The 1,153,433-nt window shown below is 41.2% G+C and overlaps 2 protein-coding genes and 1 long non-coding RNA gene across 3 annotated transcripts; 2 read left to right on the top strand and 1 right to left on the bottom strand.

Annotated features, from left to right (window-relative positions):
* Nucleotides 1-18,647: 18,647 nt before the first annotated feature.
* MLYCD (malonyl-CoA decarboxylase) lies at nt 18,648-70,013 on the top strand. Its single transcript, XM_074968839.1, has 5 exons — nt 18,648-19,314; nt 36,260-36,372; nt 38,695-38,851; nt 39,586-39,735; nt 61,288-70,013. Exons 1-5 carry the CDS (start codon nt 18,736-18,738, stop codon nt 61,819-61,821), a joined length of 1,533 nt encoding a protein of 510 aa, XP_074824940.1. The 5' UTR covers nt 18,648-18,735; the 3' UTR covers nt 61,822-70,013.
* A 209,974-nt stretch (nt 70,014-279,987) lies between these two features.
* On the bottom strand, nt 279,988-1,038,653 carry CDH13 (cadherin 13). Its single transcript, XM_074968836.1, has 14 exons — nt 1,038,499-1,038,653; nt 901,816-901,927; nt 788,462-788,670; nt 745,029-745,148; nt 690,442-690,594; nt 601,158-601,302; nt 505,402-505,580; nt 410,606-410,746; nt 364,235-364,417; nt 363,558-363,811; nt 325,594-325,736; nt 306,112-306,345; nt 303,914-304,132; nt 279,988-285,665 (listed from the first exon to the last, which is right to left on the bottom strand). The coding sequence occupies exons 1-14, from the start codon at nt 1,038,541-1,038,543 to the stop codon at nt 285,658-285,660; spliced, it is 2,145 nt and encodes a 714-aa protein (XP_074824937.1). The 5' UTR covers nt 1,038,544-1,038,653; the 3' UTR covers nt 279,988-285,657.
* Nucleotides 360,591-389,187, top strand: LOC141996646 (uncharacterized). The gene is made up of 3 exons (XR_012641581.1): nt 360,591-360,717; nt 388,025-388,116; nt 388,890-389,187. It is a non-coding gene; the product is annotated as an uncharacterized LOC141996646 (long non-coding RNA).
* Nucleotides 1,038,654-1,153,433: the final 114,780 nt, after the last annotated feature.

Genomic DNA, 1,153,433 nt, shown 5'->3' with positions numbered 1-1,153,433 from the left:
GAATGACAATGTTACCCAATTAATTATCACCAGAGTCTTCCCAACCCAGGGCCTTCAGTACCTGGGTGGGCCCATTTTAGCATTAAGGTGCCCGCTATTTGTGTCTTTTAAACAGTAGCTTTAGCCCGCGATCGTCACTAGATGAGGAGTCAGCAAGTTGGACGGTCCACTGTTCTGCTGACGAGGGGGCGGGTACTGCCTTCAGACAAGAGTGATGGATCCAGTTCTTGTGTCCCTCGATCTTTGCCGCTGTATGGGAGATCAGCAGGACGGTATAGGCTCCTTTCCACTTTTCCTGGAGAGGCTCGTCTTTCCAGGTACGAACAAGCACAGAGTCACCGGGCTGTAAGGAGTGGACGGGAGTGTCCAAGGGGAGAGGCTGGGAATCCTTGGTATACCTGTGAAGAGACAAGAGAACAGCAGACAGGGAACACATATACTGTGACAAAAAACCATTACCCAACTCCCATTCCCCTGACAGAACTGGGGTGCCATTCATAGGCCATGCCCTTCCAAACATAATTTTAAAGGGACTGAGCCCTACTCTACCCTTTGGGAGAACGCGGATACGGAGTAGGATGAGGGGCAAAGCATCAGGCCATCGCAGTGAGGCTTCTTGGCACACTTTTGAGAGATGCCGTTTAAGGGTCTGATTGATACGCTCCACTACACCATTGGCTTGCGGTCTCCAGGGCGTATGGAGTTTCCAGAGGATCTGTAAGGCATGTGAGATGCTTTGAATGATTTTTGACATGAAGTGTCCCGTTGTCAGATTCCATCCACAGGGGGAGTCCAAAGCGAGGAATGATCTCCTTAAACTTGAGGGCCACTGTTCTGGCAGTGCAGTTACGGCATGGGAAGGCTTCTGGCCATCTGCTGAACCGATCCACTATAACAAGGAGATATTTGAACCCTTGGGTCCGGGGAAACTCAGTAAAGTCTATTTGCCACACTTGTCCAGGGCCCGGAGTGGGTTCTAGGGCAGCTGGTGGCACAGCATGTCCTGGTCGGGGGTTATTCTTTTGGCAGACTAAGCAGTCTGCTTGTACCTGGGCAGCCAGGGGTTGGAGTCCGGAAGTGATAAAGTATTTTCCCATTAGCTGGATAAGTGCTTCCCTGCCAGCATGAGTGGTTTGATGTAGTTTCTGCAGCACTGGCTGGATTAGGCCCTTTGGTAAGAGGATCTTCCCTTCTGGGGAATGGAGCCATCCCTCCTTTTCCCAGAGACCGAGTTGGTCAGTTAGCTGTCTCTCCTCCCCAGAGTACTGAGGGGTTGGAAGCTCCCCTACCGATGGGATAAGGGCATGCATATGGGCGTTCTCAGTCTGAGGGGATGGCAGGGTGGCAGCATGCTTAGCCTCTCTATCTGCCTTGGCATTACCTCTGGCCACATCTTGATCCTCCCTTTGATGGGCTTTACAGTGTACCACCGCCATTTCTGAGGGGAGTTGTACGGCTTCTAGGAGCCGGAGGATTTGGGGCCCGTACTTGACTGGGGAGCCTTGGAAGCAAAGGGGAATGCTGACAGCCCAAAGGCCAGCATGAGCATGCAGCACACCAAAAGCATACTTTGAATCAGTAAAAATGTTGACCTGCTTTCCTTTTGACAGTTCAAGTGCACGGGTCAGGGCTATTAGTTCGGCAAGCTGGGCAGAGGTCCCAGCAGGCAAACCTTCAGCTTCCAGTGTCATGGAGGGTCACAACAGCATAACCTGCCCTCCTTTGTCCATCTATTACAGTACTGCTACCATCAGTGTACCACTGAATCTGCATTTGGGAGGGGTACATCCTTTAAATCCGGACGGCTGGAGTACTGGACATCTATGATCTCTAAACAGTCATGTTTCTGTTCCTCTGTTTCTGGCAAGAGAGTGACTGGGTTAAGGGAGGGGCAAGGCTGTAAGGTGACTTCAGAGTTCTCTGACAGCTTAGCCTGGTACCGAGCAATCCGAGCCTGGGTGAGCCAAAGCCCTCCCTTTGCATCCAATAAGGCTTGGACCATATGGGGAGTATAGATTTGCATAACCCCTCCCAACGTTAGCTTCTCGGCTTCCTCAAGCACTAGGGCAGTAGCTGCGACCGCCCATGAACATGCCGGCCAACCCTTTGCAACCTGATCCAATTGCTTAGAAAAATAAGCCACGGGACATCTCCATGCTCCTAACAGCTGTGTAAGCACTCCTAGGGCCACCCCTCTTCGTTCATGTACATACAACTGAAACGGCTTAGAGAGATCCGGCAGGCCCAGAGCCGGGGCTTCCATCAATTTTCTTTTCAGGATTTTAAATGCCTTGTCAGCCTCTGGGGTCCAATAGGAGGGGTCATGATCTGCTCCTTTTACACAGTTGTACAGGGGTTTAGCCCACAGTCCAAACTCTGGGATCCAGATCCTGCAAAAGCCTGCCATACCCAGAAATGCCCTGAGCCGCTTATGAGTGCTTGGGGTAGGAACTTGACAGATAGCTTCCTTTCTTTTTTTTTTTTTTCGCTTGAACGCTGACGCTCCCCTTGCCTTAGCTGTAACCTGATTCCTTTACCTCAGACAGAGTTCTTAGGAGGATATTACAGTTGTCTCAATCCGGCTTGTGACTACTGAGGCACCCCTCAAAGACTGATATAAACCTGCTTGGGTTCGTTGAGAATTCCCCAGCCTGTGTTTTAAAAGCTGCTAAGTCTATTGGATTGAATGGCACATGGGTGTAAACCTGCATAGTGGTAGCCTGACGTCTGTCTGCCCCTGGGCGAGCCACAACAGTCTCGGTAAGCAAAGGATAGAGTCCCACCGAGGGGGCAATCTCTGTAACCCGAGGCATCCTACCCTTATAAGGTGGGGGTGTGGGGGTCGAAGGGGACACCGGCTCTGCCATTACAGTGAGGGTGGGGGTCTGAGGACTAACATTAGCTACTACCGAACCAGTTGGAGTCAGATTACAGTGCTGTAAAATATCTGGTCGAGTACATAAAGTCAGAAACAAATGCGCATACATATGTTCATTCCATTTCCTTGTTCTCTGACAGAACAGGAGTAACTGAAGGATTGTGTTGTAATTGACCCTCCTGGTGGCCACCACTCCTGGTCCTCTAGTTGATATTGAGGCCAGTCAACTGTACAGAATCGTTTTAATTGGCTTTTAGTCATCGGATCCGCACCAAATACCTTCCAGTTTGCTAGAGTGCATTCTAGGGGTGTACACTGTACCCTAACCCCTGAGCTCTGTCCCTGTCCCATACCTACAGGGTAACTCTGGGCATCCCCAGGTTCCAACAGAGCATACAATCCGGATTTCAAAAGGTTCCTACCTTATCTAAGGGACCAGTTCTTCACCGTCATCCACCACAACTGCTTCTTCACTATATGAGTGCGTTGCACTGTTGTGCCCTCCGGGGTCGATCAAATTGCATCTCCTCCGAGGCCCGCGATGAACTCACCGGTGCACGCTGGGCGTCGGTTCTCACTGCAATCCGACCTCCAGGAGGGGTCCAGGCAAGGCTAAATTGCAGCCTCCGCCCACCCAGGGACGCCAAAAGCTGTTGCCGGCACCCAGTGCCGAGAGGCTGGACAACAGCTTGAGTTGGTTCGTTACCCGGTGTGCTACACCCAATAATCACAACGGGGTGGAGAAGCAGAAAAGTTTATTTGAAGCTTCAAAAAGGTACAGGGAGATTTGAATCTCAAATCCTGTACCCAGAGCAGGAAGTTACACAGGCTTTTATACATACTTTTCCCCAGCATACTTATCCAATAGCAAGCTGCCCTAAGTAGCCATATAGCCAGCCAATCCAGTTCCCAGCTAGTTCCTTGGTTCTCTGTATCATTTGTTAAACTATTCATAAAGCTGCTTTATTCAGCATTGTTCTCCCATATCTGCCCTGTGTGGCCTTGCTTAGTTTCAGGTAGTCTGACTCTGCAGCATATTGTTGCAGATTCTCAGCATAACTGCTGTGTGCGCCTCCAGGCGGGGGGGACCCAGGACACTTGGGCCTAGTATGCAGAGCTGCTGTGAGTGCCTCCTGGTTCCCCCCCTCCCCCCCCAGACACCTGGGCCTAGTGCGAGGGGGCTTCATCAACACTCGTGGTCTTCCATCCCCTTGAGTTACCTAGTGGCCATGCCCCAGTGTCACCAACATACCTAAATTACATATGCCTATACCAGATATGTTCACCTGACTACTGGGAACCTAACCCACCATGTGCACACAATGTAGATGTGTGCAGTTATATGCATGCATCTGTGCACAACAGAACTTGAAAATCTGCTCCATAACTGCAATGTGAAACTTGTGGCTGAACGATAATTGCTCTATTCTCTATCATTTCTAACAGACAATCCAGAAATTCAGCACATCCTCTCTACAAACTCAGCTTCAAGTACAGAGATGAACAGTGGTGTATCCAGAGACTGAAAACAGCATTTTCCTCCCACGGGGAGCATTCCCCATGAATCCCTACAATTTACAATCTCTTTTGTGCTATAAATTGATCTTGTACCCATGTCTCTAATTTGCCTACACATTTTTAAATTTTATCAAACTCCAGTGCAGTATTTGCAAGAACCAACAGTAGCTATAAGACAGGCCTCAAAGGATTCTTCTCCCTCTGAATAACTAGATTTACTGCCACATTAACTGAAGTAAATCTCTTCACCACCCACATTTAGTCTTTCATGCTCCAGTCTGCTGGTAATTTTTTCACTGTCAGTAATCAATGAAAATTTAAATGAGAACCATGTACTGGGCTAGAGTTGCATTTACATTTTTAAGTAATGACATAACTTAACACCTGCACACTTTAGTGCAAAACTCCAAAAGTTTTTTCCTTCTTAAATTGGATTCAAACATTTACGTTGCAATTTCTGCCTGCAGACCTCACGGGCATACACTAGTCACATCAACTGTTTATAGTTCTGTTGAAAAAAATTAGACCCTGGAATAAAGATAGCACCACAGCTGAAATTTCATTCTGGAAAAGCTTGTTAAAATACGTATGTATTACATTTTATCCCTAGAGCCTTGAATCCATTGACATAGTAGCTTGTGGTTTGCAGTTATTTCAAGGCCAGTGCAACACCGAGTTTAAATTGAAATCTGTGTGCCTGTAAATGTAAGGTACATGCACTGACCCACAGGTAATGCTGGTACTTGGTTAACCAATGACTTAACCACCCTCATGATGGTTTAGACAGATTTTCAAATCCCCTTCCTTGACACATGCATGCCTCATGCATCCTTCAGTTACATTGGGTTGCCTAAAGCAAATGTGACGTCTGCAACCAGACATTGGCCCCAGGAAAGCAAAAGCATAACTCATTTCAGATGGAAGTGGTTTTCTGAGAGTTGTGAAAAAGAAAGGAGGATTCTAGAGAGGAGGTATTTATACTTGCCTCTGAGCTATTATAATAGAGAGCTAAAGTACATTTTATTCCACAAATTTAGCAGCTATTTTCAAAAATGCATGTTATATCCCTCTCCATCTTGGGCCAGGGACTGTACCTTACTTTACACTCATGCCCTGCCTATCACAATGCAGCCTTGATCTTGATTGGAGTCTCTAGGCACTACTATAGTACAATAGTAAAATGACTGTCTACCCACTAATGAATGAGGCATAAATGCTCAGTGGTGCCTAAACAAGTCATCCTCACAGCAGTTACGTTAAGCAAATAATGTCTTTCCACTCATACAGCACCTTTCATCTGAGAAAACCAAAGCAATTTATAAGCATCAAATACAGTGAAACCTAATGACTATGGCCACTAGAGGGATTTCTGTTTTCCTGGTCAATGATGGGTAGTCATGCAATGGTGGGATTGCTGTGGAGAAACCTTCATGAGAACAAAGATCTTACTGGCCATTAGAGCAGGTGACAGATTAATGTTGCATGGCTTTCACTGTAATTAAGCTTCAACATCCTTGTGAGTAGGATATTATCCTAATTTTTCATAGGAGGAAAGTGAGTTCCAGCAAGGTGGAGGCCCCAAACATGTACACACTTAAGAACAAGCTCATATGAGCTTTACACATATGAGCAATGTGTATAACTACTCATATGCTTACATGTTGACAGGATCAGGGCCTAAATGACTATGTCAAAGTCAGTGGTTAGAAGCCAGGAATGCTGATTCTTAGTCCCCTGCCCTAATTCCTCGAAAAATTCCATAGTCAGACCTTATTCAAAATTGTTTTTCCTCCAATACGCCCATTAATATAGAACACATCTGAAGATACTCAAAAGCCATTATTTTGGTGTAAAAAACCCCGCAAAGCATCCAACCACATTACTTCCAAAACATTGCACTGTGTGCTGCAAAGAACAATTAATGAAATTAGAAGATACTTTTTAATTTCTCTCATTCTGCTTCATTTAATTCTACAGAGTGTTTTTGGATACATGAAAAACTCTATACAAAATAAAGTTGTACTGGACTGTAACCAATAATTTACATTCACCTCTTAGGTCCAAACAGTAATTGTCAGAGAAATAATATTTATGGAGTAAACAGAAGCCTACAGTACATCATAAAACTGCTCCTCATAAAATTTGCTAAACTCTATGCTCTTGAACATGTCTGCTCAGCCAAGGCTAGGGCTGAATCATGGAAACTAAATCACCCTAATCTCAAGGAGGCAGAGAAAGAGATTGGTCCTCCCAGGGTCAATGTTGAGGTCACTGGTGGACAATGCATCAGCTTGCACTGAAACCGATTACACCCAGCAGCCCTCTGCTTTAATAAAGGACTTTGATTTCCAGGGCTGTAGGCCATTTATCCTCTAAGTGCTACAATATACTCAAACTGAATTTTGTCTAGTTTGTATTGAACTGTTAATCTAACTGCTCCTCTATTATGTTGAGAGAGAGAAAAGTGAAGAGGACTGCAAGGAATTCATGCAAGATTCTAAAATGTGCTTTGTTTCAGCAGGGATGAATTTGGTCCAATATCTATAACCAGTTCATAGACCAGGGGTGGCCAACCTGTGGCTCTGGAGCCATATGCAGCTCTTCAGAATTTAACATGCAACTCCTTGTACAGGCACCAACTCTGGGGCTGGAGCTACAGGTGCCACTTTCCAATGTGCCGGGGGGTGCTCACTGCTCAACCCCTGGCTCTGCCCCCCACTCCACCCCTTCCTGCCCCCTCCGCTGAGCCTGCCGTGCCTTTGCTCCTCCCTGCTTCCCCCAGAGCCTCCTGCATGCCATGAAAAAGCTGATCGGCGCTGATCGGCAGAGCTGCTAGTGGGTGGGAGGTGCTGGGAGTGGAGGCTGCTGACGCATTACTGTGGCTCTTTGGCAATGTACATTGGTAAATTCTGGCTCCTTCTCAGGCTCAGGTTGGCCACCCCTGTCATAGACACTGGGAGGAGGAGAGTGAAAGGCAGTTATCTGATTGGACAGGTCATTAAGAGGAGAGCTTTCATTAAAGAAGCCAAATGGCTTCAGTGATGAACTACGTGAAAAGGCTAGAATGTAAATTCTCTTCCATATTCAGTTTTTATGCAGAGCTTTTATTGCACTTCCCTCTGCCCCCCGTTCTTATAATCCTGGTTATGGTCTGGAACAAAGTGAAGGTAGTCTACCACTACAATAGTCAATCTGGTTACTGCAGGCTAGCATTCAATCACATTAAGAATTGCTGCTTGGAAACAAAAACTCATGCAATTGTAAAAGAGCTAGCTCAGTCAAGGTAAAAAATGTGACAAGTGGATACAAAAAAACCAAACAAGTGTGAGGTGAAAATTGCTATTGTCCTGTAACATATGTACACCAACGTTAAGTATTTTACACAGTGGAATAGCTTTAACAAGAGACTGAAAAAAAAAGGCATACATTTAATGGTGAAAGTAACTAACCATTGGAACAATTTACCAAGGGTCATGGTGGATTCTCCATCACTGAAATTTTAGATCAAGGTTGGATTCTTTTTTTCTAAAAAATATGCTCTAGGAAATATTTTGTGGAAGTTTTCTATGGCCTGTGTTATACAGGAGGTCAGACTAGATCATCATAATGGCTCCTTCTGGCCTTAAAATCTGACTGTGGAAGGCCTGTCCCAGAATACTTCAGTCGTTAAGAGCAGTTTCCTGAGAGGTAGACCTAAATTCAGATTCTTGCTCTACATCAGGCAGACGGAAGATTTGATCCCACAGCCTGTTCTAACCGGTGGGCTTAAGGTTATAAGAGTAGAGCAGCAGTAACACTGCAACCACTTTTCTTGAAAGAATGCTGATTTGGCTTATGCCCCTAACTCCAGAAGAGGGTTCACAGTTGTGAATCCGGAGTGGAAACAGGCATCTTCCTCTGGCCCAGACTTAGGTAGCTAACTTCTTAGGAGGGGCAGGATTTATGCCCCACCCTTCTTCCCAGCATTTCCTTTTGGCTAGTTTAGGTGGCTCCCTGCTTAGTGTGCTGACTTTTGTGAATGCCATTCTTAGGCACTTAACTCTCCCATGCATTGTATAAGGAGCCTGGCCACCTAATTTAGGATTGTGAATTCCATTAGGCAGCAGGGCACTTTAAAGTTAAGCGGTGTTGCAGCATCTAAGTCTCCCTTGTGAATCTCACCCACAATATTAAATTTTGCAGCATTTGCCAACACACTCAAAACATAATAGCTTTATCTTTGATTTGTCATTAATAAAATGGTGATTTTACTGACCTTCAGATTTTTGTTTTTTAAATAAAGCTGCAGTTTTCAAAAAATAGAGGAAAAAATTATTTTGTACAAAATAACTGCACGTGCATGTTATTGAGCCCCTTCCTGTGGGACTACTCAAGATAGTAAAGTTAAGCATATGTATAAGCATTTGCAGGATTGGGGCCTTACAGCTGAACTCTGCAATCCTTAAAAACAAAATTCTATTTGAAGGTAATGGAAGCTTTGGGATTCAAGTTTAGCCTAATGTTATTGAGAAGTAGAGTTGTATTTACAGCTAAATCATTCTACTGACATTACTGTACATGTCTAAAATTAAGTCTAAAATTAAGCATTAGTTGCAGTTACAAGTACAACTTTGTCATTTAATTTTAGTAAACAACAAAAAGCTTTTGGATTTGTAACTAAACACCCCTTAATCCTGTCAGATTTAACAACCCTAACTGAAGGGTTTAAATAATTGAAGGCCCATTGCTACATCTGAAAAAGTTCTGCTTTCTACAAAATAACTAGTGTCAGTTTGTTTTCAATAATGCAGTATGAGATTTATGAAATCTTCAAAACCAAATCCTCTTTAAAATTATCCTAAAGGCTCTCCCAAAAATCCATCAACAAATGTGCTTAAAACAACTTACTGCTGTGCTGTGAACCTGAAACTATTGCTTCCACCTGTAATTTACCAAGCACTAAAAGGGAAACCTTTTACCACCTCTTATCCTTGCTACTCATTCTAAAATGAAAAAGGCTGTTCTAAATTAAATACACCATTAGGCCTTTTTAATACATTCTATCAGTTCAACATTTATTTCAGCATTTTTAGTCTGAAAGCAATGGAAAGCTCCTGTATGCTTCTAATTCTTGATGTATAACAATATTTTAAAATCATCGTGCCCTTCTTGCAGGTGTGGAATAATCTCCCCACAGAGCACCTCCGAGACAGCACTATACACCTGTGCTGAATGGCTTTTCTCCTAGTAAGACATTATGTTGGGTACTTTGGGTTTAGTCTTGCTCCCATTGAAGTTAATGGAAGTTTTGCCATTGTCTTCAATGGCACCATGGTCCAGGCCTCATTTAAGCCCCTTTCCTACAAAAACTTATGCAAATACTTGGTAGTTACACTTATGTGTAACTATTATTCCTTTCAAATGGACCATGTCTTTGGATATGTGCTGCCACTCTCATGCACAAAGTTCAAGTGAAACTTGTTTCTTTTTTATCTTGTGATATCCAGGGATATAGTTTTGACTAAAAATTTTAAAAAGGCTGCTGATAAACTGAAACTTAGAACCAGAATCTCAGCTGGTGTAAATCAGCTTCATTTACTTGACTTCAACAGAGCTATGCAAATTTCTAGTTGTTGAGAATCTGGACTACAATTTTTTCCTGTTACTTTACATCTAAAATGACATAGAATAATTTAGGCAGGATTGGGGCCTCTCTCTCTATTTAGGACCTAATCCTGAAAATGCTTATGTATGTGCTTTACATTATTACCATGAATAGTCGCACTAGTCAATGGGACTACTCACAGTAGCAAAGGTAAGCATGTATATAAGTGTTTGCAGGATCAGGGATCTTAATGATAAACTTTTTATATTTAAGTTTAGAGGTATCTATTGAAAATGGGAATTGAGTGAGATAGTGAAATCAATTTCACTAGTATTAGAACTGTATATTGACAACTTGCAGATGGCAGAGGCTTAGACAAGGTAAAAACAAAAACCTCCAATACATTTCCTTTAAGCATTTCAGTCTGGAGTGAACTTGAACTGCGATGCATGTTTTTATTTACAAAGTTAGATACTCCATAATGTCAGAAATGATTTTCATATGTAAATGGATTGTTGTGTCAAATAAACGGTTTCATGGTTGAATTTGCTCTTAAAATGATAGTATCATCATTCAGTAGACATTGTAATAAAATTTAGCAAATGAGCACTTAGCAAGGAGCTCAGTCCCAGGCAGTTATTTTGTACAAAACAATATTTTTCCTTTGTCTATTTTGAAAACTGTGCAGCTTCATTTAAAAAATAAAAATCTGAAGGTGGGTAGAAATCACCTGAGCAATTGAATGATCTGCCTGACTTTTCACCAGTTATACTGGTAGCTTGCTTTTTGCTGGGATTGTGAAACTTTACTGATTCAAATTACAATTCCTAAAGTGTAATTACATTCTATTTCACTTTCTGGTTTACAGAAACTAGCACAATAGTACTGTGTTCAGGTTTTTCAATGAAGCCGGGGAATTTTTTGCATGTTTAAATGTCATGAAAACATTTTTGTTCATGCTGGGTTTTATAAAATCTGATTTCAAGGAAGATACGTTTTTGGACCCGAACTACTTGCTTACCTACCTTTTGGATCTAAACTCAAGTTTCTGTCTGAAGAAACATTTCTATTTTTAAAACCAACAAAACACTGATGCGAGTACTTGTTTTTCCTGAAAAAATGAATCTACTTAATGAGTCTAACTTTTAATAGAAAGTTCTCACTTACTTCATGATGGCACTTGTGGGTGAGCAATGCATGTAGGCACATTTTTAAATGGCTTATAGTTTATGTAGAAACAAATTGTGAGAATAAGGAAAAGGGCCAATCTAGAGAGTTAGAGTGAGGGGAGGAAAAGCATTTTATACTTATGTAATTAAGGTTTAAATATTGGGCCTGATTCTATGAGGTATTGAGACCCAGAGCCTCAAAGGTATTCAGGTGCTTATTTCCCATTGAAATTAGAGGGAGGTAAGTCCCTACATACCTTTGAGGATCTGAGCCTACATGCTGTCAATTCCCTCTGCTGCCTTCAGTGGGAGTGGGAGGGCATGGATTAGTGTTCACGTCACACTATCCATCGGTACCTGACCCAAACTGGGGAAACTAATGATCCAACCAGGGGACCAAATATGGTGATGAATCCTGGCCATGCGCCACCTGAGGTGAACACTAAGAAGTGGAAGTGGAGCTTATTAAGGGGTTGATCCTATACTTTTGAAGTCAGAGAGAATTTTCCCATTGAATAGTAGAGATGCAGGACCAGAACCAAAGGCCTCAATCCCGAAGACACTTGCGCATCTGCTTAACTTTACTACCATGAGTAAATCCATTGATTTCAGTGGGATTACTCATGCTAGTTAAATTTAACATATGCTTAAATGTTTGCAGGATCAGGCCCTCGGTGGCTTGCTGGACACGCTCGTTACCTAGCATGGTCACACCTCTCATGACAACTGTTTTTTAAACTAATTGAGCTAGATAATTTGGGGGGGGGAAATGTTTAAAAAAAGCTCCATCTTTTTGGTTTCATTTTGTCCACTCTTTTTAATGAATGTTGCTGTTTGATACTCTTGTCTTTCGTTCAGACTTAAAAAGTGATTTTTTTAAAAAAAGAGATCTTGTGAAAGGTGCCAGTTTGACACCATTTAAAGCTGCAGTACCACTATCAACTGAGCAGATACAAATATTGGCATGTTGTACGTGCCAGTGATGAAGCGGAAAAAACAAATATAAGGGTGAGAGGGTAGCACCTTCTCCATGATCATTCATTCCTTAGCCTGCGGATAGCTCCAACAGAAATACCAATTGTGGAGGATGTTAAAAATTAACAAGCTCCAAATCTGACCCATTGACAATGGAAAATGACTGCAGCAAGGACCCTCAGACTTGGTTCTGTAGTAGAATACTTTTTTAAAAAAGAGAAATTAAATAAGTCAATAGTATCTTAACAGCTCTTCCTATGTTTTTTTGGTATTGCATCCTCAAGGTAAGTACTTAGCAATTTGGGATTTTGCCCCCATATTTACAATTAAATTAAATTTGAAGACAGACATTGATTTTGATTAACATTGTGCATTTGGGGGGGAAATTGATTAAAATTAGATGTGACAGTATCACACAAAATTGTCGAGTATTTAAGAGCTGTGACAGTGACACTAAAATAAATTGAACAAAACATTCCTCCTGTGCACATTTTACTGCAATTTTAAAGAAATAATTTAGCTGACTGGATCAATATTACCTTATTCATTAAATTGAAAATCCACAATCATATTACAGAGAAGGGGGGAAAGGAATAATAATGCAACAGTGCAGTCTTTCAAAAATTTGATATTTGTTCCAATATTAAGTCTAAGGCCTTGCACTGAGCTCCATCTAGTTGGCCCCTCTATCCCCATGTGGGGGCACACTGAAGTTAATGAGGCACCTTGTGGGCATAGAGCAGGGCATCACTTCAGAAAACTTCTGGGGATGGCAAAAATAGATGAATGCTTGCTGGCATACGGGTTAAGATCAAAGTTGGGGGCAGGAAGTGGAAGCCATAATGGAGCATAGTGACCTATAAAAAGCTGGGGGGTGGGTAAATGGATCTCTGGTCCCATAGCAAATGATGCCCCTGGCACATAGGTTCCCATAGAACTCATTGCAGTATCAGGACCTAATCATTTAGGGCCCAATCATGTGCTCACTTAAGTCTATTCTGAAACTCAAATCTGAGCCAAACACTTTAACGATGCCACTATATGTGCTTTTAAAATAAACTCATGTGGTCTAATGGAAACTGTGTCATGGAGGAATAAATGTATTTCTATATGATCATAGAGCCAGATGCCAGGTTCTGATTTTCATCTCATGACAGGGTAAATCAGGAGTAACTTTATGGAAGTCACACACCAGTGTAACACCATGAGATCTAAACCAAGCTTTGGCTGGGTATAAATGAGTAATCCCATATTTGCTGTTCACCTTAAGTTTTTATTAAGGTGATAATATTAGCTAATTGGCTGGAATTTAGTGAGAACACAGTTCATGGGCTATAAAGCTTGCCCCAGCTTTGAAAGAGTCAGTCTGGCCTGGGAAGGTTCGGGTTAGACAGAAACCTGCTCCAGGTTTGGGAAATACAGCTAGCCTGCAACTAAATTTAGCATGCGAACCTTACTCAGAGGCTTGCTCTTGTCTGGAAAGGTTGATGCCTGGTCTACACTAGAAAATTAAGTTGGCTTAACTATGTCACTCAGGGATGTGAAAAAATCCACCCCACTGAGCAGTGTAGTTAAGCTGATTGAACCTCCAGTGTAGATAGTGCTAGGTTGACTGAAAGGGAGGTGGATTACCTATGCTGATGGGAGAACCCTTCCCATCAGTGTAGATAGCGTCTACACTGAAGCACAACAGCAGTGCAACTGTAGCATTTCAAGAGTAGTTGAGCCCTGAGTTTAGTCTGAGGGTCTGACAGAGGGACTCAGCAGCCTGAAAAGATTTGTTTAGCCCAGATAAAAGCTTGTTGCAACTCCAGGGGCTTTTACTTTAGCAGGTGCTATACTGTTCTGAGGTTGCTGTGGGAATTTCTGTAATTCGATTCAGTTAACTTTAGATTCTGTCCTCACACACTTTAATAGATATTTATTTTCCATATTTTAATGCTCCTGAGTCTTGTTACCTTCCCCCCTTCAATTATTGGAGTCTATGACCCACACTGCACAAATGTGAGACTGCTGTGACAATCTTGTTTTCTGTTCTGCCTGTGTGACCCTAGTGTGTTGTTTTAGAAACATTTAATTACATTTCATAATATAACTAACAATAGTTTGCTCTTGTGTATTGCTTTTCACTAGCATAGATGGCTTGATCTTGCATGGGGACAAGCATCCTCAGCTTCCAGTGAAGTACAAGGGAGTCAAGGACACTCAGTGCCTCTCAGGATCAGATCTATGGGGCCCAATACTGCTCCCAGTTATGTTAATAGCCAATTTACACTGAATTAAAATTGGGCCCATAGACACTGCAAGCAATAAGCAGTGTCTATGGGCCCAATATAAGTGCCAGGCACTAGGAAAGCAAAGATACTGCGCTATCTGGGTTTGATGGAAAAGAGACATAGAACTGTGTGTGTCATGTACATCTTGATAGAACTACAGCCCAGTTTGTTTTATTATTTTCTTCAGCATGACATACAGGAGGGGCAATCAAAATCAGCTTGGCAGAATGTGCATGAGAACTGTCTCTGGAGAGATAAGCAATTGATCAAAATCACATTCTCTGATCTCTTGGGGCCAAATCCTGTTCCCATTAAAATCAAAAAGAGTTTTGCTATTGAGTTCAATGGGAACAGGTTTTGACATTTGGAGAGGAAACAAAAACCACTCAAGCAAGGTGTGCGTATGCCACAAATATCAAAGGTTGCTGACTCATGTGAGAAAGTCAGACATCTGATCTTTGTCCATTGCAAGGGAGAAATCAGCAATCAATGAGGTTAGAACAGTCTCTGTACCATATCCAACTCATAAATCCATCTGCAAAGGATCAAGGAAATATGAAGGCTCCAGATTACATTAAAGTCCTCAGTCCCTTGGTTAGAATGCTCCCATTAGTAGATGTTCATAGTCCAGAGGCTGCAGCAGGAAAGAGGCAAAATGGAGATGTTTCAAGGCCAGGGCCTTTTAGCTTCTGCCAAGAGCCAAGTAAAAGGAAATCTGTTCTCACTGTGAAAGATGGTGTTTGGAGTCACATGAGCAAGTTACATGTCTATCAGCCCAGCCCATATTCTAGTTAGAACAGTCACAAAAAGTCCATTAAATGTAGACAGGCATTTTCCAGGGTCCACTGTGAGCTAAGTGTTCCTCAATGGGCCATTCAACTTGACTCGTCTCTTCATGTGCTGGCTAAATACTTTGTGGGCATTACCACAGCAGCAAGCAAACATTTAGTAAACATATCTAATATTCATAACTTCAGATACCAAGATGAATATACATGCATAGAAAGAGAATAATCATAAGTACCAGCTATTTAATGTACATGACAATTGCCAAAAGAGAGTCTGAAAAATCACAGCACGTACCTGAGACCCTCTGTGCCAGCAACATGCCCCACTGTAGTTTTGTTATCGGTTATGTAACAACAGAGATGGAGCCAGTGACAGGACACTGTTTAGTCTACAAGGGCAAGGTTAATTTTTAGGTGTTGTGACACAGCTCAGTCCTTACCTCCATGGGTCCCATGTTTCCTGGCAGATTTAGCAAGCCTCTGAGGCTCACTGTGACCCTCCACAGAACCCTTCTCTCTAGGGAGAAGGGTCACAGTCTACAGAGCCATTTCATCATAAGCCAGCTAGGGAAGCAAGGAGAAGCTATCCTTCCTTGCACAGTCTCTGTTGTCTCCCAGTCTCAGTGATTAATTGGGGGTAAAGGGCAGGGAGCCCGGGTCCACCCTCTACTCCAGGCTCCAGCCCAGGGACCCTAATAGTATCAGCTATGGTAGCTGACCTTTTAGAAACATGACATGTACAATTCCCTGGGCTACTTCCCCCACAGCAGCCCTCACTGCCTCAAGCTCTACTTCACCCTTACCTCAGGGCCTCCTTCCTTGTACCTGATATGGTCTGTACTACACAGTCTCTCCAACAGCACAACTTCCTCCCACAGCTCCTGACATGCACCCCCACCTGACTAACTGGGAGGCTTTTAACTAGTTTCAGCCAGCCCCTGATTGGCTTCAGGTGTCCCACTCAACCTAGCGTTCTCCCTGCCTTCTGGAAAGTTCTTAATTGGCCCCAGGTGTCTTAATTGACCTGGAGCAGCTGCCATTTCACTTATCCTGGTACCAGGGATTTGTTTAGCCTGGAGCTAATATATCTATCTCCCACTACTTTTCTATAGCCATCTGGCCTTGCCCCATCACACTGTTAACTTTTTAATGTTCATCAGCCTGGTATGTGCTGAGGTGGTTTAGCATAACACAGGTTTTTAGGTTTGCAAATCTGTGAATCTCTGCCTCTTTGAGATTTTATTATTAATTATTATTATTTTGCTGGTCATAATGTGGGACGTATCCTCTCTGCCCTCTACTCATGAGGTTATGTATGTGTCTTGTAGCACTCGTCTGAACACCAGTTGGAAGGAATTTTTTTTTCAGTAAGTGTGGACTGATTCTTTTCTCTTGGAAGGCATGCTTTTTTTTCAGGTACACACTGATTGATTAACACAGAAAACAACTGGGGCTGTTAAACTTTCTTCAAATTGAACAGAATATTAAATTCAGCTATATTTTCCAGTACAGTGATGAAATGGGTGTTTGTATATACAAACATCAACATGCTTAACTACTCACTTTCCCTCCAAATATGTAGTATTTCAGTCTGTTTATATGGAATATTGGAATTGTGTGAGGAGCCATTTCAGCATATGTTTGACTTACTAAAAGTCAAATGTTAAGTAGAATTGTATCCTAAACGCATTATGGTATTATACCCAAACATTGCATTTCAATGGGAGATTCAACTTCCTTTATAGGAACAGAACAGACTCCCGAAACTCTTACCACAAAAGTGGTTCATAGTCATGCAAACAGTCCTATTGTCTTCAATGGGATTGATCAAACGATTAAGGGTTTACAGAATTAGGTTCCAAGTTTGTAAATTGAAATTGTTCTGGATGAAACTGACAATGCTTGAGCTGACAGATCAGAAGGACCTTCATTCGAATAAAGGTGGGCAGATGTGTGATAATTCCTAGCTCGGTAGTTAAGATGAGCTAACTTTCAGCAAAGTTCTTGGCAGATTCCTGAGGCAGCTAGTTTAAGGCCATCAGTGTCCGGCATTATAATCTTCACTTATAGTTTTCTCACCCACAAAGCTGGAGAATGAGGCATTTGTTTTCTTTGTTTTGCTGCTCCAGTTCCAGTTAACAAAATGCAAGTTAGACTATTCTGGCTGAAAAGAAGAATTCTATGTACACTGGGGACAACACTTGATTCCTGTCAGCCTGGGCTGACATCAGAATCCAAACATCCTCTGGTCAGTGCAAGCAGAGGCATTCCTCTAATGATTTGGACTTGATGTGATGCAGTATGAATGTCATGGATAATTCAGACCAATGGGGAAAAACAGAATCAAAAACACTGTTTAAACACCTTCCATCCTCCTCACCCCGCCCCTCTTGAAGACTCCTGACCAACTTAACAGCACAATGCATATGCTAACAAATTTAAACAAAGCTTTTGTTAGCATATGTATTGTGCTGTTAAAGCCATATAAAGAATGAATGCCCTCACTAGCCACGTTCTGCTCCTTTAAAGAGCAGAATGCAGCCCCACCCCACCTCCAGAGAAGGGGGCTAGCCCCAAGTCTTTCGGCTACCCCAGACCTGCTAAAAATCTCTTGCTGGTACTGCGTACTGGAGGGTGCCGCCCGACTTGCCCTGCTGCCTGGATTCCCTGCAGCGCCGCACCTGCCCGAGGTTCAGGGGTGGCACCAGTCACTTCCACCCGAGGCCCTGCCCCTGGCTAGGCCAGAAGCCAGAGCTGGGAAGTAGTAAGGGCTGCCCAGGGAACCCAGGCCGCTGTGGGGAACCCCGGAGTCCTAGACTCTCCATCTGCCCTGGGTGGCACGTCCCAGGGAGTGGGAACACCAGCCCGGGGCTACTCTTGAGCGTCCCCGATGTTCTGCAGCGCTGGTCACCGCCTGTCTCTGGCATCTGGCTTGGCCAGGGGGCGGGGCCTTGGGGGAAGAGGAGGAGCCAGGGGCGGGGCCCCAGAGGGGGGTGGGGCTCTGGTATATGTCCTGTTTTTTCATTTTGAAAACGGAGTCCCCCTCGAAGGGAGGCGAGGAGGGGGTAGCAGCCATGAGTGGAATGTGCGGGGAAGCAGGAGGTCGAAATGGCGGCTCATGCTACCTGAGGAGAAGGACACAGCGGGGGAAGAGGAAAGCGGGTGGCTATAGGGGAAGGAGGCAACAGGGCAGAGCCCTGAGGGGGAGAGACTCGTAAATGGGTGCGGAAGGCCAGGTCTAGGGGAGAGGAGAGGAGAGGCGGAGTGCGGCCGTTGCTTCCCCACCCTGGGGGAAGAGCCACGTCCTACCGCTCCTTTAGCTTTCCAGGCCACACTCAAGATGGCGGCCAGACGCAGTTAGGACGCACGCTAACGCCCCGCCCACTCCCTCTCTGATTGGCTGTCGCCGCCAGCAATCTGCAACGCCACCCAATCAGCCTTTTTGTTTGGCTGGTCCCCGAAAACGTGCGGCCTAGCACTGCTACGGCGTAGAGAGGAGCCTGGCGCCGCTGGCCGAGGGGTCCCGGCCGGGTGCAGGTTGGCCAGCATGAGCCGGCTGGGCCCTTTCCTGGTTGCGCCGCGCCTGCTCCGCCGGTCCTGGGTCCTGCCGAGGCGGCCTAGCGGCGTCTCCATAGTGACGGGACCCTGCGCGGGCCTAGCGGGGTCAGGCGCCGCCGCCTCCCAGTGCTCGGGCCCAGCGGCTCCGAGCCTGGCCATGGAGGAGCTGCTGAGCCGCTCCGTGCCCCCGCTGCCCCCCTACGAGACGCGGGAGAAGGCGCCGCCGCCGGCCGAGCTCCGCAGCGCGGAGTTCATGCGCTCCTACAGGGCCCTGGAGGCCGGGCCCCCGCGGGCGGAGCTGCTGGCCCGCCTGGCCCGGGACTTCGGCGTGGACCACGGACGGGTGGCCGAGTTCAGCGCCAAGGTGCTGCAGGCTCGGGAGCAGCAGAGGGAGCCGGGCGCCCTGCTCCAGGCCGAGGACCGGCTCCGTTACTACCTCAGCCCCCGCTACCGGGGCCTCTTCCAGCACCTGGGCCGGCTGGAGGGCGGGCTCCGCTTCCTGATGGAGCTCAGGGGCGACCTGGTGGAGGCGCTGGCGGCGCGGCATGCGGAGGGGCCGCACGTCAGGGTGAGGGGAGGAGGGGCACGGGTGGTGTGCCATTGGGTCGCGGGGGGCAGTGGGGCTCCTAGGTGCCGGGCTGATGAGAGGGGGGCCCAGAGTTCGTCAGCCCCCTCCCCCCCCGTTTGTGTCAATGAAGTGAAAAGAGAGGAGGTGGGCCCCAGCGAACAGGATGTACCTTGGGCCCCAGATTTCTCTCGAGGGGCCCGTCACGGCAATACAAATAATGATGAGGATGGTGTGAGGGGTGGGAAACCCAGCACGCTGTGGAGGAAATGGTGCATTGATGGACATGGTATGGCATGGCACCGGGAAGACCAGCTGCCCGTGGCATAGGCTGCAGGTGGGAGCTGTTGTGTCTCTGCCAGCGGTTAGATGAGCCAGGAGGAAGGGGAGCCATTGGCACAAGGCAACACGCTTGTGGAAAATAACAACAGGACGTAGCAGGACGTCCTGCAACTTGTGTGAGAATTTGCATTTTGGCAGGTGGAATAATTGGCTTGGTATGACATAACTGGTGAGGTGAATGTACTCTGATTCCAAGGATGTGCTTTAGCTACATTGGTACAACACACAGGGTATGTCTACACAGCATTTTGAAGAAAGCCTGCCAGCTCGGGTTGACACGCTCAGGGTAGTGGAGCTCAAACGGGTGCTTTAAAAATAGCTGTATAGACAGAGTCTTGTAGCTGTTTCTAAGCTTCAGAGCCCAAGCGAGTGGTGTGGGCGTCAGATCTGGAGCCGCAACTTCAAAGAGTGCTGTCTAGAGAACAATTTGTAGAGTACTAGCATGAATACCATTAGCCTGAGTATGTCTCAAAGGCTCACTTCAAAATGCTGTGTAGAGGTGTAGTATAATGTTAGTGAAGCAAGATGTTAGGAGGAGGTGTCATCCTGAGGTGTCTTGGCGGTGGCAAGCCAGCCCAAATGCCTGGGTCTCACCGCTTGGCAGCAACATGGACAGTGCTATTTTTAGCGTGCTCTCTCAAGTGGTGCTAGAATGTGTCTGTTACCAAGGCTGGGAGGCATGCTCCCAGTGTAGACATACCCTAAGAAGCTACTACAGGAGAACCTCAGAATTACAAACTGACCAATTAACCACACACCTCATTTAGAACTGGAAGTACACAACCAGGCAGCAGCAGACACCCCCTCTTCTTCCCCTCTCCCCCCCACAAAAAAACCCCAAGTACAGTACTGTGTTAAACATAAACTACTAAAACAATAAAGGGAAAAAGGGAAAGCAGCATTTTCCATTTGCATAGTAAGGTTTCAGAGCTGCATTAAGTCAATGTTCAATTGTAAACTTTTGAAAGAACAACCATAATGTTTTATTCAGAGTTATGAACAACCTCCATTCCCAACGTGTTTGTAACTGAAGTTCTACTATATAAGTGTTAGCTCTGTCTCTCATCTGAGGCTTTAGTTTAGTCTATTCTCACTTGTTTACTACAGGAAACTAGATCTGAATTCTGTTTTATTTCTTTTACATAAGATGCACCTGTTAAATGTCAAGGAAATCCAAGGATTGCATATATCTCCAGAGTTGCCTCTCTACAAACTTCTTAATAGAAAAGAAAAAGAATAGAGGGAGGGCAATAGCTGAGTTTTAGTGTCTAGAGTTGTTAATTTTTAAAAAAATACTGCGCTATAGTTAGAGCTCTATCTTATTGTTTTTTGACTGGTCTTAACTAGTGAAGTCATGAGCTGGGCAAGGCTTGTGAATTTGAGCAATAAATGAGGGAAATATATCCAATTCTGGGACATGTGTACACGTGCCTGGGATGTTTGTGAGGAATTTGTTTGAAATACTCTAAAATATATACATATTTTAGCATGTTTGGATAGTGTTGCAATTTTAAAACAACCACTTTAATGTTTTTGCTCATTTGTTTCTGACACTTGTGGATAGAGCCTTGCACGGGTGCAAAATTTATATCCACGGATGCAGATATCCACAGATATAAAGTGGTTATCCGGGGAGTTGCAGGGCTCTACCAGGAACTGCAATGGCAAAACCACAGGAGATGCAGACCACTGGATGGAAGGGACTCCTGTCCGGGAGCATATGAGCTGCTTGCACACACTAGCGTGACCAGGGACAGCTGCTGGTGAGCCTGGTGCCCACCCCGGTGAGCAGGGTGGGGGGTCGTACGGTCACTTCAGAGGGACTGCCCAGGATGGGCGCTGGCTCTTGCGAGCGACAGCCTGACATGCTGCTGCTTTTGCTACTGCATTTCCTGGTAGAGCCCTGCAGCTCACCAGATATCCACTTTATATCCATGGATATCCGCATCTGCAGATATAAATTTTGTATCTGTGTAGGGCTCTTCTTGTGAATACATGTCAGTGTATCCTCATCAACCAGTCAGACTGCTCCATTAGTTCATTCTTTTAAAGATTGTTTTAATGATTGAAATTTTAAAGATAGTGTGGTAACTGCTGGTTTTTGTTTACAGTTCTGCAACTCCTGTTTGCTCAATATGAAACTAATGAAACCTTCTGATGCATATTTCCTTTATTCCCTGCAGGATGGGCAAACTCCATCCTCTAGTAAATTTTATGCAGTCTTTATAAAAGCATTTTTTTCCCTGCAGTTCATGGCTCTGCTTTTTCCAGTTGGGGCCTTATGTCCAAATAGCTGGCCCATTGATTAATGAAATCTTATTTCATGTGCCAGCATTGTAATTCTTATTTTTGCAATTCCCTTCCCCCCCACACACCTTGGTTGATAATGTCTCTGATTAGTGATCTGATATAGCTAAACTCATTAAGTTGACAGGAGAACAGTGGATGTCTCAATGTGATTTGTTTGTTTGTTTTTAAATGGGTGGGGCACATCCCTCCTATTTTTTCTAGGTTATTATTGGCCGCCTTTCTTCAGGAAAATTACTTTGGCGCCATCGTATTATGCATTGGTTCCTTCAGTTCAGTAGAGAGGATTCATACAATGGGGTTTCGTAACTCAGCCCATGATATCTCTGTTTAAAGCTGAAATTATCTTGACTTGATTTTGATCACAAATCTTGTTGAAAAAAACAGAGTTCTCTTGGAAATGTTTATTCTCAGTATTGGTTATGACACTGGGATGGTTCAGTAACCACTGATCCTAGTCCGGCAGACGATTTAAAAAACAACTGTACTGCCCCCTATTGTCTTCCTCTGAGCTGAAGGAGGAGTGCTAGACTATAGAAAAGGGCACAGAAGAGTCTTCTCAGAACTTATGGTAAGGCTGGTAGCTGGATTCTGCAATACTAGAACTAAATATGTGACCATTTCTCCATCAAAATCTTTACAGGTATTGTTTAAATGGAAGGATGGCAGACCATTTAGTGATTATTTCTCTAGCACAGGTGCACTGCTATTGAATCATTACTGTAGTAGATGGTGAAATGGATGCAACATTTATCATTCTATAGTTATACCTGAGTGTTTATATCTTCAGTGTAATGGATAAATAGACTTAGTTGGTCCAGTTTTTAAACCAGCTTATTGATGGTAAAAACTTAAATAAATGTTTGCATGAATTATACTGCTTTTGTCCAATGTTGAGATAAAAATCGTGAGGATGCAGAGAGGTAAGTCTCCTTCTGTGTTCACCTCATTTGATTCAGTTCCATAATGACACACTGCCCAGGTATTGTGTGCCTGGCTGTATCCCACTCTTGAATGTGGTTGGTTAATGGATGATGATAGGTGCCATGCGCTGATGTGACTGAATTCCCTCTTTTTATGCATAATTCACAGTGGTGATCTTGATTTTTTTTTTTTTTTTTGTAAGTGGCATAGCTGTCATGAGCCTTATCAAGGCAGGTTTAGTTCAAAAGACTATTTTATTTGTAGCAAACAAAATCTAAGAAACTGAGTAGAATAGTCCCAATTTTCAGTTCAGGAAGACCAAAGAATCTGAACATAAACATTGACCAAGGCATTGTATACACACTGAATAGAAAAAGGAGTACTTGCGGCACCTTAGAGACTAGCAGATTTATTTGAGCATACGTGTTTATGAGCTACAGCTCACTTCATCGGATGCATATGCTCAAATAAATTTGTTAGTCTCTAAGGTGCCACAAGTACTCCTTTTCTTTTTGCGGATACAGACCAACACAGCTGCTACTCTGAACACTGAATAGAGGGTAGTATAAAGAAAAGAACACCCTGCAAATATTGAGGAATTTGTATTCAGAGTTAGTATTCTAAGGTAAAACAGCAGAATCATGACTAACGGCCCAGAGAAAATGACTAGACTCTTCATAGACTAGTTGCTAAGAAACAGTAAATGTCTTCCTGGTAGACTCATAGAAGATGATAGATACTTCTGACCCAGCTGCAGAACTGTTTAGACATATCTAGCAACAAAAGTTCAGCTGTGGACTATGTTGGTGGTAACTATATAGTTCTTCCCCTGTGGGTATGCAAAAATGCTTTTTGGTGTTCTGAGTCTGCTGTCTGACAGGATGCGTACTCCCTTTTCCTTCAGCTAATGCAGCCATGGAAGGACAACCCCACCTATATAGGTGGCCCTAAGAAAGTATTGTGTGCCTAAAATGGACTGCTGTCTTTGCCTTAAACTCTTATATAAGACCTGCAGATCAGCGCAAAGTGCACTGCAAAATAAACAGTTTGCTGTTATTGATTTAGACCCAAGTGGCTACTAGTATTGAGGGTCTGATTAAAAATAGCCATGAATGCCTATAACCTTTGTGCACTTTGAAATGTCTTTAGTAGGGCTGTTGATTAATCATAGTTAATTTTGAGTTTATTGCATGAGTTAATTGCCATTAAAAAAACTGCAGTTTTAATCACATTGTTTAACAATAGACTACCGATTGAAATATATTGAATATTTTTGGATGTTTTCTCTACATTTTTAAATATATTATTTCAGTTTGAACGCAGACTACAAAGTGCACGCTGCTCACTTTACATTTTTTGATTTATAATTTTTACAGTGGAAATATTTGTAATCAAAACAGTATTTTTCAGTTCACCTCATACAATAATGCAATCTCTTTATTGTGAAAGTGCAACTTACAAATGTAGAATTCTTTTTACATAGCTGCGCTCAAAACCAAAACAATATAAATTTAGAGCCTACAAGTCCACTCAGTCCGACTTCTTATTCAGCCGATCGCTAAGACAAACACGTTTGTTTACATTTACGGGAGATAATGCTGCCGGCTTCTTATTTACAGTGTCACCTGAAAGTGAACAGGCATTTGCATGGCACTTTTGTAGCCAGCATTGCAAGGTGTTTACATGCCAGATATGCTGAACATGCGTATGCCCCTTCATGTTTTGGCTACCATTCCAGAGGACTTGCTTCCATGCTGATGATGCTCATTAGGGAAAAAAAAAAAAAAAGCATTAATTAAATTTTTACTGAACTTCTTGGGGGAGAATAGTATAGAATAGTCTCCTGCTCTGTTTTACACGCATTATGCCATGTATTTCGTATTATAGCAGTCTCAAATGATGACCCAGTACACGTTGTTCGTTTTAAGAACACTTTCACTGAAGATTTGACAAAACGCAAAGGTACCAATGTGGGATTTCTAAAGATAGCTACAGCACTCAACTCAAGGTTTAAGAATCTGAAGTGCCATCCAAAATCTGAAAGGGACGAGGTGTGGAGAATGCTTTCAGAAGTCTTAAAAGAGCAGCTCTCCAATGCAGAAACTACAGAACCCAAACCATCAAAACAGAAAAAAATCAACCTTCTGTTGGTGGCATCTGACTCAGATGATGAAAGTGAACATGGGTCGGTCTGCACTGCTTTGGATTGTTATTGAGCAGAACCTGTCCGCATGGACACGTCCTCTGGAATGGTGGTTGAAGATGAAGTGGCAGATGAATACACCAAGAAAATCTTTCCTGTGTAGACAAACCCTTAGAGGGAGTGAGGATTTGGTTAAGTTGTCCAGCAAGGAAGCCTTAGGAGCAGGTAGCCTTGATAGAAAGAGCTTTGGCTGACACATTTTGGTATCCTTTGATTTGCCAGTAAAGCAAACCTCAGGAAAGGAGTAAATGTGGACTCCTTACAGTGTGCATAGACTGTTCAAAACAAGGTGGAAAAACCTCTTGCTTACAATGGAAAACAGTACCAAGTTACTTGCTTAATCTGCTGCACTCTTTTCCATGCATGACGCTACAGTAGCATACATGAGGCAGAAAACTGCTGGAGATAGGCCTGGGAGCCTACTCTCAGTACAGGGGTCTTACCCCTGGCATTGGAGCTGGTAAGAGCTTTATAGCATGTTCCCACAACTTGTCCTCTGTCATGGGTGAGGCCAGAGTCCCCATAGCCAATAGAGGGATCTCGGAAACAACCATGTTTATTAGAGCCTCCCTGACTAATTTACACTGTGGGCTGTGTAGAATATGCCCCAGATATGTAGCGCACAAATGTGACTTAAAGCCACTTATGCCCCCTTCTATTTCCTAGCCCCATTCCTGTGGTTAGCACAAATGGAAGAACAGAGAATCTGGGCAACTGTGGTGTAATTTGGAACAAATACGATGTTCCTTCAAGTACATTGATTTTCAGTAGATACAATATGTATTTCATAAATATTTCTGTACCAGTAACGTGTAAACAGAAAGTTAATGGAAAATATATTAATTACTTAGAACAGTTTTCAGTAGAGGAAATTATATAAAAATTTCACCAAAGAGAGAGAAGAACAGTTTGGAGTTGTGCCCATATACAGGAAACTTTAATATTTTGCTGTGTCCTGAATTTTTAAACAAGCTCCATCTTGTTAAACTGAGAGCTGAAGTTCAGATTTTGATAGCCAGAAGTTACTTTGCCAGTTTTTTAATGATCTTTTTCTAAATCTATTAAGTATCAGTGTTATCTATGGAATGGTTTCATCGGGAGTAGTTGAAGTTTGGGGGTTTTGTTTGAAATATGTAGAGTGTAAGAGCTGTGTGGGGAGGCTTGCAAAATATCATATTGTGCTTGAGTTAAACTAGTACTCTTGGTCCCTAAGGTTTTTTTTTTTTTTTTTTTTGCAGTGTCTACGTTGCAAAGAAAAACCTACCGCATCTGGTGTTCACAGCCTGGGACAGTTGATTCGGGCTCCCACGATTCGGGCTGCGGGGCTAAAAATAGCAGTGTAGACATTAGGATCTCAGGCTGGAACAAGGGCTCTGAAACCCGGGGAGCAGGGAGGGTCTGGGAGCCTAAGCGCCAGCCTGAGCATATTCACTGCTATTTTTAGTTCTGCTGAGCCCTGCAAGTGCTCTGAGACTTGGTACGGTGGGTTTTACTTTGCAGCGTAGACATAACTTTTATGAGATTAAACTCTTATTTTTCTTTTTGTGCGTGCGCACGTGTCTTTTGTTTCATTTTTTACTGAGGAACTTTGGAGGGCTCTGATTATATTCAGAGCTTCCAATACGTGAAGTGTCCTTTTTGTTCACCTTCCCTCCCATGTCACTCTATCCCTTTTCTATTGAAGATGAGACAGCCTCCTCAGTAAAACCTGGTATTCATAAATAGAATAGTAAAGTCCTTTGTTTGTATTTAAGCTGCATTTAAGTTAATGAAATGGCTAAACATCAGAAAACATTACGTAAGGTTCTGTTGCTGCAGTGCTTATCTTTTAAAGGCAGGCTGAAGAGTATAATCAAAAACACCACAAACTATGATGCACTTACAACTTAACAGATTCCTTTATCATTGATTTTTTTCCCCCCTTATTCCTCTGCAACAAAAATAGAAAAAAAACGTTTTTCTTTTCATGACAAAGTAACTTGTTCAGTTATGAAAGTCTGGGTGCCAAATTTAATTTTCTGTATGTTTTCTTATTCCATTTATGCAACTTGCTTGAATAGCTGGATTCTCTTGCAGTTTGGGACCCTATGAGAGTTAATTCTATTTCCCCTTTATGGCCTCTCTCTCATTTTTTCACTTAGGCGTTGTGTGTGTGTGTGTATCTATCTGCCTAATGACTGATAAAGGAACAGAATTGCCTATTAATTTTTTGTCACGTATTACATTACTTGCTGGTTGTATGGAAATGATATTTATTTGAAGTCTCATCTGTGGCAGATATTTAATAGAACCCTTAATAGCCTCTGCTCTAGAATCCCACACTCTGCAGACAATAGCATTCGTGGTTCTCTGGAAGTCTGTGTCCCTGCTTCCCACCAAATGGCAGGAATTCAGTATTTCAGCTATAGTGACTAGTGGGAGAGTGTGCTTCTCTAAGGAATGTGCTTAAGAACATAAATATGTACTTTGAGATAAACTTCATTTACATAATTTCTGTTGTGTTGTGCATTTGTTTTTCAGTCATATTAGGTGTTTATTAACATAATGCTTATGAACATAATTTTGTACAGTCCTGCTAATTAGGGCATAGATCAGATGGAAGTGCAACCGAAAGAAAACTACCTGCTGTCATACATTGCTGGAAAATGACACCTGATATTAAATCTGAGAGAATTTCATCTAGGAAGGAAGGCCAACAAAGTCTGGCTGGCTTCGAATTTTGACTCCTAGATGAAGATTCATATTTGACTTCTTTCCTCTCTATGTGGCGAAGGATATGTGACCTTTTTAGATCTACAGTAGGGCTTAGGTAGTATTGTAAAATACGTGCCTCAAAAAATCCCAAACAACTTTCCATTTCAGCACATGTATGCCACTAAAACCCTAATACTTTGGGGTGTGTGATGGGGGTTGAGACTCACCACCGTGGCACCTTCTGTTGGTACCTCCGGGAATTAGCTCAGTCCATGTGGAGCACCCTTTGCCAATGGTGTCCCGTCAGTCTCTCGCCCTCTGTTGGCATCTGGACCCGCGTTGCTCCCTTCTCACAGAGTCCTATTCAGAACACTGCCCTACAGCAGTGCCCCCTAGTCCATGCTCACCCCCTTCCGGGGGGGGCATTAATAGCAGTCTTTCCGCTTCACTCCAGCCACAGTGGCCAACCACCCCCACTAAAGTCTAACTCCTTCTGTCAGGGGTCGGGTGCAGTCCGCTATGACCACTTCTAACAGCTGGGTGTAATACAATGGGGAAGGGGGGGGAGGGAGACCCAAGCCCAGGGACCCTCTGGCAGCAACCTCCTTGCCCTCCTTCGCTCCCCTTGTCCGCCTCTCCATCCTGGGTCACTTCCCCTTTGGCCCCTTTGCACCTTGTGGGCCCTTCTGTCAGGGCCTGCAGCTTGGCAGGTACCAGGCTAAAGTTCCTAATTGCCTTCTATGATGAGATAACTGGTTCTGTGGATGAAGGGAAAGCAGTGGACGTGTTATTCCTTGACTTTAGCAAAGCTTTTGACACGGTCTCCCACAGTATTCTTGTCAGCAAGTTAAAGAAGTATGGGCTGGATGGATGCACTACAAGGTGGGTAGAAAGTTGGCTAGATTGTCGGGCTCAACGGGTAGTGATCAATGGCTCCATGTCTAGTTGGCAGCCGGTATCTAGCAGAGTGCCCCAAGGGTTGGTCCTGGGGCCGGTTTTGTTCAATATCTTCATTAATGATCTGGAGGATGGTGTGGATTGCACCCTCAGCAAGTTTGCGGGTGACACTAAACTGGGAGGAGTGGTAGATACGCTGGAGGGTAGGGATAGGATACAGAGGGCCCTAGACAAATTGGAGGATTGGGCCAAAAGAAATCTGATGAGGTTCAACAAGGACAAGTGCAGAGTCCTGCACTTAGGACGGAAGAATCCCATGCACCGCTACAGACTAGGGACCGAATGGCTAGGCAGCGGTTCTGCAGAGAAGGACCGAGGGGTGACAGTGGACGAGAAGCTGGATATGAGTCAACAGTGTGCTCTTGTTGCCAAGAAGGCCAATGGCATTTTGGGATGTATAAGTAGGGGCATTGCCAGCAGATCGAGGGACGTGATCGTTCCCCTCTATTCGACATTGTTGAGGCCTCATCTGGAGTACTGTGTCCAGTTTTGGGCCCCACACTACAAGAAGGATGTGGAAAAATTGGAAAGAGTCCAGCGGAGGGCAACAAAAATGATTAGGGGACTGGAACACATGACTTATGAGGAGAGGCTGAGGGAACTGGGATTGTTTAGTCTACGGAAGAGAAGAATGAGGGGGGATTTGATAGCTGCTTTTAACTACCTGAAAGGTGGATCCAAAGAGGATGGATCTAGACTATTCTCAGTGATAGCAGATGACAGGACAAGGAGTAATGGTCTCAAGTTGCAGTGGGGGAGATTTAGGTTGGATATTAGGAAAAACTTTTTCATTAGGAGGGTGGTGAAACACTGGAATGCGTTACCTAGGGAGGTGGTGGAATCCCCTTCCTTAGAAGTTTTTAAGGTCAGGCTTGACAAAGCCCTGGCTGGGATGATTTAGTTGGGGATTGGCCCTGCTCTGGGCAGGGGGTTGGACTAGATGACCTCCAGAGGTCCCTTCCAACTCTGATATTCTATGATTCCCTTCTGCTCCCCCGAGCCTGCCTAGCGCTGCACTGTCCCAGGTGCTGGTCTCCTCACTCAGGAGGCAGACCTTCCCCTTGAAGGTCTAGGAGAGACTGCCTGCTTCTCACCAGGGCAGCCTTTATATAGGGCCTAGCCTGGCCCTGATCGGCTGCCTCTTGCTCAGCCCTGATTGGCTCTCTAACAGGCCCTCCGTGATTGGCTGCCGCCTTGTGCAGCTGCTCTGGCCTGCTGTACCCCAATCTGGCATGGGAGTGGGGCAGCTGCCCCATTACAGGGTGAAAGACTGCTTTGTTCTAGGGTCCTTGAACAGTCTCTACTGTGTCTGCTTTATCACTGGATCATGGCAGCCTGAGAAGTTTATGCATTGTCTAACATAGTAAAGGCTAAACTTGTGGGTGGGAAGAAAGTGAGAGGGAGATTTTTGAATATGCAGATTTTTTTTATGTGAAGGAAAATGTGGCTAACTTGATTGAGTCTGCAAATGAGGTCTGGGAAAAAAGCGAAGATTTGGGGATTTACCTTGCAAACTCCATTACTGTGATGATTATCAACAACTTTGCTTTAGGAGTTTTTCTAGGAAGAACTAATTTAATTATAACTTTAGGTGGATTAGTGTAGATTGGCTGCAAGAAGAGTCTGGAATTGCAAAAGCAGAGTTTTACTAGCATGGTGTTTTAAGGGATAAAACATAGCTTTTATCACAAAAACCATCTTCATTTTGGATTATTTATAGCAATTACCTTGGCCAACAGCGTTTTCCTTTGATGTGTGCCTTTTAAAAACATTTCTACTTTTATCTTTGTTAGGACATTATAGGAAATGTTCACACACTTTCAGAAACTGTTTCAAGAAATGCTGGGGGGAGGGATAGCTCAGTGGTTTGAGCATTGGCCTGCTAAACCCAGGCTTGTGAGTTCAATCCTTGAGGGGGCCATTTAGGGATCTGGGGCAAAAATTGGGGATTGGTCCTGCTTCAAGCAGGGAGTTGGACTAGATGACCTCCTGAGGTCCCTTCCAACCCTAACCTTCTATGATTCTATGAAATAGTTGTTTATAAAAATCTTCTAGTGAACTAGGGTGCAACGGAGAATTATTTTTATCTGAGTGTTGTACATAAGTTAAATAGACCAGTTAATCATCCTAAAAGTCTGTGGCTCAACTGTTCTTAATTGTAAAAAATGCCCTGTTTATGATAGTCTCTGTTCAGGCAGCTAGTAGTTTGATGCTTTTTAAATATGAGTACAGTGTAATATAAACTACTGTAAAAAAAAAAATTAGCCACAGAACATCACTGCAGGAGATCCATACTTTGGTTAAGGTTAAGAATTACCATTTCAGTCTGGAAAGTAATTCTGCATCTGCAATCTTCTGTAACATAGATAGATGAAAGCAAATGAAGATAAAATTCATTACTTTTTGAAATTATTCGACAGTGTACTTCTGTGTGTATTGTTTAGTGTGTGCATATTCTGTGTGTATTAACCCCTTTGCTGAATTTTATATTCATATGTTGCTGCTTCACTCTTTCGTTCTCAAAAAAAATTTCAGATTTACATGGGATTTAGGCAGATGACTTCTATTAACCTCTGCGTGTGGTCACATCCTATTTAAAGGTTTAAATCTTCTATCCTGAGGTCTGGAGATCTAGTAATGGGATATGATGCATATTGTGGAAAAGTTTGCTATGGGGATTTTGAGCTACAGCAGCCTTAAAATTGTATTTCTTTTGGTTTAGTCTACAGAAAAGTGATAAACTTTCAGGTTACGTTTTTAAGTTCACTATATTTTGTTTGCTGGTAAAAACTATTGCTGAAAACCAGGTTTAAGACTAAACGCAATGAAGGATCTATTGTATTTATCTCAGTGTTCTCTTAGAACTGGTTTTTTGGAAGGGCTAAGTTATAGAAGTGAAATATGAAGTCCATAACTTACACTAAGTGAATTTTTTAGCAGCAAAAAGATCTCAGAAAAAAAGTGCTCACATTTCTTTGAAAAGTCTTTATTCTCCTTGTTGATGTTGAGCAGTTTCTCTTTTAAGGATCACATACATTTTACCAGTCATAATAAATGCTGTTACGTTATATAATGAATGATTGAAGTTACAAGGCTAGAATTAATAAAATGGTGCTCTTGGCATGCTATAAATTTGTCAATAGCTTTACATTATTTGCTAGCTCACTATTAACTAACAAAACTAAAGATAACTAGCTATGTTCATTTGTATATGGGGATACATTTCGTTTGATTCATTTCATTTTTTAGTTATTTTACTGGTATTGACCCTAATGTTGCAAACAGTTGTAATTGCTTAGACCCACATTGAAATCGGCGGAGAAAGATAACAGGCCAAAATGTTTCCTCTGCAAAATCTAAAAAAAAAAAATAGCATTCATGGCTCCCAAAGGTAGAGTTTTTAAAATGTGACCCTCATTAGATTTTTCCCCCCCACCTCATCTTCAACAGTTGCTGTCCATCTCCTTTTCTCTGCCTGTTCCTCCAGTTTTTTTGTTTCCTTTTTCTTCCTTCCCCTTAACCTGTTGTTCCCAATTTTATTTTACTCTTGAGCATTTCATCTTTTTCTCTGAAGCAAGGTGTTCGGTCATGTCAGGCATGTCTTGTATTAAAGTGCTTTATTAAAGGGAAGATAGGGAATTAAAATCTGATGCTCCAGAAGAAACTTTTCTTCTGCATCAGTATCTGGTATAACCCTAAGAATTGAAAGTAGAACACCTTACAAACTGTTATTGTACTACTAGCTAGATAGTTGTGCTTCCTGTGATTGGTCACAATTGAATCCACCTAAAACGAAAAAGAACAGGAGGACTTGTGGCACCTTAAAGACTAACACATTTATTTGAGCGTAAGCTTTCATGAGCTACAGCTCAAAGCAAAAGGGAAAAATGTGAGGCATATTCAAGCAACCAAAACCCCAAGGACCCATCTTCTATGTTCACAGGGGGGACAAAGGTCATGCTCAAATATGATTAAAACCAGAAGTTTAAACATTGTGCTAAAGTAATGTCTTTATGTTCTGAATTGCACATGCTCTGGTTTACAGCAACGCAGAGTGTTGCTGCTTATTTTTCCTGGTGGTTCCAGTACAGCCCCTTTGGGGTCTACCAGAGTAAAAGACAAGTAAATATTTATTGAATCCACATGTCTAATGCTGTAGTTCTGTACCCTGTAAAACATTTAATAGTGTGGAGTAAGGTTTTTGAGCCATGTCTGTTCCTACTATTGGTAACCTTTCTATTGCTGCCCAAATGCATATATATCTATATTGCAAACAATAAAAACAAAGATACCAGGGAAGAAAAGCATTACATGAGTTAGTGACTTGGATCTTTCAAATTGGATTATCTGAGGTGAAAGAGAATGATCAGGGGCAGTTGAACAGTTGAATTGCATGTGAACTACATATACAGTTTTGAAATTCTTCAAGTAGACCCCTGTGCGTTCCCAATAATGGGAGATGTGCTGGTGGTGTAGCAGGCTTAATGGAAACCTCTAAAATCTCCACCTGTTGGAGGACCCATGCACCCTCCCTTAGGGCCCCAAATGTTCTGCAGGCAAGGATATAAAAAGAAAGCCCCAAGAGCCTAGGTTTCATCAGACTGTGTGGTATTGTGCAGGCCAGGAACACTGGCTGAGTGTCAGATCTAGCTCTCTGGAAACAGTTTGCAAGTGCCTGCCTTTAGATAAATTAGTTATTAGGTCATAGTTGGTAGATAGTAGTAGAAAATTTGGGGGCCATTAGGCACAGACATGCTGGCAGTTGTTCTCAGATCTGTGATGGGAGATACTAAAGCTAAGAGACAGGAGTTCGAGATGTACTTTATGTTCAGTTTGTAATCCCCTCCCTGAACTGATCTATAAAATTGCTAGCCTCTCTTTCATATCACTTTCCAAGATCTGTTTTGCCCTGGTGCCCATATGAAACTTGCCAACAATTTATTGCTAGACTCAGAGGCCATCTTGCAGGTGACTGATGGGTAGTTAGGGAAAGCTAATATTATGGAATAAATTATGTAATAAAAATAAATTAATATTTATATAAAATGAGATTTGTCTCCTCAACCCACACCCTTCATAAGATGATTCCCATTTTAAAATGCAAGTAATTTGGGTCAGGGACCATGCCAATTACTGTGTTTAGAAAATGTTTTGCACAGTAAAGTCCTGATTAAAATCTCTTGACACAACCATAATATGCATATTTAATAACTAAATAATTAGACATTGGTAACATACACTGGGTGAGTATAAATATATAATCAAAATATAAAAAATGAGATGCAAATATCCTACACATGCCAACGTTATTAACTGGTATTTCTAAAATTATTTTTTGAGTTTTAAGTAGTTTTGGGATCTTTTTGAAGGAGACTGTGGGGCAAATTCATCCATGGTGTAAGTCCCTTGAAGTAACTGGAGCTATACCAGAAATGAATTTGCCTCCATAATTGTGGCAATGAAACTTTGCATGGAATAGTCAATGTACATAATTATATCTGCCCCTCAACAGTGTGCTCATATGTGATGCAATATATAGCTGTCTTAAATTTATCCTTCTTGAGATACAGGTCACTTAAATCCTGATTGTTCATTGGAAGTCTTTGCAGACCTTACGCAGCCAGGGAATGAGTACCTTTGTTGTTTGAATAAATCAAACCTACCCATTCATTTTTTTTTTTTTCTTAATGAGATTTATTCTTTATGCGGCAGAATCTTTTGAAAACTTATTTTTATCATGTTCAGCTTCTAACAGGGGGAATACAGAAGGACGGTAATATATAGCACATTACAACTAAAGATCTTGTAACTTGGCATACAAAGTTATTTGTGTTCTTTAATGCGTGTCATCGTGACATGAAGCTGGTGAGCACCTCTTGTATTTAAATGATTTCTGATGATTAAATATCTGTTTGCTAGTGATCTAGAAAACGGTGCGTGGTGGTTCATTTTATATTCATTTAAAAAAAAAGTGTTCCTTTAGGCACGATAGAGCAGCACTAGAGAATGAATGAAATATTGGGGGGATTCTATGGAAACCTGGTTACTGATTGCAATACAGAATACTCTGAAGGTCAGACAGAGTATGGCAATAAATTGGAACAAACTCAAGTGTTGCAACATCAGAGAGAGTTTTACTCTATTTTCCCTAGAGGTCAGTGTGCTGATATACTACAACATTTCAAGGATTGCTATCCCAACTAGTTTATCCGTGAACACTATTCCCTACCATTTCTTTGAGGGGCATCTGTCTAAAGCAGAAGCATGCATATGTGAGTTGTGCTAACTGCCAGTGTAGAGATGTGGGTTGCCAAGGTTTACAAGCAGACTCAGCTAAGCTTTTTTCACCTGACCTAGTAATCTTGGTTCTGGAGGTAACAATACAGAAAAGGTCCTTCCTGCTTTGTCAGTGCTATAGGTAGCACTGGAATAGATAATACTTACCCCCTTTATTCTTTGTGCATCCAGCAGTGAAGAGGTGGTTAAAACAGTTCCAAAAACAGTAGTGAACAAAGAGTAATATAGAAGTGACATTACACAAAGTAAAACTATTTCTCCATGTTTATTCCTATTCCCATTCCCCCTCCTCCCCCCCCCCCCCCCCCCCCGGTTTCTCACACATTCTTGTCAACTGCTGGAAATGGCCTACCTTGATTATCACTACAAAAAGTCCCCCCCATTCTCCCCCCGCTCTCCTGTTGGTAATAGCTCACCTTACCTGATCACTCTTGTTACAGTGTGTATGGTAACACCCATTGTTTTATGTTCTTTGTGTATATAAAATCTCCCCACTGTATTTTCCACTGCATGCATCCGATGAAGTGAGCTATAGCTCACGAAAGCTTACGCTCAAATAATTTTGTTAGTCTCTAAGGTGCCACAAGTACTCCTTTTTTTTTTTTTTTTTTTAGAAGTGACTTAAAAATTCTTCAGTGATTTTCTTGCTTCTTAGAATATCTTGCCACTTGTCCACCAGGTTTAAAAAGAGTATGTATGAATGCTGACCGTAATGCTGACGTAATGATGTTAACTTCCTAATATGTGAGCTGCTTAGTATTCAGCAGAGATCGAGACAGAATATTACATGAGACATTCAATCTGAAAACCTTCTCCTTGATTTGTTTTTGGCATCCAAATTGATGCATCTGAGCAAACACGTGATTTGAGATTCAGTTCTTGTCAGTGTTAGAGACCACTCAGATGCTGTTCTGGTGTGTCCTTTTCAACTTAACTGTTTTGGGTTCTAATCTGCAGTGCACTGTGGAGAATGTCTGCATGGTATCTTGTAAACATTTTCATCATTTTAGACCTAGATGAAAAGGATTTCTATTTATTCAAGCTTCAGATGATTTGCAGTCAGCTTTCTCAAATGGACCCAAGAATTTGCTTAAAACTTTCAGTGTGGTAATGGTAAAAAATAAACAAAAAATCGTTAATGAAATAGATGGCCTTATCCCAGATTGTTATCTTGCACCCAGTTTATTCAAAGTAATGAGTCAGTTTTTCTCTTCCTGTTTCCAGGAAATGAATGGCATGCTAAAGAGCATGCTTTCAGAATGGTTTTCTACCGGATTCCTAAACCTGGAACGAGTCACCTGGCAGTCACCTTGTGAAGTGCTTCAAAAGATTAGTGAGTAAGTGCCAAGAATTTCCAATGTCTGTTGAAGTAGTTTGAACAATGCGTTGGCTCTTCTGCAGACACTTGTGCAGGTCCCAACTCAAGAAATTGCATTCCTATGCTCTACTGCAAAGTATGATTAAAGAATTGCAACCTTACACATACTATTTAGCACATACGTTGATTTTAACAGAATTATGTAGATCATAAACAATATCCTTGGGGCGTGAGATGATTCATTCTTATGGTCTTATTCAACATAATTAGAGCTGTAGGCTCTGGGAGAGTATGCTTAGAGCCAAGAAGAATCTTTCTTGTGATGGCCATAAAAGACACACAAGTCTATTCTGCTGCTGGTGAACTCTACATAGTAAGAAGTCAGTATAGTGTACCAAGACGATACATCTAATCAAATATTATTGTAATTCTTCAGCAGTCATGTACAGTGGTCATTTTAAGTATGCAGAACTCAGTGTAAAATTTACAGTTAAAGCTTTGTTATCCAGCATGTTCAGGGAATGGGTAAGTCAAAAATTCCAATTAACTCACAGGGAGGGAGTTTGGATGCAGGAGGAAGCTGGAGGTTGAGAGGCAGGAGTGGGTGGGAGGTGGGAGGAGGCTCGGGGCAGAGGGTTGTGGTTTGAGCTGCCGGATCCGGGCGGTGCTCCCCTCAGGCAGCTCCTCGCAAGCTGTGACCTGTCCAGAGAGGCGCAGCCAGGCAGCTCTGCACGCTGCCTTCGCCTGCAGGCACTGCCCCCGCAGCTCCCATTGGCGCGGTCCCCGGCCAATGGGAGCTGCGGAGCCAGTGCTCGGGGTGAGGTGGGGGCAGCGCACGGAGCCTGTACCTCTGCCTAGGAGCATTGACTGTGGCCAATGGGAGCTGCGGGGGCGGTGCCTGTGGGCAGAGGCAGCACGCGAAGCTGACTGGCTGCGCCTCTCCGGACACGTCGCTGCTTGTGGGGAGCTGCCCAAGGTGAGTGCCGCTCGGATCCGGCAGCCCACACTACAATCCCCTGCCCCGGATCCGGCACCCCAAAACTCCTCCCAGAGCCCAACCCCCTGCCCCGAGCCCCCTCCCCCATCCAAACTCCTTCCCAGACCCCGTACCCCCTCCTGAAATGCTGGTTTATAGAGCTTTCTGGTTTGTAAAGTGCCGGATAACACAGCTTTTCTTGTAAATTGAGGTCAAGTTTATACAAGTGCCTTGACAATCAACAATATTTATTTGTATCTTCCTGTCTTGTATTCAAAATTTCATTGATTCCATTGGAAATGTATGAAGCAAAGTTCTATTGTGCTGAATTTTTTTTGCCATACTTTGAACTCTAAGAAAAGCTTTAAAGAAAACAACATCTCTAAAGAAAGAGTTGTGAGGGCAGGCAACTTCATCTGTTCTTTGTAACACAAAGAAAGTAAAATGGTGATACAAGCTAGGTCTGCAAAACAAAAATAAGTAATAGAAATCCAAGTCTTCCAAACTAGAGACTGGAGCATAAGAATTTTAAGACTAAATTTTGTTCAATGAGTATTTAAAAAGATGAACACAAATTCCCTCAGTCTACAGAAACTTCTTAATAAAAGTTATTTAGTTTAATTAAGACTATATGTGATTAATCTGTGGATACTGATAAATTAAAGGATTTGAATAGAGTACTAAAACTGGTTAAGGAGAGACTTCACGTTCTTGTTTCACTGTTTTACATGAACCCTTTTGAAATATTAATTTATAAAACCTTTCACTAATATCTAGATTCCTTTTTATAAAAAATGACACCATTCTGTGTGCATGCAACAAAAGTATTCGCAATAGGATGGGATGAGGAGGTTGGATTTTTAAATTGTATTTGAAAATAGCATTCCATCAGGATAGACAGTAATACTGTGAGGAACCATTTTGCGCTTAATGTGTAGTGCTTTTCATCCAAAGCTTTCAAAGTTCTTTACAAGGGCGATCAAATATTTTCTCTATTGTACTGTTGGGGAAACTGATGCCTGAGGGGATGTGATATACCCAAGGTCATTCAGTGAATCAGTGGCATAGTGATCTAATCTGATCTCCTATGTAAAATACAAACTGCAAGCTGGAATTTATGTTCCAGAGAAGGCTGTAGACAGACAGAGTGTGTGTGTGTGTGTGTGTGTAAATGAGATATATTTTACAAAATCTATTATGTTACAGTTTGAGGGTGAATTTCATTTATAGCCTGATCCTGCCCTATTGATGTCAATAAGAGTTTTGCTATTGACTTTAATGGGAGCAGCATTGGGTTGATACAGTGGGTTGAGTGAAGTCTGTCTTTTTAGATGAAAATCTTAATTTTTTTAACCTCCTATTCAGTTCTGAAGCGGTGCATCCTGTCAGAAATTGGATTGATATGAAGCGTCGAGTTGGGTCATATAGAAGGTGCTACTTTTTTGCCCACTGTGCAATCCCCGGGGAACCATTGATAGTCTTGCATGTAGCACTAACCAATGAAATCTCCAGCAGCATCCAGGTACAGTCAGCGTATTCTATACCTACTCCAATGTTTAAATTGCTAAATAGGCTTGTTTAAAAAAGGTTGGTTCAGAATGGATCGGAAGTCTGTGTTAAACTCTCATTTTGAAAATCCAAGTTAAGTTCTTGGTGCTACTAATGGCACTTCTTATTTTTTCAAGAATAATTCAGTGAGTTAATGATTTAGGTGATGTATGTGAATTGTAATACAGTCTTTAGAATAAGTGGCAGGAATCTTTGTTCATTGAAGAAAAAGGTCTATTTTGGTGGTTGTGTTAATGATATCTGCCAGTAATGGGTGGTTGCTCTCTTTCCCTCCCCCCCCCCTTCCTATAGTAATGATTAGAGAGCTAGCTTTCAAAGTACAGTGAAAGCTGTGTTGTCTGGCACTTTACCAACCGGCAAGCTCTATAAACCGGCTATAAATTTCTGGTCTTCATTGAAAGTCTGGTTGGCGCAGGCTCTCTACCTGGCACCGGGTGGCTCCCTGAAAGCGGCAACATGTCCCTGCTGCTCTAGGCAGAGGAATGGCCACGGGGGATTTGGAGTGCGGGATGTAGTGATTAGAATATCTTTTATACTGTGCTAGAGTTTGACTTTGTCTCAATAGATTGAATACATTAAGAGAATGGAAAAAACTGTCAACGTTATTAATAAATTAAAAAGTAGTAAAATGAAATACATCTTGTGGTGATGGTGACTCTTATTAATTTTTTAATTCTTCTTTCACAGGCCATAGTGAAAGAGGTTCCCCCTCTAGAAACAGAAGATATGAACAAAATTACTACAGCCATTTTCTATTCAATCAGTTTGACGCAGCAGGGACTTCAGGGTGTAGAACTGGGGACTCACCTCATCAAACGAGTTGTTAAAGAATTACAGGTAGGTGTGGTAAATTACACTTTGGGGTATTATTCTGCCAGAGTCCTTTTTTTCGGTAGTCACTGTGCCTCATTGCTCAAGATGTAGAGCTGCCATGGATTCCCATTAAGCCTTTGATGACCTTCCGAGGGCTGAAAAATCTTTTTCCCATCTGTATTTAGTAAATCGGCACTAAACCTTAATATTGGCTCTTTGATTTTCTATTTTTTAAAAAATATGTGATCTCTTCAACTCGTTTGGTAGCTTTCTTTAGCAAAATACCTCTTAGCTGACCTAGTTACAAGGGATTTTTCTTATCTGAATGCAGATTTTTTTCTCAGTGCATTATAGTATGTTTTGTCATTGATATTATATAGAGAGAGAGAGACACACACACCTCTTCTTTGTTTTTGGAAACTAATAAGTTAGATGTTTGAGGTTCAGATTTTAAAAATAATGAAGTTAGAAGGGCTTAGGAGCTGATATAGAAGGTGTAAAATAAGACCTCTTGTGGTCCAAGTCCAGGGTACAACTCCTTTTCCTCCTCCTCTTCCTAAAAATGTCTTTTATTTACCTGATTGTTTTAAACTGTTGAAGTTGAACTCTTAGTACAGATAATTTAACTTCTACATTGGTGCAGAATGTAGTATTTTGATATAGTACAGAGAACTGTGGAATGGAATATTGCAGATAAGTCTAGGTCCATATTAAAGTAATTGCAACTATTTATTTATCATTGGCAATTTCTTTGCATTGTTACTAACATTTCACTGCAAGGTGAACAACTAACTGATCAACATGTCTCCTATTCTAATTAGAGCTGATCGAAAAATGGAGTGAGCGAGTGTGTGTGTGAGCAGAAATCTTCCCTTTTTAAAATTTCCCAACCACCTCTAATTATAATAAGAGAATAGCACTCTATTGTGCACCCAAATAATTGATGTGGAGTATGGATTGTATAAGAATTTAGAAATAGTATGTGAAAACACTACTGCATTTGGGCTATCAGTTGCGTTGTAATTGTAAATAAAATGTCTGTGTCTGCTATTTTACCTATTGTAACAAACACATCCACCATTCTAGACTCTTGGAGAAGAGTTTATTTTTCTTGTAGCTGTTAGGAATAACTATTGGAGGATCTGTTCTTCCAATTAAGCTGAATTAACATTTTCAGTTTAGTGAGATAGGGTATTGGAGCATATACACACAGATACACAAGTCCTGACATAAATTGGAGCTATCAGAAATGCATATATTCTGACTCTCCTGTTTTAATCAGAAACATATACATCATGAAGTAGTTGAACTTCAGTGTGTCAGTTAGTTTTGTAAAGAATTTAAACAAAAGAATAATGCATTAATCCTTAGTGTTGCATTAAACAATTGCTTTGAACTGTAAGCAAGGTAGATAAAATATAGTGAAAGCATTAATAGTATAAGAAATGTTTAGTATGAAACAATACTCTTACTGAGAGAGGCATTAGAAAATCCTGACTTCTCATTTTATTAGGTAATATTTAAGCAATCTTGACATGTGCTCAGGCACTTATGTTCCCAGGGATTGCCCAGAATCTGTTGTTGTTGTGAGTTCTGGAAAAATTTGGCTTTCTGTTACTGGATTAACTTCTGTATGAACTTGGTGTTAGGTCAGACGCTTAGGTTGTCAACTTCTTAAAAAGTAACGTTTTAGTCAACAAAATAAAATATTAAAAATGCAGTCACGTTTGCTTTTTTCAAGATGGTACTGAAAAGTCAGTGCAAATCTATCAATTTAAATGTAGGGCCTTATCTTACTCGCACTTGTTGGAAACAGAAGTAGGCTGTTTAATGCCTGAGAGAGGCAAACAGGCCTCTCTTTCACTGTAACGATCTTTTTGTAGATGTAGAGACTAAAGAACTTAATCACAAGAGTATCTGGAAAAGATGGGGAGTGAAATTTACGTACAGTGTTATAACCGAGTCATGCAAAGTGGTGTTCTCCCTTGATTTTAATGACAGCTGAAGATTCTCAGCAACTTTGAGAATTAGACCCTACAAAGTTAGAAATCCTTTAGTGTCCTAAATTGGGATTCATAGTGTTGTTACATAGTGAAATTCAAAATCCAAGCATTCTGGGCATTAAACATTTTAATTTTGGCTTTAGACAGGCACTTAGGAAGTTGTCTCATTAAAAGTTTAGCTTGCTCATGTTAAGTGTCAAACTAAATTACTGAGTTTTGCTCTACTTGCTGGGTGTCATTCCCATAGATAGTTAGGCAGTAATATTATTCTCATGCCTTGATTTTAAAAAATAATCCTTGGGGAGAATAAACAAAGAGAGTATAATGACAATATGAGAAAATATGTACTATTATTTGTTTGTTTACACTCCACTATATTTGATTAATTCCAAATCACTTAATTTCAAGCCTCTGTAACTTTTAATTTCCTAAGGAAATGACCATGTTCTGAATGTTGCCATCTTGAAAATGTTTAAATGTAAAAATTAGTGAGAACCTGATAGCTGAGCATTTGGCAGAATACTGGAGCTATATTTTAACTGTGTATTGGAATTTGGAAAATTTTAGGAACAAATTGATCATCTGTACATAGGGTTTCTGAACAATGTGTTTATTTTGGAATACAGTCTCTGTGCTTTTATGTATCAGTGTACTGAAGATTTTGATTATGTAATCATAATTTGTAAAAGCTCTTGTGATGGATGGCTATGAGCTGTTTTCTGTTACTCTTGGCGTGTTCTGTGACTAGTTTTTAGGTCAGATGTAATAGGGAAATATATTTGATGAAAAACAAAATAAGTGAGCAGAGGGAACACATTTCTCAAAAAAACCCCAAATCTTCGTGTTTGAACTATGCAAGAGAAATAGTTCTGGAGAAATTTTTCTGGAATTTTACAGTACACTTAGGGCAGCTCTGTAGCTAGTTAAGTTACAAATGAATTCTTGCCAATGTGTTGGAAATAGAAATACTTTTGGTGGATTCGCATTATGGAATAAGTATAATGACATATTTCTTGAAGCAAGGTCTTTATAGATTCTGATATTCACCACTGTGGAAATACTAGTACAGTCTGAAAAAGGCCACTATTTTTTTTTATAATGTAGGGGGTTGTGTGAATTGTATTTTTTTTTCCACCTTCTTGGTTTTCAGACAACTGAAACATTTTTGCTTAATCATAAAAAATAATAACAGAATAAAAACCCAAACAGGGAATCAAACTGAGAACAGATGTGGCTGATTTCAGCCCAAAAATGAAGAGATGTGGGGGAGAATATTAGCAACTGAAAATCAACCTGTAGAATGGAAAAAACTTGACATTAATTTTAGACTTCACAACACGCATCTGTGATTATGCATTGTATTCATACGTGTTGAAGAATGTTACATAAATATTTATCAAATATTTGTCAAATATTTGTCAATACATACATATTTGTCAATTTATTCCTTTTCTTTGTAAAGTGCTTTGAGATCTACTTATGAAAAGCTCTGTATGAGAGAGAAATGATATTATTTGCATATTCAGTAGTTTTTAGATTTAAATGGCACGTGGGGTCACCATCAGTTTTACCATATTTCAATCTGCTCTAATGTCATAAAAGAATAACCTTTCAGCAGACTACAAACTGAGTTGAAAGCTTGTTCAAAATGTTAAGAACTGAATGATTTATGAAACATATTTTCTCTTTTTCTGGGGGAATTTTTGTGAAATTCAAAGTTCTTAATTGCCTCAGACTGAAAAACTTGGATTTCATTTCATCTTATATTTCCCAGAAAGTTTTATTATTAGAAAGATGAAATGGGCTTAAGTATGTCAGAAGAGCAGTTAAAGTTTCCCAGCAACCTATTCTTTGTTGTCTTTTATTCAGGAAATTGTACATGGGTTGGGTAATCACAAACTTCAGTAGAATCAAGAAGAAAATGATTGAAGTTTCTTCAGAAAGAAGTAATATAGGTATAGCATCACTGTATCGAATGTAAAACACCTCAGTCTGTTGCAGCTCCACTGGCAACTACACAACTCAGATTTAATGTAATGAATAGCAAAAGGCCAAAATGGTGCTGATTTGCTTGAAAAGAAAGGTTTATGACCAAAGAACAAGTCAAGGTGTCAGCTCGCCAAATGATTTGGATGAAGAGGCAGCAAATGCTATTCATTCAAATGAAACAAATGTCTTAGTCCTGGATATTCCAGAGGGGATGGACGAAATTTTTCTGGAATTTTACAGTATGCTTAGGACAGCTCTGTAGCTAGTTAAGTTACAAAGAGACCCATATGTCTTTCGAGTAACATTTACAGTATTGGTAAACTCCCCTTCTCTGGAATAAATTGGTGAAACATAAATTTATTAGAATTTATTAAAATAGTCACACTCTGTGGAGAACAGAAGCATGAAAATATATTTAATAATTATTCAATATACCTCACTTGTCATTGTTGCAGGACTATGTCATTCTAGATCAGAGGTTTAAACCATATTTGTTTAAACAAAAATATTCTCCCCTCTGCAAATGTTGTTTAATGTGGAACTATTTCACCTGCTTTATAGAACGCGTGTTCTCCTAAAAGTCTGGTCAGGCAGTGCTTAAAATTTTTGGTGATGCTGGAAACTACATTATTTAAACAAATAAAAAAGTGTTGTAGGAAAACCACTGAGAATTTGACCGATTCATGTGAGTAATTCAGATCTTATATCGTGTCCCAATACTGCTTCCCATCACATCTGTGCACATGTGATTGCCTGGTCATTGCAGTCCACCAGGTCACTGGAAGAGCATGTGTGCTCAACAGCTGGCATCACAGGAGATGCTTCATATTTTGAGGCTCTCTGCCGCAGTTACAGGTATTGGGGCCAATGATGTAGCCTGACTTGATCATCGCATCTCTAGACTGGGCAACTCCAGTGCGGAGTCATTGAAGTCAATACCATGTAGTCCAGAGCTGACCTGCATTGGATGGTAGGTGCTTGACTATTGGGAGCCGGCTTCCTGAGAATGTTGTTTCATCTGCTAACCTTGGCTTTAGTTTTCTCAATGTGATCTCTAAAGGAGAGTGTGCGGTCGAGAGTAACACCAAGATATATAGGATTTATGGAATGAGTAAGTTTTTGTCCCAAGCCAGCTGCCATTGAGTTCACATTTGGCTACTTGGTTTTTGAGATGGAATGCACTGTCTTGCATCTTTGCTGGCTTTACATACAGTTGGTTGGCTGCATATTACTTGTCTAGGGTGTTTAGTGTATTCACCAGAGTACTGTCTAATATGCCAAACTCCTTGGGCTTTGTGGTGATGTACAGATTATCTGTGTAGATAAAGCATCTTGTGCCAGGGTAGCTTGACTGGTCATTTGTGTAGATGTGGAATAATGTAGGTGCTAAAACACTATTTAGCAATCCAGACTACCAAGGGTCAGTGTGCTGAAAATTTACTATCCTAGATATTCCTATTATATCATGACAGATTCTTCTATCGTTGCATGTAACACGATTAACATTAGTTGATTTTGAGTTTGTTGGAAGTGTTACCTTCTCTGATAGAGGTTGGAACGATGGCCTCCTTTGCCTATCATTAAAATGCCACATGCTGCTATGCTATGCAGCATTACTTGAGAAAGCATGATTCTGATGGAGATTTACACAAGAAGTTTGGAATTAATGTACTGAAAAATTAATTGTTTATATTACAGTGAGACAAAATTAGGAATGTATATACAGTTAGTCTTTCAACGTACTTTACCAGGAAGAGTATTAAATTACATAAATGAGATGCCTGGTACGCCTACATAATTGTGCTGTTTGTAAGAAAAGTGACCTAATTTTGGCAGAGTTGCCATGTAACGGAACAGCGTGTAGCTGCAAAGAGATGATATGCTATTATAATTTGTATGTTGTCCTCTTTCAGCTTTTTTGCATTAAATAAAGTAAAAATGAATGATGCAGCAGGTTCATTGATTTCTTGAAATTTCAGATTCACAGACAACCACCCTTCTTTCCCCATTCTTCTGGTCCCTTGTAAAGCTGCCTCATTGTACCTTATTCTAGCCACATGGGCAATCAATAACAATATATGATGTGTTGTGTTAACCTCGTTTCCCACACAATGGGGATATTTTTACTCTGTGTTTAAGCTCTAGAAGGAGAGTGTTTTGTCTCTCTGCCGTAGCCACTTCTTTTCTATTGTAGTGAAATATTCTCCTTGTCTACAAAAAGGCATCTCACTTTCTCCACCTCAGAACAGTATTTTGGTTTGTCTCCATGGTTTTGAATGAAAACCATTTCAAAAATAACTGGTATCAAAGGGAACCAATGTCTGAAAGCTGAAGTCAGACAAATTAAAATGAGACATTAGGCACGCTCTTTTAACAGTGGGGGTGATTAACCATTGGAAGAAACAATTAAGGAAATTGGTTAGATTCTCCATTTCTTGAAGTCTTTCAAGACTGGATGCCTTTCTGGAAGGTATGTTTGGAGAAAACATAAGTTATTGGGCTCAATACAGGGGTAAGTGGCTGAAATGTCATGACCTGTGATATATATGATGATCTAATAGTACCTTCTGGCCTTAAACTCTATGAATCTATGAAAAGCCACATTTTATCCCACGGCTGACTCCATTCTTATTTATTTATTTATTTTATTTTATTTTTGTAAGAACTCTTCCTTGTTTGGGTTCTAGCTATTCTATTTTTCTGCAGTGCCAAGATGCTAGTTGACTTGCAGACTTTAATTGGATCATGAAACTTTGCTTTGCACTTTTCTGTCTCCTCACATAACACTTCTACAGCCAAACTTTAAGAAGGAATGTTTAAACACTTAAAGAACTACCATTCTTAATGATTTCTTTTCAAGTTTTAATTAGTCCCAGATGATGTTGATCTTACAATACCGGAAACTGTCACAAGAATCCTGTAAAATTCTGTAGGCAAGCAAGATTAATAGATTCCAGCACCAGAGGGGACCATTGTGATCATGTAGTCTGACCTCCTCAATACAACACAGGCCACAGAGCTTCTCCAAAATTATTCCTAGAGCGTGTCTTTTAGAAAAACAACCAGTCATTAAAAATGCCAGTGATGGAGAATCCACCACGACACTTAGCAAACTGTGCCAGTGGTTAATTACCTTTACTGTTAAAAATGTATGCCTTATTTCCTGTCCGAATATGACTTGCTTCAACTTCCAGCCATTGTATTGGGTTATGTTTTCTCTGCTAAACTGAAGAGCCCATTATTAAATATATCATTCCCCATGTATAGATATTTATAGACTGTAATCAAGAGACCCCTAAACCTTCTCTTTTTTAACCTAAATAGGTAGATTCAAGAAGCTCAATCACTATAAGGCATATTTGTAATCCTTTAGTGATTTTCATGACTCTTCTTTGAGCCCTCTCCAATTTGTCAACATCCTTCTTGTATTGTAGACACCAGAACTGGACACAGTATTCCAGCAGCAGTCTCACCAATGCCAAGTGCAGAGGTATAATAATCTCTTTCCTCCTATTCAAGAGTCCCCTGTTCATGCCTCCAAGGACCTGATTAGACTTTTGGCCACAGTGTCTCACCGAGAGCTCATGTTCAGCTAATTATCCACCACGATGCCCAAATATTTTTCACAGTCACTGGTTCTCAGGATAGAGTTCCTCATCCTGTAAGTATGGCCTATGTTCTTTGTTCCTAGACAGCTGCATTTACATTTAGCCATATTGAAATACATATTGTTTGCTTGTGCCCAGCTTACCAAGCGATCCAAATCTCTTTGTATCAGTGACGTGTCCTATTCATTATTTACCATTCCCCCAATTTTTGGGTCATCTGCAGACTTTATCAGGAATGACTTTATGTCCTCTTCCAGGTCATTGATAAAAATATTAAATAGCATAGGGCCAAGAACTAATTCCTGTAGGAACCCACTAGAAACACTGAGTATCATTTGTTACCTGTGTTCTCCGGGAGTTGCATAGTGTTTAAAACTACACAGCAATAGTTTCCACCCATCCAAGTATTTCTGGGACTGTCTCACATTTTCAGGGTGAAGAAGCAGTCCTGCAAACCTCATTTTCAGGATGTCAGCTTTTTGTTTGTTTGTTTTTTTTTTAAATAACAAAAGGATCTATGCAACATACTGCTGACACTAAAATAGAACATAATGTTTCATCACAATGTTTCAGTGCAACGTCGTGTTCACATTTGTCCCGTTGGCCTTCTTAGTTATGCATAACTGTTCTACTGTTACCTTGCACCTCTCCCTTTTTTTGTGTATTGCATCTGTCTGGGGCAGAGAGTTCATTTTTTCTTTATTCAGCGCCTAGCACAACTGGGTCCTCTGCCTTGATTGGAGCTCTAGGTAATACGGAACTACAGTTAGGCCAGACTCTTATAAATGGAAGCCTTTTGACTCATTAAAGTAAAGAATATATAGGTCCTTATCCAATAATGTTGGAAAAACAAAAATTATCAATCCACTTGTCCATTCTCTTTTCTGTGGTGCCAAAAGTGCATTCATACCAGTCATGGTTTCCTTCTTCTCTCAGCTGCAGAAACAGAATATACTAGCTTCCTAAAGGAAATTAAAGCTGCAGGTGAAGAAATAATAAATATTTAAAATGTCGTCATAGTAATGACATTTCTAGGTGCGTATTGTCTTTGCTGGGATGAATACACGCTTTAAATCAATAAACTAGCAACTTAATGATCACAGTTTACTAGCTATTATATTTTATGAATGTTTCTCTCATATAGCACACTATATCCTGAAAAGATTTAATTTTCAGTATGAAATATGGTAATTTGCCAGGGGGAGGGGGGAAGGGAGAGAAAGGGGCTTACTCAGCAGGATACCAGTAGCATTTATATTAAAAAAATAATTTTTTTTGAATCATAGCAATCAAAATAAGGTGGTATCATAAATCCAGTTTTTGTTCTGAAACTCGGTCTGAATGAATGGCACCCCACTAATCAGTCTGTAATTTCTAACCAACTTCAAACAGGCTAATTCCAACCAGTTCTTGTAAATTAAGATCACTTGTTTTTAAACAGATGTATTGCATCTCCAGTCTTACAAAATCAGAGGCTCAGCCTGTTACATTGGCTATATTCAATGAAAATAATGGAGGGGACTCAGGACAAGAAAAAGCTTTTGATTACTGAATTTTCAGCAACATTTCTTGTTTAAGATCAAAGCATAGCTTTGTTTACTTTAGTGGATAAAGATATGCTGACAACATAAACACCCTGGTGCACAAAGGATCAGTATGTCTACTGAAAGGATAAGAAAAAATATAACATTTCAGAAAATCTTTCTGTAAGCATATAGACATTATTTAATTGAACATCGTTGTTTCAGCTTCAGAACGTTTTTGGTAAGAAAAACTCCTTTGTGTGAGGTAGGATTTTTTTATGTCAACCGCATGTCAGCTAGGATTGCTGAAGACCCCTTGCATGTAGATACCTGACAAAGACCCTGATCTTCCTAATTTAACTCTGCAAGATATTGAGGGGAAGGATGATGTTTAATCAAAGGCCCTTTAAGCAGCGTTAATAAACCGAGACAAACTGTTGCTAACATGTCTGCATAACTAATAGGTGGAGAAGGGCGCAGCGCTGGTATTTGTGGAACTTGACAGCATTTAAAATGAAGGGCTACGCTCTCATTTTATTTTATTTTTTTGTATGATGAGTTCTGTGGCCCCTCTTCTCCACTCACATCATTTCTCCCCTTTCTGTTATGTGATTTGAGTAGGTTGGTGGCAAGAAGGAGATGGGGCATAAAAGGTTATTAGAGCCAGTGTTGTTTGTCTCTGAGAATAGGTATCTCTCTTAGGTTCTCTGCTGTCCTTCCTTTGTCTTGTAATGTCTCTTATTCTTTCTCTCCTCTCTTCCTTCCCCCTCTGTGTGGCTGTTTCCTCTTCCTTCTACCTCTTGCCACTTGTTCCTTCCTTCCATTGCTCACGGTTTTTTCTCATACCTTTCTACCTGTTGTCCTTGTTAAACTCCACCTTGCCATACTTCCCACACATGCTCCCCAGCAGCACTCTTCTCCATTATTAGTGATTGTGGTGCCTATAAACTATAAGAATTTATGGCCCCATGCTGCCTGGGAGGATGCAATTTGTGTCAAATTGGATTGGGATTATATGATCGGGCACAATCCTGCCTAATTAAATGTACGTGGGCCAGGATTGAGAGCTGTGTCAAAATTTAGTACGTTGAGACTGTGTGAGCCACTCTCATTGCTGTAATAATTTAGCATAACATTAACACTGCTCCTGCATTCTTAGGGGAGAAATTGACATGTTTTAGTATTTATTATTTGTTTTAGGTACTCCAGTGTGATATCTAACCTTTATGAATCTGTAGTTTTGTTGGGAAGTGGTTGGGGTTTATATATGAAGGGGGAAACAGACTTCTCCTGTAGGTGTGGAAAATTGATGGCTTGCCTGCAAGGTTTTGAAATGCTGGCTTGATGCTGGCATAATTTAATGTCAGGATAAGTCTTATGTTATATCTTTTGGAAGTGATTTTTGTGTAAATTGTGATAATTAGCCGCTTGGCTCTCAGTTAAAGCAGGTATGGAAATTACCCTTTTCAGTGCTGATTACAGGCGGTTGTGTTGACACCAAATAAGTAGCAAAGTATACTTAGTTTACTCAAATAAACTGGTTAGTCTCTAAGGTGCCACAAGTACTCCTTTTCTTTTTTCTTTTTAGTTTAACATGAGACTTAGTTTTTTAATGAGAGAATGTTATTTCTTGAAACTCTGAAGCATCAAATATAGCATTGTTTACAATCTTTGTACAGCCACCTGGAAATGGTTAGATTTTGGACAAAGATTCTTAGATTGTTAAATGGGATTATTTATTTTGTGTGTGGGGAGAACTGATTTTTTTTCCACGTGGAGAACTTCCTGTCTCAAATTCTGCAACACCGGACAGACTCTGTTTTGAACCACCATTAGATATTTTACATCCTTTAAATACTATACACAATCCTATAAATGAAAAACAGTTAATGTGATACATGATTACCCTCTCAGTAATTTCAGTCTCTGACTGAACCAGGGGCAGGTGACTTCAGCCAATTGACTTAGACAATTTGAAGGGGAAGAGCCCTTTCTTCCTCTTTCCGTCCAAGTTCTTATACTGTGTTTATCATTATGTTGTCTAAGTGATACTACTCAGTGATTCTTTGGTGAACTTGAATACGTGTTTAAGGTTTACCTTGCTCACGACCTCAGTATGACTCCCACAACAGTAAGCTTTATTCCCCTCCTCCCCCCAAACTGAGCTACATGCACCAGTTGGGAGTAATCTAGTGCATTACAGCCTGAAAGCACTTGTCTTATGGAACCTCTTCTGCAGAGCTGTGGCAGCGAGGGCAAAAGAGGAACATATAATCATCAATGTTATTGGCAGCCTAATTTTGGCAGAAGGGCTCAGCTTTCTGATAATACTCCTTCATTGCATTTGTTTGCTCTGTATTTTGGGTCAGCTAAAAGTGAAGGACTTTCCAAGGCTGCCTGAGTTCAGTGCAGACATTTGTTTGGAGCACCGTTCTATCCACAGTGACTTTAAAGGGGCCAACAATATAATTACAGTGCTGAGTCAGCTGTGAATTGGTGGCAGCATCTTAAGACGTGTAGCACAGCAAGAATTTTGTTGATGTTAAGATACCGCATGCCATCAGTGTAAGCTATTTATGTGAAAAATAGGTAGATTTGGGAGTAATGTACGGAGAAGGAAAACTTGTGTACAGACTTTGTTATAGAATAAACACACACATCTTTTCAACCACTGTGTGCTAAAAGATGCAGTTTAGGAATGGTGAAAAAGTCTTTTAATTTTGCTGCCAGTAAAATATTAGGGGGAAGAGGGAATATTATGAAAGGACTGAGTAAACTTTTTAGCAATATTTTATCTATTTTTTCCCTTACAGTTTAAACACGTAATGTTTAATACATTTCTGTAACCCTTCACATGTTTTGAGTTAACCTTTGTGGACATCTGCTTGAGCAGCAGAAGGTTATTCAATTCATGATTTCCCAAGGCATTGCAATTTTTTAAAACTTGTTTTCATCCTCCAGTAAAACTCTTCATTTTTTTTCTGACTTTGCCTTAACTTAACCCACTGTGACACATCTACTTGTAAATGCCAGTATAACTTCAAAAATGGAACCCCTGTTGTCATTTTTCATAAGGGAAGCTGCAAAACATTCTGTCATGAAGTTATATCATTAAATCAGAAAAGACACAGCCACTGAGTTAGGAATATGTTTATAACCACTCTTTGCATTTAGTTCTTTATTTAGAAGGACTTTTGAATTTATAGGAATATGGGAATTGATCTGTGTAGTCCAGTATCCTGTCTCCAACAGTGGCTTGTACCAGACAATTCAGAGGAAGTTGCAAAGTAACCCTCAAGGTGAGCAATTAGGTAATAACCTGCCCATATGGTAAACTTTCTCCTAATCTTCTTGATTAGAGGTTGACAAAGACCATGTCTACATTACAGACTTCTGTTGGCATAGCTATTGCAGTCAGGGGTATGAAGAGGTGTGATATCTATCTGACCACTGTGTCAACAAAAGCCCCTAGTATAGACACATTTATGTCCTCAAAACTGCACTTTTACTGGTATGGCTTATTTCAGTCAGGGATGGAAGCTGGCTGGATTAAGCTATATCAGCAAAATCACAGTTTTGCTCGTATAAGTTGTTTCCACAATAGGAACACTTTGGCAGTATAGTATATTGATATAGCTATACCAGCAAAACATTCCTAATATAGACATGGCTTTTTTACTAAAGTGTGAGGACATATAGGACCAGGTCTCTATCCAGTTTGCCGGTGCAAACAACTGCACATACACTTTTTAAAGTATATGCCCCCATAAGGATGTTTTTCTAAATATGGATTTTCACTACTATTTGTATTATTGCAGCCCAAGAAGCCCCAGTTAGGTCTGTGAACCACCCACCTCACCTTCGCCAAGCACTGTGTAATCACATAGCAAGACACATCCCCTGCCCAAAAGAGTTAGTCTAATTTAGAACAAATAGAGGAGATTATGAAGGTGATGGCAAGGCAAACAGTGATAGCATGTGTGAATACATTTTCCTAACTGAGCAATTAACAGTTGGAATCATCTTTAAATATTAGTTGTCCTTACTAGCCACCTACCTAACCATTATCAGCTGGCATTTTACCATAGGCATCAAGATAGAGATGATTTCTGAGGTATTTATAGGAGATCAGAACAGTGGCTTTAGAGATTGGTTTGGTTTGTTCCACGCACAAAGGGAGTCATGGGAGAAAGTATGCTGTGCTAAACATTCCAGTGTCAATATTTATCTCAGTTCATAGAATGAACCTTACTCAATGTATTAGATTCACATGTAAATTAGAATAGAGTCGATAAATTAAGGCAGTGTCTGCTAAAATACTCCCTACCCAGTCAAACTCACTCTAGACAAATAAGCTTTCAAGATATGTCTATGCAGGGATTAAAAACACTGGTCCACGTCAGCTGAGTTTGGCTCACAGGGCTATGGTTGAAAAATTGTGTGTAGATATGTTTGGGTTCAGGCTGGAGCCCAGGCTCTGGGATCCTGCAAGGGTGTGTCCTGAAGATCCACAGATTTGGACCCTGAGCCAAGGAGGCAAACTATTTCAGAATCGGGGCTTGTTGGAAGGCAGATGAGATCCACTCCCCTTTAGCTTTAAACAGTTCCTGGTAGCCTTTATTTTGTACATTTTAGAGACAATGCTGTTAGCATCTATGAATTACATATACAAGCAAAAACAGCTAAGGCAAGAGAAGTTACCTCTCCTGGGGACACGGCAACTATTTTCAAATCTCTGGTATCTGCTGTGTTCTTCCCCTGTGTCTTTTCCATGCCTGTTGTCAATCATTGTCTTTTATACCCTGTTCCATAACTTTGCCTCCATACCTATCCGTTCTAAACCCCAACTAAACATTTGTATGCATAAATCACAATAATTAACCTAATACATCTAAACGAATACATTTTTGCTTACCTTACTAAAACTAACTTCTATGATCTATTCTTTGCTGTCAACCCCACTGGTACCTTCAAATTCTTTTTGATCTTACTGGTCTGCTTTTGTGGCCTTGGGTTTTTGCATGTTAACTTGTTTTGCAGGGAGACCTGAAGTTAACAATTCTCTTGTGAGATGGTTTCACCTGCTATTTACTTAGACCAAGGTTTTACAGAGTAAGACACACAAACCAGTTGTCATGGTTTACACAACCATTTTTCAGCTAAATTCTGAAATTCTGCATCAGACATGTACAACAAAAAAAATCCTTTATGTCTTCCTATAATGTAGATAATAATTTCTCTAACATTGTTTAGTGTATTAATGGGTTGGGTTATATGTATGACTAGCACAGTTCAGTACACAGTTTTCCAACAGCCTCTCCATTGACAGTACTCTAGCACCAGTTTCCTGATGTACAAATCTAGGAACTGTTAACTCGAGCATTTTGTCTAGTGTCAGCTTCCAGGTATAACCAAGGGTGAGTAGTCTCTGGGAACAAGTGATACAAATCCATGTAGGGCTTAAGTTAAAACTTGTGTTGCACCTAGAAATGAAAACCAATGTAATTTACAGAGCACTGGTGAAAAATGTCTTGAGATAGGTAAGCATATGGACAGATGCCTTTCTCGCTAGCTGAAGTTTTCAAATATTCTTCACAGAATATGCATTGTGGTAATTCCGTCTGCAGGTGACAAAGAGATGGATAACCACGGCAAGGTGTGCATTTGAGAGAACTGGTAAAAAGCTGATAGACAGTGACTGCAAACTGAGACTAGACAGGATGCCCAGGTTAACAGTTTCTAAAATACATAACAGTTGGGAGCAGATTTTGACTTTCTGGTTGGGTTGTTGATAATTACTACTTTAATTTGTTCAAGGTGACCTGGTAGGAACTTATTTTCCTACACAAGCTTTGCTTTCATTGGTGAAAAATGTGACCTTGGACTGTTGCTTTCATTGTTCAGCTAGTGTGGAATGCAGCAGTTTCAGATGAGTCACGAATAATAGGATGGGATCTGCAGTATTCTGAAAAAAACAAACAAACAAAAACACCACCACCAGCAGCTTCCTGATGGTGTGAGTGTTTCTGACAAGAAAATAAACATGAACGGAGTCATCAGTAGCCCAAGAAACTAGCACATCAGTTTAGCAACAACATAAATGAGTACACTTTTTACTGCATTTATTTATTTTTTCTGCAAGAAGTGGCCACCTAAGGTAAGCTCCTAAATTCAAACATTCATCAGGTGTGTGATAGTACTATAGCTGCAAAGATTGGATCAGTTCCCCAGTTTTTAATCAGTCTTAAAAAAAACAAACAAACATGATTTGCTGTCTTTTATTATTTTTTTTTTCTTTTCCATAATGGATTTCAGACCCAGGAACTTCTTTTGAGAATATTTTGGTTTAGGGTAAACAGTTGAGCTACTTCTAAAAGTCAGTGGTAAACAAAGGACAATCCCACATCCCAAGAAAGCCACCTGTATACTATACTTCTGAAAATGTTAATAGTTGTCAGGGAGCTATGATACAGACATCAGAGTTAATACATAAATAGCAAGAGGAAATGTTCTTCACATTCAGTTTTGCCATTTTGGGCAGTGTGTTTCCTTTTCTTCTGCAAGCTAGAAGGTAGGAGCCAGATCTGTCAATGTGGGGAAGAGAAGGGCTTGGCTTTTGTCTTTCATAAATCCCTGTATTGTTCTGCTTCCTAACAGTGCTGAAAGGTGGCCTCCAAATCTCCTGCTCTCCTAATCTGCATAGCAGAGTAAACCTCAAAACTTTGCTAATTTACCTTTTGACAAAGTCTTTTCCCTTGGTTCAGTGGGCGGATTTGGTTTATGTTGCCTATTTTCCTTCCAACCTAAGAGGGATCTGTGCATCACAGCTTGTAGCGTATTCCCAAAGCTGTAGGCCCAACATAGTAGACAAGCTTGCATAAAAGAATCCAAAACACTGGAGGCACCTTCAGCCCTTCTTGAGTCCCTGTCTGGATGGAGCTCTGTTTTTGTTTATATGGGAAGTCACTTTAAAGGGGAAAGTGGTTTCTTCAAAGAGCACTGCAGGTATTTTTCAGCACTTGATGGTGGCAGTTGTACTGTCTCTAGCAGCAGATCCAGCACCACCACCCCCACTCGGGCAAACTTTGCTACAAGCAAACCTCCTCAAATTCTTAAGAACATATTTTTTTTATCACTCATGGTTGGCCAAAGAGGACCTTTGAGTCAGTCAGTATATAATTGAGAAACCAGCAAGGAGGATCATTGCACTGGGATCTTGCAGAGCTCATTACACTTAACATTCTCTATGAGAATGCTGGTCTCAAAAGAAAGCTTGTCACTGTAAACTACAGACTGGCATTACTATTCCTGGGACCAACATGGCTAAAACAACACTTCAGAAAATAATGGAAGATATCATATTCTTGCTATGGAATTTACCATTTTGCATCAACCAAGTGCCCAGGTGTTTTGGTTTTATATTTTTCTTCTTTGTTTGCAGCTGCTTCTTGCTCTCCAGCTTTCCTCACAAGAAGAGGTTAATTGAATTACACTGCATATTCCCTGCACTGTTCAGTGAAGCTGCAGACCAGGGGGAGCTGGTGAGATGAGCCACAGAAGCTGGCTAGAAGTTTTTCTTTCCTGGTACACAGGAGGGAAGAAGGATCTGAGCTGGGGTAACTGGAGAATATTGTGGGAGCAGAGGCCAGGAGAGTGTGGATGTAGGCTGTCCAGAGGGCATAATGAAATAAACAGTCCCTGGAAATGACCAGCTAATTTGACAAAAATGATTTTCAGCTAATGCTATATGGGGTCGTCTTTGTTCTTTGTTGTCATGCTGCTGTTTGCGTGCTCTAAAGAGATGAGATTAACAGGATGAGAGGAGATGAGTGTGATTTGCCATTGAAGTCGATAGATGGGAGCAAAATTCATGTTACTTGCTTAATTCAGAAAAATGTATTCTTCTTTCATAGTTTGACTAGAGGTTCAAGACTCACCTCTTTTAGGGCGTTCTTCAAATTGAATATTGACTGCTGTCACCCATTCTGTGATTGAAGACATTAGTGAGGTGGTCCTGGTAGCATCTTTAGAACATGAATATGCAATCTGTAATAACTGTTTTTGTTCTTGTGGAGGGAGCTGTCAGAACATCTTAGGTTAGAGTTTTAACTCCCGTATTTAGCCCATTTTCTGAGCTATTCTTGTAGTTTTATTAGGGTTTAGTAGGACTTGAAATTCTGTTTCAAATAAGTACAAAATACATTTGTATAAAAAGTTAAGTTCTCAAAATTGCCTTTTTAAAACTTACATGATTCGTAAAGAGCCTTTTTAGCTTAAATAGTCTACACAGAAGATTCTGTTCCTTCTTGAAAATCTTTGGAGAGGGTACTTGTATTTCTGAGTTTGATAGGGAAATTGCCAGATAATTAATTGCCCAATTAAAAACATACATGTATAAGTTGAGGCTTACTGCCTACAAACTTCCGTGATATTTTTTTTAATCTTTTTTTTAATCTGATGTTCTTTGTGTACCCTTAACCAGAGAGGTATCCTGAAGGGTCACTGGTTTCATCAGTAAACAGTTATAGCAAGGTTATTTGATGCTATATGTGTCCATAAGACATCTTACTATTTATATGGCAGTAGTATTAAGCAGGTAGTATTCCAAAGAAGCTTATGCTATTTGTAAGCATTTAAAGAAATTTAATAAAATAAGAAGCAAAAACTAAATAGATACACTATTATTCTCCAATACCATATGTATAAAAGTACTTATAAGAAATTCTTCAAATTTAATAAAGGCACAAGCAAGTTTGTAACAACCTAACATTTCAGAATATATTAAAATAACTTAATTTTTGCATCAGAGTTGTGGCTCACTGCCTACACACTTCTGTGATTTTTTTATCTTTTAGTGTACCCTTTGTGTACCCTTAACCAGAGATGTGTCCCTAGACTTTATCCTGAAGGGTCACTGGTTTCTATAACTTGATCACTGCTCACTGTCCATTCTGCTTTTGTTGAGATTCTTCAGAGCCCCCGTGTTTTCAAGTTCTTAGAATCTGTGAAACAGTTTGCTAGCTCCCAGGCACCTAGAGAATATGGCAAGGATTTTCAAAGGAATTTAGGCTCCCATTTTCCATTGATTTATCATTTCTTTTGGGCCCCTTTGACAGTCCAAGCTAAAATTTATACCATATCTAAATTAAAATTGTGTGTACATAGAGTGATGCAGCTCAGTGCTCCACAGCCTTCATTCTACCAGTGTTGTGTTGTATTGTCTGTGTGACTTGAGTTCTTTGGCAATCTCATTCTTGCTTTAAATTGAATTGTGTGGGATTTGATAGGAAGAGAGAGATGATTCAGGAGTGTCAGTCATGGGAGATCTGTTTATGGTATGAATCTTTACTGTAGCAATTAGTAAACAATATAATTAGTAAACAATGTAAGTCATGTATTTTAGTAAATTGTACAGTAGAATTATATTTTTCACCAATGTTTTTAAACTTGTTGCCATAGCTACAAGAAGAAGTGTTGTTCAGTGTTCAGATGTATACAGGTTTTCAGTTGTTTTCTATATTTCTGTAACTTGGTTAAATTTCTAGAATACACTAAATATTTATCAGCAGCATTAAGCAGTCCTGCAGTGCTTTTAGTGGAAAGCTTAATTAGAGTTACAGGGATGGTATGATGATGATTTTTTTTTTTTTTTGAGGCATTGGTTTGGTGGCACTGCTGCAATACCATTAAAAAAGTAGGAGGCAAATAATTACTTCCGTTGGCTAACAAATATTTGGCATTTTTCTCAAACTTTTGCAGAGTGAACATTTGTGTTTCTCACTAATAGGATCTTTATCTAACAGATAGTATTAAATAATGACTGGTCAGGACATTCTAACATTATGAATAGCATGCTTTATGTTTCCCACTGACTAATAAATATACTACCTCAGTTGCTGGATTGCAATGTTTGGCAGAGGATATCTGTCGCATTAGGCCGAAGTGTGAGTTTTGTTCTATTTAAGACTTTTTTTTTTTTTTTTTTTTTTTTTTTAGCAGGAGACAAGCTTCTAAATGTTTGGTGCAGGGGAATCTATTTTGAGTTACACTCAAATTCAGTTTGTAGTATGTACAGATGCGTATATGTGTTGAGGTTTGTGGACCCCATGGTGGCCTGGTGACAAAGGAGTTAATGCAGTAACCACCTGTCAGTGCCATTTAGCAACTTCACAGCAGCTGGGAGAATAAGAGCTGAAAAGCAGAGGGGGCAGGACAGTTTCCCTGGAGAAAGAAAACTGGAGAAGGAAGGTACTGCCAGAAAGCTGGTGAGAAGCCACCCAGACACAACCCCAGCAAAGGGATAACCAGATCTACAGGCTGGGGAAGTCTATGGAACCAAGGGAGGTAGGAAAGAACTCATGGCACAGCAAAATGAGTTGTTGAGTCTTGATATTGCCTCTCTAGTTTAAGGGCCCTGAGCTGCAACCCAGTGGCATGGGTACACCTGGGTTTCCCTCTCCATCGCTCAGAGACTTAAGACCCCAAGGGGTTTCTAGACACCCTGACAACCAGGACCAGCTAACCCCTGCAGGTGTAATGGGAAATCTGAACACCCCAATAGGACTGAGACTAACATACTTTATAGCCCAAGAATGGGGCTACGATAAGGACTCGGGCAGGAGCAGCTGACTGACTGCCCTGCCAGACCAAGCTCCCTGAGGGGGTGCTGTCATGTCATTTTGCATGCATATTTGGTATTGGCTTGCACAAAGAGCCACTTACACATTTTGACTTGAAAGCTCTTTGCACAAATGCTGACTATTGTATGTATTTAAAGTAATTGACAAACAGATTAGGTGTGGGTAATTGAATGGCTGCATTTTTGAAAATCAGACTCCATATTATAGTGGGTATCAAGTATGCTTAATTATTTTTTAACAGGACTAGTGGATATAGAACTGTATTTTGATCTTGGTCTCTTGGTGACCAGCATAATATTTTAACCAAACACTAGATTCCTTTATTCTTGCAGAATTTGTATTGTTTTTAAGAATATTAAATTGTGTAGACATACATTTTTGGGGGTTTTGTGTGTGTGTTTCATATTTCAGGTTTCTTAGACTCTAGTCCTGAAAGCTGTTTTATATGGCTGGATCCCATCAGAGCCTTTTTCACTTCTTTGGGCATCCACAGGGGCTCAGGGGATTGAGTCCTACATTTGGAAATCCAGGAGTTTAAAAGGGCTCTTCTTCCAATGTTTGTGTCTGACACTTGATAGGGTACTGTTGTATTTTAGAATGTACAGGGTAGATTTGCTATGCAGTGCCTTAGCAGCATGATTGCCGTTAGCATTTGTCAGTTTAAGATAGCATCTGAATGAAGATGATTTTTTAATGATGATCTAGAAAATACTCAAAATAGAAAAATGTATTGTGAAGGCAATTTTATGTTGACGTTAAGATGTTATTGTAAAGTCTATAAATGTCTGAAACCTCCTCCACCTCAGCGTGAAAAGTAATTTTAAAAAGCACTCTGCGTTGTTGTACTTTGGCTTCTTCCTCCCTCCTTCACCCACCAGGTTTGACATCCAAGTTAATTCCTGATGTGTTAAATCCAAATGACAGTGAATTTGGTGGTTCCATCTAGTGCTGATATCAGTGCACCTCAATACCAGCATTCATTTTTGTCATAATTACCAAAGGGAATGATTTCTGTTCATGTGTCTGTTAGTACCTAAGAGATGCTTCAGCTGATTCTATAAATGTTGATTGATGGGATCAACTGTGTTATTCTCAACATAAAATTTTATCTTAAAGAGTTTGCAGTTCACATGGATAGTACGAAAAGTAGCTTCCAATGGTACATAATCTCTTCTCAGACTTCAGTAAACGCCAGATTCAGAAAAATCCTTGTGTAAGTGGCACTAGTTCATCTAAAAGGGCTACTGACATCAAGACTAAAAATCTAAACAAGACACACTGCCTTTTGTATCTAATAGGAAGAAGCCTCCTGAGTTTATTATAGAAATTTAGCCTAAGCCTCATTCCCTCCCTCCCCAATTACCCATACATTTCTTCACATCAAAAGAGGGGAAAATTATAATAAAAATGCAGGAAAGTCATAAAATGGCCAAATCCTTTCACCTTACTCCTCTGGTTAGGATTGTTAATGGGCACAGTACTGTGTTGATGGGCACAACACACATACCTATAGACCTAGATGAGGTTTACTGTGTAGATAATATTTTTCCTTTACAACTGATAATTATAATCAGAATGGCAAACACTTACCTGAAACTAATCTGTTATTGACAGAGGTGATTTTATATGGTATTTGCACACACCAGTAGCTAGTGTAGTAAATCATACTTTTGGCTAAAGAAAATAATCTTTTCTCAAAGCCATTTGTCCCTAGTGACAGTAAATTGTCCTGAACAGTTTTTAGTGAGAGTTCTTATTGAGTCAGAGTTCTCATTCATTTAAAAAATTCATTTTTTTTTCTTTTGGTCTACAGGGGGAATTTCCTCAGATCAAAGTGTTTTCTAGTTTGTCACCTATCCCAGGATTCACCAAGTGGCTCATTGGACTTCTGTCCTCACAAACAAAGGAACAGGGGAGAAATGAACTATTTACAGATGCAGAATGCAAAGAAATCTCTGAGATCACAGGTGACCCTGCTGCTGAAAAGCTAAAGAGGCTCTTAACTAACAACGAATGGGTGAGATCAGAAAAATTGGTCAAAGCATTGCATTCACCATTTATGAGGCTCTGTGCTTGGTACCTGTATGGAGAGAAACACCGTGGATATGCCCTTAATCCAGTAGCAAACTTTCATCTTCAGAATGGTGCTGTGCTGTGGCGGATAAACTGGATGGCAGACACAAGCCCCCGTGGGATCACTGCTTCATGTGGCATGATGGTAAACTATCGGTATTTCTTAGCGGACACAGCCAGTATCAGTGCAGGATACCTTGGGACAAAGCACATCAAAGCCTCAGAACAGGTTCTTTCCTTGGTGTCTCAATTTCAACAAAATAGCAAACTTTAAATATACAGCAAGATTTTAAGAGCAAACATTTCTCATTTGAATGAAGGGGTATGATATTTTGGGGTGTCCTTATTGAAAAGGGAATGTTTGTAATAAAAAAGTGAGCTCTGTTCTTAGTCACAGCAGGATGAAAAATTACATAGTCTGCCAAAATTACTATAACTTTCTTTACTTGCACTGCCCGATACTCAAAGCCTGGTTGAATTATTGCCATACTTTATGTTCAGATGAGCTGGAAGTGTATATTAAAAGCTGTGTAAACTCATCTCAGTAAGGTTACAAGCCAGTGGTAACTTGTGTGGACTGTTCTCTGCCCCTGTTGTCGTTCTCGGGATCAGTTTAGTTATTTAAGGTACATCTTTAAAAGCATAGAGGAACTCCTTAGTATGCTACTATATTAAATAGATTAATATCCAAATAACTAGATACAAGCAATAGGCAAAGACAAATTTTTGTTCAAATTTGTATAAGCAGAAGAGCAATCTGCAGCATTTCTTCACTAAGGTCTTCATCATCTTTATTCCTGACATTTTTTGGTAAAACCTCTTCATTTGGCCATTCTTTTGCTCTTTCAAAGTACAGTACAAAGTGCCAACACTGATTCATTGCTCTGATCGAGCAACAAGATACCTTGTATTTCTGTGGCTTTTTCTCAAGGCAGTAGGTATGTGTAACAGTGTATCTGCAGATTGCTATAGCTCAAATTTACAGTTTAATAAGTAAAATCAGTGGTTCTGAATAAGAGAAGAGAGTTTGTTGCTTATAGGACTTAATTATGAAGCTTTTGGATATATATTAAATCTCCATAAATTATATTGGGCATTTTAGAAGTTGGTAAGAAGCTTTTTTAATAGTAAAAAGCCAGGTTTGGTCTGTAAAGCAATAAATTAAAATAAAATAAGTCTTGCCCTATAAACGTTACATGATATCTCTCTTTAAAATGTACCATATTCAGGTTACAGTCACACTTGATGTTAGTGTCTCCAGTGAAATAAGATAACTGCCTTCAATGGATCAGATATCAGCAGATTTGGAGTGCAGAATTCTTGACTTCTTCAATGTATGGTGAAATCCTGACCAGATTCCTGAGAGAATTACACAAACATTTCTATTTCCCTATGCAGGTAAAGGTGAAGGGATCCCTAAGTGTCCAGATGTACCATTTCATTCCAGGAGAAAGGGCAATCAAATGAATTATTTGTATTCACTAAACAAAAAACTTCCCACCTACTGAGTGGCCTGTTTTAAATATCTGCTAAAGAGATTAAATGTTCCCTGGCTTCAGCTGATGGCAGATTTCTGAGTGTGATGATGCAGAGAGGCTGGATTCACTACACACTGTTCCCTTCAGAACAAAGTCATTTTTACATAGCAGCTGGTCTTCACATTAGCAATGGCAACTAGCCTATGCCATGCTGCTTTCATTATGTTTTTAAGAATGGTTTCAAAAGCCATCACATCTAGTCAGCAGGTATCTCTTATGTCAACAAATTAAGGCAAACCCATGGGTTTTGATCAGATACCAGTTAAAAAAAAATGACTACCAGCTTCTTGCGGGGGAGGAATATTGTATTGCCAAAATTTTTAAAGAAAATTAAGCAACTCTTTGCTCAATTTGAATTGTAGTTTTTGTGAAAATGCCAGAGGGCAATACAGTACTTGCCAAAATATAGCTTTTTCACTGGCTCTGAATAGCCTGATTCGTTGCACATGAGCCAAAAAAACATTGTAAAGTTTTTGAGAAGAATCAGGAAATTCTTCAGTTTGCCTCTGCATTTCCCACTTATGGAATTAAGTACTCAAACTTCTGGAATCTTCTGGTGTGAGTAGTGTGCACTGGACACTGTCCCGTGTTTGGCCAGTGGTAGGAAAGCAGCTCAGCCTAATCAGTCAGTCAGTGGCCTAGAGTAAAGGTAACTGCCAACAGGACAAGAAAACAGTTATTTTAATTCTAAAATTGTGTTTCACTGATGGGGTGAGGACTGGGGTGCTGTGTTTTTTTCTGATAATACCTGAGAGTAGACTGACCCCACTGTGTACCAGCTCAACTAGTGAGAGTAAACGGTGGGCTTGTGTACACATGAAGGTTAATGTGGAATAAGGTTGGGTGTGAATTTAAAGTGGATTACCTATCCTTGCTTAACTCCATTTATGGAAACTTTTATTCCATAATAACAGCGCCTTATTCCAAATTAGCTTAATCTACTTTAAACTAATTTGGAATAAGATGCTCTTCTTTTGGATTAAGAGGGTCCACACACACACCGTTGATCAGGAAGAGCTATTCTGGAATAACTCCCCATGTGGACAAGCCATTTGTGGTGTTTGGGACTGTACTTGCCTTTATGCCCTCAGGTGAGGGATCACAGGCATGCAGGGAACATGTCATGGCCCCAATGGACACTGCCAGCTAAAAGGTTCCAAACACGCATAAATGAGGCATGTACATACCATGAGAGGGATCCATATGGAAAAAGCATCTGAAACCAGAGTTACTGTTAGGAGTAACCTGCTGTTCCCTAGGGTTTTCAGACCTGCTCAGCACCCATTAAGATCAGTGGGAGCTGCTGGGTGCTCAGCATGTCTGAAAAACCTAGTTATTTATATGGCTTAAAAAAAAGCAGTTGGGGACTGAGCTCTTTGGAAAATTTGATCCTCCCCTTTCCCCCCCCCCCACTGAAATCAGTGGGAGTTGGGAGGCTTCCGCACCACACACCAATAGGCATTATAAACAGGGGCTTAATCCTGTTGCTATTGAAGGCCATGATAAAATTTTCATGGATGCCAAAGGTACAGGGTTGGGACTTCACAGGATAAACGTCGTCCCTATGGAGACCATTAATATCACGTATGAATGACAACACGTGTACTTCTTGATGTATTTTCCCAGTGCAGAGTGTACCCGGTCCTTTCCAGTCAGTCATCGCTTCAACTTGTCCAAAATTGCCTGTCGATGGCTCTTGGAGTAAATTTCAGCATTTGCTATATATAAAATGTCAGTTTTGCCTAAAGGGAGGATATTATCCATGTTTAAAGACTCTCAAGGACTTAAGAGTTTAAAAACCTGCTAAATGAAGTCAGCCAGATCTTGCACTGGAGTGGCACCCGTGAGTGTTGCCATAGTGAATAGTCAGTTGCTCCTTCTGTGTTAGTACCCCAGTTTTCTAGGGGTTCTAGCAGGACTGTTTTGAACTTTCATCCTTCTGAAACTTGGTGTGCAAGTTCTTCTTTTTTTTTTTATTTAAAAAAAAACCTAATTTTTGGACTTAGAGCAAAAAATGGGGGGTTAAATATTTTCTCTAAGGAAAAACAGCTTATATTTAAGAACCTGAAATTTTTCAAGCATGTATTCCCAAGAGGCACTTATTCATCTGAAGTTACACTGGCTAAGATAAGAATTATGAGTGGTTATAAAAGATAGTGTTAGGGAAAAAGATGATCACTTACTAGGATGAGGAAAAAATCTCCCTTTCTGAATAGGTGTGCTGTAGAAGTTTTATGAAAGGTCCCCTTGATTCGATAAGAGTTTGATACCAAACTAGATGGATGAATGATCTGACCTGGTATGACCCCCCCGCCCCAATGCTATGTGTAGACTGGTGCCTTTTAAAATTAAAGACAAAACAAACAAACAAAAACCTGTCATTTTCTGTTTCTCTATAACAACATGAAGAAAAAGACCCGTTTTAAAATAAGGATCTGATTTTCAGTGGGGTTTTAACCCACCCTGTGCTTTCCTAACACATGCACCTGCAGTTGCAACTGATATGATAAAACACCATTGCAGGTACAGGCATTAATATCTATAATACCTGCCCACATGTCCAATAGTGGTAGGAAAGTGCCCTTGAAAGTACTTGCAAGCTCACGGTTGCCCGCCAGGATCTAAATATCAGGCCTAAAGTTGTAGCATAAAATTGTGACCAGAGCAAGAAAAAGATGAGCAAAGAGTACCTTCCCATTTCTGTGCTTTCCCTATTATTTCTAGAACTCTGCAGCCTGTTTTGTCTGTAACATCATTAAATATTATCTTTACATGGAGCCCTGAGGGGGAACATGTGTAGATAACTGCTGTGTGGGTGCTGAACTTTCAATGGCTGCTGTCAAAAGAGTGCTTAGTCTGATACCCTGACAGCCAGATAGTCACTTAGGAAAATCTCATTTTTAGCAAACACATTACTGCAGGACATGACACTTTTGTTTTCAACAGAGATCAGAAGCTAGGTGTATTTATTTTTCCCTTCTCCAAAGTTTAGAAAGTACAATTTAATCTGTATACTCCTGGTTTTAAGATGAAATTCAGTTTTATGTATGAATAAATACAGCTGTTTGTGAAGGAAAAACCCTATATTTGTTCTTTAAAATGCCTCCGGTTTGAGGAATTCAAATAAGAGACTTCTTTTTTAAAGACAACAGAGATTTTGAGTGATGCAACAGGCTAATCTAAACCAGGCTCATAAACTGTGGATTCTCACACCTAGACAGAGTTTAAATGCCTTCATGGTGTGTTTGTTGGGAGATTATAAGCAAAGATTTTTAGCATCACATTGGAGGTGCATTGTATGGATGTATTTTCTATATGACATCTGTTCTCCACGAGCCCTCACGCACCTGCAAAAGTATTTCACTTCATGTTCGCTTTTTGGTTCACTTCATCTGTTACATTAGTAACCTAACAAATTAGGCTAAATATTCTATCATTTAATTGTGCATCAGAAATTTAGTTCAATTTTAAAAGAACCTTTGTGAAAGGATTGTTGAGGGTGAAGTCTTTGCTCATTACCACCACTAGCTGTTTATTCCCACTTGTTTTCTTTCATTGGTTGTTGGCCTTGAAATGACCATCATTTCTTAGACTGTCCAGCATGCCCTTAAAGGTTGCTTTAAAATGAACAATGCTGAAAATGGAAAGGAAATGCTCACCGTATGTACCATTTACTGGGGCAATGGGCATGTCATTGGAGAGGTTTTAGTCTATTCTTTTGAAATGCAGCTTCATTGCTCAAAATGAAGGGATAACGCCTCCCCCCTCCCAGTTTGTGGAGCTCGTGGAGCCTATTCTGAAGAGCACACACATAACAAAGAGGCTGTGATAAAAGTGTAGAACACAGCAAAACTTGGGTCTCCTTCCAGTGTTTGTCTGACACTTGGCAGGGCACAGTTCTATCTTAGAATGTAAAAGGTAAATTTGCAGTACAGCGCCTCAGCAGCATGACTCCCGTTTGCTTTTGTCAGTTTCAGCTAGCTGCTGAACGATGATGCTTTTTTAATGATGATCTAGAAAATATTCAAAATAGAAACATGTATTATGTAGCCATCGTAAAGACAATTTTCTGTTGACATTAAAATGCGATTGTAAAATCTCTAAATGACCGAGACCTCCTCCCCCTCAATATGAAAAGTAATGTTTAAAAAAACCAACACTCTGGCTTCTTTCTCCTTCTTTGGTCCCAAGCTGAGGAGTTTTCATGTGCTGTCCTTTTCCGATAGCCTTTTATCATGCTAAAACTCTCATTGGGCTGAAGATTTAAACACATGCTGAATGATGCACTCCTGCAGTGCAGTGCTTTTGTGTCCCAAGCATTTAACCTGTACAAATTAAATAAATATGTTCACCGCAGAACCCTCTGATGCAACACAATCGAGAGAATAATTCAGTTAGTTGTCAGTCTGTTCTCTACGCACTCAATCCATGGCTTCCCCATGAAGGGGTCAGATCCTGTAGTCTAGTCAGGGGCAGAGAAAGGCGTATGTGGGTAGAGGGAGGGCAGCAAGGCAGCAAAGTGGCATTAGTCTTTGTATTTCCTCAAATTCTGGCACCAGGCTATTCCCAAATGGAAATCAGAGCAGACTTCAACTAATGCCTAGCTGTCTATGTCCTGGCCCAAAGGCCCATTGTTGCAGAACAGCATTCTGGCCCTCTCCTTTATACCACGTGCCATTGAAGGATTCCCTGAAAGGGGGGAAGTCACAGTAAGTTGGCTAAAGTACCTTTACAGCTGCTGTGGCACAAAGCAGACAAAATGTGGGTTGTCTGGTGCAAGGGACCTAATGAATAGTGATTGTATTAATGGGGTATTTTGTGCTTAAAACAGCTGCCCATGCTATACTGGATGGAGTCTACAGACTCATTTCAGTGAGAGCTATGGGCTGGGTAATGACTTTTAGTCACTATCAAAATGAACTGGGTTGGAACCATTAACCCAGAGAGGGTTAATGCTTCTCTAAGGCTTTCCATTGCAAACTCAATTTGTAAACCATAGCTGGTTGTTTCAGAGAATATATTGCTAAATCTGGGCCTTTTAGAGGTCCTCTATCAGCCCAAATACAGATTTATTTTAAGGGGGTGGGGCAGGGTGTAAATTGATTTTTGACATGTATTAGTCACAAATTTGCAAAAAATGTTTTTATACACAGTTTCAGATGTTCAATTAAAAATAAACATACTGAGAAAATGGCTTGAATTTTACCTAACAACACTTTATAGACGCAGTCCTTAATGTGGACTTCTTCTTTTTGTTACTATCATTACCATAATAATAAACAAACTGGTCTTGATGGAAGAACGCAAAGAACAGCTATAGAGCAAAGTTGTGTCATATTTTTATGAATGGAAAATGTTTGAAAATGAGTAGATTTGTGTTTTTTGTAAAGTGCCTAGAGCCAAGTGGTCTGCAGGGGGACATGTTTTGTAGGTTGCTGTTGTAGACAAATACAAGAAACTACCTACACCACGGAAAAGGCAGCAACTTTATTCAGTTTCAAGAAACACTTACGGCCTTCTTTATAAAGACTTTTGTGATGGCTCAATATGTGCAATTTGTGTCTTCAGTGTCCCGTCTTACATTATTTGCACCTTATAAATAGTACATTGGAGTGATGTATGGACTGCTGTCTATTGGGGACCCACATAAGAACACACAACCTCCCTAAGTGATTCAACTCTCATGGAGGGAGTTGGACTTCATTTCAGTGGTGAGAAAAAGAGTGGTGGAAGTGGATCAGAAAATGGTCCTAAGCAGCAAAGTAATGTAACTTGCCTTGATTCGGTCTCAATAGTGGGTTGTAGCTGTGAAACTATGATGCCTTTTGTTTTAGGTACAGCACAGTAGCTCAGCCAGCCAATGAACCGTTTCCTTGGCACACAGAAGGCGTGGAGGCCCTGAGAGAGGCCACCTGGACAATTTAGTGAGAGCAGAGGTCCAGGGAGGTGAAGCCAAGCTGCCTGGAAAATTCAACAATAAAACTCATGTTAAGAAATAATGGGTATTTCCCAGTATGAGACCCAGCTAGGTGTGTTTGCATGGGTAACAGGGTATTTCATGGCAGTAGAATAAGTTAATGTTGCCACACTGTCTAGCGTGTGGTGCTTTGGAATGTGGGTGCTTTGTTCCCTACTTGCTCCAGCAGATGTGAGATGCTGCACACATGCAAAAGGGTCCAAAGAGGAGGACGGTGTGGCAAGACAGTGAATGAGGTGGAAGAAAGCCACTGCCCCTCCATTAATTTATGGTTACATCATTCCCATTATTTTTCTGAGGGACCAAGTAACTCCTGGCATGAAAGTTCAGCTCCTATGGACAGCAATGGATGTTGCACTCATTTTAACAGGTGGGTTTGGTTCCAGGAGAAATGCTAGATTGAGGCAAGTTACCCCAACCTATACCAACTTCTGGGCTAACTTACTACTCATTTTGGCCAAGAGCTGTATGTCATGCATGAGACCATTACGCTGAGCAAACCAAAGAAAAGTTTGTGCCAACTTGCCTTGTGCATCACTGGCTTGGTTAGGATGTCAAAAATAGAGATGACGTGATGGCTGTGCTCGTTATGTTCCTCCAGTAAATAAGTGAAACGAAGCACTATTTTGATGATTATGCTGTCCGGATAGTGGCACTATACACTGCTGTGCAAAAAGTCACTGATAAAAAAGGAGTTATCGGCCCAGATCCTTGGGTGGTATAAATCAGTGTATTTCCATTGACTACAATGGAGTTACACCACCTTACACCATCTCAGTATCCGGCCAATAGTCTCCAAGGCCCAGATCCTCAAAGGTATACAGGCTCCTCGCTTCCCTTGAAATCCGTGGAATTTAGGAGCCTAAATAGCATTGAGGATCAGGGCCAAAGGGCTTGTCAATGCCAAAACTTGCACTGGTGTAGTGTAAACTCATGTTGATCATTATTTTGGATTAATTTAAACCTGTTCCAAATTGGCTTAAAAAAACATAAAAAGCCACTCAGACTAGAATAAGAGTGTGAAAATAGGAGTTTACAGTGATGTAACTATATCTGGTGCTTAATTTGCACCAGGACTTGCCAGGGCTGAGCCCCGGCACCTCTGGGCTTGGCAGTCCATAGCCACGGCACCTCTGGGCTTGCTGCATCAGTTATGAATGTAAAAAAAAATTGTGTCCTGGCACCTCTTTCATTACAAATGAAGCATTGACTGTATCCATCTAAATTCATACCTTAGGTTATACTAGTACAACCTCCCTGTGTAGACAAGGGCTAAATAGTGTTAAGCACAAGAAATAAGCCCACCAAGGCAAGGAAGTACAGAGCAGAGAGTCTTTGCAATTGGGGACTGAGGCCTATGGATACAGTACTGCAGGGAGTGTGCACTGGTAGTGCCATGCCTGTTCTGTGCATAAAGAGGTGTTTGGCACCTGATCGTGTGAGATGCTAATCAGGGCACATGATTACAAGTAATTCAGGAAAATTCTCTGGGGCACTTCCATTGATGCAGGGATATTGAAACCTCATTGCTGATTTAAAAACAAACAAACAAACAAAAAACAGTATGGAGACTAGCTACTGAATATGCTCTGTCATAGTTTTTCAAAGATAAATGTCTTCTAGATGTGTTGGTCTCCTCCCACCAAAATACCATAAGACCGCATGGCTCGATATACCTCACTTCATTTTAATTGGTGGTGGTGGTATTATTATTATTATTTATGATTTATTATGAACCACGTTTATTACAGCAGTGTCTAAGGGCCAGCCAAGAACGTTTATTACAGCCAAGTGTCTAAGGGCCAGCAGTGTCTAAGGGCCAGCCAAGCCAAGAAGTAGTCCCTGCCCCAGAGAGCTTGCAATCTAAACAGGCAAGAAAGACCAGGTAGGAGAAGGGGTATAACATGCAAGTAGAGTGAAAATGTGATGGCAGCAAAAGGCATGTTAGTCCATGGTTTTTAAATTTTAATTTAATTTTATTTATTTGATGGTTTTACTTAGGAGGAGATAAGCTAAACGAACAAAAAAGGAACAAGAAGAGGGTAAGCGGGGCAGATGTGGAGTGAAACCAGAGTGAAGGAGGAAGAAGGTTGGAGCAAGCAGCCAATCAGTGCACAGCAGAGAAAGTCCAGTCAAAACTAGAAAGCTCTCTAAATATCTCTGCTTTGGCTGCATCTGCCCCTACTGGCTGGAGTCTCTGGCTGGCTTCTCTATGCAGTTTTCTCCCAAGGCCACATGACGTGTGGGTAGGATGTGTGCACCACCTTGTAATACCCCAGAGTGTGAGAGGTCTGTTTTAGATCAAGGAGGGTGCTGAGGGAAGGAGTGGCTGGGCCCCATTTTATCCCCTCCCCCATAGTGCAACGGTCCTTGATGGCCCTGTCTCAATGTGACATGGTTCAGAATTGTATTGACCAATCAATACAAACCATTCCACGCTTCCAGCTTTCATCAGACTCTTCCCTCCTGTGATGAAGATTTGAGGGCTGAAATGCTGCCTTACAATTTTTCTTGGTAAATCCACAATAATTATGGTCTGACTTCTGTGGATTGTATTCAAACATATGACCATGGTAGTCGATGGGAGTTTTACTGAATTAAGGACCCCAAGATTTGGTCTGATACTGATTGTTTTGTAAATTGCAATCTGAATGTTTGGCGTTCAGATAAACATGGAGAGTTGAGCCACAGGCTGACAGGCCTATAACTGATATAAACAAATACCAATTTTCTTGTGTCTAAATACTTCTGGAGAGTCAATGGCTTGTGTACTGGAAAATAACAAAGGTGTGCCTTTCATTTATATTACAATAGCATGTAGGAACCTCCATCATGACCCCTTTGTGCTAGACACTGTACAGACGTAGCAAAGACAATCTTTGCCCAAAGGAACTAACAGCCGAGGGGTCCGAATGGACACAAGGTGTGGATGAAATAGACAAAAAGTGTTGCGGCTGTGTCGGCAGGATGAAATCAGAATAAGCCAAGTAGCGATTAGCAGAAGTGTCACATTACCACTTGCCTAGCCAATGCCGATTGATGTGATGAAATAAAAAAATTCAAAGAGAGCTCCTTCCATTTTCAAAAATGTCTGAATTGATAGATTCATTTTCAGCTACAGCTGTTCTATCTAATGAAAAAAATTTGCTGAAACCATTGCAAATATAAGGGGAAATGAGGGTAACTAATTTGCTGAAACAGGTACACCAAATTCCAACCTGGCGTGACTTTAAACCAGAGAACTCCTGAACCCCTGATTATTGGGATTACACTAGGAACACTAATCGAATCTTAATTAGAGCTGGAATTTGGAAAGAGAGAGAGAATCAAAATGACTTATCTTGTTTCTGCTTAATTTAGAGAAAAAGGAAATGATGTAAAAACTTTAAATAGTGGGAAAAAAAATCATTAGGTTCCTACAGTCTGTATCTAAGATTATACTTAAGTGGAATTTTTGTTCTAGTAAAGTCTTTAAAATGTAATTAAAATATCAATGATATGTGTTTGCTTTTTTTTAATCAACTATTTTTTTCCAAAGAAGCCTTGTTTTTCATGAAAATATCTTTTAAGTTTGAAAAAGGTTACACTGTGTTCTTGCAGGGTATTTTCCTCTATGGATAAGAGTTTGGTGGGAAAGGATGTAGTTATAAATATACTTCTGAGTATACTTCTAAATATGTTGAAAGTATACATTACACATTAGGCCCTTGCTTATTTTAAACTCATTAGCCAGCACCCTGTTTTATGAAATGCGGTCATTTCTTCTTCTTACGTTGGAGTTTTAACACATTTTAAATAAAATCTGTCATTTGGAAAAAGTACGTGAAATACTGAACATCCAGCTTGGTACTAGGATGTTCATGCTTTGCTTTTCTCATAAACTGGGGACTTCTGTATTACCACCTGCAACTTTATACATCTCAAAACCAATAGTATTATTCAACTGAAATGTTGATGTTCTCAGATGCAGGCAAATACGCATTAACCCCACTCCCCCAAACATACAGAAAACAACATTAAAAGAATGTTAATATTGTAAGGTAAAGCACTCAAAAGTTAGGAAATGCCAGAATTAAGGTTGCCTATGTAACCTTAATTTGGCCCCTTGTGCGTATGCATTTTGATACCGTCTTTAACTGCGTGATCACGGACTATATTTTCAGCAGAACCTCATTCAGTGCACAGGATGTGAGTACTCATCACTTATGCAAATCATAGGCCAGCTGTCTCAAGTTGGGCACGCAGAAATGAGGAACATAGTGTTAATAGCATTTGTAAAAAGTTTGGTTGAAGTGAGTTGCCCAGCATCACATAGGAACTCTGTGGCAGAGGCAGGGATAGAATCCAGGTCTATAGGATGGCATTCAGTCTCCAACCCTGCTCTCCTCTCATTAGCTGAACATCCCAGTCTCCCCCTTTTCATCCCCCAGGCCTTGCTCCTGATTCCCCTATATTCCAGTCAAGCTGATTCATTTCTTCTCCCTGCGGCCTGGACACCAGTAGCAGGAGCACTGAGCACAGGGGCAGTAGTTCATGTGCCTTAGCTCCAAGAGAAGCAATGCAGTCCTTGGATGGAGCATGCTCCGTACAGATGGACTCTTCAGAGAATTTCGCTGCCAAACTCTTGTGTCTCTACTGAGACAGAGACTTTCAGAGGCTCTAATTTAGCCAAATTTGGGAAGAGTTTCATGGGAACAGCAAAAAGCACTTCACTGTCACAGAGTGAGGTCCTTGCTCCAAAACCTGGAGGCATCAAAGCTGATCAATGAATCAGAAACTTCCCCCTAACCTTGTGCTGAGAAACAGCTGAACCGTTTTTGCTATAATTAAAATATATATATATATATTGTAAACCAGAGGCAGACATCTGGCATAGAAAATTTCAGCCTGAGCAGTTATGTCTGTTAAAATTATCAGCCTTTTTAATGGCTTATAATGAAAAGTGATGGCAACCCTTATCTACAGGCTTCACTTTTGTATGTCGCCTACATTGACCTGGCTCGCAATGTGAGATTTGTAAGCGCAGCTGTAATTTATGACAAGTGATTATTTTATGTGTCAGAGCAGCACGAGTTTATTTCCGTGTGTGTTTCTGTATGTATCTGATCAAGTAAGAGAGTTGTTAAGAAAACAGTTGAAATGGCTTCTGTAGCTGCAGACTGATCAGAGGACAGATGTTAAGATGGGAAAAGCATTAAAAAGAATGAATGATGAGAGAGTGGAGGTGTTTAAAATAGAACAATGGTGGGCTCACTTTTAAACAGATTTATCGTTGCTTTTCTGGAAGGAAATGACACAGAGGGATTTGTGGATATTCAGGCTGAAACAAGTTGCTGAGTTAGGAGTATTGAAATTGTAGGTATGCAGCGTAAAATGTGTTGAAATAAGACATAATGTGAGCACTTTGGGCTTCGCTGAAGTGCATATTTCAACACTTCTTACGTCATTGTTAAAATGATAGGATTCATCAAGAGGAATTGTATCCACTCTGATGGGGGTGTGTGTGTGTATAATATGAACACATACAGACTATCAACATGTGTTTTATAGGTTTTGATGTATATATAAATAGAGAATTGAAGGGAGAGAAAGCACTTGTGTATTATCTTGTTTGCAGAAAAGTCCTTAATAGGAACACCCTGAAATATTAACCTGTGATGAGTAAATGTGTGGTGGTATTGCTCATAGAAACCAAATAATTTTACTTCTGATTTACAAGGGATTTGTATGTAAATGACCCTTACTGAACTCTAAGCTTAATACAGTTTTGTGTAAGAAAAGAGATGTGTGCACAGGGACTGAGCCAAGTCTTGATTTAGCATGTTGCACTTTTTTTAATTCTCTCTGCTAAATCCTGCCAAGCCTGCAGACTTTATTTACTAGCACTCCATTGAAGTCAATGTCAAAGCTCCCATTGATTTTGACAGCATCAGGATTTCAACCTATAGGTCCTGCAGCAGATAATGGTTTGTCTGTCATCTTCATCATGTTTGCTGTGGCTATCTTGGTCTGTCTTAGTTTTGCCATCCCTTCATGTGTTTATTGTTCTTAATGTAGTGCTCGGTGAAGCCCATTTAGGCATGTGATCTCCTCTGTTAGCTCTGTGGAGAGCTGGCTGTTGTACCCATGAATTTGTTCTCAAATAGATGTCTGTTGTATTTGAGCCTCAGTCTGGGAGGGAGTAATGGCTTAACACAATGCCACGATGGCAAAACAGCTGTTTTCATGCAGTATCGGTGAATAGCATGAATCCCAACACACCGAACATGGGATATTGTTCAAAAAGGGGACACAATAGACAGAGACGTGCTCAGCTCTGTGAAAATAATTTAGGAGGCTGACAAACTTTTTTTACTGGTTTACAAACACTGCTGTTAGCTGAATCTTCCCATCACATCTATCTGAGTCCATTATTTCTGATCAGGTGTTTTGTATGAGAATAAAATAGCTTTAGGGTTCATTCCAGTGCTCTTTTACCCTGCCAGTCTTAATCTCTCACAACCATTGCTTATTCCTCTTTACTTTAAAAGAAAGGTGAAACAAATGCCTATTGACAGCTGAAAATCCCTGTTCACAGAGAATTAACCTCTGGTAGTAAAGCCAAAAGGACACCCAGATTTGTGTCATTTGCATTTGTTAATGAAGAAAATAACCTTGTGGCTCAAGAAGTGAAGCCTGTCTTCTGCTCCATCAATGGCAAAGCAGACAGTTGTAGATAGCCAGAGACTGATCACACACATTGTAAATCCATTAGGTGAAAACCTGGCTTTACTGAAGTCAATGGGAGCTTTGATTTTTATTTTAATGGGGCTGGATTTCACTCACTGACTTCAATGGAATAACTCCCGTCTTACCTCATGGTAACTGTGATCCGAATCAGACCCAGTGCATCTAGGGTATGATTGCAATGAAAATGATACTTTCTGTGTAGCCCATACAACCCCCTACCCCCATATTAGAAGAACATTAGAGCTGCAAAGTAAAACGCACAAGTCAGGAGACAGTATTTTAGGCTGGAATTTTCAAAGGCTCTCAAGGCATTAGTACCCTAATCTTACTGAAACAGTGGGAGCTGGGCATCTGCCTCCCTTGTTCTCCCAGTCCTAAGACCTAGATCCTACGTCAAACACCCCACGATGGGCCTCCACCTCCATGCAGAGTCTTATTGACTTCAACAGAACACCTTGCAGGAGCCGGGGTCCACTTGTATGGAGTCGATTACAGGAACAGAGTCTGAGGTTGACTTGCCTTAACTCTTTTTCCCCCGTGTGCACCTGCATTGTGATACAGGCCCTGATTCTTAGCTACGCTCTACCTGCTTTGCACCTCTCCATGGGTACAAAATGACCAAGGATTTCACCGTCATAGGGAGATCTATCGTTGGTGGCACAGAGCTGCTGTGGCTAGCATGGCTTTGGCTCCCCTGAGTTCTACAAGTACCTAGCTTCCTTTTGTTAATGGGGCTGATTAAAGCCCCTCAGGGTAGTGGAAAGATGCTCTTAACAGGCAGGAAAAGAGTCCGGCTTGATTTTCAGATCCTGAGTTGAGTTTACAGGTGGGCGTCTTTTTTCTGGCAAGCTGAGCCAATGGGATATGCACGTGCCATTGTTAGGTTACCACTCACTGTTCATCGTCATGCTACATTTCATTGTAAAGGCCACACCTATTGAACTGGCTACGTAATTCCAGCAAGGGGACTTGTCAGGGGATCCCGTTCCCCACAAGACAGAAATGCTACTGATAGCTTGGCTGAGCAGACACTTCAGATGTGTTGCCATCCCAGTGGAGTACCATGAGGAGTGCTTGAATGTGAAAAGGAATAAGCATGTAACTATTATAACTGTAAAGACATAATGAATGAGTGATGCCTATTTGTTGCTGTTCTAAGCTTGACTGAAACGCTAAGGGTCAGCTCCCTGTTAAATAGTGTAATAAATTAGTCACAAATTGGTTATGACTCAAGGAGATCAAACTTTTTGCTACATACTGTCAGACAGTTTCATTTACAGGATATGCCAAAAGTGGTGAATTTTTTGTCAAAGACAATTTAGCCAGCTCCTACCTGCACTTGTATAAAAGCACATCTCAGTGACGAAGGGGTGTCAGGAACCAGGGTCTCATCTGGGTCAGTCTGGAAGCAGGCCCTACAGAGCAAATCTCTGGGCCACCTAACGGGCACAAACAGTAGTAGACTGTTTGATTGGCAACACAGCCTGATTGGTCGGACAAATCAGCCGACTGGCTCGTAAGCCCAGCAGCAGATGTAGTTTGGTAGCTGCTCAAAGCACTCGCCCATGGCTGTGATAACTTCTGCATCTGCTCATTCCCAGTCCTGCCCCTGCCGTGGACCCAGCGCCTCTCCTGCCTTACCTCACCCCAGGAAATCTGGTCCTGACCCTCAGCTCAAATTCCAGACTTTGGACTGCGGCTGTGACCTTTGGCTCTGGCACCTGGCCCCCAACTCAAGCTCTGACCCTAGACACTGATTCCTGGCTACTGAAGCCTGCTCTAACCACTAGACTGACTGCCTATGTCCAAGTCGCTGACATGGGAAGACTCTCACTTTCTCACATGCTGTTACAAGTGTCAGTCACGTGAGTGACATTTTTTTTATTATAATCTCTGAGAGTATCAATGCCCTTAACATCAAGCCATGACATATTATTGCAAACTTCCAGGGAATTGCCCTTTGAAAAACAAAGAAACCTATGTTTACCTTCTTTCACTAGGGAATGCTTCCACATAGTGAGCAGTTCTCATACACTTGTTCTGTGTATGACACATACCCTATGGTGACAATAGCCATATAAGCAGGCTTGGAAAGTTTACAGTTTTAGTGGTGAATGCAGGTAAATGTCAATTTCATCATCCACAAACAAACCAAGGGGAAAATATGCCCATCAATAATCTAAATTTAGATAGGAAAAGTAAGAAAAACTTTGCTTGAAAACTCACTAGAGTTTGACTTAAGGATATTTTTACAGCCTTGCACAGATACAAATTTATATCTGCAGATAATAAATTGGAATCTGTGGAACCGCAGGGCTCTCCCGGGAACCACAACGGCGAAAGGAGCAGAATGTGGGGCTGCTGCTCCCAGGAGCCAGTGGCCCACAACAGCAGCTTCTCTGGTGCAGCTGAACCGCCCCTAGCCTGCCCCGGTCCCTTCCACACAACTGTCTGTTTCTCCTGTTTCGGGGGCGGTGCAGCCATACCGGAGGAGCTGCTGGCATGGGGCTCTGGCTTTCTGCTCCTTTCGTTGCTGCGGTTCCCAGGAGAGCCCTGCGGTTCCACGGATACTGACTTATATCTGCAGATATCCGCATCCGTGGATATAAATTTGTATCCATGCAGGATTCTAGATATTTACTCTATTTTGACAATTTATGTCTGAACAGTTACAAAGCTTTAACTTTTTGAATCTCCCTGTCCATTGTCATTAATTAATTCTTGTCTGGCCCCCTCCCTCAGAATTTCCTGCAGCTGTGGAAAATTTAAATCAATAATGTTTGGGAAAGAAAATGCTTAAAACCCATAATTTTGTGCAACTGTGAACTTTAGATAGATTAAAAAATGGGAAAAAAATTCTTAAAAATAAAGATATTATCTGTCAAAATTATAAAAAAAAATTGAATTCTGCCAAGCCTACAAGGAAGCATTTTGAGGGTTGTCATAAATATAAAGGGAAGGGTAAACACCTTTAAAATCCCTCCTGGCCAGAGGAAAAACCTTTTCACCTGTAAAGGGTTAAGAAGCTAGGATAACCTCGCTGGCACCTGACCAAAATGACCAATGAGGAGACAAGATACTTTCAAAGCTGGAGAGGGGGAGATACAAAGGCTCTCTCTGCCTGTGTGATGCTTTTGCCAGGAACAGAACAGGAATGGAGTCTTAGAACTTAGTAAGTAATCAAGCTAGAGATGCGTTAGATTCTGTTTATTTAAATGGCTGATAAAATAGTTGTGCTGAATGGAATGGATATTCCTGTTTTTGTGTCTTTTTGTAACTTAAGGTTTTGCCTAGAGGGATTCTCTATGTTTTGAATCTGATTACCCTGTAAGGTATTTACCATCCTGATTTTACAGAGGTGATTCTTTTACTTTTTCTTCTATTAAAATTCTTCTTTTAAGAGCCTGATTGCTTTTTCATTGTTCTTAAGATCCAAGGGTTTGGGTCTGTGTTCACCTATGCAAATTGGTGAGGATTTTTATCAAACCTTCTCCAGGAAAGGGGGTGTACAGTTTGGGAGGATTTTGGGTGGGAAAGACGTTTTCAAGTGGGCTCTTTCCCGGTTATATATCTGTTAGACGCTTGGTGGTGGCAGCAATAAAGTCCAGGGGAAAAAGGAAAATAGTTTGTACCTCGGGGAAGTTTTAACCTAAGCTGGTAAAAATAAGCTTAGGAGGTTTTCATGCAGGTCCCCTCATCTGTACCCTAGAGTTCAGAGTGGGGAAGGAACCTTGACAAGGGTGCTGGTGGGAGATTAATTAGAATTTATTTTGCCAAAGTGGCTTAGAAAAATAATTACACAGAACCTCTTCAAAATCCATTCAGGCAAACAATGAAAACGTTGCTGTGTTCTGGGGTACCACATTCAACAATACAATAAAAGTCTAAATCCAGCCTATGCAAGCTCCAGCCTAAATTGTAAGCAGGCTATTTTTATTCATCAGATGTCCATGTGCTGTATCCAAACAGCTGGTTTTGAGATGAGGTAAAGTTTCACTGCAGAAAGATCATGGTTTTAATATGGAAGCAGGGGCCACCTTGTAACACTTTATGAAAAGATCTCAGCAGATGTGATCATATGGGTACAGATTGTTAAAGAGCCCCACAATCTCTATGGTAGCCCTTCATCTTCCTTAATACCTGCAATTTTCTGCTGTGCACAGTAAAGTATTGAATTGCTACTGTTTCTACCCAGATTTAGGTAATTGTTTTATATAGTACTTTACATATTAAATTCTTTCAGTATAATGGTACAAAATGTCATTTTCTGGGAAATTAGCTACTCTATTTAATCAGCCTCTGGGGACAGCTACACGCTCATAAATAAGGAAATCATGGTTCATATTTTTAGTGATGTCTGCCTTTTTCTCCTCTGATTTAATCTCTTGTTCTTGAGCATTTGTTCGGCCAAGTGGAAATGGTGGAAGTCTCAAGAAATAGCAAAAAGGCCTTAGAAACATTTGCCATTCAAAGTAAGAGTAAAAGTAACAGTGGAGAGGAACAGCAAATAGTGCTGGCTGAAGGGGACTGGTTTATGAGTAAAGGGACGACTTGTCTCACTTCGGCTGGACACTCCCAGTTTTACATATAACGTGCAAGGAGCTTCTTTGAGGACACCTGAAACGTCCCATTTTTTTTCATGTAATCAAAGCATTTGTTTCAACTACAAATTATTTGATTTAGATGTATTGCTACCATGAGTAGAATTTGCTCTGCATTTACCAGGAACACACAGCTCACTGGAATGAGCAATCAGTGTCATCAACGGTGTTTGGAGTGAAAAGTCAAACGGTTATAGTCCCTGTTGAAGCTGTCCTTTGCATTTGTTAACAATATACATTTGCTGTCTCGCAATAGACTCATCCAGAGCACGTTCACTAAGGGGAATTAAGCATTGCAACACCTAACTCCTAGCCAAACTGCTGCCCAGTGGAATTCACAGCCCTGAGTGAACCTTGTCTTTCTCTCTCATCAAGAGAAGTTGGTCCAGTAAAAGACATTGCCTCACTCCCTTTGTCTCGCTAACCTTTAATGCAACCTTTTCCTGTTGGACTTTTTCCTTTCCCATTCACACTTCTAAAATTCCCTCTGGTCTTAGTATAGCTGCACCTCTTCATCATTTTCTGATATCCACCCACTTTAATGCATGTACTCTTTTTTTCCACAGTCCTCTGCATTCCATATTCATGTTTGTCTGGATAATATACGATAGGCATTGAGAGTTTGTATGGTATTATCCCTCTGCAGAGCAATAGCAGATGTGGAGAGCCTTGCAATTCAGTTTTCTATTGGAAGAGAAATCAGTGACATTGTGTCTGGGTATGTTCTTAGGGTAAAGGGAGGGATAGCTTGGTGGTTTGACCATTGGCCTGCTAAACCCAGGGTTGTGAGTTCAATCCTTGAGGGGGCCATTTAGGGATCTGGGGCAAAAATTGGGGATTGTTCCTGCTTTGAGCAGGGGGTTGGACTAGGTGACTTCCTGAGGTCCCTTCCAAGCCTGATATTCTATGATTCTAAATTGTTTTATTTACACCAATCCTGGAACAGAGGTTGTCAAAAACAGCACGCAGGCAATCCCCCATGCAATATTCAGCCCGAACACCAGTGCCATTTCCCAGTCATTGTACCCCAAGAATTGACTCCAGATAGAGACTTTAAAGCAGAAAGCAAACTCTCTTACTGTTGCCACAGCTTCCCGCAAAGGAAACTACATCACAAAACTCACATTTCTTCAAAGTTTTTCTTCAAAGATCGAACACTGCTCACCCGGCTCCATGTGCTTCGGGGCCCGAGCTGCTACTTCAAAGCACGGTCTATACAGCTATTTTTAGAGTGCTAGCGTGATCCCTGCTAACCCGAGTCTGTCAACCCGAGTTGGAAGGCTTTCTCTTGCTCGGCCCCAAATGCTGTGTAGACATACCCTGTGTCTCTCTCAATAAACATATAAAGTTAGATAATCTTTGCTTTCTACCTTTCTTTCCCCTGGCTGCATTTTTTCCCCTTTATGGCTCATCCCTGGAGAAGGATTCATGAGTGAAAAATCATTGCTAACTTCATTTTCTGCCTTCAGTGTGCATTTCTTTCCCAGTGCAATAATAAGGAGTAATAGGTAACACTATTTTGCAGAGCCCATAGTATGTAACAAATTGTCCATTGCTGTTTTTAGTTATTGTTGCCATATTTAACTTATTTGAAGTGTATTACTTTTTCTCTTTGTCTTACCAAGTTGTGCTTACGCTTACTGGTCCTTTCAACCCTTTCGGTAATATTGGGAGCCAGAATTTCTCTAATGATAAGAGCTGGGAAATGGGATTTGGGTCTTGAGTTTCTCCCACCGTCTTGCTATGTGAACTTAAAGTAGTTCTGAGGTTTCAAAAGTGGCTACTGGTTTGAGATTTTGGATGTCCATCTTGAAACACTGGTTGCTGGAGCTATCAGTGCAACTTCAACTGCAGGTTCTCAGCACCTCTAAAAACCAAGCTCATTGTCTCACAAGCTGAACCGCCCAAATCAGTGGCCATTTTTGAAAATCTTGTCCTTAACCCTTCTGTGCCTCTTGTCAGAACTCCCTCCCTCCCTGTAGTGCCCAGTGAGGTCTCCAGTCATCACCTGTCTCTGGACAGGATCCTTTGTCCACTCCTTTCTGACTTGGGATTTTATAGCTGCACAGCTCCCTACACTGTGATATACCCAGCAAACCCATCTGCCTAACAGCCAGCATCTGTACTTTGCTCTCTCTCTCTGAGTGCTATGAAGAGTGCGTTTCCAGCAGTTAAAAGTTACCACACAGAGCTCTTTCTAAGGGCTACCAGGGTAAGTCAACCTAAGTTATGCTAGTTCAGCTACATGAATAATGTAGCTGGAGTCAATGTAATTTAGGTCGACTTTACCCTGGTGTCTTCACTGTGCTGCATGGATGGGAGATGCTCTCTGGTCGACTTACCTTACTGTTTTTTGTTCTGGTGGAGTACCAGAGTCGACCTGAGAGCGCTCTGCTGTCGATTTAGCTTGTCTTCACTAGACCCACTAAATCAACCCCTGCTGCATTCTTTGCAGCAGCATTGATCTCCCTGTAGTGAAGACAAGCTGTAAGCAAGCACATTTATTCATAAAGTAACAGCATTACAGAGAAAACGTACAAACCAATACAAATTTCTATTTGAATGCTAAAAGCTTACCAGAGGTCACTTGGAATTATTACTAATGTATTAATATGATTATTACAGGACACCACCACAACACCAATTTAACCAGACACGCCTTTTGTTAAATTTAAAGGCCGAATCGTATTTATACAGCTGCTCCAAACATGCCGTAAATGCCAAAATAACCACACCCATTTAATAACAAGCAGTTATAAGTATGGATCAGGTGCTTACAAGAGGACTAGATCTGGGGCTCTCAGACCCATGTTGTCTGGCTCCAACTTGGTCAGGCAGCTACTAGTAACAAACCCTTCAGGAGTTCACCCTTTTATACCTTACCTATTGGTCTCTACGTGACTGAGAATTTCTTTCTTTGCTTAAACTTGGAACAACCCTTGGAAATTGAGGCCTCTTCTTCAAGGCCTTTTCCTCCTATCTTACAGTTACCTTCCAGGTCCAGTTTTTCCAGTGAAGCCACATTCTTTCTAGCAACTGCTAACAAGGCCTGCAGGTTACACAAACTGCAAAGCATATATTTTCTTTAGTCAACCTAATTTTATCCTTTACATACCTATCTAATCCTACAGTTACCCATCAGTCTTATGGGGTCCTAGGAAACCAAATTCTTTCCAAACCTTCCCTCAAAAGTTGTGGATCCCTTAGACAGAAGGCCCTGTCCATTTGTCAGATCAGAAAGAAGGCCCAAAGTCAGTTTAAACACAGCCTTTTTATGCCAAAAGCCCTTTCTTTGCCTATTGGTCTCTGGAAAACCCATGTGTTCTTCATCATGAAAGTGTGGTTCTCCTCTCAAAAGGGACTCCATAAATAGGGCAGCGTGGAGGTTCTATTATGGTGTGTGACAAAGTGTGAGCAGCCTAAGGCTGACTCTCCACTTTGTGCACTTGGCAAGTGTCTTCACATGGGCCAAACTGAGAAGACAAGTAGTTAAGGACTGCATGATTTACCAGTTAACAAGATGATTCAGCTCGTCAGTGGAGGACAGTTAAAAGAGAGATAGGAAGAGAGGGCAGACCTAGTGTTTTCTCCCAGTGCATGTGGATGAATTTCTTAGGCCTTGTCTACACTACGGGGGGAGATAGAGCTAAGTTACGCAACTTCAGCTATGTGAATAACGTAGCTGATTATACTGCAACGTCTTGATTATACTCCAAATAATTGAAGACCTTCCCTGCCGCCCCCGTGATGTCCTTGTAGGTTCACTTTTATATCTAGAAAGCAGAATAACGGCTTGTGTGGCTCATCCAACAAAGTGGCATCTCCAGGGCTGTACGGGGATGTGGGAGGCAGTAGATTCTCAGAGAAAGGGAGAGTCAAGGACAGTTGAATTCAATCATCTAATGGCCAGAGCTGGAAGGAGGAGCTGTGTATTCTGGATTCTATTTCTGCTGTGATATACTGAGATCTGGAAATGAAGGATGCTACATAAGTGCAAAACACTCTTACAATTATTATCTTAAAACTACAAAGGGACAAACATAATGAAGGGTGGGTCTAGATTTGGAAGTGGATTTCTCAAAAAATCAAAGGATTTTGGAGGGGGGTATTCCAGACTGGATTGTTCACTTCTTAAAACCCTACCATATTGTACTTGAAATTTAGAACACTTTTGTGCTTCATCCAGCAATGCCCAACAAAATGGTGCCACTCCTTGGACACCAGGGTCTGAGGGCTTCATCTGGGCCACAGTATTTGATAAGGCTAGTCAATTGTATTTCTTGCGTAGTTCCCATGCGTAGCTGAAAATATCATCTTTCCCTCCACCCCCAGTCAGTTCACGCAGTGTAGACTTTGACAGCAGTGCATTATAATGCAAATATAATATATAGGATTGACCTTGTATGAACTCACTATTATATTTTATAATCCTCTCCATTTCTACATTTCTTTCCATAGCTGTGGAGCAATTTTCTTTCTTTTCTTTGTGAGTATTAAACATGCATTTTACTGTATTGATATTAAAAGTCACTTGTTTCATTGCAATGTAAACAAAGAATAGTTGCTTTAAAAAGTATGTCATTTGCAGTTGGTTTCCCTGTTTTTCAGCTACCAGTAATCTCTCTTCTAAACTGCAAAAATATTCATAATTATCTTCTAAAAAGTTATACATGTCACCAATGTACATTTCTAAATATGATCTACATTTCTGCTGTTGCCGTGCTGATGGTTTGGCACACGTAATCATTTTAGAACTTATAAAACCATATGTCTCAAGCCAACAAGCACACAGCTGTTTAAAGCAGGTTTTAAATTATGTTCCTGGCCTGTAGCTAACATCATCCTTACAATATATAACAGTAACAGTAAATAAAAGGCAAATCACTAACTGGGAAATATAATCAAGAAACAAGAAAATAATCTCCCTTAATAAAAAGGAGATTGCATTGCATAGTCATGACAGCAAGTGCCATTAAGATATCAGCACTCCATTATCTACAGTACCCTGACTATTTAATTTGCTGCTCTGAGCGATCTTTAATATACAAAACAACACGGCTCATGCAAAAGTAATTTAAATGTATTCCAAATCCTCAACTTTTAGTTTATTTATATTTTCTCATTTGTGATCACTCTAGTTTGGAATGTATTTTTCAACTGCCAGATTCTTCATTTATTTATTGTGTTCCTTCAACTACTGGTTCCCCTACTCCCCCCTCTCTGTGTGACTACACCAAACTCATTACTTGCAAGTTGCCGCTAAAGGGAGGATTGCTGCCTTGTAAACAAAACTATTGTGAAGTCAGGAACTCAATCACAATACCTCAAAATGTAAAATCTGGAAATTCAAATCAATAACAAAATTATCCTAGCATGTATATTAAGAGCATGGTTTTCTTCAAAGGCTCACTCTGGCAAACTCCTGGCTTGCATGTATATTGGAGGTTGCACATATAGAAGTGAACCCCTGAAATTCCAGCATATAGTATTAAAAATAGAGTAAATGGGAAAATATTAGGGCTGTCGATTAATCACAATTAACTCACGCTATTAACTCAAAAAAATTAATAGCTATTAAAAAAAATTAATCACACTTTTAATCGCACTGTTAAACAATAGAATACCAATTGAAATTTATTAAATATTTGTGGATGTTTTTCTACAAACAAAAAAAAATCCACATTTGTAAGTTGCACTTTCATGATAAAGAGATTGCTCCTCGGTACTTCTATTAGGTGACTTGAAAAATACTATTACTGTAATACTTCTCTATCTCTACTGGAAATACCTCTCCTGACCAGTCCCTGAGGAACTCCACTAGTAACCTCCCTCCAGCCTGACCGTTCATCTTTCAGTATGATCCATTGTAGTCTCCCCTTTAACCAGTTCCTTACCCGAATTTGGTTCTTGTACTAAACCCTATCTTCTCCAATTTAACTAACGATTTCCCATGTGGAACTGTATCAAATGCCTTACTGAAATCCATGTAGTTTAGATCTACTGCGTTTCCTTTGTCTAGAAAATCCATTATCTTCTCAAGGAAAGAGATCAGGTTGGTTTGGTATGATCTACCTTTTGTAAAGCCATGTGGCATTTTATCCCAGTTACTGTTTACCTCTATGTCATTAAATACTTTCTCTTTCCAAATTTATTCTAAGACTTTTTGCATACAACTGAGGTCAAACTAACAGGCCTGTAGTTTCCCAGATCACTTCTTTTCCTTTCTTAAATATAGGTACTATAATTCTCCAGTTGTTGTGTACAACACCTGAGTTTACTGATTAATTAAAAATCTTTGTTTTGGGGCTTGCAATTTTGTGTGCTGGTTCCTTTAATATTCTTGGATAGAGATTATCCAGGCCCCTGATTGAGTCCCATTAAACTGAGTTTGACTTCCACGTTGGATGTGGTAATTTTGACTTCCATATTCTTGCTCCCATTAGCCACGCTGCCACTGTCCCGAAACTCCTCATGACTCCTATTAAAAAGTGAGGCAAAGTATTCATTTAGGTGGTGGCTATGCCTAGATTGCCTTTAATCTCCAAATCTTAAATGACGAGAGAGCAAATAATAAAGGAGTTCAGATACTTTTCTTGTGTGGGTGTTACGAGGCTTGACAGAGGCCTCCACATATGAAATGTTGCAACTTCCACACACGATGATTTACATATGGACTTAACTTCAGACACTGTGACTAGTGCCACTGACTGCACCCATGACCCAATGCTCATTATTAATCAATTAGTATTTCCATAGCACCTGGATCCCTCGTCACGGACAAGAACCCCTTGTGCTAGGCACTGTACAAACTCAGAACCAAAAGATGCTCCCTGCCCCAGAGAGCTTACAGTTTAACTATAGGACAAGAGATAACAGGTGGATACAGACAGACGGGAGAGCACAAAGAAACAATGAGACAACACCACTCAGCATGATAAGCAGTGGTCTCTGGCAGCCTCTTGTCAATAATTTTGTAGATTTCACAGCACAGGAGAGTTTTAAGAGGGATTTGAAAAAGAATCATGATGAGCTCCAGTCCTCCCAACTGAGGGGCAGCATGGGAGAAAGCATGAAGATGCTTGTTTGAAGTGAGCAATGAATGATGAAAGTTAAGCAGCCATGTACTTTTTTGCAGGATCAGAGCCTTAATGCATAGGGCGATTTTGCTTGTATTTCTAATTACTGCTTTGACTTGTACCGGGCCAACTCTTATGTACTCAGCACTGTTTAAATAAAATTACAGATCAAAAAAATGTATTAAAAAATCCTAATCCTGAAAAGGCAGAGTTTTTAAACTTGGGCAAGTGCTTAGCAAGCACACACAGGAGCAATGTTTGAAGAATTTCATGAAGATTTGTTCTGCTCAAAGGAAACTGTAGCTTTTGCTGCTTATAACCCTTCTCCCCATCTTCTATCTATGCAGTGTCTTTGATTTTAAAAACATTTCCTGGTATTTTCTTGGGTTTTTTTGTTTTTTTTCCCCCTCTCCCAGTCATTCTCTCTGAGGCACAGTTGAGGAATTGCTACCATTAATATTTCATAACCCCTGGAGTATGTGCTAAAAACATGGAAATTTAGACACAAATCACATATTGGTGTTAATGTCATGTTTTGGTATGTGACTTTCAGGTCTCTGAGAAGGAAATTTAGATGCTGTCTCTCTCGCGAGTGCTCAAAAAAAAGAAAAAAAATTTCAGTAAAAATATATCTGGCAAAAACACACTGAGAGTTTTCCAATGGTTTAAACAATTTTATCACATCCTGGAGTGACTTATTAGAAGTGTCTTCAACCTTTATATTTTCCAATAACAACCTGATGTCTTCACCATATCTTATGGAACTATAATTGGCTGAATCCAGATACCGGTGCCTGGAGGGCATACAGTCTTACAGACTTTAATGGCTCATTAGGTATTTATTCACTTTACCTTAAACAGCTCAGCCATTTGTGGAAAATGAGCCTTTAAAATAGAATTAAGGCTTTTTTTCCTAAGCGTAGTGTGTTACCTGAACTGTTGCTGAATTTAAATTTCCAAATCTGCCGGTTTAATTTGGCTTTCCTGTCTTTCTTTTTCAACAGGAGTTATAGCTTTATAATAACCTCTTCGGCTTTAAGCTTAATGTCAACTAAATCTGCTTGTATGACATAGAATTGTTTCTTTGTTGTAAAAAAACCCCACATTTTTGGTCCGTATTTTGACATGTATGTGTCGTTCATTTCTCTGCTGCTGACCTACACAGGTCATGGCTGAACTCTTTAATCATCTGAGAAATAAGGAAGGCAGGATTGAGGCTGACGGGAGCTTAAGCAATGTGAATTTTTGCCATGGTGCTGGGTGGTTTTGTATCACCATGTAGAAGAACGGCTCAAACCTCTATGCACATGGTGCATTTTAAATTGTTTCCAGCAACATATGTTTATTTAAACAATTGCTTGTGAGTGAGGGAGACAGACAGAGCAATGAGGATGGGGGAGGCTGGGGCAAATATGAGCTGAATTGAATAGTGCCAGTTGAACTGTGCACTCTTCAGCAGGACCAATTAGAACACAATGAGGCAAATCCAGTTTCCTCTGCCTCTCACAGGCACGGAGGACCAGAGACAAAGCAGAAGTTGTATGGCTGATTCCTGGCTTCACGCCCCAGCCCAGTGAGTCATGGATTAAAGCTAGAGCTGGGTGAGAGACGTTTTTCCCATTCAGCAAAGATTTTCATGATTTCAAAATTTGTTTTCATTCTCCATTGAGACGAAACTGAAATCTGTCCATTTATTTTTGTGTAAAAAACCCGAACTTGCCTCTGTGGTGTGGAAGACACAGGAAATTGATCCCACTAACCACTCTCTTTCTCTGGCCAGAAATAACCTCCTGGACCTTTTCAATGAAACTATCAGCTAAACCGCTCCTTTCCCGCAAAAAACATTGCTTAAATGGTTCCAGACTCCTCTAATTATACTCCACAGGGGTCCATATGACTTAGCACTGGCAGGGACACAATTATGAAGATCCATCTGTTAAACCACATACCCCTTACCCCTGTTATAGGGAAACTGGGATATACTGACTGGGGGACTATTTTCAGAGTAGCAGCTGTGTTAGTCTGTATCTGTAAAAAGAAAAGGAGGACTTGTGGCACCTTAGAGACTAACCAATTTATTAGAGCATAAGCTTTCGCGAAAGTTTATGCTCTAAGTGAGCTGTAGCTCACGAAAGCTTATGCTCTAATAAATTTGTTAGTCTCTAAAGTGCCACAAGTACCCCTTTTTTGGGCGCGGGGGGGGGACTATTGTGTCCCTGTGACTGAAATTGAGACTGTAGAGGAGTTCTTCTGCCACTTGGTGGCTTGGAGGGGTATCGACTCTGTTGCAGCCTCAATCTCTCTCCTCTCCTGCATTTGCAGACCTCCTCCATGAACAGCCAAAGCTACTAAGGCTGAGAGTTGGCCCTAATGTATAGACATAATGTACGTGTATGTTTGGGCGCATGGTAGCAAAAGAACATTTGCTTTCTGCTGTTTACCTGTGTGATGTGTAACTATGGAGACAATATTTGTATAAATACAATAAAGTTCAGTAGTTTCTTGAATCGCTGTTTGTTTGTTTGTTTGTTTGTTTGGAAATTCAGCTTACAGTTTAGTAAAATTGTAATGTATCCATGTCTTAATAATAGTATTTATTTGCAACAAATATTAATGCCTGTGAAAGCATGCATGCTTTGGGGATTCAAAGGAAGTTCATTTCTGTAATGTGGTTAGGTAACGTGGTAAGGTTGTAATTCTAATCAGTGGTCATTCCCTCACCCTCACCGTTGTTGCAAACACTTTACTACCCACATTGCCATACCAACAACAGTGTCTATATGGACATACACCGTGTAAAGGGAAGGTGTCAAATGAAGGTGAAAAGAGGTATTACTTGTAGTGTTTTTGTAGTTTTAAGTTTCCCTATTGATAACTTTTTCAAAAATGTACCTGACTTTATTGACACATCACATCTTGCTCAACACCAAAATGGCTTGGCCTAGAAACTCTGTTTCTTTTGTTCTGCTAGCCTTGTTGAGGAAACATGCCATTTAGTAGGGTTTTGTTGGTGGTTCGGCTTTTGGGTTTTTTGCAGGACTTAGAGGAGAAATTGAAGAGATGTATCAAATACAAACTGCTTATGATGGGGTGTATAAGGCAGGCTGGGAAGACAGTAAAGGGAGTCATTTGAGCAGTGATAGAAAGAGGAGGCAGTGGAAGCTCAGGAAAAGGAAGTAGAAATGCTTGCCCTGCCCTGCATTTAGGAGGCAAGGAGGAACTGGGATACTGAAGGACTCTACTGCTTATAAGATAGACTGTAAAGGTAAGTTACTCATGTTCAGTTACATGTAAAGTGGTAAATTAAGTACTGATTGTTCCTGATCCTCCCCTACCAGCTGAAGCAAACCATTTTCCTCTCTTCTCCTTTTTCCCCCCGAGTCAGGTTGAAGGAAACTTTGCCCTCACTCTACTTAGACTAGATGAGGGACGAAAATGCTCTGGCAGAGATGTATGTTACTTCCAGTGGCACGATGCAGTATTTTATCTTTTCCTCTCTTTCCTGTTACCTCTATGTGTATATAGAGCAATTTTTAAGTGTTTATAAATAATAAATTGACCTGCTATTATTCCAGGCATGAGCAGATGTCAGGACCTGATGGCTAACACCACTGATCTTAGGAAAAAGTGCCATGAGATATTTAATTACCACAAGCAGTTGGGAAGGACCTCAGGTTTTTTATCTCAGTTGAAAGATAGCATATCCAGTGCCAAATTAGGATATTGATTCCTTAGTGACTCAGGGAAGATTGCTACCTGCTGAACTGACAACACTACTTCTTAATGCACCTAGGTTTTCCTTGGAGGTCTTCAATCCAGGCCCAGCACTGCTTAATTTGAGGTAACTGTGTTGACTTAACATATGTAGACTTCTGCAATGCATTTAACTTCATACTGCACAACATTCCGATTAAAAAAATTATCACTGTACAATATAAATATAGGACATATTAAATGCATTCAGAACTGCCTAAGTGATAGCTCTCCATAGGTAACTGTAAATGGCGAATCATCATCCAAAAGGGGAGCTTCTAGTCCCACAGGGATCTGTTCTTGTCCCAGTGCTAGTCAATAGATTTATTAAAGATTTGCTGATTAAAATTTGCAAATGACACTAAATTGGTGGAGCGGAAAATAATGAAAAGTTCATGTCATTTCTACAGAGCAATCTGGATCTCTCAGTAAGCTGGGCTCATTTGAACAACACGTGTTGTAATGTAGCAAACAACAAGGTCATACATGTGGGGGGGAAAAGAATGTAGGTCACATTTAGAGGATCGGGGATTATATCCTGAAAGCAGTCACGCTGAAAAGGATTTAGGGGTCATGGTGGATATCCAATTTAATGTGAACTCCCAGAGCAATGCTGTAGCGAAGGGGGCTAATGTTTGGCTGTTTATGCAGGGGAATATCAAGTGGGAGTAGGGAGGTGTTGTTACCTCTGTAATTTGTGGAACCAATATTGGAAGATACTTTGTCTAGTTTTAGGGTTTCCACTTCAAAAATAATGTTGACAAACTGGAATGGGTTCAGAAAAGAGCAAAAAAGACTGGTTCAGTGTCTGGAAAACCTGCCTTGCAGTGAGACTAAAGAAGCACAATCTATTTAGCTCACGAAGAAGAAGGTTAAGAGGTGACTTGATTGCAGCCTACAAGTACGTACATGGGGAGAAGATTTCTAATAGAGGGCTCCTTAATCTAGCAGATAAAAGCAGAACAAGATCCAAAGGCTGAAAGCTGAAGCCAGATAACAGGTTAGATATAAGGTACTAATTTTTAACAGTCAGATTCAAGGTAATGAATCATCGGAACAACTTCCCACAGATCTGGTGGATTTTCTATCACTTTAAGTCTTTAAATCAAGAGTGGATGTCTTTCCAGAAAAAAAAAGTTTTATCTCAACCTAGGGCAGCCTCCATTATTAAACCACACAGTCCTCTTTTTGAGAGGTTTGTCCTCCATCTGGTACTGGGACAAAACTGCACATGGTTTTGTCTGGTATCGGATGGGGATGCCACTCTGCCCCTTAAAATGATGCCTCCCCGTGTGATGTGACCACACACACACTGTCACGCCAAAATGTCCTTATCTCAACCACAAGTTACGGGCTTGACGCAGGAATTACTAGGTTCCATTTTCTGGCCTTTGTTATACAAGAGGTCAGACCTCATGATCATAATGATCCCTTCTGGAATAAAAATCTATGCGATGAGATCACAGCCCAAGATGTTATGGCTGACTGTTTCCCATGCATCACAAATGATTGAAAGCTGAACTATTATATGGGAACTTTCATGTGAGAGAACCATATTTTATGACTTATTCAAATCACATGATAGTGGAAGAAACTGAATGTGAACTATGAGTCAGAGCAGGCTAGGAACCTGCTTTTGGAGTGTCTTTCTGTGACACTGATTTGACTATAAGGCATTCTTTAAATACTTATACAGGTAACAATTTTCTTGCCAGTATGATCACCTGGAAACTGCACAGAACATTTTACCAAGGTGAACATCTGAGATTTAGCTGAGGCCAGAACAGACTGATGGCCTAAATGTTACCATGAAATGTGCCCTTTTTGTAATGGTAATGAGGGTGGTAATGACTGATGATGAGTACAGGATGGCTGTTGTTTGACCAGGCTGCTGATCTCAAACTGCAGGTGTTCACATGGAAGTTAGCAGTAAGCTTCAGCAGGCAGATCAAGCAATAAAATACTCACTCATTAAAGAGACTAGGTGGGTGAGGTAATATCTTTTATTGGACCAACTTCTGTGGGAGAGAGACACAAGTTTTTGAGCTTTCACAGAGCTCAACACTTACACCTTAAATACATTCTCACCTTCTCACTATCCAGATCAGTATTGAAGACCGAGGTGGGATAGGCCAAGGACTAAATTGACCTTGTCTTGTACATGTGATGTGGTGACAAGAGCAACCATTAACTTTCTATTGTTGTCAATTTAATTTTTTAATGGTACTAAATTCACTTTAAAATGAGTTTCTTGTTATTATGTAGCTTCGGTCAAATTAACCCATGAATATCACATCTTCAAAGGTTGTGATGTTCTAATTAATGTAGCGATATAACGTCTTCAATGGATGCGTGATTTGCCCCAGGGTGCATAAAGAGCTAGCCAAGCAGTATTTCCAGATGTTTGATTACCATGTTGTTACTTAATGGGCTGCATGTGATCTCCATTAATTAGACCGCGCTCAAATCTTGATAAAATGTGTGTTCTTATAGTATAGCATAATGGCTTCAGAAATTCCCTACAAACAATGGTTAATTACAAGCTCGTCATGATTTTGGAATTCAAGAGAGAAGATTAGACACTTTTTTATGGCTGTAAAATGGTTCTGAAAAAGAATCTTCCGTGAAGTGAAAGTGGGGATGGTGGTTTGGAGATGAAATGATTTGGCAGAAAAAAACAATTTCTTTATAGCTCTATTCAATGAACTTCAAAAACATTCGTAATGGCACAAAAACTCCATCACATTTATTCACATTGCAGGGCCCAGTCATGTAAATGGGGCCCTGTTTCCACTTCTGCAATTTGCATTTCCCACTAGTCATTGTTGGCTTTAATCCCTTTCAGTGCTAAGCTCTCCTCTGGATAAATGTTGTTCGTGGTTATTTTTGATGGTGTGGCAATACAGTGTACAATCTTCAGGCAGAGGACCACACCTGTTCACTATGCAGATATAAGCTGCTTGTCTACAGACACTAAAAGGGGCAACATCAAGATTAAAATAGAATATTAAAGAAAATTATTCAGCAATTGTGCATGTGAATGTACCGGATAGTTATTTGTGTATGTGTAACTTAGATGCATAAGTGGGTGCTTAAAGCTTCTGACCAACCTGTAACAGAAAATCGAACTTTTTACCACTCATGAAGTTTATTTGCTTTATTTTGCTCTCCCCTCCACTTGAGCTGTGAAACTGATTGATCAGTCCTAGTCCCCTGTGAATTTCTCTTTCTGTGCCTTAGTGCAAAGCTGTCGTGTTTGGTGCAGGATGCTGCAGGGGAATGTTCAAATGGGATAATAAACGATTTTATTTGACTAGTTACAAAAAAATCCCAACCCTTTCCTGTGCATATTGGGCCAAACCCTCAAGTACTTAGCCCTAATTTAGGCAAAATTCCCATTACATTCCATAGGGTGGTGGTGACATGGTATTTAAGTTAAAGTATTTTCCTCAGTAATACATTGTCCACAGTCAATCCGCAGTGTTAAATTATCCCAGATTTATACCTGAGCACCACAGCACCGTGTCCCCCTGCCACAGAATGATGGATTATTGCACCAAGAGACCAACACAGCAGTCATCTTAACATTAAAATATAACATCAAAGCAAATCTGAGAGGATTTTGTTCATTTGTTGTCTGTCCAAGTGATTTTTACAGTACTTGAAAGGCAAACTGCTTCATTTCAGGAGTGCGATTTCACTTACAAAACATTTTGATTAAGATATGTAGCAAGATTTGTATTTGCACATATCTTTAAAATAGTGGCTGATCATAACCATTTTACTCTAATATCTGATCTACAGTTACCAAGGGGAAACGTAATGGTTGGTGGATAATCAGCAGAAAACTACATCCCCAAAAGAAGGTATGCTTCAGTAGGCTATGGAAAGAGTAAGCTTTTTTTTTAACTCAACAGGAGTTGAGGGAACACGATATTTCTTGTAAGAAAGCAACGAGAATCGTATTCAGCTTCCTTGAATCAAAACATCTTAACATAAATGTCAGTGTCTTGTAAAAATAAACAAGAGAAACTTTCCCTTTCTCTATAGAAACCAGCGAAAGTGAGGCAACACAACAGATTTCAGATTATTTTTAACATATTGGAATGTGGCCAGTTGATGGACATAGACCTAACTACACCATCTGCCTACAAAAGACAAGGAATGTTTAGTATTAATGTAAACCAAGCATGCGACAGGAAATTATCTTCTGTTTCCCATATGACAGGAAATACACGACAGCTAACAATAGTATGAGAAACAGAGCGTGCCTGCAACTAGATGCATGAAGGCCGACAACTAATATGAATAAGAGGGAAACATTGAAGAGGATGGGGTGGGGGGAGGAGGAAGGAGTTAAATTTGGGAGGTCTTTATGTGCAGGGTAAAGTTCTGTACCAAAACAAGCAAAAGGAACTACATTTCCCCCCTTCCCCTGCCACTTGGCCAGTAGATGTCTCTGTTATACACATAGATACTCCTTCAGCTGTAACTTCCTTCCCCAGTTAAATCACATTTTGTCTCAAGTGAATCTTTCAGCATAAAATGTATGCACTATGCCTCTTTATTTTGGGGAGTAGTGTCAAACTTTTTCTCTTTTTTCCCCAGCCACCACATATAATTAGGAAATTACCATGACAATATAGGAAACTTTCACATTTGAGTTAGTACCTCCTAGCATATGGGATAAAGCAGCATTCGATAAGCTAATAAACCACGTAATGCTTGACAGATTGATGTAGAAAGTTCTGCTCAGTTATCAGTGTCAAATATCTATATCTAATTTATATCTATCTCAGAAGGCCAGTCAAAGCCTTATGTTGAATGTACCATAGATGGTATATTTCTGCTAACAGAACAATATGGTATTGATGGATCTTGTCATTTTTGCCTATAAAGAGAGGTTTTAAATGCTCACAAATGCCTGCCAAGTACAGCAATTCTGTTCTACACCAAAGACCTAGATTAGTTTTGTTCGAGTTATAAAATGCATTAATTTAAGATTATATCCCTGTATGCCGGGGAACATATGTAGGTACAGCACATAACTGACAATTTGTCAGGCCTCTTTCCAAGCCTTTTACGTGAAGAATGGAATCCAATCTGGATCAGTTACAACTGAATAAACATAATCAACTCAAAACTATGCCTTTGTTGCTTAACAGTGCAAATTATTTTTGTGCAGTTCTCTTGCCCTGTGCCAGTGAGCCGAGTGTGAGTTCTAACTCCATCTGGCCCTGATCCACGGCCACTCCACATGTGGCTCTCAGGATCCTAATCTTTCCTTTCTGGGGATCAAGGCCAGTTTTTATCCTTCAACATCTTAAGTCTCCCCTATGCAAACACAAACATGGTTCAAGTTGTCAGTAGCCTTCTGCAAAGTCCAATGCTGATACCATTTCATCTGTCATGCAACAAAGGGTATTTGTTTCATGAGAGGCTATATTCCTTTCCCAAGCATCTAAGATCCAAATCTATGTCTTCCACAGCTTGCTGCATGGTCATACTTCAGCAGGTCAAGTTGTTGTTTTGGATCTATAAAACCATTTATAGTCTGAGGCCTGTGTACTCTGTATAGGTTCTTATAATGTGGTCATCCCTGTGGTATCTTAGCATCTTCCAGAAGTGCATTAACCAATGTTTCCAACATCTGTCAAGAAGTATTTATTCTCCCATCCTCCCCCAGGAGGAGAAATGTGTGCAGGGGGTGTACTGTTTTCATTGGGGGTGCGTGCGTGTGTACACATGTTCTGTATATATTTGATAGAGAAGGCAGGTCAAAGAAAGGCACCTGGCACATGGAGCAGAAGGTGGTGAGATTGGTGATTAGTTCCTGTGTGAGTTTTGTGACAGACATGGCAATTTCCTGCAATATCCTTGAAAGACCTTAGGGTATTAAGTGTATGTAGTGTTGTGGGCTGGGATTGTATGTCATTTCATCATAGGAGGCATGTGACAAATATTGCAACCCCATCTTTGGGTCCGTTGGTTTAAATGAATGGTTTATGTAAGATTGGGTTTTACTCCATGGGGAAGGAACCCCTCCAGGAACAAAAAACATTGGGTGGTGATTAAGACCTATCAGCTAGATTGTAATGCCCTGGAGAGGTACACATATACTAGTTTATACTAGATTCTCTGGAAACCAACAGACAAAGAAAGGATTTTTGGATAAGTAGGTTAAGTTTAAATTTACTCAGTGCATCCTTTCTGATCCACCAGGCGGTCAGGACCTTCTGTCCAAGAGGAGGTCCCAGTCCTTCCTGAGAAGGGTTGGAAGGCCTTTGGGCTACTGGGGCCTTTTAAGACTGATGGGTGACCTCTGGTAAGATTTTAGCATGCAGTTAGAATGCTTATTGTTTTTCTCTGCAATGCTTTCACCTTAAGAATAAATGTGTTTGCTTTTAAAAGTCTTTGTCATAACTTATTATTGTTGGCAATTACAGCTGTTCATAGTCTTCAAAGAGAAAACAAAGCATGGCTTGTTGGAGAATTCACAGTGGAGGCAGGGAACTGTGCTGCCTGGAAGTAACCCCAGTAAGGCAGGAGAGTGATGTTAATATCTACCCAAGAGAGTGATGGCTGAGGAGCCTGGACTTTAGAGTGGGTGCCCTCGAGGGACAACAGAGGAAGAATACAGGTACAATTGTCCTGAACTGTGACAAGTTCATTTCACAGTCTCAGACCAGCCCTGGGAAAGCTCAGTCTCCTGCACAGCTTTATCCTTATGGTAGAAAGTTCATTGTGCCAGAGGAGAGAAGCTGTTGACCAAGGTCTTCATTCTGGATTTTTAGGTATCATGCACCCAGGCCACTGAGCACACTGAAGATACGGACTGAGACCTTGAGCATTGCTTTCTATAGCAAGCTTGTGTAGAGACCGGCGGACAGGTTTGATGTGCAGCATTCTCTACTAGTTGGAATTTCCTAATGGTTCAAAGTGTCATGCCCAGGTATTAGAGATTAACTGTCTCAGGACTCTGGACCAGATGGAAAGCTCAATTTGACAGACCTTAGATTTAATCAACTGGGGGCACAAGGTCAGGCAGGAGAGAGATGTTTGTGGAAGAGCCGTGACCTGGAAGCTCACTCTCCACTCTTTTCCATTGGCGCATGCTGCTTTTCCCAAGGGAGATGGCTCAAGAACAGAGAAGTTTGTGGTAGGAGCGGAAGTTCTTTGTTATTAATGAACTTACTGTATTGTTTTTGTCTGTAGAGGTCACGTTAGATGTAATCTTATTTAGCAAAGGTACAGGGATAGATGCTACCTTCATATTGTTTCATACTATCAAAATCCAGGGGTATACGACTATGTACAGTCCTTCCTCAGGAATAACTTGGAAAAGCTGATCTATGGGCTACATAATATAAACAATTGCTAAAATATGTAAATCAGGAAAACTAATGATGTGTAATACCCCCCTGTTTTAAATGTCTTAATTTAGTTTGTAGACTAGCCCTCAAAAAGTCTCTTAAGGAGAAAAGCATCAATACCATGAACTTTGTGTTAGCTGAGTAATTACTTCTCAGAGCTGGATTCTTAAATATTAATTTGCTATATGCTATTCATCATGTGGAAAACTGCATCTGTAAAGGCAAAGCAAAACTGAGGCTCCAGCTCTGAAGGTATTGGAGGAGAATGGCTTTTTGTGGCTAAGTTAGTGCTTGCTACGTGCATCTTCTCAACTTACCAATAGATGCACGTGACACGTTTGCCTGTTGCCTTTTGCATGGCAAGTAGAAATGTTGCATTAGCAATGACAGATGCTATTCTACAAGCAGTGCTGTAGTTAGTCACCCAGGCCGATCTGACTGCTGCAGGAAAAAGATGCTCTTTCCAGGTGTCTGACATGGCCTTGAATTATTGCAACACAGTTTTGGTTCCCAAATAACCTGGCCAAAGAAATGCCATATGTGCTATTTTGCCCTCAGCCAAGTGAGTGCAGCTCCAACTAACTTCAGTCACAGAGCTCAGTGAATGGCTTCAAGGAACAGCACCAACATAACTCAGGATTAGAGCTCACTTGCACCCTTAGATCCTGGGCCAAACATAGAGGTGAATCTAAATTACTGTAATTCACACCTTCTTCCGGTACTCGCAGTCTGTAAATTACACCCGTTTAGACTTGGTTAGACTGCCTTAGTCGCTCCTGAATCAATTAGGAGAGGTTGGCTGAGTGTAAGGCTGTTAAACTGAGCCCAATGTGGTGTAATTTACATGCTGTTAGGGGTTGGCAGTAGAGATAAATTGTGCCAATGTGGAGAACTTGGCGCAGGCTACTATCTATTTACTGGAGTGGCTATATTTTTGCTTCACTTTTACACTGTGTTGCTATGTTTATGCAGCTGTTGCTAGTTACAGTGGCCACTAATCTAACTGATTTTTGGGATGCACTGTGGCAAGCATCTGCCCAGGGGAACTCTCTAGTACCAAGGTCAAGGACATCACTGCAAGGAAAGTGTTGCCTAGTGGTTAGCCGGTGAAGGGTGGGGGGTGGCGGGGAGAGATTTAATTCCTACTTTTGCGACACAGTGTGTGATTTTGGGCAAGTGATTTAACAACTCTGAACCTTCATTTCACCATCTGTAAACTAGGGATAATAGCACATACCTCACGGGTATACTGTGAAGTTGCATTAGTAATCCTAACATATTTTGCAATCCCTGCAAAGTGTGATACTGAGCTTGTAAATGGAACTGTAAATCCATGTACCTATATTTGCAGCTGCCCCAAGAGGCTTTATGCAGCAGTGCTAGATTACGGTTCAGTGCCCCTGGTGGAAATTGTAGATATTTTTTATCCTCTGAGAGTTCAAGGCTATGTGTAAAATCTATGCAGAAGAAATGACTCAGCTCTTGGGTTCACTTTAACACCTTGTTGTTTTTCAGTCAAGACCCAGAACATGTCCACCTCCCCTACCCAGACATCCCTTCCTATCCCATGTCAGCAAGAATATTCCTGGAACATGTACATGCCAGGAATACACTCCTGCTTACTGAGGAGGAGATAGTTGACAAGCATGTATGTTCTCTCTCATCATCTCTGCAAAGAGCAGAGTCCCCCTGGAGGCTAGCCTGAGAGCCCTGCAGCATATTGAGGTATGGACTTCCCACCAGCTGGATAAAAGCAGATATGTTATTCTTACTGATTAGTATTAATGTGGCAACTAGGAGCCCGAGGCCTGGCTCAGGACCCCACGGTGTTAAGTGCTGTACAGATATACGGGGTGGTCCTCCAGCCATTTCTGCTCTTCCCATTTTAGGAATTGGTTAGCTTTTAAAGTGAAATTTTAAATCAGACTTAATCGCAACAAAGAGCTTTCCTTTCCTCAAACAAATTATATATTTACACACAATTCTCTAATTGCTTACAGTATGTTGCCTTCCAAATGTAACACCTGCTTGGGGATGCTGTTAATTTAGATATAATAAGATAAATGCAAAAATTCTATAGTGTACAAGGCAAGAGAGATGTAATTTCTTAAAAGTAAGTCATTGACATTACAAATGAATAGGAATCAAAAGAATTTTTTTTTCATTCACAGCAACCTTTACATCAATGGATTTCATAGCACTTCACATTCACTTAATTCATTGTTGATTGGGGGGACTGTTTTAGCAGCCTAGCAACACTGCATGATGGTTTGGGCCAAGAAGTGAAGAAGAATCATGTACCGTATTTAAAAGGCATGGAGATTTGCAAGAGACCGAGGGTCTTGTTTTAAACATGCGTACATGCCCCACAAAAGTGAACATATATGGTTCATATAAACAAACCCACAAAGGTGTGCCGGATTCTGGTAACAGTGCATGCAAGTTTGCTCCATGCATTTTGGCTGTGTGCAATTCCACATTTGCATCTTTGAAAACTCAGGAAAGATGGCGTTCTCTGCCTCCAGGAAGCATAGCTCAGGGCTTTCAGCCCGGGGGAGTGGAGGGTATGGTGGCTTTCTGCCACCATTGTGCTTTCCTGCTCCTGGGCAGTTCTGGGGACTGGCAGAACCCAACATCTGCACTAAACCTCTTTCCATTGTCTACAAAGGGTTTTGGATCAGGCCCTAATTCCCTTTTAAAAAGATACTTCATTTAAATTGCAACAGAGACCAGAATCTCTATATCACTCTCAACTCTGCCCCTAACGCCTATCGCACAATGTCCTGCGTTGTCTTCAGCACTGATTTTTTTTATTTATTTATTTTTGCGTATTTTTTTTTTCTCCTACCCCGAGACATTTTTACTGTATTATTTTCTTGGGATCTTCAGCATAGTTACGGAATTTAGCTCTGACAGCTGGGGTCAGAGATTTCCTTCTCGTTTAGTGCTTGTATTGAAAATGGTGAAAGGCGACAAGAGAACAAGCCGTCGCTTTTTGTTTGTGGCTTTTGAGCCAAATATTAAAGAGCAAATGAAGATCGAATGTGGAAGCCATTCGAGAGAAGAACTACTCCAGCTTGAATTCTGATCCAAGTGAGCCTAAGAGGATTGGAGAATACAGACAGTGCTACAGTAAAGGAGCAGGCAGAACAAGAAAGCCAGACTGAAAGCAAGGGCGGAAAAAAACCAACAGCAATACAAACCAAAGCAGATAGGCAGGCAGAAAACACCCAGCAAAGCAGTCAAGTTAAAAAGGGCTTAGAACCATCATATTATCACTAGGTTGGAAACCCCATCAATATATTTGGCAGGAGAGACTTATCTAGATAGAACTTCAGAAATTCTCACAAAGACCCAGTTTGACATGCAAACGCCTAACATTATCTATGAATACACAGGTGGCTTTTGGATGCAACATGCTGCATAACAGATGCCGTGGTGAGGGTCTCAGAAGCCACTCTCTGCACATTCATTTTGAGCCAAGTGCTCTGACAATGCGGAAGATTTGGGAAAGGCTGCTTGGCTAATGCTCGTTTTGTGAAACAAGCCTTTAGAACAAAAAATCTGGATTTTTTTCATTGGTTATTAGAGGATCTCTTCAGTAGCATTCTGTCTACTGTTCTTAATCCCATAAATTACTTAATATAATTGTGGAAATTGAACCATTGCAAAATAACCCTTGTTCATATGTGTATATATATTGACACCAGTGTCCAATTTGGTCTTTGGTGCAAGTTTCATTAGCGCAAAATGCATCAACACAAGTCTCAAACAGCAAACAATTCTTCACTAATATGCCATGAAGTGCTGTTCCACATTTCCATAAATGATTAAAAATCCTGCTCTGCTTATGCATCCAGACTTGGTGCAGTGCAGATAAAAGTGCTCCACATATGGTGTTTGCTAGCATTGTCTTTGGCATTATGGACTTCAGAGATAGGGTTCAGAGAACCATGCTAAAGTGCAGCCGTAGAATGAGTGTGCTTTGCAGAGAATACTTCCATGAAATGCCAGAACACTAGTCAAAGAAAATAAATAATTTTCTCTTGTTTTAAGGAAGACAATAGCTGAGAAAGCATAAGCGAGTGGAGAAAAGGTTGCTTCATTTCTGGACATTGTTGTGTTTAGTTTATTTGCAGGGATTCTGTGGCAAGAAAGGTGTTGGTGCTATTTCAGTGATCTACAGTTTGAAGATGTAGAGAAGGAAAGTTGAGGCTCTGTCACAAGTGAAGGACTGTAATGCATGTCTTCATCGAAATTCCACTGGCTCTGGCTCATTGAGCGTCCTCCTCTGAATTCCAGGGACTTAAAAATTAATGGTTGTATTGACATAGACATGAGTAATAGTGTTTATATTAGTTACTGTGGGTGTGTGGATGGTGGTGTAGATGCTGTGGTGATGGGGGTACCAGAGTTAGGTAGTCTGATAGACTAGATAGGCCTTCAAGATAGTCAAGGTGAATATGGCTCTGGAACTCTAGGGGCCTGATCCAAAGCCCATTGAAGTCTTTCTATCTACATCAATCAGCTTTAGCTCAGACCACAAAAGTAAGGAATTTATCCGTCTATTTATACAGTCCCAATCACCATAATACCAAGCACCTTTGCAGCATTTAAAAATACGTAGAGATGTCTATTGCTATTTTTCTTCCTCTCCGACCTATAGAAGAAATAGTTGGTTCATTTATACAGTGTTTGTTTTGCTTGTTGATATTGTCTTGTCTTCTTCCACTGCATCATTCTGCTGCAATCAAAACAGAAGGGCTGAGACCCTACAAGAAATATTGTTGCATAATACAATGGTCCATAATAGTACTCAGTGTCAAATACCAAGTCAATTTAAACTTGAGAATCTTGGCTGTAATTTCCTTTGTGAAGACGGAAGGATGAAAATGAATTTCTGGCTCTGACTAAAATATTGCTACACTACCCCTATAAAATACAAAATCTCCTCTCTGTCTGCCTTGCATTGCCACCCTGCTAAATAGAATGCAGTTAGGCTCGGCATTGTCAAAGATGTAAAACTAGTACATTCTCACATGGGACATGGTAGTGTAGTAAGTCAGGAGAATTGCCAGTATTTCTGTAACATATTCTAAGATGCCTTTGCTCAGGATCCCTTTAAACTAACGGCTGCAGAGATGATGAACCTCAGTTAGGAATGTTTAAAGTTCATCTTGTGATATGGAACAGGGCACATGCCAGAAGACAAAGGTGGACTTCTACCACTGTAAAACATCTGGATAGTGATTGCCTACTCTTATGGTATGTCAACATAAAACAGGAATCTTCAGGAGGGTTAAGCAGGGGACATTTTTTGTGTGATCTCCTGCACTAGAAATACTATGTGCCAAATGCTCTGCTGGAGTAAATTGATGCATCTCTGTTGACTTAGGCCAAGCTGCAGCAGTTTACACTAGCAGAGAATTTGGCCCTATTTGAGAACAAATGACTAAGTGTCCTGATCCAAAGCCCACTGAAGTTCATAGTGTGACAAAGTTCCTCCTCTGCCTTGGTGGGTCCTGTGCTTATTGGCGGATTTTCTCACCTCAGAGGTTCATGGCAGGCCTCAGTTTGGCCACTTTCGTGGCTCAAATCTGTCGTTCACTCAGTTAGCCTCATCACTGGCCAGCATGGGGAAAGGAAGAAGAATAATCCCCACAGTCTCTGCTGATCCACCTACTGGATCAGGGAACAGGCCAGAGACCTTTCCCTCTGGTGGAACCCACAGTCCAGTTCAACTCCTCCGCTATCAAGTAGGGAGTTGGGGGGATGGAGGGATGGGGGGAACCTGGGCCCACCCTTTACTCTGGGTTCCAGCCCAGAGCCCTGTGGATTGCAGCTGTCTACAGTGGCTCCTGTAACAGCTGCGTGACAGCTACAACTCCCTGGGCTACTTCCCCATGGCCTCCTCCCAATACCTTCTTTATTTTCACCACAAGACCTTCCTCCTGATGTCTGATAATGCTTGTACTTCTCGGTCCTCCAGTAGTATGCCTTCTCAGTCTCAGCTTCTTGCGCCTCTTGCTCCCAGCTCCTTGCACACACACCGTGGACTGAAGTGAACTCCTTTTTAAACCCAGGTGCCCTGATTAGCCTACTTGTCTTTATTGATTCTGGCAGCCTCTTGATTGGCTGCAGGTGTTCTAATCAGCCTGTCTGCCTTAATTGTTTCCAGAAAGTTCCTGATTGTTCTGGAACCTTCCCTGTTACCTTACCCAGGGAAAAAGGGACCTACCTAACCTGGGGCTAATATATCTGCCTTCTATCACTCTCCTGTAGCCATCTGGCCTAACCCTGTCACAATAGAAAGATTCCCATTGACCTCCAGGGGCTTTGGATTCGGTGCTAAGAATTGCTCATCACACCTGTCTTTGTGTAACTTTACCCTTATTATTAATTATTTTACTGCGTACAAAATAACGCCGTATTGAAACAGTACCTCGCACAATGTGTGCTACAGCTGATAAAACATCAACAAACTGGTTAATGAAAAGGAAAATGTATTTATTTTCCCTGAAGAGGTGGGCTGAGATGAAAGCCCCATTGTCAGCCACCTCTTGGGGTAGGCAATTAACAAACAGTAGCATACTATTCACATTCAGAGCTTAATTCAGTAAATACATGCTGCATAGTCACTTTCCACAATTAGTAATTACAGACAGATGCAATCAACAGGTCCTTTTCAACATCTTTATAAACCTCCGTGTGAAATGCTGAGAGACCTCAAACGGGAGCGAATTCAAAGGTACACCCACGCCTCAAACACACTGTTCAGATGTACTGGCTTTTTGTTTTAAAGTAAAGCCAAAACAGAATTGGAAAAGGCCTAGAGATAGGAACAAGAGTGAGTGGAGGCATGCGGCCAGAGTGGATTTACATGTGAGGAGGAGAGAATCGAAAGCCTCGGATTATTCAGGTTGGACAGGAGAGGTGAAAGAAGAGTCAGGGTCTATGAAATAAAGCATAGTCAAAAGTCCATTAGCTAATGGCTCATACCATGAGATAGACTCCTGCTGAACCTGAGAGGCAACAGCTTTACAATGGGGAAAGCTAAATATCTGCTACGCTGTATATAAATGACCCATGAGGTTGGCTGCCCTGAGAAATCATGGAAAGCAAGTTAGAATATTTTACAAAGGGCCTACGGGTGTCAGGCATCCAGTTCCTATAGGGTCCTTTGAAGATCCCAGCCTGGATGTTTGTATGAACACAAATAAGGTTTTCAGTTACAGTCACAGAGATTTAAAACTCCTGGGGACTTCCTCTCCTACAGGGTGGATTTCCTGTAATAGATACATCCTGCGCACCCGCCAATTGTGGATACCAACGTTTAAGACACTTAGGGTCAGATTTTCACAAGTGCTCAGCCATCCGGCATGTCCCAGTGTGACACTTAACAGCAACGACTGTGTTGCAGCTTGTGGCGATTCCTTGATGAGAAGGCGATAACCCAGGAGCAGCCCTGAAAGCTATGTATGTAAAGCACTTGGGAAAGGAAATATAAGGGATATGTGCATGACCGTGCATGCAGGTTTGTGTCTTCCTTCTCTTTGCTGTCATGTGCTACTCAGAGAGCACTTACTTACTAGGGGTGAGGAAAAATGCAGATTTTTTTCATTACCCCTGGATATAAAGGAAATGAGGGGAGGGGAGAAGGTATGGAAAGAGGAAGGGCAGCTGTCAATCACTCCTGAAAAGCTCTGCCACTGTCTTCCAGTGAATATCACCCTTCATCCCAAAGTGCTTTACAGTCTCTACACCCATCCAGGAGCACCCCCATGACACGGAACCACGACTAGGATGGAACATGGCCACTGCTCTGCCACGAATAGCAACATTATCGTGTGACTGGCGGAGGGCCAGGCAGGGCATCCCTGAATCTCAGAGTCTGTTTCCACTGCAATTAGACACTTGCAGCTGGTGTGTGCCAGCTGACTCAGCTCGTGGGGGCTCGGGCTAAGGGGCTATGTAATTGCGGTGTAGATGTTCGGGCTTGGGCTGCCGCCTGAATTCAGGGACCCTCCCACCTCGCAGGTTCCTAGAGCCCAGGCTCCAGCCCTGAGCCTGAATGTCTACTTTGCAATTAAGCAGCCCCTTAATCCGAGCCCCATGAGCCAGAGTCAGCTGGCATGGGTTTTTAATTGCACTGTAGATGTACCACATGCTATTATTACCGGGGAGGAAGATCAAGCTCTCCTAGAAATAACTCACACTGCAGTTCTCCCTAAATTAAAACACAGCCAACCAATGAAAGGGGTTTTCTTCACTGTTCAATGGAAGTGACTGATGGGCATCTTTGATTTACATTGTGACATTCACCAGGAGTGTTTCAGGCTTAGAATGATGAGGGAGTTTAGGGGGGAGATTCAGTGGTCGCTCTGGGCCAACATTTAAGGAGGAGCACTACAATTCATTGTCGCTGTAGGTTAAACCAAATTCCCATTTACTTTAATGGTAGCAGGGTGGGCTCAAAGGCTCTCATTTTGTTATCACTTTTTGCTGAGTTTTCTGCCTTCTGGAGCCACCTCTGGGTATGTAGCATTGACCCTAGAAGCTTTAATTTGCCACAGCTCATCTTTTCATGTTGGATCTGCATTTCCCACATCTCTTCGCATTTGATCCATTTTGTTTCCCTTAATGCAACCAGCTGTGTGTTCATATACCCTGGTTTACTCCAACAAGGAACCTCTTAGTCTGTGTGCTACAACAGCATTCAGCAAGCCACAAGAGACAATGATTTTCTGCACTGCCACTTCCAACTCAGGTTTCAGAGTAACAGCCGTGTTAGTCTGTATTCGCAAAAAGAAAAGGAGGACTTGTGGCACCTTAGAGACTAACCAATTTATTTGAGCATAAGCTTTCGTGAGCTACAGCTCACTTTATCAGATGCATATGTGGCACCTTAGCGACTAACCAATTTATTTGAGCATAAGCTTTCGTGAGCTACAGCTCACTTCATCGGATGCATATGCATCCGATGAAGTGAGCTGTAGCTCACGAAAGCTTATGCTCAAATAAATTGGTTAGTCGCTAAGGTGCCACAAGTACTTCCAACTCAGCTTCTTTGCTCGCCAGCGCTTGGGCCAATTTTTTTACACCTTGAGGAGTGGTGGGCTGCAGAAGGAATAAAGGTGGCAGCAAGAGCAAACTGACTTTTTCCATGTTCCGCTTCCATCTGATTTTTTATTTTGAAATCTAAGCACAGTGCCCAGCTTGCTGCTTTTCAGCTCCCTGAGTTAATAATTTCCTTCTCTGTGTTGTCGCCAACAATCATGGGAGGATGAAAGGGAATATCTCCCTACGCTGCCACGTGCTTGGCAAGCATAGTAGAAGCCTTGCCTTATCGACGAAAAGGTGGCTTGTGCATCTACTTATTTTCAGTCACTTTGGCATGAGGATTTTCTTTGGAGAACAAAAAAGCAGTAAAATCTGCATCTCCAGCATCCTTTCGAAAAGCAGCAGCGTACTGAATTCTTCTAAATCTGAAGTGTGTTATGCAAACTGCTTGTCACGGTACTTACAAAAGCCCCTTTAGTAGCTAGTCTAAGCAGTTCTCCGAAACATTCACATGCCTGGGTCAAGTAAAAGACTGAGCACAAGGGCTTATTTCATGTCCTAGCTGCACTGCAGCATTGGGTTTTCCCTTATGTGGAGACGGTGGTTACGATGATAGAGGCAAGTTGGAGAAATTTCCTTCAAGTAATAAAGTGTGTGGTTTAGGCTGGAGGGATCCGAGATTGAAGAGAGACTTCATTGTGTGTGTGGTGGATTAAAGGGGAATGAAATTTAGTGAAACCCTGAATAGTGTGTGAGGAATTCTGCCTCCCCCCACTACAACTCTTCCACTCCACTGTGGTAGCACAGAAGAGCCATAAACAGCCCACAAATAGCCAAGGTAGAATTCTTCATGCACAGCTGGGCTGTAGCAGGTGGCAAAATGCAAGCCTGGGATGAAGCGTGCTCACAATCCAGGGGCTATGGGGACTCTGGGCAGCACCAGACTACAGAGCAGCCCATAGGCAATCTCAGAGCAAATTAGAGCAATCCAGAATCGTGAGGGCACAAAAATGGTTCAAAGCATTTTTACCCTCCTCTCCCTGAGCTGCACCTTCTGTGCTGGGGGCTTTCTGGAAAATGCCAGTCCATAACCAGATGGCTGTCATGGGAAGAGAAAGAAAGAAAGGCCCTTGTGAGGGGGTGCCCACCCCACACAGGACTGGACTGGGTTAACGTGGCTAGATAGGCTTATTAACTCCATAGGCTACACCTGGAGGAAAAGCCAGGAAGATGGCAATAGACAGAGGCTGCTGCTGGGAAAGAACAATCACTCCCTGGGAAGAGGGAGGAGAGTTTGGAACTGGTACGCTCAGGGCAAGGAGGGAAACTAGGAGTTGTAGGAAGCAGTCCAGGGAAGGAGCATTTAGGGCTGGAAGAGGAAAGCCCAGAACTGCTGCATTGAGGGTCCCTGGACTAGAACCTGGGGAAGAGGGTGGGCCTAGATTCCCTTACCAGACACCGAGGGCATGGCATAGACTGGTGGGGCAGTGAATGGGAAGACTGCCTGGGTCACTGTGGGAGTGACAGAGAATTGAAGGACTGTACCCCAGGAAGAGGGAAACGCTGAGTAACCTAGCTGGAGGACTGAGTCATGAAGAGAACTCTGCAGTTCCTGGGATGAGAGAGGAACTGCAGACTGAGAGAGACACAGTGTGAGGGCATGCAATCATGGGAAGGGATGTCACCCTTGAGAGCTAATCCGCAGAGTGACCAGGAGAAGGCACTGAACAAGTGGTGAGTGGAGAACCCCTGTCATAGCCCTTAATATTCTGTGTGTTGGGGCTTTCCATAAATTACGTAACATAGCTTTGAGGGAATTTCAAGACCCATCCACCCCCTTTTAACACTTTGTAACATTGAAACAAACATGCAAAATTAAGGACCAACCTCCCCCCCCCTCCCAATCCATTATGTAATTTATGGGCAGCCCCATAGCGACACCAAGCTACCAATAGATGCTCTTCGCATGGTAGCATTTCTGAGTTTAATGATTAAAGATGCAAAAGTAGTTTTTTGTGAAAACCAGGGCCTCCGGAAAGTAAGGATAAATGGCTAGATCTCCAGGACTGTAATTTGAACAGGTTCCAGACCACTGACCAGAAGAAAATTCAACTCCTGAACACAAAGACATGTTTGCAGCCATGCACGCCATCTGACAAAGTAACTAGATTATGTCAGATTTTGCTTACAGGCAACCGAATGTAAATAAACCTGAAAGATTACTCCACAGTGTTTGACTGTAGGTGGTGAAAAATACCACTCACGAAGAATTATGGCCTAAACTATGTTTATGTTCCTACCTTTATGTTCCTAATCCACTCTCAAGGCTTGCTTTGTGTCTTAAAAAAACAAAACACAACAACCTTAATATTTCTTATATGTCAGCTGAGACCCCCCGCCCCCTTGGGTTAATACATTACACAGTCTTGTTGTTTACTTCTCATTAAGCTAAATGTTTTATGCAAATCATCTTACATAAAGCCAGACGACCAATCTAGAAAGGCTGTAATTCCATTTGATGAGTTCATTCAACTGAAATCTGTACTTAATTTCCATAATTATACTACCCTATTCTCATAATGTGAACTGATTGCTGAGAAAACACAAAATAACTAAAATGCATTCAGATTTAAAATATGAAAATGATATGTCCCTTTGGGCATAAGAATTATGTTTTACAAACAGTTTCTCTATTTTCTTATTTCTCCCCCCTCAGATAATATCTCTTTATTTAAGGCTGTGCCAGCCTAATTTAAAGACCATTAAAATAACACCCATTTCTGATGCACTTTTGTCTTAACAGGGGGAAAAACACATGCCCACGCGCACGCACGCACACACAAAACACAAGGCATTAGCAATGGTATTAATGTGTTATGCTCAGGAGCTTGAAGATTGCCATTTTCAGAGTCATGCAGCTTAAACCTAGAACAAACTGGTTGCGTTGCTGCTGACAAGTCTACGCATTTTCTTAATTATAGAATCAGCCAAATTAAGTCACCGCTGCACCAATCAGTCTGTAAAAGAACTAGCATGGCTGCTCCTCACAGGGCTTGAAGAAACCTAGGACCAAAGTTTTGAGAAACTTTGGTCATTTCAACTACATCTTTCTTGGCTCCCCAGAATTAGCAGACTGCTGGCTTTCATTTTTGCATTGTGTATTCTATTGTTCAGAGGGCTCTTACTATAATATTTGGTCATATTTATTCAGCATGCTTTATCCAAAAAGGATCCAGAAGTGTTCTACGCTATGGACCTAATGTAGTTCCCATCAAAGCCAACGGATGGACATGACCAGGGAGGATCAAGCCTTTTGGCCCAGATCCTCAAGGGTTATTTAGCCACATAACTGTCACAATGGCAGTTACGTATCTAAATAGCTTTGGAGATCTGGGCCTTTGTCTCTCTGCGTTTGGGGATTTCAATTTTCATTTTAAACCACGACAAACCGATAAAGCAAAACAAGTTCTAATCTACCAGTGTCATTTCTAATGCCCACATCACCCTAGCAAAATTACAAGTTGGGTTAAGTGTGTCCGTAAGGGACTCTGCTCTCCACCATTTCTTTATGCCTCATAAATAGGAAAAGACTTTTGGCAACTATAAGTTCCAGACTTGGGCTTGTTCTGAAAACACTTGCATGAGTTTTGCCCTGGGCTCCACTATCCAGAATGTTCCTGGTGAGCACTGGGGTGCCTCATGAATGGAGAAGTGACCACTAACATAGCCATATCTTATCTCATTAAGTGCCTTTCAAGATAAGGCCCCAGACAATGACCTTGAGGAATTATTGCTGGTACAGTGGCATCTTTGGAGCGTCTTCTGATGGACTCATTACTTTTTCTTCTTCTCGCTTAAAACATGAGTTGCTGTGCGCTGCACACCTTGGGCTCTCTCAGTTGGGATCCTACCTCAGAGATAGTCCTTTAAAAGCAATAGCATCAGTCATTTACTTCCTATGGAAATTCTCTGCTGCAAAAAGTTTGCTTTTTATGCACAGCAACATCACAGGAACCAGCACAGGAAGGGGTCTGTGTGCACAAGTACCTAGCCCCCAAAGGGCTAAAATTTTCAAGCCAGGGAACCTAATGTTAGACTTTGTAACCACATTTAGGTGCCTAAATATTGCTGCTGATCCCACAAGAGGGCATTGCTCTGAGTGCTGTGGTAAACCAGTCCTTAGAAGTTTGGTAGCTTGCTGACGTCCCATGTGCTCAGCGGCAAGTGCTGTAGGTCAGTGGTTCTCAAACTAGGGGCGCCGCTTGTTCAGGGAAAGCCCCTGGCAGGCCGGGCCGATTTGTTTACCTGCCGCATCCACAGATTCGGCCGATCGCGGCTCCCACTGGCCGCGGTTCGCCGCTCCAGGCCCATGAGGGCTGCGGGAAGGGCGGCCAGCGCATCCCTCGGCCTGCGCCACTTCTCACAGCCCCCATTGGCCTGGAGCGGCGAACCGTGGCCAGTGGGAGCCGTGATTTGCCGAACCTGCAGATGTGGCAGGTAAACAAACCGGCCCGGCCTGGCAGGGACTTTCCATGAACAAGTGGCAGCCCTAGTTTGAGAACCACTGTGCTAAGGGCAGTGCATTAGAGGAGTAGTTAGCCAGGATGTCCTAAGAAATAATGATAATAACACTTTGCAATGTCTCATTATATACACAGGAATCATGCCACCCATGTATGAAGTGCAGTCACCTCTGGGATGAAGTGCAGCGGTACTTAACAGCACATGGAAGTTGTATGCAATGGGTCAGGACAGCAGGTGCCTGATTCTGAGATTGTCTGATCACCCACAACTTACCATTGACTGTAGCTTGGTGAAAGTCGTGGGTGCTCATTCTGACTCCGGATCTGGCTTGAAAGGGAAGAAGGAAGCAGAGGAGGAATTTAGGCTGGCACAATGTAATTAAGTAAGCAGGGTTATTGATCACTTTCCTTAGTGCACACTATCCATCCTTAAGGTGAACAGCTCACACACAGTGGTAGATGAGATCTTGTAATTATTTCCTGTACTAAGTGTAGGGGGAAATATGTTATCTCAGATACCACTGTATGATAACTGTTGGCAAATGGAGATGACAATGCAGATGACACATAGACAAAAATAGACATAGAACTCAATCTTGCAAAGGGTTGAGTGCTCTGGCTCCAATCCAGCAAAGCACATAAGTATATGTAAGCATGTGAGTATTCCCTTTGATTTCAATGGGATTCCTTGTTGGTGGAAAGTTAAGCCCATGCTTAAGTACTTTGCTAGATCAGGATTATAATAACCAAGAATCATCCCTTTCCATTTGACTACATAGAGCGTGATCACAAAGAAAGCTGGATCTGACAAATACAGCACATCCACTATTTGGAACTAGGCATATTTTTATAGTTAATGCTGAGAACTTGTAATTTGTTTGTAATAAAAAGAAATATATTTTTTTCAGTCTCCTGATTAAACTAGAACACTTTCTCCTTCAGATGCTAAAAAATGGAGTAGCCACACTTGATAAAAGGCATACGCTCCCTCTCTCACGTTATGGCAGTTTACCCATTAAGAGGAGGGCCCAAATTTTTCTCCACCATCCAGTATTGCCCAAGAGTTCTTCACTGTCTCATAACTCTGTGACCACCCATTTTGCTGTCACCCCTAAATGTGTTACTAGGTCAAAGGTTTCCAGGGGGCACTGTTCCCTCTAAGCTGTGGGCGTGTGCGCTCGCTCACAGCTCTTAAACCCTGCGCACATGGCGAAACACCGAGCGCACTCCGGCTTTGGCGGGTTTTTGTTTTTTTTTTTTTTTGCTTCAGCGGCAGCACAGAAGAAATTTTTGGGGCACACGGCCTGTTAAAAATTAGAGGGAACATTGCTAGTGGGTATACATCCTTGATTTGTATCCCTGGAATAATCACGAGAGTATCAAGAGACAGTTCAACTCTGCTAATGGTGGCCCGTTTGAAACCCGGGCACTACCTTGAGTTTAGGAGTATTTTGTGTGTGTGCGTGTTACTCCTATTACATTTTTAAGCCCTCTAAGATGTTTTCTCTTCGTTTAAACCTTCCCTTCATTTAAACCTTTTACAATTCGCTGAACTCTACACGCTCTTAACTTACATGGAACTCAAAATTGTAGTTCACTTGTATGAATTCTTCCCAAGGCTTGAATGTGTGGTAGACACTTATGTATGATTGACTGATGGTGAAGCTGGTTTAATATGCAATACCACATTGAGTCTATGCAGTAATATTGCTCCAGGAGTTCTAGACAATGCAGTCACCACTGCAGTTACCAAGATGGCCTTTCCGGAAAAAAGGACCAGAATCTCATTACCGTTTTTTATAAAAGTAAGAAATAATCCTGTTAAAAATTCAAACATTCAAATAAATCCATTTAGAAACTTTCCCACATATCCTCCTTCAAACATGCTAGTCTTTCTTCCTTGAAATGACAAATAGTACCACTGAGAACCATGCAAATGGTATAGTCTCGGTGTGTTTGGCAACAAGAAATCCTGCTCAAATAGGGCCTGGTCAAACTCTTATTTGAAGTCACTGGGAGTCTTTTAAATTTGGTTTCAAAGCCAATTGGATCAGGCTAATACTTGGCAGGAATGGGTGAACCTGAAGAAGTTCAGGTTCCACTTTTGGCCATGAAGTTCAACAAACTCAAACTTCAACCTTACAGGAGAGGAGTCCCACTCTAGTGTCCACTTCAGGGTCAGCCACATGGAAGCTACCATCCCTCTCCTGCCACAGCACTCTGAGAATCGGACCCTAGGGCATGGGCTCTTCTGAATCACCTTTTAGTCTCATACATCATGGGCCCAATCCATAGCTGGTGTATCTGTGCCTTGCTCCATAATGTAGCAGTGCTGAATTCAACCAGCGTCAGGATCTGACCCAGCAGAATAGTTTTGAAAAAAGCTCCTCCTCTCCCTTCCAAACCACATCGAAAATCTCCCCTGCCCTGCTTCCCCAGTCACCCTTACTTTCCTGCTCAACATATCCTATCTTCCTTCTTTGCTCTGCCTGCCTCAGCAACCCCTTACTTCACCTCACTTCTCTCAGCCTCTTTCATCCCTACTCCACCAATCATAGTGATCCTTGCTCTGCTCAAGTCAAGGTGAAAATTCCAAGGATATTAGGACCTTTTTAACAGGATTGTAAAGTCTCCTTCGGCATTTTTTGGTTTATTTGTCTGATTTACTAAACTGACATAATTTGTGGGCTTTATTGTATATATCAAATCTTTCATATAGTTCAAATAATTCATAATTGTGCCCTATATTGATATAATGTAGCACCTGAAATCCAAAAGATTCTAAAGCACTTTATTTAATCAGGGATCTAATCCCCATGTGGACCAGTAGCCTGAATTCTGCACCACAACAATACTGACTTGAAGCCAGTCACATTTTGGGGTTTGGAAGGTGGAGGGAGAATTTACATATGGACCATGTAATTGCTGGACTTGGCATGTGGCCAAGGCATTTGGGTAAACACCCCAAACTTTGTGAGGCAGTGGACACAGGAGACACATGCAGCAGGAAAATTCCCCGCTGCATATTGGAAAACTGGCTCAGTACTGATTCAGAAGAAAAAGTGTCACTCACTGAATCATCAGCATCACTTCCTGTAGCAACTAGTTATTCCAGAAGAATGAATTCTCACTAATTCAATTAAAGTAATGGACAGAAAGAGTCTACAAGCTAAATTCTCATTCACGTTAGTTGAAAAGAGTTATTCAGCAAGTGAATACAAAGGTTGTTCACAGGCTTATAGATTATTAACTTTATACTCTGTAAACAAAACCCAGAAGAAAATATTGTCCTAGAACCAAAATCCTATTAATTTTACAGCTGAAAGAAGTCCCTTTAAGAAAGTAAATCGCCTTTTACTTGAATGTAGCTTACAACTATCAAGCTCCATTGAATTAATGTCTCTTGGCAATGGAAGGGCTAATGAAACCTATTTGAGAGAAATGTCATTTGTTCTGAAAACTGACGGTCGTTGTAGATTTCTTCATCTGATTGAGAGAATGACCTAATTTTATAGAAGATGAGACTGGTTGGGGAACCAGCAGTTTGTATTTGCATACACCAAAGGAAGCTGCTTTTTACTGTGCTTATTTGCATGAAGCAATTTAGATGCAGTTTGGTCATAAAAAGGCTCTTCTCTGAGTTTCTGAAAGGTAAAACACAGTAATTACTTAATGGGAAATGTAAGAATACTGTTCGATGTCTATAACTTCCTTGAATTGATACCAGCTGGCTAATTTAATGGCTTAGGGTCACTGAACATATTTCTAATGTCTCCCTCCACCTCCAATTCAAAATAGATCTCTTAAGTTTATCTAATTTTAGCTCACTTGAAATGTCCAAGGTTGACAGAGTTTATTTACATACCAGCTGAGCAATAGAAACAGTTAATACCATTTTTATTAAGTGGCTATATAGCTGCTGAGGACTGTCGCTTTCACTGCTGTATGAATGCCACAGCTTTTTTAAAATCTCTAATTACATTTTAATGAGATACATTAAATGTAGAAATAGAACTTGGTGTGACAATTATTTTGCTAAGAAGCTCTCTTATCTATATTCAATATACTGGGCACGTTTGTATTAATAATGGCAAATGCCCTCCCTTGTGCATACTGTACTACTTATTATTTGTTCAGTTAATTAATTTGCTGGATATCCAGGCAAAATAGACACAAAAATACAATAATTAAACATTGGGTCTTACGGTCCAGCTACAGATCCCCTAATACCTTTGGAAATGGAGCGTTCCACATGGTAGTGGGTGATTAGATCCCTGATTATACAAGTGATCATGGACAATACAACCGAAAGCAGGATTTAAAGTAAATTCTGAAAACAGCCACTGAGCGACTTTGTTGAACCCTGTGAAGGGTGTTTAGCCCAGACTTGCCCTGAAAGGATTAATGAAGAGTGAGAAGGTGGCTAGTTAACCCAACAGGACGCAGCAGAGACAATCAGGTGTCTAAGCAATCCCCTGATTGAATGAGGGAGCCCAGCTGAGGAGGAATGAGCTGGGCTGGGACTATAAAGGCAGGAAATTGGCAGCAGAAAGGGGATGCTAGGAAAGTCTGCAGTCACTCTCTGAGAGAGGGGAGGTACCAGGAGGGTAGGATGGGGCTCAGGGAAAGGTAGTAAGGCCTAGAAGGGAACAGACCTTGAGTGCTGGCTAGAGGGTCCCTGACCTAGAACCTGGAGTAGAGGGGGAGGGCTTGGGTTCTTTCCCATCTTTAAATGATATGGGAAAGACTTGAATGGGTGACCACCACAGACTTTCACCTTGGGTAAGTCACTGAATTTCTCTAGCCCCCAATCCAGCAAATCACTTCAGCGTATGCTTAACTTTTAAGCATGTGCTCCAGTCCCTTTGGAATTCAATGGTGCTTATGGGCAACCCTTAATCTATAAAACCTTTAAACCTATGCTTGAGTCCCATTGGCATCAAATGGAATAGAGCGCCGTCAGAGGGATATCCACAACTACAAAGAGATTGTGAAGGGCTGGTGGGGAAAAACAAGGAAGGGAGAAAAACGTTTAAAGCAAAAATAACTATTTTGTGTCTGTGCAAATATAATTGTAGCTGCATTTACGGGGCATCACTTGTTGTTACTTAACATTTTTTTCCGGCTAGAGTAGAGTTTAATACAGAGCATAGTTTTAGCTGAGCAAGCTAGCTTTTAGGGAAGAAACAATGGAGTCATCTTGTGGGGAGGAAAGGAAGATAAATTTCAGGGACAATTGGTAACACCACTAGTTTTCAGACCTCATAATTAGCTCAAGAGATTCAGGAGACCTTCAGCTCTAGGAGCTTCATCCCTGATTAAAAGTTTGTAGTGGAACAACACTTGACGAATGCTAGATGAGTAATCAGAGATCACACCTTGACTACTAATTGGGTAGCTAATTAAAATACTGCAGCTCCTCCCAGAAAGAGAGCTGCTCTGGTGGTGATTCGATACAAGTTACCTACCGCAGTCACAGATTCTAATCGGCAAAGAATCGTGCAGTGCAAATATTGACATGCTACGTACAGAGCATGTTGCATTCCCCTCTGCTCTGTCTCTAATATTACATATTCTGAATAAACTTGACTTTAACTTTCTCAATCTAATGTGGGAATCCAGAAATATTTACCATATTGAAGGGGCATTGTGGCTGGGGGGTTTATAATTAAGTTCAAATGTAGAACCGACACATTGGGTCAAAATTTCAAGCATCAGACTTCTAATTTTGTGCTCCACGTTTCTTGTGACCTTAGGCAGAATGCTTATTTGCAACACGCAAAAAGGCATTTAAGTGCCCGCTAGATTAGTGCACTTTTGACTAACAAATTTAATAATATTATGATAGAAGGTGTAATATAAATGCAAGGTATTATTTGAATCAGTGTAATGAGTTTAGCCTCACAAATCTCTGTGAGTTATGAGATAATTGAGGCACAAGGATTTTCAGTAGGGTCCACCTGGCTGGAGTTAGGGTCATACAAAAGGATGTGTGCAGGGTCCGTTTTAACACTTTCATCTGCAGATGAAAGCTTCTAACATCTGCGCACAAGGATGATGGAATTTTCAATTGGACAAGATATGATGATTGGTATTCGTTGTTGTTGTTGATAAAATCTTTTATATACCACTCTTCATCTGCAAGATCACAAAGCTCTTTACAAAGGAAGTAGGTATCATTATCCCAATTTTACAGGTGGGGAAACTGAGGCACAGAGCAGCAAAGTGATATGCCCCAGGTCACCCAACAGGTCTGTGGAAGAACCAAGATTGGGACCAGGTCTCTTGACTCCCACTCTAATGCCAGTTGTATGCTCAGGCACAGCAAAGGCTGGGTTTTGAGTATTAGGTTCCTCAGAACAGATCCTCAGAGGTACTTAGGCACCTAAGCTCTGTTGAAATCATAATTACCTTTGAGGATCTCTGCCCTAATGACTCCCTTAAAGCTACACAGGAAGTCTGTAGCCGATGCAGGAACACATTCTTTCCCAATTCCTACCTCATCTACCTTCATCATAAAACCATCCTCCCTTGCCAGGCCTGTTTTGACGCACAAATGTAGGTTTTGCATGCTCAGGTGGCCCACACACAAACAAAGAAATGTACGCCACTTATGTAAAAATGCTGTTCAAAGAATTTGAAAAAGTCGTGTGGACACTTTGTAACATTCTATGTTGCAGGAGACCATGTTCCTGTTAACTCATCCCCTTGATTCATGGCAAGAATGATTGAATTATTCCTGATAGATCAGTGTCAAGTATTAGTCGGGGTAGCTCCAGCGATGGCCAATTCCACTTCTCCTCTCCGCAACTTCTTATATTGCTGAGCTGTTCTTCCAGATCAAAAGATCTTCCTAATATACAAATGTTCTAGTCTGAAGCTTAAGTCCATTATTTCTTGTTTGGTACTGACTGATTAATGAGAACATTTGATCCCTGTCCTCTTTATGTAATCATGTCCCCTCCTTGTTCTAGGACAACTTTCACATCTCTTAAAGGTGCCTGCAAGGGCGTTTTAAAAAATTGGTTTGGGCCCTCTTTGTTTTGATGGTGTATAAAGAAAGTCCAAATATTCCTCCCCACACACTTTTCTTGCTGCTTTTTACCTTACAATTAACTCAAGAATATTGCAATGTGCAGGAATAAGATACTATCAGGTTAAATAACTGGTGAATCCTCCAGCGGTGCTCACCATGTTCCATGCATCAGGGACCTCTTGCAACTAGCCAGAGCAGCAGAATGTATATAGCTAGGCCTTACATATTTGTATATGGTTAGTAAATGTGGTTGTCTGGAACCCAGCTGGGCTGGTGGGTTTCTTATAACTTTTCTTAAGTAGAGAGCAAAGGACGCAACAGATATCAAATCTGATCTGTAACTTATTATCTATTAAAAAATCCTAGCTCCTTCTCATGGTGGTTGGTACTCTTTATGGACTCAAGCCAAACTCCATTAAACTCAGTGGGAGTCTTTGTATAGTTTTCAGTGAGAGCTGGAATGGGCCCTCTGTGAATGGTGGCTGTAGTGGGGGGAAAATGCACCTTCCTTTTAATTGCTTGTTTCTGCAGATTTGGCAGTTATGCTTTGTAGGCTCACTCTCTGGTTCCACGAAGCTAAAACAAGGACATATTACCAAGTTTTAGCCAATACCCAAATTATCTTTGATATGGTTCTTAATGATGCTTCATTCATTTGTCAAAGAACATTCAGCTGTGAGACTCAAATGAACAGGGTATTAGAAGCCAGAAATATTCCATTCTGATTTTCAGACAGATGACAAGCTGCAGGAGGGCTGCGGGTGGCCGGCATGCACTGGTTAGTTACCAAATTACAGTCAGGGAGACGGTGTAGTGGAATCAGGTTCAAGCCAGGTCAGGACACCAGGAAGTCAGGGTCAGGCCCTGAGTTGCAGGCTGGAGTAGTCAGGGACAAACTGGGGTCAGGAGCCGGAATCAAAGGTTCACAGTAAGAGGTGGTCTGCAGAAGCAAGCAAGCAGTCTTCATCATTGCTCAGACAGCTCCCTGTAATGGCTTCCTGGTTTATATACACTGGGGGGACAATCAGTGAGCTCCGGGGGGGCCACCACTCAGGCCCCGCTAGATGGTACTTCCTGCAGTGTCTAGCTTCATAGGGTTCCACAGTGGAAGCTCAGACTGATCTTCCAGTGGCAATGCAACAGTGTTAGCAGCCCTACACCTCCATGATCCATATGTGCTGGCTCCATGAGTGCGCCGGGGCTGGAGCACCCACAGGGAAAAATTGGTGGGTGCTCTGCACCCACCGGCAGCTCCCCGACCTAGCTCGCCTCCCCAACCCCCCTCCCCAGCTTGCCTCCTCCCCTGAGTGCGCTGCCGCATCCTGCTTCTCCCCCGTCCCAGCGCTTGCAGCGCAAAACAGCTGTTTTGCGGCGCAAGCGCTGGGAGGGAGAGGGAAGGAGGGGGAACACGGCATGCTCGGGAAAGAGGCAGGGCCAGGGCGGGGATTTGGGAAGGGGTCCAATAGGGGCAGGGAGGGGGCAGAGTCGGGGTGGGGCTCGGGGCAGGGGCGAGCACCCACTGGCACCAAGAAAAGTTGGTGCCTGTGCCATGGTCCCATGTTTCACTCTGACAGGTGCTTATATCCCTTGTATAACCTGAATGACTCAAGCAATAAGCCTCTATAGCAGCCTATATTCTAGCTCTAGCCCACTGACAGTCTATACAATATCTTCACTGTAATTTGGCTCAAAACACTCTTTTTTAATACCTTGTATTGATCTTACATTACTGTTCCTCTGGAAAGAAACTTAATGCAAGCTTATGCCTCTGTTACCTATATACAAATGAATTAAACATATTCTTTTAGTTCTCCTTTTTTCTTTATGTCCATCATGTCTGGATGCCAATCATGTATGCGTGTGTATATATATAATGAATTGCATTGCTGCTTAGGATATTTTCAGTTGCTTGATTGCATCACTGATTTCTATTTATTAAAATATAATAAAGATGAATATTGAAAAAGATACTTTCACATTTTTTTCTAGTTGGGAGGTGCAATCAAACAGAGTACACCGATTGCTGCATCAGTGGCTATAGAGATTTATTGTTGGTGTTAGCTTGTGGAAGAGGAGACAGTGATTGTATTGAGATTGTTTTGGTTGGTAGCTGTCATATCGGGAATAGATAACACAATGATTTCCTATGTAGAGGGAAGGTGTCATGGGTCTCTCTGAGGGGTCAGGGACCCAGCCTCCCTGTGCCAGTCTCTGCTAAAGAGAAACAGCCAACCACATCCACGTGGGGATGATTAATTGGATAAGTAGCTGGATGGCAATTAATTTTTATAAGGAACCCCTGGCCTTATAAAGAGTTATGAGTGCTCAGCAAGAGAGGAAACTGCAGAGGAGAGAGACTACGAACTCTCCAGGCAGGGAGGCCTGCATGACCTCCTGATTCAGCAGGGGAGAGACAGCAGAGCTCCAGGCAGCGGAACAGCCTGCTGACTTACAGCAGAAGGAGAAGGTTCGTTTACACAACATTTGGCGGTTGATTAAATAAACTAGACCCCTGAAGGGGCACTGTTCACTTGTGTACGAGCCTCATTAAACTTACTGAAAACCCTCTAAGGGAAAGTGAGCGGGAGATGTAACCACAGTTCCACACTAGGCCACGAGGGGGGTGTTCCAGGAATGAGTGCCCACCATTACAGAAGGATTATGGAGCCTCTTAGGCCTTGGTTTAAAAAAGAACTTATGTCCATGCGTAAGCATACGAGACCTCCCATTGACTTTGATGGCTCTAGTGCATGTGTAAAGTTAGACACATGCTTAACTATCCTGCTTAATTGGGGCCTTAGTTGGGAGCTCACCCCTGGCTGTCACAGGCAAGCCTTCCTCATGCTAAGGGCAGGTGGTAGGAAGGTGACTCACAGCCCTGGTACCCCTGGGAAGCGCCACCATGGTTTGTGTGGCAGAACATATGCCACCTGCCCCCCCCCACCCCCCATGGGTCACATAGGGGATTGGCTGAGGGAAAAGGAGTGTGGCTAGATCTTCCCTGCAACCCAGTGATCTCCAGTTGCCATCATAGTCCATAGGAACTATTGGAAGCTGGCATAATGTAGAGCAGCTCTAAGGATGCTCAGACTGGTGCTGGCCACTTGTGTGGGCACATAGGCAGTCCAGGTTCAAAGAAGGACAAAGATGACTTAAAGCCACGTTGGCCCACCCCTTGCTGTGCTGGGCTGCGTGCTCCTCAGCTGTAGGTTGCAGCTAAAGGTTGTGGTGTCGGTTAGTTTCTAGCAGTGGACCCTTTGATCCAAACAGATTGTCCTCAATTCCTGAAACAGTCCTAGAATTACAGCCCAAACTCATTATTTCATTCCCGCTTGGCAGTACCCAATCAAAAAACGGACAACCGCCCATCTGTGGTTCAGCTCTTCTGCGGTACAGTGCAATGCATCTAATCCTAATACACCGCATTACCTATCTTCTGAATGGGCTCACACAATACATATCTCAATAGGAAAAATGCATTTCAAAGGTGGGCTGAAATGCCAGACCTCCGAAATGCATTTTTCTCCTCTAAGGCCATTCAATAACAAAACAGTCTTCAAGACTATCTTGTCGTGCTGGCATTTATACCCTACAGTCATCACACTCCTCCCTTTCCCTGACCTCATTTTTGGATAGCGGCACTATAGAATTTAATTTTCAATCTTATAGAAGCAGATTCTCCTTCTATCACTGGGGGTTTCTATTCAAGGAAACTGCTAAATATTTCCTCTTTTGGTAGCAGGAGACAAAATTACCTCATGCACAACCTGATGTTATTCCATCTAGTTGGCTTGACATACACTGTGTATTTCAAAGGATCACGCCTCTAAAAGATGAACCGTGTTTAATAAGGACCATAAAAATTTGAGGTCAAACAGTGCCATGAATTCAGCAGCACAATGTTGTATCACAGCACAGACAGTTTCAGACAGGGGACAGCATGCAGCAAGAAAACCCCAGAGACCTTTTTTGAAATTTCATAGAGGGCATGCCTGGTGATTTAATAATCATATTAAAGGGAAAGAAAGTCCTGGAAAAATAAAGGTAGAGACAATCCAGATCTGTATGGAAAAAACTGTTTCCCCAGTCCCTTAACGCTACTAGAAAAGCAGATTTGCTGTGAGTGGAGAAAAGCTACTGTCCAGGCTCCGTTTTAAGGGAAGCAAATTTAAAGACAGAATTCAGAGGAGCCCGTTAGAGTCCACGAAGGAGACCAAGACCAAGTTTGGAATAGCCTATGAAGGAGGAAGGATTCTTGTCTTCCTTGACTTTAGCTCTGCCATTCCGTCAAAAAGCAAAAATCTGAGAGCAGTTAACATTTCACAGCAGAAAAGGAGAAGAAACAAGTTTAATATAGCATCCAAGCACTGAGGAAATCTTTAACTGAAAAACATAGCGTCTCTGAGAGGAGGAGGTTGTGGAATAGCCTATGAATGCATCCGATGAAGTGAGCTGTAGCTCACGAAAGCTTATGCTCAAATAAATTTGTTAGTCTCTAAGGTGCCACAAGTACTCCTTTTCTTTTTGCGAATACAGACTAACATGGATGCTACTCTGAAACCTATGTACGTAGGGTACACTGCATAAGTAAAAGATGAAGAATTACACTTTTTGATATTGAAATGGCTATTTTAATTGGCTGAACACTTTGTTCCTGGAGCTGCATGGCATGGTAGTACTGAAGTAACATGCTTTTTAAGGACTCCCTTTTCATATGAAGAAATTTCAGAAAAAAATATTTTGGAAGTATCTGGAGATTGATATTCTCTTGGACTTTTTATAGCAGAGAGCATGACAGTGAAAGACAACAGATACTGGCTGTATAAATTCTTCAAATAATTTTCACAGAGTTTAAAGCCAAAAGGGGCCATTAGATCTCATCTGACCTCCTGTATACCAGAGGACATAACCTTTCACCCAGTTATCCCTGTGCTGAGCTCAGTAACTTGGGTTTAACTAAAGCATTGTACCAGAAAGGTATCAGTGTTGATAAGAGATGGAGAATCCACCTCTTCCCTTGGTAGTTGTCCAAGTGGCTAATCACTGTCACAGCTCAAAATTTATGCAGAATTTCTGTTTTGAATTTGTCTGCCTTTAGTTTGCAGCCACTGGTTCTTGGTATGCCTTTCTCTGCTGGATTAAAGAGTCTTTTAGTACATGGTATTTTTCTCCACCTGGAGGTAGTTGTACATTGTTGTCAAGTCACCTCTCAACATCTTTTAGATTAGCTAGGTGGAGAGAGCTCTCGAAGTCTCTCACTGTACGGCATTTTCTCTAGCCCTTTAATCATATTTGTGGCTCCTTACTGCACCCTCTAATATTTCAACATCCTTCTTAAATGTGGACTCCAGAACTGGACATCGTATTACAGTACCGGTCTCACCAGTAAATGACCAACTCGTGCTCATTTCTCCTATGTTTATTCATCCCAGGATCACATTAGCATATTTTGCCCAGCATCACACTGGGAGCTCATATTTAGCTCCCTTTTCAATATGACCCCTAGATCCTTTTCAGAGTCACTTCTTTTCAGGAGATAACCCCCCCCCCCATTCTGTAGGTATGGGATGCATTCCTTGCTCCTAGATGTATAATGGTGGCTGAATTAAAATGCATTTTGTTTGAATGGGCCCAGCATACCAAGTGATCCAGGTCATTTTGTATTACTGCCCTGCCTTCATCATTATTTAACACTCTGCCAATCTTTGTGTCATCTGCAAATGTTAGCAGCAGCGGTTTTATATTTACTTCCAAGTCATGGATGAAAAGGTTGACTAGCATCAGACCTCGTAATGACCTCTGCGGAACCCCTCTAGAAATACCCCCCCTCCATTCAGTGATGATCCCCCATTGTCAGCTGCTTTCTGAGATCTATCAGTTGGCCAATTCTTAATCCATTTAACATGTGTTTTATTGATATACCAGAGTGCTCATTTTTAATCAGAATGTTGTGTGGCACCTGACAAAAGTTTAAGTATAATGTATCTATGCAGTTACCGTTATCAACCCAAGTTGTAATCTCATCAACGATGAAATCAGATTTGCTTGACGAGGCCTATTTTTAATAAAATCATGTTGAGTGGTAATGATATATTCCTATCCTTCGTCACTTGAATTCCATTTCCGCTTTTCCATTGCTTTGCCAGGAAATGGTGACAGGCTGACGCAGAGGGGTGCACTAAGAGACTCTGCAGAGGGGCGCGTGTCAAAGACACAACTAGCCCCGTAGCTGTGACAGTACAAGGTGAACATTCCATAAATCAATTGGGCATTCCCAATATATAGGGGCCTTCTCCAAAGCTGACTGAAGCCAATGGGCTTTACTTTTCTGGGCTTTCGATCGGGTTCTCAGTGTAAGAAATTATTGTTATCATGTGGTTTATACTATTCCTTGAATTCAGACTGATGGCACCTCGGCTCCTGGGATTTCACAGGAAGAGCTTCAGGGCACAGGTTAATGGCTTTTAGCAAATAATCTCCTTTGAACTGAAGAGATCTCTACTTGATCTGTCCTGGGAGCATTTAGGGAAAGGAAAAGAGGCTCTTGCAGTGATGCATCATAATTGGTTTTGTTCCTGCATAGCCCTTCAGAAAGCTTTAAAATGTGCAGAGACGTTTTCTGGATTTGGTGACAGCTGTCAACAGTCTCTCCATTTGCAAAGAGGTGACAAACACACGACCCTTATAAGAACAGTTAATGTAAATGTGTTTATCTATCTTCCTGCATATTATCTTTATTGAAATTCCAGATGTGCTTTCATTTCATAGATCTTATTACCTCCATCACCTGTAGGATTTGCACCACTGGGTCAAATAATGCACTATATTGGGTGGTCACACTTCAGGTGGCAAGATGTGGAGGTAGGCTTGGCGGGTTTAATAGTCATCTCTGATAAGCAAATACGAACTGGTAAAAGGGCCCCTTTTCTTCTCAAAGGTAACTACAGCTTCATCATTAACATCTTCGTTAAACTTCAACTTGCATGACAATCCTGCTGAGGTTTAATACAGGACCGGAATTGGAAGGAAAACAAGGTTTGCTTTCTAATTGCCCTGTTCATTTCTAGTTTATTCTCATTCATAAAGCACTAAAACAAAACCTTTCCCGAGCAAGTGCTTCATAAACCAACATGACAGCGCTTAACACTGCTCTAGCACATGTCTGTCACTCAGAGAGACATCACTCTGAAAACCTGTGTAAGCAACTTCACTCTTCCATCAGAAACCTCGCTACTCCCCAGTCAAAACAGAAACTTGGGTAGAATATAATTGTTATGAGAACTCATTCCACTGTCTCCACGCTGCAATCCTGGACTAATTTCACTGGGGAAGAGTGGTGTTTTTATGGGGCTAAGGGAACCAGTGTTCAAAAATTACTTGTGATTTATATGTACCAAACAGTACTTCTGGCAGCCTAATTATTCCTTGTTTCATTATCCCTGGATTCCTGGTAGCTGACTGATTCACAACTTTTACTTTCCCTTGCTCTAAGATAATAGTGGGAGAAGTAAAGCAGCCACTGTTTTCAGCAATAGCTGTCATGAGGGAAAATTCTGAGTACTGCCTAAGGGAGTTCTTTTGAAGAAAGTCTATTTGATATGCCAGGTTCTTTTGAGGAGTTGTAGAATACTTTGAAAGTCAGTTTAATGATGCTTGCTGTTTAGTGGGAGTGACTCACTGAAAAATGCAATAGCGGGGGTGTCTAATTCCCTAATTACTGTGCGGCTAGGAAATATGGACTGCTGGTGTGTCATAAATAGAAAGGGAAGGGTAAACCCCTTTAAAATCCCTCCTGGCCAGAGGAAATCTCCTCTCACCTGTAAAGGGTTAAGAAGCTAAAGGTAACCTTGCTGGCACCTGACCAAAATGACCAATGAGGAGACAAGATACTTTCAAAAGCTGGTAGGAGGGAGAGAAACAAAGGGTTTGTGTGTCTGTCTACATTTTGTCTTTGCCGGGGATAGACCAGGAATGAAGCCTTAGAACTTTTAGTAAGTAATCTAGCTAGGTATGTGTTAGATTATGATTTCTTTAAATGGCTGAGAAAAGAATTGTGCTGAATAGAATAACTATTTCTGTCTGTGTATCTTTTTTGTAACTTAAGGTTTTTGCCTAGAGGGGTTCTCTATGTTTTGAATCTAATTACCCTGTAAGGTATTTACCATCCTGATTTTACAGGGGGGATTTCTTATTTCTAATTCTATTTTTATTAAAAGTCTTCTTGTAAGAAAACTGAATGCTTTTTCATTGTTCTCAGATCCAGGGGTTTGGGTCTGTGGTCACCTATGCAAATTGGTGAGGCTTTTTATCCAACATTTCCCAGGAAAGGGAGGGTGCAAGTGTTGGGAGGATTGCTCATTGTTCTTAAGATCCAAGGGTCTGGGTCTGTAGTCACCTAGGCAAATTGGTGAGGCTTTTTACCAAACCTTGTCCAGGAAGTAGGGTGCAAGGTTTTTGGGAAGTATTTTGGGGGGAAAGACGTGTCCAAACAGCTCTTCCCCAGTAACCAGTATTTGTTTGGTGGTGGTAGCGGCCAATCCAAGGACAAAAGGGTGGAATATTTTGTACCTTGGGGAAGTTTTGACCTAAGCTGGTAAAGATAAGCTTAGGAGGTTTTTCATGCAGGTCCCCACATCTGTACCCTAGAGTTCAGAGGGAAATATGGACTGCTGGTGAAAGGCTAAACATATGGGCACTGCTGCAAACAGAGACTTACAATTTCAATGGTTGTCTCTGTAATAAGGTGAATGTATAGCAATATCTGTCATATTGGCTGAATTCTGCTCTGAGGTCTGTATCCATATTCACAGTACAGCTCTTAGCTATGTATTGTATAGATCTGAAGGCTGAGGTACAAACATCAATCTCTCATCTTCATTTGTTCTCTTGTGTCTACACTTGTGCTTTACTTGGAGTGGATGAAGTGCAGTGAATTAATTTGAAAAGGAAAGGCCCATCATGTACTAAACAGGTGTCTGCTTCGTGGAAACTGAAGGTGAGGAGAATGAGAATTTGCAGGGAGAATGAGACACTTGAACCATGTGTTTTATTCAGAATTCAGTGGGGTGTCATTGAAAAGAGAATTCGAGTCCAGGACTCCAAAGCTCAAGGAGTCCAGAGTTCATGACTGTTTTGCATTTTATGAGGATCTGGGAAGAGGAGGTTAGGAATGAGTAGGCTTTGGAGCGGCATGGTGTAAGTCATACAGTGAAGTTGGGAACTGCATGATAACCAATCCTGGTATGGGTTGAATGTAAGTTATAGGTCTCATGCTGGAATTTTTGGATGAGGTTCTCTACTCTGTGTCATGTAGGAGTTCAGACTAGATTATCACAATGGTCCTTTCTGGCCTTAAAATCTATTACTGTGTTGTTGTGCTGTTTTGAAGTTGTATAAGTAAGAAGATTTGGAAGACTGGTTAGATTTCTGTCATACATATAAAACTGTCGTCATGGTTGTCAGAACTCAGTTCTGTGTGACTTGACCAAGCACCTGATTTAGAAAGATTAACCAGGATTGGCATAGTGGTGATGTCAATTTTTGATGAATGCTTCTTTTTCTCAATCTTCCACTCTTTTTAAATCACTCCACTTTCTTTGCCAAACTGAGTTGAAAGGGGTTCAGAGCAGGATTCTTCTGTTTCGGGGAGTTTCTTCTCTTCTTGGGTTTCTCGGTGTTGCTTTCCATTTGCTCGTCGTGGGACAGCTGTAGTAGCTAAATTAGATTTTTAGTGATCAAAGGCATGTTTCTTTTTTAACATCTTGACTTGTCAGTAAAGTGGCAATAAGAACTGGTTGACAATTTTCCATCAAATCATTTTATATGGACAATGCCTTTTAAAAAAAGATGTTAGCAAAGATATTTTTTCATGAATCTTTTTTGGTTTTCTTAAAACTGATTTTTGCAGGTTTTTTGACAAAACTCCCCCAAAATTCAAGTAAAAATGTTGACAAAACAACAAAAAAAAGTGGTTGTCATGTACATTTTGTGCATGGAGAAATTTTTTTCCACTCAACCAACTCTAATAAAAATATTTCCCCAATTCAGTAAAAGACTTTGAGATCCTCCAATGAAAGGTGTTACTAAAAGGCAAATTATAACCTTATGGACTTTATATTTTACATAATATTAATTCACCAAACACTGCTGGTGATCTACCGCGAGAGAGGCTACATGTGTGCTGAACAGTAAACACAGAAATTTAGAACCGAGCCCCTTAGCTCTCCCAGTGTTTTGGGGTCTATCTGATTCCCACCATCACCAAAAAAAAAAAAATTGTGCCAAACCTCTGCCTCTTCGTACATTAAGGATTCTCAAACTCGGATGAGGTCAATCTTCCCACACAGGCTTTGTCACCCTACTCGTTTTGGTTCTTGTCTAGCAAATAATGTTACTTAAAAAGGTAATGGGGTCAGCTAGACCCCTCAATGTTAACTAATGGGAGAAATGAAAAAATTACATTTCCAAGGTCTGTGAGGGTCTCTTGAACCCCAGCCTTTTACAAAAAATTTAAAAAAATGCGATAGGCAAACCACTGCCTATTCTTTCTTTAAGTATTCTCAAACTGATGAGGACAACTGTTAGCATTGGTTTTGTCTGCATACCTGTTGTGGTTTTAGTGAAGTGAAAAAAATCAAAGTAGAGGGTGTCCGACCCCAAATAATTATTCCAGCATCAGATTATTTTTATTTTGAGGCAGCAGCTATATGACTATGTGAATCTTTCAGCATTGGTTTTATCCTCATAGTTCCAGGTTTTTTTTAAATGCACTTCTACGATCTTGGGGGGTCCCTGAGACCCTGGATAACATTTGCCTCAAGTATCATCACAATTATCCAGCAAATTGAGTTTTTTTGAAAATAACTCTGTCAGACTGATTTTCTGGGAAGCCTACACTTGCTAGCAAGAGTTTCTGGTAGGGTGGCCAGTCCTTCAGGATTGTCCTGGAGTCTGCAGAATTGAAGATTGTGTCATGTGATGAAACCTCCAGGAATACGTCCAACCAAAATTGGCAACTCTAGTTTCTGGGGAAGCCACAATTGTCAGATACATTTTCGAGCATGCCTATGCTTGCTAGATGATGCTGTTGGGGCAAAGATTTGCTGTTGCATTTCACATGCACATTGCATCTCTGAATGCATATATTGTTTGGATTTTGTTGACTGGCATTTGGGATAATAAATCTTTCTCAGGGACCTGGGCACAGAAATGGTGCAGGAAAGGAACACTGCAGCCATGCCTCAGGCTTCTAGGGAAGTAGCGTCTAGTTTGTTGGGTACTGATACTGAGCCTAAGAACCAGGGAAGATATTACATCTGTTCCAGAGAACAAGGCAGAAAAACACATAAAAAATGTGGGAAATGTAAAAATGTTGTATGCTCACAACACGTGTCTTGTGATTTGCTCTGTTTGTTCAAAGTAGTAGGCCAATTGCTGCCATTTTGCTGCATTTGTGCTTTCTATATCATTTCTGTTGCTACCTATTTTCATTGTCTAAACATGAGGTCAGTTAGACTTTGATCACCTATATAGGGTTTGATCATGGGAGTCAGTTACACGCCAACACAAGTACTGCGTAGAGTGCTTTTGAATCTAGGAAAATTTTAACTTGTTCAGAACGTTATGGTTCACTGGTTACAATCAAGTCAGTTTTAAATGCATCCCATGTGTTTCTCCCCCCCCATTTTGACATAATAGGGGTCTCCAAGACCCCAAAACGGAAATAGTTGGGTGATTTTTGGTCCAGTTTGAGGGTTCCACTCTTTGTAGATTACACTGTAATTCATTAGTTAAATCCAGACTCTAGCATTTATTTTTTATGCATATCAATACTGTTAATTCTCGGTATATATAGGTGTGTCATCTTTTAATTACCAGAGACTGTCATGGATCTCTTCTTTCCATACTTCATTTTTTTGTTGCAATCTTTGGAGCCATTGATTCCATGTGATTTACATTACAGTGATTTTTTTTTTTCAACCTGTAGTCAAAATGCTCTCATTGCTGATCAATAGGTAATATCAAGGACAAAATATCACGGGTATTCTGCAAGTTAATTTAGAAGTCATACGCGATTTCTACCTCCTCCGCCGCCTTCTTTCCACCCCCCTTAAATGGGCACCTCATTTGTTCTCTTTCAATCTATATATTTTTGCTCCAACTTGTGGAGAAGTGTGTTCCCTTCCTCCCCCCACTTTGCACATTGTTATCTGCATATCACCTGTAAATAATTTATTCAGACTTGGACAGTTCTATTTATAGCCAGGTAAAGCTTCTCTATCACATTGTGCATCTTCTTTTTAAGCAAAAGGAAATTTTACATTTCACAAAACCCAGAGACTATATTATGGATGTGCGACCTGATGAAAATAAAATAAGAATCAATAAGAGCCTCTGTTTGAAATTTGAAGATGAACCTGGAATGAACTTTTCAGGAGGTTCAGATATGTTCAGAGACCTCTTGTCTCCAATATTCTCCACCGTGTGCCCCTGAACTGCCTGCTTCTTGAAAGGACAAAGGGTGTGATCCTTAGAGCAGCCGAGCACTTACAAGCATCTCTGGCTTTATTAGAAATTGCTAGTGTTCATCTATTCTTAAAATTAAGCCCTGAGGATAAAGTTCACAACTATGCAGACAGCCAGCACAATCCAATGCACTACTTATATTTCACCTAGACCCTCAAAATTGGACTTATATGTGCTGTAAGCGGTGGTCTTCTGCTCAGCAGTGATATCTACCCTAAAAGCAGAAATGCCACAAGGAAAGCTTTCTTCCTGCATCGCTAGACCAAACAGACTAGGCATTTTGAACTTTTATGGGGTTTCCAGCCAAGTTTTGTTTCCCCAAGAGATCTGGGTGGTTTGGATAAAGAGCTGCACTTTTATGAACAATTATTCTAATTGATTTCATTACACAATGCCATTGATATGCATAGTACCTTACAGAAACATACGGAGACAACATCCCCCTGACAATGAGTTTACAGCCCAAATTAAATGTAGTAACAACAGAACTCCCAGAACATTTGGGCACCTCTGCAAACTGACCCCCTCCAAATTCTAGGAGGTTCACCCATCACTAGGCCACATGCAGTTCTTGTATCTGATCCTTGTCTTGAATGGTTTATCAAACTGACATCCACCAAGCTTGTCGTTGTTTATTGTTACTTGCCACTAGGGCTTGTTTCATTTGTATTGATTTGGGGCTTGATCCTGCAACCCTTACTCACTTGAGTATTCTTCCTTTTCCCTAGGTGTAATCCCAGAAGTTCCCCTGCTCTGAGTAAAGTTGCAGGCTCGGACCTGAGACTGCTAGAATATGCCACAGATACCTTCTTTGCAATGACAGTTTTCCCCAGTACGCCCTCTTGCAAAAGCAAAACACAAAGACGTGTCGTTTTAACTTGCTGCTTAAATTGCTTTTTAAAAATTTCGTTGAGATGGTTTTAAAAGGGCGTAAAAATGTAATCAGGCATTGCCAACCCGCTCTAAATTATTCAAACTCCTGCTTAGAAAGGGGAGGGGAGGGGAGGGGGAAGGAAAAGGATTTGCTAATGTTTCTGGTTTGTCTTGTCTCGCTGTGGAAATTATACTTTCAAATGTGATGCGCAAGGACCATGTGCATAATTGATTGATTGGAGAATCGGAGAATGAGCTACCCGTACTTCACTAGTTAGGCTCTGGGAGTGTTACACAGCCAGAGAGAAGGTTTCAGATTGGCCCCAGGGCTGACAGACACAGGGTGATCTTGAAACACCCCTGACTCCGAGGGGAGATCTTTTCAGTTCCTCACCTAGAGGCAGGTGACAGGGAGCCATCTCTTTCTGGAACACAGTTTATTATTCTGAAGGAGGAAAAGCTTCTGTTTGTTTTTTCTTTTTTACTTTAGCAAACTGCGCTCGCCTTAAACCCCACAGATCACACAACAGCCAAGCAAAAACAAACAAATAAATAAATAAATAAAAAGAATTGTCCAGGACAAAGGCTTTCCAGCACATCGATCGAAAGTCTGACCTAAGTCAGTTCTGGGTCACAAGAGTGGTGTCAGATACCTCTCCATAAGGGGAAGCGATGTGGAGACAGCTGGATCAGGAGCTAAGCCTAGGAAAGCAGGAAACAGCCAGCTACACCTGAAAAACTGGACTGGCTTAGGCATGCCTGGGCAGCTTTGTGATCTGGGGTTTGATTCTTTTAGAAAGACTTGCTACAAATCCACAGGTGCACTGCCCTCAGCTCTTTCATCTCCTTCCCTGCACTCAGGGGCAATGGTTGGCCAGTGCTGGAGCATCTGCCTTCCTTTTTCCCGCTAACCAGTTACCACACAAGCCCAGGGCGCTCTGTTTCCTTGTCGACGTATTTTAAAAGAAGCCCCACTGCACCCATCATTTAAAAGGAAACTGCACAAAACGCTGCAAAAGATCCTGGATGGAACAACCCCCCTAGCTTGGTCAGGGTGTGGAAGTGGAATATATGATGTAATATGGTGGGTTTTTCCCATCTCCATTTGCTAGGACTGTAGGGGTGAATCACAAGGAGTGGTCCCATAATTCTCTGTCCCAGCTAATCTATGCCTTTAGGAGGGCTTTTTCAAAGGTGTCTAACAGAGTTAGGCCCCCAGCTCTTGCTGAATTTCAATGGGAAATTCACCCTTGTTGTACAGCACTGTCAAAGTTGTCCAGCCGAATCTGCCCCAATTCCCTCTCTCCATACCATTAACCTCTGTGAAGGTTTGTCTCTTGTGGCCTGTGTTAGAGACGTTTACTGGAAGCAGAATGTTGGTTTGAGCATCTGATTCCCTGGCTCTTTAGATAGGCAATGGGCCAAATTCAGCCCTGATGCAAGTGGGTGCAATCCTGCTAACTGCAAAGGAGTTAACTTTGCCGACACTGGGAGCGAATTTAGCTTGATATCTCTTTCCCTTTGGACTGATCATATCCTGCCTTTTGTTCTTCTTTGATAGATTTATTTCCTGCTCTGGAAAGTAAGAGGCAGGGCTAGGTTATAATGAATATAAAAGGGTTTATATATTAAGTCTGCTGGACACAGATAGACCCTGCATTTCCACCTGGCTTTCTAAACCGTTAGAATGGCGACAACCAGCCAGTGCTGCTTTGTGAAAACATTCAGAATCTCCCTGCATCTTGGCCAGGAGTTAGCAGTCATAGAAGGGACTACATACTTCTGACTGGCCTTGCTTCTGAGATTGAAGAGTGGCTAGTCCCTTATAATTGTTTTTAATGTCTCTTTGGGGATTTAATACATAATATTAGATTGAGTGTTTTCTTTTCCTCCAACTGCCAAGGATCCTATTTCATGGCAGCAATGGAAAATTAATTTCCACTTCAGAAATTGCTTTGAAATAGACAATACAGTACAGTATGATTTTTGGTAGAGCAGTTTTCCTACAAACTGCATCCCAAAGCACTTTAGTGAGTTAAATAATACAGGACAACGGATGGTATAATTTATCACCCTCCTCCTTCCCACAATTCTTTCAAAAGTTAGAAATAGCCCAGGGAGTTGATTCTTCTGACCCACCGTTTAGGGTCATTATCATTGCATCTTCTGCAAAGCTTGTAAAAAAACGGGCATTATCCTGTCTTAGCACCACTTAGAGAGATATAAACCACTAGGGGGTTAATAACATAGAGCAGGATCTTGCCTAGCACAGACTTGATGTTTTCAAGGTTACGGACAGAATAGTTAAATGACTCAGTTATATTCTCATCTCCATAAAAAGGGATTTTCATGCATTACTCCCAGCACTCTGAGATCTGAATGTACCTCAGTCTACATTTTAAGAAGTCCTTGAGAAAGTTTCCAATGATGGCCTGTTTCGATCTAAATGCAACAGAAATCCATTATACATCTATAACCACATGTAACAAAGGGACAAAAACCGTTATCCTTAAAGTTGATGAATATATTTTATGTATTGAGATGGCAGATCCAGCAAACGAGATCTCACAGGTAGCATCACTGTTGTCTCATGGTTAGAGCAGAGGAGCAGAAATGCTGGGTTCCATTCTCTGACGCTGACTTACTCTGAAAACTTGGCCATGTCGCTTAACCTCTCTGCCTCAGTTTCTACATCTGTTCAAAAGCAGCAGTACTATTTGCTTAACTCACAGGCATGCTGGGATGTATAACTGATGACTTATCATGCCCTTTAAGATCCTCTAATAATGTCTGGGTGGGAAGCACTGCTATTAACATTTCAGTCCAAAGCTGTTTCAAATTAAATTAAAGGAGTAAGAAAAACACAGAGAAAGGTATTGAAGAATTTGCAACTGTGCCGATAGCACAAAAGTGAGAATTAGGGTGCAAAGCTATGGGTACGGGGAGACATAGAGGTGTCCTGTGAGGGGAAAATCCCAACAAATTCCATGATACTAAAAATTGAATGTAAAAGGATATCCTAAAATTGGAGCCAGAATGGTATCAGAGGTGTAGAAATGGGGAGATCTCTTAATATGTGTATTCAAAGTGGGGAGGTAATTACAAGAGCAAATAAAACGTCTGGCTGAATAGCTGGGGAATTATTAGAGTCTGCATGGCTGAGGCTGCACAATGCTCTGGCAGACCTCAATCAGAGCGATAAGTTCCAGTCACTGCATTGCAAAACACATTACAGCACTTGAAAAAAACCCCAAACCCATAACAACAGAGGAAGGCACCAGTATTGTTGCCTCCAGCTTTAAAGGAATGAGTTATGAGGACAAGTTAAAAAACCTTAACCTTAGAAAAAAGTCAACTAAGGGGATCTAATTAAAGAGCTCAAACTCTATAACTAATGTCAGCATTATTCATAACTCCATGCAGAAAATTTGACAAAAGAGCACAAACGGAATTTAAATTAAAATAAAGACACAAGGGAGCATCTTCTCTGTTTGAAAGTAATAAATGTTTGGAACGAACTACCTAGCGAGGTTTTGGAGGTGATGACACCAGGGGCATTCTCAAGAAGCACCTAGATTTTGCTCTGTGGAAACAAGGTATTAATATGGATGATCTGAGATGAGCCAAATGCTAACTCTCATCCCAGCCAATGCTGAGAATGCCAACAGCTGCTCGATTTCTAATGAGCACCTGAATGGCAATGGCAAAGGCAAACTGCTTCCCATTTTAGGATGATGGCATGAGCCATCCAAGGGACAAAGGGCTGTTTACCTTGGATTGGCACTTGATGACTAATTTATTGTGATCTTTATGCAACTCTCTATGCCAGTGGTTCTCAAACTGTGGGTTGGGACCCCAAAGTGGGTCACAACCCCCTTTTAATGGGGTCGCCAGGGCTGGCTTAGACTTGCTGGGGCCCGGAGTCCGAGCCCCACTGTCCAGGGCCAAAGCTGAAGCCCCAGACCAAAGCCCTAGGGTGTCAGCCCTGGGTGGCAGGGCTCAGGTTAAAGGCCCCCTGCCTGGTCTAAAGCCCTTGGGCTTTGCCCCCCCAACCCACCTGGGGCAGTGGGGTTTGGGCAGGCTCAGGCTTCGGTCCTCCCTCCTGGGGTTGTGTAGTAATTTTTGTTGTCAGAAGGGAGTCGTGGTGCAATGAAGTTTGAGAACCGCTGCTCTATGCATTTTCCCCCCTCATTGGGACAGGTTTTCCAGACCATTTTCCAAACTCCTGCACATTGTCCTGAAATATTTAGCGCTAGAGTAAAGAATTTATTTCTTCCATTTGCTGAATAGCTGAAAGTAAACAATTCAGTTTTTTATTGATAAAACAAGTGGAGGGGGATGACGTTGGGTGAGGTTTGCTGAAAGGCATTTTAAACTAATTGGTTTTTACCTTCTGTTCACCCTTACTGAGATCTGATCTTGCACATCAGAGTTCATCATCAGTCCTAAATGAAGCTTTGCCCGGATTGGCATTTGGTCTGTCTCTTAAAATGAACACTTCTCTCATTCGTCACTAGTTTCCGGCTGTCTCTGAACTGATGGATCCTGTTCTGTTTTTGAACATCCAGCCATTGTTTTTTTTCCAAAGGAGGCCAGTGCTAAAGTTTTAGGAGGGTCGCAGAAGGAATTAAATTTAATATCATGTCAGAATAGTCGTTGTTTTGACAACCTTTTGCCGAAACAGCGTAAATCCAATAATTCTGTGGGAAGCGAAGCTTCATCCTCATCCAAACAAAGTAGTGAAAATTCATAATTGTTAACCAATAATCTAGGAGCCAATGCCAGCCCCCTCATTAAAGGAACACATGGCTCACAAACAGGATACCCAATGTGTTCTCACTGCCCTGGATTCCCTAAATAGCCCTCTTAACCATTTTTAATCACAACTGGAATTTTAAAAAAAAATCTGTTTCAGGAATTATTTCAGGGGAAGTTCTAGGGCTTGTGATATACAGGAGGTCAGACTAGATGAACACTATGGTCCCTTCTGGCCTTGGAATCTATGAAATAATTACAGTAGCGATACAGTAATACACAGAGAATGTGCGTCATGGGTACAGACTTTCAAACTGGATCCACGACTTTTGGTTGCCTCCTTTTTTTGCAAGTGCAGATGCTTTAAAGGGAGCTGATTTTCAGAATGTGCATGCTCTGTGGCCCCTTTATGTGCCTCATGCTGGGCACCCAGACATTGAGCCATCCACATGACTGTTGAGACCATAGATACGCTCAGAGCCTGCCTGGGTCTAATGGTTTGGCAGCTATCCTGAGCCTGTGCCACATGATAGTCATAGTTGCTGGCCTCCATTCTATTCTTCAATGTCATTTTGCAGACCACTTAGCCACTACTTATATTCTTTTTTCCTCCCTCGCTAGAGGCCATCATTGCTTTTTCAGTAAAATCTCAACTTTCTGACCTGTTGAAGCGTGAACCCCTGCGCATGCAGTAAGATGCTCACAGTGCTGTCTAAAGTAATAATCAAAGGGGCTGACAAAGGAGGTGCTGTAGTCATAATGAACAGGTCCGATTATGAACAGGAGGCTGCCAGGCAACTCTCCAACACCACATTCTACAGGCCACTATCCTCTGACCCCACTGAGGAGTACCAAAAGAGAGTACACCATCTGCTCAAGAAACTCCCTGCTACAGCACGGGAACAAATCTACATGGACACACCCCCAGAGCCCCGACCAGGGGTTTTCTATTTGCTACCCAAGATCCATAAACCCGGAAACCCTGGATGCCCCATCATATCAGGCATCGGCACTCTTACAGCAGGATTATCTGGCTATTTGGACTCTCTCCTCAGACCCTATGCTACCAGCAATCCTAGCTATCTTCGAGACACCACCGACTTTCTGAGGAAACTACAATGCTTTGGTGATCTTCCTGAAAACACCATCCTGGCCACCATGGATGTAAAAGCTCTTTATACCAATATTCCACATGAGGATGGACTACAAGCTGTCAAGAACAGTATCCCTGATGAGGCCACGGCACACCTGGTGGCTGAGCTTTGTGACTTTGTCCTCACCCACAACCATTTCAGATTTGGGGACAACTTATACCTTCAAGTCAGTGGCACTGCTATGGGTACTCGCGTGGCCCCATAGTATGCCAACATCTTTATGGCTGACTTAGAGTAACGTTTCCTCAGCTCTCGTCCCCTAGTGCCCCTCCTCTACTTATGCTACACTGATGACATCTTCATCATATGGACCCACGGGAAGGAGGCCCTTGAAAAATTCCACTGGGATTTCAACAAGTTCCACCCTACCATCAACCTCAGACTGGACCAGTCCACACAAGAGATCCACTTTCTGGACACTACAGTGCAAATAAGTGATGGTCACATAAACACCACCCTATACCGGAAACCTACTGACCGCTATACTTACCTACATGCCTCCAGCTTCCATCCAGGACACATCACACGATCCATTGTCTACAGCCAAGCCCTAAGATACAACCACATTTGCTCCAATCCCTCAGACAGAGACAAACACCTACAAGATCTTTATCAAGCATTCTTACAACTACAATACCCACCTGGGGAAGTGAGGAAACAGATTGACAGAGTGAGACGGGTACCCAGAAATCACCTACTCCAGGACAGGCCCCACAAGGAAAATAACAGAACACGACTGGCCATCATGTACAGCCCCCAGCTAAAACCTCTCCAGCACATTATCAATGATCTGCAACCTATCCTGGAAAATGATCCCTCACTCTCACAGACCTTGGGAGACAGGCCAGTCCTCGCTTACAGACAGCCCCCCAACCTGAAGCAAATACTCACCAGCAACTACACACCACACCACAGAAACACTAACCCAGGAACCAATCCCTGTAGCAAACCTTGTTGCCTACTCTGTCCCCATATCTACTCTCGTGACACCATCAGAGGACCCAACCACATCAGTCACACCATCAGAGGCTCATTCACCTGCATGTCTACTAATGTTATATATGCCATCATGTTCCAGCAATGCCCCTCTGCCATGTACATTGGCCAAACTGGACAGTCCCTACGTAAAAGAATAAATGGACACAAATCGGACATCAGGAATGGTAACACACAAAAGCCAGTGGGAGAACACTTCAGTCTTCCTGGACATTCTATAAGAGATTTGAAAGTAGCTATACTTGAACAAAAACACTTCAGAAACAGACTTCAAAGAGAAACAGCAGAACTAAAATTCATTTGCAAATTTAAGTCCATTAATTTGGGCTTGAATAGGGACTGGGAGTGGCTGGCTCATTATAGAAGCAGCTTTGCCTCTCCTAGAATTGACACCTCTTCATCTATTGTTGGGAGTGGACTACATCCACCTTGATCGAATTGGCCCTGTCAACACTGGTTCTCCACTTGTGAGGTAACTCCCTTCTCTTCATGGGTCAGTATATTTATGTCTGCATCTGTAACTTTCACTCCATGCATCTGAAGAAGTGAGGTTTTTACCCACAAAAGCTTATGCTCAAATAAATCTGTTAGTCTTTACGGTGCCACCAGACTCCTTGTTGTTTTTGTGGATACAGACTAACACGGCTACCCCCTGATAGTAATAGTCGTTCATCAGTTGGACTTGAATGTTTAACCAAGAAAGGTATCTCCTTAATGTAATCAGGAATGTAGATGGGAGCTTTGTAAGGTGAGCCTCACTGGTAGGAAAAGGTGATGGAGGTCCGGCGGGGACAGGGGACATAATACTGTCCTCTGTTTCCTCCTCCGCACTCTCACCAGCCAGGAAAAAACCCAAACTCAATGGGGAAAGCTGTAAATCTGAATTCAGTAGCTCAGAATCATCTTTCCTGTCGTACCATTCATTCCCACCCTCTAGAATGTCCACTGCACATTGATGTTCCTTGTCCATGGAAGGGGTTAACTAACTGTTGCCTTCAGGATTTTTAGAATGTGTTGTTCTGTTGTTTCCCCTTTAGGTGACAGTGAGATTGTAAATAGTATGTATGAGGAAAATGGAGAAGGTGGCCAGAGGTCTCTGTTATTGTTCATTGTTTTAACTGACAGAAGAGGCTGGGTTGAGCTTGCACAAAACCTGCACTGATGGGGAGGAGAGCAAATAGGGAAATTAGACGTTAATACATATGTACAAGGAAAGATAATAGACAGTTATATGTAGTCAGCATAACAAAGGATCTGGGAAGCTATGAATTGACTGGTCTTGGACGCAAGAATGGTGGCATTGTCCCAATGTGCTTCCCACTTGTAAATCGCTGATCATTGGATATGGATGCTTTGCTTTATCAATTAAGATTTGTTGGTCCTGTCTGCTGAGTGGTGAATTTCTGTCCAACAATGATGATTCACTTTTGAAACTCTTGGCCCATCTCTTTGTCAGTTCCAATAGAACTGCCTCTAAAAGTCACGTTTTGCTGATGCACTGAGGTCTACTGATTGGGAAGAAGTATGGTCTAATAATTAGAACAAGGGGCCATGAAACAGATCTCCTGGATCTCCCTGAATCTGCCACTGATTTGTTATGTAACTTTGCGTAAGCCACTGATTCAGGGCCGGCACCAAAGCCCAATGAAATTAATCAATGTCTTTCCATTGACTTCAGTGAGCTTTGAATCAGCCTTTTAATGTTTCTGGATTAGATGGTGATCCCTCACACAGTTTCATACCACTGTAACGTCATTGACTTCACTGGAGTTACTCTTGATTTACCCCAGTGTGAATGAGATAAAAATCAAGAGTTCAGTGTCTTGCAGAGGCATTTGTGATAATTGATGTCTGGGATCATTGAATACAAGTTTGGACGAAAGGGGAAAGTTTAATCATTACCACTGGAAGTTGTACTTTTGGGGGATACTTCTTGTGAGAATTTTGGCATTAAAGATGAACGCTGGCCCCGAGGTGAACACGCAGGTACTCTACCTGGGGTAGATGCTCAGCAGATGTTCTTTGTCATAGCTCCACTGAAATTAATGGTGTAAATTGCTGTAGTACTAGAGGAGAAGCTATTTCTTGATGCCTCTCTGAGTCTCCGGATCTAAACTGGGTTCAGATGCCCCCACAATTCTACCAAATGTTAATGGGGTGCATGAGAAGCTGTATAACTTCATCACACCAGTTTGCTATTGTGCTCTCCTACCATGTCCCACAGCTCTATTTTCTTTAGCAAAAGTCCCCTCTAGCCCTGGACTTTAACTTAAATTGTACCTTTGTCAGTTGGCCGCTTCAATTGTGCAATTTCACTGCTTTTGTAAATTTAGTCCTTACTGAAATCCTTGGAAGCTATCACCAGAGTTGGGGAGAGCCAGTGAGGGTAATAATCAGCTATTTAAAAAATCAACCTTTAAAAATAATTAACTCCCTGAATGCCATATTCATTGGGCTACTAAAGAACGCTGCCTCTTTTGCATGAATAAAGACCTCTTTAACAATGAAGACTTGCTAAATGAAGCTATTAACACCATGAAAGAACAACTTTCTTGATCTGGAGTTCTGTTTTTAACAAATTTCTGCTTCCAGTGTGTAGGACTGGAACTGCACCAGCAGAACTGGAGTTATGCCTTAAATTAAGCCAATTCAGTCATGCTAATATATTCACATTGACCTGAGCCAAAAGTACGGAGCTCTTTAATTAAATGATAATCTCACAGAATGAAAAGAACATCTTATGCACAAAGGATGCTGACTGTGATGATGATGATGATTATTATTTTATTTTTTTATCACCTTTTCTTTCATTCATGAGAGAGATTTTCAAAGCCACTAGAGTCACTTATGGGCCTTTCACACTGAGTAATTAAATATCCTACTTACTCTTCAGGGGCTCATGAGTCCCTCCTCCACCCTCTCCAATGTAGAGAGAGTGAGTGGCATCGCAACCTCGTGCACGGGATTGCAGTGGCATTCAGGTTTGGCCAGGCCACAGTGTGGCTGGGTCATGGCCTGGATGTCTCCCCCTGTGGCTCCACAGCCAATGCTCTTTAACAAAGCCAGGCTTGCTCCTTACTCGTGTTGAGTAGTAACTTACTCCATTAATATGTCCATTGTAGTCAATGGACAGACTTCTGCCAGTGTAAACTTGTATAGCTCCATTGCATCCAATGGAGTTACACCAATTTATACCAGCTGAGGCTCTGACTCATTGGGATTACTTGTGGAGTATGTTGCTACACAACATGAGTAAGGATATCGGAACCTGCCCTTCAGTGATGAGTCCCTATGCTGAATCTTGGCCCGTGGCACATCTTCTCTTGAGGTATGTATGCTCTAACCTGCCATGAGTCTCAGAATGTTCTAAAACCAGACTCCAAATCCTAGTCTCATCATGCTGGAGTATGGAAAGTAAACACTTCATGGAAAATGGTGATCCTTGGTTGGTACAAACATATTCCAAGCATGATAAGCTGGTACAGTTGCCTGAAAAGATTCAGAACCATAGTCTGATGCTAACCACTGAAACACAACTGCAGCCAAGATTTTGTTTAAAGAAAGGTTAGTGAAGGCTTGTTCTCTTTGGAGTTTTGTTTCTGAGTTGTATTGTTCATCTGACCACAGATATAATTTTGCAGCAGAGAAGGAACAGTCACAAAAGAATTCGATAGACAAGATAACAGGCAATGTTCAGGGAAGGTTCTAATGTGCTTTGAAATACCATAAACAGTGAAATATGTGTCCCTTTAGCCCCACGGTAGCACAGGCCCCTGCTTAATTCATAGTGTGATACCAACTTGTTCTGTGATCACGTTAACTAAACAGGGTTGAGCTAGCTCAATATTTGGATGGGAACTTGACTGCTATCATGATGAGTGCCTTAGGATATGTCTACACTGCAATAAAAACCCTGCAGGATTGAGTCTCAGAGCCTGGGGTTTGCTGACTTGGGATCACAGGGCTCAGGCTGCAGGGCTAAAACCTGAAGTGTAGACGATCAGACTTGGGCTGTGACCTCCGCAAGAGGGGAGAACGTTCAGAGCCTGAAAGTCTACACTGCAGTTTTTTAGCCTTGCAGCCCGAGCCCCGTGAACCCCAGTCAGCTAACCCAGACTCTGAGACTTGGTGCCATGGGTGTTTCATTGCAGTGTAGACATACCCTTAGAATTATCTTAGGTAGGCTAGATATAAGAACAGCTGGGCAGGCGGCATTCCGGCACCACTGAAGTGCTAGAGGAAGTGATGGTGGTTATTCAGTAGCGGGGCAGGCCATATTAAATTTCCAATAAAAGCAAGAAGGCATCCCTCTGGACCTATCTGCCCTGAGCCCTGTGTAGATCTGTGACCACAGAACTCTCCAGGCCACCAGGAAAGGACATAGACAGCTGTGATCCCCTCATCTCAAAAAAGATATACTGGCATTAGAAAAGGTTCAGAAAAGGGCAACTAAAATGATTAGGGGTTTGGAATGGGTCCCACATGAGAAGAGATTAAAGAGGCTAGGACTTTTCAGCTTGGAAAAGAGGAGACTAAGGGGGGATATGATAGAGGTATATAAAATCATGAGTGGTGTGGAGAAAGTGAATAAGGAAAAGTCATTTACTTGTTCCCATAATATAAGGACTAGGGGCCACCAAATGAAATTAATGGGTAGCAGGTTTAAAACAAATAAAAGGAAGTTCTTCTTCATTCAGCGCACAGTCAACCTGTGGAACTCCTTGCTTGAGGAGGTTGTGAAGGCTAGGACTATAACAGGGTTTAAAAGAGAATTGGATAAATTCATGGAGGTTAAGTCCATTAATGGCTATTAGCCAGGATGGGTGAGGAATGGTGTCCCTCGCCTCTGTTTGTCAGAGGGTGGAGATGGATGGAAGGAGAGAGATCACTAGATCATTGCCTGTTAGGTTCACTCCCTCTGGGGCACCTGGTATGGTCCACCGTCGGTAGACAGGATACTGGGCTGGATGGACCTTTGGTCTGACCCAGTATGGCCGTTCTTATGTTCTTATGTATAAATTATGGTCTAGTGGATTGAATTTGGAAATTAAGAGACCCAAGAAGTCAGCCGAGTTCTATCTCTGGCTTTTCCACTGACTCACTGTGTGATTTTTAAGCAAGTCACTAAGGTCCAGATCCTCAGAGATTTCAAGGGTTTGGGCTTTAACCCCTTTGGCCTTCAGTTTCCCCATCTATTACATGGGATTAAGTGGCAACTTGGAAGAAAAGCACCATATACAGACAGAGCATTATTTAAATTAACATATGGGAAGAGTGAACTAGCCTGTGTGTCAGCTTACACATTTTATTTCGGGTGGTGCCCTACAAAAATATCATGTCCAACAGGCAATTTATCTCCTGGAGTCACAAATTACTTCCCATAGAATGGATTATAAATCTCAAGTAAAGCCTAGTCAATTCTACGAATGATGTATTTCTATCATTACTGACCCTTTTATTGATGCTCTCTGTTTCATATCTATCGTTTCCCTTGGGCAGAGACAGTGTCATAGTGCATTAATATATTAATCTCAACAGCTAGTCTAACATTCCCCATTGTCTTTCCTTTTTGCATGCAGATACTTGAATCTAAACTTTTTGGTCAATATTAGTTTACCTAGGTATTTAATAACATGATTCAATGACCTTAAAGATATTTAGAAGGACAGGTTCAACATTTTTGGATGAAACATTTTCCCATAGGAACATGAGCATTCATTCAAAATTGAAATCTTCCTCCAGAAAACATCAATTTCAGTGGAATTTTCCACCAGGAAAATCAAAGCAAAACATTTCAATTCAGGAACATCAAGATGCTTTGTTTAGATTGAAAATGCCAAAACAGAGTGGTTTGATATTTCAAAAAAAAAATTTTTTTTCTAGAAACTTCTCATTCTATGAAAAGTTTTGTTTCAAGTTTTCATCCTGACTCAGGACGAAAACAGGTGTCAAAAGAGCGGAACTTCCCGCAGCACAGAAAATTTGTTTTTTCTATCAGCTGCAATATTTACATAGCAATTTGTGACCAAACCAATCAGCTGCAGCTGGAGGAACAGTTTTTCCAGGCGTGATCAGTGTGTGCAGGTCAGGCCAATCCATGCTTTTTTTTTTTTTTTTTTTTTTGCACATGTCCATGTCCAGTGACAATTTCAGAGGCACTTAGTAAGTGCAAACCATAGGACAATTGATCCTGAGGATGCATGTAGAGAACAGAGGTAACTTTACAGACACAAAGTGTTCATTACATTGTGAGTGCACAAAAACAAAAACAAAATACACAAATAAATTGGTTAGTCTCTAAGGTGCCACAAGTACTCCTTTTCTTTTTGCAAATATAGACTAACACGGCTGCTACTCTGAAACACCTCTAAGTGGTTTGTATGTGTCAGTTTAACAACCTGGTTTGCTCTTTGGGCCTGAACAATCTGAAGCTCACTGTAAATTAGATCAAAGGAGGCATTGAAACAATGGAAAAAGCCCAAACTCTGCCAAGCAGCAACATAGCTAAAGAAGGAAGAAGCCCAGATTTTTGTTCCAGGGTGTTCAGCCACTGCATGGCTTCTGTGTCATGGAAGACGACCCTGAACCCTCTCTGGTGACAGGCAGTGAAGTCCTGTAAGTCACTAATTCAGTCCTTACTGTTTTGATGTTTGAATGGAAAAATGTCAAGAAACAAATATATGAAGCATGCTATGCTGGAGAGAAACAAATCCGTCCTATACCCTCAGGGACTGAATGCAACTTACAACTGCTGAGTGAATAATTAGTTGTAATTAGCACTAGAAATTGATGCCTTTGGAGATAGTCTGCCAAGTTTTTAAGCACTTTAATACTAATGGATTTTTTTTCCTCAGGAATAAATCTTTATAGAGGAAGCAAGCGCAAATTGATTTTTAAAGAGCCTGTCCAATGCTGAATTTATCTTTCAAAAACATTAGATTTAAAAACAATTACATTTACCTTTACTGTGTTTTAATGTTTTTTCAATGGGCTCATTTCTCTTTAAATATTTTTTTCTGTCACTTCTTGTCCATTTCCTTGGAAAACGAGCATATAGAATGCATATACATCTATAGAAAGTATTAGGATAAAATATGACACGAACTACCACCATTTAGTTTCTGAATCATTTTTCGTTTACGAAAAAGTAGCATACTTTAGCGATAATGGAAGTATACTGACACTTTGAAGTATATAAGTAAAGTTCACTTCCTTTTTATAAAAAGAGTTTTGAGTAGGGAAAAGGCAAAGGTGTAAATGTTAAGAAAATAGTGTTCGCAATTTCATACCTACTCTGTATTTGTATCTTTCAGACCTTGGCCATGCAAACTTAGAGGCAAGGCAATGGGAGTTTGAACCAATGACTTGGGGAAAGACCTCAGAGTTTAGTCCTATTCAATTGCATGAGCAATTGCAGCGTTGTGCAGGCAAATGACCAGTTGTACCAAGTATTAGACAAACTTTGCCACAGCTGGTGGACTGGTGCATTTGCAGGACAAATTGCGACTCCGGTTCTGATCTTGCAATTAGCTTTGGATGGAGATGGTGGTATGCTGACACTGAGCCAATTGCAGGGTCTGGGTTCGAGTGCCAGACTGGAATGTCAGAGATAAATACAAATCACTGATTTCTCAGGAGTGCTGAGCACCCTCCAATCACAACTGAAGTGATTGGGGGAGGGAGGTGTTCGAGGCTTCAGAACATCAGATCCCAAAAGGCGAAGATACTGTGTTTTGATTTAAAATAAATTGTTTATTTTTTTTGTGTCGTGGTAGCAGCTAGATGCACCACTGAGGAATCAGGGCCCCATTATGCAAAGCACTGTACAAAAATAATAAAAATGTGGTCCTGCCTCAAAGAGTTTACTGTCCAAGTAGGTTGATGGGTGATGTGGATACCTCTAACATAGACAGATTCCATAGCAAGAGATACTGTACGGTAGCTAGAAGTCAGTGCACTAAATAGTGCAGCAGCTACTTTGTGGTTACTACCAGCAATAAAATGAAGATAAAATAATAGCCATTACTGGAAAATCAGAGCTAAAAAAACCCAGTTTGGAACATACAAACATTTCAATATTAAATGCATTAACTACAGCAACATGATATATCTTTTACAACAGGTGGTGTGTGGACATTAGGATTATAGAAGCAGTCTGTTGTGGCTTTTAACTCTGAATCATGTCATGCAGACATCATACAAATCAATTTAATTTCCTGCAGCAAGAAGGTGAATTTCCTGCAGCAAGAGAGTGGTCCTTTTTCACTGCCAGCTTGAGTGCCCAAGCATTTGTTCATGGCAGTGTAAATATGAGTGTGACATAATGTACAAAAGTAGAAAGCAGACTCCCTCCATCCCGTTGGAGTAAATATGTTTCCTTATGGGACCTGATGCAAAGCCATTGAAGTTGGTGAAAAGGCTCTCATTGATTTCAGTTGGCTTTGGATCAAGCCCTGTTCTGAGACTGACTACTCACCTCACTCTGAATCATCTAAATTCCAGGTACCTACTAAGGGGCCTAGTATTGTGCTGACATGTTACCGGTGCATTTCCTGTTAATACCAACGGAGCTTTCATGTGTCAAGTGTATAAACAGGAGGACAGACCCCAAAATGTACATCATGGACCATAAAAACCGCAGATGAAATTAAATTTGCAAGAAAAAAACTAAAAGACTTCTTCAAACCAATCCTCTTTCGAAGGACCCTGATTGAATATGCTAATATCATTCTGACAAGTACACATTTTGCTTATGTGCAACCAGTAGGTGAATAGCATGTGTACTGCAACTTCAGGTTACATCAGTAATATCAGCAACATATAACATCATGCGAGAATGATGGCACAATGAAGTAATATGACCAACAAATATGTGTTGTGGTGTGCTGGTTTGCTCATGGCTGCTCTGGTCTATGTGCTATCAGTAGTCAATGGCTTATCGACATTCACATCTCTGTGCACAATTTTAATTAAGAAATTCAAACATTTCCCAGGACAACAGGTACTGTGGGTTCTGCCAAATTTATGAGATTTTCACCCCTAGGATGGAGGGAGCTTTCATATATTTCTGATGTATGAAACATGCAAAATCTTCACTAAGTTTTGAGTTTTGAACATCTTGCATGGGAACATAGGAGTGGAAGGATCCACTTGAGTCATTGATTCCCGTCTCCGACTATCACATGAAACCACATCATATAATCCTGTTCTTAGATAATGGTTTCTATCCTATGTTTTATTTATAAGAAAGAAAGAAAGAGTGTGTGAAGTGTAAATGAATTATAAAAGATTTTTTAGCTGGCTATTCTCCCTCCCAAACAGTTTATGAACAGTAGAGATACTACTGCATAAATGCCTAGTGTCTCTTCACTATTCATTATTAGATGGTTCAGACACCTGTAGACAAATTACCAAAGTACAGTAGATGCATGCATGCTCACTGCTTTGCCTTGTGGTCTGGAAGGAGCTCGGCTTTGAACAAAGCGTCAAAGTGGACAAAGAGTTGGTGCTGAATTACTTGTGTTTACAGCTGCTAACATCAAAGGCTAAATGGGGGTCATCAAGTCTTTGCCTGTAACTCTGAGGGCACCAGACCTTGTGTTGCAATGCCAACTGTACTTAGTCGTTCCTTCTTCCTAGTCGAAAGGAACATTTGTGCTCATTGCCTTCTTCCACACCGAATTCCTCTTTTTCGCTTTACACTACTCCACAGTGGCCTTTGCTTTATGGAAACAATGAGTACAGCATGTTTAGTTTGGAGGTTACATTCTTTTTCTTATTGTGTATGGTGCAGTATCACTGTTCATTAGGGTATCTTTAACTCGGCATCAGTTACTCCAGTATTCAACGCCAGCTTGAGGGGAAAAAAGCAAGGTTTCTTTCCTCTTTCTGTTGGCTTTTGAATTACTGCCTTTAGTTGATTTCTGAGAAAGCAAAGCAAGCCCGCTTTCTGAGATAAGAGGCATTTAGTTTGTGAGTTTTCTTGAAGGAAGTTGTTATTGGTCTGAACTTGGTAGCGTGTTTTTCATCCTGACTATAAAGTAACTCACATCTATTTTGGGAAAGTACCAGTGTGAGTGGGATTTCAGGAGAAGAAAAGAACATGTTTTACTTTCTCCTTTCAACTGAGGTTCAATCCCCAAAAAGTCCCCATAATTGCTAGTGAAGGTACCAGGAAGGTGATAATATCCACTGCTGTTATGACGCTGAGCCAACCAGCAGGCTGAGTGACCGATAAACAATCTTTAAGAACATATTAGAAAAATATTGAAATGGTAAACAGGGCCAATCCTTGTAGATAGTTAGCAAAGCCATGTTAAGTAGACTAGAGTCCTTAAAATATAGGCCTCTATTGTTAGAGAATCAGGAATAGACACTAATTGTATTTGTTTGTTAAACTTCTAACAAGATATAGGTAAACAATGTGATCTAATTAGCTTGTAGCTGCTAAACTTCTGTTCCTGCCTATAATGTTTTATTACTGTAATCTATTGATTCAGAGATCAAAAGGGGATATTGCCATTTAGATGTGGTGCAATAATATTGTTGTCTTCATTTCTCTTTGAAATTTGTAGGAAACTACCTGTGAACTGTTGCCCTATGCTAATGAATGCAACTACTTACTAGTGTATACTTAGGAAACAGATTAGTTTCAAAGCAACAATATACATTACCTAGTCTGCAGCCAAGGAGGGCTTTCTCTGACCACAACTGAACTTCAGCTATAAAGAAAGTTTCAGGCCTGATCCTTGCAATCTCCAATCTGCTTAAACTCGGACAGGGAAAGTCTAAATCCGTAAGATTAAGGTCTCCACTCTATTCTGGATTAACTGCTGCAATTTCTCATGGAAGAAACTCAGCACGTGGACCCCGGACCCGCACAGTGGATCCAGGGGGCAGCTTAGACCCCGCTGCAGCCCAAGACCCCAATCCTGCTTTGTGGGGCCAGGTGGTAGCCAGGACCCCACAGCCTGACCCCTGCCGGGCACCAGCCAGGACCCTGCAGCCCAACCCTGAACCACGACCCTGCTGCCCAACCCTGCCGCATGGCCGCCGGGACCCCGGCGAGAATGCCCACTGAATGGGAGAGAAGAGCAGTGGCAGAAGAGTGGAGCCCTGTCGCTCTTCACAGATGCAGGGATAGACAGCCAGCTTGGAGTACTTGACATGAAAGCCTGAAGTACCAGTGCTTCCGTTGCACATTTACTGAGTGTTCTGCGCCAGGGCTATCCAGAACAACCCCATGCTTCCAAGGGGATGGACTACATGAACTAACAGGTATTTTCCATTTTCCTGGTTCTATGTATGTTACCGATGTATCCCAAAGAAAGAAAAGACACACCGAGAGAAGCCTCATTAAAGGACCAGATCCACAGCCCATTGAAGTCTCTATTGAAAAATCGCCATTGACTTCAGCAGGTTTTGGGTCAGGCCTGAATGAGAGCAGCTATTACTCTTTCTATTTTCAACTCTCCTATTATGCCCCTTATTCCTTCACATGTGAAGAAAGTTATAATTCACTCCAGGATGCACTCTGCAGAGGCAGAAAAAGAGAATCTGGTCACAGCCGTGTTCCCCAGGTCACAGTGGAACATTAGAGTCGTAACCTGCTGCCTGTTGATCTTTTCACTTCTCAATAACAAAGGTATATGAATATTTCAGTTGTTTTATAGTTTTCTTTTTTCTGGGAGAGGTGGAGAAAGAGGCCGAGAATCCAGACAAGGCAGCCATTGTGGATTCATGCAAGCAAACTGGTTTTCTTAGCAACAGACGTTCTGTGAGAAGTTGCACACTTATATCTTTCCATTTGTGCTACATGCCTTACTTTGGGGATGGCCCACCACACTTAGGTGGACAATCTCTATTCAGAGACCTAGAGGGGAATTTTCAAAGCCTTGCATAGAGCATATCTAACCCAAAGGACACAACCTGTCCTTTGATGACTAAATTAGGATGTTCCTTTACTTTGAGGCAATCCGGCAGCCAGACCAGGGCTGCTCGCTCATCTCCAGAGCCTCAATAGGTGCACTGGCCCATCCTGTAACCACAGCCTGCAGTGACTTAGCCCTCAGGCATGCTGCAGAAGCCTGTTACTGGGCAAGACCCGGGCCAGATGGTTCCCAAGCACAGGCATTTCACTGATCTCACAAGAGCTGCAAGCTAATCTATGCAACAGCACTACCCGGCCAGGAACTCTCCTGCTGCCTTGCAGTGTTACAGACTCCCTTGGCTTCCAGCCTGTCCCTTGATCCAGTTCCTGTTCCAGCCCCAGCCTTGCCGAGTCCTCTTCCAACCTGCTTCAGCCTAGTTCGTGTCCTACTCCAACCGTGCTCCAGCCCTGAAGCCTTCTTGTGACCCCTAGACCCTTGGACTGCCTCCACTCTGGCTTCGACCTGACTACAATCCTAATTTGGCTTGTCTGTGGATGCTAACCTCAGGTCTGACCCACAGCCTGCCTGCTGGACATCAGTGTCAGCTCTGACTTCAGTTCAGTTCTGACTGCACGGCTGACTCCAACCACCAGACCTGACTGCCTGCAACACAGAGCCTGACACTGTCCTATTTTAAAGATTCACACACCTACACGGAATGTAATTTTCAGAAGAACTGAGCATGCAGAATTCTACCTGTTGCCAGTGGAGGCTGCAGATGTTTAGTTCAGTGTGTATCAGTTCAGATGCTCAGCTTAGCACGTCTGAAAATCAGGCCCCTACAAGCTAGTTCCCAATAGGAACACAACCCAGCTTCCTTTTGTACGGGCACAATTCTGTGCATGAAGAAAGCTATATTTGCACTTTTCAAGCACTAGCACCTGGAGGTAGAGTGGATAGATTCTGTCCATGCATGTCTTAGGACTTGAAAAGGTTATATTTGCATGTATGAAGTTGTATACGCACAAAGTGAATAGAGAAGCGTTATTTACCTTGTGCTGTGTATAAGAAAGGGAACCATTTATATCACTGCTGTTACCACTATTACCCAATTACCAGACATTTTGGATAAAGTGCATCATGTAAGGTGTCAATGAAAAGTTAGACTATCAAATATTATTATCCTGGTTAAATCCATGTATCATCTTTGTATCTAAAGTTTTGAACATTGGCTATGGTTAGCATCTCAAACATGTGTTTTGTTCCTGGGCCATAGAAGAAACTCATCCTGCCCGGGTAGCTTTTTCTGTGGATACCTCAGACAGCAAGGAGTCAGTGGCTACCCTTGTGATTCAGCAAATGATATAAGGACATGTGACCTAAGACTCCATCTTTTACCAGTAACTTTCCATGCTCATGTGACCCTGGACTCCATCTTGGGCCAGTAATTTTTCATGCATGTGACAACTAACTTGCCTTTCACCAGGACCAGGATTTCCTCTAAGGTTTTAATTTGAACACCATCCCTAGAGAAACAGTGGGCCATTCATGCTAAATTGAAACAATGGTGAACAACAACTATCTGGAGCATGTTAAAGCCAAAGCCCTAAATTCTCCAGTGTCGCTAGCAGTGTTCCAGGTTAGACAGTGGATATACCATGAAGCTAATTACAGAATCTGCAAGTCGAAGGGAATTACATCTTTGTGCCACGAGGGGAAGAATATGATGTATGCAAAAAATTAAACACATTGGGGGGAAAAAAGACAAATACTGAATAAGATATACCAGAGAAGTACAATTACATTTTTATTGATCAGAAATTTCCAGGCTGGGAGCCCTTTGTTATTGAGAGATGTGCGAGCTGAATTCTTTACAGTTTGAAGATTTTGCTGTGGGTTTGTCAGCTGACAGTTTTTGGAAATCCCGATGAAAGCTATTTCCTGTGTTATGGGTTTCTCTGATACTTTCTACTGGTAAATAATATCCTGATGTGCTTCTTGTTTGTGCTAACATTTAAAGACTTATGCATGGAGTAGCTAGTAGTCAGGGACTGGGTGGAAGGATTGGAAACAGCTTTTTCAAAGATTAGGAATCTAGGCCCTGATCTTCAAATGTATTTATGTGCCCAACACTCATTGAAATCAACAAGCAACTGTCAACTAGTAGTAGGGGTGAAGGAGAAAAGGCTGAGGTTAAGTAGAGATAAGCAGTTGAAAGTATGCATGCTTATCTGAACTACACCATGCTATCCAGATCTTGCAAAATAGGGTTGGAAATTTCAGGAAAATAAGCTCCTTAGTTACAGTCCAGAGATCCTACTACTGGCAATAACCTGAGGTCCTGAGTGCCTAATGAAAATCTAAGTGCTCAGTGTTGAGTTGAGACAATATAATTGGAGGTTGAACTAGATGACCTCCTGAAGTCCCTTCCAACCCTGATATTCTATGATTATATAATTTTCTCACGCTATTCACTGCAATGATCATAGCATAGTGATGCTTTCCCAATACAAGTGATTATGGCAAACTACATTCATTGTTACTAGAACAATCATTCATATTATATTCTGATTCATAGCAGGCATTGACAGATTTCCTGCAGGCTTTCTTTTCTTTTCCCTCGGTTATGATCAAAATCAGCAATTCACACCCCCCTCCCCTCGCAAATTTTGTTAACACCAACACAGCGCAATACCCACCTCTGCTTATTCTGAAGTGCTCTTTAAAAGATGGTTATGTCCCCTTTTCTCCCTCCTCCTTTGATCATAGCAGGAAACAAGCCCTCCAGTGTGGAAGTATAGTTGTGACAATTCCTTAGTCTGTTGCCTCTACTGGTTGAGAGCCTGATCCAAAGCTCATTGAAGTCAGTTGGAGTCTTGCCACTGATATTATGGGATTTGGATCAGGCTCTGAATTTTTTTAGATTATGTCCCTAAACTCTCCCTGATGAGTAGGCAGGCTAGGTGCAGTGCCCAAGGTTTAATCCTGCATTAACCATATTGTTTGTAGGATTTAATATTTTTCCCTACATTTTGATATGTCGGGAGTGTTTATCACACAAACAGACAAATTAAATTTTATCAGTCTCTCAAATGCCAAGACCTTTTGTGTTCTCTCTGCGTGCGTATCCAGAATAACAGTGCTGCAATGAGCAATGCTAGGAGACTAGCCAGAACACAGCTTTGATTAATACTATAAATCCATTCCTAGATTAAATATATTGAAAACATTTAATAATAACCTTTTTCCTGGATGAGATGATGTGCTTAGCATTTGATTCTTCTGTGTTTGGAGGCTACAGTTTTGATTTCTGAAGGTTACATTGGAAATGCTGCATTTCTCAAGCCACACAGATGTGGGTGTTATTTCAGTTGATGAGCTGTAGAAATATCTATTTGCAGCTTTATTACGGAACAGCTATAGCAGCAACACAAGTTATTATTCACATAGTCAGATGGGGATGTGGTAAACATGACCATAAGTTACAGTTACAGAAATCCTTTGTGCAGATGCAGTTAGCTCGGGGACATTAAATAGCCTCTGCAAAAATAATATGCATTTCACAGCAACTAATCTAACTTGCGTAATTTGTATCATCACTGCAGTTCACTGCTTGCTTTCTTTCCAGTTGAAATACTCAGGAATATTACCTAGGTGACTAACAGAAATAAGCTCTTCTATTGTGTGCTTTTGCATGCAGCATGAGCCATGGAACTCCCTGATGCAGGGAGTCAGGTCAAATAATGTGGCTGGATTTTTCAAAAAGACTGGTTAATTTTATGACCAGAAACAATTTTGCAGTAAATGTAGTAAAGTGAATATGATAGGGTTAACTGAGAGTAATTATGGGATGGAGCCATGCACCACCCTTCTTTTATTTCCTGCTTAGTCATTGGGAGTTTTCTCCCTCGCTTTCTGTGATGCAGTTAAATAAAGCAGCAAGTTCTCAGCCTGCAGTACTGTGAGTAGATTTATTTTTGTGGCACTGAGTGGTCCCTTTCCAAAGTAAGCATGGTAAAATCTTATGCCTTCTGATGTAAGTAGAGTACGTGAAGGTAAGGAATTTTCGTCCTTGCACTGCAGTGCCCAGATGGAGAGGTGCATGTAGAGAGTAGAGACCTATGACACTGTGAGCTAGGTGAATGCAAGGCTGTCTTTATTTCCTATTGCCTTCTTACCTCCTTTCTATAGCCCCACTAGGGCCACACTAAACATTCACAACTAACATTACAATGGGACACATTGTCTTCCTCTGAATCATGAGTTAGGGCCCACTTTCAGAGCCAGCATATTGGACTTTAGGCCCCTATTCTGATTCGGTATGGCACATCAGTGGGAATATACTAGTCAGGAAGTCAGGCTGTTCCATTTATTAAATATTCTGGCTAGGCAATGCTGCTATTTCCTTTATTACGTATTTTGGTTAATTTCAGATAGATGGGGATGTTTGTGTGTAATTCTGTGCTTCTAGACAATAACTCAAGAGACTCTGCTGCTAATTCCAAATCCAGGTAGTATGTGAATTCACCATTTCCATTCCCAAACCTTTTTAAAAATTTAAAATATTAGACAAGCCTAAACAAAGCAAGGAGTTCATGGATTTGAAATGAAGACTGGAACACTTGCTGGAAAGAAACCTTAACAATATTATTTCTTCACTGATAAGATCCCCAAATCCCTTGCAGTTGAAAAATTACAGAGGATTTAAAAGACTTCATGCTCCAGGTTATAAACAGACAGTGAGCCAGTCACTCTGAGGAGTTCTGTCTTCCAGGGACATCGAACCACTATTTCTTCAAACTTTCTAATTCTCTGCAACCCGAACTTTGACAGATGACTGCAAAGAGAAGGCAGAAATGTCACTTGTTCCACCCCCTATCATGATTTAATTATTTACTTAACTGCTTCCCACACCATCCTCCAAGAGAGAGGAAAGTAGAAGAAAGAACTAAAGGAAATCTGTCTTGAAAGCAAACTGAACTCCTTCCGAGAAACTGTTTCAGTGCACAATAGGGATGGTCTCTTAGTGGGGAAAAAAATCACCCAGATGTTGTAGTGATGGGGAAGCTGCAAAAGGTGGAGATCCTAATTTTTCCTCTTGCTTTGTATCTTGTGCAGTTATTTCCTTTGGTGAAAAATGATGGCAGAGCAGCTGTGTGGACTCCTGCTATGGTACAGCCCCTCTGTGTGCCCTCCTTTGCAAATCTTGCCTCAAAGCTACAATCTGGCCCTAATTAATTACAAAAATGCTATTTAAATATCGAGTTTGTGGTAACCAGGCACTACTGATGTGTTAACAGTTCTTATCAGTGTTGTCTAGTGGTTAGAGTAGGGCCTAAGAGTTGGAACTCTTGGGCTTCGGGTTCTGATTCTGGTGCTCATTTGCTTGGTATCCTTAGGCGAATCACTAGAATTTAAAGGTGTGATATTAGCAGGCTTTAGCTCATGTGTACAAACTAGAATGTTTGAAAAGTCCAGTGCAGAAACGGTCACACAGACTTAGGCTTTAAATCAACCAGTTCAGCACACATTAAAGGTAGCATGCTTTGTTGACGCTAGACTACAAACCCTGCTATTTGGCACGTCCTAGCTAACATGCCAGCATCCCAGCTTAATTTCTAATCTAGACAAGACCTTGGGGCCTGACTTTCAAAAAATGTGGGTGCAATTTTGTGCTAATTGATATGCATAATTGCGTGGCTGCATGCACAACTTCGGATTTGTGCACACAAATGGTTTAGTTCCATATGCGCTGCCTAATTTGTACAAGGCGATCATTATAAATGCCTGTGCAATTGCAAACACATGCACTTTTATGTGCCTGTGACGGGAGTCCCAGAGAGCCACACTGAGGTTACTCAATTAGGGTAAACTGCAAAGAATGGGGCAGACAATCCCCAAAGCTGGTGGATATTCCAATACTTAGATTTACTAAACCAGCACAAACCAACTTCTATAATACCTTACTGGTTACCCAGAAGCCAACAACACAGTTCCCTTAAAGCAACCCAGCCTTAGGCCTCCACCCAGACACCCAAGTCAAATATCATGAGGATTACTGAAATTACTAACCTCAGCCGTGCAGAACACAATGCCATCCACAGCCTCAGAAACAACTCTGACATCATAATCAAAAAGGCTGACAAAGGAGGTGCTGTTGTCATCATGAATAGGTCGGAATATGAACAAGAGGCTGCTCGGCAGCTCTCCAACACCACTTTCTACAAGCCATTACCCTCTGATCCCACTGAGAGTTACCAAAAGCATCTACAGCATTTGCTCAAGAAACTTCCTGAAAAAGCACAAGATCAAATCCGCACAGACACACCCCTGGAACCCCGACCTGGGATATTCTATCTACTACCCAAGATCCATAAACCTGGAAATCCTGGGCGCCCCATCATCTCAGGCATTGGCACCCTGACAGCAGGATTGTCCGGCTATGTAGACTCACTCCTCAGGCCCTACGCTACCAGCACTCCCAACTACCTTCGAGACACCACTGACTTCCTGAGGAAACTACAATCCATTGGTGATCTTCCTGATAACACCATCCTGGCCACTATGGATGTAGAAGCCCTCTACACCAACATTCCACACAAAGATGGACTACAAGCCATCAAGAACACTAACCCCAATAATGTCACGGCTAACCTGGTGGCTGAACTTTGTGACTTTGTCCTTACCCATAACTATTTTACATTTGGGGACAATGTATACCTTCAGATCAGCGGCACTGCTATGGGTACCCGCATGGCCCCACAGTATGCCAACATTTTTATGGCTGATTTAGAACAACGCTTCCTTAGCTCTCGTCCCCTAACGCCCCTACTTTACTTGCGCTATATTGATGACATCTTCATCATCTGGACCCATGGAAAAGAAGCCCTTGAGGAATTCCACCATGATTTCAACAATTTCCATCCCACCATCAACCTCAGCCTGGTCCAGTCCACACAAGAGATCCACTTCCTGGACACTACAGTGCTAATAAACGATGGTCACATCAACACCACCCTATACCGGAAACCTACTGACCGCTATTCGTACCTACATGCCTCCAGCTTTCACCCTGACCACACCACACAATCCATCGTCTACAGCCAAGCTCTGCGATACAACCGCATTTGCTCCAACCCCTCAGACAGAGACAAATACCTACAAGATCTCTATCGAGCATTCTTACAACTACAATACCCACCTGCGGAAGTGAAGAAACAGATTGATAGAGCCAGAAGAGTTCCCAGAAGTCACCTACTACAGGACAGGCCTAACAAAGAAAATAACAGAACGCCACTAGCCGTCACCTTCAGCCCCCAACTAAAACCCCTCCAACGCATTATTCAGGATCTACAACCTATCCTGAAGGATGACCCAACACTCTCACAAATCTTGGGAGAAAGGCCAGTCCTTGCCTACAGACAGCCCCCCAACCTGAAGCGAATACTCACCAACAACCACATACCACACAACAGAACCACTAACCCAGGAACCTATCCTTGCAACAAAGCCCGTTGCCAACTGTGCCCACATATCTATTCAGGGAACACCATCACAGGGCCTAACAACATCAGCCACACTATCAGAGGCTCGTTCACCTGCACATCCACCAATGTGATATACGCCATCATGTGCCAGCAATGCCCCTCTGCCATGTACATTGGTCAAACTGGACAGTCTCTACGTAAAAGAATAAATGGACACAAATCAGATGTTAAGAATTATAACATTCATAAACCAGTCGGAGAACACTTCAATCTCTCTGGTCACGCAATCACAGACATGAGGGTCGCTATCTTAAAGCAAAAAAACTTCAAATCCAGACTCCAGCGAGAAACTGCTGAATTGGAATTCATTTGCAAATTGGATACTATTAATTTGGGCTTGAATAGAGACTGGGAGTGGCTAAGTCATTATGCAAGGTAGCCTATCTCCCCTTCTTTTTTTCCTACAAACCCCCCCCCCCCAAGACGTTCTGGTTAAACTTGGATTATTGCTGTGCACATTGTAAGATGAGCTATTGCCAGCAGGAGAGTGAGTTTGTGTGTGTGTGGTTTTTGGAGGGGGGTGTGTGTGTGGGGGGGTGGTGGTGGTGGTGAGAAAACCTGGATTAGTGCTGGAAATGACCCACCTTGATTATCATGCGCATTATAAAGAGAGGTTTCAAAGAGGGATGGGCTATTACCAGCAGGAGAGTGAGTTTGTATGTGTGTCTGTGGGGGGGGGGGGAGAAGGGTGAGAAAACCTGGATTTGTGCTGGAAATGGCCCTCCTTGATGATCACTTTAGATAAGCTGTTACGAGCAGGACAGTGGGGTGGGAGGAAGTTTTGTTTCATGGTCTCTGTGTGTATATAATGTCTTCTGCAGTTTCCACAATATGCTATGCGTCCGATGAAGTGAGCTGTAGCTCACGAAAGCTCATGCTCAAATAAACTGGTTAGTCTCCAAGGTGCCACAAGTACTCCTTTTCTTTTTTCTTTTTACTGAAAATCTTATTCATCATATAAGAAAGTTCTACCATTCCCAAAGGATTGGACACATTACCTTCCAGGTTCATGAATATTCCAGATCTTACCCAAATACATGCTTACAGCCAATTCTTATTAACCAAACGAAAATTTATAAAAAAAGAAAAAAGAGAGAGTATTGGTTAAAAGATCAGTATATCTATAGACATGAATACAGTTCTGAGATCAGTATTATAGTAGAGATGGTGAGCTTTGTAGTTGCAAAGAGTTCTTTCGGAATTATTCCATAGTCCAATGTTCATATTCAGGGTGATCCCGGTGGGACTGGAGATCTCAGTCTTATGACTCAAGCTTCCCTTGCATAAAGCATCAAGCAGATCTGACATGAAAAAGGATCAGGACCCAAGACACCTTCATACAGTTCCAGGCCTTCTCTTGACAGCTCGGAGTCCTTAGGCGAACACTAGCAATCATTGAGGCTTTGAAGTAGACCCATTTCCTAAACATCCCTGGTAATTAGCTACAGGGATTAACATAAGGCAATTGCCCGTTTTCTACCATTCGCAGGTGATTTGCTATACACTTCAAAGAGAGATGAATACAGTGATATCACTATGTTTACAAAAAGAAAAGGAGTACAATACAGACTAACATGGCTGTTACTCTGAAAACTATGTTTACAGTTCATCTAAATATTAAGATCACCTTTTGATCTCTGAATTAACAGAATACAGCATGACAGGGACTATTTGATTTCATTGTTAACCTCTAGCAATAAACACACAAAACACAAACATTATACCAATAATTCCCTAAAGGTTGAATCTAGGTCAATTAGCCAGCAAGATGCTTAACCCATTCTGGCCACGTGTCACAGTGTCCAATTAAAAAAAAAATAGCCTTAACCACTTTGGGCTCCCATTTCCCTATCTGTATAAAGGGGATAGTAAAACTTTCCTACCTTATAGGAGTATGGTGAGACTTAATTAATTAGTAATCAGAAAGGGCAAGATTCTTATCTCTGCTCCATGCTGGTTAAAGGGACTCTTAAAGCCCCATGTGATGCTAAGGGAGAGTTTCCTTAGTGCAGGAACTGAGGAAAACAGCCCCTCACAAACTCCAGTGTAAGGAGTATGTCAGGAAGGGAGTGGTATTTTGAGAGTGGGGCTGCAGCATGTAACATTGCAACGATTCTGGACAGTGCTGCACCTCATAGACAACCAGCGACAGGATGCTATTATGCCACAGTACTCTTTGGCCAGCAGATCACTCCAGAAATATGGTTTAGAGACACCTTAACCTCCCCACACACTGCCCTGTGAATTCTCTGCTGTGTTTCTTAGCGGCATCTCACCCAAAGTATTCTGGGCTCCTCAGACGAAAGCTAAAGTATTAAATAAAGTATTATCATCTTTTAATGGGCAACTATCCTTGTAAATGCAGATGAAATTCACAGCTAAGTGGATTTACAATAGTTATTTTAAAGTGTTGCACAAATCTCTCTAAAGGTTCTTTCACTTCAGATCCCAATAGCTTTGAGAATAGAGTAGAATAGCTGGAAGAATCTTCCCAGACGTGAGGATGTTTTAAAATGATGTTTGGGGCTCCTGTTTCTCCTAGGAAAAATAACAGCCCAGAGCCAGAATACCTAGATCCATCCCTGCCTAAAAGAGGTCCCTACTGATGCTGGGTTTTGATCAGTTGCTGACTGTAGACCGGATCCTCTGCAGGTGTCAACTGACATTCCCTTGAAGCGAATGGAGCTGCGTTGATTGACGCCAGCTGAGAATCAAGCCAGATATGTACCAATGATTCCTTTAATCAAAACAGTGTCTGGTACAGAGGAGGAATGTGCTTTCTCTGGAGACGCCTAGAAACTCCAGTATGATCATTTCTTGCTGCAAGCATGGGGAACTATCTCATACTGCATCTGAATAGCAGTCTCGGAAGCACAGTGAGATCTTCAAGGTAGGCCTCCAGAGTGTTGAATCAACACATCAGAACCCATGGGTACACTATTAATCCTGTGCAAGAAAGCATAATTTAATGATGCAAAACTACAGAGTTTTGCATCTATGAAAATGAGCCATACTCATTTAATGAACGTATGTGCTTCCAGATAGTTATGGTTCCCTCCCTGGCTATTCCTGTTGATATTAGCTACACTCTTAGATTGTTTTCTTAAGCTTATAATTATTATTATAAGTCTATCAGGACAATTTTATTCATAATTATTTTGCACTTAACAATTTCATGTGTATATAGGAGGCAAGTTTAGACCTCCCTAAGGATAATGAATCAAGGCATTATTTTCCTTTTATCTAAAATACTCTTTTTTCCCCACATGAATAACCATCTAGCCCTAATCAGTTATCAGCAACTCAACTAACTCATAGCCTCAGTACTTCAGAAAATGAATTCAGCACAATGTGCTAGCACTTTTCAAGCCTTAATCAAGCTTGTGTATTTTCTCCTAGCAGGGGTATTTGGAAACACTTGGATCAACTAGTTCAGATACTGTTAATAACCTTCAGATCATCTGTGGAGAATACACTCTCTAGCAGGGGTTCTCACAACAAAAAATTTGGTGGCCTCAGAGTGTGGCCACCAACTCTTGCTGGTGGCCGCTCTGACAATTTTTCCTACAATACTTAATTAACTTTTTAAAAAAACGAATAAATATGCACTGTGACAGGGTTGGGCCCCAGATGGCTATAGGAGAGTAATAGAAGGCAGATATATAAGCCCCAGGCTAAGTAGGTCCCTTTCCCCTGGATAAGGTAACAGGGAAGGTTCCAGAACAATCAGGAACCTTCTGGAGACAATTAAGACAGGCTGATTAGAACACCTGCAGCCAATCAAGAAGCTGGTAGAATCAATTAAAGCAGGCTAATCAGGGCACCTGGGTTTTAAAAAGGAGCACACTTCAGTGTATGGTGTGCGTGTGAGGAGCTGGGAGCAAGAGGCACTAGGAGCTGAGAGTGAGAACGCAGACTGTTGGAGGACTGAGGTGTACAAGCATTATCAGACACCAGGAGGAAGGTCCTATGGTGAGGATAAAGAAGGTGTTGGGAGGAGGCCATGGGGAAGTAGCCCAGGGAGTTGTAACTGTCACACAGCTGTTCCAGGGGGCACTCTAGACAGCTGCATTCCACAAGGCCCTGGGCTAGAACCCAGAGTAGAGGCTGGGCCCGGGTTCCCTCCCAACTCCTGGTCAGACACAGGAGGAGTCGACCTGGACTGTGAATTCAGAAAAACGGCCAAGCTGAGGGCTCCTGTGAAGCTCCAAGGCGAGCAAATCTGCCAATAGGCACAAGACCCACCAAGGTAGAGCAGGAACTTTGTCACAGCACATATACAGGTCCAAATCAGTGTAATTAATTTATGTAGGGTTTTTTGCAGACCTAATAATAAAAATAATGTATAGTTGTCTGTTTTCTTTACTGGATCTAAACAGAATAGAAACACAAAGAAGGTACTTTGCATATTATTGTCTTTTGTACTTTTTTTGGTTGCTTTTTTATGACTTGCTAGCTATCAAGTCTGCTTCTGTGAAAAGTGATATGTGTATGTTTGTTAATATCACTTTTCACAACAGCAGACTTGATAGCTAGAAGACAGTGAAAAGTGATATTAACAAACGTACCACTTTTCACAAGAGACTTACTCAGCCCTGGCAAGCCCAAGGACAAATTAAGCCCTGGATGGGGAGGTGGGCAGGGAGACAGCGGGGGCCAAGGGAGGCAGCAGGATCCAGGGGCGATGGGGTGGTGAGCCCAGGGCTGGGACCAGAGGCAGAAGCTCCTCAGCCGTAGTGGAGCCTGCTGCCGGATGGCCGGAGGACAGAGCCCTCCACCCCAGAGATGAAGTCGAAAGCCTGAGCCCCTGGGAAGGTGGGAAACTCACACTGGCTGCCTGCTCCTCTGGAGTTTGTGGCTCTGCTGCTTCCCCACCCCCGATCACATGGGCAGAGGGTATAATAGGCCAGGGGTGCTTGGGGGCGAAGTTTTTGCTTTATTATGCCCCATGCAGGTTCCAGGGTGGCTGAGGAGGCACAGACAGTCCCGCTGCCTCAGCCGCCCTGGAACCTGCATGGGCCATATCAAAAGTGTCTTCTAACAGATGCTTTTCCCCTGGGCGGGTTGGGTCTGGGGAGGGGCGGCACGGCGCAGCTGTGGCCAGCCCCAGGCTCCTCCAGCTGTGGGGGAAGGCTCAGGGCGGTGGCCAGCCTGGGGCTCCTGCAGTCGGGGGGGCGGTTAGCCAGGAGTGGGGCCCGTGTGGCTTCAGCCATGGGGGCGGGCAGGGGGTCTCGGGGCTCCGGCCACGGGGAGGGCACGGGCAGAAGGGGCGGACCCAGGGGCAAGCCTCCCCAAAGGGGGGCTCCACAGAGTTGAAACAGGAAAAAAAAAACCCAAACTACTAGCCAAACCTCTTTCAGTGTGAATCTCTTTGTCCGTTCTCCACCAGCCTTTCCTGAAGGTTTCTATTTGGAAGAGCAGAAGATAAAGTTGCTCATGGAGAATTCATGAACTAAAGCTAACCACTGAATATTCAGATTAAAGGTTTAAGATTTTGCAAAACAATGTAATGAGCTGAACAAATACTGAAGACATAGGTGCCCCACCCATGCCAATCATGCTCAAACTATGCTTAATTAAATTTATATTTTACATTTTAATGGCATCTCATTATTCCATTAATGGTCTGCCTCAGGATTATCTGTGTTTGTTTTCCACTAGCATTTATACATCGTGGCATGCCTCAACAAGTATTAAAAAGCTGAGCTTTGCATGGAAACATGGAAGACTTGGGTGCATTCTACTGAATTCTTTTCAATGTGCATATTTAAATGGTAAGCTCCAATTTACGTCTGCTTTCTGCTCCTTTGGACTTCACTCTTTTAACCTCAGGCATCATTTTAGTGATTGTTCCACTGCAATGTGTTTATTTCTGAGATATTCGGATGAAAAGAAACGGAGTTAATTACAACTATTACCATACAACAGGCTACATCGTCAACTATTATAAAACGAATGTGTCGCCAGTTGATGTCAGTGGAGCTATATTCTTTTACCCCAGCTAAACATCTGTTCCTACAACTCTAGGGATGCTTCAGTTGCCCTACATGGGTTTGGAATCCCCTGTACATGAAGCTACTTGATCCCTGGATAAGGCAGTTATTTCCATTGGTGATAGGTGAATAAGCTCAGGTTTGGTTTGGCGAAGCACTTAAAAATAGAACATTTTTTCAGTACTTATTCCCAGGGAAGATCATCGTAGCAGTACCTCTTGCAGCTCTCTGGATATTCCCTTGTGGTCTCCCAAGCAAGTCCTGACGCAAGTTAGGTTATGAGAACCAATAAGTTCACCAAAAGGCTGCCTGAAAAGGTACATGGATTCAAGTTAAAGTGTGATACACTTGAAAATGTTTCCCAAGTGCGAATTCCCCTTTAGAAAGCATTTATGCTGACACATTTTGCCGAGAGGATCGGAGGAATGAATGTATCATGTGTGACCATTTCAACTCAGCAATGCTAATAGTTGTTTGAAGGTTGTCATGCTGCGAGACTTAAACCAGCCGGCGACCTTAAGTGCTTCGTTGTCGTCAGACAAAAATAACTTGTCATTTCACAAAATAAGGGGCTGTGGCTTTTTCAGAACTGGAAAGTAGTAATGAAATATGACATTTGATAAATGGGTTTTATGCTGCATGCAATTCCTGTTTTCTCCCCATCTTTTTTTGGTATTGTTTACTGTTCCTGTTTTCTTTATCTGTTTCTCCTATTGTTCTGAATGTGCATTGTTGGCCAACTGTTAACCTTCTCTTAGGCAATTAGGGAGCTGAGACTTAGACGCAAAGCTCTCTGGGGCATGGAATATCTTCTTTGCTATTCCTTGTTTGTTCATACTAGATTATTGCAATGTAGTTTTTGTGGGGCTGCACCATAGGTCAATGTGGAACTTCTGTTGGTGCAGAATGCAGAAGCCAACCTGTTAAGCAGTGCACCTCAGTGGCAGCATGTGCAACCAGTGCTCCGTGATCTGTACTGCTAGTTTCTGGATTGAATTTAAGTTGCTGGTTTTGAGCAATAAAGCTCTACGTGAGTTGGGACCTTGCTACTTGAGAGACGACCTCTCTCCTTGTGCCACACTGCCACGGTTGGGAATGATGTAGGCACTTGAGCTGGCTCTCCACTAGTTTAAATAATCCGGGACACTTGGTAGAACATTTTCCATATAGGACCTTCAACTCTGGAACAGGCTTCCACCCTGGTTTGAAATGGCCCAAGTCTACTGACCTTCAGGGCATGTGGCAAGATGTGTCTGTTTATGTGAACTGATGGCTGGGGGGATTTTAGAGAAAGCTAATCTGTGGGGGAAAGGGGAGCCTGGTGTTCTGCCAGTGAACTAAATTGTTTTAGTAGTGTGTGGCAGGAATATCTAGAGTCTTGAGTAGGGGGTCCCTTTATATTTTTTTGTATGACTCTAACAGGAATAATTTCTCTCCTACACAGTGGAGTTCCTGTCCTTTATGGGGATTCCCAGGTTCAACCGTAATGAATGATTATACTGTGCTTTATGATCTCGCTCATGAACTCATTGTAAAAAAATTCTCAGTCACATCAGCCCAGATCATCTCGCCTTGATGTCGTTGGAAGCAAAAGGAGGACTTTGAAAGACTGGAGGGCCAACTTCTCAGCCAGCTTCTGAGTTTTCATGCCCATGTTTGTGCATGTGCCAGGAAATGTGGGTTCTTGCCAGAGCTGGTTGAATAGCCAAAACAAAATATTTGCAAATACCTCACAAATACTAAGGCTTTGGTTCTACTGAGCCACGTTTATGCTCTTTAGTATTCATGGAGCTTTGAAACTGGTCTGCCTGATTCAGTCAAATACATTTTGCCATTGAATACGTGTGTGTGACCCACTAGCTGTCAGGGTTGAGCACCTTCAGCTGAGCCTGAGTACTAGCCAGCTAGCCTCCAGGCAGATTAGTGAGCTCAGCTGTGTGCGGGAGGGCTGCCTAACTGGCTGAAGGGAGCCGGCAGGCCTACTTTTAAGCTTAGCAACAGCAGTGGGATCGCTGGTTGCTCAATACTTCTAGCCACAGCTACAATCAATCTTGTTCCTGCTCTGCTCCAGCCTTGCTCTGGTCCAGCTCCAGCCCTGCTTTCCCTTTCTAGTTCCTGGCTCCTGACTCTGGCTTCAACCCTTGCTTCTGGTTCCCTGTTTCTGACTCCAGTTCCTGACCCCCTCAGACTGGTTCTAACCACTAAGTTTAATGGCAGGTCCCTAGGATTCCTAAGTTTCATGAATAACCAACAGGGTGCCAATTATCTGTATATGACATTGATCCGATTTTGCATACCACATTGAATAAAAAATAACAATATTGGGTTAATCTTCGCATGCAGTGACTAGTCTTCCAACAGTCCTTTTGTATAGTCGTTTTGCACAATCAATTTGGAGAGTTGGGTGCTCGCTTCTATGGTTGTTCACAAACAGGGCATGCCTATTTAGTTAGCAAAATCAGCTGCATGTGGAAAATTAGAGGCCAAAAAAGGCAGTTCTCTTAACGGGTACCATCAAGTAATTAAGCCCCAGAGATGAATGTTCCATGAAGGGCTTCAGAAAACCTTGTAAGACCAGATATATTTCCTTTTTGAAAATTTGGATGAAAAGTCTATTGATTGTTCCCCTGAAGTGCTGGAACCCCAAATCCAGCAGTAATATGCAAATACACGAGAAACAGAAAGCAAAACTGATCAGCTGAGTTTCATTATGTAAGCTGAGTATTGTAGAAAAATAAACAAAATAAAAGATGAAAAGTGAATTTGATTCTTTCACTCATACTAGCCTGAAGGAAGGATGTGGGGCCAAAGTTAGTTGTATTCTCTAGCTGCTTTGCGTCATGCTGATGAACTTGGGTCAACCGTCCATCTAACCCAGGCGTGGGGCCAATTTACTCCACTGGCGTGGAACAAAGATTGCAAACCCTGATGATGAATCTGGCTCTTGGTTATTAACTTAGTAAAATATTTATTAGCAAATGACCTGTAAAATATTTGCACCAGTTTTTCCTCCTGTCATTTCACGGTTGTATCCTACAGTATTTTGTTCTCCAGATATGTCTAAATCCAGTTTAAAACTATTGATACTTTTCAGCTCTGTGGCTTCTGACTAGCTTTTGGTAAAGAAATTCCATTGGGGCCTGGCCTTCCATCATCTCTGCTCTTCTGTCATTTCACAGTTGTATCCTACAGTATTTTGTTCTCCAGATATGTCTAAATCCAGTTTAAAACTATTGATACTTTTCAGCTCTGTGGCTTCTGACTAGCTTTTGGTAAAGAAATTCCATTGGGGCCTGGCCTTCCATCATCTCTGCTCTTCTGTCATTTCACAGTTGTATCCTACAGTATTTTGTTCTCCAGATATGTCTAAATCCAGTTTAAAACTGTTGATACTTTTCACCTCTGTGGCTTCTGACTAGCTTTTGGTTAAGAAATTCCACTGGGGCCTGGCCTTCCATCATCTCTGCTCTTCTGGCTGAGAGAACCTCAAAGTGCTTGATAAATTCTGTACTCCCCAAGTGTATCTATAACAAGAGGAAGTAAGTTGGACAGCTCAGTGAAGAAAGTATAAAGTAATGTATTGGTGACAGTTAGCAGTAGTTAAAGTCTCACTTGCTCTTTGGATCAGTTCAGCTATTTCCAAAACCATACACGAAGCACACCAGATAACCAGGTCATGGGTACTGGATGCTACGTTGTTTATGACGCCAACTAAAAATCATGGGACGTTTTACAATTTTGTGTATCTATTCGTGGCACACAGACAAAATAGTCTTACATGCTCTTCAAAAATGAAATTGCTTTCCCTTACACAGAACAAAAACTCTGAAAAAAGTTGTCTGTGCAGGGTAAAACTCTTGTACATCTTTACCTTGTTTCTTCTAAGGGTGCCTCTTCACTGCCAACTCCTCACGGTGGCATGTGGAGTACATTCGCTGCCTACTTCCCTAGCGTGGGTATAAATAGCAGTGTCGTGGGTGAGGCATTGCTGAGGGGAGTAAAGACACGCCTGAACCCTCTGTGTGTGTCCCTGAATGGCTCTCTACATGCCAAACCACAGGTATTTGTAGCAGGGGAGTGTCCCTCTGCCTCCCCATTTCTGGAGTCTTTCCCTGTAGACCTTCCTTGCCACCAGAACCTTTCCCTGACTCGTGTAGCTATATACCTCAGTGCGGATGCCGCTGCTTTTCCCTGCGTGGTGTAGCTACAGATAGCCTACATGCCACCATCAGTGATGTGCATGTAGACAGACACACCCCAAGACTGTCCCATTAACACTCCCTTTTCTTCCTTTCTATCACCCCTTCTTTCCTTCTTCTTCTCCTTCTCTTCCCTTGCTTCCAATCGTTCCTCCCCATCTTTATGGCAACCGGAACAATGACTGGCCCAGAGGCTTATTTCTCTTGCTTCTAGGGTTATGATCATTCAAAAGCTTCTTTCAGTCCAAATGATCAAGTGCTTTAGAACACTGAGTTTGAGGGAGGGGCAGGATTGGGATTAGCATTGGGCTAGAGAGAGCAAGGATGACTCTATCACCTGGCTGTTAGCACATCCACCTGGGAGCCCCATGTCTAGTCCCCGCTCCAATGAATATTTAAGTAGTTATACAACATAAACAGCTCCTAAAGGAGAGATTGAGAGTGACCCACCCCAGAATACTCTACAGCCCCTGGGGCAGGCAGGAGAGCTGGGTTCAAGTCCCTGCCCCAAATCAGGCAGAGCAGGGATGCAAACCTGGGCCTCCCACATCCCAGACAAGTGCTCTAACCATGGGGACTCACCTCTTCCTTGTGTTGTGTGGGTTAGGCATGATGCCTATTGGATTGGGGTCCCCCAGGCAATGTAGGTGGGGGAACACCTAGTTTGTGACTCCTGCCGGAGCTTAGGTGTGAGTTAGGTGCAGAGAGTCTCAGCCGTGTCAAGAGTGAGGCAGCTATGTATATCTGCACCAACAGGAGTTTAGATGCCTATAAGATTCATCAGCAGCTGAGCTGGGGTTGTGAGGATCTAAATTGTGGACTTTGTGGCTGTTAGGCACCTAACTCCCTTTGTGCATCCAGCCATCAGTCTGCTTGACTGGCTCCTAAATCATTTGGGCACGTTTGAAAAAATGTATCCCTTATCTCTTATGAATATCTTCATATGGGGCCTGATCCAAAGCCATAGAAGTTGATGAAAAGCCTTCCAGAGGCTCTCAGTGAGTTTTGCATCAGGCCCATCGTGTTCTTTTATGGGTTGATCGGAGCAGGTTCCATAGGTTTTTTAAAGCCAGAAGAGACCATTGTGATCATAACACAGGCCATAGCATTTCCATATTCCATTCCAACCATCCCATAATACTGTGGTGGGATTACTTCTTCAATCTCCCATTTAATGTATGAATGCAACCTAGCATTTTGTTGACTTTCATTTTAACTGCTATGAAGAAATGTTTAGGGTTTTATCTGCTTCTGCTCCCAAAGCTCTCTCCCTCCCAGCACTTGACCATTTGAATTATCTTCTCTTCCTCCGAATTGTCTTGCTCATGTGTCTCTCCAAGGCTTCAAGCCACCTTCTGAAGGGCTTTGATAAAGAAAGAATATATCTGAGACGCAGAGAGACTATTCTGGGATGGGAGGGGGACCAGCGTGGGAGATGAGACAGAAAATGAGATCAAAGGGTGAAAAAGCGCTTTATGATTAAGTACAAAAACTTCATTGCATATTCTGAAGGAGTGGATATAGTTGATGGGTTGAATCAGAGGACTTGAGCGGAGGACTCCTGGTTTCTGTCTCTGGTTCTGACACTGACTTGCTGTGTGACTTTACAGTAGTCCCAGGAGAGCAAAGTCAAACAGATTCTTAGACAGCTCTTTTAAGTGATTCTTCTCCTTTGTAGATTTGATTTGTTTTACAATATTTCTGAGATTATTTAGAGAGGATCCAGAAGGCCTTTGCACAGCTGTGACGCAGTTGTAATAAGCAGCAGGAAACCATTAGAGAGGCAACTACAGCAGGCACTACGAGGAATCATGCAAATTACATTCATGCATAATTCCTATTGATTTTGATGGTTGTTCCTCACACAGAATGATGGTAGCGTTTGGCCCAATGGCCTGTTTATATTAGCTTTGGTGGTTATGGAATCCACGTTTGATAGTTTCTATAGTTACTAGAGCCATAACACACTTGTGGGTCACTCATGGCGTCATTCATTCCTTCTCCAGAGTTTTCTGATGGGTTAGAGAAGGTTCTCATCGCCTTTCTACGTAAAGCTGCACTGACCTCCGAATCTTAGCTGACAAAGTTCGTGTCCTTTCTGGTATCAGTCAATCTGCCAGCAGTGTTTGGAGATTCTATGACGCAGTGGGGGATTTTCTTGGTTTTTCTTGTTTTTTTTTTCAATGGTTTGCATGCAGAGGGGGTGGGACACATTTTCCCTGGGTGTTATTGGTTTTACGAGGTGATGGGAGAGGGAGTTTGTTGTTACAGAGGACCAGCGATGGAACTTGGGACCCCAGCCAATGGCCTGGAGAATGGATACCCCAGTGACTAGAGACCTGGTGACCGGAGGGCCCAGCTCAGAAGTCACAGCCAGTTCTGGCCAGTGGGAGGACAATGGGCTGTGAAGATGTGACAGATTTCTGTTACCAATCTGCCTGAAGCATCAGGTGATCAGTCTGAGGCCACAGGATCGTTAAGGGAGGAGATGACGTAACACACCAAGTGTCTAAATTTTAAAGCTTTATTGATAAAATAATAAAATAATAGCGGAGAGTGATGGGTGCTTCCCATGTCACTCAGAGGAAGGAAGAAAGCATTGGTGTCCCGAGCCTTAACCCACTTTCATACTCACACATGCACTATCCGAGGCTGGCCAGGCCTGGGTGTAACGTAAGAAGAAGAGCAGGGAGGGTGGACAGGAGTTCTGTCCTGTGCACACAGGTCATCTGGGTCCACTGTGATCTCCAAGTTGCTCCAGCTATCAGGAAGGTTTTAAGTCCCAGTTTCCTTGGACGGGAGGGGGGGTGCTTCGTTCAGGGACCTCTGCTCCTGGTGCCCTCTGTGCCCATCCAAACCGGCTTTCCATGGTGTCTTCAGTATTCTCAAAACACCCCAGCTCCAGGGACGCAAGGCTCGGCTCCCCCTCTTGCTGTCTCACCGGTGCTTTCAATCTCTGCAGTCTTAGAACTTGTTTTCTTCTTTGCTGGCCTCAGGGCCTTGCAGGTCTGTGCTGCTGGGTTTTTCTTTCTCACGGCTGCTCGGGCACATTCACACCCCCGTCTTTCTCGGCTGTCAGCCAAGTCTCAGCTGTGAGCAGCATCCTTGGGCTGGGGCCAGTATCTTATCGTTGGACTGAGCTTGCTAGCTGCAGTGTTGAGTTAACCCGTTCTCTGCTCTCTTTCTCCTTCCCCCTTTGGCCTCTTGCAGCCTGCAAAATAATCTTCCATTCCACACTTACTCAGACCTTTGACCCTTCCCAAAATATCCTGCAATGCTTGCAATAACATTAGCAATATACAATGCTGATCTGCCTTCCCCAGGGGACCACTTGAGGAGGGAGCCATCAGGGTGTGACAAAGAGAGGACCCTGGTGACCTGACAAGCTGGTTCCAGCCAGAGGGGAAGAAAGGAGGGCTGAGAGGAGAGGAGGCCAGGCGACCCTGTTTATCTGGATAGAAGACAATGGACAGAGGCAGGTCTTGGGGGGAAGGTGATATCAGATGCCCAGCTGGAAAGCACAGGGGCTCGGGACTGGAGAGAGAGAGCAGGCAGAGCCCACCTGGATGCAGGAATGACTTAGATCTGCTGTGCTGAGGGAGGCCAGGCCTGAGGGCCCTGAGAGTTTCCTATGCTGTGTTCAGACACTCAATAAACCCTCCTGTTTAACGCTGGCTGAGAGTCGCTCTGCTCTAGAGAACAGGGTTGCATTATTCCCTCTGGGAGTGGAGGCCCCAGGGGTCCAGAGCGAGTGGACTCCCTGAGGGGGCCCACAGCAAGGAACAGACATGCTAAGGCTTAGAGAGGTGCGGTTCCAGGTGGCGTCGGGGCTTAAGCCCCGAGAGAGAGTGGACCGCAGAGAAGGGCTGTCGCTCTGAAGGGGATTCCCCCCAGGGACCATATGGGATCAAGAGTGGGCCCGACCTATGAGACTGTGACAGATGCTATGATGTCAACTTGCCCAGAAGGGAAGGAAATGTTTTAGTAGAGCTTCTGGGAAATTTTCTGATGGAAACCAGTCAGGCAGAATGGCCAGAGTACCCACATGGATTCCTGCCAACATAGGCTCCTCTGGGCACCTGCCTTTCCAGGCTACCCAACTTTCCAGGGAGCTGGTAGCGTGGCAGTGGAAAGAGGGCACTGCAGGCAGTCAGAAGCAAGCTGAAGAATTTGGTATCGGGTACCCTGAAATGAAATTTTTCAGAATTCTCCTCCTGTGAAAAATTTTAAATTTTCATCGTGATTCAGGATGAAGAGTTAAAAAAAACAACAACCCATTTTCCACCCAGCTCTACATGTTAGTGTCACGGACAACTTATTTCCAATGCAATAAGTCAGACTGTACCTGCATGACAAGATTATCTGGAATGTTTTCTTGCCTTTTAGTGATAAGCCAGAAATAAACATGCATTTGTTATAGACATTACGAAAGGATAAATCCCTCATGGAAATGTTTCAGCTCTGACACAACTGGACACAGTCATCAGCCAAGCCACTCTATAGCAGTGGTTATCAGACTTTTTTTTTTTTTGCGGACCATTTGAAATTTGCTGAGGGTCTCGGCGGACCACTTAATGATCTTCCCAAATATTGTTTGTACCATTAGCTAACTATTGTAAAGCGCTTTGGATAAAAGTGCTATATAAAAGAAAACAATAATAATTAACTTTTTTTGTTCTACGAATAAAAGCACACAAGTCATATTTTAAGATCAGTAGTCTTACCTTTCTAATGCAATGAATGTTCCCTCTCTCCCCCGCCGTGGCAGCCCCCAAGCTGGGGCTGGGAAGGAGCGGGGCAGGGTCTCTCCCTGGCAGCCGCAGCCCGGGAGCTGAGGAAAGTTGTCTTTTTCTCTGGCTGCCGCAGCCCTGCACATCCCAAATTCCCCCCACCCCCTCTTCTCACCCCATTTCCCCCTACCACCTACCCCGTATTCCCCCTAAGGCCACCACCTGACCTTACATGTGCGTCTTCTCCAGGGTCCAGACTTCTAATTAGTGGAGCCATGCCTGTGTGGCTTCACTAATTATGTGGGTGGCCCTTCATTCTTTTGTGTGTAGCTGCTCAGGTGCACACTTTAGAGGGAACTGTCCGTGGACCCCCTGAATGGAGGGTCTATCGGACCACAGTTTGAGAACCTCTGCTCTATAGCAAGAATATCTAAAGCATAAGAATGTGAGCTCTCCCTTGTTTCAACTGCATTTGCAATGCAGATACACTCTGTTCCCTTCTTCCTTACCCCAAGAAGTGCACAGCAAAATATACCACTTGAACCCCATTCCCCTGATGCAACATACATATAACCATCTGAAGGCTGGTAGACAGCCTTTGTCACCATCTAAGACAAAATCGACCATGCCCAGTTTAGTTTGCAGCCTTTACCTCAGGGCTGTGTATTCCTCAACACACACATATACACACAAATGTGGAGCAATAATAAGAAGCAACAGTCCTGTTCTCACCTGAGATTGAGGTGACCTCTCGCCTCCAGTAGCTTAACGGTCTCACCCTTCCCGAGCCTTGGGGGAGAGGGGGTTGGGATTGGGGGCATGGTCTGCAGGGTCAACTGGTCTGCCCTCTCATAGCATTCTGCTGCATCCACTGTAGAGTGCACTCCCAGCCCTCTTTTGGAGCCGGGGTGGGGGGGATAGGGGGCTGCTATTCGCAGCTGGGAATCATCCGACCCAATCACTAGAAGCTGTCCAGCTGGGTCAGACGATTCCCAACACCTGCCTTTTGGGATCCTCTCCAGAACAGGGTTGGCTGCGCCCCAACCCCCTTGAATCGCCAGACACCGTATTATGCCCTCATTGATTCCAGTGGAGAATAAACCCTGTTGTACAGACCTTCCGATCCCAGCTTTGTCAATTTGGTTCTTCCTCAACCACTCCTGCTGCAAACTTTAACAGCCCCAGTCCACCTTTCCATTTCTTTGGCTGAGCTTTAAAGGAGTGTCTTGCATTCACTGAGAGATTATTTTTACCCATCAATTTGCCAAAGGTCCTAGAGAAGCTGTAAGTAAAGAGCACACCATGGGGCACTGTGGGATAATTCTACCCTTACCTGCTGAGTAAAGAAGTCAACCTAATTAATGACTTCCCTCCAACTGGTCACGTGCAGAATAGTAATTTGGGTGCTGGCAAACCAGGACTTACTGTCAATTCACAAATCCACGAATGCCAGCACTGCAGTTCTCTACATCTCCACTTACAATGGGGATCAATACTGCACTCACAGCAAGCCCTTGTATATTTTATTTATGGTGCACATATTTTGAAACTTTTTTCCCCTCGGTTGTTTTTAAGAATTATTGCCGCAACCACACTTGATTTACACCAGCCCAATTTTATTCTCTTCTCTCCTGCAGCCAGAACAACAGGTGAGGGTGTGTGTTTGTGTGCATTCATGTGTGCGCACATTTCTGTGTCTATGGGGGGTGGGAGGAGGTGCATAGCTGTATGTGTAATGGCATATGTAAATCTGTGGTTTTTATCCTCCACTAAACTAAGGCCTCTTTACACTGCTCTGGAAGTATATTTGTAATTTATAGCCACGTTTACGCTACAAAGGTAGTGTAAAATAGCCTTTGTCAAGTGAGAATTGGCCCTTGTGTACATAGGTGTGTGAGCACATTTCTATGTGTATGTCAGAATACAATCTATGGAACAGGGATAGGTTGCAACCAACCCGCCTTTCTGACCTACCCCAAACTTTGAGGGAGGTCAGTGCCATGTCCAGACCCTGACATTATAACTCTGCTCTGGCTCTAGCCCTGCGCTCTTACAAGTTACGCTTGCTGTTGTAGTTCATGGACGTTGACATGTATTTACTCAATAAAATGAGCAGAGTAACTTCCCAATCCTATAACCTGTTATATAGTTATTTCTTTGGTAGACTCCAAGAAGAAGTACCAGTACTCTGGTTAGATAACAGAGGTTTCTGGGTTCACTGCACATTTTGAGTTAGTGCTACATTATCACAACAAAATGATAATGCACTTAACTTTAGCAGGTGAAGGAACAAGATAAAACACATTTATTTTAAAGTCTAACATACAAATCCCTGGCTAACTATGTACAAGAAAATCAGGGAATTTTAATATAGAAGCTGAATTACATAAAGTAACATGCACAGTCAGACAGGAAAATAACATAGTGTTATAAAACTCTTCAAAAATAACATTTATTAACCAAAATGATCACTAGTCTTTACCTAGATCTTGTTTCTATAAGATGTGTGGCCGCTAGTATCCTATAAAGAGATCACTCCGGAGTCATCATTTGGGTATCTGTTTATGGGACTCTCAAAGCCCATCCCTCTATTTCCTCAGGGAGGTGAAGTTTAGTTCAAGAGTTCCCTTTTTAGTAGCCCACTGAGGTTGGGACAGCTTAACCCTATCACACCTTCTGCCACCCCAGTGAGTCACAGCAGCCAAATATCCTCTTTTGGTGGCTTCCATCTAGAACATGAAACTTAGAATTGACCCATCCCTTTATCAATGATATGTACATCAATCAGTTGCCATATGGACATCTTTTAAGGTTGTGAAGAACCTGGCTGTAACCCTTTGACACCACGTTGTCCCCTCCATCAGGAAATGGACTTTAACCACCAACCAGTCCATGTTTGCTAGTGGACACACATCAGAGGATAAACAATATGGGATGGATTTGATGCCTTGCCATAGTAATGAAAGGCTCTGTAGCCCAGTATCGATCCCCTCAGCTATCCAGTCCCCCCAAGATTGGTACCTCTAATTATTACTGTCTGAATTCCTCAGTACCTTATTATTTCACTTCTCAATCTTAACTTTGGGCATGAACAATGTGGTGGTGGTGGTGTTTTGTGCAGGGAAGATAATTGCATTACTGCTGTCTGTATGGGAAGGACCATTGTTATTCCCTTCCATTAAATATCTGTGAAATCTCTTTCTGCACCATGGAAAGAGAAATAACAGCAGAACCAAATGCAAATCAGGCACAGTTGCACTTACTCTGCATTCTTTATAATTAATACACATTCGTTCTCCAGGCCACTTGCTTAAATGGTCATAATAACTGTGTTTGTATCGGGCTGCAACATCCCTGGATTCCACAGAGCACTGTATTTATTTATTTTGACTTCATACTTGTTTAAAGAGACCATTTTTAAAAACTGAACAAAGCAAGCTTTTTTGGGGTAGGAAACTGTTCCTCGGTTTTCAGTGTTCTATAAACCATGGACCATCAGTTTAACCGTTACCTAAAAGGCAATGTGATGGACGACTTACTATAGATTTGATATATTGCAGGAAGTCTGCATTCATGAATTCTGAGTAAGAGCAACAATTTTTCAAATATATATTGTCAAAGCTATTTTCTCTCCAATAACATTTCACATAAAATGTTACAAGTGTAATGGCTATTTTACTTGCAGTTAAAAAGCACATACCATTGTAATATATCAGCTGTTGTTAAGATGACATCAGGGAATATATGAAGGGTTTTTTTTTCTTATCCTATTTGAGCCTTCTTTACTACCAGTGTTTCCCATTAAATAGACTAGTATTAAAGAATTACTAGAGAGCGTATACCGCTTATATATTACTTTTTTGTTCTCAGTAGATTTTAGTACCTACACTTAACATACATTACTATATATTGAAGGGCACAGTGGCATCTCTTTATAGACTGCATATCTGATCTTACTCTAGGACTTCACTCACATCTGTCAAATAATTAATTTCTTAATCAGCCTACGGTTGTTTTGAATGGTGGCTTGTTCCCAAATTATATTTAATTGGAGGGTTGATCTAAGCTGCCAATCCAAAGATCACAAAAGTAGGATGATCATCATAGTTCAGTACACTTGGGTGTTAACAGGCAGCCTGTTGGAATAAAATGACAGCCCTTAAACAGCATGTGTTCACAACTGTTGTAGAATTAAATAAAAAAAAATGTTAAAGAGTTCTATGGATCTAGCAAAGAAATCCAGAGTCACATAGAGATAGGTAAATCTGCATATTTATACACACATATGGTGAAATTCTGGCCCCATTGAAGTCAATGGCAAAACTCCCATTGCTTTGGATAGAGACAGGATTTCACTCAGAGTGTAGGATTTTTCAAAATTGCTCAGCAGGGAATGGGTGTTTTTCCATGGACTTCAGTGGGAACAGAAAGAAAAGGAGTACTTGTGACACCTTAAAGACTAACCAATGAGCATAAGTGGGAACAGAGTTAGGCTAAGGCTGAATGCTTTTGACCATCCCACTGATAGCTGTGCTATTAAGCAGAGCATATAACAAACCTGTGTGGCATTATGATGTTCCCTTTACCCATCTCCCCACTGGTTGTTGCTTTCACTCATTGCATCAGCATTACAGTTCAGCCTTGATCTTGCATTGGAGTGTGTTAGAATGGAGTTTGGGCATGGGGCCAGATTAGCAGATCCCCGATCAGGATCATGACTTTAGAAGTAAGCTTTTCAGCACAAGGGATAATGGTGTCTATTTCTTTATCTGTAAAGCACCTCACTTTGGGTGCTGTGCATTTATTAATCAACTCTAACAAGAATTTCAATATATCTGGAGTTTGAGTTCAATTTACATAAGCACCGAAAGGATGAGGAGTCCGGTGGCACCTTAAAGACTAACAGATTTATTTGGGCCTAAGCTTTCCTGGGTAAAACTCATTTCTTCAGATGCATGGAGTGAAAATTACAGATACAGGCATAGATATACGGGCACATGAAGAGGAGGGAGTTACCTTAGAAGTGGAGAACCAGTGATAACAAGGCCAGTTCAGTCAGGATGGATGGGGTCCACTCCCAATAACTGATGAGGAGGTGTCAATACCAAGAGAGGGAAAATTGCTTTTGGGGTGAGCCAGCCACTCCCAGTCCCCATTCAAGCCCAAATTAATGATGTTAAGTTTGCAAATGAATTATAGCTCTGCAGTTTCTCTTTGAAGTCTGTTTTTGAAGTTTTTTTGTTGAAGGATGGCTACTTTTAAACCTGTTGTTGAATGTCCAGGAAGACTTAAGTGTTCTCCCACTGGCTTTTGTATGTTACCATTCCTGATGTCCGATTTATGTCCATTTATTCTTTTATGTAGAGACTATCCGGTTTGGCCAATGTACATGGCAGAGGGGCATTTCTGGCACATGATGGCATATCGCATTAGTAGATGTGCAGGAGAATGAGCCCCTGATGGTGTGGCTGATGTGGTTTTGTCCTATGATAGTGTCACTAGAGTAGATATGGGGACAGAGTAGACAACGGGGTTTGTTACAGGGATTGGTTCCTGCATTAGTGTTTCTGTGGTGTGGTGTGTAGTTGCTAGTGAGTATTTTCATCAGGTTGGGGGGCTGTCTGTAAGTGAGGACTGACCTGCCTCCCAAGATCTGTGAGAGTGACGGAGTCGTTTTCCAGGATAGGTTGTAGATCATTGATGATGTGCTGGAGAGGTTTTAGCTGGGGGCTGTACGTGATGACCAGTATGTCCCTTGTTGGGCCTGTCCTGTAGAAGATGACTTCTGGGTACTTGTCTTGCTCTGTCAGTCTGTTTCCTTACTTTCCCATGTGGGTGTTGTGTTTTAAGAATGCTTTATAAAGATCTTGTAGGTGTTTGTCTCTGTCTGAGGGATTGGAGCAAATGTGGTTGTATCTTAGGGCTTGGCTGTAGACAATGCATCGTGTGATGGAAGCTGGAGGCATGTACGTAAGAATAGCAGTCAGTAGGTTCTGGTATAGGGTGGTGTTTATGTGACCATCACTTATTTGCACTATAGTGTCCAGGAAGTGGATCTCCTGTGTGGACTGGTCCAGTCTGAGGTTGATGGTAGGGTGGAAATTGTTGAAATCCAGGTGGAATTCTTCAAGGGCCTCCTTCCCATCCGTCAAGTTGTCCCCAAATCTGAAATGGTTGTGGGTGAGGACAAAGTTACTTGAAAAGATGCTTCTCCAACCCTCATCTGCTAAGGATCACACATACAAGTTTTCTCATGAGTTACAAGTCAAAGTCCATATCTGGCCCCAGCTGGAAATGTTGTTAGAAGACTCTCTCTCATGGTAATCCAGCCACAACAGTTCCATCCCTGGCCAGAAACTAGAAGGAAAAAAAAAGTCAAAGAGGTTCAGGTTGAGAGTAAAAATATATGAAGGTTCTTATTTCATCTGAAATGGATGATCACTCCCTAAGTCTGCTCTTAACTCATGTCATTGTGCCTGGGTGTTGTACCTTGTAATATATCACCTGCTGTTCTGAGATGTCTGGAACTAGTCACTCTGGAGTTGGTTAAGTATTTAATTCAGACCTGTAATATATTTTAAAAGCTTCTGTATGTGATTTCCCTAGACTTTCAGTAGTGTTTGACAAAATTTCTAAATGATTTGAAATATAAGAAAAAATATATAATGACCATCTCTAAAATCAGCAATGACCAAATATCTTTAATTTGATCATTATTTATTATTTATGATTAATGAGACATTTGCATTAGAATTGATGATCTATATGTCAAAATGCAGCACACTCTAATTTTTCTAGCGCAACGGCTGAAGGCAAATCACAGGCGAGGCATTTGTACTCTTACCCCCCCCCCCCGATAGATGGTAAAAATACCTTTTCTTGTCACGCTTAGTCAAAGCACTTGACTTTTATAGCTTCAAATCCTGCTAAGATAGAAAAGCAGATGGAGGTTGAGGTAATGTTGAGTCAGGTATGTGCCACTAGATAATAGTTTGTCACTGACAGCATCCCACTGCTTGAGGTTTAATTGCTCCTCATTTTATCCTGCACTCGTCTTCTTCAAACTAGTTCAATAACACCAGCCGTTGCCATTAAAATCACACTCAAAATATGGTAGAAAGGAGCGCAGCTGCAATCAAAGACTTGTGGGGTTTATTGTCTTTTGTTTTCCCTAAGCACAATCTAGGCTACATTTGATAGTAAAATCGTGCGTACTGCAGTCAATATGAAGAAGCTGCTCTTGTTTCTGTGTCACAGTGTTTTTAAAGGTGTCATTTAAGAATCAAAGGGTGTTTTGCAAGGCTAGCTTTGAATAATGTTTCCTGCCTCTCAGAATGTCTGCAGGTGACGTACCTCTTCCAGAGCAATCCAAATTAAAATTGAGAAGTACATTTTTAAGCAATGAATGGCAAGCTCTTGAAGGGGCTGAAAGAACAATGCAATACATCTGACCACAATAAAAGCAAATGTGGGACGATGCCAACCAGCATGCTTGGTGGCATGGAAATTGTGGACGCTTATTGTTTTGGGGGAGATGTTTCTACGCTCTTGCTTGCCGCAGTGAGCAGAAAGCCAGCTCCACCTGAAAGGACTGAAGATAGCTGCATGCCTGATTTTGTCTCGTGGAATAGCTTTTGGCAGAACCTGACGCCGTGCCGTCTCTCATGAATGTGGTGGTGCTTTAGAAGACAGAGTAATGAAACAGTGTAATGGATTTGACTATCCCATTAGGTCAGTGAGTACAAGGGCAGCAAACACAGTCACCCGTTTCTGATGCCGTCACCTTTTCAGCAAGTGTTAAGCAGCCTTTTCTCTCTCGTCACATAATCAGTCAGTCTAGTCTGCGTACTGTTGTTCATTGCTGCCACTCTTGCTCATGATGAGTTGTGCCTTACTCTTCAGACAGTCCAACAGAAATCACTGGGGCTCACCAAGCTGTTAAATAAAGAGGAGTAAAGGTAGCAGAATCTGGCCCCTTGCTGGCTGTCCTGGATCTTGTCATGTGCATTAATAAAATAGACATAAACTGCTAGCTTAGAACATTTAAGTCTTTGCCAAGGACTAAAATATATTGTGTAGTGTTGAGAGAGTCAATGGCAGAGAAAGAAAATCTATAAAGTAATAAGCATTTTAAAAGGTCGGTATTATATTACTTAAATAAAAACGAGGCCTGGATTTGTCCTCTAAGAAACCTTTTTATTAAAGAAAGAGTAATTGACACTCATTCCTGAGCAACTGGAAAGCAATAAGTCATTCTAATTTGGGACTAAATAGAGAGGATGCAGAGGGAGCTAAGCAAAAGGTCTGTTCTAAGCACAGCTGGGTTTGTTCACAGATGCTCCAGGAACAGAGGATCTGTGGGATAGGGGGGCCACAGATGGAGACACTGGGAAGTTTAGTGGTTTAGAAATCCTGGATAGCATTTTCTCTCCCTGACCATTTCCAGGCATCTGATATCCTGCAATCTCCTCCACAAACAAGCCGCAGTCAACACCGTATTTTCTTGGAACCTTAACGCTCCCTGCCTTTGTTGACGAAGGTGCCATGTGTCTGACAGACTCTGTGTTGTGTCCTAATATTTCTGAAGTCAAACATCCCATGTCCCAGGGCTCTATCAGTTGTCATCCCAGAGTGCATTGTGGGTTCGAATGCTCACTCAGGAATATGTAGGGGCTATCAGATATGTCCTATGAACTGTCACACTATCAACAAATGTAGGCAGAACTGAGGGGAGTGGAGCGATTCTTTGATTAGCAACAGTTTAAAAAACAGTTCAAGTTTGGTTCAAATCAGAGAGCAAGCTGTGGTTCAAACTGCAGTGAGACAGCATCCCGGCACCTCTCAAGAGCTGTTACTCTCCAGAATTTTAGCTTTTTCTTTCTTTCTTTCTTACGTCCCTGGCTGTTATGGTTGTAAGGAAACCTCTGAAATGTGAACTCCTCATTCCTCTCTGTGAGGGATGACCTCAGATGCACATATTCATTTCAGCATGGTTAACTCAGTATTCCTCATGTAAAGGGATGGTGATGGTAGATTTGCAAAATTTATCTGATGTTGCTGCTGTCCCCTGAAACAAGATGCCATGTTTATTATAATAACACTGCCACAAACGGGTGATGTTTATTTCCCCTCTCCTCCCCTTGCAAGGGACCAACCCAAGGAGTGTGACAGTTCCTCTGGGCATATTCAAACCCCACTGACAGGGAGACAATCTCAGGGAGCATGCACGGTCACCTTTAGAACATCTACACCATCGACTCTGAGTAGAGTTCCATTTTGATGATTCACCGGGATGGAGCTTATTTTGTGGGTGGAGCTTGGAAGAACACGGCCTCCCCCCTCCACCCCAATTCTACCCTGGTTTAGACCCCCTTGATCCCCTCCTTAATGCTGACTGACATTATCTGTGTAAGAGGAGAGCCCCAGAAAATGATCCTAGCATCCTTTTTAATGACTCACCACTCATTGGCATCAATTTGCTACAATACGGATATACAGGGCAGGGGAAGCGGGAAAGTAAAGATACAATTGTGCCTTCTCTTTCCAGCAGAAGAAAGACATTTTAGTTTTACAAGAACTAACCATCTTCAGAGAAAGGAGAAAAAAAAGTTCAAGTAGCTAAAGGACTTAAAATTATGCTATCTATCACTAGGAGGTAAAGCAGAGATGAGCAGGACATTTCCACAGGGAATCCTTGCAACAGCAACTTGTATTGCCAGGAAAAATAGCCACAACAAATCTGAAAGTAGGTTCTGGTCAAAACAGAGTAAACACATACTTATGATTGAATACACATCCCGTGGGAAGACATGCTTGGGAAAGCATAAGAATTACAGACAAATACTAGGAGAGCCTGAGAGGCGTGTGCAGAAATTGTGATGCTGAGCTAGTAGAAAAGAAGATACTGCTAAATCTAACTGGGGACAAATGTCAAGTTGGCACTTTTCCTTTGCATAGTCTACAGACACCACCTGGGTCAATAAATTGCAAGGAGATAGTACCTGCAGGCATCTGTGGATGACTTGGGGTTCAGGTTCTGCCATTCTTATGTTTCCGAGCACTTACTCATAGAATTAGTCCTGTTGGAGTCAGTGGGCGAGTAAGTGCTATGCAATGTGAATAGGGCTCATGGAATGTAGCCGTTGGGAATGAAACTCATTGGCCCAGAAGTAATTGCTGGATAATCTACACTCTGGTTCAGTAGTGAGGGATAACGATGGTTGATTGACAAGCTTCAGATAAAAGGGAAACTTCCCCTTTATATTTACTTGACAGAAATCAAATTCAATCCTTTTCAGAGATTCAGAAACCTCAGGCTATGTCAATGTGCCACTGTAGTGCTTCGGTGTAGACACTTACTTCAGCAATTGAAAGGGTTCTTCTGTCACTGTAGTAAGCCCACCTCTCTGAGGGGTAGTAGCTAGGTGGACGTGTAGTAGTAGGATTTTATGTTTGTATTTTGTGTAATTTAAAATAAAAAATAATAATGTAGCATGTGTTAAATGTACTGGTGTATGATTTAATCACATTCTGCCAGCCACCTTTTCTGAACAGCAGAAAGGAATGGCCTAATGGGCCATTTGGGAAAAATGCATCAGCTGGAATCTGTGTCTGGGCTGATTTCAAGGCAGTAACAGACGTTTAAAGGTCACCACTTTGTTGTATGTTTAGCATTTTAAAATTAGTAAAAGAATGCCGTGATTGTTTTCTTGTGCATTGCAACTTGATGTTCCTGCGCAAAATGTCTTGTGTAAATTAATTCTGTTTTGTGTGTGAATAAAAACTGTATGTGTTCAGAAATAAATGTGAAGGCTATCGCCAAACTAGATGTACGAGGGAGGCACCGGAGACAAACGCAAGGGCACCAGGACAAATGCAACACCCCCCTTTTGTAATGTCAAAGGAGAGCAGAATGACAACTCTAAAAATAAAACAGGCACCTATTAATGGGGACAAGATAGCTGTGATAAAAAATTTAAAAAAAACAATTAAAAAAACCAAGCACTTGTCAAACAACAATTGATGACAGCATGATGGTGCAAAAGTCATTGATCCCAATGAAGAAAAATCACTATATAAACAGGGTGCCTTGCCATGAAACTTTGGGTTTGTCCTGCCAAGACTTTCCCGGAGCATTGTGTTGTGACCGACAAAGCCTGGCTCCTCCCTACCCATGATCAACCTAGTTGGCCACTAGATGGCTCCAAACTCTAGACTAGGAACTATAACGTTGACTGGCAAAACAGTATGTATGTAGTGTAATTAAATGCATATGCTAATTGTTGTATCTTCAATAAATGCGGCGTATTGCCTTTTCCCAGCAGGAGTGGTAAGTGTACAGGAGAGCTTTGGTTATGGAAGAGGGGAGGCCTCCTCAGAAGTGTTGTTGTCGGGGGTGGGGGCGCGGAAGGACCTCAGAGAGCTGAAGGGAGTTTTGTAGCTGTGTAGAAGTCTGTGACAGTAGAACAGTGTGAGGGCTTTTGGCACAGAAGGCAAGGTAATTTGGGTTCTAGCCTTCTGTGTGGTTCTGGGGTGCTTCCTGACTGATTTGAGGATTTGCTTGATAAATTGGTCAAAGGAGCTGCCAATATCACCCACAGCAGGCTGGATGAGTGTGGTGCAGGGGATGCTCGGTCTGTGGCCTTCTCTCCATTTTGTTTTTCTTCCCCAGGTTGCTTCAGGGTTCCCTGGGCAGTCAGGTAGAAAGTTCAGATCCTTGGCAGCAGTGTGACACTGACAGTAATGCAGACAGACATGAGTCTGCAGTATGAACATACTTATTCAGCTTAGGATGCTACACACAACTCTCATGGGTGAATCGAGACTAGAGAGCCACCTGAACTTCACACAACAGCCAGCTGCTGGAATCATACCACTGTCATCTACTCCCTGCTCCTAACACCAACCTGGGGGGCATAGCTGGCCCCAGGGACCCAGGATTCATCTTCTGCCCTGGGTCCTGAACCAGCAGCAAGTAGCTGGTTGGCAGCAAAGAGCTATACACTTCGCTGTCTCCTGCGAGTTATTTCAGCATCAGGCTCACTTCTAAGGACTTGTGGCTCAAATGCCAAGATCCTTCCTTATTCCTCTCCTGTATCACTCTTGGCTGCCAGCGACTGACTAATAGTCAGTCTGCTAGGGAATCAGAGTGCTCGTGACTCAGATTAATAGATCCATGCTGTTAGAAAGTTATAGTGCTCTCTAGAGGCTGGATGGCTGTCTCAACAGCTTTCCGGCACTTTGTAACATACAGAAATATAGATTGAGCCTATGGATTTTACAAGTTAGGACTAATTTTGCTTTTCACCTTGAATTGTTCCCTTTATTGACACTGGAAGCTAGCGTGGAGTAAATACATTTCAAGATAAATTCTTCAGTGAGGTTTCTTTGGAGCTCTGGCTTGATTGGAACTGTGTGGGTCCCGGTGAAAGGAACCAGGAAGATGAGTGAAAGCATCTGAATGTGACTGAAATTGCTGTTGATGTGCAAAAGAAAGGAGTGCCAAAAAGGGCTCCCTGTGAAGGGGCCTTGTGGTTTGAAACTTTATAATAAGAGCCAAAAAAGCAATGCTGTCAAACCAGCCTTAAGGAACTGAACAAAGAGGGACACAAACATCCGTTGATTGGTGATCTCATGGGTGACTGGCCCCTTTAAGGGGAGATGGGGCCAACCACAACTGTGCCATAATGAATTAGCTGCTTCCCAGCCTGCAGGAGATGGGATTGATGAGGGCCAGATGGTAGAGTAATGGACATCTGGGCCTAATAAAAAGGTTGACTCAGTGAGACCAGTCTGAGAGTGGGAATCGGGGAGTCAGTAAGTTCTCATGGAATGCCCTGAACTCAGGTCTGCAGGATGCTGGGTGCTTTGGGGGAGCAGTCTAAGGCCCAGTGCTCCATACTAGCACTGGGAAGGATTCAAGGAACAAAGCCCAGCAGGGCCTGAGAACAAGACTGCAGGGGAACTGGCCTGAGAGCTGAGTGCTCTAACCTAGAGCCGTTATGACTCTCAAAGGTAGTTCAGGAAGGGGTGGGAATAGGGCCTACAGGGTGGGCTGAAGAGAAACCTGGAAGGGCAGGGGAACCTTCTGGTTTGGGACTCATTAGTTGGACTTTTAACCCCTTCTGGGATAGCAAGTTTATTTGTGGTTTTGCTGGAAGGCTAAGCCACATCACCAGCACTGGCTTGTGTGGAGAGCTCAGGAGACCCACCTCAGGGGGCGGGAAACTGAGGCAGGAAGTGCCAGCCATGCCATGTTTGGCCAGCAGGAGCTATGGGGTGGCCACATCTCCTCACAGGTGACATAAGAAAATGTTCCATTAATTCAAAGCTTTTTCTGTTCTTAGTGACCTAGTACATTACTCGAATTCTCCAGTTCAGTACTTGGTAATTCAAACACTTCACTTATCCTTCAGAGCTGGTATTTTTGAGTAGTCAAACACTTGAATGAACCCCCAAACTTATAAATTACTCCCACTGTATTTGTTTTAAAAAATATTGTCTGTGTTGATTCTCTCCCCAGGTGATAATATCTACAAACAAGATGTGCAAACAAACAAAATATGTTTTATAACAGTTGGGTGTACACGGATTATATCACCAGGTGATTATGCAAGAACAATTGGATGGCTAACAGGGCATCAGTTATATGCAAATACTAGTTGCTTTAAGACAGGGCAAACACTCAGTGCCAAAGGTGTTTTTCCATTTCATTTAGATTGTTACCAGTTGGAGCAAAGCCACTATAATGAGAAATCTAGTAAAGATAAACTGATAGTCACTGGATCCCAAGTCAGTTTCTACGTTCCAATCCCCTTTAAATGGCTCCTTTCAGTCAAGAGCATCAGGAGTCCAACCTCCTTGGCTGTCCTTCAGACAGGGTAGGCTGACAGCTGACTCAGAGATTTATAGGTTTGCCTTAAGTCATTGGGCTGGCAGGTAGGAAGGCTGAAAATTATGTGGTCATCATTCTGACTGCAGGAACTGGTTAAGGAGGGGACTTGTTTGGTGTGGGAGCTGGTCACATTGGAGAGAGGTCCTCTGACAAGGAAGTTATTATAAAATATGTGCAGATCCATTTGGGTGTGGCCTCTTAGGATAGGAAGTATTTGAATAAAGGTGATTCCTGGTATAGTTTCCCTTGGGAATAAAGAATCAGTTATATAGGAGCACAAGATGGAAGTATTATTTTGATGCCCCCTGGCACTGTGCTGGCTCCCTGCCCAGTAGTGGATCTGGTTTAAAGAACTGGTCTTGCTCTTCAAGGCCATGAATCCTGAAAGCCCTGACTATCTCAGGAATTGCCTCTCTCTTTCTCATTGATCATGTCGTCTCCTCAGACACTGGAATTGACTGTGCCAGAAACATGTACCTGGAGAGAAACAAGTCGTCTTGGCAGCAGGCTTGCAGATTTCCAGGTTCCCTCTAAAAGACCTTAAAATGACCACTTGCAGGCTGCAATATAATATCCATCTTGGGTGGTATTTTTAAAGATGCCTAATGAAGTTAGATGTCTGAATCCCAGTGACATTTAGTGGGAGTTGGGTACATACCCTCCATAGGAACTTTCAATTGAAAATGCCAGCCCTCTTCTAATTACTCATCCCAAAGATTAAAATACTTCTAGTCATTTTAGTTTTCTCAGTGCACCAGGAGACTATCGGGAGAATTAGCCCAGGGGTAAATGGATGTTTTCATAGTTCTGGTAGAGACTCAGTAATGGCTGTGTTATGAACAGAGGAAAAACCAAGACATTCTATCTTCAGCCTCTCAGGGTCAGGGATGGTTTTGGACTATGATGAGCACATTGTTGGTGTATAACAGATAATAATAATTAATGAATAATGGTAAAAAAAAATTAGAAAAACTGCTCAATTTTTTCATTCAAAAACACTTTTATTTGGACAGGAGCCTTTTTGTTCAATGACTTTCTGCAGAAAATTTTCATTTCATTCACAATTTTCTGGATTTTTGATGGAAAAAAATAAAAAATAATCTGTTCAGCTTTTGGTTTTCATTTTTCTTTTTCTCCCCCCTTTCTTTCCTTTCCCCATTTGGAAAGGAGGAAAGAGCAGGAAAAACAAAAAATGATTTTAATTTTTTGATTAAAAAAATCCACACAAAATATTCTCATGAAAGTCAAAAGTGTCCATGAAACGCAATGACCACTTTTCAATCAGCTCTAAAAGATAAATTGAATGCAGGTCTACACTACAGGATTAAGTTGACCTAAGTTACATGACGTAGTTTAGGTCAACTTAATCCTGTAGTGTAGACCTGCATTCAATTTATCTTTTAGAGCTGGTTTAAAAGAGATACTGAACTGGTGATCCATAAGGAATCTGACTAGCGGAGCATATTTGTGACCTGCAGACCTGGTTGAAACTCTCCCGTCAATTTACCTTATGCTTCTCGTTTTGATGGAATACTGGAGTTGACAGGATAGCGATCGGCGGTCGATTTAGTGGGTCTTCCCTAGACCTGCTAAATTGACCCCAGATGGATCAATCGCTGCAGCATTGATCCATGCTCTAAATGATGAGCAAACCCAGCTCCTCATCACTCCCTGCTTACAGGAGATCAGGAACTAATGTTTCCCCTTTACTCTTGGGAAGAGTGGCAACTTCTCCTTCTATTTTCCTCTGTTCAGCTAGGGCAGAAGGGAGCAGTAGGGAATGGGATAATCTCCTTGGAAGGCAGCGTTTGGCACCTGTCTGCTAGGAGATAATTGCAGCATTCCAAGGGGATTAGCACAGCGGAACTTTATTATAGCAGAGTGAAACTGCACCGGCTATCACTCACCAGATGGATGTCAGACTGTTTGTCACAGGAGACTCCGAGCACAGAATGGAAGACATGAGGATGAGCTGCAGATGAAATGTGGCCTAAGCTACCCTCTCTGCTTCAGAAGTGGGTGCAGACTTTCTCACTCACCTGCTGCCTTACTTCAGAACTTTTTCTCAGAATTCTCGTGTATAACTAAGTTTCTTGAGGCTCAATCCCAGGCCCATTGAAGTCACTGGGAGTCTTTCCACTGACTTCATTGTAGTTTGGCTATGGCCCTTCCTGCCTTGTGGCCCTACCAACTTCCAGTTAAATTCAATGAGAATTTAAAAAAACCCATCCACTGAAAAATTGAAGCTTCCCTATGAGAGGGGTGAAAGGCTGTTGAAATAAACTATGCAAATGAGGACATTTTGTCCAGTTCACTGCAATTACAGTTTCTCTGTAGTTGGGTTCAGTACAGGCAGGGGGTATTGTATTGTGCATATCTATAGATTTAGATCTAATGTATGTAGAGAAAGAAAGGTAGAAATTTAGCAAACAGAAATGCAGAGAGGAATATGCTCTGCAGGTCACAAATATGCTCCGCTAGTCAGATTCCTTATGGATCACCAATTCAGTATCTCTAACTGTGAGTGAACAAGCAAGCTGACAGTACTGTTGCAAGCCAAGTGTGTTCTGCAACAGAAAAATAAAGTCGTCCATTTTCCTTTCTGTAGGTCCAAAGGCAGAGTCAAGCCATATAATGTGAGTGATGTAATTATCTTGTAGAAAGTGCTGAATCTCATTCAGACGATCACTTACTTGTAGTGAGTGGGTTAGCAATGTAATGGAAAATATCCCCCAACTTTGCTCTTCTATGACCTGTCTGTCTTAAAATTGGGATGAGCCACATGTGGCAGAAATTAGAAACTATTTAAAGTCTTGCCTGGCAGTTTTATATTATACTGGTGTTAAAAGTGGTGTGTTGGCATTTAAATCACACAGTGTGAACCTCTATTTAAATCATGTTTCCTGCTGTAGGACAGTTTTTTGCTAAATATAAGTGTGTGTTGAGTTTGGCGCTATTGTTAGAACCTCAAGCAGTGGAAGTTCATGATAGCAAAAGAGTTCCACTAAAAAAGAGTCAACATTCTTTCCCAGTGTTTGGTTTTGTGAAGAAGAAAGTTGATACAACACAATATTCAATATGCAATACAGTCATTTTAGTAACGGGAGGGGGACATTTCTCTAGGTCTTTTAATGACTTTTCTACTTTAGTTACTGCTTCCCTATCAGTACAGAGCTCCAATAATACTCAGAGGGCAAAATTGTGTCTTGATTTACAACCCACTGAAAGGATGTAGATCAGGAGAGAACTTCCCCCAAAATTTCTAAATTGACTGAAGACATTTGTCTAACGGTGGTGAAAGGCTGCAATTTTGTTGTAGTGTGTGCTATGCTGCATTTGGTACGGTACACATTGAATATATTGAGTTTGAGGCTGTATGCATGGTTTGGGCAGTTTACATCCAGCATGGCCATTCTTTGCACAATGGACACTGTTTGTAAGCTGCACACTATTTAGTCTTAGATGGAAGAGTGCTCTTTCAATTCCCTGACTGTTTTGTGAAGCAGCTTAAAAGTTTGGTTGTTTCAGCACAGCTCAGAAGAACTTTACCGAACAAAATTGTTGCTTGCTCTAGTTAACTATAGGGAGGCAGAGTGGTCTAGTGCTAGAGCACTGCACTGGGACTCAAGAAACCTGTGCCCTGCTCCTGGGTCTGCTGCTGGCTGACTGGCTGACATGTCACCTCTCTCTGCCTGCTCCCCTCATGTAAGCTGATATTTGTCTCATTTGTGCAGTGTTTTGAGATCGACTCATGAAAAGTGCTGAGAACTGTGTACTACTGTCTCTTTGAAGAAGACTAGCCCTGTAGTGGCTTTGGACAGTCCTGGTCCAAAGTCCTAGAATTCACAATCAGTGAAGAATCGGGGATCTAATTATTACTGCTATTTGTATTACAGTATTATCAAGAGCCCCACTGAGCTAGGCACTGTACGTACAATTAGCAAGAGACCATCCCCGCCCTGGAGACCTACCGGTCTGTTTCCCCTCCCATTCTTTATCAGTAAACAGGCACGGAACAGTCTGTGTCAGGTCACACAGCAGATCAGTGGTAAAGGAGCGGAGTAGGACACAGAGTGAGAGTCAGCTCAGTGCCTTAAGCACCGGTCAGCTCTTCCTCAAGTTAGTAGGCCCTAAAAGATACAGTTTATCAAACATCTAATACGTTGAGGCTGATGTGAAATCTGGAGCCCACGAACTGAGTCTGAAGACAGACCTGTATTGGGGAGCAGAGGGGCTAGCACCCCTGAAATGGAGGCCTGGCTATGTTTCCATCCCCGTCTGGGGCCAGTGGAGGTGAGAGCGGGTCCCAGAGGATGGGCTGTAGTGGGCTCCACAGCTCAGGAGTGGCTGCCGGGAAACAGGTAGCCTTTCCTCTCCCAGACACCATGGGTCCCGGTGAAGATACCTGGCCTGGGCCAGAAAGCATGTGCCCGAGCTGCTGGGGTGGGGGACAGGGCATTAGCACCTGGGGGAAAGACAGGTTGCCAGACTCCAAAATGGGGGGAGCACTGGGAAGCAGCCACCAATACGGGAACTGCCAGGATGCCCCCTCCCAGCCTGGAGCCTGCTGCCTTCCCCCTCTCTACCTGCCAAGTCTCAGTAGCTCTCATCCTCTTGATTCCCTTTCTCCGACCCCTGCACTCTTCACCTCCCCAGCAGCAGGGAGACACGGTATGTGTGAGTGAGGGAAACACATAGCGCAGACCAAAAGTATACCCAGTACTTCTGAAAATGAAAACTGTCCTAAATCAGTAATATAGCAGGTAACATAAATACTTGACAAGCCTATTTACAGGAGAGAACACAGTGATTGCCATGACAAAGTTGTTAATTAGTAGTTAATGAGTAATTATTGTTACTGCAGTATTGTAGGTATTGCTTATACCCTGACAATCCTAATTGGGATTGGTAATGGTACCCGCTCTGATTCTGTCATGCAGATACACATGTTGATGGTTGTGAATACTCTCTCCCCCCCCCCAGCCTATAGCCGGGAAGACACTTTTACTTCTTCTTTTATTTGGGCTCACTGTGAATGTATTTTATTTTCATGATTTAGCACAGTTGTCTGGAGACATCCATCTCCTGGAATCTCCTAATAAAAGACTGGAGTGATGTTGGCTCCTGGTATTGGAAATGAACATCCGTAGGTCAGACAACTGCCCTTTTTCCCAGCATTTCTTGTTGATCTTGAAGGAGAGGCTGTCTCTCCGTTCTCTGCTATATTATAAGGACCAGAACAGCGTAACTAATGCGTATTGCTAGAGAGAATTAAACCTATAATAAGTTTGTGACACCTCCAATATCTAACAGTTCTACTTAAGCAACATGTAAAAGCAGAATCTATTACTGTGAGTGTAAAAGCAGAATCTATTACTGTGAGAATATTAAATGCTAAGTGCTTCAAATATGAAGCAGGTGGACAAGGCTTAGAAGAAAAATAATTTGATCTCTTTCTAATATGTGTACTCTGCATATTAACTAAAGATGGAACATGTCAAGAATCTATAGCATTCCAGATACTTTTGAAATCAAAGGACAAAAGAAAAAGGAAATAAATAATAATAATAAAAAAATTGAAAGCAACATGCCTGCATGAAATGATTGTACCTATGTAATAGTTCTCTGTGGGCCTCCACTAGCTACAGTAAGTAGTAACTTACCACAAGCAGTTTCAATGGTTTCTAGGGGACTGTTCAAAGAGTAAGGTATTACTCAGTGTGAGTAGAAGAGGTGGAATCAATGTGATCAACTGGTGGACTTAAAAGGCAATTCTCTTAAAAAAATTGCCGATGGAGATACTTTGTCATCTTGTTTTGTACTGCTAGAGTGAGTTTAAAGGCTGTGCATCGGTAAGAGGGACGGTGTTTTGGTAGCCTACGTCTACCTGCTGTTGTAATGCTTGTGGAAGTATTATACTGCTGCTACAGAAGAAATACTTCAGGAGTAAGTCTCCAGGGAACAGCTGGCAAAAAAACACAAGATTTACTGTATCTTAAATGGAACCTGCTGCTTGGTTGAAAATCAAAGGTAGTACAATTGTAGCTGATCCTGGGAACTTGGATGCAAAGATTTAGACTCTCTCTCTCTCCTCATCTTATCCTGAAAGAATCTGATCAGACAAACCCAGAGAAGGGGCAAGACAGATTTACATGGCTTTGTACCACCCCTGCCAGAAGATAGGGTGTGGGTAGGTAGTGGTGTATTTGATGTATCATAGCACATGTGTTGAGATGTGTAATTACAGCAGTAGGTGAAAAATTCAGTTAGTGCTCTGGATTTAAATGGCAAAATATGTCATTCTTAGAGTCTTCTAAAGTGAAGTTTTTTCTTGATATGACTAACCCTCTCTGGGAGAATGGAGTATCTTAAGGCTTGTCTACACGGTGCCACAGTCTGGACTATGGAGGTGTAAACTGCAGAGCGCTTAATGTCTTGCATTCTAACTGGTCCATGTAGACCCTGCTGGTGCAGACTAAAAGGTACTTAACTCTTTTTAACATAGCCCTGGTTCAAACAAGATGACATCAAGGTGAACTAAGTAACTTTTAGTTTGCACCAGCAGGGTCTACACAAGCCACTTAGACCACAATCTGTTGAGTGCTCTACATTTCACACCACCATAGTTCAGACTGTGGCATGATGTAGACAAGCCCCCGGTATAGAAAAATGGTTCTCAACCTCTTTCATAGTAGGACCCCTGAGACTCCCCTCTCATCTCATCGGTGTCCATCTGGGTAGCAGATAGCAAGTGTAAAAAATTGGGACAGGGGATAATAGGTGCCTATATAAGAAAAAGCCCCAAATATCAGGACTGTCTCTATGAAATCGGGACATCTGGTCATGCTACATCTGGGAATCCCCTCCCGTTTAGCAATATGGAAAAGTTAGGGTAATCACAACCCCATAACCTGTTCATGACCTGAGAATCCCCCGTATGTCACAGGTTGTCTCTGCAGTTTTGTGTGACATGTAGAATTTGACTTCACCTTTTCCTTTAATGTAGAGCATAGTTGGTTTTGCCAAAGATTGCTCTTGGCATTTGCTCTACCCTTTCTCCATTGTGCATAATGGCTGATGCACAATTACTGGAATACCCTTTATGCATGGTTCAGGTATGTAGACAATTAACTTCATACCATACATGGTTAAATGACTACAGCACCATTCCACCATTTCCATATGAACCCAAACAACTAGAAAATAGTGGATGAGCTAGTCATCAGAATCAGCAAGTAGAGCTTAGCTCTTTTATCCATGGAGTGCTTGCCAATGCACTCATGTAGAGCTTTCTGCTGTTCCAAGAGCCATTTGTGCATATAATAATTAAAGTTCCAATGATCTGGAACAGCTTGATTCAGCTATTGTTTTGGCAGGTGGTTGAGCCACTGAAGCATATTCAAACCGTGTTAGCCTTGATAAAGTAGCCACAGATTATATGCATGCCTGAAATTTTGGTATTGTTACAAGCAGTGAGAAATCAAGGGCGAGTCCACCAGCTATGCATATGTAGCTATCATTGACGCCACATATATTACTTGCATGAATGAGTGATGGGAGTGAGGGGGTGTGAAATACGTTATTCTGCATTTAATTTATTACAGCAGTGGGATATTTAATCTTTCCTCTATATATGTTGACATGTAATATACCTAGTGTTATCCACAAACCTGATTACCTGTGGGACTGTGCTTTTTACATGAGTCTAGATGTAAACACATCAAAAAATGAGACAATATCTTTCTACCCAGGTATACCTAGCCTTAAAGACCTTCCTTATTTCTTTGATTGAATGTTCTGGGCCTGGATTTGCAAAGTTCCATGAATGGGAAAATTCAAGTTCGCCACTGGATGCCAATTAAGAACCAAGGAACTACATTGAGGTCTTAGGTCGCTTGCTAAATATTGTGGCCACTCTCATCTGAGCAAGTAAAGTTCCCACCTGGAAAGTTTTGGGGCTTTGATAGACTTGCCTTGAGCGGGTGCAGTTTTTCTGCCGGGTTGCATAAGTGGTGAAGGCATCCTGCAGTCCCTTACCCAAGCAATCTTCCCTAAGGCCAATGAGAGTTTTGCCTAACTAAGGTCTGCCAGCTCTGACATGCCTGAATTCCAGACCTATTCCAGGAGAGTTATAGATATGAGCATAAAAATGACTTTCTGATGGGGAAGCAAAGGGAAGCCACAAGTGTGGTCAAGTGCCCCGCCCCAGCAGTGTGGGTGCATTGTCTCAGCCAGCAGAGAGATAAATAACTGTGGGAGGGTGAGGGGGTGGAACAGGGCTGAGGATGCCTCAGCTGGTGTCGGGTCAGATGCACTCCCCATGCATCTGGACCCTCCATACCCAGACCTCCCTCCCACACATGGAACTTTGCAGGTGGAGCCTCTGCACCCGGACCCTCCCTGCTGAGCCCTACCTCCTACTCCTGCACAAGGTAGGGCTGGGGATGCCTGGCAGGTGGCTTCTACCCTGTGCCAGGTTCAGCTGCTAGTCCCCGAGACCCATCCCCATAAAATTCCCCTGGCTCTGTATCCCCCCTATTTCCTGTTCCTATCACTCATCCTGTATGGGGGGAGGGGGTCACTATATGGGAGCCACTCCCCTGTTCACCCAACCCCCATGCATCTGGACCCCCCCCCCATATCCAGACCCAACCCCCATGCATCCGGCTTTCTCCACTGAGTCCCATCCCCGCACTCAGACCCCCCCAGTGAGCCCCACCCTCCTGCATCTTAACCCTCACCCCTGCACCCAGAGCACCCCCTGCTGAGCCCTCTGCACTCAACCCCCACCCCAACAAGCCCCACCCCCTATGCACTTGGACCACCCTGACAAATCCCCCATCACCTCCCAGCTCACCACCCCACTGATCCCCATCCAGCTGTATGTGGATCCCGCACCCCACCAAACCCCACTCCTCCAGTACCCGGACCCCCTTGCAGAGCCCCATACTTCCACACCCAGACCTCCATGCTGAGCCCCAACCACCTTCACCTGGACCCCCCATCCTCATACCTGGAACCTCCATGCATCCACATCCCCCACTGAGCTGCCCGCACTCATATTGTCCCACACAGAACCCTCTCACCCCACATCTGGATCTCCCCACACTATGCCCCTCCACACTTGGATCCTGCCTGCCCACACCTAGTGCTACTGGTGCAGAGGGGCAGGGCTTGAGGGGGAGGTGGGTTTCTGTGTCAGGCCCAGACCTTGCACTGCGTCAGGATCGAGTGCAGCCTCACCACTGAGTCCATGTCCTGGGGAGGGGAGGGCTGCAGGGTGATCTCCCACCTCTGTGCAGCCAGTGGCCTGTGTTCCCCACCACCAGGCTGGAGCCTCCACATTTAGTTATTGACAAATAAAACGTGCAGAATTTTAAACTATTGTGCGCAGAATTTTTATTTTTTTCGTGCAGAATTCCCTCAGGAGGTCTTCCTAATGTCACATGGGAAGGCTGTGATGGAGCAGGGACTTGAATTTTGGTCTCCCAAGTCCTGGGGTAGTGTCTTGACCAATGAACCATGCTCACTCTCCAACTCTCTTTAAATAGAGCTCTTTTGATGATGATTACTGATTGCTGATGATGAGTGAAGTGGGCTGCAACTTATTTACAGTTGCCCTTTGGTCCGTCTTGCCTTGCTAGTATCAAGATGGCTTCCTGCAGAACGCGGATTGGAGATGCCAATGGTCATTGGAGTCTTTAAATGACATTTTCTGCTTTTAACCCAGGATATCAAGTGTTTCTTATTCTGCAAACTTGGGTAGGGCCGGGCAGAGGAAAACAAGTGGAGATTTCCAGTAAGTCTGTTTGCCGTCTGAAAATAATAAAAATATAGCTGCAGAAAGGATTATTCACCTCCTGAAATGACTATACTGCTTAACGAGGTCAGTCACATCTCGGCATGCAACTTACAAGATAAACAGAACTCATTTTACTGTTTCTTCTCAACAGTAAAGGAAGTCCCAAACAAGTAGGGCAGTCCCAGTGCAAAGAATGCGTGCACAAGCCTCTTCGGCCTTCGCAGAGGGAACCGTGTCTGAGTCATGAATCATGGACAAAGGGCAGAGAGACAAAAGCAGCTATGTAGTTTGGCAAAATAATTTCTTTGCTTCTTTTATGAGGTTCGAGCCACCGTGAGCATTATCAATACAAATACGACACAAAGGGCAGCTGATGTTAGCAAGGAACAGAGCAGAAGAAAAGAGAAAATGATGTCCAGTGAGCAGTAGCTCTGCATTGCTGCTTGATTGTCCACTTGTAAATGTACACTATCTGTGGTCCTGCAATTAACTTCATGGTCTGGCGCCTAGTCTACACGTTGATGCATTTAGTCACGTATTCTTGTTTGTGCCAAAATATTTTGATGATGCTATTTGGAACTCAAACAGTGCCACTCTGCTTGCTGAAATCGAGTGATACCATGAAAGAGAAGAGACATCAGTCCAAGGTTATTATTCCTCCTGGTGCCTTGCTTAACCAGTGTGCAGTTGGATGATGTTAGTTACACTCGGTTACTCTTTGCAATGCTGCTTGCATGTCTATCTGCTTTTGATACAGTGTTGGCATTTAGAAAGGTCAATAGGGCAAAAGTGGGCAAGCTGTGGTTTTTGACACTGAGGAGAGCTGACACTCAGTGTAGGGACTACTGCCTGACAGACAAGTGAGCATAGTGCACCCATGCAGATCTGCTTGAGAAATTGCAGTGGGAACATACTGTCTTTGTTCACACGGATATAGTAGAGCCTTCCTTTAATATTAGGACCAAATTGTAATATTAAAATCCTAGAGCTAGATCCTTGTGTAAGGGGAGACTTTGGCAAACCAGTAAAGTGCCTGAAACACTATGGCTTATTGCTAAAAGCAGCCAAGTCAGCAGGCTGTAAATAGCCAAGTCAGCAGGCTTAGCTTAACCAAGGCAGGAGGGGAGGGGGGCTTTTGGGTGCCATAGAAAGGGCAGCTTGACCCCGCATCCTCCCTGGTAAGAATTGTGTTGAAATGGCTGATACATGCATCTTAGAAGAGTAGGATGTGCCCCAGGAATGTCTATCGGGGCCTCAAGGCTGCAAACTCTGGAAAAACCCACACCTGGTTAATCGATAATCAGAGCCTTTTGCTTGCCCATTGGAACTTCTTGCTTAACAAGTTTTCTTTAAGGGACATGTCATTCTATTACTAATGTATAAATAAGGGGGGAAAGTTTGAGATGGTGGGACTCTTCAGGACTGGACTCTCTCTCTGGATGCATCTTGTGTTTCCCACCGGCAGACGGGCTGCCGCTGTGCCACTTGAGAGCCACACTCAGCTTTGGTAATTATCAAGGGTTGGGGGTGTTTTACTAACCTGTTGCAGACGTGTGTATAGGTGCTTGAGACTAAGTAAAGTTTAGCTTTAAGTGAAAGCACTCTTGTGTTGTCCTGTTTGTGCCAGCCATCTATCGTCAGACGGCCGTGTCTCCCCTGATCTTTTTCCTGACACCACCTCGCACAGAGTAAAAGTTACCAAGAGCTTTGGGTTGAAAAAACCCTGGGTAACACGTTGGCATACTGAACTCTGCTTTGTGTAGGACCAGAGGAGAGGGGAGGGTATTTCTGAGCTACCTTCCTGATCCTGGGGCCATTTTTCACCTGGCACAATTTAGAGCAACCCCCATTGGGTACCTAAAGGGGAGCTGGACTCTTTAGAAAGGCTAGCTGCAAGCTGTGGGTACTGAGCATTAGAAAATCTGACCCTTAACTCTTGTAAAATCTACTACTGGTCAAACATTTTCTGCTGGAATGTTTTTTCATTGGAAAATGCCATTCTGTCAAAATCAGAAGTTTCCTCAGTAACATGTAGATTTTGAAGAAAAGTTATTTAAAAAAAATCAAAACAAAGCACTTTGACATTGTCAAAATGGTCTGTAGCCACGTTTTCAAAATGGAATGTTTCAATGTTTTGTTTTTGAAATAACTTTTCTTTTCAAAATTTATTTTATTTTATATTTAAAAAATTGAAATCAAAATGAAATGTTTTGATTTTTATTAAAACAAACTGTTTGAGCCAAAATGGAATTATTTTGAAAATTAAATTTCATGGGAAATCTTGTCTTTTCATTCCAATTCAAAATGAAGAAAAAGAAAAGAAAATTAAAGATGTTGGAATTTTTCCACAGAATGGAAATTCTGATTCCCAACTAGCTCTGGTAAAATCCTTTTTAACACAAAATCTGAGCACGGGGCTTTGAAACTAGTTGCAGGTTTCTTCTTTAATGTGGATGGATTTTTACGATCAAGGATAGATTGTCAATATTGTTTTGATAACTGATGCAATATTTTGGAAACTGCAGATTTTTCTTGAACGCATAACAAGTACATATACGCTCCTTATGCTTTTCAAAGCAGGATTCTAACTATTAATTTTTGATGCAAGGGCTGGCCTTGCTTTTGTTGAAATGCTCGTTGGTGGAAGCCTTGGAGTGCTTTGTCTGTCTTTTGTCAGCACTTGTTTTACAAAATCTAGCTAGTATGTGACCAGATGATTTGGGCTGAGGCTGTGGAAATTTCATCCCCAAAGAAGTGGTGATCAGAGAAGTTCTTTCTTTATCCCAGGCATATGTATTTGCTATACATGGCTGCACATGGATAAACCCCTCTACCTTCCCTAAGGCTTCTGGCCAAAGAACTTGCTTCCTCACCAGGGACATAATTAGTAACTGCAGGGGATAATGGTAGTATCCTCTGTACTACACACATTTAATTTCTATTAAATTGCTACTTTCTTGTCCTTCTTTTATTCTGCCACAGGCGCCTGCCTCATCTCCGTGTCAGAACCATCCCTGTCATGCTTAGCTACCACTGCTGTCATTTCTCTTGCAATCACCTAAGGAAGTAAGATGAAGTTTAGGAAGTTAAAAAGATCAGGTCTCAGAGTAGCAGCTGTATTAGTCTGTATCCGCAAAAAGAACAGGAGGATTTGTGGCACCTTAGAGACGAACAAATTTATCTGAGCGTAAGCTTTTGTGGGCTACAGCCCACTTCATCGGATGCATAGAATGGAACGTAGAGTAAGAAGATATAGATATATATACACATACAGAGAACATGAAAAGTTGGAATTAGCCATACCAACTGTAAAAATCAGGAGAACACAATCAGTCTCACTGTACTGCCAGTGAACAGGCTACCAGCAGGTAGCTTGGCTGGGTTGTTTGTCGCTTAATGGAAACCTCTCCTGCCTGTGTTTTATATCACTAGTTGCTGTGCTGAAACATCTAGTAAGGCAGTTTTCATTTTAAGATAGGGCTTTTGGGCATAACAAAAAAAACCCCAAAAAACCCAACTACCAGCTTGTTTCTCCTTTGATGATGCATCAGAGGAATTTTCATCACAGAGTGAATTCTATTTTTGTGCGCTTGCTCATCCTATGTTCCCTAGAGTGGGCTGTGCCTCACTTGCACTGTGTACAAATTTCTCCCTCAAACGGAAGAGAGAAATCAACTTTATTTGGGGCAATTTACTTCACACAAAAACAGTGCTTCATCCCAAAGCCACGGTCAGAGCATGGATTTGATTGTGACATAAAGAAAAAAAATATGCTTTAGAAATAGCAGAGAGGAACTGCTGTTAGGACTCACAGAAGTATGTTGCTGCGATTCTTTTTTTCCCTTTTCATGCCCACAATAAAGAGGAAAGAGGAATAGAGTTCTATCTCCATGAAAAATGCAGAAGCCTAAAAAAAGATGCAAATTTAAATCCACAAAAGTCAAAAACATGAAAAAATTAAAGGCTTCATTGCAACATTAATTTGCGCACATATCTCTTACTGAGACACTGAATTGCAATGGAACTTGAGCCCATAACGCCTTCCAGCTCCTTGGAAAATCCCAGTGTAAAAATACTACCTCTGTACAATGTGGGTGAATTAATTTTGGATTGAACAACCATAATCTTTCAGGGCCAAATTCACAGCATATGTAAGCAGGTGCAACTTCTGTTAGAGGTGATGGCACCTGATTCTGTGGTGCTAAGTTGGTGTTAGTGGGCATGAGTCTAATGAAGATAAAGTTGGTGTAAAGTTAGGGGCACAGTCAAATGTACCACTTACTGTTAAGAACCTGTGTCACCTCTGAACTTTGCCCACCTTTCAGTTGAAACTCAGAGAAGACAGTTAATACTGAACAATTGAATGAAAAAACCCCACTGAGTTATAATGAAATTCAACTTACAAGCTCCACCATAGTATTCTCCCAATGGATGCTAGTGGGAAACATCCATGTGCTACAGGTACTCCTTAGTTTGTGATAGTTTGCTACTTTGAATATGTGGGACGGTGAAGAATGAGGCCATCTTTCTGTAGTTGGTGTTCATTTATGTTCAACACAGTGATGTCCTTAGCCTAGAAGTGTGTTTAAAAGTGTTAAACTGAATATTTTTTTCCAAGAAAATTGGGAGGAATAGTTCTAAATTGGACAGATTGGGGGCATCCATTCTGACCAACCAGCACCACCACTCTGGGAAGTATGAGAGTGTGCATGCGGGGATAAGGTGTGAGACAACGGGTATGTCAACAGAACATAGAAAAGCCTGTGGCTGGCCTGTGCCTGCTGACTCAGGCTTGCAGGACTTGGGCTGAGGGGCTGTTTTATTGCTGTGTAGATTTCTGGGCTCAGTTCTGCGATCCTTCCACCTTTCAGGGTCCTAGTGCTTGGGCTCCAGCTGGAGTCTAGATGCCTACACAACAATGAAAGAACCTGCAGCCCAAGCCCCACAAGACTGAATCGGCTGGCATGGGTGTCTAGTTGTTGTGTAGACATAGCCAAAGGGGTTTGGTGAAATATGGGGAGAGGACTGGTCTTTTCGCTATGACTGGGAGTGTGTGGGGCTTTTCCCCTTAATGGTGAAAATTGCTGGAGAGTCAGAGAAACCAAGTGCAAAAGGGGTTCAGAGCACATCAAGACTAAGGAGAGCACTGCTGAGAAAGGAGAGAGAGAGAGAGTCCTGCTCAGGGAAATTAACAACGTTCCTGGAAAAATTACTGTGGGCGGCAGTTTTGGTCCATCTTACTTATTTTGTTCAGCTGCTGAGGTTGTATAACATTTCAATCCCTTATTTCTGTTAAGAGTGAGACACTTTCTTTTAGGATAATAATGCGCAGCTTTATGGGAAATTTATGTGTCTTTACCGAAGTCTAACCGAGGCTTTGCTAGTGAGAGAGACAAAGATGTTCAACAATTACCTTTAAACCCCCTGATGAACTACTTTTGCCAAGCCAGGATTGCAAGCCATGGATGAGCTTTTATTGTTGAGACTGGCTTCTACAGCCGAGGAAGGAATGGGTGATTATATATACAGTTAGGAAATCAATCATGAAGAATAACAATTCTAGGAATTATTGTCTAGGTTCTCTGCAGACCATAATTATACCCTTTAATGCATGATCATGCAGACCTTCTGCAAGCAAATTTCCCATTAAAGTCAATGTGATATTTCCTTGCTCAAGAACTGCGACACTGGGCCATTAGCATGCATTGATTTACAGGCTTCATTCTGCACGTGTTAGGTACACATAGAATCATAGAATAGCAGGGATGGAAGGGACCTCAGGAGGTCATCTAGTCCAACCCCCAATCCCCAATTTTTGCCCCAGATCCCTAAAGGGCCCCCTCAAGGATTGAACTCACAAGGCTGGGTTTAGCAGGCCAATGGTCAAACCACTGAGATATCCCTCCCCCATGTGATGTACAACATTTAGAAATGATAGTTTTGAGCTTTCAGTGTCCAAGTTTGCCTCTTCCCTAGAGGTCTATCATTTTGGGGGTAAATAAGGGCAATGCTGCCTTGTTCTCCAGACCATTAAGATGAGTCAGCACACTCGGTTCCTTGGCTCAGTTCACCCACCCCTGCTTTTGAATGATCATCTTCAGAACCTGCTCCAAAGGAATATGACTTTCCTGGGGTAGGAAAGATCACCATAATGCAAGGTCCTAAAGAGGGAGAAGAGAAAGCAAATGTAGGAGAAAAAGTGCTGAGGTTCCTGAGTGTCAATCTGGGTGAACGGGAGAGATTGGGATGACCAAAAGCTTAATAGCAAAATGGATCAGATTATAGAGGCTGAACAGGAAGGACACCGTTGAGTTGTCCTGAATCTTTATACTCAGGCTTCAGCAGTTATTGAAGATCTTTACTACATTTGATACAGGAAGTGGATAGTAGTGGAATAGCAGAGGGGAAGTCAATAGCAGAGATAAGTTTTTGGCAAATATTCATTGGTTCACAAGTAAATTTCAATTCCACTGCGTTTGCCACTCTCTCCATGAATATCTGAGTAGGGCAGATCAAAACATTTCCATCTGAATTTTTTTTCAATGGAAAATTGGGGTTTCTGTGAAACACATTTCAGTGGAGAATTTCTGCTTTCCTCAGCACTTTTTTTCATCAGAAAACTGAAAAATGGAACATTTGGGGGGATTTTGGTAGTTTTTCTTTTTTTTGATGAAAAGTTGAAATTTTATGTTGATGGTTTTGATGGGAAAAAAAAAGAAACAAACGAAAGTTATTAGTCCCCCAAAATTCCATGGGGGGCAGGGGATGAAGATATTTTCTGACAAGTGCTATATCTGAATGCTGAAGTTTTGCTAGCATAAATACTCAGGGTAACACAGATTTTTAGATTGAATGTTCAAATATTCACTGAAAACAAATTTCAGATTTGTGTATTAAGTTGTCAAAAGTGCAAGTTATGCCATGCTTAATTTGTGCCAGGGCTGTACCCTGACACCTTTAGGCTTGGCAGTTCATAGTCCCTGCACCTCTGGGCTTGCTGCATCAGTTATGAGAGCAAAAAAATTGCTTGAGCCCCGGCACCTCTTTCAATACAAATGAAGCACTTGAGGTTATGATTCATATTAAGTTGGTGCATATGGGTCACATGGACTGTTTCTGTTCCCTGACTGGATGGTGTCTATAATTAACCAACATATCACAACTTTCAGCTGATTAAAAGGAACGATTAATTCAAAATGTGGGCTGTGCTTCACTACATAAGTTACAAAGTGAACTGTGTGTTTCCCTGTAATATTTGCAACTTGCAATTCAAATGATCTGCAGAGCCAAATTATTCATGCAAGTAACTTCCAAATAACTGTGAATAATGAATACATTCAACAAATTTGTGGTCAAAACATGGATGGTTAGCAAAGGGGAAGGAGTAGGCAGGATGCTAGAATCCTGCATGTGGGATGTTCACACCTGGGGCTTCTTCTGTGCTGTTATGGGAGTTGTGAGGAGGAGGCAAAGAAGGTGTAAAGCTTGGCTGGTGGATGGACAAATATATAGATTCCCTGGCCTCTTCCTCTAGCAGAATGTGGAAGCAAACCAAACTGAGGCTGTTTTAGTCTGGATGCTGCAGAACTTGCTGTTGCTCCATAGCTTAAGGGTAGTGGAGCCAGCCTGTCCCCTTACTGTTGCTGAATTCTCACGGATCAATCCCTGTATTTGGGCTTGGCCCAAGCTTTACCTAGGGCCTTGTCTGCACTCAGGACTAACCCCAATTCAGCAGTCTGTGGCCACCAGCTAGTATAGCTGCACAGGCTCTGAACTCTAATCATAGACAGCCACAAGCTGGGGTTAGCCGTGATTGAATTTACGGGGGTTTGTTCCACCAGTGCAGCTACACTTCTCTTGGTTACTGATTGCTGAACCAATGCGATCCTCCATCATAGACAGGGCCTTATTAGAAGAGTTTATGAATCAATCATTCCCATCAAACGTGCTATCTTGAATCACGTCGCTTGGTTGCTAACCATTCTGCTCATTGTATTGTCTCCACTTTTATGAAAAACGTGCTTTCACAATAACAAAAACCAATAAAAAGTAATTTAAAAAGTAAAATACACAGAATATATATCTATCTGTGCAGCAATATTGGCACGTTTAGCTGTCTTGACTTTGCAATTCCCCCAAATGTGTTATAGCTTAACTCTACTGAGCCAACCTCCTCTGAGAGCAAAAAGATCTTATTAAGGAATGCAAAGTTCTTGTGTTCAAATTGGTTTTAGTTTTAGCCCCTGGAGGAAAAGAGGCCTAATGTTCCCAGCTACCAATAAGGGAATATTTTCTAGTTCTACAACAATGCCAACCCTTGAGGAGGAAAATAAAAATCAAAGCATTTTCTTGAAACCAGAGTTTCTTTTCCTTTTGTTACATTGCTTTGGTTGACCTTGACAGAGAAGGTTTTGACCAGCCACTTCACTGGGTCAGGATCAACAACTGCTCCTATTACACAGCGAATGACAAATCTTAGGCTTGGCTACATGGTGCTTTCGGGTGCACCATCAGGGGCGTACAGTCTAATTTTCACGGTATGTTGTGCACTTACTGGCCCATGTACACCCTGCTGGCACACGCTAAGAGTTCCCTAGTGTTTATTATTGTAGTATTTTTGAAACAAGGGCTGCATTAGCTCACATTAAGGAACTTTTATGGTGCGCCCGCAGGATCCACATGGGCCCATTAGGGCACCAGACACTGTGTGCGTTAGAATTTACATCCCTCTAGTGCGGACTAAAACAACGTGTAGACAAACCATTAGTTTTACTCTTAACTCTCTCTCTCTCACGCACACACCAATGATGCAGACACACACCACACAGGGGCACACCATACGTATAGACATTGACACATACACATTCAGTGCACACCATAGCACAGACACTCACACGGGAACACAGCCACCATAATCACTGACACAAGCCTGGGCACATACACACAGATGTACAGCCCTATGCACAATACGGAACAAATAAAGGACTGCGTTCTCTGGTGTAACCCCTTGATGCCCTGAGGACAAGAGCATTTGGCCCATATAACACAGGATACATAGCTGTGACTTTCCATTTTACAGAAGACCTTCATATTGAATGTGCCTGGGACTGTCCCGCAGCTTGTGCTGTCTGTTAAGTGGTAACATTTTCAAAGCCTTCTCAGGCTTGGTTACTGTGCTATACAAGGCACTGCACAGAGGATGTACTCCCCGTGCATCACACCCCTGCATCCAGCCACTCCACCATCTGGGCTTGTCTGCTGCCAAGGGCTACAGAGGAAGGCTCTGCAAATCCACTCTTCTCATTATTGATTTGTATTGCGGGAGCACTTAGGGGCCCCAATCTGGAATCAGGGCCCTATAATAAAGACAGTGCCTGCCTCAAAGAGCTTAGAAGCCATGGATAAGCAGATGTCTATATTGCAACCAATGGGTGTGACTTCAGCTCAAGGAGACATACCCCAGCTAGCTGGCTCAGGCCCTGGATCAGTGAAGCCATGGAAGTACAAGCTAGGGTGATCAGATAGCAAGTGTGAAAAATTGGGACAGGGGATGGGAGGTAATAGGTGCCTATATCAGACAAAGCCTCAAATATCGGGACTGTCCCTATAAAATCGGGACATCTGGTCATGCTAGTACAAGCTAGCCCCAAGAGTATTAACCCAGGATTCTGGGTGGGTTTCTACAGCCTGGGCTGACGTTCGTGCTGCGGTGGCTTCACTGTTCTGGCTCAGGCTAGTGAGATTAAAGCTATCTAGGGTATGTCGGCACAAGCTTCAATCACACACCCTGACTATAGTATAGACATGCCCTAAGATGACAGGCGGATACAACAGACACACAGGGGAGTGCAAGGTACCAGTGAGATGATTATAACAGAATGATAAGTCATCACAGTACACCAGCCCCTTGTTTAAAGCAACAACTTTAAAGCATCTATAAGCTTCCCACTGCTATTCTGATTAAGCTTCAGTTAAAAGCTACCTCAACAAGTTGATTGATTTTTGTGGCTCCTTCTTATGGTCACTTACTGGTCTAATGTTTTCTTAACCTTCTATAGAATTTTAGTTCCGGTTCTGAGTAAAGGCACCTGTTCACATCAGGTCTAAGGGCCAGATCCTGTAACAAGATCTGCCCTGCTCTGCCCTGGCAGATCTGCTCTAATTATGTTTCCAGTTAGTGGCAATTACAACTTGTCAGAAGCACAATTAAAGTGTTAATAGATAAAGGAAAGATAATTTTTTAGCATGTCAAATTGGCCCATTAAATCTCTGTGTGTTAAGAATATAAACATAAGAGTGGCAATAGTGGGACAGATCAGTGGTCCATCTAGCCCAGTATCCTGTCTTTAGACAGTGGGCCGTGTGAGATACTTCAGAGGGAATGAAGAGAACAGTGATCCATCCCTTGTCTTCCACTCCCAGCTTCTAGCAGTCACATGGGGTTGTGTCCCTGATGCTCTTGGCTAATAGCCATTGATGGACCTATCCTCCATGAACTTATCTAATTCAGTGATACTTTTGGCCTTCACAACATTCCATGGCAATGAGTTCCACAGGCTGGCTGTGAGTTATGTGAAGAAGTACTTTCTTTTGTTTGTTTTAAACCTGCTGCCTATTAATTTCATTGGGTGACCCCGGTACTTGTATTACGTGAAGGGGTAAATAACGCTTCCTCCACACTATTCATGATTTTATAGATCTCCATCATATCCCCCCTTAGTGCTCTTTTTTCTAAACTGAACAGTCCCAGTCTTTTTCATCTCTGTACTTTTCTGATTCTAATATATCTTTTTTGAGATGGGGTGACCAAAACTGCATGCAGTATTCAAGGTGCGGGGGTACCATGGATTTATATAGTGCAATTATATTTTCTATCATATTATCTTTTCCTTTCTTAGTCATTCCAAACATTGTTAGCTTTTTTGACTACCACCGCATAGTGAGTAGATGATTTCTGTGAATTATCCACGACTCCAAGCTCCATGTCTCACATGGTAACAGATAATATAGACCCCATTGTTTTGTATATATATTGTTTTCAAATGAGCATTAATGTGCATTTATTAACACTGAATTTCATCCGCCATTTTCTTGCCCAAGGCAGACAAGGTGGTCACACCATTTTGTGTGATCTCTGTAACTCTTTGCAGTCAGCTTTGGCCTTGCCTATCTGGAGTGATTTTGTGTCATCTGCAACCTTTGAGACCTCATTGGTACCCCTTTTCCAGATAATTTATGAATACGTTGACCAGCGCTGGTTCCAGTACAGATCATTGGGGACCCCACTAATTACCTCTCTCCACTGTGAAAACTGACCATTTATCCCTATCCTTTGTTTCCTATCTTTTAACCAATTACTGATTCATGAGAGGACTTTCCCTCTTATCCCATGATTGCTTACTTTGCTTAAGCGTCTTTGGTGAGGGACCTTGTCACAGGTTTTCTGAAAGTCCAAGTACATTATATCCACCAGATCACCCTTGTTCACATGTTTGTTGACCGCTTCAAAGATTGGCAAGGAATGATTTCCCTTTACAATTGCCATGTTGACTCTTCCCTGATATATCATGTCATCATGAATAGGTCGGAATATGAACAAGAGGCTGCTCGGCAGCTCTCCAACACCACTTTCTACAAGCCATTACCCTCTGATCCCACTGAGAGTTACCAAAAGCAACTACAGCATTTGCTCAAGAAACTTCCTGAAAAAGCACAAGATCAAATCCGCACAGACACACCCCTGGAGCCCCGACCTGGGATATTCTATCTACTACCCAAGATCCATAAACCTGGAAATCCTGGGCGCCCCATCATCTCAGGCATTGGCACCCTGACAGCAGGATTGTCTGGCTATGTAGACTCCCTCCTCAGGCCCTACGCTACCAGCACTCCCAGCTACCTTCGAGACACCACTGACTTCCTAAGGAAACTACAATCCATTGGTGATCTTCCTGATAACACCATCCTGGCCACTATGGATGTAGAAGCCCTCTACACCAACATTCCACACAAAGATGGACTACAAGCCGTCAAGAACACTATCCCCGATAATGTCACGGCTAACCTGGTGGCTGAACTTTGTGACTTTGTCCTTACCCATAACTATTTTACATTTGGGGACAATGTATACCTTCAGATCAGTGGCACTGCTATGGGTACCCGCATGGCCCCACAGTATGCCAACATTTTTATGGCTGACTTAGAACAACGCTTCCTCAGCTCTCGTCCCCTAATGCCCCTACTCTACTTGCGCTATATTGATGACATCTTCATCATCTGGACCCATGGAAAAGAAGCCCTTGAGGAATTCCACCATGATTTCAACAATTTCCATCCCACCATCAACCTCAGCCTGGTCCAGTCCACACAAGAGATCCACTTCCTGGACACTACAGTGCTAATAAACAATGGTCACATAAACACCACCCTATACCGGAAACCTACTGACCGCTATTCCTACCTACATGCCTCCAGCTTTCACCCTGACCACACCACACGATCCATCGTCTATAGTCAAGCTCTGCGATACAATCGCATTTGCTCCAACCCCTCAGACAGACACAAACACCTACAAGATCTCTATCAAGCATTCTTACAACTACAATACCCACCCGCGGAAGTGAAGAAACAGATTGATAGAGCCAGAAGAGTTCCCAGAAGTCACCTACTACAGGACAGGCCTAACAAAGAAAATAACAGAACGCCACTAGCCGTCACCTTCAGCCCCCAACTAAAACCCCTCCAACACATTATTAAGGATCTACAACCTATCCTGAAGGATGACCCAACACTCTCACAAATCTTGGGAGACAGGCCAGTCCTTGCCTACAGACAGCCCCCCCACCTGAAGCAAATACTCACCAACAACCACATACCACACAACAGAACCACTAACCCAGGAACCTATCCTTGCAACAAAGCCCGTTGCCAGCTGTGCCCACATATCTATTCAGGGGACACCATCACAAGGCCTAATAACATCAGCCACACTATCAGAGGCTCGTTCACCTGCACATCCACCAATGTGATATACGCCATCATGTGCCAGCAATGCCCCTCTGCCATGTACATTGGTCAAACTGGACAGTCTCTACGTAAAAGAATAAATGGACACAAATCAGATGTCAAGAATTATAACATTCATAAACCAGTCAGAGAACACTTCAATCTCTCTGGTCACGCAATTACAGATATGAAGGTCGCTATCTTACAACAAAAAAACTTCAAATCCAGACTCCAGCGAGAAACTGCTGAATTGGAATTCATTTGCAAATTGGATACTATTAATTTAGGCTTAAATAGAGACTGGGAGTGGCTAAGTCATTATGCAAGGTAGCCTATTTCCCCTTGTTTTTTCCTACCCCCCCCCCCAGACGTTCTGGTTAAACTTGGATTTATGCTGGAAATGGCCCACCTTGATTATCATACACATTGCAAGGAGAGTGGTCAGTTTGGATGAGCTATTACCAGCAGGAGAGTGAGTTTGTGTGTGTGGGGGGGGGGTGAGAAAACCTGGATTAGTGCTGGAAATGGCCCACCTTGATTATCATGCACATTGTAGGGAGAGTGGTCACTTTGGATAAGCTCTTACCAGCAGGAGAGTGAGTTTGTGTGTGTGTGTTTTTGGAGGGCGGGGGGGGGGTGAGAAAACCTGGATTTGTGCTGGAAATGGCCCACTTTGATTTTCATACACATTGTAAGGAGAGTGGTCACTTTGTGATAAGCTATTACCAGCAGGAGAGTGAGTTTGTGTGTGTGTGTTTTGTGGGGGGGGGGGGGTGAGAAAACCTGGATTTGTGCTGGAAATGGCCCACCTTGATTTTCATACACATTGTAAGGAGAGTGGTCACTTTGGATAAGCTATTACCAACAGGAGAGTGAGTTTGTGTGTGTATGGGGGTGGGGGGGTGAGAAAACCTGGATTAGTGCTGGAAATGGCCCACCTTGATTATCATGCACATTGTAGGGAGAGTGGTCACTTTGGATAAGCTCTTACCAGCAGGAGAGTGAGTTTGTGTGTGTGTGTTTTTGGAGGGCGGGGGGGGGTGAGAAAACCTGGATTTGTGCTGGAAATGGCCCAACTTGATTATCATACACATTGTAAAGAGAGTGGTCACTTTGGATGGGCTATTACCAGCAGGAGAGTGAGTTTGTGTGGGGGGGGGGGCAGAGGGTGAGAAAACCTGGATTTGTGCTGGAAATGGCCCAACTTGATTATCATGCACATTGTAAGGAGAGTGATCACTTTAGATAAGCTATTACCAGCAGGAGAGTGGGGTGGGAGGAGGTGTTGTTTCATGGTCTCTGTGCATATAATGTCTTCTGCAGTTTCCACAGTATGCATCCGATGAAGTGAGCTGTAGCTCACGAAAGCTCATGCTCAAATAAATTGGTTAGTCTCTAAGGTGCCACAAGTACTCCTTTTCTTTTTGCGAATACAGACTAACACGGCTGTTACTCTGAAACCTGTCATCTATGTGTGTGAGAATTCTGTTCTTTACTATAATTGCAACCAATTTGCCTGGTACTGAAGTAAGGCTTACTGGCCTGAAATTGCCAGGATAACTTCTGGAGCCTTTTTCTAAAAAATCAGTGTTACATTAGCTATCTGCTAGTCATCTGGAACAGAGCCTAGTTTAAGTGACAGGTTACATACCACAGTTAGCACTTCTGGAAGTTCATATTTGAGTTCCTTCAGCACTCTTGGGTGAATACCATCTGGTCCTGGTGACTTCTCACTGTTTAATTTATCAACACCTCAATCTGGGACAGTTCCTCAAATATGTCGCCTAAAAAGAATGGCTCAGGTGTGGGAATCTCCCTCACATCCTCACCAGTGAAGATGGATGCAAAGAATTCACTTAGCTTCTCCACAGAAGTCTTCTCTTCCTTGACTGCTCCTTTTGAGCCTCGATCGTCCAGTGGCCCCACTGATTGTTTGGCAGCCTTCTTGCTTCTGATGTCCTTAAAGTTTTGTTGTTGTTAGTTTTTGTGTCTTTTGCTAGTTGCTCTTCAAATTCTTTTTTGGCCTGCCTAATTATACTTTTACACTAGTTGTACCTATAATTGCAAAGATCCAATTATCATACATTTTGTGAACGGAGCGATAAGGTTTCTGGATTAGAAAGTGATAAGAGATAATAATTGCTTAATAATTTCTCTTAAAAGCTATCTACGCCAAATGTATGATTCTGATAAGAACTAGAGGCAGATGACTTTAAATCCTGATATCTCCAAGTAAACAACATGAAGAAAGAGCAGAGGTAGAAATGCCATCATTTGGTGCAAATCTTTTAAACATATAAAACCGTTACTCCTGACAGTCTACCCATACTCCTCCTATACAGTGTGTGACAAAGTTCCTGCTCTGCCTTGGTGGGTCTTGTGCTTTTTGTCGGATTTGCTCGCCTTGGAGCTTCACAGCAGCCCTCAGCTTGGCCGTTTTTCTGAACTCACAGTCCAGGTCGACTCCTCCTGTGTCTGACCAGGAGTTGGGAGGATTTGGGGGTAACCCGGGCCCACCCTCTACTCCAGGTTCCAGCCCAGGACCCTGTGGAATGCAGCTGTCTAGAGTGCCTCCTGGAAGAGCTGTGTGACAGCTACAACTCCCTGGGCTACTTCCCCATGGCCTCCTCCCAACACCTTCTTTATCCTCACCATAGGACCTTCCTCCTGGTGTCTGATAATACTTGTACACCTCAGACCTCCAACAGTCCGCGTTCTCACTCTCAGCTCCTAGTGCCTCTTGCTCCCAGCTCCTCACATGCACACCACAAACTGAGATGAGCTCCTTTTTAAAACCCAGGTGCCCTGATTAGCCTGCCTTAATTGATTCTAGCAGCTTCTTGATTGGCTGCAGGTGTTCTTATCAGCCTGTCTTAATTGTCTCCAGAAGGTTCCTGATTGTTCTGGAACCTTCCCTGTTACCTTATCCAGGGGAAAGGGACCTACTTAGCCTGGGGCTAATATATCTGCCTTCTATTACTCTCCTATAGCCATCTGGCCCAACCCTGTCACAAGTGCCGTATCAGTGACAGTACAACAATGACATTCAAGGCCCAGGATGTAAGAGAAATAGCGTTAAATAGAAATCTTGCATTTAATAATGTTGTCTAGGATTGTGTGATCTTCTTTAAAGTAATTAGAAAACCAAGACTTTAACCTACCTTAAAATTCTTATTTTCCATTGGTGAACTGTCTTTCAAATTGTAATTATCCTACAGCGATTGCCAACTCCATAGGAATGACTATTATGTATATTGAAAATGTTGAAACCTTCTATAAGTTCTTTTACAAAAATCTTTGGGGCAAGACTGAGAGTTTTGGTCAAACCACAGAACAGTGGAAATGCAGTCCTTGGGCTTGTCTTCACTACGGAGGTAAGTTGACCTAAGTTACGCTACTCGTTATTAACATAGCTGGAGTTGACGTAGCTTAGGTTGACTTACCCCGGTGTCATCACTGCACTGCGTCGACGGGCGACACTCTTCGGTCGACTTCCCTTACTCTTCTCGGAGAGCTGGAGTACCGCGGTCAACCGGAGAGAGCTCTGTCGTCGATTTAGTGGGTGTTTATTAGACCAGCTAAATTGATTCCTGCTGCATCAATTGCAGCAGCGTCGATCTCCCCGTAGTTTAAGCACTGGCTGGAGTTGGTTCTCCGGGATGGGGGTAAGGGGAGCCTCCCATGCTGCTGCTATAGTTCACAATGGTAGGTGTTTGAATATAGGTGTATTGTCTAATATTGCCATTCTTTTTCATCTAAATCTTAAAAGCAAGAGCTGGAGAGGCTTTTGCAAGCTTGGAATTCAATTTGCAAAGGGGTGTAAAGGTGAGAGATTGTGTGTGGCACCAATAATTTTGAGACATACATAAAAGAAATAAAAGGACAGCCTTAAGAACAGGAAAGATAAAAGGATTGCTGTTATTAAGCAGAACTTACTTCACAGAAAAACGATACTGAATTGCCTGCTATTAGCGAGAAGGGGAAAAGAAAGGGAATATTTTTTTTCTAAGAACCCAAGAGGTTTTATCCATTTTAAAACCAATTCAGTGCAAAATAAAGGCAAGCGAGCATATATATTCTAAATAGCACTTCAACCTCCCTCCAAAGAAGTCATCAGTGTTAAAATAGGAGTCGTTACTGTGTTCTTGCAGTCCATGGATTGCAAATGACAAGCCTGCTTTCTAATTACTTTTAGAACTGCACGCACAAAGTCTTGCATGTAAAGTGAAGGAAGCCAAATGTGGCTGGTTGCATGCAATAAAACAAATTTAAAAAAAAAGAAAGAAAGAAATCAATTTTGCACCCATTATAGTTTTCACAAATTTGGCCAGAGACTAAGAAATAGTTTTTGGTGACTGAGACCAAAGTAATAGACTTTTGGCTTCAAGAAATTAAAACGTGAGTCACAACCAAGGGAAGGTTGAAGGTCAAGGAGTTACAATTGCATCTGCTCTAATGAGTTCTTGAGTTAAATTGTATCCAGGCGGTCAGCGGCATTGACGTGTTGAGTTGTAAGATGGTGGCATATGGAACAGTCATGACAAAAGGTGAGTCATTTATTTCAGTCTTTATTTTAGGACAGACTTAGGGATTTTTAGGATAATGTATTTACTTAATGAACAGTTAATAATGTAAGTCCCAGTCCTGGAATTGCATCTGTACAGATGTAGGGGGTCTGCCTGGGCAGATCTACTTGTAGGATCAAGGCATTATGAAGTAAACACTGCTCTGATGCTTCAATAATCAAACCTAGGTGCACCTTCTGTCTCTGATTATGTCTACACAGCAAAAGCTGTGCATGGCCTAGCCTAATCAAGTTAGCTTGAATCCAGCCAGCATGAGTAATATGGCAGTGAAGACAGCATGTTCCAGGTTGCAGTGAGGGTAATACAAGCCTGGCATAGGCTATGAGTAAGTATTTGGCTCACTATCCCTTTATGAAACCTGTGCGGCACAATCCTCTCAACTGTTGTTGCCTGCCCAAGCTGGATTCAAGCTAGCTCGGGTAGGCTAGCCTGTCACAGCTTTGGCTGTTTAGACATAACCTCAATCTCTATGATTGGTTCCTTTCTCGGTGTGTGTGTCTGTGAGGGTCAACTGGACACGTGGCACTGCCCAGCAGCCTGCAGGTTGCGAGACAAAAAGGAAAAAAGGGTGAGGCCTGGTCCTGGTTGTTGACTGAAGCCTATTAAATGTGCAAAACACAAAATTAAGCCCCACGCTGAGCAGAGGTCTGCAGTGGCAGTCATAACAAACCCCCTGCCGGCAATTGTTCGCTCATCTCTGAACCTCATGGTGGCGAGAACTGTGATTTTTTGCCATCGCTACACAGGCGCATATGAAAATGTGAGCCGATCAAAAAGGAAAAGGAGGTGATTAGAGCATTCTTTAGTGTCGCTAGGGAATCAGAGTCCTGATGTCAGTTGAAATAACTCTGGCGCATGTCAGGGCACTACAAAGGCATTGCCATGAAGAAAACATAGTCCTGCATCATCATTATCTCACCACAGGTTGGTACCTCAATGGCAGTGCTTCTAAAATTATAGCCCAATGGGCATAATGTTTTTCTGCTTTGTTCTTGCAAATGTTTGTCCACTTCTCAAAGGTTAAAGTTATTAAGGGATAAATCCTATTATTTTTAGAAGACATAAGCCACGAGGCCCAAACCTTCATTATATCATTTAGCTAAGGAGCAGGAAGATCTGTCCACATTGGCCTATGACCTTATATGCTATATGGAGACAGCAGCTTGCAAAGTGGGTGCATGGGGCATTCTGCAAAAATAGGTGAATTCACAACGATATCTGGCCCAACTTTTACTTTGGGTAAATAGATCCTGCCTACCTAAATCCCCTATGCAATTTCCACTGGATATAGTACTCTTCTTTGTTCTTTGCCCGAAACGGAGCCACAATATTGCAAACACACAATCATGTGCATAAGGTCAGTGAGGTTACTCACATGAGTAAAGTTATATACCTGCCTAAATATTTTCACGACCAGGGCCATGGTGTGCCGTGTTACTGTATGCTGTTAATCAGCAATCTCATTCTGCTCTAGAGGTAGCTGCACTTCAGCTCTGGTGAAGTGATTTGTGTATTTGCAAAACACTGTGGGATCCCGGGGAGCGTGTGTGAAATATAAGATGTTAGTAATACAATACTAATAATCCATGCTCAGTTACAAGCATCATCTGGTACCTGGATCTGATTGTTAACAAAAGCCTATTAAATCTGGAGAAAACAAAACAGTCTGCAGTGACAGCCATAAGAAACATGCTGCCAGAGAAGACAAAGTAGTCTGAAATGACAGTCATAACAAACACAGCGCTGTAGAATAAAACAATCTTTCCTAAGCAATTTTCAAATTAAAAAAAACCAACAAGTTTACAGTAAAGCCATGCACTTTGGGCGCACTTTTTTTAAACACGTTTTTTTCCGGGGGAAGTGAAGGATGACTTTTGATCACATAAACAGCTCAGGCAAGAGGGATCTGTAGGGAAATCAAATATTCTTGCAAGAAGACAAAATCCTTTCCCTGAGTTGCAGTGGCAAAAGGAGGGCTTCAGAATTCTGTGTCATGTTAAATATTCACAGCAGGAAGAGAAGCCAGGCATTTGAACTGACATGATGGATTTCCTTCTCACCTGCTGCCTCTGTCTCATTAAACCAAATTGATTAAAGAGTTATCAAAATTTGATACTTCAAAATGACTGCACAAAGCACCTTCTTTTTATGAGAAGCCATCCTTACACTGTGACACACAAACACATACACACACAGCGCCTTTTAATTGGTTGGAAAAAGTAGTAAAAACTTTTGCACTCTTGAAAGCAAACAAGGGCTCTAAATGCTTGTGAGCCCATCAGGCATATTTGATATTAAGCCTCATTGGGTGCAAGAGGGCAGATGGATGAGCTGTGTCGCCACCAGCCATATTAATTGCATGCTAAAGATCTTCATTTTTTTCAGATAGAAAATATGGATCAGAATTAGCGCAGAATTATTCAGATGGCTCTGACAAGCTGCGGCTTTAGAGATTTATTCAAACAAATTAGTAGTAGCTTACTTTGATCGGATAGTGAATTCTGTCACCCTCCTAGTTTTTAACACTCTGCTATGCAGGGTCTTCATGCTTGCAAATTGCACACACAGAACGTATACAGCAAATTCCAATACATATGCGGGTGCGGCCCTATGCATGTGGTTGTGTCATGTATGATACCTAGCTCTTATGTTTCACTTTGCGGCAGTAGAGCTCAAAGCATTTCACAAAGGAGGTCAGGTTCATTATCTGCTTTTTACAGATTGGGAAACTGAGGCACTTGCCCCGGTTACCCAGCCAGCCCATGGAAAAGCCAGGAGTCAAACCCAGGTCTCCTGAGTCCCAGTTGTCCTTCCAGTAGGCTGCACTGTCTCCCCATATATACCCCATCAGCCGGAGAATGGAATACCTTAGGAGAAACGTAATAGATAGAACCATGGCTGATTCCTGGTAAGTGTCATCTCAAAGGAATTAGCAACCTAGAAAAAGGGTGAGTTAGCGTTGACTCATCACAGCAGCTTGCAACTGGAATCTAGAACCTGTACGGTGAAACCATTGTCTGACGCTGGCTACTTTGAAGAGCCAGCGTCACCACTGGGGAATAGAGAGGTGGAGCCAGTGAGTGGAGCGCTTGAAAACATGAATAGCTGGGAGAAGACAGATCCGCTCGGGGGCAGGTGGCAGGGATGGAAATTCATTTGGAGGATTTTTTTTTTTCACTCTCCCAAATTAATAAAAAAAATACTTACTGTACCAGATACTTGTCTTCCCTTAAACCCCTCCTGTGTTGTTTGAGTGGTGTGAAGGGGCCATAACGCTGCTTTGGGGTAGCAGCTGAGGGATATTCTAGTGCAGGGGAATCCTGAGCTGGCCTAGGGCTCCCATAGCCAGTTCTCGGCTGGTCTCTCTTGTTCCCCTTCTATCTGGCATATGGAGTGGGGATGGGGCATATCAAGGAGTGGAGCTGGAGTGCAATAGCTCCCCGGTAGATCTTGGCCAGTCCCTTGAGGACTACTATTCACTGGCACGTGTTAGAGCAGCCCTGAGTTTGCCCCCCCAGTAGGCTTGAAGACCAGGGGGACAGAAAGATGGGGAAAAGTCACTAGTACCTTCTTATTTCCAAAGCTGTGCCTAAGGTCTGCTGGGAAATAGCAGTACTGTCTTTTCCCTCTAGGGTCCGTAATTGTGACGTATGGGCTGGTGTGTTTTCATTTAGAAATGTAGGCTCTGTAGCCTTATAATTAATTTGGGATGCAGAATGCTTTTGTCACTAATATCAGGTTTGTTCTTTGGTGGCTACTTAGAGACTAATTAAGACAATGATTGGTGAGACACACAGAGACTTTGAGTTTTATTTCTATCATGATTAATGCAACCAAATCAGAGAACTAGAAAAACAAGACAGGATAACAGCAGAATTCACATCATGCATACTTACAAATCTGCAGGACTGTGGGGGGGGGGCCCTTCAAGTGACATTAAGTATTAAGGTTTTCACCATCCTGAGGTCCCGGTGAGGGTGGTGTTTGAGTCTCTTTTAGTGTATCTAGTGCTTACACCTCCATACTGCGCTGCGACCATATTTGATTAAGTCTTGGTATCTTGTTCATGCTTTGTTATTCCTGCTACCCATTTGTCTACATTCCTGCTACAGCAATTGTCGTAAGCATTTACGCAGAGAGAAGATTCTTTATACAATGTGGTTAAGGAAGTCTGACTAAATAAAGCTAGGGTTGCCAGGCATCTGGTTTTCAACTGGAATGCCCGGTTGAAGAGGGACCCTGGTGGCTCCAGTTAGCACCGCCAACGGGGCTGCTAAAAGTCTGGTCGGCAGTGCAGCGGGGCTAAGGCAGGCTGCCTGCGGCTCCTGGAAGCAGTCAGCATGTCCCTGCAGCCCCTAGGCGCAGGGGCAGCCAGGGAGGCTCTGTGTATGGCCCGCCCCCACCCCGGGCGCCAGCTCCGCAGCTGCCATTGGCCAGGAACTGTGGCCAATGGGAGCTGCAGGGATGGTGCCTGCAGGCAGGGGCAGCGCACGGAGCCAACTGGCCATCCCTAACCTCGAACCCTCTCCCACACCCCAACTCCCTGCCACAGGTTGGAACCCCCTCCCACACCCAAACTCCTTTCCAGAATCCACAGAACGCCCTCCCACACCTCAACCCCTCGGCCCCACTCCTGAGCAACCCCCTGCATCCCAAACCCTTCATCCCCAGCCCCACCCCAGAGCCCGCACTCCCAGCCAGAGCCTGCACCCCTCCTACATCTCACACCCCTGCCCCAGTCGGAGCCTCCCCCTTGCCTCCTGCACGCCTCATTTCTGGCCCTACCCCAGAGCCTGCACCCCCAGCCAGAGCCCACACCCCAACCCCCTACCCCAACCCAGTGAAAGTGAGTGAGGGTGGGGGAGAGCAAGTGACGGAGGGAGGGGGTATGGAGTGGGGGGGGCGGGGCCTCAGGGCAGGGCAGGAACAGGGCCTCTGGGAAGGGGCAGGGGCGGGGCAAGCGTGTTCGGTTTTGCGTGATTAGAAAGTTGGCAACCCTAAATAAAGCCTTTATAGTCCAGAGAGTTTATCACAAGATCTATATTACTAAATCTTCTAACCCAAGGTTACTTACTAATGCTAACTTTTATTAGACCTGATGTGGTGTTATGCTAACTATTATTACCACTAGGCCTCAAGCTAAATGCTAGACTTCTGGCTTACGGCAAAGCCTATTTTAAAATAATATTTAATTTTCTTTCTTTATTTCTACTTGCATTATAGCTTTAGTTTCATTTGCGCTAATTTAGCAAGCACCTGAACTCTTTCTAAGATGTACATGATTATTTGCCTGATCACCTGAGTTCAGGTCATGGGTCAGAGTTCAAAAGGTCCAATCCTGCATCACTGATGTCAATAAGATCATTGCCATTGACTTCAGTGGAAGCAGGATTTGTCCCTTAAACCACTATTTGTGCATTGATCTGTTCTGTCCAGTCACCCCCGATAACTTACGACTGGCTGCTTTGTGTATAATATTTTTCCATTAACCACAAAGGATTTCCCAGAGATTAATAATAAGAGAAAACCACAGGGCTCAGAAGAGGTGAAAACCTCCTGCATAAAAACAACAACCTTACTCAAGCCTGCAGCTCTGCTTTCATGAGCCACAGCAGCATCAGCATTCAGTAATTCACATCAGTGGATAACAGAGTAAAAATTCAGGGAAATAATTTAAAACAAAATAGCTAGCTCTTTAGCCTGGAATTTTGCATGGTATTCACTTGTTTAAAAAGCAGTTTTGAAAATTAGTACTATCTAGCCCATTTATCATTATAAATTATTATTATTATTGATTTGTATTGTGGTAATGTTTAGGAGCATCGAAAGACGGTCACTGTCCCCAAACGTATACAATCTAACTATAAGGTTAGAGACAATAGGGGGCTACAGACAGATGGTGGAGCACAAAGAAACAATGAGAGAGTATCCGTCAGCATGATGGACAGTCATCTCAGCATACCAGCTGCCTAACTGTGTCAAGTTTTTTGTTGTCACAGAAAATGAAGGTTTTTAAGGAGGGATGATAATGTTAATGGTAACATTATTGACATCTGTCTATCTATATATGTTTAACAGATGGAGAGGCAGATTCTTATCTACATTCATCAGTGTAAAGCTGGAGTAACATTTTCAACATCAGCCTGAAGTAACTCCCTTTGTGCCTTCAGTTTTTTCCCTCCAGCAGTAGTACTGCTTCAGATTTACACAGTGTAACTGAGATCAACATATGCACCTGCATTTTTATGGGAGTCCCACAAATTATTCTTGGCGGGGCTCTGGTGAGGGGTGCTGGAGCGGTGTTGTGCTGCTTGATTTTTTTTAAAATCATTAAAATGCTTCTTTCCCCACCCACCCCTCTTCTCACTGCTCTATGTCCAAAAAGGGAGGATTCCCAATCCAATTTGATGCAAATATATAGAAACATTCACTTCTGAGATTCCCCTCAAGTACATTAGCAAGTCCCCTTGACTATGTCATAGGTGCCAAGATGTTACACTTTTATTTACCCTCACTGCCTGTGAAGGAGACACAATAAATACTGTGGCCCAAAAACCTCATCAGGCAGTGCTGAGGCAAAACACTTAGTACCGTTATTCAAGCTATGAGGAAAGCATGTCAAAAGTCGAAGTAATTAAGTTTACTGAGTCAGAGAGAGACAGCAAGGGATGGTCATGCTGATGGATATCTTTTATACACGGCCACAATTGAACAAAGTTTGTCACATGATATTTTTGTACCTGATTGAGTAAAGGAAAGAAGAATGAGTCCTCTGCTTTGTATAGAAAATATCGCCATATGTCAACCTTCCCACATTAAGAAGGCCAAATGATAGGGTTGATACCAATAGTGGGAGCAGCATGCGTTCTACAATGATCTTTCCTGTATAAATATCTTCAGTCAAAAAACATGGGAGTATTAGTAGGTAGCGGGTGATGAAAAACTATGGGGAAGCCATGATTAAAAACAAGCACAACACAACCATGACCGGGGATTCGTGCACATGTTCAGTCAGGGGACAGAAACTTTTTCCTGACCCTGTGATCTGGTGGGTGAGCAAATCGTTTTTGTTGACATTATTAGCTTTGTTCATTGAGTGCATGTAGTACCAACGATGTATGTAGATTCTTATAGACAACTATGTGGACAAAGTCCCCGTCGGCATGGCACTTACGGTTGAAGGGCTTGATCCTGTGAGGTGCTGAGGACCTGCAACTCTTATTGATTCAACACTCTGCCCCTATTAGAATTTCACACTAACAACAGAAATGAAGGGTTTGAGTCTCATTTACATGAACATCCCTTAGCATCATTTTGGCAGGGTAACGGAATCTTGAACTCTATGTAAATTATCTTGTACAACTCATTAAATGTACACCAGCCTGCAAACTCCTTTATATTGCCGGAGCAGTGGGCCTTCCTAGCTGCAAATAATACAGACTAATACTACTGATAAATACTACTAATAAATACTAGTACTAATACTAATATGGACTCACAAAAAAGTTATCCATCCATTATATTTTGGATGAGGGGGAATTGCAAATGGTAGCCAAGAAGATCAGGTGGCCACATAAAGAAGGTTCTCACAGTTTGCTGAGATTGTGGTCCTGGCATGACATAGCAAGACACCCATTTGCACTTCTTTATTTGCTTCACTCTAACTGAAATTGAGAATTCTCTGCTGCTAACTGGAGAGCCCAGTGCACTCAGAGCCATCGACTATAGGTATATGAGAGCGGTAGCCCTTGTGCACAATAAGGAACTGTACAGAAGCAGGGAGAATAACAATGACATGAATATGCAAGCAGCTCTCCATGCCAACATCATAATCACAGATGTTGTTTCCATGCATCTGGGGTCCATCCCTGAGTCATTCATTTTGCACATGTTCCAACTCCACTAGCTACTCCAAATATTTTCACCCAATGGGGGATGGCTGATTGTTCAGCCTTTATCACATTTTTCTGAAGTTTACTTTGCTAACATCTGTGTACAGTCATTATGGAGCTGGCACTGGTTCTGAGACACTGCTAATTTTCTCTATTTTGGTGACAGGGAATGCTGTCCCTTTCTATCTCTTTGAATAAAGATATATTATAAAGCGGTCCGTGCACACAGAAACTGTCATACGCTAGAGTTAATCCATGGTGGTCTGAAGTGCTGAAAGCCACCTCCAGCAGCTGTTCTCCTGGGGGACAAAGTGGCCACAGTTGGCCAAAGTGGGTAAGACTGGCCCCAGAGGAGATGGGGCGAGGCCAACTTGTACTCAACATTGCACCGACTCACAGCATCTTCTGGGCAACCAACGCATGCAAACAGAATTTACAGCCCTCCTCCTACACTGGTAGACCCAGAGAGGAGAAAAGTAGCAGCACTACTGCCATTACATTTCTCCAGGGGTGAATCCCCTTTGGCACATTTGCCACACAGGCGAAGAGAACAAGGGGTTGAATTCCATTGTTTGTGCAGATGAGGGTTGTCACAGTTTTGGGGTTAACTACCTCTTTCACTCTGCTCCTGGTCTTCCTCAAGGGCATCCACTTAAGGATTCAGGCTTCTAGCCATTCCTTCCTTTGGGTAGAGACCTGCAGCTCTCTCTCCCTCCAGATCGGGGGTGTGTGGGCTTGAAGTCCCTCTGTACTGTGATTTCCCCAGCCAGTCTGACCAGGGTCCAGCACCTGTGGTTAGCCTTTCTCCAAAGGTACAACCAGCCTCCACAGAACAAAATACATGTATTCTTAGGGTAAAAGCATTACAGAGAACACATATAAAACCAATTGAAGTTATTCTATGTATGCTAAAACCTTACTAGAGGTCACCCATCAATTCTAGAGAATCCATGTAAGCCAAAGTCTTTCCAGTCCTTTCCCTCCCCCACACCCTGGACAGAAGGTCCTCTCTGTTTGCTGAATCAAAAGAAGGCCCAGTGGGAGTTCAAACTCAGCCTTTTTATAACCAAAAGCCCTTTCTTTGTGCGAGTCTCTGGAAAACCCAGTTTGAACCAGTATTAGCCTTTGCAAACCTCTCCAGGGGGTGGTAACTCTCTAGCGTTGTTTAGTCTCAGTGACTCAGCTCAGTCACTCCCCACTGGAGGTCCCCAAAGATACTGCATGGGGTTGTAAGATCTGTTACAAGGGTACATTTAACATGAGTATAAATATGTGTTGTTATATTGGGGGGGGGGGAGGGGAGGAGTGTTTTTAGCGTCTCCTGTTCTCTGCCGGATTCCCTTCCAGACTGAGGGGTCAGCTCCTCCATCATATGGCACAGGTCAAGCTTATGGGAAATTATACCCATCATAGGGCAGGAGCCAGTGGCCACTGAGCCCAGAGGCTACTCTTAAATGGACAAGGCCATTGTGTTGCATCTGATATGGACTTGCCAAATAATGTTGCCTATTTGGAAGGCTAGCCTGAGAAGGCAGCTGCTAGTATTTGCCGTTTCAAGGAAATTGTTCTATCTGTTGTTCTTAAGGGTAACACTGGGTGGTTTTTTTTTACATTTTTGAACCAGTGGCAGGAGGGGGTAGCTTCTGAGGGCTGCGGTGGTCTTCAAAATGATGATCTTGCTGAACTGGAAGTGTTAACTGACCCATTATATAGAAGTATATTGAACACTAAGTTATTAATCGTTGTGACTAAAGCTATCACAATCTGGTCCATGGTAGTTATCCAAGTATTTGCTTGGGAGTAGTTTTGCAGTCTGGAAAGAAGGCAAAATACTTAGCTTGTTTGTTGTTATGTTTTATTATTTTTTCCTCATGAGTGATAACTAGTACTAAACTTCTTTCTCTGGGGGGTGAGTCATTTATTTTATAGTAAATTGATATCTGTTGATATATGAACATTACTTATATATTATTTATATGTAGATCTGCATCCTTGAACTGAAAAATGTAATCCTTTATTCTGTAATTTACTGTTTAAAATTTAATGAAATTTTAATTATATATATATACACGCACACACACACACACACAAGATTTATGTAGCACAAAACAAGTGCTTTATATTACTGCAAATTGTTCATGCTGAACAAATTGTGTCACAAAGGGAACAGGAATAAATTACTGAGCACAAAACAAAAGCATCTGCAGTTGGCCTATCAATCCTATGTAATATGGCAAGTGTTATTTAGAAAGATGCACCTGAAGACAGTGTTACTGCGCTTGGAGATGGCAAAGCCAGATGAATTGGTATCTATCTCTGCCTCTGAATAGGGCCCAGTGGCAATGAGTTTCTGGACTCTGCAGCATGCTCTAGCAGTCTGGCATTACATTGTTTCATATCCCTGTGTCGTTAAAAGTGTTTGAAAAGTTAAAATTGGGAATTTTTGGTTTCCACAATGCAGTTATACTATTTGGCAGTGTCCCGATGACTTTAGGTGGACAAAGTAATTGGCCTGAAGGCCCATGTTGTGACAATGTACCTGAGGCACCAACTGTAGTCTACAAAAGACCAGCAAAGCCTTTGAATTGAACGATATAGGGGTAGAGCATTTTGTTTTATACACTTTTAGTAGCAATACTAAAATGCTGTGTTAACAACTGATTACACTGTGAGGCCTCAAGTCACAGTCATCGCTTGATTCTATATTAATGTCTATGTTGAACCTTGATATTACCCGAAATTTTGTGTCCTGAACTGAATGACATTTCAGACAAATAACTGTATTTCCTTAGACAGATAAATCACCTTATGGCAATAGCTACAATAATTTGCTGCCATAATTTCTTAAGGTAATTTATTTGAAGAATTGTGTCTATGCTCCCAAGCTGAAACTTAGATGATTTTTTCACATTTCTATTTAAAAAAAAAGGAAAAAAAACCACCTCTTGCTTGTTCATTTTGAATAGTTTTGGTCAAGCTAATTTTTTAAAAAAACATTTTCACTGCACTGCGCTTTAGCCTTCACAAAACGGGTGCCATTAGACTTTCATAGTTTCCAGCACAAGAATGGTAGTTCTATTTCTAATGTGCTCTGTGGCTTTATAAATGGCAAGGTCATGTCTTTGTAGGATTTGTGACAAAGATGAAAGTTCTCTCAGAGCCTCTTCCCTGAGAACTAAATCCACCATAAATCCAGGGCTTTCAAGATTTTTCTAAGATGGGAAATGCTGAGCATTCTGATAAAGATCATACTTTTCTCACTCTAGCAAATGCAAAGATGAATATATATGTAGAGCATCTATGAATGAAATACTGCTGGGATTGTCCTGTAACTATTGCCTTCTTTCTGCAATCATTTTAATAGGCTGCTAATTTTACATAGCACTAGTGATCCTTCCTATGCAAGCTACACATTCCTGCCAGCTGTTCGTTGACTGAGTGATAATGAATACTCTGTATCTCAGAGCTGATGATTCTTGCAACATCCTTGAGTGCTTTTGATTCTTAACTGTCAGTTCTAGTTGCTGTGCAGTAAGCAATTGTAAAATTTATGGAATGAGGACAGATAATTCTGGACTGTACTCAAACAACTTCCTAACAATACTCTCCAAAACATTACAAGCAGACGTTCATCAAATCTACTAGTCATGTGTCCCTGTTCTTTCACCTTGTTAGAGCCAAAACTCCTTCTAGTAGTCCATATATTTCTGCATGTACCAACAGGTCCAATGTAAAATGATTGTTTTCGGATATTCCATCGACCATGTAACTGGAAAATTCTAGCATGGTCCCTAGTAATAATTCAGGATGATTCTCATTTACTAGGTATTTGAAAATATTAAGATAATTTATCTATATTTCCTCTTTGTTTCTGTGAACATCCAGAAGAGTGAGGAATGACACTTTATTAAAAAAATATCCTGTCATCTAGCAACACAAATAAAAAAAGTTAGATGGCTTGAGCATTATGTTCTTTTATATTTCACTAGCAACATACTAAATGTGTTTAATACTATTAAAACTGGTTGGTGGGTAGAGCAGACGCTCTTTCACTGAGTCCAATTCAGTGTCTGTAACTACAGCAGGTAGCTCTGGCCGTAACAAACACTGTCCGAATACAGAGTCTGCACAGATGGAAGCAGGAAGTCTTTCATTTGGGCATGCGCTCTCATGAACATGTTAAATTAATGCATGCCTTTGAATGAAGATGTTCAGATATTTTCTTATAGGAATGCCTTTGGGATTCTCTGTGGTTGTCGTAACATTAACAAGTCCATTGGAGTAGACTGCTTGGATCAAACAGGTTTTTACATCAGCACATAAAACCAGGAATTTATGGTTTGCCATAAGGCTCGCAAAGTGAGATTTCAACTCCCTGTGGTGCACAGCACATCACGCATCAGGAATGTCACTATTCCTTGTAGCAGCTATTGCTCTGACCTGCTGCTAAAATGCAATTCTAAGCTGTACTTGGTGTATCTCAGAAGCTGGAATAGACAGAGAGATAGATATATTGCCTTGGGAAGATGGCATAAAGGTGGCAAAGCTCATCACTTTCCCAGTTTCCCCCCCATAACATGGCCATTTCTAAAACCACTTGTAAAAAGCATAATTGCTCGGATATGCATAAACAGAACAAGCTACACTGAGGGACTCAAGAAAAGGCCCAAGATACAGATCTTAAATGATAAAAAACACATTTGTATGTGTTCCCATTAGCATAAAATAGAAACTGTAAAACTGATCACAAGGCTAAAATACAATGTTTTCTCATTTAGAGGCTATTATACTATGTCTCTCAACTGCCGTAAACTCAACTGACAATGCCTTCCATACAGCAGCAAACTCACTCTAACTTGGAAAGTGTTTGTCTTATAAGGGACAGTCAGGTAGAAACAACCTTTGATACAAATGAAGGTGGTGGAAATACTTCATATATATTGCAGTCAGTACAGAAAGGTCAAATGAAAATATCTCAGTGCACTGATGGAGAATCCACCCAGCTCCAAAGAAAAGCTACGCGCTCATAGAATCAGTGTGTCACCTTTCCTTGGGTCTGGTTTTATTAACAAAAAGGTAACACTAAATGAACCTCAGCCTAAGCCCTCTCCTCAGCCTTGGCTGTTCCTAAGGTTCCTTCCTGTAAGATCCCGCTGTTCCCAGGCCCTAACTCCCACTGGTGAAGAGCTATTGCCACTTTCCTGTCTATTCAGGGAGAAAGCTAATGAGCCCCACTTGCTTTAAAGAATGTGGCCCTGAGCAACAGTGTGCAACTCAGGAGAGCTGTGCTCAGTTCCCACCTCCCCTGTTGGGTCACCTTGGGCAAATCATGTCGCTGCTGTGTCCCTCAGTTCCCCAGCCCCATGTAAAATGGGGATAAAGATACTAACCGCCTTTGTAAAGTGCTTTGAGAGCTGTTGAGAAGAAGCACTGTATAAGAGCTAGGTGGTATTATTATTATTTATTAGAGTGTCAGCAGTAATTCACTGGCAGCTCCCTGCTGGATTCCAACACTTTCTAACAGGGTTTGGCAACAGGAGACTTCTTCCACCTTGTTGCAATGTCAAATACTAGAGATTTGACAAGCATTAATAATTATCCCCATATTGCTACTTTTTAAATGACAGAGAAAAATGTATTTCACATCTCAATAGCATAATATGGAATAACTCTCATTATTTGTATGGTGGTAGCCAAATTCAGGGTCCCATTGTGTTAGACATTGCAAATGCACTTAACAGGAAGCTAGCCACTGACCCAAAGAGTTCATAATCTAGGTATGTGGCTGTCTGTTGCATTTTTTGTACTCTTTAAATATGTGAAAATTCTACTGATGATTTTGCTTGGGAATCCGGTGCTCTATACTGAGTCCTGGAAGTTTTAATTAGCCTCGATCTACATTTTCTCCAGAAGTCAAGGTACCATACCCATCTTCTGAAGAGCCCTTGTGTTGGACTTTAGAGAGTCCTGCTTTTCTTGGATGAATGTCAGCCTTGTTTCATTTTCATTCCATGCACTGATCTACAATCTCTTATCAGATTCTGCAGGAGTATTGATTTATAGATACCAAATCCAGAAGGGACTATGGTGATCATCTAGTTTAACCTCCTATATAACACAGGCCATAGAAGTGCCCCAAAATAATTCCTAGAGCAGATCTTTTAGAAGAACAATCAATCTTGATTTTTAAAGTGTGAGTGATGGAGACTCCACCATGACTCTTGATAAGTTGTTCCAATGGTTAATTACCCTTATTTTTAAAAATTTACACCTTATTTCCATTCTGAATTTGTCTAGCTTCAACTTCCATCCTTTGGATCATGTTATATTTTTCTCTGCTAGATTGAAGAGCTCATTATTAAATATTTATTCCCCATGTGGGTACTTATAGACTGTTATCAAGTCACGCCTTAACCTTCTCTTTGTTAAATTAAATAGAATGAGCTTCTTGAGTCTACCACTGAAAGGCATGTTTTCTAACCCTTAAATCATCTCATGGCTCTTCTCTGAACCTTCTCCAATTTGTCAACATCCTTCTTGAATTGTGGACACTGTAAGTGAACACAGAAGTCCAGCAGCAGTCACCAAAAACAGAAGTTAAATAATTTCTCTGCTCCTCAAGATTCCTCTGGGATCCCCAAGATTTCAATAACCCTTTTGGCCACAGAGTCACACTGGGAGCTCATTTACCTGATTATTCATCATCATGCATTGGCAAGCCAGAAAACTGAATGACAGGAGAACATAAAAACAAAATCATTTAAAATGTTAATGCTGGTCATGATGACTTCACAATGGATGGCTTTGGGGATGGATAATGAACTAATGAGACTGTTATACTCTTGGCCAATAGTTCAAATTCATTTCAGGTAACTAGTGACCAAATCATGATTGTCACCATCTGGCTGTTTGATGCTCTCTAATGGAAGGACAGGGTGCATAATAGGAGTACAACTGGACAGGTATCAATGTAATAAAAATTACCATTGTAATTATCACCCTTGTTGGCAGAGGTTCCACTGCAGAGACGCCAGGGACTGAATGGGCATGGAGGGTTGATTACCTTCTCAGGCCAATGGTGAGCCTGCTATGGTGGGACAGCATGGAGAAATTCACACTAGTACTTCTCATGCTGTGCTTGTCCTGTGACTGATCAGAGGATTTCAGTCTCCAGCATTGTCCACGCATGAACTTTTCAAGTGTGATAAATTCACTGAAAATAAACAAGATTTAGAATTAGTCACAACTTCTGTACCTCTCCCTTCACTGACCTGAAAGTCCTGGTCTCCCAGTCTAGTTGACACTGCTGCCTGCACAAAGGTACCACGGGCACATGAACAAACAAATAAACGAGGCTTGTGTCTTTCTGAGTTGTGTGTGCTCATCTGCTAGTTTCCCCAGGCCACAAGGGCGAGTTTTGCCATGGCAGGAGGGAAGCTATCTTGATGTAGGAGAAAAAAGAAGTGAAATCAAATTGGGGCGAGTGTTTGTAACCAAAGCTGCTCAGGGAAATCATCGTTACCTACATTTGTACAGTGCTGTATGCATGCATGGCACTTTTGTATAAGCAGAAAGTACCTAACAAAGAGTAGGATCTCTGCATTGAAAAACCATGGCTTCAGTCCAGCAAAGCACTTAACACTAAGTACTTGAGTAGTCCAGCTTTGCTGGATCAGGTCCTACAAGCACAGATGTATTCAGCACAGTGCAATCTAGCCAAGAAAAACAAAGGAAAACATGAGTATCTATCCTAGCATTTACAGCAGGAGTTCACAAAAAAGTGGTGGGGTCCAGGAACTATGCCCCAGTCCGTGGATGCACTCTGGATGACTCAGGGTATGTCTACACGGCAAAAAAACCCACAGCGGTGAATCTCAGAGTCTGCATCTACTGACTCAGGCTTATGTGGCTTGTGCTACAAGGCTAAAAATAGCAGTCTAAATGTTCCTGCCCAGGCTCTGAGACCTGGTGAGGGGGAAGGGTCTCAGAGTCCAGGACCCAGCCTGAGCGGGAATGTCTACACTGCTATTTTCACACTGATAACGAGAGTCCCGCAAGTCCAAGTCAGTTGACTTGGGCTCTGAGAATTGCTGGGTTTATTTTGCAGTGTAAATGTGCCCTCAGCCAGGAGACTTCTGAGACCTTGGTTTCACTAAAGCAGGTTTTCTCAAACTGGGTCTGTGGACCCCTGGGGGGTCCAAAGGGAATCCAGGCAGTCCATGGGCCTCGCTGATCAACTCCTCCCCTTCCCTCAACTTCTCCTCCTCCCTCTTAGTGCCTCCTGCATGCCAGGGAAGAGCTGTTCAGCGGTGTGCAGGAGGCGCTGGGAGGGAGGGGGCGGAAAGAGGCGGGGAAGGGGCGGGGCAGGGGTGCAGTGGGGGCATGGCTTGGGGCTGAGTGGGGGACTTCGTGGTCTGCGAAACATTTTAAATCAAAATGGGGGGGGGTCCTCAGGTTGTTAAAGTTTGAGAACCTCTGCACAAGAGAAAAAGGTGTGTTCTTACCCCGAGTTTGCTAAATCAAGGTCACTAACATGGTAAAATCCTAGGGAAAATAAGGCAGGCTGAAGTTTTCACATGTTAGCACGGTGACTTAAAGACTACTGCCTTTAACTCAGCCTATGTACATGTGAGAAAACGACAAATTGCCTTCCCTAGGATTTTCCCCTCAGGTTAGTTACCTCGCGTTAAGAACACAGCTTTTTTCACTAGAGAAGACACTGCCTGAGAGGACTGCAGGATTATGGTTTTGAATACAAAGCATCTGAGACACCCATCTATCTAGGCCTTCACTTTGACTGGTCAGTGTCTGTTACCCAGCTGCAGACTGTAAACACACACTAATGCTAGCTGGGAGCTTAGCTGCAAAGCACACCAGCTTTGACTCTTGGGCTCAGGGTTCGGTGGCTAGACATCCTGATTTTATAGGGATGGTCCCGATATGTATGGGAATGTGCTGCTTTTCCTTTTCACTGGGCACAGTAGTCTTCTATGGCCGAAACACCCACCCTTCCTAAGGGCCAATCCAGAGAGCGTAGTAGGGAAAGGCGTAGAAAGAAAGCTCGGATGCTCCCTGTATTTATTGTTTTATTGTCATTGCCTCAGGCTGAGCGGTGCCAGCAGTCACACGTGGCTGGACCCTTCCCCGCAGATTAGTCTCCTGCTCCCATGGGTGGAACCTGCTCCCATCAGGTTGGGAGCTGATGATCTAGTCCTGAGAGTGGTGTGTGGTTATCGGAGCTGGAATGCCTCATGGAACAGGCACCGTTCGAAGAGGGTCTAAATGAAGCCTAATTACAACAGTACTAAGACCTGTGTCTGTAGTGTCCTGGGAAAGGAACGCCCTGGGGCTCCTGACGAATTCAGGCAGTGTTTTATACAAGGCCCACTTGAAGCGGAAACAAGAAGCAATCAGGCCTAAATCTCAGCAATACAATTGCCAGTTCTTTTCCCCCAGTGCAGTTTGCGGTCACTGAAGGGGCCAGCTGAGACACAACAAGAGTCTGAACAAAATACAGACTCACAGACAATGGAATACTGGGCCAGATTAATCCCCAGTCTAACTCCACCTATGAATGTGAGGTCGGGGGGGACTCCCCTTGCTGGTAGTTAATTCCAAACTTCCATCCCTTGGCTTGGGGTGGAGACCACTCCTACAGCCGGTGGGGAGACAGGAATTCACCCGGAAATCACCCAACAAACAGCAAACAGGCCCAGTTCACACCCTATCCCACCCCCAATACCAGCTCCTCAGTCCCTGATCAGGGCACCTCTTTCCCCTGGCAGTCTCTCACACGTGCTGCAGGCTCACTGTGACCGCACAGACCGGCGGCTTGCTGAGCCTGTCCCGTGACCCTCAGCCCGCTGTGTCCCTTGGGAGCCTACCCTACGCCATTGGCAAGCCTATCCTCCAATCAGAGGAGAGCTGGACATAGGGGCAAGCTTCCTGCCAGCTCTCTCGCCAGCCAGGGCTCTGGCAGGGTGGAGCAACCAGCTTCCCTGTCTCATTGCCACACAATCTCAGGTCACCGGGGAAAGCACCTCCATAAAAGGCGTTATTAGTGTAATGAACATGGCGCATTATATATGTCTTCTTCTTGATGGCATTCAATTACAAGGGCCAGAGCATCATAGCTCACATGTAGATTTTCCCTCAGGGAGCATAGATTCCAGTATCACAAGTTAGTAGTGAAAAGGAAAAAGTTTCCCTATTGTCTACTATTATATATAGTCTCTCTTGCTCATTTATTAGGCATTGACAAAGCTGGAGGAGAGGCCGGTGTATCACAGTTTTATTATTTGGATTGGTTTCCAAGAGCAACATAATGGATTGAGGTTTTCTGGTAAGGGCAGCTGGTGTGTGTTATTGCAAGGGGATTTCAACTAGTTTCTGTACTGGCACAGCATTCTGCTGCTCACACAGCCAGGGACAGCTTCTGAATGGTGGCTGAGGAAAGTTCAGGGAAAGCAGTGCCTTTGTACTGCCCTGCTTCACGGGCTGATCTGCCTTGAAGGCTGCTTTTGCACATTCCTTCTGCTGATATCCCTACAATACGGAGCTGCTCTCAAAGCTAGTTCCACTTGATTTTGTTGCTTTATGGCAGTTTAGCAGTGCAAAGTGCCCAAAGAAACCCAGGATCAGGTCCATTTTATATCCAGATTGAAATACCAATCATGCTCATATGTAAATGTTACTGTATAACATAATCTCTTTACTGGATAGATGAAATCTGCAATGATATGGCCACCCAGCCTTCAATGGAGCTATAGAGGGCAACCATCAGACCAAGCACATTCATTGACTCTTGGATTCATAGTAAAATCCACTCGGTTTATACTGTGAATTAGTGCGCTTGCAAACTCACCGCCAGCCTTGAGGCAGCACAAGATCATTGCTTTGGGAGAGGGTTGACATCTCAATGGTGGAAAGAGTCTATTGAATGGCTTGGCAACTTCTGTGGAGAATAATGACAAGTTCCCAGTCAGGTGAATGCTGCAGAGCGGGTTTTTTTTCCAGGAGACTGTAAACAAAACTCTTTCGTTTGAGCAAGCTTCTATAAACACACACAAAGAGCAGACATCTTCCCTGAGGAATGGAAAGCTTGCAATGTGTTAATCAGTCAGCCACAGATATAAAATCCGCTGTGCAAGTGCTAGGGATGAGCGGGCCAATTTAGACACAATAAGAACCAGTCTGAGTCATCATCTGCAGCTCAATTCTCGTTTTCTTTTTGTTTGGGGGCAAGGGAGTTGAGAAAGTTTAGTTAACTCCCTTTTACATCTCTTTTTTTTTTTTTTTTTTGGTGTGTATCTAGTGAATATCCAGAAATCAAATCTGGGACTCAGTTACAGTAAAGTGGGGGTAGGAGGAGCAATGGACTTAAGAAGCATTATGCTTGCAGAGGCTGGGTGCATCTCCAGGGATAGTCTGGGGGTGCGCTCACAGGGCCTCAGTTCCCCAGGACAAGGACAAGAAACTCACTGCTGTGTGTTGGGCCAGCCAAGTCGCATCTCCTCTAACGTTCCACTTTGTTCTAGTGACGTCAGTATGATGGTGCATGGTGACTTTGTGTCCTGGGCAATGGCACCTCCTGATGCTTTGTTCAGCACCTGTTTGCAGAGTGGGGTAGGGGGTCTTATAACACTGTGCCATTTAAAATTGGCCCTTTCAGCAGGCAGTTCCTCAACAATGCAATTAAATTCTCCTTTGCTTGTGCTGCAACACATAAGGCTTTTTAACATTCACTTTTGTCTACACCATTGAATAAATGGGGCTAATCTCGCCAGCTATTAGTATTCTGCTAATAGAATTTATAGCTCACTGTCATAAATATAAAGGGAAGGGTAAACACCTTTAAAATCCCTCCTGGCCAGAGGAAAAACCCTTTCACCTGTAAAGGGTTAAGAAGCTAGGATAACCTCGCTGGCATCTGACCACAATGACCAATGAGGAGACAAGATACTTTCAAAGCTGGAAGGGGGAGAAACAAAGGGTCTGGGTTTGTCTGTGTGATGCTTTTGCCGGGGACTGAACAGGAATGGAGTCTTAGAACCTAGTAAGTAATCTAGCTAGAGATGCGTTAGATTCTGTTCATTTAAATGGCTGAGAAAATAAGCTGTGCTGAATGGAATGGATATTCCTGTTTTTGTGTCTTTTTGTAACTTAAGGTTTTGCCTAGAGGGATTCTCTATGTTTTGAATCTAATTACCCTGTAAGGTATTTACCATCCTGATTTTACAGAGGTGATTCTTTTTACTTTTTCTTCTATTAAAATTCTTCTTTTAAGAAACTGAATGCTTTTTTCATTGTTCTTAAGATCCAAGGGTTTGGGTCTGTGTTCACCTATGCAAATTGGTGAGGATTTTTATCAAACCTTCCCCAGAAAAAAGGGGGTAAGATTTGGGAGGATTTGGGGGGAAAAGACATTTCCAAACAAACTCTTTCCTAATAATAATAATACCGGTGTTAGACGTTTGGTGGTGGCAGCGAAAGTCCCAGGGCAAAGGGTAAAATAGTTTGTACCTTGGGGAAGTTTTAACCTAAGCTGGTAAAAGTAAGCTTAGGAGGTTTTCATGCAGGTCCCCACATCTGTACCCTAGCGTTCAGAGTGGGGAAGGAAGCTTGACACTCACTCTAACAGAAAATGATGTGGGGTTGCTAATGATGATGGGCCAATGTTCCCCAGTTTGCTGCTCAAGCAGTTTGCTGTTTGCAAAGGTTTGGCTCTAGTAGAAAACACATCCTTGAAAATAAGTAAGACAGAGCCATGCCGAGTATAACAACTGAGTCCTTGTTATAAGAGCAGGGGGAGAAAGAGTGGGGTTTTTTTGAAAGACATTATTATTCTTGAAACCCTGCACACATCAAGCTAAGCATCAGATCCTAGACAGCCTGCAGACCATGCAAGCAGGAGTGCCAACTCCTTCCCACACCCAGGTCTTTCACGCAGCAACAGATGTGCTGCCTGCAGTGCTGAGCTGCTGGGTACAAGGGTTGGATCCATTTCTAGGAAATTAACATTGCGTAGCCTGGTGCAGCGAAACGCCAGCCCTTGTATTCTTTTAGTAATTTGCCTAGTGGCCTCTACTTCATTTGAAGGTCTGCCCCAATGTCACATCTAATTTATATATCTGTGCCAGATCCATTGAGAAGATCAAACAAACAGAGGCTGAAATATGAACGTAAGAACATTGATGATATGGCAGCCAAGTGCAATCCTCTTACTCTATTGGCTACTGTCATGTGCACAACAAAGAAAATGCAATACAGTAACTCTGTAAGAAGCCTATTCAGACTAATGGTGGACAAGCCTCAAAAGGCCCCAAGATTCTGTTGGGCTTAGATAAGCTTCAGAAAGCATCTGAGTGTTGAGATGATTATCTGAACCTCTTTGGTCTGCCAGGTTGGGCTAGAAAGCTCACAAGAGCTGACTTTCTTCTGAGATTTGTAGGGCTCACTGGGTTGGACCGGATGTTCCGCACGAAGGTGCTCAGATACAGTGGTGATAGGCACAATATAAAGAATGAGATCAGACAGAAGCACCGATTCTCACAGAGGAATTTGACACATTTGCTCCTGAGCCCAGTTGGGACCCAAAGGTGCAGAGGAGTTGAAAACAGAAGAGAATGAAGTAAAGGGGGTGGGGAGAATAGCATAGTTTTCAGAAAACAATAGGAAAAAAATTATTCCCTTCAATTTATGGATGAAAGCTGGTTGGAATTCTTCTTATATCTGGGCCAGTTTCTCCATTCCTAATCGAAACCAACATAGAGTATAAATTCTTCTGCCATCTTCTATGTGTTTGTACAGCACCTGGCACAGTAGGTGCTCCTAAGTGCTACAGAACTACAAATAATAACATAAAATAATAATATTTACTTACTTACTTAGATGGCCCAGCCACCTTAGTATTTGAGCTCCTTAGATGTGTCCTGCTGGTGTTGTTCCCTGCTTTTTGCTAGCTGCCATCACCCTTCTCCCTCACAATCATTCAGTGAAACCCAGTAAGAAAATTAGGGTTATATGCTGGAGAGGTCTGCAAATATTGCTGCTTGTTGCACAAGTCATTTGTGGACGTCCTTCTGGGGAAACATTCAAAAGCCTTTCTTTTCTTGCAATGACAGGTCAGATCTATATAGGCTGTCCAAAGTATGATATTTGCACGAAAGAAGTATAGATTTTTAAAGAGGCTGCAAGAAGGGAAGTATTCTACAAAAGAATGATAAAGAATGAAAAGTATCGTGTATATTTCAAGGCTTTGGCATTCGGTGAGCTCTAATATAGCTTTTCATTTAGTTAAGTTCATCGTTAGGCTTTCCAGCTCAATGAAACTAGGGACCTTAAAAAATAAATAAATTGTGAGTTGGCCTTTCTGTTGTTATGTTATATCTCTGTGCTTTATGAAACTGTTCTGATGACTGAGCTGTTCTGATCTAATAGGTAGCATATCATGGGGACAGTTCCACATTTCTGTAGTTGCTAGGCTACCAGAAGTAATTCTTGGTATTCTGCAGCACAACTCAGTAAATACAATGGTCACGTCAAACTTGTCTGAGGGCCTCATCCTGCTCTCACCAGAGTCGATGGCAAAATTCAGACTGACTGAAGTGGTGCAGATTCAAGTCCTCAATTACCGTCTCCAGATCTGGCCCATTCTGGCTTATAATGGTCCCCCATTCTCACTTTTAAGAACCTCCACAAATCTAAATTCTAGGCCTAAAAGTCGTTGGCTTTAAATATGGCGAAACACCCAGTATGTGGAACATTCAGGAATATTCAAAAGTAAATCTCTGAAGTCTTAGTATCCGTTAGTAGGAAAATCCTTGGGTTATAAATGGGATAGAGAAATTCATTGGAACCATTAACCTTTAGTAAATCTGATGCCAAAGCTAAAATATTTTGATTAAAAAGAAATTAATCAGCTATTAACAGATTACATTTCCTTTGGTGAAAGTCCAAGACCGCGTATATTATGGAAAGAGTTTAATTACGTTCACATGCTGTTTCTGAAGTGGAAGATGACCTTTTATTTGGGGATTTATCTGCCTTTGCCGTCTGGGGACCTGATCCCAGAGCTAATCTTAGCATTTTAGGGTGGGCTGGAAAAACATCTTGCCACCCAGAACCCTGAAACATAACTGACTCCTGTCCCCTTTTACTACACCTCTGTGCACAGGAACAATGTGAGGATTTGAAAAGGGCTAATGAGATGATTAAGTGGACACACTTTAATTTTGCATTAAAAATATCTCTCTGTGTGTATGTGTTTCAAGGGTTTTAGGGTTTCCTCAACTTCTTGAGCCCCAGCCTATGTGGTTAATGTTAGACACATGAGTCCCATTGCCTTGCTACCAAAGTGGAGTCAAGCTGCTCCTTCCTTTCAGTTGGAGTGATTGGGGACAGATCCTCAGCTGGTAGGAACTGTCATAGCTCGGTGGAGCTCAAAATATTGCCTATTATAATATACTCAAATTGTGGTTTTGGCCCTGGCTTCCATCTAGTTAACTTTTTTCAAGTCTATCTCTGCAAGGAAAAACCCTTGAAACGTACCTTGATTTAAAATGAGACCTGCTATTTTCCTTTGTATTTCTATTTCTCCTAAATAAGAGGGGCCATTGGTCACTGGCTTCATCCTTGTGCTCTTCATGTAACCCACAGGTGCCAATCAAGTCAGTGAGAAGACTGGGTATGCAAAGAATGCCAGAGAAGATGCCATACCTAGTAGAACAGGGGCAATTAACTAGAAAGCTTGAACATTAATGCTTAATTTTCAGGCTTCTCTTGGATTCAGCTAGCCCACAATCACTATTTAAATGTATTTTTGTGTGCATAGTATCCATAAATTATTCTCTCTGGTGAGCTGCGATAATGTGTTGCATTGTGTAAAAAGGAACATTTCGAAAGAAATTTAGCGACACTATTGCTTCAGAGCTCGCTTCCCCCTCCCCGCTCCACACACAAACACATATATATATATATATATATATATACTTGGCTGTATTAATACTTAATGCTGTTAATGAAAACATTGCCTGCTACTCACAAGGGAAGGGAAAAACAAAGGCCTGTTTGTTTGTTTTTTAAATACTTGCAGCAAATATCTACAATAGTTTGTATTTGCTAGTGGTTACCTGCACTGGTGTCTGAACCACTGCATTGATTTCCTCTTCTACATAAAGGGAAAAGTCGCATCCAGCTCAAATAACACTGTGTTGCTAATATGATGATTATTTAACATTTATATTGCAGGAGCACCTGGAGAACAGGCCCTCATTCTATAGCGCACAGTACTAACACCTGGCAAATGACAGTCCCTGACACAGAGATCTTAATAGTCTAAAAGACTCCCATAGCGGGTGGATTAGATAAACAAGCTGGCCAGAGTGGATGAAATGAAGTAACAAAAACAACAGGTTGGGCACAAGTCTCAGACATTCAGGAGCAGGAGTCACAAGGCTGGCAACCTTGGCAACTGCAGACTTTCTAACAGTAACCCTCGGCCATTGTAACAGAGAGAAATGAAGGAGGTTTGAGGTTTTCAGTGCAATCTGTAGCGATGCTGGGGTTAAAAAAAATCAGTTTAGGGATTTTCTGTTAATGCTCGCACAAGGCCTGTCTCCTTCACCCCCCATGGCACATCCTCTGTCAACCCAGAGTGAAACTAAACTGCCAGATATAAAATTTGAATTTAGATTCTTAATTAGTTGCCCTCAGGTAGGCTCTTGGGTCACCACAGGCCAAGGAACATCTGCAAAGGATGTATACTTTTTTTGGCCTGGCAGTAAATTAAACAAATGTATCAAGTCATAGAGTTTCCTTGTAGCCACTACCTCGGGGGCAAATCTTCTCCCAAGCACCCATCGCTGTGTCTGATCTGAAAGGCAGGGTTGCTATGCGGTGTGGGCACAAGACAAACATGTGTTCACATGTGTGGGAGTGGGGATGGTTCTGAACCTTTGGTAGACACAATCTGAAAGGCAGTGCTTTGTCCTCCTCCTGCATTAATGTAAGGGAGTGTTTTGAAGGCAGGCAGGGCATGACCTGCTCGTCTGAAGCTATGTCGATCCACCAGCCAGACCCGCCCACTCACTTTGCTACGCTTTGCAAGCTAGTGGACAGCACTCTGTCACCCTCACTGAGCTAAGGCTGTGCACAGGGGATGTGATTTTAGGGCCAAATCGTCCTCATTTTACTCATGCAACTGGTCCCATTGCCTTCAGTGGGACTACCCCTGTGAATAAAGCATGCAGGATTTACTCAGGAGCATTAGAAAGGTAGAAACAACTGCTCAAACCGTGCATCACTTGATACTTGGCTATAGCAGCATAATTGACTTTTCCCTCCATTTTACTAGCAAAATCTTGTTTGATACATTTAGTCAACATTATTGGTTATGCTAATTCTAATCAATTAATTCCAACCATCCAGGAATACAAATAAAGCCAGAAGGTCTCACATCAACAGCTGCAAACTAACTAGGTAATGCAAGTCAGCTAGAAACAGGTTCACATAATCTGACAGCAATTGCTGCATGAGTGACATTTACAATTGCAGAACATTTCTTTCTTAAGTCCAGTGAATTCCATCATTCCCTCTCATCCCCCTCCCCCGCCACCGCCTGTCTCCAATCAGATTCAGTAGATAATATTGGATAATGGATTTTTTTTTTATCTTATCAGTGTCAACCACAGTACTTTTCACTCTAGGGAACTGAATTTTTGTCTCCAGCCCCACTGGCATGAGGAATTTCATGTTGATCTTGTTAATCATTAACTAATATAACCATACTAATATAACTAAACTAATATAATATTACACAGCCATATTCAGAGTTGTGTTTAACCATCCATTTAAATGGAAGGCTAGGGTCCAAGTTGTCTTTGTCACAGGACACATGATCTGCTGAGGAATGAAGCATCTCCCTGAACCCCCACACAAGAGTGAAAATTAGTTCATAACCGTATGTTGTAGCTCTAGGCGTGCAGGTGCGTGATGATCATTTTAGAATCTTGCGCTCACATTTGTAGGAATCTCCAGTCAGAAACAAAAACAAGTTAGAAAGGGGCTGTTTGCTAAGGGACCTGGCATTGATCATGGTCGGAAGGCAGAATATTGGGCTAGATGGCCCTTTGGTCGGACCTAGTATGGCTGTTCTTATGTTCTTGTGATGTCAGCTACCTACCGAACTTATTTGGGTTTCATTAAAATAGCTAAGGCAGAGTCTGGTTTGACACAGGCCAAAACACACTGAAAAGGAACAAGGAAGAAAGTGAAGGTGATACAGCCTGCATAGGTGAGGAGTCTAGGGCTTGTCTACGTGAGAAAGTTGCATCACTTTCATTTAAATAGGTTTAAAAAACAATTTAGTTTAATGAGTGAAACATCTGTATAAACATTCTTATTTTGGCCTGAGAGTGGCTTATTTCAGTTGAGCTTAAGAATCGACATAAGCTAAACTGGCATAAACTATTTTAAACTGAAATTGGTGTCTAAACAGGATTTTGCACTGGTTTGATCAAATCAGTTTTAAAATATGCAGCTAGTTAAACCAATGCAAGTTCGTGAGAAGATAAGGCCCTAGCGTTGTTTTGGGTACTGCTATTAGTTGTTAATCAAATAAAATACAGTCTGAAAAGATATTGGAGTATGTCTGATCTTTCTTGTAGCCCATCCAGAAAAAAAGCAGTACTGGGAAAACGGTGTGGTCGGTGCCAGATTCCCTACCTAGCATTTCTGATTCACTATTGAGAGGTCAATTTCCACTTTCCATTGGCCCATGATGTCAGTTTCCATTGCCCACTTGGTACATTTTCAAAGGAGTGCCTTTGTGCTTTCTCTCATGCTTGGGAGAATCAACCTGTGAACATATGCAAAGCCACCTCTTACTACTCTCCTTTGTTATGGCGCCTTCAAAACACTGGTCAACAGCTAGGCCAATATTGTCTCATTGTTTCCCTGTACTTCCATGTGTGTCTGTCTGTATGCAACTGTTGTCTCTTGTCTTATATATTGTTTGTAAGCTCCTTGGGGTAGGAGCTGTCCTTTTGGTCTATGTTTGTCTAGCACCTAGCACAATCAGGTACTGATCCATGAATGGAACTTTTAGGTGTACTACAATACAAATAATCAATCATAATATGGATTATTATTTTACACCACAAGTGCTTCAATTGAAATCAGTGGGACTACTCACTATTCAATGTGAGTAAGGATGGGAGAGTCTGTCTGTCAGACATCAAATGGAGCATAGAAACATCAACTGCAGTTTAAACCTACATTCTACAGGTGTCAGGAATAGATCTGTGCAAGACTTTCCTATTGGAACACATAACCAGGTGAGTCAGCCCAGATGTGCCTCGGTACCAAAGGGTTCAGTAAAGTCCACAAAGCTGGGCTGAGTTTCAAATGAAACCTGAGGGATGAAATGAGGCAATTTTCATGACTTCCACTTTGAATTTTGGGGTATGTGAACAAGCATGAAACGAAGAAAAAGTTTACCAGCTCAAGCTGGATCCACTGTTTAATACCCAGCTCTAATCAGAGGTAACCTTAAAGCAGAATCACCTAATTTAGAGCCTGATTTCAAAGCCCTCTTTCCATTGACTTCAACAGGCTTTGTTTTATAATTTAATCAGAGAATGGGTTTCCATGGAACAGGCCATGTTTGCTAGTACACTCCAAGTAGTATTTTAGATGATTACATTGCTAATATAATGAAACTTTCCATTTCACAGTTGTTTAATTTAATTGAGTGAGAATCAGATAATCTGCACATGCTTAATGGGGTATATGTGTAAGGCAGGTGCAAAAAATACCCCTATGGTAAATTAAACTAACTCAACAGTCAACAAAATAACTATGCTGTGGGAGTTGCATTTCAATTAAAGCCCACATGGATATAGCCATCTTAACAGAGGTAATTCATTAGCTTTGCTTGCCTTCAGTAGGAAGAGAAGACAGTGTGGGGTTCCATGAATGCATGACTGAGTTTGATGTGAAAAGTGAAAAATTTGTTTTAATGAAAAAGAAACAATTTCTCTCGATTGATTGCCATAGTAACTGCCATCAGTTATCCTAGCTCTAAGCAACCTGTCTTGCCCTGACTCACATTCCACAGACAGCAACTTAGATTTTCACATCACTTTTTATGAAGGCACCCCATGTGGAGAATGATCTGTTTAAATCTTGCCTCACTGCAGGCATATCAGAAACTACCAATGTCTAAGAAATCTATATAGGGTATATCTACACTGGAAAAAAACCCAAACAAACCCTGCCAGCAGTGAGTCTCAGAGTCCGGGTCAAGTGACTTGGGCTTGTGGGGCTCATGCTACAGAACTAAAAATACCAGTGTAGCTGTTCCCACTTCGGCAGAGTCTGAGACTCTCCAGCCCAAGCAGAAACTTCTACACCGCTGTGTTTAGCCTTGCAGCATGAGCCCAATGAGACTGAGTCAGTGGACTGGGCTCTGAGACTTGCTGCAGCACGGTTTAGTTGTTGGGTTTTTTGTTTTTTTTTTTGCAGTGTAGACATACTCTAAGACCACAGACCCAAAGTATGGGCTGCTCCTGCTGTGCTTGCAGTGGGTGAAGGGGATTGATCTCTAATGGTTTATCAGGCATGCCACGAATCATTTGGCAGTGAAGGAGCCACAGAGGCTTCAGGCAAAGCAGAGCTGTAGGACCATACAGCCAGGAGGAGACTTATGTTTCAGTCTAGCAGAGGTCCAATGAGGCTGTTGATTATGGCATTTTTCAAAGTAATTTGTTACAAGTGGGGCCACCAAAGACAGAATAAAAACAACAGGGGAAAGATGCATTTATAGTGCCATTAACATAGCTTTTATGGGTCAAAGTCCATTGAAGTCAATGGGAATCTTTCCACTGAATTTGGGGCCAATCATCTCTTTGGATCTGATCCCATAGCTCTTTCCCTTGGTGATAATGTTCAATCCTTATATATGAAACATAGATAGCTTGAGTCCAGTAGTAGTTCTCTCATCATCAAGGTAATGTTCTCTGAGTCTGTAACGTTGTGTAATGAACTCCTTCACTACTGTCTCCCTCTTTCTTAGATAATGATGACACTCAATTATTTTACATTGGTTTTGGTGGCTGCATTCAAATACTGACCCCATGCCTGTAAAGGTCTCTTGATCCATAACTGCAGAGATCCTTTTATGTGCCTCTGTGTTACTAGTGTACCTCCCACGTAGATAGCATAGTTTAAGTCTTTGCACCTCTTCACTAATGTTTCTCTCCTCTGGTTAGCTGTGTTCCAGTAGGTACTCTTTATCCCTCTTCTATTGCTCCATTATGGGGCAGGCTTCTACTGTGTCTTTCATGCTAAGATTTTGTCCAGAACATCTTCATAGATTGTTTCCCTGTTGAGTTAACCACAGTGGTTCTTATGGCATTGGTCAGTAATCTGTCATGGTATTGCTCAAAGTTTGTTTTTATGGAGACTGCTTACCCCTGGCCTTTCAAACATTAGCTAATGTACACTATGTTATTGTATGGACCTAGGATGAAATCCTAGTCCTACTGAAGTCAATGGTAAAGTCATTGACTTCAGTGTGGCCAGGATTTCACCACTAGTGGCCATGGTCACTTTCCATAAGTAAACTTGTCATGCAGTACTCTGAATGTAGTTCAGTTCTGCATCTCTTTTCATCTTAGACAGAGCTAGATTAGAACTGTAAAACTTTATTAATAACAACAAGTAGGAAGAGGAAATGGATGGATGGGTGATCTTCTGGGTGAGGCACTGTACTGACACCCCTAAGATCTGAGTTCAATTCCTGGCTCTTCCATGTAACCTTGGGCAAGACAGAATTTCTCTGTGCTTCGGTTCTGTAAAGGAGGAATAATAATACTTACTTTGTCTGACTTATCTATTAAGATCTCTGGAATAGGACTGTCTTCATACATGTACAAATAGCATGTAGACTAATGGGATCCTCATCTTGGCTGGGGCCTCTGGCAGTACCAACATATAACTAATATTAATAAATAATAAGGACAGTTACCAGTTATCTCCTTTATCAACTGGAGAGCTTTTCCTATGTATACTCAATAAAGAACCAGCCAAACCTTACATTACCTGTCAGCTTTCTGATTTCTGGCATGCAAAATTTCTCCAGGGTTAACATATCCCCAAATACTTTATCAAAATGATGTTACTGGGTGCTCTTTCCACCTTCATATGGACTCCATAAATCAAAACTGTAAGGGAATTATTTACTATAAATCTCTCCCTGCAATAAAGTAAAATTGATCCTCTTACATGGGCCACAATGAGACTCTGCCATCAAAGGGTTACACATGTACATTGTCTTCTAACTCAATAAAATGAGAGAAGGATTGCTTTGCACCAGGGAACTAAATTGCCAATCAACTTATTATGGAGCTTGGAATCTGCTGTTATTTTGTCAACCTTAATGCTTATACATGTCAATTTACGTAGGATTATTCTTGACGATTTGACCTGTTATTTAGTTTATCAGTCATTTTGTTATAGAAATTACACTATACACCATAAACAATTATTTCTCATAGCTGACATGCCATTGTGTAAAATCTTCTGAAGGCTGCCCAGAACAGATGCTAACTAAACACCTGATGGCATTAGGTTAATGTAAATTTCCTTATTTTCTATATAGTCTACACAAATTGCTATATTTCCCATGCCTATAATAGTTTCATCACCGTTGGCATGTCAACATGAAGTAGGATATTTCAACACTGTAGGATACAAAATACTGAGTTGCAAGCTTATACCTTGGAAAAGTATTGTACTTTCTTTGATGGTACATGATTCTTAACGCCAAGTTATGCACGAGCCTGTTCCAAAACCTATTGAAATCAATGAAAAAATTCCCATTAATGTCATTGGGCTTTGGATCAGGCCCCTTATCCCTTTATTAACATAGCAGGTGAAATCCTGTCTGCATTAAAGTCAATGGCAAAACTCTAATTGACTTCAATGAGGCTTAGATTTCACTCACATTTTTTAAGCAGTTCCATTTTCAGTCTGTAGATAGGTACAAATTCACGTAGGAATGGGGATTTCTTATGCCCTTATCATTACACGGCATTCACACTCCTTCTTTAAAAATACTCTTTTTTTTTTAAATTAAGCCTCAGGCTTTTGTTATTTTACAAGTGAAACTATGAATCTCAGCAATTTTGGTGTGTGGTAGACAGATCTTTTGTGGTAGGTGTTGCTTCTTTTCTCAAAAGACATTCAGGCTATGGTACTTATTATGTTAATAACAGACTTTCTTAATAGATGGCAGAAATAGACTTTAAAATATTGATCTAGTCTGGTGCTGTCAATGAGGCAAACTATTTTCCAGATACAGTACTCGCAGAGAGTTCAGGAAAACAGGTGTTTCAGAGCAAGCATATCTCTCCTTGATGAAGTGCTTATTTTATAGCAAAGACATTATCTGTATTACATCCTTGTACATGTTGGGGTTTGCATAATTTCTAGCACTCTTAGTGTCTGAATTCCTCTCCATTATGCATTCTGCTGGTTAATTTATGAAGTGTAAAGAATAAAGCTGGTTAAAAAATAAATTGACTTTGGTGATACTTAATCTTTTTCGCACAATGTGTGTGGTAATTAACATATTCAGCTGTACCAAAACCTAAAAGTTTCCTCCTAATCACCCTTCCATATATTACATTTGACATCTCAATTATTTTCAGTTATATTTCACTGGCTTCTCCTGGGTACATGAAGTGATGAAAACATGCAATGAAATCTGACACTTTAAAAAAAACACCAGACCCTTAAGTACTAAAAAAAAAGATTAATTTGATTTTTGTAAAAATAATAGTTGAAAAGAATGTGATTTACATGAATTTACATGGATAAAATACCATTTGCTAAACGCCACCGGTAGGGAATAAAATTTGAAACTTGAAAATGATTATGTAACAGTTTAGCTACACTGAGCTATCTCGGCATGAGTTAAGTGTAACACACTGCACAGGCACATTAAATTGCATCTTTATAGGGTACAAAAGGCTTACAAATCACAAAACCTGCCATAGTTTGAAAATAAATGAATAAATATGCTGGTTTAATACAACACTGGGTCAAATTCCTCTCTCAGTTACACTGGCCCCCAATCAGCTTAGTTTACATGATGGTTTGAGGCAATCTAGTAAGATTGATTGATTGACTGTTTTCTTACAAAGACAGCAATGTTTTTGGATTTAAACTTTCTCCTAAAATGTTGTGAACTCAATGACAGCAGCATTGTCCTAACACATGAGCACTACAGAGTGAAAGAGAGTACAAAATGTCCAAGCTGTGTGTTATCCTGTACAAATCCCAGGGCCTACTTGGCTATTTTGGATGCCACTGAGTTTTTGGTAGACAAATACCAGTTCATTGACACTGCATCTGATGAAGTGAACTGTAGCTCACAAAAGCTTATGCTCAAAATAAATTTGTTAGTCTCTAAGGTGCCACAAGTCCTCCTTTTCTTTTTGCGGATACAGACTAACATGGCTGCTACTCTGAAACCTGTTAGAATACTGCATTCACTTTTGGATGCTTCAGTCCCATGGAGAAGTAAACAAACCAGTGTGGAAACTGGTGGAGAAGAACAAAAGTGAATAACAAGGTGTAGGAAATTGATCATGAAAAATAATCAAAAGAGTCCAGGGGAGCGATTTTTGAAATGATTTAGGAACATAAATTCAATTTACTTTTAATGGAACTTGTGTTCCTAACTCAGTTAGGTGCTTTTGAAAACCCAACCCTTAGTACAGCTAGTATTACTAAACAATGACAAAGAAATAATTGTCTTCAAGGATGTTAGTGCCAAGGACGGAGTGAAATATTTTCAGGGTGGGCTAAGGAACTAAATGGACATAACTCGGAAGAATGGGATGAAATTAAGCAAAGAATAATTTAGGCTAAGTGTAAGTAAACATTTCCTAACAGTGAGGTTGCTCTATATATCTAGAGTCCTTTATGACCTCCAACACCGTGCTATCTGAATACTCTTAGACAGCAGTCGTCCCCAGAGTGGACAGAGTCTGTAGTAATACATCAAGATCAGGATGTCTATGAAAGACTCGCTACAATCTGTTGAGTCTGAATTGGTACAACAATTACCACATTATTAAGTGGCTTGGCATAATAGACTGTCAACATTCCTGCTGCTCTTTCAGTGAGCTTTTTTTGCATTAAAAGTAAACTGGAAAGATTAAATAGCAAAAAGAGAAACTGTTTATAAGATAAAAATAGGAAAATAATCAGTGTACAGACATCGAAGGCCTGGAATAGAATGCAAAGGAAGGGATTATTTCATTTTGTCTTTTTTAAAATAAGTGGGAAGAATCAAGAAAGCAGAGGTAACCTGACTCCAGTTTGTGCGCATGTATACTGAAAGTATGCGAGCCCAAGTCACAAGCACACAATACTCATGCGAGACAATCTGGGCCTAAATTACTTCATGTGCTAGATCCTGCATGTTCAAATTAGGATCTAATGATTTTGCATTAGAGTGTAGCTGAGAACACAAACTTAAATCAGGGACAGTAACAAAAGAGCAATTTCCAGGTGAGGCAAACTTAGCTCAGCTTTTCAGCCATGTTAGAGCAGCTGTCTTCACACTATGGTGGACCCAGATCTTCCCTGTAGTAAGAATGTAATAATATACAAGATGCCCAAAATTCCATTTGGGACCTCTACTGTCTTATCCTGTTGCCATACTAACCTTCACACAAATAAAACACAACGGTGTTGTGTTGTAACCTGTAACTTTGTTGTTATACAGAGGAGGCCATAAGATATGTTCTTTTGAGCCCTCTGAATCATAAAAGAGGAAGTTTTCTTGCCATGGGATGTGTAGTATCAGATAGTGCTTGAACTCTAGAGTTCTCCTGAACCTATTTGTACCTTTCATGTGACACACCTCTGGCTAAGATCCGTGTTAACTTTGTCTTTGTTGCAGATTACACGATATCACCTAGTTTTATAATCCTCCAGCAGTGTGAAAAATGTACGTCTGAAAAATATAGATCTGGGGAGCCATGTTTTAGTGTCATGCTTCCTCTACCCCTCCCGAGGTATTTCCCAGAGTGAAGTCTTCTGTGAAGGCAAATCTTCCTACAGGTAGAAATACATAAGCACAGGAACTAACAGTGCAGAGGGTGCTGGAACACCCCCAGGTTTTATCCAGGGCTCTGCTGCTGGCCTCCCACCCCTGGATCCCAGGTGCCGGCTCCACGGGGGAGGGCGGACAGAGGTAAGGGGGCTGGCTTTCACCACCCCCACTACTCAAAGTGTTCCCATGCCACTGAAGCACTCTATGTTTGGCTTGCAGTTACAGCAGTTGCTTGACTGGCATTGGGTTCTCTGCTTCTCTGGACATTAGCATTTGAAAGACGCAGCAGCAACTATCACCGCTCCTTTCGTGGTTAGTATTTAAGTAATGACTGGACCAGAAAAGACAGAGCAGTCCAGGATTAGAGTGATTATAATTAAAGGAGAACAAAGAAACTGAGAACAAAGGTAAAAAAAAAAAAAGACCTAGAAGTGGATCTCTCAACTTCACTCATCAACTTGTTTTTTATATTATTTTTGACTTTGGGTGTCTCACGGTTTATTTATTTATTTCTCTTCCCCCCCATTCCTTTATGAACAGAAGACACAAGTTTTGCTCCATTTTGTCACAGAGAAAAATGTATTGGGATTTCCTTGTTATCAGCCCACCAGTCATGAGAGATGCTGTATGTGTTTTTAAAGGTTTAATCACCGTGCTGGCATTTTTACACCTTCCACTTGTTGGTGGCTACTAGGAAAACTGATTTCATTTGTAATAGTGACTGTGTGACAACCTGCACGTCAGATTCCAATGTGCTTCAACAACAGTTTAGCTACTGAAAAGAAAACATGTTAATATTTAGTATTAGACATTTGGTTTAAACCTTGCATATCATCTGTTGTTACTGATCACCTGTAATATCCTTGTGTCAGGGTTCCCTTCCCACTCTGAACTCCAGGGTACAGATGTGGGGACCCGCATGAAAGACACCCTAAGCTTATCTCTACCAGTTTAGGTTAAAAACTTCCCCAAGGCAGAAATTCGTCCTTGTCCTTGGAACGGTATCGCTGCCACCACCAAATGAGTTAGACAAAGATTTAGGAAAAGGACCACTTGGAGTTCCTGTTTCCCCAAAATATCCCCCCAAGCACCTTCACCCCCTTTCCTGGGGAGGCTTGAGAGTAAACAAGGTGAGCACAGACCAGCCCCTCGGGTTTTTAGGACACTAAAAACCAATAAGGTTCTTAAAAGCAGAACTTCATTATAAAGAAAAAGTAAAAGAAGCACCTCTGTAAAATCAGGATGGAAGGTAATTTTACAGAGTAATCAGATTCAAAACTCAGAGGATTCCCTTCTAGGCAAAACTTTAAAGTTACAAAAAAAAAAAAAAAACCAGGAATAAACCTCCCTTTTAGCCTAGGGAAAATTCACAAGCGAAAACAAAAGATAATCTAACACATTTCCTTCCTATTACTTACAATTTGTAATCTTAGATGCTTAGTTCAGGTATGGCTTTAGGAGATGTGTTTTCCCTGTCCTAGTTCCTTGCTGTCCCGGAGAGAACACAAAGAAACCCCAAACAAAAACCTTCCCCCACAGATTTGAAAGTATCTTCTCCCCTTATTGGTCCTTTTGGTCAGGTGCCAACCAGGTTATCTGAGCTTCTTAACCCTTTACAGGTAAAGGAGGGATTTATGGTATATTTAGCTGTATGTTTATGACACCTTGTCATAAGATGGCTGCCAAGAGCACGGCCCATTGTATAGGACACCAACTTGGGGGTTAGACAGTTCTAATCTAGGTTCTAATCCACCATCTGTTACTCAATTAACTCTCTGTACTTCAGTTTCCTCAGTTAACCAGTAGTGCTTTTTCACTTTGGACAGTACTTCAAGATCCATGGGTGAAAATCATTCTGTAAGTGCCGTGTATAATGTTATTCTTACAGATATTCCAATTGTAATTAAATAAAGACATTCAACTGAATTCACAATGAGATGCTTCCTGGCTTTTAAACTCTCAGGTTGCTGGGTGGAGTTTTCTTATATCTCCTTTGCTAGAATTAAATTAGCAGCAGTAAATAGCCAGGCTGGGTATTTGAACAGATTTTCACTACAGACCAGATAGATGGGCTCATCCTTCTAAAACATACACTTTTTGCTTAGCAGCTATACAAATCAAGACATTTCACTTCTAACCTCTCTTTAATTTACAACATATCCTGCATATATCAGTTGAAGACCACTTGTTCATTATGGCTGAAATCCCCATGAAAAAAAGAAGTGGGTGACTTTCAGGAAGCATAGCCTGGGAGTTGGGAGGAGGAGAGAAAAAAATATAAAAATCACCCACTTATTTTTATATGTACTTTCATTGATTTTTGCTTTAACAAGGAGGGAGATAAGTTTCCTATTTTGTTTGATTGTTTCTCTTTCTCTAGTTAATGACATCAAGGTTGGTATCTTTTTGCTGTGCGCTGTCTAGAGGAACACCCACCAAGCCCCAGAGTTGGTTTTGAAATACACTGCACATCTTTGAAACATAGACTTTCAAAGAACATCAGAGACCTGCACTGCCTGAACTCTGGTCTCTCATTTGCATGAGGTGTCTGGCTTAACTGAGGGAATATTTTTGTCACACTAATAATAAACCCTTTCATGAACTGCAGAACTGATCCTTGATGAGAGATGGTTCAGCAGTATTGGTGGTGTCATGGCTGATCTGAGGTGGGCCTGTGAAGTGAGGACACTGTGTCACAGAAATATATCTCCGGAGATAAATGCCCTGAGAGCAGAGCAAGATAATAGCAGGGAAGGAATTGGGCAAAGTGGGATGAAGGCCAAAAAGTCACAGAGGGAGCAGCCATCAGGTGTGCAGGGTAAGATGCCTCTTCCCTTTTCTAAGCAAAGAAAACAAGAGAAACTTCCCATCTGGGTTTTGCCATGCAATTTGCAACAACAACAACAAATTCTAATTACCTCTGGCTTAGAACAGGACACTACATTAGGAAATGACATAGCTAATGAAAGATGAATGTGTGAGCCAATTTCCTTGAGCGGATAAAGAAAGAAATGTCATGCCACTGGTCCCCTTATCTACCTCCTTTTCCAAAAATATGAAGAGAAAAAAAGTCTTTTATGGCTACCCCTCAGATTGCACCACAATCTGGAAAGCTTCTCCCCAATGTTAAGCAAGAAAAAAGAGATACACTCAACCATGGCACTCAAGCAGACACGAGAGGAAAAAAGATCACCCTACAATGAAAGCAGAGAGATAATGGCAGAATGTCTGGCAGTGGGCGCAGATATGAATACTGACCTTCTGGCCATAAAGAATAACAATAACTTGGAAGTCGGAAGGGCAGATGCTCATTTGGCGAAAATCAGCATAGTGCCAGTGATTTCCATGGAGCTATGCCAATGTACACCAGCTGAAGATCTGAGCACAATGTCTTCAGGATGGAGACCAGTGCAGGCTACAACTGGGGAGTTTGCGTTGATTTACAGAAAAGAGTTAGAGTTGTGGAAGCTATAGCAATCCAGTGAAAACTGGATAGCATTGAAGACAAGGAGGGGAGGAATAACAAAGAATATCTGAATCTTCTGAAAAAATGTTTCCTATTGGATTCATCCAACAGCTATAAAAAGAAACATTAGATGTTCAAAGTGCGGATGAGTAAACTATTGTGGTACATACTGTCCTCCAAATGCTGGTCAAAGACCAGAGGACTTTACAATAAGGCTTCCCTATTATTAGCCAAAAGAAGCTATCATAAAAAGGGCAGTGAAATGAGTGGATAATCTTTTAAGGAAATTAGGTACAGGTCATTTTGAATGAGAAGAGAATAAAATGGAGAAACAGTTTCTGTGGAGAAACAGAGATTTGCCACAATTGAGACAGGATCTACATTTTTCTTCAGTATGCGCTGTACAGTGCCTGTGTCATTAGGCAACATTATCAGCAGGGTTTTGGCATGACAATAGTTGTCCTCATAATTCTTGTCTCGAAGGCTTTCCAGAAACCTGGCTATTGTAGGAACATTCCTACAATATTGGAAACTTGAAACAAGGGTGGTGGCAGCGAAACCTCAGAATAGGGGTCTGAATATGAAGAATGAAGATAAAGTGCAGGAATTGCTAAAAGATACCTTTGAAATTGAATCAATAGTTTAAAACTGGCAACTAACAAAAGCAAAATAAAGAAAGCTGGACAAAGAAATACTAGTACCAATAAGGATCAGGATAAAAAGGAATCAGATGAGGAAGAAGAGTTGGAGGCAGACTGAGCGCATGTGAACTTTGAAAAGCATTTTCTAACAAAGTGAAGTTGGATTTCAATTGCTGTTGCTTTGATGGGTTTAGGATTTGTAGATATGGCATTCTATATTTAGCAAGGTTGTTTTAAAGTTAAGGTGGAAAGAGTTCTATGTTGTAAGAGTATCATAAAGTAAATATATAGAAAATGCTGTATTTTATAAAGAAAAAGAATTGCATCAGTAATCTGAGTTGTTAAAATAGGAAGAGAATGGCACTCATGGGAGGTGTGAGCTAAATTGCTCATAACGTTTGAAAAAGAAAAGTATGGGAATAAAAGTAACTAAAAACATTTGTATTAGAGGAAGGTCTCAATGATGAAGAAAGAAAAGTCCTTCAGGGAAGACCTTCATCTGAGGTAAATTATAGCTCCAATGCCTTCCATGGAGCTAAGACAACTTATACCAGTTAGGGATTTGTCCTCAAAAGTACCATGTAAGGGGGAAAAGAAACCTTTGCAGCACTAGATGTTCCAGCTAAGGGACAATTGTAATCGGATGGTAAAATGTACCAAACTTGAACCTGTTAATGAGGGTGGTATAATGAATACAGCTGGTTGAAAAAGAGAAAAACTCTTTCACAGGAAATTTCAAAATGGCTTTCGTTCTGTAGGCTTTGAAATGGACCCGTTTTCTATTTTTTCGTAAAAATTTCTGCAACATTTTTACTGATATTTTAAATCAAAACTTGCATCAAAACCATGTTCAGAATCATTATCAAATATTTTTATTGACCAGAAAATGCATTTTTCAGAAAAACAATCATGTTCAAATTGTCATCAAAAAATTTCAATTACTGAAAACCCACGTAAGCATTCAGTAACGATGTGAAACAAGTTTTTTTTAAAAAAATGTACAATGATCTCCTAAGCTTAGGGAATTCTCTGCTGGGTATTTGTAGTTTCTGGTTCCAAAGGAGCTTGATCTCAGTAGAGAATTTGAGCCTGTAGGTTTATATAAGGAAACCTCAGGTAGGGGATATACTCAGTGGCTGTTACTGTGAAAAATTCCCACTGCACAGGCTTAGCAATGAGATGATTGCCTTCAAATTTGGAGGCAACTAGTTAATTGAAAGATATAGAGGTGGCCAATGTTTGCCATATGCTAGCCCTTTGTGCACGAGACCTCCATTGCTGTTTGTGCCAGAGCAAACAGGGCAGTTAAACAAGAGATGAAAAGTCCCAGGTTTGCAGAAGTAGGGACTGACTCTTTGCTACTTGTTGCTGCAGCATGGGGAAAATGCAATTTCCTTTATCCCAGAATACCCTTCTGGATGGGAAGAGATATAACGCTGTCTGATGACCTTGACCCAGGAGTCAGACATCAGCCTTCCATCTGGCAAAGAGTGGAGTCAGAGGCTCTGGGCCTTTTTCACCAAGAAGACAACATCTATTGAAGCAATAAGAAGTTATGTTGCAAGGCCTGTTGGCGAGAGGTGACTGGATGAGGCAGCTGGCCTGAGGCATGTTGTGAAGTCAATAGCTTCAAATGTCAGAGGTTTTTATGTGTAATTTTACTGTGTGACACTGACATATTGAATCCTTTGCTATGGAGCTCTGCTCAAGTGAGACTGGTTCACTGTGTGTGCTGAGTCTAATTTGGCTGTGTTTATAATGGTGGGACTTGCATGCTCTTTTAATTTTGATCCACTCCCAAACCTAGAAGCAGGGCACACATTTACAGCCACAAAGGAGAGAGACTGCTTCAGCTGCAGACAAACAGGTGCTCAGAGACTATGCTGCAGAGTGTAATATAAAATGCATAGAGATTGGTGGCCAACACTAACACCTAAGGTTATATGGCACATGTGAGCTGTCTGTCTTCTCCCTACAGTGTATATCAATGGTGGACAACTTGTGGCCCATGGGCTGCATGTGGCCCATCAGGGTAATCTGCTGGCGGGCCGTGAGACAGCGTTTACATTGACTGCCTGCAGGCACGGACACCTGCAGCTCCCAGTGGCCATGGTTCACTGTTCCCAGCCAATGGGAGCTGTGGGAAGCAGTGGCCAGCACGTCCCTGCAGCCCACGCCACTTCCCGCAGCTCCCATTGGCCGGGAATGGCAAACCGCAGCCACTGGGAGCTGCAGGCGGCCGTGCCTGTGGATGGTTAACGGAAACACTGTCTCGCAGCCCACCAGTGGATTACCCTGACGGGTCATGTGCAGCCCGCGGGCCGCAGGTTGCCCACCACTGGTATATATTCAATGCAGAGCAAGTGTTCTCTGCAGCATCTACCCATATAATACATTCAGCACTACTCTGACCACATATTTACAATAGTGGGAAGGGATGCTGGGTGGGGGACAAATACATTGGAATGCATTGATCATCAATTCTTCTATGCTGGGCTGTGTACATTGCTAAGCTTACCTATGCTTAGGGTGAACTGTGAGTTTTCTCTGGGAGCCTGGCTTACTTAGGTGCTGTGGGTGATGAAAATGCAGGTCTCTGTGAGCAACTGTGGACATTGAAATTTAGGCGGCCTAAAACTGTGCAAAAAGTTACTGCAACTACATGGGGATTTCATATGCAGATGATCAGTTACGTAGCTAAAGGTAAAGGAAAAAAATACCCCTTGTCAGGCCCATAGGGCACACTAGAACCTCCCCCATCTGGCTCAGCTGTCCCGTGAAGGACTGTATGAAGCTAGAACTCTTGCTGTTGCTGTCTTGTAAAAGTCTAATTTGTTTGGAATGGCATCTGCCATTTTTCATGCTAAAATTCCATCTCCTCAGTTTGCAACACCTCCAAGAATTGTTGAGTAGGATGCGTTTTACCTCCCATTAATCACTGTTAGAAAATATCGCACTTTATTCACCCTGAACCCAGGTTCTGAGCTCCATCATTAACTGCCATCTGCTACTCTGGAATATAGCTGTCCTCAGTCTTCCGCCATCTGAGTCAGGTAAGAACTCCAGAATAGCATTACTAAAATCAGAGATGACTCTATGGGGGGAAGCATTGTTGGAAGCACAAAGAATGGATTTTAAATTGTGGGTTAGGCTGTTTACATTTTGCAGCTTGGCTTTGTTTGCCAGTGGCTGGTAATGCTAACATCCATCATGTCTGGCCTGTCGTGTAGTCAGCAGCAGGCCCTGCCATTACTGTGCAGGCCCAGCCAGGACATAGAGGGACCCCATCTGGAGAGAGTAGGCGAGTCTGGGAGCTAGAGAGAAGCAAAGGGTCTGTCTGTGTCCAGCAGCCTCAATAAAGAGAGCCTTTTTATATCCTTTAAAACTGAGCACTGCCTCCTCTCTACCATGAACAGCAGTCCAGAGATGGACTTTGAAGGTGCTGAATACTTCCAGTGAAGTTCTCAAGCACTCTCAACTCCCACTGGCGTTGAGGGTGCTCAGCTGCTCACAGGATCAGGCAGCATCAGTAAATATTCCAGTGAACATACAAAGCCATTGTATCCAGTGCTTCAGGCTTTTTAATATTAATGCTGTCCCAAGAGCAGCACCTCCTAAGAGTTAATGGAGATTAGATCTCATCTAGAAATATAGCTCCAATTCACTGAAACTTCCTTAATAAATTTTAGTATAGACTTTAGTGCAGAATTACAGTGTAGGTCTCTAGCTATTAAAAAATGACTTATTGCCACTGGTGTAACTCACCGGCAGTACTCGCTGACAGAAATGGCCTGAGCTAATTCCCTCAAAGATTACTCTCTGTTCCTGGAAGATAAGTGCTTTTGCCTTGTTTCCTTATGTTGGATTTTATATAGTAACTCGACTAGCACTGCACCATTTTAATTTGCATGTACTGTATTGTCAATATCAGAGCAGGTGTTATATCACATCAGATTTGAGAAGACTTTGTGAAGGTTATCTCGGCCTGCAGCAGTACCACCGCTGGGCCAGGTATAGAGCTGTTAGAATAATGTGTAATGAATAATGTATATTGAAAATTTCACCTCTTTTTTTCTCTGTTCATTAATTGCTTGGGAACAGCTCTCAGATTTCTCCAATTCAATCCGTGCTTAAAGTTATTTGTTGAGTAATTTCTGCCAGTTCTTTTTGAACTGTAGGTCATTGGTGAGTCGTTTGCTGTATATATTTGACATTCCAAATTCAGTTTGTTTTGATTAGACACACAGGCACATACGCTACTATGTCTATCCTTGCAAGTGGCTTAGGGCAGGTCTACACTACCGCTTAAGTCGATCTAACTTGCATCACTCAGAGGTGTAAAAAAGACACCCCCGAAGCGACGCAAATGCCAGAGATCTAAGCGCTGTCCCCACCACTGTCCACTCTCACTGACGTAGCTTCTGCCTCTTGCCGAGGTGGAGTAATTACGCTGATGGGAGAACGCTCTCCCTTTGGCATAGAGCGCCTTCACTAGACGTGCTACGGCAGCACAGCTGTGCCGATTTAGCGCTTTTAGTGTAGACCGGTCCTGAGTGTAATGTTTAGAAAATCATTGGGTTTAGAGGAAATACTGATGATTAAGAATTTGAAATGCAGTTTACACATGCAAATATGGTGAACAGTAAAATCCTATTCTAAAATATTTGCAGAAACAAAACCACAAATGGGGCAAAAGATGAATTATTTTTTAAAAAAATATGAATAGGTATTTGTGGATCATTCTTTGTTGCATTCACCCAAATGTAACCAGGAGGAAATAATGGGGTTGCACATGCTCTTAGAGAGAAAATATGTACGGAATATGCTCATCAGCAGTCTCTGTGCAAACATTCCAGCAGCGGAAGGTGCACGACATATAGTGCTGGTCTACTGCATACTCGCAGGTTTGTCAGAGTAGTTAAAAAGCTAATATTATGATGTTCCTTTTCCCTTACAATATCTGCTTCCCCAGCTTCCAGGCCCAGAGCCTAATTCTGCTCTCACTTACACAGGTGCAGCCCAGACAATGGCATTTCCTACTTGTCAAGTAAGGGTTGGAAAAATGAGGGAATTTTAATGACAAACATTTCCAGTGTTTCATCTCATTTGTCAAAATTTGCCAACCAAGGCAGAATGTGGACTGCTGAATCTTTATTGCTGGAGATGAGGCTGCACAAGCCGGAAAGCACACAGCTTGACTTTCAGGTGCCAAGAAGAGATTGCAGGAATGACAGTTTTTTACTTAGAAATTGGAGGAAAAAAATGATGAGGGAGAAAAATAACTTAGAATCATCCAATGCTGCTTTTACAGAGTCATCTTCAAAGCCAAGCGGTATTTTATGCTTCAGTCCATTTCCGGTTGAATTGGCTTTGTTTCCACTCTAAAGTTTAATATTTTCCCCTTTTTAGCAATTTTTCCATGTGGTGGTACTGGTGTTGCAATCTCCTGTGATTTTATCATAAGCATCGTGATATTTGGTGTTTTTCTTCAAGCCCCAGCTCCTGAACTGGAGCGATTTTGAGAAAATCTCAGCTTTCATATTAAAAAAAAAGTGAGTTTCTAGTCATCTTGGTGCAAAGAAAAGCTTGAAAACATGACTTGCAATGACCCTAATGGCTCAGAAACCCAAAGGCAAATAAAAAGAGTCCCACATTTATTATTTGTTAAAATCTCATGATTTTAAACAAATCACGTGATTTGGGGCAGGGGGAGCTGGCTCATGATGGTTGAATGCTTGAGGTTGGCCTTACAGTACCTTGAGTTATCCTGCACCCAGAAGACTTTGAAGAATTAGACTATTGTTATGTGGCCTGTAGACTCCTGATTGACAGTCATGCAGAGTCCTTGGTGTAATGACTTTGGCACGAGCTCAGTTTAACAACAGAGCAGCATCTGGTACTTGCTTCTCTTCTGGCAGGAGCCACGCACTCTAGAGGCTGCTTGCAGATGTGTCAACAAACACCCATTCACCTAACTAGCACAACGACTGTGGCATTGTTCAATGAAGATGCTGTGAAGTGCTCAGTCTTCCTAAATAAGCATTTCTGATTCTTTTTGCGATACAGACTAACACGGCTGTTACTCTGAAACCTGTCATTTCTGGTATATTTGCACTTTAGACACAATCTTCTAGGACATGGTTCACTGGAGTTGCTCTGTGGTGTGTGTGTATATATATATATATATGTATAGGCTTGCTTGTGTCACCAAATTTTGTAAAGCTCCGCTGGAAATAGCAATATCTGATGCCAAGTAGCTGTAATTTCATGGCAGAGACTATACTAAGGTAACTCTCTTCAAACAGGGCAGGAAAGATGCGTTGATGTATTCTTTTCATTCTAGGCAGCTCCACCTTCATTTTATTAGCAGCAGTTTCATAGCAACCTCTCCCCACTTAGGGTTTTGGATTTTTTTCCCTTTGGTTAAATCAGGTTTAAAGTTGTACGTTGTACCTATGCTACAATGCATATGGTGTACTTAATAAACATGAGATTCATTAATTAACATAACCTCCGGACAAAGCTCTTAATCTCTGAGTCTGATTCATGGGGGGAATACACAACACAACCTCCATCATTTTAAGTAAACAGGAATGACAGTCATATGTACCTTAAATTAAAAGGAATGATTTGTAGCCAGATGGTATTTAATGCACAACTTAGTGGAACATCAAGATAAGCTTCACTTAGGGCCAGGTTCTGCTGTCCTTTTTCCATGAAGAGTAGTACCATATTGGCAAGAAGTCTCACTGATTTTACAGATCGCAAAAATAAAACCAGTCGCCATCGGTACCATATATATCCTTAACTAGATGATTTGGGGAAACAGATTGCATTATTTAATTGTCCCACAGGACCCAGGATATGGTATGATATGCAGTCTCACTACCTGGTATCTGCAGAATTTGACAGGACTTGAAATCTTTGCTCTATTTGGGTATGGTAGTAGCTTTTATCAATATTTTTCTTCATTCAGCTGACTACACTTGTGCCACTGAATTTCAGGAAAGATCTTCTCTGCTGAAAAGGAAGATCTCTGACAAACAACTACAAAGCTAACAAACAATAGCTATTGTACAGAACAGAGGTTCCCAAATTACACTCCATGGACTACTGGTGAGCTGCAGAGTGCTGGCTGCACGTATGGTGCTGATTCTCTCATTATTTTCAGCAGATACATTTTCACTAAAAGACAGTGAAAAAATCCATTACATGTTTTTCTAATAATGCCAGAGAAAAAAATACAATCAACTGCAATCAGCTAAGCCGCTAATACTAAGCATGTTCTCTCATAGATATTCCCATCCCATCACATAAGACTCTGTTCTGATAGAGTCTCTCTCTCTCTGTCCTAGGTTTAGTGCTGAGCTGCATTCAGCCACAAGATAGTCACTTTTTGCTACAACCACATACTTTCCCCATTAAAATTAGTAGGAGCAAGGGAGGTGATTTTGCCTCCATCTGTGGCATTGGTGAGAGTGATACTGGAATACTGTGTTCAGTTCTGGTGAGTACATTTTTAAAAGGATGTAGAAAAATTGGAGTGGGTGCATAAAATAGCCACAAAAATCATTCAAGAGCTGGAAAAAATGCCTTCCTTTGAGAGACTTAAGGAACTCAATCTGTTTAGTTTATCAAAAAGAAGACCGCCAGCTAACTTGATTAAGTATGCGTATCTTCATGGGGAGAAAATACCAGGTACTAAAGACCTCTGTAACCTGTCAGAGAAAGACGCACTAAAAATAATGCCTGGAAGTTAAAGCCAGACAAATTCAAATTAGATATAAGGTGCAATTTGTTAATCATAAGCATGATTAACCTCTGGAATAAACTACCAAGGGAAGTGGTGGATTCTCTGTGTCTTGATATATTCAAGTCAAGCCTGTATGCCTTTTAGGCTGTTGGTGTACTGTGACCGTTGTCATAACATGACATATCATATTGTGCATTGCTATTATCAGCATGTCACACTATGATAGTCAAAATATTCTATTGATTTATTTGATACTGTTTTATTTTTAAATTATTTTTAAAATCATCAGGGACAGCTGCTATTTAGCATGGATTGAAACATCTTATCTTATTTTATGTCTCTTGTTTGCATTGAAATGAAACAGTTTGACATTTTGTCTCTGTGAACAAGAAAAGAAGATAAGCCCTCAGCCCCAGGTGAGAATTAGATGCCCAAATACCTCTGATGATCATTGAATCATAGAAATGTAGGATGCCAGGTCAGGCCAGCAGATGGATGCCTCCGTCCCCCTTAGAAGGGAGTCACCGACTGCCACCACTCTTTGTTTCTTCTTGAGAGTGGTGACCGTGATCGTCCCAGCCTCAGAGATATGTAGCTTCTTCTCCACCACCTTTGGGGGAGATTCCTCATCCCCCATTCTCAGGGCAGCATACTGGATGGATGGAGCGCTGGGACAAAGATGGAACACTGCATGGTTCCAGAAGTAATCAACAGCCAGCTTCCTCCCTGTGAAGAAGCTATTCCCTCCTCCCCTGGTGGTGCTAGTGCAGTCCTCTCCAGCTGGATGGTTTTCTCATCGGTGGAGGTCTCTGTACACATATTTTCAATGAATGCTGACGTGAACTGATGCTCCTCAGCCTAGGCACCTCCCCCTGTAGCTCTGCACCCTGCTTCCTGAGAGAGTCTACAAGTGGACACTTCTCACATTGGATGTTCTTCTCAGCCTGGCTTTCTAGGACAGGAAATGAAGGCCACAGTCTCTGAAATCCACCCCATGACATGGGTAGAGGCATCCATGGTCAGGTTTTCAGTCTGGACACAGGTGCAGGTAGAAGAGCGAGTGGTGGTGCTGGCCTTGGTGATGTGGCCTTTCCATACCATGCTGACAAACTCTCTCTCAGACTCCCCTGTTTGCTAACGCCACTTGATCACTGAACATCTGTCTTCGAAGCCCTTCTTTCCTAGGAAAGCCCTGCCCCCTCCTCAACCCACAGGGGAAGGATGAGCACAAGAGTGATCAAAGGACAGAGGCTAGAGCCTTGCCATGTCCATTCAGCAAGCAGACAGTAGGCCTCTGACCCTCACTCTCATACAGTCCACACTGCAAATGTTAAGCAAGCCAAAAGAAAATCCAAGCAGACAAACAAGCATGCTCCCTCACTCCAAGAATTAGTTCCCGCACCTTCTTCAGCAGGGGATCTCCCTCTTAAACTCCCCTGTTTGCCTTGGTTGTTTAGTGTCTGGCTTTTAAGCCCTTCTGTCCTTTCCCCTCATTAACACTGGGTCTCAATGTACTAATGAGATGAGCAGCCGTTTTCAATGTCCTTGTGTTAGCATGGAATCATTTTTCTAGGATACTAAAAACAGCTGGTCCTTTAGCTAGTGCACTGAGTGCTTATCTTCTTTTCCAGATCCAAGTGTCAAAATGCCAGACTGTTTCCTTACACCACAAACAGTAAACACATTGTTTTCCAACATAGGATAAGATGTTTCAATCACTACTAAGCAGCTGCATGAATGACCTGCCATGTTATGCACTACTACCAATGTGTCATGAAATAATGAAACAATATATAAAAGTAATCAAAAATCAAAAAATCAAAACAAAAAAGGCGTTAGGAAACAAAGTTTCAATTGTTTTCTGAATTGAAATTACTCAAAATGAAAAAAGAAATTTTTCCCCTTGGGAAATTTTGTCAAAATCCATTCAGTTGCACAAAAACCAATTGGTTTAATCAAAATGTTAAACTCTTCCAATGAAAAATATCCAACCAGCTCTGCATCTTACCTATTCCCACCTCTGAAGGAGAAAGGATGGTTCAGTTTTCATGTTTATTCAAATTTAATTATCTCTTCTGACACTGCCAACAAAAGTATAAATAGTCTGCATCACAGAACCAATGCTGTCGAGTCCATCAACTTACCTTGCATACCCCGCTTTATGACTGTCACACAGTAATGACTTTTGGCTTATCACCCAGCTGTGTTAGATGCTAACCAGCAATCTCAGTTGAATGGCTCAATATCCTTGAGCCATTCAGTCCCTTGCAATCATAAATAGTCTATTCTTTTATCTTCAAAAAGAAGTTTAATATTGTGGCAGGTTTCTTTTTAACTCAAACATCAGAGAAGAATTTATCTCAGCTGCTTCGCAGTTTCATTTACTCTTCAGAAACGTTCTCTTTGAAGGTTTAATCTAACAGCTTTCAGAAATGTTGCAATAAACTTGTTCATTTGTAGATTCACCAAAAAAAATATCTCTTTTGTTTTTTGCATTTCAGTTGACGTTCTGTGCTTGTGGAAGATCAACTAATTAGTTTTTTAGGCAAATTAATCTGCAAGTAACACTAGGAGGTGAGAAGTTAATTCTCTTGCATTCCTAATTTCTTTATGACTATCTAATTATTTGTGAATGTTTCTTGGGCACAGTTATAGAAATGGAACTCAACATGGGGTCAAGCAGTGCCCCAATGGAGGGAGAAAGGTAAAAGCTTTGCAAATTTGACATGCATGTGGGTTGCTTTGAGATTGGCATTTACTGCCTGTCAATACCATCTTTTGTTTGGTAATTGTAAAGTACTAATCATCAACAACAATTTTCTTTATAGCCCTGTACATTTCCAAAGAGTGTTACAAATTCAGAAGAAGACACATTCACTTGCGTAAAAAAACTTACAATCTAAAGGACAAATTTTTGCCCTGGCTTAAATCAGTGCAAGCTGCTGAATCAAGGCAAGCAAAGAGGCTGGGAAAATGCTGTCAACAGAAATGAGAATGGAGATGTCAGTAATGCAAGATTTTCTAGGCACTTGTAGATGGAGATGATTAAATTTCAGGTGGTAAGAGATAAGAAGCCATTGGAGGGATTCCAGCAGGGGATGTTATGTGATCAAAGAAGTGAAAAAGGAACATGAGTTTAGCAGGAACATTTGTACAGTCTGAAAAGGGGAAAGACAAGGAAGCAGGATAGGTAAAAACATATGCTCCATCCACTGTTTGTTGTATCCATCTGTTTGATCTCATGTTTTACTAGGTTGTAAACTCTTTGGCACAGAGACCATCTTTTTGCTGTGCATGTGTGTAAGTTATATACATAGGTTTTAACTAGGACTAGTCAAAAAATCCAAATGATTTTTTGTGAAAAATTTAGGTCTTTGCTTCCTTGATGTTTTGAGAATGGTTTGAGTTTTGAAGAACAAAAAATAAAAACATGGACGGACTCCAATTTTACAAACTACTTGGGGATGGAGTTCATCAAATAATGTTCTAAAGCTGAACATCTCAAAATTACGCTGGGCCCGTCACTACAATGCACTGCATCAATTTCGTCTTCTCCTTCAAACCACTGCAAAGCGATTCCCAATGCATTGAAGACATCAGCTGAAGGCTCATTGACTTGATCTTAGTCAACATCACTTTTATTACATGATTTTTTTGCTTCCAGTCAGGAAAAATGGTTCCTGTGACTGGGATTGATGTTAGTAAAAAATTGAGGTTCTATAGTAAAGCTAAACTAAATATTTTACTTCATTTTGTTTTATTTCAAATTCTTGTTGCATTTAGGTTTTTGAAAACTAAAAAAAGGTTTTTTTAAACTTTGTTTTGTTTTCTTGGTTTTTATTCTCCCTTTTCGGTGGAAAAAAATTAAAAAGGGAGAGAAAGTGAAGCAAAACTCCCACTTCTTTTCATTTTTCCCATTGGCCCACCCAAGTCTCATTAAAGCCAATAGAAAGTTCCTTGTTAATGCCATTGGCAGCTAGATCAGGCCATAAATATGGAAGGAGGTCAAGAGCAAAGAGAACAGGAAGGAGAGTCCGATTGACAATGGAGACAAAGAAAAGCAGAGGATGGGAACTGGAGAAGCAGTAGAAACCCAAAGTAGGTGCTAAATTCATTAGCCACAAAACTCTTCACTATCATTGAGAAAAGCAGAGAGGCAGTGTTGGTCCTACTTTGAGCAGGGGTTTGGACTAGATGACCTCCTGAGGTCTCTTCCAACCCTAATATTTGATGACTCTATGATTCTAACAGCAGGCAACGAAAAGCCCTGTACCATTCCAATAAGGCCCATCCATGTTGAATTTATTTTTCAGACAATTGTATCCAACCAATTGCATCACCTTCTTCTCCTCTTGACAAAATCAAAGCAATATAGCTTTACAAAAAAGTATAATATGCCAGTGGTTTCTTGAGAGATTTCTTCTTGCAGTTATAGGTGTCATAGACAGGGAATTGATGTATCTGGCTTTCTTCTTTGCATGTTCTTGGTACCACAAGCTGTGCACAGCAGGCTTTCAATTAATTTAAACTAACTTTCCATCTGCTCCAACAAATGTAGGATTTGAGTGAAAGACAGTATGATGGAGTGACATGAAATACGCAAATAGCAAGCACTAATGTGAAAGGCAGTCTTCTGTGGAAAATGTAATAACCACGGTGCATTCTTTCTACTCCATGGTAAAGGCTCGCTTTATTGAAAAATGATTATTGTTCTCAATATTTTCCTAACCAACACAAGAGACGAAAGCTTTCATGAAGGAGATGGAGATTTAAATGTTTTACATAGCATTGTAATTTGAAGAACAGGATACGTCAGATCAATTTCTTGTTAATTGCCACTTTAAGCAAGCTTTATGTTATGGAATTATTTCATTACCTTTCTGCTGTTAAAACAAAACAACACAAATGCCAAATGTGCTTAGAACTCTGACAGCTTGGGGCCTGTTATCAATTTGATCAGAATACTGGTTTGAAGAAATACTATGCTCGCTCAGCAAATAAAAGTTCCAACAAAGGGATTTAAATTTCACAAGCAAAGGCCACAGTGAAACAGCTACAATTCAATTACACTCAAGTAATGACAGACTAAATTATAGCAAGTACATACAACAAAAGCCTTTTGCTAGCAGATGTACACACTTCTCAGGCATTACTGTAGTCCTCTTAGTGTAAAGCAGCAACCTAACATTCATTCTGACACTAGCCTTTGAAGCAATGACTATTTAAAAACTCGAGCTAAATAAATTCCACCGGAGGCTTGCTCCTGCTCCCACTAAACCCCATGGCAGCAGGACTGCACACTTGACTTCCAACTTTTATACAGTATGAGAATTTGCATAGCAAATCTTTTCAAATTCTGGTGCCTTCTCCTTAAATTGCTAGCTTTAAGATCTGTACTTTTCGCCTTGCTTTGACCATAGCGGCTGCTGGCACGGTTATCAAATACAACTCGAATCAAAATTCTAGGCCTGGAGAGGTGGGTAAGGGTGAAGATGGTCCTAGCATTAATATATAGGAAAGGTGGTGAAAAAAGAAGGTTCTGATTCACATTTAGGCCCAGAACCTCAAAAGTATTTAGCGACCCAACCGCTATGGAGCTGGGCTTTAGTTCTTCACAAAATCAACCTAAATGTATACACACTCTTTCTAACTATGCATATATGGAGGCTAATTATATAGGAGCATAGGGAATACCATACCGAATCACACCAGTTGACCATCTAGACCCATATTCAGTCTCCAATACTAGCTGCCTCAGCAGAAGAAATCTTATGGAGTAACCTACCCTCAGAGAAAGCTTCCTCCTCACACAAAATAGTTAGAGGTTGGCTTATACCCCAAATCTTGAGGATTTCCCATCCTTTCCAAAACTCTTGGTGTTTTGTAATATTTACTGTTATAAATCTGAACGTTCTTGTTATCCATAAAGGTGCGCAATCCTTTTTTACAGTTATGCTAAGCTCTTCAATGATATCTTGTGACAATGAGTTCCGCAGGTTATTTCTACATTTTGCAGTGTTGCCTGTTATCAGTATTTAATTTAATACCTTTTAATTTCATTGACTGTTTCCTGCTTCTTGTATTAAGAGAAATTCCTGATTATATATATTCTATACGGTGGATGTATTCTGAATGTATGTGAGTGTGGCAGGACTTCAATTCCCCCTAGACCATTAGATGTCGTAGGTCATGACATTTTTATTCAACAGGTAATAGTCCCCTGTTTAGATATAAATTGTTGGATTTGACCTCTGACCTAAGTGTCATGAGGTATTAGTCATTAGAATTTTCTGACAGTGTCCCTAGATTCCTTGCTAATGTCCACTTAAAATTAAAGAGCTCCCTAGCAAGGTATTTTCCTATAGAATACATCAGATCTTGTGCAGATCTCTGGCTCCCTCGGTGAGACTCATTCAGCAGGCACCATTCAAAAACAACAACATTTGACAATAGTTATCGCATGGCCCATAGCCCAGAAACTAACAGCTACTTCTGACGGTACTGTGTGATAACTCTCCTGTCAAATGTTAACTTTTAAACAGTAATTATTGTAGAGTACAGCAATACTTGTTACCTGGATGTGACGGTGATAGCTGATTTAGACACAGAGATGAAGAACACAGAGATGAAAAGAGTCACTTTGGTCTCTGAAGGCCAGTTGCTCAAAGCCTTTCGCGCCTAACTCCCAATCAGTGGAAGTTTAGGTGCCTAAATACCTTTAAGGATCAGAACCTAAGTCCGTAAAGGAGCAATTCTTAATTCCCAACAGTCAACCCATTGTACGTTGTTCCAGAACCCAGTTTTCTTCAGTCTCCTCAATGGCCTTTCCAGTCTCAGTTTTTTTCTTTAATCTTACAGATTCCCAGTTCCTCAAACTCCCTGAGAGATTCCTCAGGATCTCCTCAGCCAAGGTGGACCCTTTCTACCTTGCCTCAGGGCAAATGATCATATCCCTCATTAAGTATATTCTTGTAGATAAATATCCCGGCAGCCGTGGTGGGAAATAATTTAGTTTTCTTGTGACTTAAAGATGTATTTGTTCCCTATTCTCCAGAAACAAAATGCTGGCACATTAGACAACTGTATCACCTACTCCTTTCCCCTGTTATCTTTGTATTAACAACCATTTTTAATTTCACTTTCCTATTTCTTATTTTTTTGCATCTCATGTGTTATATCTGCTCTCTGAATTCATTACTGGGATGCCGTGTTTCTTGTGCTCAAACAATTTGCTGTTAATGATAAACATTTTAGCGCTCGCAATTCAGAACCAAGTCATGTGTGTCAGCCACAACATTAATATTAGCAGAAACATACTTTTATACTCTGCTTGTGTTTCATAATTTCACTTACTGCTACAAACAGATCGAATCAGGGTTGTGAAGTCTCTTGGTCAATTTTCAGTTAAAACTGTTACTTTTTTTTTTTAAATGGATTGTGCTATGAATGTTTTACAGGACACTTACACAGATACAGCAAATAATTTCTTAGAGAATTTATATGCTCACCCTGAAATCCTTGTCAGAGACGTGATTAGACGAGCTTGTGTTTCATAATTTCACTTACTGCTACAAACAGATCGAATCAGGGTTGTGAAGTCTCTTGGTCAATTTTCAGTTAAAACTGTTACTTTTTTTTTTTAAATGGATTGTGCTATGAATGTTTTACAGGACACTTACACAGATACAGCAAATAATTTCTTAGAGAATTTATATGCTCACCCTGAAATCCTTGTCAGAGACGTGATTAGACAAGCTTAATTATAGGCAGCATGACAAAGTATGTGTCAGGAAAACTCAACTCTTCTGCCTGCATAAGCAGTTTCAAAGGACTAAGAATGCCCTGCCAATCACACTGATGTTTCAGGTGTAGCTTGCTGGTATTTTTTAACCTGCATTAAAAGTGTTTACAAATGGGACCGTTTCATGCACAAGTTTAACATTTAATCAATACGTGTTGAATTTAGATACAAATTGAAGCTATGGCAGAGAGGGAAAAAAAGAATAAAAATGCATTGCCACATCAAGAAAGCAAATGTGAAAATGACAGATTAAGTAATTTAAAATGAAGGCCATTGAGAATGAATACGGGGGATATTTTATTTTATGCCTGAGCTGGATCATTGGTTGAAAATAATCATTTAGTGCAACAAAGACAATAATCCAGAACGGAGATGGAATAGTAAGTTAAAAGGGAAGGCAATAGGATGAGTAATAGAGTTAAGAGACCAAGAATGCAGCGATGCAGGGATGGTAATACAAGTTATTTAACACTGGGAACAATGGCAACTAATGTTAATTAGCACTAATGTGAACACATTTTCTCCTCATAAATCCATTCTTGATGTCAGTGAGGGTTGCCTGCATGTAGATTCGGGGAAGAACATGCCCCTAAATCCACTAGCAAGAAAGAAGGTAAGAGCGCCACTGAAAGAAGAGGGCAGAAAGAGACGGGAACCGAAAGGAAGAGGAAAGGTTTCAGGGGGCAAATCAAGAAGGATGTGTAACTTACTGGGTAGTGTATGTTTCAGGTCTCCGCTGGGCCCAATCTGCAGAATATGTGAGTTTATCACAGAGCCTCTTAGAGAGCTTGAGTTGCAGCCGCTTGTGCGTTTAGCTCTGGAGGTTCCTGGTTCAATCCCTGTGGGTTAGCCAAGATGGTGGTTGTCATAGACGCTCTTTGTTATGTGAAGGATGTTATGGTTGCAGCACTATTTGCAGCACCCTGACCCCTGTCTGGTCTCACTAAGGGCACCCCGCAGGTGTTAGGCGCCTTGCCTTCAGCTCCCTCGGAGGGCGGGGTGGGGCAATCTAGCTATTCTACCACTCTTAGACCAAGCCCTGGGCTACAGTATCTGTGTACCACTCATTCAGCACCTGTAAATCTTCCCGTCAGGAACTGTGACCAGTGGTTAACACAGGTGACCAGACAGTTTTCTTAAAACAAAGTGTTGTTTTCTTTTAAAAGTAGGAACACAGCAAAGCACACCAGAAACAGGATTTTAACTCAATAAAATATCTATCTTACCTAAGGCTTACCATCCATCTGCAAGCTTAGGAAGGCTTAACTGCTTCAGATGCTCCTGCAGGATCTGGGTCAGTCTGTTCCTCATGAACAGCTCCCTGACAACTACTCCCCACTTCTGGACACAGAGAGAGAGGGGTTTTGTTTTGTTTTTTTACCATATACAGTGCTTTTGATCTGGGTGTTCCCAGCATTGGCAAAACAGCTGTTAGCCTGGAAGTAGCACCTTCCTATTTAACAGACCAGGTATTCTTTCTTAACCTCCTGACCCATTTACCAGGGTTTTTTTTTTCCCCCTGGTGCCATTGTGTTGTCTCTCTCCTTGTTTCATATTAAACTAAACCACATATGCATATAGTAAACATGCCAGTAACCCAATATAGCTGTACAGTAATATAGCCAGCTCATATGCGGTATTCATCAATTATTGTAGATCATCCCCATATCCTTCACACAGGACACTGAGCAATCACATACCTAGAAGACAGGAAAGGTTATTCTGGAGTTTGCAGATGTAGCTGTTTATTTGCAGATTCTGTATTATTCACTCATTAACTTGTGTTTGTTTGGAGGGGACTCCCCACAAAATTACTCGTGTGACCTCCTCCCGCTCACACAAATTAGATATATGTATCAGTCCCAAAGAGGCATGGAATGGAAGGCACATAGGTGAGCAAAGCTTGAGAATGGCTCAATTCAAAAGTAAAATTCTTCTAATTTAATAGTAAGATACAAATATACTAAGCCCCTGTCAGGGTAGATTCTGGAAACCAGACAGTTAACTGCTTAGAAGAGCTGAGACAACAAAAGGTGGGTGAAAAGGTCAGCGCAGTTTGGCTCAGAGTGTGTGTGTCTGGAAAGTCCAACTTTTGAGTGAGCTCTGTCTGGAAGCCAGCTGAGAAGTTATCAGCCATTCAGGAAAACAAACAACAAACTAAGCTTCCAGCACACATGCCAGTCGTATGAGTGCATGGTGAACGGGCGAGCTTCTGGTTGATAACCCCCAATATGAACAAGTTTACCTGCAGTCTCTGAGGTTCATTCACACACAGATTCAGGTCTGTTTAGCCTGGCAGCCATCTCTAGACACTAGTGTGTCATTGTAATGGCTGTTTCCTCCCCACTTGGCAGAGCTACACCCCGTTCTTCTTAAAGGGGAAATACTCTTCAGCCTGGGAGAGTTACCGGAAACCCATGGATCTGCTGAACATTTACATTAAATTTTAATTGGAGCTTCAAATTTGCTGCAGCTCAAGCATTATGCCCTTAATCACAACACGAAAGCTCCCCCAAAAAGGAAAAAATAATTGCTGCATCTCGGTATATTCTAAAGAACTTGTTCTCCAAAGGACTCATTCCATTAAATTCCCAAATAATTATTTTAAAATCCTGAAACGTTTGGTTAATCCCCACCACACACAGACAGATACCCGCCCCACCCCCGCACCTTTTGTAAAGATCTTAATGGTTCCCAGATCTAAAAATGTTGGCCATACATGTTAAAACTTCACTGCTTCAAGGTCTTTTTTTCTAGCACTATTTATTATTTCCTTTGGTTCAGCTTAGTTTCTTTCCAGTTTCTTATTTGAAAAAAAAAAAACTATTCAAACCTTTTCTACAAAATTATAAAATCTCCAGATAATTATTCGGATTGAGAACCTGAATAAATAATAATGTGACTGCAAAAGATTTTGTTTTTAACTAGCAAGAGGGTCTGAGTTGAGAGTCAAATGCTTAACTTTTTCCTTTTCACATAGTTGAGGGTCTTCTGAGATCCTGACTTTTAAATGCCAAGTTATTCAGATTCTCTCTTTTTCATTAGTGGTAATTTTGCCCTGGCTTGAGAAAATTGGTTTTAAATTAGTAAACTGTTTAGCAACCCCTGTGACATGTCTTGGATGATGTGCAAGGAATCATGCTGTTCTATAAGACCTGCAAATTGAGTGTAACTTTAAGACTATTGCTTTTCGTTGTACAGGTGCCTTGGAAAAATACTTGTTATGTTCTGTGAACTTGATGTTATTGTTAACAGACTGTTAACAGGCCCCCCTAGGATCTTTCACATCGTTCAGTTCACACCTGGACTTTGCAATAGTTGCAACAATTCACAGAGTTCAAAAATGTCTAGGAGATTTAGACAGTCACACAAAATGTTAATGAAGAGAACAGAACAGAAAGCTGAGCCAGGTTTAGAGTGTTGCCAGACTTCTTCAGTACTATATAATGTTGTCATGAAATAACCAGGACTTTCATCAACCAGTCACAGGCCAGCTAGGATTTTATTTATTAAAACAAAAGTGGCAGACTGAAATACAAGGGAAAGTTAGGAAGAAACCCATTGTTTTAGGCTGATGGCATATGTCTTTCAAATTAACTGTTGTCCACCAATGGGTTTTACTTCACATAAAGAACTTTCATGACGTAATGATCCACCAGTAAGATTTGGAGCCTCATTCTCCATTGCCCTGCAGTCATTTACATCCATGCAAAGTGAGAGTAAAATGCTAGCAAATCAGAATGGTTGTGGCTTGCACTCACTTTGCATTGGTGTGAGTTACTACACAAGAGGCAAGGCAGTGGAGAATCGACCTTTGGTCTTCCAAAACTTGAAAAACCCCTGGCCAGCCAAACCTCAGATCCAAAGAAGAATTTAGATTTCAAAAACGTTCAGTTCAGTACCTTGGATTTGAACTCACCTGTACAACTTTGGCTTCTGATTCAAATACCTAACCATAAGGTTCCCTTTTCTGGTTCTTATCTGGACCGCAATGGCAGAAATCTCATTAAAAACTGTGAAAGTCCATGAGAGTCCCATCATTCAAGATGGCAGACATCTCACATGATCAACATTTTTGTGAAAGTGGTGTATGAGTACCAACAGTGCCAAGAACTCAGATACAGAGCTCTGGTTGGGCTTTGAACCAGAATCTCCATCCTTAGAGGTTTTTAAGGCCCGGCTTGACGAAGTCCTGGCTGGGGTGATTTAGTTGGTGTTGATCCTGCTTTGAGCAGGGGGTTGGACTTTTTGAGGTCTCTTCCAACCCTAATCTTCTATGATTCTCTGATTCTATGAACCCAAATAGTTCACCCTAGATTAAGCCTATCCTGGACCTGGCTGTGATCGCTGTCTTTGTAGCCAGTCTCTGGTTGGAATACTACCCTTCTGCTACTTAACATTTTGTGTGATGCTTTTACAGGAGGAAGTGAATGGAAGAAGCTCATGCTCTCAATTCATGATATGTCACCCTTCTTCTAGCAGGCTGAGTTTTGGATTAAGCTGTTTTGGAGAAGTATGTGAGACTGGAATCCCATCTCTCTGGAGCTTTGATAGGTTCTTTTTCCTTACAACTATCAGAAAGGTATGTTTCATAAAAGTCCAGTTTGTAACCAACAAACTTCTTCTGAATCAGAAGAAATTGGACAGCTTGCAAGACATCTTCTTGAATCAGCGACCTTTACTGAGAACAAACAAACAGGGATCTCTCAAAGCTACAAGTTGCTACACAAACTGAGAAAGGGCCAAGAGGCTTGGGAGGCTGAGAGCTTCAGATTATTCTTCCTATTCCCAGTGTTTCAGATTTATTGGGGGGATGGAGAGAGCAGGAAGCCAAGAGATGTTCTTTTACAAATCCAAAATTGAACAAAGACTTGGGTTTAGTTCAGTGGATGAGTAATAGTTGGAGCCACTTTGCCCATCTCTGATTAAAATCCCGTATCAAACAAACAAAAGAAAATGACCCCTCCAAAAAACAAAATCAATCTTTGTCTAGCACTTCATTTAGAACCAAAGAACCAAGCCCTTTGTGTGATTCAATGACTTGCTGGGCCAAAGTGTGATTCTGCTAGGCCAATGTGTGATTCTCTTATGTAATGACTTGCTGCCAGAAATCCCTGCTTCCATCCCAGTGTATGTCTATGAAGCTTCCTCACATAGCCCAATTCCCATATTAATTAGTGTGCAATGCAAATTAATTCCATTGTATTACTTTTTATTTTCCTAATGAATTGAGGTCTTACAGAGCACTCGCTATTTAACACTAAAGTAAAACGGGCCTCAAATTCTCCTTTTTGTGAAATTGAAGGGTATGTCTTTTCTAAAACTGTCTTCTTTGATTTGAATTACAATTAATTTTAATTCATTTATATACGCTTGTTATAGATTCGTGATAGCTCAGTCAGAGGATAGCATCTAAACTGCACATACTCCTCCATTTTAGAGTCAAAGCAAGAAAGAGAGGAGAGCACTTTTTGATTGTCCCATTAAAAAAAGAAAAAAACATCTTGGATTGCCCCAAAGGATGGAGCAATGTGCAGCAAAATGTTTTATTAGCTTCCTGTTCTCAGTGTTTATTTTACAAAAGAACAATGTGCAGCATGCCAAGGAATGTTAATTAAGAGGCTAGGAAAGGGATGAAAACCAGGATCTGTGTAAATGGTCACAAAGAGCTACAATTAAAAGTAGGTTTATCTCTGAATTGATACAATAGCAAAACTCACTCTTTAATGCGAAGGAATACAAGAAAAATTACTAGAAATCAAAGCACATGCATTAAATGTTAGGGTGCCTTAATGGAGAGGGAGATGGAAAAATCAGATAATTCTGTATTTCTTTTGGTGGAAAATATATGAACATATATTCAGCTCCAAGCTGTATTGATTGCTCACTAGCTCAGTATGTCAGGGATGGAATACCTATCAGAGCTAATAATCAGCAAGGTGGGGCAAAATTAGGCCATTTTTTTTCCTGCTGTGCCTTGAAGAAACCATAGAAATTAGGGACAGAAAAGATTGATGTGGCCCATCTGTCGGAAAAATCCTATATTAGCTGGAGGATAGACAGGATGATCCAATAGGTTATTCCCTTTACTATCTCTATGGGCTGTACGCTAAGAGTCTAGTTTGTCAAATGTTTATAAAGAATATCAGGAAACAGTAAACCTGAGGTGAGGTGGGGCGGGGAGGTTCAAAAACGCCTAAAGGGTGTGAGAGCACAAGTCACATTGACTTTTCCAGGGGACAAAGTCAATGGAACTTGTGCTCTTAAATCACTTAGGAGCCCAGGCTGAAGCCTGGTAAGTGGGCAAGGGATTCAGATCCCAACCTCCAGCCGGAGCAGGAACACTTACACAGTTATTCTTAGCCTGGCAACCCAACCCCCATGAGCCCAAGTCAATTGACCTGGGCTCTATGACTTGGTGCCGTGAGTTTTTCTTTGCAGTATAGACATACCTGTAGGTGCTTTGGAAAAACACACCAATATTTTTTAAAATTCTTCATGTTTACCTTTCTTAATGAGGCTATTTGTGTTGCAACTCTACCCCGTATCATTGATACCTGGCACATCAGCATCTAATATAGGCAAAGCCTCACGACAACTCAGATGGGTAAACAGTTATGGGCCGCCATCCTAGAATAAGGTCAGCATGGGTGATGTCCAGATGCTGCAGAAAGCCTCATTCATTGTGACAGGCAGACATCTCTGCAGAGCTGATTGCAGACTGGGGTTTTGGTTTTCAATTGGTTCAAGAGATCTCTTTACATCGCTTCTTTTGACTGGTTGGAGACTGAGCCCTTTTCAAATTGAATAACGCATTTGGTGGTACCTGGGATGAAGTCCTGGCTCTCCTGAAGGCAATGGCAAAACTCAAGTTGACTTTACTGGGGCCAGGATTTCAGCCTTGATCTGGTTATTACAGTATGTAGTTAATAAGTATCAAATTGGGACACATGAAAACACTGGAATGTGTTACCTAGGGAGGTGGTGGAATCTCCTTCCTTAGAAGTTTTTAAGGTTAGGCTTGACAAAGCCCTGGCTGGGATGATTTAATTGGGGATCGGTCCTGCTTTGAGCAGGGGGTTGGACTAGATGACCTCCTGAGGTCCATTCCAACCCTGATATTCTATGATTCTATGTAAATGAACATATTGAGGCCTGTTGGGCTGTAACAGCATGACCTCCCCTGTGCTCTGTTTCCAGACTCTAAATATTTCCTTTAGCTTTTTAATTCCAATAATATGAGTTAATCTAATTACTAGAGCAGTGGTTCCCCAACTTGTTCCGCCGCTTGTGCGGGGAAAGCCCCTGGCGGGCCGGGCCGGTTTGTTTATCTGCCGCGTCCACAGGTTCGGCCGATCGCGGTTCACTGCTCCAGGCCAATGGGAGCTGCTGGAAGTGGCGGACAGTACGTCCCTCGGCCCTATTGTCCATTAACTTATTTAATTATTTTTTGAACCCAGTCATACTTTTGGGCATCACAACAGACCCTAGTAATGAGGTCCACAGATTGACTATGCATTGTGTGAAGAAATACTTTCTTATGTTTGTTTAAAATCTGCTGCCTATTAATTTCATTAGGATCTTTTGTAACGTGAAGGGTTAAATAGTACTTCCCTAGTCAAATTCTCAACACTTATCATGATTTTAGAGCTCTCTATCATATCCCTACTTAGTTGTCTCTTTTCTAAGATGAACATTTCCAGTTGCTTTAATCCCTCCTCATATGTAAACTGTTCCCAACTCCTAATCAGTTTTTGTTGTCCTTCTCCACCAACAGATGCTTAAGAATAACCTTTGAAGAAAATTGGGAATAGTTTGCAAGTTATTCATTAACTGAAACAAGGGGCCAGCTCTAGTTTTCATTCTAACCAGGCAGTTTCAGCATGCCTTGCAAAAAATGAAGGAGCAACTTAGATTTGCCCTTCTAGTTTGGAAATAGTGCTGATCCCAGATCTAAGCCATGAAAAGTGCATCCAGATGCCATTATTAGGGGCACGCTACAACTGCATGTGATAATAGTGAAACACATAGTAAGTAATACATAATAAATCACAGCATAATGTAATGCTGAAAGCTCTGGGATATGGTGACTACTTCCCTTCTGTGCTTACAGGAGCATTGCAGGTCAGAGCATTTGGGGAAAAGGTTGTGTGTAGTTCAGCCAGAGGCATCATAGTTGAGGAAGACCATCTTGGTAGGAGGAGGAGGAGCAATGTCCCTTGTCCTATGTCTGCAGAGAAGGCCTTTGTTCTGAAGCCAGAAGACATATTTATCTACTATTGAGGGAGAACTCTGTAACTAGCATGAGTAGTGCAAAGTTACACAGTAAAAAATGACGCCTCAGAGCAGAACTTCTAGATCGCACCTATTAAGGGTGGTAGGGCAAGGACATCATTTAGCCTGCTTTAAAAACTCTCAGCATCCTCTACTCTCACTGCCAACCTTGTCCTGGCTTGTGTGTTAACCTTGCACTGTTTCAAATTGCTCTTTTAAGATACAGTATGCAGCATCAGCTTAGGTTAATCATAGCCTCATTACAGGACCAAATAAAGTCAAGAGCCCTTTGTGGTGGCCTCCAGGTAATGGCCTTTTGCTAAATTTAACCTCAGTTTCCATGTGTTATTTGTTATTTGTAAAGAGCCCCATGCAAAGGTCTTTACTCACTTTATACTCAGTCTGCTCAAGTTCAGGTAGAACAAAAATTGAGGGTGAAAAAGCCAATGGGAGCAGGCCTGTGGGGGGTGAAAAGCCACAGAAAGATGACTTCTGTGGTGTGCACTTGAAAGTTTCCTTTTTGGAGGTGGAGTTTTGCCCAACCCCATAGAATAAGAAGTGGTTCCTGATGTTCTCTAAGATCTTTTGGACACAAAAGATTACTCATGTGGTAACCTTGAGACTACACCATCTCTACCTGCAGGGTGTAGTGTCAAATGCTTCCTCAAGCAGCAATGTTCCAGGGAATTCCACACAGGCAGCTGCTTCTGGATTCCCCCTTGAAGAGAGCCTTCCCCAACATGGAGAGCTTTTATGCGGAATGCAATACAGCCTGGTGGCCTTTTGGATGGATTCAGTTTGGTACTTTCGCAAGAGAAGATGTGCATTCCACCTGACCCTTCCACTCCTGCTCTTGACCTCCATCCTATTCTATTATTACTATGATTTGTATTACTGGTCTTGGAACAGGCCCATCACCATGGTCTCAGAGCACCTGCCGGAGTTAGAAACCATGGTGATTCAAGTCAGTAAAGTTTCCTCTTTATTCCACCCCACAGAGGAGTAAGTTGCATGAGAATTGTTTTTCTACGTGTGTGTTCCAGAGCGGTTTCTGGGTTATGAGTTGCTTTGTGGGAAATCAAAGTTACAGAACAGAAGTGGTGAGGATTGTGAATCCTAATGTCCTGGGAAATCCTGTTGTCATGCTCACATGAGCTTCACCAGTAATGTGGACAGTTCCATTGTTCCTGCCGTGTTGAGCGGTCAAGTTAAAATCCTGGTGGTGTCCTGGGTCCAGAACATTGAAGGCCTAGAAAATCAGGACTTTAAATCTGGGGGTCTGATTTCTGAGAATCTCTGCACTGGCATCATGGAGTTCTGGGATGCATGGAATGATCTGGCTCTGAGAATAGGCCTCAGGAATGACCCCATACTAACAATCTGAACTGTAATTCTCTTGAAGCATTGGCAGGAAGGATTCAGCAGAATTGCAGCAGCTTGAGCCCGCTACCTTAACATTAGCATTTAAATATATCAGGCTAAGAAAAGATTGTGACGAGCAATCAATCTACATGGTGGGAGAGAACATCTAAGGGGTAGAGACACTGTAAGGTAATTCCAGTATAGTAACTTTTTTTGGAAACCCCTTCCCTGAACCTCCCATGAGAACACAAGGTTAAACCATCAGTAAGATGCACATGGCAGAGCGAGTCTGAGCCCATCTCTTGCCAACTATATTATAGAAACAAAGGTCTGGGCAATTTTACCTTGGATGAGAATTCCCTTAGTTTTCTGGGTCATCTCTGGAGCTCAAGAGAAGCTACCAGTACTTGCTGGAGGACATCATCTTGGAATGTAAGTGGACTGGGAACCACTGCTGACACTCAGCACTGCACAGTGGCAGGAATCTAGTACTGCAGCTTCCCGTAGCGTTCACTGGTGAATCTTCAGGAAGCTGACTTATGGTTTTGTTGATCTTTTGTTTGGCATTTGATTTTATCATGGGTGGCTTCTCTTGGTAGCCCTTAACTGCCTGCTGATAGAAGAAGGTGATGAGGGCTAATTGGCTGAAGCCAAAGGATGGTGAAGCCAAAGACCGATGAAGTTTCTTTGCCGCACGTAGCCAAGAAATTTGGTCAGAGTGATGTACCAAAATTGGGGCTTTGGAAGGCGTAATCCTTAACTGAGCTGGTGTATGCAAAATAATCCACTCACCACATTCTTATGAAGTCTGGTGAATGATCTCTAGCCTTCTTCCATTCACTATACCCACCTGATCCCACTCTATGGCCATTGTGTGACGACAAACAGCTCAATTAATTGCCTTAATCCGGGCAACTGGGGGAGGATCTTCAGGGATGGCACCCGCCTCTTCCCGGTCAGGGGCCTGAGGTAGGCCAGACATAAAATTAGGTGGGCTATGCCCCCCCCACTCACCATGAGGTCCACCCCCTCCACGGCCCCTCCCCATGGCCAGGTTGGAGGCTGAAAGCTGGAGCTGGGTACTGTGGGGCGCTGGCTGCTCACAGCCAGTAAGAGCTGCCCAAGTGGGGCGACCTGGCTGTGGGGCCAGCAGAGCCCTCAGGGAGTAGTGACCATTGGGGGTGTGGCCCAGGAGCCCCGACTGGGTGGAATGTCCCTCCTGGCCAGTAGCTGCCGCTCTTTCCACTGTGCTGGAGAGCAGCAGCTGCTACAGGGTGGCTATGGCAAATTTTAGGGTGGCTATAGCCCTTGCAAGCCCCCTCCTAGCGCTGCCTCTGAGGCTCTTGCTTCTAGTTCAGTGTGGGGTGGGTTCAGACACCTGTGTCAGCCACAGCAGGGTGATTATACAGCCCCCTTCATTCATGCAATGTTGTTTCAGAAAGGTCTAAACCCAGACAAAAGTATAAAAGCCCAGACATCCTTTATTTGAGCATTTCACAAATAAATTACAAGTTTCTTTGCAACCACATCATAAATCAAAACGTTTATTTACACCTCAGAAACGGCAAGCAATTCAGCAATTAGGGCCTAAAGGAACCATTAACTGGAAAAGTAGCTGAATAAAGTATTCAAATCCAAACAAAAAATCCTGGGGATGACTGAAGGAGACAGAGTTCATTATGGGGCAAACGTGACGATACAGGCGGTTACCATTGGACGTTTCAATTAATCACACAGCATATCTGTACTGAATTTGCCACCATACACATTTTCATTTTACAATCCTAGTTCATGGGCAGGGCGCGTATGCATGCCCACGCATGCACTGTCCCTTTAGACTACATTCATTTAACCTCAAAACATCAAATACAGCCACTTATTAATGCAGAGGAGAAGCATAACTTTCAGAGGATGGGTATAGCTCCATATAGTCATCCTGCTAATACTGAAGAAAGTTAGGGTTCTTTCTGTATCCCTCTTCACACTGCTACTGACTTGCTGGTACATAGACAACTAAAAGAAAAGGAGTCAGTAAACAAGTATGCGTATCTTCAAATTATGTAAATCAATATAAAGCGAGAGAGAGAGCCGAGTGAGGCTTAAATCAATACAACATCAGAGGTGGGAATAAACTATTTATTTTCCGCAGTTTGGGTTGACCCTGCATAAACCACGCCCCTTCTTGAGTTGAGTGTTCATCCATAATTCATAGAATTAAACTGCTTATTCCAAATCCCCATGCTGTGTCATCTCACTCTCCCCCTCTACATATATTATATATAGCTCTATATATGTATGTGTGTATCTCTATATATCTACATATATACACACACATAGCAATTGTGCAACTAGTAACTTTCACTGAGCATTTTTGTGTGTATTCATTTCATTTGGACATTGAGAAGTTAGCGATCATCAAAACTTGTGGTTAGGTAAAGTAGTCACAGCAATGGGCTGTACGTTTTACACAGTAAAATAGTTATCTGTATCTAGCTTTCTCTTCTGAAATAATTTGCATGTGAACTTCAAGGTTACAAATCTCCAAGAGCTAAATGGGAAAGAATTGTTTTTGGTTTTGTTTTTTTGCTCCCTTTGGGAGATGTAGCACTTGGACAAAAGACGTTTCTACAGATACCGTAATGGGAATACATAATCCTATATTTTCCCTTGGACCTGCTATTCTTGAGCCAGTGTCATTTTTTATTGTCATTCATCTTTTATTCAACTTTTTTACATGAAATGAGAGAAGCACATTTGGTAAAAATTTGGCTTCTCGACAAACAATAATGTGATCCCTGTACAAAACTCTGCTGTGTGATCAAATGGCTAAATGTATTGGTAGAAACCGAGGGGGCAAATTAGCAATCACAATGCTTTAGGAAACTAGTGATGCAAAGGAATGACTAGTGGTAAAACAAACATAACCATAACACACAGGCTTCTCTTTTTCTGTAACGATAAAATAAAGCATTTAAACCAGGTCACCTATCAACTGACTGGAAATCCTTAATCTAATAAATGAGATTGTATTACAGTGGACCCTAGTTTAAATGATCACCAAAGAGACCAACAAGACTTGCTTGACTAGAAGTGTAGTCATTCTAAATAAAAGTTAAACCAAATTGTGCTGGGGACCTTAGGGATACTTTAAAGGGTCAGTGAAGGAAGTGAGTCAGCTAGACTGTAGGTTTCCCTAAGTTCAAGACAAACCTACAATAACAGATAAATGATTTCCAAGTGTCTTATGACAAGTTATGTTATTTTACTATGTACAGCAGGCTGAATAAAGCAATGTGTTGAGAAATGAGATGAAATATCTCAAGGTATAGGGTCTTACGGACAGGCTGGATTTTCATATTTCATCTCTGGTTAATGGAGTTATTCATGGAAATGTGATGAGAATCTGGCTCCATGGGTATATTACCAAAACATTGTTCCACTGTAATCTAACTCTTATTTGATCCCCACCATGAAATTCATCTGGTTTTATTTTGTTTTGAGCTTCAGACCTGCAGTTACTGAACATAATGTACATTAATATATGCACATAGGCATAATGCGAGCACACTCATGAGGTGTATAGACAGTGCTTCAGTTAGCAAGTACACTGAAAATGACACAATTACCCTGCTAATCAACACCATTCTTTGATTAACTTGATAACTGTCATATTGGATTCGTGTTTTACCAGAAAATACAGGATTTTGAAATTAAATGATTTATACCGGCGCTGCTTTGCGTATGCTTCAAAATGAAAATGATTAAATTCAGTGTCTTTCAAAATACAGACAACTTTGCATGTATTACACACACATACACACAGAGAGAAATAAATGTTGTAGCAACTAAAATAGCTAAATTAACATAACTGATGGATTATGAAAATAGCAAGGTGTACCTGAACAAATTTTAAACTTAATCCAACATAAAAAGGAAGAGCAAAAGTTATGAGGTTTTTCTTTTTGATCTTTTCTGATTTTGCATGACATGAAATGCTTCCAAATTCTGCTAGTTTCTGAGTTTCAGGAAATGACATAACTTTGGGCCTTTTCCCTCATGTAAGGAACCCCATAAGTTTTAATGGGGTTTCTCTCTTGAATAAGACTGTAAGATTTGCCCTATTGGGTTTCTTGATAGATGTTCTTTCTTGAATATGGAAACTTGGGAAATGAGGACAAAATATTAAGATGGAAGGTAGGTTTCCTCTTTTCGTGCCTCGAATGCCCAGAGGTTAACTCAAGCTGGAGCCTTCGGGCATATGAACAGGAGATGATGGGGACTGAGATTTCAGACCCCACCACCCCAGTTTTGGATGAGAAAGTCAGGGAGGTATTGGTACCTCTGTGATCCAGAGCCTCCACTGGGGAATATCCTCATTGATAACCACCCCGTGTATAGGTCAATTTTTGGCAATATTATTTGAGACGTTACTCTGCACTGTGGACTCTTATTGCACAGGTAAAGGGTAGGCAACTGGCTTTACCCAGTAGTTTGTTGCTAGGCCAGATTCAAACAGAAAATTTTTATTCCTGGATTTGGGCCCCCTTAGGAGGATCCATAATGTGCTAAGTTCTGAACAAGAAGCAGGGATAGCTTCTCATAATGACTCACACAAAGCCCAGTGAAGTCAATGGGAATCTTTTCACTGACAGACTTTGAATGATGCCCATATGCAGGGGGAGGAAGGATCCCATTAGAAAAATATATTTATGTGGAAGGATAGTTGTTGTTTCCGTTACATTCAAGTGAAGAGTTTAGTAGATCAAGGCATGGGATGCAATTCCTCTTTGGGAAAGATCCACAGTGTATTTAGCATTCATCTATTTTCCTTTTGCAAATTTTGCATTTAACGCTTGTTTATATGTATAAGTGATTGATGATTATAAAGCAGCAGCATTTGCTTACCACAATGCCTGGGGCAGACGGCATGGAATGGAAGCATGCCCATGTTCAGGTAGGAGTAACATTTGAGATCAGGCACTTCCTGCTTAAAGGCCTGCAGTTGCTTAATGAACCTTTCTGAAATTCTTTTCTAAAGAACCTCCCATTGACCTCTAAGTACTATTGTGGTAACTCAGACACCTATGACGTGCTGTGAAAGAAGCAAGGTCAGTGAGAGTTTTTGCTAGGTGCGGACTTCAAGTGTTAAGCTCTCAGATTAAAAAAACCCAGCTTTTTGTGTCAAGGCAGTTTATATCTTATGAAGAAACCTAAAAATTTAGGGAAGTCCAGCACATAAACTAACTTTTTTGCTGTCACCATTATTAATTATTATTATTATTACTTTACTTAAAAAGGACCTGTTGTAATATTTGGTATAATACAGGAAGTCAGAGAAAAGCTATTGTACAGCAATTTTTCACCACCAATACACATTTAATATCTAGTGTAACATCATGAAAAAAACTAAATGTGTGTTTGGAATTTATTTTTTATACTTCCAAAAAGCTTTAATACTGAAACATATACATGATGCGGAAGGTATGTGTATAATCTCACGGCAGTAATGACAACATACAGAATGACCCATAAGTACTGTAAAAACGCTAACCCAAAAACGCAGCTGTGACGGTCTATTGCATAAGAAAGCATTGGTGTTTAAACTTTAAATAAGCAAGTTTATTAAAATATTCTAAGACATTTAACCTCACCCTAGTTACTGGCAAGCTCTAGTAAAAGCCACAGTCTGCCACTAGTATAATTTTTTGTGTGTGTTAATTTTATAAAAAATTTGGTGTGAGCTTTGATGGATCATTTACAATTTATTAACAGGATCATCATCTTGATACAGTTAGAAGTTTTTTGTTTACCTTACATGCTCACAGAATAAAAAAAGGATTAATATTCATACATAATGACACCTTTTAATTCCAGGTTTGCAAACAAGTTATTTCACACACACAGAGAAATGATCTTGTTACTTTTAATTGAAAACTGTGCGTACATGTATATGTATGTGTGTGTGTATATATATATATATACTCTCCAAACTGTATATATGAATATATTTATACAATACAATTTCCTCACTGTGCTCAGGGATGTCAATGAGAGCTGTATGGGGGCAGAGCGAGAACAGGCCTTTGTGGTTAGGGAGTCGAAAGAGAGATGATCAATGCATCTGAGAAATCCCTGTACTCCTACTATTCGCACAGGCCTTCTGACACGTAAACATCTACCTATCTGATTGCCCCTGCAGATCAGGCACTAAGAAGTTTAAAATGTCCTCAGCTGCACCAGCAAATGATTATCGGCAGGAGCAAAAAGAGAGGCTGGGTTAAGCCCCCTTTAAAATCAAGCCCAGAGTGTCCCAATATTATATGAAATGACCCATAGTGCATTTGACTGCTTTCAGCCCCCTTGCAAATCACAGCCTCCTTATCTCCCAGGGCTGCTGTCATTGTAATGTGGAGTGAAAAGCTGCTTTCACTGCTGCTTCATCAGTACCACCTGTGGCTGAAGGAAAGAAATCTTGATTGGAAATAGAGCGCTGGGAATTTGCGTCTCTTGTACACTGAGCCTGAGGTAAAAGAAGTGACCTTGTGGAGGACTGGCCCTGGTATAGCTGGCACTACTGACATGGCAATTTTAATGGTATAGTTGCAGTTGCTCTCGCCTTTTGTGTTACACCATTGTATAAACAGCATATACAATGGGTTTAGCTATGACAGGACAATTATAACTCACCTATGGCTCTGTTACTCTGTCCTGTCCCTCCCCAACTTCAGGCAAATGTCTCATAAAAGCTAAACCTATTGTGTATCTCTTCTCTGCATATAAATATATATATACACACATACATTCATACATATACAGATACCATCCCACAGACAAAAAATTTGTTTTTGAACAGTTGAATAGCAACAAGTCAACAGATAGAAAAAAATGGATTCATTCTATATTCAGCTCGCAGAAGGTCAAGTGGAGATGTCATGGTCTTTTAACATTCAGTGAAAATTCGCATAAACCTTGCATCTTGCAAGAGAAATCCATTATTGAACAACAGTAAGGGCAGAGGTTGCCAAACACTGACGTACAGTCGGATAGACTAAGTGAGGTTGCAAATTAAACTGAATCTGGAGCAACTGAGGCCTAGTAGTGAAGAACAGTAACTGTAAACTGCGATCTTCAGATTTGATGTTTTCCTTTTCTTGTTGCCATGGCAACTCGGTAGGACAGCTTCAAATGTCAGGAGTTCTTACAGACCTAGGTGATGGGAAATGTGTGTGGTTATTACTGAGCAGGATCACAGCATTCTCTAAATATTCCTTAAGGGAAAAATACATCAAATTCCTCATTGGGTTGTATGCATATTATTAAGCAGTTGCAGCTAAATCATCCTGGTTCGGAAGCAATTATTTGAAGGCAGAAATCTATGGGAGAAATGCCACTTCTGCCATTTAAGGATCTTTAACAGTGCATAGTCAAGAGGTCTGAGCTTAAAAGAGGAGACAGGAACTCCTGTGACCTGATCCTCTTGTACCTTGCACCTTAGTCAATTACACCTGTGTAAAGTGAGATCAAATACCAACCAGTTCGCTTTTTTCAACCAATGAACAGTGCAGGAAACCCAGGCAACTTTTTAAAGAACATGCACTTTAAAAAAATCATAGTTCTATTGGCACTTTTATGCTCCCGGCACGCTACGGTTTGGAACAGCTGCTCTATTGATTGTGTGGTAGGACAATGGAAAGAGAGGAATACAATGTGTACCTCTTATTTTTCCTGTTAGCCAATTTAAAACCACAAATGTTTGCAGGTGTTGCTCCTTGAAGCATAACTCTGCCTTTTTTAGATTGTCACCCTTTACATTGTATCAGAGAGGTGCCTACACAAGACCCAAAGAAGCAGAGGCAATTAGGATCTGCTCTAACACCCACTGGAGTTAATGGGAGTCTTTCCATTGACTCCATCAGGCATTGGATGCGTCCTTCACTGAACTGAAAATACTGTGTTTGCATTGAGAATGAAAGCACAAGGTTGTCGAAAGGATTCAGGTCAAACCATGCAGGGTCCTGATCCTACAATAGTTGGACCCCATCTCAACAGGGCTCCAGGCAGAGGGAAGGATCTGCTTATGTGGAGATCACTGCAGGCTTGGGCCATGACGACAAATGTCATACACCCATGTCGAAAGAGATGAATGTGTTTACTGAATATGCTTGTCTAACCTTTGTTAAATTTCTATTCCTCGATCACCTATTTATAATTTTGCCAGTTAACTATAAACACATGCAGTCTATTCAGGACACAATGGGTATTATTTAGATGCTGGATTACTATTTCTGTTTGCTCGTTTTTGATTATTTGTTTTGTTTCTTTCAGGCAAACTGAGTTTAATATCAATTTTGGTAAAATTAATTTTGTTCTGACTAATTATTTGCTTGTTATTATTTTTGCATTATTTGAATTGAATTTAATGTTAAATTTCACTAACTAGGGAATTACATGCAGCCCAACAAAGCAACCTGGGGAAACCTATAACAGCCTACCATCCCCTATGGCAAAATATAAATTATGCAATATCTGTTTCTCTAATAAAAATAAGTGGAGGGAAATGAAACAAGCAAAAGAATCTGGAGAGAGGCTTTTGAGAACACACACAATCTCTAGAGCTGAAGAACAGAGTTCAGCCACTGGCTATCTTCTGCTTGCCTTTGTATTCACCTTCCCCACTACTTTCTCCTGAGTTTGCTTAGCTACCATCCATACTTGCTTATATTCTTTCCCAATTTTGAGAACATGCTGCTGTGTGATGTCTCCTAGGGCTTCACCTACCATTGAACTGCAGTCGTTTTTGGGGTGGAATTTAACTGATGTATGAAGAGCACACAGTAATGCTACATACTAATACAGGGCAGAGAGGAGGATACCCTATATCCATTTTAACAATAGAGTGAATCTTAGTTAGGAAGGATGCAATCACCTGAAATGGAACGTGCTAATGCCATCCCGATTCCAAACTACTACAGCATTTGGGATGGTTTGGTCTGGGTGTTCAGGTATGGTTATTAAAGGCAGAGATGCTAATTACAAAATTCTGATCCATGTTTGGATATGGATACTCCCTGAGCACCCTCACCAGTGTTTAGATGTGTTTGGATGAGGGGTTCAGATTTGGGCCAATCTTTCATAAACACCTTGACCTACGGTGACAGTGAAAAATAAATGTCACATCCCTGAAAGTCAGTACGATGCCTCCCAGCATCAGGAAGTGGGTTTTATTCAAGCCCGACTCACAGGAAGTTGTGCTGCCTTTTGAATCAAAAATCTACTCTGAGTTTCTAGGAGTCTCTTGGAGATCTCCAAGCTAAGGACAGCCAGTCACATGTGGCAAATAAACAATAATCATAATACTCAATATCTGGATAATCCATAGGCTGACATTTCTTCAGAAAATAAAATTTCAGGACACAATTATGAAGACCCAACACAGTCAGGAAATTCATAGTTGGTTCATCAGCAGCTTGTGAACAAGAAATAGGGGATACATTTGTTGCATTGATCATTCATTATAAATAGGTTGCCCAGCTCTAGTTTTGACCATGATTTTTTCCATGCTAGTTTCTTCTATATTGGAGTCTAACACAACTGTGACATAACATATATTTCAAAACCCTGCTTCACGCAGTATTGACAGTTCCTACTGTGCTGTGCTCATGGAGAATAAAATATATAATTTTATGATGTAATGGTCATATTTTGAAATTTTTCTCTACCTGCAAACAAATAATAATCGCACAAACCCCCAACCCCCCCCCCAAACCCCCACACCCCTCAGCTTCTATTTCTGAGTGTGAATTCCCAGTGGACTCACCCATTTACCAGCTAGAATTTAGTTCTTCTGCTCAGCGACTCAAGCAGTATTCCCAGTGCAATTTCAACCAAATAAAAGAAATGCATTTAAATGTGCCATGAAAAGTTGCATGAACTGCTCTTCCTAACTGGAATGTCACTAAACTGATAACAAGAGGAAGAGACAACAAAAGGTGGGATCCTGAACATATTCAACTCCCCTTGAAGTAGACCGGAGATCCCGGTGCTCAGCAACTCTTATGATCAGACTTACTGGAACGCTAAAAAGGGGATATAGAGATTATTAGAGAGTGCACATTGGCTTCAATTTAAGTGAGGGTTCCAGTTGAGGGCTAAGGTCCTGCTGTTTAGGGTTATGGAATTTAAGCTTCAATTTTGTGCATGGACACACACAGTCACAGACATACACACTTTTAAGAAACATTAGGGGGAAAAAAACCCTGCAGTTTTTCATCTAACTGTAGCAGGTGGAGATTCCATCTGTACTGGTTTTCTTGAGGAAAAATAGACTTATTTTTTATCAAGAGAAATCTGTCAAGATTTTCAGTGGGAGTTAAGGTTATTTCTTTATGAGCCGTGTAGTCTATAAAATGAAACCCTGGCAACAGTGAGACAAAGAAAACTGTGCATTCCATAGGTTCCAGGAACAGCACAAATGATGTACTGCTTCATTCTCCTGGATTTTGATGTGACCAGAAGCCCTTGATGGGACTCTTTCTTTTTATCTTTTTTTGCAGGCTATACACTTCCTCTGCATTTTCTGATCTAGCCTTCAAGACAGCCCTGTAGCCATCCTTGGCTTCAGCTGTGCAGATGACAAGGACAATCCTATGTCGGTTAGAGCGGCGTCAGCTATGCACTATGATTAATTGATTGACTTAATTTTGCTTCTTCTTCTGCATGTAAATTGCCTGTGAGCTGCTTTCAGTTCTCTCAGATGTATGTTTTTCCAAATTATGTGACAAACAATTTCTGCAAATAATTCTCTTCTGTATCTTGACAGCAAGTACTCAATATTTGAGTGTCAGTTAATTTTGATTGCACACAGAGGTAACATGATATGGTTTATATTCCCTGATTGAATTAACCCAACTCTTCTATTTCAGTACGAATATCAAAGTTTGCCAACTCAAAATTTGCTTTTCAAGAATATTCTCAAACAGTCACTTAAATGTAGCATTTTCAGAAACACTCTGGCCAGTAAAACTCATTTGCTAGAATATTTGCAGAAATTAAGAAGAGCCAAAGTAGTGGGCAAGATGCTCACGTGGGATAAATGGGTGTAGTCTCACTGAAATCAATAGTGCAATGCTAATTTAAATCAGCTCCCTTGCTGCAGATTAAGCCAACTACTTAGTCCTTCTTTTGTAGTCCTTCTTTTAGTGGACAGAGAACAATTGATCACCGTCCTCTTCATAATAACCTTAACATGGTTGAAGACTGTTATCACGTCCATCCTCCATCTTCTTTTGTCAAGTCTAAACATGCCCAGTTTTTTTAACCTTTCCTCATAGGTCAGGTTTTCTAAACCCTTTTAGCATTTTTGTTGCTCTCCTCTGGACTCACTCCAATTTATCCACATCTTCCCTAAACTGTGGCTTCCAGAATTGGACACAGTACTCCAGCTGAGCTCTCCCCAGTGCCGAATAGAGTGGGACAGTTACTCCCTACGTCTTACATCCAACACTCCTGTTAATACAGCACAGAGGAGACCAATCCTCTGAGCCTGCCAATTCCTTCATCTCTTTTGAGCAGCTGAACACCTTCAAACTCACAGTTGACCTCAACGGGAATTGAAGCTGAACTATTCAGTTCTATTTGCTATTCTATTTAGGTGCTCACATCATGTCCATTACCCTAGTATCTGAACACCCCCAGTTGGTTGCGCAATCAGACCAATATACCTATGAAGTTATGCCTCAAGATTAAAGGCTAACATCTCTGTTTTCTTGGCCACTGAATGTAAATGTGCTCTGCTTACAAGGCCTTGGCATTGACACTAGGAAAAGTCTCATTCCTTGTCAAAAAAAGAGGTATGCTTTCTGATCTGAGAGCCATCAGCTGTAATGGCAGTAATTCAGGAGATCTAATACTTGCTCACAAAAGAAAGACGTCGTTTAAAATAATATTGACCAGTTTTTCAGTGCTGCTCAAGGTATGGGCTAGACTTCCTGATTTATGAGATTCTTTGGCATTCTTATAAGAAAAAATAACCTGACAAACTTCCAACAGGTTTCACTTTCAATTTTGGTGGGAAAATACATTTTAAAGAAGGAGGGACGATCAAGCCCTTCTGATTTGGGCAGAGAAGAATGAAAATGGAAAGATAGGACAGGGATATTTCAACAACATTGTTTCAACAAAGCTTTGTAAGAATAGTTATTAAGGGAACAATTCAACAGTAATTGAAGTCAATGGAATGCCTCCCAAGGGCTGTTCTAAGTGACACTGGGTAGAGCAGTCTCTTACAGACCATTCCACTGGTCAAGAACTGTCAGAATATGGGGTGCCCCCAATTTGCCCACTCCCACTGCAGGACGTGCAGGAACTCCCCTTATGCCTAGCTATGTCAGCTTTTTGCCACTACAGATTCCCCTTACATATCTTGATTCCCCAGCTGCTCTATTAGGGCAGTTCTCCATCTGGGAGAAAGAGGTTGGGGATGGAGGAGGAGGAGGAAGTATCTGAACCACAAACTAGCTTTACAGAGTCATGTGAGACTGGAACATGTAGGTCCTCTGCTTAGCGGGGAAGGAGAGCTAATAACTGATGATACCAAGAAGGCTGAGGTGTTTAATGCCTACTTTGCTTCAGTCTTCACTAAAAAGATTAATGGTGACAAGATACTCAACACAATTTATATTAACAACAAGGAAAAAGGAACGCAAGCCAAAATAGGAAAAGAACAGGTTAAAGAATATTTAAATGAGATAGATGTATTCAAGTTGGTAGGGCCTGATAAATTCATCCTAGGGTACTTAAAGAACTATCTGAAGCAGTCTCAGAACCATTATCAATTATCTTGGAGAACTCATGGAGGATGGATGAGGTCCCAAAGGACTGCAGAAGGGCAAATATATTACCTATCTTTAAAAGCGGGGATCAAGAGGACCCGGGGAATGATAGACTGGTCAGCCTAACTTCAATACCTGGAAAAATACTGGAACATATATTAAACCATCAGTTTGTAAGCACCGAGATGATAATAGAGTTATAAGGAAAAGTTAACATGGATTTGTCAAGAAAAAACCAACCAACCTAATTTCCTTCTTTGACAGCATTATGACCTAGTGGATAGTGGGGAAGCAGTAGATGTGATATATCTTGATTTTAGTAAGGCTTTTGACACAGACCCACTTGATATTTTCATAAGCAAACAAGTTAAATGTGTCTAGATGCAATTTCTATAGGTGAATGCACAACTGGTTGAAAAAGCCGTATTCAAAGAGTTGTTACCAGTGGTTCACTGTCAAAGTGTATCTAATGGGGTCTTGCAGGGTTAATATCTGGGTCTGGTACTATTCAAAATTTTGATTAATTACTTGGATTATGGAGTGGAAAGTATGCTTATAAAATTTGTGGATGACACCAAGGTGTGAGGGGGTTGCAGCACTTTGGAGGACAAGATTAGAATTCAAAATGACTGACAAATTAGAGAATTGGTTTGAAATCAACAGGATGAAAATCAATAAAACTAAGTGCAAAGTGTTAAACTTAGGGAAGAAAACTCAAATGCAAAACTACAAAATGGGAAATAACTAGCTAGATGAAAGTAGTAGTACTGCTGAAAAGGATCTGGGGGATATAGTGGATTACAAATCAAACATGAGTCAACGATGTGATGCGGCTGCGAAAAAGAAAAATCATTATCCAATCATAAGGGTTTGTCTAATGGATAGTTTTTTAAAAACCAGCTTGCAAAAAGTAACAATCCATTTTAAACAGCCTACTTATGTGTCTGTGTTATGGATTTATACAATGATAGTTGCCACCTGTCTATTCCTAGAGGGTGAATCTCATGTTTACTCTATCTGAGGGTGTGTGATGGAAGAAAATGGCAAAAGAACACACATGCCATTCTTGAAGCCCAATATTTCAACCTGCCTCATCTTACCAAAAAAACCATACAGTTCATACCCTTGCCTCATTCACTATGGGCATGATTTCCAAGAGCTCATTGTCCAACAACTCCCATCTAAGTACCTCCAGCTTGTACTTATCACAGAGCTTTGGCACTGACTGCTTAACTTTGCAACCTCAGCATTCTCATATCATGGCATTTTTCTGATGCCATTTCCTATTAGTTTTACTGTTCTGTTCTGTTTCTTTGAAACACAATTACAGAATGCAGACCCATTTGCTAAAAACTGGATTCTAGAGTTCACTGCTCGCATATGCCATTTTCTTCAGAGGGAAAGCTTCAATTGCCCTCTCATTGGAAACACTGAATTTAATCTTTGCATACTTAAAAAAAACACATTTACAACATGGGGTTTGTTGATATCTCAATACTGTTGCAGAGTTCCTAGGGAAATGGTATATAACATCAGAACCACAGTCACCTGACCAACATTCAGATAATTATTTCCTGGGTTTACCCTCTAGAAAAGAGCATGGATTAGATACATAGTTACTGCTGTAGCCTAAATGTAAACTATAATAATAACAGAACACCTTAGAAATTTTCAAATAAATTATTTGTTTTTTTGCCAGTGTCCCAGTGTGCGTGAGTTTTCCAAATATCCAGAACTATGTTTTCTTTGAGCTTCCTCCAAATCTATTTCCATCAACTTCAATAGAACTTGGATAACACCCTTGGAAATTACTAATATTTCTCTGGGCACATAGAAAGTAATAATTGAATAGCCACTTCCTAGTTCAAATCTCAGCGTAGCAAGATATTCTATAAGCTTTACTGCAGGTGTCAGAAGATATAGGCTCCTGCTCTTTGCCCAGCTGGCATTTGCTTTTCTTGAGAAAGAAGGGAAATTTATTCCCCAAATTCTCACTAGACTTGGACAGATGAAACATCTGCCCCAGTTAGAAAATGTGTTTGCTCATCTCAGCAACCAAGACACCTATTTTTTGCATGAGCCAGGAGTTGTGCCCGTGGCCAGGGAGAATGAGTGATCTAACTGAACATACATACAAGGGTGAAGGGTCTATCAGAAAGAGAAAGTAAATGACTTTTCAATGGAAAATATTCAGTTCACAGGTACACCCATGTAGTTAATTGTCATTTGCTTTAGTAAAATGACTTCTAGATCCTCAATGATTAAAAAAAACACAGCATGTAGTAATTCTGTATGTCTGAAGTGAATCTGTTGTAACTCTACCCACAACTCCACTAAAATCTTAAATACCAATGTCAATATTCAGTTTCATGAACTAAAATGACAGAAGTGCTATACAACTGGTTGAGACCAAGCTTGGCAAGGAAGTGGAGAAACATATCAGTTCAGGCTGATCAGCTACTGAAGGGCACACCAAGTCTTCCTCGGCTGAAATAATTTCCAAAGGAAAGTCTCTTTGGTACTATCAGCCTACTTTAAAGATGTTTTCACTTGCACTATGAAGTAAGTTGTTAATTAAAAATATAAATTGGCCAGAACTTCCATTGGAGTAACACTACTTTACACTGGCTAATGATCTGGCCTTTATCTTTTTAACTCTTGTCAAGTTCCTCCTCCTTTGTTGAACCCTTTTTTCTTGATTTATTTGTTTGCTTTTATACAATGGGCAATTCTTAGGCAGTGTAAAGTATGCATGTGACATCTACTTATAGCAAAACACATCAATCCTATATGATTAGTAGTGATGCTTGTTTTGTGGTTGAGGGAAACTTTGAAATCTAGCCTTCAACTTTTTATTACCTAGTACTCAATGTGATTATACAGCTAGCTAATAAAGCAGGTTCCATAAACATCCCTGCTTGTGATTTGTTTAGAGTATATTAATTTGGGGACTATAATTCCTAGAGTAAAGCAGCACCCATATTCCAGGCCTTGGATATATTTTTTTCTTTAAGTAATACAGTCATGTCACTGTAGCTTTGATAGACAAAAATATAAAGCTGCACTCTCTTTCAGTTCAAGTGGGAAACAGGAGGAAAGGGGAAGATGTCTAGTAAAATAAGTATGTAGGAAAGAATTCTCTCATGCACTGAGCTGTTAAATCCCACTGAATGGCTGAAAATATTCATTTAATAAAACAGACAAGTAAATATTTGAAGTAGACCAACTGAGTAGTTCTCTTTAAGTTTTCACACATATAGTACTAAAGTAAATGAAACATATCAAAGATAAGAGCCAGCCAACCTTTTAAAACAATGGAGAACTACTTAAGCAGTCTGGTCTCATCTTCCAAAGCAATGCAGCTTAGTTTGTGAGCAGTCTTGCAAAAGTAGAGCATGAACATAATTAGTCCAGGGACACTTAGGTCTCTAGGTAAACTATATCCCAACATGAAATATTGAGAGAATCCCTAAAAACTTGTTATTAAGATAGAATGCAAATGAGAGGAAAGTAATTTGCTCAGCAGCCATGGAAGAAAGTGAAATCAATTAGAAATTTGTCAGATTTGGCTGTGCTGATGCTATATATAGATAAATATTACTTTAAACTGCCCCTAAATTTTCATTTCAACCCTAAATCTTCAAAGTACTTTTGTACATGCCCAGTCTGTGCATGCATAACCCATGCATGCACAGATTTTAAGATGTGGACATGAATGATTCAAAGCCCCAATGGCTTCTTCAAACATAAGAGTTATCTTCATCCAATCAAGCAACACAGACAACACCATCTGACATTTGTGGCCAATCAAAACCCACCAACTCATCTTGAATTTCAGATACCACATACTAAATACCAGTAGCAAGTTGTTTACAATCAGTCTATATAGAAAAATATAATTCACAAAGATATGTGTTAGTAATTTTGAGGTACTCAGATACTATAGTGATTGAGAGAGAGAGAGAGAGAGAGAGAGAGAAAAGCATAGCTAGATAAAATAGCTGAGCTAGAGAAAACAGAATCATGATTTGTTGTGGACATTTTGTGAGCAGGAAAACAGCCTAAATTTGTCCAGTAAATTATTTTCTGTGAATCATTTGCTCAGCCTTCATTTTTAGGTATAGTCTATTTTAGAACAATTCAGAAAACTGTCTGAAGTTAGGTTTCAGAGTAGCAGCCGGGTTAGTCTGTATTCGCAAAAAGAAAAGGAGTACTTGTGGCACCTTAGAGACTAAAAAATTTATTTGAGCATAAGCTTTTGTGAGCTACAGCTCACTTCATCAGATGCATTCAGTGGAAAATACAGTGGGGAGATTTATATACATAGAGAACATGAAACAATGGGTGTTACCATACACACTATAACGAGAGTGTACATAAATCTCCCCACTGTATTTTCCACTGAATGCATCCGATGAAGTGAGCTGTAGCTCACAAAAGCTTATGCTCAAATAAATTTGTTAGTCTGTAAGGTACCACAAGTCCTTTTCTTTTTGTCTGAAGTTACACACCTGACGTTACAATGTTATCCAGAAAACAAACACGGTACTTTATATACCAACTATTTACCGGTGCAAAAAAAAAAAGGGGGAAAAAGAAAATGTTCTTCTGAATGAACACCACAGAAAGGGCTACTAGTTTAATCTCTTCAAATGTCTGTTTCACCTCTATGGAATGCCTGGTGGTAACACCACCACAGAGTTTAAGGAACTAGTTGTTTTTGTATTATCAAGTATTTATTTAACATTCCCAATACATATCTATCTATTTATATCTAGCTAGCTAGCTAGCTATATCTTCTAAACTGTCACATGTTTTTCAACATTTATTTTTCTGGAATCTTTAGTTTAAATATACTTAAAATGCCCTTTACCTATCCAAATAACTGTACTGATTCATTGAAATGTAGGCTAGTGACTTACGTTTTCATTAAGGTTAAGTATAAACTGTGGGTGTTGCTATTGGCCTTATTTATATAGCTAGGTATTAGCTACTGAACCTGCAATTCATTGTGTGTGGGCAGATTGCTGTGCCCATTCAAAGCCCTCTGACTTAATGTGTGCTCAGCAGTCAGTCTTCCCACAATAAGTTGCAAGACCCAGGAGTTACATTGCCATTATTATCAGAGTATCTGAGCATCTCATAAACATTAATGAGTTAATTATGTCTTCAAGAAGTTGGAAAAGATGGGTTAAGTAAGACACAGAGCGATTAGATTTGCCCAAGATGTCTGCAGTAGAGTTGGGAACTGAATCCACATCTTCTGACTCCCAGTCAAGTGCCTTAAACATAAGAGCACTATTCTTCTACTAGAGCTTGGTCAATCAAAAATTTATGGGGCGCACAACAAAATGATTGTTCTCACAATACAGGTGGGCCTGTGTCTCCTCGCATTTCAAATCTAGGTATAATTATTAAGTAAGTTTTACAGCACTGTATGCCTATTGTCTTCAATGGAGATATTTCTGATTTACACCAGTGTCAGAAGAGAATCAGGCCCTAAACAGCACTATTAAAAGCTCCTTTCATACATACAGTATGCATGCTGGAATATCAGAAAAGTGCCTTTGATAGCAGCAGTGCAAAACTGCTAATTTTCACATCAGAAGCATTCCTAAATTTCGTACATAGTGAAATTTTGCTAATATATACAGCTCTATGTGAGGTCAATACTGAAATTCTATTTTTCTTTAAAAAATGAGTACTTGCCCTGGTAGAAATTTGATACTTTTGCTAAGAAGTTTTGGCTTTTGTTTTCCTTTAACCGGCAAAATGTCAGTTCTCCTGTCTGTAAAACCTACTTATAAAAATAAAACCAGCCACAACACACCCTAAAAGCACTGAGTTGGAAATTATATATGTTTGGTTTTGGCAAACCCAATAAAATGGAATGTTTTCTGCATAATTTCTTCCTCTGACCTCACAGAACAGAGCCAGATCTTTGCTCCTTTTGAAAAAAATATCCTCTAAAAATGAAACAAAAGTTAAACGATGAAAAGCTGTATTATTTGTTTGAGTCAACCTAAGCAAAGCAAAGAAATTCAGGGATAAGACTCAAAACTGTGCATCTACAGGTAACAGCCCTGCACTGGCAAAGGAAAAGACCAGAAGACCTCATAGGTCTTTTCCATCTGTAACTTCTATTATTTGTCTTTGGTTCACACTAGATCGCATTGCCTGAATCTTCAGATGTTTGGTGTTCTTGCATAAAGTAGAATTTATATGCTGCAATTCCTTTGTACAATGAGGTGGGTTAAAAGTGACATTTCAGGTTTAATTTTGGCTCCCACACTCAGGCAAGTTTAAATCTGCCAGTTAATATTATTTGAAGATTTTTTTATTGGTTTAATATCCAATATTTGAAATCCAGGGGAAAATAAGATGTTGTGTCTATTAGCCTTGTAGATGCATTCCTAAATGGGGATAGTGGGCAGGAGAGAGGAAAGGCTGTAGAGGTGGCAGTTACCATTTCAAAAGGAAGGATAGAGGAAATTAATAGGAGGTTAATTTCAAGGATCTCTCTCAGGCTTATCTGCAATCACAATAGAGGCATCAGTGCGCTACTCTTGTTTCTCAACACACCGAAGGATTTTCACACTTTAGTTTGACAAATGAATTTCAACACAGAGGCCACAAACGCATTTCATTTCTTCACAGTCACCTTTTTTTTGGTTTCTGTTTCTTTCTGTTCATGATCATGGAATACTTTAGTTACGTGGGCTGAAGTCATCTTTACAACTTTGTAGCCCACTTCCCAGACTGGATCAAAAAGAGAAAGGTTCCTATCATTTGTCTCCCGTCAACTAAGACTTAAAAGGTTAAACATAGACATTTTCATTTTCACCTCTTTCTCATAAGTAAATTAAACCAAAATATTGTTACTGCTGTAATTAACTGAAGCCATCACGGTGCATGCTATTTGTTCTGGTTTTGACTATTGTGCTTTGAGGTCTCTCTTTTAATCTCTTGTTTTTAGTGGGCCTGGCTCTCATTTAGTCTTTTATGTTGATTTAACATACATTAAAATGTGACAAGCAACCACCAGTTTGAGACAAGGTACAATTATTTCAAAATCAAGTGAAAAGTCTAAATATTTAAATAATAATATTCTGGATAATGTGCATCTGGTCTTAAATCTAGAGCTGATCATACAGGATAGCTATATTTGAGTTCTTCACAGAGACGCCAGCTTTTGCCGTTGAGCTCACTGTGACTGTGAACACAGGTATGTTTTCTTCCTGATCCTCCTTTAAGCCAATGGGAAATAGCCTGATGGAGCTGGAGAGCATTTATACTTTGCCCACTCTGTTGTGCATATATCCAGTCCTGAAGGTTCTTTGATGCATATCTGTGAGTGGGCTTGTATTGATTAAGTTCATTGTGGAAACTCATTCTACCATGGCAGTGCTACAGGGCAATGAGAACAAATATTTCTATCAGGAGCAAAGTATCCTGAAAAACTAATAGTCTAGTGGTTAAAAGCTTGTTAGCGTTTATGTACACTGTCATTTGTTGTGAAATTAATGGTATTTAAAGTGTAATTTGTACAGGAAACTATGCTCCTTTTACTATCCACCCAACACCTGTGGAATGTGATCTACCAGACTGTCAATTTGTACATTGCCATAATGGGCTAATTCTTCTTCTTTTTTTAATCAGTAGGCCACTTTGTGGAGATCCTCTCAGTGGAAAGGCTGAGCGGTTTCAGTTAAAATGGTGAATAAGTCCATCATGAAATACAAAATGCTAAAAAATATTTTGATCCCCTTCAGAATACCCCTCACTTGGACTACATCAGCTCCCAAATTCAGATATTTTTACTGCGTGACATTAAAATGATAATTTTTTATCATTTTCCTTCTGCTGTAAATCTGACTAGCCTACATGAGGGATACCTCCAATACAACTTATTTTGGCTTGGTGGGTAAATTAACATGCTGCGTCTCTTTTCTGAAAGAAACAAATAGTTGACTGTAACTGAAAGTTCCTGCCTGGTCACCACAGATCTCAAATCAGAGCACTGAGAGACAATATGGTACCTTTAAAATGAAGCTTATGCGTATATGTGTCAATAGTGCACTCCTCCCTAGTCCTGCCTCCTTGTCCCAAGGCATTACTCTGTGTGACTGACATCCAGCAGGCTTATTCCCCTTCTCTCTGGCTGGTAGCTGAGATCTATTTCTCTGATCAGCCCCTTCTCTTCACCCTACTGCCCGGAAGGAAACTCAGCTTCCTTTGTCCCACTCTCAATCAGCAATGCCCTTTTGACAGGCACCCTATTTCTGCTCTCCCTGATATCGCAGGGCCAAAAGGAGACAGGAATGGCCAGACTGGATCAGACCCCTGGTTGATCTTGTCTAGTATCCTGTCTCTAGCAGAGGCCAGCACCAGATGCTTCAGAGGAAGGTGTAAGGACACTGCAAAAGGCAGATTAGGAATAATGTGCCCCAATTTTAGGTCTCAACCTGGTCTCTAATAGTTAGAGATTGGTTTAAGACCTGAAGCATGAGATTTAATATCCCTTCTAAAATTTGTTAGCATTAACTATTGTAATTCTGGATGTTCCTGTTATCCAGATAGGTGTCCAATCCCTCTTTAATCTTACTAAGTTCTTGGCCTCAATGACTTCCTGTGGCAATGAGTTCCATAGATTAATTATGCATTGCACAAAGAAGTATTTTGTTTTATCACTTTTGAAAAGCCACTTTTCCATTCCATGGAATGGCCTTTGTTCTTGTTTTATGAACAATACACAAACCAGCAATCCCTGCTTTCCTTTTCTTGCCCCAACCATACATCTACTTATCCCAGGCTTCTGGGTAATTGTATATTTCTTAGCCTGCCATTACTGAATGTACTCAGCAGTAGCTGAATATGCTGAACTGTTTCCTTTTGCTTGTCTTGAAGTTTTAATCAGGTCCTTCTGTTCTGCAGTCATTTCATTCAGAAATCTGCCACATATCACTTCTCCTGTGACTTACGGAACAGGCATATTTTCCAAGTGTAGCTAATAATTGCCCTATTTAAAGATGTTTTGTACTGGCTGGAGATTCAGACAGGGCATTTTTATACTGAAAAGCTCTTTCATGGGGTTATCCATCCTCACTCCAGATGTCAATTACAAAAATGAAAGATTTTGCCATGAACAGCAAAGTTCACCTGATTGAGGAATTTGCCTCCTAGGAATAAGAGCCTCATAAAACATAAGCACCAGGAGCAAAGTGAGCTACGTAAGGGGTTTTGCAAAAATTAAACCCATAACTTGACACTAGCAATGGGATATTGCATCTATTCAATAAGCATTAAAGTTATCCGAGTTTTTATGGCACCATAATCTTTGATTACTCTGATAAATATTTGGACTACGCAAGACATTGTGATGGAACTAATGGCAGCTATAAAAAGAAAACCTACTTGTGGACATGAGTAGGAATCACCACTCTCCGCCCCTTCCCTTCTCCCCCCCTCACCCCCCGCCCCATCATCCCCCGGACGTGACACCAGCACATTTTACAAAAGTTCTGAGCCAGAGCCAAACTTCTCAGCTACCTCCTGGGCTTCATTCTCTACTGCCTTGTGTGGTCATGCACACCTGTGGAAAGTGATTTTAAAATGCTACCTGTCTGATTTAACAATGGTTTTCAGCCACTTTGTGCAAGTATTAATGACTGTACGAGATACAAGACATTGGAAAATCAGGGTCCCCTCTCTCCATAATGGATTGAATCAGATTGAGCATCACTGAATTTTAGGAAAAAGTCTAAATTTGGTCTGACCACTGGAGGTCAGGCCTGTATTTGCCTGAATGTACTTAACCCTGTTTGTTGAATTCATGCTCACATTCACAACTGTGGATAAAATCACCTAAATCTGGCACAAGGTGGTCTTTCCACATGTGTTTCCCAATACAGCTGGTGTTTCCCGGGCTTTTAATCAGTTGCCAAGACAAAAGAATGGAATATCTTTTCCTACCCAAACAAACCACACCTGCAAATGCATTATTTGTGCGGCTGTTTTGCAAAATTAGAGACGAGGATCTATTTATAAATTTGACCCTTTATATTTTTTTGACAGGCAGCTTTTAAAAATAAACAAACAGGCTAATATTTATGGGCTTGTTTGTGGCTTTTATGCCACAAGCCCACGTAGGATGTGGTGCAGAGCTGCGCCACGCCAGGTAGAGAGAGAGAGAGAGAGAGAGAGAGAGAGAGAGTGTGTCTATCCAGAGCTGCACCTTGCATATAATGATGAAACAATATGCTCCCTCCTCAGTATGCTGGCCTTGTTCTATGGCTTGGTATTGAGTAGTGGCAGGACCAAGCAGCTACCATCTCCTACCCCTTCTCATTATATTGCTCCTTAGTGAGTGTTGGGCTGGGCGAGAAAGAACCAGCAGTCCCTGTCTTTCCCAGAATGCAAGGACTGTCAATGTGAATGGTTCTTTTGCAGCCACATAATGAGGGGGAATCTCACTGCGCAATCCTTCTGTTCCTGTGCGCATGGGCCGTTCTCACAATCTGGGCCTATATATGGCTCACATTTTAACTAGTTACAGTTGCTGGGAAATGTACTCTGTGATGATCTGGATCCAAAAGCTAGAATGTTCCATTAGATAAACCTACTTCCCGTGATTCATTCCAAGGAAAAATGTGTTGACTTCTTAACCTGCTAGATAACAACCAGGTGGGTGCATTCAAAACCAAAACACTTAACCAAAAGATATTAAAACAATGCAACCCCTTCCTGTAATCACATCCTGTACAGACAAACCAACAAGAGTAAAGTTTCAGAAGGAATACTGAAATCTCATCTAGAAATGCAAGGAGGTTACCATAATGGGCCTGACTTATGCCTGGTATAATGCCATTAACTTCCATGTAGTTGCATCAGAAATGAATCTGAACCAATGAGCTGCATATTAATATACACAAATATGATTTTTTAATGTCCTGCAGAATAGTTCTAGTAAACATAATAACTACTTAGGGCTGAATTCAGGGTGCAGGGTAACTGCACTGACGCAAGTGCAGTCACTTCAGATGTCACCCAATGGACTCAAAAACAGGAATTTGCACTTAGCATTTGTACAGCTCTTTATCTTCAAAGAGCTTCACAAACATCAGCTAATTCTAAACTTCCCACAATGACTTTTATGCCAACCTTTTGGGATAAAAGTCATGTATTCAAATAAAAAAGAAACTAATACGATGTATACTATATAACTCAAGCAGCCCCAAAACCCGATATGTGCAAAACTCTGCTATTCAGGCCTTTATCTCAGCATAATATCATATTGCACTTTACCCAGATTTCTAAGCCTTTGGCAGTGCGGAGGTGTTAAATTCACCTATACAAAACCATGCATACATATGGTGACTGTACACATTTTTTGGGACAAATAGTTTATTTGTCAAAAAATGCAATTTTGGGTTGACCAAAACTATTTGTGAATTTGGGTTGCGTTTGTCAAATAGTTTTGGCCCCAAATCTTCCCCCAGATTTTTTTTTAATTCAAAATGTTTTGTTACTACATGCTCAAACTGAAACATTTTGACCTTTCATTTCGAAGTGATGTTTTGTTTTTTAGAAATTTCGCCCGATTTATGTAAACAAAACAGAAAAAGCTAACACACACCCAAAACCAAAACAAAAAAATGGGTGGGGAGAGGGTTTGGATTGACCAGAATATTTTGTATGACCTGAAATGAATTGAGGGGAGAAAGGGAAATGGAAATGAAAACTTCCATTTCAGGTCGATATGAAATTAATTTTATTTCCAGATTTTTTCGGCTCACCCACTGAACTGAAAAATTAATTATTTTCTCAGCTCTGCCCAAGTCCATTAGAGCAAGCCAAGGGCAGAGCCAGCATTAGAACTCGGAAGTCCTTGTCCCCCCAGTCACATCACTTTTCAAGCATTAGTTTTGACTCTTAACCCTCCAAAATTAAATTGTACATTAGTAAGGTTTTTTTTCTTTTTAGAAACGCCTACTCGGAAGCATCAAAGAGAGACAATCCATTGAAAGTTATCCCAAGATATCAACTCCTGTTCTCTCTTTTGACTTGCAGTTCTCCAGACTATCAATCTTAGATGTCTATACATTTAGATTCTTGAATGAATTCCCTGTGTACGGTTGCTTACGCACTTTATGCGGGGGAATAGATTGAAGCAGACACGACTCATTTTCATAGTGACCCACAACAGCTATGGTTACAAGAACACGTTTAATCTCCTGTTTCTGTTTTTGAATTGAATTCAGGCAGGGAGAGACGAAGGAAAATGAGTCACAAATCTGTTACTACTGCCCATGCTTCTAAGTTTATAATATCTCAGCTTTGATTTTCTTTGATTCTCCTTAAAACTCTTCCTGTATTTGAAATCACCTGCTGATCTGACAACCTGGCATTTTCTACCCTTTTTCTGCCTACAGAATTTTTTTTTCCCCATTCATAGATATTTTCTCAAAATATTCAGATGTCACACTGTGGACTTTTAGATCACTATACAAATTAACTTCTGCTCCCGTGGGTAGGTTTTCTTATGAAGAAACACAAAAGATTCACTTCCAAGAACTTAGATAAATAATGCTTCACTGTTATTACTTGGAGTTTAAGAAAACTTACAAAATAAACTGAAGAATGAAAAGAGAAGGATTAGGATCATGCTGATATGAAGGGCATCGGCTGCACTGCAGTCCATTTTGGATTTCTTGCAGGAACACACTTGTACTTTCAGTTCGGTATTGTTAGTCAGAGGTGGTTTTCCGGAATCTGTCACCAAGATTGGGATGTTGTAATTGGCCTTCTTCAGGTTTTGAAGCAGGCTGACCTGGGCATGAGTGTCTGCAAAGAATAAGGAGGTAACAATTAGGCAGCCACGGGGAGGGCGGGGCGGTGGGGGTTGTGGGGGTGGAGGTGTGGGAATAAAAAGGCACCAGTACGCCACACCACACATGCCACATGAAAATCTAGGGGGAAATCAGAGCACTCTACATAACTAGGCTGGAAGGATTTGTTGGTAAACGTCCAATTCACAAACCCACAAAAAATTATTTCCATCAACAGTAATCAAAATTCACAGATAGGCACAGTAAGAAAGTGCTTCTTGAGAATTTATGAGTTTAATATAAGGATATTTACTTTGTACATTTTGACAGGTGATGTGTTTTAACTATTATAAAAAGCTTTATTTACTTTTCTAATCTCAACATCTATTGTCATTAAATAACCATTGTCTGACACCCCCTCCCCTTAATTTTGTGCAACTGTGAACATTTAAATAGATAAAAGTAAAAAAAAAGTGCTTAAAACTAAACATGACATTATCAGTCAAAATTCTAAAAAAATAGAAATGGAATTCTTCCGAGCCTATATATAACTGATTACGAAATGGTATTCAATCAACAACTCGGTCATAGGAATTCTTCCTCTTTGGCAGGAATGTAATTTCCCCCGGCTCTTTCTGCAATCCCCATAAAAAAAATGGATTTTCAAGAGTTTATTTAGTTTAAAACTATGATTTGTCCGGCTGAAGCAGGATGTGGGGCTGTTGTAACTTATCAATACTCTATGTGACCTGGTTTGTGGCACAGTTTCTGTATGGCTATATTGAATCATTGGGATGTTTCCTGTAAGCATACGTTGGTTGAGTTTAATAGCAAGGCTGTTAGGAAGCAAGCAGGAAGACCACACAACGGCTCCAGATAAACAACCTGATAAACACATCAGCAGGCATGAAGAGACAATGACTGAACTATTAGTTGTGAAGATACTGTTTGCAGGCTCCACCCAAGTTACAGGACTTGTTTTGCCAGTGCTGGAAGCCAATAGTCCAAAAGGATTTTAAAAGGCAGTTGAGAGGTGGGGGCAGTTGTCAGGGAGCTGTTCCTGGAGAACAGACAGCCACAGACAACCCGCTAGGAGATCTGAAGAAGCTAGGCCTTCTCCCAGGGGGATGGTAAGCCTTGGGTAAGACAGACATACATGTAGACCTCTTATTGTTTTAAAATCCTTTTTCTCTTATGTTACGCATTGTTCCAGCTATATTAACCACTGGCCACAGGCTCCCAAAGGGCGGAACCACAGGTATCCAAACCCGTTGGCACCTGCTGGAGGTAAGGCCGAGACTTGGTGTAAGAGTGGGAGAATTGCGGGATTCCACCCTGGAAAGATAAGGGCACAAAGCCTACCACCTGCTGAGCTTCATTCAGACAGGCCAGAGAAGGGGTCAGAGGAGCAGCTAGTCTGTAACCATGAAGGCCTACTACCTAAAATAATAGCACTTAAGGAGCTCAGAGGAGCACACAGGGAAGTCAATGGGGGGATTCCCTCATCCTACTTAACTGATTTTCTAAAAAGGAGCTATGGGGAAGTAGACAGTAGGCAGGTCCATGGCTCTGTATGTCCTAAGCAGTGGCCAAAGGAGTTGCTCATTGGTATGTGGGGGAGTATGCCGAAACCTCTTATAATGTACTGACCCCAAGGCAATTGGGCTCAGAGTGCTCCCCACCGGGGTGGAGATGGGCAGGAGGGAAAAGGAATGGCCCCATGCCACCCATCACAATGGGTTGTGCATTAAGAGTCACTGCAGTTTGTCATTCTGGGCTTTGGATCAGGCCTTAAAGGCACAATCTACTCATAAGTGATCTGTTCTAATCATCCAAAGCGCATAGGAGTACATGAGTGATAGTACACCTATCACATTATTATGCTCCTTGGTCTCAGATAGAACTTATAGGAAGAAGGTTCAGAAGGGCAGTTAGGGAGAGGGAGAGACAGTCCGAAAGAATGAAGGTATAAGAAAAACAAATTAAAAGACTTACTGTTGATCTTGGCGATTTTCCACACTTTATCTGGGCCAGACTGTTTATTCAGTTCAAACTTGAATGGATCCGTGTTAGGGTGAAGGTCCTTATCCGATGCCCCCAAGATCACAACCCTGAGATCTTTTGCGTCATCACAGACTTTTGCCAATGTTGGATAAATGGTAGGGGCATTGTCATTGACATCTTCCAGAGTTATCTGTAAAGTTCCCGTGCCGGATGCAGGAGGGTTGCCTATGTGACAAACAAGCAAGTATTTATAAGCTTGAACTTTCGTAATACACGCTAGCCTCTAACAGGCACCCCTGGATGCTCACAAAAGGAGATCAGCGTCATTGACACAGTGCCCACTGCTTACCATCACAGGATGACCTTTGCCATTTTTTTTTAAACTCAAGGGTTACTTTTGCAAAGTTTTGATTTAGACACTATATTTTCCAAAGTCCAGTAAGTGTGATTCTCTACAGTAAAGAGAGTAAATCTAAGCAAACCTCTGTTCAGGACGACTCTGTGTAGTACAAAGTGGGGTCAAAATTATATTAGAGTCCAAGTCTAAATCTAGGGAGCAGCTTGCTGTACACAAAGTGAGCTGTAGCTCATGAAAGCTTATGCTTAAATAAATTGGTTAGTCTCTAAGGTGCCAGAAGTACTCCTTTTCTTTTTACAAACACACAGTAAGAGATAGTCCCTGCCCCAGAGAGAGTAGACTCTAAATAAACACGACCCTTAAAGAATGAGAGGAGAAATGGAGTCATGGAAAAGTAATCTGCCCAAGGTCACACAATAGGTCAGTGCTCAAGGTGGGAATAGTACTGAGGTCTCCTGAAACCCTGGTCACTGGACGACTTTGGTTAATTTAGTGGAGCTTAAATCTGCCAGATTGAGAGTTTGGGAGAATGAGCTCTTTTATTTGTCCAGAGATGTACAGAATGAGCAATGGCAGTTCAAACTTCCACAAATTATCTGCATGAGCCTTGACCTAGAGGAATCAACTTTAGGGGTGAGAGTGTTGTTTATTCAACATATCACCAGTACAAGCTTTAGCCTCTATTCTGTGACTGATGTACCACCTATGGTGATGGAAGCGTTTGAAATGTAGACATCTGCTCACAGGGATCAGGACTGAGCCAACCACCTCATTTTACAGAGGTCAATGAATAGCTGACAGATGATAATATGTTTCAGTCACTACTGATTGTGTGCCAAAGCTGAACCAGAGACTTACTGTCCTGGTTAAAAGTTCAGTATCTCCATACCAACCCTTTTGCCGTCCAGTTCTCCATGATAGCTGGTCACAAAGGTTTTTAAAAGTACATCTCTTCTTTCATAGGCTGTTATACCTAATAATAATTTCCCAATCTAAAGGAAACACTTCTTGAGATCCAGGTTTTCCTATTCATATCAGAAATCTACCATCCCCTTAGTAGCAAAAATCTGAGATTCCTAAAGTCCATTCATCTCAGAACTCTCTGAATATAAAAAGGAAGCAAGGGGGTATGTTTAGCCTCTGAATTGCTAGTGTGGTTCAGCAGGAAAAGTGGTACTCTAATGTATAATTAATCTGCATACAATAACTCAATCAACTTGGGAATCACTGATAGATTGTGACACTGCATTCTAAGGAAGAAAGTATTCACCCCATGGTCTGGATCTGACAGAACTGTAACTGTAACATAATGTGATTAGTCGTTATAATGACAAATGTTACTAATAGTGACACTTCATCTGTTTCAGACACATACATGCATAACAAAGGCAGAATTTTCATAGTTCCCTTCGGTTGCTTTTCCTCACTCTTTTGTCATGATGAGGGTTAGGGCTGAGTTCTTTTTAATTAAAAAGAAATTATTTTTCACTTTTTATTGGACTAATTGAATTTGCAGAAATATTCCAATACATTTTTTGTTCTTGATATATTATTAAGTAAAGTCATATGGCAGAATGGATGAAAAGACATTTGAGTATTTGAAAGATGATCGTAAAAGTCAGGCTTTCATGCACTTAATTAAACTGCTGTCTTTAATTTTGAATGCATTATTTCCACACTGGACTGATAATGTCTTGTGCATTGCCCTGCTTATCTTCCTCTGAAGTCAGTAATATTAAAATCTTCTTTTTGAAATTAAGAACCCAACAGCATTATGACTATACTGTTAATTGTTGAATGCAGATATAGCTACATTTGCTCCGCTTAGCTAGTTCTTCACTTTCTTCCTATGGCTTATGGACCAATCAACAATACACACAAAAAGAGAAAAAGAAAATTGCTTCTGTCCATTTCAATGATTTATTCTCAGACTGTTTTACTTGTAACTACTGTGACAAAATGTTTTGCTGATTTATAAAGACTTTCGAAAGAAGAATAGGCAAATGTCAAGGTCATAAATTGAAGCTTGTTAACAAGCATGCCATAAAAATGCAACAAAAAGCGAGTCAAAGTAAAATGGCTACAACACATCCATTGGAATTTTTATAAATTTTATAAATTTGATACTATTATGCCTTGGAAATAAGAACCATTCAAAACCCCATGATCTTTATTTGGCAATGAATTTGAACTAAAAGTCTCTCACTTGCATATTTTAATTCTAAAATAAGCCTTCTCTCAATCTGTATTGTAAAATGTTGTAGCTAGAGGAAGAATTAATGCATTAAACAGATTATAAAAGGCCAGTCCTACAAACCCTGGGGCAAGATTTGAAAAGCTCAGCTTCCATTTAGGCACCTAAATGAAGTAGCCTGTCCCACTGGGTGCTGAAAGCTTTGAACCTTTAGGTGCCTGATTGGGAGCTGTTGACTACAGAGATTTTTGGACAATCCTGCTCTGAATCACACAAGCTATATAACTGAACGTAATGGCACTATTCCATAAGTAATGGCTACTACTGTGTGTAAGAATTTGTGGATCGGGCTACAAAAGTTAGTTTAATTGTTTATGAAAGTGAAGAGAATAGCTATCAGATAGGGACATTACTAATATAAGGCCAAATCTTGAAGCCCTCATGAGTGATCTTCAATGAGACTAAAGATTATCCAAATTGAGTAAGGTTTGTGGGACTGGACCCTTCATTGGTAATAATATAAAGGTTTAGGAGAATATCAGATCATGCAGCAATGGGAAGTGTACGATGTACATTAGAACCAATAATGTCTTCATATCCTAACATTAGTTTACATTAGAAGATTCTGACAGCAGTTGTCACTGAGGCAATAGCTACTGCTGTTGTGAGATGCACCAGTCAGGAAATGGAATAGGTTGGGTAGTTATGTATCATACCTTGATGAGGTAGATAATATAATGTATGACTAGGCCCCCTGCCTGAGAGCTAGAGCCTACAATGAAAGGGGCCATTACAATAAGCAAATAGTGTAAAAAGGTATTCTTAGCGAAAATAAGTGATTTGAAAATGAACAGTCAGGGAATATGTTTTTTGGACTTATTTTTTGCTCTATCTTGCTACTGTATTCTAACTTAATACCATGCAGTATCATTTTAGTGCTTCTAGTCTAAAGCTGATTTTTAAAAAAAGTTATATTCAGCTACAGAAACCTTTTAGGTTAAAACTCAGCAAATAAGAATTTAGGTTTTAAACATGTAGGAATGAATTTGGAATCTGGCTTCCCATTTTAAAGCCAGTCAAGTAGTTGGATACCTACCAGACATCAGGTATGCCTGATACAAAATCACGGACATAGAATGGGAAGACATTTTTAATATCAGGTCATATATAAAATGGCACATTCACGCCCAGCCACTATCTTCAGATTGCTGGATGGCTGACCAATGTATTAATAGGAATGCAGAGTATTTTTTAAAAAGTTATTTTAGGGAAAACCTGGTCTCTGATTGGCTAAAGTACACAATAGCTCAGCTCACAAAGCCATTGTGATGGCAGCAGGGAATAAATAACGATATTGTCAGCAACCGTCACTCAACTGTGCCAACATCCATCAAAAATAGTAAATCTACATAAACAATTTTCTCTAATTGGAATGATGTTATTGTAATGCACCATTGTCACATGATCAGCGTCCCCTGCTTGGAAGACAAATGTTTTGGCTTGGCTTCGGTATTTATGTAGCAGGAGGGGATCATTATCCCACGATGAGATTCTATTCTTTTCATGGAATCATTTAAAAGGATACTGACAGAATAGAAATCTTATCACAAAATAAAATTCCTTTACTATCAATAAACCAAAAGGATTTTAAAATTCCAAGGGGTATTTTTTTTACACTTCTGCCTTTATTTTACTTGGGTTCATTTGGTGCGAAGCCAGCAAGACAGTTTCAGTTTCTTGTTGTTTGCGTTCTCTGGTTCTCGTGCAGAAATGCAATGCTGCTGTCTCTGGGCTTCCAGCATGGCAGGGCTATACTCAGATCAGAAAGAGCAGATGTTTGCTTGAAATATCATAAAAATGAATAAAAACATTTTGACTCTGATTTGGATTTGGATTCTGTTATCCTCACACTTATTCACTTTAAAAAAACAACAGCAAAACCTAAGTCTGGGACCTAAGCACACTATATGGGATTTTCAAAAGTGCCTAAGACAGTTAGAAGCCCATCTCCCACTTAAAGTCAACGAGAGTGAAGTACCTAATTCCCTAAGGAACTCTAGCCCAGACCCTCGAAGATATTTAGACATCTTTGAGCATTTGGACCCCGATGTCTGTATGAGAGCTAGGGCTGATTTATGGTTCTATATTCTAAGTATAATGGCTGCTATTACCAGAGGGTTACATAAGCATGTGAAATTCTGTTCCTTATAGTTTCAACTTCAAACCTTGTGACATTGTCTGAGTTCGTTTTGAATTTTGGGGTTTGTTTCAAGCAGAGACTAAAAGAAACCCCAAGGAACATACTACTGTGTGTCTGTGCTAAGCCTGTCGTTTTTAGGTCTCTGAAAGTGTTTGCACCAATGGCTGGAGGTGGACCAACCCTGCAGGTATGACAGAACCTATAAAGACTTGATTGCACGAAGACTTTCCCATTAAAATTTTCCACTATTGCTGGCACTAGTTGAGGTCCACTTGTAGCAACAGTGGGAGAACAGGTTTAGGCAAAGTGCTATTGACTTTTTAATTTCCATAATGTCTAGACCTGATAAGAATAGGGCTGGACAACATGGTCAAAAAGCCTGTAGCCACCTGAAGCCCTGCCTACCACAGAATTGCCAGCCTTGCTCTTAGCAATGAACCTGAGCCAATGGTTCATTGATGGAGCATTTTCAACCAAAAGGAAAATACTTCATAATACTTTACTCTCTTTCTTCCAGGCATCCCTTCCCCACCAATTGATAAGCCCTGGGACAAGCCCAAGGCAGCTGAGAGCTGCAGAGAAAAGTTTCCAGATGTGCAAATAACCCCAGAGTATGTCTGCCAAAGTTTCACAAGCATATCCAGAGCTTTGTAAATAAACAAATTTGAAATTTAAACTTAAGGCAAAGATGGAGTAAGCGTGAAGTTCAACTTGCATCTCTTATAGGCTGGGCTCTCTGGCTGGACTACATCTCCCATGAGGAACACAGCCTCCCCTTTGACCAGGTGGCATGGTTCATCATGGGAGTCACTTGTTTGTAGTGCATCATGGGAGATATAGCTCACACAGGGATCCTGGCCCAAATGGGAGAATGGGAGCCTCAGGTACCCGAACTACAAATCCCATGAGGCAATGTACCACTATAGGAAAATCCAGCTTAATCTTGTACAGACTTGAAATGAAACACTTCAGAATCAATTTTTTTCAGAACTTTTTACTCCAAGAAAAATTAAAATATTTCATTTTTTGTCCCAATTCGGGATGAAAACAAATGTTGAAATTTCAGAATATCCCATGGTTTGGAAATTCCAATATTTACTCAGCTCCAGTGTAACCAAATGAGACAAAAGCCAGGAAATTCAAAGTTATGGCTGAGAATGTGTTCTTTGCTAATTTGATATTGTCAGCTTAACTTTGACCTTGCTGAGTTTTGACAGTTTTTAACACACTTTGAATGCAATTTAAATGCACTTTTTCTTGTTTGGAATTATGCATTTACACAATGTTTTTAACTAGAGGATTTCAAAGCACTTTACTAAACTAACCAAACCAGTTTGGACAAAATAAGAACCTTTGCTCAGTTAACAAAGTGAATCAAACACAAACATTATTTTGTGTATTTCTGAAAACCAATGGGGGAAAAATAGAAAGAAAGAAAGAAACTAAATACATTTTATGTCATGCTGTATGGGCATTGGGCTAGATCCCAAGTGGTGTAACCATCAGTGGGATTGATATACAGGATATGGCCCAGAGAGTCTATATGTTAGACAATAGTATTGGGAATTAAAAGTGGAAAGATTTAAAAAATTAAATAAAAGGGAAATATGTATATTTATCAATACTTGATATCACATGAGAGGAGCAAGTTGTGCGGTGAAGACATCGGTACAATGCAAAAGGTATTTGACCATGTTACCATAGGCTTTGAAAGTTGGATGCAGCTATAAATAATATAATTTGTTTAGTGAGATAGCTGAGGAACAAAGAACAGATAATCAAGACATAACCAATTTAATGAGGAAAATACCAGACACACAAATCAGAAAATGTTAAGACTGGGAGACAAGTTAATTAATGAGACTGCATATTTTTGCTTAGATTTAAAAGCTTGTGACATTAAAGCACCAAATATATCAAATCTTCATTATTAGAGACATACATTTTATAGTCTACATTTTTGTCATTATAGGTATGGAACATTTTTCTAAGTCCCTTCAAAAAAAAATTTATCAGTGACAATTAGAATAAAAGAGAACTTTATTGCTGAATTATATTTCAAGCCCATCTCAGACCTGTGCTCTGGAACTGCTTATCAAATTCACTGTCATAAACGTACAGCTAAGGGTAGCCTAGAATTCCTCCTTACCTGTAAGGGGTTAAGAAGCTCAAATAGCCTGGTTGGCACCTGACCAACAGGACCAATGGGGAAAGAAGATACTTTCAAATCTTGGGAAGGGGAAAGGTTTAGTTTGTGCTCTTTGCTTTGTGTGTGGGGGTTCTCTCCTGGGACTGAGAGGGGCCAGACAGAAATCCATCTTCTCCAACCCATCCCAATCCAAGTCTCCAATATTGCAACCTATATAGGGTACAGATGTGGGGACCTGCATGAAAGACCCATGAAAGCTTATTTCTACCAGCTTAGGTTAAAAACTCCCCAGGCACAAATTCTCCCTTGTACCTTGGGTTTAAGTAATGCTGCCACCACCAAGTGATTTCACAAAGAACCAGGGAAAAGGATCACTTGGAGTTCCTCTTCCCCCAGCAATCCCCCCAAGCCCTTAAACCCCCTTTCCTGGGCAGGCTTGAGAATAATATCCTAACCAACTGGTTACAAAATGATTAAAGACCCAAAACCCTGGGTCTTGGAACAATGGAAAAATCAGTCAGGTTCTTAAAAGAAGGATTTTATTAAAAAGAAAGAAAGGTAAAGATCATCTCTGTAAAATCAGAATGGAAAATACTTTACAGGGTATTCAGACTCAAAACACAGAGGATTCTCCTCTGGACAAAACCTTAAAGTTACAGAAAAAAGGAATAAACCTCCCTCTTAGCACAGGGAAAATTCACAAGCAAAACAAAAGATAAACTGGTTTACCTATACTGGTTGCAATATTGGAGACTTGGATTGGGATGGGTTGGAGAAGAAGGATTTCTGTCTGGCCCCTCTCAGTCCCAAGAGAGAACCCCCACACAAAACAAAGAGCACAAACAAAACCTTCCCCCTTCCCAAGATTTGAAAGTATCTTCTTTCCCCATTGGTCCTGTTGGTCAGGTGCCAACCAGGCTATTTGAGCTTCTTAACCCCTTACAGGTAAGGAGGAATTCTAGGCTTCTCTTAGCTGTATGTTTATGACATTCCCAAAGAAACTTCAGCCACTTTGGAGGATCTGACTATTATACAGGTCTCTAAGCCATAGTGTTGCCTGAAGCCAGAACCATATCAGGAACAACAGAGCAGAAAGAGTCTCACATCACACTGACATTACAAATGGTAGAAAGACTTGTGAAGTTATTTCTTTTGATTGCATTATGTTTATAGGCCTATCAAGTGAATCCATTAGCTATGTTCTTTTGTGCCACCATGCAGAAATTACAAAGCCATTTAATTCTTAGGACAAAATTCTCTCCTCCCATTGCAATCAGTGAGAGCTATTAACACGCATCTGAGGGCAGAATCTGGCCTTTAAACACAGATTTTCTTTCAAGCCAACAGGCTTAATACTCAGCCACTCATTTAAGTTTCACCAACAATGATTTCTTTCTCAGAAATTAGAGTATTTCTATCACTTCCTTTAAAAAGTCTTTTTCACCCACAGTTTGCGTTAAACTGCCAACACAAGGCCAAATTCTGGACTCGGTTGCACTAATTTAATGCTGCTATAATTCTACTGAAGTCAACAGTTGTACTGATGTAAAACCAAAGTTTTGTACATCCCCAAGTGTTTGTTCACTTATAATAGTAAGAATTAACATTCTTCACATGTAAGCAGTAAAAACTGTAGTGATTTTGGAGTCAATAATTCTCAGGACAATTAACTTTCCATCACCCTGTCACGAATAAAGTTACTAAAAGCTGAAGTATACCTCTTTAAACATCTATGGATGAGATTCTTATCTCAGTTATACCAGCGTAACTGAAGGCAGTAGGGTTACTTGGATTTACACCCAAGTAACTCAGGCATGGTCTACACTGAGGAGTGGGGAAGGGAAGATCGATCTAAGTTATGCAACTCCAGCTATCTGAATAACATAGCTGAAGTTGACCTACTTATATCTACTCACCACAGTGTGTTCACTACGGTGAGTCGACTGCTGACGCTCCCCTGTCGACTCTACCTGCGCCTCTCGCTCCGGTGGAGTACTGGAGTCGACGGGAGAGCACTCGGCGGTCGATTAGATGCGATAAATTGACTAGACGCGATAAATCGACCCGCGCTGGATCTATCACTGCCTGCCGATCCGGCAGGTAGTATAGACATACCCCAAGAGTACAAGATAAGCCTGAGTTGGGCTCTTTGACTTGGACTTTACACCAACTCACTTGTGTATTCTTAGCTTCAGCTTTGCCTGAAAGGGAGGGTTTTGGAAGGGCTTACAAGCACCACAATATAAGCTCCCTGGATTGCTTTAATATATTCCTCTTGTTTAACTTAATATTTTCAAGAAGGGAAGAGAACAGAAGAATGAAAGAAACACTTCAAAAGTCCCAGAAGTGTTCGGTGTGAGCCACGCAGTCACACAGTGTAACCTTTGGATGGGCTAAGTAGCACATTTTCTCTGAAAATAGGATACTGCAAATTCTGTTTTTGAAAATAACATTTTGAAACCTGCTGTAGGACTAAATGACTTTGAAAGTTTACGTCAAACATTCTAACTTTCCTCTTGCTGCAAAATTCTTTACCAGCCTCTCTCATCAATATTCAGCTAAACCCTGCACGATACGAACAAGAGATTCTCTGCAAGCTGTTTCTCTAAACAGGAAATGTGTGCAGGTCAGGTGGTTTGGCACTGACCTACCTGATCTGCAGGCACGAATCCAGTTCACGGGCAAATTCTGTTATTGCCATATGCAGGCTCATATCTACAAATAACCCACTGAAGCCAAGAGGACTTTCTGAGAAGCAACTCTTCACAAATAAAGGTATCAAATCTGGCCACATTGGAAAATCTGGCCCATAAATGCAATCCTCTGTCATTTTGCAAAGAATAGCTCCCAAGGTCTCAATTAACAAGAATTCATTTTTTGTTTTTTTGTTACATTTCTCTGGTACACAGATATATTCTTCCATGATATATGGAAATAAACAGCCCATAAAAGTTATAATCCTTTATTCATTCCAATATTCTAAGCAGATCATATTTTTGAGTAATTATATTTCAGAAGAGCAAAGCTCTGTCAGCATATCAAGTTGCTACTGACATATGCATCCGTCTTAAATATTGTTTTCAGCAATTTAATTTCTTTTTCTAATCACCAGTCCATGGTGACAAATTTAAATAATATTTTGTGTGCAATTTATATTTTATTGAAATTTAAAATGGCAAGAAAAGGACAAGTATTAAATTTATTTTCTCTTCTCAATTAATACAGCAATTAAGATAAGAGGTGTAAAACTGGCTTAATTGGTTGCCATAGCAACTAATAGTCTTATTTCTTCCAAAATAACATGTTTTAGGTGGAATCAATTGGTGGTAATTTAATTATATACATCATGAAGCAAGAAGACAGATTAAGATACATGTAAAGAGAAATTTTAATTGCAAATTGTTATGCATCCCTTTGTTACTCCAGTTTTTCCTCTCTTCTGGTTGCTGTCTGTTTCTGTTCATCATCAGACACAATACTGAATAATCATTTTTCTTTTTAATGAATGGGAATATTGGCCCTCTGCATGTATTTTAGGGTTCATTCAATCTGGCCACTGTAAACTCTGAAAAGGTTGTAATTGGAACCTTCTTCATCATTTCTGATTGATTTTAGTTTGGAATGTTCCATGGAGAAATCGAAACTGTGCCATTCAGCTCACCTGTATATACATAGAATCATAGAAATGTAGGGCTGGAAGGGATGTCAAAAGGTCATCAACTTCAGTCCCAAGCATTGAGGCAGGACTTAGATCATCTCTGACAGGTGTTTGTCCAACCTGTTCTTAAAAACCTCCATTGATGGAGATTTCACAACCTCCCTTGGAAGCCTATTCCAGAGTTTAACTACCCTTATAATTAAGAAGCTTTTCCTAATATCTAACTTAAATCTCCCTTGCTGCAGATTACTTCTTGTCTTACTTTCAGTGGACACAGAGAACAATTGATCACCGTCCGCTTTATAAGAGCCCTTCACAGATCTGAAGACTGTTCTCAGGTCCACCCTCAGTTTTCTTTTCTCAAGAGAACACATGCCCAGCTTTTTAAACCTTTCCTCACAGGTCAGGGTTTCTAAACCATTCATCATTTTTGTTGCTTTCCTCTGGACTCTCCCCAATTTGTCCATATCTTGCCTAAAATGTGGTGCCCAGAATTGGACACAGTATTCCAGCTGATGCCCCATCAGTGCCAAGTCGAATGGGACAATTACCTCATGTGTTTTATGTATGACACTCTTGTTAATACACCCCAGAATTATATTAGCTAGTTTCACAACTGCATCACGTTATTGACTCATTTTCCATTTGCAATCCACTAGAGCCCCTAGAACCCTTTCAGCAGTACTACCACCTACCCATTTATTCACTGCTTTGTAGCTGTGCATTTGATTTTTCCTTCCTAAGCATAGTACCTTGCACTTAGTTGTATTGAATTTCATCTTGTTGATTTTAGATCAATTCTCCAATTTGTTAAGGTCATTTTGAATTCTAATCCTGTCCTCCAAAGTGCTTGCAATCCATCCAAGCATATTCTCCACTCCATTATCCAAGTCATTAATGAAAATATTGAATAGTACTGGACCCAAGCCTGACCTCTGTGGGACCCCACTAGACACACCCTCTCAGTATGACAGTGAACTACTGATAATAACTCTTTGAATATGGCCTTTCAACCAGCTGTGCACCTTACAGCAGTTTCATCTAGACCACATTTCCCTAATTTTCTCATGAGAATGTCACAGTGGGACTGCATCAAAAGTCTTAATAAAATCAAGAAATGTTTTGTTTACTGCTTCCCCCTATCCACGGCCAGTAATCCTGTCAAAGAAGAAAATTAGGTACACTTGGAATGATTTATTTTTGATAAATTGTTGCAGGCTATTCCTTATAACCCTATTATCCTCTACAAATTGATTGTTCAATAATTTGTTCCAGTATCTTCCCAGGTATCAAATAATTCCCTGCTATAATTCCCTGGGTCCTCTTTGTTCCCCTTTTTAAAGTTAGATACTATGTTTGCCCTTCTCCTGTCTTCTGGGACCTCATCAATCCTCCATGAGTTCTCAAAGATAATTGCTAATGGTTCTGCGACTGTTTCAACTAATTCCTTAAGTACCCAAGGATGAATTTTATCAGGCCTTTCCAACTTGAATACTTCTACATTATCTAAACATCCTTTAACCTGTTCTTTCCCCATTGTGTCTTGTATTCCTTTGTTAATATTAAATTGTGTTGAATATTGGGTCACCATTAACCTTTTTAGTGAAGACTGAAGGAAACAGGCATTAAACCTCAGCCATCTTGATGTCATCAGTTATTAGCTCTCCTTCCCCACTAATTAGAGGACCCACATTTTCTTTGTCTTTCTTGTCTCCTAATATATTTCTAGAACCACTAATTATTGCCCTTTATGTCCCTGGCTAGATGTAGCTCACTTTGTGCCTTACCCTTTCTGGTTTTGTCCCGACATGCTTGTGCTCCTCTTTTGTGCTCCTCTTCATAGTTCATCCACGCGTCCACTTTTTGTAGGGTTCCTTTTTGATTTGGAGGCCACTAAAGAGCTCCTGATGCAGCCATATTGGCCACTTACTATTCTTCCTGTCTTGCCTTCACATCGAGACAGTTTGCAATTGTGCCTTTAACATTGTGGCCTTGAGAAACAGTCAACTTTCCTGAACTCCCTTTTCCCTTAGATGTTCTTCCTATCAGACCTTCCCTCTACCAGTCCTCCGAGTTTGTTGAAGTGTGCATTTTTTGAAGTACATTTTCCAAATTTCTGGTGCTTTTATGCCTTCTTTTCCTTAGAATCATGAAATCTATCATTTCATGGTCACTTTCACCCAAATTGCCTTCCACCTTCTGATTTGCTACCAATTCCTCTGTCTTGGTCAGAAACAAGTCTAAAATGACTGCCCTGGTTACTTCCTCCATCTTCTGAAATGAACAGTTGTCCCCAACAATTCCAAAACCTTACTGGATATTTTGTGTTTTCCCATATTATTTTTCCAATAGATGTCTAGGTGGTTAAAGCTCCTTGTTACTTCTATTTCTTTTGTTTTGGATATTTCTGTTATTTGTTCTAGAAATGCCTCATCCACCTCCTCTTCCTGATTTCATGTTTTATACTAGATACTTACCAGGACATCACTACTGGTTTTTTACCCCTTTTATTTTTACCCAGGGACTTTCAACTGGTCTGCCTCTTCAGCTCCTCCTGGACCTCAGAACAAGTGGATAAATTCTTGATGTCTAATGCAACAACTCAATTTTTAGCCTGCCTCATCTTCCTGAACAAGCTGCACATGTCTATACCAATATTCCAGTCACAAGACTTATCCCATCAAGTCTCTATGATGCCAATTAAATTTAGCTTATGTACTTATAGTCCGAGTTCTTCATGTTTATTCCCCATACTCATTACATGCGTAATTTGTCACAAAGTAAATACTGAAATCACACTGGATTTAGAGACAGTTCTACATAGTCCTACATGTTCTTTCCCCCTTCCCACTGCTTATGTATATTTGCATAAAAACAGGGCACTCCACCTTGTTCCGTTGATGCAGACCCTATACTAGTTAAGTATCAGTTTAACATAGCCCACCCCCAATACTCCTCCTACCAGGAGGAGAGAAGGGACAGGAACTGGTACACTTGCACCAACAGAGATTTTCTCTCCAATGGGGGAATCCTCTGCTGAAGATTTGTGGGCAGTGTTCAGCCCCTTTGCTTCTCCTGAATAGCACCTCATGAGTAATGCCAAGGGGCTGGAGCTTATTACAGAATCAGCTCCAAATCAGAAGTGATGACTATCTGAATTTTGTGAGCCTCATCATGGCACCTACATCCCTGAGTAACAAAAGGGATATTCCACATGATATTATACTGACACGTGGTAACTAGAAGCTATATTTTTAAAATAGACAACAAAAATCACCATACTTGAGAATTCATAGCACAAAATAACAGAACTTTGTCATTCCACAATCACACTGATAACGTCCTGCTTATTTTCTGGGTTGGGAATGGAAATTTCAAAATCCAATGAGAAAGATTGTACTTACAGAGTTTTCAGCATGAGCTAAAACAGCCAGCTGCTCTATTTTCTGGTAATCACCCAGAATACTCCAGTTAATAATAATGTCTTTGGGATGATTATTGAAGGATACTGCAACATATTCAAACAGGAAATACTAACATTTTCTTGAAAGTTTGTTCCAGCCCAGTTTTGCAAACCCAGTAGGCTTCTTGCCCTTATACAAATAAATAAATAAATAAATAAATAAATAAATAACAGTACAGCATCCTACAGTCATGGTGCAAACTACCACATTTTACAATAAGGACACTGCAGTATCTGAGTGATTACCGCAGCATTTATTTCAATAAGGGGGCATCAGGAAGAAGCCTAAGATGTTTTCCAGGTTTACCTAAATCTGTATATTTCCCATTATCAGCCTGCTCTCAGATTAAACACAGTTCACTCCACTTATGTTAACTCTGCTCCACGATCTTTTCCACCAGCATTTAATTTCTCCTTTAATAGACCAGAGTCTCTATGTCCACACAAGCCCTTAATAAAGAGTTCTCAGACTCTAAAGACACGGTCTTGACTTTACAGATATCAAAGCAGTACAAAGAAAATTAGGATGTTCATTGCAAAAAGTGAAATTTCTTCCACATAAAAGGTCATATTTTTTAATCTATAAAATTAAATACTATGACCATCAAATTCATTATTATCTATGTTGTTTCAATAAGTCCTGGCAGAGATCAGAAGGGCTGTTTACAACTGGAAGAAATCATTTCACACTTAACCAAATTTTCCCTTCAGATACAGTTATAATGTTGAAGAAGAATATCCTCAAGATTTCTGACATAACTATTAATTATTTTTTTCCTGCAGTGAGAATGGCAGCCACAGCTCCATCTACTAACATCCTGTTGTTAAGAGCATCTTTGTGGTGGGCTGAAGAGAAGTGATGCAGATGGAGGTGTGGCTGACCAGTTTATGCACAGAACTGCTAATGAGAAATTCCTGAGTTATATTCCCAGCTTGCGACACACTCTATTTTACAGGTTGGGAAAAGTGCCCTTGTACTAGTCATTAGCATTGTCAAATGACCTCAATCTAGTGCCCACCGGATTCAGTGGGAGATTTTCTATTGACTTCAGTGGGCACTGCTAAGAGGGGCAAAACAAAACAAACCTGTCTCTGTGAATTTCATTCCTGTCATTGTGAATTTGATTCCCATTTCACCCCACCTTCTTACCCATAATTTACACAACAGATAGTGAAAGAACATGCTGGAATAACTGTAATACATTCTGTAGCTAAATATATCCCAGGCACTGTGGCTAGCAATGGGAACATTTAGGCTTCTCAACCCTTTATTGTATGACTAACTCTGACATACAGCATATTAAGGACAGGCTTGAGGACTCCAATTCTGGAGTCAAAGCACTACGACTGCCTTCTAATTGAATGCCTTAATTAATCATTAGTTTTGAATAAGGAAAAAAACAACTTCCTAGAGAGTGGATAGCTGTAACCTAGGTTTATTAAACTCCAACACTATTAAAAATCAGAGGAAAAATCTACAGGTGCCTTCCCAAGGCATGTATTCAATTTCTCAGTCTTATTTTTATGAGCTTAAGGCCAGATGTTGAAGTCAATGAAAGTCAGTCCACTGATTTTAATGGGAGCAGGATCAGGCCCTTAATATTGGTCACAGGGGCTTGACTGAGAGTCTTCTAAATCCATGAAAGGCAAAGTCTGCAGCAGTTCAAGCTTCCCCAAGTTGATATGGATCAAACTTGACTTGGAGGTGAGAAGATAGTTCAAGTTCCACCCAAAACCTAGTCAAAGCCAGAATTGAACAGATGCTACTTTTTAGGCCATATCAATCACAGAATAAAGAACCCTATGATGTGTTATTAATAGATCGAGAACATGTTTGCATTGGCCAGGCTGAAATTCACATCTAATGAAGAAGATCAAATAAATATCTGCTCTCTTTTCCTGGCTAGTGGCCACATACAATGGCTGGAGAAAAAACCTACAGAGTGTGCCAGAACACAGCCTTTGGATAAAAGACTCTGGTTGAGTATCTTTTACCTCTCCTTGCTCCAAGACTCTTGGCCACATGCATAATTTGAACTGGCTGAAATAACACTTTGTTTTCAATTTACCACCCAATCTGTTTGGTCCTCTTTTAATCTTCCAAGAATAGCCACTATCACACATCATTCTAACCTTATTCACCAATTTCAACTAGAATATATTCAGTAAACTGAAAAAAATGACCTTTCCCTTTGGAGTTTATGGACACTGCAGCTCTCAAAAAGAACATATGGAGCATATTTTAATTTAACCTTCTTTTAAAGTCCTGGAAGAATTTATATTCATTTTAGATTATTCTACTACCAAACTACATATAGTATTTAGCCTGTAGGAAATGTAATAAACCTTTTCAAACTGGGCATTAGAGTTAATTGGCTAGAAAAATCGAGCAGAATCCAGCATGGCTGGTTAGCACTTTTTGGTGACCCATCAGTAGGGAAAAGAGGGGAGTAGATGTGCCTCACTGGCAGCATGGACATATCAGCGCCCCAGAAAAGACCGACGACCCAATGCAGTGCCCACTGAAATCAGTGGAAACACTCCAATTGGCTTCACTGGCCATTGGATCAAGCCTTTACAGACCCTGGATTAACACTATACCCCTTTGACTGCACATACATGGTGGGACAACACTTGCTATGACTAAAATGGAAACAATCAAGTTATGAGTCTGTTACATATTGTTGTACAATGAAGTCAGCAGACGCATTGCAGGACTTCCCAATAACATCAATAATGCACTCCTGAAGGCAAAGGGGCCAGCATTTCTCAGGCAAGGGTTTGATAATGATATCAAAGTATCATCCGCTTAACTGTATTTTCATACAGGTGGTGAACATTCTAAATTAGCCATTCTCTCTGTGATACACTTGCTGGCGTGTTTATGAAGATGCCTAAGAATAGAAAAGTAAGCAGTTATGTAGACACGATCATGCAACTCTTAAGAGACACATATGCATATTACAATAGCCTTCTTTGGAGCTGATCAGCTCAAGAGTGAAGCTAAGGTATTATAGGCTTTTGTTAGTAGAATAGGGCTTCCTGGAATTCTGGTTCATTCTGCATGATCTCCAGAACAACTTTATGGTTCCGCACAAAACCTCAAGGAAACCTCCAGCATATCAAGTGGGGTCCTGCAGGGATCAGTTCTGGGTTGGTTCTGTTCAATATCTTCATCAATGGTTTAGATACCTCGATGACAACATAACTCTCTATGTTGTCATCGAGGTATTCAGGTGCTTCATAGCTGGGTGACCTCACTCTGTACTGAAGCCCCCAATTCCAACTGCCTTCTAGCATATCTTATTACCTGCACACATTTGAAAGATGTTACTGATGAAGTTAATTATAAAAACAACAACAATTGTGCAGTGGTCTGTACAATTCCTTTTGCACACAGCCATGATGCTCAGATACTGCGACATGAGAACCTACATACTTGTCGAATAGGAGAAAACAATCACTGTGACTGTGCCCGCATTGGCTGGTATCTGCACCTGCATATTTTCAAATGTTTTGCTCCCTCATTTCTCTCTCTCTCTCTCTCTCTCTGATAATTGGTGAGACAATTTCCCCCTGCTCCTGCATACAATTCTAAGCCTCTGCTTCCTGCCTCTTGAGTGTCTACAGCTTTGCCTTTGAGGCAGACACAGTGGCAAAATGAGGACAGACACGTGGATGGATTTTTAAGAAGCAGGCTGCAACTACTATTAAATTTAAATAGAGGGGAGGGGCACTACCCGCCCATCATCCATACTGTCCTATACCAATCATTTAATTGGTTCCAGTTCAGAAGTTACAGGGTTCTTACCATATGGCCCCCCTCCAGGTTAGATCCTGGGAACTGAGGAATGCTGGCCAATCAGTACCCCTCCCCTCCAATTGACCAACCAGTGAAAGAGACTCCTAGGGGAGAGGAAAAGAGCTATCCGGTGTTCCTCACCAAGTGTCTCCCTCCCTTGTTGAAGGGCTGTTCCCTTTCACTGCTGGCCCCAACAAGCTCCCCTACTCACTGAGGCAGGTGGGTGGGGTTTCTGAAAATCAAACCCTAAGTAATTTGATCCCAGTTTTCCTATTGGCTCAACATAACATTACAGGGGGTCCCTGGTATACCCACTTATCCGTCGTTTCATATATCCGTTGCTCATCAATAGGGGACTATGCCTGATTCACGTCGGTCCCCATCCGCATATCCGTCGCTTCACCTTTTACCTGGCTCTTCTTTGGGTGCTTCCCCCAGTGTCCAGGAGGCACTGGGAGGGAGGGAAAGAAGCAGGGATGGGGTGCGCTAGGAGGAAGGTGCAGAACTGGGTGGGAAGAGGTGGGGCAGGGGTGAAGGGGGGCCGGGAAGAGGCAGGGTGGGCCACTATTTCTTATGGGGAAAAATTCCCCAGTATCCGTTGTTTCAGTATCCATTGCCCTTTTCAAGAACGCAACCCTGACATATACCGGGGACCCCCGTACCTTTCTGATGCTATTATAATTAAGATACATTTTTCAAAAATGATTAGCCAGCAAACATAGGTAAAGGAGTAGGTTTAGAGCCACATTTCTTTTATGGACATTACACTAAGAAAGAAACACATTTATGAATATACAAGTCAATCGCTTCTGCAGAAGATTCTTTTTTCCTTTTGCACTGAAGGAGATGATTCCTTTTTCTTGTCAGACCTAGCAAATGTTTCCTGAGCCAAGTCATGTGATGCAAAAAATGTAAAATTACCCTCCTAAAAAGAACATTTTACAATTCATCACCAGGGCTAAAGCAGCTGCAGCTATGGGAAAGGGTTAGCATATTAGCTGTTATATTACATACAAAGCCCTTCTTTATTTTGTGCCCTCAGCTATGGAGATTTGCAGGAATGTTCAGGATTTTCACTACATTTTTATGCGCTACAAAAGTCACTCGTAGTGAATTTTTGCAACATCCTTTAATTTAGATTATACTCGACGGAAGAAACTTTAATACACATAATATGTAAAATATTGCATTTTAACAAGGGTTTTTCATTATGTTTTTATTGTCACTGTCAGTATGTGTTAAATAGGATAGAATTCACCACATCCAGGATGAGTTTGCTACTGGTGCCTTAGGCTTAATAACAACTCAAATATTATGAAGAAATTAACTCAGATAAAGATGATTTATTACTACCCAAGTACATTCATCACATGCATTGTTTACTATTATCAGTGCGGGCTCTGTAGGATTAAATGTCTCCAGCCTGCCCCCAAAACCTATGCCATTCTCAGTTTGAAGTCTAACTTCCTCTCCACTTACTTTTTGACTCTATTTGTCCACAAATATCTTAGACTCTTAGATGCCGATTTAGCAAATTACTTAAGCCCATGCTTAACTTTATGCCGGTGCTTTTTTGAAAAATGGGTTTGAAGGGGGAAAAAATCAAATAAATTATCAATCCAGTAGTGTTATCAGCAACCATTACTCACCACTGTCTATTGCCAGAAACAGTGCTGTATAGACGTTGTTGTGGACATAGGGTGATTCACGATCCAGGACAGCAGTGGTGAAAATGGTACCATTTGTAGGATTAATTTCCAGCCATCCTGCCGGATCCTTGTAAACAGAATACCTAGGCAAAAAGATAAAAGCCATCAACTGATCACATATCTAACCTTGTTATTACAAAAGGAGAGCCCTTTGCACGGACTGCCTTTCTTAGGAGAATCTCTTAAGCACTTTCACAGACAGTTACTTCTTTGAAATAGGTGATTATAATTAGACCCATTTTACAGATGGAGAAACAGACAGAGAGAGGTGAAGGCCAACAGTTTCAAACACCTAAATCAATATTTAAAACACAGGCAACCTGGCTCTCATGGGTGCTGACTGCCTTCTGCTGTCTATCTGAGGGCTTTAATACTACTGCCCATTATTGTAGTATCAGACCGCCTTCACATAAAACCAATAACAATAGTGAAGCCCCTAGTGAACTTTATTGAGTCTCTGGCACTGTTCCCTTTTCAGGGTTAGAACTCTGTGGGGGGGAAAGGTAGTACTTATTTTGTTGTCTTTTTGTTGGATATTTTGGATTTTATTTTATTTTATTGGTTGCTAAAGGGGTTGGGATTAGAAGGGAATTAGAAGGGTGTTTTAAATGCCATTCTTATGGCAGCAAGGATTTTTGGAAGAGGAAGGTTTTGCAGTGTTTCCTAAAGATGGTCCGATGCTGGATCTGCTTGGTCTCCTCTAAATGTTCGTTCCATATCCAGCTCCCCTCCTCCAAGGATGCTTTGTCTTCAGCTCTCATATGCTTCCTTCTGGGCTTTGTGATCTGCACTGTTGTGCTTCCAAGCTGTGGGTGCTCAGACTCTCTGAACAATCAGGGCACTTCCATAGTCACCTAAATATGGATATAAACCGTTGCCTTCTGGGAGCCCTGATACGTACTTCACTACTGTAGACTATGCCTCCTCCTTATCATGATCATTTAGGTCCTGATCCTGGACAGATTTAGGCCAGTGCTTAACTTTATGCATTATGAGTAGCATAACTGAAGTCAAATTACATGTAAAACTCTTTGCAGGCCTAATTTTGTATGCAGTTAAATACATTGAAATAATCTAACCATAATGAGTTGAAATAACTGACACAAGTTTCCTTTTTAATTAAATATTTTAATGCATCAAGTCTCCAACTAAAGTGCCTATTGCACATTCAATATGCACTTTAGTGAGATGCTTATCTGCCTGAAATGGATTGCTGTATAGGTCATAACAGTCAGCAAGTCTACCATAGGTATTTTGAATCACTATCAATTGACATGAAGCCTGTTTATTGTTTTACGAGTATCTGTGAATAACCAAGTAATTTAGAGTGGCCTCCATTTAAAAGGTGCATTAGGCAGGTATTTCTGCCAAAAAATCATCTACCCACTGAAGGAAACAATCTAAAGCAGTGGATTGTCAAGAAGAAAATAGTGCCAGAAAAGAAAAAAAAAAGAATTAACGGTCAGCAGCCTAAAGAAGCGAGCCCACTGAATGCCTGCTTCAGAGGCTTGCCTTGGTTTCAGGTAACTGAGACATTCTATTTATTTCAGGTACTTATATTGAAACCATTGCCACAGCATTTCAGCACCTCACAATCTTTAACGTATTTATCGCCACAGTGAAATCCATTAACTTCAACCAACTTTGGACCAGGCAAAGGGCTCAGACTAAATCCTATCAAAGTCAATGGAAAGACCATCATTGACTTCCACAAGAGATGGATCATGCCCTAAATTCTGTCTTCCCAGCCTATATGAGTAAGGCCAGATTCTAATCTCATTTACACCCGGTTAGCTCCATTGACATCAGGGAAAGTGGTTCTCATTTGCACTGGTGTAAGTGAGATCAGAATCAAACCTTTATTCTGATGGCACAGGAAATGGAATTTGCTTTTTGATCTCCAGCTCCCAGACCTACTAAGCTGTAGCCTGATCCTACTCCCATTGAAGTCTATACATTTTCATCCTTGGCTTCTCTTGGAGTCCAAAAGAGAAAATGTAAACAAAGAAATGGAAGCAAACACTAATGAACAGTGAGTGGTACAGTCTATCAAACGTGTATGCACTTCCACTTTAATAACCATTCAAACATTAATCAATAGTTGAGCTTTATCTCCCATAAAAATGAGTTGCTAGAATAGTAACAAGGCTGATAATTATTTCATTGTACTCCTTCGTTTTTTCTTTTATTGTTGTTTTTATAACATTGCAACAAAGGTATGAACAAACAAAATATGGAACCAGGGCAGTCTAAACAATTCCCAGTCTATTATAAGGCAGCAAATTCTCAATTAACCCTGAAACAATTTAAGGGGATTCAACACTTTTAAAGTAATGAGAATTTAAAATGGATTTATATTGTCTTCCCTGATTGCTCTACAAAGCACTATTGAATGTACAAATAATAACAATAATAAAAAGAATTGTATAGTCCGTGATTTGGCTTAGGATATTGTAAAAGCAGTACTTTGTCTTTTCCACCAGATGTTTTACATATTGTAAGAGTATACTGTGGTATCGTTCAGATGATTGTTCTTTGTTCCTTTTTCAAAATGAGGGTTCTACTACCAAAAGGCTTAAAATAGACACTCATTAAGAAAAGCATTTTATAAAACCATAAAAATACAGGATACAAAGACTGACTTTCTCCCCCTCTGCTGACTTCAAGGGGACCTGCTGGGCATTCAGCCGTTTTGAAAATCGTGCCATATATCCAGGTGCCTAAGTATGGGCTTAGCAGCCTAACTTTAAGCACTGAATTTTGTAAGTCAGAGGCACGTGCATGTCGACACATTTACTCACCTACATATAAATGTAGGCCCATATTTTGTGCTGTGTCAAAGACCTGATTGCAGCTTGTTCTTGTTCTACATCAGCACTTGTGAAATTTAGAGCAGCCTCAGTTTGTTCTAATCTGTGCCAGCAGACTGTGCCCCCGCCCCAGCATGTTTGTCAACGGGGATCACCGGAGTATAACCCATTTGTCTATGCCTCTTCTCCTAGTGACATGCCCTCTATGCCAAGAGCTGCAGGGAAGTGGGAGAGGAGCCAGCTACACCACCTCCCTTAGCTGGGAAATCCTCAGCTGAGAAGAGCTTCATGGTTTATGGCATCTCTGGAGAGATGTAGCAGAGTTAAAGCATGGGAGAGAAAATCTGACTTAATATGTTTGTGTGTGCTGGGGTGCCTGGCCCACACTGGGCTCTAAGAGGTTAATAGAGCCCTTGGGAGGCTGCGCAGGAGGCAGCCAATCAGAGGGGGCCTGCAAGGAGTAGCCAATCAGGGCCAGGCTGGCCCATATAAGAAGGGCTGCAGAGCACAGCAGCTTCAGTCACTCCGTGGAGCTTGAGGGGGGTGGGGGTGGGGGGGGGGAGGACTGGCTGCCTGGCAGGCTGAAGGCAGCAAGCACCCTGGACAGAGCAGTGCTGCAGGCAGGGACCCAAGAGCTAAAGGCAGCTCATGGCAGGCTGAAGGCGTCTGCAGGCTGAGGCCCTGAGGCAAGGGCAAAGAGGGTGCTGCAGCTGCAGGGAAGTGGCCCAGGGAAATCTACCAAGGAATCAGAGGGGGCCCCGCAAGCAGCAGCCTTCTACAGGGTCCCTTGTTCCCTCCTCGTCCCCACTCGCCACTGAAGAAGTGGCTGGACTAAGTGACTGTGATATTCCCCCAGAAGCGGGGTAGTCCTGAAGAGGATGACACTCCTGGGAGTGACATGGGTCCCAGGAACAGATGTGACGGTGGCAAGACGCCACCAGAAGAGGGCACACTGGCTAGCAGAGCTGATCCCCGGGACATCTAGGAGGGGGTGCCGCAGTGGTGAGTCCCTCCCTGTCACAAGGCGCAATTGGCTTACATGGCTAAAAAAAACAAACAAATTAAAATATTTGAAATGGCTTCAAGTAGTGTGTATGTATGTGTATTTATATACGTATTTTCTGGAAAGTATTCAAAGTCTTCCAAAGAACAGCTCCCAAGGATGTTTAGCACACACAAATAATATCTGTGGCTGGCAGCTGATTAGGAGGGAAGATCATTATACAAAACAGTGGAGACAATATGGACATGAAAATCTAATCAGTGTCACGACCCTGCACTTGCCACATAAAGAATTTCATAGCTAGCAGTGAAGTAGCCAAGGGGTTACAGAAGAGCAGCCAGACATCTAGGCACAGACCCAGCTGCTGCCGCTGGCAAACCATTCCAGAGCTTGGTAGCTGCCAGACACATCCCATGTGAGTAGATGGGCCTTGGCTTCTATGATTGAACAGAACGAGAAGGAAGGCAAAATGAAGCATATTGAGCATACTGAGCACCACCAGTGACAGAAGAAGGCCGTGCCAAATTAGCACTGAACTAACATGTACGTGCCAATTTGATGTTGCAGCTCTTTTGCTAGGGTACATTGGAAGTTAGCAATCTAAATGAGCATGCTGGGATATGCATTTTTCTGTTACAGGAATCTGAAGTTACAACAGAGGTTACTCAGATTGTATTGCACAAAGATTGTATAAGCAACAACATGCAACTGCTGTGAGGACACTGGAACAAGTATTGCAGTCTTGAGTAGCAAAATATCAGTCTGGCTGTGCAATTCAGCTCTGCTACGACAGCATGTTCCCGAGAGCGGGGGAACTTAGGCCCTGAAGCCCAGATTTTTAAAGGGATTTAGGTGTTGCTGTGTTCAGCATTGCAATGCATAACTGATTTAGAAGCCTAAATCTCATTTTCAAAAGTGATTTAGGCTCTTAGGAGCTTAAATCCCAACTGTCAATGAGATTTGGGCTCCTAGGTGCCTAAATCCCCTCTGAAAAGGAATCTGTTAGGCTCCTAAATCACTTGGGTGTTGCAATGCTGAGCAACTCACTGCTTAAATACCTTTAACGGTCTGGACATGAGCCCACAATATGATGGGCTGGAATGTACCTGTGGCATTCTCTAATGGGGAGGAATGACAGTCCAGTGCTTAAGTCACTGGAGGGGGACTTCAAAGACTTGGGTTCAATTCCTGGCTTTACCACAGATTTCCTGTATGACATGAGACACTTCATCTACCCTGAGTCTCAGTTTCCCATCTGTAAAATGGAGAGATTAATCCCTACCTTGAAAAGGTGTGGCAAGGATAAAATCTATAAATGAATTTTAACAATAGCCTTTCATTGTACAAACTGAATTTGCCCCTGAAAGTATAGGGGCAGAAGTGCATGTGCATTCATCCAGTTAGGTCACAGAACACACCCAGGTGACTTATGTAAGCAATCAGCTAGTCAATAATGAATCACACTGAGGGTAAATAATGGAAAAGATGCAGTCACATTGATCTCAGGCCTGAGCAAAGCATTTTGGGTCAGATTTTTAAAGTTAAAGGTGCAGCTAGGTCCTTCATGGGATTTTCAGAGGCTCCCAAGTGCCTATGGGAGTTTTAAACCCCTTTAAAACCTGGCCCTTTATAAAAAATAAGACTAAACACAGTTGGGTTAAATTTTCATGATTTTCCAGACATGTGATTACTGGTTCTAAAAGTGCCTACTATGGGTAAAAGCCATTTTTGCAATATTTCCACCCTAACTGGTAGCAAGAAATGTCACAAGAAAGTCTATTCATACATTAGATTTCCACACTACATTTTCTGCCTTTAAGGGGTGAAATCTGGCTCACTGAAATCAATGGTGAAATTCTCATGGACTGTAATGGCCCCAGGATTTCATCTTAGAAGTTCAGCTAAGTGTTCACCTTTTGGGGGGGCTTATCCAAACATCTTGGAGGCTTCACCCATAGTTGTGAAACAACTGTCTGTCCTCATCCTTGCTGGACCTACATTACATAAAGGCAGCTTCAGAAATTCTTCTCTGCACTTTTCACAAACTGTTCAAGTAAAAGGATCAGTGGGGAATGCAACTCCATATTTTCTGTGCTTAAGAATTCAGTATGAAAAGTTCCTTTTGTCCTTGAATGAAACATTCTCTAAACATGGATATTATATGATCCTTGAATCACACCAATATACATTTCATACTATTAGATGAAGTACCCTCAAACAAAAGACCACAACTGCCTCTGAGAAATGCCTGTAGACATGTAAAAGAGACAAGTGTGGTAATTATAGCGGAGAGATATTTGTTCCTCACGTTTGAAAAAATGCAAATAGGTCAAGACAGTGAATACAAGATTAAATGTTTGGGCTGAAATGATAACTAATGTACATTGCATTTCGTGTGCTTTACCTTTGGGTCGCATAACCTAGAGCTTTTAAAATCGTAAGCTGCATGCCATCATATTCTCTGCTTCCCACTGTGCCACCGTTAGCATTAGTCTGTGCTGTTTACTGTTGATATTAGGTGATCTATCAGCAGTGTAGTAGCCCTCAGTGTCCTGCAGCTAATTTTAGATTTTCTAGAAGGCTCAGGGATGAGCAAATACAGTACAAGAAATAATTTATATGATGCATTTACACTGTATTTCTGCCCATGGAATAATTGTGAATAGATAGCAAGCTAAATGAATTTCTTTGCTATCCAAAAGCATTTGACAAATTATTTGTTTCTTTTTAAACTGTATGGTTTGATAAGCAAATATTTGCCGTTTGATCTGTGTTGGCTAATGGTGACCAGTTATAAGTTACATTGCACTTTTTCTGCTATCTGACTGGATGAAGGCAAAAGCACTTCCACCTGAATACTGTCTTAGATTGTAAGCTTTTTAGGGCAGAGACTGTAATTTGTTCTGTATTTGTACATTGCCTTGCACTAAGAGGTACCACAATCTAAATCAGTGGTGGGCAACCTGCAGCTCATGGACTACATGCAGCCCATCAGGGTAATAAGATTGCGGGCCACGAGACATTTTGCTGACGTTGACTGTCTGCAGGCATGGCCCCCCGCAGCTCCCAGTGGCCGCGGTTTGCCTTTCCCAGGCAATGGGAGCTGCGGGAAGCAACAGCCAGCATGTCCCTGTGGCCCGCCGCTTCCTGCAGCTCCCATTGGCCAGGAACAGCGAACTGCAGCTACTGGGAGCTGCAGGGGGCCATGCCTGTGGACAGTCAATGTCAGCAAAATGTCTCGCGGCCCTCAATCAGATTATCCTGATGGGCTGCATGCAGCCCGCAGGTTGCCCACCATTGATTTAAATGATAACAACAACAAGAATAGTTTTACATGAGAATTTGGCTTTTTTATAATTAATCTTACATGAAGTTTTGACATTTGCACCAGTAAAATATGATTGTCAGAAAGTGTGTGGAAAACAGGGATGGTTGGAAAATTTCAATGAATAAATGGAAACGAACAGTTTCTCTCTCTCTCTCACTCCTTTTAGTTTTCCAATTTTCCAGCAAGCTTTGGTGAATAAAGTGAATGTGTTAAAAAATATGAGTGAATAGACCGGTTGTATTGCATTTCACGCCCAGATGTAAAGCCACTGTAGTTTAATTCTCTATTGCAGTCCTTTAAGTCCATACCTTGTCTGTGCCATACAGTTCAATAGCACAGCCAATTCTTGGTCCCTCAGTTTAGCATGATGCAGAGTGTGTGCTGTACCAGTAGAGATGAGACAGTACTAACAATAACTGAATTCTCCATTTCAACAGAAATATTAGGGATGAAATATGGAAGCCACAGATATGACCCGTATTGAAACTTTATCACATTAGTCGACAGGATACTACTAGTAAGCAGTTCTGGGGAAAATCAGTAATCCAAAAGGGCTTTCATATTGCCTTTCAAAACCCCTGCCTGATGTGCTTTCCCATTAGGATACATAAAAGCCATAACACCCCTAAGAAATAAAAAAGGGACTATATATATATTTTTTCTTTATGTCTCCTGAACAGCTCCATCTTTTATTCCTACATCCATACATCAGGATGTTTTTACATCCTCTCCTATGTACTGAACTCAGAGGCTGGTATCTTGCTGTTAAGTTTGATAACGCTTGGATATAAATCTGCATGTGACCACTATGGTGTTTCATACCCTGTTGTCTACCTCTTTCAGTACTCAGTGATGTTGCTCTGTAGTCAGAAAAAGTGTGTGAATGCCAACTGCTGGACTCTGATACAGCTTGTTTTCTCTGCTTCACTTTTGCATGCCTGCATTTGTCCCTTTTTTTAAAATGAGCACACGTAGTGAGAGCTGCAGTATTGTCAGAAAGATCTAATTATATATTATGCTGTGTAATCTGATGCACGAATCATTTGAGGATAATTTATAGTCTGCTATTGCTTAGGCTGTTTTGCTAAGTACATGTCTGTGTGTACAATAAATCCAAATTGAGTCTTTTTTCATAATTTATTAGCAATTCAAATAAAATTTGTCCAAAACAATACAATGTCAACAGTTAAGTGGCCATATGTTAGCAGAAATGAGGACAAAAATTGTATCAATATTGCCCTTTGTGCATTCACGTATAGCACTGCTGTCAGCAACTGGACATGCACCGCTGACCTGCACTGGCTAAACCCAATAACCCAAATTTCTTTCAACAACACTCCTTCACCCCATCATACTTTATGGACCTCATGCTTTTCTGATGTGCTCACTGATCAGTGTGGCAAAGGCAGATTTTGCTATATTTATAGACATATTGGCTGCTCAGTGTACTGTTTGTACCAAATCCATGGACTTCATACAACACAACAGATTTAGTTACTGGTTAAATCACATACCCATGAGACATTTGGAGAGCTGAAACTAAAATTTGGGTGTCCTTAAGCTTCATACACACAGGCCTCTTCCGCCAGAACTAATGGAGATCTCTTCTGGGTGGCAGTAGTGGTAGGCAATTATCCACCTTGTAGGCCAACCACTAGAGGGGACACCATTACAAGTACACACACAAAACTGGAAGAATGCATTATGTTTTTAACTGCACAGTGTGCTCCATTTCAACCATGTAACATAAGCCACATGAGAAAGCATTTGGATGACATGCAAGGGATAACAAGCAATCAGAAAATTTCACTTTATGGATGATATTCAGATCAATTGCTTTAGCACACAACATTAATGAGTCAAAGCGTAGGCATTTTTTCTACTTGGCCCAAAAATCACAGTTCAAGATAGACAGGTTACCATGAGGAGTAGTAATGGTAAACATACTGGCATCCTTTTTAAGGCTTGTGCATATGGTCTACTGCATAGAAGAACCATCACCTGGATTACTGATCCCTGAAGTCTGTAGGAGCTCTACTGTATAAATCTGAGTGTGTGATTTTTATGATAGTATGACTGCTGGTCATAAGACCCACTTGGAAACTTCACAATATCTGGATTTTTGACAGGAGCCTTTACATTCCATCACGTCAGAGCCCTCTTACAGGTACCTAAATTTGTGAATCAGTGGCAAGATTCTGCTGCTCCAAAGGAGCAATTACAGCCCATCATGCTAATACATCTTTAAGTGCTTACACATGAAGCTTGGGTGCTAACTTCTTTCAAAACATCTTTCATAAGAAATGTTACATCTGAATGGTAAGCAATTTTCTCAATGAAATAACTTAGAACCATAGGGTTGGAAGGGATCTCAGGAGGTCATCTAGTCCAACCCTCTGCTCAAAGCAGGACCAATTCCCAATTTTTGCCCCAGATCCCTAAATGGCCCCTCAAGGATTGAACTCACAACCCTGGGTTTAGCAGGCCAATGCTCAAACCACTGAGCTATCCCTCTCCCTTACTTGCTTGTTGTTGTTGTTTATTTAATTACATAATACAATCCCACATATTCTCACCAATTTTCCTTACCCTTCTTGGCTAACTTTGAAACCTGGATCACAATAATATTATCCTTCAGCCGAGGAATTCTAAATGCATGTTGTTTCTGCTGGGATGCTGGCCAGGGGAGAACCACTCAAAAAGAAGGTTCTTTTTTCCCCAGCATCTTCTAGTCTATGGACCAAGCTCAGGACACAACTTGAATCCCTCATTTGGTTAAAAACACCAATAATAATCCACCGGCAGCCTTCAAAATATGCTATTTAAAAAGCCATGTTTGCTCCATTATATTTTCACTCTTCTCATATTTGACTTACGTTGTTCAGGTGGGGAACTAAGAGTGGTGGGCAAGCTTTTTTAATTGAACGTTTGACGATACAAAATGCGTAAGTATGTATTTGGATGGAAATGCTGTTACCAAACCTATTATTATATGCTACCTGTGCGGCAGACCGTAAAACACCTCCTGTAGTGCACACAAATTCTGAAGATACAAGCTCAAGCGGTCATGCTCTGGTGGATTCTTTGTTAAATCCATAGCCTTAAAATGTAATTAGGAAATTTAACCTAAATACGCTATTCTTTAATAAGAACAAATATACTGGTAACAACAACATAAAGCTTACTTAAATTGCCCTTTCTGGCTACCAAGGGATAATGTTGAGAGTGGCACTGGGTTAGTTGGATTTATAAATTGACTGCAGCATAATTGCATTATAGGTACAATATAAATTGTATCATGTTGATATTGCTTTTGGAACAGTGTGTGCTTTCGAGGCACAGGCCCGCGTTGAATAGAATAGAATACCCTCTGAGGAGTGCTGGGAAGCATTCAGCAGGACACACAACCATCCTGGAGCCCTGATTTGACAGGGGAGATCACACATTGCTTAGGAGGTGGTCACTTGTGTGGCCTGCCAGCTCTGCAATCATGGATCAGGACCACACTTTACTAGGGGCAGTATAAACACAGAATGACAAGATGATCTTTTCCCCAAAGACCTTGAATTTAGACACCTTGCTTCCACTTTTTCCTTTGAAAATCTCCTCTTTAGCCACCATTCCTGCTTGAGGCAGAAGGAATGGAAAATATAGATTAAAAACAAATATCTGATCAATACCACATAGATTCATATGCCTCATGCCATGTTCTCCAGCTAGTATTTGTCAAGGCCATGCTAACAAGGGCCACAGGTAAAGCTGGTTGAAAAATGTATAAACAATTTCATACAAATATTTTTGAAGTTGTTTCTGTTTTGAGGATTCAAAATGGAACAATCCTTTTTTTTTGGAAGGAAAAAAAAAATAAGACAGTGCTAACTGAATTTTGAAATAAAATAAAAAACCTATACATCACTGCTGTTTCTGAATTCAAGGACAAGAAAACAGGGGAAATAACAAAAATCTGAAATTATGAATATTTTTCAGTTTTCAAAAAGAAAATGATAATTTTGGCTCAATTCAACAAAAAGAAAAATGGTGCTTATTTTTGAAATTTCAAGTAAAAATGGGGGGGTGGGAGGAAGGGTCAAAATGACATTTTCCGACCAAAATTACATTTTTGACAAAATCAGTTTTTGGCAGGAAAAATTTCAAAAAATGTTGACCAATCACAAGGAAAATGTTCAATCCCACTTTTGGCAAACTGGTATATGAATAATACTGAGTCTTTCCCAAACCCCCTCTTATGGCCCTCAAACAACCTGCCCCCAACCTTGTCAAGCTCATCAGAAGCAAGCTCCCCACAGACCAGGACTCACCAACTCAAAACAGCACCAGACCCTGTCAGAACAACAGATGCAAAACCTGCAGACGTATCTCCACTGCTACAATGATCAATACCTCCTACAACATCATTGGGTCCTACACATGCCTATCACCACATGTGGGGTACCTCATCCAGTGCATTAAATGCCCTAATAACAACCACATGGTAAAACCAGACAATCCTTACACTCTCAAATGAACTCACAAAGAAAAATGATAAAAGACAATACTACCATGTCGCTGATGGGCAAACCCTTTTCACAAAATGATCACTTTATATCTGACCTCTCGGTCCTCATAGGAAACCTGCATAACACCTTCAAAAGGTGAGCCCGGGAGCTTAAATTCATAACTTTGCTAGACCCTAAAAACCATGGTCTTAATAAAGATGCTGGATTTATGGCTTATTATAACAATCTGTAACCCATTAACCCTCAATTTTTGTCCTTTTACTGCAGGGGTGTTAACGGGCCACTTCACATTCATCTACTAGAGTAAGTGTTAACTATTTATGCTAAACAACCTGCTCCACTTTATATATAGTTGTGATACTCTGAGTACCTTTCCCAGACCCAAAGAACTCTGTATGGCTCAAAAGTTTGTCTGTTTTATCAACAGAAGCTGGTCTGATAAAGATATTGCCTCACCCACCTTATCTCCCTATAAAACAGACACTTCTATGCAGAACAGATGGGATAATAAAATTCAAGGACTGTGATTAGGAATTCAAACCACTGTGGTTGCTGTCCTAACACAGGGTTCCCACTGGCTTAAGGGGTCTTTATTGCCAATGACAGATCAATAATATTCTCCCAATATTTGCTCCTGCTTCTATTTTGATCATGAATGAGAGTGAGCCAGGTACATCAATTATACACAGCATAATGAAAAAAAACATGTTAACACTGTTCTATATCATGCACTATAAGGGAAATTGGTCACTTTGCTTATAACCTAGAGCACCACTTTTGGTGCTAATGCGCTGTATGGGGAGACTTTGGCAAACCAGTAAAGTGCCTGAAACACTATGGCTTATTGCTAAAAGCAGCCAAGTCAGCAGGCTTAGCTTAATCAAGGCAGGAGAGGAGGGGGGTCTTTGGGTGCCACAGAAAGGGCAGCTTGACCCCACGTCCTTCCTGATCAGAACTGTGTTGAAATGGCTGATACATGCATTTTAGAAGAGCAGGATGTGCCCCAGGAATGTCTATTGGGGCCTCAAGGCTGCAAACTCTGGAAAAACCCACATCTGGTTAATCGATAATCAGAAGAAACCTCTTGCTTGACCATTGAAACTGCTTACTTAACAAGTTTTCTTTAAGGGACATGTCATTCTATTACTAATGTATAAATAAGGGGGAAAAGTTTGAGGTAGTTGGACTCTTTTTGGACTCTCCCTCTGGATACATCTTGCAGTCCCCACTGGCAGATAGAAGATTTGGCCACCGGAAGCCTGCCGCTGTGTCACTCGAGAGCCATACTCAGCTTTGGTAATTATCAAGGGTTGGGGGTGTTTTACTAACCTTTTGTGGACATGTGTAAGTGCTTGAGACCAAGTAAAGTTTAGCTTTAAGTGAAAGCACTCTTGTGTTGTCCTGTTTGTGCCAGCCATCTATTGGTCGGACGGCCGGGTCTCCCCTGATTTATTTCCTGACACCACCGCGCACAGAGTAAAAGTTACCAAGAGCTTTGGGTTGAAAGAACCCTTGGTAACAGCACCAGCCACGTAACCTGCTCCATCTGGGCTGAGCCCTATGCTTGCATGGAGCAGTTTGCAGGCTTGGAGCTGAGCTGGCTGTAGAAACCTATTTTGTTCCTTTTGCATACAGATTCTGTAGACATCTTTTGTTATGCATGATGCCATGCCATGAAAGTGGGGACATTTATTTGTTAGAGATTTATGATACTTGTCACGTTAATGATTTAGAAAACTAGCCTTCATCACAATGCTGTATAATATGATCAAAACACAGCAAAAAGAAAAAAAAAGTCAAAATTCAGCTTGCCAGTCCCTTGCTACTGAAATATATGAGTCACTAATTAATTGCTTGTGTGCAAAAATAAGAAGGAAAATAACTGATAAACTTCAGGGAAGAAACTGAAGAGTGATTGCGTGAAATAGGTGCTAAGCAGAATAACAACATTGACCAATCAAATTAAAATACTAAAGTGGTTCTCATCAGGTTGTTGAAGAATGCTATAATAGTGCAAAATATTTTATATTAGCTTTATTATATGGCTTTCCAAATTTTCTACATTCCAAAATGTAATTTTCAGTTAGAAGTAATTAGGGCTATGGTTAAATAGGCCCAGAGGCTGTGACGATTTGTATTATTCCTACAGCCAAAGAATAATACATCATATCTGGGAATAACACACTAGCATAATCGGGATGTTACTGTTGGAAGATTTGTCGACATATGCAAATCAGTAAAAACGCTTTAACTGTAGTAATTGTGTGTCAGAAGCTAATCAACACAAGAAGAGCTGGAGGTGCTTTTATGAAGCACTTAAAGGAGGTTTTGGCTGTAAAACTCTATCAAACTTCTGCACATGCCAATTATTTATATCCATCCTTCCAGCTGGATCAGCTTTTCCTGCTACCTGTCCATTTGCTGGTTTTCCATTCCTTTAGTCAGGAGCCATGCAGTCTTAAAAGATGGAGGAGTTTTGATACGAGTCCAGCAGATTCACAACTACAATCTCACTATAAAATAAATAATAAATGACCAATTCTAGGACTGAAAAGGGAGTTATGTTTTTTTTCTCCATGGGGCAGGCAGAAAGGAAATGAGACGTGGCACACTACTGCAAAGTATTGTTCCATTTGGATCAATAGAACTTCCAGAAGGTCAGCAGCACTTGCTGCTAGAAATCCAGTCGGTACCGGCATGAGATCCCTTAAATGAGCTGCAGTGAAAGCCTAAATTCTACCACGGTCTCTTAGAAGGTCCAGTCCTGCTTCCACTGAAGTCCATGGCAAAATTTCCATTAACCTCAAGAACAGACTCAGAGAGGCAAGAAGATTAGAAGGGAATTAATATATTTCTATGAGTCCATTTGGGAGATGAAAGGGTAACTACTAAATGTAAATAATCATTTAAGTGCAATTTATGGATTGGGGTATACATTATAATGCATATTTAAGATCTGTGCAATATGCTCTTCATTCAGTAGAGATTAGATGAAATTAGTACATGTTCCACACACACACACACAGGGCATTTTTTTACTTTTGTGCCAGGCTTGCATTTTTCCTATTATGTTATTTACCACTGCCCTTTTTGCCACAGAACTTTTCAAAATAATTCTGCCATACATTTAGGAGACAAGGAAACTATTTTATCTTGGAGATTGGCGAGTACACAGATAAAAAAATCAAGTTTATAGCTGTTTTAGATCTTTCCCCTCACTATCAGAGAAGCAAACAATATCAAGGGCAACATTTTTAAAAGCAGTTCCTGAGGATTTAGATGAATTATTTCCTCTGACATTAAATGGAGTCTTGTGGCTTAAATGAGTGCCACTTTGACAATTAACTTGAGATGTTCTTCGAGAGGTGAAGAACATTAGTGAATGAAACAAATGCGAAAGAAAGTGATATTTAAATTCTGTGAACTCTTTCAGAGCATACACAGGCAGAATCACTGGTATTGTATCCTCCAGCTACTCTCAAGTTTCTTGGCATTCAGAAGTATTAAGGGCCTGATTTTTCTCCATCTTGCATCTTGGGTAGTCATTCGTTCCCATGAGAAGTGGATGTAAAATGCTACCAAATGTTCAAAGGATAGTGCTGAAACTAAGACTATTAAACATGGATGAAGTCAAATTCAACTTTTTCTTGCTTTATATGGTCTGAGTGTTACATGGGAAGTAAAATAATTTACCAGAAGAAGTCTGAACTACTGTTACTCATGGGAAGAAAATTGTCTCAAATAGAAGTATTAATTATGATGTATATAACTGCAAAAGTATAAATTATGATGTATATATAACTCCAACTGTGGAGATGATGCCCCTTACCATTTTTAAAAGAGATCAGGGGGAAAATGTGAAGTTATTTCAGCTTCTTAATACCACATACAAGTGTTTACATACAGTGCATCCATCTGTTGAAGTATGAAATGTGCAAAAAAAGAGAATGAATTATAAAAGAGGTAGGAGAGTGAATGAAAGGAGAAAAGTCTGTTAACTAAATAATCGCACTCCAAAATCTTTTAAATTTTTAATTCTGAACTGAAAGGGACTGTTAGCGGCGCTGAATGCAAACAGGTGAACATTACCTAATGTCACAAAGACCTGGGAAAGTATAAGAAAACAGCATTCATTTAGCATTCCCATGAAGTCTACCAAAAACCGGGATCATATCCAGGGCAAGAGAAAATATTCACAAAATGGACCTTTCTTAGAAAGCAAGTGATGGAATCACAACATCTGTCCCGCACACCAGCAGAATACATTAATTAAAGCTACAACAGAGATCCTATGAAGGTAATCTATGTTCAGTCTGTCAATTCAAGGTCAACAAAGATGGAGTGAAGAAGTTCTGGAGAATGAAGAGTGAGCAGCTGAGGGCTAAACATGATTAAACCTGGATAAAGCAGAAACTACAGTTATCCCTTGAAGAGGAAATATGGTTGAAGCATCAGCTATGACTGGATCAGAGTTTGACAACAGACAAGGACAACCAGAGTGATTATTGCCTATGGAAGGGATATCATAACAACCAGTGAAACCTCCATTTTCTATAAAGCTACTGCAGTTTGCTCTGAGGGCTAAAGTATTTCAAGCTATTCCAGATAACTTGGAATTCCCAGGTGATTCCATTAGACTTTTCTTAAGGAGGAAACACAATTTTAGGAATGCAAGTGGTGGAACAGCAGTCTGAGCAAAAAAATAAGAAATGGTTACTTATTTCAGTGACCCAGCACACTTTGTTGTATTTGCCTATTTTTCTTGGCTTCGCAGACAAAAGAACAAGAATCAACAACAAAAAAAGCAACTGTAGAAAGCACAGAATTTAACACACAACATGTAATAACTGAAAAGAAAAGTCTGTAAAGAAGCTGATGTTGCCAAAAATTGCAATAGAATTAGTTTCCAATGCTGACTGAACTGGAATACGTCTAAGTTGTCTGAACTGACAAGGGACTCATTGCTAGGAATCAGTTATATACAAGGGAAACAGACAATAAAGCAGGAGGAAGTGGAATAAGTATGCTATTCTCTTGACTCAGAAAGAGATTCTACATTGCTCAGTTTTTCATGTATAGATTTCATGCAGGTGAATGCAACACTTTAAGAGGTAACACTAAGAATGCATCTGTGGCGTGCCCCATTCCAGCTTGGTTGTCAGTTCTAATACTGACTTCAATGGGAGTAGCATTAGGTCCCTGATTGGTGGTCTGAAAAGAACCAAATCCCAAAAAACTTGAAACCTGCTCATTGTGTGAATATAAAAAGTTTACATATGATATATAGCTGGTGGAATTTCCCGCCCCCCTACCCAAGTTATATGTTTTTGTTAAATGCTGGAAGGCACAATTCCTGAACCAATGTCTATAATGGCATTTGTATGTATTGGTGCTACTCAGACCCATGCCTGCAAAGTTCCAAGTTAGAATCCAAACTTTCCTAAAGCATAAGGGGTACACTGGTTTGGAGTTCTGTAGAAATAGGTACACAAGTTGTGAAGTTTGGATTTTCCAAAGTTTAGTACACAGGCAGGGGCATGGGCATGGGCAGGGTGGTGGGTCTGTGGGGGTGAAGAGTGGAGCGTGTTAGCTTATATGTGGAGACTGTGTCCTTCACTTTTGAGTGTACACATTCTTGCCCAGGCAAAGTACAGGGGATGGGATTACATGCACAAAATCTATTTGTCCTCCTGGGATATGTGCATGGAGATTCTGTCACCTACACTCAGAGCTGATGGACTCTATTACCTGCTGGCATAAGTGTTAGTGCTGGAAAAGTGTGCATGCAGGTGCATGGTACATGGAAATTTGTGCTAGGTTGATATTGATGACAGAGGGGAGAGAGATAGTTCAGTCGTTTGAGCATTGGCCTGCTAAACCCAAGGTTGTGAGTTCAATCCTTGAGGGGGCCATTTAGGGATCTGAGGCAAAAATTGGGGAGTGGTCCTGCTTTTGAGTAGGGAGTTGGTCTAGTTGACCTCTTGAGGTCCCTTCCAACCCTGAGATTCTATGATGTCCCAATAAAAAACAGGCCCCAATATTTAAATTCATATCATTTGTGTGTGTTCTCAGCCTTGATTATCTTCTGGCAGACAAATATGATAAAGTGGATTTCATGTCATCACTACACAAAAGGTGCTTGCCAAGTTTTCTGATCTTTGATTAATTGCCTGGCTTTATCCAGAGGAGTTGGTAATTCTCAAAGTGCTTCATGAATAAGTGGAAAGACAGCAAATGAATGATTGTTTCCATAGAAACAGATTCACTATCATGCCAACTCTTGAAAATATGAGAGTCTGGCACTGTGCCAGGAATTAAGATAATTTTTGGTTCTGTTTGTTCATTTATTTTAAATTGTGTTATTTGGGATTTTTAGCAGCAATACTTGTACTAGCTCTCCTTTTCTCTAAAATGACTTCTAGTTCCTTGAGGATGATATATGACTGCCCAATGCACCCTTTAAAAGCATCAAGTGAATGAGAAAATCTGGTGGAAAACAAAGCCATCTTGATGCACTTAAGCATTTATGTAGCCCTGAGGAATACGTTCTATCCTTGTAGCCAGCAATAACAGAAGGTAAGCATAGGTGCGAAATTCAGCAAGACGTGATGACATGATGATATATGGTTCTAGAAAACCTCACACCAGAATTTAGTCCAAAATATAACAAAAATGGAAAAATGTTCATTTGTATCTGATAACAAAAAGTGGGGAATACACAATGGAAGAAGCTGAATTATAGGGACTAATTTGGGGGATATGGTGCACCACATAGGCTGCACTGCTTGTGCCACAGACATCCAATGCTTTTAACCAACTCTCTTCTCCTTTTTCTTATTGTGACAATAAGTAGTCAAAATCCTATCAGATGTTTAGTTGACCAAGTCCATCCCAACATTCTGTACAGAAAACTGCACTAGGTTTCTATTCTAAATATTGTAAGTGCCCACATGTACAATGTCCTGCCATATCTTTTCTCTGACTTTAGACCAGTTGTCTTTGTTTGTCTAACTCACTATCTTTTTTCATGATGAAAATTGAAAAGGAAAATGTGATTTACCAATTCTGATCTGGATGAGATTCCCAGATATTCAGACAATTCATGCACTCCCTAAAAGACAAGCACTTACCATCTTTCAAGTTTCTGTGTGTCTATGTTTTAGCTGTTTTATTTATAATGTTATCGAGTCTAGTTTGTTATATTTGTTATTGCTTGTTGTGCTGAAAAGATTGCTTTTTCTGATTCTGCTGTCCCTTTTGGGCCTGTAGGAAAATTAAATATTGCTTCCCAGAAGTTGAACAAAAGTAGTCAGGGCCAGATTTCTACTGGCAGCTACCTTGGTGTAAGTTTAGAGTGACTTCCGTTACTTTGCCGGTATATATACAAACTGAATTTGATGCTGCATGTTTAAATATTAATGAAGAATACTAATATAATTTAATTTCTATTAGATTTGCCAATGGGTAAAGGGGCACAAGCTTTACCCATGGTGTGGGTTGAGAAAATGACACTTTGTATATTCCACAGCTATAATATATAGGCATTTCTGAACAAAAAATGAGTTTTTTTCAAAGAAAAAGGACAGGATATTTTCACAAGCAAATGATCCTTTGCAAGGGAGTGGGAACTGAAGACTTTAAGCACTGGAATAAATTGCCTAGGGAGGTTGTGGAACCTCCATCATTGGACATTTTTAAGAGCAAGTTAGACAAACACCTGTCGGGAATGGTCTAGAATAATTAGTCCTGCCACAAGTGCAAGGGACTGGACTAGATGACCTCTTGAGGTCCCTTCCAGTTCTATGATTCTATGATTCTCGCATCCTTCTAGCAGTTACAAAGTTTGAGAGTGTCTCACTTGTTAGCTTAAGTACACACTGCAGTAATGAATATAGATAGGCTATCTCCGTTGTGATGCCTGTAAGAAATTAACTAATCACTGACAGCTGAGTTGAAGGGGGTGGATGGCGATATTTGACACTATTTCTTTTATAAATATGTAATTGCAAGCATGTATTAGTATGCTACATACTATTTCTACTGTGTTAACAGAACATAGCAAAATCAGGCACTCAGATGATAGGAAATGAGTGAATTAAGACTGCCTGTTCAACTTTAATTTGTCACCTTTCTGCATATGCCTTATAAAACAAGGTGAAATCCTGGTCCCAGTTGAGTCAACTGCACAACTTCCATTGTCTTCTATGGGATTTCACACAGTCTTTAATTACAGGACCTCTTATTATTTATTTCACAAGAACCCTGCCTCATTCAGTGCACAGGATATACGATGCTCACTGAGTGGGTGACTATTCAATTCTATTTTTTATCCTCATCATTAAATATCCAGCCTTGTTTACTGCACATTAAACCCTGCACTGAATACAAAATTATTAATTTCCCGATGGGCTTTTCTATTCTGGTCTGAACATAGTACCTGATTGCTTCACAAACATTAATGAATTTATGCTCACAACACCCCTGTGAAATGAGAGGCTATTATTGTCCATGTTTTATACATGAACAACTGAGGCCTCAAGACATTAAGGCCAAAGCTGTCAAAAGTGCCCGCTAATTTTAGGAACGCAACTCAAGACACCTAGGGCCTGAGTTTTTAGAGTATGTAGTATTTTTCTAGCACTTTATATCTTCAAAGCACAGTTACAATTGCAAGATCAACCTCAATCCTGGCATTTTCTAACTTTTGAGTGCTTGATTTTGCAACTTCAATGTTATTCTGAACATTTTTAATGCAATTTGTTTTTATTTTTTTTTAAAAGTACATTAAAAAAATGGAAATACTATCAAGTGAAATCCTGCTGGCCACCACAGGGGCCATCTTTGGTGCTGGAACCATTAGATTCACAACACAGTCCATTAGGTAAGAGGAGTAAGAGGTAGCAGAAGACTGTTGTATTCTATGTTGGTCTAGCCACTAGAGGGCAATGAGACACACACTTTCCCAGTGGGTTTCACAGCTATTTGTTAGACAGCAGAGGAATGTACTCCTTTTCTTTTTGCGAATACAGACTAACACGGCTGTTACTCTGAAACCAGAGGAATGTTGAAACTCTGGAATCCTGGGTCCAATTTCTCTTCTGGAGGGGAGTGTGCTTGATAAACCTTCTCCCCGCATTCCTCCCAGCCTTACCCTGTTCCCTTCTGCTTCTATCCACACTCCTGCTTGGTTCCTATCCAGCCCTTAATAACCTCCTGTCTCTGCCCCAGTTTGTTCCTATCCTTCCCCTACCTGCATCAGCTCCTCTCTCTTTCTTCCTTTGCTATTACTGTAACCCCCTTCAGGTCCTGTCCCAGAGCCCACCTCCTGGTCCCTATGCCCTCCTCACCTGTTCACAACCCCGACTGCTTCTTGCTCCTGTCCTTAGCTCTGCTCATTCCTCTGCATTTGCGGGAGGCTGTTTCCTTCTTTTTCATCAAAACTGCCTGAGCACCAGCAGCAGGAGCACTCAAAACACAGGAGAGGCCATCATCCCAATTGTAATTTAGGTGTCTGGCACCACAGCAGACCCAAGCAGCCTGGGGGAGCAATTGCAGGAAAAGGCCCATATCTCTGCAGCCCTGGGATGGCACATGCTCCGTTGCTCTGTAGATGTAGTGCATGCTCAATCCACTGAAACAGGAGCATACCCCATCCTCATTCATCTCCTATGCACTGGGCACGCTCCATCCCCATACATCTCCTATGCTCAGTGCATATGGAATCTTTAGAGACTAATGCTGCCAGTCTCTACCACACCTTGACTGACCATGTGCAAAATGAAATTTTCAGAGCCTTATAATTTGGCCAAATTTGGGCAGATTTTAAGAGGGACACTGTATGTGCCACATTTGTTACAGAAAACCTATTTTAGGAATGTTTTAAAGAGGTGTAAATATTGAATTGAATTTCTTTCTATATCCATTCCCCCATAAAGTCAAACACCATAGTTACCAGAGCCCAACTCCAACTTTACATGGCTCAGAGGAAGCTATGGAAAATTGTTAAAAGTACTTAAGATGTAACTCCGATCCTTCCAGGGCCAGAAGTAAGTGCTGTGCGTTCCATTGTGAAGCTGAAAGCCTCCTATTCTGACAGTATAAAGTTCCTGTTGATAGCCCTGCAGAGTCATGAGGTAAGAAACTTTAAATCTGCAACATTTTATGTATTAAAAACAAATCTATCACTAGCTCAGGACTGAGTCTCACCCAACCTGGGGTTTACGCTGACAGAATTATGTAGGAAATTTCATATTTGCAAGGGAAAGGATGCAGCATTTATCTGGTGAGTTGATTGAAAAAAAATTGAATTTTTGAAATGGCCCCAGTGTTTAATAGGCCCTGAACACGCGGATGACTAGCCAGATGTGCATAATAGACACCATTATCATATGACTCTGCAAACAATGTACCACATGGATATTAATTACCTACCTGTTCATGGATTATGTCTCTGTGTGCACAGCAAAGTTGGTCATAAACCCACAGAAAGTTTGATTCATGGGTGAATTCTGTTTGAGCCAAGTGTGGAAGTGCAGAGTTGCCACTGCTTAACAAAGTGCATAATTCACTTACATGCCAAAACTATTTTACGGAAACTGGGCCCCTTATTACTCAGTTAATAGGAAAATTCCAATTCAACTCTGCAAGATTTTTTCTATTACAGTAACTTCAAAGAGCTCTGTTCAGTGAAAAATGAGTGCTAAAACCTTCTACCCATTTCCTAGCGGAACTTAAATTCCATTCTAAGAATAGCCACATGTGATTTTGAAAGAAGATGGGACGCTTAATTCCGAGAAGTGCGCAGATCAGGGTGATTCATGGCTGATCAGCACCTGCAACACTAGCAGCTATAGTACTGTGTGCAGCATTGTGGAAGACCTGAGTTTCGGAACGGCTCTTTTCTAGACACCTGAGACCCGGCCTCACTGAACTCAATGGGAGTTTTGCCATTGTTTTCCAAGTGGCCAAAATTTCAACCCTGACCTCATGGATACTAGACACGAGCGAACCCACATTTATCTGAAGTATATTGACACCAGCTGAATCTCTTGGATCTTCAAACCAGGCCAAAGGGATCTGCAAGAATTCCAACACGCCTTTTGTGCACCCAGAACATGAATATCAGAAAAATAGCTACTCTTCTGTTATAAAAATTCTGATTATGGATCTGGTCAAAAGAAGGCAGTTGAGAGGTACACAACGATGACAAAGGGCTTATTGCATTTTTCTCTGACCACTGTTGGCAACAGTATTCTGCACTAGACAGACCATTGGTCTCATTCGGTATGGATGTCCTACAGCAAGCTCTTGTTCAGGTTTTTGTTTTTACTATTACAGCCTGGCCTTTGCTTTAGAATAACAGTGGTCTCGTGAGTTATCTTCTATACTTATTATCACACAAACACCTTTCCTTAAGAATACAGTGGAAGTGTTTTAGAACTTTTCAACTATAATTTGGCTGTGTGGAACTCCAGAATTCAATGAAACACGAACTATTAACTGCAGTATATACCACCAGCTTCATAGTGACCCAACCACCTCACACAATGTCCCTACATTTAATATCCAAATATATAATAACCAAGATACTTCTCACCTCAGTGTCTTTCTATTCTTTAACCGTCATAAAATAATGACAAAGTGAGTTATTATCAGGATCTAACTTGCACGATAGGCATAACTTGTGACTTATATATCCCATTGTTTTATTTCTCTAGAACAGTGTTTCCCACATTAGGGCCGCCGCTTGCTCAGGGAAAGCCCCTGGCGGGCCGGGCCGGATTGTTTACCTGTCGCATCCGCAGGTTTGGCCGATCGCGGCTCCCACTGGCTGCGGTTCACTGCTCCAGGCCAATGGGGGCTGCGGGAAGCGGTGCGGGCCGAGGGACGTACCGGCTGCCGCTTCCCGCAGCCCCCATTGGCCTAGAGCGGCGAACCGCGGACAGTGGGAGCAGCGATCGGCCAAACCTGCAGACGTGGCAGGTAAACAATCCGGCTCGGCCCACCAGGGGCTTTCCCTGAACAAGGGGCGTCCCAAGTTTGGGAAACACTGCTCTAGGAGAACTTCAATATTGTTTAGTCAGTGACATGAAAAATGTGCCCTATAATTTCGCGGTTCAGAGCAATTTATTTCTCTGCACTGACACGTTATGTGAAATAATGGGAGGGGGGGAGGGTCTAATTAGACTCCCCTTAAAATGTTACATTCATCCTTGTTAATCAAGAATTTGGAGCTCTTAGGGAAATATCAGGGGAGGTTTATATTGGTTTTGATAGCCATTCTGATTACATGAAAACAAACACATTCTCAAGTCTATCATCTGTAACTTTAATAACACATTAAATATGGTTTATAGGCAAGGTAGGGCTGATTTCAGATTTTAGGAATGTAACTCTTCTGCCAGGTGTTATTGGCAGCAACAAGGGCTGAGTTCAAATAGCTAAGGGTCTCTCTTAAACCTAAAAAAAGATCAGCAGCTTCAACTCCCCCACCCACAGAATTTCTGGGATTACTGAACACTTTCTGTGGGCATGCTTCATAGGCAATACTTCCCCACTCACAAGCACTAAGTCTGCATATGAAACAAGGACAACTTTAGTAGAGGGGAAAGGACAACAGCATCAACCTGGGAAAACACAGCAATGCCATATCTAAATGAATGGTAAGTAAAACATTCCTCCATAGAGACTTTGGCAATAGTCCGTTAGCTTGTTTCCCTGCCTACCAGTGTGACTGTCCCATAGGCACATGTCTATTATCACATCACTTCTCCCTGCCCCATCTGCTAAACCCCACTCACAGTTTGGTGTCAGTGGGTAGCATAGTCCCAGGGTCCTGAGGTGTGCTCAGGCAGGCCTGTCTCCAGTCCCTTTGGAAGTCCTGCCTGGTCCTGTCCTGAGGCTCTACCACCTAACCCAGCTATCATGATCTCAGCTTTATTTAGTAGCTGGTTACAAGGGTCCTCCCTAGAGTGCTACTGTCCTCTGAGGCTTTAGTGAAGAACTCTTCCTGCATTGCATTGGAGCCACCTCTTCATCACCTCTCACAGTGAAGTCCCTTCAACAGCATAGGATCCTCTGGAGATAAACAGTAGTATATAGCACTCTTGAACAGAGTTCTTGCCATTACAGGCATACTCCTTGCCATGAGATAGGGATCTTTGCCTCTTTGCTCAGTCCAGTTCTATTATCCAACCAATTCTGAGCTATTGTACCATTATGGTGGCTCTAGAAGAATTCTGGGTTAGAAAGTTGGTGTAAATGAAGCTCTCTGTAGCTGTACATTCTCCCTGCTCACTCACAGCTGGGAACAGATTGCTCTTTCCCCTCTGGAGCTTGTTCGTCCACCTAGAGTTCTGGGTATATATTTTATGCAGATGAAGCAGCTCTGCGACCGTTCTTCACACTGTTTCACCAACAGATGGAAGCAGAGAACTCCCTCTGCAGCTTTTATCCACAGGGCTTACAGGAAAGCAGACTGTGAGCCAGATCTTCTGGTTCATTAAGCCAGCTTTATGCTGCTATCCTGCTGGAAAACTGCCCTAAACCCAGTTTAACTATCACTGGAGGATTACCCTCCAGCATTGGGTGATCCTTGGCTGACAAGGAGCCACTGTGGTAGCTTCTGCACCATAACTGTGCTCATTGTAGCAAGTGCATGGGGTGCGGCCAAGGTAAAAGGGGCATAACTGGGGAATCTTTGTGCTCATAAAGGCCTGGTGCCATATCAGCTCCTCTGCTGCTGCTGTTGTTGTTTGGAGCCTGGGTAAGACCGAAGACTGCTCTAATCTGCACACAGTGCAGAGCAAGCCCAGGATTAGGGAAGCTCAAAGGTGCACCCCCACCGCACCCTGACTTGTGCTGAGCACTGGTCAGTGGGACCCCAGGATCTGGCCCGCACTGCATTTTGGCCAGGGGCAATTTTTTCACACATCCTTCTAATCCTTAGAGCAGATGTTGTTCTCAATTCCTTCCATGCTACTCATGAGGTAACTTCAGAACTTCAAGCCAGTTGTTTTTAAAGATACAAACAGAGAGGCCAAGTGGGTACCTGAGTCTGATCACCCCCTTCCATGGAGGAGAAACCAGCAAGGGTGGAACAGAGGGGCAGGCTATCTCAGAGAGGAGATGTGGAGTCTCTTGCCAAATATTCCCACAAGAGACTTGAGACCCTGTGGAATTCAGATAATGTGAAGGTTCCCAGCCTATGAAAGAACCTTCCAGATCGATGAATCCTGCCTCTGCTACTGTCCCTCACCACTGCCAATGTGGCTCCATCCAGAGCCATGGTACCATCGGCTGGTTCCCCTCATGATTTGTCAGAAGCATCCATGGAGGAGATCCAGAGCAGCATTTATTCCCGCTCTGGCTCATCTTCATTGCAATCTCTGCAGCAAGTGGCAGACAGAAGCCTATCTTATGTTCTTCAACATCTTTCCTTTATCCCTGGCTTACAAGCCGACAGAACATCCATAAAGGAGTACCCAACAATGCTTCAGAGAGTGAGGAAGCAGGGCCTCATTTTCAGGGCATGACAGTACATTGATAAACACAGGGCAATCTTTGTTTCCACAACAAATTATTTGTTCCCTTCTTGCAATGATTTAACCCACAGAGTCTGGCTTCTTATTTGTCTGATTAATTAAGACTGCTTAATCCTTTACACTCATGCAGGAAAGAGACTCTCATGCACTTGGGGTGAGATTGCCTCATGCACTAGGGGTGAGATTCGTCTCTCTGGTGGAACTTATCGCTTTGTCCAGCTCTAAGGTTGAGGAGAATGTCTGGTGGTAGTGGTGGTGTGTGAAGTGCAGATGACATGTCCGGGTTCCTCACCTGTGTGGTCATTTTCAGCCTCCTTTCACAGCTCTGGTAGGACTTGAATTCCAGATCTGGCAGATTTTTAAATTCTCTCCATCCTAAGGATTTTACTCTTGCCATTAATTCTCTTCAGTTTCATTTCACTAGTTTGTTTCCACCAGAGAGATTCTCTTGCCAGCTCTTCCTCACAGTTAATTCAAAGTGTGTGATCTCTCCAGGCAGTGCCAGCCAAATGCCCTGTAGCTGCAAATAATTCTCAGAACAGGAGAAACACTGATAGATATTGGACCCAATTTTCCTCTCACACCTCGTAACCCCACTTCAGTTATACATGTAAAAGTGGTGTGTAAAGAGAATCAAGCATACCCATCCCTTTCTAGAAGCCGCTCCAATCTGAATATCTTCACTCCTTTTCTCATTTTACTGTTAGTCTAAACAGTTTGTTACACAGGGAAAGAATTGTATATTTATCTCACCACTTAATAAATGAAAGACACATGCCAGTTCATTCAGATTACCAAGGAGCAATGAGCATGAATCTTTCATTCAAAGTTTCTCCTCTCTGAGTATTAGTATTACAACAACACCACAATACATCTCACTTATCATTATACACTATACACTGCTACTATAACCACATACAAGAAAAGGTTTTCAGTGAAAATGCTGTTCTGAAGGATGGTCTGAAAGAATTTCCTCTATAGCATGAAGGAATGGGCAGGACTGTTTCTTTCAGAATGAGGTGATTCAAGCCTCTTCCACTCCCCTGTCTCTGGATTCCACTGCTACAATTAGCTTCTCTGGAGGCAATGCTTTGTGTTTCAAAGATCTTGGCAGGAAGGGGAGGATAGGAATTACTTGTACCTTAGGCCAAGTTTTCATGATTTCGCTCTCCATCTCCATTATTTTTAAAGCAGTTTGTACTCCCCAATATACATCATCTTCAGATTTAGAGATGCTCTCCGAATTCCCAGGGTGTGGATTTTGGACAGGCCATAAATACAGCTGCAGAGCTAACTCAAGATGCTCTTGGGTATAACTTAAAATGAAAAACCCTGGTGCTGCATACTGAGAGTATGGCTCAGCCATTAATTTTTAAAAATAAGATCTATTTTTCTATCTGTAGAAGGAAAACAATCTCCTGATGTTAGGGGTCCAAAGACAACCCTTTCTGACTCTGGAAGACATATTTAACAAGGACTGCGTGTATTATTTCATAAGCATGCACTCTTACCTTGAGACTTGCTGTCCCTCTCTCATTATATAGTACTTCCTTAAAATGATTGCAGTGCAACCTAAAGCAAGTTTATTGACCCGTGCCTACAATAAAAGTGTGTCTTAAAAAAGACCCAGTATGCATCGGAGTATGCAAAATTAATCCCTTAACAGTTGGCGAGGAATGTTGTTTGAAGTCTCATCATTCTTGGACATAGGGTGCTCAGATTTGCTTGAAAAAACCCAACTTGCAGAACAGAATGAAATACATTTCTTGAATTAGTTTAATGATGCATGGCTTCTGATTTCACTACATATAAACTAGTAACTGGCAGCACAAATGGGAATAACAGATGTAAACCATTTCTTACTTTATTCCACTGAATTCTGCTTAGTTTCTCCAATGTTTGGGAGTCACGATGAACTCACCGAGCTTGCAAATTTCACATTTAATGTAAAAAGAAAAAAGAAAAAAGAAAAGGAGTACTTGTGGCACCTTAGAGACTAACCAGTTTATTTGAGCATGAGCTTTCGTGAGCTACAGCTCACTTCATCGGATGCATAGCATATTGTGGAAACTGCAGAAGACATTATATACACACAGAGACCATGAAACAAAACTTCCTCCCACCCCACTGTCCTGCTCGAAGCTGTTACGAGCAGGACAGTGGGGTGGGAGGAAGTTTTGTTTCATGGTCTCTGTGTGTATATAATGTCTTCTGCAGTTTCCACAATATGCTATGCATCCGATGAAGTGAGCTGTAGCTCACGAAAGCTCATGCTCAAATAAACTGGTTAGTCTCTAAGGTGCCACAAGTACTCCTTTTCTTTTTTCTTTTTTCTTTTTACGAATACAGACTAACACGGCTGTTACTCTGAAACCTGACATTTAATGTAGTCTCAACACTATCTTACAGGCCTTTAGGAAACCACTCCATCTTTTCAAAGATGAAACATGGCAGTTTTCACTTACACCAGCATAACTCTGGAGGATCTCCACTGACTTCAGTGGATTCCACTAGCACTGACTCTAGGTTTCTGAAGATGGAACAGAGCAAAATCTTGCTCACTTGTAAAAGTAACCACCAATGGACTTAGTAGATACTACGCTGCCCGGTTGCACTTTGAACAAAGATATTAAGAAATGAGTATCATTCTTTAACTCATTGTCTGAGAAACTCAGGACTTGTCAACACTTACAGCACTGCAGCTGTGTAGCACTTAGTGAAGATGCTATGTGTGCCAACGGGAGGGCTTCACCTCTCTGAGAGGCGGAAGCGATGTCAACAAGAGAAGACCTCCCATCGACCTAGAACTGTCTAAACCAGGAGTTTGGTTGATATCCCTGTGCTGCTTAGGGGGATGGGTTTTCCACATCCCTGAGTGACGTAGTTATACCAACATAAGTTTGTAGACCAGGGCTCAGCATTATTACTTTCACAGTCTGTTATTCAAGAAAGAAGCCCCATTAGAATTTGTCAGTGTTTTGCTCTAAGGCTCAAGTCCAGTATAAGAAGTAAAACAAAGTCTGTTTTACATTTCAACATAGACAGCTGTTGTTTGGAAATCATGCTATGAACAGCAAGTACTGATTATGATCTCAATTCCACTAGTATAAATCAGGAGCCATACCACCAAAGCCACTGGAGATATTCTGGTTTCATATTGGTGTATTTCCACTGACTTCAAACGCATTGTAAGTGAGATCAGAATCAGACCTTAAGATTGTTAACATGTCAAATTTATTGTAAAATAGCCACATTGCCTTTCAACGTAATGCAGCTGAGATCTCCTCAATATTCTTCTTATTTATTAATTCATTTGTATTATTGTACTTAGGAGCCCAAGTTATGAATCAGGACCGCATTGTGTTAGGCGCTGTACAAACTATGACAGTGGGCCTTCAGCTATCTATTCAGACATCCTTGATATTATATGGCATCAACTGGGATTGACTACAGATGAGTTGCCAAAATTATTGCATATAATTTTGACAAAGTTTCCATTCCTATGAGCCTCATTCTAGCATGGGTTCTATTTCTAAGCACTCCAGCTTCACATACATCTTTCAGATAGGAATTAAGGCCATTTTAATGTTGTTATTTAATTAATTATACATGCTGTATTCCATAAACTATTTTTTTCCTGGAGATGTTTCTACAGCAACCAGTCACATCACTTACCAAGAATGAAAGTTGCAATAATATACTCACATAAATAATTAAAAATCCTAGAGCAGAGTAGGTAATAAAAATATATTGCCATGATAAAACATGAAACCAGAGAGCATTGCTTTAATTAAAAATTATAAGTACGCTGCAGTAAACAACTTATTTACACTTAGTTTGAAGTCTAACTATGGTTATTCCGGAACTTGTTGAATCCAAAGAGCAAAGAAATGACAAAACTTGATCTCTCCATGCAGACAAATTATTAAGGCCAGTAACTATGTTTAATTAAGATCTACTGTTAATAATGGATTTCAAAAAGCAAGGCTCTTCTTTTAATTTCCCAAGGTAGAAAATGTTATTAAATTTGGCCTTTAACTTTGCATTGACACATACCCTTGAAACTTCTGATTAAAATTTCAGAGGTGGGAAAGAGGCACCCAAAATTAAACTCTTAAATCTGGCACAAAAATAACAGTAATCCCTGATTAAGAAATCAAATTTGAGAAACTTCATTATCAGTCTATTAATAAGTCGTTGGATTATAATTAATAAGGGGGCTTCTGGATTTATTATTATTATTTATTATTATTGTTATAAAAAGTTGGAAGCTGTAGAAGGAACTGAATACTTCAGAAGAAAATATAGGTTAATATAGGTTAATCAGTCTTAGAATTTCAATTGTACGTTAACTGGTTCCATTGCTTTCTCCCTGTGAACACAGAGGGACAAAATTTTGCTCTCAGTTACATTAGTGTAAATGGGGAGAAACTCTGTTGGTTTTGTCTACCGGTTCTTGTTTTGAGGGCTTGATTCAAATCCCACTGTACTCAAGGGGAGCCTTTTCATTGACTCCAGATCAGGACATGATTGTCCAAGGCCTGGCTTGAAATTAAAATTACTCTAGATCTAAACAGATGTAACTACGGGCACAATTGGACTTGGATCCTGAAGTGTATGGTTGTGAGTTTTAGTTCCCAGTATGATGTTTATAACTCTAATAACTTCCCTTGAATGTTAATGCAGGTGCACTGCTAACCATATGCATACTGATATCTAGACCTACAGGTATATGGGTTTTGATTCTTGCAAATACTTGGAGTCTTTGAATACTTCAGACTGAAGAATTAGAAGGAAAATTGTCTCAAAAATACAGATGCCTATAGGAATCTTTATAAGGCAAGCTACGTTTTCCAAAGAGACAAGTCATTTAAATCAGATTCAGATATTTGGTGCTCAAACAATAGATTCAGTTTGATTTGGAACCATGGTACAGAAATGTTTCTTTATGTTATATTCATGATTTTTAAAGTGTAGTTGTTACACTATGTTGGTGGTCATTACTAATAGCTACCAGCACCTCCTAATTGTAGGTACAGCAAATTGAAAATACCTTTTTGGCCCTGAATGGTCTCATACATTAGTTGCAATACACTGAAAACAAAGGTGGGTGACGTGAACAAAACTCCTCATACCTCTATCTGTACAGACATACATTTTGCAACTGACATATGTATTTTGTTGGGAATAATGGATGCATGGATCAGGGATGCGGGCATGCAGTTCGCACAAACATATATGGATCAGGGATGTGGGCATGCACACACAAACTGAGACTTGCACTTGTCCATTAAGGCTTAGTGAATGTATACTTCATATTGTGCCTGCTTGAAAATTTGACCTTACTATACCAGTACATCCACTGGTGAGAACTACAGAGCATTTTCCACAATACATGTAATTTTACCCTAGCTAAATTGCAAATGCTTTTCTCTTTCATATAAATGTCTAATCCTTTATTGACTCTTCATAAGCTATTTGCTTCAATAATACCCAGCAGCAGTGAGTTCCACTGCTTAACTACATTGCATGAAAAATCCTTCCTTTTCTCTATTTTTTATTTTGTTCAGTGTTTTCTATTTCTTGTATCAAAAAGAAGATATATACAGCCTGATTAGCCTATTCTGAGTCACACACTATTTTCCATACCTCTATTATATTCCCATTTGTTTTTCTCCTTATAAAATTAATAGTCCTTGTCTTGTAAAATACTTCCTCATATATGATCACTATCAACTCTCGGCCCTCTACCTCATTGTTGTGCTTTTTCTGGATGTTCAGCATGAGAGAAGAAAACCTCTCTTTTGGGTAAAAGAAAATTCCAATTTTTGGCAGTGCCTATATTGTCCACATTAAGTTGTGGGCTCTGGGAACCTTTCATTTAGCTTATGAACTATTATTATTCAGAATTTCAGGAGTCCTCTGCAGCAGGTTTTAACTAGTGGTAGATTGCAAAAGGATTTATGCTGTTTAGCTGCCTGCATACGCTATTTGAAAAGCAAACTAGAATTCCCAGTGATCCACTAATACCACCTATAATTTGCATTCTCAACATAATCATTAAAAAAATTGGCAAAATCAGCAAGTCTGGTTCAGAAGTACAGATAACAGATTCAGGATTATAAAAAAAACCTACTGCATGATTTTCTTAACCCATTTCACGTATACTCCCTATTCTCTTGGGGCTGCTCTCTTAGCAGAACAAGATCAAACATTGCAAATAATTAATGAGCCTTTTCTTATCAAATAGCTCCCATGAAAATACTTAAAACTGTCAATAAATTTAGCCCTGTATATGCTAAACTCAATACCAACACCAAAGGGAATATGGGACTTTTTTTCTACATGAGTCAGGCTTTGAATAATGCACGTGAGGGTCATATTGCTGAATCTGACGTGATAGAAATTCCACAGCTCTTTTCCGTCCATCAACAGAAAGCTATGACAATGGTGAATGAAATAAGAATTCTCCGGAGCAAAGAGTAAAATGAAATGAATGGCTAAAAATGCATTCAATAAATAAATACATTTAAAAAACAGGGAAATGACATCAGTTAAGATCCATCCTTCAGATAATCTGATTTTTAAGTGACAACATTTACAGGTACTCTTGATACAGAAAAACAAAATATTCATAGTCTATTAACTAGATGTTTTTGAGATGATGCAGGGAATTGAAATCTTTAATTATACGTGTTACCTTTCTCCCCTACATTAAATGTTGAGTACTCTTACCTGTTTAAATTCATCTTCACATCATTTTAATCCCCACCTCTCAGTCCAGTCCTTCACAACACTATACTGATACATGCTTATTTACATTGAATTTCATTAATGACCCATAGACTCATTTTCCGTAAGAAGTGACCAGTCACTTCTAAACAACTCTGGTGATGATGGACAAATCCACACATGGATTGGCATTGTGGTCTCTACAGGTACATAAGAACATAAGAATGGCCACACTGGGTCAGACCAAAGGTCCATCAAGCCCAGTATCCTGTCCTCTGACAGTGGCCAATGGCAGGTGCTCCAAAGGGAATGAACAGACAGGTTATCATCTAGTGATCCATGCCCTGTCACCCAATCCCAGCTTCTGGCAAACAGAGGCTAGGGACACACCATCCCTGCCCCTCCTGGCCAATAGCCATTGATGGACCTATCCTCCATGAATTTACCTAGCTCCCTTTTGGTAGAGCCTTAGTGCCTGCCCTGCAATCACTGGGCACTCAAAGATTCAATTGACTTTGCCTGGAGTGTACGGAATACGGAAACAAGGAATACAGGAGCGGACCAACACCGCTTGAGCTACAGAGCTTATCCATGGCCTTGTTGCTCCCTCTCATGGAAAAAAGGAAATACAGAAGGGTAAAAAATGACTTCTAAACCTCCATGAAGTTTATCATAAAGTCAAAACTGCATTCTTCCTTCATGCAAATGGTGTTTGCAACCTCATGCGGTAAGGACTCAGGAGAAGGGGTCACAGACTGCACTGCCCAAGAGAATCCATAGGGAAATCAGAGCACAGTGTTTCTTAATCCCTCTTACATTATTCTATGGCACCTTTCTACCATTCATTTTCAATGCCCTGCAACAAGGCTCCATTTCTAACTGGAAATTCTCCTGGGAAGCATATTACAAAGAGTGGCTGCTCACTGATTTTTCTCCTCACATGCACCTTCTCAATCTTTAATAACCGACAAGGCAGCTGATCTGTAGAGGGACTCCCCAGGCTACAGCCTCTGGTCCTCCTTTCTGCATTCTACATCCTCGCTCCACCCAGTTTTGCTTCCCTCACCCAGCTCAAGTGTCTAAACACCTGATTGAAACTCCTCCTCTGATATGCAGGAAGGTAGAGTTAACGTTATTTCAAAGAAAATACGATTTTGAGACTAACATCATTGTATGACTTGTGTGTTCTTTCTAAATTTTCATCCAGTTCACCAGAGACTCCAGGAACCATTTTTAACTGTAAAAATAATCTGCTTTTTTGGGCTGGAAAAATTATTTCCCTCTTTCCACACGAGCCTTCCCAGAACACTGGTAGATCATCATCATAAGATGCCTAATATAGGCTGTGGTCTCAAGAGATTCAGACCAGGAAAATAGCAATCAGATGTCATAAAATAGCTTTAAAATTGATTCTCCATTTTTAAATATGAGAAGATGGCAGCACTTAATAATTGCCAACTCTGTTCCTCAGAGAGAGAGTATATGTATGGAATTATATTTCTATAGTACAGAAGACATCATCATGTGGCTGGTGAGAGGAAGACAGCTAAGGGAGTTAGCCGGCTGCTCAATATCTCAGGGGTTTTCTGCCTTCCTGCTATTGATTAACTTTGGTGGGGAAAAAATTAGCACTTTTCTGTGCTAGGATCTTGTCATCCAGGTTAGTAGGACTCTGGGTTAGTTTACTGGTTTGCTGTGTGGTATGGTGTGGTTGAAATCTAAGCTCAGTTGCTGACTGTCTGGGCTAGATCACCCTGCAGTTAGGTGGGTTAACACCTGAATACAAGCGGGGCTCTTTGAAGTGAGGGCAGTGCAATTTTTTTTTACTAGGCCAGAGATTAGAGGTGGCTGAATGAGAAAGGGTGAGTCACCCATTCCATTTGAAAAAAGAAAAGGTAGCCACAAGTACTCCTTTTCCTTTTCTCCTTTTCTTTTTTCTTTTTCTTTTTGCGAATACAGACTAACACAGCTGTTACTCTGAAACCATTCCATTTGAGAGTGCGTGTGGGGCCCAAGCTTTAAAAAGCACACAAGTTCCCTGTGGCTGGTAAGATTTAGCTGCTGGGATGAAGGCCGCTGGAAGACTAAGGGAGTGAACCAGCTGGGTTCTTCAGCAGAAAAAGGCAGAGAGGTAATGGTTGTTTTTTGTTTGTTTGTTTCTTTAATTTGCAGATACTGTCAGGTCTGATCCTGAGCACATCATCATGGACTTCAGGGCTCTGGGAGCAAGGGTGAAGGAGGTGGGGGTGCAGATGAGAGTCTCTTCCATTCTCCCAGTTGAGGGTAAGGGCCTAGGCAGAGACACATGCACCCTGGAGATGAGTGCAAAGCTGTACAGATGGTGTTGACAGGACGTCTTTGCCTTCCTCGACTCTGGGGTGCTATTCTGAAAAGGAGGACTGCTGGGAAAAGATCAGGTCCACCTGACCAAGAAGAGGAAGAGTATTTTTGGACACTGACTAGCCAACCTAGAGAAGATGGCTTTAAACTAGGCTCAAAAGGGGCCAAGTGATAAAAGCCTACCGGTAGGTATAAAAAGGTGACCTTGATAGAGGGCGAGAAGATGCAGCTGGAGGGAATGAAAAATGACAATAGTGTCATAGAAGCGACAAAATGGAAAAGAGTGGGGGAATCTGCTTAACATCTAAAAAGTCTACATGCAACTGCAAGGGGTATGGGGAATAAACAGGAAGAACTGGAAGGCTTAGTACACAAGTTAAATTGTAACTTAATTGGCATCACTGAGACTTGGTGGGGGATAAACCTCATAACTAGAAGATTGCTATAGAGCAGTATCGCTTGCTCAGGAAGGACAGGAAGCAGAAAAAAAGAGGAAGTGTTGCTTTATACATCAAGAATATATACTGTTGTTCTGAGGTCCAGGAAGAGGTGAAAGGCTGGCCAGTTAAATGTCTCTGGGTGAAGATTAATGGGGAAACAAAACATGGTAAGGGTCTATTTGAGACCACCAAATCAGGAGGAGGAAATGGATGAGGCATTTCTAGAACAAACAACAAATATCCAAATTTGGTAAGTAATGAGGGGTGGGGGGCATTAACTACTCAGACATCTGTTGGATAAGAAATACAGCAAAACACAAAATCTTCGGTAAGTTCTTAGAATGTATTGGGGGCAACTTATTGTTTCAGAAGGTGGAGGAAGTAACCAAGGACAGCCATTTAAGACTTGATTCTGACAAACAGGGAGGAACTGGCTTTGAATCTGATCTTGGAAGGCAATTTAAGTGAAAGTGATCATGAAATGATAGATTTCATGATTTTGAGGAAAGGAAGAAGAACAGAACAGAACAATAAGGAAAATGAACTTCAAAAAAGCAGACTTGAACAAACTCAGAGAACAGGTAGGTAAAGTCCCATATCTAAGGGAGCATATCTAAGGGGGAAGAAGAGTTCACTTTTGCAAAGAGACAATATTGAAGACACAACAGGAACAATCTTCAAGTGAAGGAAAGGCAGGAAGAATAGGAAGAAATGAATATGGCTCCATCAGGAGCTTTTTAATAACCTGAAAATTAAAAAGAAATCTTACAAAAAGTGGAAATATGGACAATTTACTTTGGATGAATACAAAAGAATAGCAGAAGCATGTAGGGACAAAATCAGAAAGGCCAAGACACAAAATGAGTTACATCTAACAAGGGACATAAAAGGCAATAAGAATTTGTTCTAGAAATACACTAGGAGCAAGCAAAAGACAAAGAAAAGTGTAGGCCCACTTGTTAGGGGGATGGAGAGCTAATAACAGGTAAAGGCTGAGGGGCCTAATGCCTATTGTGCTTCAGTCTTCATTAAAAAGGTTAATTGTGACCAGATGCTCAACATAATTAATATTAACAACAAGAGGAAAGGAATGCAAGCCAAAACAGGGAAATAGCAGGTTAAAGAGTATTTAGATAAGTCAGATGTATTCAAGCCAGCAGGGCCTGATGAAATTCACCCTAGGATGCATTAAGGAACTAATTGAAACATTCTTGCAACCATTAGAAATTATCTTCAGGAAGCCATGGAGGACAGGTGAGGTCCCAGAGGACTGGAGGAGAGCAAACATAGTACCCATCTTTAAAAAAGGGAACAAAGAGGACACGAGGAATTATAGATTAGTGTTGATTGGTTCACTGTCAAACTATGACAGCAAATCTTGTAGGCTCCCTTAGGTGTCTGTCCTGGGTCTGAAACTATTTAATATTTTCATTAATGACTTGGATAATTGAGTGGAGAGTATGCTTATAAGATGTATGGATAACACCAAGCTGGGAGGAGTTGCAAGCACTTTGGAAGATCGGATAAAAATGCAAATGGACCTTGGTAAACTGGACAATTGGTATGAATGAAATTCAATCAATACAAGTGCAAAGTACTGCATTTAGGAAGGAAAAATCAAATGCACAACTACAAAATGGAGAATAACTGCGTAGGTAATATTACTGCTGAAAAGGATCTTGGGGGTTATAGTGAATCACAAATTGAATATGAATCAACAATGTGATGCAGTTGGAAAAACGGCTAATATAATTCTGGGGTGTATTAACAGGAGTGTTGTATGTAAGACAAGGGAGGTAGTTGTCCCACTCTATTCAGGTTAGGTCTCAGATGGAGTATTGTGTCCAGTTCTGGGTGCTACACTTTAGGCAAGTGAAGAAGTGGTTTTTACCCACGAAAGCTTATGCCCAAATAAATCTGTTAGTCTTTAAGGTGCCACTGGACTCCTTGTTGCTTTTGTGGATACAGACTAACCTGGCTACCCCCTGATACTTGGAAGACTATTGCCACCTGCCTAATGTAGATCTTTGTCTTCATGATAATGAAGCTCTTCATTCTGAAAAAGAAATCCTCACTCCTTATTATCCAGATCCCAAATTAATTTAATTTAATGTGGTACTAACAGCCAAGCTCTTCAGGCACAACAGACATTTATATTCACTTTTTGGTAGACTTAGAATATTGCACTCACCGAATAGTCTGGTGTTGCAAGGTATCTGGATCTGTGGCGTTTACTGTTAACACAACACTGCCTATGGGGCTGTTTTCTTGTTTGGTTACCGTCATTGGGTCTGGGTGGAAAACAGGGCCTTCATTTACATCCAGAACAGTGATCTGAACTGTTGCTGTAGAACTGGGGCCGTAGGCTATGTCTGGAACCAGCGGGTCTTCATTTTCTACTTTGATCAGCAGTGTGTGGAATGCTGAGATCTCGTAGTCTAAAGGCTGTAAGACACACCAAGAAATCAGAGTACCAGATGCGAAGAGCATATATAACATTCATCCAAGCTTGTAAAAGTGACAGAATTAGCCACAAAGGACAGCACCTCCATCACCATCATTGGATACATCCTGCTGTCTGGTCAAAGTTCAGCAACAGACAAGTTGTGTGGTCTCCGTCTCATACTTTATGTATATATAGCCACACAACAAAACCACAGCATGTACTCTAGCATAGTAGCAGAGCTACTAGCTTCCAGTAAGCAGGGTTATTGTGTTATTGTAACACAGAAGGAGTGACATGTATTGCCTAAACTGAACTGCAAGCCAATCATATACTTTCGACTTGCTAATTCCAGTAGTTGGTCCTTTTCATGTGAAATGTACCTCACAGTAATAATAAATTACACAAAAGCAAATTGCCCTTACTTTGACAACAGAGAGCATCCCCTCATTGGTCTTTGGGTTGGTATGGATTTCAAAACTCTGTCCTGGGTTTCCATTGATAATGGTGTACACAGCTCTCCAGGCTCCTGTTGCTGGGTCATCTCGGTCTTCAACAGTTAAATTCACTATCACTCCTGTGACTCCTTCCTTTACGGTGGCTTGGAACTAAAAGAATATTTGTTATTAGTACTATTAACAATAATAATAGTTACTATTTTCTGGTAATGACCACACAATTTTTTTATTCAAGACAGCATTCATTATTTACATCAGAAGAAAGATGTAATACTTGAGTGAAACTCAATTTCATAGGCCATAAATAATACATTCCCGGAGCATGAAGAGTAAGGTACTATATCATTACTGCACTGCTTCTGTTCTTGATAGATTGTAGATAAGTAACAATGTGATAGAAAACACCCTTTGAAAGCACTTGACTAAGAAGAAAAAAATCATCTAGTAACTTCAGTTAATGCACTGCAGATAATACACGGAGGTGCAGAAGTGCACAACTACTGGAAAAAGAAACATTGAGAAGTAAGAGGGTGGATGGAACACGATTCATTCTTCTTTTAAGATTCTTGCCTTTTGATATTTTCCAAAGCCCCCCCCACCCCCGCTTAATTGCTCATTACAGTGGTCGTAAATAAATAAAATATTTGACTTGTGTCCCTTATCTTGCTTTTTCTCTGATGAGTTTCTCTGGGATAGAATAATTGGGGTTCATTTCACTACTTAGTTCCCATACCTATCATGCATTACATTCTCTTTTCAGAGGGAAGAACTGTCATTATGGGAAGTTGCCCCTATTTTACAGGTCAATTAACCAAATCTTACCTGGGTAATCTACAACTTGATTATGATCCAATCAAACTGTATATGAACACTATTCTCACTTAGCAGGGGTATATTAGGTAAACCATCACAGATGCACATGAATTTCAGACACAATAATATTCCTCAATTCTAAAGCACTGGCAGCTGAAGCACTTTATATTAATTAATTTAATGAATACATCTCTCCATGGTCTTGTGGTGGGGAAGAGTTTTGATAGATTGATTTTATGGATGGATAAACTGAGGCTCAGAGATAGATTCAAGGCCCAACCTTGAGAAGTACAGATCACCTGCAGCTCAGTTTTAGATCATTAGGAGCTGGGAGATCTCAGCATCTCTCAGGATTAACCCCCTCAATGGCCCCATCCTGCAAACTTCACTAATGTAAGAAGCCCCCATTCCCCTAACTGGTTTGCCTGTGGCTGCTTTGTCAGTGGCTATACTGTTTTTTATTCCCAGGGACAAAATTCATCCATTGTGCATCTCTAGCAGTGTCAATGCTTTTGCCCAAGGAGTCGTGATGAGGAGTCCTTTGCTCTATCATATCAACCTCTGTCAAGGTTTCTTCCCCACTCTGAACTCTAGGGTACAGATGAGGTGAACTGCATGAAAAACCCCCTAAGCTTATTTTTACCAGCTTAGGTTAAAACTTCCCCAAGGTACAAACTATTTTACCTTTTGTCCCTGGACTTTATTGCTGCCACCACCAAGTGTCTAACAAATATAACCGGGAAAGAGCCCACTTGGAAACATCTTTCCCCCCAAAATCCCTCCAAGCCCTACACCCCCTTTCCTGGGGAAAGCTTGATAAAAATCCTCACCAATTTGCATAGGTGAACACAGACCCAAACCCTTGGATCTTAAGAACAAGGAAAAAGCAATCAGGTTCTTAAAAGAAGAATTTTAATTAAAGAAACAGTAAAAGAATCACCTCTGTAAAATCAGGATGGTAAATATCTTACAGGGAAATCAGATTCAAAACATAGAGAATCCCTCTAGGCTAAACCTTAAGTTACAAAAAGACACAAAAACAGGAATATACATTCCATTCAGCTCTGCTCAACTTATTTTATCAGCCATTTAAACAAAACAGAATCTAACGCATATCTAACTAGATTGCTTATTAACTCTTTACAGGAGTTCTGACCTGCATTCCTGCTCTGGTCCCGGCAAAAGCAATACACAGACAGAGAGAACCCTGTTTCCCCCCCACGCCCCCGCCTCCAGCTTTGAAAGTATCTTGTCTCCTCATTGGTCATTTTGGTCAGGTGCCAGCGAGGTTATCTTTAGCTTCTTAACCCTTTACAGGTGAAAGGGTTTTTCCTCTGGCCAGGAGGGATTTAAAGGTGGTTAGCTTTCCCTTTATGACGCCCCCCAAATCACAGATAGGGTGAAACGCTGGCTGTGATTTCTTCCTGGAGCTCTATGAGAAAACAGAGTTAATAAGACACATGCACCTCTAAATATACTACCAAGTATATAAAGACTAACAATATTTTCCACATCTCAAGGACGATTTTACCAGTTGATTCTGGGAAACTTTCACAGGAGAGTGCATCAGCCACTTTGTTAGAAGCTCCTGAGATGTGTTGGATGTCGAAATCAAAATCTTGGAGAGCTAAACTCCACTGAATAAGTTTTTTTTGTTATTTCCCGTGGCGGTATGAAGCCACCATAGCGCAGCATGGTTGGTTTGCAGGTGGAAATGCCGTCCCCAAACATATGGGTGTAGCTTTGCCAGAGCGTAGACAATGGCGTAACATTCCTTTTTAATGACTGACCAGTTGCTTTCCCTCTCAGACAGTTTCTTGCTGAGAAACACTACAGGGTGGAATTCTTGATCCGGTCCTTCCTGCATTAAAACTGCTCCCACACCACGCTCGGACGCATCTGTGGTTACTAGGAACGGTTTGTCAAAGTCTGGGGCCTTAGCACAGGGTCAGACATGAGTGTCGCTTTAAGCTAGTTAAAGGCCTTCTGACACTCTTCGGTCCACTGAACAGCATTTGGCTGTTTCTTTTTGGTTAGGTCTGTCAGTGGGGCGGCGATTTGGCTGTATTGCGGTACAAATCGCCTGTAATATCTGGCCAAGCCTAAGAAGGATTGGACCTGTTTCTTTGACTTTGGGACAGGCCACTTTTGGATAGCATCCACTTTGGCCTGTAGGGGGTTGATAGTTCCTTGACCCACCTTGTGTCCAAGGTAAGTCATCCTGTTTAGGCCTATTTGACACTTCTTAGCCTTAACAGTTAGTCCTACCTCCCTTATGCGCTCGAAGACTTTTTGTAGATATTCCAGGTGTTCTGCCCAGGAATCCGAAAATATGGCCACATCGTCAAGGTAGGTAACTGCATATTCTCCTAATCCTGCTAGGAGACCATCTACAAGTCTTTGGAAGGTGGTGGGTGCATTCTCCAGCCCGAAAGGGAGTACATTAAATTCATACAGCCCAACATGTGTGGTGAAGGCTGACCTTTCCTTGGCGGATTCATCTAGTGGTACCTGCCAGTACCCCTTGGTTAAGTCCAAGGTAGAGATGAACTGGGCCCCTCCCAGTTTCTCTAATAGTTCATCTGTGTGTGGCATTGGATACTTGTCTGGGCGAGTTACAGCATTTAGCTTATGGTAGTCCATGCAAAAACGTATCTCCCCATCTGGTTTGGGAACTAGAACCACTGGAGATGCCCATGCATTGCCAGAGGGGCGGATTACCCCCATCTGTAGCATATCCTGGATCTCCGGTTCTTTAGCAGTTTTAGCTTGAGGAGACACCCGGTGAGGTTGGACTTTAATTGGGTGAGTATCACCTGTGTCAATGGAGTGGTACGCCTGTTCAGTCAGTCCAGGGGTGGCTGAGAACGTCGGCGCGTAGCTAGTGCACAGCTCCTTGATCTGCTGTCGCTGCACCCAAGGGTCATGGAGAGGTTCACCTCTTCCACGCCACCAGCACTTTTCCCTTCGTAGTAGACCCCTTCAGGCCACTCAGCGTCACCTCCTCCCTGGGCTGTAAACTGACAAACCTTTAATTCTCTGGAATAAAAGGGCTTTAGAGAATTAATACGGTACACCTTAGGCTTTCGGTTGGAGGTGGGGAATGCGATGAGATAATTAACAGCTCCCAGGTGCTCCTCGACCGTGAATGGCCCTTCCCACGATGCTTCCATTTTATGGGCCTGGAGCGCTTTTAAGACCATGACCTGGTTCCCTACTTTGAAGGAACACTCTCTGGCATGTTTATCATACCAGGCTTTTTGCTCTTTTTGAGCATCCTTTAGGTTTTCTTTAGCAAGGGCTAAAGAGGTTCGGAGGGTGTTTTGTAGGTTGGTTACAAAGTCCAGAATGTTAGTTCCTGGGGAAGGTGCAAACCCCTCCCATTGCTGCTTCACCAATTGTAATGGCCCTTAACCTCGCTGCCATATACAAGTTCAAATGGTGAAAACCCTAAACTGGGATGTGGTACAGTTCTGTAGGCAAAGAGCAACTGCTGCAACACTAGGTCCCAATCATTGGAGTGCTCATTTATGAATTTACGTATCATGGCCCCCAAAGTCCCATTAAATTTTTCCACCAGGCCATTTGTTTGATGATGATAAGGGCTGGCAACCAAGTGATTCACCCCATGAGCTTCCCAAAGGCTTTCCGTAGTTCCTGCCAGGAAATTAGTCCCTGCATCTGTGAGGATGTCGGAGGGCCAACCTACCCTGGCAAAAATGTCTGCTAGTGCCTGACACATATTTTTAGCCCTGGTGTTGCTTAGAGCTACTGCTTCCGGCCATCGGGTGGCAAAATCCATGAAAGTCAGTATGTACTGCTTTCCTCTGGGTGTCTTTTTCAGAAAAGGACCCAGAATACCCACAGCTACTCACTGAAATGGAATTTCAATGATAGGGAGTGGCTGGAGAGGGACTTTGACCTGGTCTTGGGGTTTTCCCACTCTTTGGCACCTCACAAGACCGGACATAGGTAGAAACATCCTTGCCCATTACCCCCCAGTGGAATGACCTCCCCAACCGGTCTTTGGTCCTGTTCACCCCAGCATGGCCACTAGGATGATCATGGGCTAAGCTCAAGAGCTTGACCCGGTACTTAGTTGGAACTACCAACCGTCTCTGAGGATGCCAGTCTTCCTGGTGTCCACCAGAGAGTTTCCTTGTATAAAAGTCCTCTTTCTGCAACAAACCTGGATTGATTAGAAGAGCTGAGAGGCAGTGGGTTGCTCTGTGCTGCCGTCCAAGCTCTCTGGAGGTGTTCATCTGCTTCCTGTTCGGTCTGGAACTGTTCCCCTGATGCTGGAGACATCAGTTCCTCATTGGAGTATGGACCTAGGCTTGGTCCCTCTGGAAGCGATGTAGGGGATGGGGTTGTTTCTGTTGACTGTGAACCGCTCTCCGCTGGTGCACTATGTTGGGATTCAGGCTCCGGCTGAGCCTCTTGTGTAGGGTTATTGGCTGCTGCTGGTTCAGATTCGGTGGGGCCCTCTGGTGTTGGGGTTGCAAGTACTGGATTCAGTGCTGGCAATGGGTCTGGTGCTGGTTGTTCCACCGGTTCCAGTTCTGGGACTGGCTCTGTCTGGGTCTCTGGGACTGGATCCACTACTGCTGTTACAGACGCTGGCATGGGGTCCGGTTCCATCACCTCTGACCAGGTCCTGGTAGAAGTTTCTGGAACAGAGCTAGGCGTGGCAGCTTGCTTAGCCTGGCTGCGGATGACCATTCCCACCCTGTTGGCTAGTTTCACATGATTGGCCAAGTCTTCCCCCAACAGCATGGGGATGGGATAATCATCATAGACAGCAAAAGTCCACGTTTCTGACCAGCCCTTGTACTGGACAGGCAACTTGGCAGTAGGCAAAATGAAAGAGTTGGACTTGAAGGGTTGAATTGTCACTTGGATCTCTGGGTCAATTAAATTGGGGTCCACTAAGGAAGCATGGATAGCCGACACTTGCGCTCTGGTGTCCCTCCACGCGGTGACCTTCTTCTCGCCCACACTCACAGTTTCCCTCCACTCCAAGGGTATCTGGGAGGTATCTAGGCCTGAGGACTCTGGTGTGATTCCGGTGCAATGAACTGTAATCTGTTGGGGTTCTTGGGGCAGTTGGCCTTCACATGCCCCGGCTCGTTACATTTAAAACATCGTCCAGCTGACGGGTCACTGGGGCGAGGTGGGTTGCTGGAGAATGGTGTGGCAGGACGATAAGGTGCCTGGAGTATTCCTTGGTGTGTAGTTGGGTCTTGGGCTGCCCCTGGTAGTAGGGTGTGGTCTGAGGGTGTCCCTTCTGGTATCTGCTCCAACTGCGACCAGGGTTGTTCCTCTCTCCTCCCTCCACCCATTTTGTTCCGGCTTGCCCCACCTCTCTGGTGGTCTGGGACTGCTCATATCGATCAGCATAAGAAGCAAGACTTTCTGCTGAGTCCATTTCCTTATCCCATAAACACTGTTTTATTTCCTCCATGGACATATTCAGGAATTGCTCCTGAGCTATCAAATCACACATTCCGTCAAAGCTAGTGACACCCCTTCCTTGGACCCATTTATCTAACAGATCCTTCATCTGGTTTAGATAAGCCACATAAGTCTAGGCCCTCTCTTAAGGGTTCGAAATTTTACTCTGTACGTTTCAGATGTAATTTGAAATTGCTTTAAAACCAAATCCTTGAACTTATTATAGTCAGAAGCCTCATCAATAGGCATCTTATTGAATATGTCCAGAGCTCTTCCAGTCAATTTTGCGACCAATGTAGTCATCTTGTGAGCTTCAGGAATTTTATGGAGTGTGCACAGTCTCTCAAAGGTGAGAAAATATTCAGCAATATCACTGGATTCATCATACTGTGGACATAGTCGCTCCCATTTGTGGATTGTTGGGGAAGGATTGTTAGGGTTATCCAGTAGATTCCGCTCAGCCCTTACCTTCTCCATCTCCAGTGCATGCTTCCTCTCTTTTTCCTTCTCCTCCAGTTCTTTTTCCCTTGCCTCCATTTCTTTGTCGTTTGCCTCCATAGCTCTCCTGTGGGTAGCCTCTAGGGCTTTTTTCTGCCTCTTTCGCTGCCTCCAGTCTGGTTAGCTCCAGTTTGTGTTGTGCCTTGGTTTCTGTCATGTTAGCCTCTCTGTTTTTAACTAACTTTAAACCCAAGAGTTAGAAAGAAAACAACAAAACAAAACAAAAAAAAAACTTGGCTTGTCAAAAAAAATAGGTTGTACTGTAACCGGATACTTATGTTCTCTGATAGTGATTGTCAGCCTACAGAATAATCCTTTAAAAAAACAAAAACCTAACACCTTTGTCTCCAGGCAAATAGACACAAAACCCCTCTAGTTGCTCTTAGGTAAAAAAAAAACAAACAAACAAAAAAACAAAAAAACTTCAGGTCTGTGAAGACTTGTGAATTTTCCTGCAGGAGGTTAACTACCCTGCCTTTAGGTAGAGAAAACTCCAGCTCACAAAAGACAATTCCCTTTTGTCTCTGCTCTGGCCCCTAAGCAGAGACAGAAAAACCTCTAACTGCTTTCAGCTTAAAACCTGCTTTCCAGCAGCCCAAAGGGGGAAAAAATGTCCTTTTTTAAAATATGTGCTTCTGGTTCAAAAAATCTCAAATTGATCTCAAAATGATTTCAAGTTAATCCCACCGCTCTGCCACCATGTCAAGGTTCCTTCCCCACTCTGAACTCTCAGGTACAGATGAGGGGAACTGCATGAAAACCCCCCTAAGCTTACTTTTCCAGCTTAGGTTAAAAATTCCCCAAGGTACAAACTATTTTACCTTTTGTCCCTGGACTTTATTGCTGCCACCACCAAGCGTCTAACAAATATAACCAGGAAAGAGCCCACTTGGAAACGTCTCTCTCCCCCAAATCCCCCCAAACCCTACACCCCCTTTCCTGGGGAAGGCTTGATAAAAATCCTCACCAATTTGCATAGGTGAACACAGACCCAAACCCTTGGATCTTAAGAACAAGGAAAAAGCAATCAGGTTCTTAAAAGAAGAATTTTAATTAAAGAAAAACTAAAAGAATCACCTCTGTAAAATCAGGATGGTAAATACCTTTCAGGGTAATCAGATTCAAAACATAGAGAATCCCTCTAGGCTAAACCTTAAGTTACAAAAAGACACAAAAACAGGAATATACATTCCATTCAGCTCTGCTCAACTTATTTTATCAGCCATTTAAACAAAACAGAATCTAACGCATATCTAACTAGATTGCTTTTTAACTCTTTTCAGGAGTTCTGACCTGAATTCCTGCTCTCGTCCCGGCAAAAGCAACACACAGACAGAGAGAAGCCTTTGTTTCTCGCCCCCACCTCCAGCTTTGAAAGTATCTTGTCTCCTCATTGGTCATTTTGGTCAGGTGCCAGCGAGGTTATCTTTAGCTTCTTAACCCTTTACAGGTGAAAGGGTTTTTCCTCTGGCCAGGAGGGATTTAAAGGTGGTTAGCCTTCCCTTTATATTTATGACAACCTCACTCCCCCATAATAACAGAACATTTGAAGAGGTTACAGGGATTTCCAAATATTACCCAAGATAGAAGATCTAAACTATAATCTTATTACAATATAGACTTTGCTTTCTGGTTACTTGTAGGTACAATTTGATCCCCAATACTAAAATATAGGGGAGGCAACTGTGTCTTTTTCTGTCTTCATGTCCTCTTTTTTATTTCTTCCAACAGACTTGACTTAGGTTCTCAAGCCCTTTTTGAATGTATCTGGAGAATCTGAATGCATGCATTAAAATTCATTTATTTCAAGCTCTTCAGCTTCAGACTTGATTTTCTAAGAAGGGCAACATTATTGATTGTCTGTTTCTATTGTATTCAGTACAGTTGGCAAGGAATTTAAAGATTCTTTTGATTTTGGGAGTTAATACATAGGTTGTTATTGAGCTTCAGTTCAGGCAGATCATTAAGCTCATTTACAGCTTAATTAACGTGAAATAATACTTTAACAATATGTTAACTTGACTTCAAATGGATCAAAAGAGAATACAATATTAAGAACCTCAGATACAATGGAGCTGTGGTTACCAAGAAGGTGCTCCACGCCACATAGAAAAGTGCTGTAACTTATAAAGCACACTTGTTCGGGTCTCATATTTTGAAAGAATCCACCATTTCTTGTAGCATTTAGGGCCTGAATCTCAGAGGTGTGAAGCACCTGTTGAAATCAGCTTTCCAAGTTCAGTCCCATGGCTGATTTGTTCAATTAGCAAGTGATCCCTCTCCAGTCTGTTAACAGTTTAAGTTCTGCAGCCCTGCAAAATTTATCGGATGTTGACCCAGGAACAATGGGAAACATACACTGGAGTATGGTTAAATATGGAGGTCTGAACTTTATTTAAAACTATTAACAAACTGGGTTAACACAACCTCACACTACCCAGCCGGGTTGTTCCAGTACAGACTTCAACTGGCACACCAATGGCCCCAGGGGCAGCAAACATGAGGGTGAGTGTAAAGGCCATGCCCCCTTTATGCCATCTGGCCTGCCCAGGGACCCTGACAGGAAGCAAGAGTCCTGCCCAGCCTCCCTCCTTCATACCAGAGATAAGTTGAGGACAGCAACAGGCTGTGCAAGACAAGGAGGCATACCCTCTCACCATGCATTGTTGTACTCAGGATCAATGCCCAGGCAGTCCATTGGGTCACAGGGACCTAAAACCAGACCTTTTTCTAACCTAATATCACACTGCCTCATGATTTCTTAGAGGTGGGTCACAACTGGCACCAGTGGCCCATGTAGACTATAAACCTGAGGGTGGGTATCAACACCACGGCCCATTACACACTCCGGCCTGCCTGAAAACTAGCATCCCAGCCCACTTCCCTCCTTCATGCTGGTGATAGCAGAGATAAGATGAGGATGCTCTAAGGTGTGCAAGACATTGGTGCAGACCCCCTCAGCATGGATAGCAGTGCCCATGGCCACTGTAAAGGGAGGCCAAAAATAGCTATTTGCCTGGGCAGCAAACAGCAGTCACTTTCCTTTCCCTCCAGTTTTCCCCTCCTATTATCACACACCACTGACCAATGGCTGCAGCAGTAAGCCAGTCATTCTCCAGTGCCGAGAGGCAGCATACAATAGCTTTTCCATTCCTGAGTCCTGCAGTACAGGGGGTGGGGAGAAGGGAAGGGGAAAGAAACAACTGCCCCATACACATATTGAAGGCAAGGGGGGTAGGGGGAGAAGACTAGGACGCATGTGGCACACGGCCCTAGTTGCTCCTAGTTGAGATTTCATGCCCCCGCTCCCACTCTCAGGGTGCTTCCACTTCTCCCAGACCCACTGCAGCCACAACTCAGTAGCAAGATGAGCATTTACTATTATTGACATTTTTTACTTAAAAAAAAAAAAGAAGAGATCAGCACATTCAATATTTTAAGCTTTTTCTCAGTCTTGGTTCTATACAATTACTAGCCATGCACTGCAAAGGCCAGATTTTCAAAGGTGTTCAGGACCCAACACCTCCCATTTAGACACCTAAATAGGTGGCCAGGTTTCAAGAGATCTCAGCTCCTATTTAAGTCCCTAGGCCATGATCCGGTACCATTAAAATCAATGGGAGCTTTGCCATTGACATCAACAAAGGCAGGGTCAAGGCCCAATGGAGGAATTTTGACTCATGCTCCTAATTCACATAGGTGTTTTTGAAAATGCCACCCCTGAATCAAGTGGACAGATTTTTCATATGCACTCAGTACTCCCCTGCAGCTCTCACCAAGAATACAAAGAGATGGTGGGTGCTGAGCACTTTGAAAATGTGGACATGTGTCATTAGGTGCCTAATTCAGAGCGGAGTCCTTCTGAAGATCTAGCCCTTAAAGTAAATATAGAAGAACAGCCCAGTTATGATGCCGGACTCTGATGGAAAAGCTGGCAGAGGTTCTAAGGTTTTTCAGCCAGTTCATGGAACATGAAAGTCAGTTTAAGGACATTTGATTTAAGAATATTTTAACTGAGGACGGTTCTCCTATGCAATCGGCACTCTTTCCTACTCCTTTTTCAGGCAGAACCCCAGTGGCTTCAATGACAGTGAGTTAGCAATTCAGAAAAGGGCACTTAGACCTGGTGTGGCCAGAAACTTTCAGAACTTATGATACCAGCAGGTCAAGTAACTGAAACTCCCCTGGAAAAGGCAACAATGTTAAACCCGATAACTCCAACCTTCAAGTTATATTAACCATAGCTGTCCTGCAATTTACAAGCACTTCAGATGACCATCAAAGCAAGTGACTATTTGAAGCTGCTTAGAGTCTGGAATGTTAGGGCTTGTCTACATGGGGAAGTTAAGACACAGTAAGCTAGGGTGTAAATTTAAAGCATTTTAGCTACTGCAGACTCACTCCCTGTTAGGACACTGACTGTGCACTAAAGTATGACCCCAGGCAAATTAGTTTAGCATACTTCCAAAGTGCATTAAGCTAATGTGCTCAAAGGTACCCTTAGTGCGGGGAAAAAGCGTTCACATCGGGTGTTAGTGCGGAGTAGCTACATGCACCAGCTCGTGCCCATCAGCTACTGTGGGTATTTCCCCATGTAGACGAGCTCTTAGACTAAATCCACGGAAGATGGATTAGGAAGCAAAGTGATCAAATGTGCATGATAAATTATCACATTGGCTCTGCAATTTAGTACATGGATAACGTGAAGACTCTTATCACTCATATGAGACTGTGAAAGAAGGAGCAGAGAGAGAGAAATTCTTACTATGGAAAAAAGTACAGTACATGTTATACAGAGGACAACCTCTGGTGTCATTCTAGTCTGGAGGGCCCTTTTATACACAGAACAGATTCCCCAGTGACTAGAAAAAATGTTGTAGTAACAATGGTTCCCCTTTAAAAACCAAAAGCAGAAAAAGGAAGGGTTAAAAAAATGAACTCAGAGCTCAAGCTAGTTTTGGAAATGGGGGAAAAAGAGTGATAGGTTCCTCATCTCTCAAAATGCAAGATTTACACTCTGAAGGCAGGGTGCTGAATAGGGAAAAGCTACTGCTGTGCTCTAAAAACCTCCACAGTGGCTAACACCTATAATTAGATCGCGAGTTAATTGATTTTACTCATTTTAAATATTCGCACATCCCCAAAGCACCACTATAAATTAAGAATAAAATAGATGAGTTCAGAACTTTATTTAAAGGGCTGCCATCAGCACCCATATTAAAAACAAAAACCATTTATAAATAGAACACCTTGAGACAGATGCTCAGCTGGTGTAAGTTGCCATAGGAAGTCAATGGAGCTATCTATGCTCCTTTATTACAGCTGAGGATTTGGCTCTAAGTTTAACTCATTCAAAAGAGTTGTGTGCCTTATTTCTAGAAATGGGCTCAAACCAAACATTCAAATCTAACTCCCTTGCCCTGGAACAGGGAAGGCAGTTCTAAGTTATAAAAAAAAGGATGATAAAACAATAAAATTTAAAGTTTTGGTTCCAAAGCAGAAAGGGCCTAATTTTACTGATTCAGTACAGTTCAAGATGGAAAAAATATCAGAGGAACAACAGATCTCAGGGGAGTTCCACCATTTGGAGCTGAAATCTTAAGAGATCAGCTAACGGGACTGCAGCATCAGCAAATTTAAATACTAGCCCTTGATCAAAACTCCACACTCTACCTTAAACGATCTGCAAATTGCCTTCTTGGCCAAAATTGTAACAAAGTTTCTGTAATAGGTGAGATTTTATTTATGATGTGTCCATATGATGCATAATAATAAATGCCCTGGGGTACCGTGGGTGATTAGCATCCAGCCAATGAGTATGAGCATGAAGATATGCCCTTTGTAAGGCCATTGAGCTAATTCTGCCTTAGACTAGGACACCAACCCAGCCTGAAGTAAAGAGCTGCAGTGAACAGCAAATGCAATGTGAGAAAAACGTGCTTGAATTGATGATCTGTACATCAAGGCTCATTAGGATTCCACACACTGTCGGCCCCACTCAAAAACCACCACATTAAAACTGCAAGTCAGTTTTCATTAATCAGAGCACCATTCCATTGAAGGTGTTGTGTGTGTTATCATCGTGGTGTTTGTTTTCCTTGCTAGATCTCATGACTGATGAAAAATGATGAGATACATTAATACACACAGCTCCATAAGAGGATGTAGAGAGAGCTCCCAGAGGGAGATCAACCCGCTATATTCCCCACCACCACCCGTTAGAACCGCCTCACATCTATTCTTTCCCACAATCCCTTGTATTTAAAACACGAGTTCTAGATACACAGGTTTTTGCAAATTAGGTTTATTAAAGTACCGTATTTTATATTTTTTATCTTTCCGTGCTGCTATTCAGTGGCAGCCGTGAGATATGCATATACAGTATTTATGCATTTGTTTGGTAAGCGGCTAGTGGGTTTTCTATGGCATTATGGCTAGAATACTTCGCAGGATACATGGATCTTTGGAGTGATCATACAGGTTTGCTGTGTCAAAGAACCCAGCAGGGAGAATCTCATGAATATCAATTGCTGACATTTATAGTGGAATTCACTTGGAGACACAAGCCAGACTTTTTAGCCAATGATAAGCCAAATCACCTGGCATTATGAATATGATCCCATCAGATGTCTCAAGTTTGCCAGATAAGAGCCTGGATAGAAATTTTCAATTAACATATGTGTGCTTCACAAAGTGATTTGATCACTCTTCCTTCTGAGTCCAATAGTGATCAAATGTCCTGGCATGGTGTTAGGGGGCACAGAGTGCAATGTAAAACAAAGGACATGACCTGCTGTGACAATTAAAGATTTACTGACCTTTTCATGAGAATAAGGCTGTTGTTAACCCTGTGACCTTGCCAAATTGCAGCTTGGAAAATTATATTCTCCCTTCATAACTCTCTCCTGTGTTGTTGTTTTGTGTTTTTTTTTAAGACATTTACTGTCTTTAAGTGGTGTGTAGCCTTCACTGTGCTCACACAGACAGTTGCTGTTCTTCACCCTAGGGGTAGCTGTATTATTACAGTAGTGTATTTAAGGTTCTCCTTGCACAGTTTATACATTAATATATGAAGCACGTAGGGAAGCATTTAGATGAGAGGTGCTATGAAAATGTAAGCTATTATTATTACATGACCAGGATTTGATGATGTAAACTAGATGCAATATCCTGTTAAAGAGCAGAGTGCAAAACGTAAATCACTTGAGTAGCCTTCAGTAATTTTCACTGTTTTACTGTAATAGTTCAGGCTGTTGGGTACTTTATTTCTTATAAACTGATAATATTTCTTCTAGCTGCTTCCTTATTTTCTTCTTAATACAGAATATTCTCAAGGAGGAAGGAAGAGATCATAGAAAATAATTGAACTGTACATTAGGAAAGATCTTCCTGAAGATATGAAATTGATCATCATCATTTTGAATGCATTTGTACTTTTTTTTTTTTTTTTTTTTGCTATTAAATGGTTACAATTCCTATCGACTGCAGTAGGAATTGCAGTGCAGAATTTGTTCCCCCTTATGGAGAAACTCTGAGGCATTTTAATATTGCTAATACTGCATATCTGAATGATGATTCAAAAGAAAAAGCAGGCTAAGATTGTGGTCTGCATATTGTAGCAGAGGAATGTCGATTTAATGGAAGGACTGGAGATTTAGGGGATTGAGAGAGAATCTGCCCAAGTGTCCTTGGTCGATGATCTCCTCCTGGCTATGGTAAAGGAAATGCATCCATGCTGATTTTATTGATTACGTGGAAGGTGAGGAGTGGGGGCATTTGCCGTGGACTTAAGTGATATAATGCAATTTTTTGTTGTTGTGAAGATTATGTTTTGGAAGGAGTGCCCAGAGCGTGTGAAGGGAACATCTAATGGCTGTTTTTATATACATACCAATACATTGTGTTTCTGTATGGGTGTATAATGACAAATCAATGAAAGAAAGAACAAACAAAAGACTATTTCTGAATGTGACCAGGGAGCAAACTTTGCCAGCTAAAATTCTAGTGTGATAAAGGTCATATGTATAACTACTGCCACAGTCAGTAGTTAATGTTCTGTGAACCCATAATTTCTGAATGGATTAAATTGCATCTGTTGCTTTTTAAAAACATAAATCGGCTTGCCACCCCTATTTTGTGGATTTGAGCTTTGAAAGGTAAGTATTGTACTTCTAAATATATTAATAAGTATGTTGCTAGACTTAAAATGTATTAGGACTGAGTACAGATCTGGATAGAAAATAAAATGTCAAGAAATGCACTCTTCCAAACATAGGAGATGTAATAATTTCAACATGACTGGTAAAGAACTTCAAGCTGATGATCATTCAGAACGGAAAAGGAAATTATTACTTGATGAAAGGATAATTTGTCGCTATTTTCTTTAACTCTTCACTGTGGAGTCCCAAACACAGTCACATAGTACATGTACTTGCTACTAACCCATTGACAACAAAAATAAATTACAGGACATTTTTGGTCTGATTCTCCTGTGTGACTTCACTCCTAGAAACCAAACAGGAAAAAATATTCACGTCTATTATGCTAAGTATTGAGAAAGATCTGTCTAAGCCATATACATTGGGTCAAATTATTCATAAACTCTGAGGCCAGAAGAGACAATTAGGATAATCTAGTCTGACCTCCTGGCTTTTAGAACTCTACCAGCATTGAGCCACACAATTTATGGTTGAACTAGTGTGTATTTTGAAAAACATCCGATTCAGATTTAAAGCCTCCAAGACAGCAGTATTTTACCACACCCCTTGGAAATTTGTTCCAATTGGTAATTGCTCTCATGGTTAATAGTGCCATATTTTATATAAGCGAGGCAAGATCTTTTAGCCTCATTGAACAATGAACAGGTTTATTGATTCTTCTGGCCTAGATCCCACCTACGTTTTAATTACCACCATGTCGGGATGACTATTTGTAACCAGGTTTACAATACAGGCTAAAGCACGATTTGATTCTGCAGCGTAGATAGGACTGAATCATGTTTTAACAATTCCCCCAAACTATGCAATACCCTGCAAAATCCAAGGAAATTGTAGTACAGCCTTGGACTTTGTAAAGCTGTTGCACACTTTGAGTGATGCAGCAAAAACACTATGATCCCTTTGACACTGCAAGATGGAAGTGCATTTTAATCCTGCTGAGAAGTTGCAATGTTGCACAGAGCTCTCACCATGGAATAGAAATTACAATGTAAGTGAGATCTTCTCCAAGGCAGAATCCTTGGGATAGATGAGAAAAAGAAGCTGAATAATAAGATAAGAAGCCTAAGCATCCTATCTAATATCTTGTCACTTTTTGCACTGACAGGACCTCTCAGATGTTAAAGAACCAATTTCCCAGTGAAAATGGTTATTCACAGTGCCAACCTGCAGCTGATCACAATCCGTGCTGCCAGCAGCAGATGTTTCAACAGTGATTAAGCCTCTTCCTGTGGTCCTTGGCGAGCACGATACATGCATCAGAACAACTTGTATCACTAGAATATTTTAGCAATGAAACTTAATCAATTCCCCAAACTTCTGGCATTTCAGAGAGTGCCAACTCATGTGGGTGAGATGCCCTAGATTGACAAACCCCTCCAGCAGAGATATGTATGAAATTGGCCCAGTCTGAAAACTCTTTTTTGGAGTCAGTTAAGCACTATGGAAAGTTTCATGGTGTGCCAGGAGGTGCAGATGGAAGGAGGTAGCTTTATGTGCAATAATACAAAATTTGTTTTAATTTTGAAACTGAAACTTCTAGCTAGTATCCATTTTCTAGGGGAAGCGGGAGGTGAAGGGGATGGAAATTCTGACCAGAGGTACAGTATTTCACACTGTCTGCACATAATAACTCTTCCAGGCAAGCAGAAGACTCTCTTTTCTCAAGCTGATGAATAAAGTCTATCATACACAGAATCTCAGAGAGGAAGTCCATGAGTTTCCATCAAACTATCTGTCATATCTCCTGTTTGTGCAGCATTCACTGAATGGAAATAGCAGTGGTATATCAAAGTGCCGTAATATAAGGAGAACCATTTAAGGATTATAGTAAGAGAACTTTCATGATTAGTGATTTCTTTCTTTTCTATTCTTTTCTTCTCATGGGAAGGTACTTTTTATCATATTGCCAACAGTCTGAAGAACACAGTGCTATCATTACGCTAATAGGGAACAGTTGGTCTATGGGTCTGCAACTCCGTCAGCACAAAAAGACTCCCTTCCCAAGGTCAAAAAGGAGAAGCAATAATAGATGTAATGGAATCTCAGCAACCTTGTGACTTCAGAGTGATGCGAGCCTTCTTGTATAGCACTGTGACGGCAGTGTTCAAAGCAGAGTTTGCAAGGAGTTCTCTTGCAGATGGTGCATGCACAAGGTGAAAGTGCGTGTGAATTAAATGTCGACTGGGAAGTGCTGTCATGCGGAGTGATTGAAGCATGGAGTGAATGGATGTACTAGCTGAGGTTGAGTAAAAGAGAGGTAGGTCAGGAAGAAAGTAAAGATATGCTAAATGGAGTCTCTCTTTTCTGTTTTAAGGGAACCTGTATTCTCTATCCCCCATTGTCCAGCTCCTTTCTTAGATGCTCATTTCATCTGTACTTGAAAGAAAAGTATATAGTGAAAAATGAAAGCTAAACATCTCCTTTCTGAGTGACTTTTGTGGTATTGTTTCTTCTTTGCAATATGTGCAGAGGGAGCATTCAATGCACTTTCGTCTTCTTGCCCGTAATTTACATTTTCTTAACAGTGCGTTCAGAAGACACACAGCCTAATAGAACACAATCACTTTTTTTCCCATCACCTACCCAGAACATGTTTTGATGTGGATGGAGAAATAATCACTTGAGTGCTTATAAATAAACATGAACAAAGAGCGTAGCTCCAGAATGACATAATTACTTACATAATTTCACATCAAAATCTATCTAACACTATCCAGCGTACTACAGATACTTGTAGACGTAAGTACCAAAGGACTGACGAGGCTCCTTATCTCTCTCAGTTTAATACAATAGCCAATATCTACGCATTGCTGAGAATAAAAGGGGATGTTATACTTGTAGGTCAGGGTGACAAGCATTGGAAGGACCATGAGGCCTAGCCAAAGCCTATTTGCATCAATGCAGGTGGTGGGCATGTGTGTCCTCTGTTCACAGGCCTCAATGTACATTAGGTCTAGTTTTGGGTTTTGCGTGCGGGTGGTATTGATGGCCTGTGATACACAGGAGGTCAAGTTAGATGATCTGGTGGTCCTTTCTGGCCTTAAACTCTATGACATTGGATCAGGACTTGAATGAAAAAAACTTGCTTACTAAACAGTTATGCTATTCCTGCTTTTGAATGGTTCTTCCCTTTCTTCATCTGTAAATCTATCTTTATTCTTAGTATTTTTGCAAACTATTAATAACAAACACATCCCCACAGATAAGCACATTCTGAACCTTTCCCAAGCAAAACCATGCAAATGACCCCATTAATAAATATTTTGGATCCTAAGGCACAGTCCCATATGAAGCACTTCCAACTGAGCCTGCCAGTTCTTTGGCAAATGATGTTAAGGAACAATAACCATCACTTTATTTCTGTATATAGCTATATGATACTCTGCAGCCAGCAGTTCTTTCTCCCTTTGAAAGTGAGAATTCTGCTGCATTAGCAGGTAGGCAGAAAACTATGCCAGTTCTTGCCTCTGCTCATAACGAGAGAGGTGAAACATGAGGAATGATTTCAATGGAGCCAGAAACCCCAATAGGAAAATCAAAATCTATTTGACGTTAGAACAAAATCTTTTTTAATCTGGCTAATGCGGCTTTTGTGCTGATGCGGATCGGTACATTTATTACTGAACAGTGGGATGTTTGAAAGCACAGACACCTGACTCCAACACTTCCTAAGAAAGTAATAATTTTCAGGTGTTCGGCTTGGTGGTTAATACATAGATATATAATTTTCAGCATATTAAGCAGCGTTTTATCAGTCTTCTGATCTTTAGGATTTATAATCAAACCTTGATGACATCCTGATTAATGCTGGTTTAGGCTCTCTGAACACTACAGTATTTCTGATCATTTGGAGCTCAGCTCGTGCCAAGATAATTAGCCTCCTGATTATTCTAAGTAACCAGGGGTCAAAGGTTAGCTAGCACCACAGAGCACATTTAATTCAATCAATTTAGTTAGTGAAGCAGTTAGAGAAATGTATTTCTACCACTGCATTAGGAATTTTTTTTCTGAATTCCTATGCTTTGGCTGATGAGCATTTTAGCTTAATTTCCAATTTGATATTCTAGTGGGGTTTTCAACTTCAATTACTCATGATATTTTCACTCATAAAACCAGGAGCTTCTGTGTGGGGAGGAGAAGGAACTGTCTCACTGAGAGACAAAAAAGCACTTTGCTGTTAAGGTTGGGTTTTTTCTGCTAGCACATTCTAGAATGGGCTTGGAAAGAACTTTGCCGGACATTGTATGTGAGTGTGTTTTATTGCTTTGTTGAGTCTAATTTTAGATGTCTCTCAAGCAAAGGGAGTTTGACTAATAACCTAGGGACAGACGTTATTCCGTGGTAGGAGGTTTCAGAAATCGTGGCAGTTTAGTTCACGCTCAGAGGGGGGCTTGGGTAGTTTACTAACGGCTCCAGTATTGTAGTGCTAAGTGAACATTTTTTCTCCCAACCATTTTTTCACAGAGAAATGCAGATTTGGGACAGCCAAAATATTTAGCTAATCTGTATTGAATCTGGAGAATTATTCTGGTCAAAAGGAAGAAACACTGAGAAATGTCTAAACCATTTTGACATGTCCATTCTGGGGGTTAGATTCAGGTACCATTCACAAAACCAGGGGCAGTGATCTTTTACCCAATAGCCTAGTGGTTACAGTACTTACCTAGGATGCAGGAGACCAAAGTTCAAATCTCCACCCTGGAGCTGTACCCTGAACACAGGTCTCCACCCTCCCAGGTGAGTGCCCTAACAATCAGGGGATCGGCCTCCCTCAGTCTCTTCTTTGTATAAATAAGTAAAAGTCCATTGGACTAGGGACTGAACCCAGGTCTCCCCTCCAACAGATGAGTGTGCTAACCACCAGATTAGAGGGTTTTTCTCACTCAATGGCTCATGCCCAATGATTATTTCATCCACACTTTTGTTTGTTTGTTTTTTTCAGAATTGGCAGACAACTGAAAAACAAAGTTCATCACTCAGCTCCAGAGCAGGATGATTGGGAGTGCCATGTTCCAACAAGTACTATGTTTGGGATGAGATGTAGAATGCATCCCTTAACTAATTCTGTTCCATAAGGGTTCGCTGGCACTTCTTATAAGAATAGGAAGCAGTTTTGCTCAATTCTATCTGGACAATTTTCCATTTTGACTAGCCAAAATTCACATCTGTCAATGCATCAGGAATTCTCCATTTCTTGTTCCTTAGCTGTTGGAGAGTATTGTTTGTGCCATTACACCAACCTGTTACTGACACCCCTGAGATGGACTGAATTTTAGTTTCAGAGTAGCAGCCGTGTTAGTTTGTATTCACAAAAAGAAAAGGAGTATTTGTGGCACCTTAGAAACTAACAAATTTATTTGAGCATAAGCTTTCGTGAGCTACAGCTCCCTTTATCGGATGCACAATTTTAGTTGTGAGAGATGAGTATCTATAATAAATAGATAGCACAGATAGCAAGAAAGATGAGGACCTAATTTCCCCCAACTGATGCTGGCTTCTTTCTCCATAAGGTACAGGACCCCTGACATGTAAAATTGCAACATTCGGGATGCTCAATGTATCTGTAACTTCCTCTGTCTGCTAAAGGGGCCTAAAGGTTTTAGTACTGCCCTGAAAAGGGTACTGCTGGTTGGGGATCTGTTGTGACCAGGACAGCTTGGAGATGTTCTGAATAGGGGATGTCCTTAGAAGTGTCTACTAGCAAGACTCCTATGGAAATTAAAACTGCTGCCCGGGGCAGAACCCCAAAGGTTGGGGGGCAGTGGAATCACTGTCCCCCACCTTGGAAATAAATTCCTTTCTTCCTACAGTTGCAGAGTTGCAATTTATACTACCTTAAGTCAATGGAAATTAATCTGTCCCACAATCTGTACACTACTTTGGGGTCCATTGGGATGAAAAGTGCTATACATGTGTAAAATATTCTAATGAAGGTGTCTCTGAAGTGATTATTTGTTTGATGGGTCTCATCCTAGATACCTGTGGGTATCTGCCCTCTGTACAAAATTTGACAAATATGTCAGGCTCTCTCAGCTCAAGAGAAGTCCAGAACAGGAACTGCAAGGTAACTGCACGTCATGAGTTAGGTGCATTAGCAGGAATATGTGAAGAACACTGTCAAGGAAGCCGAGTGCCTGCCTATTCTATATAGGTCACTAGGCAGTGCTAAGAGTCTCACACTTTCATGAACATGAAATTCCCTCAGCCTGTTTATATAACGAAAACCAAGAAAACCACCTATACATCATATTGTTAAACCCTGAGTCTTATCTACAGAAGAAAAAACACAACACCAAAAAAACCCTACAAAAACAGAACGCTACTGCACATACAATTCTCCCCGAGGAGAGATAAGAGAAAGAAAAACCATACTTGATAGATGTTAGTTACGTCACAACGTACAACTGCAAGGCACTCAGGTATTGTGGCAATGGTACCCACAATATAAGAGCATATATAGACTAGAATAGGACCCCATAATAATAAACCTTTTCCTATTGTATAGCATCATTCAGAAGGTTTGACTTTATGAATGATCATATGTGTATTGTCTTTAATGAAGCTTGTAGCTTGAACTCCAAGAAAGGAAAAGGCTCCATGCCAATGAATAAATAAATAGGACTGAACCACAAAATGTGAATCTAGGTCTCAGATGCCCCTCCTCCCCCCCCCACACAAATTCAGCAGTGTTCTGATCTGGGGTTTTGGTTCTGTCCATTATAGAAATAGGGATTGACTGCAAAAAGCACATTTGCTTTTCTAGCTGCAGATGAAAGATGAAATAGAGTTATATTTTCAACATTTCTTTTCTTAGCTGAAAGTATACTCTACTGCCATGAATATGCAAAGGAAAAAACCCTCTGAAGCCTGAATTGAAAGGGAGTGGGAGTGAGATATTCAAACAATCATGCTGGGACAGACTGTGAGGGGCCACTTGGAATGAGGTGTGGGGGAAGAAGTAGCTTGTGTCTCTGATACATAATTCAGCCACAGTTACAGTCCCTATGCTTTCTTTAGTATATTTACAGGCTTCCACCTAGCACTCTTGTGGGTGCAAAGTATTCCAACAGCAGCAGGGAGGGACAAAGAAGAGGCAGAACCATGCCCCCTCCCCTTCAGTGCACTGGCTAACAGAGTTGTCTGAGTATGCAAGGGGAGCAGGCTGCAACATCCTAAGGGATGGTACCAGGGCATATATGCAGGGGAAATTTGGAAGAGATTGTGCTTCCGGCAGCATCATATGTCCCCCAACTCCTCATGGGCTGGTGTGTCTTGGCACCACCTCCAAAGTAGAGATTTTGCCAAAAGTCACAACTGAGCTCAATTGTTAAGAATTGCCCATAAATTGCTGTGCACAAGAAGAAGTTCCATTAGTTCTATGGGAATAGAGCTGGTCAAAAACTGGAATTTCTTTCCTGTAAGCAGTTACGATATTTTAATATTTGTTTTTGGCTCAACTCTAGCCAAAAAGTAAAACTATCAAAATTTTTGGCAGAATGGAAAGTTCCTAAAACGTCGGATTTGGAATGTCAAAACATTTCATTCCAGTTTGTTGAACAAAATCAAAACATTGTTTCAACATTGAACTGCAGCCACCGCAATGTCTCACAGGAGCTATAGATCAGGTGTTTCATGCCCCATTTTCCTCTACGGGCCAGGCTCCCTGGCTGGACTACATCTCCCAAGACCACTGTACAAGTTCAACTGGAGGGGAAGAAAATTGGGAAAACTTGTGTAAAATTTTAAAAAATTGACACTGTAGAAACTGCATTTTCTGTAAAACAAAATATCAACAGAAAATTTCCAACCAGCCATACCCACGAAGGGAGCTTCATATTCTTGATCCCCATTTACTGGCACGTTATTGAATAACAATTTGCATATGTAAAGACATCTCTCTCATAATATGTATAGCTTTGATCAGATTAATAGGTTGCTTCTTGTCCTTGCCTTTAACCATTCTTAGGTCATTTACTGTTGTGCTTATCACCATCTATAACACATACTACTCATATCTGTATCATGCTTACAACATTAATCTATGATATGGTAAACCCTGAGGGTTTACGGGCTCTAGGGATTGAGTTTGTACAGCACCTAGCCCATGGGATCCTAGCCCATGATTAGGGTTCCTAGGTGCTACGGTAATACAAATACTACATTCATAAAAGGTAACCTTAATATAAAAGGCAACCAACATCTCATTTGGAGGATGGTACCTTAGATAGTAGAACATTCTTTTGCTTCTGGCAGGACCAATCGGAAATATCATGAGGTTGTAGCCAAGAAATAGGTTACTTTTATCCCTTTGTTGCTAAGATTTATGAGGCTCTGAATGCCTCTATTTGTTTATCTCGTACATATAAGACACCCACCACTATGGTGTCTGGGTGCATTTATACACTCACACTGGATGAATTAATATTTCCAAATACAAGGAGTAGATGATTTATCTTCTCTTGTAGACCAGAACTCTAAAGTCAACACATAAAGAGAGACTTGGCCATTTAACTGAGTGTCCAGAATTTCATATATTGCATTATCTCAGAAGACACTGAGCCCTAAAAATCTTTCTAAGTATGTCCAAGCTTTTAGGTTTTGATATTTCTCAGGTTCCCTCCAGTATCCAGTCCTCCATTTCGAATGAAATGGGGGTTATTTTTGGACTAATATGATCTATGGCTTTTTTTTTTCCAGCAAAGAACTTACACATATGCATAACTTTGAGCACATGCTTAGCCCCACTGACTTTACTGGGTCTATATTTAAACAGATGCATCAAGGCCTATCTTATGGGATAGACTGCTGCACTGTCTCCATTATCCACAGACCACCAATCAACTGGAAGGGAATGCTGGATGGAAAGTGAGTATTGCACATGTGTAAAATTCATTTTCTGAAGGAAATTGTGCTCATTTTTGTGTGTTCCTTTAAAAACAACAAAAACTAGGTGATATTCCTAACCTCTCCTGCAATGCAGTGTTTAAATTACGGATCAGTTACAAAGTGAATAAAGCAGATTGTTTCACATTCTGTACTCCTCTGGCCTTGCCAAAACGATTTTTATAAAATTAAAAAAAAAACAAAACACATTCACAGGCCGAGAACTCTGATATAACTTGCAGCCTGTAGCACATTTTTACTGCTCTCTTGCAACATAAACCCTTAGAAAATAGGATTTGCAATGGAAATGTGGCCAGAACCTCAGGGGCACATTGTGAACAAGTGCAAAATGTTGCCTGCCAACCTTGCCAAACAAGTAAGATGGATGATATATTGACAGTAAATGGTCTGGAATTTTGATACTAATTTTTCACATGGCAATGGATTTGTTTAATGCTCTTCATGACTATGATTTTTAGTCCTTAAATCTGTGTGTCGTCTTGTTTTGTTTGTTTATTGCTTCCATGGAGCACCTACAATGGCAGTGCAGTCTGGTGCTATATAAATAAAAAGCACCATTAATTGCTGAGGCCAATCAAAAATGCTCCTATTAAGTGCAAATTTAGTTACAAAGATTAATATCTATACCATCGCCACATTATGGTACATCATTTGCCCCTTCCTGGGTTTCCCCAAAATTGGCTGCTATGGAAACAAACTTGCTATTAATTGTATACCCTTTGCTGTCATTACAGGTGCCAACCTAAAAGATTAAATGCAGTTGTGTACCACCTCATTCTGTCAGAGAGAACAGATAATCTCAGGTGACTCAATTTCTCAGTCTTGAACATGGGGGGCAGGAAGATTTCCAATTGGATCCTGGGTGTTCTGTTGCTTGGCTTTTGCTGAATAGCCTTGAAGAGATGGGGTTTAAACTATGTCAAGGATATTAGTCTGAAGTGATTGGAGTGAAGAGTACACTTCCCGTTTATATCCCCAGAGTGATAAATGTGAGAGCGTAATTTTTTTTCTAAAGCAAAGAAAATGGGAAGCCAACAAGGATTTTAGACACATGAGAAATAGCTTATGAATTTAGATGATAGTTCAGCAGAAATAAATTGTACATCTGTTCATTCATTTTAATAAAGTGGGGGAATGACATGTTGCTGCAGCCCTTTGCAATTTTTAAATTATGATCCTATAATAGTACCATTAACATTTGTAATGCAGCCCATACTCTATGAATTTTAGAAAAAAATAAATTCATGGAATAAGAGAACATCCATCTATAGTTGGCCTTCTGGCAATTAAGAAGGGAAAACTCAATGTCTTTTGATCTATTGAAAAAGAGTCCAAAAAGGATCTTACAACATCTTGACCGTGTAACCTATAACTCTCTGTGTAAGTCTGGTGACAAAAAATGCAGCACCATTCTCAAATAAAAAATACAGGTGTGCAACATTCAGCTGGCTGGATTCATGTCTGCTGACTAAAGCCTAGTCTTTTTTGTACTCACCAACAATAGCAGATTTCTGCTGTTATTTGAAGCGTGTCTTCAATGTAACAAACAAGGTGTTCTTTCTCAGCTGCATTGGTGGTTAGAAGTGTATAGCAAATTTTTCCAAAATCAGGGAGGAACATGTCATATTACCCTTGTCTCCCACCCACTGATAATCCAAATGAGAGACATGCAAAGTGTTCTGAGTAGGGCACAATTAGATCATTGCTTTTGTGCAATTATTATGCTTTACAGAGATGATAATGGCATGTGAATTTAAGATATAATCAAGCGGGGCTTCAGCAGACAACACCTTTTAAATCCAGTGTTTTGTTTTTCAAAACTGATGACTCATGGGAAATGATAAATTAACGTTTCAATAGTAGATGTCATGTTTGCTTAAAAAGCCCAGTTGGAGGTATCATTACATTTTCCCTTAACTACTTGAAGAAGTGTTGTTAAGCATCCAATTGTTATCGGGGGCAGGGGGAGAAGGAGTGGGAAAGGAGCTTTTGAAATTGGTTAGTTGTTCGTGTATTATTCCATTGATCAACTGATAAAGTCTACGTGTGGGAAAAGGGAAAGAGGAAACACTGACAGCCCTACAACCATGTGAAAAAAGCCAAAGCTGGACGTTAGAAGCTGTGAGCTGTTCCTGTAATCCATCCTGCCTTGCCTCCTACTACCACAGAAAATGAATCTAGACTGCATGCTTAAGCATTTAATCTTCCAAAAGCAAAGATTTTTCTAGTGGCTATGTCTGATCCCAATATTAGAAGACAGTTGCGTTACTGCCTTACATTTTGCATTAGCCATATATATATATTTTAAACATATGTATATATTTCTCACCACAGCTCCAGCAGGTTGTCAGAAAACAATCTCAACAGGTAGTCTAGGTAAACAAGACTTACTGGAACTGGTGAATTCCCCAATGAACACTCAAGAATAGAAGAAAATAAATACCTCTGGGGCACAAGGCCCCAGGCAAACACTTACCATTGACAGAAACCATACAGATTTATTGATCGGAGCTGCATTTTAATCATATGGCTGGAGGAAAGAAAACAGTTCCTAGAGTCTACCCGACAGCCCCAGCATGGGGTATGATAAAACAGTTTCTACCACTAATATCAGGCAGCAGATGTAAAAGGACTTAGGAGAGTTCAACATCTGCAAGACAAGCTGGATTTATTTACTCATGACTTCAATTATTATTTAAGCTGGAAACTTTGAAAAGGTCAGAACTACTAACTTAGTAAACATGCCCTTCACATGTCTTCAAATAAGCACTTCCCCCTCCCCAGCTGGGAGTATAATAATCAATTAGCCAAGTACAGTGCTCTCTCTCTCTTTGTTATGTTGCTTGTTTGGTTACCAACAAACAAATAAAATACCCCAAAACTAATCCTTGAAATTTCAATTCAACCTGCAGCAGAAAATTCAATTTAAAGGGACATTTTAAGATTGAAAGGCCTGGGCCTCAGTTTTAGGTAGGCACACACCTGTGAGCATGTACATCTATCGGTATGCCTGCACAAAACCAGGATTTGCATATGCACATGCCTAAACTGTCACTTGCAAATATGATCTCACACACACTTATGCACATGAGTTGTCCCATTGAACTGATCCCTCAGAAATGTTTTCTTTGATTTTTTGGGGGGTAATATTTCAATAAAATCAGTTGCATATTTGGATTAATACATTCATCTGCAGTGTTAATTTTTCTCATGAACATTGCGGTAGAATCAGAAAATGAAACTGACTGTAGACAAAAGTGAAACTGACTTGTCTATTTTCATTATCCATGCTGAATGAAGTGCAAAAAGTAAACAGAAATCATAAATGTAAATTTTTTAAAAAAGGGTTTGTACAGTTCTATCATTTATCATTATCTGAGGCGCTATTAGTAACAAAGAAAGGAACTATGTACTAATGTAACCATGTGTGTATATGCAAGTTAGTGCCTGGACATATGCATGTAAATTAGGTGAGCATTCTATGCCTGAGTGAATGGGAGTGGCCACTGCAGATGAACAAGATGAGGAGGATCGATGGTTTAGGAGGAAAGATGAGACGTTCAATTTTAGACATGTTTAAATTTAAGGAAACAGTGAGATACCTCGGAATGATTTGAGCCGGGACAGAGAGGGAGAGGGAGAGAGAGTAGCTGGGGTTCTGAGAACTATCAGCATACGGCTGGTAATCGAAGCCATGACAACTCTTTTTGGAGATAACTGGACAGTGAGGAAAGGAGGCTATGAATAATGGTCTCCCAGGAGACATCAGCAGGGAGAGGAAAGATGATACTCCACCAAAGGTAACACCGACGTAGTGGTCAGTGAGGCAGAAGAAGGATAGGAAGATAGAGTCTCAAAAACTTAGGTCTTTAGGAGAACAGGGTGGATGAGGGGAATAAAGACAGCAGAGACGTTGATAAGAATAAAGATGGAGGAGAGGCCCTTAAGCTTAAGCAGGAAGAGGTCATTAGCTATTTTGGTGAAGTGAGATTCGATGGAGTAGAGAGGATGGTAACCAGAATGGAGGGGGCTCTAAAGGAAGCTGGGAAATAGGTAGGTCCTGGGACTAGATGCCACAGTCAGGGTCTTGCAGATGAAGAAAAAGAATTAGAAAGTAGGTGGGGTTTAGAAAAGGTTTTATATAGTGTAGAGTAAACACCATGCTTGAAGGTGGAGAGACAAGAGCCAGGGAGGAGTTATTTAATGATGAGGGAGTTAGGAGGAACCCTCCTCCATGAAGATGGGAGACCTCAGATTCAGACACATGGAAAAAGGAAGGGAAGATATCAAGAAGATGGTAACATGTGATGCTGCATGATTGAAATATGACCATTTATATCATTAATATCACCACAGTTAGGCAATTGCAACAAGTCTTGCACAAAGTATATCATGTAAGGTGTCAATGGAAGAGTTATGATTTGCTAAATATGTTTATCCTGTTTAAATGTATGTATCATCACTGTATCTGAACTTATAAATATTGGCGCTATATATCTGTATCCCAAATGTGTTCTTGTGGTAACACCCAGCAGATAAAATCTACATTGAAACCAGACAGCTTTGTGTGGATGGCCCATTAAAGGCAATTAACTCTCACAATGGCCCAGCAAGTATTTCCGCAGACACCTTAGCCTCCAAGAGGCCAGTGCCTGCCCCTGTGGGTCAGCAAGCCATGTAAGGGCATGTGACTTGCTCACGTGACCCTGGACTCCATCTTGTGCCTGTAATTTTCCACAAACAGTGCTGTGAGCTTTGTTTTGGAACAGTGAAATTCCAAGCACCTGGCAGATGGTATAAAAGACTCTTGAATCATCTTCATGTTGCCTCTTTCCTGCTCTGATTCTCTGGACTACAGACTTCAAATAAAGGGAGCATTTTCTAATCTACGGACTGAAGACCTTCCAATCTTTAGGAATCAGCAGGAGAGTGAGTTTGTGTGTGTATGGGGGTGGGGGAGTGAGAAAACCTGGATTTGTGCTGGAAATGGCCCACTTTGATTTTCATGCAGGTTGTAAGGAGAGTGGTCACTTTGGATAGGCTATTACCAGCAGGAGAGTGAGTTTGTGTGTGTGGTTTTTGGATGGGGGTGAGGGGGTGAGAGAACCTGGATTTCTGCAGGAAATGGCCCACCTTGATTATCATACACATTGTGAAGACAGTGGTCACTTTTGATGGGCTATTACCAGCAAGAGAGTGAGTTTGTCTGTGGTGGGGCGGAGGGTGAGAAAACCTGGATTTGTGCTGGAAATGGCCCAACTTGATGATCAGTTTAGATAAGCTATTACCAACAGGAGAGTGGGGTGGGAGGAGGTATTGTTTCATGGTGTCCGTGTATATAATGTCTTCTGCAATTTCCACAGTATGCATCCGATGAAGTGAGCTGTAGCTCACGAAAGCTCATGCTCAAATAAATTGGTTAGTCTCTAAGGTGCCACAAGTCCTCCTTTTCTTTTTTTAATCTTTAGGAAGTTACCACAGACTTTACAGGCCAGCAGTTTATTTAATCACTGCTATAAACCTGATATAAGAACATTGCAATGATTATATGGATAAAATCTCTGAACCATTTTTAACTCTCTTCATCTTTTCTTTCATTAATAAACCTTTAGATTTTCATTAGTAAAGGATTGGCAATAATGTGATTGTTGGGTAAGATCTGAGTTACATATTGACGTGGCGGTGTGGCTGATCTCTTGAGATCAGAAGAAGCCTTTGTTTGATAAAATTGGTATTCAATGACCGCTCATCATAAATTCTAGTGTCTAGGTAGTGAAATAAGGGCTGGGATGCCTAAGGAGACTGCATTTTTGACTTCTTGTTAAACCACTGAGGTGAGACAGAAGTTTATTTTTGTTGCAGGCTTGGTATAATCTAATGATAGAATAACCACCAGTCTGGGGTGAGTCTGCCCTATTTCTCAGCAGTTTGTCCTGAATCTGGTATCTTCAGCTGTGACTCACTGAGGCACGGTGACATTTGGCATAGTTGGCAGGATCCACAGAACCAGGCCAATTAAGTTTTGGTTCAGAACCCCCGCTATTCAAAATTTGAAATTGAGAGTGTTAAGGGTTAAAGATTCCTTACAATGGGTGGAAATGACAATAAAGCTATGTTTAGTCAAGTGAATATCATAACCCACCCACAAGGAAGATATGGATGTGTTTCATCTGTATTACCTGTTAGCAGTGTGGAGAGTAGTGGAAAGGAGGGGAATATTCCCAAGCCTTTATCGATCCCATTCTCCAAGTATTTGTCTATACTCAGCAGCGAGTGCCAGGACAAGGGAGAGGATATCTCCAATTGTTTGTCTGTTGTGAGGGGCAACTTGCTTGTTAAGGAAGCTGTCCCTCTCTCCCAGTTGTCTGTTAGGAAAGACAGCCTGACTGGTGACAGTAAGGGAGATTGTGAACAAACAGGGAGTGTCTCTCAGCTTAGGCCAGCTGAGAATTTGTCTGAGGTGGCTCTGAAATTGGATGAAACACAGGAAAAAATTGTTGCGGTACACCAAATTATGTTTCATTAGTTAAGGCTATGGCTGATCCTTACATTCAAGTCCCAGCTGGGGAGGGCAGAGGCACATCTTGTATGCAAGTTGAATTGTTGTTCAGAGAAGCTCCTGAAAAGGGAAAACAGCCTCATTGTGGATTTTGCAAGCAGCTTGCAGCACCGGAGGGGTGTGGAAGTGATTTGATTGAGTTAGTTCAGTATGAATCACTGTTTGTAGAAAGCAACAGTTTATTTGTTGAGAGACTTTTCAGTTCCTAACTGTCTTTCAGATGTGTATGGATCCACTGACCTTGCTTTAGACAGATCCAGTGTGGATAGCTTAAAGGAGGTTTCAGATGGAGTGAAAATTGTGAGGGAGTTTGAACAGCCCTATAACCAAGTGAGTGTGCTTAGCAGGTGCGGCGAGTTATATGGGCCCGTGGTGCCCTTGCTCCAGCAAATTCAGGCCATGGGGGCCTGGATACATCAATGTTCAGGGCCAGGTCTCTCCCCCAGCCCCGCCTGCTGCCCCGGAGCATCCCCCTGTGCCCCAGCCTTGAGCCCCTCCTGTACTGTGGACCCCTCATCCCCAGTCCCACCCCGCAACCCCGCACCCCAACCCTCTGCCTTAGCCCTGAGCCCCTCCCAAACCCCTAATCCCCAGGCCCAGGCAGAGCCCTAACCCCCCCTCCTGCACCCTCTGACCCACCCCTGAGCCCCTCCCACACCCCAAACCCCTCATCCCCAGCCCGAGCCTTCACCCTCACGCTCACACCCAAACCCTCTGACCCAGCCCTGAACCCCCTCCCACACTCCAAACCCCTCGGCCCCACCCCATTAATTTTGTTATGTGCAACGATATGCAGGTGGGGTGGGGGGCAGGACTTGGACCCATTCTGGGCACTACCAAAAATTATACAAACCTGCCGCCCCTAGTGCTTAGCCAGCATTTTGGAGAGACCATCTTGTTGGAACATGAATGTCTTCATGCTTTTAAGTGAACAGTTTGTGTCTGAGGTTCAGAGAGGAGATTGAGTAGCTGAATCTGCAGAGCAGAACAGCTGTGCAGTTACTGTCTTGAGAATGCAGGGGGTGGCAGGCAAACTCTCACCCCTAGAGACTTTGGATATGTCTTGTAGTCTCTTAGTGGATTAGAGTACATCTGGTTCCATCTGGAAGCAGAGATTGGTAATGGAAGGACATCAGAACCCTGATTCTGACATGCTAGTAAAAATGGATGGTCTTTAAGACAGAGTCCAGCCTTGGAATTGGTAAAGATGAATTTGAAAACTAGTAAACAAACTAGTGTCTGTGTTGATGCAAATTACCTGCCCAACAGGGAGGAGCATAGCTGTTAGCACAGAGGACACATTTGGCCAACCAATGGAATCTGTTAAACAAGAGAGCTCAGATTTCAACCCTCCAGGAAAGGGAGGAAGAGAAAGACTTGATCCTGCAAATGGAAGCCCCCACAGGTTAAACCTAAAATACTAAAACCTGAAAGATGAGAGGAGGAAGGAAGTGATGGAGCAAAACCAGCATCACTCAGCCTTGGGTCGGAAGGGTAATGACATTTCAGAATTCAGGCAGCCAAAGCCTGGGATGGGAGGGTGAACATCGGTGCACAGTGCTGTAAAGTCTGGGCTGCGCACAGCATGGGATTACGCTTTTTCCCCCATGACATATGGCCTGGGAACATAGGGAAAACATTTGTACAAACAAATAAGTATTAAGTGACTCAGACAGCCGGTTAGAGAAAAGGACTACCCTTTAAGAAATAAGCATCTGGGACTCAAAGGCAAACAAGACATGGAAATAACATACACTGATCTGAATAAATTACTTTGCTGAATCATCTTTCTCAAAAGATACCATAATTGCAAAGAATTCTTGATGTAGCTCCAAACCTGCTTGGTTTTTTTTTTTTTTTTTGGTTGTTAAACCAATCGACAACATTTTCATTCCAGTAAGTTCAATAGATGATCAGCCATACAGAACTTTATTGCCTTGCAAATGGGATTGTTTCTTAGACATTTACCAACAGTTTTGCTTGAGTAAATGTATGGCTCTTTTTAGCATGTTGATTTTTATCGGTTCACTATTTTAATGTTCCAGAGCAGATGGAAAAAAGATATTTTGTCTAAATAATCCTGACACTTTGATTCACACACACAGCTGCTTAGCAAATTTTGCAGTAGCCAAGTCAGTTTTTGCGTTGCTGATTGACTTGTCAGTGAAGAAATTGAAAAACTGATCACAAAAATAAATTAAAATCTCTCTGGAGCAATAACCTAAGGAGTCAGATAACTGTTATTTTTGTATGAACGTTCTGCAGTTTCATAACCCCTTTCTGATCATATAAACTACAAGTACTAAGCTAACTAGCACATATTGCTATTAAATAGGGTTTTGTCGGGCGCAAATTGAATATGTTAAGATCTATAGTGGGTTATCTTGTTTAATCCCACTGATGAAGAGAAATTCTTACAGATGCTGGAGGTTTTTAGGTTGTATGGGTTTCTTAACTCATGGGATTAGTGTGATATTTTGCCACATATCTAACAATTCTACTACGTATTACTAATAAAATCAGCCATGACAGTGTCAAATAAAGATAGAGTTCTTAGCATTTTTGTTTAGTGCAGATTCCACATTTTGGAGATGCACTTAGAGACAGGGAATCATAACCTTTTCAGCACATCAGTGTATAACAAGTGTTTCCATTAAGCTATAAAATAGTTTTGCTGGCAATATCTCAAAGCCAATAGAGTACTTAACAATTTGCCTTTGCCACCTATTCCACTTATTGATCCCACAGTCCTTATTCCCAATTATAAGAATAATATAATAAACACTTAGGCCACAAACCTACAACGACCTCTGCATGGGAAAACTTCTGCACCTGCACACTGAACCATTGACGTTAACAGGGCTGTGTGGAGGACCATGTCTCTCTCCACAGAGAGGTCACGGCAGTTTATGGGCCTCAAAATATAGTACTTTCCATCTGTGGATCTCAAATATGCAACAGGTAGAGCCAATCAGATTTTTTCCTCCCTGTCTTTAATTTTGATTTTTTGGCAAAAAATAGAATACTGAAACGCTGGCTAAAAACCTAAACATCTCAATTCAGAAATGAAGCTGTGGTGCCTATTGGAGTTGGAGTTTGGGTGCCTTATGCTTTCATTGTCCTCTATAGGCCAGGTCAGGCTACCTCTTCTCAGACTCCATCTTCCATCATAAACCACATCCTCCACTCTTGGAGAACAGAGAAGGTACATTATGAGTCCCTAATCATGGTGCATCATGTGAGATGTTGTTTGGTCAGAGAGCCCAGAAAATAGCAGAGAATGGGGACATAAAGCAACTAGAATTATAACTCCCAGAGGGCACTGCAGCAGTATATTCAAATTGAAATACAGTAGAACCTCATAATTACAAACACCAGAGTTACAAACTGACCAGTCAACCACACACCTCATTTGGAACTGCAAGTACTTAATCTGGCAGCAACAGAAACCAAAAAAAAAAAAAAAGAAGAAGAAGAAAAGAAAAAAAGTCCAGTACAATATTGTGTTAAATGTAAACTACTAAAAAATACAGGGAAAATTTAAAAAAAATAAAAGATCTGACAAGGTAAGGAAACTTTCTGTGCTTGTTTCATTTAAATTAAGAGGGTTAAAAACAGCATTTTTCTTCTGTATAGTAAAGTTTCAAAGCTGTGTTAATATTAAATCAGTGTTCACTTGTAAACTTTTCAAAGAACATCCACAACATTTTGTTCAGTTATGAACATTTCAGAGTTACGAACAACCTCCATTCCCGAGGTGTTCGTAACTCTGAGGTTTGACTGTATTTTGGTTTTCCGCCAAAATACTTCCCTTTTCAGGTGTTCAGTTTTTCAATCAAAATTTCCCACAGAAAGCAGATAGTTTTCAGGAAAAAAATTAAATTTAATGAAAAATCCAAATTTCAAATGGAAAAATGTTTCAATGGAAAATTTTTGACCAGCCCTAGTAATGAGCGCTAAATAAAAGATGGTATTGAATCAGACATGCAGAGGCAGCCCTGGACTCTGGCCAGTCCCTTTAGCTTATGCTTGTCTGGTTGACTGTTCTTAATTTCCTTTTCTTTTTTTAAAAAAAAATCTACTCGCAAATTATCTTCCCAAATATATTTCTGCTTGATATTTTCAAAACTGTTACTGCTAACTGTTTCCTTTCTAATTCCAAATTTAATACCTATGGCAAAGTTCACACTTCACAGACCATGTTGAGGAAGCATATGAAGCTTCAGTTCTTGGAGAAAAGAGCAATAAATTGTGGATTTATGGCTTTATGTTTGGATATTTGCTCTTAGTTGAAGCAGATGGAAGAAGTCTTCAGGGGATATTCAGTATTGGAATGGTTTAGTGGTGAGAACTTCCAGCTGTAGTGAGAATTGCTGTTTTTACCACTGAGTTGTTGTTGACCTCCCGAGCATAACCAAATGGTTAGCAAAGACAAGGACTCAGACATTCATATCAGGACTTCTCAAATCAGCTGAACATGGCTAACGAAGGAAACTAGACAAAAGACAGGAAGGTAAAATAGTCCTTTTGAAAAAGGACTCACAAGAATACAAGGTTTTTATGTGCATTGACTCAAATTATAAGGAGCGCAGGGAGAGAAACACATCTGGAGAAGCAGTGAAGTGCTTTTGTGTCTGTCCCTCACCTCCCAATTTAATACTGTTTGAACGATCATTTCTCTTCTTAGAGTCCTTCCTGTATTTATACAAGTGTTTTTTGTCTGCTTTCAGATAAAAAAGCATGCACTGTGTTGTTTCTTGTACCACTGAAATGAGTTTATCTGTAGATTAAATAGACAACTTCGTGTATTTCATGACCTTGGTGGAGAGAAACAAAGCAATGAACTCACCCTTCAAAAACGGAGATAAATGTAAAACTCTGCTGCCTACTGCGATGCAGTATATTCTGCTCTAATTCTGTGATAAGTGGATGGATTCCACGTTGAACATAATTTGCAGAACTTCCTGAACAAAGTGCTGATACCAGTTATACAGATAGCTAATGGAAAGCCACATGAATACAAATTGTGTACACATATGAATTTGGAGGAATACGAAAAGCACTGATCTTTTCCAAATGCGATTTTACCCTACATTCCTCTTTGTCTTACTCAATGCATAGAATAAGTATTGACTGTGGTATTGACTTTGGGCCACTATAGCTGAATGTTTGTCATTGTGCTCATTATGGGCTCAATCTTGCATGGCACGGAGCATTCCTCATAGGTAGGGGGCCATCTTTAACTCCTCCTGACTCCAAAGGGAATTCAACACCAAGGTTGCTCTTGAAAATCCCACTAGGCCCATGCATAGTGAGGTGCCTAAATACCTTTGGAAATCTGGCTGTAAGTGCCGAAGTCACTTTTGAAAATGAGAGTTAGACTCCTAAGTCACGTAGATGCTCTTGAAAATTTTATCCAATGGCCTGTCAACTGCACTAGAGATCAGCATGCAAATTAGGAAAACCCTTAATTCTTTGGACTTTAATACTTACTCCACAAAAAAGGCTAAATATTAAACATGACAACAAATACTATAGTTTGAATCAGACTACTAACATTAATTTAAAATAAATGTAGGAATTTTTTCTTTTTGTTTTGCATTGAGTTTATAATGCATGCATACTTAAGTTAGAGAAAATATGTTAATCACAATTTAGGTGTTACTTTCCTTACACAGGGATCTGATAAACAGCTCTCAATGTGACTAATAGGCACTTTGTAAACTAAACTAATAGGCACTTTGTAAATGGAATCTAGCTACAACACCACGTATACATCTGCAGCTTTGCCCCAGGCATAGACATGAAAGAACACAAATAAAGCAATTATGGGACTACCTAATCTCTTTTGTGTTCGACACATTTGTTGCACAAAGGGCTGTGTAAAAATATTTGCAGCACAGGTAAAACCAGCAAAAAATTATGAAAAGAAAAAGAAAAGGAATTACATTCTGAGCCGTCAACATGCCTGCCCCATCAACAATCCTGCCTACTCATGGCAGCCAGGAGATCAAAATTTGACAATTTTACCTATATTTTTCCTTCCAACAGATTATAAGTATTAAATGTCAGGTACTAAAGTCAACATAAAAGCAAACTTTGGTAGGCCATGATGTTCTAGGAGGGGGGTTTCCTGACATGCCCAGTGCTCACAAGGATCCCCAGAAGTCATGGAGATCAGGGTAGAATAAGGAAGGGTAGATTTCTACCACTCCTTGTCCCTTTGGGTCCTACTTTGAGTGCGGCTTGGTTGGACCCAAAGATGGGAGCCAAAGTGGAATTACATTATGAAAAGTGACTGCGTAAAAATGGCACCTCCTTACCCCACTGACTTGCTCCATGTGTGTATTCAGAGCCCCACCTGATTGTTTTTTGTACTCCTGTAGTCCCGGACAAGCGAACACAATGGAGGGAGTGGGTCCTGGATTCCATTCCATCTCCCTTATCACCCACAGAATTGCTAGGTTCCAAATACAGAGCCTTACTTACCAGCACAACCTTCCCCTCCTTCTTTCTTCTCCCTTTCTTCCCTGCCCCCAAAGAGAATGGGTTTGCATAGGTGTGATTAAAGGCAGAATTTGACCTGCAGAATCTTTATTACTGTTGACAACATGCACCAGGCTTGATTTTTAGATCTGAACTGCGTTTTGCAAAGTGATGCTTTTTTCATTTGTCAACTGAGCAAATCTGATCAAAGTCATAGACCCCCCCCAACAGACCTAGAACCCGATAATGTCATGGTTCAGAGTGTATTTTTTCTCCAATCTAAAGCATTTCTGTGGAGAGAATTTAATTACAATCCATTATCTCTATCATATTTATTAACACTGCAGGAACAATAATGATAATGATACTGATATATTTCATTTAACTTCATCTTTTACTTGAAATGCTATCCTATCCATTTAACCAACGAGTAAATGGAGACACAGAGAAATGAATTGACTTGGTTTATCCCGAACTGTGTAAAAAACCCAAGATTCCCAACTCCCTGTCCATTGTCCTAACCGCCAGACCGGGTTTTCAATCCATTCTGAGCAGACAACTAAACTAGTTAGCAAGATACCAAGGGACCATGTCATGAATCCATCCTGAGCTCCACGACATCTATCCAGCAAAATGGGATATAAGGAGACTTGAGACACCATATGGAAGGTTATTTTGTGCTTTCTTCAAACAGAGATATCAAATAATCAGCCACACTTTATATTAAGGTTCCACTTATAAATGGTTTCAGAGTAGCAGCCGTGTTAGTCTGTATTCACAAAAAGAAAAGGAGTACTTGTGACACCTTAGAGACTATCCAATTTATTTGAGCATAAGCTTTCGTGAGCTACAGCTCACTTCATCGATGAAGTGAGCTGTAGCTCACGAAAGCTTATGCTCAGATAAATTGGCTAGTCTCTAAGATGCCACAAGTACTCCTTTTCACTTATAAATGGTTTATTAAAAGGTTAAGACATGATTTGTGGATGCCACAAGCATGTTATAGAGATGAGTTGTATGTGTCACAACAGGTTATAAGTGTGATGGCTTCCATCTTGGCTGACATCAGAAATTGAGGAAGAAACTTCCAGAGCTGAAAGCATGAATATTTAAAGCTTGAGCTAAAGAACCAGGCTCTCTGAGTAGAGCTCTACAAGACTGATATACTCTGTGGATCAGTGATGGAGGGAGACATGTAACACACTCTCACCAGTGCATTACCATAAGCACATAATTATGAACGGTTATAAATCATGGTTATAAGCAACTGATTGACTTAGTGGAGTCTATGACGATTGATTAATCATTTATGAAAACATTAATCATTTATTAACCCTTTATAACCTATTTATAAATGGATCTTTAATCACACCTTTAATACAAGGTGTGACCAAATCTCTCTCTTGGAGGCTCAGTTTAGTTAACAGGGATTTGTCACAGTGGGAATGTTTCAGTAAAGTTAAGGAGAGATTTACTTTATTTGTGTTTGTGCATGAGTTGGGAAGGGATATAGAAATCTCTCCCTTTATTTTTTTTTTTAACATGGACAATTTATTCTAAAGACAGTCAATTCCAAAGTTGAGTCCCCTGATGCCATAGAACTCTGAGTGTTTAAATGATTTAACATTCTGGAAATTGAGTAGATTGAAGGGGGTATTGGAAGGGAGAGAGAGAGAGAGAGATAATATATGGAGGAAAGCAAAGAGGACTGATCCTCACTTGGCCAAAACTTCTATATAAATTATCCCCGCAAGGTCTCTGTGTGGATTTTCTCTCTGCCATATGCGAGTGGTTGTGGGCGGTAACCTCACAGCAGATGCCAGCTCTCCCCAAGGTCCTGCAGAGGGCACCTTGCTGTTTCCAGAACCCTGTCGGGGGACAGGATGGGTACTGCGTGGTCAGCAGCACATTGTTCCCCCCACCCACCCCAGAGGTTATGAAGGAAAGCTAATGCAGCCTTCCTATGGAGTGCCCTTCCTTTAAGAAGGTGCCCGAGACAGCAGTAGGCAGAGGAAAGCCTTGGCAACGTGGTTCCAATGGAATCACACTACTGCAGAAGCACAGGGACATCTGTTGATTCCTTGGGATCCATGGGAGGTGGCTTCTACACCCCATTTTCTTAGGAGAGGTAGAACAAACCCTTGACACCACTTCTGTGGTGGAACAACCTGGGGCAACGCTCCTTGATATTTCCTCTACTGACTCTCTGGGCAGCAGCAGGCTGACCTCTTGCCAGAATCAATGGTGTTAGAACAAAGATATTACAGAGATGAATTAGCTTGCTTATAGCTTTGTAGCAGATGTTTCACCGCTAGTCCCTTATCACACACTACCAACAGTGACGTGAACCATAGGCTCGCATGCATGCATTGCAGGTGCACAACGCTGCAGTGCTCTGTCACCAACTGTTACAAAGTGGCTCAGAAAAAAACATCATGTATTTTCTGAATGCACTGAGTATATAAATAACTCCCAGCACCATTAGCAATCACTCAGCCTAAGTAATGCATTGCCAAGCTGTTTGAATATCCTACAGTAGGCAAAGAAGTTGTCAGATTTTCCAAAATGATCTATTCCTGCGCTTCCCTTTGGTTCATTATTTACTTTCAGACTGACACTCCCTTGGTACTATACAAAAGTTGAGCCCCATATCTTTCCTTTCTTGGGGAAAAAAGGCCAAATGTTCTTCATGACACAGAAATATATCTTTGTGTACAGTAATAACTCTCCAAATTCCTTTTAAAAAAAAATCCACTAATATTAAACAAGCAGAGCCACAGTGTTTCAGAGCTCCCAGGAAAAAAATCACCACAAAATCTGCAAGCACTTCTATCTATATGCACTATTATTGTGCATATGGGCAATCACCTATGAAACTGGCGAGCAATTAAAGGTCCTGTGTACACATCTGCTACCTTTTTTGAACATTTTGGGAGAAACTTCTGAAATTTTATCCTTACGTTTCTGGTCAAGACCAAATACCATTTACCTGCAAAATGCTATTTTTGGGCATTTAAATTGCAGTTAGATAAACTTTTGGAAAGTATGTGTAACACCAACAGACCCCAGTCATCGGCAGGCGGGATCGAACCTGGGACCTCTGAAGCATAGTGCATGAGCCTCTACTACAAGAGCCAAAAACTATCTGGCTGTTAGCTAAGGCTTCTACAGCAAACTCATTTTACTCTCTCTCTAAGTGGTCTCGGTGCCACTAGATGGGACAGAACACCACACCCAGAAGGTGTGTGGGTTACATATGCAGAGGAGTTTGAGAGTTTGCTGTTGAATAGCTACATTTTGGGCCTACATTTCTTGAGTGTCTGCCACTACCGCTCAGATACAATAGTGATCAGCAGGGTATAAGGACATACATCAAATGGAATAGGTCGCGTACTTTAAGATAGCTGTATTTTGAGGCTGGATTACTGATTCACAAGCATTTTCATTTTTGGCTTGATCTCACCAAGTGCTGGGCAGTCAGAACCCAATCCATTAAAGTATTTGGCACATGCTTAATTGCAAGGACTTGACTTGTCCTACTGAATTCAATGGGAGCACTTTTCTGGATCAGGGCCAGGATGGTCAGCACCTTGCATAACTGAGCCCTAAAAACACCATTAGGGCAAACACCAACTTGCTGCCTCTGCCCTCCATAAACATTAAGGCCATGACGGCAGCAGGAGGGCACAGTTCTCTGTCTGAGGAATCAACATCCACATCATAGGGCATTTAGGGAGGAGCCACGGGAGGAGCCAAAAGAACTTCATCTATCAGATTTACTGGCTAAAACACCCCAGGAGCGGGGAGAAAATGACTGTGGTGGCTACTGCAACACTGTGTGCACAGTAGAGGCTGAAGAAGTTAAAGTAGTATGGGCTGGATGAATGGACGATAAGGTGGATAGAGGGCTGGCTAGATCGTCGGGCTCAACGGGCAGTGATCGACAGCTCCATGTCTAGTTGGCAGCTGGTATCAAGCGGAGTGCCCCAAGGGTCAGTCCTGGGGCCGGTTTTGTTCAACATCTTCATTAATAAAAGAAAAGGAGGACTTGTGGCACCTTAGAGACTAACCAATTTATTTGAGCATGAGCTTTCGTGAGCTACAGCTCACTTCATCGGATGCATACTGTGGAAAGTGTAGGCTACACTTTCCACAGTATGCATCCGATGAAGTGAGCTGTAGCTCACGAAAGCTTATGCTCAAATAAATTGGTTAGTCTCTAAGGTGCCACAAGTCCTCCTTTTCTTTTTGCGAATACAGACTAACACGGCTGTTACTCTGAAATCTTCATTAATGATGATGGGATGGATTGCACCCTCAGCAAGTTCCCGGATTACACTAAGATAGGGAGAGAGGTAGATATGCTGGAGGGTAGGGATAGGGTCCAGAGTGACCTAGACAAATTGGAAGATTGGGGCAAAAGAAATCTGATGAGGTTCAACAAGGACAAGTGCAGAGTCTTGCACTTAGGATGGAAGAATCCCAGGTACTTCTACATGCTGGGGACCGACTGGCTAAGTGGCAGTGCTTCAGAAAAGGACCTGGGGATTACAGTGGACAAGAAGCTGGATATGAATCAACGGTGTGCCTTCTTGGCAACAAGGCACAACGGCATATTGAGCTTCGCTAGTAGGCGCATTGCCAGCAGATCCAGGGAAGTGATTATTCTCCTGTGTTCAGCACTGGGGAGGCCACTTCTGGAGTATTGCGTCCAGTTTTGGGCCCCCCACTACAGAAAGGATGTGGACAAATTGGAGAGAGTCCAGCAGAGGACAACAAAAATGATTAGGGGGCTGGGGCATGTGACTTATGAGGAGAAGCTGAGGGAAATGGACTTATTTAGTCTGCAGAAGAGAAGAGGGAGGGAGGATTTGATAGCAGTCTTCAACTACCTGAAGGGGGGTTCCAAAGAGGAAGGAGCTAGGCTGTTCTCAGTGGTGGCAGATGAGATAACAAGGAGCAATGGTCTCAAGTTGTGGGGGGAGGTCTAAGTTGGATACTAGAAAAAACTATTTCACTAGGAGGATGGTGGAATCTCCATCCTTAGAGATTTTAAGGCCCCGCTTGACAAAGCCCTGGCTGGGATGATTTATTTGGGGTTGGTCCTGCTTTGAGCAGGGGGGTTGGACTACATGACCTCCTGAGGTCTTTTCCAACCCTAATATATGATTCTATGATGATGAATCTGTCCAGCCAGTCTACAATAAGACTACTGAACAAAACCCAGTTTAAATGTGATTTGAATAGTTGTCCAAAAATTGGCTCTTAAGGAGTAATTGCAAAAGTATCACTATTCAAGAATAGTTACAAAAACACTATTTGTGACATATACTGTAAAATCAGAGTTTATCAGGGAGCAGGGGGAAAGGGAAGAGATGCCTCAGGCATCAAAACATAAAAATCACCTTTAATGAACAGACAGACTCAAACAAAGCTGAGGTTATTTTGCACTGGGGATTTACAGAAAATATCTGTTAAGTGATCTAGCACATCTCAGAAACAGGAATGTAAACACTGGTTTCCAACTTGGGGGAAAGCAATAAAAATCACTGGACTTCCAGTGAGACAGGAAGATAATAAAAATTGAAAACATTTTAAGGAACACTGTACAATCTTCCACTTTGTACCTACACTGGAGAACCTAGCATTGCACTAATGCAGTGTCCAGACTTTTTATTAGGTACACAACAAACAACATTCACAACCAGATGCATCTATGGTATAACTCCAGTGACTTCCATTGTGCCAGACCAGCAGTGAATCTGGCCCTCATAATTCACCAATGGAAAGTGAACCTTTAAAACATAACTTAATAGAGCTACCTTCACAACACCATGAAAAATAAAAGCAAAAGCTATTTTCAGTAGAAATTATATTGTGAGAAGATAAAGCAGGCCACTAAATATGTATTTGCTTCATAAAAGAGAAAGGGGACTGTTAGAAAATATCTTTAAACAGAAGGGAGATAGTTTGAAAAAAAAATACATCAATACTAAAAGAACCCATATAAAGCAGCCAATCTCAAAGTAAATAAAAGATGATAGCACTTCTAAATCAAATCATTTATTGTATTTGAGCTTTCTGCCTCAAAAGCTATCCTGTAGAAGCTATCTTTTCTTTTTTCCTTTCTCTTCTTTTAAACATTATTTTTGTCAGTGGTGTCTTTATACACAGAATAAGTATATCACAGGCAGCAGCCATGCAAACATCTTCACACTACCCACCCCAGGCACCTGCAGAGGAATCACACAGGTGAGAAATGCGGTTTGGTTTCTGGCTTAGATTTGCGAGAGCAGGCTTGCGGGGACTTGGGCAGGTACTTCAGTTCCACCCTGTCTCGAGTCAATGAACGTTCTGCACATCCTTAACAGCAAGCACACGCTTACGTGCTTTTCTGAACCAGGGACTCTTTGTTGCCATTTCACGCCTGGTTTTTAAGACTGACTAGTAGATATAAATGCGGTGTTGCTTGATGGGATGGGACATTGCTAGAAACTGGAAAGAGGCCACCAAAAGCCACTGAATTCGAAAGGAAAAAAATACTTTCAAGTACTATTAAACATGGACTGCATCTGAGCAGTAAATCCGATCTACAAATGAAAGCGTCTGACTTATGAATTACAAATATTTTTCTGAGCCATCCTGTCCACTGGCGACATTTACTGACTTGAAATCCTGAAGGCAGCAGGTTGAAAAATCCCAGGATTGTGCTTGTTTTCAGCACTCAGCTTTACCAAGGCAGAGGATTTTTGATTATAAGCTACTATTTTAAACTATAATGAAAGGGATCAAAACAGGATACATTGCAAAAAATAAAAATGAGGACAATAGGACTAAATAGGGAAATCAGGGAAAAGCATTTCAGATAGAGTTTAACAAACATATAATCTAAAGCCACACTTTTCAAACCTGGGTGACTAAAGTTAGCTGCCTAAATCTATAGTTATAAAGGCAAATGGTCGGGTTTTCATTGAGATCAGGTCCCACTGACTTATATGGAATGTGTAGGTGTTCAGAACTTCTCAGAAACAGACTGTTCATTCAGTTGGAAATGTTGGCCTAAACTACCAAAGAAGATTATTAAAGCAAACCATAAAAATGATTTCAAGACAGACATGTAGTTAATTCTGGAGAAGAGGAGGATTGAGGGAAATGGTAGAAATTCAGGGAAGTAGGCATGTGAAAGCCTAATTGGTAGCAATGTTGAATAGAATGGCTTCCTATTTTTATCATGTTGAGTCTTCTTGTGTACTTATAACTATCAATGGGGAGCCTATGGTTATACAACATTATATACCTATTTTAACTAAAAGTCCTAATGAAATAGCTCTTACAGGGTTAAGGGCCTGATCCAAGGAAATAATTCTAACAGGATTAACAGCCTGATCAAAGGCCGCTATAAATTAAAGGAAAGGCTCCTTTTCACTTCAATAAGATTTGGATCAGGCCCTAGAAACTGTTTGTGGTATTGTTTAGTGGTGCTCTGGTAAAAGCACCCTGCTGAAAGCAGCTAGTGTTGTTGGCATTTAGGACCACATTTTTACTGCCAAGAAAAGCTGTTTTGAATCCTTGTTTTTCAGTCTGGTCCCTCAATCTTCAGTTGCTGACAGAATAATTATTAGAGTGAAATTGCTATCACTCTTTTGAAAATGAAACACTGCCAAGTGGATAAAATTAAACAGGGGAAAAAACAAACAGCAGCAAGAAGAAAATAATCGTTTAATAATACAATTCCCCCCTCCCTTTCAAAGTTATATTACATTCAGCATCTCTAGTGTTCACTTCCTACAATCTGGAACTATTCCTGTAAACTGCAGAACTTTGTGAAACTTTTATAGCCAAATCTGAAAACAGGTGGTTTTGGGTGTCAAACTGACTGGTGAAATTAACCAATGCTCCTAGGAATCTTTTGCCCTTTTTGGACAACAGAGGTGGGGGACAGAAAGGGAAGGATTTGGGGAATGGTTTGTCTGAAGCCAGAGAGCTTTGTCATGACAGGGATAGAAGCTTAAAATGCCATTGTTCTACAGACAGGTGATGTCTTTTGTGTTTGTTTGTTTTCTTCCAGGCACTCAGTATTGTTCAATAGAATTCATCTTGTGGGGCAGAAAATTATCACACAGAACAGGTGAAATTTAAAAGGCATCAGGACCAGAGTTTCATTACGAAACTCTGCAAGCTGGCAGGTCTCAAAGGGAAAGTGCTGAAATTCATTGGCTTCTTGACAAAACACGTTGATTTCAGCTGAGTGTCGTATTATCATATGACCCAGAGCTAGGTTTACAGTGATGGGACTCCCCGCTACGGGAGAAAGGAGGGAAATAGCTCTGTAGGCTTAATTTAGATATTATCATTGCCTGCAGCCCATTTCTGTGCAGTACTTTATGTTACAATGTTTGGGGTTTGGTTGTGTTCTGCCTTTGGAAATTATATTAAATGGTGTATGTAAGTGTATTGATGTAAGGGAGGGAGAATTTATTAGATATATCCCCCAGGGAAATTATGTCAACCTGAGCCCAAAAGCAGTAGGGTACAATGAGCAAACTTCAAGAGGGGAGAAAATGCTGAAGGGTTCAGAGACCGGGGACTCTGTCCAAAGAGCCAGAACACTGTCCAAGGATCCTGCAGTGCTCTGAGTTTTGTTTCCTGTGTATCAGTTTCCTGAAATCCATGTAAGCCAAAACTGACTGGTTTTGCATAGGCAAGGTGGGTTAGGTAATATCTTTTATTGGACCAACTTCTGCTTGTGAAAGAGACAAGCTTTCACGCTTACACAGAGCTCTTCTTCAGGTCAGGTTTTGCTTAAGAAGATATACAAGGTAAGAAAACAAATGCTTTTGATCACCGCTTTTCAGATAAAAGTTTGTCCTGGGCATGATGTTAAACTCCATCCTCCACTGCCTTGTGCATACTTCTTGGTTGAAGAAAGGCTAAGGGATCTCACCCAGATAGAAAAGGTGCTCATGCTGAAGTGATAGGCAGTTAGCAGCTCTGTCTAGGTTGCTCTCTGGCAGAAGCTACAACCTCTATGTCACTGAACGTCCAAACTCGCTCTGGCCTTTGGATTCTGGATCAGTGGTCTAAAGGGCGGACGACAGGTTTATGGTAGCCTCCGCTCCTCCATGACTTTGCCTTGGCGTATGCGCCTAAGATCTTGGCAAGATGGTCACAGGGATCTGAGGGAGGTGCACGGGGTAGCTACCAAGATTTCCAAGCAGCCCTGTTTAGGAATGGCCTGCATGCCTCGTGTGAGGGTGGCCCTAGAAAAGGTGGGTCAAAGAAGCTGAAATAAAGCCGACTGTAAGTGTTCCCCTCCCTCATAAAATAATGCTATTTTATATTCAGAAACAGAACTAAGTACAATTGGATGCAAAGATTAATAGAAGAAAACCGGCAAATTCTTACCTCTTTCTTGGTGAATTCTGGTGGGTGATCATTTTTGTCATCGATAACAATGGTAGCTGTTGCTGTGCCAGTTAATCCCACATCAAGACCAGCCATGTCCTTTGCTTCTATAATAAGCTCATACTTAGGGTTTTCCATCGTCTGGAAAAAAAAATTGAGAGATCAAAAATTCAGTTTCCTCTACTTCAGACATCAAGAGCAACAACAACAAAATACAATTTGGTCTGATACAATATAGGCTAAATATTTATTTGAGTTACTGCTTTACTGAGACAGTGTGGCTCTCCCCTGGGCTCCAGGGACCGGGATGGCAAATTTTATCTAAAATGCAATATGAAGCAAGATATAATGGGTTTATGTTTGTGAACAGTGTATAAGCTACACAATTATTCAACTGTATGGTGAAATGGGACAGAAATTAAAATATTCCCAGGTTTTATGGGTAGAGTTTCACTTCAATGCACCAATATTTAGTCACATGATGCGTTAATGTTATGATAGTTATATAATTAAATCCTAAAGTCACATACCGAATATAAACTCACACTTTATTGTATTAAGCCTAATGTCCTCTGCACGTAGTATTTTAAATGGTAATCCAAATATTCAGAAGTAATAGAAGTAGGAAAGCAATATCTTTGCACAAAAGAATTAGATACGGTGACATTAGTGCATTAGATCTATCTAACCATCCAGTTTTTATGCCATGCTCATCATCTGAGTACCTACCCATCAAAGAACTAGAGAGCACCAGGTCTCCATGCTGGTGCTGCAGCACAACCCGTTCTCAAGTCCCATCCCATCCCACCTTTCCAATGCTGGCCATAACTTAAAAGCCAAAATGGGGCCCAGAGTGAATTCCGCACTGGGGCATCCACAGTGTTCTCAATTCACCTTTTGTGCTGGGCATGGAAGCATAGATGGTGGCCTGCCAGACAAAAGGTTACTGTTATACATCATCAAATGGAATTACTATTCGGTGCCTAAACCTGCTCCCATTGAACTCATAAACCATTTTAACAGGTTTCAAAGGGGTAGCTATGTTAGTCTGTATCAGTAAAAACAATGCGGAGTCCTTGTGGCCCCTTAGAGACTAACACATTTATTTGAGCATAAGCTTTTGTGGGCTATAACCCACTTCATCAGATGCATGGAGTGAAAAATACAGTAGGCAGGTATAAATAAACAGCACATGAAAAGATGGGAGGTGCCTTACCAAGTGGGGGGTCACTGACTTCACTGAAGGCAGGAATGGGCACTTCTTAAAATGAGTATTTTCCCTACATGTATGATGGTCTTGTGTGGGACCATCTATCTATCAACCATAGGTGTTGCATTGTCCATGGAGAACAAAGATGGAGGGGTGCTGTAGTCACCTTTAATGTTATGTAGTAGGAATATCTTGCATGCTCAATAGCTGTGTTCAGACATGTATCTGGAGTGGTGTCATAAAGGGAGCCAATTGGTGCTGAGTTCCATGCTGCAGAGAAAACAAATGCGTCCCCCAACCCCTCCAAATACCATCACTGCCTCACGCAGCAGAACTATAGAGGCTGGGACACAATTTGTCCCCCAGAAATTAACCCCCTGCCATTTAAAATTAAAAAAGCCTCTTTGACTATCGCTTAACAAGCCAAGCTCCCAAGACAGCCACTTTGCAGCTAAGAGCTCACTTCCGGGGTCCTCCAAATTACACACTATGCAGCCCATTTTATAAAAAAGACAGCCTTTCATGGGGATTTTCCCTTGCCAAACCCCAAAGCACCCATGTTTTGGCTCTCAAAACATCTGCAGGCCACCAGGAAAGGTTCCAAAGGCAACTGGTCAATACCATGGCTCAGTAAGAATCTTGCCGTTCAGGCAGCCCAAACTAGGAGAGATGCTAAACACTGAAAACACAGTTTTGTAGAAAACCTTCAGCTATTAAGCCTTAAAATCCCACCTATCCTGCAAGAGGTGTGTGCCCTTTTACATAGAAACTAAATGTTATTGCATGCAGTTCATTCTGGACGGCAGAAAATCCCCTACTGGGATTTTAAGGCTCCAGGACGGTATATAATTGTACATACAGCAATATCACTGCAGTATCCATGACTCAGGGAATGAGCCTGGGTATAAGTATAAGGCTGGGCAAAATTCACAGAATTTCATTTAAAAAATGTTCAGTTGTTTCTTTCCAGGCTGTATTGGAAACCCCATCCCCCACTCCCTCCTGCAAATTTAGCTTTCTTCATTATTTTGAAAAAATGGCTATTATTGCGTAGAAAACTTGCAAAATCATGTCTTATTGCATGTTTTGTAAGCTGACTTAACTGGAAAAATAGGCCTATTTATGCTTAAAATGGGTCATTTTTTTTTTATTTGAAAGCTGGCCCATTTTCCATTGAAAAGGCGTCCATTAGCGGTAGGAAATAGTGCATGTCTCAGCAGATATTTCCAAGACAAGAGTCCAGTGTTCAAGCTCACATTGAAATGTGTAAAACATTGAGCTTTGAGTCGCATTTCATATTATTATGAATACTTCACACTTCTCTGCAGTGCAGCAGTTTATGCATCTAGTCCTGTCACCCTGCTGTGTTAGAAAAAAAGCAACTCCTGGCATATCCTACCCGAGAGAAGAAGTGTGACCCAATTAGATTCCCTTTACACTAAAATATTGTATTTGAGGTTCTTTTCAGCATTTCTCATATTTCTAGAATTTAATAGCTCAACTCAGTAGTTCGTACTTATTAGCAGTTAACTTTGCCTATGTGATTGTAAAGTATATTTAAGAGACATCTTTCTTTTTCTCTCTCCATTGAAAAGTCCCTTTGAAGTTGTTAAGGACATTGAAACAAATAGTAACACTTAGCTTCTCTCTAATAGCTTTCATTTGATAAGTGCCTTGCAAACATTATCTAATTATAAAAAGCCCACTAGTGTAGGAGGATCCTCGGCTGGGAAATCTGGTTGATGTAAGACCCTTTCACCCTGTGGGAGTAAGCCACAGCATAGCTCTGAATCAGGACCTATATTTTACGCTGTTCAATAATATGAATATAACCAACAGAAATCAATTCTGTGTGGGCTCTGGCAAGACAAGTAAGGGGAGGTCTTGAGAGCCAATAAGTTCCAGAGCATCACTCTCCTGATTTCTGAATTTGTCAATGGTCATTTATAGGACATCTGCATAATTGAGGAGGAAGAATTGTTCCAGGTGCTGCAGGGAGGGCAAACTAGGAGCAATTACATGAAGTTGTGCAAGGAGTAATTCAGCCTCAGATGCGGGTGAGGAGGGGGAAACAAACAAACAAAAACAAACCCAAAACACATTTTGCAGTACGAGTAGTCTGACTATGGAACAACCTTTTCATCTGTGAAACTCCATTGCTGGAGATATTCAAAGATGGTCTAGGTAAAACGTTTATGAATATCAGCAAGGACAATAATTGATATTTGTGGGGGTGGATGGGATTATTATCCATTTCTGTGTGATTATATGGTTTAAAAGATATGGCATTCCAGACGGCGGTCTTAACAGGAAAAAAATAATTTTTCTAACCCTTTTCCAACCTTTATCCAATAATGTTTATTCGTATTTCCTTTTGCTTTTTATAAGCACAAGTTATACCTTCACTCCCTCGGTTGAATTGGCTTCATTTGGTGGTGGGTCTTGAATGTGCTTAGCTCTGTCTCTGTTGCCTATGTTAGTCCTCATCAGCTAATAACAGGAGCTAATTAATCAAATACTATTGTTCTGGCAAAAACAAGGCATTTATGATTGAAAATTACAATCTGTAAACTGCAGTAAGAACCCAAAGAACACTTGAGAAAGACAAGCTGCTCAGTACACTTAGTAAATCCTAAGAATGTCATCATTTTGCCATTCTGTCCACGTATGAACTGAACAACAGATGAGGTACGTCACTCTGAACAAATATTTACAAAAAAATTAGTACCTAGTATACCTTTGCAGGAAGGTATCAAGATCAGGAATTCCAGAGATTTTTTTGGACAAGATCAAGTTTTGCTCAGAACAATGTTTAAAAACTGAGCAACCCATAATGATTAGATAGGAAAATATATTACATCAAATATTTGTTAGAAAAATCAGTCACCACCAGGATGTTGCCTCATTCAGAATAAAGTACTTGGATAGCAAGGGCATTTTATTGGAAAATATCTCACCAATATCAGGTACATGTAATCAGCAAAGTGATACTGAAGGCTAAAGATTTGAGTTTAAATGTTGTATTAAATACTTTCAAACAAGGGAAATGTGAGGTCCCAGTGTATCCAACCTTCTCCAAAGTTTGGGCGTACAAGTACACATATGTGAAAGGTAAGTTGCACTGACGGTAACTGAATTTCAATAAGAGTAATAGAGGAAGAAGAAATTCAATACACTGGATAATTGCAAGATATGTATCAATTGGAAACATCTTAACCTATTGAAATAGGTCATTTTGATTTAATCATTTGGGAAGCGATGGTTGACTTTTAACAGCTTCAAATGGTTGCACCACAGCAGGTTCCATTTTGATAAGCCAGGAAAAGTAGAATATTTATCTGAATCTTGGAGTCTGACAAAATGGGCCTTGTAATCTAAAGAGAAAAGGTTCTCTTGTAAAATTTCTGCACTGGGACCAGTAAACGCCGTGACGTTTTAAATATTCCAGTACTTATGCAGTTGGGCCTTTTTTAGAACCTGGACGTTAAGAGACATTGCAATGAATAATATTTTTGACACCCTTTTTTGAATCTGAGAATATTTGGTTATTATTAATAAAATAATAATAATTAATAATTAATAATAAAATTGATGGCACTGTAATTTTCAAGATAGAATGAAACTTCTTGACTACATATAGAAAGGTATGGACCAGAAGATAATTTAAACCCAGATCCAAACCTTCTTCAAGAGAGTGTTAAGTGACTTACCTAAAGTCACAAGGTAGCAGAACTGGAGCATTTGGAGATCATCTTTTGTTCATATACAAAATGCAAAATATATTGTAAAAATTCCTAGAATACTATGAATCAATTGTTCTCAACCTTTCCAGACTACTGTACTTATTTCAAGTGTCTGATTTGTCTTGGGTACTTCAAGTTTCACCTCACTTAAAAATTAGTCGCTTACAAAATCAGACCAGCTAGCTTAATTTCAGTACCCGAAAACATAATGGAGCAAAGAATTAAGCAATCAATAAGGTGATAAGTAACAGTCAGCGTGGATTTATTTGTCAAGAACAAATCATGTCAAACCAACCTAGTAGCTTTCTTTGACAGGGTAACAAGCCTTCTGGATAGATGGGAAGCAGCAGATTTGGTATATCTTGACTTTAGTAAGGTTTTGATACTGTCTTGCATGACCTTCTCATAAACAAACTAGGGAAAAAACCACCTAGATGGAGCTACTATAAGGTGGGTACATAACTGGTTGGAAAATTGTTCCCTGAGAGTAGTTATCCATGGTTCACAGTCAAGCTGGAAGGGAATATCAGTTCTGGGTCTGGTTCTATTCAATATCTTCATCAGTGATTTAGATAGTGGCATAGAAAGTACACTTGTGGAGATACCAAGCTGGGAGGGGTTTCAAGTGCTTTGGAGGATAGGATTAAAATTCAAAAAGATCTGGACAAAAGTGAAGAAATGGTCTGAAGTAAATAGGATGAAATTCAATAAGGAAAAATGCAAAGTACTCCATTTAGGAAGGTACAATCAGTTGCACACATACAAAATAAGACTGCCTAGGAAGGAGTAGTGCAAAAAGCAATCTGAGAATCATAGTGGATCACAGGCTAAATATGAGTCAACAGTGTAACACGGTTGCAAAAAAAGCACACGTCACTCTGGGATGAATAAGCGGGAGTGTTGTAAGCAAGACACGAGAAGTAATTCTTCTGCTCTGCGCTGATTTGGCCTCAACTGGAGTATTGTGTCCAGTTTTGGGCACCACATTTCAGGAATGATGTGGACAATTGGAGAAGTACAGAGGAGAGCAACATATATTATTAAAGGTCGAGAAAACATGACCTATAATGAAAGATTTTAAAAATTGGGTTTGTTTAGTCTGGAGAAGAGAAGATTGAGGGGAGACATGATAATAGTTTTCAAGTACATAAAAGATTGCTAAAAGGAGGACTTGGAGGGATAAAAATTGTTCTTATTAACCTCTGAGGATAGGACAAGAAGCAATGGGCTTAAATTGCAGCAAGGGTGGTTAAGGTTGGCATTAGGAAAAACTTCCTACCTGTCAGGGTGGTTAAGCCCTGGAATAAATTGCCTAGGGAGGCTGTGGAATCTCCATCACTGGAGATTTTTAAGTGCAAGTTAGACAAACATCTGTCAGGGATGGTTTAGATAATACTTAATCCTGCCATGAGTGCGGGGGACTGGACTAGATGACCTCTCAAGGTCACTTTCAGTCCTATGATTCTATGATAAAAATACAAAAGTGTCGCAGAACACTATTACTGAAAAATTGCTGACTTTCTCATTTTGTCAGTATGAAATTTTAGTTTGTACTGACTGTGCTAGTGCTTTTTATGTAGCCTGTTGTAAAACTAGACAAATATCTATATGAGTTGATGTATCTCCTGTGGACCCCCAGGAATACGTGGACCTTTGGCTGAGAACCACTGCTATGAATGATTCTTAGGAAGTGAGCTGTAGCTCACGAAGCTTATGCTCAAATAAATCTGTTAGTCTCTAAAGTGCCACAAATACTCCTTTTCTTAGGAAGCTGAATCCTGGGGATCAAATATCTGAAGTGGCCCTTAAATTTTGTTTATATAGGATGCAAAAAGGAAACATGCCTATCTGTGCATCTCCCTCAGAACCTCCCGCCCCCCAAAAGAGAAGAAATTGTTATTATTAATTATTTATATTACTGTAGTACCTGGAAACGCCAACTGAGATCAGAACCCCATTTTGCTAGGTACTGTACAAAGAAACCTAGTAAGACACAGTCCCCACACTGAAAGTGTAAATCAAAATCATCAAGACAAACAAAGAGTTGTAGGGGGACACTGAGGCATGGAGAGGCGCAGTGCCCAATGTCACACAGCAGGTCACTGGCAGAACCAGGAATAGAATCCGGGTCTCCAGAATTCCCATTTAGTGACTTAGCCACTGGACCACTCTGCAGCTCCAAAATCAAATCACTCTGCACAAGGATACGCTGATGATGTAAACATGCAATGGTTTCAAACAAAGTTTATCCATAGCCAAAAAGGGTAATGATTTTAATTGATGAACATATAGTCGCTGTTTGTCTGGGGTTTTATTGATCAGCTCTGGCTGCGTGCACCATAGCACTGTTGAGAGACTTTGTACCATTACAGCAGGAAACCCATTCATTTCCCCATAAATTTGCACTTTAGTCATTTAGCCCACTGTGGGGGTGATGTTGGCAAATGGTTTGGCCTGCAGTCAGTCTGACAAGTTTGCATTCTACAGCCCACACAATGCCACACTCTCCAACATGTGTCATTAGTATCAGATTTCCATCCCCTGCTCTCTCAGCGTCACTGTTTGATCACTGGTAGGCAATGAGAGGTAAGAGAGCTCACTTTTTGAGATTATTGGCTTGCTGACAAAGCCAGCAGGATATGATAGTAGCAGAGGGAAACAAGTAGCTCAGTGCAGTTACATATAGTTAGAATAAACCCAGTGATAAGGTCTAGGTAGGGGACAGATATGACAGTCCTATGCCGAGGTTAATTCTTTTAATGTTTTCTTTATAGTTACAGTAAGAAAACTGTCAGTGTTGTAGAAGCCACAAGAAAAGTGATCCCCAGGAGTCACACTTCACATCACAATCACTAACAGAGGCCTCAATTCTGCTAGGTGCAGAGTGCAAAGCTCCCATAATACCCAGTGAAATCCAGGAGTTGAGGATTCTCAGCACCTAAAACCCCAAATTCAGAAAGATTGAAGTCAATGGAACTGCTGGCACGTTTAAATGTAGGCACACTTTTAAGTATCTTGATGAATCAAGGCCTAAGGGACTGATCCATAGCAGAACAAAGCTAACGGGAAGACTTCAGTGGCTTTTGATGAAACCATAAATGTTTTTTATTCCCAAATAATTACAAGTAGCAGGACATGCTTCATCAAAGATTCATGAACAGTAAATATAGGGAGCAGCCAGTTTTTTCTACCACTGGTTTTAAATTCCACATTCATTCAGTGTTTAATATTTTGGGGACATGCAAAAATTGTCAGACTTTCCAGGCAAAGTTCATTCTCTGGACTCCCAAGCTAATTAATAAATGTACAATATGTTAGGTTGGTGTTGCAATCTGCTAGAACTTTACTAAACTAGATAAGACTGAATAAGCAGTCACTATATAGAGGCTATAGTTAGAGTTCATTCTGTTAGAGATATTCCCAGTTCTGGAGATATTGGCTATAACTTAACATTTGGAATCCAGCCTGGCTCAATGACATGGCTGACCTCAGAGCTGACTAATGACTGGCATTCTGCAGAAGGGAAATGCCTGAACAATTCAAAGCAACTTGGGCTGCATTTTAGAGGTCTATGATTACTGCAGATCCTGAAGATAGATGTGTTGCTTCCCCTTCCCCCGAACCCTTTATCTTAAAACCTCTTTATTTACTTTGTGTATTATGATGAATCTGGCATATTTTTCATTATTTTTTCAAAACAAACTAATAAAAAGTTGGAATCACTAGAACTAGATTGAACATTTTAAAAGTGTCCACTGTGTAAGGGTGAAATCTCATAAATGTGTGTGTGTGTACATATTTCATTGCTTTGTTTTGTTGAATTTTTCAGAGATGGCATGGTTCGTTTTATCCTCCATAAATATTATTAAATTCAAAATTATATTTTGCATCACGTGGTATCTTTTACATGAGAATTTAGAAGCATTTAACAATCAGTCATTAAAACTCACAACAGCCTTGTGGTCTTTCATCTATTTGAATAATAAATTAATGGAGGCACATAGGGAAAGAATTTTAAATGGAGTTAATGCTGAGTGGCATTTTCAAAACCACCTAGATACCAAATTCCTACTGAAGTCAATAACACTTTGAAAATCCCATTTGGTGACTATCTGCATCTTTAGCTGCCTAATATATTAAAAACCTGACTCTTAGGCACTTTTGAAATTTTTACCGTTTAATGGTTTTGTCGAGGTAACAGAGAATTAGTGGCAGCATCAGGAAGAGATCCCAAAAGGTATATCTACACTGCAATGCAAGCCCAGGGTTCAAACTCAGGCTCAGAACGAATCCCCCTCTTGTCTGCACAAAAATTGTGCTAACTGGGACTTGTACCCACGGTCCCAGGACCCCTCGGGGGGTGGAGGGTCCAAGCCTCACTCAAGCCAGGACCTAGGGTTCAAGCCTTATTGTTTTGCAGTGTTGATGCCTCCCTGCTGGACTTATGCTCTGGGAGTCTACCCAAAGTATGCCACAATCCCACAGGCCAAATTTTTGTCCTCTGGACAGTCACATATGGTGGACAGTAAAGGTTTCCCACACTGCCCCAAGAACAAAGGGCTAGAGCGGCCACATTTTGGGATGTTGCTAGGAAGTCTGGGATATGGGTGGTTGGACTCAGGACAACAAACTGCAGTATAAATGCTGGAACCCCAGGGTGGGATTCAGGGTTCAACAATTCCTAACCTGGGGTTACAAATCAGTGAATATGCTCAAGCTCTAGGTTAACAAAACCAGAGTCTGCTAACTTGAGTTCTACTAATCCTGGGCTCACATTAAGGTGTAGACATACCCTAAGAGTCCTGACTCCTTGTTTTACAAAATTATCCTATGACTGAATGATTAATACATCTAGAATGGATAGACTGGGTAATTTTATTAAATTCTTTGGGTGTAAGAAGGACTATGAACAAATACTAAATTATTTCATGGTGTTGCCTATTCCTAGAGTGTGAAATTCATGTTGTATGTCACAGAGAACACAGAGTCCAAATTTGCCACACTCAATCACCTGAAGCAAGGCCCCTAAATCCATATGTAGACACTTAAATAAACAAGACCTGATTTTCAAAGGTTTAGAGCATTTGTGGCTCCCGCTGACTTTGAATGAAATCATGAGTGCTCAGCACCCATAAAAATTGAGGTGGGGGGCACCTATTTAGGCGCCTAAATAGGAATTGAGGTTCCTAGTTTTAGAGGCTGAAAATTTTGCCCAGACAGATCATTTGAATATAAAACTAATTCCGAGCAAGCAATAAGAATTCACATGAAAGATGTGAATAATGAACCTCTTCATGAATAGGCTGTAACAAAGTCCCCTTTTTGTCATTGGCACCTGAATAGACTGTGGTTGTGAGTAAAATGGGATAATCAATGAAGTTGACATATGGATTGCTGGCATATTCAAGGTGCCCACACACTTGACTAAACACTGAATCCTACTTGCTATTACAGTAAGCCAGATACAGTATGCAATGGGAAGTCTATTTCCTGGAATTAGGCTTTCTGTTTTGTTTTTCAGATTCAGCTAGCTCTGAATTGCTTATTTTCTGGGGATATTTTTTTTCCAGAAAATGTTGATAAGTTATTTCCTGGAAAAATACACCAGTCGGTGTGAATACATTTTGTGTAGCTGAGTCTGCATTATACAGAGTTTGGACTCCGATTCAAACTTCTTCGAAGTGTAGGGGTGGATGGAACCACGATTTGGGGCTCATCAATAATTTGGGCTTTCTAATGCAAAATATCTTAAAAAGAACTCACAGCTTGTTCTTGTAGATACTTCTAATACCAGCTTTAATCTACTGGAAACAACCATAAGTAGATGATCTGGAAAAGGAATTTGGCGATTTGTCATATTGCCCTTGCGTATTTGCCCACATCAGCAACCTGCCACCCAACCCAGCTTGTTTGGCAGGTTCTCCTCTAGTAATCTTGAGCAGGGAGATTTTCAAAGGCACAAAGGGCAGTAAGGCACCAGCTCCCACTGACATTCAAAGACACCTGACCCCCCGATATGCCTTTGAATGTCTCCCGCTAGAAATGAAAAAGCAAAATCAGAAGCGGGGAGGTGCGTTGGCATAGATGCATCAGGGAAGGAGAATTATTTTGGGGCCCCTGTGCTGCTATGATAGCAGCCTTCAACTACCTGAAGGGGGGTTCCAAAGAGGATGGAGCTGGGCTGATCTCAGTGGTGGAGGATGACAGAACAAGGAGTAATGGTCTCAAGTTGCAGTGGGGGAGGTCTAGGTTGGATATTAGGAAACACTATTTCACTAGGAGGGTGGAGAAGCACTGGAAAGAATTACCTAGGGAGGCGGTAGAATCTCCATCCTTAGAGGTTTTTAAGACCCAGCTTGACAAAGCCCTGGCTGGGATGATTTAGTTGGGGTTGGTCCTGCTTTGAGCAGGGGATTGGACTAGATGACCTCCTGAGGTCTCTTCCAACCCTAATCTTCTATGATTCTATTCCCTCACTTTCATGTGTTGGACCAAATCTCCTGACCTCAAAAAAAGTGTAATTAATGTGTTGCATCACCAATATGGTGCTGTCTTGGTTCTGATCAACTGATTAAGGATTCTTAAGATGTAGTTCCACTCTGAAAGATGACTGTAAAAATGGCATTGTGCGGTTCCTTGTTAAAAGAATGTCCTTGACTTCTGGAGCAATTGCCTCCGTTTACTAGTAAAATATGTCTGTATTTTTTGCTACTGCCTTGCTAGAACTTAGTTAGAGAGACAAGGTGGGTGAAGTAATATCTTTTATTGGACCAGTTTCATGAGGGACACAAGCTTATGAAAGGTATTTCCTCACCCTACTTGTCTCTCTAATATCCTGGGAGCGACACGGCTACAACTACACAGCACACATACTAGAACTTAATTAATACTTTCACTGAATGTGTCAGAGCCCTGTTGAGATCAGTTCACTCTCTGATATCTGTATGAGTGTTGTCGTGCTAATAGGAGCAAATAATAATAAATACCTCACTCTTCTATAGTACTTCTCATCCATAGATATCAGAGTGCTTCACACAGGAAGCCAGTATCATCATCGTCATTTCATAGCTAGGAAAACTAAGGCACGCGGAGGGAAGTGACTTGCCCAAGGTTACCCTGCAAAACAGTGGCAGAGCTGGGAATTGAACCCAAGTCTCCTGAGTCCCAAGCTAGTGCCCTAGCCACTAGGCTGCTCTAAAATAAATAACTATCACTTGGAATGCGAACCTCTACTGAGTAAGAAAGTCCCATCTTTCATCACTTGAACTCCAATCCAACAGTGAGAACTACAACCCTGTGAGAGGAAGACCAGTCCTGTAGTTAGTGTACTAGCTTGGGACTCCGGAGACTGGGTTCAATTCCTGCTCTGCAACATACTTCTTATGTGTCCTTTAGCAAGTCACTTAATCTCTCTATGCTTCCATTTCCCATCTGTAAAATGGGGATAATAGTACTTCCCAGGCTATCATGGATGCTGTGAGAATAAATACATTAAAGATTGTGAGGCATTCTAATGCCGTGGTAAGGCATGGACACAAAAATACCACAGATAGTTCAAATGAAGACAAACAGCAACTCAAAACTTTTAAGTGTTTTTTAGAAGCATCCTTTTTGGTCCTTTTAATTCCTCATCCAACGACATTTCACTTACTGTCAGTAGACAGAAAATATTATTTTGTAGAACGTTAACAGTATTCTCTCTAAAAACTAAGTTTATTCAAAATTCTGTTTATAAGCTACATATTTATAATCTTATTCATAGTGTATTACCATATCACATTTTTTATTTACACAATTATAACATAAGGCTCAACAATAAGAAAATCTCTTAGGATGTGAATAATTTCACTTCATGCTGAATAAAGGCTCATGTTCATTTTTGAGGAAAATTGCACGCACAAAGTATTGAATTTGTCCTATTAAAACTTGTTGAATCTTTTTGTTGATTAATGCTATCAGCATTCAGTCTATCAGTGTTCCAGGGTATGCTGCCAGAATTTTGACAAAAGTGGAATACAAAAACTGAAGCAATAGGACTATTAACACAGAAAATTTTTAAAAAATTATAATCACAATCTTTTCATTAGTTCTAAATGCCAATTTTGTCTGTGGGGAAGAGGTTACAAAGGCAAGAATCATATTTAGAGCTTGAATTACAATTTCACAAATACAAAAACCAAAACAATTTTGTAATGTAGATCCTCCAGCTCATCAATTTCCAATTCTTAGGTCTTAAAGGAAGATCTACAGTTTAATCAAAGTAATAAGGAGGTATTTCAGTTACGAAGAAAATCAATATCCATTTACTACCCACAGGAGAGAGAGAGTTCATAGCTACAAGGGGGAGTAATAGTGAAACTAAATTTTCCCCTTCTGAGGCGAATGTAAAAGAAAAACTATGTGGCTCCAAGATGCCTGACAGAAACTGCGTCTTGGATTGAAGGACTGAGAGCTCTGTATCCCATTGAAAAGAGAACTGTGTTAGGATATAGATATTCAGGCCTGTCTGTAAAGGCCTATACTCTAAGAATTTAGGTGTATTCTTATCACTTGGCTAGTTATAGAGTTATAAAAGAAAGAATCAAAATCACTGTCTGCCGGTGTAAGAGCCTTCTCTTACTGTGACAGTCTGAGGCCCTGTTCTTAGGCTAAGGCCTTTGGCTAAGCAGCAATGACAGCCATAAACTGGGAAGCGAACGGTCACATCCTCACATTCCAACCTAGTCACACTGAAATAAGGTGCTATTGGGCTGTTAGGAATACAATCCTGTCCTGATAATGCCTATCGCCTCCAGAGAAAGGGAAGTGCCTAGAAGATGTAAAAGGAAACTTAGTTTGATAGCATCCTGTCTGGCGAGAACTCACTTATCAATAGCTGGGATGTGAAATCCTCATTTCTTTGTTGTTCTCCCACTGTAGTCCCCATTTCCCTATTGTTTGTCTGTATAATCTCTGTCTGGTTCTTTGATTGTTTCGGTCTGTTCTATAATTAATTTTGCTGGGTGTAAACTAATTAAGGTGGTGGGATATAATTGGTTAAATAATCACGTTACAATATGTTAGAATTGGTTAGTTAAATTTCAGTAAAATGATTGGTTAAGGCATAGCTAAGCAGAACTCAAGTTTTACTATATAGTCTGCAGTCAACCAGGAAGTGAGTTGGGGGGGGGGGAATGGGAACGGAGTGGGGGTGGGAAAATTGGAATCATGTTTTGCTAAGGGGGCGGAATGGGAACAGGGACACAGGTAAGGCTCTGTGGTGTCAGAGCTGGGAAGGGGGACACTAAGGAAGGAAACTGGAATCATGCTTGCTGGAAGTTCACCCCAATAAACATCAAATTGTTTGCACCTTTGGACTTTGGGTATTGTTGCTCTCTGTTCATGCGAGAAGGACCAGGGAAGTAAGTGGGTGAAGGAATAAGCCCCCTAACAAACTGCAGGGCACAAAGGCTCAACATTTTAATTATCAAAAATGCTGGCACGATTGTATGCCCAATATGCATGTACACTTGCTGAACTTTATATGCAAATACAATAATTGCGTTTAAAAGACACTAATTAGATGCATTTGAACATACAATTACCAGATTTCACACAAAATGGTGATACTTGTGCATGCAAATTAGGCCTGGGAGTTACAAGCTGGCAATCGGTACGGCCCTTCTTGGGTTCAATTTCTGTGAACATTGAGGCATCACAAGTGCCAATGCTCACAGAAAGGACAATTTTTGCTTCAATATTCACTGAAATACCATTTCAAAATTGTATACTTGCTAATAAAATGTGTCATTCATCTAATGTTGGTTAATTTGATCAATCAGACAAGATGAGATTTGGTGTTGTGCCCCAGGGGCTTGTCTGCACGGTACATTAGTCTGCACCAGTGAGGTGTAAAATTCTAGTCCTCACCAGGGTGTCATGAGGCCAGTGTGAACCATGCTGGTGTGCATGACAAGTTCCCTAGTGCATGTTAATGTAGTCCATATCAACAGTACTATATTAACCCATGCTAGGGGACTTTTAGTGTGTGCCTGAAGGGTCCACATCAGCCAGTTAGTACATGACAAACTGGTGTGGACTAGAATTTACACCCTTCTGGTTGTGGAATAATTTATCATGTAGATAAGCCCCAAGAGGAACAGCACAGAACTCACAAGCCCATGTGATGTGGGGGCAAAGGCAGCTTTAAATCACTTTGGTACCCTCTTGATTATGGGTTGGTCTAGGGGCTGGATAGGCCCCAGGCATTACTTAGACAGTCATAGGGGCCTGTCTAAACTATGGCATCCTTCCCAGGCTTCCCTATAGGCTGCAACATGCCTGGAATCTCCATAGTGAAGCATGGTATAGTCCTGCCACAACACACCCCTCCCACCCATGTCACGTTGGTACTTTACCATGGTACAAAGGGGCCAGAGTGGGTGATGGGGAGTGGCAAGGATTTGATTTTTGGTATTACTTCTGTTCCCTGACTGGATGATTCATGGAACTACCAAACACAGCAGAAACTGAGAATACTGAAACTGAATATAGAATTTGAACTTCACTGTGTGTGTATTTATATGAGTCAGTTTCATACTCACATAAGTACCAGCGTTAGCTGTATATTCAATTATAACAATCACTATTTGCAGTTCAAACACTCTGCTGGCCTAGAACTATTTGCTGGAGTCATTTTTAAATAATTCTGAACAATTAATACTTTAAAGAGCTGTGCAATGTGTTTCAGCCAATCAGTGAAGAGAAAAGGAGGGCAAAGTTCCTCTAATAAATTATTAGGTGCACATCATTCACTCATTTCTAGTCCGTGCCATGTGCTATGGCACAGGTCTGTTTAAATCCAAACATTTAAAAGGAGAGACACGTTTCTTCAGCACAGTAACCTATCATATGTATCAGTGCAGACAGCTTTTTCAAAGCTATGTATTAAAATAGGTCTGTCAGGAGACTTTCTCAGGACTATGAAAGGTGTAAAGGTTATAGAAATGTAATGAGGAGCAGCACACAGACATGAGTGAAGGTGTTGGTATGACATATGAGAATTTTCCTTTAATATCCTGGACAAACCTTACTGAATGAAGTTAAACCTTAATGACAAAAGTTTAGGTATTTGGAAGTTCATTGTTTATGTATTATTGGGGAATAGTATGTAAAATCTTTAGGGAGGAGACCTGACTAATACAAACACTGGGAAATGTAATAAGTCTCAAAGGACTATTTGAAACAATGAAACTTTTAAAATTAAGTGGGTTTCCCAAGAAATCTCTAGGAGAGAAATGCAAATGTGACTCCCGTTATGCAAGAACTCCATCTTTTGAAGCTTTGCCTTGGGGAAGGGACCTTTTGTTGGGCTGATTACCCAGTCATGGTCACTTCAGAAACCCAATCTGGTAAAGGAATGATTCACAGATTCATGAGGATGCTTGTTCTGAGCAAAAGCTGTTACGAACCTGTGATCACAGAAAAAACTCTGGGTGGGGGTTAGAGGACTGATCATCTGACAAAGCCCTTACTGGAGCTGGGGTGATCTCTGGTAAGGTTATTAGCATGTGTGTAGGTTCTTTTATTGGCTGAATGTGTTTTCTCTGTGATGTTTTTACCTTAGGCATAAATGTGCTTGCTTAGAAAGAGCTGCGTGGGAATGTAACTGTGACAATTACCTCACCTCATCTCACCCAGGGCCACAGGGATGTGGTGCCGGCTGCTTTCGGGAGCTGTGCGGGGCCAGGGCAGGCAGGGAGCCTGCCTTAGCCCTGCTGCACCATGGGGTTGGCAATTCCATGGGCCGGATTGAAAGCCCTAACGGGTTAAGGATTCTCCTCCATTTGCTTTCAAAACAATGTGAAACTAAATATTTCATCATCATCATGACCGTGTTTTCCAAATAAAGAAGGTGTGAGGATCCTTGAAGGCAATGTTTTCTTGTATATTTTGCAAATGTGTCCCAAAATCTTTGTTTTTAGTTTAGAATAGAAAGGCAGAAGCAATATTTCCTCTAATTACTGCAAAAGGCAGAAATCATTAGAACTAAAGGAAGTCCGGCACATTCATAGTAATAATAGGTTGTGTTTGGATACATTTAGAACAACAGGATTGTGATCCTCCTTCCAGGCTGAATGTGGAAGCTCCAGGTACTTAGCCCATGCAAAATATCTGACATTTTTCAATACATGGACTAAAATACTTTGCACAATAGGAGTAACCCCTCGGTGATCAGCTTTTTTTTTGCTGTTTATGTGATACACATTACCTGCCTTAATTGTATAGCAGCTATTATCAAGTCATCACTGATAAACACACATTATCTGCAGCCCAACAGTATAGGAATCTCTCACTGAGTAAAGAAACAAAAGGTTCCATCAAGCATTCCTATCCCTGCTTGAATCCACTCCACCTTAACCTCGCTTCAAGCTGCATTTAAGAATTCTCTGAAAACTTCAGGTGAGGATGTCGCACAGCAGGGAAAGCTGTAGGTCTTGCTGCAAACAGCTTGCCAGTTTCCTTCCCTTCACAAGAATGCAAACCTCCTGCAAACAGCTGGGAGAAAATGTTCAGGTGAACCTTCCCCCCCCCCCACCCCGCCACCAAACAATGTACTATTTGTATTTCACAAATTTGAGTTCAAATTACAGAATTATCTCACAAAAAAGTTGACAGCTTTTGTTCTGATATTTTCAAAACTGAATATTTCGACTTTTTGATTAGAAACAACTTATTTTCCTTCAATTCTATTAAAAAAACTGTAAAGTTAACAAAAACAACCAAACATTGCTGGTCAAACAACTTTTTAATTTGGACCCTAAATGATTTTTTTAAAACTTCTGCAGTGTGCCAAAAAGAATTGTGGTTTTCTTTTTCATTTTGGGTTGACTCAAAACTAAATTCCCTCTCCCCCCATTTCTTTTGGTTTTGCCATCAAACCAAAACATCGGCTATTTGCACAGCTCTATACCAACGCACCAAATACACCTCCACAAAGCCATCTTGTGAAACAAAGGAATGGCCCTTCCCCAGAGTCTTTTGGGGTGCAGGGTGGTCTCTTCCAATACTTTCTATTGTTAAGGGGGTGACTGATCCTCTGTGCCAGGGAGTGCCCTGGGCAGCAAGTAAAGTTGTTCAATAGGTACTTGCCCTAATCACCTTCCTGGAGGGCAACATGGTCTCTCTTTCCCTCTGAAGCTAGCTGTGCACTAAGCCACACAACCAAATAATGCCCTGTAAGGCATAGAGCAGTAGCTAGAGATCCCTCAAGTGCTACTCTGCCTCTATACCCAAGACTGGGCTTTACTTCGTAGTGCAAAGTGAGACACAACAGCAGCAGTGGGTCTAGCTCCACCTGCTTCCACATGCTGCTAGTACCACCGGAAGTGACATGGCAGTGATCTCTGGGCACTCTGGAAAATCTGAGAACAGACATGAGAAAAGGAGAGAGATTTTCTAAATTGTGAAAGTGAGGCTGTGACTTCTTCCTCAGCCCCTCCTGTCGACACAGAATGTCACTGGGATCGAGGTTGCCAAAGGTTGCATCCTTGACAGGGAAGAAGCTCTCAGTCCCCAGTCCTGTTACCACAACCTTCACCACTGCCTTCCTGAGTGGTGTCCACTTGCCAGACATTACTACATGGTAAATAGGCTTGGCAGAATTCAGGTTTTTTAATACAATTTCAACAAATATTGATGTTTATTTTAAGCGTAGTTTCTATTTTAGAAATCACTTTAAATTTTCACAGTAGTGGAAATCTTAAGCATTACTTTAGATTTTTATCCATTTAAATTTTCACAGTTGCAAAAAATTATGAGAGATCAAACATTAGTTATTTAATGACACTAGATGGTGAGATTCAAAAAGTTAAAGCTTTATAACTATTAAAACTCAAATTATCAACATTATGTGTCACATATACAAAGTAAATATCCATAAGTCAAACTCAAATAAGTTGTTAAGCAGCATGTTTGTTACCTTGCCTATCTATATATTTCAATTATTGGTGGAAATATTTTTTCGTCTGTTTGTGTGTGTATAGCGAAATCAAGGTTTACCAACATTTACCAATAACAATCTAATCCTTTCAAGTATAATGGGAAGGTATATCTCCCTTCCCCACCTCTCTTTCAAAGCAGGTAAAAGCAATAGAGGTACCGTGACAACACAGACACTTATTTCAAGTAAATGAATATCTGATGCAATCATCTTTTGATTGGGCTTACTTCTGCCTGTAACTATCATAATTTCCTTTGTTGTTATGCCACCATGCTTTCACCACACCCTCCACTACACCAGAAACCCATTGTTCCATCTCCTCCCAGTCCCAGGTTACAGTTCCAAAAGGTATCCAACAGACCTGCCTTTCCCATGGCACTTGGTGGCCCAGATAACGGGTCCTCCACTCAGCTCATACCATGACACAACCCACCACTTCACCTATCACAGTTCAAATTGGGAAGAACTGTTTGAGGAAACAAAACAGACATAAGAAACCAGATTCTAGACATCGAAGACACTGTGCACGACCACTACATAGGCATGGGTCAAAAGCAGACAGCACAAAGCAACACAAACTACAACTGTGTCAATATCATGGACATGACAACCCACCCACAGTCTTGGACAGACCATCAGTTTATTCAAGCAGTGGTCAGAGCTCTTCCTGCTCCCAGGCAAGAAGAAAGACCCATGAATCATAATTGGACTATAGAGGAGCGGACTCACTCCTGCGGCACCTCCTGCTGGTAGTCATCGGGAATTAGCTCACCAGGCATCGGAGCGCCCTCTGCAGGTCGGTGATCCACCTTACTGCCGGCCCCTGTGTCCCTCCCAGGACCCAGTGCCCCTTTCTCTGGGGTGCTGCCCCCCTGGCAGTACCTCCACACTCTCAGGGTCTGGGTCTCCCCACCCAGGGGAACCTCCACCCTCTAACCCCACCTCACCTCAGTCTGAGCTACTGCCAGTCCCCATCTAGCCCCACTCTCTGGGGCAGACTGCAGTATAAGCCACTCATCACAGGCAAGGGGGTTCGGACCTGCTGCCTCTGCCTACACATGGGTTGCCCCTCTGCAACACTGTACCTATTCGGCCTGTAGTCAGGCCAGAGCTCCCAGCCCCTCTGGCCCTTCCCCAGCCCTGCTCCAATCTAGGTGTCCTGCCCTACAGGCAGAGGGAGACTGTCTGGGCTCCTAGCTCGCAGCCTCTTATAGGGGCCAGCTGGGCCTGATTGGGGCATGGCCACAGCTGAGCCTACCTTCACCAATCAGGTCAGGCTTCTCACCCCAGCCACAGCCCTCTCCGGGGCTGTTCTAAGCCCTTCAGGGCAGGAGCGGGTATCTACCCGCTACATGGACTATGAAGACTGATGGACTCCATCAAATTCCAAAGCCTGGTAAATAACAGTATTCTTCTCACAGGACAAGGAGTCAAAGACCTGGTGAATTGTTATCATTGCACACTAGCCTCAACCATGAACTCAATGGCCACCAAACAGCCCATTCCTCCCCATCGCCCACACAGGTCTCCTTAATTTTCTGACATCCTGCACCAGATGAAGGGAGAGAGGCAGAAACCTGAGCACCATAGGCAAAAAACAAAGGCTGATACTGTATAGGACAAAACACAGTGAATTCCTCCATGTCTATGCCAAGGCTCTAGCACAGGCCATGAAAATCTGTCAGCCTCCACTGAAGCTACCAAGGAGCAATCCTGGGTGTTTACAGCAGCAAGCCCTCCAAAGAACTATCAATCTACTTTGCTGGAAACATCATGTGTGTTAGGGGAGGATTCCCAAACAACCTGGATCTGCTTTGCCTGCACCCAATAACCCATAGCCTGCCTGTAATTCCAGAATTCAGTATATTCACTCATCCAACATTTCTGGATACCCTGAAAAAGTCTTGACTGAAGACCTGTGAAGCCAACCCATGCCCTTCGTGGCTTGTGAAACAGAATTGTGAGCAACTGGTGTCACTCATGACTGATATAGCCAATGCCTCATCCAGGGAAAGAATCTTTTCTTCCTCCTTCAAACACACAATAGTGTGACCAACACTGAAGATACATCAATTCTAGTCAACTATCATCCCACATCAAACCTCCCATTCCTGAGCAAGTTGACAGAAAAGCTAGCCAAAGGCCAACTTTGAGATAATCTAATTGAAGCTAATATCCTAGACCCAGCACAATCTGGATTTAGGCCAGGAAATGGAATTGAAACTGCTTTAGTAAAACTGATGGATGATGTCCTGCTGTCAGTGAATTAAGGGCAGACATCCACTCTCATCCTTCTGGGCCTCTTTGAAACATTCAACAGTGCTGACCATAAGATATTGCTGTCTTGCTTGAGCCTTAACATTCCTGATATTTCTAGGGTAAAAATATAAAGAAAGAAAAAATGGGGGAAAGTAGTACAGGCCTTCTTCACACATCACAAAGAAGCCAAAGAAGGCACAAGTCCTTATTTTTTATATATATATATACAACCTTTGGAAATGATCCTTAAAGCTCTGCAAGTTAATCACTTCAAAGAGCAACTGATGCATACAACTCCCATGACACATGATAGAGATAAACAGTTTATTCTGATGCCCAGATGAGCCGGAAGAGTCTGACTGAGGCTGTCTGTTAATCGAGGCATGTGACAGAATCGAGAAACTGATGCTCTTGCAGATCTCGCACACTTGCCGAAAATGAAAGTTTTCCTTGATTTGTTACCATCTAAAACAATATTGTCTGCCTCAGTAATAAAAGATAATATTTTTTTATGACAACTCCCTTATGTCAAGTCTTTACATAATCAGTTACAAATGAAGCGGACTGTGCGTTAACGGCAGATAGCTCATTTTTACAAATTAGGTGCACTTGGGTTATATTTCCCTCCATATACATTCCCATTCCACACCAGAAAGTAATGTTACAAAGGTCAGGATAGAGATTGCATTCTGCTATGTAGTTTGTTTTGCAAACCTGTACCAGTGGTCAAAATGCTCAGGAAACTCAATTACTGACTTGCTATGGTAACCATACATCAGCAGGCCAAGATGATAGAGGTTATTTCTAAAATTAGTGCCTTAATGCAGAAAACACAGTCTGCAATTCCAGTTTTACAATCTTTGCCTGATATTCATATTGTTAAAAATTAATGGAAGCACTGCCTATTATTTCAGGCATTTCATCAGGAACTTAAAACTCCTGTTAAACAGGTTCACTTCTCGTTGCAGTTAAAAAACCCTTCCTATCTGTTTGACCCTGTTACTATGTAAACGCAATATTCTAATCAATGTAGCCAACAAATGTTAGTTTTAATCAGTATTATTATTTTCCCTTTAAGTTTAATTTTTTATGCAAAGTTTAGTTTAGTTTAGTGTCCTATTGTCAATAATAATTCCAGGTAGCTGTGAAACAAAGCACCCTGCAGAGAGTATAATGAATCAGCAAATGATAGGAGCTTTCCCTATGGACAAAAACAATTCTGGTGGCTGCATTTATGCTCTCATTGGATTATGCTCCTGGAATATAAATTGATTTAGTTCCAAATCATCTGAGGAAAAATCATGTAAAATGGATTTCAATTATATCATTGCTGCTTTACAAAAAGGCTTAATACTCTATGGGGCGGGGGAATCAGCACCTCTATAGGATTCGCTTTCTGATGAAAGAAAACAATTTTCCATTTAATTTTTCTCCAGTCACTGTGACTTAACTCTAAATATCTTTTGATCAGCTTTTCTTCTGCCTTATTTGATTAAAAAAAAAAATTGGGATTCCTGTATTTTCTGAACAGAGAGACAAGTTTTGTTTCTCTTCCCCTTTTCTGTTCCGTTTGGTTGTGCTGCCTCAGCCTGAATCCACTGATAATGGTTGTTCAATCAGAAAATAACACAAAGCAGAACCTTAGAAATTCCTACTCCAAAATCCTGACATTGAGTATTTCCCATAGTCTCGCTTTCAAGCAGTAAGGCTGTAATACAGACACGGAGCCTGATTTTCCATTGCCTTGACCTTTTGTGTTTTCACTTACGCCTGTGCAAATTTCTCTCCCCGAAGCAAAGACTGTCAATCAGCAACAGGTTTCTCCTATAGTGCAAACTCTTTTAGCTTATCTATTACAAAATGTCAGTTTCTTTGCATAAGCTAATTTTGTAGAGCTTTTCACATTCACTGTGGAAGAAGGATTACAGTCCTCAATCACTGTTATAAATCTAGTTACACAACCTATTACAACCTCTGACAGGGAGGGGGAAGATAAAGGGGGACAACACAAAACAAGTGGAACGCAAAAAGTATTTTAGAATCTCTTTTTGCAAGAATTTTGAGTCACTGAATAAACCTAAAGGTGTTGTGTTAGATGTCTAACCTCACTAAAGACAGTAGTATATTAGAATCATAGAATCATAGAATATCAGGGTTGGAAGGGACCTCAGGAGGTCATCTAGTCCAACCCCCTGCTCAAAGCAGGACCAATCCCCAACTAAATCATCCCAGACAGGGCTTTGCCAAGCCTGACCTTAAAAACTTCTAAGGAAGGAGATTTCACCACCCTCTTAGTGAAAAAGTTTTTCCTAATATCCAATCTAAACCTCCCCCACTGCAACTTGAGACCATTACTCCTTGTTCTGTCATCTGCTACCACTGAGAACAGTCTAGAGCCATCCTCTTTGGAACCCCCTTTCAGGTAGTTGAAAGCAGCTATCAAATCCCCCCTCATTCTTCTCTTCCGCAGACTAAACAATCCCAGTTCCCTCAGCCTGTCCACATAAGTCATGTGTTCCAGTCCCCTAATCATTTTTGTTGCCCTCCGCTGGACTCTTTCCAATTTTTCCACATCCTTCTTGTAGTGTGGGGCCCAAAACTGGACACAGTACTCCAGATGAGGCCTCACCAATGTCAAAGTAGAGGGGAACAATCACGTCCCTCGATCTGCTGGCAATGCCCCTACTTATACATCCCAAAATGCCATTGGCCTTCTTGGCAACAAGGGCACACTGTTGACTCATATCCAGCTTCTCATCCACTGTAACCCCTAGGTCCTTTTCTGCAGAACTGCTGCCTAGCCATTCGGTCCCTAGTCTGTAGCGGTGCATGGGATTCTTCCATCCTAAGTGCAGGACTCTGCACTTGTCCTTGTTGAACCTCATCAGATTTCTTTTGGCTCAATCCTCTAATTGGTCTAGGTCCCTCTGTATCCTATCCCTACCTTCCAGCATATCTACCTCTCCTCCCAGTTTATTGTCATCTGCAAACTTGCTGAGGGTGCAGTCCATGCCATCCTCCAGATCATCAATGAAGATATTGAATAAAACCAGCCCAAGGACCGACCCTTGGGGCACTCCACTTGATACCGGCTGCCAACTAGACATGGAGCCATTGATTAACCTGGACTGAGATAGATATTTGTCATCATCTAATTAAAGGTGCTCAAATAATAAGAAACAACAGAGGTAATAAACTTGAATTCCTTCCTACATATTTCTGCATTTGTGTTTTCTTCCAGGTGTTTAACACTACAGTTTTGCAGGAAACTACCAAAAAAAGTGTTACTCTATGCTTTGTCTCAGTAAGATCAACTGTGCCTTATTGGCAGTATGTTCTAATCTTTCCACTCCAATGCTGCTGCAGCACTTGTCAAAAATTTTGCTCAAACCAACAATGTTCCTACAGTGCAAAAATCTTCAGCTACACGTCTCACTTTGTCTGTTTTCCTCTATTCATTATTATCAGAAAGAATATTTGTTTGGTTACTGAGAGACTGTTACCCAATAGCACATCGATCAGGAGGTCTGACTAGATGAACACCAAGTGGTCCCTTCTGTCTTGAGAATCTATGAATCAAGCCAGTGAAAGATCTATTCCACCAGGAGCACTGAAATATGGCAAATAAAGAAGGAGCCCATTCAGTGAAGTCAGTTGAAAGGCTAACTTTGGCTACAAAAGGCTTTGGATCAGGTGCTATCATCGGAGGCCAGATTAAATGAATATTTCCTCTTTGAATCAATGACTCAATTGGAAAAGATCAACTGATCTGCAGTTTTTCTTTGCTAAAAGAACAGGAGGACTTGTGGCACCTTGGAGACTAACAAATTTATTAGAGCATAAGCTTTCGTGGGCTACATTCCACTTCATCGGATGCATAGAATGGAACATAGAGTAAGAAGATATATATATACATACAGAGAAGGTGGAAGCTGCCATACAAACTGTAAGAGGCTAATTAATTAAGATGAGCTATTATCAGCAGGAGAAAAAAACTTTTGTAGTGATAATCAAGATGGCCCATTTAGACAGTTGACAAGAAGGTGTGAGGGTACTTAACATGGGGATCAGAGTAACAGCCGTGTTAGTCTGTATTGGCAAAAAGAAAAGGAGTACTTGTGGCACCTTAGAGACTAACCAATTTATTTGAGCATAAGCTGTAGCTCACGAAAGCTTATGCTCAAATAAATTGGTTAGTCTCTAAGGTGCCACAAGTACTCCTTTTCTTTTAACATGGGGAATTAGATTCAATATGTCTAAATGGGCCATCTTGATTATCACTACAAAAGTTTTTTTCTCCCGCTGATAATAGCTCATCTTAATTAATTAGCCTTTTACAGTTTGTATGGCAACTTCCACCTTCTCTGTATGTATATAGATACGTAGATACATAGATATTAAGATCAGAAGGGACCATTATGATCATCTAGTTTGACCTCCTGCACAATGCAGGTCACAGAATCTCACCCACCCACTCCTGCAATAAATCTTCTTACTATATGTTCCATTCTATGCATCCGATGAAGTGGGCTGTAGCCGACGAAAGCTTATGCTCTAATAAATTTGTTAGTCTCTAAGGTGCCACAAGTACTCCTGTTCTTTTTGTGGATACAGACTAACACGGCTGCTACTCTGAAACCTTTTTCTTTGCTGTTACTGTGGCAGAGGGGCTCCCGATGCTTAAGTCTACCTTATTGCAATAGATCACATCCTAACTCTTGTCCCAGGTCCTCACTTTGATGTATGAATAACCGTCTTTCACTCCCTCAAGGCAGCCACTAAGTAACATTGAGTCAGCTGAAGCAGCATCTGTAAGGTTTCTATACTCCTAACCCAGCTGAGACCCGATAGCCTCCCCTCATTCTGCAATGCTGGTCAACGACCAACTCCCAAGTTGGTTTGAAAAGTCCATGAAGCATGAAGAGTCTCACTGGAGATTGAGAACTTCTCATCCAGGACATTGCTAGTCATAAACCAAAAAGGCAAAGACACTAAGCAGTCTCCTGGAACTAGGTTTCCTCTACAATTAATTATTTAACCAGCATCTGTAATATTCCCTTAGTGCAATTTTTTGTATCATTTAGAAAAAAAAACTCTAAAGATTAGTACACTCTATATAAACCAATGCAATTAAGTCTATTATGAGCTCGGTCTGCCATGGCATCCTTTGTATCCAGGGCCAGTATTTTATTATCTTTCCAACATGCTATGCAATATCAAAGTATTTAGGGGCCACTTGTTACAACGCAAACCAGCTTTCTACAGCACTCCTTTATGAAAAGCTATCAAAAGCACGTTATAGAGGAATTCACTGTTAAGTCAGAGTGGCAGAGAAAGGCTTCAGACAAGAGGGAAAGGGTAAAGAGGGAGTCACTAGTTTAGAGTGAGGAAGAGAAAATTCCAGGCTGATGGAGAATTGCAGAGGAAAGAATGGTTTCAGAGTAACAGCCGTGTTAGTCTGTATTCGCAAAAAGAAAAGGAGTACTTGTGGCACCTTAGAGACTAACCAATTTATTTGAGCATAAGCTTTCATGAGAAATTGGTTAGTCTCTAAGGTGCCACAAGTACTCCTTTTCTTTTTAGAGGAAAGAATCACTCCCAGTCATGTCTCAGTAGAGGGACAGTAGAGGAATAGAACGAACGGGTGGGCGTGGGAGTAAGCTGAGGTCAGAGAGGCAGGACGGAGTAAGTCCACAGGGAGTTTTGAAAACTAGGAATAGATTTCTGGACAGTTCTTTGTAGATAAAAAGATAGCAAAGGTAACAAAGGATGGGGTGATGATATGAGAGGTACATTTCTAAGAGTGTAAAAGCAGTCTGACGGCAGAATTCTGGACATCCTTGAAGATTAGAGAGCAGACATTTATGACAATATTAAAAGAAAAACTTCAAAGCAAGAAAGGGCTAGATTGTGACTCTAGCCATGGATCTGAGAAAGGGCAGTACCAAAGCTGCACCACCCCAGGAGTAACCCGGGAGGCATTTTGCCATACATACACCTTTCTAAATCACAATTCCTCCCCTGATTTCTCCTTGCTCTGCCCACTCAGTTATGCTGCAAAACTCGGCCAAATCCCCATCCACTTACTCTGGAGGGAGTAAATAAGCATGCAGCACCTGCTTACTCCTGCAGGCTCAGAGCCAAGGTCTAATTGCCTGAATGGAGGTGTAAAGCAGGTTTTACTCCTTCTTATTTCCCTGCATGGATATTTAATCCAAGTCCCAATCTAGCCCAAGGTTATTAAAGCCTGGTAAGGGAAAATTCTACAAGGTTCCAGTGTGGGTGATAAGAAAATTTACATACAAGTGAGGTGAGGTTTTAAAAGGAGCATAAAACAGATTGGGCTAAAATACCTAGGTGTGACTCACTTTAGATACACAAAGGTGAACTGTCTTGAAACAGCATCTTGTCTCTCAGAGCGGTTTCTGATAATGCCAAAGAAATGGCTGATGACCCTTTCAATTCTGCAAGAATCTCAGCCATTTGAATGAATTTAAATCTAAATCAGCAAGACCTTAATCAGATTCTTAATACTGACCTTGATCAGATCAAGATCTAACTCCCCACCTCCCACCCCTCGAGGTCAAGGACTAAAAACTCTTACTCAAACACCGGGTTTCCCACTGAAGCCAACACTCTAGTAAGTATTGTTGCTTCAGGCCCGTGGCTTGGAACTAGTTATACACAGACACATCTGTAAAAAGAAACAAAAAATGTGCATGTGTGAGTATAATGGGGTTTGAAAAAATTAACAATGAACACTGAAAATGAAGGTGTGTAATCAAAAATGACAAATCAAGATTAACAGACTGGCACAATAATGAAAGTATTACAAGCTGTCCCCTACTCTCATTCAACAAAAGTGTCTGGAAATCTGGTGCAGTACAAATCCACTATTTGAACTGAGATTAACAAATGTTAGTCTTATTATAAATTATAATGTTATTTGCATAAACTTTATTGAGATGAAGAAAAGGAAGAGAGAAATTGTAAATTCACTAGCAATAAATATAAAATAGCATTGCATTTTGCACTACTTTGAAAATGCCACTATCTAGGTCACTAAAAGTAAAAGAAATTTCCAGAATTTTTTTTTTCAAAATGCTGAGCTAACATAACAACAACCAGAACTCAAATGGAAGAGAAGCTCGGAGGCATAAATAATTAGTTTAATAAATACACAGAGAAGACACACTGGAAAATGACTGCCTTTGTTAAATGTTTATCATCCTGTTCCTAATCCTGGTTATATCCTGCTTATCAAAACTGGAATCCAATTATTAATGGGAAAGTAAAATAAAATCAATAACAGATATGCATTAATTTACTAAAGCAAAACTATTATACACAGATGAAAGTACAGTAGAAAATATTAGCATCACTAAAAGAAAAGGAGTACTTGTGGCACCTTGGAGACTAACCAATTTAGCTCATGAAAGCTTATGCTCAAATAAATTGGTTAGTCTCTAACGTGCCACAAGTACTCCTTTTCTTTTTGCGAATACAGACTAACACGGCTGCTACTCTGAAACCTGTTATTAGCATCACTGTTTCTCTCTCAGGGAATTCAAAGGCTTGCAAAATATTGTCAAGGCAGCATCGTTATCTCCAAGTATTCTCCATCCCTCCCCCCGTCCACCCCCACCCAAGCTCTGCCATTCCCTGCACCTACTTCATTTGAAAAATAATCCAAAGACAATGGGAATGAGAAATTCACATGTTCAGTAGTGCTCCCTGTCAAGAGGGATATTGCCAGGGTTGGGGTGGGGACAAAATTGAGCAAGGTTTTCTCCCTCCAGGGGAGTGAAAATGTCTTTAGTTCTCAGGATATGACATGGAAATACTGAATGAAATGTGGGATTTTCAACTAATAATATGTGCAGTGCAAATAAAAAATGAGTAAGACCTGAATGTGAACTGGACCATAATATCTCCCAGAGGAATCAGAACCTAAGTGTTACACCATTCCAGGAGTGAGACATGCAGCTGAATTATTTGGCTAAAAAACTATTTGTTATTGAATCAAAGTTAACTTTGCAGTTGTACAATGTTCACGCTGCAGGACTGCACATTTGAGAACATAGGAGAAGTGCATATGAGGATTGCACTGCTCAGTCCCGGTTCTACCTTGAATGTCTATAAGCAGTTATAATAAAAAATTCTGATTTTTCTTTTTAGGTCTTGTTTCTAGGAAAGAAACCGAGTAAAGGGAGATTCAGGAGGAGATGAGGCATGGACCACTATTTCTTTGCAATAATTTTTGAAGAGAAAAGACAACCAAACTGCTGGTGGTTTGTAAGTATAAGAAGTACAAATTAATTAAAAATTGGATGTGTGGGGCGTGTGACTGTGTGCTTGCACACACACATGCTTCTGATTCTTATAACATTTTTCAGACTGTGCGTCCACAATGTGGATTAAACCCTATTGGCATTTCTCTGTTCTCAACACCCCCAGTAACTGTCTGAGTCTAGGACCCCTATCCAGGAAAGCGCTTAAGCATTTCCTTTGAGTTCCACTGACTTCAGTAGAAGTTAAGCATGTGCTTAAGAGCACTTTCTGAATAAGGATGCTTTCCTGAATCAGGGCCTAGAAGAGCATATAACTTGCTTTCGAAGGCGAAATTCCCAGCATCATTGAAATCATTGGAGTTTTGCCATTGACTGCAATTGAGATAGGATTTCACCTAAAATATTTGCATTATGGAGCTGGTATTATGGATTCATGGTATGCAAATTAATTACGCAGCACATTCTCATTTTCAGCATACAAGGTCTGATCCAGTCAGGCGTAGAGCACCCTCAAATGTCACTGACTTTAATGGGAGTTCAGATCTTTCATTTTGCTCAGGAGTTGCTCAAAATGTCAGAGGATTGGGCCCATAGTCAGATGATAAAAAAATACCCCCTTACTCTGTGGGCAGGTTGGGGCATAGCACACCATGGAAAATTTGACACATATTTTTAAGAAAGAGGTCATAGTACTCTGCATAGGCAGAGCCTCAGTTTTTAAGATGCAAGGAAACCTCTTTATCTACCTTGGAAGAATAAATGGTTGGATTAAAGCCATCTATATTTTAGATTGTGGTTCGAGGGAATCTAAGCATTTCAAGTCTGAAGCTTGGACAGCCGAGCCACTCCCCAACTGATATTCAAATTAGGCAGCTGACCAAACCTGCTAGGAAGGACAACAATTGGTCCTAAACCTCCCCACGCAAAGAAGAGCCAAATTCTGCCCTCACAATTCTGTTAAAAATGCCACACTTACATGAGGGTAAAATCTGACCCTCACACCCCTCAGCATAGTATTTTATTGGACTACAACTTATCTCCTCATCTGTTCATATACATTGGGGGGAAATTCCAAAGTAGATTTGCTGCTTGTAAGCCAACAGATCACACAATTCCTCCACTAACTGAAACGATTATCCCCTAATAAGGACATCTCCCTGTCCCTCCCTTCAGGAGATACTACTGCAACCAACAATGACAGCTCAGAAATAATTTTTACAATGCATCTTCGTTACGTAGGGCAAAAACCTCCAATGACTGTGGATGGAACCTGTGTGGTTGTGCTGCAGGATATGGAGAGCCTGTACAACGAATCCACAACTCCTGCATGCCTTAATGCTGAGCTTTGGTGATGCTCCATTCCCTCTAATGCAGAGGGTTGGCGTGGTGTGAGGCCAATGAATACATAACTGGTTTTCCCCATTCCCATGCCCAGGGAACTGCAATACTGGCTAAGGTGTAGACCCATGCCCTGAGTGGGGAAGGATTTCATCCCCACCACAGAAACTCCCTTTAACAAAGATTGGTTTCAGAGTAGCAGCCGTGTTAGTCTGTATTCGCAAAAAGAAAAGGAGTACTTGTGGCACCTTAGAGACTAACCAATTTATTTGAGCATAAGCTTTCGTGAGCTACAGCTTACTTCATCGGATGCAATGCACTTCATCCAATGAAGTGAGCTGTAGCTCACGAAAGCTTATGCTCAAATAAATTGGTTAGTCTCTAAGGTGCCACAAGTACTCCTTTTCTTTTAACAAGGATTGTTTGTCCAGGCTTCGCACTGGCAGGAGGATTCAGCCCTTAGAGGACAATAAATCCTTTATAGGCTGCTGTATACACACAGCCAGGGAGAAATGTGGAAAACTACAGACTTCACATTTCACAAGTACCATGATACCCTATTACAAAATAACGTATCATACTGACCAACATATTATTCAAAGCAGTGACACAGCAGCATATTTTATAGTAAATGTCGTAAGCAACTTAAATGGTTTTTGCTGTCTTCTCTCTTTAAGCACGTGTCATTTTAAGTAGTAAATAGAATGCAATATGCCTTTAAACAATTCTAGATGGCCAGATTATTAACAATATTAATTTGCAGCTATCTAGTGTCTTTCATATGAAGATCCTAAAGCCCATTACAAAGATTAATTGAGTCTAGCAACACACTGCAGGAGAGACAAATACCATTATACCCATTTAACAGATGGGTGAATTGAGCCAAAATGGCATGCCTGAGGCCATATGGAGAATCAGTCACAAAGCTAGGAATCAAGTATCAGAGGGGTAGCCATGTTAGTCTGTATCCACAAATACAACGAGGAGCCTGGTGGTACCTTAAAGACTAACAGATTTATTTGGGCATAAGATTTTGTGGGTAAAAAACCCACTTCTTCAGATGCATGGAGTCATCTAGGAATAAATCACAGGCTCCAAACTTCCAGTCCACTACTTTAACCACTTCTGCTTTGTTAATTACAAATGAAGAATAAAACCTTACTGCAATTTTCTTAACCGATCTTTGTGTAACATTTGCTTGCTTCACAAGGTAGATTTACAAATTCCCAGTATTCCTTCTCCACCATGCCTACTAGCCTGGCTGATGACCTGCAGAAAATCTGTTAATGTGCTCCACAGCAGCAAAGTCAAATTCTGCTTAGGGAAAACAACACATTATCTTTGTATCTGGCAGGCAAGATTCCTGTGATCCAATGCCTCCCCCCCTCCCATGTTTTCCCTTATAAACTTTAGTGTAACTTAGTTTTTAAAAAACATGCCATTGATTTTTTTGGGCTGAAGGAAGAGTAGATTGCATTTTATTAGTGAGAGGATTCAGATGCAATGTTTGGATCTGGATTTTGAACACAGAAAGTACTAGGGGATGTCTGCACCCACATTTTGGTTTAGTTGTATCTCTATTTACTACAGCTCCTGAGAAACCATCATTCACATGCTCATTTCTCGGAGTCTCTGTTTGAAGTTCTGCACATGTCTGATGAGTATTTTGTTCTTGCCATTTAGTTTCCAGCTTTTATTTGCTATGACAGAGATGTGTGATGTTCACATGAAGGGTGACATGTTCGTGTATTGATTGATGGATTCATGTCTCTTTTTGACCCACTCTGTTTCTGGAGGCAACTGCATGCCCTGGGCCTGAGCTTCCTTGAAAAATAACAGTGGAATTGCATGCAAAGTCAGTACTTAAGTCACTGGTATAGTATCCCCATAAGTTCTCAATGGCTAAGTGATACATGACTTTTTTCTGAAGGAAGCCATAAAAATTGTATTTAATGTTAAATAGATTGAGACTAAAGAATCACACCATGTATTCTTGTTGAAAAATATTGTATGTGTCAACCTTTCAAGGCCTAAGGAAAGAACTCCATTATTCATGCTGTTGTAAGCTCTGTATACATTTCAGTTCTTTATATAGAAAGCTTAATGGCCATGGATTATTTGCCTCATTGGTCATGGTGCTAGGAGATAAAACAATGGAAAGTATTGGTTATAACTTTCCTATATTTAAACTTCTAATGCATTGAACCATTAAAACAAACAATAAAGAAATTATTCCTAAAATTTAAAGCAAAAATTGATCTTTTTCTGAATGGAATTGATAAAGCATGTCAGGCTCCTTAATGCCACTTTTTTTCTCCTGGTTGGTTGTTACATTACAAGTTCACAGGCATTTCTGGTTAGTATACCTTTATTCAACAGCTTCTCATTCATCTTCATTGCTAGGAGGTAGAATATGACACAAATCTTGAAGAAAGCAAGCAAGCAAGAAAAGAAACTAGTAAACTAAACTCATGAGCACATACAATAGGATACAGGAGAATGACGTTGAGTAGTACATTTTCTATGTGTAGTCTCACAACACTAAATTATATGCTTCTGTGTTTTATTAATAAAGTCAGTCTTTTAGGATTAGGTCAACTTCAATCCAGCAAGCGGAGCTGGCAAATTTGAAGACAATAATTTGTAAATTCAGTATATGCTGACTAAAGGGCTAATTTCAGAAGAAAAGAAGGGGGCAGAAAGCTGTGGCTTAGGCCTATCATGTTGAAACTTTGGTCTAAACTCTAGTTAGCAGAGCATCTGAATGGCAGTCACACCGCTAAATGCAGTGTAGACAAACGATCTAACCCATACTATTCATTTTTCTTTTTAAACAACAAAACAGACACTCTTAAAACTTACTACAGTCAAAAGGTCGGAACTTGAAGGTAAGATCACTGAACAAAAACCAGAACCACTTTAAAGACATAATTCACTCCCTCATCAGCCAATGGGCTAAAGCTTGAGTAGGCAGATAAGTTTGGCACCCTTTCCTGATGGTTAGCAAGCTTGGGGTTCTGGCCAGTCGAAAAAGAAGCAAATTCCAAAGTTGAGACCCTCCATGTAGAACTCCCACCCAGCAATAGATATTCAAACTTAGGAACGGTTAGTGAGAGCACATCAGACAATCTCACTTGGCCAGGAAGTAGGATACAAACCATATAGGGCTATATACAGCAATATCAATACACACCTTGTGTTGCACCTGGCAGAGAACATGAAGCTGGCATAGTTTATGGAGAACCGGTGTAATGTGCTGTAGCCAATCCCACTAAGCAACTGGGCTACCATATTCTGTACCAACTGCAACTTCAGGATGGGTTCCATGGACGGTCCCTTTAGAGTATGATGCAAAGCATTACAATAGTCCAGTCTGTCAGCCACAAAGACATGAAGATCCAAGAGAAATGGTCACAGTTGTCATGTAATATGCAGATAGAAAATAGGCACTTCTGGTTTCTGCAGCGACCTGGGATTCTAATAGCAGATGGTGATCCAAAAGCATGCCGGCGTTGCAGGTCTCTTAACAAAAGGAGGGTGAAGAATCACTTCTCTACAGGAAGCAGTCACCATCACTGCTATGCTATCAGAAAGCTTCTGCCATCCAACCAGCATCAACTCAGACTGATCTCTATGAGGTCTCAACCAGTTCACTCTGACATTTGCAATTTGGCCTGACCCTGGGAAAGCATTGTGGGTCCAATAAAAAAGAGTTGTAAAGCTGCATCTCAGCAGTATACCAATGCAGCTGCTTCCCAAACCATCACACTATCTTCTCCGCTGACTTCACACACACATATCAAACAGAAGGAAAATCTCCCCAAATATTAGAACTAAAATGAACCAGCCTTTTGTCCACAGATAGGAAGATATCAACCAATTGTCAAACAATGAAACCAGTTCAGTCCCCTAGTTATAACCAGGCATAAAACCAGACTGACAGTTATCAAAGAAATCTGCAACTCCAGATGGTGGCACAGTTTCCTCACTGCTGCCTTTTCTACACATTTGCCCCCCAAAGGCAGGTTAGAGGACAGGCAATAATCTTCAAGTTAGCCAGTGTCAAATGGATTGCTTTTTTTGAGCAAGATAGTGTCAGCTCCCCAGCAGGTGTACGCCAATATAGTTCTATTGACTTTACTGAAGCTACATTGATTTGCACCAGCTGAGGATCTGACCCTTAGGTCCACAGATTTGTGAAATGCGATATTCAGATTACCAGCTGATCATCTGAGAGGACTAAGGTAGGCACTTAAAGGGAAGTTGTTTACCTCCATTTCATAGGCGCTGGATGGATTTAGTAGAACAACGGTAAATGATACATTTAAAAGTTAATCTAATATGAAATACATTTTTTAAATGGGCCTTCATTATCTATCAGCTTTATTACATTAGCAAGTAAAGAACAGTGATTTTTTTTCTTTTCTGTTCCACTCAGGAATGGAATGTATTGTATTTGCTCTCAGAATATGTAACTGTGGTAACAAAGAAAGCATACATCCAGATATAATAAATTAATAAATATCATTTACAATAGGAACATCTTCCAAATATTTTGACAAATTACTGAAAAAATATCAAGTTACTATTTCAAGTAGTATAAAATATTGGAATATGATCTTACATTATTTCGTAGTGGGGATTGTAAATTCACTAAGATACAGTGATTTGCTGCATGGAATTAATAGGAGAAAACATGTATAGGGTGGTAATTAAAGCCTTATTTAGATAAGAATAGCCTTTTGGTGACGACTTGTGAAAAACACGCCCTAGATATAACCGGACATTAACCGGCAGCCAAATATTCATCAATTATATTTTTTTTATTGTCACAGGTAGTCCTACTTCCTGTCAATGCAACATTGCTTCTGTTGTCAAGCAATTCATAAATACTGCCCTAAGTCAAAAGGGGAAGTGAATCTGCTTAAGTCAGTAAAACTGACAAATAAGACCACTGAAAATATACCACCTTAAACCTTGGTTAGTACATTTGATGACTGGCTCATTAATAACAAAGCAAAAACACCTCAGGAATTTATTATGTTTGGAAGACCGAGGATTACCTCCTTGCAATTCTTTTTTAAATTTAAGGGTGGTAGGAAAGTGACATTCGAGATCTGGGAAGAATGATAGCGGTTTAGTCTAGCTTGCTCCTTCCTGAAGATAATGTGACTTTTTTCCCAGCATTCTGCTGTTCATCTTTAAAATAAATTAATATTTTTAAAGGCCAACTTGTGGTTTCATTTTTCATTTTGACAGCTCCTGAAATGCAGACAGATTTTGCCTCAGATGTTGTTTTTTCTCTTCTTTTGGTTCATTTTCACTCTGCTCCAGCACCGTTCTACTATCCAATGACTTTCCAAATGACCCTGTAATAAGGGAGAAATCAGAAAATAAAGCTGGACACTCAGCCAAGTGTTTTGCTTTCCTGCCTCTGGAACGTTGATATTTTCTTCAAACAGAGGCAGGTGTTTGCAATATTTACTAGAGCGAGGTGAAAAATTCAGTGAAATCTGACTTCTGAGTGGCATAATGATTGTCATCTGGGCATCAACAGGGATTGAACTGTCAACCTCCGGAGCCAGAGCATTAATCTCTGCAGATTGAGCTAAAAGACTAACCCCCCTAGCTGGCTGTGGTAGCAGAGGCACACCCTCTGGAAACCTGGTACAGAGGGCCACATATGGCACCTACTGAACAATGGGCTACAGCAGCACAGACACAAAGCCAGATCCTCAGCTGGTGAAAATCAACATAGATCCACTGAAGCCAATGCTATTTCACACCTGCTGAGGATCTGACTGCTGTCCACGTGCAATTTTATTGACATCACTCTAAGTGCAAAGTTGTTCTTGCTATTGTAAAGCTTCTCTTCTTACTACCTAAAACTCTGAAGTGTGAGTAATTGGGATAATTGAAGGTCAAAGTTGACACACAGTTGGATGTGTTACCTTCCTCTCATTGTCCCAATGTCAGGGAAAGGAGGTTATTGGGAGAGAAGAGAAAAACCTGTCAATGATACTGAGTACAGTTAATTAAAAGCAGATGAAAGAAGCTCTTTCTGCTTCTGAAGTTTTCCAGCGGTGTCACAGTACAGGGAATTCACTGAAGTAGTCTAGGAGGTAAAAGCCTGGCTCACTAAAGTCAACGGAACTTTTGTGATTGATGTTAATGGGGAGAGTCCCCTCTCCCAAAAATGGCACAGGGCAGGGTGGGGCGTAGAAAGTAGGAAACAATTCCAGCACCCAAAGTATTTATTTTCTATAGGAAAGAGTGAGAGACCTCACCTTCTACCTCGCTATCTACTCATGGGCTGGATCTTGTTGTGCTTCATCCTTTATAAAACAGGTCTACAGAGAGGAGCAAAGAGAAACAGCAACAGCAGCTAGGGGAAATTTGAGGAAAATAAAATGTCCTGAGAAAAGAAGGAATAGAGCTGCTGTGGTCAGTGATTTAGGGCTCAACCCTTCAACTGTTACTCAATCATATAGCAATTTTTACTTCAATGGGTCTACATGCATGAGCAGGGACTGCTGGTCTCAACGAAGGATGGAGGATCTGGCCCCCCACCAACTCAATACAGAAGGGGAAGCAGATGCAAAATGAGGTTGTATTTAGAAGATACTGGAATATTTGGGGGGTATTTTATACCCCCAAGGGCTATCAAAGCAAAGAAAACCTAACTTGTTAGTTACAGAAGGGTCAGAGGAAAGCACATTTCAAACACCTAAGTGGGAGTACTGATTACAGAAGGAAACTGGGACTAAAAGAAAAGCTCTTCAAAGATAGATGTAAGTACTATTAGTGGTGAGGAAGGTGCAGGGGAAACATGTATCATTGGCAAGCAGCTTGAAATAAAATCAACATAGTTGATCTGTGGATTTTTTCCTCTCTCTCCGGATCAAAAGCACAATAATGCAGCCTACCTTTTTATTGTAGGGGAGAAAATAAACTCAGTAGAGGAAGGAAGGAAGGTCACACACATAAACTACCTGCTTTAATAAGCCTTTTAGAGAAATAACGATTGCAGAGGCATATGACCAGCATGCAGGAAACAACCAGCAGCGAAATGAAGGTGAAGAGGATGCTACAGGAGTGAGGGATCAAATTAAAACTTAAAGTAGGTAGCATAAACCAGGTACTGAGTAAAATAGAGTTGGTCATTCAGAAAGGGGCGTTCTTCCCATTTTCTCTGGATGATGTTGAGGAGGGGGGTGGTACTGTGATGTCATACCTTCCATTCTCTGACACTAGGAACTTTACACTAATTAAACAAATGAGGTGTTGGAAGCTGTGTGATGGAGCGTCCACCCCACACTTCCTGAAGGGGTTAGGGTAGGCCAGAGGGCCCATTAACCTATTAGGAGGCAAGACTGAGAGAAAAGCCCTATTAGAAGAAGCTCACCTGGGCAGGAACAGGTGGGACTTCCATAAAGCCAGGGAGCAGGCAGCGGAAAAGGGCTGCTGGGAAAGTCTGCAGTCATTCCCTGTGGAAAGAGAGGTGCACTTGGGCTGGCAAACTCAGAGAGGGAGGAAGGCAGGAAAGGAATCAGGAAGAGGCAGTAAGGTCTAGAAGGGAACAGGCTTTGACTCCTTGAGGCAGAACCAGAGTAAAGGGCAGGCCCGGCTTCCCCTGCCAGCCACTGAGGGAATGGCACTACAAGGCAGTGAATGGGAGGACTGCCTAGGACTGCTGAAGAAAAACCTTGATACCCTGGAAGGGAAAAAATGCATAGAGTGACCTGGCCAGAGGACCGTGTCATGAAGAGGCAGCAGCAGCTCAGGGAGCAAGAGAAGTGCTGCAGACCCAGAGAGAGGTGGAGAGATGGCGTGCAACCACAGGAAGGGGTGCTGACCTTGTGAGCTATTCTCCAGAATAACCAGGAGGAGGTGCCATTTTATCAGTGAATGGAGCACCCCGTCACAAGCTGCGTTAGACCCCTCAGCCCACAGAGAGACCAACTAAAGTCAACAGGGCCCCAATCAGGGCCACAATCAAGACACTAATTAAAAGCAAACACTGATGTTATTTTAAAGAGTAGCCATAATCAAACATAGCCTCAGTCAGTAGGCAACAGGCCAGACAAATGATGCATTATTGACTTCACCACCAGCTGTTGACTGGGACTGCACATGTGCTTAAAGTTAAGCATGTACTTAAGTGTTTTGCTGGATCAGGACCTGAGTGCTCAGCCCACGCAGGATTGAGCACGAAGCTCTGGTTTTTCCTTCATCAGTTCCCTTTTCCAATTGGTTCTCGGTGAAGATATTGGCATGTTGGGCGAGCAAATGAGGCAAATCTCTAGTGCAGAGGTAGAGGCATCTGGTACAGGAGTTCCAAGAAGCAGAAAACAGATCGTTTAGTTTGGGGGCAGGAATCCTTCAGTTTCTTCAGAGCTTCAGCCACGATTGTCTACACATCTGTCATGACTGCCAGTTACATTCATATACTGCACCTCTCCCAGACATACATCTGTGCAGCAGAATGTTCAGTGGAACTCAATTTAAACAACAACCCATTTATTTGAAGTTTGCTCTTTGGAGGAGGAATGAGCAGTGGGACCATCAATATTATTCAGTCAGATGAAAGGTTTTCTCTAACTATGGTAATGAGCGAGAGTGCAGATACACCTTCTGGTAGATGGGAGTTGTGTGCCTATGTCAACCTGCGTTTGCTCCATGCTTGTTCTGGCAGAACTTTTTTAATTGCAAAGGCAACAAATAACAACAGATGCATCTTCATTAGCAAGCCTTGAGCCACCTACTGGATCATAACTTTAACATTTGAGAGGGATTTGGTTTTTACCACCACTGTAGAGAGCTGTTTTAATTTTTGAGGGAGCATAAAGTTTGAATAGCAATTGTTGCCTTACAGCTGTCTGGAAGTCACTTGAGTGTCCAACAAAAGCTCTATACAAAGATGGAAGTCAACACAACCCTGCTGAGAGACCGGAATTACACATGGATTCTGTAGGTTCTTCATGAGTTTTATGCAACTGTCCTGCTGCATGAGAGATAAAACAAACAAAACAAGCCTGCATGTATAAGTGGACAGTAAAGCAGGCGAGAGCCCTGAAACGATGAAAAATACCATTATCGTCATTTTAAAGTCTGCAGTACTACAAATATGCTTCGGTATGCAGAATGTATATTTTCTTGCTTTTATAAACTATCAGGAACTGTTATATTTGCTCTTAATACCATAATTTTGGTTTTAAATTAGCTATTAAATTACAACATGTGGTTTGCTAAACAGCAATTAAAATTTAATTTTATTAATTTTGTTGATGTTAATCCACCACAAACTCATTTGTAGGAATTGGATGAAACAAACTATATAACATGACTGCTTTGAAATCACTCCTTTTTTCTGTTTCTTCTATGGGGAACTGGAAAAAGCCCCTGTATGTATCCAACGGTTCTCAGCATGATTTATTTATGAGAAACTAACACCATATGGGCTCCAAGAGCATACTCCATAATGGTATTGGACACAGGCCTATTTGTCTGTGCTGCTGCTGTAGACACTGAGGACATGAGGCGAATGCAGACACCTGACTATAGGTATCAAAGTGATGGAGCATTACACAGTAAGACAGAATGCTTTTTATCAAACCCACAATTACCTAAAGATGTATTTTTCTACAGAGATTTTAAACTACTGTAGTGAAACCATAAGATGACGACACTAGAGGTTTAAACAAACTATAACGGTACAAAGAATGGGCCAGATCCTGCACCACTGAGAGCAATCGGCGATGTGTTATTGACTTAAATGGAAACCAGAATCCAGCCTGTTTCTGCAAACTTTGATTCACTTGAGTAAGGTATACCAATGTGCCCCTCACTCCACCCCAAGGCAATTCTCACAATGCAAATTAATAACGCAACAATATTTCCCAAGCATTGCATGTAGTTCTAATGTATTCTTGAACTCCACATTAAGAAATGTACATTATTTATTTATTTAAAATCAAGCTTATTGCTCATGTACCATTTCAAGAGCCATTCATTCATGCTATGTTGCTAAAACCCACTGATGCCAGATATAAGAACACAAAATAGCTGGTCTAAATATGGACATTGTAAGAAACTTATCTTTAGGCTGAGTAAAGAACAGCTTTTTTTGGTTCACTGGGAATTCTAATAGAATTGAAAAAATCATTATGGATCAAACCAACCCCCCTTCCCCGGCCCTGAAATGTTCAGCAAATTGAAAAAAACCAACCACCACCGTTTTGCTTTGGATTGAAATAAAACATTTGTTTGCTCTGCAATGAAATGTTTACTTTCAATGCTGAGCATTTTCAAACATATTTTAATTAAATAAAATGGAAAGGAAATTTCAAAGCACAAACTCGTTTTGAATCACAATGGGAACAATTTCCATTTCAAAAATATCAAACAATATATTTTGAATGTTTTTCAGGGTGGTTTTTTTTTTTGGCAAAATTGACATGGATTTATGAAGTGTTTTGGTGTGCCAAATCTGATTTTTTTTGCTGGAAATTGTTGCAGCCAAAATGTTTCCCCCAACTCTACTTACATTACAGCAGGAGGAAAATAAAGCACAGAGTATGTTAAGTGTTTTTCCCCATGTCATACAGCAAACCTGTGGAAGAGCCAAGGTGGTGCTCAGACATCTTAAATCACAGGATTATGCTCCCTCTGCTAGGATGGCTTCTGAATGCTGAGTCTAACATATAATGACTTCCTTTTGTTTTATAAAGAAGAATGTCTCATTTTCATTCAGTTCTATTAACTGCTCTGTTTATCACTTAGCTCTATGCCAGAGAAGAGGCATGTGGTGGGTAGCCTAGGTTTGGAAATAGGTGAATAGAAAAATTCGCTATTTTCTCAAGTTAAACTACTCAAATTACACCTGTGAAAGCCTTAGACATGTCATGCAAACTCTGTTATTTTTTTTTCTCTTTTAAGCTATCCAAAGTAGAGTTACTTTAATACATTTGACCATTTGGCTATTAATTTAGGAATATCACCAGAGAGGAGAATGAGACTAGTTTTGTGTCACTATTTGATGTGACTGATTGCAAGAGATTGAACCTCGTGTTACATAAAGTGGCTACAGCGCAGTCACAGTATGTGGTGTTACAGCCAGGAAGGCTAGGGGATTGTTCCCAAGACAAATGATAACTCCCACATTGCAATTCCTGGCAGACAATCACATTCTTCCATTGATCCATGTCTACACCCAAAGGAAATATGGCTTTCATGTGGCCTAGGAAAGTGAATCAAGCCAACACAGGGTTGTCTCTGTAAAACACTTCTTGTACTGTGTACTCTACTAATAGCTAGAAAGATCTTACCTTTGCCACTACCTCAGAAGAGTGTACATTGATTTTTTTTTGTTGTTTAAAAAAAGGAGGTGTTATTATCTGATCGCCTAAACGAAACTGTGACCAGTCCTCTGACAAGTGGTGTCCCCATACTGCGGCAGTAGAAATGTGTGAACATGCAGCTCCATGCATATTCATAGATCATGAGGATCATCTACTCTGATCTACTGCATAGCATGTGCCATAGAATTTTATCCACTTCAGACAGAGCCAGCTGAGTGTTTGGGGTTATATTTGGTTTTAAAGATCCCAGCTTCATTTAGCATTAGCTGCCATTAGACATGTAATGATGTAACAAATGCTGGGTTTTCATCTTAAAAAAAAAACAAAAAATTCAATGGCATAAAGTCAAATGCTGAGAGCCACAGAGATCCAGGATATACACTGAATTTAAAAAGAATAAATGATGTTCCCTATGCTGTAAATGATGGACATACCCTTTCTGTCTATTTCTTCTCCTGTGCATTCCCACATCCTGCCTCCTAATTCCAATCTATTTTCTTTGTTTTGTTGCCGTGTGGTGGCTCTTCCCTACACTAAGGTGCATTCTTTTCTCAGGAAACACTGAAATCTCTATGTTTACTTCTTTTTCTCACCATCCATTCACTTTTAAGAGGGTGAGCTGCCTGGGGGCCATAATATAATAAGAGTCCTTTACAAAGCCTAACTGGTGTTAATAGAATTCACTAGTGATGCTAACTGCAGCCAATGCTGAGATAAGAAAGGCAGAGACTGTTTTAATGTGACAAACCCAGTTTACTAGTTAAGGCAGGGATTCAATAAAGAAAGCCCCTGACTACAATGTTGGCAACATACGCCTTTTATTTAGTTGACTTTGTATATATTTAAAGTAAGGATTTGGTGATGCAGGTTGTGGGAAAATCCTTACAATTAATTATTGACTCTGTGTTTGTCATTTTACAATCCAGGGCCTAAATCAGCTCTCAAAGGGAACTGTACTTTTGCCATTAACTTCAAACTTAACTTTTGCTAGTACAGTCAGAGAAGGCCAAAGGAGGGTCTAATATACTTCAGACACACGCAAATCTGTTTGGATGACAGCAGAGGACAGCCAGTGGCTCCACCGGCAGGCCTCCAACCCATCATTCTGGTTAAGATTTCATAATATACCACCTCAGTTACCCAAGTATTAAGTTAATGTCAAACTAACCAGAAAGATCTGCTGGGTGTGGTTCCTTCATAGCAGGTCCGGGTGATGTTTATTGAGACTTTTCTGAATATTTCCCTGTTACTGCCAGTTTCAACTGCATGAATGGATTTGAATCTATATGGGTGTACAGTATCTTATTTTAGCCTGCAGGTCTGTTTTGTTCTGTTTTCGTCCTGTTTTCCTATTGATGCTCCTGTTTCACCAAAATACCTTAACAGAACTACACCAGAAATAAACAAATGTAAGGAAGCAGGTCCTCGGCTGGTATAAATGGCTAAGTCACACCAGCGAGGATCTGGCCCATTCTCTCCAATACCAGAAGTGTCTGCGCTACTAGAAATGTCTCAATACACTGGCTGTTCAATTAGAATGGATACCCTCATAGTTCCTATAACTTCAGTCTCCTCTTCTTCTATATTCTTGCCTTTCTTAGGGTGACTACGCGTCCCGTTTGGACCAGGACATTCCCTTTTTTAGTCCCTTTGATCATCAGTTGACAAGAGCAAATTGGACACATGCCCAGTTTTGTCAAAAAAGTAGGGCGGGATCCCTAGCGGGGAGGAACATGCAGGGGGGAAGGGGCGGGAGTGGCAACGCCAGCCCTGCGCTGGAGGGAGGGCTGGGGAGAGTTGCTCAGGCCCGCCAGCCCACCCTGTGTGCAGTGGGGAGAGGGAGGCCTCAGGCATCCACATGTGCAGGGGGGGATGGAGGGGCTCAGACCACCAGACGCATGGGCAGCGGGGGGGCTTGGACCACCAGCCCCGCATACAGGGGGAGTCACAGGCAGTGGGGGGCTCACAGAACCAGCCCCCCCACCCCGCGCTGGCAGGCATGGACCAGCCCCATGCACAGCGGGGAGGGGGGTGGCGGTGGTTGCGGGGGGGGGCCTCAGGCCAGCTCTGAGCGCCAGTGGGGATGGGGACCTCAGGCTGGTCCAATGACAGTGGGAGGCAGGGAAGGCTCAGGCGGCCATGTGTGCGTGGGGAGGGGATGCTGGGGTCGGCCCTGCGGGGAGGTGGACCTTAGTCTGGCCCCATGCCAGTGGGAGGCAAGGAGGGCTTGGGCCAGCCCCACATGGAGGTGGGAGAGGGCTTGGGCTGGCCCTGGGCAGGGGGGCTTGGGACAGCCTGGGCGTGTCCCATTTTCCCTTTGGGAAAATATGGTCACCATACTAGGCTAGCAAAGAGATGACCCATAACAAGTTGATTTAAAATGAATAAAACCTTATCAAGAACAGAAAAAAACAAACATGGATAAGAGCGTCCCAAAATCATGACTACACCTGTAGCCTAGGGGTCCATCTCCTGAGGCTACCGCATAATACAGTCTTGTCTCAGATGATCTGCCTCACTGACCTGTCTAGCAGAAGTCAAGCTCAGGCTACTGCTTCAGGACTTTTATCCAACACAATTCCCCCATCCTGCCTTACCTCCTGCTGCATCTGACTCTGACTTAGAGAGCACATCTCACTGCCACATCTATGACTCCCAAATTAGAGACAGTTGGGCTGGCCAGGGCTAATGGCAGCTTTTGACAGGTAATGATTGATTGCTTAGCAGATACAGCATTTCATGTTGAAGAAAAATCTATTGCCCTATGTAACACCGACACACCTGGTTGTCAGTGGCTGGGATCAAATCTGGGAACTCTAGAGCTTAAAGCATGAGCTTCTGCTTCCTGAGCTGAAAGATGTGTGTCTTAAAGAAGACTGCAGCAGGCTCATCAATCTCCAGATGATGGTCTAGATGCCACTAGAGGGAGACAGAGTGCCACACCAAGCAGACCTGGGTTCCACACTCTCCCCTAGGTGGGGAAGCACATCCTGAGCTTCAGAAACTTCCCAGCTGAAATCCCGGATGAGATCCCACTCGTAATGCCCTCGTTGCAGGTGGCTAGGATCAAACCTGGGACCTCTGGAACTTAATGCATGAACCTCTATGGTGGTTCCGGTATTTCAACTAGAAAGACATCACTGGGCCCCTTAAAGGCCAAAGGGATGGTTTCTTCTCTGCTCAGGGGAAGAGCTGGAAAGGCAGAATGCTTCAAAAATTCAGAAGATATACAGAGATGTATGCATGAATGCACACACCCACCCATGGCTCCTAGAATTGGGGAGATATTGTAAAACTCAGTGGAAACATATCAGGAGACAGTGTGGGAAGAGGAGGATGGCGTGAGAAATTAAGGTCTCTCTCTCTCCCCCTTCAGGTGCTTCACTCTCTTGTTTGCAAGAAGAGCTGTTCTTTGCAAAGCAAGTTCCCTAAGAGCTCCCTTCCCTGAAGAAGGGGCTATAAAGGCTGGGTGTGCAGAGGGGCACAACGTTCATTTCAAAAGGTAAAATACTGGAGGTGTCTGAGCACTTAGAGAAATCGGAGAGAGTTCTGATTAGTATGCAGACATGATGAAGGTGTTTCCAGCTCCCGCACAGCTTTGTTGCTATAACTCACCTGTAGCAATTCTGCTCTTTGTCTCCGAGTCTCCTGTAAACAAGGACTGGAAACCATGCCATGCTGCTACAATTTTGTGGCTTCCTAATGTAGACAATATCCTGATAAATACTAGATTGCACCACAATTATTTCAACTGCAACCCAAGCCAGATTTGAAGCCCGGGCTGCAGAGGTAAAAAACAAACAAAAAACCACCTAGTGCATTCATTTATTGAACTCCCGTACACTCACTCTTGCACCCCTCTCTATTTAAATGACTTTCTACCAAATTGCTCAGTAGCACATCTCCATTATGGTCTTCTGAATATGTATGGACATAGCAGGTGACTTAAAAATAGCTGCTAGTCTCTCAGAGAAAGGTGTGGAATGTATTCAGCTTGTTTAGGGAGAATTTTAATGACACACATAACAATTTACAGCAGACTTTTTATATTTCTAGAATGCAAAACTACCCAGAAGGAATTATCTTGTTTATCATTGAGAAAAGGAGAGTAAGGAAACATACTAACTTAGAGTAAAATTAAATTCCTGTCAAGGCAGTGTTCAAACAAGTACTGTCTCACTTACAAGATGGTCAAATTAGACGAACGTACATTAGACCATTAAAACACAACAGTAATAACCCAGTTTGAGTGCATTAGGTTACATGCATTACAGCTCAATGCATTTTCCCACTAAATAGTAGGAATAGTTTTCTTCACAGGACGTCGTACATAGCTATCACATTTAATAAAAAATACAACCACTCCTTAAACCTGATTCCTAGTAATATTCAACAACAGACTTCCTCAAATAAAAATTGAAGCTTCCTGAAATATATATGTGTGTTAATATAACATAAAAACTCTTCTAAAAAGATATGTAATAAACGAGAGAACATTTCTTAACTGTGATTCTCATTTTTGGAAGCTTATTGGACTCAATCCTGTCTCTGGACAGTTCCAGGAGCACCTGTGATGCTACAATACTATATATAAAGTAAATACTAAAATCACCATTGCTGTAACTTCTGTCTCCATGGTTTCAGCACGGGACTGGCAGATATCCCATCCATTTGAAATCCAAAGAGGACAAATCAACTCACCACAAGCTGATACCTGTCAGTTCCTGCCGAGGCGGTAGAGTGGCTCTTACTGGTACAGGAGTCTTAAGTGGTTCTAACCATCAGTTCCTACCACTTCCACCAACTACCATTTCTAAATATCACTTCAAAACACATCCCCTGCTCTCCATAGAAGGTGGGTGAGTGAGTGGGAATCTGCTAGAATAACAGGCCTCCAGAGAACAAGGGTTACACTGTGTAAATTTTTTTTGTCTTCATAAGATATTATTCTAATACAGCCCCAACCATGGTGAATAAATAGCTCTAGTGACATCCCTATAAAAAGGCTAATGAGTTCGTAGCAAGAGATGCTTCTACAAGGCAGAAGACACAAGGCAAGAGTTTCAAAGTGGCAAAGATGTGGAAGAGCAGCAATAACTATAGAATTAAATACATAATAAAATGTCTCAAGCATGAACCAACTAAGAAACTATAGAGGTGTACAGAAAAACATTAATGATAAAATATCTAGTGTTGGTACCTTCCCAGCTGGATACAGGGATGAGACTATTTCAATGTGAGTTGGGTGCCTAACTCTCTAAGAGTATGTCTACATTGCAAAAGAGGTGGTTCTTAATTTGGATTAGCTAACCCATGTTAGCTAACTCAAGTTAAAGTAGCAATGAAAACCTGACAATTTGGCTTTTAATTCAGGTTAGCAGCTCGAGTTCAACTCCAGGCTCCCACACAGGCCTTAACTATAGCTCCTAACATGAGTTAAAAGCTGCATTGCCAGGTCTCCACTGCTATATTAACTCAAGTTGGCTGACATAGGTTAGCTACTGCATGTTAAGAACACACCTTTTTGAAATACAGACATACCCTATTCTCCTTTGAAAACCCCAGTCCTAGTTTGTCAACACTTATCCAACAATAGGACTGAAGTGGAAAGGCCTTTTGGATGATATAGGTATGAAAGAGGAACCTAAAGAAGAAAAGGTTGAAGGCATGGTACACCAGGGCAGAATAGGGAGAGGGTTCAATGCAGAGGATATCATGTACATGGACAATTAGAAGTGTGGAAAAAGGATATGAAAGGTTTTCACCTCGTGGGAGCCAGAGCACACACAGACCACAGGGTTGTTCTATTCTCTGGTGGGTTTGGCTTTTTGGGTTTGTTTGTTTTTTTGCTATCACTGAACCCTTGTCTGTTTGGGTAACAATGTTAGGGGTTTAATGGGGATAAGAAAACTTTGTTGTGACTTCAGTTGACTCAGTGTTCGTGTTATATAGTGATGTCTTGGATCCGAGTATTGCCTTGTGTGCTTGATTCTATTAGTAACTTCCCTGCATGTATCAGGAAGAGCAATACCTGAGAGGATATAGAGGCTGTTGGCCTGGCCATTTGTAGGCCTTGCTGGAGCCCTAGGCATAATTAAGAGTGTGAACCAAAGTAGGCCTCGGCAGTTTTGTAACACACCAAGTATTGGCTAACCAAGTAAGCACATTCCTGACTGGAGAGGATGGTACATGAACACCTGGAGCTTTCAAGTAACTATGTAACCAAATTCCCCAGAGATTGTACAGGAACACACAGACCCCTCATAAGATAAGAATGGGATGACAGGATAATGGAGGAGGATGTTTTGTTTGAACTAGCATGTATAAGGTATAAGGGTGGTAACTAACAATGTCTGGAGAGTACTACATAACTTGTTTGTAACTATGTATAGAAGGAAAAGTCATAGGAGGGGCATCTTTTATTGGTCAACAGGACAGCATCATGTTATGTTGACTGAGACTTTACCTTGTCATGGGCATACATTAGGGTTGCCAGGTGTCTGGTTTTCGACCAGAATGCCCAGTCAAAAAGGGACCCTGGAGGTTCTGGTCAGCACCGTTAGCCAGGCCATTAAAAGTCTGGTCGGTGGTGCTGCGGGGCTGAGACAGGCTAGTCCCTACTTGTCCTGGCATCGCGCTGTGCCCCGGAAGCAACCAGCAGGTCCAGCTCCTAGGTGTGTGTGTGTGGGGGGGGTGCACAGGGCTCTGCGCACTGCCCCCGCCCCAAGCACCGGCTCCACACTCCCATTGGCTGAGAACCCGGCCAATGGGAGCTGGGGGAGGCAGTGCCTGAGGGCGAGAGCAGCATGTGGAGCATATTGGCCTCCATGCCTGGGAGCCGGACCTGCGGCTGGCCGCTTCTGGGGTGCAGTGTGGAACCAGAACGGGCAGGGAGCCTGACTTAGCTCTGCGGTGCTGCTGACCAGGAGCTGCCTGAGGTAAACCCGCACACCAACCCCGAGCCCCAACCCTCTGCCCCAGCCCTGAGCCCCCACAAACTCCTCATCACCGGCCCCACCCCAGAGCCCGGACAGACCAGAGCCCCCTCCCACACCCTGAAACCCTCATTTCTGGCCCCACCCCAGAGCCCGCACCCCCAGTTAGAGCCCTCACCCCCTCCTGCACCCCACCCCCCTGCCCCAGCACAGTGAAAGTGAGTGAGTGAGGGTGGGGGGATGTAGTGAGTGGGGGGGTGGGGCCTCAGAGAAGGGGCTGGGCTAGGGTGTTTGGTTTTGTGCGATGAGAAAGTTGCCAACCCTAGCATACATGTGTTAGTGTCCCCGTGACCCATTGGACAGGGTGCTAGTGCCATACTTTGCTGACAATAAACCTGGCTGAGCACCTTCACCACTGAACTGAGCCAGTGGTCTTTGTTTATGAATAACACCATGACCCGTTGAATCGACATGCTGCTCTCTCTGCTAGTGCAGCTAACACCAGCGCTCCAAGAATAGCAGGACTAGCCACATTAACAACTCTGCAGCATGCCCAACGCTCCGTAGCACTAACTGCAGCAGCCGGTAATACAGCCGTAGGCAGTGTTAAAAATAGGGTCTAACTTCTTTGCATGAGAGTATGCATTGGTGCATTCAGCAGAGCAGTAGCAATATGCCAGAGCTGTTGATTGCAGAGTGGACGGGTCCGCCCTCCACTTTGTTGTAACCAGCTTGCTGAGAATGTTGTTTCGCACGCAAACCTTGGCTTTCGTTTTCTCAATGTAGGCTCTAAAGGAAAGTGTGTGGTCAAAAGTAACACCGGGGTGTAAGGGATCTGTGGAATAAGTAAGTTTTGTCCCAAGCTAGATGAGGTTTTGAGTTTGCATTTGGCCTTTCAGTTTTTGAGATAGAATGCACTGTCTTGCATTTTTGCTGGGTTTGCATGCAGTGGCTAGCTACGTTGTACTTGTCTAGGGTGTTAAGTGCATGCAGCAGAGCAATCTCAAAATGCCAAACTCCTTGTGCTGTGTGGAGGTGCACAGATTATCTGAGCAGATAAAGCACCTTGGGCCAGAGTAGCTTGGCTGGTCGTTTGTGTAGATATTGAATAATGTAGGTGCTTAGACGCTGCCTTGTGAGAAGTCATTCTTCTGTTGTTTCCATCAGCTCCATTTGCCACCAAAGTTCATAAATCTTCTCTTCTCTAGTATGGTCTCTATTAACTTCACATAGTGTTGGTTCTTTGTTAATGTTAGTATCTTGGGAAGGAGCCCACAATGATTGACTGTATCATATGTGGCAGTGGGTCAAGAGAAAAGAGGCATGCGGAGGCATGCCAATGTATATGTGACCTTTCAGGCAAAGAGCAGGAGATTATCTTTGATGTGGAAGGCAAACTGAATCCAGCAAAAGGATCTGAAAAGGAGATAGGCATGACTGATGGACCCAGGGCCAGATGCTCTTTGAAAATTGCTCACAAACTGTGTATCGACAGCCATTCCCATAAACTGGGGATGTTGGCAGGTGCAGAAGGAAAGAAAAAGGGAAAGTGTCAGAGTGAAGAATGAGGCTGACTAGGAGCCTTGGAGAGACAGAGTGATGCTGTTAGAGACACGTGAGAATCTGAAATATTATGTCCTTCATTAATCAGCTGTATTTTGCAAGTAGGTCTGAAGAAGGACCGGTAATTACTCCATTCACTTCGATAGACTTTTTCCTGCCTCCACTCCAGGAGATGGTTGTTACTGGGAACACAAGCAGAACGGTACCCAAAGTGCAAGAGGACAAGGTGGATGGACCCACTTTGTGTCTCTCATATCCTGGGATCAACATGACTACAACACTCCAAAGTGTAAGTCAAACATCTTGGTTCTAATGAAACTTGTGCTGTTGTCATAGACCTGTTATAATCACAGCTAGTGGAAAACACTGTATTCCAACAAACAGCCTTAAACCTCTCCCCCTATAACACACATGCCTACAATATGAAATCACACATGTAGTCAACATAATGACAGATGGAACCCATTTGTACAGTGCTTGGAAGACAAGGGCCTTCATTTCATTTGTGCATTGCCTCTTATTAGTTACAGGTCATTCAGTCAAAAAATGTTTCTAACACCTAACACAAACCAATTATGACAGTGCTTTCTACGTGAGAATGAAAGTGTTATAGTCTCTCTGTCGAGCGGCAAGTATTGGTAAAGAGATCTTGATTAATATGCAATTTGGCCTGATCTGATTTGTGCATGGCAGAGCAGCCCTTGTTTTGGATTTTGAAAAGTAGGCTGTAGAATCTCCAGAACAGTTCTCATTTCTGAAAGTGACAGAAGTATATAGTGTTCCTGAAAGGATGAACACAGGAAGCCTCTATTCTGTTTGATGTGCCATCTTATGTCTGTTTTTACTGCATTTAAAAATTCCATTTCATTATGTTCATAAAAGCCAAATCTATCACGCTGCGGAGCCTAACAGCTGTGTTGCATATAGATATTATACCCAGAGGCAAAACTCTTTTATGGGGCATCTCATGGGATCAGAAAGAGAAGCTTCCAAATGTTACAACTAAACAGTTGGAATGACAAATAAATATTTGTGACATAGACATGTATTCAGACTTTTCACTTTTTATTTATAAATTAAGTCTATAAAATATGTAGGTTTGCTTAGACTCAAATGCTTTGTAGTGCACAAACCAAAATGTATTACCTTCCTTTTATAGCAACACAATAATCTGTTAAAGCAGACAATTTAATCCAGGTTTGCATCAGAGTATTGTAAGGTTAGGTTTAATATTTATTATACTTCCTAACCTGAATCTAAAGTAACTGCAATTCCTGGTCCCTTATACACTGGAAATTCACATGACATTTGGTTGTGATCCCTCATGATTTGATTTTAAAACGGCCAGTCCAATTTGTATCAATCAAAAAAAGTGATCTCCATCTTCTCCCATCTCTTGAAAGGAGGTTTCCATTATCTCCTTTTGTTCCCTCCACATTTCCTGGACTCAGACTGGACAACTGTTTGTGTGGATTTCTGACCCAGCTAAAAACATGAAATGCCTGAAATCTCACAAGTCAGTTTTTTTTTCTTATGAGAGTTCCAAGCCCGGTTTTCAGCCGGTTGCTGTGGTGCCCGGTGGTTTATAGTGACAAAGAGAAATTTTAAAAATGGTAGCCTCAATTTTGCAAATGCAGTTTGCACCATCAAATAGAAAAGTGAAAATGTACCGCACAGTAGCTAGTTTTTCACTGCTGTTGGCTGCTTACATTGTTTAAAAACCAAATTCAACAGTAGAAGTAAACATAGAGATCACCGATTTCTATCCATCTTAATTAGGCCATTAAACATCTGTAGTGCATTAAACAGAAAAAACTAAACATACACACATAATGATATGGAGGCTAATATAAAATGTTAAATAAATACATATATGCTTACTTATGTTTTTGCAATTTTTCCTTTTATTTTAATAATTAAAATTAAGTTTATGAATTCAGACAGACTTCTGATTTGACTTTGGGCAGATCATTTAATATCATCATATTTCCATTTATCTGTCTGTAACATGGGAGTAAATAAATATTTACTGATCTGATAAAAGTGCTGTGAGGCTTAATTAATAGATCTAGGGACCTATCAATCAGTTCAGGCACTGCCTTTCAATAGTGAGACCTAGTGATCAGAGTGGAGATCAAAGTCAGACATAGGGTTGGGACTGGGATAAGGGTTGTACTGGAACCGAGATCTGGGGACAGGCCAGGGTCAGAACCAAGATCAGAGTTGGTTGACAAGCCAAAAACAACTCTGTAGCTGGGATCCAGGTGCAGGCCAGAGGTCAAAGCTGGATGGTCAGAGGCCATGAACAAACCAAATCAGTACCATAGTCAAGAGTCCAGGTACAGGCCAGAGGTTGAAGCTGGGTGGTCAGAGTCCGAGAGAGTCAGGAGGTAGAGGCAAGGATGGAACAGGTCTGTAATAGGGCTGGAGCAAGGACAGAGTACGGCAAGGACAAGACTGGAAAAGGGCTTCGGCAAGGCTGGGGCAGGAACAGGAACTGGACCTGGAGCAGGCTGGGAGTTGAGAGAATCTAATACACTGCAAGGCAGTAGGAGGGTTCCTGGCTAGGTAGTGCTGTTACACAGTCTGATCTGCAGCTCTGGCAAGGTTGGGGAAATAACTGAGCCTTGGGTTCATCTGACCCAGGCTCTACTCAGGGATGGGCTGCTGCCACACAGATTCATAGAATCATAGAAGATTAGGGTTGGAAGAGACCTCAGGAGGTCATCTAGTCCAACTCCCTGCTCAAAGCAGGACCAACCCCCACTAAATCATCCCAGACAGGGCTTTGTCAAGTGGGGCCTTAAAAACCTCTAAGGATGGAGATTCCACCACTTCCCTAGGTAACCCATTACAGTGCTTCACCACCCTCCTAGTGAAATATTTTTTCCTAATATCCAACCTAGATCTCCCCCACTTCAACTTGAGACCATTACTCCTTGTTCTGTCATCTGCCACCATTGAGAACAGCTGAGCTCCATCCTCTTTGGAACCTCCCCTCAGGTAGCTGAAGTCTGCTATCAAATCCCCCCTCATTCTTCTCTTCTGCAGACTAAATAAGCCCAGTTCCATCAGCCTCTCCTCATAAGTCACGTGCCCCAGCCCCCTAATCACTTTTGTTGCCCTCTGCTGGATTCTCTCCAATTGTCCACATTCTTTCTGAGGTGGGGGGCCCAAAACTGGATGCAATACTCTAGATGTGGCCTCACCAGTGCTGAATAGAGGGTAATAATCATTTCCCTCGAATTGCTGGCAATGCTCCTACTAATGCAGCCCAATATGCCATTAGCCTTCTTGGCATCAAGGGCACACTGTTGATTCATATCCAGCTTCTTGTCCACTGTAACCCCTAGGTCCTTTTCTGCAGAACTGCTGCCAAGCCATTCGGTTCCTAGTCTGTAGCAGTGCATGGGATTCTTCCATCCTAAGTGCAGGACTCTGCACTTGTCCTTGTTGAACCTCATCAGATTTCTTTTGGCCCAGTCCTCTAATTTGTCTAGGTCCCTCTGTATCCTATCCCTATCCTCCAGTGTATCTACCACTCCTCCCAGTTTAGTGTCATCTGCAAACTTGCTGAGAGTGCAGTCCACGCCATCCTCCAGATCATTAATGAAGAATATTGAACAAAACCGGCCCCACGACTGACCCTTGGGGCACTCCACTTGATACCGGCTGCCAACTAGACATGGAGCCATTGGTCACTACCTGTTGAGCCTGACGATCTAGCCAGCTTTCTATCCACCTTATAGTCCATTCATCCAGCCCACACTTCTTTAACTTGCTGGCAAGAATACTGTGGGAGACCATATCAAAAGCTTTGCTAAAGTCAAGGAATAACACGTCCACTGCTTTCCCCTCATCCACAAAGCCAGTTATCTCGTCATAGAAGGCAATTAGGTTAGTCAGGCATGACTTGCTCTTGGTGAATGCATGCTGACTGTTCCTGATCACTTTCCTCTCCTCTAAGTGCTTCAGAATTGATTCCTTGAGGACCTGCTCCCTGATTTTTCCAGGGACTGAGGTGAGGCTGACTGGCCTGTAGATCCCTGGATCCCCCTTCTTCCTTTTTTAAAGATGGGCACTATATTAGCCTTTTTCCAGTCTTCCGGGACCTCCCCCAATCGCCATGAGTTTTCAAAGATAATGGCCAATGGCTCTGCAATCACATCCGCCAACTCTTTTAGCACCCTCGGATGCAGTGCATCTGGTCCCATGGACTTGTGCTTGTCCAGCTTTTCTAAATAGTCCCGAACCACTTCTTTCTCCACAAAGGGCTGGTCACCTCCTCCCCATACTGCCCAGTGCAGCAGTCTGGGAGCTGACCTTGTTCATGAAGACAGAGGCAAAAAAAGCATTGAGTACATTAGCTTTTTCCACATCCTCTGTCACTAGGTTGCCTCCCTCATTCAGTAAGGGGCCCACACTTTCCTTGGCTTTCTTCTTGTTGCTAACATACCTGAAGAAACCCTTCTTGTTACTTTTAACATCTCTTGATAGCTGCAACTCCAAGTGCGATTTGGTCTTCCTGATTTCACTCCTGCATGCCTGAGCAATAATTTTATACTCCTCCGTGGTCATTTATCCAATCTTCCACTTCTTGTAAGCTTCTTTTTTGTGTTTAAGATCAGCAAGGATTTCACTATTAAGTCAAGCTGGTCGCCTGCCATATTTACTATTCTTTCTACACATCGGGATGGTTTGTTCCTGTAACCTCAATAAGGATTCTTTAAAATACAAGATTCTTTAAAAAACAACAGTTGTGTTGTTCTTTAAAAAAAAAAGTTTTGTTGAACAAAACCGGCCCCAGGACAGACCCATGGGACACTCTGCTTGATACTGGCTGCCAACTAGACATCAAGCCTTTGATCACTGGCCGTTGAGCCCGACGATCTAGCCAGCTTTCTATCCGCCTTATAGTCCATTCATCCAGTCCATACTTTTTTAAGTTGCTAGCAAGAATACTGTGGGAGACCATATCAATTGCTAAAGTCAATATATATGACGTCCACCACTTTCCCCATATACACAGAGCTAGTTATCTCATCATAGAGGGCAATCAGGTTGGTCAGGCATGACTTGCCCTTGGTGAATCCATGTTGACTATTCCTGTTCACCTTCCTATCCTCCAAGTGCTTCAAAATGGATTCCTTGAGGACCTGCTCCATGATTTTTCCCGGGACTGAAGGCTGAGTTACTGTAGTCTCTGTGGGAAGGGCATGTTAGTGCAGCTGGGTTGTTGCCACATGCCTGAGTAGTGCTTCACTGCAGCTCTTTTGGAGGGGTACGTATTGAGGCTCTGGGGATGTAAAGGGACCCCTCAGCCTAAGGGGAAGAGCCACTGGATCCAGGCATCAAAATATTATGGGGGACAACAAATGAAAAACAGGGACGGGAGGGTCACAGGTTCAAAACCAGAGATCCAGAGGGGGACACCAAGCAGAGAATCCCAAACAGTACCTACTACTCCCCAGAGGTGTCCAGGGACCCAGTAGACATTTCCCAGAGGAACTCTGCCTGGATCTGTTGGAGAGGCAGCTGGGCGAGCAGCCCTGGTTTGGTTGCGGGTTTGCGCCACAGATAGTGAAAGTAATATCCTAATTTTAGCTTAGCTACTCCTTCTGTCCCTTCCTGTTAGTTTCTTTGTTAATGGACCATTGCTAGAAAGGACTGGAAGTGAACAGGAGAGTAATCTGCTAGGTAGAGTTCAAGACAATACAGGTTATATTTTCAGTGTCCGATACAAAACATCACAAAAAGAACACAAAGAGACATAGCCATAAGCTAACCTCAAATGAAGGTTAAAGGGGGATGAAAAGTCAGCAAATGACCCAGTGGTTCAAAAGGAGGGGGGCAGAAAGTTCAAACCCTTTATGGGATAGGGTAAGCGAAAGATTGAGCCCAAGATGCAGAGTCATAGGGAGAGGGCAGAGAGGAGGTCAAGCGGAGAGAGCGGTGGAAGGAAGAGGTAGAGGCAGGTTACGGAGATTGAGCAAGTCCCTGGAGAGCTTCTAAACCAGGAGTACAATTTGGAATCAAATGCAGTTCCAGAGTGTTTGAAGAAGCTGATAGGGGTGATGCTGACCTGCTCCCCTGATAATCAGAAGGATGGTTTCCTTTGGTAGCCAGGTACAAATCCAGCTGTGGTACGCTCACACCCACCATCTGGGAAAGTAATGAGCTTCAAGCCACAAATTCCACTCTGACGTGATGATCCTATCTCAGGGCAAAAATTTAGCCTGTCTTCCAGGAGCGCGCTAGTGGGGGACAGAGACCATAGACAGCCTCTGCCTCCTTAGCTCAGGTGCAATATAGGATATGCACTCCTGCTTCCTTTGAACACTTGGAGGGCTACTACCAAGACACATGGGAGTGCTCCATCGTTCCAAGGGGGCACAGTCACCTGGCTTGGAGGTATAAGTGGGCCTTGGCAGCCAGCAGTGGGGAAGGCAGATGGACACACCATTGCTTTTCATAGTAGCTGTAAGCAGTGCAGTGAATGCATCACCCCCGAGCTCTCTCTGCCATCCAGAATTTGGACCCATTTAGAAACCTTGTTTAGAAATATAAATTCAGCATTTATCCAGGCAGCTGCTCGGGTATGGAACTAATTTTTTCCATAAGATTGACAAAGCACATAGATCCATATCTTTTTCCAAACACAATTGCATGAAATGCCAGTTAGAACTATTCTATTTATCGTAAGTTATTGCATTACATTATTTCAGGCAGCCCCAAAATACCCATCCTGAATACAAGAACCATGTGGGAAAACCTGCTTGCTGGTGTTTATTTCTAGATTGTGGCCAATTATGCTGATCCCGAGTGGGTATTCCTGATACAACAACTCAAGGATTCTGGCCCAGATCTTACACTGGTGTAAACTGCTATTAGGGTGACCAGATATCCCGATGTTATTGGAACCATCCTGGTACTATGGGCTTTGTCTTATATAGGTAACTATACCTTTCACCCCTGAAAATAAGTGTCCTGATTTTTCACACTTGCTATCTGGTCAGCCTAATTGGCGTAGATCCATTGTCTGTCAACTATCCACTTCTGATATTTAAAAATGGTATCACAGTTCAGTTATAAAGCGCCCTTGCTATGTTCAGCTTATGTCTGAGGATAAGACATTTCACAAACGTGGGGTGACTGAGTAGGGTGTTTCAATTATTTTAAATTTGTACCTGTCTTTACCTTGTGGGAAACAATTTTCTTTCAAATGTATTGATACAGAGACAAATATCACTGATCAGCTTAATTCCAATGAGGAGAGTACATATATGCCCACCAAAATGACCGTATTTCTCTAGTTCGAGCCAGCTAACAAGAAAGCATCTCTCGACAAAAATCAAATGGTCTGGGAAATGCCTACAAATAATTTAAATCAGACTACCAGCACCCAACTTGATGAAGTACGTGTTTCTCAGAGCTAAGAAAATGAACCACCCACTGAGTTCCGGTATATCTACTTACTACAGTCAATGTGGGTAAAGTTGGTATTGTAACCAATAGGTCAGCTGCAGCTGAGTAGCAGCAGTTGCGGAATCAAGATCCAGAGAATCTTTTAAACTGAAGATACAGTACGTCTACTCAATATACAAAGGGTAAAAAAACCTATAGAAAAACAATGTGTAGAACATTTACCTTATCACAAAACTTGCCATTTGTTTATTAGGGTATATTATACAATAGTCTATGTTTAATTTTTGTATTAAGATGGCTGCATAAAAGCTTATGTTCTTACGGGTTTAAAGTCCTAATCTGAACAAGCAGCCCTATAGTTTGCACCCACATCTTACAGCACTCAGAAATCTAAATACCTGACACTGTACCTCATCAAAGTGCTAACAAAACACGCCTGCAATTATTTTCAGGAGCTAAACTGGAGACAAGCTGAGGTACTATTGGAAATCAGAACCTTAATCCATAAAACATACATTTAACAAAGGAAATAGCTAATTATCTAATTATAATCAGAAATTCAATAAGGACATTATTCAAATTAGGGATCAAACAAGTAAGTGTAATTTTAATAGTATAAATTAAAATATCTCTGGGTTCTTTGAACCAGATTCTGATTTCATTACACTAGTGTAAACCTGCAGTAATTCCACTGATGTTAACAGGTTTACTCCATATATACACTGCTGTAAAATAGACCAAAGGCTGACTATACATAACTATCGAAATAAGCACTAAGTAATATTAAATAGTATGTAGAAAAATCTGTTATGGAGAGTCACCTCTAGGTGGACCTAGTTAGCAATGTGCATGTAAATAGGCATTGGACTTTCAAAGGATGTTATGAGTCTTGCTTTGAAAGCAGTCACTTCCTAACCAAATTTAAATGAGGCACAAACAGACTATTTAGCCATCACTCTACATGTTACTTCTATTCAGTGTTACTCATCACTGCAAATAAAAGCAGAATAAAGATGATTTAAGTGCATTTCTACTTGCAAAGTGGATAAAAATTGAAACTTCTTACGCAACAAATCTGCTGTTTACCCCAATATTTGCTTCATGCCACTGACAAAAATAATTTTTAGTCCTCTTAGCATTGTACAGGCAACACAACAACATGAGAGTGTGTTGGAGTCTTTTCTGGTTCATGCTTTTTTAATGGAGTCTAAGCTCCAAAGTTAATGAAGGTCCAATTACAGGCACAGATATTACCTCTAGTTACACCTGCGCAGCCTCACTGAATAATTGGAAAAATAGGCTTAATAATTGAAGGCAGAATTTAACTGCAAAATCTTTAGCACAGCTGCTGATGTACAAGCTGAAAAGAACCTAGCTTAACTCTCAGAACACAAAACAGGATTGCAGGGCTAGCAAATGTGAAAACCCCTTGTCAGTTTAGCAGATTTAATCAGGAGTCACCGGGAAACAACATGGAAGGGCCAAGATGCCATTTAAAGAGTGGCTTTTTGGAGTTTAAGTGTACTATAAGTGAAAGGTATTATTTTTATTATTGACTAGATGCACATATAATAGTTAAAAACCTACACATAATATTAATAAAAAATAGATCCCCAACAAGCAAAGTCTTTAACGTACATTTATGGCACTTCTAATTCTTGGACTTATTTTTCAAACAATAAAAGTGATGATGTCTCAACTGTTATTACTTCCTGTGCTAACAGTTGTCTCAAAAATGTTTTGATTGCTTTTTTGTTGTATGGGGTAAAATTACTAGAAAACCACATGCCCTAATCAAAATAAGACCAGCTTGCAATCTTGATATTTTACTCAGATTTCTTTCTATGCAGTTAAATAAATCCTAGCATATTTTTGTGAAGGGGAGAGTTATCTGTGCACCATTACTATCCAAATGAGAGTTTGCAGCTGTGTACACCCTCACCTCAACCTGCCTTTAGTATTTGTAACAATACTATAAATAAAGGATGCAGTGGCAGGCAGCAGCAGGAGAAGATTGAAAATGTTTATAGTGGATTAGCTGCTTCATAACACACCCTTTTCTATCACTTCATTTTCATGAATCAACATTTCTAATATCAATCATTAACAGAGAAGAAACAGTAAAAACACAACAGGAACAGAAGAACATTTATGTCTAAAATGAGTGATGTACAGTAGCTTGTAAAGAAGTTTAGTTAACAAATATGTTGCACAGATGGTGCTCTGGAGACAAGAAAAACGAACATACACTGTGCGCACACACACACTAGTCAGAAATGCCAAAAACTGTGGGCTAGATCCTGAAGCTTTCACTCCCACTACTCTGGCAAACACTCATTGTCATCAACGAGTTTACAATGTGAAACTTCTATCATCCTGCACATCAGTACACATATCAGCTGAGGCTGTGGGCTAAAAATCATGCCATGTGATTAATGGACTACTATAAATTTAAGGAAATTATTTAGATTGTGTCGAGTGAATGTTGATGTGTTTCTTTCATTGATAATTTGTAACATAGGCCTTGTCTTCACTTGGAACAAAAAGCTGTGTTCTTGAGTTAGTGAACTTCAGTTAATTCCAGGTAAAATCCTAGTGAAGACAAGGTGTACTGCAGTTTGTGCATGAGTTAGTAGATTGAGTTAAAGATTAGGCTCTCCCATAGTCTTGAACTTGACCCGAAAACTTGTACATAAACTACAAACTGCCTTGGCCACGCTAGGTTTTTGCCTAGAGTTGGCTAAATGGAGTTAAGAACATGGCTTTTTTTCCCTATAAGGACACAGACAAGAAACTGGCACATGTTTATTTGAAGAACTCTTCATTCAATGTAAGATTTATTCAGAGTACGCGATACAATATCCATTTACATTTCATTTCTTCATTGCAGTCCTCTTTCACAAATCTGGAAGATGGACAGAAAGTGGTGGGTACATATATTTCCTATACTTTATTTTATTATAATCTCCCCAGTCCTCACTCCACAGAGTATATTTCTCCTTTCAATGTGTAAGGATTTGTGTGCATAATTCCTATTACCATTAATTTGAGGCAAGCATGTGAAGCCCTGCACAGCCTGATGAATACACATCTAAATTGGTTTCTGGGATTTCATTGTAATTGGCTGAAGCGTTTGTTGACATTGGGTATATGTTCTTCTCTTACCTTGAAACCATTCTCACATCTCTGACAGGCCCACCTAATTCTATGGTTGAAAGAATATCCTGACTAGAGAAACTCCTACTCAAACTGAGAAGCTCCTAATTCCTAGTCTCAAATATTGGGGTACTTCAAAATGATTCCTCTGCAATACAGCAGGAAGTCTTAGATCCACTTGCCCAGCAACTGTAATAGTTAAACAGTTTAAGTGTGTTAAAATGAAGTGGGATTTCTGTATATATTACCAAATAACAGGAAATTCTTCAATTTTCCTCATTTTATATGCTATGAGTGTAGTTATGAAACAACTTAATATCATTAACTCATTTCTAGATAAAAATAAAACCCTGTTTTGATTGAAAAATTACAATCTAACATATTTTGCTATTCTTCAAGAAAAGAATCTCTGTTCAGGAACTAAAGCACACACTTAAATCCCATGGTCTTCACTGTAACTTAAACGTGCTTAAAGTTAAGCCTATGATTAAGGGCCTTCTTTATCAGAGCCTAACAGAAAATGCAGTTACCCTTCCATGCACTCAAGAACAACTCTAATCTGTTCTAATAGTTATAGACCATTGTTTACGCATGTATATAGAATTATATTTGTACAAGAACAGAGCTTGTTTTTTTTTTGTTTTTTGTTTTTAAATATCTCCTTTGCTATAAGCAAGTTATTTATCTTGTCTCACTTCTAGCCTCCACGTTTTTATTGGCGATGTATGGGTAGATCATAATAGATTACAATGGACCTGTCAGAGTTATCACATAAATATGTATCCTGACACATTTTAAAATTTACATTAATTACTGGATGGCCAGGGTAAATCTCTCATGTCATTTCATGATACAGGCTGTCATAAGGTTCAAATGGGATACATATTAATAAAGTTTTCATGTGGAATATGCACAAGGCATGCTGGTTTTAAAATGTAAATAACTCAGCTTATTTGGAATGGTGAAAGGTTGGTCAAGGGGCCTAGTCTAAATTATAGCCAAGAATTCTGCAGTATTCCATTTTAAAAAATGGTTTTGAGTTACAGGACCAGAAAAAATGGTTTGTAGCCAATGGATGCACATTTCTATACTGCCCTTATAACAGGCACACTCAGTAAAAAGATTAAGTAACGTTAACACTGAGGATGCAGCATGCATCACTTTCTAGGTCAGAGACCTCCTGCTTATACTTCCTGGGCTACTCTCACTTACACACTTAAACCATTAATGGCAGTGCTAACCAGAGCAGTGCTGCCTGGAGGTGAAATATCCACTGGAATGGGACAGTGGTGGTGAGGTAGCTGCAATATCCCATCCACTGGGGCAACCGCCCCAGATCAGTGTGCAGCAAAGCACTTCCTAAAAGTCCTTTGTTTTGTTTTACTCTTCCATTCAATCCCTTAAAAGCTTGAAACAGTTATTTCCCTGCTGGTTTTGCATATTTGAATTGGGCAAACATGTATTTCACCCCTCAGCCTCTTTATTTCACCATGGCATCCTCAATGCCTGCACCTTTCTAGGAACAGGATCCACACATTTTCTTGGATGAATTCCCAGCTCCATTGAAGTCAAAGAGATTTCACCCCTTGTGTTCCCTCTGTACTGACATGTCAGCTGAGGGGGAAAAGAGGCACATGAGGAATGTCCCTATACTATAAGTTCCAACTGGTGCTTGATGGGAGACCTGCTTACAAACAAGCAGGAAATGACAGGACAACATGTCCCACACCAGCAAGAGAGAGGATCATCAGGGCTTACTCAGGTGTCAGAACTATCAGCTTTCAGATCCAGGTAAGTGGACAGAGATGAAGTGGAGACGAGGCCCACAGTGGGGCCACAGATTCAGAAAACCTGTTGATACTGGTGCAGAATGCACAGGTACGATTGTGCACAAACTGTAGTAGGAGTAGATTTTTCACTTATATGCACCTGTTGAAATTGTCCCTTAAACTCCAGAAAACTCCCATCTTATTTTAAGAGATACATTAAAGTCTGAGGCTAAACTACTTGTTAGTATCTCTTTAAAGTGAGCCAATATGAACAAGCATACTAGTCTATGAACAAATCTGAAAATGTCATTTTCTGAGCTAACTGCCTGGAGCAATTTCTGAGACAATTTCCTACAACAGAGCAAAAACTTGCATGACTCAAAATATAAAACAATCTGGGTAAACTAATGTTTCAAACCTTTTTGCTTCCATTCTTCTGCCATGCTTAGGTCCGTCTACTTGCATTTTTTTTCTGAAGCAGCCAATTTATACCTTTGAAAAGACTTTAAAAAAAATCCAACTGGGTCTGGAAAGGGGAAAACCGTTGCTCCAACACTTTTTATGCCTAAAGTAAAATCGCACCTCATTATATGAACGTCTGGGATACTCAGAAGTGAACTGCTTGGATTCTTTAACAATAAAATTGTCAGATGACAGTTCTTCATTGAAGTCATCACAGACTGAACACATTTTCCCAGAAATAACTTTTTCTACATCAGTGAGTCTTCTCACCTGATTTATTTTTCCATCATATCTACTGAAGAGCCCCACTGAGCTGGTGGTCCATAATCTATTGTTTGTTCCATATTCCAGATTTCTTACCCAACTTTTCTTTCATTAACCAAAATCTTTCCTAAATCTTAAAAAAATTAATTGATTTGAATATTTTTGAGTGGTTAACCTAGGCGGCTTAAATTCAAATTAAAAAAATTAAATAAAGCAAAAATTGTTAATAAAATACAAACCAATATATTTCTATTTTAATATACATTTTATGTTTTTCCTCTTAAGTTAAAATGTGTCATTAAAAGACTCCCGTAAAAGCAAATCAATAGAAATTAAAGAGGGGGAGAAACTATTATTTTATCTTGGCCATCGCCTGCCTATGCAGAATTGCCCTTAAAACTGGATGTTTGTCCTCACTCTATTTTTAAATGTCTCAGCAGACTTGGAGATTATTTCATTGTTTGTACTCTTGATAGGAAATATTCTCTGGTATTTTCTTGTGTTCGGTTTCATTTAATTACTCTTAGATACAGTACATTCACTTGAATAGCCCCTAAAAATCCAACTCACCCAGGCATTTGTTGGAATATGACTGCTTTCAAAATATTTCTCTCCTTCTGAATATCTACGGTCCAGGTTGTTTTTCCTTACAGATTTTGTCTGAGATGTTACTGAGTTCTAAACTAAATCCAATTCTGTTAATTATTTCAGGATATGCCTAACCCCTCTCAGTTCCTTTGTTTTATTTCTCTAACCTCACTGATGTTTGGGGGGGAAAAAGATATAATTTTCTTAAATGTCTTTGGCTCATTGAGAACAAGCAATCTGCCCTGAACTAAAAAAGCCACTGAAAAGATATCATAGGGTATTAGACTGAAAGACAAAAAGGGACTAGAAAATAGAGACAGAGAAGGAACCATCTGCAAGATGAATACTCAAGAGCCCATCTTTATTATCTCACCATCCATGCAGTCATCTGTTTCCCGATATGAATTTGTAATGTGCTATCCACCATAGCGTCTAGTTGCCAAATACAAGGGTAAGTAGAAGCACAAATTGGTGTTGTATTAGGACAATATTCTTTTCCCCTCTCAATGAGACAGTTAGATATATTAAATATTATTTGCAGAGATGGGTTACACAGGGAAAAGAGGAATGGAAGAAGTGCCAACTGGCCATTTGGGATACTGCTCAGTCATGGGAAGTCTTGAAAAAAGCAGTGTGTCCTGCATGTGCCTATGAGTCTCTGTCAACTGCAGCATCTCTGGTGATTGTAGAATTTTGGGAGACGTGTGGGGAGAAAGATTACAGTCAGCTAGGTTCTAGCCCACATCTTGAAGTAGGTCTTATGACGTATAGAGAGAAGGCATAGAATGTGGACCTGCAGACAAATATGCTTGATTTATGTTACTTAGGATTTAGGCTGCTGCATGCAATACAGATTAAACTTCCTTGAGGCCTTCACAGCCATCCCAAGTAACAAAGCCATGGGCTATGTCACTATGTGACTAGTTGAAAATGGAAAGTCATTCCTGGCCACTGTTGCTTTCTTAGTGCCTGTGACCGATGTATTCAATAGACAGTGAAATCTCTACACTACAGAAATGAAAACCTCAGCACTTTCCAAAGTTCTATATTTCCACTGAATCTAGGGATTAAAGGGAAGCAGGAAAAAAACCTGCTATCATTTAGAAATGTCACCTAGAAATAATGTGAGTGAGACTGGGGACGCAGCTCAGTTATAACTGCATACAGCTTTGCTAAGTGATAGAACTGTTGTAGAGAAGTGTCCCAGTGAACAGAAATGGTTACGCCAGATTATGTTTAGTCTGTTTCTTTATTTTACTCGCTCTTTTCCTTTGCCCTTTCTTCAGTAGCAGATGGTGATAGCATCCACTTCCCTCCTGGATGCAAGAGGAGGCTTGTTGAGACAACTGAGTCCATAACTTTTGCCTGCTTGGGACTTAACCATAAGAAGTAAGTCAAATTATTTTCAATAATGAATGTTATAAACAGGTGTAAGAAAACTAGAAAGAGAATGAATTACTCCAAACAAAAAGGTCTACTGATACAGCTCAAGGATCTGTGCTGAGCTGGACTCAAAGAAAAATCTGAGAACCCTTTGGCCTTATGGAAATGGATTTAATTAGTGGATGAAATAATTAGGTGTGAACCTTAGATGGTGATACTATAAGGTGATACTATAACTGGTTGGACAACCATTCCCGGAAAGTAGTTATCAGTGGTTCACCATCAAGCTGGAAGGGCATATTGAGTAGGATCCCACAGGGATTGGTCCTGGGTCCAATTCTGTTCAATATCCTCATCAATGATTTAGATAATGGCATAGAGAGTACACTTACAAAGCTTGCAGACAATACAGAACTAGGAGGGGTTGCAAGTGCTTTAGAGGATCGGATTAAAATTCAAAATGATCTGGACAAAATGGAGAAATGGTCTGAAGTAAATAGGATGAAATTCAATAAGGATAAATGCAACATACTCCATTTAGGAAGGAACAATCAATTGCACACATACAAAATGGAAAATGACTGCCTAAGAAGGAAAAGGAGTACTTGTGGCACCTTAGAGACTAACAAATGTATTTGAGCCTAACCTTTCATGAGCTACAGCTCACTTCATCAGATGCATTCAGTGGAAAATACAGTGGGGAGATTTATATACACAGAGAACATGAAACAATGGGTGTTACCATACACACTGTAACGAGAGTGATCAGGTAAGGTGAGCTATTACCAGCAGGAGAGCGGGGGGTGGGAGGGGACCTTTTGTAGTGATAAGGTGTTTCATGTTCTCTGTGTATATAAAATCTCCCCACTGTATTTTCCACTGAATGCATCTGATGAAGTGAGCTGTAGCTCGCGAAAGCTTATGCTCAAATAAATTTGTTAGTCTCTAAGGTGCCACAAGTACTCCTTTTGTTTTTGTGGATGCAGACTAACATGGCTGCTACTCTGAAACCTGCCTAGGAAGAAGTACTACAAAAAGGGATCTGGGGGCCATAGTAGATCACAGGCTAAACACGAGTCAATTGTTCAACACTTTTGCAAAAAAAAGCAAACATCATTCTGAGATGTATTAGCAGTAGTGTTGTAAGCAAGATACAAGTAATCCTTCCACTCTTCTCTGAGTTGATTAGGCCTTAACTGGAGTATTGTGTCCAGTTCTGGGCACCACACTTCAGGAAAGATGTGAACAAATTGGAGAAAGTCCAGAGAAGAACAAAAACATTTAAAGGTCTAGAAAACATGACCTATGAGATCAGATTGAAAAAATGGGTTTGTTTAGTCTGGAGAAGAGAAGATTGAGGGTGGCCATGATAACAGTTTTCAAGTACATAAAAAGTTGTTAGAAGGAGGAGGGAGAAAAATTGTTCTCTTAACCTCGGAGGATAGGACAAGAAGCAATGATCTTACATTGCGGCAAGGGAGGGTTAGGTTGGATATTAGGGAAAACTTCCCGTCATGGTAGTTAAGCACTGGAATAAATTGCCTAGGGAGGTTGTGGAATCTCCATCATTGAAGATTTTTAAGAGCTGGTTAGACAAACACCTGTCAGGTATGGTCTAGATAATACTTAGTCCTCTTGAGGTCCCTTCTAGTCCTATCATTCTATGATTCTAACTATGTCATCCACTCCCCCTACCATTTTGAGGTCCTTAAAAGAAGAGTTGGAAAAATCATCATGGCATCGCAGCTCAACTCGCCTCAACCCAGCTCATCTCATCTTCTCTGATCCCAAGACAGAAGGAGCAGAGCAAACCAAAGGATTTTCTTCCCAAAAGGAAGGCTGTCAGGGTTTGCTCTTGTTTAAGGAACGTTGTTTTTCATTTGAGAGTCCTGAAAGTCATGATATCATCATGACATCCAGCCTTCAGCCCTCCAGTGTAGATAGCTAACTGACAGTGCCTCAGGGGCTCCAGTCAGATGCATTTAAGATTTTGTTCCATCTCCCTTCACTTTTTGTGTTACTTTCTGCCAAACTATTTTTCCTCCTATCCTCTCTCTCACTCTCAGCTTTTACAGGATTCCGAAATCAACTACACTTAATGCATCAGAACAGCAAGATAAGACAGCCCATATAGCCCTAACCGTTCTAAGGAGAAAGGATCCAACCAGATGACATCCCTGACTGGAATGTGAGCCAGGGTCCAAGCAACAGGTGTCATGGCCGACCTGCCAGCCTGAAGCATCCATTCATGACTGATCAGCTGCCCAGTATTCCAAGAACATCAAATCAACAGTATTTCCCCCACTTTTTCTATCCTCCACCTTGTGTCTGTTGAAAACAGGAGAAGTGAATACTCTTCATACATCAGGACAGAGTAAAATTAACCCCTTCCTTTCCTTCAAAGAAAGATTATTGGTAAAAGTAAGAGACACTGATAAAGGAGAGACTTTAACAGGTTTTGATTAAGTTAGTTTTGCATAATTACTCAATTTCAGTTTTTGCTTGCTTCTGATTTCTTGTTCATTCTTTTGTTCTGATCAGTCAACTTCCAACTTTTGAATGAGTGCTTTTTGGGTGTTTGCCAAGAAACTGAGTAAACCAGGGTCTCTATGGATCAACCCCAAACCTTTGTACTCCTGTTTCAATGTTGGAGCGTGAAAGCGTTTATAACAACTTTAGCTGTTTTGGCCCTTGAGATCAATACAACAGGGTGCAGAGTAGTGGTTGCATGTGTTGTTGTTAAGGAGGTTTTTTAAATGGAAATATGTCCTGGAAGGAGCGCTTGGGAAGAAGTCTGGAAAGGCGGAGTGAGCTCGAGTCAAAGGGAAGGAGGGAGTGGGTTATAAAACCAGTTTCCAGGCCACTGGAAAGTTAGTTAAAGTGGAAACTTTAAGGTTCAGAACTCTAGTTCTGAAAGTTTTCACTAGGAGGTCCACTGCTGCTAATGCCTGAAATTATTAATGCTTATTACTAATCGCCTATTTGTTTTGATGAATAATGTTCAGTCCATGGGTTGATGATTATCTGTGGCTCATTCCAGTCAATAGTCATTATTTATTATACTTCTGAAGTGACTGATCCCCTGAATCACATAGTAACATTTCTGCATGCTGTCTGAAGGCTGAATACTTTAAATGATGGATTACAAAATTCTGGTACAATTTTTGCACAGATAAATATTTGTGAGAAAATTTGTGAAAATGTAAATGGTTGTGTTCAAATGCTCGCAAAAACCTCATAATGGGAACCATGGATCAGAGCAAAACTAAAATGGTGCATTTATACGTGACCATCTCTAACTGCGACACTCATTTTTCTCTCTCTCTCCCCTCTCCTACCACTACCCTTTCCCTGAAATCCATAAGTGTCTGACTTTTCTTGTTTGTTTGTTGCCCTTCTCCATGTTCCATTTTCAACACGGGTTCTTTTTTCTACTTTCACATCTCAGAGAAGCTATCAGATCTTTGAGTGGTTGTTATTCTGTCACTATCTGAATAGGATAAATATCTGTATGTAAAGTGTTTCAAAATATTTCCCCTGACTTCTTCTAAATAAAAGAAAAAGTTTTAACTGGGTGGAAAACATTGTCAACAAAATTATATAAATATTTTAATAGGTCCTTCCATATTATATCTTACAATTACTTTTAAAGATACCGTCTATTATTTTCCGAGATGTTTTGCACAGAAAAGAAGAAAGTGTTTAAAAAGTTACCTCTCTCATCACTGTTTACTGCAGCATGTAGCATATTCTATTTAATCCATTACACTTATCTATAATAGTTTAAATTATACCATATAATTTATCTGTGCTGAAAATGATTTGTAAAGATGGACTGTAGTCCAACCAAGGCACAAGGCATTGTATGCTTATCAGTTTCCTCAAAATACCATCTAAATTCATCATTTATATTCCAAAATCTGTGTTGGCTTTCTGTTTCCATCTCATGAAACAAAAATTAATATTTCTTTCTATCATTTCAGAATGAAAAAAGAGAAATATTTATCTGTTGGAAACACCCTCCCGGCAATTTAAATCCCATCTGTTCAAGTAGGAATAACTTACCAAGTCACCTAAGATCAAACTCCTTTGCCACCCACAGATAATGTTGACATGCTGGGTCATGTAATCAAATCCCATCTGCCACATATGAAGTCTGATAAACTAAATATAATGTGTAAACTGGAAAAACACAGATTATACTGTCGGATGGGAGTGGAAGAAGTTATCCAGAGGGAAGTGTTCTTTTAAACTTTTGGGCTTTGCTACTTGGCATTCTGCTTTAACCAGCTCTAGAAAGAAGAAGCTGACTGGCTTGACAGTGAGAAAAAATGATCTGCTGAATTTACACAGCCTTAAATGTTTACTTTGTTTTAAAACAATTACTTCCTCTCCTAACTTAAGTTGTTCCTGTCCCAGTTTGTTGTTGCCTTACTAAAAACCTGGTTTAACTGAATCTACATCTTTGCAGTGTGATGTAATTGACCTTTTGACACTAAGGTTCTTCTGGAATTTCTGATAGTCACAGCCACAAGACCAGTGTGCACAGTTCTCTATGTGTTACCATTTTAAATTAAATGTATGCTGGTCTCTTTAGTAAAATGTTGTATAATGAAAACTCCATGCAGGATAAATATCCATCTTTCTATATATGGTTTGCAACTATTTGTTGAAGGACCTTTGAAATGAGATGTGTATTTCGTAGCAATTCCATGCCCCCACCCCCAACACACACACACATACACACACACACAGAGTCTCACACACCCTTCCGGTGGTCAAAGGGGAATTGATTCGAAAGGATTCTTGTGATCTGAAGGTAGGCTAAGGATAAAAGCTCAGGCCCCCTTAATGAATGAGGGGAAATACAGGGCAACTAAGTGTCTGGAGGTTCCAGTTAGTAGAAATTTTATCATGTAGGGACTGCAAATGCCTTTCCTTTTTCTCCAGGGAAGAAAGGGAGCACAACGTATTGAGGATGTTGACATACGGCTGAGAGCATTTTTTTCTCTAAAGTGCAGAATGCCTTTATGTGTTCCACTATATTCCTGTGAGAGAATCAACTCACCATAGAGGCAGCCATAGTTCTGTACCATGAATTAGAGTAGGTAGTCTGAGCAAAGCTGCATTACAACAACTAACTAGTCAGCTGCAAGTGTTTCACCATTCATATCGGCCGTTCAGTTGCTATGTTCAGTGAAGAATGCAAATGTTTATGTATTGCTCTCTTTTGTAATAAAGCTGGGCCACATTTTTTCAAAAACAGGAATCTAAAGTCCATATTTAGGCTCCTAAATAAGCCCCTGATCCTGCAACTACTCCCAGGCTTAACGTTATTCAATGAGTAGTCCCCCTGAAAAAAAAGTGAGGCTGCTGGTAGTAAAGCAGTGGTAGCACTGGTAGTTAAGCACATGGTAGTAAAGTTAAGCACAAATGAAGGTAGGGGCGGATAATCAGCTGCACGTGATTTGCCAGTGTGATGCTGTGTTCAAGAGGGAGAATGAAAGCCTTTGATGCATAAATAGTGGAATCTCAAGTAGGAGTAGAGAGGTTATTTTACCTCTGTATTTGGCACTGATGCAACCACTGCTGGAATACTGTGTCCAGTTCTGGTGCCCACAGTTCAGGAAGGATGTTGATAAATTGGAGAGGGTTCAGAGGGGAGCCATGAGAATGATTAAAGAATTAGAACTATGCCTTATAGTGACAGACTCAAGGAGATCAATCCATTTAGCTTAATGAAGAGAAGGTAAAGGTGTGGCTTGATTACAGTCTATAAGTATCTACACAGGGAACAAATATTTCATAGTGGGCTCTTCAATCTAACCAATAAAGTATAACACAATCCACTGGCTAGAAGTTGTAGCTAGAAAAATTTAGACTGCAAACAAGGCATACATTTTAATAGTGACTGTAATAAACCACTGGAACAATTTAGCAAGGGTTGTGGTGGATTCTCCATCACTGACAATTTTTAAATGAAGACTGGACGTTTCTCTCAAAGAGATGATCTAGGAATTATTTTGGGGAAGTTCTATGGTCTGTGGTATAAGGGAGGTCAGATCAGCTGATCACATTGGTCCCTTCTGGCGTTGGAATCTAGAAAGTTTTTGAAAGATCAGGAACTAAGTGTCTTAGTTTTCAAGAGTGCTGAGGACCCAGCAGTTTCATAGAATCATAGAATATTAGGAGACCTCAGGAGGTCATCTAGTTCAATCCCCTGCTTAAAGCAGGACCAACACCCACTAAATCATCCCAGACAGGGCTTTGTCAAGCGGGGCCTTAAAAACCTCTAAGGATGGAGATTCCACCACCTCCCTAGGTAACCCATTCCAGTGCTTCACCACCCTCTGAGTGAAATAGTGTTCCTAATATCCAACCTAGACATCCCCCACTGCAATTTGAGACCATTGCTCCTTGTTCGGTCATCTGCCACCACTGAGAACAGCTGAGCTCCATTCTCTTTGGAACCCCCCTTCAGGTATTTGAAGACTGCTATCAAATGTCCCCTCACTCTTATCTTCTGTAGACTAAATAACCCCAGTTCCCTCAGCCTCTCCTTGAAAGTCATGTGCCCCAGCCCCTTAATTATTTTTGTTGCCCTCCGCTGGACACTCTCCAATTTGTCCACATCCTTTCTGTAGTGGGGCGGGGATGGGGTGGAGACCAAAACTGGACGCATTACTCCAGATATGGCCTCACCAGTGCCGAGTAGAGGAGAATAATTACTTCCCTCGATCTGCTGGCAATGCTCCTATTAATACAGACCAATGTGTCATTGGACTTCTTGGCAACAAGGGCACACTGCTGATTCATATCCAGCTTCTCATCCACTGTAATCCCCAGGTCCTTTTCTGCAAAACTGCTGCTTAGCCAGTTGGTCCCCAGCCTGTAGTTGTGCATGGGATTCACCCTTCCCAGGACTCTGCACTTGTCCTTGTTGAACCTCATCAGATTTCTTTTGGCCCAATCCTCCAATTTGTCTAAGGTCACTCTGGACCCTATCCCTACCCTCCAGCATATCTACCTCTCCCCCCAGCTTAGTGTCATCTGAGAACTTGCTGAGGGTGCAATTAATTCCATCATCCAGATCATTAATGAAGATATTGAACAAAACTGGCCCCATGACCGACCCCTAGGGCACTCTGCTTGATACCGGCTGCTAACTAGACATCGAGCCTTTGATCACTACCCGCTGAGCCAACAATCTAGCCAGCTTTCAATCCACCTTACAGTCCATTCATCTAATCCATATTTTTTAAACTTGCTGGCAAGAATACTGTGGGAGACCATATCAAAAGCTTTGCTAAAGTCAAGATATATCACATCCACCGCTTTCTCCATATCCACAGTGCCAGTTATCTCATCATAGAAGGCAATCAGGTTGGTCAGGCATGACTTGCCCTTGGTGAATCTATGTTGACTGCTCCTGATCACCTTCCTATCCTCCAAGTGCTTCAAAATGGTTTCCTGCTCCATGATTTTTCCGGGGACTGAAGTGAGGCTGACTGGTCTGTAGTTCCCCAGTTCTCTTTCTTCCCTTTTTAAAATATGAGCACTATATTTGCCTTTTTCCAGTCATCTGGGACCTCCCCCAGTCACCATGAATTTTCAAAGATAATGGCCAATGGCTCTGCAATCACATCAGCCAACTCCCTCAGCACCCTTGGATGCATTAGATCTGGACCCATGGACTTGTGTATGTCCAGCTTTTCTAAATAGTCCTTAATCTGTTCTTTCACCACTTGAGAGCTGCCCATACTGTGTTGCCCAGTGCAGCAATCTGGGAGCTGACCTTGTCTGTGAAGACCGAGGCAAAAAAGCATTGAGTACTTCAGCTTTTCCCACATCATCTACCACTATGTTGCCTCCCCCATTTAGTAAGGGTCTTAAAGGCATCTAAGTGACTTGGGAGCAAAAGTCATGTTGCCCTTCAATGGGACTTGTGCTACAAAATCACTTGAAAATCCCTCTCACTGAGAACTGTGACCAGGTTTTCAACACTGTTTTCAGTGAAGCCAAGGAAAATGAAAATAATATAGATAACAGGATCTCTATTGCTAAATCCAATACTACTTTATCAATGAAAAGCAGAGTGAAAATATCAGGACAACTCTTCCCCCTGCAGATGATTTTTCTCCCCTTTTCAAATGCCAAGTGCCAATCTAAATCCTCCCTTTGTTCTTGTCCATTTTATGGGAGCCTCTTGTTACTCTCCTGTCTACTCTATACTGTCTACTGCTCTGCTGACTGGCTGGCTTCCTAGTATTGCCCTTCTGGTAGCTTCAACAGGTTGGTTGTCAGGTGATGGCTGTGCACGTTCACTCATTTTGATTCATATAGAGCTACTTGCACCCTTTCTAATGATGTGTACGGATGTCTCAGTCCCTGATCCAAAGCCATTTGAAGTTAATGGAAAGATTTTGTTGACCTCAATAGGCTTTTTGATTAAGCTCTCAGTGGGAGAAACTCCCAGGGAGAAGGCCTGGAAGGTGTAAATTAGATTAGATTGGGGGTTACTTTAATTAATATCTTCTTTTAGCTCTCCAGATTGTAATTTAGACTCCCTTACACATTTGTGGAATGGGTGAATAGGTCCAAAGGAGTCTTAGTGAGGGTAAGGTAATGAAATGTACATGAGGTTATGCAGCAGTTCAGAATTTGGCTCCCCAACTTTTCTCAAAGCTTTTCAGGGGAGGAGCTACATAGAGGCACACTAACTGAATCATACAGTAAAGAATTTCACAATAGCCCTAAATTATAATGGCAAGTACATCTAAACTCCTGCCGTCTACTTACTCCTGATGTCATATCTTTTGTTTTTTCACAATTAGGTACATGTCAAGGTTCCTTCCCCATTCTGAACTCTAGGGTACAGATGTGGGGACCTGCATGAAAGACACCCCCTAAGCTTATTCTTACCAGCTTAGGTTAAAAAACTTCCTCAAGGTACAAACTTTGCCTTGTCCTTGAACCCTATGCTGCCAAGCGTGTTAAACAAAGAACAGGGAAAGAGCCCACTTGGAGACGTCTTCCCCCCAAAATATCCCCCCAAGCCCTACACCCCCTTTCCTGGGGAAGGCTTGATAAAAATCCTCACCAATTTGCATAGGTGAACACAGACCCAAACGCTTGGATCTTAAGAACAATGAAAAAGCAATCAGGTTCTTAAAAGAATTTTAATTAAAGAAAAAGTAAAAGAATCACCTCTGTAAAATCAGGATGGTAAATACCTTTCAGGGTAATTAGATTCAAAACAAAGAGAATCCCTCTAGGCAAAACCTTAAGTTACAAAAAGACACAAAAACAGGAATATACATTCCATTCAGCACAACCTATTTTACCAGCCATTTAACAAAAGGAAACCTAACACATTTCTAGCTAGATTACTTACTAACTTAACAGAAGTTCTGAAGAGCATTCCTGATCTGTTCCCGGCAAAAACATCACATGGACAGACAGAGCCTTTTTTTCCCCACCCCCCTCTCCAGCTTTGAAAGTAACTTGTATCCTCATTGGTCATTTTGGTCAGGTGCCAGCGAGGTTATCTTAGCTTCTTAACCCTTTACAGGTGAAAGGGTTTTGCCTCTGGCCAGGAGGGATTTTATAGTTCTGTATACAGAAAGGTGGTTACCCATCCCTTTATATTTATGACAGGTACCCATAACAATGAGCTAAACATGAGGTATATCTGAAGGTGCTGAGTTATGGGGGAAAAACCCTTAGTGTTTTACCTCTATTCTTTTAATTGTTTAGCCTTCCTTAAAATTGCCAGTGCAGCTGTCAACTATTTAAATTTCTGCAAGTGATTAATTTACTACAATATTATGAAGGCACTAAACAACGTCTGTACACACACATAGAAGAATCCAAATCCTCTCTGAAAACTGCAATCAAAAATAATTTCCAATTAAAATACTTTCTGTCAGAAGAAGAAAATTAATTTAAATTTTAGCTCTAGGACGAAAGGAGAACGAGCAACGTCATGTTTCATTTTCTTCAGTGCGTGAACTGTCACTTCAATTCTCTTTTGAGAAGGGCTTATTTTGAGATGTTATAATTAGAATCCTGAAATGGCAGTTTTAAATATACATGACAGATGTTTATTAAATTGCCATACATCCAGAATAAAATTTCTTACCCCCACCCCATTTAACTACAGCAACTATCGACAACAAATTCTGATCTCCAGATTTCTGTTGCACTGGCGTATATCTGGAGCAACTTTATTATTGTTAATGGAGTTACTCCAGATTTTCATTGGGGAAACATGACCCAGTATACCACCTTTCATCACTGGGGTGAAGATGTAGCCTGGACTATTAAAGATAATCTAATATATGTGCAAACTTCATGCAGATCAATATCCTAAATTACTTTCCATAAAGGAAAGTGAAAGTTGCAAGGAAGTTAAACTCAATGGGGTGAACAAGGTCTCAATCAGAACAGGATTTGGACCATTATCATGTAATTAGGTCAGTAGTGTGAAGCGGTACCATACAGTCATTATGGGGTGCACATTAGGAGAAAAGTACATGCATAAATTGTGACATTAGTGTACCATTCATTTCAACAGGGATTTCAGCTTTTAAAATGATGGTGCAATTTGGCCCTACTTTTATCTTCTGCAAAACACTTTTCTAGGTAAAAAATATCTTCCTGGACATAAGAACGGCCATACTGGTTTTAATGGCCATACTGGTTCAGACAAATGGTCCATCTAGCCCAGTATCCTGTCTTCCGATAGTGGCCAATGACAGGTGCTTCCGAGGGAATGAACAGAACAGAAAATCATCAAGTAATCCATACCCTGGCATCTACTCCGAGCTTCTGGTAATCAGATTCTAGGGACACCCAGAGCATGGGGTTGCATCCCTGGCCCTCTTGGCTAATAGCCATTCATGGACCTGTAAGAGTTACTTTATATATGGTCCTAAGGGATTTAAATGTACAGTGTCCCGGAAGGGGGATTCCTGCCATATGAGTTTCTATTGAATAAAACTGAGATCCTAATAATAAAGATACATACTCTCCAACCTGCAATCCAGGTAAAATATAAAGGCTCCAGGAGTATACTATAAAATGTAATCAGAAAACTGAATTACATGCATAAATAGCTAGATCTTGACCACTGAGATACCACTCTGAGAGCTTCCAGAGGGTTGAAAAATCAATCATGTACAAAATATTGACACACGCATCAAAACACAACACAATATTTATATAGAGAAAACACCAGCCTCTCAGTGGTAAGGATAGTTGTTTTCACACTTTAATGGTCACCTGTATTGTTATGCTACTATTGGCTTGTTCATTTTATTGTTTAAAGTTTTAAGCTTTTAAAATCTCTATGTATGCAAATTATGGTTTGGAATTGTTGGATTTATAAATAAGTCCAACAATTCCAAACCAAGAAGAGTTTGAGTTTTGCAGTCCCATTTTAATTAAGACTCCAAAGCTCTTCACTTTGCCTTGCATGTGACAGTGACAAGTACTGAAGTAAGCAAAATGTTGCATTAATGTGTTATAAATAATTCCCTAGTCGATTTGATATGTTCTGAGAAATTCATTGGTCCAAGAGCCAGAAGGGGGAGAATTTGATTGTCATCCCGCATTGGTTTATGTTCATGAGGTTTTAATCCAACAATTTATCTCTATCTAATTCTCTCCAAAGGGACACTTATTTGTGACAAATATCTCTGAATATTTTATTAAAGTAAGATTTACAGGGTATATTTAAGTAAAATACATATTGTATTATTTATATATACCCCTTCTCAGACTGCCTTTTTATTGATTTATCAAGTATAAAAAAGAGGTAAAAGAGGAATCCAAACTTTCCCATACTCTCCAAAGAGGTTTTTTTTTCCTTTGAATATGTTTTGTGTGCTTCAACAGCAAAGAATCTTGGTGCTTCTAGATGTTGACATTATTAAATGAAAAAGATGCTACGTGAAGGTTCTTACATAAACAAACAGAGCTCAATTAATTCAGAGCAAAGGCTGTCACCGTTCCTTTATTAACCCATGTCATTGTGATTAAGTATTCCAGCACATCGGACAGGTACAATTGTGCAGTATTCAGAGTTGAAGAGGAATTTCTTGGTTGGACTTTAAGAGGAAATCTTTTAAGGAATATTTTAGATTGTCTTTGTGGCATTGTTATGAAAACCCTAAAAAATACAAGTCACAACAGGATGTGTTAAGAATGAAGGGCTTATCTCAGTTATACTTGTATGCATCAAAAGAAAGTCTACTAAAATTAATGGGGGTAACATCACTGCAGAATCAGTGTGAAATCAGAATAAATTCCCTTGGTATTACCATGTTAATTTAGAAGCAAGGCTATAACAGGTTTTTGTGTCCAGCTTCTTTTTTTCTTACTAGCAGTGAACACAAATGAAGGAATAACACTCTCTTTTTAACTTCCCGGTGGGAGTTTATCTTACGCAGGGATGCAGCATGAAATTATTTTTCATGGCACTGACTCGATCACTCCCTTAAGATGACAGTACCAGACATGAACACAACATATTTTTATTGTGTTTTCAACTATTTAAAGGGAAGTCATGGAAAAGTACATGGAAAGTCATCAGGAGGATGATGCTTCGGTGAACTGAGTCCTGACAGCACAAGCCAAATCGCCCCTCAAGGGCACATTCTGAACTATTCTGAGGTGGAGTAATGACTCTTCATACTTGCAGAAGCATATCCTCTTTCGGCTGTGTATGTTCTGTGTGGGTCAACATGGGGGCGGGGTATACTCTACATATTAGTCTGCCCTTGGGACAATAAAAATGCATGGTCAGACACTGCTCTGGATAGGGAAAACCTACAGATGCACAGAAGAGTAGGCCGACTAAATACATTCACAGGGATTCCCTTTTTTATGACTATATGAAGAAGCAACACAAAGCTCAATGCACTGAGCATGCTGCACCCTGCTTAGTGTTCTGTTACAAAGAAGCATGGTAACAGCTTTTTTAGCATTATCTATTGATGGCCATGTTCCTCATGCTTATAATTTCAGTCCTTGAAACTCTATAGTCACCAAATGATTTCCTTCTAGGTTCCAAGGACACTCTTGAAGGTCAGGACACTTCATATATTAATATTCCTCGGAGATCATCAATTTACAAACCAACTACAACTTTATACGTTGTTTATTTTTCTAATCCATTGCATAATATTTGGATAGTGTTGCCCTAGGCTTATAATCACTGCATATACACCACACAGAATTCTTCTTTCACAACGCATTAGCTATGCAGAAACTGGTCTCAGAATTACTCCCAATATTCCTATCCCAAACAAGAATTTACATAGATACAAACTGGGGAAAAGATCACATACAACTAATAGCTTACAAGACATCAGAGGAGATGCCTATATAGGGGATTCCAATCTTACTATCCTGACTCCTAAATCCCTTTGAGGGTGGCACTCACTGGCATCTTCAGGACTACAAAAAAATATTAGGAACTTTGTTACTGATACAGTCCTGTCTTTCTTCCAAGTGGAAGGCAAGTATACCAATGGCCAATAGCCTTCAGGAGTGGCCAAACACATGATGTCCAGTCCTTCCTTATAGAAAATGGAAGGGAAAAACATTGAAAAAATAAGTAGATTGCATAAATATCATTGTTGTATATATATTTTATTTGGATTGTAAGTTCCTTGGATCAAGGACCATGCCTTTCTCTGTGTTTTGTACAGTGCTTAAATAGGTTAAATTGTATAAACATCTTTGGTGATCTGTAACGTGTATGTTAAATTGCAAGTCTATGGGGTGTTTGGGGTTCAATGGGCTGGCAGTACTTTGACCTCATTTCAACACTGTGGCAATTATCCATCACTCATATAATTGGAGGAGAGACTATTTCAGATCACCAGGCACTGTCAAATAATCAGCTATCACTCTCAGAGAATATGTGGTTTTCTATTTAGATTGTATCTCGAGTCCAGCCAAGTCTTGCCAGTTAGTGTCTGGGAGTGGATTTTCTGAAGACTGGTTGGTCTGTGGAAAAGGATATGTGCTTCATGGATGACTTAGCTGTCCCCCCTCCCCCACCCAACACACACACACACACACACACAAAACCAGCTAGAGACCTGGGATTTTAAAAGGGGCCTAAGTGAGTTTAATGAAACCCACTTAGGCCCCTTTTGACGTTTAATGAAAAATGGGTGTTTTACTCTGTTAGGCTTCTTTGAATGTCCCAATCTAACTCCACAGGCAATTAGTCCAAACAGAGGAGGACCTGAAGCATTTTCAAGAAAATCCAAAATGTGATAAGCCCATGTCCACTGCCATCTCATCATGAGAATCAGACAGATCTTCACAGATCTTCACCATTACAAAAGACTGTGAATAGAAGCTTCAGTTTATAATATTGTTCCCTGATATAAGTGCATTTGTTCTTTCTTCTGAAGTGGGCAGGTGAGTAATGAGGGCAAATACCAAAGTGATTTTCACCCAGTAAACAAAAGGATTTCAAAGTCTTGCTTCCCTTTTCAGGCTTTTACCGGCATTGAGAATAGGAAAGAACTCTCACACTTTTTTCAGCTGAAATTCTCCTTGCAGTACAGCAAGTGACTGAACTAAACAGGTAGACAACAGTTACAATACTCTAACCACCACTTTTCAGCACTTTCAGGGAGACCCATTAACTTTAAGTTCTTAATATTAGTGCTTGGAAGGACTGAAGGGCACTCTGTGCCAACTGTTTCTAGTTACATCGAAGGCTAAATTGGTCTCCCTGAAGCACAGAGAACTCTTCAAAGCTTCTCTTTTTTCCCTAGGTGCACGGGAGCCTCAATGATGTAATTAAGAGCATGTAGATGGCCAGACTTCCTATTCCTTTCCTTTTAACGCATCTTGGACTCTATACAGTGCAATAAGAGGTACCTCACCTTGCACAGCCCAAGAAACATGTCTGAGAACAGGAATCTCTGCAGAGGAAGGAGTGGGATCAATCCTACTCTCAGATCATAGGCTGCATTGGGGCTGATGCACAGAGGCCTACTCTATCCTAGCAGTCAAAATAGCCCATGTGGCTGAATTCCCCATATCTGAGGAAGGAGACGTGTGGATCTTGTGGAATGTTCCTTTCTTTTGCCCATCCAACCCTCCCCTCAGGCGAAGCCCTGAGCGGGTCATCATACATGCAGGGGGTGCAAGCTCCTGTTGTAATAACTGGATCTACAAATTCATCCTAATTTGAGTTCAGCTGTAAGAAGTGAATGGAAGTTCATAACATGTCACAATAACCTACAACAACAAATGCTGATGGGAAAAGTTACAAAAGGGAGACAGAAAGACTGAATTAATCCAAACCAAAAGGCTTACTGATATAACTCAAGGACTGTGTTGATGTCATACTTGGTAAACAGAAAAGAGTGTATGACTGAAAGTCAATGGACTAAACTTGGTGTGTTGGAAATTAGGCCGAATGGGTGGACAAAGTAATAAGAGGATGGACTATTCCTCCTATCACCCCATTTTGGGGTCCTTAAAAAAAGAGACTTGAAGGGGAGTGTGTGCTAACTGAGGGATTCCTGAAGGACAGGGGGAAGGCCTTCAGTCCCCCACTTTGCTCCAGGGACTTTGTCCTCCACTTGTGAACCTTGAGAGTCATTACATCATTGTGACACCCAGACCTCAGCATAAGAAGGGGGTGCCTGGCCATCACTGCCACACCAGTGGAGACTGCAGCTGGAGATATGTGAGACTGACTGTGTCTTCCCTTCTCTTGTGTGTACCTTTCCACACTATTTTTCCTCCTGTCCTCTGTTTCTCTTTGCTTTTCATCTTATCCTGAGGTCAACTATACCACATGGCACCAACATGGCAGATGAGATGGCCCATCCAGCTCTTCCCAGCCTGAGAGAGACTGGTAAGGGAGATGGCTCAGACCAGCCAGATGATGTCCTAGCCTGGGAAAGCAAGCCAGAACCCAGAGCAACAGCTGCAGTGGCCAACCTGCCAGCTGACAGCATGCATATGTGACTGTTCTGCTGCCCAGAATTCTGAGAACATCAACAAAAGCTTATATTTCCCCCACCTTTACTATCCTGTCTCTTCACCCCCTGGTGTCTGTCTGTCTGTCTGTCAAAAAAGCAGGGGAAGTAACCATCACATTTTGCAAAAAGAAAAGGAGTACTTGTGGCACCTTAGAGACTAACCAATTTATTTGAGCATGAGCTTTCGTGAGCTACAGCTCACTTCTCACGAAAGCTCATGCTCAAATAAATTGGTTAGTCTCTAAGGTGCCACAAGTACTCCTTTTCTTTTTGCGAATACAGACTAACACGGCTGTTACTCTGAAACCTGTCATCACATTTTGGAAACTAACCCTTTCCTTCTGGGTATACAAACCCCACACCAGTAAGGAAAGGGTTATAAGCAGCTGCTCTGGGCCCATGCAGCCCAACCCAACCACCAAAAGAAGAACAAGCCAGCTCAATAGGGCAGCAGACAGTGAAGATGAATGGACCTACCTTCTGAACTCCTGGGAAGGAGATCTGCAAGAGTACTAGCCAGGATGATGGACCTGATGCCTTACATCCATCTCTCGCTTTTAGATAACAGATATCTAGTAGATATCAAATATTGGGAACAGAGCTGGCCAAACATTTTTGGCCTAACTTTTTTTGTGTGTGTGTGAAAAATGCCGATTCAATGTCACCGAAACATTTTCTGAATTCATGTCCGTTTTGCTGAAGTGTGAAAATGGACAAAAATATGAAAAAAAAACCAGAAAGCTTTGTTTTGATATTTTCTACGTGAAATGTTTGTTTTTCCACTTTAAATGACTTTGAGTTTCAATATTTTCTTTAGATTTATTTGGAAAAAGCAATAAAACTAATGTTTGAAAATGGGCTGAATCTAAAGTTTTAATTTAGATACTGTTGAAATGAAATATTTCATTTGACCCAAAATATTTCTTTTCACTTTTTGATTTGTCAAAAATTTGGAGAAAAAACCCTTTGACCCAAATTTTTTTAATTGCCAGCAAATCCATTATTCACGCAGCTCTAATAGGAAGCTTTCCAATATTCAGCTGGACCCAGGGTTGCTGGAACATATTTTATTGTGGGGGTGCTGATAGCCATTGAAACAAACTTTAATCCCTGGATATGATGGAAACCACTTCAGGCCTGGGGTATGTGGAAGCACCCCAGCATCTCTTGTTCCAGCACCTCTGGCTGGACCTGCCTAAATGATTCTGCTTCATACTTGGTGTCTACATCCTTCAAATACTTTGTATATAGCTATTATCTTCCCCTCCCCTTTCATGGAACCCCGTAGTTATCATGTAGCCAAGAAATATATATATGTTTTAGTAGTCTTTTGAAATACTAGTGTGGGGAAGGAGAGGAAGCATTTTCTAAGGTTTTGAAGCCCAGGGTGGGGAGTCAGGAGATCTGGATTATATTCCTAGCTCTCTCAACAGATTTCCTGTGTGGCCTCTGGTAAAATCACTTAAACCCAGATTCTCAAAGGTATTTAGGCATCTAACTCCAATGGGCATTAGACCTTTGAGGTCTAGGCCTTAATCTCTCTGTGCCTCATTTCCCCCTTTGTAAATTGACACTTAACTACCTTAGAAGTGGGCTGTTCTGAGTTTAGTGATGGCGTATTTAAGCACATATTTAAAGTTAAGCACATGCTTAAATGCTTTCCTGAACTGGTCTCTATATAAAGCAATACAAAAAAAAAAAAGCTGTCAATACTTTGTGTACCAAGTCTGTTTGCCATTGTGTTTCTGATAAGAAAATGTATAAGCCCATACTCATATTGCCAAAGAAACTTTTCCCAGAGGGGTAGAAAAGTAAAGGGGATGGGTCAAAACATAAGGGGTATCATATCATAAGAGGAATGATAAGGGTTCCCATTGCAGAATTTCTTCATGAAAAAAAAAAAACTAATTTGTATGACCATAAACTGGCAAACCTCTTCCAAACCTTTTATGTTATCGTCATCCTTTTTAGTTTCACATACTTCAACAGGTAGCTTAATAGTCATTCTGTACATATATTTAAAAAGACTGACATTAATAGGAAGTAAATTTTCTATTCCATTAAAATCTTTGATGGCTGAACAATATAACACACCAGGAGCATCATAAATGGCTGTTCTATCTCAAGGACACTCACTGTTTCTGGACACAGAATATAATATCAAAATCACAAAGCATAATAAATTGCTGAATGGATTCCTTTAAAAGCAACAACAACAACATGTAAGATCATTATAGATGAGCAAAATTCAACAGGTGAGCACAGATATTAGCTTCCTTTTTTAAATTAAAAAGTTCATCTACATCAATGCTAGAGCCAGATACTAGACTGCGATAAGCCTGCATTTGACTGCTCCAATGGAGCTATGAACCAACATGACTGGTCACTAGGAACTTTTATTAGGAGAATCCTTGGATGGCATAGAGCTGTCTTATTGATTTCTACCAACCACCTCTTGACTGCTGGTACAGGGGTCAGGACCATGAAACATGTAGTGGATGTTTGTCATCCTGCCAGTCCCATGCACCCACTGGCAACTGGTGTAAATGTACATCAGGGACAGGACCAGTGGTTTATTAGCCCCAGTGTCTGTAAAGAAGAAAGTACTCCTTTGTACTCTCATTCCTAACACCACACACTCGTTTGCAACTAAACATTTGGCCCCTACAGCCTGATTCTCCATTGCCTTGAATTTTCTGTAGTTGTTTACCCCACCCAAATCAGTCTCTCAGACAGAAGGTAGCATCTTATACCCACTTCATATTCAATTTGCATAAAGGCAAATGACTGCACAAGCATTCAAGGCAATGGAGAGTCAGGCTCCAACTGCCTTAATAGTCCACCTACCTTGCGTATTCCACTGAATATCACTGAGTTCCTGTAAAACAAACAAAGACACTCCACTAGCTGCAGAATAGCTGGACTTTTTGTGGATTGAGACTAGTACTGGAGAACTCTCAAAAGCCAAGAGTTTAATGGCATTCACGAGACCACTTCCTTCTCTCTCTCTCCATTTTATTATGATGTTGAAATAAATCTCTCCTGGGGCCAATTGTCTGCTTGTCTGCCATCTCTTCCTAACTTTCAGACAGACATTCCAGGGGCAAGGAAAGAAATCTGTTTTCCCCTTCCCTCATTTCTCTGGGTCTCTGACATGCCAGGAAGAAGAAAGTACTTATGTGTCTATCCTAGACCTCAGTATGTTCTTCCATGCCATTTCACTGGCTCTTTCCATTTCTCTAATGCACAAGTTTCATCTGCTATACACAGCAGAAACTAAGAGACGAAGACCCCGAGCAAGTGATATGGCACCGAACAGCATCTTAAAAGGATTCCAGCTTCTCCAGTGGCCCATGTCTTTGGAGTAGTTTCAAATTTTCCCAGCAGCACAGTGAGTTCATTTTTCAAAAAGAACAGGAGTACTTGTGGCACCTTAGAGACTAACAAATTTATTTGAGCATAAGCTTTCGTGAGCTACAGCTCACTTCATCGGATGCAGACTAACATGGCTGTTACTCTGAAACCCTTCATTTTTCAAGCCACCTGTCCTGGTGTGCTGTATAAGTGGCTATTAACGTGCTTACTAGCATGGGATGGGTCTGGCTTGTTGGGCACCACTTGCCGCAGATAGTTTGCAACCTCTCTGGGCATGATGCTTGTTTAAATAATGCAAGTTTCTCTGCCACTGATGTATTGCTGAAAGATAAAAACCCAGTTATCTGCAAGGCGCTGACAGAGAGCTACTCTAAGCATGATAGCAGCTGTCTGTATATTCTGAATAAATGCTGATAGCTGAAATGTATTCTCTTTTGGGGCTACAGTTACTTTATTAAAAACAAAATACAAGAAATATTAGCTCTGTGCCCACGTAAACATTAAAAGCCCTCTGTGAAAAATGGCTCTCTTGAAACAATAAATAAGGTGTTTATAATAATCCCACCAAAATTTTCAGTGGCAGATTCATAGAATAAGCCAGGTGTCTGGCTGCTAAATCCAGTTGCACCCTCTGCTAGTGCATAGAGTCCAGTGGCTGGTTCTGTTACACCAGCAAGCAATACGATTGAGAGGCCACAAAGGGCATTGTATTAATTTCAGTGGAATAATGGGCCCAAAAAGTCAAAGGAGTTAACATGATCCTGTCACTGAAAAGCATTAAACAGCCAAGCAGGGTGCGGGGTTTGGTATCTGGAAACCTCAGTTTGCTTGGTTTCATGGCAAACATACTAAAGAAGGAACATTTATTGGTTGGGGTATACACGAGGAAAGGCATCAAAACAAGGCATGAAGCACTTGAGTGATTATATAGGACAAACAATCAAAACCTATCAACGTCCCTTTTGAGAGAGAGGATATCATTTAGAGTCTTATTTTGTTGAACAGCCTCTCTTGGCGGGGGAAGGAGATCACTCGCTGCAGGTGCCACTCAGTGATTGGGCAGGGCATGTAAGGTTCTTTTTTTTCCCAGCTCCCCCTGTTGACAGCTGCTCTGGTCCCATGGTGGTCTGCCTCTTCTGTGACTCAGCCCTCTAGCCAGTCATATATTAATGTCCATCCCTTCTGGGCTATAGAAAGAATCCAGCAGCTGGTAAGTCCTCTCAGTAAAGTGAGGGGCTCCTGGGTCTCTATCTTTTTAGATTGATAGATAATGCAGTGTTTTTATTTAAAAAAATGGAGCTTAGGAAATGAGATCCAGCTGTAATATTTACTATCTCTCAAACAAAATAAAGGGAGGGTGGGACTTTCAAGCTGTAGATAAGATAAAATGATACAATCATTCTAATTCAGAGCTGAATCTAATTCAAGTTATAGTTTTCCCTAAAATTATTGTAAATATGAATATTCTAGAGTATAATACAAAGTTCAAGTGTGAAATACATTTGCTGAAACCAGTAATTTTTTCATTAAAAATGAGAGCATGCTGTCAGTTCAACATTTAGAACGAGAAAATAAGAAGTGCATGGACTGCTTAAGGATGCATATTGCCAAAAAAGAAAGAGAAGAGTACAGAGGGTAGTGTCCACTTGAAAATGTGGTCAGTAAAATAAAGCAAAAGCTTTGTATTATGTACTGTTGCCCTTTAGAATGGCAAAGTATTATCAACGAATGATTTAATGATTCACGGTCAGAAAAAGAGCTGGCTGAATATTTCAAAAGCCATGCATGCCAACATTTGTCCAAATGGTTAGTCCTTCCAAGCATGCTTACACATCTTGGTACTGTAGAATATCCAAGAACGTTTGGTTTGCATGACTTCTTGGGTAATAGCTTCTCTGAGTATGAATATCCACCAACTCATGCATAAGCAAGAATATTCACTAGTTAGCCATCATTCATCCTTCTCTTGTTTCAGATGTTTCAGTCATGCAATCAGTAAGAAGAAACAATATTAGATGACATGGTGATTGACCCCACTTCACAAAAAGTCAAAGTGAATAGCAACACAGTGGGCCGGAGTCACCCCGTATTTATGCCACCTTAAGGCATAAATCCTTTAGCTCACAGGTAGCAGGTACAGAATGAGGGACCAGGGTGCCGGGATACACAGCAGATGCAACCTCAGTGACACTGGAGGAGTGGGCAATACTAGGTCAGCACAGTTGACAATGTGGGGGGCACTTGTTGGAAGTATGTAGTGGCTAGCCAGGGTGCCCTGGAGGTGAATTTCCAGAGTACAAGAAACTTAACTTTGCTGAACTTGGTCCAGTGTCATATATCTGCATTGATTTTCTTTACAGAGACTCCTTTAAATATATAGTGTAATATAACAGAACATAATACCTATCTCTAAAAAAGGGAACAAAAAGGACCCAGGGAATAATAGACCAGTCAGCTTAACTTTGATACCTGGACAGATACTGGAACAAATTATTATACAAGCAATTTGTAAGCTCCTGAAAGATAATAACGTTATAAGGAATAGCCAGCATGGATTTGTCAAAAACAAATCATGCCAAACCAATCTAATTTCCTTCTTTTGACAGGGTTACTGGCTTAGTAGATGCTGGGGGGAGGGGAGCTAGATGTGCTGTACCTTTTGATATACTCCTACATGACATTCTCATAAGAAAACTAGGGAAATGTGGTCTAGATGAAATTACTAAACGGTGGGCGCACAACTGGTTGAAAGACCGCACTGAAAGAGTAGTTGTCAATTGTTGGCTGTCAAATTGGGAGGGTCTATCTCGCAGGTGCTGCAAGAGTCAGTCCTCTCTCTGGTTCTATTAAATATTTTCATTAACGACTTGGATAATGGAGTGGAGAGTACACTTATAAAATCTGCAGATAATACCAAGCTGGGTGGGGATGCAAACACTTTGGGAGGACAGGATTGGAATTCAAAACAACCTTGACAAATCAGAGAATTGGTCCGAAATCAACAAGATGAAATTCAATATAAATAAGTGCTAAGTGCTACACGCACGAAGGGAAAAAAATCAAGTGTGCAACTACAAAACGGAAAATAAATGATTAGATGGTAGTACTGCTGAAGGGGATTTGGAGGGTATAGAGGATCAGAAATTTAATATGAGTCAACAATCAGATGCAGTTGCAAAAAAACCTAATATTCTGCGGTGTATTAACAGGAGTGTCATATGTAAGACATAGGAAGTAATTGTCCTGCTCCAATCAGCACTGGTGAGGTCTCAAATGGAGTTCTGTATCCAGTTCTGGGTGCCACATTTTAAGAAAGATATGGACAAAATTGGAGTCCAGAGGACAGCACAAAAATGATAAAAGGTTTAGAAAACCTGACCTATGAGCAAAGGCTAAAACATCTGGGTACATTAAGTCTTGAGAAAAGATAGCAGTCTTCAAATACGTTTAAGGGCTCTTATAAAGAGTATGGGGATCAATTGTACTCCATGTCTCCTGAAGGTAGGACAAGAAGCAATAGGCTTAATCTGCAGCCAGGGAGATTTAGGTTAGATATTAGGGAAAACTTTCTAACTATATGGGTAGCTAAGTTCTGGAATAAGAATAAACTTCCTAGGAAGATGGCAGAATCCCCATCGTTGGAGGTTTTTAAGAACAGCTTGGACAAACACCTGTCAGGGATGTTCTCAGTTAACTTGGTCCTACCTTAGCACAAGACCTGGATTTGATGACCTCTCGAGGTCCCTCCCAGCCCTACATTTTTATGATTCTATATACTACAGCATTTTGTAGATATTTCAAACTATTTTAACTATATTGCAAATTAAATGCAGCAGTTCCTAGCAGGAACAAAAAGCAAATTATTTATTCATCAAACCATATTAGGAGTACAGTGAACAGCATTTTACATGGATAGAGGTAGCACTAGCTTCTATATACCCCTCAATTCAGACAAGAACTGATATTTTCCTCCACAAAGCTGATTCTGTAACACTTGCAAAAGAGCACAGTGGGTAATGGATAAAAATGATTAGTGCTCTATCAAAGAGGTTTAAGAGAACTTGATTCTACGAAAGTACAGCTGCCTTTTCTAGTATTCACATAAGAAGCATTATTTCTTGCTCACTGCAGGCAAGTGTCACTTTGAAATGGATTTTTTGTCCCCTAAAATACAAAACTGCAGACCATTTACACAACATCAGGTTATTTTTTTAGGTGAAATTCTGCTATGTTCTATTTAGACTGCACACTTTGGTACAGGGCATCTTTCTGCTCTGAATCTATGAATCAAAATGTCTTCTCCAGTGGATGTTTGGAGGTATAATTTGCCCCCTTACGCTCTTCAATCTTCATCTCTGGCACATTCAAGGATGCTCCAGTCCCACGAGAAAAAAAATGAACATAAATCTTCAAAAATATGTCCTTACATGCCTTCTTAAAATGAAAATGGATCTTCTTCCATAAATTATTAGAGTTTGCTGCAAACTCTGAGGAACATGCACTTTTGGAAACAATTTGGAAACTCAAAAATACATAAATAATATAAATGTTGATAGATTTAGGGCATAATCATTTTTGAAATTGCTGAACACTTCCTCTGAGTTGCTAAGCACCTTCAACTCCCATCCCCAGAAGTGAATGGGAGTTTAAAGTGCTCAGCTGGTTGCCAGATTGGACCTTTCAGCTTACTATATATGCCATATTGTCATTTTCCCTGTAAACTGAAGAAAATAACCTTTTCTATCATTATTTTTTGCACGTGGCCATGTGTTATAGAAACAGGTCCAAGCTGAAACTTTGGGTCCTAGTCTGCTTTGAACTTTGCAGTTAGAATTTCACTGCAGTTCACATTACAGATGAGTGAATCACAGGGGGTTTTTTCAGCTCAGTGGTCAAACCAAATAATCTGAAAACATTTTTTTAGTGCCACCCAGAAATGGAAAATTATTTTTTCTCATCATTAAAAAAAAATGCTTTAAACTCATCGTTTTTTTCTACCTGAGACAAAACATTGTGTTTCGTTTTTGAGAGCTTATCTCTGGTTTTTAAATAAATCTACCTACATTTCTACCGAAAGCTCATTTAAAAATGAAAAGTTAAAACGTTTCATTTCAAAAATGTCAGAAGGAAACGTTTTGACTTTTTTAAAAAATCCTTTGTGGGAGAGGCTGGGGACATGAATCTATTGGCGGAATTTGACATGAATTCACAAATAGATTTGGCTGAGCTGAAACTGCGTTTTTTGGCAAATAAACTATTTCTCAAAAATAAATACCCAGCTCTAGTACATATCCAGGCCTGAACTTAGTGGCGGGGGTGTTATATTGCTATATTCTAACCCCCCCTAATACAAAACAGAAAAAAATTATCTGACAAACAGTATTTAGGCAAACTAGGCAAGAGCCCAGTCCAACTCACACTGAAGTCAATGGGAAAAACTCCCATCAACTACTACAGGAGTATGATCTGGCCCTAAATTCTGGCATATGATAATGTTTAATACTACAATATTTAGTTACTACTGTGTCATATTTTCAATATTTTCTGAAGATTGAGGCTATCATAGATGTAGACTTCCTCTCTATCCGGGGGGTGCTCAACTCCCCCGCTACCCCCCAGACCCGCCAGCACTCCACCTCTTCCTCCAAGCCCGCACCCTGCCTCTTCCCTCCCCCATTCCACACCTTCCCCCAAGCCCCATCTCCCCTTCCTCTTCCCACCCCCGCTCCACCCTGCCCTGCCTCGTCTCACTCTCTCCCCCGAGCGCACCCCATCCCCACCTACTCCCTGCCTCCCAGTGCATCCTGCATGCCATGGAACAGTTGTGGGGAGGCGGTGGGGGGAGGGGGAGCTTGGCTGCCGGCGGGTGCTAAGCACACGCTAATTTTTGTTCCACAGGTGCTCAGCCCTGAAGCACCCACAGAGTCAGCACCTTTGTAGCCAGCCTGGTGTTCTAAAAGCAGACAGGTAGTGCAGGAAAACTCGGCTCACAGTGGCTTCAGATCTCCTTTCCCCCCAGGTAGCGGAGGAAGGGAACACTGTGGCTACTGCACACTTGACAACCATAATGTGACTGAACAAATTCTTCCTGATAACTGATCCCAGAATTGCTCATCTTCAGACGAGGACACTTAACGTTCCTTCTCACCTACCTTTGTTCACACTCTAATATAAGGGCAGGTTTTCCAGTTGTAAGATATTTAAAGGCAGTCCAAGGAATCAAGATTCTGAAGGTTCTTAGGAATTTATCTTAACTGGTCTTCATTTAGAGGCAAGTGTGGTTAGACATAAAAACTGCTCAATTGCGTGGGAGGAGCAGATGGTAGGTTGAGGCTCACAAAAAGCAAGTTACATATATTTTTTTAGTCAAATAAATGTCTCTTTAAATATTTCTTTTACTTCCTAGAGAGTTACCAAATATATGTGGGCGGAATGGGGGAGGGAGGGTTGGTCTTAATCTCATTAAAAACAATAACCTCAACATTTGTCTTTCCATTCAGAACAACCAGTCCTTCACCCAGGTGTGTTTACTCATGTGTAAAGTCTGAGCTACCTAGCTCTGATGATTTTGGTTGGTTGGGGGTTAGTACCTAGATCTTGAATTTCTGCATAGAAACGACTCCCTGAGCTGTCTCAGAGCAGCTCCTCTTAAAATATAAAAGCATGAAGAAATAATATGGGTTGCTGCTTATGTTCAAAAGGGAAATCAAAAACTGCCAGATGCCTTGTACCTCTCCATCTCAATAGTCCCTCTTGGGCAATATTTGCAGCTTCCCTATGATACACAAACATGAAAGAAACTAAACTTGAAATAAAAAAGAAGCAATTTACATTCTGTCAATTTAGCTCAAGTCAAGGGGAAGGCTTCACATAAGCATCTGCAGCTATTGAATGACTAAAATGAATAAAAGAGCTAGAAAACATGGACTAACTTTGATCATCACTTTAACACAGTGGCTTTAAAAGCATTTATATCAACTTCCAGTGCATTCACATTTGAATAATAAGAGCCAGATTTTTTTGGCCTTCCATGTTTAGCCTACCTGATATGTTTCACCTTAAACACAGCCACAGTTTCCTCAGTTGGTTCCCTTGTTATTCAGTGAACATACACAGAACAACTAAGGATAATACCCGCTTGATTGGCAATTGTTTTTGTGTTTCAAGGGAAAATATACAGTAATAAAAAAGGACTGGTAAATAAGACCGATTGGGCTGACTGCAACTAGGGCTCACGTGAAGCTGCTGTAATTTTGGTGGTCAGAAACAGATGGCTCAATTTGTCTGGTTTCATGGTTCACCTGAAACTTGGAGGCTGTGCAAGCTTGGACACTGTGTGTCAGTTTCAACAAGAAGCTTCCCTGCAGGACTTCCTTCTGTACATTCTGGGGTTATCTTCTGAGACTACATCATATAGTCACTTGCAAACCCTGCCTCTCAGCACCCATAATCTTTGGAGAGGGGCTGGCTCAATTTCCTCTCCCTCAAATCATGAGTGGGGGGATCTTTGACCCATTCTTCACAACTAAAGTGACCCGATGTCCCAATTTTATAGGGACAGTCCCAATATTCAGGGCTTTGTCTTATATAGGCACCTATTATACCCCCCCGCCTTCCACCCAGTCCCGATTTTTCACACTCACTATCTGGTTACCCTATTCACAGCTAGCACCACATAAGGGCAGCAAATAAGACTGCTTCCTGCCCATCCCTCTCCAGCATCCTGGAAGACTTCCTGGGAGCGAAATGCATGTGTATGCCTCATTATTAAGCAGCAGTGGAACTGAGATATGCTACTCCAGTCTCACCCTGCCTCTGCTAATCCCTCAGTCTGGAGCCTGAGACACCCTAAAATAGTATTGTGATGAGAGATAGGAATTCCTTTTACTGTGACTTGACATTATAGAAGGGGAAGCGTTGGCATAACCATGCCCACTTATAATTATTTGTATTATGATAGTGCCTAAAGGCCACCAGCACTCAGGATGGGGACCCCACTGTGTTAGGTGCTGTATAAATACATAGGAAGATAGTACCGCTCCTGAAGCTAATTTTCCAGGGCTATTACAAGCCTTTGCTTATGAATGGGATTGCAGTCAGGCTCCCAAGTTCCTCTGATGAAGTGAATCCAGGCTCGGGGGAGGCAGCGGGCCTACTTATTGGTCCCTACAAGATGCTGGATAGGAGCAGCAGAACTGCTGGATGACTACAAAAGTGCCAGGTGGCATGATGGGTAAGTGGGCTAGTTTACTGCCAGGAAGATTCTGGAAGGAAAGGCGAGATTGCAGGCCACTGTGTCGCCCCAAAAGACACATGAAGGCAAGTCACTGGGGGTCAGAACCTGCGAGAGAGGGAGAGCCTGGTATGGTAGAAATGGAAGAGACCTGGGTTAGCCCATATTCTCAGCTAAAAGTTAATTATAGCACACATTTGAACCCAGATAACACTGGGTTTCAGTGCTAAAGGTCTGCACAGTTCCAATTATAGCTGTATAATGCTTTCAACACAAGCAGTAGCAACAAAAACCACTTTTGCAATTTTGGCGAGATTAAATGATGCCACCCTACTTTCCACACAAAAGTATCAAATCAGCAGTTAAGAGGAAATCCTGGGGAGATCAAGTCTTGCTTTCAGCACACACTGTGCAGTAGCAATAACAGTTCAATCTCAGACAGATTTCTTGTATGTAAATAGCATCATTATTTCATGTATTACCACTGACCTTTGGCGCATACTAGGCAAGGTAGGGTTGTTCATCACCTTCCATTGATTTTTCAATTTCCAGTAAATTGGTTTTATCTTGAGGTTGTTTACGTATTAGGAATAAAAAATGCAGAGCCTGACTTCAGAAAACAATAACAAGGTTTTGAACTGGAGACCCTGTGGTTAAAAAGGAAACTTTTGCAGATATTAGCATTTGCTTCTGCGGGACAGAGGATTCTACTCTCAGCGATACCAGAAAAAAGGGTTGTCAGTGGAGTTACTCCAGATGATGTAGCTGTCAGAAAAATCTGGACTTTCACGATGTTAAACGTCAGTTACACATTCCAAATATATATATATATATATATTGCTGAATTGGTCTCCTTTACCAACAAATGTAGAGACAGTCTGGCTCTTTAAAATTCCTTCTGGCTTGCAGGAAGGGACTGGTTTTTGTTTTTTGATTATAAGAACTAAGCATTACTCAATTAACTTTGTCCCCACAGGACAGGAAACTCCCTTTAAGACCAGCGGGTATTTAAAGAGCCAGACTAACGCCCAGCACAATTTCATAAAAGGTCAGATAGGAAATCATGTCTGCCTTTTGTTCCAAACCAGCAGACAACTGCTGTTTCAAGTTCTAAAAGTTTATTCATTCCAGTGATTTTATGTCCAGTGTTATGCAATGAAAAATACCTCCGAATCCAATGCCAAATGCATTGTCTATCAACCCTGTGGTACCAGATTCGCAATTGATGGGCATGGTATACAAACTCTGACACCAACGTCAAATGGAAAGCTCTACAATACAGTGCTTCGTTGAGCAAATTTCAACATCTGAACATTTCTGAGCCTCTGTTCATGTAACATAAAAATACTATCAACAAGTATGCTCAGCTGCTATGTTGAAGAGGCCCACATGGATGGAAGGACAGTATATATATTTACATAGATAAATTATTCACTTACCTCACGGTCCAACAATGCAGGTGATACCACCGTGACAATGTCTCCTTTCTCTGGATCAATGAAGAACATATTTGGAGATGGTTTGTCCGGAGTCTGCTTAAGGATATTATACCTCAAAAGAGCATTGTCTGTACCAGGGTCATCAGCATCAAAGGCCATCATGCGCATCACAGTGCTTCCTAAAGAGAAGGTGGACAAACAATATAACGTGGTTACCAGTGTAGACTATGTGACAAGAATGAATAAAGCTCCTCTGGTTCCATGTGTGAGCATCACTAAGCTGTAATCCAGCATCAGCTCAGGAAAACCAATAAAGAATTTCACCTGCTATTTAGTCTGTCAGTTTACTTCTCCTCAGGCTACTGATTTCTAGGTTGGTAACAACAGGCACATGTGTCTACCCTGCAGCAGACAAGTGTATCTAAACCAAACATGGCATCTTCCCCAGGTGGCTTTCATGGGTGGTGGGACGGGGCAGAGTGGCTTCACACTGGTACCGCAGGGGTTAACCCTTCCCTCCTAGCAGAGGAAGCCATGCCCCTGAGGCTCTGCTGGGCATGCTTCAACTGGAGAGCAGGTATAAAAGCCTGCAGAGCTGCTCAGTCTGGGCTGACTGCAGGAGGGGAAGGAGGTGTGCCACCAGCTCCTGAAGAGGGACAGCCTGCACACCAGGATCCAGAGGCCAGCCAAGCCAGGGTGCACCCTGATGCCCAGACGGAGTTCGTCACTGGAGGGGAACAGCCCGGAGGACCCCGCAAAGCGGAGAACCCGGCTTTTATGGTAGGAAGTGATCCGGGGAACTTTAGAGGCAAATGGCATTAGAGCCGCACAGAAACTCGGCATGTTATGGGTGGATCCCCACCGAGCTGATGCAAGGGGAGCTTGCCACTACCAGGACCCTGGATCAGGACCCGGTGGAGAGGACGGGCCCGGGTCCCCCTACCACTCCCCCCCACCACACCGTGTGAATCCTATGGAATCTGGCCGCTAGGCCATGCTACCCTGTCTGAGAGGGGGATTATATGGATGTTGGCCATTGGGCCACACTGCCCTGACACTTGGGGAGAGTTACATGGATGCTGGTCGCTAGGCCACACTACCCCACTTGCGAAGGGGATTGTATGGACTCTGGCCATTAGGCTGCACTGCTCCAATGCAGGGAGCGATTTATATGGACCCTTGCCATTGGGCCACACTGCCCTGACACTTGGGGCAAGTAACCTGGACTCCGGCCACTAGGCCGCACTAACCCGACCAACGGGCGATTGGGTGGAAGGAGGCCATTAAGCCGCAACTGGCCGCCCACAGAGAGGCGGACGCGTGAATTTTGGGAGTGGCGAGGTTCTGACACCCCACCCTGCCCTTGCCACAAAGGGCCAGTGAGGTGTCAGGCCCTCCACAGGTGGTCACACCCACATGCTTGCATATAATCACTTTTTCATTTTCACACCATGAAAATAAAGAAATTAAAGATGTCTTCCAGCTAATAACAGATGAAAGAAAAAATAGGAAAATAAAAAATGCAATACTTAAATGAGAGAAGGGTTTCAAAGGGTTTGTTCAATATCTTCATAAATGATCCGGAGGATGGTGTGGATTGCACTCTCAGCAAATTTGCAGATGATACTAAACTGGGAGGAGTGGTAGATAGGAGGTGGAGGGCAGGGATAGGATACAGAGGGACCTAGACAAATTGGAGGATTGGGCCAAAAGAAATCTGATGAGGTTCAATAAGGATAAGTGCAGGGTCCTGCACTTAGGACGGAAGAACCCAATGCACCGCTACAGACTAGGGACCGAATGGCTAGGCAGCAGTTCTGCGGAAAAGGACCTAGGGGTGACAGTGGACGAGAAGCTGGATATGAGTCAGCAGTGTGCCCTTGTTGCCAAGAAGGCCAATGGCATTTTGGGATGTATAAGTAGGGGCATAGCGAGCAGATCGAGGGACGTGATCGTTTCCCTCTATTCAACATTGGTGAGGCCTCATCTGGAGTACTGTGTCCAGTTTTGGGCCCCACGCTACAAGAAGGATGTGGAAAAATTGGAAAGAGTCCAGCGAAGGGCAACAAAAATGATTAGGGATCTTTAACACATGACTTATGAGGAGAGGCTGAGGGAACTGGGATTGTTTAGTCTGCAGAAGAGAAGAATGAGGGGGGATTTGATAGCTGCTTTTAACTACCTGAAAGGTGGATCCAAAGAGGATGGATCTAGACTATTCTCAGTGATAGCAAATGACAGGACAAGGAGTAATGGTCTCAAGTTGCAGTGGGGGAGATTTAGGTTGGATATTAGGAAAAACTTTTTCATTAGGAGGGTGGTGAAACACTGGAATGCGTTACCTAGGGAGGTGGTGGAATCCCCTTCCTTAGAAGTTTTTAAGGTCAGGCTTGACAAAGCCCTGGCTGGGATGATTTATTTGGGGATTGGCCCTGCTCTGGGCAGGGGGTTGGACTAGATGACCTCCAGAGGTCCCTTCCAACCCTGATATTCTATGATTCTATGAAAACTCTTTAGTACTCAGGCTTCTGAGCTTTGAGTTGATCAGAACTATTTGTGAATTTGACATGGATTTGCTGAATAATCCCCCCCGCCATTTTTTTACATTGCAGTGGTTAGGGCACTGTCCTGAACTATTCTGGGGTGAGCCTTTCTCAGTCTCTCCTTTTGAAGCTGTTCTGCTGCTGTCCACAATGACTCCAAATTCAAATCCCTACTCCAAACCAGGCGGAGGGGGGACTTGAACCCAGGTGTCTCAGATCCCTAGTGAGTGGTCTATCCTCTGAACTAAAGGGGCCACCACCTCCTCCTGGTGTTCTGGGAATGGTCTTTCCTCTGGTTTTAATAAATACAAGCAGTTCAAAATACCTAAAATGGAACAAAACATTTTATTTTGGATCAAACTAAATGTCTGACCCAAAACTTATTTTTTGTTTCCTTTTTTTGGTTTTACCAAGTAAACTGGAAAGTTTTCATTTTGGGTCAATCCAAAAATGACATATTTTCTTTCAATATTTTGTTTCAGCCAACAAATGGAAAAAAATCATTTTTTGCACAGCTGTAGACAAGAGACTATATAGTGATGTTCTGCAAATCATGTTCTCACTAGTGGACCAATGACTGGAGAGGCCTAGTCTCAGAACTCTTTCTCAGTCCCATTGCTCCTTAATGATGAGGTATGCACATGCATCTCCCTCCCAAGAAGAGTCTTCCAGGATGCTGGAGAGTGGTGGGCAGGAAGTTGTCCTATTTGCTGCCCTTGTGTGGATGCCAATTGTGAAAAACTGGCCAGTGGTGTCCCACTGATGAGTTGAGAGAGGGGAAATTATGTCAGCCCCTCTCCAAAGATAATGGGTGCTGAGGGGCAGGCTTTGCAAGTGACTATATGATGTAGCCTCAGAAGATACCCTCAGAATGTACAGAACAGGGTCCTCCTTTCCCAAAAAATTCCCCAGTTCCTAATATAAATAAATAAATCCCTCCTCCCATCACCATTGTCTCATCCATGCATTGAAACTCTGTAGGTCTGCCTGTCTAATTGGTCCTGTACATGGAAGGAGAAGCATTACGGAGAATGCTACCATTGAGGTTCTGGACTTTAATCTCTTACCTAGCAGCCTCAATTTGGCCTCCAGGACCAATCTCCTGCCTTTCTCTATGTCACTGGTACCCACATGTACCACCAACACTAGTTCCCTCCCACTACTGCACATAAGTCTATTTAGATGTCTCAAGAGGCCTGCAACCTTTGCATGCATGCAGCAGGTAATTCACCCTGTGGTTCTCCCAGTCATCGCAAACCCAACCACTAATAATCAGATCCCCCTATTACATTTTGCAATACTGGGAAACATAGCAAGGCGTCAAGGGGTAACTTTCTTCTCTCAGAGCTGTCTGACCTTTAATCACTGGTGCACAAAACCAACATGCTGTCAGATCTCTGTTATATTTCTCAAGGGGGGGTAATTGCCTGAAGTGGCAATGAAGCAAAACCTTGGAGAACTTATTTTCAAGGTCACTACAACAAAAGGCTCTGTTTTGTGCTCTGAGAAATACAACAAAAGAAAAGCAGGAGAAAAAAGCACATTTGACCAAGAGAATTGTAGTGCTTGTTTCACGGTGTGCTATAATGTTGTTACATCCACCCATAAATGCAGTAGCCTTTGTACTTTCTGTTTGATTTCTAAGGGCCTGTCAACATGGGGAGCTATTCTGGAATAGCTATTCCTGATTAACTCCGTGTGTGGAACTCTTAGAATGGAATAAAATTGCCTTATTCTGAATTAGATTAATCCATTTGGGATGTGAATTAAGCTAATTTAGAATAAGAGCATCCACAGAAGGAGTTAATCAGGAATAGTTAATCTGCTTTGAATTCACCCCTGACCCTAGTCTGGATTCATTTTCATGGGTGGAATCAAGGCTTGCTCAACATGGAGATTTAGTGCACAGCAAGCCAGGGTGTACATCTAAAGCTCACAAGCCTTCTGCATGCTTACTGGCCGCATGGACCCTGCTACTGCACACTAAAAGTTTGTAGTGTGCTTTGACCTACTGCTGTTTCAAACAGCAGCACATCAGTGCAAACTGAGCAACTTTTGGGGTGCGGTAGCAGAATCCAAACGGTTACTTAGTGCCTGGCAGACTAATGAGCTGTACCTTCACACCCTAGCTTGATGTGCATTAAGTCTCCAGGTAGTCAAGCCCTCATCGAATCATAGAAATGTAAGGCTGGAAGGGTCCTCAAGATTTTCAGTCAGAGTGGCATGAAACTCGTGTGCTACTAAGGGCTTGTCTATATTACCCGCTGGATCGACAGGCAGCGATTGATGCAGCGGGGGGTCGATTTATCGTGTCTAGTCTAGATGCGATAAATTGACCGCTGAGTAATCTCCCGTTGACTCCGGTACTCCACCAGGGAGAGAGGCATAGGTGGAGTCGATGGGAGAGCGTCAGCCGTCGACTTACCGCAGTGAAGACACCATGGTAAGTAGATCTAAGTACGTCAACTTCACGTAGCTGAAGTTGCGTAACTTAGATCGATTTCCCCTCCCCACCCCAGTGTAGACCAGGCCCTAGGAGCGATGGTACTCTAACCCTTTTTGTGAATATTGCTATTTGCTATGCATGATCTTGAAAGGCATGGATAGAGACAATATATTGTGAAGTAATTTCCACTGTACAAAAGTTACTAGTTCCATATGGTAGCATTTGGCAGTCACTCTGTATAGGTGTGGATGCTTAATATAGGTGGAGAAGCAGGTCCATTTTTTTCTGCCTTCGCTATTTCTAAGGTGTCCATGCCACATAAGGCACAAGTAACTCTACTTCTATGAGTCTCTATAACTAAAGAGAAAATAAACGTAAACGGATGAGGTTTTCTGAGGTTCAGTAATATCTCATACTACTTATGTCATTACAAATCATCAGTGCCTGAACATTGTTGTGATACCTGTCACTTGTTCATACACATACACACACACACACACACAGAAAAGCAACTCTTTAGATCCAAGATCCCCTGGCGCCCTCTGTCAGAAGAGCTGTGGAATCCCACTGCACAAAGAGAAGAGTAGCTCTTCCAATGGGACCAATCCGAGTGTTAGAAAGGCTTGTCTAGCCTAACTAAAAATGGCCTGTGTTCAAATATATACCAAAACTGACAGGAAAGCTCATTGCTGCACATTCCGCACATGCACAGTAGTAGCTAGTATATATTCAAAGCCATTTTAAAAAATGAAATCTAAACGTTTTACAAAAATAGCAGGCAAGTGGTTGCATTTCCTTCCTCAAACGACACGGCTGCTTTAAATTAAGAGTTAAACACAGTCACTGTTATATATTTGTGCTTTACAATAAATTAAAGCTTGGACCCCAGTCAAAAAGATCAAATTCAGATCTGCATTTCCTAGAGATGCAAGGATGTGAAGATCAATGGCTCTGGTTTGGGCACACGAACTGCTGCTAGTATTTCAAGAGGATCTATAGCGGAGACTTCAGTGCCAACAAATTTAATTTAAGATACATACATCTTTGGCATTACTCCTTCATCATAAAGTTTTATTCTTCATCAAAGATTCATTTCCCCAGACTCATAAACTGCCTTCTTCTAATTCAGTGTCATTTTATAAAAACTTCCATTCCTGGCATCAATCAAATGCAGCTGGCTTCCAACCCACAAAACAGCTTGCAACATTATCATGTTAAACAATATATATTAACGTATCAAGCTGAGGAACAAACGTCCGCAAAATCAGCAACTTTACAGTTCTGCCCATGATTTGGAGATATTCACTTTAGGCTCTCTTCCTCAGCAAAGGTATAGGAGCTGCCATGCTATATTTCAATGTTTGTTACACCTTCTGGGCAGTTTTGTTATTGTTATAATCACTGGAAACCTCTACTTGCACCTCCCAAAGTTGCTCATTGATTAAATATATATTTCACCAGCCAATTCATTGCTCGAAAGGCTATAGCTACCAATCTGCTGATTGTTGATTTGGCCTACAATTTGCTTTAGAAATATTAGTGAATATCTTCCCTGAGGCACCAGAAAGCAAAACACAACGCTTGCACAATCTTGTGGCAAGTGGAACAGATGGTTTCTTGGGAAAAGCTCCTTGGCATTTTGTAATTTACCTTTCAATAACCTTTCTTTCTTTGTCAGATGCCAAGAGAGTATCTGATACATTTGAGCTGACAGAGAACTATTAAAACAGAATTATTTTAGGTTCAACTACCAGATGGGTTGAGGGTCTTTTGCTTCATTACCTGTCATCTCCATTCGCTGTTACCTTGGGGGTCATTATTATACATCTTGCCCTAATCTATATATGCAGTTACGGTATTTTATCATGCATTAGTTAAGGTTACCGCTAAGTAGTGCAGTCAAGTGAATGCTTTATACTGCATAATGAAATTTTAAAAAGGCTTCCTGAGTGATATAGGCTTCAAAACATGAATTGCGCAATATCTTATTAAGGTGTTATTTACGAGTTCTTATTGCAAAATGTATGGAGATGGGTTAAAGTGTAAAGTATTACTTTTAAGGAATTATGGTTTTACAGTGAAGGCACTGGATCAGAAGGTTGTAGAAATGAAAGCTCTTCCCAGCTGTCACAGACTTCCTGTAAAAACCAAATCACGTAGGGCCACAGCTTCAAAAATGGCTTCTAACTTTGGGCACCCTATTTTAGGAGTCTAGGGCCTGCTTTCAGAGGAACGGAGCCCAAATGGAGTTGCAGCACTACAAAAAAACAAATAAATAAAAATCAGGCCCAAGATGTCTCAAATAGGGCACCAAAAATGCTGAGACACCCAAAATAAGAGCTCACTTTTGCAAATCTGGTCCTGACCCCCCCCTTGTTCCCAGGTTCCCCCAGTCTGTAAAATAGGAATTGTATCAGTAATACATGCCACTAGGTTAATTCATAATATAAGGAGTGTTACAATATTATTAACACATCACAAAAATCGACTAGAAATGTATTACTCTGCAAAACATTTCTTGTGTAAATGTTGTTGTTTTGGCATTTTCCTTCCTTGCTCTTTATTAGCTCTGAGGACATTTTGTATGGAAACAGGGAGCTAACCTGGGCCTTTTAACCACAGCATGTATTAGGATATGATGCAGAATTTGAAAGCCCAAGTGAGCTCTCCCAGGCACGTGAAGCAGGCAGACAAAATTCCTCCTACAGCCCAGGGGGAGCGTGTGTGCTGCATCATGCTTTGAATTCTCATCACTGTATGCTAAGGGAAATGAAGCAATATCTGGACTTAGAGCTGACTGGCCTTACACAAGGCTATGATAATAAACAATACGGGGCCAGGTTCTCTTTTACACTAAGGTCCATTTGCATTGCTCTGACACTATCAAAGGGCCTTAAAGTGAATGTAAATTACATTTAAGGCCCCTTTGCGCTACCACAGTGGCGTAAAGGGGCCTTAGTGTAAATGAGAACCTGGCCCACAATCCTTTGCTAATGAGATTACCCATGCAAGTGTAACCACACATCTCCTGGGGGTGGCGTTCTGTCCCATGTAGCGGCACTGAGACCACGTAGAGAGAGAAATAAAAGGAGCCTGCTCTACAGCCTTAGCTAAAAGGCATATGGCTTTTAGCTCATGCAGTAGAGGCTCATGCACTCCAGCGGTCCCTGGTTCGATCCTGCCCACCAACGACCGGGGTCTGTCGGCATTGCACAAGCACAGTTTCATATGTGCTGCCTTTGCAGCATCTTTATTTGCTACTGCTTAAAGTAGTCCTGAATGTTCATGTTCCTTGGCATGTGTTGCCCTGTAGGTTCTTGTGTGGGGTAGTGAAGAGAAGTATATTTTAGTAATTAAAGACTGGATAGGTGTTGAACCACTTGCTGACAGTGAAAACGGTTTCTTTTCACACGCTTTAGCCTGTTCCTTGTAAATTAAGATAGGCGTCTCTCTGTATCTACGACAGAAAACTGACAAGAATTAGGGCTATTTCAAGAGAAAGCTAGAACAAAGAAGAGAAGGAGATAAGAGGATAAAGGAGAAAATCCAAAGAGTGACAAACATCTCCTCTACACTTCACATTTATCGCTATAGAAATAAAGCAACTCTCAGAAAACAGAACAGAGAAGGGTACTCTGCTGCCTGCTAAACTCATCATAACTAATTACATGTTTGACTGTCAATCTGTACTTTAAAGAAAACAAGCCCCAGGGAAGCAAAACAAGTGTAAGAAGAGAGGTCTATTACATCTCCAATCAAGTACATTTGAATTGCAACTGCAACTATTAACTTATGGCTCTTGTTAAACTCGGAGGCCTTACTCAATAGAGGAGAGGTTTAGTGAGAATTAATGAGTTCAGGCTTTTAGCATATTTTATATTTTTGTAGGACAATCATTTCTAGCCCTTGCTTTAGGTTGTCTATTTAAATAGTGGGCAAACACAGGACATTTTAAAATTCAGAGTGTGTTGTCTCCACAGTGCTAAGCAGCACACTGGATCTGACCACGAAACACAGCCAGTCAAAATGGCTAGATGAACTGGTGAAGGTTCATTAGTGGGGTATGCTATAAAACCATGGCTTTTGGTCTGTGTGGGATTAGTGACAAAAGTAGATGATGATAGACATGAAGTGAATCCTGGCCGCACTGAAGTCAATGGGAGTTTTGCCATTGCCATGGAACACAATCAAGGATGGATGCTTTCGCATCACAGGATATTCAAGCTACTCTACTTTTGTTCACAGAAATAAATGAGTGGCTGCTTTGCGCATGCAGAGTGAAATTCTCTGTGCAGAGGACCAGCACAGGTCCGATGCACCACTGAAGTCTTACTTAAGCCCCGGACATCAGTTGTGGCAACTCCCCCCCACCCCCCGAACCAAGCACTGAAACTGGCATATGCCCAGCTGTAAGACTGATGCCATAGAGTACCACATAGCCAAATAATCAAAATCTGATCACTCATGCCATCTTTTTCACAAACACAAGAAAGAGTGAGATTTAAAATACAGAGGAAGCCTTGTTAAGAACTACTGGCACCTATGGAATGATAACAACCAGTCAGAAATCTTTTATCAGTGGAAGAGGAAATAACAGGACATTATTTTTTAATTGAAAGCTATGATAAACTATGCACACAGTGAAGATCTACAATTGCAGAGTTTAGCCGTTCTGTTACTGAACCATTTTTTTTTCTAGAAAGCATTATGGATGTTTGATTAGAAGATTATTCATGCACTCGTTTACTTGAGAATGTGTTAGGTACAGTATTGTCCAGACCAATATTGCAGGTGAGAGTGCTGTGTGGCTGAACGTTAAAATATGTTAAATGCTTCCGAGTAACTGACTGCTCCAGCAAGACAGTGGAATATGAAATGCCTAAGAGTTAAGATGTGAATTTGCATTGTTTGGAGGCATATGACCTGGACACTGCTCTGGTATATTGTTTTGTATGCCTCTGCTGGGATGAAGGCTTCTTATTCTTATTCTGGAAAAGTTGATTGCTCACTGGCTGAAAATGCTGGGTCCAAATCACTTAGCACATGTATGCGTGATCCAGATATGAGCTACATACCTGAGTCACACATATGTGATGACTGCCTTGAAATAACATTGCTTATAAAAACAATACATTAGATTAATAGGTATTTCAACAATGTTTTCATCTAAACAACTTGCATTCCATCTGATGCACGCACATGGCATTGTGAAACCAGTACAATGAAGATAAATACCATCATTATACTGAGTATACTATCCCTCTCTGACACACAGTACATACATGGATGCGTATAAGCTATTGGTCCAAACACCCAGAGAGTGCAGAGATTGTGTGTGTAAAAAAAGAAAAAAAATGTCCCAGATTTAGATTTGAAATGCACTTTATTGAAGTTAGCCAACTTTCTATTGCCACATACTTATGCAGGTTGAAAAGCAAAATCTATTTTTCAGCTAAGAGCAGCAAAAATACTAGCACGCTAATAGTCTGGGTTTTCACTAGCTTGAAATATACTTATTATAGTTTTCAAGGAATCCACATACAGATGGACACCGAAACACACCACCCACACCTCTATGTAAGTGGAAGTAATGATGGGGTCCAAATCCGAGGCTGTGCTTACATGGTTATTTAGGGCTCATGAGCATCAAGAGAAGAGCTGGTTAATGTTGACGATATTTTGAAATTTTTAAAAAGAACATTTTTGGTGTCATTCTCCCTCCGTTTTACAGACAGCTGCAGCACTGCTCAACGGTTTTTGAATTTCAAAATAAAAACCTTTCAAATTTCAAAAATAAATGGGTGGAAACAAAGTTTATACATTTTCCTTCTCTTTCCCCAAGAAGCTCAGCTCAATAGTTTGCATAAATATGGTGCCTCCACCCAGGGCTGCAGTATGCCTCCCCCAATGGAGTTGCAGTAGGGAAGAGGATGAGACCACAACATGGTCCTGAACCATTTTTTGTCTGCTTTTTAATCTGGGGAAGAGAGGACTGAAGGTTTGTCAGAAGGCAGGGTGGTGACTGCTACTTTCCCTCATTGCCTTTGGAGATTTCATTGATCAAATGAAATCTCCACCATAGCCAGTCTAGAATTCTCTCTTCAAACTGAACGGTCCTTTAAGTTGGCATTTGCTAGGCAAGGATTTTGTCCTTAACTAGGAGTCTGCCTAAGTGGTGGAACCATAGTGCAAAATGCCTTACTGGAGTTTCATGTCTTTCCCTTTTTACCAGTAAAGTCTATTAAAAAAGGTATGAATTACTTCTTGAATCATGACCACAAGCTAAAAGATCCCACTGTTCTAGTATGTCAACTGAAAATTCATAACATGTGTCAGATAACATAATTTACAATACAATATGGCATGTTTCCTTGAAATAAATGTTTTAAAGTAAATGATTGAACAGCTTGCAGTAGGTAAATATGATATAATACCAATCACCATGCCTACTGTTCGTTAGGGAGTAGTCAACCAACCCATGTAGGGTGTGTCTATGCTGCAGTTGGCCTGGGTGATTGGCACCTGGTCTGGGCACTTGGTTTAGCCTCATTCTAGTATGAGTGTTCCCACCGTAAATCCCACCCTGTGACACCTGTGTCCTCACTATTTCTGCACTTGCTCACATGCATATCCCCTGGGTCTTTGTGCTGAGATGCTCTAGGAATCTTTCCCAGTCAATTGCTGGAGAACTTGTCTGTTACTCAGAGTGAATTGTGGGAAGGACACTGGAGACTCAGATGAGCTTACCTGCATCCTCACTGCATAGTGGGTGGGTCCCAATCTGAACTAAAGCACAGCTTGGTCTTTAACCCAGACCCCTAGCTGTGCAAACAAGTATGGGTTCAAAACACAAACAAGCATGTACTTGAGTTTTGTATGGGTGGATGGTAGTTGCAGTGGGGGAAAGATGTATAGGAACATGGACGAGGGTTATGGTGTAGCACACCTTTAGGGCAAGAGTCTGCCCTGGGCACCCTCAGGTGGGGTTTAGAGGGGCCACAGCCGATTCTCCCTACAGTAGTTCTGCCTGACTTGGCAAGAACTGATGCTGGGAGCTCTTGAGAAATGTGTGCTGCAGTGGTAGGTCCTCTCCTGCCAAGAAGATAGCACATGCTGCATCCAGCCAGCTACGCTGTCCGTGCAGAGGGCGAGATGGAGCAATGGCCCTGATCCAATTCAGGCAGGTAGTGAAAGTGTTGATCAGTAGAAAGTACTACACTCCCTAAGCAGGTTCTGGCCATCAACTAACCAGGAGGGTGGGGGGAAGGGATCGGCATTTTGTGCCCTCCCCACACCATGCACATTCATATGGCAGGACAGAGTCTGGCCCATGCCTTGATAAAATCTATTCCCTGCTCTGCCTAGACTGAACAGGTCTCTCAAGGTCTTTCAAGCCGAACTATTTTATAGCTAACACATTCTATCATAGGTGCTTCCATCTCACAGGATTTGCCACGTTGTTTTCTCAGTTCTTGTGGCAAACTAGAATTCCCTGCACTAATTCAAATTTGATTTTGGACATTTGTAAGCGGGTTAAGTGCGGATGCAAACTTTATAGTCTAAGTGCAGAGCTTGCTCCAAAAAAATATGTTCTGCTAGGTTTTCTTCGTAACACTGGTTAGCAATCCAAATGTTTTCTCTAGCTCTTCTTGGACTTTTCTTTCATATTTTCCCATCCTTTTTCTCTTTGCCTATTAACCAGGCATCACAGGTCCTGACCGCTGCACTCCAAATTGCTAAGAGACAGCAAATTTAAAATTCTACCAAGATATAAGCCCTGCTGTAAGTTTCATATTCACAAATACCTGTGAGAAATTATCTTGTAAGGGTGGTGAGAAGGAAGATTCCCCCAAGCCTCAAGATAGAAAATAAACAGGACAAAATTAGATTAATTTAACTTGCTTTAAAAAAAACAAACAAACAGCAGCATTCCTCAGTTTCACTTGGTTTCTAAGCTGGGAGAAATCTTAAAGCAAATGGAGAAAAGAAAAATATTTTAAAGAGTTTAGGGCTTACCAAGCATGAGAGCCAACAATTAAATCTCAAAACCTGAGAGCTGATAATTAGGGCTCATAAAACTTGAGAGCCGATAATTAGGGCTCTACAAAACATGAGAGCTGATAAAGAGGTGCTTTTTTTTGGATAACTGCCTCACTCAATCATCTCTCATCCTCTTCCCACTCTAGTTCTGTGGTGAAGAATCACCATTTTGCATATTTAGTGGATGAACAACAGGAACAGTGATGGGTTCTTTCTGTTTTTCCCCATTAAGCAAGCAAGTCACCACATTTTCTCTGCACTCAGGTGAGGGAAGGCTTAAGGGTGACCGGAAAACAAAAATTCTGTTTCACAAGAAAAGTTGAGGCTTTGACTTTGGTTTCCATTCTTATGGAAGACAAATGAGACCTTCTGAATTTTTCTTTTTCTTTTGTGAGGAGAGAGAATTGCCCAGTATCATCCAGTGGTTAGTGCACTCACCTAAGATGTAGACCCAGATTCAAACCCTTGCTCTGAATCAGGCAAAGCAGAACTTTCTTTGAACTTGGGTGCCCCACATGAGTGCCCTAACTACTGGGACATTGGTGGCTTTATTTTCTAAGGCCCAGATCCTCAAAAGTATTAAGGCACCTGTCAAGGTTCCTTCCCCACTCTGAACTTTAGGGTACAGATGTGGGGACCTGCATGAAAAATCCCCTAATCTTATTTTTACCAGCTTAGGTTAAAACTTCCCCAACGTACAAACTATTTTACCTTTTGTCCCTGGACTTTTTTGCTGCCACCACCAAGCGTCTAACAAATATAACAGGGAAAGAGCCCGCTTGGAAACGTCTTTCCCCGCAAGCCCTACACCCCCTTTCCTGGGGAAGGCTTGATAAAAATCCTCACCAATTTGCATAGGTGAACACAGGCCCAAACCTTTGGATCTTAAGAACAAGGAAAAAGCAATCAGGTTCTTAAAAAGAATTTTAATTGAAGAAAAAATAAAAGAATCACCTCTGTAAAATCCGGATGGTAAATACCTTACAGGGTAATCAGCTTCAAAACATAGAGAATCCCTCTAGGCTAAACCTTAAGTTACAAAAAGACACAAAAACAGGAATATACATTCCATTCAGCACAACCTATTTTACCAGCCATTTAACAAAAGGAAATCTAACGCATTTCTAGCTAGATTGCTTAATTAACCCTTTACAGGAGTTCTGACCTGCATTCCTGCTCTGGTCCCGGCAAAAGCCACACACAGACAGAGAGAACTCTTTGTTCCGCCCCCCCTCCAGCTTTGAAAGTATCTTGTCTCCTCACTGGTCATTTTGGTCAGGTGCCAGCGAGGTTATCTTTAGCTTCTTAACCCTTTACAGGTGAAAGGGTTTTTCCGCTGGCCAGGAGGGATTTAAAGGTGTTAACCCTTCCCTTTATATTTATGACCGCACCTTATTCCCATTGATACTTCTGAGGATCTGGGCCTGAGAGTCTCAGAAAATTTGACCCTAATTTTCAATATTGTGCACTACAAATCTGGCACCCTACCCACCTCCCTATGGCCCCCAGAGCCATTAAGACAGCCTGGGATCACAGCAGTGACCTGGACACACTTTTACTCCAGGCAAGGGATTGGGAAAGGTCTGGCAGAGCAATGTTTTGACAGGTCTTTGTCAGTCAGGTTTTTTCCTTACACAAGAGGAATCCCTAAGGAGGCTGACAAGCCATCTTTGTGGCTGCATTTCCAGAGGCAGCCAAACTGTAAGTGAGGATCAGGACTAGTGAAATTAAATTCATGACAGTAATGGGTAAAAGGGGGGAATGTCAAATGTGATTTTCATTTTTTTTTGGGTAGTTCTTTCATTTTCTTTAAAATATTTGAAAAGAAAACAAACAAACAAAAGAGTAGTTCCTTCGATCCCAGCAACTCCTTCCTTCAAAAAAAATAAAATTAAAAATCTAGGAAATGAATCTGTTAACTCTAACACTCAGATTATTTTATAAAACACGGTAAAATCCAATTTCTTGATGTTTTCAATGTTGTTGTAGTCTTGCTGTTCCCGGGATATGAGAGAGACCAGGTGGGTGAGAGAGTATATTTTATAGGACAACTTATGTTCATGAAAGAGACAAACTTTCGAGCTCCACAGAGGTCTGGGTTTTTTCACTTTCTTGGTGGTCTATTTTAGTAAGAATCCCAAGCTACACTATCCTGTATGTGCATACTTTGCACTAGAGCTGGGCATTTTTCAGGGCACCAAAACTACTTGTGAATTCAGCAAATAGTTTTAGCCAAAAAAAAAAAAAAAACCCTAAAACCCTGTAAAGCAAATTTCAGAAATATCTCAATGGTTCAGCATGTCATCTGAAATGATTTTTTTTCCCATTTTTGCAAGAGAGAAAAAAAATCCATTTGGGGTCCAACCTTTCTTCTGGATTTTTCAGTTCAGTTGCTGAACTGAAAAATCAGTTATCTACTCCGCTCTACTCTGCACTCCAGATGTTTTTTCAGTATTTAGGACTAAGCCTTGACATTCCTCCCCCCCCCCCCCCCCAAACAAACAAACTTTTTTGGCGAAAAATGCAGATTCAGCAACACTGAAATGTTTTGTGATGGTTTGCACCAGCTAAGAATCTGGCTGACTGGTGCATGAGATGTGATTTTGCAGCTTTTAGCAGAGAGATCATTACATTCTCATTGTTCTCCTCTGACCTTCCTGATCATGTTTGACCTCATCACTCATCTTATTTTCTTATGATTCTCTGTTTGATACTTTTTTCACTTAGAGGTGCCAATCAGCAAAAAATCCACAGTTACACTGTTTAAAATTAGTGTACTTCAAAAGGGCAATCTGACCTCTTCATTTAGAGGTGAATCCTCTCCTCATATCTTCCGGTCCTGTTTCCTGGAATCTGGACACAATTTTACTCTAAATTATCATTTCATCCTCCTATTGATTTCACAGTCAAGTCCTGTTAATCTGATCTGCAAAAGAACATCTAAAGTTCATGTGCTTGATACGCGACTGCCACAATCCTTGCAGATGTCCTGGCTTTTTTTCCAGTTGAACTATTTATTAGTCTTTTTGCTGTCTCCCAGCACCAGCCCTACTGAAATTGTTATACTTATTCAAAAAGCTAGTTATCCAGTTAATTTTCCATAATTTTATTTTTTCTCACATGCCTGTATTGTTTCAGTGACTTCATTGTCTTCCAGGGCTTTTGCATTTTACAAAGCCAGTTTAAGGTTCTTACTCTAGCATTTAAGCTTTGTTGTGTCATTTGGGCTGACAAATTTAGCTTTGTTGTGACAATTGGGCTCACAAATTTACCCTAATTGTGAGCTCAGTTATAAAAGTTTGTAAAAGATTATATGATATAATAACCTGTAATAACAAATGTTGATAGAAAATAGGTCAAGTTGCTTTCAGTAATGAATGTTATGAACAGGTGCAAGAGAACCAGACAGACTATCATAGTCCAAACCAACATAGGCCACATTGATATAATTCAAAGACTATGTTGAAATCCTACTTCTTTTCTTCATCTTTTATAAAAGGTTAAAATGATTTTTAATCTTTTGTTTGCCATGGTGCTGAGCAGCCTGAGGTCTGTATGCCAAACCCTGAATCTTGTTAACAACATTTAATGTTGGATTATTAACACATTTGACCCATTTGCTCCATCTAAATTAATACAACAGCTCTTTCACTATAGCTTGCCATTTTACCTGACGAACCTGGTGCCTATGAGAGTTACTTAGTTATATTTGCAATAAACTAAACCAATGGCTGGGCAAGAACCTAGTTATGCCTTCGTAAATTACCATGAGACAGATGGCTGCATCTGTTTCATTTAAAAAGAGTGAAGCTGAATGCAGGTTAAACTGAGCAGGAGGAACTTTATTAGATCCTGTGTTCTCCTCTGTGGCTTAGCAGCTTTCACCCTAACTTCCTCCACTCCCTCTTTTCCTAGTGTTTCATCAATAACACTCCTTTGACTCCAGTTCTACTGATCATGATACAGCATCTAGACACAAACCAGCAGTGGGAAGGAGCAGACAGTGTTGCCTGTTCCCTGCACTGTGTCTAGAAATCTCCATAGGTTGGTGGGGAGGGAGGCATGAGCCAGGCACATGCATTGCACTTGCCCAGCTAAACCTGTCCAAAGAAAGCAGTAGTTCTTGTAACCTTTACTATACCTTTACACAAAAGGGTGGATTTTAATTTTGATGCATTAAGCTTAGAGAGACACATGGTTACATTCTCACACATACTATTAGGCAATTTATGTGGAAATAGGACAAAATATTCACTTGGCACCTAGCCTAAAAACACCCCCAGATTCTTAAGAATAAGGCTCAATAATTTCCCAGATCAGAAGAGGTCATGGCAACAAGAAGAAACACAACCAGCCATTCGGAACATCTCTTGTTTGAATTGGTCCACCTCTACACCAAAATCACAGCCCCAGCTCAATCCCTTAGAGTATCTGGAAGCAGCAGATGATAAAATGTTTTTCAAGATATTTCTCAGCTGAATAACTGAGGTTTGTTTGCAGGAAATCTGCATGTTGAAGTCTCAACAGCCCTGCTCAAGCTCCCTCGGCATTTTGGTGGATTTTTATTTTAAAACCATTGACAGTTTCAACCTCAGTAAATACTTCAGCTATTTAAAGAAGATGCTGTATGATTTTTAAAATGAGTCTTTTAAGCTACTGTATGAAACACAGGGTTCAAAATACACAGATGTGTATATATAAAATGGATCAAGTCTGGTAAGTGATATAAACTTCCATGAGAAGAGTCCTGATGTTCTCTCGTGTATGGAACCACCCTATATACAAACCCTCTGAATCCAGCAAATGTAGAGTCAATAGGTGACCATCCCCTGCAAAGATGTGCAACAGGGTCACAATAAAATGCTTTGCCAACTTTGTTTCTTTCCCATGACCTGGTGACTGAAGCAGTTCTCAGGCTCAGATGATGGCAAGAATAGAACTAACACAGAGCTATACACCCTAAAGGAGTGGAGAGGGAGAGGGGCCCACTCAACTCTTCACAGTTGCCATACTGCAAAGGGGAGCATAGACTGTATCCCAGTAAGAAGAGTTGCAGAGGCCACTTCCTCAGCTTTGCTCCAAGCGTCACTGTGCTCTGCACTGATACATGTCCCTGTAGAGACACAATACAGTCCCTATGTGGCACTGAGTAATGGCAGAACACAGCAGCGGCATTCTTACTTCCTTGGAAGTGATGCATCTTGTGAGTTAGGGGCCTTAAATAAGAAATCAAGGTCCTTTACCTTAGCTTGGAATTGATTTACTCTTTATGTCCATGCAGAGAAAATATAGGCATTGGAAAGACTCTGCATGCCATAAAATATCTATGCTATTGATTATGCAACTCCTTAAAATAAAATTAATAATTAAACACAGAACTGCACTATATATCACTGAATGTTAGGAGGCAGTAAGAGATCAAAGTTGTGTACAATTAATCATTGTCTGGTTTAAATAAACACACACACAGTCTTCTGTGCTCAGGTCCACAAAAAGTATGTATAGTTAAATGCTATAAACTAGCAATAAGAACAAATAGCAATAAACAGATAAAAATGCTAAATATTTATCTTTTCATTGATTTCAGCTACCCATCCTTCTCCACCTTGTCTACATTTAAGTCCAAATTAAAGTCCCAGGTCTTTCATGCTGCTTACAGTGAACTGAATTGAACTGTGTATGAGAAATCCCTATGTGTTATCCTTTTCTTAGCCTCTGTCCGCCAGCCAATCTGTCTTTAAACTGTAAGTTCCTAATGGCAGGGACCATCTCTTCTTGAATGTCAAGAAAGCATCTAGCACATCATGGGGCAGATCCATAATTGATGTTAACTGTCCTAATTTCATTGACTGGGGTCCAGGAAGGATCTGACACAGAAATTATGCCAGCTCTATGTGAGAATCAGACTCCCAAACAAAAAACTGACTTCATTATAACTTACACCACCTGAGGATCTGTCCTGTGAAGCACAAAATAAATAGGCCTTAATCCTGCTTCCATTGAAGAGAATGGAAAAATGGAGCAGAATCAGATAAATAATGAATAAATATTTTCATTTCCTCTTTCTCCTTTCAGACTTAAGACAATGTGAAGTTCTTAGTAATATATGCAATAATTTTAAAGACAATATTTCATACAATTTAAGTATTAAAATGTGCTCAAGCATATCCTTTCAGGCTATATTTGCTCTCAACTATAGATCTGATGGCAGCCATATGAAACACTCTATTCTAGTTTTAAAAGGTATCACATTGCAGGATCAAATCCATAACTATTTGAAAAAGGGTTTTTCCATGCAAGACCTCAGGTAGAAAAAGCAGGGACACTATACATTCTTGTGATGTATTTGTTTCTTTCCCCACAGGCTTATTTGAGATCTTGTGGCTTGTGAATTTGAACTGTAAGCCTTCAAACTAATCATTCAAGTAACTCAAGGTCAGAACTCAAGTATCTCTCTTTGCCTCTTAGATACTTGCTAGTAGTATCTTTCCTTGACACTGTCATGCAATTAGATGAGATTGTCTTTGTCTTTATCCTTTTGACATGAGATTTATATAATTCATGAGACGAGGAAAGGAAGGTTTCCATCAGAACAATATTATTTTGGTGTCTGATTTTCTCACCATAACTTCTTTCAGAAAAATTGAACCCGATAATTTTTAAAAGTTACTGACTTTGATAGACTTTTAAACACAATTATTTTATGTCTGTTTATCCAAAAAGAAGAACCAGTGACAGTTATGGTATAATAGTGAGTCACAATGATTTATATCTATGGATTAAGTGTCACATTTGAAAAATAGCAGTTTAAATCATATATTTATGTCAGACTTTGAAAACCGAGGTGGAGATATGCCAACTAAATGTACCAAAGTCAAATGAAGCTATCCATACATTTTTGCTATGTTACAAAAAACATGCATTAAATTGCTCTGTTCAGAAACTTTTCTGAATTTTATAATATTTTATTCAAATATACCGCTTTGAAGAAAGAGATGTAATAGGGCTAATTTTGATTTCCTTTGCACTGTGTATATCCACTGACATAAACTGAGTTACTTCTGATTTTCAGCTGTCTGAGATCAACATTAAATGACACAGTTAATTTGCATTAGTAGGTACAGTAACTCCTCGCTTAACGTTGTAGTTATGCTCCTGAAAAATGCTTCTTTAAGCAAAACAATGTTAAGCGAATCCAATTTCTCCATAAGAATTAACATAAATAGTGGGGGTTAGGTTCCAGGGAAATGTGTTTCACCAGACAAAAGACATTATATATATATTTACACACACACACACACACACACACACACAAAGTTTTAAATCAACAATTTAATACTGTACACAGCAATGATGATTGTGAAGCTTGGTTGAGGTGGTGGAGTCAGAGGGTGGGATATTTCCCAGGGAATGCCTTGCTGCTAAATGATGAACTAACACTCGGCTAAACCCTCCAGGATTAACACATTGTTGTTAATGTAGCCTCACACTCTACAAGGCAGCACGGATAGAGGGAGGAGAGACAACAGACGCATGGCAGTGGGTGCAAACATTCCCTGCAGAAACTGAACATGATGATGAACCTGCACTCTCCCACTGGAGTGCACCACTCCCTCCACTTTCCAAAGTGCTGGGGAGGGGGTGAGTGTGAGTGTGTGTGAGAGAGAGAGACGCATTGCCCCTTTAAGTATGCTGACCCTACTCTAAGTACACTGCCTTTTAAAGTAGATCAGCAATTTGAGACAGCAGCTGCTGCCAGCAAGCTCCCTCCATCCTGAGCCCTGTCGTGTCCCCCACTCTGCTCTGTGGAGATGGGGTACAAAAGCAGGGGGCGGGAGGGGGACACCCTGACATCAGTGCCCCCCCATCACCACCCTCTGCACAGCAAGCAGGAGGCTCCTGGGAACAGCTCCAAGGCAGAGGGCAGGAGCAGCACATGGCGGTAGGGGAAGGGACACTGGCACTGCCCGGCAATTGATAGCCTGCTGAGCAGCTGCCACACACGGAACTTAGGGGAGCTGATAAGGGGGCTGCTGCCCCTCCCCCCCGGTTCCAAGCCCCCACCAGCTCGCTCCAAGGAGCTGCTTTTTCTGCAAGCAGTGGACAAAGCAGGCAGCTGCCAAACTAAGTTATAAGGGAGCATTGTGCAACTTGAAACAAGCATGTTCCCTAATTGATCAGCGACATAACAATGAAACAACATTAACCGGGATGACATAAAGTGAGGAGTTACTGAGTTATTGTAGTGGGCAGCAAATTTTAAAAGAATTTCTCAATCATTTTGAGCAAGCTTTCCTGGCATGAAAGCCCCCAATTAAGATAGAATAAAAACAAATGAACCCAAGAAAGTGTCAGCAAACTATGTTTATTCATAGTAGGGAGAGTTTTTTTCAGTAGCCAATTAATGATGAGGTGGTAACGTTGCCAAAAGACAGAAAAATGCAGCTGTCAACACTCCAGCACCGTGTGACATGTTACTGTGGGGTGTCATCACCTAAAGTAAGCACTAAAGAAGACGCTGACCTCCTGATTTTCTACTGTAAGCATGATGCCGAACAAACACATTCCTCGATTCTAGTTTTCTGGCATGAGAACTTTAGTTAATAAAGCCCCACCCAACTTCCCTTAAGCCCCTGCAAACCTTACGGCTCTGTGGAGACTATCATATCTTGCTATGTAAAAGACTCAAGGGCTAGGAATGGCTTCATTCCTTGAGAGAATTTTGTCTGAGAGTGGGAAATGTCAGCTTCCACTGAAAAGTAACAGATGCTCTATAATTTTACTACGACATTTCAGTAATGGAAAAGCAACTCTTGTGTTTCAGCTTGCATTTGCATTAAACAAATTAAGCAGCTTTTGCCAATACGCAACTTTAGCATTACGTTACTGACCTCCATACAACACTAAGGTTACTCCCTCGGTCTCATGTACCATGAAATATCCTCATCTCCTAAGAAGTAGTCCATTCAGCTACGCTATTGAATCAAACTCACTAACAGGAAATAAAATGGCTGCTCATAAATTATCTTAAATAGAAGTTGAGCTTATGCAGCACCTTTCAGTTTCAGGCCCCAAACAAATAATACTGTAGGCATATTTTATTCCACTCACCTCCAAAGATTTTACTGTGCTTTAAAATATTAAGCACCCTTCAGATTTTCAGATCATGATGGAGCTTGCTTTTACTCATAAGTGATGATTACAAAATTATTACTGTTATGATGGTGAACTATGATGCCAAAGCACTTGCCTCTTTTGCATTGAACTTGTGCAAAGAAATATAACATGACATGAGAGTTGCTAACAGAATATGTAAGTTGCCTATGTCAGCCTGAGTGGAATACATGCATCATGGTGCCTACAGAACCATGCCTGCCAAAATTCTCTTTTTCCACCACTTGGATAATGATTCTGCTGATGGCACTGAAGCCTGAAACAGATATTAATGCTAGAAGCAACATTCACACCTAGCTTCTAAGCTAAACAAAATGAAAGTGCTTTGACATTCTTCTCTTAGTCACAGTCTATAAATCAGGTTTCAGAGTAACAGCCGTGTTAGTCTGTATTCGCAAAAAGAAAAGGAGTACTTGTGGCACCTTAGAGACTAACCAATTTATTTGAGCATAAGCTTTCGTGAGCTACAGCTCACTTCATCGGATGCATACTATGGAAAATACAGTGGTGTGGGGGGAGAGAAAACCTTTTGTAGTGATAAACATCCATTTTTTCATGGTTTGTGTGTATAAAAACATCTTCTGTATTTTCCACAGTATGCATCCGATGAAGTGAGCTGTAGCTCACGAAAGCTGATGCTCAAATAAATTGGTTAGTCTCTAAGGTGCCACAAGTACTCCTTTTCTTTTTGCAGTCTAAAAATCGGGACTTTCTTTTGTAAAATTAGCAGACAGTAGATGATACACATGGTACTGCTGGAGTTTCTCATTTAATTTATCACTCCTAATGTCAGTTTGTAATATCACTTATTTGCAGCCCACTTATGAAATAACCCTGCTATGCTAACTCCAGCAGGGTGCATAAAAGAATTAGAAGAAAAAATTCCAAATGTTCTACCTGCATTTTACTTTATGGAATCTAGTGTATGAATCTGCATATTGTGCTTCCTCTACATATAACCACACTTTTCTAGTTTGAACAACAATCCTCAAGAGAGCAGAAAAAAGGTTGTACCATGAATAATTTAATGGGATTTGACTTATTATAGCTTCTTTTGAAAATACTGGTTTTAAACAAGGTATTGGGCATTTGGAAAAACACGCCTCTGCACAATATCCTGCAGTAGCACGTGACATTCCATTGTGACTTGATGGAACTCCAGGGAAATGGTATTCGTGCACAAGGTGCTAGAATCTCGGTGAAAACAAAAATGAAAACAAATATGTTCATAATCTGATCATATTTTATATAAAGGTTACATTTATACATAGTTTATAAAGGGTGAATAAGTGATTAATAGATGCTATAAACATGAGTAGTGTATATTATAAATGGCAATTAGCAAATCAGTTGAACATGATATAGATGCTTATAATCTGGTGACCTCTTGGATTCTATAATAAATAATAATTTATTAACCATTTATTAACATCTATTACTTACTTATTAAGCATTTATAAGCTATTTATCTCTGAAACATTAATATAACCTTAATATAAAACGTGACCCAGAATTCTCTTCCCCTGCCCTAATTGTTCAGCCAACTCTACTAAATAGATATTCGGATAAAAAACAAATATAGAGTGATCACCATTAGAAAGTCAACATTTACTTGTTGTCTTCTGTTTTAAATTCAACATACGGAAACACCTGTCAGTATGTGAGATTATAAATGTTGATTTTAATGGTGACCACTGCAATGTGAATTGTGCTGCAATAACATTAAGTAATCGCACAGGCAAGTTAATAATTTAAGGGTTAACCATATATATGAAATTAAAGCAAAGATTTACTTGAATGTACTGTACTGAAGCAAAGATAAGCATATTTGAATAAGTTGTCCATGTATTATTCTGTGACATGATTGCACTCTGTATAATGCAATGTCAAAATGCATTGTAGGTAATTTCCAGTTATAGGGATATGAGTGATCGTATCTGATCTATATTTATCTTGGAGCAGATTCTGATCTCACTTCCATAGATTAGTTTCATATAACTGTCAATCCATAACAGCGAAGTTATTTCTGATTTACACCAGTATAATGAGATCAACATTAGGTCTTTTCAGAGTAACAGCCATGTTAGTCTGTATTCACAAAAAGAAAAGGAGTACTTGTGGCACCTTAGAGACTAACCAATTTATTTGAGCATAAGCTTTCGTGAGCTACAGCTCACTTCATCGGATGCATACTGTGGAAACTGCAGAGGACTTCTGCAGTTTCCACAGTATGCATCCGATGAAGTGAGCTGTAGCTCACGAAAGCTTATGCTCAAATAAGACTTCTGCAGTTTCCACAGTATGCATCCGATGAAGTGAGCTGTAGCTCACGAAAGCTTATGCTCAAATAAATTGGTTAGTCTCTAAGGTGCCACAAATGCTCCTTTTCTATTAGGTCTTTTGTTCACACTGATCTTTATACCTGCTGCAAATCCACGCTGGCTCTGCTCCCTCCATTTGTAATATGCTAACTAAAAACAACAATGGGAATAAAAAGGAGGTACATAGAATACAAACCCTACATTGATCTCTTTTTGTTATAACCCATGTCAATACATCTGCTCCTTCTTGCCTGTGCATCCCCTATACAACTGCCAAGGATGTGGTTTTATCATTTCATCCTCTATAAAGTGTCATATAAATCTATGGTTCTATAAAAATAAAATAAAAATCCTGCCCAAATGCTGGTATCTTCTGGTAAGTCCAGTGGGGGTTTTTTTGTTTGTTTGTTTTTTGCTTTTAGTACTTTAGACATTTACTTTATTGTCAATACTAAAAATGTAATTGTCTAGTGATGCAAAGAACAGTTACAGAAATAGACACTACCAATGCAAGTTGCTCTATACTGGACAGTTTGATTAACTGTTCATTACCTACAACATATTTAACACCTGACCAGGCTGCCAATTATGATAGTATGGTTGGTTTTTTCTGAGGGAGATTCTGGGAGCTGATTTGAGACCACAAATTTATTTCACACAGGCCAACAAGCAGCCATTGGAATCTAATCAGTATTGACATGGGATGGATTTGAACCAGCAATTCTAGAGATGAAAGGCTGTACAGACTATTATCAATTCTCTGTGCCATTCAATCACCCTACAGATTCTCTTCTAAGTATACAACTTCATCCTAACTGAAACACTACCAGATTTTTCATGGAGCTACAGTACAGCATAGTAAGCATAAAACATTCAAAGAAATATTAAATACAGATACAGCACTCGTACTATTCCTTTTATGCTGCACTAAAAGCAATTAGAACAACAACAAAAATGGTTCTGCTGAAAGATATACCATAATTATTACACAAAAAGTGGAGCAAAATATCATTTTCTCTGCAATTCTGAAAATAGAAAACAACTAAATTGTAAATACTGGATGCTGATACGTTATTGAAACATACAAATGAAACTGTTATGCTAAAATGGTGCAATATCACAACCATATTGTATAAAAGTGATTGCATGGTTTCTTCACACTGTTTACTGAAGTATGTATGTGTGTGCGTTTGTGTGTGAGAGAGAATGGCAACAAATAACTATAAAACATTAGCTATCTAGGGTCCAAGGCATTACAACTAGTGTAACTAATATTGCCATTCTAAAATTTAACACAGAAATGTCTACAGAAAACTAACAAATACTGGAATTCAAAACGGGTTAGTTCATCTGATTTCACCAATTTACGTCAAGCAGGCAAACCAAGAAGATTTAAAGTCCTCCTCCCCCATGGAAAACTGCTTTGTTCTTTATTTTGCATAAACCTGTACTATTCTAGCATGCCTTGTTATCTTGGAATGTTTTCCTGATCAGTCAATTTCCTGTAGCTACATAGAATGTTATGTCAGTCTCAGTAATGAAACACTTTTTAACCAGAAAATGAGAACTTCCAGCATAAGTATACCTGTCACCCAGCAAAATATGTTTTCTTTGCTTTAAATGCTGTCTGTGTCGTAAGTAATAAATTTATGCTTTTGTAACAGAACAAGTGAGACCTCCTAAAAGAGATGGAGACACTTATTTATCTCCTTTAAATGCTGCTTAAACTGTCTGGCTGAAACTGTAAAATAAATAGCCAGGGTGACTTACTTCCAATTTGCACGCTATATCGCCAAGACCCTCCAAGGTATTTAGGCTCCTAACTTCCACTGATTTCCATACCATGAGGATCTGGACCAATGTCAGTATGAAAAAAACACACAGCCTCCAAAATGGGAGTTAAAGAAAAGAAGAAAGTAACTAACCACATGCTTGTCTCTTGCTTAACAGCCCTGTCTATCATACGTGTTAAGTGTGTTTTGCACCTTCCTTTAGTGTCTGGTCCACATAGAAAATAACATTCCACTACTGCTGCCAGCAAATGAAATTATTCCTTTAGCTCAAGTGGGAGAGACCAGTGCTGTGGTGGTGAATATGTAACCCACACACCTCCTGGGTGTAGTGTTCTGTCCCATTGTGTGTGTGTGTGTGTGTGTGTGAGAGAGAGAGAGTCTGCTCTACAGCCTTAGCTAGCAGCCAGTTGCGATAGAGGCTCATGCACTAAGCTCCTGATGTCCCTGGTTCAATCCTGCCTGCCGCCAACCGGGGTCTGTCGGTGTTACAAATATACATGGTGCTAATCCTCCAGGTGACTGGCTAAACTTGCTGCTAGCCGCACACAGCTCTGCACTTATATAGGACTTGATTCTGCATGCTGAGTGGACCTTATTGCTTTTATGTCAATGGGAGTGTTCCTATGAGTAAGAGCTACTCCATGGGAGAAATCCTAACTCCATTGAAGCTAATATGAACTGACTTCAAGAGGGCCAGGATTTCACCCAATGGCAGTAAGGATTGTACATCCTTACATCCACAAGTGGGGCCAACAAAGCAGGATTGCACTTGCTGGATGGGTGTGGCTATGGTATTTCCTCTACCTGTAAATTAAGTAGCAGTGGGAAAAAAACAACCAGCATTGTGGCCCTGGGTGTTGGAGCATGTCCCATAACTCTGCATTTGTCTGTGGTGCATCGGTGAGATACAGAACTCAATTTTGATGCAACCATGGTATTAATAAAACTACTGATGTGTTTTTGTTCGGTTATGGCAAACCTGTCTGAGTCTTCACTGAATATTAAAATATAGTATGTTGTAGCCAGGCTGCTTGAAAATGTATCAATACCTCTTAGCTTGTTATGTTACAAAAAGAAAATCAAAGAACTAGCAGGAGGTTTTTGTTCTGTCACCATGGACAAGCAAATGTCAGGAACATAATTCTGCTTAGCAATAAAACTGTGTTTATGACCCCTATGAGTGTTATACAAACTCAGAAAAGCTGCATTTAAAACTTTACCTTGCTTTAACGTTTATGCTGTTTTTCTTGTGCTATATTTAAAAGGTACGTTGCTTATTGCAATTTGTACTTTCTACAAAATATTTAATAGAAGTTCAATTTCTGAAATAGACAGATGGTAGCTCTAAGAGTCTTGGGTCAAGAGACAAACCCCTATGAGTGTCTTCTCTAGACTAGGACTTTTCTCTTTGTAGTCAATGCAAGTCTGATTCAACTGTAATCGCTATATCAAGAATACAAGGTATGTACACATTCATGTTTTAGTGTAAAGCCCTGTAGGGTGTGTTATCTAAAAGGTAAACAAATCTACACAAAAATCTAGAAATATTCTTATTGAAATAACTTTTACAATTACTCTGAAAACTTTGTTCAGAAAACCCGCTTGGAAATGTGTATAGTCGGAAATATTTAAACCTTTTGTTTTTTTCTTAAAATCAGTGGTTCTCAAACATTTTGTATTGGTGACCCTTTCACACAGAAAACCTCTGAGTGTGACCCTCCCCCCTTATAAATTAAAAACAAGGGCTTTTAAGTTTTTGGGGGCTTGGGGCTTACAGTCCCCATTCATGGCAGGGCTCACGACCCCCATGTAACCACCTTGGGGTTGCGGCCCTCCAGTTTGAAAACCCCTGCTTAAAATCTTAGTGGAATGCATACTTGAAAATATGTTAGCTAAATGCAAACTTCCTAATAATATTGCTATGTGAATGGTAAAATGCATTAAGTACCAAAATAAAATGTAATGATCTTGCTAAACTAATTACTAATTTAAGAAGATATTTAAGTATAGAATATTTATATTAATGGAGGGAATAAATTAATGACTGGCAGTGCTCAACAATGCCTCATCCAACTCAGGAAGATACACAGAATCATTCCTCCAAAAATTGTTATAGAGAATCCCCAACTTCTTTAATAACTATATAAGCTAAAGAGTTTTTAAGGGTTATTTAATGTCAAGAGACTGTTTTGAGAACAAAAAAAATATGAGGAATATGAACGTTTTGACTTTTTGAGAACAGAATTTCATTTCCTGTTGAACTCTAATAAAATTGAAGGAATGCCTAAGAAAATGAACTCAATAAATAAAGAGTAAAAAACACAAAACATCTGTAAAGATGTTCTAAGAATCTCCCACTACAAAGACAAAGGAACTATAACCATCAAGAGAGAATTATAACCCTAATGAACATATGTATCAACAAACTACATATTCATAACACAGAGATGCTCCTAAGGACATCCCCAAAGTCATGGAGCCAATGAAAGGCGACAACAACAAACTATGAAACTAAACAAGCTGAAGAGGTGTTTTCGCCTATAATTTCATAGAAATAGGAAGGAGGAGACTAAAAATAAAACAACCCAACACCTCGGAAGTGAGCACCCCCCCACACACATTCTCTGCTACCCTACTTAAACTGTAAACATTCATCAACTATTCCTGTCCATCTCTACAAGCAAGCTGCCACAACAGCTAAGAAAAACAGAAAAGCTTCAAGAAGAAACCAATCCAAGGAAATTTCCCCAAGACTTCAACATGGATTGGGGAAAGAATGTTAACTAAAACGCTGCCAAGGGATTAGATTTAACACTCTAGTCATTATTTTAATCGGAAAATGAAAATGTTTCTGTAACTTAAAATATTAACAGCTTCTCTTGCTAATCATCAAGTGATTAGACTATGTATTCCTGGAGAAGAGGTAGAGCTAAATGCTGGTAAACAGAGAAACAGTGGGATTTAATTGGATTTAAGATTCTTAATATCGGTTAATTGGTCTGTCTCAAGATAGAAAAAGCCATTTAAGAACGCAGTAACTAATTTAAATATTTTTTTCAATTTCATCCGATTTAGTTAAACTTGCTTAACTTGCCCAGTTATAAACTGGATGGCTATTAATAATAACCAACTGGATCCACCAGTCCTTAAAATTCTCTTGCCCATTTACAAACCTTCTTAGTTATCTAAAGATAGATTAAAACCGACTTTATGATAATTTGGGAAACAAGACTTTGGTTGCAATTTTCCCAGAGAAAAGTGCCTCACCAAAGGTGGGCCTACTCTCAAAGGTGTAATTTCTGCTAAAAGCTCCGTATTGAGAGACATACAGAAGAAGCTATAACAGAAGTAATCATTTTATCATTTGTGCTCTGTCATTTGTTTCTATTTTTAACATTTTCTTTCTCTTCCTTTAATAATTAAACACCCATAGTTAATATCTTCTAAGGTAGGTAAAAAACACCTGTGTCTAAAATAGTTGGAGTCACACTCCTGCATTGATAGTAATAGAATTAATTAGTAAGAAATGGCTGACTATATCTTGTTTCTCTAAAGTACATAGCTTTAGTCATTTTTAAAATAAATTATTTAGCATCTAACAATTTAAAATTACTCCCTTTACACCTCACAAAGCTCTCAATTGTTATATCTAAATTCCCCCATACAACCTCCAAGAAAACTGAAAATGGAGTGTTCTCCTCATACCTTTAGAATTAGGGTGAAGAAAGTGATCTCCACGTCTGGAGGGAATTTTTCTGGAGGTAGGGGTCTCTTCCCAAGTCCATAGAGAAAGCTGATGAGAAGGGGCTGGAGGCAGTTGCATGCACAGACTGGAGTGTATTTATGGCAGAGAGAGCTGTTGAGAGTGGGGAATGCGAGCTGACTTGCTAACAGAAAGCCACAGAGCATGCTCAAAGATTCTGAGCAAAGCAAAGCACTTACTCATACGCAGTCAAAGTCAACAGGGTCTGTATTCCAAGCAGAAAGGGCTATAAGGTTTTGAGCCAAAGTCCCCTAGAGTTGAAGGGAGTGAGGCCCTATGTGCAGAAATACTGTGAAGACTGATGCAAGCGAAGTTACAAGCAGGGACACTGAAACTGACCCCCTTAAAAGAGCCAATGATTTTATTGTTTTTTTGACAGTCAAAATTATTTATTCTTGCTTAGGTTTTATAGGCTACTTCATCAGATTAAAAAAAAAAGGAATGCATGAAACATGGTTGATGTGATCAATTCAAGAGGCATGCAAAGTCATACTGTACCATGAACCACTGCATTCTAATGTATCGTGTGATTGGGTATTGGTCTCTTAATCTAGAATGGCTGGAGTTGCACAAAATGAAAAATGTTCACTTCATTCTGTGCACCAGGCAGGGGGAGACAAGGTCAAAGGCTTTAGAAGGAAACACAATCCTCTTCAAATCTATCAGCATGAAACCAACAGACAAATGAAACAGTTATGGTCGCTCTTACCTTTGGACATATGGAGAAGGCTGTTGCTTTGGCAGGTTTCAACCTTTTCTTAATAAAGTAACTACAAAAAATATCCCACTTCCCAAAAATGCTCATAAGTAAGGTTTTATCATGGTGCCACCTCTCCTGACATGAAGTAAATTTCTTTCATTGTCGGAAGGATGGAATGACAGATGGAGAGACTGAGATTCCAGTTCTTTGGGGCAGGGGCTGAAATGTTGTATATGTTTATACAATGCCTAGCATCATTGGGCCCAACGTGGTGCTACGGAAATATAATTGCTAAATAAATACTACTATCACTATTAATAATAATGCCATACCCGGATCGTTATTCTGATTAGTTTTTGATGAGTATATATATATAATGTGGTTTCATCAATTACTTTGTTCTTTTCTAATTTTCATTTTATTCCACTGTTTATTAGAACTGTGCACTCATGAAAATGGTACTTAAAAAGAATAATGGAAGTTAAAGATTGATAAAACTGATTAGATTATCAAATGTAAGCCCGTGTTGTTACTAAATTATTCTCTTATTCTGTCCAGTTTCAAAGGGTGGGAACTTGCAATACTTCCTTTAATAGATATTTCCATTAGCAACAACAATGTCCTATTCAGCCTACATTTTTCTTGGCTTATTCTCACTTAAGTAATAAATATAAGGGTCCGTGGGATTAGATCCCAGGTTTGCAGTGCCTGGGACAGCTGACATTCCCACATTGCCACTGGGAGGTTCCAAGGAGCACTCTGGAGATTGGGTACTGCAAGAAGAGCTGTGTCCAGAGCCAAAGCATCCTGTGGTCTTCTGATTGGCCACTGCTCACTATTTAACCCTGGAGGATGCCCCAGGAAGTTGTCTAGGCAACCATGCAAATGTCTGTCTTGCTGCAACTCCAGACCTCACCTTGCTTTCTGATCTCTAGTCTCTGACCCCAGCCTGACTCTGACCCTGACTCTTGTTCCTGATTCCAGCCTGGTAACTATCTCTGATCTCCCACTCTAACCTGACTTCCTGATCCCAGCTCTAGCAATTACTCTGATCCCTGCTTGCTGACTACCACCATGTGGCCATCCTTGACATGTGGACACCATCACAGCCGTGACTGCTCAGCCAGACCACCTATTTCCAGGTCCCTTACAGTGAGGAAGGTATTTTTGAGTAGCTAGTGAGTGCCTGTGAAAGCTGAGGTCCCAAGGCACAACACAGGTTGCCATGTGAAACCACACTGTCTGCTTCTTTTCCTCCACTGTTTTCTTTTTCAGGAAAGTTGCAGTCACTTGCATTTCAAGTATGCCATAAATACTTTATCCTTCTTCCACACATGAGGATTGTAATAACCGACCCCATTGAACCACACTCCTTAGGTGCTTTAATTCTTTAACATTTATTTACTGGGTTGGGCTTTGGGTATGTGTAGTTCTGTGCTGGAGGGGATGGCAAACAGCTCCAAGGATCATATTTTCAATACTTAGAATATTGAGAACCAAGGGTCAACTCAGAACTTCATCCAAACAATATAGATGCTTTGGCCTCAATCCTGAGCTGCACCAAGTTGATGCTCAGGGCTGCAAAAGAGAGGGGGCATACGGATGGAGATAGAATGGAACTACAGCACCCACTCCAGCTCCCCCAGTGTAAGTTACCACAGTCAAAGGGCTGCTCTAAAAGCAACCGCATCTGGAGCTCCACCTCACTCAGCTACCACCTTTGACACATACCCTATGCTGAGCAAAATGTGCGAGACAGAGAGCTGGCTACATCAACCTTACACAAGGATCCCTCTACCCCAGAGCAGAATCTTCAGCTTTCAATCCAGGGAAGCATTGTGACTGCTTTGTGTTACCTCAGCCTCTGTAAGACTTTAATAGCCAAGGTCCTCTCCAGCCTGTTTGGGAATGAAAGAACTTTTTGAAAACAGAAGACATTTGCACCAAGGTCTTCTTTAGCTGCGTCCCATCTCTTCACTTTGATGCAGTGTCCTATCTGTTGACTGTACACCTGGCCACTGCCCTCCAGCCTAGAGGCTGCAACAGTATGGTAATTTCTGCATTTATCTAATGTGTAAATTGCTGTGATGTACTATAGTAAATAAAAATAAGTTATTCTGCAGAGTTCCCTAAATATCTTTCAATAAACATCTTTCTGCCATAAGAAATATCTTATCTTCTGTGGATCACAGGAAAACTTCAGAGTAACAACAAATAAAATAGGCAATACAGAAAGAGACAAATTGGTCACAGAGAAAATTGTACCCTCATGTTCCAGAGGATGGATACATGGGACTAAATCCAGACACAGGGAAGAAAATTTGGACTTCAGAAATGTTTGTCACCCAGCTCTCGATCTATCCCTGTTAGCTATATAGGCACAACACGGTTCTCTCTAAGCACGTCACCTACCATGTAATGGCATGCCAAGAGGTGTTTGTTTCTACGCCAGCCAGAAGATACTTTCAAACTCTTGAGTTTCATTTCCTAGGAGCAGTGGTGAAGAACATATCAGCACTGATATAAATATTATGCTTCCTATGCAGAGCCAGGGCAATCCTATGAAGGCTCTGTGGCTAAAACCACCAAAATTAAATTTTGATCTGAATATATAACCCAAATAGAGTAGAACACTTTGATTGACTGCTGGCTCTCTGTGCTCCTTGTAGTTAGCTGTCTATGAGATATAATTTAGGGTCCATCTACACTGCATCTAGGAGGGAGCCCGTGTTCACAGACTTGTGGTAGCAGGGCTTCCACTACCATGGTAAAAATAGCTTTGTAGGTGGCGCTTTGACATTGCAGAGCAGACGGGAGCTTGGGCTGTGACGCTCCCCCCGCCATGTTTCAGAGCCCAAGCTCCAACATCTACACAGCTGTTTTTAGTGCACTCATGTGAGCCCCACTACCAGAAGTGGGTGGACCTTGGCTCCAAGGCTCACTCCCAGACACAGTGCAGACACGCCCTTAAAGATCAGGGGAGAAATAATTAATATTGTGCTCATCGAAGCCCTGGTTTCTTTGTTCCCATACAGAGAGAAGTCTGGTGTTGGATGCTTGGGAGTGGCAGAACATCTAATGCCATATGTGATGAAATTCTGAAGATCCAAACAGGTGGATGCTTTTGTTACACTTCCTGCATTGTCTCTAGAAAAACTGTTAGTATAAAAGAACTATATATTTTTTCCCTAAGGTTGATTAACTAACTTTTTTCCAGTAAAATGACTTCCCCGTAGGAGAAGATTTAACATTTCTTTAATGCAGTCTTCATCCTTTCCCATTGATTTTGGCTTCATTAAATATGAAAACGAGAGTTTACTCTTTACAGCAGATATCACTTTTTTGCATAAGTGACTAAATGTTTGCCTCTGTGTGCTTTGCTCTGAGGGAGAAGCATGAACTAATATATACTTTTATACAGTAGTTTGAAAGAAAAAAAATCACATGTGGCAAAGGAACTATAGACACAATTCACAGGGAAAATACACTCCAGTGACATGGCGAAGGAGCAGCAAGAACAAAAATTCTGGCAGAAATCACTATGGCAACCTAGGTAATTTTCTTGCACCAAGAGGTTACATGCAAGGAAGTGTTTGTTAGCAAAATAAACTGATCAATCAGATGCAAACCTTCCCTGTGCATGAATCAATAAGCTAAGAAAGGTGTGGTAGAAGACAAAAACACAATTCAGTATTAGAATACAGCTACCTGGCTAATAAGCCTTATGATGAAAATTGGTCTGTGGCTGATACAATGGTCTCAGCTAGCATGAAATAGCCATATTGAGGGGGAAACGGCAAACAAATTACAGAAGAAAGTATTAAGAGCACTTAAGCTGCGAGAAAGATTTAAAAAATACTTTTCTTATTATTTTAGTAGGGCTTAGTGAGCTGTCTAAAACAGAGAAAACATTGGAAGAAAAGATATTAGTTACCCTAATTAACACACGGGCCATTATCAATACTTAGCACATGAAGATTTGAAATGTTAAGTTCAATAGCTCAGCCTTGCTGGTTGGGTTGCCAGTTACCTGGTGACCAGGTCTTGTACTGGCTTCTTCAGATAACTCGAAACCCTTCCTCACAGTGTAATGGGATATTTCGAAGATTACATTCAAGTTCTCACATTACAGCTTTTGCACACACATACAGAAAACCTGCTGAAAGTGGCATTCCCAGCTTCCCCATTTATCAAGCAGATTTTTTTCTAAAGGGCCATTCTATAACCTGAGGGATTGATTTGGGCAAAGCACATCAGATCAATAAGGTAAAGAAGAGAAAGGAAGAGGGAGGAAAGGCAGGGAGAGTGAAAAAGAGACTCTGCATACATTCCCTTTGAAAGCAAAAGCAATTCTTATTATTAGATTTCACACTTGGCTTCACTGCAAAACAAAAAGCAGTTTGTATGGTTTTTTATATGTAATACAAATGCAGCTTGTTATCTTTCCATCAAGGAGCCACACACTGACTTGCCCCATATGACTCACAACAATTTCATTGGTACAAATTCAGGTGCTGCTTGCAATTTACCAAAAGGGATGGGCCAAAACTGATCCAAAAAATGTGGGTATGTCTAAGTAGGGCAGCAGTGTACATTAATACCTGAAAGAACTGCATAGCAATAATAAACGACTTTTACCACTGAGGTGGTTTAAATAACTGTACTGCAGGCAATACAGTCATGGCATCATACAGGAGATTTCAGACTTACATAATAACACAGCAATTCATAGAATCATAGAATCATAGAATATCAGGGTTGGAAGGAACCTCAGGAGGTCATCTAGTCCAACCCCCTGCTCAAAGCAGGACCAATCCCCAATTACATCATCCCAGCCAGGGCTTTGTCAAGCCTGACCTTAAAAACTTCTAAGGAAGGAGATTCTACCACCTCCCTAGGTAACGCACTCCAGTGTTTCACCACCCTCCTAGTGAAAAAGTTGTTCCTAATATCCAACCTAAACCTCCCCCACTGCAACTTGAGACCATTACTCCTTGTCCTGTCCTCTTCTACCACTGAGAATAGTCTAGAACCATCCTCTCTGGAACCACCTCTCAGGTAGTTGAAAGCAGCTATCAAATCCCCCCTCATTCTTCTCTTCTGCAGACTAAGTATTAGAATACAGCTATTCACATAGGGTCTAATCCAATTCCGACTGAAACCAATGGGAGTCTTTCCTATGAACTCAAAAGAAGTTGGCTGAGGTCCTTAAGCAGCAGTAGAGGTATAAAGCATATTGTGCCCTCAAAGCTCTGTGGACACATTCATCAACTAATCTGCACAAGTTCTAAGTAAGGCTGATAAGAAAGCATATATTACCTTGCATGCTACCTAGGATAACTACTGATGATTCAGTTAGCTGACTGCCCATTCAGAGAAGCATCAGTGGGGCTTAGAGAGTAAATAAAGGTTTTGCCTCTTGTCAAAAGTCACTCACTTTGTCATGGGATTGCTCTATGACTTTCTAGCACAGTCAGAAGACATTTCAGGCTCCCTCTAATGTGAGATAGGTGACATTTTGCCCTTGGAATGAGATGGAGGAAGAATAATTTGCAAGTCTGGAAGCATACAGCAAAAAAACCTGTATTTCTTTTTTAAAAAGTCATCATTTCAATGTAGCGTAATACATCTTGCTTGAAAGGGAGGGAAGTCTATCTTAAAAGAATCCAACTAGTTGATTCAAAGAGTAGCTCTTCTGAAAACACAACAGCATAATACTGGAGTAATGCAGTAGAGAATCAGGCCCACAGCAGTTTTAACAACAAAGATAACTGAAAGGATTTTAAGGGTGACCACTGTACATCAGTAACCGTGCATGGCAGACATTTATTTGGTTTAATTAATCATTCTAATTCTTGAACTAATAGCCAACATAGATGGCCAACTATTAAATTTTAATTAAAGTACAATATTTTGTTTTAAAAACTAAAACGATGTAAAATTAACATAGTGGACATTAAATGGATTAATATCTGGCGAACTGATAGCCTCAAAATGTAACTATGCATGGGGAATCATTATGGAGATGTGTATTTCTAGTGGGTTCCTGTAGGGATGAGCTCTTGGCCCTACACTATTCACAATTTAATATTTTTATCAGTGACCTGGCAGAAAATATAAAATGACTGATAAAGTCCTCAGATTACATAAAAATTGAGAGAGTGGTAAACAGTGAAGAGCGCTGATCAATGATACAGAGCAATCTGGATTGCTTGATAAGCTGGGTGAAAGCAAGCAATATACATTATAATATGGCTAACTGCAAATGCATTCACTAGGAAAGAAGAATGTAAGCCATAATTACAGGATGGGGGACTCTATCCTTGAAAGCAGCGACTCTGAAAAAGATGTGGGGTTCGTGGTAGATAATCAGCTCAATATACTAAAGTGCCTAACGTGACACTGTGGCAAAAGGACTAGTGAGATCCCTGGATGCATAAAACAGGGGAATCTTGAGTAGGACTAGGAAGGTTATTTTACCTCTGTATTTGGCACTGGTGCAACCAGATCTGGGATCCACAATTCAAGAAGGATGTTGATAAATTGGAAAGGGGTCAGAAAGTAGACGGGAGAATGATTAAAGGATTAGAAAGCTTGCCTTACAGTGATTGTCTTGAGGAGTTCAATCTACTCATTTTAACAAAGAGAAAGTTAAGGAGTAACTTGATTACAATCTATAAGTACCTACATGGGAACAAATATTTGACAATGAACTCTTCAATCTAGCAGAACAAGGTGTAGCCCAATCTAATGGCTGGAAATTGAATCTAGACAAGTTCAGATTGGACATAAGGTGTAAATATTTAAGTTAGAGCAATTAGCTACTGGAACAATTTACCAAGGATTGTTGTGGAGTTTCCATCACTTGAAAGTTCTAAAATCAAGGTTGGATGTTTTTCTAAAAGATCTGCTCTAGGAAGTTTTTGGGCGAAGTTCTATGGCCCGTTTTACACAGGAAGTCAGACTAGATTATCACAATGGTCCCTTCTGGCCTTGGAGTCCATGAATCTACAATGTTCTAGCTCCTTTTTACGCATTTTTTTCTTTTAAGAGCTTTTAATGTTCTCTGCATAAGTGTTGTTTTCAGCTGGTGTAAATCAGCAGAGTATTCAATGGGAATACTCTGATTTACAATAAGTGAGGATTTGGCCCCAACAGGGTAGACACCATACAAATACCTGTGATAAAATATACTTAACACACATCTCATTGCAGGTGAAATATCAATCATATCATTGATGTACATCTCTAGGTAAAAGATTATTCTCATAAAGGAGCGATTCATTATGTCCCAACTTGTTTCCTTATATCAGATATTAGGATCAACATAATCTGAAGTATTTGAATAAGGCCCAATTCAGCAACAAACACCTAAGCACATGCTTAATTTGTAATAGCTTTAGCAAGCTGTTGAAAGGAGGCCTTTTAACTATTTAGTTGTTCAGGAAGCATTTTAATACATTGGTTTATTGCTATTGGGGATATCCTTTTACAACTTCTATACAGTGAATCAACAATGACTCAAATTACAGTGTACCCAGTATTTGTCATAACATGCAACTAACTTCAACCTACAACACCCAATCTATTCAAGTTCTGGGTCTTTCCTGAGCAAAGAATGTCTATTGAGCAGTATAAAGAAATGGCTATCACCTGAGATTGAATTTGAACTCAGACCCCTGTAGGAGAAAGGAGAGTACCCTATCCTACCACATAGGCCTCATAGTTTTTCTTTGAACACTCATATCATATTGGATTTTTTTGTCTCTTCATATATATGCACAGCAAGCAGCACCGCACATTAACTGCATCTCTCTCTCCTTATTCCATCTCGGCAATGGTCAAGGGCTTTCTCATGTGCTTCATTTTTCACAAAGTGCTGCAGTGAGGCCATAAAGTCTGGATATGGCCTTAACAGAAAGAAAAGAAAAAAGAGAAATTCTTTATTCTTGCTACATCGCCCTGTGCCAATCTGGACTCTGGGGCCATCATTTCCTTCTGCCAGCAGGCAAGTGAGAAAAAAAAATTCTCTCAGAGCTTTGATAGTGTCACATATCCAGAGCTTGAGGTACTGTTTTATCCAACCTCAGTTCAGTTCTTTTTTCTGGCTCACAGCAGGCAAGATCAGAACACGTTCTAGGACTACCTTTTCAATTAATTACTTTTGAGAAGGATAGCAATTTCCACTCTATTGCACGGTGCTGATAGGTCATTATTGGAATGGGACAACTGACAACAGGAAATTTAAACACATACACCCAAACAGCTTTTCCCACATTGTTAGTCTCTATGAGTGTCTCTGAAGTTCTTGGTAAAGAATAATGAGAAAAGTAAATGTAACCCCTTGTGATGGGGTTTACAGACCCCACACTAAACCACGGAGCAATGCTGGGCCAGGGATGCTCCACCCCTCTACAGCTACAGGGCATGCTCCAGGAGAAGGGACAGTTTAAAAGGCACTGGTAGCCTAGGGAGAGAGGAGAAAGAGTTGCAGGGTGCACCAGGAAATAAGGATGATGTGTAGTGCTGTGGGCAAAGCGACTTCAACCTTGGCAAGGCCACTCTGGGAGCAGTGATATGTATTTCCCCACCTCCATCCCCCACTATTTTGGAGCTGAAAACCCACAAGAGGCACTGAAGAATGGGCCACTGTCTCTCTGCAGTTGAAGCAGATTCTACTGAATGGAAGAGTCATAGCCCAGTAGGAAGTGACCCACGGCAAACATAACTTGGGGCAGACCAATGAGTGGTGTGAACATTGCAACACCCCTTTAGAGCCATGCTTGCCCTCCCCTGCTTCCCCTTCCCTCTGTTGTGACAGAACCCCAAGGGGGTAAGAGGGGACACACAAAAGAGACTGAGTTTTGCCATATATGAACTGGCAGGGCCCCCTCCAGGACAGTCAGACTGAAAAGAACTATGAAGCCACTGCCTACCCCTAAGCCAGCTGACTATCGGACTGACCTGCTACACCCCAACATAATTAAAAGCACAAAGACAGATACCAACGGGAAAAGGTTGATATTTTGATTAATTAAGTCACTGAAATGGGAATTCAGAGATCTGGGTTTAGTTCTCAGCCCTGCCACTAACATCCCATGTGACTTGGCCAAATCACATAATCTCTCTGTTCCTGAGTGCCCCATCTGTAAAATGAGGATGAAACTTGTCCATCTCATGGGGATGTTGTAAAGCACTCAGATACCGTGGTGACAGGAACCTTACAAGTACCCACAGAGACGGGTATGGTGATGTCCAGAACTAGTCAAATAACCTTTTAGAACTTGGCCATAGTCAACCCATAAGGTCCATGCCCTGAAAATAATAATGATAAGAATTCAGACCCAAGAACTGTACTTTGAAGAAAACAGTGCAAAAAGGATATGGCCTTTAGGATAGTTCATTGAACTATTTGCTGCAAAGGCTTTGTTTCATAAATTCATCCACTATTTCTGTTTGGTGGGAAAATCTGGAGAAAAAAAACAGACCTACATTGTGAAAAGTGACTAATGCTTTTGGAAAAAGAAAAGGAGTACTTGTGACATCTTAGAGACTGTAGCTCACGAAAGCTTATGCTCAAATAAATTTGTTAGTCTCTAAGGTGCCACAAGTACTCCTTTTCTTTTTGCGGATGGAGACTACCACGGCTGCTACTCTGAAACCTGTCATAATGCTTTTGAGTGCCTCAAGTTGTTTGCGACCAGTTTGAAATACCTCAAAGGAGGTTGTTTTTCAAGTAGTGCTGGGCATGAACCCCTTGATAATTGAGTTCTTTAAGTGTCTCAAGTTGGGCACCCAAAACCACTATTCACTTTTGAAAATGTAGGCCCCGCTCTGCAGAAGGACAATGGGACTGCATTGTGGACTGTCCGTGAACAAATTTAGGCTGGAAATTAGAAGGTTTCTAAACATCAGAGGAGGGAGGTTCTGGAATAGACCTTCCAAAAGGAGAAGTGGGGGCAACCAACCTAACTAGTTTTAAGATGAAGCTTGATATGTTTATGAGCAGCGTTATATGACAAGGTTGCTTCCACCAGCAATAGGGGACTGGACTCAAGGACCCAGGCAGTCCATTGCAATCCAATGTTACTTAAAAAATTTCACATTCAGAACTTCCATGGACTTCAGTAGGGTCTAAGTTTGGAATGGTACCATGACTGGGCTCACAGTATGTATTAATTGTTAAAACACAAGCTTTCCTCTCCTGTATCTTTCCATGTTGAGGTTCTTCTAATTTATGAGATGCTGTGGTTCATAAACAGATAGATAGATTATTGGAAAGGAAAACACTTTAAAATCTAACTGGGTTTTCTAACTGAAACTGTTTTCAACTATGGGGTCTGAGAGGTAGACAAGGTTAACACAAATCAAAATGCAAGTAGAAAGGAGTACAGGATAAACCACATAACCCCTTGAATTAAAAGTCAAAAAATCAGTGCCTAGCCAAGATAAAAACAAAAACAAAAAACCTACCTTAGCATCTCATGTAGTACACACATTGAAATTGTTGTATGTACCTTATTATGGTAATATGAGAGTACTCTTTTACTATCCTATATTACAGTAAATTATAAACACTTATAATTTTAAAGATCAAGGTCTAAGAGTGTTTGCTTTTTCCCTTTCTCTTTCAAATAAATCCAGAGGAAAAAAGGAAGTTGTGATCAAACACCCTGCAAGAATGTCATTATTCATCATCAGCACAAAAGCAGTACAAAGGTTTCAGTAAACATCACCTAAAAGATGGAGACATAAGAGATCAAGGTAACGAAAAATTTTGTAAGGAAAGTTTGAAATCTCACGTGAGTGTCATTCTCACTGGAGTTTCAAGAGAAATATACATTTACATTAAATTATTATTTTCCTTAGCAAACAACATACCCAGTTATTCAATCCAGCCAGATGTTGAGCACTCTTAATTCCCACTGAAATCAGGGTCGTCACAGGATTGGGCCTTAAAGCAACAAATAACTATGGATTTGGAATAGTTCTAATGGCAAATGGAGAAGAATAAAGCATTTTAGCATGGAGTATTTACCAGTGCTCTCAGGGCACACAGCTGTTAAAAATATGGAAGGTTCTAAAGGAAGAAGAAACTCTTTATTGACAGTTCTGGTTTGGCTGCAACAATTGACAGACTATGGGACTGATCTTGCATGTAATGCTCACCTAAAGCTGTCACACAAAGGAAGGCATAGCATTGGCTAAGTGTCTTATGAGCCTAAGTCCCTTTTTCAAAGTTCCATTTTCTGACAGTGCACCTACAGAGGTAACCAGAAAGGTCATGAAAGTCAGTGTCTCTTAGGCCCCTAAATCACTGAGGCACTTGCAAATTTTACCCAATGTCTCAGTCTTCCCCATTAAAAAAAGTCACAAAGTCTGACTCTCCTACTCCTATGCTTTTTCCTTCTACCTGTCCAACAAACCATGGGTACAGGTAAGGATATGTGTGACTTTTCTGATTACCTCAAATAACCATTTTGACCTATCTATAGTTATAAGCCTTTATTAGATTATTTCTTGCATTTGGTGTAATTTTCCTGAGCACAAAACCTATAAATTAGTCACATCTATCAGAAAATGCAGCCACAGAAAGAGGTACTGAAAATGCCTGAGTATTTAAACACCTTGAATAAAGGAAGGGGAGAAAATGAGAAGAAAGTTAATGGAATGACTAATAGCATGGTAGGTGTTATATTAAAAAAAAGTGCACTATAAAATGAGATAAAAAAAAAGCTAGTAGAAATTTATCCCTGGTGAGTCATAAATTTTAAAACATTTGCAGAAACCATACAATGGAATTACAATTTAAAACACCCAATTATTTAGACCTGAGATGAGTATCCTCCTGCTGTATCTATTTAGAAAAAAAGTTATAGAGATGCCAAAAAAGCAGTTTAAAATATAGAGTAATAAGAAAAAATATCTTTTTTGTCATAAAATCCTTGATGAACAAATTACCATTGTATGAAAAAAAAATCCATTAAAGCTTCTTAAATGCTGAAAATTTCACACAAATCTCATGGAAGAGCTGCTTTGGCTAACCTTGTATGGCAGACACTTGTGACAGTTTGAGGCAGAAAGAAAGCACAGAAAAAAAGTCAAAATATCTAGATAGCCACAAGTTTTCTACCTAAACCCCAATGCGATGCACATTAAATTCAATCGAGACACTCCCACTGACTCCAATGGGAGGTAGATCAGGCCCTTAGAAAGAAGAGAGATATTCTTGCAAAATATAATACCAAATTGCTAACATACCGCCTGTGTTATTTTATTTCACAAATATTATTAGGAAAGGAGAGTTGGCCATCTCTGGCTGTGCCATACTCTTGGGCCAGAAGGACAACCACAAGCCCAAAATAGTATTACGGCACCCATAAGCCAACAGCAGTCCTATTGGCCAGTCTCAGTGCTTTTCAGAGACACTAAGATTGTCCACTAAGCTGTACATAAAAGGTGGTGCTAGGCAGAAGTGGACTCCTTCATACTCTGTCCCAACCACCCCAAATATTGTACATTGCCTCACTTATAGGTTGGCTAATGGTTGCATGGGTAGCATCAAGTTCCATTTTTGTTTTTGTCTGTATGGGGTTATGTACTGTGCATCAGGTTGTTGCGGTATTTGCTAAGATCATCGGTTTGCGGAGAGCACCTCTGGATTTGCAGGGTTTGTGTCAGCAGGCACAATCTACATGCTGCATGAGTGCAGTTATCGTAATTCACTTGATTTTATTATTTGCTTCACAGCATCACAGCTTTAGGATGTATGTGCTGGTTGAAGGATTTACATTCTCTTTGTTGGGGTTACAATCATTTGAAAGGTGTAGTGCTGGCTCACCCAATCCTACATATGATGGGAAAAAGACAAAAATGGCCTTCTCTACAAAAAAGGGATTGACCATCAATTTTTGCTGAAGGAGGTCAAATGCACAAAGGTGCCAAAGTTCTTGTGAAGAGGTTCATGGCACTGCAGGCCTTGGAACTGCCCAGGCCATCATGGTTTAGGTGGGTTGGTTAAGACTTGGATGGTTAGGTTGCTCAGGATCAGAGCATCGAAAGGAGAATGAGCCAGTAACAACTTAGAAAGAAGAACAGGCGTACTTGTGGCACCTTAGAGACTAACAAATTTATTAGAGTATAAGCTTTCATGGGTTACAGCCCACTTCATCGGATGCATAGACTGGAACATAGAGTAAGAAGATTATATATATATACAGAGAGAGAGAGAGAGAGAGAGAGAGAGAAGGTGGAAGTTGCCATACAAACTATAAAAGGCTAATTAATTAAGATGAGCTATTATCAGCAGGAGAAAAAATCTTTTGTAGTGATAATCAGGATGGCCCATTTAAACAGTTGACAAGAAGGTGTGAAGATACTTAACATGGGGAAATAGATTCAATATGTGTAATGACCCAGCCACTCCCAGTCTCTATTCAAACCCAAGTTAATGGTATCTAGTTTGCATATTAATTCAAGCTCAGCTGTTTCTCATTGGAGTCTGTTTTTGAAGCTTTTCTGTTGCAAAATTGCCACCCTTAAGTCTTTTACTGAATGGTCAGAGAGAATGAAGTGTTCTCCTACCGGGTTTTGAATGTTATGATTCCTGATGTCAGATTTGTGTCCATTTATTCTTTTGCAAAGAGACTGTCCGGTTTGGCCAATATCAGAGAGGCATTCTGGGCACATGATGGCATATATCACATTGGTAGATGTGCAGGTGAACAAGCCCCTGATGGTGTGGCTAATGTGATTAGGTCCTATGATGGTGTCACTTGAATAAATATGTGGACAGAGCTGGCATCAGGCTTTGTTGCAAGGATACGTTCCTGGGTTAGTGTTTTTGTTGTGTGGTGTGTGGTTGCTGGAGAGTATTTGCTTCAGGTTGGGAGGCTGTCTGTAAGTGAGGACTAATCTGTCTCCCAAGATCTGTGAGAGTGATGGATCATTTTTCAGGACTTTAACATCCCTTCTTTTCCCGGCTGCCAGGCAAGGCTGTCTTGTTTGTTTTTTAAAGTAGTAATCAAGTTGCCACTACTTGGCCAAAATTCTCATGTTTGCCTCTGTCCTCCATGGCCACCTGCCATTAGCAATCTGCCCATCAGTTTTCAAAACAATATTGCCGTATTGCACCATGTATGGTTATCAACCATTAAGACTTTACACTGGGATGTTCATTTGCCTTGTGGCTAACTATCATTAGGAAGGAGGTTTAGTAATTGGCAGGTGTGAATGGCTGTAATTTATTTATTCCATATTTTATCCCTTAACCAATGTCAATCAAAAACAGATTCAACCTCAAATTTAAACTGTTAGAAATAACAAATATGCTCCACTAACTGAGGAGAAAACATTTTTTCCCCTCAGGATTGGAGTCAGTAATGACATTAAATCTTAAACAGCTTTATCCCGCTTTGCAGTTGATGTGATACTCGGAAATGGTTAGGAAAAATCTGAAGTGAAGCATCAATTGTCAAAGCAATGATGCCATCCAATGAACTTCATACATCATTAAAGGCCTGATTCTGCATTCCATGGAAACCCAAAACTGTCACTGACTTCAGAAGAATACAGGGATCCAAAGAATACAGTATCATTCCCTGAATATCCAAAAGGTAGATTTTGTTATGTCAATACTATACGGCATGATACTTATGAAAATGAATTCTTAAAAGTATTGGGAAATGCTGGACAGGAAAAAGTCTCTTGGCTAAACAATGCTGTTCACTTTATATTTAATCTTGATACCATCTTCTTCTTTGATTACTATGGACTTAATTCTGTCTGGACCTCACGAAAAGCACAATGAGGAGATGCAAGGAGTTCTCCCTGTACCCCTGCTGACAGTTTGGATGTGGTGGAGGGGGCAAGGAATATTCACTGCTACACGAAACACATATAAGAACACAAGAATGGCCGTACTGGGTCAGACCAATGGTCCATCTGGTCCAGTGTGCTGTCTACTAACAGCAGCCAGTGCCAGATACTTCAGAGGGAATTAACAGAACAGCGCAATTTCAAGTGACCATCCCCTGTCATCCAGTTCCAGCTTCTGACAGTCAGAGGTTTAGGAACACCCAGAGCATGGAATTGCATCCCTGACCATCTTGGCTAATAGCCATGTGATGAACCTATCCTCCATGAAATTATCTAATTCTTTTTTGAACCCACTTATACTTTTGGCCATCATAACAGCCAATGGCAACAAGTTCCACAGACTGACTATGTTTTGTGTGAAGTAGTACTTCCTTATGTTCGTTTTAAACTTGCTGCTGATTAATTGTATTGGGTGACCCCTAGTTCTTGTGTTATTTGACAGGGTAAATAACATTTCCCTATTCACTTTCTCCACATAATTCATGATTTTATACACCTCTATCATATCCCCTCTTAGTCATCTATTTTCTAAACTCTGTTTGTTTGTTTTTTGTTGTTGTTGTTTTCTAAACTCTGTTTGTTTGTTTTTTAATCTCTCCTCATATGGAAGCTGTTCCATACTGCTAATCATTTCTGTTCCCCTTCTCTGCGTCTTTTGAGTTTTTAATGTATCTTTTTTGAGATGGGGTGACCAGAACTGCATACAGTATTCAATGAGTGGGTGTACCATGGATTTTAAAAGTACCATTATGATATTTTCTGTCTTATTATCTATGCCTTCCTAATGGTTCCTTTCATTTTCTGAGGTTTTTTTGGGGGGGGAGGGGGAGGTGTTTGTTTATTTTTAATGTCACTGCACACTGAGTGGATGTTTTCACAGGACTACCCATGATGATGCCAAGATCCCTTTCCTGAGTGGTAACAGCTAATTTAGACCCCATCATTTTGTATGTATAGTTACGATTATTTTTTCCATTGTGCATTACTTTGCACATATCAGCGCTGAATTTCATCTGCTATTTTGTGGCCCAGTTTAGTGAGATTCCTTTGTAACTCTTTGCAGTCAGCTTTGGACTTAACTATCTTGAGTAATTTTGTATCATCTGTAAATTTTTCCATGTTGTTGTTCATCACCTTTTCAAAATAATGTATGAATATGTTGAACAACACCGAACCCAGGAGAGGTCCTTTGGAGACCCCACTATATACCTCTCTTCATTGTGAAAACCAACCATATATCTCAACCCTTTTTTCCTGTCTTTTAACCAGTTACCAATCCATGAAAAGATCATCCCTCTTATCCCATGACTACTTAGTTTGCTTAAGAGTCTTTGGAGAGGGATCTTGTCAAAGGCTTTCTGAAGTCCGAGCACACTATATTGACTGGATCACCCTTGTTCATGTGCTTGTTTACTCCCTCAAAGAATTCTAACAGATTGGTCAAGCATGACTTCTCTTTACAAAAGCCATGCTGACTCTTCCCCAATATAGTGTGTTTATCTATAGCAGAGAAAGGATTGGATATGAATCCCTGAATCTGTTCCAGCATCTCCAATTTTGTTTAATGGTTGTGTTCTGGATCTAGTTCAGGTGTGTCCAACATTCTCATGAGGTTTCAACCCTAACTAGTGCAAAAATCACCAGATTCCTTTACATTTCCACCATTCAAAAAGCAGATAGCAAGTGTCGGTGTCATCAAACCTAAACCCCTGCCGTTATTTCACCCAGACTCCAAGTCTTAGACTAACTCACATTTAAATCATGCCAACACTTCATTGACCCATCTCTGTTTTTCTCACACTTAGTTGATTTTCTAACTCTGGGCTCAATACTGAGAGGAGCAAGGCACCTCCAGCCAGGTGCTGAACACCCTTTGCTCCACTGAGTGGAGTAGGTGCTTTTCAGCCCCTTGCAAGCTATGACTCGCACATAGATGGAGGAAGAAAACTGCAGTAAAATAAATTATTGGGATTTGAGGGCATAAAACTTCCTCAACAGCAAAAGCAATGAATACATGACTTTAGACTGTCCTGATAATTTGGATACTGGTGAACTTTGTCTCTTTTCAAATCCGTGAAAGACACAGACACTAAAGTCCATTAACAGTTTGGCAGTTTGAGGTTTAATTTCAGCTAGAAAAAGTGAAGTGACAAACAGAAGCTAAGCTCTTCAGCCCTGCTATTTGCTCACAAGATTTGTATATGGAACCTTAAGGCACTCTCATGTCCCATACTAGGTGTGGCCTGAAGACAGCTCTTCCAAACAGCAAATAAAAGGGTCTCTCTGCCCCTAAATATCTTTCAGCAGCATCAGTGTCTTATTCTGATGCATCAGAGCAACTTACAAAGGTAACCATACGTGTGTCAAAGCAAACATACTGTCTGCACAGCAGGACATACTTAAGGAAATGGTAAGAGCCACATATCCCATCAGCACATGTGGAGAGAAAGCTGAGCTCAAGCCAGGCAACATCATGTTATGCAAGAATGCTGAAGGAAGGAAGGAAATAAATATCTTGTCTCTATATAAATAAGAAAGGTAAGACTCAAACTGTTTGGCAAATGATGCTCTGAGGTAGAAAACCCAGCAGAAGCCAGTTAAATCTTAATAAAATGGAGGAAAAGAGCAATCTTCATTCTGTCCTTGAGAGGTTTTGATTTTTTGTTTGCTTACCCTCAAAAATGTCTTAATCTTTGTGCAACTGCTGAGTGTGCTTCACATTCCTTCTTAATAAGTCGGAGAGGATACAGTCACTATTTGATGCATGCAGCCACTAAAAATGATCGAAGTTACATGCAGAACTGGGCAAATAAGAGCTTTTTCAGTTTGATGGCAGCTCTAAAAGAAATCAGGAAAAAAATTGGTTCTGGTCAAACTGAATCTGATTTTTTTTCAGAATTTTCAATGAATCAAAAAAGCCTGATTCATTTCTGTTCATTTCATTCATTTCAAGCCTCTTTCTGTTCTAGAGCAGGGATTTGAACCTGGAATTCCCACATTTCCAGTGAGTGCCCTGACCATTAGGATAACGGTTACTGGGGAGGGGGTGGAGTGACAGCATCACCACCATGTTTCCTTCCTCGGGACATTTTGTGAATGGAGGAAACTATTCATGCCAAATTAGTGAATAGTTTTGTGCTGTCTAAAACTGCACTTTTGAACAAAAACAATTTGTCAACAAAGTTTTCCCAGCTCAGCTTACACGTAGGTCCATAAATATAGGGCCCAATCTTACATTTTCTCCAGGTAGAGCACTCCTGCTAAAATCCATCGGAGTACCATGCCGGAAGGATTTACCAGACTGGACTCAGAGAAAAGAAGATCGATCCTATTGCTTTTTAACCACGGATCATAATCTTACCCAATGGGATAAATTTTGCCCTGAGATACAGGCATAATAACTCGCTAAAATCAATGAGGGATACACCCCTGAACACAATTTAGCCAGTTGTACATTGTCAACATTTTATTATTAAGCTACGCCTTTGTCATGTTAATTAACTGTTAATGTACTAAATATTTAGTAATCTTGTGGTGGATGTAATAGTAAAAATGGTGGCGCAGACAATGGCAGCTGTTTCTGAATAAGAGCTTCTGTACAGTGATTCATAGCAGGGTAACCGAGGTCCACTTGTAGATCAGGAATAATGGGCTGCCTAATGGATTGCAATGAGTATCATGTTTGCTGCAGCTGCTACAGGCAAATTTTGAGTAGTCTTTACTCCCAGTGCCATTAAGAATTTCATTTAAAATGTGACTCTAAGGAATATGGTCTACCACATCTTTTAAATGTTTTCCAAGTTGTTGTATTGTGCAACCAGTTCCTGAAAGAAAACAGGAGTTGTTCAGCTGAATTCTTTATTTCAGGACTGGGTTTTAAGCAAGTGATGTTTAAAAATATAATAAAGTAAACAGGAGATGCGCATTTCTGGAAATTTAGGCCCAACAGGTTTAGGACAATGGTAAAATAATGTCAAAGTGTTACAAGGACTAAAGTCAGCCACTACACTCATTTGATTTGCAAGGTTAATGAAATCTGGGGTCAAATGCAGCCCTAGAATAATCAAAGGAAATTCCCATTAAATTCAGCAGGGCCAATATTTGGACCACTGATTGCAATGGGAGTTAAAGCACTAGGGTCATATTAGAGTTATTCTCCTCAGGCAAGGCTAACACAGAATGAAATTAGGGAAAGATCTATTACAGTGATGTTTGTTGTTTGACCACACATGTAAGGTACATTAAATGCACAACTCAGGAAGAACGTGGTTACTGCAAAACAAATAATTTCACTATAATCTCACTATTTCAAAATCAGCACCCCTGAGCGACTCAGTTCTACCTACCAATCCCCCCTTGTAGCCTGCACTATGTCAGCAGGACAGCTTCTCCCACCGACATAGCGACCAGTTCTTGGGGAGGTGGATTAACTAAGCCGACGAGAGAGCTCTCCCCCATCAGCCTACAGTGCCTTCATTAAAGGGCTACAGCAGCACATCTGCAACAGTGCAGCTTTGCCAACGCCGCGGTTTCAGTGTAGACGTGGCCTCACTTGCTGTGTGACCTTTGGACATGTGGTGTAGCTGTCGCCATGGCGGTCCCAGGATATCAGAGAGAGACAAGGGGGAGGGGGTAGTGAGGTCATTTCTTTTATGGGACCAACTTTTGTCAGTAAGAGAGACCAGCTTTTGAGCCAGACAGAGCTCTTCAGGTCTGGGACAGGTACTCACTGTGTCGCAGCACAATGCAAGGTGGTTCAGTGTGTTTATCGTAGTCAGAGCATATGGTAAGGGTCCATTCAAGACAGAGTGGCCAGTTAACACCTCTGCAGTGAGAGGACAAAAAGAGGGGGTTAGTGGGTTCCAGATTCCTGTAATAAGCCATAAATCCAGTGTCTCTGTGCAGTCCATGATTTTTAGTGTCTAGCAGAGTAATGAACAGAGACACCGGATTTATGGCTTATTACAGCAATCTGTAACCAGGGGCGCTGGAACGCCATGGCGCCATCACTTTTAAAAGTGGGAGGGCACCTTTTACTGGCCGTAAGGGCAAGTGACGGGGGGGAGGGGTGGAGAGGAGCGAGCGCAGGAGGAGGTGTCTTGGAGGGAAGAGGCGGCATGGGAACGGGGCCTCAGGGGAAAAGGCAGCACAGGGGTGGGGCTTCACGGGAAGGGGCAGTGCAAGGGCACGAGCTCGGGGAGAAGGGTGGCATGAGGGCGAGGGTTGGAGGGAATCGGCGGTGTGGGGGCAGGGCCACAGTTAGGAAGCCGGTTGCCTCCCCACTTTTAGGGAGCTTCTGCCACTCCTGTCTGTAACCCACTAACCCCCTTTTTTGGTCATATGACTGCAGAGGTGTTAACAGGCCACTCTACCTTGAATGGCCCCTTACAAAATGCGTTTACTATTTATGCTTATGTTCCATCTTGCATTTTGCTGTGCAGCTGGGATTCCCTTTCCCAGAGCTGAAGAAGAGCTCTGTGTTGCTCAAAAGCCTGTCAGTCTCACCAACAGAAGTTGGTCCAATAAAAGATATGACCTCACCCACCTTGACCTTTGGACAGTAATTAATTCTGGCCAGAAGCAGCACACCCCAGAGCATCTGTAAATGAGGAACAACGTCGAGCAGCCAAAAAACAAAGGAAAGAGGGACAAAGACGTTTTTATGACTTTTTTTTCCATTTTTGTTTCCATAGAGCCCAGTTGTGTGTTTTATGGGTCACTGCATGACTCTCCAATCAACTGGGTTCTTAACATGGGATGGGGGCAAGTTCTGTGTTTCTTTTATTAAATGAAGTGGACCAGAGACTCCATTACATGAGACATTTAACCCTTCCTGTCCCTCATCAGATCCCATTAAAAATGGGTATAGTAGTATTGAGATGGCTCAAACTTGACACCTTATTCAAACCCACCTTCTCCCCAACCCACCAAACTTTGTGAAATGCAGATTTGGATATGAGTCCAGACCCCAACTTTCCACTCCTACCATCTCTAAACAATACCTGCCTATATGACAGGGCAATAGCAAAGACTGGCTAATGTTGCTAATATGGAGTAAAAACATTTGTTCGAAAAAAGCTATGTAGGAGCAAATCATTATTACCGAGTTTTATTAATTTTTTTCTTCTTCAACTTGATAACATCAAATAACACTCAGCAATTATCTGAATTTGCCTTCTCAGTAATGTGTCCCCAAGAGCACCACTGGCCACCTGGAGAGCCAACACTTTTCCATAGCTTACATGTATCTCCTCTTAGTTCATCTCACTCTTTAAAAAAACAAAACACATACCACACTAAAATAAAAGGAGTACTTGTGGCACCTTAGACACTAACCAATTTATTTGAGCATGAGCTTTCGTGAGCTACAGCTCACTTCATTGGATGCATCCGATGAAGTGAGCTATAGCTCACGAAAGCTCACGCTCAAATAAATTGGTTAGTCTCTAAGGTGCCACAAGTACTCCTTTTCTTTTTGCGAATACAGACTAACACGGCTGTTACTCTGAAACCTGTCACACTAAAATAGTCATCTCTTTCATGCATTTTACTTGATATCTTCTTAACTTTTACTTAATCACTTTCTAACTGACTTTTCGGTTACCATAGTGCCCTTTTATCTGTAATCAGAGACAGCGAGGGATGACAGGAAAGCTGCTCATTTCAAAGGCTTACTGCAAATTGTTCTCCTGCAAACCTATTCTTATGATAAAAGGAGCTGTATACATCTGTTCTGCAATAGAGAACTCATTATCTTTTTGAGCTTCTATTAACTACAAGCTGTGCAGCATATTTAAAAAGTGGCTGGCCATTTGTAAGTGAAGTAGGGGACCTGTCATATATGTTTAGCTAGACATTTCAATTTTCCTTTTTATGTTTGGGTACCTACCCCAAAAGGTTAAAAACAAGAAGGGGTGGGGCAACAAAAAATAATATCCCTCTTGCACTTGTCTGTTTAGATGAAACTGTTGGAACAGTACTGATAAATGGCTGAGATTTCCTTTTTTTTTTTAAAATATAATTGTTCTGTACCAAAATAGCAGGACTGGGTCAATTATCATGATCATGGCAACAGCATTCTCTTGAACTTTGTAGCCGGCGGATAGTGCTGTGTCAGCAAATTTCAGAAAGAGAAACAGTCCTGTTGCATTATGAGACACCTTAAGTGTCCCAAGTCCACATTATATTAACAAATGTATTCCAGCATCCAGAAGGACTCCTCTGGGAAACAAACAAAGAATGTGCTGAATCCATAAAACAGAACAATTACAAAGCTTATAGAGAGCTTTAATTATCTGCAGTTCACTGGCAGCCTTAAAAAAAGAATGTTAATGAGACATAAGAATTCAGAAAGGGATATGTGTATATATTAGGGAACCCCAGAATCATAAATGTATATGTCTCCATCTGGTTTGCTGTTTTTCCACTTAAAGAGACACAACATGCAATGTGAATAGTAGCACTTGCTTATTTAATACACTGAAATGATGCCAGTTCTTGAATATCACTACTAGGTATCCCCCCTCTGGAAGACTATTTCACAAGATAATTAAATTTATTCCTAAACTATTCCTAAAAAGTTATTAGTACATCAAAGCAATGAGAAGCAAATGAAGAGAAAAATCATTTTTGTAGAAATCCTGAAATTCGTGTACTGTGCCTATGTGATTATAATAAGGTACCATCTGTATAAAAAAATGGTGAAAAGGAGGACACAAAGAAACAGTGATAGAGGCAGACCTCTTTCCCTGGCTCCTGAAATTCAATTACAATCAAAGTAAAGGTGCATTCAAAATCTCAGTGTTTTATAGATTGGCAATTGCAATCTAAGTTTTTCAAAGTGTGTGTTCATTCAAAACCAACATCAAACTGACTTGTTAGCTACAGGCTCAGTCCTGATCCCATACAAATCAGTGGGTGGGAAAAAAAAGCGGCCATTGCAGAATGAAGCTCTAAGAGAGAGAATGACATTGGTCTCTTTTCCTCCTCAATGCTCATTAAAGTTAATAGGCTAAATTCATGCCTGGTGCGATTCCACTGTCGTCAATGTAGAATTTAGCCCAGCGAGAGTTATGCCCATGCCTGGGTGGGGGAAAGTTGACCCTAATATTTTGGTTTTAAAAAGAGTCCTAGGATGGGTAAGAAAGGATACAGTCAAGAAATGAAACATGGACAATTACAATCCAGTGATAAAATAATTCCACTCTATGAAATACAGATCCCAATAACTTCACTCTCCCAGTGCCACAGCTGCAAGTCTTGTTAACAGATCTCAAGGAAAAAGAGTTCCAGACCATTGGGCCTTTTATGTCACTTTAATGTTTCGGGAGGCAGCTGGGGAACTATATTAGCTTATGCTCCAGTATTCACAGTGGATAGTTTATGGGCTAAATGAAGGACCAGGTTTCTTTTTTTAAATTGCTACCTGCAAAACTATTTCCGGAACTGGTGTATAATTAAATTAATTAAGCTAAAATATTCACTAAATTATACATTGTAACACTAACTTGGCAGCAACCAGTGAGGCACATTAGCAGACCTGTCTCTCCAAACTAACTGTCTGCCGGAAAGAACATTCACAAAGGAGACAGGCTGTGATATAGATTCATTCCAGGGCTTGTGGATTTTAAGATTGGACGGGTTGTTTCTTTTCATGCAAAATGTAAACATATCTGCAATTGCTTCTAAGAGAAAACTAAGTGCTCATAAATTATGATCAATACGGCCCACTACTGTACTAAGTAATTTTGTTATTTTTTCCTTTCAACTGACACTCAAATTACTCCACAGAAAAGATTGTCACTGTTCATTTCATCTGAATGAACAGAGATAAGAAGGATTGGCAATTGCCTATTTTTATACCATTATTCTTTTAAAGTAAAATAGAGAAGCTGACAAACTACAGGGTTTTTATCTTGCAACAAGAAAAGGGAGTTTGATGACTAATTTCTATTTTGCAGTCAAAGTTTTGAGTCTGATACACACTTTAATGAAATAATTTTGTGAGTTTAGGGGTTTTTTTAATTCCAGATTTGTTGATTGATAAGAATCTAGAACATCATCAACAAAATAATGATATCATATAATACGCTTGTGGGTCAGACCAAGAGGTAATACTATCTGCACTAATAGTAAAAAGACTCTGTACATCAGCAGTTCATTTTACAAAGAGGATCTCAAAATGCCTTAAACATTAGTTAACTTCAGTGAATGTCTGTACTTCATAATACATAGATGGCTAAAATGAGGTACAGGGAAGTTAAGCAATTTACCCAAGATGTTACAATAATGGGCCGGCTTCTCAGCTGGTGCAAACTTTCACAGTGACGATATGTCTACACTGTAACTGGGAGGTGTGATTGCATCCCGTGTAGACACACCCAAGCTAGATTTAGCATGGGTGGCAACATTTGAGAATGTACCCAGGGTCCTGGGCAGTTGGGGCTAGGTCATGCAGCCATTCATGCTGCTGAGGAGACCCTACGGTGAGAGCTAACGAAATACACCTCAAGAGAGGCCTCACTGTGGAGGGTGGAGCTATGAGGACCAGCGACATGTCTGACTGACCAAACCTGTGCTAGTGTGGATGAAGCAAAGTAGGTACATTAATAAAGGAACCACTGACACGTTTTACAGTGCTGCCGCAATTTGGGTGCTTAAGCAAGAGGTTTAACTTTACTCCACCTTGCTGCATCAGAAGCTGGAATGCACCATGCTCAGCACACATGACAGCCGTTTAACTTATTCTAATTTCTACTGCATGACTGAGCCCGTTCTGAATATCCAGATATTGAAGGGGTGGGAGGGGATTGTTTCCTAGGCATTATTGACCTGATCCGGAATTCCTTCCTCAGGTCTTCTGCTTAGATTTCTCAGATCCCTACACAATTCATATTAGATTTGAGCTTTCCCTGAGAGATTGTCTAGAGATACTACATATGGCATGAGGATTGAGATGTTACCACAATATATTTTTTAAAAGACAGGATCTACTGGGTTACATCCCCAGCTGGAAATAAATAAATAAAAGTGCAATTTTGGATTACTACATCAGTATTCTGCTGAGGTTTCTCATAAGAGGAAGTGGAAAAAGCTAATTTCATAGAGCAGTTTGCCTTGTCCATTGAGCTCCCAAATACAGAAATTAATAGAAAAAGCATGTTCCCCAATGCAAACTAATTAGGCTAAGAATTCTTTGTTCTTTTATAATGCCTTTACAGCCCTTTCTCTATAGAATTATTATTTATAGTCTGTTATTTTGATTACAGCAGGCAACTTGAGTCAGGATTCATGGGTTCCATTCCCAGCCTACTTCTAAGTCAGTTTATACTTCTGAGCAGGTCGCTCAGGTGTTGACCTTGCAAACATTTCCATCTCAACTTAACCTGATGCAGGTGAGTAATGTCACACTTCATTGGGTCTAACCATCTTCTTAAAGTTAAGCATGAGTGTTTGCCTAAAAGATAGGACTATCCTTTCCTTTCCCGCAGTCTCCTGCCTCATTTGCTACACACTTTCCAACTTCTGCAACAAATGATAGACAAACAGCCTCATCCACCATTCAACTCTGATTCATTCCCTGAATAACCTCTATGCACAGATCTGCCATGTCCCCTGCAGTGCTTTGGCTAGTGGCTGATCATACATTGGATTCAGGAAGGAATTTTCCCATACTGCAGGTTAGCATGAGCCAGCAGGATTTATTCCCCCTTCCCCAAAGGGTCGGGGGGTGGGGATTCCAAGTGCTATACTGTTAGTTTGCTGTTACTTTGTGGAAGAGATGTCCAGTGTACAGTTTTTTGTGAGCCAGTGTACCATTATTACACCCTCATACAAGCCTTTGGTTTAGACCACTGTGCAGCATTGGGATAAGCTTGGTGTTGACTTCAAATAGTTGTATAGATTGAAGTACTCTTCCTCCAGACTCTCAACTTTTGCAGGAGGAAGAGGTGAACTAGGGTCTCTGGCCCTGCACTGAGTTCCACTTCCTAGAGTGGACAGGTGGCTAAGGGTAACTTTCCTGATATGATGGGACCAATACATCCAGAGATTCATACTGCTCTTGGCTGGAATACTGGCTTGGTATCTAGGTTGTTATGTTCTAACCTTGTACAGCTATTGATGGTTATTTAAGCAGTTAAATAAAGTGCCTACCTGCCTTTAAGCTTACCAAATGTATGCTTCATTTAACTCCTCTGTAAGGTCCACATCAAGTTCACATGCCCTAAAAGTGACTAGCAGAAACCCTACTGTGACGGGGGCTGGCCCTCTGCCCAGGTCACCAGTTGAGTTTGCCCCCTTATGGAATAAGAGTACAACTATATATATATAATCCAACTTCCCCACAGAAGAAATGGTTTTCAGTCCACCTCTGGGGCTCTTGTGGGTGGCACACCTTTGTCTCAGGTCTTGTCTCTATTCTCAAGTGTGGCAAGGAGAGGTTTATACTCCATTCATGAAAGGGTGGTTTGTAGGAGAGCCATGGCCTACCCCTTCCACCAGGTTCCAACCCAAGATCATAAAGGAGGCAGCGATAGCAAACACCTTTGCGTTCTGGGAAATTTCCTACCACTTACTTTCCTAGTCCAAGGTGTGGTCAAAAACCTCACAGATGATCCACCGAAGCTAGAGAGAAGGGTTCCCTAGCCCTAGGAAAAGGGGCTAGTGCCTCTTCTAGGCCTGGGATAGCTGCCGCTTGCAGACCTCTCCCTGCAGCCAGGCCTCCTGCCTTACCCTTACTCAGGAGCTCCCAGGATCACTCTCTCCTCCTCTCCTGATTACCCCGCTTCCGGGCTGTCCGGCTCTCTTTAAAGCTCCCCTCCTCCAGCTGAAGCAGGTTCTGCAGGTGCAGCACAGCAGAGTCATCTGGGTCCAGAACTGCTTCTGAACCCCTTCTGGCCCAGTGTAGGGTTTCTACAAGCCGACCACACATCTTTTCAACGATCGCTATACTGCACATGGATTTACCCACACACCATATAATGGACATTAAAAAGGTTTTAAACTAATTGCCAAATGTTACAAGAATGCCCAATGGATCCAGTTTACCTAAAAAAACCCCTAAGAGCATATAGAGTTTCATTTTAAAAACACAAAGCTGTTCAGTGTGAAAAAAAAACTGTGAAAAAAGGACTGCAAGGGGCAACATTCTATTCTTGGATGTTCAGGGCAGAATTTGACGCTAAATATCCTACTCTCTTCATTGAGTTCCGCATTAATAGGGAGAGCTGGAACTCAGAATCAAGTGAGAGTTGTGTGCATAGAGGGTAAAATTCACCCCTGTGCAGAAGAAGAGTATAAGTATCATGCACCACCTGAGACTTACTCAGTGTTATTTTGGGGACGATTTTAAAGTCTTATAGGGGACTCAGGTGGTGCATGGGGCTTTTGCTGGTCCTCTGCACAGTGGTGAATTTCTCCCATGTTAAACTGATTTCTATTTCAAAATGTGATTAATACAACTTTAGAATTTTACATGTTTAACTTCTGGGATGAGATCCTGATCTCACTGCAAGCAGTGGCAAACTTCCCATTTACTTAATGAAGTCAAGATTTCACTCTGGAATATATGGAAATTTTACAGCTAAAAGACAAACTGTGACACATTTCAGATTTAGAACAGAGCTAAAATAAAACAAGCCCTTAAATCTGAATGATACCACTATAATAATAATGGATACAAACATCATTGTTTCACTGTTTCTCACAATTTTAAAAAGTAACAAGCCTTAAAATTCATTCATCAATACATATAAAATTCCACCCACCTCCAATAATTAAGGGGAATGATGAACTGTTTTCTTTCAGAAATACTCTATGTATTATATAATACAAATTATGGAGATTGCATCTGGCTCCATATCATTCAGCATTTAACCATATAATTTAGTTAGTGTAACTATTCAGGTAGGCTTTAGAATTTTAGGACAAAGGACTTTTAAACTTTAAGAGTTCATGTCTTTGAACACAAAGGGTATTTATTTATTACACAAGACTATGAAAAGCTGCATTATTTCTTAAAGTGCAATACATTAATAAAGTAAAATAAAATATAACATAAAATGGTCCTATCCATTTTTTTGAAAAGCTTGGAATAGTCTTCTAAAATTAGTTACGAATTCCAAGTGGGTCTATTTTATTATAGCAGTTTATAGTAGTTCCTTCTGTAGTTAAATTGACTAAACAATCCCCCGTATAGATCCCTTTTTACTCTCAAAAATTTTGAAAGAATTTTCCTTAGGGATGCAATTTCTCACACTTGTTCTGTGCTCATAAATATATTTTGTTTTGGAAAATTTCAACCATTTATGAGTCATACTCCTAGAATAACTTATCTAGTGGAGAGAATCGACAAAACATTGCTTCCCTGAACTTAATGTGTAAATGCTCTTAGTTGACATTGTAGTGCCTTGGCTAAATATTAAACAAAAAAATCATTTGCGTTCATAAAGTTATGAATGATTAGAAATAAGATTTGGAGACAATATAGTGGAAACAAATCTTTTAACTCTGCAAGTCAATATTTAGGCCTGATCTATGCTTAAAATTTAAGTTGATACAGCTAAGATGCTCATGCATATGAAAAATGCATATCTCTTGTCCCGTAGTTCTGCCACTCCCATGTAGATGCAACTAGTCGACACAAGAATGCTTCAGCCAACCAAGCTACTGGTGCTCAGGAGGTGGTGTTCCTATAGTGACTGAAAAACTTCTGATATTAGAATGCCCATGCATGCCCAGCTGTGTGAGCATGTAATATACATGCATCATGATTACCTTGACATCAACCAAACTATTCAAATATTTGCAGGATTGGGCTCTCCGACTATTTGTAGCATGTGACAAGCAGAGCACAGTGGGATATGGTTTTCCCATCCTGTGAAAATTTTCAACAATTTAAAAATATTTCCTATTCCAAATTGGGACAAAAAGTCAACATCTGGAAAAATTATCATGAACCAAACATGCAAAAAAATTCAGCTTGGCTCAGACCAAACATTTCATTTTGATCATTTTGAAACATTTAATTTTGATTTGACCATTTTTTATTCTTAACAATATTTTATTATAATTAGCTTGAATTAAACTGAAAGGCATTTATAACGGAAAACCCAGAATTTTTCATTTCAACAATTTTGAAATTTTTTAAAAACATTTTTCAAGTCAAAAATTGGCTGAAACTGACCCTTTTCCATGAAAAGTTTCAGTTTTGACAATCCAGCATTTTCTGATGAAAAATTCTCAAACAGCATTAGAAAGTAGTATTTTAAGTCTCATGGTATTGTTCCTGTTCTTGTTTTGCCAGCCACAAATGTTCAAAAATAATTAGTTAGGCCCCCAAAATTATGAGATTGACTTTAAAACCCTGATTTGGGGGGGAAGGGGAATAATAGGTTTGATTTTTTTTTAAATATCTTCTGATTTTTCAGTCCTCACAGTGCACTGAGGTCACATTTGCAAATGTTCCTCTGCAATCATAGAAACATTTTTATAAAAACACATGAAAGCTGCGATTTTCACATAATTACTTGCCTCCAGGAAGTGGAGCTTTAAGTAAAACATCAAATACCTTTAGGTTTCAGAGTAGCAGCCGTGTTAGTCTGTATTCGCAAAAGAAAAGGAGTACTTGTGGCACTGTAGAGACTAACAAATTTATTTGAGCATAAGCTTTCGTGAGCTACAGTGTCTGATGAAGTGAGCTGCAGCTCACGAAAGCTTATGCTCAAATAAATTTGTTAGTCTCTAAGGTGCCACAAGTACTCCTTTTCTTTTGCAAATATCTTTAGATTTGCAATAAAACATAAGAGTTGACAGCACTAATGTTCTCTGACTGGATAACAAACTTCTAAAATGAGAAAATAGACAATTATTTCTGATGAGTAGCATCTAACAAATAATGACAGGTTTCAGAGTAGCAGCCGTGTTAGTCTGTATTCGCAAAAAGAAAAGGAGTACTTGTGGCACCTTAATTGGTTAGTCTCTAAGGTGCCACTAGTACTCCTCATCTAACAAATAGCATCTTCTTGTTCAAATGTAAATGTGCATAATACGTAAAAATCACCCTTGTGCAGAAAGTCAGCACAAGGACTGTGCACCACTTATGTCTCACTTAAGCCCCTAGCACAGGATGTTCAGTGGTACATAGCCGCTTGTGCTAGTCCTCTGGATGAGGCACACATCCATGAAGAACACCCCTTTCCCAGGCATTTATGTCAAGCAAAACCAAAGCATTCATGCTGATGTTTGTGAATAAAAGGGGGCATAGACATGGTCAAACCAAACATCTGTTCAGAATACAATAAATGATCACGGCATTTGACTAACTATAGTCAAATAAACTTCTCTATGAAGGCTGCAATTTGTTTTATGAAAATGAAATATTAAGTTTTATTCTCTGTAGTAACTGTGAGACCATACATTATGGACTTCTCAAGGGGAACCTGAGAGGTAATCTTAAAGGTAATCTTTAATGAGGGATCAGTAGTGGATTGTTTCCATGTTCCAAAGACCTCATAAAACTTCTTTTCCTTGTCATGCTTCAAATGGAGTAATTCATTCTTTTACAGCATATTATCTTAGTTAATGTCTCCAAGCTGCAAGCTTCTACTTGACATTCCTTATTACCTCTCCCCATGCACCTTCCCAAATCTATAATGGCAAGTAATGGTCTAAAAGACTATAGATGACATGTCACTGAATAATGCATCTTTTATAAAATGGTCATGCTTCTTGCAGATTAATATGCATCTCAAAAGTAACTCCATACTTCCTAAAAGCCGTATTAGACTACAAGAGATATGCACCCATGAATTATGGCTTTTTTCTAACATTCTGTTTTTAAATGATAGTATCTTAACTTCAGCTTACCTCAAGATACAAGTAATAATAATAATAAAAACTTGGAACCACAAAACATATAGGTGGGAATCAGAAGATTCTCCATACCATATGAATGAAACACTCTCTAATTTATGATGAAGGCAGAATTTTCTTGACAGTTCCCTATTTAACTTATAAACCGCTAGTTCTCTCTTACTCAGCCATCTCTGTTATTATCCAAAATGGTAATGTTTAGCAGCGACCTTCAAAATCTCCATCAACGTAGAGCAGTAACTTTTATAGTGCATAATAATATTAAAATCATGACAGAAAACAGAGTGGTATTTGTACAAGCCGAAATGGAAGTTTTATTTAGAAGACCACTTGCATATCTAACTTTTGCTTAAAAAATGACATCACTATCTACAGGTCAATCGTGTACCATAATTTTATCAACCTAAGGCAAGTAAATAAATATACATATTGCATGTGCAATACGAGTATGTAGGAACATCCTCACTCTCCTTATGGCTACAGAGATCTTGGCAGTTGCCAGGGCATTTTGGAGTGTCCAGCACAGCCATTTCTGTACAAACTCAGATCCAAGAAAAAATAAATAAAAAGCAAGAAATGCGATGTGTGATGAAGTGGGGGTTTTATCCGTCTTGCTTGCACGTGTGTCTTACTGTCCTATACTAATACTGTGTGTACCTTAGTTTCCCTGTGTACTGCACCAATACTTAGGTGGTGGGAATTGGGTGTGTGATTTTGCTGAGGCCCTCGGGGCAGGTGAGACTGCCCAGCTATTTGCAGCTATGTAACCTGAGACCCAGGAGGGGAGTGCAACCAGGTGACATCTTTGGCCCAGGAAGCAAGACAAAGAGAAGGAGGAGGGGCTACAGGGGGGTGTCGGAGGTCGGGTGGCTGGAGGCTGGCAGTCTGCTTGGGGTACTGGAAGGAGAGGGTGGGGGGAATCCAGGGTGTCTGGCCCAGGATTCCCAAGATGCACTTGGCTGAAAGTCACTGATGTCTGTAATAACAAGCTCTGCTCTATGCTGTGGTCCTGTCTACGAATAAACCTTCTGTTTTACGCTGGCTGAGAGTCACGTCTGACTGCGTAGCTGAGGTGCAGGGCCCTCTGGCTTCCCCAGGAGCCCCGCTGGTGCGGACTCGCTGTGGGAAGCGCACGGTGTAACGAGGGGATGCTGAATGCTCCGAGGTCAGTCCCAGGAAGGCCGAAGTTGTGTAAGCTTCTTGCCCTGGAGACAGTATGTAGTGCTTCCCCAGAGTCCCGACTGGCTTCGTATGGAGTAGTTCCAGAGCATTGCCCGGTGACCCCATGACACTAGGTATGCTTCCGATGAAGTGAGCTGTAGCTCACGAAAGCTTATGCTCAAATAAATTTGTTAGTCTCCAAGGTGCCACAAGTACTCCTTTTCTTTTTAGGTATGCTTAGAAGCACTCATGTCAAAAATTAAAAAGAGAATCATTGGCCCATAGATATGATTTATGATAAAACACAGCTATCAGAGCACCCATCACAAGTGCTGTGCAGAGGAGTTGCATGTAACAGATATAATTGTATGTCTGAGAGTATGGCTAATTGAAAGAGTGCCATCTACTGAGACACAAGAATATGTAACATTGTTCATCAGTATGTAGTAGCAATAAAGTTCTTGCTGAGTCTTGCAAATGGCTTCCTCGTCAGACAGCTCCTAGCAGGGCACTGAGAAGGCTGAAGTTCACAATAATTACAGAACTCCCAGTAAAGCTGAGCATTTCAAAGTATGTGGATGCTCAGTTTCCATAATCCCTCTTTGTTTTAACAAAACAAAATCTCAGATGAACCTGCTAATTATATTACCATATAAGAAATGAATGAAATAAAAATAAGCTAAAAATACATCTTCAGCCTCTTGTGATTTAGTGCATGGCAATATACACAACATTTGCAATGCAGGCAAGTTAACAGTGCCCTGAGGAATAAAGTTTTCAGTTCTTGATTTGTATGAATTTAAGTCTGCATCCTTAGGACTCAACTGTGCCTGATGCTTCTGTTTCCCAACAATCCCCCATGGCAGAGGCAGGGCAGAACCCCACTGGCTCAGGAGGAGCTCAAGGAACCTTTCTACCTCAAGCAGGTACAAAGCTTCCCAGAGTTCTCCAGTGCAAGCTCAACTGCGACTACTGTTTGGCTGGTATTGAAGGGAAGAGAGAATCCATTATATTTCAGGGATGCTCAGGTGAGTTGAGGAACAAAGAGTGTAGGCCAGTGTTTTTTCAAAGTGTTGGTCATGACCCAGTGTCGGGTTATGGCATGTTAGGTACTGGGTCGCCTTGTTCTGATCAGCACCGCTGACCAGGACGTTAAAAGGCCCATTGGCAGCGCTGACCAGCTAAGTGCCTACCATTTTCGACACCATGCTGGGCCCCGGAAGCGGCCAGCAGTGGGTCTGGCTTCTAGGCAGGGGGGCCACGGGGCTCCACGTGCTGCACCCACCCTGAGCACTGGCTCCCCACTCCCACTGGCTGGAAACCAGCCAATGGGAGCTGGGGGGGCAGTGCCTGCGGGCGAGACTCTCACAAAGCTGCTTGCGTGCCTCCGCCAAAGAGCCGGACCTCCTGCTGGCCACTTCTGGAGCGCAGCGTGGTCCATGGAGGCAGGACAGGCGGGAAGCCTGCCTCTGCACCCCGGCTGCGCCGCTGACCGGGAGCCACCCGAGGTAAGTCCGCACCCCAACCCCAAACCCCAATCCCTTGCCCCAGCCCTGAGCCACCCCGAAACCTGCAACCCCTTCCTGCACCCCAAGCCCCTCATCCCCGGCCCCACCCCAGACCCTGCACCCCCCAGCCCAGAGCCCTGACCTCCTCCCACACCCCAACCCCCTGCCCCAACCCTGAGCCTTCCCCAAACCTGGAGCCCCTCCTGCTCCCCAAACCCCCTCATCCCTAGCCCCACACCAGAGATGCACCCCCAGCCCAGACCCCCTCCTGTGCCCCAACCCCCTAACCAGAGCCCCCTCCCACACCCTGAACCCCTCATTCCCTGCCCCACCCCGCAGCCCTCACCCCCACACCCCAACCCTCTGTCCCAGCCCTGAGCCCCTCCCAAACCCTAAACCCCTCATCCCCAGCTCCATTGGGTCATGGGCAGCAACAATTTTTTTTAACTGTGTCCCCAGAAAAAAAAAGTTTGAAAACAACTGGTGCCGGGCATGTTTACAGGATGAGGGACTCTGTCCTGAAAAGCAGTGAAAAAGATAGGGGGGGTCATGGTGAACATGAGTTTGCAGTGTGATACTGCGGCCAAAGCGAGCTAATCCGATCCTGCAATGTATAAATGCAATAATCTCAAGAAGGAGTAGAAAGGTTATTCTACTTCTACATTTGGCACTGGTGCTATCGCTGCTGGAATACTGTGTTCACTTCTGGAGCCCACAATTCAAGAAGGATGTTGATGAATTGGAGAGAGTTCATGGAAAAGCCATGAGAATGATTAAAGAATTAGAAAATATGCCTTCTAGTAACAGACCCAAAGAGTTCAATATATGTAGCTTAACAAAGAGGGTGGGAGTTGATTACAGTCTAAGTATCTACATGAGGAACAAATATTTAATAATGGGCTCTTCAATCTAGCAGAGAAAGGAATAATACAATTTAATGGCTGGAAGCTGAAACTAGACGAATTCAGACTGAAATAAGGTGTAATTTTTTAACAGTGAGAGTAATTAGCCATTGGAACAATTTACCAAGGGTTGTGGTGGATTCTCAATCACGGACAATTTTTAAATCAAGATTAAATATTTTCTAAAAGATCTGCTCTACGAATTATTTTGGGGAAGTTCTATGCCTATGTTGTAGAGGAGGTCAGACTAGAGGATCACAATGGTTCCTTCTGCCTTGGAATCTATGAATATATGAATGCAAATACTTTAATTGTGTCAGGCTCCTACATTGGAGTTGGGGCAGAAAGGTTTTCAACCAAATTGGAAAGAGTCCAGCAGAGGGCAACAAAAATGATTAGGGGACTGGAACACATGAGTTATGAGGAGAGGCTGAGGGAACTGGGGATGTTTAGTCTATGGAAGAGAAGAATGAGGGGGGATTTGATAGCTGCTTTCAACTACCTGAAAGGGGGTTCCAAAGAGGATGGCTCTAGACTGTTCTCAGTGGTAGCAGATGACAGAACAAGGAGTAATGGTCTCAAGTTGCAGTGGGGGAGGTCGAGGTTGGATATTAGGAAAAACTTTTTCACTAGGAGGGTGGTGAAACACTTGAATGCATTACCTAGGGAGGTAGTGGAATCTCCTTCCTTAGAAGTTTTTAAGGTCAGGCTTGACAAAGCCCAGGCTGGGATGATTTAATTGGGGATCCGTCCTGCTTTGAGCAGGGGGTTGGACTAGATGACCTCCTGAGGTCCCTTCCAACCCTGATATTCTATGATTCCATCTTTGCCTCCACAAAGGAGCCACACACGATAGCCATTAGTGTTTCTCTATAGCTGGTCAGGAAAAACTGAAAACATTTTTGCTTTTGTTTTTTCAATGGGAAAACAAAAACAAAACAATCCAACAAAAACAGAATTCATCCATTTTGTCAGAAAGTCATTTCAATTGACAAAACATTTCAATAGAAAACTTTTGACTAGGAGTCACACATGTTTTAAAAATACCTCTAGCTTTGTACTGAGATGCAAGTGTATCCTCTAAAAAAAGTCTTGTGGGCATTTAGCTTCTGCATTAGTTCAAAGGACTAATGAAATAAAGAAGGTTGTATTAATTCTACTGGGCATGGTTCATAAAGGAATCCATAGACTGAACCCTGCTGTCTGGTTTTTCAAGCACTGGAAGTGAGCAGGAGTATCATAGCACCAGTAAAGTCTAGGTAAGCAGCATATTGGTGGTAAAAAAACCCGTCATGCAAATTATGCATCTGCATAGAACCTAAGCCACTGAACTGAGCATTGAAAAGATGCCACTATTCACTGCCCACAATTGATGACATCTTGCCAGAACTCTCCAAAGCCAGAATCTTTATGGTTTGTGAGGTGAGAAATGGATTTTGGCACATAAGCCTGGATAAAGAATGCAGCATGCTGACAACTTTTGCAACACCCTTTGGTCACTGCGAAAGGCTATGCATGCCAATTGGCATAAGCCAAGAACCAGTGGTGTTCCAGAGAAGACTCAGCCAAGCACTGGAAGGACTGCATGGGGTGAAAATAACGGAAGATGATATCCGCATTTTAGGTGAAGAGAGCCATGAAACAGAAGCTGAATGAGACCATGAAAGAAAGCTATACACTTTTCTACAGCAACACAGGGACAAAAATATAAAACTCAAAAATGTGACTCAAACAGCATGAAGTGACATACATTAGACATCTGCCCACAGCAGAGGGCCTGAAAGCAGATTCCCAACAAGATCAAGCTCTAGTGGATGTGAAAGAGGCACCATGCTTCACAGTAACGATGCATTTTCTGTTCCAGTTCTGTCCACCCTTGGCTGCAGTAGTATAACCCGTATGTTAGCTCACAAGGCAGAATGTTGGGTGGGATTGGGCAGGTCCTCAACAACAAGCATTTGACATGCTGAAACAAATGTTAATGGATACTCCAGTCCCAAAGTAGAGGAGAGCCAGGAGAGAGCCACTGATATTCCAGTGTGATGCACTGGAGAGAGGAATGGGTGCAGCTATTTTCTGTTTTGCAAGAGCCGCTGGTCACTTACATTAGCAGAGCCCTGTCAGAGACTGACTGTGGCTGCGGTATTTGGAGAGAAGTAATTGCATCAGTACACCTGTGGCTACTCATTAATAGTGTAATCAGATCACGATCCTCTAGAGAGAAGAATGGCAAAGCCCCTTCTTAGTGCTCCAAAGAGATTCCAGTGCTTGTTGATGTGCCTACACATTACCAGATAGAGATAAGATATTGTCCAGGGTGACTACTAGTGTTAGCATCAGCGAGTTGAGGGAAGAGATCAGGACACTGAATCCATTAACATGCTGTGCTATCTCCTAGTGTAGAGGATGGAAATCAAAGAGGCTACAGAAAAGGATGTCCAATCACTGGAAGCCAAGAGAGCAACAGTCGCAGGGTAGCTAGAAGACAAAAGCCAAGTACCCGTAGAAGCAGAACCATATTTTCAAATTAAAGATGAGCTGAGTGTTCAGGGTGGAGTCATATTTTGAGAAGAAAGAGCTACTGTCCCTGCCTCATTACACGAGGATGTCATGCAACAAAATACATACCCCACATCTGGGCATTGACAGCTGTCTTAGATGGGCTCAGTAGTGTGTTTACTGACTGAGAATGAATACACAACTCCACTTCTTGATAAAAGGGTGTGACACCTGCCAGTCATGTGATAACTGCCAGCAGAAAAAGACTTACCACATGAGCTCCCCACCCAGCCATAGGAAAAGGTGTACTGAACTACAGTAGAATACTACTCACATTTTTGTGAGGTTGATGCCCTGCCTGATACAAAAAGCAAGCCAGTGATTAGCATACTTCAGGCCCTCTTTGAAAAATATGGCATGCTGGACCATCTATTCACTGACAACAGACCCCAATTTGCCTCAGAAGAATGCAAGGAATTTGCATACAAATGGGAGTTTGACCACCACACTACCTTGCCAGCATACCCTCAGAGGTATGGCAAAGTGGAACCAGATTTGAAAACAGCTAAGAGACTGTTACACAAATCTCTTTCTTCTGGTTCAGACAACTTGTTAGCGTTTCTGGAACACAAGAATACCCCAAAACAGCGGTGCTAAAACAGTCCAGCACAGGCACAGATGGGAAGAAGGATCCAAACCCTGCTACCAGTGAGGAGTTATCTACCTCAGCAAGAAGGACGGGGACACTGTTGAGAGACGATGACCAACCAGCAGGGAAAGCAGGCACTAGAGTATGATAGGTCAGCCAAGGACTTACCAGCTCTGGAGACAAGCACACCTGTGAGGATCCAGCCATTAGACAGACACCAGAATGAGTGGACTAAAGGACTCATGAGGGGTGCAGTGGTACTCAGGTCATGAGATGACTACTCAAGAGGAACAAGTGATCTGAAGGAACAGGAACTTACAAGCCAGAATGGAACGCAATCACAGAATGGAAAGACAACGAACCACCCAGAGGCCAACCCACAGTGAGGGAGGAGAGTTTGCTAAACTCTGAGACAGGTGACAGGGAAACAGAGATAGGTCACTCCGAGTGTGGTCACTTGCTGAGAAGACGAGACTATCACCAGCTGAGTCTGTGGTAAAGACAAGCTTCTCACTTGGCTATGCACTAGCATCCTATGGCCAAAGGGACACCAGGTGGGGCGGAGGAGTCTAGCCATAAATTATTTGTTCAAAATGTTTACAGGTTTGTAAAATAGGGAAGGTGTATCATGGTCAGTGGAGCTGCAGTCAGAAGACCCATGCTTCCTGGAGGGACTGTCACTGAAGGGAACACAAGTGGAACAGGGAATGTGGCTAGTAGGCTAGAAGCATCTCAGCCACTTGGACAGAGCAGCCCACAGGGCTTAATAAAGTTCCACTTGTTCAACTTCACTTGCATTACGCTTCACTCTTTGCCCATGAAACACACAACACCAGGAAAACAACTTTTCAAAAAGTGTTAGATCCTTTGCTTCCATTCACTCATAAAAAGAAAAAAAAGAGAATGAACAGCAGCAAACCGCTGCACAAGACTCGTGCACGCTGTCAAAAAGAAGAGCCTACGGCTGCGGTTCTGAAACTTCATTGCACCGTGACCCCCTTCTGACAACAAAAATTACTATATGACCCTGGGGCGGGCGGCGTGGAGGGGGACCAAAGCCTGAGCACCGGCACCCCAGGTGGGGAGGCAGGGGCCAAAGCTGAAGCCCAAGAGCTTCTGCCCTGGGTGGGGGGCATATAACCTTAGCCCTGAACAGTGGGGCTCAGGCTTCGGCTTCAGACCCAGGCAGTGGGGCTTGGGCTTGAGCCCTGGACCCCAGCAAGTCTAACACCAGCTTTGATGACCCCATTAAAATGGGGTCACAACCCACTTTGGGGTCCTGACCCACAGTTCGAGAAACCCTGCTCTAAGGGTATCTGCTGGCATCCACAACGAGCACTTCTGCAGCCAAGATCATATCAGACAGCCTTGGTCACTACCTCATGTCACCCCAAGACTCATTAGAAAGGTTTGAGGGAGAGTATGCCTGGGCACAGACTTAGGGAAAAGCGAAACAAATCCCTGTCAGCAAAGTTCTGCGAGAAATTGTATCTAGTGTCAGGAGTCGCACAATGCATCACTCTTCAGTATCAAGCCATTAAAACAGTCAGCTGCAGTGTATGCAACTGGCTCAATGATGACCCACTTTCGTGCTGTCTATTTTGTTTAGAAAAAGTTCAGAAAATCTTGAATATTAAGCCTCTTTTCAAGCTATAATGATCATGGAGATTAGCTCTGATCAGCAGTTTTAGGCCATATGTAAATTCTGTGTCCCAAGGCATAGTAGCTGACTATAAAACTTTTCTTTCTTTCTTTCTCTCTCTCACTTTTTTTTTGGTGTGTGTGGGTGGGTGGGGGGCAGGTTAGCTGTGATAAGGATACTGACTCATAGAACCTCACTACTATTGGTCCATACCGTCTACTTAGCATTCAACAGGTCGGAATTCTTAGAGCATGTCAAGAACTAGCCTTCAGCTATGGTTTACTAGCTCTGAAAGAGAATATTATTTAAGCATTAAAAAAAAATCTAATTCTGGTTCCCTTAATTAATCCTTTTTTAAGTGTTCCAGCTCTTTGGCTTCTGCAGCCTGAGCTAACTTAATAGCATTTAGATAGACTGTCCCCCTGTCTTTCCCCCCCCCTTCCCCCACACTTGCTGATAAAAACATTCCAAAATGAGAACTTGAGACAGCAGGGGCTTGGAGGGGATGCCTTTCCTTTTTTTTTCTTTTTCTTTTTTTTTTCATTCCCACCTCCAAGGAAATAATATTTAAGGCCCTCAAGACTGGCCACAGTTCCCTCAGACTCACCACTCATAACCCATTGAAAACAACAATGTTCTTCTGTGGCAATACAGCTGCTACTCCTCAGGGTGAGCCTGAGTGAAGTCATTCTCTGTTGAGAGTGCTGTAATGTGGAACCTCCTACTGGATGAGGTGACACAGGTCTTTTTCAGAGAATACTGATTGACTCACTGTTTTGGAAAAGCTTTCCCATAAAACCAAAAACATGAAAATTCAGTAATGAATACCACAGTAAACATAAGAACATAAGAATGGCAATGGGTCAGACCAAAGGTCCATCTAGCCCGGTATCCTGTCTTCCAATTGTGGCCAATGCCAGGTGGCCCAGAGGAAATGAACAGAACAGGTAATCATCAAGTGATCCACCCCCTGTTACCCATTCCCAGACAAAAGCTCCTAACCTACAACGGGCATTTCTGCATGAATCTTGGCACCTGTATATGGTGCTCAGATACTATGATGAGGGTGCTCCAGAAGTATAGTGGATAATTCCTAGTATTACTGTTTGCGGAAAGAGCACCAAAATGAAACGTTTCCCCTAATGACTGTAACACGTTAGCAGCCAAAATGTAAGCAGGGAAATCAATTCTTAAATGTGGTGAAAAGGAAAAGTTGCAAGCTTAATTCTAAAAGGCTTCCTCACACAGAACAAACTGGGAGGAGTTAGAGCTCTATTTAATAATGATGAAGTCTGAAGTTGATCATCTCTGCCCTCACTTATTGGATGCAGCTGTAGCAATGAGAAAATAAGAGCCGAAGAGTGGATAACTTACATTATCTTAACTATCGAGGACAATACCTTAAAAATATAAAACTGAGGTGGAAAACTGCTGATTCCTTGAAGATTTCTCTCTCTCTCTCTCTCTCTTTCTTTTTTTTTTTTTTTTTTTTTGGCGCTAAGAGCATATGATCAAATTCATAACTTGTGTAAACTGGTGCAGCTTCCATGAAGTCAAGAGCAGTGCCAATTTACACTAGCTGAGAATCACTGAATGAGACTCAAACTATAAAATATGGCTATGATCACCTTTTATCTTATCAAGGTTACCAATTTGTGTAAAAAAAAAATAACCCAGAAACCATGATATTTCAACTTGAAAGCAAAAGGCAAAACTTTTTAAATTAAGAAAGAAAGAAGTTTGCAAAAAAAATGTTTGCAAGCATGTCCAAATAGTAATTTATGCAATTTCATGACCCATTACACTTTCTGCAAGAAATGCTGAGGGGCCAGTATTGCTTTTGTTGTCAGTAGCTGTGGTCCCACTGTTTCTCACACTTGGTAATTGAATGCTCATGGAAGACAGCTTTTCCCATCCCCACTCATCACTAAACAGATCTTACTATAATCCCAAATGGCATAAGACCTGTAGGGTATGTCTACATTGCAGCTGGGAGGTATGATTCCCAACATGCGTAGAAAGACACACGCTAGCGACTAAAAATAGCAGCCTGGATATGGTGGCATGGGTCAGCTCAGGCTAGCCACATAAGTCCAAGCTCGTCTGACTCCCTGGGTCTAACCTTGGGTAGCTAGCCTGTGTTGCCATCTATTCAGTAACATCCACACTGCCATTTTTAGCACACTGATTTGAGCATAGCTAGGGCAAGCACGGCTACCTGTGCTGGAAATCACACCTCCCAGCTGCATTGCAGACATACTCATAGACTCTTTGAAGTCCACTAATGACTTTGCTTTGCCAGACTAACGTGGAAGGTGCTCATGTCCAAGAGCGACGGGCAGCAATATAAAACCCTAAAACAGAGAGAGATTCGTGTTCATTCACACAAGTGGTCCAGCACAGGTACTTTAGGTGCAAACTTCCCCATGACACCCCACTAATGTGCTTCAGCACTACAGCTGGTCAAGAATTTTTTACTACATATTTTTCATTTAAAAATGCAGATTTGTCTAAACTGAAACTTTCTGTGGGAAAGGGTCAGTTTCAAATCTCTCTACTTGAGAATTTTTTGCATAAGTTTTGAAATTGTCAATCCATCCCATTTTGATATTTCGAAAAATAAAATTTTTCAGTTTTCTGGTTTGGAATGATTTTTTCTTTTATTATTGTACAATTTAAAAAAAAATCCAAAATATTTCAAATAACTGTTAAACTTCTTATATGGTTAAAAAAAATCCCTTAAAATACACATACACACATAGTTGGGCTATGAAAAAATTTAAAATGTTAACTTTTCCACCTAATTCGGGACAGGAATATTTTCTAAAGTCTTGAAAATGTTATTTGGACAGGAAAACCATTTCTCAATTCAGCAATGTCCAGGAGACACAGTTATCTACAGAAGTTTGGTTTCTAACTGACCTATGTTTAATTGGCCAACAAGAGCTCTGTTGTGGCTTTCAGATGTGGACAACTGCCTCATAGGAATTGGACAAGAGCCAACAAACTAATTTCATGCAAAGTACTGAGAAGTCACCAGATGGTAACACTTTTGTTCATTGGCCAGTTTGAGCTCCACAGGTGAACTAGATGGTGGTTTTTAATATGTCAACAACCATGCAGGTTTTTAGTTAAAAATGAGACTTTCAAAAGCCAGCAATTTAATTTGCTTTGTGCAAAATGTCCTTAATGCTGAAGAAACTCTAGTGATCTAAATGTCCAATCCTGCTAGATATTGAATACTGAAATCAGGTGCTCAGTACCACAGTTTCTAAGTATAATTAGATATAACATAATTTAATAGGAAGTCTTTTTCTCCCTTAAGAAGATGAACTGCTCTCTGTCAAGGGAGGAAACCAAAAGCAAGCGCTGTTCACACAGCTCAGTTTCTCTTTTCTGGCTTTTGCCAGCTTCAGTCCAATAAAAAGACCAATCCTGCAAACACTTACTACTGATTGTAGTGTTTACTACCTAACCTGAATAATCTGTAGGATTACGGGCCTGATCCTGCAAACGCTAACAACCACAGTGATTATGGTTGTAAGTAATCCCAAAAACTACCAAGCACTGCTGGATAGCAAGGACCCAATCTAATGTCTGGTGAAGCCAATGATTTTTATGGACAATGGATTTGGGAATAAGCATTTACAGGATCAGACACAAGTGCAATTTAGTCTTTCATGTGATATTTTACAGTATTGCACAGTATTTTAATTGAAAGACATGTACTTTCTGTAATTATATTTTAATAGCCTGCACCGCACTCCAACAATGTTTGAGGAGGGGGAAAGTGATGTGGGAGCTTAGAGACAGAATTCACTGTGGGGGTTTTGGGGGAATAAATCAATACTTTTATTCATCAAGGTCCCCAGCAAAGATGCTGTGGGCGCTGCACAATTAACAATTGATTGCAAGAAAAAGTAACATTAATTAAAGCTTTATGCAATACAGTATGAAAGAAAAGTAACATAGTAAGTTAATTTCATAAGGAAAGCTCTGGACAGAAGCCATTCAAAGTCCTGGAAACTTTGTGGACCCTTTGTGTGATACCCTGGCACCTCGATATTCACCATTGTCATGTAATTAGGATATGTTTTGTACAAAGTATGCCTTCTGAGGTATCATTCTAAAAGTCTTGATCTAAAAGACATTAATATCTCATTGGATTGTATGTGTGATCGTCATATGTGAAGTTATGAAGTTTGGTGATGTGTGGGTTACTGAAACATGTTGTGAGGTTGAAAACACCCACAAGCAGCCTTTCAGGTACAACAGTAAAAAGGCCAAACAACGTTAATGGCTCATTGAGGAAATGCACACAAGCACAAGGATTACTCCGGGAACTGTGTACGATAGAAACCTCTTGGAGATAGCACTACACCATGGGAACTGTTTGACCCAGGTCACAGCAAAAGAGCTTTCCAGCAAGTGGGAAGAAGATATAAAAGGGGGGAAATGACATCATGATGGTACCTCTCTCTCCCTACAACAACACACCTGGAAACAACTGAGGGGCAAGGACTGAACTGTGGGAAGTGATGGTCCCAGGATTTTTAGCCTGTGTATGAAAGACCTGGGAAGCCAAGGCAACTTGTGCCTTAAGAATCTGTCACCCTGTTTATCACTCAGAGTGAGCATTTGCTAATTCATATCCATCATAGAATCATAGAATATCAGGGTTAGAAGAGACCTCAGGAGGTCATCTAGTCCAACCCCCTGCTCAAAGCAGGACCAATCCCCAATTTTTGCCCCAGATCCCAAATGGCCCCCTCAAGGATTGAACTCACAACCCTGGGTTTAGCAGGCCAATGCTCAAACCACTGAGCTATCCCTCCCCCCCCAGGATAGCTATCCTATCTAGCGTGTTAAGCTCAGTGTGTGGCTTTGTTAATTTACTAAGATAATTAGCTTTGCTATGTTTGCTATCACTTATAATCACTTAAATTCTATCTTTTGTAGTTAATAAACTTGTTTTTGTTTTGTCTAAAACCGAGTGTGGAAATTATAACTTGCAACAGAAAGCTGTTGCATCTCTCTCTCCACATTGAGGGAGGGGCAAATTTTACGAGCTTACGCTGTACAGTTCCCTGTGCAGCGCAAGATAGTATAATTTTGGGCTTACACTCCAGAGGGGGATGTATGCCTTAGCAGCGGGGAGGTGCCTTAGCTGTATAGCCTAACCATGCAGGGGTTGGTCAGAAAGCCTGTTTGCATGTCACAACAGCTGGGTGTGTCCCTGCCTGTGTGTGTATGCTGATTGAAAGAGCAATCTTAGAGAGTTTAGCAACTTGTCGCAGCAGCACAGTGTGATAGGGAGCCCAGGCTGGTGGGTCAGGCGGGCTCAGTGGCACCCTAGTTCCAAGTGGCACCTCGGGGGGAACACATCACACCATGCATGTTGTAAGAATGGGTTTGAGGCAACTGGAGCTTTCTCCAAGAACTTCTCCATGCTAGGCCTCATCTTCAGTCTCCAAAGATTGCCCTTCCCCCAAAAATGGATCCACTGCTACATGGAACACCCTGGCTATAACTCTCCTGCATGAATTTTACCAATAATTCAGCATCACTTTGTTTAACTGTACTCTATTCAGGTGGAGCAAGGAGTGGTCACCTGACAAGAATGCACTCCAGGATATCAGCTCTCCTGTTTATCAAAACCCTTTTAATCTGAATGTTTCAGATGCCTCCCAAAATTTTTGGATACATGGATGGATGGAAAGATATAGTCAGACAAATTAAATAATACAGTAAGAACATTTAAAGGATTACTTCCTCAACATCAATAGATGTTTAAAGTAAGAGAGCACAAGTGCCTTTGCTTTAATGAAAGCTAATGGAATGCTTGTTCAACAGACTTTTGTAACCTAACATCATGGAAGCCAGACTATAAAACTATACAAATATATTGATCTCGGGCAACTGTTCTGAAGGCCAAGGTTTTTGTTTGACACGATAAGATGATAGATTACTGCTTGAAGCTGCAAATCAATGGATCTTTGAGTAAAGTTGAAAAAAATGTAATCAAGAATGTTCGACAAACTGAATTCACTTTTTACCCCTCCCAACAAAAATCAACCACCCGTCTGAGGTCAGGTATAATCTGGCCTTCTAAAACCTAAAGCAGTGAAGCCAAGAAATACTGTTTGACTGTGTACTTGATAGCATTATCCCCTAGCGTGCTCTCAAAGATTATCCATAATGTATGTTCAATGAAGGAGTAATCATATGACCCTATGGACAAAGTCTGTACTGTATATCAAATCATGTAATTAGAATAATTCTGTTTTAAAAAGAGGGTGTCAGGTTAACAATCATATTAAAAAAAATCCCTACCAGTGCTATAACAATACCTTTGATAATTAAAATGGAAAGATATTAAAATGTTTGTTTTTTTCACTCTGTATGCTAAGTTCATGTTCTGCTCTTCCCTTAGATGTTTGGGAGAGAGAATAGACTCTGGGTCAGTTTCACTTTTGATTGTAGTCACTTTAAAGTTTCTCTTTTTCTATCATGATCCCATGCACTAGTACAATGCTGAAATGTTTGCGCTGCAAATACTGCAGGAGAATATTTACTTATTTAAAAAACAATTTCCACTGAATTACATTTTAAAAAAATCATTACATGTTTCTATTGATCTTAGGTTAGATAAGGCTGTATTTACAAAAATCTAAATTTGGGGCCACATCCCCTGTAAGTGTCCTGTTAAGAAGCACATTCCTAGTCATGGTAGGAATGTCACGGGGATATTCAGAGCTAATGTAACGTAAATCACCATAACACTTGGCTGTTATAGCTGGTAGCACAAAGATGGTGCTTTCATTTTCAAAGTGTTTTACAAACATAGTGAGTAAAAATGTCCTGTTTACTTTTTTTTTATGCAAAATGAAATTCTGGGATTTTTTTTCCCCACAAAGTGTCTGCTTTCTGCAGAAAAAAATGACTTTATGACAAACTGAGAGGCAAAATCTTTCTAGCTGAAAACATCCTAATCATCATTTTTCAGCACTGGAAAATTTTAATGAAAACTTGTTTTCATTTTTGTTGAAATTATCTATGAGGGAAGAAAAAAATAATATTTACCAGCCAACTCCAATAACAAGCCAGATCCTCAGCTGGTGTCATATTGGCTCCCCTGTAGGCAATGGAGGTTTTCCAATTTACACCAAATGAGCATCTGGCCCAAAGAATCTGACTTGGGGTGTCCCATGCACTGACCCTGCTATGGCAATGTCTGTGAGAACTGAAGTGCTTAGCACCACACAGGTCATAAGCAGTTAAACCCAAAACACCCATGTGAAGTAGGTAAACAAGTGTTATCATTCCTATTTGCATACATGGGACACTCATGCTCAGGAGCTAAATGCCTTTGCCATAAAGAAAATCCTTGTCTAAGTCAGAACTTGAGACTTCCTGTCTACTATTCTTGTGTTCAATCCCACTTCTCTATAAGTGACACAGCCTATTCATCTGTGATTAAATCTGAAAATCCCTTAAGAAGCAGAGACACTAAATGTAAGGCTCAAATGAATTAGTGAATTACATTAGAGCCATGAATTAGTAGGGTAAGTTATTTTATTGCAGGTGTTCTGAAATCCCCAGAATGATATGCTACAACTTGATTTAAGTAACTATTTGTCTATGGAGAACTGGATAGTCCATATATAATGGATTTGTCTCTTGTTTGGTGAACAGTCATTGAAGTTAATCAATATAGAAACATTTGAAATTAGCATATGTTATCATAATTGTATGAGAAAAAAGCGTTGTTAGTTATGATTGTGCAATTGAATACTACTCCACCAATAAACAGTTTCAAAATCTAATGAGTGGTTGATGCTTTGAACAATACTACAACAGTTCTTGGCCAAATTATCAATTGATGTAAATAGGCATAGCTCCACTGAAGTAGAGATTTACATCAGCTGAGAATCTGAGCCTTTATACATTCCCTAACTAGCTCTTATACATGAATGAGATTCGTAATGCTTTGTCTCATTATACTGACTTTGATATATACATCAAGGCTAGTAAATGTTAGACCTAAATAGGCTAATATTGTCAGTTCTAAACTCCCTTTAAAAGAGAGCTGCCAACCCATTAGGGAAATCCATGAGAATCAGAAATCATTAGCACTATAAAGATAATGCTATGAAAACAGTACATTTGTTATTATGATTTCATGTACAATAAGCAACCTGTTAAGGAACAGAGTCAAAGACTGCTTCTGACCTAACTTACACTAATATAAATCAGGACTAACTCCTCGAAAGTCAATAGAGAGTATAGGTGTAAATGAAATCAGAATCAAGCTAAATGTCCCTGGTAGAGCTGGTTGGAGAAACTGTGAGGAACCCTAAAGTATGGGACTCTATAGTTCTATTGAAAGTGAAATGCGTTGCAAAATCGGGTTGCTTCTTGCCAGAATTTTGTTTGCAAAGAAAATTGAAAAAAAAAAAGTTCCAATGTCAAAACACGCTGTTCCATTGGTTTTGGAATGAAACATTTCATTTTTTGTTTTGACATAATTTTTCATTGAGAAATTTTAAAATGTATTATATGATCATATATCCCATTCACAATGAAGCCAAATTTTTAAATCATGCATTCCTTTGTGAAACAGAACTACTGTCCTCTGTATAGCCCCAGTACTTAGTAATAAACAATTTGCTCAGAAAACTATACATAAGGCTTTAAATGTTTTATTTGAGGCATCTGTTGATCTTTAATAATATATAAAGTTGATGTCCAACAAAATAGTCTTTGCTCCTAACACAGAGGTAGCTGGAACAGATACATTATTTATAATATCACTACACTAACACTTTGCCCTTATTTACCACTTTCCATTAAATATGTTATAGGACGCCTACATTAAGTAGAATCATGGACAAATTGCTAAACAGGAGTACAAAAGAATGTAAGGACAAAATCAGAAAGTTTAAAGCACAAAATGAGTTACACCTAAGAAGGGATATAAAAGGCACTAAGAAGAGGTTCTTTAAATACATGATGAGCAAGAGAGACAAAGGAAAGTATAGGTCCTCTACTTAATGGAGAAGGAGAGCTAATAACTGATGACATCAAGAAGGCTGAGATGTTTAATGACTATTTTGCTTCACTCTTCACTAAAAAGGTTAATGGTGATCAATGAAAGTTTATTCAAAACTGGCACATTTCCATGAACAATTTTAGTTTTGTTAAAATGGCATTTTCTGACTAAAACACATATAATCAAAAAACTCCGAAGCAGCTCTAATCACACCCTTATTTTACAGATGGGGAAACTGAGTCATAGAAATTAAAGTGAGATCTCATGGTGACACAGGTGAGCAAAACCTAGACCTTCTGACTCTTAAGTTAAACCAAAAGGCTTTTCCTTCCTCTTTAAGAAATTTTAAACATTGTGTAACTTGGAACTAATGAACAATTTGTAAGAGTTCCTTTGGATATCAATCACAAAAGTGATCAGTGATAGAATATTTCATTGCTGTAAAGCTAATACATTGTATTAGATAACTATCAGTGTTTTATGTTGCCATAAAGCAGAATCATTGCATTCGGTAATGTCCCTCTCTAGTCTTTCAAATGCATCTTTAAAGCATACTTCTTACCAGCAGCTATCCACCAGAAATAGATGGCAAAAAATCAAAAATGGCATCACTTTGAGATTCCACCTTCACCCTTTCTGGCACGTCTTCTGAACTCGACTGTCTGTGCTTGATTCAGAGCCTGGTCCTGCATTCTTTGCATATCCAGTACATACACGGACTACAGTGTAAAGGGTAGCCATGCAAGGAATATAAACTTAAGCCCTTAGTTTGTTTTGCAATATTCTTGAGGTAAGGAATATGTCTTCGTCAGTGTTATGCAGTGTAAAGCACAACTGGTGGCACTCACTTAGTAACAAAGGGCTTGATTTTCAAAAACACATACAAACAAGAGCATGCATATGTTATTTTCCACCTCTCTTTGATGGATAATTGTTGAAAGCCAGCAGACAGAAGTGAGTTTGCACCTAGTTTACAAACATAGTCGCCACAATTGTGTGCACAGATTGAATATTTTCATGCACAAATGGACATTTAATACACCTAAAATTGCACATGCAAATGCATACATTGCATGGACCAATTAAGCAATCCTTTTTGCACATGCATTTTCCCCCCAATCTGGCCCAACAGTTTTACAATACTGTAAATATTAAGAGATGAATACTACTACAAATGAACTAACCTAAACAAACTTGAAAAACCTACTTTTCCTTTTTTTGTTCATTTGTTTACTTTTTGCATTTTACTCATTTCGCCTTGTCAGTTACTTCTTTTGCAGTCAGTTTCACCCTCCAGTTCTATGCCTCAATTCTGGACTGTTACCCGGATTCATGGTTCTGTGGGGGTCTCATGTGCACCAAACCCCTGTTCCATGAACATTTCAAACAATGTCTCGGTGAAAAGAAAGGAGGGTGGGGGAAAGGCCAACCCCATTTTTTTTTAAAATAGACATTCATAATTTTGGATCCAACGAGAAACTGCTGAGCTTGAATTAATATGCAAACTAGACACCATTAACTTGGGTTTGAATAGAGGCTGGGAGTGGCCGGGTCATTCCACATATTGAATCTATTTCCCCATGTTCAGTATCCTCCTCACACCTTCTTGTCAACTGTCTAAATGTGCCATCTTGATTATCACTACAAAAGTTTTTTCTCCTGCTGATAATAGCTCATCGTAATTAATTAGCCTCTTACAGCTCATCAATCTCTGAATCAGATCATAAATTTATGGCACATGATTGCAAGCTGTCCAGATTTATCACCTTCCGTATGCACACTAAAGGACTCAAATGAAATACAGTTGTGTGGAAGCTGACAGTCGACTGACTTACAGTACAACTCACCGAGCAGCCTGCAGGGCTGGCATCCTGCAAACAGGAGATGGAAAGGCGAAATATAAAACCTGTAACTTACATCTATATAAACAGGAAAAGACTGAGATCTGGTACAGCCAGTAGCATAACAAAAAGGAACGAGATGCCATCCTATTCTGGAATATGTCATGCATGTAAATATGTTTCTTCAGGTTCATTTTCTTTGACACTGTCTAAACTATGCTGAAGCACCTTTCAATTAACTGATTATATGGATGAACGATATCCCTTGTGTTCAAGTCATTTGAATCTTTTAAGCCCACCCTGCCCCTCAGAGGGCATACAGACAGATGCATAAACAGATACATAAAATCCCTGCTAGCTGAGCTAATGCATAAATAAAATTCCCTGTGCAAAGAATTAGATACAGAATTACACAAACAAACTTGAGTCCCTGATCTTCAATACCCAGAAGGGAGTCCACCACTTCCTTAAAAATTCATTTGTTCTTTAATTAAGAAATATGCTTATTTCTAATTAATAAACCAACGGTATAATGTAAATATATGCCAAGCAACCAAACATCGCTGCTTTGATAGTTCTATACCTGGAAGTATATTAAAGTGAAATTATTTTTCTACATGAAATGCAACAGCATAAAAATGGCATGTGTTCTGTATCCTGGGCAATTAACAATGTTCAAGTCAGGTGCCTATTACTGTTGGTATATTTTTTTGTGGGGTAGAGCTGCAGGAGATGACAGGTCATTTTAATCTTAGGTGTAGTGAACAAACAAACCATTTATTCACAAAAAAAATTAAACAACAAAGGGCTTTTTGCAATTTCTTCAGTTCTTACACACAGCCTTAAATACTGACCTCTGCTCCTGAGGCAATCTGGAGTTTTTCCTCAATTTAACCTATTTCTGTGGAGAGCCAAGCATAATTGAACCCTGGAGTGAACCACCGACTACTGCTTCCAGTCTTTTACATAGCAGTTCTTTTAGCTGCAAATTGCTACACTTAAGATTATTTAAATGTGCTTAAGATGGACTGAGCTGAACACAGTGGCTTGGCTGGGCACTTGTTAGGGACAGGAGGCTCTAACAGGTCTTGCCCAACTCTAACGTCCATGATTTCAAGACAGATTAAAAAACAGGAATGATCTCTGTATCTAAACAGATATCACGTCCACCTACTTGCTGTTTCACCACCCTATATTATTTATATGCACACATACTTATTTTGACTTCGTTGGAGGTTTGGGATAAAGGGTGATGTTATTATATGACTGCTTACAGGGACCCGGGTCATAGACCAGGGCCACAGACTATTGTTCTAGGCACTATACAAATGCATCAAAAGACAGTCCCTGCCTTAAGGAGTTTATCATCAAAGTAACAAATAGATATATGTTACTAGGCACTACTGCAATACAAGTTAATTATTAATTATTATTATTATTATTAATAGTAGTAATAAAATAATTAGTGTTTGAAGATTAACGACTTCATGGCCTGTAGAAAGATACCACAAAAGAGATACAGCGAGCCTAATTATGAGTGCACAAGAGCCATCCTTAAGGCTTAATTATGTTCAAAACAAAACTGACTGACAGAACTGCTCCCTGAATGCAGACTGTGTTCCAAAAAGGACAGACAATGGAGCACGTGCTGAGCGCCCGCAGGAGCCTGGCTGGGAGAGAATATATGAACAGACACAATGAGGTCGCCAAGTGTCTGCATTGGAGCCTCTGTGGCAAGTATGGATTTAAATGCACATGTGGGATTATGACCAGAAGATTGAAAACGCTCTAGAGAATGAAGAGGCAAAGATTTTATGGGATCTGGCAATTGTCACAGACCAAATGGTGCAGGCCACCAGGCCGGATGTAGTTTTTGTAGGAAAGAAGACAAATAAGACAATGTTAATTGATACTGCCATACCAGCAGATGGAAATATATTAAAAAAAAAAGAAACAAGAGAAAAAGATGGCAAAGTCTGAAGAACTCTGCCACAAAGTGGAACAATCAAGGAAAACTAGATCAGAGATGAACCCAGTGATTGCTGGAGCACTTGGAGTGATCCTTAAGGGTCTGAATAAGCAACTCAAGAACACACTAGGAGTTCAAGATATCATGAGCAGTGACCTCTAGAAGACTCTTGCGCACTGTGAGAATTTTCAGGAAAGTCAAAGGAGAACAAGTGCAGATGAGCATCTAAAATGCAAGAATTCTGCAGAGGGTTTAACAAAACTCCTGACTACCCAAACCTACAGAGTCAGTTCCTGATCGGGATTTATTGGTGCCTCATAGGGATTTTAGATAGCAGCATTCCCCTTTTTATGCTTAGAGATCGTGTATGTTGTAAAGGCTGTTTGTTTAAAAAAGGCAGGATGTAATAATAAATAAATAATTATAAATATATACAATCTCCAATATTTCCTGAGAGATAGAGTCCTCCAACTATTGAAATAGTCCTCTGTGATTATTCTATTGGCTTCTGGTTGGCACCTGTATTTGAAAAACAGAATATCAGCATTACAAATGTTTGGGGCCTGGCCAGCTCTTATAGTTGTCTGACCAGATACTGACTGGCATCTGTTAAGATACCTTAGAAATCTAAAACTGGTAAAGCCATATAAGAGAGATTCTACTGTAGGTTGCACTTTTTCAGAAATATTTTTAGTCCTAGGTGAAAACAAGCTGTCTGGTCCTGATAGCCTATCCACTTTCCAAAATTTGTGCCCTCTTAAGAAGCTCTGGGACAGCCAGATATATTACACAAAACGGTGTTCTTTACAATCCTCATCTGGCAAAAAGAACAAATAAAACACAATTGTTGGGGCTTGATGATTCTTTCACTTACACCAGTGTAAACCCAGGAGCAGCTCCACTGAAGTCATTAGAGTTAAATTAACGTGAAACAGGAAAAGTGAAAAGAGAATCACACTTTTCGCTTCTGGGTGTTGGCAGAACATGACCTTTTAAATTGGGACCAACCTATGTAGATGGACAGAATCAATTATTCTATTTACAACATGGTTAGAATCTTACAACTGCAATTTATTACCAAGAGCAATATTTTATTTTTCACTATCTCAATATATTTAGCAACAATCCTTCACCGTACAACATATTCCTACAGTGGAATACCAAGGCGCTAACTTCTACATTAGTTATGAAAATTAAATCTACCTTTTTTGGAATCTTCCTTTGGAAATCCATTGGAAATACTCCTGTCATTTTCGTGAACCCCTAGAAGTATTCATTGTGATTCACTGTATCACAAGTCATATCAAAAGAATTCATAACGATTTGATTTGCATTATAAAGTCTTCAACACAGAAAATTGCTTTTGATGTTGTCTTCAACTTGTTCTTTCATTGTTTTAATATAAGACCATCATTCGTATCAGCAGTACTTGAACTGTGTAATTTCCTTAAAGTGACAGTTTAAGACCGACCAACAATGTTTCTTTATTGCTTCATTTATATTTTCTTCAGTTCTTGATTCACGTGTTTCATATTTTGTTCTCTCATTAGGGACATGAACGATCTATTGTGAAGGTGTTGACTTACTGCTGGTGCCTCCCTGTGGCAAAGTGTGGCATAGCAGCTCTCTCCTTGCTGGGTGGCTCCTGACGATGGCTGCTCCGCCTCTGTGGTGACCTGCCTCTTTCTGTGATTTGACCCTCCACCCAGGTTACTTCAAAGTTTGTCTCATTCTGGGGTAGTTCATGAACAGAAAGCAAAGGGGATTAACACAAATAAGCAGAGTTAAAAAGAAACAGAGGGGAATGATTCCCTCTCAGGGTGTGTCAGAATCTGGCCCTCACTTCCCTCAGGGAGGGGCCTTCAGGCAGTAGTTGTCTGGGAAGCTCCTGCCTCCAGTCAGCCCTTTCCTCAGGAGCTGAAGGTCTGTTCTCTCCCCTGATCTGCCAACAAGTGTGCTGTTCTGCTTCCTTATAAGCTCCTCCTGCAGCATGTTTATGCCTTGCAGGTGTGGCGGTGCAGCGTTGCCCGCGCCCAGAGCAGCTCATTAACCCCTTGTTGTCCAGTGTGGGGTTTAGTATACCCCATCACACGCTACTGAAAATGGTTTTAAAATTACTGACACCAATGTACTTTGTTGTAGGCAATATTCTGTTCAGTGAAATGTTTCCACAGAGTAAGTTTGCCTCTCACCAAAAATGACTGAATATTTTCCATAACTGTGTATCGTGAAAAAAATGGCAGATTTCCCAGTCTCACTTGGAGTGAAATTATCCCCCAAGCAGAGAACCAGCATAAGGAGTATGTGCCACTTAATTCCCACTTGATCCCTATTTTGTGGATTTAAGAGTTGCACAGTCCTGTGCTTGGTGTGAATTTCTCCCTCTTGCACTGAGTTTATGTGGTTTTGGGTCTGAAATCGAGAACTCTTCCATTATTTCAGTCTTCCAGGAGGAATTTACTTATTTTCAAAATACAGTGGAAATGCCATAAAACTCCACAATCCATGTGTGCAGAATGTTAGTAACTTCTGTGATTGAAGAATGCATGAAAGAAAGAAAAATGTGGTCTTGACACTGGTGGAAGGAGAATCAGAGGCCCTTAGAAAATACCTAATTCCACTCTTTCCTGGTTTCACCTAGTCATAAAGAAACAATCCTTGAATGTTCTCCTCTGCTGGAAGCTCTTTATAAAAATTGTGTCTTTTCTAACAACTGGCTGCAGGAAAGCTCTTAAGAGAACCCCTGTAGTTTTTCCCCATGTTGTTGGAATCACAAGTCAAAGGCAAGAAGCAAGCCTGCGGAGCTCACCAAATTCAATGCAATTTTAGTCATTTTAAAGCTTAAGTCGTCCTGTTTTTTCCGCATGTCAGCAATGATCACAAAGTAAAAAGAAATACACTGGGGGGGAAATATTTTTATAATCCTTGAGACATACATCAAACAAAGATGATTGCAACATGTGTACAGGGAGAAAAAACATCTAACTTATTCTGCCAACTTCTCCAGATATATCTTCATGCAGTTTACCTTTGCAAATGTCTTTTGATTTTCATCTTCCATATGCAATCTCATTAATATTCATTTCTGCAGCAACTTTGCTGTTATTAGGCTAACAAAAAAAGGCAGCCTTGCATGCTGTATTTGATAAGAGGAAACTGTCTCTATAACCCAATTTTCATTTGTCTGAATGATAGCAACATACAATTATATAGCATGTGGCTATCAATAATACATGCTCAGTGATCTAGACCCTTCCTCATGCCTTATCCATTTTTACAAATTATTATTTTATGATATTGAACATTCCTCTGGGCTATTGTGCTTAATGTCATCCTGTGTGCCACTTTAAATGTCCCTTTATTTCTAATAATTATTTACAGACATCTTCTATCTTCTGCTTTAGGGCTCCTCAGTTGGAATGCAATGTATTCAGGCTACTGTGCTTAATGGAAAACAAGTTGCCGTTTTTAATGCAATTCACAAGCAATTTCCCCTCCCTCTGTAGTTAGGCTTTTAACCCATTGGGCTTCTAACATATTGTTACAAGTTGGATAATCAAGTCAAATGTGTTCAGAATCATTTCTGCCAAATGCCTCCAGCGAATGAAATGAGATGTCAGCTTAGTTCATTTAACCAGCCCAAAGTAAAAAAAAAAAAAAAACTTTTCATCAGCAGGAAATTGTCAGAAATTTCCAGATGACCACTCTCCTGCAATCCATAGAGCTATTGACCTAGGTTTTGCCGTAGCAAGTGGGTTCTCAATCTGGTGGCTTGTGACCAGGTCTAGGGTGGTAATGGATGTGCTCCTTTCTTAATGGGTGCATGGGACAGGGTCTCATGGGAAGAGGATCTCAAAACTTTTCCCTGCTGGAACACAAGGTTGCAATATGGAAAAAGGTTACTTTAGTATAAAGTATAACACTTTATAGCAGTATAAAGTATGCTGAGCTTGATCTAAAGCCTATTGAAGTCAGTGGAAAAACTCCTATTGACATCAGTGGATCAGGCCCATATATTAAATGCTAATGTTACATACGCTCAGTCTTTTACGGGAACTAGGGGCAGTAGAAATCAACACTAAAACAAAACAACTGAACAGAGAACATTTTTCAAGAACAGATTATCCTGAACAGGCAACCACCAAACTTCCAGTATGTCCAGGATTGGACACTTCTAACGGAAGCCAAGTTTTCTATGACTTTTAGAATTGCTTTTGTAAGATTTTGACAGTTGGCTAGTCCCAAGAAAATCACCACTCGGCACAACACCACAGGTATCTTATGTTACAAATTAATTCCATGCAAGAAAAACTGATAGGGAAATATATGTGTATAGCACCTTTCATCCAAAAGATCCTAATGCACATTACAAACTAAATTATAAATGGTCCTGTTTTGAGCAGGGGGTTGGACTAGATGACCTCCTGAGGTCTCTTCCACCCTAATATTCTATGATTCTATGATAAGCTCTGGCTCAGGTTTTGAGAAGTGGCTTCCATTTAATGTACGCACAATTTTGCATTCACAAATAACTAGACCCAATTTTTTGCTCCTTTAGTAAGATGAAGACACTAACATTATAGAGGCCTAAACAGCTGTTTGTGTCCATAATGCATTGTGGTTTCAAAATAGAAAGCGCAATTATTAGTAAGGACAAAATTGCATTCCTTCCGCTCCACCAATCCCCAAAACATGGAGGCCAGATTGATGTCCATTTGAAAATGTGGCCTTAATTACACAGGAATCACTTCATACACCACTAAAATACAGCCACTTCTGGGATTAAGCATGGTAACTCTTTAACAGTGTATAATCATACTAAACTAATAAAAATACATATAAACTTCTAGTTTAAATATATCATACTTGGAAACCTTGCCTTGCCTTCAATTCAGGCACAGCACAGCAAGGTGTGTTTGTCCTTATTATCACATAAAAACAACTATATTATACTACACTCCACAATAGATGCCAGCCTTCGCATTGTAAAGCAATGTGCTCAGTCCTTCTTCACCAAGTCTTGTCCACAAACCTCTTCTCTACAGCCTTTCAGTTGAGTATTTAGTACACCATTTTGTTTACAGAATTCCACTTGTGATACGCAACAATAGTTTAACACATTGCAATTTCTTTTTCCTCTTGAATTGACCCATAAATTTGAAAATACAAATGCAACTCTTAAGTTCTTTAAAACCAATTATACTAATCCTATTTCCACAACTGCTTTGATCTTTCAGAAACTTGCTATGCAAACTTTTGCAAATCTACTCAGCTATGTATGAGATTCATGCTTCACATGACTTTTAAAACTTTTAAGCAATGTAATAATTTTGCCTGACAAGTTGCATTTATATCTAACTCTTTCCTTTTCAGTATGGACTGTCAGCCTGGCACTTTCTCATCAGTTCCCTTGACTCCAGTCTCAGATTTCAGGATTGTGTCTAGGTGCATGATATATTACTCAGTGCATTATTTTTGCCTGTGCCTTGTTATGTGCTGGCATTCTGAGATCTCTGACCTTGTGACTCCATCAACAGGTCGTCACCAGTCATGCCGCTCCAAATTTCTGGACCTAATAGTTCCATAGTTTGCCCTGAAGTAGTATACAATAATATCCTTATGGCTCTTAAAGTGAGCTAATGGACCATATTCAATTTTGATCTTCAACCTCCATTACCTTCCTGGGGCAAAAGGTGTTGTTCATCTTCTGTACACCAAGATGGTTGCATGCAAACTTCCTTCTTTCATTTTCTTCTGGTTTTATGTAAGGAGGACAAGTTCTATGGTTCTATCAGCTTCAGGATTCTAGCTTTGATTAAGCCCATCTGGATAAGCTCTAGTCTTCATGATCAAAGCTTCATCCTTTAATGCATAAGGGATCATCCTTAAGCTCTCCTCTGTCAGAGCAACAAAAGAAAAATGGCAGCCCCTCCTCGCACTGCCCCTTACCTAATCCACGGAATGTGTGACAGTTGGATGTGCTGATCTGTTGATATCATTGACATAAAAACATAGGAGGTTTTTTTCGGTTAGACAGCAAGTTTAATTAAGTTGGGGTACACAGTGTGTTTTGGTACCTGTTGGAGGTAGCAGTAAAAAAGAAAGCCTATGGAATACTGAAGCACACTCTTGTCATTCTGAAGGTGTCAAGAAATGCACAGATCTTTTCCTTTAACTTCTTATTTCCATACTTTTCAGGTTTCAGGTGGATTGGCCTGTCATGTCATGATGCAACCTTCCCTGCTCCTAAGCATTGCTTTTGTATGCTAGTCTAATAATGCTTGTATCCTTTCTTTTGAATATCTTTAGCACCAAAATGGGGGGAAGGGCTTGATCATTGAAATTTGCCAAGGAAATAAACCTCACTGAGGAGAAATGCCGTGGAACACTTGGATGAAAACTGGCTTGGTTTTGACCAAATTAGCACTTGTGAAAAAGGCATGTAATGAATGCAAGTTTGTTTGTTTTTTAAAGCAACATTAGTGGGGTTGGTGGTTGTTTGTCTCACCTGTACCCTAATGCTAAGATGGAACTGCTCATGTGCACATGGCAAATTTTGCTTCATATTGAAAAGTTTCTGAAGGTTTGTGTATTGAAACAGGCAGGGTTCCAATGGATTGCTAAAGCAACATGCTGAACTGAGGGGGTCTGCAGGAACTCAGCCTGATTTGTTACAGTCTCTTAAAATGTGCATTTACTGAGCTGGGGCACCATTGGAATGCTGACTCATCTAATGTGGTCTCTGTTGGATACCTGCCTCACTCAGCACTCAGACTGACAACCTCATACTGTTTGGTTATATTTTAGTTTATTCTGATAGTTTTCAATGACATCTAATGCTTCACAGCCTTCCACTTATACACATCTAGACTGAGTTGTGTTTTCTCAGCGGGATGTGAGGTTTTGGCAAACATAAGTTACATCCATAGTGAATATAAGAACATAAGAACAGCCATACTGGGTCAGATCAAAGGTCCATCTAGCCCAGTATCCTGTCTTCTGCCAGTGGCCAATGCCATGTGCCCCAGAGGGAATTAACAGAACATGTAATCATCAAGTGATCCTTCCTCTGTCACCCATTCCCAGCTTCTGGCAAACAGAGGCTAGGGACACCATCCCTGCCCATCCTGGCTAATAGCCATTGATGGACCTATACTCCATGAACTTATCTAGTTATTTTTTGAACCCTGTGATAGTCTTGGCCTTCACAACATCCTCTGGCAACGAGTTCCACAGGTTGACTGTGCGTAGTGTGAAAAAATACTTCCTTTTGTTTGTTTTAAACTGGCTGCCTATTAATTTCATTTAGTGACCCCTTAGTTCTTGTGTTATGAGAAAGAGAAAATAACACTTCCCTATTTACTTTCTCCACACCAGTCACGATTTTATATGCCTCAATCATACCTCCCCCACCCCCGTTAGTTGTCTCTGGAGTCATCTCGAAGCTGAAAAGTCCCAGTCTTATTAATCTCTCCAAATATAGAAGGCATTCCATACCCCTAATAATTTTTGTTGCCCTTTTCCAAACCTTTTCCAATTCCAAAATATCTTTTTTGAGATGGGGCGACCACATCTGCATGCAGTATTCAAGAGGTGGGTGTACCAGGGATTTATATGGAAGCAATATGATATTTTCTGTCTTATGATCTATCCCTTTCTTAATGATTCCCAACATTCTGTTTTCTTTTTTTGACAGCCGCTGCTCATTGAGTGGATGTTTTCAGAGAACTATCTACAATGACTCCAAGACCACTTTCTTGAGTGCAACAGCTAATTTAGACCCCATCGTTTCATATGTATAGTTGGGATTATGTTTTCCAATGTGCATTCCTTTGCATTTATCAACACTGAATTTCATCTGCCATTTTTTGCCCAGTCACCCAGTTTAGTGAGATCCCTTTGTAGCTCTTTGCAAGTAATTTACCTTACTTCTCCTCTCTCTCTGAGATCTGAAAGCTTTCTTGTTCAAATGAATTGCCATGGTTCTGCAGCTGCACTCAACACTTATATTAGGGATCACTGCACAACCTATAAATAAAAGTAAATGCATTCTCTTGTCCTACGTGACAAGACAAAATGCTAACAAGGCATGTCAGGACTTCAAATAGCTGAGGAAAGTAATTATAGAAACATGAGATGGGAGATGGATTGGCCATGGGGGTCTTCCACACCAAGTCTAAATCATGACCCTCAAGAAACTTGTAAGGCATTGGCACTACAGAGATCACTGTCTATCCTGTCAACCAGTATTGTATCCTTGTATTTCCACATCTGTATCCTTCTCTTGTCTTATACTTAGATTGTAAGCTTCTTAGGGTAGGGACTTTCTTCTTCTTCCATATTTGTACAGTGCTAAGCACAATGGGCTCCATCTCTTGTCAATATAAAACTGCCACATGAGTGCACTGGCCATTCTAATTTAATGTAGGTTTTTAGAGTAGCAGCCGTGTTAGTTGTATTCGCAAAAAGAAAAGGAGTACTTGTGGCACCTTAGAGACTAACAAATTTATTTGAGCATAAACTTTCGTGAGCTACAGCTCACTTCATCAGATGCATTCAGTGGAAAATACAGTGGGGAGATTTATATACACAGAGAACATGAAACAATGGGTGTTACCATACACACTGGAACCAGAGTGATCACTTAAGGTGAGCTATTACGAGCAGGAGAGCGGGGTAGGGGGGAACCTTTTGTAGTGATAATCAAGGTGGGCCATTTCCAGCAGTTGACAAGAACGTCTGAGGAACAGTGGGGGGTTGGGAGGGATAAACATGTGGAAATAGTTTTACTTTGTGTAATGACCCATCCACTCCCAGTCTCTATTCAAGCCTAAGTTAATTGTATCCAGTTTTCAAATTAATTCCAATTCAGCAGTCTCTCCTTGGAGTCTGTTCTTGAAGTTTTTTTGTTGAAGTATTGCCACTTTCAGGTCTGTAATCGAGTGACCAGAGGGACTGAAGTGTTCTCCGATTGGTTTTTGAATGTTATAATTCTTGACGTCTGATTTGTGTCCATTTATTCTTTTACGTAGAGACTGTCCAGTTTGGCCAATGTACATGGCAGAGGGGCATTGCTGGCACATGATGGCATATATCACATTGGTAGATGTGCAGGTGAACGAGCCTCTGATGGTGTGGCTGATGTGATTAGGCCCTATGATGGTGTCCCCTGAATAGATATGTGGACACAGTTGGCAACGGGCTTTGTTGCAAGGCTAGGTTCCTGGGTTAGTTGTTCTGTTGTGTGGTGTGTGGTTGCTGGTGAGTATTTGCTACCAATGTGATATGGGTGATGAGTGAAGTGGTGAAGCCCTATCACACGCTGGAAGGGAGTTAATAATCAATTAATTATGGCACACATGCAATAGACGTACCCAATTAGCTGCTCCTGAGCCAGAGGGTCAGGAGTTGGAGACATCAGATGATAATTTAATGGGCACCTGGGCCCTATGAAAGAGGAAAGAGTGCACTCTGAAGGGAGGAACCACAGAGAGAAGAGGGACTCCTGTAAAATTGCCAGAGCCGGAGTCTGCATGTGAGCAGAGACCTCAACGAGACTCATTCTGAGGGGCCAGTGCTCAACGTCAGAACTGGGAGATAAAAATCTGGAGTAACAGAAGGAGATTGAAGATGGAGCCCAGAGCAAGGTAGATTTGTTAAGAGACTCTGATTACCAGTTTGAGCTTTTGTTGTCCCCAAAGGGGTTGGATTTAGGAACGCCTCAGCCAGAGGAATAAACTGCACACAGATAACCTGCAGGGTGGACTAGAGATACAGATTCCTAGAACATCATACCCCGATGCAAGTGAGCGCTCTAATGATGAGTGTGCACACTGAGAAAGAGAATAATTATCAGAATGTAACCGGTGTAGTGATAAAATTGTGTCTCCGGTATCAATTACTTTTGGTGTTTATTTCTGGAAGTTAAAAAAATTAAATAAAAATGATCCTATTTTCCCTGGCTGAGGAACTGAGGGAAAAGAATCTTCAGGGTTTATTTTTAAAGCTAGGAGTTTGTTTGTTTGTTTCCCCCAAAATACTATAAATATGGATTTGCAGAAATTTGCTTCCACTGGTTCTGGAGTCCTTGCCATCTGATCTATTTTCAGAATATTTAAAGGCTTTGTTGGTTTGTATGTTTGAAATCAACTGTGAAGGATATTGGGTTGTTGTTGTTGCTAACCCTGTGACACCTAAATAGCACAGAGCTGTCTGTAGAAAGTAATGGAAGTCATTAGCAGGCATTGTGGATGATAGATTTAACTATGCATACTCAGAAACTGCTTATATTGCAGTTTAAATAAAAAAAATGCATTTGAAACTGGTCACTCGATCTCATTAGGTAGTCATACTCTGTTATGTACTATTGATTAGTTTGTACAAAGGAATTTCAGAGGAACTCTGACAGCCATGCATGTGCAGTCAATAGCTATGAAGTTCTTGTTTTATTGGTTCCATTACAAGGGGATGCAGGAGGAGGGGAAAGTAAAGGGGAACTTTTGGGAAGGTTTGTTTTGGATTCTTTACAGTTCACTAAAATCTGAACTATACACAAAACAATGTTAGAAAATGGTTGAGTTTCCACTTGGATAACTATACTATACTTCTAAATAGGACTCTAATTTATCTCTGGTTAGAATGAAAATATGGCCATTTTTTTAAAATTGTCCTGTTGGTTCTTAGTCTGCTTGTTAAATATTGCAATATTCAACATCATACATTTATCTTAATACCTCTCTGTGTTAATCTTATGGGATAACAGCTTATAATGCAATTCAAGTCCAAAGCCAAGCAGGGAAGCATAACCATGTGCTAGTACATATAATTGCTGATATGGTCAGATGATTCCTAAAAGCTCCACCAATGACAAAGTCTGAACAAAGATGAATATATAGGCTTACCAAAGGTTTAATACATTAAAGAGGGAGTACAAAATGATTTTCTCTGTTCACACTAAACGCAACACACCCTATATAGAAGTGAAATTAATATTAATTGTTCATAATGGTATAATATATTTAATTTCAGTCTTCATCCTGAAAGATTCTAGTGTGTTTATAATCAAATCTCTTAAAATATAGGACAATCCTGCAGTCTTCATCCGGCCACAGTGTTAGGATATAGATATTCAGGCCTGCCTGTAAAGGCCTATACTCTAAGAATTTAGGTGTATTCTTATCACTTAGCTAGTTAAAGAGGTATAAAAGAAAGAATCAAAATCACTGTCTGCCGATGTAAGGGCCTTCCCTTCCTGTGACAGTCTGAGGCCCTGTTCTTAGGGTCAGGCCTTGGGCTAAGCAGCAGAGGCAGCCATAAGCTGGGAAGCGAACGGTCACATCCTTACATTCCAGACTGGGCACATTGAAATAAGGTGCTATTGGGCTGCTAGGATACAATCCTTTCCTGATAATGCCTATCCCCTCCAGAGAAAGGGAAGTGCCTAGAAGATGTAAAAAGAAATTTAGTTTGATAGCATCCTGTCTGGCAAGAACTCACTTATCAATAGCTGGGATGTGAAATCCTCATTTCTTTGTTGTTCTATCACTGTAGTCCCCATTTCCCTATTATTTGTCTGTATAATCTGTGTCTGGTTCTGTGGTTGTTTCTGTCTGCTCTATAATTAAGTTTGTTGGGTGTAAACTAATTAAGGGGTGGTGGGATATAATTGGTTAAATAATCATGTTACAATATGTTAGGATTGGTTAGTTAAATTTCGGTAAAATGATTGGTTAAGGAATAGCTAAGCAGAACTCAAGTTTTACGATATAGTCTGCAGTCAATCAGGAAGAAAAGGGGGGACTGGGAACAGGGAGACAGGCAATGTTCTGTGGTGTCAGAGCTGGGAAGGGAGACATGAAGGAAATTGGAATCACTGCTTTTCACCCCAGTCAACATCGAATTGTTTGCACCTTTGGACTTCGGGTATTGTTGCTCTCTGTTCATACGAGAAGGACCAGGGAAGTGAGCAGGTGAAGGAATAAGCCCCCTGACACACAGCTCCCACTAAGGACTACAGAATGTAGCTCTTTATTTGATATATGTATATATCTATATCAATACACATATAGGCATACAGATGTATGGCCCAATCTTAATCTCACACCACTGTCACTCCAGTGATTTTAACAGGCATCCCCCCTAGCTTGCACTGGTTTCAATGAGATCAGAATTAACTCATTTATATTTGCTGATAATATAATTATCATTCACAGCTGAAGTGGGGATACCTCTGCACTGGAATATAACAGCTGTTGACAACTCACAGCAACTTTGCACAACATCTGAGAGCAGGAGCTGAAGAGAAATAGATTGAGTTGTAACTGCAGGAGGAATTTAGATAGAGAGTCTGGGTATCCTAGTTGGAATGTGGCAAGGACATCTGTTCTAAGACCCCCTAGTTTACTGAAAATGCCATGAGAAGTACACTTGAGCACCATCAAATCTACATTAGAAATTATTAGAAAATGTTCATACTGGCTCTCATCTACACAGTCTATTTTTATTTGATCAGTGTTCAAATATGTACAATGTTGCAATATCCCAACAAGCCCTACAATATGAGCATATTTTTCAATACACATTCGATTTATTCTTGTCATTTACCTACTACAGGCATTGCATACACAAATAAATCCTGCCAGCAGCCAATCTGACTGCAAACAGGTAGAGTTCCCACCTGAACTGAATCGATATGGGATGTATTCAGTCCCAACCTTAATCCCATCCTGCAGTTCGTCTCTATTGATAACTCAGATAAGAACAACAAAACATAAACCTCAGACTCAGCTTCCTTCTCAAACTATTTTGTTTCTAGGGATTCCCTGCAGCATACCAGAGACAATTACCCTCTGCCCAAAAGGCAGGCAGAAGTTAATGAGCCACACCCATCACACACAGTCAGCAAATATCCTTCTGCAATGGAACAAACGTGCAGGTATCAGAAGGCAATATATGGCCTATAAAACATACAGTAGTTTACAGCAGCATGAATGATGTCACATACCTGTAGGTGACCCTTCCATGACATGTCCAACGTACGGCCCTTCCCGGAAGATGGGTCTGTTGTCATTCTGATCAATAACAATGATATCTAGAAGGACTGGGCCTTCAATACTTTTGCCGCTGACATCAGTGATCTCAACCTGCAGCTGAATGAGCAAAAAGATAGGAGTACATGAGTTAGTTCATTATCATGACATAAGCAAGGAGCAAGGAAGAGAAAAGCTTACATCAGCATTTTTGCTGGAACAAGCCACTGGCAAACTTAGTACTTCAGTCTCAAGGGAGATTCTCTAGGACTGGGCTAGAAGCAAAATAGTTTTGAATGGAAGCAAGAGAGATTCAGACTATCCTTGAATAGTCTGTAACTGATTTGCTAAATTTACTAAAGAATGCAGTGAAGGGGAGAAAAAAAGAAACATAATTTGATACTAATGAAGTAAATATTTGCTTAGAATCAGTCTGTTTCCTTCAAAGGGAAACATACAGTGCCAGGTATAAAATAAATTGCAAGATCCTTGTTAACTGAGTATTAGAAGATATAAATAGGGTGTTATAAGAAAAGGTAAGAGTAGCCCTTTTGTAGAGTAAATAAATTCCCTCCTTGATGAGGGAGTGGAGTAAATCAGCACAACATTTGATTCAATCTCTATGTATTTTGTCCTGAAAAGAAAGGTATAGAGGCAATAGCTCTAATGATAATATTTCAATTATGTTATGTCGTGACTTTCATGCCAACTCGCCCCACCACTGCTGCCTTCAACACTTCTTATGTCTCCTCTTTATTTATTTATTTATTTTTATGTAGCAGCAATGGGAAATTGTGAAATTGGCAGCCACTATTTCCTTGACATGTCAAATTCAACAAAGCACACCTCAAAGTCATGATGCAGCAAAAACCTGAGGCATGCAATGCAAGAGACATTTCTTCCCCTTTCTGTGGCAGGTGGCTTTTGTTCCAATGTTATGAATTGCTATGTCAGCCATAAACACAGAGAGACAGTAATAACAAGGATTCATTGCAATCAATGCCTATTTCTGCATCCAGGGTATACGAGTACTAAAGTCTTTTGGCACAAAAAGCTGGGAAAGCAAAAGGAACCATTCAGATCTGGTTGGGATTTTGGCTAAGAGCGTTGGAAATAATGCTGTGTTAACTAATTAGAATTAAAACACAAAGTTTTAATGTTTGGGATTTCTAGTGTAAATTTCTGAAACAGCTTAAATAGCCTCTAAAGCTAAACAACAAGTATTCTGTTGGGGGGGGGGTCTAAAAAAATTGGTCCACTGTGACCATAGGCAATGGTTATTGAGCAAAACAAGTGGTTTTTGTCCAAATGGAATGATGCAAATATTATAATAGAAAACTACACATCTGATGACCTTTACCTTGAAGGGCACTGTGTGTTTATGAATGTGTTTGCTTAGCAGCTGAGGGTTGATACAGTGCATATCATACACCGTGTGGTAATGAATTGTGCCGTTTTGAAAGGTTCCACTCTTGAATAATAAACATTCGTCACAAAACCTTAGCACCTCCAGCACTCAAACCTACCATTCAGGTCCATTTTCAGGTTTTCCTTTCATATCAACTCTGCTTAACACACACACAAATCAATCAGCTGTTACTAGTATGGCAATTCTCAGAAAATAGTATGCCTGTGTTCATGTTGTGGGCTCTGGGGTACTAACTGGATTTTCAGTTGACAAGGTAGAGTTAAAATCGTCTGCTTCTTGGTGACATTTTTCATCACAAAGTGTTGCTGTCTTTTGAGAACAGACAGCCTGCAACAAAATTAAAAGAAAAGGATTGGGAATCTTTCTGGTATTACCAGCTATATTAGCTAAACTGTGCAGGATGGTAACTTTAGTGCACAGCTATTAATTTCATTGGTTGTCCCTGGTCTGTCGTCACTTCCTAATACAATTTAAATTTGATGCTAAATTCAGCCCTTGGTTATATCACTTTAACCAAGGGTGCAAAAGCCTCCACTGACAAAAAAAAATATCTAGATCATGCCTGGGGCATTGATCAGAATTGGGTCTGATTCAGCACAGTCTTCACTAATGAGTGTCCTACAGAGTCTTGGCCTGAAACTAAAGTTATCCTCCGCAGTCACAACCCCATTGCTTTGATGAGAATGGTACCCACTCCGCATTGGAGCTAAATCTCATTCCACTCCTTTGCATATCTCACCACAACCACCATCCTCTGAATTTTTAAAAATATTCTTTTCCAACATGCTGAAGATTTACCTAAAACAACAGATCAATGCCACACTTGTATCTCTGGTAAATTCATGTAGTATTTACATTGACAGAAGGAGATGTTCTAGTTTGAGTAAGTGAATATTGAGGATCTGATTTGTAGCAACTGCATGCATGGGCAAGCAAATTTACTAGCTGTCTGCCATATAGTCAAGACTTGGGCTCCAATCCTGCAATATCTGTGTACTGTCAATTGGGCCCTGCATGGGAACAGCAGTCTACCTACCTGCAGTCAAATGTAGGATCAGAGACTGAAATGAGGACTGTTTTATAGCATGCTCATTTTGAGCTGAACCACTGATCTTGAAGTTCACCCATCACCTCATTATTAACTATTAAAATAAACAATAGTCATTTTAACAATCTAGGAGTTACTGCTGTTATTAATACTAAACATGTAATGTTTTCAAAGCATTGTACACATATTGCTTAGCTAAGCTCCTCAGATAGACTTGGCCAAAACTGCTGAAAAGGGTCACATGATGTTTTTCACGAACTCACATCATAGGGATTTTGAGCCCACAATGATTTTGCTTTCAGGGAAACATTTGGGTTAATTTGTCTTTCCACAGATCCAGATCTGTTTCTAGCTTGAAACAGCACATTTCATTCCTTGCCTCCTTCAGTCCATCTTCGCCAGTCTCCACAGCCTCTTCATTTCCTTCTCCCACACTTGTTTCATGCCTTCCGCCTTGCTTCCGCCCCATGTGCAATCCCAATCTCAGTCTGCAAGGCCCTCAAACTCAAAGCTAAGATTCACACCCTCTGTAAGGCCCAAAGAGTCTCCCCTAGATCAGTCAATCATCCCGTACCCTCCTAACATTTTAGAAACAAAGCTATAAAGTGAACAAAAATACTAAATTATCATCTGGTCTCTCTGGGCAGTCTATTTTATCTGTCTCTGTCTTTTAGATTATAAACTCCACAGGTCAGGAATTGTCTATTGCATGTGTTCTGTAATGCCTGAATGTATTGTCAGTGTTACCCCAGAATTTAACATTCCTGCACGTACCCCAGAACTTGACAGTACTGCAGGCAGCCATTTAGTATGTTCAGCCATGGCCAGCTGAAAACCAAGCATCACATAGCTAGGAAATCTTAGGCCTTTTTGAGACAAGGTCAGGCAGCTGTATACTTTCAGTTGGTTAATTAGAAGGGGAAGATGGGACAGAAAGTTATGGAAGAGTGAGTGAATAGCACCCTTGGTTTTAGGTGCCCCTGACATATTGTTGTTTTGGCTAGAAATACTAGAAACGTTTTGAGACAATGAGTAGTTTGAGAATTGGTGATCCAGTAGAGGTTATTATGCTGACCCACTAGGAGTCATTATAGATTATGTGCTTTGTTAGAGTTAGCTATATAAGATTAAGTAAAAGTAAATACTTCAGAGCCGTCTGAGGAAGCTTTTCCAAGGACAAGAAGATGACATCTAAACTCCCCATCAGCTGGATGGAAAGAGGCACTCTGGAAGCCTGGCTGGTGATCACTTGAAACCATCTCAGACTGTGGGTAACTATATCTGGGATGTCCTAAACCTATTGTGTGTGTGTTTGGGGGGGAGGGGAGGAAAGACAGCTGTTGTTACAACTCTGTTTTCTGGAACCCAGGAATAAGATTTGTTAACCCCCCATTTCTTGCACTCTTATCTTGCTTGTTTTCTTCTCATATGTAACAAGTGGTATGAACAGGCTTATTGGAGTTTTTCATGCCCCAATGATTTTAGAACTGTTATGGTAAAGGATGAATAGGTAATAAAATGTAGATGTGATAGGAATTATGTTAAGTGAAATCGAGTGTGATTGCGGATGAATGTTTGATGGACAATAAAAGGTTGAGGTGCCAGCCTTAGAATAAGAAAAACAATTATCCAGGACCATTTGGCCGAAGAACATGTTGGCTGAGATAGTCCAATAACCCTGAGGGCACCCACAACTGCCCCAAGGACAGGGGGCCCGAAGAACCAAAGAACAAGATAACAACAAGCCATCATTGCTTTGCCATTTGCGTGATCGACTATCACTTCAAACGTGAGAACAATGATTGATTATCACTTCAAACATAAGAACAGCATGACGAAGCAAACCCTGTAGACTTGTATGAGGATAAATCCCTATAAAAACAGACCCTGAAGACTGAGGACTTTGGGACTGGTTCTGCAACCAACTTCCAGGAGCATCGGATGCACATCTGACAAGGCCCTGATCCACCCTTGTGTCCAGGCTGCCTGGCCAGTGATCTGGCACTAGCAACTTCTAGGCTGGTAACTATGACAACAACTGCAGAACTTGTGTGTGTGTGTGAGTGAATGTGTGAGTAAATGAAATGTTATAGCTATAACTGATTGCTTAATCTGATTTTTTCTGTAATCACAATAAACGCAGCATCCCTTATGCCTTATCCCCCTGAATAAGATCCTGCTTGTTTTCATTTTCTAAGTATAACATGTGTGTGTGTATGCATACACGTAATATCTAATAAATAGTAGTTTTAGATAAGAGCTTGCTTTCTTCTATCAATCATTTATCAGACGGAAGCACTGTGTTCCCATTGATTTATTCCTGACACCGCCTGGAGAGAGAAAGAGTTAGGCTACCACTGTTTTGGGTTCTGAAAACCCCAGGTCACATCTGCACTATACAAATGCATAAATGCTAATCAATAAAAAAAACTTTGGCTTTTTTTGGGTATGTGCAAATAAGACATGGAAGGATATAGTAATATATGCATAGTTATACACACACAAACAATTTATTACATATGCTGACACACAAAAATGCCTAGTTCAGGTCAGATCGTGGCATAAGCAGCCTGGGCATTATGTGTTCTAGTGCCTGCTCCAGAAATGGCACAGGAATCTATACCAGGTCTTGCATTCCCTGAAATCTCCAACCCACAATCCAGCCAGATGAGGAGCCATTCTAAGGTAATGAAGCATCAGAAGCCATAAGTGGGAAATAGTCAGACCTTACTACTGGGTGGAAGAAGATGGTTGTCCAGATTACGGCCACCTTCTACCTGCACATGCATCAGCTGAGCCCTGACATTAATTTCTCTCTCCCTCAACACGTCCAAGATGAGAGATTAGGACTTCAATGAGGACCTCAGAAAGCGAGCTACTATCTTCACCCAATCTACTTCTCCCTGTGTAACTCTTCTATGAGATAAACCAGGAGGAACAAGGACCTGAGTACAAAAGTTACCTTCACCCTCTCAGTTCCCTCCCAAGAGATTGCAATAGCAGCAGGGGCCTGAGAGCACTTTGAGTGGTTTGTTTATTCTGTTAATTTATTCTTACTCATGGTGCCTGATATTTATCAGTTATTTATATGTTAGCGATGAAACCTACTGGGATAGGATTAGGTCAGAATTCTAATTCATTTGTTAAGATGGATAGCTTATTATCTTATCACAGTGCATTCTGCTATGCTTGTATGCACATTTCACTTTATATTGTACTATGATGGGTGTGAGTGGGAGAAGCACAATATTTATGCTCTGAACAGACTATTTGCTCCCACAAAATACTACAAAGACTCTGAGCAGTGACTCAGTCCATTTTACGGGCCTCTGCTATCCCAGTCTTGTTTTGGATGCCCTCTTGCTCGATGCCATTCTTGTAAAACCCTGCCCACTCTCCCTATGATTTACAATATATATTGTTTAGGGGTCTAGGAGCCAGAAAATAGTTCTGGCATGTACACATCTCCTGGCAGCTGGTGCTTCATGGGCTGCTTTGCCCCGCTGGCCTATTCAGAATGAAATGTTTCATAGAGAACATTTGATCCTCACTCTCCAAGACTTGTTTAACATTAGTCTCTGAAGTCAATTTCATGTCACAGGGTTATTAACATTTTCTATACCCTGACCCATATTGTGTTACTGGTGCCATTAATTAATTAAAGTTCAGTCTTATACCTGCACTCTGCACTCCTGTGTTACAATGCCACTGCATAGAGCTAACCCAAAAATGAATAGTAAATGACATGTCCCTGGTTGCTTTGGAGCTTGAATCCTCTCTTCAGACTGATCCTGACTTTCAGCCATATTATTTTTCCTCTCCCCTGCCCCTTTTCGTTTCTGGCAGTATGGGTAGCTTATTTTATTAGATTAAAAATGTTTTGCAAGCAATTGCTGGTGGTCAGACAATGTGAAGGTACAGTGGTCATGGGCAGTTATACTTCTGGAAAGGCGACAGTAGGAGGAATCTGATGAAAATCAGTTCCTACGTGTGTAATTCCTTTAACATGATCCAATGGCTGGAAGTTGAAGCTAGATAAATGCAGACTGGAAATAAGGTGTAAATTTTTAACAGTGAGAGTAAGTAACCGTTGGAAAAATTTAACAAGGGTGGTGGTGGACTCGTCATCACTAACCATTTTTAATTAACACTGGATTTTTTTTCTAAAAGATCTGCTCTAGAAATTATTTTTGGGAAGTTCAACGGCTTGTGTTGCATGGGATCTCAGACTAGATGATCACAATAGTCACTTCTGGCATTGGAATCTATGAACCTTCAAAAGCTAGGTTCCAAATGGCTCTTAATATCAGATCTCACAGTGTCAAGAAAATAAATAAGTCAGTGGAAAAGGCAAGTGTTAAACTAGGTTGATAAAGAACCAAGCCTCAGCTGGTTTTATACAAGAGACCACCTCACGAACACAGAACATGGTAAGCTTCCTAGCGCATGGTTTTTAAATGTTGCATTCTTCATCAATTTTCAAAAAGTAAGGAGAGAAAGAGAGGGTTGTTATTTTTGTTTATAAACCACATCCATTTCAAGGTTAAAGCAGAGGATTGAGATGGTTCATTTTAGTAGAAGGATCCCAGCCAGGTTGTGAGGTCTTGCTGGTCAACATGTATCACCCGTGTGAAACCCAACAGTTCTCACCTGACTTCTGCTTGATCTCATGTACAAATCACGATGGATTTCTTTACTCTCTTTGTACAGTACATATCTTGATCACCAACTCACCTGTTTCTTTTGTCCCCTCATCCCCTGAGGTTGCTTTCTAAAATGATAGACTATAGCACACTTCTTATGACCCATTATTACCATCACTCTGTACACATGGTGCTAGTATTCCAGAGAGTTGGCCGTCCAACCGGTGCTTAAACCCTGCCTTGGCTGACAATGACAATCATACACTGGCTATTAAGCACATATAAAGTCTTCTACTACATTGTTCATTCAGATCTCAGAGTGATAGTTAGGGTATAAATGCCTAGAGAGAAAGACAGATATGCAGAGTGTCAAGCTCCCAAAACTCCCACTGGAGTCAGTAGGAGTTGTGGGTGTTCAGAACCTCTAAAAATCAGGTCCAATCAGTGCACCTTTGCCCAGAATACTCACCTCCCTCAAGACTGGGAATGCTTAAAGCTGTGGTTCAAGATACATGTACAACACATGACTTCAAACAGAATAATTCCTTGAACCAATGACCCTTGTTAAACAGATAGGCAGGCTTGCCCAAATCAGCAAACAGCCCCACGGCTCTCTAAAGCTATTTACATTATTACAAGAAAATCTGGGAAGAATGACTATCCTTTGGATGTATGGACTTGAAAAGTCATTGAACATTACCTTCATTGTGCTCACACTAGCAAGCTTCTCTCTCAGACTCTCAGAAAGAGTCAAGCATAGTCCCACGGTCTCAGTGTTAAGGAAGATATAAGCAGACGACATTCAGGGCAATATAAAGTCAGGAGTGTTTATTAGAATCATGATAGCTCACAGGCTTAAGGTACAGATCCAGTTTTGGGCTAATGTCCCCAGCCTGGGTGAGAAATGCAGGGCAGAGTTTAGTAGACCGATAGAACAGGTAGAGGTTTAGAAGCAATAAAGAAGATGTAAATCTCAGGCAATAATGAATTTTAATCTGAGTTTTACAAGACAATTTCTTCTCAATACTTTCCATTCCAAACAGGACTGTTTAATTTGCTTTTTAACTTCTCATCAAACTTCACTCAATATATCTGAAGTGAGGGTCTCTCAGGTTCAGAAGTAAAAAAGATACCAGGACAGCACATCAAAAAGATCCAGATCTCTGTTTAATTGTGAAATTAATATCTTTGTGAAAGTGCTGCCACTCAAAGTCAATCCATCATCCTGATTTTAATAATTCCTGTATTACACAGGATTTATAAAAGGTAGATACTCACATAACCTCCATGGGATGTTAATCTCATGAAACCCCACATCATCACCTTTCACAGAGTATAGAAAAACGCTCTTCACTATGGTGAGCAATTGTTTATATTTACATTTGCATCTTGGTTTCGGAGGAATCTAATTGACTTCATAGTATGTTTGCAGCACCCATCAAGTTTGCCCATGATCCTACTCCTGTTTATTTTGTGCCTGGAACTTTTAGTTCAGTTCATCAAACAACACAAGTCTATTCATGCTTGTAATGGAGATGGCTCAGGCTATGCGGCCTCTCTACTATACTTTTCATCTCAAACTCTCAGTCAATTGCAGTTCTGCTCCAGTAATTTACACAGTATGGCTGCATACATTGGAAAGTCAACCAGTGAGGCAGTTTACATACCCCTTCTTGACCTTCCTCTTCAAAAACTCGGAGACAAACTTAAATACTTTAGTATCTGGATAATATCCTCCCTACCATTGCCTTTTGAATACAAAATTAAAACCAATTTGCTTCAAAGAATCATTCTGATAATTTGCCTTAGGTAGTTAAATCCCATTAAAATGGAAGTTTGCCTTCACTTACTATACACATGCCAGCAGCTACATATGAATATAGCCCCCCCCCCCCAAAAAAAAATTATCAAAAATGTAGCAGGTTTACATGACAGCAGCATAAAAAACAGATCTGTCTTCAGTATACTATTCTGTTCTAGACTCTACAGGTCAGTAGGTGATTATATAGGTTCTTATATTGTGATGATCAGCATAGTATGTAAGCACCTTCTTCCCAAAGTGCATTAGGCAATATGGCTAACATTTAAGGAACAGAGAGGCTTCATCCTGGCCAACATGCAGTACTATCATTAGGCCTCCTATATATGTTATCTCACAGCACGGTTGTTACAGGTCACTGACTGTACTTGGCTTCCCCTTTAGCCTGAAGTGTCTGTGTTGTCACATTGTTTCCCCTTCATTTCTCTGCATACAAGCATCAGTGTCTCCTGTTGGTGCTGCCATCCAACCTATGACCTTACCGCAATATGATGAGGTCAGGTCAGTTGGTCTTTATGCTTGGAAGTCCTTTTTCCTTTTTCTTCTCAACCCTTTCATTGGTAACCACAATTTTCCTTCATCCTCGGTTAGAGCGAACTACAAAACAAAAGCTTGTTATGGGTTCTACTCCGTTCATCAACTGTATTCCAATGTGGACTTCAGGTCTGTTGCTGATTTACACATTTTGCATAGACTTCCCCCATTTGACTCACTGGGTGTTTTTCAGGGGTTATTGTCTCCCAGCCCCGTGTTCATTCTTCTAGACAATGCTGTCCATCTTCACCCATCAATGAAAGGCAGCCATTTTTGAGTTGGAGTGCAAAAGCTGTTTACATCAACTGTAGCCGGTGCAAAACAACAACACTGAAACTACAAAGGGAATTAAGTTGGCAGAATCTGATCAGGAAGATGCAGTTAAGAATCGTAGTCCTGTAAAAAAGCACCAAGGCATCTGTAGGCCATAAGATGCTACATCAGCATTTCCAGCAGCAGAGTGCACTCAAACATCTTAATGGAGCATTACTTCCAATACTAATTTAGTACTGAAGAATGACCCCTACTGAATCAGTAACACTGCTACCTGAAACACCCTCCATTTCCTTGGAGGATAGGTATACTAATGCTGTATCTATTGAAAGTCTACATCGGAGATGTTTGTTAGTTTTATTTAAAATGACTTGCTAAGTGCAGGTTCAGAGTGGAGAAACTTTGTCAGACTCATCTTCAGAGTCTTGGTATATAGTACTCCCCTACTAGGGAAAACCACTTAGCTACCACTGGGTTAGGGAAAAAAGTGAGAAAGAACCACTCTAAACACTTTAGAGCTCTATTTAAAAGGAGTCTGTATTATCTAGAGGAACAGTTCAGGGAAAATAACAGCCTGGACACAAAGAAATAAGTTGCTATAAATAACTTTTAACAAATAATAACTCCAGGTTTTCTACTCTACAAAAATATAAAGAAAATACTAGCTGTTTGTTACACAGTATCAAGAAAAATAGACTAAAAATCATGCTAGTAAGCAGCATATTTAGATAGCGTGGACCACATTTTTCCCCTCAGGGACAACTGTGCCACCCCCTGACAGTTCTATGGTTGCTGAAGTAATGTCAGAGGGGTGGCACAATTGTCCCCAATGGGAGAATTTAGCCCAATTTTCAAAGCCTGCATTTAGTGTACATTTACGCTGCAGCTGGAGGACTAATTTCCAGCTTGGATAGACATACACACAGTAGTTCTGCTCAAGCTAGCTGCAGTGGCATGGGCAGCAGGAGGGGCCAGCTGCCTGAACATACACCTTGTGTCTCAGATAGGATTGTATTAGGATGGCTAGCCCATGCTGCCACCCATGCCACCATGGCTATGTTGCTATTTTTAGAATGCTTAGCTCAATCAAAGCTAGCGTGTGTACATTTACACAAGCTGGAAACACACTCCCAGCTGAAGTGTGGACATACCCTTAGAAGTTGACATGGATAGGTACAACAGGGACAAAATGTCTGTTGGTATGCCAAACCACCCTTGTGAGCATCCTGATGTGGACTTTGATCATCTTGCTATTTTCGAAAAGTGGGTTCCCATCCATAAAAAAATTTCAAGGCTGCTGGCCTGTTTCCTCAGCCTAGGAAGACCTCACTGCCATACCCAAGTCTCTTTCTAAGCACAGTTTTATTATTCAAACATAAAACTTAGGCAAAATACACACAAACAAAAAAGTGGTTCCTCTGCCTACCAGGGATTACAGCTCCCAGAGGCTGTTCCCCTATATGCCGAAAGGAGAACACACCCTTCCCTCCAATCCCCTTGTTTCAAGGCCTACTGCAGGAGCCCATCTCCCACCTGCAGCTCCTCACTCAACTGAGCCATTTGCTGGCTTTTATAATTCCTTGTTCCCTTCCCATCTGGGCTTGCTAATTGACCAAGACTGGCAGTTGCTGGGACCCTGGCCTTCAAAGGGGAAGACCCCCCTATTACATACATATTCAATTTATTTGTCCTCTAGCGGACACACACTAGGGACTGAGTGGCTAGGCAGCAGTTCTGCAGAAAAGGACCTCAGGGTTACAATGGGCGAGAAGCTGGATATGAGTCAACAGTGTGCCCTTGTTGCCAAGAAGGCTAACAGTATTTAGGCTGTATAAGTAGGAGCATTGCCAGCAGATTGAGGGATGTGATCATTCCCCTCTATTCGGCATTGGTGAGGCCTTATCTGGAGTACTGTGTCGTTTTGGGCCCCACACTACAAGAAGGATGTGGAAAAATTGGAAAGAGTCCAGTGGAGGGCAACAAAAATGATTAGGGGGGTGGAGCACATGATTTATGAGGAGAGGCTGAGGGAACTGGGATTATTTAGTCTGCGGAAGAGAAGAATGAGGGGGGATTTGATAGCTGCTTTCATCCACCTGAAGGGGGTTTCCAAAGAGGATGGATCTAGACTGTTCTCAGTGGTAGCAGATGACAGAACAAGGAGTAATGGTCTCAAGCTGCAGTGGGGAAGGTTTAAGTTGGATGATAGGAAAAACTTTTTCATTAGGAGGGTGGTGAAGCACAGGAATGGGTTACCTAGGGAGGTGGTAGAATCTCCTTCCTCAGAGGTTTTTAAGGTCAGGCTTGACAAAGCCCTGGCTGGGATGGTTTAGTTGGGGACTGGTCATGGGTTGGACTAGATGACCTCCTGAGGTCCCGTCCAACCCTGATATTCTGTGATTCATATATGATAATTTTTTGGTTCCACTTCAAGCTATAGTCACATTATTGGTGCATTTCAACTTCACAAATTGTCGCTCCTGGGGAAAGTGTTTGCAGTCAACCTGCAAGGTGCTGAGTGCCTGAGTCAATAGGAATCGAAGGCTCTGAGCATCTCTTAGGGAACATAGTATCTGGCAGATATAGTCTACTTATGAGTTAATGTTTATTATGGAAATTAGAAGTTATAAAGCAGAATATTGGTGCTAATTATAGATATGAAATTCCTCTTCTCTTTCCTACATACATACATTTCCTTCTCTTTCATACACATAAAGCCTAAAAGGCTCAAGATAAAGGGATTTGCTTTTATTTTTAGAAAGGTTCTATCTTTATCATGCATGTTTTATCTCCAACATGTTTTGCTGGAAAGAGATTATTTCAAGGAAATGTTAAGCACTAGAGAGTTATCTGAATGAAGACTTTTCTGAATGTCTCCTCTAAATTATAGATCATTTTTTCATAACAAACAATTACTATAGATCTTCAATCTGTTCTCTTTCTGACAGTTCTGACACATCTATCTGAGATGTTAAAATGATCTTTCTTCCTTTCTTCAGGTTATGAAATGCCAGAGAGGCCTTCTTAGGAGAAACACCTAACAGTTTTGATTTGCCATCTTATCAGTGAAGACAGAATACCTCATTTTAATGGTTACCAAAATTCTGCCTTGGATAATTAAATCACAAATTATCTTTTTTTAATCTACTTTTCTTCTTCCCTTTTTCTTAAGTAATACCAATGCTATACTGGCATAAGTTGATGAGTTATCTCACAAATAAACCATTTGAAAGCTACTGTAACTAAAAGAAAGACTAGGAACAACAGGATAGTCTACAAATGGCTGATTAAAATTGCAGCCAGGTTTATGGAAAAACTAGTAAAATTCTTAGGAAAATATATATAGTAAAAGATATAAACATTTAATTTTACCATGTTCATATTATGACTGTTGTAAGTTTTCATAGTATAAATATATATATAGCTGTCATCTTATGCACAGATGCTTAAATTTCCCTGTTGCAGGGAAAAAAGGGTTTCGAAACCTTAATATTTATCAACATCAATAAACAGAAACCTCTAAAGATTTCAAAACTGTAAGGATTTCACAGAATTAGGAAAAACTAATTAAAATAACAGAATAACATTGAACCTGCTGTAAAGGCTTCAGTTTAAAGGTTGGTCTCAAAAACCTTGTAAGTTGGATTTGCAGCCTACATGATGAAGAAGGTATTATTAAAGGCATGACAAATGAGAAAAGGTTCCAAACTAACCATTCATTTAATAGCTTATCTCTCTCTCTCTCTCTTTTTTGGGGTGGGTGGGTGGGGGGTTGATCCGTGTTAACAAAAGAAGCAGAAAAAACAAAACGAAAAATCAGCACATAAAAAAGTGCAGGGTTTGGAGCAAAAAGGTGGAGGGTGTTTTGTGTGTTTTGGACATGCTAGAATATATGCAGTACAACTGGTATTCAAAATATTCCATTCACTGAACGGGGCATAAGGTACTGTAACCTTGGCTGACTTCCATAGTAGCATCAATATCCATGTCTACAGAGCAAGCCTGAAGCATTCTAGTTCAAATTCAAAAGGGAAGGTTGTATACTTAGAAAACTAGATGATATGTGTGAGAAGCCCACATACCACATCCGAAAACTGGAAGATTATGTGCGCAGACACCCTCTCACCACCGCTCTCATGTGCCTGCGATTGTTGGGCCACATGGCGGTCTGCACTTGCATGGTCCGGCATACGTGTCTCCGCCTCAGACCCCTGCAGGCGTGGCTGGTGTCAGTCTATGTCCCTAGCAGACACAGTGTGGACCGTACGGTCAGAAGATAATTGTGGATCAAATTCTGCACCCTCTAGTCAAGCAAAACTCCTCAAGTGTGCCAATGTCCCATTTACAATATCTGGCCCCATAGTGCTATATAAAGGATACAACAATTTCTGAAAATCCTTTCTCTTAACACAACTACATTTTAACTGTGTGTGTAAATTAAGAAGAATTTCAAAAGAGACTGATGACTCCCAGTAGAATTACACAGTAATTAATTCTTTATTAGGAAGAAATCGCTTCAACCTCTTTGGAACATCAGGCACAAAGCATTGCTGACCTGTTGACAAAAGTTCTGTGAGCAGAAGAAGGAATTTAACAAAGTCGTGATATAAATAGCCATAGACTCCAATTCTTCATCAGTTCTGATGCCCCCTCTTTTTAAAAAATTCAGATCATTGTTCAAGTAAGGAGAATAAAAGGTCACAGCCAACATCAAAGCGGGTCTTGATTCCTGAAGTGGTGCTTAGCATGAACTCCCAAGAAACTAAGAGTAAATGTTAAAATGATATTCGTTGCTCCCTCTAATTTCACTCATTGAAAGTGGGGGGACCTAAATGTACACATCTCTAAAGCCCCACTAGATTTCAAGGGCTTTTTATGAATTAATTAATTATTATTCTCCTCTTTTGAATTGCTATGAAACGATTTTTTTGGGTGGAGCTGGGGAGCTGGGACGGGGCGGGCAATTAGAGTGGCTCCTTAGCAAGTGAAATGCAAGATAATGGGCATGTATTGGAAGAAGTTGTGCTATCATATAGATTATATTTGAAGTTAGATGCCATTTGACAAAAAACCTATATCGGGGGGGAAAAGGGGGAATGAAGACAACAGGACAAAATAATATGACAGTGTGAAGGAAAAGGAAATAATGGAGAATATCAAAAGCCTTTCTTAGATAGCCTTATCTTTGTTAAGTCAAATCCACTAATAGTTTCCAGAATTGATCTCACACTGATTCCCTGGGGTTCAAACAAGAGACTTAACTTACTGTTGGTAGGAGTGGTCTCAAAGTCCACCGAATATAATTCTGTCTGGTTCCTTTACCTACATCCTTCTCAGTTAGAGTTACTATACAGTGATCGGAGGGGGGAAAAAGCACCTACGCCCAAACCATTTTGAAGTTTTCATATTGTGTTTATTATTATCCAAGCAACATTCAGCTGAAAAAAAATGAGTTGGGGGGTTTGAATGAACTTGGTCAAGCAAGAGACCTAGCTGATCATGATTTTGTATGGCAGCCTGAATCCCATGTTTCATTATGGGATTCGAACTTATATAAAAGCAAAAGATGATCAAATCCATACAGATGCTTTGATTCAATTATTTACTTATTTTACTGTTTATTTACCACAATGATTTTTACACAGCAAATACCTTTACTCACAATGCACTACTGCTTGGCCTTCCTTGAGGTGAGAACTGTAGGAATGTTACCTAGCCAGTAGCTCTTGCATGCTTTATTTTCTGTAATGGCCCATTTTACACAAGTGCTGAGCAATTGCATCTCCTGTAGCCTTCAGGTAGAGTTAGGAATGCTCAGTTCCTCTGAAAAATCAGGCCCCAGTTCTCTTTTTTTGTGATAAGAGATCTCTGCCGCATCCAGAGCAGCAACAAATTAAGGGACTGTTTGTTTTTCCTCTTTTCCAAGAGGTGGAAGTACACAAGTGCCAAAAAATGCTGTCCAACATCACCTCCATAGTCCTTTCTACACTAATTAAAATGGTACTCCAAGCCACAGCTAGTCCTGGAAACCTGAAAGTTCAAACAAATAAACAACAAAAATACCTTTAACAGAAATGTTCTAGTGTATTTGCTAGTTTGAAACACACTTTTGCAAAGTGGAGATTTTTCTACCTGGTAATTACTATAAGAATTGCCAAAGAGACACTAAGTTCTGACAGACTAATATTCCTTACTGTTAGCATTAAAACAAATCTTTAACGATGGACTATAACTCTGTAACTATGGCCTGGAGAAATCCAGGTTGTTAGATGTCATAATGGGAACACAGAAGCATAAAACAGTAAATGTTCTAACCCACCAATGCCCACTCATTCTAATTTCAGGAGCTCAGTTGTGGGAAATATGCCGACTTGATCCCTACAGGTACAAGACGATCAGTGCTATAGAATAAGGCAAAAACTCTCAAGGTCCCTGCTAATATATTTGAATATGCTAAAATGTCTGCCTGACTCTAAATTTGGTGATCAAGACTCTAAATACCTAATCTAAGGTACATACTGCAATGCTATTGCTGTCCTAGTAAATGCATTTTCCCCATCACCGGATGTTCCTCTGAATCCAAATTTTGGGGTGGGGGTGGGGGAAGAAATACCATTTTCCCTTGGAGCCCAATGTTAAAGACTTTTTTTCTTTACTGTCAGCATGAAAAGGTTCTTTTCTGTGAACCAGATCACAGTGTAGAAAAGAATGTTAAAGAATTATAGAGAACAATGGCGTGCATTTCAGAGAAAAGAGTACATTAAATACGAACGACTAAATCCTAGAAATCTTACACTTAAATGAACTCAGCTTTTGCTACAAGACAAGACTAACCTCTTTTTTGTTTTTTTTGTTTTGTTTTGTTTTGTTTTGTTTTGTTTTTGGAAAAATGCGTTTTGAGGTTTTCAGCTCTCCAAAGAACCCAACTAATGCTGGGTTAGTCAAAGTTTGGTTGTTACTTGGAGGGACGGTTGTTGTGGTTTTTTTGAGTCCATGGAAAAACTCGAGGTGGGAAACAATCTGATATTTCTATCAGTTACTCCTAGAGATAATTAAAGGTGTTGAAAGCAAAACTAGATTACTAAGTAATAAATGATGTTTAGTAACATACAAAGATAGGCACACGTATTCTATTTTGGAATAGGTAGAACTTTACTTTAACTGCAGTTATTTGGCTATGTTTGTAACACTGATCACATACAAGATATATTTAGCACTTGTAGCCCTAGCCTGTATTCCTTGCACACAACACATTCCCACTGATATCAATACAGAATCAAGTCTTTATACACAGGATCACGGCCTTTTACAAGTGGTGTTTCACATCTTCAGAGCATGTTACATACATTAACTAATTAATCCTCAGAAAGTCCCTGTGAAAAAGACATCCTCCCCATGTTCCAACAGAGAAGTAGAGGGAAAAGGATATTCAGTGAGTTGTGCAAGGTCAAGCAATGAACAACTGGAATTCTCTACTTTGCATTATTGGGAAGCAGCGGGAACATATCTATTCCTCCAGAAGAATAGGCAACACCTGTATGGTGGTGATAGTCCAAAGAAGTCTAGTTGAGAATAAAAGAGTACAAGTGCTGGCAGTCAGGATCAGTGGGCAGGCATCTAATCTGGCCTGGACACAGGTCTGGTTTTGGACTGTGCTAGGAGACTAGATGAGTATTTTTGATAGGTTTAGAAATATTTGATGAATCAATCCCTCACAAGAACCCTACGAAACAGACATGTATCAGCACCCCCATTTCACTGGTGGGGAAAATGAGGCACAGGGTAATTAACGATCATTTCTATCATTATTTTAATATTAGGGTAGAATTGCGGGGCCCCAACTGAAACTGCAGCCTCATTTTGCTAAGAACAGTACATACAAGTAGTAGGATGGTTGTCACCACCTGTATCCCTATGTTCACCCTTTTTATAAGACTATGATGGATTTTGCACAAAATATGCCTTCTATTATTTGAAAACTCATAGTTTGCTGATCATTATTGAACTGGTAAAATATGTGTGGCAACATTCTATGTAAAGTTATAAGATTCTACTGTATAACATTACTGAGACATGTTCAAAGTTTATAAAAGCAGGCACAAACCAGTTCCTCAAAGACAAAAGGCAAACTAACACCTGAGCCAGGTGTCAACAAAATCAAATGGACTATCACCTGGTTAAGAGGCCATTCTTCAACAGGAAAAAGGGTGTGTGAGAGAAATCTATACTTTGGCAAAGAAACTATTGGAGGGTCCCAACCCCCCAGACCCTCTGTCTTCTGAACCTCAGTTGGAGATGATTTTCAAAGAAAGACAACTATAAGAAAGGGAAACAGAGACCCCAAGATATGCCTCCCTTTCTCTCTGCCCATGGCATCAATGACACCTGAAGGACAAGGAAACACTAAACAGAGGGAGGGGTCCTGGCTGAAAAGAATCCAGCCAGTAAGATTTCTTAGCATGTGGTGAGAGACACCTTTGCTTTGAATTCATTTAGCTTGTTAAGTTAGATATTAATTCCATTTTATCTTTTATTTTCTTGTAAGCAATTCTGACTTTTATGCCTCATTACTTGTAATCACCTAAAATCTATCTTTCTGTAGTTAATAAACTTGTTTTATTGTTTTATCTAAACCAGTGTGTGTCTGGATTGATGTGATTTGGAAACTCCATTTGAGACAACAAAATTTGTGCATATCATCTTCTATTATTGAAATGATGGACTTTACATGAGCTTTTTTTGTCTAGGAGGGAGCTGGGCGGTACAAGACACACATTACTGGGGGAAGTCTGGGACTTGGAGTTTGCTGGTGTTACCCTGCAATGTAATTCATGAGTGGCTGGCTATAGCATTCATACAATATAGCTGGGATTGATTTACATGCTGGAGGCTGTGTGTGGGCAGATCAGGAGTGATTGCTCTCACAGCAAAGCAGTGTAAGAGGCATCCCAGGTTGGAGAATTGAGGGGACACAGCTGTCCATCTGTCCGGATTGTACCCTGGGTAATGTCACAATTGTCATTGCCCCAAAAGGGTTAAAATTAAAATAGACAAGACAAAGGCTGGGAGAGGATACAGAAATGAGATGACTGTTGAAACTCATATAGATGGTCAGAATCATAAACCAGGATTAGACCCTAAGTAGCTTGACTTTCTGGCACCAGTCTGACAACTGAACCATAATACATGTCAGCCAAGTCATTTGGGGTACCTCTACACAGCCCATAGCAGTGAGCTTCCCAGCCCAGGTCAAAGATTCGAGCTTGCAGGGCTCATGCTAGCACTCTAAAAATAGCTGTGCAGACAGTTGTGGCTCAGACGGAAGCCCACCCACTTCTCTTGCCTTCAGAACTGTCTACACAGCTATTTTTAGAGCATTAGAGTGAGCCCTGCAAGGACAGGTTGGGAGGCTTGGTGCCAGGGGCTGTGTAGCCATACCCCCATAGGGTCAGATTTTCCAAGGTATTTAGGTGCCTAAAAGTGCAGATGGGCATGTAGTGGGATTTTCAAAAGTCAAAAAGCAGGTTAGTCACCTAATTCCCATCCAAATCAAGCCCCTATATACCTTTGAATACATCAGAAGCATCATATGACACATTGCAGTCTTTTCTGTGATCACTTTGTGCTGCCCTAATTTTATTATCCTTCCTCCTTTGGGCCTTTTCTGTAAAGAGTTCTCTCTCTCTCCCTTTCGCTAGCACATTGGCTGCCATGGTACTGTACTCTACCATGTCCTGTTTTTATCCGTGTTACAATCTGCTTCTGTTTTGGACTATGCTAGGTAATATCCCAACTCTCTACTTTCCAAGGACCCTATTCAGCACTCCTTATTTAGGAAAACTGGATCTCATTTTTCTCAATGTCTCTAAAGACAAGAAAGAGAATTGAAAACCATTCTTGTCATAGAAAGCAGCACAATTCTAGGGACTGTTCTCACAAGCTACAAACAACAAAAACACTTTTAAAATCATGCATCCCCTTAAAAGTTATCTAGGAGTTATGGACACAGAGAAAATACGCTCCAGTGTCCAATCCCAAAATAACCCTAACGAGTATTTCAAATATAACTCAAATCTGTATGGTTGTAGAGCTCTTGAAGTGAACCCATGTGTACTTTAGACAAACAGAAAGCATTATGGATGATCATATAAATACTATTTAAAATCTTCCCGTATCACAAGAGAACACATGTTGAGGCCCTCAAAAGAGAGGGATAGAGGATATCAGGATACACCAAAGCAATCAAGTCTAATCACCACTAAAAAATGTGAAATTAAAGGAAATCAAAAGAGGAGGAACTAGGACTGAAATAAAAGCATGAAAACACAAGCACTGCCAGCCTTTTTAGGCTCTGTGCTGCACAACAAAACCAACAAACACACATGCATAAGAACAGATGGAGAATGGCAATACTCTTTTAAATCGCCCCAAAGAATGCTCAAGTCCTGCTCACTGTTCTTACCACTTGAAAAGACAGTGCACTAATGAGTGTCATAAAGGGAATGACAATAGCCTCAACAAAGTTCCATCTCAGAGCGAGATTCCAGTTAAGAGGCAGTGGGGTTGCAAAACTTAATCAGTAAAAAATAAAAATAAAATCAAAAGTAGAGCAGAAACAAGAGAACCAATTTAAGCAGAAGAAATAAAGGTCAATGAAAAAGTTAGGGATATATCACCATGTGTATATATGTTTATGTCATATTCCTATGTTGTTCAAAGTATCTGTTGGTACTACTGGGAGGAAGAAAAAAAGGACTTCCTGATATACATTCTAGGAAGTCACTGGTTTGAGCCAGTTTTGTATCAATATTAGTAGGTTTTTTGTTTCAATGGAGGGAAACAGCACTAAAACACAGACTTTTCTACACTTTACAGGTTACAAAACGGATGCAACCACTCCATTAAATAGTGCCTTTCAAGGAATTGTTTCATTAAAGTATATGAACAAACTTTTCTCCATTTTCTTCACTCTGTTCATGAATGACATTGACTGAGAACCTGGCTGAACTCAGATTCATGAGTGCTGTATGTCCTTCAAAGTTCATGGGAACAGCAGAAGCATCAAATGACCCAACTCTCTACTTTCCAAGGTCCCTGTTCAGCACTCCTTATTCAGAAAACTCCTACGGACTCAAGTGTATGTTTTGCCTGCACATGGAGTATCAGTGGAACCTGAAGCATTACATCATTCCTAAATCTCTCTCGCCATATCCCTCTGAGCCCTCTCCCCCCTAAAAAAAAAGTGGTCATTCGATCTCTCACAAACATAATGCATCCTGACATGCCCACCCATCATCTGGGATCTCCCCACCCCCCCTGACCACCATGTGTTCTACCTGACTGTGACCACAGGAATGTCCTTCCTCAGCATGGTCTCCTCTAATAAACATTCTGTGCTGTTATTGAGCCTATCCAGTATGCCTAAGCGAACATATTTTCAGTGTTGACAGCAAAGATTGAGTTATTGTAGCTCCCATCTATATGGTTTGCTGTGAAGCTGTGTTTAGTTATGTTAGTTATCCATAAAATACAAGAGCTCTTTTATTGATTTTCTCCAATATCCGCATTCACAAATAAGAGGTTGTCAGCTCTGTTATACTGCTAAGGTAAGATTTTGACATTTGATTGGCTAAAAAATACCATAAAAGTTTCCACAGTTGTTCAAAGTTTTGATTTTATTTCCCTCCTGTATTCTTTCCCTGGCCCTAATGGTTACAAAGATGTATGGGAGAGGTGGTAATGGTGCACTTGTTTTTCTTTGCCTTTTACTTTCCACTAAATGAGTTTCTACTGATTTTGTCTACAGTTAGCTTTATTGAATTTCCTGTTATGCCCAGTTGTTTTGCCAATAGAATGTCTATGGGACGTATTTCACAATCCTATCAGCTGATCTTATTGGTCTTTAAACATATTAGTTCACGTCAAGTCATAGACATTCAGCTGCTTTTCCTCATACACAATGTGGAATGGTTTGAGCTTCTTTTTTTGGTAGTTTTTCTAATGAGAAGGCTATATACAAAAGAGAATGCCTGACTTTGGCTCTACATTTTATGTCAGGAAATATAGTTACTGAGGTAAATATAATGGAAGTGGATACAGAAAGCAGCCTGTTCCGGTGACTCTAGTTTGAGTTAGATGTTGTTTCTGTGAAGGAAAAATTCAGTGGGCCCAAGTAGGCCTAAATTTCCCAAACAGGCCTAAAACTTTGGTAAAGCTAACTCTGTATATAAAGCATAAGAAAAGAGTGAGGAAAATTCCATTAAGGGGCGATTGCAAACAGCACAGCTTAAAAAAATGTAACCATAACCACTAAAAGTTAAAAAAAAAAAAACATTAACCGCAAAGAAAACACCTGTCAGTAACAGGAAAAGCTTGTTTTTGCTAAACTCCAAATAAGGCAAAGCTACTGTTGAAACTTGCACTATATGCCAAATAAGGAAAATGCTGTTAAAGGAAGTGGGTTTAACAAATTGTGGTTTATAGCAATATAAGCTCCTGTATTTTCTGTATACAGCGGGGCAGCTACTTAGAGCTGTTACCCCCCTGCGCTTGTAATCAATAAAGGAGCCTCAGGCTTGTTCTGATCCAAACACAATGCGTGGTTAATTTTTCCATGACATTTCTGATTTCTGTTTGGTTCCAAGACAGTTTGGGTACTTTTAACAACAAGTGAGTGTTTCAAAGCTGGCAGCCCCAGAATCAAACCACCTTCCTCACCACCACCACCTCGTTATCTGTACCTTGGCCAGAAAGTCCTAATTTGGAAACTCCTTATAATTGTTTTAATAGAATCAGTTACTATATCAATACATGAGTCTAGCTCTCAACCCAAACTCCAGCCCTTTGGCTGGTTAGGCATCACCAGGTATTTCTCAGTATCTTCTCTGCAATGTCCTGCCATCATCTCTGTGATGTCCTGCCACTAGTCTATCTCCAAAATTGAACCTCTTCTCTGTCTTCCTGCTTCTTGTCCACTCATGTCATATCTTTCAGGCCCACAACATCCATGTAATCTTTTCTCTTTCCTCACTCTTTCTCCCTTATCAAGTCTTTTGCTATTTCCTATCGCTTCTTTTTAAATATTACCCATGTCATCACATTATGTCTTTTCCTCACTACCTTCTCTACTGACCGTGTTTTTATTTCATGCTCTGTTTGGTGCAACTTCCTCCTTCCTGGCCCTACTGCTTCTCATCTACGCATTCCCCTAAATCCCTCCCACATGAGACTACCCAAAATAAAGCTTCTTCAGTCATTAGCTTCCCTTGATGATCGGACAATTTCTCCCCTTTCCACCTCACTTCTTGAGCCCCATTGTTGGCTTCCTGTCTCTTACCACAAATTCCCCATCCTTGCAGTCAAGTTAACATAGTTGTGTCCTCACTTACACATCCACTTCTCTCTCCTCCCTGTGCTCTTCTTAACGTTTGCTTCTCACTTTCTTCCTTAGGACTAAAACCTGGCCCCAAGAAAATCCATAACAAATTCCCAGGCTCAATTTACTGCCTTGGTTTCAGTTTCATTCATGATTCCCCCTGTGCTAGGAACAGTTCTCCTTTATACAGATTTCCCCTTAAAGCCTTCTTCCTCTAGGAATCCTTAGTAACAAAAGTCTCTCCACATTCTCCCTTACCGGAAGTGTTGTTCCACTTGTTTGGTCTTTGTTTTGTCTATTTTAGCTGAAAGATCTTTGTGGCAGGAAAGTATGATTACTACCGTGTAAAAGTACTTTACTATATTAATTAATAGTAATAATTAGTTAAGATGGACACAATTTTTGGATGAATACTTTATTCAAACCCACCCCTCCCACATCCCAGGCATGTGCCCTCAACATTAAATTAACAGACATGTATGTACGTTTTCTGCAGCTGATTGAAATGAAACATTTCATATGACCCAAACTGTACTTTTCCAACTTGCCGACAAATTCCAAACATTTTCAAGCCAATCAAATACTTTTTTTCCCCTGATTTTTCAGTTTGCTGGCCAAACTGAAAAAACAATAATTTCCCCAGCTCTAGAATTAATATATTTTATGCAATGGACATGCTTATTATGTAGAGATGTTAGTTTTGTTTTTTTCAGCTCTCTAGTTTCTTGCTGCTTACTCCAACCAAAAATTAGACTTAAAGAAAAAAAAAGGGTATAATTCAGCTAGAAAGGAGTTACCTGAATGTCAAAAGTTAATTACAATGACTCGCAAAAAGTTAACCACAAAAATGTCTAATGCCACCTACCCCAATAATTACAAATGAAAAGAACAGATATGTTGAACTATGCAGCTGAAAATTTGTGAAACATTTCTTTCCAATAAATAACTTGCGCACGCAAAAGAAACAATCATAGAACACATGAACTTCCCGATCACACCACAGGAAGCTACAGCAGTGAAACCTGCTATCCATGTTGAAAAGCCACAACTGAAACAACAACAAAAACCCTTATCTTTGAAACCAGCAGAGAAAATCACTAAAAGAACAGGAGGAAATGACATATTAACAAAAAGAGGAAATTATACCCTATTAGACATTAATATCAATTAGGAAAAAGGTAACTAATTTCAAAGAAACAGGGTCACCACAACAAGATTTGATAATTAAAGTAACACACAGTAGAGATAAACATACCCACAAAATAGAGGAAGCAGTTGAAGCCTTACAATAGCGAAGCACTGGACTGTTTTTACGCCCTATTTGATTAGAAAAAGAAAAACCTTCAAGAAAAATCTCTTCACTTAAACTTTTAAACCTAAAAATGTCTAGTTTCAAGGGTGCCCCTATTTTTTTTGTCCAACTGGGGACACCTGATTTTCGCAGAGTGCTGAGCATTCCCAATATGAAAATGAGGCCCCTTTAAACTGGCTCAGGTTGGACATGACAAAATTGAAGGATGCAGATTCACTAGTCACTTCTGAGTATTTAGGCCTAACCACGCTGAAATTTCTGAACATCATATTTCAAGTATAAAGTATGTGAACAATATACCACTGTTTAAATGAAGTGAGAGTTACTTAGCCGCATCTAGTGGATATCACTAACAACTTCAGCCACTATCAACCTCAAACCAGTTGTCCAATCACTGACGAGCACTTATTCATACAAGTAGTCCCAACTCTGGTAGCACCAGCATTCCCCACTCCCCACCTAGCACAGAGGAAGTTGGAGTTGGACTGCACGTGCATTTCCACTGTGAGAAGTCCTGCATCGTGGATTAGGCATCAGAAGACGGTGTCATCTAGAACTGAATCTGTGTCTGTGTGTACAATATACTGTCCATATCTACTTGCAATATGCAATACATACATTCTATGCAATACAACACATGATGGGGATAAGTAAACAACCTTCATGTAGAAGAGCATGATGAAAATTGTACAGAAGTTCTCAGTTCATTCTGTGTTGCTACATCACTGTAGCTCTTTTGAATATCCTTTTTGTTCTTTTGACTTTGCAAGGATAGTTTCCAGCAACATGCTTACAGTGGATATGGAAACTTTTTCTTTTTTGGAGTTATCTATTTATCACCATTAAGTAACCTGCTGCTTATTGCGAAACATAGAAAGAAATTCAGATCCAATCTATACCTACAGTTTATTCTTGTGCTTCAGTCAGTAGCAACACATCAGTTATACAGACATTAACACACAGAGGAAAACTGTTCTATATAGAAATATTACTTGGGAAGGAGTTCTGCAAAACTGAATGCTCACTACTATAACAGTAAATAGATTCAATACTGGATAAACAATTTAGGAATAAATTCAAACTTGGGTAACAATTCTACTGACATTGTAATATATTATATTTACAAGAGGTACAATATTAGTAAGAAATGCAGAAGGAGCAAGTAATAAATGACTGTAACATGAAGGCCAGAACGCATATGCAATCTGTTCAACAAACTCAAGGTTCCAATTTCTCCGATGGAGCCTATGCAAGTACCAAGTATATTGAAGAAACTGCTGTCAGAGATCATAATCCCTCATACAAACAGTGGGGGGAATGGAATAAGGAAAAGAACAGTACATTGTGAATAGGACAAAGATAAAAGAGTTAGGGCTAAGACACAAGGGGGCATCTCATGCCAACAACAAGATCTGCAAAGATTTTGTCAAATTTAAAAGTAGATAAAGAAGAGCCAATTTAAAGACTCTCCATGTACCATCCCAGGAAACGCAAAGGAAAAACATCTTCATATCCATAATAGGATGTGCTAATCATCTTGCACATATGGCTGTCTCATTTAATTCTATAGGAAGGTTGCAGGATCACAGAATCATTCAATAGATGGCACTGTAGGTCCTCCTAGAGACACACTACATGCCATTAAATGGAGACAGCTGGGGCACAGTTATGACTGGGAGTATATTTTATTATCTCCCCTAATTTTACTACACACTGGTTTTTTAAAAAATCTACTTACTTTCAGAAGGCAGATGGACTTAATACCACACAATGTTTCAAAGGAACTGGAAGTTTCAACTGCAGGAACATGGCTCGTGAAAATGATTTTTAATGACTTTTCAACAATTTAGCCTTCATTTCTCCCACGATGAATCAACAGTTGCTGAATATTCACAGACACTCAAAAGGTCAAGTGAGCAGACATGTCTATGAATTGCCTCTGCAGGCAGGAACCAAAATGGTACAACAGTTAATCGTTCACTAAGGAAGAAGGGCTGTTCGAAAAGTACACATCTGCTGTTTAGTACTAGGGGTGGAATGACTTATAAAAATGCATAATAGTAGAAAAAACTTTCATAATTCATTAATTCCTGACATGTTCTTGGTTATGTCAGTGACAGACTGCGCTACTTCAAATGGGGTTTGACAGCAGGTAAATTACAGAGTCTAAGAGTTTAAGAAAGTTACTCAACAAAAATGTCTTGATCATGAATAGCATTTGCATAGTGGAAAACATTTTATTACTAATGAAACAACAAGTTTGGTAAACTGACATTAAGCTTATTTTTCTGCATCATGGTTCCATTGCTTTAACTCGTTGATTTTGCCAGCAGAAGGTTGGTAGCAAATAGAACTGAGTGAACTATTTGTTGCATTTGATGGTTTAGCCTTTTTCTGGTTACCTGTGGAAAGACTTCAAATTTTAGAAAGGCATTCGTCATTCAGAATTGTTCAACAGTGATTATAAGTGAACATATTTCAGCCTTTAGATTGTTTGCAAATTGTGTGCTGTGACTTCTGCCTTGAGTAGTTGCTATTTGTGCTGTGTGATCGATCATTTCAGTCATATAGAGTTGTTTCTGCACTCTTACTGGACCATTTTTTATAAACAGGTGAATGACTTGAATAACTAATTTCCAGTTCAGCACTCCTTGCACAAGATTCTGAAAGACCTCTGCTTCCCTGAACATTCAAACAAACTAATACAAAATCCCTTATACTAACATTAGCAGAATTTGAATGTCTGAATTAATGCATGAATGGCCATCAATGCCATCAGAGAAAATATGTGGCTTTTATCCAAATTAATTATATATATATAATTTCATTTCAGTATTCATTAGGATATTGCCATTTGGGGTATTATCCACAGTTCCCTTTCCAGAGGGTCAATACAAAAGATGCTTAGCAAGTGATAGATTATTTAGCTAGCTAATCCATAATCTGCTATAAAACAAGCTAAAAATGGGCTTGGATTGAAATATACAGCACACCAGCCTACCTATGGTAACTGGTAATTGCTGACAGCTGATATGACCCATTTGCTACCTGAAAAATTGCCGATTAGATTATTTTGTTGTTGGAAATTATTGTTACATGCCAACTGCCAAACTAAATTGCCACTGAAATCAATAGGTGAAAAGAGACATCTGCTAAACCTCCCAAGTCCGTTACTATATTGTACCATACCTCCTATACCACACATCCCTTTTGCTTTTCATTTCACCTTACAGCTCCTGATCCTCTTGTTACTTCTTCTCCTTTTTATTATAGATGTCAGTTCTTTAAAAGGGACACTGTCAAGGCCAGTAGAGCCTAAAATCAGATCTTAATAGTTTTCTCTTTCTTCCAGGGGAACACAAAGTGATTATGCTCATGTCATGTTGTCCTGCTGCTCCACCTGTCCGCTGTAGCTGTGTGGCCTGTTAGAGGAAGTAGGATTTTTGTATAATTAATAAGACTACCACTTAGTTTTCCTGCAGCACAGGGGTCGGCAACCTTTGAGAAGTGGTGTGCCAAGTCTTCATTAATTTAAGGTTTCGCGTGCCAGTAATAAATTTTACATTTACAGAGTCCCCTTCCCTCCCCCCCCCCGACGGAACCCCAGACTGGCAGCGGGCTGAGCGGGGCTGGCAGCTGGGACCCCGGCTGGCAGCAGAGTGCCACTAAAAATCAGCTCGCGTGCCGCCTTTGGCACGGGTGCTGCAGGTTGCCGACCCCTGCTGTAGCACTTTTCATCAGTAGATCTCAAAGTGCTTTACACAGGAAATAAAGTGATACTTGGCCAGCTCATAGGAAGAGAGCAGCGAGGGAGGCTTAAGATTTACTGTCAATCACAAAGAAACCCAGTGTCAAATGTCTGTCCCTGACACGTCTCCGGGTAGAAGTTGGTATTTTCGTTCCCTTGGTGTTGAGATCATAATTCTGGACAAATTGGTTAAGATCAAGAGGTCAGCTAAAAAAACCCACAGTTATAGAGTCTGAAAAATCTGAGGACACAATGAATATATTACAGCTATGGATGCCTCAAAATCCCTCTCTAATTTTCATCTGATCTTGGCATATACACTCCTGGCTTGCAAAAAATGTCATTCTCCCTCACCAAAGAAGATTTGTATATTTATTCTTCAAGCAAGTTTATCTACGAGTCTTTGTGCACTTAAGCATGTTATTTTATCAGTAGCATTTCTAGCATACATTTCCTGTTTCTTTAAGCAACAACTACAGAAGCTCATTTACCTTATGGAGAAGGTAATTAATAGGTATCGTAGCTTGCCATTTATTTGACAGCTTTCTCATTTTCTCAATTTTACGTAATTTGACAGGGACCATTATAGATCCATAACTAGTCTTTCAGAATGACTTTCACAAGGTTAGTTCACTTATTAATTGACCCTTAGCAATGGCAATTTAAGAAGCATATTAATCTCGTCTGTCAGTTCTAACAAATAGTAGATGTGGAAAATAATTTGTCTTTTGCAAGGAGCCTTGCAACAGAAATGAAGTGTCTGAATTTTTAATTAATATGTATATTCTTTCAACAAATGAGATTTCGGGTTGGGGGGTACACTTATTTTCAGTGATTTTCCTTTATTGCTCCTTTAAAGTTTTTGCCATTTTCTTATTATGAAGATAAACGCTTTTACAGTGATCAATAAATCCTATGACCGGGATAATCTTCTACAAAGGACACATTGGTGCTCTCAACAAGGATCCATGAAACTGACAGAAGCATGAACAAAGCATTAAACAGTAGTGTTACCATTACATATACAGAAGAAAAGTTTCTTGTATTCAGGAGGATTAATCCGGTAAGAATATATTAGACAAAATATTATTATTCAGTGACTGAAAAAAACAACTAATATCAGATGCTTGATGCTGCAGCCCTTTAAAATCTGCCCCTATAGCTCTTCACTAGCTTTGCAGAATGCAGATAGTTCATCTTAAAGTAAGGGCTACCTGTATTGTATTTTTAATTCAACATGCTGGTAGAAATTCAGCACCTGTTCTCCTCTTTTAGTTCTCTCATTAACTAAATAATGGAGAACAGTTAACGACAAGGGGGAAAAGAACTCTGTTGAAAGAAATAATTCTTGACCTTGTGTAGTTGTATTAGTGTCTCCTTTTTCTGCAACTTACCTCAGGCTGACAAAACCCACACCCAACACAAACAGATTAAGTGGTATATTCATCTATTGAGGAATTCACACATAATTCCCAGAAAGATTAACACAGGCTTTGAGGGAGACTATAACTTCCTACACTCTGAATTTAAATCCCCGAAGGCAAGGAAGTACAGAATTAAAGGCTGAGTTGCCCCTTGCCTCCTGTCTTCCTATTGTGCCCAGATAATGAAGAAATATGCTAACAGTGTGATCTGAGACAGAACAGGTACTTAAGCCTGAGAACTATGCTATGTAAAGCAGACTGTGTTAAGCACTATACAGAATGTTTGCCTTATTTCTACATACCCTTATTGACTGGGATAAGGCTTTTTCTGTTTTTTATCAGACTTTTACTAGTACCAGATAGAATCGTATCTTGAATTCTCAACATAGGCAAATTGACTCCACGTGCATTAGGATCATGCCTACAATATGTTAAGATGTAGTTCTCATTGTTCTTATTTTAACAGGTTAAAACACATTTCTCAGGTAACTGTAATAGAAAAGACACAAAGAATGATGTTACGGTCTCATATTTATTAGAAGTTAGCCCAAACCAAAACTCCAACCACCAAAATTTAGGTGATTCAAAATCTCGATGCAGCTCTAGATCCAAATGCCACAGCTCTGCTACTTACAGCATTTCTAATATGCATATCAATAACCACTTCCTTGCAGTCATTGTGCTGGATAATATTAACATGTATTTTAGACACTTAAAAAATATGAACCATCTTATTAATTGGCTATCCCATTACAACACCTTCCCAGCTGTTGTGGTTTGCTGCGTAAACAGGTATTCAGGCAATTAAAAAAAAAACCCACAAATTACATACTTGATAGAATGCAGTGTCTCTTTCAGAGCCATTAGCGTCAATCATGCGAATACAAGTTTTAAGCAATGTTTGAAATGCATGCCGTTTAAACAATACATCATAGTCTGGAAGTACTGCAACAATAGTACAGGTATAAGCACTATCTCGGCATTAGTAACTCAGCCATTACAATGCTATTCATATTATGTTTCTCTTTGATAATGTTTCATGGTAGAAGAATAATTCTTATTTACTTATTTTTTTGAACTATTAAAAGCACCCTATGTTTTCCTTTTTTTAAAAAGGTAGATGACCATAATTTCCAAAGACACAGGTGATTGGATCTAAGGAAGAACTGCCCTTTGAAAAGGTTCACAGTTCTTGTAACTTCACTACGTTTGTCAATGCCCTCATCACCGAAAAGTAGGAAAGATGGAGGCCATGCACAGCAGAATTCTGTTACCATATCCCCTCCTCTTTTTTTCCTCCTCAGACAGGGCCTAATTCTCAAGATGATAAATTCCTTCAACACTTGTTGAAGTCAGCAGAAGTTCAAGTGACTCTTCTCTGGAGGGGAACAGCTGGCATGAGTCACCCAGAGAAGTCACATTGTACTGTACTGCATGAATGGATTGTTGAGAAATTGCCAATAAAAGTAACCGATTTTATGTGGTTCCCAGAACGCAAGGCCAGATTCTTAGCCGGTGAATTTGGCATAGCTCCACTGCTTTCAATAGAGTGACATCAATTTACACCATCTGAGGATCTGACTGCCACATCACTTCACTAGTGATCCAAAAGTAAGAATGACACTTAACTAATATCAATGACCCAAGTACAGAGAGAAAAAGCTTTCCACTCTGTTGCACTATATAGTACTCTTAGCAGCTTATAATATAGCCACAAAAATTAAAAATGACCTGAACTACTGCATTACACTTAGCCACTGTTACAGTAAAGACAGGTAAACCCCAGTGTAATCTCTGCCCCAGCAACATTGCTGCTGTTAAAACAGAATTATAGTCTGGAGTTAGCTGTTGCCAATCTATTGATCATTTTCAACAACTAATCAGAGGATATCTGACCAATTTCATCCTACTGAAGTATTCTTGAAGCTGTTTTATATTTTCAGGGATACATTCTAGTTTCCATGACCCTGATGTCACCTCATTAGCTTCAATGGAGTTATTATAGATTTACATTAATGTCTATGAAATGGAAGCCCATCCCACAGATGGAAAGCAGGCACAAATTCAAAAAATTTATTCTCATTCAGACATTACAGGAAAGCCATAAAAAAACCTAGGAACCAATGTTTCATTCCTCATATTTCTATTTCCTATTTTCTGGTGACTGGTGACTCTTTGACTACCACCTTCTGTAGGAGTACTTGTGGCACCTTTTCTTTTTGCGAATACAGACTAACACGGCTGTTACTCTGAAACCTTCTGTAGGGAAGCTTTATTTTCAGACAACTTTCCTCCCCTCAAATGAATTCCTGCATGGTTTTGATTAGTTGCAACTTTCAATACCCACTTGCCAGCAGGAACAAAACAAAACACTAACAAAAGATTTAAGATAGCCAAAGAAAGGAGATGATCCAGGGTTTAATAGGGTTGCACAAAAGATAATGTAAGCACTAGACTGGTGCAAATAACGAATGTTTTGGTTCAGTCACCGAACTGAAAAATAAAATAAAAAATAAAACTTGTTTCAGATCAACACAAAATGAATTAAAAAAAAAATTCAGTGAACTAAAGAGAGCTGGTTTTGTTTTTTTAAGGCCAAGGTTGAAGGAAACATTTCATCTGATCAGAAACAAGATGTTTCATTTTGTTTTCAAGTTCTTTTACTTTAAAAAAAAATCAAAATGAAGTAAAATTCAATATTGAAAAGTCATTCCCAATTGAAAAGTCAAAATATTTTATTTTGAAAATGGCAAAATAAAATGTTTTCACTTTATTGGGATTTTTAGGTTTTTTTCGATTGAAACAATTCAGTGAATTTGACATGAATTCACAAAAATGTTTCAATCAACCCAAATCTGAATGAATATATATGGCAAAAAAAAAGAGTCATTCAAAATTTTTTGTCTAGCTCTAGTCATGATTCTTCCCCCGCACACACTATTTTGCTAGTATAATAAGATCCCCTTGAAACCAAATCATTTCTGGGGTTCAAAAAAGGATTGTGCACCTCAGCAGTTTTGATTTCCAGTTCACAGAAGAGCTACAATACTTCAAGAAAACTAGCAGTAAGTCCGAGCTGAGTGCATACAATATGTATTTTGCAGGAAAGTATGTTCTTAAGAGACTTCAAGTCCAGGTTTGCAGATCCAAGAGGTTTGTGTTTTATGCAGGGTATGCTGGATATTCATATGAGGCGACTCCATGCTTGTAAAATTAAAGTGGGTCTTCAGTAAGGGAACTATTTACAGAGATGTTGCAGCTGCACCTAGAATTCAGCAACTGTGTACACAAGACAAAGCCTGCCTTTCACTGAGATGAATCCCCAATAGTTTATAGGCTGGTGTGCAGGAACAGTTTAATTTATGCCTCCCTGAACCAATGAGGATGAAACAAGCCCCTCAGAAGCACCTGAATGTTTGGGGGTTGATCTGTACGGAAACCAGACTCAAAGCTTTTGATGTTCAGTCTTCACTTGCATTCCTGTATTAAAAAATGACCAGAAAAAAAAATAACTGAACACTTTTTCATACTGAATGTGCTTCCTGAATAGCCATTAGTCAAAGAAAGTAATGGAAAAGAATGTAACCCAACCATGAAAGTCTATTTTTGATGAGTACCGAGACTGCAGAAAGTCATAAAAATCCGTATGGAATCCACCTAGATTAAATAGAATTCTCGTTTAGGTTGCTGGAAAACAAAGTAGATATCAATTTGATATGACTACAGTCACAATACCATGGGTTGCTTGGTAACCGACGTTGACAAATATGTCAAGAAATCATTTTAGTCCATTGTAAAATTTGTGGGATCAGGATGTTTGGAAATGTTTATGTAATCAACAGTATAACAGTAATGTTACTGTCCATTTGGTGCAGGGACAGAGTGTACATCTGCAGGGATAAACGGAGCAAATTTCTGAAAATCCAGCTGTGTCTCTGTAATGAATCAAAGCCAGTTTTGCAAACTGACCTTTTAAAACATAAGCTTCCCCCTACCATCCATCGTTTAAATTGTCAGAATCTTCACAAAACACGAGGACTTACTTATCTCAAATGGCAGCTGCCCAAATTAATTGACATTATGGGTTTCCATTGTTTCATTATTATTATTATTATTTCTATTTCAGTAATGGTGAGAACCCCAAACTACTCAAGGCCCCATCAGTCTGGGCAATATGCAAATATTTGGTTATAGACAGTACCTACCACAAAGAACTCACATCCAAGTTTAAGACACATAAGTAGTGTAACAAATATGCAGCGAGGGCAATACAAATAATAATGATAATAGTAATTGTGATACTAAGAGAAAAGCCGTGTGCAAAATTACATCCTCCTTTCTCAAAAGGAAACCATCCTATGTTATCTGCATGCTGTTACAGGGCCATGATTTAGGGTGGAATGACATGCGTGCCACAAACTTATATACCAACGGGATAACACTCCTCTCCAATTCACATAGACCTTGCTGCTTCTCATTCAGTTTTTTTATCAAAATTCTTCACAGTCAACAGGATGGCGCTAAATGCAAGTTAGCCAAATGAAAATGCCATCAAAAAGGGAGAGGTGGTGTAAGAGAGACTCCAGTGGCCTGTCTATATCTAATGCCACTTTGTGTATAGCTAATGCAGGCAGCACTATCTTCCAGGTATCATAGTAACTGCCTGAAAGAAAGCAGCACCTGGTTGAAAATTAGTGGGCTAAAGAGAAATTCAGATTAGATGAAAGTGATGCTGATGGAAAGAAGGAAACACTTTAAGTCCCCACCTACCACCACCATCATCGACATAGACTTCAGAGTACTGTCAGGCAGGTTTGCCTAGACCTTTAAGCTACGGCTCCATGAAAGCAGCCTGGAGCTATATCACCTCAGGATCCAATTTCTTCAGATTTACAAAGAAAAGCAGCATTCAGGCTTGAGTAGCCCCGAATGGAGACATTCAAAGGGGAAAAAAGGCCATTGTGAGAAGAGATACTGGTGACTCAGCAAATGGAACTCTCTTCTTTGAATCAGAAATGAAACTATGCACCAGTGTTGTTATAAGGCAGTGTGCTTTTGGGGCTGATACCTCCTAGTGGAGATGCAAAGTAACTTTCTGTTCATTTCTCATTATTAAAGATCCCATTAAAGGCAGGGATCATCTGCCCTGATGTTTTGACCATAATCCAATATGGGCAATTTCAATTTCCCTATCTTTGTCCTCTTATTGAGTTAACAGAACAAAGGTACTGTAGTTCTCTTAATCTCTGAGCTATAGACTGTTGGGTAGTGCTGAAGTGTCCTCTCGCCCCAAATTTGGTTGAATTTCTGTGCTGTTTGATATTAATTGATTTATTTGACACACACTCCACCACATAGAGAACTTTGTTAAAAAAGAGTCAAAGTTGCTTAAGTCCAAATCCCATTAAGGTAATCTCTCAAAATCAAGGAAATTAACAGGTAAGACAACAAACAATGTGTGAAATCTTGGCACCATTAAAGTCAATGGCAAAACTCCCTTTGACTCTGGCATGGCAGGATCTTTAATCTACAAACATTAGACTTCCTATAGTTTGCTAGTGACCCATCTATCATACACAGAAATCTTCAGTCCCACTCCAATACACTCCAAACCAGAGCTGGTTAGGAAATTTCGACTAAATGTTTCTTCACTGAAAAATGAAGATTTGTGAAAAATGAAACTTTTTGCAAAAATACATTGGTTTTGACAAAATTTTCATTGGGAAGATTTTGCTCTGGTCCAGGATGAATTTTTTGGACAGAGAAAAAGAGCCCCAGAACAGATAATAGACTGGTGGTTAGGGCACTCACCAGTAATATGAGAGATCCAGGCTCAAGTGCCTACTCTGCTTGATTTGGCAGTCCTTCTTTCTGACCCAATGAGTATTAAATCAAAAGGAGAAATTAAGTGAGAGAGATTAACTATATAGCCTACTTGTTAGGTTACTCACCTGGAGCATTGGACATCCGGGTTCAAGTCCCTCTTCTGAATTAAGCAGAATAGGCATTGAACCTGAATGTCCTACATCCAGTGTTAATGCCATTGTCAACAGCTATAGGCTGTTCTGGGTGGTCTACTGTAACTTGGGTTTAGTGAGCAGGAAGTATGGAATTTTCATAGACAACAAACACTGCCTGCCTGCCTAAATTCAGTGATTATCCATTTAGAGAATGCCTTCTGTAAACATGGTTCTTTAAATAATAAATGTATCAGTGTGTGATAATTATTGCTGCAATAACTATAACATCAGGTGCAGTGCTCATTACTCCTTAGCAATTGGCTCTCCTGTTTGTTTAGCGCTCTCAGTTCACTGGGGATACTTAATTACTAATGCAATCCATTATCTACCAGTAACAACCACCATATCAAGCATTATTACCTAATTAGTCAAATATGATTTTAAAAATCATGATTGATTGGCATTTTCAATGCACAGGATAACTATGTAGGGTATACGTGTTTGTTCTACAAACCAAACTGCATCAAGGTTTATGTCTATTCAAATATTCCTATGAAATCGGACAATAAAACAGTAAGTAACTGATTAACCATGACATGAATTTTTCAATTCCATCTCACTTGGAAAAAAATTAAATGATTCATATGCAAAAACTCTGTTTTTAGATCTTTAAGGTTATGACAGAGTGAAAAACCAAAGACATTCAAGGTTAAGACCAACACTCCCTGCTCCTTCCTTAATAAATATCTCTATACACTTAGGACCTAATCCAAAGGCCACTGAAGTCAATGGAAGCCTATTATGGGAGTCTGTATGACTGCTAAATCATCCTGTCTCACTGCAGTAAGCAGTTGATCCAAAACCATCAAAAGTCTTTGGGATTCTTTCCATTGATTTCAATAGATTTTAGATTAGGTTCTTACTGTAGTGAGACAGCATGGTCTAGTGGTCATGTAGGCTATGACAGATATTGCAGCCCCATGAAGTATCTCTGAGGACCATTGTATTAAATTTGTGAATGGTTTATCCATGATAGTGTTCTATTCCCTGGGGGAGCCTTGCCACAGCTCCTCCAGGAACTAAAAACAGTGGGGATGGTTACCCTGGGGATTGTAAACAACTCTGAAGAAGCATCACCCATAGAGTTCAAGGTTTTCCAGAGACTCAGACAAAGAAAGGGCTGTTGGTATAAAAAGCAGAGCTTGAACTGATATAGGGCCTTCTTTGTGATCCAGGAAATGGACAGGACCATCCATCCAAGGGGAGCGCCAACCCTTGTGGAAGGGATGTGGAAGACCTTGGCATACTGAGGACCATAAGACTGATGGGTGATCTCTGGTAAGCTTTTGTCATGTGTATATTAGAACTTTTATTGTTTTGTATATGTTTTGTTCTGTAATGTTTTTGCCTTAAGAATAAATGTCTAAATAAAAGAAAGAGCTGTGGGGTAAATTGTAATTGCTGGCAAGACACTGTTCATAACTCTCAAAGAGAAAGCAACGTACAGGTGTTGGCCATTAGGCAGACTGGCTTGCTGGGGGTACCATGTACAAGGCATGGAGCTGTGCAGCCTTAAATATCCCAGTCATAAGGGAGAAGGATATGGGTCCCTGCCCTGAGACAGGTGATGGCTAGAGGTATGACTGGGAACTCCTGGAGTAGACAACGGGGCAGAGGTAGGGTGGGTGTGTGTGTGTGCGTGTGTGCGTGTGCGCGCATGTGTATTCAGGTGCAGTTACCCTCAAACTGTGACACAGGAATCTGGGAGTCAGAACTTGAGTTCATGAAACTTTGCCATTGACATGCTGTTTGGTCTTAGACAAGTCACAATCTCTTATACGTTTTCTCTTACCTTCTTTAAAAAGTCAATCATCATACAGACTCAGTATCATCATGCCCTGATCTCAGTCCTGTAGAAATGACATGTGAATGCCTAACTGACACAAGGCCAGATTCTGAAAGCCCCTTTTCTATGGGTTCATTAGTACCTTACTCAGGGACAAACTTCTACTGATTTGAATGGAACTATTCAGCCAGTAAGAAGCTTCTCAATCAGAGTAAATGTGGCAAACTCTGGCTTTTAAATGGGAGATGTGTGTGCAGAGGGATGCAGTAGTTGACCTCATCTGTATTTTTCAATACTGTCTTCCCAATCGCAGCAATGTAAATAAAAGACCACACAAATGGCGGCACGAGACCCGTAAAACTTTCCATGAGTATATTTAAAGTTCTTTAATATCAGTGCAGCCCACACCTGTTGCTACAGTATGACACACATGCACGCAGTCTTTTTTTCAAAGTGAACGAAAGCAGGTCTTACTAAAACAAGCTACGAGACTCTTTGAGATCCTATTTATGGAAACATCTGTTATATAGTCAGGTCATATCTATGCCACATATTGTGTGTGTGTAAGATTCAGTCTTATTTACTGCATGCACAAGGGGGTGGGGGTGGCGGTTGGGAAATCTAAGTAAAAATCAATATACTGCAGGCTTCGATCAGTGTTCCTCCACTCTCCCAACAGAAACAACAAAAATACTGCATTATTGTCAAAAATACCACACAGTGACACTTACGTTTTCTTTGTGAGATATCTGTTAATGAAGCACTATGGCCCATGAGCACCTGATAGCATATCACCTCCAGTCAGCGGGCTCGTTTCAGGAGCACCAGACACTGAGCTTTTGTTGCTAAGAAAATATATTCTGTTACGTTTGAAATATATATTATGAAAGGGTGCAGCTTTTCTTCGTGAAATGAATATGTTGCCAGGCTGACAGCCCTGCAACCAGCCACAGTAGTCATGTGTTCTTTCTTGCAAGGTCGCACCAGTATTTCCCAACCATGTTCTGATGCCTATTCAATCGTTGCCTTGTGCTGAGACTAACACTATGATCACATCAATTAGCTCCACATTCTGTTATATAGACACTTGGCCATTAGATTGATGCCCATAAAACAGTCTGTATAAGCAATCAGACAGACAGCATATGGCATATACCACTGTTCTGTACCAGATTTAAAGTAGAGACTGTGAGCCCATTGAAGCCAATGGCAGAATATCCTTTGACTTCAATAAGGCCAAGATTTCATCCCTAGGGATAAAAAATCTGAATCCTATTTCTACCTCCTGAGCATTGGGGAATTGCCCCCAAACTGCACCTTAAATTGTGGCGTTCAATATATAACTCCAGATGAATATTACAAAGTCAAAAAGGCACTTTGTTCCCCTAGATACATAATGTTATTGCAAATTAAGGCTGTGTCAAGTGCCTCTCTTGAACCTAACATTTTACAAATAAAATTCAAAGAGTAGGAAACATCTTAGTTTTCAATTGCTGCTGAGACAGGAGCACTTTCTGACAGCGCATGACTGTTGTTCAGGAAAAAACAAAACGACACATTTGTAAAGGTTAATTAATCGTAATTTAAAAAAAATATGGACAGTGCTCTCTTTTTAATAATGCTCCACCATATTAAACTGGGCCTCATTTAAATGCAATTGAAAAATACGACTCTAACCTTTGGCTCCTAAATGTATTGAATCCCTATAAAGAGTATTCATCTTCCTTTCAATGATAAAATCTTTATCCCTTAGCTGTAATGAAAGTTGTTAGGTCAATAGTCGTAATTTGCCACATTGTGCCATTTCCTTAAGTACTGTATTAGCATTTAGAAGAAGCCTTTCCAAATGAAAGTTCTTCAAATATTACCTCTTTAAATAATAATTAGAGTTGAATTGCACCCTCCTGCACTGGTGATGTCTGGTGAATTGGAAGATATGATAACTCCAAGGCCCTATTATGTTGAGTGTTGCTATTGTACTTGTGCACCTAATATAGTTGAATTAGTATTCAGTTCACAATAGGGGGTGATTAATAATATACTATGACAGAGCAGGGAGAGGCCTGTCACAGAGCTGCACATATTTAGGTATTTAAATCAGTAGCATTTATTCAAAATACATGGTGTACCCTAAGGTTAAACTGCTTCTGATTTTGAATAGTGGTGGTTTGTTCAAACTGATGCTAAGTCGTGTTCTTTAATAAAATAGTATAGTTCCTTTTCTTTCCAAAGAACAGTGCAATTACCAAAAAAATGGACAGTGGGGATCTTGTTGCCAGAGGCAAATACTACCAAAATCAAAATAGAGAAATAAAGTAACTTTCTATTTTTAAGTGAAGCTGAGAGTTATTCTTTGTTTACTATCTGATAAATTCTCCCTTTGTCTTCTTTACGAAGATACTATATCAAGGGTATAAAAATAATGATAAAAAATACACACTATTTACCATGGTACCTGCGAGTCACATTTCTACAGAAACTCTGCCCTCTGAACTTGCTTTGCAATTTAATTGAACATAGTGCTGGTGAAAGGTGCTGAGTTAAAGCCCTGGGGACTCAAATCTTCCACTTATCCACAGATAATGAACATCACAGGCAGTTTACAATTAAAGTGGTCATTTCATTTAGCACCTTCTACGGGGAAAAAAACCTACAACCCATAATGAGAAAACTTACTTTTCTTCCCTGAGAGATTTGAGTTGAACATTTCCTGAATTTTACAGACAAAAATTGAGGGAGGAAACAGAGAATAGGGAATACAGAGTTTTTGGCCCTGATTCTCATTTACATTAAGGCCCCTTTTTTACCACTTTTGGAGTGTAAAAGGGCCTTTAAATCGACATAACTATAATTTACATCCACTTTACGCACTCTTTATAATGCCATGTGATGTAACATACCCTTACTATAAAATGAATCAGGCATTAGGCTTTTTTTTTTTTAAGTCCTCTACAGCTATATGATAGGATAAATGTAGCAATAATTAACACAAGAAAGCTTCTCAAGGTATTTTAAAATATAAATACTGTGCGTACAAAGAAATTTCAAATTTGATACACCACAATGACTGTGCTATTGAGAACTCTCTTTTAGCTGTCAGCACAGAGCCATCCAAGAAGAGTAATGATACATGGTTAGAAAACCTTTGCCTCAGTTAAGCTGAAGGCAACAGGATAAGAGTCTGGAAGAAACTCACTGCAGCAATGAGCGTGCCAGCTTTTGATTCTTGTAGCTATTCTGCTTAACACCTCTAGACACTTTGTATATGTGCATGAAAATAGAAAATTACTGTATTTGAAATTGTACCCTTTTCTTTCTCTCTCTCTGTAGTCCAAGTCCAACTTTCTACCAAAACAATTAGCATTCATATCCCTGGAATAAAGACATGGACAATGGAAAAGATTAGTTAGAAAAATGTTAAAAAGTCTTTTATTTCATTGCTGCTAACTTTGGGCCTTATCCCCTTTTCATTGAATTCAGTGGAGGCTTTGTCTCTGTTCAAAATGAGAGCAGGATTAGGCTTGCATCTATATCATAAATGTGCAACTCAAAAAAAAACAAAACACCTTAGCATGAATGAAATGTTAAGGCTAAGAATGCAGACACTCAAAAGTTTGTGTTCATTATGGTTTAAAATATGGTTTTCTTTGTGTAGATTAAAAATTAGTGAATTACTGTCAGAAGCTGGTCAGAAAACAGAATTTCCATCCCACGAGTAATCAGATGCACAATACTTATCATGAGTTAATCTGATATCTACCCACAACTGGGGTGCTGATCAGCATTTCAATATTTGGGGTTTTTTTCCCTAATGGGGTAAAAACAAAAAACAAAACAAAAACACAAAAACCTCAGATAATTTTTTGTTTGTAAATGTGGAAATGTCTAACTGACATTTTCAAGAGGAAGAAAATGCTTCGACATTTCAGAATAAAATTATCTTCAAACCTAAACATTTTGTTTCAAAACGTCAATTCAAAATGAAAATGTTCCTTTCATGGTGACTTTTCAAATTTTAAATGACATTAAAATGACATTTTAAACTGAAGTGTCAGTTTGAAAGAAAATGTTTTATTTCAAAATGCCAGCTGGAAATAAAATGTTTCATTTTGAAATGTCATTTCCAAAAATTTTAAAATGTTCTTGAAATCAACGTTTTCCGGTGAAAAAAATCTATTTTGACAAAATCATATTTTCCATTTAAAAAACTGTTTGTTGGGAAATTTTCCATTAATTCTATTAACATATGCATTCTGGAATTTCTGGTGTAACCCCTTTTTTATAATATGCTACAAAACAATGCACAGAGTCTATTGGTTTATGATTTTCCAGACTTAATGAAATGCACTAAAATAATGCAGATTTGAAACCAATCTTTCTGGGTAGTTTTACAGTTGTGAATGTTTAAAGCTGAAAAACCAATCATCTATAACATTACTAGCCAACCTAATAATCTAACCACAACTGGGTGCTGATAATCATATTCACAGCCAGAAGAGTTATGACTAGAGAGAAAAATCAGCACTAAATTATTCAGAATCATTAAAAATTATCGAGCAAGAAAATCACACTCCATAAAAAGCACCAGTTGGTCTCAAATGATTTGGTGATACATCATATGGAGTCTCTTCTTAAAGTCTGGTTTCAAACACTCCTATCTAGAAATCTGCCATTCACTGATGAAATCATTGCTGTCTGTTGGAAAGATCATTACATTGTATTGGTCAGGAAGCTATTTACATTCACACTCAGACACACACACTATCCTTCTCTTCATCAAATTTTCTAGATCCTCTCATTAATAATATAAAACAGATAGATCAGGACTATTGATTTTTTTTAACTCTACAACGAAGATCATAATCTTAGTCATTTGCTGATGATGATAGCAGAGTATAAATCATTCACTGAAATATCTGAGGTCATATAGTTCTGTTTGGTTAATTATTATCAAATCTTAATTAAAACTAAAAAAAACCTGATTTGAAAAATGTGGATAAATAGATAACAAATAGGCACTATTTGCTTCTGTTTGCACCAGATGGTCTCTTATTAAAGAGGAGCGGTACCAACTTCTTAAGGTCAAGCCTTGGAGGACTTTTTAGGCAGATTTCAAGCTAGGTAGGAAAGGTTGAGAAGAGGAGATTTCATTGACATCAAATGACTGATGTGTATTTCCAGCTAGACATGGACACAAACTGCAAAGTTCAGATCTGGATCCAAACTTTGGATGTGTTTGGATCTCGAATTTTAGTTCAAGTCATTTCTGCTTCCAATACATAAACTGAGGAACTCATTCTCCACTAGAATCAATGAGAAATGCCTCCACTGATTTTATGATAAAGTACAGGCTTTATGGAAGAAGATGGAGTTGTACTGAGTCAAAAGAAGAGTAATTAAAAGTTTTAATTAGGACATTAAGAAGGAAAAATATAACACTAAATATCAAGGAAAACTTCCAGACAGTCACTTATAGAATTTGCAGAACTAAAAATCCCACAGGAAACATACACCCATAATTTGATGAAGTAGAGAACTAGAAGAAGTGTGAAGTGAAATGTACTGCCAGGAATTATTTTATCACTAACTTATATGATTCTACAGTATATCTGTGTATTTATATGGCTTCCATCACCATGGTATCAGCTCCTCCCAGTACTCAAGGTTTATCCTAGCAATATCACACTGAGGATATCCCCATTTTACAGATGTGGAAAGTAAGCACATAAAGAATAAGTAATTTAAGCAAAATCAGACAGGAGGTCAGGGGCAGAATTCAGGTCTCCTTAGCCCCAGTCCATGATCTTCAACTCAAGACCATCTTTTCTTCCCTCTATCATAGATCTTATAGGAACAATATATAATAGGGGCCTGCATATTCTTTCTAAATTGAGCTTTGGTCATGAAATACTCTCAGAGAAAACAGAGTGATTCCCTGAGAAACATCATAAATCACGTGCCACGCACTTACCACTATCTGACTTATAAGGGCATGTGATTTGCTTGTGCTAAGCTTTTAATCCACCCTTCAAGAAAACTTTGTTTTCCCTTCCTTCTTCTTCCTCCATAAGTATAACTATCCTCCCTAAACTATGAAGATCAAAGTTTCATTAATCATTCTTCATTTATGTCAGTATCAAACTCCCTTTTAATACCATATATCCTGTGCACAAAAGTTCAGCATATTAATGAGGTTTACTTACTGAGCTTAAAATGGTCAGCTTTGGTACAAAGTGAAAGATCAGCTTCAACATAACTCAGCACATATATTAAATAAGCCATTTCACATTGCCATATGGGTTCCATTTGGAGAATGGGAGGAATGGGGAAACAAAGAATAATTCCAGTGATTGCTCTCAAATTCGGTGTTCTTAAAAGCTGCAATGATAAATCTTAACATTTCAACACCTGCTGCATTTTTCTCCCTTCAGTCCCTAAGTCCATCACCGGTGACGGCACAACGGGGATGAGGTCTGCTATGGTGACATTTGCTGCCAAAGTCAGTTTTCCTGTTGTGGCGCAGACAGAAGCTAAGAGAGCAAAATGTGGTTGCAATTGGAGTGGAGCAAAATGGTTTCTCCTTCCTAGTCAGACCATTCAGGTGGATCTCTGAGCCCAAGAGTTGGAAGAAATCAGAGAATCTCTATTGAAGGGATAAAAAGGAGATTCAAGACAAGGTGCGGGAATATGTGAGATGGAAATGCTAGTTGATATGACTCCTCTATGCACTTGGACTGTTCTGTAAGCTTCTATGTGGGAACAGCCATGAATTTTGGTTATTGCAATTTCCACTGAATAGGTAAACCTGTTGCAAAGCCAGAATCTCCTATTGCTGGAGCTTACTGATTTAAAGTGAAATCATACACAGTTAGGACTACTCTGGTAAGCTGCCCACGGACAAGAACCAAAACAGCTAGTATGTACTATTGACATTTGGCCTGCACAGGGTACTACACAGGTGTATAGAACTGTGATGAGAAGAAGGGCTAAGGAATAGCTCTGGCCCCAGGTGGTCCTGTCCTGCTACACCTGCAAATCCTGCACAAGCTGGAGGTGAACTTCAAAAGGGAAGCACAGCAGCTCCATGGATGGAACACAGAGTAGGGGGGCAAACCTATGCGCTGAGCACTTGGGAAGGAGTACCGCAGGCAGGCTTGCTGCCAGGGGCCTGGCAATACAGATCTGAACAAGCCTTCAAAGGAGGGACAGGTGGTAGTGCTTGAAGGTCAGAAACTTTATTTTGTGTTCAGTTCTTTCATTAACCCTCTGGGGAAAAAGGAGATTCTGGTAAGAAGTGGTTGAGGAAGGTAGTCGCTTAGCACCTCGAGGTGCAGGACTTAGCTGTCCGACCATTGGGCTATGTATTAGAGGGAGGAGAGGCTGGGCCCTGGCTCCCCTACTAATCTCTACAGAGGGGACAACATGAGGAGCTAATCCCTCAGTGGGTAACCCAGATGGGGAAGGCCCTGAATGCACAAAGGTCTAGATCCCAAGTCCCTGACCAAAGGAGAAAACCCTGAAGCCCTTGCAGGCATCTGAAGACTGTCCCATTACTGTACTCTTTCTGTGTGCCTTGAAAGGTGTGGACTGCGATTCATGACCCTTTCGGAGGGCCAAGTCACAGAAAAGGGACAAACTACCACATGACAGAGCTGTAGGGAAAAAGGATCTGTGAGGAAGAAAACTTGCCCTGACACAAGAACTGACAAACATCTCTTTCTAGGCATTCATTAAAAGACAGCCAATCTAATTAAAAATATTGCAAAAATGTTTTGTTTAAAAAAAAATCAATGGACTGAGAAGTCTGACTTCAGCCTGGAGCAACTTTCTAATGACTTAGGTTGGAACTCCTGAAAATACTACAGAGTTTTATAAAGCAGAAGACAGCAGACCTTTCAGCTTCTCAGCACTGAAAAGCATTATGATCACATGCATTATTTTAGAGATCTTTATGCTGAGATGTTACTGCCTAGTTTTGTTTTGGGGTTTTGGTTTGGTTTGGTTTGGTTTTTAGATGGCAGGAGTGGGTGGAAATCAAGGATTGTCTTTATGGGGTATTTCTGGAAAGAAGGGGAAAGAAAGGTTTCCCACAACAGATGCTGGAGAATGCTAACTCTGTGATAACAAAAGTACGGAACCACCCACAAGAATCAGTATATAAAATGCACTTTTAAGTCCACCTCATCAAATACATAATTGTAACTATCACTATCAGAAAGAAACCCTTCCTGATCACACTCAAGTTTGAGCCTACTATAAGTACACGGCGTACTGTCAGATCCAAAATAAACTGCATGTACTTTTCTCTCCCCCTCAGCACTTGACAAAAGAGGCCACAGGACTTACAAGCACAGCAGCTAAGTTCAGTTTAACTTTGCAAGCTACTTGTATTTGTATTGTTAGCATTGCTTATACAAGGAACTTTTACAGAGGTGGAACCAGTAGGTCAAGAAGAACGACATTCCAAACCAGCATCTCTGTACCAACCTATTTTGATGTTGCTTTAATATTCACTGAGTGAATAATACCCAACATGGCAAGAGGAGGATTTTTATGGCTAAGGTTACAACTAAATAGGAATGCTAAAGAGGACAAATAAAACCAAAAATTAGAGCTATTTCCCAGACCAAGGGATTCTGATGCTTAGATGTCACAGCAGGAGTGACTTGCCTGGTAAAGGGGGTTATTAGTCTCTCTTACAATCTGAAACATAAATGATCCATAAGAGAATGCATTGCATTTCTGCCTGATGAAAACAACAACCTATCCAAAGAAACTAAACCTCTTTGAAATGCTTTCTGCTAAATTTTCTGAGTCACGGAAGGGAGTGTCAAGGGAATGGAAAACCATCAGGAACTCATGGAATCCAGGAATGTAGTAAAAGGGAAAATTTTACTGCTTAGTAGAAGCAGATGGCAAAACACGGGAGTTCCTTAGCAACTGTTTCCCACATTCTGCACTACTTTATCCAATGTGAGCCAAGCAATTGACTCATCCTCTTGAAGTTCATCGAAAATCTTCCCATAAGGGACAAGGGAGTTACTGGCAGTGTGGGTATCACTTCAAACGTGTTGTAAACCACCTGGCCTAATCTTAACATCAAAGAGTCAGAATTTAATCTATGGATTTTCTTGTTTTTAATTTAACTAAGCAGCTATATACATATCATATATACATCACAGCCACCTGCTTGTGTTCTTCTTTACTCCTCACAGCCAATATTCTGATAAGAATTGAAGTTCGCAGAAGCTACAACCAGAAAAAGTGGCAAATGCAGATTATGGGAAATATGCAGATTAGAAGAGCTATCGTATCAGTCACACAGCAAAAGGCAAGACCAAAAGGACTAGACAAATCCTGGAGATCTGGTATAATCACTAGCCAACCTCATTAGAACTTAGAGCAGACAAATGCATCAGTTAAAATAGATAGGCCAAGTTTTCTGCCGAGCTATATTCTGCACAATCCTTTGGATTTCAATAAGACTGAAATGGTATAAAATGAGTGAAAAATTTGGCCCTAGAAGAATAAGATAATGATGCTTGGAGCACTTCCAGAATCAGAAAATCTATATCTTGAGGACCCAGCATAATCATTAAGGGTAGTGGATCCTTGGGAATTCTTTTCCTGGAAACATTATTTATCAAAGATTTTGCTTTTAAACGTCAAAGAGAATCCTGTTTATATTGAGAAGCCCTATCAGGTTGCATTGAAGGCCACGCCTAAAGGTACTGAAAGGGCTTAAATACTCATACTATTGGACGCTCATGACATGGACAGAATCATAGAAACTGTGGGCAAAGAGGGCAGAGGTGCTCTGTTAAACAGAAAGAATTAACTATAAAAGTTTTATAATATAAAATCCTGAAAAAAGGTGGAGGTCATAGTACCATTCCCTGCAAGACTGAGGTTCGACGTATATTTTCTGGGACATAACAATAGGCTAGAAAACATCTGTAAAAGATTTGTAAAGAAAAGCTTTCTGGGAGTTAAAAGCTCAGGCCCTATTTTCAAACCTGTGTACCTAATGTTAAGTCAGCAGAGTTAAATTAGGTTAAGATAAACTGAATTAAAGCCACTTTGTATCTAAATAAGAGTGTCCACAGAGGGGTTTAATGCAGTTTAACTACTCCAGGTTTAAATCACACCTCCCCGACCTCTGGCCTGTGCTTCAGAAGGGAAATAGGCTGAAGTGCAGAAACACAAGGCTCCTATTAGAGAGTTATACATCTTACCTCAGCACCATTTAATCCATTTTAGTCGGGGATCGGTCCTGCTTTGAGCAGGGGGTTGGACTAGATGACCTCCTGAGGTCCCTTCCAACCCTGATATTCTATGAGTCTATGATTCTATGATTACAAATAGAACCCACTACCCATCATTGGCTGAGATAAGTCTTTATTCACCCAGCAGGGGGAAAATATCATACTATTTTACCTAATCTTTTGTGCACTGTATGTTACAGGCCCATTGGGAGATTCAATTCTTGATCATCCTAGAAGAAAAAAAAGTAACCATGATATAGAAATGCTATTTGAACCGAGAATGTAAATGTAGATTGTTGTTGTAATTGGTAGAGAAGTTGTGTGTATTAAAGTGAAAAATCAATACAAAGAAATGGAAAAAGAGGGGTTTATTATTATTTGATGCTAACAGACTGTAATTATTAGTGTAAAAAGGAAAAGATATCCAAATGTATAGCCAAAAGTTCTAAATGTTACATAATCCAATATAGTCTGAGAAATACGTTAAATATGCACAGCATTGAAGACCTCACAATGGATGTATGGGGCCAGGTAAAACAGGATATTGTAAATTACAGCTTACTAAATTGCAGTTGTACAGCTAATAAAAGGCTACAGTTCTCAGAGGAGCTGACTGACAGTTAATCTTCACAAAGAATTTATTACAGAATTTTCTTATAATTATCGGGAGTGAACAATACTAGTCAAACAGTTTGGCGAAAGAGAGAGGAAATAAAAAGAGAAGTCCTTGTGAATATTGCTTGATTATAATAGCTGGATTCCAGCCCAAGTATCATCAATTATTTCACCATTTTCATTGAGAAACCAGGAATAATATGATTGATGGCATTTTATGATCTTTGGTGCTGCATTATGTCATCTTTTAGACAGTTACTTCCATTTGCAGCATTTTACAAACTGACATTAATGGTCTACAGTGTTGTAATGAGCCACAAAATGGCAGACATACTTTCTTTTCCTTTGTCTGATGACTGACCTTCTAGATTTTTTAAAAAGCTACTCGCAACCTTTGGACACGCCTCTCTTTATAGCGAGATTTCTCCATGTCTTACGTGGTAATAGACTGGCACGAGGGCATCCAACTGCCATGCTTGTTACAATATTTTAAACAAACCCAAGATAAATAATCTAAAGCTACATGAAGTACTAGAACACTGACTATGGGGAAACATCCTACATTGGCAGGAGGATGGACTAGCCCTTCCCATCCCTAATATCTACGATAGGAGAATTAATTTCTCACATTTACACCTCAGGAAGTATCAATGCATTTTTTGATCCCCTGATACCGAACTGCAGAATATTGTGAAGATGCACACCGCAATCTTGTTCAGCAGAATTTTGAACCCGCAGACCCTAGGAGCTTCTAGAATTCTAGTCCCACCATTGCAGGCACTTGAACTCACACACAAGGCTTCATGATCAGATCATAGTTCTTCCAAATGAGGAGAAGAGCATTGCTGCTCATGAATTAGCGAAAAGGATTGTTTCAGAGCGGCTCTCTCTCTCCCACTGCCATGGATTCAACAGGTCACTTCAACAGTTTTTCCAGATGCAGATTTCTCTGAATTCTAGCTGCTGACGTCCATAGGTTCCCATGGTAGCACAACATGCTAATTAAACTACCAGGCTGGTAGTTGAGAAGTTAATAATCATTTCAGAACATGGGTGTATCTTGTTCTTATAAAGTCAAAGAACTGATAAAACAACTGATTATTGTAGTCATCTTTGGATGGAGTTCAAATTAAACTGGTGTTAAACCAGTGCCTCTCTACAATGATGTTTCAAGTCCAACTAAATGGGTTTTTTAAAGAAACAAACAAACAAAAACTATCAGTAATGAACAAAGAAGGGAAACAAAAACATGGAAATATTGGCCTTTTACACCTAAATTTCATGTTCTCATCTGTTTATCATGACCCTAAATATCAAGGTTGCCTAACACCTTATCCACATACTTTAGAACTAAGAAAGGGACCTTTTAACCATGAACAGATTATAAAAATGTTGTAAATGTTAATTTCAGAATAGCAGCCATGTTAGTCTGTATTCTCAAAAAGAAAAGGAGGACTTGTGGCACCTTAGAGACTAACCAATTTATTTGAGCATAAGCTTTCGTGAGCTACAGCTCACTTCATCCGATGCATTCAGTGGAAAATACAGTGGGGAGATTTATATACATAGAGAACATGAAACAATGGGTGTTACCATACACACTGTAACCAGAGTGATCACTTAAGGTGAGCTATTACCAGCAGGAGAGCGGGGGGGGGGGAGAGAAAACCTTTTGTAGTGATAATCAAGGTGGGCCATTTCCAAGAACGTCTGAGGAACAGTGGGGGGGGGGAGGGGGAGAGAATAAACATGGGGAAATAGTTTTACTTTGTGTAATGACCCGTCCACTCCCAGTCTCTATTCAAGCCTAAGTTAATTGTATCCAGTTTGCAAATTAATTCCAATTCAGCAGTCTCTCCTTGGAGTCTGTTCTTCAAGGTTCTTTTGTTGAAGAATTGCAACTTTTAGGTCTGCAATCGAGTGACCAGAGGGATTGAAGTGTTCTCCAACTGGTTTTTGAATGTTATAATTCTTGACGTCTGATTTGTGTCCATTTATTCTTTTACGTAGAGACTGTCAAATTTGACCAATGTACATGGCAGAGGGGCACTGCTGGCACATGATGGCATATATCACATTGGTAGATGTGCAGGTGAACGAGCCTCTGATAGTGTGGCTGATGTGATTAGGCCCTATGATGGTGTCCTCTGAACAGATATGTGGACACAGTGGGCAATGGGCTTTGTTGCAAGGATAGGTTCCTGGGTTAGTGGTTCTGTTGTGTGGCGTGTGGTTGCTGGTGAGTATTTGCTTCAGGTTGGGGGCTGCCTGTAAGCAAGGACTGGCCTGTCTCCCAAGATCTGTGAGAGTGATGGGTCGTCTTTCAGGATAGGTTGTATTGCTCAAGAAACTCCCTGAAAAAGCACAAGAACAAAATCCGCACAGACACACCCCTGCAACCCCGACCTGGGATATTCTATCTGCTACCCAAGATCGATAAACCTGGAAATCCTGGATGCCCCATCATCTCAGGCATTGGCACCCTGACAGCAGGATTGTCTGGCTATGTAGACTCCCTCTTCAGGCCCTACGCTACCAGCACTCCCAGCTATCTTCGAGACACCACAGACTTCCTGAGGAAACTACAATCCATCGGTGATCTTCCTGAAAACACCATCCTGGCCACTATGGATGTAGAAGCCCTCTACACTAACATTCCACACAAAGATGGACTACAAACCATCAGGAACAGTATCCCCGATAATGTCACGGCAAACCTGGTAGCTGAACTTTGTGATTTTGTCCTCACCCATAACTATTTCACATTTGGGGACAATGTATACCTTCAAATCAGCGGCACTGCTATGGGTACCCTCATGGCCCCACAGTATGCCATCATTTTTATGGCTGACTTAGAACAATGCTTCCTCAGCTCTCGTCCCCTAATGCCCCTACTCTACTTGCGCTACATTGATGACATCTTCATCATCTGGACCCATGGAAAAGAAGCCCTTGAGGAATTCCATCATGATTTCAACAATTTCCATCCCACCATCAACCTCAGCCTGGACCAGTCCACACAAGAGATCCACTTCCTGGACACTTCAGTGCTAATAAGCGATGGTCACATAAACACCACCCTGTTCTGGAAACCTACTGACCGCTATGCCTACCTACATGCCTCCAGCTTTCATCCAGACCACACCACACGATCCATTGTCTACAGCCAAGCTCTACGATACAACCGCATTTGCTCCAACACCTCAGACAGAGACAAACACCTACAAGATCTCTATCAAGCATTCTTACAACTACAATACCCACCTGCTGAAGTGAAGAAACAGATTGACAGAGCCAGAAGAGTACCCAGAAGTCACCTACTAAGCCCAACAGGTCCAACAAAGAAAACAACAGAACACCACTAGCCATCACTTTCAGCCCCCAACTAAAACCTCTCCAATGCATCATCAAGGATCTACAACCTATCCTGAAAGACGACCCATCACTCTCACAGATCTTGGGAGACAGGCCAGTCCTTGCTTACAGACAGCCCCCCAACCTGAAGCAAATACTCACCAGCAACCACACACCACACAACAGAGCCATTAACCCAGGAACCTATCCTTGCAACAAAGTCCGTTGCCAACTGTGTCCACATATCTATTCAGGGGACACCATCATAGGGCCTAATCACATCAGCCACACTATCAGAGGCTTGTTCACCTGCACATCTACCAATGTGAAATATGCCATCATGTGCCAACAATGCCTCTCTGCCATTGGTCAAACTTGACAGTCTCTACATAAAAGAATAAATGGACACAAATCAGACGTCAAGAATTATAACATTCAAAAACCAGTTGGAGAACACTTCATTCTCTCTGGTCACTCGATTACAGACCTAAAAGTTGCAATTCTTCAACAAAAAAACTTCAGAAACAGACTCCAAGGAGAGACTGCTGCAGATTAATTTGCAAACTGGATACAATTAACTTAGGCTTGAATAGAGACTGGGAGTGGACGGGTCATTACACAAAGTAAAACTATTTCCCCATGTTTATGCCCCCCATTCCCCACTGTTCCTCAGACGTTCTTGTCAACTGCTGGAAATGGCCCGCCTTGATTATCACTACAAAAGGTTCCCCCTCCCCCGCTCTCCTGCTGGTAATAGCTCACCTTAAGTGATCACTCTGGTTACAGTGTGTATGGTAACACCCACTGTTTCATGTTCTCTATGTATATAAATTTTCCCACTGTATTTTCCACTGAATGCATCGGATGAAGTGAGCTGTAGCTCACAAAAGCTTATGCTCAAATAAATTTGTTAGTCTTTACGGTGCCACAAATACTCCTTTTCTTTTTGTAAATGTTAATGACTCTTCCAAACACTGGATGAAGAATTACATTCCCCTCTCAGATGATAGGCGAATTGTATTTATCACTAGACTCATTCACTCCTTCCTAATTAGATAGATGTTATTTATTTGCATACTTTGGGCCTGATTCTTAGGCTAAAATGCTCAGATATAAAATACCACCAGATTAGGGGATAAAACACAACGGGAGAATCTGCACTGCTTTCTCAGAATGACGTTATGTGGTGGGCCTCTGCAGATTAGGAAATCCAGGAAAGCATCAAAGCGTAACTTTGAGCCCATGACAATGTAACACCGACAGACCCCGGTCATCGGCGGGTGGGATTGAACCTGGGATCTCTGGAGCTAAGTGCATGACCTAAAAGCCACATGGCCTTTAGCTAAGGCTGTAGCAGATTCATCACACTGTATGTGGTCTCGGTAGCACTAGGTGGAACAGAACACCACACCCAGAAGGTGTGTGGGTTGCATACTTCCCCTAGCTGAGGAAACACGTCCCGAGCTACAGAGACTTCCCAGTTGAAATCCTAGACGAGCCGCAACTTGTAATACTGACAGACCCCAGTCGTTGGCAGGCGGGATCAAACCTGGGACCTCTGGAGATCAATGCATGAGCCAAAAGCCACATGGCCTTTAGCTAAGAAGTAGCAGACTCATTAATCGCTCTTATAGTGGTCTCAGTGCCACTACATGGGACAGAGCACCACACCCAGGAGGTGTGTGGGTTACAAGTCAATGAGCACATAATGTGAATAGGGAATCAGTAGACATATCCACTTCTTATGCCCAGGAAGCAAGAAGCCCTGGGCCAGCTGGTACCCAGATGGCAAAGCCCTATCATACTTTTTCTGCTATGAAAACGTTTATAAACTTGGGCTCTGCTCATTTTCTCAGGGTCGGGCCCACAATTTTTAACAAATCATAGCACAAAAGGGCATTTCAGCTTTAGGAAAGGCAGCAAATACTTGTGTTATACTGTTTTTACTTACATGCTGCCTTCTTTTTTTTTTTTTTAAAGCTTATTACAATAGATTATGGCTCTGCTGTGTGATAGTATATAAAGACACAGCAGTAGATCTCACTGGTATATTATAGAAATAAAATTCCTGATACTACTCCCGTAATTAATTTCCACAGGGAAACCAGTTTAGTTTAGTAAAGAGATTAATGAAAATGTTGCCCAGGATACAATTCTCCTAGTGAGATGCAAAACATTATTATCTCTGAGTGGAAACTATAGAACGATTTTAAATGAGTATGCCATCAACACCGGGTATATCTTGTCTTTTTTAGGTCACTGGCTTTATAAAATGGAGGATTTTTTGAGAGCTTCCCAGTCTGCAGCAAGTAAAGATAATGCTGATCATTTCACCTATATCACAGTTATGGTGCATGGATAAGAAAGCATTAACTTACTTAAAACTGGTAGATCAAGAGTGAATTGGTAACAGCAACCCTGTCACTGTCATGGCAATAGAATAAATTTCCTTTTCAGCCGCTGGCTCAATGGGCTATATTAAAGGAGTTCTTAGCTCCGCTATTAACTAGATGTGTTGTCTTGTGCAAGTCATCTAGCATTTCTATGCCTTAGCTTGCCAATCTGTATAACGGGGATAATACTAATCTGCCTTACATTCACTGGACGTCCACACACTAAAATGCTTGATTTGTGTATGCAATCACAACACTTGTGACTGCACATTTTAAAAACTTCTATCTACTTAGCTGTGCTCAAACAAAAATAATAAAATAGAACTACACAGTATTTTGGCCTATGAAACTAACCAGTTTATACGATTATACACTATGAGAAAGAGAGCCTTTTAGACCACTTCTGATACTAGATACACTGTATAACTTCTATTAACATTACAGGCAACTCCACCAAGGATTTTGAAATCAAAGAGGACTTTTTAGTTCTTGATTCAGGTGGGATTTGGACCGGTTTTCTACCTTGGTTAGAATGGTTGTTAAGATCCAGAGTTCTGGATCAAGTGCTACTTAGTGCATTTGATGATGGACAAGAAAATAAACCTGGGAACAGTCAAAAACTTTGGATACCCAGCAACAGACTTTTTAGGCAAGTGAAAGTTTAGATTAATTTTCAAACATAATAAGAGAGAAATATTCCATTTTTAAAAGGTGCTAGATCATTTATATGTCTCCTATGGTAATAACTGACATTGGCTTTCTAGCCGCCTATTAGAGCTGCTATACTTTCCCTAGACACACATCATTCTTGTTAATGTCAATAGAAATCTGGGCATGAACAGGGAGAGGAGAATAATGTGATGGCTGGTAGTAAGTAACCACAAGTCTAGACATAACACCTATCTCATTATGCCACTGCTGACATCCACTAAGGTTTGTTCAAAGGTGCCAAGATAGATAAAGAAGGAGCTATACATTTAGGAGTTGGTTGTCAGGTAGTAAGTGTCTCTTCGTCTTTTCTGTTCCAGACTGGTGAACTCAACTACAAAGGAGAAAATCAGAGCCGGAAACACGACTTCAGAAAAATTAAATTTACAGATACTTGACAGCAGCCATTTTGGTGCCTATCTAGTCTTACACTGTACCCAACACTAGAGTAGCTGAGCACCTAATCACTTACATCTTTCTGGGCTAAGGCCAACTCAGTTGAATATGTGTTGTAGAATTGCTCAAATGAATTCTTCCTGTAATATCCATTGACATTGCTAGTTCACATCAGCTAGTGAGCTCTACCTGGAACATTCTCCAGCAGTCAGTGAGATTAAAAAGTTAGTGCTAATCTATTGTGAAAACTGACAGTGTTCAATAATACCCATTAACTTTCCTCTTGAGATAAACAAACCCCGGAGGTGATTTTGTACTACTTGGATTTCTATGAAACATGAAGACACGTAGTGGTAATTTCTAACATCTTAAAGGAATTTTTTGTAACATACCAACAATCAAATGCAGAGCTGTATGCATGCCTCTTCATCTGGAAACAGGTCGGTATTCTGCATTTACCTCATATGCAGAAGAAGGGAGAACAGTTATTGTCTGTACTTGTGGGCCCCATTCATTTCAATGAAAGGTCTGTGAGTAATTGGTTTGGCCAATGTCTCTCTGAGGTCTCCCTGCATGGAGAATGATCCCTTCTCCCCTGGCACCTTCCTGCTGCTCTTTCATAGAGCATCATCCCCTTTTATAGCTTGGCCAACTAAGTCCCAAACCTACCCTTCGGTGTAATCAAGGTTGGCTAGTCTTAGGCCCACCAGCCCATAAGGGGCAAGCTACTCTGTTGCAAAAACATTGCTCATTGGACAATTATTATGACATCACAGAGGTGACTCCTGATGAGGGTTTTGAGGAGGAGAGGGCAGTGACCTTGTAGACTAGCCAAGAGGACATTCCACACACAAAGGAAGAGAGCAAAGGGATGTTTGTGGGAGGCTGGAATAATGAGCAGAGCTGTGAGGGTGAAGAGATAATGCAATGACATGATAACGCATAGGTCAGAGGGGCAGAATTGTGGAGGGGCTTGGAACTAAGGAGAAGAACTAGCACTTGATGCAATGGGAAACAAAGAAGTTAGTGGAGGGGTTGAACCAGGGAGTAGGATTTGTCAGTGACAGGCAAGGGAGCTTATTTTAGCAGTTGCAATTTGTATGGGCTGAGGACGGATGATGTCTGTTTCCAGGAGACCTCAGAGGAGGATACTGCAGTATTCAAGATGTGATAGGATGAGAACATGGATGAGAATTTTAGTAGTGTGGCCAAAAATAAAGCCAGGACAGTTCTTAGCTGTTATGGAGGAAGACGTGCAAGATTTGGACATGGCAGGAATGCGTGGAGCAAGCAAGGAAGGGGGATAATTCAAGGAGAACCCCCAAGATGTCAGCTTCAATGACAGAAAGAATGGTAGTGGTGTCAAAATTGAGATAAAATTGGGGAAGTAGGGCCAGTTAGGGACGAAAGGTGCAGTTCTGCTCTGGCCTTAAGTTTGAGTTGACAGCAAGACATCCAGGAGGAGATATAAAAGAAACAGTTTAACATGTGGGACCAGCTAGAGGGAGAAGTCAGAATAGAGAGAGAGATTTGTGAGTCTTCACGGTAGATGTAGTTAGAAGCCATGCAAGCAGATTAAAGTTACCCAAAGAAAGGACAGAAGGAGACAGCCAAGCACACTGCTTTCCGGGACTCCCAGAGAGAGCAGGAAAGGGGAGGACACTGACTCACTAGAAGAGATATTGATAGAACTGTTGAAGAGATAGAAGGAAAACCAGGAGAGGGTGGAGTTACAAAAGCCAAAAGAGGCAAAGTGTGATCAGCCATGGCAGAAATTTAATCCTTTCTGTAAATATTGTTTCTTCATTTTGCCAATATTTTTTTCTAGTAAAGTCAATTCTGGCTCTAGCAAGGTGCTCAGGCACATCATTTGTGATATTTACAGTGTGATATATTGCACAAACCTGAACTTTTTAGTTGTTTTTTTAACAGAAAAAATGTGTGTACCTACCCCATCCCCAGACAAAAATAATTGATGTGAACAAAATTACGATGCATTTCAAAAGTGCCACTGCGAGGCACAGCAATCGAAAGGACCATTTAAACAACAATAATATGGATATGAAATATGCACTCATAGTTGATAACAACATGATGTGCTCTATACCATTAACTTTTAATTAACTCCAATTTTGCCACAATTAAACTCAATTAGAGCAGAATGTCTGACATTGCAATTAGCTGTATATAAACGCCCCAGTTGGTGTCACATTGAATTAACATCTCCTGATGGTGGATTCTCTTTCTAAAGATAATGGATTTACCATCATAAGATTTTTAATTGGCCCTACACTTCATGTGTTATGTGCATCTAAGACAGGTAACACCAAACAGTTAGTTTTCTACATAAATGATTGTCAAAACTATTCAGATTTCAAACACATGAACCTTCATTGCACTTCAAATTGTATATTTATTTATGCCAGTGTAAATTGGGTGTAAATGCTACATTTTCGGGTGGTGGCTTTTTACACTCACTTTGTACTGGTGTCCACAACTATGCAAGGGGCAGGGTGGCACAGAATCAGTTCCATAATGTGTGTAAGAATAAACCATGTTGGATACTCATCATGATACAGCAGCCTACCTTCTTTATTGGTACTGTTTACTTTGAAAACTAATAATGATCCAAATCTATCACCCATATTCACACGAGTACCTCACCCTTACTCCATGAGTAGTCCTATTGGAATCAGAGGCCAAGATTGTGAACCCCTTACTCTCAATTGCAAACAATTATATATATGACTAGCCCCATTTACATCAATGAGGCTACTCATGTAGTTTATGTGCCTGATATGAAGCCCTTTGAAGCTGGTAAGATGACTTCCCCCATTGCCTTCAATGGGGTCTGGATCAGACCCTAACTGCTCACTAATGTTGACTAAAAGGCACACAGTCTAAACCTAGTGGGAATGCTCACAGAGGAACCTACTACTCCTGTAAGTAGAACATTAGAATCTGACCCTTACCTGGCAATACTCAAAGATTAAGGTATTATTCAACACGAATAATGGTGGCAAAACTGAGCCCTATATCTTTAAGAACAAGACTTTGTGAATACTTCACATTCTCTACTACATTAAGTGGTGTCTTTTGCTGTTAGGGAAAAAAAGTTTAACTAGAATAAAATAAATGAAAGTTGGAGTGATTGGAAAAAAAAAGGAAAAATGAATGTATAAATCCTCAGATAGATATTGTACTGTAACAACACTTATATGGCGCTCCTGCAAGCACAATGCAATATCACATGAAATCCCATGGTAATTGGGAAGATAATGTGTGTCACTTTTTAAAAGCAGTACTTATGGGTCTTCTTTTCAAAAGCACTGAGCACTTACAACTCCAACTGAAGTCAACAGATGTTTTCGAGTCACTCAAACCCTGAGTGTTTTAGTATTTTTTGAAAATGGCACATTTCATCTTCACTTTATAAGGTATTTCTGTCCTTTTACCATCACTTTTTGTTTGCTTTATGATAAATACATAGAAAACAACCTATTCAGTAGTTGGTTACGACTGCATGCAACCTCTCACCAACTGCTGAGCCTAGGTTTGGCTATGTTAAGGACAACCTTCTCTATACATTGCATCACATGTTTTGGGATTGGCTTGGTTACTCTGCAGGAACCAATCCTTCTAAGCATGCTCTGTCCACATGCTGTCCAGCTACAACCTACACTTCACCTTCTCTTTACCTTGCTGGCTTATCTTGTCCACTGTTACTTGATTTTTGTAAATGGCTCCCTGGGTGTACCCTCTCTTATTTTAGCTAGTTCAGATATTCTGTCTCTTAGCTTATTGACCCACTTACCCATCTTAGTTAGCACAAATATTCCATTTTGAGCCTGCTGATATATTTACTTCCCTAATCCTGTCTTCCAAGAAATGAGGCCTCCCCCATGTCCAATTACTCATGTCAGGCCGTACTACAAGCAGATGTAATGATTCTGGTTCCAGAGCTCAATCATAAGCTTTGTGTGCATGTGTTTGCTTTTCTTTGTGAACAGATAGAGAAGGTTGGGATTGGAGAATCAAGGCCCAGCTCAAGAGTTTTATGCTTTGTTGATCTTATACTATTTACAGTTGTAATGAAATCCAAAGGGATGCCCAAATGCATAAAGACTATAGGGACTCAGTACCTTGTTGTTCATCTCATTCATAATGATGGGTATCTCCAGCAGCAGAGGACCCCTCAAGAACAGCTGAGATTTTGTTTCAGTTAAGATCCCAAGGGAAGAGTGATATCTGTTAAATGATGACACTACTTCCTGCAATGCTTAGATATTCTCTTATTGTCTCCCATTCAAGTACCAACCTGATTCAAATTTGCATACCCTGAAAGACCAGATGAAATCATAACACCAAGTTCTATAGCTAGTGGCCATGGAACTTCAGCCGAACAGATTTGGAAGAATCACATGTGAAGATCAAACAGGATAAAATAAGGGAGAAAGAGATGCAGAAAGAGATGAATGGAAGGTGCTCAGAGATATTAATTAATATTGAAGAGAAATCATTCTATCTACAGCTAAGCGCATTAGGAGTAAAACCAAGAAAACGAAGAAGAAAAAACCCTAAACACAAAAATATTTATCACCCGAATGTTTGTACACATACATACACACATTTAAACAGGAACGTAACACAACCATGATGATTGCCAATTATAGGAATAAATGAGTGTATACATTCCAGCAGTCCTTAACATGTTATTTTTTTATCGTGGAAAAGCAAATCCCTAGGTGCCTTCTTTTAGTCTCAGATACAAGTATACACCGGACCCTCGCTAGAAAGCGCATCTATATAGCACGAATTCGCATATAACGCGGTCGTGGCCATGGATCCCAAATGTAATTACTTTAATTGCAATTAATTATAAAGCGGTCCCCGCGTTAACGTGGTACCGCGCATGGATCCCAAATCCCGCGTCCTAGCGCGGGTCTGGTGTATGTATGTCTGAGCTATACCCTTATACAGGTACAATGTATGTCTGTGCACTGTACATATTCTATTAATTTTAACTGAAATGAACAACTTCTGCACAAATCAGATCCATAGCTTGACCATCAAAGTGTATTGGCTAAGTTAAATTATGTCACTGATGTAGGCCTTGCTGGAGCCCTAGGCATAACTAACTAACCGTGTGAACCTAAGGCTGTGAACCAGAGTAGACCTGGCCTTGGCAAAACAATGACATACTAGGTATTAGCTAACACCAAGTAAGCACATTCCTGACAGGAGAAGATGGTACAAAAACACACAGATCTCTCAAGTAACAATGTACAAGAACACATCGACCCCTCGTGAGGTAAAGAGGGAATGACAGAATAATGGATGAGAATGTTTTGTTCAAACTATCATGTAGAAGGGTGGTAACTAACAACATTTGGCGTATAATATGTATTTTGTTTGTATCAATGTATAAAAGGCGAAGTTATAGGAGGGGCATCTTTGTATCAGTCCAGTGGACAGGATCTGAGTGTCCTAAGCCTTTACCAGGTCACAAACATAGATGTGTTAGTGTCCCAGTGACCCACTGGACGGGGTATTAGCCCCAGGTTTCGCTGACAATAAACCTGGCAGAGCACCTTTGCCTCCGAACCGAGCCTGTGGTCTTTCTTTACTAAGGACGTCAAGGTGTGAATTGGCAAGCTGCACTCTCTGGTAGTGCAGCTGACATCAGCACTCAAGTAACGGGAGCACTTGGCAGCCTTATCAATGCAGCAGTCGCAAACAACCTACCGCAGCACTAACAACAACCGATAGTATTTGTTTGTCATTATTTTCAATGAATCAAACCGTCAGTCTTTTCAATAACAATGGAACTTCCCCTGCCAGCTGAAAAAAATATTTCTATTCTTTGTTGCTACTGCTATGAGGATTTGCATAAACAGAAATAAGTTATTGGATGAGTTTTATCCACAGTACAATCCTCCATCAGAAGCCAATAATCTGACCACAACACTTGGGTGGGAGGGCGGTTTGCAGCTTTTCTAAGAAATACAAATTCTCCTTTAATGGTAATTTTTATTCAGAAGTCCACTGATCAATTCACTGATCCCTCTGCCCTGGGTTTAGGAGTCAATTTGCTTTTTTAGGTTTCACCCCAGGTAGATCTGCCAAGAAGAGACTAGGGAAGTGATTTATATGCTTGAATGTAGAAGTTCAAAGTGTGTTGTATTGGTAGTAAGCATAGTATTGATATAGTATTGATCAATAGCTACAACGAAAGAAAAACAATACCGTGGGACACGCCTCCTTGAATATCTTAGTTCCTTAGCTTTTTTCCCGTAATAGACTATATTGTCTATACTCCATCTGCAAAAAGGTGTAAGTCGTAGTTTATACAGGAACTCAAGTATTCAATATTAGTGTTATTAAGTGATATTTGCATCTTTTACAGTTCAATGTTAACGTTCAGCATTAATTTTTAATTTGAATCACAGTGCATTTTTCACATTGATGTACTGTTAATTTATTAAAGGTTACAACTGCAGTTACATTTTTCTTCTGGTTATGTATTGCCACAACTCTTTTCTGCAATGATGAATGACGATTAAATTACATGTTTGGGTAATCAGCTTGCTGGCTTCTAAAGTCTATATACACAATGTATTGCTACTTAATTTACTGGTTCAATGTATAGCAGTTCCATGCATCAATAAGGTCATTGCCATTAGACATACCCCTCCAGAGAACAGCAAATGTAGTGTACAAATTGTTTCACTTCTAAAAACTTGAAGTTAAATGTAATTCAGATTGGTCCACTACTGAAATTGTTGCTTTTCCTCTAAAGCTCTGTTGGAAGCTATAGATTTCTAACTGAGACACCAATATTGCACTCTTTATTAAGGTAAAACTCCATTTGATGGGATTAAACACTGTTGGATTTAGATCTTAAATCTTTTTGCTCTTCAGTTTACTACCTTCAGGAATGTTGGGTGAAAACCTGACCTCATTCCAGTCAATGCCAAAATTCCCATAGACTGAAATGGAGGCAGGATTTCACCCAGAATGGATATGAGAGAATAGCCTGAGATCTTTCCATTCCAACTATTTTATCAATAATGATAATAAACAAAAAAATAGAAAAGAAAATAAAGTATCTGTAGAGCTGGTTAATGTTTTTCAAACGATTTTAGTTTTGTCAATACATGGACTTCTCATGGAATTGAAAATTTTCACTTTTTTCAAAATATGGTTTTTTAGACTGAAAAATTACTTTTTGTTCATCATTTTTGCATCCCACCACTGATTTATCTTCCTCTTTTTATTTTTTCCTTCTTTTGTGGAAAAACAGAGAAAAGAGAGTAAAATAGGAGAGAAAATGGAAAAGCAAAATTTTAAAAACATCACTCGTTCTGAAACCCGCAAAACAATTTTTTAAATTTTGTTTTTTCATTTTTCAAACAGCTCTAAGTAGCAAAGTACTCTTCAAGAAAACCAACCCAAATCTATAAAACTAGTAGGAAAATATGGATAAAAGAACACTTTTCATATGTGTACATACTTGCAAATAAAAAAAAACAGTAACCTATAATTCATTTAAATTGTGTATACATAAATCTAGTCACATCTAAGCAAAAAAAACCTACTTTTTTTTCTATTTAGGTGTCAGCTAAGACTGGGATCAAGTTCTATATGGTACAGTATATTAACAGGTGTATCATGATACAAATATGGTGCACCCCAAAGACATTTGAATTACAGCTATGTAAAAATAATACACTAATTACAAACCTCAGAGGAAAGTTGTGATTTTTGCAGGGTTCATAACACAAAATAAGTATATTCCTTTTTAGTCCCCATATTATGAGGAAAGGTATAAATTTACAAGTGGGTGCTGTGTTGGTAGCAATCCAAATATACACTGTGGAAGACCTAGGCTTTGTAGGCACAGACCAGAAGAAAATCCACCTTTTTCTCTCTCTTTCCATTATATATATCTTCAGATGGAGGAGCCCAATTTATGGTCAGTTTTTCAGTATTCCCCCAGATCTCATATTCATTTTCTATTTTAAAGTCCCTCGATCCCTGATGGACTTTTTTATGACAGCCTTCATGATTAGCCATGAAGATGAGTGGAGTAGAACTTCTAACAGGCTCTGCTTATGTCTACAGTCTCTGAAACTTTATTTAAACAAATATTTTTAAAATAATGCAAGCTATCTATGTTGAGAACTATACTCTGGAAGCTCATGTATGCAGCAAGTGAGCTGCAGAAGTTCTGGGAAAAGAATCAGAGTATTCTAGATTCCTAAATCTCTCTCAAACCATGATCCTTCACTTGGCAATGGCCACAAACTCTTCTGCGTATTTATACATGAGAGAAACCAGTACAAAAGATGTACTTATATAAATCATAGTCACAGTGAAGTAAAAAACTGCCATTGACTTTGATAGGGTCCCAAGATTTTGCCCACGCTATTTTACCTCACTTGACTTAATTAGTTCATATCTCCACCACAAGGAGCACTGGTGACAGCTGCAAGGATCTGTCCCACTCTTCTACATCTCCTTGGTTAGCCCAAAAGAAAACAGATTCTAGGCACGGTTCCTACAAACAAAAATCCCCTTCTATGAGTCTGAGCACCAGGAACCCTATCCGCTGAAAATTCTAAGATAATCTCCCACCTCTTGATTGTTGCAAGTTTCTCATTAATGAGCTACTGGAAGAAAAGCAGTCTCACCAGACATAATTGCCTGGTTTTGAAGAGTGTGATTATGGTTTTGAAGAGCATGATTCTAATATAAAAGGGGGAAAAATCAATAATGGCCAAGATAAATCAGGACAAACACCTTCAAACACAGCAAGGCTTGTGTCCTGGAAATATGAACAAAGTGACTCCACCAAAAGCATCTGTGATACTACATGAGTTCTCTCTGTACCAGGCTTTTTGCATATTTATAGCTGTAGCCACCCTGACACTCTCTCTCTCTCTCTGATTTGTTCACATATTCTGGAAAGAAAGAAAGAAAGAAAGAAAGAAAGTTTTACAGTGGACAGGAATAATTCCTTTTCATAATTGTTTTCACTATGAAAGATTTGTGAAGTGAAAATGCAAGTTCTCACAGCTCCCACTGCCACATGTACTGTTGCTAACTCTTGCAATTTTACCATAAGTTTCATGATATTACCTGTTTTTTCTTAAAACCCCAGCTACTGCAGTCCTGTAATATGTGAGAATCTCATTTGAAAAAGTAAGTTTCTAGCATAATAATTGAAGAGAAGAGACTGAAAATCCTAGAAGCTCAAAACTGAGAAGGCAAATTAAAAAAAAATATCTCAGACTTTTGGGGGTGAGGGACTTACAAGTTTTCAATAGTTGGGGTGGCCAATGAGGCATAGACTCGAGCTACAATGCATGAATTCAATGTGACTGGGATGTCCTCCAAAGCAACTGGAGAGTGTAGTGACTATAAAGTGATGACAATGCACCATGGGTTTGATGCTGCTGAGAAGAGAGGCATGATTTCTATTTAACTAGAGTCGAAAGACAGATTGAAGTGGAATTTAAAATATTTGGCCAAACAGGCATCACTCCTACATTAGGAAAAAACCTATTTGCATTTGCTGGGATTTAGAATAATTTTTTAAAAAAATTAGAAATCAGGAAGTAGCAGATAAAAACAGGCAGCACATACAAATATATGTGCTACAGCCCCTCGGCACAGGAGTGCAGACAGTGAGGATATTGTTGAGTTGCAGTTAGGGCAGACATTGCTGGGGAAAGGAGAAGTCAGAAAGGACAGTAGCAGCAGCTGAGATACCCAGGGAGCTGAACACAGGAACTGCAGTTGTATTGTGAAAAGGGAATACACAAACAGAGCACCTTCTTCCTCAATGTATCTCCCCTGTGTGTGTGTTCAGAGCCAGGTCTGTCACTTGTTTCACAAACATGTATTTGTTCCTACATTTGACTCCTGGTAGCACTGCAGAGCTCATACTGCTATGCAGAATAGAGATAGTTAACAAATCTGTTGATGATGCATGAGAATAAACAGAAACTATGCTCCTGTGACAAGGCTAAATGAAAAGTAAAAAATTAATTCAAATTTCAGGGTTTTTTTCTAAAGGGCTGTATGGGGAGATTGATATGCAAACAGGACAATTCTTGGTTTAGATTCAGTAACATCGAATGTGATTGTTGAAAAGCTAGACAAAAGTATCTAACCATTCTACTTCAGTATTTAAGTAGCACTAAAGCGATGCCAAGGAGGAGAATCATAAATACTTTGAATGTAAACAAACAATATTTGAAAGAGTATGGGAACTATAAGGTATGTTTATTTAAACAGAGTAAAACAATGCAGACAAAGGAGGAAACAGTAGCTAAGGAAAGTGTTTAAGGACAAGTTTATGTTCACATAAGGGTGACGAATGCCTCCAGCAGTGCAGTTTAAAAAAGGCATGAAACAAGATAGCATGGCTGAATAGGGAAACAGACAGTGAGAGTAGGAAAAATATCTACAAATGACATAAAACACATCAAGGATGACCAGAGAAGTAGAAAAGATAGAAAATGAAGTTAAGAAAGTGCAAAAAAAAAAAAAAGAAGAAGAAGAAGAAGAAAAAGTGGAGAATGAAAGGCAGATTGCATAAGAGGATAAGATTGGTATTCTGATTTTCTTCAAGTACATAAGGAACTAGAGGTCAGTCAAGGAGACAGTGGGGCCCACAGGAACTGAAAAGAGTAATTTATTGACCCCAAAATTTAATAAATTCATTGCCTCAGTTTAGGATAAGGGCCGTGTATTTCACAGGGGAGGTTGAAGAAATATTAATGGAAATCAGGTCCCTGCAAAACAAGTGATTACAAAACTAGGTTGTCGGATGTTTGACCGGACGGAATCCTTTCCAGAATTTTGATGGGAACAACAGAAGAGATAAGGGAACCCTTAGCAGATATTCTTAAAATCGCTTCAGCTACATGGAGAGTTACTACAGGGCTGAAGAGATGTTAATTTTAAAAGGTTAACACCAGACGTCTAAGACCTTGACTTGAGCAGTGGAGAAGGTACTGGAAGTAATAATCAAGGACAGCTTGAAAGATCTATTACTTAATGAGGACCGTCCACATGGGTTTATAGCAATCAGATCATACCTGTACATTTGATAGGATATTTTAGGATGTAATTAAAACAAGTGCTGACTTGGGGAATTTGGGGCTATCATTTTTGGATCTTTAGGAAAGCTTTTTTTCTATAAATTAATATAGCAATCTACAAGGTCAGAAGTACAGCATGAAGAGAAACTGCTTTCACAAACTGAAGAACAACCCAGCTAAAAGATTTTGGTGGGGTAGGGGAAAGAAGAGCAAAAAAAATGATATTTTTCTTTTGAAATTTCATCCAAGCAAACAGAAATTATTATTCATGCATGTGTCAAGGTTCCTTCCCCACTCTGAACTCTAAGGTACAGATGTGGGGACCTGCATGAAAGACCCCCTAAGCTTATTCTTACCAGCTTAGGTTAAAAACTTTCCCAAGGTACAAACTTTGCCTTGTCCTTGAACCCTATGCTGCCACCACCAAGCGTGTTAAACAAAGAACAGGGAAAGAGCCCACTTGGAGATGTGTTCCCCCAAAATATCCCCCCAAGCCCTAAACCCCCTTTCCTGGGGAAGGTTTGATAAAAATCCTCACCAATTTGTACAGGTGAACACAGACCCAAACCCTTGGATCTTAAGAACAAGGAAAAATCAATCAGGTTCTTAAAAGAAGAATTTTAATTAAAGAAAAGGTAAAAGAATCACCTCTGTAAAATCAGGATGGTAAATACCTTTCAGGGTAATCAGATTCAAAACATAGAGAATCCCTCTAGGCAAAACCTTAAGTTACAAAAAGACACAAAAACAGGAATATACATTCCATTCAGCACATCTTATTTTACTAGCCATTAAACAAAAGGAAATCTAATGCATTTCTAGCTAGATTACTTACTAACTAACAGTTGTAAGGCTGCATTCCTGATCTGTTCCCGGCAAAAGCATCAGACAGACAGACCCTTTGTTTGCCCTCCCTCCCGATTTGAAAGTATCTTGTCTCCTCATTGGTCATTTTGGTCAGGTGCCAACGAGGTTATCTTAGCTTCTTAACCCTTTACAGGTGAAAGGGTTTTGCCTCTGGCCAGGAGGTATTTTATAGCCCTGTATACTGAATTCCCTTTATTTTTATGATGCATGTCAGAGAGGGGTTCAGAAGCTGGGTGGGGTATTCTGATATCTTTCATTTGAGCACTGAGAGACAGGGTGGGTGAGGTAATATCTTTTATTGGATCAACTTCTGTTGGTGGGAGAGACAAATTTTCGAACACACACAGATCTCTTCTTCAGGTCTGGGAAATGTACGCAGAGTGTTTCCCAGACCTAAAGAAGACCTCTGTGTAGCTCGAAAGCTTGTCTCTCTCACTAACAGAAGTTGGTCCAATAAACGGTATTACCTCACCCACGTCGTCTTTCGAACATCCTGGGATTGACATGACTTCAACAACATTTGAGCTCCGAGACTGTTTCAGAGAAAGATTATTGTCAGTGGATCAAGTGATATTCCCTGTCAGTCCACCCAGGAAAAAAACCTCATGATCTCTAGACATGGCTAGTTGTCACAATGCCCATGTGTCAAAACAGGTACATCCAATATGTGTGTCAAGTGGATTCAGCTGAAGAACATGTCCCAGCCAGGTTGTTTAACAAAGGTCAGACAGGAAGATTAGTATCACCTTAGTTCTAAATTTTTAATTCTTCAGAACAAATCTGAGATTCTAAACACCTGCATTTATATGCACAGCATCTCAAAAGTGCTGCAAATTTTGTGGTAAATGGATGCACAGAATTTGTGTTCATAAGGCTGCAGGCATCAAACCAGAGCCCACTTTTTGACATGTCTCTCAGAAATGTCCACCCAAAAGTAAATTGCTATAAGGAGTTGGAATGCAATCAAGTAGCACCGATCTACTTGGTACAACTGGGTGCAATTTTTTTTCTAATAGACTGTAGACGGCTACTAGGGAAATAGAAATTAACCACAAGGTAAACCATTCAGAAAGCTGCTGTTATTCTTACTAGTAGTAGTAGATACTGAAGAGCACAGGCAACATAATGTTGCTTGTACCTGCAACTGAGTGATGCAGGTCTAATAGGTATGGGCACTGTGATCTTGCTCACCTTGATCCAGAGGTTATGCATATATCGCACTGCTCAGGGAGGCACCGAACCACAGAGACACCCATTAATGCACAGTTCCTCAGCTGTGCACATTCCATTTTGCAGGGAAGGGGAGTTATCTGCTACAACCACAGACAAAGCACAGCCTGATCTCTCACCATGCTTTGAAGAACACAAGCTCTTTGGAGAAGGAGCCACGACTTCTTGTGTATTTATACAGCATCTAACACAATAAGACCACAGTCCCAAATCGATGCTCACAGTACTACCACAATTCAGACAAACAGCAATAATTATAGTATTAGAATAGATTAAGGCATGCAGAAGTATCATGAGGACATTTAAATGCTTAAGATGACAATTAATATATAATGGCAAAAAATAGCTTCACAGACTATTAGCATATGACAAGACAAACATGTCATTAGCTCTAACTTGCATTCACATTATTATTCTTTCCAGCATTGCTGCTCCATTAGAAAAATCAAAAACAGAAATATCCTCATTCCCTCCTTTCTCTGTAAGTCAGCTTTGATTGCTAGGATGGTAGTTTAGCTGGAGGAGGGAGTTACCTCCTCAAGAACCTAAGCCTGCTGCTCTGTCTGAGGTGGTAAGTTATAACCAAACCACTAGTAATCTCTCACTGTAAGGAAACTTCACTCTATTTCTCTTAGCAATGACATGGACATGGACCGGGCAACTATGACAAATCCATGCTAGTGTTGAGATCTGAAAACAAACCACACTAACCATTGACTTTAGGTGCTTCCCAAATAGATGAGACCAGCATGCCAGTGGTTGTGAAATGAAAGCACAGTATCCTGCTGATATCACATAACATTAAGACCTACAGTATTCATTGAGGAGTTTATCTACAGTAAAAAATGAACAACATATGCAAAATTATGGAGTTTATAAAATATGTATTTTGTATATACGGAGGATAAAATTGACTCATTCATAGAAAGCCCATTATTTTAACCTCTACTCTTCTGACAGTTTTTCATTTTCTCTCTCCAAAAAAATGTAGTGATACTGCACCTGTAGATACTCTGGGAGACCTGACACTCCATTGACTTCCTAGCTGTTAACAACTATTTCAGTCTCAATTAAAAAATGTGTGTGCAAGTCTAAGTTTATTGCACCTCTAATTAGCATGTGCAAATACTTGATTTGCATGCACAATCATGGCAATTGCACATACAATTTGGTGTGTGTAACCAACACTTACAGAATAGCTCTCTGTCCCCCTCTAGTGTTGGTGGAATTGTACATATGCGTTATTGAAAATCAGGCCCTTCATTTAAGAAGTGGTAATTTTTCTGGATTCATAAAGTAAGAACCCTTATTTTACAGGTTACATGCACACTCCTTACCCATATTTAATGAAGATAATTGACTTTTTTCATTTCAAAATTCAACTGACCATCTTAAAATTACAGGCCCAAGTGCTGGCACCACTTATATGAGTAAAGTGAACAGTTAAACCATAGTAAAGAAGATAGAGGCTCATTTATGTGGTAATGAATATATAAGCTTTCACTTCCAAGTCACTCGTTCAGCATGACAAATCTAATAGCTTTCCGCAACTATATGAAATGAGTTGATAGTCTCAGTTCACTTCCTGATGGACAGGTGTATGGACACTCTCTCCCCACCCCCCCCCCCCGCACCTTACCCAAACTGACAAGTTTGGTGGCACCCATCACAGAGGCCAATGAATGAGCTGGGAGAGGGACTGCATGAATGACCCTCCCATTCAAAGAGCTGGCTCATTAGGAAGTAGGTTAAAATATAGTGACAAGACAGAGTGGAGAAGCTTGAATGTCTGATGCCTAAACCACACCTGTTTATGAGTAAACATAGGATTCTGGTCCTGAGAGCTGTCTGCATGATAAGTTTCACCAGTTCAAGATTCACACAAAGGAAAGGTATAAGACACTGTGTCCCAGTGGGGGCCAGCTGTGGTCACTCAATTAGGGTGAACTGCAAAGAATGGGGCAGACAATCCCCCCAAAGCTGGTGAATATTCCAATACTTAGATTTACCAAGCCAGCATAAAACAGTTTCTTTATTACCTCACCAGTTACTCAGAAGTCCAAACAACATCGTTCCCTTAAAATGACCCAGCCTCATGCCTCCATCCAGGTAAATATGATGATTTCTGAAAATTTTATTTCATCATATAAAAGGAAAGGTTCTACCAATCCCAAAGGATCGGACACGTTACCTCCTAAATACATCTTATCCAAATACACGCATACAGCCAATTCTTATTAACTAAACTAAAATGTATTAAAAAACAAAAGAGAAAGCATGGTTAAGAGATCAGTATACATACAGACGTTAACGCAATTCAATGAGGTTCAAATTCATAGCAGAGATGGTGAGCATTGTAGTTGCAAAGAGTTCTTTCAGAAATAGTTCATAGGTTATAGTCCAATGTCATTGCAGGGTGTTTTAGTTTAGGAGTGGGCTCTCAGTCCTTATGGCCTAAGCTTCCCCGGTATGCAGCCTTAAGCAGATGACAGAATCAGGGCCCAAGGATCATTTATACAATTTCATGTCCTCTTTGACAAGTTGGGAGTTCCTCCGAGAACAAAAGGTAATTAGGATGATTTTGAAGGAGGTTCATCATTGGTACTTAGGTATAGAATTAACATAAGGCAATTTGTTTGTTCCTCCACCATTCACAATATATTTCGAAGAGAGATGAATACAGAGATATCCCATCCGTTTACAATTCATTTAAATACTAGGATGTTCTTTTGATCTCTGAATAATCAGCATAGAAAGGGACAGTGGATTACATTGTCGACCCTACTCATACATATATAAATACGCAGAAACACAAACATTATCTCCTCACATGTCTTCTGAAGGTTATTTATTCTGCAGGATGTTTAATCCTCTCTGGCCATGCATCACAGACATTCTACCTTAATTTTGGGGTTAGTAAAAGGATAGCTCAGAAATAATGTGGAATCCTTATGTCAAGCATTTATTTATCACTACTTCAAACAGTGCATTAAATATTAAATAAAAATTCAATTAGCTGTGAACAATACATAACTGTTACAAGCAACTGACATACTCTGAGCCATAATTAGATTGCATGAACTAGTATAGTACATGCAACATGAAGATGATTTCAGGCTTTATGTCACACAAAGGGGAAAAAACTAGACTGTTTGAAATCCAAGTTGTCCACACAAAAAGAAAAAACAGAAAAAGAAAAAGACTCCAGAGGAAAAAAATGTTCCTTGCATAGCTGTTAGACATGATTATTAACATGTTAGAAGATAATATATTTAGGCAGCATATTTAGATAAACTGATTGAATAGCTAAAAATTCTGGTTCCAGAAAAGAGCTATATAACTTACAATAAAAATACATATTTGCAATAAATTATCCATATTTCAATATGCCAGCCAAATTCAAAGATAGCTCATTTGAATTACTTCCCCTTGAGAAAAAAGACATGAAATCTGTCTTCTGCCAGTGAGACAGAACTGGGTATTGAATCAAAGAGTACTGTTAGGTTGCTACAGGGCAATATTACATGAAATTTAGCTAACTCTACTACCTGGACTTTTCAGCATGGGGTCTGGTGATAATGTCTGTGGAAGATGAAAACTAATCACTGGAAGAAAAACACGAGTCGTAAAATGCAGGATCAGGCAAGGAAGTGAGCACCTCTTACATAGTGCTGAGGTCCTTCATCTCCCAGGGCAGTCCATGGAAGAGGAGGGTGCTCCAAATGTTGGAGCAGACATAATATTCTCAGAGAAGAAGAGAGTCTTAGTTTCAGTGAAATGCATTAATTTGACTATTACATCTGCAATGGAATGGATAAAGCCTGGGTCTCGCTCAGAAAGTCCCTAACATTGCATCCGATGAAGTGAGCTGTAGCTCACGAAAGCTTATGCTCAAATAAATTTGTTAGTCTCTAAGGTGCCACAAGTCCTCCTTTTCTTTTTGCGAATACAGACTAACACGGCTGCTACTCTGATCCCTAACTTCTCTGGGTCAGATCCTGGTAAAAATCAGCTTAGCTTCAGGCCTTGTCTACCCTAGAAAGTTGTGTCACTTCAACTCCACCCATATATTTAAAGCGGAACAGCCTCCCTAGTGTGGACTTAATTATATTAATATAAAGGTGTGCTACTCCAATATAAATATTTCTATGCAGGAAGGAGAATAAGCTATACTGGCATAAAGTACTTTTATACCAGTAAAACTGTGTCCACACCCAGGCTTGCACTAGCATAAACTATAGAAGTTAAAATTCACACCCTAACCAAAATAGTTACAACAGTGCAGCTCTCAAATGTAGACCAGGATGAACTGCCTTCAACAAGGCTGTGCAGACTGACATGAGAATCTAGCCCTTTACATCTCCAGATCTCTCTAACCAGCTTCCCGTTGCCTCTGCACTTCCTGATAAATACATATAGTGGCATTATGCTACAGTAGGCACCCGCACCTTGCAGGATTGAATTCTGGGTTGTGATAGCATTAATTTTATATCAGTACTGCTTCTAACCTGATTACCAAGTACTTAGTCTTGCTGCTACTTGCTCTCATCAATATGGGGCAGGGGGGAAATGAACTAGATGAATCTAGTCAGCCTAAGGACACAGAAATATACCCTTGTGGGGCTGTTTTGCTTGATTTTTGTTGTGTTTTGATCTATCATGAATCTTAGGGTATGTCTACACTAGAACTGGAAGGTGTAAGAGTCCAGCTCAAGGACACATACCCACACTAGCTCTAATCTAACAAGAGTGCTAAAACTAGAAGCATAACCACTGCAGAGCAAGCAGATGGAGGGGCAAGGTGCCAAAAGACCAATACCCTAGCCAGGGCAGCTAGCCCCTTCTGCTGCTCCCACCACTGTGACATCTAATTGGTCAGAGCTAGCGCGGGTACATCTACCCATGCTGGGATTTCCTTCGAGCTTCAGTGTAGACATAACCTTCAGTCCAAAGTTTATCGGGAGGCAAGGTTCTGTCCCACACAGAGCTCCCTTGCACAAAAGTCCCTTTACTTAGAGCTTTGCACAGAGGACATGATCTGGGCCTAAGAAGATACGATTTTACAGTTCTAAATATCTGTCTGTGTAGGATTCAAATATTAAGAGGCAATACCATGGAGTGAATAATTTATGGCAGGCATTGTTCCAGCAGACGTTTTCAAGGGTAAAAAGGTGCAGGTACCAACTACAGTACTAGTTAAGAAATATAGCAAACTCCCCCAGCTGCTGCTGTGGTTGTCTATGCATATATGTCTGAAGACTGTAGATCACCAGAGCAATTCCTCATACCATACCGGATCCAATATTCTGAGTATGTAAAACTGTTCTGAACTGCACTGAACAGGTCTATATATAAAGGACAAGTTATTCCTCCTTTCATAATGACATAATTTACAGCTGGCACCTCAACAGCCTGCTGCTACATTAATACATTCAAGGGCATTTTTGACTCGTAGTTTTCAACTTGCAATTTTAGCAAAAATAAGTAAGTAAATAAATAAAAGACAGAAGGGGAGCAACTATCAGGCCCTGGTAATATTATTTATTGTATTGTAGCAGCACCCAAAGACTCCAATAAAGATGTGGACCAATTGTGGGAGGTGCTGTAAAAACATATACACCTGATTAAGAAGAAAAAACATACCCAGGGAATTAAATATTTACTCCAACCTATTGTTTGTTTCTGTATTTGTTTTAGAAACGTGTGAAATAAAGACATTATGCAGTAGAGGGCACATTTCACAAACCTCTAACTTTGCACCTATGAGCATGTTCATGTGCAAATCACTTTCGTACAAGAAAAAACAGGCATAGATTTTCTTGTGCCAGTGACCATGGCAAAGGTTTTCAAAAATAAGAGACTAACATTTGTACATCTGTCCTCAGGAAATAAACATCCTCAGGACCCTGCAACTCCCATTGTTCTAAGAGGGAGCCAATAAGCATTTTTTGAAAATCTGGCTACTTCTTTTATTTGCTTAATTGAGAGCTTTGGAATATCTGATCCTTACATTCTTATATAGACTCCTAAATAAAGTGATCTGAGCATTCAGCAGGTCTTATGGAAATCAATAGCACTCAGCCTTTTAAAAAGTCAGATCACTCCTCTAACAGCCTAAGTAAGGATTTGGGAGCCTAACATTAGGTTCCTGTGTTTGAAATTCTTGGCCTGGGTGTGCAAGACTGCAGAGGCCCAAGCCAAGGCCAGGCTTGGGAATGCTGAATAGTTCATGCAAATAATCATTGTGGTCTGCTCTAGTTTATGTGAGGGACTGCAATAAGCACAAGCTAATCAAGAAACCTCCTGGAGCCCAATGTGTCTGGGCTGGTTTGGTAATTAAGCCTGGCTCAATTTCTAGATCTAAGATATCGAGGAACTCATATGACCTCCATCGCTCAAGTAGCTAAGCATGTGCCAAGTATTTTAAAACTGTAAAAGAATTACAATCTCTCTCCTAGTCCTCCTTAGCCCATTGGGAGAAACAGTTTTATTAGTTTATAGATGTTGTTGTTACTGTTGCTGCTAACTTATGTTGATTAATTAGTGAGTGTGTTGTGTGCCCCTGTGTATGAGCTATAGGTACACTATAGGTAACACTATAGGTAACACTATAGGTAACAGCTATAGGTACACTAAGTCAAAGACATGAGTTTTGCACTTCATTCCAACAAATATTTCTTCACATACCGAGGGCAGACAACACATCCACTAATTAATCAACATAGGTAAGAAGCATAATTTCTCAAGGACAAGACAGTCCATGAACTTTTAAAAAAGTAATAAAGTTTAGTTGAAGTTTGGTTTGAGTTTTGGCCAGAGATTCACATTGTACAAACTAGTTCACTCATCACTTATTGCTAAATGCAAACCCCACAGCACTGACGAGACGCACCGGATCTTTCATGTCTTAAGCATCAAGATTTAAAAAATATTTAGCATCTAACTCGTGGTGATTTCAATGTGAGTTAGAGGCCTGTATTCCTTTAAAGATCTGGCCCCAAATAATAATGTGCCAGCTAGGCAATGGGTAGTCTCCATTTGAGCCTATCCAACCTTGTATTAGATACAGCAGTCAAAGTCCTTTCATAATTGCTTTACAAGTCTGAATAGATATGGAGGTAGAAATAATCAGACAGAAACGGATGCTCTGGAAGCGTGAAACAAAAAAGCAAGATAAAGGCACTCAACAAACAGCTTGCAAATCAGAGTGGTGACAAAATTTACCTAGGCAATTTGAACTGTTAATGAATGAAAGTGAAGAGATTGTTTTATTTATTTATTTTTTAAAAAGTGAAGGTCTTTATTTGTTTTAGAAAATGTTTAACACGTACAAAGTGTGAAATCAGTTGTAGGAGCTTTTAGCTTGTTTTCTGCAGTGACAGATTGGCTTCCTGTACAAGGATGCCTAGACTTTAATAATGACAAAATAAGAAAATTCAAACAAATTATATTGGCAGTACTGCAAAGGAAATCAGGAAACACTGCTGCCTTTCTGGGTCAGATTTATTGCTCATGTTAATTGGGATAATAACCAGAGCTAAGCAAATTGATTGGGTTAAAATAAAAATAAGTGACAAAAAAAGCTCAAACCAGAGATGGGCCTGAACAAACCGGTCATGTCCAAAAAACCCTAGAACAATGGGGAAAATCAGATCCATTTCCAAACCCTTCAACTGGCCCCTATTCTCAATGGAACTGAAAATGCCACCTTTACTCACACAGAGTAATTGTGGAGTAAAGTACCACCCATCATGATTATGGGTGGCAGAATGAAGCCCAACATTAGCAGAATCAGACCCTTTGATCTGAATGCCACCTTAAATATTAAAAAAGTTTAGATTTTGAATTTTACAACTGGCCCCTATTTTCTACACTAGCTGAACCGAACTCCTGGGTAAACTCCTGTCCTGAGTAAAGCCAATGGCAAAACTTCCAATGACTTCAGTGGGGTCAGGATTTCGCCCATGGGTCCTAACTACCAAAACACCAAACAGTACAACTCAAGCCCATCTCTAATTCAAAATGACCCTCAACTAAAAGATTTTTAAAAACTAGAAAAATATGATTTAACTTATTCTTCCAATATTATTATCTCGTATATCTGCATGTCTTTGTTCCAGATGGGACAAATGCTAGACATGCCTTACTACCATGAAAAAAGGCTGTTCTGTTCTACCTTAATAAGCAGCACAAAGTATGGCTACCTAGTGAGAGAGATGTTTCCTGAGATTCATATTCCTCTTTTGCAGACTCAAGAACTCTGGAATTTTTGGATACTCAACCACATTTATGGATGCTTACCTGAAACAAAGGAGCTTCTGGGTTCATCCCTCAGAAATCAAAAGATCTTTCTTCTTTTTAAAAGAGACTTGGTCTTAAACAGGTTTCAGAGTAGCAGCCCTTTTAGTCTGTATTCGCAGAAAGAAAAGGAGGACTTGTGGCACCTTAGAGACTAACCAATTTATTTGAGCATAAGCTTTCGTGAGCTACAGCATCCGGTGAAGTGAGCTGTAGCTCACGAAAGCTTATGCACAAATACATTGGTTAGTCTCTAAGGCGCCACTAGTACTCCTTTTCTTTCTTGGTCTTAAACGTCATTGAAGCAAAACAGTTATATCAAGGCTTGTCATGTTATAGAGGTGGCCAAAACCAGACCCTCATGACAGAGCCCCTTCAAATTTAGGAACTGTGTGAATGCCCAGTTCTGAATATGTCCCTGCTGTGTCATCTGTGTGTTGGATCCAGTTTGGATGCCGAACTTGAGACACAAAAAAGCTTGTGAGATGAGAGACGTCTCTGAGACATTAAATTCAAACCAAATTCCTAGCCACTATTCCACCTTGAAATCAGACTGTGACTGCAAACACTGTTGAGAAGAGCCCATGCCTTCATAAAGTATTTGTATCTGGGATGCCAGGTCCTGACTGGGATGTCTGGGCACTATTATTAAATACATAATAACTATCATAAAGCTAATGTGGATCTAGATTGGAACTCTACCTCCTTAGTCAATCTTTAGTTATAATTAACACTCTTCGAACTGTTACATTCATTACCAGATGCCAGGTGGTGCTCAGAACAGGTCTGGCAGCTTTTCCTGCCTTTCAAGCTATCAGAGAACATGCATCCGATGAAGTGAGCTGTAGCTCATGAAAGCTTATGCTCAAATAAATTGGTTAGTCTCTAAGGTGCCACAAGTACTCCTTTTCTTTTTGCGAATACAGACTAACACGGCTGTTACTCTGAAACGAAGACACTATTTCTGAGCAGATTCTTACAACCAAATGCCTCCCAATCATAGTAAGTTAGGGGCAAACATGTCAACAGCTGCTGGGAATTTCCTTTGGTAAGAAAGATTTCATCAGTATAGTCCAGTAGACGCTATAAATGGTGATTACTAAAAAAAAATTGCACTGCATTGGCTTTTGGACTTTGTTGTCACTCCAAACTTTAACTGACATTTTCTCAAGAGAAGCCATCATATTTGCAAATGTATTAGTGACTAACAGAATGAATCATTACTGACACTAAAATTTTAGGTAGGATTTTACACACTTGGCCATCACTTATCTAATTCCAATAAACAGCTCACAAATCAATCAGATAAGCAGTAATAAAGGTTTATGGGACCGAGGTCATTAAGGCAGCAGCCTTTAAAAATACCATTAATCCTTTGCCTAAAACCAAATGAAAATGGGGTGGAAAAAAACCCACTTAAGGTAGCAAGGGATTGTGACTGAAGTCATACATTCAGCTCTTAGAGTAGATCCTAAATGTAAGGGTACAAAATATTGCAAATACCATGGATAAGTCAGATACAGCTGAGGCTTAAGTGGTGCATAGACCATGTACTGAGTCTGTGAGCAGGGGGCAATTTCATGCTAAGTCAGCATTCTCCACAAGTATATTTTCAGGCAAGCAACTTGCACCAGCAAAATATTGACTTGAATGTTTGCAGCTACACTTGGATTGCAGGTGCAAGTTTGGGTACCTGCACCTTCAACAAACTGATTGCAAGTGGAAACCAATTAGAAGGGAAAGTACCACAGATCTGCACCTGTAGAACATGAGATGTGACTCTGCCCTAATACATATATGCCTCCAGAAATATGCATCAAAACAGTGTCTGACTTGCCCACGGTATTTACAGTGTTTTATGTATTTAAGAGTGAAAATTTCTAAAGTGCTCAGAATCAGTCTATCTCTGCTCCCATCCAAGTCAATGGTTAAGGAGTGCTTTTTAAAATCCCACCCTTAACTACGAACACTACATCAAATTTAACTGCTACAGAAGGTAAACACTGGTTTTCTTAATTGTTTGCAGTGCTGTTGATTAAGCCATGTTGGGCTCTGGGTATAAGAGACACAAGGTGGGAGAAGTAATATTGTTTATTGGACCAACTTCTGCTGGTAAAAGAGACAACCTTTTGAGCCCCACAAAGCAGAAGAAGAGCTCTGGGGAGCTTGGAAGTTTGTCTCTTTCACCAGCAGAAGTTGGTCCAGTGTAAGATAATACCTCACCCAACTTGTCTCCCTTGATTTTCTTAATGACTCCCACTGTTGGAGATCTGACACTTTAAACGTCTTTAATAATACTGTGCCGTCTCTCATTCCTGTTTTGGGTTTATTGTAGTTTATTTTTTCCATTGAATGGGTTATCGGGTAGAAACTTTTGAGTTTAGGTCTACAGCATGTTTACATTTGGATACTTTAACAGGAGTGAAAACAGAATACAAGTATTTGAAATATATAATTGAATAATTGCTGTGTACGTTCAGTCCTGCTGATACCATTGTACGATTATGTTTGTAAATGAAAACCAATAAAAATAAGATGGAAAATAAAATACTGTACAGCTAGGACATCAGGGGGTCATGGTTTATTAATTTCATTTTTTAAGGTTCTATTTTAGCAATTTTTCAGATTTGTGGGGGGGGGAGGGTTCGTGGCTTTCTTTGTATATACTGTAAAGCGTAATGTATTGCAGTAGTATATACTGTAATGAGTCATCTCATTGTAATGTTCCCTAGTGCGCTTTAAAATACAGCTGTTTCAAAAACACCAGCTGGGTCTACATAGACCAATTAATATGCAACACATTAGTACGCTTCAGAAATCACACCCACGTAGCCTGCATTACTGCTCTGTACAGACAAGCCCTTGAAGCAGGGACGGGCAAACTTTTTGGCCTGACGGCCACATTGAGTTTCTAAAATTGCACAGAGGGCCAGTTAGGGGAGGCTGTGCCTCCCCAAACAGCCAGGCGTGGCCCAGCCCCGCCCCCATCTAACCCCTCCTGCTTCTCATCCCCTGATGGCCCCCCCGGGACTCCTGCCCCATCCAACCCCCCCTGCCCATTCCCTGCCCCCGATGGCTCCCCGGAAGCCCTGCCCCATCCACCCCTCCCTGTCCCCTGACTGCCTCTGGACCCCCCCGCCCTGACTGCCCCCCGCCGCCCCAGCCAACCCCCCTCTCATTCCTGATTGCCCCCCCCAGGACCCCTGCCCCCATTCAACCCACCTGTTCCCCACCCTCTGACCAGCCCAACCCCTCTCCACACCCCTGCCCCCTGACCACCATCCCGAACTCTCCTGTCCTCTATCCAACCCACCCTGCTCCCTTACTGCGCTGCCTGGAGCACCGGTGGCCGGCAGCGCTACAGCCGCGCCGCCCACAACACCAGGACAGGCAGCCGGGCCGCCCGGCTTGAGCCAGCCAGGCCACCGCGCAGCACAGAGCACCGGCTCAGGCAGCGGCTCTGCAGCTCCGCTGCCCGGCAAGAGCTCGCAGCCCCGCTGCCCAGAGCATTGCGCTGGTGGCACAGTGAGCTGAAGCTGTGTGGGAGAGGGAACAGCAGGGGAGGGACTGGGGGCTAGCCTCCTGGGCCAGGAGCTCAGGGGCTGGGCAGGAGGGTCCTGAGGGCCGGATGTGGCCCGCGGGCCATAGTTTTCCCACCTCTGCCTTAGATACAAGTAACCATTTCTGGTGTTTATTGGATAAACACCAATTTAATTTCTTTTGTACCAGAGGTATTTTATAGGGTGTTTATCCGTTAAAATAAAACATCAGAAGCCCCATGTACATTATTTATCATTCCATTACGTTAAAATCAGACAGGTATTTAAACTGATTTCTTAAAGATTGGTCCAGGTGGGGGTGTTCATTTTCCTTTTTATTTTTCAGGCTGTACATTATTTTATCCTAATATGTATTATTTTCCTGGTTTCTCAGCAGCAGTCTTTAGAATTCTGTATTCTCATTTCGCTTTGGAGGAGACCTAGACAACTCTTTCCGAGTGTATTTACATGAACATTTGTTGCCATTTTAGGTCCAGCTACATGCAACTTTTCTAAATATCTCCGGCCAAGCTAATTCTGAGTTGGCAGCTTCTCCCAGGCATTACTCCCACTGTCAAACATGCTAAAAAAGTTATTGTGAAGGATTTCAGGCAAAGCCACTCCAGTCAGCAAGGCGAGTCAAGTACACAATCAGATCCAAAGTCCACCTAGAGTTGATTTATCTGAGATTTTCCAGGTAAAGAGAACACCTCCCCCGATAGGGAGAGATTTGGCTTGACAAGGCCCCCTCCCAACAATTCTGGTTGGGATATAGCAGCAGTAGCTATTTGCTTGGTCCTCCTGTGTCTAATATGTATTTGAATACCACATGACAATGTTAAGGGGACCATGAAGATTGCATTGTTTAGCCATCCAAAAGTCAACAAATGCCGTATTTTAGGTTGCACATATAACAGAGGTAATCTGGGGGGAAAAAAATAGCTCAGTTTTTCAAAAGTGGCTAGTGATTTTTGGCTGAATTTTTGGGTGCCCAATTTAAGATGCCTTTAAAAGGGCCAGATTTTCAGAAACCGCTTAACACATACCTCTGAACATCATGACTCTCTAGCTGAACACCAAAAGAATGAGGCCTCCAAAAATCCCTCGTCACTTTTGAAAATCTTGGCCACTGTGGCTTCCTTTCTTCTTTACAATGCATAAAGAAGGGTGAAAAACATACTGATGGTTACAAATATGAGGTGCAGCAATTCCTAACCTCTCCTCGTCTTCGCCAGAGGACTCACTGGAAGTCTCAGATACAAGAACAGTGCGTTTTCTCAATGCTTGTTTAAAGGATCACAGGCATGTTGAATCTTTAAGAAAGACATTATCTCACAAGTGTGTCTCATCCATTTCAGTTAAATAGGGGTTAACAAAAACAAACGAAGAACAAAGTGTTTAAAACGGTCTGAGTAGAATTCATCACCCTTTTTTGTTAATCAGATTTCTCTTGCATGAATATCATACAGCTTTTCCAGTAGTCCTGAGAATCTTCTAGAAACCACAAAGTAAGGAAAACCTGAATTTCAGTGTTAAAAAAGAAGCAAAGAAAAAACCTTCTTTATACATGATAAAGAAGGGAAAAGGGCATGATCCTTTTTTAAGGCCTATGAATGTCCCCTTTAATTCTCCTCCCTTATGTATGTATGACACACACTGATGCATTCCTCATGCACAGCTTTACCTTTGCTGCACCATTTTTATCTGCTATACTGTATGATGATCTGAAAAATATTCATACTTTTTTTCATGGAAATTTCTTCTTTTCTTATTTTCCATGTGCACTGTACTTTTTGAAATAATACAGGGGAAAAAAAAGCCACAAACCTAAGAAGCTTTCCAGCCATTCATCTTTTAGTGGTTCAAGAAAGCCACAGAAGAAAAAAAACCCAACCGCCTTCCTGACATAGTTTCAATGTAGATGAATCACTAACTCATTGTTTTTTCAGACTGACTAATCAAGTTAAGAGCTCGCCTACAGAACTTTTCCACTACAGTTTGCACAACAGGATTTCAGTGACCATGCTGAGCAGAAGAATTTTATAACAGGTCAGATAGAAAGAGCTACAGTCCATTAAAATAAACATTTGCATTGCTCTGGATAATCTACTGCACTGCATTATTTTTATGTGATTTGCGTTGCTCTTCTAGGGAAATAAAGTTTGTCCATAATTTAACACATGCCCCACCAGATCAGATAGGGACAACATTTGAGGTTTGAGATTTAAATGCATTAGGCTGGAAAGATTGCTATGACTTTCCAGGGGAAACTATTCAGGGTTTATTTTGAATGAATTGAGGGGCAAAGAGGGGGCCATTTAGGGATCTGGGGCAAAAATTGGGGATTGGTCCTGCTTTGAGCAGGGGGTTGGACTAGATGACCTCCTGCGGTCCCTTCCAACTCTAATATTCTGTGATTCTGTGAAAGGAAGAAATAGCTGCAAAAAAGTAGATGAGAAACAGTACAAGGTGAAACTGAAGGGTTTTGTTGTTGTTGCTTTAAAGAAAAAAATGTTTACCATAAATCCTCTATGACTTGGTAACATAAATCTGAATAGTGAGTCCACAGTGTGGCATTTACCAGGCAGAAACCGCAATCTGGTGAGTTTGAAGCAGTGCTATTTAGCAAATATGGATATTCATATGACTGGGAAACCCCTTCCAAATGACAAGAGACAGAGAAAGCTTCTAAACAACAGATATTGATCAGCACACGCTGGGAAACATAGTGGAACAGCTTGATGGTAATGAGCAGAACTGTCAGCACAGAATGGGTACATCATGCTTTTGGAACAATGAGATTTTCACTCTGGATGAGGCCACAGAAGGCAATTGCTCAGGCCTGCAATAAGAAGTGGCAAGGTGCAAATTTGGTTGCCTCTTCGGGTTTTGATTCCAACTGTTAATCTATATCAAAGTAACCAAATACCGGTTATAGTATTATATTAAAACAGTGGTTCTTAACCTGGGGTGCACGCACCCTCTGGGGGTGCGAGATGCCCTTTTTGGTGGTGCGAGACAGGCCAGATTTTTTTAGACGGTAAATCATCAAAAACACAAATTAAGCACAGGCACGTAAGTACAACTACTTTGTTTCATCAAACCTATGTATTTATTAACATTATACATTTAACGATTACTGTAATATACAAACAAAAAATATATCTAGGTTTAAAGAACTGACCTACTTCAATGATTTTTTATAAGGGGTGCGAGAACATATTTTGATTTTTGATAAGGGGTGCGAGAACATATTTTGAGAACCGAAGGGGTGCAGGCTGCAGTAAAGATTAAGAACCACTGTATTAAAGTAACCAAATACAACCAAGTTCACAGTCAAAGTGGTAGAAAGAGCATGTGAAATAACAGATCCCATGTGGCCAAACCATGTATGACAAAGAATTGCTGTAAAGTTGCTATACCGATTTTTTTTAAAAGTCATTCGTTTGAATTTCCATAGGGAAATTACGGACCAGGTGGTGATTCTGAATTCCTTCCGAGTCTTTTCTGTCAAAATGATTACCTACACCTTGTGGTAACTGTTGTTCTTCAAGATGTGAAGAGGAGGCCACACATGTGCCCTGGCTTCCCTCATGCTCTGAGCAGAGGATATAAAGGGAGGAGCCTGGCTGCTCACCCTTCAGTCCTTCATAGAATCATAGAAGATTAGGGTTGGAAGAGACCTCAGGAGGTCATCTAATCCAAGCCCCTGCTCAAAGCAGGACCAACCCCAACATTCATACCAGAATGTAATTGGGGAAGGTGAACATATGCAACAAATCTCAAGGAACAATAGTTACCAGAAGGTGAGTAACTGTTTTTTCTTCTTCAAGTGATTGCATCTGTCCATTATACTGTAAGTGACTCCCAAGCTGTTATCAGCGGAGGTGAGGCTAGGAGTCTCATCGGAAGAGGGGACTGCTTTTCACACATTCACACCTTCCCTTGGTGCTGCAGGAGTTGCATAGTACCTAGCGCACATACCAATGTCAACAATAGGGATGTTTCCTACAAAAGCAGTGGAGGTCGAACGCACCCGAGCTGAGCGAGCTGCCAATTGTCCGGTTGGTGTGATACCGTTAGCAGTACAGCACGGAGCAATGTAGATGGCAATCCACTGAGAGAGCAGTTGTGCAGTAACCGGATGACCTTTCCTTCTTTCTGCATAGGACACAAAGAGCTGTCAAGAAAACTAAGAAAGTTTTGTTCTATCCAGGTAACAGGCTAGAGCTTGGTGTACATCTCAACTATGGAGCATGTTGATTTTGCAGGGCGGGAAAAAGGACCAGTCAGAATATTGCCTGATTGAGGTGAAAATCAGATACTATTCTGGAAAGAAAAATAGGGTGTGGGCTAAACTGCACCTTGTCCTTGTAGGATATTGTATTTGGAAGACCAGTTACTAGGGCCATGCAACTCCCCCACTCTCCTCACAGAAGTGATGGCTACTAAAAAGATGACATACAGCAAAAGGCTAAGGACTTGAATGGAAGTCCCATAAGAACTGACAGAACTAAATTCAGGTCCCAAAGAGGAGTTGGATTCCTGATAGGTGGGAATAGACTACCTAAGACCTTTTAGGAACATGTTTGTCAAAGGACAAACAGTCCTTTCACTAACCAGGGACATTTCCTGTTCTATTGAGTTGTGAACAAATTCCCCCTACTCAAAGCTATGATCTCAGAACAGCCGTACTGAGAGACGTTGAATTATCTGCTCCAGCAGTCTGCCAGGCCATTCTGAGCTCCTGGCAGGTATGATGCTTTGAGAGTTTACTCATTCAGTATGCAGAAATTCCACCGCCTGGCTGCCTCGGGACACAGCCCATCTGAGCAGGCATCCCCGCTGCTCGTTCACATAAAACACTGCTGTGGTGTTGTTAGTGAGCACTTTCATGCTCCTGCCCTGGATGCATGGCGGGAACTGCTGACATACTCTGGATAGTGCACACCACTCAAGAACAGTTATGCGTAGTTTGCCCTCATGAGTAGACCACAGGCCCTGAGCTTGCAGATGGCCCAAATAACATTCCCTCTCCATAGCAGAAGCAGCTGTCCCCAAGATCATAGAAGAGAGAGTCAGTGACCCTGCAGGCATTGTCTTGGTTCATCCACCAATCCATGCGCAACAAGACCTTGGCTGGGATGCACACTAACTTGTCCAGATGTCCAGTTGGGGTGGGAGAGGTGGGTCGCATAAGTACATGCCACTATGTGCCCCCAGAACCTGAGACAGTTCCTTGCTGAGGTCTGGGGATAGATTTTGAATGATGCACAAAAGTCTCATAGGAAACCATAGGAACTTTAATCTTTTGATGATGTTCACATTCAGAAGTCTAGAATGGGCCCAAGACCCCCTCTGGCTTTGGGTATTAGGAAGTAACAGAATAAGAACCTCCTGCTCCAGTACTAAGGAGACACTTCCTCTATAGCTCCCAAAGAACATAGAGACTGCACTGCTTGTCATAGTACAGACTTGTGAGATGGATCCCTGAAAAGGGATTAGTAGAGTGGAGTGGGAAGGGGAGAGAGAAAGAAACTGTAGGGTAAATCTCCACTCCACCATGCTTAAGACCCGCTTGTCTGTGATGATGGTTTCCCATGCACTTAAGAAATGAGATAGCCAGTTCCCAAAGATAGGGAAAGGGCCAGAAAAATTTGACCTGGTAGTATGCCATCCTCGATGGAGGAGTCAAATAAGGTGCTTTGAGGCTTGTGATTGCCCAGATGAAATGACGGAGGAGGCAGATGGTGGAGGCCTCCTCCTTTGTTGTCTGTGTGTGCCTGGACTGTTCCAGCTCTCTGGAGAGGTAGTGCGGCTTGGCTGGAAGTGAGGATGAAAACTTGACCTTTTAGGGGCTGGTGTATAATGACGACTTTTTCACTACCTGGAGTCTTTCAGTGTATGTAGTGCCTTATCAGTCTTGGAGGAGAACATCACATAGCCCTCAAAAGGGAGATCTTCAGTCATCTGCTGTATCTCTACAGGAATCCCCAATGAATGCAGCTATGGCAATGTCACATGGTCATGCCATCACCATGGAACTTGTAGCTGAGTGTGCAGCATCCAGGAAAGCCTGCAAAGCTGACTGAGAGACCAGATGATCCTCCATCAATAGGGACTGACACTCGCCCTGGAGTCCTTAGGCAACCTGTTAAGAAATTTGATACTGCATCCCTATGCCAAGAGAGCCTGGCAATTGGCTATGCAAAGTTGCAATCTCATAGTTGAATAGAACTTTCTGCCAGGTCTGGCTTGTTTACATCCCTGCAAAAAAGTGTGGAGTGCTGATAGAACTGTTCAAAACTGTATTATTTATGCTCTACGTGCTTTGCCATAGGTGTAAAAGAGGATGGGTTTTGTCAGAACAACTTGATGGGCTGCATTATCACCTCATTTATGAGAAGGGCTACTTTTCCAGCAGTTGGTGGGTGCAAAATGTCTATAAGTATATGACAGGTTTCAGAGTAACAGCCGTGTTAGTCTGTATTCGCAAAAAGAAAAGGAGTACTTGTGGCACCTTAGAGACTAACCAATTTATTTGAGCATGAGCTTTCGTGAGCTACAGCTCACTTCATCCGATGAAGTGAGCTGTAGCTCACGAAAGCTCATGCTCAAATAAATTGGTTAGTCTCTAAGGTGCCACAAGTACTCCTTTTCTTTTTATAAGTATATGAAGATTCTCCTCCACCAACTCCATCTGAATATCAAGAGATGAAGCCATTTTTTCAGAGCTCTCGGTAAACCTTAAACTCATCCAGTACCAGAGCCTCATCCAGTGTTAAGAATGTGTTATGAGACAAAGCATGACCATCATGAGGCCGGTCTTGTACCACTGAGGTAGACATTTGCTCCAAGCGAGGTTGAGGACTGTCCCACAATTCAGTGCTGGTGGCTGTCCAGTACCGACTCTGAGCGTCCTGGGTAGGGAAGCCTCCCTTCTTGGTGCCCCGCTTTTATGAGGAGGTGAGGATATAGATCTGAACAGAGGAGGTACCCTCTCCAAGGCACCTAGTATGACCAGTGATTGGGTTGATATGGTACCAGAGGTCAGTCATACCTAGCCCAGGCCCCCAATTGTACTACCCGCTCTTGTCAAAATAGTGAAAGGCACCCTGGATTCTCTGAGGTGGGAGAGACAAGAACTCATTTCACATTCTGACAAGGAGAAACAGTTCTTTGAAGGCCATATTGGTGCAGTACCTTAAATGTCACTGGAGATCGGGATCTACACCAAGACTGCAGTATCAGCAGAAGCATCGGAGGCTTCCTGGCTATTGGTATTAGGTGTTGAAGTGGAGCAGGCACTGGTGATCTAGGTGATGTAATCAAAGAGTGAGGAAGACAATACTTGACCTGACATGGGCGCTGTAAGAGACACCAACATTGGTGCTATAGCGGAACAGGGAGGCCTCACCTTGAATTAGTGGCGAAGGCAGTACTGAGAGAGAGAGAGAGAGAGAGGCCTCTGATTTTGTTGGTACTGATGCAGCATGCTTTCCCACCATAAGCAGGGGTGACCAATTCACTGTTGTCATTGATAAAGTAACTGGTATTGATGTTTCCAGAGTAGGCACCAGAGTCAGTGGCTTAGTCCTAAGAGAGCCACTCTGGAATGGTACCAGGGAGCAGCACATTGAAGGGCACTTTCTACCTTCAGTACTGGAGTGGCTTACCTTTGCCAGAGAAGAGTCCCGCACTGTGGATTCGAGGACATCCAAGCCACCCTCTTTTCAAGTTTCAGAGGCCAAGAGTGCTCCAAGCAGTTATACTTTTTGGAGGACTGCTCTGGTGGAGATCTCTGTGAGCAGGCAATGCTGGAAGATCATTCCTGGGAGGAGTGGTCAAGGAGCTCCCTTGCCCTAATTGAGCAAGCTCCAATGCTGGGCAAAAAACAACTTCCCAGGGGTGCAGGAATGGGGGGGGGCAAGGGGGCCATGGACCCTCCCACTTTTTACCAGCCATAAGGGTGATAAATGGAAGGGAGGGGGTGGAGAGGAGTGAGCAGGAGGTGGAGCCTTGGGGAGAAGGGGTGGAGAGGAGTGAGGCAGAACTCCCACCACTCCTGCTTCTTCATTCTTGTTCTGAAGGCACAGCTGATCAGACACCTATCTCTGATGTGACCCTCAAACAGAGAGAGTGAGGAGTACTAATGGGCACAGAGACATGAGGACAGTAAAGCACAGTGCATTCTCTGACCTCTGACAGTAAGAAGGAAATGTAGAACGGGCAGGATGGCTCCACCAGTTATGGTATCAGGTCAGAGTGCAAGGGAAGCCAGACTGTATGTGTGACAGTCCCTATGCGTACAGCTAGGGAAAACGCTCTGGCAGTAGTGCACAAGATGCGCACAGACCAGCTAAACTACTTGAACAAGAAAATTATTATAATATATATAAAATTTTCTGAAGAATTCTACCTGTCAAAACACATGGATGTATGCTCCTGTTAACAACATTTTTGATAGCCCGTTGGACAGAGCTCCATGATTAGAAAGTAGAGCTGGATAATATATTGTTCCATGGACAGCTTGAGGAAATAAGAAGAGAAGCATAGAACTGGAATTAATCTATGTGGTGTGAAGAAAGTTTAATTGGACAGAAGGTTGCAAAACAAAGGAGGATTTGATAATACTTCCACTGCAATGTTCTCAAAGGAGACCTCTTTTTGTCCAAGCAGAACCTTGCGTTCATAAATCAACTTCATGCACAGTTTTCACAAACTGTCTCTAGGAGACACAAATGATAGACTTTACATAAACAAAACACAAATATTTATGTGCTGGTCTGACTCATAGCTCAGAAACAGGAAAGAAAAAGCAAGCGTTAGGAATCTCCTCTCATTTAGAGATAATAAATATGACTGGTTTGCATGCATGTGGGTGGGTATGAGAGTGTGTCCAGAAATTGCACGTGCAAGTGTTCATGTTCTGAAATTTTTTATAGAAATAGTAGCATGCAATATTAATCAAAACACTGAACCTGTTGTCCTCTCAAAAAGCAAACCTGAGCCACAGAAAAAAAGATACTTTGTGAAGACAGGGGTACAGGCCATAATGCTAAGACTACTCACTTGATAAGTGGGAATGGCTTCTCTATCAAGGGACCGTGTCACTGAGATTTCCCCAGTGTTCTCATTGATTTTGAATGCTCCTTTTGGCTCTTGATCCACTCCCTTTCCAGAAAGTCGAAACTTTGATCCCTCTGTTCCATCACTGTCGATAACCTGTTAGGTGAAAGTAACAAGTTAGGACCCAGCTCGACTGAACTGATCAAAACTCTTATAAATGTAGTAATTCAACAGAAATAATTTTAAGCCTTACCCTAATGTGAAACTATATAATGAATTTCTTGACATTAAAAATGAAGCCATAAAAAAAACCAACACTTTAAATCATCCAGAAAACAGAGTGAAATTTTAGTATCTAATCCTGAAAAAACTTGATGTCAATAGGATTAGGTTAACAGTCAGTTAGCTACTAGCCTATCCCTCCCGCCCCCTGCAAGAGGAACTCCCGTTATCCAAGCTACTGTGATCCTGCCTATCCTATCTACTACAGCACTTGCCCACCAGCTAGGGGTGGCTGTGATTTGATTTTTCATTTAAACGGAAAAAAATCAGAGACCTATTCCATTTAAGTGGGACAAAATTTGGAGACTTGATTTCCACTCTAAATAGTTAAAAAAAAAAATCTCAGCAGCAACCGCCTACCACACAATGATTCCTAATTCATTTCAAAACAATCTAAAGTGAGACTGACATTGTTCCAGACAGACCCACCCCAGGTTTAAAGCCAGGAAAATACTCCTAATTAAATATTTGGGTGCCCCTGCCATACATCGCTTAGCCATACAGATGGAATTCCTGTTCCTTTCATATGTCTATTCGTGGATAACACTCCCTCTTTTCTCCATTTGAGAGAATGCCTAAAAATCCTTTTTCAGGTGTGTTCCACATGAGTGGTGGCAGCATGTGTAAACTTCTAGAGCTATGTGAAGTTTCTTACAAGCTAGAGGTTTTGCAAACTTGTATTTACACACAAGAACCTAAAAGGATTATAAACTAATCTTGCCCTGTTATGCTGACAGTCTTGCCAAATCATTCTTTCCTATTGCTGTTTTCATGTTATTTTTGTTTCTACCATTTCGTTAATGTTTCCACAGAAACATTAAGTCAAATATTTATGTGCTGGTCTGAATCACAGCTCAGGAAAAAGCAAAGGAAAAGTATTAGGAATTGTGGATCCACGCCCACTTAGAGTTAATAAATGCACAGATTATTAACAATGTCCCTGAGGAAATTCATGTTTGTTGCCCTGTTACTGTGGGTTCAGCAATGCCTGTTTGCAGGTTATTGGGCAGTATGATTTTTGGTTAACCCATACAATCATTATTCCATTTTTTAAATTTTAATTGAGTGAAAATTTGCCATAAGACAATACCCTGCAAGAAAAAGAATGTCAGAGATAAAGTTTCTCCTCTCAAAAAAAAATTTTTTGTGGGGGTGGGGAGGGTGGAATTTCTGTGTTATAAATCTGTTCCACCTTCTTTGTCTTCTCCTCCTCAGAACATAAATGGATTCCCCACTACCCTCATCCAATTCTGAATATGCCAAGGCAAAACACAGAGTCAGGATAGGTCTCCCCTATCCAACCAACAATCAGGCAAAACTCGCTTGGTGTCATGGTTCTTCTTCCATAGCAGGGCCCTTGGATCCCACTTTTGTCATTTCCTTGGGAGAGGGGAGTGCTGCTGGCCTGCTGGTCTCTACACCCTCTCTTCTGGGGCCTGATTCTGCCATCAACTCAACACATGCAACTTACACTCAAACCTACAAAACAGGTAAGTCTTTTATCTGCCCTCCCACCCCCTTGCAAATGTTAGTCCATCCTAGAGCACACCCCGCCAACAAGCAATCCCTGCCAACAAGACTAGGGATCAAACTGCCCACATGCTATCATGGTTCTCTGAGTGTGCAGAGCTAACCTGGAGCTGAGCGGTATCAGAGAATCAGGACACCTCTCAGAGGCACATGCTTGATGTAGCGATGGAAAGCATGGAGCACCCGGAAGCCTGAAGTATCAGTTTCGCCTGACTGCTATTGTTTGGGACTGGCAGCAACAGGACTTTAAAAAAGTCATTTTTTAAAGTTTTGGTTATTTAATGTTTAATTAGCCACAAGAGGGAGCTACGACATGCTCCCAGGAATATAACAGGACCATTAACATCTTCTAATTAAGATGCTCATATAAAGCTTCCATAAATCAAAGAAAGTGCATTTCCCAGTTCACACTAAGCTCAATACAGATGAAAAGTTTAATAAAAATCAGCCTTAATTTGCCATATGTTTCAGTGCTTCAACAAGAATAAGGAGGAAAGAACAGGATGACTGTCTAACATCACTGCTCATAAACTTGTTACTAAGACTAGTGTCTTAAATAGCACCATTCATGCCAAGATCTCAAAGTATATCACAAGTTGGGTGTTGTGATTCCCACTTTACAGATGGAGTAACTGAGGCACAGAAAAGTTAAGGCTAAAATTTTCAATGCTGGGTGCTCCTAAATAAGTGGTCTGATTTTCAGGGGAGCTGAGTGCCTGCAGCTAAGAATGGGCCACTCATATCAGGAGCCTGCATATGGATTTAGGAGGTCTGAATTTAGGTGCCGTAGGTTGAAAAGTGTGGCTTAACGTCAGGTCTCTTGATCATTAGTCTCCTATTTTATCTACTAGCTCACACTGCCCTGGGTATTTAAGAGTTCAAACATTATTTGAGTATAATGGAAACACAGCATGTATTACACTTTAGAAATTAAAAACTTTCTTAGCAATAACTTATAAGAAGCCATATAGAGCCAGGTTTTGCAAGGTGCTGAGTTCCTCTTGTGAGGTGCTAGTCACCCTCAGCTGCCATTAATTTCAATGGGATTTGAGAGTGCCCAAATCCATGCAGAAGATCTAGATCTCAGTTCATAATCATAGAATCATAGGACTGGAAGGGATCTCAAGAGGTCGTCTAGTCCAGTCCCCTGCACTCATGGCAGGACTATGTATTATCTAGAACATTCCTGACAGGTGTATGTCTAACGTGCTCTTAAAAATCTTCAATGATGAAGATTCTACAACCTTCCTAGGCAATTTATTCTAGTGCTTAACCACCCTGACCGTTAGGAATTTTTTCCTAATGTCCATCCTAACCCTCCCTTGCTGCAATATAAGCCCATTGCTTCTTGCCCTATCCTCAGTGGATAGGAAGAACATTTTTTCTCCCTCCTCCTTGTAACAACCTTTTATGTACTTGAAAACTGTTATGTCCCCTCTTTTCCAGACTAAACAAACCCAATTTTTTCAATCTTCCCTCATAGGTCATGTTTAATCATTTTTGTTGCTCTTCTCTGGACTTTCTCCAATTTGTTCACATCTTTCCTGAAATGTGGTGCCCAGAACTGAATACAATACTCCAGTTGAGACCTAATCAGAGCACAGTAGAGCGGAAGAATTACTTCTCGTGTCTTGCTTACAATACACCTGCTAATAAATCACAGAATGATGTTCGCTTTTTTTGCAACAGGGTTACACTGTTGGCTCATATTTAGCTTGTGGTCCACTATTACCCCCTGATCCCTTTCTGCAGTACTCTTCCTAGGATGGTGATGGGCCACCTGCGGCCCATGGGCCGCACGGGGCCCATCAGGATAACCCGCTGGCAGGCCGCGAGATAGCTTGTTTACAATGACCGTCTGCAAGCACGGCCTCCGACAGCTCCCAGTGGCCGCGGTTCCCGGCCAATGGGAGCCGCGGGAAGCTGCGGAACCCCACTCGTTATGCCCTTCCAGCATGACTGTGAACCACTGATAACTACTCTCTGGGAATGGTTTTCCAACCAATTTTGCATCCACCTTATAGCAGCTCCACCTAGGTTGCATTTCCCTAGTTTGTTTATAAGGAAGTCGTCATGTGAGACAGTATCAAAAGCTTTATAAAGTCAAGATATACTACGTCTACCGCTTCCCCCTATCCACAAAGCTTGTTACCCTGTCAAAGAAAGCTATCAGGTTTGTTTGACCCAATTTGTTCTTGACAAATCCATGCTGACTATGACTTATCACCTTATTATCTTCTAGAGGTTTGCAAATTGATTGCTTTATTATTTGCTCCATATTTGCTTCTGTCTGGGTACGGAAGTTAAGCTGACTGATCCGTAATTCCCTGGGTTGTCCTTATTTCCGTTTTTATAGATTGGCACTATATTTGTCCTTTCCAGTCTTCTGCAATCTCTCCTGTCTTCCATGACTTTTCAGAGATAATTGCTAATGGATCAGATTTCTCCTCAGTCAGCTCCTTGTGTATTCTAGGATGCATTTAATCAGGCCCTGGTGAATTGAAGACATTTAACTTGTCTAAGTAATTTTTATCTTGTTCTTTCCCTATTTTAGCCTCTGATCCTACCTCATTTTCACTGGCATTCACTATGTTAGACGTCCAGTCACCAGAAACCTTCTTGGTGAAAACCGAAACAAAGAAGTCATTAAGCACCTCTGCTATTTCCACATTTTCTGTTATTGTTTTCCCCCCCTCATTGAGTATGTACATAGCAATAATGTTATAGTAATACTTGTTCAGCTGGCCCTGAAATCCCAATGCCTTTTGCACACAGAAGACCCAAAATATGGCTATTAATTACACAGTGTACTCTGGTTTTGTATTGTTTTAAAGTTTAGAGTGAATTTCAATCCTTAAAACAAGATATTGACAAGGCTGTATGTAGAGTATGACTAACCTGAAGGGGAAGGATGGTCCAGAGGTTAGGGGACTAGAGAGAGACCAGTGCTCTATTCCTAACTTCACAACAGACTTCCTATGTGACCTCGGGAAAGCCACTTTGCTTCTCTTGCCTCAATTCCCCATATGCAAAATAGCGATAAAAGCACTTCCCTACCTCACAGAAAGAAAAGGAGTACTTGTGGCACCTTAGAGACTAACAAATTTATTTGATGCATCCGATGAAGTGAGCTGTAGCTCACGAAAGCTTATGCTCAAATAAATTTGTTAGTCTCTAAGGTGCCACAAGTACTCCTTTTCTTTTTGCTAATACAGACTAACACGGCTGCTACTCTGAAACCTACCTCACAGAGGTGTTGTGAGGGTAAATGCATTTAAGACTGCCAGGTGCTATGAAACTATCATTAAGGAGGTCATATAAGAAGTGGCTTTGATAGACCAAAAGGAAAGACACTTAAGACAAAGTACTTGGGATCATGATCACCACTCTGTAGAAAATGGAATGTTACTGAGCCGGTAAAAGCTGCCTCTTGGCTGAAACATATTTAACAAACATGATTTTTCAGCAGACTGTGTGTCCCATCCAGCTAAGCTCATTTCAACAGTGTGATCCCTCAGTTGTTAGGGGCTTATCACAGCAATAAATCAGAGTATTCTCAAAAAAGGGAGATAAAAGCAACACCACCACCACATCCCCCAAGAGAGAAATATTTTTATAGTTCTGCAACCACAGCAATTCTGCCATCAACAACATTTATTCCATGTTAGTAAACATGGAAGTGTCATTACTTAATAGCAGTTCACATGAAATATTTCCTGAATTTCTAAATCTTTACCACTGGCTCTCTGTATTTCAGAGATGCATCATTTCAGTCCTGAAAAGAGGCTCTAGCTCAGCTCCCAGTGTGGTGCCCATATATGGGATGAGATTTTGAAAGCCATCTAAATTAACTAGACTGCTTTGAATATCTGGACCATGATGCTTGCACCCGTAACTCAACTAGGCCAAATTCTAATATTTTTGCCTGCAGTTTAATGTAATTTTTGCCTGCAGATAACCCATAAAACCATGTGCTTGCAATTAAAGGGTGAGAAATTGGCCCATAACATGAATACTTGACCCCAGACACCAAACCAACTCTTGTGAAAACCCAGGAATGAAAGAAAAGGAAAATGTCAAGTTAATGTTTTTTCAGTAGTGTGGCAGGAACTGGGGAATACTGTACTTTCTTCCTTCTTCGACTATCTGCGTTGACTATAAATATTTTACCTGGTTTTGTTGAAAGACAGTAAACACTTCTCTGTATTTCTTTCAGAGAAAGGATAGTTTACACAGTTAATGAACAAACAGGCACATTTGAACTTCGCAAAGAAAACTATAACTCAGTTATTTTAATTTTAAAACTACATTTCCCTTTGCAAGCTTAATTAGATTCTCAGCCTCTACTCAATGTCACATCCCCAAGGGTCAATTTTAATTTGGAGAAACATGTGACTGGAGTGTGTTCTAATTTCACACTTTCAAGTGTATAATAAAAAGGCAATGTCTATTGGGCAAAAGCTACTTTTCCAAGATTAGCCATTCCTTTTTGGACTACTTTGGGCTACATTTTGTATTGGTTCTTTTTGCTACTACCTAAAAAATAAAAGTGACTATTGGGTAGTGACTTTTCTTTGCAGCTTAAGGACAACATGACACAAACTATTATATTGCATAATGCAGATGAAAACATTTTTGGAAATTGAAGTCCGCTTTACAGATAAATAAAAGTGCTAAGATATGCCTATACATAAATAAATTTGAAGTTGGGAACTATTTTTTCTAGCTGTCATCACAAAATAGGAATGTATCTCTTTCTTCAATATTGCGATTATCTGTTCATAAATTTTGTAGAAATTAAAATGAATTATGAAAATAAAAAGACACAAACTTGTTCCCAATGTTGTATTTACACTCCTTTAATTCTGAACCTGTTTGGCATGGAAGACATCTTTGGAAACTAAGATCTAGTGCGCATGCTAAGTACCTCTTGAGCAAGCTGCATATGTGTTTGCAAATCTGATTGGGAGAGAATTTATAGAAATCTTATATAAACATCTCCAGCACCTGCCAGATAGCTGCTTTCAACTACCTGAGAGGTGGTTCCAGAGAGGATGGTTATAGACTATTCTTAGTGGTAGAAGAGGACAGGACAAGGAGTAATGGTCTCAAGTTGCAGTGGGGGAGGTTTAGGTTTAGGTTGGATATTAGGAAAAACTTTTTCACTAGGAGGGTGGTGAAACACTGGAATGCGTTACCTAGGGAGGTGGTAGAATCTCCTTCCTTGGAAGTTTTTAAGGTCAGGCTTGACAAAGCCCTGGCTGGGATGATTTGATTGGGGATTGGTCCTGCTTTGAGCAGGGGGTTGGACTAGATGACCTCCTGAGGTCCCTTCCAACCCTGATATTCTATGATTCTATGATTCTATGAGATCCAAATGGAGAATCTAATTCATAAAGGCAAATCATCATGTATCTGACTTTAAGCCACATGAAGTGCATCACGTGCCATATATCAACATCAAAGCGGCATTTGATTCAGTTGACAGGCCAGCACTTTATCTCACACTGAAAGGAGATGGAGTTCCAGACCTTCTGCTAACTCTGGTACACCGATCTTCACACCTGTATCGAATGAGAGTATGTGTTGGTTCATGGTTTTCAATGTGTTTCTACACAATCTCTGGTATGCAGCAGTGTTGCATTCTCGCCCTGGCACTATTCTGTCTAGCTATCAGCTGGATATTAGGACTTGCCCTTCACACATCAGAATCCAGGTTGGTCAAGAAGCATTCACCAACCAAGACCATGCAGCTGACGGTGCCCTGCTTGTGGAGAAGTCAGAGAATTTCGGCCCTGCCCTCCAAGATCTCCAAGACACCATCCACACTATGGGGTTAAATGTCTCACGACAGAAGACCAAGGTCCAGAACTTCAGAGCTGGGCCACCAAAACCCCCAGTTGAGGTGAGGGTGAGATCTTGGGGAGCACTGATGAGTTCCTCTACCAAGCAGAGTTCAAACAGTTGTAGCAAAACAGGCAGACATTCTTTCACAACTAGGTCTCACTGCCTCCTGCATTAATCCCACGCTTCTTCATCCATAAGCATGATGTCTTTGTCTCTGTGCATATTCAGGACCTATCAAACTTGTGTACTACCTATATTGCTGTACGGAAACCTGCACCCTCTTACAGGCAGACATGGAGCAGTACTGACATTCTATATGTCCTGTCAGCATCAAATCCTGAGACTAAAGTGGTTTGATTTTGTGCAAAATGTCATAATTTCTCGGCAATCTGGCCTTCCTTCCATCACTCATTATATTCAAAAGCAGCATTGTATGATCTTTGGCAATGTTATCTGGATGGATAACAACACCCCAGCACACCGTGCTCTCAAACTTTCCATTGATGCACAAGGGGATGCATGCCCTGACTATCTACCATCACCAGACCCAAAGATTTGTGGATTTGGAAGATTTAGCCAGATCTGGGAACTTTACAACACAATGCCTGGTGTGACACCATCAACCATGGTTACTCTGGATGACACAATAATCATCAGTAAGCTATGTGTGTTTGATAATTTTAAGCACATGAATTCAATGGGACTATACACCTGCTCAGAATTAGTCACATGCTTAATTATGTTGCTGAAGCAAATCCTGTAGCTGGAAAATGGGTCATTACAAACATTATACATTTTACCTTGAACAGGATTCATCCTCATTTGTGAATCTGAAATTTACCAAGGCAATTAAATTCACAAACCTTTCAGCAAAATGACTTGGTTGGAGTCCCAATCCTCAAGTAATCATTTTAACAAACTCTTGTTTCTAAACAATCAGGCCCTTATTTTCAAGAGTGTCTTTTTGGTATAAATCATCCGAAGATCCTCTTTTGAAATGCAGCCAAAAAGTATCTTCTGAATGTAATGGCCATGAATTGTAATAGGGAAAATACCACAGCAGAGGAGTTAAACCACGAAGAACTTTGAATCAAGTTTGAGTAAGAGATACAGGGTGTAACAAATCTGTCCTTGGCAGAGCACCCATTAGGAGCTACATGGAGAACACAAGTGTGAGGATCCAAAATGGCCCCACTCCAACAGTTCCTGCTGGCTGTGTTAGTCTAGCGAGGCTGGCGCTCTACCCTCTGGCCAAGGTCTGGTGACTGTTTTTCCCCCTCTCAGGGTACCAGGGAAACAAATGAAACAGTCCGCAGTCAACAAAAGAGATTAAATAAAAGCACTAAGGAAAAGAAAGAAAACCTGTAGGCAGCTTCAGTCAGGATATTGGCCTCTCTTACTTCAGAGAGCCTTGGAAGTGCTACAGCGTTCACCGGGTCTCCAGCATAAGTCTCAGTCTCTTTCTCCTACTTAGCCCAGGGGATCCAAGTTTTCCTGTGGGCAAGGGCAGAGGCTCTGTTGGCTGTCAGACCTCTCCCTGGGAGCTAGGGAACCCAACAGCCTGTTCCCTTGCCCGGGTTGCCCCCCTCTGAGTAGAGTTCCCTCCTTTTAACTCTTCCTCCTGTCCTGACATGATTCCAAGTGCAGAGGGGTGGGGCCGCTCTAGCCCAAAGCAGCCCCTTAACCCCTCCATGCTGCAGTGGAGTTTGTCTACCCCACCACAGGGGTCCACACACCAAAAAAAAAAGAAAAAGGTCTACTCATTCACACACCTACATTAATACATTAAGGCCCTGAACCTGCAACTGACTCCTCATGGGTGGACCCCTTTAACTGGAAGTTTGTTGATGGGGCTCTTCATGAGTGCAGGGGGTTTGCTTTCATAGAATCAGTTGTAGGATTGAGGCCTACAGGTTTCTCCTGCAGTTACTGCACATGTCATGCAAACTGGGGATTTAACTATACAAATTAGCATTTTGACACGGAATATTTGCATACACATGCAAATATGGTAACGGAATGCACAGGTGAATGCTGACTTTTTGCAATCTCCTTTTGCCTTTAATTTATGAGAGGCAAGAAGAAGATTCCCTGATTGTAAGCAAAGTTTACTTGGCCTGTGGTTTTAAGCAAACTCTGGAACTGACAAATTCACAACCGCTGCAGTAGATTATTATTATTTCATTGGTCTGGATTTGCTACACTACAGGATATATATTGACTATTTTGACTGGGCAGAATTTATAGCCACAGAGTTTCATGTTCTCAAAGGAATACATTTGGAGTTATCATCAGTGCCTGGATTTTACACTGGTTTACTTGGCCTTTCAATTACCTCAATTACATAGTCTAATCATTGTTTAAGTTACTAAACTAGATTTACTCTGTTCATTGAAGGAAGATTGCACTGCTTAAGAGAATTTGAGGATTGATGTCTGTTTAAGTGACAAGCGGCTAGAGTAGCTCCAAATGTGTAGTTAGCTGTCAGGAAAATTTGATTAAGTGACAAATATTTTTTTAAAAAAAATCTCAAATGAACTCTTTAAAAAAAGGGGGGGGGGGGAGATTTTTCCATACAAGGAATTATATGGGATTTATGGAGGTGATTTATTAAAAACCTATAATTGTGATCTAAAAGGCAATTATTCAGAAATAGCATTTAATGGTTTCTCATTGGCGGGATTCAGGATATGGGATAGACCAGACAATATGCAATCATCATGCATGTACCTAAGAGATTGTAAGTAAATGGGAGAATAGGAGTAAATATCTAGTTAAGTATTGTTTTCCCAATATTATCTTAAGTATTATCTAGTCTAAATATGCTTCACTTTCTTTGTAATAATTCTTAACCTAAGACTAAAAAATCCCTTCAATTACATTTATATTTTGACATTCAATAGCCAGAATGAACCATAAGTGACTCTCTAGATTCTGCATTCCTGATGTAACTCCAACAAAATCAATCCAGCAGTGAGTGTGGCTAGGGTTGCAAACCCTCCAGGATTGTCCTGGACTCTCCAGGAATTAAAGATTAATAATCAGTTAAATATTATGTCATATGAAGAAACTTCCAGGAATACATCCAACCAGAATTGGCAACACTAGGTGTAGCCTGCTTCACACAAAATGATAAACAAACTTTCCTTGCAGGTATTAATATACTGAAGACTGTACTCTGAAATATACAAGTGCATAAACAAATTGTTGCGTTTCCCAGAGCTCCTGCTAGAGTGCTATGATTGCACTGCCCCCCCCCCACACACACACATTTAGCTGTCATGATTACTAAAGGTAAAAGCTCTTCCCCCTGTGCTAATATAAACACAGGAATTATTAAAACACAAAGGTAGAAAAAAATCTCTCCCCACCAATGCTGTTTACTTGTCAGTTTGATGTTTGTTTTCACTTGATGCTTATGTAACCCACCATGGCAGCATTTTATACACACTTTGCACATGTGTAAATGACGGCACCAGGTGTGACGCAGTGGAGACTCACCCCCAATATATTTAGCATTCTGCTGACTTTCCCACAGAGGCACACGTACAGCTTGAAACCTAAGTAGCAGCTTTTCCCCAGCTACAGCCATGTCTGATTCTGAAATGGTCTCTAGAGAACATCACTCTGGAAAGCAAAACCCAGCCTGGGGCTAAGAAGAGTCAGCTGCTAGCGTCTCACTTTTGGCTACAGTTGCAACCACCACACCAACCTGTCAGCTACAGTCCCCCGTCTTTTGGGCAATGCCTCCAGGGGAAGCAAAAAAAAAAAAAAGGGAATCAGGATTGGGATTAGGTGGAAACCTCCAATGGAAACAGAGCTGCCGGGATTATGGAATAAGAATTGTGGGTAGAGGGATCCAATTTGGGACTGAGTAGGAGTAGCAAAGTGAGCCCCACAGGGTACATGAATGCAAGAGGAGTCTTCCAGCCAACCTGACCCATCCCTGGAAATGAATGTTCAGTTTGTATTTAGAGAAAGAAAAGAAAGATTGTGCCGGATTTTATTTTGATTTAACCAACTGTCCAGCCCAAGTCTCTTTCTTTGAGAATACTGTGGAGTTGAGGGAAGACTCAGAGAAAAAACATTCAGGCTGTACCAGAAAAATGTAGAAATATTTTTAACTGAACATTTTCAAAACCAGTGAGTTGCTAACAAAGTTCTGTGTAAATTTGGTTTCATAATATTAACCCGAAGACAATGCAATTCTTCTGGATGTTTTTAGAACCTGCTTAGCACCCAATTCTGATATGTAGCAAATAACCCACAGATCTAATTATAGATTTTTCTCAGTCACTAGTTCCCTAGGAAACAAATCCATGGCTCATGACTTGCACAGGGAAGGTCACAGTAGGAAGATAAATATTTTTATGTGTATTGAAACTTATCTAGAGGTCACAGGTCTGCATCTCAGCAAATGTTGGCACTTCTGTCAAGGACAGAAGGCTGCCATATTTGATGGATATCTCAAGTATTTAATACCTTAAACATTTTAATCTAGTAAAGCACTTAATGCTTTAATGATAAACAATGCTTCATTGTTTTTAATGCAATAAACAAAGAATTTCATGCTTTCTTTTTGCAAGTGCATGTTATTGAATATGGCTCACTTCTCAACTTAGACATGAAAAACAGTCACACGACAATGAGAAACATCTGGAAAGTATCTGAAATATGTCAAAAAGTGAGACAGAAAATGGAGTTTCACTTCAAAGTATGAATGATAAATAAAATGTAGTGTTTGTCCTGAAATTTGCTTCTAAAGTTAGCATAAAATGTCAGAACAAACTGATCCAACAACTCTATCAATAAGATTGCAGCTGCACTACTAGAATGAAAAAAAATGTGAGAAGTGGTGCTTCATTTTCAACCAACATCACAAAAGAAGCTTAGAATATAATTCATGCTGAAACCAACCCATGTGTAAATGAAGAACTAGAGGGGGATAGGGCTGATTTTGGGGGCAGCAGGGAGAAAACAAGGAGTGATTTAAACATAAGTTCCTTGTGTCACGGTCGTCCCCATCTCCAACCTAGAATGGTTCTAGTTCTGGCCCACATACAGTAACAATAGGTAAAATCTCACTGTATGTAAGAAGACAAAAGTCCTAGTCACACTCCACATGACAATCACCCTGGTTCAATGTGAGTTAAATGATGCATAGGCCTCAGCAGAAGGGTGAATTTCAAAGTATGTAAGGATTCTAGGATTTAACTATTTACACTCATAGGGCACATTCTCTCTGTGTGTATGTGGACAGATAGATTACACAGATAATCTAATTTTCAATATTTTCAGTTTCTCGACACTGCTTTTTTTGGCTCTGCCATCTTGATCTTCTGTTTTCACATTCTTTTCTCACCAGCTGTTTTTCCTCTCTCCCGTGTCTCTGCTCCTTTCCTTTCTCAAATGCCATCCACTTGTGCCAGCGTAGCTTTTGCCCTTTTGTCCCTAATTGACTGACTTCTCTTTAGCTAGAAAATAACAGAAAAAATGAACTCAGCCAAAATGAATGTTACCAACAACCAGATCACTCCTGAAAGCAAAACTGTGGGTTTAAATTATTGCCCAGCTCTTATATTGTGCTTTACTTTCCTAACTCCATCTAATCTCCTCTTTATATTTTCCCTGTCTGGATCTCACTGTTGGATCTTGTTGTCTCTGCTTGACCACTTTGTAACAGAGGAAACAAAGAGAATCAAAGACAATGTGTCTGAACTCTGACCTACGAGGACCACATCTCCAGACTGGTGAGTAACCTAGTATCCCATCACATTCAACCATTGTCCTGTCTGCTGAGAGTACCAACAAGATGACCAATTACTGCCTGTGGCAGGGGTGGGTTTTGACCTAGACACACTTGTCTACTAGTAGCTGGGAACAATTTATTTCATACAGGCTCCTGAACCACATCTGGATGGCAATGAAATTCAGAAACAACCACAAGAGCAGGATAAGAACCAGTGACATAGCAGTGAAAGGCTCTGGGACCAATAATGGTCCCTTCTGACCTAAATATCTATGAATCCTTCTGCCACTAAAGTCAGTCCAGGATCCAGCCCAACATCTATACTTCATTTCCAATCCCTGAGTCTTTTAGCTCTCGCTGAAAGATACTACCTGAATATATACATATATTATCTTAATGGACCACTATAAAATTCTCATTATATATGTGTAAACTAAATAATCACTCTCTCTATATGTATTATACCTTGACTCAGTCTCATTTTTAAGATAAATAAGTGTTTGTGCTGCTGCCCTTAAACCTAATTTAATTTACACAAGAGAAATATGCAAAATAAATGTTTCCTGGCCTAAAAGAGCATTAAACCAGTAAACTCGTTTACTTTGCACATCAGACTGGCTTTAGTGAATATTAACACACACACAGAAATCTGCTTCTGGATTTTAATGCTATTATTTACTTACACTAATGGGAATGATTATATTGTTTATTGTGTTGCATATTAAATACGAGGAAATATAGGTCTTCAGTTAGAAAATGGGCGTAGACTGACTCTAGAGGAAAATAGGACTTTTGTACACCAGTGGAATTTTACCACACAATATGACAAATTTATTTTGTATGGCATCTTCTATACAACGTGAATCATAAAATACTTTGGACACAATCTTGCTCCCAGGGAAGCACATGGCAAAATTCTCATGGATTTCAGTGGGAGAAGTCAGGTTCAGGTGCTTTCTGTAGTTAAAATGCTACAGGACTTGCAGATAGGGAATCAATCATAGAATATCAGGGTTGGAAGGGACCTCAGGAGGTCATCTAGTCCAACCCCCTGCTCAAAGCAGGACCGATCCCCAACTAAATCATCCCAGCCAGGGCTTTGTCAAGCCTGACCTTAAAAACCTCAAAGGAAGGAGATTCCACCACCTCCCTAGGTAATGCATTCCAGTGCTTCACCACCCTCATAGTGAAAAAGTTTTTCCTAATATCCAACCTAAACCTCCCCCACTGCAACTTAAGACCATTACTCCTTGTTCTGTCATCTGCTACCACTGAGAACAGTCTAGAGCCATCCTCTTTGGAACCCCCTTTCAGGTAGTTGAAAGCAGCTATCAAATCCCCCCTCATTCTTCTCTTCTGCAGACTAAACAATCCCAGTTCCCTCAGCCTCTCCTCATAAGTCATGTGTTCCAGTCCCCTAATCATTTTTGTTGCCCTCCGCTGGACTCTCTCCAATTTTTCCACATCCTTCTTGTAGTATGGGGCCCAAAACAAGACACAGTACTCCAGATGAGGCCTCACCAATGTCAAATAGAGGGGAACGATCACGTCCCTTGATCTGCTGGCAATGCCCCTACTTATACAGTCCAAAATGCCGTTAGCCTCCTTGGCAATAAGGGCACACTGTTGACTCATATCCAGCTTCTCATCCACTGTAACCCCTAGGTCCTTTTCTGCAGAACTGCTGCTTAGCCATTCGGTCCCTAGTCTGAAGCAGTGCATGGGATTCTTCTGTCTTAAATGCAGGACTCTGCACTTGTCCTTGTTGAACCTCATCAGATTTCTTTTGGCCCAATCCTCTAATTTGTCTAGGGCCCTCTGCATCCTATCCCTACCCTCCAACATATCCACCTCTCCTCCCAGTTTAGTGTCATCTGCAAACTTGCTGAGAGTGCAGTCCACACCATCCTCCAGATCATTAATGAAGATATTGAACAAAACCGACCCTTGGGGCACTCCGCTTGATACCGGCTGCCAACCAGACATGGAGCCATTGATCACTACCCATTGAGCCCGACGATCTAGCCAGTTTTCTATCCACCTTATAGTCCATTCATCAAGCCCATACTTCTTTAACTTGCTGGCAAGAATACTGTGGGAGACCGTGTCAAAAGCTTTGCTAAAGTCAAGGAATAACACGTCCATTGCTTTCCCCTCATCCACAAAGCCAGTTATCTTGTCATAGAAGGCAATTAGATTAGTCAGGCATGACTTACCCTTGGTGAATCCATGCTGACTGTTCCTGATCACTTTCCTCTCCTCTAAGTGCTTCAGCATTGATTCCTTGAGGACCTGCTCCATGATTTTGCCAGGGACTGAGGTGAGGCTGACTGGCCTGTAATTCCCCGGATCCTCCTTCTTCCCTTTTTAAAAGATGGGCACTACATTAGCCTTTTTCCAGTCATCTGGGACCTCCCCCGATCGCCATGAGTTTTCAAAGATAATGCCCAATGGCTCTGCAATCATATCCACCAACTCCTTCAGCACTCTCAGAGGCCAGCGCATCCGGCCCCATGGACTTGTACTAGTCCTTTTCTAAATAGTGCCGAACCACTTCTTTCTCCACAGAGGGCTGGTTACCTCCTCCCCAGGCTGTGCTGCCCAGTGCAGTAGTATGGGAGCTGACCTTGTTCATGAAGACAGAGGCAAAAAAAGCATTGAGTACATTTGATTTTTCCACATTCTCTGTCACTAGGTTGCCTCCCTCATTCAGTAAGGGGCCCACACTTTTCTTGACTTTCTTCTTGTTGCTAACATACCTGAAGAAACCCTTCTTGTTACTCTTAACATCTCTTGCTAGCTGCAACTCCAAGTGTGATTTGGCCTTTCTGATTTCACTCCTGCATGCCTGAGCAATATTTTTATACTCCTCCATGGTCATTTGTCCAGTCTTCCACTTCTTATAAGCTTCTTTTTTGTGTTTAAGATCAGCAAGAATTTCACTGTTAAGCCAAGCTGGTCACCTACCATATTTACTATTCTTTCTACACATCGGGATGGTTTGCTCCTGTAACCTCACTAAGGATTCTTTAAAATACAGCCAGCTCTCCTGGACTCCTTTCCCCCTCATGTTATTCTCCCAGGGGATCCTGCCCATCTGTTCCCTGAGGGAGTCAAAGTCTGCTTTTCTGAAGTCCAGGGTCCGTATTCTGCTGCTCTCCTTTCTTCCTTGTGTCAGGATCCTAAACTCGACCATCTCATGGTCACTGCCTCCCAGGTTCCCATCCACTTTAGCTTCCCCTACTAATTCTTCCTAGTTTGTGAGCAGCAGGTCAAGAAGAGCTCTGCCCCTAGTTGGTTCCTCCAGCACTTGCACCAGGAAATTGTCCCCTACATTTTCCAAAAACTTCCTGGATTGCCTGTGCACCGCTGTATTGCTCTCCCAGCAGATATCAGGGTGATTGAAGTCTCCCATGAGAACCAGGGCCTGCGATCTAGTAACTTCTGTGAGTTGTCGGAAGAAAGCCTCGTTCACCTCACCCCCCTGGTCTGGTGGTCTATAGTAGACTCCCACCACAACATCACTCTTGTTGCTCACACTTCTAAACTTAATCCAGAGACTCTCACATTTTTCTGCAGTTTCACACCAGAGCTCTGAGCAGTCATACTGCTCTCTTACATACAATGCAACTCCCCCACCTTTTCTGCTCTGCCTGTCCTTCCTGAACAGTTTATATCCACCCACGACAGTACTCCAGTCATGTGAGTTATCCAACCAAGTCTCTGTTATTCCAATCACATCAGAATTCCTTGACTGTGCCAGGACTTCCAGTTCTCCCTGCTTGTTTCCCAGGCTTCTTGCATTTGTGTATAGGCACTTAAGGTAACACGCTGATCGTCCCGCTTTCTCAGTATGAGGCAGGAGCCCTCCACTCTTGTGCTCTCCTGCTTGTGCTTCCTCCTGGTATCCCACTTACCTCAGGGTTTTGGTCTCCTTCCCCCGGTGAACCTAGTTTAAAGCCCTCCTCACAAGGTTAGCCAGCCTGCTTGCGAAGATGCTCTTCCCTCTCTTCGTTAGGTGGAGCCCGTCTCTGCCTAGCACTCCTCCTTCTTTGAACACCATCCCATGGTCAAAGAATCCAAAGCCTTCTCTCCTACACCACCTGCATAGCCATTGGTTGACTTCCACAATTCGACAGTCTCTACCCGGGCCTTTTCCTTCCACAGGGAGGATGGATGAGACCACCCCTTGTGCCTCAAACTCCTTTATCCTTCTTTCCAGAGCCACGGAGCCTGCAGTGATCTGCTCAAGGTCGTTCTTGGCAGTATCATTGGTGCCCCTGTAGGCATACAGTCCAGGGGTTCTTAAACTTTGTGATAGTGTGACTCACATCTTAATGGAGAGATTAGGCATCTACATTGGAAAATATAGGCCTAAATTATTTGTTCTTCAAAGCGTTTCAGTAAAGTGCGTGAACATCTTAAGAAACAGTTGAAATCAAGGAGGAGAGCTGATAGCATGTGACTTTCCAGTAGCAAGTAATCTACAGGATGCCAGGGCTCCACGGACCATGGGTTGGGAATTGCTGCTCTTGCCCACACTCTGGTAGGAAAAATTATTCCGTTTGCAAATACAATAAACTATTGTACTATTGTTTTAATTTCTTTCCCATTCCCCTCCCCTCTGTGAAAATGTACAGAGGAGCATATGTCCCTCCAGAGTTAATGGGGCTACTCATGTAAGTGAGAGCTCAAATATGCGAGCAAGGGTTTCACAGTTTAGACCCCACGTGTGTGTTAGATGGATTCACTTTTTTTTGCCAACAATTTGCATGCTATGCATACATCTCCTGATATACTTCCACCACAGCCTCTCCTGAGGGAGAATCAGAAGATTGAAAAGAAAAGAGAAAAGGTCATTTTTTGAATGAGCAATAAATTATCTTACCCTTGTATGTTTAAGAGATTGCATTATCTGTGAGGGTATTTGCACATTTACCCATTCTTCACTTTTAATTTCCATACCTTCTCAGAGGGTTTGAGGGCTTTTTAATGGTGACATTCCTTGGCATATCCATGTTTTAACAGTAGCAACGTTAACTCAAAGTTAACGACTTTTGTTGGTGATTTGATATTTGACTTTCATCTCCCCTGATGAGGATCAGCTTTCAATTTTATTCAGTATTTGGGCTGTGAAATTAAACTTTTTTCCAAGTGACAGAACTGCCAATAAGGTACACTGAGATGTACTGTCACTCTGTGTAAGTCTGATTTTTGTCCAGACTGCTTCTAAAAAAAAAAACCCTTTTATTTAAACTTGTTTTGAATGAATGAGAACTCTTAAAGCTCTACAGCATCCTCACATTAGGGTTTGGAATAATTGCTCAGTGCAATAAACAGTTCACTCTCTCCTCTTCTTAATTCCTTTCTCCAACTTTCCCCAGAGATAAGGGTTCAAAATGCACAATAAATCTCAGGATTATTAGCAACTCTAACGTGGAGGTAAAATGTTGTTCTTTGCCGTTGTTCGTCTTTGCTTTCACTCTTTAAAAAAATCAATATTTTACCTTAATGAATGTTTACTCTTGGTAGAAGTAGAAACGTAATGGCTCAAACTAAAGGTTCCAGTGTGCAAAACACCTCTATAGCATAACAATTAGCAACAGAGCTACATTAGTCTCTCAAGAAGCTTTCAGATGACTAGATGATAATTGCAATGCAATTTTACATTCTTCTGTATATTACTCTTCATGCAGTCATACTAAGGAATTATAGACTCAATCAAAAGTTAAAATTAGCAGCAAAGCATATACAATTCCCAAACTAATCATTTTCAAAATACAAAACAGCAAGTCTAAGCTTGGTTTTTAAACCCTCAAAAGCTAGAAAGGTCTCCAGGTTCAACTAACAACTAGGCCACTGTAATTTATAATGACTGACAGATCCCACCTTGACAGTGGCAGCAGTTGCATATCAGTTCCATTGTTGATGGTATGTAACACTTTTTATGAAAATGTAATATTCATTCAGTAAGTTACAAAGCCCTACACCTGCATTTCTATAATCACATTACTTGGAATAACACGTGGAAATAAGAGGACCAATATTTGTCAATCCAAGACTATAAACAGAACTGTTAAATCTATTAAAGGAGAAAATGGAAGGCAGTGAAATAACTTAGAAAATGGAAGAGCAATTTTATAGTCAAAAGCTGCTTAACAAAAAGCCAGCAAAGCAACAGTAGAGTGGGAGTAAAGTACTCATGTAACTTAATGTACCTAAGTAATCTAGCCTAGCACTAGAGTTCTATACCTAATTAACTTGCCAAATCCTGCATGACCTAATCAAGAGAGCTAGTCAACTTGCACAACTCTTTTAGAATCATGTCCACAAAATTATTTTACAACTGAGCCTTATTATTTAAAAAAGGATTAAGGAAAAGTAAATATTAGCCTATATGCATCTGATTACAACTGGGCTGATTATGACATCCAAATTCCTGGGATTAACATATCATCATAGAAATCATATGGAAAAGACAGATTCTTAGATCTTCTCTGTTCCCCTCCCAGTGTAGGATTGTTCCTATCAGCAGTGCTACGTCTTCAGTCTACCACAATACATTTCACTTTCAGGAATTTTTTCCCATTTCAAGCTTAAGATTTTCTTTGTTTATTTTCCTCCCTTAGCTGTTAACTATAGTGCCTTGGACTATTTCATAAAAATGGCTCTCCATTGCGGATTCCAACCTTCTAATACTTGTGTACACATATACTGTACATAATCAGTCGTATAGCAAAACTATACATATTTAGGGACAGATACTCAGCTGATATAAAACACCATCTGAGGAGCTGGTCCATAATAGTAACTGAAATCTTCCTTTACACTGTAAGTCAATTTCTCCATCCCATTCATATGTTCCCCCGACCCTGCCTTTTGTATGTCCTACAATTTGTTCATATTCTTCTGATTGAAAGGAACTGAATTTAAACTGGGGAAGATTAAGTAAGCAAAGGAAACCATATACAAAAATTGATTTTGAAATATTTGCCAAAACTCTGTAATACATAAGCTCTTTTTTGCATTAACACATAAATCCTGATTTTTTAACTAATCAGCTAGAACCTTGAAAATAAATTGATCCTGACTTGAAAAAAAATTATCAATACTTTACAGAGCTAGCTACATTTTCCAGTAGGCTGACTGGGGGAAGTGCATGGGTGAAATCCTGGCTGTACTGAAGTCAATAGCAACACTTCAAATTTTTCCCCCATAGTCACTGTGACCCTCACAAATGCAATAGGAAAATGCAGGGTGAATCTGTGCTTCCCAAAGGCTTGCTGGATTTTCCACTGTCTGGAAGATCATCTTGAATGATCGTGGGAAATGTAGCTATACTATTATATGTCACTCAGAATTTTTGCAAAACTCTCTTTGGACCAAAGTTATTTTATCAATTTGTTAAAGGATATTAAATGCTTCAACAAACAGATACAAAATACAATAGCTATCACAGCTATATATTTACAGACAGATATGAAAGGAATAAATAAAGTTTTAAGAGGTTGTAAAAGGCTATATACAAGGGAACCATAAAACCACAAAAAAATAAAGGCCCAGAAAAGCCTCTAAATAATACAATGCTGTCCCTTTCTCTAATTTGGATGGTTTCATGAGAACATTAGGGAGCAACGTATCTTTGGTACATCATAAACTATAGAATGCTGAAGAATTCCTTTGGTTACACTCCATAGGGAGAAAAGATTGATGCATTTTTGTGGCATTTCAGACTTGTGCTTGCACATTGAAATTGGAATAATTAGGTGGGTTGGCATTGTTCTATTTTGTAATATGTCTGAGGGTGAAATCCTGGTCCCACTAAAGTAAATGGCAAAGCTCTCATTGATGTCAATGTCGTTAGAATTTCACCCAGGAAATTTGCATTATATCAAATACGTCAAATAGAGAAACAATGCTGTAAACATGGTTGCCTATTTTGTTTTAATGTGGAACGTTAAAGTTAATTTCAGCAAGCTGTTTTCAGTTTGGTATATTATACATTAGCATACATATCTGTAATGGCCTGATCAAATGTCCATTGAAGTCAATGGAAAAATTCCTATTGACTTCTGTGAACTCTGGGTCATCTGAGGCCTTCACTGTTGATGATTTAGTCCAATAGTACATGTAGAGACGGAGTGGAAGCCAATGACAGATTGAGCAACGTCTCGTAATCAAACCTTGAAATATTTTGTTATATACCATGCCTAAAACAGCTGTTTCTGACAAGAAAGAACAAAACCAGTCTACCAGAATTATAACATGAAATGATCAAAATGATTAAAACAATTAAAGTTAGGGAGTTTTTCAAAAATGTTAACACAAGTTGTTAAATGCTAGTGCAACAAACATTCGTCATAAGATGGGAAGAGAAGGTTGTGTGCACCAGGGAGAACAGAAGTAAAATACCTGTCACGTTTTCTGCCAAGACTTCTCAGAGCAGCTAATGAGAAAATATGTTCATCTGAAACTTGCAGCTTAGCTCTTTATGGTGCTCAGTGATAATAAAGACACAAACATACTTTGTTCCACGTTAACTCTGCACTTCTATTGTTCAGCTCTTTTCTATTCATAGCCATACATTTTGATTAGTGGTAAAGATATCCTAAAGTAGAATGGCCTGAAATAAGACAAAGTATTTGGGCTATGCACAGCCAATGTTAGTAAATGAAGCTTGGTACCTTAGAGGTCAACAAAGTCCAAGGGTAGATTTCTGGCTCTGATGGAGTCAGGGGGAGTTTTGTGTTTATTTGACTAGACCATGATTTCACCCAAAAAATTTTCAATACATGAATGATCTGTATTAAATAAAGTCAAATACACTTATTCTATACAGCATATAGTCTGCAGAACAGGAGCCAGTGAATAAGGAATGCATGCTATATTCCACTCGGGTTCATTGGCTAACATATGAAGCTCTTTTGCTTTATTGAGCTATAAACTATGAAGAGTAACTATTTGTTAAAACACACACATGCACACACAGCAGACTAACTTTATCCCTGACATAAGTCTACTAAAATAGGAAAGGTTACAACAAGGAAGCATTTGGGACAGCCTTTTCTCTTATTACTCAAACTCTTGCTCATTGAGTGACTTAACTTTTCTTGACTGATACATGGATTTATTTGAATCAACTTGATTTGCAGCTGCCAAGTGCCAAGAAATTTCCCAGTATCATTTAGAACTGAAACATGATTTATTTTAAATAAATTGCATCATTCGGGAAATTAAATGCAAAAATGGTTCAAAAATAATCTGTTTATGTTCCAGGTCTTCCAGAATTGTTGTCTGATGGATTATTAATGAGTTTCTGAGAGAGTACGTATTTTAGAATGATAGATGATTTGACTCCAGAATTCAAGTAATGATTCATTGAGTTTGACAGACTTGCAGCAGATTTGAACTTGTTTGGAAAGCCATTTCCTCTGGAACGGATAAGGCTCTTCTCCACCCCTTGCAAATGGCTTGTACTGAGCTACTGTGAGACAAAATTCTTACAGGAAACCAAAATGGTCACATTTTACTTGTATCCACCAGGAACTTTCTTGCCTCATATTTGGGTTTATTTTGTATAACTAGTTTCACCTTCTGGTAGCAACTAGTAGGACTTTTAGAATTTCTCTGTTGAAAATAATAAAAGAACTAAATATTATTCATGTTCACTTATGCTGGGATGGATGGATGGATATGATCAATTCCTGAAAATCAGAACTGGTGACACAGAAACAGGTTTTGAATAAGTCACTCTGAGCAAATGGGGTCATTTGCTTCTAAAGTCTCATTATCTCACCCACTGGATTGGATGGTGGACAACCTTCTCTAAAGAAGGACACCACCTTCCTCTTCTGTCTCACAGCAAGTAGATTTCCTTCTGATTGCTCTAGTTGAAGAATGCCTTGTTTACTGTTTCCTCATACAGACACCAACCATTAGGGTCTACATTTATGTAACTCACTCTTTCAACTGTGCTATTCTGACCACCAGGTTAAGTTAGGGAGATGATATCTATTAATGTGAGGGCTTACAGAGATAAGAGGGCTGATCCGGTTTGCTCCCAGTTCTTCTGTAGGTTACTTGTGCTAATTGTAACTGTAAACAAAATTATTAAAATATTAGCACGATAGAAAAGCAACTGAAATGCCGCTAAAATACTGAACTCCTTGCACACCTATGGAAAGGAATTAAATGGTTGAACAAGGAAATATAAGACAAAGATGTGTGAGTATACACTTCTGGTTATAAGAGGCTTTGAATTATTTAAAAAAAAAGCCAAATACTTATTGTCCAATTAGTGTTTCCTAACATAATAGACATCATTGAAATGGCAATGCCTACCAACAATTCTCTCAGATACCTTGGTGAGGTAACTGTTGAAACATACTGATTGATTTTTAATGGTAACCAAATGTAATACTCCGCGACTCACATCACCCAAGTATACAGGAACCACCCGCTAACTTTAAAGAACACACTTAGAAGTTATCTTTAAAAACAGAAACCTTTTCAAGTGGTGTGCACAGGGTGGCCTGCCCCTTTAAAGGACAAAGGCCTGGGGTCAGACAGCCCTGGTCAATTTCCAGACCCAGATGGAAAGGGAGTGATAATAAGAGCTAGCAAGAGGTCCAGTTGAGGGGAGGGGACCACAGGGAGAAGCTGCAGGAAGAGACAGTCTCCTGCAGTAATCCTAGAGGAAAGAAGACTCTAGATGGAAAGCCCTAGGAATCATGGCTGGAAGTTTTGTTTGCCTCTTGGGAGTGTGTGGTCATTTGGACCATAAATGGAGCCCAATAAAAAGGGCTAAAGTCCAATTTGATCTGGTTGATAATTCCTCAGATGGGTGAGGAAGCCGACACCTTACAGGGTATATAAAGTCTATATTTTTGCCTCTTGTTTTAATACATGGCTTCCATTTGATTTATGAAAGAAATTTAACGAACTCTGCTTCAGGATATATAATATAAAGTAGATCAAAACATACATGCCTTGCCTAAACTGAAATCCCAATCCAAAATAGGATATAGATGAAATATCAACTTTTATTGTAAGCTCCACTGCTTGAATGTTTACATCCTATCTGTGATTAAGAAGCCTATCTAGAGCCATTCATGTTTTCAAGACTCAATACCTCGTTCATTTTAACAGATTAAAAAGGCAGTTATAATTTAAAAAAGCATGGAATGATCTTGAGTGATCCAGAATCCAATAAGACATATTCTGCTATTAATGTATCTCTTGGAAATGGGATAGCCTGATTACACTTTTAGCCATCTGAAAAATTTTGGATCCTGCCGATTGCTCAGCCTCTCTTCTCCCTGTTTCCTAAGAACAACAGATTTTGTCCATGTCTCCTCTAATTCTTCATCCTTCTAATTCTGTGCATGTATAAAGGTGGTTTCTTCTTTTTAGTAGAATCACCATCTCAAACCCCAGCAAAATTCTCAGGATCCCAAAAGCAGCAGAGTGCGTCAATTGATGTACCTGAATGGTACACATTTGGCCCTACGCTAAGGCGGTCAAAATGCCCATGAAATTGTCCCCAGTTACTTCGAGTCTGAATTTAGCCTATGTCGTGAGGGTCTAAGGTCACACACATGCAACTTTACTTTTTTTTTTCTTAAGCTCCTTTTTAAAAAAAGACACCTAGTGTTAACAAATAAACATCCTTTTGTCTCATCCTACTTGTAATATGTAAACCAATTTACTCTATAATAAAAGCAAGCTACAATCCCCATGATCTATTGCCCGTTCTTTTGAATAACTATCACAAAAATGTAAAAATCTGACAAATCCGAATTTATTAAAAACCCAAAGTTTATCAAAGGGAACCAAGTTGGTGCTAGGATATGAGAGCGACAAGGTGGGTAAGGAAACATCTTTTACTGGAAAATGAAGAAGAACTTTGTGTAGCTCCAGAGCTTGGCTCTCTCACCAACAGAAGTTGATCCAATAAAAGATAGCACCTCACCCACCTTGTCTCTCTATTCTCCTGTTTTGCAGCTATCACATGAGAGATGGGCCTGGACAAATTTTGGATCTGAATACAAGATCTCAAAATTCCAGGAGGTTCTGATACCATGTTCTGGGCTGGGCCCATCACTATAATACATATTCTTAAACTATATTTTGGTTAGAAAAATAACTGTCTAAGTAACAACATATTTGTTACTGACACCACATTCATCATTATAAAGAAGCATGATTCACCTCTTTCATCTGCTTCAAGAATGGTCTATTTTATCATTTATCCTTGTTTTTGTCTTGTCTATCAATCAGGTTTTTGAACTGCTATGAAGCCTAGTCCATGAATGTATATTTAAATCTTCTTTTATAACAAATACTCCTTCGGAAAATGACAATATTTAATCACATGTAAACCCACAGACAAAAACTAAAATAAAATCATGATCCAATAACAAAGGATCGGTTTTCAATTCACATAAGCCTGGAAATTCAGATTCCAATCCATCCTCAGCATAACCCATTGTATCTAGGTATTTCTAATATACAACAAGGCATTGGAGCATATGACCACACAGTTTTAAAGCCTATTAACATTAGAAGAACATAATTAAAATAGAGGGCACAGGATAATGAATTAAAAATTGACTTTCTATGATCTGAGTTTCTTGACCATTGACATTATCAGCATGTATAATTCTTTGTGATCCCTCAGTTTTATTTTTAAATACAGAAAGGAAAAATAACCATGCATACCAGTAAGAATATGATATAGTTTCAACAATTACTAAATCTGGGTATGATTTCCATGGGACAACACAAAGGGGTAAACTTTCTGCCCCACTCCACAACTTTTATGTTACGCAAGTGATGTACATGGGGTGGAGACTGGCTGCATTACTTTTTCTGAGGGTTCCTGTGGCTTAGGAATCTCTCCACTGTGTGTAGAGCTGGGATAGCTGACTCATACACCACCCTCTTCATAAGCCCTTTTGCTGGGTAATGGTGAAGTGTGTTTCTGGGCAGGAGGGCAAGAAAGAATGGGAATCAAGAAGTGGCTGCAGTGCATAGCACTGCAGTTGGTAGATGGTCCTTTGCCATCTGTGGCCAGATGGCAGAGTTTAGAGGCAGGTGCCAAGCCAAAGGTCAGAACCAGAGAAAGAGTCTGGAGCCAAGCAAGGGGTCAGAGTCAGTGTCGGAGTTAGGTTGTAGGAGCAAGGACCTGAAGCAAGGTAGGAAGGCAGGAACCAGGAACAGATTGGGGGTCTGGGATAAGGAGGGCAATCCATAGCAGCAGCCAGCTAGGGACCCAGGCAGAGACAAATGCATCCTGGAGGTGAATGCCTAGCTGCAAGGATGGTGTCACCAGGAGGGCTTTGGCTTCCTTGACCACGGGATGCTGTTCCAGGAAGAAGGACTGCTAAGCAGAGATGGGGTCCACCTGTTGAGGAAGGGGAAGAGCATATTTGGAGGGCTTTAAACTAGGTTTGAAGGGCACAGGTGACCAAAGCCCACGGTAAGTCAGAAACATGGAGATCTAGGAGAAGGGTCAGAATCTGGGGGGTAGCCTGGCTTGTTGTAGCAGGGATAAAGGAGAGACAAGAAAGAACTGGGGGGGAGGGTGGGGAATCAAATCAGTATCTTAGATGTCTGTATACTAATGCGAGAAGTATGGGGAATAAGCAGGAATAACTCAAAATGCTAGTAAATAAACACAACTATGACATAGTAGGCATCACAGATTTGGTGGGAAAATACACAACTGAAATATTGGTAGAGAAGGATACAGCTTGCTCAGGAAGGACAGGCAGGGAAAAAAGGGAGGAGGTGTTGCCTTATATACTAAAAATGTATATACTTGGACTGAGATTGAGATGGAAATAGGAGACAGACTTTTTGAAAGTCTCTGGGTAAGTATACAGGGGTAAAAAGCAAGGGAGATGTCATGGTATGGGAGAGGCTATTCTAGATTTGATTTTGACAAATAGGGAGGAACTGGTTGAGACTTTGAAAGTGGAAGGCAGCTTGGGTGAAAGTGATCAAGAAATAGTAGAGTTCATGATTTTAAGGAGTCATAGGAGGGAGAACAGCAAAATAAAGACAATGGATTTAAAGAAGGAAGACTTTTGCAAACTCAGGGAGTTGGTAGGTAAGATCCCATGGGAAGCAAGTCTAAGGGGAAAAACAATTGAAGACAGTTGGCAGTTTTTCAAAAAGACATTATTAAGGGCACAAGAGAAAGCTATCTCACTGTGTAGGAAAGATAGGAAGGATGGCAAGAGACCACCCTGGCTTAACCACAAGATCTTCAAGGATCTAAAAATCAAAAAAAGAATCCTACAAAAAGTGGAAACTATGTTAAATTACAAAGGATGAATATAAACAAATAACACAAGTATGTAGGGACAAAATTAGAAAGGCCAAGGCACAAAACAAGATCAATCTAGCTAGAAACATAAAGGATAAAAAAAAAATTCTACAAATACATTAGACGCAAGAGGAAGACCAAGGACAGGATAGGCCTGTTACTCAATGAGCGGGGGAAAAACAACAACAGAAAATGTGGAAATGGCAGAGGTGCTTTATGACTTCTTTGTTTCTGTTTTCACCAAGAAGGTTGGTGGCGATTGGACATCTAATGTAGTGTATGCCAGTGAAAATGACACAGGATCAGAGGCTAAAATAGGGAAAGAACAAATTCAAAATTACTTAGAACAGTGGTTCTCAGACTGTGGTCCACAGACCACCAGTGGTCTGCCAGCTCCATTCAGAGGGTCCGCGGATAGTTCTCTCTAAGGTGCATGCCTGGGCAGCCGCATCAGAGAATGAAGGGCCACCCACTTAATTAGTGGAGCCACACCTGTGTGGCTCCACTAGTTAGGTGCCTGGACCGTGGAGAAGACACACATGAAAGGTGAGGTGGTGGCCTTGGGGGGAATAGGGGGTAGGGGGCAGTGGGGTGAGAAGAGGGGGTGGGGGGAATTTGGGACTTGCAGAGCTGTGCCATCCAGAGAAAGAAGCGACTTTCCCCAGCTCCGGGACTGCAGCTGCCGGGGAGAGACGGCCCTCCTTCCCAGCCCCAGCTCGGGGGCTGCTGTGGTGGGGGAGAGAGGGACAGACCCCACTCCTTCCCAGCCCCAGCTCAGGGGCTTCTGCAGCGCGGGACAGAGGGCACATCCATCACATTAGAAAGGTAAGACTACTGTACTGATATTAAAATGAGATGTGTGCTTTTATTTGTAGAACAAAAAAGTTTATTATTAAGTTTTTTAAAATTATGCTTTTATCCAACACACTTTACAATAGTTAGCTAACGGTACCAAAACCATTTGGAAAGATCATTAAGTGGTCTGCTAGATCCTCAGCAATTTTCAAGTGGTCTGCGGAAAAAAAAAGTGTGAGAACCACTGACTTAGATGTCTTCAATTCACCAGGGCCTGATGAAATGTTTCCTAGAATACAAAAGGAGCTGACTGAGGAGATAACTGAGCCATTAGCGATTATCTCTGAAAAGTTATGAAAGCTGGGAAAGATTCCAGAAGACTGGAAAAGGGCAAATATAGTGCCAATCTATAAAAAGGGAAATAAGGATGACCCAGCTTAACTTCCATACCCAGACAGAAGCAAATATGGAGCAAATAATAAAGCAATTTGCAAACCTCTAGAAGATAATAAGGTGATAAGTCACAGTCAGCATGGATTTGTCAAGAACAAATTGGGTCAAACCAACCTGATAGCTTTCTTTGACAGGGTAACAAGCTTTGTGGATGGGGGAAGTGGTAGACGTAGTATATCTTGACTTTATAAAGCTTTTGATACTGTCTCACATGACTTCCTTATAAACAAACTAGGGAAATGCAACCTAGGTGGAGCTGCTATAAGGTGGGTGCAAAATTGGTTGGAAAACTATTCCCAGAGAGTAGTTATCAGTGGTTCACAGTGATGCTGGAAGGGCATAACGAGTGGGGTTCCGCGGCCACAGAGATCCGTTCTGGATCCGGTTCTGTTTAATATCTTCATCAATGATTTAGATAATGGCATAGAGAGTACACTTATAAAGTTTGCGGATCGTACCAAGCTGGGAGGGGCTACAAGTGCTTTGGAGGATAGGATTAAAATTCAAAATAATCTGGACAAACTGGAGAAATGGTCTGAAATAGGATTAAATTCAATAAGCACAAATGTAAAGTACTCCATTTAGGAAGGAACCATCAGTTGCACACATACAAAATGGGAAATGACCGCCTAGGAAGGAGTACTACAGAAAGGGATCTGCTGGTCATACTGCACTACAAGCTAAATATGAGTCAACAGCGTAACACTGTTGCAGAAAAAGAGATCATCATTCTGGGATGTATTACTAGGAGTGTTGTAAGCAAGACACAAGAAGTAATTCTTCTGCTCTACTCGGCTCTGATTAGGCCTCACCTGGAGTAATGTGTCCAGTTCTGGGTGCCATATTTCAGGAAAGATGTGGACAAATTGGAGAAAGCTCAGAGAAAAGCAACAAAAATAATTAAAGGTCTATGTAGTGGGGCAGCTGCCCCACTACATGAGGAAAAGGGCTAGAACAGGCCAGAGAGGCTGCACAGACCAGCAGCCAATCAGCAAGGGCCTGTAGAGAGCCAATCAGGGCAAAGGGAGAGTCAGCCAATCAGGGCCGGGCTGCGTCCTACATAAAGGCTGCCTAGCAGAGGAGGAGGAGGACTGGCTTGTTAGGGGGCTTATTCCTTCACCCACTTACTTCCCTGGTTCTTCTCGCATGAACAGAGAGCAACAATACCCGAAGTCCAAAGGTGCAAACAATTCGATGTTTATTGGGGTGAACTTCCAGCAAGCATGATTCCAGTTTCCTTCCTTAGTATCCTCCTTCCCAGCTCTGACATCACAGAGCCTTACACCTGTGTCCCTGTTCCCATTTCTCCCTTTAACCAAACAGGATTCCAGTTTCCTTACTCCCATTCCCTGTTCCCATTTCCCCTTTAGCAAAACATGGTTCCAATTTCCTTACCCTCATTCCCTGTTCCCATTTTCCCCTTTAGCAAAACATGGTTCCAATTTCTCCACCCCCATACCTTGTTCCCATCTCTCCCTCACACACACCCACCCCCTCCCACCAAGGCCCCCTCACTTCCTCATTGACTACAGATTATATAGTAAAACTTCAGTTCTGCTTAGCTATACCTTAACCAATCATTTTCCTGAAATTTAACTAACCAATCCTAACATATTGTAACATGATTATGTAACCAATTATATCCCACCACCTTAATTAGTTTACACCCAGCAAAATTAATTATACAGCAGACAGGAACAATCACAGAACCAGACAGAGATTATACAGACAAACAATAGCAAAGTAGGAACTATAATGACAAAACAATACAGAAGTGAGGATTTCACATCCCAGTATTGATAAGTGAGTTCTTGCCAGACAGGATGCTGTTTCCTTTTACATTTTCTAGGCACTTCCCTTTCTCTGGAGGTGATAGGCATTATCAGGACAGGATTGTATTCCTAACAGCCCAATAGCACCTTCTTTCAGTGTGACTAGTTTGGAATGTGAGGATGTGACCTGTCGCTTCCTAGCTTATGGCTGCCTCTGCTGCTTAGCCAAAGGCCTTAGCCTAAGCACAGGGCCTCAGACTGTCACAGTAAGAGAAGGCCCTTACACCAGCAGACAGTGATTTTGATTCTTTCTTTTATACTTCTAGAACTAGCCAAGTGATAAGAATACACCTAAATTCTTAGAGTACAGGCCTTTACAGACAGGCCTGAATATCTATATCCTAACATGGCTCCTGAGGTAAGGTGGTAGCACCTTGGACAGAGCAGTGCTGGGCAGGCTCGGAGGAGCAGAGGAGAGCTCCGGCCCAGTTACCTGCCAGGCTGCGGCCCCTGCTAAAAAGGGTCGAGAAGGTACACGGGGCCAAAGGGGAAGTGGCCCAGGGAAGATAGATGGACAAGAGGGAAGCGAAGGAGGGCAGAGAGAGGCTGCTGCTAGAGGGTCCCTGGGCCGGGACCCAGAGGGGCCTTGGTCCCCCGCTTCCCCCTTACACTGCACCTAGCCACAGAGGAGTGTGACCGAGACAGACTGAAACTTGCCCCTGAGGTGAGGGGCTAGACTTTGGGGTTGTGGTTGGCCACCGAGGCAGATGCTAGCCGAAGGACTGTCGTTATCTTCCTCCCCACCCCCCGGAAGGGGGTAAGAACAGAGTAGGGGGCACTGCTGGAGGGCAGTGTCCTGAAGAGGATGCCACCAAGTGGAGAGCAATGTGGGTCCCAAACCATCAGAGCAGATAGCGGGTGAGACACCATGCGCAGAGGGTGCTCTGCAACGGACAAGAGCTAATTCCTGGAGCAACCCTCAGGAGGCACCGGTGGTGGTGAGTCGTGACTCCGTCACAGTCTACACAACATGACCTATGAGGGGAGATTAAACAAACCCAATTTTTTCAGTCTGGAGAAGAGAAGACTGAGAGGGGACATAATAAGTTTTCAAGTACATAAAAGGTTGCTACAAGGAGGAAGGAAAAGAATTGTTCTTTTTAACCTCTGAGGATAGGACAAGAAGCAATGGGCTTAAATTGCAGCAAGGGAGATTTAGGTTGGACATCAGGAAAAACTTCCTAACTGTCAGGGTGGTTAAGCACTGGAATAAATTACCTAGGGAGGTTGTGAAATCTCCATCATTACAAATTTTTAAGAGCACGTTAGACAAACACCTGTCAGGGATGGTCAAGATAATACTTAGTGCTGCCATGAGTGCAGGGGACTGGACTAGATGACCTCTCGAGGCTCTATGATTCACCTAGTTGTTCAGACAACTTCCTCTCTCTCTCTTTCTGGTTTAAGTATTGTGTCCCAGCTAATCAGTGGGGCTGGACCTCCCCCAAGTCAGGAGCTTCATGGGAGGAGGCCTTTTGTGATCTAGAGCTTCACTAAGCTCTCTTCTCTACAGGGTCAGAGGAGCTGCTGAGGGGTAGTCACCGTCTGCGGACTACCTGGGGACCTATGAGCACAGGTTTGAGGCCCATAGTCCCTCACAGGGGCTCAGAATCAATTCGCTGAAGCCCACCTCCTCTGCTTCACAAAATTTATTTCTGGTGAAGCAGAGAACCTGAGCCAATAACTTCTTACCATCTGCTATTAATTAAAATACTAAACACCAAAACTCATGGACTTAATAAAGACACTGGATTTACAGTTTATTACAACAATCTGTAACCCAGTAATCCCCTTTGTTTGTCCAATGACTACAGAAGTATTATCTAGCCACTTCATCTTGAATGATGACCAACTCTTACAATATGTATTAACTACTTATGCTCATCTGTTCCACCTCGCATTTAGCTGTGACACTTGGAATCCTTTCCCAGACCTGAAGAAGAGCTCTGTGTAGCTCAATAGCTGGTCCCTTTAACCAACAGAAATTGGTCCAATAAAAGATATTACCTCACCCATCTTGTGTCTCTAAAATATCAGCAAGCATTCAAGAAAGAACACATGATATGAGGAAGATTTATGGAGAAGAACAGAAATGCTGCTCCTGAGGCCTGAATATGGGCCATGGGGTGGGGAAGGAGACATCTGAGAAACTTTCAGAGGAGGGACCTGGAGAGTAAATACGTAACAGTTCCTATAATAAAAGGCTAGGTTTTACCTAACGTGTTTGACAAATATGTAGATGTACTTCAGAAGGTGCTCTCATTTTTAATGGATAGTTTTTTCTTCTTGCTTTCAGGCAAACTGCCCCATTAGCGTCAGCCTGTAAACTTATGCATTATCAACATGTAAATCTTAATTGTTGTTGTTTTACAATTAACTACATTATTTTTCCAAAGAAACAAAAATAGTTGCAGGCTTTCTATTCCATTTAAGAATAAATACAGGAAGCTTTCGCCTAAATGAGAATTTCCAGTCACATGCAGTTGCTTAACAAAACATTGTTCAATGTCAAAAACTACAATTTAAGGCAGTTAATGGTAAGATTTTGTGAAAGTTTGAGCAGTTAAATTATTAAACTGTGAGATGCATAACTCTGCCGGATAATAGCTGTGCATTCCCCAGCCTGCAGAATGTAAATGTAGCTATTAATGTGGGGAAAAACTCAGTTTAACACTTCAGCTAGTTTAAAAAAAAAATAAATAAAGGCAATCAAATAAGCATGGCTGAACAGACCTCAAACTTAAATGTAGAATACTTGTTTTAAGTAGGCCAAGATTTAGGAAGAAAATCTATCTACTGTAGCTATGTCAAGTCTTGCTTCTATTCTGCTTAGTGGGGTTTGGTCTCGCCAAGGGGCCACTGGAACAGGACAAAGGGACCTTCAACCTGTCCCAGATGAGCGGTTCAGGAGTCTCTCTATGTGGAGTGAATCTTCATCTGGTATAATTTTTACTTCCTTGTCCCCCCACGCCCTTGCCATAAGGGGTAGGGCCATAGTGCACTGTGCTCTGCCAATCCTCATTGGTGCAATGGGTCCTATGGGGCCATTTCAATTCTACAGGCTGGCAACAGGCTGCAGCAAATCCTTAAACTTCTCTAATTTGCACCCAAGCTGGGTCACCCCTGAGATGGAAGGAGATGGATAGGTGGCTTTCAAGCACCTCTACACCTCCTTCCTCTACAGCTAAGGTCATTTTAGAGGTAACACGGTGGCTACCATTAAAAAATAACCATTATTAAACTATGCTATCAGACATGCTGCACTAACAGTTGGAAACTGCTGAATTTTAATGGAGATTGTTGTAACTGATTTTTAATGGTGATCATTGTAACTGGACCAAATTTTGTTGTCAGTTGCACCACTGTATGAGGATATACCAATGCTGAATAGCCCCATTGGGTCCAATGTCTTTAGGCAATTATTATTCATTCACTGAGCAACCAGAATATTTTCCAGTTGCCTTACAGGTTTAAAAAAAAAGGACATGAACCCCGTTCCAAAGAGCTTAGTAGGTAAGAAGAGTCACCAGAACACAAGGGAAGGAAAACAGTGAAGTGGGAGAGGAATGGAGGCTAAAGATTACAAATACAACACCATGAGTTAGTGGTGTTACAATAATTAGGTTATTTGGACGGTAGGGTGGTTTTTGTTTTTGTTTTAAATACACATTTATGATGATCTATTAATTCACATTTTTGGCAATTTCATTGTGGTATACTTAAACATGTAAATTATACCATTGCAAAATGGGATTATAATTGGTGTCCATTTAAAAAAAACCAGAGTAACCAATTAAACTATAGGCAGGCAGCATATAAATACCCAATGGAAGTTTAGCCAGAGTACTGGAGCCAGCTTACTACACTTGTAAAGAGTAGAACTGATCTATAAATGACCACAGCTGTTCTAGACCTAGGTTTTATCTCTCATTCAAAAAATGGCTACTCCTGAAGCATTGTGCTTTTGCCCATAATGAGATATTAGCTCACTATTGACTCAAAAAGAAGACAATCTACAACTTAATGATATGGTTTAATTTCAGGGTGGGTCAATGTTCAGGCCAATTTTTTTTCATACTAAATAGTTTAGTCTCAGCTAATGAAGCAGTCTGATTCATTTCATGAAGGCCAATGAACACCAGATTTGACCCCAGTTATGAAGGTGTAAATATGTTAAATTTATCTTAATTGGGATCACTCCAGAGGAGGCACTTTGAAGGATATCAGTATCAGAATTTCAACACTTGACAATGTTTTTAGATTACTACCATATTTATGTGGATTAGAATAGGTGAAATGCTGTATGAAATCGATGAGAGGGTCAGTAACCCATTTCCGGTCTCATTGTCTCCCTCTACTTATCTGTATTTACACAAAGACCATAATTTCCAAAGCTAAAAAGTATAGTTTATATGTAACACTACAGAAAGCTTTTATTCTGTTTGATGTAATAATCATGATACAATTATGAGCAAAATTAAAATATGATCTTAGGTCAACAACAGTAGGATCCAAATATGATCTTCCAAAAAGTTGAGGCATTCAGATATAGGTCTGAGTCTCCTGCAAAAATATAATCAAAATACTTTTGTGGTTCTAATTAATTTGTTAAAGATTAACCTAACAATCGGTAAAACCACACAAACATACATAAAGTACTCAGCAATGTAGTAAATGAATCTCTGATCTTTTTATATATAATTTGAGAGATCTGTAAGCAGGCTGACAAACAGACACTGGAGATGGGCATTGGGGTAAGTCAAGCCTTTAGGTTAATAAAGCAAGCTAGCTTCCTGAGAATCAGACTTTGTTTTCTAATTTTTACTGAAATGTAAAAGCTGGAGGCATACTATCAAAAGTCTCATATAAAAGGAACAAATGACTTAATGACATTAGCAACGCTACTTAGTTTATGGAAATGAGACAAATAACACATCTTAGCCTTTTTTAAAAACTTAACTAGATTTATTAACTTGCTTAATAATGAAAATTTTAAAAAGTGTTTCTATGGGTACAACTGTGTCCATAAGAAAGATCTTAAGACATCTGTAGGATTATCAACTAATATGAGGAGCTCAGAGGGTTTTGAAACTGATATTTATAAAGAACAGTCAGGTCTTTCCAACTACGAAGCACTCATTTTAATTTAGCTATAAGAGTCTATGGATGAGAAGACAGATCTCTTGTCAATTAGGGTTACTTCTGTGGGTCTCCTTTCCCTCTCTGGAAGGTTTTGAGAATTTTACAAGACTATATATAGTATATTCATCCCCTAATCTCAACGTACAGCCTAGTATATCAATTTTAACTGATGACATGTATCCAAAAATTGAAATTGGCTGCTCCTGTAAAAAAAAAAAATAGCGTCAATTTACAGTCCATTCAGCAGATGCGTTCCTATGACAACTGATTATGATTTGTCATTTTACTACAATACTAGTCATATTTAAAATTTTAATAGCTTTTCTCCAAATAAAAGCACTGTTAGTATTTTTTAAAATAGTACCTTTGACGTACCTGGCTATCACACACTAATTAAAAGCAACTTCTTGTTGTTTACTTGATTTAGCATTAAGGTATATATGTACAATAAACATGCTCAGACAGCGACTTTCAACTCTTTATCTATTATATTTGACATTTTATTGACAGGTTCATTACTACAGTCTTCTCACTATTCTACATGCATGCAGCACATGCCTAATCCTATTATCACTGATTTCATCTGGAGGCGAATTAGGCCTTACATGTATCTATTGTGTATCCATTAGAAAACTCAGCACTCAAATTCAGCCCCTCTCTCCTTTTATCCAGAACATAGTCCAGCAGAGAAACAAATGAAAATGAAGCCTTGAGACACCCAACAGAATATCTCCACACCTATTCAACTTGTGTGATACAGTCTATTTTGGTGCACTTCAAATGTAATAGACTCAGCTACTCTACCTTAATACAACCATATAACTTTAAAGCCACAGATGTGAATACACATTTAATACCATAAGCAGTTCATAAATATTGATTCTTTTCTGAAGAGCTAGCCATCTGCTGCTATCCACAGTGTCTTCTTTATGCTACAGCACGTTAATCAAAACTCAAAGTCAACACAAATCATTAGATGAGAACACAAAATACGTCAATACTTCAGATAGTTTCCATTATCAAGAAATATTGTATTTTTCTTCTCAAGTCTATTTCATTCCCCCGGTATATGAAAAGTTCCAAAATGAAAATGTGAAAGACTTTGACTGAAAGGCAGTATATAAGTGCAAAGACATCAAAATGGTTTGAAACCTAAGATGAAATAAGCATCACAATATCCCTACGAGCTAGGTAAGATTTATTATACCTGTTTGACAGCGGGGTTACCTGGGCACAGCAGATTACTCCAAGACCCCATGGGGCTAGTTCCTATCCCTACTCACATAGAGTAGTAACTTACTTTGCGAGCAGTGCAATTGAGCCAGATTCTAATACCCTTATACATCTAGAGTAGCATCTGACTGCAAAAGATGTCTCTTTAAAGTGATTAAACTTCTCATGGAGTAACTCTGAGGCACTATTCTGTCAGTAAGGGCATAACAATCTGTCTCACAGATTTTAACATTTAGGGAGTAAGGTACTACTCAGCATGAGAAAGGGTGGCCCATAGAGTGTCAGTGACAGAGCTATGCATCCTAATAGCTGAGCAATATTTCCCTATCTCATAATTAGAGAAGATGGAGATTGACGGGAAGGTGGAAACTTCTCATGATCTTACAGTAGTTGAATAAAAAAAAAAGAATTAATTTTCATGGTATTCTCCACCCTTTCTATGTGCTTTCTGGGAATATTTGTATGAGATATTTTATTTGCAAGGATGTTAGTGGTCTTGTGAATACTCCTGTCAATATGTGATTGCACAGGAAGTCTTTGTGTAGCCATCCTGAAAGCTCTTTGATTTCCTTCCTCCTTGTAAGCTGCTGGCTTGTTTCTCCAACCCAGAAAGGACTCACTGTCAGGCTTAAGTCTCTTTCAGGACACAGTTTTATTCTTTATTCATGGGCTACAGCTTCCAGAGGCCCTGAAGGGAGGACATACTGTTCATTCCCCCTGCTTCAGAACTTATTGCATGCAACCATCTGGTACCTTCAGTTCCTTCTCAACTAAGTCACTTTCTGGCTTTTATAATCACCTGCTTCCTTCCCAGCTGGGTCCAATAACTCAATAAGACTTGCTGGCCCAGGGCCCCTAAGAGGGCAGACAACAAAGGTGATCAATTGCACACCCCAAATAATAAACTTTTGAAAACACTGTAAAAGCAAATAGCTCACGAACATCCCTTAAAGTGAAATATTTGTGTAAAATGTTTGTTGACTAAGTATGAAGAACAAAAAGTTGTAAAAATCAAAGTATGTTCACAATATATTTTCAGAAAACAAAGCTAAACTAATCTAATAAATTATGCGCTTTGAAATAATCCCCCCAGCTCTGCATCACAGCCCTTTCTCCTTTTCAAAAATCCTGTTACTGGATATGGGTCTACATAGTTCATTACACAATCAACAGGGAGTCACTCCCCAAGAGGATCAAGAACAAAAAAATGGCAATTTAGATGTAGTTTTCCTCCAGCTCTTGATTTAAAACCCTGATAGGAAAAAATCAGCCCTATCATAAAATAGAATTAACTCTGACAGTCAAATAAGAATTTTAGAAAATTGCTCTTTTGTGAGGGGAAAAAAATCTTTGGCTCTTTTTCTCTGCATTGTAAAAAGTGACTATTTTACTGGAGCATGAATCAGAGCAGTATACAAACCTCCATCTGATAGCATAAACTCTGTCTGGAGTAGACACAGAATAAAGGTTTATGATGGGGAAGGTTATGGACATAACCAAATGTTATTAAGCATATTTTCATGTCAACAAGATAAAGGATCAGAGCACATACTCAGCAACCAAAATGTGCAAAACTTTCATTAGATGGTTGTTAACTGAATGTGAATGCTTTTATCTGCACTTTGAAACTACCAACCTTTAAAAAAACCCTTTAAAAAATCTATTTTCCACTGCTTAAAAAGATTGCCCTTCATCAGTTTGTATACATCTTTAACTTCTTCCCTACAGGAAATACTGTGCTTGCTTCTTAAGATTTCACAGTAACAGATAATAATAGTATTTGGTGGGATTTGTGTCTCACTATTGTGTTCCACTCCCTTAAAAAAAATCATTTAAGTGATAATTGCTCCTTGAGATTGTCACCATAAAATAAGTTAACAGAATTCAATAGTATAACTGGATGCTTGTGTAAAGAGCCCACAATGAATTCAGACATGAATAGATTCTATTAATTAAAATTAATTTTCAAGTTCCAGTGCCCTTAGCAAACTCAAATGTAACAAACCCCAACAACACAGTAATATTAGATGTTGATTTATGTTTTCATATTTACTCAATTTCAGCATGTGCTGTATTGTTCATTAATTTTTATTATTGATAAAATTCACATAGATCTTTTACTTTTTCTTTATATGAAGGGTGAGTTCCCCTAATGCACATACTATTCTCTGAAAAGATTACCACTGGTACTTTGAATTTAATCAAGCAATAATTCCTCTGGTAATTTGTATGTATTTTGTTTTGCCTTATGGAAAATAAAATGAGTTAAGGAATTACTGTCAAACTAAAATACATTTTTCTATTATATCCTTAATCAGGTTTAAACATGAACCTCCCCTCAAAATAATAAAGCCACTGACTTTAATTTTCCTCATAGCTGTATCCATACTTCTTCAATTCTTGCAATTCTAATAAGTAAAAAAAATATTAGTATATGTTATTAGATTATAAGGATTGCTGCTGCTTTCAATTTCTGGACTTCATCGCTGTGCAGATTTTTATTATCAAAATCCATTCAAGTCTCTGGCAAGTACTGAGAAAGCTCAATTGAAAATGTATGCTTAATAGTTTCTTGCATGTGTTACAAAAATGAAAGGCAAAACTTCTAAAGCAATGAAAAAAAAACCTAATCTAGTGAAACTAGACAAATTTGAGGCTAGATGAAAAGCCCATTTTTGCCAGATGTACTTTCAAAATTTTTGCTCGAAGAAATGAAAAAGCAACAAAACCAGCTATGTACATGTCAAGTTTATTTCACACTTGCTTCAAGTTATCAACCCAAATTACATTCTGTTCCTACTAAAACATCCAAGCAGTTGGGCCTGATCGAAAGCAAATTGAACTTAATAGAAGCTTTTCCATTGGCTTCAGTAGGCTTTGGATCAGGCCCTTGGGCCCTGCCTCAGCAAAGCATAGCCTCTTCTAACTGACATTAATGGGATAGAAGTGTGTGCTTAATTTTAAACACATGCTTAGAAGCTTTGTTGGAGCTTCTCTCTCATTACATTTTTACATCCTGGCCTGAAAGGCACCAAGATCATTTCCCTTCCATGTGGTAAAGCCTAAAAGGAACACTTGAAAGAGATTTTCATGGATAAGGTTGCAAACTGTGTGGCACAGGTGGTTAATGAGACTTTAATAATAAATGAGAAAGATAAGAGGACCTGGCCCTTTGTGGCCAGCTGGAAGAGACTGGAGAAAGTTGTTGAAAAAAAAATTGGAAGGCTTATGAAAGAGAACCGCAGCAGACAGCATGGAAGTTAGAATCATACTGTACATCCATCCCTTGATCAGATTATCACACAACACTGTAAAATAAAGAAGGGAAAGAAAATGCCCTTCACATGGGGCAAGACTAAGAGTGAACACTGATGCAAGTCGATGAACCCAGAGATGAAAAATAAAACCCTATTAGATTACGCAGACCATCTTACTATCAGTGTACGATGATTCCCTATTGCAAGTTTACTAGTGTCTTTGTCCACTCTAGTTTTAAATGTCCCAAGTGAGGTGGCCTTCCACTGCTAACCTTGGGGTGACTCTTCCACAGAACAGTACAACTTACTGTGAGGAGATATTCAGCTTTCATTTTGTCTCTTATTATTGTCCCATTACTCTGTTACATCACCTTTCATTATTCTAAATAATCCCTTTCTCTCCTTGGCATTCACATCCTTCACATTTTTCTATAATGTAATCATGGCCTTCTTTAATCATGGCCTTCCTTAATCCTTATGCTTACCCAAGCTATGACCCATGGGTGAGTATGTCCACAGAAGTTTTCGCAATCAACTGACAATGGGTTGTCAGAGAGGAAAGAACTACAGACTTTAAGCACCAAAAGCACTGACCCAGGCCACTCAGCTCAAAGATTAACTGCCTTAGTTAGCAACAGTATTATATCCTTAATTTCAGCTATCAGAGAGGACACAACACTGATAAACTTTGTGGATAACACAAAGATTGGGAAGTGGTAAGTAGCGAAGACGATAGATCACTGATGCAGAGTGATATGGATTGCTTGGCAAGCTGGGTGAAAGCAAACGTGTGTTTCAATATGGCCAAATATAAAGCCATACATCTAGGAACAAAGAATGCATGCCATACTGACAAGACAGAGGACTCTATCCTGAAAAGCAGTGCTTCTGAAAAAGACTTGGGGTTCATGATGGATAATCAGCTGACCATGAGCTCCCAGTGTGACTCTATGACCAAAAGTGGGAATGAGAAGCAACAGGAATATTAAGGAGGAATAGAGAGGCTATAGTACCTCTGTACCTGGCACTGGTGTGACGGCTACTGGAATACTGTGTCTAGTTTTGGGTTCCACAATTCAAGAAGGATGTTGGAGAGGGTTTAGAGAAGAGTTGCAAGAATGATTAACAGATTAGAAAGCATGTCTTATAATAGTCAAGGAGCTCAATCTGTTTAATTTATCAAAGGAAAGGCTAAGGAGTGACTTGATCACAATCTAAAAGTACCTACCTGGGGGACAGAAAATTGGTATTGGAGAGTTCTGCAATCTAGTAGTCAAAAGGTACAACATGTTCTAAGGGCTGGTAACTGAAGCTAGCTAAATTCAGACTTGAAATAGGGCATAAATTTTTAACTGAGAGAGTAATTAATCACTGGAACAACTTGCCAAGGGTTGTGCTGGATTCTCTATCCCAAGACATTTTAAAATCAAGACTGGATATTTCTCTAGAAGATATGCTATACTTCAAATTGGAATTAATTCGGGGAAGTCCTGTGACCTCCCTTATGCAGCAGGTCAGATTAGAAGATCACACTGCTCCCCTCTGGCTTAGATTCTATGAAACATACTTGACAAGTGTTACAAACTGCTCCCATCAGGAATGCTCAGCCTAACCTTCTGAAGCTTGCAGAAGTTCAAATCTCGACCTAGGGGAGCTTTACAAATTATAGCCTATTCTAGGTCATGAGGAGTGATTGAACTCAGGACCATAAACACCAAAGCAGAGGTCATCTTTGACATTGGAGTTAAAATAAATAGCCAGCATTAGCTGGCAGCAATAGTGAATTCTTATCCTCTGGTCACTAGAGTGGGACATGACAATCTTACCTAGCACTAGGTTTACAACAATGTAATGTTTTGCAATAAAAATGAAGCAAAAAATCAATCCTTAGAAACACCAATAAATTAGATTCTTTGAACATTCTTTTAAATAATTACATTTCAAAAGTCAAATTCAGCTCTCCATTATCTCAGTGAAAACCTAGAGTAACTGCATTGACTTCACTGAAGTTATTCTGGATTTATACCTGCTCAAAGGAGATGAGAATTAGGGCTGACCTGAAAATGGAATTTCTGTCCCCTCGAAAATGTCAAGGTTTTGGAAAAAATGTCACCACAATTCAAAGTGAAAAGTAAAACCTCTGAAATTCTCCATAGGGCAGAAATTTCAAAAGATTCCATTGTGGGAGATCCAGAATGGAATTTTTCAGCTCACTGGCTGACCACCTGGAAGGCTGTTGTCAATTTCACCTTCTTCCCTAGTAGGCAGAAAATGAAATTGACAAGAACCTCCAGGTGGGCTGCCACTCCCCTTGCACTGGTCTCCCCACCTTCTCCCCAACCTGGTTGCCTCACTGCGCAACAACTGAGTTGGCAGACAGCCAGGGCACTCATTCTTCCTGCCTCCTGCCCATCCTGACCCTGACTTCCTGCCCCTCCCCACCCCACCCCCCCAAAAAAAGACAAAATTGAATTTTTCCCAAAGAAAATTTTGATTGTATGAAAAGGGCATTTTTCATTAAAAAAAATCATTCTGATAGAAATTTCCCAGCCTGCTCTAATCAGAAGCCAGCCCAAATGTAGTTTATCTGTATATAACAAGGTAGGTAATGTGTCCTATTTTACAACTGTGGAAAATGAAGCATGAATTATAGTAACTTTTTTAAGGTGACATAGCAAATCAGTGGCATATCGAGGAGTAGAACCCAGGACTCTGAATTAGGTGTCTGCAGAAAGTAGCATTGCACTCTGATTAATGGGTGTAAGGAATCCAAATGCTCAGCTATGGTGTTCTACATGTGGAATCTCTCTGTATTAGATCAATTTCCACATTTTAATAAGCTACTACAGGAACCATTTTTTCCCTTCTGTTAATTATGCTCACATATTTAGTCTTGTTCAACTGATGAACAAATTTTCCCTCTTTAATATACGGTTATTAAAAAAGTCACCATTAATTACTTATGATTAAAAGAAGTTGGCGGTCAGTCAGAAGGAAAAAAATCCATCATCTCCTGAATTATAGATATTTACGTTACTTTGTAGATGATGCATATGCAGTACACATCATCCTCTTCCTTTTAGAAATAATCTACCAGTCACCTTTCCTTAATATCAATTTTAACAAGTGATAGCTAATGAAAACGACTGTCTTAGGGCCAGTCCACATACTGTCTTCCTCTCTACTGGCCTTAACAAACCCTGTCACCAAAATAAGTGCTCAGAGTGCTAACATGTTTTGGCTTGTACATATGTGGGGATAAGTTAGTTTTCTTCTAAAGCACCATTCAGTCGATCTTACTTTAAATCATGAATAGCTACTGCTGAAGAATTATTTAGAGGGGTGGAAAGCCTGAAATGGTGTAGCAGGAAATGGGATGAATGAAGATGGTGGAAATGATTGGGCAACAACAAGATCAAGTCTTCAACCGTGCTGGGTCAGTCCATCTCTATTAGATAGTTACATGGATATAAACGTGTGTTAGTACGTTCTCACCATAGGCCAGATAGAAAGCCCATTTAAATCAATGGGAGCCTTTCCATTGACTTCAATGCACTTCACATCTGGCCTCTCATGCTTGTTATATTTCAGCCTAGTTATACATATGGATCACTGAGTAGCTCCTTTTGCCTCTCATAATCCCACTTAAAGGAAGATATTACTTTAAATAGGTTTATAGGAGGCAATTTCACAAATTAACAGCAGAGAGATGGGCACAAACTGAAATCCTGGATCTAAAGATGCCCAAACTTTTGGGAGGTTAGAATTGGAGGTGAACTCCCGGTCAACAGTAAAAACACCAAGACGGAAGAGGGATTGTACAAGATGATTTGACTGAGTGGGAGAAAGGGTAGGAGGTGTTGACTTGAAATAACTGAATTAAATTGAGACATGACAAATTTAAGATGAACATCAAGAAAACTTCTCAATGGAGTGATTAGACAAGTGAATAATCACCTTGGGAGAAATGCATAAGTCCCATTACTTGCCATACGTGAAACGGAGACAAAGAATTTAAAACCGGACTGAAAGGAACAATCCTTCATGAGGGACAGGGAAGCATGATCGGGATGAGAGATCGTTATTAACTCAGGCACTTTTCATCCCTAAAATGGGCTAGATATCTTTTATTGGAAGTCTTTCCAACTCGTAATGTCAATGGGACTGTTTGCATAAGTGGCAGAATCAGGCCCTATGTCTGATTTCTTGGAATGTTGTTTTCTTAACTCAGAACTCTTGCTCCTGAACAAGCCCATGGTATCAGCATTTGGGCAGATACCACTACGGAAACAAATTAAAATTTTCAGTTAGGTTCATTAGGTAGGGCAGCAGAATAGACAAAATCTTTTTTAAAAAAGCATATTTCATTCATTCACTTTCTTATTTCCATTTTAAAAACCTGCCACTTTTTCTTCAAAAAAGTTAGCTCCCAACAGCATAACAACTAAAAAGGAATTGTTAGAGTTTTCCTCTATTGTGGTTATCTCACATGAGCAATTAACTGGCAAGAGTTGCAGCATATCTATTAGAAATTCTTTCCCATAAAAGAGTTTAAGATTTCCTTAAATTCAAAGGTTAGGTTAATACAAACAACACAATAGTTAATCTGTAATATACTTTATTGAATAGCTCCAGAGCATGGACAAGGTTATCTCTCTTTGGATCTACCTCTAAGGTCATTAACATGATTTATTATGAAGCTACAGGAAATTAGGTCCTGGATATTTCAATATTGGGCAGAAAATTTAATTCCATCATTGCCATAGAGCTACTGTATCTCCAACCAAACTTGTTGCCATGGTAACTAGATTAGAAAAGTATTCCTTAAATCTTCTTTTCTCCTTATTACCGTCACAAAACATTGAAAACTGGAGATGAATTATTGTTAATTGTAACTGAATTAGTTTTCCAAGCTGTCTGATTCCAACTGCTCAACGTTTATTCTTCTGAAACATTTTAAGTAAACATAACTGTTTTAACAAGACTTTTCACCAGGACTCTGTTAGTTTAAACAGAACATATTTTACTCGAATTGTTTATGTGACTATCAATATTTTAAACAGGACGAAAGTTTGAAGAGAGCCCTTCAGAAAACCAGATACAGCTGGAGTGCCGTTTTTGACTTAATGGGTTCATTGGGACATCAAATATAGATCCTTTATTGAAAATTAAAATGTCAGTTTAATAACTCACGTATTAGCATTGAAAGCCTTTATTTGATTGGAGGGCTGCTCACTTCATCAACAGCTGAAATAAATGGGCACAATTTCATTCAAGTCAGTAGAGTCGGTTGTCCCCTTATACCACTCATAAATCTGATCTCAGATTTCAAACTACATCATCAGATTTCAAACTACATCATCTTCAGTAGGTCATTTAGGCCCCAACTAAACTGTCCCAATGGCACAGCTCCGCTGCTGAAAGATAGGCATGTGATTAAGAACCTTGATGTATGGGTGCTTTATTTGTGTGTAAATAAGATAATCATCTAATCAGTAAGCATGTAGTCCATGTTCTGGGTACCCTTAAAACAAAATACACATCTCATGAGAAATTTTCCTATAAATTCATATAGTAACATTATGGACTCTCAATTTCCCTGTGAGTATGTAGGATCAATAGCAAACGCCTAGATCCAGCCCAGATAAAACACTAATCTTCCAGAGTATTTCCTCTCCAGATGCCTAGCAGCATGTCTAGAAAACTGACCACTTGTGACTACCTTTTTTAGACCCTAAGCTCTTTATTAGTATAACAGTCACACTCCAAATAGAAAGCATCATACAATGTACCGCTACTGTTAAAGACTGACAAGAGGCAATCACTAAGTAAACAGAACCACCACTCTTAGTTTGTCATAGAATAAATATCCATAATTTTATGGAGCACTGACAAATAACCCATCAGTGTAATTAAAGCAGAATTGTATGTCCCGCTGCTTTGGACTTCATTTCACTTGATGTGGACAAATAAATGGGAAGAGTAACATATGGAGGGACACCAAAAAATTGAATATAATATCCCTGCACTTTTACCATCAAGAGCAAAAAGAAACACATCAATAACAGTCAACATGTATAGCCCAGACCATCTGGACACAGAAGCTTGGGTTGCCAAGAGTGTATTAAAATATTTTAATCTCATTGTATTCCCTTAGGAACGCAAGCTAGTTTGCACAAGCACAGGATCTGCTAAACCACCAGAATCCTCATCGTAAATGCACGGTATAGGTATGATCGTTATTTAATTAAGAGATACCAAGGAAGGGGTTCTCAGTTGACAAGGCAATAATCCTGTTCCTAAGTAGACAGAATAGGAGGTCAATAATGTTACTGAGCAGGAGGTCTACACTTATTGCTTTACTAGGCTACAAATTGAATTAAGATTTTGTGTTTAAAAAGTGACAAGTTTCCCTCTCCTCCCATGCAATATAGTTATCTCCTCCCTGTTTTAACTCCCAAAATGTCACTGACGGTTAATGGATATTGTCCTCAAACCCTTGTAGTTTCCTATGTTGTCATGATTTTTTAAAACGTTGAAATAAAATTATTTCCCCCTGACTCTGCTGTTTTGTGCTATTTGTCCTGCTCCCATCCATGGTCCAGCAAGGAGTTTGGCTGTTGGCTTCTGCCCTTATTATCTCCATGCAACCATGTGCTTCTCTAGGAAGCACAGAATTAGAGTGGGCCACAAATATAAGCTGGCTAGTCAGGGCAGCCAAATAAACTAAACAGATGTGCTGATGGAGCAGTTGGAAGGAACAAAGGAGGGTCAGCGGTAGGACTGTATAGCAAAATGTTCTTGTCAGCGTGATGAGCACCAAGAGCTAGGCGCATCCGAAATTATGTCACTATCCCAGTCATCTTACTGAGCCTAGAAAACGCCACATAACTTGTAAATAGTATGAACAGAAAGATGAAAGCAAAACATTGTCATTCTGATCACTGATTGTCACATAGGGAAGGACTTGGGTGTTTTGTTTTCTGATTTGCCCTTGTGGTTCTGTATTATGGGAGCATCCTTGGTTCTCGATTCCTTTTATTCATATACCGTATCATCAGCAGGAAGGCTACACTCTCATCAGTCACAGTGGACAGTCAAGTCAGCCGCAACCCTGCTAAATTAAAAAAAACATTAGGTTGCTAATGAGAGTTTGAATCAAGGGGCGATCCTGAATTTTATTGGCACACAGATCTGAGATATGGGCAGGGCTACAAGAGAGGAAGGAGTTTACAAAAATCCAGAGTGACTGCGAATGAAGAAGCGGAAACGTCTAAAAAATGACAGTGGCCTTTTATTTTTCAGACCGTTTTCAATATCTCTTTTGTTACATCCTCAGTGTGTTATATGGGACAACAGCATTTTTAGGAGGATTGGGCTTTTTTGGGTGACTAGCATCTTTTCCTTATGAAGAAAATACTACAATATTTCTATAGCAGATGACAACACAGTAACATCAGCATTGTAAACTGTAGATGAGAGTATTATTAATAAGAGCCTGCATACTATTCCTTGATCAACTTCATAATACAACATACGGTGCTTCTATACTCACCTATAGTTAATCAGGTTCCTTTCTTTTCTTAACTGTAGGTAGAGCCACATCAGACATTAAAACAGCAGCAGTCGGAAACAACAACATGGGTAGCTCTAAGTGAACTGCCTCACCAAAAGAATGGCCTCTAACCATCTGGCAGGTGATTTGGGCAGCCCACGTCTGCCCCAAGTCACATTTGGATCACAGCCCTAGCTGCAGTCACACAAACTGTATAGTCTGTGACAAGAAGTTCTTCTTTCTTTGTTCCTTGCTTTCATAAACACCATTTGTTAACTACGCTTCTGTTTCAGGCACAAATCCTGCTAGTGACTTTCCATAGTAGGAACTGTTCTGAAAATGATTGCATAGAGTTAGAACTAATTCATTTTTTCTTCTCGGGGCCCTGCACTATAACTCGTTATAACGTTTTATCAGTTGAGTCAGCTGTGTTCATCCTTATGAGGAGCAAATTCAATAACATTTAATATTATGTTTTTATTACACCCAGACTGTACATGCTTGCTTTGAATTTTGTTGTTCTCCTTCCTTCTGAGATTTCTACCAGCAGAGACACAAATATAAGAGGGTAGGGTTACCAAAACATAGTACATATACAGCACCTATGCATTTAAATGTCCTTTCTGTATGCTATAATATACATAAATAGTGACCAATTTTGAATAAAAGATGAAACATCCCAAACTACAAATCAAAAGTAGACAACAATTGAAACCTGAAAACATCTATTTAAGTATTATTTTCTTCTTTACCTATTTTCTTTTTCTCATGCCTTGAACTTCACGTTTATGTCTGGCCAAGAAAGGAGTGTGTCTAGAAACAAGAAAGGAACAGAAATCTCACAAGAAAGCATGTTCTTGTAACATCTCCAGACCAATTCTACAGACCCAAGACATCCAGATAATTCAGAAAGATTTGGACAAGTCGCCACATCGTGGCGTGCTTGGGCACACAGTTGGCCAAATTCAGTCCAGCATTTCTGGTGGGTTTTGAGAGTAGAAAACCAGTTGCAGAAGATGGTGGCTGCAAAAGAAGTGTCCACAGCCTCCCTCTTACAACATTCTAGGACTAACCAAGGAGGACGAAGGGTCCAGTTAGCCAGTTAGGTTGTGATGACTGAGCCTACTGTAACTCTATGGGGACTAAATTAGATTTTAAAGCTATTCTCCTGTGCTGGATGAAAAAAAAAAGAGAATGTAGGTTCTCTCCTGGTTCTCATGCAGTAACAGATGCTACTGTGTCTCTCTCTCCTGGAATGTCTGAGCCTCACAGGAAGCAGAAAGAATCAGAAATCTGAGAAAACTGCTTCTTGTGAAATGCGAAGTCACCTTTTCAGAACTCATGAAGCTGCTCACAATAAGCATCTGTAGCTTAATCAGAACACCAGGCTTCCTGAGGTTTGCCCATGACTGGTAACAGGAATGTAAATTCGACTTCTCCATGATTTTCTGCCAGAACTAGTGCTCCGATGTTGACATTTTTCCAAAGAGCATAGCTAATGCAGATGTTTGAGCGAGGCATCCAAAATGGAAATAAAATCAAATGCTTTCATTGTCAGCACTGACCCTTATTGGATTTGAAAAATATGAAAGTATACAAATTTCCTTCCCCGCCACCAGTACTTTAAGAATTAGAGCCTTTTTAAAAAATGTATCCTTTATTTACAATGTTTTATTAAGTACATTCTTGCAATTCACTGCTGCTGCTCTGAAATATTTCATTCTCTTTATTTGAAACACTGCTGATATTTTCCCCTGCCTTTTCAAAGAAACATACATAATCTACTTTGTTTTCAAATCAGACTGGGGCAAAATGTTCAGACCTGGGTACTTAAATTAGACACTGTCACCCTGCAAGGAATAACTAGGCTAGCGGAAGCCAGGATGAGGCCTTCTGCTTGTGGACAGGCTACTGCTGGTAGAGATCTGCACAACACCAAGGCACCCTGAAGCTACAGGGCAGAACCCCTTATTCACCTGGGTGGTCCCCAAAATATCACAGACTTGGTGGCGCTGGAACCTTTTTAATCGTGCGGGTGCTGAAAGCCAGCCCCCTTACCCCTGTCCACAACCCCCGCTCCCAGCAGCTGGGGCCGGGAGCAGGGCTGTGTCTCCGTGAGGGGGGGACCCGGACAGGGGTAAAGGGGAAAGACTGGGGGTTGGCACGGGGCCAGGATTGGAGCCCTGGGCAAGGGGCCAGTGGCCAGGGGGCAAGGCCAGCCCCCCAAGAGCAGAGCCCTGGGTGTGGGGCCCCGGGCACAGGGCCAGCAGCAAGGAAGTGGGCCAGCAGCTGGTAGCTGGGACCTGAGTTGGCCAGGGCCGGCGGCCAAGACCCAAGCCCTGGGCTGGGGTGTGAAGGCCTGGGCTTGCGGCCAGTGGCCCCACATAAGACCTGGGTGTGCTGCAGCATCCCGCCCCCCCCACCCCGCACCCCTACTTCCTACGCCTATGCACAGACTCCAACTGAAAACCTATATTTAAGTGTTTTTCGATAAGTTCCCCAGTATTCAAAGGTGCTGAGCACTTGTGGTTCTTACCGCCTTACATGGCAGGGGCAGATGCTTAGCACTGCTGAAAATCAGGGTAATATGTATGTGCCTTGGTATGGATTTAGGTCCTAAGTTTAGGCATCCACATTAGAACTGTTATTTAGCTATAACTATAGATTCCAGTGAATTTTTGCACAGAGTTGTGAAGTAATTTATCCCATTAGCTTGAAATCGCTCATTAGTCTTGATTCAAGACACTGAGCAGTACGATCAATATTGTTTCTAACACATTTTGCTCATTCAAAACTCTCTTTAAACTCTCCTTTTCCATGATGCTGACAAAACACTTGACAACACCAAGGCTGTTGGCGTGCTGATACCACTGCTGATCATGTTAACCAATATTGTCTTATTGTTTCCTTGTACTCTCTTTCCTGTCGGTATCCATCTCTTGTCTTTGGGGCAGGGACTGTCTCTTTGTTCTAGCATAATAGGGACCAGGGCTCTTAGGTGCTACGGTAATACAAATAATCTTCTTCTTTCATATGGTGATAGTAGAGAAGATGAGAACCTGCTTGTGGTCTCCGCTGCTACATGGATAAGTACAACGAATGCCATCAAATTGGCAACTAAATGTCCTGAAAAGGCCTTCCAGTCAACAAAGTGAAAGTAATACAAATAATAATAATAAATAATAATGCTGTCAAGCTACTGGGATACTATATGGATGGACAGCTTGGCAATAGAGGTAAAAACGTTTCTATCCTAGCTCACTATTTTGAATGGTGGTATTATTTGGCAGTTGTTTGGAGACCTACATAAGGTGAGAGGGTGAATTTCAGACTAGTTTCTCATGATATGCAACTCACGACACTCTCCATGACAAACAACTAGCCTTAATGGTATTTTGGCAGAAAGGCCCGTGACTGAATGGAATAGTAAAACAAACTAAATTCTTATTCCCTAGATTTAAACCCTCCAGATGAGAAGTTAGACTCTGTGAAGGTCAGTACAATGACCTTTATGATCCAGCTCCCTTGTGCTGTGTCTGTTCCATTCATGTTGCAGTTTACCTCTCCTCTTCCTCTTTACCAAGCAGCCTGACCTCTGAGCCCCTACACATGCCCTCTCTACATTTGATTGAGTTGTGTAGTGCCTGGGACACAGGGGCACAGCACCACCGAACTTTGGCTAGGATAAAGGCTGTTGCCCAGATGGCTGTCCTGGCTCCATGGCCTATGTTATACTGTAACCTGCCAGACAATTATAACAATTGAACTTTTTAGGACTCCTTCTGTTCCTAATACAGAGCACAGGCTTCCCTGTAGATGGGGGTGGGAGGAGCAGGGGGGCAGGAGAACTGGCAAAAATTTTGAATTGCCCTGGAAAATAACATGGGCTTCAACTACCAGAAAGAAAAGTTTGCAAGTTAAACTAATTTTGGAACCTTGACGTAGATCGTGCTCCACGAGGTTTCCCTCCCTCCACTAGCTATTCTCAAACACTCTGCCGTATTTTGTGGTAACCTGGGTCAGCAAAATACGATTTGTTTTCCAACCAAGAGATTCTGCCAAGTATGATTAATGAATGAACATATGATAGAAATCAGAATATATTTAATTCAGGATTAAGACCCCCAATCTATTTTATTCAGTCATCATAAAAGGATGTTATAGGGATTAGCATATTGAGGCTGGATGTGACGCAGTAGTAGTTCATTTGCTCCTCCAGCTATTTATCTGGTAACGTTTACGTTTTACAATGATAAGTCTTGGTTATTATTTCTACTCTAGAATAATTTGTCACTAATAATAACCTTTTCCGGGGATTCAAGGGGGAAAACATCACTGGCTTTTTCAGTGCTGGAATGGAGTTGCCAGTTAAAATTACATCATAGCAATAGCAGAGATGGTTCTAACTCAACCGCTTCCAAAAGAAGAAGGGAGTCAGGATTGGAGCATGGATCCAGATCTGAATGTCAAGGCTGGGCTCTATTTCTGTAAGTGCTGAATCAAATTCTCAGAGGATTGAAATCCAGATCGGCATCTAAATTTTGTGACTTGGGAACCATCTGTTGTTAGTTGATATTGGGTTTATGAAAAGGAATAAAGGGATCTCTTTAAAATATATTATTATTATTATTATTATTTATTATTATTAGATAAAAAGGATTTTGTGGTGGAGACATCTCAAATGGCTTGCCCTCATATTTAATAGGAAGGTGACTGAATACATTTTAAAAAACCCAAACCAAACTTCTACCTACCAGATCTGTATATAAAATAACTTTCTTGTTTGTCTCAATCATTCACATCTGAGAACTCGACAGCTGCCATCTTCTCTTTGAAACAGCACTACGTTAAAGCACACTAGCGAACTTTTAGTGCACACCAGCAGGGTCTACATGGAACAATTTGTGTACTTTAGAAATCTCACATCCTTACTACACATTGCTGCACCATGTAGACATTAAGATATCAAATATTTATCGTGCCCATGTTCAAAAACCTCTTACCAAGTTATTGGTTATTTTAAACAACAAAGAAAAAGCTTAGCCATGGTGGATTTTTCACAATTAAACAAGACTTGTACTTAAAAAAATTCAAGTCTGCCCCAAAAGAAAAGAAATCTTCTGATGAGATCTGTTTAGTATCAGTGTGAGGAATAAGGGCAGGGAGGAGGATAAAATGCTGGAGGCTTCAGGGTTTTGCCACACCCATCCCAGAAAAGGAGCAGTGGAGAGGTCCTCCAAGCAGCCTAGACTGGTTGTGAGGAAGCACCCAGAGGGACCACTGGAACAGCCAATCAGGGGGCCGAGCATACAAAAGGAGCTGCAGAACAGAGCAGCAGTTAGTTGCTGCTTCGAGCTGGAGAAAAAAGGACTAGGTTACTGGTTAGAAGAGCAGCAGGACCAAAGACAGTCTGCTGGCAGGGACCAAGAGGCTTCTGGCTGGCTGCTAAGACTGAGCCAAAGACAGTTTGCTAGCAGGGACCGGGGGAGTATTGAGGGAGCTCCTGGCTGGCTGCGGGGACTGACTAAGGACTAAGCCTGGGGAGGGCTGCAGGAAGATAGTATCTCCAGGGAGGAATGCCTGGGGATATGGCCCCATACAAGGGCTGGACTACTTAAAAATCAAAGCCCAGGGAGGGCTAGAGAGACACTGACTATATACCCCAGAAGGGGTCTGTTCTGGTTAACATGAAGACAATGTGTGTGACTCAGCCGGAGGGCTGAGTCATTGAAAAAACTGCCTAAGAACCACCAAAAGGGGTCACCAGAACTGAAAGAACACAGACACACCAGACCAGAAGGGGGCGCTCACGAGAGGTGAGTGCCGACCCAGTTACAAGCCCATATTTGAGAAATGCCCATGTGCAAAATATGTCCAGGCGGTTACAACAAATGATGCCTAAATGACTCATTGTATGTTCAATTATTGTTGCTGTATGAGCAATATTGCCAAATGGATATGCAAGTTATATGTGTGCAGTTCAGAAAATCTATGCATAAGAACTGCAGGGGTGCGAGTGTGAGTGTGTGTGTGTCTACAGAGATACACAAAATAGGGTCTTGTTTTGACAGATCTATACAAATAAGCCACCAGCTACACATGGTCTTTGGGTACTGTAGATTGATTAAAGGAGTCCAAAGCCTTGTATGCATGTCAGTTTTTGGGTGCTATAGCCACAATTAAAAACAAAATCAGACACCAGATATCCCATCCTATACTCCTGAGGGAATGTACTGATCTCAAATAGAACTTCATGACTTGTCATGTGGACATCAATACTGGACAAGCACATTTGTTAGGTGACTGTTACTGTGAAGTTTGTGCCGAGGTTAAAAACATACCGCTCTGATAAACTTGTTTTATCAGAACTGATCCCGTTCAAGTAAAAATCCAACACACATCAAAATCATGCTCCTCTGTCCCAAAAGGAAAGAGAGAAATCACCTCTTTCTGTCTGGCTTCCATGCTCTTTAATTTTGTCCAGCATATATCTACCACTGTGATCGATGCTACAGAAAAACCGAAGAGAAATGGATGAATTACTTAATATCGCAATTTGATGCTCTGTTTTGTCAAGACTTACCCTGCCCACGACTCTGGGGAATGGCGGTCTCTGATTTTCTGGAATTAATATTGCTGTTGCCACAATGGCCCTTTTTTGTCTTAGAATTCCAAGACTGCCATCTTCAATCTTAAAGATTTCCTAAAAAAAAAAAAAAAAAAAATGAGGGAAGTAATTATCCAAGACCTCCAGGACAGCATGAATTTATTATCCCCATTGCATAGATCTTAATTTCTGACTAGAAAATTCCAGGTGCCAGGACCTTGCCAATACATCCTCTCAACCCTCATTAGCAGGAAGAGTATTGTTAGTTCAAGACTTGAACCAGTTTTGTGATTAATGAAGATTATCTTTAAACTATTCAGTCTGATCTTCAGGATCATTCCATTTATGACGATCCAATAATGATTTATGCATGCACTGTTCATCTTGCATTCCTGTAGCCTAACTTTCAGCCTAAGTAGAAAAAATGGCTTAGCTTGAAAGCAACCACAGTAGCTCTATAAGTCTCCACCTCCGACTGCGCTACCTTCCCATCTGATGAACCTGTTGAATCTTAAAAACCAAATGAGATCTGGCCAGCTAAGTGCTTGGGTAGGAGACCTGCAGGTAAACAAACATACTGGTGGAAGTGGTGTTGGTTAATTCTACCAGTATCACATTTCCATCCGAGTCAGGTAGAATCAATCCTCAAAACCTGGTGCTAAGCAATTTCCATGTATTTAAGATGTTGGTTGGGGGGATCAGTTGTGAAAGTGAGGTAGGTTTTGATCATTTATGGTCATTAAAGATCTCATGACAGTTTTGCGTGATCACAGTAGCTATATCCATGGGAGAATCTAGGTAAATTTCAGCAGGGGTAATTACATTCTACATTCTCCCTCTCTTCTGGACCCAAACTGCTGTGTACGGGTGTTGTTACAATAGCTGCTGCATTATATCCCAGAGGTGGATGCATTTCAATGGTGGTTGATGCAACACCTTTGTAATTCTGTAAATGAGCTTTCTAAAAGGCACGATTTGTTTGTGTCAGGAAACAACCACGGGCTGTTCTTGCCGCTTTCTTGCTAGTGCCTCCGGCTAATAGACAGTCTGCAGTAACTGAAAACTGTTGCCTCAATTGGTTTTAGTATGAGTTTTCAAAGTGGACAATGAACAGAAAGCAGGGGAAACTCAGGCCTGCAATAGTCAATTCCAATCCTGCTGAAGTCAAAGACGAGGAAGAACTATCAAGAAAATCCGTTTTCAGCCTTCATTACTTTGAGGCCCACCCTAATAATATTTTCCCCTCCATCCCATGCACATTGCCACCTCTCTTTAGTCTTTCAATCTGCAAGACACTTGGGTCCGTGTTTTTGTTTTGTCTTTCAATTTCTCTCCCAAATGAATTTTGCCTAATAAAAATTCATGAGAAAGTTGAAGACAAAAACATTGAAAGTGTCAAAATAAAAAAAGCTGAATTCTACCGAAAGGCAAATGTACAATACAGTAAGCTTTCAAATTCACTTCTGCTGTAAATACAGGCAGGAGCTTAGGCTGCCATGTGTCTATGTGACGTGGTTGAGAAGCGTGGCAAGGAATGAACATTGATATGTCCAAAATGAAAAGGTTCCTTTACTCAGCTTAGCACAAATAGAACTACAGTGATGACGACTTTGATCCATGCTGACTCCTAGTCTCACAAACCCCTCTGAGCTCATGAAGTGCTACATTATATTGAAGAATAATCTCCCAAAATGCCTTTGCAAATGAACAAGGCAACAGAAATTGATTCCTGCCCGTAGTATGGATCCCTGTGTTCAGTTCAGTGGGAGGCATTTCCAGATGCACACCACTCAAAGGCATGATCAGCGTTCAGCAATAGCCAGGCAATATCTAGTACCAGATTTCCATATGTACTGCTGTATCACAGTGTCTTGTGTCTATTTTTGCTGCCAATACAAATTAGGACTAGCTCTATCTGGAACCCATTTCCATTAGTACTGGAAGACTTGAGTCATGAACAATTAATTCATACATTTTCCCACAATCAATCATCATTAATCTTTTTCCGGATTGTTCCCCACTTGCAAAAAGCCAAAGATTATGCAACTGGTCACTACCTCAGTCCACGTTCATTATCACAAAGTGTTGGAGGTGTCAAAGGAGGTAGGAAGACTAGAAGACCTTACCTCTGCATTATGAGCAAGATATTGGAACAATAAAGAATTCTTCCAGGGTTTTACAATGAGTCCAGTGCAGGGTGGGATGGGGCTTTGGTAGTTCAGTCAGAGATGTCTGAATACTCATATAAAGTAAATTTCATTCCTGTACAGATGACTGTGTAACACTTACATCTGATTGTTGACTTTTTAGTGGTGACTATTCTCTTTCTTGTCACCTACTGAAATTAAAGGGATGCTTGCCCCTCTGCACAGGGGTACATTTCACCCACCACGCAGATATGACTAATTAAGCTAGTAGCCTATATACGTCACTATCAAGTTCACATAAACAAAATTGGAAAAAGAAAAGGGAAGCAGAAGAATTCTGGACTGGCCGCCATTAAGACATCAACAGTTACCAATATATATATATTGCACAGTTACATTACTTCCTTTTCTAAGTAAAAGGGGAAATTATGGTATGTCAGCTAACACTGTGCAGTAGCAGTTGGCAAATGCTGACTTGTTAATGGTGACCAACACAGAAGCCAGGATTTGGGAATTCTATGCTTACACACAGCCTGACCTAATGAAGTCACAGAAAAGATTTGCATTGACTTCAGTGCATACTCAATCAGGCCTGTAGTTTGTATATGTAATCACAGTAGCTGGGTGCACCTTTTTCATTTCTTGGAGCACGGTGCAAAGATTATGAAATCATTTCAAATGGCACAAGTTATACCTTTTGATAATGTTGTAAGCTACTGTCTCAATATCACTTTAATATTATTATTGTATTACAATATTAGCATCTCTTAGAAGGCTGTGCCCCCCCCCCCCCAGAAAAGTTGTCTCAGCAATAGGATTTTGTCACAGAAATTATAGAAGCAAAACTCTGCCACTGATAACTGGTGAGTAGTTACCAATTAAACAATGACAGGTTTCAGAGTAACAGCCGTGTTAGTCTGTATTCGCAAAAAGAAAAGGAGTACTTGTGGCACCTTAGAGACTAACCAATTTATTTGAGCATAAGCTTTCGTGAGCTACAGCTCACTTCATCGGATGCATACTGTGGAAACTGCAGAATGATAATCTAGAAAGTGACCACTCTCTTTACAACTCATTGAGCAAAAGAGAGTGGTCACTTTGGATGGGCTATTACCAGCAGGAGAGTGAGTTTGTGTGTGGGGGGGGCGGAGGGTGAGAAAACCTGGATTTGTGCTGGAAATGGCCCAACTAGATTATCATACACATTGTAAGGAGAGTGATCACTTTAGATAAGCTATTACCAGCAGGAGAGTGGGGTGGGGGGAGGTATTGTTTCATGGTCTCTGTGTATATAATGTCTTCTGCAGTTTCCACAGTATGCATCCGATGAAGTGAGCTGTAGCTCCCTTTCTTTTTGCGAATACAGACTAACACGGCTGTTACTCTGAAACCTGTCATTGTTTAATTGGTAACTAAGGTGCCACAAGTACTCCTTTTCTTTTCAATTAAACAATGGGACTCAAGCTTTCTTCATGCTGTTTGTGCAGAATGCATGGCTAGGGTTGGGCCAGGCAGCTCTAGCAATCCAATTAAACTTAATAAAGGCAACGGAAAGATTCCCACAATATTAGTACAAAGGAGTTAATCACAGGTAGCTGTTGAAAGAGTTCAATCTCAGATCTGCCATCCTATTTAAAAGATGGGAATCTTAACTCCATTTACACTTTGCGTGGAAATTGTGTTACAATGTTTTTCTTTATGATGTTTCTCCTTTTCAGTAAACAAGGGAGTAGGTAGTGGAATGAGCATTATTTAATTTTAACTTTTTGACAGAAATATTTTGCCTCAGCACTTACAAGGATTCAGCTACTGTCTCCCTAGACAACGGAGAATCGGGCTGGCATCCAACTCTCACTTGACTATCTGACTCACCACTTCACCACAGGCTTTGCATCAGGCCTTTCACTTTACTGAGTGCCATTTTTAGATACAATACCAGTAATTTAATTTAATTTCCTAGTCACATTACACAAGCATCAAGCCCGGACGAGGTTCATATTTCTAATATTTAGGCGTGTGCTAAAAAAAAAAAAAGACTAATCCAAATAACTGCAATGACCTTGAGTTGATAGAGGTCAAGTCTACGTAATCTACGATGTTACACAGGTTCAGACTTGCCTAGTTCCCTTGAGAATTCTCAATTCAGCTTCCTCACCACCACCAGCCTGTGGTACGAGTCTCTTTGAGGACTTAATACCTCTTGAAAATTTGAATAAATAGCCAAGCCACTTTCTACTAACAGGCACCATTACTCTTGGCAGAGAAAACTTCATTAGAACTTGTCAGGGGAATAAGTTAGATGTCCGAACACTCATCAATTTGTCACAATAAGGGTTGGAAATATCACTGGAGTGGCAATCTGTAACCCATTATAGGTGACCAGGAAAGCAGTTGTGTTTCTTGTCATTTAGTTGTTTTTTATAAATTAGGTTTGATGGTGTAAGACGGGGTCAATAGCAGTTTCCATCACAAAAAAACAAACAGAGTTCATTTACTTTTTAATGCAAGCAACCTGACCCCCTCCCGGAAATTGCAATTTAATATGGCATTCTCTTTCACTCCCACTGTTGTGTAACATGGCTGTGTGATGTAAAAGAGCAGCTGGAGGTGGCTGCATATCAGTGTTGGGAGATATAGTCTTCTCTATATCTATCCCTTATCTACTGTATTTCAGAGAGGGTGTTTGATTTATTTAATGTGTGTTAATGTGCTGTAAGTGCAGATTATTATAATAATCATCACTACCTGGTGGTTACCATCAACAGTATTGAAAGTAAATTTTCTAAATGTTTGCCAAAGCATCAAAACACTGGCATTTATTATTAATACTCTGGAAAGACCCAACTGTATTCATGAGCTCTTCAAAAGTAAGTTTAAGAACAGCTGTTTAAATAAATCATTAGATCAATTAATAAAATTAAGAATTTTAGAGGCCAGTGATACACAGACACCTACTTATAAATAGTCTCTCTCTTCATTCCCTGTAAATCCCACCATACAAATTGTATTGTATACTTTAAAAGCTTAAATCTAACTAGAATTCAGTATACTAGGGAGAATCATCTATCTTTGAACATATGAGATTCAAAGTTTCTGAAGTATGCACAATGAGGCAGCATCTGGAAATTGTTAGCGGAAAAGTGGATTTAATTGCGTGGGTGTTTTTTACTATTATAATTGTTACATACATAGACAGACAGATCTTCAGATTACACAAGTTGATCGATTCATTGACTTCTCACCAATTCATGACATCTCTAACTGCAGATTTACTAACTGTTTATTTAATGAGGGGCTATCATTTTTTTTATGGGGTATTGGATTTTTTAGCCTTTTGACGGTAACATACATTTTGTTTTACATTATTACAATTCTATATTTTAGTACCCTTGTAAATAATTATTATTTTATAAATGCATTAAAAATAGCCAAAAGTACATCTTCCTATTTTTAAGCTGTATATATGAATACCCAAGACTATTCCAGAGAAAACCATTTCATTTCTGCATTGTAGAATTATTTGCTCTATAATTATCTTGGACTTATGCATTGTGAGGCATGATGTAAAAAAATCCTCTGTCTACATTCAAGTGTAACTTTAATGTATCTGAAAGCTCACCTTATTCTATGTCAGCAAAAAGTATTTCTAAGTCAAAGCTGATAATGACTGAATGCCATTAGCTTTCTCTTTCCGCACTCATTAACCACGGGAGTTACTTATTCTGGGACTAATCCAGAAATGACAAAGAAATGTTACTTTAAATTAACATTCTAGACTTTTCCCATCATTATTTACTGTAGTGGGTGTATTTTCATTTGAACCATATTGAATCACCCCTCTAGCAGGAATGCTCACATTGGCTGCACACTGCTCATTAAATATAATAAGGTATCCCTTCATGGATAAACAACTAATTAGGCCCTGGCTGACTGCACATGTCAGATAACATTGCAAAATATGTGCTTTGGGAAACTACTGTTTTGACCTTATGTCTCAAGTTTCACCTGGACACATTACTAACTCGCATTACTCATCACTGTGGAAAAAAAATCTCCACTGGCATGAAGCAGACAGAAACAAGTTGCTTTTATAGCAGAAGGCAGGAGAACTCACCTCAATAGAGAGTATTGGTCTGATATCCTGGATAATACAGTGCCACTAAAGATGCCCCAAAACCTTGAGATCCTCAGTGTGTCCAACCACATTGTAAATAAACAGACTAATTTTCTTTATACTCACTGCCCTAATGCAATAAAATATAACAATGCACAGATCATGAAGGTACTGTGCCTAATACAATGGAGATTTTTCTCCCGCACAGTTTCTCTTTACCATGGTATCAAAAGATTGTGGGGTTTCTCAAACTGAAGTGTTTGGATCTGTAAGTAGCCATAGAAAATGTGCATATAGTGATTTGTTTGCCCACTTTCTTATCATCAGATGGGGCTGTTTGACTAAACTTTTTTCCTGAAACCTAAAAATTACTAATAAAGGATTATTTCTTCTCCATTGGAACTCCCTCCATGATGGTGAAAAATGACACTGAATGCATTTCAGGAGAACTCTCCTCATGCATCATCTTCTAAATCAATGTTTCTCAACCATTTTGATAGAGGGGACAGACTTTCAGCCTTTCTAAACAGTATCAGGGAGATCTCAGGTACCAGTTGTTGAGAAACACTCTTCTAAATTACTCAGTTATCTTTCTTTATATTTTCAGTTACCTATTTCAACAGAGCTGAACAGAAAATGTAAATTTGTCTTTTAGAACCATCTGCTTTTCTAAGTTTCTGCAATTATTTTTCAGACCTGTGTGTAGATTTCCCTAGGTTTGCCCAAGTCACTTCAGATATGAAGGTAGTGTCATAGTTTGGGAGATTTATAAAATCAGATCTTTAATAGGTGTATTGATGGGTAAGAGTTTAAATTATGTCATGTCTGAAATCTGAAACTGCTGATATAAGTGAGTATATATATTCTACTCCCAGCTGCCTATAATCTCAAAGGAAAATGCCAGAGGCTAAATCGGAGACAGTGGGAAGTGTAGGGAGGAGAGGGCTCATTGACTTCCTATTTCATTTTTGTGCATTTTGAAATAATGATGGTGGTTTTGAGCCAGCAGTTTGTGTTTTAGTTTTTGTAATATTCACAAGAGGCACTAATTTCAATAGTGTAGCTAGAAAGGCTGTTCCCCCCGATCCCAGCGCCCTTTCAGTCTGTTTGATATTTAAGATGGGCTGCCTTTGATGAAGTTTGGGAGAGTCACAGACATATGTAAGGAAAACATCCTACCTTCGAAGGAGATCTGAAATATTCTGAGGAAATTGTCCAGGCCACGCTTGGGAAATGTACACCAAACCCCCCATTTTCTGTTAATAATTCTTTACAAAAATCTACCCCACTGTTAAAAGAATAAAAGGCCCTTGCACAATAGAGGAGTTTTAAAATGTGTAATATCTAAATATTTCCCATTAATTTCTAAGGTCCCTTGGTGCATCGTAAGGTGCCTAAATACTTTCAGTGATTTGGCTCTAAGTGATTTGTCCAGGGTCACACAGGAAGCAATGTGTCAGAGCAAGGCATTGAACAAGGGTCTTTAAACTTGCACACCCCATCCACTGAGCCATCCTTCTTCTCTGAATACATTCTAAGGACTAAATCCTGCAGCTTCTGCTTAGCTCCAGGGAACCACTCACATTGTAAATCCCCCCATTTTCACATTGGAAAAAGAGGGTGTTGCACAGAGAACTCCTCAGGTTCTTGTACACCAGGGAGCAACCTCTTTCCATGGGAGAACGGTGGTGGTGGTGGGGGGAGACAGGTCAGGGAAGTAGCATACAGATATGTCCAATGGGTTCACAAACTGCACGGGAGTTGTAATAGCAGCCATGGGCAAGTTTCTCTGGTGTTCCATCCATGGGGAATAGGGACAATTCCCGATACAGAAAACTCTTTTCTATCTGAAAGACCATCTTACCTGGCATACTATTCTATTTCCTTTTTTCATAGCATGTGTGGTCCTGCACGGCTTGTAAAGTAGCTCTCCCTTTGCTGCAGGGAAGCTAGCATCATTTTTTATCCCTGATCCCTAACACATTGGATAGGTATGTGCTTTATTGCTCATCCACCATGGAACTCATTCCATTATGACTATGATGCGCAAAAGCAATTACGCGGTATCCTAAAGCAAAAATACTGTATGTAAAAATCATGTATATAGCTTAATGGATCTAGTGTGTGCAGCCCCAATCACATGTCTCTGTCACACAGGTCCCCAGCAGTGCAAGTACCCTCTTTTCCCTCCATCCCCCAAAAGGCTCAACATCCCTCTTTCCCCAAACATGCCTGCCTTCCCCCCCCAACAAATCTTCAGTTTTTCCTCTCACTCCCCACGAGCCTCTCAACCTTCCCTTCCCTTTCCCTCCAACCCCTGAGCTCTTCACAAACATCCTTAGGTCTCACCATTGTCCCCTCAAATACCCCCATCCTCCTTGCCATCCTTCCCCAAACTCTGCACCTCTCCTTACCCTCTCCCCATAAACACTGCCTCTACTCCTTCAGCTGAATCTCCCTCTTCCCACCCCCTTCTTCTTTTTCATGTGAAAGCACCACAATCCTCCCACCCTTAATCCCAGTCTTTTCTCCCTCTTCTAATATCCTTCTGGGATAGATATGGCAATTCCCTGCAATACCTTATTGCATTAAATAATATGTATTATTGTGGGCTGGGACTGTATTTAACCACTCTTTGGGGGAGATGTGATAGATGTGAGACCTGGGAGTTCAAAAGACTACCTTGAAAAGGTGCCAGACAAGTATGGACTTTTGGGACAACACGTGTTAAATGGATTTCCTGGGGCATTCCTGGGGAGAGGTTAACGCAAATTCCTCAACCCTGGTTATGCAAAATCCCAGCCTTTTGAAGCCACGGAGGCAGTCATTGCCTGCTGATTACCTGCTACAGAAGGTCAAGATCAAAAGCCCAAATAGTGGCTGGACTGCCCATTTTTCATTCTGGTTCTGGAACTAAAATGGATGAACTTGTAACCACTGGAAAAACCCAATTGTGGTTTTGAAGGACTATAACCTAGTTTGGAGTTGGAGGAGACCTCTGTTCAGATTTGAGCATGCATATAGATTCTTTGATTGTTTTAATATGATTTCACTGGAATGCTTTTACTTTAAGAATAAACGTGCTTCCTTAGAAGGAGCCATGTGGTAACTTATCATTGCGGCAAGACACTGGTCATAGGCTTTTCAGAGAGCGAAAGCAATGGGCAAGTGCTGGCCATTAGGCAGACTAGCTTGCTGGGGATATCGCAGTGTAAGGCAGGGAGCTGTGCAGCCTTAAAACACACAGTCAGGAGTGAGTGAGCTGCAGGTCGCCACCTAAAAGAGGTGATGGCTAAGAGCTGGAGCCAAAAGAGGGTGCCCTTGGTGGACCACAGACCAGGAATGCAGATTCAGTTGCCCAGAACCTGTGACACCCCCTTCATTTTGATCCTTCAAGGTCACTGTCACTCAATATTGTTCAGCAGCCAAGGTCATGCTAAACTGATGTCCTCTGCCCCCCAAAATGCCTACTTTTCTCTGTCAATCACCTTGGCACATGCTTCCTTTGCCCATGAACATACCTTTTTGCTTTGCCTCTCCCCAGCTTCCCTATCTTCACCCTTCTTCTCTCTGTCTTCCCTTGTCACCTCCACTCCCCCAGTGCCAGTATTGGGAACCCAAAAGTTCAGAAATCCTGGTGGATTCTGACTTCATGAGCCAGGACCAAGGGAGGAACTCTTCCAGAGCAGCCTTTCTGTAAGCCAGATAGAGAAATACCAGTGGGAACTCTCCTTTGGCTTTTAGCAGATAAATAGGAGCTGTTTGCTCACATCCCTCCACCTCTAACCCCTGGTTTTCAAATTTGTTTATGAGATCCACTGGGAACTGGACTCAGCTCATCACACTGCTGCCATAAGCCACAGAATAGCCTTCATACAGATAACGACCTAGAGATCAGAGATGCGGGGCTTCATTCTGTTGTCCTGTACCTTGTGCAGTCATTCATGCCAGTGCAACAGTGTGTGTAAAACGCTACCCAGTCAGAATAGTAGCATTTCCAGTCCACTTTACACAGTGCAAGTAGCTACATAGGCAAGGCAGCAGAGGAGCAGGCTCCTTGTACCCTATTTCCAAGCTTTGAAGTATCCAATCTCCCAATTCTGTCATTTTGAATCTGGAATTTGTGTGGCCTGTTTTAAAATACAACGCTAATTCATATGCTCTTTCAATTGAAAACAGTTTGGGGCACACAGATCTGATTTCCAAGCTTCCTTCTCCCATGTAATGGCTAACTAGGTACTCTTGTGCAAAATTTGCCAGTTATCCTACACCAAAAAATGCATTGCACAAAGTGGAGAGGGAAGGTGGCTCTTTCTCGGTGCTGTAACAATGTGCTGCATTAGACTGCAGGGTGAGAATGCAGGGTAGATCTCACAGATTTGCTGTGGACTGCACAGCATGCCACAGAGACAGGAGATTTTCCAGTACTCTTTACTATATAGGAATGACGTTCTAAAGAGTTTAAGTTCCCCCTGCTATTACAGTTCTATGCTTTTCCTAAGCAGAGGCTGCCAGTACTAACAAGTGAAGTGGTGGTCTGTGATGAAGACAAAATGCCCAGTTAGAACCAGGCTGAGGCCAAATTCCTCCTTTTCCAAGCCAGATTTGAACTGGGGCCTAAAGAGCTGAAATGTTAGCGTATAAATCTGCTTCACAATTTGGTCCTTATTTCTTCTACTCAGTCCAAATTAATTAACTGGCATTATCAGCTTGATCCTAAGAGCTTAATTCAGTTGTGAGATACAAACAAGGATGAGTGTTGACAAGTACCCTGGGTACAGATTCTTACTACAGTCAGAATGATACTCAAACATGAAAATAATGGACCTGATTTTCCATTGCCTTACATCAGTTTTATACCAATGACTCAGCTGAAGGCAAAGGACTCACACTGATGTAATCATAGAAAATTAGGGTTGGAAGAGACCTCAGGAGGTCATCTAGTCCAACCCCCTGCTCAAAGGAGGACCAACCCCAACTAAATCATCCCCAGACAGGTCTTTGCCCAGCCAGGCCATAAAAACCTCTAAGGATGGATATTCCACCACCTCCCTAGGTAACCCATTCCAGTGCTTCACCACCCTCCTAGTGAAAAAGTTTTTCCTAATAACCCACTGGAACTTGAGACCATCGCTCCTCCCACACTGCAATTTGAGACCATTGCTCCTTGTTCTGTATTCTGCCACCACTGAGAACAGCCTAGCTCCATCCTCTTTCAAACCCCTCTCTCCTCAGGTAGTTGAAGGCTGCTATCAAATCCCCCCTCACTCTTCTCTTCTGAGGACTAAATAACCCCAGTTCCCTCAGCCTCTCCTTATAAGTCATGTATCCCAGCCCCCTAAACATTTTCGTTGCCCTCCGCTGGACTCTCTCCAAATTGTCCACATCCTTTCTGTAATGCGGGGCCCAAAACTGGATGCAGTACTCCAGATGTGGCCTCACCAGTGCCGAATAGAGGGTAATAATCACTTCCCTCGATCTGCTGGCAATGTTCCTACTAAAGCAGCCCAATATGCCATTAGCCTTCTTGGCAACAAGGACACACTAATGGTAATGTAGACACTGGAGAATTAGGACGACTCTGTTTATAATCCATTTACTAGACTACAGATGGAAAGCTCTCAAAGAGACTATCAAAAAGAGCCATGTAACTTTTCTGAATTCAAGAGTTTTTATGTGGATCCTAATTTAGGTAAGAGATAGTGAATATTCATATGTACAAAGCCAACTCTCAAATTACTGCCATTGTTGTACCTAAGAGCACTTGATTCTATCCAAGATTACCATTAATTTATATTCAATTTTAACTTCCAAATCCAACTTTTTCTGTACTATAATAGAAGTTAGTGTTGTTTGGAGCTAGTTCCACCTATTTCGGGTCAAATCTCATCCGCTTTGGAAGAATCTTCCCATACAAACATGGAAGATGCAGATGAGAATAACCAGCTTTTTCTAGAGGATGGGATCCCAGTCAATTCTTTATTAGATGTAGAATCCAGAAGGCCCCCTTACTTGCATACTGCAAATAAAGTATAATTTAGGGTATTCATAGTGTGGATCTGACACGATCAACAATCAGGAATAAAATAATTGCCCTGCTGGAACACATCAATGAACCATGTCATCTGGCTTCATGTTCCTGACAGTGGTCATCACTGAATGTCTCAGAAGATGGAAGCCTAAATGTATGCACCTAATTGAGCTCGAGTTCCTGACTGTAGCTGAGTGATCTGTTACCATGAAACATGAGGTTTGATAGTAATTGTAATTTTAACACAACTAGCACAACATCATACACAATTCTAACTGATGTGTGAAATCTGACCCATTGTCCTTAACATGCGACAGTCATGGTTACATAAAAACATTTCTTTTCTAATTTACATGTGTTGCCTTTTAAACGAGTGTCCTTCAAGAGCAAAATAGTCACCATCTGTACAACCCTTAAGCAGACAGGCTTTGTGCAAATTAATTAAACTAGGGTAAGGTACATTGGGTTTCTGGTCAGTGGAATCATATAAGCCATGCTATTTAAAAGGAGGTGGGATTTTCAAAAGTGCTGAGCACCACATAATTCCTGCTCATTACAGTGGCTTGCTTGGAAAGGAAGGATGGACCATTGGTTAGTGCACTAAGCTGGGACTTGGGAGAGCCAAGTTCAATTCTTTGCTCCACCAAAGGTTCCTGTACGACCTAGGGCAAGTCACTAAGTCTCTCTGTGCCTCAGTTTCCCATCTGTAAAATGGGGGTTGTGGTATCACAGGGGGGTTGTAAGGATAAATATGCTAATGATTATAAGGTGCTCACATACTTTGGTTCTGGGGGGCCAAATAAGTGGTACCCTGTGAATAGATACATGCTCAGCAATTTTGAAAATAAGGCTATTTTATTTAGGGCCCAAATTAGGATTTAGGAAGTGAATTCACCCTTTACTGAGCATATGTCTTCAATGGGCTGTTCAAACATCTCCTAGATCATTTTTTCTTGAAAGGTAATAAGCAATTCAGGATCTATTAGTGTATATGAATAGTTTAAATTGTTCCTTCCAACGTGCATTACCTTTACCTTGTACTCATCTATGGCAAATTTCATCTGCTATCATGTTGCCCAATTACCTAGTTTTGTAGGTCCTTCCGGATTAACGCTCAGTCTTCCCTGGCCTTGATCCACCTAAATAATTAGGTGTCAAAGGATTCTGACACCTTGAAATGTGTGAAAAGGATTATCCTTCATCTGTGCGGTGTACAGTATTTCACAAAGAGAATCTGTATGAGGGCATCATGCAATGCTAGCAGGATATGCAATTCTTTTTAAAGAAAAGCATGTGAGATTATGTTATAGGGTATGTAGCTCTTGTATGAAATAAATTTTATACTCAAACTGTTGCCCCAGTTATTAAAGATATTATTAAACCTGATGTCATTTTAAATCCTCATACTTGGAAACAACACTAGATTTTAGAGGTCTCTTCCCTAAATTTAGTTAACTTACCCTACCCAGCATCCACAGGAGGCAAAGCAAATTTAAAGACAACCTGAGTAAGCATACAGATTTTAGAGCTCTTTAGGGTATGTCTACACTGCAATTAAAAGCCCATGGCTGGCCCGTGCCCGCTGACTCAGGCTCACGGGACTTGGGCTAAGGGGCGGTTCAATTGTGGTGTAGACGTTCAGGCTTGGGCTGGAGTCTGGGCTCTAGGATCCAGCAAGGTGGGAGGGTCTCAGAGCTCAGACTACAGCCCCCAAGTCCAAAAGTTTACCCTTCTGTAACAATGAGGATAAGAATTATTATGAATTAGCTGTGAGATTCACATGCTCATAAGAATGGCATATTAACAATATCCTTATGTTTTTCTCTTCTTAACCTGCTTTGTGTCATATTCAACACAGTAGTAAAGAAGAACTCTGATATTGATTTGCACATCATCTTTTGCATTTCACTATGCTTCTCAGAAAGGAAGGGGTGTTGACAAGTTAATGAACCTCAGCTACTAACACATGGATAAGCCAAGGGATGGGTTTAGCACCTGTCTTGTTCTAATCATTTGAAGTCTTGCTTAGGTGAACCTTTCTTGATCACTACACGAAAACTGAAACAGTCTTCTTTTAGTAATCATGAGTGCCAACACTATCAGAACAAGTCACGTAATGTGTGGCTGCTTGTAGACCCCCTATTAGTCTAAATGAATCAGTTCTTGCACTCCTAAACCTTTACTTTTTTAACATATGGGATGTAATAATCTATGCTAAAAAGTCACCGGGTCCTAAGTCTTCCAAAAATGTACTTTTCTAAGAGTTTACATAACCGTGTTGCTCCATTTTCAAATGAAATTCCTTGTGCAAATAGCTGCTAATTTCCAATAGCATAGAACATGGTCAAGATAGCTGAACTACCTATTCACCAAATCCCTACTTAAACCCTTGTTTGGGAGCCTCCATAATACCAATGTACATTAACGTACCATCAATGAATATATTTTCTGGCTCAAAAGCCTCTTTGACCTCTGTCCTGTATGCATTTTATATCCACTTTATCAATTTTTATAAGACAGATACATGGACTAGGTCATCTCTCATCTTCTGCACTTAGCCATGATCGAGATCTATGGGCTACATTTGCTCAGCACAAAAGAGAAGGTGAAGGTGTCAGAAGCCAGTTCTTGTTCCTTGAGTCTTCAGAACAGCCTTGACCCCCATGCAACTTGACGCTGCTTCCAGAAAAGACGACTGTGGTGGTAAATTGACCTATGACATGTCCCATCCCACCTCCAGTGCTCGAAAAAGAGGACAAAGGCACAAGATCCAGCTATGGTGCAAATAACAGGCAAATCTCCTTTACCAAGAGAACTCTCTGCTGGGCATTTGCTAGTGGATCCCCAGTAGTACAAAGGAGCTGTAACCCGGTGAGAAAATCTTGCCATCTAAATCTTTGAATTAAGGAGTTGCCTTCAAAGTCTCTGCACTAGTTGAAGGGCCATGTTTCTTGGTGAGGAAGTACTAAGATACTACCTAATAGGGGCTATATAGGTGGTTAGAAGGACAGATTAGATATCTGGATGGGGGAACAGCTGTGGTGCCCTTAAAAGGACTGGAAGTTGGAACAGTAGTTTTCATACTTTCCATCACAATTTCTCCTTCCAGAAGTACAGGGTGGAGTCTGTAGTGGCATGCTGCCCTGAATTCCATATGCTATGCCTTGCCAGGCATTGCTGTGGCAATGAGAATAAACTATTGTTTCTAAGGAATAAACCGATGCAATTCAGCCAACCAAGTGGCACAAACAAAAGTTAAAAAATGTGTTTTGTAAGCTGTGCCTGCACTGTGTCAGGAACCTGTTATGCTGCATTGCTGTGCTGACAACTCTGACATACAAAAACTTTGCTCTCTGTTCTATGATCCTAATAGCAGGTACCAACGTTTCAGATCCACAGAGCTAGGTAAATGCTGCAAGCAGCAGTGGAAAACACACTACATATATATCTAAAGAACAATGACATGAAAAAATACCATTTACCAGAACGATAAACAGAAACGGCCTCTTCCTTTTCCAAAAGGTGGGTAATTTATTTTCATATTCATAGGCCCCATGATCCGCATTGGCAAACGAGATAGCAGGAGTGGGCCTCTTAGTTATTTTAGCCTGATCATATTTTCCTAGTGATATTATTTGAACCCATAAGTAGAGAGGAAAAAAGGAATAGTTTAAATAAAATAAAGATTGATCTGAGCCTCCATCCAAAACTTGAACTTAACTTTGAACCTTTTTTAAAGAGGTCTGAAAAATGCCCAAGTAAATATGATGTGTTTTGTTTGTTAGTTAAACAGATTTCATTTCAGGACTAGGACTGGGAGTTAAAATGTCCACATACCATAGGAATTTTCTTCTCACCCTGTTTTCATTTGCATCACAATCAGCAGAGGCCTCCCAGGATGACCCATCTAAATAATCAGGTTCACCAGGATTATTCAGATAAGGTTTGGACAAGCGTCCAAAAATTGCCAGCACTTTATTCAAAGTCAAACTCCATATGTTTCACCTAAAAAGTTCATTCTGTTTTTAGAGATATTACCGGTTCCAGTGATACTCACTATACTTTCTACTAGAACCCTAGCATTTCTAGAATTGGCATTTTAAAGTGCATCTACTGTACCATGCAAGGGCACATAAATACAACAAAACAGGTTATTGGTATGGCTCCACAGCACTATCAATCATCCCTATGGTGTAATATCTAACTTGTGGTGTTTGTGATTCAGAAAAGGGAAATGTTATCAAAAACTGACCTTTCATGTCTGTAATGGACAAAACAGCCTCTTAATTAGAGATCCAGAGGTCTGGGTTAACCCATTATTAAGACAGAGGCCAAATTCTGATCGAAGTTTGGGTTTCAAACAACTTCAAGATTTAAGGGTGTTTAGATCAGAAGTTTTGGTCCTCGCCCTTTTCTGCTTGTAACTACACTGCAAATTCCTAGTTTATTGCTAAACTGTACTCTTATATTAGAAATTCAAATCAAAGTTACTTGGGCTAGGTAGGTGGCTCATCAGAAGCTGCACTCGAGAAGCTTTGGATGAATTCCTGTCACTGCTCATCATTTCAAGGATCATAACCATGGTAGAAGCAGAGTTTCCAGAATGTAACAAGCTAATTAGTAAGGGCTACTCTTCAGACAGATTTCCCAGGTGAGGAAGGAGTTGTTGTAGTGAAGCAAAAATTGCTGTAGAAAGATATCACTGAGAGAACTGGAATTAATAGGGAGAGAGAGACAGAAGAGGTGGGGAGTCAGGGGCTGGGAAAAGGGAGATACATGATGTAAAACTGGAGGAAAAGGATAAGAAGAAGGATTCTTGCAAGAAGTGTCCCCCTCTTTTTGTGTTTCTCTTTTCAATGTGTAGTATGAGTCACATAAAACTTCACAGAGATTATAATGCAATACCTTGGCACCAATCGCTCTTGTTTATGTGGCCATTAGTTCAAAGCCACAGACAAGCAATTTATTGGGTATGAAAAATGTCACCTATGGTACCCTAATTTGCATCTGAAAATTGATTTTTGTCACACTGGGATTTTAGGAGAACCTCTTTTGGCAGCCAACACTGCCACAAAGCATAATAAAAATAATTATGTGGCCACAAAAGCATGTTAGGCTCACTGTAAATTTTAAGTCTCTAAAGGATTGTACTTGGCAAGGCATTATTGATGAGATTGTGAAAGAGTTACCTGCGGCAATCCTTCTTGATGATTTAATATTGACACCTAAATTTAAAGCGTAACTGATGATTGCTAGCTAAGTGTATAACATCATAATGGTCCTTCATTATGCTTAGTCAAACACTCCTGCATGGTACTGGAATATTAGAAATGTCAGTCAAACCACCACTGGGATTTTTAAAAGTGATAATTGCTGAGCGACGTCGTATTTCGTGAAGATGATCACAGTTAAACCATGTCACCTATTAGCTTGGCAATTTTGCAATTATTAAATCCACCTGTTCGTTTTTCACTTGATGGCATACTGGGCTCTTAGAATCTGCCAATTTCTATCCGCTCAGTCATGAGGCAGTTAATTTGTATGGGAAGATGTCATCTGCCACTGTGGTTCTGAATAATCCTATTAATGATCAAAGTGCTAAGTTGCTCAAACACTTTCGTTAGTTATTTTGGCAAAACAGTTCCCCTGAGTAAGTTATATTTATACTCCAGAGGCTTCTAAAACTGAATTGACTATATGTAATTATGCAGATGAGTTTCCTCCCTCAGAGAGATATTGTTTTAGAGCAGTATTCTTTATAAGAAAGTTCTTTTCCTACCATTGTATCTTTTTATCAGCCCAGAATAATCTACAGCCTCAGTTTCAGTGCGGGAGAGACTTTGCTCTCTATTGTGAATAAAATATTTAGTCTTGGCTCTGGATATTGTTTCTTCCATTAAAAAGTCAGGTACAGGATGGTGATTTAGAAAAATATATAACACTCATGCTAAGTTTTGGAGGGTAGGTGTTTGTGGGAGAGGAAAAGGTAATCTTGAGAATGAGTTAACAGATCCAGACAATATGATCTGACTCAAACCTTTCCTCAAAAAAATTAAAACAATTTTTTTTTGTTATGAAAGTAACTTATAGAGGTCTATAGAGGTGCAGTTGGGGGTTTGTTTTAGACTTGTGGGGAGAGTTTCTATGACAGCAGAATTCATCTTTCTAATGAAGTTCATATTTAACATCTTGTTGCAGTGTAAAATTACTACAGCATTGTACTGCACTTGAGAAAATTGCTACAAGAGTGTTACAATATTTGAGGCTACTTGTGGGAAATACTGAAGTCATATTTTTTTAAAAGGGCAGTTGCCTTCCATAGGATTTATTAGCTACATTCTTACATGCTAACCAAGAATTGTGTGTATGTATTTAGGTGTGAGCTGCTATGGTGCAGTCTGGTTCTTCTCTTTTCACATCCACTCAGCCCTGGTCTAGCTTGCAGAAGGATTTGACCCTGACGAAGAATTCCAGGAACATCTGGCAAATGTTTGGCCAGAATTTTAAGTAACTATTGTGCTTGGAGACATACCTATGAGGACTACCTGAAGAGTTTCTTTCCTCTTGAAAATTTCTATCAGTGTGCTATTGCACTGTAGGTTTTTTTATGTGGAATAATTGCTTTGCAACACACAAAGAAGCTGGACACCTGCTAGCTTCAGTTATCTGGGGATTCCTGAGTAGCATAGAGCTGGGATAGCTGGCTGAGCACTATGCTCATTTGCAGCCCTCAGTTTAGGAGTTGTGCCTGGAATGCTGCTGTTCTCCAGCAACCCACAACTTGCCAAACAGCCTCCTGGGTGCTGGTGGAATTTAAAAACAGTGCAGGACTCAGTCTAAGTTACATCAGGCTGATCCAGCAATGAAAAGCTCTGGATAATTGGGGATGTAAATCACAGAAGATTAGGGTTGGAAGAGACCTCAGGAGGTCATCTAGCAGGACCAACCCCAACTAAATCATCTCAGACAGGGCTTTGCCCAGCCAGGCCATAAAAACCTCTAAGGATGGATATTCCACCACCTCCCTAGGTAACCCATTCCAGTGCTTCACCACCCACCTCGTGAAATAGTTTTTCCTAATAACCCACTGGAACTTGAGACCATCGCTCCTCCCACACTGCAACTTGAGACCATTGCTCCTTGTTCTGTATTCTGCCACCGCTGAGAACAGCCTAGCTCCATCCTCTTTCAAACCCCCCGCCCCAGGTTGAAGGCTGCTATCAAATCCCCCCCCTCACTCTTCTCTTCTGAGGACTAAATAACCCCAGTTCCCTCAGCCTCTCCACATAAGTCATGTATCCCAGCCCCCTAAACATTTTCATTGCCCTCTGCTGGCCTCTCTCCAAATTTTCCACATCCTTTCTGTAATGGGGGGCCCAAAACTGGATGCAGTACTCCAGATGTGGCCTCACCAGTGCCAAATAGAGGGGAATAATCACTTCCCTTGATCTGCTGGCAGTGCTCCTACTAATGCAGCCTAATATGCCATTAGCCTTCTTGGCCACAAGGACACACTGTTGACTGATATGCCGCTTCTCGTCCACTGTAATCCCCAGGTCCTTTTCTGCAGAACTGGCGCTTAGCCAGTTGGTTCCCAGCCTGTAGCAGTGCATGGGATTCTACCGTCCTAAGTGCAGGACTCTGTAAAGGTGGCTTAAAGACATTTTCCCTTTTACCCCTCCCCAGCTGGGCTGAGTCAAGCTTTGAGGCAACTGAGTATTGGACTCTGTTTCTATATTCTAGTATAGGACCCCAATCCTGGAAAGACATATGTATGCATTTAACTTTATACTCTGCAAGTAGCCCCATTAGCCATAAACCTTTGCTGGGTCAAGTCCTAAATAGTTAATAAAATAAAGCAAAGGTTACATATTCTTTGGGAGGAAGCCAGAAAATGTTTTTTAAAGTCATTTTTCAGCAGTGCATGTTTTTTTAACCTTTTCTCTTTTAAATTTATGGATTTTGTGGGTCTACATAGCTTTGGCTATGCTCTGAATGTGTGTTTCCACAAGCAGCCCAGACCATGGTTTTAGATTTTACTCAGTATCATACTTTGTCCATATATGGCTCACTCTAGCTGAAAGAAGCAACATTTGCTAGTGGAACTCTATATTTAGTTTTGAATGATGATCTTGCATTTATAAATCATTGCCTTCAACAGAGGAGGAAATTATTTATAATCAATGCACAAACACTGAAGCAAATATGACTGCTCAGCTTTCCTAACAATCCTTATATCGTTAAAAAAAAAAACAATTGACAAAAATATTTTTCACACTGTCAACACAAACGAGAAAAAGACTCCATCTGGTTTCCAGTGCTAGGTCTACAATCGTATATAATCTATACTGCAGTATTGACCAAATCCATCTCACCTTACCTACATGACTAGTCCTATTGATTTGAGGGAAGGCCTTGTTAACATGACTAAGATGAGCAAGATTTTTTGTTGCTGCTCTTCCGGGCTTATTCAAAATTTCTAAATCCTGATCTGAACCACAACATTATATTTTAGAAACAAAATAAAACATTCTATTAACAGTGGAAGGCCAGGCCATCCTTTCACTGTAGAAAGCAATCAAGTAACCAGACCATGCCCAGTGCCATTAGCAGGATTGTAACATGCCCGGAACGTACCGCTTATTCTTTCATAGCTTCATATTGCTGGGAGTGTTCTTTTCATTCAGAGAACCCTCCAAGGCCCATTTCCCCCACTACTTTTACATCATGTAATCCCACTTCTTTCCCCCTTTGTAAATTTAAGTCTCTGTTTTCCAGGAATTATGTCCTCCCTTCTCAAATCAATTGGATCATGGAGATGACCTTTTTGTTTTCACCTTCTTCTATAAAATATAATAAATCAAATATGTGCCAAAAGTAAACTAAGCTCAAATATTTACCAAAAGCAAATTCTTTAAATAGTGTAGTCTGTTTTAAATTTGCATTTCATCCTCTGTTGGTTATTTATACAAGCCATGCAAATCTTGAAGCAGAAGTAATATCATGTAAATCACATAACTAACACAGGTGGATGTTTTCTAGGAATGGTCTGTGAACAATCTGCAGATCAAAAATTACTCAAAGAATTTCACACATAGCTGTGAATAATTTGTACAGTCACAAATGCCAAAGTCTGTTCACAGGCAGTTTGTGAACAGAAAGAAAGGCCAAATGTATCAAATATGCACTGCAAGTTATTTAACTGTCTCTGTTAAACAATCACAAATGCATCTAGACTGAATTAAGACACCCTGCTACACTCAGATACTGTATTGCAGCCAAACTAGTCCTCTCTCAAATGCTCGAACAGTAGCAGCCGGTGTCACATGCACGACACTGATTGTTTTTGTTTATTTGATTTTGTCGCAATGAAACCTGTGAAACCAGGGCCAAATGAAGGATGCTAAAGGAATCTAAAATCAGAATTGTGTTGCAATTGCTCATTTATAATTGTCAGTGTTCAGGGTAACTGCAACTGTCTCCCTCCCTCCATGGCCCATCAAACGCACCCAACTCTTAGCCTTCTGGTTTCTCGACTGTCACCTCTCTTGGGCACAGACTCACATATCTCCCCCTTCAGAGAGGGGTATTTCCAGCTGCATCGCTCCCTGCCTACACTGTGATACCCTGTAGCAAATTTCAATTGGGGACCAGCAGACCTTGTGGGCAGGCTGCAGCTCATTCTCCTGGGGTCTTGGGATGGCCTTGCCAGGCAGTCTGAGGACCTGGCAGCAGAGTTACAATTCATTGTACCCCTGGTGCTCCCCAGGTTCTCTCAGTCAAATGAAGGAAAGGTAGGGGAACCTGAAAGCTCCATCTCCACTGGGCACCATCTCAGGCCCCCAGGGGAAAGAGGTGAGGAGAGTCTCAGCCTTTGAAGTGATACTCCACACCAGCCTCCTCTGTTCTCTCTTCAGTTTGGGGTGTGGTCTCAGCACTCTGCTTCTCTCTCTTACTCACACAGTCTCAACCATTCAGGGCTTGTCTACACTTGCAGCTGTAGAGCACTTCGGGTTAAACCAGCCTTCGGAGAGTGCACTAGGGAAAGTGCTCCAGTCTGTCCACACTGAGAGCTGAAAGCGCACTGGCGTGGCCACATTTGCAGCACTTGCACCTGCACTGGGAGCGGTGCATTATGGGCAGCTATCCCAGCATTCAAGTGGCTGCAATGTGCTTTTCAAATGGGGAGGGGGTGGGGTGGAGTGTGTTGTGTGTACGTGGGGGGAGAGAGAGTGGGTTTTTGGGGTGCTGAGAGTGTGTCAGCACGCTGTCTTGTAAGTTCAGACCCCTCTCCTTCCCCTGCCTCTCACCTCACTCAAAGCAAACATTAGCTGTTTGTTTTTTCTCAGACCAGATAAACAGCCAGCACTCCGAAATGGAGCTTTGAAGGGGCCTCTTCTGCATTCCTCCCAACAAAGACAAAAGACATTTCCGGAGGTCAATCAGAGCGCTGTAACGTAACTCCTCGTTTACACTGGAGCTGCAGAGTCTCACCCAACATGCAACAGCTGTTAATCCTCTCGTGGAGGTGGAGAACCAGGAGCTCTCCAGCCAGAGAGTTCGAGTGCTCTCCATGCCTTGCCAGTGTGGACGGGGAGTAAGGTAGAGAGCTCTAAGAGGCTTTATTGCGGTATAACATGAAAATGTAGCCAAGCCCTCAGACAATCAGCTGGTGCTTCTGAGCTCACTTTCAGCATCCTATTGTTCCCCCTTGTTAGGGAAAAGATGGGGGAAGAAAGGAGATCAGGCCTTACCCACCATCCAGACCCTTCCTCTGTAGGTGTCTCAGGCCCAGAAGCTACAGCCTGACTGCTTTCCTTCAGTCTCATCTCTCCCCCATCCCCTTCTGGACTATCAGAGTCCTCATTTTGGCAGGTCCTCCATTTGGAGCATGTTCTTCAGCTGCTGAGGGCCAGAGCCTTCTTGGCTCCATACTGTTCCTTCACTCCTTTAGCCTTAGTGTTGGGTCTGTAAACGGTATCACATACACCCAGCAAACCAGATGGTTTAGTGGCCAGCTTTGCTGTCTCTCCAGGTGCCATGCAGGGCTGCCAACACTCCCTTATTTTCTCCTCTCTCTATAACAAGATGGGGAGTTGCTGAGTGCTGCAATACCCTGGCGTTCAGTAGGTGAGTACTGCTAAATTATTATTAATAATAATAAACAACATCAGGAGAAGGGTTGGGACAGGAGTGCTAAGAAAACAGTCCCATATTTTTTTAAAATTCAATGTTGGCAACCCTACTTTATTAAGCAAGCACATTTATTCTTCAGGTGAATACATTACTAATGGAAACATTAAAAAAACCTACACGGATACTATCCCCAATTCCAATCAGGGCTCTGGAAGGTGATAAGTCCTTCAAACCCCTCACAGGGCTTTTTCTGTGGTTACAAGTTCATAACTGCTTAAGCTCAGAACAAGAACCACCATGAATAGTTCATTCTTTCCTTTATACAGCTTGGGCCTTTGATCCTGTCATCATGTAACTGGCAATCAGCAAACAATGCTTCTCTCCTCAGGGCACAGCTTTAGAAGATTGGGTCTTTGACCACCAGAGGAGGGATTTTGCATTCCTCTCTCACCCAGGTACTTCCTAGGAAACCCACTTAACTTTTTCTTTGTCCCAAAAGTTCATTCTTATCTGCCACATTGTTCAAAATAGTCCTTTGACACTCCTCACTCTTCCCAGGATTTGCTTTGGTCTCGTCTCTTCCCTAGAGAAGGTACATACAATTCCACAATACATAAATTGTGCATTTGTAATACAACAGACCCCAAAGACTTAAACTTAATTCACTAAAGTTTTTTCAAGGGATTGCAGGAAAATGCCATGTCTGTCACAATGACTTTGCTAGTTCTCAACCATGTATTTTTGCTGGATCTGCCCTCCGCAGGGCCTCGAATGTCAGGTCCCTGTTTTCTAATCATATCTTCACTTTCCGTGTTCAATATAAAGAGCTGAACAGAACACAATGGGCTTTTTCATTTTCCACTGGCCCCAGAGTCTCCTGCCCCTTGCAAAATGCAGCACGCTGTGTCAGAGCAGGGATGGCTCATGCTGAGTGCTGAAAGAACATGGAAGTTCAGATTGGGATTTCAGGCTGCTGCCTCAGCAGCATCCAGCTGAAGCTCTCCTGAAGCTAATGGCATTAGAGGCCCTATGAAGGAAGAACTGGAAAGCTGAAGGCTTACACAGAGCCCCTTGCGGCACATATTAGCATTGGTGAGCGGGTGAATCCTGAGTCAGGGGGCTTTCCCAGTGCCTAAAGGTGAAGACTGAGCCTGCAATTAAGACACTAGACTGGGATTCAGGTGATGTGGGTTCAAGTCCCAGCTCTGCCACAGACCTTAGGAAAGTCAGTTCCCTATGTGTGAAACAGGGATAAACACCACTTACTCCCACCCCATGTGTATGTGTTCTCTATATCGACTGTAAGCCCTTTGGAGCAGGGGTTGTCTTTTATTATGTGTTTGTACAATGCCAAGGGAGCCTCAAACTTGCTACTGTAACAATAAATATTAATGCTGAATGCTCCTGCTCTCTCCCTTGTAGTTTTCCTGGATTAGTCTGGTCAGCCCTTCCCTCCCTCTACACTGTGTTAATACTTACATAGCTCTGTGCATTTCATATGCAAGACCTTTATATACCCTCGAAAAATACCAATATTTATGTACAATTTATTATTTTATAAATGCATATCACATGGATTAACACTGTGTTTAGCAATGGCTTCCTACACAGTTACATATATTACTGAACAACGACATATTGTCTAGTGTCAAGATTAATTTTCCCCCTTGTTTTCCCATTCTACACTTTTAAAGACAAAGGCTTAATCAAGTCACTCATCCAAACCACGATCATCCTAAACACATTTTCAATTAATAAAATGACCCACAACGCAGCCTAATGCACTGAGTGCTGACTAAAAGAAAAAGGTTTAATTACCAACAGCCAGTTTGATTCAAGTCCACCAAGCGATTAAAAAAGAAAAAGATAGACTGCCCCATATTTCTGGTTTGTGAGGCGGTGAAGTGATTTTGTCCCTCCAGTAAAATCAGCTCCTTCTGTACCCAACAGGAAAATTATAAGGCCACCTTTCCCACCTACACTACAGAGATACTTCCCATTAATTTTGTCCTAATGTAATTTAATATGATACTCTGAATCAAGAAACATTTCTGATGTATAAGTAATCCACTGGTAAGTGTGTGTTACAGGTCACTCTTGGTATCTAATCCACAAAAGATGAAAGTCTGTTAGACCCTTGACTAGAGAACCATGGTGCTTTATGCTTTTAGCTCTAGATGACCCCAGTTCAGTCCCTGGTGTGTCAGCCAAGATGGCGGCCATCACACATTTGACTTCAGTTACCTTACTGACTTGAAGACAGGTCAACACATGCAGACACAAATGTAGGATTCAGTGGAAGCAACTGAAGAAATATAGACTGGTTGCAAGTGAAGTGGAAATTGGAGTAAGCAATATTATCCTCATTAAGGCCCTCTGCCCTACATATCAACACAAGGAATTAAGGAGGCATAGTGTGGACTAACTGTATTGCCAGTCTCAAAATAACGGGTGAAGGTATCAAGGAAGAGCAGGCTTGCAGGACTGCAAAACCCCTCTCACCCATGCAGGTGGGCATTGGGTAGATAGAAAGGAACAGAGAATAGCCTTGATTCCCCTCTCCCCCCCTCCACACACACAGTCCCAAGTTTGTTGGCCAGAACTGCTCAACTCCTTCCCTGCTGTGCTTTAACTGAGCTCCACCCCTTACTGAGGGGCTAGGGAAAAAAGTGACAATATAGCCCTAATTTATTCACTACTCTGTAGAGGGTGCTTCTTTAATAACATGGGATGGAACAGCCTATCATTTAACAAGAAGGCTTGGATACTCACTACCTAGCAGGAATATTTCTGCACTCAAAAAGTGCATTTAAAAAGTTGATCTGCACTAGAAACTACCCATTTCTAGGACGACAGCAAAATTTTCATCCCCTGTATCTCTTCAGAAAGTCATTCTAGAGTAGTTAGAAGTCAGTGCCTGTAAAAACAAGTAAAACACATGATTTTATTCTAGGCAGTGCCCCTGCTGCAAAAGATTGGCTGTACCAATGAGAGTTGCAGCCATTCCAAACCAAATACAGAATACTGTGACACACGCTTCCTAATTTAGGCAAGACATTTGATTGTAACATTTCTTTGTAAAAAGCTGATCCTAAAGGTGACATAGCTAGAAGGCAGAAAATAGAAATTCTATAAGTTTTCTCAACATTGACTCCCAGGAAAAACCCACACCCAACGGTAGAGAATAGTGTATGCTGTTTTCAGTTCCTTGTTGGGAGATATCACATAGATGAAAGGAAATGATTTAATGCAGATGGCCTTGACAGTGTCTCTGTTTAGTCACGATGTCTTTTGGATTGGTCAGGAGTTTTCCAGCAAACAAAAATGACTGCCTTTATGCTTCACATCAGCAGAAAGCTTTGAGAGTATCAGAATATTATTCCCACACAAAGAGAAAACTGTATCATTCTACAAAAAGAAAAGGAGTATTTGTGGCACCTTAGAGACTAACAAATTTATTTGAGCATAGTCTCTAAGGTGCCACAAGTACTCCTTTTCTTTTTGGAAATACAGACTAACAGGCTGCTACTCTGAAACCTATTATTCTACAGAGACTCTACCTTCACATTTAGTGTTTATGATCCCAGTGAAGTCACTGAGAGTTTTGCCATGGAGTTCAATGAGCGTAGAATCAGGCTGATAATACCCCAAATGAGATAATTCAACTGCCTTACTTCATAAGTACAGATGCCATAATTCATAAGTACGCTGATGAGCTTGAAAGAGAGCCTTTATGTTCTGATGTGGCCTTTTAAAATATTCAGAAATGTTGTGCTTCAAAAAAAAAAAAAAGCCATTGGGACAATTTCTGTTGACAGTACACCGGTGTAAATCAGAAGTTATTTTATTGAAGTCAGCAGAGTTTTGCAGGTGGAACCAAGAACAGAATTCAAATCCCTAGCCTTCTGGGTCGTGAGTGTGTGCGGGATGGTGATGAGGGCTTTCTGGGCTGAAGTTGCACACAGAGGGGCCCAGAATCTCCCAGGGTAAGCTCAAAACAACACAGGATCAAGCCCTTGAAGCTCATTGTCAAGAATCAGGGTCTGCAGCAGAGGCAGTCTCTGAGCAACCTAACAAGTCCAGCTAGCCAGTAGTAGGCTGACTGATTGGCTACACCACCTGATTGGTTGGAAGGATCAGCAGACTGGATCTTAAGCCCAGCAGCAGCAGTTCAGTGGCTGCCCAAAGCATGTGCCCATGGCCGCAATAGCTCCAGTGCCTGCTTGTTCCCAGACCCTGCTCCTGCTTGGTCTCTCTCCAGGTAATCTGGTCCTGACCCTGGGCTCCAATTCTTGACCTCTGACTTTGGCTCTAGTCTGACTGTAGTTCTAACCCTGGGCTCCAACTCCTGGCTCCTAACTCTGACTCTCACCCCTGGCTCTGGCCTCTAACTTCTGACTCCAGCTCTGACCCTGGGATCCGACTCCTGGCTACCAACTCCTGCTCCAACCACTAGGCCTGACTGCCCACATCCCAGGCACTGACACATGTAAAAAAGGGTGGGCTGATATTCCAAATAAAGGGATGGTGCAGTTTATTGCTGATAACGTACTGCCACTGTGTCTCTTTCAGGTGATCTCATGGTAGATCTTTATGCAACGTATTAGCCTTGAACAGTTTAAAAAATAATCAAAAATGAATAAATTTTCTACCAAGATGTTTACATGCTATCTCAAAGGCAGATTTGTGTTAGGAAAGTAAGTAAATAAATTTTAAATTGCATGTAGACAATCACTACTTAATCTTTTGCAAAATTTATAAGTCCTCTCTCATTTGAAGGATATGCTTGTGCATGCCAGGCTTATCCATTGCAAAACATCAGGGGCACATGCAAAATGCATGGTACTGCACTGATTCTTATTCGCAAAGTCCTTAAAGCTATGGAAAACCTTGCCATTTATATAGTGATATAAATAATTTGGTGATAGAGTTCACAAAACAACAGACTAACTATTTCCATCTGTGAACACACAGGTCATGTCTGACTGAACACTCAAAAGTCTTCTTCATCAATAGCGCCTTGACACTAGCTGTAGAACTGGGTACTTGGCCACATAAAATATGCAATAGTTCTCTAGTGTGATTAGTGCCATTATTTAAAATGCATTTGTCTCTACAAAGTTAAACATTTAGCCCATTTTGATTGGTGATGCAAAGCATGACCCTTTTAAGTAGCAAGAACTATGGTATCATGCTGAGATCATAAAGTACAGTCCATGAGAAGGCAATACACTAAGTGCAAGAGCCAAGTCTCATTTTAAAGGGATTATTTTCTAGCCCCTATCTGAAAAAGCTGCACGTACTAGATCTGTAATTCATTTCTCTCAGAACCACAAAAGTTTAAGTAATTCTAGAGACAGAAAAGAAATGAAAGACAAAAATGTTTTAAAGATCTAAGAGATGCCAAATCGTTCAACAAAAATTGGACACCATAAAACCCAAGTGTACCTGCTGACTCACAGGCAGGTTAATACATTTCCACCTACAGGAGTCTGAACATTTGCTGATGAAATGATTTGTGTTGCCAAAACCTGAATCCAGCCATTTCACTGTAGCTGGTCTCATATAAAATATTTTAAACAAATCTATTGTCATCAATGAGTTTCTTGTTTGTTACTATGCAGCAAAGTGTGGCATTCTTGGAACTTCACGGTGACAGCAGGAACAGACCTCATTCTCCTGCTCCAACACCACATACTTTTGGCACTTGTGCTAAATGGAGATCTTGTTTAGCTCTGAGCAGTAGAGATCATGTGACACACACCTCTCACCATTTATGCATTCATTGAGTGGAGAGCCATAGAAGCTACGCACGCTATGCAGCTCGTTATTTAATGATAATAGAATATATTGAGGATTTTTGGCAGTGTCAAAAAAAAAAAAAAGACCAATGGCAATAACTGAGTACAAGGCAGGACTTTACAATGATCAGGTGTTCTTTTACTCCACTTGTACAGATTCACAGTATTCAGCTGCCTCGTGGTTGATAAAATGGGAGGACAAATATCTAGATCAGTGGTTCCCAAACTTGTTCTGCCGCTTGTGCAGGGAAAGCCCCTGCCAGGCCGGGCCGGTTTGTTTATCTGCCGCATCCGCAGGTTCAGCCAATCGCGGCTCCCAGTGGCTGCGGTTTGCTGCTCCAGGCCAATGGGAGCTGCTGGAAGCGGCGCAGGCCGAGGGACAAGCATCCAGTAACTGAGGCATGTGATGCTTATTGTGATTTTTGAATTTTGATTCTGCCACTCTTATGATGAAAAGGACCTCGCTGTGACAAGTAGTCCCTCTTACGGCATAAGAATACGTGTAGGTGAAGGTAGAGATGAATGTGAGTAATGGTGACAGAATCAGGTCATCACCAGATAAGTTTGCCAAGATCCAGAATGAACTCCCTGTCTTTGTGATAGCAGTATTCTCGGGTGAGGACAAATGCAGAGTATTCTTTGTTTGTGATGGTCACTGATGCTGGAGATGTTTGCTAAGATAGGTGCTATTGTAATAATTGTTCCTTTTGGCTGGTGAAACATGGCAGTGTTGGGGGTAATTATTAGACATGATTATCGATGCCTCCAAAAAGAGAAACTACTATACTCAAGAAATCATCTTTTGACATGAATAATTAGTCCAATTATTGCCCTGTTTCAAATCTCCATTATCTGGGGAAGTTTATGGAATAGACGGGGGTAAGACAATTCCAGCAACATCAAGAATCCTCAGGACTCTGTTCTCAGAAAATTTTACTTTGGGTCAGAGCATAATCGATGCTAGGAGATCATCAACTAAAATCTCATTTATGAACTACAAAAGTGATTGTAGACTACAACAAGGACTGATGGGATCATTCTTGAATGGCTTGGCTCCTTTCTGTCTGAAAAGACTAAAAGTAGTCGACAATTCATCATCTATTCCAAGGTGCTCTCTTGGGTTCTGCAGGGTTCCAGTCTGTCACTTCTCTTGTTCAGTCTCTTTACTGGGCTACCTAAAAATATGTTGCTGTATGGATATTAAAGATTTCATGGCAGTTTTAATACTGAGTGGGGGTCTCTGTGTCCTTTTCCAAAATCCCCACTATAAAAGCAACTACATTTCAGTGATGAAGTTATACATCACTTATACATTAATGTATACTAAACAGATCCACCTAAATACTTCATATTATGCAGATGTTTGTATATAGGTAGACACTAGCTACACTCTTATGGATATGCTTTAAGAATCTTAAAGGATGAAAGCTGCTTTATAAATATGACATTATTACATATCTTAATGGATATCTTATCCTTTATGATCTCTTTTTACATTGTTGTAAATCACATTTAGCCTGTTGCTTTCCCTCCAACATCCCCCAGTTACTGGAATGAATTTTAAATTTAAGCTTTTCCCCCAATGAGTCCTCTGCATCTTCTCCACATCTCTGGAGCAGATTTCCTCACAACGTCATTATAAATCTTAGCAGCTCGACACATCATGCCAGATGTGCACTAAGACAGACAAGATGTCAGAGATGGGGTTTAATTAGGCCACAACTTTTATTAAATTAACTCATCAAGGAACTCTCTCTCAGTCATTCATACAATGCAGACCACCATTCTGTAATCATTTCCACCTGGTGGGTGTCTGCCATCATCCCACCACCCCTCCACACCTGGTCTCCAACCCATTGCTGGGACCCCATCACCTGCCTCTTGTACAAGGGTTATGGGGCTGCAGAAAGGGTGTTGTCTCCTCGGTGTATGAGACATTAAGAACTCCAACTGCATTCCAGATGGGTGAGAAAAGAAGCTCAGACTGGAGGGACAAGGTGTATATATCCTTCCCTGGGTGCACAGGGGCCAATGGTTACCTGAGCCCCACTAACCTGCTCAGGTGCTACCCTCTCCCCACTCCCAAGACCCTCCTTGCAATCCCCAAGGGGGTGACCCTTAAAGGAGCTGTCATAAATATACACAGGGCAACTGTACTGAATTGCCTTACCTGTAAGGGGTTAATCAGTTCAATTACCCTAGTTGGCACCTGACCAGAAGGACCAATGGGGAAAGAAGATACTTTCAAATCTGGGGGCGGTTGTCTGTGCTCTCTTTGTTTGTTCTCTCTCTGGACAGAGAGAGGGACAAGGCAGGAAAAACATCTCCTAAAAACATACCTGAAATGAGCATCTAAGATTACAAAAATTGTAAGTAAGGCAAGGAAATGCGTTAGATTATCTTTTGTTTTAGCTTGTGAATTTTCTCTATGTTAAGAGGTAGTTTTGTTCCTGTTTTGTAACTGGAAAGCAGAGTCAGAGGGGAATCCTCTGTGTTTTAAATCTTTTTATTTACCCTGTAAAGTTACCTTCCATCCTTATTTTGCAGGTGTGATTCTTTTACCTTTTTTTTTAAAAAAAATTCTTTAAGAACCTGTTTAATTTTCAGTGTCCTAAAAAACAAGGGGTTTGGTCTGTGCTCACATTGTAAACAATTGGTTAGTATATTATTCTCAAGCCTCCCCAGGGGTGAAGGGGTTTGGGGGAATATTTGGGGGAAACGAGGACTCCAAGTGGTCCTTTTTCCTGAATTTTTGTCTAAATCACTTTGTGGTGGCAGCAATACCGTCCAAGGACAAGGAAAGGATTTGTGCCTTGAGGAAGTTTTAACCTAAGCTTGTAAAAATAAGCTTAGGGGGTCTTTCATGCAGGTCCCAACATCTGTACCTCAGAGTGGAGAGGGAACCCTGACAGGAGCCTCTACGGATTTTCTTGACACTCCACAGAATGACAGCCCCCCTCTCCCTGAAGTGGCAAGGCGGGCTATTTATTATCCCAAACCATAAAGGGGGATTTCATCCCTGTGCAAAGAAGCAGCACAAGGCCTATGCTCTACTCCGATCCCAATACTGCCTCATGATAATGCTTCAGAGGAACAAATGGAGCATGGGTATTTTCCAAGCCTTCTGTATGGGGATGAATTTTACTCCAACAATACAATCGTTGAACAACCCTTGCTCCCACTGAAATAATGGAAGCTTTGCCAATCCAGTGAGCACAGGATTGGCCTACACGCATTTAAATAAAACAAACAGAGCATTTGGTTACAGTGCAGGGACTTAATCTGGGCTTTTTCATTTCACCTGTAAAGAAACCACATGTCCACACTAACAGCACGACAAGCAGCTGCCTATGTTACAGTGAAATAGATACATAGACAACATCTATTCTTCTTGCAAAACACAAAATTCTATACTCAGGTCCTGGCTGGTGCATAAAGGGAATTGTGATTCTTAAATACTTTATTCTGGAATATGTTCTCTTGTAATTTTTCAGTCTACCCAGTTACTCTGTCACTGATCGTGGCTCTTTAAGAAATAAATACAAATATTTATGATTTCACTTCAGCTTTAACACTTAAAACATTCTGTGCTGACTCGATTCTGTTTGCTAATGACAAGCACAAAGTCCCTCTCCTAGGATAAGTACATCTCTAGTTCATATAAAATCAGAATGTAGATTATTCACCTAGGAAAGCACAGAACATGCAGTGCAGCCAACAGCTTATAATTTCAAAGTGAATTATTCATGTTTCCAGTCGATAAGACCATTTTTCTCTCCTTAAATAACTGACTACTTCTCATTTACATGCTGAAGTTGTGCATCGAGGGGAAAGGGAGCAAAGTTAACTAACAAGATTGGCACCAACTCTGTTGGTGCTCCAGGGCTGGAGCACCCATGGGAAAAAAAAATCGTGGTCGCTCAGCACCCAACAGCCACAGCTATTTGGTGGCTGCCACCAATCAGCTGTTTGGCGGCTGGGGGAGGTGCTTGAGGAAGGGCAGAGAGCAGGGAGTGGTGGGCAGATGGGACCTTGGGGGAGGGGTTGGAGCAGGGTGGGAAGAGGCAGAGAGAGAGGGTGGGGCCTCAGGGGAGGGGCAGAGTGAGAGCAGGGCCTTGGGGCAGAGCAGGGGTGGAGCAACCCCGGGGGCAAAAGAAAACTCGGTGCTTATGGCTAATAATATTTGATCTAAGCATTTACACATATAATGAGAGATGTTACTAGAAATACTTTGCTCAAAGATGGAATGTAAGTTAATCAGAATCATCAGTGGATCATGTTCTTTGCTCTGCCATTCAATACAAAAGGCAATTGCTTCTATAGCAACTGCCACATCTCTTGGCACCATGATAATGCTTCGATCAATGGTACATTGTCAGGGCAGATTCCAGAACCAATGGATGTGAAATCTGGATTTGTTCAGCAGCAGAAATCTGCAGGGGAAATGCACTCAGGTGCTGAAGATCTACACCTGGCTATCAGCACCAGTGAGAGCTGATGCAGTGATGTAGCTGAGTGGATGGGGAACTCAGGGATGGGGTGTACACAGTGGAGTCTCTTTACTTCAAGTACACTGCTAAGAGAATGTCTCCGTCAGCCATGAATGGCTTGCCAGGCGGGGGACTGCGAGCCAGGAGAGAAGCTCTCAGAACCACACTTACGTGGCTCTAATAGTTCAAACTCCTGCATAGAAGGTCTGATCCAAACCTGACTGAAGTCAGTGAGAAACTATTAAGTTCACTGGACTTTGAATCAGTCTCAGGGAGCAGAGGACCCGTGTTTGGCTAGGGTTTTGGGTGCATAATGGTTTGAGTGGCTAAGGAGGATTTAGAGAGAGCTCTATGTTGTATAATGATTTCACAACACACAGAGAGCTGCAATGGGGATTTTAATAAATGTACACATAGAAATAATTGGAACACGTTATTGACTCACCCACTGATGGCAATGAGGTATTGCATTCATGGACCTAAAGTAAAATGTGATTATGTAGCTATAGGGGTTTTGAAGGTTATCTCAACTAAAAATGATTTTCACTTAAATCATTCAACGGGTGGCCATAAAAAGGAGAAAAGCTATTTACCAAAATACTATCCATATACCAACACCTATGGCTTCATGTGGATGAAGTTTAAAGCGTGCAAACAAATCTCATACAGATTCGTACATTAGTGGAATAATATGACAAACATTTTGTTTCAGCAAGTACAGAAATGTCATATTTCATCTAATCTTGGTGTTTGTGTCTAAACTTTCCAGTATAATAGAAACAAAGATTTTTGTGTTAGGGATTTAGAACAAACTACGTGTTTTTGAAAACCTAATGGACCCTTTTTATGTTGTAATATGAAATATCTCAAAGTTTTCTGAAAAGACGCAATTTTCTATATCAGATCTTTTTGATCAGCATAAGAACTCAAGTATATTATCAATATTAATGGAGCACTATGACTTTAGGAATAGTTTTGTAGTCTCTTGAAATGATATGTAAAATACAGCATTGGATACACTCCTCTTTGAAGCAACTGCTGCTTGTAAAATCTAATAAGATGAAAATCAGCAAACCTATTTGTCAATTTCTCATATGAGAGTCCAGTTCATACACTTGTAGGGTCGTTTTCAGCCCATTTGGAATTTTCCTCCAAACTGATATGTTGAAAAAATGCTAATTTTCCTTGATAGGACCAATTACTAGTTATATCATAGTGGCTGGTACTTTATGATGATTTCAAATAACCTACAATAGTTGTACTCCAAAATGACTCAATTTACGTATTCACTTTTCTCCCTATGGTTTTTTTCTTCTATTATAGAACCGTGATTTATAACAAGAATATTGATCCTTTTTCATCAGTGCTAAGATAGACAGACAGTCACATACCTAGGGTCTAGGGCAGGGCAGGGCAGGGCAAACTTTGTGGCCCGAGGGCCACATCATGGTGTGAAACTGTATGTAGGGCCGGGTAGGGAAGGCTGTGGCTCCCCAAACAGCCTGGACCCCGCCCCCTCCCACTTCCCCACCCCCTGACTACCCCCCTCAGAACCTCCAACCCCCTCTGCTCCTTGTCCCCTGACCGCCCCCTCACAGGATCCCCCACCCCAAACCACTGCCCCCCTGGGACTGCCCCCCCATCCAACCTCCCTGCCCCCAACTTCCCCCCCCGCCCCCTATCCACACCCCCGCCCCCTGACAGGCCCCCCGGGACTCCCATGCCCTATCCAACGCCCCTGTTCCCCATCCCCTGACCACACACACCCCCCAGAACCTCCGCCCCATCCAATCGCCACCTCCCAGGACCCCCTTACCATGCCACTCAGAGCAGCAGGAGCTCGCAGCCCCACCGCGCAGTGGCGTAACTGCAGGGGAGGGGGCACAGCAAGGGAGGGGCCGGGGACTAACCTCCCCGGCCAGGAGCTCAAGGACCAGGCAGGACGGTCCCGTGGGTCGGCTGTGGCCTGTGGGCCGTAGTTTGCCCACCTCTGCTCTAGGGCCTCAGCATTTCTCCTCTGCTATAAACAAAATTTTGCAGCCTTTTGGTATTACACTGGCAGAGCAGACCATGAAATCCAAAAAAACGTGCTGCAATTTGAATCTATGGCACGATGATGACAATCATAAAAGTGGGGGGGGGTGGGAGGAAACTTGAGACGTCATCTAGCCCAGTTCCCTGTGCTGAGGTAGGACCAAGCAAACCTCAACCATCCCTCACAGGTGTTTGTCTAACATGTTCTTAAAAAACCTCCAAATGATGGGGATTTTACAACTTCCCTTGGGAGTCTATTCCAGAGTTTAACTACCCATTGAGTTAGAAAGCTTTTCCTAACTGCTCATCTAAATCTCGTTCGCTGCAGATTAAGCCCATTACTTCTTGTTCCACCATCATTGGACATGGAGAACAACTGGTCACTATCTTTATAACAGCCCTTAACACTTTTGAAAATTGCTGTCTGGTCCCCCCTCAGTCGTATTTTCTCAAGACTACAATGTGCCGACTTTTTAACCTTTCCTCATAAAAGATTTAGAAAACCTGATTTATCATTTTCGTTGCTCTCCTCTGGACTTCCTCCAATTTTCCACAGCTTTTCTGAAGGCTGGGGCCCAGAACTGAGCACAGTACTCCAGCTGAGACCTCACCAATGCTGGCTGGAGCAGGAGAATTACTGCCCATGTCGTACCTATGACACTCCTATTAATACACCCTATAATTATATTAGCCTCTTTTTTCACAACTGAAACACATTGTTGACTCATATTCAGTCTGTGACCCATTACTGTCAGAATCGCTGGCTGAGACAGGAGCAGATGCAGGCTGGAGCAAGGACTGGCTAGAGTGGAAGCAGGCAGGGGCTAGAGTTGAAGCAGGAACAAGGCCCAGCTAGAGCAGAAGTACAAGCAGGAGCAAGGGCTGGCTGGAGCTGAAGTACAGGCCGTGTGTCAGAACTACCAGACAATGGGAACATTCCCAGCCAGGTAGTGATGGTGAGCAGACCGGAGAAACTTCTCCCCTTAGGAGTCTATACATTTGCCTTGGGATCACATGAGTGGGCTCTGGCCTGAGGATTGGCTAAACCCTGGTTGAAAGGCATGGGGCCTATCACAAGACCTGCAGGTAATTGCTGTGGATGACACATCATACTCTCTGGCTCAGGGATGACTCATCAGGCTTGGGCAGGCTCAGAGGTAACTCATGGATGACTCATCTCAACTATAACTTCTAGATCTTTTTCAGCAGTACTACTGCCTACCCAATTATTCCCCACTTTGTACTTTGTCTCATTTTTCTTCCTAAGTGCCGTACTTTGCACTTGTCCAGTGAATTTCATCTTGGTGATTTCAGACCAAAATATAGCACACTTTCATAATACCACCTAGTTCTGATATAGTACTGTCATAAATATAAAGAGAAGGCTAACCACCTTTAAATCCCTCCTGGCCAGAGGAAAAAACCCTTTCACCTGTAAAGGGTTAAGAAGCTAAAGATAACCTCACTGGCACCTGACCAAAATGACCAATAAGGAGACAAGATACTTTCAAAGCTGGAGGGGGGGGGGGACAAAGGGTTCTCTGTCTGTGTTGCTGGGACCAGAGCAGGAATGCAGCTCAGAACTCCTGTAAAAAGTCAGTAAGCAATCTAGTTAGATATGTGTTAGATTCTGTTTTGTTTAAATGGCTGATAAAATAAGTTGTGCTGAATGGAATGTATATTCCTGTTTTTGTGTCTTTTTGTAACTTAAGGTTTAGCCTAGAGGGATTCTCTATGTTTTTGAATCTGATTACCCTGTAAGGTATTTACCATCCTGATTTTATACAGGTGATTCTTTTTTTTACTTTTTCTTCAATTAAAATTCTTCTTTTAAGAACCTGATTGCTTTTTCCTTGTTCTTAAGATCTAAGGGTTTGGGTCTGTGTTCACCTATGCAAATTGGTAAGGATTTTTATCAAGCCTTCCCCAGGAAAGGGGATGTAGGGCTTGGGGGGATTTTGGGGGGGAAAGATGTTTCCAAGTGGGCTCTTTCCCGGTTATATTTTGTTAGATGCTTGGTGATGGCAGCAATAAAGTCCAGGGACAAAAAAGGTAAAGTAGTTTGTACCTTGGGGAAGTTTTAACCTAAAGCTGGTAAAAATAAGCTTAGGGGGGTTTTCATGCAGGTCCCCACATCTGTACCCTAGAGTTCAGAGTGGGGAAGGAACCTTGACAAGTACGTTTTAACCATAGGTCTCAATGTGCTTTACAAAGGGCTAAGAATCACTATTCTCATTCTATGGAGGCACAGGATGGTGAAGTAACTTGCCACGGGACAAGTGCCAACAGCTGAGCCAGGAACAGAACCTAGCTCTCCTGAGTCTCAGTCTACTCTCCTCAACATTATATGTAACAAGCATATATTACCATAATGTTGAAAACCAAAACTTTAAAATAGGGAAACTGCAGGCGGTGTAGAATACCGCAGGGGTAGTTAGTTAAAGTGAACGGTACAGGGCAGCTTGACTGCAACAAGTTCATTCCCTGCTTTCTGAGCTACTACCAGAAGCTATTTTAAGTTCTGCTCCTACATAACATGCTGTCCAAGGGTGCGCTCCTCCCTCTTATCTCTTCTTTTCTTTTCCCATCTGGTGCCTGAAAAGAGTCCTGAGAGGTTGACAGTTTCCATTTAATCATTTCGTCCTTGTGTATGGGAGAATCCTGGGCGCCATGCAGTACAGCTACTCCTCGGCTAGAATTTGTGAATATCCGCCTGTCCCCTTATCTGCTTTGGAACCCGGCTCTGGGTATCTTGCTTTTATTTTTTCATTGTTTGTGTTTCTGCAAAGAAAATTTCTAAGTAATTCCTTTTGCTGTGAAAAGGGGCAGAATTTGTCAACACACAGAAAAGTGCATTGCCAAAAAAAAAAAAAGAAGAAGAATTTTTCCCTGTGGGGGAAGGAGGTGGAATGGGGGTGGGAAGGGGGCAGGGGCGGGTCGAGCACCCACTGGGCAGAGGGGAAGTCGGTGCCTATGCATGCTATGACACTTTTTTGTATTTCTAGGGTTGATTTTCTAAGCAAGTAGTTTTTAAGTGAGGTGAAACTTAGGGGTATGCAAGACAAAATCAGACTACTGAAAGGGGTACAGTAGTTTGGAAAGGTTGAGAGCCACTGCTGTAGAACACCCTAAAACAGACAGATACCAATGTCACTAGTCATAGTTATAGGGGGGGTGCTAACAATAGGACTTAGAATGGAATCTGGTTACAACCTTGACAATGAAGGGATTCCTGTCCCTCCATAATATACAAATATATGTATGTATTACACAGACACACAACCTCTGAAGTAAGTTTCAGAGGAAACTTGATCTGAAAAATCAAACTACAATTTTTGCTTCTTCCACCTCTTCTAGTCAATAAAAAGTCTAATCAGCATCTAATTGGCTATCTTCTTGATTATGCTGGAGGCAGAGTAGCATCCATCTTGCTAATATGAATCCGTTGCCTCTGGAGAGCTAACAAGAGTAAAAATGTTTTCCGATAGGAAAATAAGCAGATATGTCTCAAAGACACAACAAGCAGAACCGCTAAGAAAGAAGGCAATATCTTTATAATCACTAGTGATGTTTTAGCTACGAATTGAATCATTTAATTAAATCACTCATTAATTGAATCACTTAGGACCTGATTCATCTCCCACTGAAGTCAGGTGGAGTCTTTCCACAGGCTTCAATGGGAGTTAGATCACTAGAATCCAAAAACTTATTTAGAGGATGACTCTGGAGAATATATCTTCCCAGTAGCCATCTCAACTCTGACTGGGAGCAATCACCCTTTCTAAAGGTTTATCGTTTAGTCAGTCTCTCTTCAGGCTTACAGCTAATGTTACCTAGACTGCCAGTCACTGTATTAGTCAATTGTTGTCAGTCATTTCTAAACATGTTGAGATTCTGTAATTAGAACCATTAACAATGGGATTTCACAGATGTAGATTACAAGCTTTCAAAAGAGAAACTGCAGTCACAGGCAGTGGGGAAATATTTAATAACTACTTATCCTCTAATTAAACAAGGTACGGAACTCTAAGTACTGCATGCTAAGCACTGCTCTAGCATATGCTTATCGTAACCCTACAGAATTATACTAAAATGCTAAGGTTCCAATCAGAGCTATTCTTAGCCAAGATCCATCTCACACACAGATGGAGCAGTTTTGCTGTTTCCATGCTGACACATTGAGATTGTAGCACGAAGGTTTAAGTTCAAATTTATCATAAAATCACTTCAGATAGGACAATGTAATCTTCAAATTCTACTTGAATTTGACATACAGAAAGACAAAACAGACTGTGTTGGACTTAATATAGGCAAATAATAACTGAACTGTTTGCTAAAAAAATACAATCCTCCTTAGAAAGACTTGGATTAATCCATCAGCTCTGGGACTGATTCTCTGACATCATCGGGGAATGCTCAGTAAACACAAGATGGAAGGTTGGAAAGATTCTCTCCACTGTCACCAAATCCTGATAAAAGAAAAGGAGGACTTGTGGCACCTTAGAGACTTACACATTTATTTGAGCATAAGCTTTCGTGAGCTACAGCTCACTTCATCGGATGCATGCAGTGGAAAATACAGTGGGGAGATTTTATATACACAGAGAACATGAAACAATGGGTGTTACCATACACACTGTAACGAGAGTGATCAGGTATGTCCCCCCGCTCTCCTGATGGTAATAGCTCACCTTATCTGATCACTCTCATTACAGTGTGTATGGTAACACCCATTGTTTCATGTTCTCTGTGTATATAAAATCTCCCCACTGTATTTTCCACTGCATGCATCCGATGAAGTGAGCTGCAGCTCATGCTCAAATAAATTTGTTAATCTCTAAGGTGCCACAAGTACTCCTGTTCTTTTTGCGGATACAGACTAACACGGCTGCTACTCTGAAACAAATCCTGATGTTGCTCTACACCAGGATAGTTTCCCAAGACAAGGTTAAGCAGCCACAAGTTGCCAATGCCCTTACTACAGGCGAGGATTATCATTTTGAATGGGGACGCTGGTCACAGCCCTTTCTCCAGTCATGTCCCCTATACCAGCAGCTGTAAAAAGGTTGATGGCTGCAGGTGTAGGAGACACTACAGGTAGCTCTACACCCTCTGAGGATCCACCTGTGTGGGGGAGATCAGCCAACAGTTGGATCTGCAGATTTAGGTTGGTTTTCTTCCACTAGAGCAGCAAAAAGTGGCCAGAACAGAGCCCAGGACCAGGACCAGAGTTCATATCAAACTGTATTTATAAATAAAGTGAAGTTGATGGCTTTTAAACCTGTCCTGAGCATTAATCAGTACACTTGGGAGTCTGAGGAAGAGAAGCTCACCACCTGAATAGCAGTTGAGGACCAACGTGCATTGATAGATATAGTTAAGTGCAGGGCACAAACATGCACATAGATACCCCATGCCAACAGTCTGTTTTTCTTCTCAGAGAAATCTCCCGTTTCTCACAAAAATAGTGGTTCAGATCCTGAGGTCATACCTTTCACAGGAAACCTGCTATTGAAGACAATGGAAGGGCTGCCTCATTCAGGAAGACTGAATAAAAATTGAGTAAGAACTTCAGGATGTGGCTCATAAAGAACAAGACTTTCACAGGGACTGGGCCCCAAAGATTGGCTCCAGATCTGTCAGCAGCATTCAGAGCTGTTTGGATCTGGGCCCATCCCTCGTCTCACAATTAGAGCTGACTAAAGGGCACAATACCATTTCACGGCAAACTTCCAGGTTTCAACATTTGTTTTTTTGTTCCACACTGGAACAAAATGTTTTGAACACTTTCACAAAAATGGAAGAGTGAGTGTGTGTTATAGCCTGTTCTGTGATGCTGGAGACTCAGATTCAAGCCCCTGCTTCAGACCAGAGCGTTTTCCTCCAAAAATCACGCTGAATCAGGTAGAGCAAGAACTTGAACCTGGGTTTCTCCGATTCCATGCCAGTGCCCTAACTAGCCAGCTGTAGCATGTGAGAGAGTCACTCTTACTCTTGAGGTGACTTATGGTACGTCTACACGGCAAGGAGACGCTCACAGCAGTGAGTCTCAGAGCCTGGGTCTACAGATTCAGGCTGCAGGGCTCGTGTTTGGGCTTGGGCCAGAGCTCAGGCTCTAAAGCCTGAGCCCAAATGTGTACAACAGCTATTTTTAGAATTGTAGTGCAAGCCTGAGTCTGTAGACCCAGGCTGCGAGACTCAGTGCCACAGGTTTCTGCTTGCCTTGTAGACATATCCTTAGTTGAAACGGAAAGGCTGACAAAATTTCCTTTAGTTGAAAATGTTCTAACCACCTCTACTCATGCTATAATAACTTTGATGCCATTTGTTTTCCCCGGCAATCTATATTCACATTCAATACAGCTTAAAATGCAAATCAAAACCTTTCCCGCGGCCATTGACTTTTAAAAGTTTGTTCAGCCTTTGTTAGCCCTACAGCTAACCCATTTTTTTTTAAAAAATGGAAGATTTAAGTTAAACTACTATAGCTATTGTCGGAAATATAATGAAAGTGCTCCCAGCCAAAAGTCTAAATACTGAAATAAGATGCTGGATCAGTCACTCTTTATAACCCTCCTCATTATGGCTTCTTTGAGTTCCTTTAAATTATAGGTCTGTAAAGGTACCGGGCTTAATTATCTTGTAAGTCACTGTCATGCCTGCCTACTTGCTGAATGCCGTGGCACAGAAACGAAGGTTACATCAGTTTTTCTTTTGTTATTTTGTTGCATATGAAGTAAACATTTCAATCAATTCCCCCACCCTCCACCCCATCATTTTAGGATTATGTTGAAATTGTATGTGAAAAAGGAAGGAGACACTATTCTATGGACAAAGTGGAACAAAAATCATTGGCACGTAAAGGAGAGACAGCAAAATGTGGGGTAATAATTGGTACAGGCATTGATGTACGCTAGGACATAGGAGACCCATATTAAAAAATTAAAGAGCCGTAGGCTGGAATTCATTCCCATGTCACTCTTAGATTTCTAATGAATGTTAAGGATTTGTAGGACCTAAATTACATGTTTACAGTAAGTCTTCTCAGATCCTCAGTAAGGGCCACACCATGGCTGTCTAGCCCCATTGGTTTGCACCAGTAAGGTTATTAGGGTTCGGCCTCTTATGAGCTACCCTCAACAAAGCTGATCTGTATCCTTGCAGAAGGGCTGTTTTGTATGAATGGTTCTTTTGTTAATATCTGGCCTTCATTGGCATTATCAATTCTCTGTTGGTGCCTAGGAAATATGTAGTGATGCAATATCATACAACAGCCCTAATTTCAAGAGTTCAGAATATTAAAATAATACTTGGACTATGGGTCAATTAACGGCTATTAGCCAGGATGGTCAGGCACGTAACGTCATGCTCTGAGTGTCCCTAGCCTTTGTTTTTCAGAGGCTGGAAGTGGAGGACAGGGGATGGATCACTCAATTGCCTGTTCTGTTCATTCCCTCTGAGGCACCTGGCACTGGCCACTGTCAGAAGACAGGATCCTGGGCTAGATGGACCACTGGTCTGGCCCAGTATGGCTGTTCTTATGTCTGATGACATCTCTCTTTTAAGGAGGTAAAGCTGTCTAGTGTTTAATATGTTAGTTACATTGAAACGACAACCCTCCTTGACATTCTCTTGTGAACTTTGGTCTTTTATTACCTTTAAAGAGCCATGATTGTCTTTCCCTCCGACAATTACAACTTCTGCCATATCTTCAGCCTGGGCAGACCGGGCATGGATGAACAAAGCTCTGCCAGCTTCAGTTATATTTTTCAGTGCAACTAAAGATCCATTGGGTTCCACCTTAAAGTCTGGGTTAGAAACTTCAAAGTTCAACTTGTCATTCCCCTTGCAGTCATCAAACACCACTGGGAAAGAAGAAGAAACAAGAGTAAATATTGGTCTGCACACAAACTTCAGACATTTATACATGATTTGCTTCTCCGCAGATATCATACACAACTAGTTCCAAACTATGGAGCACATTTTCAAAGTGGTCTCCAATCAAGCTCTCTGTTTGCATGACCATCACTTTGTGGACAAGCTTGTGTGTGTGCAGTTTTGGAGGGATGCAAGATTTGACCAGGAAAATTGGGTAGCTAAGACATGAATTAATAATTTCAGTCATGGACATTTTGTGACTACTCAAATCAAGATCACACAAACAGCAAATACATACCTAATTGCATATACTAGGTAGTATCTACAGAATACTTATTATGGAGTTGTTCATGTAATTGGACCTCTAGAGTCTTTAAGGCTAACCAAACAGTTAAAGGTAACCAGTATGTTGCCTTCATGACTGGAATTGGTTGTTTTTAACCTGTGTCCATATTCTATTGTAAAAATGTTATATGATAGAAAAGTGTGACAGAAAGCATACTACAGTTTGAAAGTCACTATTAAGATATCTGGCAAAATGTATGAATTCCACATTAAAACTAACCCTCCTTATTGTTTAAAGTTGTAAATAGAAGATAGACAGCCAACTTCCATTGATTTCTCAATGGGAAGTGAACACCTACCTGCTTATGTTTTAAAAAATCTTCCCCATAATTGTAACAGTGTGAAATGTAATTCAAAATACTGTAATTGTGAGTAGTATGGACTTTGTGTTTGCAGGATGTTTATCTTATTTATTGATTTGAGATCCTTTTATAAAGGGCTGATGATCTATGAAGGTGAATATTTTAGGTTATATAGAATTAAGTGAGTAAGGTAGTTATATTAGCCACCATTTAAAACACAGCTATCACCCAAATACAGGATCCCAGTTGCCATTGTGTGGGCACCGTATTTAACAGCAACCATCGATGGAGCAATATAGTTCTTTGTGTTTGTCAGACTTCCACCATTAATAAAACTATGGGGTAGATCCTCACCCTGGTGCAAATTGTCATAGTGCCCTTGATCCTCAGCCCTAGTATAAATGGTCATAGATCCATTGAGAGCACACCAGCTGGGGATCTGCCCGTATATATCCATAGACAGAAAGTGTTTATGCTACCAAGAAACTGTTTTAAGCCTTGTGAAGGTAGACAGTGTTGCTCAGATATACATGTTCTGCATACTTGCTATTGCTCTGCATCTTCAGGACTTTATTTTAATATACTATCATCTTTACCAACAATTCATTACAACACAATTCTTCTTTAAAGAGATCTCTAAAAAAACATACAAAAGGGAAACAAGAGATTGATGGTAATTAAGAAAGATTCTGTGATGAATTACATTAATTTCAAGTGCACAATCAGCAAGCTACTGCAAGTTGATAAGTTATGGGGTGATACAAGTATCTATCCCCATTTCTTTTATCTTTCTTATTTCACAATACAGTGAAAATGTATGCTAGATTGTATAGGTTACATTTGGTAAATGATGAGTAACGTGAGTTAATTCAGATCACATAGTTCAGTACATGTAGAATGGGTTTTTCTTGAGCTGTGTGAGTCTCCTTAACCATTACAGATTTATACTACAGACAGTTTTGCCCCTAAAGACCTTGGAGATTTAGCAGGTGCTCCTAGCCTTTAAATACTGTGAATACCATTGCCTGCAGTAATTACACACTTCATTAAAATGGAATCTCAGTTATACCATGTCAGCTTTAGACCTCATAATAAACCATGTGATTAAGAAGTCTTCACCACAAACTTGTAGTTGCGCCATAAATCTTTTAGGTTTCTCCAGTTGAGAAAGATGGATTGCATGTGTTTGGTGTGGGGTTTGTTTTTTTTAAAAGGGGATCCACCCTAGATTTCCAGATTGCTTATTAAGCTGCTGGTACAGTGAACTTCTTTTAAGTTCATTGTGGGCTGCTTGCTGTTTTGATCTTGTTTTCCCTTCTGTAGTGGATCTTTAAAAACTGTTGTTGTTTATGGCTACAGACAAGCACCCAGAAATTATAGAAGATCAAAGGCATTAGAGTTATTAAAAATAAAGCAGCTTCAAAATGATTAACTGGTTAAATCCACTGTTGAGATTATCCAGTTAGGTTCAGTTGTTGTTTTTATAGTCAAGAAATTCCTAGATTCTATCACAGCCATGACCAATGCTGGAACCAAAGCTGTGGTCTCAGATACAGAATAATCTTGTACTGTACCATGACTGGACACACACTACAGAGACCATCTACAACTGACTGGCATAACAGACCTGCAGGTAAATTTCTCATATGACCTCATTCCACCAATGCTGTGGATTAAGCATATATTCACAGCACTGCAGTTCTGGGACCTGGGCTGCCAGGGGACTGTAGACCTAGTCAAATTTCCACCTGGAAATCCACTGCATTTGAACCCCACCACCAGAAAATTGCAGAGATGGGAAATCTGTGGCCCTTTGCTGATTCTTCAGTTTGAGTGAAGCTTGTTACCATGTGATGCATTGTGGAGTGCAGCCTAAAATGCACACTAGGGCTGATTTTCAGAGGCGATGGTACCCACAACTCCAACTGATGTCAATGGGAGTGCAGGTGCTAAGCACCTCTGACAAATCAGAACCTCAGATGCTAAATTGAACCAGAAGCGGATGCAAAGGGCAAGTGGTTACAGTATGTGGCAGACTAAGCACTAAGGCATCCAGACTGGTTAAGGAATACCAGCCCCTACCCTCTCAGCCAGCTTGGTGTACTGGGAGAACATAAGAATGGCCATTCTGGGTCAGAACAAAGGTCCATCCAGCCCAGTATCCTGTCTACCAACAATGGCCAATGCCAGGTGCCCCAGAGGGAGTGAATCTAACAGGTCTAGAGATCTAGTGATCTCTCTCCTGCCATCCATCTTCACCCTCTGACAAACAGAGGCTAGGGACACCATTCCTTACCCATCCTGGCTAATAGCCATTAATGGACTTAAACCTCCATGAATTTATCCAGTTCTCTTTTAAACCCTGTTATAGTCCTAGCCTTCACAACCTCCTCAGGCAAGGAGTTCCACAGGTTGACTGTGTGCTGAGTGAAGAAGAACTTCCTTTTATTTGTTTTAAACCTGCTACCCATTCATTTCATTTGGTGGCCTCTAGTTCTTATATTATGGGAACAAGTAAATAACTTTTCCTTATTCACTTTCTCCACACCACTCATGATTTTATATACCTCTATCATATCCCCCCTTAGTCTCCTTTTTTCCAAGCTGAAAAGTCCTAGCCTCTTTAATCTCTCCTCATATGGGACCCGTTCCAAACCCCTAATAATTTTAGTTGCCCTTTTCTGAACCTTTTCTAATGCCAGTATATCTTTTTTGAGATGAGGGGACCACATCTGTACACAGTATTCAAGATGTGGGTGTACCGTGGATTTATATAAGGGCAATAAGATATTCTCAGTCTTATTCTCTATCCCTTTTTTAATGATTCCTAACATCCCATTTGCTTTTTTGACTGCCGCTGCACACTGCGTGGACATCTTCAGAGAACTATCCACGATGACTCCAAGATCTCTCTCCTGATTAGTTGTAGCTAAATTAGCCCCCATCATATTGTATGTATAGTTGGGGTTATTTTTTCCAATGTGCATTACTTTACATTTATCCACATTAAATTTCATTTGCCATTTTGTTGCCCAATCACTTAGTTTTGTGAGATCTTTTTGAAGTTCTTCACAGTCTGCTTTGGTCTCAACTATCTTGAGCAGTTTAGTTTCATCTGCAAACTTTGCCACCTCACTGTTTACCTCTTTCTCCAGATCATTTACGAATAAGTTGAATAGATTGGTCCTAGGACTGACCCTTGGGGAACACCACTAGTTACCCCTCTCCATTCTGAAAATTTACCATTTATTCCTACCCTTTGTTCTCTGTCTTTTTAACCAGTTCTCAATCAATGAAAGGATCTTCCCTCTTATCCCATGACAACTTAATTTACATATGAACCTTTGGTGAGGGACCTTGTCAAAGGCTTTCTGGAAATCTAAGTACACTGTGTCCTCTGGATCCTCCTTGTCCACATGTTTGTTGACCCCCTCAAAGAACTCTAATAGATCAGTAAGACATGATTTCCCTTTACAGAAACCATGTTGACTTTTGCCCAACAATTTATGTTCTATGTGCCTGACAATTTTATTCTTTACTATTGTTTCAACTAATTTGCCCAGTACTGATGTTAGACTTACCAGTCTGTAATTACCAGGATCACCTCTAGAGCCCTTCTTAAATATTGGTGTTACATTAGCTATCTTCCAGTCATTGGGTACAGTAGCTGATTTAAAGGACAGGTTACAAACCATAGTTAATAGTTCCGCAATTTCAGATTTGAGTTCCCCTCTTTGGTGAATGCCATCTGTCCCGGTGACTTGTTACTTTTAAGTTTCTCAATTAATTCCAAAACCTTCTCTAGTGACATGTCAATCTGTGACAATTCCTCAGATTTGCCACCTACAAAAGACGGCTCCTAGGTTTGGGAATCTCCCTAACATCCTCAGCCATGAAGACTGAAGCAAAGAATTCATTTAGTTTCTCCGCAATGACTTTATCGTCTTTAAGTGCTCCTTTTGTATCTCGATCATCCAGGGGCCCCACTGGTTGTTTAGCAGGCTTCCTGCTTCTGATGTACTTAAAAGAACATTTTGTTATTACCTTTTGAGTTTTTGGCTAGCTGTTCTTCAAACTCCTTTTGGGCTTTTCTTATTATATTTTTACACTTAATCTGTCAGTGTTTATGCTTCTTTCTATTTACCTCACTAGGATTTGACTTCCACTTTTTAAAAGATGCCTTTTTAGCTCTCACTGGTTTTTTTTACATGGTTGTTAAGCCATGGTGGCTCTTTTTTAGTTCTTTTATTGTGTTTTTTAATTTGGGGTATACATTTAAGTTGAGCCTCTATTATGGTGTCTTTGAAAAGTGTCCACGCAGCTTGCAGGGATTTCACTCTGGTCACTGTACCTTTTAATTTCTGTTTAACTAACTTCCTCATTTGTGAATAGTTTCCCTTTCTGAAATTAAATGCCACAGTGTTGGGCTGTTGAGGTGTTCTTCCCACCACAGGAATGTTAAATGTTGTTATATTATGGTCACTATTTCCAAGCGGTCCCGTTATAGTTACCTCTTGGACCAGATCCTGCGCTCCACTCAGGACTAGATCAAGAGTTACCTCTCCCTTTGTGGGTTCCTGTACCAGCTGCTCCAAGAAGCAGTCATTTAAAGTATCGAGAAATTTTGTCTCTGCATTTCGTGCTGAGGTGACATGTATCCAGTCAATATGGTGATAATTGAAATCCCCCACTATTATTGAGTTTTTTATTTTGATAGCCTTTCTAATCTCCCTTAGCATTTCATCGGCACTATCACTGTCCTGGTCAGGTGGTCGATAATAGATCCCTACTGTTATATTCTTATTAGAGCATGGAATTACTGTCCATAGAGATTCTATGGAACATGTGGATTCATTTAAGATTTTTATTTAATTTAATTCTACATTTTCTTTCATATATAGTGCCACTCCCCAGCCCTGCAGGACCTGTTTTGTCCTTCTGATATATTTTGTACCCCGGAATGATTGTGTCCCATTGATTGTCCTCATTCCACCCGGTTTCTGTGATGCCTATTATATCAATATCCTCCTTTAACACAAGGCACTCTAGTTCACCCGTCTTATTATTTAGACTTTTAGCATTTGTGTACAAGCACTTTAAAAACTTGTCATTGTTTGCCTGCCCTTTTCTGATGTGTCAGATTCTTTATGTGAATGTTTCTCATCTGATCTGGCCCATACTTTATCCTCTTCCATCCCTTCCTCCTGACTAAAACCTAGAGAATCTCTATCAATAGACTCTCCGCTAAGAGAAGTCTTTGTCCAATCCATGTGCGCCTCTGCAACAATCGGCTCCCCCCTGCCCATCTCTTAGTTTAAAAACTGCTCTGCAACCTTTTTAAGGTTAAGTGCCAGCAGTCTGGATCCACTTTGGTTTAGGTGGAGCCCATCCTTCCTGTATAGGCTCCCCCCATCCCAAAGGTTTCCTCAGTTCCTAATAAATGTAAACACCTCCCCTCTACACCATCGTCTCATCTACGCATTGAGACTCTGAAGGGCTGGCAGATAGCTACTTTAGATTTGATTCTGACCAACAGGGAGGAACTGGTAGCAAATCTGTAGGTAGAAGGCAATTTGGGTGAAAGTGATCATGAAAAATGAAGGAGTGAGAGCAGCAGAAAAAGGATAAGGGACTTCAAAATAGCAGACAAACTCAGAACTCGTATGTAAGGTTCCATGGGAAGAAAATCTAAGGGCAATAGGAGATCAGAAGAACTAGCAGTTTCTCAAGGAGACAATATTAAAGGCACAACTACAAACTATCCTGATGCAAAAGATCAGAAGACTAGAAAGAAGCCAATATGGCTCCACCAGGAGATCTTTTAGACCTAAAACTCAAAAAGGAAGACCACAAGAAGTGGAAACAGACTAATTAGTAAGGAGGAGTACAAAAGAATATCAGATAGATATATTGGAACAAAATCAGAACTTGCTAAGGTACAAAATGAGTTACACTTAGCAAAGGACATAAGGCAATATGAAGACGCTGTAGAAATACATTAGGAGCAAGAAAAAGATGAAGGAAAGCATAAGTCCTTTACTTAGCAGTGAAGGAGAACTAATGAATGACGACATCAAGAAGGCTCAGGTGTTTAATTCCTATTTTTCTCCAGCCTTTACTATAAAGGTTAATGGGGACCAGATACTCAACACAATTAATGTTACCAACAAGAGGGAAGGAACACAAAGCAAAAAAGAGAAAGAACACAATAAAGAACATTTAAACTAGTTAGATGTATTCAAGGGGTAGGTCCTGATGAAATTCATCCTATCGTACTTAAGGAACTGGTTGAAGCAATCTTGGAACCATTAGTAATTATCTTTGAGAACTCCTTGAGTACGTGTGAGGTCCCAGAAGACTGGAATAGAGCAAACATAGTGACTATCTTTAAAAAGGGGAGAAAAAAGGGAATTATAGACCAGTCAGCCTAACTCTGACACCTAGAAAGATACTGGAACAAAATTATTAAATCAATTTGTAAGCTCTTCGAGGATGGTCGGTTATAAGGAATACCCAGCATGGATTTGCCAAGAACAAATCATACTAAACCAACCTAATTTCCTTCTTTGACAGGGTTGCTTACCTAGTGGATGGGGGAAGCAGTAGACTTGATATATCTTGATTTTATAAGGCTTTTCACACAGTTCCAAAGGACATTCTCATAAGCAAACTATGGACATGTGGTCTAGATGAATTTACTATAAAGTGGTAAATTTACTATAAAGTACTATAACTGGTTGAAAGACCATACTTAGAGTAGTTATCAATGGTTTTCTGTCAAACTGGGAGGACATATATAGTAGGGTTCCACGGGGGGCAGGTCTGGATCCAGTACTATTCAATATTTTCATTAATGACTTGAATAATGAAGTGGAGAGCATGCTTATAAAATTTGTGGATGACACCAATATGGGAGGGATTGCAAACAATTTGGAGAACAAGATTAGAATTCAAAAACAACTTTGACAACTCAGAAGCTTAGCCTGAACTCAACAAAAATAAGTGCAAAGTACTACACTTAGGAAGGAAAAGTCAAATGCACAACTACAAAATGGGGAATAAATGATTAGGGGATATTACTGCTGAAAAGAATCTGGGTGTTATAGTGGACCACACATTGAATAGAAGTCAACAATGTGATGAAGTTGTCAAAAAGGATAATATTCTGGGATGTATTAGCAGGAGTGTTGTAGGTAAGACCCAGGAGTTAATTGTCCCACTCTACTCAGCACTGCTAAGGCCTCTGCTCGAGCACTGTATCCAGTTCTGGGATCCACGCTATAGGAAAGATTGGATCAAATTGGAAAGAGTGTGCAGAGGAGAGCAACAACAGTGATAAAAGGTTTAGAAACCCTGACCTGTAAGGAAAGGTTAAAAAAACTGGGCATGTTTAGTTTTCTGAAAAGACAACGGATGGGGGACCTGTTAAGAGTCTTCAGATATGTTAAGGCAGTGGTTCTCAACTGTAGTCCACCACTTGTTCAGGGAAAGCCCCTCGGCCTGCGCCCCTTCCCGCAGCCCCCATTAGCCTGGAGCGGCGAACCGCAGCCAGTGGGAGCCAAGATCGGCCAAACCTGCGGACGCGGCAGGTAAACAAACCAGCCTGGTGCGCCGGGGCTTTCCCTGAACAAGCAGTGGACCACAGTTGAGAACCACTGTGTTAAGGGCTGTAATCAAGATTACTATGATCAATTGTTTTCCATGTCCACTGAAGGAAGTAGTAGTAGTAGTAATGGTCTTAATCTGGAGGAAGGGAGTTTTAGGTTCGATGTTAGGAAAAGCTTTCTAGCTATATGGGTTGTTAAATGCTGGAATAGTCTTCCAAGGGAGATTGTGGAATCCCCTTCATGGAGGTTTCTAAAACAGGTTGGACAAACAGCAGTCAGGGATGGTCTAGGTTTACAGGCCACCCTTTGCACAGGAGGCTGGATTTGATGACTGAGGTCCCTTCCAGCCTTAGTTTTCTCTGATGCAGCACCATGAGGGAGTTAAAAAAAAAAAAGTGTCCAGGAGTAAATGGAGGAGTCAGGATTGAATAGGTGGGGGAATGGAAAGTGGATCCTCAAAAATGGGAAAAGCTGCACAAGTGAGCATAGGTGCTAGAACTAGTAGTCCTGCAGCACCACCTGGCTTGAAGTAGTTTCAATTATATACAGGGTTTACGGTTTGGTTCAATGACTCTTAGCACCCCCACTATAAAAACTGTCCCAGCACCACTGCAAGTGAGAGGAGAGAAAGAGGGAGACAGTGAAGGGGTAGGAAAGAAAGGAAGCAGTGAGACACTAAATTTTGGGAAGAGATACATTAAGGGGGAAGATAGAAATGAAAATATGAGGGAAGGAGAGAAAAAACACCACTGGAAAAGGAAGGCAGATAGAGGTGGCGGAAGAAAGGAGAAGAAATCAGTCACACGAAAAGCGGCTAGAGGAAAGAAGGATACCACTTATTGGTGAAGGAATGGAAGGAAAAGAAAAGAGACAGAGGATCAAAAATAAATGAGACATACTGGCCCAAATCCTGCTCCCATTTACTCTAAATTAGCATCACTGTCCTCACTGTAACCTTGGACTGACAGTTGTATAACAGAGCAGAATTGGGCCCGGCAGGTTCATTATTTCACTGAATAAAGGTTAATCCAAAATGGTACCATACATAAGACAAAAGTCCCTGTTGCCCTTGGCCATCCCACTCCCTCCAGATGAATTCTCCAGCCTCCCCCTACTCCTCCTCTCTTCCCCATCCTGCAGGACCCTGCCAACCAAGTCTTACACTTCCTCAGAGAAAGAACATGCTGACGTGGGATGTGCTGCTCCAAACAACCTGACAATAATAAGGCTGTATGACACATCAGAGCCAATGCTCTCAGAGCACTCTGTATGTTAATTGAGACCATGGAGCGCTGGTGGTAAGATTCGTGTAATTGCAGTTAGATCCTGATGGAAAGCTCTGTATTAGCCGCCTGCCCTAGTACCAAAAGCACCATATGAATGCAGGTCCTGTCGATGATACGTGCCAGGCATTTTAATAGGCACACAGAAATCTCATGGTACCATCAGCTTGCAAAAAGGCAGCCCTCCCCCACCCACACACACACACAAATTGTGGGGATTAAAAACTGAAATTCTTCATTCAGTTGCTTGATGCAGATCCCATCCTGATGGAGAGATTTTAAGTGGATCCTTTTGCATAAAAGCCACCCTCCAATAATAAAAAGCTTCAGGCAATTTACTAATGTATTAATAGTTCACAGCTGGTAAAGTTTGGCAGCTGCCACTTTGGCAAGTTAAGTGTGTCAGAAGAGAGGAGTCTCCTAGTAACAGTTTTTAAAAAGAAAGCCGAACAAATAGGGAAAGTTTTCACTTGAAAACAGATCACAGTTCAGACCTCTAACGTCACCAAGCACAGCACTGTTGGCTACATTAAAAAAAGTTATGCTTCCCAGTGGTTCAAAAAAAAAAAAAAAAAAGAGGTTTTAGACTTTCTAGTAGTGCATTTCTCCAGCAGCGGTATTCAGCATTCACCAATTTCTAGATTCCTGCATTGCCAACATCTGTGAGCATTGCAAAGAAACCCAAGAGCTCATGCTGCTTGGACACATGCAATCAGAAGAGATATTTGGATGTATATTTTATATTCACTTGGAGTTGTGAACCTGCCATTTCAACCCCCTTCATAGTCTGCTCCTCCATCTCTCTGGCTTTTATGAAACTGGCACTTTTTCCAACTGGTGGAAAAACAGGGCTGTATGAAAAGTGGAATGCTACTTCCTTGCCATGTTTCAACCAAAACACCGATGCCCTGAATTCCCAGTTCCACCATAGAATTTGGCTCTCTGATCTCAGGAACAGAAGATGTGAAGATGATGGTGGCAAAGAAAGAGGGCAGGCAATGAAAAACGTGTTTGGGGAAGGGATATGAAGGAGAGAGAAAGAAGCAGTGAGAATCTGATTGTGTGTAGGACTGAAACCAAGAGTGAATGGGAGGAGACAAAGTGAGCCACACGAACACAATATGGAGGAATATAAAGGCCCAGCAGTGATAGAGAAGTAGGTTGAGCAAAACTGTAAAGAGTTGAAGATAAGTATGGTAAATCTGAATTTCGGGAGCAAACCCAGCTTTTCACCAGAATCATTGTGATTTCTCTGTACAAAGGAAAGGTGGGAATTTGGTTTTAGGTCTTGCACAAGAGTTCTGCACCATCCGTTTTGTGCTCCTATCACAGGGGACCCAGGACAGAGGATATTCCATTGTGCAGGCATTCCTGTCCTACCGTTCAATCAGGGGATACTGGGCTATGGCAAGCTACTTCAGCCAATGCAGTCTCCATGGAAGAGTCCCACAGCTATTCCACAACTTTATGGTAAGGATTCCTTTCCCTGGCCCAGGCTGTGTATTCCCAAGCTGGCTGTATATTGGGTCCATGAATTTGGGCCTTAGTTAAGAAAGAGAAAGGAAAACACTGAAATGCCACACAAGTACTGCTGAGTCATACTCAACGTCTAATATCCCACCTGGATCTAGCTGAATCAAAGGGGCTACAGCCTCTCTCTCTCTCAAGAACAAAGCAAACTTGGGCCTGAGCCAGAGTCTTAGGAACAACCATACCTGGGTGGAAAGCTCAGGCTGAGGCTTGGTTGGTTGTTATCTGCATTACCAGTACAGTCAAACTTCAGGAAGAGATAAGATTGGATTTTCCTAGAAATGGGAAATCCCTCCTGCTTGCAACAGGTTACTGTCAAAGTGCAATTAGAAGAATCTATTCATCTCAATTTTCTCTTCTAATTTGGCCCTAAAAAATAGTCCAAGTAAGTGAAAAAGATGCCCGTGAATAACCTAAAATCAAAGTATGTCTGCAGGATAGTGCATGTTTTAAATAGTCAAAAAAGGTTGTTGGAGGGGTTGTGTGGGCGTGGGAGGAAGATTTAGTCATTGGACCAAATCCTCTAATAGTCTGTTTACAGCAGAAGAGAATTTGGCCCATTATCTGACGTTTAGGTGTTCAGATATGATGAAGCGGGTGAAAAACAGACAGATGAGACGTGGTGAATGTTACAAGAAATAAGGACAAAAGACTCAGTGCAACTGCTCTCACATAACAGACATGCATACTGTATAGCTGGGATTTAACAGATCAAATAAATAGTAACCTGCTTAAAAGGGAACTCTCACGCTTGAAGTTTAAAATAAATGTTCACAGGAGTAACTTTAGTTAGTGCTTAAGAAGTTTAATCAAATTAGACTGTAAAACTCCTTAGGGCAAAGACCACCTTTTTTTGTTCTCTCTTTGTATACTACCTCGCACAGCAGGCCATGCCTGAGGATCAGAGGCGCTACTGCAATACAAATAATAATAAATCATCCAACTATTCTATAATCTACACTGCTGGAAATCACATACCAGTCATGATTATAAATGGCTGTGTCCAGATAAGAAGTTATCAGGGAATTAAAACATAACCATCTAAGTTTTATTTACACGAAGGCAAAGTTATTCATTTATTGATGCCTTCTGATGTTCCTTGTCATGCCCCCACTGCCAAGTGAACATCGTTTATTGTGTTTAATATGCCATATGGTATGAAACAGTCTCCAAAACCCTGTGCGAGCCGAATGGAAGCACTGCCAACCATCTCCCAATGAAAAACAACATGTATGTCACTTCTCTCTCTGTTCATTTCTCAGCATTAGGCTCTCCAGCATTTATTTTTAAGAAAATCTTTTCACCATATGTATTTGGTATAATATATATGCCCACTAACTAACTAAATTAATCAGAGTGTGTGTATGTGTGGTTTTAATCATAGCCTTCCATCAGCAGAGGCAACTTTGGCAACTGGAGGTTTCTTGCATGGGATCCCAAGCCCATTACTGTAATGATAGGGAACTGAAGGTGTGACTGGGAACGTTACCTTTTATAGATCAGAACAAGGAATCTGAGGTTTGTGGGACTCTTTTCCAAGCTCCTTCCCTCCTATCCACCCACCCCACAATTATGATGGGTAACATATGTGAGGCTTTCACACCAGTGTGATAATGAACCACAGATGTTTTAATGAATCCAGTTTTAAAACAGGAAATGTTTAACTCCTGGATCCTTCCTGTAAGCGGTACACTGAGAAAACACAAGCTGCAGCATGGTTCTTACGTGCCGGAGTTCGTTATGCTGAGATGTTTCTATTTCAAAGCCCCATTTTCAGGGTTTTAACACTCAAATGCTTCAATTTGCTTTGAGCTGAAGTATGGGATCCACAGTTCTGAGCCTGCCTGTTTATCATTTGTCTAAAATTGCTTGAGAACTATTTTGGACTATTAAAAAAAGGTATGAAAGTACAATATATATGTGCATATTCTGCAGCTGTGTGCATACATAGAATTCTGATAGCTAGCCAGCTAAACAGACAGACTTAATATGAATAAGAGCTTATATTTAGAAAAAGACCCTTGTAAACACTCTATAAAGGCATCACTTCACACAATCACTGGAGTGGGCCTGCCTCTTTGGTGGAACATAACAGCTGGTTAAGGGTACCCAGCAACAGTTAATGATAGGGGTTGAAGGATACTATATCTGATTGAAACTACAGGGGAAGATTTAGGCAGGCAGAAAGTAATTATCCAACTGGAATCTGGCCAACAGACCAGAAGCTTACAAGCTTTCTCATGCAAATATTGCCATCTTTAATATCCAAAAGTTTTGGAATCCCAGTTTTGCATCTCCTCTGAAAGACAAGCACCTCCAACACCATGCTAGGGGACTGGACTCCTTAATGGCAAGATCAGAGCCTGTAGTGGTGTAGCTGGAGCCTAATAAATAAATAAAAGTAAGCTTGAAAAGCAGCTACAACCCATATGTACTTTCTGTTTAAGAAAACATTTTTTAATCAGAACCAAAAGATAATTCTTTTCATACAGAAATAATGTCTTTCTGTCCATTGGTGCAAAAGTGAAATACTCACACCTGCAATGCACAGCATACCCAGTTTTTTAAGATTGATTTTCACAAGGGACACTTCAGTTCACACTGTATTGTGCTCCTGAGTCCAAGTCAGCTAATCAATTTCAATCTTCGCTGTTTACGTTGAAGGGAAAGGCTGTGGGTCAATGTACTAGTAAACTAAAAAATTCTGAAGTATTTAAGTGTGGGTGTTATCAGCGTTAGGTTCTATAGCATTATGCCAACTTTAATAGCTCTGGTTCTATAGGATTATGCCAACTTTAATAGACAACTTTAATAGCTCATTCTGTGGTTGCAATCTTAGCCCATTGAAGTCAATGGGAGTTTTGCCTCTGACTTCAGAGAGACCAGGATTTTAGCCTTTAGGTTTACTCATTCAGTTTAACAGTTAATTTTAGATCATGTTTTAATCGTAACAGGGCTTGATCTGTCTTTCAGAGTTCAGTTGGATCAGGGCAGAGGGGTGAGGTGGGGGGAGTCTGGTGATGAGAGGTGAGGAAGCAGCAGCTACATACAGAAAGCAACTGTTAAACTCCCAGCTGGCACAGAACCTGTTGCTCTGAAAAGAATCCAGCCCTGCTCAAAGAATTCAGCAATACAGGCAGGGTGGGTAACCTGAGCCCTGTTAGCTAGGCACAGAAAAGCAAACAGCAGCAAATGCTATTGAGAGCTCTTATTTTAGGACGTTTGTAATGATTCATAGAACACCACAACCCAAGTCTAGTAAGCACTAAAGAATGGAAGTGGGTGAGGACAACGGACAAACAACTAGGGAGATGGCAGCCCGCCAGAGAGCACATTCTAGAGCCAGACCTAGAGTGTGGGAGGCAGCTGCTCTTGCAGCTCAGGGCAAGAGCAGCAAAGCAACAAAGACGACTCAGTTTAGTTCTCTGCCCTTTCCCCTGGATCAGCAACAGGAATGAGAGACTCTTCTCCCTTTCTCTGAGCCTTCCCCCAATAGCAGCTCCAGCGCATTAGTTTGATGGAGGGGCCCCCCAAACCCTGGCCTGAGTCCGCACAGGGCCCTCTCTCTAGCAATGGACAGCAGTTACCCTCCTTTACTGACTCCCTTGGGAGCTGGACAGCTAGCCAGTCTCTCTCAGACATGTAGAGTTCAGTGATCATACTGTGCTTACGGAGCCTGCAAGAGCTCTGCTTTATGTCGTCTCTGATTCCAGCCCTTACTATCACAAGTCACAGACACACCGCCTTGCTGAAGGCCTAGGAACAGCTGTATTTCTACTTCCTACCCACTTCTGACGGAAGAGATAATGGCTCAGCTCCTTCCTACCTGATAACTGCTAAGACTCCAGAGTCCCTGCTTCCAAGCTCCTCCCATGGGTTTCTGTTCTCTAGGGCAGTGCTACTCAAAGTGGTGGTCCGCGGACCAGTGCCGGTCCGCGAGCCATCAGCTGCCAGTCTGCGCGCTTATTGGGGAAAAAAATTGCTGGTCCCACACATCAGATAGCTTGAGAAGCACTGACCTAGAGCAGGCTCCCTGCATAGCAACAGAAACTTGCCTCTGTATATCTGCTCCTTGCATCCTGACCCTTTTATCATTAGCAAACTTCTACAAATAAGGCAAGATCCCTTAGCACCCAATATTGAAGCTAAAAATTAACTGATAATAGGAATTGTGTCCTGACTCTTTAGAGGCTTTAAAAATTGGCAGTTGCATGGAAGGATGGGAAATGTATTACTAACAACTGACAGATCTAATGGCTTCTGAAGGTCAAACAGTTTTCTTTAAAAAGATACGCAATACAAAAAAGTTATTAAAAATCAATGTGTCTTGTAGAAATGATGATTTGTAGCCAGGGAAAACTGTAGGTGAGGCTGAGGGTTCCTTCATGGAAAAAATTCCTATAGAATTTCACAGAAAATGATAATCTTTCTGTAGGATATTTTTAACCATCCTATAGGATTTAATGAAGAATTCTAGCTCTGCAGTGGATTTTCCTGAGGATGGATTAAAAAAAATATGGAAAGGTTATCATTCATTATTGTATTCTTTAGGTCTCTTCCATATGTATGTATGTAAATTCTGTATATAGCTCATAAAATTATAAAAACTGCTTCTTCGGATATACTCAAAGATTGAGGAAATGGGAGTGACAGCAGAATGTTCAGCAAAATACAACAGGGATAAATAGAAAAAAAATTATATTTAATTACTTTGGAAAAGCCAGGCCAAATTTCATACCATTTAGCCCTGGAATTTCATGTCCTTCTGAAGCCTTAATCACTGATACACTTGCAATGACTGTTATAGGAGCAGCAGTGATCTGTATGCTCTGTACAACCTGTATGTTCAAAAGGTCTGTTACACCTTCCCCCTTCCTTTTGTCTCCTCTCCCTCTTTGAATACCTGTGAAGTGGCTTTCCCCTTCCCCCTCCCTCCCGGAATGCTTGTGCTGCTTAAACAGCTGGAAGATCAGCAGAGCTCCCAGGTAGACAAGGTGTCTGGGACTCTAATTAGGCAGCGATCACACACCCAATGCACGGACACCGTCCAAGGTGGAGTGTGACCAACCAGATGTGGCCAAGTCATCTCTAGTCACAGGCCATGAGGAGCAGGTCCTTAAAAGGGGAAGAGGCCATGTGCTCAGGAGTGCACCCACAAGCTTGTACCTCCCGGGAAGGCCCTTCACCCGGACCGCCTGGCCAGTGGTTCACCACCTTGCATTCCATCGTGCCTCGGGAAGACTTATCTGCATCGTACCATCCATCGCTGTGCTGTGGGACACTTACCTTGAAGGATCCTGACATCTCCAGTGCCGTGCCTGTCCTGGGACCGCGAGTATGAGAGTGTGAGTGTGATCCCCCCCACACCCTTCTTTTGAGCTTAGCTATCAGTATAATAAACGTGCTGCTTTCTGCCAAACTCTGGTGGGTCATTAGTCATCCCTAAGCTTACTAGCAGGCCCAATTTCGGGTCACAATGACTGCATGCACAAATTCAATAATTGCACAGGCAAATGTCTGTGTCTGATTGCATCTGCATTCACGAAATTTGTGTGTGCAACGCTGTGAAATGCATCCACAAATCTCTCACGCAATTATGTGCTCATTTTGCACATTCAAGTGAGTGAGATGCTGGCCCTCAAAGAAAAAGCTTTCCACACTGTTCCTGGTAGCTATTAACGTTAGCAGGTTTTTCTTCCATGTGTCACATAAATAACTATATAAATAAAAATGCAGAGCTTAAGAGAGGTGGGATAGGCTTACCATAGATAAGGAAAGAGAACAGGTGATACAATGCTGCTTTATGGGGAATCCAACACAGCTGATGCAATGGGTGAAATTTCAACTGTCTCCCTCTCCTGCTAGTCTTTTCATGTTTTTTCCCCCCACATAGGCATTGGAGGAGCAGAAATATCACTTTTTATCCTGGACATATGGGTTCCTCAATCACATCTTTGGAGTGCTTCCTAGAAGCTCACTTCTGCCAATAAGTGACTACCAGCCTCCATTTGTATCAAGTTATTGAAAAAACACAAGCACTACAATACAATTCAGTTTCACAAAGAGGAGGTTAAGGGATGGCATGATTACAGTCTAAGTATTTACATGGGAAACATTTAATAATGGGCTTTTCAAACTAGCAGAGAAAGGTATAACAACATGATCCAAAGACTAGCAGTTGAAGCTAGACAAATTCAGACTGGAAATAAGGTATAATTTTTTAATAGAGCAATTAACCACTGGAACAATTTACCAAGGCTCACGGTGGATTCTTCAGCTTTGATAATTTTTAAATCACGACTGGGGTTTTCCCCCCTAAAAGATTTGCTCTAGGAATTATTTTGGAGAAGTTCTATGGCCTGTGTTATACAGGGGGTCATACTGGATGATCACAATGCTACCATCTGGCCTTGGAATTTATGAATCTATGGGTTCAAAAAAGAAAAAAATTACAAAAATTTCAAGCCAAATTACATGATTTTGTCACACATCCTGTTTTGCCTATTGCTATATTTATGGCTAGATCTAGTTTTTACAGTCAGATATAGCTGAAGGGGCTAGAAGGGGTGCTTTGCTATTTCAACCTTTTCCCTCCCCATAGTTTTCCTAGTGATTGAACCAGAATTCCTTCTGGAGCTCCTCCGACCATAGGAGAGGATGCAGCATGCCCAATGCTGTGCACCCAACAGAATCTGCTGTCTGGTCCGAGGGACAAGGTAGGACCAAGGGCCTGCCCATTACCACTAACATACCCATTACTTTAAAGCAGCAGCCACCCACAGGAGTCCTAGCATAAAACTTGGTTTGTGGTCCCTACTGGAATAGTTGCTGTCCTCAGATAGGAAGTGCAAGATGGGGGAAGGACGACTGGCCACAATTTGGCTCAAGGTCTCAGAGTAGCCTGTTCCAGAACCAGAACCCAGTTCTGACTCCCAGTCCTGTATTCTAATCACTCAAACCATGTTTCCTCTCAGAGGAAACCTCAAAGCCATGCTGATTCTCCTGGGCAGTGGGTATCATAGGCTGGGAGAAGCTGTACCTCCCCAAACAGCCCGGCATTGCCCCACCCATGCTCCACCACAGCCCCGCCCCATGCTGTTTCCTGCTCAGCATGGCTCCAGTCCCCGTGTGGTGGCACCGGCTCAGGCTGGAGCCATACCACTCACACTTCTGGGGTTAGGGGGCTGTGGCCAGGCCGCCTGCCCTTCCAGCACTTCCCCAGCCTCTGGTTCACAAACCACCCATGCTGTCTCTTCAAGTAACTGCTCCGTGACATAAGATAAATGGAAGTCTCAAATCTTGTCAAATAGAAGGCGCCGTAATGATTTTTTTCCCCAGTTTATATTATAACAGACATGATTTGACTGAGCACTTAGGCCAGATGCAGACCATAAGGCATAGTAATATTAGAGGTGGTATTGTAACTCCTGGACATCAGATGCAATTCCAATGAAAATGTGATGTCAGTAGAAGTATGTTAGGAACTTTCAATGACATTCTGTCATGGCCATTGATCTTTTGGATACAACACAGTACAATTTAAAAAGAACGGTTATGTGATTGAAAACGTAGAAGACACCTGCATTGATATTATGTTGAATTACATTGGAACCCTCATGTCAGTGGAAGAACAAGAGATTTCCCTGTTAATATGGATTACAACCTGAATGATTCAAGTGACCCAAGAACCTAAAGCAGTATCAAGAAAAGGATTTTTTTTTACTCTTTTGTTTCAGTGGAAGTGTATGTCATTGAAATGCAAATGGTCAATATTTTTTTTCCTTATGGGTTTGTGTGACCTCCATAGAACATACCATACAAAGATTTTTTTTAAACGTTAATATGCTAAATCTAAACTACAAACTGACTGAATCAAGGGAATTTAAAATGTATTTATCATATGGTATCGTTGCAAATCACTCCAAAAAACTTCAGAACAGTGAGATATATATACACAGACCCCACCCACCCTCTACAGCTGCAATACCTGTGTAAGACTGGCCAACACCTTTAGTTGTGAAAGAATTCCTATTTGAATGCATTGGGTGGAGGGATAGTTTCAGCTGAGTAGGGGCTGAATAATGAATCTGTGCTGCATTGAAAAGTGTTTTAAATTTGTGATCTATCACTTTACATTTTCAGAGTAGAGGGCTCTGTAGGGAATTGAACCATCAGAGTGAGTCGGCAGCCAGCCAGCCTAGGGTAAGATAGGGTGAGTTGAGTCTCTCTGTTTTAGGGAGCAGCCTGCTTTGTCTCTCTGTTTTTTGGTTTGGGTGTGTTACTTCGAATTCTAAGAAATCAAGTAGTCTTCTGTTGCAACCTTCCAGCAAGAGTATATTTTTTTAAATCTTACTTCTCTGAATGCCATGAAATAGAACAGAATACAAGATTTGGAGTGGGATTCTTGGTTATGAATTTCCTTCTCAGTGTGGATGTCAGCCTAAAAAACTATCCAAGACTACTCTCTTTACATCTGTGATTTACTAGAAACTGATCTGTTCAGTTACTTTTGACACAAGAAACCAGGGTTCCAGGAGGCTTAACTATGTAAATAAGTTGTTGTCTGTAGTTGTCAAAAAAATAAAGACAAGCAATCACTCTCAAGAAATGGCTAGAGCCCAAATAAAAAAAAAATACAGGCATGAACCATTTTTTTTAATAAATGTCTCCAGGTAACAAATTAATTTAGAAAGGGTTTTCATTTAACCAGGCAATTAGCTGCAGGTCATAGGATTTTTTTTCCCCTCCCTCAAGTTCACAATTAAAACTGTTTATCTTCAAGGTCTGTTTGTTATAATTACAGTGATCTGTCATTTCTTAATGTGATCTGTCATAACTTTGTTGCTTTTTTTAAATGGCAGACATTTCTGTTAGTCCTCTTTTTAAAAAAAAAACACGACTTAAATTCTAATTTCAGACAAACCTTAAATGAAATGATGTGAGAGCCCAGCTTACTGATAAGCGAGGAAGGAGTTTGCTAACCAAAAGGTGAGCACATTTCTGCTTGGCTGGACCCTGGGTCACTAGGAAGGAGCTCAAGACTATTGTCCATAGAAGCTGCCTATATGATAGAGATGAAACACTTGATCTCTTTAAGGCAGTGGACTATGGATCTGCTCTCACAGCACTCCTATCTTGTGCATGGACCACCCTGGGAGTTTGACTTCCACCTGAGAGAATAAACCTAACACTGCAGTGATGGGAGGCCGGGAGAGACAGTGAGAGATTCCCATTATACGAAACTATCCACCTAGGACTGTCATCTGATATCACTGTCAGTACAGTCATTCCCTACCCCCAGCGCCTTGAGACAGAACTTTTTCAAAAAGAGAAGGGAAAATTGGATGGCATATTCTCTCTCACCACAAGAATACATTGAGGCAAGAAGCTAAAGCCAGAGACTTAGTTATTTATGTGTCTGATAATACAACAGAGGAATGCACATGCCCGGCTCCAACCTCACCACCCCAACAAGAAGGAAAATTATTAGCTGGTATATGCCAGGAAATGCAAAAAAGGAAAGAAAGAAAATCAATGGAAAACTCTTTGCCTGAAGTGCAGTAAATTTATCTTAAAAGCTATCACCAGAAATAAATCTTTTGTCTCTTCCCACCTTCAGTGTAAGCGATACCAGCACATATTTCCAAAGTGCCGTTGAGTGGTATGAGCTTGTTTTGGAGATAGAGGATGATGCATTGGTTACATACATTAGAGGAAATTAGAGTAATAAGTCCACTATGTAATATTTTTCTTAGAATATGAATGCCCTTGCATCTTTAAAAATACTATTACAATTAAAAGCCATTCTTTGTATCAGAGACAATCTAAGGGCTCCAGAATACCTTTAGCAAACAACTTTTCATTTCAACACTGTGCAGTTTCTCACTAATTCTATGTTTTGCTTCATTTGAGGATCCCATCAATTTTATGTCACAGACATACAAATCACTCCCTAAGCTGGAGAAAAGCAACCACTTAATTACAGTCTACCAAAGTGCAAAACATTTTGGAAATCACAAGTAATGCCTCCTCGCCAAGCCTCTTAAAACTCTGCTGGGTTTTAAACCTGCTTAACTGTTATCTTGTTTAGACAATATCAGAGCCTGACTAATGGTTACAAAACTGAATAACCTTCATTTGAATATTGACTCTCATACGAAGATCAGACAAGTGGCACTGCCGAGAACAATATAATTAAAGCCACACCATGTAATCTTGCAGCACACAGCCATTCCCAAAGCAGTTACTGTTCACATCAAGCATAGCCCTTAATACTTCACATAAAGACAAGCTTTGGCATCTTCCACTAAACAACTGCCTTGGGGGCAAGTAAGTTGTGTCAATCAAGACCATTTAGAAGAAGCCTGAAATTTGTTTGTACATATAACACAGAGAAAGACTGTCAGACGAATAAAGTTTCCCTCTCCCCCATTTATTAATGAGAAAGTAATGTGTTTAAGTAGACTAGGTAGCCCAGAAGTTGCAGTCAAGGTTCATATTAAATAATCTTTGTAATTTTTACTGTTAAACAGCTGGATTTTCTATGACCGAGGCTTCCAGTTAAACAAGCAACATTAAAATAAAACTTTAAAATTAATGACTTGACACATTCAACCTATCCAAGATTTTAGCAAGTTGCGATCATTAGCAGTGTCATTCAGATATCTACTTGTCTCTGAAAGCAGAATGGGATTGCACACAATTTAATTTAACACTAAGCATGCAATGACACCACATAACTCCCATCACCAAAACCAAAGCCAGCTGAAGTTGATGGGAGTCTTTCATTCCAAGCCTTTCCATTGATTTCAGTAGGCTTTAATCAGGCACATCATGACCAGGACCTACAGACTCTTTCAACTAGCTGTGGTCCTATTGGCCAGAAGCAAGCACTTTTGGTATTAAATACGAGGCCCTATATGAAGATATTATAAAGACTGGCCTGAGCCAAAACCCCAGATCTGAAAACCCCTCAAATTTTTTTGGAAAGTTTGGCTCGAGTTCCAAATTTTGCATCTTGGAACCATTTCTCATACAAAATGAATACTATTAAAATGAAAAAGCAGTCTGTATTGCAGACGATCTATGGGCTCCAGAATTTCTTTTGCAAACAACTTTTTATTTAAAAGCTCTTCCCAGTTTGCCTCTGGCTTTCTCTCTTTCTTTTCATTTGAGGGACACATTGGATACAGGATACACAAGATACTGGCGCGCTGGGCAATTATTACCATGCAGTGACATGGCAGTCAAGATGTACGTAAAATGTTATTGCACAGCTAAATACTCTTTATCCTTTGAAGGATAAATAAATTCTACCGTAATCCACGCTCCCGTGTAACTCCCATGTAGTGCTTTAGCTGCTACACTTGAAAATACTATCAGTCCCAGAATGATCCTGAGTGATTTAATGGCAAAGCTACTTCCACTAAGACTTCATTTAACGTATTTATTTTAACATAATGTCTGCTCTCCTTCCTGCATTCCAAGTCATACAGATGTAAAACGGTGACTTCTCACTAACCCTTAGATTCATTATAGACACCATTAGTTATAAATATTGCAATCATGCTGCTCTGGGGATTATCAATATAGATTTCTTGAGCTACTACCTGACCTTAGTTATGGCATTAGACTATAGAACCCTAATAAGAGTAATTGTTTGAATATCACCTTTTTTTCTGCCTTAGAACAATCATCATGATTATTATGCTTAAGTTTAACGAGATAATAATCAGACTTTACTTTTCTCGTAGTTATAAACCTATTACAAAGTATAAATCACTAAATCTGTACATTTTCCAAGAGCGTGTCCCTTTCCAAATCAGCAGTCTCTTATGGAATCATAAATCGACAGCCCACTGTATATTGGTTGATCTCATGTGTGTTGCACTTTGCTACTGGCTAAAAAAGAAACAGATTGACAGCAAGTCATTTACCATGTGACTGTTTTCAAATGACACTGTATAAATATATTTATATACATGGCCTTTTAGCAATTTTGTAGTCCCTTCTTCTTGGGATCAATTTGAGCCATAAATTAATAATGACACCATTCTCACTTTTTTTTGGGGGGGGGGGGAGGGTGTGGAGGACTTGGGGGAAAAGAGTAAAACAGTATGCAAGTTAGATGACTAGAGGTTTAAAAATAGAAATGTGATCAAAGATGCCCTGCCTGGCCCTTTGCAAGAAATTGTAAAAACTCTCTTGCTCTTGCTGATTGGCAAGTTAATGTTGCAATGATGCCTACAGATAATTAAAACTTTGTTGAGTGCTTTGGTAGGCTCTAACTTTCCAGTTTATCCTAAAGCAGAGAATTGCAGTTCACCCATCAACAGATGAGTCAAGCGCAAAAGCTGACAGGAGTTTGAGGGAAGATGACAAAACAGAAATGCTGTGCACTCTCTTATGACTGCCAAGGAAAATCGAATTATTATACAATGCATATAAAAGCAAGGTATAGAAGGTGGGGCTGAATACATGACAACAGCCACATAGACCTGGAAACCAATGGGGTTTTCACACTACAACTTCAGTGCTGGTTCCAGTCAAACAGGTCTGACTCACACTATACTGTCTTACACATCTCACAATGATATTAATTATTCACTGAAAGTGAATAATGGCAGACTAGAACTCATATCGACTAGTATAAACTAAACAAAATTAGTTTTCAAATGGCACAGCATCCGTCCAACAAGATGGCCAGATAATTCTCTGGAAACAAATACTATTTTGCATAAGTACCTTCCGGACCATTCCTATTTTTGTCTAAAATTAACGCAACATGGCAGCACGCTGGTCAGTGTTCATTACTTCATTGCCTACAGAGCTATATATATGCGTGCAATATTAGCATAAGCAGTGTAGACCTTTTAGACTAGACTGTCTCTTATTATTTTAAAAGAGCAAAAATACTACTTGTCAGTGCTGAGACTTCTGCTCCTTGAACCTCATTATTAAGAGCATTCCGTACATATATGGAGACTAAACAAAAGAGAACTGCAATGCATCCCTGGCATAGGTCCATTAATTTAATTGGAGTTACCCTGGAGATGAATCTGGTCCAGATTGTTCACCTTCAGGGGGAGGGTAGAGGGAGGGGGAAAATAATCACACAAAGGGAAAATATATTTGAGGGCCAAATCCTCGGCTGGTGTAAATCACTGTAGCTCCACTGATGGCCTACCAGGTTATGTGGGGTTCTCTAGATGTATTCCAGCCCTGTCAGCTCCTTAAGTAAGATGGGAATGGTGGTCTAACAGAAATGGCAGTGGAGGGCCTGCTAATTCCAGTTTAGGCTAGAAATCTGTTGGGAAATCTGGACCACATCTTGCAAATATACAGCCAGACACTAGGAATCCATTTTCCTCTGTTCTTCAAGACCCCATTCCTCTATTAGGTTTGCCGGTTTATGTTATGTTCCATGTACTGACTCCTCCATTATCATTGTTCACTTCTACCCCATCCACAGGAGGTTAGACAGGAGAAATTACTGTTGCTGTAATCACCAGGACACTGCTCTGTTAGTCTCAGTGGCCTTTTCCAGGGTTCCTTCCCAGCTCTGCCCCTCTCAGTAAGGCCAGGCCAGCATAACAGCAGAAGAGAGAACCACCACCAGAATTCCATTTTACTTTCACACTTGCTCTTCCAGGGGGAGATTCCCTATCTTTCTTCATTATTTCTTTTTTAAGCAATTCTTCGATATTACATGAAATTAAGTCAACTTGATACTAGGTTTTGGGTAACGGTGTGAGTTACTGCATTAAGTTTCCACTTCAAGAGATCTTGGTTCCAATAAAGACAATGGATTATTGTTATTATTAAGGGCTTATGTGGCATTTTTCCATCCATAGATCAAAACCACTTACAAAGAAGGGTGAATATTGTTATCCTGACTTGACATACTGGGAGTTTCAATGGTTTACTCAAGGTCACATAACACATCAGTGGTAGAGAGCCAGGAACAAAATCCAGGCATCCTGCCTCCAGTCCAATGTCCTGTCCTGATCATGGCCATTGGGTTTAGCTGCCTTACATCACAAGTGACATGAGTATCATGATCTAAATCAGTCCCCCTTGCACATGCAAACACAGATATGTTAAAGTTAATACATGGGCCGTTTGGACAGAAGTTACCATTTTTCAAAGTTTTTGACAAGTTTGCATAGAAATGGTTTCAGAAGAACAGCCATACTGGGTCAGATCAATGGTCCACCTAGACCAGTGTCCTGTCTTCCAACAGTGGCCAATGCCAGGTGCTTCAGAGGGAATGAACAGAACAGGTAATCATCAAGTGATCAATCTCCTATTGTCCACTCACAGCTTCTGGCAAACAGAGGCTCGGGACACTCAGAGCATGGTCCCTGCCCATCCTGGCTAATAGACATTGATGGACATATCCTCCATGAACTTATCTAGTTCTTTTTTAACCTTGTTAAAGTTTTGACCTTCACAACATCCTCTGGCAAAGAGTTCCACAGGTTGCCTTTGCATTGTGTAAAGAAGTACTTCCTGTTTGTTCTAAAGCTGCTGCCTATTAATTTTGTTGGGTGACTCCTAGTTCTTGTGTTACGTGACGGGGTAAATAACTTCTTTATTCCCTTTCTCCATACCAATCAAGATTGTATAGACCTCTATCATATCCCCCCTTAGGTGTCTTTTCCACACTGAAAAATCCCAGTCTTTTTAATCTCTCCTCATATGGAAGCTGTTCCCTACCCCTAATCATTTTTCTTGCCCTTCTCTGTACCTTTTCCAATTCCCCTTTTTTTTCAGATGGGGTGACCGGATCTGGACACAGTATTCAAGATGTGGGCATAAAATGGATTTATAGAGAGGCATGATATTTTTTGTCTTATTATCTATCCCTTTCCAAATGGTTCCTAACATTCTGTTGGCTGTTTTGACTGCCACTGCACACTGAGTTGATGTTTTCAGAGGACGATTCACAATGACTCCAAGATCTCTTTCTTGAGTGATAACAGCTAATTTAGACCCCATCCTTTCGCATGTATAGTTGGGATGATGTTTTCCACTGTGCATTACTTTGCACTTAACATTGAATTTCATCGGCCATTTTGTTGGTCAGATACCAGTGTAACTCTTTGCAGTCAGCTTTGGATTTAACTGAGTAATTTTGTATCATCTGCATATTTTGCCACCTCACTGTTTACCCCTTTTTCTAGATCATTTATGAATATGTTGAACAGCACTGGTCCAGCACACACTGATGGGGATGGGGGGACCACTATTTATTTCTCTCCATTTGGAGAGCTGCCCATTTATACCCTTTGTTTCCTGTCTTTTAAACAGTTACTGATCCATGAGAGGAACTTCTTTCTTATCCCATGACTGCTTACTTTGCTTAAGAGCCTTTGGTGAGGGACCTTGTCCAGTAACAGTTTAGAAAACTTTTTGGCTACAACTTGTGAAAAGTCATATGCCTTCTTTAAAAGATGGATGCCATGAACTATGGCATGCAGATAGTGCCATAGACAGCACATAAGGAGTAGTCATAAGGTGTCAAAAAACCCACATTTGGATGCTCAGATTGGTACTTAAAATCAGAAAAAGCCACTTCAAGTACACAGTTGCCAATGTGAGCATCCAGATCTAGAAGTAATGATAAGATGTCCACTTTCTATATTTGACAATTATGCTCCCAATATGTTAAACTGTATAAAATAAAATAAGTATTAAAATCCAGTCGAGTGTTTTGGAGTCTTTTTGTTGTTGGTGGTGGTTTACAGAGTTGTAATTTGAAACATTTTCTCTAACACAGAATTATTCAGGACCTGTACGGAATTAGTCAGCCATGCATGTAAAGGAAAAAAGCTTTCTGTAAACAGAAAGTTGGTGGACATTTTTCCAGCTTTGATTGTTCAAGAGATGTTTTAAGATATTCCATGGAAAAGCAATTATTGACAGACCACTCCCTCAGTTTGGCAATCCGACAAGGCAGCTGCAGTTCCAGAACATAATGGAAAATGCTGGTGTCTTCCTAGTTATAGCTATTTTTTTTTAAATCCATGAAAGAGTGTTTTTCTTCATAAAGTTTTTGAAACAGGATCAGTTTTAATGGCCTCTGAGCCTGATCACAATTACACCACTGTAAAGCAGTAGTAACCCCAGGAACATTACACAGGGGTCTAATTTGTGTAAGTGACATCAGAATCAGGCCCCTTTAATGGTTCATCTTTAATAAACCATGGAGCTGAGATGAAAGAATTATCGAGAGTATAAAAGCAATGGTGCTTTGTTTAAAAAGCTCCAATATTCCAATAGGTAAAACTATTTTGTTTTTGGTCTTTGAAATACTGGAGTATCATGTAATCCAGAAACACAATTTACAACAGTTACGGTTACAGGCTGATCTGCTAATTGTATGAAATGGAACATAGACGTACTGGTGCTGTGTATTTCCACCCCCCACTTATTAAAAAGGATATCACAGTCCCCAAAGGCACAGCAGGAAACTGAGAATTTCTCCTTTCAGATGTTACCTACCCTATAAATCTTAAAGCTTTGCCCAATGCATCATCTTTGAATTAATTATGTATCACTCACCATTATACATAACTTTTCTCATTAAAGCTACACATTTTTTAATTGAAGTTGCCGCATGACAAATGTTAAGACCCTTTCATACACTGACATAAAACAACTTGTGTCAGATTCACATAGTTGTTTTTCTAATACCCAGGCAACTCTCTGCTATTCAATAATTATCTCCACCATCAGCATTTAACTAAAAGTGACAAAAATATACTTCTTAGTAAACATCAGAGCTGAGAAAATGACTTGGAATGAATCATTTATTGGGTTTTGCCAAGTATTTTTCTATTCACAAGCAGATTGCTAAATTTTTAGAGGTAAATTATTCATGCATTTCTGTCAATGTTTCCTCCTATTTGAATAACTGAAATTTGGTTGTGAATATTGAAATTTCAACATTGGCTCTGTCAGTTACATAGGGTTTTGGTTCTGCTCTTGACTGGATGCAGTTCGGCAGCCTAGAGTGCATTTCAAATGTTACTAGCAAGTATACACTTCAAAATTCACTTTCAGGCCAGATCCACACAAGAACATTTTACACAGGGGCATGATATTTTCAGGACATCTCCATGTGGCAAAAACCCTAGCATAGACACACTTAAATCAGCATAAAGTGTTTTTGCTGGTATACCTTATTTTTCCTCAGAGAGTCAGTATAGGCTATATGGGCAAAAGCACTCTTATTGCTGGTATACCTCCATCTCCATTAGGAGAGTTTTGTGTGTATAACAATACTGTGATAAGAAAAGGAGGACTTGTGCACCTTAGACTAATCAATTTATTTGAGCATAAGCTTTCGTGAGCTACAGCTCACTTCATCGGATGCATACTGTGGAAAGTGCAGAAGATCTTTTTATATACACACAAAGCATGAAAAAATACCTCCTCACACCCCACTCTCCTGCTGGTAATAGCTTATCTAAAGTGATCACTCTCCTTACAATGTGTGTGATAATCAAGGTGGGCCATTTCCAGCACAAATCCAGGGTTTAACAAGAACGTCTGGGGGGGGGGGTAGGAAAAAACAAGGGGAAATAGGTTACCTTGCATAATGACTTAGCCACTCCCAGTCTCTATTCAAGCCTAAGTTAATTGTACCCAATTTGCAAATGAATTCCAATTCAACAGTTTCTCGCTGGAGTCTGGACTCCTCCTGAAGGTTCGAAACAGCAGACTGGACTTCTGCATGGAGTGCTTCCGCCGACGTGCACGGGCTGAAATTGTGGAAAATATGGGGCAACACTTGCCCCATAACCTCAGCTGTGCGGAACACAATGCCATCCACAGCCTCAGAAACAACTCTGACATCATAATCAAAAAGGCTGACAAAGGAGGTGCTGTTGTCATCATGAATAGGTCGGAATATGAACAAGAGGCTGCTCGGCAGCTCTCCAACACCACTTTCTACAAGCCATTACCCTCTGATCCCACTGAGAGTTACCAAAAGAAACTACAGCATTTGCTCAAGAAACTCCCTGAAAAAGCACAAGATGAAATCCGCACAGACACACCCCTGGAACCCTGACCTGGGATATTCTATCTACTACCCAAGATCCATAAACCTGGAAATCCTGGGCGCCCCATCATCTCAGGCATTGGCACCCTGACAGCAGGATTGTCTGGCTATGTAGACTCCCTCCTCAGGCCCTACGCTACCAGCACTCCCAGCTACCTTCGAGACACCACTGACTTCCTGAGGAAACTACAATCCATCGGTGATCGTCCTGATAACACCATCCTGGCCACTATGGATGTAGAAGCCCTCTACACCAACATTCCACACAAAGATGGACTACAAGCCGTCAAGAACACTAACCCCAATAATGTCACGGCTAACCTGGTAGCTGAACTTTGTGACTTTGTCCTTACCCATAACTGTTTTACATTTGGGGACAATGTATACCTTCAGATCAGCGGCACTGCTATGGGTACCCGCATGGCCCCACAGTATGCCAACATTTTTATGGCTGATTTAGAACAACGCTTCCTCAGCTCTCGTCCCCTAATGCCCCTACTCTACTTGCGCTATATTGATGACATCATCATCTGGACCCATGGAAAAGATGACCTTGAGGAATTCCACCATGATTTCAACAATTTCCATCCCACCATCAACCTCAGTCTGGTCCAGTCCACACAAGAGATCCACTTCCTGGACACTACTGTGCTAATAAGCGATGGTCACATAACCACCACCCTATACCGGAAACCTGCTGACCGCTATTCCTACCTACATGCCTCCAGCTTTCACCCTGACCACACCACACGATCCATCGTCTACAGCCAAGCTCTGCGATACAACCGCATTTGCTCCAACCCCTCAGACAGAGACAAATACCTACAAGATCTCTATCAAGCATTCTTACAACTACAATACCCACCTGCGGAAGTGAAGAAACAGATTGATAGAGCCAGAAGAGTTCCCAGAAGTCACCTACTACAGGACAGGCCTAACAAAGAAAACAACAGAACGCCACTAGCCGTCACCTTCAGCCCCCAACTAAACCCCCTCCAACGCATTATTAAGGATCTACAACCTATCCTGAAGGATGACCCAACACTCTCACAAATCTTGGGAGACAGGCCAGTCCTTGCCTACAGACAGCCCCCCAACCTGAAGCGAATACTCACCAGCAACCACATACCACACAACAGAACCACTAACCCAGGAACCTATCCTTGCAACAAAGCCTGTTGTCAACTGTGCCCACATATCTATTCAGGGGACACCATCACAGGGCCTAATAACATCAGCCACACTATCAGAGGCTCGTTCATCTGCACATCCACCAATGTGATATATGCCATCATGTGCCAGCAATGCCCCTCTGCCATGTACATTGGTCAAACTGGACAGTCTCTACATAAAAGAATAAATGGACACAAATCAGATGTCAAGAATTATAACATTCATAAACCAGTCGGAGAACACTTCAATCTCTCTGGTCACGTGATTACAGACATGAAAGTTGCTATATTACAACAAAAAAACTTCAAATCCAGACTCCAGCGAGAAACTGTTGAATTGGAATTCATTTGCAAATTGGATACAATTAACTTAGGCTTGAATAGAGACTGGGAGTGGCTAAGTCATTATGCAAGGTAACCTATTTCCCCTTGTTTTTTCCTACGCCCCCCCCCCCGACGTTCTTGTTAAACCCTGGATTTGTGCTGGAAATGGCCCACCTTGATTATCATACAAGCAGGAGAGTGGGGTGGGAGGAGGTATTGTTTCATGCTTTGTGTGTATATAAAAAGATCTTCTACACTTTCCACAGTATGCATCCGATGAAGTGAGCTGTAGCTCACGAAAGCTTATGCTCAAATAAATTGGTTAGTCTCTAAGGTGCCACAAGTACTCCTTTTCTTTTTGCGAATACAGACTAACACGGCTGTTACTCTGAATACTGTTATAGGCCTCAGTGAATGTTTGAGCTCAGAAGCTTAAAATATCCTATTCATACTAGAAAAGGCCAATCACTCAAAATGCACAAAATAGAAAAACAATAGTCTGAAATTCTTTTTCAATTCACCTGAACATTCTTTGAAAACCTGCCCACTACTTATGCAGCTGCAAGAAACATATTTCCAATGAAAGCTAAACTTCTGCTGATTGAACAAAAGCAACTGATTTAAAATGCAACCTTTATGGGAACTGAACAACATTCAGGTTTAGAAGATTACAAGAAGATGAATTTTGTCACATAATGAATTGTGAAAAAAAATCACTCAGCAAAAGAGATCAGGTTTTCTAATCATCAGTATGTAAGTTATTCTCATCAGTATGAGAGTTATTCTCAGCAGAAACGTAATTAAGATTGTAGCTACAAAAGAGAAGTAACCTCAACCATTCTCTACCCACCAAGAGAGGGTTCAAGTTAAAGAAGTAGAGGTAAGTGCCACAATTCATTTTTAAAGTTGGTGCAAAATTCAGCTAATTGAAGGTGGTCTTTTTTGTTCCCAGTTCTCATGGAGTCTCCTTGGTTTTCCTGTGTGTTTCACAGGTTCGCCTGAAAAAGTGGAATTCAGTCAAACCAAAACTGTTACAACCTCAAGTGACAAACTCCTGGATTTCATCCAAATCTTGGCCCAGGTTCCTTCAAAATATCTGTAAAGCTTTCTGAGAACCTAGACCCTGTATCATATTTGTGAGAACCTTCACGTGGCATGGTCTATTTTTAAATGCTTTCACACCAAATGTGGCAATTCAGTGTGCTCTAGAAGTCAGATTCTGCTTTCAGGTCCATCAGTACAACATGACTTCACTTTCATAGCGTTGAATTAAAGTAACTGGGCATCAGAAGTGTCTGAATGAGTGAGATCTAGACCATGGACAAGAAGGACACAAGAAGTTTTTCAATATTTCAGCTCAACATTCTCTCAAACTTCCAATAATGTACCTCTCCCAGAATTTTTCAGGACACTAATGGGCTGAGTTTTCTTGGAAAAGACTCATGGAGATGGAATCTCCTGAGTCCAGCCGTAATGCATTTTGCATTAAGAATCCCGATTTCACTTCACAGGGTTAAAAACTTGTAAACCAGCAAAACCACGTTTCTTGTAAGTAACACGTTCCTCTTTAAACAAAGCAATAAGCTCTGCCAGTAATGGAAAAGGTGCTCAATTGAAAACTTGCAAATAAGAAAGCACCATCACATGAAATACAGGAGCTAGATTGTTTATTTCTAGAATTAAGGTTTTGTAACTAATGCATGTTTGCTAACGATGTGTGTGCTTCTACAATGGCACAGAGATAAAATGCTGTCAGAGATGTATCAGTTTAATCCTCAGATTTACCTAAAATGACATTAATGTATGTTGCTATGGAAGAAATGTATTGATTTATATGAAAAAATAAAGAATCCCCTGCTATTAACTGCTTCGCTGCTGACACTGGGCACAATCCTGCCCTGGTCAGAACAAAGGAGGACAGAGATATCTTCATGAATCCCCTCCAGGAATCCTGCTAGTACAGAGTCCCTAAGTAATATGTTGGCCATTTTGTCTCTCCTCTAAGCAGGTTCAATATGTGCATCAAGGACCTGATCCAACAACCACTGAAGTCAATGGGAGCCTTTCTACAGGTGCTAATGAGTTGGGGAACCAGACATAGAATCATAGAAATGTAGGGCTGGAAGGGACCTTGAGAAAATAAATCCAGACCCCTGCATTGAGGCAGGAGCAAGTAAACCTGGACCATCCCTGGCCGGTGTTTGTCTAACCTGTTATTAAAAGCCTCCAATGATGGGGATACCACAACCTCCCTTGGAAGCCTTATTCCAGAACTTAACTACCCTATACTCAGAACGTTTTATCCCAATACCTACCCTAAATCTCCCTGGCTGCAGAGATTAAGCCCATTACTTCTGCTCTTACCTCCAGTGGACATGGGAAAAAATTGATCCCCTTTTAACAGGCCTTAATATATGTGAAGACTTAACAGTTCCCCCCACCCCCAGTCTTCTTTTCTCAAAACTAAATATGCCCAGTTTTTTAACTTCCCTTGTAGGTCAGGTTTTCTAAACTTTCATCATTTTTGTTGCTCTCCCCAGTTTGTCCACATCTTTCCTAAAGTGTGGCACCCAGAGCTGGACATAGTACATGTATGACACAGTCTGCACCAGTGACAAGTAAAAGCAGGACAATTACTTCCTATGCGTTACATATGGCACTCCTGTTAATACACCCCAGAATGATACTAGTCTTTTTCACAACTACACCACATTGTTGACTAATATTCAATTTGTGATCCACTTTAACCCCCAGATTCTTCTCAGTACTTCTACCACTTAGCCAGTTATTCCCCATTTTGTAGTTGTACATTTAACTTTTGCTTCCTAAGTGAAGTACTTTGCACTGATCTTTATTGAATTTCATCTTGTTGATTTCAGACCAATTCTCCAATTTGTCAAAGTCCTTTTGAATTCCAATTCTTTCCTCAAAGGTGCTTGCAACCCCTCCAAACTCGGTGTCATCTGCAAATCTTATGAGCATACTCTCCACTCCATTATCCAAGTCATTAATGGAAACACTGAATACCACCAGACGCAGGACTGACCCCATTATATAAACATCTTCACAGTTTAACAGCAAAGCATTGCTAACAGCCTCCAAGCCGGTTGTGCACCTACCTTATCATAATTTCTTATGCGAATGTCCTATGGGACTGTGTCAGAAGCCTTACTAAACTCAAAATATATCATGTCTACTGTTTCCACTAGACCAGTAATCCTGTCAAAGAATCAAATTTAGTCAGTTTGGTATGATTTGTTTTTGACAAATGCATGTTGGCTATTCCTTATAACTCATCATCCAGGTGTTTACAAACACTGTTTAATAATTTTAAACACAGAAAGATACTGGAACAAAATTAGGCTGACTAGCCTATAATTCCATGGGTCCTCTTAGTACCTGTCTTTAAAATTGGAAACAATGTTTGCCTTTCTCCAGTCCTCTGGGACCTCACCCATCCTCTAGGAGTTCAAGAATAATTGCTAACAGTTCCGAGATTGCTTCAGCTAGTTCCTTAAGTACTGTAGGATGAATTGCATCAGACCCTGCCGACTTGAATACATCCAACTGATCTACATATTCGTTAACCTGTTCTTTCCATATTTTAACTTGCATTCCTTCCCTCATTGTTAATATTAATTGTATTGAGTATCTGCTCACCATTAACCTTTTTAGTGAAGACTGAACCAAAATAGACATTAAACACCTCAGCCTTCTTGATATCACCAGTTATTAGCGCTCCTTCCTCTCTAAGTATAGGACCTATAATTTCCTTTGTCTTTCTCATCCTCCCAATGTATTTATAGAACCTCTTCCTCCCGCATTTTCTGTCTCTTGCTAGGTGGAACTCATTTTGTGCCTTCATCTTTCTAATAAAAAGAACAGGAGTACTTGTGGCACCTTAGAGACTAACCAATTTATTTGAGCATAAGCTTTTGTGAGCTACAGCTCACTTCATTGGATGCATCATCGGATGAAAGCTTATGCTCAAAGAAATTGGTTAGTCTCTAAGGTGCCACAAGTACTCCTTTTCTTTTTGCGAATACAGACTAACACGGCTGTTACTCTAAAACCTGTCATCTTTCTAATGTTGTCCATACATGCTTGTGCTATTCGTTTGTATCCCTCTTTAGCAATTCATCCACGTTTCTACTTTTTGTAGGACTCCTTTTTGATTTTCAGGTCATAAAAAAGTTCCTGGAGCCCTATTGGCTTCTTACTATTTATTCTTCCTATCTTTCCTTTGCATTAGGATACAAACCTGTGGCAATATGGTGTATGGTCCAGAGTGTTAGCTGGCCACATTGCCCAGTGCATTGTTAAATTACCCAGCTTGTTTTCCATGGACTGGAGGTAAAGACCCTGCCTATACCCCACTCTCCTGCCTTGTCCACCATTGCAGCAGAAGGCAGGATTTATGTGTAAAGGTACCCCAAGGAAAACATGCCACCAGAGTTGCCTGAGGCCATCTTCTCCAGGGGCATTGAGCTCTTCCATGATTATTTCAATAGCACTTTGGAAGATCAACTTGAATGCTTTTGCAGCACAGAGGCCCAGCAATAAATCGGTTAAACTTAAAAACAAAATCTTTGTACCATGGAAGTCTGTGCAAGCCACGGACATTGCAGAAAATTGATTTTCCAACAGGTTTTGCAGCTTTGCGTTGGCTTTCGAAGTATGGAAGCTAGATATATTTTGCTAAGTATATTTCTCTGAATTAGGGCCCATAACTGTTTAGTATTTTCCTGCACATTTTCCATTGATTAATGTTATGTTTACAGAACTCTAAATATGGAATGTTGCCTTGCTGTTGGAGAATTAATTTTGCCTTTCTTCTGTATTTTTATTGGTTTTGCCATATACATTTTATTACCATAATATTCAAACACAAAATTATGAATAGATCCTTTAGCTATATCTTATGAGGATTTTCTCTGCTAATTGGCAGTATCAAAGGAGCTGTATCATCCTTCTTTTGTAAAAAGATTACTTAGATGGTAACTATGTTCATGGCACTTCTCAGACTTCTCAACACAGCATTAATTATGCAATAATGCACAAAATAATTGTGCCATTTAATTAGATGCCATAAGATTTTTTTAAATAGCCTTTGCAGCTTTGCTTCTCTGTGGCCTTACCAGGATTTGTTAAAAAAAGCATACTGCTTTTGTTTGATTGTTTCAGAAGGTTAAAATTCAGGACACCTGGGTTCCATTGCCACCATTGCCAGTGGCTCAGTTTGTTAACTTGAGTGTCTATGCCTCCATTTCCTCCATAAATGGAGGATAATTCTTACTCTCCTTATAAATCCTCTGATCTCCTTTGATGAAAGCCACTGAGAGTCAAATCCCAAGTCTATGAATATCATGAGGAGTCTTTTCTCTGATCTAAATAGACTTTGAATCAGGCCCTACGTAAGTGCAAAATGTTACTATTGAATAATTGCATCAGCAATACCAGTTTGCAGACAGATACTGCTCCTTTTAACCCTTCATTTTCTTAATCCTACTATGGTAACACCCACAGGTCCCACTGAGAATAGAGCCTCAATGTGCCAGGGGCGATACACACAGAGATGAAAAGACGGTCCGTTTTGGCCACACAGTGTCATGTAGATTCTTGAGTGGATTGTGAAGCCCAGTGGCACAACAAATGCCATTCTTCAAACTTCAAATACATCACTCTGGTGCAAGGAACTGTCTTTGCTAATGATTTTACTGATTCAAGCCATGGCTTCTTTCCAATACTTATTTAATAACAGCTAATTTCCCATATCTCATTTTGACATTTTCTACATAGCTCAGTACTTTCCCCTGTGCTAAACATTCTGTATTTTGTGTTGTGTACGGCTTATAAACAATGGTAAAATTAATTTGTATCTCGTGCATTCAGCGTCACCCCTGCTTAATCATCCTGCTGCGTGTTTACTCAGCTAAATGCCTGCTGAGGCTATTGACACTACAAAGGATATAAACCATTTTCTTTATGCACATACATCAGCATTGCACATATTTACCCAAAAATGCAAAGACGGATGGCACCAAAATAATCCCGGATTAATCCAAATTCTATTTCCCCAAATTTGCAAGCGTTGTTGTACAAATGTTTTACTAAATGATAGCATTCAATGTTCCAAATAGCCAAGGACAGGGTTCTGTGTTTTTGTTCTGTGTTTGTACAGCACCTTGCACAATGGGGTCTTGGTCTGTGACAGTGCTACTATAATACAAATCATCATCATCATCATCATGGTTTGTTCAGGACCATTTCTGAAAGTCATTAGGATGGATTTCCATACCTGCCCACAGTCCCATGTTTGAGGGCCCTCACTCATTTAGTACCAACGTTACCTACATTCCATGCAAGTGTGATGCTTTGACGACATTAATTTATATGAGAAATAAAGAATCTTGAAACTAAGGTTACAGGTTTTGGGACTAAAGGAACAAATCCCTCTGCATCATTATTGTGTATGTCCCACATTTAGACCTTAAAACAGGGGTGGCCAACCTGAGCCTGAGAAGGAGCCAGAATTTACCAGTGTACATTACCAAAGAGCCACAGTAATACCTCAGCAGCCCCCCCGCCCCCCATCAGCTCCCCCATCCCGCTCCCAGCGCCCCCCACTCACTGGCAGCCCCGCCAATCAGAGTCTCCCCCTCCCTCCATGCACCTTCCAATCAGCGGTTTCATGACATGCAGGAGGCTCTGGGGGTTGGGAGAGGGAGAGGAGCGAGGGCACTGCAGGCTCAGGGGAGAGGGCAGGAAGGGCTGGAGTGGGGACAGGGCCTGTGGCAGAGCCAGGGGTTGAGCAGTGAGCACCCCCCGGCACAATGGAAAGTTGGCGCCTGTAGCTCCAGCCCCGGAGTCGGTGCCTGTACAAGGAGCTGCATGTTAACTTCTGAAGAGCCACAGGTTGGCCACCCCGCCTTAGAAAATTGAGGGATTCAAAGTTTCATAGGTTCCAAGGCCAGAAGGGACTGTTGCGATCATCTCGTCTGACCTCTTCTATAAAAGACAGGCCATAGGACTTCCCTGAAAAAAATTCCTAGAGCAGATCTTTCAGAAAAGCATCCTATGTTGATTTAAAAGTTGGCAGTAATGTAGGATCCACCATGACCTTTGGTAAATTGTTCCACTGGTTAATTACCTCACTGTTAAAAGTGTACACCTTGTTTTCTCATTCAATTTGTCTAGCTTCAACTTCCAGCAACTGGATTGTGTTATACCTTTTCCTGTTAAATGGAAGAGCCCATCATCAAATATTTATTCATGTAGGTATGTACAGACTAATCAAGTCACCCTTTAACCTTCTCTTTGTTAGACTCAATGAGCTCAGTCTATTTAGTTTATCACTATAAGGCATGTTTTCTAATCCTTTAATCTTTCTCATGGTTCTTCTCTGACCCCTCTCTAATTTATCAACATCCTTTTTGAATTGTTCACCCCAGAACTGGATACAGTATTCCAGCAGCACCTGCACCAGTGCCACACAGAGAGGTAAAATAACCTCTTTACCCCTATTCGAGATTCCCGTTTATACACCCAAGGATCACATTAGCCCTTTATGCCACAGCATCGCACTGAGAGCTCATGTACATGTCATTGGAAAACTTATGAAACTCCACTTCATTGTATATCTTACACAAACCATAATTCCTTAATAGAACTAGTCAATATTTTTGACAGAACATATCACTCCATCAAAATTTGAAAGTTTGAAATCTGTCAATTTCAAGACTACTCAAAATCAAAATATATTGTTATGACTCATTTTATTTCAACTTTACTAGTTTCATTCCAACATCTTTATTTCATTTAGACTTTTAAATTAGATTATAAAATGTTATATTTAATATTTTTATAATATATTAGGTTTCTAAATTATCCAAAGGAAACGTCTCAACATTAGCAAAATGAAATATTGAAGAGGCCATGTGGATGTTTCTGAAAGAATTTTTTTTTTTCAGAATTTCCATTCTGTGAACATTTCAAAATGTTGACTTTTCATCCCAATTCGTAATGAGAAAAAATGTCAGAATTTCCTACAGGACAGAAATTCTATCATCTGACCAGCTCCATGCCTTTCCAAGGATCTCTTTGGGACTGTGCAAGCCCCAGAGGGGAGATAAGGATAAGGACAAACAGAATCAGTCAGCAAGGAGCAATGAAAGTTGGTGTATTAATTAAAAAAAAAGATCACGAAGTTGAGTGTTGAACAGTAACTAGCTACTCAGGCTTCAAAGCTGACATCCTCAAAAACATCAGCAACACTTACATGAGTTAGCAGCATGCAAAGGTAATTGTCTGACACTTATCTGACTATGTGAACGAACAAAACAGTTCCTGTATAGCCAGTGATGACTTATTGATGATACCTTTCCTGGAGTGTATTGAAATATGTCCACTCACTGCTAAGACATGCCTAGTTGTAATAGAGCTCTCCGGTCTACATTTGACATCTGGGTTATCTACTGAACACGGGATCACCTCCAGCAATTACCAGAGACTGGCAAGCAGCATAATATTTTCTCGGATGCTGATGAAAATCAGCAATAGAACTGTAAAAGCTCTAATTACAGAAATGGTAAACTGAGGCAGAGAAGCTGGTGATTAAGTGGCATGCTCCCAGTTACACAGTAAAATAGAGGAAATTGCATTACCTGGAGGCAAATAAATTCTATGCAATTCCAATGGCATGTGCTGAGTGGGACAAAGACGACCTGGATTCTTTACTTCTATCAGCCTGCTTGGTGACCTGGGCAAGTCATTTCACAACATTGTCTTAGTTTCTCTAACTGTAAAATGGGATAATGCTACTGATCTCCTTGTAAATCCCTTTGAGATGCACTGATGAAAAGCTCTATAAGAGCAAGGTATTATAATTATTACTTCAGACCAGACACAATAGCCTGTGTCATTTACACCATATTCAGTTTTGCCAACTAACAATATTGGTTTAATGAGACTCGTGCCACTATTTGTGATGAATGATGGTGCTTCTTGCAACATGAAAGGGCATGTTCTTTCACGTGAGAGCAACCTCCTGGCATCTATGCTCAGCTCTACAACTAAGGGCTGCAACTGACCTCTTCATAGGGGAAAAGATGCACTTGGGTAGATTTGAACCCAATTTCGCCTTGGGACATAGGGCAAATCACCGAAGGCCAAATTTTCCACTAATTCTGAGTGCTTCAATCTGTGGGTGGAATCTTGCCTTGAAATCAATGGGAGTTTTGTAATTTACTTGAAAGAAACCAGGATTTCACGTGAATTGTCAAAACTTGATTGGTTCTTTTGAAAACATGACACAGTCTTAATAAGCCTAACTTTTCCCATCAGCAAGTACTAAAATTATACTCACTTACCTTGCAAGAAGGTACTGAGCCACAATTTGCAGTATGCTTATAGTTACTTTGAGACCCTAAGATGAAGTAATTTACTCTTTCCACTAGTATCATAACAGCCATGACCCAGCAATCAGGTCTGCATAAGCAGATCACCACGTCTATGTAAAGCCCCTTTAACTTCAGTGGGTCTCTGAAAGAGGGTAGAGAGCTGCATGTATGGAGGTCATCAGAGGACTGAGTCCTTCATATGTGTTTTCACATACATTACTCTTGGAATCAGATCTTGCTTACCTTAATCCGGTGAGTAGTTTGAAAGTAAGGAGACTATGGACAAAGAAGATCAGGATTTATCCCTATGCAGTTATCACAATATACAGGGATATGGTAGGTGCAACTCACCCTGTAATACATTTAGAACATTTCTAAATTACTACACTCTTTCCTTCTATTTGGACCACTTTCAAAACTATATACTCTCATCTATATAGATTCTGAAATGTAGAATTTATTAAGAGATAGCATACAGTAGTTGCTCCATGATCTGTCACTAAAGTAGTATATAATCCAAGATAATTTTCCAACTCACAGTCTAACTGTTCAATAGAGCTAGAGTACAATGTCTAATATTATGGGCATTTCTGCAAAGATATTGCAATAAATATTAATACCATGTGCTTCACTCAAAATGTATCCCATGTTTAATGTATTTTGGATTAACTGCTCACAAAGTTTCTGTGGATATGCTGTCAGAGTGGCAGTCACAGTTCTTATCACCTGGTTAGGACCATGGACCAATTAGACAATTATCTGAATGAGTAAACATATGAATGAGGTGTGTTCTGCTTATCAGTGACAGAAGTAGTAAGAACTCTCTAAAAAGATCTATGCCCTCAAAAGGTTCCTTTATTACAGATATGAGAGTGGACACTGTAGTTGAGGGAATAATAAAATGATGCATCAGATTTATTTATGCTTGAAGTGTAAACACAGATGTTCAGAAATGTGCAGGAGCATTTGATCACTTATGACCTACTCCAGCTGCCACTGAAGTCAATAGAAAGACCCACTGAATTCGAGGGGACCTGGATCAGGGCCTTAATATGCATAAACAATGCTAGCAACTGGGCACTCATTTCCCACAACTGTAGGGACAAATGATCAGTTACATATCTAATTAGTCGTGTGAATGTGTGTGTTTACCACACCCATCATGAACACATGAGAATTGCATTCACATAGAATATCAGGGTTGGAAGGGACCTCAGGAGGTCATCTAGTCCAACCCCCTGTTCAAAGCAGGACCGATCCCCAATTAAATCATCCCAGCCAGGGCTTTGTCAAGCCTGACCTTAAAAATATCTAAGGAAGGAGATTCCACCACCTCCCTAGGTAATGCATTCCAGTGTTTCACCACCCTCCTAGTGAAAAAGTTTTTCCTAATATCCAACCTAAATCTCCCCCACTGCAACTTGAGACCATTACTCCTTGTCCTGTCATCCGCTACCACTGAGAATAGTCTAGATCCATCCTCTTTGGATCCACCTTTCAGGTAGTTGAAAGCAGCTACCAAATCTCCCCTCATTCTTCTCTTCCATAGACTAAACAATCCCAGTTCCCTCAGCCTCTCCTTATAACTCATGTGTTCGAGTCCCCTAATCATTTTTGTTGCCCTCCGCTGGACTCTTTCCAATTTCTCCACATCCTTCTTGTAGTGTGGGGCCCAAAACTGGACACAATACTCCAGATGAGGCCTCACCAGTGTCGAATAGAGAGGAACAATCACGTCCCTCAATCTGCTGGCAATGCCCCTACTTATACATCCCAAAATGCCATTGGCCTTCTTGGCAACAAGGGCACACTGTTGACTCATATCCAGCTTCTCGTCCACTGTAACCCCTAGGTCCTTTTCTGCAGAACTGCTGCCTAGCCATACGGTCCCTAGTCTGTAGCGGTGCATTGGATTCTTCCGTCCTAAGTGCAGGACTTTGCACTTGTCCTTGTTGAACTTCATCAGATTTCTTTTGGCCCAATCCTCCAATTTGTCTAGGTCCCTCTGTATCCTATCCCTACCCTCCAACATATCTAATACTCCTCCCAGTTTAGTGTCATCTGCAAACTTGCTGAGGGTGCAATCCACACCATCCTCCAGAATCATTAATGAAGATATTGAATAAACCAGCCTCAGGACTGACCCTTGGGGCACTCCGCTTGATACTGGCTGCCAACTAGACATGGAGCCATTGATCACTACCCTTTGAGCCCGACAATCTAGCCAATTTTCTACCCACCTTATAGTGCATTCATCCAGCCCATACTTCTTTAACTTGCTGGCAAGAATACTGTGGGAGACAGTGTCTAAAGCTTTGCTAAAGTCAAGGAACACCACGTCAACTGCTTTCCCTTCATCCACAGAACCAGTTATCTCGTCATAGAAGTCAATTAGATTAGTCAGGAATGACTTGCCCTTGGTGAATCCATGCTGACTGTTCCTGATCACTTTCCTCTCGTCTAAGTGCTTCAGAATTGATTCCTTGAGGACCTGCTCCATGATTTTTCCAGGGACTGAGGTGAGGCTGACTGGCCTGTAGTTCCCAGGATCCTCCTCCTTCCCTTTTTTAAAGATGGGCACTACATTAGCCTTTTCCAGTTGTCCGGGACTTCCCCGGATCACCATGAGTTTTCAAAGATAATGGACAATGGCTCTGCAATCACATCCGCCAACTCCTTTAGCACTCTCGGATGCAGCGCATCCAGCCCCATGGACTTGCGCCTGTCCAGCTTTTCTAAATAGTCCCAAACCACTTCTTTCTCCACAGAGGGCTGGTCACCTCCTCCCCATGCTGTGCTGCCCAGTGCAGTAGTCTGGGAGCTGACCTTATTCGTGAAGACAGAGGCAAAAAAACCATTGAGTACATTAGCTTTTTCCACATCCTATGTCACTAGGTTGCCTCCCTCATTCAGTAAGGGGCCCACACTTTCCTTGACTTTCTTCTTGTTGCCAACATACCTGAAGAAACCCTTCTTTTTACTCTTAACATCTCTTGCTAGCTGCAACTCCAGGTGTGATTTGGCCTTCCTGATTTCACTCCTGCATGCCCGAGCAATATTTTTATTCTCATCTATGCATGCAGTTCTTAGAATCTGGGCCTCCGTATTTGGGAGTCTTTAAAACTCCTCATTTTAAACCGCAGGCCTCCAATGCAACAGGTTGGGAAACCAATGCACAGAAATGAGACTTTTTTCCTCTCTCCCTATTTGAAATACTGACGCCACACATGCTAAGTTGCTTGAATCTCAAATAAGGTTGAGGGTGCTTATCATTCAACCATGCAGTTACACGGTGAATTTAGGGCATTAAACACACATCAGCTTGTTACTCTTATGTAACACTGTCAACAAGCAATCGTGTGCCAATAAAGTCCAGAACAAGACAGCCAGCTCTGAATTTACAGAGCACTCCTAAAAACGGTTACTATACATTGAGCTAATTAATTGTAACTCAAAGGAACAATCAAATCTGGTTGATTTCAATCTTACATTACAAAGAAAAGTGAGGAACAACATGTTTGCACATTTATCACAGGACTCTGTGATGATAAAAAAGGACAAACTCTGAGCTGTCAATTACTTGTCATGTTTTCTCATTGTGAGCTTTCCGTAAGCTTTACACGAAGGAAATATACTTGGTATCTTTACAACCATACATTTGCACTGAGCGGCAGTTGTTTATAACAGTGTTATTAACATGGATTTGCATTTAATATTATTTCCCCTTTTGTGGAGCGGTCTTATAGAGGAAAGGAGCTTAAGAGAAAAAAGGTGTCTTGTGTTTGCAGTGGGAAAAAAAAAAAAAAAAGACAGGGAGGGACTAATAAAAAGGGGCTGAGAAGCAAGGAAGGACAGAGTGGCACCCAGATTACATAAGGCGCCTAAGCATTTGATTAGACCGGTTGATCTCAAGGGTGACTACTCACACGCTGAACGTTAAGTACATTGCTGGATCTGGGCACAGGAAAGGAACTAGCTGTACAGAGACAGGCTTGGAGAAGAGAAGATGGACCTGGGCACTCTCTGAACCTTTTGTGACAAATCTGGTTGCCATTTTCCCCCACTTACTCTGCCCCATTGACCCTCCTTTCAAATCCCCAGTCCTAGCTCCCTCTGAACTTGAGACAGACGTTTACTTAAAACCTACTGGCTGCAGACGGTGAGAGCGTGAGCCCCAGCCATCCTGGCAGCTCCCCAGTCTCCCTTTTTATATGAAATCAACTGAGGCCATTCATTGGTAGCCTTCTTCAAGGTACAGGACCATTACCTGACACCCACGATGCAAGGGGCTAATTTCAGTTAGCTTCTTCCCATGGCACAAAGACTCAGCGGAAGCTTGGAATTCAGAGGGGAGAGAGGACTTTTGAGCAAGCACTACCCCAGGCTAGGGCTCATAGGAGGGAGTTGAACAGTTTTAAAGTAATTTACATTCTTGCTCTAAAAATGCTAATCCATGAGGAAAAGAACTTGGTGCCGTCTGCGGTCTTCCCCTCTTGGCCTACCTGACTCCTCAAAGCTAACGTCTCAGACCATCTCCTCTCCGCAAACATTTGGAGTCTTTGTCTTAAGAGCACAAGATACAAAACAAGTGTTTGTATTGTATTTGAAGCAGGTATACAGTTTAAGTGTATGTGTGTGTTCGGAAAGGAAAGGAAAGGAAAGAGGAAGAATGAAATAATCCTGTGCGAAACACAGCCCTGCAATGAAATAGGATACATCAGTAGGATTCCAACTCTTGCTTAGATTGTAAATTATTTGGGAGAAAGGCACTGTATAGACAGACACACACACAGTCTAGCTGGCTGGGTTCCTTAGATGTTAGCTTTTACGTATAATAAAAACAACAAAATTCCTCTGGGACTCAGCTCATCCAAAAGAGAGAGACTTTGATATTTGCTACTTTTATTTTTAATGCTTCGGGGTAGGAATTTCAAAAGGAATTTAAGGGAGTTAGGCACTGAATAGGCACTGAAATTCCAGGGGAGTGGTGTGGCTAACTACTGTAGGCACTTTTGAAAGCCTCTAGTTAATCTAGAGTAATTGCCCTTGGAAAACACTACTGTTTTTCCAAATATGTAAGACTCTTCAGGAACACAGACAGCCCCCCCGATACAATCTTTCCTCTCCCTGCATTTTAACGTAATCTCAATTTTGGATGCATTTTCTTACCATTACCACTTTTCTTTTAAACTTTAGCCACATTTAGAGATGGCCTCTGGCTCTTATTTGCATGTATTTGAGCCCAGTGGTGTGGGAACAGAAGGTGTCTGGAACTTCCATTTAAGCTATTGGTTTTAGTTTATGCTTTAATTTACACAATTTCCAGAAAAGGGGCCTTTTCGGCCTTTTTATTGACTGCAAAATAGCAGGATAGTTTCAAAGTAATAGCAGCCATTAGGAGAGAGAATAGGAAATAAAATAAACTTTTATTGCCTGAGTAGCAGCCTCGGGGTTTAATCCTTCTGTCCTTGCTCAGACAATTTTCATTGATGTCACCGAGGATATGAAAATCAGGCTTCCTGTACCTTTTGCCTTCTCTTGCCAGTAAAGATTGTTTGCTTGTTTGATTCCCTCAACCCCAATTTGTAAAAAAAGAAAATTGGAGGGACAAATGCTTGAAATTTTCATCATTTAAGAATCCTTGATCTCTAGAAAGGTAACAGCACGCACTGTAAATTGTAGAAAAAACCAAAACAAACCAAAAAACAAACCACACACACACACAAAGTGAAATTCTCCATCAGTTAATTTCATTCTGCCTACAGCAATTATCCCATAAAATATACTGCCACAGGAAAGCATAAAATGTCAATGTGCTCTTGCAAAAGGCAGTATAAGATGCCTATAAATGATCCAGCAACTGCTAAGGGGTCTGCATTCCCCCTTCTATTTTTATTTTTAGTGCAGATGCTTACATTTTAAGTGCATTAATCAGAGGGTTCTGCCAAACACAAAGAAAAATGTTGAGGAGCATAAAAGTACCATTTCCACTCACATTTGAGTCAGGAAAAACTGCTTATTAAGCTTTGGAAAATAGAGGCCTTTGAGACCAACTCACCTTTGAAGGGGAGCTATAAACAGATAATGGGCCTGTTTCTGTTCCCTTTTAATCAATGGGACTTTTTCCATTGACTTTGTGATCAGGCCCCACATCAGATTCACCAACAAAAGCATTTAATTCCCCTAAGGACCAGAACTCTTTACTAAAGTACAGCATTTGGCCAACAATTTAGGGTCTGATTTGAAATGGTGCCTCACCTAGACCCCCAACCTGTGCACAAGCTAGTGTGCGTACCTATTTGACTACACAAAATTGAATATGTGGAACCCATTGCTGGGTCAGTTACAACCCCAGCTACAGAAGCTGGCTCTTTAGTTCACAGTTTAAAAACCATGTGTTTTTAAACTCTGGAGGGTCCTGGATCAATTCCTATTGTTGACCAATTTGGAAGCCATCACATATGCGCTACCAGCAACCAGCTTTTAAAAAAAGAAATATCAGGTCTCTATATTCCTATTTACGCAACCTGCTTCCTCTCTCATTTACACTAATGCCATTACCTACTACTCAGTTACTCCTCATTTACATTCGGTGATTAAAGTAGATTGACCGCATCTGGCAAGAAAGGGAAGCTGTAGAGGAGTGAAGCAGAATAGGAGTCGTGTTAGAGCTTAGCTTTTCCAAACTAGAGGCGGAGCTCTCCCCTCAGCTTTTATCACAGGAGGGAGGAGCTGTGCTTTCCTACCTCCTCTTTCATGCTCCCCTTTATACATTAACATCTGTTTATACTGCTAGAAGAGAAGAATCAGGCTGTTTTTCCCCATCAAGTTTCTCTCTCTATGGGGATCGTGGAGCTAATGGAATTCCATTGTTTTAATTAAGGTGAATCAATCCCAGTTCTCTGTTTTCTTGCTTGCGGGAGGGCACAATGCCAAGGCTGATATTATGTTATTTCTCAGTGTAAAAATTGGATGCGTTTTCCTTGATAATAGCAACACAGAAATAATAAAAAGGTCAATCTACTTGCGCAATCAGCAACCATAATACAGAAAAGTGTCTCGGAAACACTTCTTTCCCCCTGACAATGATGCGTATTGATTTACAAAATGCAGCTTAAGTGCTGTTTTGTGCTGGCCCTCTATACTGGGGTGGATCCTGGCCAAGGAGGACATCATGAAGGAGACCTTATTCATTTTACAAATCATGGAACAATAAATGGATATTATATATTGACCGACCATAAAGAGTTTTAAAAAAAATTGGTAAGAAACGCTAGACCAAGATTAGTACTTAGGCCCACTGTTTTTCTTCCATTAAACATACTGGCAACCCAGTGGTGGAAAACTGTGTAATGAATTGTGTCAGATATACTGGTATATGATTTCTGTATCTTACTTTGTAAAATCTTTGGTCTGTGTAAATAGCAGGATGTCTCATAGACTAAGGTCAGAAGGGACTGTTGTGATCATCTAGTCTGACCTCCCGCACATTGCAGGACACAGAACCTCACCTATACCCTCCTGTAATAGACCCCTAACCTGTGGCTGAGTTACTGAAGTCCTCAAATCATGGTTTAAAGATGTCAAGTTAAAGAGAATTCACCATTTACACTAGTTTAAACCTGCAAGTGAGCAAGGCAAAAACACTCCAGGGTCTCAGCCAATCTGACCTGTGGGAAAATTCTTTCCAGACCCAAAATATGGCAATCACTTAGACTCTGAGCATGTGGGCAAGACCCACCAGGCAGATACCTGGGGAAGAATTCTCTGAAGTAACTCAGAGCCCTCCCCATGTAGCGACCCATCTCCAGCCATTTTGGCTTTTTTCTACTGGCAGGTGCTGAGGGGCTAAATGCCATTGTAGGCAGTCTCATCATACCATCCCCTCAAATGTATCAAGCGCAGTCTTGAAGTCAGGCAGGTTTTTGCCTCCAAGACAAGCTAACAAGCAAAAACCCAAAGCCATAAAAACAGAATAGTAAAATAAAAACAAGTGGATGGAGCCAGTGGGATTAACAGCAGAGGACAGGACAGATAAAAGTATGTTTTAGTAGGATAAGCAAAAATAGGTTTAGGTTACTTATTGTGATTTATGCATAAAAATGTTTGAGTTTAGAATGGACAGGTACTCAGATGAGGTGACTGAATAACAGTCTGTGTGAAGCTACAGAACAGGGTATAAAAGATAGGTGATTGACAGTATGAACGTGGAGAAGACAGGGGAAGAATATAGTGGTGACACATGGCTAGAAAGGGTTAAACATCCTGCAAAATAAAGAACCCTCAAAAGACATGTAAGCAGATAAGAAGAATTGACTGTAGCGTGTATTTGGGTAAGAGCTGAAACATTTTTTAACCCGGGAGGTTGTGTGTGTGATCCATTGGGATTGGTGGAACCTTTTCTTTTATATGATGAAATAAGATTTACAGAAATTTTCATCATATTTGACATGGGTACCTGGATGGAGGCCTGAGGCTGGATCACTTTAAGGGAACTGTGTTGTTTGGACTTCTGAGTAACCAGTAAGGTAATAAAGAAGCTGTTTTATGTTGGCTTGGTAATTCTTAGTATTGGAATATCCACCAGCTTTATGGGGATCGTCTGTCCCATTCTTTGCAGTTCACCCTATTTGAGTGACCACAGGTGGTACCTCACTAAGACCATGGTCACAATAGCAGAGGCCAGAGATTTGAAAAAATAAAAATAACCTGTAGGAGAGGTAACTTACTTTTCTTGCCTTATCTGTTTTTGCATGTATGTTAGAGAGACAAGGTGGGTGAGGTAATCTTTTATTGGTCCAACTTCTGCACCGCTCCATAAAATTTCTTAGTAGTGGATCTAGACACTTACATACTATGTCAGCAGCTCTTTCAGTGTAAGAAAGGCTGCTACATTCTCACACAGGTTAGGGACAGAGGCAAATGAAAAAATGTTAAATTTATGCTAAAGTTCTAATGCTACTCCAAGCACGATTGAGGCCTGGCCTGCACATCTTTTGTACCGATTTAACTCTTTCTGGCAGGGGTGTGATTTTTCCTACCAAAATAATTAATAGTGCAGCCTGTCGTGTGGAACGCTGGTATAAAAAGGTGATTTATTCCTATAAAGTTACCAGGCAGCTGCACTACTTTCACTGTTCCGATTTCAAACCAGTACAGTTAAAAAGTATTACAAAAATTTATGTATAGACCAGTTTTGCTAAACTCCCTGACCAGGCCCTCAACATTCCCTGACTGACCCGCCCTGTTTCCTGTGCCTTTCCATAGAGGGCACCCACTATGGAGCTCAGCTCCTCAGTACTGAGGAAACCATGGAGTCTGTTTGTTGACCTTTCTGTGCCCACTCACCATGCAATGACATAGTATTTTTGCCCTCCAACTGATGGGAAAGGAAAGAAAGATTTCATCCCTTGGGAAAATCCTCATCTCAATCTAAGAATCTGAATTGGCAGTGGAAACTGTGCCTCTCCACTGTATGAGATGGCAGGAGGCAGGGAGTTTCCACACAACGTGGCAGCAGGGAGGAGTGTCTGGAGGCACGACAGGGATAGAACAATGGCATGACTAAGGATCCTCCAGCCGAAGCTCTACATAAAAGCAGCAGGGTGGCCATATAGCAGGATCGAGTAATCAACCCATAGCGAGTTGTTCCTGAGACACAGACTCCATCAAGAACGTCCAATTCCTTAAAACACTGACATAAAATTGAAAATATCCAGCAAGAAGAACTACTGCTGACTCAGAAAGAGCATTTAGCTAGCATTAGCAGTGAGAAGAACAGTGTTTAAAACCTGCTAATAAAGATATCACGTAGGTCACACTAAGAAGGCCTATCTTTAATGATAGCCAGGATGAGAGCATGTTGGAAAATGTGCCCCGAATTGTTGTGGCAGTGACTTTGGTTCACTAATCTCACTCATGGATTGGGTTCCACGGCTGGGACCTAGCTCAAACTTTAAACCTGCCTGTAATCCCCGAAGAACCAAAGTCAATACCAGCAGATTGAGAGACCTCCATCACAGCAAGGTGAAAAAGCCATCAATCAGGAATAATGGTTAATTCATCTGTTCAGCAGTAGGCTTTTTTTACCACCAAAAAGCGAGGGCTCTAAAGAAACCACAGGTGAGGCCTTAGCACAAACAAGATCTTTATTATAATACAACCAACCAACCAGGGTACATATTAATCAGCCTTTACAAGTACAGGGAGCTGATTAGACCAACAATGCCTCTCTGAGGCACCATAATTAAAACAGAGTGAAAATATACACAGATACAGATACACGCAAGAGGATATACTGTATAACATGTCAGCAGCAGTTTGGTTAATACTGAACGTTTGGATCTCAGAAAGTTTGAAGTAGTTTACTGGATTATTAATTATGAGGCTACAGTGGTGTCTCTTAAACACTGGCCAGTTGTGTTAAATAAGTATTTACAACAATCAAGATATTTCCTATGGAGAAAATAAGGGGATGCAAGGGAATTCTGTACCCCAGTAACTGCAAAGGATCATAGGAACTGTCAAAATGGTTCAGACCAAAGGTTCATCATGTCCAGTATCCTGAGGCCCGTATCAGATTTTTCAAATGAAGGGGTGCATGTGTGAGTGAGAGAGAGAGAGAATATATAAAAGTGACTATATTTACTGGCAACCACTGTATTGTATCTTGATGCTGCATCAGATGCTATCATCTGAAAGTAAGCAGAGGGCACCACAGAGCTGGTTTCATGGCAGTGCCATCTGCCATTAGATGTACGTAATTAGAAGTCCAAAGAGTTCTCATTCTTTGCTAATGAATACCTCCCAAACTTGTTTCCCCCAGCTCTCCTTCAGGCCCTTATTCATGTAACTGGTAGCCCCATGGGACCGGGTCTCATTAAATAAAATAATTCTGCAGTTCAAGAGGTGTGTTTCAGTCACTGCCTCTTGTGTTATACTTGGTCACCTTTAAAGGCAAAATGCATTTTGAATATAAGAAACCCCAGAGATGTTTATTCAGTTCTAGGATTCTTATAACCAGTTCCTGCCCACATTCCAGATCTACCAAAAGCCTCGTAACCTCAAAAATAGTAACATTTAGTTTGACAGAATGCACCACTCCACTATTATTTGTCTTTTTTTTTTTTAATTTTTGCATCAAAATGAAACTTGGCAACAGCCTGTTCTTATGTATACAGTATTGCTTAGCCCCCCCGCCCTGGCACCCTTTCAATGAGGATGCTATCCAATCCTAATGGGCCACTTTAAGCAGTTCGACAAACTTGCTAGAGACTCCTCATTGGCCAAGCAGTTAGAGGGCAGGGCAGGGCTGGGCAAGACAAGACCACAGAGAATATTTCCACACCACTGTGAACCTTCAGAATTGATTTGACAGGTTTTCATGCCCCCTGGGATTCATGGTTCACCCAGTTTTATCTTGCACTCCCACTTTGCACTCTGGGTAGGTGTCTCATCCCATAAACATGGTCTGTTCTTCTCTGCAGTCTGCGTATACTCCTCTGATCCTTCCCCTATTGTTGGCTTCAGAGCCTTGTTCCCAGCAGTTGGAATAGATGGCATCCTTTCCCCTGCTCTCTTTGCCTCGCTGTCTTTCTAGCTTCCCTCCCCCCACTTCATTTTTCCTCCCCCTTGTCTGCTCCTTAATTTCATTCTCCCACTGCTATGAGCCTGACTGATTTTTTTTTAATTTGTTCACTGTACAATGTCTTTCAATTATAATTTCCTTTACTTCTATAGCACCACATGCTTCCTTATATTTAATTCCATCAGGTGCTTGGGGATCGATAGAGGCATTCTACAAAATGAAGTGTATTTCTGTATTATGTGGTGAATGAACCTCGGAAGGGAATGCCAATTTTGCAAAATGTAGATCAGAATGTTGCGTCAAACTATATTTACATTTAAATGAATGTAAATCAGATGAAGGTAGCTAATGGATGTCCCAACATTAAGATCCCTTAGCCATTAGGATGCCCCCTCCCCCTCTAAATATAAACACAATTGATGTGGACACAGAAGCAAAATGAGAACTGACATTTATGAAATTAAGTGGCAGGCCACAACTTTTATTAAACTTTAATGCTGGTGAGGGGCATTACCTGCCCATCACCCATACTCTCCTATACCAGGCATTTAATTGGTTCAAGAGCTCCTTACCATATAACCCATAATGCAGGGTGTATTTTTCACAGCCTACCCCCCAGTACTCAGCTCTCAGAGTCCTAGCACCCCTCTACCCCATGAGGGGGACAGAGTGTGCGCAAGGTGACAATGGTCTGTCACATGAGCCCAAGGCCCATCACCAAAATCCCAGGTCCTACCTCTGGGAACTATTCGTTTTATTTTCTTAACCACTCTGGAACTGACCACAACTGACAAATACCACCACCCCAGTTAGGTATGAAGCACTTTCCTACTTAACCAACTGTGGCTTGAAGATGCTGTGAGGAAGGCAAAACACTCCTTGGTCCTCTGCCAATTGGCCCATGAGAGAAAAAATTCCTTCCTGACCTCTTAATCAGGCGATTAGCTAGACCTGCAATATCTGTCAGGCTGAGTTCCCATTCCTAGTTCAGCTGAGCTGGATGGGTTGCTGGAACAGAGCTGAAAGAGGATTCGGACGGTCCCTGCACTGGGCTAAATCCTGAGAGCTGATGAATGCTGGCCAATCAGTCCCCCTCTGTCCCAGCTGGCCAATGGGTGCCAGAGATTCACAGCGGGAGCTACCTATTGTCCTTTGCCAAGCATCTCTGTCACCGCCGGCCCCATCAATATCTGCCACTCATTGATGCGGATGGGTGGCATTTGGAACACAGCAAAAATGTAAGAGTGGGGGTGGGGGGAAGGAAGAGGAGAAATCTGTTCATAGACTAAAGTAATGCTCCAAATATTTTAGAAACTAGAATGAGTTGGCAAAACAAGTAGTTTTCTCCTGGCTTGCCATGATACTGGGAAAGTAGCATTTCATGGGGAGTGGAAACTAAATTAGCCTTAACATCATGTACAAAATGTGCCTATTTTAAAGTGTTTTTCTTTCACAGGATTTGGCTGCCTAACTCTAGTAGGGAGAAATGCTTTAAAAAGCTCTATGCTTTACACAGCATTCCATTTGATCTGTTTACATCAGCACGATTTTGTGTTAAAAAATAGATAAAAAGGGACCTCTGTAGATGGAAAAAATTTATTTTAGCCCAAAAGTTTAACTGACCTGCGAGTTACAAAAAGTGATGCCTCTTCGCATGACCCTCCAGAAAATTTAAATTTCTATTTCAAAGAACTGGTGCCATCAACCTGTTTGTCACCATCTGTTATACAAGTGTAACCTGGCTGAAAATGAAAAACTGGCAGAGTCTCCAGCTTTCCCTGTATCTCTCTCTACTTTGCAGTCCTTAAGCATCACAGAGCATTTATTTGTCAAACTCTGTGCAGCAGAAAAAGTGCTGCAGTACGATCCTTTCACAAAATGAACAAAGTTCAAAGCCAGCTATGAAGTATGCAGTAAACGGGGCAAAAGGACATTCCTCTTCTTTTGCAGTCTCGAGATCTTGGTGTAGGTCTGCAAAATTAAATCCTTCTTGTTTAAAAAGATTTTCCTATTTATAGTTTCATTTTGGAGACATTGAATGCTTCCAGGCACTGTTAGGGGGCTGGCAGTTATGTCCCCTGGCTTGGTTCCCATGAATTGCTGGAGATCTTGGACTTCGCACTCTATGCCTCAATTTACCATGTTGCAGCTGGAAACATTTATCTGAACCACAGGAGTGTTGGGAGTGGAGCAATGCAAACCATGAACCCACTTGAATTGGCCTTGGATGTCATCCGGGTGAGTCCAAAGTCTGTCAACACAATATACTCAAAAACCATCATGAAACATCATTCTCAGCTCAGCTTCTTCCTTAAACTTGAATATCCCTGGGTCTTCCCTCCAGAACTCTTTCCTACTTCCCTAGCTCCCTTCTCTTAAGGACCACTCCCACCTCCCTCATCTCCACAGCAGAATTGACAAACTACACGTCACTATGAGTCAGTAGAACTTTAACCACTGATATGCAGAGTTCTGACAAGAGGAATCAATAAAAAAAATCCTTCCATCCCATTGCTGAGTTGGGACACTATGTTTTTTGAGCAGGAAGTTCATATGGTAGGGCTGCAATTCAAGATCCCTGCTCAAACACCCAGCTCCCAGCCCGCTGGCTGCCCTCTCCTGCAAGTCAAAATTTCTCTTTGATCCAGATCTATCCTACCCACTTCCTGGCATCTTGACCGTGAACCAACAACTTCCTTCTATTGATGCAATATTGAGGGATGGCTCTAGATAAGGGTTTCCAGGAGCCTCACTGAGATTTGCACTGATTTGTACATTGTACAATTTGCCCCACTCTGTATTCACTGCTTGGCACATGAGGAAGTTCTGAGAGTTGCCACTGAGGACCCATGTGCTGATCAGTGATCTCAGGGCTCTCCCCACAAGATTAAAACCATGCATGATGCTCTTCCTGGAGTGCTGCTATTTGTCTCTGAAGGATGATGTAAACTCTGAATTTAAAATCACCCTGTGTGGACTAAACAATGCACATGAAAGAAAGGGGGGGAGGAAACAAAAACAAAAATGATCAGCTCTGCTATTGCTCCCACTTCTGCCATAAGTTAGACTTCTGGTGCCAAAATTCTCAGCTCATGTAATTCCATTGCAGTGCAGGCAATTCAACCCCTTAAGTCAAGAAGGAATATGAAAAAAGCACTTTAAATTGGAGATGGAGCCAAAGAAAACCCCAAACCAGGCACTCTAAATCCCATGGAAGTTGAAATCTGACCTAGATCCAAACCGTGCAAGAGAAGTTAATACAGAGGCAGAATCGTGAGTTTATTGCATCCTGTGTCACTTGCCATATCACAAGTGGAGTCAGGTCTCTTTCCCCAAGCACTAGGACATTTACATAGTGATCTTTGACCAATGGGTAGCTACTAGATTTGCATGATCTAGAAAACCTTCATTCCTATCTCTTACGGATACAGTGATCAGCATTACAAGGTTAACATTTATCTGCAATGGTCACCTAGATACCACATTTAAGGCCAGATCTTCATATGGTATAAATTGGTATAGCTCCTCAGATGATTGTATACTGGCATAGGACATCAGATGGTCTAACCCTTAAATACTACTATTCGGAAATGTGGTCTTATTTAAGATATTGTATGGTAACTATGAAAGCGGCAAAGAGTCCTGTGGGTACCAGGTACCTGTGGTACCCACAGGACTCTTTGCCGCTTTCACAGATCCAGACTAAACACGGCTACTCCTCTGATACTATGGTAACTATGGATAGTGCCTTTTTTATTAGTGGCCACTCAATGCAGACTCATTTAAATATTTTCAACAAATAAGTTGTGCTCATAAATCAGGAAAACAATATAACTCAAGCATCAAGAGGATAATGTAGCTCCCTAGTCCTGTTATCTGGGTGTCAGGTTCAAATAGCAACCCAGAAAATTTTCAGAAAACTCAGGTTAGATTTTGAAAAGTGGAATTTTGCCTAAAAATGGTATGGCTCAAGAAAGTCATCAAGATGAGGTTCTTAAATGCTCAAGCTCTGGCGTGCCTATTGAATTAAACAGACATGAAACATTAAGAGAGGCAAACTCTTGCAGGGAGGGAGCAGTAGGACTTGAAAACCACTGTGTTTTTTCATTTTGATTTAGCCAGAGATTCAGAGCGGTTTTTAATATTTATGACTTGGACTCTAGACACTACAAGATATATTCAGTAAATACCTAGACTGACAGAAAGCCTCCGTTGTACAGAGATTTACTTGGGACACAACTTTGGTCATCCAGTCAATCCCAGTACATCACGGGAACACAGTACCAGTAGATTTCTACAAAATTCCCCATTAGCCACCCATGGAAAATAGCTTTGAATATCTCTAATGACAGTGTTCCATTACCTCCCTTGGTAGGTATTCCACTATCTAATTGGCATAATGTTACTAGAGGGTGAGACTATTTACCCTATAATCTTCCTTTTCTTGAACTTTAGGCCATTACTTCTTGTTAAATCTGCACTGACAACTAAAAAAGCTCCCTGCCTCTGTTTTTGTATAAACTCCAGACTAGGCTTTTGTATATAGTGTTATCCATTTGAAGCCATTAGAAAATAAGCACAAAGGTGCCTACCCTCAAGCATACCTTGAGCAAAATACAAAGCTTTAAAAATCAGCAGGTGTGCTTGGAAAAAAGGATAACTCCTCTGCTGCCCTGTGCAGACTGCCTGCAGTTTTTGCATCTATGCTTATGAATGCCACATTTCTAAACTGAGAGCTCTGCTCATAGATTTGCGCCCATTCTGTTCTTTGCTAAGCAGAGCTGGCCACAGAATGTAGGAAGATAGCACCTCCTAAATGCTAATGTTTTTGCAGCGCATTGCAGTATTGTAGGGAGTCTGATGGGTTTCAAACACTAGTGGAGGACATGCTTATTCCAAGCTAAGCGTTTCTTCTTAAAGGATTTCACTATAAGCTGTTTGTACCATGTCCTTATTTTAAAAAGTTTGAGGCAATGTCAACCTTCTACAAAACTTCAAGAAGTTTAATTCTGAAAAAATAGAGGTGTAAAAGTATTTCAATGTATTTATACAAATAAAGCTGTGAGTAAGTGGAAAAATTCCAAAGAAAATCCATTTTAGTGTAGAGATTTAGGACTAAGAATTCATTTACATTTAAAAAGAAAGGTCAGTGGGCTCTGTTGTGCCATTGATTTTTTTTTAAAAACCAGAACTACCCATTTAATTCAACAAGAGAGTTCTGCTTGAAAAACCAATGCTACAATAGGATCTACTGTATTTAGAACCAGATCCTCAGCTGGTGTAAAATCAGCCTAGCTTCATCTTCTCGAATAGCTCATGTGAAATCTTGTGCTTGTGCCAGGAAAGGATGGTGTGAAATTGAAACAAATTGAGAATGAATTATTAATATGTCAGTTGTGATGCTGTCAATTTGTGAGCTGATATGCTTTTAAGCTTAATTAGTTGCAATTGAAAGTTACATTGTATCTTCACTTTGTTTTGTTTTTGTTGAAAATCTGTTTTGCAAAAACAACCCCACCTTAATTTTAAGTGTGCCTAACTCCTGCTTTATCACATGACGACTCTCCCTATGCATGTATGACATGTAATTTAACAAATCTTTCTGATAATATGGCAAAAAATAAGAAGCTGAATCTATGTTCATTAGTTTTATCATATCTGCTGCTAATAAAATTCATGGGACGTTGACAGAATTTCAAGTACATTTCAACAGAATTTAATCTAAGAAAAATAAAGTAGCCTTAATTTACATGCACCTTTCATGCAAACATATTATTTATCTGTGTTTATCAAGTGCTTGGTTTTCTCTCCTAAAATAAAAATTGACAACTTTTGAATGAACAATTAAGGAAACACCAAGCGATTACATAGCATAGCCAAATCTTGCTCACTAAGCTAACGGGTACCTTTCCCTTAACGTTAGTCAGTGTGCTTTGGATCAAAACCTTACACTTATGCGAGCCAAATGTATGGTCTACTCACATGAGTAAGATCATCAGGACTTGGCTCTAGAAGAGAGAGTGTCTGATTCTGATTTCACGAGGGCTGCGTCTACATTGAGAGCTAGGGATGGGACTCCCAGCTCCTGGACATATATTTGTACTAGCTCTCATCATCCTAGCATGAGTATAAATACTAGTGTATCCGTAGTAGCACGGGCAACGGTAGCACAGCTTAGCCAATTTCAGGCAGCTTTGTACTCACCAGGTCTCAGCTATGCTGTGCTACTGTGGCTACCCTATTATTCATGCTTGTGCTAGCTCATTTGAGAGCGAATGAGAGTATACGTGTACGATCTGGAAATCGCACCCTTGGCTCACAGTGTAGATGTAGCCCTTATTCTATACCAGCTTTAACTTCACTGGAGTTACTCCTGATTTCATCTGCAGTTAGGTGAGATCAGCAAGCATGATCCTGATATTACAGTGAAAGGTGTAACTAAGTTAGAAATGTTAATCCTAATAGATCTCTCAGTTCATGATGTTTAAAAAGAAATTTGCATCCTTCATACATGCATGGGCACACCCACCCCAAATAGTTTCCTTCAACTTGATATTTGCGTATTGTGGCATATCTGTATTTTTCTACCTTTATATGCCACAATATGCAAATACCGTTTGGAAATCTGGATGGGAACAACAATTTTCATTTTAAGATAAAAGGCTGAACCTAGATCTGGAATTTGTATTTCCACGTAGTTCTGTTATATAATCTGATAACTAACTAGAGATTATAGTGGGGAATCAGAATGAATCTACTCAGATTCAGCACAAATATTTCAGCCTATGACCTCCCCCCTTACCACTTTTGTCTGAAACAGGTTTTCTGGTAATGAGAGTAAAACAACAACGAAGGGAACAGCAATCACCCCCTTCATTAGAAAGTTGGATAAGACACAAGTATGTGAACAGCATTCGAGAGAGAACGGGTATAACAATTTTCCTATAGTAATTTCTGCTGCCCATTGTAAAAATTTTCCAATAAAATATTCCAGCTGGGTCTAATTGAAATTTAAGTTATTTTAGCCATGTTCTCATTGGTGCCTCACCTTTCAGACTCTCCATGAATTCAAATTACTTCATTTCAGCAAGAAAAAGCATTACTCCCGAGAGGGTTCTGATAAACTGAAATCCATCTCTGGCATATGCCATAGTTTCAGAGAATGATTAGTCTCTGCTCTTGAGCACAACCTGTTTTGATTGATCAAGAAGAAACAGTTGAACTCCGATGAAGAATCTACTTCCTACTGGTCAAGGCTGTCTGTCCCAATGACCTCCATCTCTGCCATGTTGCGGGGAGCAGTCTGATGGAGACTGACCTTTGAAAAGTCCGCAGGAGTTCATCTCATCTCAAATAAAGGTTTGCCTAACATTGCCCATCTGTGCTGAGTCAACTACTTGTAGTAAAATCCCATCCTCAGTACAATTAAAACGTCTTCAGTTAAGCTAAGTACTCCAACCTTAGAGTATAATGGAATATTAAGGTTTAATCTGCTGTTGGGATTTAAGGTAGGTTTTTGCAAAGGGCTCATCATTGGATTAACTCTGCTTCCTACTGAAGTCAATGGTAAACTTGAGTTGACTTCAATGGGAGCAAAGGTTGGTTAATACAATTCCTTTGAAAGTTTTGCCCTAGATTTCACAAGTTTAACTAAAACCAGAATTTGGTCCTAAAATGTATATTTTTTTCCTTTTTCTAAATATGCTTTTACATTCCCCTTCCCCCCAATCCCAATACAGAAAGAGGAGGAAAAAAAGAAAAAAGATATACTATCATGTATCTATTACTGCATCACAAATTGATTATACATAATTCATGTGCAATCAGAAGATTATGTATCCATATATACATACACACTACACAAATGTACACAAAACCATAAATATGGTATATATTGCCTATAAATATGTCTCACTCTATTATAGGGTGTATGTACACACACACCCCAATATAAATTTAAATAGATTCATGCTTGCATCCCAAAACTTCCTTTGCTAAATAAACCAAACCCTTTTAAACTTATGGCTGTCCATTGTCTGCCTGACTAAGTGACATAAGAGGTGCATATCTGATTAAGATGCCCTCCATCCTGAAGCATGGAAAATGTTTTTCTTATGCTGTTGAATTGGATAAGGACAATATCCTTTCGGCTACAGAGGGATTTGTCCCAAAGAAAAACAAATAAGACATCTCAGAGAGAATGAGCTACAACCAGAGGTGAAAGTAAGCTGGTACAGTACGGTCCGGAGAACTGGCAAGAGCCAGTACGCTGTGCTGGACCAGACTGGCTTCCCCAGGCTGGTGCTTTAAGGGGGCCCCGGGCTCCCCGCAGCGGCTGCAGACCCGGGTCCTGTAAAGTGCCGCCCAAGCCCTGCTGCCGGAGCCCCTGGAGTAGCAGCAGCAGGGCTCCAGTGGTGCTTTAAAGGTCCCCGGGCCCCCGCAACCGGAGGCCCCCCCCCCCGGGGCCCCGCAACTGGAGCCCCTGGGGTAGCAGTGGCAGGGCTCCAGCAGTGACTTAAAGGGCCCAGAGCTCCGCTGTCTAAGTAAGCGGGCAGTTTCTTAAAATGATTGAAATAGGTTAAAAGGAAAAAATGGCCTTAAAAATTAGCTTTCTAATTGGCCTGGAGAAATCCTCACAAAAGGCTTGAAAGTATTCTAATAACAGAAATTTAAAAAAAAAAAAAGATATTCTGTAATTTTACAAGTCTTTGTTTGAAAGGCACTCAAAATTCCTTCCTCAAGACTAAACTATGTTGTAGTACAACTTAATTTAGAAATGAGTAGAATTGAATCCAGGAATGTTATGATTGGTTTTCACCTGTTTCTTTTTATTCTAATACTTAAACTTCACCATTTAGACCAAGGTTATCAGCATGATATGTATGCCATCACATCTAGGATATAAAATACATATACGTTTCATTAAACTAGTTCAATTAAGAACAAACGTTACATATTAAATATTTCTGTCTGTACAAGACATTCAATCTCAGCATGTCCCTATTCATTTTGTAGGCGCGTAGGCAGGGTGAAAGAGGTATGCTTTGGGTCAGTAATGACAAAGCAGGTTTTCTGGGCACCTGGAGGGGGGGGATGTTTTGAAAAAAAATTAGCACAAAAGGAAAAATCAAATGTACAAAACTTTTTAGTTGTCATATTTTGCTTCCATGTTGTTGGTCCATTACTGTTTGTCTGTCTTGTCTACATAGACCCTGATTCAACAAGATACCCAACCACAAGCCTAACTTGAAGCATGGACTATTTACATTGACTTCAACAAGAATACCCAATTGTTTAAAGTTAGGTGCATGCATAAACGCCTTGCCGAGTTGGGACTTTACGTTGTAAGTTCTTTGGAGCAGGGCTCTATATTTCTGTGCACGGCAGAAATGGGCCTTGGTCTTTGTTGGGTACTGTTAACATTAAAATAAAAAAAATTAAAAAAAACAATCCCAGGAAAACAGATGCATGCATGGTTATCTGAAGACAATATTGCTGTTTTTACTGGAATTGATCCACTAACCTAGGATATCCTTCCATATATCTAGCTAGCTAGGTAAATTGAAGACTGTCATAGTTCATGACATGTCACATTTTGACATAATCATAGCAAACTAGCAATGTGAACACTAACTTCCCACAGGGTAATTTAATAAATCATTTTAACCTACTTATTGAGAGCAGCTATCAATATAGCAAACCAAATGGCCGCTAAAAGAGTGAGCTGCCTGCTGATAGCCATGTGGACTGCTGATAGCTAGAAACTCCTCCTCTATTCTGGGTGGTTTATAACAGCCATTTTCTAGAGCTGAGCGCAAGGAACAAATTTCATCTGGTCGAGGCATTGTCATTGCAGAGGCATTGTGGAGGGAAATCATCTTTAGGGCCATGCAGATATATTTTTAAACTCTCATGGAGATGGTGTTTGACATATGGAACAATGGCAAAATGTGTCCTTGTATAATTCATGGAAACTATAAAGCTTCTCCAGAAGTTGCTGCCCAAAGAACAAGTTTCCTTATTCCTAGTAGATTGGTGGGATTTCGGTAAAGTTGTTTCCACAGTCATTTGCTTAACTGAATGCCCTTGGCTCTAGACTATACAGGCATTGGAAACCTTTAACCTAACTAAACACAGAATCTACATTTTCATCACTTTGGGAACTAGCCTACTATATCACAGGTGTGGCAACCTTTTGTTTCACTGCTTTTGTCAGTAGATGTGTCAAGTTCATACTCCTATTGGGAAAATTCCCAGAGATACTAAAGTCACTTGGTGCTCTGATGTCATCAGCACCAGCTGTTATGTTGGTTCCTACAGAAACTGTAAATCTGTTGTGCCCAAATTTCTACTCCTCTTGGACTGACTACCCCATACTAAACCTGCCCTGAAGTTTCACAGCATAGAGAATACTCCAAGAAAAACAAACATCTTGCCCAGCAATAAGCACAATGGGATAATAGGGAGTTGATTTTTCATAGCAGACAAGTGATGTTCTAATTGTTTTAGGATGATCAGCTTGCCCAGCACAGCAGTCCTTCCCTCAGAATGTTAGTAATGAGTGCTAAAGTATTGAACCTTAAGGATGGCATGTGATCTTCAAGTCTTCTTCTGTTGGCCATATCAAAACCAGTGTTCACGAGAACACTACAAAGCTTCTGGCACAGTTCTCCAGAAAAAGCTATTTGCTTACTAAAATTCAGCTTTCCACCACTGATGTTAATTTGCCTTTATGGAAGTATCTTCTGAAGTTCCATGATTTGCAACAGTTATTTCATTCCCCTGTGCTGTTGCAAGGCAATTTTACCTGTGCCCATGACCATCTCTGTGTTATAGCCATTCAGAAAAAGTTGCAAGATTTTCTTCTAATTAGAGAAGTGTATTTGTCTTTCCATTCTCCTTTTGTATTTAAAATGCTGAACAGTTTCCCCCTCCCCCTCAATCTCACACACACACACACACACGACTCCTTCAGACAGAGACCAAGTCTGGAAAGTTTGAGCCCAACCCAAGTGACAGTTCAAAAAGTTACAAGCAACTGAAAAATTATATAAATGGAAATAGCCAATGTCAGCTATAGCATTCCAGTCAGACATCTAATCCACCTGTAAAAAGCCACTGGCCTTCAGCATTAGCGTCCTTTCCTTGTTCTGTCTTTTGAGTGTTTGAATCCCAAAAGCTACATATTTTTCTTCTGCTTCACATTTTCAGCACATGCTATAACAAATTCTACCCTCTTCACCTCCGGGTATTCTATATATAGCTATAATAGTTGTCTTTTAGACAAACAGAATTTTATTTCATCCTCTAGCAATTCCCTTCTTGTTCCAAAACTCTGTTCTAATAAAATACTGCCTTTTTTGGAGCATTTGGGAGATCTGAAGCAGAAAGGAGGAATTTCAGTTCAGAAATTACTGCAGCCTTACAGCAAAAGAGCCATCCAGTTTATTTCAAGGTCACGCAGTTCTGTACTACTTTCCCTAAAAATGCAATCAATCATATTTAGGACAATAAATCCTGTCCCTGAATTAATAACTGCCTACTTCTAGCACCTTTACTCCTGTGCCTAATCCTTAATTGTGTGAATAGTCCCAGTGAAGCCAATGCAACTACTTGCATAAAGTAGAGTTGCAAAATTGGGTCCTGTGTTATAAAAATGATCAAACACACTGGCCAGATTCTCAGCTGGCATTAACTGGACCAACTCCGCTGACAGCGATAGGACTTGGTCAGTTTACACAGAGGTTCTGCAGAGCGTTTAAGCACATATTTATCTTGCTTTGAAATCTATGGGGTTATTCACATGTAAAGCATTAAGCACATGCTTTGTTGCATCGGGGCTTGATCTTGTAAGTTACTAGTGAGCACTATTTCCCCAGTCCAGCAAAGCACTTAAGTCCATGCTTGATTTTAAGCAAGTGAGTGATCCTACTGAAGTCCAAGGGTCTACTCTTGTCCTTAAAGTTAAGCACGTGCTTAAGCGCTTTGTAGAACGTGTGTGTAATTTGGCATAGTTCAAGGACAGACTGATCATCTTGCAGAATTGAGTCCTTGATGTATAGCTGAGCATCTGGTCCTCTAATTTTATATTTCCCTTTGCACATCGTTTCTAGAAAATGAGGTAACCTTATTTAAAAAAAAAAAAAAAAAAAAGAGTTCAAAAGATCAGTTCCACTATGAAAACTTATTTTTCCCATCTTATGAAAGGTAATCTTTTGAAATAGTTTTATCATTTAAATTAATATTTAAAATGCAATACATTTAGCATATGAGGATTTTAGATTGGAGAGTGTTACAGTGATTACACAGTATAACCCAATTAAACACTCTCTTCCTAGTTCCTTCTAGATGTCATTAGACACATCTATGCCCAATAATAAACGTTCTCTAGCCATTGTTATATATTGGGTTAACTGATTAAATTCATGCAATCTATAGGATGGCTGCAGTTGGCTGGCAAATTTATTCCACCAAACACTCCTGCAAAAAGAGGAACGTTATTGCAATTCTTTTGACAGAAAAGGTCAAAGTAATCCAATAGCTATTTCTGGAGGTGACTAATGGTCAGCTTTTTTGGTGATGAATCCAAATACCATCTTTGAGAAAAAAATAAAGTATTTTTTTAAATGACAAACCCCACATTTTATTAATTATTTCCTTCATTCTTGAACAAAGTTTCCTATATCTTTGATCTTTGGCGAGCTCTAAAATAATGATTTGTTTTGTCTAGAAATAGTTCTTCCCCAAGGAAGAAGCGTAAACTTTTTTCCAAATATGTTCAACAATGCACATAAATGTCAAAGAAAATAGACAACTAATGTACATGCCTTTTTTGAAAATTTTACATGAACACCAGAAATGTCTGCCTTAATCTAAGATGAAACACCTGTACTGTGCTTGGTACCATTAGAAAGTCAACATTTACAAACCAGTGTCTGACAGTAGTATCTGAACTACCACAATGAGGCCCTTATTCAAGTTTTTCCATTGATTTCAGTAAGCTTTGGATCATGACTTTGATCTATGTTGTAAGTACCTGGTAAAACGATGGTACAAATATGGACTTTGTAATGGTGATCAATATAAACCCATGAAATACCTTTACAACACAGCTGCTCAATGACAGGGAAGAATCCTGGGTGCATTAAAGCTAACAGAGAAATCAGGCAGAAAAATGTACAGCAAATTAAATGCGAGTTTGCATTCTGATATGGCACCCCAAAAGGCAACACATTTTGTCTCCAGATATAGAAGACCATTACTTCCTGATGCAGGGAGGTAATAATCCCACTCTTTACAGCTCTGACGCATTGGCACCTGGAATACTGCATTCCACTATGGGCTTTCTACAAGGAAGATATTGACAAATGACTGAAGAGAAACATGGGTAATCAAAAGCCTAGAAAGACTGATCAAAAAGGGAATGATTGAGAGAGTCAAATATGTCCAACTTGGGTAAAGGAATTATTTAGGACTGTATACAGAGCTATTAGTAATAGCTCTGTAGAGTAGAAAAGGAAAGTTAATGCTAAATGCCCTGAAAAAACCACCTGGCAGGAGGCCTGATCATACCCCTTGCACAGGTAAATCCATCGGCTTTCATACCAATGGGAGCATCAGTTGTGCAGCAACTGGGAGAGGTGGGGGGAAGAATCAGGCCACTAGCTGACAGACTAGGTCAAATTAACTGACTGTCTCAAAACCATCTAGCCAAGTGCACAGTGAGCCTATGTAAGTTTCTTCTCACTGTTGTTGCCTTCTCTCATTTTTTTGCATGGCTTCCTTGGAGCCCTGACAATCCAGCAAAGCTCTACTCCCACAGTTCTGAAATGTAGGACAGGTATGGGGACCACATAGCAACTGTGAAAAAACGGGATGGGGGGGTAAATAGGCACCTATATAAGAAAAAGTCCCAAAAAATCTGGTCACCCTAAGGTTAGGAGAAGGAATCTGGGAACTGGTATGGAGGAACAGACCCTCTGTGATGCCCCACCAAGACTTTCCTGTCTCATCTCACATGGTAAACGATTTATAGCAAACTTTAAAACTTTGAACCCTAAACTGAACATCTATTTTATTACTGTATCCAGTATCTATATCGGGAATCCGCCTCGCTCATGCAAATTCACCTACAGTAAGAACATTTTTTAAATGAGAAGCAATAAAGGAAAAATATGTTCATTTATTAAAACGAGTCAAACTGCCTCCTTTGGGAAGCTCAACATTTTCCCCTGCATTTCTGGATTTTGACAGAAGATTAAGCTATGAAAGACTGGCTTTATTAAACGTTACATGGTAAAGCTTTGCAGTGTCCATTAAGTAACACTTGCTACAGTAAATAGTAAATTACCATCTACAAAAAAATACATGCAAGATCTATATGAATGCCAAATTAGCTGAATATGGTCAATGTTATTACAATAAATATCAGTGGAAATCAGAATGATGAGGCACTTAAAATGTCCTCTACCTCAATTGTCCTATCATGAATTCATTACTGGATAGTGATGCCCACTTATTTCAAAGCTTGTTTTTCAGCCATTTGTGCTGAGAGATGGGATTTAATCATTAATTGTGAGGCTGAAACTTGGCAAACAAACACGGTGACAGGCAGGAAGTAAGCATTTTTCTGCTTTTGAAAATATTGAAGACACATAATTTGTCCATTTAAAAATTATTCAATAGAATAAATGGAAATATAGAGGTTAAGGTGTTTTTTGTGCTCCCGTAACTCAAAACAAGCTTTGATTTTGCGAAATCCTTCAACACATGATCTTCAAATGTCTGGGGCTGGTAGTGCTGGCTATTGAGCATCCTCACTTTCCATGGAAATCCCATCTCATTTCAGGGCCCTCTCAACATCACATGATCAGGTCTAGATCTAGTGGTTAATCTAGCCAGATTTTGCAAAGAGGAAACCTGTGCAGACAGAAAATGATCTTTTCTGAATAACTTTTCAGTAGGCACCTTCCAGTTTGAGCAAAAGACACAGAGGGAACCTGGGTTCCAATTCCAGTTAAGACACTGACTCATCATTCTTTGCAATTAGGTCACTCATTTAATCTTCTTGAACTTCAAATCAACCTGAGTTAAAAAAAAAAATTAAGTAACCTTAACTGGAGGGGAAGAGGAAGCGATCCTATATTTAAGCTGAATAAGCAGTATTTAAAAAAAAAATAAGAAGAAGAAGTAGTCCAATACTCCCTTAACATAGCACCAACCCTTAAAGGGCTGCATGCCACCTGCAAGATCCTGTGTGCCCCCAAATCCTTGTGCTCAGATACCATGCTAATTTGCACCCTAGAAATAGGAGAGACAGCTGGAAGTTGCAAAGAACTGTAGGTGCTCAGCATCTCACAGTGAGCACTTGGTACCTCAGAGAATTAGACTCCCCATTTTTGAAATCACAGGGCCAGATTCTCAATTGCTGTCAATCTACTGGCTTCCATGGAGGCATGCTGATTTCCACCATAAAATCTGGTGGAGATTCTGCTTTTAACTTGCTGATGATTAAAGACAAAAGAAAAACAACATTCTCCCATCTAAATGATGTCCCAAAAGCTATCATTATTTTCACTCATAGCAAAGACTCGTATGTCTGAGTCAACCAAACACATGCCCAACTTCAATGCACAGCCAGCTGTTGTTTTTATAGACTTGGTGCATTTTCATAGTATGAAAGACATTTGCTTTCTGCAATGAATCAGGTCTTATGTGCTTCAGCTTGAAAGCCTGTTTTCTTGAGGTACAAGTAATAGTAGTAAAGAATTATTGAGTTTAATTATACAAGGGAAGGATTTCAAGCAAAGCCCTGACAAATCAAACTTTATCCTCTTGCAAACAAAGCAGAATTCCTCATTGACACAAAGTATTCAGCATTATCATCCTTCTGTGCTGCCAGTGTTTTAACAGGAGCTCTCATAAGCAGCGATTAGTCCTTCATTCCCATACCAAGGGCAAGTGCTTGATGAAAGGGGGGAAGGGAAGAGGGGGAAGCGGGGGGGGGGGGGGGGAGGTAGAGAATCTCCCATACCAGCCCATATGGAAGATTCTCACAAATGTAACCGAGGAAAATGCATCACAAATTAACGTGAACCCAGACTTTGCTAGAAAGGTTTATTCTTTGCTCCTGAAAAAATGCACTAAATACTTGTACTGCAATTGAGTATTCAACTTGTGAGATTTAAAGTGAAAGGTGTTGACCTTTCTTGGTGGAGGAAATCTGGGGCTCTTTCCTGTCAGGTGAGTTTACATGTTTGAATCTCTGTACTCTTGATTCAATCTGGTTCATTCCAAAAACCAAAAGCTTGCTCTGTCAAGTAATGTTATCCACTGGAGGGATAAGTCGTCTCAGGCAGGGATAACTCAGCAGCATCCAGAAAGGAAGTGACTTCACCAAATGCAGGGAAATCTTAGTTTCCCCTTCCGGTGTGGAGATGGAATTTTAACATGTGGCAACTGTTGTGAACCAGCATACTATTGGCTCTATATTTGTGTTTGGTTTTTGTAACTGACTGCTGCCCCAAATGGTGACAACGGACAGTCTGAAGTAGCAGCAAATGCTCCTGGGACAAGAGAAAATGAGTTTCTCCCCTTGTTTTTATCTTGTGATACACATTGGTCATGAATAATCACTAAATTCATAATTTTCCATAATCAATAACCAATCAGCAGCCAATAATTGATGAGAATTCTTGGTTATGATTATCCATTTAGTCAGTAATTTTCTTTGAATTCAAATTTGCTTAAACCTCAGATAAGTCAGCTTTGATTGGACTTAATCACACAATTAGTAAAGGAAGCACATACACAGACATAATTACCAACAGCTTGTGGAAGACTTTTCCTGTAGTTTCTAACAGTCTACATCCAGCCTGTGGATGGACTTACTTCTCTTATGATTAAGGGGCAATTATACTCCTTATTCTTACTGTGCATCAATCTGGTCCTTACCTATTTCCTCTTTTTGGTACATACTTGTCTTTATCGTAGGCTATTGCCAAGGTTCCTGTTCCATTACAACTTTCCAACTGTCTCAACATTTGGTGGTTAATCAGAGTTTATGCCCCTTTTTGGATAATTTCATCCATTGTACATCTTGAAGTTAATATACTATAAATATATCTTAAAACAGTTTTCAAAATAGGTTACAGGTGATTGCACAGTAACACTCCATTCTTCCTTAGATATCTTTATCTTAACTGCAAGGCACCCTGGGAGTCGTGCTCCCAGGCAAGATTTAAAAATCTTTCTTGGCCTATCTTAAGTGTCAACATATTGAATCTTCCCTTGTCTTACCATACAATAGGAGTAATCCTTGTAGCATTGCAATATGCTCACACCAGGAGACGTGAGAGTTATCAGATGCCTCAGCTTCACTCTGCAGTTGAATCACCTGCAGAAGCTGGTTATTGACTCATACACTCCTTTGCTAGGAATTAAATAAATGTGACTATTTCAGATAGCGCATGGAGCATACAAAACCATAACGCTTCCCGAGATGCAAAGAAAATAAGTAGGCACCTCTATTACAAATAGCCCCAAACAGAAGCTAAGCCAACTCAAGTGTTATCTCCTAAAATTACCATTACACCATATAGCCAGATGGGTTGCTTTGTTTCCAGGTAAAAACAAAATTCAAGAGAGAGCAAGGCTTTCAAAACTTGGTGTGAAAGAGAGCATTGGTCTGCATGTTGTACAATAATCCTCCATTCATCATTGTTAAGCTATACAGAAAGATATCTTTTGCAGCAAGAGAAGCTAGATACCGTATAGTAAGATAAAGTGCAATACCTCAGATAGGCTCACCACTCGCTCATTGTACTGGGAAAAAGAAAGGTGAGGACTGTCATTGCCTCTGAGATATTAAGCATATTATCCTCAACTCTAATGACAGTAATGAATTAAATACTGGCTAACTAATGTATTTGCTTCATTCAGCGGCTAAAGAATCAGGAGAAAGAAAGCTTAATCACAAAACATCCAATCCAATAAATATGCAAGCAAAGCTTCCATAAAGCAGCGGACAAAGTTGCAGAAGCTTCAGAAAACTGAGTGGGGGAGAGCGCCATCATGTGGAATTATTATTTTTAAAGAAAATCAAGTCCTTAATGTGCTGCTTGAGTGATGCATATAGTGGTGAGAAGAGCAGCACCCTTTATACCAAGCCACTGGCTAGGAGGTTTACTGGAAGTCTAATACTGAATGTAAATGCCTTCTCCACAAGGCCAGCCGTTCCCTTTGGCTTCAGTAAGGTTGCTCATATTAGCGAGGCCACAAAGGATTTGGCTCAGGGTCAATGAAGTTTGCTACCAAACTGTAGTTTTTATATATATATATATATATATATATATATATATATATATGTGACATCAGTCCCTAGCATTCTTACAGGAGATCATTTATTTCACTTGTGTCTCTCTCGAAGTAGATGGAGCCTAGATTCAAACTACAGCCGCCGCCAAGCAGAACGGCCTCAGATGTATTAACGCGGCTACTTGCAATGCAAATTATCTCAAAGTAATAACTTCTTTCAACTGTCTCAGTGCAATTTCCTAAGATAAGATGGCTGTGTTCAAGGCACTATGCTAATGAAATCATGATACAAAGAACCAATGGTTTCATGACACACAGTACTACACAGCTCCTTTGGGGCACAGGCTTGCTCCCATTGAAGTCAACTGGACTTTTGCCATGGCTTCCATGGGAACAGGATCAGGCCCTTAGAAACAAGGCTACCAACCAAAGCGAGAAAGAGAGGGCTAACAAAGCTAAGCCTCGAGGGCTAGATCTTTACCTACTGTAGGTCAGCATGGCTCCACTAACCTCAACAAAGCTGCACCAGTTTGTACCAGCTGTGGATCTACTTATTCCAGTCTAATGAAAAGAACTAAAAAAACCAAACCCTAATTTCATCCATTTCCAGTTTCAGAGTAGCAGCCGTGTTAGTCTGTATTTGCAAAAAGAAAAGGAGTACTTGTGGCACCTTTGAGACTAACCAATTTATTTGAGCATAAGCTTCATGAGCTACAGCTCACTTCATCGCATGATTTCAGTGGAAAATACAGTGGGGAGATTTATATCATAGAGAACATGAAACAGTGGGTGTTACCATACACACTGTAACCAGAGTGATCACTTAAGATGAGCTATTTCCGGCAGGAGGGGGCGGGGGGGGGGGGGGTGGGCGGGCGCGAAACCTTTTGTAGTGATAATCAAGGTGGGCCATTTCCAGCAGTTGACAAGAACATTTGAGGAACAGTGGGGGGTGGGGGGGGGGGGAAGAATAGTTTTACTTTGTGTAATGACACATCCACTCCCAGTCTCTATTCAAGCCTAAGTTAATTGTATCCACCCTTGCAACAAAGCCCATTGCCAAATGTGTCCATATATCTATTCAGGGGACACCATCATAGGGCCTAATCACATCATTCACCTGCACATCTACCAATGTGATATATGCCATCATGTGCCAGCAATGCCCCTCTGCCATGTACATTGGTCAAACTGGACAGTCTCTACGTAAAAGAATAAATGGACACAAATCAGACGTCAAGAATTATAACATTCAAAACCAGTTGGAGAACACTTCAATCCCTCTGCTCACTCGATTACAGACCTAAAAGTTGCAATTCAACAAAAAAAAACTTCAGAAAGAGCCCAACGAGACACTGCTGAATTGGAATTGATTTGCAAACTGGATACAATTAACTTAGGTTTCATAGAGACTGGGAGTGGATGGGTCATTACACAAAGTAAAACTATCCCCCCTCCCCCCCGTTCCTCAGACGTTCTTGTCAACTGCTGGAAATGGCCCACCTTGATTATCACTACAAAAGTCCCCGTCCCCCCCTCCCCCCGGTCTCCTGCTGGTAATAGCTCACCTTCAGTGAGCACTCTGGTTACAGTGTGTATGGTAACACCCATTGTTTCATGTTCTCTATGTATATGAATCTCCCCACTGTATTTTCCACTGAATGCATGTGATGAAGTGAGCTGTAGCTCATGAAAGCTTATGCTCAAATAAATTTGTTCGTCTCTAAGGTGCCAAATATACTCCTTGTCTTTTTGCGAACATTTCCAGTTGTAAGTGATTCTCCCCCACCTCCCTGCAGATCTTTGGTTGCTGTCAATTTCAGTGCATGAATATGAAAGAAAAACAATATTCTAACCCCGATACTTTCTTGAGCTTATGTACCCAGAACAATATTTCAGCAGCAATAAAAAAAATTGTGTCAATAACTACATGAAAAACAGGCCTCTGAATTTACAGCTTGCTTGGACTAAGTCTATTAATCAAATGGTCTTCATCAACATTACTACATTTTGCATTTCCCCTGCGGTGCTTCACCTTACAGTATAAACAAAAACTAAACACTTTTTCTTCCACCTGGATTATACAGCTCCTCTACTACAATGGCACTGGAAAAAGGTAGTAAATATTTATGACAAGTTTATTATATTTTGCAATGATTACATATATATTAATGTCATCAAATGCTGGACTATTAAATCAAATCTTTAATTACATCATTTAAGATAAATCTGTAAACAAGAGCTATAATTAAGTAGTTATGAACCACAAGAAATCCTTTGAATACAGATCTAATAATATATTTAAGCAATAAGTCTGAAATATATTCTTCTGCGAAGCTAGAAAGAATGAAAACATTTGGTGTCAGTAGTGGTAACTATTACTAAGGTAGCCAGCAGCATCAGGAATATCAAAGAATTTAATCAAATCCTGAAGAGATTGATAAGATATTTGCTACAGTACAAACAAGCATGAATCTCTGATGAGTTTAACTTTGACATTTTTACATAATGCAAAGTAATTCAAAATGTGGTCACACATTTTCATATAAAAAAATAGATACCTTTTTATCTTATCCCAGCCTGTGAAGTGATGCAGGAGATAAGAAAACACAAATCTTAGATTTCTTTAGAACTCTGGTTTAATTTAGGGCTGTAGAATTGAATGTTGTAGACAGAAACTTGCAAAGCGTCACTGGTGAAACAAAGAATGGTATAGCTTACAAAGGAGCTGTCAGAGCTTCCAATTTCCAACCTTCTAAGAGGTTAGGGCACAATCTGAACAGTCTCAAATAGCAATGTTTCATATGCTAATCTCATTAGAAAGAATTATTCTGATGCCCGGAAGGTTTCATATGGACCACAAATGAATGCTTTAAGCACAATACACACTTCCTTGTCACTGGGAGTGAGGAAAGGAAACAGGAACAGAGTCCACCGGAATATCGCCACAGATTGGAGTCAATGGTGTTGTGGAGAATAATCACCCCGCCACCCAGATCAGTCATAAAATATCCAGCTTTGCTGACCTGAAATAGAGTGGCTTGTGAAAGCCAAAGAGTCCCCATTTCTGTACCTCCCAGAGTTTGGCTCTGCTACTCTTATGCTAGTACAGGAGAACTTGAGCATCAGCAGAGCCACATCCAACAAAATGACACCTTGTTCCCCATTCTGTGCATTACCATCACAGTAAAATTGATCATCAATGCCTTTAAAAAAAGTGTGTGTGTAGGGGTTGGGGGAAATGAGTAACATGATCACACTCAGCTCTTTATAAACAAAGGTTAAGATTAATCCTGGTACAACCTGAGAACTTCAGGGGACCTGATGCAATAGTTATAAGTTAGAATGTGTGTTTCATGTAAATTAATAGTGTACTTAGTATATTTAGGGTAACTATGTGTGTGTTTAAGAACTAGATGGTGTGCTGGGACTGGACTTTCCTATGACCTGTCTAAGGTTTGGAATTGTGCTGAAGAGGTCAGAAGCATGCAGTGAGCTGGGTGTGGACAGGAGGAGAGCTGGTGAGTAATTAATTTTCTGGTTTGGCAGCAGTTCCAAGAAAGAAAAAAAAAAATCAGTTCAGGTCAAACCAAATGTGACTTTTTCCAGAATTGTCGTCGAATCAGAAGAGTCTATTTTGGATCTGTTCCAGAGCAGGGATTTGAATCTCAGGTGAGTGCCCCAACCACTCAGCTAAAACTTGTAAGGGGGAGATAAGGTGGTGGTAGCAGCAGCAGCTGCCCCTGCCACAGTACCACCACCACCTCGTTACTTCTTCCTTCTCTGGACATTCTGAGAATCTGAATTTGACAGGAGTCGCTTTGGCCAAACTGTTGATTCAATAATATATATAAATAAATGAAAAGGGAGTTTCAGTCACCCCAACTATTCATGAAAAAAAATGTCATCTGGTGGTTGGTGGGGTGTTTGTTTTGTTTTTAATTATGACAAGAGTAGAATAAAGTGCCCCAGTTTTAAACAGCACCCTGGTGTGGAGGTTGAACATTGTGACTGCTTACAGGGATGACTTTAGCCCAGTATCCAAAGGTGAGCTTAGAAATATCATACAACAGCAGAAACATTTATACAGCCCCAAATAATAAAACTAGGCTCCTATTTTGTTAACCATTTCCAAAAAATTATCTGATTTAAAGAGACAAGAAACGAAACAATAATTAAGTTCCATTTTTCCAAACCACCATACCGCACTGGGTCTGAAACATTTATAAGCACTGGCTGAGTGCGGGCGCTGGTCCCAGAGGCTGGTGTAACAATGGCTTCAGGATTCTAGGCTGTCAGGACAAAACAAATTGCCAACGAGAAACTTATCCTGTAAAACACTGCTTCTGTAGTTTATTTAAATTTGAATCTGTATTTCTGTTGCTGGCATGTAGCATTAGTCATGACTTAAACTGTAGTAACAGAATCACCCACCACCACCATCCAGAAAACAATGCAATAATAAATGTGACTTGCGTACCAGCACAGAGCCGGGGATTTTTATCAGTTCATTCTAAAATGTTATTTGTAAAGATAAATTAAATCATGAAAACTAAATAAAATGTGCCACAGTTGCCGGTCATTTATCGAGCTCATGGAGTGGCTACAGAAACCAGAGTATTAAAAGCTGCAGTGAGTCCGTTGCGTTGATCTTCATGCCAACATGCCTGGCATGGGGCTACAGCATCGGCACATGATAAACCACAACAGATTTGGGATGGCTTGCATTAAAGGGGTGAAAAGATTGGGGCCCGGTGTAAGCCATGCCATGCCGGTTTTAAATGTCTCGGGGATAGTATGATCTAAGGTGCCCTACCAGGCTTTGGTTTATATCTAGATGCATCCGTGGTGTTTAATAATCTTATGCAGACTGATACTGAGAGGGGAGCGACCATAACTTTTAATGACGTGAGCAGAGGTTCAGAGTGTTCAGAACCCTGCAGGAACAGGCTTAATCCATGTAATGGCATACCCAGTTTGAGAGATGGTGGGAACAATGGATTGGCCACCACAGGTGTGAATATTTTAGTTGATCAGTATTTCCCTTACAGGAAGGGTCAAATCCTTCCCATACTTTTAATACATTTCAGCTGTATGTGATGTAGAAAGCAAGCATGCAAAGGTAGGACAGCAGCTCTGAAGATGAAGTTACAATTGAATGCCATTGAGCCATCTTCCACAGTCACACTCGCTTATCCTCCATGTCTGTCCATGGCCCTATGAAGAAAAGGGTCTGGTTTGACCACCAAGGAGAGTTAAGATGAACGTTACAGTCAGTTATATATTACAACATCAAGCAGGTGGATCTTGAGACCTGAAATAGGAGGGTAAGTGAACAACTTATTCTATTTGTAGCCAACAGGGTTACACTTATTTTAAAAAAAAAAATCATAACTTTCAGCCTCATCTGAGAGGAAGAGGGAAGAATCTACAATTCAGAGCCATCATACAAGATCCAACACTTTATGGGGGATGTAAGTGTCCAGTGATAACGATCCATACTTGGATCATTCTGCAGCCTCTCTTCTGCAGCCAATAGAATATTGATCACCTGTCTTGACTGAACATTTGAGATACCACAGGGCCCATAGGAAAGGAGACGATTGCTTATGTAACATACCCGGGACAACAGTAGCACTTCACAGCACACTGAAAGCCCTTTCATGGCCAACTGAAAACCTCTCTGGTGAAAAGTAACTTACAAACATTGACTAAGCAGCTGTGGGATACTTTGCACCTAAGACATGAGCCACAGCAGACACACGAACATGATAACTCTTTCACTTCAATGAGATCTATGCAAATAGACTTATTTTCAATTTTTTTTTAATTTCCCCCCCCTTATTATTTTATGGGATTTTTAAAGCAAAAATATCATCACAAGCTTTACTGAATTGACAATGATCAACAAAAGTCAATCATTTGCAACTAACATGCTCTCTATTACTGCATTGACAAAGCCTATTCTGGAGGAGGACCAAATCTCATGGCAGCCAAAAAAACACTTTAGTAGAGATATCAGCATGTGCATACATTTAACACTGTCTCTATTCAACAGATGTCTGGATCTGATAACTTCCCCCACAGCCATATGCACACACAGATCAGCAAATAAATAAAAGAACCAAACACAGAATTTAGAACAAACTCTGTCAGTTAGTGTCCAGCGATCCAGGAAAATGGTTGAGTGAGGATGGACCCATTCAAAAGGACAGATGTGCACTGTCACTGTGGTGTTACACCCCTTTTTCTCTCTCCTGAGTGTATCCCTTTGGGGGACAGGCCTTGCTACCTTTCCCACTTTCCGGGGAGGGGAAGGGGGAACTACACAGATCAAGCACTTGGAAAACAGGGGCTGCCAACAAGAGATGCAGTCTCCAACCATGTTAACCTGACAAGCCCAACCAGTTTTCGCAACTGTAAGTTTCCCTTCGGGAGCCCGAAACAAAGTCACAGAAACAGCATCTTCTGAACAAAGTATTATTTATTCTTTCACCCAAAGGCAAAAAAGCACACAGAAACAGGGTAGAAGCAAGTTACCTCCCATCTCTGGCCTGGGAGAAGCAGAGAGCTTGCTGCAGTTTGTGTGTGTGTCACTGACACTCCCTGGGAGCAGCTCCTCCCATCCCCTTAACTCACCCAAAATGCCCCTCTTTTTTCTAGGTCCCAGGTTCCTCTAATGGTTTACCATCCTCCTTTGATCTTAAGCTTAGCCTTGGGAAGACTAAATCATTCTTAGACTGGATGTAGCTAGGTAGGGGACACTCCTGTATAAACAGCTGCTTCTTTGTTTCCTCAAGGACTTTTATTTGTGTTATTGTATTACCTTTGCGGATTGGTTCCTTTAACAATGCCTTTGATTTAAAGCTGTGTAATCAGGGAGGATAATATACAGGTAGCCAGAGGGCCACATGATTTTTATATAAAAAAAACACTACATGTAACTCCCTCATTCCCCAGAATAAATTTTAGCCAACTGTCTTTATCTAGTGGTTAAGTTATTAAGCAATTTAAATAGAGATTCATTAAGGTTTTGCTGAGGCTAGAAAATTCACTGGAAGAAAGAAAATCATAGTATTTATAAGAAGATAAGTGAGAATGCAGAATTTGAATGACAACTCTCTGGGATTTAGCCAGAACAGATGTTCCAAACTTCAGATATTATCATTCTCATCTCATTTGGGAAAACAATTTTTCCCCTAAAGTGCAATAGTTAGACATGATAAATAGTCTGCTGGAAGATAACAAGCAGAGGATATTTTGTACACAAATTGCAAGTTTGATCACAACAGACCTGTAAAGTTGAACAAACCCAAACATATATTTATTCTGGCATTTTAAAAACTGTTCCCCTCACACCCCTGCCACTGCTTAACTTTAGATGTTCAATTAATTAAAAAAAAAAACCACCACTTCTGTGGGCAGCAGCTATATCACCTAATATTTTCCATGTACCTTTTACTATGTTTATTAGAGAATAATTACCAACCATCTTTTATTGACTTGCATTTGCAGCTTTGAAGAAACATGTCGCTTTAATACAGTATCAAAATGAAATGTGCCATCCAAAAGCAGTGATAATTTCAGGAACCTTGATCAATTTAAGACATGTGGATCTGCTTTGAACTATTAAGAGTGTGGTATAGATATTCAACAAAGGTGACTGACAGAAAACCAGAGAAAGCTTCAAGAAGAGGGGAAAATCTTTAATCCTGTGAAAATGGGATTAAGCAATAAATGTATTAAAAAGAGAATTAAGTTCCTAATCCAACAAAAATGAGTTTGAGCGATCGTGGTACACTGTGTTCCCAATCTTAATGTTTTGACAAAGTACACATTGGGTTGATTGTTTTTAATAAACATGAAATTAAAATCCAACTGTTTTGTGCCAAGCAAGGTTTCAAAAATATTAATGTGATTGTTCCTGAAGTACAAATGTGAAGCAATGATTACGGATCTGATTAACAAGGTGAGAACCACAGATAAAACAATTAAAAAAAGACATACAGCTGTGAAGATTATGAACATGACTCACAGTCAGATCAGCAGCCAATTGCTCCAGTTAATTGTCTTTACATTGGGTCCCCATTAAGTTTCATATTTTATAAACATCACATCGGTGACATTTAAAACGCCACGTGCATTTTGATCATCTCAACACTCTTCATACTTATTATATACCATAACATTTTAGGCTCTTAGCGCAACAAAAAACTTTACTGGAGTTAAGTGTTCACCTTTTCTGTTATCCTAAGTACTGGGACCCCACCCCCGTTCGGTGTGAGAACAACTACATTTTCTAGTTTTAAGGACTCAATGTGAGATTATATTTCATTTAGTCAAAAGAGCAAACTGAAAAGCATCATGTGTGTGTTTCTTCAGTCAAGAACAGAATGTTATTCATATTAGTTAAAGGAAATCCAGCCTTGATAGACGGCTGGAAGAGGGAATAAAAAAAGATCGACCCAGATCCTCAGCTGTTGTAACTCCTTTACATCAACTGAGGATCTGGCCAAGTATCTTGATCAAAAGATCTGTGTTCGCGCGGTGTGTGTGTGTGTGTCCTTAGATACATACTTAACTTAATACAATAATCTTTTGCTTTATAACAGTTTGCATTCCAGAGCCATCACACCTAAAGGAGGGTGAGATGAAGTCTACTCATGCTATACAACATATGTCAAATGGTTAACTAAGTCCCAGCTGCAAAAGCTTTATTACTGAAGATGCAAGAGACAGAAAGAACAGAGCTTGACATTCAGGTTCTAGATAATAGCTGTTGCAGATAGAACCTTCATGTCACTTGTAAAATATGCGAGTTTGAGATAGGGACAATCAATGTGGAACAGCCAATTTCATAGTCACTTTTTAGGCTACAGTCACATTTTCAGATTAGATTTCTTTGTACATGATAATTTATATAATTATCTAATTTTGATAACATTTATATAATACAGTCATGATTGTTTCATGTACCACATGGCAGGACATAATGAGGGGACTCCCTGTTTCTAAAAGAAAACTGGCTTTTTATTAAGAGACCTATTTACCAAGGTGCTACAACCCCCAGCTTGCATTCCAACCACATGCACATAGATAGGCTGTCTGGTGCCTTCTCTAAACTCTTCCCTCCTGCAACCTGTGATCCTCCCTCCCAAGTTCCATGCAGGATGCTACAGTGACCACATAAGCATTCTCTTTAAGTAACGTGGGTGACAGTCTAAGGTTTCATCACAAGAAACCGTTTTGACCATTTAGAGATGTGTTGTCAGCACAGCAGATAAATAATATACATTTGATATGCAGAGACAACAAATTTCATAAGTGCCACCACGTACAGGCACTGTAGAGTCCGGTAATCTATCCGGAAGCATATGATCTGGTTTAACAATCCTGCATTTGTTTTATAAGTATAGTGAATCACTGTTAATTAGTAATTATTGCAAATGGTTGCTTTTATTACCCTCGGCTCTTGCTCCCTAGATTAGTCAACAACAGGAGGACTTGTGCGCTTCTGTAGATAAGGCATCCCGTGACAACATGGCTTGGAATACACATCCAACAAGATTTTCTTAAGCCTCCAACTATTCCATTGCAAAAAAGCCCTTTCCGTGACCGTGCAATGGCAAATTGCCTCTCTTGAGCCACAAAGGTCTGGGGAAAAAAAATATGAGACCTTCACCCCTGCTCTTGATCTCCTCTGAGCTTCTTGAGACAATTCAACACAATTATTTGGAAATAAGTACTTTCCTTATAAATCATGGTTCCCCCCCCCACCCCCAGAACCTTGTAAGCCACATCTTGTATATAAATGAATTTCATGGACTCTTACTTTTCTGCCATTCACAGAATAGTACATGGTAGTTGAAAATTCCACCCATATACCAAGAGTAGGAGAAACACTAAGTGTGATCATGTTATTATAGACTTGTCACAGGGTACACTCACCGCCAGGGTGCCTCCTCCTGGCTGCTCTGGGGATTAGCTCCTTCCAGGTCCTAGGCCTGCTTCTGTTATTTGTTCATGAGCCCCATAGCCACCCTCTCTCTCTGCAACTTAGGGTGTTCTCTCTTCATGGCTTGGAACCTCCAGACAGGTCACTATAGTGCTCCCCTTCCTGGGTATCAAAGTCTCTCTCCCTTCACTACCCTGACTATGCCACTTCTCCAGTGGCTTATAGGAGAACCCAGGCCTCCCCTCTATGCTGGGTCCCAGTCCAGGGACCCCATATCTAGCAACTGTGGTCTGCTTTCTCCCAGACCTTGTCATTATTTTTCTGGACTTCTTCCTATATTTTCTGGCTCCCCTCTCCTAGGGAGGGACTGCAGGCTATTTAATTCCCTGACCCCAAAACACCTCCCTTTTCCTAGGGAGTGACTACACACTACTTCCCCTACAGCCCCTTTGTGCTCCCAACTTTCTGGCTTTATACCAGCCCTGCCTGTTCCTTCTCAGCTGGACGCCATCATCTATCAGCTTTTCAAGCCCTGGCTCTCACCCAGGTGCATCCTATCAGGTTAATTAACCTAATTGCACCTGCTCTATGTTGTGGTTATGGACACCCTATCACAAGACCATATCTATGAGGAAGTAAAGCTGCATGCAACCTTAATGCTGGCTTGTTTTGAGTTCCGAAGTGGGCAAACCTGAACAGTCTCTTAACACATGGGACATTCCAGGAGTTTTTTTAAATGAGATTTTCTAGGGTTATTTATATTTAAAAGCAAAAAAAAGAAAGAGTTAGTTTACAGCTTCTTTTCAGCTAAACACAACTAAAATACCACGCCCAATGCAGGAGCAAAACTCTGCCTATAACATTATCACTGAGTCTGCACTTTAACACTGAGTGTTACCACCTACAATAAGTAAAAGACACTGCCCAACAAAGTTAGTCACACATGCATGCAGAGCACTCCCTGTCCTCCTTACAAGTGTTGATAAAAAACACACTAATGTTGCTAAATATGTACTGCATATGAGCAAATTGGTGATTTATTTATTTTTTAAGCAAAGTCTCCTAGCTTGGCCAAATCAAAACCAATTTTCCACCTGACTACTCAAACATAATTCTCTCAAATGAGAAATATTTCCCTACTTTCTTCCCTCGCTATTTGAACCTCAGGTACGAGATATATTTTTCTTTATTGGAGAAAGGGTCTTTTTATTGCTCAGACTCACAAAAAGCTGAACCATTTTTGCCTGAGCTTTCCAAAATAACTAAATACAAATGCAGTTGCTGGCACAAACCAGAGCTGGGCAATTTAGCACAGAAGGTGAAAGTTTCAGAAAGTGATGGGATTGAAAACCTGAAGTTAGAAAAGAAATGCGGAGGCAACCTAAACTTTACCTATAGCTGATATATTAAGCTCTCCAAGGTACATTCAAACTAAAAATTACAAGTTACAATCAGACAGCTACAGCAAGCTTAGGAACATTTTCCACAACTCCTTGCTAACGAAACCTTAACCGTTGAATGGTTGCCTTTCTCAGAGCTGCTGTTCTCCAAACATGTCAAATTCATTGTGCCCTCATAAATTCTGAAATGCACCGTTTAGCAACAGTGCCTAGTATGTGAAAGCAATCTTCCACTATGTGTGAAAGACAGTTTTCTTGAGAAGGTAGAGTATATCTTAAAAGGTTAAAATGTTTTTTTTTCCTTAATATACTGTAATATCTTCTGTAACCAGCTGAGTATTTGGAATGAAAATAAATGGCTCTAAATAATTAAGTAGTTGCACTGAAGAGAAACATCACAAACCTATCAGTCCTGATAGAAAAAACCTTTAGACTATAAAAATATTTATGAAGTTCTGCTTAGCGTAATTTTTCTCTCTGGAAACAGCTTGGCACTCTAAACATTCAGCTTTAGAATAGGTCTTGGCCTCACGCATAACAATGATGCTTTCTCAAAAATAAAAGAAAGATGGATAAGAACATTCTTGGGGACTTTCAAATTTTATAACACATTCCACGGCTTCCAACAGTGTCAGCAGTTCTTTCCTACATAAATTTTGAAATAAAAACAGCAAATTGGAAAGAAAAAAGCCTCACAATATCTTGATCTTCTATTTTCCTGACCTTCAGCTTGTAACTTCCCATTTACAATGGCCCTGGTAGCACAGATGGCATGCATCTATCAAGATTCATAAAACAAAGAGACATTTTGACACACAGTTCTGCTTTTGCAAACTCCAAGCAGAGATTAACAAGTACCAGCATTCCATTACCCAGTTTGCAAACACAAGTACTGAGGAGGCTCTTTCATTAAACACAGTTAAATCATCAGCAGCAACTGAGTTTGTCTTGGCACCTCCATTCCAGAATCCACTTTATTAAAGATTCCATATGTAGATTATCAAAAAGAGAGACCTATGTTTTGTTATAAAAAGAAACACAGAGGCAACCATTGCAGAAGGTGACAATTTTTTTTCCAAGGATTGCAAATTAAACTGTAGCATGGGGGTTGAGGTTGACATCTTCAGCTAAGCAAAGTTAATGCTGGAGTATTCTTCAAGTCAAGATTGACCTTTGAAGATTTATGGGCCCGATTCTGCAAAGATAAGGAGGTGGGTCACAGTGGCTGATCCAAAGCACACTGGAGTCAATGGGAGTCTTTCCATTGACTTCAGTGAGCATTGGATCAAGCACTTAATGCAGTATATTTTAATACTATGGGTCTTTTTTCTTTCTTACCAGGCTCAGGCTACAAGGAGGTCCTACATGGATTATTTGTAGCTAATAATATATTTCATTAATTTGGACCCATTTTCTGTTTTTCAATTATCCATGTATGGACTTTGCTTTTAACAAGCGTCCTTTGAAATTATTCATCAAATGATTTCAGTTAACGTATGTCAGCCTATGGACAAATGGAGGACTGTTTGCTCTGATAGTCATTCACTGTTCACACTTAGTGGTCAGCTATGACATTATATTGTTTCTACATTGCATCTAGCTCAAGCCCAAATCTATTCACCACTTTGCAGTCTTATAGACTGCCTAGGGGATGGTCTTTAAGGTTTTTTAATGGCCTCCGAGAAGCTCATCCTTGAGTCCTTGGGGTCTGCTCCCATTTGGCTATTATTTTGAAAAAGAGCTCTGGAAAACGGAACCATTTCAGTGTGAATGGGTGGAATTTCATTTGTGTTTCCCATGTATATGGGGTGGCAATACGGTGGGGAATAGCTTTGCAGTGGTGGTTTCCTAGACACTGGCTGGAACAATGGGTTCGATCCTGCAAGGTACTGTGTGCCTTCAACTGCCATTGACTACAGTGGTTTTTGAGGGATCTCATGCCTTGACTCCCCATTATAGCATTTTTGGAGGGAAGAGGGAAAATAATAACACAGTCATCCTCATTATAACTCCACTGAAATCAAAGGAGTTGCACCAGGGATTACCCAATTACGTCTTGTCTATTTATTGTAAATAAATGCTATGGTTTAAGCAGTTTCTCTATTTTAATAAAGTCAACAGTCTAGAGCGGTAATTAATAGTCAGTGAAAGCGTAGAACCATTGCAACAATGGATACACATTTTACAAATGAACTCTCTTTGATCCTCCATACTCTGTAAAGTGAAAAGGCATTTTACAAATATTTTCAGCTAGAAGATAAAGACAAAGCTTTAGATCCTTTTGAATTGCCTGCTGTTTTTCTTTTTCAATATCTCTAATTACATTATAAATAATTAGCAACATCAAAGCGAGATCTGATTGACGAACTACCAGAAAGCCCTCTGCATGCAGAGAAAACCATAGAAATTATATTGGCATTTCACATGTTCCTTTAACACTTAACATGCACAGAGCAGAATCTAGCGTTACCAGCTCTGCCTTGGATAAACGCCAGATGACAAGTATGACAACAAAAGCTGTGTTACAACTAGGAAGGCCTCAGTTCTGTCGTCCAGTACAATGATGGAACTCCCATTAAGTCGAGCATCGGGATATACATTGAGGAGAATTTGCAGTCATTGCTCACCTCTAGGAGTACTAGACAATATTCAAAGTGTCTTTCATTGTAACTACCACTTGAAGTCCAACTGGGCCCTCAGCTATATGGGTTCAGATTCCATAAAATATTGCCCAGAGAAACAGACATAAAGGAAAATCCCTCCAGCACAGATTCAAAGCACCGAAGCATGTGTTTAATTTTAAGCACATGCTTAAATCGCATGGAAATCAATGAGATTTAAGCATTTGCTGAAAATGAAGCATATGCTTAAGTGCTTTGCTGAACCAGCACCTCGGTGCTTAACTACCTGTTTAGTCTTGTGTTTACACTCTGGCATATGCCAAGATAAATTCAGAGCAGAAATGGTCAACATTGTTCTATTTTTTTTTTAATGAAAGATCATCAGGAAAAAGTTACTCTCTCTGTTCCTCCCAATCATAGCCCACATGTATCACCAACAAGACCTGCATCAGAAGCAGCTGAGCACATCTGATTTAGATTCTCTCCACATATCACACAAGAGCATTTACAGTATTCTGGGGTTTTAAAGGTCAAAGAGAGATTTCTGAACATCATCAAAGTACTTTTTCATAAACTCCACCGCACTCTGTTAGCTCTTCTGAACACATGGCCGTGATATATGTATTGTAGAGGTGCAGACCCAAATACTGAGCTGATGCTACAATGTAGCTCCCACAGTTCCATTTTTCTTGCTGCATAATATGCACTCGATAGGTACACCGTCTTGTCTTTGTGCTAGAAAGCACACCTACGGCTTGACCAGGAATACAGTCAACCACACACAAGGAATACTTTAGCGCTGGAATCGTTACACAGCCCCTGCTCTAATGTATTCTCTGCAAGCCTTGATCCCCAGTCTGCAAAGGAGAAGGAAGGATTGGAGAATCCTAGCAATAAATCTCTCATCACCACCCTCTGCTCAGCCTACCATATAAAGTAACCCATACGCTCTAGGCTTTTTATTTAGGGTTTCTGTTAATACATCGACCTTCTCCTGCCCCCGTGGCTGACAGGGGAGTGGGCAGAGTCAGGCTTCAAGGAAAGCAGAAAAGGAACAGGGTTTCACAGGACTCCATCTCCACAGCCATGCCTGTCCCTGCCACACAAATGGCGGAACTCTTGCTCTGCAGGTCTTGGTTCGTCCCGGTACTGCTGCTAGTGAGTCACTGGGTGCAGCCTGTGACTCCAGTGGGGGAAGTCACACTGTGCATGGAGTTAGCAAATGTCACTCTGAGGCAGGCATAAAAGCTGTTCTGTGGAACAGGTGGGGCGACCACCTTTTCAAAATGCAAAAACAGGACACATGCAGGAGCCCCGCCTCCTCTGTGGCCCTGCCGCCCTTCTCCTCCTCTTCCCGCTGAGGCCCAGGCCCCTGGCCAGGCTGGAAGCCGGAGCTGGGCAGTGGTAAAAGCTGCCCAAGGATCCCAGGCTGCTGTGGGGAGCCCCGGACCCTGCAAAGTTAAGGATGTGGGTCATAGTGGCTGATCCAAGAGCAATTCCTGGCCAATGTTTCCCCCAGGGCAAGTGGAAGGTCCAAGACCCTGGAGGTTCCCTTGGTGGCCCGGGCTCCTTGGGCTGCTCTTATTACTGCCTGGCTCCAGCTTCTGAACTGACCAGGGGAGGGTCTTCAGGGGGAAGAGGAGGAGCAAAGGGGGGGGCCTTATGGCAAGGGGGTGCTAAGGCCCACATAACCTCCCTCCAACCACCAACAGGAAGAGGCTGGCACTGCCTCTGAACCTTGGGCAGGCATGGAGCAGTGCCACAGGGAATCCAGGACAAATGGCTGTCCCAAAGTCATTCAACCGGGGACCAGGACTTGAAATGTATATTTTGGGACTGTGCCACCCAATTAGGGATGCCTGGTCACCTAGGAACATGCCATTTGGTATGGTTCCTCCCTTACTTCTCCCCACACTTCCTTGCTGTGGCCTGGATAGCGTGGCTCAACTGTGTAGGGCACTAGAGCAAAGAACAAGGGGAACCATCACACACAGCCTCTTCTCTCGGAGCACCCCATTGTGGGTTTCTTGCCACTGGTTTCCTTCCCCTGTTTAAAACCACTGAGAGAACATTAGTGTCTTGCCCAAGGCTACTTAGCAAGTCAACAGGCAACCCAGGTAAGATTACAACGCCCAACCTCTTTGCTCTCCCAGACTCAATTCTCTAGATCACATTACCTTCCACACTCTACATACTGTACACAATCAGTGTTGCAAATAACAGATGACAGCTAAAGTACCAGTGACCAGAGCCAGCCCAACAAACAAAAGTGAGCAAAAAACAAAAATGAGCGCAAAGAATTTGAGTGGGCTTATGCGGTAACAACAGCTGAGGACCTCCATCACTTTGACAGTGGTCAGATTCAAATCTAACCTGCATCACCCAGGCCAGTCTCTATAGAATGGATCCAAAGCAGCAGACCAGTTCCCACTCTAACCTTAAGCTTTAGGGACCTTTGGAGACAGATCCCAACTTTGCAGCCATGGCTCATCTCAATCAAAATAAAACCTTGTGTCCACCATTAAATCATTTCATTTCAAAGACAGAAAATATTAGAACCACTGAACATATTTTGAAAAGGTGTTGTTATTATCCAAGAAACCCAGATAGTGCCTGGGAAATGTACTCTTCTCCATTTATTTCCATCAGCAACCTACTGAGATTCTTGCTAACAGAAAACAGATGGAAGGAGGGTATTCTATGCCTCAAAGGTCATATTATTTCTAGCAACTAACATTATTTACAGCCACTGCATGCTGCTGAGTGTTGTGTAAACGGGATGAAATTTAGATAAGCCAACAAAAAATAGCCTGGCTTGCCACGGGTTCTGTATCATGCTCAATGGAACAGAAGGGAAGTGCTGTTTGCTGAAATGGTTTGGCCAGATCTGAAACTACGTAGATGATATTTTTTTCCCCTTCTTCTTTATCATTAAAGCTTGGGAAGGGGAATTTTGAGAGCTTTGGCATCGGGAAGCCAGTTAGAGTCTAGGATCTAGCTTCATCATCTGTCTTATCATCTGTATTAATTTCAAAAGGCTGCATGCACGTGTGAAAGATGTTTGGCTCATGAAGCTAGTTTAAAAAGCTCATGGAGTTAAAATCTTCATGGGTAGGAATAAAGGGGATCAGTTAATAAAATATACCGTACTTGTATCAGCTGTGTCAATGGGAGGTGATGTGGAGTCAGAAATGTTGTCGTTTCCCTGACTGAAAAGAAGGGACAGATAGAAGAAGTGTATATATGCTCTGAGAGTAGGGAAAAGATGAGAGGGTAGGAATGAAACAGGTTAGCATGCCAAAGGCATAGACTTGGAGTAAAGTCAGCTAGCTGCCTGTAGAGAGGGAGGAATGTTTATGCCTGCTAAACATGAGCGATGTGATGAGAAAGAAGTAGGATATAACCATTTACTGGCCATATCTTTCTGCCTTGGAGCAAATCACAGCCCTGCTGCATTCAGGAACCTAGCAATCACAGCCACTCGACACAATGGGGGAGCAATTCCCCTGTGAGAACTAGGGTTATCACCCTACAGTGAAAGCTGAAAAACTTCAAAAAAAAAAAATTAGCACCTAGAACGTAACTATTATGGGCCAAATTGTGCCCTCCCTCAGTTACAGGTGTGCTACCCTCCTGACTTTGAAGCAGGCAAGGAATACCATGAATAAGGGCAAGCAATTCCTCTAGAATGGGATAAAATACCAATCTCTTAGTGGGCTTCTACAGCCCAGCTGATAATCAGTTTTTAGGTTTTTTTAAACCAAGAAACAACAACAGGTCTTATTCTCCTCACTTATACCAAAAAGAAAAGGAGTACTTGTGGCACCTTAGAGACTAACCAATTTATTTGAGCATAAGCTTTCGTGAGCTTATGAAGCTTTCGTGAGCTTATCCGATGAAGTGAGCTGTAGCTCACAAAAGCTTATGCTCAAATAAATTGGTTAGTCTCTAAGGTGCCACAAGTACTCCTTTTCTTTTTGCAAATACAGACTAACACGGCTGTTACTCTGAAACTTATAGCAAAGTAAATCAGGGGTAGTTCCATTGAAATGCATATAGTTTGCATGTGCCAAATTTGTTAGCATCTGTCACATACAGGGGTTAGTGAAATAAAGCACACACACAACCAGTAACTGGGTCCAGGCCTCACTATATTTCAGGCTGTGTCTTAACTGAAAAACAGTGCACTCTTTCCTCAAAATAGCTGTCTTGATGTGAAATCCTAGTGGAGACAAGCCACATGTTGTTTTTACCTCAGCGTAGGTAGTCCAGGTCAAATCCATACCCTCACCTGGGGATTACCTTGACTAGCTGCAAAGAGGTAAAAACTAGCTGTGCTTTGTCTCCTGTAGGATTTTATATCAAGACTGCTTTCTTGATATACAATTTCCTCCTCTTCCCCCCTTTTATTTTCTGTGAAGACATAGCCTCAGGCAAATCACCTGGCAGTTGGTGGGTTAAAAATCAAACTCTAGTGATCAAATCCTCCTGGCTCACCTATTAGTTCATTCACTCTAACATGCAGCTTAGCTAATTAATGCTTACTGGTAGTTACATGACAAGGTCACTTCATTTAAATATGCTTGAGAATAAACAAAGTAATGCTATTTGTTCGAGAACTAGGTGAGGATTATGGAACGTGTTACATCATTATTATTGAGAAAGTCAGAGAGTGCCATCAGACATTTCTCAAAATCTTCCTTGGAACGGATCATACAATTTACTAGGGCCTCTGTACCACTGATTTAAAATATATATATATATATATCAAACACACACATGCATTCAAAAATATAATCAGGGATTCACAAAAAAAAAACCCTCACCCACAGAAGAACATGCTACAAAAACAGTAAACAACCTTGAAGCACTAGCGTTATTAAACCGAGAAAGTACTTTGTCCTGCTTCCTTCCTCAGCTGTGCCCGCAAAGCCCTGGGGCACATCTCTGGGTGTGGTAAGATACAAAGGTGCCCATTGTACTTCAATGCTGATGCTGCTCTGTGCTGAGCCAGTCCCCCAGGTACAAGGTAGAGCATCCTAAAGGCTGCTCCCAATTTGCATGATCTGCCATAGACCCTAAGAACCCATCACAGCAAAGTATCACAAATGCAAAGAGAAAAGGAGGACTTGTGGCACCTTAGAAACTAACAAATTTATTTGAGCATAAGCTTTCGTGAGCTACAGCTCACTTCATCGGATGCAATTTTCCACTGAATGCATCCGATGAAGTGAGCTGTAGCTCACGAAAGCTTATGCTCAAATAAATTTGTTAGTCTCTAAGGTGCCACAAGTCTTCCTTTTCTTTTTGCTCCCTGTGAAGTGTTTCCAGCTTGGCACCTAATTCACTAATCACCCAAGGTTCCCCTTATGCTGCAGAGATCCTCCAGGCTCCTCGTCTAGGCCAAGTAGAGAAGCACAAAGTGTCTGGAGCACAGTCTAGGCTCAGGGCCATTGTCTGATCATAAGAGCAAGAAGCAGATGCCAACTAAAAAAAGCAGAAATCCAGCAATATGTTTGTATAATCACAAGACTGAGGTTAAATGAGCAAAACACATCAGATGTGAAATGGGTCAATAAGTCCCAAGAAATGGAATTAAAATGAGAATTAATCCCAGAAGTGTTGAGCCATGGCATCTGCATAGATCAGTTCCCAGAACTCTTTTTAATTGCCTTCCAAAGGCCACTTTGTTCTATTCAGATGATCTTCAGCAGGTTCCAGGATTTTTTACCTACCCATGTATATCTTGTGTACAAACAAACAAACACATTGATCTTTCATTTATTTTAGGAAACAAAACTCCTGTTATTCTTCCTTCCTGATATTTTAATCCTCTGCTTTTGGCAATATAAATAACGAGAGAGACACCAATTAAGCTGCAAGTCTCCTTCTAAGCAATGAAAAATGAATAACACAGGTGAGACAGCAGCAGACAGAGTTCGGATGACAATTTTAGACGTATTGCTATTACCAAGCAGGCTGTAAACTGTGACAGGCCCAGAGGGACTAAAGGTGAATTGGGGCAATCAAAAGTGTCAGCTTTAGTGAGACAGTCTGCTCCTCTCCCACTCTTCTTTACTCCCTGTATAATAGGTTTCAGAGTAGCAGCCACGTTAGTCTGTATTTGCAAAAATGCATCCGATGAAGTGAGCTGTAGCTCATGAAAGCTTATGCTCAAATAAATTTGTTAGTCTCTAAGGTGCCACAAGTACTCCTTTTCTTTCTGCAGATACAGACTAACATGGCTGCTACACTGAAACCTGTTATTAAACTTTGGAACTCTGGCCTAGGTCAGATGCCCGGGGCCAGATAATCTTTCAGTTTCTTCCCAGCCTTCCACAGTGTCACATGGTGTCAGAAATCAATTCAGTCTTACCCCCAAATCGTGTATTTTGAATCCCTAAGGCTGGAAGGGAACCTGGCAGAGAATTAGGGGGAAAGCAGCGGCAGGGCTTCCAAATTAGACCTGGCTGATATTTCCAATTTTGCACGTGGTATCCTCCACGCTGCTAGATGTGGCAGGCCTGCAGGCACTGGAGAACTACAATACACCAGGACCATGAAAGGGATTGCAAATTCATTTGAAACTGCTATTACACTCCTGATAAGAAAGGCCGTAGCCAATACCGAGTCTCAGCCTCTTCTCAGTGAAGTCAAAGGGAGTTGTGTCATTGAAATCAAAGGAAGCATGATTAGGTCTACACAGAAGCACATGCAATGCTGTCTTTAGAAGCATACAGGAGTTCTTTTTTTTCCCCCAGGATGACATTTAAAAGCCTATATTTTCTTTCAGGAATTCTGCAAGTAAGTTATTATACAACCTGGCATAGTGGAAGCATTATTATGAAGGATTATTAACACGATCTCAAAGAGTTTAAGAAAGTGAGGTTTTTTTAGCAGGTATAAATTACCATAGTGTGATTGAAGTCAATGGACCTATGCTAATTTACACCAGCTGAGAATCTGTTGTAGATCTTCTACTTTTAAGAGGTGTTCCAACCTTTAATTACCTGGTCAGTTTTACATGGAATTCCTCAATACGTAACATCCTTATTAGTTTACAATATATTTTTAATTCTCAAAATTAATTATGTTTTTTATGGTGAGATCAATTCCTGCTTTACTTTTTCATAAAGTATTTTAGGAGAATGTGGAAAAAAAAGCGCATCTCTGGATTTAGATTACTATATTTACTTTAAGGAATGCAGTTATTGATAGTATCCATCACAATCCAGCACTCTTCCGAAAGGGCTGACAGAAATAGCAGATGGCTAAATGTTGACACACACACCATAGCACCTCTGTGTCAAAGTTAATCTGCAATAGATCTTAGTTTCCAAAGGTAAAATACAGCTGTTTGTAGTAACCTATGACTGGCAAGTCTAACTCCAGCAATCAATTTGCAATACTTTCATGACTCTCAAAATATTTCACGACTACATAAGAAGAGTTTTCTATTGAATCCTCATAGAATCAAATAAAAATATATCCAATTATTTTTCAATCTTCTCTAAAGAGAATTAAATATGTCACATTTTTCACTGTCTTTCTGATCCTACTTTAACTTAAGTGGGTTTCTAACTAAAAACTAGAGAAAAATATGCAGGGGGGTATAATTGCATTCATTAGTGAGCATCAGACTTTGGTGTACTTGGATTTTGATAGGAGGGAAATTGATAAACACTGTTCACATCCTAACGTTGGTGCATTGGAAAAGAAACTTTATTCTTAATTCAGTTTATTCCTGAACAGGTAGGATATTGTTAGTGTCTTTTGTGCTGAGTATTTTAGTGTTTGGCTTTGTTGCCTTTTGTTAAAAAAATAACCAAATCATATCTGTTAGAGTTCATGGTGCTGATATTCTTGTTATGTGTCCAGGTAAAATAGTGATGGGACTAGTATAAGAACCTGGATAGAACAGGAATTCTATTTGAAAGTTTTAGGGGTCCAATAGATTAGATCATTTTTATTAAGCTTTTATATAACATCTGTCATTACTTTGGTACTGCATAGTTCCAATCAGTCCCAATCCACTATGAATGTTTATCACAGACAATTAAGAATACCAAATCCAACTGAGACTACAAAATACAAAATTCTACAAATACATTAGAAGCAAGAGGAAGACCAAAGACAGGATAGGCCCATTACTTAATGAGTGGGGGGGGGGAAACAATAACGGAAAATGTGAAAATGGCAGAAGTGCTAAATGACATTTTTGTTTCAGTTTTCACCAAAAAGTTTAGTAGCAATTGGACATCTAACTTAATGCATGCCAGTGAAAATGAGGTAGAATCAGAGGCTAAAATAAGGAAAGAACAAGTTAAAAATTACTTAGACAAGTTAGATGTCTTCAAGTCACCAGGGCCTGATGAAATACATCCTAGAATACTCAAGAAGCTGACTGAGGAGATATCTGAGCCAGTAGCGATTATCTTCAAAAAGTCATGGTAGACGGGTGAGATTCCAGAGTACTGGAAAAGGGCAAATATAGTGTCAATCTATAAAAAGGGGAATAATGACAACCCAGCGAATTACAGACCAGTCAGTTTAACTTCAGGACCTGGAAAGATAATGGAGCATATAAATAATCAATCAATTTGCAGACACCCTATAAGACAATAAGGTGATAAGTAACAGTCAGCATGGATTTATCAAGAACAAATCATGTCAAACCAACCTAATAGCTTTCTTTGACAGTGTAACAAGCCGGGGGGTGAGGGGGGGAAGGGGGAGGAACGTGGTAGATGTGGTGTATCTTGACTTTAGAAAGGCTTTTGGTACTATCTCACATGACCTTCTCATAAACAAACGAGGGAAATACAATCTAGATGGAGCTACTACAAGGTAGGTGCATAGTTGGTTGGAAACCCCTTCTCAGGGAGTAGCTATCAGGGTTCACAGTCAAGCTGGAAGGGCATATTCAAGTGGGGTCCCACAGGGATCAGTTCTGGTCTGGTTCTGTTCAATATCTTCATCAATGATTTAGATAATGGCATAGAGAGTACACTTATAAAGTTTGTGGATGATACCAAGCTGAGAGGGGTTGCAAGTGCTTTGGAGGATAGGATTTTTTTAAGAACAGGTTAGACAAACACCTGCCAGGGATGGTCTAGATCAGTGGTTCCCAAACTGGTTCCGCCGCTTGTGCAGGGCAAGCCCCTGGCGGGCCGGGCCGGTTTGTTTACCTGCCGCATCCACAGGTTCGGCCGATCATGGCTTCCAGTGGCCACGGTTCACTGCTCCAGGCCAATGGAAGCTGCTGGAAGCGGCGGCCAGTAGGTCCCTCAGCCCACGCCTCTTCCAGCAGCTCCCATTGGCCTGGAGCAGTGAACTGCGGCCACTGGGAGCCGCGATCGGCCAAACCTGCGGACACGGCAGGTCAACAAACCGGCCTGGCCTGCCAAGGGCTTTCCCTGCACAAGTGGCGGAACAAGTTTGGGAACCGCTGGTCTAGATAATACTTAGTCCTGCCATGAGTGCAGGGGACTGGACTAGATGACCTCTCAAGGTCCCTTGCAGTCATATGATTCTATGATTAAAATTAAAAATGATCTGGACAAACTGGGAGAAGTGGTCTGAAGTAAATAGGATGAAATTCAATAAAGACAAATTCACTTCTACTTAGGAAGGAACAATCAGTTGCATACATACAAAATGGGAAATTGCTTAGGAAGGAGTACTGCGGAAAGGGATCTGGGGGATCAAAGTGGATCACAAGCTAAATATGAGTAAGGCTAAGATTTAGTCAAGGGTATTTTTAGTATAAGTCATGGACAGGTCATGGGCAATAAACAAAAATTCATGGTCTGTGACCTGTCCATGACTTGTACTATAAATACCCCTGACTAAATCTTAGGTGAAGCCGTCTTCATCTCAGTTTTCCCCATCTGTAAAATGGCTACAATACTTTACTTTGCTATCTCAGAGGAGCATTGTGAGGGCTAATTAGTAAATTTTTACAGAGTGCTTTGAAGATGGAAACGGCTTTGAAGATGCTTAAGTACTATGTGTTACAGGCACTAACACACTTCACTGTATAACCGCTGTTATACACTTTCTACTTCAAAGCGATAGTCGTATAATCAGCATACAGTAAAATGTACTTTGGCAAAAATCAATTTTATTTCAGTTAATATTCTTAAAATAAAAAACTGCAATCTAAAACTCAGTTTACTGTAAAGAACAAAACCTGCATTTTGTAATAATTTAATATTGCTTATGTGGCTTAACAATTACTAATTTTACAAGAAATGCTACACATTACCAATTGCATGCTCTATGCAAATGGATCTACTCACACAAAATAAATTCTTTCAGTGTACAGCATTCAGAAACTTGTTTATTTTTCATGATACAATTATGTCTCCAGGGACATTCATATTGCAGGAAAAATATTTATACATTTTCTTTTTCCACTGGTTCCAGTGGGATTCAATTTAAAATGATGCTATCTTGAAATGAATGTTTATATTGTTATCTTAAGTTTCGTTAAAACTCAATATCATCTTTCCCTAAACGTTAATTACTCTCATGGCTGCTTAGTTATTGTTGCAGGTTGCTCAATATTCATGCAACCAAAAGAGACAGCAGTTGCATACATTGAAATTTTGACCTGTATGTAGCGTTCTGTATGCCTGCTTCTTCAGACACTTTCAGCAACAGGTAACGTTTTAAATCACAGAGAAATGTGGTCAACTTAGCCAGCTATTACCAACCCCACTCCACTCAAAAAACAATTTAAATACTAATTTGAATACTAATTTAAATGCATCAAACACTTAACTCCAGTGAACAATCACTGATATTTTTTAAATAATTTATTTTTTAACCAAATACAGTTTTGCAATATTTGTCCCCAAAATGGACTGAGCCTTTTTATTTAATTTAATTTATTTATTTATTTAGGTAATTTGAAGATACAAAAATGGCTAAGACATTTCAGTTGGGAAATAACTACTGAACATAGGGCATGGATTTTGTCCCAGTAGGAAATCTTGTTAAAAGAACTGGGATGGTAAGTATAGATGGACACCTTGTTAGAAAAGTGAAATCTCTTGGAATTAATTTTGTGATGACAATAACTCCCATCCAGATACATGGGAATGTCCCACCTTCATTTTATCGGATCTTGATGTGAGAAGAAACACACTATACATGTTTTTGCAATTAAGCTATATAGCCAAATATATATGAGACTAAGACATTTAATCTTTCAGGAAGCCAAATGCTGAAAGGTTGTGAGCACTGGAAACTCCTGATGAGGTCAAAGATGTTGAAGATGCTCAGCATTTCTCAGGATGTCCATCAAAGCATTCATCCAAGTTTTTATGCTGTGTCCAGTTCAGTAGGATCTGAGGTCTTCACAAAGAGTTCATAGCCAAAAAAGGGCAAGCAGACCCTATTTTCCTGTCTACTTCCCTCAACATAGGGTAAGTCTATTTTTAGTTCTTTTGCAGCATTGTGAACTACAAGGAATTGCATCAGAATATTCAGTCCTTAACCTCTTGAATTCAGGCTATGTTAATAATGATCAAAAGCCATTACCACTTGACAGCTAGTCTGAGGAATATGACTTAGCTATCTCAGGTGCAGTTCCTAGCACATTAATACATACATCAAAGACATGACCTCAAGTGGCACCCTTTTATGGAAATTGGAACTAGGTGTAGACACTCTCAACAAGAGGTCAAGGATGGAATGAACCGCAGAGACTGAACTAGCTCCACACCTATGGATCTGGTCTCTCCCTATCAGGAAGTAAAACATATTGGCCAGATGTTGTGTGGAAACTTACACACCTGCACCTTTCTGTGGCTGAATAAATAACCTCTCTTGGCAATGCTATCAATGAAAAGCATTTCATGGGGTCCATAAAGTGAAGACTTTAAACAGTGAAGCTAATGGGACTTAAGCATGTGCTTAAAAATAAGTACTTGCTTCAGGAATTTGCAAAGAAAGGGTAGACTTAAGCATATGCTTAAGTGTTTGCTGAATTGGGGCCAGGAAAAGTTAAGTCAAGGGTTAAGTCAGTGTAGACTATTCCCTTTGCTTGTTCTCACAAGTCATTTTATTTCAATTAATTACCAATGCAAACTATGGTTAGTATCACCCTATTCTGGGAAGTGATCTTGATGTATGAAAACTGTAGTCAATGGCTACTGTTTCCAGAAACATTAAGATTAATAGATTTATTATGCAAGTGTTAAAACTTCAATATTTCAGAATCCTTTTCTAGCTTTATTAGAGAACCCATCACAGACTGAGTGTCTCAGAGAATAAAAATAAAATCCCGCACAGCAACAATCTCAGGATTGGTGGGCGTTTTTAACAAATGTTTTCATAATTTATAAATTGCAGACTCCACATCTTATCCCCTAAACCACTGCTCACCTGCATGAAATGTCAATAGTATTTTCTTACAATAGATGCACCTAATTTATAGATAATATTTACATTTTACTTTTTTTTTGGATTAGTATAAGAGACAAAATTGATCCATTACAAGATTACTTGATTTAAAGGATAGCTTTAGACAAGATTATTTCTTATTAAGACACAAATGATCATTCTGAATATTCAGATGAACTGACCATTTAATTCTCCTATAAGCTAGCGTTTCTATGTTTGAAGCTGTGAATATAAAAAGATACCGTAAGGTGGCTATAGACCAGTACTGTAGGCAAAAATATTCTATTTCTTCAAATTAAAAGGCTCCTAAATCCATATGTAGGCACCTAACAAAGCAGCAATGTTTCAGCAATGTTGAGAACCAAGAAGCTCTCAAAGACCGAAAGTATTTTAATAGAGATTTTCCAATTGTCTATAGGAAGCTATTCTGCACTGCACATGCTTCCATGGATAATTTAGCTCTGTAGTGAACATATCCTCACCCTCATGCTGAGTCCTGGCTTGTGACTTTGACTAAACACCTATGCAGAAGGAAGAACCCTCTTAAGATGCTATCTGGGCTACCCACACCTTTTATCCAGGTTTGCAAGGGAGTACAGCACAGCCATTTACTCCCAAGCAGAGCTGGTGAGTGTGGTGTTCAGTAGTCAGTCAGATGTTTAAGGTGCTGCTTAATTGTGTGTCTGGCTTCAGCTGGCTGCACCTAACAAGAGCTTCACAGCACCCCACACAGCCTATATGAGAAGCTCAGCTCTTAACTGCATAGTCCCCAATATCACAGAGGACAGGGAATAGGTAGAGCACTTGCTCCACCCAGTCCCAATGCACCGGCCAGCAGCAAATTAATACACCCTCAGCCCCCATCAACCCCTTGGGGCAAGTAGAAAACAGGGGGAGAGGTTTGCCTCAGAATCATGCAACCTCCCAGAGATGGTACTGATTACACAGTCCCTTGCTCAGGACAGAGCATTCCTAAATAGGTCAGCAATCCATAAGACCCTTTCTTCAGTCTTTGCACAGTAAATTGGTCTTTCATTAAAAGTCCTGTAATCTTCCTTCCTAGAGACATATTTGTACCTTCATTAATTTTCTAGTTGATCTGATACAAGCCAAAATTTATAATAGAGGAAGATACATCTTAATAGCATTGGTCAACTGTGATATAGCTTACTGTAAAAATAAGGAATGGAATTAAATGCAGATAGGTAAGACTGAAACTGAACAAATCTATCAAAAGAATGGCGAGATAAAGCATCCTAAGCAATGAAATGTGAAAAGACTTCCGGTCATATAAAGGCAACTTCTGGCCTTGGCATTCATGAAATATCTTCTTCAAGTTGTACTTTTACTGTGGTCAGTAAACTTAAAAAAATAATCTCATCTGAAGCAGGCATTTGTTTACAACTTTAATTTAGTTTCACAGAAAAGGAGCTAAAATTGATTGCTTTGCAGATACTCAAGACAATGGAAACCTTGTATCAAAGGTTATTAACCTTTCAAGGCATCCTTCTGTGACCACAAAACTGCATTTTTAAAAATTCCTCCTGTAACATATCATAGAAATGTAGGGCTGGAAGTTCATCTCGTCCAGCCCCCTCTGCTGAGGCAGGACCATATATACCTAGGCCATCCCTGGCAGGTGTTTGTCTGATCTGTTCTTAAAAACCAGCAATGACTGGGATTTCATAACCTCCCTTGGAAGCCTATTCCAGAGTTTAACTACCCTCAGGGTTAGAAATCTTTTCCTAACATCTAACCTAACTCTCCCTTACTGCAGATTAAGATCATTACTTGTTGTCCAATCTTCAGTGGACATGGGGAAAAATTAAACACAGTCCTCTTTATAACAGCCCTTAACATATTTGAAGGCTATCAGGTCCCACACATTCTTCTTTTCTCAGGACTAAACATGCCCTGTTTTTTTAATCTTTCTTCATAGGTCAGGTTTTCTAATCCTTTTTATTATTTTTATTCTCTCTTCTGGACTTCCTTCAATTTGTCCACCTCTTTCCTAAAGTATGGCACCCAGAATTGGCCACAGCACTCCAAATGAGGCTCAGTAGAGTGGGACGATTACTTCCCATGTCATATATATAACACTCCTGTTTATACACCCCAAAATGATATTAGCCTTTTTCACAATTGCATCACATTGTCGACTCACATTCAATTTGTGATCCACTATAAATCCTAGATCTTTTCAGCAGTTCTATCACCTACCCAGTTCTTCCCTATTTTATAGTTGTGCATTTGATTTTCCATTTCTAAGTGAAGTACTTTGCATTTGTCTTTCCTGAATTTCATTTTATTGATTTCAGACCAATTCTCCAATTTGTCAAATTTGTTTTGAATACTAATATTGTCCTCTAAAGTACTATCAATCCCTCACAGCAATGGTATCATCCACAAATTTTATAAGCTCACTCTTTACTCCACTATGCAAGTCATCAATGAAAATGTTGAATAATACTGGACCCATGACAGACTGCTGTGGGACACCACTAGATACACCCTCACAGTTTGACAGTGAACCATAGATAGCTACACTTTAATTTCATCTAGGCTACACTTTCCTAGTTTGTTCATGAGAATGTCCTGTGGGACTGTGTCAAAAGCCTTACTAAAATCAAGAAAATCACATGTACAGCTTCCGCCCATCTACTAAACCAGTAACCCTTTCAAAGAAGGAAATTAGGTTGGTTTGGCATGACTTTTTCTTGTCAGATTCATGTTGGCTCTTACTTATAACCCTATTGTCCTCTAGGTGCTTACAAATTGATTATTTAATAATTTGTTCTAGCATCTTTCTAGGTATAGAAGTTAGGCAGGCTGCTCTATAATTTCCTGTGTCTTCTTTCTTCACATTTTAAAACAAGATAGATTCTGTGTTCCTTCTCCAGTCCTCTGAGACTTCACCGATCCTCCATGAGCTCTCAAAGATCATCTCTAACAGTTCCAAGATTGCTTCAGCTTCTGCTAGTTCCTTTAGTATCCGAGGCCTAGGGTAAATTTCATTAGGTCTTACTGACTTGAATACTTCAAACTTCCCTAAATATTCTTTAATCTGATCTTCCCCTATTTTGACTTTTGTTTCTTCTACCTTATTGTTAAGTATCTGGTCACAATTTAGCTTTTTAGTGACAACACAAGCAAAATAGGCATTAAACAACTCAGTCTTCTTGATGTCATACGTTGCTAGTTCTCCTTCCCCACTAAGTAGAGGACCTACTCTTTTCGTCATCTTTCTCTGCCTCCTAATGTATTTATCGTAATTTTTCTTATTGCCTTTCATGTCCTTTGCTAGGTGTAACTCATTTTGTGTCTTAGCCGTTCTGATTTTGTCCCTACATAGTTGTAATATTATTTTGTACTCATCCTTAACAATCTGTTTGTGTTTCCACATTTTTGTAGGATTCTTTTCTGATTTTTAGGTCATTAAAGAGATCCTCATGGAGACATATTGACCTCTTACCGTTTTTCCTCTTTCCTTCACATGGGGATAGTTTGCTGTTGCACTTTTAATATGGTCTCCCTGAGAAACTGCCAGGTCTCCTAAACTCCCTTTTCCCTTAGATTTTCTTCCCATGGGACCTTACCTACCAGTGCTCTGAGTTTCTTAGTTTGCTTTTTTGAAGTTCAGTTTCCTTAATCTGCTGCTCTTACTCCTTTCTTTCCTTTGAATTATGAAATCTATCATTTTGTGGTCACTTTCAATACAAATTGCCATCAACCTTCAGATTTGCAATCAATTCTTCCCTCTTAGTGAGCATGAAGTCTAAAGTGGCCCCTTGGTTACTTCCTTCATCTTCTGAAACAAAAAGGAGGGCAAGAGGGGGATCAGGGGTGGGGCAGGGGGTTAGGGCGTGGGGGAGGGGGACAGGTTCCGGGCAGCGCTTACCTCAGGTAGCTCCCAGAAGCAGCGGCATGTCCCTCCTCCAACTCCTACCTGGAGGCATGGGCAGGAGGCTCTATGAGCTGCCCCATCCACAAGCACCACCTCTGCAGCTCCTATTGGCCATGGTACACGGCCAGTGGGAGCTGCAGAGCTGGCATTTGGGGTGGGGGCAGTGCGAGGAACCCCCTAGCTGCCCTATGCCTAGGAGCCAGGGGGGGGACATGCCGCTACGTTTGGGAGCTGAGCGGAGCCACTGCAGGCAGGTCTGACCCAGTATGGCCATTCTTATGTTCATGCACATAATTGTTTTTCAGTTCTTCATAATTCCACCTGTGTTCTGTACCTATCTCTCAATTTATTCATTTTCCAAAGGGTGAACTTTCTTTTTTGTTTAATTTTTTTTATATTTTCTTTTATTGTGGCCACGTTTATAGTTCTCTTTCCCTACTGTGTTATTGTGTGAGTTCAGGAAAGAGCTGGCATTGTAATTAAAATTTCAACTAAATAAAGCCTGCGGGAAGTCCAGTTCCAACCACAGGGTTATTTGTTTCTGTATCAAACCATGGAGCATTTTCTATAGCCACTTGTTCGCTGGTTCACAATAAAAGCTCACCTAAATGCTCCCCACATGTCATGATGCATTCCATAAATGCTCATTGTTTCTCTCTGAATCTCTACAGAAGACAGAGAATGTAAATACCCTGCACTGAACATTTCAAAAGTGCCAATACTGAACAATGCAACTGTCATTGTTTCAATACAAATTGCTAAAAGAAAGGAGGACAAGAGCAAAATACAGTCTGACAAATTCTGAGGTCCAGCTGAAATGCCAATGGCACAACTCAGGATGGTGGTGGAGGCAGGGGGAATAAAGGTGGCGTACAACTCACTTTTGAACAAACCGGTCTTGAACTCATTGTATGCACGCTGCTTCCTGTTGTAAATTAGAACAGTTTTATGCCACCTGACCAATGGCCAATTGTCAGCTGAGTTTCATTAGTGGGACTGTTCTGGCCATACCCGTTTACTTAATGCACATCCCCAAGCCAGAACAGGAGTTGCTTTGGGGTAATCCACCCATTGCCAGTTCCATGGCTAGATTCTATTAGAGATGGCTCACAAAGCTACTGCCGCCCTGCAGTACATCGCACCCTGAGATCTGACAGATTATCATCATTCTAAAGTCTGAACAAACAGGGCTGACGGTCCTTGTATGCAGGAGTGGCTGGAGGCTTTCAAGAAAGCTGTGAAATCTACTACCACTGAAAGAACCAAAAAAGGGACATATTGCAAACCCTGGTGTAAATCTAGAAAGCACAACTCAGAGAAAGATTTTAGGGTCAGAACATTATGCATTTGTTGCTGTTACCTGTGGATATAAGGAAGAATGCTTTCTTCCAGATTTGTTATGTTTTAGTAAATTTTGCTAAGCTTTCCCAGTGGGCTCTTAGAAGGGCAATTTTTAGCTGTAACTGTAACGATCCCCTTAACATGTTGACCTTGGTAGTGCTTTGTTTCCCACATTTTGAACTGATCAGTTCCTCTTCTTTTTGGAAACCTTAAACCACTAGTGCATCACATGAATGGCATGTACAGTAGACTGTAGTTATTGGCCAATGCTACCATTCCTGGGAATATTGCTGTTTTTTTATAAGACCCCTCAAAAATTTATATGGAAACAAGGCCCTAATACCCAAAGTTTTGTTTAAGAGGATTCCCCCTTCCCTGTCCCCGCCCACATACACACATGCAACCAACCTGGCTGATGGAAGTAATAAAGGTGTGATGCGTAGGAATGCTGCTAAGAGAATTTACTTTATTCATTGGCCTCAGGCATTTGACAAAAGACTCCAAAGGTTAATACTCCATGTTGTGTCTTTGCTCTCCAACTCTTAGGCATTACATGAGGGCTAGTCAAAAAATTCCCATCAAAATTGAATTCAATGGAATTCAATGACAATTTATTTATTTGGCAAAGTGCCGGTTTTCATCGGAAATTTTTAATTTGTCTAAACTTCAGCTGAAAAATTTAGGGTTTTCCCCCCAAAAAAGTCAAAATTTCTCTCAAGATTTTTTTTTCCTGACCAGCTCTAGTTCATACCAATGTCACATAATAAGGTTCAGTATGCATTGCTTATTGCTACACTAGCCTACCTTCAGTAAAATACTGTACCTAGTAAGTACAGATGGGTATAAGAGGTATGCTAGCATTCAGAATGGCATATCAAAGTGGCTCTGTTTTTGAAAAACAATCTATAAAATTCTGCCTGTTTACTCTTCCCTGCTTGTTACCGGATGGCAAGTTCAGAGGGGATGGATGAGGTGTAGTGTCTTACCTCCATAGTATGAACACCGGCTTGCAACAAGAAAAAAAATAAGTGTTCAACTTAGTGAATGTCAACAAGGACCCTATGAAATTACTTTCCCAAACATAAATCAAGAGAGACAGAAAGTCAGCTAATTGAGACGTATGGAAACAGGAATCCTGTTTCTGGATTGGGGAATGTATGCACTAAAGAGATAACAGATCTTTACAGACAGAGAATGTCCTGTCCAGGAAAGCAGATTGTTGTGGTTGTTTTTAAATGTTGGCAAGCTGAAAAAGGAAAGTTTATTTTAAAAGGAAGGGATATTTTTGAGTTATTTTAAATTTAAATTTAATTATCTTAGAAAAGCCAAAGATGATCTAAATAATTTGTTTTGGTTGAGCAGAGAGAGATCATAAACAAGTGAACTAGATGATCAGTATTATTTCTGAGCACACCAATGTGCTTGAAAATATTGTTAACTTTAGACGAGGAATCATGAAAACTCCTATATTTACAGAGGGATTCGGCATCAGAAACTCCCACTAATCCCTGTTAAATCTCTGCACACTGCTTTGAAAATTTAATGGAAAGTCCACTATCTATCCACTGGTTCCTTTGAAGGGTGAATTTACAAAAATCCTAAAATTAAAATATCAGAGATATCACCTCCAGAAATACAAAAACTATGAGTTGTGGAGCTTCAAAAAAATGACTTAGCAGAGCCAACGGTCTTTGCATCCCACAGCTAATGTCTCATATGGGGAACCATCATGTTACAGTTCATAGTTCTTACGGGAAATGCACCCGGCACCGTGAAATACCCGCCTTAGTCCATGAGTATCCCAACATCGCCTCCATACTTGAAAGGAGTCAACATTTTCTGACCGTTTAGACCAGATTGTTGGTAGATGAATTCTTTGCAATTGAGGAAAGAGGCCTTCTTCCCTCCCAAAGCTATTTTTTTTTAATGCTAGTCTCTCTCCCATGGTATAGTGTCTGTTGGACAATCCCAGTGCTACTCAGTAGCCCTCACCAATAGATGCTCTCCTAATAAACAGAGGATGCAATTGGCTAGAATGTGGAAGGACACCACCTGCACAGGTGTAACCCAGCCTGAGGGACCCCACCGTAAGACCAGGCTGATGTCCCTTTTAAATAAGTTAGTTTTTAGGCTAATTGTGTCCGATAGTTTGCTGGTCAAATGATAAACCATATACATTTCTACAAAGGCTACAAACAATTTGGCCTTTAGATATGTCCTATTTACCTAGAGAGGAAGAGCCTGCAAGATACTATCAGACCCTATGCGGCAAATCAAGTTGATAATACTGGAAACCAGTTTGGGGGCTAACATAAATTAATTTGATATTTGATTTGGAAGTGCCAACTGGACATAAAAAGAAAAATCTCCCATTAGAAGTACCTTAAAACATAATTAATATAAGGTTTCCACTGCACTGAGCAACTGACATACCTGCTAATATGGAGCAGTTGGTCACTGATTTAGGCTATTAGAACAACAGCTGGCCTACTTCAACCAACCAAAGCCCTGAAAAATTTCACGAAAGTGTTATCTACAAATGAGGATGATTCCTGCCAAGTCTATAGAAACAAACTTCATCTCAAACCAAGTAATTTACTACCTTGCATTCATCTAAATTCATAACCCAAAGATTAATGGAGCACTCTGTCCCAAACAAATCACCTTTATTTATGCATGGGTTGTGGGGTAATTGAGAAACAGGTGATGCACACATTCTGGTTTATGTTTTGATTTTCTCCTCCTCACAAGGATTATAAAACCTGATGAAGAGATGAAAAGGTCTCATGTTACTATATAGAGCTTTCTCTCGGTTGTTCGTCAATTCAAGAGCTATGTTGCTACTTCCAAAAAAAAAAAAAAAAAAAAAAAGCAGTGACTATACCCCTGTGAGGTTTTGACTCAACCCCAGAGCTGGTTTTCAGCGACTAATTAATCTTTCACATTGTTCACAATAATATGAGGCCTCCTTTTTGAACATTCTTTTTTTTAGTTAAATTAAATGTATATGCATAAAAATCAAACAAAGTCTATATTAAAATTCATTTCCCCCTAGGCCCTGTTAATAAGCTGACATGCACAGTTGGGTAAGCAACTGTCTGGCCACCTGGCAATCACTCATCATATTATCTTTTGTTTTGATCATGTCTGAAGCCAGCTTAGAAGATGATACAATATTTTTGTGCACTTAAATATAGAGCTGTCTCTAGATACAGCTGTACATACATACAAACACAGATTATTTCTATTTTACTTATATAGAGATATATGCATTGTCCTCATATACATTATCCACATCTATACATTTGTTATACCGCCCATGTCAAAAGGACAGACTGTTCTTTCAAAGGCACACCCACAGCAGTTAGGCACCTAATGCCCATTGAAAGTAATAGGAGTTAGGCAACATGTATGTAGACAATTTGGAAAAATATGGCATGGTCACTAGCAGGTGGGATGCTCTATCTATATACGCTGCCAATTGTCCCATTATAGAACCTGTATTGAGATAGCAGCCACATCTTACCCGGTATAATGAACATGCCATGTTTTTCCATGTTTTCCACGTATATCTTCAGACTGTAATAAGTGAAACTAACATTCGTAACAGTTCACATATAGAGTTAAAAAGAAATGCTGTCATATAAGTCTAAAGTGAACTAAACATCTGTTATTTGGCATTCAGATGTAATTTACATATATTTGTTCCACCATGGCCTGATTAGTTGATGAATTTCTTGATCATGTACAACTCTGCAGACAGTTTGCTATGTATGAAATTGTTGGCCCAAATTGTTCTTTCATTTGCAGTGGTACCATCTCACTGAAAACCTCCACTAGAACTACAGCTGTTAGTTCTGGAAATCACTGGGAAATGTTTTGTGGTGCCATGAAATCAATACAAGCTGCATCTCCACTCATGGAATTACTTCAATAACAGGGATGTTCGTCAGTGCTTTTCACTGCTGTAGGCAATGAGAATGTCACCTGAAACTTGAACGACGCATGAAACCTCGCTGGAAGGGGCAGCTTTGCTGAACTGCAGACACACCTTTAAGTATCTATGATTAATTGGTTAATAAATCTCCCACCACATAAGTAAACGAAGCTAAGAGTGCCAATGCAGATGGAAAGGAAAGTTTCAGTTGGAATGAAAAAGTGCCTGAATATGGACAGACAAAGCCCTGATCCTGAAGTATGCCAAGCTCTGAAAACATGCAATCCATCATGCAAGAGACAGAAGAGGTCAGCCATTAATTAACATCCAAATTAAATCTTTTCAAGTAAGGGTCAACACTGCTTTTGTTTTGACATTTAAATCACTACCAACGTATTTCCTAGTTTAGCATGCAAGGCACATCACCCAAAGCCTCTTTCTTAATTGCCTTCATTTTTCATGTGTACTATTTGATTTATTGTCCATTAAAAATACCTCAAAAAAGCCACGAGTCATGTATGTGAAGTATAAACATGATTAATGTAACACAATTACATTCCACATATGATGGGGCTGGTTAGGAATCTCTGTCATCACTGCATGATGGAGCATTGTCACTGGAAGTGACCTGCCAGCTCAGCTTGTCTAAAAAAGAGATTGCAGAAGGGAAGCATTTGAAGGCCGCAAATGATCCAGCAATGTCTAAATACTGTATTTAAAGTAAAAAGAAAAGGAGGACTTGTGGCACCTTAGAGACTAACAAATTGTCTCTAACGTGCCACAAGTCCTCCTTTTCTTTTTGCGAATACAGGCTAACATGGCTGCTACTCTGAAACCTATTTAAAGTAAGTCACTTATCACCTGATCAAGGAAAATGCAATCTTGCCTGTTTGATAGCAGAGCATTGTTCTAGGACATTGCAACTCTCCTGATGTTATCTGAAGAACAGATTCACAAAACTACAAAGAAAACTATCAAGCGATGGTATTGCCCAGTAAGGTGAGCATCTATCCACCCAGTTCAAAGTAAGACTAACATTCTAGCTCAAGTTATGGGCAAAGGCAAATAACAATTGTTCAGTATTATATCTTCAGTCAACTATCGTTATCCATGTAGTATATTTGTGCTTTTTGAGGACTCAACTGTAGCTGAACCTACACAGACACCGAGCAGGAGTGGAGGGAGTAAGTTATAAGAGCTCGCAGTTACGACTTCTGAAGAAACTCACCAACGAGAGTCCAGGGCATAGGTGGAACCCTCCCACCCAGGCTGTGCCCCTTAAAGTGATATAGCAATTTACTTCCCCTTCAGTGTAACACTTTGAAGGAGAAACCTCCTGTAATTCAACTGGGCTCCTCATTGGCATGCCACATGGGACCACACCTTAGCCCAAAATATGCACAGCGATTGCTCAAACCGAAGTATGAACAATGTGTCAGATGGTGAATTTTAAAAACACAGCCAATGTGGACTTAAGAATTGCATTCTAATATTCTCTTCCCCACTAAAGCAATTAAATAAACCACATTTCCTGTGATCAGAAGAAAATGAAAATGTGGCTAAATCAAACTCTGACCCAAAAATTCACCCTGAGGCTGCCTATGGAAAGTCTTAATCTGAAATAGTTATTTTTGCCAAAGTTATGACTCTTTGAAAAGTATTTTTTCCATTATGCTACAGATGCTAAAATATAAGAGTCCCCTTGAATTCATGCTGAACAGAAAGTTAGATGCAATGTTTTGAACACGACAGCTTCTTAAAAAATGATCTTAAGAAAAAAAGGATAGGGAAAGAGGGGAGTAGAACAAGGGATACTTAGATACGAAGGAAGAGAGATTTAGGGTTTGATCAGAAACAGTTCTATAGGAATAAAGAAAAGGAGTACTTGTGGCACCTTAGAGACTAACACATTTATTTGAGCATAAGCTTTTGTGAGCTACAGCTCACTTCATCAGATGCATGCAGTGGAAAATACAGTGGGGAGATTTTATATACACAGAGAACATGAAACACCTTGATTATCACTACAAAAGGTCCCCCCCCACCCCCCGCTCTCCTGCTGGTAATAGCTCACCTTACCTGATCACTCTTGATACAGTGTGTATGGTAACACCCATTGTTTCATGCTCTCTGTGCCTTAACAGAGAATTTCTTTTCTGAGCCTTAACAATGAATTTGTTTTCCTGCTTTTCTCCAACACGGAAGGGTAGAAACATAATTTGTTGTTTTAATGAAAGCTGAGTTGGATGTAATCCCAGGGCTCCAGGAACCTGGGGTTAAAGAAAATCACTAAATATCACAAGGCTCACAATAAAATTGTGAGAACTGGCAGCACTAAACCTCCTTCCCCACCCCCCAACCACCTCTACTACTGGGAGGGGAGAGTGGATGGGTGCTATGCAACATGCTTCCAAAATCCTGCCTCCATTGAGGAACGGGAGGGAGAGTGGAGCTCAGCTATTCAGCTGTTGTCAGCCAGTGGCTTCTTAGGTTACTCATCGGCATGTGTATGCTATAAGCTAGGCGTGTGATTCCTAGCTCTTATCAAGCTAGCATGCTATAGCCAGGGTAACATGGGCAGCGGCAAGCGGTGGCACGAACTAGCCATGCAGAGTACAAACGCTCCTGAACCCCATGGGTACGTACTCAGCACACCTAGCCCGTTCCACTGCTCGGTGCTGCCAGTGCGACACTGGCTACACCACTGTTAATAGCATGCTAGCTTGATAAGAGCTAGCACGAGGAGGCCTATGCGAGCTGGGAATCACACGCCTAGCTCCAAGTACAGACATACCATACGCTGTCATTTTTAGGGCACTAACTCGATGAGAGCTAGCATGAGTGTGTCTATGCAAGCTGGGAAATACACCCCCAGCTCCAAGTACAGACATACCATCACTGTCCAGCACATACTAATCTCATTATCAGCTGCATGCATGTATATATCTACTCTGCCTCGCATTTTTCCTGACTGCAACCCCCCTCCTTCTCTCACTGTGCCTTCCATTTGTAGCTTCCATACAGCTCTTCTTCAGCTCATTTCTAAACACAGCAACTTTGTATTCTACACCAATGGTCAGAGCAAGCTAATGCAAAATGACGCACAATAGATTTTCACTCATAGGATCCAATGCATGTGGAACCCCTTTAAGGGTGAGAAAGGGGTTTGGAACAACTTCTTGAATGCTCTGAACTAGACCATGTTGTCTAATTCATTGTTATCACAAAACCTCAATTATTCTTATTAGCCATTTGCATTACAGAAGATTTACATCAAGGCTGAATTTGACTCGATATATTCATATTCAAGTGTTTTTACACATTACATCCACTGCCATGTTCTCTGGACATGCCATAACGAAAATGAACACTAAAAATATTTGTCTCTAACGGAACACTCATAAATGACCAAAAAAATGCTAGCATCTGCATTGATGGTAAAAGATTTCTAACTCGAGGCCTCATTGAAGATTGAACTGAAGAGCTTTCAGGTGTACCCTGAGGTTGACCAAACCCAGGCTTTGGTGAAACTCTGGAAGAAGCCCGTTCCCAAAGACATAGGCGCTGACTCCATGGGTGCTGCAGGGCTGGAGCACCCAAGGGGAAAATTAGGGGGTGCTCTGCACCCTCCGGCAGCCAAGCTCCACTCCCCACCCCACCTCACCTCTGCCTCCTCCCCTGAGCATGCCACGTCCCCGCCCCTCTGCCTCCCTCCCAGCGCTTGCTGCCGCAAAACAGCTGTTTCTCAGCGTAACAAGCTTCAGGAGGGAGGGGGAGGAGCGGGAATGCGGCACGCTCAGGGGAGGAGGCGGGGAAGAGGCGGGGCTGCGGCGGGGATTTGGGGAAGGAGTCGAATAGGGGCAATGAGGGGGCAGAGTTGGGGTGCAGACTTTGGGGAAGGGGTTGGAATGGGGGCAGGACAGGGGTGAGAGGGGGCGGGTTAGGGGTGGGGACGGGGCCAGACCAGGGGCAGAGTGGGGTCGAGCACCCACTGGCGCCAGCAGAAGTCGGCACCTATGCCCAAGGCAAGAGCCCCGATGCTCTATTGATTTCAGTGGGGCTAGGCTTTCATCCCTGCACTTTTCAGGAAGCCTGATTGCAACTGAGGAACTGCTACCAAGAGTAACCCTTCAGATCTTATCTGCCACATTTCCAGAAAATCTCAGTGTCTCTTAATCCTGCCTTCCACATCTTCCTTAGAGTAGGGTATTTTCTAAACATTATTTTTGTTGAATTCATAATAAATTCTAAGGCTAGAGTGGATTCACCTAGATTAGCTGCAGACCAACCCTAGAAGTCCTTGTCGAGCTCTGTTGATCTCTCCATTCCATGTTGCCTTTCATTTGTCCTTGGTTCATCTTTTATATATTCTGTATGTAAATATACTTTCCTTTGTCAACCTCCTAAAATAGTTCCCATGTAGGTTGAAAGTTGCAGTGGTTCTTTTGTTGTATATTATTTTCTTCCGAGTCCTATGCTTCAGTTGATCGTATTTCTTCACCGAAGGTATTTAAAAGTTTGCTGAACATGTGAAATAACTTTTTTACTGCCAGAACGCATGCAGATAAAAAAAGAAAGAAATGGCTCTCGCTTTGGTCTCTTTTTTTTCAATAAGTTTCATGTATAATGACTATAGCTGCATTTATGACCAACTAGTAAAGACATACGAAACAACTATAAACCATATTTAATTACTGGAGGAAACACTGGCAATGGAATATACAGTATGTTCTTGTTGAAATTAAAAAGATCAAAAAAACAAATATGATTGTTTCCCTGCTCTTCAGTGGAGAATTAAAAGCGGCTTGGTTTATTGAAGACTACAAAAGCAATCACCGTTATAGACCTGCTTTGCATACTGGCTCTATTAATTTACATACTCATGGTAGGCCTCACATGCAGATACAACTGTTAAATTATACTGCTGTTGAGTAATGGGTATAAAAATAATGCAACAGCATGCAAAGTGTATTTAAACAGGCACAATTAAAAATATTGATTCCACTGAAGACAAGACTGAAAAGACTATGCACAGGTTTAATATTGTCACATCCAGGACACACTGCTTATGAGTGATTGAGTTCGCTAGACTTGCACATTGACAAGCTGTCTTTGTCGCATGTTATGTATTAGGCCAATTTAGCATCTGATTATTAAATAATTTAATTCCCAAGATTGTTTTGAGATGGTTTTCCCTCCTGCTCTTCCCCCTCTTAAAATTAATAATGTCTTAATTATTGTGTCAGTTTCACACCCGTGCAATTTGCTGGGTGACCACAATGTAGTCAAATCAACAATGGCTTAAGCAGTTTGTCCTTTATACTGCTGAACAGACCGAGGACAAATCAGCAAGAGATTTGGACGGACATGCTAAGGCATCAAAGTACTCAGATACAGCCAAAGAGAGAGACAATAAAAGTTATTTGCATTTAACTAAATTTTAACAGGAGAACATTTTTATCCTTTGAGGCCAGGAAACCCCCAACATTATGTGCTTAAAACACATGCTGTCTGGCTGCTATGCCTGTTCAACAAATTGCTGGTCTTCTTTTAAAGAAAACGAACGACTGAACTCTATGGAATCCAAAAGGTGCTCAGCACCTCTGAAAATCTGGCAACACATTTTAGTGCATAATGGCAACATTTTCAAAAATGCCTAAGTAACTTAGGATGCTACGTTCCAGCTTCAACTCAGGCACCTAGGAGCCCAAATCACATTGAAAGTCAATACAATGTACTGCCTATGTCACTTTTGGAGATGGAACTTAGGGACCTAAGTGCTCAAGTGCTTTAGTCTCTCAAGTGCTTTAAGTCTCTCAAGTGCTTTAGAAAAGGTGACCCTAAATCTGGATCCAATCCAAAGCTCACTGAAATCAACGGGAGTCTTTCCTTTGACTTCAATTGGCCCCGGTGACAAAATTGTAGTGCATGCTGCAGTAGAAAGAGAGCCTGAGACATAAGCCCTTGTATCACAGGCCTGGTATGAGGCAGGACCTGCTCACAAAACCTGGCAAGAACAGGACTGATATTGCAGAAGTACAGATTCCTAAGAGGTGCTAAGTACAGAGTATTGACACAAACACATCCCACTATCAAGTGGTATCAGAACATCCCGATATCAAGGATGGTACATTCCCCAAGGATAACAGAAACACACCGACCCTTCCTAAAACATAAGGTCAGGCTGACAGTACGTAACTTGTTTATATCAGGGTATAAAGATGTGTCTCAGAGGGAGTATCTTGGCCAGCCATGGGCAGTGGAAAGTCCCGCCACTGACTGAGCTGCGTCCATTGTCACGGACATACATGTCTTAGTATCCTTGTAGAGTCTGCCAGGTGCTAATACTATGCTTTGTCGACAATAAACCTGGCCGGGTGCCTTCGTACCTTAACGGCTCTTGTGGTCATTGGGCGGTTCGCTCAAGGTCTGCTGTGCCAACTATCTGTGCAGAGCTGGGACAGCACACAGGGAGAACACACACATGTAGCCAAATATCTAACCACACGTGTATCTGAGGTTTGATATAAACTGCAAAACAGAGCAAATACTTTCACTCACAATATAATCTTAAATAAGTAGGGGATGGAGAAGGAAAAGGTATTCCTTAAATTGAATTTTATTGCTTTGTATTTTTGATCCAAACTCTGAACCTTACTTTCACATAAATGTTATTACATATGAACTGTTAATTTCAGCTCTTGAACCGAATGTGGTCACATGAAAAGGCTACTAAATAACATGAATTATGTGGGGAAAACGCAGGTTTTTTTACAAACCCTGTTGAAATTTCTTTTGAAAATTATCAATATTTAAAGCTCACTTTAGGTACCATATTAGGCTGACAGCCTTGAAGTCTCAAATCCTCAGAACAGGTCCCAATACATAATGAACAACAGCAGTGCAAGCTTTGCAACATTGCATCATTAATGTACCTGGAAAGACAAACTCTTGAAAGAAGAGTTATATCTCCATGGCCCATTCAATTTTCGGCCTGTCTGCATAGAGTGTACCGTGCCAAGAATCAATGCCAGATCAGCTCTGGTGGTAGTTTTTGTGATGTGGACACCTGTCCATTGGAAAAGGGACTGGACCACCCAGATCAACTGCTTAGATCACAGAAGAGATGGTAATAACTTTTTGAAACTCAGGCCTGATCCAAAGCCTACTAAATTTTATGGAAAGACTCTCGTTGATTTCAATGAGCTTTGGGTCAGGCTCCTGGGATGGATGCACACCAGGGAGGAAGAATGAATTTATACTGAAATGCCAATCAAGAGCCTTCTATACGGTCATGTACTGATACAGCAGGAAAGGCAAAGAATGCAGGAGGTGACTCGTTCATAAAATCAGAGGATGATCCTGAGCTTCCATGTAAATATTCAAACCCCAACAGATAAATGTGCAGAATTTTGCCAACCCTCATTCATAGCAAAGTTCAAAAATCTGTATAAATAAAGGATTTTAAGGGGAGGGGAGGAGCTATTGTAGTACCCAGGTGGAAGCTGTTCCTGGAATCATGTCATAAGGAGAAAGAGCTCTCTGATAAATTCAGTGTGATACAAAAACACTCAGACTGCGGTTAATACAGATTTTTGCAAAAATGACATATGAAAATTACATTTCTTACAGTTCAGAATTGGCTGATCCTCTGTGAATTCAGATGGCTGTTCAATATGAAAAACCTTTTGCTGGAATCCAGGGATGCATTCTAAATCTTCTGCAAATACAAGCAACAGCACCTGAGGAAACAGAGGGAACGGACTTTTAATATCCACTTGTTCACCAACCTTCTTGGCTTTTGTGAATGTTAGCAAGTTTGGACTCAATGTTCATTTAAAAAAAAACCAAAAAGCCACCCACACATCCAGCACATCACAGCTTCCCTTTACAACTTTCTAACCATTGCTTTGCACGAGAAGTTTCAATCAGCATATACACAGGCAGATATAAAGGTTGCAAAAAAAATAATATGTCTAAAGATACATCTACACTGCAGCTGGTGCGGTAATGCCCAGTTTGGGTAGACAGACATGCACTAGCACTGCTCAAGCTAGCATACTGAAAATAGCAGTGTGGCGTCATGGGCTAGTTGCCTGAATACAATACTGCCCAACCCTGGGTGCATATACGTGGGCAGTTAGCCTGAGCCACCATCCACATTGCCCCAGGCCAACATTGTGCAGATGTACCTAAGATTAATAATGTTCAATTCAGAAACGCACTTAAGCACCTGCTTAAAGTTAAGCCTGTTCTTAAGTCCTTCTTAAGTCACGGGACATAAGCAAGTATAAATAGGGCTGGAGTATGCTTAAGTTATTTGCTGACTCAAGGCCTATAAGCTTAGATTAGTTTAGTAAATCTCTGAGATAGTGAGGAAGTCTTTTGTTCAAGGATAAAGTTTCATGTCACAAAGGTTTCCTTTGTATAAACTCTGGCAGCAGATGGAAAATGTCAATTCCCCACCCCCACAAAGCTACAGTTTGTCCGGTTTCCCCATAATCAAAAAGTTGTTTACCCCAGTGAAAGACTGAAAATGGAATGTGTAGCTGGATCTGAAGGGTAAAGTTAAATACAACTTGTGTCACTGTTAGTAGGTGATCACCAAAGCACTTTGTCACCACAGGAACATCTGGGCAGGGGAGAGAGGGTAAAAGCAAAATAAAATTGGCATTGTACCTATTCCCAACCAATCTCTGTTTCAGAAGATTTGTGTTCTATCACTGAATAGAGACAACGAGCTGAAAGGCTATTTTCTTTGGTGGGCTTTAAATGGCAGAGGAGCAGGTAGGAAAGTCACAGAAAGAGTGGAGAGGAAAAAAAGGCACAGAAAGTTTAAGGGTTAAATGAAGCACAAGAAAGAAGAGCCAGATCCAAAGTAGCAGGCAGGATAAATCTACTTTTCCATACCCAAATATAAGCATCCAAATGCATTTGGGGCCTTCTTTGGGGGGTTTCCTCTGGTCCTGATTTTCAGAGATGCAGAGCACTTACAGCTCTCATTAGTTTAAACACATGCCTAAAATGTCTCCAGTTGGACACCCAAAGGAAGACCAGAGAAGGGCAACAGAGTAACCAAAGAGAAAATGATAAGTTTGACTTTCATTAGTACAAAAAATAAATGTTGACATGCAATCCCCTCATGAAAGAGCCCTTATACTCAGTAGCTACCTACAATGCTTGACCTGCCAATGAGAGATAAGCTCATCATTTTCAGTGATCTAACACTATTCCAGCAAATAAGCCTCCTCCCTATAGAGTAAGAACAGGGTCCTCCAGCATATCACTTTCAGTGCTACCTTTGTTAGATAAACCTCTTTGCCATGTTGCTCTGTTCAGAGGACAGGTGATTATTATTATCAATCTTAGGCTAGCATGCTCCCTGCTTAGCCATCCCTTGTTTGCTCTTGTCAAAGAAGCAGAATGCTACCCAGGTTTTCTTTCCATACAGAAAATCCTGTTGCACTACAGAGTCATTGTTGGCTTTATATTACTTGGTCTTTCAAAGCACAGGGAGGACAGTATCCCACCTGGTCTTATATGAGTTGCTCTTATTGAAACTTGATTCTCGGGCAGTCTATTTCACATAAACACTTGCTGTAAAAGGCCAGCTAGACATGAACAGACACTGTGTGCAATAGCCAGAATGTTTCGTGACAATCCAATTGGCAGAGTGTGGGCTCACTTCTCATCCCTAATGATATGCACCGCATTTGCCCCTTTGTTCAAGTAAGAAACCAAGAGAGAGCGCAAGCAAGCAGAGTCTAAGCCACTTGGCAACATTGTCATGTCTCCCATACTATTGCTGCTTCCCCTTCTTCTCTTAATAAACAGCAACCTGCAAACAAAGGGCAAGATCCTCAGGTGTCAATCAGCATAACTCCATTGACTTTAAAGGAGCTTCACCAATTTACACAGCTAAGAAATTGTCCCACAGTGCCTCACTCTGCCCTCCAATGTCCTTCTGTACCAAGGACTCACACAGTAACGTCCAGATTTTCAAAGCCTACACTCACAATTGCAAATTAGTTATTTAATTCATAGAAGTAGCCAGATATGCATGTAACCAGCCATTTGCATGTGCAACTACTCCATCCGGATGCAAATCCACAGTAATAGTGCGTGAAAATGAAGCACGTAACCCACGCCAGCTTGATGTAGATAAAGTGTCACACGCAGTGGCACCTAGATCAACTAGAGAGTGATACGCCTGCTACAGCCTCGGCTAATAGAAATGTGTCTTTTAGCTCATGCAGAAGAGACTTAAGCATTAAGCTCCAGAGGTCTCAGGTTTGATCCTGCCTGACGACGATCAGGGTCTGTCGGCATTATATCTTTGCATATGCATTTTCTGCACGGAGCTGACACAGTGTATTTTTAAAGATTAGGCCCAGTTGACACATGATGCCAACGAATGGGCTTGCACACAGCATGAATTAGTGCAGAATAAAATGTGCCACTCCTTCCTGTACTCCCGTGTCAAGACACAAACGGTGAACTACACAGTGTTGCAAAACCAGCCCAGTTTGGCAGAATAGCCCATAAAGTACATACATTTCAACGATAAAGATAAAATTAATTACAAACATGATTTTGTTGCTAAAAAAATACATGGTGGTGGACATAAAAGAGGCAGTACATCCTAGCTTGATCGCCTAGCCTCTGGAATCTTGAATTCTAGTTTGTAGCCTAGGAAAACACAGATTAGGATTGCAAAACTGATTTGGATATGATCTAGGTCAGTAATCTCAGACAATGTGTGTTTGCTGTGAAATCAGGATGATCTAAATATGCCATGAGTTCACTTCTGAAAGTCTAGTATACAGGACTCATGTAATGTCAACTTAACAAACAGAATGTGACCTTTAATCTCTTTGAAATAATTATAAAATGCAGGCCTGGCCTTGCTGTGAAATGGAACATTTTATTCTAGCTGTGCAATTCCAAACACTTTCTTCTCTTCCAGACATTAGACAAGATGTCAAGTTTGTCATCACATGGAAGGTTTTTATTAATTATCTTTTAGAAGCACAGTCCTTCTTGTAACTGTATTTTTCACACAACGAAAATTCTTCTATTGAACTAAATGTCTATCTTCTTAAAATTTTGTCTGCTAAAGGTCTTCACTTTGAAAAGCCCTGGCAAAAAAATAAACCAAGTACAGAACTGCGTTGAAAGCAAAAGAGAATATTGTTTAAAGCAGAACATATTCTAAATTTCAGCACCATACAGAATTCATAATTGTGTGTGTCCAAAAAGAAAAGTTTCCTGGATCATTAACTGTTTAAAGAAAGTAGAACTGGCATCTGAATGCTTACAGGTATCTTCTCCCAAAGAAAATATTTTATTTTGCATATAGGAGATTTTAAAACACTGTGAAGGTACACAAATGCTGTTCATACTTACAAATTAAAGGGTATATGTGCCTCCAATTCAGCAAACCCATCCCGTTTAGCAAAGCACTTAAGCTGGTGGAGAATTTTTTGGCAACATGTTTTTACCAAAACCATCAAAACTGAAACTTTTTGCTGAAATACATCAGTTTCAATGAAACTTTCATTGGGAAGGTTTCTTAGGTCCAGGATGGAATTTCTGGTCAAAACAAGAGAAGCACAAGAGAAGCACCCAAAATAGCCAATAGAACAGTGGTAAGGGCACTAACCTGGAATGAACATTTCAAAACATGGTTTTGTCCCCATGCTGTACTAACTAAATGTTGAAACCTCAAGATTTTTTACGAAATGGGATTCTTCCTTCCTTGCCTCCCTTATTAAGCACATGCTAAAATGCTTTTGACTTTAGCCAATGAGATTCTTGTAATATTTAAGAAGCAAAGAGATAAGAATTTCGAAAGCTAAAAGTACACTGCTCTATAACTGAGAAGGGGTCAGTCTCCCATTCTTTTACTGAGAAAAATAGTATCTGCAGCCTTCAAAGACTGAACACCAAACACCATTTGCTCATAACAACCTAAATCAATTTGGAAGTGAACCGTTCCCTGCAAAGCAAACTGCAGGGTTCAATCACACAGCCCTAGAGAGCCCATGGACTCATATATACAACCAAACTGTCTCACCTGGTGCAATTTACTTGTTAATAAAATGTGAAGATTGAAGAGGCAATTTTTAATATCCTGACAGTTTGTCTATGCAAACTTACTACTGGTCTTTATAAGTAAATGTCAGTGGTTCGGCTAGCTCTTAAGTAAGCTTGGTCATAAGGTCAGTAGATAAAGCTGTGTTCCCCATGGTGGTACTAGGCCTACTAAACATCTTAATAAAACAACAAACATATTCTAGAGGTCGAGGTTGATCTCAGTGTTTGCCCTGAAAGCTGGTCACACAAGAACCATGGAATGGAAAGCAGAAGGGGATCTCACTTTTTTATCAGAGCTGACCAGAGGATAACAATTCCGTCCTGCAGCAGATTTTGAGGCTCTGAAATGAATGTCCATTCCACATTGGGACAGAAGAAAAAAAACCTACCTTTCTAATGTTTTGGTGAACATGGTGGCTAGGATACTGCCGTGGGACATGGGAGGCCCAGGTTCGTGTCTATATACTCTGCCAGATTCAGACTGAGCTAGGGTGAACAACTCTGCTCTGGATCAGGCCCATCCCAGGCCATGGCTGTAACCACTCAGTACAAAGTCTCTCAGACCCCAAAATCCTTCCCAGGGAAAGTGTTGTGGAATCCCCATGATACATCCCCGTGAAACAACAAAACAGCATTTTTCACCAAAATTGCATTTAAGCAAAACTGTTCTGACAGTTTTTATACCTCTCCCGCAGCAGATATTCATGAGGAACCTGAACTGAAACCCTTTGTACGTGACCTCATCTCAGAACAGGGTTTCTCTGCCTCTCTGCAATTGATGGAAAGTTAGCCTCTAAAACAAGCTCCCAAATAGAACATAAAACGAGATTTTTCAAACCATCAGATCTCTCCGCTTGTTGTACAGGAATTCCATTCAGATCAGATCAGCCATATCCCAGATTTGGAAGTGATGTTCTCAACCTGTTCTACTGTAATCCTTCTCGAATATTTGTCAGCCTGATGTGTAATAGATCAAGTCCCAATTATAAAAAACCCTAATCTTCAGAATGCCAATTACATCTCACATTGTTCTTATGGGTTGAAATTCATCCTTATGCAGAAGACTCACACAAGGCATATCCAAACAGGGCGTAAGTGGGGCATAGGCTAGGGTGAACTGTATCGAATATAAATACAAAGAAATCTCAGATTATTAGGATGACAATATTGTAAAGTTGGAGGTCCCCATTTTATCTCTGGTTCCATGCGAGCAATTTTAGCACTAAGAAATCACCATAAAACCCTATAAAGTTACAGGAAAAGTTAATATGGAAAAGAGACTCAGGCGTAAATGACAGTATTGCCAACCTCCAGACCTCAAAAATCAGGAGTTAGTCCCAAAGACATCATGTGATGTTCAGAAAATTATACAAGTTTAGGTTTTATTTTCTCTTGCTATTTGCTTTGTTTTAAGGTCTGAGGTACACCCAGCTCATCTTTTTTAGCTTTTCTCTGGCATCATGAGAGCTAGAAACCAGTTTTGTTTTGTTGTTTTTCAAATTAAAGCTCAGGTTCTTGCATATATTCTCTCATAATACTATGACACCAGGGGCTGTGGAGTGAGAAAAAAACTCCAGACTGCGAGAGCTGGTAACACTGAGTTAATCTCAAAATGAAAAATCAGGGATGGATACGTTGTTACACATATTAAACTCCTGGCTAAGTAGCTACTCCAAATCTAAAGACCCCTTCCTTCCACAGGTGCTTCAAAAATAGGGCCTCAACATAAGAACGGCCATACTGGGTCAAACCAAAGGTCCATCTAGCCCAGTATCCTGTCTTCTAACAGTGGCCATTGCCAGGTGCATCAGGGGGAATGAACAGAACAGGTAATCACCAAGTGACCCTTCCTCTGTTGTCCATTCCCGGCTTCTGGCAAACAGAGGTCTATTAATTTCATTGGGTAACCCTGGGTTCTTGTGTTATGAATAACACGTCCTTATTTACTTTCTCTACACCAGTCATGATTTTATAGACTTCTATCATGTCCCCCCTTAGCTGCCTCTTTTCCAAGTTGAATAGTCACAGTCTGTTTAATCTCTCCTCATATAGAAGCTGTTCCATACCCCTCATCATTTTTGTTGCCCTTATCTGTACCTTTTCCATTTCTAGTACATCTTTTCTAAGATGGGGTGAGCAGAACCGCATGCAGTGTTCAAGGTGTGGGAGAACCATGGATTTATATAGTGACATTATGCATTTTTCTGTTTTATTACCTCTCCCTTTCCTGCAGAAATATTTAGTAAGAGGGTCTATTGGAGAGAAAAAATGGGTATAATAGCAATAAGTAGCATAGCCTGACAGCATTCTACAGAAGGAGGGTGAATCCTGGCCCCACTGAAGACAGTGGGAGTTTTTCCATTGACTTCAGGATCTCACCCATAGCATTTTGGATCAGGGAAATAGTTATATTAAATTAAATTGTCACAGATAGTTACCATAACCGAATAATGGAAATATTCTTATGAATTAAGGTCCTGATTCTGAATCAGACTGGACAATGGGATTTGTGACACTGACTTCAAGTAGCAGATCCTCAAACAATTCTTTCACCTACCCATATACAGGCTACTTGATGGACATTTTTGAATGTCCTCACTGAGTGGTTTTACAGCAACTGGCACAGAAGGAAATGATCCAAAAGCTAGCAGCATACATCCTGAAATTGGTGTCATTAACAAAGGTATTATAATACTGTAAAACTACGCACTGATTTATACTTCATTATCACAGCACCACCAAACTCACCTATATAAGCTAAAAGAAATGCAGTGCTGTTTTTTGGAATTCTATCCTATTGGTGGATTGCGTGTGGTGTGTTTTGGGGGTTTTTTAAATATGCGGGGAGGAGGGGAGTGAGTGAGTCCGTGAGAAAGAGAAAAAAATAGGTGTTAACCTCCTTTTTTATCATGAGATGGTTCAGAAAAGCCTATTGAAAACCTCTACAGCTCTACCTCTGAATCTGATAGTGAATTCAAGTCATTGTTGTAAGAAATGCTATTAAGATTTGGCAATAAGATTCTTCAAGGATGATAAATATCCTTTTAAAGGGTCTGCACATCCATTTACTGCATAGTTCTGTCCTAAAAATGAAAGTCACACTTGGAGTACTGAAGGGTGGGTTATGAAAATGCAAATTAGAGTGACTTTATTGGCTCAAATGAATTCAGTTCTCTTGTCACTAAGAAGTATGACTGTGGTAGACTTCCATTAACTGGAATCAGAATATGACAAAGTCTTTAGGGGGACTATCTAACAAAGAGAACTTTCAAAAGGAAAGGGTCATAAAAGAATGAGTGTTTATTATGAGAGTTGTATCACACATTGAATAAAATGTGTATCTTCCCCGACATGGGAAATCTTGTTCATTTGATTATTTAAGAAGTGATTTACTGGTAAGTGTTTTTGAACAGGCAGGTGCTTTGCTTCTCAAGCTTAAGTTCTATAGAGGAAGTAAAATAAGGCTGTTAAACCAGCATCAGAACCAGACTTTTCACATGGACCCCTATATCCATGCAAGTCCCAACAGTACCCTGGAGTCCATGCTAGCAGATCGCTTATAATGAGACTGGAATTTTAGGTCAAAATTTACAAAATTTTGTAAGCATAGGCTGCTAAATAAATCTTCAAAAGTGCTGGGCACCTAAAAGCTGTCACTGAAGTCAACTGATGTTCAGCAGGCTGGTATAACCGAGGTCTTAGTTGGATACATAGGTATAGTGAAGAAACTCTGGCCTAAGGCCTGAGTCTAAGTTTTGCTACAACAGTACCAAGCAGTTTTTGCAAAAAGAATCAGGATTAGCCTTTGTCCAAACCCTTACATCCATACCAAAATTATCATCCATATTAATTAAATATTCTCAGGGGCTAGTAACAAAGAGCAAGCTTCTGGATACTCGTGATGAGGAGTACTTTTCTCCATGAGTAGTCCCATTAAAATAAATCATCTGCTACCAGTCATACCACCTCGCTCTTATATAGTGCTTTTCATCAGTACATCTCAAAGCATTTTAAAGGAGGTCAGTCAGTATCATTCACCCCATTTTACAGATGGATCTGGTAAAGTGCCACTCATCATCAGCAAATGAATCTACTCAACGAGTAAAATACTACTCAGTGTGACTAAGGGCAGTGGAGCCTGGCCCCAAATCATTTTATTTGGGTTATTAAAGGTGGTAACACGTTTCTGTGACAAACACAGACACCAGCTGAATGAGATTGCAATTGGTTAGCCTATTTAGAGAAGGTTGCACAATAAATATAGTTTACAGACAACAGAATAATGCAAATGAGCCATTCTGTAGCACTATTGCACCAGCGAAAGAGGCATAAATAAGACACACTGAAAGTCAAACTTTCCTTCTCATTAAATGCAGTGTATGGAACTATCCAAACCTAAACCGTATTGTGACAATAGCCTGTTCCAAGGTCTGTTTATATAGAACATTTTAGCTATTTATCATCTAATGAACCAGTTTCATGCTATTTTCCTGTAGTTATGGCTCCATGAAAAACATGAAAATTTTAATCTCTATAAAAAAAAATTTAAGAAATTCTTAAACATAGTTATGCCACTTCATATCCACTTGCATGGGGGAAAAGTAATTATTCCATACAGAAAAATATTGATGTGGCAGAACCTATTACAGAAAAAAAAATTAAGTCATATTTCCTACACCAGATAGCACTTTCAGATGAAATTTCTTGCAACTATACTGAATAAGATATATGTATAATTTCCCAACAGCATGATCGTTATCAGAAAGGTATAACCTTCCATCTCTTGCTTTCTTTACATTCCATAGTGTTATAACACACGGCAATTATTACTATATCACAAAACTTAGCTTAGTGTATAACATTGTATATCTGTCTTTCGGGTATACTGCACCGGGAAGCTAAAACCAAAACAAAACTTGCTAAAATAGACCTTTAAAAGAGCACATGGATTCATTTGCTATGGTAAAGACAAGAGCGGTATTGTGAGCCCCAAGCATTGAAAAAAAATCAGGAATTGAGCCCCAAAAATATTTCATAAAGAATATTTCACAAGGCCCAATCCAAAACCTATTGAAATCCCAGGACAGGTTCCATTCAATGGGGCTCATAATCTTCGGCATAAGTATGTGAGTTAATTTGAGCTCTGTTACAATAATCAGATGAAATTACCTGCATTATCTTGCCACAAATTATTCGCAGTGGAATGAATATAATATTTTATGGTGGGGAAACCATGTGACTTGCAATGATATCTGGTGGCAAAAATAACCTGTTGTAGTACAGGCATAAAAAGTGTTTTTAATGGTTTAATATTCATTTTCATAATTTCACTAAATACAAAAAGCTGGGGTTCAACCAAAAGATTAGACATCAGATGAAAGACAGAAAGAAGGTTTACTATTCCATCAAAAGAACCCCCTTTTTTTTTTAGTTGTACAAGTGCAATCAAAACACTTCTGTGAACTACTAAAACTCAATTTTTTTCCTTTCATGCCTATTAACAGGCCATTGGTTAACAAGTGACCTAGATCAACTAGGTTATTTTTTGCTATTGAAAGTATATAAATAAATAAAATGTTGTACATTGACGCCAATGCAAACATATATTAATGTTCGATAATATTAGACATTAACTACCAGGTATAATTGAAATGGCAATTCTCTTAATTACCTAATTAGTGACACATTTTGTTCTGAACTCTCACTGGCTTTAGTGAGAGTCACATGTGCATATGGCAGGGAAGAATTTGGCCCCTCATGCATAGTTTTAATTATACTTCCATAATATTGAGTCATTTAGAAGGCATTTTTAAATTGTATGATTAAACTTCTGGAGCATGCTACTGTCTGCGAAGAGACACGAAATAAACCTACTCTCACTTAAATCAGTGGGAGTTTTCTTATTGGCTTCATCAGGAGCAAGACCACAGTGTGTTCTTTTAATCTGCATGAGCAATCTTTTTATCGGCTTGGTCCAGTTTATGGGCTCATGATCAGTGCAGCTGCTTTATATATTATTCTTTAGCAAGGATATGGTAAATCTTCAGACAAAAGGAATTACTCTCACATGAGGTGGACTAAGAAAAGCTTTGTTCTCTTTATCATCACCAAGAGATAAAGAAATGGATGAATGCACTAGCTATTGGGGGCTTGTTGGTCAAGGTAAGGGCATGAATCATATTTCAGCAAGCAAGCGGAGGCTAGGAAGTTTCTCGTGCTAACTCAGAGGGAACTAGAATGTACCATGCCCTTTATAGAGGAAGGGGAACTGAACTCTGAAATTAGTGAGGTATTGCTGAAAATATGTATCGGGACTGCACAGTTTATGCTGACCTTAACTCACAAGATAGTGGGCGACCTCAAGGGTGTCACAGTTAGCATGCAGATGGTACCCTTTCCCTATTTGGGAATAATCTATTGAGGTAACTGGGATTAGAGCCCGCTATGCTAGACAGTATAATATACTTGGACACATTATCTAGCTGCTGATCAACTCACAAAACTTACAAGCTAAGTCACAGAAGGGAAAAGGAAAGTAGATTTGTTACTTGTCTGCTCACCTTTATCAGAGGGACATATTTTTACAATTTCTTCTATAAAACATGTGAAATCAACTCACTGTGCTAGCCTGCATAATTACTCTGCAGTGATGATAAATTAATTGCAGTCCTTTTATGCTCCTTCTTTCTGAGTGTGTCTATCAAAAAGAGTAAGGACTGACCCCAGTGAACCCCAGATGAATGATCAAGAACTACATAAAGTTATCATAGTTTTAGTGAAAAATAATATAATTGATCAACTCTGAAATAACCAGTGTAGAAAAGCCAGGTGCTTAAAGAGAATTGGGGGCGGGGGGGAAATTGCATCTCCTTAATTGGCAGAATCAATATCTGGTGGATTCAGAAGACTCGTGGTATAATTTATATTAGTCAAGAATCCAATTCCAAAACTGCTTATAAAGAAAAATGTTTAAATAATTTTAATCTTGGTCAATACTGTGCCTTTTTTAAAAAAAGTTTTTCTATTCACAAAGGATTGGTAGCTTTAACTTATTATAGGTACCCTCTGCTGGTATCAGCATATCTCCAATGACTTTAACAGACCTAGGCTGATTTATACCAGCTGAAAATCTGCCCCTACATACATACACCTTATCACAGTTCACGGAACTAACCGGGCCTTGCACATGTATTCATAAAACACAGTCCTTTTCAGGTGTTAGGCTTCATCAAGAAATGTGACCTTTTTTGGAAATAAAAGACAAGAGAGAACAACTAAAAGAGCTAAATTATTTTTGCCAGTTCTTCTGTCTCTAGAAAAATTATGTCCTGGGGGAAAGACAGCAAGTAACAGAACATTTCTGTGCACATCACAACATAGCAAACTCTCTAAAGCTTACAGGCCCTCTGTTAACAGTGACATTACATCAAGAATGACCTTTACAAAGAAATAAAACCCATTAGTTCTAGGAACACGATAACTATTAAAGATCAACACTTAGGAGCCGAAGCAAAACCTATATCTGGTAAATTAATTAGAACACAAATTATATGAAACCAAGACCTTGGTCTATAACCTCTCTCTTATAATTACTTGCCTTTTAAAAGCTGAATGAAATCTTTTATGTATGAAGATGCTACTATTGACCCTAAATGCATTAGGATTCAGAAAGAAATGTTTCATATATTGAGAATGGGATTTGACTGAATATTTGAACGTACTTTAGTGACTTCCTATTGAAATCACTATTTGTTTTCACTCATTGACAATAGATACAACGAGTGAATCTTAAAATTAGTTGGAAAATATTTTGAGAGTGTTTTCTTTTTAAAATAGAATATTACCACACGTACACACACCAAAAATTCAGGGAAATGTAAGTTTGAACACTTTTATGAATGTGGCAGTTTTTTAATATGATCAAATAAGGCCCCAGTGCTGCTGGACATGTGTATCTTTACCTATGCACATATTCCAATTCGAAACAATGGCAGGACTCACATGAACTTCAGGATTTGTGATGAGGGCCTGAAGTCCAGGCTAGTCTGTCCATTGATTACCATGGGCTTTGACTCAGGCCTTTAATTTCTATTTCCTTGCGATTATGCTGCAGCATACGCTTCCACCTGGGCAAACAGTGACTATATTCTTTCCTTAAAATGTGTTCACAGTCATTTAAAACACCTTTTATTAATTTTTTTTATTTGTGCGGGGGTAGAAATAAAGGAGGGAACAACCACTGCCGAAAATATCAACTGACACACAGCAGCTGTAGGAAAATCTGAGCCCTAGACAGCTGATGTTTTGATTTGAAACATTTTATTCCCTGGCCAACTGAGGACCCAGGCAAGAGTTACTAATACATTAGGGGGAAGATCCTCGGCTGGTTTAAATTGTCATTGCATCATTAATTTACACCAGTTGAGGATATGCCCCAACAAGCATAACGTCTACATAGAAGAGGGTAGTATTAAGCTAACAGAACACCTTAGCCCTTTTAACCCCAGCAGTTAGCCAATATTTAGGGTCTTGTGGTTCGTTTCTGTTAGGTGAAGAAATTGATGATGGAATCAGGCTTTTCTTTGACATAATACTGAATGTATGTACATTTCTGTTTACCTTAAAACAGTAGGAATCAAACAAACAGTAGGCAGCTTCTCTGTTCTTAGTTCCAAGCCTCTTTCCAGCCAGCACTCTGCCCAAAAAGTGCTCTCTCTCTCACTAGGTTCTCTCTCAGAGCAATGCCTTGAGTCCTTTTCTGGCTCTCTCCTTGGCTTTCTTGCTGCCTTCTCTGTCTGTTCCTGGCTGCTTTGGCTCAGGCATACATACAGCTCCATCAAATAACAACCCGTTAAACCCTTCCATCCACATAGCTCAGTTTTTGACAGGCCTTGCATGGGGGTTGTGTTTTGGGTGGTGGCTCCTATTACTTCAGTTATCTTACTCCAGAAAGTAGTTTAACTCCTTTTTACACCTTGTCCACACTTAGGCCGACATAACTACGGTACTCAGGGGAGGGAAAAATCCACAACTTTGATCGTAGCTACGTCTACCTAACCTCTGGTGTAGATGCAGCTAGGTCAACAAGAGAGTGTTTCATTGACCTAGCTACTCAGGGAGGTGGAGCTCCTACAGAGATGGAAGAACCCCTTCTGTCACTATGGCACTGTACGCTATGGAACTGTAGCATCTGTAGCATAGAGGGGACCTTACATTTATCCTAAATAAATGTCCATCAGCTTCAACAAGGTTTAACCCAACCGCAATCACCACACTACATTTCTTTTGGAAAATGATGACTTAAATTAAAAGGCAGTAAAATTTTGTGGAACTTGAAAAATTGTTGTGAACTCCCATATTTAAAAAACACTATACTATCCACAGAAGTTTTCTGAAAAGTATCAGATTCCATCATCCCTCATATTTACTGAGTTTGCTTTATTTTTATTTTAGAAAAAAGATGACCCCAAAAGCTGTGATCAAAACTGAAGATGTGGACAGCAGCAAAATCTCTGGTCTGAACCTGTATCTAATATGGGTCTGAATGCTCAGAAGGATTGGGAGAGTTCAGATCTAGATTTCAGACTCCCACTTTGAAAGCGCTCATGGTCAAGCTTCTGTCCTGCCCATTACAGAGATACAATGCTCAGATCAGATTCACTATTGGGTTTTGTTTTGGGCCTCTCTTTAATCAGAGGCAAGGACAACTTCAATTTTCCCGGCAATTTTCACCCATGCAAGACTGACTGTGTGTTTATTTTACCTGACCTCAGTGAGAAGGGACAGTCTTCTTTTGGAATTCCTCCTGTTGGGTTTATATTTGCTCATGGGATGTCCTAACACACATTAAAAATAGTAGTGATAATTTCATTTGTTCGTTGTGTTCAATTTTTAAATGAGTTTGGTACATTCTGAATCGCAAGACCAAGTAAATCTGCTCAACTTACTTGGACTTTTAAAAGAGTTTTTATGATGTTCGAGTATCCAATAATTTAAAGGCACTTTTCCTTGTACATAGTAATTTAAAATTACTGAAGCACTTCATTTTTTTCATAAAGGCTTCAGTCTGGAAGTGATTGGGGTTCTGTGCTTGCACAGTGTAAAGCAATTTAAAATTATTCGAGTGCTTCAATTTTTATAGGCGCTTCTATCTGAAAATGATTGGGGTTCTGATTATGTGCAGTATTGCACAATTTTAAAGTATCCCCCTCCCCAAAAATTGTTTTTCTAATGAATGTTTCACGGTTGGGACTGAATTCTGGAATAATGTAATATATAAAATAAGGCCAGATAAATTATACATGCATTTTACATTTAAGCAAACTTTCATCTCCTAAATAAAAATTTCAGTTTGGAAGGGTGAAGCCCTCTCATAACCATGAAGCGTTACACTTTGAAATAAATCAGGATTATGCAAAATCAGAACATCAGTATCAGTTTTTAAATGTTAGAACAGATCCTTTCTAAAATCAAGTTTCCATGTCTACTATTTACTGTAAAGTACCAGCAGTTCAGAAGCTGAACTTCTTTTTCTGCTGAAGACAACCCTGTGTGGAGGGAACAACCTTGTTGTTGTTTTTTTAGTAGATTATGGTTTGAATCCCACAATAATTGAGCCTATAGGCTTATTCATATGGTTACTGTTAAGTATATGCTGAAGTGCTTTTACGATTAGGGCAAGAGTGCTCAGCACCTTGCAGGTTCTAGCTCAACAATGTTAATTAGTATGTCGAATAAGTCAGCGGCACTGCTATGGGTACCCGCATGGCCCCACAGTATGCCAGCATTTTTATGACTGACTTAGAACAACGCTTCCTCAGCTCTCGTCCCCTAATGCCCCTAGAAGTCACCCAGAAGTCACCTACAGGACAGGCCCAACAAAGAAAGGAACAGAACACCACTAGCTGTCACCTTCAGCCCCCAACTAAAACCTCTCCAGCACATCATCAAGGATCTACAACCTATCCTGAAGGACGATCTCTCACTCTCAGAGATCTTGGGAGACAGACCAGTCCTCGTTTACAGACAGCCCCCCAATCTGAAGCAAATACTCACCAGCAACCACACACCATGCAACAAAAAACACTAACCAAGGAACCTATCCTTGCAACAAAACCTGTTGCCAACTCTGTCTACATATCTATTCAAGGGACACCATCGTAGGACCTAATCACATCAGCCACACTATCAGAGGCTCGTTCACCTGCACATCTACCAATGTGATATATGCCATCATGTGCCAGCAATGCCCCTCTGCCATGTACATTGGCCAAACCAGACAGTCTCTACGCAAAAGAATAAATGGACACAAATCAGACGTCAAGAATTATAACATTCAAAAACCAGTCGGAGAACACTTCAACCTCGCTGGACACTCAAGTACAGACCTAAAAATCGCAACTATTCAACAAAATAACTTCAAAAATAGACTCCAACGAAAAACTGCAGAACTGGAATTAATTTTCAAACTGGACACCATTAAATTAGGCTTGAATAACGTCTGGGAGTGGATGTGTCATTACACAAAGTAAAACTATTTCCCCATGTTTATTTTTCCCCCCTACTGTTCCTCACATGTTCTTGTCAACTGCTGGAAATGGCCCACCTTGATTATCACTACAAAGGGTTTTTTTTCTCTCCTGCTGGTAATAGCTCACCTTACCTGATCACTCTCGTTACAGTGTGTAAGATAACACCCATTGTTTCGTGTTCTCTGTGTATATAAAATCCCCCTACTGTATTTTCCACTGCATGCATCCGATGAAGTGGGCTATAACTCACGAAAGCTTATGCTCAAATAAATTTGTTGGTCTCTAAGGTGCCACAAGTACTCCTTTTCTTCTTGCTGATACAGACTAACATGGCTACCACTCTGAAACCTGTCAGGATAAACTTTGTTATTGTAAAGTTTAGAGTTTCAAAATATGATTAACTGAGCATTGTGTTGAAACTACAGTATAGCAACTCAATGCTTTACTGATGGATCTCACCCATTAAATGGCCAAGAATATTCATGGTCTTCTTAAACCACTCCCCCTAGAAGGGAAGGGAAAATTGAGGACAGGCAGTTGGTGGATAGAAATTGGCAAAATTATCCATGTACCACTGGTGGTCTCAGAAGCACTTATTGGTGTTTGTGACAGAGATGGGTGGGCAAAATGGTGGTGGCTCCTCTATCTTATTTCCAGTTGCTAAATTCCATTATAAGGCTGCCAACGACACATAAATACTCTACTAAATCTATTGTTTTTCCATGTAAGCAGTTGCTACAGTAGGCACAAGGATGTTACGAAAGCATGGATGGCAAGTATCCATAAGATAATCTTGGTATTAAAATGTGGTCCACAAACTTTAGGACTAAGCATGGCACTGTAGAAAGAAACAAATTAATAATGTCTAATCCTTAATTCTTCCCAAGAGTTTGAAGATATTTATTTCTTTGCTATTAAAATGAGCCACACTGAAAACATAAATTCAATTAACCAAAACAGTAAAGTAATTCAGTGTCATCATGTACAGTGAATTGAAATGATAGTGTCTAGTCCTGAAAGATATTTTACTGGCCTGGCCTGCCAATCAAGGCTTTTGAAATTCTGTCTCTCCAATTTCACTTAGTAAGTAAATACTGACATCTTGAATTGTACTGTATAGAGCTACTTTTTATCCAGAGTTAATCTTGTTCACTGCATCTATTCCCTAGGCTGAGGTTTCAGAGTTCCCAGTTCCTGTAAATCCTTGGTATTACATCTTTTGATTCAGAAACAAAAATACTAACATATCTTATCATTCAGAAACACATGTCTTGGGTTCAGGAAGGACTGTGTTCTCCTCTTTCCCCATAGTCATCTGCTGTGCTCGCTGCATACAATTAAATTGCAAAGCATCACTGAATTCCTCTGAAATATTTTGCTTAAGCAAAACCTCAAATTATTGTAATTAAAGAAGCTGTGAAGAACCCCAATTAGACTGAGTGTCCAACAAATATTAATCAGTAAAGTAGCATTCTATTATTAAAGAACAGCTATTCACAGTAGGTGCTCCTCTTACAAGAAACAAAATTAGAAATCAAGCCAAAAGCAAACCAGAATGCACAGCGAATGAGGCTATTCTGTGCCTAATTTTAACTACTCAATGCTCCCGCCTGGGTGGTATTTTGTGTTTTGTTTCTCTCTTCCCTCTCCTCCTCCCCCCCCCGCCCCGGCCCCTGCTGCTCCCTCATAGCAACAGAAGTTCTAGTGGTGAAGAAGTGACATCTTATAGAACATAGGACTGAGAACCAGACCTCAGGATGAAATCCTGGCTCCATTGAAAGTCAATAGCTAAACTCCCATTAACATCACAAGGCCAGGATTTCTCCCCTAGGTTCTCTTCCCAGCTATATAACTGACTCCCTGCAGTGGGCACCATGGGCAAACCACTTAGCCTCTCTTCAGTTTAATCATCTGTAAAATGAAGGCAATAATACTAATGTACTTCTGAGAGAGGCTGTACAGCTTAATTAATCCAGTGTTTATAGAGTGCTTTGAGATCCTTGAATGAAAGGGGCTATAGAATGCAAACACCTATTCTAAGAGAGATGGCGAAGAGCCCAGTCCTGTACCCTGACATCAACTGGTGGATTTTTGCGCACCCAGGGGTACCAGATTGTGTCCAAAAAGAGGTGCATAAGCAGTCCTACAATTATGAACATGCTGCTCCTCTCTTTTCAGCTTTTTCTCTACTTGTGGCTGTCGCTTACCCTGCCCTGCATGCCTGTTTAAAAACGACGACAGTAGGCTCATCATGAATCTCATCTTAACTTCCTGAAACCAGTCCCCCTGCAGCTTTCTTCCTCTCATTTAAGTCGATTTTATACTGTTATGTATGAGCACGAGGCACACCACTTTTTCCTCTTACAATATAAAGGAATAAATGTCAATGGTTTAAAGTAGGAAATATTCCTGTCTTTCAGTCAAGTACAGCATGGCTGCCAGAAACTAAGTGATTTATAAGGCACCTTGGCAAATATTTGAAACACTAGGAGATTACAAGTTTACTTCTTCAGAGAAGGCTCTCTAATAGAATAGCTTATAGGGAATGAACTAAGATATCTTAAAAGCAGGTCTATAGACCAGTTAATCACAAATCTGTCCCTTCTCCTTAACGGTTACCTTATATAGATTTTAAGGTGAAGCAGTACATTGTGCTAATCCAGTTCTCTACTGCTGTCCAAAAAGAATTATTTTTGTTAACGGCACGGTAAATCAAAGACTTGTTAGCTGAATTGTACAGAAAGTGGATTTCAGAAATGAAAGCTATAATTTGTCAGGTATCCAAAACTCTTATGGGAACCGGCAGTGCATCTATTACATATTTGTTAAATTGTATTCCTGTCACATTTACGTTGCCTACGGCAGGAGATTTTTAAGCTAGGGGAGAGAGAAATGTGTAAATCAGAAGTAAAAAAAAAAATTGATTGACTGCAAAAAGGTAAGTTTTCTATAATTACCTAGATATGCAACTCAAACAAACGTAAAGGCAGATATTTTAGAAGTACAATGATATTTTAACTTATAAAAGTGATATTTACAAGTACAACCTAACCAAATTTCAGCTCTCCAAAGTCCAGCATGAGCACTTCATACTACGCAGAAAGCTCTGTAAGTACATCAAACACATTGTCAAACAACTGTACGCAGTTTAAAATTGCTGTGTTATCATTAGTTCTTATTTGTATTGTGGTAGCACAAACGCCCCCCATCAGGGATCAAGGTCCCTTGTACTAAATACATTACACACTTTAAAAAAAAAAAAAAAAAAGGTAGTCAAGAGATCCTAAGGGTGCTAAACACTCAACTCCCTTTGACTTTCAGTGGGAGCAAGTTGGATACTTAACTCCTTCAAGCACTTTTGAAAAACCCACCCTAAAGGGTTATGTCACTACAGACTTGTTAATACTCTAATATCAGCAGAAGCTTTACTAGTGACTCACATCAAAGCAATGTTAATATTATTGAAGAACAGATGCAAGGGTTTTATATACAGTATGTGATATGTTTAAAATTCTCTCTTCTGAGACAGTAAAAAAAAAAAAAGAAGTCTGATTTTAAAAGGCTGATCATCATTATAGGAGACCATGAAGATTGTGGAAAAAAATATAATACTAATGAGACTGTTATGTTCACTTCTGCCAGCAACAAAAATTACAAATTCCTTATTGTACCCGGCAACCACAGAAATGGAAGTCAAGTGGAACAGGAATGAATATTAGATACAACAGATGGAGAATGACAAAGCATCTGGTTGAATGGCAAGGAAACCACTATATCATTACTTCTCAAGATCTTTCCAGATAAGATATTACTGGACAGCAGAAAAAAAAATTAGTTCTGGTAGATCTAGCAATGGGTAAGAAATATTGGAGAAGTTCCTATGGAAGACAACATGAGTCTGTACTTTATCTCTTATTCTTCTGTCCTAAAGCTGGAAAGAGGTGGGAATCATATTTGCCAATGCACTGAAACTTCATCTTTGGCACTGGGGGACTATGCACCATTTCAGGAAAGCATTTAAGCACTTGATTAACCTAAACATATGCTTGAGTCCTATTGAAGGCAATAGAATGGAGTCACATGCTTCTCTGTTTTGCTTTGTTGAATCTTGGCCCTAGATCTCTGTTTGCTCGAAAGCGCACATCAGCTGCTTCACTAAAAAAGGTTTCAGAGTAGCAGCCGTGTTAGTCTGTATCCGCAAAAAGAAAAGGAGGACTTGTGGCATCTTAGAGACTAACAAATTTATTTGAGCATAAGATTTCATAAGTTACAGCTCACTTCATCGGATGCATGCAATGGAAAATACAGTAGGGGGATTTTAGATACACAGAGAACACGAAACAATGGGTGTTACCATACACACTATAACAAGAGTGATCAGGTAAGGTGAGCTATTACCAGCAGGAGAAAAAAAAACCTTTTGCAGTGATAATCAAGGTGGGCCATTTCCAGCAGCTGACAAGAACATGTGAGGAACAGTGGGGGGCAGGGGGCGTGGGAATAAACATAGGGAAATAGTTTTACTTTGTGTAATGACACATCCACTCCCAGTCTCTATTCAAGCCTAATATAATGGTGTCCAGTTTGCAAATTAATTCCAATTCAGTAGTCTCTCATTCGAGTCTGTTTTTGAAGTTTTTTTGTTGTAATATTGACACTTTTAGGTCTCTAATCGAGTGACCAGAGAGATTGAAGTGTACTCTGACTGGTTTTTAAATGTTATAATTCTTGACGTCTGATTTGTGTCCATTTATTCTTTTACGTAGAGACTGTCCGGTTTGGACACAAATCAGACGTCAAGAATTATTACATTCAAAAAATATTTCCCCATGTTTATTTCCCCACCCCCAGCCCCCCCGCTACTGTTCCTCACACGTTCTTGTCAACTGCTGGAAATGGCCCACCTTGATTATCACTACAAAAGGTTTTTTTTCTCTCCTGCTGGTAATAGCTCACCTTACCTGATCACTCTCATTACAGTGTGTATGGTAACCCATTGTTTTGTGTTCTCTGTGTATCTAAAATCCCCCTACTGTATTTTCCACTGCATGCATCTGATGAAGTGAGCTGTAACTCCTGCAAGCTTATGCTCAAATAAATTTGTTAGGCTCTAAGGTGCAACAAGTCCTCCTTTTCTTTTTACTAAAAAAGTGATACTAAGTCGGAGTACCCCATGTTGATCAAAGACAGCAAAGTGATCAGTGGCAAACGCAGCCTTGACAAGGAAACTCTGAAGGAGAAGAGGACCCCCCACAAAAAAGTGCTGGTGTTTCTTTGGCAGGATCTGAGAAAATGCTCCATGGAATAATAAATGATAGTGCAAGACTTGTGTTTTATCTTCACCACGGCTATATGTCTATTAGTGCTATGACTTTCTTACTTTTTTCTTGCTTCAATTGTATGTAATTTCTCTTTTAGGAATTTAGTTGGTTTTGCTTTTTAGTGTCTTAATTCTTCAAAATAACTTAAAAAAAAAAAAGAAGAAGAAGGAAGGAAAGAATCCCTGTCTTCACAACTTCCCCCAGCTCGGACCAACAAAAATTCTCCTGCCAACCTCGTTGGGTGAAATACTGGCCCCACTGAAGTCAATGAACATTTTGCCATTTACTCCAGCGAAGCCAGGATTTCATCCCATGTATTTATTATTTAAACTCTATGCCTTTGCGATTTGCTTCTTGCCATTAACTGCCATCACGTGTGCTGGATCCTGGTTCTCAGTTCTCCCTTTTGGCTCATTTCTCCTTCCTCATCCCAGAGGCTACTGTTATTATTGGATAGTTCAACATAAATAAATTCGTTTCATAGCTATAACAAAGACTGAGGCATCCATTTCAGCTGCAAATGGTGAAAAGGCAGGTGGTCTGCATGCTTGTTGTGCACAGCTTCAGTGATGAACACATACTAATGTGTGCGCCACCGAACTTGTCAAATCAAGTTTACAATATACAGTCTGTCTACCAGACAATGAATAGAAATATGCTTTATGCCTCCCACTTTCACCCTAGTATTAATGACACACATTACAGAAATCCAGTAAAAATTATGATATTACTGAAAACCCATGTTGAAATAAAAAAAAAACAGGGTGGACACAGAGAATCAAAATGTCGACAGCTCTTGCTTCAGTTAAAAGTAGCAAGGGAAAACTGTCAGGGAGAAAATTTCTTTGAATAATTGATGTCCATCTCACTGCCTGTGAAAAGCCCACGGAACAAACAATAAAGTCAATAACCTTAAGGCAGGTCAATATTAAAGCACTGTGAGAGGAGAGCAGAAGACAGCCTGAGACTAACAAACAGTAAATTGGCAGTGGGATTTATATTAAACTTGTCTTTCCCAAAGTCAAGCACGAAGATGTAGATCAAAACACAAACTTGTTTTTTTCAATATAAACTACCCAATTGCTGTCAGTTTGCACTTCTTTCCTGTACATGTATTTCTTTTGTGGTCTCCTGCTGCATAACTTTTAGATCTAGATGTCTGATAAAGCTGGTTGAAAATGGGAATTTCCATCCTGTGGGAAATTCTAGTATTTTGTGGAATGAGGGGAGTCCCATATTTGGACAATTTTTTTTCAGGCGGGAAAGCACTGAAAAAATTGGATTTTTAAATGTTGAAACATTTTGTTATGATATTTTCCGTTGATATGAAATGTTTAGACATTCCCAAATTTCTTTGAATAACTGATCTATGTCTCACTGCCTTTGAAAAGTCCAGGGAACAAACAAAGTCAGTAATCTTAAGGCAGTTCAATATAAACTGACAGCAACTGGATAGTTTCATTTTTTTTTAAAAGTTGTTTCATTTCAATTTGTCAAACCAAATCAAATTGTTTAATTTCACCTCGGGTCAACATTGAACTGTATCTGCATCAGCTGCTGCACCATGGGGATTGTAGTTTGGCTGCCTAATGTCTCCATTCTCTTCAGTGGGATGGGCTCCCTCTCTGGACTACATCTCCCATGATGCACCATGATCATAATGATCCTATGATGCACCATGGCAGTTCATCAGAGGCAATACGTTGGTGTTTCATGGAAGATGTAATCTCACTGCGGAGCCCAGCCTCTAGGGGAGAATGGGGCCATGAGTCATCTGAACTACAGCTCCATGGGGCCCCACAGCAGCTCAGGCATACACAGATAATATCTAACTGACCCAACACACAACATTTCAATTTCATTTGGCGAAATACTTTTATTTGGGTCAATCCAAAACAAAAATATTTCATTTATACATTGAACTAGACATCTTAGTAAGAGACAATCCTTGTCCTGAGGAGCTAACATGCAAACAGATAAGACAGATAAAGAGTAGGAGGGGAAACTGAGGCACAAGATGGTAAAGAGACCTGCCCAAAATCGCACAACAGGTCAGCAGCAGGCATTAATCTTTGGCCTATAAAAGTATCTTGTTCCCAGGGACCCAAAACAGATATACTCTGAGTTCTGGCAACTCTCACTGACTTAAATGCATTTCAGGTTTTCAGGGTCTCTCTATATTGGATACCACGTTTGGTGAATGTTATATACTGTTTATGAAATGGAGTTCTCATTAGTAAGACATATTTATTTAGCATTAGAATGAATTAAAATCTTGGGTCTTTTTATATCCAAACTCACCTTCAGAATTTCAGTCCAATTGTAATTACTACTAATAATATTTTCCCACTGTAGAAATTAGTATTTTATTAGTAATTTGGGGTCAAATCCTGAAGTCCTCATTCAACTTTTATTCAGCTCATTCCTCAGGCAAAATCTCCCATTAACTTAATAACAAACTACTAGAGAGTCCAGGATTTGGCCCTTTGTTTCTACAATTGTTCAGTCACAGTGTGGTTACAGCTTCCTCTTGATCCAGGAAGGAAGAAAGATGCAGCAACCTTCTCCCTGGCATGGCTTACTTCCCCTTCTCTGCCAGCGCAAATACACTGGCCAGTGAGTTGGGGTTAAGCTTTGGCTCCAACTCCAGTCTCCACCCACCTATGCAAGATGGGTAGCAGCAGCTACTTTCCTTATCCCAAGTTGCTATCCAAAATACAGGTAGCAAGCAAAAGGGTGTAATGAGGCTCCTTATTCCCCGGGTCCCTGCACGAGCATGCTCACACTCTGGACCTACATGAATAAGGATTACCCTAGCAAGGAAGCACTCGGTCCATGTTCCGAAAGGGGCACCATGGAAGCTGCCCACACACAAATCTTCCAAAGCACATTACGCCGGACACGCACCCTTCTTGCTGTCTGAGTTGGAGTAGAGCCATCCAACCGTGCTAAATCGCATAGTAGCTTTGCGATGGGGATGGCTGGTACGGAATTTTACAAGAAAATATCTTTTTTGTTGAAAAATGCTAATTTCATTGAAATGCCAGAAACATTTTTGCTGAAGTATTTTGGTTTCAAATAAACGTTCATCAGGAAGGTTTCTCAGGTGATGGAGTTTCTGTTAAAAATTAAAAAGAGAGAACAAGATCCACCCCACAAGACCAAATAGCCTGATTGTTAGGGCATGAAACTGGGATATAGGAAATGTATGTTCAAGGCCCTGATCTGGAGCAGGTACTTAAACTGGGTTTTCCACATCAGTGCCCTAATCAATGAGCTATTGGGTCTTCTGCAGTAAGAGTTTCTTTCTCTCTCTTACACACACACATTTTATTGTCCCCCCTCCCCCCCCAAAAAAGGTTGTGTCATTTCAGTGTAGAATGAAAACAAATTTCATAACCTCAAGATTTTTTGCAAAATGTAATTGTTGTTTTTCAGTCATGGTCACCAACAAATTAAACTTTTTTTCATTTGCGACTCAAATCCAGTATTGAACTCAGACCTACAGATGCAGAAGAGGGGAAAGGGTAGAATACTAAGCCTCTGCATCACCTAGCCTCATTTCTACATAGCTAAAGGTGCAAGCCACCCTTTGATTATGCTCAAATGGAAATGAATGCTCGGCAAAGAAATCAGGCAAAGTGGCTCTAATACATGAACTCCAAAAGCATTGCAGGATGCCGCCTTCCTTCTTTACTGTCTTGGTTAGTTTGTATTCCTAGTCATCTTTACGGTTCCCCACGGTGCCATAAAGAAAGGTGAATCTGTCTTAAGCATGAATTAATGTGCAGTGATATTATAGCAGCTTCTTGCTTTCCCCTCTGAATTCACTCCGCAATGCTTCACTTTTAGTCATGCAGTAGTAGTTTTGCAGTTACCTGCTGGTCTCAGGAAGAAAGTTTGATAGCAATTAATTGAACTTGCCCTTTGCTCTCTTACTTGGTATTTGCCTATGGCCGAAGGCACAAATATACAACTGTCATAAATATAAAGGGAAGGGTAACCACCTTTCTGTATACAGTGCTATAAAATCCCTCCTGGCCAGAGGCAACATCCTGTTACCTGTAAAAGGTTAAGAAGCTCAGCTAACCTGTCTGGCACCTGACCCAAAGGACCAATAAGGGGGCAAGATACTTTCAAATCTCGGGGGGAAGGGGGGGGAGGAGGCTTTTGTTTGTGCTCTTTGTTTACGTGGTTGTTCTCTCTTGGGACTGAGAGAGGCCAGACAGAAATCCATCTTCTCCAACCCATCCTAATCCAAGTCTCCAATATTGCAACCAGTATAAGTAAGCCAGGCAAGGCGGATTAGTTTATCTTTTGTTTTATGTGAATTTTCCCTGTGTTAAGAGGGAGGTTTGTTCCTGTTTTCTGTACTTTAAGGTTTTGCCCAGAAGGGGATCCTCTGTGTTTTGAATCTGAATACCCTGTAAAGTATTTTCCATCCTGATTTTACAGAGATGATTTTTACCTTTTTTTTTTTAATAAAATCCTTCTTTTAAGAACCTGACTGATTTTTCCATTGTTCCAAGATCCAGGGGTTTGGGTCTTTGATGATTTTGTAACAAATTGGTTAGGATATTATTCTCAAGCCTCCCCAGGAAAGGGGGTCTGTAGGGCTTGGGGGGATATTTTGGGGGAAGATGTCTCCAAGTGGTCTCTTTTCCTGTTCTTTGTTTAAAACGCTTGGTGGTGGCAGCATACTGTTCAAGGACAAGGCAAAGTTTGTACCTTGGGGAAGTTTTTAACCTAAGCTGGTAAGAATAAGCTTAGGGGGCCTTTCATGTGGGTCCCCACATCTGTACCCTAGAGTTCAGAGTCAGGAAGGAACCCTGACAACAACTCAATTAAATCTAGTCCTCTTGTGATAATATACATAGACGTGCCATGAGGGAAGCTTTGCCATGACACTCCTTGTTGCATTTCACAAGTTTATTCAAAAGCATATATTTCAGTGGGGAGGCCTGTCATTCGAGTCTTGTCCTGTATGTGAGATGAGCTAATGCAATGTCAGTTACCTGAATAGAAGGGACCTTGCTTCCAGATTTTCCATTGTGCTCTGCAGATGACAAATGGTGTAGGATTGGCACCAAAAGAGAGAGAGGGATTGTGAATAGCTCTCAACACTAGCTTCTTCTTAGCAGAGGTTTACAATTTCATTGTTGATTCCTCTAATTTGGATAGGTACAGTATAAGCTCGTATAATGCTACCCATCTATAGGTCTTTCATATAATAGCAATAAAAGGGGGCAATTGTAGCGAACAAGGTGGTAAACGTAAGTTACTCTAAAACTAGTCAGAGAATTGAAATAATGAAATAAGGGAGGCTGAATCAATTATTCAAGTCTGTGAGAAAATTGTAGACCATTTGTGGTTCCAGGGATCCAGACCTCAAACTGCAATGTCATCGACTAGTGTTGCTTATAGTGATTAGCGATATAGCAAAACTGCAGGAACATTGCTGTGGGAACCACAGGGACATCATTAATTTTTGAGAAACACAAGGAAGTTGGAGGATCCAAATAGGTGCAGCTATTGCCAACAGCAGGAAGGAGGGAGCTGGAAAAAGACACAAGTAACTTTTGATGGCAGTATAACCCATGGTGGTGCATACCCACTGAAATATAGGACTGAAATATGGCAGTATAACCCATGGTGGTGCATACCCATTTGCTGCCATAATGAAATCATAAATAAACTGAAAAATACAAAAAGTACCCATAAAGAGACCATGGGCAAATAATATATGGGAAACAAACAATAAACTGATTTATTTCATAAACAAATTACTTTTCCCAAATCAGAATATTGTGCTTTTATCCAGTCATTCACAAATTTTAAATAAGCCTAACAACTTCTCTGGGGACTATAATTATTAGTAGACCACATTTTCCAAAATGACAAATGAAGATGCAGACAAAGTTGCCCAGCAAGTGATGAAGTCAGAATAAGAACCCAAGAGTCTTTAAGTTCATATGAACAAATACTTTTAATATAATTTGAATTTAAATTTGGCTTTACTCATTAATATCTGTGTTAAATTTCCTGATATGTTGCTTATGGTAGATAGCAAAAGGTTTTCTGCCCTCTCTTTGTATGCATATACATGCAATATTTATCTCGATAGCATGCCTTTAACCATGGGCTTCTTCTAGAAAATAAAATGCTTTCATTGCTATTTGCATAGTGTGATTATAAATTGTTCCAGAGTTGAAGGATCAGATTCAGACGTGTGTTTAGTATCTGCTATTCTCTTTAAAGTCAATAGGAGTTTGGGTTCTCAGAGCTTCTCAGTGGTTCAGGTTATGTCCTAGTCCCACAAATGGAGTGGACAGCAAACACTACCCCAAAAGGCTATATCATGATCTCTTTTGCAAAAATGCACCATCCTGAATTCACCGCAGTTGTGCTCAAAGCTGCTGACTATATATGAATTAAACTGACTAAGGTGTGATATTCATACTACACACATCCATTCAGACACATGAGCAAGCACTCCATTCTATCTTTGCTAGTATGTCACTGGTTGCCAAAACTGGGAGAAATCAATCTTTTCCTCATCTTCCCCTTCACACAATGAACTGTTAAAACCCCAAGATCAAAATCTGATACAAGGACAAAAGGATTTCCCCTTCTTCTGAAAGAAAGAAAAAGTTATTGTTTCTGACACGCTTGTTATCAAAGTACGATGACCCATCCCTTCCACCAAACTTATGTTATGATGGGCATACATGTCTGTTTGTGAATGTCACTTCTGATCCACGTGCTACCCTCTTTCGTAGTGTTTTGGGATAGAGACCAATTCATGAAAGAAAATCCATAGCAGAAAAAGGAAGCAAATAATAATAAGACGGGGCACTGGTAGCTAAATAGTAATAGAGATGTTCTTATACAGACTTGACCTTATTCTGCATAGCCTTGTTCAGCTTGCCAACGAATACAGACCAGCTAACCACCTGCTCAGCATTGAAATTCCTTCTTAAACAATTCTCCAGAAAATCCTTTTGATGTTAATCCACTACTTAAAAAAAAAGAGCACTGCTTAAAAAAAGACAAAGGGAAATCTGCACAACCTTGAAATGTAATTGTCATCTGACGGTGATCTGGTGCTGTATTTATATGAATGAATTATATTGTTCTCTAATTCAGACTGTGAAAGGAGGGACAGTCTTGAGGGTAAGACACTGTACTGTGATTCAGGAGAACTGGTTCAGGTCCCAGAAGACTCCCTTTCAACTTTATCCAAAGACCTTAGAAGTCATTGGGAGACTTCCCATTCACTGCAGCAGGATTAACATCAGGCTTTTAAGTGACTTTGGGCAAGTGACTTAGTATCTGCACCTGAAAACAGGGGAAAATTATTTCCTTCTTCTGTCCTTTGTCTTTTCTATTTAGATCCTAAACTCTTTGGGATGGGGATCATCTTTTATTGTGTCTTTGCAGCACATAGCACCATAGGACCACCCACCTCAAAAGGGATGTCTAGGCATTAAGATAATAAGAAAACAACGAAAAAAGAAAGGAAAAAGAAAAAGGAAAATAAATGTCTTGGCCCTGGGTCTGGTTGTCTCTCTGTTTTTTACAGCACAGAGCACACTGATATGACACAAATTTTGACAAAGTTTCCTGCCTAACTGGTGGAGTGAAAATACTTAGGACAGTAGCGTATTTACACCAGATGTGAGCATAGGTCACTGAAAAATATTTCAAAGCAAAGTAGATGGAGAGTCGGTGAGGCACAGAATGACAGGATGGTGTTTCTGGATGACAGAAGCTGCAAAGACCAACAGCTGTTATACCAACAGTGACAAGATTGTGGAAGTGGATAGAGATTCAATGGGAGACCATCTATGGGGTGGCTAAGAGCTTTCCTTTCTACAATAGTAGGAAAGATTTTAGTAGGTCTTGTACTGAAAAAAATCATAGGGTGTCTTCCAAAGCCCACTGGAATTGAAGGGAATCTTTCCAGGGACTATAACTGGCTTTGGATCAGACACATAGTAAAGAATTCCCTCATTTATTAAGCAGTCAGATCTATAAGATCATGAAATGAGATCGGAATAAGCATCCTAATATCTGTCACAACATTTGTCATGGGGCTTCATTGCATACTTGACTTGGGGTTTATACAATTCTATGCCAATGTGCAGTGGAATTAGGCGTTTGCTTACATCATTCTTCTCCACAGTAGGAGACAGAGGAGAAATTATTATAAGGGATAAGAGATAGTAGCATTTGGTGGTGAAATAATAATTAAAACTGCTGTGTGATTTCAGAGGTGAGATGGCATAACAATATAAATCAAACAGCCGGTTTCTTGTACTAAATGCTTATTTATATACTTTAACATATCCATATACTTCATATGAACATATACTTCACAGGTAAGTTTCAGAGTAGCTGCCGTGTTAGTCTGTATCCGCAAAAAGAAAAGGAGGACTTGTGGCACCTTAGAGACTAAAAAATTTATTTAAGCATAAGCTTTCATGAGCTGCAGCTCACTTCATCGGATGCATTTCCTACAAAAAATATTTCCTTTTGATAGCTCAAGCCCCATTCCACAGTAAGTCAGCTAGAGCTGGGCAAACATTATTGGACAAAAAAAAATTTCACTGAAAGATACAGGTTCAAATCAATCAAAACTTTTCACAAATTTGTGCTGATTTGTTTCAGCTACAAAACAACAACAATAAAAAAGAGTTGAAACATTTTGTTTAGCCAATTTCTAAAATGAAACATTTTGACTTTTTGATTCACAATGCTGTTTTGAATTGTATAGAAGTTTATTAATAAAAACTAAAGGGATAAAAACTCTTTTTTTTTAATTTTTCTGACCCAAATTCTGTTATTCTCACAGCTCTGAAGTCAGCTGGCATACAGCAGACAATTTACCTTTTGTGTCCTCCGCTTACCAAATGACACTTTGAGAACAAAGTAGGCGAGATAATATATTTTTATTGGACCAACTTCTGCTGGAGAGACAAGCTTTCAAGCCACACAGAGCTTCTGGGAAAAGTAACTCCCAGTGTCACAAGTAAGTAGTTGACATATATTCTAATAGACCATTCAATGTGAAGTTGTCTATTAACACCTCTGCAGTTCATAGGACAAAAAGAAGGAGTCAGTGGGTTACAGATTGTTGTAAAGGCTCCTGTAACCCTCTAACTCCCACTCTACCTTGAATGGTCCCTTACAATATGTGCTAACTGCTTATGCTAAACAATCTGTTACACCTTGCATTTTGCTTTGATGCTGGGAGTTCCTTTCCCAGACCTGAAGAAGAGCTCTTTGTGGCTGAAAAGCTTCTCTCTCTCTCTCTCACCCACAGAAGTTGGTCCAATAAAAGAGATTACCTCACCCACCTCATCTCTCTAATATTCTAGGACCCACATGGATACAGCTACATTGCACTCTTTGAGAACGTGCATCTTGCAGAGAACGTTTGTACTCTCTCTCTGCCCCGCTATCCCTTGCCTTACCAAGTAAATGGTGGATACTCCAAAACATTCTCATATAAAAGCATTTTACTTAACGGAACAATCCTGCAACAGACAGGGGAGAGAGGATGGGAACCATATGAACTTGTTGATCTTTCCATCTCTAATTCCTATGACTACACAATTATTTCCACTGCAGCTTTACACAAACAGTCACTCAAGGCAACATTAACCTTATTCCCCCCTAAGAAGGAGCAGTTCTGTTCTTTGTAAATGTAGTTATGCCATGAGCAGTGACAACCATGGCATACTCTCTCTTTTATGCCCTCATCCAATGTCTAATGACTCCAGTGGACTTTTGATTAGGCCCTTAAATTTCCTGAGTGCAGAGGAGAGTTCTATCTATCCTCTTGTCATCAGAATGTTCACATCCCATGATTCCCACTTAAAGCCCCCTTAATCTCTCCCTCCGCCCTGTCTTCTTTCACAGTATTAAAAAAGGACTTGGGGAAACATCTCTTCTTATTGCAAGCACCAGCAGCACCGCAGTAATCTACACAAAAGGCAGAGAATATAAGGAATAAATCAATGTGCCAGAGGTGGCTTTGTTACTATATTTGGTATAAAAACACTTATAGGGTGTTGACTTTTAAATGATGCAGCTCAGCAAGGGTTTCGAGAGCATGAGGACAGGCTGACATCAACATAAGAATAATCATTCAGGAGAACAGTCTTTGAAACATGAGGCACTGAACTCAATTGGATAATGAAACACTGGAATCTCCACAGGAAATATTTTTCACCTCCATAAAGAACATTATATTAGATGACTTTTTCATTTAGACAGGGCATTTTTTTTTTTTTATTAATAAAAGCAATGGATGTCTTTTTGGCTCAGGGTCTAAACATTTTTCTTTTCCTCCCTTGCTACTACTTCCCTCTCCGTGTTCAATGATATGAAGACGTGCAGTATCAATGCAGTTTGATGGAAAAATTTCCTCCTTGCCTTAAAAATGGTCCCTAGACAGACACAAAGGCCATGCTGGTAAGAATCCAGCAGCTCGAAAAGCCCTCTATTTCACTGAGAATTTCCTTAGTTTTACAATATGGGAAATGTTGTCTTGCTGAGTTAAAGGATAAAACAAGAACTTTTGAGTGCATTAGACAGCCAGTGTCTTCAAATGTACCCAACCCCATCCACACTGCTAGACCAGTTTCCCAGATGAGCTTCCCAGCTGGCTATCTCGTTCCATGGCCGCTTCTCCAGTCCTAACGCATTGTAAAGTGAAAGGGATCACCCCTCTCTTCTCGTTCACCTGCACTATCCCATCCCCATTTAAATATACCAATAGGGCTCCCATTTGGCAAACCACAGGAGAATCTGCCAAAGGGGAAATAAACAGAGCTACAAACTGCACATCTCAGCCTTCTCTCTCTGGTTGTCCTGCTGGTAGAAAGGGCTAGTACCTGGGGAAGAAGAGACGTGCAGCCAGAATGGCTCTGAGGAGAAGAGCTGGCAGCTCCACTACGGAGACAGCTTCTCTGTCAGATGAGTTTCCTGTGGTTTCCCAAGAGGGAGCCCCATAATGACTGACCTTTCTTAGTGCACTGGAATTGGATGCCCAATGCAGAAGTGTTCCACATTTGAGTGTGAATTAGGTTATGGTTAGAAGGGAGCATTTAAGGAGAGGGTTCGCTAAAAGGCTTTGATCCAGCAGAAAGACAAAGCAGAAGCATGAATGAGGCAGTTTCCAATGAAGTCCTACTTCTCCTCCAGCACCTGGGGCAAACAATAGGACGGTTATGACAAGGAAGCCAAATTCCAGTTTGCCTTTGTAATTTCCTTCCCTCAGAAATCTCTTTATGCTCAGAACGCTAAAGTCCTGTGTGACATAGAAAGTTTGTAGCTTCTGAGACTGCTATATGGAAGAGGGGTCCAAAGCAATGTTAGAATTTATGGGAAAGTTGCCAAAAGAACGATTGTAAATCTTTTAGAATTCTGCAAAGTCTCTAAAGGTTTGATGGATTTTAAAGGTCTGAAGGGACCATTATGCAGGACTGGATATTCATAACATAGGCCAAAGAACTTCACCCAATAATTCCCACGTGTAGCGCAATAATTTGGGCTATGTGCTAGTGATGTGAAAAGTACTAAGAAAATCAGAGATTTTCCTCCTTGAAATAGCCTACATTTGAGAACAGTTTCACCAAGGTATGCAGAATTAAGGGTTCTATACCCTCCTGTTAGTGGAACCTTCAACACAACCATAGCTATGGAGGCACACGGGTTGCCTCTCTGCTACTACATATGAGCAATAAAAATACAAGCAAGATGCCGATAGAAGCAGACTTGATACTATGGCATTTCAACAAACAGACCCTGTAGTGGACAATAATTATTCTTACAGCCTCACATTGTAACCAGCTTGCAACACATGAAAACTAGAAAGTCCTGTTTCCCCTTTTGCCAAACTGAAAGCCAAAATGCAGGGCTCAATGGGGCACTTCTGTTTGGAATGAGAAATCAATGGCACGGAAGCAAGGTAATCTTTGATGTGATCTAGTTGCTTACAGAAATATACCCAAAATCCTGTTTCTCTGAAGAGCTGAAATATATATTTTCCTGAAATCCCAAGCCAGATGCCCTATCCACCACCATCCCTAAGAAGTGCTGTCTCTCATTGCTGCTTTCCAGCGTCACACACAACTGCCACTTCTCATTCACACAGCAGCACGGAAACAACAAATAGCCCCTGCATTTAGAATCTCTGGGAAAGCCTCTTAGCCACATTTGTTGTGCAGCACCATGGCTGACAAGGTAAACTAAACCATTAGCCTCAAAGTAGTCCTTTAATGAGCCTCTGGATGGCTACCTGCTTGTATACATCCATTCAATAAAATCCCTCCCATCTTAATGACCTTTAATGGGACCCATTACAGCATTTTCACTGAGAAGTTACAGTCTTCACTGCTGCACATAACTGCAGAGAGTGCGATTTTCAAAACCACTGGCATAACTCTGTTCCCAGTAAAGTCAACTGGAGTTTTACCATTGACTTAGGCTGGCCTACAAACAGCTTTTGTATCTGTTTCTGTGAGGGGCATGATGTTTACCAAAGTATTTATAACAGCACAACCCATTGTGTGGACATCACCATATTGGTATAAAACTGCCTTAGACCAGAATAGCTTGTTGCCCTAAATTTACTAGGAGTTTCTACCACTTATACTAATTTCAAACCAATATAGTTAAAGGGGCACAAAATCTATGTGCAGACCAGCCCTTAAGGGGTTAGCCTTCAAACTGGTGGGGACTGTGCTACTTTACAACAGCATGGTTAAGGTGGTACAAGTTGTGTGTGTAGACAAGGCTTTAGATGCAAGCACAATTAGGCCAACACCGAAAACTTCCTTAAACCCTGTTTAACATTTAAGGTGGAAGCCTAAACAATGGCAGTAGTAAAGTCATACAAAGTAACAGCAGAAGGAAGTAGTAAATGGTAATCAAGTCTTCATGAGACTATTACAGACAAGGCCATAATCAAATGAAAAGCAATACAATACATATGCAGTCACGCAGCTCTTACAAAGCAGGAGAGCCACTCGGTTACCCTTACCACTGTGGCTGTTCCAATTGCAACTTCGGCTCCCTCCGACATTACAAGTGGGGAACACATGTAGATCCACTGATGCCATTTCATTAATTTGATGCAAATGACAGTACCTGGGTGCTGCACCTTAGATCTGTACGATTTTTGCCCCCTTCCTCATTGTCATGCAGCACTATAATGCATCTTACTCTGATGTGCCTGGCAGGAGACAGTGATATTAACTGTGAAGTCTGTAGGCTTCTGCCAAATTCACAAATGCTGGCAGCAGAGCCTATAGAAGGGGCAGACAGGGCTTGGAAAATGAGGAGTAATTTAATGCAAATGTTCTGTGCTGCTCCCCAGGCTCCAAGATTAGGGATGTCAAAAAACTTAAGTGCTCCTTCTGGTTAATAGTATAGAGAACTAATTATTACTTACTGTACTTAAGGTTTTCTAAAATGACTGTATTCGTCATTTTTCCCCAAGCAAGGCTCTTGTTGTTTTGTGCGCTGAAGTGTATTTTGCCAGAGTGCTCAGTACTTTTTCCCCCTCAAAGTGAAAGTTAAATGTTAAGTTTGATTTTTAGCCATGATTTCCTTTCACTTAACTTATTTTTACTCCCTGGTGTAGTAGCTAATGGTATATGTTTAAAGAAAGACAAGGATTACATTTTCTAATGCAGGTAAGCACACCTTATGACAAGGGCTAGGGCTGTGTCTAACACATACCCTCTAATTTTCTAAGAGAAACTCTTAAAAGCATGTTTACAGATTGCTTCTGAAGGTGAAAAATGCTTGCATGTGAAGAGAGGGGGAGGGCTTCTTTTCTATTTGCCCAGCTTTCCAAGTGCTGTAGAATATGCTCCTACTGGGCACTTTGATTCACTGCGCTGGATATACCTTGCAGTCATGTTTCGGTAATATAAATAATCCTGATTCATTACTGAAAGATTCTAGATTAACAGCTGTGCTTTCATGCACAGCTGAATAGTTCATTAGAGAATTTAAGCTAGCTGCAATCTGTCTATCCCAAGAAGAGCAAAATAGTACTTCCTGGATCATCTTAATGTATAACGAGATGAGCATGGTCAGCATTTATCTCTAAGCAGACAAAGCAGCCGTCTCCTTACTTATGAATTCATTTTGGTTTATGTGGGCTTTACTTATTTTCAAAATATTTTATGGCCAAAATATGACTGATATTCACCAAATTCACAACCCTTTTGATTTATAAGCTTTTAATAGTACGTCCAAATCAGTGATGCTTTAAATGGTAGATTTCAGAGTAGCAGCCGTGTTAGTCTATATCCATAAAAAAGAAAAGGAGGACTTGTGGCACTTTAGAGACTAACAAATTTGAGCATAAGCTTTCGTGAGCAACAGCTCACTCATCAGATGGATTCAGTGGAAAATACAGTGGGGAGATTTATGTACACAGAGAACTGAAACAATGGGTGTTACCAGACACACTGTAAGGAGAGTGATCAGGTAAGGTGAGCTATTACCAGCAGGAGAGTGGGGGTGAGGGGACCTTTTGTAGTGATAATCAAGGTGGGCCATTTCCAGCAGTTGACAAGCACGTGACCTGTAGCTCACAAAAGCTTATGCTCAAATAAATTTGTTAGTCTCTAAGGTGCCACAAGTCCTCCTTTTCTTTAAATGGTAGTATCCAAAACTATTCTCTCGGTCTCCTTAAAAATAATAATCTCCTGTCTTCTCAAAGACTGCGTTTACACATAGAACATCCAGTCTGACCTCCCCCCAGATATGGCTTTGGTTTTGGTATTTAAGACATGTTCAGTGCTCAGACTGGTGTTTTGTTCTATATGTATCCTGATATCATTATAGCATTAACTACACTAGTAAGACGATGTAATTTTAGTACATGCCTATGGAAATGTGTTGAGCCTCTGAGCAAACCCAGCAGCGTCGGGTGAAATAATGGAATTTTTTGTTGTTGTTGTTGTTCACTTGCAATTCTGAAAAATACATTTTAAAAAATAGTTTTGGGTTGAACCAAAAAAAAAAATTCCATATTTTCAGTGAATCAAAAAGATGTTATGGGTCAAAACAAAATGTTTCATTTCAATTCTGAGCACTTAACATTTAATTTAAAAAAATTAAAGGAAATTTCAAAACCAAAAAGGCATTTTGAATTAAAAATTTAACACACTTCATTTCTAAACAAAACATTTCGATTTTTATGGATTTCTTCCCTCCCAACTGAAACAAATTGGTGAAACGGACATGAAGGTGCAGAATGTTTTCATGCTGATGAATCTGCTTTTTTTTTTTTTCTCCCCAAAAAAGTTTGAGTTGAATAATTTTACCCAGCTCTAAAGCACACTCTGAACAAACATTTTCTGTAAGTAGCTACTGGTTTTCAGTGCCTCGCTTTTCAGTTGCCCAAGTTGAGGTACTTATTTTCAGACATACTGAGCATCCAGAATTCTGACTGATGACAACAGGAGTTGCAGACATTCAATATCTCTTAAAAAAATCAGACTCAAAATGTTTGAAGTTGGCCAAAATGAGCGGCCACTTTTGAAAATTTGGTAGCCTTTATTTCCGGACACTTGCATCGACTGCATCTGATCTGACGGCTCTTTCAGTAAATAGAAAGCTCTCTGCCTTTATTTCAGACAAACCTGATTCCTATGTTCTCATTAAACATTACTTCATATATCAATTCAAAACCAGAATTTGTCACAAAAGACTACTCGGAACTGTTTTAAAAGATATATAAAGTATGGATATTCTTCCTGTCTATGTTTATTGAAAATAACTACCAGGACACTCAAGTTCTTTTTTAAATGTTTTATTTCTAACTGCAACATAGCCGAAGGAAAGGGACTGCTGGAATGAAGTACTCGTTATTCATTGGTACATAAATATATGGGAGACACGCGTCTATGTTTTGGTTGAAAAACAGGTCATTTACTGTTGTTCGTTTTCCTTCAAATCAATCCAAGTCCTGCACATGGTGCATAGTAATTTGTTCCATTGCCAAGTTCTCTCTAAACAAGATTAAAACTTTGTATGTCAATTTGTGAGCAAAGGGGGTTTGCTGATTACTGAAATTCTAGAATAAAATGTGAATTTAAAGACAAACAATTCACAAGACACAGACAGTTTATGTTATTAGAATCACGAGTATGATTAATTAGTCACTTACTTTGAGTGCTTTACTCTGTTTCTTTCTCCACCGGCGTTGCAATTGCCTGCTGTGGACATCAGGTATACTGCTATGCTATGCATACTAATACAACCAATTGAATGATACACCAAAGTTGTCTCTGCACTGGAATTTTACAGCTCATTAAGTTTTTAAGTCAACAGAACACTGGAGTCCAGTGAATAGGTCAGAAGTCAAATGTCACCAGACACTACAGAAAAGTAACTAACCCAGGGGATGAGTTCCGCCATTTGACAGCTGAAGTTATAGGGCATTTGCTGACTTTGTTTTCACATGATTTTAAACTTGCAATACCGCACCCATGCCCTGAATCAGCAAAGCACACACGTCGATGCTTAAGTCCCATTGAAGCATGAGCTTAAGTAACTTTATTGAATAGGGCTGGGCTTAGCACATGCTCAAGTGCTTTGGTGAACAAAGGCCAAAGAAAGGATTGTCAGTTAGAGCAGAGTAGGGAATTGTTTGCTCATCCTGTGAATATTTTTGAGAGTTTGAAATTTATTCCTGTCTCCAACTGGGACAAAAAGTAAAAATGTCAAAACATTGCTGTGAATCAAAAAGAAAACTTTTTTTGCATTTGGGTCAATTACAATGTTTTGTTTTGATTTCAACCTTTTTTTAAAACAATCTTATGTCAATATAATTAGCTAACATTTTTAAACAAAAAGACCTTGAGAACTGGAAAACCAGAATTTTAGAAAAATGTTAAAAAAACAAAAATATAGGGACAAATTCAAAAAAACATTTTTCTCAGCTGTTGAATTGGGAAATTCATAGACCCCACTGGTTCTGCGAACGTTTTTCAGTTTTGACTAATCAGCATTTTTGACCAGAATGCAATTTGTCACAAATTCCCAACCAGCTCTTTTACCTATACAATGTTGTGCCAAATAAAACCAAAAAAACAACCAAACCCTCACCACAGAGCCTTCTAGAACTGAGATTTCTCTAAAGTTTCTTTGCCTTTAAAGAGTTTTAGGGGAGAGCAGCTCTTCCTATCATAAGAACATAAGAATGGCCATACTGGGTCAGACCAAAGGCCATACTGGGTCAGACCAAAGGTCCAACTAGCCCAGTATCCTGTCTTCCGACAGTGCCAGGTGCCTCAGAGGGAATGAACGGAACAGGGAATGATCCATCCCCTGTCGCCCATTCTCAGCTTCTGGCAAACAGAGGCTAGGGACACCATCCCTGCCCATCCTGGCTATTAGCCATTGATGGACCTATCCTCCATGAATTTATCTAATTCTTTGTTGAACCCTAAAAAAAAGAAAAGGAGTACTTGTGGCACCTTAGAGACTAACAAATTTATGTGAGCATAAGCTTTCGTGAGCTACAGCTCACTTCATCAGATGCATACAGTGGAAAATATAGTGGGGAGATTTTATATACACAGAGAACATGAAACAATGGGTGTTACCATACAGACTGTAACCAGAGTGTTCAAGAAAGGTGAGCTATTATCAGCAGGAGAGCAGGGGGGAACCTTTTGTTGTGATAATCAAGGTGGGCCCTTCACAGCATCCTCTGGCAAGGAGTTCCACGGGTTGACTGGGTGTTGTGTGAAGAAATACTTCTTTTTGTTTTAAACTTGCTGCCTATTAATTTCATTTGGTGACCCCTAATCTTGTGTTATAAGGGGAAGTAACTAACACTTCCCTATTTACTTTCTCCACACCAGTCATGATTTTATAGACATCTGTCATATTCCCCCCGCCCCCTTAGTGGTCTCTTTTCGAAGATGAAAAGTCCCAGTCTTATTAATCTCTCCTCATAGGGAAACTGCTCCCTACCCCTAATCATTTCTGTTATCCTTTTCTGAACCTCTTCCAATTCCAAAATATCTTTTTTGAGATGGGGTGACCACATCTGCACGCAGTATTCATGATGTGGGCATACCATGGATTTACATAGAGGCAATATCATATTTTCTGTCTTATTATCTATCCCTTTCCTAATGATTCCCAACATTCTGTTCGCTTTTTTGACTGTTGCTGCACATTGAGTGGATGTTTTCAGAGAACTATCCACAATAGCTAATTTAGACCCCATCATTTTATATGTACAGTTGGGATTATGTTTTCCAGTGTGCATTACTCTGCATTTAACAAAGTTGAATTTTGTCTGCCATTTTGTTGCCCAGTCACCCAAAGTCAAATATAGAGGAAAGGCTCGGGGACAAAGAGACTCCATTGAGAATTTTTTTCATACTCCATAAGCCACTTTGCTTCATTCACGCTGGGAGAAAATTCACCTAATACAGCTGTGGAAACTACTTTTAATTGTAATTAATCCAACTGGATCATTAATTGAAACAGCCATGTCACAAGAAGGCTGATTCTGTAGCTGACGTTGGTCTAGCTCTTCTGTGCCAGAGCAGGGGCTCCCACTTGGGCCCGGTAAGGAGGCAGGGCAGAATTGAAGCCCCTAATGTTCACTGACCCCACCTAATTCAGGTGATTAAGGAAGATGGAGAAGGTGACAGCAGAAGCAGCCAGCTACATTACAGCGGCAGCAGGAGCAGCAGCAACAGACCCAGGCTATACTCTTGCAGTTGATGGAGAGCCTCCAGAAGCAAGCAGAGGCACAATTCACCATTGAGCAGTGGTGTCAAGAAGCCCACCTCCAGCAATAGGAGCGAGTGCAGAATCCATTCGGGCTAAGGGTCTCAGGGGAACGTGGTTGATTCTGGAGAGGGAAGCTTGGGCTGGCTGGTCCCTGGCCTGGCAAAGCTAGGGTCAGATGTTGGCCTTCCCTCCAGACCTTCGAGAGTGTAGTGAGTGCAACGGGCTGCGATAAAAATCGACTTGGGCAGCCTGTATAGCACTATTCCTGATGCAGCCTACTGACTGGGAAGCAACAAGCAGGCAGGCTCCTAGCCTGTGGTGAAGGCTGCCATCTTAGATAGACTAGGACTGACTCCAGAGACGTAAAGGCACCGGTTTCAGGTTGCATCATTCTTGCAAAGGCACAACCCTAGATCGTAACTCAAAGATTATGGGATGTCATTGCTTGGTGGCTATGCCCAGAGACCAACTCAAGCGAGAAAATCATGAACCAACTTGTCCTGGAACAGTTTTTGAAGGTCCTGCTTATGGGAGCCCAGAGCTGGTAAGGCTATTTCAGCCTGCCTCAATGCGGGAAGCCTTCTTTGAGACTGAAGGGGGCAGAGTAGACTGAATGGTGTGGTCAAAGGAGAGTGACCCAACAGGGAACGTTACAAAACAAATTCTCACTGGGGAAAGACCCCGTATAGCCCAAAACGGGGTGGGGGAAGTGGGTGTTACACAGGACCTACTAGTGCCCTGGGAAGTCCCATAATCCAATGGAGGTACTTCTGAAGGAATCCAGAGAAGTCTGGAGGTGTGCTTTAGATGAGGCAAGCCTGGTCATATTAGGTGAGTATCCCTGATAGACAACTCAGGTAATCACATTCACAATCATTACAGCTGGCTCTGTTGCCTAGGCTCCACTCTGAATGACTCTGGGGCTCAGTCTGTAATCTTGGGGACAGAATGGCAGGGTTTCCCAGCCATAATGCAGGGGAAAGTAGAACAACAGTTTAAGACAGGAAGGACCCAGGGTCAATTTGGATACAGAGGGATATAGAGGGACCTAGACAAATTGGAGGATTGGGCCAAAAGAAATCTGATGAGGTTCAACAAGGACAAGTGCAGAGTCCTGCACTTAGGACGGAAGAATCCAATGCACCGCTACAGACTAGGGACCGAATGGCTAGGCAGCAGTTCTGCAGAGAAGGACCTAGGGGTGACAGTGGACGAGAAGCTGGATATGAGTCAACAGTGTGCCCTTGTTGCCAAGAAGGCCAATGGCATTTTGGGGTGTATAAGTAGGGGCATTGCCAGCAGATCGAGGGACGTGATCGTTCCCCTCTAATTCGACATTGGTGAGGCCTCATCTGGAGTACTGTGTCCAGTTTTGGGCCCCACACTTCAAGAAGGATGTGGAGAAATTGGAGAGAGTCCAGCGAAGGGCAACAAAAATGATTATGGGACTGGAACACATGAGTTATGAGGAGAGGCTGAGGGAACTGCGATTGTTTAGTCTACGGAAGAGAAGAATGAGGGGGGATTTGATAGCTGCTTTTAACTAACTGAAAGGTGGATCCAAAGAGGATGGATCTAGACTATTCTCAGTGATAGCAGATGACAGGACAAGGAGTAATGGTCTCAAGTTGCAGTGGGGGAGGTTTAGGTTGGATATTAGGAAAAACTTTTTCACTAGGAGGGTGGTGAAACACTGGAATGCGTTACCTAGGAAGGTGGTGGAATCCCCTTCCTTAGAAGTTTTTAAGGTCAGGCTTGACAAAGCCCTGGCTGGGATGATTTAGTTGGGATTGGTCCTGCTCTGGGCAGGGGGTTGGACTAGATGGCCTCCAGAGGTCCCTTCCAACTCTGTTATTCTATGATTCTATGAATTTGGAAATTAGGGTTGCCACCTTCCTACTCGAACAAAACCGAACACCCTTGCCCCTCCCTCTACCCCGTTCCCGCTCTGAGGCCCTGCTCCCCGCTCATTCCATCCCCTGCTCTGTCGCTCACTCTCCCCACCCTCACTCACTTGCTCATTTTCACCAAGCTGGCTCAAGGGGTTGGGGTGTGGGAGGAGGTACAGGCTCTGGGCTGGGGGTGAAGGTTCTGGGGTGGGGCCAGAAATGAAGGGTTCAGGGTGTAGGAGGGGGCTCCGGGCTGGGGCAGGGGGTTGGAGTGCAGGGGGGGGGTGAGGGTTCTGGCTGGGGGTGCAGACTCTGGGGTGGGGCTGGGGATGAAGGGTTTGGGGTGTAGGAGGGTGCTCCAGGCTGGGACCAAGGGCTTCAGAGGGCGGGAGGGGGATCAGGGCTGAGGCAGGGGCTTAGGGCACGGGGGAGAGCTCAGGGATGCAGGCTCTGGGCGGCGCTTACCTCAAGCAGCTCCTGGTAGCAGCGGCATGTCTCTCCTCCAGCTCCTACACAGAGGTGCAGCCAGGCAGGTCTCCGCATGGCCCCATCCACAGGCGCCGCCCCCGCAGCTCCCATTGGCCATGGTTCCTGGCTAATGGGAGCTGCAGGGGTGGTACTTGGGGCGGGGGCAGCGTGCAGAGCCCCCTAGCTGCCCTTATGCATAGGAGCCAGAGTGGGGACATCCCAGCTGCTTCCTGGGAGCCATGTGGCACAGAGGCTAGCAAGGAGCCTGCCAACTCTGCTGCCCAGCGCTGCCAACTGGACAGTCAACGGCCCGGTCAGCGATGATGACTGGAGCCACCATGATCCCTTTTAGACCGGAGGAGTGGAGGGAGCTGGAAGCTCTAGTAAAAATGTGGAGTGGGATCAAGAGCAAGCCCTTGACAATCTCCCGATCCTGCAGGGTCAGCTAAAAAGACATCAACTTTTAGTAGTAGAGGAGCTAAGCACCTAAGCAGAAGATTGTTGGTATAACTGGAAATGAAATTTGCCCCTGTTAGGGTGGAGGCAGAGAGTGGGAAACAGCAGGGCTTAGTGCTAGAGCAGGAGCTGGCCAGGCTCCAGACAGAGAAGGGACAGGAAACAGAAACTGCTGGCAAAGTCAGGTCAGGGTTCAGCAGGGACCCAGAGAGAACCTTTGGGCTGAGAGGGGTGCAGTGGGGACCCACATAGGACCTTGAGGCTGACCAGGGACCCAGACAAGGCCTCATTAGTAGGCCGGAAGCTGAATAAAAGGCCAGGAGCTAAAGCACTGATCCTCTGTGGGAGGAGAGTCAGAGGACACCTGTGTTATGGCTTCCATCACGAGGCTGGGGGACTGCCAAAGTGACTGGCAGCTGCGGAATGTGAGCAGCTGTCTGAAGAACATCAGGCCACTCAGGAAGAGAGGGGTCACCTGATCCTGATGGTCAGTGAACTTGAGGGAGAATTAGAGACTCTTGTGCAAATACCCTTGATGTCCCGGAGAAGAAAGAGAGATTCTGTAGACTGACTGGGGAAGACATCAATTGTAAGGCTTGTGGGGAATATGGATATATCTGAATTTATATGTATGAGTTTATATGGAGTCTTCTGTGTTTCGGGTTGGGGGTGGGGGTCAGAACAGTCCAGATGGGGCCTCACAGGTCATGGAAATAACCTGCCTGTGAAAGAGGCATGTTTTCCTGTCCGGGGGGGAGATATGCCATGGGATAGCTGTCCCTGTAACTGAAGTAGGTCCAGCTCCCCTGGGCCAGAGTTTGATGTGCTCCCAGGTGGGCCAGTTAAAGGGGTGGGGCTGCACCTGGGACATGCAGAGTTACAGGGTTCCAGTGAGGGGCTGGCTGTGAGAAGGAAGTGGCTGAGGGAGAGTGAGCAAGAGAGAGGCAGGAAAGCAGGCCTGCCTGAGCCCCAGGGAAGCTTGACTGTGAAAGCCTGAGATGCAAAGGGTGAGTTGGGAAAACTGGTTGTGTTTGCTAAGTCTGGTCAATAAAAACTGCCTAAAAAAGAGCTTGTGGGCATGGCAGTGAAGCCTTGGCAAGCTAGGGAGAAACTCTGCTGTGCGACAATACACTTAATCACAGTCACATAAACTCGGGTCCAGTCAGCTGGATGAATACACTCAGCAGGAAAACCTACCCTCAAGAACATACTTCATGCACATATCACTTGGCTGTCTATGCTCCTGGTTTCCTGGTAGAAAGGTATTGCATTTGCTCATAAAGTTGATCAAAACCATTGTGCTGGGTAACAGTAGGCTTGGATGGGGTAGCCCTGTATAACACGAGGGGTGGCATTCCTGACATAGGAAAGGCTTGATCGTCAGCTGAACTAAACCAGCATAGCTCTATTGAAGTCAATGAGTTACACATAGTAACACCAGCTGAGGATCTGGCCTGAAACATTGCTTCTATGCCAGCGATGAAGTAATAGAACTACATGCTTGATTACACCAGCTGTTGATAATCATCTGTTTAAGAAAAGAAAGGGGGGAAATGTAGCACATTGTGAAAGAAAAACATGGAATACCAAAGGAACTTTCGGAAACCAACTGGTGTGGCTGAACTGCAACTGTGGATACCATGAGTCCAAGTAGGAGTGAATTTGAGCTTCTCAGTGAAATCACACCTGTAGTGCACCAGGAGACAAACTGAGCCATAGATGCAGTCCGGCTAGACTTCATATGCTTGCACTTACAAGTGTGCATAATCCTGATTCATCACCCACAGTGCAGAAAATGTCCCTTCACATGTGGCTAATGCATTTCAGTTTTGCTTGATTGACACCCTTGACCATCCAGGGACATAATCTGCATGGCATAAGAACTTGCAACTGTGTATAAATGTAGACTGATACAGAGGGTTATTGTGATCATCATGAGCCAGCATCCAGAAAGGCCTAATAGCAAGGAGCAGAAAGGCATTCAGGTAGAAAAGTATATGTTTCCCTTTAAGGATGATAGACTCCAGCTGCTGCCAGTATGCCCCTGAAAGACCTGTTCTCCTTTGTGCAGAAATAAGTGCTCAGCTCACACACTGTAATAAGACTTGACCACCTTTCCTATCTGGACCATATAAAACTACCTCTTTTGCGCTAATCCAGGAAGATTTAACAGAGCTCAGAGTCAGATTTTCACTGCAGCTGTGCAGGAAAGAACTTTTGATTCCCGAACTAAGCTCAGCAGTCAAAACACTAGTTTTTGTGCTGTGTTACCAAAACCACAAAATCCAGATTTGTGTCCTATTAGAACCCATCGTAACATAATCACCAATCAGTCCAATTTAGCATAATGTCTGCAACAACTGATTATGGCTGAATGTTACCATTTGTTCTTTAAAATTTGAAAAATAGTTCCATACCATCAAAGACAATATAGCTAATTCTGCCGGTATGTTGGTCTGGGGCACAGAAGCCAATGACTCATGAGATGCCTAAAATAAATGAAGTATATTTACAGCATCCTATCAAAGGTCAGCAGTTATCCACTGCTCCTGCAAAACTATCATGTAAAGAGCAGTTGGAATCGGTACCCAGTTGCACTTTGGGATTTTTGGCTCTAAACCATCACTCCTAGAACACATGCTATGACAATACAAATAGATAACATTTGTTACAGGAATTGCCAACTACAGGTTGCAAATTTTCATACCTGCAAAGATAAAAGGAAAAATAACTGTGTGTTACGCAGCAGCAGGAACTACAGAAAGAAGGGTGTAATCCATTGTGAAACAGAACTGCATTTGTGCTTCGTGAGTGCAATGTGACACAAGAGCTGGCTAGACTCATAAGAGGCTAATTATAGCTGTGCAAGGTACTAATACAAAGATACTTCGGTTTGTTCCTTCTCAGAAGACAAAAACATCAGCAGCTGTTCAGATTCAGAGGACCCTGAGAGATCCTCCTGTTTGAGAATACTTGGGTTTGGGGTGTGGTGGGGAGTTACCATGGAAATTTCAGAGGTAAAATATAAATGATGAGACACCGACGAAAGAGCCCAGCATCAGCTTCGCGAGAGCAAGCACATAGAACTTAGAGTTTCTCTATTTATATTGTGAGGGTCCATATCCTTTATGAGATCATCATGGCAGAGAATTGTAAACAATCACGGGTGCCCAAGACACAACAACAAAAATGGACCTGGCTAGAATCTGGGCAGGCACCAGCAGCTGCAGCACATACGACAGCAGTACCAACTCGGCCTGATGTGTGCCCAGCCCTCCCCAGCTCTATGTGTGGTGTGCATTAATGACACACCACACACAGTGTGTCCGTCTTTTGCTATGAAGTCAGCAGCAGAGACTGAGCACCCGCCCTTCTCTCAGTTTCTTTCTTCTTTCCTGCTGGGTTGGGGAATAAGGAACAGAAAGATAAATTGTTTTTTTCTTCTCCACAAAAGGCGGAATGAAGAGAAAAGTACTTCCAAACTAGCACTAAAAACTACTGAAGAATGACTGCAAGGCGTTAAGCCACATAGGTTACATGACAGAGTTGAAATACAGCTCCTGATTGGCTAGAATGTTTGCCCTGTTACAGGTGAGCTCTAGAAGAGACATAAGTCTGTATGTAAATAGTTAAAGTACCAGTAGATGCTGCTCAAAAATATGCAGCATCATTTTCTGGGTTTTGGAGAACTAATAAGTCCTCTTGTCATCATGCCCTGCAAATGGCTTTTTGTGTGAAGTTCTTTATCTGCAATTCCTAACACTTGTAGCCCCATGACTAACTCTTAACCCCATTTGTTGTGTTCACTCCTGAACATCCATTCACAAAAATAATTGATGTAGCAACCTACATGGAATGTGGAGGGAGCAGCACAAGCTGAAGGTGGGGAAAAGTATGGAGGAAGCACCAGGAAGCCAGTCTGTGAGCACATGTCTACAATGCTCACTGCAGTTGCAGCATCTCTATAAATAGTTTTCTTAATAAAGAGCCAGCCAGTTTAGTTTTACAGATGTGGAGTCTTCTCATATTATTATCCAGCACATGGTACGTGAAACAATAACTGTTTAGTTTTAATCTAGTTTTCATCTCAAAGCTGATTAAGCATTATCATTCCCATTTTACAGATGGTAAAATAGAGGCACAGAGAGGTTAACGTAACTTGCTCAAGAAGTGCATAAGTGAATCAATGGTGTAACTACAAAAAGAACAAAGATTGCCTAATTCTAAGTCTAGGTCTTTATCAGATCTACCAGATCTGCCTTTCCAGCATCTGAATATTTGCTGCATTCAGTCCCGGAAATCGAGCAGACTGATATTAAGAAACATTCACCTCCTTGAGTATGGTTATTTGTGCTATATGCCCAGTTCATTGTTTGATCCTCCTGTCCTTAACTGGAAACATAAGTGGAGGCTGCTATCCTTCCATATGTTTACTGCTACTCCAGAGTTTTGGGAGACGGAAGGTTCCAGTTTCAATGGCTGTTCTTTGCAGGCCATGGTGCATTCTAGGAACACTGTTTTAGGCAAATAATTCTGCTATAGTTCGGAGCAGAATTGCTCCCTTATTGAAATTTGAGCATTTTGCCATTGGTGTTCATGGGAGCAGGACTGAGCCCACACTAATTTTCTCCCTGTGCAATGTTTTACTTTGTCTACCTGAATTTTATGGCCAAATTCCACATGTTCCTTACACCAGTGGAGTCACTTGACCAGCATCGCTGCACCAGCAAGGACTCCAGGTTTATACACGTGGGATCCTGCTCTGTCTTCCATTCTCTCCTTTATACCTTTCCATCCCCCACTGTGTTCTTCCTATCTTTTTGCTTTCTCAGCTTTTCACTTGATCCTGAAATCAAATGCACTGCATGTCACCAGTGCAGCAAGATGAGATGGCCCATCCAGCTCTGCTCACCTCAGAAGGACCAGTGAAGGAGAGGGACCTGATCAGACCAAACAGATGGTGTCTCTGACTGGGAGGCCAGCTGGGCTCCAGAGCAACAGCTGTCGTAGGTGAGCTGCCAGACCAGAGCAACCATCCATGACTGTCAGCTGCCCTGTACTCTGAGATCAACAAAAATGGAATTTTCCCGTCTTTACTATTCTTTCTCTTTTCTCTCTTCTGTGTCTGTATGTTTTGTCAAAAACTGGAAAGTGACTATAACTCCCAACTGAAAACTGAACAGAACTAATGCTTTTTTCCCCAAGAAGGACTTTGACAGACTAAGAGACTAATCAACATTCTCTCTCTCTCTCTAAAAAGAAACTTTGATAGGTTTTAATTGTTTGTTTTCCATAATCACTCAATTTCAGTTTCAACGCTTTTTTTTGTGCATGTGCCTTGTTTTGAGCTTTTCCTTCCGCATGTTTCAATCAATACATTTCTAACTTTTGCAATGAATTCCTGGTGTTTGCTAAATAGGTGCTAAATAGGCTGACGTCTTTGTACAGCAAACTCCAACCTTGTTTAAAACTTTTTAGTGTTGGACATTTACTGGGTCAAGTTTCCAACTTTGACTCTTTGGGCTCATAGATTCCGTCAAAATTAATATGACAATGAGAGGAAAGATTTTAGCATCTTCACCACCTCCCCTTGTTTGGCTCACACAAAGGCCAAGCAGAATTGCAGACTTGGTTTCAGAGGGTCAGGGAGAATATGACTTTTCCTCACCCCCAAGGTACAGGTCAGTGGAGCTGACCTTCAGCATAGGGGTAAAGAGGACTCCCGCCTCAATGAGGTATAGCAGCAGGCATGGAGCCTGTGTATGTATGCAAGCACAGGCAGGTGGCTTTCTTCAAAGTGAGTCCCAGTGATCCTTCTAGAGTGGTCCTTTACTTACTGTCTTTGCTAATTGAACTATCCAGCCTATAACTCTCTATATACACACCACAGCACAGAAGCGTGACTGCAGAAATACGGAGCGCTCAAGCAGTAGCAGTGAAGCACAGGGGGACTGTCCACAGCTATCTTCAAACCCGGAGGCTGCTCCAGAAGAACCACCCTGCTGAAAATGATCTTGGGACAGAGAAACTTGGCAGCAGCTGCGATGCATCATATAAGAACATTTTCTCTGACTTTAGATCTGCAAGCCACCCCTACACCAAAGCCACTGTTACAGGCACTACAGAAATAAGGTAATATGTCATTTCACTAAATGGAAAAAAATAGGCCAGAATATATATGGGTTACACTTTATATTAAAGGTACATCTACAAATACTTTGTAAAGAGTCCATAAATAAGAGATATTTTAATAAATAACTTAATCCTTACTGACTGTTCGAATGCCCAACAAGTTGCTTATAGCCATCTATATTTCCTTCTACTGAGGTGTTTATAATGATCAATAACACATACAGTTCACATCTTTAACATGCTTATAACTAGAGCTGGTCAGGAATTATTTAAAATAAAATGTCGATTCGTCAAAACTGAAACTTCTTACTGAAAGGTATCAGTTTTGACAAAACTTTCAACAAGAAGGTTTCTCAGGTCCAGACTGAATTTCTGTCAAAACCAGAGAGACCCTCATTCCAGAATAACTAATAGCCCAGTGGTTAATGTCTCAACCATCAAGCTATTGGCTAGTCTCGAGTACTCTTTGTCTCTGGTTGTTCATGAAAATTTTCAGAAGATATCAATTCCAGCCCAATATGGAATGGGAAAATTTTTGAAATCTCAAAAATTTTCATGGAATGTGAAAATCATTTCCCACCCAGCTCTACTTATAATATCAATTAACCATTCATTAACTCTTTATAAACATCCCCTTAAAATAAAGTGTGACCTGTATGGGTACTGATAGCAGCCCAAACAGCTTTAAATAAAAAGAATATATACCAAGAACATTACATTTTAGTATTTTTTTTTTGAAGGAGGGGTCTCATGAACTTTTATCATGTCTTCTGGTTGAAAACAGAACTGGCTTTCCTTATCAATAAACCAAACCTACAATGATGGATCTCAAGGTCCATTTTCTATTATTAAAATTAGTCTTTTTTAAAAAAGATAAATAAATATTAGAGGAAAATGTATGCCTCCGGGCCCAGATTCTGATCTCACCACTGATATTACATTAGCATATTGTCACATCAAGTTACTCCTGATTAACACCAGGGTAACAGAGAATAGAATCCATCACTGTCATTGAGTTTTTAATCATCCCTTTATTTTGTGATTTGGAATACAAATGTCTGTTCACTGTACCACACAGTTGAAAATTGTGAGAGGAATCAGTGAAATAGATGGAAGTTGCAAATAATAGTGATTGTAGGACCACAGTGTGATCTTTTTAAGTATATGAGATCCATTTATATACCTACACAAAATGACAGAGAACATACGAACGGCCATACTGGTTCAGACCAATGGTCCATCTAGTCCTAGCCTTCCAACAAAGGCTGGTGCCAGATGCTTCCGAAGGAATGAACAGAAAAGGGCAATTATCAAGTGATCCATCCCTTGTCATCCAGTCCCAGCTTCTGGCAATCAGAGGTTTATGTGCACCCAGAGCATGGGGTTGCATCCCTCCCCATCTTGGTAATAGTCATTGATGGACCTATCTGCCAATTTTTTTTAACCCAGTTATGCTTTTGGTCTTCATAACATCCCCTGGCAACAGGTTCCACAGATTGACTGTGCATTATGTGAAGAAATACTTTCTTTTGTTTGTTTTAAACCTGCTGCCTATTCATTTAATTGGGTGACTCCTGGTTTTCTCTTGTGTGAAGGAGTAACTAACACTTCCCATTTAGGATTTTATAGACTATCACATCCCCCCTTAGTCATGGCTTTGCTAAGCTCAACAGTCTGTCTTTTTAATATTTCCTCCTATGGAAGCTGTTCCGTACCCCTCATCGTTTCAGTTGCCAGAGAGGAGAGTGAGTCATGTAACTGGGGTTTGTGTTTTTATTTCTGTTTGCCAATGAAATGCTGTAAAGGAAGAAGCCCTGCCTTATCTGATCTGCTGAGAAGACATCATAATGAGATGTCTACATTGCACTGGCTTGGCAGCTGACACATGTATATCCGACTCCAGAATTAGCTATGCTATTCTCCAGCCTTGTCATGCCATTTGATTTGTCTGTTGGCACTCAGATATGAAATACAAACCTTTCCCCTCAAAAGAGACTGAATTTTAATGATGCTGAAGTTGTGACAGAAGACAACAAAGCCAGCGTTCAACATTAATGCCAGCACACCATCATTAATCCAAGCTGTTTTGAAACGAGGAGAGACAAAGTGCAGAGCTATAACTTAAGAACAAGTGTTAACATTTCCATTGCAGCAACACCAAAAATGTGCTTGGTGCTGTGTGGACACGTAAAATGACACAGTCCCTGCCCTAAAGATCTTATAGTCAAAGGTCCAGATGATCCTGCAATCGAATCCACATGGGAGAGACAAGGATCCACATAGATGCTCTCATAGGAATGCTCTATATCTGAAAATATGTAAATAGTTAATGCATAAAATACCAGTAGGTAGCACTCAAGAATAGACCAGTACAACCTCTTGGTGTGCACTGCAAATGGCTTCCTCTGGCAGATCTTTACATCAGTTTATAACAGGCCCAGCAATGCATCCATGGGGATCCCACTGCCAGAAAAGGGACAAAATCAGGCTAAACAATACCAGCTTTTACTCTGAATTAGCCAGGCTCAATGGTTTATGTCCCAGCTGTGTTTTATTAATCATTGTTTTGGCACAATGAGATACATACATGAAGCTGTTAGTCTATGGTGGCAGGGGTACTGGATAAAGGGACAATAATACAATAGGAAGAAAGCCATGCAGTTAACTTTAAGACAAGTGTGCCACTGAAGAAATGCAGAGAAAGGCCAGGAGAAAAAAACATTCAACCCACACTTAAGAGGACCAGCTTCAGCACATCTTTCATTCATGTTTGCCATTATTCTTATTTGTTTTACTGCATCCAATAGTATGCGAACTTAAAACAAAGATAATTAACCACTGGAACAACGTGCCAGATGGATTCTCTATCACTGGGATTTTTTAAATCAAGATTGGATGTCTTTCTAAAATGAGACGCTCCATTTCAAACAGGAATTAATTCAGGAAAGTCTTATGGCTTGTGTTATACATGAGGTCAGATGAGATGATCAAATCGGTCCCTTCTGGCTTTCTGATCTATGACTGTATGGGACAGGGTCCCTGCCTCTAGGTGCTTACCATACAATTTCACTTGTGCTTCAACATGGAGGCTTCAACACGGGAGCGGGGGGCAATGAAATAGTAAGTAGATGCTGGAGAAAGGTTAAAGTAATAAGATTACATGGTTGACCAAAATAATAATAATTTTTGATTTATATTTCCTCTGTGGGGAGTGCAATGCTGCTTCCCTGGGGGGAAGCTTAAAGGTATAGACCAGCATATGACAACTCCCCAGTAAGCAAGTGCTCTACTCTTTTGACCTCCAAAGTTCTCAACCAACAAGCGGCTGTGCGCAGGCAGACTCCTGGGCCCATGTCTCCCTTGGCAAAGTCAACAAGGCTGGATGCAGACACAGGGATCCAGGCATGTGGAACAGTTTGCAAATGCTTGCAGGGGCTTCCGACCCCACCTCCAGGTTGCAAGCAATTTAATTAGTAAACTCTTCTGGGAAGGGAATGAGGCTTCTTGTGTGTCTGCAATGTACCTAGCACAACAGAGCCATGAAGTAGATTGGGATTTTTGCCCCACAAAATAACTAAACAACAATACACAAGATTTGAGTGACAACTGGAAGAGTATCTATGCACGGGCCTCCATCCATTAAAAAACACTACCACCCTCCTTCCAAGAAATGTTCTGTACAATGCAAGGCTCCAAGAAAATGTGAACTGTGAACAAATCACACTGAATAAACACAAATGATACAAGGAACGACCGCACAATCAGGGATGAAAATGGAATCTGCATGCAGATCGATATGTAGAAATTAAGAAAACAAAAGCTATTCACAGGGCTAGTTCCAGCAGGGTGGGCAGAATGGCAGGCTGAACAGCAGCTTGGCTGAGCCACTGCTGGTAATAGCTCACCTTACCTGATCACTCCTGTTACAGTGTGCATGGTAACCCCCATTGTTTCATGTTCTCTGTGTATATAAAATCTCCCTACTGTATTTTCCACTGCATGCATCAGATGAAGTGAGCTGTAGCTCACGAAAGCTTATGCTCAAATAAATGTGTTAGTCTCTAAGGTGCCACAAGTACTCCTTTTCTTTTCGCGGATACAGACTAACACGGCTGCTACTCTGAAACTTGTCTAAAGCAGGAGCATTGCTGGCTTTTGTTTAGTTATTTATTTTAAACTGGCTGGCTGATCCTGTAGTGCTGGCTTCTCTTCCCTATTTCCAGCTGCTAAATTGCATTAATAGAGACCTAAAAATACATGAAATGCTTTCCCAGTGTTACCTTCCCATGCTATCAATTACTGTAGTTACAGCAGGGATGCACTGTGCCTGAATAAGCAGATGGGGGGAAAGTTGGTCTGTGAATGGGGAGAGGAGATCCACACAAGATAATCTCTGTATTAAAGTGTTGTTCACACAAGGAACATTTCTGGGAACCCCTGCCTGTGTCAATCCCCTTGTCAATGCAGAATTAGATAGCATGTGCCACATTTTCAAACATGGGTACACAACTGCATGACTTCTTTGTGTGTGCAGTTACCATGATCGGTCATGTAACCTGGGCAACCGGATGGGTTAGAGCACAATTCTGCCCATGGCAGTTCACCAACTTGTATATGCAAAAGGGCTCAGAAACTGCACGTACAAGAGGTATGCAGTTGTGTGGCTAATTTACTTGAAAACCTGGCTTTGCCTCTAGTAACCTATCTGATCCTTTAAACAGTCCACAAAGCAGTACTTCCACTGTTTCTACAAGAATAATAAACCTTGCTGTTAGGGAAAAAAATGAAAACCTCTCCTTAGACCAGGGATCAGTAACCTTTGGCACACCAAGGTAAGCCCCCTGGCGGGCCGGGCTGGTTTGTTTACCTGCCATGTCCGCAGGTTCGGCCAATCGCGGCTCCCACTGGCCGCGGTTCAGCGTCCCAGGCCAATGGGGGTTGCGGGAAGCGGCGCAGGCCGAGGGATGTGCTGGCCACCCTTCCTGCAGCCCCCATAGGCCTGGAGTGGCGAACCACGGCCAATGGGAGCCGCAATCGGCCAAAACTGCAGACGCGGCAGGTAAACAAACCCCAGCCCGGCCCACCAGGGGGCTTACCCTGGCAGGCAGCATGCCAAAGGTTGCCGATCCCTGCCTTAGACCATGAACTAAGATTACAGAGATTATTCAACAGCTGCTAAATCATAGCAACTTTTAGTCACCATTGATTTGTGTAGGACTCTAACCAGTGATCTACAGATGGAAGGTTGTGAGTGCTCTTACCAGTTGTCTGAAAGAGAAGATAGAGGGTTGTGAGCATGTGTTTGCGTAAGTGTGTAAAACAACAGAGATGAAATGTGAAAGCAAGATGACGGCGTATTGGTAGCAGCGTTTCAAAACAATGTAATGCGATGTAAAGGAAATACAGGTGTTTTGAACACAAGAGAAACCTGACATTTCATTAGGCACTTGCACATGTTCCATTTTAATACTTTTCAGTGTTAAAAATAAGATTCAGTTATTCAAAGCGTAGCCCTTAATGTAACGCAAACAAAGTATATGGCATGTCTTTGAATCTATGTCAGGCCTGACAATTGCACAAGTGAGCTACTACAGGGGTTTGCACATTGATGGAATTAATGCTTGAGGGTAGCCAGGTGGAAAGAGAGCCAAAGATAGAAGTAAATAGGGTCTTCAATTAAAGCTGCACTTACTCAATGTCAGAATCTAGATTTCTTCTCTTTCTGCAGATACATATTATGGGCTGAGTTCAGCCTACAGTTTACTCTCCATCAAGCCCAGTGTGGTATCAAGAGTGAAAGTGGGTGCAGAATTTGTCCCCACAACATGGATTAGCCACTTGCCATGAGAGCTGGCCAAACAATGACAATTCCATGTCACAACAACTTTCAAGAATTCAAATGTGTTTCATGCAAACGGAACTGTGTCAAAACGTCTATTTTCAGATTAAACCTCAGGGCATATGAGTGTCCCCCATCCTGGTGGTTTGGGCACTGGTTGATTCAGAGCAAAGACTTTCATCCCAAGTCAGGCAGAGCAGGGACTAGAACCAGGATTTCCTACATCCCAGGCCAGTGCCCTAGACACCGGACCATAGACTCAATCGTTGTCTGTGTGTCCATCTACCTAGCCAGCCATCTCCTGCTCCCCGCTCCTTCCTGACAAAAACTTAGTTGAAACCAATACATTTAAACAAAACAGCATTGTAAGCAGTTCCACTCACCACTGTAGCACCTCCTCTCATCAGGCCATGGCATTGCATGGGTGCTCATCTCTAACAACCCCTGTTGGCCACTTCCTTGGCTCCACGATGACCCATCTCCATCGTCCATAGCCTAGCCCTCTGGCCAGGTCACCTTTCAGTTCAGTCCCCTTATGGGGTAACAAAAGTCAAATTAACCAGCCAAACAAAACACAGCTAAACAAAACATGTTTCTGTCTCTCTTGGGCTACGACGAAGTTCTTCACCCTGCTCCTGGGGAATGCAGATTTCCTTTTCTGTTCCAGTGGCTTACAACTGCTTCCCTGGGCTTTTCCCTTGAGGCCCTTCTTCCTAGCAGATTTCCCCACTGCCTCCCCAGCTGGAGGACTCTGGTGGCTTTTCCCAGGGACCTCCCTGCTTCTTCCAGACCTCCCTATCTCCAGGCCTCCCATAGGATTGTAATTTGCTCTCTGTGGTTCTCTCCAGGCTGCCTTCACCAGGCCCTTCCCAGAGCAAGGAACCCCCTTGCTCCTCTTTTCCAGGTCATCTTCCCTGACTGAGCGCTTCTCTCTCCCTATGTAGTCCTCGCTAACCCTTTCACAGTTGGGATCATCAGTAATACTTAAGTCATTAGATCAGGATCAGCTATCAGACAACTGCTAGGTCACAGGCAGGGCAGAGCTGACTCCCCTTAAAGGGCCAGCCCCTTGTGACAAGCATATTTCCAGGAAAATCTGTTTCAACAAAAAATGTTCTGACCTTGCCACATCATTGGCATTATGGTCATGCTTACAGGCCCTCCAAAAGAGATGAGTGGTCCATTGTACTAGGCGCTGCCAATACATAGCAAGAGACTGTCTTTGCCCTGAAGAGTTTACAGTCGAAATAGACAAACAGACAAAGATGTAAGAAAGGAAGGGTTATTAGGTGACTTCTTTTCCCCCAACATTTTTTTTGTCCAGGTCTACAAATGCGAAAAAGGTGCTTGAATCTTTTTGTATTAAGAAAAAAAATGTAGGTAAATATTTGTGCTTTAAGTGAGCTTATGCTTAAAGCAGGACTTATCTGCCTTGCACCTGCAACTTGTACGTGGTTCCTTATCAGTCATTAATTCTATCAGTGTTCAAACCCCTATGACAGCTCAGACATCCCATAAGTTATTTGCAGCACTGCCACAGCATAAAGAGCATTTTATATCCTTCCTTCATATCACATTTCTAGCTCAATGGCATAGGTAAAAAAAAAAAGAAAAGAAACCATCTCTCTCTGTCTTTTTTGCATGACCTCATTTACATTTCATTAATATAATAAATATTATATGGGAACCTCTCACAATATATTTCCGATTACTCCATCTAGCAATCTATAAACTAGGATATTGGGAGGCCATTTCAGGTATAAGCAAAGCTAAGGTCATTTCATAAGTCAACTAAAGCTGGCAAAAGCCATGTTTGCTGTGAAATGACAGATCACTCGAATCTCTACATGATTACATCATCTGCCAGTTATATTTTTGCCCGAATAAAAGGGTTCAGTAATTCAAAGGAGTATTATGACACTCATGAAAAAGATATCACCAAGAATGAAACAGGATCCTTTTAATCATGTTTCTGCTTATGGCAACCCATGTACACTTTATTACATGCCATTTAAAACCAGTTACATTCTTTTTTTCCCCACAGGCTGCACTTTGCTCCAGAAATATAGCCGATAACCTTTCTGAAGTTACCTCTGCCATTATGTTGGCGAAATATATTTACTCCAAGCTGCAGAAAACTTAAAAGGGTTTTGGCTCTTACAAAAACAAGGCAACACGTCAGAATGTTTTCACGTGTGCAGGGAACTCTTCTGATGTGAAGGCCATATATTAGTGCGCTCATGCGCACACACACACACATATCCCCCTACACAATTTGCAGACGGCACCCTCATATTGAAATGTTTTGCTCCCCTAAAACACGGATCCATAAGAACAAGTTAAAGCAGCTCAAAGAAGAGCTAACTCTTTGGGACCAGATCCCCAGCTGATGTTAATCACTGAATCTCCATTCACACTACACTGTGGATCTGGTCCATTTTCAGTTATTTGTAGTAACTTACATTGTTTTTCTAGGTTTCAGAGTAGCAGCCGTGTTAGTCTGTATCCGCAAAAAAAAAAAGGAGTACTTGTGGCACCTTAGAGACTAACAAATTTATTTCTAGCACTTTCACTTAGTTGAGTCTCCTGAAACTGCCAGATTTCCTCACACTCCCTCCACTTTTGGGGACTTTGCAGAGGTTTTGACAGTTATCTCAATAGGAACATATGCTGCCAGTAGTTAGGGCAGCAGGGCAAGCAGAAGGTATCTAGAATTTTACATCAGAGGTAATTTGCTCATTGCCCCACAAACCAGAATTCAACCCATATATAGATTGAAGCCAGAGTGAAGTACAGTAGACCCATGGCAAAGACCTGACAGAGCACCAGCCAGAGAGAAATCATTAACATTTAACTTTGGTAGGGTGGTGAAACGATACGGGTGTGAAGAAATACTAGAATTAACCAAGGGCAACAGCATTGGCAGAGATGTGATAATTTTGTAAGTCATTGCTTTCTGAGTGGCCCTTTAAAAACGTCGGCTTTACTGAGAGATGTGCTCAGCTCGGTGAAATTGCCAAAATGTACTAATTTTAAAAGGAAAGCCGCTTACTTTTTGGATGGTGTTCAAACGACTTTGAAGTGAAAAACCCAGTCAAGAAAAAATGGCATGGCAATCCTAAGAGGTACCTGCTGTCAACTGAAACAACACCTGTGCCACCCTAATAACCCTTCAAGAACAGAGAACAGTTACTGTACATCTGGTTACTGCTTTAGCCTGACAGACTAACTGAGGAGGTCTTTAGTGGGCATATTGTTATTGTAAAAGTCAGCCTGGCAGCTTTATCAGTAACCCTGTTCCTTCTCTCAGCTTGTTCCCTTAGTGGGAGCAGTAGCACCAGGTGAACTATTCTAAGAGGAATCAGATTGTTCTCTGCGCAACCATTTTTAATAGGGTTGGAAGAGATTAATTATGGGGAAGGACTTGGTACATGCAGGTTCTATAACCTTAGCGGGGGAAGAGATATTGGGCAGGGTAGAGATAATTTCTTGTGTTACGTATGTGAACTGGTTTAGTCAGGAGTTAATTTAGGCCATTAAGAATTAGGGTTTGGAGTCTATTAAAGAACTTTTTACAAATCACATTGGCTATGGATATATGTTTTTAGCCTTCATTGTTAGCTGGACTACTTAAAAACTGCATGCATTAAAGGACCATATCTGAGGTGAAAACAAGTTAAATGTAGTGCCAAAAAGAACACGGTAGAGCAATTTCCTCTGTCTGAACAGTAGATAATATAGAGGCAATCAATTCTAACTCCATAGAAACCTCAAGAATCTCACCTCAGGTAACTGGCTGGAATAAGAAGCATCCCATTGCACATCAGACCAGCAGCTTCCAAACCAACCTGTTGAAGAATGAACTAATTTTTTTCAAATATCGTGCACGTCTTGTTGGAGCTCATCTCTGTTCTTCCCTCTGTGCGGAAGAGCAGACTATTTTCTAAAGTTTCTCATTAAGAGTTTCTCATCTGAAATACATATCGGGTTTGTCTACATGGTGAGTTAGTGTGCGGCAAGCTGGTGCATTGCCCAGTCACGCCTTGGCTTGCCTCACACTAACCCACCGTGTAGACACATCCTTAGTTAGTATCTTATTTTTTATTTTCATTAAGGCTCTAGTAATGTAAGGGGCCCATAAAACAAGAATAAATGTAATTTACTTCCAGTTTAAGATCCCTTTACACTGCCAGAGTGGTGTACAATGTCCTTATTATAACTGAGAGCCTGTTCCTTAGGAAGGAAGGATGGTCTTGTGGTTAAGACACTAGAATGAAACTGAGGAGATCTGGGTTCAGTTTTCAGTTCTGAGACAGACTCACAGCATGACCCTGAGCAAGTCACTTAAACTCTCTGCGCCTGGGTTCCCTATGGTAAAATGTCAGTTGACCATTTAGATTATCAGCTCTTTGGAGCAGGGCTGTCTCTCATTGTGCCCAAGAGAAGCTCCCGGACCATGTCCCTGCTCCCTGGAGCATGCCGCCCAGGGCATGTGGCGGGTCCAGGGCTCCCCACAGAGGCTTGAGCTCCCTGGGGGGCTCTTACTACTGACTGCCTCTGGCTTCTGGCCTGGCCAGGGGACTGGGCCTCAGAGGGAAGAAGAGGAGCAGGAGGCAGGGCCATGGAGGGGGTGGGGCTCCTGCATATGTCCCGTTTTTGCATTTTGAAAAGGTGGTCGCCCTAGTTGGAACCCCCACATGGTCTCCATGGTTCGGTCACCCAGGTTTCTCTTAGGTCAGGTGTTCATAGACGTCCTTCTCCATCTTCTTTGGCCAGGAAGACGTGCTTGGTTCCCGGTGGCTGCCTCAGACAGTGGGCTAGTGATCCTTCCCTCAAGTAGGGAGGCCGCTAGCTCCTGCCTCTTCACCAGTCAGCCCCAAACTGAGCCAGGCTCCTCCTTTTCTCTCCCCCCCAGGCCTGGCATTGGCTGCAGGTATAATGCAGTGTGGTTAGCTGGGTCCAATGGCTAATCTTAACCCTTTCTGTGCTGGTGGGTGGTTTCTCTGCATCACCACAATGCTACATTACAAATAAATAATAATCATTCAAGTGTCAAGTGTGCCTTTCATCAGCTTGATTTTCTGTTCCTAAAGTTTTAGCTTGACCTATTTACGTGTCCAGAGAAATGTGCAGTGTATTCCTGAGACATTCATAGTCTGCACCAGATTTTCAAGATTACACATACTGTCCCAGGGTAGTTTGCAAATTCATGTACTGCTAAACTACAGATTACAGTGCATCCTCACTTCATTAGTGAGATATTGCTCTTTAGATGCACAGAAGAGACTAAGTTAGTGCACATGGCAGTGATCATTTCAGCTAATTAATTTTCGCTGAGATGCTCAAACTGACAGTTGCTAAATTTGTACATCTGTGGGCTGGAAGATGCTCTCTCAGTGCAGGTCCCTTTACTCTGTATTGTCTTCCTTCACTTGCTGTATCCAGACTAGCCCATTTTTCTTGAAAATTCCCCACCGATGCTAGCACTAGGACAACTCCATAGATGTGCACATGCTCCAGTTGGCCTACGGTGTTTAACGATCATGTCATCCAAGCCTCATCAGGGCACGTGTGGGTGATAGGATGCTAAATTGACAGTGATTGCAGATGTCTTGTCTACACTAGTCAACCCAGCACTGCCACCCTGATGCAGTTGAACCTGTGACAGAAACAGTGACAAGTTATTTTAGGTGTAGACCAAGCCACATGGGCAGAGTTTTTCAGAAGTTTATACATTATTATACTCGTGCTTTACCTACATATGGAAAATGGTTCAAGGGGCAAGGTCTCAGGTGAATGTGAGGTTTGGCAGAGGTGGGAAGGGTACCTCTTGATGACATGTTGCTTAAGATTTTATTGTTTCATGTGTTTATAAATTCCAACATTACAAAACTCTGTTCAACCCAATTACTTTGCATTGGGCCTAGAAGCTAAAAGTGTTACTCTTAGAAGCACTTGAGGCAAGTACATGAACTGCTGGCAGGGCAGTTTAGCTGTAACCAGTACTTGTCACTTACATCATTTTTGCTCTAAGGCTTCCTTATGGCCACCCATATGCTTTAGAGCAGTAGTTCTCAAACTAGGGCTGCCGCTTGTTCAGGGAAAGCCCCTGGCGGGCCGGCCCGGTTTGTTTACCTGCCGTGTCTGCATGTTCGGCTGATCGCAGCTCCCACTGGCCATGGTTCGCCGCTCCAGGCCAATGGGGTCTGTGAGAAATGACACAGGCCAGGGAGGTATTTCCAGTAGGGATAAGGAGGTGTTAGTACTGTTATACAAGGCACTGGTGAGACCTCACCTGGAATGCTGTGTGCAATTCTGGTCTCCCTTGTTTAAGAAGGATGAATTCAAACTGGAACAGATACAGAGAAGGGCTACTAGGATGATCCGAGGAATGGAAAACTTGTCTTATGAAAGGAGACTCAAGGAGCTTGGCTTGTTTAGCCTAACTAAGAGAAGGTTGAGGGGAGATATGATTGCTCTCTATAAATATATCAGAGGGATAAATACCAGAGAGGGAGAGGAATTATTTAAGCTCAGTACCAATGTGGACACAAGAACAAATGGATATAAACTGGCAACCAGGAAGTTTAGACTTGAAATTAGACGAAAGTTTCTAACCATCAGAGGAGTGAAGTTTTGGAATAGCCTTCCAAGGGAAGCAGTGGGGGCAAAAGATCTGTCTGGCTTTAAGATTAAACTCGATAAGTTTATGGAGGAGATGGTATGATGGGATAACATGGTTTTGGTAATTAAATATTCATGGTAAATAGGCCCAATGGCCTGTGATGGGATATTAGATGGGGTGGGATCTGAGTTACCCAGGAAAGAATTTTCTGTAGTATCTGGCTGGTGAATCTCACCTATATGCTCAGGGTTTAGCTGATCGCCATATTTGGGGTCGGGAAGGAATTTTCCTCCAGGGCAGATTGGAAGAGGCCCTGGAGGTTTTTCACCTTCCTCTGTAGCGTGGGGCACGGGTCACTTGCTGGAGGATTCTCTGCTCCTTGAAGTCTTTAAACCACAATTTGAGGACTTCAATAGCTCAGACATAGGCGAGAGGTTTTTCGCAGGAGTGGTGGGTGAAATTCTGTGGCCTGCGTTGTGCAGGAGGTCAGACTAGGTGATCATAATGGTCCCTTCTGACCTAAATATCTATGAATCTATGTGCTCGCCGCCCTTACTGCAGCCCCCATTGGCCTGGAGGGGCAAACCGCAGCCAGTGGGAGCCGCAATTGGCCGAACCTGCGAACGTGGCAGGTAAACAAACCAGCCCGACCCACCAGGGGCTTTCCCTGAACAAGCAGCGGCCCTAGTTTGAGAACCACTGACTTAGGTCATTTTATTTAAATTGCTTTGTGTTGTTTTTTAAGTAAAGATTGTAGCCCTCTTCCAAACTGTTTATAGAAGCTGAAGAAAATTACCTGTTCAATCATTCATGGATACATAATGGAGACTATGTAAAGCGGAATTTAGTCTAGTCAATAACAACTTTTAGATCCTTTGGCATACCACTCCCTCCTCAATAAAATGGGCTGTAGCACTCTATAAAGACAATGCTGAAAAAATATACTGAGCTAATATCGGAAGTTCAAGCCTCTTAGTATTAACATATCTGAATATGTTCAAAGACCTACAGCACAAACCAGTAGCTGATGCAATCTTAAATGTCATCCTCATTGGTGAACGGCCACCAAATAAACTTCCCAAAAATGACGTTAAGCATCCAACACTTTGGGCCCATCATGTTCCATTATTCTCAGAAATGTCACTTGATGCACAGAATGAAAGGCTGATTTTTAAATTGGCAGTCTGCATTTGCATGCCTTATTTGTGCACGGAATTACAGTGATTGCATGCTTAATTTGGGTAATTGTGCATGCACAACTGGCCAGCTGCATGCACAATTGCCTGATTTGCGCATGTAGCCCTAATTGCCACTTGAATCATGACATTTTACAATTATGTGCATGCAAATAGGAGCAGGAAAAGGGCTTGTTCTGTAAACAAGGCATCTTTCACTGGTCTGCAGTCCCTCCTAGTTAATCAGAGTACTTGAGGCCATTTCTGCTGGCACCTGTAGCACTAGCTGTATCCTCAGTTTGATATACTGTACTACACTGAGGGACGTTCTCCTGAACTTTCATAAATAAGGTAAAGGCAATAGTGGGAAACTATAAATCAATGGAACATGAGTATCTATTTATCATTTAGGAGCAAATCACTTCCTTCTGCTTCATTCTGAAGAGCTCTGCTGTATTCTTTGCAGTCATTCTGCATGTTGAACCTCCACTGGTGGCAATAACAACAAATAATAGTTTGCACTTCTAGACTGTTTTACCAGGGATCTCAAAGTACATCAGAAATACTAAAAGCCACATGACAGCAGAATTATGCAAGAAGGATCTACAGTGCAAACAAGCAAAGAGCAATTAGGACCTAATTCACCAAAGCTACCCATGTGGGAGGACCTCCATCTTTGTGCAGATGGAAATATAGAGAACTAGATCCTCAATTGCACCAGAGAAGCAAACAGAAAATCTCAGGAGCAGGATGCAAGGACAGCATACAGTTTACCTTTAAACTCACTTGACCCTGGACCAGCAGTGTGCACAGCCAGTGATCCAGCATAACTTAGAACATCCTTAGGGCTATATATTATATATGTATCAAGACTCACCTTGTTCAGGAAAATTAGCACTAGCAAAAGGATATACTCCATTTGGGACAGGAAATCAATTTTAAAAGGTCTGGTGAACATATGAATGGCAACCAAGGGCCCCAAGGGACTGAAACATGAGGCATAACAGAGCCTTAGCCATGGCCCTGAAACTGGCAGCGAGGAGGGGGCAGTGACATAAAATCTGCCATATGAGCTCAAATCCTTTAAAAGATTCCCTAACACGGGGGTGATCCTTCCTCGGCCAGCTGCGATCTGCCTCATGCAGCAGTGCAAAGGCAACCACAATGCAGAGGAGAATCTGCAGCAAAATATCTACCCAACCCTGACAACCAACAGCAGCAGCAACATCGCCACGAGTCAAGATTCTTTTATTACAAGCTATGTCATTTGGCACTTAACACTCCAAGCGCACAACATCTAAGATCACGTGTCCTCAGATCCCACAGGCTGCAGAGCGAGAACAGAAGGTATGGCATTAATATTAATTTTAGTCAGACCTTGACTAAATTAGTCATTTATTTAGGAGAGAATACAGTAAACAAATATCATTTCCAGCTTGGTACTCGAAGGAATTAGTTATGCAATGACTGATAAGAAAAACAAGAGCATCATGCACCTAATTCTGCTGCTGCTGAATAGGTATTCTACAGTGACCTTCACTGCTCTTGCCTCCCCCTTCTCTGAGTACATCTAAGCTGAACTGAGAGCAAGCCCACCAGGCAGTGTTTTAAATGTGAAACTGAGTTTTGAAATGTATTCATTACACAACTATTGCTATACTACGCTTTATTTGGAATGGCTGCTGTTTGAAATTGCTGGTTACTACATTGTCATTTCCTCCATGGTTCTTGTAGTTATCTATATTTGATCAATAAGCCCACAGAAGCCTATTTCCCTTATACAGGAACAGATCTGGGCAGCAATGCCCAGAGACTCAAACATGTTGCTTTTCACAGCTGAACATTAACTTCTAAGAAGAGCAAAGCAGCACGTTAGTTTGGCACGTTATCACAGAAGCACAGAAGATTAATGTTGGAAGAGACCTCAGGAGGTCATCTAGTCCAACCCCCTGCTCAAAGCAGGACCAACCCCAACTAAATCATTCCAGCCAGGGCTTTCTCAAGCCAGGCCTTAAAAACTTCTAAGGATGGAGATTCCACCACCTCCCTATGGCCATCTTCTTTGCCAAAAAAAGGAAATCTGCTTACAATGGAACCCACTGAGGGCGAACGTGGAGAAGTGAAACTCCATCAATATAGAGGGATCTGCAACCCATATTCTCATGGCTGAACAAAACTCCCAGTTGCATTCTGGGAAGACAATTATGCATACCAGATGGGGGGGGGATTTCTTTACCCACTTTTGCACACTGCATCTGTGTTCTTCTCCAGCTCACTATGCAAGGAAGCATTTAAATCATGGCCAGGGGATTGCGCGGATACTAATCACCTCCTTGGCAATGCAGCCTGGAATAGCATTTGTGGAGCTCCCTTCACTAATCCACAATTTGTCGGTGGGTTGGGAGCTGGGCTACAAGCCCAATGTAGATCCTTGCAAAAGGGCTGTTTACTCAGGTTTTGTTTTAGGGAGTGAAGGCAAATCACACACTCCTTGGGAAGTAGAATCAAAGTCCTGAATTATTTCCATGTGTTTCAATTTGTATCCCCTGTTGTTGTGAGCCTCCCACTTACAGCAAAGCTCCTTCTGTGAAAATAAATGACTTCCTAATAAGCAGGTTGTAGCTGATTTGTAGAAGCATATTTTAAATGACAATGCACTGGGGAAATATTGCAGGAAATATGTCTGTACCCTTCTGAGGTCAGTTGCTATCAGAACACCTGTTTCTGAGTAATAAATTATTAATAATGTCTGAAGGGATGTGCAGATTATGTTTTGATTTTGATTTTCATGTCTGTCTAGGTACTTAAATCACTGCAATAACTGGGCACCTCGCACAATTAATGAAATGTGGTTGTGAAGTTTTATCGTTGTGGTATTCAGTGAGCTTCGCGGCACTCCATCCAGATTCTGTTTGGAAAGCTCAGTCTTTAAAGGCACAGTCCCCAATACCACAATCCTCATTTTAAAAATAAGTATCAGAGGTACAGAGAAACTAAGTGATTTGCCTGAGATCACACAGAAAGTTGGTGACTTTGCTAGGATGTGAACGCAGATCTGAGCATCAGTCCAGCACTCTATACACAAAACCACCCTTGAATATAGACCAGTAATATGTAAACAAAAGCAGAGTACTCAGATTCCTGCAATATTCACAGAGCGGAAGTTTTCCTTTCCATTCGGCTGAATCTCTTCTCATTGCAGTTATAACATCACTCCGATCACCGGCCTGTCACATGCCGAAATAGCTATATATAAATTGTATCAGTAAATCTGCAGTCCTTTTCTGAATGACTCCGTAAGTAAAAGAGGCATACCACTGGCTCTAACTGAATGAGATATTTAGAAAGGGAAGGTTTGACACACCAAGGTTCCCATTGCTTCTTCATACACAATAATCATGCAAACGGCAACTCTTCAGTTTGACACAGGACAAAGAAAAGGAGGGTAGGAAGGAAGAAACTTGCATTTTACATCAATGAAATAGTCTCTCTCTTGGGAAAAAAAGTAAATTATGTTTCTTATCTTCTGCCATACCCACCCCAAAGGCAGCTGATGCAGTATTGTCAGATTTAAGGAAGTATGGAGGTTTTATTTAGAATATATGCATGAGAGATTAACAGCTTTAGAGCTAGAGAACAGTGTAGTTTCCATTTGAGCTCACTGGGTTTATTCTTAGTTTCTTGTGTGTTACACTCATCTAGGAAAGGTCAATCACAAAAAAACTTCATTTTGGATAGTTTTCTGCCAAAAATGGGTATTCAGCCAAAAAGTTAGTGTGTGGTTCATGAAAACGGGGGTGTGGGGGGGGTGGCCTTTCAGTTTCTGACAGTCAATATTTTCCATAAGGAAAAAAAACAAAAAACTAAACACCATCCAACCAGCTCTACAAACAAAGCGGTGAAGGCCCAATACGCTTCAGACAAGTCTTGGGACTGTGTCATCCAAGCGGAGGCTGATCCATCTCTTGTATTCCTCATGTTTTGTGTAAACACATTGCAGTTGTAGGCTTTTCTCTTGTGAGTCATAGCACGCAAATGTATTTCCTTGCTGTTATTGTTAATAATCGGAATAAAGACCTTGCTTGTTTGTTGAATAAATTTGGGGCAGGGTGGTAGGAACAGCATATCAGTAAACACATTAGGTTGGGTTTTCAACCCTGAAATTGTCTGCCGAGGTTCTCTAACCTGTATTTGTGTGTGACAAAAATGTTTAGTTCTAGGGGCAGTCCTAGAAAATCTGTGTGTGATAACCTCTTGTAGTATAGCTAAGAAGGCTGATTCTTCCATCCGCAAACTTTCAAAAAGAGAAAATCTAGTCTGGTATAAAATGTGCCATCCTGTGAAATTTAAAGTGGATTGGTTTAGTTTTGAAGAAGCTTTTGAAGAATGGTGGGAAAAAAAATAGGCTTAGTACAGATGTCTCATCCATGTTTTCATCTGTTTGAAAATCAACTTCTTCTGGCGTGGGGAAAATGCGGAACTTCCATTGACCAGACATCCTTTGGATCCCTAGAAACTACAGCCACCGTTCAACTCGGTCTTTAAGGGTATGTCTACCCTGCAATTAAAAACCTGCGGCTGGCCCAGGCCAGATTATTCAGGTTCACGGGGCTTGAGCTAAGGGCCTGTATGATTGTGCTGTGGACATTTGGACTCGGGCTGCAGCCCAGGCTATAGGACCCTCTGAGGTGGAGGTCAGGAGCTCAGGCTGCAGCCCGAGCCTGACCATATACACTGCAATTAAATAGCTCCTTAGCCCAAGTCCCGCGGGCATGAGTCAACTGGCACGGGCCAGTCAGGGGATTTTAATTGCAGTGTAGACGGACCCTAAGAGTTTTAGTACCAGCCAAAAGGTTTCAAAGTGGGTTTTTTCTATTCAGAAACAGCAGAATGCCGGACAATTAGGCTAATCACAAGTATATAATCTCTGGTGCCCCAGCATCAATTGCCTGCTTGAAATGGAGGGTAAATGCGAATGAGATCTCAGATACCCTCAGTGGTATTGAATGCATTTGTCAACAGTAATGTTAAGAACCCTAGACCTTCCCTTCTTAATTGCGAAGGTGTCATTTAAATGCATTTGTAGCCACTCCAAACAAATGTATTGATTTCATGTGAACACTTTACATTTAAGAAAGGGCCATATGGCACTGTCACCTGCTCTGTTCAAGTGGCTCATGGACAAAGAGTGGAGCTTTCTGATTCCCTCAGTGACTCATAATGAAAATGCACTATTTTCACACAGGGAAATGCTTTAATGTATTCAATGGCAGAAATTATGTTTCTCCAGTATCCTGCACATCTTTTTCTTTGAGTAGCAAACATCAGCAAATGGACCTTGGCACTCTGAGAGGACTCCCTCTTCATGTTGATTGTATTGTGGTTCCATTGTTCTTTGTACCACACATTACTCTTGAAAAATAGCCTGCATTAGCCATCTGAGCCCCAAAAGAGCTTGGGAAGTTACTTTACCTCAGGAGAGGCAATTCCTCCCAGAACATCCTCTTGGAGGCTGCAACTATACATTACTACTGATTTTGGGATGCATCTGAATGGCAAAATTCAACCCCTCATTAATGAAAACCAAAAGTTAGGAATCAAGGTGATTCATCCCATCTTTGAATCCCTATATAATCTGTTTCCTCTGTTTTCCAACTGTCATTTATTTCAAATTTCTTCCATATAGTTCTGACTTTCCCATTTCTGTAAAACAGGAAGGTCATTACTGTAGCAGTTTTTTAATTGTTTATCACAAACTGCCATTGTGTCTCTCAAACGGAGCAAATTCACTGCCCAGCCATGTCCCCTCATGGCTGGGCATGGTGGGGCACCCAGTTTCCTCCACCAGACAACAGTTTGGGGCAGTGACAGTTGGTCTTTTCTCATACCTCTAGCTCTCTAGTCAGGTGATTCATAATCTCAGTCCTTCGGAGAAGTACAGAATCCTAGAGGCTAAAAGGTCCCATGACTCTGTATCAGGCTGTGAGCCCCAGCCCTTGTAATCCTTACCCTCTCTTCCTCAGAGAGGGTTTCTATCCTGGTTTCCTGGGGATGGTATGGGAACACAGGCCCACCCTCTCCTCTGGGTTCCAGCCCAGGGACCATGTGTTTAATCAAAACAAAAAGTCAGATGATACAAAGCGGATACCTGTGGATTTGCAGGGCTCTACTTATGCTTTTAGCGCTGGAAATCCCAGTGCTAGTTGCCACTGATAGACCGTGGAGGTGTTTCCTACGGAAGTATTTTCGGTCCTCAGAAGACCACCCAGGCCTGCAGCCCTACTGTCAATTTGTGGGAATGAAACATCCTGCAAACCAAGCAGTGCCAGTGTCGCCGGTGTTTCTCAGGACTCAGGAGTCTTTTCCCATGAAAACCACCCCATTGTATGTGGTGCTCTTCTATTATTTGTAGTCCCTAAGGACCATATTCTGTTCTATTTTACATTTGCGCCATTCCACTGCCTTCAATAGGAGTGCACAGGTGTGACTGCACATATAAATAGGAAAATATGCCAACAATAATCAAAAGCAATCAGCAAAAAATACCTTGTTCTGAGCTTATACAGATGACAAAAATCAATAACAGAGGTGGCCAAGTTCTTCAAAGCCAGCATGGTGAAAATATTATTTTCGCTTATTGGAAGCTACCATATAATGAGTCAGACCTTTAAAGTTGTGTACAAGAAAATGATTGAGGCATCCAATATGTGAAGCTTTTTACTGAATAAAAAAATGCCATATACACATAGACCAATGTGTGGGTAGAGTGGAGGGCTTATTAAAAGAAGAAACCATCCATAGAAGGGGAAGAAGAGGCATAGAACTTTGCTGGCAGGGTGGGATTGGTGTCGGGATAATGGTGGATCAATTATTTTAGGGTTGTAGGGCAACAGAAGAATAAGTGAAACAGGAAGTAATCAAATACTGGTGGATATGAAGGGCAGCCTTCCTCTCTCCTCCCCCCGCCCCGGAAATTAGAGCAAAACAAAGGGTTAAATTCAGATCTGCTGTAAAGGCATGCAACTCCATTTATTTCATTGGGCCTACATGTTTCTCTCCTTTAGTTCAACAAAGAGTGACATGTACCCATCAACCCAGATGCACTGTGGGATTACAAAACCTACACATCCCCATGTTGACATGTGTCAATCAAGGTTAATGTCAGTTTGATGAGTGCCACCTTTCTTCTGCTATCTCATACAATTTTGTACAAAAGGAAGTTTTGCTACCCTGTAGTAAGCCCTCATTTTAAAGTATAAAATATACATGTATATCTTTGAATTATATATGAAATGAAAAGAGTTTAATAACTGTTCTTTCCAATTTCTATTTTAGAAAGCCAATGTGAACTGTAGGTATATATGGGTTTCTTATTATTATCCCTTTCTGCCACTTACCCACCTTGGGTTTCAATGTTAAAATTTACTTAGTGCTGCTAGAAATCTGACATGCATAGAAATATAAATCTAATTTAAATAATATGCATTTTTATCATCATGATTTTAAATTTGATGACCATTTGCTACAGAGAAGGATTTATTCAAGATAAGAGTATGAGTTGCCGCCGATTATTTCGTATTATTATTGTCCACTGAACTTGCAATTATTAGCTTTATGCATTGGGAAAAAAGAGTCTACATGTAACTGTCTCTTACAATTTATTACAATATGTCCTGAAATTAAGTCAATCAATTTATTTTTAATGGACTCCTACAAGAATTTTTAAGTACATTCCTCAGAATTATTGTAGTTCACTAACGCTTTCTTTCAGCACATGATGGATAGTTTCCATTTTAAAATATGGCATTTGTTGTAATGTAGTTTAAATTACTTTTCTTCCTGGAACATGTGTTATTCAGAGTTACCATTATGTGGTAGGAAATTGTACATTATGTTGCAGCTTTATCTCTTTTTATAGCTCACATTACAGTTACATCCATTCAGGTACAATTACATTGGGGAAAATATGATTTAGTATTTATATTAAGAACAATCCTATTTAGTAAATTTATTTTAGCTTTTGGTTAATTACCAAAGTGGAATGAGAACAACCCAAAACAGCCAGAGGATATGAACTTCATAATTAAGTAAGTAAAGCATATTTTTCCCAGGATAAGTACGCATAGTAAAACCTATTTATGGCCAAATATTTATAGACAACGTTGTATTAATTCTAGTTTATTCTATAAATGTACTGTAATGTGAGAGCATCTTGTTTAAGAAAAACTGTCTCCAGAAAAATAAAGAAGGCTCAATTTTTAATATAACAATTGTATACATAAATTCACTTCTCACAAAATATTTATTTCTGTTACTTCCTCATCCCAGATGTAGTACATCTTTCAGCAGTAATTTCACTGGGCAAGCAGACACCCTCATAGTATATGTGTGTAACAACATAATTTGTGGTATATAACTATAAAATGTGCTGAGCTTCTCAGGTTGTTAGAAGTTGTCATGTTGTTATATAGGAACTAGGTAGTGGTGGAGAATATTCATTCTGAATTAAACCATTAGCTTCTTCTACATGCAATGTAAATCCAGGAGAGTTTTTTTTAGGCTTGACATCAAAGTTAATATAATATTAAATCTGTTGATATGAACACTAAAATATATGCTGTACATTAGAATATCTATTTTGTTCCTGTTGCTGGTAAGGGGTTACAATTTATATATATTACACACACACACACACAGAGTGTAAACTGTTGGACAAGTACAAAGACATTTTAATCAGGATATAATAAGTACTCTTACTCTGTTCATTAAGATAAAGAAATGTTTGGCAGGAAAATGTTTCATCAGGTTGTAATTTGCTTTGATATGCAAATTATGATGTAATTAGTTCTGAATTTCTGAAGAGGTAGAATCTATGTGCTAGACATATTTTCATGTGTGTTAAACAATGAAAGTTCAAGTATCATTTTTCTTTTAAAAAAAAACAGAAAATTCATACTCGCTTTGTGTAAACACAGGTAAACATGGGAGGTTTTTTGCACATTTACCTCACATTAGAGAAGACAGTTTTTGTCAATTTACTTATGAAACATAAAAGTTACCTGGCAGGGCTGCATTTGAAATGATATTTTTTCCTGTTTAATTCCATTCTCTTATGCTAGAAACTGTGGGACAGATTCACAAGAACTGTAAATCAACATAACTACAGCGGCTTCAATGCAACTACACCAATGTAAAGTAGCTGAGGATCGCACCCAGCATGCTGTAAATAGAGTTTGGGAATAAAGAGAGTAGCATATTAAAATTGTAATGATAAAATTAATCTTAGGTATTTAGCAACTTGCTAATTGCTTTAGTGTTTGCAGAGTTCAAGGTATTTTCTGTGGTAACATATGAGAAAGTACAAGGAAATACTGCAGATCCCAAAATAACTATTTATCTTAAATAAAAGTAGCACATTTTTCTATAACACCACAGTAGATGAGTACAGACTAATATGTCTGAACTACGATAAATATCAGAGATAGCACACAATAGAACAGATCCTTCAGGATATTGGATACTCTAAATTGTCATCCTCAGCTCTCATTAAGGTGCTCAGCATATGGCAGGATTAGATCCTAAGGCACAAAGGACCGAATGCAATAATAATAATATCACCTGGTAGTCATGGTATCAAGCAAGAACAAGTGTAGTGCAGGCATAAACAATGCCCGTAATCAGATTAGAGGTTCAGTGAACTTTGCTGCTTCTGAAATCTGACCTTTGGTACTCCAGTTAGTATGAAGAACCATGGTGAAATCCATGGAAACATTTCATGTTATAAATGTGTGTCAGGAATGGAACTATGTTGGAAACAGCCAAGACGCAAACGTTCTGGACATGAACTATTTACTCTTTTAATGCTGCGGATTTTAAGTGCAGTAACTCAAGTATATTATAGCCACTTACTTATCTGTTTCAAAGGATTAACCCTTTATGGACATTTTATAAACCCTTTCTGAAACATTCATTTGTCTGGAAGCCTAGAAACTGCAAAGGGCTAAAAATTTGTGTTTAAATGCAATTATACTTTACTTTTAACTGTACTAATCCGTTTGGAATAGCGGTTCGGCAGTTGTCATCACCAATGGCTATTTTGTTAGAGAATTAACTGTCTAAATCTGTTTTCTTGGGAGAGTTTCTAAACAGACAGGTCATTAATTATTGGAGCAATTATCTGGGGAATTATTTCTAAGTTAATGTATCTCCTGTGTTTTTATTGTAATACTCCTAGCCATTGTCAAGGTACATCTTTTAGTGGGACAGTCAACATGATTAGCAGAGTAAAGGTCTAATGTAGGAAAGAACATGTTTCAGGTTAAGCACATAAGTAGTCTCACTGAAGTCAATGGGACTACTTATGCGTCCAAAGTGAAACGTGTGCTTAAGGTCCTTGCAGGGCTGAGGTCCACATCTGTTAATTTCAGAAATCACCGTTGGAGTCAAAACTGTATTTAAAATACATCATAACAGCCTGCTGGACATGGGGCCTAATTTACACATTTTACTTCAATGGAAGCCCTGAGCATTCCAACTGCCTGAGCTGGTTGATTAGAAAGCAACGGCTGATTGCAGAGTTATCCAGAGGTAACAGCAGCAGCCATGCAATTAGCCACATCATCGCCATTGCTTCCAGTTGGCAGATAGTTAAGCCACCTTGTCGTATTGGTTCTATTTCATGGCAACTATGCACCAAATCACCCTGAATGCCTAGAGGTTTGATGGGGCTGAAAAGGGCCCAATCTAGCCAACAAATATTGAAGAGCGGGGAAAAGCCTGTGGATAGAACATACTCTCCACCTCCCTTCAGCGCTCTGTAGAAAGAACTGTTGGCTGGGGCACTGTATGTTTCTGGGAGGATTTGTAAGGCAAAGAACGGTGAGAGGTAAAGCACAGTGGTACTCACTGCACATGAATTTTTCCCGGGAACTAAGGACCGTCACAAACCTCTCTACCTTTTCACTACAAGTGCAATTCCCACTTCTTTTCCCTACCTCCTCTAACATAAATGCATAACAACAGGTATATTTATATTTTATTTAAAGAAAGACACACTACCAAAGCAAGGCACTCCACTAAATATGGTTCTCCCTCTGGGGAGAGGATGAGAGAAGAAACAACACATGACAATTTTGGCGGCACTTTGCTGCATGCACCACTGAAAGGTGCTCAGATTCCACAGTGATAAGTGCGGTATAAAGACTTATGCAGAATAGAATAGCACAGGATTAGGACTCTATCTAACGAGCCTGATTTGTATAACAGTGGAACTCCTGATTTCCAGTCTAATCAATCACCCACAAGAGCATCGTTCCCGCCTTTAGCCTCCAAAGCTTCAACATTAACTGCAATCTCTTCCTCCTCATTTACTTTTTTGGCACATTAAAACCTGTTCATTCAGGGTTGGACTTTCAAAAGCATTTAGAATTGGTCTAACAACCACTAAAGCAAATGGGAGTTTTACCATTGACTTCAATGGGAATACGGTTAGGCCAATGCTGAGCACTTCTCACCCCTCAAGGAACTAATTTTAGCAAGAGTTTATCATGAAGTACTCTATTAAAATAGTCATTATCTGGTCTCTAGTTTTATACTTAAAGTTTCACAATGCTTAGATGACAGTCTAGCTTAAAGATTATTTAATTAGAGGAACGATCTGCATACCTATGTGATGGATTCTTATTTCCGTGGCTAAAATATAGCGTTACTGACAGTCATGGCAGAGCTATTTACAACCTTAGCAGCTGAGTTTTAGCTGTAGTGCACCTGTCAAGCCCATGAACTGGATATTTTGCGTTTTCATATGCAGAATCTTTTCAATACCTACTTTCAAAAGAGAATGTCAAAGATATTTAATTGTCTATGACATCTCTTTCCTTTTAGGAGGTTTCTGTAACTGAAGCAGAGCTGCAGAAATCTATAGTCAAGTGCTTGAAGTATAACTCAAACACACACGATTAGTGATATGAAATGCGCAATTTATGTTACAAATGCGATCCATTGAGCCAGCAGGGAAACATTAATTGCTGCTATAATACAGGGGGTGGAGGGGGAGAGATAATATTAGCTTTTAATTCAGGCATGGATAATTTTCTTCTTATTTTTGTTGTAGAACATGGAATCTAATACTTGCTAGAATAGAAAGAATGATTTAAACCGGTTTTTGTATATGTTTGGTTTTTGTTTTGTTTTTTTAATCGAGTCTAGTTTCTCACTTTCATTAGATGTAAATCTCTGAATGTTGTTTGTTTGATTGATAGTGAATAATGGGAGAGTAAAACCAAAACACAAACTGTACATCTAAACAGGAGAGGGAGGAACAAATTCAATAGCATACGCTAATCCACTTTTAATTTAGGTTACCAAAATAATTTGTAGCACAACATGATTCTGAAGGAAAACATGGGAATAGATCCAAAAATGCTTTCCAACAGCCTGAATCAGTCAACTTGGGACATACCAAGGGATGCGGTGGATTTTACATCACTTGAAGTAATGAGCTGAATGGCCTTCTAAAAAATATTTTCTCGAGCTCAGCCACACGATATAGGCTTGATGCAGGAATTACAAAGAGAAATTCTGAGATCTGAGCTATTTCTTCATCGTTTCAAGGACAGAAAGAACCATTATGATCATTTAAGCTGACTTCCTATATACTGCAGGTCAGAGGATTTCACCCAATAATGTAGGAGACCAGACTAGATCATAATGATCTCTGCTGGCCTTAAAACCAGTTATTAATTCAGCACTTGATCCTGCAAGTGCTTACTGGCAGGTGTGGTGGAGTAGTCCTATTGAGTTCAAAGACGGTTTGCAAAGTGCTTGCGCAAGTGGGCCCTTAGTGCCTAATCCTGCAAGGTGCTGAGCATTTCCTAAGAGCTAGTAAGCATGCTCTAATCAAGGGCTTTCAGCAACTCTCAAGCCTTGTGTGCATGGGAAACGGTTTATGCTAGGTGGTAATTTAAAATCACTATATCTCACACGCCCCATAAGAGTGCCTTTCTTAGTTTCGTTCAGCATTTCTCAAATACGGCCACCAGAGGGTTTCCCTGAAGCCACCACAGCTTCCTCAGCAGTGATGGTGGGGAGGGAGGCAAAGCATTGGCCCCTCTCCTCTCCCTCCCAGTTCTTCATGGATACGCAGCCCTGCATGGCCCCTGGAGACAGCTGGGGCACCATGCTGCAGGAGCACTGTGAGTTCTCTACGTGGAGGGAGAGGAGGCTATGAGGCTCGGGACGTGGCTGTGCGGACCAGGGCTCCAGCCATGAGGCTTCAGGTGCCAACACCCGGCTCCGGCTGCAGGTTTTGAGTGCTGACCCCCAGCTCTGGCCACGTGGCCCTGGCCTTCGGCCATGGGATTTCAGTTCAGGCTCCAAACTCTGGCCACATGGCGCCAGGCTCCAACTCCTGTCTCTGGCCACACGGCGCCGGCCACGCACCCCAACCCCGGTAGCAGCCGCTGGCCCCAGCCACCAACCCCCAGCCCTAGGTGCCAACCCCCAGTCTTGGCCGGTGACACCAGGCACCAACCTGTCATCCCAGGCCCATGGCAATGGGCACTGGCTCTACGCACCAATCCCCAGCCCCGGGCAAGCAGCAGCAGGTGCTGGCCCTGGGTGTTGATCCCCAGCCCTGGGCATGCAGCAGTGGGTGTTGGCTTTGCCCTCCTGGTGGCAGACACTGCCCCCAGATCCAGCCCCGGGCTCCAGCACCCAGCTCTCGGCTCTGACTGCATGGTGGGGGACACTGGCCCTGGGCTCCAACTCCCTGCTGTGCAGCTCCTCCTCTGGCCACAGGCACTGACTTCCGGCCGCATGGCAGTGGGCACCAACCCCCAGCTCCAGCTGCACAGCTGTGGTGCTCACCACCCACTCTCCTCTCTCTTGGCCCCGCATCCATGTTCCCCTCCCCATCACCCCTGGATCTCACTGACTTCCTGGCCCTACATCCACCCCTCCATTGCTCCAGGCCTCCACTGCCTCCCCCGGTCCACATCCAACCCACCATGTCCCACCAGCTTCCGCCTCCATCCCCCTCATCCAGGGCTTAATTTGTCCTGGGACTTGCTGAGAAAAGTGATATTAACAAACATGCAAGTATCACTTTTCACAGCCTTCCAGATCACTATTAAGTGTCCTGTGAAAAGTGATTGATATTAACAAATGTACAACTATCACTTTTCACAGAAAGATTTTTACTATCGAGTCTGCAAAAAACCCCTACATAAATAAATTGCAATGATATGTATATGTGATATTTATTTGTTTTTCCTAAAGTTAATCAAGTATTTTTGGAAAAATTATCAGTCCTGCCACCAGCAAGAGTTGGTGGCCGCACTCTGAGACGACCAAAAAATTTGTTGCGAGAACCCCTGGTTTAGTTTATGTCACTTAGGAAGCTAAAGTGAAAAAAAGCAACTCTTATCCTGGAATAAGAATATTCACATGGGGGATTATGCCTGTATAATTAAGTTACAGTGGTATAATGGTAAACCTTCCCATGTAGACAAGGCCTTAGGAAGCACTTAGTACTTTGGGATTAGGCCTTCCATTTTTACTTGATCTGATTTTTAGTAAATAATGCACTTCCAGGTCAGAACTGTCACTCTATTTGGAGATAAAAAAAATACACTTCTCCCTACCAGTAATTCATGTATTTTGTCCCCTAACATGCTCCCTCCTTTTGCCTCGCCCCTTCCTACTTTCTCCCACTTCATTGCAGTCTCACTTCTGGTGGTTTGAGGCCTTCTCCTCTACAGTTCCTGCTTCTTGGCATTAGCCTGATCCCTTAAAGTATATTTTATAGGAAAGACACTATGTAAAATCAAGGACCTGATCCTGCACACACTTACTTGTCAAAGGTACTATTCACTGTGCAGAATGGGCTCCGATACTCTTTACAATACAACACATTCTAGCAGAATTTTTTTTTAAACATTAAGGGTCAGATTCCAGTACCTTTACTCAGGTTTAGTAGCACCTAAAGCCAGAAGCCCCAGGTAAGGGGCAGCATATACTTATGTTGCCCAGGAGCAGACAAAGAGCCAGTCGTATCCTTGGTTCCCCTCTTGCTCCAGGGAGGTAGTAATCTGCACCAGTCACATGTTTGGCATCGAGTACTTCCGTGCAAAGGCTCTATCCCCACTCCTAGTTTTGATCCTCCACTTCCCTACCCACCTATGTAGGAAGAGGAGTAACAACCCCGCAGAGGTTTTGGTCCCTCCCAGAAATAGAGAGAGAAGAGTGAACGGTGGGGTTTTTGAGTGAGATGCTATTAAATGTGAATAAAGGGATCGAGCCTTAAATAAAGTTTAACTATCTGCACTAAACGTGTGCAGCATTTGGCTAAGTTGCATATATGTACAGCAGTCACAAGATTCTAATGCCCACAATGTTTTCGACTCACATGCTTAATTGATAACGAAAAAGAACGCTCAGCCTTATTGATCTTCAGGCCATGGATAAGTGCTATAATGTTTGAAGCATACCAAAAGAGAGGAATTTTTTTTTGTTACGTTATCATAAACTCTGCAAAGCATTTTCCATTATTTGCCATGTTGGTGGGCTTTTCACCTTGAAATTGTTGACAGCAGAGCAGAATGCTGTGTCTCGGCATTTTTTTAAATCTCTACTCAAATATACATCTGGCTGTTTTTCACCCTGTCAAGTTAATCCCTTGAAAGTATCATAACATAGTAAGCGAGGTATAAAACAGTGGAGCTGCTCGGTATTGTGGACAGAGCTCAAACATGCCATGCATCATGCTGAATGTTTTGTCTCACTGAAAATGGCAAAATAATTTCATTTAGGTTTTTTGTTTGTTTGTTTTAAACAGAGAGTATCAAGTATAATCCTTGCAAATGTAACGTGTTGCCTTTGCAATTCCTATGATCAAGTATATTTTTGCTGCATGTTTCTATCTCAGTTTCACAGCCTCTACTGGCTGGAATTTTAATTATAAAATGTATAAGGGTTTATTTAATGCTTCCACCCTTGTACTTCTTGTCACCTGTGTTCTGAAATGTTCATAACCCCCTTATTGTAAGAGAAATAAGATAAGAAAAAGCCTTTGAGAGTGTCTGCACATAAGACAGATTATATCACAGGACAACGATCAACTGTTCTGTTCCCATGAGCCTACATTTGAGAGATCAAAAGAAGCTTTAAGATTATGGTCTCTCCATGGATCCATAGAGAGGAACAGATGAAGGTCACTCACTGTTTCATATGAGAAATATACAGGACACTGCAATCTTAATTCATTCAAATCTCTCTCACACACACACGGCGCATACGCACACATGCTTTATTGCCAAGACTTCTCTATTGCAAAGCAGGAAGATTTTTTCCCCTATAATTTGTGATAGGCATCCTACCCTTTGATACATCAGATTTCAAGGGCACCTAACACAACCCCTGCAGGTGAAAAGTAAAAGTAATTGTAAAGGTCGCCATGGTTACTGTTGCTCAACTATAAAATATGGGGAGAATCTGGGTAAAAAATTGGCAAAAAAAGAATGTATTATTCAAAATATTTTAAATACAAGCAAGGACACACAGGGACTGTTTATCTGATTGTCCACTGCTCATCACTACAGACCACTTTATTTGTTCGTTGTTTCAGTAAAGTTAGTCTAAGAAAAGGGGGAAACAGTTTATACCAAGATTCAGTCTATTCATTCAGAAGGGCATGCATGGAAAGCCTGAGCTCAAATCTAACAGATATCCTTTTACAACTCTTTTTGATTATTTCTGGCAATTGTGTGGGTCTTGTATAACATACTGGCTATAATTTCCAAGGCAGCTAATTCAGTCCTGAACAGATCTGGGAGTCACACAACAGACATTACAGAAGACCCAGGCATATCATCCCCCGAGTGAACGTCTGTGGAAAGACCATTGTAGGGGCAGGGAGGTAAAAGTAACTTGAATGGGGACTCCCAGGATAACAAAGGAGAGCACGTATGACATGAGAGACCTATTACTGTATGGGAGAATACTGTTATGGCAGGAGTCACCAGATGGTGCTGTTACACATATCATTTTGAGCAGTGTTTAGTCTTTGAAGAAGTGTTGTATTGTTAGGTTTTATGATTCAAACTTCTTTAGGTGAGCTGTAGACAATAGCAAAAGAGTTGGCACTCTACCTTAATCTCTCTAACAAGAGTAAATTCTAGAGGCCAAGCAGATTCCTGGGTATCAGGCATCAGTGTTTCAGTGGATTTTTCCTGAAAACGAGGATTACTTGTTGCTGTTTGTGACTAACCGGTATGCCAATTTCCTGCAATATCCTTGAAAATCCTGACTGAATTAAGTTTAAGTATCTTTGCAGTCCATTATATTAAATGCAAAGGTTACATAGTATTGTGGGCCTGGATGATCAAAAGAATTATATTTAACAATGTGGCAGATAAGAATGGTTTCGGGGACAATACATGTGAAGTGGGTTTCCTGGGAAACACCTGGGGGGAGGTGAACGCAACTCCCCTCTAGCCCCGTAATGCAAAAACCCAGTCTTTTGAAGCTACGCCCTGAGGAGAGTGCCTTTGCCACGTGAGGCCAAAGTGCAAGGCCCAAGCTATATAAAGGAAAGACTGAACTATTCATGGTTTTGCAGGTTCTGAGCTATCAATTTGTAACCATAGAAAAATCCCTTTGTGGAATTTGAAGGACTGACTCCTACCAGAGCCCTTGGTGGAGCTGGGGGGTGATCTCTAGTAAGCTTATTAGCCCTGGACCCTGCTCTGCCCTGGGCAGGAGGCTGGGGTGCCCAAGAGCAGCCACTAGCCCATGTCCCCCACTCCTGGGGCACGCTGCCCGGGCAGGTGGAGGGTCTGGGGCTCCCCACAGCGCCTTGGGCTTCCTGGGTGGCTCTTACCATGCTCTTACCATGGCCCAGATCCAGCTTCCAGCTGGCAAGGGGGCAGGTCTTCAGGGGGAAGAGAAGGAGCAAGGGCAGGGCCATGGAGGGTGCAGGGCCTCGTGTCCCCCCACACACACACTTCTAATTTGTTTGTACCTGTGTATAAGAATGCACACCTGAGGAGTTGTCTTTGTCCAGCCTAGGGGGCAGTGGAGTGTCCCACCACTGACTGAGCTGTGTCCATTGTCAGGGAGCACATATGTACTAGCAGAACTGTAGACATCAGATCCGGGAAGCTAGAGACTGTGCTTTGTTGGACAATAAACCTGGCCAGGTGCCTTCGTACCTTATTGGAGTCTGTGGTCATTGGGGGTTCTCTTGGGGTCTGCTGTGCCAGCTATCTGTGCAGAGCCGGGGCAGCACAGAGAGGGAACACACGCACACAGCCGACTGTTATCAACATTGGATAGAGAGGGCACCACACCGGTGGTGTCTGACAACATCTATGTTTAATTATTAGTCTAATTTAGAACAGTGTTTCTCAACCAATGAGTTGGGACACCCCTGGGAGTCAAAAAAAGGCAACCATGTGGTCATGAGGTATTGAAAATTGTATTACCATCTAAGCAAAGAATCTCTTGCCCCCAGCTCCCTGCAAACCTTTACCCTTCAAGGGCCAGCATTCTCTGTCAACCTCTCAAAATACACAAACAAATTATATTAGGCTTATCAGGTAAATTAGCCTGGTCTGCCTTGACAACTCAACACCAATCATGTAATTAAACCATTATAATAGACAACATATATTTTGGTTTTAATTATTTAAACTTCCTTATTCACATATCCATGACTAGAGTAAATTAAATGACTCTATAAATGAGGTTTAAATACCAGTTAATATACAAAAAAGTCAGTGTTAGACCGACAATCCACTGGATTTCACTCAGTTTCCCAAAGAGCATGCTGCCAAATGAGTGACAGAAGCCAACACTCTATTTTCTTTATGCTTTATTTGCCTCTTATTTTTCAAAGATTTTTCATGTTTTTAGTATCCATTTCAGTTGCTATCGAAGAAAAATTTGGGTTGTCTGCTCTTTATTATATTTATATATTCACATACGCCATCATACTGAAACATGCCAAGACCAACAGGATTTTCTAAAATTCAGTGTACCTTTATCACAGTAATAGATTTGAATTAGTGTTCAGTTTATCACTTGCCCTCTGGTTTTGCAGAAGATTACTTGTGAGGATTAAGAGGCACCCTATATTGTATTCAAATAGAGTTCCTTTTGATATAGAGACTGAAAATAGCAAAAATCCTTGACTGCCGGGGACTGTGACACTAGTAGACAACGATCTTAGCACTAACCTGAACAGGTTGTGTAACAACGAAATGTAATACATAGTGAGAGTGGAAAATTCAAGTGGAACATTTTCAAACATGATCTGTTCACGCTAGTTTCTCTTGATCATCAAAGGGCCTGACCCAAAACCCATTGAAATCAATAGGACATTTTTCACTGGCTTCAATGGGCTATGGATGAGAACCTATATTTTGGAACACAGCAATGGTTCTTTTGGTCAAATTGTTATTTTCTCCATCTGAAACTGACAATGGAACGCAAGAGAGATATGGAGCAAAGTAATCCAATAGAGCCTCTGCTGACATTTTTACTAGGAAGGGTCAATGAATCCATCAAAGGATGAACGTCAAAGTAAAAATGGAGTTAATCGCAGATTCGTGTACTCACATCACCACTACTGATGTTATGGCGAACACGGGGCACAGGAATAAAGTTTTATGTTAGCTTTTAACCCTTCTCCCACCCATCTTCTCTTAGAGTGCCACGCTGCTGCCTATTACCAAAGTATCTGAGTGCCTTCCACAAAAAATCAATATAAATAACCAAGTCCCTAGTGGACTTCATAGCATCTCTAGTAGTTCTCCATTTTAGGAGTAAAAATTCTCCTTGGGGCAGAGGTTTTGACTTTTTAGATTTTATTTATTTAAGGAGGGGGTTGCTCACAGGTTTGGTTTTTTGTTTGGGTGGGTTGTTTTTTTTTAGCTGAAGGGGGTGTCAGTGTCCCCTCTTTGAAACATACTAGTACCTACTAGTTCACTTAAGATAGGAGAGAATAATGCATGCTTGGTCCAAGTTTTCTCTGATGCCTTTGGTGAGCCAAGTAGTATAAACATTTTTCCAAAGCAGCTAAGGTGAAGGAGGAGATTTCTCAGAAGTACATTAAAGCTTATTCCTCTGCGGTATGAAACTCATAGACTAGTTAATGCCGCATTCTGTCTTTGCTATGCACACCCAGCGCATCTAAGTACCTGTTTACATTCAGTAAAAAAACAAAAAAATCTGGGTTTAATCCCATTTTAACTTGAGCTTTATAGTTCTCCTTTGATTACCTATTTTAGTTTCTTTGCAGAACTGCATGAGCTGGTATGTTTATCTCTGTTGGCCATCATAAGACAAGCTGAAACCACAAAGCTTGTTTCACTTAAACCTTAAGGTTAAATGAGCACCATGAACCTAGAAATAGAAGCTCAGGACTCCATTTAAGCCTGCCATCATTTCTGTTTAAAAATAAAATAAAATAAAACATTCATGGCTGGTTTAGACAGATATAAAAACATTGTCATCTTTCCAGTGTATGATCAAATATTTATGGTTCTACAAATTTCTTGTTGCTCTGTCAGCTCCTTTTTGTGATATCAATCATGGAAGGTGAATCAGGCTATGGGTTGAATATCAACAGAAATTAGAAGAAAAACAAAATTTGGGAGATACAAAGAAATCCAACTGTAGGCAGAAATTCATTTAAAAAGGCACTTCCAGACCTTTGCCACCAAATAAATATTTCATTTAAAACACACCATGAACACCAAAGACCTACAATCTCTCCAACAATTGAATCTTTAAAAGTTTTCTTGAAATAGGGGTGAAATAGGGCAAGTTTTGTTCTAGTTGTACATTATGTGAATTTCTTTCATCTTGGTACAGTATAGATTCTCTAACAGAACATTTTAATTTCAGGTGTCTATGTTGGAAATGATTCTTGAGAGCATTTTCTAATGGAAGCATGCCTCGGAAAATTTCATCACAGAAGAACGTACTATTCTTGGCAAAATGTCATCCCGAATGGTACCTTCCCATTGTTATACCTCTGAGGGACTCCTTGGAAGAATTCATCAGCAGAGAAGATGAAGTTAGGGCATGGGAGAATTTCATGTGTTGAAGGGTCTTTAGAAGAGTCTCATACTGAGAAGAAAGAAGTAAAATAAAAAATCTGCCACAATCACCCTCTTTCATTGCACTAAGAATCAAAGTTACAAACAATCTCTACTTCTGTGTCACTGTATGTAGATATGACAGACAGAGAGGAAATGGAACATAAAAGCAGCTCTATGCCTGTACAATATCACTGGGATGGACAGTGAATGTCCTCCTGCTCCTGCATTTGGTGAGGGGGTGATTTTGAAGCCTGCAATATCATTAAACTTTTCCCCAGGTTATTGTCTGGTTTGAGTTACCCTGTTATTCCACTACCCTGCTGAGATGTTACAGTTTCAGTGAAAAAATGATAGAGTAAAAGGCTAGAACTAAGCTATGCAATGGAGAAAAAGTGCTACCGTGACCTCAGTGCAGCAGTTCCTATGGATATAGATATATAGACAGAACTGACAAGATTCATTGTCCTCATTGTTCTGTATTTCCTACTCATTCTGGGCATTTCAACTGCTTATGCTGAGATCTCTTTAGCTTATGCAGGGAAGTGTCAGCCTGCTAACTATATAAAGACCAAATTACAGATTGAATGTAGGTCGCAACTGTAAACAATATGGCTGCAACCCTATCATAGGTTACCGGTGTTCTGCAACATCATCATGGAGAAAGAGGCCATTGATTGAAAAGGCAAAGGAAAACGGGTTGTGATTATGTAGAGGGGCATTCTCACAACTAGGCAGGGCTCTGTGAGTCTCCCATTCCCTTTGGGCTGTATAGCTGCTTTTCCCTTTGCTCTCTGTGGTTCTCCATGTTGGACTCCCTTGACTTGTTCCCTGGTGGAGAACCCTCATGGGACAGAACTGTCGTTCATTTCAGGCAGTGGATTTTGTTGCACCAGTAAGCAGATCCCATCTGCCCCTTGTGTTTCAAATACCCTGTACCCTCTAGCTAGGAGCTGGGAAGTTCATGATGTGATTTTTTTGGTTATCAGGAAAAGTGGGTTTGCTTGATTGGGATTTTGTGGCCCCTCTCCCCCATATGATTACACAGTACCTGCCCCAGCCTGCGGGGTTAAATTACAAAATAGAAGGGTCACAATTAAGGGTCCCTAAATAAACTGTTAATACAGGACCAGTTCTTTACCCTGGCCAAACTCCTGTGCTTGAGAGGTAAAAGGGATGTAAGGAGTCACCTTACCCCCTACATGAGCTAACTGTTTCAAAGGCAGCCACATGAGAGATTGGGAGAGTAGCTGTCTGCATGGGGTCAGAGCCAAGACCAGCACAGCTGAGCTAGCTTGGAAGGGGAAGTAATCCATACCAGATATAAAGGCTTAGCCCTTCCCACTTCCTCCTCACTCTCACAGCCACAATTCAATCCCGGTTCTATCCCCTAGGGCTGCACTATGTGTTGCTCCTTCTTGAGGGAAGATTGCAAGGTGCCAGTCTGGCCCCTAAAGATTATAAACATCCACCAGGGACAATCACTATCCATCATCATGGTGAAAAGTCTCACAAGCACGGAAATTATTCAATTGACTTTTATGTGTTGGCCAACACTGATGGGCATCATATCTGTCTCAGCTTCATAAAGGTAGATAACAACTCTGTTTACCTTATGCCTACTGAGTAGTGTTTGTGAAGGATACTGTTTGCTGGTGACGCTGCCTAGTGGGTAGTTAGGCCTCTGTTGTCCTCGCTGCTACTCTTTCCCCAAGGCAACCTTTCATGATTGCTGGCAGTCTGTCTTTTATTGGGGTTTGACTTGAATTCAGAGCGATCTTGATAAATTGGAAAACTGGACTACAGAAAGCAATATTAAATTCAACAAAACACAAAAGGCGCTCCACTTATGGAAGAAAAACAAAATGCACAAATACAGCATAGGGGATAACTGGCTTGGCAGCATCACTGCTGAGAAGGATCTGTGAGTTGTGATGGAGCACAACCTCAACACGAGTCAACAATGCAATGCTATTGCAAAAAAAGCAAATGCAATTGTAGGTTACATTAATAGAGGCATAACATGCAAGTCATTGGAGGTGATAGCACGGCTCTACTCAGCTCTGGTTACGCCTCCGCTGGAGTACTGTGTCCAGTTTTGGTCACCGATGTATAGAAAGGATGTGGAGAAACTGGAAAGAATCCAGAGGCAAGCAACAAAGATGATCAAAGAGATGGCATGCAAGCCATATGAGCAAAGGCTGAAGGAAGTCTGGTATGTTTAGTCTGGAAAAGGGAAGACTAAGGCGGGACATGATAGCAGTCTTCAAATACTTGAAAGGCTGCCATAAAAAAGATGCAGAGAAGTTGTTCTTTTTTGCCACAGAGGGCAGGACAAGAGGCAATGGTCTCAAACTACAGCATAGCAGATTTAGATTAAATCTCAGGAAAAACTTCCTAACTGTAAGAACAGTAGGACAATGGAACAGATGCCTAGGGAGATGGTGGAAGCTCCTTCACTAGAGGTTTTCAGAAGGAGGCTGGAGCCATCTGTCTTGGATGGTTTAGAGACAACAAATCCCACATCTTGGTTGGGAGTTAAACTAGATGATCCTCGCGGTCCCTTCTAACCCTGTGATTCTATGCCCTTCTGGTCAGGTTACCACTCAGTCTTCTCTCCCTCCCCTCCCCGGTGTGATTGGGTTCCTAGGAAGATATGAGATTCAACTATTGACCTCCAGGAGTGTCCAGTCTCACTGGGGTTCAAAAGGTATTTATCCTTTCCCTCCTTCCCCTCATGGGGAGTCTAGAAAGTGTGGGGTTTTGTGCCCTACTTAATGTGGGGGAGTGGATTGGTAAGGGAGCCGAGGCCTTCCCACTCCACCAGGCTCTAGGCCAGGGCCCTATAAGGTTACCACATGCCTTAAGACTGCCTCGCAGTGCCACTTCCAACCATCCACTCTCTGCCAAAGTTTTGCAGTTTGTCAAGAAGTAGTAAGAGAAAAGGTACCAGCTGAAGCTTCAGCCCCTCTGGCTCAGCAAGCAGGACCTTCCTCTCCTGGAGAAGGGTTCTGCATCACCCTTTCTCAGGACAGGTCCCTCTCTCTCCCTTCTCAGGCCCCTTTCTGAACTGTCTGGCTCCCTCTTAAGTTCCATCTCCAGCAGGAGCACACACTGAAGTTGCAGCTGGGCAGGGTCGCCTGGGCCCAGCGCTGCTCCTTAACCCTTCAGATCTAGTGCAGGGTTCATACACCCCATCACAGTGCTATATTCATGAAATACATGCAGAAATTTAGAATTAAAAAAAACAACATTTATACTCTTCCTGAAAGGTTGCAGTGTAACACTACTTTATTTGCTGGACTCCACAATTCTAACACAGCAACAACCAATTACAGAGAAAGAGAGACAAGGAGGCTGCTCCCTAAGGGGGCAAAGCAGGACTCAGCTGCCAAAGAGCCAAATCACATGCTTCACTACAGAGCCCCCAAGCCTGCAAGAAGGACCAGGAAACCCCTTGTAACTTAAAGTGATAGCTTGTCATTTTAACAGTTTTCTATACACCAGAAGTAGTACCTTACTACACAAACAGTCCCACTGAAATCACTGTAGCTATTTGCATTGTATTTGTAATGCACCACTCAGCACCAATAAGGGTGGCAGAACTGTGCCTTTATTTAGCACAATAAGGAACTGTTGTCGTGTTGCCAAAGTTAGACTTTCAAGTACAGTGTCTATGCACAGAACACAGTTCTTGGTGGGTAAATGGGTTTTATACAAAATCTCCATCCTGCTTTTACTACCAATCTGTCCATTTCTGATTCAGTAAAGTGGAATGAATGTATGGAATAAAATTATATGAAGTTTCCTGGAATATGGACAAGAAAACAGCGTGTTCCAGACAGTTATTTAGTTTTTAATTAGGCAATTGCAATCCTAGATGAAGATACTAAAATGCAAATACAGAACCTAACATCTCCCTTTCCTTCCCCCCAAGAAGCTAAGATAAATGCAAGAAATTAAACAAAATTCATTTATATTTCGTCCAGTGTGTCCAATGCATGCATGATATGATATACACTTCAGTGACTTTAGATTCATGCACAAATTTCAAGAATATAAATAAATTCAAGCAAGGAAATATTCCATTATCAGAGAATGTTCTTCCAACTCCCAGTAACGTTAAGAGGTTTTCACCTGCTCTAACTGCAGAAAGGCTGGGAGAATGGAAAGAAATGAACAGCACACCATGAAAATGGAATTAGGAAAACTAGCTAAAGGGGAACCCCTCCTTGCATACGGGTCTAAAAATCCTCAATGCGTAAGAAATTTATAGGACTAATTCCCACTGGCACTAATTGAATTTACACTCTCTAACTCCCATTAGCATTAACAGGAGTCATCGCCTTGAACTGACAGCAGAGTAGACCCGACAAAAGGAAGAGCAGGAAATTGAGGGAGAGACAGAGACGGCAGAAAGACAAATGAAAATCAATCCCAAAATCAAAGTCTTCTGTAGATGAAAAGCACAGCATAGTAGAGTAAAAAAATATAGGCAGTACCTTATAGAAATTTGATATCTGAAAGCAAGACTCCTGTTATTTTTTCAGTGAACTGTCGGCAGGCGTTAGGAAAACGGGTTGGGTGGATGTGAGTATGAGTACTGATGGCATTCATCATTGGGAAATAATCTCAAAAACATGCCAGTCAGTCACTTTGTTTCAGCAGCGGAATCGAAACATGCAATATCTATTCCAATCCTGAAAAACCATCAGACAAACAGCTTTATTATAAACAGAAATTCACAGCCTCAGCTCTCAGTTTAATGCCTGGTTAATTTTGCTAAGAGGATTATTGTTGTGTATTTGGTAAAATATCTTCCACAGTATGATTACAATAATGTATGTACAATAACATAATCTCTATTGTTAATATTTATAAAGCATCATTAATGCACATAGCCCCATAAGCATATGAAATTTCTATCCTGCTCCAAACAGAGCATATGCACTGGATATAGTCCAAACTTACCAGTTTCCTGGTTTTGTCTTTATTGTTAACATTATAAGGCTAAGCCTAAGTTTCCTCTGGAGCTTGGATGTTCCTGAGCGCTTTTCCTTTCAGAACCACCTCATTCCCTGACCCTAATCCTATCTGCCTCAGAGACATTTAAACCTTTTAATACTATGTGTTGTAGCAAGTAAGACACAGCTGATTTGATACCTGAGGAAGTCAGGAAAAATAACTGCATCTTCATGCAGCATTCCAGTATGGGGACTCATCAGAAAATCTGGCATTCCAGTGTAAAGTCCTGTAACCTATACTACCTATTACAAGAGCTTTACAAAAAACAATTTCACAATACCTGTTTCAAGGGGCATACAATCAAAAACAGTAAGCCAATACGCTGCAACAGGTTAGGTGCAGCAGGGTGTACAGACAGCATTGGTGAGGAGACCGGTGCAGGAAGTACTCAAGAAAGAAGCTGGTTTTCAGGAGATATTTGAAAATGGAGAGAGAAGGTGTTTGATGGGCAAGCAAAAAGCCATTCCAGTTACATGGAGCATTCAGCTGTGCATGGTAGATGGATACAAAGGGAGCAATAAGACTAGAGGACGGGGAAAAGCATAGAGGACAAGAGAAACAGCAGATGGTAGCGAGGATGTTGGTGGAGAGAAATTCTGCAAGACCTTGAAAGTGACGAGTAATATTACTGAATAAATATTTTGGCTAATGATCCCAACCCACGTGAGCAGAAGGCCAGGCTGTAACTTAAAGCCCCTGGTTGCACTGGAGGCAGGGTGAAGAGAGAGCTATACAGATTCAGAGACCCCAGACAATCAGAGACAGTCTTCATTTCCCCAGAGAGACAGACAATTTATCTGAGGGAATACCTATTTGGAAGAAAGGATGTTGCAATGGTTGAAGCAGTGGCCTAGAACATAGGAGACCCAGGTTCTATTCCCTCTTCCACCACAGACTTGCTATGTGACCAGCAGCAAGTCATTGAGTCTCTCTATGCCTCTCAGTTCCTCATTCACAAAATGAGGATAATAATATTTCCCTACCTCACAGCGGTTCTGGGGAGGAGACAGGTACCCCCAGGAAGAAAACAACCAGCCACTGAAACTTTATTAAACAGGATGCCCTAATGAGCAACTCAGTCATGGGACACACACACAAACATAATACCTACTTGAACAGAAGCTGGGTCTCTGAAAGTGTTCTGTGTGCACCCCCATTCTACCCTGGTGGTGCAGGGGGAAGGAGACAGAAGCACTGATTGTCCCCTCCTCTCTGCTCTTCTTGTCCACACTGGAGTGTCTAGCTCAGACCATGAGGTTAGTGCAGTTCCTGCACGCACACCCCATAGTCAGGTTGTGACTGGCCCCTGTACAAAGTGTGCAAGACGACTTCAACATCTCTCGTCGCCTGAAAATTATGCATCTCAGAAGCCGCATCAGACAGATCACTCCACCGAGACAATCTCTTTCAGAAACACTCATGCAGCAGTCTGTGCACGCAAACAGGTATTCAGGCCCAAATGCCCATTTGCGTGCACAACATGCTCAGCTTTCAGGTGTAGTGGATTTAATTCAACAGAGAAACGCAAGCAACCAAATGCACATTTACCTTTGGCCTCACTTAATGAAAATCTGGCCCACAGAAATCTCAGTGTGATAGCACAGCAGGTGCACAGGGAGTCATTTATAAAAGCTGTAAACTAAATCGGGAAAACGGCACTCCTGCATTGGCAAAAAGCAATTTTAAGCCAAGACAATGTAAGGTGTCCCAATAAATCATGCTGTGTATAGTTCACATACCTATTTCTCATCTGATAGAACATGCCCCGATCTCCTGCTCTGCCTCTTGTAAGGTCAGGGATAACCTTCTGAGCAGGACTGCGAAGTTAGGCTTATGAGAGATTCAGTAGCCTGCCTAAAGTCACAGACAATTGCTCTATATGTGATTGGTCACAACTTGAATAATTGAATAAGTATTTTTATATTGTGACCAAATTAGACAGCACCTGATGACATATTGGCCAAAACTCATGACTTGTCGAGTTGAAGAAAGATTTATAATTTTTGGCACATCCATTTGGATTGATATTTAAAATAGTATGTAGAATATGCGTCATCGTAAAATCATAGACATGTAGGGCTGGAAGAGACCTCAAGAGGTCGTCCACTCCATCACTCCACACAGTGGCAGGACCAAGTATCCCTAGACCATCCCTGACAGACATTTGTCTAACCTGTTCTTAAAAACCTCCCATGATGGAGATCCCACAACCTCCCCAGGTAATCTGCTCCAGTGCTTAGCTATCCTTACACTTAGAAAGTTTTTCCTAAAATCTAACCTAAATCTTCCCTTGTTGCAAAGTAAGCTGATTCTAGTTCTACCCTTCTTGGCATAGGCGCCGACTCCATGGGTGCTCTGGGGCTGGTGCACCCACGGGAAAAAATAATGGGTCCTCAGCACCTACTGGTAGCTAGCTCCCTTCCTACCCTCCAGCGCCTCCTATCTGCTGGCGGCCCCACTGATCAATTCCTGGAGTGGATCAGCTGTTCCACGGCGTGCAGAAGGCGCTGGAGGGGACGGGGGGAATGGGGATGGGATGCACTCTTGGGAAGGGGTGGAACTGGGTGGGACTGGGGTGGAGCAGGGGTGGGGGCAGGGCCTGCGGCAGAGTGGGGACAGGAAGAGGCGGGACAGGGCTGGGGGCTTGGGGAAAGGGGTTGGTGGGGGTGGAGCCTGGGGCGGAGCCGGAGTTTGAGCACCCCCAGGGCCCAGAGGAAGCTGGTACATGTGCTCTGTGGACATGGAGAACTGATCGCCTTCACCTTTACAAAATCTTTTACATATTTGAAGACTAATGACCCCTAGATGCATTTTTATATAAACCCATACCAGTTCAGCATGGTGCTCTGTCCCCCTCTAGTAGTAGCTGAGCCACATAGATTTTGAGGAACCTGCCACAGCCTTGTTTAACAGATCTGGTCTCTTAGCTCAGATGGTGGATGCTCGTGCTTTTAGAGACAGAGGTCTCAGTTTCCATCCTCACGGATAACCACCCACAGTCTCCTCTACTCTGAAGCTGGCTTCATCTTATCTAGCCACATCTAGTTTCCCCCACATAATGACAGGTTTCAGAGTAGCAGCCGTGTTAGTCTGTATTCGCAAAAAGAAAAGGAGTACTTGTGGCACCTCAGAGACTAACCAATTTATTTGAGCATAAGCTTTCGTCAGCTACATGAAGTGAGCTGTAGCTCACGAAAGCTTATGCTCAAATAAATTTGTTAGTCTCTAAGGTGCCACAAATCCTTCTTTTCTTTTTTCCCCCACAGTTACCCATACCATGCTCCCTTGGTTTCAAACTTCACCCATGTCTCTCCTTTAATATTTAAACATTCAGCACAACCTCGTTTATCCGATCTAATTAGGACTGGGGCCTGATCGGATCATCAGAAATTCAGATAATCTGACGAATGGGCAAGTGCGAGGCTGTAATGCTATCTAGGGGCCACAGGAGAGATCTCCCACTTCTGGACCTGTGTGTGCCGGTTGGTCGGTTAATACAGAGAGGTGGATAAGGAGGGGTCAAATAAATGGGGTTCTACTGTACTTGGACCAATTTGATGTGTTCACAGAGGGAAATGTGCCAGTGTATCTGAGGGCAGATACGTATATTTATCTCTGTTTAAAGACACCTTTAAAAGAAATTTGTAAATACTGATATCAATGCTTGCAGTTAAATTATTGCCAAGCCACCAAAGTAGCTATCACAGACAACAGCCCGGTTCAGAAGTGACCTCTTCTGTCTTGGTCAGCACAGATTTGACATCACATGGAGGTGGTTTGTCAGCCTCCTTGGAGCAGTGGCTCCCAAACTTTCTACTAAGGCGGCCCACCAATTGCCTTTTGTATTTTTGTGATCCACCCAGAGGGTTGGGAGCCCAAAATCATAGGCCAGCATCCTTCTCCTCGGCTGCCACTGCCTCCTTCTCTTCACCCTGCTGAGCGGATACTGACCACTAGCCTCAGCACCCTCCACCCCAGCACCGTAGCCCTACACCCAGCCCACTGAGGGAGGAGGCCTCGGGGAAAGAAAGGGGTGAGGGAAGGAGCCCACACTCACCCCGTAGCAGGAACTCGTGTTCTTGCTCTCCACTTTGGGCACTGTGACCGGGCATGCGGGGTCACAGTGCCACTCAGGTTTGGCTCGGGCCACCCTCCATTGAGACATCAGAGTAAGTGCCACATGGACAAAGAGTGGAGTTGTACACTTGCATGGATAAAAGCATGCGAGCAAAATCGATCTGCCTTTCCACACAAGGGATCCATTTAGCACATCACATCCAATTTTCATGTCTCAGAAAAGGCATATCTCTCAATAGAGCATTGTCAAGGTATTTTGGCAGAAAAATTAACATACCTCAACAGCAGTCAGTCGTCTAAAAGCTCTCGCCTTTTGGAATCCAAGGTATTATTTATTCTCCCAACAGCTGTATGCTTCACCCTCCTACACTAGGCCTGGAATTACTGAAAGTGAACTAACTTGTTTGTTGTTAAGCTGCCTGAGTCAAGTGTCTTCTTTTCACCTGAGTTAATTTAAGAGGAAGTATTGGTGCACTGGGAAATAAATACATCCTTGGATACTGGAGGACGAGGCTTTCTGCACAGGGCCGCTGTCAGGCATGGTCAGGTTTTATGGCTTTAGTACCTGACAGCATCTCTTTAATCAGGTTGTAAGATACAACAAATATCTTTCTTGCACAAAGGACCCAAATCCCTGTAAGCATCAATTCTTAGCCCTAAAGACTAATGTTAAAGGTTATGGAAACAAATATTGGACAGATCCTGAGGATCTTATTCAAGCAAAATCCTATTGACATTTTGGTAGCAGTTTGACTCAGGAAAGACCTCAAGGAAAGGGGTCTGGCTATATACGCAAGTGGTGGATAAAACTGCAGTGGGTTGAATCAGGCATGAATATTTTAATCAAACTTTTTCATTACATTTATAAATATGCACAAAATATTTGTGAATCATTCTCTGGCCTGACTGAAAGCCCCCTGAAATCAACTGAAGGACTGTCATTCACTGGGCCCTGGATCAGACCCCTAAAGCTGGAAGAATAATGAAAAGAAAATATTAATAAAATACCTATTTTAAATAATATTAAGAAATTCAGTGACTTATTCAACCTGTTATTTCTATCAGCTGTTATCCATATGCAGATCTATAACAATATCTGTATTTCTCTCGCACACACTAAGTCACCAATAATCATTACAGTTTGTTACATTTGACTGAAGTCCACTGGTTCCCATTTAGACATTGCACATTTCAAGGTAACTAATGAAATATTATCCATCAGCTGTGAGGTCTTGTACATTCCGCTGACGTCTGGCAACTACTCTCCTTGCTGCATCTATCAGCAAGTTAGCACGCTGAATAAATTCTGTACTGTTGGAAAAACAGCTAAAGTGCACTTAAGAGCTAAGGGTGCTACAATAAACAGTCTGCTAATCCTCCAAACGGCAAATAAAGACTCCCGTCCAAACAGCCTATGTCTGTGGACAGTTATATGGCAAATGCATTTATAGGCCTTCCAAATGCTAACACTTATGACGTGATTTGCATAACCATACTTTTTACTAATTTTTTTCTTGCGTGACTGCAATGGAGCTTGAAGTAGCTTAAATTGTATGATTTGAACTCCTGTGTGGCTGCCAAACCTGCCCATTTACTCATGTTTAAGCCCACTCAACATTCATTTTTTCCAAACGTACATCATTTTCCCACTGTTACATAATTGCAGTCAGAGGGGGCTTGCCCATACCGGCAACAAAGCTATACATTATGGAAGTCGAATGTGGCAGTTTTGACAAGCTGTAATAAATTAAACAAAATTGATATAAATTTGAGACATCCAAGACATTCGCTTAATAACCAATCATGCATTTCACAGTTGTAAGCCAGTATTAAAAACTCTGATCTTGGCAATTTATACAAAGACATATGTCGCCCAAACCATCAAAAGACAAAACATGCTTCTTTTTTTTTTTTTTAAAGATACGTGTAATCACATTTATACTCTGGATGTTGCAGTTGGTTTGATCAGTTTTGCTTCCATAGTTCTTACATGAAGGAGACAGAGGTCAGTCAAATGAACAGAAAAGCCGTTCCAAAGAAAGAAGCCTTTCTTCTGATACCTTAAATGATTTCAAAGTTGTAAGGAAAGCACTCCTGAGTCTTCCCCCCCCCCTTAAATAAATACAGTTCTTCATTAGCTCCGACAAATGAACGATGGCCCTGAAGCTAAAATAAAAACTTGGGAGTTAAGAGAACTTGATTCTAATCCCAGCTCTTCCAGAAATGCCGCAAAATGACCTGGCTGAAGTTTGGCGGGGCATGATCCAAAACCCATGGAAATCAACAAAAAGACTCTCATTGACTTCAGCAAGCTTTGGATCATTCCTTGAAACTCCTCGAGCCAAATTCTGTTTTGACGCATGCTGGAGTAAATCCTGAGCGATTCCATTGATGTCAGTGCAGCTACACAGGATTTACAGTGGTATAAATGAGAACAGAATTCGGCCCTCAGTGTCTCAGTCGCCATTGTGGAATAGTGGTAATGATGCGTCCCTATCTCATTTAGGTGCTGCAAGACTTAACTCAATAAAGTTTGTAAAATGTGCTGTGATCTGCAGATGGAAAGTGCTACAGAAAGTAACATATTGTTATTAAACATATAGATGAATCTAGAGAGCCAAGGTGGGCGAGGTAATATCTTTTATGGGACCAGCTTGTGTTGGTGAGCAAGACAAGCTTTTGAGCTTCCACAGAGCTCTTCTTCAGGTCTATTCCACCTGCCTGCACACAAATCTCTTGCCAGAAATAACAAAACACCATATACCAAGTACTAACAGACCGTAGGTGGGTAACAATTAATTTAATTCCATCCTCCCCTCCAAGTAACTCAAACATGGAGAACTTCAGATTGCTAGCTCAGTTTTACCATATTCTACAGAGATTTTCCACTTCCAGTTATTTTGTCATTGAACTCTCAGTTTTAGGAAATAAATCCATGTTTTAATAAAATGAAAGTTTAAAATCTGGAAGTTTACTTGCATATGCTAAAAACAATTATACACACACACACACGCACACACAAAACCAATATACAAAAAAAGGTATATATTGCTAATTCATTATAGGTGGAAAGGAATTAATGGAGCCAAGAGAGTGTTGAGAAAGGAAAGTGATGGCAAATACCTGGACACATTGTGCATCCAATCACCCACCTCTGTCAAAAAGAAAAGAAAAGTAGGGAGAGGAAAGGAAAAGCAATAAAAAAAATTTAAAAAAAACCTCTCACTCTATTACAGGCCCTCCTGTCACAAGTAACCTAGGTTTAAAATGATTAATGTGATTAGCTAAGCAGGCAAAAATATTCACTTTGAAAATCATTGTTTCATTCTGATCTTTTTGAACTTATTCTCTGCTTCCTCTGGCATGCTGTCTCCAGAAGTATTATTTCATTCTTAGGGGAGAGAAAGGTGGGTAGCTCTAGCAATTAAAAGAGAGAGAGAGCCAAAGACGTAACATAAAAGACCAAATCTTCAGTTGGTGCATGTTAACTTCAGTGGAGCTATGTACATTTACACCTAGCCCAATAGCCCTACATATTTCATTTCTCTAATTAGGATAGAGCTAAAATAGTATGACTTTTTTTTCTTTAATTGCAGCTCTACAAATTCCACAATTGCCTCTCTCTTGTGTATCCTTGCACAGCACTTTGTTTCTATGTTTGTATATCTCAGTTGGCCTGTTTGGTAAGTGATTCTCTTTGTTAGGTTATTTCTTTACTTGGCTCATATTTAGCCTTTACATTATTCATCAAATAATCCTTTAGCAAGTTTCACATATTTTCCTACCCTCATTGGATTCTCCAAAACAAATTCAGACCATTTCCTTTCAATATGCGGCACAGGAAATTAATGTGCCACCACTAAAACATTTAAAAGATGTCTCTTAATGCGGTCTGGGATGGAACAAGCCTTTTATGAATATAAAAAGAGCTTCATGCAAGCTGGGTCTACCTTCAAAAAATTCATAAGAGCAGTCTATTTTCAGGGATGTAAAATGCAAATGCCACCTGTTTATTTTCATATTGACTGTCCTAACAACAGGTGTAGCAACATGAAGCATAATATTGCACATAAATGTGTATTTGTAATCCCTATTTTTACAATATTTGAGCTTAATCAATTGAGGCCACATACAATAACCGCTGGTGGTCTCGGTGCATAGAAAAACCATACTCTTCTCAAAGATCTTTCTAGTTTTCTTTTGAAAATCTTCCATGTGGATGTTCTACCACAGGTTCAGATTTTATTTTTGGGGGGTGTTCCCACCTAATGATACCTCGCATGATATGTGCATTTTTATCTCATTTATTCATTTCCTGCTTAGTTAATTGAATGTATTAGAATAAAATAATTTGGGTTAGACTGTCACAGCCACAGCAAGGAGTAAATAGAAGTAAGGCTCTCCCTTTCTTGGCCTTGCTCACTCTTTGACTGTCTATGGCAGGGGAGGGAAGGGGCAGGAAAGTCCAGCCGACTTGCCTAATACTCCCCTTTGCGATCAAATGGGTGGTGAAGGTCAGGAAATGGGAAAAGCCTGGGCTCTGTCCCTCTTCCTCACCAGCCAGAGGAGTAATTTACAGCCTCCCGCCAGAGTAAGGGAAGAGTGTGGTATCAGGGGAAATCGAGATTCCCTGCATCATAATTGTTTCCCTGCCCTCCTCCTGGCTGGGCACAACTACGAGCCACCACTGAGTTAGGGCAGATAGTGAAGTTACAATCTAGCCCTGTGTCCATCTCAAAGCCTTTCCTCCCTGTAGACCTATATTTTAATTCCCATGTGTATTAAACCAGTGTCACTTTAAGAAGTAAGTACTATGGTTACTTCACTCTGTTCCTTTCCTTAACAATTATAAAATGCTCCAACTCCTAGAGGTTGGTAGGATATTATTTTGTCAGCACTAAGTTAAGAAAAGTCTATAAAAAGCTGTCAAAGTATCATTTAAACCCCCATTGCTTCCGCCTACAGAGCTGGAATATCAAAGCAGCTCATCTTAGACATCTAGGCACCCTGAACACCTGGGGCCTGATCCACAGCCCATTGAAGTCGATGGAAGTCTTTCTGTGGCCCCCAATGGCCAGCTATATCATGGCAGACTTGAGAAAATTCATGGTGTTTTGGGGAAAATCCCTATGACTTGAAAACATCAGAAAATTATAGGAAGAACTCTGTCTATAATATCGGAACATGTTCTATTTTACACTTCAAACAGTTCAAACAGTTCAAAAGTTAACAAAGGCCGACAACAGACTGAACTTTTTCCACAGCTTGGACAGATGTGATCTATATGGGTTTAGGAGGAAATGAACAGTGGTTTCTACAAAGCATGAAGAGGAAGTTATTAAAGGAGAAATATTAGATAATGGGATAAGAACAAACTGTTCAAACCAGGAAAGGCTAGGACACACATGTCAGACTAACTTGCTTGGCACTGAAGAAAAAACAAATTCTTCAGATAACTCTAGATCAAAGTACGCTTCTGTCAAGGCTTTCTACAGTCTTGTTAGTCATCTATGGATTGACTAGTGATCTTTATCCGTCCTTGAGCCTCATTCCCTCATTAAACTAATTTTCTTAGAGTTATGAAATATCTTTCAAAGACCAAAAACACTAAGAATGTGCAAGAAATGATCAAATTGTGTTTCTTGAAAAGAGACAATGAGAAAAAGGAGGGATATAGAAGTCTTATGGCATCATCCTCATATAGGACGCTTTATAAAATAAATCCAGAGTTACAAACAATAGGGCCTGGTCCTGAGAGGTTCTGAGCCTTTGCCGTTCAGAGGGAGTTCCCGTTGCTCACCATTTGTCACAGTCAGCCCCAAAATTAACTAGTCACAGATTACACTGCAGGAGAGAAGCCAAGACCTTGAACTACAGAAATTCGTATTCCCCTTGAAATAAATCTCTGGTGGGTTTAACCAACCCATATACAAGGCACTTTGGAGTCATTTCGGGGCAAGGTAATAATTCCCAATTCTATAGTATTTGAGAGCCCATAAGACAATACATTTCATAGGTGCATAGAGTTTAAGGCCAGAAGGGAAAATTAGATCACCTATGTATATCATAGGCCATTTTCACCAAGATACCTCTATATTAAGTCCAGACACTAAAGTTAGCATTTCAGTCCTCAGAAGACTAAACTGTGTGGCACAGGGAAAGAATTGGAAAGACCAAGTTGCCACCAATGCCCAAGACCCCTGCAATGGCAGGGAATTGATTAGGGGGGATATGCCCAGATGATTCCATCTGATGATCCATGCCCCATGCTGCAGAGGAAGGTGAAACACCACCCTAAGTCCCTACCAATCTGACCTGATCTGCCCTACCAAATCTGGCCATTAGTATGACCCTGAGCATGTAAGCAAGACACACCAGCCAGGCATCCATGAGGAGGATTCTCTGCACCACCTCAAAGCACTGGGCCACTCCATTCCGTGTCTCGTCTTCATCCAGGGCCAATCCCTGAAGCTTCAGAGGAAGGCAAAACATTACATCTAGCCAATTGTGCATCGGGAGGAAATTTTCCTTCCTGTCCCTTGCAGATGATTGGCTAAAGCCCTGAAGCATGATATTTCACTACAGTCATTATCTTAACACAAAGCTGCAAGGGTTAGGAGAACATTGAGCACTATGTAGGCAATCCCAATCTTCCCATGGACATGAAGGAATGGGGGAATCAGAGAATCACAGATTCCAAGGCCAGAAGGGACCTCCATGCTTGGTATTCAGAATTTTCATAGCTGAAAATGTACAGATAGTATGATTTGCAGCAGTTTTTACAGTAGAGTATGCATAAAGATATAAGAATTAACCCTTTACTGGATAAGCATTATGTCATCCAAGCCAACAACTGTCACAACAACATATTCTGGAGTGTGGCGTTCATTGTACAAGTGAGGTTAAGAGAAAAAATATATATATACATAGCACAATTTATGATACAATGCAAATAAGGAGTGCTGAATTTGGTCATCAGAATGTTTAGCTGTGTATACATGAATACACTGATCTACAGGGAATGCAACACAGCATTCGGTTTCTGGAAGGCGAACTGCATATTGGAGGTATCTTTCTCTATTTCAGATGGGCAAACAAAACAGAAAGCAGTAATTTCTCCTCCCTTGCTGTAATGCTCCCTTACTTTTCCTTCCATGACAGACAAAATTATGCTAGGTTTGCCACCCCAGATTTACTGTAGCCCACCCGCAGACACTTCGCATCTGCTATCAAGCATTCAATCAATCAATCATTTATTGATAGCAAATGTGTGGCAGACAGGTCAAAAGCCAAGTTCGTGTGGGTGTTCGTTGATTTGGTACATGAACAAATACTTAGCAGGGATGCCAAGAAACCACTGAAATACATTGTCAGATAAGCAGTTAGTGCCCCCTTCTCCCCAAAAAAAAGCTATTAAACTTCTTGCTGGTGAGATCTGAGCAGAGCTGTGCCAATGGGATTGCAGATTGCAGTGTCTTCCTAGGGAGGACATGAGAAGAAAGTGATTTATAAAGCATGTGGACTTCAATATTTGCTAGCAGATGCTCACTGTTATCACCGGGACTGGGCAAATGACCGCCCGCCCCCGTTCACAATAAATAAATTGCACATTTAGGGCTGGATTGTGGCTTGGGTTATACCCTTAACATGGAAGTAAGAAGCCCCCTACGCCCCTGCATGGGCTACCCGGAGCTCGGGTCCCAGAGTAAGTGGGCACTATGCTCCTTTGGAGTAGGTGGGGGTGGCCACACCCCTACTCGTCAACCAGCGTAGTAAAGCTGGCACAGGGGAGAGAGAAGAGAGACAAGGGCTCAAAATCTACTTCAAGTAGAGGCCAGCAGCACATTACTAACCCCAGTGCGGTGAGGAAGCATGGGAGGAATTGAGACCGAGAGGTGTGTCTCTGAGTCCCAGTGCCTTTAGGGGTCATGTGCAATACACGCTACTGCTTACTACTGGCAGAGTCTAAAATCAGCATCTGGTTCTGTGTGATTTTTCACCCCTTATGAATATTTTTATTGCATTCTCCATGTTCTCACCCCTTTCATTGTCTTGGACAAGCAAGCAACGTTTTGTACAAGTGCATTTCTTGCCTGTAGCTAAAATTCAGGGGTACAGGAGAAAAGAAGGAGGTGGAAAGGAGCCAAGCCCACCTCCCAGTAGGCCCGATTCTGAAGCCTTTACTCACTCTGAATAGCACCTTTCTCCAAAAGTAGCCCCACTGACTTTAATAAGATTACCCAGGTTGTGTAAGGGTAACAGAATCCAGCCCAGAGATTGCAGGGGCGAAGGCACTGGCAGGTAAGCCAAGGCCTAGGATGCTGGTGGAGATAAGGGTAGGTCTCTCAGAACTGTGGGATCACCTCAAGCAGCCAGCTCCAAGCCCTGGTGCCGCTAAGGTTGACCCAGTGCACACTAATGGATATGTAATCAATGGCTTGGCCGCTGCTCTGTGTGTGGTCAAGGGGACGCTCGCTCCCTCACAGTTCTGCAAGGCATGTTGTATCACAGCCTGCAACGCTCAATGCAACTTCAGCCCAGTCTCTTTCCTCTGAAAAGACTGGTTTGATACTAGGGAGCAGCAGCAGTGATAGGCTCTTGGAAACCCTCACCCTACACAGGGCAGAACTGGGATAGGTCACGTGCTCAGCACTGTTGAATGGATGACATGCCTTAATATGTACTAAAGCATTTTTGGCCTCTCTCAGAGCTCTCAGCAAGGGTCTGCTATTTTGTCTGTGATCATATAATGCCTGTCACAACCAACTGGAGTGGGGAGGCACTGCTCTTGCCCTGACACATGGCCTGGCTGATTTGTGTTGAGAAAGGCCCCATCTCCATATGGGCCGTGCCACTGATCACACCCTTTTATCCCTTGCTGCAAAGCACACTGTGACACAGCTTTTTGCATCTGATGGGTGTCAAATCCTCATCTGACCATCCGCCAACATCTCAAACATGTCCCAGGTGGTCCAGCACGGCTGACAGTTGGAAACACTCCCATTATTTTTACCTTTGGCAGATGACGGCAGGTTCTGCCTTTTGTTTTCCTGCAGCTGCTGAAAGGTTGCCATATGACTCTCTTGAGGTAACGGCAGCCACTTTCAATGAACAGTAGCAACTTAGGCCCATATCCTCAGAAGTATTTAAGCTCCTAACTTTTTGACGCTTAGTCCCTGCGTGGGACAAATCAGGCCTTTGGGCCTCAGAGTTTACATATCACAGGATCTGGTTATTCCCTAGTATACAGGAAGTCCTAACAAGCTGTTACCTAAAGCATATCCTTGCAGCCTATTTATTAGGGGAGGGACACCCTAGTGCACATGAACCCTCATAATTTTCAAAACAGTTAAACTCATAAATGTTTTCATTATATTAACAACAGTCCAAGGGATGAAAAGATTCACACTGACTTAAATGGAGCTCCATGCAAGCACAAGCACTGTAAGTACCAGAAATTGTAGGGTCTTAGCCTCAGAGAGTATAGGAATTCAAGTAGATGCAACAGGCTAAATACAGCCCAAGGGTTAATATCGCTTCTCCAGTAAAGCCAATAGAGCTTTTCCAGCTCACACCTGGGCTGAGTTTGACTCCCTCTATTTCTATCAGTCCCCAAATCAGTATGTTACTTGCTGTGTTCGAAGTCCCTGATGGATAATGGCATTTGAGACCAAGAAAGAGGGAGGCAGTGTAGCACAATGGATAGAGCCCTGAACTGGAACTCACGAGAGCTAGGTTCTATTCCTAGCTCTGCCAATGACTTGCTGGGTGATGTTGGGCAACATGTCTCTCTCTGCCTCAGTTTCCCCATCTATAAAATTGGTTAACAATAGTGATCTCTTATCTTTTATAAAGTGTTTTGAGATCTCATGAAAAGAGCTATCTAAGCAGTAGGTATTATTAAAATCAGGGATTCTGACTATTAGAAATTATAAAGTACAGATGTATACCCATTGTATATAAAGTATCAATAAACTCTTGATTTTAAAGGACGGATAGTCCATCGCACGATGACAAATTAGTTTTTCCTCCTTTCTTTCTCTATAAAGCACATTGCTATCCCAAATCACAAATCTGGATTTAAACTATTAAAAACAAACACATAAGTGAAAAACATAGTAGACAACTCTCCAGGATTCAATGCTGTTTTGCAAACTGAAAAATTTTGCCTCTACTTGGTGTTTTTAATGCCTCCACTTTGACCGTATGTGATTAAGTTGCAAACGAATGGATGCACACAGCATTAAAAAGCAGGCTGACCTCTTTGATCTATTAGCTGGAAATGCATTTTGCATCATAAAAGCAGAATAATTGATCATGTCTTTGAGAATGCGAAGGTAAAACTTGTAAATGGCAAAAAAAAAACCCAAAAAAGCACATTTTAGCTCAATTTTTTTCAATTTAAAGGTAAAACAGAATTCTTGACAGTACATGTTCCTTTCTTACATAAGCCATAATAAAGAGGGACCCAGGGTATGAAAGAAAAGAGAAGAGCTGAAGTATATGGGATTCACTAAGTTCATATAATGTTGTTATAAAAGTTACATCAATGATTAGGTGTTAATCAGAGAGACAAGGTGTTTGAGGTAATATCTCTTACTGGACCAATTTCTATTGGTGAGAGAGACAAGCTTTTGAGCTACCCTGAACTCTTCTTCTGGTCTGAAATGATTCTTCCATTGACCGATCTACCACCTCTCAAAGAGGTGGTAGAACTACAGTGATGGAACCCGCCTTCTGCAGATGTAGGAAGCGTTTACACTTCAGCAGCACAGCTGCAGCACCATCGCTGTGCCACTGTAGTGCAAACGCAGCCTTAGTAGCGTAATTATTTCCTAATCAGGAACAATATCCCTATAGTGAGAATTTCCTCCCCCCGTACTGATGAAATGGGCTGTGGTACCAGAATTACTAGTGAGCGTATCAGTCTCTGATTAAGTTCAATTAAGCAGAACATTTCTCATGCATCCTAATAGAAGTTTGGAAAGGTGGGGCAGGACAGTCACATGCTCTTGCTTCTCTGAGGTCCATGCATGGAATGGACTCAAGAGCTGTCATTTTGTCCTGTGCTTGTTGACTGGGGCTTCTAAGCACTACTATGATGAAACTTTAAATAACCATACAGCTCTAACCCTGGCGCAAGAGCATCCCCCTTCATCCCCCTTCTTGACTCAGCAGCAGAACTGTGCTGCTGAAAAGGCACTAGTCTAACCCTGAACTCCCGCCTTTTCATTGCAATTATGGAAAAACCCTGAGGCTGCAAGTGCAGGAGACACGCCTTAGTTCAGCCAGACACCTGCCTCTGAATTAGCATGGCACATGCCATCGATGTGCACAAAGCTGTCTGCCCCCATCACATCGTGTTCGCTAGCATCCTGGAAGTTTTCTACATCACATGCTCAGATTTGTTAAATTTTCCAACAAACACCTTTGAACTTTCATTATTATCTGCCTGAACTTGGCATGTAAGGACCCCAGTCCTGGATCTGGACCACAGTTGCCAACTTTCACACGGTAAATAAGCACCCCGACTTTCACAATAAGCCCAAAATCAAGCTAATCCCATTTCAAAACAAGGCCAAAACAAGCCAATCCCTAAGAACCCCAACACTCTATGTGACTAGATCCCCCCGGTGTGCAGTCTGGGACTGTGGTGGCCCTGCTGTGCACCCCTGACTCTTCCCCCACCATGCCCCTGCTTGCCCTCCCCTTGTCCCTGCTTGCCGGGAGCTGATAAAAAAAAAAGAAGCTATAAGCCAAACAAGCAACAAGCTACAACCAAAAACTAGCCAACAAGCAACTCACAAGCCAATTAAGCCAAAAACTAGCCCAATTTTTTTTCCACAGGTTTGGCATGTCTGATCGGGACCCCTCTGTGCTGGACACTGTACAAACACAGAACAAGATGACAGTCCCTGTCATAGGATGAGAGATAACCAGTGGATGCAGACAGGGAGAGCACAAGGAAACAGTGAGATAATACTAGTCTGCATGGTAGGCAGCAATCTCAGCATCCTACCTGTCTGATAATTGTCAAAAGTTTTATTTTGGCATCACAGCCCAGGAGAGTTCTAAGGAGGGTTTTAAGGAGGAGAATGAGGTGGCTTCGCAGATGTTTGTGGGGAGTTGCTTCCACATCTGAGAGGCAGCGTGGGAGAAAGTATGTCTGAAAATATAACAGATGATGAAGGCTAGCATTGTTGGTAGAGCAGAGATGGGAGCTGATATCTCAGAATATGAGAGAGCAGAAGTAGGGTAGGAGGAAATATATCTTATTGAATAGACCATTAGACTGGGACTCAGAAGACCTAGGTTCTATTCCTGGCCCTGCCACTGACTTGCTGGGTGACCTTCGGCAAATCACTTCTCTTCTCCGTGCCCCAACTGTAAAATGGTGATAACATTCTTGGTAACGCACTTTAAAATCTACTGCTGAAAAGCATTATACAAGAGTCATTCCTCCTTGCCTTCAGCTGACAATAGCAACATACCAACTTCTGTTTTATAGCAATGCAATGATACTCACTCTCTAGCAACTTATAAGGTAAGCAATTTTTCCAACTTTAAAATATATAATAAAATCCCACAGCAAATTGTTTAGGTACTACACACTTATAGGGGGTGGGGGACAGGCATATGAGGGTGGTGCTTCAAAAAGGGCAATATGATCCATAAAAATGTTACCTTGGCACTGTTATGCAGCACAAGTTCCATGCAGCAGTACGAGCAATTATAGGTAACAGATTCAGCAAACTCTCCCCATTCAAATGACTTACTAGCTTACAAGAAGAGCTTTGATTTCTTTAGCTGAAATAGACTATGAATCTGTTGGAAAGGAGAAATGCTCCTCACAGGATTGGACACAGCATTGCATGGGTTGTGTACAATGCTGTACAGTAAAAGCACATGGTCAGCACTTTGCTGGCTTCTGTCACAGATTTGAAATAAAACCTACAAACCAAGTCACAACCATGGGTACTCATTACAGACGTATGGCTTTTCCTCTCCACACAAGAAAGGGTTGTAAATAGTCAGCTTCCTATGAGGGCAATATACATTTGTCTTACCCTACTTACCTACCCCCTGCAGGGGATAAAATAGGTGTCACTTCCCAAATTGTTGGTGACGGTGCCTTGCTTACTGTTAAAATAATTGCTACATCCCACCCCAGCAATAGCAATCATTCAGCAGGGGGGGATGTATCATGTATACACACATAGGCACACTTACAATTATGCAAAGATACAGCAAATACTTACTCATGTGAAAAGAAAAGGAGTACTTGTGGCACCTTAGAGACTAACCAAAGTGAGCTGTAGCTCACGAAAGCTCATGCTCAAATAAATTGGTTAGTCTCTAAGGTGCCACAAGTACTCCTTTTCTTTTTGCGAATACAGCCTAACACGGCTGTTACTCTGAAACCTGTAATTACTCATGTGAGTAACTTTATGCATGCAAGTATTACCATTACGATTGAAGTTTTATTCATGCGAGTAAGCAATTGCAGGATCTGAGCCATAGCACATATATAACTTTGGGATCCTTCAGAATGAAAGATACTACGTAAATGTAAGATCATTATATAATTAGGTAAGATGTCAGTAATAAAAATAATTAAAACATGGAAATCTTAATTACACACAAAGGATGTAATCCTGGCCCCTCGGAAGTCAGAGGGATTTTTACCATCAATTTCAACAGAGCAAGGATTTCACCATCTGTGTGGAATATGACCAATATGAAATTGTTATTTAGCATCATTCTGCCTGAATCTCTGGTTCCTGTAAAATATTTGCACTTGAACGCTATACTGCATTCAGCTTGGAAATCAACTTACAGGTAGATGGCTTGGATTTTCCATAAAAATGTAATTCCACAGTAAATAGAGGGTGAGAAAAAGCAGTGTTTCTAGTTAAATGTGCCCAAGACAAATCAGAAAGGGTGTCTGCCCAGCCATAGAACCACTTTCTCTGTGACAAATATATTTAGCTCATAGTGGGCACCGATCAGAATGCCGGGGGAGCGACTTTTAATCATTGTTGGAAATAGACATCAAAAGGAAAGTAGGGCTGCACCCCAGATATAGAAATAAACCTCATTGCACTCCCGGTTCCAAAAAGAAGTCTCTATTGTCCTTACTAGGCAGCAAAAATAGCCATTGTCACAGCTAACGGCGTACCGTCATCAAGACTCCTTATAGATACTACAGAGTGAGGAAATTCTTTTCTATTCATGTGTCAGAAAGCATCAACTTTAATCCATCCTTAAAGTCAGATATTACTCAGTGCAGGCCTGGGCTGTTTAAACAGGACTACATCACTTGATTGCTAAATTATTGGCTCCCAACTAGGATTCATGCCCCAGAGGAATCCAGAAAGGGGTGTGGCAGGGAGGGAAAAGAAGAGCCATCCTCACAACACTTTGCTTGTCAGTCCCCTTCTGCTCTGTTTCTGGTTCTGATTCTGCTCCCGCCGCTTCCAATAGGGATTTTCTCCTTGATTCAGCGTGCACGGGATCTGCCACAAATCGATCTGAGCTCATTGAATGCCGTCAGCCCGTTTGGATCTCATCTCTATTCTCTGAAGTGACACATTTAAGGAACTGGTTTTTTTACAAACACGTAAAGCAAAAACTGTTATTTTAACTTGCACCCCCAGCCCCAACCCCCAAATCGCTGCTCCTATTGCCATGGAATGTCTCAAATCCTGGGCCAGACCTTGGGATGGCCTAAAGGGAGTTTAGGGCTGCCTTAAGGAAGTCAATAAGTGAGGATTCCCCTATCAAAGAACCACCCTCAGCAGGCTAGCCAGCCCTAAGCCGCCACCAGCATACATGGTGTTCTGGGGCAGGAAGGGGGAAGGGCCAGAACATGAAGCTTTCCAGCCACGACCATCAGCAGAACAGATATTTGAGAGCCCCTGTCTGCTACGATGTAAGCTACAGCAACCTGAGGGCTGGCCTAATCTGTTCCCCTAGGATCTGGGACTGGAAAGGTGGGGTAAAATCACGTATCTCCCCTTCTCCTCCCCAGGTGCTGACTGCTCACCTGCAGATCTAGCCCATGGTCTGTTTCTCTTTTGGATATGAAGATGCTATAACATGAGAGTAACATATGTGTATGAACTGGAGAAACCATGATGCTATATCCTCATTTTTTACTCATATTTGCTCCCCTCCCACACATAAAGGAGAGAAATGTGATTAAGGAATATCCCTTCTACACAGGAACCCGACCTATTTAAAGCACTGGGATACATTACTTCTGAAGGGGGAGGGGGCAGAGGAAGGTGTGTACAATTTTTATCGGTCTTGAGCTGTATTGATAGGATGCACTTCAGTGCTTCAATCCCGAAGCATTGGTGTAGTCTAATCCTTTAAATATTAAGGAATCCGGTGGCACCTTAAAGACTAACAGATTTATTTGGGCATAAGCTTTCGTGGGTAAAAAACCACTTCTTCAGATGCAAGATTTTCTTGCATCTGAAGAAGTGGTTTTTTACCCACGAAAGCTTATGCCCAAATAAATCTGTTAGTCTTTAAGGTGCCACTGGACTCCTTGTTGTTTTTGTGGATACAGACTAACATGGCTATCCCCTGATACTTGACACCTTTAAATATTACCATCTTCTCGAAATTCTTTTGTAAAGATTTCTTTTTATGAATGAATGTACCATTGTCAGCTCTATTAATCTAATCCACTCTTCTGTAGATCCGTTGTTTCTACTGCTTGAATTAGATGGATTTTTTTTTAATTCTTTCTAATGACCAGATATATTTCCTAGTGCACCTATTCCAATAACATTGTACTTTCAGGAAAATTAACAGTGACAGCAAGGGATAAAATCATGTTTTGTTTATATTTCAGGTACTAAACAGCTGCTGCTGGATATTGCTACCAGATGTTCTAGAATTATATGCAACATTATACTCAATTTTAACTTTTACAAAATTACATGCTAATAAAAGATGATACAGCGATAGTCAATGATTTATTAAAGGGAAAGCCATTAAGTTCCTTTTAAGCTTCACACCATACTACCTCAAATAACTTGCCATTATACACCACTGAACAGATGCAATGTCTGTCCCATTTTGAGAATTCAGTGCTACCAATATACTAATTGTAGATCCATATGCCTTTTACTCTAGCAGCCCCATGCACATTTGTACCTCTTAACCTGAATACATACAGACTGTTCATTACATAGTTAAATTACCTGCAAGACAAAGGAAGTCTATAGGTTTTAAATGGTTCTTGTAAGGTCTGTCTTTCCCTTCTCGCTAGCAAGTATGTACACAGAGAAGACATTTTATCCTTTTCAAAGCAGTGCTTTGAATCTAAATGCCAGAATGATTAAGTAACAGGATGTATAAGATGTTGCTATATTACTTTCAATTCCACATAGGCACCTCGCTTTGCAAATCATTTAGAATATTGGAGATCTTGCTTTCTACAACGAAGCTGTATACCCCGATGGCAATCATAAACTATGCGTTTTATTTTGTTCAATTCTCCCAATTAAAGTCACAGAGTGACAGACAATGTCCAAGCTAGCAAACAGCCTTTCCCACACGCAGGCACAATAAACATAACTAACATGAAATGGGAGTGACAGGCACTAATTATGGAACAAGAACTGTCTTGGATGTTTGTGTGCCGACGAAGCCAGTGACAAACGTGGCAAATCTGAATGGCTTTCAGTCGTCTAACAAAGAAACATACACATTAAAGGAGATGCACAATATTTTGAAAAAGTTCTGATAAATCTGCTGCCAGGAGAGCAAGTGAAATATTGATCCTGATTCTCCTCTCACTTACAGTGCCATAAGATCCTCATTCCGCAACACACTTAAGCACATATAGCTTCAAGAATGGGAGTCATTTATTGGTGTCAACAGGTCTACATGCTTGTTTAGGTCTCTTGCTGAATCCCTGCCTAAGCCAGGAATAACTCCAGTGAAGTCAATGGAGTTATACTGTGTAAAACTGACGCAAGAGAGGAACATCAAACCAATTATCTACCCAAGCCGGCTCCAACTTGATTTCATAGGAAATTCAGAAAATGCTTAGCTGCAAGAGTTAAAAATGTATTGGCACCATCTCACAAAGCTATGCTACTGTAAGCAATCAACCCTCCACTTCCCCCCTCCCCTCTCCTCCACATACATCTACCAGACACAATTATAAATAACTCCAAATCTGCAGTTGGTGTATATCAGCATAACTCCACTGGAGTAACTGGTTCTATGGTAATTTACACAGGCCAACGATCTGGCCATGGTTATTTAACTGTTCAGGATTCTAGTGGGCATCCTTGCTTAGCACAGCTCCTCCAACTAATCATGCTAGAGGTAACTGCATCTTAAGTGTGTGGCTTTAAATTGAATAATATTACCATTAATAACAGTGCCTAATTAAGACATCTATAATGTTTTTAATGAGAAAAATTGAAAGTCCTTCTGGAATTTTTCCAGTCAAATTAATTCTGAGGACTTTAGACATTATTGCAAGTAATGTTACAGGAATTAAAATTAGGTCTAAATTAGAATGTGTCACTTTATTAAAAAAAAAACAACAAAAAACTTTGCTCTGTAGATCTGGGTAGTGTATTTTCTCCTTTATTCACACAGTTCTGCCTTGCAGTGTTCTACCACTGATCACTGGCAGTGCAAAATTAGTTTTCTAGTCTGCTCTAAATTGTGCTGTGTACAGCTATATTGTATTTGATGCATCTCTCGGGTTTGCAGCTTCTTTGACGCTTTGCTTTTCCTTTCCATCTGTTTTTAAACATCTTCTGATCAGTATCCTCCTGGGAATAGGAACTACCAGGATCTTAAGATGTGAATTTCCATGTGGTTCATGTAGGCCTAAATCCTTTCAACTCTTACTCACATGACCGATGTCTCAAATGACCACACCCTTTCAGAGACTGCGTACATGAGTAGGACTGCTCAGGTGAGTAAGGATCACAAGATCTGGCCTGCAAAAAACTGTACAGTAAAGCTAAGTACAGAAAAGCCAAGATACATGGTTCAGAATGGCGCTGTCTCTTGAATAACATCAAATAGCATCAAAGGCCAGCAGACCTGACAATGAACCTTAATTTGTATTTCTAAAACGCCAGTCCTGTAAACACCTTTCTCCAAGCACATACTCGATTTACTTTGCCATGTTCCTTGTTCACTACATCACTGCCACTTTGACTTTACTTTCACTAGGCTCCCAAAATTTACAGCACTCGAATGCTGGTAGGACAAAGCAGGTTACTTCAGAGACAGCTACGTACAGCCATGAGGAGAAATTCCGCCGCTGCATTATTTGAGCACTTTTTCCATCCCAAACCACATGAGTTTGTACCTGTCCCAAGAGACAAATTTAAATGGTTCCAAAATCTCAACGTGAAAACTCAATGCCAAGTTTCACTCGGTTATCGTGTCAAAAGAGTGAGAACCTGACTTTTGCACTGTTTGGAAACAAAACCATAATTCAGTCCAAAACTCATCTGAAGGACTTGTGAACCTATTGATGGATAATGTCTAAGTTTGAAGTTCGTAACATAACAGGTGAGTTATGAGCAACCTGTACTCTTTGGGTCAGATCCTCATCTGATGTAAGTTGTTTAAGGATGTTGGTATCTGGCATATGAGGCTATGCTTGCCCTATATCAGAAGCAAATACAGTCTGGTCTTATCCTTCTGCTGTTAAATGCTTTTGACCACACCTTTATTTTTCAGTTGTGCCAATCAACTATCAAAGAACAAATCCTTCCCTCCTCAAAATTCACTCCTCCTTCGAAACCCAGATATTAATCACCAACCCACCATGTCTTATAACAAAACCAATGTGTGTTTTGTGTGGGCTGGCCAACTAGATTGCAAGTTCTTGAGGACAGGGATCACTCTGCTTGTCAGTTCTTGAGAGAATATTCTGAATTAGGCTGCTGCTTTTTACTATTAGAATTATAACAACAGCAAGGTCATCCAGACAGATGCATAGACCCCTAAAGAGCTGTAGTAGACTTGCTCTCTTTCAGCTCGAAGTTGGCTTACAAAATGGGTTCTAGCTTAATTGAATCGTAAGGATGCCTCAGATAATGGGATTTTATTTTATCTGCCATTAAGTGAATAAGCATAAAGAGCAGAAAGTGTAAATAAAATGCTTGAGTGTATTACTACCATTTAACGCTGATATGCGTTTTGTGTTTATTTTTAAATAAACCATATTGCCGTCACTGTTCTAAAAAACATTCTGTCAAACTAATGGCAAAGTTTAAAACTCAACCATTCCTATTCAAGGCCTTGGAGCTTTTTATGCTGCATGCTAGCTAATATAAAGAGGCCTAAGGACAAAAAATGCTAATATTGAACTAACATATGGATATGGCTGTCATTAATGCAAATGTATGCTTAAATTATGTAACTTTTTAATTGGACAATATTACTTTGTTCCTTACTCAGATATTTCACATGTAGGAGAGTGATGGAATATATTCAAATGACTACAGCACTTTACTTAAACTACTAGGTTTAGCCTCTGGCGCGAACCGCGCTACAAACAGTGATTTAGTTGCTCATTTAGCCATGTGGTCAACTATAGATTAATTATTTGATCTGAGATGTAATGTAGGAACATCTAATGGAGAAGAAATGGAATTTGGATACACATTAGCTAGTTTTACCAGATAATTTTCCTGTTATAGTAATAAAATATTTTCATGGAACATTCGTAGGGCCCACCATATGGGAGAAAAGCACTTGAGTGAGGGATACGTGGCAGGGATGTGTGTGGCAGTAAAGGGAAGGAAATGACTACAGCCAGGCAAAGGACAACAATTCCATTTTGCAGAAGATTTTGAGAATTCAACAAACCCATTTCACTCCAATTTGGAACCAAAACTAAATATCTGAAAATTCTCTGCAAAACAGAATTGCCATCCTCTGCACAGCTCTACTGGGAGCTCGGGGGCAGGCTTGCTATTGGGCTGCACCAGAGCCAGGGACCCTTGGAGCCCTGGGAGCTCCAACTCCAGGGCAGTCTGCCAGACAAATGATTTGCGCCTCCCCAAGCTCCCCCTTCACTCAAGAAAATTACCATTTGATGATTAATGCCATTTATAATAGTACTTTGTATTCTATATGGGACTTCTCATTATTAGATTTCAAAGTACTTTATAGATGGGGAAACTGAGGCAAGAGAGTTATATTTATGGCTTGTCTACACAGACCAGCAATATGTGCACTAAAGGCAGGCCCAGATTAACCAGTGTGCACTTAGTGCACTTGTACAGGGCCCCCCACCTCAGGGGACCCCTGCCCTAACCTCTGGAAACAAAAAAACTGAGTGGTAGTGCAGCTCCATGCAACGTCACTCACTCGCAACGCCACTCACTCAAATTTGTCCTGGCCACCCTGATGTCTTGACAGCAGGGTGGCCAGGCCAAACCTGAGCAGCACTGCAAGCCTGTACACCAGGTTGCAAGGCCTCTCGTGTGGCCGGGGGAGGGGGAGGCAGGGCACAATTTCCATGGTGCCACGGGGTTCAAAATTCTTTTATCCAGCAACGACTACAGGGGTGTGATGTCTAAAGCTCACAAATGTGTTGCTCATTAGTTGGGCTGTGTAGACCCTGCTAGTGTGCACTAAAAGTTCCCTAGTGTGCTTTAATATAGTATTGTTTTAAACAATGTGAGGTTAAAGCGCACTGGGGAATCTTTATTGTGCCCCAGCAGGATCCACAAGGACTAATTAATGTGCCAAATGTTAATTCACTCTAGGGGTATGTCTACACTACAAAATTAGGTCGAATTTATAGAAGTCGGTTTTTTAGAAATCGGTTTTATATATTCGAGTGTGTGTGTCCCCAGAGAAAATGCTCTAAGTGCATTAAGTGCATTAACTCGGCGGAGTGCTTCCACAGTACCGAGGCTAGAGTCGACTTCCGGAGCGTTGCACTGTGGGTAGCTATCCCACAGTTCCCGCAGTCTCCGCTGCCCATTGGAATTCTGGGTTGAGATCCCAATGCCTGATGGGGCTAAAACATTGACGCAGGTGGTTCTGGGTACATATCGTCAGGCTCCCGTTCCCTCCCTCCCTGCGTGAAAGCAGCAGCAGACAATCGTTTCGCGCCTTTTTTCTTGAGTTACCTGTGCAGACGCCATACCACGGCAAGCATGGAGCCCGCTCAGGTAACCGTCACCATATGTCTCCTGGGTGCTGGCAGACGTGGTACTGCATTGCTACACAGCAACAGCAACCCATTGCCTTGTGGCAGCAGATGGTACAATAGGACTGGTAGCCGTCATCGTCATGTCCGAGGTGCTCCTGGCCACATCAGCCAGGAGCGCCTGGGCAGACATGGGTGCAGGGACTACATTAGAAGTGACTTGACCAGGTCACTCTCTTTAGTCCTGCAGTCAGTCCTATTGAACCATCTTATGGTGAGCAGGCAGGCGATACGGATTGCTAGCAGTCCTATTGTACCATCTTCTGCCAGGCAGGCAAGAGATGAGGATGGCTAGCAGTCCTCTTATACCATCTTCTGCCGAGCAGCCATGAGATGTGGATGGCTTGCAGTCCTTCTGCACCGTCTGCTGCCAGCCAAAGATGTAAAAGACAGACTGAGTGGATCAAAACAAGAAATAGATCAGATTTGTTTTGTACTCATTTGCTTCCCCCCCTCCCCCGTCTAGGGGACTCATTCCTCTAGGTCACACTGCAGTCACTCACAGAGAAGATGCAGCGAGGTAAATCTAGCCATGCATCAATCAGAAGCCAGACCAACCTGCTTGTTCCAATAAGAACAATAACTTAGGTGCACCATTTCTTATTGGAACCCTCCGTGAAGTCCTGCCTGAAATACTCATTGATGTAAAGCCACCCCCTTTGTTGATTTTAATTCCCTGTAAGCCAACCCTGTAAGCCGTGTCGTCAGTCGCCCCTCCCTCCGTCAGAGCAACAGCAGACAATCGTTCCATGCCTTTTTTCTGTGCGGACGCCATACCAAGGCAAGCATGGAGGCCGCTCAGCTCACTTTGGCAATTAGGAGCACATTAAACACCACGCGCATTATCCAGCAGTATATGCAGCGCCAGAACCTGGCAGAGCGATACCGAGCGAGGAGGCGATGTCAGCGCGGTCACGTGAGTGATCAGGACATGGACACAGATTTCTCTGAAAGCATGGGCCCTGCCAATGCATGCATCATGGTGCTAATGGGGCAGGTTCATGCTGTGGAACGCTGATTCTGGGCTCGGGAAACAAGCACAGACTGGTGGGACCGCATAGTGTTGCAGGTCTGGGACGATTCCCAGTGGCTGCGAAACTTTCGCATGCGTAAGGGCACTTTCATGGAACTTTGTGACTTGCTTTCCCCTGCCCTGAAGCGCATGAATACCAAGATGAGAGCAGCCCTCACAGTTGAGAAGCGAATGGCGATAGCCCTGTCAAAGCTTGCAGCGCCAGACAGCTACCGGTCAGTCGGGAATCAATTTGGAGTTGCCAAATCTACTGTGGGGGCTGCTGTGATGCAAATAGCCCACGCAATCAAAGATCTGCTGATATCAAGGGTAGTGACCCTGGGAAATGTGCAGGTCATAGTGGATGGCTTTGCTGCAATGGGATTCCCTAACTGTGGTGGGGCCATAGACGGAATCCATATCCCTATCTTGGCACCGGAGCACCAAGCCGCCGAGTACATAAACCGCAAGGGGTACTTTTCAATAGTGCTGCAAGCTCTGGTGGATCACAAGGGACGTTTCACCAACATCAACGTGGGATGGCCGGGAAAGGTACATGACGCTCGCATCTTCAGGAACTCTGGTCCGTTTCAAAAGCTGCAAGAAGGGACTTTATTCCCAGACCAGAAAATAACTGTTGGGAATGTTGAAATGCCTATAGTTATCCTTGGGGACCCAGCCTACCCTTTAATGCCATGGCTCATGAAGCCGTACACAGGCAGCCTGGACAGCAGTCAGGAGCTGTTCAACTACAGGCTGAGCAAGTGCAGAATGGTGGTAGAATGTGCATTTGGACGTTTAAAGGTGCGCTGGCACAGTTTACTGACTCGGTTAGACCTCAGCGAAACCAGTATCCCCACTGTTATTACTGCTTGCTCTGCACTCCACAATATCTGTGAGAGTAAGGGGGAGACATTTATGGCGGGGTGGGAGGTTGAGGCAAATCGCCTGGCTGCTGGTTACGCGCAGCCAGACACCGGGGCGGTTAGAAGAGCAGAGGAGGGCGCGGTATGCATCAGAGAAGCTTTGAAAACCAGTTTCATGACTGGCCAGGCTACGGTGTGAAAGTTCTGTTTGTTTCTCCTTAATGAAACCCCCCGCCCCTTGGTTCACTCTACTTCCCTGTAAGCTAACCAGCCTCCCCTCCTCCCTTCGATCACCACTTGCAGATGCAATAAAGTCATTGTTGCTTCACATTCATGCATTCTTTATTCATTCATCACACAAATAGGGGGATAACTATCAAGGTAGCCCAGGAGGGGTGGTGGAGGAGGGAAGGAAAATGCCACACAGCACTTTAAAAGTTTACAACTTTACAATTTATTGAATGCCAGCCTTCTGTTTTTTGGGCAATCCTCTGTGGTGGAGTGGCTGGTTGGCCGGAGGCCCCCGTTCCGCGTTCTTGGGCGTCTGGGTGTGGAGGCTATGGAACTTGGGGAGGAGGGCGGTTGGTTACTCAGGGGCTGTAGTGGCAGTCTGTGCTCCAGCTGCCTTTGCTGCAGCTCAACCATACACTGGAGCATACTGGTTTGATCCTCCATCAGCCTCAGCATTGAATCCTGCCTCATCTCATCACGCTGCCGCCACATTTGAGCTTCAGCCCTGTCTTCAGCCCGCCACTTACTCTCTTCAGCCTGCCACTTACTCTCTTCAGCCCGCCACCTCTCCTCCCGGTCATTTTGTGCTTTCCTGCACTCTGACATTATTTGCCTCCACGCATTCGTTTGTGCTCTGTCAGTGTGGGAGGACAGCATGAGCTCAGAGAACATTTCATCACGAGTGCGTTTTTTTCTTTCTAATCTTCACTAGTCTCTGGGAAAGAGAAGATCTTGTGATCATTGAAACACATGCAGCTGGTGGAGATTAAAAAGGGACAGCGGTATTTAAAAAGACACATTTTATAAAACAGTGGCTACACTCTTTCAGGGTAAACCTTCCTGTTAACATTACATACATAGCATATGTGCTTTCGTTACAAGGTCGCATTTTGCCTCCCCCCACTGCATGGCTACCCCCTCAACCCTTCCCCCTCCCTGTGGCTAACAGCGGGGAACATTTCTGTTCAGCCACAGACAAACAGCCCAGCAGGAACGGGCAGCTCTGAGTGTCCCCTGAAGAAAAGCACCCTATTTCAACCAGGTGACCATGAATGATATCTCACTCTCTTGAGGATAACACAGAGAGATAAAGAACGGATGTTATTTGAACGCCAGCAAACATACACTGCAATGCTTTGTTGTACAATGATTCCCGAGTACGTGTTACTGGCCTGGAGTGGTAAAGTGTCCTACCATGGAGGACGCAATAAGGCTGCCCTCCCCAGAAACCTTTTGCAAAGGCTTAGGGAGTACATCCAGGAGATCCGCGAATGCCAGGGCAAATTAATCCTTTCACATGCTTGCTTTTAAACCATGGATAGTATTTTAAAAGGTACACTCACCGGAGGTCTCTTCTCCGCCTGCCAGGTCCAGGAGGCAGCCTTGGGTGGGTTCGGGGGGTACTGGCTCCAGGTCCAGGGTAGAAACTGTTCCTGGCTGTCGGGAAAACCGGTTTCTCCGCTTGCTTGCTGTGAGCTATCTACAACCTCCTCATCATCATCATCTTCTTCGTCCCCAAAACCTGCTTCCGGGTTGCCTCCATGTCCATTGAAGGAGTCAAACAACACGGCTGGGGTAGTGGTGGCTGAACCCCCTAAAATGGCATGCAGCTCATCATAGAAGCGGCATGTTTGGGGCTCTGACCCGGAGCGGCCGTTCGCCTCTCTGGTTTTCTGGTAGGCTTGCCTCAGCTCTTTAAGTTTCACATGGCACTGCTTCGGGTCCCTGTTATGGCCTCTGTCCTTCATGCCCTGGGAGATCTTGACAAAGGTTTTGGCATTTCGAAAACTGGAACGTAGTTCTGATAGCACGGATTCCTCTCCCCATACAGCGATCAGATCCCGTACCTCCCGTTCAGTCCATGCTGGAGCTCTTTTGTGATTCTGGGACTCCATCATGGTCACCTCTGCTGATGAGCTCTGCATGGTCACCTGCAGCTTGCCACGCTGGCCAAACAGGAAATGAGATTCAAAAGTTCACGGTTCTTTTCCTGTCTACCTGGCCAGTGCATCTGAGTTGAGAGCGCTGTCCAAAGCGGTCACAATGGAGCACTCTGGGATAGCTCCCGGAGGCCAATACCGTCGAATTGTGTCCACAGTACCCCAAATTCGACCCGGCAAGGCCGATTTAAGCGCTAATCAACTTGTCAGGGGTGGAGTAAGGAAATTGATTTTAAGAGCCCTTTAAGTCGAAATGAAGGGCTTCATCGTGTGGACGGGTGCAGGTTTACATCGATTTAACGCTGCTAAATTCGCCCTAAAGTCCTAGTGTAGACCAGGGCTAGAACTCACACCCATGTAAGGCACGTTACCCCATTGTGTAGACAAACTCTTAGATGTAAAATGCCTCGGGGGCAGAGACCAGCTTTTCATTCTGAGTTTGTACCACACCTAGCACAATGGGGTTCTGGTGCATGACTGGTCCACAAGACTGCAGCTGCCCCTTTAAGAATCACACCATTAGCCTAAAGGGTGCTAAGCCACATTGGTAAAAGGGGATGATTCTCAGTGGCTCCTACAAGAGCTGCTTATTTCTATGTGGCTCCTTATGTATTACTGTCACATTCTGTAACGTCAAGTAAGTAGGTGAATATTCCTTATAGCCAAGGAGAGGCTAATTCTTTCAAAGCACAGTCAATCTTTCAAAAGTCAGGATGAACTATTATTTGCTTATGTCTATGAATATCGCAGGGCACCTCCCATGGAATCTATGTTCAACACTTTATCGAATTGGCAGCCTTTGGTACGGTCACTGCCACATGATGTGAGCCAGGCAAGTTTCAAAACATTCCCATAACATTGCATAGCCGGCCTGAAAATATCTCTGCCACTCTAGGGAGATGAGTGATCCCCTTGGAAAAGATTTCTGGAACTGTAAGCTCATGACTCACTAACAGCTTGGAAGTAGATGCTGTATGCTGCAAAAAAAGAAGTGTGGCTAGCGCTGCAGCCCTGAAGAAAATCTGTTGACAGCACTTCGGTAAATACTCCCAAAAAATCAAGTTGCTCAAGGAGGATGAGGTTATAAAGAGAGAAAACAAGTTTAGGACGTTCTCACACTGGTTCTCTTTATGCGATGCTGGTGGTGTAAGAGTCGGACCTCCTGTATCTCATACTGCAATGCAGGCTGTAGCTAAAAGGGAAAAAGGTCAAATGAGACAGAATGCAGGATGAAGCCTGGAAGAGGACAGTGGAGCAAAGGGAAACGCTGCTCAGAGTTTCAACAGTCTGTATGCAGAAGTGCTTCCTTCCTGGAGTACAGTGATCGGAATTGACTGCCTTCATATTTAAGTCTCTTGGAAGCTTGCAGAGATGAATACACTGCAGGAGTGTTTGGTCCCAAAATACATCAACCCTCTCTGCCAGGAAGCCTCCACAGGTTTTACATTATAGCTGGTGACAAGGAATGGTAGACCCAAAATGTGGAAATTCCAAGTGGTGGGGGAAAAAGTACATTCAGATTGGTGGGGAAGTGATGCAAATGAAGGAAACGCTGCATTCTGCTACGAAGTGAAAAAGGTCTTGGTCCAGGGGCAATCTCTTGAGTAAGATCAAGTGTTGCCAATGCTTGAGATAATTGGTGGCGAGGTAACAATCTCAGCTGTCATTTAGAAAAAAGTTTGTGGGGAGTGATAGTTACAGAAAAGAGCTTGAAACCATAACCCCTAAAGGTGCAAAACCCAGAAGGCAAAGAAAAGGACCCCATGTTGATTGTGGCTGGGTTTTTATTTGATCATGATTTTAAGCCAATCTCAGGATATTTGGGAGTTTGACTCATGGTTTGTGGGGGGGAGGGGTGTTGTTTGGTTTGGTTTTTGAATGCCTGGCATTGGCAGTATCAATCCCATTTCTAAGGAGTCTAAACATAGAATAAAAAGAATGGGGGATTAGTTTCTGGCCACTAATGTTGCTACCTTCCCAAACTGTTGAGAAGCCATGAACTACTGGTGGGAGGAGATGAAAGGACACACTCTCCTTATTTAAGTCAATTGTTTCAGATTCACCATTGGTGAAATTCACTCACCTCTAGAGACGTAAGGAGAGTAGCTGCCCCGGAATTGGTGGGGTTCTTCTTTTCCTCTGCACTGACCTCGAGTAGGCCAGCACACAGAGGGAAGACTGAGCCAAGGAGAGGCTAAGGATTCCCAATTACACAACTCCTGTACCTAAAACCTCAGAAGGGCAGCAGTCTCTCTTTCAGCACATAGCCTGGAACAGCAGCTGTGGAAGGGCTGAGGGACGGGCGCATCCCTTCCCCCAGCCCCTTGGACACAGAAAGCATGTTCTGGCTTTGTGCGGGAGAGGGGAAATTCACTCTATACACAGAGAGTTCGCTGCACGACACTGCATCTAGCCTGGCACAAAATACAGCGTGCAGCAAGAGATGTGCTGTGTGTCCTTTTGCTTCTGCTTTCTAAGATGTTAGAACAGGATGAAAGAGCTTGGAAAGAGACAACTTGGGGGGGGGGTGGAATCTGTAGTTACATTTTTTGTCCTACAAACCTCAAATTCCTTTACATGCATTTAACACACAACCCTATAGGTGAAGTCAGCACAAGCTCCATAGAAAGAATAGTCCCTACAGACAAGGCCTTTGCCTCCGTATTGATACTACTGATCCATGAAACCAGTTGCGGTAGAGATTATATTTGAGATTCAGACCCCCTGTGCCCATCCATTAGCAAATGGACCAAGACCCATCACAAGCACAACCATGAACTGGTAATGTCTCTTGGACACTGTGGTCCTGAACTACATTCCAACCAGTGACCTGGAGAAAGCAGAGTCAGACCACCTTGTAGTTTGTTGGGCCATTTACACACAATGGGTGTAACACACAAATCTGAATGTTTGTATGATGACCCAAAGAGCAAAGCAGTGGAGACTGGGCCCAGTATCTCCTTATCACCGGTCCCCTGTGCTACCCAGTCTCTTGAGACAGAAATTCTAAGGAACGGCGCCTCATTTGTAGATCTCTCTACAGGATAAACTGCGATGGTTCATGTGACTAACCAATATTTCAGTTGTTTCTTGGCAATAGTAGAAAAGGTCAAATATATTTGAGCTCTGCTGTGTTCTCTCTCTTTTATTGGCACTTAAACTCTAGCACTGCAAGATGAATCAGATGAGTCACAAGCAAATACTGCAAAAACCTCAGTCTCAAAAGCAAATTAATAGTTTACAAGTTGCATGCCTTGATTTTAATTTGTTTTTAATACAGCCCAACTCCGGACAAAACTAAAAGCCTTGAAGAGAGGCAGTCACAGTGCTCAGCTTGCCAAAAGCCAGATATCTTTTCCAATTTCTCCTCTTTGAGCTTTAAGCTGGCCTTTCAGAAATGGCAGCAAGGAAGGAAAGTGGGTTAGGTGAAGGACTGATTTACAAGTGAAGTTACTGGGTACAGGACACACAAATGGGGCCTTCAGGCCCAGACTCAAAGCAGACCCACTACACAACTCTAAAATAATTTGCTTTTCACTTCAACCACCTTAAAATGCCCACTGTACCTTGCATCACAGACCAGTAGGTCTGCTCCCCTCTTGAGAACCCAGCTCCCAAAGACTATGATCTCCCAACTGGCTCTGGTCCTTTCCCCACTTTTCACTTCCACCAGGGTTATATCTATTTATCATCCGTGCTCTGTGTGGCACAAAAGCATGCCACTGCCTGATAGTCTCTTGGGTGGGCTAGTGATGGTCTCGCCACAGCAAGCCAGAGACCCCCTGGCTAGTGACTGACAGATGGGGGCACACAGCATTAAAGGAACTGCAAGCTCCACCGCCCCCTTTCTCAGTGAAGTCTGATTTAGCTTCTTATCCTATCCCCAACTTGTCCCTTCCTGTTCTCTCCTCCACTCCCTGAGTCCCTGCCCTGCAGGGAGCTTATTTCCTCTGCAGTTGCAACAAGTTCTCTGAAGCATTGCTAGGGTGAGATTTATGCCCATGCACACAAAGGTTTCAAAGCAGCAGGCAGAGATAAATATTGTCCATTAATACATAGAGCAAATGGTAATGAAAAACACCAAACCATAATATATAGAAGTGAAAAAAAGTACATTCCTTCACTGGGCAGTTAATAAATGTTGGAAGCTAGGGAACAGATAGTTTATAAGGGATAAAATGTCCCGCCTCTATCATCCCTCAGTGCACTGATGCTTGCACGTAAAATCGCTGGGATAATGCACTGACGTTTCTCATTGCAAACTCAAGTTCAGATTTGGATCTACTCCCAGCACAAGTGAAATGAATCTGTTAGTGTAAACACATAAGGTAGACTCCCTGCTTGTTTCACTGGGATTTACCTGTATTAATTCACATACATCAGGGCCAGATTGCATCCTGTACTCCCATCTCAATATGCAACAGTGAGGTCCAGCAAGGATGAAAAGGGCTATTTTCCCACCTGCCAGTGGCCTCACCAAAATTACAAGGCATTCAATTCTACTTTGTTTTCTTGCTTTCTCCTTTCCGATTTGGTGTGTAAGAGTTTGATCTTCTTTCTCATATTCCCATGTCAACACAAGAAAAGGAACGTATATTCAACAACTATGTCAACAAGAAAATTACTACTAAATTACTATATTGGTACTCTTGACTTTTCAGGAGCTCAAGAACTTTAAACTGTTAATGGTATAGTCCAGGGATCGGCAACCTTTGGCACGCAGCCCGCCAGAGTAAGCCCCCTGGCGGGCCAGGTTGATTTGTTTACCTGCCGCGTCCACAGGTTTGGCTGATTGCGGCTCCCACTGGCCATGGTTTGCCATCCCAGACCAACAGGGGCTGCAGGAACTGGCGCGGGCCGAGGGATGTGCTGGCCCCCACTTCCCACAGCCCCCATTGGCCTGGAGCGGCGAACTGCGGCCAGTGGGAGGCACGTAAACAAACCGGCAGGTAAACAAACCGGCCTGGCCCACCAGGGGGCTTACCCTGGCAGGGTGCTTGCCAAAGGTTGCCGATCCCTGGTATAGTCACAAGACTTAGCACAAAGTCTGGAGATTGCCTGCAAAATCCACTTTACTGTAGGTGCAGCCAAAATGCTAGAATAGTTTGGGAAAAAATAAAAAAGGTGAGTTTGAGCCACAAGGCTCAGATCTGAACTTTCCAAATTTCCTGGGTATTTGGACTCAGGCTTTAGTTTGGGAACCATCTCTAACGTCTATACTTCCCAAAGAAAACGAGAGCGACTCCCATGAAATCTGTACTCACTTTTCTCCTTGCAAAGCTGCTGGAGTCTGTGGTAACAGGAAAAAAAGTCTTCAAATAATAGCAAATAGCATTTTGATCACAGTTACAATCAAAAACAAGACAGAAAAGCACGAGATTAAATCACTGTGATTTTTATTTGTGAACCAAAGGTCAGATTTGCCAGCCACATTAGCAAAATACTATTATTTGACACTGAAGTAATTCTAGCAAATCTGCAGGTTAGATACCAAAAATAACTAATAGCTGTACAACGTACTAGGAGAATCTGACTTTCCTCAGATATATCTGTTTTTCTTGCTGTACGGAGAACTCATCTTCCAAGTAAAATAGCAATACATTCCAAACATAGGGTCTGAGCCAAAGCCAAAGCCAAAGCCAAAGCTCAAGGAAGTCAGTGAAAGTCTTTCTACTGACTTCAATGGACTTTTGGTCAAGTCTATCCCCACCTGACACATACACGGGATGAATTATTCCTTGCCAACAGGTCAGTTCTTCAGTTGTCAGGAGTGATGGAGATAGATTTAGAGGTTTAGTGTTGATAAGCACACAGAAGAACTCTCTGACCTTCCTGTGGCCTGCAAAATGAGGCAGAAAATTTAAAGATGATTTCTGATGCTTCTGGCTTCCAGTCAGGCTGGAGATAACACAAGGGCAGCTTCTCTTGTTGTATATTGGCACATCCACTTCAGATCCTCGCTGGAACCCATAAGTGCAGAGATACACAAAAATGAAAACTAGTGAAGAATAAAAGCCAGAAGAACAGCTTGGGTTGGGTTCAATTTGAGCTCTAGGCAAAGGATCAAGTCAGTCTCTACTTTATCCAGACTGGTTCAGCCATTCGTAATTAATGCATGTGTTTAGCTCCCATTAACAGTAATTAAGAAACAGGTTATATGTATTTGAAAGGAGGAAAAAAGGCACAAAATAAAACTTTTGAGAAGCAAATGCAAGCAAACTGAATCCTCATCTGAAACACACATCAGGCATAGGAAGAGATAAACATTTAAAGTGGCCGTTCTAAAATCTTTAGCTCTGAATTTTCCATGCCAGTCCACAAACTAACTACAAAAAAGGTCCTTGAATTTGAGTGCTAATCCCAGCTGTGACAGACACCTTCAGTGGCCTTGGGCAACTCACTTACACTCAGATATCATTTAGGTTATCACATTAGTTTGCTTATACCTAGAATAGCAGATCTCTAGGGTATCTGTGCGGTAATGACAAGGAAGAGTTCCCTTGTTAATAACTCCTACTGTAAACCAAATGCAAAATGGCATCAACTGAATGGGTAATACTTTGGCCAATCAGGACTGATTATATTTTTTAAAAAGCATAGCAGACTTTTAAAAAAATTAGGACCTTAACTAGCTTCTGATTGACCTAGAAAGGGAATTTATTCTGGGCTTCAGTCAACCAGAAGTAATCTTTGGTCAGTACAATGAACTGTCACTACTGAATCAACATCCGGAAGTAAAAACGACAGCAGCCTACATCATTAGTCAACTAATATAATAGTGCTAAAGCCAATGGAATGGGCAGATGGCGAAGACAGTCTCCCACTTCAGAATAATGTTGCCCGTCACCTCGCAGCATTTATTTTATGGAAGTGAGGATACATTCATTGTTGTTTGCAAGGTGCTCAGATAGCATGGTAATAGGAGCCATATAAGTACACCAGTAGATGCATAGTGGAAATATGTAATGTTGATAGTAATCGCGCTTTGTAAACACAGTGGGCCAGCGTCTCAGCTGGGGTAAATTGGTATTGCTCCGTTAATGACAGTGTAGTCAATGGAGTGATCCCATGTTACACCAGCTGAGGATCTGGCCCAGCATCATTAACAGAAATGGTTGTTGCCAAGTTTAAGAGACATGTGATTTAGTGGAGGTGACTTTCAGCATAACAGCTTATTCGCAGATCATAGCTGTCTGCCCCCACCCTTTTCCGGATATAATGAGGGTGGCTATGAAAGTGACACCTGAAAGGCTGCCTCTCTTTGACACACTGCAATAATCAATATCCCTACTGTGCAGAATCTTGAAATTCCTGTGTTGTTAGTCGACTGAACACATCCCACAAATAGAGTAAGTGGATTTAAAACTAAAGATTGTTCTGCTCTTTTCCTTTACTGTTGTTATTATTAAAGTGTCATGATTGGAACAGCAGCATAAAATAAAGATTTAGAACAGCAAACTAAGAGCATGTCAGGCTACTATCCATCTCGTAACAGAAGCATTTCAGATATACCCCCTCATTTATGATCATTATTAGGGTTCATTCTGACACCCTTGCTAACCCCGAGGAGCATCTTACTCCCTAGTAAGGTACTACTGAAAATGTCTAAAGGGTGGTAGAATCCAGCCCTGGGAGTTTTTGTATTCAAAACACCAAAATCTATACATTGACAGGTTAATAAGGCTCTTGGTATTCAAAAGGCAGAGTTTATGGAGTTCAGAGCATCAGCTAGTTCCATCAGTACATCAATTATGAGAACACAAGACATTTTAGGAAGAGAGAAAAGCCACTCGGACCCACGCACTATCCAGCCCTCCGGTATTACTGTGATATAAATGTCCCCCTAGACAGACAGATGCCTGTTTCACAAATCTCATCCATTTACTTTAGCCACAGCCGTCAATCCCTCCCTTTTTCCTCACATATGTAAATTTCAAGGAGGACCTGTTTCAGCAGGTGCCACCTGTGTCTCTTTCGACACATGTAAGGCTACAGATTCTGTCTCTGCAAGCAGCTAACCGTGGTTACATTTGGCTAGTAGTCTAGCCAAATCAACCAAAACTACAGCTGAAAATTCGGACCACACTGGGCAGAAGAGTCAAAAAGGTCCCCATTTCTCATTACGCGGCTCCTCTGAACTTCCAGGTTTTTGACTCAGCAAAACCCCAGCCATGGAAATAACAAATGTAATTCGATGGGAAATGCCTGTCAAATCCTGATGGCTGAGCCTGTCCCATTGTGCTTAGACACAGATGCTTAGGATTTCCTGCTTCATCAGTGAAACAGCCGTGATATTTCCAGAGCTCCAGATATAGTGGTGCATGGTTCAAAAGGATCTTAGTTCCCATAGTTTATTTTATCATTTGATAAAATGTGTTCCTTAGGGCCATCTAGAGGGGCTGCCTCTGGGGAAATTGTTAAGTTTGTCTCATGAGGCAGGAGGGGAAGCATTCAGATCCAGGAAAGACACTGGTCCTGCTCAAGCTGGCATGAGAATGCTGCTCAAGAGCCCCATTTCTTCTGGGGAAACTGTTACTAATGCTAGACTCTGGGACTGTGTGTGCAACTATTGCGTTTCAAAGATTGCTGTCGTACACTGGGAAAGTTGAAATCATCAGTCTGCTGAGGGGGAAAAAGCAAGCTTGACAAACAGTAAGTCTTGAACTCTACAGCATTCCCCGCGTGTGTTATTTTAGCCAGCAATGTACATTTATATACAATGAGCCAGATTCTCAGCTGATGCACGGTTGCATAGCTCCTCAGTGGATCTATGCCAGTTTCACCATCAGAGAATCTTGGCCCCACGCATGTGGACAGTGATTTTCATGGTAGTGAAAGCTCTCGTTAAGGTGACATCAGGACACTGAATTTTCATGCACTCGTAACATTTGTAAAAATTCCCCTGGGGGCTCAATATCCTCCACCTCAGAGAGGTCTTTTGTATTCTGAAAGTTTGATCAAAATCCCTTCTGACATGTTTAAATTATGCAAAGGTGATGTAAAGCAAAGGGTAATTGTGTATAAATCAGCCAGCCTGATATTTTCCACAATTTCAGTAAATTGCCTTTTTATTCATGCATAATACAAACAGCTGAACATTACAATATAAAGACCCCCAATCCTGTAAGTTGTTCCACAATGCCCGATCTCTCCTCTTGCGCAGGTCCCACATCAATGGGATTTATCTACCTAGGAGAACTTGCAGGACTGGGGCCACTAGTTTCCAGCTTTCCAAATCCTCACTAGAACTAGCATGATCATTCTTTTGCACAATAAACAGCTAAAAGCTTTAAGAAATCTAATTTCTCTCTCTGCTCATGCTTGCCAGCAGGTATCTCTCACATACCCTTAGAGTTCAAAATAATTTCCCCACCCCCCACTTTAATGCCTCACCCTATTTGAAACCCCTTAAAGCTGTTCTGAGGACTGTTTCTAAGAAAATTAATAGTGCAAGATAGAATTGAATATTTGATATGGTAATGGGGGACATGAGTTCACTCCACAAGAAAAAGGAATAAGGTTTTCTGAGCAATCAGATCGTTTTGCTAGAAGAGATAACACAATCCATACCACAAGTCTACGCTATTATCTCAACAGTAGGCTAAAGTCTGATGACACTGTCAATCAATGGTGCTTCATGGAACAGAACAGAATTTGGTGCCTAACAAGGGAACCAACAATCTTGTAATTACGTTCTTTTTATGTGTCATCTAGTGTCCTATGACCTCTATCCACTAACAACATTATGGTGGAAGGACAACTAAAGTGACCTGAAATCAGACCACTGGAGAGCTAGCTATATGCTTAGGAACGAGTTCCCCTCTTAGTGGCGCAGGTGGCACACTGTGTTAACTGGAGTAGCAGTGATGTAAATGAAAAGAGAATTTGGCCACTAGCATTTATCATGGTGAAGTGGGGGTGGAGGAAATCAGAAGAGGAAAGCTATTATCCTAGCATTTCTGCTTCAAATCCTAGCCTAGGGGAAGAACCCTTAAGAAAAACACACATGTCTCACGCTGGCCTAACAGTTCTAAGGCCTGAAGCCAAAATCCTGACCACAAGAGGGTTGCCTCCAGCTGCTGAAGACAAGAAATGCATAAATGAAAAAAATCAGTCCCTGGACAGGGGGAAAGATTATACCATCACACCTCTGTTTTCTTCCTCTGTCTTCACATGTTAGAGGGAAGAGAGCCAACTTGTTTGGGTAGTTATAGACATTCCTGTACAGGGCTGGCCTTACCATGAGGCGAACTGAGGCGGCCGCCTCAGGTGCCAGACTGTGCGGGACACCACTGGGATCCAGGGTGTAGAAAGTCGTGTCTGCTGCTGGTGCATCTGGATTCTCTGCTCGAGATGCACAGAGATGTGGGGAGCGCTGTGCTGGAGGAAGGAGGGCACAAGAGACAGAACAGGCAGGCAGGAGAAAAGGTCAGAGGGAATAACAGAAAGCAGCAGGAGCTGCAGGGAGAGAGAGGAGGAGCCTCTTATGTACCTCTCTAGCACCCCCAGGAGCCTGGACTGATTAACACCAGCTTCGCAGGGAGCGTCCAGTTTCCTGCTGCTTCCCTGAACCCACTTGAGGAGAACAGGCAGTCAGCTGAAATAGTAGGAGCCAGTTGGGCCCTTAAGACGCTGATAGCTTCCCTCACTCAGGCCCTGCTACCAGCCTGCTTATTTGTTCCCTTCAACTGAGTGTGGAGAGCCACTATAGCTGGCACAGAACAGCAGCCATGAGTGAAAGAAGAAAATGCCCCTCTGGGGCAGCATTCAGAAAAAGAAAGAAAGCAAAGGAAGCTTTTCTATCTAAGCAGGAAGGAGCTCTCCTGAGATACATAGACACAAATGTTCACAGTGAGCCTTCCGGTCCCAGTGAGGATGTGAGTGGTGAGGAGATGCCTGATCTTCCAGTTAGTCAGAGTGCAGGTGACCTGGCAGCTACTGCAGCATCCATATCTCCATCTCAAATGGATGTAACCATGCACATTCCTGAAGAAAAGTGTAGATCAGAGAAGAGTGTGGTGGAGGCGCAAGAAACAGCTGCTGCTGAGTTTAGTTCCTTCAGTCCAGATGATCCAGGACTGTGCACCAATTGAGCAGTAGCCCGAGGGACTTCCTTGTACTGCATGGGCCACAGCAAGTGAAAAACTTCATGTTCCCTAAAGACAATGAAAATAGACGTTTCCATCCAACCCATTACTGGCGTGAAATCCCCAATGGTGACAAAGTGGAGAGGCCATGGCTTATGTACTCAAAAACCCAGAATGCTGCATACTGTTTTTGTTGCAAACTCTTCCAGTCTAATGTTCCAGCCACATTGGGTTCTAAAGGAACAAAGGACTGGAAAAATCTGGCTAGAAATCTGACATGCCATGAGAAGGCAGCAAATCACCAGAGCGCATTCCATAGGTGGAAAGAGCTTGAAATGAGACTAAGGTTAAAGGCCACCATAGATGATCAGCATCAAGAGAAGATTGCATAAGAGTCTCTTTACTGGCAAAATGTTCTGAAAAGGCTCATTGCCATTGTGAGAATGTTTGCTACCCAAACCCTAGCACTGCGAGGCACTTCAGATCAGCCGTATGTGCCAAACAATGGAAACTTCCTTAAAATTGTGGAGCTGATGGCTGAGTTTGATGCTGTACTCCAGGAGCATCTAAGAGTCGTCACCACCCAAGAAATGTACACACACCACTACCTTGGGAAAACAATTCAAAATGAGATCATACCGTTACTGGCAACAAAAGTCAAACAGAAGATTGTGGCAGATCTGAAGTCAACAAGATATTACTCTGTTATTCTGGACTGCGCACCTGACATCAGCCATATGGAACAAATGACTTTAATGGTGCGTTTTGCAACAACAAGAGACCCTAGTGAAAATGTCCCTGCAATGGTGACTGCCAGAGAGCATTTTCTAGAATTTATTGACATTGATGATACTACAGGAGCTGATATGACAAACGTGCTTCTTAAAAAGCTGGAAGATACGGGAATTGCGACAACTGACATGAGAGGTCAGGGCTACGATAATGGTGGCAACATGAGAGGAAAGAACAGAGGAGTGTAGACACAGATCCAAGAGTTAAACCCTCGAGCTTTTTTTGTCCCATGCAGTTCTTATTCATTGAACTTGGTGGTCAGTGATGCAGCATCAGCTTCTAGTGAGGCTGCTGAATTTTTTTATGTAATTCAAAGCATCAATGTATTTTTCTCTGCTTCAACTCATCGATGGCAAATTTTGAAGCAACATCTGGGAACATCCTCTCTGACACTGAAACCACTGAGTGCCACACGACGGGAAAGTCGAGTGGAGGCAATAAAGCCTATCAAACACCAAATTGGGAAGATAGATGATGCCATAGTTGCCATTATGGAGGATAATGCTATCACAGGAACTGTTTGTGGGAGAACAGTGGCAGAGGGAAATGGAATCACCAGACACATACATAACTTCACATTTCTGTGTGGCTTAGTGTTGTTGCATGACATACTGTTTGAAATAAATGTTGTAAGCAAGAGACTCCAAGGTGTTGACCTGGATATATCTGGAGCAATGGAACAACTGGACAAAGCAAAGTCAGACCTACCGTCTTACCGGTCAGATGAGGGATTTCACAACGTTCTGAGGAGTGCACAGAAGTTGGCAGAGGAACTTCACACTGAAGCTATTTTCCCACCCATTCAAGAATACAAGAGTCACCAAAGAAGAAGACATTTTGATTACGAGGCACGGGATAATCCCATAAGAGACCCCAAACAACAATTCAAAGTTGAATTCTTTAACCAGGTGCTAGATTGTTCAATACAGTCAGTTGAAGAACGTTTCATGCAGCTCAAAGAACACAGCGGTATATCTGGGATGTTGTATGATATTCCAAAACTCCTCACTATACCTGAAGAAGACCTGCACCAGCAATGCAGGGCGCTAGAGACACTGTTGATACATGGTGACATGCACGATATTGATGTGAGTGATTTAGGTGATGAACTGAAAGCCCTTTCAAGATACATTTCCGCAGGATCAACTCCAAAGGCTGTTCTGGAATATATGTGCGCAAATAAGATGACCACCCTCTTTCCAAATGCTTTTGTTGCTCTGTGCATACTTCTAACACTTCCTGTAACAGTTGCTAGTGGAGAACGCAGCTTCTCCAAGCTGAAGTTAATAAAAACACATCTACGCTCGACAATGACACAGGAGAGGCTGGTCAACCTTGCAACCACCTCAATAGAGCATGAGCTGGCCCAGACTGTGGGCCTTCAGCAGGAAGCAGTTCAAATCTTTGCAACCAAGAAGGCAGGGAAAGCATCACTTTGATTATTCAAACAGATAAAAATGCCAGTGTTTACTTTGCAGACAAGAAAAGTTACGTTTGCTGTTCAGGCGTTTGAAAGTTAAGGGTTACTTTTTTGAACAAGGCATTTTAAGTTGTTAGTTCTCCTTTATTGGGGTAGGTAGCAGAGCAGTACCATGAGAGGAGAAGAACAGGAAGAAGGCAGAATTGAGACCTTTCAAAGTTTTGGCCCAAGCGAGTGGGCGTGGAGGCATCATTTGAGCTCCCTGTCTCAGGTGCCAAAATGTTGTGGGCCAGCCCTGTTCCTGTAGCTATCTGCACAACATTAAAAGCTCCTGTTGCTTCCATGGGGCAGCAGTCACTAGAGACTCCTTTCCAGTGTATTTTGTTTCTTATTTGACAAATCAAAATTACTCCAATATTCATTATGCAGTGAGAGGTTGTAAAGTCACCTGTTGTTTGCCACACCAAAAGCGCTATGCACAATAGGACTTCGGTGAAAACTAATTTCATCGTCCTATCAATGCCACTAAACCCTTGAATAAACTAGATATATCTCAAACACCTTGCAGAGAAGGAAAGTATGATCCAGCAATATTTTCTGTGCTCTGCTACAGCTGTGCCATTTACGACACTGCAGATAACACTGTAGCAGCATTTCGATTATCAACTGCCACACCATCTCTGCCTGTGATTATTTCAGATCTCACATGGCCAGAATTGTTGGGTCTGGTCAGATCCTGTGCAAGGGACCTCTAAGCAAAACCCAGAGTTGCTGCGGGTAGCATCATTGATGATTCAGCAGGGGGCATGCTTCCATTTGAGCCAGTATTAAACCAGTGCCACAGCATGATGCTACAAGGCACTGTATTATTTTGAGGTAACATTGTCTGAGTGAGATGTTGAAGATTCGTTGGCGCTGTCCACAGAAGCAGGGGTGTTATCCCCCTGCGTCAAGTTCACAACACATATAAGCAGGTACAACTCCACTGATTTAAAAAAAATAATCCAGATAACATTTGGCATGGAAAAACAAGGCCTTTTTATAAAGCGACATTTGAAGAAAATTGTCCAATCATTATTGTGCTATAGCATGCAATAGTAAAGTACTCAGCGACTAATTCAGGGTTAAAGTCCCAATTACAACTACACGATACATACATTTCTCTATGTAGGCCTCTAAAATTATAAGTAACCCTAATTATGCCATCAAATCAGATGCAATAATAAGACAAGAAGGAAGGAGACTAAAACTTGAGCAAAATCTTTAAAGTTATTTCAACAGAGTTTCTATGTGCGAATGAGAGTCTTCTTTTTCCTGCAGCTGCTAAACTTCCAGTGCTTTTCAGATATTACTTTTAACTTTCATGCTTGCATGGAGCCCTCTTCTGGAGAAATTTGAAAAATAAAGGACAGCTGAATAATTCTTACACCTGTATTGGTGTGTATGTATGAAGGATGTGTTCTGGAACTAGCTATTCAATATATATACTGATAACTAACTGATAACAATACATGCAGATATCACACTGATTCCAAAAATTCTCAAACACTGTAGCTTCCTTATATTGTAAGCTATAGCAGAACAATTATCTATATAGCCTACTGACAGCCATTTGATGGTACTATTAGTTGCAAATTGATGATAAACTTGGATTCAATTGTCCATATTTCAATGTAGCACATAGACATGCCAAAGCAACCCCTTTGAAGAATTATATTTTCCTACAAATAAAACTTCTGTATGAAATTAAGTTTTCTACGAAGGGAGAACTATTTAGAGATCTATAGGTATTTACTCCCTATTGTACTTTTTATGATTAAATGCACAGATGCAAGTTACCAGCAAACCTTCCAAACTTTCACTGTCAGCTTCAGATTGATTAAATTGTACAGTGCACGTATCCCTGCAAAATCTTAAAGATTACCATGAACTGATGGGCTCCCAAGAATATGTCCTCCTTAGCCACTCAGACTGAGATACTGAAGAACAGACTTCCTCCATCAAATTATGAAAGACATAAATGACAGTAAAACAATCCCATCAAGTAGACTAAGTCTTTTGGGTAGCAAATTAAAATCCAGTGATCAATCAGCTTCCTAATATAGGTTAACCCTCACCAAACAAACCAACTCATAAAGTACACTTGGCCAATGAGGATGACGGTATAATGTCTGGAAAATTGGCTTTTAGCCTGCACTTGTCAACCACTGACTATTTAAAAATGTCAGTTTCTGTTTTAAAAGACTGATTTCTTTTATTAATTACTTTTGACCTGAAAAAATAAAAATATAAAACTTTCATCTCTGCACATTTAATATTCTCATGGCCGGTAATGTACTCTGCAGAGTATAGATTTGCTTTGTTTTCCCTCCCCCAAATGTATCCCTTGTTGTTTTGAAAGTGAATTATGCTTTTCCTCCACTGTCCCCCAAAAGTATTGCATTTACTGATATTTATTATTTAGAAATCAGCTTATCAGGACTGATTTTTGCTAGTTCCACTAGCATGAGGTTATAGAAGTAGCTGTTGCTACTGCTGGGAGGAGAAAAAAAACACCTAACAAAAATGTGTAACAAACACTACCACTGCCAGATGGCTACATTTGTTTAATATGTTGTTTCTCCCATTCTTCTGTTTACTCCTCCTGTCACATGAAAGTTCTGTGTGCACATTGAGTCTAAGAGGATAGCTGTACAGCTTTTGAATAATTCCCCTTTGCCCTCCCCCCGTCTGTGTCTCACCAACAATTAACAATTAACCCTGACTATATTCAACAAAACAGGTTTATTTATGTACACTTTCCTATTACCAATTGAACTGATTTCCTAATGAATTCACTTGCTGACATTCTGTGGTGGTTGTTTTTTTAATCAAGTACATTTAAAAAAAAATCACTAAATAGACTGCCTGCTAAATCTTCCCATCCTGATAGGAGAGGATGGATCACAGTTTGAACACCCTTCAACACTGGGCATTATGAAACACTAAGAACTCAGTCCTGCATTATGCTCAACACTCTGGCCCCAACTCAGCCAATCACTTAAGCAGCTACTAACGTAAGCATGTGAGCAGCCCCAGTGACTTCAGTGGGGCTACTTGCATGCTTAAAGTCAAGCACGTGCTAAAGTGGTTTGCAGGATCAGGTGTTCAGCACCTTGCAGGATTGGGCACTAATAGACTATGAAGTGCTTGGCCGACTCTAAAATGCAAGCTGCTTTCTCAACAGGCCATTGGTGGAGTGTGATTGAAAGGGTGCCTTCCTGTTGCTTCTTGACAAAAGAGGAATGTTTGAATAAGACCGGAAGCCTGAGCTGACTAATTTGATGGATTGAAAAACCCACAAGATGGAAAAGAGCCTGAAGTCAAGGCGAAAGCAGGGTGAAATGCAGTGGAGATGGCAGTCCTCAAGTCTTGGGTGAGGGGGTCAGCTTAGTGCATGCGCCAGGTTCCCGCTGTGGCGTTGGGTGTTCCCAGACCGCACCCTCTCTGGTTAGCACCTGTTCTCTCCATGCTTCAGCCTTTGTTGGCAGCTGACCTTGCCCAGCTGCCTGTATGTTCAGTCGCAGCCAGCCCTTGAATCTCAGCCCATACTTGCAGCTTCTCCAACCTGATGCCCACGCGGGCACTGCCAGCCAGTCCCAGAGCCTCAGGCCATGCCAGTCGCAGGCAGCAGCATGCCCATTCTCCCATATGTGCTGCCTCAGCTAGCAGCTCAGCTCGCCTGGCCCCCTGCCCATTTTCATGCCCACCCAGGTAGCCCATAGAGCCTCAGTCTATGCTGCTAGCTCTGTTTATGTGGCCTCCCATATACACATCCCCAGCGTGTGCAATCCTAATGCTCCCATCACTGCAGTATTTGGGCCCCATGGACGTGACCTAGAACAGCAGCATTTACACACAACTTATAGAGAACCAGACTCTGCACCATCCCTCTTTTTCTGTTGCTCCCTTTAAGGGGGACTATGCTTAGTGCACAGGCAGTCGAACCCACCCATCCGCTCCCTCAAGACACCAATTCGCACTCTGTACCATAGTTTCACCAGCCACCCACAGGCAGGTTGCACTAGCAGCCAAGCATGCCCACTCTTGAGCCACAGCCCACATGCACTCCATTCATCCAGCCGCCTTCTGCTCACAGACCCTCGGCATGCCTCCCCTCAGCAGCAAAGCTTCCCCTGCACGAGCCCGCACCATTCTCCCTCAGTCTGTAAAAGGAAGCTTCAAATCCGTTTAGAGACTGCAGATGCACACAGAGACTCAGCCTCCCAAGCATTAGCAGTCCAGAATGCCCCGGGCTCCTACGGGTTAACAAAGCTGTTCAAGCCCCAAGTCAAAAAGGAATTAACTTTTATCTCAAGGGGAGCCAGCGATGCTTTCCCTCAGTGGGAGTTTACAGAGCTACTAGGACAAAATATGTCAGTGTTTCACACCGGACACCAATAAAGAAACCTCAGACATCACACGGTGCTTTCAAAACTAAACGTATAAAGGGGGTATCGGGGGGGAGGGGGAAAGAAACCAAAGGTAGAGAGAAGGAAGAACCCAGCTAGTTCCTCTGCTTTGAGTGACAGAAGCAGCAGGACTGGAGCAGCCCCCTGAGTTTCAAGGCTGGGTGTTTTTTCTGCTTTCTGGCAGAGGGGATCTATTACAGTTAATAAGAGGAAAGGCTACATAGCAAGTCACTCACATCGAGTACTATACATGTCAAGAGGGTGGAGGGGGGAGCTTCTGCATGCTTTGATTTTTTTTCCCTCCACATCTTTTTTCTAAAAAGCAATAAATAAGGTGAGCTAACAGACCCTTCTAACCGGCACAAGCCACAGAGGAAAGAGGCATATCAAAGTTGCAGGATTTGATATGACAAAATATTGCTGCTGCTACTGAATACACTTCAAAGATCACACACACACACACACACACACACACACACACACACACACACACACACACACACACACACACACACACACACACACACACCCTAAAAGGGAAACATTATTACATATCGCAGAGCAAATTCGTTGTAATTGTAAGTCAGGGAGGTACGAGATTCTACATTCTTGGCAACTGCCTTATAACAGAGAGCTTGCGTCCTTCAACAGTAATTCAAGAAATGTCTAATGACTCCGAAATCAGACCTGAATCACAAATACTTCCAAATCCAAATGCAGAAGAGAGAAGATGAATGAAAGCAAGAAAAAAAAACCATCCCATTTCTTACCTGGGATAGTAGAAAGGGCAGAGTAAGTTGAGTTTTGTGCTGCATTTTGCCAGACTAGAAGATACCGGAGGCTTTTTCATTCATGCACTCGGCTGCACTGAGCATATTTTCACTGTGAAACAGCCTTTGAGAAGAGACTCTGCCTTGAGAGCCAGCCAACTTCCCAAATAGATCAGCAGCATCATCACTAAAGCATTGGATAGAGTCTGATGACCAGAACCAATAGCTTTACAAGGATGATTTCTTCACAAAGCATCCCCATTTTGCATCACACATATTGGGCAAGCACCTCTCACAAACACAGCACCTTTAGAAAGCATTTGGCTTTGGTGAATTTGTGTGTTTAGTTTCAGTCTTACAAATCATGCTTTATGGATTTCATTAGTATTTTGCTCTTTCAGAGAATGGAATTGCACAGGGGGAAATAACAGCAACTCAGAGCACCAGGGCAAAGAGATTCTCTTTATTAAAATGTTAATAAGGTGTGCTTTATTTTCAATAAATCAAAAAAATGACCGCTGCAGCTTTAGTTACTTGCAAGCCCTGGAAAAGCCATATAGTGGAGTTTTTCAGTGCAGCAGAAATCCTGATTATATTTTGTGTTTTCCCTCCATCTCACAAATCACAACAAGGACAGATCAATTCTAGCCTGCAAGAAAAAAAATCCATCATAGGGCGATAGATTTTATTAACTGCTCAGGTAATGGGCGGACTGGCTTTCGACTCAATGAACTTGAATCTAAGACTAAGTTTCTCAAGTCTGTGTCCTTCAATTATGGGAACTTTTCTTGTTTGGAAAAGGATCTGATATTATAAGAATCAAATGGTGGAGGGGGTAGTTAAATTATTATGTTATAATTAGCAATGTAACATTACGCAGGTGGGGCCCCAACCACAAATTTAGTGTCTCCTTTGCACAGTTTTCCCCTATTTCTGCCCCCTCAGATGTATCCAATTTCTTTATCCCCACCACGTAATCTCCAGGTGGTTTTGTACCTGTAATCCTGACATCCCTTCCTCCCCACTCTTGTCTCCCTGCCACCTCCGGCCTCCTCCCCACCACTAACTCCTCAATGGCTCTAAAAATCTCAGTGTCCGTGGTGTTTCTGCTGCTAGCTATTTCCCATGTTCCTCAGCATCAGCAGGAGCTTCCTGGAGAAAGGGACATGATTTTGCAGCATTCCCAATGCATGCTCTTACCCTAGCTGCTTACCCATAGACCACTCAGAGATGGGGGGAGGAGCTGTCCTAAGAGCCTGACCCTTCCCATGAAGTAGCAGCTTAGTGCCACCTGGACTCATAAGTACCCCAAATAATGTCAGGGATATGTTTAGGCCCATGTATGGATCAGATCCAGCAGAAAACAGAACCTGCACTGGCAGTGTTCATTAAGGTCTTTACTGCCCTAGACAAAATGAAAAAATGTTCACCACTCCCAACCCCCAGGTGCTCTCCCTAATACCAGATGGCTTCCTGCAGAAGGCCTCTACCTGCTCTGCCCTTTTGCTCCCAAACATGACTTCCCTTCTCTGAGGCATGAGGCTAGCTTGCCAGGGCAAGTTCTGTCATGTAACATACATCTTTGGCCACTTGAGGAACAAAGAGGGTGACTGATCTTTGGCGGCCACCCATCCTCCTCATCTCTTTCCAGTGCTGCATTTCCACTGGCTGCCCAGCTCCACCTCAGGGTCAGCCGCTCAAGCAGTATGAATGTGGGGTGGAGGGCTCAGAGCACAACCTGAGAACATAGTGGGGCAGGAGTAAATCCTTGCCTCCCCACTATGTGACTTTCAGAAGAGGATGCTTGTATTTTGGCTCCCTCTCATTCCCACCAGCCAGACACAGAAGGAGATGGCATCTTCCTGGGAAAAGCAGGAAACAAAAACATGTCTGCAATAACCATACATGCAGAAGAGACTGATAACACAGATAATGGTGTGTGCTGGGGGAAGAACATTCATTGCACGGGCCACCGGAACAGAAGACGCAAGCAAAAATTGATAGTTGGTTTCTATTTAGGCCACATTTACCATGGGCACCATCTAGCCCAATCTCCTCATCAGCTCGTTTTTATGGAGGATGGTTATGTTGGAAGTGCCTCCAATGGCAGTGTAAGCAGCTGACCTCTATGGGAGGGGCCTGTTCTGGTAGGCAGAAGCAGGAGCGTATGCATGATAGTCATTTTTTAGCACTATGCCCCTAGAGAAATGCTTTCATTGGTATAGACCCCATTGACAAGGTGTGATTGAAGGGTGGACCTGCTGGTTCTGGCTCTTTCCCATTTTCTTGAAACTTGGAACCAACAGAAAGGATGGTTTAATCTCAGTGAGGTTTGCCATTGAGCTTGCTTGCATGTATTTCTGCAAAAGGTGAGAGTAGGATACAGTTCTTCAGCGTTGATAATGCCAACGCTTTGCAGCCAGACCTGTGAATGATTTCGGTTCTGGACAAGTGAACCTTGTGTGGAATCCTCTCCCTGGGCTTTTAGGGTAGCTGTCCAATAGTAGCAGCTGGGACCATGGTACCTGATGTGGGTTTAGCCTTACAGGCCCTCTGTTATGCCCTCACCATGTATATGAGTATTCTGGTTATAGGAACAGGTGATCTAATGCATTAGATGGGGAAGGGTGGTCTTATGGTTTTGGCACAGGACTGGAACTCAGAAAACTTGGGTTCTATTCCTGACCCTTCCACAGGCTTCCTATGCGACACTGGTCAAATCACTACACTGTCCAGTGCCCCAATTTCCTCATCCCCATTTCACAGATAATACCACCCAACCAACAGAGATGCTGTCAGACTAAGTTAATTAGAGCGTGCAATGTTCTTTGAAATCCTCTGATGGAAGGTACCATTCCTAGCACCACAGTTTTCCGTTATAAAGCCTTAAATAGGCAAGTTACCTTGCAAACCACTTTTTTCTCTGGTTGATACCACAGCAGTGGAGGTCAATGTTAAGCTTGAGTTAACAGCACCCTGTTTGCACCCTAGTGGGTCGGATGCAGGGTGTTTTCAGTGAGGGACTCATCAGAGAAGGGGTTGCAGTGGTCCCTTCACCTCTTAAGTTGCCAGTCACTAGGGACTTGTCTACATCGTGGGGCGATGCACTCTATGGGCTGGGGGAGGAGAGTGATTTCTAAAGTGCACTAACAAATTGTGCATTAATTGGTCTGTGGAGACCCTGCTGGCACACTTTAACACAGTTGTCTGAAATAGTACTATGTTAAAGCATACTAGAGAACCTTCTGTGCATACCAGGAGGGTCTACACGGGTCCACGCTTTAGAAACCACACCCCCATGGAGAGTGTTACCTTACCATGTAGACAAGCCCGAGATCTGTTGACCTTCTTGTCATGGTGTAGAGATTAGCTGTTCTCCCAGGCAGTGGAGTAGGTGGAGAGACTTATATTTTGTAGGACTAGGGACAGGCATAGCCTTTTGAATTTTTAGTAGAGATTGCATGTGGGCCCAGAGCCCTGGATGGGAGAAATGGAATAAGCCAAATTCATTCAATGAACAAACATCTGTACAAAATATTATTGTTGTCTTTCTCTTGTTATTTGGAAAGTCTAAATATACTGGGGCCAATCACACTCATGGTGTAACTCCACTGAGCTTACACCAGAGAGGAGTCTGACCCATTCCATCCTAACTTCAGCAGTTCATAGTCCTACCATCCCATAATGCAGCCACAGCCCTGAGTATGAGGCCAGAAAGCAGGCACCTGATGGACAGTATATAGCCCAGCTTTGAAACATATGGCAAGGCATCCAGGACACAAAGTGAGACCAGCTGCTTCCATCCACTGGAAGACTTCAGACATGAAGGAGCGAAGTAACTGGAGGGGAACAGCATTTATCCGAGAGGGCAATGATTCAACGTACTGCACGAGGGTTGGATTAGTAAAGAGATAAAGAATGTGTTTCCAAGGTCTGGCCTTGTGCGTTTAGCAGTGCTGCCAAGATGGGTTTGTGGAGGCATTCTTAGTTCTACCACAGCTCCCAAATTTTGGGAAGCAGTCTTAAAAACAAACAGAAGTTGAAGTTTGTGGCTCTGGCAGGGGGTCCACTCTCTTCGCCATGAAGTCATCACATGACCTCCGCCAACACTTCAAACTCTGACCAGCATTTGCTATACTAGGGATCTCCCTTTGTTATACTAGGGGTATCCTCAGCCACAAAGGGATTTAAATGGGTCTGATGATTAAAGATTAAAGGCTGCACCTAGAAGGCCCTGCCCAACACCAGCAGTCAAGCCTTTCATGAGGAGACATTATACGGTCGCTGCTATGGGACCTGAAGAAACAAACACACTGTTGTTTGGCAAACAGTGTTTGAGACGGGTCATGGGAGTGGGAAACAGGGATAGCTAACGATGCCTGTACCTGCAAGAACGACGTGGTGGAGAAACATGAGGCCAGATCGCTGGGCCAAGATTTGTTTGAGACTCCGGACCCCAGCCAGGAGAACCCAAATGATTCAAACAAAGGGATGTATGGAGACGAGGCACAGGTATGTTGTACGTAAGAACGTTCAAGGGATGGTTTGGCAGGGACCTGGTCACCATTGCTCGGTTGGCTAGAGCCTTTTGGATCAAGCCTGCACAGACACACATTGCATTTATTGTTGTTTGTTGTTTATAACAGCTGCATGCGGAAGGGGTCTCTTGACACACACAGTGAAAAAGGTTTTAAAATCATGTTATGAAAAAGTACAAAGATGCGTTACACGTATTTCTTACTGTAAATATTTCAGCAGCTGAACAATGGTTCTTCAGAGGACTTGAAGGTTCTGGATACCGATAGCTCCGAAAGGCCGGTGGATTGGGCCCGATCTGTTTTTTCCCAGACTCAAAACCAGATGCTCAACAGAATGGCGAAACAGAGGGGGATGCTTATTCTATAGACCTGTACTATCTAAAGTTGAGGGAGAAATTCGGTATTAAGCCTGTGTGAGTTCATAAGCGTAAAACCGTGATGTGTGCAATTGTGCGAGCGGCTTTGCACGGAATTATCAAGCACTGCCTGAGAGAGAAACAAAATGAGGATTGTTCTGGGTGCACCATAGATGCCCCTGATCAGAGATATCACGACTGCGTGTACTGGTCTTTAGATGATGTGAACTGTAAAAGTAAAGAAATTAGTGGTAGTTTGTGTATGGAGAGTGCGTTAAATATCATCTTCACATTGGGATATGCGCTGCAGTGCCTCTGTTTAACCCAGGAACATTTAGCTCTAGGGGCAGAACTGGCGGACAAAGTGACAGAGGTAGAGGACCCAAATAGCGTTTTGGATGAAATCATCAAACCGACAGAGAAATGTTTAATGCGAAATGTTGAACATCTTCCTCATTCAGCAAATTACTAAATCTTGCTAAGAAAAAGCACTAATACACTAGAGCGTGTTTTGGGAACAAAACAGGGTATGTTGTAAAATAAAATGTCAGTTGAAAATATCAGTGTGAAGCGTGTTTTTATGGAGTTCAAGGGGTGTGGGGTTTGTCAAGAGGGGAAGTAGGTTGCCCCCATAGATTACATGCAGTTAGGTTACAGTTTGTCAACAACTACAAGAGGTATATGAGCTGCCTGTTCCTCTAACAAAGACCCACCCAGTCCTGGCACTTGTGCATGAGGGATATAGGCTGTTGGAGCATCTGGACCATTGCAAAGCAGCCCCAGAACCCCTCTTAAACCATACCGTCTTCTGCTTCGGCTGTACCTTTTCATTTCCCGCCCCAGGCCCTCTGCATTAGGACTTAATCGTGCCCACTCTGATTTCAACAATGTCTCAGGTCTTTCATCTACCGGTTCATATTATTTAATGCGGTACAGCATCTAGGGTTATAGTTCGCATAAAAGTGTTTTATAAAAACAAATCAAAAAAATTTTCTCTAGGGGCTTGGACAAGATAATGATCAAGAAAATTGTAATTGTTGCTTTGCAGGCATTGCTACAACGTATCTTTAAGTTTGTTTTTGTTAATATTTCTGATAGGTCGTAGGATGGGGGAGATAATACCTCATAAAGTGGGAAAGTGCTTCTGACTGACAAACGCTTGCCCGTGCTAAAGCATAACAACTAACACAGAATAGCTGCTGACAAAACTGTTTCACTAAAAGAGTTATCAACATTCCCCCTAAAACTCAGGACAGCTTTCTTACGCCCATTGCCTGATCACTGTGGCTGTGGCTTATTTTTAAATTTTTTTGTCTTCAGTTTAGATTTAAAAAAACATTAGAAAAGATGAAAGGGGCCGGGGGGGAGCAGACTCCTGGTCTCTGGTAAAAAAAAAAAAAAAACAGCAAACTTTTTTACATAAGCTAATTTTTTGTACAAATCCAAACTTTAAAAAGCAATTTTGTGTATTTTTTTGTTAATTTTGTTTTTTTTAATTAAAACACATATGTAAACTCCCCTCAATTGCCAGTTTTCATATTCTTACTTAGCTGCTGTTTTGGTACTTTAAAAACACTATTTTTAAAAGGCTAGGCTAGTATTTTGAGCCTTTTTAGTTCACTAAACCTCTAAAAAATATCCCTAAGAGTGGCCTTGTTGTGTTACAGCTCAGTCAATAATGCTTTTTCATGTTAAACTTTTAAAAAACTAACAAACATAATGCTTCAAATAGGCCTCACTGCATACAGAACATCCTTAAAAAAAGGTCATGTTATATTACATCTCAGTCAATGCTGTATTTTCATGTTAAATATAAAAAAACCCTTTATATAATGAAACACTGCATGTTTAGCAAGCGTTAAAAGTATGGGAGGAAAGTCAAGGGGTGGGGTGCTCTTCAGATAGGCGATCTCTGAGCTTCATGCAGTCACAAAGCGATGGGTTTTGTCTTTTACAATAAGTAAATGGAATAAAATACTTGTTATAACTTTCACAAAGTGTCTTTCAATGTCATCTCACCATTTGTTAAAATCTGAACAGCGTTCAAAAAGTTAGGAAAGAAGTCTGCGTAAAAAAAACCAAGCAGTGACCCCTAGAGCATTGCTAAGGCAGACTATAGTGCATAGATCACTGGCTAGCCTAATTAGCCTTATGTGTTTTTAAAATTAGAGAAAGCCACAGCTCCAGCCTGTGTTGTATTATTTTAATAAAATCTATAGACCCAAATCAAACACAGGAGCTTGTACCTGTCTCTCAGCACACGGGTTGAAAAACATTTAAAAACAAAGACATTCTGATAATGCGACAGAAAAAATCATATTTAAATCTGAAAGACCTAAGAAAATGAAAGCTTAATATAACTTTCACATGGATTTATTAAAAAGTGGGGAGGAAAAAAACTTCTCTCTGATCTACTGGATTACAGAATAAGGGGAGTATAAACTAGCTGTTACTAAGGTTCTGTGGTTTTAACTCTGGGATGTTTCTGCATACTCATTCTTTTATTGAAACACACCTGTAAAAATGTTAAATAAAGGGCTGTGTCTTCATATAGGCTTGTCTTTTAAAGTGTTTATTCCTTTACAAAACTTAATATAACTTTCACTTGTATTTGTTAAAAAAAAGTGTGGGGAAAAGCAGTCTTTTTATCTCTGATCCACTGGCGTACAAAGGGTGTTTTTGCTAACCATGGCTTTGTTGCAAAAGCATGCTGCTTCAGATTGTCCTGACTAAAAAATGACCAGTGTTAGTCTAAAACATAGGGGGAAACTTTTTTTATCACTATAAATTACTTTTATAAACAGATTCTCTGTGTTTTTAACCCGGGGTTATTTCTGCATGCTAACTTTTTATTGAAACATATGCAAAAGTGTTAAATGAAGGGATGTGTTTTCATATAGGCTTGTCTTTTAAAGTGATTATTCCTTGACAAGACTTAATTATAACTTTCACCTCTATTTGTTAAAAAGTAGGGGAAGAAGCAACCTTCTGATCCCTGATCCAATGGCTCACAGACACTGTTTTTGCTGCAGCTTCAAATTGTCCTCACTAAAAGCATAGGGAAAAGCTTTTAAAAACTTTTTGTTAGTAAGGGTTTGTGGGTTTAATGCTGAGGGTGCTTCTGCATGCTCATTTTGTATTGAAACACACATGTAAAAGTGTTAAATGGAGGGATGTTTCTTCAGATAGGCTTGTCTTTCAAAGTGGTCTTCTTCTTTTCTAATCCACTAATTTAAAAAGACTGCTTCAAATTGTCCTCACGAAAAATAACCAATGTTAGCAAAAGCATAGGGGAAAACTTTTTTATTACTATAAATTACTTTGATAAACTGGTTCTCTGTGGTTTTAACCCTGGGGTGTTTCTGCATGCTCATTTTTTATTAAAACACCTATAAATAATGGGCTGTTTCTTCAAATAGGCTTGTCTTTTCAAGTGATTATAAAACAGAGCTTTATTCCTCTACAAAACATAATATAAATTTTACTTGCTTTTGTTCAAAAGTTTAAAAAGAAAGAAACTTCTTATCTCTATGTTCTGGACATCTAACAGCCTTCTTTATCTCTAATTCACTGGCTAACAAAGCTGCTTTTGCTGCAGCTTCAAATAATCCTCACCAAAAGCATAGGGAAAAACTTTTAAAAAACGTTTGTTAATAAGGGCTTATAGTTTTAACCTTTATTAAAGCACCTATGTAAAAGTGCTACATAGTGGGAAAGATGCTTGGGGTCTGTTTTTTTAAATAAGAATAAGGCACTTAAAGGGAGGGTAATGAGGGGAGGGGAGGGAGAGGGCTCTTGTCTAAAAATCTTGGGACAATAGGATTGGTTCAGGAAAATGTATTCTATGACCCAGCTGTAGAACAACATCTGATTGGTTCGATCCAAAGGTAGAGATAGCTAGCCTGAGGGGTTGTGAGCTTTGGGAGCTCCCTCCTTCCCCAGGAACAGTCGTAAGGGTAAGATCTCTCTCTCTGACTCAACCACGTGCTGCCTATCTTTGCCCTTTGTCGAGGGGCTTTCTTTTCCCTTTTCCTGCCTTGTTCTCTCTTTTAACCTATCTTTATATGTTTCTCTTTTATTTATCTCTTTTTAAATGTTCTTTTCTTAACCGACTCTTATATTTAATATTTTAAATGCTTCTTTCTTAACCAACCTTTATATTTTTACCATGTACTTACTAAACAGTGTCCACTTTATAAAATTCCTTTTTCTGCCATGTGTTCTTTTTAACCTAACTTTATATTTAATAAATGTTTTAAATTTATTTAAATTTTTTTTTATTCTCTGATAACATGCCAAACTAGGCCTTTAAAATCATCTCTCCTTACTAAACCTAATCAAAAATCTTTCTTTTCTTTAATAACTTGCCTCTATTCTTTCAAACTGACCCTTTAAAAAAAATCTTTCTTTTTCTTTGTTCCCTCACTCTATTCTTTCAACCTTTTTCTCTAAGCAATCAACCAAATGTATCAAGGCACAAGCATGCAACATTCTCTCTCTTCAAACATAAAAAATAATAATAAAAAATTCAAAATGGCCAATGGCGCCAAACCTCGACACCAAAGGAAACGGGAATGGTGGGTGGGACATAAGCCCTAAATGGGGCATGGAAACCTGTCAAAAATACATAGTGATGAATGCTATTGAGCCGTATTCTACTTTTACCAATGGAAACTTAGGTGACTGGGGGATTTAGGTACAAGGTTAGGTGGCAGCTGAGCAGGGGTTTTAAAGATCTAAATTTTGGATTTAGGTGGGAAAGTGGGATAATTGGTAGGGGGGTGGGGAAGAAGGAAGACAAACGTTAATAAATATGCCCGTGCGAACAGTAGGAAATGGGTCAGAGACCGAGAGGCAGCTAGACCAGAATGTGTGGCAGTTTATATCCACTGAAAACAAATGGGATGGGTTGTTTTATTGTTTAAAGAGGATTAGCAAAGATATGGGGAAATTGGGGACAGATGGTTTTATTTAAAAATAAGACCATAAGAATGGCCATACTGGGTCAGACCAAAGGTCCATCCAGCCCAGAATCCTGTCTACCAACAGTGGCCAACGCCAGGTGCCCCAGAGGGAGTGAACCTAACAGGTAATGATCAAGTGATCTCCCTCCTGCCATCCCTCTGACAAACAGAGGCTAGGGACACCATTCCTTACCCTTCCTGGCTAATAGCCATTAAGGGATTTAATCTCCATGAATTTATCCAGTTGTCTTTTAAATCCTGTTATAGTCCTAGCCTTCACAACCTCCTCAGGCAAGGAGTTCCACAGGTCCCTGTTAGATAAGAAGGATGTGGGAGGTGTTCTGGTCCACTTCCCTTTGACTCATTGGCTTGTAAACTCATCAGAGCAAGGAACCTTCCTGTACATTTTCACAGCTCCTAGCACTCTAGGGGCCCATTCCTGTTTGGGGCCCTTCAGAACGAATGCAATATAAGGGACACCATTAAAAGCAAATAAGAGATGTTACAACATTCTATAGAAATGATCCAAAATGCTCTCATCCAGTCTGAGCAGTGTGTGTGCTGGACCGTTATTACACATGCTATAGTTGTAAACCCCCCACGTGGAGTTTGCCAGCTCCTAGAACTCTGAACTGAGCCTCTAGGGGGTCCTACCCTTTGAACACCACCACCAGAGCCCTCTGACAGCACACCCAGCATGCTTGGAGTCAGGAGTGGGGACAGAATGGATTAGCAACTTCTGATGAAACCAGTAAGGAGGCTTCTGCATGGGTTGCTTTGGATGAGCAGTCTGCTGGGCCAAGGATGAGGCCAGGCTGCTCAGCCCCTCAGTGAGAGGGAACAGCCTTGCAAAAAGACTAGTTTTATTTTCCATGTTGAGTTTGGAAGCAGCTCAGAGAAAAGCCGAACAGCTCAGGGAGTCTCTGATTAACTTCCCCTCCCCAGTGAGAGTCTTTGAACTGCTGTGGGATCTAGTATATGGGTCAGCCAGTTCCAGACCTACAACGACCAGTCTCCAGAGCGGCAGAGATCAAACCCAGCACCAGCTACTGAGAGCCAAGCAAGACCTCTACAGGACTCCAGACCAGGGAGTCAGAAGAGGACACTTCCCCACCCAGGTGTGGAGACACAATAAAGTGATCCTTTCCATTTAAGCCAGCCTGTGTTCACAGCATTGCAGCACTCACATCCTAACCATCAGTATGCCATCTGCCTGGGAATGTGCCATGGAGGGAGCTGGGAGTTGGGGATGTGTTAATATGTTGATGTATTAGCATTTATTAGTTAACCTAACCATTTCCTTCCCCATCTCCTATTTCCCTGTTCCCAATAAAGTCCCTCTTTGTTACATTAGTTTTGGGTGTGTCATTTCTTTGCTTAGGTGTTGTCTTGATGTACTTTGTTGTTTCCCATCAATGGGTTTTATCCCCCATGCCAGCAGGGGTAGCATTATTCATTTTCTCCAGGGACAGCACCCCCTGTGTCTTGGGCACAGTGAGGAGTCACCTTGGGCAGAGGCACCAGCTGTCACAAAAAAATAACCCAGGACCCAACCCAGGCAAGTTGAGAGGAGAAGCCACTCTGATTAACAAGCACTAGGAGGAAGATTGAGCCACACCTTGCGGGAGGGGCTACATGATATTTTTAAAGGAAGTCAGCCCCAAGAATCATGACATATTATGCTGCTACATGAACACTTGCCATTTGCAAATTACTAACCGGCATACATTGGCAGAAGAACACAAGGCAGAAAAAGAAGATCTTAGACGGATGAATGTGCTGTCTCAGATGGCTCAAAAGGACTATTCATCCACAAACAGATTAGCATAGGGTTGTACAGAAAGTGTTACTGAGGCTGCAAGTCTCCACTACTGGAGAGGTCATGTAAAATCCACCAGCTATTAGTAAAAAGTCTAGCACAGTGAGTTAATGGACAAAAAATGGAAAATCCACATAGCCTGTAGAGTTATCACCAATACTAGCCCCCGGAAGTGATTACTATCTAAGTAGAATCATAGAATATTAGGGTTGGAAGAGACCTCAGGAGGTCATCTAATCCAATCCCCTGCTCAAAGCAGGACCAACACCAACTAAATCATCCCAGCCAGGGCTTTGTCAAGCCGGGCCTTAAAAACCTCTTAAAAAACCCCATTCCAGTGCTTCACCACCCTCCCTGTGAAATAGTGTTTCCTCATATCCAACCTAGACCTTCCCCACTGCAACTTGACACCATTGCTTCTTAGCTAGATCATAGATAGCACGGTAACAGATGGACATACAAGTATCTATCCAACTTCCTCACAAGTTCCTCTGAAGCAGGGCAGTGCTCTTATCCCCATTTTACAGATGGAGAATCAACGCACAGACACACTAAAGCCCAGATTTTTAAGGGGAGGAAGGCACTGCAGTGCCTAAATACCTTTAACAATCTGACTTGCTCAAGGTCAGACAGCAAGCCTTTAGTGGAGCTGGGAACAGAGGCCTAGGTTAGTTCCCTAACCACTGAACTGTCCTTCCTTTATGGAGATCCCAGGTCAGAATGAGCCTCACTGCAGGACCTTGGAGTACCTGCTGCGATTGCACAAGCCTGCAGCTAGGATATGGTTGACCATGACGAGGCCTTTTTGGCTGGCCTACCTGTATCCTCTGCCTCCAAACACACCCCCTCAAATGGTGTTCCTGGATTAAATTCAGACCTCTCAGAAGCAGATGCAATGCCACTGAAGGTCATGGAGTTAAAGGGCTTATACAGGGCAGAATACAACATGTTTCCTTACTTCCCTTTGAACCGCATCTTATCCTGCACAAGTGAAATAAACTCCTTTGTCTGAGCAGGGGAACTACACTCACCAAGCTCCCAGAATTCTGAATCCTGTTCATAACTTCAGATCAGAGTAATTAAATTAAATGAATAAATGCACAAAACATATCCTCTTCCCTACTTTTCTGTGGCGGCCCTACCATGTCAGAGTCATCATTTGAAGATTCAGCTGACAAAGTTACTAAAAAAAAAAAAAAAGTAATACAGATTTATATATACAGACCAAGATAATCATGTATCCACTGAAAACAGTTCAGAAAACACACAGAGAGAGAAGGTTTAATACACTGGGAGGTTTTTGAAGACATATCCAAGATCAAGACATTCACCATGAGTTACGGCAAAGTTAATATTGTGGAAACAAATTAAACACAGAATGTTGCATTTTAATGATGTTATGATTGTATGACAGCTGCCAAAGTCCAACCAAATGTCAGCCAGGAAATTCAAATTTAAGGCTGAGATTTGGTCCTTAAGTTCCTGCATTTATGGGTTAAAACGAAAAAAAAAATATCTTCTTGAGAGAGAGAGAGAGCATTTAAATATTCCACCATGTATATGCTACTTACTAATGGTGAACATGCTTCACCACCTTTATCCAGCAACAATCCCGCTTAACCTTTCCTCTTTTCACAGAAGAACAGCAGATGCATAAGCATAGCTTGAGGTGAATAAGATATGAGACAGAGAAATAATGTGTCAGTCTGTGAATATCTGGGTGTAATGGGCTCCAGCTGGCACACAGGTCCACAGCAGTTGTAGTATTTATAACACAGGGATGCCTAGATTTGGGATACACACAAATATGCTTTCTGCGTCTATTCTTTTGTCTAATTCTAGTAAAGGATAGCCATGGATGAAACCTGTCTGAGCTAGACAGCTAACTGTTTAGTGACTGACAGTATATGAAGCCAACTGTTACTGGTGTAGTGTCTTCAGACATTAAAGCAGGAGGACCATGTTGTGGGAGAAGGGACCCCAATAAAGTGCCCCTTTACACTTCATATAAACCTTTGTGGATACCCTGAATATGTGCAAGCATAACCCACCGGTGAGTGTTTGTTACATGCGCCGTTCTGTGCTAATTCACAGAGGATATGAGTTGCTGGATATGAGATGAAAGACTTGGTGCTCAAGCAGCTCGCGCTTTATAGCTCTGGAGGTCCCTGGTTCAATCCACATTGCCATAGCCAAGATGGAGACCATCACACAAGCAGAACACCAAGAATGGACTGGGCATTTTGTGCACTAGCGACCCAATGCTACAAGTTAAGGGTGCATGATGGGAGTGAAATCCTGGATCAGTTGAACTCAGTGGCAAAACTCCCACCGACTTCACAGGAGTCAGGATTTCACCCCGGTCCTTATGTCCTTTCCACCCCATTTAAAAAATCGCAGTCTAGTCTCCATGTAATCATCAAGGCCTTTAAGCAAATAAATATTTTATGTGATCCTCAAGGGTCTCGTTCACTATTCAAGATATTTCTGGTACAACCACCTGTTATAGCAATGAAGTCCTTACTTTACATGTTTGGCTTCAAGAGGAGATCAGAGAAGAATTGATTTCAGGACACATCATCTTATCACCTGAGAATCTTCAGAATTATTTTCTCCCTGACAGTAAGTTTCCAAATACACAACAATTAAGAATGAAGTAAGTAAATTAAGTAAATAAATTAAGGAAGGAAGTAAATTAAGGAATTTCCCTACCCTCTCAGAATTTTCTAGGTCCATGAGATTCTGTGTGACAAAGCTGTCCGCCCTCAGGTCATCTACCACGATTAACATACAGGAAATTTACCTCTGTAGGCCCACCATACTACACTTTAACTAGAAATAAACACAGATACTTCCTTATCACAGGAAGAAAGAAATAAAATTTGGAGGAACAAATGTCATGCTAATGACTTACATCCATGTAATTAACCCTCTTTTTTTCCCTCCTGCTTAAAGCACTTCAGGACTCCAATCAGTCTCATAACAACGCTTACTGGTCATGCTGGGTGACAACTAGTTATTCACCTCCTGTTCCCACGTCCCATAGTTCAATTATTCTAGAACCGAGCTACTGATATCTCTCAATGAACAGCCAAATTAAAAACTAGTTTTAAACATGTCATTAATAATCTTTACATCAGTCAAGTATGCAAATTTAACAGAGGAGGCAGGTATTTATAGCAAAAACTATTAGATATAGTATTAACCTTAGCCATTAAAATAATCCTTCAGGAATAGAAGGATGCTACACAACTTTATATAAACCACTGTATCCATTCCATATTCTGTGAAATATAAAGCTGAGAGATATTGTGCTCTGACACATAGCAAAATGGAATCTTTCTTCAGCCTTTGGATATCTTAAGCTGAATATCCCACTCAAAGCAAACATCTTGGGTATATACTGTAAGTACATGATTCTTACTCCATTTTCTTTCATTAATTTGAAATATTATTGTGCATGAATTCTTGTGTCATTGGATATCTTGGGATCTCTTCGTATTTCTTTGTTTGTCTCCAACTTTATCTTCATTATGTAAAATTCATTAAGGCTTTTTAAACATTAGAAGAAACCTAGTCACTTTGCTTCCTCTTTTGGGATTACCTTGCCTTATGGAGTGCTGGGAGTCATCATAGTCTTTTTTGGGCCTAGTTTTACTAACATGCAAAGAAGTGGACTTACCCATATCTTCTGCTAGATTGTGCACAATCCCCTAAAGTAAAACTAAATTAGGCCCAAAGTACACTCTTGCTGTTCCAGCCTGGAATCTATGGGTCAGATTCCATCCCCCAGACTGGTACAGGCAACACAAAGGGACCAGAATCCAGCCACAGCTGGCCAGCTGAGAATTCCCTCCATGGAAGGAACTCTCAGTTGACATAAAGCTGGTGTACTCAACCCTTATGCCAACTGCCTACAGTACAGGGAACATGTCAGGCATCTGCATTCCTCCAAGCCTCAGCTGCTGTGCAGAACCACAGCCCACTGGCATAAATTAGAGCCACCTAAGGCCTGTTCTGACTCAAGCTGAAGTCAGCACAGACTGGCTAACTGAATGAGGAAACTATAACCAGCTTTCCAATACTCCTCCCCGCTGCACTGAGCAGATCATGGTGTGAGAGCGAATCTGGCCCTATTTCTTTTCTATAAGAAACACTATTTCTAGACACAGAGAACTAAACAAATGCCTTTTCTACCGGAAGCTTACTGCATTGTGGCAGTTCTAGCCTGAAGAACCCACAACCTTTCTTAGTGCCTTCTCACATTGCCAAGCATCTGGTTGCAAAAAAGGAGGTCACTAGCTTCTCCCTATGTTGTATGGGCAACTATCCTGAACATTCTGGAACAGAGTTCCCATCCCTGAATATTTAACTCTGCAGCTAATGCATACAGATGGTGAGAGGTGCCAGCTTTCAACACTTCAGTGGCCTGCAGACACTGAAGAGTCTAGTGGCAGCTACATCTGAATTGTCAGTAGAAAGCTCAGGCAGGAGCATCTTGGTTACTAGAACATTTTCTGGACAGGAAGGGCTGGGAGAATGGAGCAGGGTGAGAAGAGGGAAATGTACTCACATGAAAGCAGGTCTTTGTACCAGGCCAAATTATCCTCCCTGGAAAGGAAGGGAAGGGGAAATTGGGGTAACTACAGATATGTTGTATAATTGGCTCTGTCTCATCCATCCCTGTAGCTCAAAGGACATAAGCTGCTGTAGAATAGGGAAACACTCCACATTAACTCCCACAGCCGTAGGGCAAGAAGCCAAATTCTGAAGGTCCAGGGCCCTGTCTGGCCAGGAGTGGTGCTGAGATTTGCTATTATGACAGGGAAGGGGATGAGAGGGAGATGCTGTTTTGCAGCCTCTCCACATCTTATTTGTATTTCTTTCCTTTAAAAGGCATGAAATGAGGCCTTTTTAAAAAGCCTATCCATAGAGAGGCTAAAATAAAACCCTGGACATAATGTACATATGAAAACATTGCTTTATTTTTGGAACTGAGGCTCATGGGAAAGCTGACTCAGCTATAAAAATCACAGCTCCCCTGATTAGCTTCACTTTGAGACTGGAATTCAGGCAGTAAAGTGCTAAAGTAAGATGTATTGAGCTGAATGGGTACAGCTGAGTTTTGTGGGTAGTGAGTTGCACTTGTGACAGTGAAACCAGAGTAGTGAAAATAAGCAGCGTGGTTAACCCTTTTAGTGCACTGAACAGTTAATTTATCTATAGATCAATTCATAAACTAGCTGAGATTACTAAGATCCAAACAGAAACAATAAGGAAAAGGATCCATAGATCCCAACATCTCTATCTATGGATCCTTTTTCTTGTTGTTTCTGTTTGGATCTTAGTAAACTCTGCTAGTTTATGAAATCCACGTTAGAAAAGCAAATTAGGCCGGAGGGATAGCTCAGTGGTTTGAGCATTGGCTTATTAAACTCAGGGTTGTGAGTTCAATCCTTGAGGGGGCCATTTAGCATTCTGGGGCAAAAATAAGGGACAATATGGCCCTGCTGTAAAGGCAGGGGACTGGACTTGATGACCTTTCAAGGTCCCTTCCTGCTCTATGAAACTGAGGGAATTTTACTGATGATTAAAGTCACTTCACAGGCCTCTGTAAATTTACACAATGTTCGCTGCACTGGAGAGCTTAAGAATTTAAGGGCCTAATCCTGCCTGTGAGTAGTCTTACTGAACTAGTGAAGGAATTACCTCTGTTCCCAATGCCGTAATCAGATCCACTGGGGCAGACCCCTGACTTAAGATACATGAAACAGCAGTTCAGAGAAGCAGATTATTAGTGAGGAACTGAAGAAAGGAATGATTGCTGGAAGAGTGGGATGTAAAATAATATCAATCAAATGTTATTACACATGCCAATTGGCTTCACAAATCGACCTATACAATCAAGTTACAATAATAAAATAGAAAAAAAAATTGACTTGTGATTAGATCTGAGTCAAAACAGATGCAAAAGAAACCAGTCAACTCAGCAGAAACAATCCTCAAGAAATCTACTCATGCCAGAATCTAATTAAGTTTGCATAATATGCAAATTGACGAACTCCAAAGTGAATGTCAATACAATCTGAAGCTAGCAATCAGATTGCCTGCTCTTGGGGAGACATAATCATGTTATACATTTACACAGTACCTTTTATTCCATGGCATTTCAACTATGCAACTATATTGTTCGTGTGATAACAAATATCGACCGCAGATGTGCAGACACCTCTGGTGTGGAGGGCAATAGCGATTCCACAGTATACTGTAACGATACACTACAATTTTTGAACATAGAAAGCAAAGAAGAAGAATATTGGCTCCATCTTAATAATAATACCTAGCATTTTTCATCAGTAAATCTCAAAGTGCTTTAAAACCTTTAATGTATGTATCCTCCCAATACCCTTGTGCTATTATCCCATTTTATGGTTGGGAAACTGAGGCACAGAGAAGCTAAATGATGTGTATGTGGCAGAGCAAGGAATGGACTCGAGGTCTCCCAAGTCTTAAGCCAGTGCCCTAACCATTGGGCCATCCCTCCATCAGTTCAGCTAGGCAGAAATGAATTAAACCAAACTAGAATCCAACCAGGGACCTGGAGAGGCTAACTCAGCTGCACTTAGAGAATGCCCAGGAAATATTTAATGACCATTTGTCGTTAGAACTTCAATGTACCAACTCATCTGAAAGATGGCACATTGTACACACAGGACCCATACTGCAATGGCAGGGCACTGGCTCACTGCTGACAGACAAATGAAACACCAATACTGGTCCCTTCTGTGACCAGGGTTCTTCTTGGTGATTGGTCATTTATAAGCCCTTTAGGCAGGAGCTATATCTTTATATGGGAACTTGATCCTGTTTGGGGCATCTGGGTACTACTTCAATACACATAAGAGTAATAAAACTACTGGCTAGCAATGGCTCTGAGATCAGATGAGCTTGCAGCTCGAAGAAGCTGCACTAGGAGAACAGAGCAGAAGAGAGTATTATGGCACTGAACAAAGGCCTAGTGAAACAGCACACGAATTATCATGCACAGGCTCAGAGGAAGGGTCTTGATAATCTGGAAATGGTGCTGAAAGAGCGCATGAAAAATATTAGATGTCTCTGAGTTCTGACTAAGACTCCACCTGATAGTCCCTGTTTTGGCTGCTTCTGTTCCTGCTTGCACTGGGTGGGGAGAGGGTAAAATGGGGCCCAGGTGGGGCTACTCCTCTCCCAACATTGCACTGGACCCTGATCTATCAAGGTGAGATACACACACCCTTTATTATGAGGGCATTAAGACTCGGGGGATGTCTCCTCTCCATCTACCGTGTGGCCTGGGTGGAAAACTGCAGAGAGGAGTCAGCCATTAGGAAGAGAAGCAGGGACCTCTGCATATTCCCATCAAAACCATGGAACGCTCTTTCTCTTCCCTGCGCTGATTGGCTGTTTGCTCCAATCCTCGTTCACAGTCTCTTCACTTCTGCTGCCCTCCAAACCTGCCACTCTGACTCTTTCCTCACTTGCCCTGTCCCCCCGTAACCCCCTTCTTTCTCCATTTAGCAGATTGCCTCCTAATTAAACCCACCCCAGTCCCCTAAAAATGTGGACCTAACATGCCATTTGCTGCCATCACATTGTTCCTTCTGCTTGTGTGTTCCACCCCTTCCCCCACGCTGTGGTCTATTTCAATTGTAAGCTCTTTAGGGCAAGGACTGACAACTACTCTGCTTGTACAGTGCCTAGCACAATAGGGCCCTGGCCCATGATGGGGGCACCTAGGGCCTATTGTAATACAAATAATAATAATAACAGGGTAAATAATATCGTCCTTTCTTCCAACAGCAGTAACCGGTTCTGACTTCAGTGTTGTCCCTTTGCAGGTCAGCTTCCGCAGTGGAGGAGAAACCAGTGACATGGAGGCTTTGAGCTAGTCTAAGTGTAACATGCTTTATTTACACATCCACACCAGTCCTGCAATGAGGTGGTCAAACAGCATGGAGGGCAAGCCTTTCCCCCAGGAAGCTCAGCCCAACCCCAATATCTGATTCCTGGGGAGCAACTCCACCTCAAGAATTGACTCTAATAAGAGCCCAAAGCAGAAAGCAAACTCTCCAGCTGCTTGCACAGCTCCCTCTCTCCTCTTTCTGCCTTTACACAAAAACTTGGCAGAACCTAAAACTAAGAAGACCACAGTGTGTCTTTTCACGGGTCAAGGCTTGCTTTCATAGCAAGAAAAAAGACCTTGGAAGTCTACGTGTATCAGCACCACCTGCTGACACTTACCATAATTACATTTACATTCACTAGTAAAGGGGAGATGAAGAGGGCCTATTATTGAAGTACATAGCAAATTATGAGAGAGCTAACCAGAGAAGTCAAATGCTGTAAAATTTTCGCGCCATGATTTGTTTGTTATGCATCAGATTTTCTTGGTCTGCTTGTCAGGAGACTTCATGTGGATTCTGCAAGTGGAAGCGATTAGACACCCATCTCCAACCTGAGTTGTGGTAAATACAATAGTCTATACCAAAGGGAACTGGGAAACATTAAGTTCTGCGCAGAGCCTAGAAGAGACATGTAAACCACGTGAAGCCACTTTGCATAGTTATGTAGTCAGGTACCAGAAAAAGAGTAACTGGAGAAATAGCGAAGCAAGAGACTCATCTTGCTGTGACCGCAGCTGCTTCTCTCTTTTCCGAGCAGACGGTGATCAAAAACCTGGAATCTTCAAGCCGAGTAAAAGCTGCTGCAGAGTTAAAGCCAGAGGCAACTGTTCTAGAGTTAGAGTAACAGTCCTGTAGCTGATGAGAAGTCACTGGAGAGTGAAGCCAGTAATTACAGGGCCATTATGCATCTCTTGGGTCCAAATGGATATCATTAATGCAGTTTCCTTCTGCACATAGATCTCAAAAGATTTCCATTGCTCTGTTTGAGTCAGTTTGGAGGTGAACTTGGCATTGTATCCTGAATTGCTCACGGAGGGCGTTCCAGACATTTATCATGGCTACTAATGTCCTTCTCTTGTGTGCTTTGCTTCATGCAGGCCCAGAGTAGGATGCAGAGGTTGAGACAATGCCGTTGCAGAAGGCTTGTATTTGGAACATCTGTAATACTTGTAAACAAAACTGAAGATACATTAAAATGTTAAGAATAAGTTATTTGTCTTTTTGAGTCTTCATTTACAGACTCTTATCCTGCAATGAACTCCATGCAGGCAAACCCCCCCAGGATCTGGGTTTTATAGTGCAACATACACAGGCTAATTTTATTCACTAAGGGATGAACTGTCTAGTATCCTACTATTCATATCATTATTTTTAATGGGGATGTAAATTAGAAGCTCCCCGAGCATGGGATGAGAATTGTGACAGCGTGCAAGTAGCCTTAGGCTGATTGACCACTCTGGTCTTTTGTTAAGTATCCCCACATGGGGAAAATCAGGGAGATAGTTGGCCTAGGACTGAATGATTAACCAGTTACCAAGGTGGCTCAGCTCATCAGCGGAGGAGAGCTCAAAGAGAGACAGGAAATGGAGGAGAGGTAGGTTAGAAGGATGGGCTAGAGAAGCCCAGGATCTCAGGGAGGTGAGATCTCTCCCCCCTGTGCCTAGGGAGAATGTAAGAACCACAAGCTGCTGGGAACTTGTTGATTATATTCACACTGTAAATAAAGCATTGGGTGTTGAGTTTGCCATGAGTGCTGTGTGAGGACTGGTAGCAGTAAGGAATCCAGGGTGAGCGGATCCCACCTTGTACTAGGAGGCTATTGACTTAATGCCAAACATCTTTCCAAAGTAAAATAAATAAATCCCTAACACTCTTTGTTGTGCCTCTGTAGTGAAGTTTGTTATATGATGATAAAAACAAACTGGTTTTTCCACAAATTGGCAGCAGTACACTGTGGAACCTATGATGTTCCGCCTGTGATTGGCCTTTCACACCTACTTTTTGTCTCTGGAGGAATACAGCTCCTTCCAAAGTGCAGTGGAAGTGGCTAGCAGCACATGGTTTGCGTGATGGGATGCCATTTTCCAGGTTGATTGCAGTTGCTCTTCCTCATATAATTATCAAGGGGTGGGTGTGGTTACACAAGAGGTTTTGCACACTGGCTCAGCGACCTGAAAGTTCATTGTACATCCTTTGAGGGCAGAGTAGACACAGAAGTGCTGGCTTTGATATTGTGCATTTCTTACTTTGCTGAGGAAGGCAGGGACAACAATTCTCGCACAGATGGAGAAGATTTCTGCAGGGAGAAAAAAAAATGTTTTCGTTCTTAATGCCATCCTCTGGTGAGCCCTTGGCTTCTTGTTTAGGGTTCCTGAGACATCATTTTGAAGACAGAGAGACACTTCAGGGTGATTTATTGCATGAAAACAATCAGCAGGAGCAGAGGAATTCATTGAGCATGCCATCTTGTTCTGGTCCCACATGTTCCTGTCCCCAAGTACGTATGTATAAAAACTGTATTATTTAACCTGTTAAGCTAGAAGTAAAATCTAACCACCAAATGCAGTGGTTGCATAAAAAACCGTATCACTTTTTCCTCTGATAAATAGAGGTTATCTGAACATTTGCAGCATTCCCTATTCTTACTCTAGAGAACACTGGGAATACTGAATGTTATTTATTTGGAACAAATGATGCATTTCTACTGGTGACTACTGTATTTCCCAATACACATAATATACATCAGTCATGCTGGTCACCACTCTCTGATTCTCCCCGATTGTTTGTATCGCATCAGTATAGAGAGAGGGGCTTATTGTGTTAGAACAGTGATACAGATCTAAAAAGCTATCAGATGTGGAACTCAATGTACACATGGCAATAGTGTTTCCAGTGGATAGTTCTGCCATCATTCTTCTCTCTTGTAGGAGTGAGTTCAGTAGTCAAGAGGCCGGATTTGCAATGTACAGGGAGAGTTAGGCACAAACGAATAGCATTCACAGAAGCCAGCACTCTGAGCAAGCAGCCACCTGAGTTAGCCAGTAAGAAGTGCCAAGGGAGTTAGGCACTTAAGGCCAGGCTGGCGGGAGGCATCAATCTCTGATTGGGATTCACAGACATGAAGCCGCTCCTTGGGTGAGGCACCTAAGCCAGATCAGCCCTTTCTCAAGAAGAACAAAGGAGAATGAGGAGGAAGTACTCACCCAGGATGTGGGAAACCCAGGTTCAGATCCCCATTCTGACTGATTCAGAGCAGTGACTTGAACCTGCAAGAATGTCCTAACCGTGGGCTACAGGGTATTTGGAGACAAATCTCTCCTGTTGAAGCTGCTCCACTTTGTATTCATTGGGCCAGAGAGATTGTGAGAATGGCTCTACAGCCTACTGGCTACCCTACCCACCTGGGAGGGCCAGGTTCAAGATCCGGCTCTAATGAAGATGTAAGTATTTGTGTCTGGATGTGAGCTAGGCCCTAAGCATCAAGATTTCACATCTGTATGCAGGCCCATCAACAGAAACTTAGGCCCCTTGGGAATTGAGGTACCTACAGGTTAGGTGGCAGCTGAACTCAGGTTTTAGGTTCTACAGTTTGGACTTAAGCATCTAAAGTGGCAGTTAGGTACCTAAGTCCCTTTATGGATCTAGCCCTACCTGTCCATCTGCATCTTTAAGCACCTAAATACCTTTGTAAATCTGACCCCAGGGTCCAGTTCCCATGAAAGTTTTGTCTCCTGTATTTCTGAAACTCCCGCTGTGGGTTGTCGGTGTCAGTGATCCAATGGTACGCAGCTGTCCTAGGATGAGCTCCTGATGGGAGAGACAATTTCTTAGGTTCAGAGACCCATTTTATTGAGTAGACATTGTGCTGCCATGTAAAGTGCACAAACCTGACCCAATGAGATGTTCCTATGATTCACAGAAGGTGTTACATCAAATGCTCATAGCAAGTGTTGACGCAGTCCTCACAAATATCTAATCACAGCCCTCCAAAGCAGTTCTTAGCAATGTACTGATTCATTTCTTCGTATTGATCAGAGCCTGCTTCTCAAACATGGATGCCTAACTTCATTCACCTAAATCCACGTTTAAGCACCTATATGCCTGGTTTAGGCACACAAATTCTGGGGCTCCTAAATCAGCACTTGCCGTAGGTGCCTGGAATGTGTATTTAGGTTCCTAATTTCAGACATTCAAACTGGAAAACTGGGCCCTGGGTTACTAGACATTTCTCTGTCTTTTTTCTGGTTTAGCTCCCTCTTTTTTAAAAAAAATGGTCTTGTAACTGGTTTTTAATAAAAGAACAAAGATCTTAAATAATGAAAAATCAAAACAAAGATCAGTTATGTTTTAGGTACAGTTTTCCTAGCATGTCCTAAGCTCTTAAAAATGTGAATTTAAGTGTGGTCTGAAATCAGACCCACATCAAGCAGAGAGTCTTTCAGGCTTAGCAGAATGTGAGCAATTCATTGAAAGGAAACGTTTGTAAAGAGATAGGCAGCATTTAAGGTTGCTTCCTCCGAAGTGTTATTAGCTGACACTGATAGAGGTTTCTGAGAAGGAAGGGGAATATGTTAGCCATGAGACCCACTGATTTTTCTTTCTGATACAGCCTCTCATAAAAATAATATCACATTGATAGATTTTTTCCAGAGTAAAATATTGTTTCCAGGCAAAAGAAGCAGAATATTTCCTAAAGTGTTTTAACATTGATCAAGAGTTTAGGGGGATGAGGTGGAAATCATTGTTCCACATTTGTGCTGGGATGCAAAGAAACAGTTGAGACCAAAGAGCTGCACTTTATGCGTGCACACATACATCTTTATTATTATCACAAATGGACAAAAGTTTGCTGGCCTCAAACAAACTTTCAGAGCTGACTTATCAACACTATATTAATATACTAGGACTTCTCAGTGTAAAGGGTTAGATGTATTAACTCCTGGAATTTGATTTAAAACGATCTTTTTCTCTTCCTCTGTTTTAATACTGTTGTACTCAGCTTTCACTTAGCCCTTTTCAACCATATATCTCAAGGTGCCTTACAAGTATCACCATCCCCATTTTACAGAGGGGAAACTGAGGCACGGGGACGTGAAGTGACATGCCTACGGTCATACTCTAAGCCAGCGGTAGATTGGGAATAGAACCCATGACTCTTAAGTCTCAGACCAGCAACCTATTGCAAGGTGGCAATAACTATAAAAGGGACTGTATTCAATGATGTCTAGGGATCATAAATAGATCAGACTAAATCTTAGAGCCATACTCACACGTCATCTCCGAGCGAAACTAAATAAACAAACATCTGGACACCTTTACTGGTAGCTTTCTTCCTCTCTCGCAGATATGCACAGAAGTCTTGGTAACCTAGGAACACAATCACTTTTATTTGGTTCGGACTCCCCCTCCTCGCAACCACTGGCTTTGAGCAGAAGTTCCCTCTAACCTTCACCCACAAGTCCAGTCCAACTGCACCTCAGTCAGGCGGGCACCCTCCTCAAGTGTGGATTTGTTTCATCCTGCTGACACTGGATCCACCTTGCCCGACTCTGCCCAACCAGATCTTCTCTGACTCACAGCTCCCAGCTTCCATCCAACCTGCTGCAGCCACTTCACCAGTTCAGCTCCCTTGCCTCCAGGTCACTGATGGAATCCAAAACAAAGACGGACCCTTCCCTCTAGAGACAAAATAAGGCCTGAAAATAAACCTCACATCTTCCCCATATAGTTTGGGCCTGATTACCCAACTGAGTCCCCTGTCTTTCAGATCACTTTGGCCCATTGAGTAACCCGAATGAATGTACACACTTGCACATTTTTTCACATATATGCAATTAACACAGTTCAAGGGAAATTCCAGATGATACAGCTTTTGATGCTTTATGGAAATCAACAGAAGCGTGTGCAAGTTATATCAGCCAGCCAGGAAGCCCCATAGTTTTTCCTTTTGACCAATAAGAGGAGCCAGAAAGCAGTAAATGCAAATTAGCCTAGCATCAGGTAGGAACTCAAGTCTCCCATTTCACCCACAAAGATCAGCCAAGGACTTAGGTTCCCAGAAACTTGCTAGCCCTGAAGCTTACCAATGTTTGGGAACATCCAGTGGCAGGGAATAGTTCAGAATCACTGAGCCTGTACACAAACTCCCTGGAATCTGTGTGCTTTCCTTGTGCATTGCAGGAAGCTTTGAGTTGATACTGATGAAATTTCATACCTGCTGCAATGGCTTTTCATATGTAAGGAACAATGTGAACCTCAGGCTAAAAATCTAGCCTCTGCGTTGTTGTTGTTGTTTAGGAACTTTTCTAGCTTTCTGTTGTGCTGATTACTCTTGTTGACTAAGGATTGGGGTAAGAGAATTCTGCTGAAACTGCTTCTCATTTACTATCTTCCTTGACTTTGATTCAGGGCCTCTTTCTTTTGAATCATTTAGTATTGGAGATAACTTATTGGCATGAATCTGTCACCTTTGTCAAGAGTTTATCTACCATTTTCCTGCAGGACAACCCCATGACTAGCTAATCTTTCCTTTTGACTCAGTCTCTGAACTTTGGAACTTTTATTTTTTTGCTGCAGCTGGACCAGTTCAATCTCTGCAATGGGTTTCCTTCAATTCAATAACCAAAAGTGCCAAAAAATGCTAATGATGGTTCTCTCATTTCCCTATAATGCTGGAATAACTTTATTGCTCTATGTCCTAGGGTGATTGAGAGGAAGGGTGGTCCAGTGCTTAAATACTAGACTGAAAGTAGGCTTCAGTTCTGGGCTGGGACCTTGCACAAGTAATTTAATTAGGGCTGGTTGAAAATTTTCCATCAAACCTCTTCTTTGATTGAAAATTCGGTTTTCGACAACAAACTTTGTGGAAAGTGTCTACTGTCCTTAAAAAATAAATATATTTTTCACCAAAAAACAAACAAAGCCCACACCAAATTTTCAGTTTTCAGTTGCTGAAAACAAAACAAAATTCTCACAAAAAGTCAACATTTTTCATGAACCTTTTGACAAAAAAAGAAACATTTTTATTGAAATTTTCTGCAACCCACGTTTTCCAACCAGTTTAAACTTGACCTCTGTGTGCCTGAGGTCCTCATCTGTAAAATATGGATAATAATACTTCCTTTCCCCTCCTCTGTCTCTCTTCTCCATTTAGATTATAATCTTCTCAAACCATGGACAGTCTTAGAATGTGTTTGTACACTGCCTAACACAATAGAGCCCTGATCTTAGGTAGGATATATAGTTGTTACCATAATAGAAACCAAAATTAATATGTGAGCAGCAAATTTCTGTCCTTTTCCCCCTGCACAGCTGATATGCCCCTGAAAATCCTGTTGGATTTTTTCCCACTGCTGATAAAGAACACTAGATTTTAGTATATTACCTATAATTGTCTCCAAGTTCCCACCCTGAGAGTTTAGCCTTATAATTATTTTTCATCCCCAACTGCATTACCTGATACTTTCCAACATGAAAGTGCATCACACATTTGCCTGCACATAAACCTAATTAATCTCAAATTATTTTTAATTTGATGGTTTTGTTCCACCACATTTGCCGCTGTCCTTCCCTGATACCAACAAGTACACTTGCCTCCAGGGTTTTTTTAAATCTAAAATAGATAAAGAGAAGCCCCGAGCTACCCTTGGCCGAACCAGCCCAGTGGTCTCATTTACCCTGTTGAAATGAGTAAAGCCTTTTCATTGATCTCTTTTTCTTCTCACTAAGCATTTGCTGGATCCACAGGAATATACTTCTCCCTACGTACCCCACACACTGACTTTGTAGATTAACCTCTTGTGCGATACATTTTTAAAATTTGCATCATTTATATCAACTACTTCACCTCTGTCTGCTAGTTCACTAATGTATTCATCAATTTCACACATATCATTCAATAGGAGGATCCTGGTGTGCAGGGTACTCAGCTCCATTTGTCTGATGGGGAAGTTCCTAATTTCAGCTGAAACAGCTCCGCTGAAGATAGCAAATGATGTGAATACTACTGTACCTCAGCACAGGAGGAAAGAGCAAGGTGAGAATACTAACAGGGGAATACTCAGAGGATGGATATTTCTATGAAGAGGTGGAGGACGTACATGTGGGAGGATAAACTAGGGACAGATGAACCAGATCAAATATAATGAGAGATGACACAAACCATTGATCCAAAGTTGAACAGAATTTGGACTGAAGCATTTTTAAGAGATGCTCAGAGGACTTTTGTTGTGATTCTTTCTCTTTTCTCTGCATTTGCTGCAGGCCATGAAAGAGATGGTGTTTTCTATGCTTCTGGCCAGATCAGAACCAGGAAGAACCAGAAATCTCAGGAAGGAGACTACTTTTCGGGGATTCAGAGGCTGGTTTTGCATCCGCAAGAGCTGAGCATCTGCTTCTCAGATGCATTTCTCAACTGGCCATGTGAGCTTCTCCAAGCACAAATACAAACCTCCCAAGAAAGAAGAAGGGAAATTAAGATAGGGCATAAACACCAGGCTGTAGCTTGTAGAAAGAGGGAATCAATTAATAAGCTTTCCTGGGTTTATTCCAAGACAAACTTAGCAGCAGCATCTTTGCAAGCCGCTCATAATCATTAAGTAATGGTCAAAACTCCCCAGACAATAACAGATTGTTGTGTGTGGGAATTATAGACTTTAGCATTGAGAATATAAATGATGGACTGGGGCAGTAGTGCACATATAGACAATGGAAATCCCAACTTCCAAGTTCTCAGTACAGTACTGCTTTATTATGGTGAAACTATCAGCGAAATGGACCAGATTAGTCTCTGATGTAACTCCCTTTACATGGCCTAATTTCTAAAGTGCATTGTCTTTCTGCAGGACCTTTATACTGTGGCAAGTATAAACATTGAATAGTTACCATAGCATGTTGGTTTGTGAGTGTTAGGAAAATGGAACAATCTATCTTGTGAGTGATGAGCCACTATGAGAAAATCCACTAGGATACATTAGGAAAATACACTTACGTGATCATAGCCTTTAGAATCAAATTGAGACACTGCAGTGTATACTTAGAATGCAAAATCTGATCCTGCTGCTGAGGTATCTGTTGGTGAAGGATGACATTTTAAACAGCAAATACTGCCCTCCAACTGAGATGCAACCAAATATCCTCAACTGCGAAACATTTTTGCTTTAGGGACTGATTAGTTCAATCCAACTTCCGAGCTGTAATTAAAGGTAAGCACATGTGTGAGTGTTTGCAGGAACAGAATTTGTCTGAACAGTACATGGGATGTACTTAAGGATTGTGACATGCTAGCAAATCTGAGAACTAGCTCAGAAACCACAAATGATGTTCAAATAGCACTTTTGACGCAAGTGGTTAGCCAAAAATGTGGGGTCTTTGGGGTGGTCCCAGTTAGGAAGAGAAACTGATGATGGGAGTCAGGTATATTTGATGCAATCCTGTTTACTTTCAAAGAATGCCCAAAACCCTGTGTCCCTGAACACATGAGGAATCAAAACAGCAGAAGATAGTTTCTTTGCTGACATTTCCAAGCCCCTTTTAGCCAGCACTCTTCCCAAAAAGCTCTCTCTAGACTACTCAGTACCATGTCCTTGGTGCTTCTTCAGGCTGCATGTAGTGCTTTGTTCTCAGCTTCTCTGGTCCTTGTGCTGTTTCTCTCACAGACACACTAACCTTTACAAAACAATAGCTAATGAAACCCCTCCATCCTTGCATGTGTCTTTGCTTTGGGCAATAACGTTTGCCTGCATCTAGGTAGGAGGCCACTATCGTTTAAGCTATCCCTTTTCATAAAGGAGGTTAATGGCATCTTACAACTATGTTAAATGAAGGGTAGTTGTTACCCCTTACTCCCCCTTCCCATTTTAAAGTGGTTTAACCCAACCCATCACAAAAGATTCTAAAAAAAATCCTACAGATTTCCTATCAGTATAGAACTTCAACAAAGTAGAGGAGGCTGCTTTATTCTGGTGCCGCTTGGCACCTCCAGGATTTGCAAATATAAAATCCTGATTGTTCCTCAGAAGTGCGCTCTGCAGTTGTAAAAAAATACGTTGCTTAAATGGTGGGGTTTGGGGACATGGTGCAAGTGAATGGTGGGATTCTAATGATCCGTCAAAAAAAGGAGAGCTTATACAAAGCTTCATCTTTGCACATCACGTCAAACAGATCAGTAAAAGGAACCCTTTTTTCCCCAGTGTATTCCTACCCTAGGTGGCAACTGAACCTAAGCCATAGATAGTTCTTTGAAGGATATATAAATATATGCACACCTCCTCACACCAAGAATCCCTCATCGTACCATTTCTCTTTCTTAAATATCTGTTGCTGAACAACGACATCCCCTTGTGTAAATAATCTCATTATGGGATGATCTTGTTATGGGATGTCCCCTTGACAGGTTAATCTTCCCGGTAGCCTCCTGAAGATTTTTGTATCTTTTTAATCTGGAATATGATTGGATCCCATTTACAGATCAATATGTTCTTTGTAGTCCTGTTCCAGAGGCTTTTGATAGCTGTTCTCCCATGCAGTTCAAATGGCTTATTAAAGTTTTCTCAGGCTAGAAAGTCTCATGCCTTCAGTTGCTATATATTTGCAATGCTGTTCCTTCATTCAGCAGAGTTTTAATGTGAGCCATAATCGCTTTTTCTTTCTCAGCGGAAATATATCTCCTTAAAATATTCTCAACTCACCACAACAGAGCCCCTATAAATTGTCAACAAGTAGTATATTCATTTGAACAAGCTTTACATGAGTTAGATACTGGACATTTTTTATGATGCTTTGTCACATTTACTGCACATTTTCAGCATTAATATGGTCTCTTCTCATTTGTTAGCCTTATGTCTCTAGCAATAAACTAAAATGATCTATCGATCTCTGATTTGCACTTTGTGCATCTGATTTTTAATGTCATTGTATTTTAAAGGGGGTGGGGGGGGAGGGGGGTTGGCTTGCCTGTTCTGAAATAGCATGACACACAGAGTAAGACCTTTGAAATTAAATTAAGGAAAATGTGATGTCACATGTTGAGTGTGCTGTGATTTGTACACGCCCTTAGTCATTAAGAAGATTTCTGAGGGTATTCACAGAAACTATTCCACACGTGCTGCCTATTTAGCAACACTGATAAGGGCATTAATGTATGCTAAGAGGCACACCAGCTACCGCAGCTGAATGCTGTTCTTCATAGTGATGAATTCTGGTTGCAAAGATACAGTGAGTAAGCCAAGGAGACATTTCCCTTTTGGAGGCAAACATCATAATGACAAAAAACAGACCAGACATCCTTTAGGTGATGTATGGAAAAGCCTGGCCAAAGATATATGGAGGAATATGACTGATGCCGAATGAGTGTTTCACTCACAAAGCAGAACAAAATAATGATTTGCAGTCTCTCCCCTTTCAGAGGTAAACACCAGTGATTAAGAGGCTGAGCCTGTACTCCACATTCATTTACACAGCCAGGTGTCGAGTAGGTTTGCAGATGCCACATGAACACAAGTTGATTTGCTTCCTGATTGTGCTGTAACTGTGTCACCAGATAGTTGTTGTTAGGGGTCCATTGGAAAGCTCTAGTTTTAATTTCTTCCTTTTGACAGTCGTTTAATGGTAGCACACCGAAACGGGCTAATTGCAATTAGAATATTTTTGCTGCCAACAAGCTGTATCTTCACACCGTATGCTTGATGGTGCAATAAAAAGGGCTTCAGACATACGGTATGCATAGGTAGGCAGTAAACAGTTTTCTATGGGTAGAAATATCACATATGCCATATTGGTCATACCATTGCATTTGGTATCCTGCCTCCACCATTGTTTTATACCTGATGCTTTGGCGGAAGGTGGAGACAAAAAAAACCCCATCTCTAATTCATCTAGAATATCCAGTTATGAGATCTCATATTGGACCAGATCCAAAGCCCACAGAATCCCCTGGAAAGAGTTCCCCTTGAGTTCAGTGGGCTTTTCTCTCTGCTATGTATGTTACCTTGCACCACAAGGGGTAGTAGATCCATGGTCTACACTTAATGTGGATCGACACTGAGGCAATCGATCCACCGGGGGTTGATTTAGCGGGTCTAGTGAAGACCTGCTAAATCAACCACAGATCACTCTCCTGTAAGCATAAGGTAAGTCAACAGGAGAGTTTCTTCCGTCAACCCAGCGCAGTGTAGACACTACAATAAGTTGACCTAAGCTACATCAACTCCAGCTAGTTGCGTAACTTAGGTCAACTTAACGCCGTAGTGTAGACCTGCCCTGAGTCATAATAATAATTGAATCAACATGGACACATGATATTTGCCCATTGCCGGTGTTAAACCACTGACCAATGGAATGAGCACAATCTCTGACTAAAAGCCAAAGGACATCAGAAGATGATGCCACAAGTGCCTTGCTCCCATATTTTCAATAATCTTTCAAATAAAATGGCATGGAGACAGGATAATGGTTGGTAAGATGGTCAGTGTCAAGAGAAACTATCTTCAACAGCGGCCTAATAAACATTTACTTGGTGCCTTGCCCTTCCGTCCCCTAGGAGCACTGCTGAGGAGCCATGCAATATAGGAAAATATCCCTAAAAAGCACCATTTAAAAACTAAGCTTTAAAGTCTAATGAAATAGAGGGTCTAGCCACACAGGGAGGTTAAAAGAGTTTAAGTCAACTTAATCCTGTTTGAAAATGGTTGCATACACACCACCCCATCCATTACAGTGCACTAACTCTGCACTTATCATGACCTCTGGAGCGGTCTCTCCAAGTGACCTAACTTTGCTGTGGATGGTGTCAGTTGAGAGTGTTGTTCCTGTGCACACAGTGCTGCTGCATGTTGCTTTGATAGGCCTCCAATGGCTGCCCAACATTGCTTTGTGGGCAACCGTTACTGACCTGCCTGTGTTACTGACCTCCCTGCTCTGGTAACCGGATGCCCACTCCCACATTTACAAGCTAGTATGGGACCCGATTTTGCCCATTTGCTCCTGGAATGGAGTATGTCACAACTGCTGCAATATTACCGCAAAAGCCCTACAACATGCCTCGGGCAGTTGCTTGGAGTTGTGCTGGGACCCTGGATCTCATTGCTTCTCCCCAGATGGCATCGATGCAGGAAACGCTGGTGGCCAGCCATGGGAATAAAGATCAGTTTGTGCACTTTGCTAAACAGATGACCGCAACGAGTCACAACTGGGATGCCGACCAGTGTCAGACAAAGAGCAAACAGCTCAGGAGGACCTACATTAAAACACAGGATGCCAGGAAAACATCCAGCAAGGGGCATACACGCTGTCCGTTTTTATGGAGAGCTGCACAGGATTTTGCACAAATATATGACCACCAAACCAAGTATAATTGTGGAGCCTGATGCCTGCTCTTTCCGCCCCCGAGCCCCAACAAGATTCATGGGAGGAGGGGACCATTATTGGTGAATAACTTGACAGCCTGCCTCACAGAGCTGCCCTTTGCCTTTTTGAATAAGGCCATTCTCTGCCTCCTAGTCACCTGCCTTAGTGTAACATCAAGAGTGAGAGCCTACAGGGGATGTAGAGGAGATCACTTTCCAACTTGCCCCCTGCTGAGCCCTCTGACACCCATATAGATTCTTCCAAGGTACATCAAAACTGCAAAGCCAGACAGGGAACAAAATCCACAAACACACACCCCACCACCACCACCACACACACACACACACCAGGAACATAATTCCCAGCACACACAGCCTCCAAGGCACAACCAACATCTCCTGCACTGACAAAAAGCCTAATGTCACCCTTCTGGTGCACACTCCACTTACCTGCTCAGAGATTCCCCCAAGACTGGGAAAAAATTCTGGGAGGTGAAGTCAGAAATGCACATTTTTAAAATGCGATCGCAGCCTCTCTAGAAAGTGAGTGTTAAAACAAATGGAAGTTTTTACTCCCACAGCCCTGGCACTTGCACCAGCCAGAACCTCAAGGATGGGGCCTTCATCATTGGCTGAGTGGCTGTCTAACCTAAGAAGGAGAAAATGGAAAAACTTTTAATGAAATGTTCAGGGACATCACTGCAGAGGTCCTCTCCATCCTCCAGAAATAAAATAAAGAGGAGAGTTGGAGGCTGTATTTAAGTATGGCAAGTGAACCAGGCAGGGAGCTCTCCAGAGAGATCACGTCCCGGGGAACTGCCACACTGTCTTTTGCCACTGCCAGCATCATCATGGCCAAAGACTGACAGGGAGGGGTGGGGACACTCCAAACCAAAATGCTCTGCTGAAACATGTGTCGCTGTTAGGGCAGCAGGCGCTGCAGTGTTGTAAACTGGGACTCAACCGAGTTCAGCAGCCCCTGCACAATACAGGATACTGGGACCACCAGCAATGTCTCCCCACTGTGCCCCCACAGCTGTACTCCCAGAGGCCCTCCCCTTGGCAGAGCTAAGCTCAGGGCACTGAGAACAATCGCACCTGAGAGTCCAGCTCTTTTGAGCCCTGGTAACTTCAATCCTGGTCACTCATCACCAGAAGGCCCCCTGCAACAGGGTGGCTCACCCTTTAATGGTTAGAGGGCCTGGGGCTAGCCAACCCTGATTACTAAAGGAGGTTCACTTGTGAAAGAACAGCAGGTGGCTGCAGTGAATGGGGGTCTAAGAAAGGGTAGCTGGCTTGAAGCAATAGCAGCTGCTGCTGCAGGCACCAAGCCTGGCTCTTGCAGAAATTAACTGTGCCCAGCTTTGGGAAAGAAATCTGGGTACCCCACAACTCAGGGGGGAGAGGCATTGGGTTGGAGTTGGGGCCTGGAGGGCCAGTATATTTTTGAGGACTGAATAAAGTGGACTCCAGGTGAGGAAATGTTTTAATTTCATTTGAATTGTGTTGAATTTGAGGAGCTCTGAAGAAGGGGAAAACAAAGGCAGGAGGCCATAGAGAAACCTCTGTTCACAAGGGGGCACTTGGATGGTCACTGATCCCACGACAGCCACCAACATGAAGAGGCAAAGTCAAGGTGTACATACCTGTGACTCTAAGCTCCCCCCTTGTGTTATGCCCTGCATTGCATTGTTGCACTTTGAGGGTTTGCTTGATTATTGTTTTAAATTAAAGTTTCTTTGCCATTTGACAGTAGGTTGTTAAATGAATTGTTTCATAACTTAAAAATGTTGTTTCACATAAAGGTTTATTCTTGTTTGTTACCTTGTTTAATAATTAAAACATTGAAAAATTTGTTTGTGGGGAATCAATGCATTTAACACAGAAATGTATTAAGCTGTATATAATTCATAAGGTTTTATGAAAGTATGTAGGCAAAGACATGCGGTAACATAAGGTTTGCCACAAGGTTGCATCTCCACCACCCATAAACATCACTGAACTGCTCACAATCCATCCCACCGCTGCTACCCATCCATAGGTTAACAACTGGATGTACAGCTGCACAGTTCCAGGTCCAAGATTCAAAAAGAAGAGCAGTAGATATCCCTGACAAGATTGCCCTGGCTGTTTCCATTTCATATTGGACACTTGCTGGTTGCTGAAACTGCTCAGCCCGTCTCTGCACCTCAGCCTCCCACCCATTGTTAAGGCTTTACTCTCACAAATATTGAGAGAAATACAACCTGCTGCTATGGTCTTTGGCGTGTTGTTTTTTCTGCTGCTCTCAACTTATTCCACAAATGGCACCACCTTCCTTTCACATGGCCAAATGCACACTCCACTACCATTCTACAGTTACTGAGATGGTAGTTAAACAGTTCCTTCGTCTATCCAAGTAGCCTGTGAATGGCTTCATTAACCAGGGAAGCAGAGGATAAGCCAACTTTCCCAGGATAACCAGAATCATATCCAGACCATTAATGGCCACAGTGTTCCTGGGGACAAACTTCCGTTTCTCCATTAAGCAGATAGACTAAGTTTCAAATCATCCTAGCATTGTGGACACGTCCAGCCCACCCTGCAGTTATGTTCATAAATCTGCCATGATGGTCAACCAGCCCTTACAGCACGATGGAGAAATACCCTTTTCTGTTTATAAATTCTGATCCCTGACTGAGGGAGCCGAGGCAAATAACAGGCAAACGGGTCTCATCACTTGCCCCAGTACAGTTTGGGAAGCTCATCTGTGCAAAGCAATCTGATCACTGTGCTTTATAACCCAATGGCATCACACAATCACACAGCAGCATGTGTGGCCCCAACAGTCGATCTTCCCATGCAAAGTTGATTGACTAGGGACCAGTAGCATCTGGGGGTGACCAGATTCCAGTCAGTGGCCTGCTTGTCAGCAGGTGAGGGGGACCACATGTTGGCAGACTGCCAATACAGCTCCAGGGTTAGATCAGCACATATCTCTGTAAAGGTTTCCTGTCCCATCCTGAAATTCCCCCACCACTGCTGGTCATCCCAGGTCTGCAGAATGACCTTTCCCCACCAAACCACACTGACTTCCTTGGTATCCTCCTCTCCTTTCTTGACCTTCGCCTACTTTCTCTGCCACTGAAGTTCCTGCAGGAGCCATTGTTGCTGCCATATCATGTACTTGGTGGTGTGGCAGGTGGACTCCAAAGCCTGGTTTTTCTGACTCTGAGTGCTGAGATACAACCCAAGCAGCAGCATTGTTGGGTACATGCTGGCAGACAGCAATCTGAAAATGGCCCGAGCTCATCCAGAAGGCAAGTGTGGGGTGGAGCCAGAGGAAACATGGGAATTTTTAAAAAAATGGTTTTTGCTATGTATCCCACAATGCCCAGGGAGAACAAACCCAGAATGTACAGTGCTCTGCAGTGAAGCAAAGGACTATGGGATACCCTCTGAGAACTCCACACTTAGTATGCAGCAAGCAGTTACCAGGTGTACACAGTGATGCACGTGGAAAGAGGGCACCCTGTCCTGAGCGCAAGCTACTAGTGCAGCTTACATATTGTGTGTTAGCTGACGCACATCAAAAAGCTGTGGATTGAACCTCCCCCACCTCCACCATGAAGATAAGCCCTTAATTACTGCATTATCATTTGTAAAGATATTGATTACATGCTGGAAAGCTAGAGTTACAGGAAACATCTCAGGAATTAACTCTGTGCTAACTTGTGCTAGTTCATACTGGTAGCTTTATTCCGTATACAATATGAGTGTTGGGTGAGCATGAAATTCATAGCAAAGGTGCCGTTTCAAGTTATTCCTAACAGTGCACTCGGCAGAGTTGAAACAGCTCAACATTTAAACTTAACACTATAAATATAGCCCTTGAAGGGTCTTTAGTTCTAAAGCATCAGACCATTAACTTTACAATGTCGACCTATTCACTCTTACACCCATTTAATTAGTGAACAACATAAGATGTAAGAGTCAACATCACATGGGCAAGTACAATAATAATTGCTGGCACCTGACTGATGAACTTAGAAATGCTCCGTAGGTATTAACACAACCCCCTACACACTGCATGCACACATAGCCACAGTCACAAACATACATAAACCCAGCAGAAAGAAGCCCTAACATTTGGAGGTTTTAATATTCAACTGCCAGGGTGAGCATGACTGCATTTGCATACCTTTACTGCCTTCATTTTATTTTTCCCCCAAGGGTAAAATAAGAAAAATAAGAGATCAGAAATGGATGAGAAGATGCTTTTCATGCCACAGAACAATTTTGGCAATGTGTCCAAAACTAATCCATAGTTATTTCATACACATGTACATAACAATATACCTTCTTAAATAAATAGGGATGGCCACTAGTTAATACATTAATGTGCATGAAGAAGCAGCTGATTGCACTACAGCCCTGGCTTTTAGCATCTCAGACAAGTTATCAGCCACTAAGCCACAGGAGCAGCTTCATTGGTTCAAGCAGCAAAGAATCTTTTGCACTTCCAATTAATCCCCGAAGGAGGAAAATCTTTTGCATTTTGATATATGTAACAGCACAGTGTTAAAGCAAAATGGATAAGAGTGACACTCAGCAAATGAAGGCTTTACCATAGCCAGAGGAAAACCTCTTCTTTTGTCATTGATTTGGCTTCTAAAATTCTTTTTCTACCCTAGGATTCCAATGACATTAAATCCACTTTTTGGAAGCAATAAGATCACCATTCCTGTTCTTTTCTTTCCGTTTTAACCGGCATCCAAAGCTCTCAACATCCTTTGTCAGGATCCCAGCAAGGGCAGCCACGGCCAAGGGTCAGAGCCAGAGCACACTTGAGGCGAGGAGTAGCTGAGGAATTCACAGTCAGGTCCAGGCCGCGACTGATACCAAGGGTCAGAGTAAGGAAGTGAAATCCAAATCAAGTGAAGGTCAAGCCAGGCATTCGAGAGCAGGAGCAGTCATGGCAGCCACAGAAGAGATACACTGTTGCCTGGACACTTCATGGAATGCCCCTTGGTTTTATATAGGGCAGGGAGCCAATCAGAAACCACTGGGCTGCTGTCTGTCAAACCCTTGAGGTGGTCTGCATCCACAGCAGGTCGTGGGAAGTGCGGTGCAAGCTAGTTATAGCTGCTGCTAGGTGGCAGCTTGGAGCGGCCAGCTGCCTAGTAGCTCTGCAAGCCTGGGTTCTTGAGCCTCGCATTCAACGGCTTTGCACAATAGTGAAAAGGATCCTGAAGGATCAAAATTATGAGATGATCAACACTTCCTGCAAGAGGATGAGCACCCCCAACTCGATGGGAGACAAGGACAATCAGTCCTTTGCAGAACTAGTACCTCTCATATAGGTTCTCTATCTTAAGGTCCAGCGGGTTGTAACCACCCTTTCTTTTTAATGGGCAGACAGGAAGTGGAGTCCAACATTTATTTTTTTATTGTAACATAGAGTCATGGTATGGAATCATTGCCCTATAAGAATTTTCCATAGTCTGTCACTTCGGCTAAATTCTTTTTCAGATCTCTCCTGCAAAACCATGTTTAGTTCTGGTCATCCAGTTCCCAAAAGAATATATCAGTAACAGAAGTGGTTCAGAGATAGGCAGTGAAAATGATTAGTTGTCTGGTGAGACTTCCATTGAAAGTGAGGCTGAAAAAGAAGAGACTGTTTAGTTTAGAGGGAAGACAAATAATATGGGACATGATACGGAGGTATGTAACTGAGTGACATAGAGAAGATATATCCCGTGCTTCTGTTTTTCTTCTCATGCAAAGTGACAATGAATGTAATTGAAAGGCAAGAAATTAAAAACGGATAAAAGAAAATGCTACTTTTCTCACAGCATGATTCACCTGTGGAATTCACTGCAACAAGATATTGAGGACAAGAGGGTGACAGATATGGCAATTTCCTGCAATATCTTTGAAGATCTTACTATATTAATTTTATGTATCATTGTGGGTCAGAGACTGTATGCAATTCCTTGGGTGAAGGTGACCACAGCTGCTCTCATGGAATTAAAAACTGGCATTGGGGGAAGGTGAGTTATTAGGCATATTAACTCCAGTTGTACCACCATCTGGAGAGACTCACATATACTAGTTCAAAGTGGATTCTCCAGAGACTAACAGACAAAGAAAGATGTTTGGATAAATAGCCTGAGTTTAAACTGACCCTTTCTGATCCAGCAAATGGATGGGATCATCTGTCCACGGGGGGGCCTCAATCCTTTCTGGGAGTAGTTGGAAGGACTTTGGCCTACTGAGGCCCCATAAGACTGATGGGTGACCTCTGGTAATCTTTTAGCATGTGTATAGGAACCTGTATTGTCTTTATACGTTTTCTCAGTAATGCTTTCAGGATAAATGTGCTTGCTTATAAAGAGCTGTGTGGTAACTTGTGACTGCTGGCAATTACAGCTGTGCAGATCCTTCGAAGAGAAAAGAAAACATGGACTCTGGCCTGCTAAGATGGTCTGGTTTGCTGGGGGTATCACACGGTAGGCAGGAAACTGTGCAGACTGAAAACACCCAGTCAGGAGAGAGCGAGAGAGACGTGGGTCTCTGCCCAAGAGAGGTGATGGCTTAGGAGTTGAGATCCTAGAATGGGTGCCTGGGTGTTCCGTGGAGGGAGAAATACAGGTGTTATTGCCCTGAACTGTGACAAAGAGTTCGGTAGGATTCAAAACATGTATGTGGATAACAAGAACTTTGATCGTTACATTAAATAGAATAGAAACACTACTTATTTTATTCCTAAACAGTAAAAATAATCCTCATGATATAGTTTATAAGATAGATCAGCGGTTCTCAAACTGTGGATTGGGATCCCAAAGCAGGTTGCTATTCCTTTTTAATGGGGTCTCCAGGGCTGGCTGAAGCCCGAGCCCCACCACCCAGGGCCAGAGCCCAAGCCCCACCAAATGAAGACGAAGCCCCACCGCCAAAGCCAGGGCTCAGGTTATAGGCTCCCTGCCAGGGGCTGAAGCCCTTGGGCTTCGACTTCCCCACTTCCCCCCTCCCCTGCTGCCCAGGACTTTGGCTTTGGCCAGGCAGGCTCAGGCTTTGGTCCTCCCTCCTGGGGTCGTGTAGCAATTTTTGTTGTCAGAGAGGCGTCGCGGTGCAATTAAGTTTGAGAACCCCTGTCCCTGAGCTAGCTGCTAAAAGAGTTAGGAAGAAACTTCCCCTAAGGTCCTGTAGATAGTCTGGTATGGGCCATTATCAGAATATTGGACCAGCTAGCCTATTGATCTGATCCAGCATAGCAATTCCTAAATTTTTATTCTACCAGCCCCAGCTATAATTTTCACATATATACTTATATATTTCCAGGTATCATTGTATCTGGGAAGGCACTTCAGCCCCTCTCCCCACCCCATCTCCTTGCCCCTTGCAAAATAATATAGAACAAATAACAGATTACAAACATCAGTCACAACTGCTCCAAATTTGTAATCATGCCTACTCTAAATTGCTGTCCATACAGCAATCATGTCTGCTCCAAATGGATAACAAAATGTCAGCAGTCATCACATTGCTATTTAAAATGTGTGGCATGTGAAGTTTTGCACTCTCACTCTAAACTGGGGGTATTTGAGTTTGTGTAACAAGGCCAGTTTACCAATGGGAAGATTTGGAGTCGACAAAGACAGCAGCAGTTGAAATGTCCATTCTTTGCAACTTCCCAACATAATTAGGGTACTTTTTTAATTTGAAAATAATCTGGTTTTATTCCAGCTCAGTTATGTATCTGAGACTACATTTAAGTGAGTAATACTCAGGACCCAGCAAATACATTTTATTCCCGCCAGGCTTGCTTTCCCAGCATTTCTTAGATCAATGGAGTCAGGATGGCGTGTCCTTACCCTCACCTCTGAAAGCACAGATGTGTCAAACCATAGCTGATCTAAGGGCGGCTGGTAATAGGGAAGGATTGTAATGTGGCACCATATTTCTTCTCCTCCTCTTTCTATATTTTGCGCTGATATAATGTGATCACTGATGCTGTAGATAGATTCAGACCTGTCGTAGTCAAGTTTTATAGTTTCACAGCTGGGAGTGAGAAATGTTCCAGAGCTGACTTCCTGTGTGCATGGTACCAAGAGATAGTTTAACAGTTCAGATAGTCTAAAGAGGTTGGATTTTTTTCTTGTGTGTGTAAACAAAAGGAGGAGTGGAGCAGAACTGTAGTTGCTCCTAAAGAATTTAAAGGATTACACAGTGCAAAATGTTTATGGAGTGGATGAAGAGTTTAAAATAGCACGGCTCATGGGGAAGCACTGCTAGTCCTTGGGAAAGTTTCAGGCTTTTGTTCTTCAGTCTGGACTTTAAGCCAGTTGATAATGAGATCTATTTATAAACCAGATGTCAAAGGGCATGTTAGAAGTATGGGAATTTTTTGCAGTGGGGAAGGATGCTTGTTCTTCTTTTTTTTTTTTTCTTTTTTGGCCTATCTGGGTTTTTTTAAACATGTGTTCCAATGCCTCAGACATTGTGAAAGGCCAAGAACTGAAGAGCAAAGGACAGTAATCTACTCTCTACCTCTATCAGATATTCCTTCACAATAAGCCTGAGGTATTTTGGCATAGAATCACTGAGCAGTGTGTACTCCTACTGCTCAGGCTGGATACAGGAATGTGCCTTTGCAAAGCATACTAGAGAGGATTCTAGTCTCTAGGGAGCTAACCTGGTCCATGAGCACCACGTTTGTTTTTAAAAGAGACACTTGTTGTGACATATGTCGTTGGTGTTTTGAAGCCAGACAAGTGTAAAAGCCAAGAAATACAGTATTTATAAGTAAGCACCGTTTCAGTGGGCCAAATGCTTTCACCTATACTGTCTGCTTGAACAAAGGATCTCAGGAATTGGCCTGGTATCTAATGAAAAAGTTTTCACAGCCTTCCCCCATTTCTGTACCACTCACTTATAAATAAATTGTAACCTCACACTGCGGAAAAAAATAATCTTGGAGTTGGTCTGTCAGTCAGAATAAGAAACAGTCACAGTTGCTAGGTGAAGGGTTGAAACTCTGGAGACTTAATGTAGCTTGGAAAGGTGTAATGGTAAGAGCACAGGTTGCGGTATGTCTACACTGCAGTCAGAGGGGTGGCTGCCATACAAGTTAGGGTGACCAGATAGCAACTGTGAAAAAACGGGACAGGAGGTGGGGGGGTAACAGGCACCTATATAAGAAAAAGTCCCAAAAAACGGGACTGTCCCTTTAAAAACAGGACATCTGGTTACCCTAATACAAGTAGACATGCCCAGGCTAGCTAGCTCCAATGACAATAACAGCACCGTGGGTGGCAGCATGGGCTAGTCACTTGAGTACATACCCAGAGTGTGGGCAGAGCAGTATAACGATGTATAGTGGCTAGACAGATCTGTACTGCCCCAGCTTCATTGCTATTTGAGCTAGCAAGGTCACGGGTAACTCAAATACGTCATTGATCTGGTAATAAGGGCAGTAACTTCTGTGACAGGGGCACTGGTAAGTCATTTATGAATTTCAGGCAAATGTGCAGTGCTGTTACAAAAGAGAATGTTGTTGCTTCTGGAAGGAAATCCTGTTTCCGAGTGGAGCCCCATCTGTTCTTGAATACAGATAAGAGGCAATGTTCTATTTCTACCTGGAAGGCAAGCCTAGGGACAGAAAATAATCATTTGTAATGAGATATTTAGATAACTATCAAAGACTCTCACTTTGATAATCAGCTACATCTTGAACTACTAATTCATTCCACTTTAGTGGTTTGGATTCACGACAGCTGACTAATCTTTAAAAGGATAGATCAGTGCCTGATTGTGCAAGACTGATCAGCTCCAACTGTTGCTCTGCTCTGTTCAGTTGTCCCCGTAGAACATACACTCCTTAAGTCAGCTGGTCTCATTTTTTCATTCAACTAAAGCAATGATTACCCCTGTCAGTCAGTTGAATTTACCCTGGCCTCTGTGATCTAAAGAGAAGCTGACTATTTATTTTGTGTAAAGACATCAGACTCTGCCTAGCAATTGTACTTAAGAAAATGGTGGACTCCTGGTCCCTGGATTCCCAGTGAGCTCAACTGAAGAAAAGAATCTGCTGCCAACTATTCTTATTTTTCAACATTGTAAATCTGAACTTCACGGCTCTGAACAATAATGAGGTTCACTCCCAGCTGAGTTATGGGAATGTAGCAATAATTTCAGGGTTTAAGAAGGAATGAAATAAAACTTGGTAATTCTATGCTGCCTTTCATAAAAGCATGTTACCAACTCACTAATTAAGCCTCACCCTATTCTTGTGAAAGCAGGTTTTTTTATAGCTATTCTTATAGAGGTCTAACATGAGGCATCCCAGAAGTGATATATCTGAGATCACACCCTCTGTAGAGCAGGGTAATTGGTTGGGCTACAACTTCAGAGTCCTGGTTGCTAGTCTTTGGAGCTAACCACTAGACCATGCTATCTCCGTCAGTGAAGATGTTGCTCTGGGTCTGTCCTTTCTGTCAGCAGGTCTCGAGTTTGTGGCCCTTAATTCCTTTAGTGGTAGTCAGCAGAATGAAAGCTTTTGAGAAACAAACAACAGGGGGTGGGGACGGGAGATGGACCATCAGAAAAAAATCTCCCCTTAACAGCTGGCCAAAAAAGCAAGAGAACTTCTGCATCAGAGGAAGCTGCACCATGCCCCAGGGACCGAGCAATCTGTACCTTTCTCAGTAACCTACATCTCTGAACGTTAGTCATTTGTCTCTGGCAATGTGCTCTCTGCAATGTATGTTTATTGCTTATTAGATTTGCTCTGTCCCAATGCACCACTGCCATTTGAGTTATCTGAGAGACATTACAAAGTTTAATTACCCATGCCAATAACTATTTTGCCTGGAGGAAGAAGAGGGTCACTCTGTTTCATTCTTCTTCCCTTCAGCTGACTGAGCAGGAGCTGGGACATCCCTGCCTGACTTCACAAATAATAGGATCCTAATTACAGATTCCTCCAAACTGGATTCCAGCGAGTTTAAGTGGAAGACAAAATATTTGGTTTCTGCAAATAAATGAGTACAACAGTGCATGTTTTCTTTGTATGTCAATTAGCAGCATATGGTGTAAGACTTGCAAACCACCCTAACAATAAAGAATGGAAAGATATTTCTTTTTCTTTCTTACCAACTAAATATAGCACATGATGCTAATTTTACAGATTTCCCAAACAGATTGTTGGAACACCTGCAATCATATGGGCTTCCCTTCTCTGTGTACACAGTGTGTATGTTTCCCTATATAAACTAAAAGAACGAGGAGTACTTGTGGCACCTTAGAGACTAACAAATTTATTTGAGCATAAGCTTTCGTGGGCTAAAACCCACTTCATCAGATGCATGCAGTGGAAAATACAGTAGGAAGATATATATATACACACAGAGACCATGAAAAAATGGGTGTTGCCATACACAGTATAATGAGAGTGATCAATTAAGGTGCGCTGTTATCAGCAGAAGAAAAAAAACACCTTTTGTAGTGATAATCAGGATGGCCCATTTCCAACAGTTGACAAGAAGGTGAGAGTAACAGTGGGGCGGGGGGGAGAAAATAAGCATGGGGAAGTAGTTTTACTTTGTGTAATGACCCATCCACACCCAGTCTTTATTCAAGTGTAATTTAATGGTGTCCAGTTTGCAAATTAATTCCAATTCAGCAGTCTCTCACTGGAGTCTGTTTTTGAAGTTTTTTTGTTGTAATATTGAGACTTTCAGGTCCGTAATCGAGTGACCAGGGAGATTGAAGTGTTCTCCGACTGGTTTTTCAATGTTATAATTCTTGACGTCTGATTTGTGTCCATTTATTCTTTTATGTAGAGACTGTCTGGTTTGGCCAATGTACATGGCAGAGGGGCATTGCTGGCACAAGATGGCATATATCACACTGGTAGATGTGTAGGTGAATGAGCCTCTGATAGCATGGCTGATGTGGTTAGGTCCTATGATGGTGTCCCCTGAATAGATATGTGGACAGAGTTGGCACAAGTACTCCTTGTTCTTTTTGCTGATACAGACTAACATGGCTACCTCTCTGAAACCCATGTTAACTGTTATGTCTAAACTCATTTAAACATTTAGAGCCCTATTTATACAATAGAAAGTCAGAGATTTTCCATTTGTTTTTCATAAAAATTATATGGGGAGAATGAAACACATTTCTGTCTTTTATTACTCCCTTGTTATTTACAAATTTTTCCATCTGTGTAATATCAGAGAAGTTAGAGATGGGAGTGGGGGGAATCTCTATTCATTTACCTAGTCTGGCTTGCTACAAATGCAGCAGAGTTTTGAACAGTACTCTATGTTTTCTAATGCTTTCCCCAGTCTAATTTCAAATGTCCCATTCGGTACTGTGTCCACCACTTCCCTTGGGAGCCTGTTCTTCATCAGCTGGGAAGGCATTTCCTGTTCCTAGTCCCACTATCAAGTGGGATAGGACAGCAAGATGGCAGCTGCCTCTGGATCAGAAGCAGATTTGCAGCAGGGCTTCCAGGCTGTAGCTGGGAAGAGAGAGGAGCTCTCTCTCAGAGGTCTGTATGTATGGACTCCTTGAAGGTGGAAGTTCTACGTCTAGACAGGCAAAGGAGATAGCAGTGGCCTAGACCCCTGGAAAATCAAAGGGGGGCGGGGACTGGAGAGAAGGCTGTGGCAGAGATTGCTGAAGGAGCTGCTATGGAGGAAAGGAGATGCTGGAGCAGTGACATGGAATACAAAGTCTGTGACGAAACCTGAAGCTGCTGGATTGCAGCTCCCTTGGAATTTGCTTCCTCAGGTAAGCTGCTGATCCCCAGGGGAGGAAGCAAGAGAACTCTGTGTAAGGGTTTGCTGGGATCTGGCCCTTCTGCGATACTGCAGCAGTTGCTGACAGCTGGGGAGGAGGTTTGAAGCCAATAGAGTTGGGGAACCTGCTAATCAGTATATGTTATGATCCATAGAGGATACAAGTGTGGCACATCTCCTGTCTGTAGAAGCTGGCTGTTTTGCTCAAGCTATAGGTACTCATGTGTTTAGCCCTGGAGGTCCCTGGTTCATTCCCCAGAGCAGACCAAGATGGTGGCTATTGCAGAGGCAGGCAGGACTGGGAGTCTGGAGCAGGCAGTGACTCAGCTGGTTCCTGGAATGATTGAAGCCAGTCTGAGTTGTTTTGTTTGGCAGCTGCTCTGAGTGTAATTGTATGTGTATGCATTTAGTTAGTCAGTTGGCTCTTACTGCTAGCTTGAATTACTCAGATGTGGCTACACGTCTTTCCTCTATACCCATTTACTCTGCAGCTGACACAGGCTTATTTCCATTATGTTTTTAGATATTCTCTTCTGTTTTGCTCTTATGGCAAAAATGGCTTTTCTTGGACTTTCTCAGAGAGAGTTTGATTTTGAAACCGGGTCTGTGTGCCAACGAAGCAGAGTGCTGTGTATTGCTCACTTGGCAGGCTAATATCTATTCACGCTGCTGTCCTGAAATAGTATTCAGGTTACTATTGTATTCTTGTGGTGTATAGACTAAACACTCCCTTTAACATGTGGGGAATTTCCACACTGCTATTGTCTAGTGAGAATACTTTTAATGTTATTTATAAGCGGAAACAATAACCCATTAGAGGTTGCTGGGTTTTGTCTCTAATCCACTTCTGGCATATCTCTTCCCCTTTCTGCTGATCGGATTTGATTTTCCTACCTTCAGAATTCGAATTTAAACAAGTGCAATGAAGAGAAATTGGCGTCCACACACACACAACGTGTTGCAATAACACAAGAGCCTTGTTGCACCTGCTTGGAGCGTAGGTCAGCACCACTGTGTTCTGCAGCGGGTCACTGGGCGCTGGTGCAGCATTCATGTACCTGGGAAATACAAGTGTGCTGCTGTACAGGCTCTGCTGGGCCTCACAGTGCTTCCCGTAGTGCTCCTGGCACTACAGGACGCGTCTTGACAGATCTGGCAGTCTGTCTCTGTCAGGTGACTGCCCCACATGCACACAGACACACACCAGTAGAAGCAATATGTTGTGGCAGGCACTGGGAACCCGTTACCATGGCTTCTGCAAAATGAGTGAAGGCCCCTTATGGCACGTGCTCAGATCCTTGTGCATGCCAGAGCAGTCCTGGAACAAACAAACAGACGGCCTATATTATAATATGCCATAGAAATAGGCTCCAGGAACCATGGAATAGGTGGAGGAATTGACAGTGGGGAGCGCTGCGTGTAGGTGCAGGGACGCTGAGGACCTGAAACAGTATGATTAGTGTGGCTTAGCTGGCACCCAGTCAGTCATTTTGAAGCAAGTTGTGATGGTGCAGTTGTTTAGTGCTGGCAAGCCTTAGTGGTCAGAAGTTAGTTCAGAATCCAGGGTCCATGCTGCCCTGTGCACCTGTGATAATGTTGCCAACAAGGCGATATCTGCACTGAAGAAAACAGGTGTGTTTCTTACACTGGGATACCTCAGTAGATGTGAAATCCTAGTGGAGAGGGAGCACAGGTTGTTTTTACCTCAATGTAGCATGTCCAGGTAAATCCCAGGGGAGGGATGTGCAGTTGATCTCGACTGGCTACGTCAAGGTAAAAACCACCTGTGCCTTGTCTCCCCCTAGGACTTTACATCAACGTAGCTATCTCGATGTAAAAACACACCGGTTGTTTATTTCTGTGACTTGTCCATTAAAAACTAGCCCTAGCCCAACAATTTATTTACATCGGCCACCAACGACCCATTAAGCAGTAATAGCTTTTAGCCACCACTTTCCTGAGCTGGATTTGAATGAGTGATCAAATGGAGATGGCTCTATCGCTCATTGCCAATCCTCTGAGTCACCCAGTCCCGCAATCTGATTGCTTTAGCCACACAAAGGACTAAATATTCCTATTTAAGCATCATGGGTTGGGGGGGGGCGTATTTTGTTTTGTTTCTTACAAAACCAGAAATAAAATTCCTTCCTTCTTTGTTGTACCATGAAATCTTTCTTTTTCTAATGAGTATATGAACCAGTCTTTTCTCTCTTAATAGGCCACTTACTGAATTTGATGGTGGAGATAATTAAATGTGACAGATATTCGCATACATCTATCTTAAATCTAGCACTCAAAGATTATAAAAGCCGTAACATTCCCTTCATGAAATATAGCTGAACATGAGCAAAACACATTACAATATATCTGAAAACAATTGCAAAAATGTAAAGATGAACATTAGCACTTGATAAGCCTGAAAGGGTTGATTTTCTATAGCAGTAAATAAAGACTTGCTTTGAAATAGCTGATAGTGGGGGGTAAACTTCTTTGGCACCCAACCAAGATAGAACTGGACATTTATGAGCCCATATTAATGTCCAAATTATGCCTATTAAAATGAGAGAGTCTTCAAAACTTTCAAAAAAGATTTCACAACCAATCCATGTAGACGGACCCTTTAGAAAGCTCACTCCTTACAATGGCCTTCAAACTTGCATCTTAAGTGCCTGTGTCATGTTAGGCAGTAATGTAAAGCCTATACCAAGACTAGCTGGATCCATACGTACTATCATTTTCTCCTTCCTCCCTCTAGTGCTGCTTCCTTTATCCAGCTGTGTTCTTTGCATGTATATGTAGTCCATTTAAATAAAAAGGACAAATAGATTTTGTGGATGACAGTGAGATCATTATAAAAGGATGCTTAAGTCATACAATTGGGGACGTTCAGAAAGCTCACACGAGGAGCATATTGTCAAGCCACCATAGGTGTGTACCTATGATCAAGTGCCAATGTGATTGGGAAAGGAAATGTTGGGTTGGTCTGTATTCAGAACTCTTCTCTCCCGGAAAGAGCTGGAGCCTCTGTTACATATTTAGGTATTTGTTTACGGGGAGTTTTAGAAATACCTTGAGGAGTTCTACCTGTCTAGTGCTAAGGAATAGAGACTCAGCTGTAAGAACCCTCCAAGATAATACCTGCTTAGAAGCAGAATTATAAAGTAAGGAATTGTAAAGCATTCTCTTCTTTCTTTACATGTCCTCCATGTCTTCCACTTTGATCACCATTAAAAGTCAGCATTGGCTAAAATCTACCACAGAGCGTTGTCTGGGATACCACCGTCCTCCCGCTATGATCCAAATGTGACATCTGGTCACTGCTAGCCTATGTTGACCACTGGACTAATCAGCATTCCTGCTGAATTGCCCCCTGGATACCCAATACCAATTTCACTTACCCTGATCTAAATCAGAAATAACTGAAATGAAGTCAGTGACATTGTACTAGCATGAGATCAAAATGGGTCCCAGGAGGGTTTAGGATCCTAAGCTCATGCTGCTTTCTATTCCATTTAATTTAAAGGAATGTTTAAAAATGCAAACAAAGAGTAGTGGGTGGGGGGGGGGGCAACAAAGCTTTATTGGTCCCTTCACATACAAGGGATTTTTTTTTCCCTTCAGCATACTGATACGAGGAGACTAACGTATCTCTATAAAAGGAATGTGGCACTCTGCCGGTCTCTCGCAGAATACATTACTTAAATTCTCCGTATGAATTTATGTCCTTTTCCTGAAATGTAGTTTGGCACTTAGCGGGAAATGAATCTTCAATATTTTGAAAGTATAATTTGACATCTCAGCAAAATCCTGAATTGTGAATTGTGCTTTATAGAAGCTCTAAGGGATAGTTGAAGCCTACTTTAATAAGAATAGAGAATTATGCCTTTACATGATACTTCAGCTACAGATGGGTCTCCCCTAGTAATTAGTTATCTGTTTATCCATTTGTAGCACTCACTTTATAGATTTCGTTTTGAATGACATGTTATTTTGCCTAATGTTTCATTTTTTATTTTAAAAATATGTAGTTTTTTCTTACTGAATAATTTGAACCGAATCAAAACAAATCCATGCAAACCACCACCCCAAATATCAGCTTTGAAAGAGAGAAAAACAACTTTGTATGTACACTTGATAATTTTTGGAGGCTCTTGTATCGCATGGAGGTTTAATCCCTGTTAGAACTTTAATAGACATCATACTTCCCGTCTGACTCATTACAGTCTGCTGCTACTCACGATAATTCTCCTTTCACTTATATCAGGTTCACACCAGTGTAATTCTATTGTCTTCAGTGGACTTGATCCTGATTTCTGCCAGGGTAAGTGAGAAAAAGAATCAGTCCCAGAATGTATGAGGTAGAAACCCGAAGGCTTCATTTTGAGGTTGGAAGTAGACAGCACCAGCTGTCATGTCACCATTCATCTTTATGCTAATCCTATCCCATAATATGTCTTGTGTTTCCTCTGATACAGAAGCAATATGAGGATGTCCTTGGTGATTTACAACTTTTTGCAGACCTGAATATTAAAAAAAAAAAAAAAAAGCAATTTTAAACATTTCAGAGTTCCAGAATAAGAGGATTCGCTGGGGAACATTTGATTTGAGCATTTTGTAATCTGTGGCAGAGTAGTATGCTCTCAGACACTTGGTGCTTGATATTAGGTGGGATCGTTATGTTTCTTATCTTAGAGCCTGACCCATGTCTGTTAAATTAATGGGCACTGGATTGGGCCCTTTGAGAATTGAATAGTTTAGATTTTATGGTTTTAATGCAGTATTTATAGCTATACTTTAACGAACTCTGGTTCAGTAACCTTTACAGTATACGAATCTATTATTTTCCTATGCAATTCGCTAACATCCTCTTACCAGTCATCTAGGCCTTGTTTGCAAAAGGTCTGAAAAACCCATCAGAGTGCTCATTTTCTGCAACTGTGAAATTGATACTAGTTCTCATTCATACAAACATGTTTTCCTCTTAAATCCAAGTAAGTATGTTCCACAGATTAATTATACATTATACAAAAAGCTAATTCTATTAATTCTGTTTTAATTTTGAGCATCAGCTTTTTCTTCTGTCACGGGAAAGAGTAAATAGGAGCACTTGACTGGCCTTCTCTGTGGCATTCATTACTTGATAAGATGACTTCCTTTTGTTTTTTGTCTTCCTGAGGTGAATCGCTTTGATAATCTGTTCATTTATAAAAGCTCCACCTCCTTTAATGCTTGTAATCATTTTTGTCGCCCTTCTCTGGCCCTGTCTATTTTTGCTGTGCTGTTCTGACGAGATTTCCAAAATTACATGCATGGCATACAAGGCCAGGAGAAGTCTTACACCTCTCTTTCGCAGTTATGCCTCTGCCACAGTCCGTCTGTGCTGTGTCATGAACTTTCCCCTTCAGGGGAAAGCTGAGCTTCTCTTTACTCTTTCTAACTAGCCAGTCAACCATGTGCTCTTCACGCTCCTGTCCTCTGGAGCTCCCTCCTCTATGAGATTGTTGTGGCTGAGTATTCGGTTTTAGATCTATGCTGATCACCCTTCAGTTTAAATCTACTTTTTGGCCTTTGTTTTTAATGGTGTGACTCCCACCAGTCCTTTAAGATGAGTCAGTGTCAGAGTTCTGTGATTTATTTTTATTTGTGTCATCAATTTTTGTGAACAGAATGCCCTAGTCAAGAGTGTGGTCTCTTTTTCTTCCTCCAATACGAAAGGGAAAGTTCTGAGAGTTGACATGGGATGACGGGGAGGGAGATATTCAAGAGTCCCCAGATCAAAAGAAAATATACACACTAATGAGATGAATTTCAGCTAGAGAATTATTTCTGCATCTCTCTTTTATAGCTAAAAAAGCAAAAAAAGGATATGGGGAAGAGGGAAGAAACAAGTAATGAGTGAAGTCTGGGTGAAAACATCCTCGTAATTAGGATAGAATTTTGAGTTAATCTTCAGTGATAATTAGAAAGAAGCAAAAGGCAACATAAGAAAGGTGTGGCACCTTAGAGACTAACCAGTTTATTTGAGCATGAGCTTTCGTGAGCTACAGCTCACTTCATCGGATGCATAGCATATCGTGGAAACTGCAGAAGACATTATATACACACAGAGACCATGAAGCAAAACTTCCTCCCACCCCACTCTCCTGCTGGTAACAGCTTATCTAAAGTGATCATCAAGTAGGACCATTTCCAGCACAAATCCAGGTTTTCTCACCCTTCCCCCACACACACACACACATACAAACTCACTCTCCTGCTGGTAATAGCCCATCCCTCTTTGAAACCTCTCTTTATAATGCGCATGATAATCAAGGTGGGTCATTTCCAGCACTAATCCAGGTTTTCTCACCCCCCCCCACACACCCCCCTCCAAAAACCACACACACAAACTCACTCTCCTGCTCCTCTCCAGCAGGAGAGTGAGTAATCAAGGTGGGTCATTTCCAGCACTAATCCAGGTTTTCTCACCCCCCCCACACACCCCCCTCCAAAAACCACACACACAAACTCACTCTCCTGCTCCTCTCCAGCAGGAGAGTGAGTTTGTGTGTGTGGTTTTTGGAGGGGGGTGTGGGGGGGGGTGAGAAAACCTGGATTAGTGCTGGAAATGACCCACCTTGATTATCATGCGCATTATAAAGAGAGGTTTCAAAGAGGGATGGGCTATTACCAGCAGGAGAGTGAGTTTGTATGTGGGGGGGGGGGGAAGGGTGAGAAAACCTGGATTTGTGCTGGAAATGGTCCTACTTGATGATCACTTTAGATAAGCTGTTACCAGCAGGAGAGTGGGGTGGGAGGAAGTTTTGTTTCATGGTCTCTGTGTGTATATAATGTCTTCTGCAGTTTCCACGATATGCTATGCATCCGATGAAGTGAGCTGTAGCTCACGAAAGCTCATGCTCAAATAAACTGGTTAGTCTCTAAGGTGCCACAAGTACTCCTTTTCTTTTTTCTTTTTACGAATACAGACTAACACGGCTGTTACTCTGAAACCTGTCATAAGAAAGGTGATGTCAATACAAAGAAAATGTGAAGACTGATCCAAGTTAATGGGTCCAGTGTTAAAATCAGAGCCAGATTCTTCACCTCCTTGGTCACACTGAGTAGAATTTACTGAAGTGAGTAGATAAATGCTGTTAAACATGCCTACATGTTGAAAAATCTGGCCCTTAGAATGTAGGATTCGGTATATGAAAAATGCTGCACGTTGGAAGGAAGAGTGGCATTTACAAATCCCAATGAACTTTTTTTTAAATGCTTTTCTAATATATTAATGCATTTTTTAAAATTTAAACATTCCCCTTTGGTGTCATGTACCATACACAGTGATATGATGCCAGGGTATGAGAGCTAGCATGTGAAACTGAATATAGACTGCAAAGCCTTTAGGCGATGATCGACCAAAGATGTGAGAGATGATTAAAATAAAAAGACTCGACACCTCTTCATGACATGTTAAAGACAAACCGATGAATCCAGTCTGGATCAGTATTGTCTGTGTCTGATTTAGGTCTTGATCCTGCAAGTTGGTCCATGTGGGCAAACATGCACACTGAAGTCAGGGACAACTTGCAGGTGTGTCCATCCATGTGGTTGTTGGTGCAAAAATATTCTTAGAATCCTTGGTGCAGGCCTGGCTTGACATGAGTACTTGGACATGAGTGAGGCCTCATTTTTGGGAGAGAGGATTAGGGAGGAAAATGGATCTGCAGGCTGGAAACAGAATGTCTCTACTAGCTAACATAAGGGGGAATCCCCAGGGAACAATTTACAATGGACAAGATAACAATGGATAAAATAAGCCTGGAACATAAGAGGAGGTAAAGAGTAAGTCATGCATGGACAAAGCATTCTGTACACGGATTGGTTCCTACAAAATGATCAAGCTAATTCCAAAACATGTGATGTGATGTATAGTAAATGCAACGTAATGTGATGTATAGTAAATGCAACGTAATGTGTACAAATATTTAAAGGAAGATGTAACTTTTGATCTGTGGTACTCCCCCTATCCATGCCCTATGCTGATTAACTTAGCATGGCTTTGCTGTATACCAGATAAAGGTGATGAGACTGGAGTTGGACTGACTTGGGGAACCAAGTGGAAGAGGTCTCAGGGGAACTCGAACACTTGGTCCTTGTGTTCTTTTCTGTGACCTCCCCACCCCCGATCAAAAACAAAAGCTAGTTTCACTGTACAGGCTGAATAAAAATGGAGTTGGGGGTGGGGGGGAATCACGCAGAATACAGTGGGTCAGCGTTAAAATGTCACTATCTGCTCCTGCATGTACACACCTCCTCACCTTCATCCTGCCAGTGTATGGTACAAGCCTCAACGTGTATAAAAAATGGCCACAATGAGAAACACTTCTCCCCCCATCCCACTTCCTCTCTGTTTTCCCCTTTGCCCCCTTATTCGCAAATCTCTCAGCTACTTGGAACATAGACACATTTTGAATGTAGGCTTCATCAGGCTAAAGATGGTGTTGGTGGCAGGAGCAGGTGCTCACAGCTGCTTCCCTGTGCCGGCCAGCATTAGAGTGGGTGTGGCTTGTGTACAGTGATCATGTGCATTCAGGGGGTTGTGTCACACATGCAGGCATTCCTTTACCCTCTTCCCTACCAATTTGTGTCACCCCAAGCAGCATAGATGTGGAACACTGCCTCAGAAAGCAGAATTGCAGGACAGGGAGTCAGAATCAGCTCCAAACCATGACAGGCTGTGAAATGTTGTACAGTTGAGATATCTATGTCTCCACATAGCATGAATAAAATGCAGCCACCTCTGGGTTGGAACATGGCAATCAGCCAACATGCTTCACAGCAGTGTGACAGAGAGGAAATTATGGCCAAATACACAGCATCCTTTCCAACACAATGGGATATTTAATGTCCAGACAGAGCAGATAAAACTTCTTGTTTATAAAAGCCTCATCACTAGAAGCCATGTGCTGTTAAGTGTATGAAACTACCATTTCATATACCTTGGAAAGATGAAGGACTGTGTCAACACCAGCTAGGATTTGAACAAGACGTTCTCAGGGATCTGCTTATTGTAAACCTAATGTTCCAGACCATTGAGGGTCTGTCTACACTGCAATTAGACACCCGCAGCTGGCCCATGCCAGCTGGCTCAGGCTCGCAGGGCTTGGGCTGAGGGTTTAATTGCTCAAGCTGCAGCCCAAGCTCTGGAACCCTCTTACCTTGCAAGGTCCTGGATCCTGGGCTCCAGCCCAACCCCAGCATCGACACCATAGTTAAACAGCCCTGCAGCCCGAGACCTGTGAGCCCAAGTCAGCTGACACTGACAATCTCTGGGTTTTTAATGGCAGTGTAGCCATACCCTCAGGCATCCCTATCCAGCTCATCAGGTCTTATGACCACGTTGATCAGACAGAACCCTGGAACACCAAGGGGGAAGTTTTCAAAGATCAGGACTTTTTTTGAATCTGAAAAATATGCATAAGCGAACACGTATTTATGCATTTAACTACCAATATGCAAATGCTGATTGTTCACATGCAGTGACTGTGAGCAAAACTTAGGTGCCCAGGTTGTCTCCAAATTTATTACAAACAAAGCTACAGTTCAGTTAAGCACAAGTAAAACAGAAAGGCCTTAACTGTGCATCCATTCCAGTGGAAAGTCTTTATGTAGGTTCTGTAACTGATGTCATTGATGAGTGGGCCCATGTAGGTAAGTGCTCATCAGTATGAGTAGAGGTTACACAGTTGGGTTCATAGAGAAGAAACCAATCAAAAAAGCTTTTTCCTTGCTATGGTGTAATTCTAGGGTCCTAGGTGTCCAACCTTCTGAAACTCATCACAATATGGCAGGTAAGTAACAAAAGGGGTGCACACTACCAACATGGGGGCTAGTTGCAGTGTCAACAAGATATAGTGTGGTTACATTAATAATCAGGAAGTCACACTTCTTTCACTTTCCATATCCTTTTAACTAGGTTCAAAATATAAAATCTAAACATTTTGGGACAAATTTCCAAAAGAGCATAATGGAGACACAGACTAAAAGCATAAATGCCTATTGGGTTTGTGCATGCAAATAGGTAATTGAACGTGCATATTGGACAATTGCCCACCTAATTTTCTAACTGCGCGGGCAACCCTAAGCAAACAAACACCTTGTTCTTTCCTTTGAAAAGCTGGATTTTTGTTTCTCCTAAAATGTGTTTGGTCAAATGGAGCCCATAAAATGATTATGTCAGTGGCATAGCGGTGAAGATTCTGAGAAGGCTTAATTCATAGCTGAGTTATAATGCAACCACAAAGACTCGAAAATTCATACGCCAGATCCCAGCCTAGGGACCACTTTTTTTTTTAACATTCAATTTAGTTTACATTGTGTGGCCCATTCTAAAGTTATAGGTCAGCCGGGACAAAACAAAACAGAAGCTCGTGTCTTTTGCTAGTTTTGTGCCACTTGCTGTTCTGCACATTGGCTGAGCAAAGGCCATAAATTGTGTCCTATTGACAGGCTAAACTATCCTATCCTATAAATGGAGAAGTCACTTTTTTTTCTTTTCAAAGTTTTTTTTAATAAAAAAAAATAGTTAAAACGAATCAGTTCTGCTTACGCCTATTTTGAAGCTGCAAACACGTCATTTAAGCTCAGGCAATAATGTATAAAGCCATCTCTCAATGTCCTCCCTCCCTTCCCCCTAGAAACTAGCATCATATCAGCAAATACCTCTCTGATGTACTTCCTGATGACTTTCATACACTAGGTGAACCCATGTACCTCTGACAAATCCATTAAGTTATCAACAGTAATATATAAGATGACCCTATTGCATAAGCAGAAATACAGTGCAACCCAACACATCAACGAGGGTGTGAAAAAGTTAATGGGGACATAGGCAGAGTATTGACATGTAGCGCTTACTGCTGATATGGTCAATATAATTTGGTAATAGATATTTAAAAAATGCATGTCCATTATATGTGGTTCTTTCCTATGTTATTAGAAGCAGAGAAGTCCTGTGAGCTAAACCTTTTAGATAGAGTGCTTGCACTATTTTACTCCTCAGCAGTGCATGTTGCTCTGCTTTTATATTTATTGCCAACAGTTTACAGGTTTTTTGAGCGGAGAAGGGGGTTGGATTAGTGCGAGCCACAGCTGAAATGTCTGTTACTGACACAATCACTGGGCTCTTTGTGTTCAGCAAGCTGCAGAGATTAGAAGCTGGCAAGATAGCTTTTGGCATTTAGCATTTGTGAGGCTTTTCCATATTAAATGTTAGATTCAAGTGTATTTATAATCTTTCCCCCCCTTCCCCTTTACAGCCAATAGTTTTTGGGTTTTTTTAATTGCCATTTCTCTAAGCTTTGAGTCTGTGGAGGGCCAGATATTTAGGACTGCCCTTATGAAAATCCATGCACTTAATATGCATGTGTGATTACCCCTATTCAATGGGTAAGAGTAGTACAGTAATTGTACCAACAAAGCATGAGCTAGGTGTCTGCCTGAGCCTCGAACCAGGCAATTACTGCTGGCTGGGGTAAGTAGGTGTATATCCACTTTAGTTAGCACAACTGCCTGGGCACGTTTCTAAAGATGGGGCCCATAACTATGTGCAGTCTGGAAATGTGTATAACTTAATATGGTTGACTAGTCAGGCGGAATACCTCACGGAACATATATCTCATTATTTGTGAGGTATCATGGTATGACTGGCAGGGACATTCATTCCAAGACTCTGAATATTAGGTAGGTGTATCTCTTTCTTAAGCAATCTTTCTTCCAGCCCATCATCCTATACACAAACTCTTACCTGTTGTGAATGAGGAGTGGTCAGACATGGGGGAGGAGGGAGCAGAGTCTAGGCAACGATGCCCCTACAGTGGACAGCACAGCGTAGCTGGAATGGAGAGGAAAGTGAGCTGCACCATGTATAGGGTTGGCATAGCTTCCTTGCTGTATTTATCAAGGGGGAAGCAGAGACGCTGAGTTGCAATTCAGCCCCTGCTCTGCTCTTTCGCTGTGACCCTTGCCCACGGGGTGTGGTAACTGCACATCCTCGGTGTTAGGAAAGCTGAGTGCATGTCCAATACTGGTGCATACATATCTTTCTCAGAAGCAGTTTTATAATGGAACTGTCGCCTTTCTTTGCAACTGTATCAAAGCCAAGTCTGCCAGACAGTTTTACAACCTAGTGCACAGACTTTTCCTTTTGGGTCAGTCCTAGAGATTAGGTACTACCGAGGTCATTAAGATCTCCATAACCATTGGAGCACTTGGCAGACAAAGTACATAAATGATTTAGTAGCCTGGCCAATAAAGAACTGGTTACTTTGTTTTGTTTTGCCCTCTGTGAAATGAGCGTAAGAATGTACGGCTTCTTAGTGCTACTTGCTTGATCAGGACTATACAGGGGTGCTGAAACAATTTGTATACTGGGGGTGCTGAAAGACATTGAACCAAACTGTAAACCCTGGATATAATGGTAATCACTTCAAGCCAGGAAATCACTCCCACACCTCCAGAACCTCTAGTTCCAGCACCTATGGGACTATATACCTAAAGATGCTGTCCTTGTTTGGTTATGTTGTGAGAGGTTTATACAAATGTTGACTTTCACCCCTGCTGTCCCAGGGATCGCTTCCCCATGAAAGGCAATGTCTTGGACTAGAGCTGAGCTTTTACTCTGAAACTCTTGGAGATCAATGAACCAGAGCGATCAGACAACTCTAAAAAAAGAAAAGGAGTACTTGCTGTACCTTAGAGACTAACAAATTTATTTGAGCATAAGCTTTCGTGAGCTACAGCTCACTTCATAGGATGCATGCAGTGCAAAATACAGTAGGGAGATTTTATATACACAGAGAACATGAAACAATGAGTGTTACCATACACACTGTACCGAGAGTGATCAGGTAAGGTGAGCTATTACCAGCAGGAGAGAAAAAAAATCCTTGATTTCAACAGTTTCACTCCCACCATCAACTTCAGCCTGGACCAGTCCACACGAGAGATCCACTTCCTGGACACTACAGTGCTAATAAGTGATGGTCACATGAACACCAACCTATACCGGAAACCTACTGACCGCTATACTTACCTACATGCCTCCAGCTTTCATCCAGACCACACCACATGATCCATTGTCTAAAGCCAAGCTCTAAAATACAACTGCATTTGCCCCAACCCCTCAGACAGAGACAAACACCTACAAGATCTCTATCAAGCATTCTTACAACTACAATACCCACCTGCTGAAGTGAAGAAACAGATTGACAGAGCCAGAAGAGTACCCAGAAGTTACCTACTACAGGACAGGCCCAACAAAGAAAATAACAGAACGCCACTAGCCATCACCTTCAGCCCCCAACTAAAACCTCTCCAACGCATCATCAAGGATCTGCAACCTATCCTGAAGGACGACCCATCACTCTCACAGATCTTGGAAGACAGGCCATTTCTTGCTTACAGGCAGCCCCCCAATCTGAAGCAAATACTCACCAGCAACCACACAACAAAAACACTAACCCAGGAACCTATCCTTGCAACAAAGCCCATTGCCAACTGTGTCCACATATCTATTCAGGGGACACCATCATAGGGCCTAATCACATCAGCCATGCTATCAGAGGCTCGTTCACCTGCACATCTACCAATGTGATATATACCATCATGTGCCAGCAATGCCCCTCTGCCATGTACACTGGCCAAACCAGACAGTCTCTACATAAAAGAATAAATGGACACAAATCAGACGTCAAGAATTATAACATTCAAAAACCAGTCGGAGAACACTTCAATCTGTCTGGTCACTCGATTACAGACCTAAAAGTCACAATATTACAACAAAAAAACGTCAAAAACAGATTCCAACGAGAGACTGCTCAATTGGAGTTAATGTGCAAACTGGACACCATTAAATTACGCTTGAATAAAGACTGGGAGTGGATGTGTCATTATACAAAGTAAAACTATTTCCCCATGTTTATTTTTCCCCCTTACTGTTCCTCACACGTTCTTGTCAACTGCTGGAAATGGCCCACCTTGATTATCACTACAAAGGGTTTTTTTTTCTCTGCTGCTGGTAATAGCTCACCTTACCTGATTAGTCTCGTTACAGTGTGTATGGTAACACCCATTGTTTCATGTTCTCTCTGTATATAAAATCCCCCTACTGTATTTTCCACTGCATGCATCCAATGAAGTGAGCTGTAGCTCACGAAAGCTTATGCTCAAATAAATTTGTTAGTCTCTAAGGTGCCACAAGTCCTCCTGTTCTTTTTGCGGATACAGACTAACATGGCTGCTACTCTGAAACCAGACAACTCTTGAGGTTTTCAGCTCCTTTTGGATAGTGCACTTATGTTTCGAACCCACCTTAAAATGTGGTTTTTCATACATAATTCAAAGTCCAGATGCACCCAGTCGTCTTTTTATATATCTCTTCTTGTTTGCAAATGTTTCTTCAGCAGCTTTCATTGTCCCTGTGATAATAAAGAAAGCTTTTTTATATGCATGGTAGGACCTCCCAAGCTGCATGTATTAAGCAGAGAGGTTTTAGATCAGGTCAATTCTTTGTTAAAACAGGCACTGACATTTCCAAGTTGAAACCTCCCTCCCTGAGGAGTTCACTGTTATTGGGCATTAATAAGAATCTAGCTATAAATGCTTACTTATCTTGTAATACAGATGGATTTTATGTAAGAGGGAAAAGTCGTTTTGTCTGATTGTTTTCATCCATATGGTAACTGGTAATTTTCTAACTTTAAAGAAAATTAAAATGGTGATTTACTAAGGTCTTGATCCAATTAAAAAAAAGGTGATTTACTAAGGGGCCTGATCCAGTAGGGCACACAAGCACACACTTCTTAACACAATGCCTACTTGCATGCTTCAAACTGAGTCCATGCTTAAGTGATTTTTATTGGATCGGGGCCCAAGTGTAAATATTATAACAAAACATTAATGACTGGAAGCTTTGGTTATTTTAACATGGGTCAAGATTTCCCACTTACTTGCCCTTATGTTGGGTAGGAGGTAATCATGGTACCACAGATACCAGTGAAGGTAAATGTTTTTAAAGGTGATCTCTGTTTTTAATCCCACTTCGTTCAACATATGATGAAAATATCCTTTCTCCTCTTCTTGCCTACTCTTCACTTTATCTGGTTCATAAAGAAATGCAGTCCTTGAGGTTCTGGAAACTAAAACCCACACAATTAATATCTGTGCTAGGTGTGACAAGAAAAAGTAAACAAACTAACCATAGGAGCCATATTCTGCACCAGCATAAATCAAAACCACACCATGGTTTTCAACAGAGTTTCTCTGGATTTACACCACTGCAATTAAGAACAGAATTTGGCCTAATATACTGAAGTCAGTGGGAAGCATATGCATCTGTAGGGAGGCAGGATGTAGCCCATTCAGCAGCCCTTCAGAATTCCTTGTGTGCACTCTCTTTTCCATGTTTGTTCTTTTCCTGCTGTCTTGCAATGATTGGTTCCCCCCCCCCCCCTGCAGCTTCTCTACTCTCTAGCACTTGGGGACTCTTGCATTTCACGGTGTATACAGCATTCATTATAAGGCATTTACTTTAGGATCTGAGAAAATGTTTAATGTTAGTGCAATGCTGTCTGCAGTGACTCAAGAGAATGAATATCTACTCCAGGGCAGACTGTTAAGAACCAGGGCACAAACCCCAGATTGACTGTGAATTTTATACATAGATTTCACCAACCAATGATCAGGTGTAAACTCCTCAGGCACTATAACAGTCTAAAAATTGAGTCACAAACAGCCCCCTTGGCTACTCCGATCTGTCTTGACACCTAGAGTGAGCGTACCTTTGCAATAGATGGTCCCTTACACCAAGAATCACAGCAGTATTCAGGTTACTGCCAGCCCTAAAGGCCAGTCACTTACCCCAGGTCAGTTGCACCTTAGATCTCACACCAAAGACAACGCCTGTAGTCAATCTTATAATAAACTATATAAAGAGCTATTAAATAGGAAAAGGAAATGAGAGTTATTTACAAGGTTAAAGAAGGTAAATATATATACACAAATGAGTTACAATCTGAAGTTTCAAAAGGTAATAGAAGTGTCTATAGTAAGCAAGCTCTATATGTCCTTTAGGGTTAACCGAAGCTAAGCCGCTGGGAATCTCTTGATAAAGAACGGATGTTGTTTGAACGCCAGCAAACATACACTGCAATGCTTTGTTCTACAATGATTCCCGAGTACTTGCTAGTGGCCTGGAGTGGTAAAGTGTCCTACCATGGTGGATGGAATAAGGCTGCCCTCCCCAGAAACCTTTTGCAAAGGCTTTGGGAGTACATCCGGAGAACCGCAAATGCCAGGGCAAATTAATCATTAAACATGCTTGCTTTTAAATCATGTATAGTATTTTAAAAGGTACACTCACCAGAGGTCCCTTCTCCGCCTGGCGGGTCCGGGAGGCAGTCTTGGGTGGGTTCGGGGGGTACTGGCTCCAGGTCTAGGGTGAGAAACAGTTCCTGGCTGTCGGGAGAAACAGTTTCTCCACTTGCTTGCTGTGAGCTATCTACAACCTCATCATCATCATCTTCCTCATCCCCAAAACCTGCTTCCATGTTGCCTCCATCTCCATTGAAGGAGTCAAAGAACACGGCTGGGGTAGTGGTGGCTGAACCCCCTAAAATGGCATGCAGCTCATCATAGAAGCAGCATGTTTTGGGCTCTGACCCAGAGCGGCCGTTCGCCTCTCTGGTTTTCTGGTAGGCTTGCCTCAGCTCCTTAAGTTTCACTCGGCACTGCTTCGGATCCCTGTTATGGCCTCTGTCCTTCATGCCCTGGGAGATTTTGACAAAGGTTTTGGCATTTCGAAAACTGGAACGTAGTTCTGCCAGCACGGATTCCTCTCCCCATACAGCGATCAGATCCCGTACCTCCCGTTCGGTCCATGCTGGAGCTCTTTTGCGATTCTGGGACTCCATCATGGTCACCTCTGCTGATGAGCTCTGCATGGTCACCTGCAGCTTGCCATGCTGGCCAAACAGGAAATTGAAATTCAAAAGTTTGCGGGCCTTTTCCTGTCTACCTGGCCAGTGCATCTGAGTTGAGAGTGCTGTCCAGAGCGGTCACAATGGAGCACTCTGGGATAGCTCCCGGAGGCCAATACCATCTAATTGTGTCCACAGTACCCCAAATTCGACCCAGCAAGGCCAATTTCAGCACTAATCCCCTTGTCGGGGGTGGAGTAAGGAAATCGATTTTAAGAGCCCTTTAAGTCGAAAAAAAGGGCTTCGTCATGCGGACGGGTGCAGGGTTAAATCGATTTAACGCTGCTAAATTCAATCTCAACTCCTAGTGTAGACTAGGGCAAATATTACCTTACAATATGGTATACAGAGCTTATAAGTGAGATCAATGCATGTAGCAACTCACAAGCATTCAATAAAGTCTAAACACATTCTTATCATTCTAATACCTGTTTTAACAATACCAACACACAGCTGAGCCAGACTGATTCCAGCTCTGTGTTTGTCAGTGTTCAATTGAGACATGGGGATTTTGACATGAGCTGGCGCCTGGTCTGCCAGCATCACAGTTAGATGTAAATATATAACTGTGCTTATATACAGCATGTAAATGTCTAAACTAAATTATGAACATTTCTCAAGTTTTTACAGTTAGACCTAAAATCCCACTGCTCCAAACAAGGTCATATCCCACAGCATATATTGTATTTTTTTTCTGGGCTAGACTGTGACTAGCCAGAACATGGCCATGCAGGAGACTAAGGAGGAATAATGATCCACACAGCTGCTTGAGACTTGCCCACTCTGTCATGTTGGTGCTCATGTAAACACAAGGCCTGCGTGAAGATGCTATCCCTACCCCAGGAGCACTCGGATGGGGGGAGTGGTCCAGTAGTTATCGTGCTGGCCTGAGATTCAGGACATCTGGGCTTAATTCCTAGCTCTGCTACAGAGCCTCTGTCTGACGTAGTCTCTCTGCACCTTAGTTCCTCATCTGTAGAATGGGGATAGTAGCACTGGCCTGGGGATAGTAGCAATGTTATAAATAGATGGGATAGAATTGATAGTAGGTGGAGTCAAGGCTCTGCCGCACTCAGCACCAGCCAGTAGAGCGAGCAGGATGTGCGGGGAGGGAAGGAAGGAAGGAAACTGCCCCCAGAGAAGGTCTGTACCACCTACTTTTCCCCCCTCCTCATTGTGCCCCAGGCGGAACTGTCTCTGTCTCTCCCACAGCCACCCACAGGGCAGGACAGTTATACATCAGTCCTTGCTCAGGGCTGATCCTAACATCTACCTTTCATTTTTTATTTCAACATATAAGTGTAGTGGGAATGCTTATCCCAGGCTCCAGGTGGCCTGGACAGATCATTTAAAATACAATTCAGAGAGAAACAGCAGTAGAAAACCAACAACTTTCCTCTACAAAGAAGCCAAATCCCAAAAGCAAGAGCGCATATCCCAGCTCCCCCAAAACCTCCAAAATGGAAAATCCATCCTGCCCTATCCACATCCCCAGTACCACCCCCAAAGGACGAGCTTTGCAGTGTACAACAAATGTGACCTATTTGTCACCAACAGGGGATACTTAGCTGATTATTGTCTCAACAATTCTCTCCATTGTCCACCATACCAATTTACCTAGATTACAGACGTGATTCACCTGGGAGGACCCTCAATTTCCTGTTAAGTCAATGTTCCATTGAGATCAATAGGTGCTGAGAGTGCTTAGCATCTCAAAAGAGGTACAGTACCTTGCAGGATCCTCTTAGTCATCTCCCACACCATTCAGGTAATCAAGATCTGACTACATTTATAACAGTCATCTGTATTATGTGGTGATTTTGTTCTGAATTATGTTAGGGGAATTCATTCTGTTTTAGAATGACCTCAGTATCCCATTCAAGCTGATGTCATGTTTCCAGGAGTGTGAGTGCCCAAGTACAAAACTACCTAGGTTTCATTATTTATTAAAGCTTGAAAAACAGAGTTATCTGCTCATAAATTCATGGGTAACATCATTTAATACTGCAGTGCTTTTATCACGAAAGGTGCAAGTACAAATAAATTGCTTCTGGGAGCAAGAACACATTTACAAACATGACAGAGGCTACAAGCAGTACTGAGATGAAGATGCAGTGTTTTTAGATCACGAAATAGAGTGATACTGAAGATAGTCTTGAAATAGGCAATATTATAGTCAGTGCAAGGTGCACTCAGAAGAAACAGTGTGGCACAGTCTGCACAAAAAGCTGAGGATAAAAAATAAGTGCAATGACAGAATTCTAATAGGCAGCAAGCAAATAAAGGCAAATAAGCATCTGAATATTCATAAGTCTCAAATCAGTAACGCTTTGAATTAATACAAAATAGGTTCACAAGGAGGACAGTACTAGGCCTATCAATAAAACACAGTGCTAAATCAGTAGTTACCAATGCATTTGTGTGTGTGTGTGTGTGTGTGTGTGTGTGTGTGTGTCCCTGAGTCTAGTTTGCTCGGTAGTAACACATTAGAGGTAATGAGTTGAATAGAGTTTCTATATTCTTGCTACACAACACTCTATACTTGTCTCCCATTGGGAATTGTTCTCCCAGCTCTCGTTTGGAAATGATACTCTCTTACTCTTAGAAGTGGTGATTTTTATCCTTCCATGTTGATTGTTGCGCTGAACTTAAGAGTCCATTTTCTTCTCCGTAAACAGGTAATTAGGTTTGTCAGTGTACGTGCAGAGATAAAGATTACTGTAGAATGAGTGAAAGCAAGAATAGATGAATGGATTGCATTTCTAGAGAACATTGTGCAGTAGGCATATCTTAGTGCATCACTTCTGTTATGCAGGCAGCAGTGACATGCCATCTGTACCCAGGACCGGCTGTGTCTGGGGGATGAAACTGTCCAACCCCAAAACACACATGGAGGATGCCATTTTGTAGAACAAAATGGCAACCTCTGCAACACGTGACCTCACAGGCACTGCACATGTGAAGTCACGCTTTGCTTGCAAGTGTAGAATTGCAGGCCTTACTGAAAATGTCATGGCACGCACTGGTGTACAGAAGTATATGTTGATGTACCCGTCTGTTCCGGGGTTCACAATAGAGGGAAACAAGCTTTAAAAAACCTCCAGTTTCATTGTCTTTAATGCTCGTGGTGTCATTTTGTTTTATTTAGGAGCAAGAGATTTGACACTAAAATGCAGAGATGTGTCAGGTTCTCACAAACTAAAACAATACTCATCCCTTCCTTCGGATCACACACTAATCTGCTTGAGTATTGTAATTATAGCAGACTTCTGAAGGTTTTCACCAATGAAAAGTCTCATTTTGGATGTCATCTATAGAGCTTTTGGGAGTGGTGTTCTCTCTCTCTCTCTCTCTGCAATATAGCAGCCGCACACAAAACAGATTGCACAGAGTCAATCTGGTTGAAATTAATGGAGTCAGACTATCCACACAATTCTTTTCAACCAAAAAGACAATTTTTTTTTTCAAAAAAAGAACAGGAGGACTTGTGGCACCTTAGAGACTAACAAATTTATTTGCGCATAAGCTTTCATGGGCTACAGCATGTGTACATATATCTTCTTACTATATGTTCTATTCTATGCATCCGATGAAGTGAGCTGTAGCCCACGAAAGCTTATGCTCAAATAAATTTGCTAGTCTCTAAGGTGCCACAAGTACTCCTGTTCTTTTTGCGGATACAGATTAACACGGCTGCTATTCTGAGACCTTTTTTTTTTTTCTCAGTGATTCGAACACCAAATGCATTTTGTTTCTCAAGAAATGTAGTTCAAGTTAGGGATAAAAAGTAGAAATCGGTGAAGAGCAAAGCCTGCTGTTTAAATCAAAGCCCAAGTTCACGTACATTGGTAGCATTCGAGGCTTGTCACACAATTCTGGTGAATAGCACCGCCCTCCCCCAATCTTGAAAAGACTTAAACTGAAAGAATCAGCCTTTCTGGTGGAGGAAGAAGGTTATGTTTCTATGCGTATTCACTTTTGTGTCTGTTTTCAGATGGACCACCTGGTCCAAACCACTTCTCTGTGTGTGATAATACTACATAGACCCCTCCCCCCTCATCTTTACAACAGATTCATAATGAGCGTGTAACACTTCTGATGAATCCACACATAGGACTGACGACACAGCTAAGTAGTCCTTACAAGCAGTCCCACTGATGTCAAATGGAATGAATGCACGAGTAAGCATCTGTACAATGAAACCCTGGCTGACACATGATTTACAATGGTAAACAGAATCAATTACAATACAAAACCTGATTGACACTTGGTTTACAATGGTATTTAGGTGCCTAAAGATCCAGTCAAGTGCCTAGCGGGACTTGCAAAAGGATATGTCCACTTAGGATGTGTCTATATTGCAATCAAATACCCATGGTGCAGCTGTGGCTGGCCTGGGTCAGTTGACTCAGGCTGGGGCTGTGGGGCTATAAAATTGCATGTAGACATTTGAGCTTGGGTTGGAGCCCAGGCTCTGAGATCCTGCAAGTGGGGAGGGTCTCAGAGCCTCCGAACATCTGCACTGCAATGTTTAGCCCCGCAGCCTGAGCCCTGGGAGCCTGAGTCAGCTGATTTGGGATCTGAGACTCGAGGCTGCAAATTTTTTATCGCCGCTTAGACGTAGTGCTTGATGCTTTTGCAAAGCCCACTAGGTGCCGAAACACCTTTGTAAATTTGGTCCATAGCTATGATATACTTTGTCCTTCCCTGTGAGTAACACAATTATCAGGATCTAACCTGCTGTCTCTCACGGCTGTACCATACAGGAGGGACCATCTATTTGTCTTTACCTGAGTTAGCCAATTCTTCTCTCTCCATTGGCTCTGTTTGAAAAATGTCCCAAAATGCATTGCACACATAAAGCAAGCGCAGTGCTCCAGCCCAGCACTTGTATGGAGTAGCTGCCCAGAATGCACAGGCAGACTCATGGTTGTGCAATGTGGAAAATATGGACAGTTGACACATGGCTTTGTCTTGAAAACTTCTATTTAGATGTGCTGAGAGTATCCATGACAAATGAACATAGAGTCTGGTTACACTTAACATGGTTTTATGGTATACAGCAGCGGTCAAACTTTTGTACTGGTGACCCCTTTCACATAGCAAGACTCTGAGTGCGACCCCCCTCTTATAAATTAAAATCACTGTTTTTATATATTTAACACCATTATAAATGCTGGAGGCAAAGCAGGGTTTGGGTTGGAGGGTGATAGCTCATGACCCTCATATAATAACCTCACGACCCCCTGTGGGGGTCCTGACTCCCAGTTTGAAAATCCCTCGGATGGAGCCCTTACATTGCTGTCACAATACTACAGAAACAATGTGTGTATTCTTAGCAGCAAATTATTATTAAATAATGTAACTGAGCATTGTTTTTTCTATTCAAAACTACCGAGAAGGAGGGACAGGAAATATTAAATGTGGTAATAGTGAGGATGAAATTAGGAAAAACAATTTTAGTTGAATATCAGGAAATGCTTCTTAACCATGAACTATGGTAGAAACAATAGAAACCCATTCTCTAGATACTTCTTGAATCTACAATTAACAAAGCACTAGAAAACACACTGTAGGCCACAATCTTGTATGGGCAGAGAGAAGCACTAGATAATCTAACAGGTCTTTTTCCATCTCTAATGTATATAATTTGATGATTACCAGGTAAGGCCACTCACACCAAAACAGATGGCAATTATTGGCACTACATTTGGGCTTATGCGTTGACATTCCCATTTCTGAGAGACATCTAGTTATGTAATGTCATTTCAAGTGTGTGCATTCTCTGCTTTTTTTCTTCTCCCCGACACAAGTTTCTAAAAAAAAAGCCCATTAACAGAAAACGAAACTACCTTTCACTGATATTTGGGATGGAGTTTTATGATCACCCAACAAAAGCAGTGAGCATTATACCCATATGCTTTCAGGCTGAGAACATTTTTATGCTCGTACACTCCAAAACTGCAACCACCGTGTGGGATTTATTGTGTTTATTTAAAAACAGCAAACATTTTCAATTATTTCCACACTGTTCAGGGAGCATAATTTACTTAACACTCTGAGCAATCACATTTCTTAGGGATTGGTGCGAAATGTCACAACTAAAAGATGACTCCCTCGTTGGCAACTGAGAGCCCCATTTCTATTTTTCATTTTTTATTTTGATTTAATTTTCAGACAATTCAACTTCCCCACCATGCATGAGTGACTAAATTCATTTCACATGTCAGAAGAGAAAAATTTTCATAATTAAAATCTAAAACAGGGGTGGCCTTTCCTGAGGTGACCACATATTTCATATCTGTTCTATTTTATTTATTCCCTTTTTGTGGTTTGTTTGGCTTTGGACTTTTTGTGGTTTTAAGCTGAGTTCTGTTCTGAACAGACAAATGCAAACTTTGATTAGTTTTACTGGATTTTGGATGAACTTCAGGCTGACAGCTCTGGAGATGGAAGTTCTCTCTTTATTCCCAGTAGGGAAATTCACGCCTTTGCAGAGAGCCCCAGCTTTTTGTGGGTTGAAGTGGGGCATAGGTTTTGAGTTCGACCTCTGGACAGGAATGAATTTCACCCAGAACAAGCATGGCATGAACAGTAGCAGTGCAAGCATCCCCTCAGTCTGTCTCTTACCTGCCATGCTGCAACAGGGCAGGGCAGCCTCTATGCCCCATTTCATCCTTGGTCAATCTACTGTGGCTGCCCATTCCTGCCAATTGTGCTGCTGTTTTCTGTGTGCCGTAGACATCTGTCCACTAATTGAACTGAGTCCATCAAGTCATTTCGCGTAAGCCGCCAGCCAGCCATTACATGGTAATAACTTTTATTCTTTTTTATTGACTTGGACTGCAGTCAAGCTGGTAAGCTTCAGGTGACAAACTCTGTATCCCGCCACCAGTCCAGGGAGCCATCCAGTTCTGCTTAATTTAGTTATTCTTCTAATTAGAGATGAGTCTGAACTGAGAGGTGTGGATCTGAGTCTGAACTTTGGAGGTGTTCAGCTTTGATGTTTCAGTTTGGTTTGTTATCGAGAGAGGCTCTGAGCATATATGTACTGTTTCTTTAAACCTGTAGTGGGGAAGCAGGCAACGTGGCTGGGAAAGGCGGTAGGTAGAAGCCCTACAGTGAAGCAGAGGCAGAGAGACTGTTTAGGGACAATGGTGGCTTCCTTTGCTCAATGATAGAAGACAGAGATTCTATGAAAAGCTGAGGCAGGTGCTGCAAGGTTCTGCTTTAGGCACTTCTCTAATTGTAACGTTCTCTTTACAGATCAGAAAATTCCTGTCTTTCCAACGTTCTGGCTCTTGTCTGGGAAAGCACACTGGCTCTTTTCCCAAAGGTTGGGCTACTTTCCATTAGGAAACCATGAATTGTTTTCCTAACGCATTTGCCACAAAAACCTAAAGCAAATAATTATTACAGCTAAGCCATGGTTATAATTTCCATTTCACTGAGGTCAGCTGCGTTTCAATTTTAGGATTAGCTGCTGCTGATGTAACTGGCTTGTGTTCCTCTTGCAGGGTGCAGGTTGTTAATTAAGCACTGATCTAGAATAGGTGTACCTGCTTGAGGCTTGCCAATAGCAAACATGCCTTCTTTAATCAAAATCCACTTCTTGAGATTTGGGGGTGGGGGAGGAAATAAACTTTAAATAACTCCAGGGACAGTGTTCTGTCAAAATAGAACTGATACGGCCCTATGCTGCATGGTGTTTGTGCTGCCTTTCCTCTGCCCTACTGAAATAAATCGTCCCTGGAAAGTGTAGCATGGCCAGTAGGCACAGAATTTCAGAGGTTAATTAATCTTCAGACTTCTCCAAGCATAGCTTGAAAAGGATTATTTCTCCCTTCTCCATCCAGCTGGTTGCGATTTGTCTCAATGCTGTATACACCTTCCCTACAGCGCAGTGGATGTGTTTGCCATGCTACCAGGAAACGTGTTTTAAAGCACCGGTATCGCAAAGCCAGCCGCACCTATGTTGACGCATGTATGTTTCTCTTACATGTATCTGAGGTTAAAGAACTGGAACCTGGGAGCCTTCAGCTGCAACTTAGAGGGAAAGTGAGGCTTAATTGTAAGATGGGCTGCACAGAGAGGGTTCAAAGCATGTGTTTAAGTTAAAGTGTATTGACTGATTACCGTCAGTCTGTTGGGCACTGCACAAACAGAGGAAAATATTATCCTTGCCCCAAGGGTCTATACACAGTCTATAGGATCCGCTTATGGCTATCACAGCATGGTGTCATATAACTTACTCCCCGTCCATTATGTGACTGCAAGTGTGGAGTATTCCAAAGGGGAAGTAGCTCGGGCTGGGGGCAATGACAGCCCCCCAGAAAGGCACTGGCTTAGTGTAGGAAGGGTGATGCCATGCCCACCCTACCTGTGTGCAGGAAGGCACCACAAGGGGGCAGAGTACTATGCTTATGTTCTCAGTGCCTCTGCAGACATCAACCCTTTGCCATCAGACGCACTGGGGGTGGGAGGAGGGAACATGTTCATCCAGCCTCCACTTAGGCTCTAAATTTAAGCATATTCAACTGTATGTAGTCACCTCAAGTGTGAACAAATCAGGGGCCTGAGCCTCTGTGTGTGCAAACTGAGAGGCCACTCTATGAAATACTGATCCTTGTAGAAAAGAATTACTAGAACCCAGATTTTTAAAGGTATTTAGGCCTTGCTGTGCTCCCCGTTGCAATGCCTAAGCCTCGTTTTCAAAAGGAATTTAGGAGCCAACATCCCATTGACGATCACTGGGATTTTGCCTCCTAAATGCCTAAATCCCTTTTGAAAATGAGATTTAAGCTCCTGAATCAGTGAAGCATTGCAACATTGAGGGCAACAATGCCAAAATACCATTTAAAAATCTGGGCCTTAATGCCTGGATCTACACGGTTATTGGCTTTTTCTCCATATAGCGACATCCTAAGACATGTTCAGCAATGAATTGGCTTCACTAGTATGTTCCTCCAACATTTCCTCACCCCCATTGATCTTTTTCAATGGTTTCAAAGTCCCTTTAGTGGATCGTAATTTTTTCCACCTGAGTTAACAAGCAAGGGCCTCTCCGCTGCAATGAGGTTCTGGGAGCATTCTCCCTGTATCAGACTGTGAAACTAAAGCAGGCTTTTTGTAACTGCCCCTGTGGAGAGGGAGTAAAGGAATGGCCAGGCACCTCATCCGTACCCTCTTTGTGCTGGCATGAGTGCTAGTTGGGAATGTATCTGGTGCCCGTGCAGGAGTGAAAAAGGAGAGAAACCCTTGGGCCCCTTCCAGCAGTTGCAATACTCTGAAACAAAAGAGGCCACCACCAGCCAAGAAAAAGTAGGGGAATCAGTGGTGGACCACTGCTACCCCAACCCAAGGAGAGGAGTGGGAGCTCTTCCTCTGCACTCCCATATACAGCCTGTTACTATAAACCTGGGTCCTCTCACACCAAGGCAGGCACAATCTAGCCTATCCAGTGTGTTGAGGAAAACACAGACATGGTAACTATTAGATCCATGGGGTGAAATCCTAGCCCCGTTGAAGTTAATGGGAGTTTTGCCACTGATTGTTATGAGGCCAGGATTTCACCCATGATTTCCATGAAGATTTCTTAGAAATAGGGTTGCCGACTTTGGTTGGATGAATTCCTGCAGGTTTCATCACATGACGTTATCTTTAATTAAAGTTTAATCTTTAAATCCTGGAGACTCCAGGACAATCCTGGAAAGTTGGCAACCCTACTTAGAAATAACAGAATGGTAAAGTCCTGGCTCATTTGATCCAAATCGGCTTTCTAACTCCCTTCTTTGTAATTCAGAATGCCAAATCTGTTCTATACAGCGTCTTCAACTGGAGGAATTGTTACCCTGCTTAAGTAAACTGCATCCCCAAAACATATAAACAACCTCATTTCTAAGTATCCTCCAGATTTGACTCAGACATATTTTGTATGCTAAACCATTGAAAATTAAAATACTTGATGGCAAGAATAACAATATTTAGCACTTACATAGTGCTTTTCATCTTCAAAGCTTAACAAACATTAGCTGATTAATAATTTAACTAATAAATGATGTATTTTAAAGTGTAACTAGTGGGAATGCAGACCCCACTGGGGAGCACATTTTGATTGGACTTCTCAGACTAAAGGACTGGGATTTCTTTTTCTCCAAGTCTTGGTGTAAAGTAGATAATTATTTGAGCAGCTAAGCTACCGTGTGATATTATTTAACTAATTTACTCTAAATTGCAAATGTTAGTACACTCCTAAATATTATAAAACCTAAGTATTTAAAAATCAAGAATTTCATTTTTTTTCTTTTGTTTTTATGTCTGGACCAGATGATCAATAAGCAGGATGGTTGAGAACTAACAAATTGTTACATAAATAAAAAGCTACGGGACTGTCATGCTAGCTATCAGACTAAACTGCATTTACAAATGGCATGATTTCCATTTGGTGCTTGTAAAACAAATTAGGCAGAGAAGAACCTTATTCTAAAATATGGTTAACCACTGGGCTCATCAAGAGAAAATAGATGACACATATGATCTTTGAAGTAGCAAATGGTGCTACTAAAAAGAAATCATTAATATGCACACTAGCAAAAATTTGACAGGCTCTTGTGGCTGTTCTTCCAGACATCTAACAAGGGTTGTTTCACAAAGCCAATCAGATTTTGCTAAAGCTCCCTTTGTTAATTATTTGTTACTTTGAGTGCAGTGATAAAAGCATGCTAATATGAGTAGTAGTCTTTTTTTCCCCTGGCCTAATTAAGGACAAATGCATTTCGTAACATAAAGTAGGCATTTAAAAATATAAAATTGTTGTAAGTTTGTAGGTGTCACCTGAGTTCCTTTCCCAGACACTCACTAGGCTCTAGGTGGCACTAGAGCACTCACCCAGGCCACTGCTCTGCAACATCCAGCTGGCTTTCCCACTCCAGGTAGTCCACCCTTTCTGGAGTTGTCAGTGGACAAAGGGGATTTCGCACAAATGAATCATCCAAAAGCTGGGTTAAGGCTCTCTTCCTTCAGAGGACTCTCAGCAGGCAGTGGCAGCCCCTAAACTAAGTTCATAAGTAAATAAAGAATAGTCCCCTCTCAAGATGAGTCAGCACTGGGCCCTCCCTTCCCTCAGGGAGGGACATCAAGCAGCCATCATTCAAGGTGCTTCTGCCTGCAGTCAGCCCTCTCTCCAGGAGCTGAGGACTGAAGGTTTGCACAACTCCCTGGTTTACCACCACCTGAGCTGGGTTTCTCCCTTTTAAGCTCCTCCCTCCACTCCTGACATTTCTCACAGGTGCGATAGGGAGGAGCCACCTGAGCCCATATTAGCTCGTTGACCCCGTGTTAGCTTTGTATACCCCGCCACACTAGGATTACTAGTTCTTTTTTCTTTTGAATATGCTTCTGTGTTTCCTTTTGTTATTAGCAGGGAATGAACCATCTGCTGATTAGAGTTGGTTGAATATTATTGTCGATCACATTGGTAAATATATATTGCCATTCTTCTCCACGGCTAAGATGTTCGAAAACACAGCACAATGTTAGGCTCCTAAGTTAATATCTCCGGGTAAATAGGCATAGGCCTATTGACTTCACTTGGCCTTTGATAATTTATATCAGCTGAGATTTGCGTCTCAGGCTCCTAATTAAGTGGACTGTGCAATCAATGGGAGCTGCTGGGTAAGCATCATTTTTGCAAATCAGGCCACTTAAATATTTAGGAGCCTATAAATAGACTTAACACTATAATTTAGGGTTCCTATGTTTGAAAATCTTGGCCCTAATACTTTACTTGAGTAAAGACTTTTTTTTATCTTGACTCCTAAATAAGTGGACGGGGCACCCACTGGGTTTATTGAGATCCTATGTATGGCCTCATTTCAGCAAAGCATTTAAACACATGCATAAGCGCCACTGAAGCACATGCTTAGTACTAAAGATGTGATTAAGTACTTTGCTGAATCAAGACCTTTAAGTTGGTTGACAGTCTTGTCCTCGATGGGTGTTTAAGAATTTTAAAAAATCCTCCAGTTTGTTGATCACCCCACTTTTCACATCCTTACTGTATCCCTTCCCTGTGGCGGGGCAGAGGGGGCAGTAACTGCTAAGCCACTCTAGGTGCCCCAAGGATCTGTGCTGTTTTTCACTCCATTGTGCATTGAGCTATCTGGCCTTCTGGCCTGTATAGGCTTCTCATGCCTCTCCATGCTGCTCTAGAGTCCACCGATGGGGGTGACCAGAATGCAGTGCAAGAGTCTTCTCTTTCCAACCCCACTTCAATGGTGAGACTCTCCCTCTTCATCACTCATAGCCCCTGCCAGACCCTGGAGTCATATAGTAGGACTGAGCCTTCTACCTGATCATTTTGATCCACTGCTAGACTTCTATTCCAGTTCCTCCTTAAACGCTCTGCTTACCAGGACTAGTAGGGCCTCTTTCTTGCAGTCTCTCCAACTGTTTCTTCAAGAGTTTACTTTTTCCCCCACCATCTATTTTCTATGCATTATAAAATTCTAATCACTATACTCCTTAGAGCATTTCAAATTCCCTCAAAGTCAGTTTTCCCAAAGAAAGAAATGTTTGCGCTGTTCATGTCCATCATAAATGTTACAGAGCTACTGAAAACGCCATCAGTTGGTCCAAGATGCTCAGCTTCAACATCTTCCCAATGGGGGCATGAAGGGTGTTTTGCTCTCCAGCAATTTCCCTTTGGGGGTCTTGAACAGTGAGCTTTATTTCTACTGCAGTGAGTGAAGGTGGTAACCAGCTTTCTCTTTCTGTCCTGCAAAACCATCGGGGGTTGTTGAATAGTCACAATCATTCCACATCAGCTCAGCGGCAGCCCTTTCCTTCCAGACCCCATCCCTTGTTTGACTAAGGACAAAATAGCAATCTTCAGAAGTTCCATTCCTCTCGCCTCCAAATTCCATTCCTCTCGCCTGACATCTCTGCTTGACTTCTTGTCAGCTGCTTCTTGTGAATAAGGAGGGAAAGATTTGTCCCTAGATAGACAATAACTATTGACAGTCATTAAGAGTTCAGGTGTTACTTAAGGCTGGAAAGTAAATAAAAATGAAACCAGTGTGATTCATGATTGTCTCTCAGTAAAACAGTCCTCAGCGTTTCTATGCAATCAGTCTCTTTCAGCGCATATGGAAAATTAATTCCCATTATGTTTAAAAATAGCATTTTGTCAAAACCACAAGATTGCAACAATGTAAAAATAGTCTAAATGGAAAGATTATATTAAATGTATGGAAATCTTTCGCACTGGCTATTTAGGTACTAGGAAGAGGAAAAGAAGAGCAAAAATTCAGTATTGATAATGGAATTATAATAAGTAACAGCTTTAGAATCTAATGCTGCCTTATGGCATTTGGATTTGAATACGGAAGGGTCAATACCTAACTAGGATGAAAGGGGAAGCATGGGCTAGTAGTTAAAACAGAGAAATAGGAGTTCTACGTTCTATGCCGGGCTTGGCCACAAACTTGTGTGACTTTTGTCAAGCAACTTAACTAGTGTCTGAACCACTGGGCCAGCCTTCCTTTCAGCATAAGTCCCACTGTAGTGGTACGAGCTGGTAATGGAGAGGGAATTTTGCATCTCCTAGACATGGCAGAGCAATGGTTTGGCCATTCCATTGTGATTTGACCACATGATGAGGCAAAGTGTTTCTGTCCCTCCCGCAAACTGCATAGTGTAGTTTGTCATACAAAATCCATTTACTTAGGCTTTGTTCTGGTCCGGGCAAGGGGATGTCTAGGGAGGGAGGACGAATTTCCCCTTAGTGTTTAAGAATCCTTTGGATATCTTCACTGGATGGCACCATAGAAGTGGAAAGGATGATTATTAATGAATTAACTAAATGATTAATTTAGTTTAAAAGCTAAATTATTTAATTATTCATTACATTAGCCCCAAACTGACAGCAGTGATGAGACAAGAAATCCATCTGCAAAGCAATAACATAACTCACATTAAAGAGTGTTTCTCAATTATTGAATGAATTAAACCATAGGTTATAAACAAGTTGGCCAACAGCCTTTCTCAGGCATGCTAAGAATGATGCCTCTCTGGTGCATCGTTACAGATGATAGCAATGTGGGATTGAAGGCAAGATCAGGTCATATCTAATGAAAAACAGTTTACACTTTTAAAATGTGGTCTGTCCAAAACAAATGAATCCTTTCCTTAGAAACTCAAGCTTAGGTGAACCAAGGTGCGTAGTTTAGAGGAAACATCCCTTAGGAAGCAAGAGGGAATTTCTTAGTGCTAGAGAGGCTTTCCAATACTTGTTCAAGTGTTCCAAACAGCATCACATTTAAGGGAGAGATATTGGGCCAGAGTTATCCCTGGTGTATAGCTCCACTGAAAACGCTGAAGTTACATCAGGAATGAATTTGACCTACTTGCTTTTAATGGTGTGACTGAGACAAATGTTAAATAGTTCCCATTGGCAATGGAGGGAAGATATTTAAAACAAGGGATAGGGATACTTTTACTATGTACTTATTTGTTGTGTCTATAGGCCCCAAATGAATTCAGGTCCCCACTGAGCTTGGCACCGTACAGACACAGAGGGTATGTCTATGCTGGATCTGGAGGGTTAATTTCCAGGGTGAGTAGACATACCTACACTAGCTCTGATTGCGTTTGCATGATAAAAATAGAGGTGTGGCCAGAGAGGCATGAGCACCAAGATGGGTGAGCCACCTGACTACGTACCTAATGTATCAAATGGGATCAGGTGGCCAGCCCATCTCACTATGGCTGTGCTGCTATTTATAGAGCACTAGCTCAACTAGAGTTAGTTCAGGTATGTCAACCCAAGCTGGAAATTACTCCTCCTGCTCCAGTGTAGACATACACATAGTAATTGATAGCCCCTGCCCCAGGCAGTTAATAACCCAAATAAACAAGGCAGACAAAGGGTGAGATGGAACACCAAGGAGAAGTAACTTCCTAATGTCACCCAGTAGGTCAGTGGCAAAGATGGGAATAAATCCCAGTTCTCCAGAGTCCCAGTCCAGTGCCCTAGCCAAAGAGTTAAATACCTTCACTGTCTGCTATTCAGGAGTACGTGGAAATGCCCTTGACTATTTTGAAAAAGGATCTTTAATCTATCCTTAGGCACTGCACTCCTTCAGTGGGAACTATACAATCTATTCTGGATCTACCTTATTCCTTCTAGCAAGAATGGATGGAAAATCAGACTTCCAAATCATCACTAACTTGAGGTTTTTTAACAACAACAAAGTAACATCTTTATAAAAATAGAAAACCTGTTCTACTCAGCTCTGCCTTTCTTTTCCTTTCCAGTTCTCTTTTGCAGAAGCATGAATGCAACTTGGCACTGCGCTTATCATCTTACAAAGCAGAAGTCAAAAGTGTTTGGCACCAGATACTTGGCAAATACTATACACTCTGCTATTTTAGATGTCACATGAGCCACTGGATCATAGGACTTGATCTTGCAAAGTTTTAAGTACATGAGTAAATGTACATGCCTGTGTAGTTGTTCTATTGAGATCAGTAGGACTACTCACACACCTAGTTATCTATGGGCTTAAGTCATTACAGGATTAGTGTCTTATTCTCTGTAAGAATTCAGATCGAAAACGCTCTTTGAAGTTCATGGGATCTCCACATTCAAAGCAGCTGTGGGATTGGGTCCTGCATTTCTTGACTATTAATAATTCTAGTTTATTTGTGCTACAGAAATATCTAAGAAGCTTCAGCATTTTTTTCCAGCTCCATACTGATATTCTTGAATTAGATTTTGAGACATCTTGTTTCACACATACTTCAGAGGTGGAGAATGGAGGCAAGTTGTCATGCATGAATGAAGATTCTGTGAAGTAGATAACAGATATTTTCCCACCTCCTATAAAAGTCACAAATGACTCATCTGAAATGGGGGAGATTAGACATGGCCAATAATCTGAGTACCGCTTTGCTGATGGCAGATGTTGTGAACCCTTATCAGCAGAATGACCCAAGATAAAGTTTGTGTTTCACCTAACAGCCCAGGAAACCTGCCAGTTTCGTGTTCACAGAAGCTCTTATTCTAAAGCTTTGAAACGGTAGTTTGGGATCTCTCTATTTCGCTCTCATCTTCAAACTCGCAGATTCTTAATTCTGAGAAGGAATTTAGAGCAATTTTTCAAAATCTGCTCCTAACACAGGGACTGACAACTTATAGGAGATACATTTCACCAAATAAGAAAGAAAAATGGCTCAGGGTTAGTGGCCATTCAAAAGTCACCTAGATAAATCAGAAGCCTTAAACTCAGAATCTTAATAATAAAAATTAATGAAGCCCAGTTGCAACAGTGGGAATTAGGAAAACAATCACCAGTAGAGCGTTAGCTTCAGTAGAACCAGGGGGACATTTTGAAAGCATTAATTCATAGAGGCACTTAAAAAGGCATCGCTTAAATGTATCTTTGTCATGAATTCTAGCAGACAAAGAGTTACTTTAAAGTAATTTACACCATCCATCATAAAATATGTCATCAAAAGGAATTATTTCAATTTAACACAGGACTGTAAGCTCCCAAGGACTTTTGGACAGTGAACAATGAGCTCAGCCGCCCTCTTGAGACATCTGCTTGACGAGCAACCTAGAGAGTTCCTGAGGCTAGAGGCTCTTGTATCTCGCTATTTATAGCCTCTATGATAGCTCACGTATCTGATGTGTTTGACAAGGTGTGGGTCTCCAAAAGCGAATAATATTGGGCATGAACGTCTAATTCCTGAAATATCCAGTACCCAAGGCAGAGGGTTTTGTGCTTTTGCAGAAATCCTTGAAAAGGGAAATTACTTTTGGTAGCAGCATGGATTCTTCTGAATTTGTGAGCCCCTTGCAGACTGCAGTGCTTAAACTCTCATAGGTACACTGTGAATCTCACCCTGCTTCATGTTTTTTCTTAAAACCTCAGCGATTGCATGAGAATCGCAGCTTCCATTTTTTAAAAGTATATTTCTAACTCTCATAGCTGTAGAGAAAAACCTGAAAATATATGAAGCAAGTGCACCCCAAAGGCTCAGTAACCAGAAAGCAAATGGAAAGAATGTAACATTTAAAAAAATATATAATTTTAAACCAGTCTGGATGATTTTTTTCATGATTTTGACCACTTGCATTTGGCAATAGTGAATCTGGTTTAGGGTTAGGCTTGAGGCAGGGAAATATATGGAAACTGAATTGGTCTCCTCTCCATGGTGGGGAAATGTAAGGTGTAAGTGTTGATTGTTCAGAGTTGTCAGTCCAGACTTTCCAGTGGGTTAGCCAGATTATAGCCAGGAGATTTTTTTCTTGAGCAACGTTCTCTTCTAGATGCAAGAGGACAATACCCAGGAGAGTAAAACACCTTCCCCTCCTTATCAGGAAACATACACCCCCACACCCCCCCATCCCATTCTAATGCCTTTACCTGGATCCTTTTTACACATCTGCAAAACCTTTTCACTTCCTAATCCCAGACCAACCAGTTCTACTCTTGAGCTATTTTATAAACTTAAATCATCTGAGCTGGGGTTTTCCACAAACAGATGTAAGCTTCATAGTATGTTTAATGGAAGCGATTGAAGTTGAGACGTTGACATGACCAATATATTCATGACACAATGAGTTATTTATTAGCTTCCCTGATTCTGAATCTTTACTCTGGAGAGACCAACAAAATGTATCTCCTTTGAAGAACTAAGGGCAAGATGTCACATCAGTGCCTTCATGAATATGTCGTAGCTTTTAACAGTAAGCTCTTTATCCCCTGCAGATACATATTCACACATGAAACAAAAGGCAAAGTAGAGACCCTTCAGGGTTGGACATTTGTGGATATTTAATTTTTATTATTTTTCGTTACATTAAGAAGTTGATTGAAATTGGGATGAGTAAAGGAGAATAGAATATGGAGTGTGGTGGAAATGGGGAGAGAAGGAGAGATCAAGAGCCCAGAATATTTTCCTCTCTTCGTTCTCCTGGAAGAGGCAATACCTTTAATTGTTATACCAATAAATTAAAAACCAGCAGGATCTTATTAAAGGGGAAAAGGCAAAATACCACATTTATTGTGAATACAGAAAGAATCATAGTAAGCAGTTAGTTATAGCTATAACATTCCATTCAATCTCATATTTATTCACACATTCATTCATACACACACACACACACACACACACACACACACAGGTTCTGCAAGGTTGTTATCATAGTTACCAGCCTTAGAGTTGCTCATGCCAAGCCACTGGCCAGGTGGCCTGGACATGAGGAGGGAGCAGGGCCTTGTCAGATGCTCATCTGATGCTCCTGGAAGTTGGTTTGCAGAATCAGACCCCAAAATTCTCACTTTCTAGAGTCTATTTTTATAGGAATTTCTTCCTGTGCCAGTCTATGGGAATTGCTTCATCATGCTGTTGCTGAATCAATCAGCAGATAGCACATTCCTGACGGCTCCGTGCTGCTAGATGTTATCTTGTTCTTTGGTTCTCCCATTCTTGAGGCTGTTGGGTGGATTCCAGTCTGCCCTCCGGGGGTCCTCTGGTTATTTCCACTTGATGCTTTCTTCAGCCGATGGACACTGGATTCTTAGGCTGGCACCTCTCTGATCATTCAGTTATTATCCACACCAAGCATCCATCCACATACATCCTCTATCTCTATTTTAATCACAATTGTTAATACAACAAAAGGGCGGGGAGTCTCTGGGTGCTGTTTCTGTTGTTACAGAGTATTGCTTTGAGTCTCTCTCTGTGTGAATTGCTTTGAGAACAGACTCTGTCTTAGAATGTACTAACGCAATTAGCAGCTTGCAAGTTTCACACATAGAGGGAGAGAAACAGTACCAAAAACCAAGAGACCTCTTAATTAGTAATACCCTGGAATTTAAACTCTGGGGAATCGAACTCATTTGTGATTTTAATACAGAACTTCTTTAATATGATCCAACATAATGAGTTACTTTTTTAACAAACCGTTAGCTGCCTAGGAACTTCGCAGCTTTTACTATACTTCACAAAATGGTCATTTCCATCATCTTGCTGGCAGTGGGACAGAACTGAGATGTACTTCTCCAAAAGCATGTGCTCCTAATACTTTGTGCTACTGGAGAATTGCTGTTCACACTTTGTCTATTGCAATGTTGTTATAGCCATGTTGGTCCCAGGAGATTAAAGAGACAAGGTAGGTGAGGTCATATCTTCTATTGGACCAACTTTCATTGGTGAAAGACACAAGCTTTTGAGCTACACAAGCTTCTTGAAAAGCTTGAGAACATAAGAATGGCCATACTGACTTAGACCAATGGACCATCTAGCCCAGAAACCTGTCTTTTGACAGTGGACAGTGCCAGGTACTTCAAAGGGAATGACCAGAACAGGGCAATTATTGAGTGATCCCTCTCCTGTAACCCAGTCCCAGCATCTGGCAGTCAGAGTCTTAGGGACACCCAGAGGATGGGGTTGCATCCCTGACCATCTTGACTAATAGCCATTGATGGACCTATCCTCCATGAACTTATCTAATTCTTCTTTTATACCTAGTTATACTTTTGGCCTTTTCACAACAAATTGTCGCAATAAGTTCCACAGGTTGGCTCTGTGTTGTGTGAAGAAGTATTTCCATGTGTTTGTTTAAAGCTGTTGCCTATTAATTTCATTTGTGACCCCTGGTTCTTGTGATATGTGACAGGGTAAATAAAACTTCCTTATTCACTTTCTCCAAACCAGTCATGATTTTATAGAGCTCCATCGTATCCCCCCTTAGTTGTCTTTTTTCCAAGCTGAATAGTCCCAGACTTTTGAAATCTCTTCTCATATGGAAGCTGTCCCATACCCTTCATCATTTTTGTTCTCTGTACCATTTCCAATTCTAATATATCTTTTCTGAGAGAGAAGACCAGAACTCCACACAATAGTTAAGGTGTGAGCATAGCATGGATCTACATAGTGCCATTGTGATATTTTCTGTCTTCTTATCTATCCCTTTCTAATGGTTCCTAACATTGTTAGCTTTGTTGACCACTGCTGCACATCCAGTATCACTCCAAGATCTCTTTCTTGAGTGATAATAGGTAAATTAGACCCCATCATTTTGTATGTATATTTGGGATTATGTTTTCCAATATGCATTACTTTGCATTTATAAGCATGGAATTTCATTTGCCATTTTGTTGCCCAGTCACCCAGTTTTGTGAGATCCCTTTTTAACTCTTTGTTGTCATCTTTGGCTTTAACTATCTTGATTAATTTTGTATCATCTGCAAAATTTGCCACCACACTGTTTACCCTTTTTTCCAAATCATTTATGACTATGTTGAAAAGTGCCGGTCCCAGTACAGATCCCTGGGGAGACACCACTATTTACCACTCTCCATTCTGAAACTGACCATTTACTCCTACTCTTTGTTTCCTGTCTTTTAACGAATTATTGATCCATAAGAGGACCTTTCCTCTTATCCCATACTGAAGAGCTTTTGGTGAGGGACTTTGTCAAATGCTTGCTGAAAGTTCAAGGACCCTATATCTACTGGATCACCCTTGTTCACGTATTTGTTGTCTATTTCACTGATAGAAGTTGGTCCAATAAAAGATATTATATCACCTACCTTGTCTCATTATTGCCTATGATACACAACTGAGCAGTTCTGATACAATAAAGCAGAAGGAAATGGTAACCAGAGCGGGGACAGACATGAGTTTCACATGCCATGAGAATGTATGATATGTTGGGGAAAAAAATCCTATCCTGAGTCTGGATGAAAAGTCAAAATCTCAAAAACTGTTGTGAATCAGGATATGTGGGGGGGGAGAGGGAGGGGAGAAATGGTTTGGGTCAGTCAAAGTGCTTTCGTTCCAGTAACTTTAAAATGCTTTCATGTTTATTTCAACCATCTTTTATTTTTTAATGTTTACTATAATTAGCTTAAATTTCAAACATTTTGAAGAAGAAAATGAATATATTGTTTTGAAAATGTCAGACATTTTTTCAAACCGTTTTTGAGTCACCTTTTTTTCCCCAGACCAACCCTCTTCCATAAACAATCAGTTTCAACAAATTGGCACTTTCCAACAATTAAACATTTCAGTGGGAATTCTTAGCCCGCTCTTTGGTAACATAAAAACTAGCTCAATATGATACTATTGTCTTTTTTGTCCAGGAAATTCAAATCCTGGCTGTTCCCCTGGCAATACTGCAAATAAAAAAGCCAGAACCTTGGCAAATATTTTACATCTTATATAGTGCCCTTAATCTGTGGCAGAACCCCCAATTATATCATTGATGGTTCTTGGGTCAACTTTAAGCCTGGAGTTACTGGTAGTTGCTAGTGTTTTCATTGTGTAAAACATGGGTGGGTTATTCAGTAAAAGTGAACAATTCATACAGTTTCTTCATATTAACTTAATGATGTCATTTCAACAGGCTTTCTTTCATTTCCCAAATTTTTACCTGCAACCACCTCTAAAAATAACCAAAAGAATTTTTTTTAAAATAGGTAGGGAAGGAAAGCAACAGGCTGGCTCTGACGAGTAAAATCTAAATACCATGTGTAGTATCTCAACACAAAATGCCATTAACAATAACATGAATTGTGTGTCTGATGCATTATGCAGAGCAATGAAAATGTACCCCTTGGTTCCTACACGCCAACTAAAATCATAATCGTAAAATTAAAATGACAAGAATACAGCTGGTCCTTTAAGGGCAAGGTTTTGACCCAGACTGCAACTATATAGGAGAGTAAGAACCCTCCTTACTCCTCTGTCTAGGCTACACTGGCAAGGGCTAGGATTCTCCACAGATGCTTGCTTCCCTTTTGGAATAAATAGGCAGATACAGGTGGGAAGGGAGAAAGACTTGGCAGAGACTTGACTCCGCCCTCTTTCCTTTGTGTCAGCCAGCTGAGCTCAGTCAGCATTAGAATGGGTAGAAAAATTTCCATGGAAATGTTTTTTGATGCTGGATTGCTATTTGGCCAAAATGGAAACTTCTGCAGGAAATGTCTTTTCAATTAAAGGTTCCACATTTTCACTGAAAAAGCAAACATTTGAAAACAAAACATTTTGAAAATCATCAGCTTTTCAACAAAAACCTGAAAAAATGTAAACATTTCCCCCTTGTTTTTCTTCTTCCAGAAAAAGGGACATTTCTCAACCAGTTCGAGTCAGCATCTCTGCTGTAGTAGTTTGTGGCTAGTATAGGTCAATAGTAATTGACAGTCCTTCCCGAAGCAAAGGAGTAGCAGACAGCAAATTCCCCTTATGACACACTCATGTGGTGGCTCAGCAATTATTTCCTCTTACTATATTCTGTGTCTGTGTGACACAATTGAGATCAAAGTGGTTTGATAGCTTCATAATGTTAAGGCCAGAATGGTCCATTAGATCACCATTAGATCATTCTATAGCCTGGTAAAACACAGGCCACAACATTTTATCCAGGTCCTCCTGTATTGAGCCAAATGGTGCTATTCAGTTATTACAGAGCAAAATTATTTCCATGAAAATTGTTTTCAAAGTGTGGTCCTACTCTGAAAAGTGTACCCCCCGGATCTGGTCTTCGTCTTCAAAGTCCTGTCTGTTCACTGCAGGGACCAGAATGGATTTGTCCTGCTCTTGCTCCTCTGAGCTCTGCGAAGCAAATGCTAATGAAGAAGGGGGACTTGCATTTTATGTCTTTTTGCACACAAAAGAGAGAGGCTTGGAGAAGTGTCCCTGAGGGTCTAATCTGGCCTGTGGAACCTTAGTTATTAGTAAGTGCAAAAAGAAAGAAAGAAAAGAAACCAGCGTGTGCTTCCCATCCCAGGTTGTATCTGCAGGACAGGTCATCAGAGAAACTTTGCCATTGACTGCAAAAATAAGTTAGACAAAACTCTCTATCTCTCTCTAAGGTATTTCTGTAGTTTGGCACTATCAATGGTGTCCTTTTGGGGACATCTGTGCAGCGTTACAGCTAAGAGGGAATAAAACCAAGAGTCAGCACTGGAATGCCTACAGCAGAAGAGCTTTGGTTGGCTATATTAGGATAAGCTTCCTAAAAATGGGGCTTGTTAAACTGTGGAATCATCTCCCAAAGGAAGTGGCAGATACTTCAATGCTTGAGACACCGGACAAAGCATTAAAAAGTAATGCTCTGGCACTGGCCTGTGGTCTCTGGGGGGATCAGGAGCAAGGGATGGACAAGATGATATAGTAGTTCTTTTCCAGCTGCAGTTCTTATGGTTCTAGGATACCCAATGCTTAAATAATTCACACTAACCTAGCAATCTCAATCAGTTCTCAACTCTCCCTTTCACACAATACACATGTATTATATTGCTAAAGGACAGTGTATTTGGCACTTCACCCATGTACCTTCGGCTTGATCTCCTTCACTGAGTTTTTATTTTTGTGGCAGGAAAAAGTCTTCTGGGATCTGTTGCTCAATCTTTTCTTTATGCACGGCCTAATACGTTGCAGTTGTAATAGGCAGTAGGAGCCTGATTTTTCTTAACGGCACGAATGCAAGAATACATGTGCATTGAGGTACCTAATTTGCATAGGCAATTTCAGTGACTGTGCAAGCAAATCATGTAATTTTACATGGTATATGTCTGACTAGCTATTTGCATGTACCGTTGCAGTAATTGTACACATAATTGTGCATACACTGTTTAAGAAAAATTGTTTCTAAATGTTAATATGTTTACTTGTGAGATTCAAATTTATCTTTGTTTTACCTTTTTTTAGTCACTCTCTGATTGACATCTATTCAGAAAGCTGTTTCTTTAGGCTGTGTTTATATTTTCCATGTTGACGTGTATACTGTTTCTACTAAGATCTTGTGTTGTCTGTCACATCCGCTTGCATTTTATTTAATAATGTACCTGTCATTTTGTCTAAAACATGACTCTGATTCTTTGGTTATTTCCCCTAAACTCTTCCAAAATTCGACTTCCTTAAATCATAGCCCATGTTCTCAAACCAGCCTTTAAATCTGCACCAGTAATCAACTACAGGTGCAATTTTGTGAGTGCAACAGATTGCAGTTGGAAATTACAGAACTTAAACATCCAGCAGGTCCCTTATTTGTAAGCACAAACAGCAGGTATGAACGAAATCAGTGGGAACTGTAAAGGCACATCCCCTCTTGCAATCAGGTCTGCTGTTTGCATCCACAAATTAGGTACTAAGAAATCAAATTTTACCATTTGTACCATCAGTTGATTGCAGGAGCAATAATAGAGCTGAGGATAAAGTCCCTCTAAAAATAAAGCCCTTAAAGTTCTCTTGTGGTTTTCATATAAACATAGGATTTGTCATGCACAGTCGGATAATTAATCTGCCTCATCTAGTGTCCTGCCTTCAGCCACAGACTGAAGCCCCATGCTTCAGATGAAGGCAAAAAGAAAACATAATCTAATTTTAATCTACTGTGTATGTAATGCTAGATATGGGGAGGAAGCCACTATGGGCTTGTCTCCTCGGTGCATTAGACCACACTAGAGGGTTTGTAATATTCGCTTGTAGACAGGCAGGAATCCTGTCCCCCCTCCCACCCCCCCAAATTAACAACACGACAACATACAAGACAAGAGCTTAGCAATTAGATATGGATATATCACCATCTACCAGCAGAGGTGCTGTCTACACTGAACATTACAGGGTGTAAATTCTAGTGTGCACTAGGGTAGACATACTAACTGGCCCATGTTGACCCTGCTGGTGTACCCTAGCAGTTCCCTAGTTCTGTAGATAACTTGTAGTGCATGCCAGCAGGCGCCACACAGACTAGTTAGTGCGCAATACATGGTGCAGTAGAATTCACATGCCTGTAGTGCTGACTAATTCACCTTGTAGACAAGCCCTGTATGTTTGTGCAACATCTAGTATGGGGGGGCTTTGATTCTGACTGAGGTTTCTATGAACTACTGTAATATGTATGATGACAAGCTGGGTTTTTCCGTCTTATTCTGATTAGTTAAGACTATATGAGACGCACAAAAGAGGGATGGTGTTGTGGTTAAGAAACTGAACTTGGGCTCAACAGATCTGGCTTTAATATGCAGCTCTGTGTGACCTCATGAAGGACCTGCATAAGGCCTGGAGCCAAAAGAAGGTGAAATTATATACAAAGGTACAGATTTATCAAACCTGTACAAAAGTACAGATTTATCAATCCTCTAATGTGGCTCTGAAACATGGAGGTTGCTTAAGCAAGGCATCAGGAGGCTGGATGCTTTTCATATGCATTGCCAGCAGTGATTACTGGGCAGAAGATGGTTTGATTTGTTTATTGAGGACTGGCCTTGAGAGGACTGAAGTAATCATCGGTTACTGCCGGCTGGCACTTTTGGGTCATATAGCCTGCACATAGAGCCCTGAAGATCAGACTTAGGAGAGAACATTGCCTGGCCTTGGACTGGCCGATGCCATGCGGTCGTCTGTGATTCACCCAGCTGCACCAGATCAGTAATTACGCTGTGAAGCTTTTAGAAGTCTAGAATAAAGCTGTGCAATGGGGCCATGGACACTTGGTGCTATGGACCTTCACTCTTGAAGCTGCTTGTTGTTGTAGCTGTAGCCTCAGGCACATAACTTCACCTATCTGTGCCTCAGTTCCCCATCTGTAAAATGGGGATAATAATCCTTCCTTTCTCCCACCTTTTACCTGCCTTTCTATTTAGCTTTTAAACTCTTTGAGGCAAGAACTGTCTCCTACTATGTATAGGCACCATGTCGAAAACAATGAGGCTCCAATCTCAGTTGACCTCGAGGTGCTACTGTAATATGAATAATAAATGGTACATACTCTCGTGCGTGCTTGTTTTTCTTTCTCAAGTTGATTTAGTTGTTTAAAATATCTTATTTAATCCCACTCATGTTGGGAAGGGAAAGTCAAACCCAGCCATGTATTTTGTACCATTAAAGGCTCTTACAATTTGGTCTGAAAAGCAATCATTGAATACTGAACTACCCAGAATTTTATATCTACATCTATCTCGAGGGTTTCCTAATGTATACTTAGTAGTTTGAACTCAACCATAATTACATCCTTATTATCTTCATAAGATTTACTTATCTCATTATCAACTCCTTTCTGTGTTGGAGGTCAGTAGCATATCCCTTTTATTAGCCATTTAATCCTTCTACCCAGTAGCTCAATTCTGATTGATTCACTTACTATACTTCTCTACAGCTAATATTTCTGACATTTAATACTAACCTCTCCCCTTGCCTTTTACTCTGTCCAAAATAATCTCTACTCCTAACATGCTTGGTAATAAACTCAGGATCTATAAGAGTGCTGTAGGTCACCAATAAAATGTTTGATTTTTGCCTTTGCAAGCACGTGTATTGTGGTGCTGCAGTAATATTAATTGTTTGCAAAGCAGTTTGTAAAGACTGTAGTGGTAATGGTGGTAAACTATAAGGACCAGATCCTGCTATTGGTACAGAAGCTGGTCCTAACTTTGCAATCCTTATAACAGCACTTATCCATTTTCTTTCATTTTTCAAACACATTGTGCTCCTTGTACCTCTACTAGTTTGTTTAAAAGAGAAAACCTTTACTTGTTTTATTTTTTCTTTTATTGATTGCATCTGAGTTCTATGTTTCTTCTTTCCTTTCTCTTGTACTGTAATTCACAGATAGCTGCTTTCAGCTTCAGTTCTTGTTTACATTTTCTTCTAGGTTTCAGAGTGGCAGCTGTGCTAGTCTGTATCTGCAAAAAGAAAAGGAGGACTTGTGGCACCTTAGAGCCTAAGAAATTTATTTGTTAGGCTCTAAGGTGCCACAAGTACTCATTTTCTTCTAGGGTTCTCTTTGTAGACAGGAATTCTTCAGTCCACCCAGCAGTGGGAGGAGAAAGCCTACCTCTGACAAACCTTTCAGCTACTTTCCCAAGTAGATTGTTTCCTGTACATTATCTTGAAGTGGCATTAGAAAGTGATTTTTTTTCTCTCTCTCCCTTATCTGGTTAAACGAACCTTTTTTTTTTTTTAAACAAGGTGACACTTATTTAATTCTGAATGTATTCCAGCTCTTGGCAGACTTAAGCATATAGCTGATTGCATACTAAGTCTAGCAAGGATAATTGCACCAACTCTGATCTTTTAGAGTAACAGCCGTGTGAGTCTGTATTCACAAAAAGAAAAGGAGTACTTGTGGCACCTTAGAGACTAACCAATTTATTTGAGCATAAGCTTTCGTGAGCTACAGCTCACTTCATCGGATGCATACTGTGGAAACTGCAGAAGACATTATATACACAGGTATCAGAGTATCAGCCGTGTTAGTCTGTATTTGCAAAAAAGAAAAGGAGTACTTGTGGCACCTTAGAGACTAACCAATTTATTTGAGCATGAGCTTTTGTGAGCTACAGCTCACTTCATCGGATGCATACTGTGGAAACTGCCTCAGATATACACAGAGACCATGAAACAATACCTCCTCCCACCCCACTCTCCTGCTGGTAATAGCTTATCTAAAGTGATCAGTCTCCTTACAATGTGTATGATAATCAAGTTGGGCCATTTCCAGCACAAATCCAGGTTTTCTCACCTTCCGCCCCCCCACACAAACTCACTCTCCTGCTGGTAATAGCTCATCCAAAGTGACCACTCTCTTTACAATGTATGATAATCAAGGTGGGCCATTTCCAGCACAAATCCAGGTTTTCTCACTCCCCCCCCTTTTTTTCCAAAAACCACACACACAAACTCACTCTCCTGCTGGTAATAGCTTATCCAAAGTGACCACTCTCCCTACAATAAGAAAAGGAGTACTTGTGGCACCTTAGAGACTAACCAATTTATTTGAGCATGAGCTTTCGTGAGCTACAGCTCACTTCATCGCTGCATCCGATGAAGTGAGGTGTAGCTCACGAAAGCTCATGCTCAAATAAATTGGTTAGTCTCTAAGGTGCCACAAGTACTCCTTTTCTTTTTGCGAATACAGACTAACACGGCTGTTACTCTGAAATCTCCCTACAATGTGCATGATAATCAAGGGGGGCCATTTCCAGCACAAATCCAGATTTTCTCACCCCCCACCCCCATACACACATAAACTCACTCTCCTGCTGGTAATAGCTCATCCAAAGTGACCACTCTCCTTACAATGTGTATGATAATCAAGGTGGGCCATTTCCAGCATAAATCCAAGTTTAACCAGAGCGTCTGGGGGTGGGGGGTAGGAAAAAACAAGGGGAAATAGGCTACCTTGCATAATGACTTAGCCACTCCCAGTCTCTATTTAAGCCTAAATTAATAGTATCCAATTTGCAAATGAATTCCAATTCAGCAGTTTCTCGCTGGAGTCTGGATTTGAAGTTTTTTTGTTGTAAGATAGCGACCCTCATGTCTGTAATTGCGTGACCAGAGAGATTGAAGTGTTCTCCGACTGGTTTATGAATGTTATAATTCTTGACATCTGATTTGTGTCCATTTATTCTTTTACGTAGAGACTGTCCAGTTTGACCAATGTACATGGCAGAGGGGCATTGCTGGCACATGATGGCATATATCACATTGGTGGATGTGCAGGTGAACGAGCCTCTGATAGTGTGGCTGATGTTATTAGGCCCTGTGATGGTGTCTCCTGAATAGATATGTGGGCACAGTTGGCAACGGGCTTTGTTGCAAGGATAGGTTCCTGGGTTAGTGGTTCTGTTGTGTGGTATGTGGTTGTTGGTGAGTATTTGCTTCAGGTTGGGGAGCTGTCTGTAGGCAAGGACTGGCCTGTCTCCCAAGATTTGTGAGAGTGTTGGGTCATCCTTCATGATAGGTTGTAGATCCTTAATAATGCGTTGGAGGGGTTTTAGTTGGGGGCTGAAGGTGACGGCTAGTGGAGTTCTGTTATTTTCTTTGTTAGGCCTGTCCTGTAGTAGGTGACTTCTGGGAACTCTTCTGGCTCTATCAATCTGTTTCTTCACTTCTGCAGGTGGGTATTGTAGTTGTAAGAATGCTTGATAGAGATCTTGTAGGTGTTTGTCTCTGTCTGAGGGGTTGGAGCAAATGCGGGAGGGGAGGGTGAGAAAACCTGGATTTGTGCTGGAAATGGCCCACCTTGATTTTCATACACATTGTAAGGAGAGTGGTCACTTTGGATAAGCTATTACCAGCAGGAGAGTGAGTTTGTGTGTGTGGTTTTTGGAAAAAAAGGGGGGGGAGTGAGAAAACCTGGATTTGTGCTGGAAATGGCCCACCTTGATTATCATACACATTGTAAGGAGAGTGATCACTTTAGATAAGCTATTACCAGCAGGAGAGTGGGGTGGGAGGAGGTATTGTTTCATGGTCTCTGTGTATATAATGTCTTCTGCAGTTTCCACAGTATGTATCCGATGAAGTGAGCTGTAGCTCAGGAAAGCTTATGCTCAAATAAATTGGTTAGTCTCTAAGGTGCCACAAGTACTCCTTTTCTTTTTCTGATCTTTTAGAACACTTACGTGGACCAAAACAGTTTTCAGTCACTTCTGATTGACTCTGCTTTTACTTGGATTTACATTTTGTAAACTTCAAATATTAGGACTTTGGTAGGATGGTTAAACTCTCCTTAGTTATGTATCATGTGCAGCCTTAGTGTCTGCTAGGCCGTTTCAGAATTAAAACAGTGTGTGGGGTTCTTTTTAAAACGCCTGGTGATTTTGGGGGCAAGGTTTACAGCGATTTACAGCAGTGTGGCCAAAAGCGCTCATTGCAGCCCTGAACAAACAAGAAAGAAAAAGCAAGCAATCACGGGGAGTATGGAGTTCTGGTCCATGACTAGGGTTCATTGGCTCTACTAGAAATAATATTGCACAGGCAATGTACAAACCACAGAACAAAAATACAGTCTCTGCCCCAAGGAGGTTACAATCTAAGTATAAGTCCAGAGACTACAGATAGATATAGACGGGGGAATGAAAAGACACAATGAGATGAGGCTGGTTGACTCTGTGTGTGCGCGTGCGTGCACGCACTGGGAGGAGGGGGATTTGGGAACTTGCAGAAGATGGGACCTCCATCTCAACTTTTCTCTACCTTACTTTTTTCATCCAAGCCTCCAAATTCCCTCTCTGCATTAGTCATTCCCCTTTTGATAAGACTTCCATCCATTCAGACTCTCTTCAGAGGCAGGTAGAGTCCCCCCCCCCGAGACACACACTTGGTCCGGTCTGTCTTTTTTCTACACTTGGCAACACTGGAAATAACGTGTCACACCAATGAGGTCTCATTGAATTGAACTGAACTGACTGCCATGAAACCACATTTACCAGTTTCTGAACTCTTATTTATTGACGCTTGTTGGGCCTTAATTATGCGGGGCAAAATCAATCCCTAGCACAAGTCAAAGAATTCGCCAAACTCCTCACACATGAATAGATTTCATAGTTCACTTCCTCTGCACCATCATACCTTCACAGTTTGTATCCTTTCCAACACCATGCTCTCACGTAAAGTCCTGGCAGCATCTGTCTCAGTTTCTTAATTCCCCCACCTCACATTTAGGGCCCAGCCTGGCTCCCATCAAAGTCAATGCAAATATTTCATTGACTTCAATGGGAACAGGATAAGGCTCCATCCCTGTAACTCTTCATCTTACCTGCTTGTCACTCAGCTGGATCATCATGTTTTCTTAGTGCTTGGTCCTGTGATTGCTGAGCATCGTCAAAGCCCATTGAGGTCAGTGGGAGTGAAAGGTGCTCAGCCACTCGCAGGAGTCTCTTCATCTCGCAGGGTTTAACCTTTAGGCCTACAAAACCACCATCTTTGTTCACTATTGCTCCTCTGCCTCTTCCTGCTTTGCCCAAGCCCTTCCAAACCCAACAGGTGCCAAGCAACTCTGGTGAGATAGCAGGCGTGTTCAGCTCCGAGGCACCTCAGCATTTAAATTGTCTCAAAAGAACTTGCTTGCTCCCAGAGAGTCTCAAAGGGGGCAGAATATTTGATGGAACTGAAATTTCCAACAGTTCATCTCCACGGGCATGTTGCAAGCTCACCATTTTCTGGAGCACATTCCTCTTCTCGCCCCTAATCAAACTCTCTTTGAGTGGAAGGTTATTAGGTCTCTATGAACAAAGGGAAATAATTGCTCCGTAGAGCAGTACTGTACAATTAGAGAGAACGCCACTACTCCTCACGCATCAGCCCAGCCCACTGTATCAAGACTGATGGGGTGGCGCTTTGCATCCCCGGACTACAATGGGGAAATGAACACCGAAAATACAAAGGAAGAAAATTAAAATGCTCGCTAATCAAGTATAAAATCAGCCTGAATCTTTCCGAATAATCCTTATCAAGCCGGCATCATAAGTCAGTGTAACCTCTCTGAACATTCTCATTTTCTGTTGCTAATATAAATACCAAATAGCTCCCAATCCTTTATAGAAAATACCCGCATCGTATCCTGGAACCAATCTGTACTTTATAACTACCCACCACAGTCTACCATAGTAAATGTTACATGTTTGGCTCCACTCTAGTATTAGGGACAGTTGTTCAATTACAATGGTTTATCAAGAACAGATGTCATGCAATGTATTTAAGAGGATTCTTACTTCTGTTTTATAGGTACACCCCTGAGCCCTCATGCTGGATAATAGGATCAGTCAGAGTATCATTGTGTTATTAATTATACCAAATGAGTGAGGGCTCAGCATGAATATTTTAAAGAGAGTGCATTGGAAAAATAATTTTAACACTTTAATTTTTATTTATAAATGCATCATTTGAATACAATGGCTATGCCCATAAGGGGCATAGATAGATCAATATTATCTTCAGCTTTGACATTCTTTCTTTGCATTTTATATCCTCTGGTTTCTGCCCTGTGGGACATGCTGAAATGCCAACAATTACTATAAAAGACATTCAGTTAATCGGAGTGAGTTATTTTCCACCAACCAGTTTCCCTATTAACCAAATAATTGTGAATCCCAGACAATAAAATTGTCATTAAGGTGACAGAAAGGCACTTTTATTGATAAATCAAAGTAAATTGAATGAAGAAATACTTACAGACATGTAGCTTTAATACATTTCAAGGGAGAATAGTGGTAAGTAGGCTTTCAAAGAGATTTCCACTAGGAGAGTCCAATTTAGCATACTGTTTAAGTTCCATGAATCATTACTACTATCCTCACATTGGGAAGAAACTTACTCTGTAAGCAGGGAAAAGTTTGATAAAGTAAGTGCAGCCTTCATGAGCAATGGGAGGCTTCCACAACTGGGCACAAAGGAGACAAGAGGCCTATGGAGGTGGTGTCATAGTTACAGGGCTAGCTGCACCTATGTCTCCTTCATGGTCTCTCTGAGGTCCCCACCACATCCTGGAGTATTCTGCAATTCTCCCATTCTTAGACTGGGACCTGGGCTCCAGTGTCCTGTGTGCCCACCATGTTTACCCTGTAGAACTGACTGAGTTCAAGCACCTGTGGTTCTTCTCTTTGGAAGTCTGGGACCAGTTGCCTATAGAGTGACCAGATGGCCTTCTTAAACTGAAGTCTTGTTTTTGACAGTCGGAACAAAGCATTGGAGAAGAAGGATTTTAAAACAACAAACAGTCTCCATACGTGTTTGTCTTTCCCAAAGACTTCACATCCCCTCCGATGGTAACCTAGGCAGGACTAACTTCTTCAGACATCCCTAATAGGGTGCTTCTGTCTCAGCCCCAAACAACTGCCTGTCTTTTGAGAGAGGAACCCCTTTTAAACGCTGCTGTAGCTCTTTTGTTCTTTCGTTATCCTGGATTGTGACCCATGTGGTCAAAACCAGTTGCGTAGGCTCAGAAGGAGATCAGGCCAGATTTCTCAGAGCCAATGTTTGTGGCATTGTCCCTTAACAACTCTCAAGGGTTTGCTGAGAGGTGGCTAACTTGAGCCATTCTTTTGCTTGCTGTCTGTTTTTCCAGACAGTCTGCTCACAAGTTAAACCAACAGAGCCATGCAGAAAACACCCCAATAACCAGACCAACATACTGGATTCATAAACCATTACAGGGCAACTCTGAATCATCACAGGTGGTATTTTTAAAAGCCCTCAATGTTGGCCTCGTTGTGCTCCCATAGAAGTCAGTAGGAGTTTAACCATCTCATTTCACTGGGAACAAAGTTCAGCTGAGCACTCTTGTCAATCTCACCTGAACAGTACATATGGAATAATCATATTATTTTATAGGACATAGTGAAAGCGAATATGTAGGAGGTAGTCTTCCATTAGCTCATAATGCATGTTCCATTGATGCCAGATTCATTATGCTTATAGGTTGCATGCTGTGTCTATAAATACAATGGACCAAATTCTTCCCTGGTGTAACAGCTCTAACCTCAATCCAGTGGCACAGGGATAAATTTGGCCAGTTCATGGAACAGGACAAAAAGAGGGTGAGATATGCACAGAAAGTATGTGAACAACATGGCAGTCGCCCAGCTGTAAATGGCTTGCTCCAGTATTATGTTCAAGTCTCTAGACAAAACTACGGCTAGCATTTAAAAAAAAATACCAAACAGTGAGGAACATGGCTGGTGTGTAGCAAACTGCTGCTGGGAACGCAGATACAGGCAGGCTTAGACCCAGGAGATCTGCAGCACAAGGGCCAAATGCTGTTTTGATTTAGGGACCTAACTCAAACTAGAGAGACTTTGCATTTAAGAGCCATTTTAAAACATATTTTAGGCAATAAATGTGACTTATGCCTGGTGAGTGAAGTCTGATTCCCCATCCCCCCGTTGGGGCAGAAACAGAGATGAGAAGCCAGTAAGGTCACATGGAATATTCTATAAATTCAGTAGTTCAGTGCAAAATTATCTCTGCATTGTCAGCTCATGGAGCTGGACTTTTTAAAAAAATCTCTCCTAGCCTCTGACTAGCAAAGCACCAGCAAAACGATTCATAGGTTGCTATCTGCAGCACGTGAACCTGCTAATTTTATGCGCTGCTTCTTTAGCAACTTCAGCCCGAGGACCTCAACGCATTTTGCAAACCTAAATGAGTTAGGCCTCCTGGCACCCTGGGAGGTCAGGTGAATAGTATCCTCTCCATTTTACAGAAAGGGAAACTGAGGCACAACAGAGCATGTTTAAGTGATTTACCAAAGGTCACATAGGGAGAGTGTGGCAGAGATGGGAGTAGAACCCAGTTCCATTGATTGTCACATAAACCACATGATTATTATAAACCACTGATGGAGCGATGAGCCCAATAGGCTGGTCCCTGGAAGACTCCCATTGACTCCAGAAGAACCTACATCGGGTTCCTAGATGCTATAGTTATGGGTGTATCATTGTGTGAGATTCCCTAGCAACCATGTGCTAGGGATCATGGAGTGTCTGTGCCTTGGAGATCATTCAGGAATGATTCTTTTAGACTGTAAACTCCCTGGAGCAGGATTTTTGCTTTCTTGTTTGCGTGGGATGCACCTAGCACTTGTGCACTCCACCAGAGACAAATAATAAATCACCATACAAAAACTTCATTTCTGTTGAATCACAGTTCTGTTCATTCTGTCTCATGAAACTCAATCATTAAAAATCTGGCTGGTGTAAGTTGTACAGACTTGTGTTGACTCTCTGAGACACTATATGAGTACAGAATAGCTGCACCGCCGTGTTCTCCAGCCACAACTCCAGATCAGCTGTTGAGGGAGTTGGGGGGCCACCCATAGCCATTACACAAAATCAGTACTCTGCAGAGACCCATGACAGGTGTATTTGGAACAGTCAGTCTGTGCTGAATTGGAATTAATTTGCAAACTGGATACAATTAACTTAGGCTTGAATAGAGACTGGGAGTGGATGGGTCATTACACAAAGTAAAACTATTTCCCCATGTTTATCCCCCACCCCCACCCGCTGCTGTTCCTCAGACGTTCTTGTCAACTGCTGGAAATGGCCCACCTTGATTATCATTACAAAAGGTTCCCCCCCCCCGGCTCTCCTGCTGGTAATAGCTCACCTTAAGTGATCACTCTGGTTACAGTGTGTATGGTAACACCCATTGTTTCATGTTCTCTATGTATATAGATCTCCCCACTGTATTTTCCACTGAATGCATCCGATGAAGTGAGCTGTAGCTCACGAAAGCTTATGCTCAAATAAATTTGTTAGTCTCTAAGGTGCCACAAGTACTCCTTTTCTTTTTGCCCTTTTTCTGCGGCTGGAATCGCATAAAGGGGCTGCAGTGCGAGGTAGGACTGAGGTGGAGTGCAGCTTCAGTGATACTGCATAAAAATATGGGACAAAATCATGGACATGAACATTGAATGAGAAAAAAATATAAGTAATGAGCTCTATTAGAGGGAAGTCCTGATGATCTTGTGAATTCATGTATGCGCTATACTCTACAGGATCATTAAAATTAAAATGCTCAGCCATTACCGGCGGGCAAGGAGCCTATAATACAAAGTCCCATCGTGCTCTGTGAGATGCAGATGTCTTTATATGCAACATATTCTAATTTGAATTGACAGAGCTAAATACAGCAACTGTCCGTAAAACACAATGTCACAAAAACATCCAGGGTGGCTGCAGGTTTGCATTGATTTACCATAGGTTAGCAGTAGCACTTCATTATTCAGTGCTATTGTAATATTTCTTCTTTGCAATCATTGTGGATAAATGGTTTTATTGACAGCTTGATGGATGCTCAGCTCAGCAGGTGTTTAGACTCACCCTGCACCTCCATTCTTTCCTTGCGTGTGTTGGACTACAGTTTACTTCAATACCAGGTGCTGTACTTTTAGAAAATGCATCTCTAAGTGTTGTTCCATGGCTATATTTGGACATGCACAGAACAACTTAACTGAATTACACTAAGAACTTGGGAGACATTATTATCTAATATTTGCATTTGCAGTAGCACCTAGAGGCCAACAAGATCAAGGCTGTGTTGTGCTTAACACTGTCCAAACATAGAGTGAAGTGCAGTCCTTCCCCAAAGAGCGTACCATCTAATCTCCGATCCTTTAAAGACCGACTTATGTGCTTAACTTTAAAAATAATAGGATGTGCTCAGTTCTTAGCTAGTAACATTATAGATCGGGGTGGCCAAGCTGAGCCTGAGAAGGAGCCAGAATTTACCAATGTACGTTGCCAAAGAGCCACAGTAATATGTCAGCAGCCCCCTTCAGCTCCCTGCCTCTTTCCCCCACCCCCAGCTCCCAGGGCCGCCTGCCCACCAGCCGCCCAGCCAATCAGCACCTCCCCGTCCCTCCCGATCAGCCGTTTTGTGGTGTGAAGGAGGCTCTGGGGGGGAGCACCCCCCCCGGCACATTGGAACGTTGGCGCCTGTAGGTCCAGCCCCGGAGTCGGTGCCTATGCAAGGAGCCGCATGTTGACATCTGAAGAGCCGCAGGTGGCTCCGGAGCCACAGGTTGGCCACCCCTGTTATAGATGCATCTGAGGCTATGTCTACACTACGAGCTAAGGTGCGATTCCCTGGCCGTGTACACATCTTTGTGCTACCTCGACAGGAGCTAATTAGCTCCATGAGCGCTAGCATGAGCATGCGTAGCCGCCTAGCCGTGGTAGCAGCAGCAGTATGGCTGAGCCAGGCGGCGTGTAGACCCGTCTGGAACGGGGGGGGGGTGTACTGGGCCCGGGCTCTGCCGTGTCTCCTCTGCGGCTGCTCACGCTTCGGAGGTTGCGCTCCCGCTAGCTGGGTGAGAGCTAGCGCAAGTCCGTGCACGCAAGCAAGAGAAGCAAACCCCTAGCTCAGAGTGTACGCACGGGCACATCCGGAGTCTTTTTGAACAAAGTGAGTCTGTCTAAATAAGGAGTAAGAAAGAGCTTCAGATGTCAACTATTGTGACTTGCAGAGACGCTTTTTAAAAACTCCAGAATACCGTAACACAAAATGCATTTTGTTTAGTTCATAGTTTACTAGAAAGTGAAATGTAGGCGACTTAGTAAATTAATTAAATCTTATCCCTCTGAGGCCTTACTTCAGCCCTTTATTAAATATTAGCTTAGGGGTAGGTGAGGCTTCCAGGCTGTTGGAGAGCAATTACTGAGTTTGTGATTGATCAAACTGTAAACTGCAAACCTGATCTAAAGTCCTCTGAAGTCAGTAGGCATCTTTCCATTTATTTCACTGGGCTTTGCATCCGGCCCTGTGTGCACAATTGCAATTCAGACAACAGGCTATTGCAAATGTTAGATGCACAATTTTGCATGCTTCTCTGCATGTTTTGAAAGTGACATATTGTGCAGGCTTAAACTTCTACCCTACAAAAAGTAAAATTAAAAACAATATTCAATGGCTCCCCCTGAAAGGCAATTCTTCCCTTTGGAACATGGAGAATTTTAAGGTTCCATTATGGGAGGGAAACTGAGGCACAGCAGAGCATGTTTAAGTGATTTACCAAAGGAGTGTTGAGGACAATGTCTGGCTGTACATACAAGTTTCCCTGTGTTTTATTTTTTTTAAGTCAGTTGATCTCCAGCCAGTCTAATGGATGAGGAATAGTTTGATCATATCTGTCCCCAATGTGGCAAATGTCACTGGCATGTCATGACAAATGTCATGGCTCTCTTGTTTCACAGGCAAACGCATCACTTGAACCTTGCCACTCAGATGAAAACTAGCAACGTATATTAATGCATACGTAAAACTGATTTTTACCCAGATCCACAATAGTGGAAATAAAAATGCCAGTGCATTCACTCGGTGGCAGAAATGAAACCCAAGATCAATGTCTTACTCTTTTTTAGGTCTGATGTGCAAGGTAAAACTATTCTTTCTCTCTGCAATAATGTCAAGCAGAGAGAAATATGCACCTAGATAGGTCAGTTCAGAAACCAAACATTTTAAGAATAAAATATCTTCATATATTTTGTGTATTTAAAAAAAAGAGAAGGATTACGATATCTGGCTAAAATTTAAAGAGCAGGAGAATTTATGGTTTGTTTTTACTACTGAGATTATTCTCTACTTGGCTGCCTGAATGTGCAAGCCTTTTGGTGAAGACAAATAATGTCTGCCTATCTGACACATTGATTTGCATGTCATTGCCAACTGTGTTTTGTGATATGGCCCTGTATGTTTCCTAATGTTTACAGCAAGAGAGTGAGAATGAAAAATTCCTGGACCAGCTATTGAGAAACTGGAAACCACAGGATACTGTACTCATGGGGAGACTGTAACAGCTCAGACATCTGTTGGGTGATAAACACAACTCAACATAGATCATAAAAAACAATGTTACAGAGAGGACAACTTCCTGATCCTGAAAGTTGAGAAGACCGCCTGGATTATGAGAGCAGGGCCCAAACTAAAACCTTTCAGGTCCAGAACTGGATCAGAACTTTTGAGCATTGTCCCATCTCTACCACTTAGCAATAAGGAAGATGGAGAACAAGAGAACTAATGCTAAGGACCATGAGGTGTTTGAATTCAGCATGCTTGTGGCCAAATCCTGACGAGTCCTTGTGCCTTCCTGCCCGGATATGCCGAGTCCAGTAGAACCGCTCTGGTTCTGTGGAGATCCAGTCAGGATTCTGGGAGCCTGCACCGGGATTTGCACTTCGTATGTACTCTGCTCCCTTGGAGGAAGAATCAAAATCGTGCATAGAACCACAAGCTACCACTCTCCCACCTCCAGCTGGGGGTGCAGGCTCTGGGGTGGGGCCGGGGATGAGGGATTTGGGAAGCAGGAGGGGGCTCCGAGCTGGGGCCAAGCAGTTCAGCGTGCAGGAAGGGAAGCGGGCTCCGGCTGGGGGTGTGGACTCTGGGATGGGGACAGGGAGGAGAGGTTTGGGGTTCAGGAGGGCGTCCAGGCTGGGACAGGTGGTAGGGAAGTGGGGGGATATGGGCTCTGGGCTGGGGGTTTGGGTTCTGGGTGGGGCCAGAAATGTGGGGTTCAGAGTGCGGGAGAGGGCTCTGGGCTGGGGCAGGAGGTTGGGGGGTGGGGGGAAGGGGGAGGACTCCATCCAGGGTGGGGCCAGGGATGAGGGGTTTGGGGTGCAGTAGGAGGCTTCGGGCTGGTGATGAGGGGTTCAGAGTGCAGGAGGGGGTGCGGGCTCCAGCTGGGGTGTGGACTCTGGGGTGGGGCTGGGGATGAGGGGTTTGGACTGCACTAGGGGGCTGGGGACCGGGGTTGGGATGTTGGGGGGTGTGGGCTCTAGGAGGGAGTTTGGGTGCAGGAGGGGACTCCGGGCTGGGGCAGGGAGTCGGGGTGCAGGAGAGGGTTTGGGGTGCGGGGTCCTGGTGGCGCTTACCGCAGCTCCTTGGAAGTGGCCGCCAGGTCCCTGCAGCCCCGAGATGCATGAGCGGCCAGGGAGGCTCCACGCGCCACCCCCGCGCCCGCAGGCTTCCCGGACACTGGGAGTTGCAGAGCTGGCCCTCTGGGTGGGGGCAGCGCGCGGAGCCTCCCTGCCCACCCATGTGTCTAGGGGGTGCATGGACCCGTCGGCTGCTTCCAGGAGCCATGCGGATCTAGGGCAGACAGGGAGTCTGCCTTAGCCCTGGACCCCCCTCTGTGCCACCGACCGGACTGGAGCCGCCAGGGTCCCTTTCTGATCAGGCGTTCCAGTCTAAAACCGGACGCCTGGCAACCCTAGATGGAAGAGTCTTTCTTCCAAGCAACCCATTTGGAATGGACAATCAGGAGGTGATGAGGACTTTCTAAGTCTATTTGTTGATAACAGGCAAGTATAGGAATATTTTGAAAAATTGAATATATGAAGTTCTAGGTGATGTTCATCATGAAAGTTTCCTTGTGGTTAATTTACTGACCCACTGGTAATGACTTTAAATCATGGAGACTGGGGAAATATCAGAACAAATGCAGTAACAGTATTTTTAAAAGATCAAGAACATTGTTCTGAAAATTATTAGCCAGTAAGTCTAAATCTTCAGACCCTAGTGAAATAATGGAACAAATAGTCACACACAAAAAATCTATACACACCTTCAAATCTGTTAAAAATAAATAAATAAAAGAACTCTGACTCAAAAAAATTGATTTTATATATCTCAGTATTCAAGGCTAAATTTCTATTGTTAGACCCCTAAATGTGCTTTTAGTTCATTCACCTAAATATTTAATTAAGGCATTTAAATGGGCATTTACTTGGATAGTAAACTTTTCAGGGCAGGGATTGTTTTTTTGTGCTGTGTTTGTATAGCGCCTAGCGCAAGGAAAATCAGGTCCATGACTGGCACTATTATAATACACCTAATAAATAATGTACAACTCCTAGCACAGCGAGGCCTGATCCATGACTGGAGCTCCTGGGCCCAGATTTTTAAAGGCATTGCAGCACCTAAATACCTTTCCATTCTGGTCCCTGGGCACTACTGCAACATAAATGATGATAATAATAATAGATGCCTAAAATGAACATTTAGGTAACTATATACAGATTAATTCACCCCCTTTCAGTGCCCAAATTTGAAAATTGGATCCCTTCAAGGAGAAAACTATGCCAAACCTTTGTCAGTTTGATTGCTCTTTTTTATTCAAATTATAAAATAAGTAGTTGAAGGGAATGCAGTACATATAATTTAGCTACATTTTCTCTACAGCACTGGCTCAAGTGCCTCACAAAATCCTACTTTGAAAAGTAATTCAAATTGAGTTGGCTATCAGCGTGGTCACATGGATTGAAAATTGGCTGAAGTTCAAGCAGCAGTGTATCAATTTGGAGGGAAGAGGCTGCTAGGATACTTCAGGGATTGGTGTTAGGCCTTCGTTTATTTAATGATCTGGAAGATGGGGTAAACTGCAGATTAATGAAAGATTATTCCAAATTAGGAAGTGTTGCAATCACTACTGAAGAAGGAAATAATAATAAAAAGGGATCTAGAAAATGTGGAACTATGGAAGCAAGATGCTAAAATGAAATTCAGTCTGCAAAATGTGTGCGAAAATATCTGGGAAAGAAATAATCCAAACTGTGGATATTCAGTGGGAGAAAGCAACTTGGAAGGCAGTAGTGACCTCAGCTAACAATGGACAGCAAATTGAGTCTGATCTTGCAATCCAGAGTAGGGACGAAAAGAAGCCAGTGTGATTTTGTGACATTTCTGAGAAGCATCGAGTCATGTAGCAAGGAGGTGCCTCCTAAATGGCCCGTCTGAGGCCAGGACTACAATACTGCCCTGAGTTCTGAACTGGAATATTCATAAGTGCTCTATACTCACCAAAGGCTGCTTCCATCAAGCTTCAGAGATTGAACACACATTTTTTTGCCCGGTAGACTTACTCTATGTCTATCTAGGCTGAGCGGGTATGGGCTATGGTGAGTAGCTACTTGTCTGAAGGGTGTAACCAACAAAGAAGGAGAGGGATCAAGTACAGTAGTAAACAGATATGGAATGAAATGGGAGCAAGGGAAATTAAGGTTAAATATCAGGAAGAATTTCAACTGAGGAATATTCTCCAAAGGGAAGTGGTAGGGTCCTCGTTTCTGGAGATATATTTAACTGCACTGGACAAAGCACATAAGAATATAATGCGCAGCACATTCCTGTATTGACAAGGGGTGGACAAAATACCCTGATCAGTTTTTCCCCCCATTTCTAACTTCAGTTACTTTATGAACATTAATTGTAAGCTTCATTGGAATGGGCATAGGGCATTACTTTATGTTGGAGAATGAAAAGACGATGCAATCATTGTTTCCCCTCAGAAACAAAGGAGCTATTTGACATATTTTTTCATTTCTAAATCATTCTCGAAATTATTGTTGTCACTTTATCATGACAGTGGCTTAAGAGGACAGTAGTGGCTACATTTCTTTTGCCAACTAGATTGGCAATAAGTAAATGCCTTAATCATAAGGAGACAGGAGTGCACTTATTTTTTAAGTAATAAGGTCTCATCTGCTATTGTGAAGAGTAGTAGATTGGTGGCCGTATGATGCCGTATTAAAGTGATTGGAAAGTTTAGAACTAACATTCATCTGTTGAATAATCTTTGAAAGTGACCTTATCCCTCATTATAAAGAATGACTAGTCATTTGACCAACACAGCAGAAAATGCAGATACAGAGCAGCTGTATTCAGTTGTTTAATTTAGCCTTCACTAGGGCCTGCTAATGGACACTTTGATAAAATATGGGATCTTGGATTTCTCTACAAACCACACTATGTTCCCAAATGCTTTTCAAAGTTGGTTGTCAGGTAATGCTTTCCAGTGCGAAAGGATGTGGAAAAGGAAATGGAGAATGACGATCTTAGTGACACCACGTGAATGCTGTGTGTTTGTGGCAGAAATTGCTTTCCACCAACACTTAATTTATAGGTTGTATGAGGACATTCTGGGATAATTTCTGGGACTTTATTAAGAAGTAAACTAACGTATTAGTTAAAAGAGATGAGGATAGATCCAGAATGGATAAATACAACTCAGGCTTAATTCTAAATGTCTTGTTTTCTCCTGTGTCTGTACTGGGCTTGTCTTATATGTATGTTTGTTTGATGTTAATCGTGCTTAATTTGTGCCAGGGCTTGCCAGGGCTGAGCCCCAGCACTTCTAGGTTTGTCAGTTCATAGCCCCGGCACCTCTAGGCTTGTTGCATCAGTTATGAATGTAAAAAATTTGCTTGAACCCCAGCACCTAATTGCTTGAGCCCTGGTACCTCTTTCATTAAAAATTAAGCACTGATGTTACTCATGATATACCCTCTCTATACATTTAAATTTATAATGCAAACAACATGTCAATACAAATTAAATAGTGACTACTATATTTATGCTAATCTGTGAAGGAATCTGTGAACTATTTTATTCATACTGTTATATTTGTATAACCAGATCTAATAGATATATATTTGAGTTTTAATGTATTTATTAAATGTAGTGGAGTTATACACTGGTATAACTGGTATAACTCAGATTAGAATCTCGTCCCAGTGGAAAAACTTGTTAAATCATTTGAAGAATGCGGGGCAGACAGGGAGATTTCACATGCATAGTAAAAGATATAAAAGAAACAAGGCAAAGAATGCAAGGAAACTTCCCACAGACTATCACACTAAGGAAGGAGGAATTCTAAATATAGTATCACATTCATTCAGAGAACATAAGAGTGGCCATAGTGGGTCACACCAAGGTCCATCTAGCTCAGTATCCTATCTTCCGACAGTGGCTAATGTCAGGTGCCCCAGAGGGAATGAACAGAACAGGTAATCATCAAGTGATCCATCCCCTGTCACCCATTCCCAGCTTCTGCCATCCTTGTCCATCCTGGCTAATAGCCGTTGATGGACCTCTCCTCCATGAATTTATCTAGTTCTTTTTTTAACCTTGTTATTATCTTTGCCTTCACAACATCCTCCGGCAAAGAGTTCCACAGACTGAATGTGTGTTGTGTGAAAATATACTTCCTTTTGTTTGTTTTAAACCTGCTGCCTATTAATTTCATTTGGTGACCCCTAGTTCTTGTGTTATGAGGAGTAAATAACACTTCCCTATTTACTTTCTCCACACCAGTCATGATTTTATAGACCTCTATCATATCCCCCTCCTTAATCGTCTCTTTTCCAAGCTGAAAAGTCCCAGATTTATTAATCTCTCCTCATTCGGGAAGCCGTTCCATACCCCTTATAATTTTTGTTGCCCTTTTCTGAACCTTTTCCAATTCCAATATATCTTTTTAGAGAAGGGGTGACCACATCTGCATGCAGTATTCAAGATGTGGGCATAACATGGATTTATATAGGGGCAATATGATATTTTTTGTCTTAATATCTATCCCTTTCTTAATGATTCCCAACATTCTGTTTGCTTTTTTGACTGCTGCTGCATATTGAGTGGATGTTTTCAGAGAACTCTCCGCAATGACTACAAGCCCTCTTTCTTGAGTGGTAACAGCTAGTTTAGACCATGTCATTTTATATGTATAGTTGGAATTATGTTTGCCAATGTGCATTACTTTGCATTTATCAAAGTTGAATTTCATCTGTCATTTTGTTGCCCAGTCACCCAGTTTTGAGAGATCCTTTTGTAGCTCTTCGCAGTCTGCCTGGGATTTAATTATCTTGAGTAGTTTTGTATCATTTGCAAATTTTGCCACCTCACTGTTTACCCCTTTTTCCGGATCCTTTAAGAATATGTTGAACAGGACTGGGCCCACTATTTACCTCTGTTCATTCTGAAAACTGACCACTTATTCCTACCCTTTGTTTCCCATATTTTAACCAGTTACCAGTCCATGAGAGGACCTTCCCTCTTATCCCATGACAGCCTACTTTGCTTAAGAGCCTTTGATGAGGGACCTTGTCAAAGGCTTTCTGAAAATCTAAGTACACTATATCCACTAGATCCCCCTTGTCCACATGCTTGTTGACCCCCTCAAAGAATTCCAGTAGATTGGTGAGGCATGATTTCCCTTTACAAAAGCCATGTTGACTCTTCCCCAACAAATAATGTTCATCGATGTGTCTGACAATTTTGTTCTTTACAATAGTTTCAACCAGTTTGCTCCATACTGAAGTCAGGCTTACCAGCTGTAATTGCCAGGGTCACCTCTGGAGCCCTTTTCAAAAATTGGTGTCACATTAGTTATCCTCCAATCATTTAGTACAGAAGTTGATTTAAATGATAGGTTACTGACTACAGTTAGTAGTTCTGCAATTTCACATTTGAGTTTCTTCAGAACTCTTGGGTGAATACCTTCTGGTCCGGGTGACTTATTACTGTTTAGTTTATCAATTTGTTCGAAAACCTCCTCTAATGACACCTTAATTTGGGACAGTTCCTCAGATTTGTCACCTAAAAAGAATGGCTCAGTTTTGGGAATCTCCCTCACATCCTCAGTTGTGAAGACCAATGCAAAGAATTTAGTGTCTCCGCAATGGCCTTATCGTCCTTGAGTGCTCCTTTAGCATCTCGATCGTCCAGTGGCCCCACTGGTTGTTTAGCAGGCTTCCTGCTTCTGATGTACTTAAAAAAATATTACTATTACTTTTTGAGTCTTTGGCTAGCAGTTCTTGAAATTGTTTTTTGGCCTCCCTAATTATATTTTTACACTTCATTTGCCAGAGTTTATGCTCCTTTCTATTTTCCACACTAGGATTTAACTTCCACTTTTTAAAGGGTGCCTTTTTGCCTCTCACTGCTTCTTTTACTTTTTTGTTTAGCCACGGTGGCACTCTTTTGGTTCTCTAACTATGTTTTTTAATTTGGGGTATACATTTAAGTTGAGCCTCTATAATGGTGTCTTTAAAAAGTTTCCATGCAGCTTGCAGGGATTTCACTTTTTGAGCTATATCTTTTAATTTCTGTTTAACTAACTTCCTCATTTTTGAGTGAAAGCGTGCAACCCTCTTCACCTTGACTCCAAAGACACACAGATAGATCTATCTATCTATCTATCTATCTATCTATCTATCTATCTATCTATCTATCTATGAGAAATGCTATTTCTTCAGTGTTTATTGGGACAGAAAGTGGACGAGGGATGCACAATGATTTTGCAACCCTCTGTGCCCTGAAGTATGAGCTCCCTAGTTTCAGAATGGTAGCCATGTTGGTCTGTATCAGCAGAAAGAACGAGGAGTACTTGTAGCACCTTAGAGACTAACAAATTTATTTGAGCATAAGCTTTCGTGGGTTAAAGCCCACTTCATCAGATGCACGTAGTGGAAAATACAGTAGGAAGATATATATATGTATACAGAGAACATGAAAAAATGGGGGTTGCCATACCAGCTCTAACGAGACCAATCATTTAAGGTGGGCTATTATCAGCAGGAGAAAAAAAACTTTTGTAGTGATAATTAGGATGGCCCATTTCAAACAGTTGACAAGAAGGTGTGAGTAACAGTAGGGGGAAATTAGCATGGGGAAATAGTTTTTAGTTAGTGTAATGGCTCATCCACTCCTAGTCTTTATTCAAGCCTAATTTAATGGTGTCCAGTTTGCAGATTAATTCCAGTTCTGCTGTTTCTCGTTAGAGTCTGTTTTTGAAGATTTTTGGTTGAAGAATTGCCACTTTTAGGTCTCTAATTGAGCATCCAGGGAGGTTGAAGTGTTCTCCAACTGGTTTTTGAATGTTATAATTCTTGACGTCTGATTTGTGTCCATTTATTCGTTTGCGTAGAGACTGTCCGGTTTGGCCAATGTACATGGCAGAGGGGCATTGCTGGCACATGATGGCATATATCACATTGGTAGATGTGCAGGTGAACGAGCCTCTGATAGTGTGGCTGATGTGATTAGGTCCTATGATGGTGTCCTTTGAATAGATATGTGGACACAGCTGGCAACAGGCTTTGTTGCAAGGATAGGTTCCTGGGTTAGTGTTTTTGTTGTGTGGTGTGAGGTTGCTGGTGAGTATTTGCTTCAGGTTGGGGGGCTGTCTGTAAACGAGGACTGGCCTGTCTCCCAGGATCTGTGAGAGTGAGGGATCGTCCTTCAGGATAGGTTGTAAATCCTTGATGATGCGTTGGAGAGATTTTAGTTGGGGGCTGAAGGTGACGGCTAGTGGCGTTCTGTTACTTTCTTTGTTGGACCTGTCCTGTAGTAGGTGACTTCTGAGTACTCTTCTGGCTCTGTCAATCTGTTTCTTCACTTCAGCAGGTGGGTATTGTAGTTATAAGAACGCTTGATAGAGATCTTATAGGTGTTTGTCTGTCTGGGGGTTGGAGCAAATGCAGTTGTATCTTAGAGCTTGGCTGTAGACAATGGATCGTGTGGTGTGGTCTGGATGAAAGCTGGAGGCATGTAGGTAAGTATAGCGGTCAGTAGATTTCCGGTATAGGTGGTGTTTATGTGACCATCGCTTATTAGCACTGTAGTGTACCGGAGGTGGATCTCTTGTGTGGACTGGTCCAGGCTGAGGTTGATGGTGGGATGGAAATTGTTGAAATCATGGTGGATTTCCTCAAGGGCTTCTTTTCCATGGGTCCAGATGATGAAGATGTCGTCAGTGGAGCGCAAGTAGAGTAGGGGCATTAGGAAATGAGAGCTGAGGAAGCATTGTTCAAAGTCAGCCATAAAAATGTTGGCATATTGTGGGACCATGCGGGTACCCATAGCAGTGCCACTGACTTGAAGGTATATATTGTCCCCAAAAGTGAAATAGTTGTGAGTGAGGACAAAGTCACGAAGTTCAGCCACCAGACGTGCCGTGGCCTCATCAGGGATACTGTCCTTTACAGTTTGTAGTCCATCCTCATGTGGAATATTGGTATAAAGAGCTTCTACATCCATAGTGGCCAGGATGGTGTTTTCCGGAAGATCACCAATGGATTGTAGTTTCCTCAGGAAGTCGGTGGTGTCTTGGTGATAACTAGGAGTGCTGGTAACGTAGGGCCTGAGGAGAGAGTCTACATAGCCAGACAATCCTGCTGTCAGGGTGCCAATGCCTGAGATGATGGGGCGTCCAGGATTTTCAGGTTTATGGATCTTGGGTAGCAGATAGAATGCCCCTGGTCGGCATGTGATATGTTCTAGTGATTCTCTCTGCAAGGGTTGGTTTCCAAGGACCAGCTGAAATTTCTGTCCCTGAGATCTATAAAAAAAGACACAGGACTCAACTGTGCTGAATGCAAAGGGCAGTCTTTACCAAAATTGTTATTTCCGAGTTTTCAAAAATCATGAGTCATGCCCTCAAAAATTGTGAGATGGATCTTGAGTCATAAAATTTTTTAAAATAATACATTTGGGGAAGAGGAGGTATTTGCTTTTTGTCTTCTGGGGCTTTAGGATGCACTTGGTTCCCATTTTCAAGATTTTCTCTGCCATCATGAAGGCTAGAAACTTACTTTAGTTTTGAAATGAATGCTGAGATTCTCCCATAATCACATGACTCCAGGAGCTGGGGCTTTATGAAAAACTCCAGATATCATGAGACTTGTGATAAAATCTTGAGAGTTGGCAAATTATAGGTAATTCTCCTTTACCATGCTACCATGTGGGCTCATTCTAAGACCTAGCCTAACCTGAGCAATCACAAAAAAGGGCTGACTACAAGTTATCTACATCTCAAAAATGCTTAATTTACAAATGTCTCAACAATAAATCTACTGAAAATGTCTGGGAGATTCCAGTGCTTCCGACTGATCCCATAAAAAGTCTACCTATGATCCTTTAAAACAGGATGTATTTATTCTCATTTCAGGTTAACAGCTTGCTAAACTTTGCATGTGTGTTCTGAATGCACCCAGAAAATGGATTTATCAGAAATAATTAATGTTTTTGTAGCACACACTGATTGCTGCAGCATCACATCTGAATGTTGCCCCTATAATTGCAAATCATTTCCTAGAGGTGTCACGCAAAAGCAGAATATGCCTTTTTGAGTAGTGTAATGTCCACAGAATGTAAGATTAATGCTTGTATAGAACAAGGATACATGTTAAGACTTGCTACTTTTTTTTTCTTACTAACCTTGTTGATGTCATGAATATCAATTTCCATCTTTTTTTTTCCAGATAATTTAACACTCCATTTAGTCATCCTTGGTAATGCAAATCATATCAATTCTGCTGCCAGAGTACAAGGTGATCTCCATTGTATCTTATTATAGGTGGGAGATCAATTTTTTTTCTTTTTCTCTTTTTTTTTTCTTTTCCTTTTTTAAAAGTATTTTCAAATTTGGGGCATTTCAAGTCAAAAAGGAGAATCTTGAGCCATCCAGAAAGTATTATACTTTATTCATCATTTTTTTTCTACCTCTCACTCACCATTTTTTTCTTTTAGTCCATTTACATTTATTATCTGGTTCCAGAAAAAGCTAATCACATCCAGCAGCCAAAGAACATACAATTAGATTGTTGCCTAGCTAATGTGGGAAACAACATTGCTGGTCTCTTACTATGGCTTTTGTTATGTCTTTCTAATAGGCTAGTGAAAACCCCTTAGCTGTTTTGACTGTAATGTCCCAGTCCTCCCCCCTCCCAAAATATTCCAGCTCTGCCCCTCTTCTCTGCAAAATTAACCATCTCCAGGTCACAAATAGCTGAGTTCCCCTATTGCATAGCATTTACCTTGTTCCTCAGCTCACAATCAGAATCAATGCAAGCTCTCTCTCCTTTTCAGAGACAAGACAGCATCCACATTGTTTCATTCTATTGCCGCATATATCATTTTAACACAAAGCAGTCCCCTTAATAGTTAGGATGAGGGAAACATTTTTGAAATAGAAATTGATGGAAGGACTAAAGAAGCTGTTTTGGTTTGGCATTGGGTTTTTGATCCTATGCTTTACCATAGTCTACTGTTCCTCGTGATAACGTTAATTGCAGATAGATAGTTGTGTGTGCACAGTACATGCCTAAAGGCTTTGTAAGTACATAATATGTTAGATCTGGAAAATTCATATATTGCATTATATTTCTGCCTACCAAGATCTGTTAATCGAGTAATAACTATTGCTTAAAGCCTATAATGCCCTTTCTAGACTCAAATATAAATGGCATATTATCTTCAGATTATTATTTTGCCCATATGTCTCCCTTTTTTATTTGGCCTGTTTTCCCTCCTCTACCCACACCACTCTTCTTAAGGTGGGTGTCGTTGCAGGAAATTACTTCCCAATAAATTATTGGAAGGAGGCAATGTACTCTGCTAGTTAGAGCACCAGAATGAGACTCACGAGACCTGGTTTCTAGTCTCAACTCTGCCACTGGCTGGCTAGGTAAACGCTGTGATCTACAATTTTCCAATCAATAAATTGGAGAAAATGCTCTTTACCCAATTCTGTAAAGGCCCAGGCCTGGAAGATGCTACTTATTCTCAGCTCCCACTGACTCAGTGGAAACTGAGGTTCTTGGGTACTAAACAGGAGTTGTTTCGCACCCTCTCAGGATCAGGCCCTTTAATGGTTTGAGACATCTGAGCAACAAGTGATGAGTGCAAATATTGTTGTTGTCTATTATAAACAGAAGTGGGGTAAACACGGCTTGGTCTGCATTGGGGATTTGCCTTGGCTACATCCAGCAGGAGCCAGCCAGCAATGTAATAGCTTAAAAGAAATCCAGGCTTGTTAAGTTATGGCAATGCCCTGTTAAGGCACCCAAACAACCTTAACTCTGCCCACTAGATGATGAATACATTTTGGTCCAAGTGTATATGAACTCTTCTTTTTCCTTGTGGAAATATAGGGCGTAACAAAGAAGTTGAATCCTTTAAGTGCAAAACTCAGCTGACCCTTAACTATGGAGGTGTGCCTGTCTACTCCATTGTGTACGTTTGATAAAATGTACTGGATATGGGGAAAAATGCAATATACAGAAATCATATTTTTTGTCTTTTTTGTGTCCCAAGAGAACCAGAGTCCTATGTGCGTTCAAATCATTTCAACTGTGCCCTCAGGCAGAATATAGATTATTTTGTTTCTTTGAGAAGAGATTATCTTTTTTATTTGATTTGGAGGGTCTCAGACCCTGGTACACAATAGGTAAGGACACACATTTTTGCCTGATAACATATTGGTATTTTTATGTAGCATGCAAGACTGTTTGCAGTACATCAGAGGGTACTCTGAATGTTTATAAAAAAGGATATCTGAAGGAAATTACTGCTCATCACAGCTGAATAATGAATGGCAAATAATAAACATTGCCATGTTTTTGTGCAGAGGCACTGTAAGCAGATGGTGAGCTCACCATGCTTTGAACAGTGTGTACACATGGGTTAGAATCCAAATGTACCCTTAACCTGGGGTTTTTCTCCTTATTTTATTTATTTCAGATTTTTTTAATTAATAGTTTTAAAGGATCTAAGTCCATTGACATGGATGGGAATCTTTCCATTGACTTCAGCAGGCTTTGAATCAGGCCTGAAGTTCCCATCCCTTTCTCTAAGTGCTTTTGGTGTTAGTTAAAAATACAATTGCATGAAAAACCAAACCACCAAGTCACGGCTGACCTTGTATCTTGGGTGGAGGAACAAAATATAACTAACCTACTTAATCACAAACTGTACTGCTCAAAAATTATGACTAATTTGTCAGATTGCTGAACTTCTCTAGCCCATAGTTAAAATTCCTATTTTATACTCAATTCAATGGCAAAAGCTCCCATTGACTTTATTGGTGTGGAGTCTGGACCGATCTGCAATTTGAACCATCAGAGTTACTATACTTTTCTGCACAGTACTGTCAGAGGAATGAGACAATGCTATGTGCGGTTTGAATGGTAGGGATGGTAGGGCTATACGGTGTTTGTTTGTTCTTCTTTTGTTCAACCCATGCACCTTCATCTAGTAAAGAAACAGATCACACAGGGCACGAGGGGTTATCTAAAAAATGGTATATGTTATATTTCTTTAGTTGGTCTCATCCCAAAGGTGTGAGCCCTCACTCACATAGGTTTGGTAGTCCAATTGGAAACAACATGGACTACACATATGCTTAATAACTACAGGATCAGGTCTCTTTATAAATATAGTACCTCTGTATAGCAGCCACCTCTGAAACTGGGGAGCAGTCAACAACTGATGAGTGAATGTGAGTGGAATGGTGGAATTTTGGCCAAGGGCTGTTATTAAAGGTGTCATGGGACCTTCAAGGTCAGTTTACAAATGCAAAGTACTTCACTAAGGTCATGTCTACGCTACCTGCCGGATCGGCAGGTAGTGATCAATCTATCGGGGATCGATTTATCGCGTCTAGTGTAGACGTGATAAATTGATCCCTGATCGCTCTGCCGTCGACTCTGGAACTCCACCAGGGCGAGAGGCGGAAGTGGAGTCGACGGGGGAGCAGCGGCCGTTGATCCCGCCCCGCGAGGACGTGAAGTAAGTGATTGTAAGTTGATCTAAGATACATCGACTTCAGCTACGCTATTCTCATAGCTGAAGTTGCGTATCTTAGATTGATCTCCCCCGCCCCCAGTGTAGACCAGGCCTTAGGAAGGAACAATCAGTTGCATCCCCATACGAAATGGGAAATGACTGCCTAGGAAGGAATACTGCGGAAAGGGATCTGGAGGGTCATAATGGATCACAAGCTAAATACAAATCAACAGTGTAACACTGTTGCAAAAAAAGCAAACATCATCATGGGATGTATTAGCAGGAGTGTTGTGAGCAAGACATGAGAAGTAATTCTTCCGCTCTACTCCGTGCTGATTAGGCCTCAACTGGAGTATTGTGTCCTGTTCTGGGCACCGCGTTTCAGGAAAGATGTGGGCAAATTGGAGAAAGCACAGAGAAGAGCAACACAAATTATTAAAAGTCGAGCAAACATGACCTATGAGTGAAGCTTGAAAAAAATTGGGTTTGTTTAGTCAGGAGAAGAGAAGACTGAGAGG

The sequence above is a fragment of the Natator depressus genome, chromosome 12 (assembly GCF_965152275.1).
Source record: "Natator depressus isolate rNatDep1 chromosome 12, rNatDep2.hap1, whole genome shotgun sequence".
NCBI lineage: Eukaryota > Metazoa > Chordata > Testudines > Cheloniidae > Natator > Natator depressus.
This window is presented reverse-complemented; position numbering and strand designations above follow the sequence as displayed.

Coding starts and splice junctions, on each gene's coding strand:
- CDH13 (XM_074968836.1), bottom strand. CDS start 1,038,543: ATGCAGCACAAAACTCAACTTACTCTGCCCTTTCTACTATCCCAG. Junction 788,671..901,815: donor GGATCAGCCAATTCTGAACT/GTAAGAAATGTA, acceptor CTTCTTTCCCAG/TGGTGTTTGATGACTGCAAG. Junction 410,747..505,401: donor CTGCATTGTTGGACCGTGAG/GTAAGTGAATAA, acceptor TTTTTTTTCCAG/ACGATGGAAAACCCTAAGTA.
- MLYCD (XM_074968839.1), top strand. CDS start 18,736: ATGAGCCGGCTGGGCCCTTTCCTGGTTGCGCCGCGCCTGCTCCGCCGG. Junction 36,373..38,694: donor GTGCTTCAAAAGATTAGTGA/GTAAGTGCCAAG, acceptor CCTCCTATTCAG/TTCTGAAGCGGTGCATCCTG. Junction 39,736..61,287: donor GAGTTGTTAAAGAATTACAG/GTAGGTGTGGTA, acceptor TTTGGTCTACAG/GGGGAATTTCCTCAGATCAA.